Raw genomic sequence first — 1153433 nt, 5'->3', positions numbered from 1 at the left:
CTAATATACCCATTTCCTGTGTTGAAATCTCTATGAAACTTAAGATCGCGTTGTATATGACCAGTAACATTGTGCTGACATGATCTTTTCCCTCCTTGCTATTTTCCAACTTCTATAAAATGTTCCCTTTTAAGAAAATGAAGGTATTATACATATGTTTATTTCCTTTATAATTGAATCCATGCTTGTCCACTAATAAACCCTTATGGAAATTATATGACTCATACAATCTTACCTACATTTTAAACAAATTACATCAATGTTTGTGGAAAATAAAATGCACATCAACTTCCATTTCACTAAAAAGTATGGTTGAATAGATCATTAATTTTTTACTTCCTGGTTAAAAATATGATATAGAGGCAGTGAGAAATTATGTAGAGTGGAGTTTATGGAGCCATATTAATATGAGTTTGATTCTTGGATTTCCCACTTATTACCAGCTAAGTACAAGTTCCTCAACTTTATAGAGTGAGTTTTACCATCCACAATATGGGGATACTAATTTTCATACAGCTAAGATATTTCTAGAATAAAATTATGTAATGTTTAAAGCACAAATAAGTCTAATCCTTAGTAGGTGTTCAATAAATTATAAATTATGTGTGCTGTGTTCGTTTAGATTTTCTAGAAGCAGAGCTTAAGATGCAAAATTCGGTGCAAGTGAGAGAATTTACTAAATCACTTGCACTGAAAAAGGTAGGCAGGCATGTGGTTTCAGTGGAAATCTAGCCTTAGTCTGATCACACAGGGAGCTCTGGAGCATGAATTGTGTCGGTTTGCTGTGCCTTGAGGCATGGGGGAGGTGCTTACACACTCTTACACCTTTCCTGTCTCTATCAATTAATCATCAGCTGCCACAGGGGTTGGGGGTGGAGGGAGTAAAGTGGCTCCTGTCGGCTAAACACAGTCATTTTTGAGGAGGTGCAGGTGTTAACCATTAGCCTTTAACACCTGAAGCATCTGGAGCTGGATGCACCAGCCTGAGAAAGGGAATCCAGGAGGGACACCACTGCCAGGCACTGTGATGCAAAAGCTCAACATTAAGGCCATTAGTGATATATGAACGAAATGAATGCCACTTTTTCAGTGATGTAATCTTATATAAATAAAAATATTTTTAAGATATTTAATCATTTTATATAAAAGTTTAATTTTTTAATATCTCATTTTATCAATCATTTTTATGTAAAAGTGTATTTCTTCAGAGTCTCATTTCCATAGTCACTTGAAGTAAAATAAAATATATTTTACTGCAAAGGCAGCTTCATTTACAAATAATTAGAAATTCAATCATGGTTTTCTGGTCCAGAAATTCTGCATATATAATAAGCTTTCTCATTTAAATCTTATGTCTACTAGTATATGTCCCCACATAGAAAAGGTACTGTTTTGTTTGTATTGACAGAATCAAACCAGTGAATCAACAACTGCAAGTAAGCAACTAGCATTGTGTCTAAGTGCATTTATGAAAGATATATTTGTGATTATAATAAGTAATAATTGCCATCATAAAGAATGGAGATAAAGCTTATTAATTACTTTCTGAGCACTACGCATTTTCAGAACTAGTGCAGTATTTCTTTGGAGGCTTTTGGCTGCTTGTGCACTATAAAAAAGAGTAAAGTTGATATAAGGTCACCAAAATTTGAAAAATGAATCTCTTTGCCACATTATGTAGTTATATTCCCAGTGTTCTATGCAAACGAGTTATCATGGGTATTTGTCTAATGGTGAAATGTAGTCAGATTGTTTAGACATTAGTAGAGGTATAAATATTCTAAGAATGCATTACTTCTCTTCATAAATGAAAATAGAGCTATAAATTATAAAAGCCCACTGATTTATTCACAGCAAGTACACTGATAACAAAAGTTTGTATGAACTTTCAAGTTCACAATCCCTTAACTACTAATGTAAAATCCACAAAGTTCTGAAAACCAAAGGATGTTTTTTTTTTAAATTTGGAGTAAAGTTATTTGTCAATCAAACATGACCTGACATGAGGTTATTTATAGAATCTATTTCATTTAGCGTGACTTTCTCTTTAGTTTATTGAAGAAAAACTAATGTATTTGGTTATTGGATGCTCTCGTAGGCTTTCTTGGGATTGTCGATAAAAAATATGTTTGTCTACCATATTACTTTACCAAAATCCAAATATTCTGAATTCTAAAATAATTCCAGCTCCAAAGATTTTGGGTAATGTTATGAACCTGTATACATTTTGTAAATATATGAAGTACTGTGTTCATTATGGTAAAGTGAGCTATATAAGAAAGCAAAACAAATCTTAATGATTTAATAATAAAAATGTATTGCTCTTTTACTTCATGCTCAATTGCTTGTCCATGTTAAACTCACAGTAGGGCTTTTTCTGTTACATGTACTCATTCAGGGAACTGTATTGACAGATAAGCTCTATTTTTATTACACAGCTTCTGAAAATTCTCTGGATATTGAGGATCAGCTCAAAGAAGAGAGAGAAAGGAGAATTATGGAGAAGGTTTTCTATGGGTCAGGCCTGGAAGTGTGGTTTACAATACTATGTCCCAGTTCTCTTGTCTAGCACTCATTCATATGGCCACATCTACTGAGAAGACAGGGAAATTTAGTCTAGCTGAGTGCTAGGAGGAAAGGGAAATGTGATTGATGAACTACCAGTTGCTTCTGTTATCTGCCACATATGCATTTGTATGCATTACATTATTGCTGTATCATATTCCCAAAGCAAAATATTTACTCTCATTTCTTAATTAAAGCCATTAGTCATCTTTAGTAAGTGAATGACATTTAAATTTCTAAAATTAATGGGAAGACTGAAAAAGAAGAATGGAATGGGTAGCCAGTCCTACTAGATAATAACATATGTTAAAAAGTCACCATTACTAAGACAATATGGTACTGGAGTATGGATAGATAGGTGCTCAGCTGTGCTAGTAATCAGACAAATGAAAATTAAAATGAATTATATTTCACACAAACAAGATTGACAAAAATTTAAAAGATCGGCCTTTCCAAACACAGGAGAGGATGTGAAGAAGTAAGAAAGCATGTTCAGAGCTGGCAGGAGAGCAATTCAGAGAACGATTCGAAAATATCTGGTGAAAAGAAAGATGTGCACAGTCTTTAGTAGATACATACCTGAAGACACTCAATCATGTCTATCGGATAATTATAAGTATGTGCATTGTAGCATTGCTTAGAATAGCAAAATAACCTAAATGTTCGGAAACATGAAAACAAGTTGTGGATCATATACTGAATGGGATAGTGCATAGAAATCAATGTGAAAAAAAGATGTTTTCTATTTATCAACATGGAATCATCGTAAAAACGTCACATTAAGTTATACATTTTTATGGATACATTCATGTTCTAATTGTATAGAAACTACATAGGGACGATGTACATCAAATTTAGGAAAGTGGTTACATCGTACAAGGTAGGAGGAGATTGACGAGGAAATAGGGGAGAAGAATAGAACTGAAGAATAGGTTTTTTTGTAATGTTTTCTTTCTTTAAAATTCATACCACTATGGAGAATGTGAAGATTTGAGTAAGCCGCTTAGCTGAATGTTGGCTAAGGTATTAGTTATAGTAGTTATGTTAATAGTGTTAGTTACATTAATCTCTTTTGTAATTTTCTTTATGCTTGAAATAGTTCAGAGTCACAAATGGAAGCCAAAAACAAATTATAATATTTTGGAAAATTTTTTAAATGTGAATGGATTTATATCTAGAAAAATGTTTATAAAGAAATAATAACAAAACATGCAGCCAAGAGGTCAAACAAAAGGGGCAAACCTTGGGTCACAGCTCACAACAATTCATTTGCTCTGGGAAAGGAACCCAGATCCAGAGGTGGGCCTCCAGAGGCCACAGGGATCCGGCTTTCTCTATCTGTCTAAATGATTTATGTTGGGCCCATAGGATTCTCTCAGTCGGGAAGTAACTTAGAAATGTTGAGATACAGAGCCAGGGAGTCACTGAAGCTAACCTCTTTAAAGAGATGGTCGGTAAATTCCAGCTGCTGAGCTGCCTGCATATCTGCTCCTGTATCTTGAATATTCAGCCCAGGGACCTTTCAGTCTGGGAGATACTGCTGAACTATTCTGCTAAATCCTCCATTTTTGACTCCTTAAATTAGAGTCAAATTCTTGGTTTCCAACAAGGGAACCTTAACTATAATCTTAAAATTGGTAAAGTTAATCTCTGTTACAGAGGGGATAATCATCTAGCAGAATCCTTTTGTGGGAACAGATTATTTCCAGTTCCATTTAGAAGAACCCTCCAAAAGCATTGGTAGAGTTAGAATCTTTGGATTCATGTTCTGTGTGCAGCTAAGAAAACTGTTACTTGCTCTAAATTCAGTTCTATGTGCTTGCCAGACAGCAACTCAAAGGTTAATTAAGAACTATTGAAAAATTGCTACAGATTTTGGAGAGATACAAAGCAAAATTCAATGAGTCTAGTAAAATGTAAAATTATTGGACATGTCGATTGTGGTGATATATATAAGAGCTTTTATTTTGAAAAAAATTAGTATTAATGAAGCTGCTACATAACTGAGAAGAAATTTCCAGATTGTTTTGGGTTCTAACACATGCAATGAGGGCCAAGTATATTCATGAGGCTGGCTACTTGATCCTTGCTGCTATGTTATAGTAGTATTCCTTCTTTCAAATACATAAATTTTAAGAAAATAATTCTGGTGCTAATGTTAACAAACATGGTAGCTTTCATGTTGTGAATGATACAAAAATAAACAGGAAAATAAATAATCTTGATACATGAACTACTTTTTAGAAATGAATGAATTAAATAGCTCTTTGAACAAATAGTTTCACTTCCTAATGTTAGCAGAGGGTCTCATAAAGAAGTTACGAGTGAAACTTAGCTGTCAGGGAAGACGATTGACTATTTTATAATAAATAACACAGCTGAACTTCAGAACAATAATAGGGATATAACAACGATTACTCTTTAAAGTTTGTGAACATTATTGCTCAACCCAATTTATAAAATGTGATGGTGATTTTGTGAGAAATTTGTAACATCTAACGACTTAAATGTTTATGCTATTAGAAAATTATGTTGCATCATATTCAAAAGATTTTTCTTTTCATTTTCCAATTGAATATAATTTAGTACTTTAAAAGGTTGGTATGTATGCTCTCAGCGAGATTTGGATCACAAACAGAAATTTAGCAATTATGTTGATTTCTCCCTTCTTGCTTAACTTCAATATGTGGTGAATTAACTAAATGCTCCTGAGAGCCAATGTTTTGAAGTAGTAGTCTGTTTATTTAGATGCCCCAACTGAAAAAGAAACACATTAAAGCCTTCCTATTCTTTATCCTCTTCCCCTCACCCTTGCCCCCAAGTCCAAGGGGAAAGGTCTATCTTACCACTGGGTCATCACAGGGTTGTATTTTTTTATATGAGAAAAACAGTGCATATGTTTCCAGGTATGTTGCCAGGTGCTCTTCTTTTAACCAATTTTGAATGTTTGATCCTTGCTGTTTTTTATATTTATTCATCCTGGGTAAAGTAGTTTAAGGGGAGGGGCCAAATCTGAACCAAGAAGTTTTTATTACAGTCAAGACAGCAAGAATACCAGCTCTCTTTGGCATGGGGGCTGGATACATTTATATTCTACTTTAGTTGTTGAGAAATGGAGAAAAAGTCTTAGAAGGGTCAGTTTATCTATCATTCTTTTTTAGAAATCTCTGCTCCTCTTCGTATTTGACCAATATACAGTCTTTGCAATGTTAACAATTGCAATTAAGATAGTTGTCTTTTATTGAATGCCTACTTTGTGTTGACACTTATAATTTATCAAATTTGTTAGATAAAGTTATTCCTAATATTCCCTTACCATTTTAATGTCTGTAAGATCCATCTATAGTGATAACCACTCTCATTCCTGATATTGGTAATTTGTGTCTTTCCTGAGCTGTCTGGCCCGAGATTTATCCATTTTATTGATCTCATAGAACCAACTATTCATATCATGGATTTTCTCTATTATTTTTGTGTCATTTACATCACTGATGTCTATTTGTTATTTCTTTTCTTCTGCTTACACTGAGTTTAATTTAGTCTCTTTCTAGTTTCTTAAGATGAAAGTTTAGGTCACTGATTTGAGACTTTTCTTTTTTCTGATATAGGTGTTTTAGTGCTGTAAATTATCCTTTAAGCACTACTTTAAGTAATCTTTTGATTGATCATGTTTTCATTTTCATGCAATTCATTTTTTATGCAGTACAAATGACTTTCTGATTTCTCTGTTGATTTCTTTATGACTCATGGTTTATCTAAATGTTATTATTTAGTTCCAAATATTTGGGTATTTTCCAGCTTCTAAGATTAGTTTATTAATTTTGATTACCCATTCCTCTTCTTCTTTTACTGTCATGTTCTTATCATTTGAGATGAACATGCCAAACAGACATAAAACTGTTTAAACTAATGTTCTTTCATCTTAGTACTGTGTTCTTATGTAATCTCTGAGGAGACTACAGTTTCGATTTGTTTTGTTAATTTTCTCTGTTATCTAAGTTACTTCTGTGTCTTCCAGGGTAAATACTTGTGGTATATATATTTTTGTCTATCATGTTGCAGGATTGTTCTCAAATTGTTAATGACCCTTGGTTATTCAGTCATATTTAAGAAAAAAAGGCAGCATAAAAGCTGACTATAAGCTCTGATAGGTTTTGTGTTAATTTATGATTGGCCGGGGAGCTTACCATTAGGCAGAGGTCCTTTTAAATATGGAAGGCTTTGTTCTGTGGCACAAAGCGCCTGTTCTGATTCTCCCCCAGGGTCTTTGTTCAGTTTTTTTAGATATTAATCTTCAATCCTTCGTCTAGGTGTTTGAGGGACATGACTGTCTGGCTATTAATAATCCTGTTCATTCAGGTAGAATGTATTTTTGATTGACCTTCTTATATCCAGCCCCAGTTCTCACTCCTTGACTCCCATGTCAGTGGAGTTTCTGAGTTCTGAGCGTCTCCAGGGCTCGACTGATAACGTCAGCTTTCTTCTTGGATGCAGTCCTTTCCCTTCTCCCTTTCTCCTGCCGTCCTTCCGTTTTTTTTCCCCCTCTACAAATAAGCCTAACTATACCTGCTTCCCTTTTATTAATAATGATAGATATATTTTAATCTTCAACTATTACAGAGATTTATTTTTAAAGCAGAATTATGCCATTATATTCTTACTATCAAGAAACAAATGTTTGATGGTGCATACACTGCTCAAAATCTGCTCATATATATGTATAATTTACATATACATATATAAAATGCTCTGTTCATTTATTAATGTAATTTTTGGTAAAGCAAATTTTCCCATATTTTAAAGATGACTAGGAGTACAAGGAAAAATATATGTACTATATGATGTAGGTACTCTTTGGGTTTATGTTGGGGTGTGGAGAGTGGGTGGTGCTTGTCCAGCATTCTATGTGTATTTGTTGTTTTGCAATAGATGCTACTTGATAGGCCAGAACTAAGGTGACTTTTTAATCTAAATACTTTTTTCCTTATTGGATTGGGGTAAAGAATAATCAAATAGGGTTTCCTGTTATGATGGTGGAGTAGGTGAACACTGTACCCACTTCCTTTCGTGACCACATCAAAATTGCAACTAAATTATAGAATAGTCAACCTGGAGAACCATCTGAAGAATAACGGAATGGAATTCCTATAACTAAGAATATAAAGAAGCCATGTGGAGACTGATAGGAGGGGTGGGGCTGGTTCCACACCCATATGTGGTGGTTGAGTATTGGGAGGGATATCTCAGCTACAGAGGTCCCCCGGGCTCCTGAGCCCAGGGCTCTAGTGCCAGGAAGAAGAGTCCCCACAACAGCCAGCTGTGAAAATAAGTGGAGATTCCGTCAAATTCTGTTGAGGTGGAGGGCTGCTGGAAACCCAGGTGCCTTCTTAAAGGGCTTGTACACAGGCTCACTGGCTCGCAAACACTCACCCTAAGTTCCAGCGAAAGGATAACAGCTTAAAAGGCACAGAGGCATATGGGAGAAACTGAATTTTGTGGCTTAAGGATGAGGGCCGTCATTGTCCTTCTGTTGAAACTTCTCCTGACACAGCCTACTAGCATAGCCAGGCAAAGCCAAGCATAAAATCGGAATCTGCATTAACCTGGTGAACGCTGCTTACCCCATACCAGTAACTCCCTGAGACCCCACTCCACGTATCTCATGCACTACCCTTGTTTCTTTCAGTGGCTGAGCCTCAGTCCATGCTATAGAGTTTCTTAAATACTCTCTAAGATCTGCAGGCCCCAGGGAGGCAGCAGCTGGCCTCTGTGCGCCCTGTGCCCTTGGCTGAGTAGCCCAAAGCCTGGTGCAGGTGGCAGCCAACCTTGCATCGCAGCAGGCGGCCTCTCCCATGTGCCTCTGGGCCTAGCATAGGCTCTTATCAGTGAGGCTCCTACCAGGTAGCCCCCAGCTGGGCACAGGCAGTGGCTGATGTTGGCCTGCCCCAGAGCCCCTCAAAAGAGGCCCCAGAACCAATACACCTGATGGCCGGCTTCAGATCACAACAAAGTACCACATGATTGTCTTCACAAATGGCATACCTAAAGAGTGCTCTCAGCAGGCACCAGAGCCCCTCTGGGATGAATACTGTTCTGTGGGGTTAGCCCCCACTGTGATGGTGGCCAGTCCTCATAACCAGTCAGCCTGAGGGTCAATCCCACCCACTGACATGCCAACAGCAATCAAGGCTCAACTACACCAGGAGGGCACACACGACCCACACAAGGGACACTTACCCAGCTTAGATAACCAGGGAGAATGTGCTACTGGGCCCCACAGGACACCTCCTACATAAGGCCATCCTTCCAAGACTAGGAGACGTAGCAGGTCTACCTAATACATAGAAACAAATACAGAGAGGCAGCGAAAATGAGGAGATAAAAAACTGTCCCAAATGGAAGACCAGAACAAAGCTCTAGAAAAAGAACTAAATGAAATGGAGACGAGCAATCTACCAGATAGAGTTAGAAACATTGTTATAATAATGCTCAACGAACTTAGAGGAAGAATAGATCAACTCAGTGCGAACCTCAACTAAGAGATAGTAAACATAAAAAAAGGACCTAGAAACCATAAAAACAACCAGTCAGAAATGAAGACTATGCTAACTGGAAAGAGTCAACAAATGTTTACAAATAAAATGCTCCAATCAAAAGACACTAGGTCACTGAATGTATAAAAAAACAAGACCTTTACATATGCTGCCTGCAAGAGACCTATTTCAGATGGAAAGAAAGTAAAGGAGTGGAAAAATATGTTTCATGCAAATGGAAAGGAAACAAAGTTGGAATAGACAGAATTACAAATACTGTATGATTTCACTTATATGTTGAATCTAAAGAACATTATACACAGATAGAACAGAAATAGACTTAGATGGGAAGAATAAACTAATGATTGCCAGGTGGGAGGGTGAAAAATGTGAAAGGAATAAGAACTACAAATTGATAGTTATAAAATAGTCACAGGGATATAAAGAACAGCATAGGGAATATAGTCAATAATATTGTAATAACTATACATGGTCTTTTGTTGAGTACTGGGCTTATTGGGGGAATCACTTTGTAAATTATATAAATGTCTAACCACTATGTTGTATACCTGAAACTAATATAAAATAGTATTGAATGTCAACTGTAATTGAAAATTTAAAAAATAAGCAAATAAAATGGTATGTCGATTATTTGAGAACTGAAATGAAGATAAAATTCGACCAGTGCTGTTGTTTGGGGGCAGGGGCAGTTTTGTAGACCTAACAGAGAAGGTGCCATTGAAAGGATGCTCATACCGCCTTGGAATGTGTAATCAGGTATGAAATATTTATTAAGTTATCTAGCAAGGGCAATTATGCACATATTTTCTTGTGTGTTTTCTGAGGTAATGGAGTTCTCCAAGATTCTTGGGAAAATATTCGGGGAGGAGGAATGTCGAGTTCCAAGAACCTTTCTCCTTCAGGGGAAGTGGAGTTGGCAGGGCATGGAATGGGTCACCCTCAACAACAGGCCCCTGGAGAGGGCTCCCGTCACACTTGTAGGTCCTCGTGTGGCTGACCTAAATGAAATAAAAGTGAGACAATAAAAAATCATTTATTATTATTATCTCTTTGGAGTCGGGGAAGAGAGAAAGGGATTGCAGATGGAAAGACACAGGAAGGAAGGGAAGAAGGAGACAAGGACAGACATTTGATGTCAGTTTCATCACGAACCATAGTCTAGAAATGCCGAATGCAGGGTATATCTCATTCAGCTTTTTTTCCAATATGGGAATCCTTTTTTCAGCTTCAATGACAGATAAAATATTTTAAATACTTTCATTGATAGGTAGTTCTTTTCTTTGTAGGTTGCTAATTTACATTTCGGAGTTCTAACAACTTGACAATGCTGGGGAAAAAATCACCTTCTCTTAGTTATTTGCCTTCTGGAACTATATAAAATAATGCTGCTGCCACACTGTGAGTTTTAAAGATAGCTTTCATTTTTTAAATTTTTTTGAACATTTTATAGGGTTTTCATGTTATTCACGTCACTTGTCCAACTTATCAGGATATATTAGCTATCTCTAATATATCAATGCATTCAACATTTATAGATTCGATGAGCAAATGACTCATAGCAAATATTGGATACTATGAGATCACACATTGAAATCTTTGGTATACTAAAGACCTTCCTCCTCTATCTGACATTGCTGCTAATCTCAAACCTTGTTTGAGCAAAGCTGTTCAATTATCTCACCTACTGTCATCCAGGTCATATTTTCCTCAGCTCTTTTATGAAGGAAATCATGAAAGAAACTATCTTTCTTTGAATCTCCTCTTCAAAGAGTCCTGAGTGGGGCACCTAACAGTGAAATCTTGCCCACATTCTTATTAGAGTAGATTATTTCCAGTGTCAATCTATTATACCTCTGCAAAAATGAATATCCACAAGATGGTGTGATGCACACCCAAATGTCACAATTGGCTTATAGCCACCTCCAACTATGTGAAAGTAAAAAACTTTGTGCAGAATAGCTTTTATTCAGCCAAATTCTAGAAGAAAAAGTTCCTGAGTGTGCAGTGTGCATTCATTTCAGTTGCAACGTTTGTGAAGTGCCTATATTATGTAATGCATTGTTTTGGATGCTATGAAGGGCATAATATGAATTATAGATCCCTGCCATCACACCTTATATCTTATTTCTAGGTCTGCTCCTTACATTGTTGTTGAATCTACACAATATTTTTCTTTATTTTCTGAATAATTTGTTCACAAACCATTTTCTGTGATTTCACTGTTCCATAAGACACCTCCATAAGTTGTTATAAAAGTACTTTTAAGTTCTTACTAGCGGTGACAATATTTGGTTCTCTATAGTCATGTGCCTAACATTTATATGGACTGAACTATCTTTGATTCTCTACTGTCATGAATAGGGTAGGTAATGAGAGAGAAGAACATTGAGTCTTTTTGAGGTTAAGCCATGGCCTAGGGGGGTCTAGAAAATGAATTCCTTCATTTCTAATCTACAAAGTATGACTTCAAAATTGAAGAGGTATTGAATTTAAAGACCTCAATTAGCAGCAAGTAAAGATTCAAAACTGTTTTAAGTGTATCTCATGATGGCGTTGTTATGAATTTTATATAAAATGAAGTACTGCTGTCCCTGACCTTGCAGGCTACAGGAAATCTTTGTGGTCTGAAACTTGTGTTTAGGTTGTAAGGGATCATTTATCCCTGAAACATTTACAGTAGCCCTTTTGTAAGGCATGTGACCAAATCATAATATGTGCCTTTAGCAATGAAGGAATGAAGGTTGTTGATTATCAGTAGGAAACTTGGATGTTATACACTTGAAATTGGGGTACGAAACAAAACAAAAAGCTAAAGATTGCCAGATCTCAAAGGGAAAAAATAGTAATCCATGAATAATAAACAGAGAAAATATTTTTAAAAGGTAGGGTGTCAGAATACCTTTGAGGTCAGTTTAACATATATGATCTGCACTTATATATAGTGGATTACCTAAATTCAAACTGACCTTGGCCACTGTATGAGGATAATATTTTTGAAAGTATGAGCTGTATTTAAACAGTTTCTGCAATGTATTAGGCACAAATATGCTTTCCTTCCACGTTAGGCATGCAGAACTTTTTCCCACCTGTTTATTTTTCCTTAAACAAACATATTATCTGATATAACTAGTCCAAAGAAAATTTTTTCTTCCTCTACATGAATGAACTCCACTCTTACCCTTTTGCTAAATTCTGGAGTTCTGATGTAGTTCAGAATCTTATATTACATCCATGTCACTTTCTGGAACCACTTCAATGGTATAGTGCCTTGAATTATTTTCAAGCATTTAATCAGCTTCTGTTTAAGTCAGTTTTCTTCTTTGACAGTGTAAATTTATTTTCTAAATGCAAACGTATGATAATAGAGACTGGACACTCTGTGTCTGCTGTGCATTCAAAACAAAAATCAATCTTCGTCGTAAAGTCTTGTTTAATTGGAAAAAGTAGCAAAATTAAGAATGTTCTATGGAGTTGTACTGTAACTTTCATGACAGTTATTATACACGTGGTTATTTATTTATTTTTTTAATCATTGAAAAATTTAGGATTTTTTTTTTTTGTTGTATGAAAAAGGACAGCTCCTAAAAGAATTGTTCAAAATATAAGAAAGAAGGTTTCTAATAAATGGATTTAGATTATTGTGTAGTAAAAAATAGTAGCTGCTGTTGTCAAAGTTTTACATTCATAGCTGAGCTCTGATATTAACTAGTTGGAGCACTTTGGGAAAATGTTATGCCCTTTCCGTGCCTCGGTTTCCTCAGCTGTGAAATGAGGGTAACAGTGGCTCCTACTCACTGCATTATGGAATGCTTTAAATGAAATGGAACATGTGATATGCTTAGTATAGTGCCTGTAAATAGTGAGTGCTTAATAAATATTAGTTATTATTAAGACTGACTCATAAGACTATTATATAAAGGAATGACCTTCCCAAGTGACGGAACAGAGGAACCATAAGGAAAAATCTAAGAAGCTCTATTACTTTTCAGTTTATAGTTGATGAAATTGATACTCAAAGAGATGACAGCTTACTATAGCCATCTTAATTATCTAACAAGATGAATCAAAGAGGGTAAGCTTCTAATCTCCCTGTTTTATTTAAAGTGGAAAATTTGTGCTACTATAACTTATATTTGCCAAAATTTTGAGTTTATCTGATTTGGACACTTCTTAAAACTTTTCATTTGATGAATTTTCCTTGATGGAAAAGATATCATATTTTGTGCATTTTGAAATGTAAGTGGTATGAATAAATATACAGTAGATACTATTAGAGTTTGAGGACTTCATGTATGACTTCTTTATTCCTCCTAAATTTGGAATTGATTAAGAGAGGACCTTAAAGTCATATAGAATAAAAAAATGATATTGACTCTCAAACAGGTAAATCTATACTGAAAGGATGGCTTAGGATAAAAGCAAATGGGATGCCAAAGCTATCCGTTTTCCCAGGCTAGATTTTAGAACAATTAGCCTACAGGAAAGTTTGTTTTACAGAGTCTGCTTTACCTTGGATCACTAGACCACTTCACACTTACAGGTCTTGCTTCATCAGCTCCACTAGTTGAGAGAAGCAAGGATCACTAACACGTATTTTTGCAGGGGAGGAATAAGGGGTAGAACAAAGCATTTTTTAAAATCAAGAGGTTCCAAGTAAATGTAAATGGGAGGAAGATAGGGATGAAACCCTAGAGGCAGAGCTATTAAAGTTACACTTGGCAAGAATGTTGACAATCACTGCAATTGTGCAAGATTATCCTGGAGGACCTAACATAAGAAATAACATAAAATAAATAAAAATGTATAAACATGGAAAGGAAGATTTCAAAATATCGAAAGTCGACAATGATGTCATTCTGAAGTTTAAGAGAATTAAAAAATCACAAAAACTACTAAGTAAGGAAACTAAATATTAGAATTTGCCATATGCCAGAGGAGAATTCCAGGATCAAAACTTAAATATAGAAAATAATCAACTATTATATTTAAGTTGATGAGCGACAAATCCAGTGGCCCTGGTGGTGAATCTTTCTTCTTTTGGTTGCTTAGCAGAGAGTTGACTGAGTGGATATGAATTAGTTCAACAGAATAGTTGCTGGGATCCAGAGGCTCCCCTTTTCTAACAAGGCCATCTCCTTATGAGGATGTTTCTACTGTTACAGATTACATAGATTCCCCTGCCCCTTACCTTATAAATATGCAGAGTGTTGTATAACTGACTCAAGTTCTCACTCTACTGGAATATTGGCCATGTGCACATAGACCTGAGCAATGGGGCTGATGAGAGCTCATGGGGATGGTGTATGTTCTACCGCTTCTTTGCTTATCACTTTTCTCTTGATAACCCCATCTTCAACCTGCACTGTGAAGTGCTGATGGTGTGTGCTCATGACTGGCAACTGGAAAGCAAAGAAAGGATGCCCATGTTTCAAGGTGAATGCAGGGACAATAAAAAGAAACGAAGAATGAATTGTACAAAAGTACAAATTGCACATCATATTAGAAAGGCAGGGTGGGTAGATGTCAGTGAACTTGGCTTGGACACCTGTCCCCTGTGGCCAGAGTGATACCAGAAGGAAAAATTTAAACCTAGGAGAATTAAAAGGAGAATGAGGAGGAGAATTCTCAGCCAACCAAATATTTTTCTCAAAGAATGTGTGTTTAAACTAGAAAGAAAGTAATTGAGTTCATTTCACACTGGCAATATGATATGTTTTGCCACCAGTGAAAATGGGGACTCAAAAGGTAAGTTTAGTTATAAATAAAAATTTTTAAAACTACATTTTTTATGGCTGAATTATGTAAAATTCATACCTCAATTAAAAGAGAAATGGTTATTTATAATTCTACTTGAGGCTATGTTAACATAATTTATTCATATTTTAGAAAGTGGGAACTAGATAATTTTTATTAAAGAGATACTTCTGTGCAAATACATTTTCTTTTATACAACATTTAGTTTTTAACCAAAGACTTAATAATCATGTCTATGACTTTATTTTCCAAAGGTAAAAAATGGCCTAATGGGAGGTTGAGGGAAATACCAAAATGATTTTCCTAAACCATTTTTATAATAATAACTTTCCTTTAAACATAAAAGAAATTGCACTAATACATCTTTCTCTAAATACAGACTGGAAAACTGAAAAACTAGGTTCTATAGCCAAGTGGATAATGTTATGAAATACTTTTACTGACTACTAGATCACTTTTTAAATATAAGAAATAGAAAAAAATGTCAGGAATATGTTTTCAAGAATGAGCTTTTTGCTTGTGTTATTTCATTCTGCTCTAAACATAACCTGTAAATAAAAAGAAAAGGGGATTTTTGTTTTTATAGAAAACAAAAAAACAGTTATGTCACCTACTTGATAACATCTCTGATGCCAGCTCCTTTTCTCTCTTTTTTTTCAATCTTTTTCTTTAGAAATAATTTCGAACCATTGAAAAGGCAAAAGAATAACATAGAGAACACTTAGATTCCCATTGCCCAGATTCACCTATTATTACTTATCATTTTTAATGGCACTTTTTGAGATCTTAATATATTGAGTACTTAAATAAAAGCTAGTCATGCTGCATAGTTTTGTGTGTTCCATGGCAGCATCCTTGTTTCCCATGGTTTTGGGAGAAGGACAGCTTTGGCCAGTTCACACAAGTCCTCCTGGAGCAAGGGGGACAGATTGCCTTTCTTTCCTAATCCTAAGCAGGCCTACTCCACTTGTTGAAAGAAGAGTCGGTGAAGCTCCGGACTATTCTAGCTAATTAATAAATTAAAAACAAATAAATAAATGAATGTATAGACAAGTAAATAAATCTTAATAATAGGTATAAATTTTAAAAGTGGGAATCTCATTTTCCAACCACACTGTCTTTTCAAGTTAATATTATCCTATAAATCTTTCCAAAAATAATTCACATATGCACAAAGATATATAGCTATCACTATAGTGATAGATATATAGTTATAGACAGATATAGAACTAAATATACCTATAAATAGAATTATCAATAAATTTGGAAATCTCCTTCCATGTTTTATTCAGTGGGATTATATATAGTTTGCTCTTTCCATGTAACAATATACCTGAACTAGCTTGTGATATATTTTATTATATGGATGTGTCACAACTTTTTAATCTATACCCAAAATGATAAACATTTAATCTTTTTGCTTTTTTCTTTTTTGCTGTTACAAAACTAAGAAATTTGCTATATATATCCTTCTCTTATCTAAAATTTTCTGTAAAATAAATTTCTAGTAGGGCATTTAAACTGCGAAAGTAATCATTAAATGATTTTGATAATCGTTGATTGAAATTTCTTGTTGTTGGCGTATAGTATGTATTCAGAAAATATTTGTAGAAGGAAAAGAGCGAATGAGAAGGGAAGTCAGAAAGGCTAGTCAGTTTCCTTTACTTAAGTGCAAGAGAACAGGGACCCCTCAGTCAAGATTATCATTGCCTTTACTTAGCAACTTTGTCATGCTTTTATATCTTTTTATTTGTATACTTTTTTATATTGTGTACTTTTTATATCTTTCAGCGGCCAACTTGAATGTTACTTCCTCAGGAAGAATATAACAAATAGAATGTTAAATATTTTTACTATATGGTTCTGTCATACTCTAAATTTATCACACCCGCAGGACTTTGCAATGTCTGTCTCCTTAGATAGATAAGCGAGAAGCACCATAAGGATAGAGACCATGTCTGTCTTGTTAATATTTTCTTTAGTTCACAAGAATGTCTAGGTGGCCAGCATTTGTTAAAAGCAAAAAAGGGGGAGGAAACAATTAGAGAGAGAGAAAGAGACAGAGAGAGACAGAGACAGACACAGAGAGAGAATATGGAAGAGAAGAAGTAATGGAGAGAAGGAAGGAAGATGGGGGACAAGAAGGTTGAGGGTGTCAAGGGTTATAGCTGTAAATATAGGAGAAATGTGTAAACATGAATGGTAAGAAAAAATAGAGATATAAGAATGTCAATATTTTTTGACTTCAGAATCAGGGAAACATTGAGTCATTTTCTAGAAGACCAAAGGCATTGATGACCATAGCTTCATTTCTGACTGCAGGATGAATGCTATGAGTGTTGGGAGGACGTGGGTCCAGAATGAGAAGTATTAGTTTGAAGGCTTGATCAATTTAATTGTCACAAAGAGAAGGGGGAAAAGTTTCACTGTAAAGGTGAAGTACTTGTTTTCTATAATCTGATGCTCTGGGAATAGAAACATAATAGCTGTCATGAATCTATCATAATGGGGGCAGCTTAGAAATCACACTAGAGTAGGAGCCTGTATAATGTAACACTATGAATGTTACATGAGGTAGTTTTGCTTATTTTTATTTTAGATTAGAGTGTAATATAGTAGAGACATTTATAAAACACTTTCTAGCCAAAATTTCTTTTTTATTCTACTATATTATATTTGCCTCTATAGTCATATTTCTATATCTATATTTATGTATATATACTTTAATCATAGTGTATGAGACATTCATATTAAAGAAATAAACTATCTTAAATTTTATACTATTTATAAGTGTCGTTAAACCTAAATAATTAGAAAATAGATTACTTAATTTATAATTTTCTTGCATTTTCTGCCTTACTGTCTCCATTTTGGGCCACAAGTGTCTTTTCACCAACATTGGAAAACAGGCTCATGAAAAGGAATGATAGTAAATAAAATTTAAATAATTAATATCAGTTTGCACATGTTTTGGTTCATTTTGCTTATCAATATTCTCACACTTATCAATTTGCCTGACTGATGACTGATGCCAGTATTACCAGAGGATGGAATTCAAATTATACTTTAAGAGGAAAATTTAACTTGTGGAACATGCCTTGCTTGAATTTCCTCTCAATTTATTGGAGTTAAATCAACAGGAGGCTGATGCTGCTCAGACCTTGAAGAAGCAACTGGCAGAAAGTAGTGCTCATGGAAAAGTTTCCTTTACAAGTTAGAAAAACATTTTGGCTTCATCCTACATCTACTACACTCCAAGGTTTATTGCTACTGTTTTCCAAATTACTCACTGGCTGGATGAATGGCAGGTACAAGTAGTGCTTTTATTGCAATACACAGATGTTGATATTTTCCACAATTTTCTTGGAGTAAATGGAGGGTATTCACATTGAAAAAACTCATTTTGGATGCAATAAAAGATCTTAGATTTCCACTTTTTAAAAATCTATACAACTTCTACATTTTTATTCTTACTTCTTAGTTTATTTAAAGAACCTATATTTGTGGCATTGATATAAAGCAGATGTTACCTGCTTATGGGATGAAGCCAGGAGGTTTAATGAGTAATAGAGAGTTAGAAACAGAATAATCATGTTGAGGGTCAGAAATGGGTTACAATTCTTATGTAAAACTGTGTAAAACTAATGTCTACATGCTGAAAGTGTGTGTGTGTGTGTGTGTGTGTGTGTGTGTGAGAGAGAGAGAGAGAGAGAGAGAGAGAGAGAGAGAGAGAGAGAGAGAGGAGAGAGAAGAGAGAGAGAAAGAAATGAAAAGGAGATAAAAGAAATGCTGGGTGAAAAATGTTTCATGATAAAATTCAATGCTACAAATGATTTGGGACTACCTACATTTAAATTTATTTTAATTGTGTGCCTAAGTTTCGTATGATGTGTGAGACTTTTAAATTAGAGCTTATGACTTAATATAAAGGAATGTATGGATGAATTTTTTTGGGAAAAGTTTGCAAAGGCTTTTAGTATATGTATATTTGCTATTTGAGCACTTTACTACATACAGAAACTTAAGGTTATTTTGGGGGGAAAAGTTTACATTATGTTAAATAAGGTGGCTTTGTAAATAAAATTCTTGCCTTGTGTATAATTATCCATACTAGCAAAACTTTACAGTGCAATCTGAATAATATTCATAGTTATCGAAGTATTTTTTGTGATATTATTTGACTGTTAAGGAATCTTGATAACTTTGTAATGCTGTTCAGACAAATATTTCCAAGGTCAGGAATATATAGATCCTCACACTTTTCTTAATGTTGGATTATTTCAACAGAATATATCTTTACTATCAGTTGAATTTCAAATAATTTAGAGTAATAAGTGCTGATTTTATTCACTTTTGGCCAAAGTAATAATGAAATATGTAATAATGACTTAATTTTTTCAGACCAGTTTTAGGTTCACAGCACAATTAAAAGAAAGGTAGAGATTTCCCATTTACCTGCTGCCCCACACATACCAACATCTCTCACCAGAGCGGTACGTTTGTTACAATTAAGGAACCTCCATTGATACATCATGATCACCCAAAGTCCATACTTTACAGTTAACTCTTGGTGTTATATATTTTTTGGGTTTGGACAAATATCACACAGTATAGTATCATATATATAATGATAGTATTATCACTGTAGTATCATACAGAGTATTTTCACTGCCCTAAAAATCCTTTGTGCTCTGCCTATTCACTCCTTTCCTCCTGCCTCTCACTGCCTGGCGACCAGTGATCTTTTTTACTGTCTCCATAGTTTTGCCTTTTCCATGATGTCATATGTTGAAATCATGTAGTACGTAGCCTTTCCAGACTGACTTCATTCACCTAGTAATATATATTTGTTTCCTCCATGTCTTTTTGTGGCTTGATAGCTATTTCCTTTTAGCACTGACTAATATTCCATTGTCCAGATGTACCACAGTTTATTTAGTCATTCACCTACTGAAGGACATCTTGGTGGCTTCCACGTGTTGGCAATTATGAGAAAAGCTGCTATAAGCATCTGAGTGCAGGTTCTTCTGTGGACCTAAGTAGTCATCTCCTTTGGGTAGTGCTATAATGATTTTTTTCATGGAACATTTAATGCTTACAACTTTTCATATTTTTTGTTTATATGGCATCAGTGGAATTTCTTATACTTTATATTTTATGTGTAATTGTATGTTTTGGTAGTTTTCCAATGATACATAGCCTGTGTATATATTTGCATGTTTGTAAGCTACATTTGATAATTTCTTTGTGACCACATCCCTGTGCCCACTAATAGATTTTGTTTGGTAAAATAATTTTGTTTGAGTAGTCTGTAAATGACACTCAAACTAATAAAGTGAAAAGAAGCCAAAAATTATGAATTGTGTTTTAACAAACCAAATGCATTTTAGTAGTTCTATCCTTCTGTGAATTATATCTGGGTACCATTTTCTTAAAACTTTTAAAAGGAATGAATAATAATAATAATTAATAGCTATGGATTTATTATACTTATTTAATCTTCATACTTTATGAAGTAGTTCTAAATAATTTATTAATTGAAGAGACTTCAGTTCCTTTTTGTAGTGCTTCTTTTTTATCATGTTAATTATTTTTAATTTTATAGAAACTCTAATAAAAATAACACCAGTAAGGTACAGAGGGAAATGAGAGTCTGCTCTCTGTTCATGGAAGACATTATACAGATTTCACTGGAGTGACCGTCCCTGAACTCATCTAAATCTCTGGTCCTCTCTAACTGGACATAGTACTGAAATAGTAAAAAGATGCACATTTAATAAATAGAGAATATTTTCCCAGCTTTATTGAGATATGACTGACAAAAATTATATGTCTTTAAGGTGTACAATGTGATTGTTTGATATATGTTGTGAAATGATTACCACAATCAAGCTAACAGATTCATCGCCTCACATGCTTAAATTATTTTTGTGTGTGTGTGAGAACCCAGATCTACTCTCATAACAAATTTCAAGTCGTTTACAGCGTGTTAACTGCAGTTACCACAATATACATTAGATCCCCAGAACCTATTCATCTTATAACTGAGTTCGTACCGCACCCTTTGACTAATATCTCTCCATTTTCCCCACCCACAGCCCCTGGCAATGACCATTCTACTCTGTTTCTGTGAGTTTGACTATTCAAAGATTTCACATATAAGTGAGATCATACAATACTTTTCTTTCTGTGTCTGGCTTATTTCACTTAGCATAGTGTCCTTGAGTTTCGCCCATTTGTTACAAGTAGTGGGATATCCTTCTTTTTATGGCTGAATAATAATCCACAACAATATTTTTATGGCTGAATAATATACATGCACACACATACAAAACACAGTGGAATATTATATATAACACATTTTCTTTATCTATCCATCCATTAATGGAGACTGGTTTTTTTCCATATTCTGACTATTGTAAATAATACTGTAATAACAATGGGGGTGCAGATATCTCTTTGAGATTCAGATTTCATTTCCTTTGGGAATATACACAGAAGTGAGAATCCTCGATTGTATGAAAGTTGTATTTTTAGTTTTTTTGAGGGGCCTCCATACTGTTTTTCATAGCCACTGCACCAATTTACATTCCCACCAACGGTGCACAAAGGTTCCTTTTTCTCCACATCTTTACTAACTATTGTTATTTCTTGTCTTTTTGATAACAGCCATTCTGACAAGTGTGAGGTGATATCTCATTATGGTTTTGATTTACTTTTCCCTGATGAGTAGTGACATTGAGCACCTTTTCAAATACCTGTTGGCCATCTGTATTCTTTGTAAAAATGTCTAGTCAGGTCATTTGCTCATTTTAACCAGATAATTTTTTTTTTGGCTATTGAACTTCTTATCAGATATATAATTTACAAATATTTTCTCCCAAAACTGAGTAAATTCTAACAAAATGATATGTTAATTTAACACCTAAAAAGGAAAAAAAACTACTTTTTTTATTTTTATCTTCCATTCTATCTTGTCTTTCCTATGACACTCATCACATTCTGTCTTATACTGTAGTAATTCACACTTATATCTTTTCTCCTTTACATTTTCAATTTTCTTAAACAGTTTCTAAGCCTATCGCCTTAATAGTAAAGCATGTATATTGTTTAATTATTATAGAGACCTTTTATCTTAAGATTTTATCAGAATGGATAAAAAGTCTTTGCAGCTAAAAAGTCTTTTGGGACTTTATTTTTGACATTATAAAATCTACAAAGTGATATAAGCCCCCTTCTAAATGTGAACTTGTGGTTCATGTTTAATGATAATTATAAAGGCTTCTTATATTCATATTGCTATCTTAAATTTTGTTATTAGCTCAGAAACTTCTTGGCAAGGGGGTTTTATCAGTCATGGTTAAGTTGCCCTGGGTGGCCTATAACCATTATGTCATTATCAGTTGCAGGATGAGCTGGTCACACTGTTTGTAGTTTCACAAAGTTGTTCTATCAGCTCTCCAGAAATAAATGCAAACAAACGGGTTCCAAACCCCTTCAGAGCACACTGTAAATCTTTGTAACTTTATGGCCAAATGGTAAACCGCAGGACCACATGACTCAAGTCCCTTGAGACCTTCATGGTATTCCTGTCAGACTTTTCTTCCCTCATTCATCAGCTGGAGGCTTTCATCTCCTTTTAAAGTCATGGCCTTTCAAGTAGGGGTGAAATTACACCTGTGAGTAATAAATGTAGCCAGTACTCTTTATCATTTTCTCATTTCACAAAAGAAATTAAAGGGAACCATAGGCTATTCTGTATTCACTTTTTTTTTCTTTAAAGTACTTTTAAATATCTTCCAGTTATGTAATTGTTAAGAGAATTTAGAAAATATTCACCTAAATTGGGGAATGATATGGGAATCTTGGGGAAATTAACTTCCATGTGAGCTATATATTATATTTAGTAACTGCGTTAAACTTATTTGACAGAAAGATTTAACTATACACATAATCTACAACGGCAATCTAAATGTGCCCCTTAGCACACTTGTTCTGTTTATTTTTTCTGTGTTACACTTGGATAACTTTGTGGTTGCCTGTAATCCCATACACCAGGTGCACCTGGACAGCCACCATTTTATTTACATAGAGAACAAAGTTAATGTTTTATCAAATGCAGGCCACACCTGGGTTGGGACATAAGTAGGAAGCAGAGTTCAAATCAAAATCACGACTTGCTTTTAGCCCAATATTTGAACTCCATTGAGCAAACTCTCTTGAAAACTTTGAGGACTTGGTCTCTTAACTGCCCATTAACCAGAAGATGAAAGAGGAGCCAGAAGACTGAATACATTACCTGCAGTGCTACCATTTACTATGATAGGTCTTCATTTAAGCAATGAGAGTAACTGAACTGTGTCATTACTTCCCACACCATGCACTGTCCCAGGCAGAGAATTCTTCAGATACAAGTGTATTTGGCTCGATACACCTGAGTCTGAGAGAAAAAGTTTTGATCAATGTCCTAAAACTGAACTAGATGAATGAATGAATATTGTGTGAACTTCACAAATCACTGATGATGGTCATGCTCTGTACATTTTGTTGTTGTACCTCAAGGAGAAAGTATGTACCAATTGTTTTTAGATTATTGATACAGCTAGGAATACGTGAATACAATTCATCCACGATAGTAACATATTACAATTTTTTTTTCAGAACGCAAAAGAAATCTATAATTCCTCTATTTCTATACCTTATTTCTTACCCTGTCTTCCCTTTTCTTTTCCCAAAAGAGAAAAATAGCATAGTAAACTAAAAAAAACAGCACCTAAAACTTAGCGAGAAGGATGAATTAACTCAGCTTGCTGCTAAAATAAAAAGAATTTACCTAAAAAGTACAATGTGAATTTAATTTACCTGGAAATGATTCTATTAGAGTTTGATGAGAAAAAACCTAAAGTATCCATTTCAAGCCTAATGAACTAACATCTTTATTTATAGAAACAATCTCATCCATATATAAGGCTAAAAATGTATTGCCATTATTTAATATTATGCTTTGTGAAATCTCTATAGCTACATAAATAATTTGTGAAATTGGTTTATACCTATTTGTGTATGTTCATCTGAATGACATGCCACCTATGCCAGTTTAACTGTTTAGTATATTTGTTGGAGCAAGAAGTAGAGAATTCATTTCAGGAAGACCCGTAAAAATGGTTAAAATATACAGAGCTTTGAAGTTATTAGCAGCATGTATTTATAGGAAACTCTCATTTTCTAAAGATAGTTAACACATTATTTTAAATATTTTTTGTTGTCATTGCCTGAATCCTTTAACTCTTAAACTGATGTAGCACCTATGATATCTCTAAGAAATTTAAATAACTCAATTCATGCAACTCAGTTAATTATAAGCCCAAAATACATGGTTTCTTTCATTCTCTCTCCAAAGCTAGGTCACACACATAATGCCAGTCAGGGCAAATAGAAGCACTTGTTACCCCCTCCCCAAATTGCAGGTGGCTTTTTTCTGTTTTAGCAATATGCACTCATTCCACATAGCAATATTTTACAAAATGCAATCCACACATCACCTGCATGAGAATCATCTATGTTACTTCTGTAGAAAGCTGAATAAGGTCATCAAAGATTAGGGCTTAATGTACATAAAGTCTGAGGACAACTGCCTTTCAGTTCAACATCATTTCCCTTTGTTCTTCAAGGTAATGGTGCTTTGCAACTAACTGCATTTCACAATCCATTCGCACTTGCAGATTAATGCTTGACCAAAGCACTATTGACTGAGGCAAAAATGGGGAAAACAAAAGTCATTCTTCGATTTGTAGCTTTTATGTAACAGTGGTTGGCTACACTCTTCCCTATAAGTTGACCACAGAAAAGTAGGAATGTTTCATTCATTCTCTTCAGTTATTTTAAATATTAGAGTTATTTCCCAGTTTGTATGGAGCTGGGTTTTGTGAATCAATGCTATTGTTTGTAGGCTCCTGTCCTATCTGTTAATTACATTTGTAATTTGTATTCTGTTTTTCCTTTCTGTATATATAACATATCATCTATTTACATGTTACATTCACCCCAATGAAATGTTAATGTCAGTTATCACTGAAATTTTTGCTGTTTTTTTCTATCTTAATGGGAAGTGTTATGCTTAAAATTAACTGCTACCTTAGAGTATTTTAAGTCTTAAGGGGAGATTCAAAACAAATAGAAAGCATGTTCCTGACAGAAATTACCCTCAGAGGTGCTTTTGTTTGCTCAGAAAAGAACATGATGTTAGCATAATCGTGCAGGAGGCACCTTTGGTTGCATTTATACTAAATCTCTATAAATCAATATATTGAATTATAGCCCCATTGCCCATTTTATTGTTGATATATTTAAATGTCTATCAATTAATTATATTTTAAGCACATATTATAGTATTTATTTCCTCAATGGTAAAGAATATTAAAACTTCATTTGTATTTGAATAAAATAATTTATGTTAAAGTATCTTTTTAAAAATTAATTAATTAATTTTTAATTCGTTGATGTCACCACGTGTTCAAAAATCTTTTTATTGCATTGTCTTTCCTACCCTCTGGGTAGGCAATAAATGTTGGCTAATACTGAGAACCGAAAAGACTAATTTTTAGTAATAGAAGTAAATTAGTTTACTAGGATTTGCACATAGGGAACTGCAAACAGAGTGCAGAAATTAGAAATCACTGACTATTTCAGGTGAAGCACTGTTCACTGGCTAGGTAAACAGTGGTAGAGAAGCAAACTTGTACAAGTGCAAAGTAAATAAAAATGCATTTACTTTTTCTAAGATTTCCATCTATTTGTAGAAAAGTATTATGGGTTTTTGAAAGTCAAACTTCTTTACAAAGTTTTAGTAATTTCTCAGTACCTAACTTCAGTTGTATCGAATAGAAAATTGACACTGCTGATTCACCTTATACTGCTCATGCATCTTGATACTTCTAGAAGCAATAGCTTAGAAGTAATTTATGTCCTCCCTGTTTACTCACCAGCCTCTGCAAGAACTTTAGGACATTATCAAAAGAAATCACATTATTGCTTGAGGACATGGAATAGAGTAGGTTTACCTGGATGAGTATCTGGGCCTTCATTGCCTCTTTCAAAGTATAGCTCCCTTGGGGGTCACTCTCAACTCCATTCCATCAGCTTCTAGGGAGCAGGAAATTAGCTTTAATTATCTACTGCTTAGTTAATAACCCTCTTCAGGAAAAGGGAGCTATTTCCTCTGACTGTTCGATATAACCCCATATGCCTAAGAGTTAAGCTCATATAAAATTATAACAAATATCACATTATATTGTATCATATCATATCTTATTCCCATGTAAGTTTTGTTTGTGTGTCTTCCAAAGTGAACTGTAAACTTTCATCTGGATATTACAATGCTAGAACCATATTAGTGTGGTCTTTCTTTGTGAGCTGAGGTCTTCTGGCTGCCTCCAAACATATAAACTGACAATGAAGGACTAAGAGGACTCTCTGTTAACATGTGAAGCATCTCATGGTCATGATTAAAAGTCAAGTCTGGATGGACTAAGCGTTACTCTTTCAGGTCTTTGAAGAAAAAATAAGAAGTAGAACTAGGTATATTTCTTGGAATTAAGAGGTAAGAGGTATTGCATAAAGTCAAGCTTTTTTCAAAGAAAAAAATTATCTGTAAGATGTAAAAATTTTATCTCATGAGCATGTCAGTAAAGAGAATAAATAGCTTTTTTTTTTTTTTTTTTCTAACAGAAGCATAGGACTGAAGGACAATGAAGCAAGCAAGTGATTTGGTACTAATTCAGTATAATTCTCTCAAATTTTTGGTCTAGTGTTCTTAAACTCAAAAGCATACCATAGATACAAAAAAAGGTAAGGACCTCTACTATGTTAGAAAAAAATTAGGGATATATAAAAATAATTTAGTGGTGAGATGATATAAAGTAAATATCAATGAAGTCTTAGAAGATAAAATGGAAACAAATCAAAGTCATATAAAAATAGATGAGGAAGCAGGAAGAGCGTAATTTCTGAAGGCTTGCAGTCAAATCAGCCACATGAACTCATAAACTAAAAAATACATTAAATCATTTTTTTTCCAATCCAATTGAGGATGAGGTAACTAATAACAGGTAGATTTTTACTTAGTGTACTAATGGTAAGGTATACTATATTATCAATATAAATATAAAAAACAATTAGTTAAGAGCTTAAAATAAAAACATTCCAATAGTAGAAATTAAATAACAAAATTTTTACTTAAAGCACATGTGAAACCCATACTAAAATTATTCATTAAAAACCAGAGGAAATTTGACATCTATATTTATAATATTTATTACTCTTTTGGGTTCCTAATCCCAATTTTAGTGTGTGTGTGTGTATAGATATAGATATAGATATAGATATAGATCTATCTATCTATCTATCTATCTATCTATCTATCTATCTATCTATCTATATGTAGGCTTCCCCCAAATCAACAAGTAATTCTCAGACACCAGCAAGGTATCCAAGAATTCACCTAAATCCTGACACTATCTACCTGGAGATAGAATCAGATTCCACAGGTAAAGGGCTCAATCCCACATGACCACCATCCATTTCAGACACTAGTCGCAAGCCCATGTTGTTACCTATGCTTCTGACTGACCAGCTACGGTTCGGAGGCTTCAAAAACTCCCTCCAATTCAGGTTGCCAGTTGCAAGCTCGGTTGGTACCTGTGCTTCTAACCTACTAGCTATAAATCAGAGGTTCCCACAGTCTTTCCTGGGTATCGATTGATTTGCAAGGACAGCTCACAGCATGTAGATAAACCTTTTTACTAGATTACCAATTTATTTTAAAAAATTAAAGATATGAATTAACCCCAGAGGGAGGGATACAGAGGGAGAGGTCCTGAGAAAAGGAGCCTTTGTCCTTATGGAGCTTAGGGCTGGCAAGGTGGCAGATGGAACTGTTCTGGTTCTCCAGCCTGGAAGCTCTTCAGATCCCTCCCTTTGGGTTTCTATGGAGATTTCATTGCATAGACATGATTAATTAACTCATTGATCATTGGTGATTGGTTCATACTTTAGCCCCTTTCCCTCACCAGTAATCAGGGGTGGGACTAAAAGAGTCAACCCTCTATAGATGGTTGGTTTCCCTGGCAACCAGCCCTTATCCCTAGGTGCTTTCCGAAAGTCACGTTCATTAACATAAACCCAGTTGTGGTGGAAAGGGGCTTGTTATGAAAATAAGACACCCATTTCACCTTTATGGCTTTGAAGCATTTTCAGGAAAAGAAGACAAGAAAGCAAATATTAGAAGAAATAATGATCCTATTGCTCTTATAGCTCAGGAAATTTCACGGGTTTGGGGGGCTTTGAGCCAGGAACTATGGATAAAGACCAAATGGATATGAGAAATATGTTTTGGTCATATATTTCTAAACAAAACAAAACAAAACAATATTGCAATTACTAAAGTGATCTTTGGTTACCTATCACTTTTCAAGTCACTTAGAAATTAGGGACAGTTTTAAGTGGTTTATTTTATTTTATTAGAAGGTAATCGATTGACTTAACATGTGAAAATACACACTAAGATATGAGAAGAATTACTTCTACAGTATTCAAATCCAGCTAAAATCAGTTTACCCACAAAGTAAATACTTGGAAAAGACCCCCATTCCAGTTCACACTATTCTGTTATGTTGGCAATGGGTCACTTATCAAAACTCATTGAATCAAAATGCCACAAGGTGGCAGTGGCCTGCTCAGTCAAGGTGGAGTCCTTTCAGAGGGCACTGAAGGCCCTTCTCTTTAGAGTTGACATTTTATTTCCTTATATTTCTTGATGTTTGAACTTTTTACTTAGGATATGTAGAATTTTCTGAATACATTTAGTGTTGAAAAACATTTAATGACTCATTTCCTGGACCTTTATTATGCCTCTTCATTCTGAAAGAAGAAAGAAGAAACCAATAAGGAAAAAAAAAAAAACATATATTTATTTATTCTATATTATATACCAGCCACTTAACTAGATACCTTACATGTGAAGGCAAACTAGGTGTATCTATAATATAGTTAAATATTTAGTGGATATTTAGTAGTCTTGAAAGGTTGAATACAGTAGTATATTTTTCCTCATCTCAAAACAGTACAAACAGATATTTATTATGCACCTAGTAAAACTCTCATGCTTCACACTTCTATCACTGGCTGTAATAGCTGATTTCATTTGATTATATAAAATATCTGTCCACACTTACATTTTATGTTTAGACATATATTCCAGGGTGATTGTGTCCAATACAATAATTTCATAATATCTCTTTTCATATTGCAATGGGCTAAGCTGAGATTGAGAGAGTTTGTCATGACATGGTTAACTGCTCATTTTCCACTATAAAAATGACTAAGGTCTTTTAAAATTATTTTCCAATTTCCATAGAAATACATTGGTATATTAATGAAAAATACCATCAACGATCAGAAGCATTGAGAGGATAAGATAGAATTGTGAAAATAATTTTTAAATATGTGTAAGATAAAATGCAAGGCATTTTGTCAGTGTTATTATTCTTAGGTTGAATGCTTTATATTTTCATGAGATACATTTATGAAAAATGATACAAAAAACCCCAGTCATCTCATTGGTACACACTTATCACAACACTTACAGGCAGAACACAGCTGTGCAGTGAATTTACGAACAAGAATCTTTGGGGTCAAATGTTTGCCATCTTCCTTGCTTGTTGGTCAGAGCAATAGCATAATGTGTAACTTCATATATGGGTGGCTTATCAGGGGATGATTCCAGAGAAGGATGAAAAGAACCATCTGTTGAAAAGAGGGTAACTGTTTAGGTGCCAAGGATGTCATGGTGATGAAGGAGATGCTGTTCTACTCTCAGGAATAGCAGACAAAGTTTTCTGAAAAGGCTTTGTGATTGAGAGCCACTGGGACTCTCTGCAAAGATGTTCATATAACAGTTTTGAAATGATTAATGAAATTTTCATTTGTATTTTGTGTTTGATCTACAATTGAACGAACTTAAACTATGTTACTGCTGCTTTAGGGTGATGGCTTGATTCCTGATGCCATACTGATAAATTTGGTTTGCTCTCCTTATTCCTGTCATTATCATCACTTGCTTTAATTAGTTCTTTGAGGTCATGTTTAATCAACTTTACATTGATGGACTGACAATCTCTCCTGCCTCTTTTGTCTCCTTAAATCTGTTCCCTATAAGAAGTCAAAGTACTGGCTTTGGAATAAAGTAAATCTGGGTTTAAATTTTGGCCTAGTCACTTTCTATGAGATTTTGGCTTATTTATCTCCTGTAAACCTTATTATTATTATTATTATTTGGCCTATGAAGTGAGAGAAATAATTGCTGCCTTTGGGGGTTGGTTTGTGATGAAAACTAACACAAGTATGTAGAACACCTGGCCTACAGTGAGTATTTAAATAAATTGACACTACTCTTCTTTCTGTGACTGCTGCTCTGCACTTTCTCAATAGCTCAATCTACTTCATCATCAAATGAATGACCTTTAGCAAAATCATTGACACCTTTTTCTAGTGGTCCTCAGTGGATTAATTCCAGCGAACTGCTTCCCTCCTTCAGTTATTACCTTGAATATTTGGTATATCATGAAAATATTTTTCTCTAGGATACAGTTATAGGTGAAAAGTCATACTCAATTTTATCTAAATGCTTTGGAATGTGTGCTGATTGTTGCCATATAAAAATTATTTCTTTTCTTTTCTCAAGGAGTAGGCTTAGACTACTGAACACCCTTAAGAGAGTAGTTATATTATGAAAGCTCATGAAAGATTAAATATCGGATTCTTTGAAAATTTTTTTACCTAATACTTAAAGACAAACATTGCAGATCTTGTAGTGATTAAGACAAGCACTATCTCTAGAAGATCTTAGTTGTAATTATTTATTTATCAATAATTAATATAACATGATAAATGCTTCGAATGAGGGATATGCAAAAAAGGAAGATATTTGATCTGGTTTTAGGAAGTAAGAATTTTCTAGGCCATTGGAGGAGGTAGGGGTTGCTGAGGAGAATGTATTGGTGGGGAGGGAGAAAATATTTCAGGTAGAAGAGCTGGCAGGGAGAAAGACCTATAGTCTTAGAGTGAAACTTTATGAAACTTTATATTTTGGCTGACAGAGAAGGTACTTAAGGTTCAGTACTGCAAGCTGAGACCATAGAGCTAAGTTGGGGGCCTTGAATGTCATTCTTAAGAAATTGGACTCTATCATGTAAACTTAGGGAACAATTAGATTTTTTAACACAAAGATCTGCAGTGATCATTTCGATTAGAATAATAAGTCTTCTAGTTATGGAAAAGGAGAAACCGATAATGGGAGACTAATTGGGAGACTGTTGTAATAGTCTAGGTGAGAGATGATGTAAAATGAACCAAGAAGGCCAATAGCATTGAATAGGAATACAACAGTTCAGGCGTAGGCCAAAGCATACAGGGAGCTTGTGTTGTCCTCTTCAGATCAACACACAACGACTTTCCCTGCACTGTGGCTCTACTATCAGACCATCATCCCCAGAGACTGGAGAACATTGATCAGCATTCTGTTTCAAATCACAGTATGCCAACTTTTTCTTTCTTAAAGACATTTATATAGGCATCTTACTGAAAATCATCTTGTCTCATAATATATTAACTTTGTTGGCCTTTATAATTTTTTATTATCAATATGTTTCTAATAATAACTTGCATTCTGGTTTGGATAGCACAATGAGTTCATATTTAAAGCATCAGTTCTTCTACAAACAATAGCAGTGAAAGATGCAAATAAAGAAAATCTAAAGATATAGCTGGACTCAAAAGTAAGATCAGTATCTTTATAGACCAGAAATACAAAGTTGTAGGTGAGTCTATAGCTACAGTCTGCTGGGGTCTAACTGCTGAGTCACATGGTCTAAAAAATCTCTATGCAATACTTGCAACTAGAGAGAGAGTGCTTACTACTTCATGTCTGGGATGGGAATGATTCTTGCCTAATCCAGTTCATTCAGGAAAGAATAGAATTATGGTTGTGACTGTGATCCTGGAGCAATGGCATTGTAAGACACTGTAGACCAAAGTAGGTGAGAACACCAATATATCACTTTTTTAAAAAATTGCAAATGATTACCTAATGTGTTATTACTGATATCACCATAAAGAAGTAACTATTTTATGGTTTGGTTCTGGATTTAACTCATTAGGGACTCAGTGGAAAAAAAAACTAAAATGCAGAGGAATAAAAATATAATAGAGAAGAGAGAAAGAGAAAAAGGAGGGAGACAGAGAGGACTCCTTTCATTCAAATAAGCTTGCAAGCCAAGTTTCTGAAGTATATGAGCAAACCAATTAATATTTAGAAACACAGCCCACAGACTAGGCAAATGTTCACAAGAATGAAATTAAGAAATAGTACGATAATAATATTCGTAAATAAAGAACAAAAATTATCACACAAAACAAAGCAGAAATGAAACAAAAGTAATTTAGATATGAATAGAACCAAGTCAAAGTTTTAGAAATATAACAATTTTTATTGAAATTATTAAAACTTCTAAATGGAATAAATACTAGACTGAACATAGTCTAAGAGGAAATTAGTAAAGTGGATGGTAGAACTGAGGAACTAACCAAAAGTGCAGTACAGAGAGGCAGAGAGATGGGAAATATTGAAACAGCCATGATATAAGGAGAAAAGATTGAGAGACTCCATTATACTTTGAATAGGACTTTCAAAAGCAAATGAAAGTAATGGTACAAAAGTAGTATTTGTGTATGTGCCTGTTTATCTATCTATCTATCTATCTATCTATCTATCATCTATCTATCTATTTTTGTAGCAGATGCAAAGAAAACACTGATTAAAAGTAGAGTAAAATTATTTTAAATTCGACCTCATCACTTTACATTTGCATAAATTGCATATGCCAGATTTATTTTAGCATTAGGAAAGTCGTGTCTTTCAAAATGTTTTAAAAGAGAATTCACAATCCTCTCTTAATTTGTCTTCTACTTTATAAGTTGGTGAATAGCAAAATTTTATAAAGCATTAATTTAAGTAAATTCTGAATGATAAGTTTAAGAAATATAACATTTTAGGATGCTTTAGAAAAGATTTTAGTGGAAACCATATGTTCATATTACTTGTCTAATCATAATTTAAGGCAAATAAAAGACATAGTTTATTTTTAATAACAAATCTTTGATAATCCCTTTAATATTTACAGTTCAATGATAGTAGGTATTAGTAATCTAGGCTCTAAATATATTCCAAATTACACAATTTAAAAAACCTCACCAAATTAGGTGATGTGATATGTTGAAATTTTGTAAATATTTTAATAATGCAGTTGTAGAAGTACTAGATTTGCTAAGGTATATGATATAAAAACACACTACGTTGTAACTATAAGTCAATCTACCTAGGAATTCTTGTTCTAAGGGCTTGTTTATAGATGTACCTTTCACAGTTAGCTCAAACCTTACAATTTATGAAATAGTTTCCTTAGTATAGTATTTAAAAATATCAATTGTTTTCATATTTTGGAACAGAAATCATTCTACAGTTTCCTTCTCTTCCTTTAAAGTCTTTAATTTTTTTCTACTTGGATAAACTTGTCGAAAGTCTGAAATAGCCTAGAGACCTGGAAAATGAATTTCTTATAGTCCACGCAACTCATTCAAAGATGGGACAAAGACATAATGATGAAGTTTTCAGCTTATACATTTAATTATTTAGTACATGAGATGTAAATTATTTACTATTTATTATTGTTAAAGATGGAATTAATGATCCATCTATTATCAAATAATGACCATAGCCGCATGATATTTTTATAAGTACTTAAATGAAATTAGTTGATTAATGATAGATTTTCCATAAAATAAATGCTAAAAATAGGCAGACTTACAAATCATTTTTTTCTTACCTAAACAAACTAAAGAGTTATGTTAACATATTGCTTTGGCACAAAATGTTTTAGAGACTGATTGATTAGGTTTAAAATGAGAACAGACCTTTACCCTATCCCCAATCAATGACAGGACAATGTCATTTAGACGGATAAAATATTTAACTTAGAAAGCATAAAAGAAGTATGATTAGTTGTAGGGCTGTTCATAACATATAATTGCTTCCTGTTTTAGTGTTGTTTAAATTAATTATAAAATAACATTATTTTTATATCAATTGGCCTAGTCTTTGACCTGATAAACTATTATATTCACAACTATTTACTAGGATTATCTTTTTAACTTTAATTTCAGAGTACAATAAAAGTGTTAATTTTGAGCTTACTGAAAGTTGCCAGAATAGTAGATAAGAATAGTAAACCCCATTGTTATTTTATAATTTATTTTATATGAAGTATTTATTGATGCACTGTTATATAATATGTGCCTTATTAATTGTATTTACATATGTTATTGGCTAATCAATTATATAAATTTCATGAGATAAGGCAAATACTTCAAAGGATAATCACATAAATATAAAGCATAAATTGTAAATTAAAGAATACTGCTAGAAATTAGTAATTGATAAAATTAATATTTAAATATATAGTTATGGTAGGAGTCCTAGCTGTATGTACTTTTTTCCTTTTAATAATTCGCCATTAAGCAAGCGTCTTGTTCTTTATGCTTTTTGGTATAATATAATCCTAGTATCTCAGATATTCATATATATTTGTTTAATTTGAAAATGAAGAGGTACTTCACTTTGCCTCTTGAGATATTCAAGTACTGTCACAATTCTGTCTATACGAACATGTTGTTTTCAAGTTAGTCAATTTACATAAATTTTCTTTCAAATGTTTCTTCTTTTTAATCCATATCATCATGGATTATGGTTGCTTTAGTCATGTGAACAATGTTTAACAATGGTAAAATGTAGGAAAAAGACCATTTTCTCCATAGTTTTGTGTTATAGTTTATTTTATTGATTTATTTCATTATGGCATAAACATTTTGTGATAAAATCATTTTATTGTGTCCAAGTTATTTTGTAAAAAATGTTTTTTCACACAAGCCAAATATACCTGAAATTATTATTAAAATGTAATTATTCATTTCCCTCTTTCTCCCTGTTAGTTTATTCACTCATTTATTCAATGAATCTACATTTATTAGCATCTATATGTGCCTAGCAAGTGCTAGCTACTGGTGATGGAATTTTGGACAGTACTAACAACTCTCTTGACATTATGGAAATTAGTTCTTCATAGAAGAGATGAACCAGAAATAAGTGCACAAATGAATAAAATATAGTGATAACTATAATACTAGGAAGGAAACAAAGATCAATAATAACGGTATATGTGGCGCAGACTAATTTACATATACATACCTATGATAATACACACACTGTCGCTTACCATGCATATTAATGAGAAGTAAAATCATTTTGTGATGCGGAGGTACCTTTTTGAAAATTTCTATGCATATAGTCAACTCTTTAATAAAACTAAGAGAAAATAGACATTTAAATATTTCCTAAAATATCACTGATAGACTTTTAAAAAACCCATTCATCTGATTTGTAAACAAAAGAAAGAATAAAAAGCTTTAAAATGATCTATGTGAATAATGTAGTTTCAATAAGCACAATCCATACATATCGTGTTGAAAACACAATTTGATAAATGGACAATTTTCTTTGAGTTACTTGTATTTGATATCACAATGCATTATAAAAATTCACTTAAACATTTTTCTTCTCTTTAAAATGATACTTGTGAAAAACATTTAAATATCTTAATACTATCATTTATTATTAAAATTGAGAAATGTGAATCATATGCATTATGTTAGTTGAGTCTTCTTTCCTCCTTAAAAAGTGAACATGACCGGTCAGCCGGAGGAGACGAGAATGAGAGTGAAATTGAGCCAAAGCGAAGTATGAAACAGGCTTTATTAGGATCCGCGGGCGAGATTCACTGGTCCAGCAAAGGGGCCAGGGAAGTCGCACGTGTCTGGGGTATAGGCGCGGTTTTTAAAGGTTTTGACCCAAGATGTCGGTGGGGTTACAAGGCGGGGACTTTTCCGTTTGGCTGATCTCGCCACCCGGGAAGCCTCCGCTGTTACTTTGGTCGTGAGCCTTCGACCATCTTAGATATTGAGCCACCTTCCCGCTGGCGTAATGGCGCCCATGAGCAACTGAACAATGACTACTTAACTTATTAAACTACAATTTAAAAATTACCATGCTCATTTTAATAGACCTTATGACTCGGTTTAATTTTCCATTCTTAGGACACATTTTACTAGATCGTGCCATGGCTTTAGATTTCTACATATGGCAAGATACCACCAAGAATGTAGACACTTTCCTTCCTAACTTTTCATTGCATCTAATTAAGATTACAATTAAATTTACCATTAAAAAAATAAAGTTGTTCTCTTTTTTTTGCTTCTCAGTTTCATGGGAGAATAATTTATTTTTAACAGTATTTTGTTCAGAGACCAAATTTGTACAATACCAATTATGTTATTGTATAAAAAGCAATATTTCCTGAAAATAATTAGTCTTAATTATAGGTTTTTTTCTCCGTAGTTTAATATTTTCCCTCTTTAAAATATGTTTCATAATATAGAAAACAGAATGAAAAACCAAGGAACTATTAAAACAAAAACATGAGTATGAACTCTTGCTCACTGCCAAGAAAGCTCTTGAGAAAGCACACCACATAGTTAAGAGTAGAGGTGTAGGTGCTAGAGCCAGATCAAGTTCAGTTCAAATCAGCTCTGTTTCCAACCATGTGCATCAGGTTACTTAATTTTTTTGGTCTTTAATTCTCTCATATGTAAAATCAAGAAGATAATATCCACTTTAGTGCGTAATTTTCATTTTATGTATATGTAAAATGGTGCATTTAAAAGTGTGCCTGTTTTTCTTTAAATAAACACTATTAATGCAAGCTATTATTTTTAACATTTTCATGTCACCATTTATTCATGTATTTATGTATGTATGTATGTATGTATGTATGTATTTATTTATTTATTTATTTATTTTTAGACGAGGCAACCTCACAAATTGCAAGGACCTCGTCAGCTTACAATTCCTTATTTTCTACACCTACAGCACCTGGTCTTCCTAGGTGGTCTCTCATCCAAGTACTAACCAGGCCCAACCGTGCTTAACTTCCAAGATCAGATGAGACCGGGCTTGTTCAGGGTGGCATGGCCATTGACTCTACATCACCATTTAAAACATTGTACCTTGATTGCAATTATCATAATGAAGTGTATTCTTAGAGCATATAGGTTGAATATGTGTGACAAGACACTTTAAATTTGTTTTGGTTGGCCATTTTAATTGAATCATTAAATTGTCCTCACAAGTACAAGCACATCAGATCTCCTAATCTGGATTTTCCAAGCTTCTAAAAGGCATTTAGGGATACTTCGGTTCTTTGGAGACATTATTATGAACATCTACTATCATTTGATTATATTTTTATTAAGGTTACGGTTGACGAAGTTCCATTTAGTGAACTTGGAATGAACAAAATGTGAGTAGTGAAATTTAGTCAACCTTATGTTTTCTACCAAGGTCATTGTAATTAATTCCTTATTATGTTATCTTCCAAAGGAATTTAATATATGAAATTATTAATTATACAAAAGTGTCCTTCATATAGGCATATAAAATCCTTTATAAAATTCTGTAATTCTTAGAATTATAAAGTGGGAATTGGATTTTGTGCATGTTTACAGAAAAAAATTATTTCTGATATTCCAGCTCATGTTGAGTTTAAATAAGTAGAACTAAGATGTAAACAGCTGAAATAATGATTGTCATATGCAGCTTTCCCCTCAGAAAGTGTGTTCCATGAGAAAGAGCTACCCCCCAGGAAACTGAGTCCGGAATGAAATGTTCTTTCTATAAGTGAGAGATACAGAATCTGCTTTTCCTTTCTCCCTTTTTCTCCCTACTACAGCCATCCTGTAACTAATAGCACTTTCACTCTCCTACTTTACTTCATTTATTTTAAATTTTATTAAAATATAGCATTTTATTAAAAGTTAAATTCTCCAAAACAAAATTGATTACATGTTTAATATATGTTAGTGGTTGCTCTATCCTCTTTATCATCCTCTGTGACTTATTCTTAGAATCAAAATTAATAAGGAAGAAATGTAAAGATAAAATAAATAGGCTATTTTATTATTTTGCATGCTCATTTATGTTTCCACAGCTGCCCTCAGATTCCTCTCAGGTAATTTGGCTATGAGAGCAGCTGTGAAAACATAAACAAGCATGTCAAATAATGAAATTTGCTAGAAAACAGGTTTTTATGGCCCCTATTAATATCGAAAGTAACAGCAGACATTCATTTGTCAGCAAGTAGCATTCTAACAACCTTGGGCACTCATTTATTCAACATTTACTACCTTAGGTAACTATAGAGAATTTGGAGATCTTAGGTATTTTATTAAATATGGTCTGTAATTGGGTAGTTTCACATTCTGACAGAAATAGAAATGATATATTTCCTGGACGAAATTTCACATAAATACACAAAGGAAATGTACCATGAAAAGCAAATCTTATCAGCATTTTTTCTAGTTAATAGAAGTCCTAGCTGAGTACTTGGCTGCTAATATTCCTCAGAAGTTTCAGAACATAAAGGCCCATCTTTCCTTGAAAGAGGGAATCTGTTTGACTGAGCAGAACAGCAGCCTTAACCTTGGCCATTCAAGTGATATCCGATGCCACAGCCAGATCATCCACAGACCCTTCCTGTTCGATACTAAAAGAGCAGCTATGGGTGAACGGAGCGTTTCATTTATAACCATTCAGAAATTTTATTTAGTGTTTCTAAAAGTTTACTTTTCAAAGAAATGCAAGTAAACTATTTCCCATTTAGAAAAAAAAAGTACAGCTCGCTGCCAGCGTTAATTTAATTTTACGTAAACACGCTCTTTGAGGCCGAAGCAAATCTGACTGGTTTTGAATATGAAAATAAAATATAAAAACTGTTCTTGTAGTTATTTCTAAACAGAACTTGTTTCTAATCCTAATGTAACAGAAATGTATAGGTAAATCGGATTCATCAAAGGAATCTTAGGCTAATGACTTTAAGCATGATGTTAAAAGCATACATAGAAGTGCTAGGTTTTCTAGGATTTGACATTTTCAGCAATTGAGAACTACTGTATTCTGTAAATGGAAATACCACCACTAAAAACAGAATACTATAAATAGAATAATGTCATTTGTTTCCAAAGACTATTGATATACTAGAGCGATGTGAAAATAATAATAAGGTGAGATATTTCATGGCAAACTTTGGGGGTAAGGTCGGAACTGTAATACATGAGTTATTGAGATAAATGCTGCAGCCTCAAGTGAGTATTCTCAGGGCAAACAGGAAATGGGTTAAATAAAAAATAAAGTATTTTGCAAAAGAGAATTTTTAAGGTTATAAAAATGTAACAAGTTTTAGCATTTAGCTTCTTAGCATTTGTTCGTGAATACTCAAGTGAGTTGAAATATTAGGGTCTGATAACATTCGCCTAGACCAAACACCTTCAAATTAAATATCAGGAAATTCAGATAGGTCAAGAGACATGCCTAGTATGACATAGTTGATGGAAAAGGTTGTTCTGAATCAATATATCTTGGCATCCTAGATTTATGATTTATTCAACACTATTTATAGAAAAGTACAGATCAAGAATCTGCAAAGTATGGATTGTGGACCAAGCCTGCAGTTTGTTTTGTAATTAAAAATTTATTGGAGCATAGCCATGCTCGTTTATTTACATATTGTCTATGGCTGCTTTTGTGCTAGATGCCCAAGTTTACAAATTGTAACAGAGACTGCAAGGCCCACAAAATATATACTATTTGGTTCATTATAGAAAAAGTTTGCCAACCCCTGATATAGAGAATTAAGGTAGGAAGAAATGCTAGAAAGGAGAAAAAATGAAGTTTTAAAAAAAAGTGTTGTTTAACGTGCCTATAAAAAAATAGTTTAAAACTTTACTCTGAACCTCTAGTCAAAAATAAAGATTACGGCTGCCCATAGATGCTATTAAGACTGATTGTCGTAAGTTACTTTTGTTCATTTTTTGAAAATCAAGAATCTAAGATCCATTACATTGTGTTTACTAAAGATAAAATGTTAGTATGGAAAGGCTATTAAAAAAGTATGGATAATATTCTCTAAATTGTATTCCACCAAAATAGAGGGGAAATCAGAAAGAAAAAAATCATTGTCAGCAAGGTATAATAGATATAATATACAGTAAAAAGGAGAAGTGATAGACATGCATTTTCATTCTTGTGAAACTCCCTGACTTAGGAAAGAAATGGTTGTCAATGCCTGTGCATTTCCTTGACAGATTATACCATGCTGCACAATGGCAGCATTTGTCTTTGGTCTGTGGACCTAAGACATTCAGTATCGATGGAACCTTTCTCAGAACAGGTAATAATAAGGTGGTCAGTCATGCAACCAAAAGATCGAGTTTAAAGTTAAAATTAAAGAAGAATTCCCAGCACTATAGCATTTCATTTTATGTAAAGCGTTCCACCAGTCAGGCTCGTTTACTTGTCATAAATCCTCAAATGAGAATATAAGGTCAACATGAAAGATACAAACAAGCAAGTGAGGTAGTCTCATTCCATAGAAAAGGACCTAACAGAAACACTAGAACAAGCCTATTAGATGACTTAAAAGAATAGCTAAAAAGAGTAATTAACACAAGTTTGTAATCTCTGTCATGTCCTTTAAAAAAGAACATGTCCAAGCAGTAGTTCAACTAAAGGTCATGGTACCTTACTTACTGGAGAGGTCACAGTTACAAAGTCAGTACAGTGTGTGTGTGTGTGTGTGTGTGTGTGTGTGTGTGTGTGTGTGTGTGACACTTAGTTGACTATCTTAAAATATTTAGTTTATAATATCATGATTGATTTCTAACAATAAGGAAAATTCTTTTTCAGTTAACTTTCTACTTGCAGTTAGCACTTAGGTGGGAGGAAACTGAGGACTTCAGGGACTTTTGAAGTATTCAGAGTCCAGGGAGATTCACTTCACCAAATCCTTTTGTGTTGAGAGATGGAGAAGCTGAGGCCTGGAGAGCCCCATTTCCAGAGTTACACAGCAAGTCAGAGCGTAGCTGCCGGACCAGAAACAAATGACTCCAACTTGCTATAACAGCCTCTTTGCATAGTACCACTCTAATTCCCCTCTTGGAGAACTTTTACTCAATTTACTCGCTGGGTGATAGCAGGGAGTTATGTTATACCAAAGGACTCCGATTCGAAGACCTTTCCTTCAACATGTAAAGGTTATCATTCATTTTGCTGCTATGTGTGTTTATAGTACTATAAGCTTTGAAACTTGTTTAGTCATAGGATCTAGTCATAGGTCCCCAGATGAAAATTCAAGGTGGACATGAAAAACACAAACAAGCAGAGTAGCTTTATTTCAAAGAAAAGGAACTAGAGACTTCCAGAATCAGAAGCATTAGGACAACCCTTCTGGATGACTTAGCATACAGAGTGACTTGTGCCACACCTTCCTGAGAATACAGGCACTAGGTTACAGTTCAGTGACTGTATCATTCCCAGACTAGAGTTTCTAGATCACCAAAACTATCACATTCCTTGGTGGAAAATGTTTTTGTTTTTCCATCGGTGAATGTTAAAAGTCCAGAAACAGTGCAAAGGTGATGCACTATGGGTGTGTGCATCCATTCTTACATTTGATGAACATTTTAGAATGCTCATTATGTATCAGGTTGTCTTCGTCTTCTCAGGCTTCCTAACAAAATATCATAGACTAGGAAACTTAACAGAAATTAATTTTCTCACATTTTCTGAAGGCTGAAAGTCTGAGATCAGAGTGCTGGCATTTTGTGGTAAGGACTTTCTTCTCAACTTGGGGATGGCTGCCTTCAAGCTCTCTGGTGTCCCCTCTTATAACATACTTATTCCATTATGATGCTTTCCCCACCAATGACCTCATCTAAACATAATTAGCTCCCCAAAGTCCCTCTTCAAATATCATCACACTGTGCAGGCCATGGGTGGGGGGGACACAATTCAGTCCTTAGCACAGGAGCTACACCAGTCACAAAGGATACAAGGATAAATAAGACACAGGTATTTCCCCTAGCAGGAAAGACAGATTTAAAAAGAAAGAATCATAATGCAATGTGAAGAGTGTTATACTTGAGCAAAATACAAACCCTCTAAGGAGTGTGCTGGGCCATAACGTCTGTTCTTTATTTCATAGAGTAGATGAAATTTAAGAACTCAGAAGGACATCGATATGTTTTTGGTGTCAAGAAGACATAGGTAGGGGATTATAAATATTCACAGCAGGACCCGCTACATAATTTGTGAGGGGCCTAGTATGAAAGGAAGATGGAGGGGCTCTTGTTCTAAAATTAAGAATTTTAAGGAAGTGACAGTAGAGCATTAAACCAAGTATGGGCAAAATGACAAATATTGTATGATTCCACTTATATGAGGCACATAGAGCACTCAGATTTAGAGACAGAAAGTAGACTAGTGGTTACCAGAGGTTGGGGGAAGGGAGAATGGGAAGTTAATTTTTAAAGAGTAAAGAGTGTCAGTTGGGATGATAAAGAAACGTCTGGCAATGGACAGTGGTGATGGTTGCACAGCAATGTAAATATACAATGTAAGTGTAAATAAATTGTATACTTAAAAATAATTAAAATGGTAAGTTTTATATTATGTATATTTTACCGCAATAAAAATAAATTAACCATGTGCAGGACCCTTCTGAGTCCAGAGAGCTGTAGAGCTGCTGAGAGGTACATCTAGGAAGCCAGCTCTGATTTGCAGCATGCTAGGGGAATGGTAAGTCCTTAGATCTGGCTAGAATACTGGAGGCATGTGTGTGTGTGTGTGTGTGTGTGTGTGTGTGTGTGTGTGTCAGGGCTAGCAGGACATGACAGCCGGAACAGCAGGCTGAGACCAGGCTGTTTTAGCAGGTGGCATTGCTTGCTTACCCAACCAGTTTTTACTCTTCTTTCCTTTTAATAGGACACATGTTTTGTTCAGGTATACATCTCTTGGGCAAAATAATCCTATCTCAAGCTCAGAGTTTAATACTGATTGGCTTATAAAAATAAAGTAGTACCAAGGGTATATCATTGCCAGTGGGTAGTTAGGCAGTAGCCCCAAATACATCTTCATATATTTTTCTCCATAGAGTGCTAGGGAACTCATGAAATTATATTTCAGGATTAGTACTGGGAATTTCATAATTCCCCCAAAGTGAACTCCAGTAGTGACACTAGATATCACCTGTAATACTCATTGTGTTTGTTTAAATGTAGTCTGTTTTTCCTCTGTGTCTATTTTCTGGTGAATTATTTTTCTCCTGTGTGCACATTGTTTATATTCTGTGTCTCAGAGGGTTACTCAGGATTAACTAGTGGTCCCCTGTGTATAGAAAGTGACAACATCTGCAGTTTATCATTGGGGAATATCATCAATTACTTTGCTCTATAAATCCAGATGACAATATTTTGAATATCAGTGCAAGTATTAAAGCAATACATAAATAAATGTGCTACATCCAATGATTATATTTTTCTGGGTAATTTTGTCACTATAGATATAAAATTTTAACATATGCTAAATATGACATCAGATGAATTATATAAATTTGAATAATTTTATTATGCAGAATGGTATGTTTCAAGACATTTTTGTTGGATCATCAAAGCATATTTTTAGAACTAAGTCTTTATATCTATGTAGATAAAACATCACATCTATGACAAAAGTCATTTCTGTGAAATAGATATTCATTATAGCAAGTTTAGCTACATAAACAGTTTCTCTTTCAAATTTAATTTCAAAATGGTATATATTGGGAGCTTGTATGACATTTTGCCCTATTTATCAACTGATGTGAATAAGTTAAAATTAAGTATATACTACATACAAGGTATTGTGCTACGTACTATACAGAATTTAATCACAAATATGAAATCTATCCAAGTTTATATTTTATACAAGACTACAAATGATTGTAATATTAAAGACTAGAGAGGGCATTATATAGATGTCACCTAAAAGGGCATTATATGCTCTTCAGTGGGGGATATTCACTTATCATTGAGTTGAACAGGAAAAAAGTATCATATGATATAGGCAGAAGGCACAAGGAGAATCTGTTTAAGCTGAGGTCAGGCAAAGTACAATTCTACAGGTACTTAATGAAGGGATCATTCAGGGTAAAGAAGAACTGCTGGTTTAAAGCGTGTACCTACTTCAAGAAAAAGGGATGATTCAGTTTCATGGATATTTAGCGGTAACTATATGAATCTAATAGGGGGGATGGTTATACATTTAACAGGACTTTGAACGCCAAAGTATTTGTATTTAATCTGTTGCTTTTAGGGTATTGAAACATTTATAAATTGCGAATTATCATTTTTAAACTTCCGTTTAGGAGAGTTTAATCTGTCAACAGTGTGAAGAATAATTTGAGCTATGGAAGGATAGAGGCCAAGGGATCCAGTTGGAAGGTATATGGTAAACATAAAACCTTATAGGAATTGGCAAAGACTAAATTCGATTTTAAGTACTGTTCTGAATAATCGAGTTAGCCAGGGGAATGAATGGTGGCATTTTAAATTGAACTAGGAAAGTTGGGAGAACAGTTGGCTTACGACAGATACTATTTAGGCATTTCACAAATTAATAGGAACTCTTGAGATCCATAGTGCCAAAATTACCAGTGTTTATATTGATAATTCAGTGAAAAGTAAGCAGATAATTCCACCAGCACATCCTAGATCTGCTATATGGTCTGCAGCAGGCCAGAACCTACTTTAAGTGCCGGGATGTTTAGCCACTAACAAAACGGACAAAAACAAAATCCTTCCCCTCATGGAGATTAGTGGATTTTAGTGGTGGAAAAACAAAGGACACTGAGCGAAACAGGAGGAAAATCGAGGGATGTGCTAAACTGGGAAAGTAAAGGAATCGTTTAAAGAAGGGGAGCTTGATCTACTGGGCCAAATGCTGCTGGTGGATTAATAGGAAGACAAACAAATGGTCATTAGCTTTGTCAAGATGGAAGTTGTTGGTGATTTTGTTATGAGCATTTAGAGAGAGGGGTGAGGATAGAAGCTCGAGTGGAGTGGGACCAAGATAAAAAAGGAAGAAAAAGAAATGAGTATAGACAACTATACCACTCATTAGAGGAGTTTGTTATAATAGAGAGTAGAGAAATAGGTCAGTGGCTAGAGAGAAAAGAGGGGTGACAGGGATGTCTGCTTGTCTATTTTGAAGTGGATGAAATTGCAGGATAATTTTATATACTTGAAAAAATCCACTGGAGAAAGAAAAGCAATGGCAGAGTAAGTAAAGGGAAGAATTCTGGAGTAATATCTTAAGTAAGAGGGGCGATGGAATCAAGCATGTAAGTTGGAAAGATAGAGATAGATGCTTCACTTTGTATGATAAGGCGGAAGCTGGATTTTTGGGTCCAGGTGCAAGGACTGATGGTTTTGATTGGAGGAACAGGTGGAAGTTCTGTTCTTATTATATCAGTCCCTATTCACGCCAGAAAAATAAGAATCAATGAAATTACCCGGGTTTGAGGAGGTTTTTTCTGGTTGTTTTTTTTTTTTTTTTTTTTTTTTTTATGTAACTCTGATCAGTAGTCAGAAAAATACTATTTTATAATAGATTTTAAAGGAAAAAAGAATAATTTCATGTAACAATGTAATATGCCTTTTTGAAAGATACTTGTAACATTATACAGTATAGGATGCTTTAGTATCTATATTAGAGAGATTGATTTTTACATCAATGTGAATTCTAAGATAAAGTTTTAATACCTCTAATGTCCATCAATAGGGAAGTAGTTGAATGCATTATAATACATCCGCACTGGGGAATATTATGTAGCTATTAGAAAATAAATTTAAGTTAGATCTATAGCTGTTGGACTGAAGGGATTTACAGTATGTCTTTGTCAAATGAGAAAAGTCAATTAAAAGATAATGTGCTTATTGTGATCTCAGATTTCATAAAAAAATTATGTGTCTGTGCATATTTTTGTATATCATGTTATTACTATGAAAAAATAATGCAGAGGATACATAGTAGGTTATTAACATTGATTACCATTTTAGGGGTACGAATGAAAGGGCAATAGAAGGATTAACAGTTTTTTTATAGATCTTTTTACACTTTCCCTGATGATAATGAGTATACATTTTTTTTTAATTAAAAACTAATGGCCGACCACGTCTAGAGACTGAATCATTCAATACAGTCTTTCAGTAACATACCTGACACCAGAAACTAGAGTTAATAATTCCATTTTATGGTTCTTTTCATAAAGAAATAAAAATCCTTATTGACTTTTTGCATATTTTGGAATTTTCATAATACTATCCTATTTTTTACCTACATCCTCATGGAATTGCAGATCAATTTGTAATTGGGATAAAAGAAATAAGTATTTGTGTAAGTGTTCTATTAAGGGTAATCTCAGATTAGCAGAATGTTTAGGGAATACCAACCTCTGTTCCTTGAGTATATTTTTCACTAAATTTGGAAGAATTTTATGCCAAAGCAGCCACTGCTGCTATAATGGGCCTATGTGTGTCTCTGGGCCTGTTGCCTAACCTCAGCGGGCGATATTTCTCGTGATTCATTATGAAATGATATAATTTTTTAAATTCTTAACTCATAGCAAAAATGTGAGGGGAAAAAAGCTTATTAGATGCAGAAGCAATTATTACCTCTGTCCTCACTGATCTTTCATCAGTGTTTGTCGCTTTTAATCAAGCCCTCCTTCTTGGAAGGTTTTAACTTCTTTGGCCCTCTCCCACAGAAATTTTACCCACATTTATGTCTTCTAGCTCAGACTTCCTCCCTGAGTTCCAGAGTTCCACCTACTTTACTTGTAATTAGAAAAGAGAGGGGGAGAGTAGGAACCAGAGAGATAGCTACCATTCTTCCAGTTGTGGAGATAAACTTGGCTGGCAGAGAAGTGAGGCCCGTCATGAAGTACTTCATCCTGCAGCAGCCACAAGAGTAGACTCTGAAGTGGATTCTCTCTCTCTCGGCACAGACTATAGAAAGTCTGATAATTGTCATCTTTGATCCAGTTTCACTTGGCCTGTGTTTTTACAGATCGTATTAGTTTTCTGTTGCTGCTGTAACAAATTACTATGATCTTAGTGACTTAAAATAGTTCAAATTCATCATCCTAAAATTTTGACAGTCAGAACCCTGAAACCAGTATCATTGGGATAAATGAAGGTGTAGGCAGAGCTGCATTCCTCCTGGAGGATCAAGGAGAGAATCTGTTTTCTTGTCATCTTCAGCCTCTGGAGGGCACCTGTTTGTGCTAGCAGTGCACCGTTGGGCTGAGTCTCATGCTGCCATCTCTCAGGTTACCCCATCTGTGCTTCTCTCCGCTACTTATAAGGACCCCAATGATCACACTGGGCCCACCCAGATAATTGGGATAATCTTTCCATCTCAAAGCTAGCCGATTAGCAAACTTAATTTCATCTGTAACCTTAATTCCACCATATTCTCAGGTCCTAGAGATTAGAATATGAACATCTTTGGGAGGCACTATCCTACCTAACACATGGGTTCACCCTAGGAAATGTATGTACATTATACACAGACACACGAACAAATACACACACAAGGGAGAGTAGAGTTGGGGTGTGAAATATTTATAAAATAATCAGAGAGAGAGAGAGAGAGAATGTGAGAGGAACCATGATATGAGAAGCATGAAGGTTACAGTGTCTGGAATATTCCTTCCTCTGAACACCTCTTAGGAGTTCCAATAAAATAAAGCTTGTCCAATAAAAGTTTATAACAGTTTATGTGTTGGGAAACACAGTCGACTAACAGAATAAAATATGTTGGTAACTGGAGGTAATTAATTCTTATTTCTTCCCTTGGATCCAGGCTGTTTGTGATAGTGAACCTCCTGATGCCACACTAGTTCAGTGCAGCTAGAGCTAGGCCGGTGGAAAGCAGCCCGTAGCAGAGGGATGCTGGACACTGGCCTCATTCCCACCTTTAATAAGCTCCTTTTCTTGGGCAAATTACAACCTGTGTGTACCCATCTGAAAATGAAAATTTTCTTTCACTTCCAAACCCTATGATTTTTATAGTCAATACTAACCAAAAATCATAATGCCGGGGCAAATTCCTCTCTATAGTGTAGAGATAGTTTGTCTTTTATTTTGCCTCGGAAAAGTAGATGAAATATTATTATTCAAATATGTGAAGATATGAACATCAAGAACAGGAGGTTTGAATTTATATAGTACAAGTAACTGCCTAGATTTATAGCTGATTTAAAGTAAAACTATATTCAGAAGCTGAATTAATAACTTTTTGTAAAGGTTACCCTTACAGCAGTCAGTTGGGGAAATAGCTATAGAATTTAGGACTTAGGATGTTTGGGTTGCTTCCCATCTAACTTGTGGAATGTAAGATAACGAGGAAAAAAAGGAAGAGCTAAGCGCTCTAGGTAGTTGAGATGTCTTTGCATCACTTGGCTTATTTTGAGGCAGGGAGGAGACGTTGGCTCTTTCTCTAGCTCGGCATATTTTCCAAGGCCTTCATGACCTGGAAGTCAAGCGGTGGTTACTCCCTTTCTTATAAACAATAGCAAGTGAAAACGAAGAAAGTACTTAGTAGACATTATCTGCGAAGAGTTTTTGTTTAGAATCTGTGTTTTTTACTATAGCTGAATAGCTCTCAATTCGAAATATTTGAAATTTAACATGATCTGCAAACGTGTGGTATTTTCCGCTCTTTAACTTTTAGGACTTAACTTTTAACACACCAGTCACAAAAATGACAGGATCCTTTCCTAAATGTGGTAGTATATTCAAACCACAAATTAATGAAATTGGACAGTCACAACTGCCAAACCACAACAATGCCTCCAGTGTCTGTAATCTTGCTTTGAGCTGGCATAAATGCATGTGTTCTACATCTGTATTAGAGAGTTTAGCCTTGACATTCCTTCGTCCCATGCAATATTTGTTAAATAAAAGAAAAAGAAAGGGGCAGACATGCTTCACCCAGATGTGATATTTAGTCAGCCTGGAAATTCTTTCACTATGGCTTTACTGTCACAGAACAGTACTGAGCCAGTGCCGGCCTCCTGCATCCAATTTAAATTGATGATTGCCGGTGACTTATTATCCAAATTTCTAATCAGCTAATTACAGAACATGTGCTGTGCAGAACAAGAGTGCTGCAATTTCTTCCAATAGAAGCTTTATTCTCACTTCTTGTTTACAAATTCTACATTTAATTAATTATCTCCTGTGTGAGCCACATTAATTTTCGAGTCTTTAAAAGGTTAGAAAAAAAGGAATCCAAATCATTGTTAAAGTTTTATCAGAAAACAAGGTCATGTGTCACATCTTTATTATATTCATTTCTGGAAAATAAAACGTGATGATTTGACTGGTGGTGGTCACTGTTTTCTCTCAGCCTGAGAGAGCGGATACTGTGGAAAGTCTTGGTACTGCTTTTGCTCTTTCCACCTTCCTTGTTATTTCTTCTCTTGCTTCTTCCCTCTCCTCTTTTTCTTTCTCCTTCCAAAATTTAAGCCATATTTAGTTGGATTAATTAGGTAACATAAATTTAGAACAGATTAATTTAGTTGTATTAATTAGGTAACATTAATTTAGAACAGTTGCCATTTTATAATATATTCTCCAATCTTATACTATGGTTTTGAAGCATATAAAGTTAAAAAAAGATTTGTAACTGGATTTCAATTAGGTTTTTCCATTCTTTGCATATACAGATATTTCTAGAGTGCTGAAAAATAGAGTGTAAGAATATAGTTTGTTTTTCAAGTATACGAACAATTCTTTAAAAGAATTTGTCAGCTAATAAATATAGAGAGCTTCTGTGCCCACATTGCACTGGATGCTCACGTGCTGGTGAGTGCTAGGGTTTTGCAGAAGCTCTATGAACACTTTTTAAAATATAATGTAAAATAGTCTTATGTATGTTGTAAGACTTTTTGTGTCCACCAATTTGTTAATTTATGAAAACAAGTATATTTTTGGTGAAGATCATGAAATAAACTTTCTCCTTTAATCACTACGCATATGGCTCATCTTATAATTTTTTTTAATCAGATGGATGACTGTCTTTGCAGTGGTCATGTTAAAAAGAAAAACTCACTTCTGGGCATGTTCCTCTATGTAAATGGTGAAAATAATTTGACCACATTGAGACCCATGGAATTCAAAGTTTACTATGCATATTTTATTAAGCATAATATGTACAGATGTATATGCATATTATTTATAAATATGCATACATAAATATGCATAAATGTGTATACATAAATATATAGATAAGTGTATATTTGTAAATAGATATATTTAATCTTCAAATATGTTTACTGGTAGAGATGAGTGAACAAAATGTTTAGAGGCTGCAACTGAAGAATGTGAGTTCTATAAAGAAATAGATTTTTTAATCCATATGCTTCTAGAACCTAACACATTTTTTTACGTTTTGAGAGTCAATAATTATTAATCCAGTTAATTGATATTTTCAACTCACTTGCATAGAGCTCAGTCAAACATCAGTCAAGTCTCAGACACATATGTTTGATGTATGCTCTTGTTTTTGTAGTCAGTTGAGTAATATCAAGTAATGTTTTTTTTTTTTAAATTTAATTTTATTCGTTTCAAGTATACAGTACATTGATTAGATATTTATGCAGTTTATAAAACGATACCCCTAATTGCTCTTTCTCTCCTCCGGCTCTCCACTTAGCCATTATGTTAACGCTAACTGCATTCCCTCTGCCGCGTTCCCCATCCCCGTGCCCATCTATCAACTACTAATTTGTACTTCTTTTTTTTTTTTTAATTTTAATTAGTTTCAAGTATGCAGTACATTGGTTACACATCTATATAGTTCGTAAAATGATCCCCCCAACTTTTCCCTCCCTCCCCTGACCCTCCACCTAGCCAGCGTATTAATGCTGACTACATTCCCTCTGCTGTGCTCCCCATCCTCATGATCATCCATCAGCTACTAATTTGTACTTCTTTAACCCTTCACTCATTCTCCCAGCCCCCAAACTCCCCTTCCCTCTATTGGTCACCAAATTGTCCACTATATTTGTGAGTATGTTTTCGATGAGTTTGTTCTTTTTATTCTTTAGATTCTGCATATAGTTGAAATCATATAGTGTTTATCTTTCTCTGTCTGACCTAAATATCTTCTAGGTCCATCAAAGTAATATCTTTTCCCATCTCCCCCCCTTTTTTTTTAATATGTAGGGGTCTTGTTTTCTTATCCTTGCAGTCACTCTATCTTTTCATTGGAGCACTTAATTCTTTTTTATTTAAGGTACTTATTGATAGGAATGTAGTTGTTATCATTCTTTATTCCTACTTTTGATACATGTTTTTTTCTTCTTAAAGAAGTCCTTCCAACATTTTCCATAATACTGGTTTAGTGGTGATAAATTCCTTTAGCTTATTTTTGTCTGGGAAGCTCTTTATCTGTCCTTCAACTCTAAATGATAGCTTTGCTGGATAAATTATTCTTGGTTGTATATCCTTGGTCTTTACCCTGTCGAATATTTTTTGCCAAGCCCTTCTGTCCTGCATAGTTTCTTTTGTGAAATCAGCTGCCAGTCTTATGGGTGTTCCCTTATAAATAATTATTTGTTTTTTTCTTGCTGTTTTTAATATTTTTTCTTTGTATTTAACCTTTGGCATTTTAATTATGATGTGTCTTCATATGGGTCTCTTTGGATCCTTGATTTTTGGAATTCTCTGAGCTTTCTGGGTTTTATGTCCATTTCCTTCACCAAGTTAGGGAAGTTTTCCATCATTATTTCTTCAAACAGCTGTTAAACATCTTAATTTTCTTCATGCATGCTGATCAGATGGATGTCTGGACCCTTATTAGTGTCCCATATGCTCCTTAAATTATTTTTATAGTCTTGACATCTTTTTTCTTGCCATTCTGTTTGAGTGTCCTGATTGGCTTTCCTGTCCTCTAGATAGGGCATTTGATCCTCTTCTTCATTCACTTTGTGTATTCTTTTGTTTATTCCATTTAATGTACTTCTCATCCCAGATAATATGTTCTCCATTTCAGACTGGTTCTTCTTTATAATTTCCATTTCCATGTTTTTTATCTGGTTTTTTTTTTTTTTTTTTTTTTTTTTTTTTTTTTGGAGTTCTCTACACTTCTCAAAAGTTCACTGAGCATCTTTATAACCAGTGTTTTGAACTCTGCATCTGTTAGATTTCTTGACTCCATTATATCTCGATCTCTATTCTATTCTCTCATATAGTTTCTGCTTCTTTGTCTTCCCATTTTGTCTGCCTTTCTGTGTCTGTTTCTATGTACTAAGCAAAGCTCCTAAGTCTCCCAGTCTTATTAGTGTGGATTTATGAGGTAAGTGTCCAGTGGCACAGTCCTGAGAGGGGTTCAGGTGCAGGTCAAATTTAGCCCAAGCCCCTATCCCTCTAGGGCCACCTGTTAAGATTTAGCAAGTAATCCACAGATGCTGTGCTTAAAGTTGCCTTAAAAGGCCACACCAGGAACTGAGGCCAGATGCTTCCACCAGTGTGAGTCTCAGCAAGGAGCACCTGACTCGCTGAGGATATACCTGGAAGTGGCTTGAGTGGGGCCTCGAGTTAAGGTAGGCGGGGTTTCAAGGAATCCTCTGGGCAGAGTGACCTCTGTTATCTAGTTTGATGATGTCACGGCCATGGCAGTGCTGTGTCCGGCGCACTGGTAGAGGGAAGGGCTCAACAGAATAATGGATACTACCAGCACTTCTGTACCAATCGAGTCTCCCCTCAGCCCTCACTCCGACAATGTCTCCTTGTAAGTCCTTGGTGCCCCTGCATGCAGGCGAATCTGCACTGGTCCGGCACCCCAAAAATCTGCTTGCAGATGTGGCCCCTTTAAGAGGCTTCTGCCGCTGCTGTCTCAGCTGCTCAAGGCCAGCAGCCTCACATCCTCACCCCATCCTACCTTCTGCAGTTGCAGGGTGATTTCTTGGATTTCTCCCTATTTGTATGGCTTGTTCATCCCAGGCGATTTTTCCTTGCTGCTGCTGCTTGTTTCTGTCACCACTTTGATTTGGTCACCAGAGGGATGAACAGAGCCTCTATCATCTATGCCATTTTTTTCTCCTTTACGTAATGTTTTAAAGGTGAGTAGTGAGATGATATAGATTTAACCTACCTTTATTTTTTCTCTACATTTTATATTTTTAAGAGAGTCAAATATTGTTAGCTAATTGGAACAGGAGAAACCCTGTAAATGTACATTTCATGGTTCACCAGACTATGAAATGGGTCCATTTCCTCCAAAAGCCATGGTAGGATGGATGTTTGAAGTTAGCGAGATACTTGCTTGCATGCCTGTGCACTTCTCCCAGTAATTGTGCTCTATGCTCAGCAAGAGCCATTTATTTTTGTTTGCCAACCTTTTGTGCTAGTTTTTCTCTTATTTACTATTAGGTTATATTTAATTGTTCATGTAATTGAATCAAATGTTATGAAAGCAGATGAATATGAGAGCCAAAAGAAATGTTTCTAAGAAAAATAAATTAAACATTTGGAAAATTTTGTTTAAAATTGTAGTTAAATTAGATGTAGAAAAAATAATTATAAATTCTTGGGAAAAGAATCATAAAAATCTAGATGATTTTTATGATCTATTACCATCTGCGACTTAATTGTATATAAGTCATGATTTTCTTGTTGTACAACCTAAAGAAAATTTAAAAATAAGTGAAAAAGTTCAGCTGATCGACATGAAAATAAATGATACTTAGATCCCTTCCTTTCAAATGTCTCTCAAAACAGCCTCATTGTTTTCGTTGATTAACTATAAAGTAAAGATCATAAATACAAACCTAAGCAAAAAATTCTAAAGCACATTTTAATACGCTGGGTGATCTGTGTAAGTTTCCATCTGAGGAGTGTTTCTTTATCAAAAAATGTTTCAAATATTCTATTGCAAAAATGATTCGGACCCTGCCTGAACTTTTAAAAAACAAGAGTAAGCACACCATCACATTGGCACAAAGGAAGTCAGTAGATGGTGAGCTTGTTTCCCATGAAGGGGATAAGGGAGACCTCGCCTAGGAAGTGTGGTGTAAACTCGGCCTTAAAATAATAAGCCGTTTTCTGGCAGATAGCTAGAGGGAAAGGTAATTATAGAGAGAGGAAAGTGGACCAGCAAAGGGCATTACCAGAGAAACAGAAAGCATTTATAGAGAAGGGAAAAAGGTATTGATCCCGGTGACAGGTGAGACAGGGAGCTTGCCTAAGAGCCAAGGTGCTGGAACTTTTAAGTAAATTGAGCCATGATATGACTTGAGTCTGAAAATGACACCAGTCATTGATTTATGGGACATTGGTTAATGATGAGTATGAAGTATTATGGGAGGACCTGCGGGCCCTCATTCTGCCTGCAGGGAAGCGTCTTCATAGAGTCGACCCTCATTTTGGCTGGATGGATACATATTTTGGGACTAACTTACAGGGCATTTTTGAAGGGAGAAGAAACCAGAGACAGAGACACCGACACTGATATGGTCCAGTGCAGTAATTCATGAACTTAGTAAAACAGTTTCCCTTCATTTTAGGGCAATACTGTTGATTCTTAAAAATAAATTTCAAATTAGTGGAATTTAAATTAAGAAATTTTTATTTCCTTCTACTTTATTAGTCCTTTCCCTTATATTCAGAAATTTCACCCTTAAGTTAATGTCTTGAAATCATTTGACTAATTTAAAGTGAAGAATTAATTTAAAAAACCTTTAGATATCAACAGAATTATTATTATCCCTAAAAATGAAAGGTAAAATAAAATATAACTTTATTGTGTAGAAAAATAAAATGTTTGCTCAAATTGTATTATTATTAAAAGGCCATTAAAATTAGATTTTTAATGTTTTAAAAAGATTTCTAATGGTCACGGTTCAGTTTCATGTACATTTAAGAAAAATGTCTTTTTCAGGCATTAAGGAGTTTCCTTCCATAAATCACTGAACAATATGTTCCTTACAAAATTTACCTTCAGTTTTATATATGATTAATAGGGAAAAGAAGTACAATTGTATCTTCTTTTAGTGCTGTACTGACTTTCGGTTGAGAGGTTAGTTGTAAATAAGCAGAATAGCAACAAAATAGCTCCATGGCACAGAAGTGCCTTATATAATACATATGGTGTAAGAAAATGTGAATATATTTTGGAATATATGAATCTATATGAATCTATATGTGGAATCATTTAACAGTTTTAGGGAAGTTAAGATTTGCAGAATTCGTAACATTCATACATGGAGAGCTGTAATTTTTATGTATTATGGTACTTATTTTTAAAATAAAAAAATAATACTTAAAGGAAAAAAATTTGAAACATTAAGACAAAAAATTTAATTTTTATCCTACCATCCCAAAGAATACTTTGTAGAATATACATTCGCGTATACATAAAACTGTGTAAATGACTTTTTTTTTTACTGTTTTCTAATAGCAATTGCATTAATACATCATTTTTTTACTTCATTTTTTTACTCAGCATATCCATTTAACCTCTTTTAATATTCTAAATCGTTTCTCAAGAATGTGATCATAATGACTTACAGAACTGTTTTCTTATCGATGTACTGTTTATCATATTTTATTTAGCCAGTCATATATGGTGGGCATTTACACTGTTCATATCGTCTCTAATGTAACCATGGGGGTTAGCTGCCTGAGACCTAAATATTCCTACCTGTCTCTTAGGGGAGAGTACAGGATATAGGTAGTAAGTAAGTATGTTAAGGTTTTTGATTCATAAGGTGAAATAGCTATCCAACTTACATGCCTAGGTAGTATCTTTGTTTCATTATTTTATTTTTTTGTAGTTTTTCTGCTTAAAATTTTTTTCTTTGATATGAAATATGTTTTACATTTATTGGCTATTTGTGTTTTTGTGTGAATTGCTCCTTAATGTACTTTTCTGTGCATTTACATGGATACCTTTTGTCATTTAAGTTGCAGGTATTTTTCTCTTCTTGTCCTTCGCTTTTATATTTTGTTTATGGCATTTTGAAATGCAGATACGGATAATTTGAAGAGTCTAATATAAGGATCTCGCTTCCTTGTCTAGGCTGTTAGGTGTGTGTACATGTGTTTGTGGGTGGGGGTAGTTGTGTGTGTATGTGCTCACACAGAGATATATGTGTCTGTGGTATGGGGCTATGTTAAAGAGGCACATAAAAGAGAAAAGTATTCAGGTAAATTTTGAAGTATTCTTCCACTACATATTATTCAGTTTCATTCAGGGCAAAGTCAAAGAACCTATTTAAAAAGTTCATACATTTCTGAATTCGACTCTTCATTTAAGTTGCAATGTTGAGGCCTTAAAAATATTGTGGGGCTAATGAATTCTCTCTAAAAGGTAGATATTTCTTTTTCAATCAGAAACCAGGACATATACTACTCAAAATCACTGTATTTGGGTGGTTTTAAAAATGCAGAAGAGAGGATTCCTAGGAAAATGAAAAACTATGTTTATGCTAGAAGATAAAAATCAATGCTAGGTCTTTCAGAACACTCAAGACAAATTAAGCTATGACTGTCACAACAAAAATTTTATCTGATGAGAACTTAAAGCTGAATACATGGCTGCCAATAAATGTTTCCCACTAGAAGTGGCACTGTACATTTGAGATGAAGGAATACTCTTGTTAGTGGATCTGGAACTTTTCAATAGTGCAAAAAATATTTCATCGAGTGGACTCTGCATGCAGTAAAACTTTACCAAGCATAAAAATTTTATGAATGATATTTTATAAAATATGTATTTGTATATTTGGCAAAACTATAGAGAAAAACAAGAAATGAAAAACCTAAATTTTAGGTCAGTAATTACCTCTGGGAGAGGGGGGAGGAGGTGCGATTCCAGAGGGAAGGGGCAAGTGAGGGACGACGGTACTAACAATACTTAAATTGGTGGTTTTTACATGTTTGAAAAACTAATTATTTCTTATATATACACTATGCATAGGCTTTGTTTGAATAGACTATTAAAATATTTTAATAATTATTATTTTTTAATTACAAAAATATTTCAAATGAATGCAGTAATGGTCAATATTTACTGAATGTGTCCTGCGTGCCAGGCACGTGCCTCGTATTCTGGTTCCCCTGTGCCCATCCTGCTCCCTCACTGTTATTAACCTCCTACCACTGCTGGGTCTCTGTTCTGCCTCTGGCACTCCCTCACTTCTCTCTGGTGGCTGTCCCTCTTATTTGCGTCTTCAGTTTTCTCTGCAGACATACCCTGGGTAAGCTCTCCCCAAGCAGCATACAAATGAGCTTGATCTTCAGAACCTGACTCACTTCCAGTTTTCTTACCTTACCTTACTATTGCCACAGAGTCTCAGATCCATATCCTCATGTTTTCTAAATAGGGAATTGATGAGTCTAAAAAACTAACATATGAAGTTTGTTAATAGAGCTTCTTCCCTCCTTTGTGTCACATTATCAGTGACCTTTAGATAGTGCCCCACACCTTTGCTGGCTACTAAAAACTGTAAACTGATGCTTAATTTTCACCCCGAATCTCTTTTCTTAGCTCCACGCTTCTATATTCAGCTGCGATCTTTACTTGTGTATCAAGCATATATAAAATCAAATACATAACTCCTCACACTGCAAGACTCCTCTTCCTGTGCTATGTCTTGACAAATTGCAGGGCTGCTGCCAAATGGAGCAGACACATACGAGGCATCCCGAGGTCATCCCCTCCCTCACCTCTCCATTTCCAGTGACTCAACCTTTGCCATCTATTTCCTTTTCTTCTTTCCTCTTACTGATAGCTTAGGGCTTCATTTCTACTTGGCTAGATTATATGTGTAATAAAGAATAAAAAAACAAATGGACTCCTTATTGATCTGTCACATTGCCTGCTCAAATTTATTCTCTACACAGAATGAACATCTAGAACATTGATCTGTCAATATCATCTTCCTATTTAAAAGTCATTATGTCCCCTCAATGTCCATATCAGTGGCCTCCAAAGCACAAACCTCAAGGGTAGTCAAGGCAAGCTAGTGGAGTACATGAAAAAAATATTAGCACTTGTATTGGATTTTTAAATTTATTTTCATTGAGACATAATTAACATATTGTGTAAGTTTAAGGCATACAACTTCTTGATTTGATACATTTATGTATCGTGATATGACTGTAGCTAATACCACTATCATGTCATGTAATTATCATTTTTGTGATGAGAACATTGTGTTTTTTTAATGTAAAAAACTAGGAAATAATCTTTATTAGATGAATAGGCACTTTTTTCATTCAATCTATGTATCCTATGGCTGTTGGTTATGAATAGTAACAAGATATATATTGAGTTAAAATAGATGAATAGGCACTTTTTTCATTCAATCTATGTATCCTATGGCTGTTGGTTATGAATAGTAACAAGATATATATTGAGGAAGGAGTGGGAATTTAAAAACTTGAGGAGTTGGCAGTGGTACCTTTACTTGTTTTCTTTCTTCCAGCATAGATCGATACACTGCAGTCTATGTGAGCCAGGTTAAATGGATTGATTCACTAATTATAATATCTAGTTTTAACTAAACCCTCAGAAAATGGACAGGAAACTAAGAAATATTTCTGCAAAATGAAAGTGAAGGAGGGAGAGAAGGAGAAAGAGGGACGAGGGAGGGAGAGGGGAATAATAAGGGAAAGGAGGAAAGGAAAGAGGGTGAAAGGAGAGGAAGGAAGGAAGAAAGGAAGGAAGGAAGGAAGGAAGGAAGGAAGGAAGGAAGGAAGGAAGGAAGGAAGGAAAGGAAGGAAGGAAAGGAAGGAAGGAAAGGAAGGAAGGAAAGAGGGAAAGATGAGAAGAGAGAGGGAAAGAAAAAATGTCTGTCTATTAGGAATAATACTGTGATGAAAACACAAGTAATCATTTGAAAGTGGTAGAGTTGCCCCTTCTACATGTGGTACAGCCTCATATTATTCACATTGGAGATAAAATCATGATAAGCTAATTAGAATGACAAGAAGTTGGCCAAATTAAATTAGATTTTAACAAGAAGACAATGGAAATATGGATTTACAGCTATTACTTTAGCAGTGTATCTTATCAGAATTGTATACTGAGTCTTCAGATAATAGTAACGAAAGTATGAAGTTCCAGTAATTTGCAAATCAAGCACCTAGAGCATGAAGGCAAACATTCTTTTGAAGCAAACTCTTGCTTGCAATGAGAGACAGCATTTTGAAAATTTCCTAGTGTTATTCTATTGTTGAAAATAATTTAAGAAAAATTCTAAATAATCATCTATGCATTCAAAATTTTAGAAAATGAATCTTTAAATCTTTCAAATTATTTTTTTAAATGAGACTTTTGTGATTTATGAAAACTATTTGTTAAAAATAAAAACTATTCTTTGAATACTATTGTCCCACACGTTATTGAAAACATTTTTCTAAATGAAGAAAAGCTTTCTTTGGGGACACTAGATTAAACAAGATTTGATAAATAAAAAGATAAAGAAATAGTAAAACATCTAATAATACCTTTCAATTAATTTGCCAGAAGAAAATAACAAACAAATTGACCTATGTTAGAGATGATGGAAATTTGCTAACTATATTTTAACCGAAACTATTGTGTAGTTTGTGGATGGAATTGAAAAATAAATGTCATGATTTAGTGAGTGCAGCTCGGGGTGCACTTTTTCTACTTTCATCCAAGTAAGTTTGTGAGGTATCATTTATTCTGTTCGGACAGACATCAAGAGCAAGTGGGCAGCTAATCCTAATTTATAAACAGATTTTCAAATCACTGTTTCACCATTAGATTAAATTGGAGGGAGGGGAAATGAAGCACGATTATTTTTAAATATTCTATATTTTATTTCTAGCACATTTTTTAAATATCTTTTATATATTTCAACATACATTCATGATAAAGTAATAAATGTATATATTTATCTATTTAAAATAAACAAAAAATGACACAAGCTTAAAATACCTTTGTTTTTTATTTTATTTTTATTGATAATTCACATTCTAAAAATGATTGATAAAAATAGCATAAATTTTGGATATTAATGAAATAGAGGATATTTAGGAAAGGCAGGATAAGATTTAGTTTTTACAAGATAAAAAGGGCCACTCATAGTCCTGACCATCTAATTTAAATACATTGTATAATAAATTTCACTATCTAGTTTCCCTGTCCTCCTAGAAGAAGGTACTTGAAGGGTAGGCATAAGCATAAAAGTATGAAGAGACATCTGAAAGCAAAAGAAAAATTAGAAGCTATCTCAAAAGTGGTTACTCAACTATATAATACTTCATATAAGAATAGTTATTGATGATATCAAGAAAGTGCGTTCTTAAAATGGTTTTGATTATCACTAAAATATCTCAAATTTTATTACATGTAATATTACACTCCAATATTTAAATTTTTTCATAGTTTAAGATATTTTTTTCTTGGTAAATTAGACAACAGTGTAGTGTTCTTTCCTTGCTGGACATTTCATGTGAATGTTTTATAAAATTATTCACTGCCATCAAATCTATGTCTACTTTGCTCACATACCAGTATTATTTGTTACACATATATGTGGATATGCATGTCATGCTAATTAAGGAGAGTTCAATTTTTATATATGAATGTGGTAAGCAAGCATTAAGCTAATTTTATTTTGGATGCTGCTCATTGCAGTTACTACATTTCAGCTATAAGATTTGCTCCAAATTATGGCTAACTTGACTTTAAAGCTTTATGATGTTGAAGTACTGGGGAATGACGGGCAACTTCTGAAAGCTGATTGATATCAAAAATGTCGGTACATTAATATATCCATATTTTCTGAACCTTTAGGTATCTTTTAAATTGCTCCTGTTCAGAAAGATAAAGCACATTTAGTAACTCATTATGCACTCAAGATAAAAAGAGGCACAAAAAAAGAAAGACATAAAGTTAGGTGACAGGGTTTAGGTAGTATTTTATTAGTCAGTGTAAATGGCTCACGGAATTTTCATAAACTCTTCAGTACTCCAAAGCCCTAAATAGTTTTTATTAGCTCTTTCTAAACTCTACACTAAATAATGTGTTTATGGTTCTTGGTTTCTCTCCTTTTTCCAGCCTTTAGGTCACTCTGTTGTCAGTCCAGTTAATCTACTGTAAAATTTTCTGGTACAAATGAATAATTTGTCTGAGGCTAAAATTTTAGTAAAAATTTAAAGCTCACAACTATTAGACCATCCACAGATATACTGCCTATAGTGCACTAATTTATTAATTTGTCCAATTGCATGTTTATTATTCTGTTATTTTTAAAGAATAATAGATATTTTCATTTCTTTAAGTAAGAAATATTCCAAGACTTCTGTTTTCTAGTCACTTCCCAAAAGGGAATATTATTATAAAAGATATTAAGGGTGAATTCTAAGGTGATATCACATAATTATTAATATTAACTTATTACTTGTATTTTAAAATAATGTCCAGGAGTTTGTAGTCTATACAGAATCAATGAAAGATAGTCAAGGTTTTTAATAAAACTGACTTATTAGAAAATAATTTACCCATTAATTATTGATAACATATCAGTTGTGCATTTTAGTAACCTAACTTTTGCTAAGCAGTCTTTCTAGCATGTGGACAGAAAGAACGGCTTTAGTATGAAGGTGACACTGGAAAATACTAAGATAACCTATCTTCCATTGGTACCTGAAGCAATGTCACTGAAATACTGATTTTAAAAACAAATATTCTGGAATCATAGCAGGAAATACATTTCATGTGTCTTAGATTTGAATCTATAAATGCTAGAAAGGATACTGGGTGCACGGAATTGGCGTGGTAAGTAGGTCCTGCAGCTATGCTGGCTTCACAGATGCTGTGTGTGTGTGTTGTTCTTGAAAACTAAATAAAAAAGCAGTCCCCTCATCTTCCAAGGAATAGGATATTTTTTCCTTTCAATAATAGTTCTCAAGATGATCCTCATTGTCTTAAAACCTTTGAAACAGTGAGTAGGCACATCACCTTGAAGACATGGCCGGCCATTCAGTTGATGAGGCACACAGGAAGCCTGACAACATCCCAGAGTGAAATTGAGATGGAACTATGTGTACTTTAGCTGCTAGATGTATAAACATGGAGCCGCACAAGGAAATCTGGAAAGCTGCCAACTGCATCTCATGAAAACATTCACATATATCACAAAGAATATACATTTTGTCATCCTCTTCCCTTTATTAGCATGTAAATCATCTCCCTGCTCTATACTACCTTCTAGTTGAAGGTGGAAGTCAGGTGGTCAGAGTAGCTTTAGTGATTTCCTCTTATTTGCTCATGATGAAGAACTGCACTAAACAGTGCAGCATCATTTTGAATATGCATAGACCAATGCTTGGCTAATATGAAAAGTGTAATTTTATTTTCTTGGCTATTTCAGTGTTTGCATTAAACATTTTTTAAGGCATTTAAAAAAATTGGTGCAGAACAATTATTGTAGTTTGGTACTGTACAAAATGTACTATTATTGTTAGAGGACCCTTGTGATATATTTTAAGTTACTTTCTGTATACTTTAGACGTTCCTAGCGACCTCTGACAAAAGAGAAAAAATTTTCCTTTGTACAGTTTCTAAAAATTCTACTTAATCTTATTTATGATGTCCCCTCAAAATTATCAATCCTATTTTTGGCTGTCGATGATAGTCATTTCTCTTGTCAAAGCCATATGAAATATTTTTCCTTATTAGGATAATACTAGAACCTTGTGACTTCATTAGTTTTTATTTTTTTATTTAAATCTGGTATCTGTCCAGCTCTGCATTTGTTCTAACCTATTTATTTATTTAACAAAATATTTGAATACATTAATTTTTTATTAAATTATTGGGGTGACGTTGATTCATAAAATTGTATAGTTTTCAAGTGTATGATTCAATAATATGTCATGTGTATATTGTATGTTCATCACCCAAAGTTAAATTTCCTTCTGTAACCATTTATTTGATCCCATTTATCCTCATCTACCTCCATCTCTCCCTGCTGTCCTTCTGGTAACCACTAAACTCTTGTCTATGTCCATAAGTCACTGTTTTCATTTGTTGCTTTCAATTTCATATCCCACATATGTGCAAAATCATATGATTCTCAACCTTTTGTCTAACTTATTTTGGTTAGCATGATAATCTCAAGATTCATTCATGTTGTCACAAAAGGCAGTATTTCATCTTTTCTTATAGCTGAATAATATTCCACTGTATATATGTACCACATCTTCTTTATCCAATCATTTATTGAAAGACACTTTGGTTATTTCCATGTCTTGGCCACTGTGAATAATGCTGCAATGAACATCAGGGCACATATATCTTTACTCATAAATGTTTTCAAATTTTGGGGGTAGATACCCAGAAGAGGGATTGCTCAGTCATATGGTAATTCTTTTTGAGGAGCCTCCATACTGTTTCCTTCATTCTTTTACATGTGGATGTCCAGTTTTCTCAATACTATTTGTAGAAGAGACTATCCTTTCACCCATGGAACAGTCTTGGCACCCTTGCTAAAAATCATTTTACCATGTATGTGAGGATTTATTTCTGGACTCTATATTCCATTCCATTGGTCTATATCTCTGTATTTGTCCTAGTACCAGACTTTTTGATTACTTTGTAGTGAGTTTTGAAATTAGGAAATATGAGACCTCCAACTTTGTTCTTTTTTAAGATTATTTTGGCTATTCGGGATCTCTTGAGATTCCATGTGAATTTTAGTTATCCACCACATTTTTGTCCTCTCATTGCTCAGCCACACAAATGGCCGTAATAATAAAAGCAATTAGTATTTGATCACTTTTTTAATGCAGGAGACTATTGCATATTTTTTGATATTAATAGTACCTGAAGCATTAAAATACAAAGAAAAACAGTATGTGTAATGGAAACAACCCTGGAATAGCAGTGGAGAAGTTGAGAGACTCTGGCTCTAACCTTTAACTAGCTATGTGGTCATCAGCAGGCTATTTAATCCTTCTGGGTCCCAGTTTTCTCATGCTTATATTGAGGGTATTGAAATGGATTATCTCTTAAGATTGTTCTAACTCTAAAATTTTATGAAAAATATAACCTTTGGAAACTCTGCATGATAGAGTTTTAGTCCCTTTTCCTACCTACTCCTAACTAATATAATTATGAAAAATAGTCCTTCTCTCAATTGAACATATATGCATCCCTTCCTGTGGCAGAGGGAAATCTCTCTTGTGAATTCTGTACATGCATACGTTTGTTAATGTTCCATCAATCAGGAGATTGATGAGGTGGAAGTTTAATAAAGGATGAAAGACAAGTTGTATCCAGGTGTGCAGAGAGAAGGAGTGAGTCAGGTAAACAAGAGGAATCACAAGTAGTTAGCACCAGAGGCAAAATACTGTGAGAGGCCAGAGAAGGAACAGAGGTGGAAAGCATGTAGAACTTGAAAATTTGAGACTAGAATGCTGGAAAGCTGGGCAGCAGAAGACATTTATACTTAGGCATCGGAACTAGAATTAGGACTGTCCACTTCTTTAGTTAACTGGGGACCTAGAGATATAAAGATGGAGAAGAAGAAAGAAATGTTCCTAAAGTGTTGAAAAATTAGAAAGAGAATGTAATGTAGCATAAGATTAGCCAAAATTAGTAATTTAACAGATGGCAAAATATGTAAAATGTATAATGTGATCCTGACTAGTAAATACCAAATGTTCAGTAAAGTCCCCTAACCTCATGATTGCTTTGTGCGAAAAACGTTTTGGTGTGGAAACTGACAAGTGGCTAATTTTCATGCCCACATCTGTGCAGCCCTTGAGAATTCAAGAACCCAGAGAACATTAGCCCACCAGAACTTTCCAGAACTTTAGGAAAGGCCCTGGAAATTTTCGATCTCAGGAATTGGTAGAGAATAGGCATGCAAGGTGATGCTGGAATACATATAAGCTGAATTCAGTGGGATATACAAACAGGATTAATTTTATTTTTCTCCAACAACTGCTTTCATATTTATTCTGTGGAATCTTCATTTTCCCTGGACAGTATCACAGTCAGTTTTCTGTTTTTTTTTTTTTAACCCACTAAAAATTGTCTCATGGTAATTCAAATATACTTTCAGTTTTTAAAAGTTCAGTCCTATCTAAATCAAATATTTAGTCTAATGTGCCATTATGATTATCAGGTAATGTCTAATATTACATTTTGGGTAGAGAGATGTGATCTGTTTTGTTATTTATTTTATGTTATTTTGAACCAGATTTCCCCTGCGTCTGGTCCTTCATGTTGGAGAAAGAGATTAGACAAAGAAGGGAGAATGATCTTACGTGTTTGATACTGTTATATTCTTTATCAATTTACATCAAGTCTTTTAGTTATAAATGGTGTTCAAAGGATGTCTTCCTCATAAAATATGCCGATAGGCTCTTCATAGAACCTGTTCCCAATCACCCCAACAATAGGAATATCCAGTATAGTGTCCTAATACAGATGATGCAATTACTTGTTAATCTCTTTGCTACTCCAGTTTAGTATCTTTCTCTATACAATTTATATAATCTACCAGACATTAAGGGAAAAAAAAATGTATAGACCATTAACTAATTCAGTGACATTGGACAGTTGCTAAGTCTTTGAACTTCCCCTTTGTTTGTAAACTTAGAATTGTATCTTCCACTTAGATAAAATAATCTAAGATGTATAAAGTGCTTAAAACAGTGGCTGGCACATAACATGAAATATTGTCTTATTATTGGGTCTGATTTCCCCTTGTCCCAATTAAAAGTCCTCTCATAGAGGCAAGAGGAGAGGGCAATCCTCAAACCTTCCACCTGACTGCTTGACTCACCAGAACTGACACAACCTTATCCTGCCAAATAGAAAAGTAAGGTTCGCCACACTGCTGACTGTACTCTCCTGGATCTACCTTTTAATATCACTCCACTGTCTTCCCATCCCGAACGAGAAGAGGAAAACAAAGCTCTCTTTACTCCTACAAATTTTCCTCTTCATTACTCTCTAGCCTACTCTTCTCAGGGTGAAGGAGAGAAAGAGTTTGATAGAAGGAGGAATCTGTCCAGCTACTTAGTAGACCCTATTGTCTAGCATATTTCTTTAGAATGTGGGAACACTTGTCAACCACTATCATCAGTGTCAAGTCTTTAGCTAAATTCCAAGACAAAAGGTATAAAATTTTATTTAATGTCTTATTTGGGGCAAAGTTTTCAGAATGGAGATTATAGAACAAGAAGGAAGCCATGTTAATCCTTAGGTGGTAACAAATGTCCATCTAACTGGTCCTTCAGTTCTACTATCACAAGCAGCAGGTTGATTCTTGAAGGTTTATTTTTCATTCTAAAGTGACAAATCTCATGGTGCTTAGAAAATACTTATTTTTTATATTCAACTCCATGAATTTTATTTGGGGACATTGTTGGAAATTAGAGAGGAAAGGAAATGGAGCTTATTTCCTAGACATTTCCCCTACATTCTAACAGCCATTGGTGCAATTTTTAAAAGATACTCAAATCATTTAAAAGTGAGTTTTAAATATGCACATATGAAAATTTCAGAAATACGATTTCAATTTTAATTTAAAATATAGCACTTAAAAAGTGGAAGCAAGTTGTCAGTCTGAAGAAAGTAATATTTAAGTTGTTAATGTTCTCTGTTTACTCCAAATATATGAAAGACAGTTGGGATCAGTAAATAAACCTCATCTATTGAACCAGCTTATTCTACCTAAATTCTTGATCCCTTCTTGACTAATTGCAAAGGAAATTAGGAGAAATGAGCACTATCACTTTTAAAGTGCAATGATCTTTGAGATCCTTAAATTGCTCTCAATTTCCTTGTTACACTGTTACTTTATTTACTTTATTTTGAGTCACGGCTTAAGAAACAAGTATCTTGACTTATCCTTGAGAATGCATTGGTTTTGATTTCCTCTGACATCTTTTAGTCTCTTTGGTGAATAAAACTTGTAGACAAGAGTCATAAAACACCGGGATGATTTTTTGGAGCACACTGGACAGATAACGCAGGTTGATAGATCAGTCCCTTGTTTTATGACTTCAGTTCTTGATAAAAGTTAAGTATGCAAGAAATAATCAGAGAATCATAGCCTTATCAGATGTTAATTTAATAGATATAACTTTTATTTTTTAATAACTGCGAAGAAAGATAAGGGAGAACATTGTGAAGTAGAAAAGGTTAGCGGTAATAAAGTATGGGGAATGCTCAATTTTGTAGAACTGACCCTTCTTTCCAATTTTCTGGAGACCAGCCTGACATGAAGTTAGTACTTAATGAATATCTAATGAAGACTTCAAGTATAGGAATTTGCATAAAATAAATTCTTAATGGTGTTATTAAGGTCATCAAAATGTAAAACTAAGTCAATCTATTGCCAATAATGTATCCGGTATGAGCTGTAAGCATTGTAATGAATCATTCCACTTACCTATCTTATAGATAATGAAAACTGAACTTTGTTAAATTGCTTTGCAAAATACATATTTTCTTACTTATTTCTGGTTTCTTTGTTTTTAAAACCAAGACTTAACATGATGACATGCAAAGTATTGTCAAAGAGAACTTTTAGTTTTCTTGCAGTTCAATTGTTTAATTTAAATGATACATACATTGTTAATGATAACAATATCTATTGTGATTTCCTGTGAGCCAGACCTATGGTAAGAGCTTTGCCTGTTTATCTCTGCAGTCCTACCTCCCAGCAGCCCTATGATTTAGCTATTCTTAACATTCCCATTTTACAGAGGAGGAAATCGAGGCACAAGTACCTTCACTTAAATGTCCCAAATCACACTAGTAGCTAGTGACAGAGCTGATCAGTCTCATTTTAAAGTCCATCTAACTCTTTTACCTTAAAACATCTGAAATATTATCAACATTTTATATTTTTAAGAGTAATTCAGTTTTAATGATTAGAAGAGAAGAAGTGTGTGCAATTGAATAGCACATAGTAGTTGTCATTGTGTTTTATCCTGATAGTTCATCACGGAGTCCCAATGAGATATTTGGTAGATTTCAATTATCCTCTACAAGATGTTTAGTAATAAGGACAGTAGCTAAAATGTATTGAGCCCTGACTAAATGCTAAACCCTGTGCATTCTGTATAAGTAGCACATATATTCTTCATAACAACCTTATCGTTATTACCTCCATCATATAGATGAGAGAACTGACACTTAGGAGGCTAAGTCCCTTTCCTAAAGGTTACATTTTTCCTGCTTTTAGGCTAGATTTTTCCCCATTTTTTATTTTAAGACTCCGAGGAAGGATTTTATACATACCATTTTAATTTCATTTTTGAGATTTTATCCTACCAATTCTGGCCTCTTGGGATTCATCCAGTTTTGTTTCTGTCATCCCACATCTTTCGGCTAGCTCTTGAAGCTTGCCATTGGATAATACTTTACCGTCATCATCCCAAATGTTGATAAGAATGTTAATAGATTGGTACCAAGCACAGAGTCCTGAGGTCCTCCACCAAAGTCCCCTCTCTATGTTATATCAATTCATCCTTCAAAATTTTATGATGGCTGCTAATATACAGGCTGTGAATTACCTCTCATCCAGCCCATTTATCTTTATCTGGTCCGTAGATTTTTGCCATTTTTTTCTCTTTTGCTAGTATAAAACAGCACTAATGTATATATACTCACGTGTGCGTGTGTACACACACACACACATATACATATACAGCACTAATACACACACACATATCATAGAATAAATTTGCCATTCTATGGGCTGATGTAGTGATGGTGGTGAGAAGAATATAATGTAAACGTGAAGCCTGTATAAACTATTATTTATAGATTCACCAAAGTGAGAGATATTTCAAAGCGTTTCCCAGTACATTCTCCTCCATACTGACAAATTAATAATTATATTATTCAATTCTTAAATCTTTATAGGTCCTCATGCTTCTTAGTTACAAAATTCAGTGCCCATATCTAAATTTTTATAAAGTCAAAAGTCTATGTAAGTTCCCCTTGGTTATTCAATTTAATATTTTCTTATTCTGTCATTACCAAGAGATATTTAATATGGGAGACTGAAATTCATTTTATAACATAAAATTTACAGGTATAGCTGGAATGTCTCTACTTTCTTTCAACTAACCTAACAAGGATCTATCAACATTGAATTTAAGGAAATAGCTCTTGAACATATTTATATTTTAGCTTAACTTTTAAAGTTAATGAGTTCCATATGTTTACTACTTGGCTGCTTAAAATATGAATTTTAGGATATTTTTTATAATTTTGGTTTTGAGAAATAGGACTAGTACAAAATTTATGAGCTATTCATTGAGCACATGCTATTTACACAGTGCCTTATCCGCAGTAGATGCTCAATAAATATTTGTTTTAAAAGCTTTTGTGTTATCATGAAAATCTAGTTTATTTCCTTTAGTCTAAAATTTCCTTCTCTGAGTGTCAAGGACTGCACATTAGTTCTAATAGCTTAATATTTGGGAGGTAAGTCCATTTTATAACTTTTATGATTTCATGGATTTTAATCCTACATATTTTTAAATTTCACTTTCTATGCTGGAGTTCTAGTCATTGCAAATATAGTCTTACATGAAAGCTATGTACCATCCTTGCTAATTGCAGTTGTCCATTTATGAATCTTTGTCAGATTGCTTATATCTTTTCTGTTCTACAACTGATTAATCAGAATGTCAGCTTCCAGGTATATGTGACCATTGTTCATTGTTTGAAGGCATCTTAAGACTTTTTCATCTGCTTTATTTCTGTCATTTACTCTGAGATATATATTTTTAAAATCTTTCTAACTATTATATACTTATTTAACTCGTTAGAATAAGGAAGTCATTAATATTATCTAAACTAGACCCTTTCTGTTCCAAATGATTTTATTTTTCTTGTTCTTTACCCAATAGATAAGTTTTAGTCACTGTTTGCCAAAACTACTGGTCATTTATATCATTAAAAACTCTTAATACAATCACCTTCACACTTTTTTTTTCTAGGTTAAAAAGAATGCATCTTTCTGTAGATTCTATTATGTCTGTTTACAAAGTCTCAAAACTCTTCCATTGAAAAATGGATACTTAAGATATACACTTGGATTAGGTTTGTTCCAATTTAAAGTCTAGAAAAATTTTTTCAAATAAATAGAAATGGTAAAATACTGAAATTTACATAAACAGTACAATGATATTGATATGTTTTATTTGTGTAATTACATATAATTTAAAATATATTAGGAAATTATTTAAAATTTGAATCTGGAAGTTGCTTATCAAGGCAACAAAAAGGAACTTATTCTCAAAAGTGGAATGAAATATTCTATTTAAATAGAATATTTAAAATATTCTATTTTAAATATTCTATTTAAAGGCAATCCTATTGTCCTTTAAAATTTGTTAGATAAAAGAGATTTTGGAACTTATTCTCAAAAGTGGAATGAAATATTCTATTTAAATAGAATATTTAAAATATTCTATTTTAAATATTCTATTTAAAGGCAATCCTATTGTCCTTTAAAATTTGTTAGATAAAAGAGATTTTGGGTTGGCCCCATGTATTCACCTAACATTTCTCTGGAGTTTTCATCACTTATTCTAAGCTCTTGTTCGGCGAATGAATTTTCAAGCTATTATTAAATTTAGATTACTATTTTCTCAGATTTGCTTTGAATCTCTGAGGGAAAAAAATCCAGAGCTTCACCATTAGCTACCCAATGCATAATGTCTACTTTCAAAACAATGAACAGGGAAATGTGACCCCATGCTTGGGAATTGAAATCTTGCCAATTGCGCTGAAGTGTTACATTCATTATGTCATACCACACACATCTGATAAGGGAAGACATAATACTGTTGGATAGGTTCTTGTATACAAGAACTTTATAGGTCAAGTAAAGAGCTGTTTTTCATTTAATAACTGAACTATGCAGGTGCTAATTTGGACCATATGTAGGACAGTGCAGAAATATGTTGCTCCACGGTGGAATGGTAGCATGTGTGAGAGTTGATATTAAGGGGAATTTTTGATTAATTAAGATGCCTATGCTTTGGTTAATTTAAAGCATTATAATTCAATTGACATAACTTTACAAAAAATAAAGCTTGCAGAAAACTGTCATAATGCTAAAATTTTTCCTGTTTCTTCTCTTCACACACCCTGACTTTTTGAAGCTCCCGGTGGACCAGTTCATCTGAGAGAGACATATTGGACACTGGGAAAGGCCAAATTAGAACTGAGGCAGCAACTGACTCCCTCATTAAATATGCCTGCCATGGGATCTACATAGTATATCTGGCACAGTAATACTGAGTGATTCAGGTTATTATTTTTCATCTTCTTGTGGGAACTAAGTTAGAAAAAAGGACCCCAGAGGTAATATGCTAAGAACCATTTTCACAATTTAATTGCAAATTTGCACTAACCAACCAAGTATAGCCTACGGGTTGAGGATTAACTGAATCCATGAGAATTTTGATGAAAATTTTATTTGAATGGTATTAGAAACAACCCCTAAGAGAACTTTTTAAATTATTGCCCTATCTAGTGAAATCCACATTTTGTATCCTTCTGCCGTCTAGTTATATGGCTCTTTAGTTTTTTGTGCTTTCCTTTTTGCTCCTTTTTGAGGCTATGTTATAAAAATGCTTTTATTTGCATTGCAGATATTATTCCCTTTCTAAACATTAATTAGAGCTAAATAATTCTTTAGTTCATTATGACCATACAAGTGTGAAGAAGAATTTTGTCATCCTGTGGATGAAGAAATGCTGCCCCAGCTTTCACTATTTGGAGTGTTTTATTGCTAAGAGCAACCGCAGTGTTCATGGTGAACATTTCTACTTCTGAGGAGTAAGAAGATATTTAGAGAATATAGTTACTGATCAGATATTTTGTACTTAACCAGGACGTGGCCTTTCCTAAGTTTAGATTTCTACTGTGGTGTGAAGCATCTGCCCTTCAAAATGAAAATATTGATAGACTTTCTCCAAAGATAGATACAAAACTGATGTCCGCCCTACAGTGCAGTGATTCGGTGATCGTATGCATGGTATAACAGTTCTATTCCTTTCTTTAGACTTCCAACTGAAACCACCTGAGTGATGCTCCTTATATATCTGTCCTATATCCTCATGGCTTTCTAATTGGACTTATCCCCTCTAATACACCCTTACATCTCAGCTTCATTAATCTCTATGAAATGTACCTTGAAAAAGTTATCCTCTTCCCTTAAAAATACTTTTGCTTTTATAATAAGTTTGAATTCTCAGCTCAATACTCAAATCATCCCAACATCTGGCCCAAACTACCAGTCAACTTTCTCTCTTCCTACCCTACAACATGTGTCCACTTGAGCAAGTCTGTCCCATTACTAGATTTCTGATACTGTTATGTCGACTCTCTTCTAACCTGTGCTTGTCCAATTCCACTTGCCTGAAATGTGATTCTCTAGCCTATCTATCAATTAAAGCCCCATATTTCACATTCCCATTTCAGCTTTGGTTCTACTACCCATAATTTACTTAGCTTCAGAACTCTTGAAATTAGTTATTGTAGAATCTCAGAATTTTTATACTAAAAGGAGCTTTGTAAATTATCTTAATATCTTGTTTTATAAGTACGAAGACTGAGATACATGGAAGATAAATTACTACCTTACTGTTGCAGAAAGCATTAAAGAAATATGGGGTGGAAGGGTTACCCTGAGGTGCGGCATCATTACTGTAAATTCTTTGAGATGAGGGCTTGGGTTTTATATCTGTCAATCTAGAAAGTATGTAGTGTGTGCTTTGTAAATAATTTGATAAGATCCTCATCAGATTTACATGCTAGAATATGGTGACCATTTTTAGTCATCTAAAGGCTATCCAAAATATAGAGTATTAGTTTTTATCATTAAAAACTTTACAACAGGAATAATTTGTAAAATTCATTTATTTAACTCAGTAAATTACTTGCTGTGATAGCTGTCATTAATAGCCATATTTAGTCATAGAGGATATTATTCCTAGTATTTCTCTGACTATTGTTTATACACAAAAATTATAAAAACTTTTTGAAAACTAGTTATGAATAAAATTGTCACTGCCCTCATAACTGTGATGTTTCTGCCTCACCACTTAATATTGAAAATACAACAGTCGAGTTCTGAAAGTCACACGTGGAGTACATTCTTTGGAATCTTCTTTGTTTGATCACTGCAGAACAACATGCAAAACTTTGTATTTTTTCACCTGAATAAATAGTGCTCCGCATTTCACCCTTTGAGGTCAGTACATATGTTTCACAAGACAGGCATCCTTCCTGTCTTTTCTTGAAGATCCCAGTGAGAAGCAAAAAGCTCAGCACTCATGCCACCTGACTGAGAGTGAAGGAGCCTGTGTTTTTATTCTTATTTTGTAAGGCCAGCTGCTGATCACAGTAGCTTCGTATATATGGTGATGTTTTCTCATTAGGAAAGAACAGTATAAATCTATATGCTGCTTTAATTTTGATTACCAACATAGTTTCAAAGCAAATGATTTGCCAAATATGTTCAGTATTTAAATTTAATTGTAATATGCGAGGACAAGTGTGCAAAATAGTTGCCAGTATCTGAATAGTATTTGCGAATTAAATTATTGCTTGCCAAAATAAAATGGTATTTAATTGATAATCTTGAATTTTAACTTGACAATAGCTCTTTCAAAAATTTCAGCTTTCAGTAGATATCATTGTATTTATTATTTAAAAATGCAAATTGTGAGTGGAAAGTATGTTTATTTACTATTTTTAAGATATCTCAGATTATTTGCGACACACATTTAGATGAAATTGTTTTAGTTCTTGAGTTTGATACTTCTTAAGATAAACTGAAAAAACTGTGATCGAATTGTTCAAAACAAAAGCATGATAAATTTTACAGTCCAAAGCAGAAACAAATGCTTCATTTGCATCGCTTCAGTCACTATAACTTGACATTTTGTTAGATACAGTGGCCAAATTTGGGGGCTAAAATTGTTCCAGTGATGACTACATAATTAAGGTTTGCTAACAAAGCTAATATGCTCAATAGTATTTGGAATTTTCTCACAGTAGCATTATTAAAACAAACTTAGTAGATACTGAGAAGTGATGAAAGCCAAGTTAATACAGATGCGCAGCTATTTTCTCCCTATTTTGGCACAGGATGATATTTCTATAGCACATCCACACTTCATCATTCATTTATGGAAATAGTTGATGTGTTGTTAACTAATAGCCACTATGGACTCTTCTGGATAATCCTAAATATATTAGAAAATTGATTCCATTAACATATCTTCCAAGTAAAGTCCGGTGATACTCTACAGACTCTAGAGACTTCTTGTTTCATCTTGCTTGTTTACCCCCTAGCTTCTTCTAGCTTACTTTATTCCAGGGACAGCTCTCTCACATGCACTGAGATCCAGCTGCCATCCTCAGCAGATACTTTCACTACCCAGATGGGGCAAGCTGTATTCTATTCATCTACTTCTTCTCTCAGAGTAAGAATGTGGCTGAATGGATGCGAGCATCTGTATAAATATTATTTGTACTATTCCCCATCACCACATCCTCAGATGATCCTCTCATATAGCTAGTCGACTGCATCAAAAATCAACCAAGACAGACCACACATGGTCTACTGGAGTTGAGAACAACCGTGACTCTTACCTTTATCATCTTAAATGCTACAAAAACTTGGGCATAAACACACAAAAGCCTCATATATATAGAATTTTTAAAAGAGTAGAAGAAAAATTTGATTCGCTATGTCTTAAGTATACTAATCACATGAGTTGCTTGTTCAGCAGACATATAAGAAAGAGAAAGAGCTGTATTTATGAAGAATAGTGTGGTCTTACTGCACCATGTTAAAGGAAAACACATTGATGGTAGTTAAAAGTGACAAATGACAATCAAATACCAAGATAAGAGACAGAAAATATAAAGAAAGGAGCACAAGACCTGTAAAATACAGTGAATCTGCAAACATCATCACCAGGTCTCTAAAACGATTTTTTCTTCAATGATTATTGTTTTCTGTGTTCTAGATAGTAAGGATATAGAACAGTGAATGAAGCAGACACCGAACATGTAGAGCTGAGGAGTAAACAAAGTCCCTCTTTCCTGATAACTTATGGTCTATTTGGGGAGACAAACAATAAACGCATAAATAAAAAATAAACAGCAATTTCATGTGATAAATGCAAAAGGGCATAAAAACAGGGTATGTGATAAAAAGTGAGGGATGACTTCCAAAGGGTGGTTGTGGAAGGTTTCTCTGACCGTGATGTTTGAGGTGAGGTCTAAATGTCTAGAAGAACAATGGGAAGAACTGGTGAAAGTGTTTTAGGCACAATAAGTGTGAAGACCTTGAGGCATAAATGAACTTAATGGGTGTGAGGGATAGTAAGAAGTTCAGCATTGCTTGGACTGCAGTGAGCACTGGGAAAAATAATTTGAGCTGAGGGTGGGAGGTAGTCAGACACAAATCACAGTGACCATTCATATAGAGAAGCAATTTGGATTACATTCTACTGTGTCAATGGAAAAGATGAAGTGAAGTTCAGTACACTTGAAACATATAAAGGACTAATGTCTTTATTAAAATTTTAATCAAAGTAGTTAAATATTTAAAAATTAGTCATTCTATAAAGCAGTTGTTTCTAGTTATCAGAAAAATAATCTATGTGAAACGATTCAGAACTGGAGATCCTGGTTAAGATTTGGAGATAATTTTAGAAGCAAGTATGTTTGTACAATGAATTTTTTTGTTGCCTTTTTAATCCCCACCACTCTTATAATAGAACCCTATTGCCTCACTTTTCCCTGTCCATTCAAACAGGTGCCAGGGCCACAACTACCCCTGTCCCCAAACAAACAATCAAATAGCCAAAGCAAAGTAACAACAGAAAAAGACAGACTGAAATAAAAATTAAGTGGCTCCTAGCCTTTGGGCTTTGTCTTATGAACCTACACAGTTTAGGCTAACCCTCAGCAGTGACATTGGGTGACTACTAGTGACTATTCCCTGGGATGGGTCATGGATATCACTTAGTTTTCTTGAATAGCAGCTTTGGACCATAGCAAAAGATAAAAGTGATCGTAACAATGAGATTTGTCACAATGGTAGCAGACAAGAGCAAGTTGTAGCTACTACTACCTAGCTTCACTTTGGTCCTTCAGTTTCATGTGAGGTAACCTGATATAGGGCAGCATGTCCCAAAATATCGATACAAAGTGACACTTAGATAATGGGGTAATGTAAGGACAAACTTTTTATTTTGATAGAAATATATTTTAATGCATATTGTGAAAAAATAAGTTGCTAACAAATCAAACTGAGGATTTCATAGACATTATTGCTTTAGACAAGTCCAAGAATATCTATTTAAATGGAAATAGTACCTGATATGACAAAAATTGTCAATGTCATTGCTGAGTGATGGAAGATTAATAGATGCTAGCATTTACCTAACACAAACCCCGAAATTGAAATTCTGTCTCTGTAAATTCCTAGCTGTGTGACTTTGGCAAATCACCTTAGTCTTTGAGTGACCACTTCTTATAAAATGGGGAAAATAATACAAATTTTATCATTATTTTGTGAGATTTAAATGAGATACTTCATTTATAAACATAGTGTCTGTCCTATAGTAAGTACCCCAAATTAGAATTTGCCTTTGCTGTTTATATCATAATGGGCTCCTTAAGAACAAAAAGTGTGTCTTTTGTACCATTGTATCTCTAGATTCTAGCCCAGTGCCCAGCAATCAATCAATGTTTTCAGATTAATAAGAGAATAGATGAATAAAAGCATGAGTCTACTCTATTTGAATTTCTTAATAAGTTAAATTAATTGGACTTTTTTCTCAACTTTTATTCAATCCAGTGCAGTAATATTTTTAGGTGACTAGTATGTACTAAGCACTCTTTTAGGTAAGATTATCATTGCCTTCAAAGATTTCACAACATACTCTGCAAAATCACTTCAGCACAAATATGAGTTAGAATAGTAAGCAAGTCAAGTATATTTGGAAAATTTCAGATTTTTAATATTTTTGGTATAATTTGAATTTTCCCAGTCCCCATAAGCTTATAGGTATCAAAGAAGTTATTTAAGAGTGAAACTTAAATTTTTCTCCTTTTTCTTACTTTCTAATAGGTACCCTAGGCTCCCAGACTCCATTAATGGTATCACGGATCCCCATCCCCGACAACCTAGTTATGTCTGAGATTAGTCGATATTATCTCAATCATGTTTATAAAAACCATTCCAAATAGGTTCTGCATTTGCTCTGTCGGGTAGGGTAGGCTTTCTACTGGGTCGTGGGTGGCCTGTCAACATCTCACTCTATAACACTTCATTGCCACTCCATCATTGAAGACATGTTATCTATGGCTGCTTTTCCAGATTTCATAATTCCCCATTACCTGTTACATTTCTTCCAAATGCAGAAAACACAATTACTCTTCCACCAGGCAGTACTAGAGATACCCTGATTCTCATAGTGCCCATGATGGAATGTAATCCATGGCAAAGTGGATGAGAGGAAGGTGACTGTCTTCCGATTTACACTTTATTAGAGAGTCCCAAGAAGTGCTGTTTGCTAATATTTTACAGGTTCTTCAGCTATTATAGGTAGTCAAGTTCCAGAGAACAGTTGAAGAGATTGTCTATATTTGAAATAACTCCTTACCTCTGATAACTAGAGCTTTGTTACTAGTGCAAGTTTGTTTACTGTACATTGGCACATGGATTTGCCACTGGTTCCTCAAATTCAAAAGTTGAACGCATTATGTTATCTTTCAAATTTGTCTTGACTCCTAACCTCCTACCCCATTTTTTGTCAGTTCTTGATTTTGCTATTTTGTTCTTAAGTTTGAATTTTCTCAGAAAGTTCTTAAGTCTCCTACTCAATAGACTCTGCTAAGTTATCATACATGCCTGAAGTTCAGCCCCGAACACAAACTAGACTTACTCTGGGATTCTTATTCTCCTTGAACATTATATGTGGTGGTAAAAGTGTCAAGAGTTGGCACCGAAGAGGTAGGCAGTATCTGTACAGTGAGACAGTTTTTATCCTCAAAGTCATTGGAAACTGCTGACATAGGGAATTTAACTCATCAGAATTTATTAGATCTTTTGGGCAGAATTAAGGTAGATGTACTGGAAAGAACTAGAAGCAAAGAATTCAGTAATCACATAGATGGGATGAAATGAGAATCTTAGATCTGTTAGGCATATAGGAGCTAAAACGATCAGAATTTGGTACTAACCCAGTGAAGGAAGTAAAGGAAATTGAGAAGTTAAAAGGTGGCTTTCATCTTTCTGACTTCTAAGCTGAAGTCAGTAAACTGGTTAAATGTGTAGGCCACAAAGGCAGAATACCTGGTTTTACTACCTGCTAAATGTGTGACCTTGGGCAAGTAACTTAAGCTTTTACTTCATCAGATAATGATAGTAATTACTTCATAGTGAATACTAAGTGAGTTAATATTTGTAAATACTTAAAACAATGCTTAGCACACAGTAAACATTCAAATAGATAGCTTCAGTTATTGCTGCTGTAGTTGTAGTTAATATAATACTTATTGTTATTTTAATATTATCAAGTGGATGGTGGTAGTACCACACACTGGAATATGCAATAGAAGAGGCAAAGCAAATTTGAAAACTAATGTAGTGTTTTGATTTAGATTTTCTGAGTTTGGGGTGCCAGTCACATATAAGGGTAGCAACATACAGCCATAAGATGAGTCTGTAGTTTTAGCAAGTGCTCTGGCTAGAAATGTGTGAGTAGATAAGATTGCCTTCTAAAAAATACGCTAGGATTGGAGTACTAAACAGAAATTTAATGTGTTCAGGAATAAATGAAATGAGAATGTGGTGAGAGGATATTTAGCCTATTCTTTCAAGAAGTTGTACATCAGAAGGAAAATAAGTATTGCAGTAGCCAAAGAAAGGAAGAATTATTTTTAAAAAAGTAGTTTAAAATAAAATTTTTAAAATATTTTAAATAAAAGTTGAATAGATTTAATATATTTATAGACTGTTTATATAAAGCCAGAAGAGGGCAAGGAAAATACTTAATAAAAATCACAATTGAAACTAATATTAATTATTTACTAACAGACACATATATTTTGTGTCATCCACTGTTCTGAGCACTTACAGTCATTATTTCACTGGAGCCTCAGAACCAGGCAAGATAAGTCCTCAGTGAAGAAGCTTAGGGTTTGAGAAGCTAAGCTGGAGTATGTGGCCTCGAACCCAGGACTGCCTGGAACCCAAGTTCATGTCTTTAAGCGCTGTACTATTTTTCTTCCAATACTTGGAAAAAAAGGGATAATGGACAATGATCCTAAAAACAGTAGTAGGAATTAGAATTAAGATAGAACTGGAAAAATCCAGAGCATCAAATAGTTGAGGGCATGGTTTAAGAATCTTTGAGTTGGGTTAGAAAGGAAGATATTAAATGAGTAAGAGAATATAAAAAATAGATTTATCAAAGCTCTGCCCCTGTGAAAATAGAAGTGACATTATTTGTGTTAAAAAAAATCTGAATTCTAATATTCACTAGTCAAATGCCAGTCATCAAACAAGTTTAATTAACTTACTGCTTTTTCAAAATTCCGAAATGTCTTGGTTCTCTTGAGACAGTGCTAAGACTACTTTGGCAAGAAGGATTTGAAAGTGATACTTAAAAGTAACAATCCTAGATGTGAATCCACTTATCTATGCTTATTTAAAAAGGAAATGCAGTGAGATTTACTGGTGTGTCTATTTTTCCCCCACAAATGTTTGAATGTAGTTAATGGGGCAATTGTTAGCAGAAACTTTTTTCCCTGTCTCAGTGTTGGTATTGGTGGGCTTTAAAATCTCTTGCACTTAAATTATCAAAATTTTCCCCTTGTTTTTAGCTTTGCAGTATTTACTCTAGAGGGAAAAAAAATCTCTATTGATTCATACCAGGCTTATAAACCAGAATGTGTGCCTCTACTTTTTATAGGCAAATGAAGTAGAATGATTATAAACAATGAACTTGCCAACGTGATACTGCTAATCAGCTTGTTTAAACAAAACCCAAATCATGTGCCAAATATCTGCCATCTTGTTAAGGAACAGTTTGTGTTCTTCATATATGGCCAGATTGTATTCCCCACAGATTTGATGCTGAGGCTGGAATTCAATTTGTACGTAGTTAGGAATGATATTAGGTTCTAGACCCACTGCCAGGACATATCTTTCCAAACAGGTGGGAGAATGAGGTGGAGTGGAAAAATTCTACAGTGATGCTTGAAGAGATTCATAAATAGATTTATTTTTATAATGTCTCTTAAAAAAATCTTCGTGGAAATTTTCAATAACTCAAGTGAATCACAAGGGAAGGAGGTTCTCATTAAATTCTCTGTTTTTGTTTTTGTTTTGTTTCGTTTTGCTTCACACAATGTAAAGGACATATTTCAATGTTTGTAAATATTTTTTTCAGAAAATTTTACATATATTTCATGAATCCATATTTTATTTATTTTTCCGTTCTATTAAAAAGACATTTATCAATTAAAGGAACATAGCATAGAAAATTTTTCTTAAAAAAGCTGAAGAAATAAATTATTTCTCTGCTTTAATATAAAGTACTGAGCTGTTTCTCAAGCAGAATGGAGATAAATACCTTACCAAATGTCTGAAATGTTGGCCTTAGTGCAGACTAATCTGGATGTCTGTGGTGGACATTAGGTCATTCTAGAAAATTGTACTCAGATAAGACCAGACAACTTTTTTCTTTTTTCTTAATGTATTCCTTTTAAAGTTATTGCTATTTGAGTAAATCCTGGAATTTTATTAAATATTTTTTTTTCCTGGCCATCTTGCCTCATCACCTGCTAAGTAAGAAATAAATGCATCTCTGGAAATATTTTACATTTTATATCTTTTAAAGTAAGCACATGAGGTCTCAATTAAGTTTGCCTATATTAAACATTTTATCCTAGTTAATTGCTAATGAGATTTAAAATCTTGTATCATGTAAAAAATAAGTCTCATCAGAAAAACTCAAAAATATTCCATTTGAATCTGTATTCTGATTCATGGAGTATTTCTGTACTAGTCTTGGAAAAATTGACAGAGTGGAAGAAAAAATGCTTAACTTTCTGGAAAGATATCATGGAAAGAAACTGTGCTAATGCCATCTTTTATAGTTAGATCAACCTCCAGTTCAACATATACTCAGCTGTCTTTTTCCTACTTAAGTCTATGTCACCTTTCATGACCTGTCATGACTTAGTGAGCCTGGATGGGAATCTACACCTGCCCCTACTGTAAACATAGCATATGTCTACTTAATAAAGAAGTTAATAGGTTTTAATTGCTACAGGTTAACACCAGTTAACATCTTTAGTTTTCTTATTTATTAAATTGAAATTTTTCTGACCAAAGACTGTCTTTAATTAGACCTGGATCTGCTGACCTGCTATTGTCTGTAACTAGCTCTGTATTACCTCAGAGGAAATGTTAGTGTTTAAAAGACCTAAGAAAAAAATAATCAAGATTTCCCTATATATCTCCTTAAGGACAATGAAGTGCTAATATATAACCCTTAGATTTTTGAAATGATACTGATATTCAGCATGTCTTTAGACCTTCTGTGCAGAATAATAGCATCTTTCTTGTGACCAAGGATGAAAATTTTAAGAAACAAGACTACATTTAAATTAAACTATGGGAAAGTAAGACCTATAAACAAAATGGAAATATCTATAGAATTCTTTCTAGTCTTTTTTCCTCTCTTCTCTGTTCTGTCATTCCCCTCAGGTCTCTGACATCTGTGAGAAGACATTTATTCATAATAGCTGCTTATTTGTCCCTCTGTAATCACCAGTGCATAACACTCTTGGCCCTTCCCTTCCTTCTAGAAAAATAATCTAATTTCTATTTTGTTATTAGAGAGCAATGGCATCTGCTTTCTAATCTGAAAACCAAGAAACTGACCCATGCACATTTGTTTGGTATTGGGGGAAAATATAACATCTCTTTTCTCAGGTAACTTTTCCTTAAATTGTGCATTTTGTGCAAACACTTATTACCTCTGTTGCCTGCACTAACAATTTTTACTAGACTTAGGATAGTGACACATATATGTGGCAGCTTTCGATGCCCTAGGAAAGGCCCAAGTTGTGTGATTGTAAGAGCCTCAGCCAGGTACTTATCGATCTTTGCAAATCCTGCCTCTTCCACTTTAGCCAAGACTCTTGACTTCTCTGAGCCATCTTTCTTATTTTAAGAACTAAGTAAATTAATAAATATAAAGCATATAGTACAATGTCTGAAACATAGAAAGCAATCAGTAAGTGACAGTTTTTAATTCCTGTGGGTATTATGCACATATCAAGTCAGCCCATGGACTTTGCTTCAGTAGGCACCTAAAATACCATTAAACACCACAACTCTATGAGAAAGCTCAGAAGGAACAGTGACAACTGTATATATTTAATTACTAAAAGAGAAAATCTGTTCATAAGACTGAATTATTGGTCCTCTGTTATAGTCACAGCAACCTGTGAAAGAAACATACCTTGAAAAGCCCATAGGCGATCTTAGAAGTGATGGTAAAGTTATTACTCATTTTTTTAATCAGAATATCATTTATTAGTGGTTTATTTACACGCTTAGATTTTTCTTTACTGTCTTTCAGATATGTAAAATGTAATGTGAAAATGTCAGTTCTGATAAGGAAGATTTTCCTTATCTTTTTTTTTTTTTTTGTCTTTATGGATACGTAGAATTTTGCTTTAGACTGAGAAAAATAACATTGGCAAAAAAAAACACAACATTATAAATTGTCATAATGTGATATGGGCATTGATAATTAGATTTGGTCTAAAGGCAGAAGAATATAATAGCAAGAAATAAGTGGTAAGATGTAGCAGACAATAAGGTGGGACTGAGAATAGTACCTAAGGTCTTTTACTTACACATTTTCCTGAATTTAAAGTGTATTCTCTTATTTTGGTGATTTTAGAGGTTGTGAAGTATTTATTTGCTTAACAGTAACTACAGTGAACCCACTAAATAAGCCACATAGATCTTAATATTCAGAGTCCTCTACACTGTATTATGTTCTACTTTCCCATTCTTCCTCTGCAAGTGCACAATTCTACCACCAAGAAGATAAGTATAGTTCCCTCCAAACATGTCGTCCTTTTGTCTTGCATATTCTTTTCTTTCCTTTTCTTTTGTCTTCTTTTCTTTTGTCTTTTCTTTTCTTTTCTTTTCTTTTATTTCTTTGACTATCTTAGTCCATCTTCAGCTGACAATATCAATCCCACTGCCTCATAAATCTAGATTAAGACAAATTAAGAAATCTGTGACTGGGGAAGGAAAGGAAGCAGAAAATGTAGATTACTTTTTTAAAGTTTGTTAGTAAAAAGAAGGAGAAACATGAATAATATTGAGAGTCTTTAAGGAAGATTTTCCTTATCTTTTTTTTTGTCTTTATGGATATGTAGAATTTTGCTTTAGACTGAGAAAAATAAATTGATAAAGAGGAAGAGAAAATTGCATGTACTGGGGAAATGAAAAGCTTGGAAGCTAGAAAACCTGGAAGAGGTGAAAATAAATAATCAAGAATAAGGATGTGTGTGTTTCTAGAGTTTAGTAGGAATAAGGTAAGGCTTAGAAAAGATATTGGAAAATTATTCATCTGCTATGAGAAGTAAGGAGGAACATATAGATGAAGGTATAGATGTCAAAGGTAAAGAATTTGAGTGACCTCATTATGATGGCCTGCATCTTCTCAGTAACATAACTGCTGAAAATGAGAAATGCAGGGTTGGAGGTGGACACTTAAGAAGAGTAGAAAAATTCTGGAATAGCTATCATAGGAAATAAGATAGGTTGTCAGCTGAATTTAAGGAATGTAAAGTTAAATTGAAGACCTAGTTGAGATTAGATACATGTAGAGATGATACAAGTTGCACTTGAGGAATCTCATATTTTGTTCATTTCTCAGAATAAGACATGATGCTATACAATTACATTTTATGATTAGGTTAATGATAGATATAACAGGCAATAAGTATAATTGCATTTCAGTATTATTATTGGCAAAAGATCAAACATTCCTGAAATTGCAGAAGCAGCATGCCTTCCTTTAAGCCTTTAATTTTAATTAAATGGATAAATATTGGTTGCCAAAATAATCTAATGTAATACCAGGCCTGTCTGTCCTAGATAGAACTGTATCTGCAGATGTCCAGGCACTTTTGAAGGTTTCGGTCAATTCTGATTATTCTGTTTTACAAAATGTTGATTTACACAGTTTTATATCATCAAAGTTGTCAGTTAAGAAGAACTAAGACTATGAAATTAAATGGTTTGTTTGTTTGTTTGTCTGTTTTTCCATTTTAGATGCGATAGAAATTGGATAAGGTTCACCCAGTTTTTGCACAGATAGGAGAGCACGTAGTTAGGCTACTACAGGCTCAGATAGATGGTGATGACAGTGAAGTCAGAGAAGTACAGGCATTGGAGGGATAAGAGTGCTAGCACTTCTGTCTTAGAAAGAAGAGAGAAAAACGCAACCTCTGCTTTAGCTATATTTTCAATTACATAATAATAGGGTAATAGTAACTGCTCCAAAAAAATTGACCACACTATTTATAAATTACCTTAAAGAATTAGAAGTTTATTTCTTGCTTACAAAATAGCCCTAAGCTATTCTAGGTTAGAGGAAAGTGGGGAATACTCTATTCCACTTAATCACTCAGGGACCTGGTTAATGGAGTCTCTATCATCTTTAAGACATGGAAGCTAGCTTATGGGAAGTTTGGTGAGCCAACGTAGAAGTGGTGCACTTTATGCTAACATACCATTATCCAGAACTTATCATGTGGCCAAACCTAATTGTAAGAGAGGCTGAGAATATAATCAAGTTATTAGCCCAAAAAGATAGGAAAAAGGGTAAGGAACAACTTTGTTTCATGGTGAGTTTTATATTAACTGCTAAATAAGAGGTATGACAACGACACTGATCTCATAGGGAAAGCTAACTCCTGCCTAACCCCAATCTCTACTTAATGATTGTGAACACTTAGCTGGTTTCCTTCCAGCTTTTCTAGTTTGAGTACATTTTTAAAATTAAGAAATAGCACTTAGCTTCATTATACAACATTCAGAGATTATGGAACATAATTAGATTTCACCAATTAATACCATTGCTATAAATGACCCTTAATGATGATAATCGGGCAATATGAAAAATTCTTGTTTTTTCAAAGTCATAATGTTTTATATCTGTCCTCATTGTAAAACAGTAAAAATAATGAGTGTATTTTGACTACGGAGCAGGAGAATATCTGTTAAGGTACTGGGAATTTGCACGATTTTTAAAAAATTTCTGCTATTACTGCAATATTGTTTATGCAATAAATAAAAACATTTGTTGTTTTTAGTACAAGTTTCTCCAGTGTGTTTAAGTGCACATGATAGGGTATGTTAACGTATGTTATCTTTAAATGGCTGCTATGCAATTTTCACAATTTCGATTATAGCTACTTTATAATTCTAATTTCAAATGTAGGGTCTCATAAGCAATCATACCCAGATGCATTCTTCTAAATATTGGCCTTTGTTACTGTGTCATCTCTGCTATGTTTATTTTTTCTCATATTTGAGAATTGGGTTTGTGTGAGCATATCTTAAAACACTGAAAATTTTAATTAAGACAAATGAGAATATACCATAACTCTTATACTGTCTAAGGATTAAGTGAAAAATTATTTATATTAAATCTTTACCTCACCAGTGAGCACAAGCTTCAAAGTTTTGCCAAAAGAAAGGTATTCTAGAGAAAATAAGAGCTCAAGTCAGATTTAAAATTATTATTCTCTTCCCCAACATAAAATCATACGAATGCCTGATAATTGAAATAAATGAAATAATGAAATCTTCCCCATCCTGGCAAAGGAAATAGACATACAATCTTATGAAGCATAGAGAGTTCCAAACAAGATGAAGCCACTGAGGTCAACACCAAGACTCATTATAATTAAAATGCCAAAGGTTCAAGACAAACAGAGAATCTTAAAAGCAGCAAGAGAAAAGCAGTTAGTTACCTACAAGGGAGCTCCAATAACACTGTCAGTTTCTTGACATAAACTTTGCAGGCTAGGAGGGATTGGCATAAAACATTCAAAGTGATGAAAAGCAAGGACCTACAACCAAGATTACTCAGCAAAGCTATTGTTTACAATCAAAGGACAGATAAAGAGCTTCTCAGACAAGAAAAAGCTAAAAGTGCTAGTCAACACCAAACCAATATTATAAGAAATGTTAAAAAGACTTTAAGAAGAAACACAAGCTCAAAAATATGAATAATAAAATGGAAATAACTATATATCTATTAGTAATTACTTTAAATATAAGGGGATTTAATGCTCCAATCAAAAGATAGGATGGATAAATGGGTAAGAAAACAAGACCCTTATATATGCTGCCTACAAGAGAGTCACTTCAGATCAAAAGACACACAGATTAAAAGTAAAGGATAGAAAAATATATATTTTAAAAATGGAAACAAACAAATGAACAAAAAAGCTGGGGTAGCAATACTATTACCATACAAAATAGACTTTAAAACAAAGGCTCTAACAAGAGACAAAACAGAATCCAGTAATTTCACTTCTGAGTATTTATTCAAAGAAATCCAAAACACTACTTCAAAGGGACACATGAATCAATATTGCAACATTATTTACAATAGCCAAGATGTAGAGCCAGCCTGGGTGTCCGTGAATGGATGAATGGGTAAAGAAGAGATGGTATATATGTACAAAGGAATATCACTGGGTCATAAAAGAAGATGAAATCTTATCATCTGCAACAACGTAGATGGATCCTAGTGTGCTTCCAGATTCATATTTAATCTGAATTCTATAATGATACCTGGAGACTCTGATCAATAATCTATTCAGTTTTGCCTTTGAGCATGAAGCATCCAAGCTTTTGAACAGGGGCCAATAAGCTATGGCCTATGAGCCAAATCTGGCCTGCTGCCAGTTTTTGTTGGGTCTGTGAGCAAGAATAGTTTTTACATTTTAAAGTGGCTGAAAAAAATCAGAAAACTATTCAATAGCATGTGATATATTATATTATATTATATTATATTATATTATATTATATTATATTGCATTGTCCATAAATAAAGTTTTATTAGAACACAGATATGCTCATCTGTTTGTGTATTACCTATGGCTGCTTGTGCACTATTGTTACAAAGTCAAGTAGCCACCACAGAGGCTGTATGTTGTGCTCCCACCACTTTGTATTACTGCTCAGTGTACTACCAATCACAGTGATACTCTCATAATTCTATAGTCTTTGAAGTACCATGTATATGTTCATATCATAGCATTGACAAAGCAGTGTGTTTATTATGCAGTGGCACTGTAGTTGTGCTCAAATAATACAATACCTGTCAACATCACCAAACTAGCACTCATCAACAATATTCCCAACCTATAAGAAAATTATAGAAAAATTATAAAATTAAAATGTAATATCATATCACAGTAGAATTACTTCACCAAAGTAAAGAATGAAAATAAAGATGAAACTAAAGTAAGATTCTGAGTTACTCATTTGTTAGTCAAGCAAGGAAAGCCATTTGCTGATGTTAATTAAATTGTGCTTGAAGTAGTTGAAGAACTTTATCTAGAGAAAATAAACTTGTTTAAGACTATTACCCTTTTTGTAAGAACAGTTGTTCAAAGAGTTGAGAATTTGGGGAGCAACATTAGTAGTCAAATAAAAAATAAAGCAAATAATTTTGAGTAGTTTCCTTGGCTGTTGATCAGCCAACAGATATTGTTGATACTGCTTAGTATTGTTTATTTGAGAAGTCAATGCCGAGTGTGAAGTGACTGAAGAATTAGCCCTTATGAATAGTCTTCATAGAACAACTATAGGCAAGAAGTTTTTAAAGAAGTCAAGAAAACACTAATTTAGTACAACTTGAAGTGGAATTAGCTAAGCTGTTATAACTAATGGTGTAGGAAGTGTATATAGAAGAGAGAAAGGATTAGTTGTACAAATGTACAAAATTTGTGAAAATGAAAGGTATTTAAAGTACATTCATCACTAATAGTGTCATTAATGAACTTTATTCGCTCTTGTGTATCCAACCATTGTCAGTTTCATGAATTATTGTCAGAAATAGAAATTGAACATCCTGAGTTGCCCCACCATGCAGCAATTAAATAGCTTAACAATGGTCAAATTTTATTAATAGTTTTATTTTTGAACTCAGGGCTGAGATTGAAATTTTTCTGAACAGGAAGAACAACCTTGAACAACTATTTTCAAATATAAAATGATTTTGGTAATTGCTTTGCTTCAGACTTGGTAATGTTTCTTAATGGATTCAATCTAAATTTGCAAGCAAAATAGCACTTATATGTGAAAATTTTACTTCAATAAAGTGATTTCAACAATAACTTACATTGTTTGAATCAAATATATTATTTTTTCATTGCTGAGTAACTACAGGAATACTACATCAAATACTAAATAAATTACTGCAAACTAGGCTGCTTTGAGCAAAACCCAGTTAACTCCAAGTTCTGTATGCTGAAATCAAGGTGTTAACCAGACCGAGTTCTCTTATGGAAGCTCTAGGGGAAAACCTACTTCCAAGCTCATTTTTCTCATTAGTAGAATTCAATTCATTTCATTATAGGACAGAAAGTCAAGCTCCCTTGATGGCTTCAAGCAAGAAGCACTCTTGGCATTTAGAGACTACCCATATTTCTTGCTACATGGCCCTCTCCATCTTCAAGTCGGCAATAGTGTATCAAACCCTTCTCACCTTAAAATCTTGGACTTCCTCATCTCTGACCTCTAGTCTGGATTTAAAGGGCTCTGTGGTCAGACCTAATCATGGAAGTAAAATCCACTCTAATCACAGTCCCAGCAATTATACAGAGTGTGTACACTCTATGGGGATCTTGGGAGTCCTCTTAGAATTCTACTTACCACACACAGTGATGGCAAGGTGCTTTATGCACTCCTTGTGCTGTCAAAGGTGAAATGAGAAGTGATATCTCCATTTATATTTTTTGAACTCAAACCACACATCTAGTAAGGTTTCTTAGACCTCTGTGTAAGAACAAAGGAATTTTTTATAATCTTAAGAAATTCATTCATTCATTCATTCATTTAATTTATGGGGCATTGGTTAACGAAATCCAGTAAGTTTCAGCTGTGCACTTTAACAACAAGACATATATGTATTTACACTGTGTGTTCACCTCCCATAGTCAGATTTCTTTTTGTCATCACATATTTGACCTTCTTCATCCTGTCTACCTCCCCCCTTCCCCTTATAATTAAAAATACATTTAACTGTGTAATTGAGAAGCTTTTACATAATTTTCAACTGAAAGTGATTAATCTGCAATGTAATGACATGCTGAAAGGAAAATATAAAAGAAAAATGTAAAAGAGTTCTATAGATGCCTTCTAAGCAATGAATATGCTCAGTTAAAATCATATTTTTACGGATTGATATCAGTATTTGGCAATACATGTTGTGTGAAAAGACATTTTCAAATATGAAATATGTAAAATCTCATTATGGATTAGCACTTACAGATGCACATTTACAATTGATTTTGATGAACCTCAATTAAGCAAAATATTATTTAAAAAGCAAAGAATTTCATTCTTGTTAATAGACATGTCCTATAAAAAATTAAATTATCAGTATTATTAGTTTTAATTTTATCAATAAATTGTATTTATTGTTATATAATTACCTACATAATTTTATCAATTTTGTGTCTTGACCCACGAAACCTAAAATATTTACTATCTGTCCTCATAAAGGAAAAATTTGTTACTCCTTGCTTCAGAATTATGCAATTTGCTATGGGACCATTATGATAGTGATAGTGATAGTCCATATATTTAGGTACCTGTTTGTGAATGATATCTAATATAGGACTGTCTACACAGCACCCTTATCTTTTGACCATTGCTTGTCCCTACATCTTTAGATCTCAGGTTAATGAAGCTCTATCATAAATTTCATGCTCTGGAAATTTCAGCACGTGTAGCATTTTCGCATGACTAAATCTCATATTAATGTTCTTTGTATTATTGATAGTGGAATTAGAAGCTTTATATTGGTGTGTGTATACACAGGTATTGACCACAAGTGGGCTTGGAAGAGTGAAAAAGGGAGTTATTATTGAGAGTTTCCATCAAAAACACTTTTTGTTACTGTAAATATTTGGAATTGAAAACAAAACCTGTGGAGTGCATATGTAAGAGTTCTGTATTATTATTGAAGAAAAGAGACTAATTATTTCCCTTAAAGAGACTGAACCTCACAATATCAAGATAAAACTGGGTATCCTTTGATAAAATAAATCAATCTACATTTTGTGTATATCCTTTTGACTTCTATTTTGAAAAGGTTATATTTCATAATTTCCAAAGATAACCTTATTAATGCCTATACTATCAATTTCTGACACTGAAAACTCCATATTTATCCTGTAAGGAATTCCAAACTCGTTTCATATTCTAAACTCGCATCAAAGAGACATGTCAAACTTAACATGTCTAAACTGAATTCATTTTTCCAGAATGAAACAAAACCAACAATATGACACAACTCTTCTCCATGAATTTTCTATTTTGGTATAGCTTCTCATTCTTCATTCTCCCTACCCCCTCATTCCACCATTTTTTTTCCATTTATTAATTTAATAAGTATTTAATACCTATTAGGTGCCAGGTGCTGTGTTAGTCATTTGAGGAGATGATGGGTGAATAAGACAGACTTATTTCTTGCTCTCACGAGTTTTGATTCTAATTTGGGAAGCAGGATAAAAATATAATTAAATTAAGTAAAATAAAATAAAAACAAATATGTAAAATATTTATTTATTGGAGCTAATGCTGTTTATTTGTTCTTTCCAAATACTTGATTTCCATTCTCTGAGCCTGACAGTATTCTAGGCATTGTTGATACAGCTGTGAATAAAACAGTCAAAATCCTTTTCCTCGTGAAGTTCACATTCTAGTGGAAGAAGCCAGAAAGACTTGAAGCAGAGTAAGTGATCAGGGCCTCTATTGTATTAAATGCATAAGGAATCCTTTCCAATGGTGAACATAGGAGTTGAGGTTTAGACGATAAGAGGAGTTATTCATGTAAAAAATGGAAAGAAAAGTGTCCTAATGAAGGAAACAATTTGTGCAACAATCCTGAGGTAGGGCCTGTTTTGCTTTCTGCAGTATACATTGCGCCTTTGGTGCTCAATAAATATTTTTTTTAAAAAAAATTATTGCCACGTGTAGCATAGCATGTGAGGAGAGTGCAAGATGAGGAGGCAAAGACATATAGTATTCAAGGCATCACACACTTCCAAAGGAAGTTAGATTTATTTTCAGTGAGAGAATACACCATAAAGAGTTGTAAAGAATAATATCATAGATTTTTGTTTTCAGAAGGTCTATTACTGCATCGTTACCACCTACCACCCCATGTGATCCACTCCTTCACCCAGTGGTCTAACCAAACCACACTTCATGTCATTCCCTAAACATTCCAAGCCCTGTCAGCATTCCATGTCTGTAGTATTCTCTTCGCCTAAAAGATTCTTACATATTCCTTCTCTCTGCAATCTTCTGCCATATATTTAAGACACAGCTCAATTTTTAACTGTTATATGAAGTCTTACCTGACTCTCCTAATAGATTAAGTGGCCCCTACCCAGAAGGTTCCTTATAGCTTTGATGTTATTGTATTCCACTCTACTTAATATTACATGTTTATATTTGTCTCCAATGACTTGAACATGAATTTTCTGAGTCCAAGTAAGACTCCAAGTCCTACTCATGTTTATGTATTCTTCATCTTTCACTATGCTTGAAACACAGTACATATTCAGAAAATGTTTCTTGTTCTTCCCATCTTTTAGGTTCCCCTGACACACTATGGCAGTTTCCTCCTTGCGAGGCTGCTTTATGTGTCATTCAAAACTGCTTCCTTTTCAGTATCATCCTTTTTATAAAGTTACAAGCTCCTCCTATATTTTCAACTTTCCCACATTCTTAGTCATTAGTTATGGTCACCCTTGCTGTAGCAGCCTCCAGTTTCTTCCCCCATCAGATTGTGTCTTCAATCTTATAGTTATGTAATTTGTTTTCTTTTTTTAGTCACAATAATTACTCAGCCATTTTAGCAGGCCCTCAACTAACATACCTGTTGTCTTTCATCGTACCTTTATATCCTGGTAATCTTTATAATCACCAATAACCTACTTTCTTCATTTTGACATTTAGATTGCCTCTACTTTAGACCATGCCTTAATTATCATTTATTTTGACTGTTAAAATTGTGTAATTTCTACACAATCTAACCATTACTACAGCTGGAAAGCTTACCTTGCCTAGTATTTATGTATTTATTTCATAATATTTCTTAATTCCCACTCTTCTGGTCTTCTGGTCATAGTTATAGAAAATAAATGCTACAGTCTCAAACATTTAATTCAATTTAGCTCTCTCTTATCTGGACAGTAATCCCATTTTTTCCAACTTTGAATATTATAAAACTCCAATGAGTGAGTCACACATTTTGCTAAATTATAATTATCCATATAGCAAACACATAATTGGAGTAAATTAGTATTCTCCTCTAGTTCAGGAAAGTACCACTCTACATGTAACCATTTGCCACAACAGTTACAGCTGTCATGAATCAGATTTAAGTGGGCTTCAGAGGCAGACAATTTTTACGAATCTGATAAAAGACTTTTTAAGAGCCTCATAACACAAATCAGGAATTGAATAGTTGAAAAATTATCATCCATGAGTGACAGGTAGTTTAAGCTTAAGACTATAGGTTCCACATCAGGAAATCTGGACCTGTATCAATAGCAATCGGGAATGATAACTTTACCAATATATCCAGGTGGCAGCTAATCACCAGTAAACTCAATTCTTGGCAGGTTTTTCAGTTATGTTGCTTTATTTGATGTGATTTTCACGGTTTGACCATTTAATGCATACACAAGATTTTCCTGTTAGATTTCAACCAGTTCTTCTTTTGAGCTGGCTGGAAAGGAGGGACTGTTCGATCTGTGCTTTATGCTTTTACATTTTTGTTGTCTTTGCAGGCCACCTAGATCAGAGTCCAATCATAGTAGGAAGCAGATATGTTTTTTTGTCATTTTGTTCTTTATGTAGAGTGTATTTTAGATTCATTCTGCTTTACTGAATTTAAGTAAAACTGAGTTTAGTATTTGACACAATACATGGCATTTTCTTCGTTAGATTCAATGTACTATTTACAGTTCAAATTATACTCCATAGAGAAAGTCAATTGAGAAAGATTGTCAATTGGTATTTTTCTTCTAAGATTTGCTAGGAGTCTATTTTAAATTAGTACGAAATTGTTTTTTTTGTTTGTTTTTTTTGTTTTTTTTTTTTTAAAAAAAAAACAATGCCTTTGGTGTTAGTATTTTTAACCTACTATAAGGAGTACATATGGACCTGTCCAAATGGCTTTCACTGGAGAAAGCCACTTAGGCAATTTTTTCAAAGTTGTTATACTGTAAGCTCTCTCTGCTTATGATCACTCACAAAAGCAATAGAAATGATATTGTAGTTCAAAACAAATAACATTTAAGGCTGATACAGCATGAGAAAATACCCTTGAATTTAAACTTTTAGCAACCAATAACTAAAATCTCAGCATAATGTATTCAAATAGATAACTATAAGCATTGTTTTCAAATGTAAAGAAAAGTTAATACAATAAAAAAAGATTAACATAGAGAATCAGGGTGTGGTGAATTTGCCATCTGATCTATAGAATGTCAGCCTTAAAATTGTAAAAGTCACACAAAATAAATGTCAGCTCTGTTTTTACTATTATAAATACTATGACTACTAACGCTTTTACTTTTTTTCAATAGCTGGAAAAAATATGCCAAACCAAAATGAGCTCAATAAATGTTCTAACATAACCAAGGCAAATAAATTCCTATAGCCAAATCCTTTCACATTTAGATATCAGTCAATAGCTAAAAAATGCCATTTTTCTTTTTAGTGTTTAGCTGTTTTGTTCTTCCACATGGTTTTCATTTGTTAAAGGATGTGGCTTCTTTGAAAGACATTTTGACTTACAGCCTCTCTGTTGTATGGGTAAGTGAAAGCAAATGATGCTGTTGTAAAGTATAAAGACAAAATAAAATTTGCCATGGTAGCAAACAAGTATAAGCCTGTAATACACATAAATAATCTGGGTTAAATATCAGTGTTGTCAAAAGCACTGTTATATATTGCTGCTCTCATCATTCATATTTTGTTATAAATCACTACTTCTACAATTAAGAACCTTTACTGAGCAAGTTTTTTTTTTCCCAGATTCAAATTGCTTTTCTAATCTGAGTAGATCAGTGATTCACCTACCCACTAGTAGTTCAGATGCTGGATAATCTGTTTCAGCAAAGGCCCATGGTGTTCTGTCATCTACAAGCTAGATAAAATGTAACACAAACACAGACTGGGTGGGTCCTTCGGGTCACTGGGCAGAGGGTTGAACAGACTAGCTGAACAAGAAGTTTATTTTGTTAAGTCAACATTTTGTACTAGTGATCTAGATTTCACTCACATTGGTGGCAAGGTGCAAAAATCTTGGTATATTGCTTCAACGTTGTAGGAGCTCAAGTCACATCTGAGGAAGGAAGGGAAAAAAGATGGGGGGCAGTGTATAATGAGGGCTCTCATTTTCTTTGAAATTCTTTTAATTTTTGTTTAAATAATATGAGTATATTTTAAGAGACAGTATAGTATAACAGGTAAGAGCTTATGCTCTGGAGCAAGCTTCCAAGTCTTACAGCCGTGCCTCAACTTCTTCATCCGTAAAGTGGGAATAACACTAGTACCTACATTCTAATTTAGGGAATTAAATAAATTAATACATGTAAAGTTCCTATGACAGTTATTAAGCACATAATGAATGTTAGCAACTCTCACAGCAGTTATTCAGCCAGAATAAAACTGTCTACTTACAATTTACAGCTACATATATACAGTAAGTAGTGTGTAACTGATTGATTTCTTAAATTTCTGATAAGTGATAAAAATTGATTGCTATTAGGCAACCGTCAAATTTACATGAATGCCAGCTAGAGATATTGATCTCAGAACAATAAGAAAGATAAATCAAGATTGAATTACATAAGGCAGTGGTGATTAAGAGACTAGCTGAAAGAAAATTAGCATAACCAGCTATCTCCAGGGTTGAAAAAGCAGAAAAATGTGAGCTGGGAGAGCATTTTATCTGAGCCTCATTATTTGAAGCCCAATGTGAACTTAGGTAAAGTTGTTTTCTCTTTGGCCTGGATGGTCGAGGAAAATAGATTTAACATTGTCCAAGGAAAGCAACATGCAAAACCCAGAAAAGGAAATTAGATTTCTTAGGGATTCCAGGAAGAGACAAGTGGGATTGAAAAAAAGAAGCTCAAGTAAGCATACTGGAGAAGATTCTGATTCTAACTCTGCCACTCAGCTGCTGGATGATTAGGACAAGTAATGGTCTCTCTGATTATTGAATTTCTTATGTTTAAAATAGTTATGTTTGAATATTAGGCAATACAGATTGATGATCTGGGACCACATTTGAAGAGAGTTTTTTTTTTCCCCATGATGTTTAAAAAGTTTTTAATCTAAAAGCCTTAAAAAAGCTTTTATACATTCCCCACTTCCACCAGAGCTCCCCTATTCTATTCTGTGTTCCCCTTACTCTGTGCACTTGCTTTGTCCCTGACAGAATTTGAATTTGAAACCTCTCTACCTCTCTTTCTATTTTCTTTATTTTTTACTCAAAAATTCTATCAGTCTCTATACATAATGATATAATTAACAATAACACTGGCTAATTGTTGGGCTCTTTTTATGTGCCTGAGACTAACCCTCAAAACAGTCTTACAGTGTAAGTAACATTATGTTTATTTTACAGATGATGAAACTTAGGCTGAGGGATGCTAAGTGATTTGTCTAAAGACAGACACATAGCTTGAGAGTAGTAGGGTCAGGGTCCTAATTCTCACCTGACTTGAACCAAGGCTGAAGGTCTTTCCATTATACTACATTTCTTTAAATTATTGTTTGCTATTGTTATTTTCTTATTTATACACCTGAGTGGAAATATTTAGTCATCTGAGAGATATTCTCATCTAGAATGACTATTTTCTAATTATGCTGGAAATGAGGTGGTCTCTTTTATCAAGAGCAGACTATTTCAAGATTGGACCCTCCCAGTAGACTTAAGAGATACTTCTTCACCTAGACGTTGTAGAACTACATTTTCTACAAGTTGATTCTATTCTGTTACAGCAGATTAAAATGTGAAGTTGGAGTTATCCCAGTGTTTAAAATTACATTCTTTACTTCCATTTCAAAAATGGAACATCTTTTGTGTTTAAATTGTAATGTAAGTAATGAGGAGACAATAGTCACCTCGTTCAAAATTCTCAAAAACTCCTCAAAAGTTTAATTAAGCCAAATGTCTGGTGGGTTCACACAGGCTGAGGCTATGGTTACGAGGTAACCATACTTCTTGAAAGCTAAGGGTACAAGTCTGTGATGGATGCTCCATTTATGTATTTAAGTAATTTTGTTATTTCTCAGTAGCCATACTGTCCTCAGAACCATTATCTCCCAGTATCTGCTCCTTAAGTACTATCTGAATTATGACCATTTAGCACATTGAGGTAAACAACCCTACATTTATATCATGTTGATATTACAAAGCCAATACAGCTGGGGTAGACTAGATTAGCTTCATTAAATCTCATATATCAACAAAAATTTAAGATAACTACTAAGTCCAGAATCTAGGTTATGTGCGATAACAAAGTATGACGAAGACCAAGTCACAATGGCAATCTTGGTTTCTTAGCTACTAGCTTGAGCTTGTAGTACTGGATGTACTGAAAGTCTTGTTTTGACTTGAACGAATTAAACATGTAAGTCAATACTGGTGACTAACTGTATGATCTATAGGTCACAACTTTTAATTCTGTAATTTACTAAAATGAGTAAACTAAACTTTTTTTTTTGGATAAATACTCAGAATTGGAATTGCTGGGTCAAGTTTGTAATCATTTTAATGGGTACCCAAACTCCAGAGAAGGAGGCTGCTTATACCCAAATAGAAGTAAACCACAAAGCAGGCCCTATTTACCTTATGAAGTAATAGAATATATCTTCAGCATTTCTTGTTCATTGACTCTTATTCTTCACTGACTTATCCTCCTCCCTAGGTTATCTGAGATCTACTGCTAATGCTGTCTTGCCCACCTCTGAAAAACTGATTTGAACAGACATGTTTGTTAGTGACTCAGTGGGATAGTTCTCCCAGAGGATATTTTGTATAAAGAGTGGGCTTTGAGGAGACAAAAGGAAAGAGAGATTTTAGAAGTACTTGGAAAGGGTTGCTTCCTAAAAGGACTAACTCTAATTTTAAAAGAGTCATCTGGTGTGATAAATTCAAACATTCAAATTATAATGTAAAAAGTCCTTATTCAAATTCTGTCATTCAGAGAAAACTTCTGATTATAATTTGACTTTCATTGTGGTTGGACTGCTTAGAAAGAATGTTCTGGTTAAACCATGAAGTACCAGAATACATGGGCAGTTAAGTTCTCAGTTTTAATCCTTCAAATAGCATCTAGTTTTACCTGTTACATATCTATGAGCTTTAGTAAATGTGAGTTAGTTCCTGAGACACAAATCCATTCTCAGAATGTTCACAAATCACTTCTAAGTCTCAAACACTGAGGATGGGCCTGAAGGCATGATAAATCCATCAAGGAAAATGCTCTCTTTTAACGCCGTTTAGCAGTAATCAATTTGTTTTTCTAAGCTATAACCTTACCTTGCTATGAACCCATTCCCTCTGGAAAGTCTTTCATAACTTGTTTAGAAAGTGAGATTGTAAGAATCCCAGAACTTGAAAGGGAGATAGAGTTTGAGAAAGTAGTCTTTCCCATTACCTCTAGATCTTACTACCATGTAGGAAAATTGAGCCAGTTTGGGAAATCCGCTAATCATACTTCCAACATCAATGATTTCTTACATTAATCCAAGGAAAGATATTGATTCTGACAGTTGACAGTTTCTTATAATTGCATTTAATCAACGAGTTTATTTTAAAGCTGCCTGGAGTTCTTTCTGCATTCCACATAGCTGACTCTTAGCAAAGTCAGGAGTACTGATAGTCTTACTAAGACCTCATAATTTTCCAGGTAGTTTCCTGTCTTAGCCAATAAATCTCATTCTCTCTTCTCAAAAGACTTCCTGGGCAGTGTACCAAGTTGGGCTGATGTTTTGAAGATGGTCCGATCAATCCAAATAAGGAAATAGGTATTTGAAGTTTACTGTATAAACTTTATGGCATTAAAACATGGCTATGTGATTTGGGTGGAACACAGTAAAAGAAACACAAAGCATTTTGCTGCCTCTATACAACCCACCCTTCATGTGAGGAGAAAAAAAAAAGACAAGTTGGATTACCTTAGATATGTTTTGATCTTCCTGCAAATCCTGGCTGATAATAACAGATCAAGCAATATTTTCCACAAAAAGTTTTGTTTTGTGTTTTGTGATGGCACATTTTTTTTTTCTGATATGGAAGTAGCATTCTTTAATTTTAGGAGAGTTGTCATAAATATTGCACTTCTGAAAGACCAAAATGAGTGAGTCTATAGAGTGTTGTCAAAGAAATATATCCCATTGCTCATCAATTTAGTTAACATTATGGGTCAGCACTTTTCAGAAATAAAAAATTGGTTTTTTAAAAAATATAAAAATTAATTTCAAATATAGAAAATAAATATTTTCCTTTGAATCCATGCCTTTCTTAAATATGGACTATATAAATAAAGCATAAACTCTTGTTACAACATTACTATTTACAATTTGATGGAATTTAATGATTTTAAGAAAGTTTGAGTTTATTATCCCTATTTTATTAATGAGAGTTTCAAAGTAAAGGTCACAATTTTAATAATCCAGAGCTGTTTGAAAGTCAAGTCCAATGTCGTTTGTGTTCATTTTAATGGTAACCATAATATAGCAAATCTTTAGTGTAAGCAGTTGTTGTTTTCTTGGAAACTGATTTGTTTTCATTATGCCAGAATCTGAAAATAACTTTTCTATTTGTAAACTTTCTAGGATAATGTTTATTATATTGAAAGAATGCAGGAGTAGTTAACCTATAAGACTATAAAGCTCCAAACAAAAATAAGGAGAGCAAATTTTGCTCATAAAAATAGGAATGGAAGAAAATCGAGGTGATAGCTATGTTAACAATCCCTTTAAAACTTTGAAGCACTGTATTAATACAATGCGACTTCTATCTTATTTGTTCCTCCCAATGACCCTGTGAGAGAAACAAGGTACATAATATTTTTACTTTACAGATATGGAAAATGAAGCACAGAAAGCTTAAAGAGCTAATATCTGACAGCAAGTGAATGTTAGTAGGCATGACTGATTCCAAATATATGTATAAGTATGCTAATTTAGGCTTCAGTTGAGTTCACTGATGACATGTGCAGACATGCTTACCTCCATGCAAAAACAACTGGAACACAATCACATTACTCTGCTTTACCCTAAAACATTCACTCTCAACATGCAAGCTTACTTCATGTGTATGCATCTTGGTTCTTCTACTAACAAGCTAGATGACATTTTGCTCAAGTTATGATTTCTTATGTAGCCACTTTCCTTATTTATAATAGAAACAATCGACATTAAAGTTTGTGCCTTTGGGTGAGATTGCCTGAAAAGCACATAAATCTTAGCCTGGTACATAGCTAGTTCTCTACAAACTAGTTTAGTCAAATCTGAGTATGTATATATTCAGTGTACAGCTATGGATTAATGAGTCCTAGCTGGTTCTAGAGCAGTACAAATCCTGAAGGTCTATGTGGGTCTTCAATAATTATCAGTGATAGGTTGCCCTGAGGATACATATGACATTTTCTCATTCTATCAAAACCATTAGAAATGTGTGTTTACATGTTCTCATGTGTCTGCTTCAGATCCAGATAGTAGAGCTATCTCTGGCCCTCAATTTAAATTTGCATATTTGTTAAGGAATTTATTCATTTACCCATTCATTTATTTAATAAATATTTACTACTACCAACATTGTGCCAAACAGTCTGCTTTGTGCTGGGGCTATATCCATGAATAAGACAGACACATCTCCTCTTTTTGTGGACTTGCAGTATATTGGAAAGAAATACAATTAAAAATAACTATGAAAATTAAATTATATTAGGGGAAATTGGAGTTTGAGCATAGGACAACTTACAGGAGTCTAGTCTAAAGAGGATGGCCTCACTGAGGAAGTGAGCATGTTTAAGCAGAAAACTAAACGATGAGTTCGGTTAGCCATTTTTAAATAAAAGAAGAGAACCAGAACGTCTGGCAATGATTTTCTCCTGTGTAGTTACAGCTTTTCCCATGACATTTGAAATATACAAAGTCATATTTGAGTGCTTTGTTGTGACCACTGTATGTTACTGGAAATAAACTCAGGTCAGCAGAAATCATATATGACTACTACTCTTTCTTTCCAACTACTGGTAGACAAAACATCAGAATTCCCCCAAATGTATCCTGGAAATTCTTTTAAGTTATTTATGTCTTAGGATCATTGTTTAAAATTTTAAAAATGTTTATCTTTATATAAGAATGAATAATAATCGAAACAAGAACTACTGTACACTCAGTGCCTGCTACACGTCAATAAAGTTTTTGTATTCATTAATTTGGATCTTATTAACAACCCCATAAAGTTGGTATTTTTGTTATCATTTTCTACAAATAAAAATTGAGGTAGTTTAGTTTTCATTTGATTCTATTAATCATGAAGTTTTACTGTCATAAAATATTAGATGTACAGCTTTGTGCTAGTTGAAACATTTGACTATCCCCATTTTATAAATACCTTTTCATTATTAATTTTTGAGCATTTTTGCTTTTATAATTATAATCATATATTGGCTTCTCCTTTTTATTTTACACTTGATAATAGTAGTGCCCTACTAATTGTGGAAACCCAGTCTTTTTAACTCAAGGAAAGGTAAGAAAGAACACGAAGAGGTGAAGATGATACACAATCTTGTTATTAGTGGTTATTCATATGGTTTTTCAGGATAGCTCTACAATAATTTGAGTAACACTATAAGTCTTTGGAACATTATACTTGAAAATATGGAAAAAACTGAGGAATTCTAGTAAAACTCAAGGGGTTGAGGGGAACACAGCAGATTATCATGCATCCTCTGGGCAAGGGATTGAATCTTTAACCTGCTATCTATGGCACCTACATTATACTAAATAAATTCTTGGTGAAGTGAAGAACACACAAATGAAAAGGAAAGAATTCTGCAATAAGGAATGTGCTTAAAACAGTTATTGTCATCAATGCAAACGTACAGGAGCCATGTCTCTGTATAGTATTTTAGAAGCGTTGTCGAGAGTAAACAATTAATGGTAAGTTTCCTGAAGTAAAAATATTACCCTCCCCCACCAAAATACTTTTCAATTATAAGGCAATAAAATTACTAATTATTGCTGAAGTAAATGCCAAGAAAGTCCTTACATCTGTATATTAAATATAAAATATTCTATTACCTCTCAGATGAAAATGGAAAAATGAACCGAAATAACAGAATTTCTAAACAGTAATAACAATAAAAAATAGTACATATCAGAACCAATGGCATATATTTAAATAGTAGAGAGAGGAAAGTCAAAGCACTAAATGTTTTTAACATAAAAAAATGAAAAGATAAAAATTAATGAATTAACATTCTTACTGCTGCTTTCTTAGTGCCTAGGTGGAGAAGTGTGAGAAGAAGAAGGTGAAGGAAACACCAGCCCCAGATGGTTAGCAGGTAGTTAAGACTTCTGACTAAGGTGGAGTAACAGGGAACAGATTTTATGTCCCTCATATAACAATTAAAGAAATGGATAAAATATATAAAACAACAGTTGCCATGAAATTGGATGTCAGGAAACAAAGCACAGTGACCTCTGAGAGGTGGGAAATAAATAAGATGAGCCCTGCAGATTCCCCAAATTATTGCCTGGAGAAAATGTCTCACGTGCAGGGCAGGGTTGAGGGAAACCAGGCAGAGTCCAGAAGTCTTCATGAGCTAAAGTGATGAAACTTGTAGTCTGAGGAGGCCAAGGCAGCTATGGTTCACTGGGTAATAAACTGAAGAAGAGTAAGCTGCACAGAGAGATAACATCTAAGATATGGACAGAGTCTCTGTCAAGCACTGAGTATTGGTTATGCATGTGACAGCATATCTGGAGCAAGAGGAATGAATTACCTGAAAGAATGAGAAGGAACAATCTTTAAAGCCAAGATAGAGTTACTATCTTGAGTGGAAAATTTTACAATTCGTTGAGCCTCAGGTAGAATTCTGAGGGTTGTTGTTCCCTCCATAGTAGGGAAAATTAACACTAGAGTAAATTTTGCTCTGACCCCAACTAACCTTAAAAACAAGAACTGAGTAGATAAAACTGATTCTAAGTAATAAACACTTTCAAGAATAAAGCTCAAGAATATTTACAGGAAGACAAAAATATTCAATACCCCAAAATGTAAAATTTACAATGTCTGGCATCTAATCGAAATTAACAAAAATACAAAGAAACAGGAAAATACTACACATAATAGATTCCATTCAACGAGAAGAAAAATCAATCAACAAAACTGACTCAGAATTGATACAGATGATACAATTAAAGAGTTATTTTAACTGGATTCCATATATTCAAGAAATTAGAAGAAAGACTGGTTATATTAAGTCAAGAGTTGGAAGATATTTTTCAAATTACTCAAATTGAATCAGTGATAAAAATTACAGTGTTTGGGTTTTGGAGAAACATGGTAGAGTAAGAAACATCCCCAGATCTTTCCCCCTGAAACAACAATAAGCTGAACATCTAAAACTCAACAAAAAACACCAAAACCGCACACCAGCAGTCTGAGCGTGGGATCTGTGCGTAAGAGATACCACAGGTCAGAACCTCAGGTGTCGGTGGTGGCCTGGGAGAAATAAAGAAGCTGCCACTTGCAGCAGCTAGAGCTCCCTGTATGGGGAGGAGGGGAGGAGAATGTGCAGTGAGTTCCCTGAACAGCCCTGCCTGGGAGAGTTGTTAGTTCCATGCAGCCAGTGGCAGGACCAAATCATCGGGTCGGAAAGCAGAGAAGAGGACAGCAGAGAAACAACAGTTGACTTTTACTTGCCATGGTTGCAAAACCAAGGCTGAGCCACAGCCCCCAAACCCCAACTCAGACAGAGGGTCCCTCTCCTCATACCCTCCGAACATGATCAACGCGGAACCCCAGAGGATGCTGAGCAAATGCTACTGAAACTTTTGATAACACTGATAGGAACCGAAACTGAAGGTAGTGAGCGTGATTGAATAGCTACAAGAAAATAAAAAGGCATTATTAAGGCTTTTTTTTTTTTTAATAAAGTAAGGATCCAAGAGGCTTAGATGCCACCTATTGGAAAACAAAACAAAAAAAAAGCACCTTCTTTGCAGCAGGCTAAAGAAAGACCTTTATATAATACCCTTTCTTTCTGGAAAAAAAGCAGAATACATTTACATTAATGATCAAGTGGAAAAATAGTCCATTAAACACCATGAACAACCAAGGTGACAAGGCATTTCAGAAATAAAGAGAAAAATCTCCAGAAAATAAGCTTACGGGCATAGAAGTATGCAACTTAAATGACAGAACATTCAAGATGGTACTTCTAAAACAAATCAGTGAGAGTCTAAATGGATCATATCAACAATTTCAGGAACTGAAAAAACAACTAGATGAGCAGAATGAGTACTTTAGCAAGGAGGTGAAAACCCTCAAAAAGAACCGAATAAACCTTCTAGAGATAAAGAACACACCGCAAGAGTTAAAAAGTGAAATAACAAACTTGGGAAATAGAGTCAACCAAATGGAGAAAAGGATAAGTGATATCGAAGACAGAAATTTGCAATAAATTAGAAGGAAGTAGAGAGAAACCGAAGAATTAAAAATAATGAAAGAGAAATACAAGAAATAACTGATACCATCAGGAGAAGAAACATTAAAATAATGGGCATTATCAAAGGGAGGAAAAGGAGCAGGAACTAGAAAGCATTTTCAGTCAAATAGATGACAAGGATATCCTAAATCTAAGGAATTAACTGGAGCTTGGAATTCAAGGAGTCAAGAGAACACCCAATTATCTCAACCCAAAAAGGCCTCACCAAGACACATCATATTAAAAGTATTAAAAATCAATGACAAAGACAGAATTCTCAGGGCAGCCAGGGAAAAGAAGATGGTAACCTATAGAGGAAAACCCATTAGATTATCGTCAGACTTCTCAGCACAAATCTTACAAGCCAGAAATGAGTGGAATCAAATATTCAAACTATTAAATGAAAGGAACTACCAGCCTAGAATAATATATCCAGCTAAGCGCTCCTTTAGATCTGAAGGAGAAATACGGACCTTTCCAGAAATACAAAAATTGAGGGAATTTTCCACTATGAAGCCTGCACTACAGAAAATACTGAAAGAAGTCAGCTCGCCTAAAACAAAATGACAAAAAAAATGCATAATTAGGAATAAGATGAGTAGCAGGCTAATAAAAGCAGAAGAACGCAACCCTTACTACGAACAGGGCATTATAAGCTTAAATAATAAGAGAATTGCTATAGCAAGATAGTAATGAACATTCAGCATACACAGGGACAAAATGAGATAACAATGACTGAAAGGGGGAAGATTCAAAGATCCAAGTTTGCAAAGGGGAATGGAGATAAGGCACACAAAGAAGAAAAAAGATGACTGTATATTACAACTATCCGTTTCATATTTGTAATGGTAAGCACAGGCTAAAGATTTAGAACCAAAGCATATAGCATAAAACAAAAAGGACCAAAGGAAAAAACCACAAAAGCCAACCAAAATAAAGAAAACAGAAACACAAGGATAAGGAAGCAATGGAAACACCAAGCTACCAGAAAGCAAAAGATAAAATGACTATAAGAAGATCTCATAGTTCAATAATCGCCCTAAATGTAATGGACTGAACTCACCGATAAAAAGGCACAGAGTTGCAGATTGGATCAAAAAAAAAAAAAAAAACCCAACCAAAACCCAACCATACGTTGCCTCCAGGAAACACATCTCAGCTCCAAAGACAGATGTAGACTCAAAGTGAAAGGGTAGAAAAGGATATTTCAAGCAAATGGCATTCAGAGAAAAGCGGGAGTAGAGGTACTAATATCAGATGAAATAGACTTCGAAATCAAAAAAGTAAAGAAAGATACTGAAGGACACTTCATAATGATAAAGGGAATCATGCGCCAAGAAGACATGACACTTATTAATATGTATGCTTCCAATCAGGGAGCCCCAAAATATATAAAGCAATTACTAATAGAACTAAAGGGAGAAACAGACCAAAACACTATCGTAGTAGGGTACCTAAATACCCCACTGTTGGATCCAAACAGAAAATCAATAAGGAAAAAGCATTCTTAAATGACACATTTGACCAAATGGACATAATTGACATTTACAGACCCTTCCATCCCAAAACATCTGTTTATACATTCTTCTCTAGTGCAAATGGAATGTTCTCGAGAATCAACCACATACTGAGACTACAGCAAAAGAAACCATCAACAAGGTAAAAAGACAGTCATCTGAATGGAACAATATATTTGCAAGCAACATCTCCAATAAGGGCCTCATATCCAAAATATACAAAGAACTTATACAACTCAATAACAACAAAAAAATCAAATGATCCAATCAAAAAATAGGCAGAGTATCTGAACAGACACTTCTTAGAGGACATACAGATGGCCAACAAATATATGAAAAGGTGCTCATCATCGCTAGCTATTAGGAAAAGGCAAATCAAAACCACAATGAGATACCATCTCACATCTTTTAGAATGACTCTAATCAATTCCTTAAAACTAAGAATTGATCTACCATATGATCCAGCAATCCCTCTACTGGGTATTTACCCCAAAGACTTGAAAAACCATATCTGAAAAGATATTTGCACACCGATGTTCATAGCAGCATTATTCACAGTGGCCAGGACATAGAAGCAATTGAAGTGTCCTACGATAGATGATTGACTAAAGGAGCTGTGGTACAAATATACAATGGAATATTACTCAGCCATAAGAAGAGATGAAATACTGCCATTTGCAACAATATGGATGGACCTCGAGATAATCATGCTAAGCGAAATAAGCCAGACAGAAAAAGTTGAAAATTACATGATATCACTTATACATGGGATATAAACCTAAAAGCAACAAACGAACAGGACAAACAAACAGATTCGTGGACATGAACTACAGACTAGTGGTTACTAGAGGGTAGGTAGTGGGTGGTAGGTGGTAGACGGGGTAACGAGGGTCAAATATAGGGGACTAAGAGGAGGTTGAAGTGGGTCTCAGGGATCAAATATATGGTAGCTGAAGGAACTGGACTTTGGGTGGTAAACACACAATAGAATGTATAAATGTCAAATTATAATATACACCTGAACTAGCAGAGGGAGGAAAAGTCAAAGCATCTGAAAATTATATAATTATATTAACCAATGTTACCCCAATAAACCTAATTTTTAAAATGTTAAAAAAATTATAGTGTTTGAAAAGAAAAATACACTGTATAAGATTAATAGCAGATTAGGTGTTGAGAAAAATATTAGTAAACAATGAACTAACAATAGAATCTACCCAAAATTAAAGAGAGAAAAAAATGAAAAAAAAATGTATAGTAATTCTGTGACCTGAGGAATAACTTCAGACAGCCTAATATATGTGTAATTTGATTTTACAAAGGAGAGATAGGGACAGAAAAAAACATACAAGGAGAGATAATGGCTTAAAATTTTCAAATTTGATAGACCTTATAAACCCATAGATCCAAGAAGCTAAATGAACTCAAAGTGTAAATGTATAAAAAAAATTGCACCAAGGCACATTAAAATCAAATTCCTTAAAACCAGTGATAGAAAATCTTAAATGCAGCAGGGAGGGAGGAGGAGAGAGAAAATACATTATTTATCAATAAACAAAGATAAGGAAGACAACATATTTTTGGTAGGAAACAATACAAGACAGCGGTGAAACGTTTTTAAAGAACTGAGAGAAAAAACTGTCAACTTAGAAGTCTTTACCCATCGAAATTATTATTCAAGAAATGAAGGCAAAATAAAGACTTTGTTTAATATAGCCAAACTGAAATAATTCATCACCAGCAGACCTGCACTATCGGAAATATTAAAAGAAGTAATTCAGGCAGAAGGAAAATTATATCAGATAGAAACCTGGATCTACACAAAGGAATAAAGGCTAACAGAAATAATCAATATGTTGGTAAATAGAAAAATTAATTATTTAAATATCTTTAAAATACAATAAACTATTGAAAGCAAAACATACATAGAAGCATAATACATAAGAGGAAAATTAATAAATTATATTTCATAGAAATTAAGTATGTTTGTTCTTCAAATGATTTTCCTAGTAGAATGAAAAAGCAAGCAACAGAGTGGGAGAAAATACTTTCAAAGCATCTATCTGATAAGACGTATGCAGAATATATAAAGAACTCTCAAAACTTGATGATTAGAAAGTAAACAATCAAGTAACAAAAATAGACAAAATATTTGAACTGACATTTTATTAAAGAAAAATATATGAATGGTAAATATACATTTGAAAAAATGTTCAACATCAGAAGTCTCATTAGAGAAATGCCAATTAAAACCACAGTGGGATACCACTATGCACCTATTAACATGTCAAAAATAATCAAGACTGACCATGCCACCTGAGGAATTGGAACTCTCATACTCCTCTAGGGGGAATGTAATATGGTACAATCACTTTAGAGAACTTTTTTTGACAGTTTCTTAAAGGTTAAATATATACTCACCATATGATTTAGCCATTCTTCTAGTTAGTTATCAATGAGATATGCCCATACAAAGATTTTTACATGAATGAGCATTGGTGCATGATTCATAATAGCCCCATATTGGAAACAACCTAGATAGATACCCATTAACAGTCTAAAGAATAAAGTAGCAGTGGTACAGACAAAGAATACTACCTAGCAAAAAAGCAATGAATTGCTGATACCCATTACAACATAGATGAATTCTGAAAAGATTAGGCTGAGTGAAAGAAGTTTGATAAAAGAGTCCATAGATGATTCTATTTATACGAATTTCTAAAAATGAAAATTAATTGATAGTGAAAGAAACCAGATCTGTGATCATCTCACAATGAAGGGTTGGAGAGAAGTAGAAGGAAGGTTTCAGGAGATAACAAGAAGATTTCTCCGGGTAATGAGCATGTTCATTATCTTTTGTGTTGGGTTCGTTTATGGGTTTTACAAGGGTAAAACGTAAATAGTACACTTTAAATAAATGCATATTTTAACGTATGTCAGTAGTTCCAAATTAAAATGTAAAAATAAATGAAATAATGAATTAAATACTCACATCCTAAAAAAGCAAGATTAAAAAACAAAAATTAAACTGAAGTCAACTCAAGGAAGAATTATTAAATATAAAAGTAGAGATCAATGAGATAAACAATTAATATTTCAAAATGCTTTTATTATGAAAATAAAGTTAATAGACAAACCAACAGCTAATTTCATAAAGGAAAAGGGAAGGAGAAGCAAAATTATACAAAATAAGAAATATAAAGAGGTAAATAACCAATAAAACATTAAAATCTTATTTCACAACCAATTCTAGAAATTTTAATACTATCCATATCTTCGTTTCGTTGGGCCCATTTCTTCTTAGAATCAACAGCAGCTGCAACAACTGTTTAGAAATTAGATGCACATAAACGTGTGGATAAGAATATTTTGACGTGGACATGGCTCATGGTAATAAAAAGCAGATTATTTTAGTTGTTTTTTATTATTTTTAAATTTCCAACACACAGCATGCCCCTTTCATGCCTGTATCAGGTAAGATCACTCCCATTGCCCCACTTTCAATCCACCACTACATCCAATTACTTTCTGAATATTTCCTATTGAATAGTTTATTTTCATTATTTCCAAAAGCTTTGACTTAGTCTCTGAATATTTCTTTCTTTTTTTTTTTTTTTATGTCATGGATGAACTACTTTTTCTTAATTCTTTGAGGATACTAATTTTATATATTTTGAGGTTTTTATTTCGCTTTTTTCATTGACTTTATTTTATTGATTCTTTTCTGTTTTGCTTTAAAAATTTTTTCATTTTATGTTAGAAACTTTATTCTAGTGTGTGGAGGTCTTTGGTTTATTAAAACTTAAGGGAAAGCACTAAGAACACATTTGGAAGGTCTGTATCCCTGTGGCTGATTTTCCCAAAGGTACAGGGGGATGGAGATATTGAGTGGAGAAGCAACAAATTAATTAGAGGAGCCTTCCCCCAAGTCAGTTTCATAAGTGAGGGCTTTTCTAATCTTCTGCACATGATGGGGATTAAAAGGTGGAAAGTATAGACCTCACTGTCTTCTTGAGAGTTAAGTAGGAGAAAGGGCCAGGGTCTTCTTACTCAGACATTCTGATTTATTGACTTTCACTTTATGATCCTATTTTCAGTGGCTACTACTGATCCTCCTTCTTGACTGATTTCTTAGTTCCAGAGACCGTCTATCTTTCAACTTCTCTAAGCTTCTGTGATGATAAGGGAGGGGGTGAGACTTTCTTGCCTGCTATGCCAGGAGGGGATGGAGGGTAGTTCTAACTGGTCCTCATACAGGCTTTTACATAATTCTCAATTCTACTCCACACCAACACCTTCATGCACCTAGTGCCTGTAGTTTTCTTTCTCCTCTGCAAAGAACACTTGGGCATCAAACTCTTCTGCTGAAACTAGTGATTAACAATCTGCTTTACATCTTCTACAGTTTTATGGATTTCTCTCTACTTCATTTACTTCCTAGTTCTCATTGCCCTTATAAGTTTATACAATTTTTATTCCTTCACTGTTATTTCATTGGACTTTGCAGAGAGAAGAGAGGTAAATGTCTGTGTTCAATTTATCATATTTAACCAGAAGCTTAGGCTCTTCCTCTATGACACAATTAAAATAATAACACTAAAATTTATATATTAAAGCTGCCTGTAATTTTCAAGTATTTTAGTGAGATATTTTTGCCTTAATTACTAATACTTGGTAAATTTAACTTGTGTTAGACGAGAGAAGAAAACGTCTCTTAAAAAGCCTCCAGACACATGTATTTTATATTTATTTTATACTATATGTATGTTAAATATATTTAAATTAACAATGAAACAAATATATTTATACAACCTGTATTCAAAGTTGAATAAGTAACCCCCAAATAATGAGAATGAAAAGGAAAGGAAAAACATGTTGTATCAAGAAGAGATTAACTTTTTTTCCCCCACACTTCACTGGTGCACAAATGAGCAATCTTTCTTTGTAATGCTTTTGGCATTTCACATTCATAGCAGATCAACACTAGAATATTTTCTTTCCCTGATTTTCCATTTCTTTGCTAACTTTGCTAGCATTATGGAGACTGGCTGTATTACTCACCAGTGGTGGAATAAAGTAGTTGAATTGAAATTTATTTAAATTAAATCTAATATTCCAAAGATATGAACCATGGAACCATGTTTTTACAGTATTACCACAGCACCCACGAGGTATTATATAATCAGTTAGATGCAGGTATGTGTTTATCAATTGGTCTTTTCTCATCTAGGAATACTTTTCAGGATTGTATTGTTTCTCTTTCAGTTCAGTAATTTAGTTCAGAAAAAAATCTTAAATTTCCTCTTTCCAGCCCTACTCCCAGCCTTCTAGCAAAAATAAAGTAATAAACAAACAAACAAACAAACAAATAAATAAATAAAAGAAAATTGATTGTGCTCTAGGGCAATGTCCTATACAGTTCAAGATAATATTTAGATATTTTAAGAAAAATGTTTACTTTCAAGGTGAAAGAATGTCTATATACCCTTTCTAGAAAAAATATTTTTATTTCAGCTCAGTAGTAAAATATGACATAGCTCAGAATTCCTGATCATTTAATAAAGATATTTACATGCTCTTATTTTCCTTCTGGAACATTTTATTTACTGTTTTACTACTCTATTTTTAAGTAGCTAAAATATCTTCAGAAAATTATTAACTAGCCTATAACTTCATTTTACTCTTCCAAAAGGATAAAGACTGTAGAGTATGAATTGTTTTAACGTGCATATTACGATCACATGATATGATTTGTTGCAAAATAGTAATTTTTTTTCTGTCTCCTGTCCAAACCTGTAGAATATTCCTTTCTCTAATCTTAGATTTTTTTCTTTAATTCCAAATCCACAGAACCTTGGCTTAGTGCTTTTCACATATTCCAAAGAGAAGAGTAATCTAAAAAATATTACAGAAAAATAAAAGGCATTAGACTGAAGAATGTTACTATGGATTGTATTTTCTATTTCAAAGAAAAAACTGCTCTTTTTTCCAGTGTCATAATTTATTTAGTTCTTTCTTCATTTTCTTTTGATCTTAGATTTATGAAACTATCCAGAATCATATTCTCTACTTTTCCTATAATCATTTCTTTTAAACATATTTTCTTCTATAGTCCCCATTCATCTCATCAACTAAATTAGGAGATGAAACTAACCAAAATCCTTCCTCTTCCATATACTCTGCAGTCAATTAATTGCTAAGTTTAATGCATTTTGCTTTTTAAAAATATCTCAATTCTATTCACTCTTTGTCTTCTTTACCCCATCTTAGTTCCTACAATAGTCCCATGTTGCCAATGTGCTCTCTACAAAATGAAATACCCTTGAGAAGTCACATATTGTCCACAGCATAAATCTAAGCTCTTTAGTGTGAAAGACAAAGCCAATCTTTCTTTGTTCCTGCCTACCTGTTCATTGTTTTGTTTTTCCCTTTGCACCAAGGGTATACTCGGTTTTTAAAAGATACAATGCTTAAAAGCTCCTTGCAACCCTCATACAACCAAAACAAACTCTTTTTTTTCTGTAATAAAGAGTGAGTTTAATTAACCAAAACAAAGTTTTTTAGATATATGAAAGAGAAGATTCCAGGTTGCTGTTGTTGGCTCATATCTTTCAAGGGTGAGATTGACATTACAAAAAATAGAAGATAGATGCCTCTTTATCCTAAATAAATGTCTATAGTTCTAGGCACTGCCAGAAGGCTTTCATAGATTCCCTAGACATCTGCAGAATTGAATCCATTAGTTTGGTCTCATAGAGCAATAGAAAAGGTTCTATATGAAAGCAATAAAAAGTTACGCCAAATGCAAGGTCAACTCTGATTTCGTTGGTGATTTCTCAGCCTCAGCGAGGCCACCTTAAGCCATGTCTGGAAGTAAATTCACATGTGTTTGTGGTAGCAGCATCTTAGATGATTCCCAATGATCTTCACTCTGATATTCATGTACTTATACAAGCGTTTCCCCTTGAGTGTGCTGGATATAGTGACTCACTTTTAACTAATAGAATACAGCAGAAAGGGTAGTATGTCACTCTTGAGTCTAGGTTACAAAAGCTAGTGGCTTCCATTTTGGGTACTTCATCTTAGATCACTGACATGTTATGAGCAACTCTGGGGAAAGGCCCACTTGAGTGAGCTTGGAAGTAAATATTTTGGTCCCAATCAAGACTTGAGATGACTGAAGCCCTGGCCAAAAGCTTGACTACAGTCTCTTGAGAGACACTGAGTCAGAGGCATCTAATTAAGCTGGACCAAGATTTTTGATTTTGACTCACGGGAACTGTGAAATAATAAAAGTTTGTTGTTTTAAGGAGTAATTTGGGCAATTAATAACTAATACATTGTTCTTCACAACTGTCATGCCTCCATGTACTGCACTGGCTGCCATTAGCTTAATTACACTGATAAAATATTGAACTACTTTAGAAATACTCATACTCATTAGGTTGTTTCATTTCTTCTAGCTCCTGCACATGATTTTCTTCTCCCTAGACTGCCCTTCAACTCCACTTGTTCTCTAGATCTCCCAAGATGGTAACCTTACATAGTACTTTCTCCATATTATTTTCATGCATTATATCTACTGTTCAGAATCTACTGTAATGCTTTGAGAGATATGCTGACTCTAAATATATAGCTTAATTCTATGTACTTCTTTTCTCTGTTTAGAGATGACACCTACTTTTCCAGGTGCCTGTTTTATTTTTAACTTCTGAAAGCTTTAAAGTGAAAATTAAAGCACATATTGAAACAGGTACAAGGTAGTTCCACATTGCTAAAGTAAATTTTAACTCACAATATGTGGGTAAACAAAAACAGCCACAGTAAAATCACCAGATCTTCTGCATTTTAAAAATGCCCTGTAGCAATTTCCCTTGACAATAAAAAGGAAGGCATGCATGAGGAAATGCACAATAACGGCTTGTAAAATAACTTTCAAATTACAAGGAGTCAAGCATTCTGGTTTTTATCAAGGCCCAGTGACCATTACCAAGCTTTAATGGGTGCAGGTGCAGTTATTTTTTCACATGTTTTTATTTTCATTTAATCCTGTTATCACTAGCTGTTACCCAGTGCCCGCTCCATGTGTTTGCCCTCATCATCTCACTCATTTAGCACTGCTATGGCAAGCTCAAATTGAGAAAAAAATTCCTTGATTTCACCATGATCAAATAGTGAGTGACCTTGTATTCTTAAGTTCATTGGCCTGATTCTATGGAAGGCTTTTGTTGATTGATTTTTATCAGCTATTCATGCATTTTCTCGTGTTATGATTATTACCTGTTCACTGTCTAGGTTTAGAATTCTAAAAAAATCCCCAACTTCTTAAATTTTCATCAAGTCTTCATGTGGCCCTTAGCAGATTTATTTTTATAATTTATAATTTTTAATTTATCAATTTGTCATACTTTTACTATGATATAACCTCCAAATTACCTCATTACTAAAAGCTTCTATAACTTTTCTCTCTGTTATAGGCAATTTCTCCTTTAAAGTGCTGTGCAAAAATTTCCCTGCATTAAAAAAAACAATAGTGTAGATACTCTAAGCAGGAAAAGGCCAATCTGATTGGAAATGTTCCAGAAAGAGTGGAATATTTGAAAGAAATGATTCAGTTTCATGTCTTTCCTTCATAAATTTTGCTGTTTACTTGGAGAAAAGCCATAGATACCCTGTATCTAGGGAATTTGCTTTAGAATCACACACCTTGAACTGTGAGTTCTGCTCACTGTTTCCAGATGCATAGAATGACCTGCTGCTTATTCTTCTATTACACATTAACCTTAGTTCCTCAGCTTTTTGGTAATTAAGAAATTGCCTTCATCTTTGACTGGAAATACTGAAGACAGTGAGATCACATAGTGGGTCAATTAGAAAATGCATCTGAGTTTTCATCTACTTAGCCAATAAAAAGAACAAACAACAACCAGAGAGAAATTCTTTCAAAACACTATAATCTTTGATTCTTACTGTTTCAATCAACTTTTAGAAGCAGAGCATCAATTGCCAGTAATAATTTTCTTTCTCTTTTTTCCCCATGAATTCCTCTTCTAACTTTGAGATCAACCTGTCTCCTTGAAAAAAGTCTTCTCTGATACCCTTCTGGAGTCCCCACACTAAGTACTTATTACAGCACCTTGGTTTTGGTTTACTTTATGTGTCCCTCTAGACTTAGAGCTCATACCTCTCTGCACTTCTTTTGTTAGAAAGAGTCCTTATGTAGTAGATTCTCAAGGAAAGAAAGCAAAAGGGAAGAACTTCAATGTAAATTTTTCCTTATCTGCCAATAACCGTGACAATTATTTTAGCATTGTTTTCTAACTCTTGATGAGTTATAAGCCTTATTGAAGTGTTTGGTATAGGTTATCTTCAAAACTCCTGGGATTATACATTTATACTGCCAAATCAGTATTAATTGGGTCCCCATCAGTGATGTGACTACAGTCACTCATCAGTATGTGGCAATAGTTCTGAGACAGTAATGTAATAAATTCTGTATACAATAATTTTAAAGCCTACATAAATCTATCAGCTTGAATTATAAATAAAAATCTATGAATGGGTATCAAATATGAATTAAAACTTGTAAAAGCATGCAAAGAAGCTTTTACTGAACTACTAAGTTACTCTTTTAACTTATGCCAGTTTTAATGAACAGCTAATATTGTCTCAGCTTAGACATAGGACATTAAACAGGGAATAAAATAAGAAATATAGATAGTTCTTATAGAGAAAATAAGAGATTGTCTAATGAACGGGATTATATACATTGGTTTGTTTTCTTATTCATTCAAGAAATAATTATTGAATTTGTAACATTCAATAATTATGTCATAAGGTGACATTCTAGTACTAGGCTGTAGCAGGAGATAAAACAAATCCCCTGCCCTCATGGAGGTAAAATACCACTAATGGAGATAGACCATCAACAAATCTGTAGACTGATAATAAACAGATACACAGACAGATAGACAGACAGACAAAATAATGTTACCTTTGATTGGTGTTATGAAGAAAAATGAAGGGTCAGAGAAAAAGTGGGCTATTTGGGTAGGTGGTAAGGGGAGAACTCTTTCATAAAGAGTTCTGAAAATGTCTTCTACAAGTGAGATAATTTTAAAGACTATATGACTTTAGAGAAGAGTGAGAGTAGGAGACTAGATGTGGATGTCCAGGGAAGCCAAAATATATTGGTCTTAATTCAGTATGACATGTAGACAGCCCCATTGTTCTATGTTTAAAAGCTCAAATCAAGACAAATTCATCTCAGAAACAGAGGCAATGTTGTATCTTATGGGAACTGTAACTCTCTCTGGCAATTCAATTGTCTTGGCCTTTTATGTATGAAAAGGTGATTTGGATATATTTGAAGAGAGTACTGTTTATGAAAAAAATTTAGATATTATGTAAAAGATTTCACACTAGAAAGTGTGAATTCAGTTGACTTAGTTGCATCAAGTTGATTCAACTTGATTGTGTAACTTGTTACTAAATTTAATTTTTATCTTATGTCATTAAAAGTTATATAAATATGTATATGTGTGTTTATATACGCAATACATTTAAGTTAAATATTGTGTGTTTCATTCATAGAAAGTTTCAGCCTACTTTCCAAACATTATTTTGTTAATGATCATTGAAGTATCAGAGCTTTCTTGATGTAGATTTTCAAATAATTAGTTAATTATAAGCAGTGGGGTATTATTTTTATTTCTAAGAAGAAGTTGGATTTAAGTCATTAGGCGTCTTTTTCAAGTTTAGGTAATGTTTTCAGTCAAGAGAGAATTGTTCTCTTCACTAGCAACTTCTTCTCTAAGTTGTATTTGAGAGGACATGTTTTTACCCCTGAAACTAAATCAAACTGTTTCACTTCCATTTAGCGAAATTTCAATTAAAAAATAAAAGGAGATAGTAAATATTAGTTTTTGAAAGCATATATCTAGATAGATAAAACAATTCTCATTTTCTTTTCTCACGGAGATCTAAATTCTTGGCCCAAATCTCTTTAAAATAACTATTAAATATGCATTTAAATTTATAAATACACTCAACTTCAAAGAAGTAATACATTTTCATGCATGGTCATAAGTCAGGTTCCACACTACATTAGCAATGCTCACTGTTGGTACAAAAGTCCTTGAATTTCCTCCACTAATCCTGTAACTTAGCATGTAAATGCTAATGGAGCAATCTTAAGCCAGCACAGAAATACTCAGCAAAAAATATTTGTAGAACTGTGATTTATAGACATATAAATTATTGCTAGAAATAATAAAAAAATAAGAAGGAAAAATTTAAACATTGCAACCCAACTTAATTCTTTAGCTAAATTTATATGAATATATATTATTTCCATATACACACACACAGATAGGTTATCTGACCCTGTGGTCAACTTTCAACCTCTGATAAAATAGGAAATGCATTTGACCATAGCCATTAATATATGTGGATAAATAATTATAAACATAAGTTCAAATTGTATTTTGAGTCCACGGTAGATAATATAAAACCAGTTTTCACAAACTAGTTTCTAGTTTAACCTAAGGAGAGATTTTAAAAAGATACTATTCAACTGCTTAGTGGTATTTGAGAATGGGTAGAATTGAAATCTATAAAATATGACTTAATTTGCCATATGTCAGAAACCATAAAAGCAAATGTATCTAAAAGTCTCTTATACTTACATGTCCAACACAAGTGGTATTTTTCATCATTTATAGTAAACATGATTATTGCCAGATTGTAAGTATGAACTCAGGCTGTTCCTTGGGAAATTTAGTTCAATCTGTTTGCAACTCTTTACAGATGTGAGTTTTTCATAAAGATAATATCTTTGTGCTTTTTGACAAACTGTAGATTAGATTACTTCATTTATCTCTTAAAGGTATATAATAACATTACTCATATAATTCATGTTAGGACAGAATGTTCATGATTTCCTGTAAAAAAAAAAAAAGACAATAGAGAAAAGGGTAGGAAAATAAGATGGTAGTTTCTTTACAAAAAAATTATCTTCTTTTAAAGACAGCAATATCATGATTTTACCAGAGTGCTCTTGCTGCCTTTCCACTCTCTGGATGTCCTAAAATCCAAAGACAGTGTGCATCTTTCAGGTCATGGTTGTACTGCCTGCTGTGTTCTGTATCTCGATTTGTGGCTCTCCGCCAAACCTGACCAGAGGTGTTTGCTATGGTTCACAGGAACTGGGGTGGGGGGGTGGGGGGGGGTGGGGGGGTGGGGCGGGGTGTGGGGAGTGTACAATAGATGGCTAGGCACCCATCTCCACTTTCGAAAAGCTTGACATACATATTTTACTAATGCAGGTCAGCACTAACAATTTGCATGTATGATACCACTTTTGGCAGATAGTCCTGCTTCTGTGCATATGAGCACTGCTTCTCTCTGACCTTTTATAGTTTTCTTCTTTTTCTTTTTAAGGGCTGTTCACTTTATTAATTCCTATTAACTCAGATTTTCCCAGCATATAAATTATTCCTTAGGGATCATTTATATGGTTGATAGTAAATTGATTTGTTAAGAATTTGACCACCTTTTATAATAATGATGAACTTCAAAATTTTCCTGAATTTGAAAAAGTGAATGTCATGATTGAAAAGTACCTGAATTATCTCAGACCATTTAAAAATATATATTATACTATTCAGCTGGTTGGGGAGTTGGGTTGGTCACCTTATATATGGCAGTGAATACTCCTAAGAGATAATAAAACATTTCTGATAGATGTAGAAAGACCTTCTGAACTAAGGTTCACACAATCAAAGAGGGGTTTTCGCATTATGTATTTCAATCAAGACAAAGCCAAACAACTCACCTGGCTAAAATGATTGGAAAAAAAAACAGATAAAAACTGACTTCGAAATGAAGACTAAACATACCAAGTGTCTGAGCAAACTCCACAATGTAAGCAGACATTGAATCACAGAAAACAGCGTGAATTAGGAGTGAGAAAGAGAAATCTTCATAAATGGTAGCTGCACATCACTGTGTTGTAACACCTCAATACTTATGTTTGGTGATTCATCCAGATGCTATGGGTCTAGTTTATCTTGTAGTGAAATCTTAAAGGGGTATTTTTAATCTGCTTCACATGCCCTCTGAAAGTTTTCAGATGGTTATAGGCAGAGGAGTAAAATTCTATTTTATGTGTTCAAAAATGATGTTTGAACAAGATAGCAATATATTTTAAGAGCTTACATATATGAAAATCTTTCACTAGACTTGATATCATTATCTCATTTGATCCTAACCTAATCCTGTAAGTTATCTGTTGTTATTCCCATTTTACATATAAGGAAACAGACTGAGACTAGATAAGGAGTTCGTGAAAGGTCATGCCTTGATGATAAATATAAAACTAACGATATAGGTTATATGAAAATAATACTATTAAAATGACCAGCAGACTCAAACAGAATATGAACTAAACCTTAATTAAGTTGCAGGTTGGAATATTGCTATTATTGATATGATGCACAAAATGAAACTGCCTTTATGTATTTCTAGTAAGTATTCACTAAAAATATTGCATTCAGTTTGACCATTATGATTATAGGTTTGATTTAGTAAAAATGAATTCCAAAGAAGCATTTTTAACTTTTTAAATAAACTTTTATTTTAAAATAGATTTAGATTTATAGAAAATCTGTGAGATCATACAGAAGGTTATCATATTACCATATGCTCAGTTTATACTATTATTAATATTATTAATATCTTACATTTGTATGATACATTTTCTGGAATTAGTGAACCAACATTGACTTATTATTATTAACTAAGGTCCCTATTTTATTCAGATTTCTTTAGTTTTTACCCAAAGTCTTTCCTCTCTGTTCTGGGATCCCATCCGGGATACCACATTACATTTAGTTATCACGTTTCCTTAGGCTTCTCTTCATTTCCCTGCTTTTGAAGATTTGACAGTTTTGAAAAGTACAACCCTCAGCAGGGCTTTGTCTGATGTGTTTTCATTTGTCTGATGTATGTCTTGAGCTACGAAATCTCCCAACGAATTCAAATTCTGTCCCAGTTTTCTGTAGTCTTCTGGCTGTCAATCCCATCTGGGTAGAGGTAGTCATGGTATACAGACCCCAAGGTACAAGCTATTTAGGACCTGGAACTTTTCTTCCAGTAAAGAATTGGGAATATCACAGAAGGCAAAAAGGAAAAATGCTTGAGTCTTGGTTAAACCACTTATTAGATTTTTGTACTTGGGCAAATAAATTAATCTCCTAAAGCCAGTTTACTCATAGGTAAATGGCCACATTTCACTTTAGAGGATATTAGAAGGATTAAAAGAAATAAAAGGGGTGGCTCCATAGTGTAGTGGTTAGCACATCTGCATTACACTCAAAATGTCCTGGATTCGCACCCTGTGTGGAGCCACACACCATACCCCTGGTGCACCAGGTGCATGTGGAAGGAGATGCCCCACCTCCAGAGATCCAGTTCTTAAAAGGGAGACAGAAACATCCATAGGTTCAGGGGGTGGGGGATGGGGGAATGGGGGGGTGGAGAGGGGAGTGGAGAGGGGGTGGAGAGAGGATGGAGAGGGGGTGGGAGGGGGGTGGAGGTGGAATTAAAGAGGGAAGAAAAAAAGAAATGAAGCAAGCTAAGTTTCTGATGTAGTTCTTTGACATGGTGAGCTATTAATAAGTAGTAGTTTAAAAATATTATTTGATACGATGTATAGAGTTGGACATAGGCCTTTATAAAAATTTACTTAAATGAGTGATTTGAGAAATAAGCTTACTTAATTTGTGAAAACATTTGTTTGGAAATATATATTATCCTAAAGGATAATTTTTGTATATGGTTTCACTATATACACCACAGTTCTTTCATTGAGTAAAAAATCTATTGAGATTTTAGAGTGCTAAAATTTTGTTATGTATTAAATTTAGAGGTTGCTATCAATCAGGTTGACATGGCTTCCTTCAGCAGCAGAGCTGGATCAGCTGCTTAATGGTTGATCACCCTTGAGTAATTAATGATTACATTAAAATTACATTTATAGTCAAGCAATAGTTAATTCTATAGTGAAAATAATCTAGTATTGGAACAGACATGTTTTCACAGATTTCAAGTGGATAGTGAAAATAGCAAGAGATAGTATGTAGTCTTATTTCTAATGCGTTTTTCAGTTAGCCTGTGAAAAGTAACCTAATCAAGACCATTCAAAGATTGCGTGCACAAATAAGGCCATTAGAAAAACAAACTAGAAACTAAGAAATGATTTTCAGACTATGACAAGCTAGATAAGATTGAGTGATCATGATAACACGGACTGGCCTTTGTATATGTGGCTTTAAAGAAAGCGGAATGAACTTGATGGAAATTGGGCACTGAGCCCAAGAAGAATTAGGCAGGGGGCCTAAAGGAAATTTAATGTTCTCTGCTTCTTTCTGCTTTCTATTTAATTTGGTTTTGGAAGAAATCTCTATTTATAAGACAATTTTAAGTTTATCTAAAGCAGGTGGATGATGGTTTTAAGTCTATCAAGGTGGAAAAACAGAGCATGATATAGAAAAAATGAGAGGTCATCACTGGTGTGTGTCATAGAGACCATGGAAATCTTTGCAGAGAGAATTTGAACCTCTATAATGAAAGGGGGTGTCTAACTTTTGCCTCGGTGAGCTTGATATTTGATTGTTTGTCTTTGTTTTATAGTTTAGCTAATCTGTCCTCCATTATTATAATAGAATTGTAATAATCTCAAAAAAGAACTGAATAGTTTGATTTACTAGGCAACATTTCCATTGAAGGGGGTTCCATATATTCATAAAGTATATGTAAAGAGGACTTATTTTAGTTTGCTTTAAGCTCAATTTTATTTTCTAAGGCTGTGAACATAAAGAACAAGGTAATGATCCACAGACTCAAATGGGAATTAATATCGTGGGAAGAAAATGAATAAATAATACATCCAATAAGAATAAAAATGTATTTGCTCTAGCAGTATATAGAAGTTGTTTATACATGTATATTGTGGCTAAAATGATTTTACTAAGTAAAGTTTCATAAAATATCAAGTATGGAAAGAACTTCAAAATATAATGTATGCAAAATATCTAACTAAAAAATTTACAAATAAACTTCATTCACATCTCTTCAGTTTTTAACAAATATAAATATTAGCTTGATAGTGATTTATTTATACTAAACTTATTCAAATTTTATTTTAAGCAAAAGGGCATAACAGTTATCACATCAATTTTAGACACCAAAGCCTAAATGGACTCAGAAGTAAATTTATTAAAACAATTGGCAGAAATTGACAATGAATGACATTAGAGGATAAGTAGATAATGCACAAAATAATTTCTTTCCCACTCTAGGGACTGGGGTTGCCTTTTTTAAGTGGAAGAGATCCCACAAATAGAATAAGGGGAACCAAAGATAACGAAGAAGATATACAAATAATAAATGGAATAATCAAGTGATGCTAAAGTGATATTTATTATATCCGGAGTTGATTATATAATTTAAGTCTAAAGAATGCAGTTTGCCACATTAAAAACATTACTATTAAGTATAAAATAAAAATTAAAAATGGAGAAAAAGGTATTTTGACTAGAATCCTGAGTTCCAGCTAGGTTGTTTGAAATCTAATTTATTTTGAACAAATATTTTTATGCTAAAACTATGTATAAACTGGAATTGTTTCATTGATAAGTAACTGTAGGATAATTGAATCTAGTATAGGTTTCAAATGAAAGTACTTAGAAAACTGTAAAATGCCATGAAAGACAACTATTATTTGTCTATGTTAAAGGAATGTGCTCTTTCAAAGTTAGCAAATTTTACCTGAGACTTAAACTTGAATATATTTCTAGGTAAGAATTATAATTATAGAAAATACAGACTCATTTTGGTCTCACTGTGTACTGCTTCATAAGAACATAACAGCATTAAAATTAGTAAATTTGGAGGCTCCCAATGTAACGGGTATTTCTAAACACAAACAAAAGGGTGTGTGGCAGAGAGGTACAGAATGGCTACATGCACACACACACAAAAAAGAGATAGAGAAATATTCTTAAATCCAAGCTTCCTTTATTTTATTTTTGTTTTGTCTTAGGAGGAACATAGTGGAACTGGAAAGCCTCAATGAAATTAATTAGTGCACAAACAATGGCAGCCTTGTGTTTAGAGCCCAACTGGCTTGCAGATGAGTCCATTTTTCTGTTTTTACTCCAGATGCCATGACATCAGCATATCTATGGACAATATCCCAAGTATTGAGTCTGTTTCCCCAAAGTGGCCTTTGTTACACACATCTCCAAGGCAATAGTTCTAAATAGTTGGCACCTGTGATTTCGCTATTAATTAAAATACTTTTACAAAGAACAATCGCTTAAAAAGAAGAAGGAAGGTGAGATTGCACACAGTGGTATGCCTTCATTGCTATGCAGTTATTAGCTGAGGGCTTTCTAATCTATTGGGATTATCAGTGGTTTAAGTCAGCAGTCCTTTAGTACCCAGTCACTAAAAAGTCCACATTTATTACATTGATGGAATAATATTTATTACATTGCTGGCATTTAACTGACATTTATTTGGGTTTATATATATATATATATATATATATATGGACTCGTTGATCTCTTTGTTAGCCATTCTGGTGAGTTTGTAGAGATATTACCTGTGGAATTAATGTTCATTTTCCTAATTTCTAATGGGGTCGACAAATTTTTCACATGTCTATTGGCCACGTGGATATATCTTTTGTGAGGTTGTGGAAGTGATTGCCAATTTTTAATGGATTGTCTTTTCCTTGTTTATTTTTAAGTATTTTTTACATACTTTGTATTTGAGTTTTCTGTCAGTTATATGGATTGTGAACATATTTCTCACTTTATACTTGCCTTGACATTTCTTTAATAGTATTTCAATGAACAGAAGCTCCAAATATGAATATGGCCCATTTTATTAATCTTTTCTCGTATAGGACTATAGTTATATATAAGAGTGTTATATAGTACTGAAATACATTTTGACTTTGTCTTTCCTGAAGATCATGGATAATGATAAGAATAATCCCGGCTATGGTTTCCCTTATGTATTATTTACTTTCTCATCTTCTTTAATGTCTTGGTAGCACTTTGCATAGTTGACTACATACTAGTCAATTAATATTTCACCCGTCTTCCCTGACATGGCTAATACTTACCTGAAATTCTTGTTACTTCTCAGTCTCTTTTGCCAACTTCTATGATATTCGCCTTGAAATGGTTAAATTCATAGAACTCTCTCCTAGACTTTCTTTTTTATTTTCCCTATTTATTCCCTGTTAGGTGTTTTTATTCTTATTCGTATCCATATGCAGATGACTTACATGTTTATATCTTCAAATCAAAACATCTTTTCTCAATTCCTGATTTATAGACCCAACTAAGGAAGATCCATCTACCTAGCATCTTACTTAAAATCGAACATGTCCAAAAATGAACTCCTGAACTTCCTACAACTCTCCAATATTCTCTAGCTAGGTAAATCATACAGCCATACATCCTGTAGTCCAAGTTCTACACCTTTTCTTTATCAGCCCTCATTTATGTCACTTAATCCTGCTTTCTTTCACATTTAAGAGTTACCTATTTAGAATGCAAATATTAAGTGTCATTCCCTCCCCTAACTCCCTTCAATGATTTCTCATGCCTTTTGGGTAATAAAAATCCCTTTGTCCATCAAAATGGCAATATTTAGTCCTACTAACTTCTCCAGCTTCGTCTCATAACTTTCCTAGTTATATGTTGCCTTCCATACTAGATCATAGAATCCATGAAAATGTGCCATTTTTATTTTTTTGACACTTAATAGTAATTGAATATATTTTTATTGAATAGAGAGACTGCATCATGGTGTTCTTTTTCCATTCTTATTTATACTAGAGTATCAGTGTTTTGGTCATATATGTTTATCACCAATATGTTTATCACCAAAGGGTCTTTATTTATCATATTTCTAAGGAGATCTCTTCTCATCAACATGCTGCTCTGCAAAATTTCCACCACCATTTTATTATGGGCCTGGCACTGGTTTTGCCATCTTGAAAGGATTATACATTCTGATCATTTGTCCATGTGTTCAGCTTGTGCATTCTTTGCCATACTACAACGATGGACAGGATTATTTATTTTCTTTTAGCAAAAATTTTAGATACAATATTAAAACAAACTTCTGTTCATATACACAATCCATCAGTGTGAATATCATAGTCCTTCTTATTTAAATACTATTTCAGCTTTCTCTTTTTCAGTAGAATATGATTTTTTCTCTTTAAACATTTCACTTTCATTATTTAATAGGCAACATTTATGCAGGCATATATGCTTGAGATCTATTTATACATCATTAAATAGAAAGAAAACATTTATTCATTCATTTTAAAACATTTATTGAATAGTTCAAGAATCATAAATACTAATGCTGTTAAATGCCTGGGAGGTAGTACTGAGTGTTAGGTACAAGGTTTGGGAATCTATTACCTGGTTTGGAATCTTCACTGCACTACATAAAAGCTGTTTAACCTATTTGTTTTTTTTCCGTTGTGTATAACCTAGAAATGAAAACATTTCATGTTATAGAGTTGTTATGAGGATTAAAAAAGTACAATTAATAAATCTTAGTAATTACTACAGTAAAATAAGGAAGATTAATCTTTCATTTGAAATCATTGCTTGTAGTATAAAATATATTTTAAAATATGGTGCATGCCAATGCTTATTTTTCTAATGTAATTCTAATATTGTATAGTTTATATGAATACGTGATAAATCATTCAAACTCTATAAAATGACATTATAATGAAAAGTCTCTCTATCCTTGTAGAGTTACATATGAAAATAGTAATATTTTTAAAAAGGATAGTACTTTAAAGCATTTATAACATGCTTGGCATGCCTAGATCATAGATTGCTAAGTGCTTTGCATACTTAAATGGGAAGAGGATTCTCTTAATAGTCAAGTCATTGCTAGACTTTGTAATGTTCTGATATACTTTCTTATAATTGTTCAGTCTACATATGGAATAATAAATGCCATTATCAATCTCATTACATGCATGGAAACAATGAAATCTGTGAATAAGAATCATAAATCTTGTATAATAGTAATCCACCTGTGGCTTTATGGTCTTGGAACTCAGCCATAATTTATCAGCACCAGTGAAAGTGCACCTGTCTATCAGATAAGAAAACACAATGGTCATTGGTTATATTTTTTTCTTTCATAGGCTTGAAATCATGAGTGTTATTTATAGGACAAAATTTGTGTTTTATTTTTTGTGTTTGATTTAAATCATGCTAATGTTTCAACCCATGTATGAGTTACTTTGGCAAATCATGGTTTGATCATGTTGTGAAGACATCAGAAACAAAATGTGTTTTGGATTATGTGAAGATATGCTTAAACTGTTCTTTAAGAAAGATAAAATCATAAAAAGTGTTTGCTGTAGGTTAATAACCATGTTCAGAGTTTCAGGAGTTTCGTGTACTTTTTACTTGTGAACTTAAAATAGAGGTCTGAGAAAGGAGGAAGGAGGGAAAAAAAAGCAAGGATCCCAGGCAGCATGATAAATTTCCAAATGCAAAGTCTATCAAGAAGCATGCCTTCAGAATAGTGAAAGTGGAAGTAAGTAGGGAGCTTTGTTCAAAGAGAATTATCTTTCCAATTTTCCTTTCTTTTAAAATTTATTCATTTCAGGATAATAATTACTACTTTTATTTATTCTAAAGTGTTTCTGTTATTTACTCTGCCTTCTCTAAATATCAGAGTTGCTGTTCACAAATTTTTATTGATTAGAAATTTTATTGGCAAATAAACAAGAACTGTGAGAGACACCATGGAGAAGGAGTGAGAGAAGAGGAAGAAAAGGAGGGACTGATTTTACTTCATTCTACATTACTATTGTCTGCAACTATTTCTGTTCTGAAAAGCTGAAGCATTTAATTTGCAATGTAATTACTGTTATTTTTTCTGCATATTAATTTAACATGTTTACCATAGACATGTTGTGTTCCCCCCAAAATTCATATGATGAAACCTAATCCCCAATGTGATAATATTTGGGGGTGGGCTTTTGAGAGTTGATTAGGACCTAAGGGCAGAGAGCTCATTAACATTGGGATTAGTGCCCTTATAAAAGAGACCCGAGAGAGCTCCCTTGAACCTTCTGCATGTGAAGACACATCAAGAAGACAGCCATCTTTGAACCAGGAAGCAGTTTCTCACCAGACACCAAATCTACTAGTGCTTTGAACTTGGACTTCCCAGCCTCCGGAACCATGAGGAATATGTGATAATTACAAGCCACTCAGTCTGTGGTATTACAACGTCTCTGTAAAACTTGGATACAAAGAACAACTTCAGGAAATTCATCTGTCATTAGTGGAGAAAAAGCCATTTCAAATACTTTAAATAAAAAAATCTCAGTAGATAAAATCTAATATGTTTTTTAAATAATATAGACTGTGATTTAATCTAGATTCTTCAGTGAAGGATATGAAGCACTGACTATATTGATGACAATAACGTTGAAGATTAAGAGGGGTGATATTTATAGTGATGATGAACTTATAGTTTCCTTAACCAGAATTATTAAGAAGCTGCAAATTGTCTTTGATTTCTCCTTTATCACAGCTGGTCCAGAGGAACCAGGGAACCAGGCAACTCTAAACATTTTTTAAAGCTTGGATCTCCAAACTCTGTACCTTCTCCTAAATGTAAATGTATTATCTATCTCTCAATTCTGTTATGCTACCAAGAGAATAATTCTTAGCACAATTAAAATTGACACCAAGGAAAACTTTCTAAGCGTGTCATTAAGGTTAATTTTAGGCAAAATCTCAGACTAGCAAAGAAATCATCTAAATTACAATATTGCCTAAAATTAACATTTCATTTCAGTTGATATGTGAATCCAGCTTATTATTTTGATTTGAATAATTAGTTATTACTGACATATTATTCAATTACTTGGTCATATATTAAGTGATTTGTATGTACAAATTAAAGATTATTTACATGCATATAAATAATCTTTAATTTGAAATTTATATCTGCTGTAATATAAACTAAAAAATAGATGATTCATGGATAGGTTTGACCATGCTATAGCTATTATCAATTTTTCAAAACTTTGGAACCTAAAAATATGACTGAATTGCAGCAATCTCATGATAAAACTTTAACAGATGAGGATTGCTTCTTATGGATGAGTGAAGAAAGTAATTTCTTGAGATGGAATCTACTCCTGGTAAAGATGCTGTGAATATTGTTGAAATGACACCAAGAAATTTAGCATATTGGAAAAACTTAGCTAGCAGGGTTTAAGAGGACTAATTCCAATTTTGAAAGAAATTCTAATGGGGGCAAAATGCTATCAAACAGCATCACATGCTACAGAGAAATCATCCTGAAGAGTCAGTCAATGCAGCAAATTTAATTACTCTCTTATTTTAAGAAATGGCCACAGCACCCTGGCCTTTAGCAACCACCACCCTCTTCAGTCAGCAGTCATCAACACCGAGGCAAGACTTTCCACCAGCAAAAAGATTATTATGACTTGCCGAAGCCTCAAATGATAGTAGCATTTTATTTAGCAATGAAGTTTTTAAATTAAAGTATGTACATTGTTATTTTTCGATAAAGCTATTGTACATTTAATAGACTATAATATAATGTAAATATAACTTTTATGTGCACCGAGAAACCAAAAAATTTGTGTGACTCACTATATTGCAATATTTGCTTTATTGTAGTGGTCTGGAACTGATCCCACAATATTTCTGTGGTATGCCTGTACTTTTGCATCTGTCACTCATTGGTTAAGGGTTGTCTATAACATATACAAGTTTCCAGGCACTTTTTGCTCTCTGGGTATGTGATATACCAGGTTCCTGCAATTAGTCTGAAGATGGCAAATGTGTACAAGGAGGTATGAGTGGAGCACAAAAAGATCTATTATAAATAATATACCATCGTATAACTACATCATGGTTTAGTTATCCACTATACTGTTGACAGATATTTGATTTGGTTACCATCCTGGACTAATGGGTAATGTTGCTATGAACATTAATTGACTCATCTTTTGGTGGACTTCTGCATACATTACTCTAGGAAATATACCTAGAAGTAGTATTGCTTTGCCATAGGTTGCTGTTAATTTCCCAGTTAGTAGAAAATATTAACAGTTCTCCATAGTAGTTTTAACAATTTATACTGTCCAGCAGGAGTGTGTGAAACTTCCAGTTGCTCAGTAGTCTCAGCAAAATTTGAGATCCGTCAGTCTGTTTTTTAGCCATGCTTGTGAGTTTGCATTTCCCTGATTTCTAATGGAGTTGACCACTTCTTCATGTTTATTGGCCATTTAGATATCTTTTGTGAAGTTGTGTGTTAAATTTTTTGTTGATTTTCCATTCTCTTGATTTATAGCAAATCTTTATATAGTTTAGATTTGAATTACTCTATCAGCTCCTAATCCTTGAAACCTATAAATGGTATATGGTAAAGATTTTGCAGGTGTAATTAAATAAAGGGTCTTGAGATGGAAATATTTTCCTGGTTTATCTGGGTGGACTGTAAATGCAATCACGTGCATCATTTTAAGAAGGAGGCAGAGGAGATTTGGCACAGACACAAAAGGCAACAAGGAGTTAAGATAAGCAGACATTTGCTGCTGTTCGGAATGTCCAGGGAGATATTTGGCCAATGCCAAAAGGTCCTTGATCATTGGTTCTGTCCTAAAATGTCCATGGAGACATTTGATCCATGATACAATACAGAATACAAACATTGAAACTCATTCAAATTGTATGGATGATATTATTATTATTTATTATTATTACTATTGTAATTCATGAAGAATCTTGGATTTCACATTGATTCTTGTTCTTCATCATGAAGTTTGACAGGATTGCTCTGAATCTGATTATTGGCTTTTTGTTTCTTCTACCTGTGAGCAGTTTCAGTGATATGGATGATTCTGTTGATGGCCATAGTTGAGAGTAATCACCAGGAATCTGAGTGATAACTTGTTCATGGCCGTGCTGTGGCTCTTTTCACATTTCAGGAACCTTTTGACATGAACCAAAAGTCTCCATGGATGTTTTGAACAGGATCAAATGTCCTGCAAGGGAAGTTAGAGCCTTGATTGATGTAGCCATTAGAAGTTAGAAGAGGCAAGGTACAGATTCTCCTCTAGGGTCTGCTGACACATTGATTTTAGCCCAATGATACTGATCTCAGACTCCAGTCATTCAGAACTGTGAAAGAATACCTTTCTGTTGTATTATTTCATCAGGTTTGTAGTAATCAGTTAGGGAAACTTTAGAAAACTAATATACGTGGGTTGCAAATATCCTCTCTACTGGATAGTTTGTGTTTTTATTTTTTAATGGTGTGTTTGATGAATAGATGCTCTCAATATGAATGTAGTTTGATTTACTAATCTCTTTCTTATGTTTAATGCCTTTTTTCCTGCCATGTTAAAGTAACATTTCCCTATCATAATGACATGAAGATATTCTCCCACATTGTCTTGTTTTATCTTTCATGTTTATGTTTTTCAGCCACCTAGAATAGATTTCTGTAAATAATATGAGGTAGAGAAGTCAGGTTTTAATTTTTTTCCCCTGTAAGGATATCCCTTGAATTCAGAACCAGTTATTAAAACAACTGTTCCATCCCCTCTTTCTTCAGAGGCACCTTTCTTATAAATGAGATGAGCATATATTGTAGATATGTTTCTCTACTTCCTTTTCTATTTTATCAATTTGTTCTTGCACACACACACCTATCTGAATTAATTTAGGCTTGTAATGTCTTGACATTAGGCAGAGTAAATTAGCCCACCTTGTTCTTCTTCAAAGTCGTATTGGCTATTTGACTTCTGCCTATCAATAACTGTTTTACAATCATTATCAATTTTCTCCAAAAAATCTGATGGAATTTTGAATTTTATTGACTCTATAGAACAAGTTGGAGAAAATTGGGACCTATAAAAAAATGGCCCTCTCAATTCATGAACATGATATTTCTTTCCATTTATTTAGAATTTATTTCGAGTCTCAAATTTTTTATTAGATTTATTTCTAAGTGTTTGATGTCATTGTTATTATAAACGGTAATTTGAAATGTTACTTTTTAAACTATTTGTGGCTGATAAATAGAAATGTGAATTGATTTTTTAAAAATACTTATGTTCTATCAAACCAAATGGCTAAACTTGCTCATTTATTCAAAAAAAATTTCTTTCATATTTTTCTATATACACAATTATATTAGGTATAAATAAGCTATAATTTTTTTCTTCTAAAACTCATAGATATTGCTTTCTTTCTTTTATTCCTTTTTTCCCCCTTTGTTTTGCTAATGAGTCTCTCTACTAGTCTGAATAGACATGCTAGTGATAGACATCCATATCTTGCTCCTGATCTCAGAAGGAAAGATTGACCACTAAGTATGAAAATTGTTTAGATTTTTCTTTTATTGCTTTTCTTTATCATATTAAGGATATTGCCTTCTAATCTTAATTTTGGTGAGCCTTTTTTTTTATTACAGATTTATATATGTTTTGTTCTGGATGTTATATGAGACAATAATTTGATTTTCCACTCTTTATTCTGTTTAATGTGTTAAAGTACATCAATTGACTTTCTAATATTAATAAACCTAACCTGGTAATGATATATTATTCCTTTATATATGACTAGATTTAGTTTGTCAGTATTTTGGACATCAATATTTACTGTATATTCATCAATGTGATGACCTCTGATTTTCTTTTCCTGCAATATTTTTTTCAGATTTTGGCATCAAGATTATCTTAGCCCCATAAAACAAGTTGAGATGTATTTTCTCCTTTCTATACTCTTAAGAGTTTTTTTTCAAGATTGACATTTCTTCTTTAAATGATTAGTAAAGTTTATTGAAATTGTCTGAGCCAGTCTTTTGTTGTACAAAAGATTTTTATTTATGGATTCAAATAAAATTATTTATTCATTCAAGGAAATTATTTTGTTCTTATGTCAACTTAGTAGGATGTGCTTTTCTGGGAATTTTATATCTTCGTAGATTTTCCAATTTATTGGCATAAACTTGTTTATAAAATTATTTTATGAACTTTTTAATGTCTGTATGATCTAAAGTAATGTTACTATTTCATTTTTGGTATTGATTATTTATGCTTTCACTTTTTTTTTTGATCAGTATCACTAGGGGACATTATTATTATTATTATCAATGATCCAAATTTGTCTTCAAGGTTCTTTATCGTTTCTATCTTTTGTATTCTTCACATTATATTTTTCTTCATTTTGTTTTGTTTTGTTTTGTTTTTCTAGCTCTCTGGGACGATGCTTAAGGACTACTGAATTTTAATGTTTTTCTTATCAAATGTATGTATTTTAGGCTGTTCCTTCTTTGGCTTCATATCTTCCTTTTTCATGGTCTTTTAGAGTATCTTCCTCCAAGCTCTTGTCTCTCTCCCAAGAGTCAGAAGACTACGGTGACTCACATCTCAGTGACTCTATCACAACTCCAGATTTAGGGTCATATATATATGTATCTCTACTTCTCCCTACAGGGCCAGAGTGGGGTTACTTTGGGATTTGTTTGTTTGTTTGTTTGTTTGTTTGTTCTTCTTTAGTTCCCTTCTTATTGTAATGAGTTTTTATGTATTCCCTAAGGGTCATTGTATTTGTTGCCATTCCCTCACCATTTTAAGGTCCCCTCCCTAATAGGGAATGAGAAGGATGGCAGGTTGTTGTGCCTTTTCTAAAAGTGGTAGCTCTTTGACTCCAATAGGCCTGTACCTTATAAGAGGCTTTCTCATGACCCTCATTTGTCTTTTTTTATGTGTGAGAAAAGCTTGAGAGCTGGCATGAATTTCCTTTGTGTCTGTGGTTCCAAAGTGTTCTATATTCTCTTGCTATCTCACAATTGCCCTTCAATAACTTGTAAAAATTTTAGCTGAATTATTCTTTCCAATATTCTTTGGTATCTGCTTCAGGTAAGCAAATGCTTGTATTCTATCTTTTTTTTGGATTTCATGTTGGTTTATGATTTCACTTCTCTGAAGAGTTCAAGAAAAGTTGTGTGTTTGAAGATTGTTGAAGGTGCTGTTATTATAAGGATGACAGCAATCTCCTCCCTCCTTTCTACATTCTGTGTAGAACCAGATATTCATTTTTAAGTCATTAATTGTCTTGAAGCAACAGGAATCAGTCCTAGAGATCAGGGCAGTCTGAGGTTTTTCTAGTTCAATAATAATAAAATGAGATGAGTAGAGTCTATAATAGTCTGATGTGAGAAGAAGTAGATAAGTGGGTAGTGGTGTTATACCCACTAGTTTTGTCTGATTTTATTATAGAAAGAATCAAAATGTAACATTATTTGCTCTTTGAGAGAGAGATGAGTCAAACCAAAAGACATAAAGCTAAATGCAAAATTGGCATCTTTGGAGGCAGATCTAACAAAAGAAAAGAAACAACCAAACAAAAATGGATGGGAAATGTTAAGGTCTTCATAAGACATTAAAATTTAGTGCTTCCTTTTATTTCATTTGATTGACTTTGAAACCATTCTGTGTGTTTTCTCACTTATATATTATATTAAAGTATTCTGGAAATGAAATTAGAGGACTACAAATCATGTAGAACAAACACTTAGAGGTATTACCATTAAATTATTAAGTTTATACTTTTCAGGGTGATAAAATGCATAATGAAAAGTAGAAGTTGCACTGAATGGAAAGTGGAAATCCAACATAATCCAATTAATAGTAAATCCTAGCTGGGTCTTTGTCACTGTTTAAGAAACTCAAAGCCTCCCTTTCTAAGCTATAATTCTTGTGCAATGAGCAGTGTAATTTTCATTAGAACTCTGTGGCCAGCAGAAACATCCACTTACTTCATTTTACTAGCAAGTATTTTTGCACTTTAACATGAATAAATAAAAAAGACTGGCTCAAGCAGGCCTGTTTATTTCCTTTGCTGGTTTTGGTAATAAAGGGCTAGTCTCAGTTTTAGAGTGATTCTACCATCCTGCTCATAGTTTCTCTCATTAGAGATATCCGAGAGCTATATGTTGTTTGGAGTCTGCTCTCTGCACCTTTAAGAAGACATTACTTACTCAGGTTTGTGGGATGAAGGGATAAACACATGTCATTTGTTAGGCATTTTATTATCCATCAGAACTTTATCTTTCAAAGGGAATTAATATGCCTTTACTTTGCAGTTTGGGTAGTTTTAATAAAGAAAATAGTGTTCCTATATTGAATCAATTATAAAAGTACTTCAAAAGAAAATCAAATAGCATGATAGATTAATCTGTGTGCCTTTCTTAATTTTATTAATTTGGTTTTCTGTGCCCCTATCTTCCTGTTTTCCTTTTTTCTGTGAAGAAACTATGGTTTAGATATTCGGCTGGTTGTCTTTGCATGGTGCCACTGCATTTATTTATCTCTATAGAAATTTCTTATAGTTTATTCTCCAAGTATGAAAATGTATTTAAGCTGTTTTTTTTCTTTGTCTGACCACCACCAATGAGCTTGAGATTGTTATCTAGATTGTTATCCAGCAACTGAAAACAGTTGATGGGCTCCTCTATACACTATGTCAGGAGTTGGCAAACTATGGCCCACAGACCAAATCTGGCCTTGCACTTTTTTTGTACAGTTGGAAGCAAGGAATCATTTTTACATTTTTTTGAATGGTTTAAAAAAATCAGAAGAATAATATTTCATGACATATAAAAATTATATGACATTCAAATTTCAATGTCCATACATAGTTTCACTGAAACACAACCACACTTGTTTTCAAATTATTTACAGATGATTTCTGCTAAAATAGCAGAGTTAAGTAGCTGCCACAGACATGTATGGCCCACAAATCCTAGAATATTATCTCCAATTTACAGAAAACGTCAGCTGACCTCTACTGTATATAAAGTATCTAGATTAATCAAGATAAGAATATTTCAAAGAGAAAGAAGTGCACCAAACAGTAGACAATGCAATGCAAAGGGTGGATATTGTCATTATTATCATAGAATACATGACTTTCTAAAATATATTGGATATTTAGAAAATAATGTATTTGACAACTGTGGTTTTATGCAGCTAATACTGATACCCACCTCCCCAACCCCCTAAGAATGCACACACCATGGTTTGGGTTTTCATGTGAGGTATGATTTTAAAATAATGAAAATGATTACTCAAACCACACGTAGAAATAAATAACATCCTGTCCTCACAAACCATCCAAATTTGTTTTTTCTTGTGTTCTGGTTAGTTAGTATTTATATTCTCTCTTCATCGTTTCACATGAGAGACATTGGAAAGAATTGTTTAAAAGAAAAACAAAATTATAATTAGAAATAAATGTTGGATATTTCATAACTACTGAAAGTTCAATTTTTTAAATATCTTGATCAAAGGATTGTTTAATAGTCAAAATTCAGTAGTAAGTTCTTTTTTTTAATTGCTTTTCTCATGACTACAAGCAACTGGATTCGTCATCAATGAGAGATATTAAAGTTTCAGGGATATTTCAGTAGAAAATTTCTGTTATTTTAATTGACATTTACTTATTTGAAACATTTACTGATAACTAACTTATTTATACCAAGCTTGTATTCTTTTATAGTCTTTCTAATTTCAAGACAATGCTTTTATCCTGAAAGTTTTTATAGTTTCTTACCAGGGCTAAGATTCCATTACTCCGTTTGTTAGTCTAGTATTAGATATTAGCAAGTTATATGGATATTATTTCATTGTTAAACAGTAGTTCTATCTTTTTCACAAAGTCAGTTTTTTATTTTCCCAATGTCAGTTGAATTAAATTGATGTTTCCTCAAGGACATATGTTCAATAGCATATTCATAACATAAACAGTAAAGGATAATAAAGGATATCTAAATGATATTTTTATGGACCTAAATGATATTAGTACAAACATAACATTCCCTTCCCAAAGTGTTTATCAATTTGACGCAAAAAAAAAAAAAAAAAAAAAGAAATGCATATTGGTCAAGTAAAGATGATATATTTCCTAAAGCAAGCAAAACAGGGAGAACTGTATATTAAAGATGACCAAAAATCAGAGGTAAACTTTCTTAAATATGGGTAAAATCAGGGCAAATTGCATTGACCAAAAATTCCTACAATTTTCTAAATATTAAAACATCAGGAAGACATTATTGATGGTTTTTTTTACTGTCCTGGGTTCTTATTCTTAAAATTGACTCTGGAAGATAAATGGTGAAACTCATTCCTTATTTTAAAAAGTATATTTTTTATAAAAAATAAAAGTCACAACCACAAAAATGACATAAAACTTGATTTGTGTAATATTCATGCCTAAAACTTTCTGGGTTTTGTTTGTTTGTTTGTTTTTGTTGTTGTTGTTGTTTTTTCAGCATGGCTAAATCACTTTAATTCATAAATCTTTTCCAATGCTTGTTATGCCTGTGTTAGTCTCTGAAGAGTATACAAAGTTGATCAGTATGTAAACTTGGTTCTCAAGGTACTCACAGTCCAACAGTTGGTGCAGAATATAGACATCTATGTGGCCAAATAGGTAAGGTTATGAGGGAAAAGTTTGAAAGTGGTAGTTTGAGCTCTGATTAAAGGGTAAACCTTGAATGCCATAATCATAGTTTGAAGTTTATTCTGTATTTACTAAAAACTTTTGAGGAAAGGGCAATTATGATTATGGTTGTACTTAAAAACCATAAAAGGAAAATGTGAGTGAAGTTGTCTTTTATTTTATTTGTTTCATTTGGTTTTATTGTGTTATTTTTCTCCTTTTAGCCACCGTTCTCTTCTATGTTAAGTATCAAGGGAAAAAGAGATCAAACTAATATTAACTATTGTATATTCATGGCAATTTTGACACTACCATTATTTCATTCTTTCTGGAAATGTTTTATTGTTGTTTTTGTTGTTATAGACAGACTTTTTGTAAACATAGCAAACTGGAATTATTTGATGTCAGTATTACAAGAATTTAACAAAAATAGAAATATGATGATTTACATAACTTTTACACTGAATTTATTTAACAACCTGCATAATTCCATAACTTTATTCCATATTTTATTCCTGATTTTCCATAACTTTATTCACATCAATATGGACCTAGTAACCTTAAATTTTAAAAATATTTTTTAATTAAAAAGAAACCCTCTAGATCTCAAAACATAATTTTTTTATTTGGGATTATGTTATGAATAAGTTTGCCCATGGCTGTAGACAACCTCTTCAGAAGTCTAAGAAACATGTTCATAGCCAGAGAAAAATCATTATTTAGCTTACCTTGCTTTGGTCAATTTTATGGCTTTCATAAAATCTTCATAAGGATAGACTGTCTTTTTAAATTTCCAAATTGGTTTTTCTCTGCAATGAAAATCTCATAGAAAATCACTAACCTTATTTTTGATCTTTAGAATTTTTAACAATGTATGAAATAATCTGAAAGAGAGATATAGTGGTTAATACTCTTTGTATCAATCAGAGTTTTATCAGAAAAGCAGAACTACCACAAGAATTCTAGAATAATAGACTCATTATAGGAATAAGATCCTACATACTTGTGGAAGAAGCTGTATAATTAGGGGTCTGGTAGGAAGAAGAGCCGAACGTAGGTAAGTGGGGAGGGGATGGCAAGGACAAATTAGGACCCACTGCCCGCTCTGCATCTACTTCCACCATGTCTAACCACAATGACATTCAAAGCACAATGGCTACTGCTTACTGTCCAATTCCCAAACCTTGCATAAGTTTCTTTTTTGCTTAACTTTAACCAGGAACTATACGGAGAAGGGGATTCTGAGAAACACAGTTTCAGCTTAGTCACAGTGACATAGTACAGCACTACCACCTGCTACTTTTAAAAATCATTTACATATTCGTTCAGCTATTCAACAATTATTTAATAAGCCATACTACTTGTTAGTTGTTGGAAATACAGTTCTAAACAAGAATACTCACTCTCCTCAAAATTAAACTTTTTTTCAGGGACAAAAATATAAGAAGCAATTAAAATAAAAAAGTGTAAGGAGAAGTGCTGGTAAAAATGGGAGAGATTAGCTGAGCCCCTTCCAAAAGAGTTTACCAGGCAAACCTTCCTGGGAAATGAGACTTCTAAACTGATACCTGATGGATGCGCAGATGCGATCCATGGGGGAGAAAAGTAACATGTGGAATGCCCCAGGACCAAGAGATATCATGGTGTCTTGGGAGAACTGAAGAAAGTTCAGGATAACTAGAATAGTGATCAGGAGAAATGGGTAACCTGTGATGAACAAGTTACTGTTTTTTTTTTTTTTTTGGTAAATATTTACATATATATTTTTTTTCCTGCTCCAATACTCATTTTGGTAGTAATTCAGTTATCTGAGGACTGTCATTTTAAAAGTTCCTCTGATCCTAGATAAGAGTATATTTCAATTGGTATTATTATCTGGCAGCAGATGTTTTAGAAATAATTAAATCAGATAGAAACTACATTTTATTGTAAAATCTCAATTTAAATTTGTCTAAAAGTATAATATAAGCAAGAACACAAGTTTAAGCAAACTTTTATTTTCTCTATCTCCTCCTAGCAACAACTCCTTTACTTCTGAGTGGTCACTATTGTGGTCTTTGCTTTTATACAAAGGAAAATATAGCAAGACTCTCCTGTAAGTTAAACCACAGTGGAATTTTGCTTAGCATTAGACAACTAAAGTAACCATAATCCTGTATTACTTCCTGTGTTTATCATCAGCATAGTCATTCTCTAGTTACAGTGATATGCTACACTATTCAAAACTGAAAATTTGGTATTTCATGGGGGAGGATGAGAGAATGCTTCACCTTGGATTCAAATATTCTAGCTATGAAAACTAAAATGTATATTCAATAAAAAGATAATGGCACAATGTATACAGAAAACAAGCAAAAACTTTCCTCTATCTACGATACCCAACTACAAAGAAAAATTCAATAATAAATATAAAATAATTAGACAAGTAAATAGTAATAAAACAAATAACAAAAATATGCAGGTTCTAAATAATGTAGTAAGCATCAATCAACTTTCAGTGAGAGTTTGTACAATTTTAAAGGCAATTTTGATGCTTGTTTTAAGTAATAGCCAATGTTTGGAGAATATAAGAGGATCTTGTATAGTAAATTATAAATCTATAAATATCAAATCAATGCGACACTTGTACATTGAAATAAATAAGTATATTAATGAAGATGTATAGAAAACACAAGAACAGATATCCATATTTAAATATCTGTGTTCATGTTCATGTGTGTTTGGAATTTAAATATAATATATGTATTATTTTAAATCAATGAGCAAATGATTATTTCACAAATGCTATTTTAATTTGATATAAAATATAATGGGATGTGCATATGTTATATTTGATACACTTCTGATAAATTCAAGTTCACATTTAAAAATTAAAACATACATTTCCTTTCCTGCAAGTTGGTAGACTAAGATAACATGAAAAACTTCTTATGTATACATAGAAATATTGGGGTGGGAGGAGGTAATGTAAAAACAAACAAAAAAATTAACCTCATGGATAAAATTATAAGAAAGAAAGACACTTGAAATAAGTAATATACTTCCCGTTTTGCCTGGGACAGTCCTGTTGATCAAGTGTAACTAGATTGCCAAAAAATCTTGATTTAGATGACTTACTACTAATTATAAACAGGAACTAGAAGCTCATGAACAATTGATGCACCTGGTCCTGGTGTAGAGTGTGGAGTATAGGTGGAACGGAGTTTATCATTTTGATGTCAGTAAGTTAGAGCATAAGTTTAATGCTCATATGGGAATAGGAGATGAGGTCTAGAGCCCACCCAGAGAGAAGTTGGAGCCCCTGAATCTGTACTGTGGTGAATGATATGCTGCTAGACCCCTTCTCAGGAATAGAGAACATATTACTCTAGTTGTTAGGAGTAACATGGACAGTCATTTGCTGCAATCACCTTTGGGAAATTGTCTCACCTAAAAAGAGCTGTTTCAACATAGCTATGCCCCTTTCCCAGGGTGGCCACCATCCAAAGACTGATCGACAAGGATATAAAGGCTGGCTTTATTTTCTCACTGGAAATAATTATAAAGAGCCACACCAACTCCAAAGCCATACAGTGGATCAACAGAGGCATTTAACGTTACTGCTTCACAGCTCAACTTCATCTGCTGTACAGTCTTATTTCCTTACACAGGAGTTAATTCCAAGAGCACTTCCTAACAAATGGCTTGAACACTAAACTTTTTTTCAGTGTTTTTCAGAGGACCCAATCTGTGACATGTATGCTTGGGTAAAAGAGTGGGCTAAAGATAATCTGCTTATAGGCACATGAAAATTATTTGTCTTTTCTAAGATCCTGGGTAGGAGGGAGAAAAAGACAGAAATCTAACTGCTGGATGTTGACTTTGCCAATGTTGAGGTCCAAATATACTCTATCTACCTATGTAGTTCAAGAAGCTTCATGCTGAAAAATTGTCATGAAACTGGTCTTTAGCCAGAGATAATACCTTACTTCACTGACATAAAGAGGAATGCTAAACCTTTTTCAAGAGGTAGCACTACCCAGGCTGCAAATGATTGCCGCAGGAAAAAAAACACTGCTAAAGATGAGCTCACAATAAAAATTAACAAAACACATCAAAAAATTCACTATAGATTGATTGGTAGACATAAATATACTAAAAGCCTTAGAGTATCAAGAATTTAAGATAACTAGATTGAAAAAATTAGTATTTTTAAATGAATAGACTAAAAATACATAATTAGTCCTTAGAACAAGACATTATGAAAATGTTAAATTTTAAAACAACTAAAGTCAACTTCTAAAATGAAATTAAAACATTATAATTAAAGGAGAAAATTGCTCAATGGATAGATTAATATTAAAGAAACTGAAGAGAAAATTAAAACTTTGGAATATAGAATTGAAGACAGTACCCAGAGTGCAGTACTCAGATATAAAACTTAGAAATTATTAGAGGATATGACACACAGGTGATATAATTAGATGATACAACACACATCTATTATAAATTTCAGAAGGCTAGAACAGAGAGAATGATAGTAGGCAATACTCAAAAAAACAGTAGCTAAAATTATTTTTGAATAGAAGAAATTCATGAATCTTAAGATCCGAGAAGCAAAATGAGTTAACAGCAGGATAAATAAAAATAAACTATCACCTAGACACAACTTAGTGAAAATGTGTAACACCAAAGACAAAAAAAAAGTATTGAAAACAGCTATAGAAAAAAACTTACATCACCTACAAAGGAAAAAGAAACTGACAAGTTAAAATGTCTCTAATTGTCCAAAAGGTCAACAACGATAAAGAGTAAAAAACGATGAGAAAATAGCTTAACCTTTCATAGGGACAATAAATGTTACACTAGAATTCTAGACTCAGGTAAACTGTTGTTTAAGTATAAGATTCTACTTATACAGATATAGAATATTTGCAGGAAATAATTTGCTCTTTTTTAAGTGCTTAAGATATTTGACTTTTATCCTCTCTACAGTTATAATAAGAAATTGTTGACAATGGTCAAAGACTAATTTTATTATCATTTATGGGGTCTTTGCAGCTAATACAACACTTTAACAATATTTTCGTATACCTCTCTTTTACACACACACACAGACACACACACACACACACACACACACACACACACACTCTCTTAAAGTTAGACCAGACAGGAATATGATTTCTCTTTTACAGAGAGTAAGACTGAAGCTTTGAAAGAATTTATAACTTCTCCAGGCCTTTTTATTCCAGCTCCTTTGCTCTCTTTGCTGTACCACACAAGTTAAAACCAACGAAGCAACCATAAAACAAACTGTCATGAAGGCTGGGATTTTGTGAGTGCCAGATAACATGCTAAAGTAACTGAAATTTTGCCAGACGTCATCAAATTTTGTTTTGCAAATTGCTGTGAAACCATTGCCTCATTCCTATTTAACTCCTTCATCTGACTCATAAATGAAGAGTCAATTTGTTAAAATTGTATATGGTTATGTTTTAAAACAGTAAATTTTAGTTTTAAGCAGATATGAGTCATGTTGTATTTCCCTAAGCCCTGAACAATGTAATAAAGGCAACAACTAGTTTACTGTTATTTTATGTATTAAGTTGTATCCTTCTATGACTTTCATCACCTACCTATTGCTCTATTGTTAGATGACTTACATCCTTTTGAAGAACTTAAGTTGATGTTTCCACTTATTATTTATTAAATGCAACTTTCCTTTATCAAAATAGACTTTTTGTTTTACTGCTTAATTTTATCAATTCCTTTTAATTGCCCTATATGCATCTTTGTCAAATGAATGTTTAGCATTTCTATTTTAAATACCAGTCCTGTTATTTCTAGTAAAATGCAGTATTGAGGGTTATACACACTTTGTTTGCCTTGGATATAAAAATATATTTAGCGCTTTCAGTTTTGCAAGTGAGAGCATTTATGTAAGGGAGGTCCAGAAAGCTATCAACATTATTGGCACCCATATTACTCTCTTCGGGAAGGATGAATCATCAGTAAACACATATATTTAATAATGACACCTGAGATTCTAAAACAGCTTTTGAAAAGCACAGAGGGTTCCGCAGATGTTCTTAAGAAGTTGTGAGACACACCTGAGAAGTAAGAAGACATCAACTAATAGTAAATTATATCTGTTTACTATTTTAAGTATAAGTGGCTTACCTTAAAGTCAAGAAGATATTGTTCAACAATAACAAAGAAAAAAATCAGTGAAAATGAAAAAGCCAATTCATCTAGAAGATATTATATTCATATATACTGAACAAAAAGATTTGATTTTTAACTGAACTTTATAAATTATCTGGTTGCTCCATGCTGTATAAAAACTAACATGAAATTATTAGCATTAACTTTATTATTCACTAGGCTTATTTTATTTGTTTTGCCAAAGTAGGTCCAATATTTGACCATTACAAATAGAGAAAACATTTTGTGTGTGTGTGTGTCATGGAAAAGCGAAGTGTTGCATTAACTGCATACACTATGTAGAATGTCATTCTGGTGATACATTTCAATTCAATACATTTTTATTAAATTTCTACTGTGTACTAGGCACTTTGTTAGATTTTTGGGTCAAGGGTCCAAGACATAGATACCAAGAAAAATAACACTGACCTAAAACAGCCTATCTTTTAAGCAGAAAACAGGCATGCAAACAGCCGGATACAGAGGAGGATGAAATATGCCTTAAATAGAACCCAAATAGCAGGTATTGTGGTCCTTCAAGAGGATGGAATGATTAATGCTATCTGAAAGGATTCAAGTAAATCTTTAGGGAAAAAGAGATATTTAAAGTTCTATGATGTGTAGCATTGCTTTGCAAAGGTGGAAAATAAATAGGTGAGCAGAACAGATTAGATTACCTTAGGTTAAATTTTTGACAGACACCAATCTAGTCAGTTGAAACAAAAATTTAAGGTTTTAATATTTTTTTTGAAAATAATGATATATACATGTTTTTGTTTGCTTTTTAGATTTATTTCTGTCACCACATATTTGACCCCCCCTTACCCCTTCTACCTGTGTATGTGTGTGTGCATGTGTGTGTGTGCGTGTGTGTGAGAGAGCTATATGGAAATATTGTTAAAGTGTTGCATTAGCTGCAAAGACCCCATAAATGATAATAAAACTAGTCTTTAATTATTGCCAATGTTTTTAAATGCTTACTAGGTGCCTGACCACTTTACTTTGGCTTAATAAAAATTATTTCATTGATACAGAATGGCTCAATATACTAGATATTATGGTTAATACACATAAAACATAGATATTATGATCCTATTTTACTGGTGCAGAAACTGAGGCTTAGCGAGTCTGTTAACAGAACTTTTACTAAAGGTGAAATAGCTCATTACTGGCTCTATTAGACTTATATTGCCATGTAACAATTTATTATCTCACAGTCCTGTAGGACAGAAGTACAGGTACAGGTTATCTCTGTCCCTTGCCCTGGATCTCACCAAGCTGAAATCAAGGTTTTAATCCAAACCGCGATTCTTATCTGAAGCTTGGGGACCTCTTCCAAGCTCATTTGCCTTTAGCATGATTCATTTCTTCGTGGCTGTGACTAAGGTAATTGCTAGCTTTTGGCTGGGCACTACTCTTAGCACCTAGAGACTGTCTATGGTCCCTTGCTAACTGACTACCATAGGCAGTTCACACTGTGGGTGTTTGCTTTCTACCAAGCCAGCAGAAGCTGATCCCTCTAACTTTTAAATACCTCTACTAAATACAAGCTGCTATGATGCAGTCTTATATAAGTAAGGTAATCACTAAGTGACAATCCCATGACCATTTGGCATAAAACTTAACCGAAAAATGAGTGACTATCACATTGTATTCATAGGCACCCACATTTGAAGGGAAGGGACTATACAGTGTGAGTACACCAGAGGGCAGAAATCTTGGACGCTCTCAGAATTCTGCTTACCATGCAAAATTCACTCCTTTTTCGAGGTTCCCAAAAGACTCATCCCATTATAGTAACAGCTGTAGTCCAAAATGTCATCATCAAAATATAAATATTATAATTTCATCATATCAAGCTCAAAATGCATCTAAATCACCTTAAAATCAAAAATCTCATCATCTAAATCATCTTAATGAAGTACAGATGAGACTCCTACTATAATCCATAAATACAACTCCTGGGACAAAATTCCTCTCCATCTGTAGACCTGTAAAAGTAAAGAGACAAGATATCTGCCCTCAATACATGGTAAGACAGGCATAGGATTACAGCTATAAACATTCTGGTTCAAAAAGGGACATGGAAGGTAAAAAGAAATCACTGGTCCAAAGCAATTTCCTAATCTAGCTGGCAAATGGGACTTTCTTGATTAGTTTGTAGGGACCAAATAATTCTTCATGGCTCTTAGTTCTATCCTCCGGGTACTTGGTTTCACTCTTTAAGTCATCCTTCCTTTTTATGAAAAGTAGCACATGTTTGCAATTGAGTAGTTCATCACCCTGCTTCCTGCCATTAGAATTTTTTTGTGGGGAAAGGGTGGTGTCTGACAACCTCCTTTTATTTTTATTTCTTCTGTCTTTTTCAGGCCAACTGAGCAACTTTGTGGGCCTTTCATAAGTTTCCATGGCATTCACTCCATTAGACAAAAAAGCCATATCTACAAATTTTATTGAAATAACCCCTTCTTTCTCTTTGGTTCTTCTTCTTAGATGTCCTCTAGTTTGGTTGAGATCTGTGAAGCTACTCCTGATCTCTTGAAATAGCCTTCACGTGACCGAATCCTTTGACATTTTACTATAAGCAGCAAGAACCCAGGCAGAACCTCCAATGTTTTGCTTGGAACTCTCTCCAACTATATGTCCAAGTTTATCAATGAAAAGCTCAGCTTTCCACATAACCACAGAAGACAGTTTTGCTCAGCATTCTGCCATTACAAATATCTCTCTTTCTATTTTCAAGAATAGAACTAAGTAGATGTAAAAAGTAATTGGTATTTCTTCTCTTCCAAACATTCTCTCCAAATACACACATGTGTATTCTTAAGCACATTTTTATCTGTTAATATAAATATATAACAATATACGTATACATATTTAAAGTTTATTCTATCTTTTCTTTCAAAAACACATTTCTTTGAATCAGGGAGTCAGCCCGGTGCCTCTTCTTGTGGAGGCTCAACTAAAGAAGTATTTTCTTCCAAACTACCTCAGGTTGTCTGCAGACTTCATTTCTTTTGGTTGGGGAGTAGTATCCCTGTTGTCTTGCCATCTGTCAAGGTGGGGATGTCAAGGTAAGAAACATCCAAACTGTGGAGAACTTTTATAAGTTTATTTGAACCTAACTGAAGACAGTTGCTGGGAAGCAAAAGCTGAATGGATATAGAAAATGCTCTAGAGAATGGCAGTTTTGCTTCTTATTTTGTACATTAGAAGACAAAGAGGAGATTTTAGGAGTGTTACATGAAATTCATTGGTGGCATTTTAAGGAGGTGAGAGAAAGCATAGCAGGGAAATCTCTGGGATTAGATAAAAAGCAAATAAACAACACACATTTCTTTTACACTGGTGAGTATAGGATACTTAATAACTAACATTTATAGCACATAGAGATGGTATGTGGGGAACAAGAAAACAATGGGGTTCTGTGGTCTCTTGCTCTGGTGCAGTGTGTTGTACCCTGAGGGGTCTGCATTACTCTGACATTTCAAAGGCATGTTATTATAGATGCAAAAAGACAATAGACAGGCTCACTTTAAGAAAAGATTGACCTTTATTAAAGAAACTACAGGTCTTCAACGTGACCACGCACTATGACCTGCTTTTGGTTAGAAACTTCTGTTCAGACCATCCTATGTGGTTATTTTCAGTCCCTGAATTTGTAAGGTCCACCATGCTGGCCTCCCTTGAGCTTTTCAGGTTTAGTGTGTGGCCACTTTTTTTTATCCACTGTGAACGCTCAGCTCCTAGAGGCTGCTCTCAGGTCCTTGTCACATGTCGCACCTCCATAGGTCCTGTTACACTTCGAGTCTTTCTTGACCGGATGGCAGAAAAGCAGGGATGGCAAAGAAACAACAGTTGATTTTTACCAGCCGTGGTTGCAAAACTGAGGTTGAGCCACAGCCCCCAAACCCCATTCCAGAGGGCCCCTCCCCCGCACCCTCCGAGACGGAAAGTCACAAAGCCCCAGGGGAATCTGAGCAAATGGTACTGAAACTATCACTAACACTGACAGAAACTGAGATTGAGAGTAGCAAGCATGATTATACATTTATAAGGGAAAAAAAAGACATTATTACCACTTTATATAAAGCAGAGATCCAAGAGGCTTAGACGCCACCTACTGGAAACCAAAAGAAAAACACATTTGCAATAGGCTAGGGACCATTATATAATAAATCTTCTTTCTAGAAAAAGCAGAACACACTTCCATTAATGCCCAGGTGGAGAAATAGTTCATTAAACACCATGAACAACCAAGGTGACAAGGGATCTCAGAAAGAAAGAGAAAAATCTCCAGAAAATAAGCTTACAGACATAGAAATATGCAACTTAAATGACAGAACATTCAGGATGGTACTTCTAAAACAAATCAGTGAGATTCTAAATGGATCATATCAACAATTTCAGAAATTGAGAAAACAACTAGATGAGCAGAATGAGTACTTTAGCAAGGAGGTGAAAACCCTCAAAAAGAACTGAATAGACCTTCTAGAGATAAAGAACACACTGCGAGAGTTAAAAAAATGAAATAACAAACTTGGGAAATAGAGTCGACCAAATGGAGAAAAGGATAAGTGATATCGAAGACAGAAATCTAGAAATAAATCAGAAGGAAGTAGAGAGAAACCGAAGAATTAAAAATAATGAAAGGGAAATACAAGAAATAGCTGATACCATCAGGAGAGGAAACATTAAAATAATGGGCATTATCAAAGGGAGGAAAAGGAACAGGAACTAGAAAGCATTTTCAGTCAAATAGATGACAAGGATATCCTAAATCTAAGGAATTAACTGGAGCTTAGAATTCAAGAAGTCAAGAGAACACCCAATTATCTCAACCCAAAAAGGCCTCACCAAGACACATCATATTAAAAGTATCAAAAATCAATGACAAAGACAGAATTCTCAGGGCAGCCTGAGAAAAGAAGATGGTAACCTGTAGAGAAAAACCCATTAGATTATTGTCAGACTTCTCAGCACAAGTCTTACAAGCCAGAAATGAGTGGAATCAAATATTCAAACTATTAAATGAAAGGAACTACCAGCCTAGAATAATATATCCAGCTAAGCGCTCCTTTAGATCTGAAGGAGAAATACGGACCTTTCCAGAAATACAAAAATTGAGGGAATTTTCCACTATGAAGCCTGCACTACAGAAAATACTGAAAGAAGTCAGCTCGCCTAAAACAAAATGACAAAAAAAAAATTGCATAATTAGGAGTAAGATGACTAGCAGGCTAAGAAAAGCAGAGGAGCGCAACCCTTACTATGAACAGGGCATTATAAGCTTAAATAATAAGAGAATTGCTATAGCAAGATAGTAATGAACATTCAGCATACACAGGGACAAAATGAGATAATGATGACTGAAAAGGGGAGGATTCAAAGATCCAAGTTTGCAAAGGGGAATGGAGATAAGGCACACAAAGAAGAAAAAGGATGACTGTATATTACAACTATCTGTTTCATATTTGTAATGGTAAGCACAGGCTAAAGATTTAGAACCAAAGTATATAGCATAAAATAAAAAGGACCAAAGGAAAAAACCACAAAAGCCAACCAAAATAAAGAAAACAGAAACACAAGGACAAGGAAGCAATGGAAACACCAAGCTACCAGAAAGCAAAAGACAAAATGACTATAAGATCTCATAGTTCAATAATCACCCTAAATGTAAATGGACTGAACTCACCAATAAAAAGGCACAGAGTTGCAGATGGATCAAAACAAAAACAAAAACAAAAACAAAAACAAAAACAAGCCCAACCATATGCTGCCTCCAGGAGACACATCTCAGCTCAAAAGACAAATATAGACTCAAAGTGAAAATGATGTTTCAAGCAAATGGCATTTAGAGAAAAGTTAGAGTAGCAGTACTAACGTTGGAAAAAATAGACTCAAAGTTAAAAAGATAAAGAAGGATACTGAGGGACACTTCATAGTGATAAAGGGAATCATGCACCAAGAAGACATGACACTTATTAATATCTATGTTCTTAATCAGGGAGCCCCAAAATATGTAAATCAATTGCTAACAGAACTAAAGGGAGAAACAACCGAAACACTATCGTAGTAGGGGACCTAAATGCCCCACTGTCAGATATGCACAGGTCATCCAAACAGAAAATCAATAAAGAAATAACATCCTTAAATGACACATTAGACCAAATGGACATAATTGACATTCATAGAGCCTTCCATCCCAAAACATCTGTTTATACATTCTTCTCTAGTGCACATAGAACGTTCTCAAGGATTGACCACATACTGGGACACAGAGATAGCCTCAACAAATATAAGAGGGTTGGAATCATACCAGCCATATTCTCTGATTATAATGCTTTAAAACTAGAGATCAACTGGAAAGAACCGCAAATAAATGAATATTAAACAACACACTACTGAAGAATAACTGAGTCAGAGAAGAAATAAAAAGAGAGATCAAGAGATACATAGAAACAAATGATAATGATAGTACAACATATCAAAACTTTTGGAACATGGCAAAAGCGATCATAAGAGGAAAGTTCATATCATTATAGGCCTATCTCCAAAAACAACAATGAGCCCAAATAAAACAACCTAACACTTCATCTTAAAAACTAGAAAAGGAAGAACAAATGAAGCCTAAAGTCAGCAGAAGGAAAGAAATCATCAAAATTAGACCAGAAATAAATGAAATTGAAAACAAACAAAAATAATAGAAAAAATACATGCAACAAAGAGCTGTTTTTTTGAGAAGGTTAATAAAATCGACAAACTCCTGGCTACACTCACTAAAGAAAAATGAGAAAGGACAAAAATAAACAAAATCAGGGATTAAAACAGACACTGCAGAAATACAAAGGATCATACAAGAATACTATGAAAAAATATATAACGCCAAATTAATAACCTAGAAGAAATAGACCAGTACTTAGAAAAATACAACCTTCCTAGACTGAATCAAGAAGAACCGGAAAATCTAAATAGACCAATCAGCAGTATGGAAATTGAAACAATCATCAAAAACCTACCAAAAAGTAAAAGTCCAGGACCAGATGGCTTCACCAGTGAATTCTACCAAACATTCAAGGAAGATTTAATGCTTATTCTCCTCAAAGTCTTCCAAAAAATCGAGGAGGAGGCAATACTTCTTAACTCATTTCATGAGGCCAATATTACCTTGATACTAAAACCTAATAAATATAACACAAAAAAAGAAAACTACCGATCAATATCTCTCATGAACACACGTGCGGAAATCCTAAATAAGGTATTAGCAAACCAAATACAGCAACATATTAAAAACAAAATACAGCAACATATTTAAAAAATACAGCAACGATCAAGTGGGCTTCATCCCAGAGGTACAGGAATGGTTCAGTATATGAAAATTGATTAATGTGATACACCATATAAACAAATTAAAAAATAATAATCATATGATTATATCAATAGATGCAGAAAAAGCCTTGGACAAGATACAGCATTCGTTTATGATTGAAACACTTAACAAGATTGCTATAGAAGGAAAGTACCTTAACATAATAAAGGCCGTATATGACAAGCCCTCAGCCAACATTATTCTTAAGGGTGAAAAACTAAAAACCTTCTCTCTAAGATCAGGAACAAGAGAAGGATGTCCATGATCACCACTTTTATTTAAAATAACATTGGAGCTCCTAGTGAGTGCAATCAGGCAAGAGAAAGATATAAAAGACATCCAAATAGGAAATGAAGAAGTCAGACTATCACTATTTGTGGATGGCTTTATTCTCTATATAGAAAATCCTAAAGACGGCACAAAAATACTACTAGAAACAATAAGCAAATACAGTAAAGTTTCTGGATACAAAATCAGTGTTCAAAAATCCATAGCATCCCTATACTCTAATAATGAAGTGTCAGAAAAAGAAGTGGAAAAAGTAATTCCTTTTGCAATTGCAACAAAAAAATAAAATACCTAGAAATAAATGTAATGAAATATGTGAAGGACCTATATAATGAAAACTATAAGACTCTATTAAAAGAAGTCAAAGAAGGTACAAAGATATGGAAAGATATTTTTTGTTCTTGGATTGGAGAATCAACATAGTTAAAATGACCATATTACCTAAAGCATTATACAGATTTAATGCAATCCCTATCAAAAGCCCATTGGCATTTTTTAAAGAAATAGGACAATCATCAGATTTGTATGGAAGCACAAAAGACCCCGAATTGCCCGAGGAAAGAGAATGAGGCTGGAGGTATCACTCTGACTAAGTTCAAATTATACTACAAAGTGACAGTAATCAAAATGGCATGGTATTGGCAGAAAAAATAGACATATGAACAAGTGGAACAGAATCAAGAGTTCAGAAATAAACTCATATTTGTATGTGCAAATAATTTTCAACAAAAACGCCAAAAATATACAGTGCAGAAAGGAAAGCCTCTTCAATAAGTGGTGCTGGGAAAACTGGAAAGCCACCTGCAAAAGAATGATACTAGTCTATTGTCTATCACCACACACCAAAATTAACTCAAAATGGATTAATGACATTCATATAAGACCCGGAACAATAACATACATAGAAGAAAACATAGGAACAAAACTCAAGGACCTTGGACTTAAAAAGGATTTTATGAATTTGATCTCAAAGGCAAGGAAGTAAGAGCAAAAATAAATAAATGGGACTACATCAAACTAAAAAGCTTCTGCTCAGCAAAAGAAATCATCAACAAGGTAAAGAGGTAACCATCCGAATGGGAAAATATATTTGCAAGCAACACTTCCGATAAGGGCCTAATATCCAAAATATACAAAGAACTCATACGACTCAATAATAACAAAAAAAAAAAACACAAACAATCCAATCAAAAAATGGGCAGAGAACCTGAACAGACACTTCTCCCTAGAGGATATACAAATGGCCAACAAATATATGAAAAGATGCTCAACATCACTAGCTATTTGGGAAATGCAAATCAAAACCACAACGAGATACCATCTCACACCTGTTAGAATGACTCTCATCAACAGGACAAGTAATAACAAATGTTGGAGAGGATGCAGAAAAAAAGGAACCCCCATACACTGCTGGTGGGACTGCATATTGGTACAGCCACTATGGAAAGTGGTATGGAGGTTCCTCAAAAAACTAAGAATTGACCTACCATATGATCTAGCAATCTCTCTATTGGGTATTTACCCCAAACACTTGAAAACTGATATTCGAAAAGATATTTCCACACCGATGTTCATAGCAGCATTATTCACAGTGGCCAGGACATAGGAGGAAACAAAGTGTCCTATGATAGATGATTGGCTAAAGAAGCTGTGGTATAAATATACAATGGAATATTACTCAGCCATAATAAGAGATGAAATACTGCCATTTGTGACATCTTGGATGGACCTCGAGATAATTATGCTAAGCGAAATAAGCCAGACAGAAAATCACATGATATCATTTGTATGTGGGATATAAACCTAAAAACAACAAGTGAACAGGACAAACAAACAGATACTCATGGACAAGGACAATGCACTGGTGGTTACCACAAGGGAGCAGGAAGAGAGGAAGGGGAAAATAAAAAAGTAAAATGTTAAAAAATATATATGTATATATAGTATGAAAACAAATAAATAAATGGGCATAAAAAAAGAAAAAAGAAATATAGGCATTTGCTGAAGAAACATTTTACACATGTAAATATTAATTATAATATTTTTATTAAATTTGTTGGGGTGTCTGGTTAATAAAATCATGTGGGTTTTAAATGTACAATTCTATAATACATCATCTGCAGATTGCATTGTGTTCACCACCCAAAATCAAATCTTCCATTATCATATATTTGACCCCTTTTGCCCTTATCTACCTCTCTCCTGCACCCTTTCTCTCTGCTAACCACTAAACTATTATCTGTGTCTATGAGTTTTGGTTTGTCTCATTCATTTGTTGCTTTCAGTTTTATATCCCACATATGAGTGAAATCACAATTACAATAATTTTGAATTGGTACAGTTAATGTAACTAATTTTTTTCTCTTACACAATCAGTTCAATTGAATAAAATCCATTGTATGTTTCCACCAATGAAAACTAGATTGGCACATTACTGTGCATCCATCTTCTCAGCTTATATTGTTGTTAGAAGTCTATTGTACTTAAGTGGTTAAGTACAAGATATACTTTTTCAAAATCTCCCTTAAGTTCACAGGGTAGTTATAAGCATCTAGGTCTGATATGTCCCCATGGTGCTAGGGACCCAAGCTTCATCTATGTTATTGCTCAGCCATTCTAAATACATCTTCTGTCATGTACTCTATGGTGGCTCCTCGAGCCACTACCATAATTCAAGTTAACATGGACAAGGAGAAGAACAGAGAGGGCATGACATTTCTATTTAAGAGTAGCAAAAAGTTGCTTCCCCTCACATCTCATTTTTATAGAGCCTAGTCAAATGGTCATTCCTAGCTGCAATGGAGTTTAAGAAATAGTGTTTGCTGAACAATGATGAATCCAATCAAAATTTTTATTACTACAGAAAAAAAGATAAAAATGAAGATTGTAGGGCAATTAGCGTGACTGCCACCTATTTTAGAATTGCTGCCCTGACTTTGTTGGCCAGTACTTCATGTTGTTATGATCAGTTTTGACCTATCATTTCTGGCTGATCAAAAACAGGCAAATAATAGTGTAGAAGAATCACACGAGGCATGAAAATATGAAGTTTTAGTGGCTTGGGGCAGAAAAGTATCTTTAAGGTAAAAACCAAATAAACACATGGTAAAGATCAGTGGTCCATAAGAAATTATTGGAAATTCTTGTTTCATGGAGTACATTATAAACATCAATGTAGTCTGAAGAAAAGTGATAAAAATGTGTCAGGAGTTGCCAGAGAAAAGTATGGTGCAGTTATCTGATTGCTTCAGGGGATATGAAAAAATAAAAGATATGATATCATATAAGGACATAAAAACACAATTGCATGGGAAACAGTTACTATTATTTCATTTAGCTCATATTTAGATAATACTTCAGTATCAAGGAATTCATCCCCTGGGCTAAATAAGATGACTCTATGTAAATCATTAAACTTAAATCTCACATATAATTAGACTGAAATTTGTTTATAATCACTTGAGGAAGCACACTTTCCTAATTTGCACTAATTTTTTTTTTTTAATAATTATCATCAGTATGACTTTAATGAAGTAACCACAGAATCAACATCGTTCTGATAGCTATAAGGAATATAATCAGAAATCATTTAAATATCCTCAAGAATTATGTCCTGGCTATACTATAAGATATGAAACAAATTCAATAGTATGAAGCAGGGAATAGATTTCACTGAATCCTAGTAAGTGGTAAAGTGGGTATGAGACTTGATTCAAACCAAATGGAAGATAATCTCTGCTGAAGTTTCTTGAGTTGCTATTAGCCAACTCCATTTGGAAGGTATGGACTTGAGTCCATGATTATAGTGACTAGAAAAGTGGCCCAATTTGTTCCTCAGTGAGAAGGTAAAAAAAATCTATCTAGATGTCTGCAGCCTGTATTTTATCTTCTATTCTGTAGAAATGATGATCCCGATTTTCTTTTTCCATTGGTGGATTATTTTTTTTAAAACTCTGGAAGTATTAGAACAGCATAGAGGATAAAGTGTAAATTATTATCACAGCCTTACTATGTTTTTGTCAAATCTAGAAATGGGGGGGTTTTGTTGCCAATACTTTCATTAATCAGTTTTATTTGATATTTTAAATATTTTAATAAGGGAAGTGGGAATAATAGAGCATTTAGAGGTTAACCTTAAATTCCAATTAATGTGTTTATGAGTACTTTTTTAGGACTTGAAATTTGTAGGTCAAAAGTTATAAAATGATTTTTCATATTATTAATGAGTCGGTGTTGCTATATTTCAGAGTTTAATATATCAGGGTTACTAACATTATTTAAATAATCAAGTAAATTGCTAACTTAGACTAATTGAATTACTTCAAAAGAAAGTCAATGTAATAAAGTTATACATGAGTTGGAGTTGAAAGGGTTTCCAAGAATTTAATTAACTAAATTTGTAAATGGTAGAGATTAAGAGATTTCAGTTTGTTTACATTAGATTGATTATACATTAATCAAAAGTTCTCTTGAGAGATAGTTAAAATTTACTCAATTTATAAATAGAATAATGAAAAATATAAAACAACTTAAAATTTGAACTTAAAATCTTAAGTAAAATAGATCTATGAATTTGTAACTTTATTAAATTTAATATTAATTTAAAAAATTCACATAGCTATAATTAATTTCCAAGTACAGATATTATTCTTAGAGTCACCAAAATTCTATACATACAAATATCTTTTTAGAGGAAGTGTAGTAATACTTATATTTTTAAAACAAAAGTAATACCAATTTAAACAAAGTTACATATAAAAGTAAATAATCTTTGTGCATTTCCAAACACCCCCTTCCAATGGCATGTATCCTTTGACAGTGTTTTCTCTACTAACATAAATATATACATATATATGTATACTTAGTTAAAGTTTATTTCCTCTTTAACAAAAACATTTTTTCAGACAAGGATCTTAACCAATTCACAAAAGAATTACAAATGGCCAATAAATATGAGAAAGAATTTTCAAACTCACCTTCAATTAAATAAATACATACATTAAGATAACTACATAATTTTCACACTTCAATTTGGCAATTGTTTAATAAACAGTGTTGGCAAAATTAGTGATGTGAAATGGGCACTCACATACATGGATGATGAACCTGAAAACAGGCAGACTCTCTGACAGGTGATTTGGTGATATGTGTCAACTAGCTTATACTGTTCATATTCTTTGGTCTAGTGGTTTTGTTTCTAAATATTTATGGACAAAGATATTCATCACAGTCTTACTTATAAAAATCAGAATAGATTAAATGTCCAAAGAAAAGACTCATTAAAAAATAGTGTTTTCATTTGGTGAACTATGTTGTAGTTATTCAAAACTGTTCTTAGGGTATTGGCATGAGGATATTGTTCGGTGGAAAACAAATATAAATCTATCTATAAATATATAAATATCAATCAATAAATATATCTCCTATATATAAAACTATATAAACATGCATCTAATTAAAATGAAAATGTAATATGAAGATACATTTATAAGGCACAAAACAAGACAGGAAAATATTTTAACATAATTTTACTTTTCAGAGTGGTAGAATTACAGATTCTTAAATGTTTTTCATATGCATCTCTGTATATTCAGGTTTTTTTTAAATGAACATGAAGTAACTTAATAATAATAAATAATAAATAATATGAAATTTAATAATAAAAATAATGGATATTTAATTTTATATATTCATTAATTGTATTTGCAAATTAATGACTAGGTCTCTTCCATCTTTAATACACCATATTTATTTCCTTGCTTTTTGGCTCTGTGTAGTTGATGGATTTTTAGATTATCTAGTTAATCAGTTTGGTGAATTAAATCAGAACACAGTCTTCCAAAGTCCAATCAAGTATTCTTTGCCTAAGACTGCACTGCAAAACAAGAAGTAATTTTAAAATTAACTAAAAGAAGCACCAGAACACTAAAAGTGTGTGTGGGTGGGGGGTGGGGAATCAGTTCAAATATGTTTGTACAACAGTTTAAAATTTGGTACTTGTGAGAACTTTGGAGAATATTTTTGAAACACTGGACATCCAAATAAAACAAGTTTGTCTGGGATGCAAATTCATAAACAAAATGGTTGTATGAAGTGCGAAAGGCATGAGTCTTTGTTTGCTTCGATATTATTTTTAACACATTGAAATATTCCAGTAAGTGCTTTGAATTCCAGTTTAGGAACCAACTGAGTCAACAAAATAAATATGACAATTTGATGCCATTTGAGGATATTGGCATTTTATAAAAGAAATTGTCTTGTAGATGGTGGTTCTGGCTCCAGTTGCATCTCTTTTTCTTCTTTTTTCCTCCTGGATGGAGATGGTTGCCACCAGGTTCAAAAAACTCCCTTGCCAACTCTAACACCATGGAAATAATTTAAAAGGTGCAATGGATGAAGCGCTTCAAGGTAATAGAGGTTTTTACAACTGTTTAGGATACAAGGATATTCTTGTACAGGTGATCAAGAGAAGGAATGTACAGATATATCATGTTAATTTGGCAATTTTCAGAGTTATTTTAGGAACATTGCCAGAAGTTCATCAATCTATGCTTTCTTTTTGTCTACAATGTCAGGCCACACTGGTTGCTCAGCCTTATTTGAATATTTGTAGAAATGGAAAATTGTCAATCTCTCCTGGGTTCTTAACTCGGGGCTGTAGATGCTATCAGAGTGTCAAAATGAGTGTCAGGGATCAGAAAATGCCTTGAGATTATATGCAAATTTATGGACATGTGAATTAGTTTACCCATTCTAATTAAGTTTCCCCAAAGTGACAGCGTCCTCAAAAGAATTAAGAACCACTGCAGAGGTAGCTGATTCCATTTTCAAACAGATCAAGTAATTGAAGAGCCAGGTACAACATGTATTACAATTTCTACCTTTATTTCCCCCTAAAATCCCATCTGGGATGACACAGAATATGTGTAGTCACTTGGATTTTACGGTCGCCAGTGAGAAAGGGTCCTAGAGAATGCACCAGTGTTTCAGCCAAGACCTCTGAAAGACTATGCTCTGTGATAAGAGCAAGTCAAAATAGACCAGTCTCCACAAAGTCAAATGCCAACCTTGATCCATCTCATTTCTTGATTGGATCAAGGTCCTTGATTTATACCAATTCTTACTGACAACTTGAAGAAAAGTAAACCCTCTCTGGAAGAACATAACTTAATTCAGAACTTCTACAATTTTTCATACTCAATGCCTGACATTTAATCAATAACAGAGACAAATGACCAAAAAAAAGGAAGAGAGAAAAAGCAAATAATAGAGACCCTAAAGTCATCAAGATATTGAAGTTATCAGTTATAGAGTTTAAAAATAACTGATAAATATATTCAGGAAAATAGATAACAATATTGATAACTCACCAGAGAGTCATAATGTGTGGAGAAATTAAAAATTTTTTAATTGAAAAAATACAATTAATGAAATTAGGAACACAATATACATGTTTAACAGCAGGTGAAAACTAGAGTAAAGCCCCAAAAGAAAAGTAAGACGAAAAATGCATACAAGAATGTAAAAGATCTGGGCCCAGTGAAAAGGCCTAATATAACTGTCACAGAGGTTCTAGTACAGAAGGGAGGAATAGTAGGGTGTAAACGAAATTTGAAAAGATACTAGTTGAAAGTTTAGAAAAAAAATTTTTGAAGGATTTCTCAAATTAATGAAACCCTGTTAATCCCAAGAAGAATTAATGAAAAGAAGCCATACCTATGTATCCCATAATAAATCTTCTAAAAACCTGATGAAGAGAAAAATTATAAAAACAACCCGACAGAAAGAAAAAAAAAAAAGGTATGTTTCTCTCAGTGAGGCTGCAATAAGACACAGCTATTTACCAGAAACTGTGGAAACCAAAGTTCTAAATATAACTACAGAAAACACAAGAATAAAAAGCAACGTGTTCTCTGTATGTCATCAGGTATAAAATCAGCCGAATCCAGAATGTCACCCTTTTGAATGGTATATGACCTGGTTTCTTCATCAGATAGAAGAAAAAAGGAGGAGTAGGGGAAGAAGGGAAGAGAAGAAGGAATTATCCTCAAATGCATAATAACCAGATGCAGTATTAGAACCTTGCTTGTTTCTTGATTTTGATAAACTCAAAAAAAGACATTTATGAAACAACTGGAAAATTTTATATGTGATAATCCTAAAATTTTTTAAAGCTCTAACTCTTAGAGGCATATACTGAACTATACACAGATAGTAATATGTTTATGATTCCTTTTAGTACAATTCAGTGGAGGTATGGGCAAATGGATAAATGAGAAAAGATTTACCATGTTGACAATTTTTTGGAGCTGATTGATGGATAAAGGAAATTCATTATACTGTTACCTTTTTATTTGTGTTTTAGAACCTATCTATAATAAAAAAAGATAATATTTTAAGAAGAAAAATTTGCTTTTAGCTATTTGAGTTGAACAAAATGAGCTTAATACAAAAATAAAGGACATATCTGTGGAATTATTTCATTATACTTAAATCCCAGGTATTTATCAGAAACTTGAAAAGTCAAAACAACAATTCTAGATTCCAAAGTTTTAGTCCCTTTATATAGGTTCAGGATCGTTCTTTTTAAATTTCCTCTTTCTAATTTGTGCTGTCGTAACTGGTTCAAAATGTTCTATCTGAACTGCAACAGTTATTTAGAAACTAGTCGTACAGACCGTGCTTTGTACACCAGTTTGAAGGGGAGCAAGTCTTACTGTGTATCTGTACCAGCCCTTACAGCTCCCTGGTCTGAGTTGGAAAAAAGGGTCTTTTCTACCAGTGGAATCTACTTGTTTAGGATCTGGGTTCCAGCCTTTGCTGGTCCCTCAACAAGATGTTATTGCGCAGTGAACATATTAAGCAAGTTCTTGTGACAGCCTTGAGGATTTTGGAATCTTTTCTTTATTTTCCAGTCTCTGCTGCCTGTTAAGATTTTATATATATATATATATATATATATATATATATATATATATATATATATATATATATATATATATATATATATAAAATTACTACTGTGTTACCACCTCCTCCTCTCATTGGTTTTCTACTTGCTCCTTCCTTCACTCACTACTTGTGCAAACTGCTTTCAAGTCCTTAATACAAGATTCTTTTCTCCATATCACACAAAATCCTCCCCAGTGAACTGCCACACAGCTATTTGTTCCCCAGATGTATAAAAGGATAGAGAACAAACAACACCTTTTTAAAATTATACCTTTTTATTTTGAGATAATTGTAGCTTCACACACAGTTGTAAGAAATGATATTGTTTACAGTTTTCTCCAATACTAACATCTTATAAGCATAGTACAATTTCACAGCCAGTATACTAACATTGATCCAACCCATCAATGTTATTCAGATTTACCCACATTTATTTGTGCATGTGTATTTAATTCAATGCAATTTTGCCACAGGTGTAGGCTAACCCACACATTTTCACTTGTATAGTTTTGTACAGATACTATATCTTAACTGTATAATTATAAAAATAATAGCTAACATAATATTTAATATATACTCAGCAGTGTTCTAAGGATCTTACATATATTAACTCAATACTCAAAAAAAGCTTGGAAAGTAGTTACGATTTAGTATTTCCATTTTAAAGATGAAAAAATTGAGGCACATAGGGGTTAAGTATGTCACCCCTGTGTCACATAGCAAACCAGGGGCAAAGCTGAAACTTGAGCTAGGCATTCTGATTTCCGTATCTGTGCTCTTAATCTCTCCACAGTATACCCTGGCAAATTACTTCATTTTTCAGCACTTCCATATTTTCTCAATGAGCACTAAATGAGAATTTTTGAGTCAACATCTCTATTCAATATGTTATCTAGTTCTTCCACAGAGACGCTATTTTTTTGTGATTCTAAGTTCAGGTCACAACCTGGCCAGCACCAAGCTAGTTATGTACCCTGCTTTACTGGAGTAGGATTAAATGAAACCAGGCAAGGCACTGTCTAGCACAGTGTTGGAGGAGAAAGAATAATGAGAGTTATTTGCCTTCTCTTCTCTTTGAATCTATTATCCCTTCTCCATTTCACCAAAGGTAGGTCCAGATCTGTTATCACACTCCTGGATTCAGATATTCAGACACTGTTCACATGAATACTGGAACAGACTGTGGCCTTTTTATCCTCCTCTAGCCTCAACAGCCCTGTTTACACTCTCAAACCCCTAATGACATGTTTATTCTTCTTTTCATCCACCTGGCATACCATTTCCTAAATCTCCACCTTGTCACTCTCTTACTCAGCATTATAATGCCATCTCCTCAATCTTTGGCTTTTAGATTTAATTTATTAATTTATGTATGTATTCCATGTTTGTGTATAAAGCAGTAGTACTCTTATGTGAAGAAAACATATGCAAAGGTGTAGTATGTAAGAGGCATTAAAAAAAAAAAATGTCTCCGGAGTGCCATTGACTCAGAACTTCAGGCTCTGTGGAACCAAGCTTGAAAGCATCTTGTATTTACTCCACTTGCACCTTATTTCTTTAACTTGTTCCACCCCTCTCCACCTTCTCCTCCTTCTCACATCCCCACTTTTGTTGCCACGGTTATTCATTTTTTACTTTGACTCATACTTTTCATTTTTACCTGGAATGTTCTCCTACCTGTCCTCCACATTTGCAATTTCCATTCATTCTTTGAACAGACTCTAAAAGGTTTTCTAAGAAACTTCCTCCTCCTCTCTTTCCATCCCCACCCTTTGTTTTCTTTACCAGCATTGTTTGGCTACTGCTGCCTGCACCAGTACATCATTTTGGCATTTTAAATGTCACCTTTTGTTGGGATGTATTCTTGCTCTTGGTCTCTTGACGCCATTGTAAGCTCTTGAATGGCAGTGCCACTTACTCAGAAACCCATCTTTACGACTATATAATCTTAGGCAAAGTAATTCCTTCTATTCTAATAGCAATTAGTGCAGCATATTAGATATGTGGCCCACCCAGACATTTTTGTTGAATGAATAACTGAAACGTTTACAACATCATAGCATGGAGTATAGAAATTATATGATGCACTCAGTGTGTAGATTCTAGGTAACCTTAGAAACAAACAAATAATTCTTACTGGCCTCATAGTTCTTGTAAAATCAATAATCTCCTTCATGTCTATTGCTACAAAAATTTTCGTTAGAAAAATGTTTGTCTTTGATCAAATGCATATAATCATTGCTATTGACTTATGCTAATGGAAATTCAATAGTGGAGTCTACTATATGCCTATACAATTGAATCTGTAAAAGAGACATATACAAAAATAATATGTAAGCCTGTCAATGATAACACAATTGATGACTAAGTAGATGAAATCTATGTTTTTGGTAGAAATAGACATATAGTTGGTATAAGTAAAAATCTAAATAAAAAAGGGTTGATAATTTGATTTTTCGTTCAGTATGTTATGCCTATGAATTGAACCCCAAACTCATATATTTTCATGTTTATGCTGATTCTTTGTGATGATGGTTTCCTGCCATAAAAAATTATATAAAATGTGTATTACATAATTATCACATACATAATTACATACTTTTTATCTTTAGATAACATTATCATACCATGTGGCTCTCTTTAAGGTAAGTTTATATTTTATCAAGTTCAAGAAACCCTAGTATGAGATATTAGGGAAGGGAAGAGGAAAATTCAGAGTCCCCCAGATATCCGCTATTGTTGATGAATAATTTAAAGAATGCTGTTTTGAGGGGAAAATCATGCTATTTACTTTGTTTCAGGGAAGGTAACATAGAAGGAAATTATTTTATCATCATCAGAACTCATTTATTAATATTATTGATTCTGAAGAACTTAGAGTGCTTTTAATAATTACTAACAATTTTAAATTGATACTTCAAAAGAGTGTGGGATAAAAGTGAATTTTAAACAAAAGAGATAAATGCAATATTGATATATTAAATGAAGAAGGTAGGTAAGAACCTAAACCTTTGTATAATAGTCTAGAATTGTAGATTGTTTTTGAGATTTAATATTCAAAAATAGATTTCATAAATTGTACAAAGGATAGCCAAAAAAACTTGCCTGTCACAGATCTAATCTGTTGGGAACTAGAATAAAACGATGTGTAAAGGCTGAGGGGGGATTTATTAAGATTCATTGTTTATCCAGTAACTAAAGGGAATGTTTAGTTAGCAATATTATACATTGATTTTTCTATAACCCAGACCATTTTAGTTATTTTATCTGACACAAACATTTTGGTTTCACGGTTGAGTAAATAGACTAGAAATTGACTAGAAATTGAAGAAATTGACTAAAGTATATAGGACGAGGAGTATCTTAATAACCCAAATTGTAGTGTAGTGTCTTAATAACTCAAATTTCTGAGCCACAATAAAATAATAATTTATAGGATCACTTAGAAAGGTAATATAATAAGGTGGTGTAGCACATGGACTCTGGAATCTGACTGGCCCTTCCACGTATAGCGCTGTAATTCTAGGCAAGCCCACTCAAGCTCTGTGCTTTATTGTCCAATATTAATTTCTTCATATTGTGCAATATTAACTTCTTCATATAATTGTCATGAGGCAAGGAAGATATTATTTTTGTCCAGCATCCATTTTATCCTTCTAATCATAAGACCCTACTACCCTAATTTTCCTCTGGCAGTTACCCCGGCCTCCAATTTTAGTTTCTGTATTCACAGGAGGAAACTTGTGATGCAACCTGGCCAATTGAGAACTAAAATAACATGAAAAGAGAGCACAGCCCAAGGATAGAGAGAGAATAATGCAAATGCTAGTTAAGCCCCTGAATCTAGCAGCTTGTTTCCCTTGTACTTTTAGTTACTTGAACCAACAAATTTCTTATCTGGGGACAGGTGGGATGGGTTCAGCTCAAAACAGTTTGAGTTGGATCTTCTGACACATGAAACATAAAGAATGCTAACTATATGAGATATGATGTTTAAATAAGATTATCATTCTATCTATCTATATATCTGTCTGTCTGTCTATTTGTCTATCTGCCCACCTGCCTGTCTGCCTGTCTGCCTGTCTATCTATCATCTATTTATCTTCTATCTCAGTTTCTAAAACATATTGGTGCTCAGAAATATAACTAACTCTTCTTGCTTATTCCTTATAATCTGGATACTATTCTATTGGCTTCAGATAATTACCTCATTTAATTTTTACAATTTTACTAAGCAAAGTGTATTAGTTATTCATTTCTGCATAACAAATTACACTAAAGCCTATATTTATTATTTCATAGTTTCCGTAACTTACGAATTTGTGAACAGCTCGACTGAGCTGTACTGGCTCAGAATCTCTCATGAAGTTTCAGTTAAATGTCATTCGAGGTTGCAGGTATCTGAAAGTTTGACTGGAAGATCCACTTTCAAGATGGAAGAGTGAATGATCCAACAGAAGCTTCAGTATCTTTTATGATTGAGTAATGGAAGTGATACTATGTCACTTACATTAACATCATATCGGTTACGATGTTATGAGTTAGCCCCATTTAGTGTAGGAGGGGACTGCACAAGGATGTGACTACTAGGAAGCAGAGACCATCTAGAGATTGGCTAGCACACAAAGTACATTTTTATATCCATTTTATAGATAAAGAAATTAAGGCTTAGAATATTTAAGTACTTTGTCCAAGGTCACATGGTTATTAAATGCTAGAACAAGATTTTGGACCTAGCCAGTGTTATTCCAGAACCTGCTCTTTTAACCACAAGGCAATGCTTTTTAGTTAACTGTCTCAGTAAAAGTTACCCATTATTATTTAATTACAATGTATTCATCAGCTCATTTTTCTTCATAAATATATGTAAAACTAGAGAATGTAATGTTTGCCTCTTTCACTTTCATGCTGAAATATGTCTTGTTTTAAAACCATAACAAATATTAATGAGGCTTAAAGCAATATATTTTTACAAAAGACTTTCAAAGAAATTTCACATATACTATGGCATTTGGAACAACATCTCTGGTATCTTCATTGCCCAGATCCAATCAGAAGCCATTCAGTATGGAAGCCTTGGGTGTACTTCTCAGGGTCAGCCTTCAGGGGTTGGAGCCAGACAGAGAAGTTGCACAGAGGCTAACAGAAAATTATGAGTCCAATATCCCTAACACTTCTAATTACTAAATAACTTACTGAGAAAGAAGCAAATTGTAAGAAAATAAAAAATTTTCGAAGAGCATATTTTAAGGGCTCTTTCAAAAAAAATTTAGCTGACCAAAATCTCCTGAATAATTAATATTTCATACCTGTTCATTCTTTTTGCTTTCAATAACCTGTCTTTCCTCATCCTTTCATATTATTTTTTTTGTACCAACAGTATATTTAAAGGCTTTGCCCCATTCATAAAGTCAAGAGTTTAATAACTGTTTAAATGTCTTTATGCTCTGCTGTCTGCATGGCATGTTTCATATTGCTGAAAAGGTAAATGCTTTGCGATTGATAAAAAAGATAAGTGTATCAAATAATTATATTTTTTAAATATTTTAACAGAATCAGGTTGATATATTCTACAAAATTTCAGTATCATTTTTGGTGAGAAACTATGTGTAACTACACTAATGACCAAAAACGAAAACAAAAACAAAATCTCAAAAACTCTTTTAAATATTTACCTTGTTGTAGTGGCTTTAGCATTTTGTGTTTGCTTGTCATCTGTATTTTTTTTTTTTTTTGCTTTAACCTAAGATTCTTTTTTCACATGTGTTAAAAGTTCCCTGCTAAAAGCATAAGGTTATACTATATTGGATATTCCTATATGGTATCATACTTATCTACCCCTACCAATGGTACCCCGTTTATGCACATTGTCCCTGAGCTAAGATGTTCTCTTATCCATTAGTCTACAATTCTTCTTGCAGACCATCTCTAAGATCCACCATTTTCTCTCCATTTCCATGACCAAAATTTCAATCCATATTCTAATTACCTTGGCAACTTTGTTGGGCTCATGCGTTTAATACCCTAAACATTTATTTAGTAAATAGTAAAAATATGGAATTATGGGCTCTCATGTAGACAAACTTGTATTGGATAACAATGAAAAAGCAATGTCCTGTAGATAGTGAGGCTCATTAGGCTACATGGAGAACAACGGGTCAGGATAGAAGTTTGGACTTATGAGGCATATAGAACTACCTACTGAAGCCATATAAATTAATAATTTTCCCAGTGATTACTAGAGTCAATATTTTACACAGTGCAACTTTTTTTTTTTAATTGGAAGAATCTATCATTGGTTTCATCAATATAGGAAAGTGCCTTACTTCAAAACACAGTTAAAATAATTCAGAGCAATAAAATAATATTTTTTAAGGTACTCTTCTTGTGTCTGGCAATAAAACTCAATGTTCAGGGCCAAGCAGAACAGGATAAGGAAAAAAAAAACCCTCATAAGTTTCAAATTTTTTTCTTTTAATATCAAAATGATCTCCACATATTTTCTAGAAATCTTGCAATTTGGAATCGCTATTGTCTTTGGCTCTGATTTAACCAGTAAACTATTTACCCCGAATTCTAAGGCACTCTTGATAGACATATGGCTAGTAAAATAGGCCCTCTGTTTAGTGGCCTATGGTTTCTGCAGAAAGAACTGTAGTACTCCAGCCTATTTTAATATCATGGTTTTAAAAGCATAACATGAGTGCAATTAAGTCATAGTTTGGAGTGGAAAGGAGGTGGGGAAGGAGATATTAAAACCAATGAAAACACTGCTGACCAAATTACTTCGGTTATTTGATGGAGCAGATACAACAGATTAAAAAGTGGTGATTTGCAATACCATGTACATAATACAGTCCAAGAGGGTTTGACTTTCAGATTAATGAAGTTGTAAAGAAAAATTGCCACCTATGTGCTTGCTTACTTTTCAAATATGAAATACTTTAAAAACTGAAGTCTAATTATGGACTGTGCTCCTCCTGTGAGCATTAATAAAAGTTCGACCAAACCTAAATTATGCTTTCCACAACCTTTTTAAAGTCAAATGAAAAAAAACAAACCTCAACCAATTATAGTAACAGCACTGTGTAGGAGGTTTGCAAATATATGATACATTTTGACAGCTGTTTTTCACTGGAATTCTATCAAGACAATCACTAAAATATTTTGGAATGCTTAAAATGAGGGAATGCTGAAGTGTAGCTGTGCCTAAGCCACTGGAGGCCCCAGAGTTTGAAACTATTTTTTGGTTGTTAAAGTGCCACCAATTCTTAAAGTCAGCCACATTCTGTAACCCAGATTCCCCAGTGATTAAGAGAAAATATTTACTTTAAATGTAATCTTTCACTGTTCAAAATGTTTATACTGTTTGTGCGAGGAAGTTTTGTCCTTCTGACATACTTGCTAAAAAAAAATGGGCTTGTAAGATATTCAGATATTGTTTCTACAAAATGAGTCTGATGATTATAAAATTATACTCCAAAACTTATAAATAACAGATTTCTATGAAGATACAGGAAGGAATAAATGGAAGTGCAAAAGCTGACCCTTTACCCTGTCATTATCTTATATAATGATGAAGTACAGAAAACGTCCTATGTCCTGCTCTGTGGACTGAATATCTATAGTGACTATGTAATAGCCATTTACATCCATGTGGTTAATCTTAATTTCCTCTGTGTTGTTGTTGTGTGTGTGTGCTGTTTAGAATAAAGTTAACCTGAATTTTAGTAACACTTTTACCCATCCTGGCTTCCCTCTTCTTAACTTCTCTTTACTCCAACTCAGTCACCTTTAGTTAAATTTGTCACAGATCAGCTGGACCACAGAGTACCTGTCTCAAAGCATCTGAGTCTGGGGCTTCTTTTTTCTGATTCTTTCTCTCTCCCTCTGTATTTACTTATTGGACAGCAAACATTTCCCTTATACTACCTAAGAAAGATCCAGGGAGCCATGGTCGGTAACCATTAGGTTGCCCACAAGAGACAGAAATATCAATTCCAGGTCCTTTTCACATTGAAATTATTTAGTGGAGTGCTTTTCCTAAGTACTATATGAGACAAGACTTAAAATATTTAAGGCATACACATAGACTCTGGCCCCAGTTCAATCCCAGTTTGTCTATTACCATCCCCTGCCTCTGACTTTCAGTTTCTAGGAATGTCAAACCTATGACATTCTTCCCTCTCCATATTTGTTAATGTTGTCCTGTCTGCCTGGAAAAAAATTATCAGTCTTTCCAGCCACAGGTCAAGTGTCTCCAAATTCAGTATGTGTTTCTCTGCCATCCCTATCTATTTAGGTCATTGGTTCGCAAACTTCAGTGTGCACCAAAGCAGTAACCTGGAGGACTTGTTAAAATATGGATTCCCGAGTTTCTGATTCAGTGGATATAGGATGGGGCCTAAGACTTTGCACTTCTAACAAGTCCCTAGGGGAAGTTGATACTGATAGTCTAGGAATTACGCTTTGAGAATCGCTGTTCTAGGTTTTAATTAAACGTAAAAAAATAATAATAATAAGACAATATTGTTTCCTCGACTGCACTGTGAACTCTTAGAAGGCAAAAGACTTGGTCCTATCTGTCTTTATATGTACTCCCAGAACCTAAGCACAGCACCTGACAGGCAGAAATGCAACTGCAAATGTATTTTATCAGAAACTAGCTGAGCTAGCTGTTGTGTAACTTGAGTAACTAAGTTTAGTTGTCAAGCCTTTAGTTTCCTTATCTCCACTAAAGGATTAAAACTAGTACCCATCATACCTGGTTATTATGAGGTGATTGAATTAAATATATTGACAAGTATATTATACATATATGTTTGATATATTCCTCTCTATGGGTTTTGGTATGTGTGTAGTGATGAGCTCATTGGCTAGTATATTTTAAGTGCTTAGTAAGTGGTATTTTATTGAAATTATGAATAAATTTGTTTGAAAAAATCTCTGTCTTCTGCTTACTAACTGTATTAATTGCACAGTTTATACCAGCCAGTTTCAGTGGGGTTGGGACAGAGGAGGCAGGAGGAAGAGAAAAGCCACTAGAGAGAGGACAAGTGGACACAGAATAGGCCTCTGCAAAATGATTTTCTGTGGTAACTGGAAAGTCCTTGTTTATTAAAAGTGGTTTAGGGTTAAACAATATGTTCCTGAATTTTCAAAGCTTTGGTTTTCATTGGAATGGATAAGCCTTTAAATTAAATGTGGTTGATTCATATAGACATTTAATACTTTCTTCATCCCATGTATCTGCTCTCCTAGGCACATTGCCGAGTGACTTAAGGGTTGCTGAAATACAGCTCTTGAATAATGATTAAGATGTAGTATGAGGTTAGTTTTCCATCTGGAGATTTTATATTATGTGCAAACTAAAATACTGAGGGATTTTAATTATGAAAACATCTAAAATTCTAGGAAAAATAGGTGAGCAGCTATCATCTGATAAGTTTACACAGTCGCCTCTGTTTTGACCAGTGTTAGACAATGAAGAGGCTTCATTCTGTCAGGTCTTTAGGATATTGTTGAGGCTATTCTTACCACTGAAATCCTGATAACTGGGCATGACTTAAATGCTAAGAATAAATTGATTTCTTAGTATATTTAGATATGGGTTTGAGCGGAGAGCAGCATGAACTTTTAGAAAGGATGATTGATTTCCATTAGAACTTAACCTACTCTACTTTAGATAACCTCATTAATAGTAAAAGTCAATATTGATACAAAGTTACCTGATATAGAGTTATTAGAAGATGATTTGTTAATACTCTTGTGTATTATTCTTCCCTAAACATCCTTATAGATCAGTGCTCACTTACTTTCATCATTTGTGAATGAACAACCAAATTTGATTAGCCATGTACTGTGTTTCAGGCTCTTTGATACACATTCATGACACACATGGCTATTTTTCATCACTGCCTTAGAGGTCAGCAAACAGAAGCTGTGAAGAAGAGAGATTTGCCCAAGAAAATAACTCTTAGTAAGCAGACCTGGGACCAATTCCTGACTTTAACCCTAGAACTGAATTACATTTCAGCTAACTCCTTCTCATCAAGCATGAAAATCTATTAACCTGCCCACATATTTAAAAGCTGCATATCAACTCTGTATGTTAGCTATCCAATTATTTTGCTGACATAGACCACTAACCTAAGGGTTAATTTGCCTTTAAAATTTAAAATTGTGCCTTCCACCCCTCCATATTCAACTTGTAATGGGCAGATAAAAGTAAGGTACTAATATATCTACTACTATTTTAGGAATCCATAAGAGACACACTGAAGATTATCCAACAAATAAATGAGAGTCCACATCACTATATTTTCTTCCCCCCAATTTTTTTCTGCCTTTTTATGTAAATTCCTTTTTTTAGTTCTTTGGTGCAAAATGATCAAACGTGATCATTTTTATTAAAGCATTGTTATAATTTACTATTTAAGAGCTTGCAAACTATCAGATTCCATTTTAAATATATAGGTTTCCATGAAATATGAATTTACCAGTAACAAAACATGTACAACTCTTCCATTGTCTTCCAGCTCATTCTACTTCTGTGAAGTTTCAAAGTCACAGTTCAACACAGGCAGATTTCATAAACTCTAAAAGGTTTGAAAGTCTCTGTCTTAGTGGTCACAGCATGATTTTTTTTTCCATAGACACTGGAAAATCACAATCACAATACCACACCCGTGATACACTGCGGATTTTATATGCTAAAGGTACCCCGGTCATTACATGTGAGCAAAGAACATTTATGTAATGATGAGATTAGAAAATTTTCACCCAAAATCCTAAACAGAGAAATAATTTCCATGTTAAGATTCTAATGGGGATGCTTATTTTTGAATATCTCTTAAATTCTAGACCATATAACTGAGACTTTGCAATTTTCTAATTATATAATAGCAAACGTACATCCCTCTATGCTCAAGAAAACAGAAGCAACAACAAAAAAAGCTTTTTAGTTTTCAATGCCTAGATCTTAACTGGCTGAAAAGAAATATGCACAAAATTTTAAGTTGACTTTTATGACCAGTTGGAGGTTTTATAATTATTGTAGAGAAAGAAAATGTGTTACTTAGCTAGCCTTCTTATGTTTCATGAATATAAAAGAAAAATATTCCCTGTTATGAATGAGAGTTTTAGGGAAAAAAAATATTTAAGTCTGTGGATTTAGATTTACACAGACTGGCTTTGAATCCTAGCTCTGTTACTTCTTAGGTGGATGAACTTGGGCAAATGTTTACTCTCCTTGACTCTTGTCAAGGGAATGTCAGTGAGGATAATGGTGCCTATTTTCAAAAGTAATAGTGAGGATTAAGTGGGAGAATCCACATAAAGTATTTAGTACCATTCTTGTACACAGGAAGTCTTCAATATATATGAGCAATTACAGCAATTACTGAGATATAGTACATATTTTGACAAGGTAGAAGTAAACCATCCATGCACATTAGAAGCTAATATTGAAGTCTGGGAATGAGCATGTCACTGGTAAAGAGGAAGGAAAAGTGACACATGCTTTACTGCACCTTTGCAAACCCTTATATGTGCAAACTGACTTTAGAAAGAAAATGAGCCCAAGGATAAAGCCCAATGAGTAAAGATTTCAAGGAGTTAAGCTGTCATATTACCTTTAGAAATGATCAACATAAAAGGTAGAATCTCACTGATAAAGGAAGTTGAGAGCACATTTCTTCACAGAATGAAATATTGACAAATATATGTTTGAAATGTATAAAATCTTAGTTACCCACATGTTCTTAGAAACATGACATATGATGGGGTTATCAAAAATATAAGCGACTTTGGTAAAATGCTGCTAGACAAAAAACATGCCAAATCAATTGACATGAATAACTTGATGTCACGATAAATTTTATCTGAAAGTGTATGTAATGTCATCACATCTTTATATATATAATTTTGTTTTCATGGCTTGAAATTTTTAACAGATAATTTTGCCAATATGATATTAACTACATATAAATATTAAAGTCTAAATAAATTAAATTAAAAATCTTTCTCCTAGTGGTACTGTGTTTTCTGACTGAAGGTCAGTAGAATTTCTTATACTTTTGGATTAAATTTCTAGACAAGTAAGTACTAAAATATACCTCTCAGAAATAAGAACTTTTAGAGAACGTAAAAATGCATTGGAACTGAAAAAATCCTGGATGAAATCATAGTATTGATATTTGATATTGTCATTATAGTGATTTTTAAGCCAACTTCATTTAAATGTTATTTTTGCAATGGTTGTGGGTTTGAGACAGTATTTATAGGCAAATAGTCAAAGATTTTAAAGTAAATCATACCTAGAATTTCTTTTTTTTATATCCCTACATAAACGAAGCCTGTTAGGAAATGTTTGTTCAGATGAGTTTTCTTTGTTTATTCCTCAAACACCCAGTTGGTGTAGGCAAATTCGAAATTTGCAAGATCAATTTATATTCATGTACAACTCTTAGAGCTAACTAAAAACATGGTCATCTAATATTTTGTGTATGTTTAGTTGTGCATCAGAGGGAGATTCTGAGCTTGGCCCTTCGATAATGTTCATGTAAAAGTAGAGATCTAATGATACTTAATTTATTTATTTTATGACCATGTAATTAAGGGATACATATTTCTTGTTCAACAATAAAAACAATGAATTTTCAGCTTCAAAAATCATTTTCATTATGCTAAATGAGTAACTGATTTTTGAATCTATGGCTTTGAGAACTTTGTACTTGCAATGTACAAAGTTATCGTCCTGCCTGCCCCCCCCCCAAAAAAAAATTATGAAATGGATGATCTAACAAAGGTAAGTAATGTATTGATTTTAATCAATAAAATTGGTATCTTTATCACTTTACTCCAAAATTTTTAGTAAACTCTATGAAGTAAAATTCAAATAAGGGGAAAAATAGATTGTCAGTCATTACTAGAAAAACACTTGACAAGTTGTTGATAGGCTGTTCTTTAAATGCACATACATAAGAAAGAATAAAGACTATATTTTAGAATATTTGTTCCCAAGTCCGTTTTACAAATTATTAAACCAGAACCTTGCTTCTTTTGTCTCATGGTTAGCAGAAGAAATCTGTTAGGATGTCTGTTAGATTCCACTGATCACCAATCAGTGGATTGTTGTAGATTCTTCTCAAGTTCTGCACAGTTATGGCATCACCTGGGAAGAGGGACAAAGGAGAGCAAAACAAAATGTTGACCAAATTGGAAGAGGCAAACCTTTGTGCAAAAAGAGGTGCCTCTAACTTTAACAAGAATGGGTTAAAATCTGAAAACCATCCTGCCCAAAGCACTTTTTGCTTTCTCACAATTAAGCTCCTGTGAAGTTGAGTAGAAATATAATCCTTATGTTTCTGATTCATTTTCAGCTAATTCAGCACATGTTTTGCAAGCACTTTTTAATGTCAGAGAAACATGTTGCATTGCCTCTAGAAAGCCATTTTTTGTTGAAGCAGGAAGTCACAAATTAGCATAAAAAACAAAACACTATGTTTTTCCAAACTTGATTTAAACTTCCTAAGCGAATTAGCCTAAAACTTGTCAAAATATAATTGTTTTATTATCATTTTAATTAAAGATTCTGAAAACATTCTTATCTCAAACTGTTGGCATGTTTTACAACAAGAAGACTAGATGCAGGATTGTAGAAATGGAAAGAGGGAGTGTAAGTATATTTTGAATGCAATAGAACAGAGGCTTATTTGTTTTGAGGCCCAGCTTTACTCAAATATATGTTTTTAGAAGTGGGTGAATGCTTAGACTTGTGGTATATATGATTATGGTATTGTTTATTTTTCACTTTTTATTCTCATTCCGTTGCATTTCATTTTAAAAGAATAATAGAATTATGGGTTCTCTCATACATTCCTTTACATGGTTTCGTTATTAGCTGCAATGATAATTGTAGTTTGTTAGTGATCATCTATGAGCACTTTAGACATTCCTTCCACCACTTTAGAAGCTCCCAGATGCACTCCACTCTTTCTGCCATCCAAAACAGTCGTCGATATTTGACTTCTCCAATGTTTAGAAGAAATTGTGAGAAAAATGATCAATATCTGAAATGAGCTCCAGAATGCCTTCTTTTTCTTTCTTTCCATCTCCCTCACTAAGTGTAAATTGAAAAGATTATACTGTCTCTCACCTAGCCTCTTCTTAATATAAGCATTTTGTGTCCATTTAACTCTAATGAATTTTATAAGTTTAGAAAAATTCCATAATTTTAAAAAAAAATAGAGTATGTAAGAAGCTGCTATGCTAAATTATAGTACTTGCATTATTAATTTGTATAAATTTTAGTAATTCTTTTACACTGAAATCTCTCATTAACCTTACATCAAGACCTAGAAACATCCTTTATAGACAAAAAGTTAAATGGGAAGGAAGCTGATATAAAGGATGTATTTTTTAAAAGGGTGTCAAATGGTATGCAATAGAATAAATATAGATTTAACTCAGCCTCCTACATCATCTGCATTTAGAGTTTAAATAAATTTTTCAAATGTACATATCTAATCAGTGGTGGAGACATCATTTAAAACAAATCTGTTTGATTCCAAATTCCATTTATGTTCTTTTATTCTACAAACACTTACTAAGCGCACCTACAGTTAATGGGAGAACTCACTGTCCTAGGAGATGGAATTCCCATGATTACAATATAGTATGATAAGAGAAATCATTAACAAGCATATAGATTTGAGAACATCATCAATGAAGAAGTGATCAATGCCGCCTGGAGAGATCAGAGAAGTTCTCATAAAGAAAACCATTGAAATATTACTAGAATCTGACTAAGGAAATCAAAGATTGAAAGGCTTTCCAACAAAGAGATTAGGGCGTTTATAAGTCTCAGTTGGTGTAAGAGCATCACAGAGCCTGTGTCGCAGAATGTATACCAAACTGGGCCACAGGCTGATTCAATGATCAGCTGAGTTTGAAGAGGAAGGTGGAAAGTCCCTGGATATCAACCCTAGGTCATGACACAATGTACTGAAAAGATGCTCTTTTTTTGGCTCTAACTGATTTTAAAGAAGGGCTTTCACATTGAATAAACATGAAAAAGAACATTCATTTTAAAAAACATATTCTGATATAGTAATTTACAGTATTCCTCTGATTGATGACATTGTTCAAACATTTCAAAGCTTACATGCTAGGAAGCCTCAGTTCAGTAATGATATAACTTAGAGTTAAAATAAAAACACGACTCATTTTTCAGTCATAATTAAAAATTAAGAGGACGGGAACCTCATTGGTTATATCACCCTATTTCTAAAATTTATATCCAGATATCACAGACAGGAAAAACCAAGAAGAGAACCTGCCATGAACTGTGAGCAACTTAAGCACTGTTAGTGAGGAACATAGTAAAAAAAAAAAAAAGAGAGAGAGAGAAATAGCATTTTATTTTACATATGGCACTTTAAAAAAAAGTAATATATAAATTAAATAATTTTACATGTAACTATTTAAAGGTTCATAAAATTATATTTCAGTTTTGATCCTGAAACTGAAGTATTGAAAATTAACTTAGCTAGCTGTTAAATTTTTCTAAGATGTATATGTTTATCGTTATGACAAAACCATATTTGTTCAGAGTTCTTTGGTTACTAATAAAAATTCTATTTGAAGAAGGGATTTGGCATTCATAGATCATAGATGCAAATAGAAAGCATTTGCATGCAAAAGAGTGGAAGCATTAGTTTAACCTGAAATATCAAACTTAATGACGTGTTGTGGATCTGTATTTTGTTATTTTCTTACAGAATAGTACCATCATTTCATGAAAAAAATGTTGAACTTAATTTTGAGTTCAAATGTATTCTCCATAATGCTGTAAAATACATTCTTAATTCTGATGTTTAGGGAATTTATTGAATTTTGAGAAGTAAAGATCATTGATTTCAGTATATGTTACATGGTCTGTCATAATGCTTTTACATTCAGTATATTGTGACTCTTTCTGTCTTTCCATGAAATAAGCATTTCCAAAGTTGCTAACCTGCCATTCCATGAGATGCACGTGTTAGACATTAACTAATATGATTTTTCAAGCATCTCTTACATGTGACACATTTAGGACTAAATGCTTGTGAGAGTCTTGATTCTAAGAGCCACAATTATAGGTTAGAGCCCATTCTCCCTTTTTATTCGTGGTTAAGTTTTAATGTGGTCACAGTACATAGTCACATGATTTACAATCAGATGGATTACCCACTGACTTATGCCTCACATAAGCATTATAAATTCATATGCATACCTTCCAGATGCAAGGAAAATGCAGAGGCATTTTCATAATGGATTATTCAGACAATTTCGAGTAGGGAGAAACCAATCCAAAGCAAAAACAGCTTTTACATATGGCATCCATAGCTGTAACATTATTTTGCAGAAAATGCTTAGATGAAGCAAAAATGTCCTTGACAAAGACCCAAAAAAAATATGCACACACAAAAAAAAAACCCCAACAAACTATTTATAACTATAGTTCGAGCTGTCAAATTTAGCGTAAACCTTTTGCCTCTAACCACATTTGCTGCAGAATTCTTCTGGCTAATTGCAGACTACTCCTGCTTTGCATGGAGACATCTGCACTGTGACACACCCTGTAATTATACAGGAAAAGATCACTCATGATTTTGTTGATAGTGTATTATAGCTAAATATTTTGGGTTGGAACAGAAGGATTACATTTCTTCTATCGAGGTAACAAAAAGTAAAACTTTTAAGGAAATAAAATTGTCCACAAAATAAACCATACAAGTATTCTATAATGTTCCATACTTTTTCTTAATTGCATAGAGAGACCTTTAAATTCCATGAAAAAACAGAGAGACAAAGAGGTATCACTACACAGCCAGGATTATTTCCTCCAGCATATTTTCAAATGAGTCACAATTGCCACCACACCCTAGTTCAGGCCTTTATCACTTCTTGACTACTGCAAAAGCTTCTTAGTGCAAATGTCTCCTAACAGACCACATTAAGAGCCCCATTCTTCAGTCTCTCCTGAACAGTAATCATTGGCACAATTGTCATGCCTTAACTGTTTCTTTCATGTTACATGTCCTCTCAAAAATTTCAGTAACTCATATTTTTTACAGAATAGAGACAAATTTCCCTTAGTTGGGTTTCTTAAATCTCAAAAGCCGCCCCGAAGTGTACCTCTCTTCTAGCTATATTTCTTCTTATAGTGCTATGCCAGTATCAAGTTTGGAAATGCCTGTAGACTCCTGAATTCAGAACGTCCAAATTTAGGGTTCAGTCACATTACTTACTAGCTATATGACTGGGGGTCAGTGGTTTAACATCTCAAGGGCTCAATATCTTCATCTACAAAATGGGTCTAATAATTGCACCTACATGTTAGGGTCTTGGTGAATATTTAACATGTTAGTAATACATGAACAAACACTTTGACAGTGCCTAGCACATAATGAGGGCTCAAAAATTGATAGCTATTTTATTGTTGTTGTTTATTGGAGAACACACACTGGGTATCCTCTAGCTGAATCTTTCCTCCAGAAGTTTATTATCTGGAAAGCCATGTTTTAATTTTTTTTTTTTGAGTATTCCTATATTTTAGTCTGATCTTTCTGTCTAATAACTTACTCTTTACATTTGTAATGTTACCTACCCAGTCCTTGAAGGAATTTAATCAGAGTAATTTGCCTCTGTAAGCATTACCCTACCCATCCACAGTGGGCTGAACAGTGTCCTCCTCTGCCCCCACAAAGTTCATGCTCATCCTGAACCTCAGAATGTGACTTTATTTGGAAACAGTAGCTTTGTGAATGTAATCAGTTAAAAATCTTGAGATGAAATCATTTCAGATTTACTGTCAGCCCTCGATCCATTGACTGACATCCTTTATGAAAAAGAGAAGACACAGAGAGACAGAGAAAAAGGCCACATGAAGACTGAGGCAAAGATTAGAGGGATGTGTGTACAAGCCAAGGAACACTAAGGATTTCTGTAAAGCTAGAAGAGAAGCATGGGATATTTTCTCACTCAGAGCCTCCAGAAGGAGCTAGCTCTGCCCACACATTGTTTTTGAACTTCTGGCCTCCAGAAATGTGAAAGAATGAATTCCTATTGTTTTAAGCCACTTAGTTTGTGGTTATTTGTGTGGCAGCTTCAGGAAACTAATATGTGACCATTGCGCCATCCATCTTTCAAATCTCAGTTCAGTCCCCACCTGTGTGGAGAAACCTTTAATGATTAAATGACTCCAGCCTGCCACAAACACTCCCTTCTCTGAACCTTCACTGAAAGGAGTTATCTGCCACACTCATTTGGATCCTACCTTGCCTTACCTTATTGCTTTTGCACCTGCGTGAGTCGTGGTTCCATACCAGGACTATAAACTTTGTAAGGATGAAAACTGAGCTCCTCACATTTTTATTCCCCTTAGAGTAATTTTAGTACTGTAGGCTATGATAAATGTTTACTGATTGATCCAAATTGCCTCTAGAATTTATGAATAATGTAGTTTACTCCACATATAGAAAAATCTGCCATAAATACAGTTCACTTACATTGCTGTCATTTTTTATGAAGATACTGTTAGAATAAAATTTCTATATTTAAAATATGCAAAATGTATATTTAAATATCTTTTCAGTGCTGTTATATCACATTGATAACCAGAAGCATATGTATCCAACATTAATTGGAAATATATATATCCGCCAAATGAAGACACGTATATAATATGTGGCCATCACAATGTAGCTATTCTTTAAAACATGACTTAATTGTCTAAATTATGATTAGCCATGATAATAATTTGTTTCTCATGTAAATTTTTTATTCATTAGATGAAAATGTTTGCATGCTTGAAAACATGTAACCCAAATTTGCCATCATCTAGTTAATATGAAGAGTGTATTGGTGACTGTTTTGCTGAGTTGTTAATCATTAGTTAATCTTTAGCTTCAAGGATCATGGCTCAGGCCATCAGTTTGATCTTCTTATGGCCTGGTTAGTTTTGCAGCTACAGACTGTACCCTCTACCACAGCTGACTGACTCACAAATTCGTGGTCACTCAGAGAAGTGACCTATCCATACTGGTTCAGTTGTATCTGCTTTGTGTTGAAAGGGCAAAGAGTTGAGAAGCTTCATTGCCATAGAGCCAGTTGTAAAGAACCTCAAAGATTGAAGATACAGCATCTGGCACTTCAGACTTGAGAGGTTAAATGGTGTAAACTGAAGGCCCAGAGCCAGAAATGGATGGAAAGAAGAGTAGATGTAAAAGCACAACAAAACACAAAGTGAGAAATTTAGAAAGAATCAGAGGATTGAACAGGTTATGGTAGGTAATAAATGTGTAAAATTGCAATATATAAAGTAGCTGAAAAACAAAAGAGAGACAGAGTAATATATTCATACATTTCAAAATTCCAAAAATTTAGCTTTGAAAATGGTGATTAGTGTATGTCCATCATCTAGACCCAATATAAGTTGACCAATGAGTTACAGCTGGAATTAATTGTTTTCTGATTGCCATGATTTTTTCCCCTTCAACATGTATTGGTCATCTTTTACGTGCTAGAAATTTCTCTGCAGACATAGTCCCTACCTCCAATAAGACTGCAGAGGTGGGCGGATGCACTAACACTATTAAAGTAGAAGTGACAAGTATTTTAACAGAGGTTTGCAGGCAGAGAGTTTACACATTACATAAGAGACTCCCTCTCTTATCCTGGGCTTGAGTAGAGAAAGCTTCTCAAATGAGATAACACCTAAATTGAAGAAGGAACCTCTAGAAAATGGTGAAAACACTAAAATCTGTCATGAAAAGTAGCTTGCATTTATTCCATTCATTTACTTAGCATTTATTTGTTAAACCACCTACTTTCACCTAGGAAAAATAGAGGATTTGTATTAAAAATGGAATGGCTACAGAGAAAATAGTTGGTCATAATTTACATAAACAGTTTTAAGATCACTTTATTGTGAAGACTGGCTAAAATATGGCTGAGATTGTTGTATTACTTATTACAGTGCATGTTGGTTTCCTCCTCCACATTTGAATCTAATGACATCACTAATGTATTTTTAGACATACTCACTGAAGTCTATGGATATTGCTGTAAGAGATTATTGACATTTCACATGAAGTATTATTTTCTATCGCAGCATTCTATAAATTTTCAGAAAATGTTAACTAACAAGAGAAAAATGTGTTGCTTTAAAATTTTTAAATATTTTAACTTAACGCTTCATAATACAAGAATAATGTGATAGCAAAATTAGTTATTTTTACTTATTTTCAGCTATTAATTTAAAATAAAGGTTAAAAAAAATCTTGGTTTCTTTTCTTAGCAAAGTAAATAGTTTGCCTGAGAAGAACTCTCAAATGAATACTGATACTAGAAAAATAATCAGGGTGAAGCCTGAGGTAACCTCTTATCTCCGTAAGGGCAGTCAAAGGGAAAACGTAAGGAATAAGATTTTTTCCTAGGATAAAGTCTACATTGAAAATTCTGACCCAGATAGTAGGGCAGTGGCCCTAAGAGATGTGAAATTCAGATGACATACCACCCATACATCTCAAATGGATACATGTTCTTCACGAGTGTACACGTACACACACAGTTACAAGAAATTGGCCAAGGCAATCAGCCCCTACATTTGCCAAAGGCAAACTGGAGTTATCATGTACAAATATAAACAAGTCAAACTTGCCAAACATTTGATGACAAGTAGTCAAAGAGAATTGCCAAACTCAACAAACAGAAAGAAGAATTACCAACCAGGAAGAGTTAATAGTGAAAAAAGAGAAAAACTTTTAAATTGGCATTTAATGTACTTTGAGTTAAGAAGATAGTGCATCTATAAAATGATGTTAGACTACTATGAAAGAAAAATAAAAATTTGAAAATTAAAAATATGATGTGTCAAATGCTGCAGATTTCCTCTCTCAACTCAATTCCAACTCCTTTGTTGCATTCCCTATTGCATGCTCGAGACTGAGAAGTCTGTATTTCTCAAACTCTTCTAACATTTGGGTTCTGTGTGGTGCCTCGCTGGCTTCTTAAAAGGGGAATGCAATGTGTGAGGTTTGGAAAGCAGAAGTGAACATGCTGAACTGGAGGTCACACTTTACCTGCCTCTGTTGTATCTGCTGGCAAGTACAATCAGAGAGGCATTTGGCTTTTCTGTGGCTGCTTTGGCAGAGGTCCAAGTGTCTGTTCTCTGGCTTCGCAGGCATTCAGAAACAGCATGTGACATCTGTTTACAGGTACATGTCAGTGCTAAGGCCACATGATCTTTTAGCCAGTAGAAGTGTAATGTAATGGCACCTTATCCCGGGATTGTGGCTGAGGCATTTGGACTTGAAGCCAGCAATCATGGTGTCAGATTCTTCATAATAGCAGAAGCAGCAGCTCCTTACCTGGGCAGTTCTATCATGTATGGGAGTTGTTCCTGGACTTCCCAATTACAAACAGCTCTTCCTCACTTTAGATGATTTTGTAAAAATCTCATTTTATCTGTTAATTTTTGTCTGCTTAAACCAGCCAAGTGCGACTGAACCCTAATTGACATACATGGTCATCTAAATGGCACTGCTTCATATATATGGGTAAAAACACAAAGTATATATATTTAAAGATTGAATTAATGAGCTGGAATAGCAAACTAATATGTAAAATATAAGATCCGGAGATGGAAAATATAAAAGAAAGTCTGGCGCACAAAAGATAAATTTACAAGTTCTACCATTTGTCAAACAGAAATCCTAGAAGGCTAGGACTGAGAAAATGCAGGGGAAAAAATAGACAAAGACATAGAAGAAAATAAATTTCCAATATTGAAGATCATTTTCAGACTCAGGTCTTATAAAATCACGAACTCCAGATTCTTTCTATTCTAATTATGTGTAGTTACCTTAAAATGTGAAATAGTAAATATGAATAAACTCAAGAAAAGAGACATCAAATAATATAAACAGTATCATTTAGTGATGAGGCATTAGTTTAAAAATTAATAAAATGGCAGGAAAAATAAGTTAGCAAATATACTGCTAATAACAATAAATATGAATTGACTATGGAGCCCTGAAAAGTTCTCCAAGTCAATTATAAAAATAAATATAACAAGTAGCAGAACACTACATAAGTAATGATCACAATTAAGTTTGAACATTGTATATATGCACATCTGTATAAATGTGAGTAGTCAAATGTCTAGAAAGGTATACATCAAATTTTTAATAATGTTTCCTTCTGGAGTAGGAATTGAACTAAGGTTGGGGATCAAGATGGAAAACTGCAGCGAATAATTTCTTCCAAGACAGTTATTTTTACAGTACTTGTAATATTAGAAATAAGAAAGATTTTGCTACTTTCCAAAGATAATTCTATCAATAAAAAACCTTTTAACTCATAAAATAAATTACATATGTAATCATAAAATTTCTTTGACAAACCATTTTTACAAAGGAACTTGTAAAGTCAATGAATTACTAAAGTACATCAGAATTTGAGAATAAGGTTTTTTAAAAAGACACTGTCTTTAGAATAATACTTCATTAAAATACATGCAAAAATTTGCCTAGTGCCACTCACCCTGCATATGATTTGTAAATGATTGTAGATAAGTCTTCCAAATCTAGAACCAACATGTAAACTGTAAGAAAGGTAAAATAAAATGTAGCATCTATAATAAGTCTGGGAAAAATTTTAAGGAAAAAAAATTTATCAGTCTATCTTTAGCAGCAAAGGAAAATGAATTTTTCTAATATAGAAAATGGTATAATGGTATCTTTTTATACCATCACTTTTTTTCATGGCATAATATAAATCACAAAACCTTCTGGCATCAATTTGGTTCACAAAGATTTTTTGCCAACTTAGTAGAAAATCTACAAAATATTAGCCAAGACAATATTTTGGGTCTCATGTCAGCTATATATCTCAGTAGAAATTAATAGAGTTTTGGTATATGTATCATTCTCTTATGAATTGTTTAAATGTGAATCCATTCTTTTTGTTCTCATCAAGGGAAAAATCAGTAAATTGAGGAGAAGAACAAGACTCTAGACCCTTGATAACTCTGTGCAGATACCATGTAATTTTCAGCAGGAAATTATTAATGTAATGGATGGTCTGGTGCTCCATCCCTTTACCCATATGTAGTGAAAAACATGCATAATATATATAACTTTGAACTTTTAGTCGTTTGAAAAAAATCAGCTATTAAAATAATTCTTGCAGAAAATATCTTTATACATACATGTTAGTGCAGACCCATGATAATTTTCTTTGGATGTTTCTCAGCATAGAATTCCTGGAGCAAAAGACATACACAATTTTACAGTTCTTATTGTTTAATTTCCCTTGAAAAAGATTGCCCTGATTTGGCAATCAGACATGTTTGAAGATACTTGGAAAATATCTTCTCTTAAGCCACAAAAATATATCTTGTTTCAATTTGCTTTTTTTTTTCATAACAAGTGTGGTTGAATATTTTAATGCTTATTATTATCTGTAAATTTTTTTGATGAGCTACATATTTGCTGGACCACTTTTTTTTCTATCAGGTTAAATTTAGTTTTCTTATTAAAAGGAAGAGTTGTTTATATTTTAAGAATATAATACATAATACATTAATATAAAGGCTTAAAAATAAATAATATAATTGACATGGAAATGTTTATCGTATATATATTATATAGATATAAATATATGACTAAATTAAAATTAATTTATTTTATGATATTAAAATGAATATACTAAAATTACATTACAAAACCAACTACCTTAATGTGGTCTTCTAGATTCCCCAAATACAAATTAGATTCCCCTGGTATTATTTTTTATACTATCATGCAATTTTTTTTCACAGATCTTATCATAGATTCTAACTGTATATTCATCTATGTGGATATTTGTTTAATTCCACTAGACTGGAAACTATACAAGAGCAGGGACCATCAATTATTTGCATGTAGGACAAATCTATTATATAGTATGTAATTAGAATTACTTCTTATCCAAAAGCATTTTATGGGTAGATTTGTATTTTCCCCAACTTTTCTTTACCTCTTAATTTTATCTGTGCTTTAAAATCAAGGTTTAAAAAAACTTTTTATGATGGAATAGTTTTCCCAATTATGGCTTTGGTGGTATGCTCGGTATGTTTTACCACCAGCCCAACTCTCATCAGGTGCCATTATTTTCTTCTAGTGCTTCTACACTTTTTCTATTACATATTATTCAGCTTTAATCTATATGCAACATATTTCAATTTTAGAAGGTAACTACTTTTAAAATTTTTTCTTGTTTGGGTCCAAATAGTTTGCCAATTTTTTTCAAGAGCTTTTATTAAATAAACGGCTCTTTTACCACTGCTTTGAAACACTACTTTTTACATACTAAATTTGTTTGTATGTGCTCAGGTCTGCTATATTTGGTTCCATTGCTTAATGTGACAACATCTTGGTTATTTTAGAATAGTAAAGTTCAGCGATACATGTTTTCTTATTCTTTTCATTAACATTTCATTAGGTTATCCTACATTCTTTCAAGGGAACATAAGGAACTATTTTACCAAATTCTCTTCACTCAAAAGAAGGAAAGAAAGAAAGAAAGAAAGAAAGAAAGAAAGAAAGAAAGAAAGAAAGAAAGAAAGAAAGAAAGAAAGAAAGAAAGAAAGAAAGAAAGAGGGGGAGCGGGGAGAGAAAGAGAGAGAGAGAGAGAGGGAGGGAGGGAGGGAGGGAGGAAGGAAGGAAGGAAGGAAGGAAGGAAGGAAGGAAGGAAGGAAGGAAGGAAGGAAAAGAAATCTAGATGTTCAATAATTTATTGAATTTGGCAAAAAAGAGATCAAAGAGAACTATCACAATAGAGATTTAGAGTACCTTTATAACAGTTTGACACAAGAAACTAAAAATAGTGAGTCGTCACTTTAAAATGTCACCTAGACCATAGAAAAGTACCTCAAAATGATTTTGGAGTCCTCTAAACAGTAAGCATGAGTAGAATCAGAAAAAACAAAACAAAACAAAACAAAAAACAAAACTAAGTTATAAGCCAGTCAGAGAAAAACGAATACTATATGATCTAATTTATATGTGAAATCTTAAAAAAAAAAAAAGTCGAATTTGTATAAACTGGTGGGGGCGGAGGAGAGGGTTGGGAGATGTTGGTCAAAGGGTACGAAGTTAAAGTTATGTAGTATAAATAAGTCTAGAGATCTAATGTATAAGCACTATGACTATAGTTAATAATACTCTACTAAATACTGGATATTTTAAGAAAGTAGACTTCAGGTGCTCTCATCACAAAAAAAGATAAATATGTGAGGAGATGATATGTTAATTAGCTTAATTGTAGTAATCTTTTCATTGTGTGTGTACGTGTGTGTGTGTGTGTGTGTATCAAAACTTCATGTTGTACATCTGAAATACATATAACTTGTATTAAATTAAAAAATGACCTAGTAGACCTTGGTTTAGGATTGGAAAATATATTACTCATAAAAAGCCTGGTCCACCAAACCAAACAGGATTATATACTATCCTGGCAAATGATGGCTGGTGAACCATCCCCTCTCTTTGCCTCTTGCCCACCCCCAAGCTTCATATCACCTATTCTGAAATGTCATCCTATTACCCACCCTTTTAAATTTAGCTTATGAAGTCATCATAGTAAGTTTCAATTGAATTAGATAAAACACACTAACTTAAAGTCTTTAAAGAAAAGACCTACATTACTGAAGCATAATGATGCAAGTTCAGCTGAGAGGTTCTCTCTTAACAGGAAATGGTCTGTGAGAGAGGAAAATACTTTAATGGTGTTATAAGCTAGGTTTCGAAAGTGTGTACATGTAACTCAGAGTGAGACTAATGGCTGCTTAGAAGAATTGATGAACATTGCAATGAGTGAAGAACTGGAGGAATGTGATTTTCTTTGATTTAGGTATATTAGGAAGTCATTGTATATGAAATGGATTTAACATGTAACAAGAGAAAGCTGAAAGTGATAAATTTGAGCAATCAATCCTCAGCTAGGAGAGGATCGTGTGGAATTTATGAGGGCTTCAAGTGGGCAACAAAGGATTCAGAGTGTTAAAATGAACTATGGGCTTCAGAAAAGTCACTGGAAGTTTGTTGAATGGCCTCGGTATAAAAAGCTTGGCCTTGTCAGGGGAGTGTGGGCAACCTAGGCCTTCTGGTTAGGAGTGTTGTAAGTGTGTTTAGTTGAGGAGTTGGGGGGCTGGGTGATAAAGGTGAAGGTGAAGGCATGAGGAAGTACAAATCAGTAGTTACAAAACCGTCATGGGGATGTAGAGTACAGCATATGAAATAAAATCAGTAATATTGTAATAACTATGTATAGTGCCAGGTAGGTAGTAGACTAATCAGAGGGATCACTTCATAAATTATATAAATATCTAACTACTGTACTGTATACCTGAAACTAATATCAAATTTTTTAAAAAGTACATTGGTTGAAGGAAGAGATCAAAGCAACTTCAGTTTTGGCAGCTGTTGAGAGAAAGGAATCAGACAAAAGGTATACTAATGAGCTAAACATGTCCACAAGAAATAGGTAAGTTTTTAGGCCAGATAAGTGGTCAAGATTAACCTGATTTCTAGATAAATAAAAAAGAAAAAAATTGCTAACTGATGTGCAGGAAGAAATTGTATAATTTATCTCAATAAGTACAGAAGCAATAGAAGTATTCATTTTAAGGCTACAGAAACAATCTCTATGAACACTGACTTTAATCATTTCTTTTCTATCGCCTAAACTGAAACAGTACACTATGAAACATCTCAATTCATAAAATCCAAAAAAAGCTTTTAGCTTGAGTAAGTACTATGATTGTCTCTCTATAAAACTGACAAAAACAAATACAACAATGTTGTCAACATCATGCTTCTACTAATTATAGACCTTTAAAAAGGCTCCATTTTAAAGGATAGTCAAAGCCTCAGGAGAAATTTTCCTAATATTAACTCCAAAATTCTAGACAAAATTCTTGAGAAACAGATGAAAGCTCTTAGAAAACTATCTTTCCTTCTTATTTTTTCCCTGTTTTTTTTTTCTTTTTTGACCTACTGACAGTTTGAGAAGTGATAAGAGAATTACAGATGAAAGAGATCATATCACAGTAGCCAAAACAAACACTAAAAATATAAGAAAGCTTGACACAAATAATGCTTTCCTTGACTTCTAAACATATCTTTAATATCATGCAGATCTATATTTTAGTAAATTTACATTTTAAGAAATAATATGTTGTACCATAACACTATAATGATTATGATGATATAGCATGATTATTTAGACATGTTTCTCTAATTAAGCTAAAGACCAGGTATTTATGCTTTCATTCCATCACTTTACAAATATTTATTGAATTTTTACAATATGAAGGTCTGTTTCAGACACAAAAGATGCAAGAAAGAAAAATGAAACAACAAAAAGCTCTATCTTCGTGAGACTTAAACTAAATAAGAGATGAGACCAAAGCTAGAGATTAATGACGGAATCAGAACAGGAGATAAATACCATGGTGGTAATAGAGAATTATGCAACTACAATTCGTAAAACAGGAAGTCAGGGGCAGATGCTCTGTGTTTGAGGAACAGCGAGAAAGCCATTATTGCTGGAACAGAGCAAGGGCCAGTGGTGGGGAAAGACGAGGGTAGGGGGGGAATGAGGAGATATCCTTTTTAGGTGACTGTAGCACTTTTAAGCAGAGGGATGATGTGATCTGACAAATGTTTTAAAAGGATTCCTCAAGTAACTCTAGGTCAGCGTGGTTGTTGGGCAGAGTGCTGGAAGGGCATCATTTTTCTTTTTCTGTCACTGCCTTGCCTGACACATTGCCAAGTACATATTGTTGGTTCAGTCAACGCTCACTGAGTCAGTGAATAAATGAATAAATGAAGATGTCTATGACTGATTATAAATCTCATGAATATAATAAATAGCAACTTCTCAAATGATATAAGCTGTCATTTTGAATAGTATAGGTCATTGGGCAGACAGAAATTTTTTAATCATTGAGAACCAGTTAAAAGATTACCAGTGAGTTACTAGGGTAGTTACAGGAAAAGCTGGCAAAGATAATTATAGAACTGATTTATCATAAAACAATTATGCTAAGTAACTTCTATAAATTAGCAATTTCTTCAGCAGAAATTGTTTTTGAATATTGTAATTAAGATCTTAAACTCGATACACTTCACTATGAGTGAGCCGAGAAGGTAAACCAGTGGCCTTTCCTCCTAATAAATGGTATTTGGATATTCATTACAGAGCAATCTTGATAAGAAAGTTTCATTCTTATTTTTGGGTTGCTGAAAATGTAAGTTGAAGAGGAAAAAGTCTCAAATTTTAAAGGATCTTTGTTGCTGTTTTTTAATTTAACTGTGAATAATAGATTTGAAAAATAAAATAGTTCAAAATGGTGCGAATGATACTTACCTCTTTTAATAATAATCCCTCTCCCCCTATTTTTGGAAAACAAATTATGTAAACAAACTTCTGAAAAAGAGAAAACGTTCTCAGACCCAAGCAGAGGATGTGTTCTTCTGGTAAAAGCTGAAATGAAAAAGCAGCACACCTGCTTCCAGCTAGTCCCCCCCTCACATATCTTACACGGCCCAGCCATGTGAAGTCTGGTCCAAGTCAAACAAGTAGCAATTTTAAAGTAGCACCTAAAGAGGAACTCGGGCAGAGTTTGCTAGCAAAACCCCAGACCCTAAAAGTTCCTGCTGCACAGGTTTTATTTTCATTTCCTTGACCCATTTGCAGAGAGTTGTTACTGATGGCCAGCTCGGCCTCCCTGTACACAGTACACCAATAATAAACAGAGGCCAGCTGACACCCAGAGACACCTGCAGAATACTCACAGTGCAGGATTGTTCATCCAAGGGGAAACATTTTGACTGGGGGTGGATGGGTAGCCATCCACTGGTTCACTACACACACACACCCACCCACACACACACACACACACACACCCTGAAAGAAGTTTACCAAGGACCCTCCTGAGGGCCTGCTGGACTGCCAAGAGAGCTAATAGAAATGAACCACTGACTGTGGGGAGCAATGTGTGAAAAGGCCTCTGTATGTAGTCATCCCCTTGTATCCCAAGCACTTGGACTTGCTGAAATTAATTTTGCAAAAGTTTGGTAGAAACTGCATGAAAGCCTTTGCACAAAAACTGTAAAGCATGAGCTTATTATTACAGTTTCTCAGGAACTAAGTTCTTATCTAATCATAAATTACATATTTGCCAATGAAAATACTTTGTTGACACTCTGATCAAGCAGGTGCATTCAAGTAACCTGAAAAGCCTTCATTAACATTTAAAAACTTTTCAGAACTGGGTTCTTTTGGAATTGACAACAAAGGTCTTTTTTTCTTCCATGAATTCCAGCTTGAAATATTTTCCTAAATAATTCTGAAAATATGATTTGAGTTACTAATAGACCAATAGGAATATATATAATAATATTTATCATGTTATGAAAGTATTTCAAATGTATTTAAATACAAGAATTAATATTCTTAAGGTCCCTATTATTTAAATATTCAGTATACTTCATATTTTTTATTAATGGTTATTCATAACAGATTTTAACAATTGTGTAGCTTCGAAAACCTAAGATTCAATTCACTTATAATACTTTTGAAATGGGCCAGATCTATGAGAGCATAAGAATAGAAAAAAATTGAAACCAAAGATGTAACAACATAACCAAGGGCCACACAAGATGGGGACAGAGTTGCATGGAAACTAGTCTTCAGACCTCTAATATAATAAGCTCTTTCTAGAATATTGTGCAGCCTAACTTATGCATATCTTCCTTCTGAATTTGTCAACGATACAGTAATCTTCTGTAAGAAAACTGAGTAAAAAATTGGGTACTAACTCCAAAACTGTTTAGAGACTAGCATATTGAAACCTTTTGGTTTTGTCTCATTTTTTTCTCATTAGCAAAGTGCATCTTTCTGATTGTCTTTAAAATCACTTACATCAAGTCTTAGGAACAGTCCAAACTATTCTTGGACAAGAGAGAACCAGCTGTGGTTTAAGCAGCAATGCAGCTGTAGAAAGTATGTGAGCAAGACCCGAAGCTGGAGAAAAGCCAATTTGCCTTAGAAAATTCCACCTGGATATACTTAGCACCTCCTCCCTGCCCTAACCCTAAACATATGCCCTTGGACTCCTCAGGGAAAGAAGTGGAACCTGGAGCTAGCGAGAGGCTGAGTCTTAGTTTGTGTCGGCAAGATTGTTCCAAGGCCCTTCTATTTCCTGCTGCACCTTAGTGTGGCTCTTCCCCTGGCCCCTACCTCTTTTCTTTGCTCCAACAGACTATTGAAATTTAGTATACCCAGTAGTCACTACTATATATTAATAAATCAGAAACTATAGCATTTCCCCCATATTTTTTTTATCGTTTTAATGAGAGAAATACAAAGGATATACTGGAGATCTCTTTCATTGCATATAACCACAACAGTTAAAATAGTAAATATATAGGTACATTGATTCATCTATTTAAAAAAAAATTATGTTCATATTTTTCAGAATATCTATTCTTAAATAGAAACACCACTGTTCTACATCCAGCAGCTAATAAATAGCTATTAAAGTTCCTCTAGAAGATTCAGAAATTGTATTATGCATTTGTTTATTAATTCATTTATTCAACAAATATTAGTTACTATAGCTTACACTGACTGTATGTATCTATCTTGTGCCTGGTAATAGGTTAAGTATTCTGCATAGATTGTATCCTTGAAGATTTGAAGAAGTGTATAAAGTAGTATCATTACCCACTTTTCTAGATAAGGAAAGTGAGGTTCAAAGAGGTTAAGTAACTTCCTTAAGGTTACCCAGCTAAGAAATTATAGAATCAATATTTGAATACTTTCTTGCAAAAATACTAATTATAGGACCAAGGCACCAAGTGTACAAGTGTTCACTATATATATATATATATATAGTGAACCCACGCACATACATACAATGGAATGTTATTATCCTTAAAAAGGAAAGAAAATCTGGCATATGCAACAACATGGATGAACCTTGAAGGCACTATGCTAAGCCAGTCACAAAAAGACAAATGTGCTCTGATTCCTCTTACATGAGTTATCTAAAATAGTGAAAATCATAGAAACAGAAAGTAGTATGGTGGTTTGTATAGGCTGGAGTGAGGAGGGAATAAGGAGTTATTGTTTAATGGGTATAGAGTTTCAGTTTTGCAAGATGAAGAGTTCAGGAGATGAATGGTGGTGGTGGTTGCACACCAATATGAATATACATAATACCACTGAACTGTACACTTAAAAATGGTTAAGATGGCAAATTTTAGGTTCTATGTATTTTACGATAAAAAGATAAACAAAGATAAAAACACTAAAATAGTCATCTAGCTATCCCAGAATATACTTACTTTATTTTTATAGATTTTCATTAAATTTCTTAAAAGGTTATAGGATTTTCAGTTGTCAAATAATACATAGGACCATCCAGACCCCCATATCTCAGCATAAAAAAAATAAATGAATAGAGTAAAATATGATGTGTATTATGAAGGAGACATGTCCATAGGGAAGGATAAGCTTTTGGAGGAAGGTAAAGAAGGCATGGAGTGATGGATATGTGTTTTATGTACAGGGAACACATGTACATAGACCCAGAAGCAAAAGAATCTAGCACATTCCAGGAATAAAAATTGTTCGGTATGATTAGAAATTAAAGTGTGGAGCTAGAGCATAGCAAAAGACAAGACTGGAGGCTTGGGCAGGAACAAGAACGATGAAGGTCTTATAAGTATGTTAACAATTTCAGCCTTTATCTCAAGGTCGGAAGGAGTAGGGATTGGCATGTTAGATGTCTCTAGCTCAGCTAGAAGGGTCAAGCCTGAAAACGGGGAACTCAGCTAATTATAGCAATCTAAAAGAGAGATGATATTGTCTGGACTAGGGTAGTGGCAACAAGAAAGATACAAGTGGACAATACTTCAGCAAATTAAGAAGTGGAAGAGTCAGAAAATGGTGACTACCTGTGGGAAGAGCAAGGTGTTAAGAATGATAATAAATAGCTGACTTTTTAAAAAGGCTCATTATGTTACCATTGGGGGGTGATCCAAATCCATCATTCAACCACTTATACTGAGGGGTCTCGGTTCTTTCCTCATGTGCAGTAAAGAATTATAGATCAGTGAAATTTATGAAAAGTAAGATTTAATAAAGAACATTTCAAGAGAAAAATAGGCTATGCCAGAGAGGGCCATAGCCCTGCAGAATTAAGGAAAGGCACTTTATATTGGCCCTAGGTGGGTGGTTACAGGGGTGGTGCTAAATGATTGGCACATGAGGTCTTTCGATTAACATTTGGCTGTTATATAACACTGTGTCTACTGCGCATGAGGTTACCCAGAATTCAGTCTGTTATAATTAGATTAATAAACTTCTGGGCATATGTATGGTATAATGATGGTATAATAAGGCTAAGGTTAAGGAATGTCGGTATATGTACTAACTGCATGGGCGCTTGTGGCCAGACAAAACTAGCGGTTAGTTTTGTGGTTTTTACTTCCTTGTATATCAGGTTGTAATGTAATATTTAACCATAAAATTAGTGTTTTAGGGAGGTCCTAAGGGAGGTCTCTGGGTTGAGCCTTCATTCCTCCATCACTCATGTCTACTTATCTGCCTAACAATTCAGCTATAATGAACATAGGGGTGCATATATATTTTGAATTAGCATTTTGGATTTCTTCAGATAAATACCCATAAGTGGAATTGCTGAGTCATTAGGTAGTTCTATTTTTAATTTTTTGAGTAACCTCTATACTGTTTTCATAGTAGCTACGCCAATTTGCAATCCCACCAACAGAGCAAGAGAGTTCCCTTTTCTCCACATCCTCACCAACACTTGTTTGTTGATTTATTGATGATAGCCATTCTGACAGGTGTGAAGTGATATCCCATTGTGATTTTTATTTGGATTTGTCTGATGTTTAGTGGCGTTGAGCATCTTTTCATATGTCCGTTGGCCATCTGTATGTCCTCTTTGGAGAAATGTCTATTCAGGCCCTCAGCCCATTCTTATAAATTAAATTTATTGGAGTGATATTGGTTAATAAAATTATATAGGTTTCAAGTGTACAAATCAATAAGTCATATGTATATTGTATTGTGTGTTCACCACCCAAAGTTAAATTTCCTTAGTCACTATATATTTGACCCTATACATGTCAGTGAATCTCTGTCTTATTCATTTGTTCTTTTCAGTTTTATATCCCACATATAAGTGAAATCATATGGTTCTCACCTTCTTCTGTCTGACTTATTTCACTTAACATGATAATCTCAAGATTTATGTTGTTGCAAATGGCAGTATTCATCTTTTCTTATCTGCCTGTTTTTAATTGGATTGTTTGCTTTTCGTTGTTATTGTTGAGTTTTATTAGTTCTTTATAAATTTTGTACATTAACTCCTATTAAATGTGTCATTGGAGAATATCTTCTCTCATTCAGTAGGTTGTCTTTTAATTTTGTTGATGGTTTCCTTTGCTGTGCAAAATCTTTTCAGTTTACTGTAGTCCGTTTGTTTATTTTTTAATTTTGTTTCCCTTGCCTGAGGAGTTATATCAGAAAAAAACAATACTAAGTGCAACATCAGAGAGTTTATGCCTATGTTTTCTTCCAGAAGTCTTATGGTTTCAGGTCTTACATTTAAGTCTTTAACCTATTTTGAGGTTGTTCTTGTATGGAAGAAGGTGGTCTAGTTTCAAGTTTTTGCATGTATATTTCCAGTTTCCTCAACATCATTTATTGAATAGACTGTCTTTACTCCATTGTATATGTTCTTGCCTCCTCTGACATAGATTAAATGACCATCTAGGTATAGGTATTTTCCTTGTCTCTATTCTATTTCATTGATCTATGTTTCTCTTTTTATTCTAGTATCATGCTGTTTGATTACGATAGCCTTTTAGTATAGTTTGATATCAGCATGATACTGCCAACTTCGTTCTTCTCGAGATTGCTATGGCTATTCAAGGTGTTTTATGGTTCCACATAAATTTTAGGATTACTTATTTTAGTTCTGTGGAAAATGTCATTGGTATTTTGATAGGGATTAAAAATAGCCAAGATATGGAAGTAACCTAAATGTCCATCAATAGACAATTCAATAAAGAAGATGTGGTACATATATGCAGTGGAATATTACTTGGCCATAAAAAAGAATAATATCTTGCCATTTGTGTCAGGAATGGACCTGGGGGGTATTATGCTAAGTTAAATAAGTTAGACGAAGAAAGATAAATATCATGTGATCTTACTTATATGTAGAATGAAAAATGTAAAATAAATGAACAAACAAAACAAATAGACTCTTAGACATAGAGAACAAACTGATAGTTGCCAGATGAGAAGATCGAAGCCCTGCATGAAAAAGGGATTAAGAAGCACAAATTGGCAGTTACAAAATAATCACGAGGATGTAAAGCATGAAGAATGTAGTCAATAATATTTTAATAACTATGTATAGTGTCAGGTGGGTACTACACTAATCAGGGGATTACTTTGTAAATTGTATAAATGTCTAACCACTATGCTGTACACCTAACACTAATATAAATAATATTAAGTGTCAACTGTAATTAAAAAATAAAAGATTTGCTGAAAGAAATTTAAAAAGATAAATAAATGGAAAGATACTATGTGACAATTAATTAATTAATTAAAAAGTTTATCTTGGCCCAGAGATTGCATTAAGTACTTTATATAAAATATTTAATTTGCACAATAATCTACAAGGTATTTAGGACAATGCTGGGTAACATGTCCAGTGTTGCATGGGTAGGAAATGGCAGAAATGAGGCTGTAATGAAGGACTCATGCTCATCTCCACTCCCTAAAAGGTCTCTCTTCCTCAGGGTAGGTGGCCCGACCACTGACTGATGAAAAATGGGAGAGAATGTGTTGGGAAAGAGGGTCAAGAGAGTGAAAGTATTTTTAAAACACTTTAATGAGATAGATGTTATCTATAGTTTATTAGTTTTATGATCTAAATATTGAAAGAACTTTTACTATTTCTCTTAAATAGGTCACCTATTAAAAGCATTTAATAATAAACACTGAAAGGAAGTTAATTCTGTTTACCAGTGTTTCTCAGCCTGGCTGTAAATCAGAATCACCTGTAGAATTTAACAATTTTGGCCTGTCTGGATTTCACTCCATATAGCAAATATATGAAGAGGTATCTGTACTTTTCTCAAATTTCTCAGAAATACCAGTGCTGCAAGCCACTATTATATACAGTTCGTGAAAGTGCTTTTCAAAATGGGAGAGCAAGACTGCTGGCATTAGGAATTTGGAAGTCTGTACTTACTAAAATGCAAAGTCTGGGCCCCTTCTCATTCTTCTAAATCAGAATCTCTGGCAGTGTGGCTCAGGAACTGCATTTTAACTGGCTTCCCAGGCAACAGTTAAATGAAATACATTTTTATAATTAGTATATGGCATTTATCTGCACTCATATTATAAATACATTTTAATAATAAAAGCTACACCATTAGTCTTCCAAATGTGTGGCATTCATACTCTTCATTGATAGCATACCATTTTAGCATCTAATAATTTTCTGTCCCTTCTTGTTAACTTTTTAAAAATATACTTCATTTCTCGTCATTCCCCAAATGGTCATTATTGTGTGAGAACTCAAATCCTTGAATCAACAGGGACTGCTACTTGTTAATTGTGTTCCAAACAATTTTGCATGTCACAACTATACCATGTCCACTAATAATTAATCTAGCCTTTGGCAAGGTTACTGGAGCTGTTTCCAAATAAGGTTTTCACAGAAAACATGTGCTCTATGTCAAAACAGTGAGCACAATCTGAACGGATTTTCACTCCTTCGATACTCCAAAATATGTGTTGTTTAACGCTCGTGGACTTTACCTCTACCTTGGAGCTGGCATCCCATGTGTCTGTCAGTTAGGGCTGTCATGTACAGCGATGCAGCGTGTGCACTGCACAACTCCAGGAGGTACCATCCGTACGTGGTCTACGATGTGCAACGTGGTGCCAATTCTGAGAGTCAGTAATTATACCCCAAGGGAATTTTTAAGTTCTAAATTAAGGCTTGTTTTACTATTTCCTGTTACATCACATTGGAAAATATGTCCAATTACGTTAAATGGTACATTTACATTTGTTGACTAAAATAATGTAGAAGCACATTGGTAAATAAAAGAAAAGCAAGATATGTATTCACCAAAGATAATAACATTGATAAAGAGTATATCAGCTGGTCACAAAAAAATGTTTATACAATTTTCAAAATGATTACATTTTAAGTAAATATAAGTAAATATAAAGTTCCTATTTTTCTTTAATTTGGTTTAATTTAAATATTGACTTAAGGTTGTTAATTTTAACCTTGACCGTTGAAGTAAATAAGTAGATGATTTTTAATTCATTTCCAAAGCAATAGTATTTGTTATCATAAAAGCCGAGGTCCCACTTAGAGAGTGTGTTTTCTATTATAGAAATATCTGTTGTGACGATTAAGTAAATGTTTTCATCAAACAGAGATTCCAACATAAATATTGCCACTTTACATTTACATTGGAAGCAAGAAGATAGTATATTTCAAATGTTTTAAGAAATTTTACATAATTGTCACCATTTAGAAGCGTCAAATTTAAAAAATTATAATTCTTAAAAAATAAAATTGGGTGTTTATACTTTTACTTTTGATTTGTTTTGCTTTTTTAATCTTCTAATCTTCTAAGTATGATAAAAGGGTATAAAAGCAAAATATTTATAATTGGAAGAGGGTATTACATTTTAACTTTTGCGAGTTTATAATAATTATGTTTTCTTACCCATACACTTCAACAATATCTTACTTTACTCAATTAGCATATGATTATGCAAAATAGATTTTGCAGTATTTACTGAACATAGTAACCAAAAGTAGGTCAAAGATTTCATATAATAAATTTCACAATTTATATGCTCATTAAACTCTTTTATAAAGTACTATCATTTTAATTTCAGAGTGTTATAGTGAAGACAACTATATTAATGTTTTTGAACCTGAAATTATATTAAACACTGATAGTTAAAATCAACGCTTATTATTTGGGAACTAAGAACCCATGAGACCTCCTAATACTCATCTAGTCATCTCCAACTACTTGCTTTATTGTTACTTTATGACACTATCAACAGTTCTGTGAGGGGGGGCGGAAATACCATGTAGTAACTTTACTATGAGCCACACAATGTGTGAGGCACCTATTTTTATGAAATCAAAAGGAGAAGGAGAAGAGGCAGAACATAAATGAGACAATTTTGTTATCACTTGGCATCTCTAATAAGCTTAATAAGGAAATACATGACATTATTGATTAAAAGTATGCTTGGAGATCTTTCTCTATAGTTTATACATCCGTTCTGACTCTCCCCCAATAGGTATGACTCCTTAATTGTTGGAAATATTTTAACAAAATAGAATTTCAAATGCAAGAAACCAGTGAAATCTACCCTATATAGAAACCTGTGTACTAGAGTATACCTGTTCTAACAAAGTATACCACTTTTTTTATAGATATGAAATAAGATTTGGTCTCTTTAGCATTGACATTACTCCTACAATAATATGTAAGATAATTCCATTTTGACCTTCTCAGTGAAATTAGGGATTAATTTTTGGCCCAGGCAGGCAGGAAGCTGTCAGATAACTTCCCAAATCAAGGCATATCACTGATTAGATGGAAGTATAAGTTCACAAGTAGATCCACAGGTAGAGAGGAGGGAAAAAGATAAAGCCCCTTTAGTCGTTTCAGACAGGAAATAATTGCTGTTTGCTTACTGTATGTGCATCTATAGAAGTAGAATGCTCCATTTCTTGGTTTGTTTTTGTTTTTCTTTCGTCTTTACTTTTTTTCAAAGTGCATGGATAGTCCCAGTTCATTCGTATTACCTAGCATTCAATAAATATATACTGAATGGATGAAGTGATGAGTATTTCTCAGACTTACTTGTAATTAAAGGCACTAGATGATGCTGAGTGAGACAGAAACATCCTGAGGAAGTGACCATGCACCAGGTGTGCAAGGAAGGCCATAGTCTCCTCATCAGCAAGTGCCTCCCAACCTCTTCTCTTGGTCATTGTGAGGATTATTTGAGACAATAAAGCTCTCAAGGAGAGAGTGCCTGGCACCAAATAGCCCTTGATAATGGCTAGGATCGTTATGTTATTGTCAGTGCTGCAACTGACAATGTTCTCATAAGGCAAACTGTTTCGAAAGCTCTTAATTTTAAGACTAGAAGAATTTTCGCTAAGAGTGTTCGATCTGATTGTGCTACCTTTCTGCCAAACAGTTCAGTGGCTCCTTTATACTAGTTTGTGTATGGGCTTTCTACAAGAGAGGAAGGTACACAAATACTCAGAATATAAGTGTAATGATTTTATTGCCATTATATTAGACTAACAAATTATTACTAATTTTGGTAGTCGATTCATGGCGCAGACCTTATCAAATTTCACATATAGCAAGAGCTGAACTTTGTAGAACATTTTGAATGAACCCTGAGCTTGTCATTAGTACTCCAATGAAGGAGAGACATGAACCACTGGACAATGGATAGATACCTACAGAGAACAATTTCAGAGACCAGTGATAGACTCCAAATATCTCTCGTTTGGGGAATTTGTTTATTAGAACTAAAAATCTTTGTTCCTGTAGGTTCAAACTTTGTTTCTTTGAATTATAAAAATTTGATAGTTTTATATGCTGTCTTCCCACTTACTTTCTCACTCCTTACTTTCTTTCACTGACAGTTGCCCCATCTAATCACTCATAGAGTTTTGACAAGTTATGACTTTTAACTGTTTCCTAAGCAGTGCTTCCCAAATTTTAATGCGCACATAAAAACCCTGGGGAATCTTGTCAAAATGCAAATTCTGTTTCAGTAGATCTGGATATATTTTTTAATCTAAATACAACTGAGAATAGCACCCAGATTTAAACTGATAAGAACAGATACTACACTTGATCTTAGCCAAAAGACCAAGAGACGATCAGCACTGGGATTTTTTTTTTTTTAAGGATGAATACCAGCATCTGAGTAATCAACTATAGGGGGCTGAATGGTGATCCCTGAAACATCAGGTCCTAAATCATGGAATCTGTGTATATTATGTTATATTATAAAGTTCTTGTAAATATAATTCTATTAGGGTCTCGAAATGAAAATATTGTCCTGATTATCCAGGCAGCTCCTAAATGCTATCACAAGTGTTAGGGGGAGAATAGATACACACCCAAAAGAAAGCCATATGAAGATGGAGGCAGAGATTGGCGTGTAGCCACAAGCCAAGAAATGCAGCCGCAAGAAACTGGAAGAGACAAGAAACAGATTCTCCCTCTAGAGCCTCCAGAGGAAGTACAGACCTGCTAACACCTTATTTGGGACTTCCAGCCTCCAGAACTGATGAGAATAAACTTCTGCTAAATTAGCACTAAGTCTGTGCTAATTTTCACAGCAGTTTTATGAAACGAATATACAAGCTTTAATTCTTTTTTTGAATAAAATATCCTTCATCCTTTGGTGGCAATAAGACTCATATCCTTTTATGAGAACACTTTAGGAACTGAAAGAAATGGGTAAAAAGTATGTTGTTTAATATCTTCATATTACTGCATGATATAACTTGCTCATTTTTCTCATTTTACTTTTCAACTTCAGATACACTTACATATTTAGCATTGACATCAACATTTCTGTATCTTAACAACTGGGCCTATTTGCTTAATTCATTAACTATTGCAATTTTTTAATTGGATCAGCACTTTTGCACAATCCTATGTATAATTAATCATAGCATTTGATTCTTCCGAATAATCCCTGGTCGTAACTAATATTTGAATAACCCTTTCTAATATAAACTAAATTGCTTTTTGAATCGTTTTCTATGCTCCTTATAACAAATTATAACAAAGTTAGAAGCTTAAAACAATACAATTTATTATCTTACAGTTCTATAGGTCAGAAAGCTGCCATGGGTCTTATCAGGCTAAAAACAAAGTGTCAGCAGGGCTGAGTTCCTTTCTGCAGACTCCTGGAGGGAACCAATTTTCTTGCCTTTTCTAGCTTTCAGAGGTTGCCCACATTCCTTAGCTCATGGCCCCCATCTTCAATACTCAATGCAGGAATGTTGCATCTATCTGATTCTTCTTCAGTAGTTACATCTCCTCCCTGATCACAGCTGGGACATGTTTTTTCTCTTTTAAGAACCCTTGTGATTATACTGGGTCGATCCAGACAATCCAGAATAATTTCGCCATCTGTGAATCCTTAACATTAATCAAATATTCAGAGTCTTTTTGCCATGTAAGTTGACATATTTATAGGTGGATGATTTGGGGGGACTATTTATAGCTACCATATTTGCTGTGGCTTTTCTAGTTCTACAACCTAATTTTTATGATGTAGGAAGTTTTAATATTTCATATTACTTTTAGAAAACAAAACAGTCCTTTTGATTTCCTATCTTAACTATATTTTCTAAAGTCATTCAGTTTTTTATAAAGTTCTTATTTAAAGTATTACACATCCAACTATTTTATTTTTATAATGTTGCTAAATATAATTCTAGGCTTTCAACTGTTTTGAGAATCATTGTTAGGATAGTTTTTATATTGGAATTATTGTTTTTCTCAAATTAGGACTACATAATTTTTTAAACTATGGTCACCATTCTGTACATAGCATCCCCAAAATGTGTTTATCTTATATCTGGAAGTTTGTACCCTTTGACCACTTTCACCCATTTTGCCCACTGTGTAACCCCCTGCCTCTGGCAACCACCAATCTGTTCTCTGTTTCAGACTTTGTTTTTTTAGTTTCCACATATAAGTGAGATCAGACAGTATTGTCTTTCTCTGTCTGACTTATTTCACTTAGCATAATATCCTCAAGGTCCATCTGTGTTTGTCACAAATGGAAAGATTTCCTTTTTTGTGGCTGAATAATCATAATCATAATCATATATATATATAATATTTTCTTTATCCACTTATCTATCAATGGACACTTAGATTGTTTCCATATCTTGACTTTTGTAAATAATGCTGCAGTGAACATGAGAGTGCAAATTTCTTTTCAAGGTAGTGATTTCATTTTCTTCAGATTCATGCCCAAAAGTGGAATTGCTGGATCATATTATACTTCTATTTTTAATTTTTAAAATTAACTCCATACTGTTTTCTATAGTGGCTGAACCAATTTCCATTCCCACCAATACTTATCATCTCTTGTCCTTTTCATAATAACCATTCTGTCTCATTGATGTTTTGATTTGCATTCCTCTAATGATTAGTGATGTTGAGCAGCTATTGATCAATTGCATATTTTTGTGAAAATGTATATTTAGTTACTCGGCCTATTTTTTAAATGGATTTTTTTCTTTTGCATAGTATCAGTGCTTTATATATTTCGAGTGTTAGTCCTTTATCACGTATACGACTTGAAAATATTTTCCCCCATTCTTTAGGCTGCCTTTTCATTTTGTTGATAGTTTCCTTTGCTGTACAGAAGCTTTTTAGTTTGATGTAGTCCCACTTGTGTGTTTTTGCTTTTAGACTCAAATCCAAAAATATTATTGCCAAGACCAAAGTCAAGGAGTTTACCATCCATATGTTTTGTTCTATAAGATTATGGTTTCAGGTCTTACATTCAAGTCTTAAATCTATTTTGAGTTTATTTTTGTGTGTGATATAAGACAGGGTCCTAGTTTCATTCTTTTGCACGTGGCTGACCATTTATTGGAGACACACTGCATATTCTTGGCTCCTACGCTGTAAATTAATTAACCATATATGCATGGGTTTATTTCTGGAATTCCTATTCTGTTCTATTTGTCTATGTGTCTATTTTTACACCAATACCATACTGTTTTGATTACTATATTTTTGCGTTATAGTTTGAAATCAAGAAGTGTGATGCCTCCAGTTTTTTTTTCTTCTCAAGATCGCTTTGACTATTTGGGGTCTTTTGCGGCTTCATACAAATTATAGGATCATTTTTTTCCAATTTCTATGAAAAATGACTAGAATTTTAATAGAGATTGCATTGAATCTGTAGATTGAGTAGTAAGGAAAAATTAATAGTATTAATTTTTTTAATCTATGGGCACTAAATATTTTTCAGTCTCTCTGTGTCTTCAGTTTCTTTCATCAATATCTTGTAGTTTTTAGTGTGCAGGTATTTCCCCTCTTTTGTTAAATATATTACTAGGTATTTTATTCTCTTTCATGCAATTATAAGTTGGATTATTTCTTATAGTTCGTTGTATGGTACGTATAATATTTAATAGTACTATATTTTCTCCCTCTTTAATTCCCTCCTCCTCCACTTCCACCCCTGACCCATGGATGTTGCTGTTTCCCCTTAAGAACTGGATCTCTGAAGATGGGGCGTCCCCTCCCACACACGTGCTTGCAGCCTGCATCCGGGGGCCAGGCGCACCCGGGGCCTGGCACACCCGGTGCCTGGTGCACCCAGGGTCTGGCAACCCTGGCGCATGGTCTTTGGCTCCACCAGGAGCATGAACCCAGGGCCTTCTGCATGCAAAGCAGATGTGCTAACCACTACACTGTGGAGCCACCCCCTAATAGTACTATTTAAAAATATTGTTTACTAACTTGTTAGATGATCTCTTTTGAGATGAATGATAAGAATTAGCATATTTTTAAAAATTAGCAAGCTGAGATAGATTGGTTTCATCAGTGCCTATTTTGAGAGCGGAAAAAAACTAAAAGGTAGCAAATATTTTACCTGTAATTCTTTTTACACGTCTTTAAATTTTATTTTTACCAAGTTATTCTTTTTATTTTTAACATGTTGTATGTATGCCTAAACACTAGAGGAAATTAGCAGACTCTCATATGCTAATTTTTTAGCTATGTTGACACTTCTGCCTATCTCAAATCCACAAATATATCAAAACCCATTAAATTTCTGTCTCCCAATAAGTTTGTTCTGGTCCTCACAACCCACAGTGATATGGTTCCTCTTTCAATGATTTAAATGGCTTATTTGGTATATTGTTCATCTGGTACATATAAGCCGCCTTGAATTATTCACTGCTTTTTATAGAGATAAACATATCTTCCAAATGAATTGTGAACTACTTAGTGGCAAATGAAATACATTATTTCTTCCTACTTCTTTTGTACTTATACTATTCTACCCATTGTAGGTAATTAGAATACATATGTTGATTGGTCAACAGTATCACATCCTCATCCTCATTATATTATTAGCATCATCAGTAAGCATTTATTGAGAAAATGACAAGCCATAATTTAGAATAGCAAAGAATGTCCTCAAAAATGCTTAATACATATTTTTCTTGTATTATGTGTAGGAAAGAAAATATTGTCTCTTGTGCTGGTGAATTCATGGGCCAGTTATGAGCACAAAAAGGATGTGTGATATAATGGAAATTTAAGGGACTGAAAAAATCAGATCTGCCTTACAATCCTTCAGGCCTTCACTAGCATGCTAACTCTAGGCAGGCCAAATCATCTCAGCCATTGCTCTCTTTCCTCATCTGCAAAATTGCCACTATAGTAGTTTATTTCTTACATATACCTCTGGTCTATACTGTGAGTAAATAGGAAAATAAAAGATAATTCACTTTACAAAGGTAAATTCCTTATAAAAGCGAAATTGTTGTTCATGATCACCTAATATAGATGTTGTCCACATTCTGCAGATGACAAAACTGCTTTATAGGATTGTCGTGAGTTGCAAATGAGATAATTTTTGTGAAAATCCTTATGCAAAGGCTTATTGTTTTTAGGTGTTTAACTCAGGAAAATTGAAAATATTCATCTATTAATCTATTTGCTTTGTTGATGTTAATAAGTATATTTTCATGAAAAATTTGCAAATTGACATTTCAGATTTGACTGAGCCACATTCAAATTGATGTTTCTCTTAATTGAAATATTTAACTTGAACTCAAAAATGTATGTTTTGCTCTAATCCTCATTAATTAGTAAGGCATAGCATTAACTACTTCTATAGCCATGTCTATCAAAAGTGTTTACTATTTTGATGGGCTTTAAAATGCTTCAACAAATCATACAGGTAGAAAGGACTTGGATGACTTGGTATTTTAAATTGACGTGAGTGTAAGTAAACAAGTTGGTGTTTTGTCTTAAAGATAAATGCTCCTGGGTTATTTGGACATAATTATCATGGTTAGGAACAAAAGTATTTCAAATGGACAGATAACAAAGATAAACACACATTTATTATATTTTTAATCTTGAGATCACAATTTTATATTTGCACATTACCCTTAAATCACATCCTGCATGTTTTGGATTTCAGAGAGTTTAGGATTAAGGGAAGTTCTTTTTATCTAGTGTTTATTCTCAGAGTTTGTTTTGATAATTTTTTCCTAGCATGGTACATAAGAGTTTTGAGTTCTTTAAAGATCCTTTAGACTTATGACCAAAGGAAGATGAAGATTAAGATGATCTTATTTTTATTTAATATTTATTAAGCACACGAGTTATTCCAGAATTTTTGAAAAATGCCAAATGAAAACAGGCTCAAAAATGTGTTTTCCTCTTAGATTTTTAGATTTAGATGTCTAATCAGTTCTGCCACTTTCCTTTAACAGATGAACAAATTGAGTCACAAAGAGCTTAAGTTGCTTATCTGTGGTCATATAGCTAATTGCAGAAGTGAGCAGAAACCCCGATGTTTTTATTCCCACTAGTCTAGACTCTTTCCACTATACCAAACTATCACTCATGACAACTAAATATTTCCAAGAAGGATAAATATGTAGTTATACATAAGAATGTAGGAATATTGAGGGCTGGGATAATGTTTTATTCATCCACACAATAATAATAAACACCTTATAAATATATGCTGAATAATTGAGTTACTAACTGGTGCTAATTTCACTCTATAGCAGTCCAGCACCTCTGAGATAAGCATCTTAATTGAAGCCTTGCATTCAATTAGCCTCAATTTTGTGGTCTCACTGGCAATAAAGGTCATACACTCCTATCTAGGAGGAAATAACAAGCACTGGTTTTGAAAATCCTAATGCTCCGAGGGACCATGTGCAAATATTATTTTACAGCTCCCTAAGGTGATGTTCTAACACAGTCTCTGACTTTATCGTTAGGCTGCCTAGATGAGCAGACAACACATACAGGCTCAGAAATTTCTACCACAATAGTCCTTTAATAAGATTTTAGAAACCGAGTAAGTAATTGAAAATTTTCAAAATCACACAAGGTAATATAAGTTATATCTAAGGAAGTGTTATGATTATATTTTGATCTAAATCTAAAAAAATTATGTTTAATCCTCAGACAACTAAAACTTGTGCGGCGGCATCCTTCCTCAATAGGAAAGACCCTAAGATGATAATCCAGGCACATGGATACTCTCTTTTAAAATAAAATTTTTGTCCCAAATCCCAAAGTAGACCCATGATGAGCTAAGCTAAGCCACATGAAGAGTGCTTTCTTCTGTACCAGATTTTGTCCAAAGTGATCAAAGACACTTGAAATAGATTGAGAGGCCTCCTTGTGTCCTTTTCACCCAAGCCTTTTGAATCTTTCTTTACCAGTCTAAGAAAGTCTTGGCAAGAAAACAAGCCGGAATTTCTTTCTAAGGCCAAAAGAAAACTAGTCTAATTTATTTACCCCAGTTTTAGTGTCTAAACAAGGAAAAGAGACTGCATGCCCCCAGCACCTCTGCTAGGTACATATCCTGGAGCCTGTGCCATCACTTCTGGGGGTTGTATAAGGCAAATGACTACTGGGATGGGAGAGCTAGGAGACTTTGTCTGGATCTTCCTCTTGACGGAAAAAACATACAGATGAGACGAGGCTGCAGCATGTTGTTGGGCAATTCCTGTGTTTCTGAGTTCTAACCCTGGTTCCACCACCTATTGTGTGGGTGAACTTCACCAAGTTATATACCAGTTCTCCCCTAGACATGGGAAATGGATGACAACTCTTTTCTTCTATTATTGTCTGATCCCTCCAGCCATTGCTCACTATCAGATGGTAGAGTGGCAGCAGAGTGTAATCGTGAAGAAAGTGGGCTCAGACAAATTAGGCTTCTAATTCCAGTTCTGTCACATATAGCTGTAACTTTGGAAAATGACTTCTCTTAAGTCACAGTTTTCTAATCAATAAAATGGAGGCGATAACTGTGCTTGCTTAGTAAGTTCATTGTGAGTGTTAGATAAAGTAATACATGCATAGTGTTTATCATATTGCATGACCCAGTTTGATCATTCCATAAATATTAGATATTAATTACAATAGCCGAAGTGTGGGTGTGAACTTAAATGGAATATGAGAAGAGCAGGCCTTTCAGCCAGCTATACTCTTAGGCTTAAGGTTGCCTTGGGCATCTAAATATGGTTGTCCTTTCATATGATTCAGCCTAAGTCCTTAGGCTGTGATGCCAGGTATTACCAACAAAGCCTCCAAGTAGTCATGTGTGTTCACTAGTCTTAAGTTTTTATTTCCTTCAGACTCTTTACAGGAGTGGATAGTGGATAAGGTTTAAGAGTCTGGGGTAGTCTTGCTAAACCAAATCTTACTACCATTTCTTTCACCATAATGCCAACATACTGCCTAAAACATGAATAAATAGAATTTATGTCCGTTGTACTCACATTGATTGTAGCAGTTTTCTAATCCTGAAGGATTAGGGCAAAATATCTTCACCCTATTTGTACATCTCAGTCATCTCTTCTGGTCTAGCTTCCATTCTTATCACAGCACACTGTCTTTTGCAGAATACTTTTCAAATTCTCCAGTGATGTCTTCAAATTAAAAATCTGACCATTGTACTACTGCGTAAAACTACTTAGTGACTTCCTGGTGTATTTAACTCAAATTGAAAGCCATTCTTAAAGCCCATTTGACTCCTACCTAATCCCAAAATTTATCTCATGCCATCCCCTCCTGTCCCCTTCTCTGTTCTCACTATACTCAGCCATATAGACCTTCTTTCTATTTCTTGAAAAACCAAGCTATTTCCTATACGAGTGCTGTTGCACTTGCTGTTACATTTGCCTGTAATGTTCGTCCTTCCCACCTTACCATTGCCTTCTCATTATTCAAGCTGCAATTAAAACATTTCCTTTTCAGAGAGACCTGATTTAACTCTCCTATCTAGTAGCTAGACCCTCTCCAATTAACGTCAACTTTATTGTTCTCACAGCATAATATTTCTATCTGTGATTATTTGTTTCTCCACTGAAAAGCAATCTAATGAAGCAGGGACATTATTTTATTCATTTATCATGAGTGTCTAGACTGGTGACTTGCTCATGGACTCTCAATAAATATTCATTAAATGTAAGAATGAATGAATGGCCTGAAATCTTCCTTTAATAGAGAGCTGGTCTCCGCCTACCCCCTTTCCATATTTCTGAAATTTATTCAGCACTGAATAAAGTGTTTAGGGCTTTGCTACCTTTATAGTGGTGATTGAATCTTGGCTCTACCTTTTAACTCTCTTCATGGTCACCCTGAATTTTATTTTCCAGATAATAGTACACAGTCTTCTCTCGTTCACTTGCTCAGTGATTTTTGGGTGAGTGGGGCACCATCACCTCTTTTTTTAAATGGTGAGGGAGAAATGAGACACTTATTAAACCCTTGGACAGACCCTAGATTTTACCCCAGAAGGGACTCACTTCCAGGTGTTATTACTTGAGAATGTATGGTCCCAGAAAACACAAAATCATCTCTAAATTCTTTGAGTATTTTCATATGCCCTTTTCATATGCCAATTCCAAACTATAACTGTTTTTTTTTTATGTTGCTTTATCTGTACTTCTTTATTTGTGCACCGCTATGCCATTCCTCATAATGGTATTTATTCTTTCCCAGTCTTATTTGCTTTTCCTATGTTCCCCCAATACAGTCCCCACAATAACTTAAGCAAAAGTATATGGCAATCAACAAGAATTTCTATCATGTCTAATTTCCTTAATTCAATTAGCCATTCATTCAACAAATATTTAATGAGTTCCCAGTATGTTTCCTATACTGTTCAAGCCCTGGGAATATACTAGTAAACAGGATAAAGTCTCTGCCCTCAGGTAGGTGTTGACAGCAATAAATAAATTAAAATATATTTATTGTATGCATTATGTTATATGTATTATAAACATCCATATTGTGATATACAATATATCTATTTTGATTGTCCATTTTTATTTTTGAAACTTAAAATATTATTATATTGTAAAGTAGACATGATATGTGTAAATTTTGCATGATATTCTTAAATGATGATTTACTCAATATCTTGTGGTTTATTCAGTAATTATTGAAGTAAACATGCTTCTATGTGTCCACATAAACATTGGCAAGATGTAACAAAAAAGAGTTTAGCATGTCCCATCATTTTCGATTTGAGAGTTTTCTTATAAAATGTGGACTAACTTGAACAAGCAAGTAATATGCTGATACCTCTTGAGAACATCAAAGTTCTCCCATTGTGCCTCTCCTTGACCCAAAAAAACAGGTTATTTGTAAATTTGTGTGTTGATATTATTTTAACAGTCTTTTTTTTTCTAAACCTAAACATTTTAAAGATCTATAGAAGGCTACAAGAAAATAGTTAGTTACTTTGATCTTTACCCTACTTAGATTACAAGGTTTTAAATTTTACCCCAGCAACTACAATAAGGAGTTTGATATTTATCTATAGGTTAACAAAAAGAAAAGATGCCCTAAACTCAACTGTAAACCCTAAGCGATTAAGTAAGGAAGATGAAATAACAATTTGAGTTATTCTTTAGGACCATGAACAGTCTTGTAATGAAGGGGAAGTATGGCAGTGTTCATTTTCATAACCCCACTATGTTCCTATTTATAGGGGTAAGGACATCTTCCTAGAGAATGTGTTTATTATCATAACAGCAATTTGCCACTGATTTAAGACATTCTTCCATGTTTGCATGTGAGTGTATTGGAGGGAGCAAAGGCTTGAGTTAGTTAACCTTCTTCAAAGCACAAATTCAGCCACTAACTAGCTGTAGGTGTTTCGGTAAAATATTTAATGTTTTTACTATGTGATTCAAAAAATGAAAATAGAAATGCCTAACTTACTTAGCAGAAATACAAGTAAAGCCCCTGTCACATGGAAGATTATTGATAAATTGTGACTGTTATACTTCTCACCATCAAGCATGCAGACAACTCATGCCCATTTCAAGGTTACCATATGGGAAATGGGTAGAAGATTTTTATTCTATTTTATTTTGTTCATTTATGCATTTAATTAATAAACATTATTGCCTGTCTACTCTGAGCATGAAGCTTGATGTGGAGGAACTAAGATAAATTACAGCTTCTCTGATCACAGCTCAACCTGTGATAGAGGGACAAAGCAGTCAAGAGACCAAAAGATACAGTGTGCTAGAAGAGCTTAGGAATGGGTTCTGTTGGGACACTGCATGGACAAATGGAGATTGGCCCACAAAACCCTCCAAGAAAATGAATTTCAAAGGATAAGAGAAAATGTTCAGAAGGTAAAGGAGCAGAATTCATTCTAGATTTCCAGATTGAGAAGTTGTCTGTCTTCTTCACTAGACTGTGAACTCCATGAGGTCAGGATCTTAATTTGTTCAGTAAGAGACCTGTAGTACCTAGGACAGCACCAGGGCATACTGGTCTCTCATTAAGTATATTTGAATGAGCTCCTTTAAAGCATAGTATGATTTATTCCATTCAGAAACCTATATTAAAAGATATAGATGAGTTTCTTAAACTCAGAATTGTATGGAGACAATGAAAGGATTTTTTGATGTTGACAGAATCCAATCTGTAAGAGAATAAAATTCATATTCAAGGAATTATAAAGCCTATATAATGAGTTCAGATATCATTTTCTAGTTTCTTCTCACTAAGGAAGTAGTTTCAATGCATAATTAGTCTTGTTAATTGATGAGACTCTTTTCTGCTTTGGTAATATTCTTTATTATGTGTCCTAGGGTGCTATTATCCCACTGGGATGACTACATTCTTTCAGCCTCTCTTATTTCTGACTTCTTCAGTCTTTGCTTGTGCCTGAAGTCCTTTGATCCAAACTGATACACACAGTTCTGAGTGTCTGTTTACCTGCTAATGAGAATGCTTGTGCAGTGTCACAGTCATTTTCCTGTTAGGTTCCATGATCATCTCTTGTTCTCCTAATCAATTGTATTCTCCCTGCAAGATGGCTGTCTCATTAATGTTGATGATGAAAAGGAAATAAAAATCACTTTTTTCATAAGAATCACCTTGTTTTCGGGATATGAACTGAAAACAGAACCTCCCTTCCTTCCTGCCACCCAACATGCATAGCATAGTAGAAAGAACCATAGGCTTTGTAGCCAAATGCTTTGGTACAGATGCCAGCATTATCATTAACTGCTCCTGTGTCTTTGTTTTACTGTTTCAGATCCTTTTCCTTCCTTTTGCACTCTACTCTCTACCCAGGAAGGCTGCTTCTATGAGGGTATGTGCATAGTATCAGGTCTCTGACCCTAATTAGATTTATCTAATATGAGGCTCCAGCAGGAAGATATTTATTTCCTTGGCCCTCCTTCTGGGAGATACCTACAGCTATCTATGTACTTTGACATAAAGGTCTTTCCTCTTCTCCAGGATGATCTAAGTCAATATATTTCTATCTTCTTTTTTGGATTCTGATAAACTCTCCTACTTGGGAGATTAAAGGGAGGCCAGTGTCAGGAACGGTGTCAGTTTCAATACCAGTATCCTTGGCTTCATGCAATATTCCTTGTGGTGATCCCACATGCCATCCATTAACCCCTGTGTAAATAAACAAACGTTGCCAGTGTTTTCTGTTGGAACTGACTGACATACAGCATGAGCCCGAGCCCTAGCACCTCCCTCTTTAGCTTTCTTATCTATAAAATAGGATTAATAATGATACCTACATTATGGAACTTGTGTTAGGATTAAATGAGAGAAAATCTTGGCACATAGTAAATATTCATTAAAAGTTATGGACAGAAGAAAGGGGTTTGGGGAGCTGGGAGAATGGGGTGAAGGGTTAAAGAAGTACAAATTAATAGTCGATAGGTGGTCATGGGGATGGGGAGCATGGACTAGGGAATGCAGTCAGCATTAGTATATTGGCTGGGTGGAAAACCAGAGGAGAGAAGGAACAATTAGGGGGATCATTTTATGAACTATTAAATGTCTAACCAATGTACTGTATACTTGAAACTGATTAAAATAAACAACTTTTTTAAAAAGTTAGCATTTGGCACTATTATCTTGTTGCATGGTTATACTTTCTGTGAAGCATGATTAAATAAATAGCACCCTGGCAGATTATCTTCTTGGACTTTGTTTAATCACCTCAGTTCCAAAAGCATGTTGGTTACACATCTGCCTTGAACCAAGAGCAAGGAGAGAGAATAAAGATACAAAGTTAGATAAAGATACAGTATAACAGAAATATCTTAAAAACTGTTCAGCTAAGAAGCAGAGGAAATTCCCAAGGTGGTGATGTAGAGAATTCCCCAAAATGACAATTATGTTGAAAGCTTAGAAACAGTCAAGTACAGGTAAAAGATAGCGATCTACTATGGCTATGTCCCCAAGAAAAATAAAAACCGACAGATTATGAATGCACCGAGAAGTTAGGGATAGTTCTACTGTAATTTTTGGAATGGATTGGTGATAGGTACGTAGAAAACTGAGGAGACTGGAAAGCCAAGGCAATTAACCTCTTATAAAATAAAAAGTTGATAGACAAAGAAAATCATAGCTGAGGGAATAAATACTTTGACCTGTCTGACTATGGCTCAGCTGTGGATAATGTTTAAATGGCACTAAAATTGTAATCACTGTGTAATCACTTAACCTAAAATTATGATATTGCTCCATTGGGGGAATGGGAAGAAGAAAAGTTAAAACAAATTTTTTAAGTTAAAAGTTAAAAAGTTAAGAAATCTCTGTATTGATGTTATTTAGAAATAGTTAAGTCAAATGAAGTTCTTCTGAGGAACAGGTATCACAATTAGGGAGGAATAAAGGAGGTAAATCTATATTTCTTGATAAGTTTGAGGTAGTATTTGAGTCTTATAAAACATAGGAATGATTATTGAATACATATAAATAGTAAATATGAGCCTAAATATAAACATCTTGCACAAAAGGGGTTACCTAAAGGGAAGAGATGAGAGTGAATCCTGGAATGGTAGTTTAGCACAGATGATTGACAATCTAGAATACTAAAGAAGGTGTAATTGAGAACTCCAAGTAGCTAAGAAAATATATATTCAGATTCTATTTTAGAGAAGAAATCCGGGGATACTTTTGAAGATGGCTGGAGTGAATGAATGGTGTCTGGGAAAATAGTTATGATACTTCAGCAGAGAAATAATGAGTTTTGAAATGTTGGCAATGTTCATAGAAAGCAAAGGTGTGGTTTGTGATAGATCTTAGTCAACAGGATTTGGTGATTGATTAGATGTGAAAAATAAAAGAGAAATCAAAGTTAACACAGAGGCTTCTGCATTTCTATGGTGAAGTTATTTGCATTTGTAGGAAGCAGAATTAAAAGTGGATTTACAGAATGATGATATGATTTTGCAAACCAAGATGCTGAATTATATCCAGTAAGAATGATGTAGTAGACAGTATGACACACAATGTTGAAATTCAGGGAAACCTCAAGGCCAGAGCTAAATTTTTTGAGCAAAATTATCCATATAAATCTTAAGTTCATGAAAAAGTAAGAACTGATACTTAAAGCCATTTATTTAAATAACATCAACTAATGAGTAAATATAGGTGGAGAAGAGATGAGGATGGAGCCATGGGGAACTCCAAAACCTGAGACCAGAAAGAATGAAAAACCTAGTGAGACAAGATTGGTGAAGCAGAACAAAATCTTAGAAATATGTGAGGTCAATGAGGCCAGATGAAAAAAGACATTTCAAGAAAGAGTAACTATTTATTTGTTTGTTTGTTTGTTTGCTTGTTTATTTTCAATTAGGGTTAACGTTCAATATTATTTTATATTATTTTCAGGTATACAGCATAGTGGTTAGACATTTTACATAATTAATGAAGTGATCCCCTCAATTACTCTAGTACCCACCTGGCACTGTACATAGTTATTACATTATTAACTATATTCCCCATGCTTTACTTTGCATCCCCATAACTATTTTGTAATTTCCAATTTGTACTTCTTAATCCCTTCACCTTTTTCACCCTGGCCCCGAACCCTCCTCCCATCTGGCAACCATCAGTTTGTTCTCTATATCTAAGAATCTGTTTGTGTTTTTTATTTATTTTGCTCTTTAGATTCCCCATGTAAGTGAGATCACATGGTATTTATCTTTCTCTGTCTGACTCATTTCACTTAGCATAATACCCTCCAGGTCCATTCTTGTCACAAAAGGCAAGATTTCATTATTTTTTATGGCCAAGTAAAATTCCACTGTATATATGTACCACCTCTTCTTTAGCCAGTCGTCTATTGATGGGTACTTAGATTGCTTCCATATCTTGGTTATTGTGAGTAGTGCTGCTGGAAATACAAGGGTGCCTATATCTTTTCGAATTAGTGTTTTGGATAAATACCTAGAAGTGAAATTTCTGGGTCATAAGACAGTTTTATTTTTAATTTTTTAAGAATTCCAATACTGTTTTTCATAGTGGCCAGCCAATTTGCAATCCTACCAACAGTGCTCAAAGTTTCCCTTTTCTCCACATCCTCACCAACACTTGTTTGTCAATTTACTGATGATAATCATTTTAACAAGTGTGAGGCGATGTATCTCATTGTGGTTTTAATTTCCATTTCTCTGATGGTTAGTGACATTGAGCATTTTTTCATATGTCTATTGGCCATCCGTATTTCTTCTTTGGAGAAATATTTATTCATATTCTCTGCCCATTTTTTAATTAGATTGTTTGTGGAGCTTTTTTGGTATTGGGTTGTATGAGTTCTTTATGTAAAGTTCTTTATAAATAATTTCTTATCAGACAGATCCTGGCAAATATCTTTTCCCATTCAGTAGGTTGTCTTTTAATTTTGTTGAGTTTCCGTTGCTGTGCAAAACCTTTTAGTTTAATGTAATCTCATTTGTTTATTTTTTATTTCCCTTGCCTGAAGAGATATATCAGAAAAAAAATATTACTAAGAGCAACATCAGAGAGTTTATTGCCTTTTTCTTCCAGGATTTTTATGGTCTCTGATCTTACATTTAAGACTTTAATCCATTCTGAGTTTATTCTTGTAGATAAAAAGGCAGTCTAGTTGCATGTTTTTGCATGTATTTGTCCAGTTTTCTCAACATCATTTATTAAATAGACTGTATGTATCCCATTGTATATATTCTTGCCTCCTCTGTCATAGATTAAATGACCATATAAGTACGTTTTTTTTTTCTTGTCTCTATTCTGTTCCATTGATCTATGTGTTTGTTTTTATGCCACTGCCATACTATAGCCTTGATACTGCCAATTTATTCTTCTTTTTCAAGATTGCCATGGCTATTCAGGATCTTTTATGGTTCCACATAAATTTTTGGATTATTTGTTCTAGTTCTCTGAAAAACATCATTAGTATTTTGATGGGGATTGCACTGAATCTATAGATTGCATTGGGTAGTATGGACATTTTAACAATGTTAATTCTTCCCATCCGTGAGCATAGTATATGCTTCTATTTATTTGTAGCTTCAATTTCTTTCTTCAATGTCATATAATTTTTTGAGTACAAGTCTTTTACCTCCTTGGTTAAATTTATAACCAGGTTTTTTTTTTTTGATGCAATTTTAAATGGGATTGTTTTCTTAAATTTTCTTTTTGATGGTTTATTATCGGTGTATAAAAATGCAACAGATTTCTGAATATTAATTTTATATCCTGCTTCTTTGCTGAATTTATCAGTTTTGGCAGTTTTCTTGGTGGAATCTTTAGGGTTCTCTATAGATAGTATTGTCATCTGCAAATAATGAAAGTGTTAATTCTTCCTTTTCAATTTGAAAGCCTTTTATTTCTTTTTCTAGTCCGATTGCTGTGGCTATGACTTGTAATACTATGTTGAATAAGAGTGATGAAAGTGGACATCCTTGTCTTGTTCCTGATCATAAGGAAAACATTTTTAGCTTTTCCCCATTGAGTATGATGTTAGCTATGGGTTTGTTGTATATGGCCTTTATCATGTTGAGGTATGTTCCCTCTATTTTCACATTGGCGAGAGTTTTTATCATAAATGAATGCTGAATTTTTTTCAAATGCTATTTCTACATCTATTTATATGATTATGTGATTTTTATCTTTCAAATAGTTAATTTGGTGTACCACATTAATTGATTTGTGGATGTTGTACCAATATCTCATGCCAGAAATAAATTCCACATAATCATAGTGTATGATCTTTTTAATGCATTGCTGATTTTGTTTGCTAATATTTTGTTGAAAATTTTTGCATCAATGTTCATCTGAGATATTGGACTATTTCTTTTTTTGTAATGTCTTTTCCTGGTTTGAAAATCAGGGTAGTAGGGGCCTCATGGAATGAGATTGGGAGGCTTCTCTCCTCTTGAATTTTTTGGAATGTTTTGAGAATAAGAGTTGATTCTTCTTTGAATGCTTGGTAAAATTCATGTATGAAGTCATCTGGTCCAGGCCTTTGTTTGTTAGGAGTTTTTTGATTCAATTTTGTTAGTAATCGGTTGATTTAGAGTTCCTGTTTCTTCTTGACTCAGTCTTAGGAGATTGTATGTTTGTAGGAATGTATCCATTTCTTCCAAATTGTCCAATTTGTTGGCATATAATTGCTCACAATATTTTCTTATAATCCTTGTATTTCTGTGGAGTCAGTTGTCATTTCCCTTTCATTTCTGATTTTACTTATCTGGGTTCTCTCTCTTTTTTTCTTGATGAGTCTGGTTAAAAGTTATCAATTTTGTTTATCTTTTTAAAGAACCAGTTGAGTTCATCGATGTTTTGTACTTTTTTAGACTTTATTTCATTTATTTCTACTCTGATATTTATTATTTCCTTTCTTCTACTCACTTTGGGTTTCGTTTGCTGTTCTTTTTCTAGTTCCTTGAAATGTAGGTTTAAATTGTTTATTTGAGATTTTTGTTTTTGGAGGTAGATTGTATTGCTATGACTTTCCCTCTTAGGTATGCTGTTGCTGTGTCATTGTGTTTTCATTTTTATTTGTCTCATCAAGGTATCTTGTGATTTTTTTCCTTGATCTCATTTTTTAGCCCATTCATTGTTTAGCTGCATGTTGTTTATCCTCCATGTGTTTGTGTGTTTTTCAGTTTTTTTTTTTCCTGTGTTAAATTTATAGATCCATACCTTTGTGGTCAAAGAAGATGCTTGATATGACTTCAGTTTTCTTAAAATTATTGAGGCTTGTTTTGTGGCCTAACATGTTGGTCTATCTTGGAAAATGTTTTATATGCACTCAAATAGATGGTAAAGTCTTCTCCTTTGGGGTAATATGCTCTGAAAATATCAATTATATCTATTTAGTCTAGTGTGTCATTTGAGGTCGCTGTTTCCTTGTTGATTTCCTGTCTGGAAGATCTGCCCTTTGGCATCAGTGGGGTGTTAAAGTCCCCTACTATAACTGTATTACTATCGAGCTCTCCCTTTATGTCAGTCAATATTTGCTTTATATATTTAGGTGCTCCTATGTTGTATGCATAAATATTTATTTAGCTTATATCCGCTTGTTGAATTAATCCCTATGCATTTCTTTTGCCCTTATTATAGACTTTGTTTGAAAGCATATTTTGTTTGATAAAGGTATTGCTACTACAGTATTTCCATTTTCAATCTGTGTGTGTCTTTTAATCTGAAGTGAGTCTCTTATAGACAGCATATATATGTTTTCTTTTCCATTTAGCATTTTGATTGGAGCATTTAATCTCTTTGTATTTAAAGGGATTATTGATAGGTACATAGTTCTTATCATTTTATTATTTATAGTTATGTTCTCCCTTCCCCATGTTTTTCTTAAAGAAATTCCTTTAACATTTCTTGTGATGCTGGTTTATTGGTGGTGAATTCCTTCAGCTTTTTTCTATCTGGGAAGCTCTTTATCTCATCTTCAATTTTAATTGACAGCCTTGCTGGGTAGAGTAGTCTTGGTTGTAAGTCCTTGCTTTTCATCACTTCTGGCCTGCAAAGTTTCTCTTTAGAAGTCAGCTGACAGTCTTATGGTAGCTTCCTTGTAACCAACTACTTAGCTACCTTTCTCTTGCTGCTGTTAGGATTCACTCTTTGTCTTTAACCTTTAGCATTTAAATTATGATGTGTCTTGGTATGGGCCTGTTTCAGTTCCTCTTGTTTTGGACTCTCTGAGCTTCCTTGACTTACATGTCTATATCTCTCACAAGGTTAGAGAAGTTTTCAGATTTTATTTCTTCAAATAAGTCTGCAATCTCATGCTCCCTCTCTTCTCCTTCTGGAACTTCTATGATGTGAATATTGTTATGCTTGATGTTGTCCCAAAGGTCCCTTAAACTAACCTCATTTTTTATATTCTTTTCTTTTTTGCTTCCAATTGATGTTTTCTGCTACTTTGTCTTTTAAATTGATGATTCAGTCCTCTGCTTCATCTAATTTATTGTTGATTCCTTCTAGTACATTCTTTATTTCAATTATTGCATTTTTCATTTCTGATTTTTTTTTTATTGTTTCTATGTCCTTTTTTATGCTTACTATCTCTCTGTTAAAGTTCTCACTGACTGAGGTCATCTGTTCTTCCCCTAGTTCATTAAGCATTTTTATAACCAGTATTTTGAACTCTATATCTGGTAGGTTGCTTGCCTACATTTCATTTAGTTCTTCTTCTGGAGTATCATTCAGGACATATTTATTTTTGTTGTTGTTTCTCATTTTGGCTGCTTCTCTGTGTTCCTTTCTATGCATTAAGTATATTTGCTATGTCTCCTAGTCTTGACTGAGTTGCCTTATACAGTTGGTGCCCTGTGTGGCCCAGTAACAGCCTCCTTGATCACCTGCACCAGGTGCTCCAGGAGTGATATGCTGTTAGCATGTCAGTGGGCGGGGTTGACTCTCAGGCTGACTGGCTGTGAGGATCAACCATGCCCATGGCATATGAGCTGCTGTGTGGGGGCCAACTCCATGAAGTGGGATTCACCCCAGAGGGCTCATGTGCCAACTGAGACCGTCCTTTGGATGTGCCACTTATGGGGCTAAGCATGTGGCACTCTGTTATGGTCTGACACCAACCTCTAGGTGTGTTGTTTCTGGGGCCTCTTGGGACAGGCTTCTGTGTAAGTCAGTGCCAACTGTGTCCTATATCCAGCCTTAGGTTACCTGGTAGAAGCTATTGTGGTAGGTCACTTCTTGTCCTGGACTTGGAGTCACCTGGGAGAGGCCACGCTGTGAACCAAGGATAGCATTTGAGACAGGTCAGCAAAAAGCCTAGGGCATCCCAAGACCTGAGGCCACCTGCCGGCTACCCAAAGGATCAGCAGCTAAAAGGGCCTCAAGTGGTAAGTAAGTTAGGTGAGGTAGGATCCCAGGGAGCCACCAGGTGAGCAAGTGGTGTTCACCAGGTTAGTGCAGATTTAGATTTGGCAGCAGTGCTGAGCCTGTGGCCACTCACAGAAGTCTCAGATCTGCTGCCCATCTTGGGCGTGAAAACCCCCCAAATTTATTCAAGAAATACTGCAATTCAAGCCAAGGCTAGTTGACACCACCCCCAAAATTGTCTCCGGGGACAGAGGAACCAAGGCTTGTCAATTGCTGCTAACGGCGTCTTGTAGCACCCTGAGTGGGACTGGTTGCCCAACCATGAAAGTCCCTCAAGTAATGCACAAGTTGGGTGGGCAGGATCTAAGAGAGTCATCAGGAGGGAGTGGAGTTAACCAGGCCAAAATAAATTCCAATTTGGCTATGTGAGGGGAGGGCTCACTACAGGCAATATGGCACCTACCTGGAGGCTGCATAGGAAGGGAGCTCAACACAGTGACAATGATGGCTATCCTTTCAACTCTTCCCTTGAAGCCACACAACTCAGTCTTTCCCTGTATGTTTCTGGCACCTTCTGAGCTTCTGTGCATCTGCTGGAGCCCAGAGTGAGCACCTGCAAGTGAGTCTGTGCGTGAGCCCTTTAAGAGGATCCTTGGGTTTCCAACAGACATCCTTCTTACCTGGATGATTGGAATCTCTGCTGATTTTCACAGGCAGATTTTGTGGGGACTCCTCTTTCTGGCACTGGAAACCTAGGTTGGGGAGCTTTGCTGTGGGGCTGGGGCCCCTCCCTCCTCTGGGAGGGCCTCCGCAGCTAAGATATCCCTCCCAGTGCTCAACCACTACACATGGGTATGGGGCCAGCTTGTTTCACATCTCCTACCGCCTTGATATGGCCTCCTCTGTATCTGTAGTTTCAGGAGTTCTGTTCAGCTAGTCTTCAGATGGTTCTCCAGGTTGATTGTTTTCTAATTTAGTTGTAATTTTTATAAGATCCTAGGAGGAGGCAAGCACAGCATTTCCCTACTCTGCCATCTTGACTGGAACCAGAAGACAGACAATTATGTTGAATGCTGCAGGGATGTCAAGTAAAATTTTAAAAATGAGAATTTACCATGAAATTTGATAAACTAGAATAATAGACATGAGAGACAACTATTTACCAGAGTGTTCCAGGAGAGAGACTGATTGTAATGTCTAAAGAGATCATGAGGATTGTAAAGAAAGCAGAAACTTAGGACTGCAACTGGCTGTTCTTTTTCGAGCAGCAGATATTATAGCATGTTTATATATTAATAGTGATGACCTTGCAGAATGTAAAAAGAAAAATCAGTGATTCAAGAGTAACATCAGAGGAAATATACAGTGCACACAAGAAGAGACTGACTTTGAGAAGCCTGGATGTTCCAGCTCTTATAACAGGATAGAAAGAATATTGATTCACATGAAGACATTGGAAGATTTAATAACAAGAAGATGAGATGGTCTTAATATGATTGCTTCTGTTTTCAGGGAGAAAATATCATTGAATGTGAGAAAGGATATTTTTGAAAGTTTGAAGAAAGAAGATGAAAAAAATTGAGAATGTGAGAACGAGGAAGAACATATCATATATAATTATTATGGAAGAGCTATGGGTCCAATTGAGTATATGGTTATTAATATTTGTGACACCAGTATTCACAGTTTTCTTTTACTCTAGTCAAATTCAGTCATTGATGTGCAAAAAAAACCAACCAACCAACCAAACAAACAAAAACCCAGAATAAAAGGAAAGTTGAGTTGAAACAGTGTTGGAATTTTTCCAATGAGTATAACAGAAGGATGTATGCAAAGAATTTGAAGGGGTAGGCAAGTGAACAATTATGATGTTTCACTATAGAATGGAAGCTGGATAAAGAGGAAAGTGAGCATATAAAGCAGGTAATAAAGAGTGACATATGGTAGTTTAATGGACTAGCATCTCCGAAGTTCTGAAAAGGTTGTTGAGTTGAAGCTTCTAGAGTATGTGAGCTGGAAAAATGGAGATGGATGTCAGAGAGGAATATGTTTGAAGACAAGATTATAGAATCATGTCATTAAAGAAAGAGTAGATATTCATTGTAGAATATTGAGAAAAAACACTCTATGGAAAATATGTATATTATATGTGCATACATATTTGTGTGGATGAGCATGTTTCTGAAGTTATTACTTTCCGTTATCTATCACTGTACCAATGACATAAGATTTAATTATCTAACTTTCTATCTAATGGTGCAAGTTTTCCTGTTTAGTGGTTACCAGAGGGTAGGAGGTGGGGGAGGTGGGGAGAGGTAATCAGGGTAAAGGGGGTCAAATATAGAGGTTAGGGGGAGGGTGAAGTGGGTAAAGGGGATCAAATATATGGTAGCTGAAGGAAACTGGACTTTGGGTGGTAATCACACAACAGAATATACAGATGTCAAATTATAATATGCACTTGAAAATTATATAATTGTATTAACCAATGTTACCCCAATAAACAATAAAACAGGAAAAAAATAAAAAATAAAATAAGAAAATTCAATACATTAAACAATTCTCATATGGCATTAACCATTTATTCTTCAAGGGAGAATTTTAAGTAATCAAACATACCCCATTGGTATTTGTTTAAAATTCAATACATTTATTTTATAATAATTTTTCTTCAGCAATTTAGCCTCTTTGTTTAGTTTTTAAATATTATTTTAGAAAATTTTTTATAAAAAATGGAGGAATTTTATATTTTTTAAAAAAGCATAATGCAAATAAAGAATATATGCACACTAGCTAATAGACTATTACTATTGTAAATCCAAGACATTATTTTTTGCATAGATGTTTCATATTGGATCAACTTTTTGAGCTGCCCGAGACGTTTTTCAGTCAGCTGTTCTGGATTTTCTAAGTAAATTATCAGCTTATATACAAATATATAATTTTCTTTCTTCCTTTCTAGTATATGGAGTTTATATATCTTTATTATTTCACTCACTAAAATTTCTAAAACATTTGGATACTTACAGTGAGGCCTGATATTTCTAAATTATTTTTAATCTCACTGTAATACAAAAAAAAGCCATTTCAAATGTGGATGTCATATAAAAAGTAAGAGAGAAAAAATAATAAAGTCAATGATTTCCTTTAGAAATAAAATCTCCAATGGTTGCAAAATGAACAAGCCAGCTACAAACAAAACTTTTAGGTTCTTTATAGTAAATAACTACAGGTTGCAAAAATGGCCACAATTCCTCACTTTGTTCTTTTTTATGCCTCTTTGCAATGCTGCTTTGCTCCTCCCATCAAAAGTCATTTTCCCACCTTTTGAATCTGGGCCAACAGAATATGGATGTAAAAGTACTGGTCTGAGCCTCGGCCTCCAACAGGAATGACAAAGAACTGTCTTAAATGTAACCCTGAGAATTGTGTGAATAGTGGGAAAATATGTTTAAATGCAATTTAATAAGAAGATATAGAATTTAAAAATAATTAGCATAAAAATTTTGGAAAATAACTTGTTTCAGAGAAATTTATGACAGACCTTTTGAAATGTTAGAAAAGAGTTACTTGTCAGAACTTAGACTCTATTTGCAAAATTATTTCTCTTCTGAAATGAAGATTCCCTAAAATTAATGATTCATAAAAGCATTACAGAATTTTAAAATTCTAGGAAATAAAAAATTCTTGCTTCATTTGTTTCCATCAGGGAGCATGCTGACAGTCTCAGAGGGATAGCAGAGGAACTTAGCTTGTTTGACAGCTCTCACTCCTTGAAATGGATGTTCCAGTTTTAGTGCAGTGATATACTGCTTAGTATGCTTTTTTTTTAAGTGACTTTGGCTTCACTGTTGAAAAAGTCCCATTTTGATGTATCAGGTTTATGTCTCCTCATTAACGTTTGGCAAGTAAAATCAGGCAACACATGTACTCGACTCATAACAAGTTTATGATTTTTTATTTTAATCCACTTCTGGGAAAAGACAAGCAGCCAAAGATCCAAATGATATATTAATGGTCTAAATTGTACTTTAATTCATCTTTTACTAACACATGAGAAGTAATGAGGACCCAACTAATCATTCTATAAGTCTTTTCAGCTGAAATTAATCTTACACTTGAGGTAACAGACCATCTCAGTTAAAATTTCATATTTCACTTGTTCTTGGTGTCTCTCTGAGCCCCTCCTTCGATATCAGAATACTAATATATTAATATTTATCAATAATAGCTTGTTCTTGTGGGGTTTTTGGTTGTTGTTGTTGTTACTTAAACAAAACTTAATGTTTTCTGCTTAGTTTGCAAATAAATGTAGACCAGTATCCATTATTTGATTTGATGAAATACTTGTGTTTGTTATACCTTGACTTGTATAGAGAGGATAAAAGGGTCTTATCTAAGAACAATGACTATTTTGGCAGTTTTTCTTTTATGAATATAACATCATCATGTAAAAGAACACTAAAGTATATAAAGCATGGTTTTCATGTCTTTTGGGAAATTAACTGTGATAAAAAAATGTTATTAGAATGAAAAAGACCATATATCATATTATTCTATTCATATGAAAAATCCAGAAAAGGCAAATCTATAGAGACAAAAAGTAGATTAGTGGTTGGTTGGGCCTGGGAGGTGGGAACAAGGATGACTGAAATGAGGCACAAGGGCTCTCTTTGGAGTGATGAAAATATTTTAAAACCGGATCATATTGCACAGCTCTGCAAATTTACTAAAAATCACACTTAAAACTTTAGGGTGAATTTTATGTTATGTAAACTCTACCTCAATTGAAGCTCTTATATGTTTTAAAAAGAAAAAGAAAATTATTAGAAAAATTTTAAATGATTATTTATAACATTTTCCAATTCCTTTTGAAACAGTAGAGGATTCCTAATAAGAAAGCTTTCAATTACTAAACTATGTCACACTCAGGCTGAAATAAACATAATTCTTCAAAGGATTCACTTAACCTATTCTGCAGATTCAGGATGCCAGAATCATGACTTTATTGTCACATCTATTACAATTAGGTTCATCCTGTATAATACTTAGAAATATTGTTTAAATTTTAACTTCAAAATATATCCAACATTTTAACTGAGAATGACTAAACAAAGGAATTGAACCATGTACTGCAACCTAAACATAATTATACACACCTAGGCAATGGAATTCTGATATGATTATTCCTATTTCCTTATCTCTAAGGAACACATAAAACTCAACATCATATGAATACAATAGCAACAATAATAGCAAAACTTTTTAAAGCAATAGACAATATTTACTGAGTGTTTACCATGTGCCAGGCATTGTTACATGCTTAGCAAAAATAGCAGTGCTGTGTGAATTAAGAGAGGCAGTTGTTATGTTCATTTTATAGCAGTGCTGTGTGAATTAAGAGAGGCAGTTGTTATGTTCATTTTATAATAGAGGAAACTGAATCTTTAAAAGAATAACTAACTTACCAATGTCACAAAGTAAGCAGGTGGCAGAGCCAGCATTTAGATCATGTCTGTGTGTGCACTGTGAAGTACTTAGAAACCTGGGCTTCATGGGAAGCTGCATGTCCTTGGGGCAGTTACTCACACTCTCATAATTTGAGCTCCTATGTTTATAAAATGAGTATAATAATGAGAATTAAATAAGATAATGATTGTAAAGCTTCTAATGGTTTGGTCGAGACATAATGGCTTCTTAATAAATGATAGCTAGTAGAATTATTAGTAGGAGTTACTAATATTCACTTTTGAAGAAAATATGCATTTTATAAATAAATACATTAAATTAATCAATCAAAAGTGTTAGTTAACTTCATGGGATAATTCATTTAATAAAAAATAAAAAGGAGAGGAAGATTTCAACCAGCCCTTGAGTGCTTTACAACTATATCTCACCTCTTCTAAGTGTCATTATTTTTTCTTATATCCCTACACTGTGCTTTTATAATCATACATTTCTAAAGTTAAATGCTGAGTTTTAATATCCTAACAATTTATCACCAATTACTACACATCAATAGTTCTAATCAATTTTTAAAATAATTTCATGAAGCATATCATTCATTAGGAACAGTTTTCATTATGGAAAGTATTTTTTCTATTTCACTAAAAAGACTTTTAAAATATACTTTTACACATATATAGCCATACTTGGAAAAACATGAATGAAGTCATTTTCATTTGTTCTGTACAGATTTGTGTGAAAACGGTTTCTTGTAATTATATTTTCTAGTTTTAAAATTATAGAAATTTTAATTGGACATTTTGTTTCTATTGAAAATAAAAGAAATCATAGATACAATGATCACCAGCATTCCCACTCAGAAAGAAACAGTATTTGCACGTTGCTTACAAATTGAGTGAATGGGGCAGAAAGTAAGGCCCTGACAGCAGTTGAATGTGAATGGAACAGTTTCATTTAAGACAAAAGGAAGAGTTTATTCTGCTACTCTGTAGAATTGAAGGAGAAAAGAAAAGAAGGGAGAGTCTGCAAGAAGACCAACCAATCAAATGCTTAGGTCTAAGCAGGATTTTGGTCTTTGTCTTGTTATGTTTTTTGGTTTGGGGGGTGTTCCGTTTAGTTTGGTAGAAATTTGCTGTATATTGCAGGAACCTACATAGGACTTATTAATATAGAGAGGCATTAAGAGTTTGAGCAACCCACCCAAGGAACATGAAGGGAACCATACTTATACTCAGTTTGGCCTCACCCGAAGTTCTTTAGCTTCAGAAAACTTCAGGATTCACAAAAATCACAGAGCAGACATTTAACTCTCGAAAGGCTGCAGAAATGAAATTTGAAATAAAGTTAACCAGATTTCATAGAAAGGGAGCTTTAACTCACATGGGAAGGCCATATATAATTATGTAATATAATGAGATTATGGCCATATATATATATAGTACCTAGACCATCAGTCATTTTACCCACAAGAACATTGAAGAATAAAGATGTTTAGGTACTGCATACAAAACATTGATTCATATGGCTCATAGCCTTGTGTAAGCTGGGACAGCTAGCTATTGGTTTAGTAGTGTAAGAGTGTCAAGAAGTCTCTGAGTTACTATTCATTTAGAATTTGTGCTGTAAAAGCTAAAAAAACAAATGGCTAAAAGCATGGAGAAATTTGTATAAATTTAACTTGAAGTTAGGTGGGAGAAATGAGAACTAAGGAATGAATTTATATAAGATTAGGTGCAAGAATAACAATGAATGCTAGTTCCTCCAGCCATATTTTAGGGAAATATCACCAACACTTCCTCCTCTTGAACCCAAAACATGCCTCAGAATCTTTCTCAGCACATTATTCTCAGCACCCAATGCCAAACAACTGGAGGAGGCAGGAAGATGAAGCTTAGCAGCAGAATAACAACTAATTGTAATTTGTGTCTCCATTCTTCCATTTTTCAATTGGGATATTGTTGGTAATATGTTTTCTCAGGTCAGTGGGGAAAGGAATTCCTTAAGTTTTCTAACTTCACCCTTTCAGATGATCTGCTATGATAACTAGTATTAGTGTTTCCTATAATTGACTACACAAAGACCCAATAAAAAACATCCATTGATAGCTAAAGAGGAAAAAGACGACTTGTTTACAGGTTCTTTCAATAGAGAATTTTGCCAAGAAATTCTACTCGTTGATCTAGATTTGGAGATAAATAGATTAAGAGCTTTTCCAATTACGATATGTTTTTTTTTTTCTTTTTCTCTTTTTCTCCTAGAACTTGAAAGCAATGTCTATTAGCTTGATAGGGAAAATACTATAATTCATTCATTTGCATTACTTGTGTCCCCTTTAGGGCCTTTGTACCAGCTGTTCATTTTGCCTAGTTTAGGTCCTCACATGGCTTACTTCTTCTCATCCCTCAGGTCTTGGCTTAAGTGTGATCTCAAGGTCTTTTCTGATTACGCTACCAAAAGTAGCCTTCACCACCAACAATTCATTCTCTAGCAAACCAACTTCCTTATTTACTTCACGGCAGTTATCACTCACTAGAAGTAGTTTTTCCTTTTCATGTCTATTGTTTGCCTTTCATCCCCAGAACATAAGTTCCGAGAAGTCAAGACATTACTGTCTTGTTTATCATGGTATCCTTGGCACCTACTGTGCCTAGCATGTAGTAGGTGCTCAATGATATTTGTGAAGGAATTAATGTAAATAATAAACATATATTTGTTGCATAATTCTGACCTATGGAATTAATGTTGTAAAGCAATTTTCTTTGTGAAGAGTTTTTTTTTATTTTTTATTTTTTTAGTCATGGTAATGAGAAGAAGGGACCCAATTTATATCTCTATAACAGAAAATACATAGGAGCTTAGTAAAATAAATAAATAAACAAACAAACAAACAAACAAATAAATAAATAAAATGTAGGGATTAGAAGGACAAAATAAGCATGGGTTTTAGTCTGAGTTTTTGAGTTTTTCATTTATTAGCTTTGAGACATTGAGTGAGGATTCAATTTCTCTGTTCCTCAGTTTTCTTTTTATCTGAATTTGATGACAAAAAGAAGACAATAGGATGGGGGAGATAAATATGTATGACAAACACTCAAAATAATGTCTGACCTCTAAGACTTATTATTTACAATTATTTATATTGTTAGATAAAATTACTATAAATGTACATTTTTTTCATGCTCAGTTAAATTCCATAAATTTCTTTATCTGTCAGAAGAAAATAATATTACCTATCTCATAGGAGCATTGTAATTGTGAAACATGAACCACTTAAGACAGGATCTGGAACACATAACATTCAATGAGTATATCTTTTATTACCATATATAATTTACTTAAATGACTTTTATCCACTTACTCTTTCCATTTTCTATTTTTCTTTGCTACCAGTCCGTGATCTTTATTCGTGACAGAAATTCTCATGGGCAGGAGGTGTCAGGATACATTGACTATGCCCACAGGCTAAAGACTGAGGACTTTGAAGTTTACTTTAATGGAAAAAAAAGACTTCTTCCGAAACCTACAGATTTGAGGTAAGTCATACACATTTCGCATGTCTTTGATAAGAACACAAGCTCCTCAGAGGCACGGATAAAGGAATTTTATTTTACTACATTGTGCCTAGAATGCTAATATGTGTATATAGTACAAATGTGCTAAAAGTGGTTTTAAAAATAAATAAATAAATTTTAAAATAGAGAATGAATGTAGATGCATTTTTTTTTTTTTCATTAACAGCCTGAGAAGGAGAACTCTTCAGAGATGAGATAACTAAATTCTCAGGGACATTCCTTTTAAATGATAAGTAGAGCCTAAAAATTACTAACCTCATAAGGCTCTCAAACCACTTGGGATTCGGTCTGTCTAGAAGCCATAAGAGCAGTCCATCTAACATATTCTCCTTCCACTTTTCTTTGGCCACCAGCCAAAACACAGGCCTCTGACTAGTTCACCCTCATTTTCTCTCCTCACTGGCCTATTCTGGGATTCCTTCCACCCATCATTCTTTTTACTATTGACCCCTACCCTTTCCTCTGGAGCCTTGATCTCATCACATAGGAACTACTCTACACTGTGAATCAGTCTAATCACGGATCCCATCCTTCTGCCTCCTTCTGAATAGCTCTCAAGCTAAATTTCTTATTCTACTATTTCTCACTTACTATAGAAAGCAAAAGTAGTGGCACCATTCCGCTTTAACTCTCACTGCTGTATACAGCTGATTATTTGACACTTGCAGCAGCACTCTGTTCCTCTGACATCCCTACTGTCTTCTATCCCACCTTATTGCTATTATCTAAAGACTTCCTAACTCATTATCACTTTCATGGACTTACCTCTTTTCCTAGCTGGCCTAGATGCATGGCATATCACTTAACTTCTCTCTTGCATTGATCCACACTGCCCATTTCTTTTTGTGTTTTGATTACATATGTCGTGCTAAAAGTAGATTGATCTTGACATCTCTTGTTTGCACCTATAGCTGGACCTGTGAGTACTCCTGAAGGAAATTTAAGGAAATTTCACAAAGGTGTAGATGCTGCTACTAGTAATTCATGGTCTCCAAACTCAGTTGGAGTAGCTCTCAGCCACCCATTTATGTGCTTTTTTAATTCCTAATTTCATCATCTTCCCCCAAAATATCCTAAAGCTTCACCACTCTCTTAAAACCATTGTCCTCCACTGCTGACCCTGACTCCTGTCCATTTATGATATACCTCACATTTCACAGAGAACATTGGATCTAAACAGAAAGTACTACCTGATCTGTTTATCTTTCTGTCAACCAAAATTGATTTCCTTGTAAACCAGTGCTCCCCTCAGAGTATCCTTCTGATTATTTCAAGCCACAATTAGATTCTGGCAGCCATTGGCCCCTGAGCCTACTCAACTTGTTTTTGATGCTTTCCATTCCTCTTTCCACTGAAGCTCTACTTCGTCTATTGTTCCTTCTTTTTTATAGATTCTCAAACTGGCCCTTTTGACATTCTCTTGGATGATTTGATCATTTTTCTGGAGTGGAGTAGTTTTCAACAGCTACAACCCTAGCACAGACCTCTCTTTTTTACTTCAGACTCAGTTATCCTACTGCTTGCTTCAGAGAACCTCTCAGTAGTATCTCTTTTGCTTATTTTAAAAATTAAATTCATTTTAATCCCTTCAACTGCTCTGTCTTCTATATCCCCTTTCTTCGCAAATAGCACCGCTTGTGCAATCCAAGCCAAAATCCAGATATTAACATAGACCTCTTCCTCTTCATCATCACCCCTGTAACTAATAATTTTCTAAAAATACTAGATTCTATTACCTTAACAGCTTTGTTTATATTAATAAATATATAAACTGTCATTTCACCTGCTAACACTTCAGTATAAATCTTTGTCTAATAACATTTTAAAAGAAAACATCATGAAATTATCTTACCTGACAAAATAATTCCTTAACATCGTTGAATACTTGGTCCTTATTCATATTTCATTGATTGTCTTAAAGTTATCTTTTCACAATTGTTTTGACCAAATCAAAATCCAAACAATATTTTTTTCTAATTTTATCTTTCGTAACTCTTTTACTTTATAACAGTCCCTCTCCTTCTTTGAATATTTTATGCTATCGATTTGTTCGAGAAACTAGGTCATTTGTCCTAAGAAATGCTTCATATTCTAAATATGACATCACTCCCAGGCTGTTGTTTGTTGTACCCACCTTTATCTTCCTATATTCTGTCCGCCGCCTTGATGAAATTCAGTGCTACTTTTTATTTTTTTAGGTAAAAAATTTTTAATAGGTAAAGCTCTGTGAGCTTCATCAGTAGGTTCAGGTGATATCAGTCTGATGGCTCCACAGTAAAGTTCTCCATCAGCTTCCACTCAATGGTTTTAGCATACTAATCGAGGCTACCTAAATATTTTTCCTGATTTGCATATGGTGATTTTCTAATTCTATTACTCATTCTGCATTTTTTTTTTAGCTAGAATTCTTCCACGGAGAATAACTTTTTTCTCATCCCTTATTTGGTTACCCTGAAATAGAATTCAATTCATGCAGAAAGACAAAATAAATATTTGATTAATTTTCATTAATTTATGAAAAAAGTGCAAAGCCAAAAACACAAGACTATACAGATAATGCCAAATTGTTTTCAAAGTGGTTATATCAATTTATACCAGAAGTACTACATGAGTGCTCTAGATAAGCCTCACCCCCAGCAACATATATTAACAAACTGTTTTTTTTCCCACAGTAGTAAGTTATAAAAGATCTCTCATTGTGGTTTTAATTTTCATTTTCGTGATCACTAATCACATTGGGCATCTTTTATTGATTATTTATATTTCCTTTCTGTGAAGTGTCTATCAAGACTTTTCCTCATTTTGCTGTTGCTTTATTTATTCTTCCTTTTCCTGTAGATTGTAGGAATTTTTTTTTTATTTTTATATTTTGGATATTGATTAACCCTTTGCCTCTTAAATGTATTGAAAACTATCATCTTCTAATGTGTAATTCTTATTTTACTCTCTTTATATTGACTTTTGGTGGTCAGAAGTCAAAATTCTCAATAATTAGATTAATGCATTTCATTAAACTTTTCCTCTGGGGTTTGCATTTTTTTGTGTTTTAACAAATTCCTACCTTTCTGGAAGTCATAAAGGTATTGACCTATAGGATATCATAGTTTTTCTTTTAATTTTATATCTTTAAACTACCTGAATTTAATATTGCGATGGTGGTTAGGTAAGGGTCTACTTTTTCTTTTTATTTTTTTATATAACTAATAATTTGTCCTAGTAACACTTACTGATAGATCTACCATCTTCTTCTGCACATTTGCAACACCATTTGTGTCATGAGTTAAGTTTTATAAGTTTGGGGTTGTTTCTGGGATCACTCTTTTGTTTTATTAGTCCTTCCTTGAAGTATCAGCATTTTGCTCATTTGTTATATTTTTATAATAATTCTTGATATAAAGAAAGGCAATTTCTTCACCTTGTTTTTCTTCTTCAGGAGCATCTATGCTATGCTTGCTCTTTACTCTTTCATATAAATTTTAGAGTCAACTTATAAAGTTCATGCAAAAGAAAGTTATAGTTTTGATTGGTATTGCTTTCAAGTTATGACCAATGTACAACTGACATCTTTATAATATTGTCTTCTATTTATTTATATTTATTTATGCCTTATTTAACTTCTCTTAATAATATTTTATGATTTTCTCAAATAGGGTGTTATTATGTTGAGGATTTTTTTCTCCTCAATGCCAGATAATACCAACCTTCTAAACAAAATTAGATCTATTTCAGTGATCCCACTGGATAATTTTTAGCATGTGAGTTTAATTTAAGCCAACTATCAGAATCAAGCTTCAGATTTTTCACTCAAGCAATTTCAAGCCAATAAATGACTTAAACAGTTGTTACTAAAGGAAAAAATACTTTTGGTATACATTGTTCTACACTTAGTTCAATTCAGAACTACAACAAAGACTTTAAAATTTAAAATTTCATAAGATCTCTTTGTACTTACTTATCTTGTGACATGCTATTTTCTTCTGTGTAGGAAGAGACATTAGATCTGTTATTAGAATCCTGTCTTGCATTTTTACTGTAGAAAATGTAAGTATCATTAGACAGATGCAATTCTTTTGAAATGCAGCTGTAGAAAGGGCCCTGAATCCTTGATCATCTTGTCAATTCTTGACCCATGTATTCAAGATTCAATATCTTCCTTTCAGCATATTTGCGAATAATTTGGGATAGCATATTACAGTTTACCGAGTTTCTTTATACTTCTCTGTAACAACTTTGCAAAATAGGTTCAACAAGCATTATTCTTACTGTCTGAAAGAGGGGAAAAGAGAATAAACCGCTTGCTAAAATTCACAGGCGAAATGGTAATGAGTGCACGGAAGTCCTTAAGAATTCACTGTTCACTTCCAGACCACTATTCTGTGTTTAAAAGATTTTGTATCATGAGAACAATTGCACTATGTAGGATCTTTGAGTTATATTCTGTCCCACATTTAGCTGCTTAAATTTCTATGTTTATATATTATTGAACAAAGATCTAAAATCTGTCTGTAGAACTTTACCCATCCCTTAAATAGGATGGTCAGGAGAAAATAAAAAAAGTTTTCTTTGTATTTCTCTGTGGAGAGTCCATGAACTATTCATACCCTTGACTGAGGAATGCCTCTAAATACTAAAACTTTGAGAGGTATTATTGTCAAATTTCCCTCGCAATCCCATTGTCTGTTTTATTAAAATGTTTAGCATGCCAAACCTCTGAAGTTAGAATTATAAAGTTGCGCTTATCCTGTATCCTGCGCTTAAGTGCAATCTCATGAAAGTATCTGGTAACATATTGGCCGGATCCCAAGTTTTTTTTTTTTTAAAGGAGTAAATGAGTCACTGTTTCTGCAAGTAGTATATAAAATATTGCCTATTTTAAAGCTATTAATGTCATTCCACATCTAAGTGTGGTTGCTGACTAACCATTACAATATCAGTTTAGCCTCTTCAACAGATATTTGCTGAATTTGAAAGAGAAAGGAATGCTTTGGGTGAAAAAGAATACTGTTTGAGGGAGACTTGCCACAACTATCTATTTCCTTGGAATTAGAAGTATGGTCCATAAACCAGTAGCACTGACACTACCCGAGAGTCAGTAAGTGAAGCATCTCAAGCTCTGTCCCAACCAATGAATCAGAATTGGCACTGTAACATAATCCCCAAAGTTTCAATATACATATTAAAGTTTGAGAAGCTTACTCTAGACCTGTGCTATCAAGTGCAGTAGCCACTAGCCGCATATGACAATTGAACACTTTAAATGTGACTAACCCTGAATTCAGGTGTGTTATGTATAAAATACACACCTGATATTGAAGATTTCATAAAAATTTTTTAAATACCTTATTAATAAATTCACATTAATTACACATTAAAATATGTCAGATATGTTGGGTTAAGAGATATAAAATTGAAATTATTTTCACCTATTTCTTTTCGGTCTTTTTAAATTTATGTATATATATGTATATATTTATGTGTGTATATATCTATATACACACACACACACATAAGTGTATATATGTGCACATGTGTGCATGTGCACACACACACACACATACACACACACACATATCTTGGAGAGCACTATTTGTCCCCAACCCAGAGGTTCAATGGTTCAATCCCATTCCAATTTTTAGGACCAATATTGATCTTAGATAAGTGTGATGTAAGAAGCCATAGATCAGAGATCACCAATTACTAGTATATGACTGCAGACATGTTTTATTTGGCCTGCACAAAGTATTTTTTTTAATGTTTTAGAAACAGGAAATGTCATATAAATATCTCACATTTCAGATTTTCTTAAAAACTAATAAGGTCTTCTGACACTGGGCCTTTGTTCTCTCATACCAATCATGGCCTAGAATTAAGTAGCTGCTGGAGGTGGGGTATGTTCTCACAAGATTAACATAGACTTTATCACTAACACACATTGGCTGCTGCTCCCATCACCCTTGAGTCACTCATTTATAGTACTTCACAAATTCTTCTAGGCATTTGAGTTTGTGACTTCTGATCTATATGATTGTCTTAGATTTTAAAAGGTATATTGCCATGAGTCTAGTTATGATCTTTTCTCGACCACTCTGAGTGGGTTTAATTTCAGCACTTTGGCTCAGTCATGTTACCCTATACCACTGTGGTTAACAAAGCTGGACTGAATCAGAGTCTGAGATGATTATGATGCTGATAAAAATTAATCGAGCACTTCCTCTGCACAAGGCACTGTGCCAAATAATTCACGTACCTCATTTCACTTACTCTTTGCAACAACTTTACAGTTAGGGATCTTTTTCACGTTTTAACCAAGTGTATAATAAAGGTGTTAATTGGCTTAACCAAAGTTACACACAGACATATTTGCACCCACAACTAGAAATCTAGGACCAAATAATGATTCATAGAACCCCAAATGCCATGATTTTTTTAACAATCAATACATGATTCTACTCTAGGATTTTGTCATGAAAAGATATCATCTTCCCCTTGCGTCTCAAACCCATGTTCTAGTCATTGTCAGGTCATATATTCCTTTTGCAAATGTATCTGACTTTACAAGAACTAATTTGGGATTGTTTTTCAGAACTTGAAGCAATCCTACTATCCATAGTTACAACTGGAAAATTTCATCCATCCTGTACCCACCCTTGCCACTTCCTTGTTTCATTGAGGTTGGCAAAGGGCTGCCCTTTGTACTTAACCAGGCTTTTATTTTCAGTCACTATGAGTAAGAATTACAGTGTCCCACAGCTTTGTGTGTGGAATAGCCCTGGACGGAACTAAAAGTGCCCTTTAATTATGGCTTCAGCCTAAAAGTCTTTAGGGAAAAATTGGCCCTGACCCGTTGAACCTCAGCTATGTCCTAGGATACTTTTAGAATCTATTCATATCCTCTGAACTGTGGTTTACATAATTTTTGTAATATTTACTTGGAATTCTTTTATAAATAAATTTAACTTTCCAATACTTATTACATTTAGTTTCTCTTTATTCCAAGCTAAATATTAAGTACCTTCTTTCATGGACAACTCAAGGATTGAAAAGACAGGTATCAAAAGCTATATTCAGATGAACTTCCTCCTGCCACTCTATAAAACCTAAACATACTAGAACTAAACCTACTGAATTCCTACTGAAATATCTGTTTGCATTATTCTATGGTAGAATTTTATACAGGGCCTCTTTGGTTCATTGCTTTAAAAGTGTCAGAATCCCAGAACAATCATCTGGTAATCTCTTTAATTGTCTAGAATATGTTTTCCTGAAGATTATATCTTTGGGTAAACCTTAAGTGAATAATTAGAGATCTGAGACAACCTCTAATTTATTGGCAACACTTACTGTGGTTAACACAGTATTATTCTTTACACAAGATTTTTTTCCATCATTTAAAAAATTTTGGTAAAATAAACAGCATAAAATTTACCATTTTAACCTTTTTTAAGTGTGCTATCCAGTGGCATTGAAATTGTTATGCAACTTTCCCAACATTTTTATAAAATTTAAAAATGTTTGGAAAAGCTCAAAGACCAGGACAATAAATACCAATATGCTTACAATAGACTTAACAATTGTTAACGTTTTGCTAAATTTGCTCAAATCTCTAAAGTGTTGGTGTGTGTGTGTACCATTTTAAAGTAGCTTGAAGATTTCGCCCTGAAATATTTTATTGTGAATCTCCTAGGAATAAGAAATTCTCCAATATAATAACATCACTATTATTATACATAAGAATATCAATAATTGTTTCTTATTATCATTTAACGTCTAGTTTATATTTAGATTTTAATTATTCCCAAAATGTGTTTTGTAGATGGTTTTGTGAACCATTATCCAATTAGTGAACAAAAATTTTATTGCTTATGTCTCTTGACTGTCTTTTACTCCAAGACACCCTTTTCCCCCAAATTTCCAACAAAATATTTTTTTCTTGGTCATGACATTGCCTTTTTAAGAGATAAGGCCAGCTTCCTTTTACATCGACCTGCATTCTGGAATCAACTTACTTTTTTTTGTAATGTCATCTGACTTGCTTCTATGTATTTTCTTTAAACTGGGAAATAAGTATAAAGGCTAGATTGTATCCAGTATAAATATTTTTTCAGCAAGAATTCTCTATTGGTGAGTAGCTATGTATTACATCATATAAGGAGGCCTCTAATGTCAAACTATCTCATTATTAGTGATGCTCAGTTTGACCCTTTAGTTAAAGGAGAATTGCTTAATATTACTTCTAAAATGGTATATTTTCATTTTTTGGTAAATTTTTATAGTAGCTAAACTAACATAAGCTAATATTTATGTCTTCATATAAACATATTCATTTCCTGTTTAAAATCTACATTTAAAAAAATTTATTGCAGTTAGCATTGGTTAATAACATTATTTAAATTTCAGGTATAAAATATTATGATTCAATATCTGCATGCTCTATCGTACACTCACCGCCAAAAGTCTAGATTGTTTCTGTTATTATATATTTGACCTTCTTTACCCAATTAGTTCTTTCTCCAATCCTTTCCCCTCTGGTAACCTCTATTCTGTTGTCTGTATCTCAGTTTCTTTTTGTTTTCTTTTGTCAGTTCATTTGTTACTTTTCTGTTTTATATTTCTCATATGAGTGAAATCAGATGATTTTTGTCCTTTTCCATCTGACTTAATTTATTTAACACAATACCCTCCGAATTCATTCATATTGTTGCAAATGGCAATGAGTCATAGTTTTTATGGCTGAGTAGTATTCCACTGAATACATGTACCACATTTCCTTGACCCAGTTATCTGTAAATGGACACTTAAGTTGTTCTCATATCTTGGCTATTGTAAATAATGCTTCAATGAATATAAGGATACATATATCTCTCTAAATTAGTGCTTTCATATTCTTCAGACAAATACCCAGGAAAGGAAGTGCTGGATCATATAGTAGTTCTATTCTTAATTTTTTAAGGAACCTCCATACTGTTTTTTGTAGTGTCTGCATGAATTTGCAATCCCACCAGCAGTGTACAAGAATTCCCTTAAGAAATGATATGTAGCAAATTAACCTTGGTATCCAGAGTTTTGTCATTTAATTTCCTAAATTAGAAGAAAACGTATTCATTCTAACAAAATTTAAACAGATTTAAAGTTATAGGATAGAGCTATCAAAAATCACAGACAACTTTCAGTGTGCAAATAAACCTTGTGTCACAATCGCACTTGTTTACTGTTTAGAGCTCAAAACCATTTTGTTGTATGTATCAAGGAGAAACTTGAAGACATCAAATATATTTGCTTTCTTACAATGTCTCTGTCTCAGCTATGTAATGACCATCTCATGTCGGTTAATAAAATAAATAAGGGTGCATCATGATTATCTTTTTGTAGATACCATACCTGTGACCACCAAAGGATTGAAAACATAAGGTAACATGGTGCTTTAGGAAACACATCTTGCTCTCTGGAATAGCAGGCAATATCAGTTTCTATCTTTGGAATATATATTAGTCAATACATTCCATGTAGATTCTGTTCAAAAGGCCAACATTTATAACTTAAAGAACACTAGAAACCTAGTTATAATTGGCATTACAGAAATCTAAGGATGCTTGAATGTAAATCTCACAAATGAGAACAATGGTTTGCACTAAGAAGTGGGACTAAGTAGTAGATCTCTTAATCCTTAGCCTAGATTCTTTTAACATTCTGGCATACTGTGTATTTATCTATTTGTACATATGATGAGTCTCTTTATTGACTTTTTTTTTTAAAAGATACTAATAAAATATTGTTTTTAAAGCCATACTAGATTAACCCAGGGGATAAGCAAAAACTAGTTTGCTTTTTCTAATTAATTGCTGTAATGACATATCATTTAAGACATTTTCTCTTGACTGTGGCTGTATTAACATGCAAAGAAGAGTAGAGAGTAAAACAGCATGGACTAAATCCGTATCTGTCTATAAAACCTGTGGGGAAATTCTGGAGCCATTCTAGAATTGAACTTAGAGATATTAACTGCTCTCTTTTTAGTCTGAGGTCTATTTGTCCCAGAAATTCTACTTTCCTTGTTATTAAAATCATCTCAAAATTCAGGAGTGAAGATTAGCATTCAGTAACTTAGAATTCTATTTAAAAACCTAATGATAAATTTTTGTCATTCAAGACAATCAAAATCTTTCAGTATTAAAAGAAAAATTCTCATTGACTTTTCCAGCCTTGTTTTATGTGTCTACTCACATCTTCACATACCCAATGCTTGAATTACATACAAAGAACTACTCATCGTTTCCTAGATACATCATGCTCTTTTATGACTATTAGAAGTACCTGTACCCACCTTCCCCACTCAGTGACCCTTCCCTGACGACACAACTCGTGTGACCTCCTTTGTCAGAACTCTTCCATTCCCTGTACTGAGTTTACCAATGTTATGCCATATCATTTTGTCCACCTCTTTTCCTTTACATCAATTAAACATTATGTTATCATGTTAACTGTGAGTTCTTCAACACAGGAACAACCATGGTTTTGGAGGTTTGGGGTGCCAAATACCTGAACTTCCTTTCTTCTCAGAGCTATGACTGGCAAAGAACTAACACGAAAACCCACTAAAGATTCTTTCAACACATAGTTATTGAACACCTTCAATATTCAATGTTCAAGTTCCAGGCACTGAGGATACTACATTTATCAGAATAAAGGAAGCCTCTTCTTGTGGAGTTTATAGTCAAGTAGTAGGAGACAGAAAATAAATAAACAATGGCAAATCTATCTATCTGTTTACATATACATATATAAATGTTTTATCATATACAGTAATACTCATGTACTATATGATATATCTATTTATATTTATGTTAAGTAGTTCAGCATCTATATGTCTGTATTGAATATCAAAGGAAGATAAGTGCTATGAAGAATATTAAGTGGGGGAAGGGATTTCTGGTTACCATTTTAAGTTAATTTGGTCATGGAATACCTCTCTGCACTGTTCTGTCAAACTTGGCATTTGACAGAAATCTGAAGGAGGTGAGCCATGAAGAAACCAGGCAGAAGGACTTGTATTTGGAGGACATAAGGCCCTGAGGCAGTCTGTAGGAGGAGTGACAGGAAGGCCAGGGGGGCTGCAGCAGAGTGGCCAAGGGGAGCGGGTTAGGTGATGAGGTCAGAGAGGTTATAGGAGCCAGATGACCTTGACGATACAAGTCATTGTAAGGACTTTGTTTTTATTCTGAGTAAAATGGAAAGCCACTGGGGGTTCTTAGCAGTGGAGTGATGTGATATGAATTAAATTTTCACATGATCATGCTGTCTACAGAACTGAGAGAAAACTATGGAGATAGAAGCAGGGAAAGCCAGAGGATATCAGAACCAAAGTATCAGCTTTCTCAATAGCAGTCTAATAATTTCAAGCACTGGGTTTTCTATAAAATTGGCCTAATCTGTGGTTCTCGGATGTTAGCATGTTTCTGAATCACCTGGAGGGCTGGTTAAACCATGTTCAGGGCCTCATTCCCAGAGTTTTTAACTTAGAGTTGAGATGGAGCCTGAGAATCTGTATTCCTATCCAAGTCTCAAGTGGTGAGGTGCTGCTGGTACGGGGACAACACTTTATGAACTCCTGGCCTAGAAGGATGCCTCTGTTCCCTCCAACAACACCAGACGTCAGGGCTGCTTGAGGAAAAGCTGCCTCTGCCGAGCTGACTCGAAGGACTTAGCTTCTTCTGGCCTACACCCCTATTTCTTTAGCCAGCTACCTGCCGATTTTTCGATACATCGACTCTACTGCTGGGAATATTTGGCCCAAGGTAATCAGGTTACCTCTTCAAATCCTATGGGACTCCTCTTCTGTGGTTACATGAGAGAATATTTTTCCATTTATAACATATCTGTACCCCTACTGCCTACATAAGGCCTGGCACATGCCAGGGACTTATTAAAAATCTATTACACGAATAAGTTGAATGAAACAAGTAATTTTTTACCAAGGAAAACTTAAAACAATTTTGGAAGATTTTAAAAATGCAGTTTCTACTTAAAATATTTAACTTAAAAAACATTTTAGCATTGTGAAAAGCTATTCAAATAAAAAAAAGATTGTTTATTACTTTTACTTACAATTGATATTTATTTTTCAATAACACTGAGTATCTGGCACAATAATTTTGCATTTGCACTGGCTATTAATGCCATAGCAATTATGTCAAAAGGTTATATTTATATTGTTTCATTATATTGTATTCTAATTCTGGACATTTGCAATTGATTCGCAAAATTTGTTTTAGATTTAGGACAGAATTTTCACTAGATTTCAAACCATCAGATAACATTAGAACCTTTTTATGAGTTCTCCAGATAAAATTCCATCTTACTGTGAAGTAAAAGTTAGAGAATAATTAAAATTTTAGTATCGTATTGCTTTCATGGTTTTCATAAATATTCACAATTATAGTGTGTGATATGTACAGAGTCACTGGATTTCCTTCTGGTTTTAGTATAGAAATCATTTTCTTTATATTATTAAATTTGCATTGTTTCTAGTTTGTTACATAAAAGGATTGCATTGGGCAGTAAGTTGGGACACAACAGTTTATGCTTAGACTATTGAACTTCAACTGCCAAATGACGTATAAAATTAAATTCATTCCATTGTCTACTAATTTCTGTAATTGAATAAAACAATGCAAGACCAGTTTCTTCAAACAATATATGATTTTATATTAAAATATTACAGAATGGCTGTCACATAAAATAATTTAAAAACTAGAACAACAATTTGAAAAATCAAATTGATCTTAAAGATTTTACTGTAAAGAGAACAATTTGTATTTTATTTTGTATTTTCCCTACACCTACTTTTAGAACTAAAAATGATCATTTTAAAAGAGCTAAATATTTAAGTTCAATTTGATTATCTGTCAGTTTGTATACATGCACAAACTTGAGGAAGAATGAAACAGAAACCCTGATTTAACTATGTCTTACACTTGTCCATTTCTATAAGATCCAGGAATGTACAAAAATTTCACACCTAGATCTAAGCACACTCAACCTAAGTTGTCGAACCTAATTGCAGTTTTCCAGAGCATTTGGATTCGGGAATGATTAATATGATTTATTGGTAACTTACTTTCTCACATTAGGAGAATTAGATGTTATTTAGGTATGGAAACTATTGTATAGTGTATATGTTCAAACTTTTACACACACACAAATATAATAAAGGCTTGTTAACACATTAATATTCAGAGTCATTTATGTTTAATCACCCATTAACTTGTAAAGGCATAACAGAAAGGAAGTTAATTCGTCAGTGACAGGGATGTAAAAATCTCTTACTGATATTTTTATGCTTTTAACATGCAGCATGTTTAAAGTAGTGTAATTCTGATTCATAAACACCATTTACAATTGCATAGGCATGCATTTCTATGCCAAAATATAACAAAATGGAATAATGGCACTTTCTTAAGTAGTTTAGCTTCTTTGGTTATAACTCAGAATTCAATCTCTCATGTCTCTCTACCACTTTCAAATAAAGAAAGCAATAAACAAGTCCAAAATGAAAAGGCAAATCATTAGGAATGCCAGTATATCTCCTTATTAACCCCCATAATCTCTATCCATTATCATCTATATCTAAGTGGATGTCTGCAATATCAAACCTTTGGGATTTTATTGTTTAAACTGTAGAATATTCTGAGTACCTGAGTTCTTTTACTGTTCAGAAAGTGCAGAAAATTAACATCGAAAGGAAGGGAAAGGAAAGGAAAAAAGAAGAGAGGAAGGGAAAGGGGAGGAGATGGACAGGGAGGGAAGAGAAGAGGAGAGGAGCAGAAAAAGAGGAAGAAAGGGAAGGAAGGAGGGAGGGAGGGAAGAAGGGAGGGAGGAAGGAAGGAAGAAAGGAAGAAAGGAAGGACAGACTTGAAGTTTGTAAAAATATCTCTAAATTGGCAAATCTCCTTCAATCTTTTCATTTCATTTGTGAATTCATGAAATAAGTCCATTAAGCAAAAATTATTGATTTGGTTCTTCAACTCATGTTGAATGAAGCCATTTTAAAAGCAATGTGTGGAATTCTTGCTAGAAGTTGACTAGTCAATCTTTAGTAGATAAGAATGAAATTAGGAACTTTCTCAATTTGCTGAAAAAGTCTGTTTTCTTTATTTTCTGAATATGTACATCATGATCTTCATAAATCTAGCCCTTTTCCCCACTTGTTTTCAAAGAATACATATAATTTGCAGGATGCAGAACCAGATAATAATGTTTTGTGTTTTTCTATAGTCAAGTTCCCTTGAATAATCCCTTTAAAAAATACGTAGCAGTGAGAACTGTCACAAAGACAGAGATTTCAGTCACTGTTTCTATGAAAACCTTAGCGGATTAGCCCATAGTTTAAACTCGTGTAAAGATGAAAACGAGCTATTTAGCTCATCTGGGAGGCAGCTGTGCAAAACCGTGGACGGCAGTGGTAAGGAAAAACCACTATTAGGTAAACAAAGCAACAGAAAGATGTTGAAAAGGGTAAAAGAATAAGAAATTAGAATCCATTCAAACAAAACTTACTTGGATGAATGAGAAAGAAAGTCTTTTTCCTGCCAACTCAGTAAATGTTTAATCTGGAAAAACATGCTTCCACATCTGGCTTATGTTTAATATTATAAATATTACCTCTTTAATTTTTATTTTATTTTTGATGTAAATTTTGGTTTATTAACAAAAATAAAATAAAAAGCAGTGGAGATATATGGTATTAATATTATAAATACTCAATATTTCTAATAAAATATTCAAAATACAAAATATTGCCTGCTCTCTAACATGTGCTAATAAAAGTCTTTAAAGGAGAAAATTGAAAGTATTGGAAATAATAAACATTTGTATTGTTTGAATATGAGTCACCTAATATATTAAATACTATAAAAGAAAGTTCTCCAGATGACCAGACGAATAGTTATTTTGGGATACTTGCAATATGGCATGATTTTTAAAGTGTGTATAATTCATTTAAAAAGATAAAAAGAAGTAAAAATGATTTACTTGTATCTATTTGTTTGAGGCAGTATTGCAATGTTTGTACCCAGGAATGAACTAGTTTCTTAATTTTCTAAGGTACTACTCTAAGGGAACTTTCCAGTCTTCAGCTCAGCCACACAAATTAATATGTGACTTCCTAGAACTTCCTAGCCCTTCTTTTCAGGGCTTGAAAAAAGTCAGGTCATGTGCAAGGCAAGTAAGTCCACAGAAAGAAGATAAATAGAATAAATTGGAGGTCTCCCTATCTAGGACTAGAAATAAGTAAAATTGAGCAGTAACTTTTCTCTGTTTCTGCATGTAGTAGTAAAGAAAATAACTCACATTTGTGAGTTTATAGAACATTTTCACAAGCATTACATAATTTTAACGTTGTTCACCCACACATTTTATTTAACCTAGTAATTATAACACAATGACTCAGAATATAAAATCTAGTCTATTATTCTATTAATGTTATACTAAAATATCTACCAAGTCTTATAGGAACACAAATTAAGGTACAATTAATTAATCATTTGGGGGAGTATAGAAAAGCCTGCTGCAAGAAAATAATTGTTTGTCCTTGAATAATGACTAGGAGTCTGATCAGTAGACAAGTGCAGAACAGGATATTACAAATATGAGCAGAACCATGAGAAAACATGGCAAAATTGAGGAACAGTGAATAGTTTGATACCTATTCAGTAATCCCAATCCCTTAGATATATCATATTCTAGAACCAAGCTGAAATTAAATATGATACACATAGAGAGAGAGCAAAATGGCTGGCAGGGAGTTATTTAGAGGGTTTCCAAAGCAGTTTCTATCATTGCGGGAGAAAATAAACATTTCTAAAACTTTATGTCATGAAATTCAATAATTATATGTTAACACCTACTATGAACTAAGCTGTACCTGACATGGGATTCTGTAACTGATAGTAAAAGGTTAATTTCTCTTGAAGGGCTTTTGTTCTGGTAGCTAAAACAGCCACGAAAATTATTAGATGTACTGATCAGCATTCTTAGTTACACACAACAGAGTCTACTGAAGCTGGCTTAAGCACAAAGAGATTTAATAAGGATATAAACAATTCACAAAATTACTCGAGGATAGAAGAAACAGACTCTAGATTGTTTCCACACTTAAGCCACACTGCAGAATTGAGTTGACACAGAAGCTGCAGCCTCTACCACCAGCAGGAAATTACATTATCAGGGAGCTTCCATCATGGTTGACGCTCCAGAAACATGCAGCTTCGGCAATAACCAGGAGCTGCAATATCTGGAATACTCTGCCACACCTGACAAGCTCAAGAACTGTGCCTTTTCTGTTACAATCTTTTTGGGAAACATTGTTTCTCATGTCCTCTGTCTCTTTCCGCTGTAACTTTAGTTCTGAATTAATTTCTCCTGTGAGAACTTCTGATTGGTGAAAACTAAATCACATGGAAAAACCCAGCTGTGAGGTAAGCTTAAAACAGCAGATTTTAGGTCTTTCACCCCTGCAGGACAGCAAGGCACACCAGAAGGGATTAGAGTGGGTATGAGCAAATCAGTCCATAGTATCTGACAAAAAGCATGAGTAAATTGCCTGACTTCCAACCTTTAATAAATAATTTCAAGGAAATAGATAGGCTAAGACTGAGAATCAGGAGACAGGAGCTGTTCTAGACAAGATGATCAAAGACAGCCTCTCTGAATGGGTAAAATTTAGGCTCATTCCTAAAAAATAAAAAGTGCTTGCTAACTTCCTGCATGGAGAGAAAGGAAAAGATTATTTTAGGCAAAGAGATCATACAGAATCTAATAAAGGGCAAGATCTCTAGAACCTAACTGGTTTAAAAACTTCCTCTGCCTCTTACTTGGACAAAGTACTCGAAATCTCTAATTTATTATCTTTGTTCACAAACTAAGGATTTTATGGTTACTAAGAAGATTTTATGAGTTAGTGCATGTGAAACACAACAGTGACAGGCACCCAGTACATGCAATACAAAGTATTAACTCTTCCAACATGTTAAGTCCAAGTCATCTATGAGATATGCTTAGAGTTGAGAAGTCCGTAGATACAAATTTTAAATCTCTGGGAAGGAATGTGACCAACTAGGCAAGAAAATACAAGAGATTTCATATGAAAATGCCAAATTTTAGATGTTTGCAAGAGAAATAGAACCCAGTAAAGTAAACTGAGAAGGAAGGTACAGTGGCACAGGGAGAAAAGCAGAATATAATCATATCATGGAATTCAAGAAAAAAAAATATTTCAGGAAGGAAGAAGTGATGAAAAATAGTATGGCATTTCCTCAAAAAAAAAAATTAAGTATAGAACTACCATAAAATCCAGCAATCCCACTTCTGGGTATATATCTAAAGGAAATGAAAATGGGTTATCAAAGAGTAATCTGAACACCCATGTTCACTGCAGCATTCCTCACAATAGCTAAGATATGGAAACAACCTAAGTGCCCGTCAGTGGATGAATAAATACAGAAGATATGAAACTGGAAAATAGACAACTGTGAAACATGTAGCACAAATTACCACCATAGTAAACAACAAATCCAATAACACAGAAGCCTATTGAGGTAAGACTGTCCTTTGGGGTTTGACGAAAGGTGGAGAAGGGTAAATGAAACATACCCAGCATGGTATAAAACATAATTTCATGTATAGAATCTATTTTTGTAGCATCAGACTAGGATATTTACATTCACACACACACACACACACACACACACACACACACAAATACACACAGAGCACATTACATATTAAGCAATTTTTATTTTTGAAATCGATTGCTTTATCAAAAGGTTTATTTTCTTTTTCTTTTTCTTTTTTTTTTTAGCAACTCTCAGAATCTGCTAGAAACATTCTCTTCTCCTTTCAGCAAACCATCCAAGAAGCAGTATAATGATTTAATAGGCATTATGAGATACTCTCATTAAATAAAACATTCTGCATCTTTCTGAGGGTAAAAAAGAGCAGAAGTCATTAGCTCTCATGTCATCAAAGATAGTTAGCATTTCAAGAAAGATATTCGGCTTCACTTTGTCAGTTCTTGCCACAAGTATGTGATGGTCTATTTTATCTGCTTAGAACTTTAAAACCTACTCAAACTGGGTCACTATGTGAATTATCGCCTTATTCCACTGTCTAGAATAACAGGTTTCTGGACTACAGATTTAATAATTATTAAAGTTTTATCCTCTTGGCCTCATCATTGCCAGCTATTTGTCCAACTTTCTCATTTCTTTTGGATATGGATACCTAGGTTAGCTTGAATATGACTAGAGGCTTATTAAGCCGACGATTTCCAAAGAGAGCTCTAAATTAAATCTTCTTTTAAAGTTTTAGAATAGTTTTCATTTTTTCTTCTCAATGATTGCCAGTCGAATTCATCCCTTTCTTCCTGAGTTGGCCAGCTAGCTCCTGGCTTAGGCTAATGTTTGTTCTCCCTCTCATCTCTGATCTCCCCATGTCTAAAATTATACACTTTTGCATATGTGTGTGTATATATCTTTCTGTTTTTCAGGGAGATATATATATATATATATATATATATATCTCCCTGAAAAACAATTAAACGTCAGCAGTGGTGCTTTTAAATACTAAAATCATGATATTTTACATCTGAGTCAGTTGCCTCCCTCTTTCTCATTGTGAGATGCCTGCAGTTACATTTCTTCTATAAGAAAGTTTGAACATTTTTTTCTAAGGTAGGAGAAGCAGCAGGATGTGTACTCCAGAGCCCTTTCTTTCTTTGTGGCCAGGATGAAAAAGATTTCCCAACCATATGCATATCTACGATAAATTTGTGGCAGAAGATGGATGGCTCCTGTTTTTTAGTATCATTCTTTTTATATAGATATATGATTTAGGGACTCTCTAGTTTGGACTGCAATGTATCATGAGCCCTTGGTGAAAAGGTATGGTTGGTTTGCTAACCACAGAAGAAATTGTTTCAAAAAAATAAAACATCACTTTTTATAAATGCAGAATTTTAAAGTGATTTTTAAAGTTGATAAACTACTTTTTACCTTCAATTCAATTTTATAACTGTTCAAAATAGAGAATAAATTATCTTTACAAAGTAAAATGATGTATATGTAGGACATTATGGTTGTATGTTATTAAATTATAAATACATAAATATACCATGTATAATACAAACTATAAATATCCTTTAATGAATATTATTATGCTGCAAGGAAATTAAGATTTTTTCAATGTTTTAGTATAACATCTTATAAAGCATCACAGTATAAAATAGGTCATTATAATTTACAAGATTCTTAGAAATCCACAAAGTTGAGCCTTTTTGATCAACTTATTGGCAAAAAGTAGGATATTAGAAGGTTATTTTTTTGGATAGGGAAGACTTTGGAGTATTACAAAGCATCTCTCATTTTGAGGACTGCTGCCATACTGGGACACCCTCGCCTCAGAAGTCAAATCACATGTCCGTCTACAGATGAGTCAAGAATAAGAAATCCTCGGTATTGTCCATGCTCATATCATTAGTTTACATGGCCCAAGGAAAAAGCTAAAATTCCAGAAAAATTGGGGAATGGAAAAGAGAAAAGTTTATTTCTATTTATTGTCTAGAATGGCAAATTTTTAGTTCTATCTCAATTACACAGAGAACAATTGAAATCAAACATAAGGAACTTTTTCATAAGAAATTACTTTTATTATAATACTATTTTGGTTCTAATTAGAAAGATGATTTACCTTTTGAAAACAGTACAGAAAGTACACAAGGTCCTGGTCAGGCTGGGAGGTGGATGCCTTTTGCTTGGGTGCTGTGGAGAACTATTTTTAAGAGGCCGAAAGTGGATAATCTCGTCTTTTCCTTTCAGACCCTGACTAAGGGAATGTTCTTTTCCTCCTCATTGTCCTTGAAGGACTTTTCCTTAAGGTTTGACTTTTCTCACAATTAGTGTGGTAAGCTTGAGGAACTGATGTTAGAGATCAGATTCAGATAAACGGGAAGAGGAACCTGTTCGGTATGTTTGTTATAGACCTTAGGTCAGCCTGCTGTAAGAAAAGCCATCCTTGGTGGTTCCCCATGCTTTAGCCTAGCTCTTGAGAAAACACACTGGGATTGGGGACAAATGCCGAATAATAAAAAAGCATGCATGTGTCCATCTTAGTGAGAAGAACTGAAACTTTTGATGTAGAAGAAAATTGATGTTGATCTTCAGTGAACCATGTAATATGTGTCATAATAAGCAAATGTGAGCATCTTAAGTCTTTGTCACAGGCAATAAAAAACACATGTTAAATATGAGAAAAAATTACTTGGAGAGAGGAATAAAAAGTACTTTTGCAATATGATAAGCTTTTAAAAATCTCTAACTTTACGATATTTAAAAGTATGTGTGAGATATCAGAGAAACTTCACATAAAAATGTTTGTATTAAGAACACAATCCAAATTTTATTTTACAATAAACCAATTTTTAAAAGACACAATGCTCCTACTTTCTATTTTGTTTAATACTATTTAAAACTAAACTTTAGGTATTTTAAAATACTTTTTATATTAAAGGTCCTCATTTTTTGAGATTGTAAAAACCAGAAAAGCTTAATTGAACTAATAAAACACTCTTGAGTTGCAATGTAAACCTATGCATTACTTGACTGCCATCTTTAATCATTTCAAACTTTGATCATTTCAGTCCATCAAGTTAATGGTCAATACATTTGAATATAGTCCATTCAGTGAAAAAAAAAAAAACCAGCACATTCACTTTTAAACTTATTTTAGTCTATTAAAAATTATCTTTTAAACTAATTAATTAGCTATAAGACTAAACTTACTGATGAGTTGGCCCATAAATATGAACCGCCATCTAATTCTTGCTCCTAACCTGAGACTGCTGGAACAGTTCTGTTAGTTCCGGTTGGCTTCCGGTGCTGAATTTCCCTGTGGAAAGGGCTTGTCTCTACAATTTTTATACTTTTCATCTTGGGGATTAACAGGCAAATGCAAAGTGTTTTCAAGCTTTGCTCAGGGAGCCCAAAGTGTCTTGTTCATTAGTATTTGAATTTCTCTCATCTCATAAACCCTTATGTTGTTCTCTCAATGATCCAGATAGTTGCTAAGTTAGAGGAGGTGCAATGAACTGTGGTATTGCAGCTGAGACATTTTACAACTGCATATGATGACAACTTGACTGCAGGTTACGTTCATCAGAGCTGTGAAAATAGCTGCAAAACACAAGTCGATAACACTTAGTTTATTTTGCTGATAGGATGTCTCATAGAGAGTTTAAACTTTTAAAACATTTACTTTAGTTTCAGTTTTGTTCTCCTCCACTTCTTTGTTTACTATTCTGAGAATATGGATTTAGTATAACATTCCCACCTGCTTAAGAAACAAGGTTTGAAAAAAGTTAGTGCAGAGAAGCAATCCAGAACAGAGTTGCTCCCATGCCAGAATTTTACTCTTCCGTACTCTGCTTTGTGATACACCTGCTCCTACACATTAGAGTCACCAGAGAGAAAGCATTTCCTTAACCACTGCTTGTCATTACGTCTCCAGATCAAAAGATACTTTGGAAGTAGGTGCGCAAGCCAAATTGCCTTGTTGGTATTGGTCATTCAATTGTCAACTGATACATTTGCTAAAGAGGATTGCAAGTTTGTCGATGTCATCCTTAGGTACTAATTGTCACCTCTATCATCACTACGCTATTCTTGTACTTGATCTATGTCTGCATTGAATCCAGATATTTGACAATGCATTTTAAATATGCAAACATTCGCACGTATGTGTGCACACAAACACATATGTACACGCGTATTCTTTCTTAGTTCCACCTAATTGGAACTCTCAGGTAATGAGTCACGTACTAATGCTGACATTATGCCCTCAAAGCTCTGGAAAGTCTCATGACACAGTAAAGACTTTGTAATCTACAAAATATGTACACAAATTTGTAAATTCTCATGATTCTCCCCAATTTTATAAATGCAAAACCTGTAAGTACTTACTTAAAACCAATATCTAAAGTGGTGGTTGTGCATTTAAATTCGAATCTATCTTATCAATTGCCTTTTTTTCTCTACTACTTGAATACCAATGATTAACTATATCCGGTTCAATAGTCACTGAACTTCAGTTAGTGCCTGGTGTGGTTCATCACTGCAGTAAAAAAGAGTTCAATATTTTCTAGAAGTCTATCTAAATATTTCTTACAAGATTTAGTTTCTGGCTTTGGTACCAGATTAAAATTCATAATTTAATTATAATAATAATTTTAATAGTAAATTCATAATTAACTAATCTAAACTGATAGGACAATAAATTATCTAATGATCTAATGATTCCAAAGCAATTTATATTAATAATATATAATTTTGAAGTCCCAGAAAGTATTTAAACTATAAATTGTTATGCAATGTACACCTTACAGTTCTAAATTTTCTATTCTGAGAAAATTTTTTCATTACGCCTTGTCTTTCTTAAACTTCAAGTGGAAGAGAATATCCTATAATTTTAAAATTCTTATTTTCTTTTACAAATTGAAATATTTCAATATTCCAAAATGATAAATAAAATCTGTGATTTAAAAATGAACAAAAGTTCTACATTAAATTTAGAGAATAGTAGGCTTTAATCTCTTTACTTGACTTCAGTATTTTTCTGAAACAGGTTTACAACAATAACAGGTTTTTTAAGGTTTAATTTAGTCAAATAATTGAATTTTTAAAACCATAAATGGAATTTTAACAACTTATTTTTAACTATTTTTAATAACATAAAGAGTTCACAAATTAATATTTACACCTAAATTCAATATTCAAGGAAAGTTTCAAAATCACTAAATATATGTTTGATCACAAAAAGTTCTCTTAGCCTAGCAGATTGCACACCAAAGTTTATATCTGAACTTTATCTCCAAATAGATAGTTTGTTTTATATAAGTTATTAACTTCATTAGGTCATTGTCATCATTTATTACCTTAAAAGCAGAATAGTCTGGGATATTTGAACTCAATTCTTTGCAAGATTTGTGTTATACTCTCTAGTTCTCAGTATAGAGTATTGCGAGTGCTTCCAAATTTTTTTTAAAAGGCAATTTGGATAATTTAATAAATGTTTAATAATACTTTATCTTATTAAACTTTTCCTGACTTTTGGCTTTCAATTTCTTGACTTATTCCAAACTTAACATATTCTTAAAATAAGTATTTGTATTTAGTTTCTTTAAGCATTTATATTTGAACACTTACAAGTATTTAAATAAAATGAAACCAATCATTTGTCCCTTTCTATCCTCCTATATCTCTGGTATGCTCCATTACTTCAAAGTTTTTTCTCGTTTTCTATTTAGTTGTTGTTGTTTGTTTTTTAACCCATAATCTATATACATATATGTCTTTTTTTCCTAACGTGATCATTTTTATCTAACTTTTTCCACCATTTTTGCTCATATGCTCCTTCTATTCTACTGGCGAATTCGCATTTGCAGACATTATTCTGACATGAAAATCAATTTACAAGAATTTTTACATCAAATATACAAGTGAGTTATGTTGATTAAAAAAGAAAGAGAATCAAAACGTTTTTCAGTTTTGAAAAAAATCTATCAAATTCCTGTGTGAGTAGATTTGGAACCAGGTATCTATTTTGAATGGCAGGTATTTTTACTCTTATTTTTCTGTATGCTAAAAGGAAATTTAAATTCAGTGGATTCATCATGCAAATTGATGTCAGGCTTAGGTTGTTACGAAAAATCTGGCTGCAATAAGATTCTGGTCGATTCCATAAACCTCATGATGATTTTTATGTCATACTAAACTACCTCACTCCAACCTTGAAAACCATACTACATACCAGAGAAAGGAAATCAGAATTGCTCCTCTCAGGACCAACATAATGCCTTAAGAAATACTTCTTGAGAGAGAGGCACTTGTTTTACATTCAAGAAACCTATGTCCATTTACTTCGTCTTTTTTCATACCATGCAAAAGTGGTTTAGTCTTTGACATCATAACAGACTTAGAACTCAATTTCAAAAGCATAATTTGTCTGGAATTGCCCAAAGCAAAAATTTGTATTTTACTTTTATTTGAGGAATGTGGACTTCAAGGCAGCAAGCCAACATTATTTAATAGCTTCCTTTTTTTAGAGAGAAAATATTAAACATATGATCCCCTGAATAAAGTGTTTGATTTATTGGGAAGATTTGAACATTCTGTGGGCTTATCAACCAATCTGTCAAAAAAACAGACAAACAAACAAACAATAATCACATGTGAGTGCCTAACAGAGCCAGCAGTGAAAAATGCAAAAATTTTAAAATACAATGCCAGTTCTCCAAGATCTTATTCTATCTCTACCAGCAAAATTAACACTTAGGCTTCAGTTAGAGGCTCTTTAGGCATCAAATTATCACCACACTCCTGACTTCCACATATTATACCAGGAGGACAAGTGAGGGGCTCATGGTCAGAGTGAATGAGGGAAGTACGACCTTAGGCCATGTGACCTAAGATGGATCCAGGAGAACATGGTGCCACCATATCAGTCACAGTCAAGACAGAACATCATTTGGAAGAGTCAATTGGAGCAGCTGAGCAAGGCTGTCAAAAGCCCTTGGAGGAGAGAGGTAGGGCCAGCCCAAGAACACTGACTTCCTCATTGTATGGAGCTAGTAAAGGCATGGGGTGCTGTAGACCTGAGCAGAGCCACAATTCTCACACAGACGGTGAGAGATGACACATCCATTAGTTATAACTCAGTGTCCTGAACCTAATTCCTGTGTCTGACATAAGTGAGAATCACTCAAAATCAACCTTCAGCCCCATGCTGGCAGCACAATCTCTCATGATCCCATGAAAGAAATGCTCCGACAGCTTGTGGGAACAATCCACTGGCCCAGGTAGAGGATCCAGGAAGATCCCAGAGACGTGAGTCCTGGAGCTCCCTGTGTCTTCTGGTGAACCCCACAAGCAAGAGTCAGGGTTAGTGAGTCAGAGAGCATCCTGGAGCGGGGAAATGGAGGTCAGGGATAACATAGATCTTGGTGCAATCTGATTCTCCGCCCACATAGCATTGCCTACCACAGTCTGTTCTCACTACTAAATACCACTGTAAGGGTACTTAAACATTTTTTTTTTAGAAAGACACTCCAAAGCATGCAGGTTCCTGAGATGTAAGAAGCCCTGCTTCCCTCAGTCTAAGGGCAGTACTATCAGAAAGCAGGACTGGAGCTAGGTTTGGAAAGATAAGGATCCAGATAAAAAGAAAGAAGGACTAAACAGTAAGCAAGAGGCAGCAAGGCAGAGATCCAAAATGAGAAGGGAAAAAATATACTACATGTGAGAAGCGGGGAAGAAACTAGCTTGTCACTACTTGAAACTAAGGAACTGTTCTGGGTACTGTGAAATGGCTCATTCGTTTTTGGTTCCAACTTCCATTTAATATGCCCTAAATGTATGATGGAATATGGATAGCTAAAAAAAAAAAAAAAAGAAAAAGAAAAGACATTGCTCAGATTCCAGTATGGCTACGATTCTTGCTGAGAAATAGGTTTCTCTACTGTAATTTGGAAGTGTGTTAATGAACAGAGAAACAGGTGGTAAGCATACAGTTTGGTGGTGTGCACCATGGCTGAGGAGGTCGACATAGCTGGCTGTGTAGAGGCAGCTTCCTGCTTGGGCAGGAGGCGTCCCAGTTTTGACAGAGGCTGAGTGGTTCTGAAACCCATAGTTATAGAAGAGGGGTTTTCCTCATCTGGCGCACAGTTTCTTTCTTTTTTCTTTAATCGGTTTATTTCAAGACATAATCTACATACGATAAAACTTTCTGATTTTAAAATGTTCAATTCATGAGCTTTAGCAAATATATACAAATTATGCCAATACCACAAAATCAAGATATAGAACATTTTTGTCACTCCAAAAATATATTTTTTATCCCTTTGTAGTCAATCCCCAATGCCTACTCTGACCCCGTTAATACGCTTTTTGGTACTATAGTATGTCTTTTTCTCTAATTTCACATAAATGGAATTAAACAGCTTGTAATCTTCGAGGTGTGGCTTCTTTGCATTTAGATCAATGCTTTTGAGATTCATCCAAGCTTTTCCATGTATCAGTAATTTATTTCTCTTTATCATTAGTAGTGTTCCATTATATAGATATATTATAATCTGTTTATTCATTTACCACTTGGTGGACATTAAATTCTTCCCAGTGTCTTGTGTAAATACCTATCAGTAGGATAGGATAAGCTCATGTTCTCATGTTTAATATTATAAGAAACTACCAAACTGTTTTTTCAAAGATACTGTAGCACTTTTCACTTCCACTAGTATTTTTTATGTTTCTTTTGCTCAATATCCTTGCCAACATTGGCATTATAAGTCTTTAATTTTAGCTATTCGTGTGTGTGTGTGTGTGTGTGTGTGTGTGTGTGTGTGTGTGTGTGTTGGGGATGGGGGTCAGGTTTCTTAACCTCAGCACTATTAGCATTTGAGGCCAGATAATTTTTTGTTCTGTTTGTTGAAGGATATTTCAAAGCATGCTTGTCCTCTATTCACTAAATGCTAGTAGCAACCCTCAAGGTATACACGTAAAACTAACTCTAGGTATTGCCAAAAGTCTGGGGGCAAATACCCTCTCCCCTATTGAGAACCACTAATATAGTGGTATATTATTGTGGATTAAATTTGCATGTCTCTAATGATTGATAGTGAGAATCCTTGCATGAATTTATGTATAGGGCTCTCCGGGATATCTATTTTCTCAATTGAGTTTTAATAGTTTGTATCTTGCAAGGAAGCTATCAGACTCATCTAGTTGTCAAATTTATTAATATAAAGTTGTTCATAATATTCCCTCATTGCCCTTTTTACTTTCTGTAGGATGTGTCTTCTATTTGTCCTTGATCAAATCAACTGAGGCTTATCAATTTTGTTCATCTTTTCAAGCAATGAACTTTTCATTTCATATTTTTTCTCCGTTGTCTTTCTGTCCTCAATTTTATTGATTTATACTTTTATCTTTGTTCCCTTTTTCTTAGACCACTAATTTAAAAACTTTTTACTTTTCTAATGTAAGAATTTATCTCTAAGCATTGCTTTAGCTTTATCCTACAAATTTTTATATATTTGTTTTCATTTTCATTCATTTCAAATATTTTCTATATGCTCTTATGATTTTTGCTTTGATTCATGAACTATTTTATAATGTTTGGAAATTTCTCTCAATTATCTTTGTAAGTGTCTATTTCAGCTTCATCATTGAAAGATATTTTCACAGAGTATAGAGTTCTATGTTGACAGATTTTTTAAAGTACTTTAAAGATGTCACTCCATTTTCTCTAGTTTGCATAGTTTCTGATGAGATATTTTCTATCATCCCTACCCTTTTTTTAATCTGCACATAACTTTTTCTCTAATTTTAATTAAAATTCTTTTTGTCACTAACCGCACAGTTTGATATATTTTCCACAAATTTTGGTGTATTGCAGCCTTAGTGTATTTTTCTTTAATGTTTATTCTACTTGAGGTTTGTTGAACTTCTTATAGCTGTGGCTTTATACTTTCAATTAAATTTGAAAAATTCTAGGTCTTTATTTTTTCAAACATTTTTTTCTGGACCTCCTCTATACTATCCCCTGGATCCTCCCTCTCTCCTCTTACTTTCAAGGGCTTCAGTTACATGTGCGTTAGTTCGCTGAACTACTATTAATTTTCTTATAGCTCTCATTGCTAGGTCTTCAAGTTCACTGATTTTTTTCTCTTCTGCAAAGTCTAATCTGTTATTAATCCCATCAGATGTATTTTTATTTCAGATTTTATATTTCCTCTCTAAATTTTTATTTGAGTTATTTTCATATATTCTATGTTCTTTCCTTACCATGTACATTTTTTAACATATTCATAAGACATATACTCACTGTTTTATAATTGTCCACCAGTCTATCATATTTGTCATTTCTGAGTCTATTGCTGTTAATTGGTATTTTCTTCTGGCTATGGATCACATGTTCCTACTTCTATGTATATCTAGTATATTGATTAGATAATGGGCATTGTAGATTTTACATTGTTGGAAGCTGGATATTTTTGTATTCCTATAAAGAACATAGCACCTTTTTAAAAAATGTAATTGTTATGTGGAATTAGTAAGATCCTTCTGACACTTATTTTTAAGATATGTTTGGGCAGATCCAGAGCAGCCTTAAGTGTCAATCTAGTTTGTTCCAGGGACTCTGCCCAATAGCCCACGTATCATGAGATCTACTTTCTAGCTGGGGAGAAACATGAGCAACTTCAAAACCCTGTGTGAGTTCTGGGAACTCTTCCTTTGATATTTAAAATGAATCCTTTATTTCTTCAAATTAGCCAAAGCAGTTTGCAGAAAATTCTAACTGAAAGAGCAATAACGATTGCTGATAGCAGTAGGGAGGGAGAAAATGGTTAACATGACCAACCTTTGGGTGAAAGGAATTATTTGAAAGAAAAGGCAAACTAGATAGAAAGATATTAGGAATGAAAACAGAAGAGGTGAAGATGGCTCCAAGATTTCTAGCCAGGATGGAACTAAAAGAAATGGGCAAAGAAAAATAGCTTTCAAGGGGAGATGATGAGTATGTTTTGAACTTGTGTTTTATGGTGAAGGTGGCACATCCAAGTAGCAATGTCCTGGAGGCTGTCGAGATAACACGCTGATAACAGATTGGGTAGAGGACTGAAGTCTGGACAAACAAGACGTGGTCGTTTGGATGTTCAGTTGTTTCTCAAATGCATTACTGTTCAACATTCTATCTTTATGTCAATTTTACTTGAGTAAAAAAACTAATAATATTTTCTCTGTTTTAGATTTTATATGCCTTTTGGTTTCTAGATTTGAAAAAGAATTAGAAATATCATAATAATGCGAGGGAAGCTATTCTTCTTTGTAATTACTTACACAAGTATTGGAAGCCTCACGTTAAATGTTATGTTTGAGGAAACTCCAGCCCATATTCCTTACCAGAATTTTGGCTAACCTTCAGGTAAACAAGCCTCCAAATAGTTCAATAGTCGCCATTAGCAGTTTCCAGGCTAATGCTTTCATTTCCTTTTCATGGCACTTTTCCCAAAGAATCTGAGCCTTTTGTGTTTTGAGTAAAGATTTCATACAGCAGAAGTAGGTTTTAAAAACACAATACATTATTATTTTGCCTGCTTCATGATACAGAAAAAAATTTCAGGATACATGACACAATTTTTTGTTTTCTACAAAACATTCATCACTGCCACTCTAAATTAATCATTAAACGAAAGCATAAATTATAGCATTCTAGGAGACCCTAGAAATCATCCATTCCAGATGTTTGTGTGTGTGTGTGTGTAGATGTAGAAAATATTGGTAAGAAATAGTATGGTTCTCTGTTCAGGTTAATGGCACATTTAGAAATTGATATTCTTCTCAGGACAACATGTTGTATCATTAACTCCGCTCCTTAGCAAACATTGTTTAAAAGCCTCTTAAGATGCCAATCAAGCATGATATCTTTGATTTCTTTACCGTAAGTGTCAGTATCCTATGTCTGGTTTCCCATTACATTCATAAAGCAGCTGGGTAACACCGGTTAATCTCCAATTGGCCTACAATGATTCAGGTGATTTCATAACACATTCAAAACAAGCATTTTGCTTATATCTCTTTTGTTACTACATGCCTTGACTCTAATTATGAGATAAATTTTTAGTTTCCATGGCTATGAATAACAAAGTGAATTTTCTCCCTATTTTAAAATGGTAGGAAAAGCTAGCAAATAATAGATTCTGATTTATTACTAATCATACCTAGCTTAACTGTGTAGACCTCCATTTACAAGTGATTTATATTACCGAAGTTTGCACACTGGCTATTAGAAACATTTATTGTATTTTCCCAACAATACCATACATCTCAGTTAGGTGGGATTCAATAGTACTATTATTTCTATAGTATGTTTGCATGTGCATGTGTGTTAAATTTTAATGGCAAACTGATAATTATCCTTTATTTATAATACTAGTTTTATATATTAAAATGTTTTACAAGTTCTAGAATTTGTTGCCAATAATATATCTTTCCCCCATTCTACAACTGAAAGAGAGACTTTCCTAGCTTACCCAGGCATAGTCTGCATAATCCAAGCTCCAGTAGAGGGAGAGAAGAGGAGAGGGAGGGGATCTTACAGTGGTGTTTGTGTTGCTTCAATGGCAGCTGCTAAATCAGGGGAAGTTCTGGGTTCAGGGAAGTGATTTCTGGGGATATAAGTTCTATTTCCAGGGTTCATCTATAAGGAAGCTAAGTGAAAGTAAAAGATCTGGCGGTGGCTGAGTTATCTGTTTGCAGCAGGAACTCCTCCATCAGTCAGGAGCGGAAAGGAAGACCCCTACAGAACATCATGTGTAACTGTGGGTTATAAGGCAAAAGCCAGGGACTGTCTGTAGTTTCCACAATTTGGCACTGAACCCAAAACCCTGAGGATCTGAAGTTATTTTCTTTTTACTATTTCAGTAAATGCACATTTAGTTCTAAAAGTTAGTTCCTAAAGCATGCTGCAAGTTGAGCAAATTACAAAACAATATTCCTAGTTAGAATGATTTCCAGATTCTACAATTCAGGTTATAATCCAATGTATTATATCAATATTTTAGCCTCCATATGTTTTAATAACCATGTTGAATTACCATGCAACCCTCTAATTCAACTTATTAGACAAACGTGGTACACAAAGTTCAAGAATTTAGCCTCTAGTCACAATCATGTCTAAGGCAGAAATGCAGTGATCTGCAGTTCTCGGCACATTATAATTCAAGTGGGTAGAACATTCTATTATAGTTTCAGGCTATTAAAATGTTTTCTGTTTTCAACTATTAGTATGAGATCCTCAGGTAAAAGTTGAATTATCCATTACTTAATCTTAAGCAGCTCTTTTATTTTCCAAGCTACATAAGAAACTGTTTTTCTTCTAAGTCCATGACTCACAAATTCAATATGTCTGGATCATTTCATTACTTGGTGGACATTATTTTCTATTGTTTTAGTCCAAATTTATCGGGTTCACATAGAATCAGGACATCGAATTCATTCAAGGAAAACTTAAGTGTCTATTAATTCCAGACCAATGTCACATACTACTATTGCAAAGATTTGCCATCCAGATAGAATCAAAGGAAGCTGTAATTTTCTCACATGAAACAACTCCCTCAGGTGTCAAAAGTTGGATGCCTACCCCAGATCATTTCCTTAGGCATGTGCCCCAAGTGTATATGGACCAGCCAGGATACCCCATCCAGTTCCACAATGTAGGCCACAAACATAACTTCTCTCTTAGAGAATTACTTGACCTATTTTTTTTTTTTTGATTATTGGTAAAAATTTGGACTTGGGAAACCTCCTCTATGCAACATACTACTCTTGTATGATCTGCTTCCCTACCCCCGACACCACTCCAGGATCTTGCACTGTACTTACTTCTGTACTTATATGTTCCTTTTCACACTTATGGGATGAGACTAACAATCCTGGTCAAAGCTCTTGACAAATAGTTCATAATGAGGATTGGTCAATATCCGTCAGACTAACATAGAGCTGGACTACTAGCTCTTCAGTGTGAATGTAACTCACCTATCTTGCTTCCATTGAATACATGCTGGATCCTGTTGGAAACAAAAGCATTTCTTAACTAAACCAAATTGAATCAATACTAAACAAAGCAATGGGGGTGGGATTGTGTAGAGTAGGAGCCAGATTGTAGTGTGAGCACGCATCTTTAACCTGCTTCCTTGGACCAAGATTCATGACCTAAATCTTCACATAATGTTCTTAGGTCTTGAGAAAGTATGTCACCTGGATGCCCTCTTATCTTTTAATTCTGTGCCCTCTCCTACTTTCTCTTCCCATAATGCATTTTCCTTTTAGCTCCTTCCATGTGATGTCTATGAGCTAGCCTGCCCTAAGATTGTTAACTTTTTACTACAAAATAGCCATGGTTCAACTTCTAGGATTTGTAATTGACAAAGCCAAGGACCAAGCTTAATTTTCATGTCCTTAATCTTCAGGAGGTGTGAGGAAAATAGTACAGTGTATCCTCCCACACTTCATTTGTTGCTTTATTTTCTAAATTTATGTTTACAAACCTACTATGAGTCGAGTATAGTATTAAGTGATTTGATAAAAGATAAATAAGATGCAATTTCTTTCCTCAAGGAACACATTGTTTAGTAGTGGGTCAGACATAGAGAGACAATTATATAAAACAATTTTGAAATATGGTGGTATAGATAGGCCCAGAGCATATCTAAATATAGAGGAGAATATAGAAAGAATTGGTATGAAGAAAAGGCAAGGCTTTTTAATTTGGTTTGCATGGCCCTTCATGTCTTATTGCTCCCAGTCTGAGGTTTCCTAGAGGAGGGGCTGGTGGAGCTCATTCTTAAGACATGCATAGGCGTTTCCAGACATGAAAGATGGGGAAATGGCATTTAGACAAAAGGGACAGCATGAACAAGGGCATAAAAGTGAAAAACAACATGATATGTAAAAAAAATATTAGCAGTTCAGGGTTGCTATAGCATAACATCAAACTGGGAGAAATAAGACATGAAGGGCCATGCAAACCCAATTAAGAACCTTGGAATTTATGCTATAGTAATAGTGAGTCACTGAAAAGGATTTGCATCAGGGAGTAACATGGTTAAATCTATGTGTAAGGAACACCGCTGGAGGCTGTATGGAAGATGAGTGGACTAGATATAAAACAAGAGGCAAAGAGACAAACAAACTGCTGCTCAGGGCCTGTATTAGGCAGTGGTAGAGGGAGGCATGGTGATAAAGGATCTGATATGAGAAATATTTAGGGCAAACTGAATGGAAATGGGCTATGAGGAGAGGGAAGAACTGAAAAAAATTCCAAGTCTGAAACATAGGTGTATCAATAAACAGAAGTATCAAGAAATGTAAGATAGAAAAGTTAGGGTAACAGTAGTTCATGGGGAAGATCAAGGACTCAGTTCCAAACATGCTGCATTCAAAGTGCCAGTGGAATATCAAGAATACAGGAGAAAGAAATATAAATCTTAATCTCTGAGATATCTGGGCAAGGAATGGATGTGGATTTTTTTTTTTTAATAAAAGTAGTAACTAAAGCTATGAGGAAAAATGAAATATCCAAGGTAGTCTTTCTTTATATCCTTAGCAATAATAATGTTTTTTTTTTTTTACAGGAGTACCTATTTTGTTTACTGTTTTTGAAGGATGACTATTATTATTTTGTAGATACGTAAATAGCATATATGTTTTTGAGATACATAGTTGGCAAATATGCTTAAACTTTTCTTTTGCAAATTAAAATGTAAAAAAGAAAGGAAACAGGTACAGTTCTTTTTTATGACTTTATGATTAAAAATTTGAGGAGTAATTTTAAATATTGTTTTTAAAAATAAAACAAAACTTACTGTTTGTAGATGGATTTCATGTCAATTCTTACTGTTCTAGATAAAAACCTCAAGGATACTATGTCTCAAAATCAACCTCACTTGATATTTCAAGATTTTTCATAAACTTTACAAAGCATATCAAGTCCAGACAGATTCTTGGAGCCAAAAGAAAACCATACACATTATAATAAAGAGGGTATTTTTTTTCTATTTAAAAATAAACAGTTGCTTTTGGGGGAGTTTAAAAGTAATACATACTTATTGTACAATATATGTAAAGGATAGGAGAATATATGATACAAAAGGGAAAATTGAACTCTCTCCTAAATTCCCAACTGGAAATCTTAAAGTGTTATAAATATAAAATTTTACAAATGTAAAATTTTTTAAATATTTAAATATAAATATTTTAGTATATACATACATATATACATAAATATGTAATATATGTAATAGACATAGAAATAACTTACACATATACACCCATATGTATTAAAAGAGAAATAGAAGATTGGCTATTGGGCAAAATTGTGTTTATCGAGTCAGTGACTGTAAGTCAGATGCGTGCTGTGAAATCAGCTATATGCCTGCTACTTGCTAAATAGGCAAGAGTGGCAAAATACTCACATTTTTCTTAAGTAATCCTCTCCAAGGGAATAACTAGCTCAAGGATAATTTTCTTCATGATTTTTACAGGCTTTGCCTTCAAAGGACTTTCGCTGATAGAACAGTTTGCCCCAGCCAGTAAGGGAAGGGTTACTGACACTCCCAGGCATCACCTGTCTGTGGAGCTGAAGCTGAATCCATTGAGTCCCAAGCTGTTAACCTCCTACCACACCTACTACTGTCCCTTCCACTTTGACATTCGTTATAGTCTTTCAAAGTATGTATAAAACAGCACGTATACTATATATGCCGCTCTAAGTGCCAGTATGCATTCAAGAACATACTTGCCCATTTTCATGACATTACTGGAGGGAGGGAGAAGTGTCATTGAAAGTGGCAGTGACTGGCAAGTAGTCAACCATCTGTGTGTGTGTTCATGAATATATTTATTTGCTGTCTTACTGTGTGTGTGTGTGTGTGTATGTACACACAAATTTGATTATACTATAAGTATTTTATCTTCTCTTTGAAAACTCTTCATAGATTAAAGTTATAGCAGTTGCTAGTGTCTCATTTTCTGGTGCTGTTCTTTGGTTAACCAATTCTCAATTATTGAATATTATTTCAAAATCATGTTAGTGCTCTCTAAGATTCTTTACTCTCCATTGGTTGAAGTTTCAGAACTGCTAAAAAATATGGACCTTGTTTAGGCTGTGAGTTGAGCAAACCATACATTAAAAAAAAATTGAGGAAACACTTGGTAAGATTCGAATGCTAACTTGGGTATTTGGTGATATTGAAAAATTATTGTAATTTTAAGATATGCTAATAAAATTGGAGTTGTATTTTTTAAAAGATAAAAGTAAAACTGTTTTTTTACTCACAACACTTCTGACGCCAAATATGTGGGGGGTTTTCCTCATACCAATTTTCCAACTCTCAGGATGCCAATTGGGTATTCTCTAATTTAATGCAAGTGTGACACTAACTCCAGGTAGTGTCAGAATTACAGGTAGTTACTGGCAGATTTGCCTTAGATTCTGACATTAACTACCCAGAGTTACAATCAGACTCCACAGATTTAAGGTCTCAGTCTCACAAGACTTCTCTCTCTTGAGGTGCCAGTTGCAAGTAATGGATCCCCAGGGTGCTCACGCTTCTGTTGAATTTAGCTACGAAGTCAGGGATTCCCACAACCCCCAACCACCCCCCTCTCACACACACACACACACACACACACACACACACACACACACACACGTTTGATAATTTGCCGAAACAGCTCGCAAAGCTCAGGGAAATATGTACTTAAATTTACCAGTTTATTATAAGGAATATTATAAAAGATACAGATGAACAGTCAGAGGAAGAGGTTCATAGGGTGAGGTCTGGAAGGGGCCCAAGAGTTGGAGCTTCTGTACCTGTGGAATTTGGAGTGCGCCACCTTCCTGGCATAGGGACGTTGTCACCAGTCCAAAGCTCTCCAAACCCCGACTGGTTAGGCTTTGTATAAAGGTTCCATTGTTTAGACATAAATGATTAAATCATCAGCCATTGGTGATTAACTAAATCTCTATCTCCTCCAGCCCCTCTCCCTTCACTGGAGGTCTAAGGGAGGGACTGAAAATTCTAACCCTCTAATTCGAAAGTTAGTTTCTTTGGCAACCAGCACCCATCCTAAAGCTATCCAAGGCCCCCTCCAAGCCACCTCATTATAAACTCAGGTAAGCTTGAAAGGGCTTACTCTTCTCACTCCTCTCACTCTTCTCACTCTTGTTACTCATGAAATTACAAAGGTTTTAGAAGCTTTGTGCCAGGAATAAGATGAATACCAAATATATATTTCTTATTATATCACAGTATCACAGAAGTCCATACCGAAGTTTTTTCAGTTGAAATGATATAATGTATGGGATTTGCTAATCTAGGATGTGAGAGTGAGTTTGTGGTCTAAGAGAGATGAAATTCATGGACATTTTGTGAATAATTGATGAAGTTGGATAATGGGGTATATGGGGATTCGTTATTTAATCTCTCTACTTTTAGGTATGTTTGAAATGTTCCACAATACATTCTTAATAGGGGAAGAGAAGATAACCTGAGTCTCTAAACGTGTTGGATGACATTTTGTGAAACTTTTGTTTACCTTTACCTATTGAAGGACCCTCTATTATTTTCTATTCTAGTCTACACTGTTCCATATTTTCATTATAGCTGTGACCCACCAAATTGATTTTACAACTCCAAAAAAGACCACAATATCTGCTATTTGAAAACCACTGTTCTCTCCAGGCTCCACCTCCTAGTGAGCTTTTTTTTACCACTAACTCTTCATTGCTCTGCTTGTTATAGACACAGTTTAAGTCAGAATTTGACTTTCAGATTGCCTAGAGTGGGAGCTTGGACCCTTAAGCTAATTCTAAACCATTACTATTTTAAATAATCCTGTGAAGAGTCTCTATGTGCATATATCTTTGTCTATAATTTCTAGGAGTAAATTGTTGGGTCAGGTGATATGAATACTTATAAGGCTCGTTATGTACATTGACAACTTGCTTTCCAAAAATATGTAATAATTTGTACTCCCTTGAGCTATCAGTGAGCATACTTGTCTCACAGCACCCTGACTATAGGTTATTATACTCTTTTTAATTATTTCTCATTTTGAAAGACAAAACATTTTATTTTATTTATTTTTTTATTGTTAGCAAAGCTTATACTCATTTCAGTTATTTGTTGACTATTTTATTATCTGCGATCTATCTATTCTTGTCTTCTCTCAAGTTAGAGACACTAAAATTTTAAAAATTACTTTACAAGGGAGTTTTATAATTGAAGGATATTTATGTCCCATATTTTCCACTGTTTGCCTTTATTTTTATTTATGACTTCTCTTGACATAAAAATATCTTAAATGTTATGAAGTTAAATTGATCTATCTTTTCCTTTAAAATTTCTTCCATTACTTTTAAGCTTAGAAAGTTCCTCAGTATGTGCCAATCAATTAAACATTAACCTACACATCCTCCCTTTCATTTCCTCTAGAGGCTTTATAATATTCGTAATGATGTGATATTTGTAAAGATAATTGTGGTGAGAGGGGATGCAGACAAAAGGGACAGGGAGGACTGACTGTGAAGCTATCATATTAATTCAAGTAAGAATTGGTGTGTGATGCAGCATTTGTAGAGAAGTGTATAGACATGAGAGATTAAGGAGATAAAATCTGTAAGACTTGATGAGAAACAGGATGCAGGATGAGGAAGAGAGAAAGCCTGAAATGACCCATATTTCTACCTTGAGTGACTGGGTGGATAGTAGGATCACTTAATGATGACTCGTATTCATCAAATTATGACTCATAAATATGATAAAACATTACTAATTCTTTTTCACTATTAACAAATGGCAAAAGAAGGGGAAGAAAAATCAGTTGCAAAGGAAAAGACTGAGTAACATTGTACTCTAATAGAGTTCTGATATAAGAATTTATGAAATAAGTATAAGATAATGGTCTCATTTGTAAATATTAAACATTGAGCACTCTATTACTTGAATGAAGAAAGCCTTCACAAGAAGATATGTCAGATGAGGAAGCATAGCTGGACAAACGGTTTTAATTCTTTAAACCCATTTTTTTTTTCTTCCTTAATTCTTACTACCATCACCACGATGGGCTCCAACAAATAGCTACTTCCATTTTAATTCTGGCCCAGAAGAACTAGCACATCTTTTCTTAGCTTAGCTCTGTACTGTTGAAGTAGTTAGACATTTTTTAAAGATATCTTTCTATACTATGTACAGAAATACAAAATTGTCCAGTGAAAAGTCAAAGGCTATGAAATATTTCACTTCTCTTTCTGTCTAAGTTTGTTTTTCTACAATATGAATCCTCACTGCTTTTGTCTGTGTTGTTTCAGAGTTATTTTTGTTATTTCTCCTTGATCGCATTCCAATTATAACTTATGTTACTGCTTCCCCAATCTCAAGTACAAAATGAGGTCACATTCCTTTTAATATTCAAAATAAATTTTGAGCCTCCAGTCCATCTCAGCATCATAACTGTCATAAAATATTTATTTCCTCCTCAACACACTCCCTTGAGGTAACTCCAAAGCCCCTACAGTGCCTAATATATCAGCTTTCTATTGCTAAGTAACAAACTACCACAAATATACTGGCTTGAAATACTATTTATTATGTCGCAGTCTTTTGGATCAGAAGTCCAGCTTGGTATGGCTAGGTTCTCAGTTCAGGCTCTCATAAGGCTGAGATTAAGGCACTGGAAGATCTGTGTTCATCATGGATACTCTGGGGAAGAATGCACTCCCAAAACCATTTAGATTTTTGGCAGAAATCAGATCCTTTAGGTATAGAACTGAGGTCTTTGTGACCCCTCCATCATAAAGACAGCAACAGTGCATCAAATTCTTCTTATATTTTGAATTTCTCTGACTTCTTAAGCCTTCCTTTTCTGTTTTTAAGGGCTCTTGTGATTATATTGTGCCAATCTAGATAATCCAGGATTTTCTCTTTATTTTAAGTTCAAACAATTAGTAAATATAGTTACATCAGCAAATCATTTTTTACCAAGCAACATAACATGTTGTGGATACAACACTAAAGATGACAGGATATTTTGCATTCTGCCTACCTGTCCCCAAGAAGGTAAAACTCAGTTACTATCCTTTGAAAGGCACAAACTCACAAAACCATTTTCAGTAGCCAACCAGCCTCCTTTCAACAAGTTATCCTTTTCTAGAAGGTTGTAATTTACACACAGAAACTTCAACCTTCTCAAAATCATCTTTTTTGTACAGCCTAATGATCCCATTTCCTGGACAAGCACACCATCAAAACTTGATACCACATCCACCTAATAAAACTCCTATCCACTTAAGAAGGTACTTTAATGACCTGGGGTTCCACTGCTTACATGGTGCTGTCTCTCCAGACGCAGCAGCGGAGAAGGATGTCTACCTCCTGCAGTGTTATGCTTCTCCATCATAGCTCCAAGTTGCCTAAATCTCATTTCATAATACTCATTTATGTGGCTCTAAATGTCACATCTCTTCAGAGCCATCAAATTCAAGATGCAATAGCATCTTGAGGCCCAGCTACAGTGCCTGAGGCTAGAAGGATGGCCACTTCTCTCATAACATGTCTACAGCCCAATTTATTTTTCCTTACTTCTCTGCCTGATCCCTAGGACCCATGATATGCCATGATTTCCTCTCCCTAATATACTTACATTTCTTAAATCCTTATTTTATTACATAGTTATGACTAGAAAATTATAATTTTAGAAATTTATTCATGAATATGATAGGAAAGTATGATTATAATGCAGAATTTGCTGCTACTAATAAGCCTAAAGAACATCTCAGTATTCATAATGTAAAAGTGACCAATGAGCCTGCTGATGCAATAGATCAAAGTATTTTTATATTCACAAAATGTGAGTTGCCAAGACATTCCAGGATAGGAAAAATATGTTAAGTCAAAGAACATTTCTTTTTTTAAAGAACAAAATTTTAATCTTGCAATTCTAATACAAGCAGCAAGAATCACTTATCTGTACAATCTCCTAAGCTTAAAATAAATACACACTAGCCCCTAGGAGGACAGTTACTAATAACAGCCACCAAGTTTTGGGCTTCATATTCTCATTCCTTTCTTGCCTTTCACAAGGGGGAGGGAGCTCCCTGTTAACTTATTATAACCACTATTCCTTTTGATTCCCATGACACTCTCTCATCCGAACACTCTTCCCACATTTATATGCAATTCTCTGTCTCCTTCTCAGGCTCTTTTCTTATGTATATCCAATATAAATTGTGACTCAAAAACATAAAATGAGGGGAGAATGTGTAAATGTAGAGCTTTTGTATACATTCAAAGTTAAGCTATTATCAGCTCAAAATAGACCATTATACATATATTTTATATAAACTTCATGGTAACCACAAAACAAAAACCTACGATAAATACACAAACTAAAAGAGAAAGTAATTTAAGCATACAGAATATTATTAAATCACAAGGGAGGAGAGCAAGAGATGAACAGAACAAAGGACTTTTGAACAGCTAGAAAATAAAGTGGCAGTAATAAGTTCACAATTATCAATAATTACTTTAACGTAAATGGACAAAATTCTCCAATCAAAAGACAGAGTGGCTGAATGGATTTTTGTCTACAAGAGACTCACTTCAGCTTTAAGGATACACAAAAACTGAAAGTGAAGAGATGGAAAAAGATATTCATGAAAATGGAAATCGAAAGAAAGTGGAGGTAGCTATACTTAGATCAGACAAAGTAGAATTTAAGCCAAAGAGTGCAATAAGAAGCAAAGAAAGTCGTTGTATAATAAGAAAGGGTCAATCCAAAAAGAGGATATAACATTTGTAAATGTTTAGTATATAATTAAGATCATAGGATTTATTCATAGTCCACTATTCTCATTTCCACCAAATCAGTAGTGCAAAAATCCAAGTGGGTTTAAGGAAAATTTCTCTACATAGAAACTGGAGGCATATAAAAAAGGTGTTCCTTCAAATATTTCTAAGTGCTTGTACTACTATCCATCCACTCAATCTAGGAACCTAAAAGTCATCTGTAACACTTCTCACTAATGACTTCTAAAATTACTATCTGCTATATATCTCCTAATTGTATCTCCTTTTCTCCAACACCATAACATACAATTCTTTTTCAGTTCTAGCCTGGATTAATGAAACAGACTTTAAACTTGTCCCCTGGCTTCTAGCATTCTTCACTGCCAGCCCCTCAAATCAATTATCTGCTCACTGTCAGAATAACATATCCAAATTGCATATCTGGCCAAATCACTTTTCTATTTATAACCCTCAGTTGTTCTTATTGCCTAGAGGATAAAGATAATATTGTGTAGTGTGCTAAATAATGCCTTCTGTGACTTGTTCCCTGGGTATATCACCAGCCTCACTTCTCACCCACCGGCTTGTACTTTCTGTTCTACCGACATTGAATTGCTGGCTGCTCTACCTCCAGCAGTCTCCATTCCAATTCTCAACAACATGCATTCTCCATGCTGTCTTATCTAGTCGTGAGGCCATTTTTCTATTCTTGATTTCATCCCTCTGCCTGGCTAATTCCTGTTGTTCATGTAAGATTCTTGTCTAGCATTACTTTCTCTGGGAAGTTATCCTTAAATTTTCCTTCTCTTCCCTCAGTCTGGTGAAATTTCCCTCCTCTGTCTTCCCTTTGAATTCCAGGCATATTGTAGGGTTGGGATTATCTGTTTTCTCCTATTAGACAGTGAACTCATAAGGCAGGGACTGCATCTTATTCTTCATTCTATCCCAAACACATAAAATTATGCTTCATGTATAGTATATCCTCTTCATTAGTGTTGTTGTTATTTTTAATGAATGTATTAGTGAATGAATGAATTAATTAATATGACTTCACAGGCACTTCTCTCAGCCCCTTTCCTTGTTCTAAGCCACGTGGCCTCTAAACAACATATTTTCCTCTTGGCCTGCAGGAAAAAAAAAAAAAATGGACAAAAGAACTCCATTGAAGCCAGAAACCTTCCAAAAGCCTGATTTACTTAAATACATACCTTAATAGAACCTCTCGGTTGGCCAGTTGAGTGGGAGGAAGGACAGGAGATACTGCCTCATATGGGGAGCACCCCTTTAATCTAGCCATTTGACAAAATTGCCATGGATCTGGAGATGTCCTGGACCAGATCGTCAGTTCTGTTCATCTCAGAGCACCCTATGTCTCACTCAGGTGATAACCCTGGTACTCACATGAGCAATTGTTCCTATAAGATCTACTCATTACAATATTCATAATGTGCCAAGGAGAGGCTCTAAGACACAAAGAGACTGCACAGAAAGGCTTCATTTCTAATCATCACTCTGGTTTGGCTAGGAAATCTATGTTGATTTCCTATGTGCACCTGCCCTGATGAACTCAAGCAAAGCTCAGAGATTTCTAATCCTGCCTTAATGCACATGGTGAAGTAGGCCCGATTTTTTAGAGGTGTCACTCTATACACTTCCTGAGATAAAATGACATCTTTGTAGCTGCTTTTTAAATTTGGCTCAAAAAGTTTTCTATTTGGAGTTTATTCTTGTCTTCTTCTCCCTATGGTTTGCTCTCAGTGGAGAACCTTTATTGCTTTCATGGGATAAAGGGCTTTTGCCTAGCTCGAGAAATCCAACATATATTAATAGTTAGGAGAGACAAACAATGAAATAATCACCTTAAAAATCATAGATTAAGTGCTGATTTTGCTGCATAATATCTAGAACATTCTGTAGCTCTAATTTTCTCTTCTGTAAAATAATAATAATAATAATATAAAAATAATAATAATAATAATAATAATAAATACATCCCCCTCCTATCTCACATGATTATTTTGGCCATTAAACAAGAGTTTAAACGTAAAAGCTCTTTGGAAATAATAAAGCACTAATCAATGCAAAATAACATTAGCAGTGGTTATTTCAATAATATCAGAAAGAGAATAATATTAAGATCAGACTCTCTGTGACATCTATCCAGTCCCTGCACCATCTCCTCATGTTTCTACTTTGGAAAAGTGCTTCCTCTTTACCAAAATGGTCATATAGCTCAATCACTTTAGGACTAGCTATTGGGATTCCTGCTTGACCTTGAGGTTCTCACTCTAAAATTTGCAACTGAGAGGTACTCCAGGATGTTTCTGATATCTCCTGTGATTGAGAAATCAGAAAAAGTTTTGCATAGATCATAAATCTGTCTCCACAGCCCTATCATGAGGGAAACTGCTAATGGATATATCTGTATTTTTCACCCACTCCTTTCCCACTGCCCTACCAGAGCGTTAGCTAGGGTCTGTGGTTTAAGAGTGTGGAAGCAAGGATGGAATCCTTCCTCAGGCCCTCTGTCTATAAGAAAGTCCCTCTGAAGAAGGAGCTCCTTAGTGTGTAGACTTAAGAAGTCTACCCATTGAGTTATACTATTCTCTGCCCTTGAGGACCTATTACAATGAATTGAATATCCCAAGTATTAAATTTCACTTTACCTGTCCCTCAGTGCTTCCCAGTTCATTCATTTGACACCACACTTTTGTTCAGAACACATGACATGGTGGACATGCCAAAGAGGTGTCCATCTATCTTCTTACTCAAGTGAAAATCAGGAGTGACGGCCAGCTGGCAATGAACTCTTTATCCATGTGCTTTAAAGTACTAGAGAGCCAACCTTATTAGCTCTCCTTGCTCCTTCACTCTGAGCCCATTCTGGCCCCCAAGGGAAGGCATATCCAAAGTTTCTGCACTTTGCCAGGAGACAGTTAAGAATCACATTTTATATTTAATTCTTAACCCATAGCAGTTCACCTCTGCCTCCTCCCCTAGAGTACTCCTGAAAATCTTTCATAATGGTTAATGCTGATGCATGTACATTTTTCAGTTCTTATTTAATCTAGCTTCTACTATCCTCATTGTCTACAATCCTTGGTCATGCTGCTTTCCATCAGGAAAATCTCATTTAAATATATTTAACTAAAACATATATTCTTTTTTGACACCTACTATCTAAAATTACCTTACATAAATTTCTATTGTATCATTTTTCATGCTATTGTAATCGTTTGCTTTTTTAACGTCCCATAAACTATAAGTTTTTTGAAGGTAATGACTGTTTCTTTTCATTGTTAAATAGTCAGAACCATTCCTGGCACAGACTAGATGCCCAAAATTATGTTGAATTGAATCGGGTGACTCTTCAGACTGTCTTTCACAAGGGCTTTTAATGTTTCAATTATTTTAGTAGTTATAGTGAATTGTTCAACTGTTATCTATATTTTCCCAATTAGATATGCATAAATGAAATAACCAATTGAATTTAGAGATACAATATATAACCATGAATAGGAGCTAAGTTAACTAACTCATAGAAACACTAAACTTCAGGTTTCATATTCTTATTACTGAAAATAGCTGATCAAACATATATTTTCATATAGAATTTGATATTTTAGAAAATTAGTTATTATAAAATGTTTTACTGCTTTGATGTTATTTGAAAAAATAGAAAAAGAACAGAAATATTTATTATTCTAGATTAAATTTCATGTCTCTACACCACAATTGCAATTACATATAATACATTTTTTTCCACAGCAATACAATTAAAAAGAATCAACCATGAGAACACGTTTTAGCATTGTTTAAACATCTTTATATTTTTGGCAAATCTATGGTAAAACTTTGGAAACATTCTACCCAAATATTGGATAAATCAACTCTAACAGAGGAGTATTTAAATGGTTTATAGGTGTGGAGACCACACATCTCAGTTTGCCCAGTAGCAGCCATTTCTTTCTCAGAAGGATCCTAGTTTGGACAAGAAAAGTATCAGGTCATATTACTTACAGGCTGTCTACACAGAGATAAAAAAAAAAGGGGGAGCAATAATGTTTAACACTTAAATTTTCCCATGACTGATATAAAATTTCCTGAATTTTTCTTTTTCAACAAAGTCCTTTGATTTCACAAAAACTACCTTTCTGAGTTTTTCAGTTTATTTGTTTTTACAAATTTTCTTTAAATATTTTTCTATCCTAAAAATTATATTTTATAAATATTTCTTTTTCTCTCAAATGAAATGTGTTTTAACTTTATAACTATGTGCAAGTCTGAGGTACTATAAATGCCTAGTGGTCCAGCTGTATAAAACCCCAAAAGATTCTATTATTGATGGAGATTGAAACCAAAACACCTTCTTAACCACTATAAACTATTTTTTATATTCATGGGGAAAATCTGAGACAATACTAGCTTCAATTTTAGTGATGTATTCTCTGTGATATCAAATTTTATCTTCGTGCAGTAGTGATTTAATCTTTTTCTCTGTGTTTTACATACTAGATACTGGAGTTGTTACAATCATTATTATTGTTCTGTATTCACCTTTAAAACCTTAGTTTGCCTTTAAATATATTTTTATGTGCATTTAGAAAAATCTTTGATAACATTGTCCATTTTGTGCTTTCATAATTTCCACAAATGTGCCCTTTCCATTCCATTTTAAGAAAGATATTGGACAAAACTAAGGTAAACAAGGAATTCTGGAGTCAGTGGCTTTGAAATTTTCTCCCCCTTGTGGAGAAAAGCTCCGCTACCCTATGATGTCATCAAAGTATTTTCTCTGGTATCAGGAATTATCTTGTAAAACAGATGACAAACCAGTCATTATTTCCAAAAAAACATATATTGAGATTTCCTTATCAATTAATGAATAAATTTTACTCATATTCATTTCATTGTGTTATTTCAACTTATTTATGTAAGTTGTGTATAAGTATGCTCTTATGCCTGTTCACTAAAATACCTATTTCCAAGGACATTTATCATAGGGATCAAATAGAAAATTGTTCTTTTATTCCAAAAACCTTAAATTATTTCACATAAATTACCTCTTAAGTTCTTCTATGTATTGTAGATACAATATTTTTGAACTTTTCTATAAGTATTTTTAAGATGTGAATACTGAGATGTAAGTCAAAATAACATGCAAGAATTTACTGAGTCACAGCAACATTATTCAGAGTGGCCAGGACCTAGAAGCAACCGAAATGTCCTACAATAGATGATTGGATAAAGAAGCTATAGTATGTATATATGATGGAATATTACTCAGCCATAAGAAGAGATGAAATACTGCCATTTGTGACAACATGAATGGACCTTGAGATAATCATGCTAAATGAAATAAGCCAAACAGAAAAAGTTGAAAACACATGATATCACTTATATATGGGATATAAACCTAAAAGCAACAGATGAGCAGGACAAACAAACAGAGACTCATGGACATGGACTATAGACTAGTGGTTACCAGAGGACTATAGACTAGTGATTATGTGGGATATAAACCGAAAAGCAACAGATGAGCAGGACAAACAAACAGAGACTCATGGACATGGACTATAGACTAGTGGTTACCAGAGGACTATAGACTAGTGATTACCAGAGGACTATAAACTAGTGGTTATTAGTGGTTACTAGTGGTTATTATATAGGAGAGGGGAGGTAGACAGGGTAAAAGGGGTCAAATATAGAAAGGTAGGGGGAGGGTGAAGTGGTAAAAGGGATCAAATAGCTGAAAGAAACTGGACTTTGGGTGGTAAACACGCAATGGAATATACAGATGTTAAATGATAATGTACACCTGAAAATTATATAATTGTATTAACCAATCTTACCCCAATAAACTTAATTTTAAAAAAAAAGAGGAAAAAAAAAGAATTTACTGAATCAAACAAGGATTTAGGATCATAGAATATAAGCATTATAAAGAGCCTTTTCGATATAGAATTCAACTTCTCAACTTTAGATAAGAGAAGATGAAAATCATTGCATCAAGATTTGGATTTCATGGGGGTAGGTAGATGGGGAGAAAATTTAAATCATTTCTTCAATTAAAAAATCAATCAGTTAATTAATTTTTTTAAATAAAGGCTTCGATTTCCTAAGTTCCAGATCAATATTCCAGATCGATTCTCTTCAATTTCATTTAAAAATAATTTTTCTTGTTACTTATTTATTTTAATTTTGCAATAACTGAAAATAATGTTATCAATTGGATCATAAGTAATAATAGTAGAGATGAGCAATTTTCATTTATTTAGTCAATAAACATTTCTCGAGTGCTGCTTATTGATATAAAGAGGGTACAGAAAGGATAAATAAATTTGGAAGGTAGGAAATAAAGTTTTAGTTTTTGATATGTTGAGATTAAGGAGTCTATTGTTCATCCCAGTTATACAGTTGAGCAGGTGATGTGGATTAGAAGCTCAGGCAAGAGGACTGAAATGGAGAAGGGGTTGGAGTAGGATGGTGTAGAGAAGGAGAGTTTAATTACAATGTATTAGGAGAAAAATGTGACAGCTTACAGAGAACCTAAGTTTGAGGAAATTTTTAAATCTTTTTTCTCTTCTCTTTCCCCTTCTTATTCTTCTACTCCCTCCCCCCTTCTTTTATCTTTCTTTTCTTCTTTTCTCTTTTTTTTCTTTATTTCCCACTTTCTGGTCTTTGTTTAATTAAGATCATTTACATGTGTTTGTTATTTATGGGGAAAGGTTTTGGTGAGGTGAGTTTGATTATACTAGAGAAATTTGGGGTAATTATTTGGAGTAACTAAAGAGTCAGCAAGGGATGGAATTCAGACCATGCATGGAGATTTTTATCTTGAAAAGGAAGAGGGGCACCTAATCCTCTGAGTTGAATGGAAGGAAGTAGAGAACATTGTTAATATAAATAAATTTGCTAGTGATAGCACACAATGTTGATCACGTTCCCATTTAATGTCTTTAAAGTGAAAGAATAGGAGACTGGAACAATGTAATGAATGATAAAGATAACTAAAAGCGTAAAAAATTACTCTGTAGTCTCTGAAATCTAACTGGTGATAGAAATTTGGAATTTAGAATTACATCAATAGCACAGTATGTAATTTTCAACAAGAGTTGTCACAAGATCATATGTAGGAACAGAGAAGTCAAACATTTGGATCAGTCTAGAGCTGATATTTTTCAATACAAAGAAGGTCAACTGAGCAAGAAATTTGTAATTATTGTTAAGTATTTTGTGAACCTTAGATAAGTAAATAAGTTAAAACATTAATTATAGTGAATTAGGATAAAAAGAAGGAGCCAAATAACCCAAGGCCTCAATGAAATCGAAACAGCAGTGTAGATGAACTGACAAAGAATATTAATAGACAATAAAAATGCAAATAAAGTTATGAGTTATAACAACATCTAGAGTGAAGATTTCGATGTAGGTGGCTTAAAAGGAGTGGAATTAAGGTTACCATATACATTAATCTATTCTGCCTTGACAGTTACTTTGCAACTTAAAAGTAATCAAAGAATAGCAGGAGAAAAAAAAAGAGCATCTGGATTGGTGACATCAGAGAGATAGAAAAGTAGGAAGCTATGGACCCTTCGTTCTCCTACAAATACACAGATTCCACAATGATCCTTAGACAAATTTCCTTTGTGAGAAATCCAAAAACTAACTGAAAGACTCCTGAACCTTAGGCAAATGCAAAACCAGTCTCAACAAGCTAGTAAAGAGATTCGGGACACCCTCTTGCTGGAATCCCTATCCCAGGCACAACACCTTATGATCAAAAAGAAACCCTCTAGCTCTTATATTTCCTCAGGAGAGGAAGGGGTGATTTATGTATCCAGATGCCCAACTTTTCCAACGAAGCTCCCTAGAGGACTGGCTACCAGTCTTGGAGCTCTGATGCATACTTCACAGTCTATCTGCCTAGGGGAAAATGGAGACAGTGGCCTGGGCTGGTAAACACAATAGATTTTACCTCCTGCTCATCACAGAGTAAACAGATAAAACTCACAGCTGCCTGCTTCTACTTGAGGAGGGAAAAAGTCAAAAAAGAGCCCCCTAGAATCTTTAGCCAGGCTGATTGGTAGAGGTCTTCTTCTGTATGAAACTAGTCCATGAAGACTGGGAGAGGTGTCTACTTTGTCTAACATACAGGCATCAACACAGAGAGTCAAGGAAAATCAAGAGTCAGGCAAAGATGTTACAAAAAAAGTAATACAATAAATCTCCAGAGACCGACCCAAAAGATATGCAATAATATGATTTACCTGAAAGAGAATTCAAAATAACTTTCATAAAAATGCTCGCTGATGTCAAGAAAACAATGTATAAACAGTGAGAAATTCAGCAAAAAGAAAGAAAATATTAAAAAGTACTGGAGCTAAAGAATACAATAATTGAACTAAAAATATTCATTAGAGGGTTTCAATATCAAACTAGATCAAGCAGAAGAAATGATCAGTAAAGTCAAAAATGGGTCATTGAAAAGAGAATGAAAAAGAGTGAAGAAAGTTTAAGAGATTTATGGGACATCATCAAGGGGTCAATATACACATTAAAGGATTCCCAGAAGAAAAGAAAGAGAAAGTACCAGAGAATTTATTCAGAGAAATAATGGCTATAAATTTCCCAACTCTGAAAAAGGAAATGGACATTCAAATCCAAGAAGTTCAAGAGACACCAATAATGAAATAAATCTAAAAAATATATACATCAACACACATGATAATCAAATTGTCAAAAGACAAAAAGAAAATTTTGAAAGGAGAAAAGTGACTTGTCATATCCAAGGGACTCCCTCCCCATAAGACAATAAACAGATTTTAAGCAGAAACCTTGAAGGTCAGAAGGGAGTGAAATGATATATTTATTCACAGAGCTTAATGAAAAGAGCAACCAACCAAGAATACTATACCCAGCAAGCCTGTCCATCAAACATGAAGAAGAGATAAATAAGTACTTTCCCAGAATAGCAAGAAGCTGACAGAGTTCATCACTACTAGACCTGATAATAAGAAATGCTAAAAGGAATTCTTCAAGTTGAAATGAAAAGATGCTAAACAGAAACAGGGTAGCATAAGAAAGTACAAAACTCATTGATAAAAATAAATATATTTTTAGAAATTGCTTTATTACTGTAATGGCAGTGGTAAATCACTTCATTCTACTGTAAAAGTTAAAAGACAAATGTTTAAAAAATAACAATAACTAAAAACTACCAAAAGATACATAGTATGAATAGACGTAAATCATGATAGTAACATTAAGTACATGGTGGGGAGAAGATAAAGTGTAAAGTTTATGTGTATGATTGAACCTAAGTTATTGTCAGCTTAAAAATTACTGTTACAACTATAAGATATTTTAAAGGACAGTTTAAGGAACAGTTTGTCTCTTAAAAATTGTCCTAAGTTAACTACAAAAAAATACTTGTAGGAGATACACACACAAAAAAATAAAATAAATAATTCAAATCATATCAATAAAAAGACAACAACAAAACACAAAAGAAGAAAGCAAGAGAGGAAAACACAGACAAAAGAACTCCAAGACTAACAGAAAACAATTAATAATATGCCAAGAGTAAAATCTTTGTTATTAATAATTACTTTTAAGTGTAAAGGGATTAAACTCCTTAATCAAAGTACATAGAGTGGGTGTAGGAATTTGAAAAATATATATATATATGATAAATACTGTATGATTTCACTTATACGAGGTATATAAAATAGTCAAATTCATAAAGTCAAAGGGTAAAACAGTGGTTGTCTAGGGCTGAGGAAAGGGGAAATTGAGGAATTAAATAATGGACATAAAGTTTCCGTTCAGCAAAATGAATAAACTAGGGAGATCTGTTGTACAACACTGCACCTACAGTAAACATTAATGTATTATACACTTAAAATTTTGTTAAGAGGGTAAATCTGTTAACTGATCTTACCGCAATAAAATAAAGTTTTTAAAAGAGCACTTGTTTTAGATTTTATAGTCTGAGTTTGAGACTGTATTTTAGCATTTACTAAATACATAAACTTAAAAAAAACTTTAATTACCTTTTCTCAACTTTGGCTTCTTGTATAATAAGAATAGTAATAAATAACATGCAAGAGTCTTACCGAAATAAAATTAGTCTACATGGATAATGGAATAGGATAGTGGTATTGCATATTAGATACATCTCCTCATATATAACATTTTATGACAAAGCCCTTTTTCCAGCTCATGCCTTTTTAGGATCCTGCATTCTCTACTTTTCCTTCTTCACATCATGAAAATATACTGAAGTATATTCCATCTTTAAGAAAAACTCCCTTAATTTTTTATATCCCTCTCTAGTGCTGTCATAGTTTTCTTATTTTCTTCATAATTAAATTCTTAAAGGAATTATTTTTCTTCAGTAATTAATCTTTTCTTATTTTCTCTTAAATTCTCTATAATTTGAATTTTGCTCCCTCCACTTCACTGCAACTGATCGCCCTATAAAATCCTTCCAAGTGCAAATTTCGATGAACTCCCTTTATGAAGCATTTGGCTCTGTTGTCTTTCTTAAAATAGCTGTTTCTTGATATAATCTTTTAGCTTTTCCAATAAAATAATTCTCTTCTGGTTCCTTCTGATCACTGTTTTTCACTCTGTGTGGTTGATTCTTCTTATTTTCTTTTAAAGCTGGTGTTCCTAGATTTCATCCTTGCATTTATGTTCTCCTTTGGCCACCTCAGCCACCTCTTTGAATTTAAGCTGATACTTCCAGATCTATTACTTCATCTTTAAAAACTCTCTACAGTTCAGAAATTCATCCATTGCCAATTACTCAATTAATATGCATTCAGTATCTACTATATGTCAGGCATGGGCTGAAAGGTGGTATTGGAAATAGGTCAAAAAACAACACAAAGAAAGATACTTTGCTTTCATTTTCTTGACTGTTTCATGGGGATTTCAACTTCAATATGTCCAAAACTGAACTCCCTCCCCCTCACCTTCTGAAATCCATTCCTTCTCTTATATTTTATATCCTAATAAATAATTCCAACCACTTAAGAATTCAAATCAGAAATCAGAGTAATCCTATACTTCTTGTTGATATTTCTCTCTTCATCATTAAGTCCACTTTTTAATAGCTTCTCAAATCTATTCTCTTGTTTTCATCCACAAGTAAACTTCAGGATCACCTCGGCTTTGCATGTATAAAATAGGATACTATATACCTACTTCATGGTGTTGATGATAAGATTAAATAAGAAAATAGATTCATTAGACTCAGAATAGTGCCCAGTACATGATAATTATTAAGTAAATGTGAAATATCTTTATTAAAACTAATAGTTATTAGCTATTTGAATTGGATTTGAAACGAAATCAGTTTCCCATCCCTACCAAAAGAACAAAAGAATGAAAAAAAACAATTCTTTTGCTTCATTAAAAGTACCATGTGCTCAACAAATTAACTTTTTAATATAAAGAATAAATATATGTATAAAGAGTACACACACACACATACACACACACAATCTTCTTAAACTTTAACAAGGCTTTTCATTTGAGGTCTGAGCAACGAGCTAGGAATGTGTGATATAAACCATGCCACTTCTAAGCATTGCTATAACTCAAGCATTTTACTGGGAATACCTATATCTATACATCTCATAAATAATTATTTAGAGAGATTTACACATAAGGTTTAGAATCACGCCCATTTTCAGATTTAGCAGTCTCCTAACTATGGAGGTCAAATTGTCTTCTTTGTCATGGACTGAATAGGATTAAAGAACCCTGATTAGGAGCATAGTCAAACTGGTTCCTAATACCTTCACCAGTGAATTGAATTCCTCACCAGTATATAGACTGCGATCTACCATTGCCCTTTGGGGGCTAAGCCTGCCATGATAAACTTCATTTATGCTAGCTAAAGTGAGGACCCAGAAAGCCATGAATACTCAGCTCCTTTCTATAATTCACTAAATCAAATAGTCATTCCTGATCTTAAGGAGGACTAACTAAACAAACCAATATGTTGGAAAATCACTTTTCCTAACCCTGTGCCTCAGAAAGGGAAGGCACTCCTATGCCTTGGACATGAAAAGAGTAATGGGGGAAGAAAGAGAAATAGTCCTCACTAATGTGCCCTGCAATGATAGAAACATATGATCTGTGTAATCAGTCTTTCTGAGTATTGAAATTTTTGAGGGTAAATGTTGCATTTTCAGATTATAGCACACAAGTTGATGCTACAGAAAACAGTACAATTCAGAGTGAATTTAATAAATAAAATCTCTTTCAAAATGAAGAAGGGGAGTTATAGAGGGAAAAACAAACCAGAAATAGGGTAGTATTAGACATATTGGAAGTTTCTCAAGTTTGAACATATTAAAATAATGTTAGAATTGTATTAGCAGGAATGAGATATATAAAATAAGTATATTGAGAATTATTCCAACTCATATGAAGTATTATATTCATTTTGACAATTAAGTCTAAAAGAAAACATCAATAGGAAGTTTCCATTGACTAATGAAAAAAAAAAGGATAAACTGCAGGCAATGTTGAACAATTGAAAGAAAATGAATGTATGTATTTTGAAACATACAGATCTGAATTGAAATATTAGTTTTATGACATATTAGTTTCAGGGCTTTAACTATGCTAGCTGACCTCCCCTAGTTTACTTGCCTTGTCTATGAAATGAGAGTAGCTACACATGAGTTGTGATAGAATACATTATATCACACCTATCAGATGCAGATTGTTTCCTCACTTCCTGTGAAATATATTATTGGAAAATAGAGCCTGTAAGAAATGAATTAATTTGTTTTGAATGAAAAGAGATGACTTAGGCTGCCATTGCTTCTGGTAAACAATCTCTTGATAACTTGAATACTCTTAATACCTTGATGAGTCTGAGCTGAAAGAAATAGCTTTAAATTCTTCTTGACTTCCTGGGAATATAATACTGGAATAGGCCCTAGGTCCTAGAGTGCCCAAACCAGAAAATCACACAAAATATCCATAAATATGTATCTGATTTGAGAAATATGTAAATGTAACCCACCAAAAATAGCCCACTCTAATCTTTTCTGCAAGAATTTTAAGCACATATGTGTTCTACATGTTTATATAGGCATGACCTGATCCATTTATCTTGAAACTGAACTTCTCCAAGTATTTTTTGAAATATATTTGTCAATTTAATGTATTATACATATCAATTCTTAACAAGTGTTTATTTTTATAGCTATTATAACTGGGACAATCATATTGCTGTGTGGAATTCAACTGCCAATTATCAAGTGATCGCTGATAATCCAGAAGGCTTACTTTTCAAATACAAAAGAGACAGAAAAATTCTCAACGTGGACCCAAAGGTAAGTTTGCTTTTATATTTATCACCAAATGTTGCTGTATTTCTACTATTATTCAAAAATCTATTAAATATTGGACAGCCTTGTTTTTACATCTAGAATTGAAAAACTATGTTAAAACTTAAAGCATGTATTATTCTTTAAAAATTCCAAAACTTAATAAATTAATAGAAAACAATATGGAAGAGTTTTGGTGGTAAATAGAACTCACAAATAGAAACCATTCTCTGTGCCTACGAGCAGAATTAGATTAGGGAGGCAGTGGGTCATGCATTTGTGTGCTCTGATCCTGGGATCTCCAGTCTCTTTTTGCTCTAAATAGGGACATGAGTTGTTTAGCAAAGGGAAATTCTCACCTCACATATGTACCCAGAATTCTAATATCACTTTTTACATGGAAGTAACACTGAACAGTATGGCCTTTAGTGTATTAAGTGTTAACTTATAAAATACATTTTATTTGAATATTTTAAAGATATGTCCCATAATGCTTTGAATTAATTCAAAGACAAATGTTAATATCTTACATATTTCAAAGACTGCATTTTGCATCATGATTTTTAGTCATGACTTGTCATTTGTTTGGTGGTAGAAGTTAAAACTTTACTTAAAGTCATATGTTCTTGAGTTGCTTGAGCTTCTTTTTTGAACTTTTGAAAAATGTGTTAATCACATGACAGAATCAGTCAAAAATCCAAAGTCAAGAAAACATTTTTTCATAATGAAAGAAATAGGAACCATACGATATGCCTAGGATCGGGGTGAGGATGGACTAAAGGAAAAGGAGAGTCTGATTCTAAAATCTTTTCCAAAACTTTTTAGAAATTTAAAATCGAAAATAAAATTATTTTGTTTCATATCCACTCAGTACAGTTCTTAGTACAGTTAATAAAAAGTGCTCAATATCCGTGTGCTCAAAGAATGAATGAATAAAATTTTGAAGCAAGAAACAGATTGTTGTCTATAATTAGATATAGCTCCAAATATCAGAAACCCCAAATCAGTGACTTACACAGAGGAAGCTCTTTCTTTCCCATGTGAGTTTAGATGGTGTCAGTCATCTGGGCCAGGTTGGTCCTTATCCTCATGGGTCAAAATAGATCTCCAATCAAAATAACCATGTTCCAAACAGAATTCATGGAGAAAACTCAGAGGGTGCACGGGACATGCACCTACTAACTTGTAAGGGAGTTTCCCAAAAGCTGCCACACAAACATTCACATGTGCTCCATAACAAGAGGTCAGATGGCCATATCTAGCTACATGGAAGACTAGGAAATGTGTCTTTATTCAAATGGCCATATGAGCAGCTGAAAACTGGAGTTATAGTCTAAGACAGGAAGAAGAGAGGTTTGGGTAGTAATTTCTAACACAATGCTATCTCTTTCAAAAGAATACTACTCTTTCGTTTGTTTATTTGTTTCAGTTTTCTCATTAGCAAAATAAAGGACTAGACCTGAAAATCTTTAGGGTCATATTTATTATAAATTTATGAATACCAAGGAAGTTTATCAGCACACCTTCTCTCTAGTGTTGCCTCTTATCGTAAATGGGCATCAAAATGTTATCAGTTAGGGCAAAGCACAGAAATCTGAATAAACAGCATTTACAAAGTATTTTCCTTTAAGAAAGCTAAATTATATATGTAAGAAAAGATATAAAATTATTAATAGTTTCATTAAGATGTGTGAAACAAATTTTTGAATTTGTTTTGAATAACATTACACTTAAATTATTTTAGGGCTCTATTTTATCTAATGGCATATACATACTTCCAGAATGTATGCCATGAATTATAGCTTTTATGGTCTTTGTGGAATGATTATTGAATGCAAACTGTTATTTGAACATATAACTTTAACTAAATAACTTTAACTAAAACACTTACTTCCAAAATAATCAACCATAAAATTTCAAAGATTTAGTCAACAATACATGAAATGTAACATTTTCTTTTTTTTTCTGGAAGATTTTGATTATAATTTAAAAGATTCATGATGAGTCTGAAGGAAGAGTATTTTCAAATCTTCGAGAAAGAACAAGGCTTTAGTTAATTAGTGATAAGAGTAAAGAATTGTCAGGTAGGATACCTGACAATATTTGGATACTTACAGTTCTTTAAATGTTATTTAAATTTTGTCTATTGAAGATAAAAATTAATAGCCCACTTACTGGAAAATAATATTGGTCTCAGCATCAATAAATGAAATTCTATGTCTTACTTTACTATTAACTGGCAGTATGGCCTTGAGAAATTCATCTAACCTCACTTAGTTTTAATGTTCACAAGTGGCAGATGAAAGTGTTGTTATTTTCTGATCTCCAGAGTCCCTCTACAGCCCCAGGTCTAATTCACAGCAACTCTGGCACTACTGGGCCCAGAAGTACATATTTTCATAAGCAGCCAATGTGATTCTGAGACAGATTGTCCATAAAACACAATTTGAGAAAATTCGCTCCATAAAAAGACAATAATCTTAAGAGATCTGGCACTCTATTCTGAAACATAAGTGTTCTTGAATGTTCTCGAACAAAATACAACACATATATTTTAATTTTTATGGTTAGATATAAAATTATCATGTACATTCCTTACATAATTTCTTATTTACCTTCTTCAAAGAGCCATGATTCTTTTATATTTTATGCATCCACATAGCATCTTTTACAGACCTACAGGAGAATCAAGAAATAAACTAAAATGTCAAGTTTTTTAAATCACTAATGCATGATGATAAGAATTACATTTTTATACTCATTTTTTTTCTTGATAATTTTGCTTGAAATTCTTCCTGAGGTAATCACCTTCTTATAACTCCGGAGTTAAAAAGCTCTAAAATATTATAAGAACATTATAACTTAATTCTCCTTTTCCTTTCCATCAAATATTCTCTTTGAAATATTTTATGCTTAAAATTAAAGAGAGCAAGATAAATGAAAAATGGAAACAGTGATAAACAGGATGTGTTTCTTTCATACAGAACAGATGTAGACTCATTAATTCTGAAATAAGGTTCCCATGAAACATACTTGTTTGTGAATGGTTACAGTGGAAAAAAAGAAAACTGTGCAGGTCTTACAACAAGGAATATGTGCTCATTGGTTAAGAAATTCCAAATGCAATAAGAGTTTGGTTGCATTGAAAACAGGACCACTGACTTTAACTTCCCTGCAGCTGTATAACATCTGGAACAAATAAGGCACGTTTCTATTTTTGAGTGAAGAATGCTTGTTTGAGTGATTCACATCCACCAAGATGTTTCCAGTGTATTATCTTTAGAAGGATTGGTGGAAGCACTTTGCACTCACTCCCCTATGTTATCTGGACCAATTTAAAAATAGGCATTTCTCTTTCGCTTTTAGAAAGCATTAACCATGAGAGTTTGCTTTGAGCCTTTGAATAAGATAGGTGGTCTAAAACCTTTACAATCTACTAATGAGAGAGAGAGAAAATGTGTAGAATAGTTTACACTAGCTGTTTTCTCCCTCCCTCTTTCATTCACTTAATATGAGAGTCCATCATCTACAAAAAAATGCCTGGTTAATAGATATTCAGTCAATATTCATGGAATAAATGATTGCATGAACAATTTCCTCTAAACACATAAAAATAATGCTATACTAATTAAAAGTTGAGGAGTGGATTATGTCACTGATACCTAATGTAGCAATGATAGTCAGAAAGGGTATATTCACCCTACTCTACCTTGATCCAAGTAACTCAGAAAAAAAGTTGCAGGAATTCATCAGTGAAAACTAATACAGTCATAATTTTACGTTTTGTAGAGGTCATGTAGAAGTCTATATTTTGGCATGTGCTTTCAAGTTGTCTTTTGCAGTTCTCAAATTAAGACTGTTGAATAAGAACACATTTTTGACTTATGAACAAATTACTCAGACAGGTTAAATGACTTGCTCAAGGTCACATAGTTTATTACTAGTAGAATCTGGCAATGGAGCTTAAACTTAAATATTATAAGATACCATAGGGCATGTAAAGATGAGCGAGACCTCAAATCAACCCTTGCCCTTTCAATATTTATACTATTTTTAGGGAAACAAGCATGTAGAAAACATGGCTAAACTATAAAGCAGAAAGCTGTATGTCACAAAAGAGAAATGCTTTGGGAATTCAGTGGAAGAAGAAATGGCTTATGATCTGTGGCAGGAACTAGTGGAGAGGGGACGATAAGGGAATAATATTGGGAATTATGTTAGGTAATAATAGACAAGGTGATCTTTTAACTGACTTGAAGAATGATTAGAAATTGAACACATAGAGACAAAGAGGCAGGCTATAACAAGAAGAAACCCTACTAGCAAAGATAAGGTTGAAGACTATAAGCAGATAAAGGAGTACTTAAACAGTTCAGTTTGGCTGCTGCATTGATTTGGAGGTGTGGAGTGGGAATTAAGTGTGGAAAAATCATGAAAAGCTTTGAATGCAGGACTGATGAAGATCTTGGACTGAACTTGATAGGAAATGTAGAAACATGCCAAGGCTCTTGTGCAGGGAAATAACAGGACGGAAGTTATGTTTTAAGGACATGAGAAGGTGTAGATAAGGACAGACTAGAGAGGAAAAACTAGCAAAGATGAGAGCATAACAGTAATTCAAGTGAACAACAAAGAGGACTAGAACTAGAGGTCCTGCCGTAGTTAGCAAGCTTCTGCATTGATGTTTTTAATATTTCAACTACCTTATTATTCTGGTAAAGACCAAATTTATAGAATACATATCTATCTAGAAAACGTGTTTGAGAGACCTTATTTTACCATAACCCTCAGAAACAAGAGGTGATGGGGAGAATGGAGGAGTGTAGAGAAAAAGGTGAGCTGGATGGGTGTCTATACATCTGTTGCCTCTTCATTCTTTTTTTCAACCCTCCCTTCCTCATTTGATGTTAACTGAGCACCTATTGGACACTATGAGGTATAATGAGTGAATCAGAAAGATGGGTTTCTTGCCCTAAAAAGCTTACAGGTTAATTGGTGGGTGGGTGGGTAAGTAAATATAATATGCAGAAATAACAGTCTAGAAAGTGACCTGAGAAGATGGAAAACACTCTATAAGAATTCAGAGGAGGCAGAATTTACTTTTGACTTGAGGCATTAAAAAATGAGTTAATGGAGAAGTTAGCATCTGAACTGAATTTTGAAGAGTGGTTATGGTGAGAACAGAGAGACTGGAGCTGAAGGAATATTCTAGGAAGAACCATCACACATAAAGGAAACATAGAGCATGGGGCTGCATGGCAAGGGAGGGGACCTAGATGACCGCATAACAGTAATTCAAGAAACAAAGGACTAGAACTAGGGCCTGATATCAGAATCACCCAGGAATCTTTAGAATATATGAAGCCTAACCTCATCTCTAGAGATTCAGGTTGAATTGGTCTGGGTTGAAGGCCTGAGCATCTTACTTTTCAAAAGCTCCCCAGGTGATTTTAATGAGCAACCAGGGTTGAGACCAAGATGCCGGAAGGAGGGTAATAGCAGAGAAATTTTGAGGGGAAATTGAAGTACAACTATGGAAGCCAAACCAAATGAATTTTCGCCATTCCGCATCGTTCGATGAGAATCTGTACTATTTGTGTCATGACTTAGAATCAAAATTTCTAAGTATGAAAATGCATAAATCATTTTGAAAAGAGATGATGTTTTTTTTCTGCTGGCTAAAATTTATTGGTATAAAAAAGAAAATCAATTCTATGAAATTCGATAGGACAGAGTGTCCTTTTTGCTACTTTGTTTACTGTCTATTGGAGTACATCTTGAACATAATTGCTTGATAAATGGCTGATGACAAGACAAGCAAACAAACAAAAAAAACATGTTAGAAGATCTTAGAGATGATGTGGTTTCTATTAGATGTAGGAAATTGACGAAACAAACCAATGCTGTTATAGGATAAACCCTTCTGCATCCATCCTGAGTGTCGCTGAACTGATTTAGCAGAATGTGTTGCTTTTCTTTTTACGTATCAATACTCCTCACTGCACGACAGAAGCCCCCTGATCCAGACTCGTCTTTCTGAAAACCACAACTGTTCAAACATAAAAATGTGTTACTTTGAAATGCAAAATATTATCCCAAGAGTTCATTATCAACACCCGACCCTCCATGGCTTGAGCAGAAGCAGTTCTGTCAATTTAGTAAAGCAGTTCCCTCCTTCTCTCCTCACAGTAGCCAATCGTATGAGCCTGGGGCTCCACCCGTAGATACTCAGACTGAGTCTGGCTGTGGTGAGGCCCAGGAATCTGTGTTTTGATGCTTCCCCCAAGTGATCCTAAAGAGTAGCTGAATTTGATATACACTACTTTGACATGGGCATATTTTATTAGCTATTGCTTCACCTTACTGTATGTCCATAAAGTAATCACTCTTCGTTCCTCTAAAACAAATTTTAATTTGACTGTCTTAATTTTAAGTAGTTTAAATTACACATTTCTGCAAATGCACAAACAGACTAGAAAGTACAGACCATATACCAAAGACTTCTGACACCTCTACAGGAGTGCCGCAGACTGCACTGGATGCTTTCTGCTGATAAATTGCTGCGATTTTTTCTCACTTATTTGGATCATTTTAGATCCACAGTATCCATTCCTACTATTGCTGCCTTATCAAGAATCACTTTGTCAGGTAGATTCATCCAGAGGCACAAATGAAACAGAGATGTGACAGAGACTTGTAAAACAAACCGAAACGTGAGGCAGAAACCCTTTCTAGTCATTTTACCATTGCATGTCCAAAGCTAGCATATGGCAGGTGCTCAGTAAACATCTGTGGAATGAATAAATTGAATATTAAATATTTGCTAAAGAAATGAGTAGTAGGGCCAAAAATAATTCTGGAAACTCTTGAGGTTAACTTTAAAATGTTTTAGGATCTTAGGCACTAGAGACATATGTAGAACTAAAGCTATTTTTAGCTGAAAATTACCAGAGTAGGTGAATTAACACCAGGGGTTCTTTGCTGAACTTTGGAGTGCTAACCCTGGGTATCCAGAGCAGCGGCAATGTGTTAGGTCCTTAGCTGAATGACAAAAGCAATTATTTTATTATTTTTTAAATCTATTATACAGATACAGAAAAGAAATTCCAAACTCTACCTTCTTTTTCTATGAGCAAAAGAATATATAAGTGAACAAGGTTTAAAATGAAAAATAACTACTGCCAATAAAAACACGTATTTTTGTTTGGGGGGAGTTGTTCATTTGTTTTAATTTAGCGGAAGATTTCAGAAGTACTTTCCCACAGCTATTCTCTCTGTTCTGTGCCTCCCAAGCAACCTGAGCACTCGCTACTATTAGTAGGGAAGGTGTTAATTGCCTCCTTAATGCTGCCTCCCATTTCATGGACTGGCCTTAATTTCCCTTGCCACACAGGCATTAAAATCAGATGGAGCCAGTCTCAGTCTTGAAATTGCTCTTCTCAAAATGGAGGCCCATAACATCTTGCATCCTTTCCGCGGATGGTTCAAATTTAATCTCTTAAAGCTCCACCCTCCTAGTGAAGGTCCTTAATTTTACAATCTGTCTTTTTACAGGTCTCGGGTATATTTTCTATTAGCCATGAAAAACAAACAAACAAACAAACAAAAAACCTCACACTAAAAAGAATAAGTTTAAGCAAGGCTATGGTTTCTTCAAAGTCTCCAACAGTGTTCCCTCGAACTCTGCACAAACTTGAAGTAATACAGCAGGAGACACTTACTGAATCACCAACAGCACTTTTTTGGCTCCTGGATTTTCCTTGGAGGCCTCTTGTAAACGTAGCTTTTTAACTGTGGCACAGTCACAGTTATTAAGTGAAGCTGAGGTCTTGCCAACTTTCTGGTTTTGCTGCCCAAATTACTGACTTGTTTGGTTGATTATAGCCCTAAAACACCCACATGCTAAGAAGCTTTTAAACATTTTCTCCCCTGGGCAATCACCTGGTATACCTGAACTGAAAGTCCACCACATATAAATTAAGTATTTACTCAACTAACTGCTGCTAAAATCAATGGCCTTGAGGAATATATTAAAAATTACATAACAGAGCTTGGCTTTTATGAATTAAAACTCCTAAAACTTAAATGCTCTGCCCTCCTCTTGACCTGGAAAACTGATTTTAATTTTATATGAAGTAGTACGGAATGACCCCTATAGATAAGCACATTATCATTAAGCATCCAATGTGTGAACTCATATGTAAAGTGTAGCACAGGAAAGAAAAAAATGAAATGTATAATTTTGAATTATTATATGTATATAAATATTTAGTAATAAAGAGTATAAATGATAAGCTGGTACCATCCACATTGAATATCTGCATTAAAAGAAAAGTACGTATCCCAGTAATACATTTGTGACAAAGAAAAATTGCTGTTTTAAGCTTCTAATTAGAAGGGCAACCTACTCAAACCTTATGCCAAAGGTAAAAGGAACCAACAGAATGTAGGGAAATGAGGATGGAGGAACCTGAGAAAGAGAGCTCAGCCCCAATTCAAGTTCACTTTTTCACACATTTTTTTTTGTCATATTCAGGACAAGGAATGTGGGCAACAGTGGGAGGGTAGTTTTCTAGCCGGGCGAAATGGCTGACTGAGAACAATGGAGTACACAGATGTTGCATTATGAAGTTGTACACCTGAAACTTACAACGTTATTAACAAACGTTACTCTGATAAATTTAATTAAAATTTAAAAATTGAAAAAATTTTTAAAAAGAACAAAATAACTGTTTCCTTCATGATTTCCAAGACCCGATAATTAATGACAAAGAAGCAAGTACTAAAAAACACATGAGTCGGGCATGGGGTCACTGAAGGTACAAAATCATAGTTAAGGGACTATTTCTAATTCAAAGAGAGCTTGATTTCTCCAGGGTCTCAACAGTCAAACAAGTGGTCAACCCCCATGACTTCTATGTAACCATTCACCGCCCCAGCAGATGCTTACACTTTCCGAGCCACTGAAATCCCAGAGCAGGATGAGGGACATGGAAGTATATTGGAACATGAAACACAACAGTGTGAACAGTGATCAAGGCCATTGGCAAGAGAGGAGATCTCACATTGACAATGTCTAAGTGGTTATTGCTGGCTAGGATATCTTCAGCATAAACAATGGTAGCCTCAGCAGTATATATTGCCTCAAATATGTGCAGCAAGAGTTTTAAAAAAACAACAACAATAAAACAATAAAACAAACAAACTGCAACCTTGACTTAGTAGTCCAGAAAACTACTTCACAAGTACAGGAGGCTTCTCCAGGAGATAGGATCATAACCTTTGGAAAATACAACTTACTTTAAAAATCTGACAAGTTTCATGGATTTGTTCGCAACAGAAAAGGCACACGTGGCCATGTGCACGGAGTAGAAAAATAGTGTTTAGGATATTGAAAAACCTGCTTGAGTCTTTTAACGTAATTCCTCTTGACAACTGAAGACTTAAGGACTCCTCTAGAATACCTGGGAGTGTTTGAAAGGGGCGGGAAGGACAACAGGACAAGTAGCAAGGGGTTGGAAATAGCCACCAGGACTCAAGCAGGGAAAAGCTGTTTAAAAGGGGCAATAGGTACGATGGGTTGGAGTTCAGTAGATCTCACAGGCTTTGTGACTTGGTCATATTATTTAGGCTCTTCTGTACTTTGTTTTCTCATCTGTAAAATCTGTAAAAATAAACATTTTACAAAAGATTGTGAAAATTAAGTGTAAGAATGTGTTTAATGTTCCACTGAATAGGTGTTCATTGAATGAATATTGCTTCTAAAGTGCTAAAAAGATGTTTTCCACTGCAGTAGTTAAAAAATGGATATTAGCTGTATGTCCATGACTGGGAAATGGTTAAATAAACTATGGTATATCGACACAGTGAAATAGTATGCAGTAATTTTAAAAATGAGTTCAAGTTGCATTTGCTGAAGTTAAAAAACTAACTGTATAATGATGTAGGTAATATCCTATGAAGTAGAATTTATATAAGAATTTCCCATTGGTAAACATGTAGGTTGATTTTAAATAACAACTCTCTATAACCAAGTTTCTGGGGTTTTTTTTCTTCAAAGTGGATTCCTAAAATGGCAATTGCTCAATCAAAAGACATATACTTTGTAAAACTTTAGAAAGGTATTGTCAAATCATTTGGCAGTTACACCATGTCAATTTACAATTACATATACCTGCAGTAAGACTACTCATTCACCATGTTCTATTTATTTTGTATACTTTTTGAGTATTGTTCATTTTAAAGTTCAAATTTATTTGGTGTCATTTTAATATGCATTTTTACTCATTATTAGGAATGAACACTTTTTCATATACATGTTAATATACTGTATTTCTTCTGTAATTATTATTGCCCTCTACACGCTTCTCTATAGAGTTTTAATAGGTTTTTTTTTTTTTTTCATTAAGTTTTAAGTATTCTGTAGATAAAAGGTAAAAAACCTTTGGCTATCGTATTGATAGTTATACCACGCATTAAAGTTCTTTGGTGTCGTTGGTAAGTCCTGAGATTATATAGGAGTATATATTATCTCTAAAACTATACACATAAAATGCACACACACAGTCACATAGACAGCTTATAGCTTTGGATTTAAACTTTAGCCACGAGTCAAAAGTAAGCACAAAAACTTAAAACTCTATATATCAAAAAGTTGTTATCTTTTTTAGAGGACACCAGATTCTCAATTTGAGCTCACATAGAGAAGTAGATAAATAAAGAAAATAATAAGAAATCATATTCTCTGTTGTCTCTCACCCAAGATAAATCTCTGTAATCCATTCATTTACAGAGATCACAAAGTTTAGGCCAGAAAACCAAATCCCGAATCATTGTTGTCACCAACAGGGAATAATTTATTGATTGTAAAAGTTTCAAAGACAAAAACAAAACACAAAAATAGTAAAAAGAAAAATATGTAAAAAAAAAAAAAAAAAAAAAAAAACCCAGGATCCGCAAAGTGAACGTTCTGTTGCTTCTGAGAATTTACCTCTTGAACAGAAAAGAAATGTGTGGGTAGAAGTCGTCCATGAGGTGCAACACTCTAGCAACACAGGCTACTCAGCCATCAGGAAAATTCATTGGGCATTGCAGTGGAACTTCCAAAATGTTTACAAGATGATTTTTCTAGAAGATATAATAGTGACTCTCATGCAGACGTAAAACAAATGTGCCAGAGATTTTATTTAATTTATTAATTATAGAGGGAACACAGTTCAAAGAAGAATTCAAAGAGCATAGCATATATGGAGAATAAGAAAAACTAAAATTAATTTACAAATAGATGCAAAGTAGGTCTAATTAATTGCATTGCACTGGACACAATTAATTTGCATCTTTGTAGGCAAGAATATTTTGTCTTATTATCAGTTTTCTATAACTTACGGCATTATAAAATAGCACAAAAATACGAAAGGTGGGAAAAAAATGTGAATGGGTATGCCACTCAGGACACCTAGTCTTTTTGTTTTACCCATTTCAAAGTCCTTACAATTTTACTGACTCTGGTTAATAAAATATGGGTCCAAGTATTTTTATTCTTGGCTAGCACAACAAATTAACTACTATGGGGAAAAGGCAATACCAAAGCTTCTCTCTAGCCCCAGATCTAAATTTTTTATCTCTTTCTACAAGAGAAGAGAAAGCAAATAATATTATTCTATTGTACACCAAATATAGAAAAGACCCAATGACTAATATTTTCCAATTGTAGATATTGTCTAACTCTTTCAGTATTTCTCTCTTCTCTCTTTTAATGACACATCAGTGAATATTGTTTCCACAGGAGCTTCCTAAGAGCCTATAAGTATGATAGACTATCCTGAATAAAGATAAAAGGAACAAATATTTTTTTGCAAAGATTACAATTTGAAGGGATAAATAAAACATATCAATAGTTTTGAAAGTGATAAGAAGCTTTACACGAAACCCACCATGGACAGGTTACTTTCACTAGTCTGAATCAATTCCAAACTCAAGACATTTTTATTGAACAAACTTGAAATCAAGATAGGATTCTTTTTAATTTTTTAACCTGTGATCATGTGTTTGCAAAGCCCTTCACTGGGAATTCTGCAGAATTAGTGACCCATGGTGTTCAGCAGAGTCTAGACAAGTGTGGGCCTGGGACACTGCTTTGATCCTAGATATTTTCAGTGATATCACAACCCAGGGCCTCAAAGCTCCTGATTGGAATTATCACTGGTGGCTCCAGAGAAAAAGAATCCAGTAGAAAACATGAAAAGATCTCCAGGGCCATACCTTTTTAGGGCTGTTCACTAAAATATTGAAGCAAGAGAAAAATGTATTTAATGCCAATTACTTGCATGGACGGGACTGATTAACAATATCATTTATGTATTTTAGGCTCCACCAGGTGACAACTCTACGAGAATCCCTATTCAGACAAAACTCTACATACAAGTTGTCATTTTTGACCACATTTCCAGAAGAAAGACTTAATGACCAACATGTGAGATGGTTCCCTAAGTGTTTGCTAAATTTAATGAATCCTGTAACCGGAAACAAATTAGAATAATACATGCGTCTTACAGCTGGAAGGCATATTGGAATATTAAAAGTTAATAAAGAAATGAGAAAGAAAATCGTAACCTTGACTTTTTAAATTATTATTATTGCATATATAGCCTCTTAATCTGATTTGAGGTTTTTCTAATTTTTTTCCCCCTGACCAATGAGGTTGATTGCAACAGTTCATGTGAGAAAATCTTGTTGCTACTTCAAGGATACAATAATTAGTGACATATTTTGTAGCTCAGATTTTCCAAAACAAAAATGTTCCAGATCCTACTATTGCCAAATCTAATGGACCAAAAATTATGCTATTATGGCATAAAACCTTAAAAATTGATAAGGGTAGCAAATTGGAAGACAGGCATAACGAAACATAAATACAAGGTTTTCAATAACAATAAATGAGTAAATAAAATCTGAAATAACCAATGAGATGATATATAAATGAATGAAAGTATTAGATATGTGTACATGCCTGGATAATACAAATCCCAGGACAAATAAGCTAGAAAAATGAAATCTAAAGGAAACAAGAAAATTTTAGAGAGATGAGGACTTCATGAGAGAAAAAAAAAATCATATTTTCCTAATGTCTCCTGCAGATGGCTTTTGTGTAGAAAAGATATTATTTAGAGGCCACTCGTGATTCAAAATTAATATTTGGTTCTTCATATTCTCTTTTCCAGTCTCTTCTCTTCCCTTTCTAAACTACAAGGCAGTTACATGGGGCCAAGCAAGGTGGAAGTCTGCTCAGTGTATGGGGGAGGGAGAGCCCAGAGCAGAGCATTGGAGTTCCAATGGAGTGAGAAGGGTATATTTTATCGGGGAGGTGATGGTCTGCCCCAAGGTGTCAGATCCCAGTCAAGGTGAGTAGAGTGATATTCAGTTAGAATTAGATGTTTCCGTGTGGTCTCATCAATTTCAATATACTGATACAGAATATATGTCAATATGTGTATGTACGCATATTCCCTTGCTCTGTCCTGTTCACTGAGAGGGCCTAGGGGCAGCAACACCCAATCAATCAATAAGTACACCTAGCACCCAGATCTCAGTTTTTCAACACCATTTCTACCAAAAGGAAGCAGGGATCGTTGGGAAAATGACTAATTCCAGGGCTGAGGCAGGGAAAATGCAAAAGCCTGGAACATCTTTTTGTGCTAGAAAGCAAAGACGTTTTCAAAAATTGAAGGAAATTTATCAAAAAGACACAGAACCCAGCTTGAAAAAGTTCCCACTGGTCAAATCTGGGACAGTTTGGGCATCAGAATAAATAATGATAACAACAGGCATAAAATGAGAAGGAAATTTATCAAAAAGACACAGAACCCAGCTTAAAAAAGTTCCCACTGGTCAAATCTGGGACAGTTTGGGCATCAGAATAAATAATGATAACAACAGGCATAAAATGAGAAACTATGAGTCCATTCTGATCTATATAAACAAATAAATGGAAAATTTAAGGAGGAATGAAACATATACATAATATCTCCCCCCAAAACATGCCTATTAATTACAGAAGGAACCATGGAAAAGCTGGAAGACACCACTTTTAGTAAACGATCAAAGAAACTGTGATCATTAATGAAGTGAACTGAATTTGTTTCGCACAAAATAAGATGTGTCAAAGGAATTTAGCATTCTTTCTGTAACAATCCTGTACAAGGTTCATAACCTGGATTTAAACAAATCCAGAGACATTATACAAAATATCTGGCCTGAGATCTTCAAAATTGTCAAAGTCATGAAAGTCAAAGACCGAGAAACTTTCCCAGACTGAGGGACATTAGAAAGACATTATAATCAAATGCAGCACATGATTCTGAGTTGTATCTTTACTCTGTAAAGGGAATTTGGAGACAGTTGCTAAAAATGGAATGGTTTCTGAAGATTGGATTGTAGTAATGTAAAAATGTTTATGTCCTGATGATTATGTTATGGCTATGTTAGAAAATGTCCTTGATTGTAAGAAATTACACTAAAACATTTGGGAATCAAAGAGCATCATGTCGGCAAATTATTTATAAGTATTTCTTGGGAAAAAAGTCTTTGTGCTATACTCATAACTTTTCTGTAAGTCTGAGATTATTTTGAAATAATCTCATATTTTCTATAAATTCAAAACTCTAATTACTTATGCTTTAAATATATGTATAAATTTTATTGTTCACTCTATAGATTTGATGGAATTTTAACAATCACTTTTATGAGTTCTATAGTTTAATTAACTAAATTCCTTTAAGCATTTTAATTTTTTATGAATTTTATTACGTTCAATTTTCTAATGATTTTAAATTTTCAGTGAACAAATAAGCTTTTATGTATATTTAAATCACTTGTAAATTTAATAAATTGAACTTATAAGTATAATGACTCATGTTTTCTTAAGTTTCAATGTAATTTACAAATTTATAAAATTTCAATTTAGTCATGTCTGAATTAATTATTCAAATATCACATTTAAAAACAGAGTAGTGAGGTTTGCCAGTTAGATACTCTTACCTCCAATATGCCAGGTTTTTTAGTGTTTTAGCTATTTGAAATATTTTTAAGTATAAGTATTTAAAATATTTAAAATACTTAATATATTTACTGATTATGCCTATATTTAAAAAATCAATCATATCATCACAAGTAATTTTTATATTAGCTTCCTAACTGAATTTGCTGGTAGTAAAATATGGAATGGAGATTTGAGTTGGGTTATGGATTGTTTTCATTCGCTAGGGCCACCGTAACAAAATATCAGACTGGATGGTTTAAAACAAAGGAGCCTATTTTCTGATAGTTCTGGAGACTGAAAGAAAGTCCAAGATCAAGGTATCAGCGAGTTTGTTTTCTTCTGAGACCTCTCTTGGCTTGCAAGTGGCAGCCTTCTTGCTGTTTGTTTATTTGTTTACATGGTCTTTCCTCTGTGCAGGCATCCCTGATGTCTTTCCAAATGTCAAAATTTCTTTTTCTTAAGAGATCACCAATCAGATTGAATTAGAGTCTACCCTAATGACCTCATTTTATTTTAATTACCTCTTTAAAGGTCCTAACTTAAAGTACAGTCACATTTTGAGGTACTGGAGAGTATGTTTCAACTATGAATTTTGGGGGGACAAAGTTCAGCCCATAATATGGGATGCGGACCTCGAATATCCAGGGCATTTTTCTCATGATTAGACCCTCTCTGCCAATGCCAAAGCTAAGTCTAGGCCTCTGAAGATTCTAATATCATGCCTTTTAAATATGGGTGGCTTCGTTTTCTGAGAGCTTTGATGCAATGTCATATTATCTAATTTTGTAGTCTGATATGAGTTTGCAGCACCTACCTAGATTAATTGATATTGAATTAATCTATATAAGCTTTCCTTCTATTTCTGAATTGTCTTATATTCCTTCTATCAGCAGAGCCACAATTCCTATAAATATTTAAATGACATCTGATTGTATTGAGCATATCTCTTATATCTTGCCTTGCTCTGTGGTCACAGTTCTAAGGTCAAACTAATGCAATCATCGGAAATTGGAAATTCCCTTCATGTAAGCTCATTAAGGTGACTTTTACCCTATATAGAAGAGAGCAATTAGAGAACTGTTATGCCTGAGTCCATATTACTTACATATTACTTAAAATTACTTACATTAAGAAAGTAATTTTAACCTGAAGCTAATGGTCGAATGCAGGGCCAAGGAAAAGGAATATGTGAAATGTCTGTGAGAATCAGCAGAAGGACAGTGGGCCAAACACACAGGACCAAAGAATGAGCTAGCTGACCAAAAGGAAATTAAACAAGAAATTGAGCAATGCAATAAAGAGTAAAGAGCATTAAGAACCAGACTCTTTGGCAAGCTAATGTTGGTAATTGGCCAAATCACTTTATCTCTCAGACTTTGGCTTTTGGAGGTTCCTTCAAAATCCAAAACATCTATGATTTTTTCTTGCTGTTTTTCTAATCTATTTATAGGCTCCTTCAACTAAACGGAATAGCCTTGCAGGTTAAGTATAATTTTCTCCAAGTGATAGTTTACGTGTAGTATCCAAAATTCTGGTTGCAAGTGATGGAAATCTAATTTGAACCTTTATTATAAAACACAGAGGTGTCAGAACTAAAGAAAGGAATATGTCTGCATCCCAAAAATAATCATAATCAAAGCCTTGAACACTTTGAGAACTCCTACTTTATTCATTACTGTGTTCCTCTCCTCATCATTATTCTCTTCTGACAAAACAGCCTGTTTCTCCAGATACACACACATCTCTCTCCACACTCCCTCTGTTTCCCCTTCTCTCATTCTTTCTCTCCACCTCCCTCTTACCCTACTTCCCTCTATCTTTCCTTTTCTTCCTTTCCCATTCTCTTTTTCCCAAGTCCAGAATCTCAGAGAAGGGACACTTGACTCAGCTTTAATCAGGAGTCCAGCCCCCACTAAAATGTAAAATCTGAAATAGTCAGGATGTGCAGTCCTTCTCCCAATAATTATGGCAACTATGATAACCTTGGGAACAAATGAGAATCTTCAGAAAAGGTAATTGTGCAACAAAACAATGCATTTAGTTCAATTGGGGTAGGGAGATAGTGCAGGAGAGAGGGAAGGGAGAAGTCTGAGATGCTCGGGTGCTCAGTCATTGGAGTAGCAATTCATTCTTCCTCTTTTCACTGGGGGTGACAACAGAAGAAAAAGCAGTGGTGACAAAAGGAGCAGTGGCAATGTTGACTGGATGAATATAGTCTGTTTGTATGTTTTACAACACAATTTTCTTGGATAAGCAATTATATAGTCAAACTGCTTAATATATAACCAGCCTCTTCAATTTTATTATATCTCCTAGAATAATGTGATTTTAACAATAGACAGTAACCATAAACTAGCTTAATCTCAAGGGAATTAAAAGGAAATAACTACCCATTCATTTATGAAGGATCCGTTGTGGGTCCCAGGTCTGGCTGTGATCCAGGCTCATGGCTAGGGATAGGACTCCAGATTTAGAATGTTACATTAATGTAGTAGGGTGCCTAACTTATATAAGTATAACTTAGCTTATTGTATCATGGATGTGTGGCAGAACACCACTATTGTTCTCTGACATATATAAAGCCCATGTGTTCACCTAGTGCAGAAACACACGCTCCCTGCAGTAAAGTTGGTGCCTGCTATTTCATTCTCATGTTGGCTCCTTGTGCTTTCTTTCAACTGGACATCTCACCACCGAAAACTTCCCTTCTTGATCAGCTCAGTGGTGACTCCCATTGAAAGCCAGATACTCCTTCAAGACATAACAGTGAGTAAGCACTTTCTTCAATAAATTTACCAGCTTGGAATGACAAGGAATCTAAGGGATGTTTTTATAGTTGTTGCTGTTGCTTCTGCTATTGTGAATGAATTTCCCACTCATTGCAGCTACCAATAGCTTGTTGCAGATACTACATGAATTGGCCAAGACTTTCCAGAATCATATTAAGTCACGAGAGCTGGTTTATTGGGAATACCACTAGGGAAGTATTTTCCAAAGTGTGTTCTGTGACACACTAGTCTTTTTAATGAATCTGCCAAAAAAACTTTCTGTGATTGAATAACATTGTGAAATTGCATGCCATAGCATTCTCCTAGAGACTCAAAATGTGACATATTATATTGACTGTGAAGTGTACCAAAGTAAAAAGAGCTCTATGAAGTCACTTAACCTAAGCTCCCAAATTGTCCACTGATCCACACCCATTTTTCACCATGAAACATCTACTGTCTGCATTACTTGAGGTTTTTTGTTATTATGTGCAAGCCACAAAAAACAAATCTCACACATTTAAGTAGAACAAGGAACGTACTAGAATCCATGGAAGAGTTGATGTCCAAGGCTAAGTAAACAAAGAATAAGGAGAAATTCTGGAAGTACTTTGTTAAAAACTATTGTGTAATATTGTCTCTTGGTTTAATATTAATATTTTAATTTTTTATGAAGTATATTCACTCATTCTTAGTTGCGTTTTGAGATTTAATCAGGAATGGATTTCAATGTTTCCTTCCAAATGCAATTTTGTTATCAATTGAAATTATTATCATAAGTAAAATCAAGTTATATGATATGCTATGTGTATAAATTTTGAGATGCATTTCAGGTAAAAATGCTTCTTGAATGATTTCTTTAATAAACTGTCCAAATTGTTTTGCTCATGTATTATATGATATTTTTGCAACTCTATTTATGAGAGTGCCTTCTCTATATGTAGTTTTTTTCTCTTTGCCATTAAAACTTTATTTATGGACAGTGGATATTGAATATTACATAATATTGTAAATCAATAGACTTTATTTTCTTAGATAAGTTTTAGGTTTACAGAAAACTTAAGCAGAAAGTACTGTTCATTTCCATACATCTCCCCACATGTACCATTTCCCCTGTTATTAACATCTTGCATTAGTATGCTGTATTTGTTAGCTATTCTGTCCTAGTATGCTATATTTAACTACTTTGGGACCTTCTTCCATTGTGCAACTCTAGCATGTCATAATTCTCTGACCATTGTCAAACATAGTTAAGAATAGTGTGCAGTTCCCTCCTGCTTATGTGAGTTTAGTACCCCTTAGTGACCACTCCTTCAGTTATCTCCTGATGAGAGACAAATGCTTACTATTTTGGGTCCACCATTATAGTATCAAAGCAATCATTCAAACACCAAGCCCTACATACTCCCTGTGTCCCACATGCTCATCTCTCCCCCATGCCTTCTTTAACCTTTGGTAACAACTTATCTTATTCACTGTTTCTATAGTTTTGCCTTTTCCAGAATGTTACATAGTTAGAGTTATATAACATACAGCTTTTTCAGATTGGCTTCTTTCACTTAGCAATATACTTTTAAGTTTCCTCTATGTCTGTTCATGACTTGATAGCTTGTCTCTTTTTCTATCACTGAATAATATTCCATTGTATGGATCTACAATCGTTTGCTTATCAATTCGTCTATCAAAGGGCATCTTAACTGCTTCCAAGTTTGGACAATTATGAGTAAAACTGTTATAAACATCTGTGTGCAGGCTTTTGTGTGCACATAGGTTTTCAATTCATTTGAGTAAATATGTAGGAGAGTGATTGCTGGATCGTATGGTAAGACTACATTTAGCTTTGAAATAAACTGCCAAATTGTCTTCAAAAGGGGCTCTACCACCAGCAATGAATGACAGTTCCTATTGTTTTATATTCTTGTCCATATTTGGTGTTGTCAGTGTTTTAGATTTTAGCCATTCTAATAGGTGTCTTATTGTTGTTTTAATTTGTAATCTCCTGCCAACATATGTTGAGCATCTTTTTATATGCTTATTTTCCATCTGTATATCTTTTTTCGTAAAGGATCCGTTTAAATATTTTGCCCATTTTTTTAAATCGAATTGTTTTGTTGTTGTTGAATTTTAAGAGTTCTTTGTAAATTTTGGACCAAAGTCCTTTATTAGATATAAGTTTTTCAAATATTTTCCACAGTCTGTGACTTTTCATTCCCTTAAAGTATATAGTTGTTTAATACTATCTTTAACAAGTGTTTTTAATGATTAAAGTTAAGTTGCTTTTTATCATATTCCAGAAAAGTATTTATGTAGAATTTGGATAATCTTTTTTTTAAAGTTTGGCATATCTCAATTGTAAAACCACATGGCTCAAAGCTTTTCAGAAGGAAGAAAAATATTATCTTTATGAGAGAAATTCATGCTTTCTATTTCTTGAGCCAATTTTGAATGTTAAACATTTCTCTGAAAATAATTTATTTTATTAAAAATTTTGTATATGCTTTCATATAATAGTACATAGTTTCTTTTGCAATATATCCCCATGATACTTTTTGTGATATCAAATGTCTAATTTCCATTTTTAAAATTTGTGTTATACCTCTTCTCATAATTACATTCAAAAGACATCGGTTTCTAAAGAACCTACCATTTTAATTTTGAATTAATTATGATTCCACTTTTTAATTAATTTTCTGTTTTAATTCTTCGTATACATCTCCATACTTTTTTTAGGTGCGTTTTTTTATTTTCCCAAACTTAAGATGTGATTAGTCATTAATTTTAATTCTGCCTTGTAAAAATAATAAAACCACTTAGCAAAGTCTTTTCTTCTAAGAACTTTGGCCACAATCAACAGATTTGGAGAACTATTGTTTTCATTTTTCTTATTTTATCAAAACTCTATGCTTGTAGGCTTACATTTGCCTTTAGCGAAAATTTTTGTTAGTTTTTTTTTTAATTTCAGAGAACGCTAATTATTTTTATTTACGCTTGTGAACATGATTTCTAAATATATTGCTTTATTGCCAAATAATCTTGCCTTTACAGTTCCTACATTGGGGGTTTTATTGATGTTTTCTTTCTAACTTAGCTTACAATTTATTTTATTTTTTAATTTAACGTTCCACAGATGGTTGAAAAAAACTGCATATTGTTTGTTTTAATACATATTTAAAATTTATGAACACATTATCCAGCTATAGTTATAATGCAAAGTATGCCTCATTCTCCCACATTATACATGCCAACACATCCCAGAACCCTTCACCAGCCTTAGCCTTAAAAGATCCAACTTCATTTTCTGATGTTCTATCCCCTGCAATTTACTTGAGTAAATTCTTTAACCACTCTGGGCCCTTCTTCAGTTGTGCAACTCTACCATTTCATAATTCTCTGAGCATTGTCAAACGGTTTAGAATACTGTCCATGGACCTCCCACTCATGTGTGTTTAGGACTCATTTGTGATCACTCCTTCAGTTATCCCCTGATGAGAGTCAGCACGCAACTCAGAGTACCTGCATCTGAAACTGCCGCATACAGTGACATGCCTAGAAAACGAAAACAAATACTTATTAAGCATCTACTGTGTGCCAGTCACTCTTCTAAGCACTGGGACTGGAGCAGTAACCAACAGAGCCATAGCCCCTGATCTCAGGGATCTTACCTTCCACTGGGAACACAGATGATAGACAAAGAAACAACCAAGAATAGCATTATCCTAAATTTTAAACTGTGGTTCTAAGATTGAGAGACAACTGTAGTATACTATAAAGAGCATGATTCAGACTCAAGAGACCTGAATTTGTGTGGCAGTTTGTTCACATTTTAGCTAATTTTTTAAAAGTAAATCACGATTTAATTTTTCAAGCTTCAGTTTTTCCACATAAAAAGTAAGGATAATAATATCCATTTTTGTTAAAATTAATCGATATAAAACCTGAAACAATTCCTTGCAATAAAATATTGTGGCGGAATTCTTCCTATTGTCCAATATTAAATATTGCAGAATTCTTCCTATTACCCAATGTAAAACATATCCTGATGTTCTATTAACGTCCATGGAACATCAGTAGGAAATAGCAGAACAACACGGGCAAAGGGCCAGGAAAAAAAGGTGACTAAATTTCAAAATTAAATACAGATGATCCAATCTCAACTGTTAGCATTTTTTAAAGCAAACCTCTATATCCTGATATTACACTGAGGTAACAATCTTTGCTATTTTGAAATGTTTCTTTGAGACAATGTAACTACTTTTTGTAAATGTCAAAGAAATTTACTAAACATAATGAAATTTGGAGAGAAAATGCTAAATGCCAAGTTATATTTTTATATTTTAGTGTGAAATCTGACAAAATGTGAATATATTATAAATTAGAACTTATATGTACTACCAATTTTGCTCCATTAATTGTATTCATTTAACAAGATGCAATCTGTTTTTCACTTTTATAATGAATGTTATATAAGGACGTTTTATCACACAGTCAATAGGGGTACACATAAAGTCCCCTGACACAGGGGCCTATATCATTGCTATGATATTTCTGTGTCTCAGTCTTTCTCTCAAAATTAAGCTACATGTTTCCAACTGCCTGTTGAGTTTTTCTGCCTGAATAATTCACTGGCATATCAGGTTCAATAAATTCAAAATGAAATTCATGATTTTTTTTCTAAACTTTGTCCTTACTCTCTAGACATTTCTATACCTGCTGATATCATCCTTCAATACCCAGGAACCTCCGCTTTGTTCCAGAGACTGTCTATTAAATCTCCGATCCTACACCAACCCCTTCTTTACATTCTCAGGGTTATTGCCCTATCTCCATTCTGTACTGTCCGCCCCCTAGGCCAGATCAAAAGCCACTGAATTAGTTATTCAAGACCAGTCTCCTCCCAGTTTTAATCGATCTACATGGTGGAAGACAGAATCTGGGCTTCCAAAGATATCCATATCCTAATCCTCCGAACCTATTACACTGCAGAAGGGGACTTTGCAGATGTAAGTAAAGTTAAGGTCCTTGAGATGGGGAGAGCATTGTGGGCTATGTAGATGGACCCAACCTAATCACAAATTCTTAAAATCAGGGAAGCTTTTTTCATATGATCTGAGGACACTGTGGGAAAATAAAAAGGATCAGAATGATGTAACGTTGCTGGCTTTGAAGATGGAGGATGTCGGCCATGAGAGAAGGAATATAAATAGTTTCTAGAAGCTGAAAAAGTCAAGGAAAAGGTAGAGAAACATTCTCCTCCACTGCCTCGAGAAAGAATGTAGTCATACCCACACTTCGGTCCTGACCCACAGAACTGTAAGATGATGAATTTGTGTTGTTTTAAGCCACTAAGTATGTGGTAATTTGCTACAGCAGCAATAGAAAGTGAATACTCATGCACTGCTAGGTTAATCAATCTAAGAATATCACTACTCCCTTATTCTAACTCAAAACACTTTGCAACAACTCTTTGCCTGCCAGGGATAATTAAATGACTCAATTTTACCTACAAAAGTTCTTATAATTTCATTGTAAACATCTTCCACTATTTCTTTTCACCATTACTCACTTATGAAATGTCTATAAGCCAGTCCCCAAATCAGTGTTTCACTTTCTTACCACTGTACCTTTGCACATCTTTTGTCTGGAAAGTGCTTCCTTTCATCTCCACTTTCTGAAATCTTAGTTGTCTTTGAAATTTGAAATTCATTGCCATCTCCTCCATGTGGCTTCCTGTGATTTCCTTAGTTGAAAATGAATCATTTTTCTCTTCTGTGCTTTTTTTTTTCTTACAATTGTTTATGTCTCTCAACTTTGTTTTATTTCCTTCTACTCTCTTTATGAAGAAATGTTGCTTTGTTCTCATTAAATCTATGAGCTTTTCAAGAATAAAAATTTCGACTTTTATATTTTAACCCCTAATGTACTGAATTCGGGTTATTGGACTAAATAAATACTCAAGAAACTTTGTTGAATAAGAGAATGAATAAATAAATAAGTGTAGAAAACACATTCATTTATGTCATTTCCTCTTGACCAGTTTAAAGACCTGGTATAACAACATATCTGATCTGCTATAAAAGGAATGCTGTAGATTTTTTAAACTAATTTTGTTGAATTATGGTACTAAGGAGAAAATATGTTACCATCTTGAAAAGCAGTCATAATAAAAATCTGATGCAGTAATATCATCTGGGTCTCTCTATAACATATAATGCAATAAACACTATAGATCATCTTTAGACCATGAACATTCCTGTAGTCTGAACAACTTCCCTATTTTTGATACGATTCTTTAAGGCTATTCCAATGTTTGTGTCTCCATTCTATGATTTGCTTATTTTTTCATATTTTGAAAATGAAAATTTTATTATCTCTCAACAGTGTCATCCCAAAGCCCTCGGCGAAGGAGTGAGACACATGTGCCAAACATATGGATGACAGGGACATGATTTTCCCAGAAATGATAACCACATGAAAGTTCTCAGAATGTCCTCCTGGGCTTTGGGACTTTTCAGCCAAAGAAAATGCAAATTATATGGGCTGAAGTGGGAGTCATATAAAAAGAAAAGGGATAGGAAACTGGTTTAATATTTTTAGAAAAGAGAATCACCATCTTGACATACAAAACATCTTCATTATTCCTACAGAATATTGACTCTTCTTCTAAAATCGCACTGTTGGAAACAAAAAAAAAAGATAATCACTGTTGTTAAAATTAACAACATTAGGAGACATACAGGAAGTGATAATTAAATTATATTGGGAAGATCATTTATTGAATGCCTGCTCTCCTCAGCATAGGACTACGAATTCAAGACACTACAGTTATTAATATAAGGCTTTTACTCTCCAGAAGTTTAAATTCTAAGATAATTCACCAAAAGGCTAACTGGCTTTCAATGATTTGTTTTCAGTGATTTGACTTTTGGTAAATTCGCCTGCTTCTGAGCACTTCGAAGAATTTCTGTGAACTCAGAATACAGTAGTAATAATAGATAATTAAATGATTTTAATTAAAGAAAATAAAGAGTATGCTAGAAATTTTCACAAGGTTATTTGACAGTCTAAATAAGAAGCATATAGACAGCCTTCTGGATGAGGCAATACCTAAGATAAGTCCTAAAGAAGAAGGAACTATTCAGGCAAAGGCGAGACATCTACAACCAAAGAAGAGTCAGAGAGAGAAGAGGATGTGAGAAACTCTAAGTAGCTGGCGCAAAATGTTTAAAGTAGAATGTGAATGGTGAGACACAAAGGAGAAGTAAACAACCACCAGATCATGAAAGGTTTTGTGCGCTCAACCCATGCATTTGTATATTGTTTTGACAAACCTAGGAAAACTAGACAGAAAAGGCTGAGATACCAATAGGATCAAGGTAAGACAAAATTGAAGAAAGAGCATTAATTTTTTAGATTAGATCACTTGGGCTTGGAGAGAGAAAAAAGGAGGCTTGGTTAGTCCTTGACCTTGTGGGGATGTGATTAGATTGCTCAGTGGAATGAACATTAGCATAGAGAGAAGAGAGGCAAGGGGGTCATTTAGGCAATTGCATAATTCATACAAGAATCATAAGGCAGTGACAAAGGTCTAGAAAGAAGGAAACAAATGTGAGAAATATTTTGGAAGTGGTATTAACATGATTCAGGGGCCTATTGGCTATGAGGGAGGAAAAAATTACAGATGCGCTAAGTGACTTCTAGCCTGGGAAAGTGAGAAAGCAATGATGGCGTTAAACAATATTAAACATAGTGAAAGTGGCACACGGTTCATTTTGGAGGTGGGAGAAAAGCTTGGTTTATTATGTTGACTTGCGCATATTAGCCCAGCATCTTTAGGGAGTAGCTCAAGGTTATCCAAGAGCTAAAAATTTATAACTTGATATGATGTTTCATTTAAAATATTTTCTAAAATTTTGCCCAAACATGTTTCAATACATAAAACAGTATGTTTGAAAGTAGCTTTTATACCACCCTCCTAGAGTCATTTCTGTATATTTTACTTGGAAAAATTGAAAGAAAGTAATATTTGCTGAATACCTATTATATACAAGCACTGTTTTAGAGTATTTTCATATACTATGTTCTCTGACACTCACAAAATTTGAAGAAAATGATGTCCAAAAAAGTTCAGAAAACTTAGAGGGAGTCAGTCACCTCTGACTCTATCTATAGCTTAAACCTTAACTTTCTAAGTTACTGGTTGTCTGTGCCCAAGGCCTCAAACTAGCAATTTGCTCTTTACTTCTGAGCACAAAGGTAGGCCACAGATAGAATAATACTTTATATTTTGGGAGCACATAACTCTGTACATATTTGGTAACATGGTAATCCATTTGGTCTGGTGGTGTGTGATAGGATAATACTGCAATATATCATTTGGACACTGGATGGCAATATTCTAAATAGGCTAATGTCTACTGTGTATTAGAGACAGTCTTACACTGGGTTTGCATAACAAAGCTTCATTTCTGAAATCCTATTTAGTCTCTGGCTTTGTGAGCCTTGTATGATATTTTTTTGCCAATAGAAAATTAAAAAGGCAATTTGGCTAAACCTGTCACTCAATCCATCCAAACACTAGCAACAGGTCAATCATATTATCCTGGATGGATAATGATGAAAAAATACACGTAGTAAATTAACTCCAGGAGTCTAAGAGCTTAAGTTAAGTTTTTTTTTAAATAGTGAAATTAAGAATCTGAGCACATCCAAATAAGTTCTATCCCAGTGGAAAATGTGAGCATCAATAATTCTGCAGCATCCACATCTGATGAACATGTTCTGACCTGGATGTAGTCTGGGTGTGAATATGTTTCACCGCCTCCCAAACTGGGTCATCTATGTCATGCTTTATTATATAGGTCCGTTTAAGGCAGCATAACAGCAGATTATGAATTTAAGGGAAAAGAAATGAGGAGAACAGCGTTAGCTGGCTGGAATTTGGTAGTAAGACAGAAGGAAGGGTTGTGTGTTGAAATAAGGGAGAAGGGGGATTATTATCTGATATATCTCCGTATGATAAAAAAAAAAAAAAGACTTTTTCTTAACCAAAAGAGAGAATATAGAGCTATGTGTATTTTGATGTTTTTTTCTTTCCTTTTTTTTTTTTAAGGTTTTTTGTTGCTGTAGTAGTTGTTGTTTTGTTGTTGTTGTTGTTGTTGTTGTTGTTCATTTTTGAGAGATTCAATGAGGAAATGTGCAGCCAGTTTCGTACACTCCAGAAAGTCACATGGCAGGTCCCTGAAGGTTATGATGCTAAACTCTAGGAAAGCTCCTGACTTCCTCAAGCTTTTCAGAGAGAGACTTTTACAATAGATCTGAAATCAGAGCTAATGAATAAATATCTGAAGCCAGGCATGTGTCATAAAAGCACAGCTCTTGGCCATTTCCCTGGGCAGTGTCTCAAAATAGTAATAAGGAAAAGTAATTTTAGGAATTACATTCACCCAAAAGCATCTAGTGAAGCTGTCAGAGCTAAACTGGCTTCAGGTGCAGGTATACACTCAGGCCAGAGGGATTTCTTCTCATCTGTCACAGCTTGATTGCTAAACTCCACTGCCATTCCTTTTATAGTATAGGTGACATTTTGAAATACAGGGAAAAGATTACACCTTAAAACAAACAAAAAGAACCAACAGTGAAAACTCGTTTAACTGAGATTGCTAAAAATTATAGAAGATGCTGAAATATTAGATTAAAATCATTTTATAGCTTTAAAAGAAAATATCAGAAAACAAATACATTTTATTGGATTTTAATCCTTCTAATTTTTAAAAAAGGGTGGAATTAAAGACAATTATATCTCATCTGAATTTCTGATTGTCAGTTTCTGGGTATTCATCTATGTAACAACAATATGCTAAAGAAAAAGATTATATTTAGAGGTAATAGAGCACACATTTGAGCCATAAGGGAAATAAAAAATCATTTCTACAATTGCATGTATATTCCCACTTGCATTTTTATATATGCAGCTTCCAAGAAGCTGGGAAAATATACCACTTCTAGATTGCTTATAATATTTATAGAGAAGCAGTACAAGTCTATTTAAACAGGTAGTTGTAGAGAGATGTTCACAGCGGTTATCATCTAAAGATCTAGTGGATCCTAAACTTGGCATAATCAGGAAAGTCTTTTAAAAATACGTATTCTAAACTACATCTTAGCTCCAGTGAATCAGAATCTTTAGGCAGTGGCATGTTCATATACTTCTAGTGGGCAGCCCTCTGGGGTAGGCTTCTTTCAAGATGGATCAGACTTTGTCATTTTCCTAAATGCCCCTTGATCTTCTGGAAATGACATGCTTTATTTTCCTACCAATGGATGAAAGGGCAGTTTACCTAACTGTGGCCTTCTCTTCTTACTCTACTAGCTTCCTACTTTAAGAATTTTCCAGGTGGGACGCAATCATTAATCCCTATAACCACATATCCTCCCCAGGGAGCATGTACTGAGGTTTTACCTGATGCATTGGTCAAGGCCCATGGCTATACCTCAGTCCATAGTTATGCAGCCCAGTCAGTATCTAGTACATGCCTGCCCAATCTCTATAATTATTTCCTGACTTAAAGATTCGCATTTGGCTGGAAAAATAAGCACCCTCTTCTCTCTCGGAAGAGTCAAAATATTTTCTATTCCTACAAATTTCTTTAGAATATGTCTTTCTAAATTATAATTTTTCTCCTATTTTGTGGAGATGAGTCATACCAGTTGAGAGATTAGTTTATTCACCATGTCAAAGGAGGAGATAAATTTAGTAATTCTTTTTAGAACATGAGAATACTTATTGTTCTTAGCTTTTAGCGTTAGCTGACATTCAGGAAAAGTCACTTTTAACATCTTGTTCCACAGATATTTAAACTCAGTGAACTTAGTTCAACAATAAAAACATCACAATAGTTAATTTTATGTATCAACTTGACTGGGCCAAAGAACACCCAGATACTTGATATTTGGTGTCCCCTAGAATGTTTCTGAATGAGACTGGTGATTGAATCAGTAGATGAGTAAAGCAGATGGCCCTTCCTCAATGTAGGTGGGCCTCATTCAATCCATTGAAGGGATGAATAGAACAAAAAAGTTGAGTAAGAAAAGATTCTCTTTCTGTTCACCTGTCTTTGAGCAGGTGCATCGGTCTCCTCCTGTTTCTGGACTTGGACTTAGACTAAAACTTGTATCCTTGGGTATCCTGATTCTCAAGCCTTTAAACTCAGACAAAAAGTATATCATTGGCTCCTCTGGGCCTCTCGCTTGCCAAATGAAGATCTTGAGACTTCTTAGTTTCCATAATTACATGAGCCAATTTCTTATGATATGTAGAGATGTAGGTGATGATAGATGATAGATAGATAGATGACAGATAATAGATAAAAATAGATGATAGATGGAGATAGAGATGGATATATGTGTGTGTGTGTATACACACACACACACACACACACACACACACACACACACACACACACACATATATATATATATAGAGAGAGAGAGAGATGTATAGATATAGATAGATTCTCACCACCTCCTGATTCTGTAGGCTAGTTCTTTCATATGAGCCCCGACTTAGGACTCCATTAAGAGAAATTCACCCTGTTGCTTTTCTGTTCTCTACTTACTCAAAAATAATCTCAACTAGCTTGACTAACTCAGTTAAATTTTAAATTTATCTACTATAGAGATTTTTCACAAAGTTTTTAAAGCTTTGGTAGTTTGTTATTGGCCATAGTGTGAGTATTTATACCGCGAAATTAGCAAATGCTGAAGATCGGGGTTTTTAAAGAGAGATTCAGTTTGACCAACAGTCAAGAGTAATAATTTAAAATTTTAACTTAAACCTACTCCTCCCCTAAAATTTGTACACTATATTATAAAAATGGATGTTATATTTTTTAAAAGGTGTTAATAAAAAAGATTTTGTTTAGTAAAATAGTAAAAAAAAAAAAAAAAAAAGTTAAAGTAACTCCTCATTCCCCTAACCCCAAGACTATGGCTAGTTTCAGGCTTAGAAGCCTAGACTGGGGAAAAGGATCAGAGGAACATGACCAACTTCTTCATTCTCCTGTCTTGCTCTTGTAGTCCCCCTCTCCCACTAAGTACCTGCCGTTCCAGATCTTTCTAGGGTCAGACTTCAAAGGATAATAATCTGACATTGGTTCCCCTGAATTGTAGGGATGAAAAATCACTGTGGGTTTTTTTTGAGATCAGAGTTCTCAGGCTGGGGGCTTCCAACTGCTGGTCCCTGCCTACTTCTCTGGCTGACTGCTTAGCTCATTTCCTCAGCCTTTGGATTCAGCGGGTCCAGCCATCTGTTGAGGTTACATGGCCCCTCAAGGCAATTCTCTTGGATGAGATCTCTTTTAAGATGACTCCAGTAAGTTCCCGCTACCCACATTTGCCCTCTCCCCTCATCTTCTCCCTCAGAAAATAGGCACTTGCAGCCCTCTATTCACTCTGTTCCACTGGGGCCAATGTGAAAAGGAAGGATACCACCAGTTACCTCATGGAGAAAGCAATCCATAAAGCATAAAAATAAACCTCCAAAAATATTGTTCTTTCAAGTTTTTTTATAGCCTTGTGATGAATAATAGGCCAATAGTAGCCACACGGCTTTACAGCTTCTGAATACATCCCGTACAGACAATCTAGTATTTTGCTTTACAATGTGGGAGAAATTGGTACCTATTTTATTGCTTTAGGCTATTGGAACCTCGGCAGAAATTCTGATGACAAGAAAAGTTATATTTAACATCTTATCATATATGTATCTACAATTATATTTGAATTTATACATAAACTATCTTGAGCAACACATATGCATATTACAACTTAATCTCTGATGCCCATTCAGGTTTGAGAACCAGTGACCTCTCAGTACTCATTATTTTGCAATTTGTAATAATTCTGCTATTTTTGTGTATTTTTAGTGTCTCCCTCACTCTCTAAACTGTGGTATCCAAGGGATGTTTGTATTTGTTACTAGGGTATCCCTGGAAGTCAGTAGTTAGATGCTTCTCAGTACTTATTTGTTTGTATTATTTACATTTCTGAACAATGTAAATGTGTTTGTTCCCTTGAAACTCATTCTCCATATGGAAAAATGGTTGTTATTTATAGTTGTTATTGGCTCAGCTTTGTCAAGGGCCATTGCTCTCAGTCAGCATGGCCTTAGTGTGCATCTACAACTTTCCTTGCTTGCTCTTGGCATGGCTGGAGACAAGCTAACACATTTGATAGACTTTACTAAAGATAGTGAAGAAAAAGAAAGACAAAAGAGGAGGAGAATGAGGAAATAAATAACGCCAAATCAAATAAAGATTTTAAATGCTAGATAAAAGAAAGATAACCTAACAATTGTCCTGCCTCCATGTAGAGGGCTCCATGTTAGCACACACAATCATAAGGTGCCCATCGAAAGACATTTCTACAATTAAAAATGCATTGTTTCAAAATAGGACACACACATAAACACACACACATATACACAGCTGTCTTTTAATTCAAATTTAATATAATTTAAAGTTATTCATTAACTAATAACATTTCTGAAATATTTACCAAGTGGACTAGGATTAGTGTCCCAGAAACTAAGAATTTTAAAGGGGTTCTAAGCTTCAGAGAAACAAAACATCTACTTGTTTGAGTCTGATGTTAATAACACGATCCATGTTATACAATTTAGTCAAAGAAAGTAACACATACAGTAAGCGAAGAGTTGCATTTTATGATTTTCTGTGGTCTAAAAACATGTGCCTATTTTCCAGTTTAAGTAAGATTTAAATAGTAGGAAAAAAGAGAAGCCCTTAAAGAATTTTTCTGGGGTTCTATAAAGTTCAAATATTTCTTATAAGTTATAACATAAAATTCAATTAATGAAATTGTTTTTGTCCCCAGGGAGAAAATTTTTTTCCTTAACTGTTTTCTTATTTAATTACCTAATATTTTAATAGAGATAGTCTTAAAACTCAGGAAGTAAAACAAAATAGAAAAGATGCATAAATGCTCTTGAGGTATAAATGACCTCAGGCACAGATTAAAAACATGAGAACCATTATTATTATAGGGGAACAAAACAGGGACTTCCCCATCAAATTAATAAAGAACAAGAAATAAACTTTCCACTTCCAAACAGATTCAATATTACGAAACAAACTCATTTTCTAATGAGTATAACATGAATCATATCCAATTATGTAATTTGAAAACTCTACCATAAAGAAACAGTACAATCGGTAATCATTCAGAAAAATTTCAACATTTATAGAGAAGAATTTGTCTTCTCACTTCATTTAAAGCATTCAATATATATTACATTTTGTTTAATAATAGCAAATATTTAATCAGTCCAAATGGCAACTACCTAAGGATCCAGCCATTTCTGATGCACTTCAAGCAAACTTTCCAGCTTCAAGATTCCTTACTTTTAGAACAGATATGGGCAAAATATAATGCCATGCAAGCAGTCTAAGGTATTATACTATTCCCTACCTATTTATTAATGTATTCAAAATATATCCTGCAAATGCATATTACATACCAGTCTCCATGTTGTGAAAGATATTTCCTGCCTCTATGGAACTTACTAAATAACAAGGAAATAGTTAAACAAGTTACATAATGTGGTAAGAACTGTAATGACAGAGGTACAGTATTCTGTGGAAGCACATGGCAAAAGCAACCAAAGGTGCCATGGGATCTGGGTGTGGACGAGAGCAGACTCCAAGAAAGTGATCTGAAAGCTGATATGCAGCTCTTTCTTCCTCTACCTTCCTCCATTTTCTCCTCTATTTGTATTTTCTTTTTCTTATCTTATTCCAAATAGCTTTCTTCTCTCTCTCTTTTTTCTTGCCCCAACCTGCCTGGTATTAGTTCCTTTACTCTTTCTGTAGTTGAAATTGACATAGGACTTGAGCAACAGTCCTCTTTATAACTAAAACTCACTGAATTCATATCCAAAATCAGTTACCTGAAACCACATTGAAACCTAGAGCCTTGTGGAGTGAGTGAGTATTGAATTCGTAGTCAGAAGATCTGGGTTCTAACCCTGATTTTGCCATGTAATAATAGCTATGTGGCTGAGGGCAAATGGCATCTCGGAATCTCAGTCTTCATCTTCAAAATGAACCTACCTTGCAGGGATGTCGAAAAGAGAAAGTAGTGAAAATGGTATGTAAATGCAGAGTCAGTCAAACAAAAGGGAATGTTATCATCAAAGGAACAAATAAACCAAAATTTGACTCAATTGATGTTTTAGGAGACTGCTTTGAAATACACGAAAAGTTATACTGCAATTGTGCCATCTATAAAATGAATTGAATTAAAGTTGAGGTAGTTGGGGCTATATTGTGCAGAAGTTTATTTTGTTTTTAATGAATTTTGTTATGTAAGTATCTGAATATCACTGATAGATTTTGGAGCATATTTTTTAAAAAACTCTATATTCATTATATATCTCTTTCCATTTGGATAGCTTTTTTCCACAAAAGAATAAAAGCTTCTTACCATGTGAATTCTGGAAGCTATCTTAAGCATTGAATGGACTTATTTAATTATTCAACAGACTCACATATGGATTATTTTTAAACATTTAAAGAATACCGAACAGTCTACACTTTATTTTTCCATTATCATTTTTTTGAAGACACAGAGTCTTCAAAAACAACAACAACAACAACAACAACAACAACAACAACAACAACACTGGTATTTGAAAGGGAAAAGAATATAAAAATGAATTACCATGGCCCCTTGCATTTATAATAGACCGTCACCAGGACCTAGAGTGATAATCCACTCTTCTCTTGTAGTATTTCCAGATAGTGAGTCACTTTTTAGCAGAAACTTTTGGAAAAGTATATTTTAAACTACATATATTTGTATTTTATAAAAAGATTGTGTCTACTTTATGTTCTTGTAAGATAATTTTTTAATTTTCCTATTCTTGGGCAAGGTGATGTTCAATTTGAGGCATTTCAGGGAAACTTTCTACTGTTTTGGTTGTTTACTGGTTCAGTCACTTTGAATGAATATTTATTTAGGAACTAGTTTGGACCAAGTAACCATTCAAGGATTATTTCATATAACTTTCACAACAAAACTATGAAGTACATATTTCCTCCCATATTAAGGATAAAGATACTTTGATAGAGACAAACCAAGTAAAACTCTGTCAAAATCATACATATATAGGCTTTTTGTCATCCATGTCTTCATGAATTAATTTGTTCATCTAAGCACACTGGGTAGTAAGCATCAAAACCTGTTTGGACTGTTTTTTGGCGGTACCCCCTTCACTGTGGGGCAGTGCTTTGTGTCTTGGCTGAGGATGCTTATTTAAATTTCCAATAGTACAGCCAGCACTATGTTAGAACCCAGAAGACAGGACAGAATCGCCTACACTTATCTAGAGGATTTGCCACCTAGTGGTAAAGTTTAGCAAAATGTTTTGTTTTCTATTAAGACAACAATTTCTTTAAATTGCATTTTTCTTAGTTCTAGATAGAGTTCCCAGCTTTGTGCAACAACCTCCAATGATCAGGGCATAGTAACAAATTACTAAGCAGAATTTCTAGGGATGACAAGAAAACTCTTTGACTCTTCCTTCATTGAGGAAAGGGCAAAAGTGCACCCCTCAATCAAATGCTGCTGCTTTTCAGTGCTCTGTATGCATCAAAAAACACGCAGGCACAGCCTGCAAAGAGACTTCGCAAGGAATTCAGTAGATTAAATTAGAATTTGGATGCTTTCTGCCCTTTTGTTTCTCTGGGTTTCAAAAAGGGTATTGACAAATATTTTACTCCTTTGTTTCCTGCTTTTTTAACTTATAAAATACAAATTTTAGTATTTGCAAGTGACAAAGGTACAACATTTTAGAATTTTCAGAACAGTGTTTTTGCAGACACTGGAATTTGCCAAAAATTCTGAAGTTGAAGTCTGAAGAAGTATGAGACTTCAATTAAATGACCAGGCAAGAAGCATATCATTTCTAAGTGTTACGTAGATATATATATTTTTTATTTTATGTTGCAATCAAATTCTCCCACAGAAACTTGTATAATATTGAGATTTGAGGCCAGAGTGAAATTTTATTTTGGAGTGGGAAGGAATTAAGGCACTCATTCTCAGTTAAAATGCACACAGTCAAGAGCTCCATGACTATCTGTGAGACAGATGGGAACTTCTGATGCATACCAGGCAACTGCTCTTCAGCAAAGAAAACAAAAACCCAGGTGCAGAATGTATTGGAACAGTGCAGATGGGCCTTCAAGGGTGTTCACTGTTTACAAGAAAAGGAACAGAGCTCTGATCATTGAGTGACCACTCTTCCTAGGGATCTATTTCTCCCAACTGGTCTCAAGCAGAATATCCTTCCAAAGGCCCAGGCAGCAGCTGTCAATGACCTCTGCCCCTTCAAAGGGAGAGGCTGGGTGGCCGCTTTCACCCTGTCAAGATGTGCTAATTACTTGAATGCTGAGAATCAGAGCCTACATCGTAGAACAGTATTTCTATAGCCTGTCTGCCTCCCACACATCTTTCTCTTGTCGTTTTAAAGAAAATTATTACATCTGTTTCTATACAGATTACTGGCATCTTTTCCATCCAGTTTTAGGTTATCACTCCCAGTTACATCTGAAATATGCTATGATTTTGAGAATTGAAAGCCAACTATAAGAAGAGGGATTTGGAAAGAGAGTAGGGTCCTCTTGATATCTACTCTATGCCAGGTTCATGTCAATCATTTACAGGCATGGCTATATCTGATCATAATGTCCTCTAGAAGAGAACATTATTATTTACATTTGGCAGAAAAGGAGACTGAGGCTAGGGGATTGATATTCACTGCACTCCAATCTCTCCTTTCCCCATTTCATCTTTTATACTACCTAATTACCTTTCCTGATTATTTCATACTCCGGTGCTCTTCTCTTGTCTAGTCAATGAAGTCAAACTGCCTTTTAAGATGCAGTCTCAGCTCATACTCTCAACCACATCTCAGCTCCTTACTGAAACAAATCTCTCTAGCTGTACTCCAGGTTTCTGCCCTTACTGGCAGTTAAGACTTTTCTGATCTATCTATCTTATCCTTTATTCTTACCCTTCTCCCAGGGAAATACTATCAGATTTTTCAGATCAGTACAAAGGTTATCTCCCTCAGAAAACTTTTTTCTGCCTTTGGTATGTGTTAAACCCATTATAGGGGGTGGCTCCATAGTGTAGTGGTTAGCACGTCTGCTTTACATGCAGAATGCCCTGGATTCGCACCCGAAGTGGAGCTAGGGACCATACCCTAGGGGCCCCAGGCCCCCCTGGGTGTGCCAGGTATGCGAGGCGCCAGGGATGCCAGGCCCCTGGGGCGCCAGGCCCCGGGTGTGCACCTTGAGCATGTGCGAGGAGACGCCCTGCCTTCAGAGATCCAGCTCTTAAGGGGTGATGGCAGTATCTGTAGGTCAGGGGTAGAAGTGGGATGGGGGTTAGAATTAAAGAGAGGAAAAAAATTTTATCATCGCTCTTATCATGTTAAACTTGTAACTCTTGTCATTAGTCCATTAAAATGATGTCGAAATATTTATGTTCACACTTAAGATCATCACCAAAATTAAATATTATAGTGATATCCATGGGACACGATTACGAATCACATAAGAAGAATTAGAGAAAAGAGGTAAAATTCTAATCTCTGCTGAGCTGTGTTAAAAGAGAGAAAGAGAAACAGAGAGACAAGAAATGAGACGTATAAAATACTGTAAACTAAATACGGAGACAATATGAAATTGAGTTTCCAAGTAAAAATCTATTGTCATTCTGTTTTATCTAGATGTGTTGAGGTCAAGTTTTCAGACACATATATTCTATAGAAATGTCTCAGATAAAGGAAAATTGTTATTGCATTTGTACAATTGAGAGTCTATCATCTCACTTTACTCATAAGCAGAGTTGTACTAATAAATGTTTAATAATAGGCTCTCTGAAAAAAAAGAGGGGCCTTGTTTCTAGCCGTAAGTAATTTTTTTAGTGTAAATATTTCTGCTACTAATATTTCAATTTCAAGTTATGAATGTGACATCTCTGATCATTGAGTTAGAAGAGATGTGCACACCAGGTTCTTACAAGGTGATGCAAGCCCCTCCAGCACACCACTCTAAAAGCCAGTTATTATACCTATTAAACAGATGAGGAAACTGAGAGTCCGAGAGGTTTTACAACTCATGCAAGGTCACGTTGTAGATATATGGGAGAGATGTGCTTTTAGTCTGATATGTAAGATGACAAATTCCACTCTTTCTGGTAGAGCACACTATCTGGATAGTGCCAAGCGATCACGGAAATTGAACACAGACACTCCTCAGTCTCTTGCTGCTTCGACCAGGAGTAGGGAAGCAGAACACAAAGGAAGTCACACCACATGGTGGGTGGGTTTTCAATAAAATATTTTAAGAGGGGAGAAATGTCTGGTAACACCTCCTCATGATTCTCAGAAAGAGAGATGAGCAGGAATAGAGCTTTTGCCTTGGCAAAAATCTTCCCTCTATTTACCCAAGTCCCTTACCTTCATAAAACCCACCGCTTTTCTTTGGCCCTTAATGTAGCCACACAGTGAATTTCTACTTGTAGTTTATAGGTTTTTTTCCCTCCCTCCCTTCCTTCTTTTCTTCCTTCTTCTCTTCTTTCCTCCCTTCCTTCCTCATTTCTTTCTTCATTCTTTCTTCTTTCTTCTTTCTTTTGTTCTTTTTCTTTCTTTCTCCTAATACTATTTTATTGTTGATCTTTAATTATCAAAGATCTGAAATAATACATGGCACTGTTTCCCAATGTTGCATATCATATATAGTTTATCCTGCATCATCAGGAAAGTAGTTTTGTCACATAGACTATTAAAAAATAGTCACAGTTAAGGATCTGTTAAGGAAGTAAACAAAAGTGTATTGTAAAAGTCAAATAGATTTACCCAGAGGCATACAAAACACACCCATTAAGAGTTTGGAGTGAACAATTAATTTCTTGGATATGAAGTTAAATTTTGATTCTTTTCAGTGTGTACAAAACAAAACAAAGGTAAGGTCTAAATGTTTACACATATAACACTCAGATCCCAATATCTCACTGAGAAAAAGATCATAGTACCAATAGGAGTGAACAAAACATACTTCCTCTTATTTCTGTAATGAACTTGCCTGAACACCATTTTACACTAAAATGAATTTTCAACTTAGCCTGTAAAATAAAAAAGACCAATTTTCCAATAGTTGACATTGCTCAGCAAATGTCAATAAATAATTCATTTACTAACAATATCTGGGCACAAAGAATGGGGTTCCAAAATATTTTCAGGGATCCCACTGCCTAATACAGAGCTGGCTCAGACAGAACCAGCTGGGTCCTGGTGTCAGGTAGTTCTGGGCATAAACAACTCATGACAAAAAGAAGCAGTCCAGTGAAATCAAATAAGGCTTTTAAGTCACATACTCAGGAGTCACTTTGTAGCCCTTAGCTTTTTGTCTAAGGTACTCCCCAGAGGAAAATTAGCCTCCTCTCCACCCACCAGCACCCTCTTCGCGTCTCTCATTTGTCAAGCCATTTGTCAACACACAGCAATACCCAAAGTGCCTGGACTTTGTCAGATTCTCATCTGGGAAGCAAAGCAAAGCTGTCTAAAGTCACTTGCACAGCCACCTCCTTACAATGAACAGAACCCAACCTACATGTAACTTGCCATGCCTGAACCATGTTCATAATACAGAGAGCTCTGAGTAGCTGTGACACATCTATCTAGAGGACTATTAAGAAAATGGAATAACATCAAGGACAAGAAACGGGAATTGAGACCTGGCTCTGAGTGTCTCCAGCCCTCAGTTTCTTCATCTTTACATTAGACAGGATGTGGGCCAGATGCTTTTAAGGTAGATTCCAACTTAAAATCTCTATAACATAAATATAAGCTTCACCAGGCTGTGATTTACTTTTTTAATTGCACAGATAAGATTTAGAGATTCTATTAAGTTAAAAAAAAAAAGTATTTTAATTTTGGGGGCCATTTGCCCTAAAGAGCACAAGTGTGTGTGCTTTGGAACTTTGCTTGATCATCTTGGAAATTCTGAAACAAAGGATATATAAGTAAAACAAGTTTATCGAGTGATTGTTTTAGACTCTTAAATTTGAGATATTCTACACAATACTATGTGGTCTTTCTAAGCAAAATTCACAAGAACCTGATATGACCCAAAATGCAATTATAGACAGAATTATAAGAAGAAATAGATATGCCAAAAACTCAGGTTGGCTGACCAGTCTATTTCCTTCCCAGCACATCCACTCAGAAGGGACCTGGTGAGTGAGCATGGAGTAAGTGCAAAGGAGTTTGGATTAACTCGAGTGAAATCGTCATGTCTGTCTCCAAAATGGGCCTAAACCTAACAAGAGAACCAGTTTACGCACACCCTCTTTGTCAGCCAGGTCTAATTTGCGCTGACAAATTCTCGTTCTTTGTCTCCCTTGACTAATTCCAACCTCCCATCCATAAACTTTTCATGAGTCAGGTTGCAGTAACATTGACTAAGCTACAGATCTTGTTTTGAGCTTCTGAAGAAACAGCTTAGGTACCTCAATTAGAATGGAACACTTTCCTGATTGCTTACCTGCAAACTATTTCTTCATGAAGAAATAGTTTTGCAGATAAATTAAATAGCTAGCACTTACATATACTGTCTTAAGAATCTGACTTATCTTAATTAATCTTCACAGCAGCCTTATGAAGGAAATACTGTTAATTGTCCTCATTTTATAAATGAAGAAACTGAGGCACCAAGGGGTTAAGTAGGTTTCCGGGGGTCACACAGCTATAAGCAGCAGAGCTGGAATTTGAACACCTGCAGCTGAGCCCTAGCTCGCACTCTTATCTACCTTGCTGTTATTGTTTTTAAGAATATTTCATATGTTATTTTTGTGTTTTATTCTTTGATGGTGACAAACATTTCTACATTCAGATGAGATTTTAAAGAAAAATTGTCAATGCAGCAACTGACACAGCATTATATTCGTCAACACACACAGGAGAATGACCTGAAAAAGCAAAATTGTCTTTATAATATCTAGTTGTCCTATTTCCATAAGCATAGCACCCACCCCCATTCAGTGATTATTTTAAAATTACGTAATGTAAATTCTACACATAAGTGGGAATATAAAATTACCTATATAAAACAGTGTGATATAAATATGTCACTTCTCTCCTTTTATGTAATCCCTCCTATGTCTGGATATTTTTACTGACAAATTATTTCAGAATTACCAGAACTTAAGTTAATTTAGATTTCCTGTTTCATAATACTGTTCTTATTGTATATCTACTGATGGAGAAGATGCCTTCCAAGAAAGCTGAACTAATTTATACTTTTTACACTTATTTTTAAAAGATTCCTTTGAAGATAAATCACATCAGGAGGTGATGGTCTGCAAGAATGATAACAGGCCAGATGCAAGCTCTGTTTCTACTCTTTCTTCTACTTTATGTGAAGACTTGACTTACACAACATCATGAAATTCCCACTATGTATTTACCAATATTGCTGCTGGGTCTCTGTCAGATAGAAAAATTTATCTGAATTTTCCAAAGAAGTGAATTAAGAAGCTGTAATCTCCACTGGAGTTTGGAACTGGACAATGTTTCTTCTTGAAATGTTTGTTTTATTTTTATAAACAAAGGAGCAAGAATTTCTCTCTCCACCCCCTTCCTATTGCTTTGATTTTATGTTTGGTTGCTAAATAGCAACCAGTCTACAATATTTCATTTTAAGAAAAATCCCAGCAAACTTTTCCCAATTGAACAGGCGAAATATACTATAATGCTGCATCAAGCCTAGATTAAAGTTCATTATAAATAATACAAAGACTATTTTAGACTTCCTGTTCTACCAGGGAAGTCAAGCATTCAGTCAGTTCATGCATTACTAAAAGATTAAGTATTACAACCAGGTGAACAAAAGATTAAATGATTCATTCAACAGAAAGTGATATATATGTATATATATGTGTGTGTGTGTGTGTGTGTGTATATATAATGTGTATATATATTATATGTGTGTGTGTGTGTGTGTGTGTGTGTCCACCACCTAAATTTCCTTCCATCATCAAATATTTAACCCTTTTTACCCCTATCTACCTCCCCAATCTTCCTCTGGTAACCACTAATCCACGGTCCATGTCCATAAGTCTCTGTTTCTTTGTCACGTTTATTTGTTGCTTTCAACTTTGTATCTCACATAAGAGTGATATTATGTGGTTTTCAACTTTTTCTGTCTGTCATATTTCGCTTAGCATGGTTATCTCAAGACCCATCCATGTTGTCACAAATGGCAGTAGTTGATAAAGGGGAGGCTATGAGTACCTGGAGGTCTAGAAACGTGGGAAAACTGTACCTTCTGCTCAATTTTGCTGTGAATATAAAACTCACTTTAAAAATAAAGAATATATTTTTGAAAAGATTAAATGATTCAGTTCTGAGTGAAAAACTAGGTGGATACCAACAGCCCTTGAAAAAGAACATCATCAATCTTTTGTTATAGAGAAAGAATATCAAATATTCCTTTTTTGCACAAGGTCCGTGGTTAGCACCTCGAAGAGCATGCATTCAATATCAAACCCTCCCAAGATTTTCCAAGACGACTTTGATTTCAAACACTTTGCCCTATTGACCCCGGGGAATTATCGCTCAGATCCTATGTGCTGTACAGAATATATTACTATTTATCAAACTATGTGTCTTAATTTTTTGTTTGGAAAATATGGTCAGAATAGATTTTCACTTCCTCTACTTTCAATGGGGCTTATGAGGATGGCCTTTCAAAATGCATCTGATAGAACTTGGCCTTGAAGAAATTAATTTCAAGAGTCATGTTTCTAAAACCAGATTGGGTTCATAACACTGTTCCTACTGTGTGAACTAGGGAAGGTAATTCAGCCCCGCAGTACCTTAGTTTCCGCATCTGCAAAACAAATAATAATAATATATATTACATTGGATTGTTAAGATAACTTAGTAAGATAATAAATGTAAAGTTCTTAGAATAGTTTTTAGCACATGCTAACTTCTCAATAAAATTAACTCAGTATATTATCTAAGCTAACTATTACTCAAATTAATTAAGCATTAGATTGGGCCATTACAGAGATATTGCTATTCTACCTCAAAAATGGTTCTGCAACATAAGAATGGTATACGATTTTCACTAAAGATGAATTTGTTGATATAATTTAATTCATTCCTGGAAAATGGTCTTACCTTCTACCTGTCTTTTCAATTATAACTACTGTATTGTTGTGTAAGTACTTTTATAATGTGAGAAAATGTTCTTGTCAATTTCTTAGTGCCAACATTTTATTACTTTAATTGTTCACTAAAGGAAAATCCTTCAGGATGGCAATATCACATTATCCTCATTATCTGTCCCCATACTTTTCCAAATGGATGAAACTGCCTGTTATACCAGGACCAAATTATTTCAAGTATTGCATCAAAAATATATTTTTTATTTGCTTTTTTGGTTTGTCTATTATTAAGCATTTATACATATTTTTTAAATCCAGTCTTTTATTTTCAATGTCAAATAAAAGGTCAGCAAATGAAATGTCTAGATAACATTTTTTAACTGATGATAAGAAATGTTTAGAAATATTTATACATTACTCTTTTTTTTTTTATCCCAAAAGACAACCTAAGTAGAAGGAATAATCTGGAAAATATATATAAACAGGAGAATCATAATAACCCATTAACTCTTTTTTCTTTTTCATTAATTATTGAAAAGTAAATATTATAGTAAATAGTTACAAAGGTCTTACTGTTGGTTTCAGAAAAACCTGTTCTCATGGGTCCACTCTGAGAAAGATGGATTACATAACATGTGACAATCAATTGTATAGTTCTGAAGTAGAGTCAGAGCATTAAAAGGGTGGAGGGAGAGAAAGATTTCTTTAGACATCTGTAAAACTTTAAACCACACCCTCTAATGTAGTCACATCCCAGTTATTCAATCAACACTAAGCCTCACTCACAGTAAGAATTCAAGATATCTTAGCTGGATGAATGAATAAAAAATGAATTTGATCCTGGTCTATAAGAGGATATAAAATGCAGAATAACATGTGTGTGCATGTGTGTGCACACAAGCATGTATGTGTGTTTTATTTGTATGTTTGGTTTTTTCTGGCAGAATGGCAAAAAATCAATTAACTTACCTATCTAAACCTTGGTTTCTTCTTCAGGAAAATGGATATAATAATATTATAATTGAATAACCCTTCCTCCCCTAAAGGGCTATTGTGACTTTCAAATGAGAGTACTCTGGAATTTACAAATGCTATACACAATTAAGCAATTTTTATTTCATTTCCTTGAGAAAAGCGAAAAGCAGTTGGTATGTTTTCACAGATTTTGTTCCTCTCAATCTACCTTTACACATCAAGTGTGGGATGAGGTTAAGGGTAGAATGGACGAGTAGTGAGCATCTGTACAGAAGATAATTGGAGTCTTCAATCATCTTTCTCCTTGATGGTTTGGAGAGGCTGTCTGCACAAAGTATAAAGTGAGAGGAGAGAGATCTCATTGTTGCTCTCTGTAAGTCGAGCACTGGATGGTTTATACGGAACAAGGTGTGGTGAGTGAGTCCCTAAGGAAGAAGGTGAGAGATAGCAGTTACAACCATAAGTTGAACAGTCACCACAGGTTCAAAGTGTGAAAAACACAATTAGTTAAGCATGGCTATTTTGAGCTTCACTTGTACTCACAGCAAGAAATGTGTGAGAAATGCAGCCCCACTTCTGAAAGCAGAGGGGAGACAGATCAGAAAGAAGAACTAGAGTTTCCCCGTTAAAATATAAATTATTTGTGGGTGGCACTTTTTAAACATAGCCAGAAGTTAGTATTGAAATGCAAATGTGTTTATTGCCCCAAGAGAAATGTTGTAAAAAATAAAATAAAATAAAATAGACAATACCCAGAGCTGAAAATTGCCCCCTAGGCCAAGGGCAGATGTTAGGCAAGAGTGCAAACTTGCATAGTGAACAAGAAGAAGGGAGAATGGGCAAGGGGAAAGGGATGCAGAAAGAAGTAGAGAAGGCCAGTATGAACATCCCTCTGGAGCTGTTTTAAACAGTCACAGTGGAGCCCAGTCTTTGTCACAATGCAAGAAAGGACTGACAAGATTTAATGGGTGGAATGGTTAACTAGTGAGGATTAGAAGACTCTTCCCAGTAGAAGCAAATATGATAAAGTTGATCTATAGTGCCTTAATGATGTGAAATGATACTGCATCCGATGAGATAAGGACCAGATAGATGTTTCCTTTTCTTATAGTAAAAGTTGGCTTAGAAATAAAGCAGCTTAGAGAACCTAAGCCTTAGAGAACCTAAGAGCAGAATATTAGCATAACTAGAGATGAAATAGAAAAGAGGCAGAAAAAGATAAATGTATGTAATATTTATTGGAGACATTTCTCACTAACATTTTTTACCCATTATAGAGTTGAAGGAGAGAAAACTGAAGATTTATTAGATAAAAGTAGTTCTAGAAGAAACAGGAAAAAGACAAATAATAAACTCCCATTGTATCATCACTTGCCCACTTTAAGTCATACTGGAATTTTGTATGAATAAAAACAAAGCTAGATATGCTCATGGACTTAGACACACTTAATCATCCATAAACCATTGCTATTTCTGGATAATTTAATATATAAAGGCTAATGTTAAGGGAACTTGAATATGTATAGGTTGTCTGGGAAGCAGGGTAAAACTAAATTTATACCTTCATGTCTCCTATAGATTCAAAGTGCCTTTGTATGGGACTCCATGTGCACAGATATAAAGTATCGTAGACCTACATATTTCATTTAGTGATTAAATCCACATCAAATAGAATTTAAAAGTCAGTTTTCTTAATTGATTTGCTCAATTAAAAATTATGTGCGAGTGGTTCCTCTGTGCCATACATCCTACTGGGTCCTAGGATAGAGCAATGGGCAAACATGCGCATAGAGCATAAACTGTATGATCAGATTCTAGAACGTGAGAATGTTGATAAGAATTCTCTAAAGTTCATACCCTAAGTTACCCAGACCTTTTATCCTTAATCAGATGTATGATAAGGAACCATTAAATGTGTTTTTATAAGAGGAAAGGTAGAATCAATTTATACTGCAGAAAGATGAGGCATTCACTGTATACCAAATGGATGGATGGGAAGGGGAATTTAAAAAGGTTAAAAAACTGCTTCATGAGGTTACTGGATTAACATAGCTCTAAGGACATAAAAATGTGAATTAAAGAAGCATCAATGAATATTTTAAAGAGGATTAGATCTTTGCTAGGAGAACTGGCAAAACTTGGGAATAATTAGAGACAGGTTAGAAGAGGAAGTAAAGATTATGAAATGAGAAGTTTTTAGTTAAGAAAGTACACATAACAGAATAATTTCCAAATGTAAATGACTTAAGTCATTCTAAAAAAAAACACATAAAACCTAGAAATAAGCGTTTTCCTCAAACTTGTGGTAACTGATAAGACATGTCAGAATGCTCCCAGCTCTTTAGGCACTTGGGTCAAGAGTGATTCTTAGAGTTCAGTGTTACTTATCTCAAATTCATCAGTAAGATCCGTAATGTTAACATATGCTACATTAGAGCTAACAGTTTGTTTTACAGTTGGTGGAGATATCCTTCACTATGCCAAAAAAAGAAAAGAAAAAAAGGTAAGTGTTGGAGGAAGAAAAACACATTTCAGTATGATCTTTTATTTATTCTTAAGCAGATGGACTTACCTCTCTCTTCACAGACCAGAAGACACACTAGGTCTCAAGGATCTAAAATCAAGGTTAGGGGTAAAGATTAAGAATAAAGTGTAAAGAACATTAGATCAGAACGAACAATTTTTTTTCTTACCCTGCTCTGCCATTTACTGGTTATATAACTTGAATAAGAAAGGCAATACTCTATAGCTAAATACACACACACAGACATCCCCCCCCCACACACACACACAAAACTGGAAACTTTGGTCGCATTCATTTGTTCATTCAACAAGCTTTATTGACATCTTATTTGTGCTAGACACTGTTCACTACCCTATGAGGATGACAGAAGAGAAAACATAAGGTACTAATAAAGAAACATGAGATAACACAGTGTGATGAAAGTGCTACCAAAGAAGACAGGAAAGCTCTCCTTGGCTACAGAGACTTCAGAAAGGGAGTAAATTCGAACTCCCTCAAGGGCTGAGTAGGAATTTGCCGCATATACCCTCTGAGGCTGACTTTCCTGGGAGAGAGAACTGACTAGTCATTAACAAATTAAAACCCACTGGACTGACATTTAAATGTTATATTTTGAAACCAATCTTATAAATTTTAAACTCAAAAGTATTTCTTTCCAGAAAATAATACATATTCTTTTGAGAAGAGGTTAAAAGAGTAAGAGCATGTGAAGAAATTACCCTTTTGGGGAGAAATTATTAAGAAATATTATAAATTATTAAGAAAGCCTCAGGAAGAATTGAGAAGAGTTACATTTTCATATTACATGAGCAACACAGCTGATTTTTGAGTAGCACAGTATTTCATTTTTCTGACTGGTAGAATTGGGGGAATAGAGTTTGTCTTTTGAAATGGTTAATTACATGATTCTGTTCCACAATTTCATTTATCTACACATGAGGATTCACAGCAGATCTAATAAGCAACAGTTTTTGCTGCATAATCTCCAACTGTAACATTTCAAAAATGTTTTCTGTTGTTTCTCTGAGATATAGGTCCCTTTTAAAAATAATGTATTAGAACAACAAAGTAAAAATTACACTAAATAACCTCTAAATTAGAATACAGCATATTGAAAGAAAAAAAATTATACTACAATTTGCTGAGTTTTTACTCTGTGCCAAGCACAATACATTGTCTTATTTAATCCACATAATACCCTTAAGAGATAAAGTCAATTCTTGTTATTCACAGTTATGTTCTGTAAAGTCACCACGATCACTGTATTAGCAGATACTGAATCATTGCTTTTAGGGAAATACAGGGTTAGGTTCCTGGGAGCTTCCAATCACAACATGGCCAGGACTTGTTTCTGATCCCTTTAGCCCACTCTCTGACATGTAAAATATATAGTAAACCATAAATAGTCACTTTTAGAAAACAACAAATCAGAAGAATTCAGTTGAAACCTAAGTCTGGAATCTAAGGAGAAAGACAAACATAATCAGGTGGATTCAGTCAGGGTCATAGTGTTAAGTGTGCAGTGTATGCCTGATGATGACTCACATTGAATTAAAAGGCTGCCTGAAGGAATTGAGTTTTGAGCCAGACTTTGACCACTCAAGGAACATAGATTATGAGAGAGAATGAGGAAAAGTGTTTTAGGGTTTAAATCTTTTATTCATGCATTCAACAACTCTTTATTGCACAGCTACTATAAACCAAATGCTTTTCATAGTACTGAGGCTATAACTGTCCTCATAGTCCTAGAGTTTAAACAGAAGGTATGCCATTAGTGGTAAAGCGATTAGAGATATTGAGTTTATGGGAAAAATGGAAATGGAAATGAAGCTTTATGGACCACAGAAGCCATTGAATTCTGGACTGAGAAGTTCAAATGTTAAATATGTTAGGCCCTGGATAGTCACTATAGATTCCTGAAGACTGAAGTGACCAGGCCATCCTTGGCTATTCTTGCCCTGTTTCTGCTTGTGGAAAGAGGAGACATAAATAAACAGTTGTTCTAAACTTGCACGAATATGAATGGGGTCTGCCATTGAACAGTATAATACTAGTAATGATTGTAAAAATGAAAAAGAAGGCTTTTCCACTTTTTCACAAGATTAAAAAAAAAAATCCTACCCAGCCGACTTTGAGCAGGGCTTAACTACGCATTCGGATATTACTCTCGGATAAGAAATACCATAAAACACCTGTGTTAGGTAATAAAAGCCAACAACATCTCCTTTATATCAGGACTCAATCTATATTCATCAATATTTAGTAGTACTTCCACTAGGGCCTGGTAAATAGATACAAATAGGTCCACCTCTCTGCAGAAATGGAGATAAGTACGAATGCAGAATATTATTACTACTATGATGCTACTTAGACCACCTTTACAATCCTGTAATAAAACCAGTAATAACAGTTTGTACTTATGAACCGCCTCATACTGACAATCTCAAATGTTTTATAGACCATAAATTCTCCCAACACCCTTCACGAGATAAAGAATAATTATTCTCCCCAATTAACAGGTAAACTAGAAACTAGCTTAGCTGAGTGACTTGCCCAAGGCCACTGAGGTGAGACAGAAGTCCACTTGTTCTGAAGACTTAAGCAGAACTGATTCTGGACCAAAGAGTGCGGTAGGCACTACTTTATTTCAGGAACTGTTTCTACTCCCCTTTCTTTCTCTATCAACTTTTGACAACTCTCCTGCTTCCCTTAAGGTGTTAAATGATACTAGTTGATAATGCTCAAGGTGTTAGCCTTCTCAGGCATATCAACCTTTTATTAAGGGGCTCTTGAAGGCTGGCTGAATTTCAAGAACCAAAGAAAGGAGCTCTTTGAATCCCTGATGGAGAGTTTGCTCCCTTTTCATAGCTCACAAAGCGCACTCCCCAGAGGCCGTTCACCCCTGTTCTCTGCCCTTGAGGAGACCATTCTCAAGAAGAAACCTCCTCCTCCACTCCATAGATCAGTACCCTGAGTTTTGTTTTGTCTTAAGGACAAAGTGGAAACAAAAGAGCCATCTTTATGCCCAGAACTACCTGACACCAGGACCCAGCTGGTTCTGTCTGAGCCAGCTCTGTATTAGGCAGTGGGATCCCTGAAAACATTTTGTAACCCCATTCTTTGTGCCCAGATATTGTTAGTAAATGAATTATTTATTGACATTTGCTGAGCATACATTCCAAACACTGCCACCAGGTGGGATTCTCTCACTTAGCAGGACAGACATTTTTCACAGCATTTCCAAGATGAACAACGTTTAAGATCTCTTTCTACCTGATGAGGATGTGGGGGTAATAGAACAATTTGAAACTATCAGGAAAATACCTGGTTGAGCACCTCCTTTTGTTGAAACTCATATCTGATTTTATGAACTTCAAATAGCCAGTCTTTACATAGACTCAAAAGGAGAGTGGGAAGTAGGAACTCAGGGGCTGAGGTTTGCGGTATGGTCACTTGCATATTTTTTATGACATGCATCATTCAAAAGATTTGGAGAAGGCAGTCACACTTACATTATGTACAAGTGCTGAATGCACAGAGAGAAATATTGAAATGCCCAAGTTAAAAAAAAAGTATTTCTTTCCATCTTTCTGCCATCTTAGGTGACAGATTTAGAATATATCACTGATTCTGCCTCAGTTTTATTCTTTCAGCTTCTCTTCTAAAAGGTACTCATTGAATACCTCCTGTAGGCAAAATACTTTCCTATGTGCTCTGCATAATTCTTGTCCTTACAAAGCCGCATTGTAAATATAGATGCAAATGTACCCAAATGCCCATTTTTATATGGTCGGTTAACTTCTCATGTGTTTATTCATCAGATAAAACTGGCCTTGAGTCATCCAGGAATGCTTTATGAAAAAAAATGAAACCTGAAGTTTGCTGATCTGGAGAGTATTAACATTTCGGTTTGAGCTGTGTGTCATATTATGAGGGAACTTGCAGAGTGTTTTAATGCAAGAACAACTGCCACAGGAGAGCAACAGATTCCTTGAGGATATTCTTTGCCAGTTTCTTAGAATTCAAAAGTGTATACCGAACTAGCTAAGATAATCACAAATCTCTTTTTAATTATTTATACTTCCTCCCAAATATGTCCTTCAATAAAAATGTGTTGCATACTTAGTATAAACGTGGGGATTACAAAAATGGAAAAGCAGCAACCTTTGGTCTTGTAGAGATTAGGATCTGTCAGCTTCCATTCAACTTTAATTCCTGCCCAGCTAAATTCTACACAGCTTGCCCAGACACTTTTGGTCTGTTTACAGCTAGCGACAGTTAGCAGAATTGACAACATGGATACTTGAAGTATTTATATAGCATTTATGCAATCACTCTTCATTGCCCAGTTTAAAAAAAAAAAAAAACTGGTTTGCAGGGCCTGGCTCCTTGCCAGAGTTATCTAGATCTTAATTTTATAAGGCAAGAATTTACCCTAGAGTTCAAAAATTGAAAAAGAGGGTGGAGGAGTTGGTGGTGGTGATCATTTGTGGTCAAAGAAAGCTGTTTGCTTTTCTGTGGGCAGATATCCAGGGGCAGTTTAAAATGACTTCCCTCAAGGAAGAAATGACAGAAAAACACCTGGAAATTCTGAAGCAAAACTAAAGAATCAAATTAGTTCCCAGCGATGATATTTATCATTTCTACACCCCCATCTGTCCATATTTTTAAAGTATTCGTCACCATACCCAAGCAACTTTAACTGATCCTGTTAAGATTTTACATGGGTCATCTGAGCAGGTACACCTAGAAATTTGCAGGGTGAAAAGGCAGATGCTTGCAACCATGCCAATGACTGGATCCCTGGGTTGCTGAAGTGACAAATGAGATCATGTCAGCTCCAGAGACTGGAGGGTCAGTAATCTCTTCGGTCCACAGACCCATTGCCAATCATCTCCTAGACTGCATCTAGGGGTAAGGTTGGTGGGAAGGAAGAGAAACAAAAGGAGGTAGAACTTTAAACATGGGAAGAGAGTGGAGGGTTTGAGACTGAGAGCAGAAAGAAGAAAGGAAGTAGCATGTATTTTAGCATTGCCAGCTAATCCTTACCTATGGGGGCTTGGAGGCATGACAATACTATGGAAATATGAATAGAAATATTCATTGACTTGTGTATGGTACAATTGCTAGGGCATGAAATAATTTAAGTATTACGCTTTTAGAAACTCAGCTCAAGAAACATTACCAAAGGGGTGATGTGGAAAAGACAGGTGAATTCTAAGGAGAGATTTTGAAATGTAACAACTCCTCCCAGAAGACAAAAATCGGACCCAATAAACTGCCATGTAAAGAAATGGCTAGGTCCCAGAGAGAGAAATCCGCTTGTGAAAAGGTCTGTAGGAGGCCATCAGAATTTAAACACAAATCTCGGAGGAAGGATGCCACCTGAACTGCCTGCGGGAAGAAACTGATTAGGCTGGCGGGTAGAGTTCCACTCGCAGATCCTACAGACAACACGGGGAAAACAATAGAAACGACACCTGAGGAGACACTCCAATGATCAAATCACAAGGACTAAATTAACAGCCAGTGGAAGAAAAACCTTCAAGCTGGGCTTGCAAAATTTCTCATGCTGTGATTCAAGCATGACACAAAACATTCTAACAAGTAGAAAAACATTGGTTACTATAGGTGAAATCCTTTTCATTGAGGGCAGGGTTGAGAGCTGGGATGTCTAATTCTCAGCACCATTATCGGTAGAAATTTTCAGTAAAAGTGGAATTGAATAATACAAGGGAAAATATAACCAGGCATGCCAATTAGTTATAAAACATTAGTGTGCATGTTGTTCTGATATATTAATTATAAAGCAAAATATAAAATAGCATTACAAAGATTTAGTCCCCTCACAATATTGCTTCATTTTTTAATTAAACAGAAAAAAAATTCAAAATTCCGTGTGATTATATTTAATACACAAAAATAGTCTATGCCCTAGGCATAAAAAAAAAAAAAAAAAAAAGGAGACTGGGAAGATATATCTCAAGACGCTAATTTTGGTTTTGTTTGGGTCCTATGACTACGGGTGATGCAAATGTATAAAATACAGTTTCTGCCCTCAAGGAGCTGACTAATTCTTATTACTATTTTTTTTACTTATTATATTTGTTTAGTCATCTTTAATTTTCATATCCTTAAAATTTAAAGAAATGTCTTACTGGAAAGCCGTTGAAATGAATTCAGAAAAAAAAAAGGAAATATACAAAAGCTAAAATCAAATTATTTTGTTATAAGAAGACAAACATTTATATAGAAAAACAAATGTGTTTGGCAGGAGATATTTGATGTAACCCCCTCAGCTTATCATTATTCAGTTGGATTTAGCTCCGAAAATATTTGTTAAGACTGTATCGATGTGTAAGGAAATTAGGGGAAGGCAGTGTGGGTAAAAGATGAATATCTATTTCTGCCTTCTAGGTTCTTTCATTTACTAAAAAGTAAAATCAATGTAATGTCACTTCTACCTGTCCTCAACCCCAAGTGTATGCCTTGGATTCTTGTAAGACTTTCCTTTTTATGAGAGAACAGGACCAAGCCCTTGGGTAAAACCTCTGACTGATTATTCTCAATGCATATCATTAAGAAAGTGAGAGATCCTCAGTCACTGGACAGTGCTCACCAGGTTTTCCTTCCCATTTTTTTCCTGTTTCCTGGAATATTTTCCTTCTGGACCTTCTCTGGCTGTCTTTCCCATTATTCAGGTCTCAGTCCAAATGCTGAGTCTTCACTCAGAAATGCCGCTCTCAGCCACCTCACCATACTGGAACCCCACCACCTGGCCCCCACAACCTCCCTCCACACATGGCCACACTGTTCTTACTTTGTTTTATTATCTTCGTAATACTCCTGTGAAACTCTTATATCTTTTTGTTTCAGTTTATTGTTCATTTCTCTTTAACTATAAACTCCACGAGGGTGGGGATTTCAAAGGTCTTTTGTATGGCTATATTCCCAGCTTCTAGAATAATGAATGGCTCATAATTTATACTCAATGAATACTTATGAACAAATAAGTGAGGAAATACCTGCCTCTGTCTCTCTGGGTCTTACTGTCCTGATCCTAAAAATTTTTTTTTAAAAAAGTAAGTATTTATTTTGTTCTCAGCTATATATCTAGCACCTAGAAGAATTTCTGGTACATACATAATGGAAGTTTAGCTAAAAAAAAAAAAAAAAAATTAGCAAAGTGATGGTAGTATAGGAGTTAGGATGAAAAAGACCGCAAAAAAACAGAAATCAAGATCAAAAACATGTAAGCCAGCTTATGGAGTTGGATATTGACCTCTGTGTTTTTTTCCATGATCCTTGAGTCAATTATTGTTTGCAAATTTCAGACTTGAGACTAAAATTAAGAATGAGCTCTGTGTTCAAGCTTAGCCAAAAGAAGAAAGAAGGGTTAGCAGAGTCACTTAGTGTAGTGCAGTAGTAAAAATAGGAAATCAGCCAGAGAAAGATCAGGCAGATGGAAAATCTCTGGGGATGAAAAGTCAGACGAAAGTCCAGACACTTCTTCCCCAGGTGGATGTTCTCCCGTTACTGCCAAGCCCGAGGAGCTGAGTTTTATTAGAGAAGCAGTCATTTTTTTATAAAAGCAAACAAAAGCAGCATATGACAGAATCTCTTAAGTGCTATTAGAGGTACTAAATGCTACGAGGATTTAAAGGATTAAGAGCTCACAAGCCATTGAACTGATTAGAAATCGCTTCATAGAAAGGTAGCGTTTTCAGATGTGTCTTGAGGAACACTAACCACACAAGGAAAATAGCACATGAGGAAAGTGAGAAAAAACTATCTACTACAGCTGGGGCGCAGAGGATATGCGGAAAGGAATAGAGATAAGCAGAAAATTAGGTTGAGGACAAATCGTAGAAAGGTATGAATATAAAACTTAGGTTTCATTTTGTTTTGATAAATTTAATTGTTAGTGAGCAGCTATTTACTGCTTTTTGAGAAAGCTTATATTATTACTAAACTAAGTTTTGGGAAGATAAATCTAGTGGCAGTATTTAGATGATTACTATGGTAGGCAAGATTCTAAAATGATGCTGTTATTTGTATAATCTTCGGTGAAAGAAGCAGCTATGGATAACATGGGACATCACTGGTGATTAGCTTACGTATTATGACAAAACTGAATTTAAGAAAGTGAGATTATCAGTGGGCTTGGCTTCAAGCGAGTCTTTTAAAAGGATGGTGTCCCTTTTGGAGAAAGAGATTAGAAATGCTAAATTTAAACATTCAAGAAGTTCTCCATGGCTGGTTTGAAAATGGAGGGGACCACATGGCAGAAATGGGAGCTAAATGGGTGCTATTTTAAGCCGGTATGTGGTACTTTTTTATGCAAAAATAAAAATCAAATATAATTGGAGTGAGGGAAACTGTAGTCTCCATTTGGGAAACTACAAAACTAGACTAGATTAGACTAACTTAATAACTAAATGAAAGAGGTTGCAATAAAAATAAAGAGGAAAGATGGGAGAGATCCCAAAGAGACAGCCTCTATGTGACTTACTGTAAGATTAGACACAGTGGTCAGAGGGAGAGAGAAAATAAATATGAGTCTAAGACTTGGAACCTAGATAGCTGAGAGGATAATGGTGCCATTCATAAAAGAAAGGCAATCAAAAATAAGATAGGCAGGATGATCAGTTTTGATTCAGATACACAGAATTTATAACATCAAAAGGATATCTGTAAATTTATAAAAATTTATGAGAATCTGAAAATCTGTAGAGAAGCTTAGATTAGAAATGTCATTTTTGGAATTCTTGATAAAGAAAAGTATTTAACTGAAGTGTGTTAGCTGAGGAGATAATTGGAAAGAAAGATTGGTATGAAATTTGAAGGGGATCCCAGAAGAAAGTCCTCTCTCACTTCTGTGTTTTTGACACTTCCTCTGCCTGGAATATTCAATCTGAAATGGTCCTGAAAACCACGTACTTAACTCTCAAACTTCAGTTTAAGTGTCATCTCCTCCATGCAGCACTTCCTGCCTTACTCAGCCACTCAAAATTATCTTAAGGTTTCTTAAGTGGTAATATTCGTTTCTCCCGGGTAGGCTAAGTTTTCAGAGGACAGAGATGATTTCATTTTATCTTGTATTCTCAATACCAAATTAAGCATCAAGACCACAAAGACACTAAACATTGTTGAGTTAATGAAACTAAGATAGGAGTAGTCAAAAAGATAGGAAAGAACCAGAATAGTGTCATAGACACAAGATTAAAAAAAGGAAGAGAGTTTCCAGGAGATGACGATAAATAGTGTGAAACACTTAAAGATAAATGAGGATGAAGACTTGAGGGGGAAAGGGGCTGTAGTTTTGGTGATTAGAAGTTTAGTGCCTAATACAAGAACAGTTTCAGTAGAATTTTTCATATTATAGATAGTATGAAATAAAATGAAAGAATATAATTATAGGTAGTGAGAAAGTGATGTGGTAGGTATAGACTACTTTTTAAAGAAGTTTAGAAATCAAAGAAAATGTGATATGATAATAGTTTGTGAAATAAAAAATTTTGATGTTAGCTTTTGTTTTTAGAATGGAGAAAAGCTAAACAAGCTTATAGGCAGAATATACAATAACTAATAAAAACTAATAAATGGATTGAGGATTCATAGACTCTCAATGTTAGAAGGGTCCTTATATAAGACTGTTAGTCACTTCACATTTTCCATTGCCCCTTCTTCCTTGACAGTCAAACTCAGATCCTATTTGCAGTGGCAACGTGTCCAGGCCCAGACAAGATAATTGATTTCCCAGATCCCCTTGCAGGTAGAAGTGACCATGTAATAAAATTTTGACCAATGAGATATAAGAGATATTTGCAAGGGCTTTGAGAGCACTTTTGCTTTTCCTGATTAAAGGGAAAAGATATAGCTTGCATCTCCCCTTGCTTCTTTCTTTCTACCTTGAGCGAGGACTTAGTGGCTGGAGTTGCAGGAGCCATCTGGTGGCTCTGAGGCAGCAAGAAAGAAGGAAATGATAAGTGAGTCACATAAACACTAGTAATAACTTTGCCAAGCCACTGAACAAACATCAACAGCTCTTTAACTGCAGACTTCTTACAACAGGAGGAAAAATACCCCTATATAATTAAGGCACTGTGAATCAGATACATATAGTATATATGTTTTATTTATTTGCAGCTAGATAAGTTTGCAACTACTAAGGCTTTAAATATCTTCAATCAACCTTCTGATATTTGAATCAGCTCTAAAATTTCTCCAAGTTGTCATCTACCTTATGTTTATATACTTCCAGAGGCAGGAAGTTTATTAGTTACCAAAACTTTCCAGACCATTTTAGAGAGTTTTGACTATTAGAAAGCCTTCTCTACTCGAAAACTTTCCGTGGTTCTTTACTTTTCCCTTGATTTAGCATTCAAGTTCCGACATAAACTCATTCTACCCTATATTACATTTCTATTTTCCTGTGCTCTCCAGCATACGTACTCTATCCAAATCAGATCACCCTTCATCCTAACGGACACTGCTTTATGGAAAGCTCATTCTCATTTCTGCAACTTATTGCTTTATGTTTCTTTTTCCTAAATTGCAAGTTCTTCATGTCTGTCTTGTTTAAATTTTGAACAATTTTCAAGGCTACGTAAAGCCCCAGTTTCTTTAGGAAATCTTCCCTGGCTACTTTATCTCCCGCTGATCTCCATCTTTTGACTGACACAGCAAATTGTAACATAATCTACAAAACATGGTTGGACACTGAATTAATATTCTCCCATTATTTGTCCATTGTCCTTTATGAGTTACTTTGGTTCATCTACTAAAAGGTAAACTCCTCCATGCCTACGACATACTCTCCTTATATATTTTTCCCACAATTACTAATGCAGCCTTATGTATGTATTCGATAAAAATTATCGATGGAAGGTTTTTAAAAAACAAATGTATATAGTGTTTAAAAAGGATAATAAAGATATGTGTAATACACACATACACACACATGTGATTTTTGTGGTCAAAAGTAGAGCTCAACTCAACAGAATCCACTAAAATTCCAAATTGGTGTTCGATGTTATTTTTAATCATAGAAATGTCTTTGTTTAACTCTCTTTGTGTTTAAGACAAGAAACTGATCATTGTTCTGTAGTCAGTTGTTGGCTGTAACAGTAACACTTACTCTCTAGCATAAAATAAGAAATTCCTACTATTAAATATAAATTTTAATTAACTAGATGACTAAGAAATTACACACAAGGCACTTGTATCAGTATCATATTGAATTCTGAAGTTCCTCTTTCTGAATAGCTGCAAAACCTCTATATATCAAATAAGCCAGATGCTTAGCTAGAATTATGAATCCAATGATCTTCTCCTTATGGAGGAAGGCACCTGAAGATGCCAGCATTCTGAGACAATTTACTCCATCTAGACCTGAGATTCTGTGGCCTTTGATAAAAGAAACACGGTGCGATGGTCTTGAAGTATCACAAGGTGGCATCTCCAGGTGTTCTGATCAGGGAACAATTACCTCCAATTCAATTTGCTCTCAAATATGGGTGCCATTTATGTGCTACTACTGGACATGATGGTGCTGGTTTCATCTACTTCATCCTTTGCTCCATCTTCGTGGGTGTAAGTTGCAAATGAGCCGTGTTCGGTCCAGGACTTGGGTACCAGGGTTCTTCAGTTTGCTGGTTTCCATCCACATTTTCTTCTCCAGTTGTGCAATTACAGCTAGGGTTTATTCTACCTGCTTAACATCCCCTTGTTATTTTATTTATTTTGAATGCAGTGACTGGTCACTAAAATATAAAGGCAGGTATGGCCTGACCTCTGCCTCAGAGTGACTCTCTTAGCTCATAGGTGATTCTCTTAGCTCATAGGCAACTCTTCTTAAGTAGTTGCTATATGCTATGCACTGTACTAGTCACTTAACATGGAGTGTCCAATGGTTCTTTTCAATGCTGTGACACAGGAACTATTATTTTATACTTATGGCTCAAATAAGAAAATGAAAGCACAAGGAATGGAAGGTATATACACCTAGGAAGAAGTGAAAGTAGGCATTGAAGATATGTGTTTAACCCTAGGACCCACAGCACAGTTTCTACAAATGAAGAATTATGTCAAGTACAGGGTGGCAAAGGCTACAATATAGATATGCACTACAGCTAAAGGAAGAGAAGTCTCAGGGATGGTTTTAAAGGGGTGGAGGATTAAATTTTGGCAATATAGGCCGGGGCTGAGGGAGACCCAGAACTATATATTTAAATGTCAGAGGTGACCACCAAAGGAGCAGCAGATTTTTCTTCTTAATTTGGCATCCTCCCAGGGCAGAGTATAAAGATATGAGGAACATTGGAGGCAGGCCTAGAAAGAGGAGGTGGCTCACAGCACTGAGAGAGAGCAGAAAGGCGAGAAAAACAACCAAAGATTCACAGGGAAAAATCAAAGAGGGAGAGAGTTTCCAGAGCCCATTGAATTTTGTAATTGAGTTCATTATTAATCACAAAAGCTATTATGTTTTTTACACCAAGCAAAGATCACACACATGATCTCATTTGATCCCCACAACCACCCTTGAAGTACGTATTATTAGCTGCAGAATACTTCCGGGGGTGTCCAGGGCAAAACCTAAACTGTGATGGGTTGAGAAGTGACTGCGTGGGGAGAAGGTAGTCTGTATTTGGACAGACAGTAAAGATGGAGCCCCTACTAAAAGCTAGTCAGTCACTTTAGTACTGTTTTCTAATTTCATCCAAACAAAACTCTAAAAGGGATGTGTTGTTATTTACCTTTAAAGTAGAAATAGACTTGAAAGCCCAATGTGGTCCTGCTGCCTATCTGCTCCCAGAGAGGGAATAGATTAGCTGCAACCGACCTTTACTGAGGGCTTTACTGTTCCTGGCCAGGCATTGTGCTAAGAACATTTATATAGATTGTTACATTGAAACTTGTTTAAATGCCAGTTTCACTACTAATATTGTGATGATTAAGGGCTTGAGCCCAGGATTCAGACTCCCTGAGTTTAGAGCTCAGCTCTGCCACCTACCTGTGTCCTTTGCCTCGGTTTCCGCATCTGTAAAATGGGCTTCCTTGTGAAAGTCTTTAAAGACAATGCACGTGACATCTAAAGAACGACGAGAGTCTAGGAATGTGTGAGATACAATGTTAACTAGTAGTTGGATCGCCATTTTGCAGGTAGTATAGAGAGGGCGAGGAAGAATCTTAGCAACATATTTTTCTGCTGTGGGCTGGAGGAGGGGAGATGCAAAAAGGAGGGGAGATGGATGCAGAGAAGGAGCTATGATGGATAACTTCTCAGAAAGACAGGAAGGGAACGCAACCTGGCATAGGCACAGGTGCAGGGTCCTCAACCTCGATCAGGGGTGGCCCAGGAAAGGAAACGAGGATGGTGTTCTATCTTGATTTTGTTTGGAATCAGACGAGAAAGAAGCTAGGAAGAAGTTTGTTTTCCTCTGCCCTCTTGCTGGCCAAGTCATAGCCACTGTTCTTGAAGGGATTAAAAAAAAAAAAATACCCAGTCCCTCCTACCCTTTCTTTCTTTCTCGATCTTCTTTCCTGCTCCGCTGCCCAACCACCCCTGCTTCCTCATCTCTCCCTCTGCCTGCGGGTTTGCGGATTACTGCCCCCTTCCCTTCTTTCTCTGCTGTAGCAGAGTCCAAGCTGCCTGCAAAGAGAGAAGGCAAGACTGGCTGCGGACTGTACAGATCAGCCAGAGAACGAAGTCATTTAGTCATCTCTCTGTCTGTATCTCTCTCTCTCTCTCGCTCTCGCTCTCAATCTCTTTCTCTCTCCAAACACACACACACACACACACACACACACACACACACACACACACACACATACACACACACACACACACACACACACACACTCACACACTCTCACACACGCTCACACTCAAAACTTGGCCCGGCCGCAGCGCGGCTGCTCCAACCCTTGGAAAAGGCAAGCGAGCGCCCTCCGGCTCGCCGCGCTTACCCAGCTCCGGCACTGCGCCCGACGCAGCGCTAGTTCCCGTCCCCAGTGCCGTGCTTTGGCCGGGTGTGCCCGAAAGTAAAGAGGGGAGGGAGGCTAGAGACAGATCCTGAAAACACCCTGGCCACACACGCCGTGACTTAAGCTCTCTCTCAGCGCCCGAGCGGAGACAGCGCCTGCAGCGCTCTGCGCCTGTGAGGTCCGCGCTGCTGCCGGGGAAGAGCCCACCTGCCCGCCCGCGTTCCGCCGGCGCAGAAGTGGGACTCGCAGCTGTACTGCTCCGGCAGTGTCCGGGCTCCGAGCGCCCTTGCTGCAGCTACTTTGGAGTTCAGCCCTCCGCTCGGCCGTCAGCCCCTCGTGCCTTTGGAGTGTACCCGCGCGACGCAGAGAGCCGACGCGCCGCCAGGACCTCGCTATGGCCGGGGCGCGCAGGCTGCTCTGTCTGTGGCTGGGCTGCTTCTGCGTGAGCCTGGCTCAGGGAGAGAGACTGAAGCAGCATTTCGTAGAGCTCCGCAAGGCTATGCCAGGCGACTGCACGGCAGGTGGTGGCCCCAGCCCGGTGCTGCAGCCGCACGACAAGGTGTCGGAGCACATGCTGCGGCTCTATGACAGGTACAGCGGCGGCAGCGGGAGGGCCGAGGCGGTGCGGACACCAGGGTCCTCTGAGCGGGGCTCACAGCCTCTGCGCCCCTGGCCCCTGCGAGAAGGCAACACAGTTCGCAGCTTTCGAGCCGGAGCGGCAGGTGAGTGTCCGAGGAGCTCCCCTTCCCGTGGTTCTGCCCCAGACCCCCCACAGCTTCCTCGTCTACCTTATAATACCCTACAGTGCTTCCTAGAGGCTTTCGCCCTAGGAAGCTGCCTTCTGAGCCCCTCGGTCCCGTCACACCCGCACTTCGCCAGCTAAGCCAATTTTAGAGTTCAAATTGAGAGGGAGACGTGGAGAGAAGAGAACCCAGCAGCAGAGAAGTCGTCGCGGGGGAAGGGAAGGGACTACCCCGAAGCCCAGCGTCTCTCGCCTGCCCTGGGTGGCTGGAGCACCTCCAGGGTTTCCTAAGTCGGTCGATGTTGTTTAAGTCGGTCAGAGGAGTTTCCCTTGGACTGGGCTTTAGCCATGTTTACCTTGAGGCAGATGTCACTTTATGCCAACCCCCGAGCACCACAGAGAAGTCACACTAGAACTAAACGCCTTCCCCTCGCCCTTTAGACAGTTGCTTCTCCAGACCTTGCACCCCTCTTAATTCACATCATCTGTGTTTCTATAGTTGATACTTTCTATTTGATGATTCCTTGGTGGCAAACACACAAACTAAGCCAGGTGCTCGGGTGTTTCTACTTTTTAAAACCCACCTGGGAAAATAGTGGTTGTGCCATCCACCATGGGAGGAGTGGGGGTGGGAGGGGCAGCCGTGGATGTAAACACCTCTTGGAATCTGCCCATGAAAATCTGCTCATCCCATTTTCAACATACAGATCACACTGGACTAAAATTCGTGGCTTAACAAGGTTTCTCCTGGCCCCTGTGGTGAAGGGAATGACTTATGCTAACAACGTGCCTCCCTTGTGCTAACAGCTTTAAGGAAAGTTTCCTGGACGCTAACTCCGTTTACATGCTTTGAGGATGCACCAGGCTTTTTGTTGTTGTTCACTGTATGCATGATAAAGGGAAACATAACTGCAAAGCCTGTCTTCAGTGAACCATTGAAAAGTAGCCAGGAATCCTCAAATAAGGAGGCCATGCCTCATGCTCTATCAAGTCTGTCAGAATCACTAGAAAGAAATCTCCCAAAGCTTTGATATGTAGGACTCCTGGAAGAAAGGAAAACCAAAGCATCCATCAAGGGAAGCCCTAGGCTGACGCTGTAAATACACTCTAGAGCTCACAGGCATGATGACATTTACAATAAATATGAATTATGCCTTCTAATGTAGAAGTCTTTAGCTAGAATCTGAGCTGAACCAGATTTCACTTTCTTCTTCAAACCGTGAGCATAATCTGTAGGGGCTGGCCTTTGCTAAGGAAACACAAACCTTCTCTGGGTTAGCCACTTGAGGAGGCTGTCCTGACAGCTGACCATACCAGCGAATGCTCTGTTTACTTTAGTGCAACTTTGAGGGCAGAGCTCAATGAAACAGAGCTGTGGGAGCAACAAGAATTGGAAGGAAGCTGAGTGGGCAAGGCAGGTGGATACATGATGATACTCTAATCTCTCTTACCTTGATATTAATTTTCTTGGTGATATTCCTAGGGAGTGGCTGAGGCACCTAAGAGGCATTTTTCATATCAACAAGTTTCATTCTTAGTATGAATCACAAGGTTTAGAGGTGGAATGTGAGTTTGTTTCATTCACAAATATTGTATAGTTTTTTTGTATGTTTGTTTTAGGCTGAGTGAACTATGAATGGAAGATGGATAAGGATTTGGATAACTTAGGCTCCATATGCTTTTTGGCTCAATTCATTTTGTGCATTATAATTTTAGTGTGCTTTATCAGCCTTACCATAGTTTTATGCCATCAAATGGTAAACTGTGATACAGAGGCCAGAAGTTCCCTTGAAATGATGAATTGTGGCTTCAAGCATATACACAAGGCTGTGTGCCCTGATAAGAAAAGTAATCCCTTTAGCATCCTAGAGACTGTCTTGATGACTTATTCATCAAATGTAGACACTGGTTTTTGTGGAAGCTTAAGTGTCATGTTACCACATTGAAGACTCGTGGAGGGGTGGTTCATGGTTGGACCTCTTCCAAGAGTGTTTAGTTACTAACGCACTAAAAAGAGCTTATTAAAAGGCAGTTCTGGCTCTAATAAGGCAGGACTCCAGGAAGGTGCTAAAGCTTTCATGTGTGTCCTTCTCCTTTATCCATATCGGCATTTTCATAACACCCTTCATCTGGTGACATACATTTTGATGTAGGGGAAAGATGCTGTCTGCATTAATAAATTAGATATATTCTCTTGTCTACAGTATTTAGCTTTCACAACATATAGGCTTCTCTGTACCAGTGGTGTTACAGATTTTAGTGGAAGGTCAGGTGGTGTGCTGTGTCTATGGAGTGGCTGCTGATCCGGCAGACTTTCCTAGTGCTTATTCAGGCTGAGTTATAGCCTTAGAGCCCTATTTGCTCCTTGGAACATACTTGATTAAAATTATTTATTGTTCTAAACCTAGAATATCTTTGGTTGAAATTTAGCTGCTGTGGTCTCCCTCTGATTACTTTCTACTTAAACTATTACTTGATGGTGGGTGGCATTCATCCTAAATACACTTTCTGCCAACCCCTTTTCTCCTTCCTCAACGCTATGCAGTTGATGTGCCAAACCCTAAGTTTGAACCGCTCATAAATCTTTTCGTGATGTGTAAGGGTTTACAGAGAGATAGATTTTATCTTTCCTTTGTAAAACGTAATTTATAAAATTATTGATGACAGAGAAGTTCAGCTTAAGAAAAATACACCATCTCGAAGGAAGACGAGGATATGAAATCAGCTTTTATATTAATATTAAATTGTCCTTGGCTACTATGTAATAAAAGAAGAATTGTTTACATGAGGTTTGCTCCTGGCTTGATCTTCTAAGATGCTTTGTGTTCATGATCATTTCTCATCATTCCCATAGTCAGTTAATCTTATTTTTCTTAATCATAAATTTCACCTCTTTAGGAAAAGCCATTAAAGAACACATGTTCTTATTAGGAAATTGTCATTTTAATTTATGACATATACTACAAAAAAGATTGCATTTCGGTGTCACCTTGAAAAAAAAAACAGACAATTATCTATGGATAAAAGAAAACTGAGATAATCCCAACTCCAAAGTGAATATTTTTCTTCAGTGACAAAGGAGAGAGTCTTTCTTAATATGAGCAACAATCTAGAAAATAAAAATATTTGACATATTTCTGAAGTGCAAGGCTAAAATATAAGGCTTTAGGAAAGACATGATTAAAAAAGCTGAATGATCACTCCAACAGGAGCCATTGCTGTAAAACACACAGGCCAGTAGGAGAGCCCCATTTGTGATGGGTTTGATGGTAAGGGGCTCTAACAACTTTATTAAAACATGGTTACCTTCAAATTCTTGGCACTGAGAAACTAGGCTTGAAATTAAAGAGTACTTAGGTTATCTGACATTTTTATTCAAAAGACAATAGTACATCTGGAGAGGGGGAACCGAATGTGCAGCTGCTTTGAATTACACACTACTTTGAATACATGATAGCCCTTAATGAAGTTTTTACTGTAATAGGCAAGACAGCTTTACAATCTCTGACATTTAAAAATCCATAATGCCATGAATTCTTGATTATCCATGCTAATGGAAAGGAGAAAGAGAATGAGTTACATAAAAATAATTTAAATTTTGCTTTTTAATATAATTAGACACACTCAAAGAGACCAAGAGACCATGTGGGTCAATGAAAAAATCGCTTAAGCAGATAATTTACTCAGGGAATAGTTGTACATTAAATATATATATATATATATATATATATATATATATATATATATATAATTAAGAATATATTAAGAGGATTACATACATTTTGTAAGCACTTTATTGACCCGGTTCAGATTTTTCTAAAAATTAGGTAGGGACACGAGAGTCAAATATGCTTGTAAGTGTTTTGAAATTATTCAATTGTGTATTTGGAAGAGACATTAAAGAAAGCAAGTCCAACCCCTTTCTCATAGGGGAGAAGAAGTGGGTGTCACGATGTGTTTGCCAGACAATTTTCAAACATTCTGAGCTAATAATCTGATCTAAATTTCTAGGAAAAAATTTTGTAAAAATGGGGTCTTTGGAAGATGTTAATAGGTGTTAAAGAAAATTGGATTCCATAGTCAAACAAGTTTGGAAAAAATGATCAGATTTTTCCTATGTGATCTTTCAGGGCCTTTAAATGCTAGTGAGTCCCCTTAAGATTTGATTGCTTCTCAAGAGACCATGTTAGAGAATTGTGGTTCTAAGATACCTAGTTGGGGAAACACTGGTTCAGATCCTTCCTAATTTCTCAAGAAAAAAGATATGCAAAATTCAAGTGAAAACTGTCTTATTTTTTTATTTCTTATTTAGTACCTATCTAAGATGTTCACTTTTATTGTTATTTTGGGGACTCGGGTCCAGTTTTCATTGTACTATCTTCCTGCTTTCATGTTTTAAACTTTTGTGACTGTAATTTTAAGAGTCAGTCATTGAATTTCATTTTCACCGTTTCTTTATGAATTCTTGTTCACTGTTTTCTTCTATAGGATTAATATTTATTATTTTACAACTAGTATTATTCTTTTAAAAGAAAAGCTACTTTATTTGTGGAAGAATTCACTAGAGATCACATACATCACTTTGTTGATCTTTTGTCACCATCGGTACCTTGATTAAAGACACATTTACTCAGGATACCCATGAAATCCCATATATAATCCCCATTGTTGTATTTATTAGATAAAAAAACAATCATACCTAGAAAAAAACTTACTGAAAATTATTGAGCAACTTTATGTATAGTTTCTATTCACTCTTCAGGATTTTTGTGCTACAACATCAGAAACTTTCTCCCCAAATTTTGATGGTTTCCCCATCTATTCATTTTGTATATCCTAGTAATCAGTATCTCAATAACTTTTTTTTCAGTGGTAGTAGTGGAAAGAAGTTTGGCATCACAAATAGTCTCAGCTCGAGCTTTCCTATGCCAAGTTTCAATTCAGAGCAAATTTTTAACATTATGTTATGAACCCATGAAAAGAGATTTTTGTAATGGAAACAGTGACATAATATTAATCAAGTGATACAAGTATACCAGGATAATATCTACTTTGGACCGTAGTAAATGATGACAATGTATCTGAAGAGCACTCAAATGTGGAATATATTTAGAAATCTGTAAAATTGCTAGTCTATTCATATGTGAATAGTGGTTGTGTTTTAGCTATTGGTACACAAAACAGTACTCTTGGTAGCATACATTTTAAGGGATAATATTTTTAAAAGCATGATATCTCTGTCTAAAACATCCAAACTTAGGTCATAGAACCAATTGATCATGGTGTATTTATGGACTCCAGTGATCTACCTTCCTTTAGGATTCATCTTTTCTTGGCAACAGGACCACATTAAATGTAGTTTCTTGATTTTATTTGGGCACACTATGAAAAAAAAGTGTTTGGACCAATCTTACTGTATTCCAGCTTAAGTAAGTTCTTTGACTTTATTGCATGAGGTTCTGTTAAATATTTCTTTTATAAAATAATTGCATCCAATGGTTTTAGAAATGCAAAGTTCTTTGTCCAGTCCTCTGATTTTACAGTTAAAACAACTGAGGCTCAACATGACCTTACTTGTTTTTCCTTCAAAGAATACTTTAATTGCATGGAATTCATCTAAGACTGAATTGAGTTTAATAGCTGCACTTAGGCATCGGTTAAGGAAAATGGTTTTCAAGTAAAGAAGAGATTATTAAGAGTTTTTATTTTTCATTTATCTGAGGCTACAAGTTAAGAAATCTAAATGCTAATCTTGGCTGAACTGATAATTAATAAAGTCATCTAACATTGCTAGGCGTAGTTTCTCCATCTATAAAATGGGTTAAATCATACCTATTGTGCCCGTCTCACAGAAAAATGGTGACACTCAATTGAGAAAATGAATATGAAAATGCACTGAACATTTAGAAGCCCTATGTAAATGAGATAGTCTTAATATTCTTAATATTTTGAGAGATCGTCTCTCTTAAGCTTCCTACAAAGCCTTAAACATAACTACTATGTTGATAATATGCAGTTTTTTGGAGCACAAAAGATATATCTGGGTGGGAATGTAAATAGAAAGGTGGCAGTCCTCGTGTAATGTGATCTATATCATCCCAAACCTACATTCAAGAAGTTACTCTTTCTGTCCTGATCTTGGTGGCTGAATAGAAACAGGGTTACACCTTTTTCTAGTGATCCCTTAAAGTTAGTTCTCAAATTATGGTCTCTGAGTTAGCAGCCTCAGCATTGCCTGGGAACTTGGTGGAAATTCTCCAGCCCACTCAAGACCACCTGATGAAATTTGGAGGGTTGGACGCAGAGATCTCTGTTGTGACAAGCCATTGATGTGATTCTTATGCATGTTTGAGACACACTGGTCTAACCTCATGTCCCTAGAACTTTGAGTATCATATCATAACCAGCATCTGATATCTAAGTTGATTAACATGCAAACCTTAGCCCTTTTTGTGGGCCTGCCCAAGAACAAATGGCTTATGAATTTATATAATCGTAAGCTTCATTCACTTTGGAAGGTATCTTATTGTTTTTATGACAATTTTTGCTCTGTAGAGGACCTCAAAAGTAAGTTAATCAAGACCTCTTACCCTTCTTTCACAGCTGCAGGGAGTTTGTGGCCCAGTAGAACTGCTAGAGGGAAAGGCTGGGAGCAGAGGCCTATAAAGAAAGTCTCTGGAGGGCAAAGAGCATATCTCATTTCATTCTTGTACTCTGAGAACTCGCATAGTTTGCCACATAGCAGGCACTCAGTAAATATTTTAGTTGAGCTGAATTAGATGTTCAAGGGACTAGATAAGAAAAGATAGTAGAAAAGCTATCAGCCAGAGAAAAATGCTTTAAAAATAAATTTGTCATAAAAGAATTTCTCACGAGGCATTTTAACATGTATATGTTGCATGAAAATACAATTCTACTTTATATACACTGTTCTAATAATGTTGCTTTTCTGATGAACTGGAGAGAAACCCCACACAGTACTTACACCCAAGAAGGGCTTTTGCTGACTTTGGGAACTTGAAACTACTTGAAAGTTTTTTCACTTTGGTGTTCAATAGGAAACATTTTGAATCTGGTAAATGTACACGTTTGTTCATTCAAAAAGTTTAACAAAATTTTTCAGGATATAAATGCTCCATTCTGTGCAAAGTACTAAGAGTTCAAAGATTTATAAGACATAGGTCTGCCCTCTGAGAGCTCACAGTCTAGGAATGCCCTTGGGTGGAGGCTAAGAGTAGATAAACTGATTAATGAACATTTTGCTATTCTAGAAAAACATACATTATATCATCTTTGGCCATGTTTTACTTTGGACATAGAGAATGGTTGTTTTGAGAGCCCATAAAACTCAGTCATTTGACTGGGACTCTGTAAGAAAAACAAAATTCTGTGATTTGGTGTTCTATTTAAAAACGTCCCATCTTGCCTTTGCCTAGAAGCTCCGCGTGGCATAGAGAACTGCAGTCTTGACGCAGCAATATGCAGCAAGCGTTTCGCTGGGACTGTGGATATATATGGCCCTGTTCTAGGCACCGCTGGCGCTTCTAGCAGCTGTACTTTGTTTGGAGAAAGAAGTGGGAAAAACGTTGTTCTTAGTTACATATTTTCTGTATGACTAAAATGTTTTCCCTGCTTCCTGGGGATTGAAGTAATCATCAAGATTTCATTTTTGTCTATTTGTTTTAAAATCGGACTTTACATAGACAGCTTTCCATTGTATGTTCTAATTCCCTTTGAAAACGTTCTGTGTGGGCCAGCACGAAGGTGAACTTCCACTTACCACTCCCTGGGCACTGCCTCAGCTACTCCTTGAGAGGGGCTGAACTGTTGCAAGAGTACAGCTGCTCCTACGTCACAGTTTCCTTGCTCAGTCCTTGGTGTCATTCGGTGCAGGTGCTTTGTTTTCAGATGAAAACAGAAATAAATTTTCTGGCTTATTTAGCAATCAAGCTCCTCAAAAATGCCATTAGGTAATAGAAGATCTGGCTTCCTCTCCAAAATCCATTGCTAACGGGCTAACTTCTATGGTCCTTCATTTTTGTTTTTCTATAATGAATAGCTGGACTACATCTGTTTATTCATGAAAGAAGCATTTACTGAGCACAGCTTACGAGTTAAACCCTATGCGAGGGGCTGAAGAGTCTGGTGTTAATTACTACAAGGTCTTTCTTGTCTTTAAGGAGTTTATGGTGTTAGGAAGGAGCAACAGCATGATGAAAACGGTAACGGAGGCAGGGGCCGAACGAAAGGAGTCGGTGGTCATGACAAATTTGCTTCAAGAGGTGGGGCCTGTGCCTTACCTTGAAAACAAATGTGGAATCCAAAGAGAACAGGGGCGGATGAAGGCATTTCAGAGAGAAGCAGCAACAGGCGCAAAAGTCCTAACAGGCGTGCAAAGGGCAGTGCGGCTTGTTCAGAAACTCACTGGACTTCTAAACCCCTTTTCAATTCATAGTTATTATGATGCTAGGAAATTCAAAATAAGATTATAATGCCAATGACAAATCCTAACTAGACTGTGGTAGCTGTATCTCCAAGGAAAATCCAAGCTTGTGCCAGTGGCAGCAAACAGTGAGAAAACAGCACCACCTATTGGTAGTTATATTTTGGCATCAAAAATATTTTCTTGGAAAGAACTGGAAATAAAGCTGGTGGTAGTTCCTTGCAAGGGATCTGTGAGGTTATTAAGTTCACGTTTGGCCTCCTCTCCACCATAAAGAGAACCTCCTGTAATAGTCTTGAATCATGACCATCTATCTTTTGTTTGCCCAGTCCCAAAGAAGGGCCTCAGTGTCAGACAAGACACTTAAAAAGTCATGACATATTGGGTTGGAACCTAACTCCATTCAACTATCATCTTTATACCTCATTCTCTGACCTTAAATGAGGTATAAAAATGAGAATGAGGTATAAACACTGATCTCTCTTCAGCCCTTCAAGTATTTGCAAACAATTCTCACGTCATTGCCAATTTTTTTTCTTCCTCCAGGCTATGTATTTTCTATTTATTCAACTCAAACTCTTGAGCAAAGTTTCTAGACTCTTCGAGATCTTGGTTACTTTCCCAGTTGCTTCTATATTAATGCACTTTGTAAAATGAGAGCATCTGGAATTAAGCGTACAGCTCTGGATATATTTGGATTGGTGTGGCATGCAGTTGATATCATAGTACCCGAAGACTATTAGCAACCTAAAAAAATGCATAAACTATTGTTTTGTAACTCAATAAACCCACCATTTTAAAATATCATTATTATATCCATTTTATCTTATTAATCAGAAAGTATGCCTTGTATTTCTGGTTCAGTAATTTCAAATAAATATGTATTGGAATATTTTAAAAGAATAGAGGTGAACATTAAATCGTTTTTTACTCATTATATGAACATAGATATCTGTGTCCATACATAACTCTGCTATCAGTCATGGGGAAGAGAGGAGCCTGCTGCAAAACTCCTGTTATTAAGTATGGGAAGATACTCATTTGAAAAGTTAATATAAAAATTAAAAAATAAAAAATCATCAGAATAATTGAATAGATATTATCACATATTTCTGCTTGGAAAGAGGTATTGTCTCATTCTTATTCATTCATACTCATTTGCTCATCTCCAAGCAACTCTCTTATTACTATTTTTGTCCATTGTAAGTACCAAGTATTCGTTGAGTTGTTTGGGGAGAAAGAACATTAACTTGCACAAAAATTAAGTGCTTTAAGGTCAGAGAGGGAAAAAATAAAGTGTAGGTTAGAGAAATCAAGGAACATTTTGTGGGATGGTTGAGATTTCAAGCTAATTAATTGTTTTAAAGACTGGGGGAGGAGGGACTCTAGAATAGGCAGAGATCGTGTGTCCCCTAGCCTGTGTGCAAATGGCAAGAGCAAAGTCATCAAGAGCTGGGCATAATGCAACATCTTGGCTTAGGAGCTAAATGTGAATTGACCATTCCTTTTCTGAACTTAGGCAGCTTACATGTCTGATAGGACTTCAAATAACTAGATTAATTTGTAATTTTTATATGTTTCTATTTAAAACATTGGAAATATTGCTTATGCAAAAGTTTCCAGATATCTAGCATTGCATACTGCTAGAATGTGCTCCTTCCATCCCCTCCCCAACACTTTTTTTCCCTTCATTCTTAAAAGACTGGTTCGAAGGTGACCTCCTTCTTGGGTGTCCCTCTTCCCCTTACTGAGCAAAGTGAATTGCTTGCTCCTCAATGCTCTAAGAGCATGGGTAACATCTTTGACAGCGAGTAGCATCTTCATGGCATAGCTGTCTACATATTGCTTATTAATTTTTTGTCCCACCAGCAGTGATCATTTGTGCAGCCCTGAGACCCAGCCCGGGGTCCAGCACTTTATAGGTGTTCAATTCATATTCCTAAAGTAAAACATTTGTTTTGCTTAGGTTCCTGTTCCTTGTTGGTTGTAGTGGATGTGGATGTGTAATTCACAAATAACACAATTAAAGCTATGTATATAATCCCTATGACATAAAGTGCTGATGCTAAACTGCCCATTTAACTCCATTTTATAGCAGTTTCTTGATCTTAGACTTTCGATTGCAGATCGAACCAATCAAGTACAACTGGAGGAAAAATTAAAAAGTAACCACCAAAATTATCTAATAGGTTCTTGACAAAGGTTAGTATGTTGCATTCTAAAAGGGGAAATTTTTTTTTTGCCCTATTTACTTTTTGGTGTGCATATTCATGTTTAGTAAAATCTCAATTCTTCATTGCATTTGGAAAAAAAGATGCTTCTTTTCTTTCCTTTTGAGCTGTGTAACTACTAAAACTGGTGGTTAGTCCAACAGAAACTTAATTCAAACCATAAATGTAAGCCACATACGTAATTTTTAAGTTTTATTGTCCACATTTACAAATATGAAAAGCAACAGGTGAAATTAATTTTAATAATATATTATCTTTAAAATGTTCTTTATTCAATTCTGAAGGGAGAAGCGTTTCCCACACCAATAAGCATTCTCACTCAGTTCTGACACTGTATACCTGGAGGTAGCATCATATTACACAGGTGTGCTTCTCACCGACTGCCTACAGATTGGAGGCTCCTATGACCCCTCCTTCGATTCGATTAATTTGCTGCAGTGGCTCAGAGAACTTAGGAAACTCATAAAATTATCAGTTTATTACAAAAGGATACTTCTCATAAACAGACATTTGGGAAAAAATACATAGGGCAAGGTAAGTGGGAAGGGTGTGAAGATTCCATGCCCTCTCCAGGTTCTCCAGTATCCCCCCAAATATTCACATGTTCATCAACCTGAAAGCTCTCCAAATCCCGATTCTTTGGGTTTTTATGGAGGCTTCATGACATAGGCATGGTTAATTAAATCATCAGCCTTTGGTGTGAGCTTCAAACTCTGGCCCATTTCCCTTCCCCCAAAGAGGTCAGGGAGGTGGGACTGAAAGTTCCAATTGTCTAATCACTTGGTTGGTTCCCCTGGCAACCAGCCCCCATCCTCACTTGACCTCCAAAAGTCACCTTATCAACATAACAAAAGACATCTTTGAGGCTGTCTTAGAAAATTCCAAGGATTTTGGGAGCTCTGCGCCAGAAAAGGGAGGAGGTTCAAGGATATATTTATTATAAATCACAATATTACAATACTTAACCAAACATGTCCAAATATTATCATTTCAGGGTGTAATCAATAGAAAATATATTAATGTGATATTTTACACTCATTTTTGTACTAAGCCTTTGCAATCCAGTGTGTATTTTACACTTATGGAACATCTCAATTCAAACTTCAGTGGCTAATCACTATCATATAGAACAGTGCAGTTCTGCTTAGCTAACATTCATTGTTTTTACTATGTGCTGTTTGCTTCACCTGCGTTCTTTCGCTTACTTTTGACAACTCTGCAGTTGATATTATTGGGCTCATTTTGCAGGTTGGCAAACTGAGAATTAAAGAGTTTAGGTTATTTGCCTGAGGCCAGCTATTGGGCGCATTGGAGTTGGGACTGGGCCATAGAGCTTTCACTTCAAAATAATGCTCTGAATTAAAATAAAAGCCATCAGAAGAGGCCATATGGCAGGTTTCTGGAACATTTATGAGAAGACATTGATGATTAGACACAAAGGTGAGGGCCAATTAACAGCAGATTACAAGGTGGCTCGAAGCATGTTTGAAAGATGAAAACAGTTTGAAGCAAAATGTGGGAGAAAGGAGCTCAGTTGGTTTACGCATTAAGACACTACCACCCATGTCCCTCAGAGTTCATTTCTTCCCTGCCAGGATGTCTGCTTGGCAACCATTTGATTGCCACGTACTTAGAACAGAGTGACCTCTCTTCCTTCCATTTTAAACTTCCATATACTACACAAAGTTTGGGTATATATGATATGGTGACTGATATGAACTAAGACTAGGGTCTCTAAAGACCTGCAAAATATTATCCTGGTGTCATGGATTATACAGATGTGCACAAATGTCAGTTTCCTCCTTTTTCCTTCACACAATGTTAAAAACAAGTAAAATGTATTTCTCATTGCACTTCCCTGTGCTTAAGGACTCAATAAACTCATTTTAAGTTTTCACATCTTTATAAAAATATTTTGTTTTTTACTGAAATATGTTTTTGATCAAGAAAATAATTTTACAGTTGCATATATGTTTCTGAAATAAATATGTATATGGAGCAAATGCAGAGAGGAGGGCTCCGGCTCCGGTGGCCGATCCCAGGACTGAGGATTCTTGAGTTCAACTTCAACTTTGAGTAGTCTAACCTTATCCTTGAGTCTCGCCTGCTAACTCATTAGAAGATCTTAAGAGAAAAAAACAACTTCTGCTCTCACTAATCAATCTCCCATTCTGTTACATTCTCTCATTTCTGAATTTGAAGAATTGGAAGTATAATTGACCAGTTTACATTATTTAAATGAATTTCAACTATTAAATTCATGGAATATGATAAACTTCCAACAAGCTCCAAATAACATTAAGCCTTTATGACACTTTTGAATATTCAGTTCATTTTTTCAGATATATTATCTGAATATTGAGATATATGGTCTTGCTTACCCACTCTCATCTTGCACTGTAAATTATTGCAATAGAAGTAATAATTTATATTAATAAACACTTATTGGATCCTTTATAAACTGCTATACACACATCTCATTTAATTCTGATTATCTTCATTTTATAAATGAGAAAATCAGCTTGTCCAAAGCGACTAAACCAGAACCGAATCAAGGTGAGTCTAATTCCACCAATGCTTGTAACCAGTAGGCTGTCCACTGCCTCAGATAAGAAGCTATTACAATACTGTGCCAAATTTATAGGAATGGTTCTTGGTAGTCTCATGATTAATGGTAATATGTATATAGAGAGATATACATATACACACAATGGAATATTACTCAACAATAACATAGAATGAAATCTTGCCTTCTATGACAACATGGATAGACCTAGAAAATCCATAAGTAAAATTAGTCCAACCAAGAAAGACTAAACCATATGATTTCACTTACATGTGGAATATAAAAAAATAATACAACTGAATAAACAAAATGAAACAAAACAGAAACACACCCATAGATATGGAGAATAAGCTAATGATTGCCAAAGAGAAGGGGAGTGGGGAAATAGATGAAATTTTAAAAAATAAATAAAAATTTTTTAAGACAGGAAAATGATCACAGCCCACTGAGGGAGGGCAGGGGTGAAATAATAATAATAATAATAATAATAATAATAATAATAATAATACCTAACAAATCCAGTTGTCTAAGTATAAAACAAGGTAAAGCCTATAAAACACAACCCAGAAAAAAAATTTTTCTACTATTATTATTTTGTCTTTTTTAATTGAGATGAAATCGACATGACATAAAACCAACTATTTTTAAGTGAACAATTCAGTGACATTGAGCACCTTCAAAATGTTGTGCATGCATCAAATCTATCTAGTTCCAAAACATTTCTATCATTCCAAAGTAAAACTTCGTACTTACTAAGCAGTCTCTTCCATCCCTCCACATCTCCAGGCCTTGGCAAACACCAATCTGCATTCCAGCTCTATGGATTTACCTGTTTGGTACATTTCATGTAAATGGAATCATATAATATGTGACCTTTGATTTCTATCTTCTTTCATATACCATAATATTTAAAGGTTCATCTACACCGTAGTAGGTATCGGTCCTTCATTCCTTTTTATGGCTGAAAAATATTCCATTGTCTGGATATACCACAATTTGTTTATCCACTTATCAGCTGATAGACCTTTATGCTGTTTCTATCCTTGGCCATCATGAACAGTGTTACTATAAACACGTACTTGTTTGAGTGCCCGTTTTCAACTCTTTTGGCTATATATGTAAGGGTAGAATTTTTGAGTCACATGGTATTTCTATGTTTAACTTTTTGAGGACCTGCCAAACTACCTTCCACAGCAACTGAAGCATTTTGCATTCCCACAGCAATGTAAATGGGTTCCAGTTTCTCCACATCCTTGCTGATACTTGTTATTTTGTTTTTTCCTTATTAATTCGAGCCTCATATATGTCAAATAGTACCACATTGTTGTTTTGATTTATATTTTCCGAATAACTACTATTGATGTTGAGTATCTTTTCATGTGCTTGTCAACCCTCTATATCTTCTTTTAAGAAATGTCTATTTGATTCCTTTGCTCATTTTTTTATTAGTTTGTTTGACTTTTTATTGTTTAGTTGTAATTTATATACTCTGGATACTAGATTTTATCAGATATATGATTCGAAAATATTTTCTACATTTTGTGGGTTGCACAGCCTTTCCTGATAATGTCTTTTGATGCACAAAAGTTTTGAATTTTGATAAAGTCTAGTTTATCTATTTTATCAGTTTATGTTTTTTCTTTTGGTGCTTGCACTTTGGGAGTCATAGCTAAGAATACATTGCCAAATCCAAGGCCATGAAGATTTTACTCCTACGTCTTTCAAACAATTTCATGGTTTTAGCTCTTAGATTTAGGTAATTTTTTCATTTTGAGTTAATTTTTATATATGATCTGAGGACCTACTTACTCCTGTTTACTCTCTCTTTTTTTTTTTCCTTCCTAGGAACCCTTGAAAGCAAGGGACTGCATATTTTTAACTTGACTTCTCTAACCAAGTCTGAAAACATTTTATCTGCCACATTGTATTTCTATATTGGAGAGCTAATAAACATCAACCTGAGTTGTCCACTGTCTAGAGGATGCTCACATCACGCTCAGAGGAAACATATTCAGATTGATCTCTCTGCATGGATCCTAAAATCCAACAGAAATCAAAGTCAACTCCTGGGTCACCTTTCAGGAGATGTAGCCAAACCTCACCGAGACTTTGTGTCTTGGCTGTCTAAAGACATCACTCAGCTCTTGAGGAAGGCCAAGGAAAGTGAGGAGTTCCTCATAGGATTTAACATTACCTCCAAAGGACACCAGCTGCCGAAGAAGATGTTATCCTTTCCTGAACCTTACATCTTGATATATGCCAATGACGCTGCCATTTCTGAGCCAGAGAGTGTGGTATCGAGCTTACAAGGCCACCGAAATTTTCCCACTGGAGCTGTGCCCAAACTGGATAGCCATATTAGGGCTGCTCTTTCTATTGAACGGAGGAAGAAGCGTTCGACTGGGGTCCTGCTGCCTCTGCAGAACAATGAGCTTCCTGGGGCAGAATATCAATACAAAGAGAAGGGGGTATGGGAGGAGAGAAAACCATACAAGACCCTTCAGACTCAGCCCCCAGAGAAGAGTAAGAACAAGAAGAAACAGAGAAAAGGACCTCACCAGAAGAGCCAAACACTCCAGTTTGATGAACAGACCCTGAAGAAGGCAAGAAGAAAGCAATGGATTGAACCTCGGAATTGCGCCAGGCGATACCTTAAGGTGGACTTTGCAGATATTGGCTGGAGTGAATGGATTATCTCCCCCAAGTCCTTTGATGCCTACTATTGCTCTGGAGCATGCCAGTTCCCCATGCCAAAGGTAGCCATTGTTCTTTGTCCTGTACTTCTTACTTCCATAGATTGGTAAGACATACTGAGCAAGTTGAGTGTGTTTTCATTTACAAAATCCACCCAGACACTTATCTATTTCGTTCTAAAGTATTATAGGTAATATGATTGTGCTTGTTTTTTCTTTAATGATTGTTAAAATAATATGAAATCAGTATGGGTATGAAGAAGGATATGAGAAAAATGTATGTGCAAAGTTTGTTTATATGTTGCTTACAAACATGGTGCATATTCAGCCATATGGTCTGTTTAGCTATGTGTGAGTCTGCTACACGTCATAATAAGCAAGTCCTTGGAGGGGCATTCAGAGTGTGAGTGGATGTCATGGGAACAAAGGGGAGGGCAAATTGAATTGATGTCCTGATGCAGAATATTTTTTGATAAATAGTCCCTTCCGAGGTAGTCTCCACAGGGGTCAGGATAAAGGTTGGGCCAGGTAAACTCACCTCATGAAATCCACCAGATGTTTATTTCATTTGCTGTCCTGATAAACATCAAAAAGGACAGCAAAATAGGATACATAGACCCTGTAAACTGCTAAGACTCATTTTAAGTGATTAGCTCTTACCTGTATCTCTTTCCAAATAAATAGGGACTGTATTGTTTATCATATCAGTACTCAGTATTCTGACAAATATATTTTCAGAAGCCTCCCAAATACCACCCGCATCAAGTCCAGATGATCGTTCATTTCTAGTTTCGAGTTAGTAAAATACAGTGGTGCCCTCTGGCCTTCAGTTAAGCTTACTGCCGCACTTCCATTCCTAGCTTGTAATAGTTTGAATTTCTGTTATATAATAAAAAGTGGTTCTAGAAATAGAATTCAGAAGAACAGAGTTTTATTTTATTTTTTTGCAAAACTTGAAGTATATCAACTTTTGCTGTTACATGATAATGAAGAAAAAAATCCTTTGCCTCAAAGAGTAACCAACTTCTGCTTATAAATCTTTAAAATAGCATATTCATATTCCAGTCCTGTGATCACTAGGATGGTAACGTAACACGCATAAAGCAAACGACCAACTGAACAAGGCCATGTCAGCCACAGGGCCAGGAACTTGATTAAAATTCCATTTTCTTGTTAGAATGTCTAAAAGGCTTTCTACATTTTCTAAGACTTTTTCAAAAATTTTTGCTGATTTCATATTGTATAAACCCAAACACAAAGTGAAGATTATATACATTTACAATGATATAAAAGCCTTATTTTGCTTAATATTCATACAGGACATTTCACTCATCACTCAAAAGTCTTTCAAATGGGGATAGATTTTAAAAACATGCAACGAAGATGACAAACATAACAGACAGTGATGAATCTTTATTTTAAAGAGTGGCTTGCTTTGTGGCGTTGAGAGGAAGAAATAGATTCAAAGTCTGTCTCTAAATCCAGGATGACTGATTTTAAGTGGGCCTCTGAGTCTTCCAAATAACTGTTCTCACTCTCGTGAACTATAATTGCTCTGGATAGCCTGGGCAAGGAGATTTTCTCTCCCCTTCTAACTCCTAATTTCAGGGCCCAGGAAGCTATGATAAAGCCGAGATATTAAGTCAGTTAGCTTTTCAACCCCTACCACTAGAGACCTGGCCTCGTCTCCACACCCCAAAATTACCCCATCTCCTCTTGGCTCTGCCTGCTTTTACTGTTCAAAAACCTTGCTATTGCTTCAGCAGAAATTTACCATGGTTCTCAGTAACCTAAAGAATATAATTTAAAATCTTATGTGGGATAAGTTAAGAATGGCAGAGACAATTTTAAAGAGAGAAGTATGTCAGTGCAGCAGAACGATTAAACGTATGTACTTGGTCATAACTGAGGTTCTTAACCTTAACGTGCCTGCAGATCGCCTGGGGATCATGTTAATTCGTAGGTTCTGATCCAGTGGCTCCGTGGTAGAATCTGTGATTCTGCATGTCTAACAAGCTCTGATGTTGATATTGCTGATGCTGATGATCTAAAAGTCGCAATTTGAGTGGCAAAATCAAAGGTTGAATTCTTTTTTCTTGAATCTTGATTCCATATCTTATCAGGTATGGTTTTCGGAGAAGTTACTCAAACTCTCTGTATGTTAATTTTCTCATCTTTGAAATGGGTATAACAATAAGTAATAAAAGTAACAGTATCTACATAATAAAATCAGTGGGAGAATGAGATACTAGAGCACCTTGCACATAGTAGGCACTTAACAAATATGTGCAATTGACATTATTATTAATGGCCATTGTTGAGACTGAGAACAACAGAAAATTAAATGTATGGGGCTGAAGAAAGACCACATAGGAAAAGGGATCAAGAGACTGAAAGATGTAAGACAAGAAAAAGTTTGGTAAATGTTTCCAGTCTCTTTTTGAACATCACAAAGCTTAAAATAGGATTCTCCCTGTGGGTTCAACAGCCCGTAAGCTCCTCCAGTAACGGTTCTTTGGAGAATAATAGAATCAGGAGAGCATCGGCTTCAGCAACTGAACTCATCATAATATTTATCAAAACTTGGAATGGCATCAGAACTCCAGGGAGACATAACAGGGATAAGTATGGAGTTTTCTCTCTGAGCTTGAGGTTTCCTTTTGCCAAATTGAGAGTGGAAGTTTGGCTGTTACATGGAGTTCTCAGTCTCTCATCACCTAGTGTGGAATCTGCTTAACTTTTCAAGCATTCTAGTGGTTCCCTTTAAGCCTTCCAGGTTTTGGGGCTGTCAAGTGGCACGGTCACCAAAAGGATGGGAAACGAAGCAATATAAAGCTGCTACATTAGGGATAATTAATTGGCACGGTCATTATTCGCACAGTGTCCAACATGGTAACTGGCGTGAACTGTTTAAATAGAAATATAGTCAGAGCAGTGGAGGAAAATAAGTTCTCTCACCAGACCAGTAGAAACACATGTGGAATAACTGAGACGCCAAAGAACTTTCAGACTTTAGATATACATTTTGCCCCAGAGAAAAGTTCTCCGAGGCCAGACTCCTCTGCTGGCCCTCCTTCTTCTTGGCCTCCCGAGCAAAAGCCTACTCTCTATGGCGGGGCTCTGTGTCTGCAAAAGTCGACAACCTGTTCTGTAATTCAGAACAGCTGTGTTCTGCCTTTCCCAAATTCCAGGCTTTGCCCTTTCACTGATTCCAATTAGATAGTTTCTGGGCTATCACACCCATGTGGGCTGGACTGGAAGAGTGTGGAGCAAAACCCCATGGCCTGGGTCAGGAATGAAGGCCCTTAGCTGATGACATACTTTCCCCAGCTAATGCATTTGTAATCAAATTCAACTCGAGGACATCATACACAGCTTGGCAGGTGTGGCCTGACCACTGCAGATTTCATTCACAGACACTGCAGTTTGGATTTTTCTGATTTCTAGCCCCTACAGCCAATCTGTTCTCCTAGGGAGAGACCCCTGGAATTCTGCCACGAAATGAAAAATACCCATATAGCTAAAGCCAAGTCGTATGCCTTTGCCTCTCTGCTCACCACCTTAGCAAAGATGGAAAACAGAGATTTCAAGTGAAAATGATTAAACCATTGTTGCTGCCAAAGATCCGAGAGAACCAACAAGGATTGGAGGAATGAAGTAATTTTTCATGGACTAGAAAAGACAAAATGAGGCAGCTGAGAAGCTAAACACTCTGAACCAAGCATTCTCTATAAAAAAGAAATTCCCATTTAATGAGTTCAAAATGATACATCCTCGACTAATTTCCTGAATTTTCCAATTCGTATCTCTGATCATAAGTATGAACTCTAAAATTCCTAAGTTTTGATGTGCTGAATTACCGAAGGGGCAACAAACAAACAAAGAAACAAACAAAAAACAAAGAAAAATAACCCACTTAAACTAAGGAGAGTGAAGTCATATTTCACCCTCATTAAAAAGGGAGACTAGGGAGGGAAACAGCACAGCTTTGCATTTGTGATGGATAGATTTCTCAAGCTATATGAAGAGAGTCATGAGGAATATGATCAGAATTCAAAACAACCAAAAATGATATACTGGCAATATGCTTCAAATGAGCATTTTACTGCATGGATCTTTTGTGCATGACATAATTACTTATGCTAACGGCAGCTTGATGATAGGATTCCATAGTGGGGGGGGGGAAAAAAAAAAGGAAGAAACTCCCTGGAAAACTGAGAAGTTCCTGATAAGACACACCAACTCAGAATCATGGGCTTACGCTGAATTCCATGAGCCCACCAGAGACTGCTCAAAGTTTCTAAATTTAACATTTGTGAGTTAAAACTTTGAAAAAAAGGACAGGAATTTTCCTAGGAAACACCCATGAATATTTTCCATATCTACTCTGGGTCATTTGCACAGAATCTTTTATTTTTGTTGTTGGGGATTATTGCCATAGAAATAGGTAAAATGGAGGGTATGCTATTTCTCATAACTACTTATTCAGTGCCTAAAACATGCCCTGTTCTAGGCGCTGAGGAATAGCAATGCATAGCAATCTTTGTCTACTTAAATATATTCGCTTAATGTGAAATTTAAATATTATAGGAGTCACTAAAACATTAACAATAACAGAATAATGTCAGAAAAATCTATTAATTAAAAATCCTTTGGGACATTATCATAAGCTGTTTGGATGATTAAGTCTTAGGAGCAGAGAAAAGTAAATGTCTGCAAAAGTTTTCTTTGGAAATTACCAATACTGATGAAATAACAAACAGTAGCTATTGACCTCTATTATATAATACCGATTGCATTTTGTATCAGTTACACAGATTTTTATCAATGTACAGAGCACAGGATATGAAAAATAGAAAAATGTTGACTTCCTTTCTTTAAAGGGAGAATGCCTTCCTTTGGAAAATGAATTAATTGAAAGTTAACATTCTTTTTTAACATATATTTAAGGTCTCTAGGAAGAAAGAACAACAAAAAAAAGTTGTCAATCATTAATGCAAATTTTAAAAATAATTTATGCCTATTTGCAATAAAATTGAAGGCAAATGTATGGATAATTGTTTTCATTAAAATTGAAATAAGGGATGAGACAATTCATATTTGCCCTTTCTCTGACAAAAAGAATTCTATTTTTTTTTTTTTGTAGTATGCCAGATTTCCATATTATTTGCCTCTCCCTTGGCTTGTATATACCCTTAACCTTTTAATTTTTTCCTGTTTCCTATACTGGAATTTTTAGGAGTATGAAATTAAAATACCAATTCACTGGGGGCAGAGCTGCCTCTCAGCCATGAGAAACATAGCTCAAAATCCTGAAATTAAAAAGCCACAGTTTTGTCCTAAATCTCACTCCTGAATTCACATGTGATCTCTGGCAAATTACCAAATTTCTGTTTCAAAATATGCTTAAAACAATGCTGGTTTCACCTGCCTCAAAGAGATATTGGGAGAACTAATGTGGCGCCTCTTGCAGAAGTTCTTACCGCTCTGGCAGTACCAGACATTCCGGGCTTGGGAAGGTAGGTGACCGTCCTTCGGTGCTGAACAGAGCTGTCTGGCACTCGCTAAATAAAACCACATGTTTCTCAGGAACAGAGTTTACCCAGGCTTCTTTGGTCAAACTTCTGACATACATGGGATAACCTTAGCCGCCCTAGATTATTCTCAGATATGGCCCACTATTAGAGCACTTTTAACTCTACCGCATTGAAGCCTGAACCCATGGAGCAACAGTGACCCCCAGTGGCCAATGGTTTGGTCTTCTTAACCCTATTTTGTGTTCCTAAGGAAAGGCAAATACATGCTGGAGTAATCATCCAATTAATCCTGGTGGCAACTATGAAATAAATCAACTGCCCCTTGACACTCTTGGTTTTATTTTAACAACAAAAAAGTAAATATCACTATAGTAGCAGCAATAATATATCAGTGTTAAATAGGGTGCCGGTTAGGGTTATTATTGAAAACATCCTAGGATATATTAATTCTGTTTGGTGATGAAGTTGTTTTTAATTAAATGGTTCTTGCTTAGATAACTGAGTTCAAATCTTCACTCTACCACTTACTAGCTATTTGACTTTAGACATGTCGTTTAACTTTTTGAATCTATTCCTTTATGTAAAATGTAAGAAATGGTAGTTTTGTCATAAGACTAGAAATACTACGTGCCTTAATAACGTGCCTTAATAACATGCCTTAATGAATGATAACCATTTTGGCGGTGGTGATGTAGGAGATTGGGCTGGATGTGTAATGATTCCAGGACTTTATTAAATTGTTGAAAGGAATTCATTACACATGCATTAGTGATAAGGGGTGAAGAGTAGAAAGGCAGTTCCACTTAACTTACATGTTCTTTTCCCATTTCTTTTCTAGTCTTTGAAGCCATCTAACCATGCTACCATCCAGAGTATAGTGAGAGCTGTGGGAGTCGTTCCTGGAATTCCTGAGCCTTGCTGTGTTCCAGAAAAGATGTCCTCGCTCAGTATCTTATTCTTTGATGAAAATAAGAATGTGGTACTTAAAGTCTATCCTAACATGACAGTAGAGTCTTGTGCTTGCAGATAACATGGCAAAGAACTCATTTGAATGCTTAATTCAACAGTTTATTTTTACGGACTTTTTATTTGCACTGCCAACACATTTCATTACAAAAGGGTTTTTTTTTAATAGTCAAAAAAAAAAAAAGCAAATATACTGACAATTTCCACCAAAAAGAACTGGACTGTATTTGTTTCTGAATGTAACTAAAAATAAGATTTTAGTAAGTATGGACACACACTCCTTTTTTTAATCACACAAGAAAAATGATAAAGTGTTTTTAGAACTATTAGAGAACATAGTGATTTATTTTTGTAATGGGTTTTGAAAATAGGTTGAAAAAGCAATAGCTTAACACTTATCTCTACTCACGGAGAATGATTTGTATTTGAAGTAGGCTTGTTGCCTTAGATTCCTGAGCAATTCAGCAAGTGCTAAATAATCCAACCAACTTCAACGTTTATCTTAAAATTTTCTGAGACTCTTGTTTACCTGTGTTTTTCTCCACATGGCATTGTGTGAATAATGGAGTGGAGAGTGTGTGCTGAGTGTTAGCGTGTGTGTGTGTGTGCGCGCGCGCGCGTGTGTGTGTGCATGCCAGGTGCTTGTGCCCTCTGTAGGAAGGTTTGCTTAACACGGTTTTATAATTCAGTCTACACATGATTCTTTGTTTTTTTAATTTCATGTTCTGGCAAGCACCATTCAATTATGAGGACTTTACCAAAAAGGGTAGAGTGATCCAAGAGCATGTGCAGAGAGTTACCACTTGGCCCAGGCACTTAATTGGAAATACAGTTGTTTTCATTTCATTGCCTCCCAGAAAAGGAAACCAGCAACCCAATTTTCCAAAACCCAGATGTAATTCCTCTTCTATACCCCTTTTTCACAAGTACTTTCAGTTGTCCTTTTAAATTTAATTCAAAAATCCTTCCCGAAACCATTAAATTTTTAGTTCTCTTGCTATACTTTTACTTCCTATGAAGTAATTAATAGATACCGAGGCTCAAAAACTGATAGAATATTGAAGATGTCTTTAAACAACTGATTTAATCGCAATCACATGTTCAGTATTGTTCTTCAGTCACATCCAGGTCCAGGCACTTTTTCATGTGGCACAAGGCTTTTGGATCAGCCATGGAAGCTATTTAGCAAAATTTACTAACAATTATCCACCAAGAAAGGGACTCAGATAAAGACACTGTATTTTTTCCCATTTCCATTTGTTCTAAACACCTCCTCTTATACTTTTGCCCTTGAATGTCATCTCAGATATCTTTCACTCATGATATTTACATGTGTAACAGAAATGTTTTCAAACCGTGGATTATTGTTGATATCTGTAGTTAATCCTCATCTTAGTTCAGTCTCACCTGATTATAGACAACTAATCTATTTCAGAGGCTGTGAAGTATCGGAAGACATGGAATTTCATTTAGTCTCTTCCTATGGCTTTCTACGGTGGTTCACCATTCAGTAAATATTTATTGAGCATATATTTTGTAAAAGACACCACGTTAACCATGTGTCTTTAGTGTCCTCACTGATGAAATGATGATTCTGTCTGGCTGACCTGGGACACTCTTCTGACATTGAAAATTTGGCTTTATAATACCAGCTGTTTCATACACATTTCTTTGAATGGATGAAAATGAGATCTAAAAACCCTGCAGGCATTTCTTTTAATAACCAAAGGCAAGAACATTCTCCTCTTCAGTGTTGTGAGCATGGAATTCTCTAAGTGGTACTTCTATTTTATTGGAAACCCAGTAAAGAAGATCATGGTGAAAAGAAGCTCTTTGGCACTTTGAAGCACACAAAGGTTGGTGTGCATGTGTGTTAAATTAGTGATTGAGACACACCAGTTCTGATTAATGAATCAAGTTCTGTGGCCGAGTTACTGTGTTTCTACGTTCATTTTTTCTGCTGGTAGCATAAAGTTAAGATTCAAAATGAGATGTGATAAAATTAATTTTTAAAACATTTTATCAGTTTAAAAGCAAAATTATGTAATAGCAGTGAGCCAGCTTGTGGCCACCATATTCTGGTCATATTGTTTTTCAATAAATAAAACTTCTTTTTCATCAGTAGATTTGATAAAATTCTTAATTTAGTTTTTTTCTAGTGCTATTTCAGCCAAACCTCTAGCAATTCCCAGGATTATTTCTCAGCCTTCTTTTATCTAGATGTCTGTTCGCTATCCTTCTTTATTGAAATCAATGCTTACTTATTACAAATTAAATCCTTATTACCAAAAAATCCTCTAAATAATAAAAATTTCCAAGTACAAACTAATTAAGATTTTATTTTAAGTAACAATTTATATGGCAAAATTACAACACTGTGAAAGAGCTTGGGTACTCTCTTGGCAATCAAAATAGTTTTTGACCAGTAGTTATTTCTGAGTGGCCTTGTAACTATCATTTCACTATTGCATGGAGGACATATTATGATATAAATAGAAAAAGTATTATTCACAAAGAATAAAGGAAGATAACTTTTCAGTAGTGGAGTTGAAGTAAATGAGTTCATATTTTAATTAATAAAAATTTACTTGAAATAGTTGGAAAATTAAGTGACTATTTCACAATTTGTTAGGTACTAGTGTCTGTATAATTACTATGTAGACTTTTTTTTTTTAAATCTTCTGATATAAAAGTGGTAGTGATGAAAAGAGAAATTACATTTGTCCTAAGTCATGTATCTCCATCTCTCTCTCTCCCAACCCCCACCCCACTTCGACTCCTAGATGTGAGACATAGATGGACAAACACAGTCACTTAAAAAAGGAATCTTTTTTCAATAACTATTCTCTTTAAATTCAGGCGCTGCCAATGTCAATACAGTATTTTCAAAGTATTTTATTGTAACTTGTGTAAATAATACACAATTTACAAGATTTGGAGTTATAGAATTGAAACTGGAAGATTGGATTCCCCAGATCTTAGGACTACAATATCCCAGATACATTTTTACATTCACCTAGCTACCTATTAACTGACGATCATTTATTCATTAAGATTTTTACCTTAATATTTCTGGAAAAAACTCTTGTTGCCTATTTAATATTTTCATAGACAATCATATGTATGTAATACTATTTTAGCCTGACATAAAAAAGTTTATATAATTACATTATTCAGTTTAGACTTTCTGCTTTCACTTCTCTATGTGCTGACAAATAACTAATCTCTGGATGTTGATTTCTTGTTAAGGTTGGGTTAAAGAATAGCTATGCACACTTGATGTGTTAAGATTAACTATGAGATTAAAAAAGAAATCTTGGGTAAGTTTGACTTCTCAATATAGTTTTTTCCCCTTGAGAATTGTATTTTAATGTAGTTTATAGGTGATTGAATGAGCTCCCTTTTCTAAAAATGAATCTTCCCCCTTAGCTTTCTACCTAGTTTTTGTAAATCTTTTAATTGAGAACTCATTGCTTGTACAGTCAATGGCAGTTTAAAATATATATATTATATGTGTATATGGAAAAACTTTAAAGATGCTTTTAATTTATTTAATGACTGTTGCCTTCCTATAATGGTAATAATTTTCATCCTTAGATAGTGAGAAAAAAAACTCTTTTTACTATAGTTATTACATGTAAAATGAACTTTGGTTCTTTAGCCAAATCCACTAAAGGGGCGCATTGCAGTGAGACTGTGAGGGATGCTTCACTACTGATGTGTAAGCTTTGCTGAATTTGTATCTTTTTCCTCCAGTAATGGAGAGTTTTTCATTATACACTATGAAAATAAAAAAAAAGATTGCTTAATTGAACTTTTTCCCATTCTTTTCTACTTATCATTGGGAAAGATTGCATTTTCAAAACTTATCAACTGTGCTGCATTTGAAAAGAGGCAATAAAACTTAGGCACAGAGTTGGACATTTTCAGATTCAAATGGTATCACAAATAGAGCATCATAATCTACCATCACCATAACATGATTAACACTGTGAAATAATATTGAAATATACCCATAAAGGGAAAATTCTTAGTTTTGCAAACTTGAGAAACTCGACTTGGGGCATGGGGGTTCTTGTTTAACCATAAACTCCACATTTCTTACTTTGAGATTGTTTTATTCTGGATGCCTGACTCACTATTTTGACTATAACTTTATTTCATCAGTTATTGTTAACATTTTAGAATGAAAAGCATCTAAATTGAATGATCTCTGGTCTTTTTTTTTTTTTTAAGTCTATAGCTTTCAATTAAAAAAAAAAATGACCTGAGGTTAAGAAATAAAATATGCTTTTATACTATTTTCACTCATTTAATCTCTCTGTTAGATTTATTCAGACTTTGACATTTAATTAAAAACCTTAGATTTTGGGAACTACAAGGCACTTTAGAGATCATTTTGATCATGTTCCTTAACCTCTCCATGACCAACACATCTCACTTGTTAAATGGGGCAATAAACTTCCTGCCTCATGGGTTTGTTACAAGGTTTAAGGTGCTAATACCTGCGAATTACTTTGCTGAGTCCCTGAAACAGAATAATGACTTTATTACTATTATTATTATTGTATAATTCAGTCTTTCTGTTTTCCAAATGAGGTGATGTAGTCATGTTTTGCTTGTAACTACTCTAAGAAATGACTCCAACAGGGATGGGTTCCTTCACACATAACGGATGGGCATGTGACAGAAGCTGGACAATCTTGGTAAAGCTGGGGGGTTATTTAGCAGCAAAGCTGCCGAGGAAGGCTGTACATATTTTCCACCAGGCACATGAAAGAGTTTTAAAACCTAGTGTTCAGAGAGAGAAGACTGAATTGGACACCAACAGATCATCAAGCCATGCAGGGTAAGGAGAGTAGCTGCCTTGTTTCCTTATGATGCTACGGTTTCTGTTCCTGTATTTTATAACTGCAAGTCCTGTCCTTAGATTACATGAACTATCTGTGTTAAGCCAATGAAGTGCTCACTTTTACTTAAGCAGATTTGAATTACTGCCTGTAAAAATGAAAGCAAAAGAATCTTGACTACGATATACTGAATTGCTGAGTACAACAAACTACTGGAAAAACTTGTAGAAGACCCCTTTGTGGCCTTATGGAGGGAGCATGGTCTTCGAGGTCGAACAGTCTAGCATTTGAATCTTAACACTACCAGTTTCTATCGGGGCGACAAGTGCTTTTGAGGGATATTAACCAGGTCATCACACCATCAGGATGGTCAGTTCTGTGACCAACGAAGATTTTCCAAAAGAGTTGCTACGCCACTAGGTTGACTCAGTTCTCATGCCAAAGGACTGCCTTGAAATACCTCATAGAATTGGACTTTGTAGCTATTGGAAGATATATGGTGAAGGTTAGTGTTAGACTACAAACTCAGTACAAATCGACAATATCCTATAAGTTATTTAGTATTACTCAAAATGATACACATTGTACAAAACTCTGTATTGGTTGATGGAGATGTGCTTGATGATACAAGGTAATGAAGAGCCGTGAGCAGAGCAAGAAACAGGGTGCATATTCCACTCCTCTTTCCTTTTAGCAAGTGGGGTAGAGGTTAAGCCCACTAATGGAAAAGTGAGGAATGGAATGGAGTAAAAGTGACAACCTTAACATGAATTGTGATATGAACTCTCTCCAATCACTTTTTAAATTGTGATGAATCTAAAAAGAGCGAACACAATATACAGTAATCATTTCATGGTAGCTGTTGAGATTTGTTTCTGTAAGAATTCCCCTGCTCTATTTACTATGCATGATTTCTCCAGGACCATCAGAAGATGTAGAAAGAAATATACCTTTGGTTTGCTTCAAGTCCAAGACCATAGTTATTTGGATATTTGAGCTATAGCCCATAGGGGAGAGTTTATTCTGTGAGACAAATACAGAGTGCTGAGAATTAACAAGATTAGAGTATAAAGCATACTTCTACTCCACCTCCCCATCCTTAATTTTGTCAGTTTTAATTTGCAACAACTTGGTTTTCATTTTCTCCTTATTTCCTTTGGAGTATTGAAACACTGCTCCTAGAGCAATAAGAAATCCAGTTCTAGAAAAAGTTAAATCAGAGAGTAGCAGGTGTTTTTCTCCCCTACATTCCCTTTACCCCAGCCTCCACACCCAATCTCTCCCTCCCTCCCTCCCTCCCTCCCTCGCTCCTTCCCTTCTTCCCTCCATCTTTCTCTCTCTCTCTCTCTCTCTCTCTCTCTCTCTCTCTCTCTCTCTCTCTCTCTCTCTCTCTCTCTCTCTCTCTCTCTAACACACACACACACACACACACACACACACACACACACACACACACACACACACACAGAGAGAGAGATACTGGCTCCACTGCAATGTCACTGAAGCAGGGAGGTTATATTCCAACCCCTTGACTCAAAATATTAGCCAACTGCATTTTCAAACTCAAAATATGGGCAAACTGCCATCAGATTTCAGTCAAAACCAACCTCCACCTCATGGGGGCTTGGGCCAGATGTGAATGCAATAGTCCAGAAGTGAGGCAATTATGTGCAAAAATCATTTGACAGAGGTTTCCCAAAATGGACTTATTTAAGAGAAACATTTTGGTGTTTACAGGACTTCGGCTCCACTTTCTGGAGATTTTCCATCACTATAAACACTAATATGCATACACACAAACATACATGGACTTTTAAAATTGGATCCAGCATATGTAATTTCATTAAGTCATCTTATTTTTTAGAAATTGGAGATATCCATGACACAATATCAAAATTTTGGCAGTTGAAACAGTCACATAGACAAATGCTATATGGTCATTGGGGCCCACTCTCTGGTATCAATAACATGAATAGAGAAACTCAGAGCTTTGGGTAATGTTAGGATGATTTTATAACGCAGAGGTAGATGGCCTGCCTGGCTGGCCAGTGTGCATCAGGAGATAACTGAACACTCTAGAGCTATGCTTTCTAGTTCCTTTATCTGAAGCTCACTTTGTAACACTTCCGAGGGATAACAACATAGTACAAAGGGAAGTTTCAGGTTTGATGGGTTTGGCTGAGGGAGTTTTCATGTTACAGTTGCTTCCACTGTCATCAGTAGTTCCCATTTCCTCTAGCAGACTGTTATAGGCATTGTTTTTAAATTCTGTCCTGGTCCATTTAGTTACAGAATTAAGATCCAGAATTCACCATCAAGATGAGACATTTCTGTCTTGTAGCAGGCGAACTCTGCTACATTCTGCTTTGAACTACCTATTAGACACAAGAAAATGACCCCATTCTTTGAGAACAAGAGAGAAATCACTTAAACATGAGTACAGTAATCTAAATTAAAATGTCATGTTTAATTTATATTAAAAATCTTAAAGACTCTTGGACTTTGTTACTGCAGTTTCTTGGGTCTCTCGCAGCTTTCTGGAATAAAATCTGAATTTGTGAGAAGGCTCAGTAGTGTCAGGAGAGATTATTAGACACATATAGATGGTGGTCTACAAACCTGAATTAGGATACAAAGAGAAAATAAAGTGGAAAACGAAATGATTGAATATAGGCATTGAATATTTATTTATTGAAATGATTCTTTTAAGTTTACTGGATTTGTGAAAAAATAGCAGAGCCAAGTCCCAGACACTCACAACTGATGAAAAGTAATTAGCTTGATTATAAAGACTCACTGTAAAAAGGAAAAGAAAGAAAAATGTCTGTTTTGAACCACTGAGAATTTGAAGTGTTTCTATGGTCACTGCTAGAGACAAGAGGTCCTGAATAGTAATTTATTCATCAATCAACATAAACTGTAGTGGCTGAAAGTGTAAGGATCGTAAATAAGAGGTTTTTCTGTAGTTTGAATGGCAGGCAGCTTGAGTTTTAGTTTTGGCTTAGGTTTTAAAGGTCTAGCATCTGATAACACTAAAACATTCATAAAAATGCCTTCAGCTGACCAAAAAAAAAAAAAAAAAAATTAAGAGCGTTTGAATTGAAGATGCATGAATACTGTAGCCACTACCCATATGTGGCTATTTAACTATAATTAAAATTGAATAAAAGGAATAATTCAGTTCCTCAGTTCAAGAAATCCCATTTCAAATGCTTGATAGCCACAAGTCACTAGCGGCTACCTTGCTGAACAACACGAATGTAGAACATTTCCATTATCACAGAAAGTCCTCTTGGTCAGAGCTGGTCTAAGGGATAAACAGGAAATAGTTTCCTTTGACTCTGCAGAAATATGTCTGTTTAATGTCCCTCCTCTAAACAAATTGCATTATCGGATAGAGAAATCGTTGGCCTATATAAGCTCTGGAAAGCAATAAAAGATGCAGCACTCTCATGGCTAATTAAAATTGAAAAGCTATTACAGATGTAATTTATAATGCATACTTATTTAAGATTATATATTAATACTCTCTAACCTAAAAGCTGCCTCAGGTCATTTCTCTTGGGACTGGATCTAGTTTTCACTCACCTGCTATTTATAATACAGATGTTAATTACCAAGCCCAGCTGCGTTACTCTTCCCAGCATCATATCATATGCCACAAAAAGCTCCCAATACCCTTCCTTTGACTCTAAACAACTTCACATGATAACATTAAATTGTCCAGTTATTCCTAATTCATTCAGTCCACTTTTGCAGAAAACTTGTCTTTTGTCCTTTCTGAACATTTGGAATTTATATAGATGACAGATAGATAGGTGCATAGATAAATAGATAACAAGTTAACTATCAATAAACCATGTTACCCTATTTTTTCATCAATGGTTATTTCAGTTCCTTTTTGACAATAACTCCGTTCATTAGTTTTCCACAAGTGAATGATTTAACAAATGAGAGGCATTACTCACAACCTTGTAAAATGTTATTTAAAAATCATATTATTAAACTTATATATTTATATTTTAACACAAGGTAAAATGTTTCCCCAAATTTCTCATCAGTCTTCCCTCTTTTGAGATAGATTGCTATCAAAATAAGTAATAAACATTTAAAAATAATTATGTCAGAAAGGTAGCTATTTTCAAGGCTAAAATAGAAAGTTGCGGTTATAGAGTAGACAAAAGCGGTCAGTTTCAGGCTCTTCCAGTTGCTTCTCTGTGTGATATTGGGTGTTTGCCCAGAAAAACCACAGTTTCAGAGGGGGGAAATCTTCATTCTCAACTCAGAAAATGTACTTGCTTTCTGTTTTCTGAAGGACTTATGTTTCTCTAAAACCCTTAAATTTTTTTTAACTTTCCAGGGTATAAAAGTCTGTGTCAACTTTCTGGAAGTATTAAGATTTCTGGACTAAAAATGAGATCATGTGTGTGAAATATATCTTACTTATATTTTCAAAATGTGTATATAGCTCTAGGATTTTTTCCTCAGTATCCCATCTACAGAGATGAATGGATAAATGAAAATAGGTATTAAATTATTTATTCGTGCTTACAAGCCACTTTTGAGTAAAAATGTAATAACTGAAGTAAGATTTTTAAAATGGAAACTGAACAATAATAAGTTATCAAGATGAAAATATAATAATATGTAGGTAATAAAGTGTTACAGTCGAGAAGTGTTCATAAATTCTGATTCAGAAACCAGTAAATAAATGGACTTCTTAGTAAACTAAGTAGACTTAGAAAATGTGAGACTTGTTAAGACTGGGGAGTAAAGAGTTCTAAGTACTTGCTTTGAAATTCTTCTATGGCTCAGAATAAGTGGTTACAATTCTTTGTCACAATCTTTCTCTCTCGCTGAATGCAGGAGGAGCTCTCCTCTCCCCATCACTTCTTTCTCATGTGTGCTAGTAGACAGAGATACCTGCGTGTTAACACACACACACACACACACACACACACACACACACACACTTATAGAAAGTGTTTCTTCAAATATTCTCCCCCACCCAACAAATCTATGTTATACTCTTTCCACTCTCTCTGATGCACCTGCATTCTGATTTTCTGGCTGGAAAAGAGAGAGTGGAAACTTTTGGAAGCTATCAAACGCCTCTTAAATCAACCAGGTAAATGAGTTACACATGGCTTTTAGTGTTCATGGTAACTCCCAAATAATATGATGAAGAATAAATGCAATCCACAGTAATGCATGGAAACCTACCAACGGCCTGTACTTTATTCCAGCATTGTGAATCTTGTGGTTGTGGAAATACTTTATGCACCATAAAGTATTATACAACTTTTAGTTATTAATGGTTTCTATGCATTGTGTCTATTGATTCACTCTCAATTCCCAATAATCAAAACCTAGTAAATCTTCCCAGTTTTCCAATTGTGAATAAGAATATTAATAGTTCTCTTATTTTATAGGTATTACATACAAAATAGAAACAAAAATTACAAAATTCTAAGACCTCAAAGTAACTTTAGATGTGAATAATTATATTGAGAATAATACCTTTCATTTATTGAACAATAGAAAATACTAATTTCTTTTCACAACAGCTAGCTTAATCTTTATAGCAGCAGAACCCAAGACTTGGAAAAGCTAAGTAGATGTTCAACATCTAACAGTTAATAAAAGGTAGGTAGACTCCATTTGAACTCTGATTCATCTGAATCCAAAGCTAATAGCATAGCCACTATGACTGACAGACTTGCTCTATTAATAGCACTCACAACTTATTATGATGATTGGCATACATGATACCACACTGTGAGATATTATTATCCCCATTCTATAAATAGTAAAAACAAGGCCCAAAGATGAGAAATGAATTTTCTAAATTCATGTGGCAAATTACAATACTCTTCCCCATTTTTTATTTTTTATTTTTGATTCTTTTAAAATAAGTTTTCATTACTACCATTTTTACTTAAATATTCTACAAATATTTATTGAGCTCTGTGCTGGGCATTTTGTAAGAGCTGGGAATACAAGCATAAACAAGGTAACATTGGTGCTTGCTCTCAAAGTGCTCACAGTCAAGTGAACTCCATAGGTGAAGTGGAAGGCAAAGCAGAGTGACACAACAGGATGTCAAGAAGGCATCCTACCCACCTCAGAAATTCCCAGTACATCCTATGAAGAACAGCAGGTAGCAACCTCTAGACTTGACTCGACAGGCAGTAGAGATAATTGTTGCTGCCGTGGGCTGACCATTAGAGCACAATTATCTGACCTCTAGAAAGCTGGGCTCACTGCCAGAAACCACCCGGAAAGTGCAGGAGCCATTTCCTGGCATCTGAGACTAATAGCTCCAGGGCATCTGGTCATAAATTCAATAAACATTTATTGAGCATGTACAATATGCTAGACACCAGGGAAGTAAGGTCACGTAATGCGCCATGGGGGCACTGACATGCAGGCAAATAACAATAATGCAACATCAGTGCATCATAGATGTGTGCTTAGAGCATCGTCAGATTCTCCCAACCAGGGTCCCATTAGGAAGTCATCCAGATTCGGTGCTGGCAGTAAAGTGCCAACCATTGTGAACACTGTACAGTTCAAGAGGATCAAATTAAGAACCTAAACACCAAAATGACTGTCCCTCTCAATTTGCCCAGGTTGGTTCCCACATTATATCTTGCATCTACATAACTAAAGGACTTCTTCCTCCACTTCATTTTCAAAAGTAAATTATATGGTCACCCCATTTATGTCCAATGGAGGTTAATGCCTACTTTGCTTTAATATACAGGGAATGGCTTACTTTTCACTTTTTGAACACAGACTATGTGCCAAGCATAGTGCTAGGTGCTCTATTTGTGCCACCTCACCCTCCACAAGAACTGTATTATCCCTGCCCTACAGATGAGGAAATTGAAATTTTAGCGAGTTCAGTTACTCAAGGATCACGTAGATGTTAAATGGTAATGCTAGTGTTCAAAAACCTGCGCTGTCTCCTTGTAGCAGCAGATGGACTAAGTGTAACAACAGGGAAAGCTTCAGACAGCATACTACTTGCTCCATAGAAGACAGTCAGAACATGGACTATAGCTATAGACAGGAGGCCTATGGTTGTCAGTGAGCCCACAGAAGGCCTGCATCCTCAGCCATCCTCACTCACACCTTGTTTAGGCTCCACTCTCACCAGCCACTTATTCAGTCCTTGATTCTGACCACAGCACATGCACCAGCTCGTGGAGGGAGAACTGCAGGCAAAGGGGGATGGATCCTGACCACCTGAGCTCTCTTTGTTGGCCTTCCTCTTTCAGAGATTGCGTGTCTTTGCAAGCTTCCTTTTTACCTGCTTCCATATGGAGCCTTAATATAGTGCCTAAGGGCTGTGAGAAGAGAGAATTTTTCACCAGTGAAATGGAACTTTTATAGTCTGTAAAAATTTACATCTTTTTTGTTAGCCCCTTTATTTACCTCTGCAGTACTATAAACTGAAGCAGGAAATTATACCTTCAGATTAGGGAACATTGTGGAAGAAGTAGTTTGAGATCTTCACGGAAATTTACCCTAGTTGCTCAGGCTTTATTCCCATTTTTAATAAACATTTCTTAATTGTTTTATCTGATAATAAAAGTAATGTAGAATTGTGAGAAATACAGACAACAGGGAAAGGTATATCAAGAAAGTAAAAACTGTAACTACTACCGAGAGACAACTATTTGTAACGTTTTAATTTACATCTTTCTGGATATTTTTTCATGATTATTCCTGTACATACACAATTTACTATTTTAATAAAATCGTAGCACAGTGTATAAATTCTTTCGTAAGCTGTTTTCTCCTTAACATAAATATTTTTATGATATAAATGTGAATCCATATACATTTTCATTCGAGTATAATAGTCTATTATGTGGCTATACCCCAATTATTTCACCACCCCAAACAGCAAAATATTTAGGGTTGGTAGTTTGTCGTTTTTCATTTGCTGTTCCTTTTGCTATTATATAAAATGCTACAATGAAGATTATTACGAATAGTTTGCTTTGTAGTTGCCCATACAGTTATACTCTTAAAAATGGAATCTTTTCCATTTTGATTCATATTGTCAAGCTTTATTCAGGTAGATTGGCGACACACACTCCCATCATCAGTGTATAAAAGCCCATTTTCTCCATGGCCCATTCAATACAAATGATTATCAACCCTTTTTAAACTTTGCTGCCCTAACAAGACATTTTAAATGTATTTTTATTAATAGTTAACTTTAGTTAACTGAATAATAATTAAAAAGTAATTAAAACTAACTTAATTATTTAAAGTTGAAATAATTTATCTCCTTGCTGGTAAGCTGAAATATAGTTTTATTGAATTTTTGAATATCTATAGTTCTTTTTTGAGTGATCTGTTCAGAACCTTCGCTCATTTTGTTACTAAAATAGTTTAAAAAAATTATTTATGTCTAAGAATTCTTTATATATTAACGATGTGAAATTTTTATCTGTGGTTCATGTGCCAAATGTTTTCCCCAGGTCATCTGTCTTTTACTAATTGTGAAGTTTTTTTATTGACTATGCAAGTATATAAAATGTGTATGTATATATTTGTATATATGTATTTATATGTATTTTTACATATATATATACACATACAGAGAATAGTTATGAACATGGACATAGCTATGGATAGACACAGATACAGATACAGGTCAATATCCTATGTCACCTCCTCATTTTTAACACCAATGAGTAATTATCTAACCCTCAGACTTTCACCTGGAACTCTCTTGTGCCCTTCTGGTATGGAAGTTAAGCACCTTCCTATCATTTTTTTTTTTTACATTAACTTTCATCCTTTCTCTTTAACTTTAAACTCCTTTGGCCCCACAAAACACCTAACAGAGAACCTAGCAGGCATTAAACAGATGAGGGAAGGAAAGCTTTGTGTCTTACCCTCTCATCTTAGACCCAAGGAAACTGTCCCACACACATTTAGCCTCATGGACCTGCCTCAAATCACATAGCAGAGACAATTCTCCTGACACTCCACCCAGTACTCTTCCCATCATCCTATCTTGTTTTACAGAGTAATAAAATGCATCACATAAAACCATCAGAATGAACAAAAGCATTGCATGGCCTACATGGCCTCAATAGCCACAACAGGTTCCTACTTGCAAAAGGTGTCAGAACACCTGATTCGGAGGGCTTAGGGGATCTGTGTTTTGTTGTTGTTGTATTATTTCCTTACCTTAAGACTCTGACAATAGGAACAAATCTCAAGAACAGTACCCACCTATTTGCTTTGGTCTGAAGCCTTTATGTAAGCAGCTAGATCCCAGTTTGTTATTCCGACCACTAGATGGAGTCCAGTTATCACCCTGAAGAAACAAGAGTGCATGCTTAGGTGGCTTTCCTATACATCCAACTGACCCTCCAGTTAACCAGAATGTGACCAGACACCATGCAGAAACAGTTCCCAGGTGGCCCTTACTCCCAATGATGACAATTCTAGATAAAGCTGGGGATCCAAGGGTTCTGCCTTTCTATCTGTTGTGAGCTAACTATCTATTGTGAGGCTCTTCAGTAGAATTTTGAAGTTGTATCTAGATGTTCATCGGCTTCCTTGCCCTCTCTCCCTGTTTGTCCCTCTCTCCTTTATCTTAACTGTTTTTAAAGAGGAATAGTATTCTGTGCATCCCTGTCTTCAGTGGGATATTCTGCCCCAAAAGCATTCTGAACTATTAGGTTCTGGTGAGGGAATGTTGTTGCACCGAAATAGGAAAAATTCGAGAAATAGTTTCACCTCTTAATTAAATCTAAAGGTTTAAATGCCAAATGGCTCTAGAAGAATATTCCTCTTGATCCCATGTTCAATTACAACGTTTTTAGGATATAATATTCAGAGGTGCCTTTTGTCACATTATTTATGGTTTAGTCAGTTTCAAAGAAGACATGGCAAACTTTGCAAATTGCCATCCTTTTTTATGCTCTGAATACTTCTTAAATTTGTAATTGTTTCTAGCGGTTGCCAGCATTTCCCTGACCTACCAAATATAAGCATAAATGAAGAACACAAGTATAACAAAGAATGTCAATAATAACCTTGAGCACTCCCACTTTTTAAAATTCAAGATCATCCGCTTCACTTGTACAAAAATGAATCACCCCAGCTTCTCCAGGAGGCTCACCATCAGTCAAGTTAACTTAATCCTCATTTAGAAATAGAGAAAATATCAGCTTATAGATTTATACTAATATGTCTGAATATTGTCCTCCCCTAAACAGCTCAAGTTCATAACAAATGTGGCAGCATTCCGCAGCATCAAACTTCATGGAACTTACGTTGAGAATGATTGAGACATTTAAAAGATAGGCTTGGAGAAATAACCAATCATTTAACCAGTTGGAAATAGAGTACCAATAAATGTGACCTGCAAAACAGGGCAAGCTTTCAGGTTAAATCGAAAGTTCCCTAGTATATTTTTGATAATTTAAAAATATATAATACTGCCTATCCTTGCAGGTTTTATTATTGTGTATGCAATTCAGGTAGAAAAATAATCTACCACCTTTATTTTTTCCTCCCTAATTCCATGATAATCACTAAAATTATCAGGCAAAGATGAGTTCCTATGAATTTGTTGTAAAAATTGGCATTTCTAGATATGTATGCCTCATCACATTTATAAAAAGAGAATTTTACATATATCTGCACAACTTCATCTAATGTGTTTTTCCACTTAAATCACTAATTTGAACATTTTAGGATCTGTGTTAGGTTACAGTTCCAATTTTAAAGAAAGTCAAATTCTAAAAAGAAAGTATTTGAGAAATCAACAGATTCCAGCTATACTTTAAATTCTGTAGTCCTTGTTTAAGAAAACAAAACTGTTCATTTGGAAGTATTTAAAAGTAACAGACAACAAAAACTCCTTTACATTTAATTCAATATATGAATATCATAGTGGTAAAGGAACATACTGAAAAATATATAAATTAGGGAATCAGAAGATAGAAGCTTTAATGAAGTTTTGCTAGCATGGGTGAAGTTACTTAACTTTTCTGGGTTCAGTTACTTCATCTGTAATTCATGCATGCATTTATTAATTCATCCTAGAAATTTTTGTTGAATGCCTATATATGCCAAGCACTGTTCTAGACACTGGGAATTGAGCACCATTCTACTGGAGGGAGGTAGAAAATAAGAAAACTATATGAGTAAATATACAAAATGTATATTATATTAGAGAGTGGTAAATGCTATGGCAAATCTAAGTATGGTTATCAAAAAAAAAAAGAAAGAAAAGAAAAGAAGAAGAAAGAAAGAAAGAAAGAAAGAAAGAAAGAAAGAAAGAAAGAAAGAAAGAAAGAAAGAAAGAAAAAATGACACCACGAAGGTGAAGTTTGAGTCAAAATCCAAAGAAGGTGGGAGAAAAGTACTCCAGCAAAGGCCTGTGCAAGATTGGGAGTATAACTGTCTTGTTCGAGGAAGAGCAACACAGCCATTGCGGTTGGTGTGGATTGAGTGAAACAAACAGAGCAGAAAGTCAGGGAGGTGACAGATATAGAGACAGAGTGCTATAGGCCTTGAATGCTTTTGACTTTTTCCTCTGAATGAGATTAGAAGCCATCCTGGGTTTTTGTTGAGAGAGGTGATATCATCTGGCTTATAGTTAACCAGATCACTTGGTTGTTGTATTGACAATTGATGAAATGGAGACAGAAACAGAAATTTTCAGACTAGAAAGGTGACTATTTCCATAATCTAGATGAAAGATAATGTTGTAGCCGCCGGCCCCCGAAAGACACACGGACCACCAGAACTCAGTGAGTGAGGTATAGGAAACACTTTATTCAGCCAGCTGGGTCAGCCAGGGGTACGCAGACCCCAAATTAAGCGGCCCTGAAATGTAGAGGTACAGGGTTTTAAAGCCCAAAATCCCATTCTTCATTCTGCCTAAACACAAAGGTCTATCCTTCTTCTATTCATTACCTGTCAACTCACGGGTTGGGTGTGTAAGCAGGGGTACAGAAGCAGAAAGCTTATTGTTAGAATGTTGTGTTCCTATGGGTGACAGTGTATGTTCCCATGAACATAGCCAAGCAGTAATTTTCCAGCAAATAATAAATTTCTAGCAGTCATTTTTCAGCCATTACAGTCCCCACTGGCCTTAGCAGACAATCAAATCTTTGATTCTTTATACAGAATTTGCTTATAGCCTCTATTCTGTAATACTAAAAGTCTAATAGAATTAACTCTTTTCTTTATATATGCACACAAGAAATTAGGAAAACATGGGCCAAAAGTTAACAAGAGAAGGAGGAGGATTAAAGGTCCAGCTACAGCAGATAACTTGAAGTTCTAGCCTGCTGAGTTCAGTTAAAATTAGGGGAGTTCCTACCCTGACATAATAAGGGAGTTTTGGGTTTAGACATAACCAGTAATCTTGTCCTATGTCTGGGGTGGTCTTATTTAAGACCTTGTATATTGTTGTTAGCAAAGTTATTAATGCTCCTTGTAGATCTGGTTATGGCTGGTCGAATATCTGGGCTAAAGAGGAGAAAAGGAAGAAACAGAAGGTTAGACTTATGTACACTTGAGTCTTAGTCTTAAGGGCCCGTCTTCCTGAGCTGTCTGTCCACTCTTGTACTGCCTTCACGTGGGAGTGATAAATCCATGATGGGATGCCATCTACTTTAACTGCAGTGGGCGTTGTCAGGTAGACAGTGAAGGGTCCTTTCTATTTGGTTTCTAGTCCTTTGGAAGTGAACTTCCAGATCCACAGAGTCCTCAGGCTGAAACTGATGGGGAAGTCTATCCCCTGGGGCTGAGTGGACAGCACGAAACCGGGACCAAATCTCCTTCTGTACACTTTGAAGGGCCTGTAAAGACTCAAGTAAGACAAGGTTACGTAGTTCTGCCTTTTTTCTCCTCTTCTATTCTAGGTACTAAAGGTGGGAGTTTTTCAAAGAAAATTTCAAATGGGGTGAACCCATTAATATACAAAGTACACTTGGCTCAGAGAAGAATAAAGGTAGAAGTTCTACCCAGGTCCCACCAGTTTCTAATCCTAACTTGACTAATGTCTCTTTTAGGGTTTGATTTATTCGCTCTACTTGGCCTGAACTATGGGGCCGGTAGGTGCAGTGGAGTTTCTGTTTCAAATTTAGGTAGCTAGCCAATTGCTGTAATACCTTTTCTATGAAGGCTGGCCTGTCATCCAACCCTAAAGTTCTGGGGAGATCAAATCCAGGGAAGATTTCTTGTAGTAGTTTCTTTGTGACTACTAAGGCAGTCTCTTTCCTGGTAGGGAAGGCCTCTACCCATCTTGAAAACCCATCTATAAAAATAAGTAAATATTTGTAGCCCCCCCACAGTTGGGGTTACCTCAGTGAAATTGACTTCCCAGCGGTCCCCCAGATAAGTTCCTCTTTCTCTATGCCTAGGTTCTTCTATCTTCCCCTTCTTTGGAGTAACTTGGGCACAAGCTGGGCATCATGAGGCAATCTCCTCTGCAGTTCTCCCTTCTGGAGCATCTTAGTTCACCCTAAGTGTGTGGTCTGGCGTCATCGGTGGAGGAGAGTCTTTCCCAGGGTCCGTGAGAGCCCAATTTTTCCATCTGGGGTCATCCGCCAACCCTGTTGGTTCTTAGGGCTCCCTTATCTTGAAAATGTATGTCCTCTTCCGCCATATAGGTTGGAGACGGAGGCAGTTCTGGGTAAGGGACAACAGTCAGTAGAAGTGGTGGGGGCCCCACTGTCCTTGTGGCTGCTGCTCTTGCCTCTGCATCTGCTCGTTGGTTTCTTTCAGCCTCAGGGCTATTTCCTTATTGATGCCCTTTACAAAGAACAATAGCAAGAGCCTTAGGCATCTATATGGCTTCAAGGAAGGCTAAGATCTCCTCCTTGTTCTTAATGTCCTTCCCAGCTGAAGTCAGAAGCTCTCTTTCCTTGTAGATGGCTCCATGTACATGTGCAGTGGCAAAGGCATATCGGCTGTCAGTGTGTATTGTGACTGCCTTATCCTTTCCCCATCTTAGTGCCTCAGTGAAGGCGACAAGTTCTGCCTTTTGAGCAGAAGTCCTATGGGGAAGAGCTTGTGACCAGAAAGTGCCAGTTAGAGTTACAACCACTGTCCCAGCATACCTCCTTCTTTCATGCATGAAGTTGCTCCCATTGGTGAACAGAACTTCATCAGCCTCAGGCAGAGGGCAGTCTTTGAGATCTGGCCACGAGAAACAAACAGCATCTGTGAAATCTATGCAGTCATGAACAGGGGGCGCAGGGTCTGAGTCTGGCAACAGATTGGCTGAGCTGATGACAGTAGCTTTGGATTTTAGCCATATGTTTGGGGTCATCTAGTGCCTCGCTGTTGTTGAACACCTCCTGGGCTATCTCAACAAGTTGGGACAGGTTTATCCTTGCAAAACCTTCTAATTTTTTGGATATTAGGGGCTGCCTGAGTAGCAAAGGCTATATTAATTGCCTGCTGGTTCTCAGGGATCTCAGGATCAGTGGGGGTGTATACCTGGTATGCCTCGTTCAAGAGACTCTCCAGGGGATTCCTGAGGTCCCTCCCTGTATAACTTCAGTTATCTTAGAAAGGTTAGTTGGTTGGCCAGCAGCCATCCTAATTTCCCCAATTAGAATCTGGTGGTACTGATCTAATGCCATTCTCCCTGCCTGAGAATTGTGTTCCCAGTCTGGGCAGGTGGAGGGAAATTCTTTCTCAATCTGTTCCCCTGCTTCCTCAACTCTCCTTCTTCCCACAGAATGCATCCACATTCTTCTGAGGTCAAGGGGGTAATTAAAAGCTGTTAGCAATTTTCCCAGGTGGGGCAGTGAGTCTGAAAGACACTCTCTAAAAATCCGATTAATGCCTGGGGTTTCTCAGAGAAAGGTGGATTTTGTGCCTTCCAGTTGTATGGGTCACTAGTCGAGAAAGGCACATAAACCATAAAGGGAGGGACTGTCTGTGTGATGCCCCTGGGGTGGTGCTTCTTTCAAGGGGAGGATGGCTGGGGTGGTGGTATCGGCTGGTGCCCCACCTGGAGCAGGAGCTGGGGACCCATGGGGGTTACCTGCAGTCCATCCGAGGAGGTAAGGCAGTGCTATTTGGCCTCTGTTGGCCTGAATTATAGGGCGGGGGAAGGTCACTGTCCTCCGGTGGAGATTGGAGGACTGAGAGACTGGGCTGTCTTGGAGATTCAATTGCTGCCTGTCTTGGGGTGCCCATAACTAAAACCCATTCCCCTAGAGAGAGAGAGCACACTGGCAGAGCCAAGGAGGGGGGTTCTGAACAAGGTTTAACCATTGGTCAATGTAGGGAAACTGATCGGGATGTCCCAGGTCTTCCGTGACAACCTTTCAAACATTCCTCACCAAACCCTTGTTAAAAGAGCCCTCCGGAGGCCAGTTTACATCAAAAGATAGCCACTTAACTTTACACAATGTTCTTAGTCTGCCTGGAGAAAACTTTATACCATAGCTCCCTCTACAAACCCTTCTTTGAAATGTCGCAGGAGACACCCCAAGGGTATCTTCTGTGAACTCAGGCTTTCCCCCATCGCTTGCACAGAAAACACAAAACACAAACAGACAACACAAAACAGACACTCAGACAAGAATAATTACTGAGGTGCAGGTGGACCTAGAGAAATCTGCCACCTACAACCTAGACAGGACCAGAGACAATAAACAGAACCCACCGACAGGGCACAGGAGGTGGCGTCCCGCGGCCTGGCCATAGTCCAGGAGATATAACTGCGTCCAGTCTCTTCACGGACCTTCAATGACCGGTCAACAGAACCAGGAAGGTACCTTTTATCCGGACGCTGAGGCCTCGGAGATTCCAGATTCCCGTCGGGACCCGAATTAAAGAGTGTGTCCTAAAAGTTGCGTCCTTGACGACTGCATTAACCCTGTCACAGTATTCAAGGGCCCTGGAATGTCTCAGGTTGGCCACCCCTTTGAATCTGTAATAGGGACAGCAATCGCTTTGGAGGCCAGTCGGGTCTTAGATCTCAGGGGCCCTCCCTGAGTACTCGCTGGAGCCTCCAAATGTTGTAGCCACCAGCCCCCGAAAGACACGCGGACCACCAGAACTCAGTGAGTGAGTTATAGGAAACATTCTTTATTCAGCCAGCTGGGTCTGCCAGGGGTATGCAGACCCCAAATTAAGCAGCCCCGAAATGTAGAGGTACAGGGTTTTTAAGCCCCAAATCCCATTCTTCATTCCGTCTAAATACAAAGGTCTATTTGTCTTCTATTCACTACCTGTTGACCCACAGGTCGGGTGTGCAAGCGGGGATACAGAAGTAGAAAGCTTATTGTTAGAATGTTGTGTTCCTATGGGTGACAGTGTATATTCCCATGGACATAGCCAAGCAGTAATTTTCCAGTAAATAATAAATTTCTAGCAGTCATTTTTCAGCCATTACAATAACGGTGGCTCGAACTAGGGGATAGGAGTTCAGGTGCTATCTACATCTCAAAAATTTAATCATTAAGATGAGAGTGATTTGGAAGTTATAAATTTCTTCACAAATATAAGGTAGTAATACCGTTCTTATTTTAAAGTTTTTTTGACTATTCTTCTGCATATACTATTCTTGATCGACTTTCAAAACAATTTGTTGAGTTTACTTGAAAAATACCTAACTGTTTTAAAAAGCTATTTTTCCAAATTCGATCTTAAATTTTATCTTTTTAAATGATCCCTGATATGATTATGTATTTTTCCATTAATCTATTCCTTATAAATTACATTGAAACATTTCCAAATAGTTAAGAGTTAAACTCTACCGGGTTACAGTAAATAACTCTTGTAATATAATTTTGGATTCGATGTGCTGATATCTTTTTTAGGACTTTGCGTTTATTTTTTATAAATAAGATTGGTGTACATTTTTTTGTTACATTCTATAGTTATATATCATGATTATATTAGCTAAGAGAATTAATTGGGAAGTGCTTTTCTTTCTTTATAGTAAAAGAGTTTAAGTATTGTGGAAATTGAATCCTATTAAATTATCTGGGCTGATTGACTTGTGGGGGCAAGCAGTTACTATTTAATTTTGGTCAATTCAGATATTCTATCTCATCATGAGTTGATTTTTAGTGATCTACATGTTCTTAGAAATTATCCTTTGTACCTACATTTATAAATTGTTTTCTCATTTAAATTAACTTAAATCTGTAGTTATTCCTTTTCACAGTCCTAGCATCATTTATGTTTTCTCTCTTTCCTCCTGGGTTGATCTTCTGTATTTTTTCTGTTGTGATGATCTTTTCAAACAATCAGCTTTTGTCTGCAGTAAGGATCTAAAGCTTTTATTTTTCTTTCATTAAGTAATACTTTAATCAATAAAATGATTTCTTCTAATTTCCTTGGATTTATTATTTCTTTTTCTAGTCTCTCGAGGTGAATATGGAGTTCATTTATTTTCGATTCTTAGACTTTTTAAAATAAGTTCATGTAAGAATAACCATTTCCTCTGAGTACTATTTATATTCCCACAGGTTTGTGAAATGCATTGCTCACGTTATTAATTTCTATTATGAATTTTTTATTTTAAAGTCATCTTTAAAACTCAGAGTCACTTTGAAAAAAATTATCTAATTTCCTACTGAATAGTTGTTTGAGGGCTGTCCTGTTATTGGTTCTAGTTTTATTGTATTGTGTGCTTGGTGGTTTTTTTCCAATCTACTTTTGAACACAATAAGTAGCTCTTTGATGACTCTAAAGAACCTTTATCCAAAATTTAATGTAAAATTAAGCAATTTTAATTTGAATGAAGTGCTTTTAAGCAAAATGAATCTAGATAAACTGATTTCCTGTCATTAAATGTGTGTTTTGGAAAAAATGCTCTCAGAAATACAAATATTAACTTACAGAAATCTAGGCTGGAGGCAAAGAGAACAATCTTAGAGTTCAAATAATCCAATCAAAAGATGGTATTAACTTGAACAGAGATGAAAGACACAGAAGGAGGAGTTAAGTTTTAAACTGAATTTGTGGTAACCAGAAATTTTAGGTGGCTACTTTCAGAGGCCTACTGGCCTGGAGTGAGGTCCAGTCTGCAGGTGCGGATTTAGAGTTACAGTTAGTTATACAGGTGACATTAAAAATAAAGTAGGTGATGAAGTCATTTGTTAAGAATGATGGGCCAAAGGAATTGAGAAAAGTGGTAAAGGTTTGAATTGGTGTGGAGGAGTAGTGAAGAATGAAGAGAGAGAATATCAGAGTCCTGAATAGGGTATTAAATTGAAAGTGATGAATTTTTAGTTGTATCTTCATATAGGCTAGTAGGCCTGTACAGGCTATGGAGCCTGAGTTTAACAGCTCTTTGGCCTTCTCCACAGAGAAATAGGAAGAGGAGTGGGTTTGGGGGGATAGAAAATGAGTTATGTTTTAGACATGTTTAGCAACGAGAACAAAAATTTCTGATGCAGTAGAAATTGAAAATATGAATGTCCAGAGTTTGCTTTAAGAGTAGTAATAGCAGTGAGCTTTAATTCAGGTAGTAAAAACATTAAAAGCTTAATAAAATCTCAGTTTACAGGAAAGTACATTTCTTCTCTTGGTAGCAGCATATTATTTTGAGCCCAAACGAAGTTGCTTATCATTCTTCCTAGTCTATATTTTTTGACTTGGCTTGTATGGATTTCCAATTTGTCCATTATAATCTTAGTTATTCTTTCCATCTAAAGAGAAGTTGGAGTAAAGGATAAATTGTTTCATTCCATGATTCTGTAGGTGACTTCCCTGAGTAGCCAATCATCTTTTGAATATACACTTACTACTATTAAAAAGAATTTGTTTATTTATATTCATACTTGCACACCATAGAAGCAAAGAAATAAATAAGTTTATGTAAACAAACAAACAAACAAACAGAAGATAAATTTGGTGACCCAAACTTGCTGGGGATCATAAGAATTGAGCTTGAGTTTGAAAAAATGTACAGAGCAGCTAACTAAAGAGGGTTATGTACACTTCAGTGTCGTCTGGATCACGTCTATTCCATGAAAGGTAAGTATTGTAGGCTCCTGCAAAAAAAAGACATGCTGTAGCAAGCAACTCAAGAAAATTGTTAGAGCAGCTGCTTAAAAGAGCTGGTATCCCCAATTCCATTTTGTTTCCGTGAAAACTAAAAACGTAACAGAGGTTGAACTTAGCATGACAAGAGATTAAAAATCTAAGTTTAAAACACTCATATCCCAGTCACACTCCACCATCTAAAACCATTACAACATTACTTGTATGTAATATACAAATTTTGACTAATGCCCTGGTACAGTTTATGCTTGAGAATATTTTTGATTACAGCTACTATATCTGGTTTAACTTAGCGTATGAAAAGCATTTCATACGCTAAGTTAAACCAGATTTAAAATTATTTTTTTTCCAGTAAATAGTCATAGTAATGGTAATGCTGTTACCCATTTAAACCATCAACTATGAATATAATGTACTCAGTAGGTCCTTTAAAAATGTTAGTTGAATAAATTTTTGAAGTGTATTAGTTTCTATTCCCTCCAGGGTCAAGTTTCCTCATTTATTATATAGTAGATATAATAACTTCATGAAGTTGAGGTGTAAATTTCAAAGGAGATAATTTTATAGAGTATTTAGCATGCTGCCTGCCGCATAAGTGTTTAAAATATTAATCATTTTCCTTTTTTTCGCCTTATGCAGTGGTAATCACCAATATTTGGCAACTCTACTTGAAAAATAACTCAGACCGCAGTTTGCAAATTGTTCTTAGAAGAAGGGGTATTTTAAAATTAAATACATGTACATATATATACATATACTTAAGTATACACATATACACTCACACATATACTTGTGTGTGTGTGTGTGTGTGCGTGTGTGTGTGTGTATTTACTCACTTAGAACCTTGAAACCCCCAAGAATCATCCTTATTTACTTCCTCTTTCTCATTCCTCACATCCAATCCTATCACTTCTCTCCAAAACACAGCCCGAATCTATCCATCATTCCTTGGCCCATTTGACATCCAGTCTGAGTCAGCTCCCATTAGTCTTCCCCTGAATTAAATAATTCAATTGCCTGCTACATGGTCTACCTGCTTTCTTTATTCTCTGACCTGTGCTCCATTAAAGCACAGCAACTAGTGATCTTCTGAAAACATAAATTGGATCAAGTCATTCCCCTGCTCCAAAAGAAAAAAAATCCAAATGGCCTCATATTTCATTTGGGATAAAAACCAAACTCTTTATAGTGGCCTACAAGGTTCTCATCATCTGGCCTTGCTTACCTCTCTGAGCTCTCACTATTCTGGAAACTTAGAAGACTTGTTCTGTTTCTCAAACATGCCAAATTCATTAACACTCTGCAGCTTTTGCATTTGATTTCTCTGCCTGGAACACTTTTTTCATAGACTATCACAAGGCCATTTCCTTTTCGCCCTTCAGGTCTCAGCTCAAATATCATCTAATCAAGAAAGCATTTCCTTACTTCTTATTCAAAGCTGTTCTCACTTCTCTGCAACCCCACTCTTCCACAGTACCCTGTTTAATTGTTTGAATAGAGTTTATCACTGTGATGAAAGTTTCTTTAATTTTGCAAAGGGGAATTAATTCTCTTTTATATTATGAATGTGATTTTATTTTTTTTACTTTCCTAAGAATAAATCTTGGTTGTTTTCTGGGATCATATACCTAACATTTAGGATCAGTTCTAGTAGGGTTGTACTGAGAAAGTCTAACCCTAACATTAAGCTTTCGAAGTTCAAAAGCCAAGCTTTGATCCTGAGAAAGGATTATCTAAATTCCTCTATCTCCTCTTATAAAGAATTAGACTTATAAAGAGTCAGGCTTTGTGGAAGAGACCAGAGAATTTTATGTAGCAGATGGGAGACCAGGTGGAAGAGAGAGATGAGAAAGCCTGACATCTTCTACCTGCAGGGAACTGTGAAAGGGAAGAGGGAAGTGAGGGAGCCCCTCTTTTCCACGGTTGAGATTCATCACAGGTTGCCATAGAACAAAGGCAGCCTAGTAACCTTGCCGGCACAGCACAGCCCCCAGTATGAGGCCCTGAACTATAGCATTCCTGAGTCCCCTTCCATCTTCAGTGTAAAAACAGGACTTATAACTCTGAAGGTCTGGCTAGGGAGCTTATCAGAGGGGGCTGCCTTAGTATGGAGCAGATGGCTTTGTAGCAAGTTCTGCAAAGCAGGTCTTAGCTAAAGCCGGAAGGGACCACAGTCAAACCCTATAGGTGCATAATGCCAGCAGTAACCAAGGGGAAACCAAGTCATCCAGGGTGTCCTTGAGCCCTGTTTCAGCCTTGACAGGTGAATAAGGAGCTTTCTCTAGCCACAAACTTTTGCCACGAACATCAGTCAAATAAACTGCAACCAAGTAGATATCTGGCATTAAAGCTTGATTCATCCTCTGTCTTGGTCAAGGATGTAATTTGAAGAGAGGATAAATGAGAACCTGAGAATTTTTGTTTAAGAGAGACTGAACATTTTCTAGAGCAATAATTCTCATACTTGGGGTTTATCAGAACCACCTGGGGAGCTAATAAAACCCACAGAGGCTTAGGATCCTTAAAGTGGAGTTGGGGCTGGACTTCGATACTCGTAATGTTCCCCAACAAAATTTGATACCCACCAAAATTTGAGAACCATCGCCTTAGACTGAAGTGACTGTTTATTTGATTGGATTAACTTTGAAGTAGATGAGACTTTTAATTTCCTGCCCCCAACTATCCAGTAAGTGGAATGTCAAAGAAGATGAGATAAGCTACAGAGATACCTTTTTAATTTATATTTTTTCTAAGCACATCCAAATTTTATGTTGGGTTAGTTTTATAATGCTCTCCATTTGTTTTACTACTTACTGTCATTGTCTTACAATTACAGTTGACCTTTGAACAACTCCAGAGTTAGAGGCACCAACACCCGAAATCCCCAAATAACTTCGACTCCTCTAAAATGTAACAATATTTAGTATTGGTGGTGTTTGGTTCCAGGACTCCCATGAATACCCAACTCCAAGGATGCTCAAGTCTCCTATACAAAATGGCAGAGATCAATGCATATCGTTGGCTTTCTATACCCTCAAACTCCCAACTGCAGATAAAAAAAAAAATACAGGTATTTAATGAAAAAAATCCGAGTATAAGTGAACTCACACAGTTTAACCCCATGTTATCCAAGGGTTGACTGTTTCGTGATTGGGAACTCATCTACGTTGTTCATTGCTGAACATTAGCGCCTGGCGCAAGGAGTCACACAGATATTTGTTGAGACTCAATCGAACAGTTAATTAATTAATGCATACACATTTAGCAGAGAGAATTTGGTGTCAGGAGGTACTCTGCCTGGAGGTGAGGGAGAAGGTAGGGGAACAAGGCAGAAGGTGGAGATCTGGCAGACACAGAACTAAACATTTTTCAAAAACAGCTAAAAACATCTAAATAAGTAAATTACTTGCTGCTATCAAGTGGAAGGCTTCATTTGGTTGTGTGGAAATACATTAGAATTGAAAGGTGAGGAACACAGAGAGTATCTAAAAGTTTGACTCAAAGATTTAAGTACAGTGGCCCTTAATACTGGAAGGGCCTGAGAAGTTATATCAATCTATTGTGTATAAACCCACTTGACATAGTAAAATTTGTAGTTTATATTCAATAGTCCTTTTTTAAAGATGATCTTTCTGGTATCTAGCTTATCTCTCTGATCCAGATTTATTTCTTAAAGTAAATTTTGTTCTTTATTATAAAATATAAGTTCAATGTATATAATTTAGAAGATATGGATAAAAAGTATCCATGATCATACCACGTGGAGATCATCACTGGTATCCTAGTTCTCTAATAAGTATATTTATGACTGTGAATTCTGTCCCTTTGCTGGATCGTCAGCACCTAGAATGGTGCCAGGAACAGTGCTCGATAAATAATTGTTGAAAGAATCAATTAAGATATGTATTAAATATTTTCCTTCACATTCACTAGCTTTTAGAATGAGAGAATCGTCTTCCCTTTGATCTTTACGAGCCCTCAAAAAATATGTATTTTTAAAAATTTTATTAGACTTTACTTTCTTTGGCCTCAACTCATGGTTTGAATTTTTAAGTTTTTCTAGGCATACTTTAAACTTTTTGACTATCCTTTCTAAATGCAAAACTGAATACAGACTTTAAAAGGGGCTGAGCAAGCAGAATATAGGAGAGGGCAACTTTCCAGATCTTACATTTTATAATCCATTTAGCAATCAGAGCATCTTCCAAAATCTTAAATAGCAGGACTGTGTAGCTAACTTACAGTCAACTTGTGTTCTAGTGTGACACTTGGCTTTCTCCCATCTCCCTCGAGAGTGAGCCCGTTGCTCTACTTAGTTTCCAGGATTGATGCTTTGCTTGTGTTCCTTTTTTATCACTTCATATTTTCTTCTGCTTTTTTTTTTTCTCAGTGCATGTCTATTTGTTTTTCTCTCACTGAGGAAGATTATACTTATCAAAACAAATTTCATGTTACTTTTCATTATACCATTTCTAATTTAGTAACCAACAATTAAACAAAAATATCTTGGTTTTATAGCTTTCAAAGCTGAAAATGTTCCAGTTCTAATTCATTTCTGTAAATCACCTGGCACAAATTGTTAGGCTGCTTTCAACTGAATCATATGGCCTGTGCTCTGTGTATGGTTTGATAAATATTGGGTAGAAAGAGAGGAAGCAAATCTCATTACTTAAAAACTAAATAAATTGTATAAGAATAATTTCATATTATGTATTTTACTAGGTTTGAAACTGAATGACTTTGTACTGTAACAATTTAGTTAAGCCAAAAGTAAACCTGCCAGAATTCTCTCTATGGTTCTGAGTTGAGCTTTGCTACAAGAGAAATTTGCATGAGACCCGATGTACAGACGTGAATAACAGCCATGTTTATACACTAGAGATCAGTACAAGACCAAGCATTGCTGCAGTTCATGCATATTGTTGCTGATCTGCTGGCTCACCTTCTTGGTGAAGGGCAACAGCCATGTTTGTGGTTTCCCAAGCTCCAGCCAGATTGCTTCTTCTGCATCTGTAAATCCCAAGCTAGGAACAGTGAAAGGGGCCTGTTTATTCTGCAAGCCACCCATCTGACCAAGGTTGGCAACCACGAAAGGCAGACTCAGGTTCCAGTTTGTCCTCATGGGTTCTGGTTTGTCATTGAAAATTCCATTTTCTCTCAAGAATTCTGTCCAGTTTGCCCTCTTGTGTCCACTTAGCTCTTGCTTCCCCTACTTCATGTCCATCTTTTCTTCCTGACTTAGTAGTTTAATATAGTAAACATTTCTTATCTCACAGTTTCTGTGTTAGGAACTTGGGAGCTGTTTATCTGGCTCCTCTGGCTCATGGCCTCTCACTAGGCTGCAGTCAAGGTGTTGGCCAGGGATCCAGTCTCATCTGGAGGCCCAACTGGTGGAGGATCTCCTTCCAAGCTCTCTCCTGTGATTGTTGGCAGGATTCCGCTCATCATGGGTTATGGGACTGAGGGCCTCATTTCCTCACTGGCTATTGGCCAGAGACTCCCTTAGTTATTTGCAACACGGACCTCTCGAGGGAGAAGTCATATCATGGTGGCTGGCTTCCATCAGAGCAGGCAAATGAGACAGCAAGAGAGAGTGAGCGGGACAGATAACAGAGTCACTTTGTAACCTAATCTCAGAAATGGCATCCCCTTACTTTTATTATATCCTGTTTGTTAGAAGGAAGTCAAGAAGTTCAGTCAACAATAAAGAAGAGGGAGTTATAAAAGGGCATGAATACCATAAGCAGAAATCATTAGAAGCCATCTTTGAAGCTGCCTACTCTGCTGTTTTAAACAGACAAAAGGACTTCAAAGCATCTTAAATGTGTTGTGCATACCCCCTCTTTTAAAAAACAGAACTCTTAGGAATCATTTTTCTCACAGAATTTTTACAGAAAATATTTGTGAGTATAGCTTTCATCTGATGGAGCGAATCATAAATTCATACAGAAGAAACAAAGTTTGTTTTTTTTTTAAGTGTCAGCTTGGAATGGAGTCAGAAATAGACAATTTGAAAAGAGGCACCACCACTAAATGTTTACAGGCAGGAAACAGGCTAAGAAGTCTCAATTACAAATACCAGCCATATCTTATAGAAAAGGAATCATGGCTCAGAAAGCAGAACCAAGGACCTAAAAGGTGGAGTCAACAGTTATGAAGAATAACTCACAGGGAGTAGGACTGAGCTATAAACAAAAAATGTGGTAACATGTGCCAGATCAAATTTCAGAATTCTATGTACTAGTAAATGCTTTGTGTTTCTCATCTTCCTCCTCACTGAATGAAAGAAACTGTTGTGTTTATCTCCTGATCGTCTCCCTGTTGAATGTTGTGAGTGTGTGGATAGATGACTGGTTTATTAATTCACAGGCTTTTAGACCTTAAAAAAATTGTATCCAAGGAACTACACCTGAGGAGCCTCATCCACTCCTGAGTGGATTTAGATGGCAAGTTCCTGGACCTGGAGCTTAGGCCTGATGCTGTAATGAGATGATATTTTTTGACCACAGGGGTGAGGGAGGCTCTTGGAAATAAATTTATTTTGCCTATGGTGATAATATAAGTGATCTGTGGCCAAAAAATTGGTTGTGGCAATTTTAAATCTTGCTTACAAATTCTTTGAAACTCTCTTCATTAAGAAATCTAGTCTATGTTCCCTCCCTTAAATCTTTTTTCACCAATAGAGTATGACGGAAGTAATGTTTTGTGACTCCGAAGCTGGTTCATAAAGGATGGTACAGCTTTTCCCTTATTGGTTGGAATACTCATTCTTGAAGCCCTAAGCTACCAGAAAGGATGCACCTAAGGACACCATATGTGAGGGATCCAAGCTGTGCAGAAGACATTTGTAAGTGCCCTGGTCAGCCCTTCTGGACCATGCTCCAGGTATATGGGCGGACAAGGCTTCAAGTGATTCTAGCTCCCAGTCATTGAGTCACTCAATCTTTGAGTCTTTCCACCTGATACTGTGGCACAGAGATAAGCCATCCTTGCCACATGCTGACTGAATTCTTGACTCACAAAATCTAGAAGAAGAATAAAATGATTATTCTAAGCAACGAAGTTGTAGGGTATTTTGTTACCTAGTTGTAGCAACTAGGACTGAGCCATGTAAAATCATCACAGTTAAATTGTGAATGAAATTCATACTTAGCTTTGAGAGCAGTCAACAGGCAGTATTTCTATGATTATTTTAGAATCTTATGCAAATTACATAATAGATATAAATACTCCTAGTATAATGCTTAGCAATAAAGAGCAAGAATTTATTATTATGCCAAGAAAATGTGAATATTTATTTCCAAATGGTTATTTACAAGTAATAACATATTGGCCAGTGTTTCCATGTATATCTCCAAGTTACAGATGAATCTGTATGTGGTTTGTTGTTCAAGGTCACACAAATCTGAACAAAGCTAGAATTCAAACTCAGATCTTTTTTTTATTCCAAATCTCTTACTTTTCATCACTATATTCTCCTCCCTCAAAACATTTTAAATTTGGAGAAGAGATTAAGAAACTACAATTATAAAAAGCTGGCCCCACAGAGGAGAGGCTCAAGAATGAAAAGTTAACTTTGCACCTAGAAAAGAAAGATTATGAATGATTTAATGATTAGGAATATGATGAGTTTGTATATAAAGGGATAATTTTCTATATCTCCTAAGGAAAAAAAGAAATATATATCCATAATTAATTTAAAAAAATTAAAATTTAGTATTTAGGTTTAACTCTTTATATGCATGAGAGTTTGATCAACTATCTTTACTTCAAGATTTAAAATAAAAAGAAAAGATAGATACTGGATTTTTGGAGCATACAATTGTGCATACAGATAAAAATGATACATAAGGTTCAGAACTAAATAGTTATTAAGGCCCCTTTAATTCTAATAGAGATAAGTAACAGTAGCTTCCATCTATGTAGCACTGGTTATTTCACAGATATTAGCAAACAAGTTTCTAGATGTCTTATTTAATCCCCAAAACAGGTCTCTAAAAGTAGGTATTACTTTACTGTGCCTTTTTCTATAGGCGAGAAATCTAGTACACAAAGAAGTGAAGTCATTTTCCCAAGGTCATCCAGCTAGGAAATAGTGGAATTGGGATTATCGATGGTTCAATCTCTCATTTCTTCATTTTTCTAAAGTACTCTAAAGAAACACAATAAAAACACATGCAGATATTCCATATTGATATGCCCAATCACAGGCAAAATACCTGTAGTAATCTAAGTTGGTTTTTATTTGTATATATGTAGATATTTCTTAAACTACAACTCTTGATCTCCTTTGAGAATATCATTGTGATTATAACTGTACAATTCTAATATCCACCTAATACATAAATTTCGTACATTAAAATGAGTAATTTAAAAATATCTACATGGAAAAACATACAGTGCTTACAAACCAAATGCAAATAAAAATCTTTTAAAAATCTTAGAAATTCATTAAGCAGGTTATCTCAATCCTATTAAAAATGTTTTTTTTTTTCCTATGTACAATACATAATCTTTAAAAATACCACTCCAGGAAACAAAAATTCTTTGGTTCAGCAAAAGGATTCTAAATGTGGAAATCTAATTTGTTAAAGATATACCTTCTTGGGCTGGGCCTATCTTATCTGGTTAATGCTCCAAAAAGCATATAGCTAACTTTCTTTGAATTCAGAAAATATGAGTGGGGTGCGGATAGAGGCTGCTATTCCCATAGAACTTTAACATATAAAAATATAACCAGAATCTTGAATAATGTAGCAACCTAGACAGTATTTTTACTTTCCCAGATCAAAAAGATACAAAGAAAGTCTGTTTCCCATCCATTTTAGAAAGAGGGTTAGGAAGCGATCCTGGTCGATACATAAAACATTTACCAGTAAAGTTCTTAGGCTCTGGAATCCAATGCTATTGAAACTAGTCTTTTCATTATTTGGAAGACGGCAGGAGGGCAGATGCTGGATGACGCTTTTACTTCTAAAGTCCCAACACTTCTCCAGCAGCTTACCTGCCTTAACAATCTAAAATTATACACATATCTGTGATTCAGATGTCTTTTAGAGGAGCTATTAATGAAGCAGTAATGACAGTGCATCAGCATTCACGAACGGGACCTTCATTAAAAATTAACTATGGTTATTCTATACTCTTAGTTTATTAATAATAACAATCACAGATGTGGCCAAAATACCACAGAGTTTCAAAGAGTCAGCAACTTACCATCAGATTTTATTCTCCTCCACATTTAATGAAAAGGGGAAGACTTCACAATTTTGTTCCTGCATGTTTTTTACTTGGTTTGTGAAAATATTTAGTGTATAAGATAAAACCTTTCCGAAAGCCCATCACTTAACCGCACATTATAACCACCTTGATCAAGGCTTTGGAAAGTCTCTGAGGTATCACAGCTGGTCACAGGAGATTAAAAAAATATTTTTGCTTTGCTTATTTTTTTCTAATTTCCCCAATAGAATAAAATTACCTGGTTGGATTAATTAACTCATTTATTTTAGGGAGGAGTACCACTGAATAAATACTCAAACTTGTCTGTCCCCAAACTAATATCAGAAACACATTAATACATTTCTAGCTTGAGTGCAAGTAAAAGTGAAGAGCTTCTATCGACTATCAAGATTTCTTCAAACCACTATTTTAAGATGCTATAATGCTTACATGGAGTTGTAATAACCAGGGAAATCTTCCAAAATTCACCTTTGTTCTTCATACTATTTGCATGACTTAGTTGCTCAAGGGCAAGACACTTTTTAAACCTTATTAGGACACAAAGAAGATTAGTATAATTAGGATGGAGCAATAGATTTCAGAGAAAACTATGCTCCTGCAACAAAACTGGTCTGACTGTGGAGAGAATAGAATAGCCTTCAACATTTGAGAAAAGTAAAGAATAGAATACATGAGTAATTCACAGCATCTAAATAAGACATTATAATTCAGAACCACCTCCGCACCCACTACCATCCACCCCAGCTCATGGGCAGGGATTTGTTTTCCCTAATGGTCTTCCAAAAGGTATCATAATATTCCCAAAGAGAGAAATAATCAATGTTGAATTATTGGTGCTCATAGTCCTCTTCTGTAGTAGATGGGCAGTAATCTTTTTCTTTCTTTTTTCCCTGTCAGAAGTCTTTATCCCAGCCTGACAGCTCATCTGGAGGCACTCCCTTTTCGGGAGGATATTTGTCAAAGTAGCTGTGATCTGTGGGTCCATTGAGCTAATAGAGAACAGATTAAAGCAAAGGTGAGGATGATACTGACTAAGCATGCTGTTATGTATGGGTGATACTTTCTATAGCTGAATGTGGATTTTATACTACGACCACTGTTAAGTTACATATAAGGAAAAGATGACCAATTATCATTTTTAAGTCACACTCTCAGCCTCATGAAATCTCCCCTTCTGACCAAATGAATCTGATTACATTCAATAGAAGCTACATAGCCTGAAAGTTACTTCCAAAAGAAAAAGTGACAGAAATGATTATTTTAAATAACATTTAACTAAATAACATTTATCTACAGATATATTAATTTCCTTATAAAAGTATTGTTTAATAATTACTTAAAAATTCTGTAATATAGTTATGTTGTTTAATACTGGATGTGATAAAAAATATAATTACAATTACAATGAATCCAGAAGAATTATCTGTGTCATCACAAAAATTTCTGTTGCCACAGGGATTTTAAAATTTATAAAATTATAATTGAAAGTCACTTAAAGAATGATCAAGTAAAACTTGCCAAGCATAAAAATATTTTACATTAGGATGAAATTTTATAGGGAAAATGGAATGGAAACATGGAAATGTGAATTCAGAGAGAAAAAGAAATGATGTAATATTTCTGAATTTTTTAATGGTTGACTGGTATCAAATCTAAGTTATATTACATTGGATATATTTAAAAGAGTGAAGTAACAGTAATGTTTTACCATAAAATTTCAATATTTATAACATACTAGAGATTATATCCTCCATAATGATTTAAATGTATGATGAAAAAATGCAGATGTCAATCTAAAAATGTACAAAGGGAGACACAGATCTTCAGAATTCCTCTAGAGAGAACACAGCATAAAGTTTGTAGGGTGTTGACCTAGGTCATTCCTGAGTCATTCTTCCTCCAAGTTAACAGATGTTCTGCTTTCTCTAAAGTGATGCTATCCAACCAGCTATATGTAGTGACTGAGCGCTTGAAATGTAGCTGGTCCAAACTGACATGTGCTGAAAGTGTACAATCCACTTGGAATTGCAAACAGTATGAAAAAATAATTGTAAAATCTCATTAATATTTTATATTGATTACATATTGAAGTGATAATATTCTGGCATTAGAACTGATTTCACCTATTTCTTGTTATGTTTTTTACTGTGGCTCCTATAAATTTCAAATTACCTATATGATTCATACCATATTTCTAGAGCTATCTGTCAGCCTAACTAAAACTGACAACTTGAGGACTTAGATTTATATGTAATTGATTCCTGAGAGCTGAGCTAATGCTCATCAAATAGGTAACAATATTTAGTCCCTATAATCACAACTGTTATATTTTAACTTAATTTTTTTAAAAACTATTTTTAAAAATCTAAAATCTGTTACACACACACCTCTAAAATCTGTTTACAAAAACAATTACCTACAAAATAATTATGAAAGTAATAGTAGGGACCATACCTCTCTTCGTAAAGGTGATGGAAGGTTCCGTGCTTTCAGTCCCTCCCAATTAAAACCATTTAGCCACCTGAGAAATGAGAAAGGTACAGAGATATTACTTGCCTGAAAATGATTAGCATGTCAAGCTATCTGTCAATGCATTGCATTGCCTGCTCCCTGACTGCAATAGGCAGCTGCAGGTAGTTGGAGGAAAACCCTCAACCATGCTGGTTGTCTGATCTCACATTAAATCAATGTCCACTAACCTTAAGGGACACTTACTGCTGTCCAGTATTCAGTTTAGATTTTCCTGTTGTTCCACTCATCGTCATACCCCCTTAGGTTCATAATTCATAATTTGTCTTCTCTCTTTAAATGTCCAGACCCTCCTCCCCATTCCCACTTCTAAGTGATGACCTGGCTTCCCTTTTCACCAAGAAAACTGAAGCAAAAAAGAGAACTTCCACAATCTTCCACCAGCATACCTGCTTACCTACCCCAACGGTGTGTTCCTTTCTCTTTTATACCATGGTCACCTCTTCTACTGTGTATATAATCTCATAGACTCTTCTCTGAAGTCATGGTCCTGCAACTCTCCTCTCATCTGAATCTTTAACATCTTTTCTGCTCAATTATTCTCATCAGTATGGAAACATTTCATTTCTTCCAACCACAAAACACCCTCCTTTGACCTGAGCTCCCTTCCAACTCTCATTCCATTTCTCTCTTCCCATTGGATAACAACTCTTTGAAAGAGTTATCTAATCACTCTATTCACCCATTTTCTTCTGACCACACTACAATCACGTTTCACCCTCTCTACTTAATTGAATTATGTCAGTTCTCAGTTTTCATCTTATTTAACCTATTAGTAGCATTTTCCACATTTCACCACTCATACTTTCTGAAATCCTATTCACTTTGCTTCACTTGGCAATAGCCGTGGTTTTCTTCCTACCTTCTTGGGTGCTTTCCCTCATTTTCCACTGCTATTTCCATGGGAAGTTGTTATACTCCAGGGCTCATGCCTTAGACCTCTTTTTTTTTTTTTTATTACAATACTCTCACTTCCTAGGTAATCTCATTCAGTCTTGTGGTTTTTAATGGCATTTATATTCTGATTACTTCCACATTTCTATTCCAACCAAGACTTCCCCATTGCCTTACGGCTAACAGCTACAACTGGTATTCCTCATTTTCCGAATGGATGTCCACCAGGCACCTAGCATGTATCGAGTCCACGTTGGAGTGCCAAATCTTCCTTAACAAACTTGCCTCAGCTCTTCCAATTGCTCAAAACGAAAACCTTGAAGTTATCCTTTCTCTAGCCCTCTACCTCAATCCATAAGCAAATTTTATCCGTGTTACCTTCAAAATATGCCTACATTCAAAATACGACAAATTTTCAACACCTTCACTCTACCTGCATGGGCCAAACCACTAGTATTCCTTGCCTGTATTATTACAATAATCTCTTATTGGGCCCTCCTGCTTTTGTCCCTGGCAAACAACCCAGCATCAAGAATGATCATTTAAAACATAAATAAGGTCACACCATTCTTTTGTTCAAAATTCTCCAATGCTTCCCATTTTGCTCAGTATAAAAGGCAAAGTTTTTACCATGCTTTTACTATATACCATAAGATCTTGCAAAACACCCTTTCCATCACTACCCTTCTCCCACATTACTGCTGTTCTACATTTCTCTTCTCCCTCTCTTGCTCATTTATCTCCTCATCTTTGTTCCAACGAGCTAGAGGTGCCCCCACTTCAAGACCTTTGCAATCAGGCTGGATTGTTATTTCCCCAGATTTCTACCTGATGTGTTCCCTCAACACCTTTAGGCTGATCTGGCCTTCAAGATACAGATCAAGTCTTTAGATCTTTTCTCAAAGGTCATCTTAGTGAGGCCTTCCTCAGCGATTCAATCCAACACTGCAAGCCTTTCCCCACCCCACCCCCACATACTTCCTAAACTTCTTCCTGCTTTATTCTTTCTCCTTACACTTACTGCTATCTAATATATCTATTGTACACTTTACCTGATTATCTTGTTTATTTCTGTCTTCCTCACTAGAATGTAAGCTCTTTGAAGGCAATGGTTTTTGTCTGTTTCCTTTCCTCTATGTCCCTAACATGGCACAGAACAGGGACTCAATACATGTATTTTGAATAATTAGATGACTCTGCAAGAGAACACACTTACACAGGACCTCTTACTATAGTATCTTGGTGGTGATACTCCTGGTGATAGGGATCTAAAAGGCTCCAAAATAAAAAAGTATTTTACAGTAATCTTCAATAGGATCAATCTGATGGCCAGATAAAGTTCTTTCATTTATGGCTTCCACATCATTAATCTCAGAAGGCTGATCTGGTCTTCAAGATACAGATCAAGTTTGGTGGCTAGAAGCACAACACCAGAAGAGACAAGGCCTTGCTTCTCAGACACACACAATGTACATGGTCTCTCGGCATCTTAAAAGGAACGCGAAATAATACTATTTATACCCACCGATCTTTTCTATTGGGACCCTAAGGCCAGGTCAGCCAGACAACAAAAATTTATAGAAATTCAATTTGATTCTGGGCATTGAAAAAAAACAAAGACTCTGCTTTTGAAATGTTTTTATTTTGGTGGAAAGTGACAAACAAGAAAAAGCAAACAAAATAAGTAAATGATAGAAATACTTAAATTAATTTCAGATACTAATAAATACTAGGAAGAGTAAAGAGAATAAAGCGGCAGGTGATGAGATAATACTTGGGATGGGGATGCGTTGGGAGGGGCTACTTTTAGATAGAGTGGTATTTGAAGAAGTAAAATTTGAATTAAGGCCAGAATGAAAAGAAGGGAGAAGCCATAGGAAGATCTGTGGCAAGAGGCTTCCAAGTGGATGGAAATGAAAGGAATAAGCTGAAGTGTGATGAATGTGGAGAGACTTAAAAAAAAAATGATTGAGAAATGTCCAGAGATCAGATCATATAGGGCTTTGTAGGACACAGTAAGGAATCAGGATTTTATGCATAATGAGAAGCCATTAGAAAGTTCTATGTAGAGAATGGCCCTAGGGCCCCAGGATGGGGCAGGCATAGGTAGGGTGTGTGAGACTAAAGGCAGGGAGATTTTAGAAGGCCGTCACATTCCTCTTCCACCTTTCTCAATCTCTCTCACCCTGGAGTTGTTTTGGTTCAGTCCTTGACTGGATTTCTCATTCCAAGTTTAAGTTAGCAAGAGAAGGAGTATGAATAATAGAGAGGGCTGGTTCTAGTACATTCAAGTGCCATTCTTAACCCAAAGTGCCATTTTGGTATAAGCTGCTGAGACTCTAGTCCAAAAGTGGGAATCAGACAGCAATCCCAGCTGTAAGGCTTCCCCGCCATTGCTACAAAACTACTGATGCTCAAATTTTAGGTATTTCTAGGTACACACTTCTGTGGATCCTTTCGACACCAAACACTGCCACAATTCCTTTCAACATATCTTACAATGCTCTCTACCCAGAAGCTTCTCCATTAAAAAAAAAAAAAAAAATTACTGTCATTCTACTGAACCAAAGAGCCTATGCATTTCTTGCTTGTTACAATTTGACTTATGGAAATGTTTACTTCACATAAGTGGCTATTCACTTAACACTTGACCTTTTGACACTAACTACATTTTAAGTAATGCAAGTGCCAGTATGCACTCACATGTGAAAAATATTCACCAAAGAAATATTAGCAGCAACAGCACATAAATTGCTTCTTTGTATTTAGAAGGCTTGTAGAAGCTATTCTTAAAAGTAATTTTAGAGTCTAGAAATATTAAAGGTAATGCGAAGACACTCGAAATAAATTATTCTTCTACCTAGCAAGAAAGATTTAATTGTACCCTACAAGCATGTTATCTCTTTTTTCAGAGAGGTGTTGGGAGACATAATTGGTGCCTAGTTTATAAGCTAGCTCATAAATAGGGAAGAGAAGAACTCTATTATTAGAAAAGAAGATTTAACACAGAATGGGCAAACATATAACAATATGCCATGTTTAACTTTGTGTTGTTTTTAAAAATGAAGTTAAAGTGAATGGTTCTTTAAGTGGGGAAAAAATAAGTTTTACCTTAGAAAAGAGTGGAGAAAATCTGATGGTAAATTTTAGAAATATATATATATATTTAATTCCAAGAATATAGTGGATAGAGAAGCTACATCCTTGAGGGAATTGTGAAAGGTTTTAGAATACTCCTAGTTGAAGGCAGAGAGAGATCTATTTTTCAGGCCACCCTACCCCAGCTTTACATCTTTAAAAAAAACTCTGAAAATAGGATGAAATAATGTTTTGAGTCCTCTGGGCTCACCAGAAGGTGCTATGCAAATCAGGCACACTGTACTAGTGAACTCTACCCCACACCCTGTACTCAGGCTCTACACTGATGCTGCAACTAACACCCTACTTGTTAAGAAAAGTAGGCAAATTAATCTCTACAGGGAAGAAAACTCAAAATTCTTCATTACCATGATGTGGTGAGAAAATTCTCTGGCATCAATTTGCATGCGCATTCAATCACAATTTGACAGTTACATTGAAATGAGCCTCAGGTAAATAAGAAGTAAAAGATAAAACTGGAGCCCGTTAACAATTATATCACCTCTATTTTCAAACTACCCCAAAGTAAAATATGAAAATACTTCTGTAATGAGAGAAAGGAGGAAAATATATTGAAAGAATGATTTTATTTGACAGGACACTTGTTTGTTCAACATGAGTAGTATGTTTATGTGCCATGTTATAATGAGATAAGAAATTGTGATAATAGTTGATAAGAAGAAAGATAAATTGTAATCTAAGAGAGATAATGAACTCAACACTGAAGGCAATCCAAAGGATGATAAAAACAATAAAATCCTCAACATTTTGATGTCTATAAAATCCACAGTTTTGTCTCCTTCCCTCCCCCTCTCCCTCACTCTTTCCCTTTCTCTCTTTCCCTGAGACACCCTCAAGGCAGAGCCCTCAGAATTTACAATGTTGAATACATGGCTTTATTTCAAGAAAGTTCATGAATAGATAGAGCAGGGTTGGCAGCTGTACCACTACTGTTAAGAAAAATGAATCGTGTTTCTCTTCAGCAGCATCTCTTTCTTTATTTTCAAACTGTGTTGATGTGCCCTTAATTCTTCAGTTAAAATATTAAGAAGGGAATGTACTATTGAGAGCTGTTTTGATTTCAGAAAGTGAACATACCAGTGCTCAAAGGTTTTCAATAATAAAATTCTCAAATTTATTTTTTGTACTATCAATAGGTGACATTTTATATCCATAAATCATAAGCAAAATTAAAACATCTTGAGGATTACAGAATTAAGCTAGGCAATGATTTGAAAAAAATCTCAAAGGTTTGAACTTTTACATATGTAATCAATTTAGAGAGGCTATCTTATGGAAGTTATATATGATTCTGAAGGACAGATTTAGAAATCCACAAAATTGAAAATATTCACACTAGATGACTATATAAGAAAACATTGGGGTTTTCTGAAAATCAATGTACAAAGTAAAATATAATATGAACCTTCAGAATTTGGAAGCTAGTCAAAGGAAAATGTATAATATTAAAATTGAAATAGAATACTATTTAATAGCAATGTAGCTGACCCATTCTCTTGACTATAGACAATAATAACTATATTCTACTTTATTAAAAATCAAATCTCACAATTAGAACTTAATTCATTTATAGACTCCAACTTAATGTTTTAAAGTAATAATAAACAGTGGATAAAACCTGAGTTGCTATAACTTGAATATATGATTTTATAACTTGTAAATTCCATCCATTCGTGATAGGAATTTTCAGCATTAGAGAAATAATTTTTAGACCGATTACTGAAATTCGTAGTAAAACACAAATTAATTATAAAGTACAAAAAAACAAAACTGACAGTATGTAAAGGAACCCTGTGGCCTACTGAAAGATGCTTCGACATGCCAGTTTTCTATTAATTTCCATATTTTTCTGGGCAAAGAAGTAACTGTACCTGTGTTTCTTAATGTCATTGATTCCATTCTTCAGGTTTCCCAGCCTTTCTGTTGGATTTTGCCTAAAATAATAATTTTTTAAAAGATGGTTTATATTTATTATGTTTGAATTAATTTTAAGTTAAAATTTAACATTTCTTTATTGATTCACTTATTCAACAATATTCATAGACTAGGCGTCTGAGTAGAGGGAGATGAAAAACACATGCCTCTCTCTAGGAGAGCCACAGTCAAATTAGAATTAGAAATGTATCTATATAATGTAACTGTATCCATATTTATATTTATATCTGTATTTCTTAGTGCTTTGAATGAGTTAGAAACAAATGCTTAAAAGAACAGGAGGGTAATATCTTCCAAACTCTGCTGAGACAACCAGGAAAAGTTTTAGAAAGTCAGTTACATCTCAGCTGGAACCTTAGAAGCACGCAGGAATTTCTGTTGGAAACCCACAGCTAGGTTTCATGTTCTAAATTTACTAAAATTTAATGCTTAAAAAAAGAGTTCAAATGTGAAAAAAAAAAAAAAAAAAAAAAAAACAGCGACAAAGTGAAGTTCAAACAAAATTCTATAACTCTACTATTCTCCAATAAATTATTTTCAATGGTAAATAGAAATTTGGAATAATTTAAAATAAGGCCAGGGACATAGTCCAAGATGGTTTAGGAAGAACCTGAACTCATCTCTTCCCATAAACACACCGAATCTGCAACTACATATGAAACTATTCCCTCTGAAAGACCTGAAAACTGACTGAACAGCTCTCTCACAACAAATGGTAAAATGGCCACAGTGAAGTGGGTAGGAGAGGCAGAGATGAAGTCTCCCAAACATTCCCCACCCCGCCTCATGTGGCAACCCATAATCAGGAGGGACCTCACAAATCTGAATCTTCTCCATGAAAAGCAAGGGATTCATGCCCCACACCAGGGGTGCCAACCCTTGGACCTTGCAATGGAGAGATGAGGTCCCAAAAGGTCTGGCTTTGAAAAACAATATGATTCACATTTAGGAGATCCAAAGGCCTATAAGGAACTGAGATATTTCTGTTAAGGGCTGGCTCACAGACTTGCTCACCCTAAGGACCAGTACAAAAGTAGCAGTTTGAAAAGTGTCTTTACTATATATGAAGGAGATATATTTGCTAATCTGAAAGTGTCTGCCAGAGAGGCAGGGGCCTGTTGAGATTCTCTGTGGGGATGGAGTTGCTGGCAGGTACCATTTTGGCACTCTCCTTCTACCTCATTAGTGTTAGTGAGCATATCCTGTCTCAGTGTTCTCCTGTAGCCCCACAAAAGCCAGTGGGTGCATCCTGGCCCCACACTCTTCCACTGCCTTGCTTAAGCCAGCGAGCACATGCAGTCCACATAAGGGGCACATGAGACCAGACAGATTTAACAGATATTTCCAGAAAATCCATTGAAAAGCAACAGAATATATATTCCTGTCAAGTACACATGGAACATTCTCAAAGCTAGATCATATGCTAGGCCACAAAACTAGTGTCAGCAAATTTAGAGAAGACCGAAATCATATCAAGCATCTTTTCTGACTACGATGGTATGAAACTAGAAATCAAGTATGAGAAAAATGGAAAAAATCACAAATATATGGAGATTAACAATACACTGCTGAACAACCAATAGGTCAATGAAGAAATTAAAGTAGAAAAGTTACAATGGCAATACAACTTACCAAAAGCTACAGGATGCAGCAAAAGGAGTTCTAAGAGGGAAGTGCATAGTGATACAGATCTACCTCAAGAAACAAGAAAAATCCCAAATAAATAATTTAACTTTACACCTAATGGAACTATTGAAAGATGAGCAAAGCCCATAGTAGAAGGAAGAAAACAAGAAAGATCAGAGCAAAAATAAATGAAATAGAGACTAAAAAGACAATACAAAAGATCAATGAAGCTAAGCACTGGTGCTATACAAAGATAAACGAAATTGACAAATCTTTATGTAGACTCATCAAGAAAAAAAAAGAGAGGGTTCAAATAAATAAACTCAGAAATGAAAGAGAAGTTACAGCTGATACTGCAGAAATGCAAAAGATCTTAAGACCACTATTAACAATTATATGCCAACAAATTGGATAACCTAGAAGAAATAGATAAATTCTAAAATCATATAATCTAAGACTAAATTGTGAAAAAATAAAAAAACTGAATAAACTGATGATTAGTGAGAAGATTGAGTCAGTAATCAAAAACCTCCCAAAAAACACATCCAGGGAGATGGCTTCAAAGGTGAATTCTACTGAATGTTTAAAAATTTAATACCTAATCTCCTCATTTTATGAGGCCAGCATTACCCTGATACCAAAACCAGATAAGAACACACACATACAAATTACAGGCCAATATCCCTAATGAACATAGATGCAAAAATACTCAAAAGATATTAGCAAACCAAATTCTACAATATAGTAAAAGGATTATGCACCATGATTAGGTGGAGTTTATTCCAGTGATGCAAGGATGGTTCAATGTCTATAAATCAATCAATATGAAATGCCATAGTAACAAAATGAAGGATAAAAATTATATGATCATCTCAACAGATGCAGAAAAAGCATTTGACAAAATTCAACACCTATTTATGATAAAAACTCTCAAAATAAGTGGGTATAGAGGGAATGTACCTTAACATAATAAAGGCCATATGTGATGAGCCCATGGATAATAACATACTCCCTGTGAAAAGCTGAAAGTTTTTCCTCTAACATTAGGAACAAGACAAGGATGCCCACTCTTACCACTTTTATTCAGCATAGTATCAGAAGCACTAGCCAGAACTAAGCAAGAAAAATGAATTAATTTCAATTAGGCAGGAAAAAGAAATAAAAGCCCTCCAAACTGGAAAGGAAGAAATTAAACTGTCGCTATTTGGGGATGCCATGATTTTATATACAGAAAACCTTATAGACTCCATGAAAAAAGACTGTTAGAATTAATAAACAAATCTGGTAAAGTTTCAGCTCATAAAATCAACATAGAGATCAGAGTGATAGAGACTAAACAGAAAGAGAGACTTAAAAATCTCTTGATTTCTATACACTAATAACAAACAGAAAGAGAACTTAAGAAAATCCCATTTACGATTGCATCGAAAAGAATAAAACACTCTAGGATTAAATTTAACCAAGGTTATAAAAGATCCACACACTGAAAACTATAAGACATAGATGAAAAAAACTGAAGAAGACACAAATAAATGGATACATTTTTGTAATCATGAATTGGAAAAATTAATATTATGAAAATGTCCATATTATGCAAAGCAATCTATAGACTTAATGTAATCCTCAACAAAATCTCAATGGCATTTTTCACAGAAACAGAACAAACACTCCTAAAATTTCAACGAAACCACAAAAGACCCCAAATAGCCAATACAATCTTGAGAAAGAAGGACAAAGTTGGAGGTATCATGCTCTCTGATTTCAAACTCAATTACAACACTACAGTAATCAAAAAAGTATGATATTGGGTTAAGAACAGACACATAGATCAATGGTACAGAATAAAAAGCCCAGAAATCAACCCATGCATATATGGACAATTTATTTATGACAAAGGAGGGAAGAATATACAATGAAGAAAGGTTAGTCTCTTCAATGAATGATGCTAGGAAAATTGAACAGCCACATGCCAAAGAACAAAACTAGACTAATATCTTTCACTATATACAAAAACTAACTCAAAACAGATTAAAGACTTGAACATAGGACATGAAATCATAAAACTCTTAAAAGAAAACAGGCAGTAAACTCCTTGACATCTGTCTTGGTGATGATTTTTTGGATCTGACTCCAAAAGCAAAGGCAACAAAAGCAAAATTAAATGAATAGGACTACATCGAACTAAAAAAACTTCTACATAGCAAAAGAAACCATCAACAAAATGAAAAGGTAACCTATGAAATGAGAGAAAAATTTAAAAAACCACATATCTAATAAGTGGTTAATGTCATAATATCCAAAATATATAAAGAACTCATACAAATCAATAGCAAAACAAAACAAAACAACTTGATTAAAAAATGGACAGAAGATCTAAAGAGACATTTTTTCCAAAGAAGACATACAGAGGGCCAAGAGGGATAAGAAAGGTGTTCAACATAATTATTCATCAGGAAAATGCAAATCAAAACCATAATGTGATTTCACCTCACAATTGTTAGAATGACCATTATCAAAAAGTCAACAAATAATAAGTATTGAAAAGGATTTGGAGAAAAGGGAACCCTTGTGCCCTATGGTGGGAATGTAAATTGGTGTGACAACAATGGAAAACAGTATGCAGTTTCCTTAAAAAATTAAAAACAGTACTACCATATGATCTATCAATTCCACTTCTGGGTATTGATCTGAAGAAAATAAAAATAGTAATTTGAAAAAATATATGCAACCCTATGTTCATTGCAGCATTAGTTACAATAACCAAGCTATGGAAATACCTAAGTGTTCATCGATGGATGAGTGGAAGAAGAAGAGGTGATATGCCTACATACATACATACATATACATACATACATACATATATGTATATGTATATATATGTGTGTGTGTGTGTATATATATATGTATATATGTATATATATATCTCGAACACTATGGAGCCATAAAAAAAAAAAAATGAAACCTTGCTATTTGTGAAAACATGGATGGATGGACCTCAAGGGTATTATGTTAAGCAAGATAAGTCTGACAGAGAAAGACGAATATCATACAATGTCACTTACATGTGGAATCTAAATAGACAATAAATGAACAAACAAAACAAAATAAAATTCACAGATTCAGAGAACAGAATAGTGGTTGCCAGGAGGGAGAAAGACGGAGATGGACAAAATGGGTGAAGTGGGTCAAGAGGTCTAAACTTCCAGTGATAAAATAAATAAATCATGGTGACACAATGACAGGATGGCGAATATAGTAAGTAACTATACTCACCATGCCAAGAGAGTAAATCTTAAAAGTTCTTATCACAAGAAAAAAAGTTTTTTTGTAACTTTGTATGGTGTTGGGTAGTAATGAAACTTATTGTGGTAATCATTTTGTAGTGTACATAAATATTGAATTATTGCATTGTACATGTGGAACTAATATAATGTTATATGTCAATTATATATCAATAAAAATAATTAAATTAAATTAAATTAAAAAGGCCAGGAGTATTTTCATTAAAAAAAAAAGATTAAAAGAGGGCATATTGCAACACTTTATCATCACCAATGATTTTCTTTCAAAATAACAAAGTTGTAAATTAATTACTCTTTTATTAAGTTAGGATTTGTGGTTCCATTTTGCTCTATAACAGATAAAGGTGATTCCTGAAGATAACCTGAAAATTTAGATCTCTTTTGCACTATAAGTACTGTCATTCTGTAACATAAAGCAAACTCAAACTCTCAGCATAGACTGCAAAACAGAAAATAATTTTCTCTAAATATAACTTAGCTATATTGAAAAGTATAAAATGTAAACATATACCTAATTTAAAATGTGTGGAAACAGAAATAAGCAGCCTTCACAGTTTCCCTAAGAACAAGGAGTTTCTAATTGTCATTCTCACCTACAAAGCCTCCGAATCAAATCTTCAGGTCGTCTCGTTACCTTTCTGGGAAAATCCATTTTTTCAATTCCTTTGAGAATCAAATTGTAGGTCATCATTTGGTCAACGCCAGAAAAAGGTGGGCTAGGGAAAACACAAAATAGGACACTAGGACAGCATCTGAGACACATTCACAACTAAGCTCTTCCTTCCCTTGCTTCCTGCCTTCCTCTCCCCCTTCCTTTTCCGTTCCCCCTTCCCTCCTCCTCTCCCTCTCTCTCTCATTAGTTGTTTTATGACAAATGTGGATACATGAGAGAAAATCATTTCATTAATTTCACATCATTGAAGAAACTACACACACATACACATACTAGTAACTTGTCAGGTGGTGATGATCAGTAAAATGAAAAATAAAGTGGGGGACAGGAACTGACAGAGAGGTGTAATTTTCTTTTTTAGACAGAGTGGATACAGAAAGCCTCTTTCATAAGTTGACAGTCAAGCAGAGATATGAATGAAGAGAAGTGAATGAACCACATCTTTATCTGTGGTCAGAGGATTTCAAGCAAGTACAAAAGCCGTAAGTTAGGAACGAGCATGATTTATTCTTGGAGCAGTGAGGAGAGAGGGCAGTGTTGCTGGTGGAATGAGTAAACAAGAGACAGGGATGTAAGAGATGAGCGAAACGTCACATAGATCTAGTGGGCTATGGTAATGACCTGGGAATATGTTGTGAGTCAAATGATCTAATTTACAGCAGCCAGAGTAAGCTTTTTTTAATGTGTGGAGCATAAACTGTGATGGCGATAGTGGTGGAGGAAGAAAGGCCTGGACTAGGATGGTAGTGGTGAAAGTGTTGAGATGTGGCTGGACTCTGGAGCTATTTAGACAGTGAAGCCAACAGGATTTGCTAATGAGGTGAATGAGGTAAATGTGGTGTATGGTAGATTCAAGAATGATGATTAAGTGTTTTGACCCACGGAATGGAGCTAACATTTACTAAGAGAAGAAAGACTGGAGTAGGGGTGGGGATGCAGAGGTGCAGGGCAGGTTGTGGGGAAGAGAATCAAGAGTTATATTTTGAACATGAAACAGAGATGTTCAACAGGCAATTGAATTTATGAGTCTAACATTGGGGGAAGAGGTTGGAGGCATGATTCTGAGGAGCTGTCAGACACTATTTATGACTATGGAACTTGATTATATCACCCAGAGAGTGGGTAGATGGAAAAGAAATCAAAGACTGAGTGGCGCAATATTGAGAGTTCGCAATAATGAGTAGGACCTCGCAATGGAGTCTGAGATGGGGCCACCGATGCGGTAAAAGAAAACTCGAGAAAGAACAGTCCTGTGAAGAGAGTATTTGAAGGCAAGTGTTGCTAAGATGAGTAAGAAAGCACTGGGAATTGACCACTGAATTCAGATAACATTTTCATGCATATATTTTGCTTTTAAAAATATTTCAATATCTATTCTATCGTGTCATTTAATATTTGAAAATTAAAGATGACTTTCATGAACTATTACTCTGTTTCTTGGTCATAGTTGAGAACTTTTGATATTGAGAATTCCCCCTCTTGGTAATAAACTTGAAATAAGTTCAGTACACTGACTTTTCCATAATCTACATTTCATTTGTAAAGAAAATGAGGTAGGAAACAAAAACATTGCTATAATATTTTCAACTCATTTATATATTTATAACTATATTGTATTTTGTTTTGGTTTTGTGCTTTAGTTCTTTCCTCACTTTCATTTACTCCCTGACTCTAGAGTTCAGGGCATTTAAAATTAACTTCTCTTGTGCCCTACTCTGAAAACAATTTTCCAACTTTTTTATGACAGCTTAAATCACCTTAGCAACTCCAAGTTATTAGGATCCACCCTTCCTTATTTCCTCATTTTATTTCCCTATCTTTTATAACAATTTATCCCAGCTGGTGAAGACGGAAACGTATATTTTCCAGTTACCTACAGGAACCATAATGTGTCTCTTAGAAATGCAGCTAACAAATTTCCCAAGGATGAGGAAACAAATTCTTGAAACAGAATTCCATTTGTCTCAAGACTTTAAGCAACATTCTCTCTAAATAACTGAAAAATTTTCCTTTTTTTCCTTTAAAATCTTAAGCAATTACTACTTGAAACTGATTACAGATAGTATAATCTTTCATATCTGTTTGCTCAATAAATGTAGACAGGAAGTAGATGTAGCCATAGATAATTTAACATTAAAATTTGTAGTGTAAAAAGTTCAAGAAGATTCTATGAAATTTTCTTTATGAAATTAAGACTAAAAAATATCAGTCATAAAGATTTATAAGGTTAATCAAATCAGTTCATGAGAAATGGAGGTACAAATGGAAAAAAGAAAACTATTCTGAATCCCATATGTATGTGCATGCGTTATACTAAATGGCACATGTATGTAATGGAAAATATATCCTGTCATATTTGGAGTTAGAAGGTCTGGGATCAAATCCTTGATCTCGAGCAGTACCTCACTGCCCTGGTTTTCTAATCTATAAAATTTAAATTTAAATCATAAATTAATCATAATAAAAATTTTAAATATAAAAAATAAAAATTCCTGCTTTAACTTCCACGCAAGTTTGTGGTCACTAAACTAGATAATACACATGTAAGTGCTCTGTAAATTATAAAATGCTTTACAAATGTGAGTTAATACTACATATAGCCTATATATGTATGTGTGTGCATACGTATGCATATAAATGAGTGTGTGTGCACGTGCATATTGAATATTTGAGATTTCAGATTCATTACTATAGCCCTTTAATCTCATTGTGAATGACAATTCAATTTTAACTGCTAACACCCCTGCCGTGTCTTGTCTCTGTTCATTAGCACCTCCAGAAAACAGTTGACAAGGGGAATAAACTTTAAATCCAGCAATGTTGTTTTCTCTTAGCATTTCTAGTTAATTATTTATTGGGAAGATAGAAGAACATGGCTAAATTTAGTTTAATTGATCAATTAATTTAATTGAACTATGATTGCTATTGTCTCAATTACAAGAAAAAAATATGTAACAGGAAGCAATAACAGCCTATAACTTCAATTCCTTTTCTTATTCTTATGTTGGATTATCAAAACTTTCACACACTAATATGTCATCTACAATAACAGGGCTTTGCCATTTTAGGTGAACCACAGCATTCTATACTGCTCTCCTTCACCTTCCTGAATCTTTTCTTCACAGTATAAACCAGCAAGCATACTATAGGTGAGATAATGTAAACAGGAAAAGGCATCACACTTAAGCAGAAACATTTCCAAATGTTAAACTCCTAAATTTTATATATATATATATATGTATATGTGTGTACACACACACACACACACACACACACACACACACACACACACACATATATATATATATATATATATTTGTCATTAGTAAGTTATTTTTGTACTTCTCTGAAGAAGAGGGTGAACACAACTTGGAGGCACTTACTTGCCCGTTAGGAGCTCATACACTAGAATTCCCAGGGACCAAAAATCCACACTGAAGTCATGTCCTTTGTTGAGAATGACTTCAGGAGCTACATACTCTGGAGTTCCACAGAATGTCCATGTTTTCTGTCCAGATCCTATTTTTTTAGCAAATCCAAAGTCGACCTAAAAAAGAACGTCAAAGAAATTGCCAGAGACTGTAAAACTCATGTTCCTCTTTAAGTCTCCCTCTAACTTCTCCCATCTTTTTTCTACACCCCCACCTCTTTTTTTCACACTACACACACACACACACACACACACACACACACATGTACACACACACACACACACACACACACATCCTCTTGTTTATTCTATTATAGGGCCAGGTGTAAATCTAACTTCCTCACACGCACCTCTACAGCCACAGCCCTAGAGGACAAGAAGAACGGTTTAGCAAGGGGAGGCCATAAAAACACATGTGAGGCTCAGGACAAGCAGGACTAAAATAACTTTCAAATCAATGGCGATATTCATTGGGAAGAGGAGAGAAACGGGAAGTAATAGATGTAAAGCTCTCTCACAGGAGCAAAAATAATAGCAGAATTGAGAGTTCGGGAAAGAAGGGGGTTGTTGAGAAGAAGTGGGGTTTAAAACTCTGGAAATCTTTAAAAACCACTAAGCCCAATGTCTGCACCCTCCAGATTCTGACAGTCCAAAGAAAAAGCCAGGTCGTCCCATCTCAACCTTGGCTGGGCTCTATACATGTTCAGTTCCTTTCAGGGAGGTGAGTGGTCTATAGCACCTGCATTAACTTCTTTATTCTGAATAATAATATTTACTCAGCCAGTACCCACCATAGGCCAGACTCTGTGCTAGGGTTACAGATACAGAGTTGACTAAGGGAAGCTCAAGGTGTTGGGAATACCTACACATATGTGATTAATATTATATCATGCAATACAAAGCATATACTCAGAGGGCCAGAAAACATCTACTCTGGAACATGAGGAAGAAGGTGGTTGGGAAGATGTCATTAAGAGGATGCACCTGAGCTCAGCCATGACTGACAATTAGGAACTCTCTCTCCTCTCTTTTCAAAATAGGTCCCTCCACTTTTCTGAGAGTCTATTCAATGAACTCTGTGCACAGAATAGAGACAGGAAAGAAGGCTGGAGCAACACAAGACACACTCATTGAATTGAGGCAGTGTATATGACTGACGCCCTGCCCTGCAAAGCAAACAGTGGGTTTCCTTCCACAGGAGTTATTTAGTGCATGCTTTTCATCTCCAATACATACAGATATTATTTTAATAAAACTGTCCTCCCCCTCCCTCAAGCAAACAGACAAATTATACCTGGACTTCAACATGCACATTTTAATAGTTTCATTACACACACTATCTCAATAATATAGCAATAATCTTGGCTAAAAAACCTAAGTAAATAAGGTTAACGTATCAAAATAGATCCTTACCTAAAAAAGTAAAAGTTAGTAAATTATAAAATCTAGCCCTCATTTATTTATTCAAATACTGACATTTAAAATCCTTGTTTTACTTTAAATAAATCTCTTAGAAATTTACCTTTTTACTAATCCTTCTTAGTATTTATCAGTCAACAGCAAGAATTTACTTATTAGAAAAAGAGAATTTTAACAGCCTAATTTGAACTGGGCTTTTACTAATTTCTTTTATCGCTATAGAATGACTCACAATGATTCTATCCTAAGAGATGGCTGGGGATATTATGAAATTAAAATTTGTAACCAGCTGAGATTAAGCATATCTACTTGTTCCTCAGAGAAAGAACCAATATGAAAATCCTAGCTAATTTTATAAAGACTAAAATTTAAGACATAAGAAAGCAATGTTTATAATTACATTTTTAATGCACGTATATGTAGAAATATTATATTTTGTTGTTTTATAACAGTTTTTCAACTCTTTTTTTTTCATTGCATTTCTTTCCTTTTTAGGATGACTGGAAATTCATTAGATGTTTATGAGAGTTTTTCCAGCTCTGAAAGTGATAAATTTTAATTAGTTGGTTTTGCTTTTGTGATATTTGCATGTTGGCCCCAAGAGATGGCAATTATACTAAGATTTTGAGATTTATGAAAAGTTACCACTTTCTTCATCTCTTTTGATTTTATTAACTTTAATCTATTTGGTCGGAGAAAATTGGCACTTAGATCTATTCAGTCATGTGCCTAATAAAGAAGGCCTCAGATTGTCTGATATGAAGTTCTGTGTATTTTCTATAAAAATTCACACTACTATCTTAAACCACCATGGATATCACCACAAAGCCTAAGTCTTTTTTTTAGCCCTATCCTTTCTAGGCAACTGAAATGTAAGCTCCTTCCTTTATTCATTTAATAAATATTTATTGGACGCTACTATGTACCAAGCACCAGAATTCAGACAAAGCCCCAGTCCTCTTAGAGTTTATATTTGAGAGAAAGAGAACAAGCATAAAAATATAATACCATACATAATAATGTCAGAGAGTGAATATGCTATGAAGAAACATAAAGCAGAGTTAGGTACAAAAAGCAATCAGAATTGTACTTTAAATAGGGTGATCAGGAAAAATCTCTTCGAGGAGGTAGCATTTGAGCAAATTTGAACAGAAATCTGAGTAAACTAAGAAAGAGAGCTCAGTAAAAATCTAAGCAAAAATGATTATGACAGAGGAAGAGCTAGTGACTGCATAGCTCCTAGCCTTTGGGAACATGCTTGGTAAGTTGAAGGACAGACAAGAAGGCCAGTGTGGCTGGACCATATGTAGTGGTTTGGTAAGCCACATAAAAGAACTTTAGAACTTTTTTTCTAAGAGGCCATGAGAGGATTGAGAGGAGGGATAAGTATGGCTAGATTAATGTTTTAAATGAATCATTCCAGAAGACAAGAAAATAGACACACCCCTTTTAAAAATTCTACCGGCAAACTGAATTTTCAAGAAGAATTTCTGGAGAAGCTGCACACAGGTCTTTTTCTTGTCTCTATTAATTCCCCGTTATTAAAGATAGCTTACATTATGCTGAAAGCTTAAAATCATTAAGTCTCCAAAGATTTTAATAAACTAGAAGGTTTTAAGATTCTTCTAAAACTGTGGTGATGATTGCATCATTCAGGAATCGAAAAATTAGCATTGCGGCTTACTGGATCTGGTGTCCAGTAAGTATTAGCTTTTTCCCAGAAGTTTCTCTTTGGGTCAATAAATTTGTCAGATATTGGTTCTCTTAGTTACATAAAAAATGGAATCAAAATGACCAGTCTAATTAAGCCAGATGATTCATGGAGACATAACATTCCAAAAAAACATTTATGTGGCATTTTTAGGGCTCTATTTTGCCCAAGTCTAGACAAGGGTAAAATGGAATCTGTTTATTCTGTCCACCAATAGACAACAGTGGATGGCTTCCCTGGATATAAGGGAGTGAGAGAGGCTAAGGTATGGGATGGATGAGTCTTTTACAGCAACAATCCATTCTTTATGGGGCATGGTGACTCATCTGCAATACTTGGAGTGTTTAGTAGGAAATGGGCAAGATGAAAAGGAACTTTGCATACATGAGAACCTGAACAAATCATTGAAAGCTCATACTATATACCATTAGCTTTTTGAACAGGATTTACACAATCAATTCCTTTCTTCTATGATGTTCTTTAACACTGTTTATATTCCACAATTACATCCCTTATGGTATTATCGTCTAGTTGTGTGTCTAGCTCCTTGAGAAGAGGCATTATATCTTATTCATTTTTCACCTCCTAGAGCATTTATAACACAGCAGATGTTCTACATGTTTGGTGAAAAAAATCTGAATGAAAAGATAATCACTGACATCTGTTTAATTACACACACATACTCACACATATATGTATGTATGTATATGTATAATCTTTGCAACAACTTTGCAGCTTTGTGAGCTAGGGACTACTATCCTAATGTTAAAGACTATAACATTAAAATCTAGGAAGGTCATGGATACTTGAGGTGAGACTTGAACCAGTTCCAAAAGGAATCTTTCCATTATCAATAACTTGATGAGGAAGTAGAAGATATATATAAGGGAAAAGAAGCATGTATGTTAAGCAAATTGGTGGGAAAAACTTAATTGTCATTTTAATAAGAGCAGATAATAATGGTCTGGCAAAAAGAATGCAGATGGAGCCAATGATTACTTTTATTTTCAAGTTAGGAAACCCTTGATACATATAAAATAATGTGACATAGATGCAAGTTATAAAGCATGAGAATAAAAACACCCTGTAGCCTCCACCTGTTTAATAATTAGAACAGAACCAATGCGAAGCCTGTGTGCTCTTCCAGTTAGGGTCCTCCTATCCACTGTCTAGAGGTCACCACTACCACCCTGACTTTTATGTATATCATTTGCTTGCTGATCTTTTCATTTTCATTAAAATTACTTCTGATTTTACTATGTATCCAACATCCTTAAATAATAGAGTTCTCAGTTTTTTTTTTTTTAGATAAATCTCATATTTATTCTAGGCAAATTGCCTTTTTCACTTAAGATTCTATCTGTGAATTTAATCCACATTTTAGTACCTTTATTTTTACTCTGTATCATATGCCATTGAATTGACATGCCATGATTATTTTTGTCCATTATGCTGTTGATGTCTTATTGTGTGCTATTACAAAAATGTTTCTATTAACATCATTTTCCATGTTACCTAGTGGATATGTGTCAGAGGGTTGGATTGCTGGGTCAAAGATGTGGTATCTTTAACCTTACTAGATATTGTCAAATTATTTTCCTTAGGAACTATACTATATTATCACCCCTTCACTGGCAATAATGTTTAAGTGTTCCCATTGCTCTATATCCTCATTATCATTTAGTGATATAAACTTTTATATTTCGCCATCTGCAAGTATTAAATCACTGTGGTTTTAATTTACATCCCCTCCCTCCATTAGTAATTAGTTTGAGCTATGGCATCATAATGTTCTGATATATGAGAGAGTTTCCTCTCACCCTGTTCTTCTCGTTTATATTCAGAAATGTCTTGGATATTCTTGGCCCTTGGTTAGTCTACATAAACTTTAGACTCAGCTTGCCAAGCTTCATGAAAAGCTCTGCTGGAATTCCACTGGAAGTGTATCAAACCTGTGGATCAATTTATATCTTTTACTACTTATATTTTTGGGATGTTGAATCTTCCTGTTTTTAAACACAGTACATATTTCTGAGTTAGTTAGGATAATGCTTGTTACTGCAACAAACATATCCAAGAAAGTATAAAAGCTTAAACTCAACATTAATTTCCTTCTTCCTCACATAATGGATTTTCCTGAGCTGCAGGGAGCTCTTCCCCAAAAAGTGGTTCAGGGAATGCAGGCTCCTTTCACCTGACTGCATAGAGATCAGCTGAGTAGATCACTATCAGCCCCAGTCTGATGGTGCACAGAAAGTTGGCTTACTAGCCAGAACCAAGCAACATGGTTCCAACCAGCACAAAGAAGGCCAGGATATGTTGTCTAGCTCTGTGCCCTGAAGAAAGGAGAATGAGCTTATTGATTTAGATCTTTTTAAATGTCTTTCTATATACTTATATAAATTTCTCAAAGTTTTTACACATTTTTGTTAGATTTATTTCTAGATACATTATACATTTACTTATATAAATACATATTATATTTTTATGCTTTTTGTAAATTGCATTTGTATTATTATCAATTCTTTCTGGTATTTAAAAATACATTGAGTTCTTGTATTATTAACTTTACATTCGGCAACCATACTGAACTCTCTACTTAATTTTAATAATTTGTTGTTAAATTCTGGATTTATACAGAGTTAATTATATCACATGGGAAAACAGGTTTTGCTATTTACTTTCTAATCTCTTAATTTTACTCATATCTTATTGCATTGGCTAAGACGTCTAGTAAAATACTGAACAAAAGTGCTTATTCCACCGCCTTATTAGAATACAATTCTAATGTTTCATCGTTATGTACAGTATTTGCCCTAAATTTTTGTCAGGTATCTTTCATTGGATTAATGAAATTTATTTATGTTTCTAGTTTGCTTAGAGATTTTATCATAACAGAATGTAGAAATATATGAAAAAATCCCCTTCATTTATTGAGATATATAATCGTTTTTTTTTAATCTATTAAAGGGGTGACTTATTTTAATAGAACTTTTAATGTTAAATGATAATTGCATTTCTAAAGTATATCCAACCTTGTAATGATGTGTTGTCATAATTTGTAAATTGTTAATATTTTGCTTGATTTTTGGATTAAATTCATGAGTGAGACTGGACTTAAATTTATTTTTCTTAGGAGTTTCCTTTGGAGAATCAAGTTTACACTAGCCTCATAGAATAAGACAGTATAGAGTTGCCCATATACTTTTTATTCCATGTAAATCTCTGCTGTAACTGTAATTATGTTCACATATGAAAGTATATATCTGTACCGCTTTTTTACTTTTGATCAGTATTTCCACAGATTTGTTAATTTTATTACTAATCTTTCAGAACACTAACCTTGGTTCCATATCTGTTTTTTTAATATTTTATTAATTCATGTACTATTTTTTTCCCTTTCTTTTCTTTGGTTTTATTTTATTTCCCCCTTTTCCAACTTCTTAAATTTGATGCTTAGCTCTTAATTTTTAGCCTTTCTGAAACATTAAGGCTCTCACTTCAGCTACAACCCATTTGTGATGGTATGCATGCAATATTCTCTATTGTGCAACTCTATTTTTTAATATTCATTAAAGTTTCTTCTTCACTGATCCCTGAATTATTTTGAAATATTCATAAAATTTCAATGAGATGAGTTACAATTTTTGTTAGTGGTTGCTTCTCGTTTTTAAAATGTTATTGATTTCTACCTTAAATACATTGACATCAGTATCCAAAAATTTAATGTTCTTATTCTGAGAGTGAGAAGAAGCTGCCTCATTGACTTTTTATTCATTCTTATGTGCTAAGCCATGTGCTAAGTCCAGCAGTAAATATCTTAGCACAATTCCTGCCATCACTGGGCAATCAGTGTAAAGGGTCAGGTAGATCATAAAGAAGCAGCCAACAATATCAACATTTAATATATTTTACATTGTATTTTCTTATAGAAAACTTGATGTAAGTAGATTATGTTGCTCTGTTATCACATGAGGTATATTACTTACATGAGTTAATAGCACAATCATATAAATGTGTTTCCTCATATAGACAGCTTGGACCAGGTGGAATTCATTTGGGAAAAAATAAAGCTGGCAATCTCAATGATGAATTGGGGAAGAAAAGTAGAATGAGGTCTTCATTCTTTACCACAAACACATCTTCTCTAATTATCAGAGAAGGACACATTTCCACAGCCTCTAGAGAGACATTTTCAAAGTCTACACCTTTCTCTTACATCTCTTCTCCAAGATTTCATGGGTTTTTCTTTCCTGGGTAAAAACACCTTTCCTTACTTCTCATCCTTAGATATTTGACCCCTCAGAGGTAGTGCCAAGAAATAATGAAGGAAGATAAAAATGTCATTTATCAAAATTTGTAGAATGATGACAAGATAACCCTAATAAGGAGTTTAACACCCTCAAAGACAATTGTGTCCAAGGCTGGACTGTCCAGTGTCCATCATCCAGATGTGCATTCCTGCTGTGCTGTTACCTGGAACCACCACCATTTCAACGTCTACTGCAACCCCCTCAGGAATGCTCAGTGAAAGTAGCTCTGCTGGGCTACCAACCAACAGCCTAATTCTTATTTATAGTATTTGCTGAAACTTGCTTAATGGCTCAGATGATCAAATTTTGTTAATGTGTATTGTAGGAACAATATCCTACAAGCCCATTAGATCAGGTAAATTAATTGTGTTCTACACATCTTCTAAAGCTTTAGTGATGTTGGCCTGAATGTTATATCAGTTTCTGAGAGGTGAATTAAATTCTCTTACAGCTGTTCATTTCTCCCTATTAGTTCTATCTAATTCTGGTTCCTATTTTTGAAGTATTTAATTGGGAAATAAAAGATCAGGTTTATTGTATCATCTTGGTAAAATGAACCTTTCATCATTATATGGTAACCCTCTTTATCTCTAGTAATACATCTTCCCTGATACCAGCATAGTGAAAACTGCATTTAAATTTGTTGAATACTTCTCAGACATATCTTTTTCTATCCTTTTAATTACAACCATTCTTGATCCTCTTGTTTTAGATCTTTCTATTGTAAACATCAAATAGCTGATTTTTATTTTTTAAATCTATTTGACAATTTTTGGTTTTTATCTAGAGTGCTAAATCTATTTGCATGTGTTAGATTTCTTTCTGCTCCCAATTTGTGCTTTCTCTTTGTTTTCTAGGTTTCCTGTCTCTCCCTTGTTGTCTTCTTTTAAAATGATTGACATGCTCCCTACATCAATTCCGATTACACCTACTCTGTTTATACGCTCCTGTTATTCAGTTCTTTAGCATTTTCTCATTTCTAATACTATATAGTAGAATAATTACTATTTCATATTTTAAAAGATTTAACAACCTGTTTACCATTGTTCTTTAGTCACCATTCCATGTTGTATCTCAAATTCTTCACCATTTTTGAAGTATTTAATTGGGAAATAAAAGATCAGGTTTATTGTATCATCTTGGTAAAATGAACCTTTCATCATCATATGGTAACCCTCTTTATCTCTAGCAATACATCTTCCCTGATACCATTTTTTCTTTCCCTTAAGCACATTCTTTGTATGTAGGTACTAAACATCCTTCATCTTTGTTTGAAGATGTCTTTATTTTACCCTCCTAAAAAAGTTTTCTTGGATTTATAATTCATGTTTATCAATTATTTTTTTCTAAGAACTTTAAAAATATTATTCTACTGCATTCTGGCTTCTATTGTTACTGTTAGAACATCAACTGAATGACTGTTTTTTACTTCTTATGTAAACTGTTTACTTTTAGATAGCTTTTAAGACTTTCTTTTTTTGTTTTGTACTTTCACTACTATGATGTCCAACATCCAAGACAGCTCCGACAATCTACTTCTCCTGGTATTCAGAGGTGTCCCCTCACAATAAATTGTATCCTACATCAGGGCTGACTCTGTGTGGCTGACAGAATACAGCAGAAGTATTGGTTTGTGACTCTGAGAATAGGTCTTAAAAGGCATTGTAGCTTTTACTCAGTCTCTTGGATAATTCATTCTGAGGCAAGCCAGTCACCATGCCATGAGGACATTTAAACCATAAAAAATCCACGTGGAAAAGAACTAAGGCCCCCAATTAACAGGAAGCATCACTTTGCCAGCCATTAGAGCAAGTCACCTTGGATTTGAATGCCCTAATCAAATCTCCAGATGACTGCATCCCCAGCAAACATCTGACTGAAATGTTATAAAAACTTGGAGTCAAAACTACCCAGCTGAAAAACTCACTAAATTCCTGACCCACAGAGACTTTGAGAGATCATAAATAATTATTGTTGTTTTAATCTATTAAGCTTTGGAGTGCTTTGCTATGCAAAGAGAGGAGTTACAATAAATACAGCTTGTCCCAGTTAGGATTTGTTGGGGATTCTCTATCCGATGGTTGGTGTTTTTAAAAACTCTCAGCCATTATATATTTAAATACTGCTTTCCCTCATTTTTTATATGATTCTTATCTTGGACTCCAAATAAACATTTTAAGAACTCACCTTATTCTTCAAGTCACCTTATTATTCTTATTTTCTATTTTTATGTGTCTCTATGCTACCTTGTATATTACTTAAGTTTATCTTCGAGTTCACTGATTTTCTCTTTATTTGTGAATCATCTGCTATTTAACCTATTACATTTTCAAATTGATGCATAATTCACAAGCAATAAAATGCATGTAGTTTTTTGGTGTACAGTTGGTTGAATTTTAATGGGGATTATACTCATGTAACCACAACTACCATAGAGTCAAGATACAGACACTTTCATTATCTCAGAAAGTTCCCTCATGCCCCTTTCCAGTAAAATGCTCCTCCCAGAGGCAATCATTGCATTTATTTCTACCACCTATTCTAGAAAGTTAATAGATGCAATCATAAAAAATTTATTTTTCTATGTCTAGCTTCTTTCGCTCAACATGGTTTTTGAAATTATTCACATCATTGCTTGCTATAATCCATTCCTTTATGCTGCTGAGCAAGGATCCACTGAGAAGTGGAATTTCTTGTCATAGAACAGGCATAGATTTGACTCTATGAGAGACTAACAAAACTATTCTTCAAATGGTTTACAAATTTCTATCTAGAAATTTTGGAGAATGACTCAAGAACACTTGGTACTCTTAATCTTTTAAATTATAGTCATTCTAGTGAGTCTGAAACGATACCTCTTTGTGGTTTTAATTTGCATTTCCTTGATGACTACTGATAAGGCTTATCGATAATTCCTATGTCTACTTTTGTGAAATGATTTTTCAAGATTTTGACCATTTTTCTCAATTGGGTTGTTTGTCTTGTAATTATCAAGCTGTAGAAGTTCTTTATATATTTCTGTATATAATCAAGGCCTTTGTCATAAATATATATCGCAAATATTTTCTACCAGTCTATGGCATGACTATTCATTTTCTTAACAATGTGTTTGGATAATCAGAAGTTTTTAATTTTGATGAAGACTGCATGTTTGTGTCCCCCACCCCCAAATTCATATGCAAAACCCTAATCCCCAGAGTGATGGTATTTTGAGGTAGGGCCTTTGGGAGGTATTTAGGCCATGAGGGTAAAGCCCTTAGGATGGGATTGGTGCCTTATAAGAGACTGGACAGCACTATCTTTATGTCTGTCTCTATCTTCTTCCCTCCCTCTCTCCCTCATCTCCCCATTTGAAGAAGTGAGAAGGCAGCTGTCTATAGGCCAGGAAGCAGAACCTAACGAGACACCAGATGTACCAGAGCCTTGACCTCAGACTTCCTAGCCTCTAAAACGACAAGAAATAAATGTTTGCTGTTTAAGCCACCCAGTCTGTGGTATTTTTGTTATAGCAGCCTGAACTTTTTAAGATTGCTACTATCTGTGCAATCTACTATTTACAATCTCTTCCCCATGTTGTAAAGACATTACTCAATGATTACTTCTGGGTACTTTATAGATTTAGGATCCATCTTGAATTAATTTTTGTATATATTGTGAGGTAGGAGTCAGGTTCATTTTTTCCCCTACATATGTATATCAAGTTGTTTCAGCGATACCTGTTGAGAAGACTAGCCTTTCCCCTTTTACTATAAATCAATTGACTACATATGTCTACTTCTGGACTTTGTTCTGTTATATTAAGCTATTTGTCTGTCCTTACACCATTAACACACTGAATTTGAGTAGCTTTATAGCAAATCCAATATCATGTATTATAAATTTCTCAAATTTTTTCTTTCAAAGTGATTGTTAACTCTTCTGAACACTTCATTTCTTTGTAAATCTTAGAATAAACATCTCAGCTTCTAAAAAATGGTTGTTCCAATTTTTATGGTATGGCCTTGAATCTGTGGATATTTTGTTGAGAAAGGACATCTTATCAAATATTGAATTATCCAATATATGAACATAGTATACCTTACCATTCAGTTATTTTTTTCTCAGCAATATTTTGAGATTTTCAATGTAGAGGTCTTACACATTTTTACACATTAAATTTACTCAAAATTATTTTATAATTTTTGATATTATTATAATAGTATTTTTATTTAATTTAAAAATATTTATTACTAGCATATAAAATGGAATTTTTATTTGTATATGGACTTTGTAAGCTTATTTAATTTACTTAGTCATTCTATGGTACTTCTATGGTAGAGTCTTTAGGCTTTTCTACATAAACAATCGTGCTGACTACAAATAAAGACAAGTAACATCCTCTTTTCTAATCTTTGGCCTTTAATTTCTTTTTCTTGGTTTATTTCATTTGCTAAGACCACTGTTGCAATGTTGAAAAAAGTGGTGAGAAAAATAATATTCTTGTCTTGTCCACAATCTAATGGAAAATGTTGAATATTTCTCTGTTAACTAAAGGTGTTAACTAAAGGTTTATCCCTCATGCCTTACACGATGAGTGTCCTGAAGTGAACAGCTATAAAAATCTGTATCAATGTGGATTTAATTCCGTGTGGTTACCTTATTTCAAGATTTGAAAGTCTACTTTGTGTTGCTCTCCAATGTCTTCACACATTTTTTACATGTATTATAACTAATCTTAGCAAGATTAGTTCAATGCAAGCTACTCTGCCATTAACAAAAACTTCCACTGAATATTGCAGCAGCTCAATTATTATGTTCTTAATTTCTTAATAGATTTGTTAGTTTTTTGCTAAACTTGTTAGACCTTTTCTGAGAGACTCCATTCCTTACCCATGTTATTCTCTCTCTTCTTTTCAAAAGGCATTAGATGTACTTATTTTACATTCTTTATCTGCTTATTTCAACATATTAAATAGTTATATGTCTGCGTCAAATAATGTTCATGGTACCTTTTTCCCTCATATATTTTTAAATTTTATTTTTTAAATGTGAGCTCATATTCCCTGAAATTTTATCTCTTGAGAGTCCTGAGCTGAGAGTACTTTATTCCAGAGAGAATACATTTATTCTTGGAAGCTTGAGCATGCTACCAACATGACTCCATTTTCATTTGAATTCTTGCTTGGGTTTTTCTATCCTTGAAGACTGGGTACCCAACCTCCATGAAGACCATTCTGTGACCAAGAATTCTTAGAGGAGACTTCTAAGAATTTCTCTACCAAGAGCCCAATAACGAGAAATGCATGTCTTCTTGTATTTACTCTGTCTTTATAATTAAGTTTTTTTTTTCTTGTTTTCTATTTCCCTGAGAGTATAATCTATATGATTCTTGACTTTGTGCAATGTTCTCTGTTTCAACTTCCCACACTGCCCAGACCCAAAACTTGGTCTCCTATTTCCAGAGGGTAAAGGTAATAAAATCAAACCTCTAGGCCACCTAGAATTGCTGGGTGCCCACGAGACAGCAGTTTGAATGTTTAAGTTCCACCCTACACTGCACAAGCTTGATTCCCAGCCTCAAGAGGATCCTAATGCTCCTATAAACTCAGCCCTACATGTAACACTGCTTTTCATGTTTCATCCAGTATTTTTAGATATTTTGTAGTGAGAGGATTTTTAGGATATCTAGTTTGATATATAGCTACAAATTGAAATAGGCAACATTTCCTTTTTAATCTGTAAAGGCTTTATAGTTATGAATCTTTATTCAGTTGATTGGCAAATGAGTTAGCAGGATGGATGTCAATGGCTAACAGAAATTTACTGACCTCTATGACTACAAATATTGAATATGCTATCTACTTTTTAAAAACAGCTATGAAAAAAAAAGAAATGAATCTAATGGATATCTGCATCCCTTGTGATAGTTTTACTTCTAAAATATGCCAAAGGATTTACCCAAAGAGCTGTGAGAAGTATAGCTAATGAAGGAATTGTGAAGGAGTGATTGAGACCCTGTGTTAGTACTCCACCAATTCTCGAAGCTGTCTTTCATGGGTAAAATAGGCTTAAATAGATCAAAATGTTTCTTGGAAGTTAGTAAGATTTCATACAAAAGGACTTTAATTTTACTCCTTTACTATAGAGAGAAATTGCTTAGCAATTATACGTAATAAATTAAATTTCTAAGATTAAATTATGTACTATAACATCTGGAAGAGAAAACCTATCTCATTGATTGTTAAATACACTAATTGCAAAATGTTTAGCACAGTAGCATTACACATAGTTGACTACTCATTAAATGGTGGCTATTATTATTTCCGTATATAAAAGTTCTGATGTGAGAAACTGAATATCTTTGTAAATATTAAGTTCAGAGATGGTTTAATGTCCTTGAGGTACTTACAAAATGGACTCAGGAAAACTGATCCTGGATCCCCCATCCTGACAGGATCCTAATATAGTTTCTCACTGAAAGTAGTTTATGTGACTAGTAGCATTTTTTTCTTCAGTGTGACATGAAATAAGATTCATGTTGGGCTTGAGAGAATTAGAAAGATGGATAGCAAGGAAAACTCTCTGTCCCCAAGAAGCCTATACTCTAGTGTTGTGATTCTCAACCTTGATTGTACTTTAGAATCACCTAGGAAGATTGAAAAAATACTACTAACATTCATATGTGTATCTTTTCTCCCTATGACTATCTCACGGCAGGAGCCATACTACTTTCTTCCTTTATCCTTTACGGCCAGTCCCTATGTGTGGCAGGAATCTATTAAAACCTAGTTAAAATTATTAGACAAAGACCCTAACAAAATGCAATTTTAAAGGCATTCTATTATGTGAATCCCTAGTAAGAATCACAAATATGGTTGAAACAGTAAGTTTCTAGGCCAAAAAAAAAAAAAATGTGCTGGTAACACAGCTCCCCATGTTGTGTGTGTCAATCAATGTCAAAGCTCTATTACCCAAAGTGAAAATAACATGTATACCAAAATTAAAATAAATTGCAGCTACAACACAAGTTTGTGTTTGGAAGTATCTCACATGGTACTTTAAGTAAGAGAATTTGTCTTACCAATTTCAGATAACCCTCAGCATCTAGAATTAAGTTTTCTGGCTTCAGGTCTCTGTAGATAATACCTAGTCGATGCAGGTAATCAAATGCTTCTGTCACACAAGCAACACAGAACTTGGAGGTGGGTTCATCAAAGCTGCCTCTGCAATGAAATACTATAATTAATACTATAGATGTTTTCTCTCTTAATACTATAGATGTACATCTTTGTTGTCTGTTCTAGGTGCTGATGACTGTATCGGTAAGTTTATGCAATATAAATGTTTCATAGAACACCAACATTAAAAAGTACTTTACATTGCCAATGAATTAGACTGCTGATCGTAGAAAAATTTCGGGGAATACTTGATGCAAAAAAGAAGTACTTCACTAAAATTAAAATGTCTACATCCAAACAATTGTTTCTGGTAATTACATATGAACATAAAAGGATGAGAAAAGTTTTTTTAGACATTTATGGAGAAACACAACTCTGGAGAAAATGCAACTGTTTCAATGGCAAGCTTGAACCATACGTTTATAATTGATTGCTTGACTAAAAAATGATTCGAATGATCATCTGCATTTCTTGTCTGTAAAGTATGTAACAATAACTATAGAAATGGGGTCATAAATCTTTCCTATTTGGTGCACCTTGATGATATCACAGTTGCCCTGTGTCAGCACTGTGTGAAGGCTGACATACTGAATTGTTAAAATGCAGTGGTGATTTGCTGCATGGTATAATAGAAGGATGTGGCTTTGGAGTGAGAGACTGGATTTGACTCCTGCTTCTTCTACTCACTAAGTTCTTGGGCAAGTTCAAAGCCTCAGATCCCTATCTGTAAGTGGGTTTATTACTTACTTCACAGTCATTTTGAGGGTTAGACACAGTGCCTAAGAGGAAGTAGGAACTCCTATTTCTAAACAGATTTAGATTTTCTACATAGATTTGCCTATTGCAGCAAAGATGGATAATGCAAATGCTTTTGCAAGTATCTTGCAAGTCTCCTCACCCTTTCAGGTTCTCCCCATTCAGATCCTTTTAACCGTATGTTCCTAATACAACATATTCATCTTCTACTCAGATGCGCAATGTTATATGGCCTAGAGGCATGATTCTCAACCATGAATGCACATTAGAATTGCTTGAGAAGCATTTTTAAAAAACCATTTACTGGACCCCATCCCAGATGAACTGAACCATAATCTCTGGAATAGGGCGCAGCATTTTTACTTTGTAAAAGCTCCCTGTGTGAGTGTAACATATTGTCTGGGTTGAGAACAACTAGCTCAGATGATACTGTTTAAACATCTGGCATTAACCTCTGCAACCTAGTGCAAACCTACCTTCCCATCTCCTTTTCTGCTGCCCTAGTCTTCTACTCAAATTCCGCTATTTATTATCTACAAAGAGACCAATTTATCTCAACATTCTGTTTTCCTTCTTCTCTACCTTTCTCCATTTTTGGTCATCTTTAAAGTTTAGCTCAAGTCCTTCCTCTACCACCACATTTTTCTATCTCTCTTCTCCTCTGAGCTTAATGTGGCATTCAATTACAAATTTCCAACGTCTTTGTCATGCTTAGTTTTCACATTAAATAATAAAATGTTTTTAAACTCCATACATCATCACCCCAAATAAATCCAAACTCATTGGAGGAAAAGTTTATACTTTTTACTCTTTTAGTTAGAAAAAGTTACTTTGTCTAGAAACCCCCAAACTGTATACTACGGAGCACTGTACATAGGTGCTGCTCGGCAAAAATCGGTGGTTTTGACAACGACCCCTTTTGTAAAATTGAATCTTTGCAGACATCTTCCTCTGCTTTGCAGAAAGGGATTCACCACTTCCCACTTTTCTTTATCTACCTTCTAGAGATTCAAAATTAGAAACATCTGAGTTTATACCTACTCTGTTTCATACTATGTGACTATACATAGTTCACACTCTAAGCCTGGGATTCTTTAATCTGTAATATGAAACTGACAACTGCCTTACAAGGTGCCTATGACACGATTATAATGTTGGCTAAGAAAGTATCAGTATTACTACTTTATTTTATCAAGTGATAACATTTTCTTAAAATCAAATCTTAACTACTTCCTTCATATATTTTTAAATGATCATGAATATAGAATCCTTTAGACTAGTTGTGAATAGACAAAAGTTATTGTTTACAATCTTTTTTTCATTACCTGTCCCTTAATATACTCCATAGCTCCCCACCTAAGCAGGCTTCCAGAAGCATGTATACATACTTATTGTCCTTGAAAGTACGATATAATCTGTGAAGACAGATAAAAACATGGTTACTACTATCTAATTTTAAAACCTCTTTAAAGTTGCTTAAGAGTATTATCAATAATATTTTGAACATGCAAACATCCTACAGTTACACTAAGCTTCTTGCTGAGTACTCTGATTTTCTCTACTGCTTTGCTTTTGCTCATGTTGACCCCTTTACTTAGATTGCCCTCCACCCAGAGACATCTTCTTAATCTCAGTTTCTCTTACTAAAGTGTTATCCATTCCTCAAGGCCAAACTCAAAGGCTACCTTCCTGATAAAGTAGTTCATTATCCTACTTACCAAATACATCCTCTCCTTTCTCCAAACACCCAGAGACCTCTGCATATATCTCATTTGAGATCTGCCCTCAGTAACAGTTTTTCACACTTGTGTCTTCTGTCTTCTAATTGGTCTCAGAAAATAGACTCTAAGGCAGAGGTTTGTAGGCAGTAAGTTAAGTGGCGAGTACACCTGGGAACGACGCTCATGGAAGGGGATGGAAGCAGATTTGGGCAGAGGGAGAGCTGGGCTTCAGCAAAAGCCTCAGCTTCAAGGACCTCTGCCATCACTGGGTGCAGGATGTACCCAGAAAGAGAGGCTTATCTTGGTCAAAGGAGTTCTTTTCATCTAAGAGCAATGGCCAGAGAGGGACTGAGCCGGAGTCCTGAGTTGGCAGCATTCCCAGAATCATGGGAAATGACAGATTCAATTCCGATGTGGGACCTGGACAGGGTATCACGTTAACATGGGCCTGCCACATGGTAATTTCTCAATAAATGTCATTAATGTTTATTCTTAATATCATTACTACCTTACTATATGTCAAGGACTTTGTAAAGAGGTGGAAATGAGAAAATGAATAAAACCTAATCCATGACCTGAAGCTGCTCATCATAGCTTGTTAATTATTGACAAAAAAAAAAAAAAAAAAAGAGAGAGAGAGAGAGAGGGATGTATTTTAGGAACATAATTAATATAATTGGATAACTGTATTGCTAGCATTGTTAGGGTTCATACCTCTTTTAATCTCAAAAAAATAAAAAATAAAATCAGGAATATGGATACTCTCAGGGCATTTGATCGAAAAGTATAAATTCTATTCATTAAAAGGACATTTTATATCATCCAGAAATCACTAAAGCTACACTTAGGGGCACTCAGACATATATGAAAATATAAACTGGCTTACAGTACTAACCCATGAATTCACAAGTAAAGATAGCTGTGACCTAGAATAACATTATTCTCTTCCAAACTCTAGCGATAGCTATAGATAAAACAGTAACTCTTAGGAGGCAGATCTTTCAGCATTTAGGCACTGCTAGGTCCACAGTCTGTCGCTCATTGGCAGTGAACATGTGCCCAAATGCCTCTTCTTGCAGGAATTCAATAGCAGCATGCTCCCTGAAGGATTTTGAATGAATCCTTGCTTCCCAAATTCTGCATTAGGTCTGGATTAAATAATGAATTCAAATTATTTTGTAACAATTTCACACACACACACACACACACACACACACACATGTGCACACGTGCACACACTTTCTTGGCATTTATTAAGAATAAAAATATCTAGGTATTGGTCTCCAGATCTCAAACTTCCAACATTTTATGAACTGCTGCGCTGACTGGGATGGAGAATTCAGAGTGGGGCCTCCTCTTCCTCCTCTGTCCATCCTCTTGCAAGGAAACAAAATAAGAGCCTAAAATCCTAAGTTCTAGAAGCCAAATGCTCACTTACTTCACAATGAAGGGAGAACACAACTCTTCCAGGATCCTCTTTTCTGAGTAGACGTGCTCCTGTTGTTTAGTGTCCACGATGTGCTTCTTCCTTATACACTTCATAGCGAAAGCAACATTCTCATTTTTTACTTTAACCTGTGTAAGAGGAGAAAGAGCCCTCACGATTAACTTCCTAGGAAAGATTTACATCTATATAAAATATGTTAACTAATGAGAGTTCAAAGACATTCTTTCACATTTAAATTGTATGTAAGTTTTAACCACTTATCCCTCTGGGGACTGAGTTTTATTGAGGTGTACACACTTCTCCTTTATTGTAATTTCCAAGAGAGTTCACATATCTGGAACATAGTTCTAAAAATTTTTGTATAGAAACAATAAAAAAAACTCTAGTTAAAAGATTCGATGTTTAGAAATCTATTCAGTTTTGAATGTGGCACAAAAAATTTCAACCAGAATTGCCAAAAATTGTTCCTTCATAACATTTACTTGATTTTCAAAACAAAACATATTGAATCAAGATCTGTATCTGTGCTATCCAACGTGATAGCCACTAGTCACATGAGGTTATTTTATTTTCAATTAATTAAAAATAAAAATTTAGTTCCTCAGTTGCACCAACCATGTTTCAAAAGCTCAACATCCATATCTTGCTACCTATTGGACAGTGAAGTTATCGAACATTTCCTCAGTGCAGAAAGTTCTGCTAGAAAGCACTGCTCTAGATGGGCAAACAGGATTTCCTTTTAAAAGGATATTAAAATATTGTAATAGATATTTATTCAGATAGACTTAACACGTAAGCAGACTATATCTGACACATAATTAAATTGTGCAGAAATGACTGCACCTTATAGTTTTCTCACATTTGCCATTAGTGCTGCCTATAACTTTTAAATTAATGGTAGAGTTATTGTTTCAATGATTATTATCTAACTATAGGGAAAAAAAAAAAAACAGATCTCAGTATTGTTAAATCAATTCTTTGGCCAAGATCCGTGGTGAATAATATCACTGCAGATGGATATTGCCCTCATCTCTCCATATGGCATAAGAGACATTACAAATATCCTTAGGCCTATTAAAAAATTGCTTCTTCCCCCCTCATGCATCAGAGATGAATTATTGACTGGGTGTGAAGCGCACTATCCAGAGTTTCCTGGCAGCATTACAGATCTGCTCGTGCCCAGAGCTATCCAGCAGACGGAAGTGTCAGCATAGCTCCGGAGGTTAATGCACAGAGAATCATTAAAAATCTGCTGGGCAAAGAAGGGCTTGGTAATTGCCAAGGGTTCAGAGCCATCTGTATCTAATCAGATCACAGATCTCCATTCTACAGTATCTTCAGAGCACTTGATCTAACACTAGCACTCTGCTACTTTTTGGAAGCTGGTTAAAAGCTCAGTGAGGTGGTGATGCAGAAGATGCAGCTGAAATCAGGCCGTATGTTCCCAGCTGTCCTGATCAACACTACAGAAGGCTGCTCCTCAAACAACTCTTTGCATTCATTTTCTTTTTCTTTTTTCCTGATGGAAAACTTTGAGCAACCCAAAAATAGAATAATGAAAGCCAAAGACAAACATGGTAGTGAAGTTGTTTAAGAGATGAAACTATAATAACTATAATATTGAAGATTTTGTTTCTATGGCACTTCTTTAGTATACAGATGGTTAATGTGTCATGAGTGTATGTATACACACATTTTGCTGTTAGGAAATAACATTTTTAATGTTTTATAGTCTTTGGAAATGCTTACTTGGTACATTCTCCAATAACTACCATAAAAAAAAAAAAAAAAAAAAAAAAAGAACTCACCAGAGGATGTGATGTGAGAATCTTGAAATAACAGTTATAAGTTACTTACTAGCACAGACCTGCTACTATACCACAGACTGAAAAGTGTACTTTCTCAATTTCAGCTCAAAGCAACATTTTAGATAGCAATAACAATTCATAACAGTCCTCCAAGATACACTGGAATATGAAACAAAAAAAGTCAAAAGGCTTCTCGCAGATGCTTGAAACGTAAACCCCTTACAAGCTCAACTCTTCCGAACCCACCAACGCCCAGTGTTGCGATAATCTCAAGGTTCTGGAATGGGGATGATGAGGAAAATCTGGCCACCTTCTCCTTCAGCTGAATCATCTCCAGAGACAGTGCTTTGGACAGCTTCAAGTTAGACATGGATCTCCTGCACAAGAGAAGTAACACTTTACATACACTCCCTTAGTCAAACACGGGTCAATGCTACACATAAATTCTACTCTCACAGCCATCTTATTTCTGAGTAATTACTCCCCACAGTTGCCACAAAGCCTATTTCAAGTTTTATAGGGTCAGATTCAGTCACGTCTGGGGAGAAAAACAATCAAATATACGAACAAAAAACTGACACACTAGTAATAATAGACAAATATCAAATTGAATCAATGAGAGGTTAAATGGGTGAATGGTATGGTATTTAAAATATATCTCAATAAAGCTATCGCGCGTGCACGCGCGCGCGCGCGTGTGTGTGTGTGTGTGTGTGTGTTTAAAGAGTCAATGAGAGAAAGTAAAGCCATAGAGACATTTTCTTTCCTGCACATACAGGAGGATACCATGCTGAGAATTCTTGCTGTTTTGCTATTTTTGTCAGATTTTGAAACGTTCTATGACTGAACCAGAATAACTACTTTGTGAAACATAATAAATACATTTCTTATTTTATATCTAAGTATGATTATTTGGAAATACCCATTTTTCTATTTTATTTAAGGTTTACCTCTCTATATTACATATTTATAAATTGTTGTTACTACTACAAAAGGCCTTTGTCATGGAAATTGCAAATACATTCCTTGCAAAAAAAAAAAAAAGCTTTATGAGGTCCTGATTGAATGCTCTCATTTAACTCAAATGTCAGTTTCCTACAACTCTGGACTCTTCAGCTTTCTTTATACTATCTGGTGAACATATGCTTAAGTAGTCACACTATAAAATGTTTTAGCAAAGGATTTTCAAATAATTTTAATTTTACAAAGTAGATTTTTCTATTAAACAAAATATTTATCAGTATTACTATGTTTATAGCCCTACCCAACTCATTCATACACACACACATGCATGCACACACGCACATACACATACCCCTGGTCCACAGATAGCTTCCTTATATTTTTTAAATAATTCTGACTATACTACTAGTTCTTACCTGAAATCAGAGAGAATGAGCTATTCTAGTGCTGTGGCATTTCTGTTTGATTTCCACAGGCAAGAGAGGCATCATTTCTTAATTAATGTCCTTTTGAGCTAAGTCACCAGACAATGTGAAGTATTCTTTTTCCAAGATCCCCTATCAGGAAATTTCACCCTATTATTACTACTCATCACCCAAAATAAGGAAATGACTTTAGAAGATGATTTAAAAGAACTCCCCAAACTTTCTAGTGAAGACACACTAAAAGTTACCGCGTAATAAATCACATCCATTTGTCCTCTTATTCCTCAACTTCTGAAGTCGTATCCAGCTTAGGAAAATATTTCTCCACTTACTTTGCATGTCTTTTTTCATCATCACGGTTCAGGGTTGCCACATACCCTTCAAGGTATTTTTGGAGTTCTTCAAAAGTCCCAACTGTTTGGTTGAATGTTCTAAATAAATTAAATTGAATTAAATTAAATTGAATTAAATTAAATTAAATTAAAAGCTCTGTGCTGACAGCATTGCAACTTGACATTCTTCTTAAGCTCATAAAAGATTGTTAGTATGGTTATTCAAGGCTTTGTAAATTGTTTTTCAATAATTTATGTATGTCAGTGCTGCCATAATACATAGAATAGTTATGAAGATTATATAACTGATACTTTGAGTTTATGAAAGCAAAGAGGCTATCAGTACAAAAACATTTCTGTAGTTTTCTGCCTTGCAGTCCAGGTTTACCAACAACTTTTCTCTCTTTCCTTCCTTCCTTCCTTCCTTCCTTCCTTCCTTCCTTCCTTCCTTCCTTCCTTCCTCTCTCCCTCCCTCCTTCCCTCCCTCCCTCCCTTCCTTCTCTCTCTCCCTTTCTCTCTCTCTTTTTCTTTTAGAAGACAGTGGAAAGGAAATAGTCTACACGATCTGTTGACTGAATCAACAGGTTACATGGGTTACAGATTTTCTGTTTGCTTAATCAAATTAAGTTATTTTTTAAAACAAAGATAAAATTTCTTCTTTATCCCTAGATACTACTCCTCATTCTACATTTCTTCATAATTAAATCCAAATTTTTCAACTTTACTTAGTAGTTTTCTGAGGCTCAGCCAATATCTTCTCCTTACCTCCCTCACTGTTCAATGATCAGAGATTTGTTGGGTTTCCCCATCTAATCTTCCTGTCCCCAGTCCATTGTCTCTAGGAATTCTTACATACAGTACTTCTCACATAAAAAATAATCTCCCTCACCAGTAAAATATATTTTCTTGATTAACCTTCCAATACTTCCACACACCCATACTTTACAAACTACCTTGATTAGTGATTATTAGGGTACTAATACAAAATAATATCTCTATTTTTCCCTATCACAAAATAGTATCCTTCTAGAAGTCATGCTTCAATCATCTTGGTAACATCTTAAGCACCTGAACGTAGCAAAATGAAAGGAATGAAAATTTACCTCAAAATACCTAAAGCTAACCCCCTTATTAGTGTACCATCGAAACTTACTGCCTGCCTACCGCCAAAGACTTCTACCCACAATAACTTGACAACTAATCTATATTTCTACTATTAAGCATACCTTATATACTGTGCTGGTTGTCTTCCGTTTTCCCTTCTAGATCTACTCTCCACTCCTCCCTACCCTTTTCTGTAGACTGTCCTTCGTTGACTGTAGAGCGGTGAGATATAAAACAGTATTGCCATGGAATTTCTAATTTGACATTTTCATGTAAAAAGGAAATACTTCCTATACTTTGTTTTGTTTTTATTTGTGCTATATGTCACCATTATTTGCTTGCTATTAAACAATATTGTTGTAAACAAATCTTATTTTTTAAATGTAGGTGACACTAGTATCACAGGTCCCTTAAAAATTCTCTGCAAAATAAGCTTAAAGTCAAGTTTAAACAGATACAACATGCCACCTGTCACATTCAAGCAGCCTGTATTCATACTGATGTTATATCCTGAGGGGTAGGTAATTAATCAACTTCTTGGAGATTTGTCTCAACAACCAAACAGTAATGGCAATGTTACAAATAACAGTTCCCATTCATTTAAAGTCACTGTTGTTTCTAAAAATTATTTCACACATTTTATTACATTTTAAAAATAGGAAATATAGTTCAAACTTATATTCTCCTCCTTGTAATGTAGTCATTCTGTGCATTTTTTAAAATAATGAATTAGGAGAAAAAATAAAAAGCCATAGGCTTTCAGTCACATTGCAAAGATGGTGGCATTTATTTAGCCAACATCTGATGAGCGCTTCTCATATGCCAAGGACTATGTCAAACGCTGACACTGCCACAGCAGTGAACAAGTAAATATATCTGTACTCTTGAAGCTTACAGAAGAGTGGGAAGACAGATGGATATTAAAGAAAGCAATTTAATTAAGTGCAACTATGATAAGGGTAAATAAGATGTATGGGAGAATTATTATGGAGTTTTAATCCAGTCTATAAGTCATAGCTAGAATAATCATACAATTTATAATCCAAACTGAATACTTTTCAGAGTGAGAGGAGGTACCAATAATACATATGGTTGGAACTATCTCAGGAAATCTAGGATGTAGGTCACCCTAGTCATACCTGATATTCAGCTTCCCCAATCCACAGAACTTATTAAATAAATTCACATAACCTTTTATGTCTCATTGTGCCTAAAACAATACTTTGCATACTATAGAATCTCAAGTATTTACATGTAAATTAAATATTCTAAAATCATAAATTCCTAAATAATTTATAAACTCTACAAAATCACTGCATCCTTTTCATGGGTTATGCATACATGAGATAGTATATAAATATTTGGTTATGTGATTACAATGAAATATAAGAAAAAAAGTTTTTCCTTTCTATCATATTTTTAGTCCTAGCATTTTGGAGCAATTTATGTGATTTTACCACAGCTAATGTTATTCAGTATATGCATGTACTTTTAAGGAACTCATACACAAAATCATGCATTATCAGGACAATAGTGTACCAGAACATATTCTATTTGAGAGCTGGCATCCAGAGACTTCATCTTTATCTGAACATACTTTGCACTTTCTTAGCCCTATGCCTTTGCTTTTAAATTGCACTGCACCCAGAGTGGCTTCCACATTTCCTCTTTACCTAAAATACTTCTATTAATTTTTAAGCCTATTTCCACACTTTAAAAAATAAAATTAAACCTTTCCCTCTTTACTGCTTTGTGATTGCTTCTCTTTCTGAACATACACTATGGAAGCCAAAAGGCGTGGTGGAAAGGATGCTCTAAGGAATGGAGAGCCCTGGGCAGGAGCCTCTGCTACACCAAACATGGCACTACTGGGGCAATTCTTTAACTGGTCTGGGACTCACTTTTCTTATCTGTAACAGAGAGATTAAAACACCTAGAAGTGATATCAAGAATTATTGTTCTATGAGTGGTGATAAATGTTAACTGGACTTACTGTGGTGATCATTTCACAATATAGACATACATTGAATCATTACGTTTACACCTAAAATCAATATAATGGTTATGTCAATTATAGCTCAATAAAAACACAACAAAAAAGAATTACCGTTAACTTTTTAGGTATGTTAACGTTATTGTGGTCAGGCATCATAAATAACACTTAGCTCTTAGAGATGCTACTAAAATTTACAGATGAAATAATTATGTTTGTAATTTGTGGAGAGGGCAGGGAAGGGATGACAGTGGTATAAATAAGGTATCGATTATTGTTGAACCTGCATTATGAGGTCCAAAATAGCATCCTGTCTATTTTTTTATATATTTTAATTTTCATACAATGAAAGATTTTTAAATGTCCTAACATTCTTTCCTACTCTAAATCTCTATAATTCTATGTTAAATAAATGTTGTGTATTCAATTACCAATCACCTACATACCCCCTTGTGATACCTCTTGTCATTTACTATTTTTTGCTAATACCTCATATGAGTATGCCCTATTTCTTTGATTACACTATGACTTTTCTTAGACAATGGCCTAGCTTTGGTATATTTTAATTTATTTTATTATAACTAGATAATAAATATTCAACTGATTGCGAGATCAAAAAGGCCAGATTCAAATATAATTTGAAGTGAGGTAAGGACAAAAAGTAAGACTTACGCTGAAAAATAACCTAGACATTTTGAGATTAATATAGATACACATCACTTGCAAATTACTATAAATGTTAAAACTTCTCTGGAAATACATGTAGCTAATGAGTAATTTATATTTTGTCTGAGAGAGGCAGGTTTTGTTCAAAAAATTTTTTGACCGCTTAGTGCATTTTAAAAATAAATTATGAAGTTATTCACTACATTGTGTGGGAAAAATCCATGAGCACTAGTCAGTTTATTTCTCTAGAAGATACAGAATTTAAATCTATTGCTGATATTTATGTATAAACTTTGCACACAAAATATTTAGTCTGCCAGCATCTGCCACTACCACAGACAGATTCAGATCAGAAGGCCCATTTCCTTCCCATGAATTTTAATAGAATATATTCGCAGCTGAGGATTGGCCAGCATTTCCAAGTGGTGATGAATGAGAAGACAGATGGGCCCTTGGAATAACAGAAGGCCAAATCTTCAAAGGTGACAGTAGCCTGCCTTCTCCAACAACATCAGTATACTCACTCTCGATCTATAACCAGGCAGGCGACATCATTTTCTTCAGCAATGATGTTAGCTGATCTGACATCTTCACTGCAGACAAAAACAAGAAAGTCAATTTTCTAAAGTTAGACATTAAACATCCATTTTTTATTAGGGAATCTGCTATTTTGTATGGAACACCATCACTTAAATCTTCCAAAAACTATGATTTTTTTAACATCATAATTTATAGTCCACCCATTTAAAAAAAAAAAAAGGATTTGAAATGTATCCCAATAAAAGTTACATATAGAAGGAATTCAGAGGAGATGATAACTGCACTGGGTATAAAGAGGAATCACTGAATGCAACTGTGTATGGAAACTTTCTGTGCTTGTGTCTGCCAAAATAAAATAGCATTCCTCTGATCAAATGGGAATTGCTAATTAATACACAGGCAGAATTGAAATTAACCGATTGAAGAAATTTATTGAAAAAATATTCAAGTAATTAACAGTTAATAAACTCGGAGTGTTTTTAGTGCCCTAACACCCAGTGAATTAAATAACACTAAAATATTTCCATTTCATTGACTCTAATAGGTGTATTTTTCATTAAAATCTCTGAAATCAGAGTATGCCTTTATGACTGATGATGAATCACAGCATAATTAACAACATTGCCTTTCTTTCTCAGGGTTTCATAATATAATGATGCATCTTATAATTGATATCTTAAATGCAATAAGTTATGGCATATGATCTAATGATGATAAATTTAATAACCTAATAAGAACCAAGGGGTCAAGCATTGGCTATACTATTTCTGTAAAGACATTTATTTATATTAGTTTCCTCCCTCTATTAGTTATAAACTAAAGATACTGAAAGAAAGCTACACCTATATGGTACCCAATGCTCTGAGATTCATTTAAGGTAACCTGGACTAGCAAGCATATTGATACTGCTCCAAGCTACTTCATCAAAAGTGGCATCACACAAAGTATAATTCTTTCATCTTGCTTTAACGAGGGGACAGAGAAAACCTTGACAGCCTGTCTCTACATTCCAAAGAAGTCCCCTATCCATATAGCTGGCATCCAGAGATATTCTGACACGACCCACAGTCTCTTACAAGTTTACAGTGTCCTTACTAGAGGACATCAGTGAAAACACTCCAGCTTGATGAGTTTTTGGGTTGGGAGCTGAGTAGTTTATACTCAACTTGTATTTGTGTACATATCTATATCTCTATATATACATACACACACATGCGTGCACACACACACACGCACACATGATTGGACGTGGGCCAACAATTTGATTCGTGAGTTCAAAAAAAAGAGGTGTGGCATCTTTTTCACTTGTCAGTGTCATCATTTTGACTAGAATATTTTCTGTAAACACTTTTAAGTATTACATGTTCTTTTTATAGTAACTGTGTGTCATGGATTTATTTTTGCACATAAAAATTCTGAAAGAACTCAGGGCTATTTAATGCCAAGTCATGGAGATACACAGAATAGAAGAAATATTGAGTTACAATCAGTGGCCCTGAGAAGTGGTAGCAAAAAAATACACAAAAATGTAAAAATTATTTGTATCCAACTCTCCTTTTCATTGATTTTAGCTTTATGCTTTCGAATGCTGTGGGGAGTTGGATGTTTATGTTAAATATAAATTCCTATGTTTCTCATGAGAAAACACTGTAATTCGCTAGCTGCAACATACAGCATAAATTATTTCATATGCAGCACAACCAGACAGCATATTTCCTTTCAAGAGCTATTTTGACTCTATAGTGCATTTATAAAGTTCTCTGAACTTTCAAACTTTAGTTCTTTATTTCAGCTTGGAGGTATGAGAAGAATAATCTGTAAATCTTAAGAACAAATACACTGAAGTCTTGAATAATAACATTACGTGATTCTATTGCATGGATGTATTCTAGTCTGTCACAAACAAACAAAAAAGAAAAATTTTCCTTATTATTGAAACATGTTTATTACCAGCCAGAAAATGAGGAAAAAAAAATTCGATTTGTCTTTAAATTTCATTTTTAAATTATCTACATAAGTCACATAGTTAGATTTTATTTTAAAAAACAAAAGCTTCATAATTTTTAAATAACAAAATTTGTCTTCAGATATTAATTTCTAAACACTTTTTCTTTGCTCTGTCCTTACATAATCTTGACATACAAATCAGTAGAACTGGGGCTTTCTAGACAAAAGTTAGGAGGAAGGTAGATAAAGAGAAATACTACTCCTTTTTATAAGTATTTAATTTTACTTATTTAATGAAATGAAAGCATTTAGTAATAATATAAATTGTAAGGGTTTCTTAGCTAATTTCAAGTATTCATTTAAAAACACATATGATTCCAAAAGAAGGTATTGCTCAAAACTTTAACTTGATCTTTTATAAAGCTATTTACATTTACAAAAATGTATTTCTTCAGACTTGAGGTTGTTTTCTGAGTTTCAGGAAGTACAAAGTGACTCCTGAGCTATTTGATTAACTTTTGAAAATATTTATGAGCTATTTGATTAACTTCTGAAAATATTTCTTCTGTAAGTTAGATTAACACTAAATAAATTCATACCTCAAAAGACCTAAGTAAGGTTTGGGTAGAAATTTCAAATATGCTGTTTTAGGTTGTTTCTTAAACTTGTAAAATTAGTGAATAAAAATTCTTAAGAAAATATAGCTTTTGTCATGATGATTAAAAAGCACACAAAATATATAAAGTCATTATTTGATATTTTTAAAAGGGGGAAAACGGGGCAACATTTCAAACTCTGGAAATATAAAAACTCATTATTAAGAGAAAATTATAATTTCCACTTCTTTAATTTCTTTCTCTGACTCTTTTTTAAACTAAAAATTTTTAAAGAGCACCTTATTTTCACTAGCAAACTTAAGACTTTCCAATTTATGTCCTATGCAAAAAGTAGTACACTTATTTCCTGCTTAATAATGAAGTTTTTTAGAAGTTAGTTTATAATTCTTAATTCCTGAACTTTAGCTGCCATTAATTTGGTAGCTCAATTTGACAACACTAACTGAGTAGTTGCACATACAAAAACAATCAAAGAATTATTTTAGTATGATAATAAAGTCATGGATTCACCTGATAAGAGCTTTTTCTCCAAAGTATTCTCCTTTCTGCAGTGTTTTTATCAGCTGTGGTTGAGTGTGGCCCTCTGTACTCTGGGTGACTTTTACCTAAATTATATTGAACATTTAAAAAGAAAGAAAAGAAAAAAGGAAAATCTGAGCACATATCTCTTCAATCAGACCCTCCAGCTCTATACAAACTTGCCTAAGCAAATGAAAAAACAAGCCTGGATGGACTAAGCAGTCCTGTGACTTAACACAATCAAATGACTCCACTTCTTTGAGAGGAAGATGCTCTGTTCAAACCCCACCTCCCCAACTAAATAATTTTTATGTGAATTCAGTGACTTTTTCCTAGGGATATTTAAAGCAAATAATAATTTTCCCATAGGAAATCTGATTGTTTCAAAATGCCAAATAGTTGACAAATTAATCAGAACAGGGCTGAGTATCAGAAGTTCTGAATCTGGAGTTTACAATCTGTCTCACTGAATCCTATGTACCCTTCTAAAATGGAATGGAAAACTGGATATGAAGAAGGGTCCACAAACTTTCACGGGTCATGGTGATCCACAGCCCAGGAAAGTTTAAGAACCTCCACAACAGAGCCAAACAAAAACTTCAGTCTTCCTTGTTCATGGCTAGAATTATTCCAATTCAACATAGTAACAAGGGTTCTTTATGCTGATTAGATATTCTGATTCGCATTTATCGAAGACACAATGAATTAAAAAAAAAATTTAAATTCATTTTGTTTATTAGCCAGAATTCTTTTAAAGCATGGGATCCAGGTTGGGGAGAAACAATAAAATTGGTTCTGAGTGATGAAGAGTTTCTGAGGTTTGAAACAATTTTGTTACTTTATTTTTCCTTCACTGGGGGCCCAGCTCAAAGTTCAAAGTTCAACCACCTACCAGTTTGCAAAGAACTCTCTGAAAGAGAGAACATTTGTAAAAATCTGGCAGCTTACAGACACAGGTGCTCGAGATTTTACTTTTTCAAATCTGACAAATGATGGGGTTTTTTTGTTTGTTTGTCTCTGAGGACCATTGTTAAGAGTTAACATAGGAACAACTGGCAACATGCTATCCAGTCAATATCTAGGTAAAGAAAAAGATCTATTGTATATATTAGTATAACGTTTTCATCAGCATCTAAATCAATTTGAGCTATTGTGCATGAAGTCCTGAGCCAAACTGTTCTACAGTTTGATGCCTGACCATTGCTGTCTACAATTACTGAGTTCATTCCCACTACCTGCTGCTTGTCATACCTGTTGGATGGGAAAGTGTTCCAGCCCTAATCATGGATCCTCGGACTGATTGAAAACCACACACTTATAGCTAGAAATGACCTTAGGAACAATCCAGTCATTTTATACACAATGAAATGAGGTCCAAAAAGGTCTCGTGACCTGTTAAGGTCACTAGGAAGTTATTGTCTCAGCGGGAATTGATCACCCCAAACCCAGTGTTCAGACCAAACCCCATTGGACTCTTCTGAGAAGTTCTTTTACCCGTTCAATGCTGAGGACTTCTTATACTGCAATGCAGAACATAGTTGCATTTATGAAAAACTAATTTGGAAGGACTTTTTGATTTACTTTAAGTAATAATTACTATTTACCTTTCCTTTAGCTAAAACGAAAAAGGTACTTCCTTCCTCGCCCTCTCGTATAATATAATCTCCTTTATCATAGTATTCCTATTGGGATGAGAGAAAAAGAAAAGGTTAGGTCCAGTGAAGATGTACTGAAGGTGATCCACATGAAATAGAACTCCTAGTGTCTTTAAAATGATCATTTACACCTGTTTCTTTTATTTTTTTGCTACCGTAATTGTAATCTTATAAAATATTGCAGTCATAAACTATGGAAAAGCAAGAAGATCTTTTGCTTTATTACGTTCATTTATGTTTATCTTTCACAAAAAAACAAAATCACTTGGAATACTGAATTTCAGGCATGGAGACTGAAGATAGGAAGAGAAATGAGAGCAGAACAATAATCGCTGATATACAGGCAGCTTTCACCTAAATCATCTAAAGATAAACTGTTCGATGATCTGCCCCAGCCTGAAACTAGGTCTAGAGTTTAGAAAAAGAACAAATGATTATCTAATAAACTGAAAATATTATCCTCAATGGATATTGGGAATAGCAGCCTCAGTTTCTAATTTCTTGAAGAGCAAAGGTTGGGGAAATTCTACATACACAGTAACTAGCTTTTTCATATGAATTTTTTCCAAAGATTTATCATTATAAAAGATTAACAGAATTTTTTACATGTAAATTTTGTTCTTCAATGCAGGTTTATCCATGCAACATCCCAAACTGTCACTTATTTCTTTGTTTCCTTTATATATGTGTGTATAATGGAAGAATTCTTGGGTAGAAAAAATTCATCCAACCTGTCAGACCAAGAGAACAATTCAGTCTCTTGGAAAACAAAAAATGGATTAAACTGTCCACCCCTGCTTTGCTTTAATGTGATTTTGTCTCAGAGTCACAGAACTCAAATGGATCTCTTAATCATTTATACAAGCAAAAATGGACTTGTTCAATTTTTTTAAAAAGGCCTAATTAACAACATAAGAGCTGTCTTTCTCTTTTAGATTTGAAAGTAAAATTTAAATACAACTACCTTCATGTCTACTATATTTCAATATCTTTTTTGGTCATTTGCTCTTAAAACCTATTTAAATTCATGGAATCAATATTATTCCTAATACTAGTAGTTATACCTTTTATTTACATAGCACTATGTACATTTTACAATCATTTCAACCTCTTATGGAAAGAAACATAATATCTTAGGGGGAAAAATTACTTTGAAGTCAAACAGATACAGATTCGAATTCCAGTTCGGCTGCGAATTTCACTTCTATCAATTCATAAAGTTCAAATAAGAATATTTACCTTCAAAGATTTAGAGAAAAGAAGCACACTAGTCTTTTATTGCTGCCGAAAAAAATAATCACACTTACTGGCTTTGAACAACAGCCATTTATTGTCTCTGTAAGTCAGAGAGCCCAGGCAGTGTGGCTCAACTGGATTTCTCTGTATTGGGTCATTCAGGACTGAATTCAAAGTGTCATCACGGCTGTGTTCCTTCCTGGAAGCTCCAGGGAAAAATCCGCTTTCGAGTTTAATCAAGTTGCTGGCAAAATCCAGTTCGGTGTGGCTCTAAGGTAAGGCCTCTTTCTATGCTCGCTGGCTGTGGGGGGCTGCTCCTAGCTCCCAGAGGCCTCTCTCTGTCCAGTCCTTGCCCAAACGCCACCTACGTTTCAGAGCCAGCAACGACACATGGAATTCTCTTTGAAATCTCTCTGACTTCCACTTCTGCTGCGTCTTTCTGATGTGAGTCAGAGAAAATTCTCAGCTTTTTAAGGGTTCACAGAATTATATTTGGCCCACCTAGATAATCCAGATAATCTTCCTATTTTAAGGCCCAGAACCTTAATTATACCTGCAAATCCCTTCTGCCATGTAACATAACATTTCACACATTCCAGGGATCAGGGTCTAGACATTTTAGAGGAGTCCATTCTGTCTACCACAATAAGCCAATTAAAGACCGTGTGTGTGTGTGTGTGTGTGTGTGTGTGTGTGTGTGTGTGTGTGTCTGTGTGTCTGTGTGTTTGGAAGCATTAAAAGCATCTGAAGCATAGTAAATACTCAATGTTTGCCAAATTAAGGAGGATAATGGTTTGCTCAGCTGTTCTTTAAATCTTCTGGACCTCAGTTTTACCTTTCCTGTAAAATTAAAATTGTATTACCTACCACACCTAATGTTGCCTGAAGACAAGCTGAGACACTTTATCTCCAGCATCTGGTGGCACGTTTGGTATATACCAGGCACCCAGTGACTGTTATATATAAGAGGCTGTGAGCTAGTCATCAGAGTCTTCCGCAGTGGACTGCACTCCTCGGCCTTCCTACTGTTGCCACGTGCTTAACCTTTAGCTAAAAGCATCTGAGAAGCGATGTGTGCTTCCTCCGTGCCAGGCCCATGAACCATTTCGGGCATGTGTCTCCATACTTTTCCCCCAACAGTAATGGCATGACCCTATCTTGGAACAGGGGCTGTGATGAAAATGGCAGAGTCACCATCAGCTTGTGTTCTCTACAGACTCTTTCAAACAGGGACTGTCCTCCTTGGACTGTTACAAAAGCAAGTGACAAACTTCCGTTTTAGTTGGAAAATAATATTTCAACTCTTTTGCATCACTGTTTGCTTACTCCAACTCTTATTCTTTCTCATTTGAGATGGCTATAACCCTGGTTGGTTTAATGGGTACCCACGATGCCACCATCCAGGTATTTTCTGTATATAGCTAATGTTCAATTCTCTTTACCAAAACAGCCGGTGTCATGTTAGAGGTTTCTGTTTCAGGCTGTTCTTCAGTCTCCCCAATTCCTATCTTGGTCTCTGTCTCCATTCCCCACACAGAGCACAGAAACGTGAAGAATTTCTGAAGTGCTGTTTTTCAGTTATTATAAAGACATTTGGGTGTGTTTGGATGCACAGCTTTAATTCCTGTCAGTCAGATTATTTAAAAGGGATAAGCTTGAAAAGGAACACTGAGAAAGAGTTTTGTTGTTTCTTAAAGGGCAACCTTCCTACTGGTATTTTTTCCAGGAGTGATTCTTTGTCACACAAAACCATGGGAGAAAGATAAATAATACCTCCCAGTGTGTTGACAGTAACTTCATAAATCAGAAAAGGCTGTGGATGTAGGTCAGACCAAAAATATATAGTGGTAAGTATTGGCTATGATGCTAGACGGCAGTATTTGTCAACTGGGGAGTGTAGCCAGTCTAGCCACAGTAGTTACCAAGACCAAAAAGAGAAATGCAAACAGTGTGGTTATTGTGCTGTGGTTACATTGTAGAGGAGCTCCTTAGAGGACCAAGAAGCCATAGATCTTATCCTGTGGTGCAAAGATTTTCAAGCATTTTTCACTCTACAGTAAAAAATAAATTTTACATGTACACCCACATACACACACATGAGCATGCACAAATACAAACATTTGTATAAAATTGAAATATTTTTCCAAACAATACTTATACTTACTATTTTAAAAATAGTAAGTATATATTTTTTAAATGTTCCTCTAATTTGGTTTCATGATCTACTAATGACTTGTGACCCACAGTCTGAAAAAGATGTTTCAAAAGAAGATGTCCAGAAACTCGGAGAGTAGCTACAGAGTGTATGGCAAGAGGAAAAAATAAGGAAATAATTCCAGGACAGACCGAGAGGTAGAAGTCAGAAGAAAACTATACAAACAGCAACAGCGGAAGATGGAAAGACTTTTTCACTGTAAAGAAAATGCTCATTCTAACAAGATGCTAGAGCCTCAGTGTCTGTAAATAGAATACATAAAACTAAAAGGAAAACCTAATGGTTTTTTTTTTTTTTGAAGGACAAAGACAAAGTAGCAAGCCTATGAATTTCTTAGAGTAATTAAGGTGTGGCTGGAAATCTTAATTATAAAGAAGTACTGATAATACACAATCAGTGTAGGGTGCACATGCACACATACACATTCTGTGCATTATGTGACTTCGTACCCAAGTTGGTTGCTTTAAAAACTATGTACAGTTATTTGAGTTGTTACCAGCAGTGTTTTGTTGGCCCAAGTACAATAGTTAAAATACCTTAGAAATTTTAAAGCAAATACAACTTGATCTGTAGACTTTATCAACCATAATTTAGTACTTGATTACTAAATTACAAGGAACCAGAACCTACAAAATGAAAACTGACAGAAATTCTTCTGAATAGGGTAAGTCAACTGAATAGATTTCTGTAATTAAAACATAAAAGAGCCTATAGAGATGTGGCCCACCACCCCTCATTTTGTAGATGAGAAGACACTAATGCCCCCATAATTTAATGACGGCTGCTATTGACAGAGGCTTGACCACAAACCCTAATCTCTAGACTTCGGACTAGTGAACTTTCTATAATTAGCTGCCCAACCTTTAAATAACTGAACCATAAACTGTGGCAAAATCCACAATTATCTCAACTTTCTTATGGCTTTTCATGTAATCATTAAAATAAGAAAAATCCTCTGGCTTCTGCAAGTGCAATCAGGAACTAAAGAAATGCTAAACTTTTAAAAGATGATTAAAATAAAAAGAAAAATTCCTGAATGAAGGGGAAAACCATAGCAAATTCTAAATATGCATTTTCTGTTCATAACTTTGAACTAGTATGTCTCAAACTTTAATAAGAGCAAGAATTGCAATAGTTAAAATGTTTAAATGTGGATTTCCTACTTCACGAAAGTTTCTGTGGGGTAGTAGCTGGCCAGCTGCCTCTTAAGCAGCACTAACAGTGATCTGAGTAGGACAAGGACATTCCACACCGCTCCGCCCCTACCCTACTTCCACCACACCTCAGTTTTGTGTAAGACGGTGTGTCAGAGTTGCAGTGGGGAGGGTCACTAGGTCAAGTATCAAAGCTCAGTAACAAAGAGTTAGGGGACTTTTCCATCAACCACACAGTCAAATCCCATGTTTCCTGGATTGATCACTATGTGGGGAAGCAGAAACTCCTTCCGCTCTTGTCTTCCGCACAACAGAACTGCCAGGTGCGTATGTCACATTACCATTTTCATTGTCATTAGGAGCTATACTGCATTTGGAATTTGTATCATGCTTTATGACATTCGATGTTTGTTAGTTAACTCTTAAAGCACACCAGTGAACGCGTTGGTACTATCCCCACTCTCCTTTCCCCTTCGGATCCTGAGAAGAGGTTTAAAGACAATATCTGCCTCTAGGACTGAATGTTCCAGAGTTGAGCTAAAGCAAGAAAAGTTATTCTAACACTACATAATTGGGGCCATTTGGTCTAGGAGTTCAATAGTCAGTCTTAACAAACACATCAGATCAACTGCTTGGTGACAGGAAGTTATAATTCCCCTTTCCCATCCCCACACAAAAATTGTAAAAACTCCCAAATCAATTCCTAAATAGCATGCCAGATTGAGCCTTTTTTTTTTTTTTTTTTTTTTTCTCAAAGATTGTGGAGCCAGTTTGTGGGACAGCTGGTCCTGGAACTCGGCGGGTGTACTGTCATAACTCCAATGCAATAGCGATTGGCTGTTGTCAGGACCCTGTTGATGGGTCATTAGTCCAAGCTATGCTGGTAAATAATGTGCTTTTCTTAGCGCTAAATAGATCCCATTACTCCCTTGTTAATCACTTTCACATTTGAGAATTTTCACACGTTACAGAGTCACATTTGTTTGCCAGGTATGAATAAAGAGCCCTTTATAAACTGTGCTGCTGTCTGCAAATTCTGAGATATAATAAAGCCTTTCTAGGGTATTTTAAAAGATGAGACTTTCAGACTTGAATTGTGTGTTAATTAATACTGGATTTGAGCCCCCATCTATATATTCTGTAACTGTTGCCTAGAGCTGCTATAAATATGTCTAATTTACCATTTATTTTTAATGATACAAAATTTTAATATTTGCTGTCAGCATGGAATTCCCCTCTGGTGAATCTACTCTATTAATATTATATTAAAAACAGATTTCTTCAGTTAACAAAAAATATAGGGCCTCTCCAGTTTTTTTAAAAAAAACACTCAGAAATTAGGATGAATTATTAACTTGTAACATCTGTCATTGGGTTATATTACATTGGGAAAATCCCAAGAGCTGCAGGGCAAGCAGTCCTCTTGAAAATGACTTCATATCTGAACACTCTGGGGACACAAGACCAGGCACTGTATCATCATGGCCTGTCCTTGATAAAATGCTAGATGGGGTCCATGAATTGTAAATGAAAACATGACTGGTGTCACACTTAGGAATAAAATGGTTAGTACTCCCTTCTCAACGGATATTAGTTTACATTGTATATTTTGATTGACAGAAGAATGAATTTGTCAATATCAATCTTGCAGGGTTTATTTATTTATTTAGTCTCCTGCTGAGAACAGCTTTATAAAGCTTAGAGTCTACCTGTGACTCCTTTACTATGCCTTAAATTCCTTTAAGTTCCGGAAAAGTCACTTTGGTTTCAATTAGGGAGAAGTTACTTGCTTTGGATTTTAATCTGTGAAATCTGAAGAGGTTTTTATATAATGCATATCATTAGAATCCAAGGAACATGTCCTAAATGCCTTATTCACAAAAAGACGTGACTAGTCTTGGACTACAACTAACCATCGGGGTGATGCCTAATATGAGTTTTTGAATACATTCCAACATGCCATTTCCCCCTAGATATTAAAGTAGGTAAAGTGCTTCTTAAGTGCAGGTTCTTTTATTATTATTTATTTATTTTTATTTTTAAAAAATTTATTTATTTTACATATTTGACCCCTTTTATCCCATCTACCTCCCCCCTCCCTAAAAACAATTAGAATTGTTTTTTTTCTAATGTCGTTTCATGACATAGAGTTTTAAAGCATGGAGCATTTCATAGCCTAATTCAGAAGCCTGTCACCAAAAGCCCCAATATACCCTTTCTCTGCTCCATTTCCGAATTATGTATCACTGAATCCTTTATACTATGAAAACTGTAAGAGATTATGGTGTTAACTACAGAAAATCAAATGCTTCTTGAGTAAGGCAGATTAGTTTTATGAAATATACTAAAAAAATTAAAATATGTAAATCAAATGTCACTTTATATATGCAAATCCAATTTCCTTTTATACATTTCATAAGAGTTGCCTAAAGCTGCCCCAACCCCTTAATTCAGTGTGAATTGACCTAACATTTTTCACTATAGAAAAAACCTCCTTGTCTCAGTAGACTGGTGATGTACCATCTTTTCCTTTTTATTGATTTACAGTGCTAATAATGACTAGTTATACAATCTCTTAATGAAATATATTTTTGCTTTAAAATTTCTTACCACTTCCAAACAGTCAATGATCTTGGTTAATTTGTCTTCAGGTAAATTCTTCAGCAAGGATACACTTCAAAATTAAAAAGAAACATTTATTTCATTATCTTCCTGAATTAAACTATAAATACCTACACATGTATTTAAAAAATCTTTACATTCATTTAAAAAATGCACTTTAATTTTTCCAAAGTAAACCTCCAAATATATTACACATAAATAACTGAATTTCAAATACATTAAAATTATGTAAACACATATAATCTCAGACATTTATCATAGTCAAATAAAATTAAGATAGCATGAAGAGAAAAATCAAAGTTTGTCTATTTGGGAGGAAAAAACATTACATTTCCTGTTTGTTTTCAAAGTGAATCACTTCTAGAAATGTGTTTCTCTCTACATCTCAATATTTCTTTCATTAGCATAGCAGAAGAGCTCTGCTTCCAAAAGGGGGATAAGATTTTCTTCTAACTTCTTGTAATTAAGCAAAGACTGAATTCAGGGGGGAATATAGGAATTAGCCTGGAAATGATCTTTGATTATTAGTTATACTATGCTGTCTTTTAAAATTAATGACAGCCAGAGGCATGTAACAGAAACATTTTTACAAATAATAATACAGAGAAAATGAAATAGAATATTAAAAATTATTTTTTAAACAAATCAGAAATTCCACTCAGTATAATTTACCAATATGATTAAATTGTTCTATTAAAGAAATTTCTCCTCAACATTATCCACTTTTACTCAGGTCTGTTAATAAAATTTCTATAAGATAAATATGTCTTTCTTACCATCTAAAATTTGACACCTCTAAGGAAAAAATGATGCTATTCCAAATACTCATGAAATGAAAAGCCATAGGATAGCACATCAGAACTTCAACTACACTGCTAACTTTCTGCTTCTTGGACTGAACAATAACTTGATGTGCTCATTTTGTTATTATATTTTATAAATTATATTATGTACTATGTGTCATTTATAGACTTTATGTATGGTGCTCATTTTGTTATTTTGTTTTATAATTTTTATTATGTACTGTGTGTCATTTATAGACATCATATATGGTGCTCATCTTGTTATTATGTTTTATAAATTACACTATGTACTATGTGTCATTTATAGACATCATATACTTCATAGTAAAAAGATATAAATGGAAAAAGAAAGAGCTTACTGTGTATTATGAAACAAATAGAAATGTATTTCTCTGATAGGTCTCCCCATTAATGAAAAAGTAAAAGAATAACCAGAACTCGTCATTGATTAACACATGTTTGTCATGAAAGTTCTACTTCCGGTCCACACTGGGATCTAAGATGTCAGTGAAGATTCTCCCCTGTAAAATAATACCTTTGGGGATTGGTGGGGAAATTGATGTGAGGAAAAATCTTTTGTCTGTCTCCCCTCCATGAAGGCAGAGAGTAGGTTTACCATGTTCACCACTGAATCCACACTGTTTAGGGATTTGCAAGAAGTAATTGTTGACTGAATGTATGAATGAGACCACAAAAGGAAGAAGAAAGAAATATGTACTAGTTAATTCTCTGAGCTCTTGCCACTAAGAGAACATACTAGACTCCAATGGAATGAACTGCTATGCCTAGAGGTTCACGTTTTATCTGACATTCACATGCAACCCATGGGCACTGGTTTATTTCTTTATCCCTTTTTTGCCCTTGTATGAGTATGGTTCATTAGCTTTAAATGCTGACCTGTGTTGCTCAGTTGTTGGATTTTGAGATCACCTATATTCAGGCAAACCCTAAATTGCTAAAGCATTGGTTGGTATAAAGGTAAGGCACCTGCTTGTCATTACTGCAGCTACACCAGGAGTCATTGTTGACTCTGGGAGAGTAAATCAGAAAGATTCTCTATGAGAAACCTCAACACTTGCAATGTTCTGCTGATCAACAATGAGTTCATTCAACATTTATTGTGTCTTCACTATATTCAAGGCACTGTACGGCCCTAAAATCATTGGTTCTGCAGGTTAATTATGCAAGATAAAATTACTATACTTAAAAAGAACTTAGAATTTAATTTTGGAAACTGTGAGATTTTTTATTATTATCACTTGTCATAGGTAACAGCTCATTACAGTATGCTTTACAGCTTCAGAGACTGTCAAAACTCCCACAAAAGACACAGAGATAGTTTAAATATGAAACATACTTTCTAAGAAACATTTTTAATGTATAACTGACTTTTCCCACTTATATAGGTATTTGTTTCTCTATAATTTGATGTATCTAAATAGAGGTATAAGGCAGTTCACAACCAAGCATGTCCAAGTTTCCATGCCATCATGGCAAGCATAGTAACATTTTTGGCATGTTCATTTCCTATAAATATAGTGATCTGGAAGATGGTGTGGCTATTCTTTACCCAAGAAAAAGAATGTCTCAGGTAAAACAAGTAAGGATAATAAAATAAATGAATGTTAATATTATTCTAAGTAAAGCATTATTAGAAAGATTATCTTTTGCTACCTTCTTCCAAAATATAGGCTGTCTTTCAAAGTCAACTGAGCAACCCATGTGAATATTTTAGGATTTTTGGCACATTTTTCTATATTACATTCAAACACTCCATAAATATTATGCAAAATTAGCAAAATAAATCAGTGTACAAGGCTAATTGGAATTAAAAATAATTTTTTATATATATAGTGGCATTTATTGCAAAGAAATACAGGTTTAATTGTGCAGAAAATGTCTAAGAGAAGCTATAGTGAAATATTCTGATAAAACCAACATATCCACAATATGGCTACATCATCTTCTCTTTTATCCTATGTATTATTCTTACCTTCTGAGAAAGTTTCTGTACTGTTCATCTCTAGCTTGAGCTGTCCTTCTCATTATGTTCTGGAATACTTCTCGATCTAATGCCCAAGTTTTAACACTGGTAATAGCTTTAGGAAAAAATCAAGAAAATAATAAAATATTATTTAGCCCTACATTAAGAAAACATTGAAAAATGTTAATCAATAAATTTTATGTTCTCAAAAATAGCATTTCTTGGAAAAAAATGCATTATTAAAAATGCAAAGAAAAGGCAGCAGTGACACAAATAGTAGATAATTTTATAAAAATCATTTTTGGCTTTGATGTGAACCATGGTTTGGAAGTGAGTAGCAAAAGATTTCCTTTCTAATTATGTTTTGCTTAGGATGATATTAAAGTTAGTTTGCAATTCCCAATTATGCAGGATATGTTTCAGACTTAGAAAGCCAGTTAGCCTTTTGTTAATCCAGAGAGTGAAGAATTTATAGGCAGATAATTGAAAGCTAAAGATCTCTGAGTGTATGAGTGTGTTTTTGTGTCTTTTTATGTTCTAATGTTTTTATGTTTTTTAGACAGTGTTGGTAAAGAGAGCCAATACAGTTTAAGGATCTCTGAGTAAATCAGTCATCGTGATATCCCCTGGGTCCCATTGCCAGAGATTCTGATTCAGGTTTGGAGTGAGGCTCTAAACCTGCATTTTTATCAAATACTGCAGCAGTGCTGAGACCTGTCACCCAGTCCCAAATCCTGAGAAACACCACATCTAAGTAACTCAGAAGAAAACTCAAGATTAAATAAAGTCAAAACTTAAGAAGAAACTTTTAAATTAATCCCAAAAGTCATTCATGAAAACTCTCATTAATCAATTACCTCATATCCCTTTTCATATTTATACATTTTCATTGGTTTAATTAATTTTTGTGGTTTATAATATGGCCAGAATCTCATAGAGAATGGAAAGCAAACATTCTGGATGAGCCAGTGGTAGACATCTACACAGTAAAAAAGTGAAACAGCAATTAAAGCAAATATTGAAATCATTTAGTTTAAAGCCATGTTCATACTTTATATACAGGTATCCAATGAAAAAAATTCTTTAAAACTTGACTTACTTAGGCAAGTGTTTCAATATAAATCCTTTTATAAGCGTAGCATTTTTATTAATAAGAGTATATAGGTCACAATGGGAGACAAAAAAGACTGAATCAGGATGCAATAGTGACGCTACTAGATTATCTTTAACATTGTATAATAATTTAAAAATACAGCATTTCATCTCCTGTTACCTTTCACAGAGGCGGTCCTTGTACAGTTGTATAAAATGGCTAGTTCCCCAAACGTGGTCCACATAGGGATGGATGATAGCAATTTCTCCCCTTGGAACACCTCTAATCGGCCCTCTATAAAGTAGAATTAAAAAAAAAATGATAATCAAAATCGTCCTGGATTCCATAAATTAAAAAAAAAAAATCAGAAAGTACACAAAGCATACAGTTAAGGTATCTTATGATTCTCATTACAATAATGTGTTGAAGAATGCAGACTAAAACCAGTTCTGCCACTTACTTTTAACTGGTTTGTCCTGAGAGAGTTACCCTCTCTGCTTGAGGTCCCTTGTCAATAATGGGGATAATAATAATATTTACTTTATACATTTGTTGTGCAGTATAAAGAAGTTAATATAGGTAGGGAACTTAAAACAATGGCTAGCACATAGTAAATGCCATTAGGTCTTAACTATTGTTAATATTATCGCTGTTACAAAATTCTTCCTCTGAGCAGCAGACGGCAAGTGTTTTATTTAAAATTCATTCTACTTCATAAAAAATGTAGCACATAAAATGATTTCTCTTGTATAAGAAACACAATAATTACTGTATATCTTGAAAACACAACAAGATACACTGATGGAAGTATAAACCTGTCATAACTGAGAAGTGCCCTAGCCCTGCAGTCAGACTGCCTGGTTCTGACTAGTCAAGGCTGGTGCCTTGGGTAAGTTACTTTACTATACCATAGTAGTTGTCTAACCCCTTGTTCACTGAAATGAACTAGTAAGTGGAAATCACTGAGAAGAGTGCTTGAGAAAGACAATATCAAGGGAATCAGAAGATAAAGCACAAACTGGGAGAAAATATATTTGCAAAAGATACATCTGATACATGACTGTTGTATCAAATATATAAAGAACTCTTAAAACTCTTAAAATGAACAACCCAGCTGAAAAATGGGCCAAAAACCTTAACAGACACTCACCAAAGAAGATATACAGGTGGCAAATAAGCATATGAAAAGTCACTCCATCATATGTTATCAGGGAAATGTAAATTTTAAAAAGATACCACTACATATTGATTAGAATAACCAAAATCCAGAAAACTGACAACTCCAAATGCTGACAAGGATGTGGAGCAAAAGTAACACTCATATATTTTTGGCGAGAATGCAAACTGGTACAGCCCTTTTGGAAGAGAGTTTGGTGGTTTCTTATAAAACTAAACATACTCTTACCACACAATCCAGCAATCGCACTTTTTGATATCTACTCATAAGAACTTATGTGTGGACAAAAACCTACACACAGATTTTTTATGATATTTTAATCATAATTGCCAAAATTTGGAAGCAACCACAATGTCCTCTATTAGATGACTAGATAAATAAACAGTGGTACATCCAGACAATGGAATATTATTCAGTGTCAAAAAAGAAATGAGCTATCAAACCATAAAAAGACATGGAGGAATCTTGAATGCATGTTACTAAATGAAAGAAGCCAATCCGAAAAGGCTACATACTATATGATTCCAACTGTATGACATTGTGGGAAATGGAAAACTATGGTGAAAAAAAGATAAATGCTTGTCAGGGGTAGAGTAAGAGGAGATGAATAAGCAGAGTACAGAGGATTTTTAGGACAATGAAAATGCTCTGTATGATATTATAATGAACAATGCATGTCATTATATATTTGTCTAAACACACAGAATGAAGAATACCAAGAATGAACCCTAAGATAAACTGTGAACTATGGGAGGTTAGGATGCATCAATATATGTCCATCATCGATTTTGATTAATTAAAACAATTTTTAAAAATGTACCACTCTGGTGAGTAATGCTGATAATAGGAGAGACTATAGATGTGTGGGGGTAGGGGATATAAGGGGAATTTCTGTATTTCCTTTTTTTTTTTTTTTTTTTTTTGCTAAAACTAAAATTACTCTTTAAAAAAGTCTTAAAAAAAAAGAATGCTTGACAGTAATCTTTTTTAGGCAAAGGTGGGGGAAGAAGAGGCAGCATTTCAGACAACCTCCTCACGATTTTGTCCCCCTGGAAATTCTATTCTCCTTTCCCATTGAACAAATGCAAATAAAACTTTACCTAACCAAAATCATATGCAAAAAAGACCTATATTCTCAAAAGAAGAGAAATGGTGGAGTTATACTCTTTCTCTTGCAGAAATTTCTTCTCTAAGTATCTCTGGATTATCTTGATCCGTCTGTCCTATCAACAAATCTGAGGCGAGCACCTAGGTCTTACCAGGAATTGATCTTGATACCAGAGAGACAGAGTGGACAAAACAGAAAAGATATTGATTCTGATAGAACTTATATTCTAGTAATAAATAAAGTCTGTTTTAGCTCCAAATCCTACAAATTAGATTTGAAAAAAATTAATAACGTCTCATCACAACTAAATTCTCTTCCATCAAAACTACTTAATGGTACTGTCATGTTGGTTTAATGGGTCTTAAAGCATTTCAAGTTTTTTTCTTTTTCTAATTGGCTATGCCTCATAGGATGAGCGATACTGAAGAAATATATAGAATATCAAACATTTAAGCTAAATATAATTTACTATTTGCTATTCATTCTATATTTTATAAAGTGAGATTTTTAACTAATAAATTAATTTGCTCAATCAAGTATATCAGGCAACTCAGCTCTTAATTCAAACAAGAAATTGTCGCATTTTCATTTCCATGTGTGCTATAGCCATGATTTGAATGGTCGTGTTAATGCTGACTTCTGCTCAAACGCCTCTCTAAGTCTTTCATCAGTTACTGGCAAGGAACAAGATGGGCAGATATGAGTTTCTCATCCTTTTCTAGTAGGTTCCACAAATATTTGTTGACTTAATGGTCTATCTTCTCTTGCTAGAATGTTCTAGTGTTGCTAAAGCAGAAGTGAAATGGCCAAAAGAAAAACTGAAAGAGGCAAAAAATTTCCCTGCATCACCTATCCCCCAAAACTTGAAGGCTGGCTAAATTAAGCCTATAGTTCGCTTCTCGGGTAAAACAATTACTTGGAAATGACTATAATTTTAAGAGTGCCTACAAAGATGTAGATAGGAAATAACAAATCAATAATTATGAAACTGGGTTGTTTAAAAAAATCAAAGTATATAAAAACAATATTTTATTTACTACAATTAGAATAACATGTTTATTAATTCGTTTGGATAGGCAACTTCTTCCCCTCACTTAAGACTCCAAGTAAACAAGAATCATAAAAGCATTGCTTAACAAGTGGCAAGATCATTGAATTAGCATTTGTTCACTGGAATATGCCAAATTCAGACTCTAATTGTAAAACGTGACTTTGCGAAAACTAAACATCATCCATCATATCAATGTTAACTTAAATTGTATTAGTCTGTAATTTTAGTTAATATTCATCTTATACATTTATTCTGGTGTTCTTGTTGTTTAAGAGATATGTCTAAATGTGCTTGTATTATGTTTGTATAAGTTTAACTGAAGCTATAATAAAAGTAATTTTAAAATAAATTTTAAAAAATGCATTGCTTAGCATTATTCACAGTGGCCAGGACATGGAACCAAACGAAGTGTCCTACGATAGATGATTGTCTAAAGGAGCTGTGGTACATGTATACAATGGAATATTACTCATCCATAAGAAGAGATGAAATACTGCCATTTGTGACAACACAGATGGACCTTGAGATAATCATGCTATGCAAAATAAGCCAGACAGAAAAAGTTGAAAATCACATAATATCACTTTTATGTGGGATATAAACCTAAAAGCAACAAATGAACAGTACAAACAGAGACTCATGGGCATGGAATATAGACTAGTGGTTATCAGAAGGTAAGGGGTGGGGGAGCAGGGGGGAGGTAGATGGGGTAAAGGGGGTCAAATATAAGGGGGAGGGGGAGGGTGAAGTACATAAAGGGGATCAAATATATGGTAGCTGAAGGAAACTGGACTTTGAGTGGTAAACACACAATAGAATATACAGATGTCAAATTATAATGTACACCTGAAAACTATATAATTGTATTAACCAATGTTACCCCCAATAAAATAAATAGACAGATAGATGATAGATGATAGAGAGAGAGAGAGAGAGAGAGAGAGAGAGAGAGAGAGAGAGAGAGAGAGAGAGAGAGAGAAAAAGAAAAAAGCATTGCTTAGATTGCCAGGAACTATAATGCAGAATAGAAGGCCACGAGGCATCTCAAGTTACCACTCCATCTGGGTAAGCCAGTTTATCTTTCTTCCTTAAAACTCAAAAAGTTAGGGCAATTCAGAATTTGACAGAGCATTCAATAACCACAAGCCTTATTCAGATAATTTCTTACTTCTATATTTTTTTAAAAAAATATGTTTTCATGTATCACTGTTAGACTTATGCATTTGACATGCATTTGAGAAATAAATCCTTTGCCCATCCAATCATTATAATCTTTTCAGCATGTTCAAGTGCTCATATAGAACAGAAATCATTTGAGTGGTTCTAAAAACACCAATTTTAATTTTAAGGCATTCCATTTGATTTGTCTATTAGTTAAATGTACCTAAATTATCTTTTTATATCATCGGTATTTAACCAAAATATTTTACCAGACCAGAAATATAGTTGTTTTCATTTTTCTGGTACGACCACCTAAAAATGTCAACACAAGCAGCAGTTTTAATGTAAACATCTTTTGGTAGTTGTTGAGTGAGTATAATCTTAAGTCTGATTGCCTAAGTTTACATCCCACCTTTACCACTTAGGACCTGTGCAGCCTTGGCTGAGTTATCTAACCTCTCTGTGACATTGTCCATATTAGCAACATGTAAATAACAGCACTTGCCTAACAAAGTTGATGAGAAGATGAAATGAGATCTTTCTAGTAAGTGCTCACAAGATGCTTTACAAATATAAAGCATTCAGTAAATATCATCATTATGATTAGATCAATATTACTATTTCATGAGCTCAATCTGTTACATTTTTTACAAACAGAACAGAGTGTTTTGAATTTTTATATATGTTTGCAAAAATCATAAGACTATAGGCAAAATATTTATTATATGGTAACTGGAAAAATCTGTGAAACCCACCTGCCAGCACGAAGATGTGGTTTCCTGGTTCTCCTTGCTTAATAATGTAGCTCCCTTGCTGGTAGTTTCTTCCATACATGCATTCTACCATGTCTTTAATCTGCTGAGGATCCAGTCTCTTCAAAAACTGATTTTTATTAAGAGCATCTGTAATGAGCTTCTTCTCACTAGTATAATAGAAAAGAGATGTTAGTTACAATGAATAAAAATCATGTTTTGCTATTTAAATTCACGTCATTTGGAATCTTGATATAACTACCTACATACTTACAATTTTTCCAGCAGGATGATTTTTCTTCTAGCCCCACCAACACTTGACCCTTATAACTACTATATATTACCGGTAAGATCTTTGAAAATACATTTGAATATTTTTCTGATAATCATTATTACATCAAGTTTATTAGCATTCCTAATCGCCATCATCACAAATGTAGCATCTTTCAAGATCTCTAGATGCACTACCAATGGACACATAACTTTTAGACGGAAAGCAAATCTGGTTGGTAAGTAGAAGGTGAGTTTAAGGGACTACAACACAGTTCATTCACTGATGTATGTAGGTATGCATAGCGTTTATAGTGCTAATTATTTTATGTCTTATTTAATCCTTACCACTGATTTATGAGATAATTACTATTCCTAGCTTGAGGATAAGTAGACTAAAAGGTAAGAAAAAATTTATTCCCTCTAGGATTTAAATCTAAGTCTGTGAGTCTGAAGTCTGAGCTGCTTCCATTTCATCCATTGCCTGCTCTGAGCTGGAGAAGTCAGCTTCCTTGGGACTCATTTAATTTGATAAAGGGTTCTGGTGGTGGTCTGGATTTGTCTGAGTTTTGACTCTTAGCATGTCTAGACTAGACAACCTACACTTTCGAGTGCATAGCCTATTCATTTTCCAAATCCGAAGCCCACTTGTTATAATCCTAGAATATTCTACGTTCTTTTAGAAAAGAAGTAGCTCTAAATAATTACTCAATCTTCATTACCATAAATTTCAAATATTTAATTAACATACTTTATATGTAGATATCAGAGAATTAATAAACTGAGAAAATGTCTCCTTGTGGGCTAAGTCAGAATCTTTGTACACTATGTTTGCTCTCACTCAAACTCAGTGTGATTTTAGGTAGGTTTTTTTTTTTCTGTAGTTTTCATTCAAACTCTCCCATCACTAGCTTCACTGTTTGAAAACTTCTGATAATTTTCTACACAGAAAATTCTCAAACACAAGATGAAATTTCATTGAATTAGATATTTCCTTCATGATCACATCCATCAGATCATTGGGCTACCTGAAGAAAACAGAATGGAGTCTTGTACAAATTCCTTCTTCCCCAGTGACTCCATCACCCTCAGGGCCATCCATACTCTTTGAGTGCCTTAAGAGCTTCCTTCCTGCTTCCTCTCATTTATCACCAGATCTTATCAATTCTCTTTATAAAATATCACTGTTATCCTTTTTAGTTTCTATTTTCAAGGATATCACCACAGTCCAAGAAAAAAACTCTTAACCCTGGACACCCTTATCAGGTTCTTTTTGGTATTTTAGTTCCTAGCCTCATTCCGCTATAGTCCATCCTATATCATATTAATCTTGCTAGAAAACTGAGTTCACCCTGGATCTAATTCTTCCTTTTTCCACCAAAACTAACAATTCATTCAACTGATATATACTGAGAAAGTACTTTTGCTAGATGTTCTGAGTGCAAGTAGTAGAACTGTGAATACCAACAAAGCCCCAGCTTTCATGGGCCTTTTATGCCAGTGTACCATTCCAGCAAGTGTTTCCTCAATGCCCACATATCCCAACTTCCCAAAAAGTTCCAAGAAGCACTATTCCTATAAAGGCACAAGTGTGCTGAGTGTAAGCAATTTTGCAAATTCTCAATGTATACTTTAAAGGTTCAAAGAAATCTTGCAGTAAACAAATTTGTTTAAACCAGTGGTTCCCAAACCTCAATGTCTTTAATTTTTTTCTTTTTGGCTTAACTTCTGTTTTCATTCCATGGAAATACAGTTGGTCCTTGAATAACAGGGGTTTGAACTACGTTGGTCCCCTTATATGCAGATTTTTTTTTCAAGCAATACTGTAAGTGTATTTTCTCTTCCTTATGATATTCTCTATCACATTTTCTTTTCTCTAGCTTACTTTACAGTAAGAATACAGTATGTAATACATATATAATATGTGTATTGACTATTTCTGTTATCAGTAAGGCTTCTGGTCAACAGTAGACTATTAGTAATTTGGGGGTAGTCAAACATTATATGCTGATTTTTGACTGTATGGAGGGTCAGCACCCCTAACTCCGTGTTGTTCCAAGATCAACTGTACTGTGAAACCATTTTTCCCATAGGAAAAAAATCAATATCCCACAATCTGGTACTTCCCATTTCCAATCATATGGCTCCACTCTATCCATCTAGTACTTACTCCTTAAAATAAATCCTTTGTTATAGACAGACTGGTTTTCTCAATGTCTCCTATGCCTGCCAGTTTTTACCTTCAGGCTCGCTACATGCTTTCTCCTATAATCTGAGTTTCTTCTCCCTTCAATCAAACCAAAATTTACATGTCTACCAAGAAACCCCTTATGATCTAGTTAATTCTGCTTGGATACTGTAGCTCACACAATCTTTTTATTCTACTCTGAACTCCTAGAGTACTTGTATTCATGTCCATTCAATTTAACAAGTTTATCAAGCATTCACTTAGGACATAAAAATTAATTAAGCATGGCCCACGGCCTCGCAAAAGTTCCCATATCCTTTTAACTTAGTTTAGTGCTAACTATATTGTCATGTTCTACTATTAGAAAAGAGTTATCTTTACGAGTTTTTATCCAAACTAGATTATAAATTCTTGGAGGAGTGGTTTTTATCTTGAATTTCCTGTTAAGAGGCAACATATCGAAGTGATTAAGAGTATGAACAACTCTTCTTACAACTATGATAGACAAGCCATTATAAGTACTCTTCCTGCTTACATAAAACAATCACGAAAGCTAATTATATATATATGATGTATGTGTGTGTATTTGGAAGAATTGGAGACCAATCAGCACAGCAACAACTTGATGAGCCATGATCAACAAAAAAACATGAGCTTGTGATTCACCTCTACATTTCCCTTCAAGGCATTTACTGATTTCTAGGCAGCACTGAACGGACTTTTAGAAGTCTCGAAGGGTTGGGAAGATAAAAGTTAATGTTCAAGATACACTACAGAGGCATCCTGGTAAACACCCATGATTCAGGTATGACATCAAAAGGGCTGCAACCTAGAGTAGCAAAGACTAATCAAAAACAAGTTAACTTTCAAAAAGACTGAATGCAACTGTAAAACAATAAATTCCTATTTTGGTTAAAATAATTTGCCTCTAGCTTAACTGTCTGCCAGAAGCAAAAGTAAATTTTTCTGTAGGATGCCCATAAAATCTACAGTTTTTCTAAATGGAGTATTTTGCATGACATCAAAAATTACCAGAAGAAAAGATCAAATAGCTGAATACCAAGAGAAAAAAAGACAATAGAAACAGACCCTTGGTAGATGAAAATAATGTAGGCATCTGTCACAGACTTTTATGTAACTGCAATTACTATGTTTAAGAAAATCAAGGACAAAATGGAGAAGGTCAGTAGAGAATACAAATCTTTTTAAAAAAATCAAATAGAGATTCCAGAATTGAAACACCCAATATCCAAAGATTGGAGCTCAATAGATGGGCTTAAAAATTTGATAGGACAGCTGAAGAAGATTAGAAACTGAATCTAGACTATATCTAGGTAGAAGATTGGAGACAATCTGGATGAAAAATAAAGAAACAATGACAACAGCAAAACAAAACCTAGGAGCCATACACAATGGAGCAATTGTACATATGTGTAATCTGGCCAATGAAGAAAGGAAAAGCATTGGCCTGAAACAATATATTGAAGTGTCATGTTCAAGAATTTTCTTAAATTAATAAAAATACATCAACTCACAGACAAGTTGTAAGACGATCTCCAAACAGAAAATATACAAAGGAACCCATTCCTAGTCCCATTATAGTAAAATTACTAAAAACCAAACACGAAGAGAAAAATCTATTAAGTAGCTGGAGGAAAGAAACATAATTCCTTCAAATGACCAACAATAGAACTGGTTTACTCTTCAACAAAAATAATGGAGCCAGAGATAGTGGAAAATCTTCAAAGTGAATATATTACCCAGTGAATATATCCTTCAAAAAGAAAAGGCAAATGAATACATTTTTTAAATGTTATTCCACTGGCAACAAACTTACCAGAAAGAAAATTATTTCAGATGGATCTAGCAGATGTTAGAAAAAAGAGCAAGGAGTAAAGTAAACATGTGGGTGACTAAAGAATGCTTATCTTTATAAAAGAGTAACAATATCTTGTAGAGTTTAAATATAAGATTAAAATGTATAAAAAATAATAGCTAAAATTGCAGGAGGTGGGGTGATGGTTCTGAAATGAAGTTAACATAATAAGAGTTCATGTTATAATATAAAGTAACCCCTACAAGATTAGTCAAAGAATGTTTAACTACAAAGCTAACAGAAGAGAAAATGAAATAACAATAAATCAATAATTAATCTAAGAAAATGGCAAGAAAGTAGAGAAAAAGAAACCAAAAAAAGTGGAACAAATAAGAAACAAATAGTAAGATGTTAGAAACCCAAATACTTTCTATTTACATTAAAGATAAATGTACTAAATACCCCAAATAAAAAATCAGGTTGTCAGACAAATAAAAATAAATACATGAATAATTAATAAGGAAATGACAAATGTGTGTTGCTTATAAGAGGTATGCTTTAAAGATCATGATATAGAAAGGCTCACAGTAGAAAGGTAGGAAAAGATATACTTATAAACACTATAAAGAAAAATTCCCTTTTATTTAAATAGACTTAATGAAAAACACATTTGTAGAAATAAAGAGGAATATTTAATATTGATATCATCGGGAAGATAATATTCTAAATGTCTACGTACCTAATTAGGTAGTATCAAATGGACCAAAAAATGACAAAAATTAAAAGAGAAATAGATGAATTTGCAATCATTTTGGGAGATTTCAATACATCTAAGTAATTCATAGAATAAGCTAACAAAAATTAGTTAAAAAATAGACAATCTAAATTTTAAACTAATCTAAAATTTAACTAACCTAAAAATTAGTTAAAAATAGATCTAAATAGATCTTGATTATCAAACTTTTCTTAATCTCTTGACCTAATTGATATTTTAAAAGATTGTATTCAGAAAATTCAGAATAAACATTATTTTCAAGTGTACATGGAACCTTCATGAAAATTGACCATATGGTGGACCATAAAGCAATTGTCAACAGATTTCACAGTACTGAAAAATACAGAGTATATTCTCTGAATACATAGTATTAAACCAGAAATCAATAACAAAAATAACCAGAAAACCATTAAATGTTTGAGAATTGAGCCATACACTTCTAAATATCCCATTGATCAAAGATTAGTTCATTAAGGCAGTGAGATAATATTTTGAAATAAATGACAAAAATAGGACATATCAAAACTTCTTGGATGTAGTTAAATCAATGCTAAGAGGGAAACTTAGAGTATTAAATAGATACAAAGGAAGAAAGATCGAAAACAAATGACATAATATCAAGCTCAAAAAGCTAGACAAAGAAAAGCAATTGAGCTCAAATAAAGGGAAGTAACAAAATTTAAGTAGAAAATAATAACAGAAGAAAAAAGTATCATGAAGAGAATCAACAGAGCCCAAAATAGTTTATTTGAAAAGACTAATAGAACTGATAAATTCAGAGCATGAAAGGGAGGGAGGAAGAGAGGTCTAGAGAGAGAATAATTGCCAATTTGGGAAATAAAAAAAGAGACATCATTATAGACATTACAGATATAAAAAAATGAGTGGATAGTATAATAAATATTTTGAAAATTTAGATTAAATTAAAATTTCTAGAAAAACATAGCATACCACATCTGATATAAGAAGAAATAGAACATCTGCTTAGTAATAAAGAAATTAAATAAAAACTATCACATAAAGAAAATTCTAGATCCAGGTGACATTACTGTTAAGTTTTCCAGACACTAAAGAAAAATTGTTATTAATCTTATGTAATCTTTGTCAGAAAATAGGAAAGGAGAATTTCTTTTTCAATTTATTTTATAGTGTCAGAACAGCCTGATAATAAAAATCTATGTTACAACAACAAAAAAACAAAGGCTAATATTCCTAATGAAGATATGTGCAAGAGTCAATAACAGAACATACAAACAAGTATGTAAAACTATTCTAAATCAGACTGAAAAATAATTAATGTAATTAGCACATGAAAAGAATAAAAGAGAAAAAATAGCAAAATCTTATTAGATGAAGAAAAAATTAATAAAATTAAACAACTGTATGTAAGTTTTAAAGTAAAAAAAAAAAAAACCTTAGCAAATTAGGAATAGATGCAAATGTCCTCAATCTGTTAAAAGATACATATAAAACAAAACCAGAAAGTATGATACCACATGTGAAATACTGAAAGCTCTCCTCCAGATATCAGAAATGGGAGACTGCAATTCAACCCTGAATCAGCTGTCTGAGCAAATTGAGTTAGGTGAGGAAAAAAGAAATGAACAAACTAAAAAAACTAAAGATGTAAACATAGGAAAAGAAGAAATAAAACTGCTATTCTTTCTAAAAGACATGGTTGTATAAGTGACAAATTCAAGAGCATGTATAACTATCAAAATTAATCAATGATTTAAATAATCTCACTGGATATAAGGTCAGTAAGCAAGTTCAATTGTGTTTCTATATCTCAGCATCAAACAATTAAAAATAAAATGTTAGAGATAGCACCATTTTAAAAAGATCAAAAACATCAACTACGTAGGATTGTATCTAATAAAAATATATAAAATTTCTACACAGAAAAGTATAAACTATTAAGAGAAATGAAAAAAAAAATCTAAATAAATGAAAGCATGTACCACGGCCATGGATGAGAAGACTAAATTTTTTTAATCATGTCAGTTTACTCAAATTAATCAGTTTCAATGAAATCACAATAAACATTTTAAAAAATTAATAATAAAAATTGACACATTGATTCTAAAATTCTTACAGACATAAGAGTGCCCAAGAATAATCATCACAATGTTGAAGAATACTAACAACATTGGAAGACTTAAAGTAGCTGATATCAAGAATTATTATTAATCAAAATAAGATAATACACTCTTAGCACAAGGATGGACAAAAAGGCCTTGGGAACTGAATAGAAAGTTCAGAAACCCACCTAAACATGCATAAATATGAGGAAAAAGCAAACATCAGTAGAAAATACATACTTTAAAAAGTGCTCACCATTGTTAATTGGCAAGGAAAAGCAAACCAAAACCACAAAGAGATACCACAACATACCACCAGAATGGCAAAAGTGAGAAAGACTGACAACGCTGATTGTGAAGATGTAGAGTAACTTAATACTCACACATTGCTGGTGAAAGTATATATTTGTTCAACCATTTTGGAAAACTATTTGGCAATTTATATTAAAAGTGAATTTAGGTAAAATGTACTTATCTGGCAACTCTACTAGCTATATGCCCGTCATAAATCATAATAATATACCAAAAGACATGTGCAAAAATGTTCATGGAAGCTTTATTCATAATTCCTAAACACCAAAATCAACCAAATGTTCATAAATGGTAAAGTGATAAACTGTGGTACAGGCATACTACATAACAATGATAATTAATGAACCACTGCTATGTATAATAACATAAGTGAATCTCACTATATATTCAAAGAAAGCCAGACTCCATAGAATGCATACTCTATAATTCCATTAAAATAAAGTTCAAAAATAGGCAAAAAGTAATCTATGTTGACACTAGTGCAGACAGTGGCTACCTCTAAGGTTGGGGTTGGCAGGGGGCAGGAAAGGCTTCTGAGATGTTGGTAACCCTCTATTTCCTGATCTGTTTGGTGATTACATGGGTGTGCTTACTCTATGGTTTGTGTACTTCACAAAAAAATTCATTTAAAAAAATGAAATATATGTATGGCTTTGGAGTCAGAAAAACCTAAGTTAAAATCCCAGCTCTGCTATACTTCTAGCTGTATGACCTTGGTCAAGTCACTTAGCCTCTCTGAATCTCAGATTTCTCCTCTATGAATAGAGCACAGTAATCATACCTACCTCATAAGGATATCATGCACATTAACTAAGATAAGGTACCGGTAAATACTGAATAAATGGCAGTAACAATAAGAGTTGATGATGGTAGTACTGGTATTTTTTGTGAAGAGCGTGATGAGAAAAGTTCTGGAAACCATGAGGAAACAAAGAAGCACTATCAATTAAGGCCCTCTGCTCAGTTCAAAGTTCCTCCAATAGGGCTGAATCTCACATTTATGCCCATTAGTAGCATCATCAGTAATACTTTTGTAATCCTTTTAAACCCCTAATTTACATTATCAACATTCTTTGAAGCAATAAATTCTTTTCCTCTAAATTGCTTCAGGAAGTTGAATTTGTTAAAGTCCATTGTCAGTTCTTGCTTTGCTGGGCCCTCAATCTTCCCTCTCTGGTCCTGAGTATTTAAAGCCTTGTGCTCTCACTGTTAGTTTTTGTTGGGTCATAGCATGTGTCTTTCTACCTTCTTTGCATAAGGCTTAACGCAAAGCAGGAGCCAGCACCTCCTATCTATCAGGGATTTACTGTGAGCACAGAGGCCCAGGCAACTTTACTTGTGTGGCATTTCACAGCGTAATTATATATACCCATAGAAATCATATTGTAGAGCATTTTTGTAAAGGACACATATCTGGAGCTGAAACACCAGGGTTTGATTCCTAATTCTGCCACTTAGAAACTGTGGAACCCTGGGCAAGTCACTTAATCTTGAGTTTTCTCAGCTGTAAAATGACAAACACAGTCCATGGGTCACAGAATTTCTATAAGAATTAGATTAGTTAACAACATAAAGCATTAAGAATAGCGACTGGCACGTAAAATATGTTACATAAGGGGCAGCTATTCCTATTACAGATAAGCAAGTTCCAGCAGCTTAAAAACCTTCAAGTGAGAAGAGCCCTCAAAACTCCAAACTTGACACCTGCTTTTATTTAAGGAGGTTCCTTCACAATGCTCTTACAACTCCTGATGATCCAGCCCCACTGGCTGTCCAATGTTCTCATGCTCAGGGGACCACAGGCCCACTGAACCGCTTGCAGATCCCCAAATGTGCCAGGCCACTTTGTCTCCCTGCCCTCCATTCCTCCTTTGAAACCTAGCTCAAGGTCATCTCTTCTCTGGAGATTTCCCTGATCCCATTAAACAAAATACGCTCCCTCCTCCCTTTGTACACCTATCTCTTGGAATATTAGTCACACAAGACTGCAATAAATTTTTATTTACCCAAAGAGACTGTGATCTTCAAGGATATGACTATGCTTTCTTCATCCTATTATCTAAAATCTAGAATTGTACGTGGCACTCAATAGAAACTCAATAAAATTAATGCTAAGGGGCATGCAAATACTTCCTTCTAGTTTAAAAATCATGGATACAGATAAAAGAATAGAGGTTGAAACGACAGTCACCTAGGAAACAAGGCACAGATACTAAGCAGGATAAGCATCTATTTCCTTCTCCCCAAAATGTTTTAAGTGATAAACCAACAAGAAAAAAAAAAATCCTAATAAATGCACGTTTATAATTTGAGAAACTAGCATGAGAAAGAGAACGTCATTCCCTGGGTAAACAGAAAATAAGCATGACATTCTCTTGTCAACTCTGTTACCCTATTGCTCATGTAATTAAGTACGGTTGTAGTTTAATCATGTTTACTGTTACTTCATGCCTACAACAAACATTTCTCTCTCCCTTTCTTAAATGCGTGCAGATAATCCTACTCCCATGAGCATCAAAGAACAGAGTTTAATAATGAAATGTTGAAAACAACCAAAAATTAGAAGGAAGTCAATCTGACGAACTCGAGGATATGCACAATCATCATTCTGCTGCATGGTAATTAGGTAGAAATGGTAAATAGTTTCCTTAAATGTCTGTAAGGAGTACTGCTCTTAGATCATCAAACTGAATATTTTTGGATTCAACTGCAAGGAAGCCTGTTCCTATAAGAAAATGATTCTCAATCGTTGCTACACATTATAATCGTCAAGGGAGTTTTTATAAATCCTGATGCCCAGGGCCCTCACCTGAAACCAGTTTAATCAGACTCCCTGGGGGCTGGACCAGACCATCAGTATTTTTTAATACTCATCAGGTGACTACAGTGTGCACTTAAGGTTAAGAATTACATCTGTAAACAAGAAATGCAAAGGACTCTTAAATTGTCCTTTCCTTCTGTATCCCCCCATCACTGCGAGCATACCTCTATTGAAGATTCATCAAGCAATCAATTACTTAATCAAGTAATTAATAATAATTGATTAATTAAAAATCATTTGTTCATCACAAGACTTTGCTATGTCTTATTCTACTTTGCAAGATAACTAATAAACACAGAAAAAAGAAAGTTATCACTCTCCTCTCCCTCCTCCCAGCATCCTGGATGGAACCTGAAACATAGCCTGGACTTAGCAGCATGCTTTCCAGTCAGCCCCAGGACTCTGGACTTTTATATTATTTGTGGTAAAATATACATAACATAAACTATACCATTTTAATCATTTTTAAGTACACAGTTCAGTGGCATTCAGTATATTCCCATCATTTTGCAACTATTGCCACTATCCATCTCTGAACTTTTTTCATCTCCCCAAACTAAACTCTGTACTTTCAATCTACTTTATGTCTCTATAAATTTGACTGCTCTAGGTACCTCCTGTAAGTGGAAAAATACAATATTTGTCTTTTTGAGTCTGACTTATTTTACTGAGCATGTCTTCAATGTTCCTTCATGTTGTAACACAGAAAAGGAAGGAATTTCCCTCCTTTTAGAAGCTGCATAATATCTCATGGAATGTGTATATTGCACTGTGTTCATCCATTCATCCACAGATGGACTTTTGGGTTGTTTCCACCTCTTGGCTATTGCGAATAATGCTTCTATAAACATGCACGTTTAAGACTCTGGTCTTTTATGTATGGCTTTACATATACAGCATGGTCAAGATTCTTAGCCAAGAATCTCACACATGAGAAGCAAAAGGGCATCGCATACAGAATTCTAAGATGGTCCCATTATTATCTCTATCTTTCTGGTGTCATGCTTTTGTATCATCCCCTCCCCATGAGTGGGGATGGAATCTGTGACTTGCTCCTCACAAACAGATTATTGCAATGGTGATGGGAACATCTCCCAGTGTATGTTATGTATGACTTCATCTTAGCCAACTATAAAGAGATTCTCCAGCTGGCCTTGAAGAAGTAAGCTGCCATATTGTGAGAGGCCCTGTAAGAGGAACATACAGTAGAGAACTCTCAGCAGCCTTTAGGAACTGAAAGTAGTCTCAGCTGATAGTCAACAAGAATAATGGGAAACAATCCTACAACCACAAGCAACTGACTACTGCTAACAATCACGTTAATTTAGAGCATCTCTTCTACTAGAAAGCTCTAGAAAGGAACAAAACCAGTTAACAACTTGACTGCAGCCTTGTGAAACCTTGAGCAGGTGACCTAAATACCCATGCCTTTGCTCTGAACCCACAGAAATTCTGAGATAATAAAGATGTATTGTTTTAAGATGCTAATTTGTAGTAATTTATTATGCAGCAATAGAAAATTAATATACCTGGGTTTTTCTGGGTTTCTATTTCTAAGAAATTTCAAGTAGTATCCTGTTCTGCTTATTTTTTACCTCCAATTTTCTCATCTTACCTGAAGAGAAGGAAATGGAAGCTACAGATCTTTCTTTCCTTCACATTTGCCAGAGCTTGATTTATAAGCCCCTGAAAGACTATCAAAACTGACGCCTGAAATTTACCAATTAAAATTAATTTGACAGGACAAATACTCCTAGAAGGATTAAAAGGAAATTGGGAGTTCCTGATCACTCATACTTTAGTATGAATTATATATGAGATACTCTCTGGTCATTCCTAGCTGTAGATCTCCAAAAAACTGTCAAACAAGATTGCACTGAAAAGTCTACAACTAATACACTTCTAAGTGGTGTCGAAATAAAGGAGAGGAGACAAATTATTTTAAAATGAGGCTTTAAAGAAAGGAAATAGTTTTTGTCAAAGGCTAAATACAATAAATATATATTTTACATAGAAGATATTTCCAGAGTCTAAAAACTAAAAAGCCTTGTTTCTGGCTTCAGATCTTTTCCCCTTCTTGAAAATTTTATTGAGGGTTAAACCTTAGAAAAAGTCAGGCAACAGGAGCTGAGCTTCTCAGGCTTCCAGAAAGTAAAGGGAGGCTCCCCTAGAAACTGACTTCACCACTTATTAGGAGGCAAAGGTCAGTGGCAATGCTTCCCTCTGACTGGACAGGTAGGGAGGAAAAGGCCACTGTCTTCTCAACTACGCAAATTCTACTGCACTCTTTCCTGGGGGTCTAGCAAAAAAAAAAAAAAAAAAAAAAAAAAATGGCAGTGTCCAGAATGACATGAAATGTTTGTGAGCACTTGAACTTAAACTGTGGACTATTCAAAAACAGTAAGTCCTCGAGTCCTGACTATTCTCCAAGGTCTAATTAAACATTTTTCCTAACACCTAGCAACCGATAGACTAGAAGATTTGAGGCTAACATGAAAGGAGCAAAGGGCAGCGAAAAGCTAAGCAGAAGATAATTTGAGAGGTTGAAAGAGGGCCAACGTAGAAATACAGAGTGAGGAGATCCAAGAGGTCTTTGGTCCCTAGAAGAAAAGAAGAAAAGGAAGGGGCAGGAAGTGAGATGGGCCAGGAGCCAGGATGCAGAAAGTCTGCCAAAACTTATTTATGTTTGCCAAGATTAAGGCAGCTGCCACTTAATTCCAGGCAGGCTGTTCAACTTCTCCATGCTCTCTATTGTTCCTTTTTTTTTTTTTTTTTTTTTTGAAGTTCAACAGCACTGCCCACTCAATCCACCTCCCACCTCCCAACTCCAAGGGTAGCCATTCACATTGTAGGCTGTACCACCTGCAAATGTTGTGCATGCTGTAGCAGAGAGCACACTTTGACATTGGGCCCACTCATATTGGAAACCTGGTTTAAGAAACTACCAACAGCATGACCTTGAGCAAGCTGTTGGATGACTAAGCTTTCATTTCACCTTTGGCATGACAGAAAAGCAATACTCTCCTCATTAGACAAGTTTCCAGCCTCCATGAGGTAATATACAGAAAAAACAAACAAACAAACAAACATGTAGCTGTTAACGGATAACTTGGTTTTCTCACCCCATCCCTGAGTAGCTAGTTCTGATCTGGATGTCTCCATGCACATCGCTGCCATAAAATATAACTTTGTGTTTTCAAACATTCTGACAACTTTCACCAGACACATCACCCAGCTGCCTTCACCCACAGCTTCTATCAGATCACCACACAACTGAACTTTTCTTCCTTCGTTTATGTGTCTTATTTTTTGCTTTTCTGAAGAGCCAAGTTAAGGCACTAGCATTCATAAGCATATATACAAATTTTTTAACTGTCCAACTGATAATTAGGAGTATATATACACTCTTTAAAAGCTTTACTAATCTATGTAAAATTTAGACTTAGAACCTCTCAGACAACCATATCTAAGTCATCGTTTCATGGAAAGAAAAAAAATGTTTCTTTCTTTCTTGCCCCAAGCAAAATTTTTCTCCACTGCAAACTGACACCAGGGCAGTACTTTCCGAAAGCATAATTTTCAGGGAGAAATAACAATAGAAGGAGTTGTATGTAATCGTACCAAAAAAAAAAAAAACATTATAAAAGTATCTATTTCTAATTACATATTTAATTTTTTACAAGGGATCCCAAATAAGATGTGAAGAGTCCTCTAATTTTCATCTTGGAAAAGTCATATATAGGAGTTGTTAGAACAGATGTTAGATAACAGATTTTCTGGCTTTGAATCCTGATTCCAATAATAAAAATATCAAAATATAAAAGTGTAACCTTAGGGAAGTTATTTAATTCTGCCTGCTTCAGTTTTTCATATATAAATAAGGCCAATAATATCTATCTTGTACATTTATTGTGAGGGTAAAATGACCTAATATTTGTATTCAGAGTGATGCCTGGCACAGAATTAGTGACATATAAATGTTATTATTGCTATTATTATTATTATTATATTATTCCAGAAACACTTATGTTTAATAAAGGAGCCACATTTTCTATAATGCACATTCAAATGCTCAGCACTAATTTAGAAAGGAAGCACAAAATATACAAATATACTCTTCCTCACTCCTTTTTCATGTCTTATTTAAACAGATGACTCATTAGCATTTTCCACTTTTACCTATTCTGCTCTTGGGGTGGGAATGACAAATGAAACTAATTGCCTTTCCTAAAACTAGAGTCAACATTCTGAAGTCAGATGGCAAGTCTTTGTTTTATCTTTCTGTTCTCAGAAGAACAATAGTTTCAAATAATAGTTCAAGTATTCTTAGTGAAAGCAGAGACCAGCAACTTGCCAGATGTCTCTGATTAATTTGCCTATGTTCCACCAGACATTCAGCATAATCTCGTAATTTTGCTCTGCCAGTGCTGAAGTTTGATAAACAATGTCTACAGAAACAGAAAATTTAATTTCAGTAAAAGCTCTGACCTCTGGATATGTGGTTGTCTTGGTGTTCGAGGCAGAGCCGGACATGAACAGAAATGCTATCTGAGTTCTTTCTCCCCCTCCGTTGCTACTGATACTCAGTTCTCAGCCTTGAGAAGCACTGTGTCCATGTGGGAACTCACTTGTGGCCCTCCATATACATCACAGTCTGTGCCATCAGGTGGCTCAAACCTATTCTCTGTGTCCTTTTTACACATGCCTGAGCTGTGAGGATCCAGTGCTTGGTGAAACCTTGATGCCATGGTAAGATCTGCTCAACTCTGCGTGGAAGAAGCCAGGAAGCACCATCATTCTCTCTACTAGTCAAGATGCATGTCAAAATAAAGCAAACTGGTGCCCAAAGTGGTCTGATTGAGGCCTCTGATCTTTGTGGGAGGTTCTAGGAACACTGGGATGTTAGAAGGAAAAGAACTGCTTTTAAAGTCAAGAATCTTACATTCTAATCTTAGCTCTGCCACTTATTGTGGCATGTTCTGCTTCTCCCCCGGACCTGTTTCCTCACTTCTCCAGTAAGTGGGGCAGCGGGAAACAACTTCTAAGGTTCTTCTAGCTCTAAAGCCTTCTGATGTTCACCATAATAAATACAAATCCAAGATCAGAGTATTTGATATACTGCTGTGCTCTGACTCATCATGATTTTTGATACTTTGGTAAGGCCAAGTACCCATAATAGAAATGGGACGTGTGCCCACATAGTTGTGTGCTTCTGAAGATTGAACATAGTCAGTAGGCACCCAGCCAAGCCAAAAAGGCTATCGTATACAGTAAGTTTAATGCAGCTTAAGTGTGATTCCACATTGTGCCCATCTCAATCTGACATGCATATTCTCATTTTGTTTGGCTTTGTCCTAAACTAAAACCAAACATAAGTCTTATTTTATCTATGAAGTTTTTCCAGACTTCACTAGGTCATAATTCCTATCTCAGCAGATAGAAGTTTCAGTCAAAAACCTATAATGTAAAACTGTAATACCCAATATAGTAGCCATTAGACACATGTAGCTATTTAACTTTAAAATTAATTAAAATTAAAAATTCAGTGGCCCTTGCCATATTTTCAGGGCTCAATAGCCACATTTTGCTATGGATTCCATAGTGGACAATACAGATCATAGAACATTTCCATCATTACAAGAAAGTTCTATTGGATAGCACTGAGTTATTCTAGAAGCTGATTTTAAAAAGCCCCTTTGAATTTTGCAAGAGACAACTTTCAAGAGTTGCCCAAAGCCAGTAGAGCATATAAATTGCTCCACATAAAACAAGGAGATGTAGCTATGAGTACAGTTTGAGCTACCCCTTCGGGCCCTACGAGTACACTTGATGGGTCCAGAACAACAAAGCTGGCATGAGCAGGCTGCCTGGCAGTTGAGGAGGTTCTCCTGCCGTTTACAACACATTTGAGCACAGGGGCCTCAGCAAACTCGCACACTACTGTGGAATGGGTTTTAGAGTTTCTGGGGAATTACTGAATCTGAATCCTCACATTTCAAATCTATCATTACCCCTAATGTTATTCTCTGGTTTCTGTCAGTACTTTGCATCTCCTAATGTTTTTGATTGTCGGAAGGCTGAAAGTCTCCCCTCAACTCTTAAGTGTTTATTGGAGACATTCGTTTTGACGAAAAGACTGAAAAGTCTTTCTGGCTTTCTAATCCAGTGTGAAGGAGGGACTTTATTCAAAATGTAATTGACACAAATTAATAGAAACAAATTAATCATAAATTCAGCCAGGAAACTTTATAACAGTTCAACATATAAATCATGAGAACCTAAGAAATGGAAGGAACCTTTTTGATTAGTATCTTAAATATTCTGATAAGAACTGCTTGGAAAAGTAGCCTAACTAATGGATACTGACATCATCCTTTCATCAGTGAAAGATGTTTCCATCTTTTTTAATGCTCTAACTTCTAGAAGATTGTTTCTTACAAAATTTTTGATAGACTGTATCAAAGATATATAAAAATATCCAACATGTACTTATGGCTTTTCTCTAAAACTGGAACTATTTAAAAATGAAAAATGAATTATAATATTGAGCACTTTAAAAAACTGGAAAACTTAAAATTTCTGAATTGATGATGTTAGTTATCTGTTTCATCAGTTATTCCAGAGGTAAGAAGAAAGATATTTTGCAAGGGCAATTGCAATGAAAATTGAGGTGCAAACATCTACAAGGGAAAATGAGACACAAACAAGTCAACGAAAAAAGGATGGTTCCCACATTCTAATTAATTTTCAATCTAGAACCACAAGGCTCTATAAAAGATATAAGAAATATTTGAGATGAATTATCTAGTTTGGTTTCTTCGGTACTTAATCATTAAGGAATCAGCCTGTTTCTTCTTTATGACCTCAACACAGACTTATACCCATTTGGCTTGCCTTCGTGATGAGGGGAATCATTGCTAATCCTCACTCGAGAGCTATAATGTCTTTCCTCTCCTGTGTCCCACTCACTACAGAGAGGTGGTTTGGCCCAGAAATTGACTGTACACAAACCGATTTTCTTTGCCTGGTTATAATAGAACTAATAAAGAAATACAAAGAAATATGCTTATCTTGGATTGTTCGGTTACTCAACACCAAGAGAATGGTGTTTTATTTCAAGATGGACATAAGAATTTGGAACAAAATAATTGAACCTACTCTTTGTTCAAGAGGAGAAATCTTGTAGAATATGTAGGGAGAGGGTCAAAGAAGATGAATTGCTATTAAATCCTCTCATATTTCTCTTAGATATACAAGCTCATTGCTATCTGAAAGACTCTTTGTGGGTAAATAATACATTTTCCTTATTTATAGATATACAGTAATATAATGCATAACATATGATATTGCTATGTGGGCACATATCTCTGATATATCAGAAAAGAACACTGGATGATGTTACATTTTTGAAAAACAAGCATAATTTTATAACATAATTTTTGAATTTGCGTCATTAAAAAAATAATTATTACTTTTGCAAAGGGACTAAATAAGACCATTCTGAACCAACAAATAATAAAACTCTTGGTTTAAAAACACTCTTCTGAATTATAATATCAATCAGACTTCTTTCAGCCACAGAGTATTATGGTTAATAATCCAGCATGACTTGTTTCACTAACAAATCATTTACTACATGTCAAGTATTATCAATATATTGATGAATGAAACCTCTTTTTATATCTATTGTCAAAATTAGTTATTTATTTGTTTGGCCAGTGTTTCATCATGATTTATATTACTTGTGTCAGTGAGTAAATGAAAATTTGTTTTAATTTCAGAAATCTTATATTTTGCAAGAGAGATATAGGCTCAGCCTGGATGTTATCAAGGCAAAAGATTTAATTTCAACTAACAAATATTTACTCATTTAAAAATAATGCAGAAAGGTGAGACTCTAACTCATGATGTTTTGCTTCAATCTTTTCTGGTTTAGAAATTCAAACGTCAGCCAGAAAAGAAATATATAAACACACACACACACACACACACACACACACACACACACACACACGAGACTGCTGTGGTAAATACTTACTTGTCCTTTTAAAAATTCTTATTTTTAAAATTAATCCTGGATTTTAATTGTTACCATTGCTTAAAATGTTCTTTCCATCTAGCCTATGCTCCTTTTTCTACTTTGGATCTCAGTTAAAAGTCACCCCCTCAACCAGGCCACAATGACAATCCCAAATCTGTTGCCTCTTTGTTCTTCTCCCCCCCCACTCCAATCCCAGATACCACTATCCTGTTGGTTTTCATCATATCGTTTATCCCAATTAATAATTACACAATGTTTACTTGTTTCTGTGTATACTTTCTCTCCCTGACAAAGGCTCTGTGTCTATTTATTCACTGATAAACACTTAGCATCTAACAGTGGCTGGGAGAAGTGTTCAATTTAAACTGTGGGATGAATGACTTAATTTAATTTATCTTCTTTTAAGGCTCCAGGTTATTTCTCTTTCATTACATTCAGAAACTAAGTGCCAGGAAGTGTTTTTTATATATATATTCATAATTCATTGTGATTTGTGTGTAATTTTAAGTCCACTCCTATAGAAAGAGAGAAGGGTAGACTTCCTAAAACTACCTCTTCAGTCCCCTAGGGTTTTTGAGATAATGAAAATGACTTTCACAAACTCAGCTCCTCAGAGGTACACATCACAAATCAAAAACCAGGTAAAGTGTAATTCTTGCCTTAAAGAACAGTTCTCCTTAAAGAGGGACCCTTTTGCACAACAAATGCTTTCAGAAGCCCCTGTATCTCAAAACCTACAAGGGTTAATATGCTCTTTACCATTGAGAAGGGTTAATAAATATCACTGCATTGTTTCATAATAATAAAGCCATCTGAGTCAAAGGCATGTGGGAACTTCCTACCTGGAATCCTTCCTGATTCTTGCTTTCTCAAAGGAAAATTCAGGTGGTTTGTTGAGGTCATAGGTCCGGGTTGTCGGCTCGGCAGACACCCCAGCCTTTGCTCCCCTCCTGCTATGGAGAGAGAACAACCCTGAGGTCTTCCGGTGGACCTCGAGAGGCACTTTGTCTGGAGAGGCCTGGAGCAGGCTTCCTCCCTGCATGTGCACCACATCCTGAAGCTTGTTCAGCTGGATGCACTTGTTCTGGAGCTCCTCCGTGAGCTCAGCGATGGCCACAGTCTGCTTCGACAGCTGCTCCCGCAGCTCCTTCAAAAGGTACTCCCGCTCCTGAATCTCAGCATCCTTCCTCCTCAGCTCTCTCTCCAGCTCTGTCACCTTGCTCCTCAGGGCATCGGTGGTGAGGTTCCCAGAGTAGCCATCTGGATGCTTAGAATGTTTGGGTTTCACTGAACCATTTCCCATTTTGCTCAAGGACCTGAGAAAGAGAGAGCACAGAATTGGGAATTACCCAGTGGAGTTTCATGTCCCAACAGCCCCCAACACTCTTCTCATTCTAATCCATTTCATGAATAGAAACCTAGCGGTAATCATTGTTTGTTAAGCACTAAATTCCCCCATGCTTCCAGAAAGAAAGCTATTGATCCATTTCCTTTATCCCTTCATGAGGAGGAGTTGGCACTTGGTTTCATTGTTCCCTGTCCCTTTGCTGACACAAGTATCACACCTGAGCCTTCTGCAAAATGGCCTGTGTTGCCTGCTGTTCTCTTTGGTCATTCTCTCAGACAGCTGTAAAAAAAAAAGCATCATAACAGAACTGCAGTTTGGATGTCGGCACAGCAAAGATAAAACACAAATAAGCAGCTATAGCAGCGGAGGCTTGGAAATGTCACAACTCTCACAGCCTCCTGTGCTAGGAAACCAACCCCACATTTGGAAAATAACACATCTGCACTCCTTGGGAGTTGGTGTTGCTTTATTAGTACTTTTCTCCTGGCATATGTACCTGTTAAGTTTTGCATTTCTGATAATGCTCCCTGTTAAAAACTTCTGGATGTGGTTACTAGAAGATAAGACAGAGTAATGAGGATTCTTTGACATTCTTTATATCCTAAAGCAAGGATGTTTAAAAAATGATGACCTATGGCGCAAGGCTCCACTCTCTTCCTGTTAAGAATATCCTCAGTGTAGACCCCAAAGTGGTCATTAATCCAGTAAGTCTTGGGATATGATACACAGATCAATATTATTCGAGATGGCTTTAGTTGATTCAGAAACATTTTTTAGTGCAATCGCTACATATTTATTTTAACAATCATTAGAAATATAAATAATCGACATCACGAAGTTGTGATTTTGTTCTTATTGCTCAAGTTGAGGCTAAATTAGATGTTTAGGTTTACCGAGTCAATTCAATGAAAATAGAAAACAAAACATGTTCAGAGAATAAGCACATGTGAGCAAAATCAAAAAGAACTTGAAAGGGGAAAGTTGGGAAAATACCACCTTGACTATTAATTATGATAAGTTTAAGTCTTTTTAGGCTACTTATTTGAACTTCATACTTTTGCATGTATAGTTTTTGACAGCCGTAACCCAAGAAGCATTATAATACTTGTAAACTAAGTTTGAATTACTTCTCACTATCTAATATCAGAAGAGATAAATTAAACATTGAACTTATGTAACACACACATTCTTGCCCCCTCTCCTTCCAAATTTCAGATGCGGAGATAAATGAAACACTTAGACTGATTTCACTAGCTCTGCTGGAATAATCGTGACCTCGACAACAAAGGAAAAGATGCAAAACAGCCTCTAAGTTTCAAACATATGAAACCAAATAGCCAACGCAGGTTGCCTAAGATGGATGGTACAAATAGAAAATAAATGTACTTATAAAAGTAATCTTAAATACTCAGCTATTCTTCATAGAAGTCAGGTTCAAAGTAGACACTAAGAAACAATAGCCCCCAGAGAATTGCCTTAATATGTTGCAGAGATGTGGCAGGTTTGACCTTTGAGTATCTGTTGACTTGGCAGCATTTACTGTTCTCAAATATTAAATATCTAAAAAGGTTGAGGAGACTAGAATTCAAAGAGAAGACAAGAATTCAAAGAAGTAACCCTGGACATCCTTGCATTCTGAATAAACAATTCAAAAGACATTATACTGGGACTTAAAAATAACCTTGAATGAGATTCTGAATGATAGGCATGAGAAGGGCATCCCCAAAGATATCTGAAACCAATGTGTGCACGAAATTTTAAGGTGTAGCTGTGAGCCATCTTCTAGACACACATTTTTGGTTTATGGACAAGCATTTGCAAACCAAGGCAGAATGGAAGGAGGGAAGTGACTGGAGGAAAAGAAATTGCCTTATAAAGAAAAGTGAACATAAAACTTTAAAATCTAATATTAAATTAAAAACACATTTTTTTATTCTTTAAACAATTGTTTACTAACAGGTACTATTAATTATTACAGTATCTGTCATGTACTATATATTTCAGGGCCTAGCTCCATGAATTTGTTTTAAAATTTGACACAAAACAGTTCCAGCATTCTAAATATGAAAAGGCTTAGAATCAGTTTTGCTTTATGTATGGTATTCAATACATTCTGTACCAATCCAATAATTTTACAAACCTGACACACAGTTAGGTAGAGGTTAAACTCTCCTAAAACACCAACTATTCTCTGGTTTTAATGAAGTCAGTTTGGAAGCTGTATAAATCTTTCAAGCTATTTAGAATTCCAAAGAGGGGTGAAATGAGAGTAGCCAATTCATCCTTCAAATCATTAATTTAAGATATGTAAGTAAGTTACTGAATGGCTCAATACTAAGTCTGATTTCTTAGTGAGTTCACCCATTTAAATTTTGTTGTCCCTCAAGCCAAGACTTCAAGTGTCTGGCTTCATAAAACCTAATTGGATTCACTGTTTCCTATATCATTCACTAAGACAGAAAAGCTGTTTCTCAAATATGTATTGCTAGCCACAAGGAGAATTGAACCACAGGATGTTGCTCCATCAATCTAGTAACTATAAGTTATTAGAATCATTCTTATAACCAGAAGGCAACACATAAAGTAATAAGACATGAGTTTGGAGATTAAGATCAGGATTTAACAGGAGTAATGGAGGGTAGCTATCCAGGCTAGGAAAATAATCTTCCCTTCCCCAGCTGTGTAACTTTCTATGAATTACTTAGAATACTCAGTTTTCTAATCTATATAATGGATATAATTGTAACCAACTAATAGGGTTATTACGAAGATTATGTTAGCAAGGTATTCTGAGCAACATCAGGCATGTAGTAAGCACCAAGTCGGTATTACACTGTGTGACTAGACAAGGCACTTAGTGTCTTGATGTAAGGACATGCCCAGGGAGGATCACTGCTGGATAGAACAGAAGTCTAGTAAACTGGAGGTCTTCCAGACAAGAAGTCTTTAAAGATGCAAATTATTCCCCTGGGGGAGGGGAGATTTTATTCTGCCTGAATTACATCTTTCATTAAGAAAAGAAGTCATTCTGGAACAAACAGTCTGGGAAACCTTCCCAGTTAAAGGAAGCCTATCAAAAGATGAAGAAGAGAAAGCTTCATGAATGACTCAGCCCAGGTACCAGGGCACTAAGGGCTCTTCCTTTGTAACTCCCTGATGGAACTCTCTTTGCACATATTGCAGTGAACTCCTTAATCCAAAGGACCCACCTAATTATCTTTGAAGGCAACAAAAAACATGGTTAACTTCAAAAATGGTATTCTGCAGCCTGAAACAGGAGAGAGGAATATAATAAGAGGTGGCATTTAGCGAAAAGAGAGGGAAACTATATAAAATTATCAATTATTATTAGATTAATCATGATTTAGGAAATGTCACATACAAGAAGTACCTAAAAAAGACTCAGGAAAAGCAAAATTTACTCTGAAGGCTCTTGCAGGAGATTAATACCTGGCAGTCAATGTGGAAAGAATTTGGCTTTGTTGTCTGTTTTTTCCTCCAGCCCTAAAGTAGTTGAAAACCAAAATCTTGGCTCTGACGTTGATAATATCTATTTCTCTCTCTACCCATCTGGAGTCTGATATAAATACACACACACACACACACACACACACACACACACACACACACTCACGTCTGTAAATACAAAAGATGGAATAGTGATGGCTAAAGTTATAGAGCCATAGACCCAATCCAAGCACTTTCACTTAGTATTTATATGCCCTTGAGCATAATATTAAGGTTGTGTCAATAATAGAAGAGAGAGATAGACATATAGCTAGATCAACAGACAGATAGATAAAATATCATTGTATATTATTTAGAGCTGTTAGAGAGTTAAATAAGATGAACTATGATAAGGATTTAGCACAATGCCTGACAGATAGTGTGCATTTAATAAATACTAAATATCACTATTATTATTACTGTAACATTACTCAACAAAATAACCCATCTTAGTAGAAAAACATATTGATCAAACAAACAAACAAAAAAAACTAGACCAACATAATATTATAGGAGAACAAAGTCAAAGTGTTACCAGACTTCAAGATTTACTATAAAGCTGCAATAATTAAGACAGTATGATATTGGTAAAAGAATAGACGAATAGGTTAATGGTATGGAATAGAGAGCCCAGAATATACACTCACAGAAATGTAGTCCACCGACTTTGGAAAAAGAAGAAAGGCAATTCAATAGAGAAAAGATAGTCCCTTTAACAAATTGTACTGAAACAACTGGGCATCCCATATGTAAGAAAAAAAATGAATCTAGACACAGACCTTACATCTTTCATCAAAAATTAGCTCAAATGAATTAAATACCTAAGTGTAAAACACAAAACTATAAAATGGCTAGTAGACGATACAGGGGAAAATCTAAGTGATCTCAGGTTTGGTGATATTTTAGATAGAACACCAAAAGTACAATCCATAAAAAATTGATAGGTTGGACTTCATTGAAATTAAAAATGTCTACTCTACAAAAGACGTTTCATTAAGAGAATGAAACAATAGCCACAGACTGGGAGAATGTATTTGCAAAACACATATTTAATAAAGGAGTAGTATCCAAAATATACAAAAAGCTCAACAATAAGGAAACAAATAACCCAGCTGAAAAGAGGGCAAAAATGTAAACATACACCTCACCACAAAAGATACACATGGTAAATAAAAATATGAAAAAATGCTCAACATCCTATGTCAGTAGATAATCTCAAAACAATGAGATACCACTGCACACCTATTAGAATGATCAAAATTCAAAATACTGACAACACTAAATGCTGGAGAGGATGTAGAGTGGCAAGAATTCTCACCCACTGCTAATGGGAATGTGAAATGGTATAGCCAGTTTGGAAGACAGTTTGGTAGTTTCTTACAAGCTCAATAATCATACGATCCAGTCAGCGATCATATGCCTTGGTATTTACCCAACTGATATGAAAACATATGTCCACAACAAAATTTGCACATAGATGTTTATAGTTGCTGCCAAAACTTGGAAGCAACTAGGATGTCCTTCAAATGGATAGATGGATAAACAAACCGTGGTACATCCAGACAATGAAATATTATTCAGTGATGATAACTCACAACAATCAAGTCATGAAAAGGTATGGAGGAATTTCAAATGCCTTACATATTATTAAGTAAAAGAAGTCAATATGAAAAAGCTACATTCTGTATGATTCCAGCTATATGACATTCTAGAGATAACAAAATTCGTAGACGGTAAAAGGATCACTGGTTGTCAGGGACTTGGGGAGAGGAAGGAAGAAATGAATAGATGGGACACAGGGCAATTTTAGGGCAGTAAAACTATTCTGTATAACACTGTAATGATAGACACATGTCTTTATACATTTGTCCAAACCCATAGAATGTACAATGCAAAGAATAAACCCTAGTGTAAGCTATGTACTTTAGTTAATAATATTGGTATCAATATTGGTTCAGTTGTAACAAATGTACCACACTGATGCAAGATGTTTAGAATATGGAAAAGGTGGAGTATATGGAAACTCACTTTTCATACTTTTCATTTAATTTTTCTGTAAACCTAAAACTGCTCCTCCCCCAAAAAATAGTCTATTAATTTTAAAAAAAAAAAAAAGAAAGAAACATGGACTAAGGAATGAAAGTAAGGAAGCTGATAGCATATTAACAGAACAGGCTGAAATGCATGATGGGTGAAGGAGAGTGATGAGAGATAGGGCTGAAAAAGTAATATACTGAAGTAAGATACCAAAAAACTTCATATGCCATATTATAGTATTTTGATTTTAGTGTAGATCAAGTTTCTTTCAAGTTATATGGGCATATTCGTCCATTAGAAAAAAATAATTTTCTTGGTAATAAATATGGAATGGAGTGAAGAGTTTAGAGGGAGAAAGACTAAGTAAAAGGCTATTGCACCAAACCAAGTAAGAGGTGATGAGGACAAGATTAAGGCCAGACAGGGTCCCAACCCTATTCTAATATCCTGAACTTCTTGAACTCAAGAAAAAATGAATCATCTCCATTTTTTGGCCAGAAGAGAAAAACATTATCATGAGGGATTTGGCAAAAGCTAGAGGTAACTCTGCAATTTCTTTCCCTTTAATAAATCATGAAAAGTAGAATATATTATTTTTCATGATATGGGCAGTTGAGCCTGAAACCAGAGGAGTGAATTATACAGGATTTTATGAAACTGATGCATGTGGTGTTATACTTAACTTTGTTTTGCCAAAATTATTTTAAAAAATAATTAACCATCTTTGAATATATAAATCCCCGCTTCTCTTCCCTGAAGCAAACCACACAGAATTGTCCTTGCGAAAAACAGTGCAATTCCACATCTATGCCACAATTAAAAGCATTTGTCCATCTGATCTTGTGACTGTTGACCTGAGCTCAATTTTAAATCTACTGCTTGTTTTCTCTGTCTAAAGCACCTCAATTTGGAGAGTAATTTCCTCTTGCCAGGCAGTCACACAAGCTTCTTATTGTACTAGTTTTGGCTACTCCAGAGGTTGACTATATCTTTGAATTGCCCCTTCCCCTGCAGAATGTTCACAGTGAATTTTATTAATGCCACATATCCTATATTTTCACTGCTGAGTTTGGTGGCATTCCATTCAACTATTTGGGGGTGGTACAGTATCTTATAAACAGGCAAACACACAGAAATATGATTGTATAGATATAAGTCAGGAGGAGACTGTAGCATACAGAATTTCAGTAGTGATAAGAAAAAACAAAGATTTGGCAGTTTCCATTGTGGCAACGGGATAAGAAATGATGTCACTAGCCAAAATGAGGAGCAAATTTCTGGGATAAGAGAGTGGGCTTAATTTCAACACACTCAGGTTGAGGGACCTATGGAAACTTTAGGGTCAAGGAGTAGCGTAGACAGCAAGAAATGAGGGACTAAAAAAATCAGAAGAGGGGAACTGAAACATTTGGCAATCATTGATATAGAAGTAGAGGCTGAGAAGTAGATGATTGGCAATGATGAGAGGAAGAGTACCTAGTAGAGACCTATATGAAGCTTGAAAGAAAATCTAGAGATAGGGTAAGAAAAAGATATTTCACTTTTTGGTAAAAATGAAAGAGGATGTGGAGAGATTAGTAATAAAAGACAAGAATGGTGGGAGGAATACTGCAGGGGCAGAATCTCTAAACGTGGTAATACAATAGCTGTACAGAAAAGGAGAGTCAAAGATGATTCTGATGTTTTAATCTAGGAAGGCTTGGAAAAGGGTAGTATTATGAACTCATTCATTAATTCATTCAAAAACGAATAGAGTACCATGTATGGGTTAGACACTGTGACACTGACCAAAGTCAGGAGAAGGGCACGCCTTATGGAGATGGTAATGAGTCCGCATATGTTGAATTTGAGGTGCCTGTGGGTCATCAAGGTGGAAATGTCCAGCAGATAGTAGCAAAGAAGAAAGGTCAAGGCAAGAAACCTCTTCACAGAGGTAAGAATTGAAGTCCTGTTAGTAGATGAGATCACTAAGGGAAAAAAGAAAGGAATGCCTCTATTGTTACGTATGTACATTTAGATTATCTGTGGATATTATCTATAGGTAAATAGCAGGAGGAGAAGCAAATAACAAGGATGGAGAAAGAAGAGTTGTACAAATAAGAAATCCAGGAGAGGTATCAGAGAGGCCATGGAGATAAGATTTTCAGGAGGTGAACAGGCTGCAGTTCACATTCCACAGCAAATGAGATCAGAAGGAAAAGCACTGAATTTAGATTTCATGCAAAAATCAGGCTAGAAACCCAACTACAAAGGATCGTGGGAAGAACTAATGCTGAGAGTAGAAACCTCAAGATGGTATCGTGGTTCATAAAATGGATTTTTAGAATAGCGTAAACTTGAGAGTTATTTATAAACCCAGAATGATGAACTAGCAAAGACAAAGAAAATGAAAACATAGGAAAAGATAGAAAAATAGCCTAGAGGAAGCAAGACAACATGTGATCAAAAGACCTGGGCAAATTCCAGGCAACCTATGCCTTCAGTGTGAGGTGAATTAGCCTCACTTGTAAGAATTTCAGAGGACTAGAGTGAAGTGTTTCTCACGAAAGAAAACGATCTCTGTGCACCATCTTTCGTGTCCTCTGTTCTTAGGTGCACAGGGTTCTAATGGAGAAGATGCCTCCTGTTCTCCGAAGAGAATCCTCCACTATATTAGCTCCTCCCGTGTAAAACCAAACAAGAGTACTGGCAATAGTCATTGAATGCATGTGGGGTGATTGCCTTGTCTAGGTGTTAAACAGAAATTCGAAGAGAGAGAGAGAGAGAGAGAGAGAGAGAGAGAGAGAGAGAGAGAGAGAGAGAGAGAGAGAGAGAGAGAACTGGAGGCAGTGTGGGTGGGTGGCAGGTGTTCCTTGCTTTCTCTTTATAAAAATGTCCCTAGGAACTTTGGGAACAACATGGTATGACACAGGAGAGCAAGTCCAGGATATGTGCTCCTGTTTGTGCTCTGGGAAGGGAGGAGGTGAGAGAGAGCCTGCAGTGAAAATGCACCTCATGAAGATGAGGAAACCAAGACGTTTGACCTTTCTACCTGTTAATTCTGCCTGCATTGTTTCTTTCTAGTCTCATCTCTGGCCTCAACTGCTTTGGATGTGCACTCTAGTTCTCAAACTTGAACCCACTGCGTTTTCTCTCTCCCCAAAGTGGTTGAATTACTGTTTTTGTATGCTCTTGTTTCATCACTAGAAAATACAGTGCGAGAAATGCGAAAGCGCCTCATGGTGCTGAGAGTGCCACAGGACACCCACACAAGTTTACAAGGACTCCTAAAGTCCTTGCCCGAGTCATCTTCCCCTAGCAGCTACCCAGAGCTCGGGGAAGCGGAGCCGGGAGCGCACGCCCTGACAGCAGCGCCAAACCCCCGGCCAGGGCTGCTCCGGGCTAAAGGCGTGAGAACCCTGAGGAATCCTCACTGGAGCAGATCTGCCCTCCCACGCCCCTCAACTCTCCCGCCTCTAGCAGAGCTGCTTAAAATCAAGTAGCCTTCCCTGCCTCCAGGAGCTAGCGAAAGGCTGCCACACCAAGGGAACGCAACGCGTGCACACAACCACGGCAAACAGCACAGGCACAACACCGGCTGGGTGTGGAATAGAGGCGCACAACATGCCTCGAGCGCACAGCCTGCACACGCGCTCACCCGGACCCCGTCCCTCCCAACGCACCCCCTGCGCCCCAACCCCCCGCGCGCTAACCTCACCAGACAGCCGGGTAACTTTCCAGGTGCGCAGCTTCTCACCCCGGAGCGGCCACCCCTGCGTCTCGGCGTACTCTCCCACGCCGCCCTCCCCGGTCTCCTGCGGCGCCAGAGCCGAGCGCAGATCAGCTCAGCCAGCCCGGGCCGAGAGCAAGGCGCGCGGCGCCGACCAGGGGCTGCCGGCACCGCCGCTCCGGCTACGTGGGAGCGGGGGGCGCGGGCCAGTGCGCTGCGGGCCGGAGCTGCGGTGGCGTCGGTGCTGCCGCCTGGCTCCTCCGCCGGGGCCGGTGCGGAGGAGACGCGCAAGGAAGGAGGGAGGGAAAGAGGGAGGAGAGGAGGAAAAGGAGGGGGCGGGGGTCAGCCAGGGCTATGGCGTGGAAGAGCCAGGAGCCGCGATCCCTAAAAGTAGGGTCATCCGCGTGCGAACACACACCAGACCGAACCTTTACTTCCGAGACCAGCCGGTGGCGACAGCCGCAGTCTGTACTTTATACCCTATTCCTTCTAGAGTGAGGCAACTTAAGTAGGGAGATAACATCGTGGTTGTAAGCATTTTTTTTTCTCCACCATGTTGTTATTATTTCTATTTCAAGTGTGTGGGAAGAGGAAAAAGGAAAGTTCAGGGAGGTGCTTCTCTCTCCCTTCCCCTCCCTTTGCCCCCACCGCTCCGGTGTGTTTTCACTGCAGGCTCGCTCTCACCTCCTTCCTTCCCAGAGCACAATCAGGAGCACGTATCCTGGACTTGCTCTCCTGTGTCACACCAATGCCCTTCTGGAAGACACGTGACCCTGGAGCAGCCTGGCGACGCGCTCTTCCCGGACCGAAGTCATAACTTGCATCCAGTTCTCCAATTCACGTGATGCTGGGGGCAGTGTTTTGAACCCTGTTCCAAGGGCCAGAGATTATACCTTCCTGCGGAATCTCAAGGTCTTTGGGCAGGGAGCTCTCTTCATCACCCAAGCTCTCCCCGCCGCCTTTTGATTACATGTTTTTTTCCTGAGGCTTGCACTATGGTTTTCTAAATATATATATGTACCCCACCGCATTATTTGCTGTGCTCCGGAGTTGTGATCTTCGTGTGGCTTACCCCCTTCCCTCCTGCCTCCAGAGGAATTCCACTGGCATATCGCGAGGACAAGGGCAGTTTAGTGTTGAGGAATGGCAAGTACAGTGAAGGTCTATTCTTCACTGTGCTTCTAGAGAATGTTAGAACCCACCTCTCTTGGGTATTAAGCCACGTGGTGGCAGTGGGGCTCCTGTAACACCGGTCTGCGCTAGTACATACATAAACATATAGAAATGAGAAGAATATAGTCCTGTTTGTTTTTGTGCTAACTGGGAAAAAAAAATAAGAAAAAAGTACAAAGTACTTTTTCATGAACATATGTCATTTTATGCAGGCCTTCAAAATAGCCCAACTAGAGGAGATGGGGATGAGGAAGAATTCCATAAGAAAAGAGAAAATAATTAAGTCATTGTTAAGTCATTGTAATAATGGACTTTTTAAGTCAATGCACTACATTTTTATATAGAATTTAACAGCAAAGAAGAGAAAAATAAAGATTTCAAAGTCCATACTATCATTTAGTCCAGTTTTTGTCATTGTTTTTAGGGTTTTTTTGGGGGGGGGGTTTTGTTTTGTTTTGTTTTTTTGAACTGCGAGTTAGTAATGGGACCAAAAATTAATGTATTGGGTGAAAGTTTGTGTTTTTTTTAATGAAATAGAATAAAAATATTATACTACATCATGGTAGTAAAAGTATGCTCTGTAAATCTTTCATTTTAGTTAGATATGTGTGTACTGGGTAAACCATGTCATATGTATTTTCTTACTTGTTCCTTAAGGTAAAAGCTTGAAAGCCATTGATGTAATGAAGGCTGTTGCCAAGGGCCATGTAACTAGTCAGAATTTGAGTGGAAACATAGATTCCTTCCCAGTGATCCTCTGCTCTGTCAACAATACGACGCTGAATTGTAGAGAACGCGGAGGAAGTTGAGGAGGAGGAAAGGGAGAAAAGTGACCATTTTTGAGCCCTTTATTCATTCTTTCAACAAATGTGCTTGAGCAGCTCCTACGCCTCAGGTCTGATGCTAAAATATGGGAATTCGATGGTGAACAAAATCAACATGTGATCTTGGCAGTTTAGAATCTACAATTTAGTGGAGGAAAACAGACATCAAACAAATAAACACAAAAGTAACTATGTCTGTGATAAATGCTATGATGGAAAACATGAGTGGAAAAATATATGGGGTCATAATTTAGATGTGGGAGGCTGCAATTAATCATTAACCCAATTTAAAATGTCTTAAGCAATAAAGAAATTTATTGTTTCATATGACTAGAAGTTCTAAGGTCGAGCAGCTCTAGCTGATGAATTCAGCAACTCAGTGATGTCAGAGAAGGCCCGGGATGTCCTCATTATCTCCCCTGCCATCTCTAGCACACCAGATTTGTACCCAGGTCTACCCTACCATGGTCCTAGGATGGCTGGACCAGCCCCCATTATGACAGAAAATCCTAACAAGGTCCAGTCGTAGCAGAATGTGTCTCTTTTCAAGAGTAAGGAAATCTTTCTCAGGAGCTTCCAGTAGATGTCCTCACCTGTCATTTTTCCAAATTGCCTCACATGCCCACACCTAAATGCTAGGAATGGAGCAGAGATTACTGCAATTGGCTTAAATTCTTCAGCATTTGCCTCTGAACTCTTCAGTATTGTGTTCTTTGAGGAACTGATACCTGAACAAAAAAGGGAAGGTGGGAATGGATGTTGGGTAGGCAATCTAGAGTCTGCCATGGAGGCTCAGGTATGACTCCTCTGAATAAATAAATAAATAAATAAATAAATAAATAAATAAATAAATAAATAAATAAATAAAAACATTTAAATCTATGTTGAGTAAGAGTCAGCAAGGAGTGAAGAGGCAGCACCTTCAGACAAAAGAAATTGCGCGTGCGTGGGGTCTGACTCTGTCCTGTGCTGTAGGCATACATGCCATGTCTCATGTACTCTGAGGAGATAAACGAACCTCAGGAAGCAGACTCAAAGTGTTGAATAACCTGATCACGTTCACGGAGCTAATAAATTGTAGAGCCAACCTTTCTAACTCTAGAGCCTATTTTTTGACCTCTTCTGCCTCTATGGAGACAGTGTGAAGTCGAAATCCACTTTGTCTTTCCTAGCTACTGAGGAACACAGCCCATCTCCTGGGCCCTCTGCAAGGCTTCCCTGGGCCTGCCGGTAGGTAGTGCAGAACGTGTGTTCATGAACAAACTCCCACTGGGTATACCTCTGCTCCACCGGGGGCCATGGTCTCTGCCAAGAATTGTCACTAGAGCACTAGGGTTTTCAAGATGTCCAAGCTCGGGGACAGCCTGTGGAAAAGTGGAAAGTAAAATGTCCACCTTTGTGTTACACACAGAGAAGTCTCTAAGCAGCCTCAGTGTTGTGTAGATACTCTTCAGTTTTTTTTCTACTTTCTCTTTCTCGCACGGACCTGCATCCAAGGCACTGAACTGGGAATAGGTTACAGTAATGCCCCCATACTGAACTCAGACTCTCAAGCCTCTGGACCACTAAGTTCTTGTTCAAGCTCTCCAGCCTGAATTCTGCTTTCTTGGGATAAATTCCCTCACAAAAGTCTTGATAGTTGCTCTTAGACACACACTTCTGTCAGGCCACCTCATCAGATCAGCCTTTGTGCTCACATTCGAACCCCAGCTGGAGTACTCCAAGGCATGAACTGAACTCCTTACCATGTGTCACCAGAAAAAGATTTCCTGAGGGTATGAAAGGGACAAAACCATCTTCCTGGTAGCCTCCACTCCAATTTCTCACTATCTCTTTGGTTTTACTCCCTTCCCTGCTTTATTCTTTTATTTGTCTACTGACTCGCTTATCTCACCACACTGACCCCATGGGGCAGCCATTGCAATTGCTAAAGCTAGAAACAGGTCACTGAGCCCTTTTCTCACATACATTTGTTTTACTGTGACTCTAACCCAGACTGAATATCACCATTTGCCTTTGATATTCCTGCTTTCCAGGCACCAGCATCACTAATATGGTTATGAAACTGGGCCAATTGATTCTGCCACAGTTTTTCTATTATCTAATCTCCATGCAGCAAACAATACCTTTTTTTACCCCAAAGCCATTTATTTCTTTCACGAAGTCTCACTGATTCTGCAGGACAGTGGTTCTCCTCTGTGAGCATGCTGCTCCAAATCACAAATATTTGTTAACTTATCTATCTCCCTTATTCAGAGAAAGGACTCTGTTGCATTAATTCTTATATCTTCAGAACATCAATAGCTCAAGTCTTTTCAAAAAGCAATCAAAAAAATTTCACTCTTCAATCTACTGTCTCTATTTTCTTCAAAAAGCAAAACAGAACAAAAAACCTGTTTACCAAGATACTAGAGACTTGAGAGAGACCCCTATGCTCTCTCTGCTTCCTCTGTGGGAGCTTATTACTAACATCACGTAATTTTCCAGGCCTAGCTCTGGGAGCACGATTCTGCATTTCACTCCTGTCTCTCCAAGGAGACAGTGGTCTCTCATTACCAAATCTCTCCCTGCTGATCCCTGGTTGGGAGGAGAATGAGCCCCATGGGCAGTGGCTCACAGCACATTTGGTTGGTTTTTACAGCCCCTCCAAGTAGCATCCAGAGCCTACGAATGTCCCCAATTTTGAACTGACCAGTCTCTTGTCCATGCTCCCCTTTCATGTCTTCCTCCCTCTACTCCCACTCCTACTCATTCTAAATTCCCAGGATTCCCATCCTTTCCCCTCCTTCTCTCCCTCCCGCCTCCCATCCTTCCTTCTTTCCTCCCTCCCTTCTCTCTCTCCTCATAACTTCAATCTTCTAGTTGTATGCCTTTTATTCAGAACTCCCATAAAACTGCACTTTATTCCTGTCTTATAGTATTTATCACTTTCTACTTTGTATTATTGTTATATATCTACATTTCTTATCATCCCTGCTTGACTGTAAATACCTGAAGGGCATGGTTCACTGATTTATCTTTGCTGTTACCTCTCACAGCACCTACTGCAGGTCCAAATCCTAGGGATAGAGTGTGCCATGGCTTGTTACCCAAAAGAACTGTACTTATGTTTCTGAAATAAAATGTGTTTTTCATTTTCTTTCTGGAATGAAAACAGTTGTTTGGATTAATAAAATAATTCATAAATTAATAATCTGCTTAATTAATTAGATGATAGTAAATTGTACTAGAAAGGACCAATATACAAATACATTTAATTTTATATTTTTATCTGCATATACTGAATTTTAGTCCATAGTGCACCGACTTTCCTAAATGGTGATTTTTTTTTCTAGTTATAAGTGTTCATTAAATAATATAACCAGTGTACACTCATTGTGCACTAGACTCACAGAGTTTGACATTCCACCATCCTATGCTATTTCAAAGTGGTTGTGGACCATCCATCCAATACTTTGACCTCTGAACTCCTTAGACCTCATATCCAACATCCTTCATTTCCACTCAGCTTCAGACATCAACTCCCACAGTCACACCTGAAATCTCCTCTAAAATCACTAATTCAGATAGTGTATACCTCAGATCAGCTTGGCCCTGCCTGCTTCCCAGACACAACAGTCACAGCAGTGCCTCATGGTTATAAAGCCCATGCTAATCTTGTCATCAACCTCAGCCTCCTCTGGAGTGCGGATCAAACCAGTTTGGCCTCTGTATTACCCCTGTAGAGAAAGCCTCAATAGTTCCAGCTCAAAGGTCTGACTTGGCTGGACTCACAGAAGCTCTGGCTTCCTTAACTGCTGTTTGGAGGACCCAAAACATACCCTAGAAATACGGTAGAATTAATGTTCTGTAGAGCCGATTTTGACCACTGAAAAACAGGAGCCAGGAAGAAGCAAGCAGATAATTGTTCAGCTCCTGCCTGCCCAAGAGCTAGTCAAAAATGCAGTGAATCTGTGTTTCTGCTGTTCTTAGCATGACTCAGCAACCATCTTTGTTTTCTAGGGAAGCTGTGGACAGATTGGTAATGTACTATCTTGAATCTATTTTTACTTCTCTCCCTCACTTCTCTTTTCCCCCTTATTTCTGCTTCCTTAGGATAAAATCTCCTAAATAAGAATTGGCATGTGAACTTTACCTCTGGCTCTGTTTTCTAGAGAACCAAGGATAAGAAAAAACTGTATATTCTATGACGATAACCTTTCATCCTTCAAGCTTGTTTGCTCAATTATTTTCTCTTTATGTTTTCTTTTTTTACTTTAAAATCACCTCCAGTTCCTTAACACTCTATTTCTTTCCTCTCTGTCTTTACTCTGTTTCACTCAGTTTAGTATGCAGTGCTACTATATTGAATATGTACTGAATATGCTAGTATACTGAATATAATAATATATTAAATATTGCTATATTTCAAACTATATTACAAAGCCATAGTAATTAAAACAGTATGGTATTGGCATAAAAACAGACACATAAATCAATGAAACAGCATAGAGAGCCCAGAAGTAAACTCATGCATATATGGTCAATTAATTTATGACAAAGGAGCCAAGAATATATAATGGGAAAAGGACAGTATCTTCAATAAATGGTATTGGAAAAACTGGACAGGAACATGCAAAAGAATGAAACTTGATCATTATCTTACACTGTAAACAAAAATTAACTCAAAATGTTCAAGACTTGAACATAAAACTTGAAACCATAAAACTCCTAGAAAAATACATAAGCCGTAAGTTCCTTGACACAGGTCTTAGCAATGATTTTTTTAATCTTGGACAAAACCAAAAGAAACTAAAGAAAAATAAATAAATGAGACTATAGTATACTAAAAGCTTCTATACAGCTAAAGAAATTATCAACAAAATAAAATGGGAGAAAATATTTGCAAATAATATATCTGATAAGGGGGTAATATAAGATGTAGAAATGATCTAAGTGTACATTGATGGATAAATGGATAAAAAAAAATGTGATTGATATATATTATTCAGCCATAAAAAGGAATGAAATCTTGCCATTTGTGACAAAATGAGTTGACCTCAAGGGCATTATACTAAATGAAATAAGTCAGACAGAGAAAGATAAATAATACCATATGATTTCTCTTATATGTGGAATCTAGAAAAAAAAAAGCTCCTAGATACAGAGGACAGACTATTGGTGGTTGTCAGAGTCAGGGGTGCGAGATGGGAGAAATAAGTTTGTTTTTTTTTTAATTCAAGACAGGCATATTTTTTGATCCAGTATATATATTTACCTTACTCCAACATTATATCACGCAATAGCCAGATGAAACTTCCATCATGGAAGAAGTCAACTTCTCACTTTCTCTTTCTTGTACTTGGACATTAAGTGCTAATAGAGCAAACCAAATATAGGCCCTTTTCTCATAGAACTTAAATTCTGGGTTGATGTTAGGAAATTAGACTGGTAAAACCACCATAGAGAGCCATCTTGAAAGATTTACACTATTTGAGAATATGTACATCCCAATGGCAATTTCACTTCTGAGTGTACTATATATCCCAGATAACTTTTCACACAGGTCCATACCGGTATATGTTCAAGGTATATGTTCAAGGACAGTAAAGCTTTTTCTGTGTTGTCATGGTTAGGGGTGTCCACTTTGTGAGAATGGATATGTATATTATTGGTGGATATATGCCATAGAATATTATATAACACTTAGAAACAACAGATTTGATATTCATGAAAAAAAGTTATACCTTAAAAATATAGTATTTTGTAGAAAATTGAAGAAATATAATGAGATATGTATGTATAATACAATATCCTTTGCATAAATTAAAAATATGTATAAAATACAATAATACACATTTTGCAAAAGCACATACAAAATAAAAAGATACAAAATTAGCACATTGGAATGTTTGCCTCTGTGGGAGAAGGGGAATGGGAGTGGGGTTTTTGAATAAAGGAAATAGTAAGGGAAAAAGGAAAAACTCTGGGGAAGGAGAGATAGAAAAGAAATACTTAAGAGAGACAGTTTCCCAATATTGACAAGCATTATGGAAAACAGAATGATTTTGTGTTTGGCAGTTGTATGAGGAGGACTACTTCTAAGAGGTGGTCAGAGAAGATCTCTCTGAAGAGGGAGCATTTGAGTGAAGCCTAAATGGTGATGTAGGGGAAGAACATGCTGGGCAGAAGAAACTACAAATGGCCAGGAGACCGGAAGGAACTTAGTAGGTTTCAGGGGCAGAAAGAAGGCATCATGGCCAGAACATGTGAGCATGGAAGAACATGACACCAGTTCTGATTCAAGTCTGAGAGGGGGCTGAGGTGCTGCATTGTATTTTTCACAAGCTCCCTGGTGATACCACTACTAACAGTCCACAAATCACAGAGTATCAGCCCTGCCTCTTCCTATTGGCCACTCCAGTAATACTAAGAGCTTCACAGGGTCCAAATTGTCTTGAGGTTCAAGGGCTAGGAGGTGTTTGTAGACTGTTAGAAAATCTTTATAGGAGAAGAATATGATTTTGAGGATTAGAAGATAGGAGACCATGATGCTTTCCTAGTCCCAGTGTTGGAGCTGAGTGCCAGGAGTGGGAAAGCAGGAAAAGCAATCAAATATACTTCCCTTTATACGTGCTTGTACTCTAGACACCCACTCACACAGCCTGGGCTCTTTTCCTGCCTGTTTCCCTAATGTTAGAATCTGGCAGAGGCTTTGCCTGTATAACAGCTTTTATTAAGAACTTTTATAATCATATTCATGTGCCTGTTTTAGGATTAATCTCTAAACACCTATGTGGCCAAGATGAGCTCTTCTTCTTCATGGTAATCATTCAGTGGATATCAATTAATAAAAGAATGGCATTAAATACCTATTCAAGTATAACTTCCAGCCAGAAGGTAACATTGTTCTGGAATGCTGGGAAATAATTCCATCCCGCAGGACAAGCTTATATACAGTAACTAGAGAAGGGTTAGCTGTTTTGGCATTCAGATGTTGCGTGCCCAACCCATAGAAATAGCATGTAACAACAGCTCTATAAATGGCAGCCCTAGCTATAAATTTAAAAAGAATACCCATGTCTACTTAGAAATTGTTAACATAAGTCATTCACTAATCGAGGCTGTGTTTTGCTTGTTGTTTTGTTTTATTTGTTGTTTAGGCTATTGTTACATACTAATTTATATTATAAGTAGTGACAACTTTACCTCTAAAGTAATGAAAGTTAAATGAAAACAACTCAAATGTTATTTTTCTTCATTTGACTCTTTCAGGGTAGTACGCCATGTACACATGGGCTATTAAGTGCCCATCCTGACATTTAATCAGCAGAAACCTGGCTTGAACTATACTACATTTATCTTTTCACATAATCATTCAAGAGGAGCTAAATCTATTAGGACCTCACTGAGAGGTTGTCTTATTTTTCAAACCCAAACTGCCTTAACTGATTCTTCCTCCCAGAAAGTCCTCCAGACATGAAAGATTTCATTTAATCAGTCAGCAATAATATTTCCCTGAAATAAGGGTAATTGAGAATCCTGTTTAGTTTCAGTACTTGAATGGATCAAATTGCTTTTTCAGATTTTGCTCAGTCTATGTAAACAGTGTACCACTAAGTGCGCTCATTTGACACCATAATACAAGGCAGAACCATCTGCTCAAAGACAGCAAATAATAAATCATCTCCAGGCTTTTATCTAGCCAGCATGTTGCATGAAGAAGCCAGTAAAACACAACTACATAGTCTCTGTCTTAGCACATTATCAGATGTCACTGCTTATTTGCATTTCATGAGTTTACCAATGCCACAGATTAACCTAAATTACTGGACCCATCTCCTTTTCTCTGACCATTTTGTTCCTGACTTTGCAATTTGCACATCTAGTTTCCCTTTGGAGACCCTCCTTTGGAGTAAACTGCCAAGTTAATTGTCAGCGTGGTCCATTTAAAACAGGTTCTTATGTCGATGAAACACAATAAAAATTTTATGCATAATTTGTTATGGTCTCTAGTTATTTTATTTTATAAAGGCCAAGGTTTAGTGACTATTTATCAGGGCTGGCCACAGGATACACAACAGCTCCTAGGCTGGGTATTTACAAACATTCACAGAGTATACCTAACCCACAATGGATAGTCAATAAATATTTCTTATGCATAAATGTTGCTAGGCTAATTAGCTATAAGGGCAGAAGTGAACACCAATTTTTGGCGATTTAATAAAAGTGAAAATGCTTGAGGATCAATATTTTTGATTGTAGAATTTTATTAGAAATTCTGCAACTGTGATTAAGAGTTGTTTTATGTTTCCCCATTACTGAATGGCTCCTTTATTGAGAGAACATTTCAGGAACTACATAATGAGCAAGCTCTTCAGTAGCTGATTGTAATGACTTGCCCTTGAACAGATTTTATGTAGGAGTTGAGACTTCATGGTGCTAGGAAAAGAGGGCTGTGAGGTATTTGCAGTAGGGAGAATGAAGGCCAGAGACTGGCCTCAGGTCAGGGATTAAACATCCCATTCCAGTTGCAGATTCCCAGGCAATTAGAACTAGTGTCACCTTGTAGGGGGAGTAGGTTCAGAGGAATAAAGCTGGGAAGAGGGTGGATGTTCTAAACTACGAAGTGTGATTCACCTTCTGCCTCTACACCCAGCCTACACACAAGCTAGAAGGAAACACTCTCTAGGCAACACTTCCTAAGGGGCGTTGGGTTTGGGGACTTCCTGTGAGTTCACGCTTCTCTGAATCAGTGGTTCTCACATTTTTGGTCTCAGAAGACTTTAATAGTCTTAAAATTAATGAGGACCTCAACATACTTTTGCTAATTTGTGTTATAGCTATCAATATTTATCATAACAATTAAAACTGAAACATTTTATAAGTATTCATTTTAAAACAACTACTATAAAACCATTACAGATTAACTAAATGACATAATTTTGTTAAAAATAATTATTTCCAAAAACATAGTGAAGAGAAATATTGCTTTGTTTTTACAAGTCTGTTTACTGTTTGCCTTAACAGCTGGATTTGCATGACTCTGCATTCAATCCAGTATGACATCGCATATCACATAGTGCCTGAGAAACTTCACTGAATGACAATAGAGAAGGCAAATGAGGTCTCAGTATTGTTATACTTGTACAGATCTTGGCTCCCTGAAAATATCTTGGGGACTCCTGTGGGTCCCCAGACGATGCTTTGAGAACCACTGCTCTAATTTAAGAACCCCATAGTACTTCATATGGCATGGATGGTCCTAAAGGCATCTATCACAATGTCCGTCTTTGGGATTCAGTCCAATGACCCACTTGGCTTTCCCAAGCTCAGGCGTCCAACAATGGGAAAAAAAATAAAAATAAAAATAAGAAGACTGTGAATTACGCAGCTCTGGGACACTTTCTCAATTTCAATCATGAGAAAGTGAATGAAGGAATAAATGAATGAAAGAATAAAACTATTCCTCCATTTTAATATTTCCTTTTTTTTTTGGATCTTGAAATTAGGTTGTAGGCCCCTTATGAAGCCAGATTAGCTGCATTTAATCTAAGGTAAACAGAGATTTAAAAAACTTTTGGTTTTTTTGTATGATCTTCCATCACTTGCTCCCAAACCGTATGGAACATGGAGGAAAAGTCAGCTATAATCATTCATTCAAGTATTCATTCATTGACCAAATCATTCATTTAACCAGCAGACTTCTATTTAACTCGAGATTCAAAATTTAAAAAGGCATGGTCTCTCTTCTAGAAGTTCACAGTCAGGTAGAAAATGCTATAATTCTATAATTCGCATGTTTATTTAGCATGCACTAATTCATTCAACAAATACTTATTGAGCCTCTATCATGTGCCATTATTGAAGCAGGTGACGAGAAGAACCATTTTTTCATCTTATAGAATTCAACCAACTGGGGCTACAGACCTAAATAAGTAATTAAAATAAGCTAAGTCATGATAAAAGTAAGAGCTAAGCTTGGAGGGAACTTATAGGTGAAAGTGAACATTTGGCTGGGGAAGCTAAGGAAAATTTCTGGGAGGCAAGAGGTCAAGAAACAGCATTGATTTGTCATCTGAAAAAGCCAGGTTCTAATCCCACCTCCACCTTGTTCTAACCTGTCGAGGCCTCAATCACGGAATTGTGAGCACAAACACAGTCATTTCTGTATGTTTCCCAGGACAGTGTTGACTATCAGAATTAGAAAAGTGATGGCGTTCTGTAGGTAAAAATCAATCGAATACACATGCTAGATGAAAAACACACACACACACACACACACACATTGAGAAGTAAGAAGTAAAAGAGCATAGCATATCCTGGAAAAATAAAATAAAATAAAACAAAACTGATAAAGTTGGAAGAATAAAATATCACAGGTCTTTATTCAGGTAAGATCAGAACTTCATTGCTTTTGTTCCAATATTACTCTCTGAAATACCTATAGAGAAAAAAAAATAAGATATAAAGCCTTTGGTAAATTAAATCACAATGATTAATAAAAAAAAAAAAAAAGAAGAAGACAAAGAGGAGTAAGTTTCGGAGAATAAGCCTAGATAACATTTTACAGTTTTTAATCAAACAGTGAGTATGCATGGAAATGAGCTTTCCAGTGAGCTGGAGGCCAACATATGATTCAGAGATGCCTGATACTCACTGTTATTTCTCCCCCGGATGAAGTTGTAGTTTCGTCAACATTGAATTTAGATCAAGCATCGAAAGAATGCAACGTTTGTAAACATTCTCTTGAACAGAAAGCCATAGATTATAAATTCTTCAGAGAGAGTGCTATAAGTTTACACATAAAAGTGCAGTGGTGACACTTTTTTCAGATCTGACATACACCTCTGACATGCAGAGACAATGTTACCAGAGCAGCTGTCCCTTCCAGAAAGGCTGGAGGCTAAGAGGAGCTAGGCTCTGTGACCACTTTGCATCCTATGAAATATGGTATCTATTAGATTCCCAGGGCTGCCATAACAAACTACCACGAACTGGGTGCTTAAAACAACAGAAATATTGTCTCCCAGTTCTGGAGGTTAGACATCTGAAACCAAGATGTCGGCAGTTCCACACTCCCTCTGGAATCTGAAAGGGGGAATCCTTCCTTGCCTCCTCCCAGCCTCTGGTGGTAGCCATCAGTCTTTGTCATTCCTTGCCTTGCAGCTATAGCACTTCAATCTCTGCTTCCATCATCTCATAACATTCTCCCTGTGTGACTTATTCAAATTTCCCTTTTTCATAAGGACATGACTCATATTAAATTAGAGGCCACTCAAATGACCTTATTTTAACTTGGTCCCATCTGCAAAGACCAATTTCCAAATAAGGTCACATCTACAGGTACCAGGGGTTAGAACGTCAACTTATTTTTGGTGGAACACAATTCATCCCATAACGTTATCCTTGGCTAATTAATTCTGCAACTTAATCTAACAGTGCGTGTGTGCTGGTGGTGGTGGGAGTGAGACAGAGTCCCTCTTTCTACTTGTCCAAAACCTACCTGAAATATTGTGGAGTCATAAAACCAATATTTCAGAATGTCTTTGAATCACAATGTTTAAAGTCAATTTAGGTATCAGGAGTAATTTGGAGTGCCTAGAAAAGAATGTGGGGCCAAATTACAGGTATTTGTACATGACCACTTAGGCAATGAGGAACTATCGACGTTTCTAAGTATCAAAGCGATGTGATTCAGCTTGTGTTATAGAAAGTTGCTCTGGTAACTGTGTGAGGAATGAATGGTCCAAGGAAATTTAAAGGCAGAAATAACAATTAGGAAATGGCTGCAAGAGCCTGGAGAAAGAAATTGGCTGGAGAGAGCTGGGATATGTGTGCATATGGCAGTGGACAAGTACGCAGGACCAGTGGCCATAAAGAGAAGGGGAGCGATTAGGGACATGCTGAGTGGCCCATCGGATGAGACTAGTAAAAAATACAGAGGAATTGATTTTAGTTCTGTGGTAATGAACTTGGTTAAGTGGGTAGGACATGTCACCATTAATTGGAATAAAAAGCACAAGAGATTTTCTAAAGAATTTCGGAAGATTTTCTAAAGAATGAAGAGAACAACATTACAATACAGAAAATGCTATGTGGAGATAACAAAGACATGAGTGTTATTAAAAATGTTTATGAAAAACTGACTTGTCTGGGGAGTTATATAAGGACATTAAGGTGCAGTGTCCTTTACTCTAAAGGCCTGCAGTTAACCCACACACAAAATGTCCCAAAAAACTGATTTTTCATTTTTACTGTCAACTTCTTCCACATCCCTGCAAACAGTCTTGTATTCTGTACCTTGGCAGGTAGCACAATCATTTAAGCCATAAATCGTGAAACTTCCTAATGACTACCTCTCCCCAAATCCTCGTATCTAGCCATCAAGTCTTGTCCGTTCCATCTTGTAAACCTCTTGAATCTACTCTGCCTCTCCATTTCCATGGCCTCTGCTTTATTGAAGAGCCTAGTCTCTCATCTACCCTACTGCCATAGGACCTTACCAGGTCAATCCAACAGTATATTTGAACTTGCTTCAATGATACAGCCAAAGTACTCTCTGCAGAATGCAAGCCTGATCACAGTCCTATGAGCTTAGCTTATCCATGCTAAGACCTTTCCCTTCCCCCTGCCTCACTGCCTGACAAGTAAAGTCCGAACTCCCTAACATGACCTACAAAGCCTTGTATGTTCTTCCTCTTGCTTATCTCTAGACTTTGTGTCCTTCTATACTGCCTCCTTCTCAGTACATTTTAGCACATTTAAGGATTCTGGAACTTTATCATCTCTGAATACCCCTTGCTTCTCCTTTGCATGGTGTTTTCTCCACCTGGGTGTCCTTCCTCCCCTGCTTCCCTGGATTCACCTCCCCTTTCTTGCTTTCCCTGACACCTCCGTACACAAGTAATTCCCTTCTTTTTCTCTCCTACTTCAGTCTCATCACACAATTCCCCTGTTACATTTACAACACTATGTGTCATTTTCGATGCAGTTGACCACCCAGGTTACCTGCAACCTTCTTGAGGACAGGACTGTCCAAATTCCATTTCACAAGCAGACTGAGAGTCTATTTTGTTTCATGCTTTGCTCAAGATACAAAGATAAATGGGTTACTCTTCTCAAGTATATGAAACCTCTGGACCAAAGAATTGGATGATTCAAAATAATGAAAAGGAGCTTATAGTTTAATAGAAGAGTCAAAGAAAATGAAAATATAAAAAGAAAAAATAAATCAGTATAGTCAAAAATGAATTATTACAAGTCAGAATTTTAATGTGTTTCATTAAAAGCCACTGCAAGACATAAAGGCTGGAGTAGCTACAGTATTATCTTAAAAAGCAAACTGTACAGGTCAAAATAAAACAAAGTAAGAGGGAATTTCCAAATATAAAAAATGATGACTTTTTTTAGTCCTTTTGAAGAAGTCAGTTGACCAATACATTGCCTTGATATTTTATTTGCACCAACTAAAGTAACTCTCGGCTCTGCTTTTCTTCAGGCAAAACAGAGAAATGGTATAAAATAATGTTTTTTAAAATAGTAGATTAGGTAATCTATTCATTCTCTGATCAAAATTTACCTTCAGAAACATCGGACCTGGCTTCTGATAGAAATATTTCCTCCACTGCCATCAACACCTGTAATCCCACCACACTAATTTCTCACAGTGGTTAGTGCAGTTCTGTCCTACCTGAATTCCTGTGCCCCTCTCCTACTCTCTTGAATCTTCCTTCCTTGTTCTTCAGAACCAGCTCTCAGTTTAGCTTGCAGACTACCTCATGATCTGCCCCAGGCTACTGGCTCTAGAGCCATAGGATGAAGCCTACTCTCAGTTGAAAACACTCCAAACACCTTCCCTTCTCAGGGCCTTGTTAAACGCTAAATTAAACAAACAGACTCAGCATATCTACATCAAAAAACTATCTTGACATTATTTGATATCTGAAATTTCAAAAGTGAAAGCACAAATATAGTCATGGTGAAAAAATTTCAATCAGGTGGAACTTGCTTATACCTATTTTGTAGTTTAGTTCTGTTTTAATTTTGAATTACATAGATATTTTATGTGTTTTGACAGTAATAACCTTTCAGAAATTTAGTGATTTTTAGGTTTTAATTCAGCCCTGCCTTCACATTGTAAATGTAAGCTTTTCTCCAAACCTTTCACATATGCATCTCACCTTAAATTAACCTAGTTTAGAGAAGCCTTCCATGACCCTCCTACTCTATATCACACCTTCCTGTTAAAATCCCACACTATTCCTCTATTTCCCCATTCCATGCCGGGGTGTGGGCTACCATAATCTCTTACCTAGACTACTGAAACAACTTCATAAATGATCTCACTACTCCTACTTCTAAACCTCTCAATCCATTTTCCACACAGTACCAGACTGTTCTTAGAATAGGTCATATCACTCTCTGCTTAAAATCTTTCGATGGCTTCCCACTTCATTGGAATAAAATTCAAACTTCTTTTCCTGCCCTGTGAGGTCTGGCATGATCTAGCTCCTGCCCTGCTGGGCTCCCTACCCTCCAGCAGCACTAGTCATTGTACTCATTAAGATTCCAGCTCCATCATGTCAAGATCTTTCAATCCTCGGGACTTTGCACGTCCTGTTTCCTCACCTGAAAATTTTCTGTTTTGTAAAAATGACAACTTCTTTCATGTTTAGGTCTCAGTTTAAATGTCATTTTCTCTTCAGGCCTGATCAGATCATAGCTTCTAAAGATGGTCTCATTCTTGTCGTTTTCTTTGTTCATCTGTTTTCTCACAGCATTTATCACACGTTATCATAGGTCTTTGTTTACTTTTAATTAACTAACTAATTAGTATTTGGGGCTATTTCTCAACCTAGAAAGTGAGCTCCACAATGAAAGTGACATCTCTGACTCATTCACTTTGGTATTTTCAGTACCAAGCACATTAACTAGTGCATAATACGCCGCTCAATGTATCTTTATAGATGAGTGGTCCTTCACTGCTCACTGTATGTGATATTTGTAAAATTTTTTACAACTTTAATTATACTTTTGTGTACTTTTATTGACTTAATATCTTCTTTACTAAATTCTGAGACCAAAGATCAAGTCCATTTTGTTTATTGATGTATTACTATGACATTGCAAGTGATAAAGCTCTTACTATATATTTTTTCAATAAAAGAATACATTAAATAATTAATCAATGGAAGATGCTTTAAAAAGGTAATATTAAAGGGCCCAATCTATTGTATTAAAACAAAGCAAATGAACTCTTGCTTTTTATAATCTGAACCTGGGAAAGGCAAGTTTCTACAAGTAATGGCTTACTATGACCCCACTTATTACTTGATCTATTCATAAAAATTAAGATCTAATAACCAGCCTGTTGGATAGAGATTTCACTTTCTTTTTTTTAAATCAGTGATCCAGTCTTGTACGTTAGTATCTGCTTAAAACAGATTATTTGTTTTTTGGAAACAGAATGTACTTAAAAGCACGAATATTTAACAACCCAATCCTTATCCTTTGGATATAGGCCTCAGTATAATTTTGATAAAAAATTTCATTTAAGAGGTTTCAAGAATTGATGTTGGAGCATAACCTTGACCCACTTTTCTGATCTATGGATAAGTTTTAGTGCCATAGTGTCAAATGGCTATTGTGGTAGATGGCAAAAATGGCCACAATACCCTGTCTCTCCTTCTGCCAAAAGGTTGAGTCTATTTTCCTAACTGTTGAATCTGTGTTGGCCCTGGACTTGTTTAGATCAATAGAATGTGGCAAGAGTGGTATTTTACCAGTTCTAAGTCTCAGCCTTGAAGGGTTTACAGTTTCTGCACTTGCTTTCTTAGAAATCTGCAAATACCATCTGAACAAGCTTGGCTAACTTGCTGAAGGAAGAGAAAACACAGGGAAAGAGAGACTCCAATTTTTTCAGATATCCAAGCTGAAGCCATTATAATTTGCCAGCCTAGACAACCCACCAGCTACCTGTAGATGCAAGCGAGAGCCCAGCTGTTTTAGTTTGCTAGGGTTGCTATAATGAAGTACCAGACTGGGTGCATTAAACAACAGGAATTTATTTTCTCAAAGTTCTGGAGGCTAGAAGTCTGAGATCGAAGTGTTGGCGGGGTTGGTTTCTTTTGAGGTTGGTGAGGGAAGGATCAGTCCCAGGCCTCTCTCTTTGGCTTATAGACAAGCTGTCTTTATGTCTCACTGTATCTTCACAATGTCTTCCCTCTATACTAATCTGTGTCCAAATTTCCTTTTCCTATAAAGACACTGATCATATGAATTACAGCCTACCCTAATGACCTCGTTTTACCTTAATTACTTCTGTAAAGACCCTATCTCAAAATGTGGTAATATTCTGAAGTACTGGAGGTGAAGACTTCAACATATGAATTTGAGGGGGCATGGGGGAAGTGGGAACAACACAATTCAGCTCGTATCACCAGCCAAGATCAGCAAAGACAAGAACTGCCCAGCTCGGCCTAGCCCAAATTGCTGACCTACCAAATAGAAAGCTAAACAAATAGCTTTTGTTTTAAGTTACTAAGTGACTGATACATCCATCTTTAATTGAATTTCAGTGTTTGCTAATTGGTTTTAAGATTGTAGACTATTGTATTCCATTTGCGCTACTATAACAGAAGGCCATAAATTGATTGCTTAAACAAGAAACATTTATTTCTCAGATTTCTGGAGGCTGGGAAGTCCTAGATCAAAGTACTGACAGTTTCATTGTCTATTGGGAACCCACTTCCTGGTTTATAAGATGGCCTCTCCCTAGGTCCTCACATGACAAAGGATGAAGGAGCTCTTTAGGGTCTCTTTTATAAGGGAGTTAACCCTAGCAATGAGGGCTTCACTCTCTGTCTTAATGGCCTCCCAAGGTTCCACTTTCTAATACCATCACTTGGGGATTAGGGACACAAATATTCTGTCCATAGCAGTAGACTTTCCAGATATTAATAAGTGAGTACAAGAGCTATGTGATCACATGGAAAACTTACTGAGATAAAAAACATTCACAGAAAACATAGTCTCTCTAGCATTCTAAGAATATGCTAGATGTAATTTGCCACAGTTTTTAATTTTTCTATACATATTTTTCTTTCAAAACTCCAATAGCAGTGAGCACATTATCACTTCAAACTCAGATCTAAAACTTTCTAATAAATATCTCTGCTAAAAGTACGTTCTTCAAAGTATGTTCTTGTCCAAATTTAACAAGGCCTATTTTCTTAAAAGTCAAATCAAGTACACTTCATAACACTTTCACATAGGCAGAAACCATGGTTTATTTATTTTTATGTATAATGTTGCATCTCTAAATACTAATATTTTCCCCAGAATACTTAGTCATGTGAAGTTAAATTTCATGCATGTCAGAAATGCTTCCCCAAATGAGTAAACATTGAAATGAGCAATTCTACCTTTTAACAGAGTGTTAAATGTGTTTTCTCATCAAATGTGACTTAGCATTCCAAAAGGTATCTCCCAGCAAACTGTCGCTTTGAAGAGTAGTTTCTTCACCTAGCAGGAAGTTTTTCTCGTTAACTCACCTTTATTTAGAGTTCCATATTTTCCTCTTTCAATTTTTCCTACATATTTAAGCACAGATAAAATTGCAAGCAAGAAATGTTTCAAAAGCTCTACCTGGTTAAGGAGCCTTAGTATTTAAGGAGCCTTAGTAGTTGAGGAGCCTTGGTTTCATGTGGGGAAACTGATATGTGTGGTTCTAATTTTAACTGTAATATCTCATTCAAAATACTGCCATGCATATTACACATCTTGTTGCTCAACTTTATTAAGAACTTTATGTGAAAAATTGCTAAGAATTGAAATGTTTTTGCTTTTAAAGGAGCATTGTTCATATCCTAAAATGCAATTTATACCTAACTCAACATTGTATGCAATTTAATTTTTCCTTTGAAAACATTTTTCAAAAACTTAGTTTTTTTGGGATTCTCCACCAAAAATTATGAACAATCCTACTCTCAAAAGTATTACTGGTACCATCACCACAATTTCTCGCTGTATTAAGTTCTAGCTACTGTTTTGCTCAGAAGTGTCAACATTTTCCCCTTGTGGTTGTCTGAGGAGATGGCTAGGTTTTGCCACTCCTTGATCTTCACAGTGCTTTCATTTTTGCACTGGCTTTAACTGAGTGTCTGCCATTTCCTATGTTCCAGGAAGCCTGCTGTTTGTACTTGACTCTAATTCAGTTCATTAATATTCAAAGTTTATCTGGTTTATGGATGTAGATTAAGGCCTAGATAATTTCATCAATGTTTGCAAATTGACTTTACCAGATAAAGCATTAACATCAATATGAGGCTGCCCAGAAATTGTTTTGTGTTTTGACCTTTCATTTTAATAGTCTATAGTTGGAGAACGTTGGCTTGGCATATAAGAATCCCTTCTTTGGCTGGAGGCCTTTTTCTGGCTTTCATCTCTGGTAGTGTAATAACCTCTCTACCTTTTTTTTTTTTTTTAATTTTCTTTTTATCTTTGCATGTTGGAAGGCATTAAAATTCTCTAATTTTGCTTTGCTTTTCCCTTACTCTGGAAATGATCTAGCTCCCTTAGGGATCTCTTTCATAATCTAACTTCCTTGACTTTGCCAGAACTAACAAGGAAGTATTTTGTGTTATAGTCCCTCCCAAGCAGAAAGTCTGTGTGCCAGACCATATTAGACAATTTTTTTTGAAAATTTTCTAAGTTGAAGAGATAGTGGTATCTATATTCTTGCAAGAAAATGCCACTGGAATACTTCTTTCCAAGACTTCCTGCAGCTTCCCCTGTTCAGAAAATACTCTGCCCCTTTTAGAAGGTTTGTCAGAGATCTGGAGAGAAATGTTCTTCTGTCCGGGATTATCAGTTTGTCTAAAAACAGACAAACAAATAGAAGATGTATCCAGTAACAGCAGTGAGAATTGTTTCTTTACAATCCCCTGATTTTCTATTTGAAAAATTAGCCTTCTAAGTCTGTGATTACTATGACTCTAAGTGTCAGGACATAGAACATTAATCTAAACAAATGAGTTTGACAGTTTTAATGATAAATGTGACTCATGTCAGCTAAACTAATCTGTCATTGAGATGGTCAGAATAATCATAAGGTACATGTCATCATGAGATCACCCTGTGGGGCATTAGATACCATCTGTGGCTGTATCACTAGATATGTGAAGATCACTAAGTATTTAAATGTCCTAAAAACCTTTTAGGCATTAGATATTCCAAGAAACTCAGATAAATTGGTGGTTTGGGGGTTTTCAAAAAACAAAGTAAAAATGCTTAGATGACTAGAGTATATTCCAATAGAAGCAAAAATGGAAAGAATCAATATTTATTAAGCATTTATACTATGGGAGACATTTTAAAAAGTGATCTCTTTATTCCTCACAATAATTATTAATGTAAGTATTAAATCTCTATTTTATAAATGAGAAAATTAAGACTTAGAGATGTTAAGTTACCTGCCTAAGGTCACACTCTGTCCTGGCTAGTATGCTTGTCTGCTGGGGCCAAGATTGTAACCAGGTCTCCCTCCGAAGGCCATGCTTATTCTGCTCTACTCAGATGGCTTCCTAAGAGGCAGAAAAGACAAGGAAGAAGGATTGACTTATATTAGCCATATTTTCTAAATGATTTATTTTTTCATATATACTAGGGCCTTAGGGAAATGATGTGTATATTGTGTAAGACAGCATCTCATGAACATGGAAACACTTAATGCACATGTTTTCTGCAGATGTGTGACTGAAAATGACATTAAAACTGAAGCATATTACATAGGATCAAGTAATGCAAATCAATTAAGTACTCCATGGATATGCTTTCATCTCACAGACCATCAGAGAGACAGAGTGTAGTGGTTAAAAACATGGGCTTCTAGAGCCAGACTGTGCGTGATCAAGTCACTCTTCTTCTCACTAGTTGACAGCAAGTTACTTAGCCTCTTTGTGCTACAATTTCCTCATTCATAAAATGGATATGGTTTTAAAGAACAGCTTGTCTTGTTGGGCTAAAAGGATTAAATAAGCAATACATAAACGTTATTTAAAGTTGTCTATCTTACAGCAAGCACTTACAGCATGCTGCCTCTTATAATCTATGCACTGAATCTCAAAAATTCTATAAATCTCTGTCATAACATTAATCACCAGAACCATCAGTGGCATCATTAGACTGCCTCAGGAGTTCCCAAGATATTTCATAGAGTTCTTGGGAACAAAATCTGTATCGTAAATAGCCGGAAGGGAGCCTGTAAAGAATAGTAGTTAAGATAGCAGGCCATCAAGCCACTTGTCCTTCCAGACCAGGGTTTAAATCTTGAGTCTGCTGCCTAAGTAGAAATATAACCAGAGTAACACAGCTGAGCATTTTTCACATCTATGTAATGGGAGAATAATAACCACCCCCACAAGATTATAGAGAGAATTAATAAAATTATGCTTGGAATAATAGCTACGGGCTCTCAAAAAGTTATCCATATATGTATTCATCATATCAGTTCAATACTTTTAAGCTCAGAATAGGAATTTCTTCGCTTAATGTATTTTGAGTTTACTTACCTAGATCTGCTGGTGATGTCTCATATGTGTGTCATATGTTACAGTTTACTTAGTGCTTCACATTTATCATCTCATTTAGTCCACAAAATAACTTTGTGAGACAGGTATCTCTGCTCTGAGATTGCAGAAAAAGGCGACGAGATTTACCCAAGATCACAAAATTGCACAGTAATTGAGCTGGAATTTGAATCAAGATCTTCTGAGCAAAGCCTTCTGCAATAGTTTTTCATTTTTCCCTACTTTTTTCTGAATGTTCTCAGGAGAATTTTTAAAGGATATGTAGGCTAAAAATCATACATGCCTCCACTATATAAGTTACATTGGCCTAAGTAAACAAAGAAAGTCTTTCCTAAAAGCAAATAGATAGTTTCAGAGTAAAGGAGAAAGAAATGTAACAGTATGCTTCATCTTTTGCAAATACCTTTTCTTTCCAGTTCTCACGTCTTTAAGAATCATATGACAAATTAGTTCACAGAATTCCCACTGAGATTTGTGAACTCAAAAAGGTAGGCAGGAAAATAAACAGGGCAATCAAACTTTATATTTTATGTTTTCACTGACTTTTCAAAATATATTCTGTTCTCACTCAGAAACATGAACATTGAGAAATCCTTTTTAAAATCCAATAGAAATATTAGGGATATGAAGATAATTACTATGATTTTTTTTTTTTTTTTGCCCTAATCCACTGTCAATAACTTATTCCAGTGGGATAAGCTGACATTTACTTTCTTACCTTTTTTAAACTCCTGGGTTTCGGCTACAGTTCAGTTTCCAGGAAATCTCTCCCCATTTGGGGTCACTATGTACCACAGCCTCAAATTCCTCCCGAGGCCCTTGCCCATGTACACAATCATACAACTCATCGTCTGTTCAAAATGTTTTAGTGGACTGTGCCATGTGACAAAATTATATCCCTCTGGAAGGAACTGGAATGAAAGAGAACAGACATTACCCACTCAGGGATGGGGTTTAGTGTAGAAAGCCATGCATGCTGGATGGCCATGATCACAAACTTTGCCAGCAGGCTCTGACTTTTGGATTTTGGTCTTTCATATCTGCCATGCATCTTTTAAAGAATACTGAGATACAGAAACTATAAAAACAAGTCTTTTTATCCAGGAAGGCAGCCTTGCTGCTTTTCACATTGAGAAGTTTAAACAGAGAAGTAAAAGATCAGGATATTATAATAACCACTTATTTCTTGATGGAGAAAAAAAAAATTAGTGGGGTAAAGTTCTTATATAAATACTTTGACAATCCTCAAGTTACTAGAGAAATAAAACTGTGAATCAAGCTATACTGAGAATTACTTTTGGTTAATGAAACTAACAGGACTGACTAAGTCTCCCCCCACCCCAAATGGTGATGCATTCATACGCCTGGATATGTGCTATTTCATCCAATATCACACATTCCTTTGCCCCACACCAAAGAGATCACTGTAACTTAGAAAACCGAGATTTCTGTTGTTCATTGTGCTTTTTGTTAGCTTGTTTATCAGCTACACGGATGCACTGCGAGGCCTTTTGGGACTGAGTGAGTGTGTGGTGCAAAAAAGACCTCACCATGCAATTTAACAGATTCCAAAAAAAGGAACAAATATCCTGAGAGAAGTCATTCATAACAGTGAAAATTACGGTTGGTGAAATTTGGCTGGATTGGCTGAGGAATTCATCTTTCTAAAAAGATTTGCCTCATGGATTGGGGTTAAGATCAGCTTTGAAAGGACTTATTTGAAACCATGTTGTTCTTGCATCTAACTGAGGACATACCACCCCAAATTGCCACACATAGATGCCATTTTTAGTCTTTCAACATTTGATTAAAACAAAGGTTCACATCCGTTGAAGCACAATTCTTTTCAGTCTCAATACTGTCAATAAGCATTAAAATACTTACTATGTTCTGATTAAGTGAATATTCTGGTTAGATGAAACATTACCAATAATCAAAATTTTTATTTCAATGTTTATTTCTTGAGAATCATGCTAGTATGTGTTAGGTGAATTTTCTTTGCTATAGAAATCATACCATATTGAATGTAATTTAATTATTTCTTAACTAATGATAACCTAAAAGCAGAATAAGGTATTAAATATCTTTATAAAGTAGCCTTCTGAATCTGCAATCGCTATGACTGCAGGCCCCAGAAGTAGAAAATAAATAAGAAAATTTCTGTATTGGACTCCTGCCTCCAAAAAAAAAAAAAAAAAAAAAAAAGCTTGTGACAATTTTAAATATCTTGGTAGGCTTTCAGGTTGCCATTGCGATTATTAAATATATATCCTACTTGATGTTGAAGAAAATGATGACTTATACCAAGTTAAGGGCATATTCTAAAATATCTAATTCATAAAAATTACATGATTTATGTACATAGCAGCATTATTCGTAGTAGCTGGAAGGTGGAAGTAATCCCATTGTCTACTGACAGATGATTAAATAAACAAAATGTGATATATACATACAATAAAATATTACTCAGCTTATTCATACAATAGAATGTTATCCAGCCTTAAAAAACAAATGCTACAACATGAATGAAATGTGAGGACATTAAGCTAAGTGAAATAATCTCCAGTCACAAAAATTTAAATACTATATAATTCCACTTATGTATCTAGAGTAGTCAAATTCACAGAAAGAGAAAGTGGAATGATGATTGCCGCAAATAGAGGCAGGGAAAAATGCTGTTTACTGCATACAGAGTTTCGGTTTTGCAAGATAAAGAAAATGACAGAGATTAGTTCCATAACAACGTGAATGTATTAACCCTGCTGAACTGTATATACACTTAAAAATGGTCAAGATGGTAAATTTTGTTATAATTTTTTAAATTAATTTAAGAATAAAATATTCCACGATTTAAGCTTGTAGTTTTGTCGTTTTCTTCTCTTATAAATTCATATGTAGAAAAAAAAATGTTGGTTGATGAGAAGATAAAGATTTTACAAGAAGCAGGTGGAACAAGGACTTGACAATATAGTAGCCTTGATTTTCCTTTTATAGCAGATTTTATAGTATTGACAGGGAATACATTCTCTCCACCAGAAATAAGGGAAGAAATTATTTTTCCTAAAACTTTCTTGTTCCCTAAAATTTTCTTATTCCACTCATTATCTCCTTTCTGTTTTTTTCTTTCATTTTTTCCATCTCCACTGACTCTTTTCCCACAGTCTACCCAACATGATCAGGACTCCTAAATCCATGACCTGATTTGCCTCAGTCTACCTCCTATCTTTCTGAATTCTTTATATATCCAACTGGGGCTTTATATAAAAATTGAGGCTAACTGGAAAGTAGTTGATAAGAGAGGGTAGGAAATTCAAAATGCTAAGTCAAAACTGTTGAATCAGGATTAAAGATTCAAACCTGAAGCTGAGAGAGGAAGCATTGGAACTATTGTTAGAGAAATGGCTGGAGAAGGGTCAAAGAAAAAGAGAGACCAGAGACCAAATTAAAGAGAAGATCTTCAGATAAAGACACAAAAGAGACCTAGAGTAAGGCAATATAGATGTAACATATGAAGATGATCCAGGACGCAAACACGAATACTGTCAATTTTTTATGTTTTCAAGGTGGGTTCTTAAAATTGTAAGCTCCAATTGAACAGTAGTTATGTTTTAGATGCTACACTTAATGGATCGATACTTCCAAAACTTTTGACAATTGGGTCACAACCTGTATTCCACTAAACTATTTGCTCCTTCACCGTTTCATGATTTTAATAATACAATTCTCAGTCTAGATTCTAATCCAATAGAATTTTTTCTGTTGATAGAAATATTCTGTATTTGCATGGTCCAGTATAGTAGCCACTAGCCACATGTGGCTAGAGGCTAATAATTGGACAGCACAGGTCTAAATGTTCTTCTCTATTTCCAAATGTATTGAAACATTACTCCTTTCCTTTTGATATCTAACACTGTAGTAAATATTGTCAGTGCTCCACCCAGAGCCTCTCAGATTCCTTTAACTGCTTCTGTGTACCTCCCCCTGATCTCTCAGCTTTTGCTTCTAATGCCCTGTACGTATGACTCTCCTCAGAAGATCGTCCTGAATCAACTGGAGCCATTGCATGTGCATGCAGAGTTAGAAGGTAGAGAACCTGGAAGTTTATGTCCTATTTCACCTCCCCACCCAGACTCCCAGAGCAGCCAGAACCCCTAATTGAGGGGTACAGGGCAATGAAAACCTAGCTCTCTTCAACTCAGGCCAGCTCTGAGGTAGAACTCACTTCTACATTCCCTGCATTCTGTATCAGGCTGAAGCTACCTTCGGCCAGACTTCTCCTGAAATCTTACTCTTGCACTTGGCTTCTTTCCCTTCCTTGTCCCACTTTCCACACCATCTTACTAGTTTCTCCTTGGAACATTTCTTTAATAAATCACTTGCACATAAATCCTCATATTAAGGTATTAGGGTCAGTGTCTAGGGAATTTTTAAACAAACTATAATGCTGATTCCTCTGTGAAGCTTTTCCCAGTCCCCAATCAGAATTACTCTCTAATACCTATAAACCGCCATAACACTTCATTAATGTCTGTAGTACAGCACCAAGTAAATGTCAATTACATTTATAGAATTTGTAGAATGTGAGCTATTTGTGTGTAGTATTTGTCGTATTCATCCTTGTTTCCTCTTGCTCAATGTTTTGTGTGTTATAGGTTCTCTACAATGTTTGTTGTATTTATTTAAATATAAAGGAAAACATGGACATAATGATTTTTTCATCATTTTAAATGAAATATTTAATGATTTAAGGTTATTAAAATTATAGAAAAGAAGTTATTCCCATAAGGCATTTATTTATTGTACTGTGGATTCTTTCCATATTCAGTGATGATGGCTAGCAGTTTTTTAAATTGAAAGAGATTAACATAAAAAATGGTTCATTTACTATTTACAATGGCAATGACAATACTTCCTGATTTTTATGACTTCTTCAAACTTTAGAATCTTCAAAAATTCAACTGGGATGATTCAGATATCACTAAACTGAATCAGGGCAGTACACACAAAGGAAAGAAAAAAGCCACACTTTTCCATCCTTTGTTGAACACAAGTTAGTAAAACATGGACCATGATGAAGATCTTATAGCTATTTAAAAACATAATTGAAGACACTCGATATTTATCAAATAAATAATGTTTCATTTCAAAGGAAAAACAGGTCACAGAATAAATAGTATATTTTAAAAAGCAAAATATATATGTATATGGGAAATTTTTAAAAAGAAAACAATTACAATAGAATATTAGAAAAGGCTGGCTCCAAATAGTGCCATTTTGGGTGGTTTTTATTTCCTTCCTCATGATTTGTTGAATTTTTCACATTTTCTACAATGAATATGAACAAATTTTGAAATTAGAAAACAAACATATTTTCAGAAGTCTCTAGCTGTATCCACATTTTTCCAGACTCGTCTATTTCAGAAATCAATAATAATCAAATATTTCATCAATTTTACATTCAGGGGGATAAAAATGAGATCAAAGTTATTTTGCTCATTGAGAAATCATTTACAATTCAGTGAGCTGTAGAGTAATTGGCTTCTAAAGCCTGATGCTATGAGTCAGGCAAATCTAAGTGATGCCTTGTTTATGACAGAGATGTAACCCAATAGAAACCACAGATTGCTTGTTCAACTGTACAGTACGATTCTTTCCTTACATACTCTCATGTGTGTATTTTACATACAGAGCCCATGTCCTTATGACAAAATGCAATGATTCAACCATTTCGAACATTTAGTTAGCAATTAAAATTCATCATTGTTAGTTTAATTGCTTATGTTAGAAACTAACAAATTAACTTAGCTAAAAGAACTGCACTGGCCATTCTCTTCCTTATTCCATCATATAAATATTTTTTAAATGGACTAAAATCAATAAATTGGAAATAATTCACTCAGAGAATTCTTAATGACCAAACTGCTTAGATTCTTCAAGGAAATATCCTAACTTCTTTCACTTTGAAATTTACCTTTGGCAATAAAATTATTTTAAAAAGAAACCTGAACTCAACCTCACTGTATGGAAAGGAAAATGATCTATAAAGCGCAAAATTTTTAGTTAAGCTTAATATTAGATTCTCACCTAAAAGAAAACTGTTAAGTGCATAGTAGTATTTCTTTTTAAAATTTGTTCACCTTAATTTTCACATCTTATACATGTAATAGCCCTGACAAATAGAAAGGGCAGATATTATCCTTAATTTTATTATCTTTATTTTTCTGCTGTAGGATCTGAAGTCATAACTGAGTTCTCTTGAAGCCAGGCCAGGCTGCTTTTTGAGCACAGCACTCTTGACCTCCTGTTGCAAGTGTATTCCAACAGGTAAAAGGTTAACACCTCAAGGATGGTCTGCACTTTAAAAGCTGAGCAGAAATAATATTCATCTACCACTGCAGGAGACTGCTGAGTATCCCGCTCTCTTGAGAACTTCTCCAGAGCGCTTGGCAGGACTACTTCCCCGCCGGCCCGCCCCTGCCCCCTCCCGTGAGTGCAGGATGAGGGCAATGTGTGGTGCCACTCACACCTCGGCCCCATCCACCCATCTGGGTGGTCTTTAGGTGAAGCCTTCAGCAGAGTACTGAAGAGAACCAGAATTGCCATGCCACCCACATTGTTCCAAGGGTCAGAACCCAGGCAGCTACAGCATATTAACTATCCTAAAATAATAAAAACAAATTAATGAAATTGACTCAAGGGAAATCAGATTCCACTTATAGGCCTAGTGGCAGAAACAGCTGTTAAAATTCACTAAATTGGAGGTTCCTGTAGTAGCTTCTTGAGGATGTTTTTCAAAGTCTTTGGGCCACCGCTGTTTAAAAAAAAAAAAAAAAAAAAAAAAAAAACCTAGTTAAACATTATTCACCAGAAAGTATTTTTACAGAGAGGACGTGGGATATATTTTGAAATCTTCATAGGATATAAGATTGTGGCTGGACCATTTGCAAAGTTTTTATTTCAGTAGGCTTTGACAGATGAGCTCGTTGTAGTTTTAAAATTTAAGAAGGAGAGATCAATGGCTGCATTAAAAACCCCAAAGCCTTTCCACTGAGGATTAAAAACCCCAAAAGCTTTCCACTGAGCATGATTTTCCCTACCAAAAAAAAAAAAAAAACAACTTCTGTAAGATGTTTATAGGTTTTTTACAAGTCTGGCTACAAATTCTATAATAAAATTTTTAGCTAATGACAAGAGCAATCCAAAACCTGTGCTACTTGAAAAAAGATTTTTAAAGAGTTGTTTATCTTTTTCTTTCAAGTATATAGGACTTTGTTATATAAATGAAATATTTCAGGAAAAACTCCTATCATGCTAATAATAAAGAAATGTATCTGGTAAGAAAATTAGTTTAAATGCTCTCTCCACTTCAAATCCTCCAACTTAAAAAAGGGGGGGAGGGGAGTTTGATTTAGCTAATCTCTGAAGACTTCTTACACTTTTGAATTCTAGGAAACTAGAATACGAAGAGTGCTACTCACACCTGTGAGGAACAGCCAGCAATAAATTCAGAGTTAATGCGTGCAGTCATTCAGCAAAAATGTTAACACTGCAAAATGGCGTTCATAAGTATATTAGTTAAGGTGTTTGATTATAAATAACAGAACTCAACTCTGACTAAGTGCAGGTAAAAGGGAAATCATTGTAAGGTCATGGTGGACTCACAGACTCAAGGGGAAACCTGCAGATGCCAGAAAGGACAAGAACCAGGGCTATTTGAGAATCTTAGCAGTAGATCTTCAGGACACTGCATGGGACAGATTGGCCCCAACCATTTTTCTTCTGCCCTTTAGATACTATGCTCAAGAGTAAAAGTATGAGGAAGAAAGTCCATTGCTCATATGATAGTTCAATGTTCACTGTCCATTCTGTCTTATTTCAGGGTCCCTTCACTCATTGTAAAGCCTAGAAAGCTGAGAACTGTATTCCTTAGTCTCCCTTGTAGCCAGTTTTAGAATATATTTATTATTCAGCTAGTCACATGTATTTGTGTAATACTAGAAAGGCAGAAGTGAAGTGGATACCATACTTGTTCTGCTTCCATAATTTCTGTTCTAGAGCATAGATATCAAGGTGTTTGGTTTTTCTGCAGTAGTTCTAGCCAAGGTCGGAATACGTGTCCACTAGCTTAACAGTTACTGAGATGCATAGCATGGATCTTCCAATTTATTAATGTAGTCCCAGCAGACGTGCCACGGCTCTGGAGCTAACAATTCTGGCAATGGCTTCTAATTTCTAGCTCACAATTAAGATGGCATGTTCTTGGAGCCAACAGTTACAGTGGGCACCAGAAGTTGGCACAGTGGCTTCTCAATTTCTCAGCTTCTTGATGGTAGTCTTTTTGCACACCAGTCTTATACTGCCAGTAATTCTTGGAGGCTTAGTTCTCTGTAATAAATCCCCTTCTCTTTAAACATCCAGAGAGAGTTCCATTAGAATCCAATTCGCTATCATGGTTTGTATCTAACTAGGGGAAGAAAGGACATATCGATTGGCATCTCCATCAAGACTACATACACAACAAAAGAGGGATAATTCTCCTGAAATAAAATAACTTGCCCTTATCAAAAAAGAGGGGAGAGTGATGGATTGTGGGTAACAGAAAATAACAACCATGCTGCCAATGAATACAAAGATGTTAAATCAACATTAGTTTAAGAGTGTATTGCAGGCCATGATACAAAGTAAAGTTGTCTGAAGTCCCGAAATGTTACAGCACATTATGAAATCTTAACTATCCAAGGGAAGAAGCTAGGGAAGGCTATATAAAATGACATCTGATCTAGGTCTTAAGGCTCAAGTAGATGCGAAGGCTTTCTTGGTAACAAGAAAATAATAACTTAAATTTGTGTGTGTGTGTGTGTGGTATCTAAATCAAGATTGAGGGGTCTATTAATTAGTTAAAGGGAAAGTTTCATTTTAAGTTTTTCTCAAACAGGTATAAACTTCATAATTGAAAGGAAAACACAAAAAGGCCATGCAGAGTTGAGACATTATAGACCTAAGTCAGCTAGCAGAAGATTCCAAGAGCTCAACCTCTGTGCTTTAGGCCCTACCCAGAGGACACATATAAGCAGGCAGCTTCCGATCTCTGCCCTTTTAATTGCACTATGCCTCCTGACTGCCTTAGATAGAAATTAGATTTAATTTCTGAACACATACCAAATGCTAAGGTTCATTACTCATGGACTCCCACATTACCTGATTTTTTAAAATTCTTCTTTAGGCCCAGTGTGCCTCTCTCTCATAATCAAGGTCACTAGCTCAGGGACTGGCCCCTAGAAATATTTGCTTTTGGCCTTCAGATATTCCTGCTTCCCCCAAGGGAAACTAGACCCCTATTACCTCTTTCTCAACTCCAGCTAATGCTGCAGTTTTATTTCTCTCCTGATCTGTGACTGCTATTTTTCTCACTCAGTTATTTCACATATTGAGTTCAACTTTTACCTGCACTGGAAATGCTGCAGAGACAATATTGTCACAATGATGCTTTGGCCCAAACTCACCATTTGTTTTATGTGCCACCTGGTAGTATCATCAAGAACAGGAAGGGAAAGGGAAACTAATACTAATTGAATTTTCATTATGTGTCAGGGACACGTCTGAGACTTTTCCCATGTGTTATTCATTTAACATAATTTATACAGTGGTTTGCATCCGTGAGCTAATTGCCCTTCACTCTGTGTCAGCACTTCCTGGGGACTGGCTACAGTAGAATTCAGTTTAATTAAATACTTTCCTCCCAACAGTGCCCTTTCTTCCACTCATTCTGCCTTTTAATCCAAGAGATCCTCAAGTCTATCTTACTGGCCCTTGCTTTCACCACTGCCATCCTCAGCATCTGCTCCAGTCCTGTCTCCTTGCTTCACTATCCTGTCCTGACTCCAATCTTCCTGCAGTGAAGCTTTCATCCCACCCCCAAATTCAAATCAGTCCTATGCAAAATGCATCTATGGCCTGCAGCTGACATCGACTTCAGAGAGAGCAAAACTGTGATAAGAATCAAATTTCTAACATTCTTACCATTTTTCTAACACTATGTCCACCTGTTTTGAATCAGTGGCATATGTTAAGTAAAGGTGATTCTCCCAATAGGATAAAAATGTTACTTATCACACAATTTCTCAAAGCTTTTCTTCTCTTCTTGACCTTCCAGTTTTCTTTCCAAAGGGCAAGAGATCCACTAAAATATAAGGTTCTAAAATACGATAGAGTTTTCCTCAAAAGATTGGGGAGTAAAGATAAAATCATAGATCAAAAAAAAAAAAAAAAAAAAAAGAAAGAACAACAATATAAGCAGCCTGGAGGAGACTTCTGTGAGCTGCTAAAAAAGAGGAAAGTCCTGGTAATCTATGTATAAGCTTGCACACACACATACACACTACTCACCATTTACTCCTCTGTCACAGCATTAGAAAACCTAATGTGTTGCACTGCCTCCATTTTTTCTCACACACTTAATTCCCAAGCATATAAGCTATAAAAAATAATCCATTTCTGCAACAAGTTCCTAGTATTCAATGCTGGATGAGACTCTGCCTTTTTAAACAATTATGGCTCTGGCTGAGAAAAAAGGTGCTCAGTTCCTAAGAGAACTGTGAGAAGTGAATGGCTTGAGGTGTCAGTACAAAGCATTTTTACTCCCCACCCCCCCATTACCCTTCGACAATATAAGAGGAGACATGGGAGGCGGGAAGACCATTGTTAGGGAAGAATAGTGTGTTATAAAAATAAACCATGTCCTTCCTTCAGCACCCCCTACTGGGAAGAGAAGGCTTTTCCTCCTTGAATCCAAGGGAGGGCAGCCCCACAAGAATTCTAAGAATGTGTTAGGATAAAGATATTTTGGCTTTTTTGTATTTTAAATATTAGACTATAAAGTAATAAAACATATACGTACTTCGTAAACATTTCTCTAAAACTGTTTCAAGAAGAAATTTCAAAACTGATTTGAGTAATGACAACTAAGTAGAACAAATGGGTCATTTTTCGATGTAGAAATTTTGGAAGAACACACATTTAGATACGGTTACTTTATTGCACTTGTTCAGAAGAATTGTTCTCACTCATTTATGGTCTCAGTTTACATGGTGGGTCTTCATGATTCTCTTTTGCTCTCCTGCTTTCATTTGTTGCTTATAGGCAGTGACGTGTTGAGAAATGTTTAACAACTAGATCTCCTGAGGTGGTGGGGTGGGGTGGGGAGGTAGAGGTTGGGGGATGCATCTAATTTGTAAAGATAAAATCACATGTGGTCAGCCACCATGGCTAATTTCAAGCTACCAGTGTAACACCATTACGTATGGACTTGGGAAGAGATAAGCATAACCTGCTTTCGGGAGCCAGTGGAGCTGTCTCTAGCACATCACTGAACTTGTCAATATGACAGTAAGATCCACTCAATCTGCACCATTGGTTCACTTAAAATGTTGTTATCCTGTTAGTGTTTATGCTAAATGTCCTTCCTCAAAAAATTTCAAATATATATAAAGAACAAATATAGCACCCAAGTACAAGCAAGAACGGGTATGAAAAGAAAATAAAGATGCTCCTCGATTTACAATGGAGTTACCTCCCAATAAACCCCATCAGAGGTTGAAAATATCATCAGTTGAAAACGCATTTAATACACCTAACCTACTGAACATCATAGGTTAGCCTAGCCTAGCTTACCTTGAATATTGTGCTCAGAATACAATATTTAAAAACTGCTGGCAACACAGTAGAGTTTTGGTTGTTAGTTCTTGAGATTGCATCCTGATGAGGAGCTGCGGCTTACTGCCTATCATACTGCCTATCACTAGCCCCAGAAAGATCAAAATAAAAAATTCACAGTACGGTTTCTACTACTGTGTATTGCTTTCACCACACCATCATAAAATTGAAAATTCTTTAAATTGGGGGCCATTTGTATAGAAAATAAAAAATAGCTTCTTTCAGAGATGTCTTGATAAAGTAGCTAATTATGTATAGCAGGGTAGGTAATAATCCCTTTTTTTAATAAGACAAAATTATAATCTCACTGGCTTTAGATTCTTGCCATAATGGCCCCTACTGTAATATACCTTAAAGCATAGGCCTTTTGGGTGGATTTGTTACTGTGGTTTATAAAATACCTCGACACTGGGGTACCTGAAGAACTCGTTCTTTCTTTGTACTGGAAATTAGCTTATCAGCCACACCCAGAGACACAGTTCTTGACCCTCTGCAAATGAGAGAAAGCCAGAGTCAAAAAGCTGGTAGAGTTCATTTTCTAAAGAAGGCGTTGTGTCCCCCAGGTGGATGGAAGGGTATACTAGCAGGAAGCCACAGAAGCCTGGGATCCTTTAAAGCTAGTAGTTTCCAAAACAAGATTTCTACTGGGGCCTCTAAAGTTATACCCTGCAAGCATTCAGGTTCTCAGCTGTAGCCCAAGTGGAGATGACAATGACCATGGTCCAGTTTAGGTGCACTCTCAGAAAATGAAACAAAAAGATCATGAATAACATTGCTGTTTCTTAGAGAAAAACACCAAAAACTCATGCTGTTTTCAGTCAAAAACAAAACAAAAATGCATTAACAACATGATCTCAATTTCACATCTACATTAATGATTCGAGAAGAATTTTGCAGTCATCTACGAGTAGAAGAGTCTATCACTGGTTCAATTCAATTACATGTTGAACCGAGACCAAGTCAATTAAAAAAAAAAACAGCAAAGAGTTTTTGTATTTTCACACAGAACTTTGATAGAAGACTCACTTTGATTTTGATATGCTGCATTTACACATTCCAATTATACTGTTAAAAAGTTCAGTGAGTATCAAGAGGTCAACTCAATTAAGTGGCAGCTTGAAGACCTTCTTTCACCCCCTGGTCTGTCCCTGCCCAACTCCAATCATCTCATTTTATAATATCTAGAAGTTTAATATGGAGCTAAAGTTTAGAAGTCTTACTATTTTCCTGCTGTAAACAGAGGAAGAGGCCATTATAATAGTTTCATTTAAAACCCATTCTAGGTGAAGATAATGCAATATAATCCCTTATCACCAAAAGGATAGGTCAGAGTTACATTACCATATTTACTCCTATTTTTTCACTTGTCAAAATCCATTCTCCTCTTTTTCATAGAAAGATAGATAGGAAGAGAGGCAGGGAAGGAGAAAAAGAGGGGAGAGGAAGAGGGGAAGGGATGGAGGGAGGGTGGAAGGAGAGGGGAGGAAAGAGAGAGAGAGAGAGGAGATGAGATGAAGATATGATAAACTGACTGGGGAAAATCTAGTCACATTTATAGAGTTTCTTCAGTCATGCAGAGTGAAAGCAATACTCAAAATGTGTCAGCAAATTTTCAATTCAATATTGCACTGATTGATGATAAAGAAACCCGAACCAAGAAGGGTAATCTGTTTGAGATGCCAGGAGTCAGAATGTGACTTCAAAGCTTAAACCCCAATTCTGAACATGTTGAAAGTTGTACCTACCTTGGAAGTCACTTCTTGCTCATGTATACCCAACAGCATTCCCTATGAACCTATTGAACAGGAAATAGGCAGCCAGGGACTCCAACAGTAATGTGACATTCAGATTGGTATAGCTTTATGCAACTGACCCCATTTGGAAAACAAATGACAACCAGACACTCAAGGAACTTTCATAATTGTGAGCTAAAGTAGGACAGCCACAAGCAGGATGGGGCATGAGGACTATTTTAAGGATTCCCTGAAGCACAGCTTCAAATGAAGAGGCCCAGCTTTGTCATGTTGGTCTGATGAAGAAGTACTTTTAAAGAACTTAGGCTTTAGACGGAGTAAGTAAAAGGCTTAGATTTTGCAAACAGTAGCTGCAACCACACTTCCAAGAACAGAATGGGTTCTTTCAGCCATACTTATTCAAACATTCAGTCCCTGTCACTGTCATATTGGAATTGAAAAGTATATGCCTGCAGGTGATCTAGCCAGGATAGATAAATTAATTTGGAACAATACTCATATGCATTTATTTATGCATTAAATATTTATTGACTACATATCTCATGTCAAGCACTATTCCAGTTGCCAGAAATGTAGTAATGATCTAATCAAAGCATAAAGCTTACATTCTATAACAGAAAATCCCCAAATTATTAAAATAATTTCAGACAGTGCAAATCCTGTAAAAGTAAAATAGGACAACTGGATAAAGGGGTCTATTTTAGACAGGTTGGGGAAAGCTTCTCAGAGGAGATGACATTTGAGTCATGATGGTAGTGTGAGAGTAATTCTACCTCTAAAAACGTATGTTAAGGAAATAACATGAATGTCTAAAATATTTAATTTTGAAGATGTTAATTGCAGTCTATTTTATAATTGCAGAAAACTGAAAACAACATAAAAGGCATCATAGCTTTCTGCCTGTTTTTTGCCTTTCTCATGTCATTCCTTATGGAGGCAGCCAGCCACTGTGTGGTGTCAGTCTATGGAAAGGCCCATGTAGCAAGGAACTAAGGCCTTCAGCCGACAGTCATATGAATAAGCCCGGAAATGATTCTGTAGCCTCAGTCAAGCTTTCAGATGACTGCAGCCCTAAGCCAGAACCAAACAGCTAAGCTGTCCTGAGTTCCTGAACCACAGAAACTACAAGCTAATATATGTTTGCTTCAGGATGCCAATTTCTTTAGGACAATTTGTTACACAGCAATAGCCAATGAAAATGTCTGGCCTGAAGAATGTTCTTAGAAATGTTTTAGATTGGAAAAATATTTCCCAATTTGCCACAAACTTTATCACTATCTGTCTTGATCTTTCATCCAGTTCATAAAGACATTTGAGCTAAAAACTCCTATAAGATTTTCACCAAATATTCGATGAAATCTGTATATTTTAAAGAATTGCCCCAAGCCATATGTCTTCCTAACTCAAGCCAAAAAAAAAAAAAAAAAATAGTGTGTGTGTGTGTGTGGGGGGGGGGGGGTTGGGGGAACTACTACTATAAATATTTGGAAAATGCATGCAGTAGCTAACTCCCACTTGAAGATTCATATTGGACACTGACATCTTAAGGCTTCAGGCTATCTTTCAGGAAAGGAATTTGTTTAACTTTTGTTAGTCTGGTATTCTCTAAAATTTAGTTAGTTACCTTTTCTTCCATCTTTCCTTTCATCTTTTAATGCAGTGGAATGCTCATCATACAGTGGAACACATCAAGAAATGTTCTTCCAAGTCCTAGCCACAGCAATCAGACAAGAAAAAGAAATAAAAGTATTCAAATTGGAAAGGAAAAAGTAAAACTCATTATTTGCAGATGGCATAATGCTATATATAGAGAACTCTAAAGATTCCACCAAACACTGTTAGAACCAATAAGTGAATTCAGTAAAGTAGCAGAATACAAAATTAATATTCAGAATCATTATTTCCATACATCAATAATGAATTATTGAGATGAGAAATTAAGAAAATAATCCCATTTACAAGTGCTTCAAAACTAAATAAAATATCTAGGAATAAATTTAACCAAGGAGGTAAAAGACTAGTATTTGGAATATTATAAGACATTGAAGAAAGAAATTGAAAAAGATACAAATAAATGAAGCATATACCATGCTAATGAATAGGAAAATATACTGCATTCAGAATAGCAAGAGAAAGTATCTCCTTTTCCCATTCCTCCCCTAAATTCTCCCCATCACCTGTATTTAGGCCCAGCCTACTTCTGAGTTATTACTCACACATTTCTAAGTATTGTACATACATTTACTCAGTCTTCACAACAATCCAGGAGAGATGTACTATCAGCATCTCCACTTTATAGATGAAGAAATAAGAGCACAAAGAAGTTCAGTAATTTTCCCCAGATCACAGTTAGTAAGATATAGAGAAGAGATTTAAATTCATACAACCCAGGTATGGAATTTAAGGCTCCTAGAAGTTGTTTTCAATGTCCCTTTACCTTTTTCAAAATTCCCTTACCTAATGTCTAAAGTCTGCTGATCTCTTGTCAGCCCTGATCATTTTCTAATCAATCTTGTATAAATGTTTGCATGTCTTACTCCCTCAGTACACTCTTATTTGTCTTTGTAGCTCTCACAGAATCTAGCACACTGATTTTTACATAGATTATCTTATTTACATATTTATATGTGAGCTTATATTTATATTTATATTTTTGGTATATAAGTATATATATTATATATCTATATATATAATCTGCCATATCTTAATTCATTTGAAACACAATAATTTGACTGCCCACTCTGCATGAGAAAACCAAGCAATTTCTCATGCTCGAGTTTGACCATACAGCCACATAAATATGACAGCACTCTCAGCATATCATGCATTGGAATATATTCAGACTCTCTGAAGGTCTCATGTTATTTATCAAAGCCAATACAAATTTACGTCTTTCACGTACACGTTTTCTAATATATTTGCTCCATTTTCGAAAGTTCTCAACTGTTTCACATCACATGCCACTTAGAAATAGGAAATAATTGCAATGTTTTTAAAAATATAACATGCAGATATATTATTGATTTTCTACAGCCTTACAGAAAAAAAAATGATGACAATTCACCAATTTTTTGCTGAAGATATATGTATAGACACACATGATTTTCTCACCTACATTAGTCACCAAACTTAGTTAGTAAGAGTAGATTCTTTGGGGCTAGTGAGAGAAGAAAAGTTTCACCAATTCAAGAAAGGAATGTAAAGCAAAATAGTTGATAAGGAGGTATAGAGCTGGTAAATAAAACTTAAGACATTCAAGAAAATTCTTTAAACCTAAAATATTATAACTTTTTAAAATCTATAAGTTTATAAGAAAAAATATATAGCTATTTACAGACATCATGCCCACACAGATCTTAGGATGTCAAGGAAATGCTAGTTCTCATACTCTTCTAAGAATGCTTCATGGATTTCAAACCCTTTTCATCAGGAAATGTTTCAGGTATTGTTAGTTAAGGAATGTTTCATTGAATAGAGAAAGAACATGGAGGTATATTTTGGAAATAATTTAAACCCAGAATAAGGTGATATTTGAAAAAAGGTGCATACAACCTGAGAAAACTTGGCCCTTTATTCTAGTCCAGGTTATGCTGGGTGTAGGCTCTTTCTTACCTTCCTACCTTCCCTCTTCAGTAATTGCTTCAGTAAAAAGAGATTGAGCTGAAAAATCTCTAAAGCTCCTTCCTATTTCAGGATTCTCTCAAAAAGATCTAAATTTAGCAGCACATAGACCAAATATGCTTTAAAGTCACAATTTATGTGTTTGGATCAAGTAGAATAATAAACAGTATAGTCATTAAAACATGTATTTGGTCAAAAAAACTATTTTGATGATTTCTGATTTTCTCATGCTGTATTGGCCAGCTATTTCCCTCAACTGGTTAAAACCAATCTATTACTTAGGAAGTCATGTAGACATAGATAAGTGAGGTCACGTTCAAGGTGAGGATGGCTTTACTAAGTTAATCTCTAAACAAGGATCAACAATATTCTTTTTCCCCCTAACATTGCTGGCTTAATTAGATGATTTTATTTTGACTAAATTATAAAACAAAAGATACAGTAGTTTTAATTGTATGATTTTACAATCAGCTTAGAATATTGTTGTTGTTGTTGTTGTTGTTGTTGTTGTTATTTGATCTGTACTCAATAAAGGAGATTACTATACGTGAAAAAAATTGTATCCTAGAACTAATAGTAGAATAGAGGTGTCTCATTATTTTGTGGTGTTTCTAAATTGTTAATAAGACTTTCTGATGGTTCACTAATAACAGTAGCAGTCAGGTCCTTGAGGCTGGTTTTAAACATCTATTTTCACTGTTAACGTTATTGTTCATTTAATCTAAAATAGGAGAAGGAGGGAAATATGGCAGCATGAGAGACATTCCCAGATCTCTCTCGTTGAAATGACAATAAGCTGAACACCTGAAACTCAACCAAAAAAAAACCCAAAACTGCACACCAGCATGTCTGAGCATGGGATCTGTGCATAAGAGCTACCACAGGTCAGAACCCTGGACAGTGGACTGGGAGGAACAAAGAAGCTGCCTCTCGCAGAGGAGCTCCCTGTAGGAGGAGGGGCAGGGGAGAAGGAGTGGTGAGTTCCCTGAACAGCCCTGCCTGAGAGTGCTGTGAGCTCCATGCAGGCCGTGGCAATGCGCAGTCATGAGGGCAGAAGGCAGAGAGACAGGGATGGCTGAAAATCAGGACAGCAGAGAAACAACAGCTGATTTTTACCAGCAGCGGTTACAAAATTGAGGCTGAGCTGCAGCTTCCAACCCCTAACACAGAGGGTCCCTTCCTCCACACCACTCCCCTACCCCCAAGATGAAAGCCACAGAGCCCCAGGGGAATCTGAGCAAATGCTACCAAAACTGTCACTAACACTGACAGGAACTGAGACTGAGGGTCGCGAGCATGACTAAACATTTATAAGGGAAAAAAGAACATTATTAATACTTTATGTAAAGCAGCATCCAAGAGGCCTAGACACCACCTACTGGAAACAAAAGAAAAACACCTTATTTGTGACAGGCTAGGGACCATTATATAATAAACCCTCTTTCTGGGGGGGAAAAAAAAAAAAAAGCAGAACACACTTCCATTAATGCCTGGGAGGAGAAATAGTCCATTAAACACCATTAACAACCAAGGTGACAAGGCATCTCAGAAAGAAAGAAAAATCCCCAGAAAATAAGCTTACAGACACATGCAACTTAAATGACAGAGAATTCAGAATCATATTAACAATTTCAGGAATTGAAAAAACAACTAGATAAGCAGAATGAGTTCTTTAGCAAGGAGACTGAAACCCTCAAAAAGAACTGAATAGACCTTTTGGAGATAAAGAACACACTGCAAGATTTGAAAAATGAAATAATGAGCTTGGGAAATAGAGTTGACCAAATGGAGGAAAGAATCCGTGATATCAAAGACAGAAATCTAGAAATAAATCAGAAGGAAGAAGAAAGAAACCAAAGAATGAAAAATAATGAAAGAGACATACAAGAACTAGCTGATACCATCAGGAGAGGAAACATAAGAATAATGGGAATTCTCAAAGGAGAGGAAAAGGAGCAGGGATTAGAAAGCATTTTCAGTCAAATAGTTGATGAGAACTTCCCAAATCTAAGGAATGAGATGGAGCTTGGAATTCAAGAAGTCAATATAACACCCAATTATCTCAACCCAAAAAGACCTCACCAAGACACATCATATTAAAATTATCAAAAATTAATGACAAAGACAGAATTCTCAGAGCAGCCAGGGAAAAGAAGATGGTAACCTATAAGGAAAACCCATTAGATTATTGTCAGACTTCTCAGCACAAATCTTACAAGCCAGAAAGGAGTGGAATCAAATATTCAAACTATTAAATGAAAGGAACTACCAGCCAATAATAATGTATCTAGCTAAGCTCTCCTTTAGATACAAAGGAGAAATTAAGACCTTTCCAGACATACAAAAATTGAGGGAATTCTCCACTTTGAGGCCTGCACTACATGAAATACTAAAAGAGATCAGCTCACTTAAAACAAAATGATAAAAAAAAAAAAGATGCATAGTTAGGAGTAAGGTGACTAGCAGGCTGATAAAAGCAAAGGAGGGCATTATAAGCTTAAAATAAGAAGAGATTTACTATAGCAAGATGGTAATGAATGTTCAGCACACACAGGGACAAAATGAGACAACAATGACTGAAAAGGAGAGGATTTGAAGATCCAAATCCACAAAAGGAAATGGAGATAAGGCATACACAGAAGAAAAGGGACAACTTTATATATAACTATCCTTTTCCTATTTATAATGGTAACCACACATCAAAGATTCAGAACCAAAGTATATAACATAAAACAAGAAGGACAAGAGGGAATACCCACAAAAGCTAATCAAAATAGAGAAAACAGAAACACAAGGACAAGGAAGCAATAGAAATACCAAGCTACCAGAAAGCAAAAGATAAATGGCTATAAGAAGACCTCATATTTCAGTAATTACCCTGAATGTAAATGTACTGAACTTGCCAACAAAAAGGCAGAGTTTCAGATTGTATCAAAAAACAAAACCCAACCTATACTCCCTGCAGGAGACACATTTTAGTTCCAAAGACAAATATAGACTCAAAATGAAAGGGTGGAAAATGAAGTTTCAAGCAAATGGCATTCAGAGAAAAACAGGAGTAGCGGTACTAATATTGGATGAAATAGACTTCAAAATAAAAAAGGTAAAGAAAGATACTGAGGGACATTTTATAATAATAAAAGGAATCATGTACCAAGAAGACATAACACTTATTAATATCTATGCTCCCATTCAGGGAGCCCCGAAATATGTAAAGCATTTATTAACAGAACTAAAGGGAGAAACAGACCAAAATATTATCATAGTAAGGGACCTAAATATCCCACCGTCATATATGGATAGATCATCCAAACAGAAAATCAATAAAGAAATAACATCCTTAAATGACACATTCGAACAACTAGACATAATTGACATATATAGAGCCTACTATCCCAAAATAGCTGCTTATACATTCTTCTCTAGTGCACTTGGAACATTCTCAAGGACTGACCACATACTGGGACACAGAGGTAGCCTCAAAAAATATAAGAGAGTTGTAATAATACCAACCATATTCTCTAATCATAAGGCTTTGAACCTAGAGATCAACGGTAAAAAGAAAGTGGAAAGAACCATGAATAAATGGAGATTAAACAACATACTACTGAAGAATAACTAGGTCAGAGAAGAAATTAAAAGGTAGATCAAGAGATACATAGAAACAAATAATAATGATAGTACAACATATCAAAACTTTTGGGACATGGCAAAAAAGGTCATAAGAGGAAAGTTCATATTATTGTAGGCCTACCTCCAAAAACAAGAACAAGCCCAAATAAACAACCTAATGCTTCATCTTAAAAAACTAGAAAAGAAAGAATAAATGAAGCCTAAAGTCAGCAGAAGGAAAGAAGTCATCAAAATTAGAGCAGAAATAAATGAAATTGAAAACAAACAAAAAAATAGAAAAAATAAATACGCAAAAGAGCTGGTTCTTTGAGAAGGTGAATAAAATTGACAAACTCCTAGTTATACTCACCACAGAAAAAAGAAAAAGGATACAAATAAACAAACTCAGGGATGAAAGGGGAAATTATGACAGACATTGCAGAAATACAAAGGGTCATATAAGAATACTATAAAAAGTATACAACAAGAAATTTAATAACCTAGAAGAAATAGACCAGTACTTAGAAAAATACAACCTTCCTAGACTGAATCCAGAAGGACTGGAAAATCTAAATAGACTGATCAGCAATCATCAAAAACCTTCCAAAAAGTAAAAGTTCAGGACCAGATGGCTTCGCCAGTGAATTCTACCAAACATTCAAAGAAGATTTAATACCTATTATCTTCAAAGTCTTCCAAAAAATTGAAGAAGAGGCAATACTTCCCAACTCATTTTATGAGGCCAATATTACCTTGATACCAAAACCTGATAAAGATAACACGAATAAAGAAAACTACAGACCACTATCTCTCATGGACACAGATGCGAAAATCCTAAATAAGATACTAGCGAACCAAATACAGCAACATATTAAAAATATTGCATACCATGATCAAGTGGGCTTCATCCCAGGGGCAAAGGGGTGGTTCAACATACACAAATCAATTAATGTTATACACCACATAAACAAATTAAAAAATAAGAATTATATGATTATATCAATAGATGCAGAAGAAACCTTCGACAAGATACAGGACCCATTTATGATCAAAACACTTAATAAAATTGGTATAGAAGGAAAGTCCCTTAACATAATAAAGTTTATATGACAAGCCCTCAGCCAACATTATATTTAATGGTGAAAAACTAAAAACTTTCCCTCTAAGATCAGGAACAAGGCAAGGCTATCCACCATTGCAACTGTTATTCGATATAACGTTAGAAGTCCTAGCAAGTGCAATCAGGCAAGAGAAAGATATACAAGGCATCCAAATAGGAAACGAAGAAGTCAAACCGTCACTATTTGTGGATGACATGATTCTCTATATAGAAAACCCTAAAGACTCCACAAGAACACTACTAACACTACTAAGAAACAACGAGCAAATACAGTAAAGTCTATGGATACAAAATGAATGCTCAAAAATCCATAGTGTTCTTACACTCTAATAATAGTCAGAAAAAGAAGTGGAAAAAATAATTCCTTTTGCAATTGCAACAAAAAATAAATAAAATACCTAGGAATAAATCTAACAAAACATATGAAGGACCTATATAATGAAAACTGTAAGACTCTATTAAAGGAAATCGAAGAAGATACAAAGAAATGGAAAGGTATTCTGTGTTCTTGGATTGGAAGATTCAACATAGTTAAAATGACCATATTACCAAAAGCATTATACAGATTTAATGCAATCCCCATCAAAATCCCCTCAGCATTTTTTTAAAAAATAGAACAAAAACTCATCAGATTTGTATGGAAATACAAAAGACCCTGAATTGCCAAAGCCATCCTGAGAAAAAAAGAATGAGGCTGGAGGCATCACTCTGCCCAACTTCAAATTATACTACCAAGCAACAGTAATCAAAACGGCATGGTATTGGTAGAAAAATAGACACACTGACAGAATTGAGAGTCCAGAAATAAACCCATATTTAATTGGGCAAATAATTTTTTACAAAAGTATACAGTGGAGAAAGGAAAGCTTCTTCAATAAGTGATGCTGGGGAAACTGGAAAGCCACCTACAAAAGAATGAAACTAGACTGTTGTCTATTGCCACACACCAAAATTAACTCAAAATGGATTAAGGACTTGAATATAAGACCTGGAACAATAATATGCATAGAATAAAACATAGGAACTAAGTTCAAGGACCTTGGGCTTAAAGAGGATTTTACGAATTTGACCTCAAAGGCAAGGGAAGTAAGAGCAAAAATAAATAAATAGGACTACATCAAACTAAAAAGCTGCCCAGCAAAAGAAACCATCAACAAGATAAAGAGATAACCATCTGAATGGGAAATATATTTGGAAGCAACACCTCCAACAAGGGCCTAATATCCAAACTATACAAAGAACTCATACGACTCAATAACAACAAAAAAACAAACAATCCGATGAAAAAATGGGCAGAGGACCTGAACAGACACTTCTCCCTAGAAGACATAAAAATGGCCAACTAACATAAAAAGAAGCTCAACATCGTTAGCTATTAGGGAAATGCAAATCAAAACCACAATGAGATACCGTCTCACACCTGTTAGAATGACTATAATCAACAGGACAAGTAATAACAAATGTTGGAGAGGATGTGGAGAAATAGGAACCCTCATACACTGCTGGTGGGACTGCAAATTGGTGCGGCCACTATGGAAAACAGTATGGAGGTTCCTTAAAAAACTAAGAATTGACCTACCATATGATCCAGCAATCTCTCTCCTGGGTACTTACTCCAAACTCTTAAAAACACACATTCGAAAAGATATTTGCACACTGATGTTCATTATTATATTTGCAGCATTATTCATAGCGGCCAGGACATGGAAGCAACCAAAGTGTCCTATAATAGACGACTGGCTAAAGAAGCTGTGGTACATATATACAATGGAATATTACTCAGCCATAAGAAGAGATGAAATACTGCCATTTGTAACAACATGGATAGACCTTGAAATAATCATACTAAGCAAAATAAGCCAGACAGAACAGGTTGAAAATCTCATGATATCACATATGTGGGCTATAAACCTAAAAGCAACAAATGAACAGAACAAATAGAGACTCATGGACATGGACAATGGACTGGTGATTACCACAAGGGAGGGGGAGGGGAAAAATAAAATGTTAAAAAAAATTATGTATATATAATATGAAAAAAGAAACCAGAATTTTAAAAAAATCTAAAATAAGAATGATATTTTGTTATTACTTAGCTCTTCCAGAAATAGATCTACCATTCTTAATAATAACTAATTAGAGCATTATTCTCTATACATAAGGAAAATTTATATTCTACTATTCAGTAAATAGATTCTAGTCCTAGAGTGAATCACAAAGATAGAACCTACCATGGACTGAATTGTGTCCCTCCCAAAATTCAAATGTTGAAGCTCTAATGCCCCAGTATGACTATATTTGAAGATAGGGCCTTTACTGAAATAATTACAATTAAATGAGGTAATAAGGATAGGGCCTTGATCACATAGAATTTGTGTCTTTATAAGAAGGGGAAGAGAAACCAGATTTCTCTCTCTCTGCCATGTAAAGAAACAGCAAGAAGATAGCCTTCTGAAGCCAGAAACAGAGTCTTCAGCAGGAACTAAATCAGTCGGCACCTTGATCTTGGACTTCCAGCATCTAGAAATGTGAGAAATTAATTTATATTGTTTAAGCCACTCAGTTTATGGTATTTTATTATGGTAGCCTGTGCTGACTAATATAGATCTTATGATAGGAGAAGAAAATCAATATTCTTAAGGTAGGATAAGGAAAGAATATTTAATTAAATAATGGATGAATGAGATTTTTAATGACTTCTTGCAGTTATTGTTCACTTATTTCTTTTTTCAGAAATGGAGGTTCCCAACATAATACAAAATAGATTATTCAATAAAAGGCAAGAAACTATTATTAAAAGTCAGCTTAGAATATTTTACTATATGATCTGTACTCAATAAAGGAAATTACTATTGTATACCTTTACAGAACTTCCTATGTTTTTTCAACTTGAGGTTCTGACTCCTAGATTAGCAAACAGGCTTATGTCTCTTCTTTACATCAACCAGTGTTACCTGTCCATGATTCCTTGATTTGGCTAGAATTACTATCTGTCTCTTTCTGATTCCCCTACAGGACCTGATGAAGGAGTTAAAATAACTACAAATTTACAGATCTCATGAAACTGGTGAAAAATAAGAAAGTAAGTCCATGTGAACAATGCTATTGTTTGAGCTCTGATGTCAGATTCATTTTTATCTGCCCAAGTGGGAGTACAATAAAAAATTTCTAGGAAAAAAAAAAAAAGATAGTGTTTGTTTCTTCTCATAAGAGTCACAGCAGACAAAATAGCTGGGTGAGAGCTAAAAGAGTCATTGCAGAATCACAAAGAAACAGATCAAGTAACAAACATATGCTGTGAATAATATTTCTGGAGTATACACTATGCAATGTGTAGCCTGGGGAGCATAAAGAAGTAGAAACTGACCCTGCATGTGGTTTAATATGATGTCTTGGAACAAGACAACACAAAATCAATCAACTTGCATTTACTCAACCCTAACTATACTCAAGGCATCATAGTTGGTGCTATGGCATATACTCAATTTTTCTATATGCAAGGAACTAATAAGCCAATTGGAGAGAGTCTGCACATACATATATATTAGCAATAGACAATAACAGTAAATTGACCAGAAATTACATAGAGATCATAATTCTTACCTCACAGCCTTTGGGGCGGGGGCGGGGGGCGGTAGTTGGGAGTGAGGATTAATTAGGAAACAAAATAATTACAAACTCCAGGCAAACTTGGGTTTGATTCTCGGCTCTATTGCTTAGGAGCAGGTAATTTATCTTAGGCAGATAATTTACCTTTTATTAGGCCTCAATATCCTCATCTGTAAGAAGGGATAGTAATAGTAGCATCACATGATTCCTGATGATCTATATAAAGAGTTTAACAAAATGGCTGGCATTTAGTAAGCCCTTAATAAATGTTAATTAATTTGTTATATGCATTTAAAGTGCCCAGCACAAGGTCTGGTTCGTATATTTGTTTTAAAATGTTATTTTGTATTATTTTTTCCTTAAGTGTCAAAGAAATAAGATCATTAACAAGAAATAACATGCACAACAAATATGTAATTAGAAATAGTCTTATATAGTCTGAGCTACAGACAGACATACCCAAAGCCAAATTGCACTAGAGCAGTGAACCCCAAACGATGCCACTCAGGTGTCCTGCAGGGTCTGATGTCATCAAACTCACGAGGAAATCCTGTTGGTGGTAATTTCAGAATAGCACTCACCACCATCACTGCTACCATCATGCCCAGACCACATCAACTTGTACTAAATTATTAAAGCAGCCTCCTACCTGGTTTTCCTGTGCGTTGTACCCTTGCCCCCTTGCACTCTAGCCCCATGTAGCGAGTCATTCTTTTAAAATGTAAATCAGATCATGTCACTCCCCTGATTAAAATCCTAACGAATCACAGCTCCTGATTTCACTCACAGTAAGAGTTCGAATTTTTGTAATTTTATACAGGGTCCTCATAATCAACTCCCCCACCCTACACTCCTTGTTTTCTGGTTCCTGACCTCATCTCCCACTCTCCCCCACCTCCCTCTCTGCCAGCCACAGTAGCCTCCTTGCTGTTTGTTGAACACACCAAACAGCCCTTTGCCTTAAGGTCTTTGCACTAGCTGTTCCCTCTATCTGGATCTATTGTCCCCCAGATTACTCCCTCTTTTCTTTCAAGTCTTTGCTCAAAACTCAGCTTCTCAATGATACTCACCTTATTTAAAATTTCAGTCTCGCATAGCCCCATCACTACTAATTTCCCTTGTCCTGCTTGCTCTATTTTTTCATAGCATTTAACTATCTAATGTACTTATTACCATTATTGTTTATTTTCTTTTTTCCAGGTAGGATGTAACTTTCTACATTTATAAGGATTTGCATCTGTTTTGTTAATGGTTTTGTTCATAGATCTAAAAGTGTCTAGCAAAAACAAGTATTCAAAAATTATTCACTGAATGAATGACTAATCTATTACTAATAATATATATAAGATTAATATGCTTCTATAGTACTAATAATTTTAATGTGTGCTACTTTTAATTCTAATATACTACTATGGAGTTACTAATAATATTAATAATTACTGGAATTACTAAGAATTTTAATATAGTAATAATTTTAATATGTTACTAATATACAGATAGGTAAGGGTGTGAAGTGTCACAGGTTTCATGTGGAAGAGCTACAGCCCCTTGAGTTTGTTGGCCTGTGTATTATTGAGAGAATCAACCCTTGGTCAGCCTGGCTAGAACACTTAGCAGTATCAGTAGATATGGAAACAGTGAAAAGAAGAAGAATCATACTGGACTTTCTCTATGGAGACTACCAACGAAGCCATTTGGGGATGCAGTGGTTAAATCTTAATTGTCAAACTGAGGCTATAAATCGAAATTTTAGGTAGATGACTTAAATCAGGATCATCTAGCAAGTCTTCAAAAAATAAATCCATTGAGCTGATAGATTTTATGATAGAACAATAATCTCCAGATATTTAGGAGCAAAAGCACATAGAAATGCAACAGTTGCTGGGCTCACCAAGAAGCATGGTTCATAAAGTCAACGTATTCATCATCATTATTTGTGTCAATAAGCATCTCTAGAGAGAGCCACAAGGCATGCCTCTGGCCCCGAATGCCTGTCTTGCCCTAAGACTAGAAATATTTTCTTTCCTTTTGTATCTTTCCCCGTCCCTCTAATCTGGTATGGCATGGACATGAATTCCCTTCATACTGAAACAGCAAAATCTTTTTTTCTTCTTTCCCAGATACATTGTATACCATGTTCAGTTTCCATGAAAGTGTAGAATATATATTTTCCTTGTGCAAAATCAAGAACCTATTCCCAACATTTTTTTCAGTGGGCCACAAGGAAAAATAGGTGTTTTTTTCATATAACCAGATGTGAAATATGGATTTTTTTTCCAGCAATTTACCAAGTGACATTTTTTCCTCTCATTTTTTCATCTTTCAAATCTGTTATTGTGATCCAAAATATTGTGAGCAAAATGAAATGTCTAGAACTTGGCAATAGAATTTACTTGTTGTCAACCTCTTTTTAAACTCTAATAAATATGTTTTTATTTCAATAAAATAAGGCACTGAATTTGATTCCATTTTCCTCATTTGGAGGCAAATCTCTTTATTTAAACACAGGAAAGTAAACTTCTTTTTTTTTTTTTTTTTGCTATATACTATACTAGACATATGTAAATTGGGAAAGGCTTTTTTAATAGTAGAAATCATGTCTAAAAGAAGAAAAGCTTTTTTAAAAAAGTTCTGAATACAACACAACAACAACAAAGCATTTCATACTGTTAGGAGGAAAAGTGACTTCTTTGTTTTAAAGCTCTATGTTAAGGTAGGAGATAGCTTATTGAAAAGGACTTTTAATTAGTTTCAGTTGTTATCTAATGACTATGAGCATTGTGACCCTGTTTTTTTTTTTTATTATTATTCCAGAATGACATTGCAGCATGTCCCTTTGCATTAAAAAAAAGTCTGTGGCCTTTTTCCTGAGTCAAGGTCAAGGCACGTAATATTAGGTTGGAGAAAAGGGATCATTGCCTATTGCTTTCAGTAGAAATAATCTATCTAAGGACCTAGAGAGTCGCAAAAACATTTCAAAAAAATTTTGAAGTAGATGGGATGTAAATAATAAGTTATCAAAGAAAAATAGGCAAGATGGCTTAGACATTTAATGGAGCATCAGGTGATGGACTGGGATCTGGGGAGAAAAGAGTCAGGGAGGTTTAAATAAAAATTATTCCTCTTGAGTTCCAGTTAAGATGGTAAAGTAGGAAAACATGTGTGCTTACCTCCTCTCACAAATAAACTATTGAACAATTATCATTGAGAATAGCCTGAAGTATAGCTGAATAAAAGTCCTACTACTTAGGATATACAGAAGTCACGTTGAGACTGGTAGGAGGGTTAGAGACAAGGAATGGACTCATCAAACATCCACAAGTCATAGTCAAGATTAGAGAAGGATAGCTAGGCTGTGGAGGTCCCCACTGAAGAGAAAGGAGTCCCAGCCCCAACCAGGCTCCCCAGCCCAGGGCTTCAGTGCCAGGAAGATAAATCCCATAATTTCTGGCTGTGAAAACCAGTAGAGATTATGGCTGAATGAGACAAAGGGCTGCTGGAGTCCCAAATATTCCTCTTAAAGGGACTGAGCATGGACTTATTCTCTGATGAATTCGCTAGCTCTGAGCTCCAGGGCTGAGGCAGTAGCTCAAAAGGTACCAGAGACCTATGGAGAGGAGCTGAGTTAACTGTCTCCGAGATGAGGATTGGAGGGGCAGTTTTCTCCCAGACAGAAATGTTGGCAGAGGCATTCTTCTTTTGTTGAGCCCTCCCCACTACCCATCATGCAAAAGCAGGCAGGTGCTATATCTGAGTCTCCATCAACCTGGCTAACATGGTTCACCCCATCCCCAGTGATTCCCTAAGGTTCCACCACATTTAACTTGTGGGCCCACCCAAATTGTTTCCAATGGCTTTTCCATACAAATTTCTTATCTTGGCTCACACAGTGGTCTTTCCTAAAATCTCTCAAAGGTTCACAAACCCCCTCAAAAAAAAACATGATCTGGCCTCAGCATGCCACATACCTCTTGCTAAGCACCCTCAAGCCTGGCACTAGTGGCAGCTGGCCTCGGTTCACAGGTTACCCTCTCTCCAGTACCTCCAAGTACTACAAGTGGTAACCATCTTCAGATCACTTTGTAACTTATATGAAATGGCCCCAGGCAGGGCACAGGCTGAAGCTGAACTTGTCAAGTAACAGAGTCCCTCCCAAAAGGCTCCAGAACCAATGCACTGGTGATCAGCTTCAGAACACACAGAGCACCACCCAACCAACTCCACAAATGATGTACCCAAAGGGCAGAAAAGGCAGCAGAGCCCTAATAAAGTGAATCCTGCTCCATAGGTTTAGCCCCTGCACAATAGCTCCTCCATTGTAATCATGGCCAATCTTCATAACCAGAGTCAATCTCTCCTATTGACATTCAAACAGCAACCAAGGCTCAACTACACAAGGAACACACCTAGAGCACCTGACTCAGGTAACCAGAGCGACTGCGCCACTGAGCCCCACATGACACCTATTGCATAAGGCCACTCTACCAAGACAAAAAGACTTAGCAGCTCTACTTAATACATAGAAGCAAACACAGGAAGCCAGCCAAAATGGAAAGACAAATAAAATGTCACGAATGAAAGAACAGAACAAAGCTCAGAAAAAGAATTAAACAAAATGGAGACAAGCAATCCATCAGATGCAGAATACAAAAAACTGGTTATAAGGATGCTCAATGATCTCAACAAAGAGAACTTCAACAGAGATAGAAAACATAAAAGTGGAGATATAAAAGAACCAGCCAGAAATGAATACAGTAACTGAAATGAAAAATACATCAGAGGGAATCAATAGCAAATTAGATGAGGAAGAGGAATGAATCAATGATTTGAAAGATACAGTAGCAGAAAACACCCAGTCAGAACAGCAAAAAGAAAAAAGAATCCAAAAAAATGAGGATAGTTTAAGAGGCCTCTGAGACAACATCAAGCATATCAACATTTGCTTCATAGGTGTACCAAAAGAAGAAGAGAGCAAAAAATTAAAAACTCATTTAAAGAAATAATGATGGAAAATTTCCCAAACCTAGCAAAAGAAATAGACATATAAGCCCAGGAAACACACAGAGTCCCAAACAAGATGAACTCAAAGAGGCCCACACCAAAATCCATCATAATTAAAATTCCAAAAGTTAAAGACAAAGAGAGAATCTTAATAGCAGCAAGAGAAAAGCTGTTAATTACGTACATGAGAGCACCCGTAAGACTATCTGTTGTATTTTCAACAGAAACTTTGCAGGTCAGAAGGGATTGCCATGAAATATTCAAAGTAATGAATATTTCTCTACCTAGCAAAGTTATCATTTAGAATCAAAGGATGGATAAAGATTTTCCCAGACAAGAAAAAACTAAAGGAGATCATTAACACCAAACCAGTATTACAAGAAATGTTAAAGGGACTTCTTTAAGGAGAAATTATATATATATATATAATATATAAAATTATATATATATTATATAAAATATATATAATATATATAATATATGTATTATATATATATTATATAATATATATAATATATATTATATAATATATGTATTATATATAATATAATATATATATTATATATATAATATATATATAAATTAAAATAACTACACATTTATCGAATGTGCATTTTAACAGGATTTTTTTCTTAGATAATGATGATTCACTAGAAAGCCATTTCAGGAAACCTACATAGTTGCTAATAATATTTGATTGATTTAAAAAAGTCAACAATTACTTTAAATGTAAATAGATTAAATGCTGCAATCAAAAGACATCGGGTACGTGGATAGATAAGAAAGCAAAACCCTTACATACTCTGCTTATAGGAGACTCACCTCAGATTGAAAGACATACACATACTGAAAGGGATGGAAAAAGATATTTCATGTAAATGGAAACAAAACCAAAAAGTGAAAGAAAGAAAGAAAGAAAGAAAGAAAGAAAGAAAGAAAGAAAGAAAGAAAGAAAGAAAGAAAGAAAGAAAGAAAGAAAGAAAGGAAAGCTAGGGTAGTAATACTTATACCAGACAAACCAGACTTTAAAACAAAGGCTATAACCAGAGACAAAGAAGTGCCCAATAATCCCACTTTGGGTATTTATCTGAAGAAATGCAAAACACTACTTTGAAGGGACATGTGCATCTATATGTTCATTACAGCATTATTTACAACAGCCAAGATATGGAGGCAATCTGGGTGTCCATCAGTGGATGAATGGATAAAAAGAGGGGGTACATATATATATAATGGAATATTACTCAGCCATAGAAAAGAATGAAATCTTGCCATTTGAAAAAACATGAATGGACCTAGAGAGTATTGTGCTGAGTCCAGTATGTCAGATAAAGACAAACACCATACAATTTCACTTTTATGTGGAATCTAGAAAACAGGATAAAAGAACAAACAAAATAGAAACAAGTTAATAGATAGAGCATTTTGATGGTCGCCAGATTGGGGGGTCAGGAATGGGTGTATGAATAAGTAATTAAGAAATACAAATTGGTAGTTATAGAATAGTCATTGGGATGTAGAATATAGCATGGGAAATATAGTCAATAACATTGTAATAACTATGTATGGTGTGAGATGGGTACTGGATTTATTGAGGTGATCACTTTCTAGGTTATGTAAATTTCTAACTACTGTGTTGTACACGTGAAACCAATATAATATTGTATGTCAACTATAATTAAAAGGTAAAATTTGTTAGTGGTGCCTCTTTAGATCACTGAGTATGGGCTGTGTGATATGCTCACATCTTGTCTATGAAATGGCCAAGTCACACGAGAAAGACATAGTCTTACATGGTGTCGGGGAATCCCACACATAAGCACATGACTACAGCTGACGAAATGTTTTGGGTCCTATGGTTTCCTTATTGAGCCCTGAGATATACATAAGTATGACAACAGAAATGAACTTTTAACAGCTTTAAAAAAATAAAACTTACCTTGACGAAGGGCACAAGCAGCAGCATCTTCTAAGACCCACAGGTGTTCAAACCACAGAATCTTAACTTTATTCAGATCCTATGTGCTTTTAGATTTTATTTTTAATTCTAACAATGTCTTCAATGGATCTAATAACAGATCTTTTACTAACACTAGAGTTGAAGAAAATGAAGCATTTCTTCCAGATTTGGTCTGAGGAAACTTCTTTTTAATAAGAAATGAAGTGAGATTTCAGTTTTAACTGGAGGGTAATTTAGATTAATTTATTTATTTTTAAAGGATTATATCAGAGCACAACTTTATCTAGTTCACATCATATTGCCATGTATATTTTCACATAATTGCTTTTAGGCCACCCCCCAAAAAAGCCTTTTGGGATATTGATTATTTTAAGCTGGTCATTGTTAAGAAACAAAAACTCAGGAGGAATTTTGACCTTCATCCTCACTGCCTAAAAGAATTTAGATAGGGGACATTTTCCAGGAAGAGAGATATCATCACAGAAAACTATAACATAATATGAGTAGTATGTGATAGATAGGGAAAAACTTAGCAAGGTATATTTGATCAAAGTTCTCTCTACGTCCCATTGTTAAAGGTGGCTCAGCAAACATATATTTACCAAAAGTTTGCTTTTCCATCTCCATGTGAATTGCCTTTCTCTTCTTTGAAGTCCAAAACCACAAGCCCTTCTTCTTAGCTCAAGATGACATGTAATCATTTCCTGCCCTATTTGTCCTCAGGTCCCATCTCCTTATAGAACCCTCACATGTACATATGTAATAAATTTGGTTAAGTTCTCCTGTTACTTTGTCTCATGCCAATTTGATTATTAGACTAGCCAGAATAACTTAGAAGAGTAGAAACAAAATTCTTTTTTCTCTCCCACAGATGGAAGAAAATGAGAATCAGCCCTGCTATCTTACCCTTGTACCCCCTAGAATGTTGGAAGATAGTGACAGTTGGCCCAACATTAACAAATAATAGCTAAAATATGCTTCTGTTACCAAGAATAGTACCGCCAGATGGCTGGCACCAGGAGGAGCATGCCAAGATATCGGTTGTTTTTTTTTTTATTTTTTGTAGTTAAATGTTTTTTAAAAAAGAAAACTTAAAGGTAAAGGGGAGGCCTTAGTGAAAGTGGTTGAGATTGAATGAATTTATTCGCCTTGCTTGCTCTAAAAATACTCTTTAACTTAGGGCATCCTTAGCTGTAACCCACTATCTATCCCAAATACTATAATACTTTGTTATAATGAGTGCCAGGGTCAGAAATAAGTCTTCAGTATGTGCTTTGGTTCCCATAATAAACATTATCTCTGGAAAGAGAAAATATGGATTGTATTTCAGACTATAATAATCAATGGCAGAGTCTACATTACATCCATAATCCTTACTGGAATAGTAAATAAAGACTGACCTAACATAGCTTGTTTTCATGACTTGGACTCAGAGTTATTAATTCCAACCTATTAGTAATATGAGGCAGAAAAACAAGGTTGTTATACTAGTCAGTTCACCCCTGATACAAACTTGACTTAGGTATATGAAGGGACTGTGTCAGGTGCTTGGGAAACTCAAGAGTGTTAAGCATAGCTTAAGAAAAGCTTTCACCATGGCATTTTGGATCTACAAGCCCTAGAGCCATTGCTTTGCCAAATTTAAATCTATAAAACTCACATCCCTTTCCACCTGCTTCACTCTATCCTCCTTTACTTTTAAGTAATGTTCAAAAGCCTCAAGCAGAGGTATTTAAACTCTTCTCACACCATGAACCTGATCTGGCTGCTGGACTTCCATTCCTAGAACTCTTTCTGCCTACACGATTCATCTGGCACAGAATCCTGCAATGCCACCTGACTTTAGCGTTTAATTGTATCCTATTTACGCATTACCTTCTCCAGTGAGTCTGAGAGCCTGCAAAAGTCCAGCCAGACCTCGGCCAACGTTGGCACTTTCCACCTACAGTGCCTTATCCCATGTGCATTCTGAGTAAATTATTTTGAAATAAATCACTTTATTGAATAGGACTATACTCCTAGGGAAAAGTACCTTAAGACAAACTGTTTCTGCAACACTAGAAGTTTATATTCTAGTATCATGTGCAAAATTTTCAAAAGAGGGCCCAACCGTAACAAACATTTCTCCCCAGGAAGAGTTAAAAACCACTCTGAATGGACAATTCTGTCTTACTAAGGAGCTATAGAAAATAAAGTAGTGACGTATCTAAAATTATTTTATTTGGGAATAATATTACTGTTTTAGAATTTATACTACTTCATTTTCTACTTCTAATCATTTAGAGTTTATATCCCTTACAGTGAAAAGGGTTGATGAAATGTTTAATAAGTAAAGACTAATTTTAAATGAGCTTTGCTTGCTCAATTAATTCTATGTAAAAAGAGCACTTAAAATAAATTATATTTTATGAAAGATCCTCTGAGACTGTTCTTTGCATAAAAAAAAAAGGTGTAAATTTTGATCTCAGTTACAGACTTTCTGTCTTCTTAGTCCAATATGAGGTGCCAAGCTAGTGATTTGCAGCGTTGAAAAGCATGCATCATTGCTGAATAGCCACAGCGACATCTAGGTTCTGTTGGTCTAGAAGATGAGCATTTCATTTTCCTGCCTCACAAGCAAGCAAGAGCCCTTCCCCAGGAACAAGCATATTTTCTTAACTATGAGGAGTAACAAGAGAGCACACTCATCCTATGTTCTCTGGAAGTCCTGGATACAGTTGTTAAGGCTCACCTTTGTCGGCAAGGATGGAGATGAACTTCAGCAGCTCTCACCGACACTTTGGCATCCAAATACTAAAAGGATATAATGACAGTAAACCTGCTGCCCTGCAGGGCAGGGCCAAAAGGTGCTAACAGTCTCCCAGACTTGAGGAAGTAAGTTCGCACAGAGCCGTTATGCCCTCATGGTCGGCATTGTGATTTTGCTCTAGTCCTTCACCTACCTATAAAACTTTAAACCCAGAGTTCTGATGAACGTTCCACTCTTCCAAACACACACACTGGCTTCTTCCTCTATCTACTCACACAAGCTGACCAGCATTTTCTTTTATGTTGGGAATCAACAAAATTAAGCATACAGAGTTGTCTTTTGAGGAAGAACTTCACTTTATGAAAAATATTATTAAAATGCATGGATGCTATTTTATGACATGTTTCCCCAGAGGTCTTGGCATTTGGTTAATATGGTTATGTCTAACAAATGCAGCATAAGTGTAAAATTTCTACTAAGATAATAAATTCTGTCATTTCCCATACGAAAGTCTTCCTAAAGGCATAGAAATCTTCACCAACTTAATAATGTGCATTGATACTTGGACAAAACATCATGCCAAGTCAGAACACATTATATGAACTAGATCAAGTGAGCTTACTCTATATGCTAGGTTAATGGCAGCTGCTTTTGCATTTTATTTTATTTAATCCTCTCAACATTCCTGGGATTTACATATTTTTGCCTTTTTTTTTTTCCAATGAAAAATGTAGGCTCAGGAAAGCTACACAAGTAATTGGTAGTAACATGAATTTGAACTCAGGTCTTTTGAATCTAACTCCAGAATATTTTTAACTATAGCGGATGTCCCTCATTTATTTATTAAGCTCTCTAAGCTCTATAACAAAATACCAGCAATTTCAAAGTTAAGAACAGTTCAATAAAGGCCAGAGCTCTGTAGACAGAAATGAGAATATATTTACTTAATCAGTTTAAATCCCAATCTAACCTTTTGCTTAGAGCCAAAGTTAAATTGGAGGGTTTTCAAGTTGTATGTTTAAAATATAGAAATAATGTTGGTGTTCAGTAATTTTTAAGGGAGTTAAACTAGTAACCCACACTTACGAAAGCTAATGGAAAGTGTCCTACTCATTTCCTGCCCTCATTCCTATTCTATTTCCCAAGACTCAGATAGAGAGGTCAGGAGAAACAAGTTTTCTTATGTTCTGCAAACATCCAGCTCATGTGAAAACTCTAGGATCAACTAAGACAGAAACCTGAGGTTGCTAAATGAAGCTGAAAGGAAAGAATTGTGCTGCCACTGTGTTCCCTACAGCAAGCCTCAATACCCCTGCCTCTGAAGAGTAGGGGTTACTTATTAAATCATGTCCTTTATATCTCAGTTTTCAATAAGAGCTCTGGACAAAGTTCATCAAGATTTATTGTCATGTCCAAGTGTTAGTCAACAGGTCATATGATGTCAGAGCCATCCAGAGTAGTCTGCTTCCATAGATAAAGATAATAAAAATTTATGGCCATGAGCGACTTTAGCCAAAGGAAATTGAATTGCATCTTCAAGTCCAAACTTAAGTACTGCTATGTAATTGAATAAAGTAATGTGCAGTTGATTATTTTGTTATGATAACTCATTGTTGTCTAAGTATCATCTTCTCTGGTTTATTTTATTGAAACCAATCGATGAGTCTTACAGAGCGAGATTTCCAGTATTTTTGCCTTCACGTCTCCTCTGAAAGCCAACCTTCAGATATCAGCATGAGAGCCATGGAAAAGACCATGAGAATGTTAAGACATTTCGATATTTATTCAAAGGAAATGTAAACGGGGAACGATAACCTCAACAAACAACTATGAAACTTTTGGAGAAGAATATTTACCCTTGTTCCTTTTTTTACTTATAAGATACAATGCAACCCAAGGAAATTAATTTAGATCAGTGATTCTCAAACTTTGGAACATATCATGAGCCCTTGTGGAGCTAGTTCATAGTTCAGACACCTTCTCTGTACAAATGCCCCCTGGATATTCTGATTCAGCAGGTTTGGATAGAGCCTATCATCTCACTCCCTGTTCCCAGCACTCCTTATTGCCTTCCCTGATTTACTTTTCTTCACCGCACTTATCACCTATTCAAATACTAGATAAGTAAATTATCTAGTGTGTACATGGTCTCTCTGTCAGTCTCCTCCCATCTGTTTGTTCCCCCGAATGGTGTCTGGCACAGAATGGTGTGGAAGGGAAGGAAAGAAGATGGACAGCCTGATTAGCTATGTAATCTTCTCAAAAACTTTTCAGTCTAGTTAAGGCCAAATGTCAATCTCAAAACTAAAATGTCCATTTAAATTCCTGATAAATTGGGAAAGTCTATTTTCCCTTACTGACTTCTATTATAAATTGGAGAGTTATTTTCAGAGAAAAATAATAGTATACTAGTAAGTGAGACTAGCAGCTCCTTTAAAAGAATACATAACCCAAGAAGTACTCACAACTGCCTTTCTCCTATCCTGTGGAATATAATGCTATAGGCTAGGAGGTGGGTTTTCCTGATGTATTTGAACCAATTATTGCACAAATAAAAATTAATTTTGAGCAAGAAGTTATTTTTTAAAAAACTATTCTCTAGGCAGATTAATCTTACCACTTATTCATTCAGTAAATACTTTTTTTTTTTTACAATGCCTAATGACACCAAGCACTGGATGGAGTAAAATAAACTAGGTCCCTGACATTCTCTATAGAGCAAACACACAGTGGGATGTCAAATAAAGTATCTATTAAATCGTAATATAAATTCAGCATTATTCTAGGACTGTAGGATTGGTGGGAAAGTGTGAAGAACAAAATATGACTTGGTCCTTAGATTATGAAATTAATAGACTTCAAAACTGTGTTGTATTTTCCATGAGGACTGGTTTGAAGCTTGAAGAATTCTATCATGTGCCCAGAAAAATGAATGAAGAGCAAAGAGCATAACATAAAATAAAAGAGCAAGTTTAAGACTAAATATATATGTCATATCAAGGAACAAATGATATAGAAGTCACCTATTGTAACAAAAAGATTCTCAGCCTGGATATAGAATAAAATCCAATTAATGTTGCATATGATACATTTAAAACAAAGCGATTTTGAAACATTTCAGGAACTTAAAATTATGATAGTAAAATTTAAAAAATAATAATAATTAACGTTGTTGGAAGATAAAGTTGGAAGATTCTTATAACAAAGCTAAAGAAAAATGGTTCAATGACTTCCCAGCCTACTGAACTGAAAACATACAAAAAAAGTATTTTTTTTATATTTTAGAATATCAGAAATAAAGAAGAAATCCAAAAAGCTTCCAGAATGAAAAAGGTCAAATACTAAGGTACAAGAGGACAGACATCTTAATAGCAACACCAGCTACTAAAGACAAATGATAAGCACCTTCAAAATTTTAAGGGAAAATAATTTCGACTTCAAATTTTAGAATCAAATATGGATAGAGATGGTTTGTGGAATTTTAATTTCTCATTGTAGTAAACCTTCATTTTGTAGATTTGAAGGGACGAACTTTTACCAGCAAGTTCATGAAATTATAAATAGTTACAATCTTTAAGTAAAATGAAGTTAAAATAAATTATTTTCTATTTTAAAAAAATTTAAATGAAAATTGCTTAATCATTTGTTATTATCTAATATATAATATAAGATTGATATCTTGGTGTCTGAAAGCAATCATTTTACCATATGCTTTTTAAGAATATTGTTTTTTATACTGCTTGTTGGTTAAAGAGTATAAACTTGCAAGTAGAAGACAAATGAGTTTTGGAAATCTAGCGCACAGCCTGGTTATTACAATTAACAGGACTGTGTTGTATACTTCAAAGTTGCTAAGAGACTGGATCTTAAATGTCCTCACTAAAAAAAAAAATGATAATTATGTGACACAATAATGGACTGGTATCTAACACTACAGTGGTAATCATATTGCAATATATAAATGTATCAAATCAACACATTACACCTTAAAGTTATATACTATTGTATGTCAATTATATCTCAATTTTAAAAACATTGTACACATTAAAATATATATATTGTTTCTAAATATGAAAATAACTACAGGAAGGAACAGTTAAGAATTAAAAGTAGTTGCCACTTGGAGTAGGACTATGTATTAAACTCATTTGGGCGGGGTGTGTTCATAATAAAGCTTCCCAAGATGATTCACTTTCTTTTAACTATCAAATGTATTTAGTTTATTTCAAGTGTTGAATTATAGATAGATGATAGATAGATAGATAGATAGATATAGATGGATGGACGGACGGATGGACAGACAGACAGACAGACAGATAGATATAAAATAAGTAATGAACAAACCAATATCGTCAGAGCTCGCCATTACTTAAAACACTGTCCCCATCCATTTTCACTTCATGACATACATCAAGGTACATTTGCTAATTCCCAATGTGTGAATATTCCCACTATGGTTGATTTCAGGCTACCAACATGACGCCACTGAATGTGGTGCAAAGTAACACACCATTATGTAGTATTTCTACCAGACAAATTTGAATAATTATAAGAACACTGATAATAGTGAAGTATAATAAAATAATTAGGAAGTAATGAGCTTTGACTATTTATTAACTTTATTTTTAATTGATTTTAATTCATTTACTTTTTCTCCCCCTCTTTAATTTCCATCCCCCCACACTTCCACCCCTAACCTATAGATGTTGCTGTTTCCCCTTAAGAACTGGTCTCGGAAGGCGAGGCATCTCCTCCTACACACTTGCAGTGAGCACCTGGGAGGGACCTGGTGTATCTGGGGTATGGTCCATGGCTCTACCTGGAGCATGACCCCAGGACCTTGTGTGTGTAAAGCAGACATGCTAACCACTACATTATGGAGCCACCTTGATTCATTTATTTTAATTTATTTAATTATAGGTTTATATACTTTAATTTTTTTAGTGGCTGTATTTAAAGCATGCAAATTCCTGGAAATTTAACAATCATCACTTGAAAGCCTCTGTGAGCCAGTTTCAGCCCATAAACCTCAGTTTCTCCATTCTAACATGTAAGATATTGTTATGCTTTTATGTCATAGATAAATCTGATATGTGGTCATAATATATGATTGGCCTAAAGGGTAAGCTAGGTCTTTAAAACAGTGAAACATATTTTTAATTGTTAGTCACAAGGCTTGTCATAAAATTAAATTTTATAATACCCATTAGATTGTCATAGTTTCCCTTCTGTGGGCGATCCATTAACCTAAATCAAGACTAAGTATTAAAAGACTACTGAATCTTGATCTTTTCTGCCTTAGGTTTGCCTTGGAGATCCAGTATGCTAATAGAAGCCATATATTGGTCTTTATATTATCTCATTGGTTCTTCATGCCAACCATATGTTAATTTTCATTAGTCCTGACAGGAAAATTGATCCTTGAAATCAAAAGCTCAAGCATAGAATACAGGATTTTTAACTTATCAGTCCCCACCACACAAAGTACTTTCTACTACAGAATACTGCCTCTCTTAGATTTCATATATCACTTCACTTTTCTCACCAAGATTTCTATCTTGAGACATGCAGTCAAGGGAAATCAATTACACCTATTCACTCTTGATCCTCAATTCTTACAGTGAAGTTGTATACTGATGCAGTTTTTTAAAATGGCTGAAGATTCTTGACAACTTTTCAGTTAAGAAGTGGAGTCTTTGTCCCCTTTCTTGGAATCTGGGTGGGTTTATGACTTCTTTGACCAGTAAACTATGACAGAATTGACTAACACTAAGTTACTTCTGAGGCGAGGTCATAGAAAACCTTGAATCTTCCACCTTGTTCACTGGAGACTTGAACTGCCCAGGGTTGCCTTGTTTAGAGGAAGTTCAAGCCATATACAAAGGCCGGAAGAAGACTTTCTAGACAACTGTTCCAAGTGAAGTGAAACTTGAGTCTCCCCAGCCCAGGAGTCAGACGTGTGAGTGGAGAAGTATCCAGGTGACTCCAGCTCTCAGCCATTCAAGTTACCACTAACTTTCCATTCTTTCTAGCTAAGGCCTCAGATTTATGAAGCAAAGGAAAGGATCTCTGCTATGCTCTGTAAAAATTCCTTGCCCCCAAAATCCATGAGCATCATTAAATGGTGGTTGTTCTATACCACTAAATTAGAGGTTGTTTGTTATATAGCTATAATAACTGGAACATTTAATATGAACCATAAGGGAAACTGTAGAGGTGGAAATTCATAGCAAAAAAAAGAAACACACTATTTGAGGAATGTGCTGGAAGGACACTGTTGCCAGGAAACTAGATTCAAGTGCTTATTGAGTAGACATATAGCATCTCCTGTCTTTACCTTTTTAATACCAGCTAATGTTGTCATCTTCCTCCTTATTCCCTGCCTCTATCTTGCTGTCCGATAGCTATGTCTCTGAAGCTATGCCGGGCACCCTGAAGTAGACTCCAAGACAATTTCCCTGATTAACTACACGTAAGATGCTATACATGGGACGAAATTTTTTCAAATATGAGATAGGAGAAATCTCTCCTGCAGAGTAAAGAAGGAAAGGAGTGTAAGTTTGGTAAAGTTATTTTTCTAAGGGTCACTCTTTAACTCTATTATTTTGAAATAAATGATAAAGGTGTGAAAGAATAAGAAAACCATGAAGGTTTTTTTTTTTTTTTTAAGCCTGGTAGGAAATAAAGATGCTTTATAAATTCATCTTGCCAAATCATGCACAAGTCTTATGATATCTGCAAAATCCTGCTGTCATCTCTTTGACCTGACATGTCTTTATAAGTGATGTGACAAAATATTTAAAACTCTGCTACATGCTGCATTTTTTATTTATAACGTTCAAGCTATAAAATCAAAACACCATCAATTACAAAACTAAAAGACAGTATAATATTCATGGCTGCAAAAGAAGTGAATCTCATACAAATTAAAGTACAAAAATAATAATTAATACATTTTAATAAAAAGCAGTAAGTTAATTTGAAAAGGTCTCTATGACCCTATAGTTCTTTAGAGATATTCCTTGACATATATCTTGGTAATGAATAACAGCTACAATTCAATAATAATGATGATGATTACCCATTTAATGCTTACAATGACCACATGAATTGGGTACATTTCCCCTCGTTTTACAGGGGAAGAAATGAGTAGGCCTTAGGACACATCACCATTAAGGCAGAGCCGGAATGAAAAAGAGGGTGATCTATTCTCAAAGCCCATATGACAGATTGGCTGTCTGAATAGCACTTGATAATTTATAACAAACTTCCACGTGCATCATTTAACCTCACTAAACCTGGAAAGCAATGCTGTGAGTTAGCCCGTTCTTTCTATTTTACAGATAACAAATTTTCAGTTCAGGGAGGCTGAAAAAATTTCCTCAAGTCAAATCATAGTTATGAAACACCTTTGTACATCACAGCTTCTCAATGAGTAATTCTTGAAGTGTGTTCTTCTGTGAGAACAATAAGGAAATCTGTTAGAAATATGGTACCTTGTGAAAAGAGAGATTTTGGCTTTGTGGGGGACATTAAAAAAAAAAAAGAATACACAATTGCAAATACAAAATTAAGTCCCAAAGTGAATATTTGTTCAGAATAAGAAAACAAATCATCATAAATTATAAATTTTAAGAAGCTGAAAAATACCTCTGACATATGGAAATCCAGAAAATATCAAAAAGATTTTTATGAAGTAACTGTTAACGTAGCTCTGTGATAGCTTTTCCCAGTATGTTTGATTGCAATGCTCCTCTATAATCTTTTTATACGACAATGACTTTTAAAAAAATATTTTATAGAGAATAAAAAAATAATTCATTCTTTTTTCTAAAATAACCTATTGAAATCTGTTTTATTATTATTGATAATAAAGGATTAAAACATATGACCTCACACGCAGGCCTTTTCTCTGTTTGTAAACAACTACAGATTTACATCTCATAAAAACAGGAACTCTGATAAATTCTATTTCAGCAGTTTCTACCTATTCTATTTCAGCAGTATGATGGGTCAATAACTATGTATGCTGCATTACTGAGTATATTCTGAACACAAAAGAACTTCTATTTCAACTAGGAATCAACAAGAACTGAATCCTTTGCTTACAATTGTACACATCCAATGATTGATATAATCTTCCACAAATTAGCTTTTCGAATCTATATATTTTAAGTCTTGTTTCTCCTTTACAACCCTCCAGCTTCCAGTGCTGAGTACTAATCCATCACAGTACACTTCTGGTCTTCCACCTTGATGTCACACAGCAGTGTTTGAAAACCACATCACAGAGCAAAAGCCAGCTATAATTTAACCAATTTTAAACATTGTAGATACATACCAACCTAAAATCTACCTTCATCTCCAGATCCCCAAAATGTTAACTCCAATGTCTCATGACAAGAGAGTAAATATGACAGAGAAAAATTCATAGAGGAACAGGACAGAGGTCTGGGCAAATCGCAGCTAAATGATGCTTTTGCAAATTTTACAAAAACATATGTGCATATGATGACACTGCTTAGGCCCCTCCACGGCTTCTGGAAGGAGCCTGTGCCGATGAGGAGCCTTGAGGTTTAGGCTTCATTAGCATTATGGTGAACCACCTCTGTCTTCATGAAAAGGATGGGAAAGAAGAGTCCCACAGAAATATTGAATAATTATTAGGACCTCAAAAGCTTCCATTACTCCTTTGACTTGGGCGTTCTTTGGCCAGTCAAGAGAGAATCAAAATTCTAATTTTCCAAGGATCTGCTGACAATGCCTTTTCCTTGCCAATAAACTTTATCTATGCTGGGCTCTAAAGGGACAAACCAGGGCACTTAAGAGTATCCAAATAATTTGCACTGCAAAATCATTTCATCTACATAAATTAAAAAGTGTTCTTAGCTAACTTCATTTGCATATTTATAGTAATTCTCCACTTCATTTGAATTATAATTATAATTTAATTATAGCACAACCCTTCATTTATTAACCACAACAACACTAACAGCAAATAAATGTTATCTATTTGTTGAGTATGAAGTTATCATAATCTATAATGAGCAGGAATCTTCAAGCTGGAAAGGCTTGAATGAATATGATGGCAAGGGAATGGAAACCCAGGGTTAAGTGGGAAGCAGTTGAAAAACAAGTTCTTAGTAGCTTTAAATAAACACAAGTCTCCAGACAGAGATAAATCCCTTCCCAAAGTATTGAGAGAATTTGCAAACGTGAACATTGCTCACTTTTGTAACTTGCATAATTAAAGAAAACAGAGATGCTGAGAATCTGGAAGTAGAAAAGTTGCCTACTCCAAAAAAGAGGAGATTGGATGTTATTTGGAAAATGCAAAACGGATGATCTTGGTGTCCATTTCCAGCAAAATGCTAAAATAGATTTTTATTTTATTGAGTAGGAATACCACAATTACCAACTAAGTAATCAAATTTGATTTCTGGCTACTAGGCACAATTCTATCTAATAAGAAAACAATCTACTCATTTCTAAATTAAACTCGGTGCAAGTCAGCCATTTTCTCAATCGCTTAGGTTTCTAATTCTGAAAGAATTAGGACCTTCTCTCCCATTTTTTCTGCTTCCTCTCCTCCTTGAGGTTGATTATATACCCTACGAGGCACTTTAGAAACGTCCATGTTGTCTCCCTTCCTAGTCCTGAGGGTGGTGATTGTATTTGGAGTTCGCTCTATTTGCCTACTCCTTCCTGTGTGAGACTCCTGCTCCACATGTCCATCATCACAGAAGGTCCTCCGGGACAGGCCACAGACACTGCCCCCTCCACTAGTAACCCAGCTGGTCCACATGGAAGGGGACAGACTACCGCTGTACTCTAGGAAATCCCCATCAACTCCAGCCTGAGATTAGCACAAAGTCCAGGATGTCTTCTCAGAGAGACTGCAGGAATTGCTAATTTGATTATTTCAGGAAACCATGCTCCATTCTAATGTGTTTCTAAACAGCTTTCAGAGCAATTTTATGCTCTTTCTATAAATTCTAAATAATCCTCCATTTGTAGAGGTGAAAAACAATAGGTCAAAAGCTTAAATGTACCAAGATGAAGAATAATGCCATGAATTGCCAGAGAAATTGTATAATTCAATAAAGTTTTATTGGATTTTGTAAGATTACATTTTTCTCCTAGAGAGCAGAATGGGAGCTCAAGAATGAAGTGAAGCTTAATTTTAGAAATCTAACGTTCTGTTTTTGCACAGTTAAGATCTGTGGCCTATAAATTTATACCTGATAAATATACCATTGTTTTTTAAGCACTTAGAAAATGAAGCACTTATCACTAAGAGCCCACATGAGTTTACAAATAATAACTTCTATTAAACCACCATATTTTTCAGTTAAAAAAATATGAGATTTCAGGGGAAAACTATAAATATATATCTTAAATAAAGAAAATTAATACCTTTTTTTCAAAGCATCTTAGCACCAAAAATGGCATGAAAGAAGAACTACTTTAAATCCAAAATTTCAAATGAGGCTTAGAGAGTTTAAATGGCATCCTCAAGGTCAAACACTCAAACGGTAATAGAAGCTGAACTTGAAATCTGGGCTCCTGTCTCTCAGACTATTTACAAGCAAGCTGTGTGTAAGATGTTGTGCAAGAAGTTGAGGGCATAAAAATGAATACTCACTGTCCTAGCTTTAGGAAGCTCAAAGTTAAGTCAGAAACATTAAATGGACCCCAGATGGCTCTAATCTCTAGGCCCAGAGAAGGTACTGGAACTTTTCACCACAGGAATATGCAGAACCTGGCTCCCAACCTTCCCACAAAAGCCATGTGTGTGCATCTCTTTCCAATTTCATGTTCAGTGACATTATGTTGGTTATATTGAAATTGGTAGCATTCTGGTCAAGATGGTGGAGTAGGTAAACACTATGCTTGTCTCTTCCCCTAACCACATTAAAATTACAACTAAATTATAGAAGACTCAACCTGGAGAACCATGTGAAGTCTAGCTGAATATAACTCCCATAACTAAGGATATAAAGAGGAAGCTATATCAAGACTGGTAGGAGGGGTAGAGACATAAAACAAACTGGCCCCAAATCCGCATGTGGCAGTTGAGCATCAGAAGGGATATCTCAGCTGTCAAGTTCCCCCTAGAGGTGCAGGGGGCCTCAGCCACACACTGGGACTCCCAGCCCAGAGTTCTATTACCAGGAAGCAGAGTCCCCACAAAATATGGCTGGAAAAATCAATGGCAGTTTTGACCATTTGGTGAGATGGAAGGCTGCTAGAAACCCAGATATCCCCTTAAAGAGTCTGCTCACAGACACACTTGCTCACAGGCACTCACCCTGGGCTCCAGCTGAAGGGCAGCAGCTCACAATACTCCAGAGATACACAGGGAAAGAATGAGTTGTGTGACTTTAGGGGCTGAAGGGACAGACACCCTCATCTCTGTATTGAGCCTCCTTCTGTGCAGCCTACAGGTGGGTGCCATTGTGCTTGTGTTAAGAGTTCCAACCACATGGCCAAATCTTCATCAGCACTGGCCTGGTGATCTCTACTCTGCCCTGCTGAATTCCTGGGGCCTTGCCCCACCCATCTCACAGATTCCTGGAGGCATGCCTTGGCAACCAGCTCCACCCCTCCTTCTCAGTTGGAGGCTCTTATAACATCAATCAACAAGCCTCAGCTGGTGGATCTCCAGAGACACTTCAGGTGGCTGGAAACAAGCCCTAACCCAAGCTGCAGTATTTCTTGAACAAATTTTGGGGGTCTGCCATTTTTGGCAGATAATAGCTTACTTTAGTGTGATCTGAAACTTGCAAGTAGCCATAGGTTCAGCCATGGCACTGACTCTGAATCTGGACTAACTTGGTGAATGACACTCACCCCATCCTGCTGAATCCCTAAGACCCCACATCACCCAACTCGAATACTGCTCAAGGTCTTTCAGCTGCTGACCCTGACAGGGAGTTGGCAGGAAACTTCAGTCTACAAGGTGCCCTGGGCATTTTGCTGAGCTGTCCTAGGCCTGGTGCTGGTGGCAGTCAGCCTTGGTTCATTGCATGGCCTCCCTCATATACCTCAGGTTGAGCTTAGGTAGTGACCACAATGATATTAAACTCAATCAATTATAAGAAAAAAGAAGAAAAATACACAAACACATGCAGGCTAAATAACGCGTTACTAAACAATAAATGGGTTAACAATGAGATCAAGGAAGAAATCAAAAGATATCTTGAGACAAATGAAATTGAAAACACAATGACTCAAAATCTATGGAAAACGGTGAATGTGGTCCTAAGAGGAAAATTCATAGCCATATGGGCCTATCTCCAGAAACAAGAAAAATCTCAAATAAATAATCTAACTTTACACTTAAAGAAACTAGAATAAGAGCAGCAAATAACACCCAAATTGAGAAGAAGGAAGGAAATAATAAAAATCAGAGCAGAAATAAACAAAATTGACTAAAAAAAATAAAAAATAAAAATAAATTAAAAAGTTCAATGAAACCAAGTGCTGATTCTTTAAAAAGATTAGCAAAGTTGATAAATCTTTAACAGGATTCATCAAAAAAAAAAAAAAAGAGGACCCAAGTAAAAAAAAATTAGAAATGAAGGAGAAGTGACAACTGACCACAAAAATGCAAAGGGTTATAAGAAAATACTATGAGCAATTGTATGCCAACAAATTGGACAACCTGGAAGAAATAGATACATTTCTAGAAACATACAATCTTCCAAGACTGAGACAAGAAGAAATAGGAAATATGAATCGGTCGATTACTAAAAATGAAATAAAATTAGTAATCAAAAAATTCCCAACAAACAAAAGCCCTGGACTAGATGACTTCCCAGGTGAATTTTACTAAATGTACAAAGAAAAATTAACAACTATTCTTCTCAAATTATTCCAAAATATTCAAGAAGACAGAAGGCTCCCAAGCTCATTTATAAGGCCACCATTTCTCTGATTCCATAACCAGACAAAAACATTACAGAAAAGAAAATTATAGGCCAATATCCTTGATAAACATAGATGCAAAAAAATCAACAAAATATTAGCAAACTGAATTCAGCAAGACACTAAAAAGATCATATATCATGATCAGGTAGGATTTATCCATGGGATCCAAGACTGGTTCAACATCCACAAGTCAATTAATTTGATGTACCACATTAACAAACTGAAAGATAAAAATCAGATGATCATATCAATAGATGCAGAAAAAGCATTTGACAAAATCCAGCATCCATTTATGATAAAAAGTCTTAGCAAGGTGGGACTAGAGGGAGCATACACAATAAAGGCCATAGGTGACAAATCCACAACTAATATCATACTCAATGGGGAAAGCTAAAAGTGTTTTCATTAAAATCAGGTACAAGACAAGGATGTCCACTTTCACCACTTTTATTCAACATAGTATCACAAGTTCTAGCCACAGCAATCAGATAAGAAAAAAATAAATAAAAGGCATCCATAGATTATAAAAGACGATGTAAAACTGTCATTGTTTGCAGATGACACGATACTATATAGTGAGAATCCTAAAGAGTCACCAAAAAACTGTTAGAACTGTTAAATGAATTCACTGAAGTAGCAAGATACTAATTAATATTCAGAAATTGGTTGCATTTGTGTATGCCAAAAATGAATTATCAGAAAGAGAAATTAAAAAAACAATCCCATTTACAATTACATCAAAAATAAAATACCTAGGAATAAATTTAATCAAGGAAGTAAAAGACTTGTACTTAGAAAATTATAAGACACTGAGGAAAAAAAGTGAAGAAGACACAAATAGATGGAAGCATACGGAAGAATTAACAATGTTAGAACGTCCATACCACCCAAAGCAATCCTTAGTTTTAATGCAATCCCTATCAAAATACCATTGGTATTTTTCACAGAACTAAAGCAAATAATCCTAAAATTTATGTAGAACTGTAAAAGACCCCAAATAGCCAGAGCAATCTTAAGAAAGAAAGAAGAGCAAAGTTGGAGATAATGCTATCAGATATGAAAACTATACTACAAGTCTATAGTAATCAAAACAGTATGGTACTGGCATAAAAACAGCCACATTGATTAATAGAACAGAATAGAGAGCCCAGAAATAAATTCACGCCTATATGGTCATGTAATCTATGACAAAGGAGGCAAGAATATACAAGGAAAAAAAGTCTATTCAATAAATGGTGTTGGGAGAACCGGACAAACATGAAAAAAGTGAAAATGGACCACCCGCTTATACTATATACAATAAACACAAAACGGATTAGAGACTTAAAAGTTAAACCTGAAACCATAAATCTCCTAAAAGAAAATACAGATAGTAAACTCTCTGACATTGCCCTTACTAATATTTTTTCTGATATGTCTCCTTGGGCAAGGAAAACAAACAAACAAACAAACAAATGGGACTATATCAAACTAAAAAGATTTTACACCACAAAGAAAATTATCAAGAAAATGAAAAGACAACCTACCGAATGAGAGAAGATATTTGCCTGTGATATATCTGATAAGGGGTTAATATGCAAAATATATAAAGAACTCATACAACTCAACACCAAAAAATAATAATAATAATTAAACAATCCAATTAAAAAATGGGCAGAGTACCTGAATAACATTTCTCCAAAGACAACATACAGATTGCTGATAGACATATGAAAAGATGCTCTATGTCACTAATCATCAGAATAACGCAAATTAAAAGCCATAGTGAAATATCACCTCACTTTTCTCAGAATAACCATCATTAACAAATCAAGAAATACGTGTTGGCAAGGATATGGAGTAAAGGGGATCCTCACGCACTGTTGGTGGGATTGCAAATTGGTGCAGCCACTATGAAAAACAGTTTGAGGTTTCTCAAAAATATTTAAACATAGAACTACCTTATGACCCAGCAATTCCACATCTGGATATTTATTCAAAGAAAACCAAAACACTAATTCAAAAAGATCTATGCACCCCTATGTTCACTTCAGGGCTATTTACAATAGCCAAGATATGGAAGCAACCTAAGTTCCTACCAATAAACAATTGGATAAAGAAGAGGTGGTATATATATGCAATGGAATATGACTCAGCCATAAAAAAAAAATGAAAATTTACCATTTGCAATGACATGGATGGACATAGAGGACATTATGCTAAGTAAATCAGATAAAGACAAATACCATATAATTTCACTTATATACAAAATCTAAAGAACAAAATGAACAAACATACAAAATGAAAACAGATTCATACGTACAGAGAATAAACTGTTGACTGCCAGATGGGAGGGAGATGGGGGCCTGGGTGAAAGAGTGTTGCGATTAAGAAATACAAATTGGCAGTTACAAAACAGTCACAGAGAGGTAAAGTACAAGATAGAGAATATAGTCAATAATATTGTAATAAGTATGTGTAGTTCAAGGTATGTACTAGACTAATAGGGGGGATCACTTCATAAATTACATAAATGTCTAACCACTATGCTGTACACCTGAAACTAATATGAAATAATATCCAATGTCAATTCTAACTGAAAAATTAAAATTAAAAAAAAGAAGAAGAAGAAATTGGCAGTGGTGGGAATATTTACACCAGGGAAATAAGTAAATGCTAAAAATCAGGGCTATTCCACATCCCACGGCCAGTTTTGAAGCACCAGTACACCACTGCCTCAGGGATTCTCTCGCTTTTCACTCTTCTCATTGTTGCCACTATCTTCTCTAGCATACTCTCTTCTCCACAATATAACCTCTAGAGGACAAGGAAGGTTTCCTAGGTTTTATGTCCCCTGAGGGGAACAAGTATTATCTAAAGGAAATCAATACTCTTACAAAGGTAAAAACAAATCAGATAAGTACATGAGGCAGTCACAAAGATTCCTCTAGCTTGCATTGTTCTTACCATCCTGGCCTCCAGTCTCTTTCCTAGTTCTCCTCTGAGTTCATTAAAGAATACAATAATGTATACAAAGCTCATGGTACAGTGTTTGGTACATAGCCTTTACTGGCCTGAGGTTAGAATACAATCCCCTTGACCAGCCCTCCTTCAAGGTCCCCTTTGGGAGAAAGGGGGCCTGAAGATACAATTAATGTGGGTCAATACGCACCCTGTTTCTCTAATGGCTAATTGCTTATATTGTTTACATCAGGCTGGAAACTTCTCTTCCATTGAGACACAATCCTCATAAAGATGACCCCTACACAAACTGTTTTAGAGAATTTCTTCATCTAGAAAAAAAGTTGACAATAAAGTGGCAAGGGCTATAGTAAGGAGAAAAGCTCCGTATGACAGCAGTTCAACTTGGAGGGGAGGCTGGCGGGGAATGATAGAAGGCCTCATATATTCTTACTATACAAGGTATGCTTATGAAGTAGATGGAGAAAGAAGGATTTATACTATAGTCAATACAGAAGGAGATCCCTAGTGTTGGGCGTATGGTTTTCTACTTGGCCTTGGGCTGTTCAACCATCTGACATAAGGGAAGACGCAGATTTGCTTATCACATTTTGTATGGTACAAAGTTAGGAACAATAAATAATGTACCAAAAAAGAAACGACAGAAGACCTCATTAGGCTAATAAGATGAACCCCTTAAAACCAACATGATATTTAGCTATAGTATAAACAAACTCTGGTTCTTAGGTGTGCACTCAAATGATGACCTTAGGGAACATCCTGTCCTTCAATTATGATCTGGTTAAAACAGGCCCATGCAAGCCCTCCTATCCAAATTAATTAAACCATCAGGGTTGTTGGACAATTTAGTGGGGGCAAAGAAGGCCTTAACAGAGTGATTCTGGACTTCCTAAGAAAAATGGTCTTCTCAGATGACTGAAAAAATGCAAGAGATGCAACCACATTTATTACCCGGGCTTGTGAAACAAGTAGTGACTATTACAGGGGATTCTATGTCAGGCAGGGGCGGGGGGGAGGCTGCTTCTAAAGGACATTCAGTATGAATCTTTGTATCCTGTTTTAATGCCTAAAGCAGCTTCCCATAATTTAATGTTTGATGAAGTATCTTGGAAAAGCCATTTTTTAAATAATGTCTAGTGGCTTATGTCCATCCAAAGTACATAATCAGTGATTAAAAACATAAACATATTATGCGCTTGCCATTTCCCTCCTGCATATCTTGTAAAACTGCCACCAAATATAATGCCCACTGGAATATTCAATACTCCTGGGTGAAAATTGCTCTACCAGTTAGTTCTGAAAAGGGGAAAATGTGAAGGAATGAAAAAATGAAAGAACGAAAGGAAGGAAGGAAGGAAGGAAGGAAGGAAGGAAGGAAGGAAGGAAGGAGAAAGAAAGAAAGAAGAATGAAAGAAAGAAGAAAAAAGGAAAAAGGAAAAAGAGAAAAGAAACAATTTTCTTGATATTCTGGTTTGCATTCATTCTTTTCTCTGTTATTCATTTAAAGTGCCATGTGACAGTTATTTGCTATGCGCTGGGGATGTAAAGATCTTTGGAACACAGTTCCTAACCTCTGTAGATGCCTAAATTAGCTGAGTCTTGAGTGAAGGAGGGATAGGCATCAAAATGAATCCTGGGTTTCAGACTTGACAAGTTCATGAATCATGGTGCCATTAACCAAGACAGGGAATAAACAAAGGAGGACTCATTTATGAGAGAAGATCAAGGGTTAGGTTTTGAAGTTTCACCTTGATACTGCTGCCCTGGTTTCGATCAAAATGTGGCATAGGTGATGCGCACTGGCTTTTACTTCAGCTAAAGTTCATATCCTGGCTCTACCACATACTAATGATGCATCTGGGTGAATTTCTTAAACTCTCAGAGCTGTGACTTTCTCATTTGCAAAATGGAATTGATGATATATACTTCTTAAGTTGTAAGGATGAAAATGTAAAACAGTAACTAAATTTACAATCCTGTAATTAATCTCTCCACAGATCTCCTGGAGCCCAGTCTGAACCCAAACTGAATCCATTTTGCTTTGGTTTGGTCTTGGTCTCTGCTACTTTGTGGTGCACTTTTTTCTGTTGCCTATAATCCCCATCCTTTGTGCCATGCTAGCTGGTTCCCTAGTGCCCACATTTTATTTCCAAGCTGAATCCCTTATTCTCAGCATGCTTCAAAGCCATGGAGTGTTCTATCTCACTGTTGTCGTTAAGCTTTGGGGGAGAGAATGAATAAAAATAAGACTGCATGTTATCTCCCCTGTTCAAATATATGTCACCTGTTGAGACCACACCTCGCTGATGGATTAGGTGTTTACAACTCTGGACTTTGTCCTAATTTCCCTCCTTCTTCAATCTTCCATCACCCAAGGGGAATAACGTCCTCCCACAGCCTTGGAGTAAAGCCAAGGTACATGGTAATGTCGTTCTGCTGGACTGCTCACGTGCACTGGAGAGTGACAGCTGGATCCCAGACAGCTGTTGTATGACACGCTGAAGTGGGATAATCACAGGCTGGGAGGAAAAAGGAAATGCTTTACGGATTCACTGAAGCGCAACTTCAAGAAACAGAAAAACTGGAGACAATTAGGAAACTCTGGCTGACAAGCAGCTATCAGGAACACAGCTTTCCTTTTTAAACAAAGGCATCAGGCTAATCAGTCACAAACAGCAAAATATCTTTCAGATAGCTGTGGCCAGTGGTAATTAAAGCACATTTCCTGTGAGCTCAGTTTAGTAAGGACTGCCAGACCATTGAAAGTATTTTTGGCTACATGCTCATCCAGATTTCAATCCTGCCTCTCTGAGGCGGGATGACTACATGCCTCTCCCCGAAACCCCTGTCTATCTCGCAGGGCATAAGAAGCAGAACCCTCCAGCCACTCTTCATTCAGGTACAAAATGTTTAGCAGCCACCAGTCAAATGAACACAATACATGAGGTTAGTGAGCTGGACTGTTGGGTCAAACAATAGATGACATGATAGGTTGATGCCTAGGAACAAACTTATCTATGACAAAAAGAGTTGGAGTTGATTCAAATTACAACTGCAATAATGTGAGAATTTGCTTCCTAGTCTGTGAAATGGAGAGAAAGTACCTTTCATGCTTTTCTGAGAAGTAAATTAAATAATAGTGTGCTCATAATAGATGGTTTATTTACAGTTCGTTTTTGTTGCATCTAGATGTTTGACACAGTGTTCTCACAATATATCCACATTTTGTTTGTTTTCAGTCATTTTATAAAGGAAATAATGAGTTTTAACTCACAAGAGGCTGGCTAGCGTTAATGAGGGGAAAAGATTAATCAATTGGTGAGAACAGGTGTCTGAGCTTCCATGCCTCCTCGTTATCTGACTTGGACAACACACTACCTGCAACTCTCTGAAGTCTTTATGACTTTTAAAAAAATTTTTTCTTTGTTAACATCCCCTCCGCTTTGACAACTATCAGCTTGTTCTTTAGGTCTGTTTCTGCTTTGTTTTGTTTATTCATTTGTTTTATTTTTTTAAGTTCCAAACATAAGTGAGATGACACGATATGTGTCTTTCTCTGCCTGACTTATTTCACTTAGCATAATACCCTCTAGGTCCATCCAAAAGGGCAAGATTTTCTTTTTATTGCTGTTTAATATTCTATTATATATAATACATCTTTATCTACTTGTCTATCAATGGACACCTAGGTTGCTGCCTTTTGTCTATCACTAGTAATGCTGCAATGAAAATAGAGGTGCATATATCTTTTCAATTAGTGTTTTGGATATCTTCGAATAACTACCCAGAAGTGGAATTGCTAGATCATATGTCAGTTCTATTTTTAATGTTTTGAGGAGTCTCCACACTGTTTTTCATAATGGCTGCACGAATTTACCATCCCACCAACAGTATGCGAGGGTTTCCTTATCTCCACATCATTGCCAGAACTTATTTGTTGACTTATTCTGACAAGTGTGAGGTGATATCTTATTGTAGTTTTAATTTGCATTTCCCTGATGATTAGTGATGTTGAGCATCTTTTCATATGTCTGTTGGCCAACTGTCTTTCCTCTTTGGAGAAATATCTATTCAGGTCCTCTGCCCATTTTTTAATTAGATTGTTCGATTGTTTGGTTGATTTTTTTATGTTAAGGTGTATAAGTTATTTATATTTTGGGGATATTAACCCTTTACCGGATGTATCATTTGTGAGTATCTTCTCCCATTCATTAGGTTGTCTATTCTTTCTGTTGATGGTTTCATAATAGATGCTGTAAAAGCAATTAGTTCTTCACTCTCTTTGATGTACAGAGAGAAAACAATCAGGTACAGAAGTAGGATTTCAGCTGTGCCTTCAAGTGTGGCATTTATAACTCCCCAACGCTCAGGTTTTGCTTTCTTGTTAAAAAGATAAACATGATGTTCTCGCAACCTAATTTTGTCATTCTATGTTTGAATTCAGTGGTAAATAATACAATTTCTTTGCCATCTATCTCCCTCCCTCTGTGGGGATGTGCACTTGTGGAATAATTAGAATCATAGCATAGATTTTAAAAAAGTAAACTCCAAGCCACATTTCCTAACATGATGTCAGAAAGAGGGAAGGGTAGCAAGTAGGCAAAGTTCTGAAGCCTTCCGCCCAAAAAACAACTTTACTTTGAAATGCTTTCCCGTAAGGTCTTTCTATACACAAAGGATTCCATGATTGAAAAATTAAGGTTGAAAAACATTTTTCTATGAGACAGAAGTATTTTTACATCCTGGGCAAATTAGCATATCCACCCCACTCATTTAGTCTATGCAGGGCTGGAAATTGGTGTATAATATAGGAACTGCTCTTACCAGAAATGACCTGAAATGAACTAGCCCCTGAAATGATACAGAAAAAAAGAACCATTTCAACAATACTGAGGTGGGGTTCTCAAGACAATCCTCGGGTTTGATGATTCCCTAGGAAGACTCATAGGATCTGCACATAGGCATACTCACGGTTATAATTATTATAGCTAAAAGATACAAAGCAAAATCAACACAGAAAAGAGGAGTATGGAGCAGAGTCTGGAAAAGATTAGGAACAGGTCTGCAAGAGTCCTATCCCAATGGAGTCACACAGCAATAAGCTGTGATAACACATGTGAAATTAGACTCGGTGTCTATGACTTTTGTTGGGGGGTGGTCACATAGGTGTCCTTTGGCTAGCACCTAAGTGTTCAGTATAAACCGAACTGTTGCATAAACAATTTAAACACAGTGAGCTACTCTAACCAGTTAGAATGGCATAAACCTTCCCCAAATGCAGGTTCCCAGACACCAATCAAGCCATTCATTCTTTTTTGGACAGATATCCACAAAACAGCTTGAAAGTCAATGACCTAAGCATGATATAAACATCAGGATGCATAATTTTAAATCATCTGTTACTTTATAAATCCATCAGCAATAATGTAAAGTAATATGGACATTAATCCAAGAAGAAAGAGATATGAGAAGGACTAGAAGTGAGAAGATTCTATATTTACTTATAAACAATGCCATAAAATGTGAACATTGTGAATTCATGTATCAAGTCAGACATTTAAACAAGAAAAAAAGCACATAGTCAACATAATGAAGTGAATGTAATTAAAGAATTTTAGATCACAGTTTAAACTCTTATTTTACAATAAAGACATAGAAATCAGAGAGGTTATTTGACTCATCCAAGATCACTCAAGCACTGGGTCAAGCAGAATGTGGAACCAAGATGCCCGACTCATAGTTGCATACTTTTCCTGTCACTTCATTCCATTGTTCATATTTTGGGGTTCTTGGAGAAAACAGTCTCTACATTTAAACACATTTCGTTGAAGGTGTTACATCAGGGAAAATACAATAATGCTATAGGAATAACACTTCATGGTCACAAAATTATTTAATCAATAAATCAACAAATACTGTAAAACCTACTAATGATATTGAAAAATGAACTCCAAAAACTTTCTCAAACATAAAATATGAGGGTGATTATGACAAGGTTAATGAAATGAGAGCAGGAAAGGTCCAGGACACATGACAAATGTTAATTGGATGGTAGGTGAATCTGTATTACCCCATGGTATGTTCTCAGGGAATTTTCTCTATGTTCAAATAATTTTGCTCTTTATATGTTCAGTATTTATATACGTTGTACTTTCACATATTCTACATTGATTTTCACAAATCTCCTTTCCTTGCTGAATTTCACTCTTTCATAAGTAATTTTACTAACTCATCATCTCCAACTGCCAACTGCATGCACAATTAGACTCAGGCACTACATAGGCAGAAGTGGTATGTGGGAGAAAGGGCTGGTATTGGGATCTGACTTGAGGGGGATTATCCTTCAACTCTTTGCTTGTTCTCTCCCCATCCTCTTGTTTCTCAAAAGGCACCACCTTACAGGTATGAAAGGACATTGCCCAAACTCAGAATCACAGAAGCCCTCACTCCTCCTGGGGGTGAGGGATGGGGTGAAATGGCAGGCAGAGAGGGTAACACCTCAGAGAGCTTTACATAGGTTGTTAAGAGATGAAAATATTGAACTTTGGGGAATAAACAAAAGTAAGAAAAACACAAGCCTTGTGTTTGGGGATGAATGATATACAGTTGACCCTTGAACAAGGGAGAGTTAGGGATGACAACCCCTGAACGGTTATTTTTTGATACCAGCAGGGAATTGGTTCCAAGACTCTCACAGATACCAAAATCCAAGGATGTTCAAGTCCATTATACAAAATGGCATAGAATAATGCATATAGTCAGCCCTCTGCATCTGTGGATTCCCAGCATTCTTTTTCATCTGGAGTTAGTTGAATCTGTTGATGCAAAACCTGGAATTACATAGGGCTGACTGTATACTTATTGAAAAAAAATCTACATATAAGTGGACCCAAATAGTTTAAACCTGTATTGTTCAAGGGTCAACCGTAATGAATGAATGCTCATTCGACTTATGTTTCTCTATCAATGTAAGCAATAATTATTGGACTAAACTCTAAAATAAGAGGGGAAATTATAAATTTCTATGCAAGTTTCCTTGATGTCCATGCATTACAGCCTCCTGCTTGAAAAGAGCATGATGCACCTACAAGAAAGCTGGCAATGTTTTAGGAAGAAAGAGAAATGATATGAAAAGTCCGAAGGTCAGCAAATATCCTCATTTTTTAAAAAAAGAGAAGGTACTTATGGGAGATAAAAAAAAACATTTATTTTCAGGTTCATTCTGAACAAGATTCTAGAAATAATAATAATAGAAAATGTGGTATTATACTTCTTACATGCCAGGCATTGTTCTCAGTGCTTCAACATTTGTTAAATATACCTTAACATTTCATGCTCACAACAGCCCTCTGAGAAATAAGGTCCTGACTGGCAGATCCTTTGGGATCTCACCTTCTCCAAATAGGCTAATTAAAAATCTTCTCTGAAGATCAATTCCTCTGCTAGAAAGGAATTCTGATAAATACAATTTTTTTCTACCACATTCTATAGAAGATAAGGTATAGGTGAAAGAAAATAGGCTTCTTTTCTAACAGTTGAAAATTTCTATTAAAATCCTATTCTGTGTTCTGAAATTGCTGCCTTTCTCTTGCCTGGGCAATTTGAAGTCCGTAAGAGAATCACCAAAGAGTCAGATCAAGGGTACCAATGTATGGAACCATTACTAGTCAGCCAGTCCCCCTGTTGTCCTTGTTATCTATAGTACTAAAATGTAGGGCTGTTGACTCCTATTCCCAAAGTCTAAAGTCTTTCCTCCAACTCCAGTCCAGGGGTGGGGATAGTGTCCTTTAAACATCTGTGTTGAGATGTATATGGCACTTTTACCAGGATTAGGGATTGGTTGTATAAACCTTTGTTTATCCTGAATGTCAGCAAATTTTATACTATTCTTTCCAGTTCAGGTAATTCTTGGTTCAAGCATTTCTCCTTTCCCATCTTATTCCCATTCTTATGTAAACCAAGACTGATAGTGAGAGCTCTGTGCAGCTACATCTAGCCCTCAGATACTGTCCTTTTTTCTTCACAGGTATTTGCAGATCTGAGATCCTAATTCTATGCCCTTAGCTTGATGCTGTTTTGCTGAATTCCGAGGATACATTTGACCATAAAAAACTTTTTCTTCTTGTACAGTTTTATCTTCCTTTGATCAGATTTTGATCTAGAACAGTAATTCTCATTTCCTTCATTATTAAAACCCTAGCAAGAAACTAGGTTAAGACCTGCCTTTTTTTTTTTTTTTTTTTAAGCAGAACAGGACTTTCAAAAGCTATAAAATGGTTAGATTTTTAATTTTATAAAAGAGCAAGAGACTAGGGTAAGGGGTGAGAAAGATATTTCATTGCTTTCATTTGATTAAAAATGATACTATTTGAATGGTTAATATACACAACTGTTGTAGAGGAAACTACAGAAAGGTATACTAAAAAGTCTGAATAACTCAGTTTTTTAGCTTCATTAAGGACAAAATAAGTTAGTGGTTCAGAGCATGAGCTCTGGGGTTTAGACAGGATTGGCTTCAAATGCTGGTTCCTTTACTTACCCACAATATGACTTAATGACTTTAATTTTTCTAATACACAATTCTCTCATTTATATACTATGGTTATTAAAATACTTTATTGTGAGGTAGAAACTATGTAATACATAAAATACGCTTAGCACTTTGCTTGGCACATAGTAAACATAAAAATGGTAGTTATTATTTTAGTAGGGACTAGATAAGCTCCTGCATTGTTTTGGGGCCAGCTTCATGAGTAAAAAGAGTAGGCCCTATGGTTTAATATGTTATGCCTTCATAATCTGTTTGATCATTCTCCCACTGGCCGTAAGTCAGTAAGGCTTTTGTGTCCAGTTTATTAAATAAGCTGGATTCAATAACATAAAAACAAAAAGCAACCTTTTTCTTTTTTCCACTATCCTTCTGAATCCGTTCTCTCAGCTGGTTCTTTCTCTGCCCCTGGATGAATACTTGGCAGGTCTCACAGCTCTCCTGGTTACTGTTAAATAATGTCACTAATAAATGGGTAGAAATTTAATCTTATCCAATAGCCACTCCAAATCCATATTTAATTCCAATCTCCACCATACCAATTAGGTGCCCTTTAGGTTTGTAAGACTGGAGGTGGAAGACAGGCTACTTCTCTAGGTATCTCCTTGTTCCTCATTAAACACTGTCTGGAAGAAGGAAAGATTAAGTTCGTCCTATTTCCCAGCATCTCCATTCAAATTAGCTTATTAAATTAGCTCTCAAATCCTGACTTCCCCATGGCAGCCTCAGTTGGTGTCACTGATTCCCTCTAGCTGTGGGTACATTTTGGCAGAGAGAAAAAGTAGGAGTCTCGTCTCCATCTGTCTGGCCTCCCTTTGCACAGGGTCTTAGGCCATGCTGGTGTATCAAGGGAAACCATGCGAGTGCCAGGTTGGCTCATGGCCATATGTCATAGACAGGACAAGCTACATAATCTGTGGGGTCTTGTGCAAAATGAAATTGCAGGATCCTTGTTTGAAAGCTGTTAAAGAACTTCAAGACGGCAACAGCAGAGCATTAAACTGAAAGCAGGGCTCTTCTGAGCACATGACCATGTGAGAGTGAATGTGTTACATGCCCATGAAAGCAGCCTGATCGTGGAAAAAATCCAGGATAAGAATATGACAGGAAATCACATGAAAAACTGGTGCTTCTGTTTCCAGGCAGAGGTGGAGACTAAGAACAAAGTCCAGAGGAAGAAAGATTAAAGGAGGTGATTCAGGAAGAAGAGACTAAAAGATTCCCAGAAAGAGACTTGAAGGTCCCTGAGCTGGTTAATGGAACCACTAACTGGAAGCCAGGTGTCTGAGATGAGTTCTGGGAGCCCAAGGATAGAGAGAGAGATGGTCTTCTTGCTGACTTTGCCTGAGTATCCCTTTGGGCACAGGGTCCCTGATCAAAGCCCCAGTGATCTACATATGGAGAAAAACAATGTTAAAAAGGAAAATGGAATGCTAAACACTAATAAAGAAGGGCAGAAGAGAAAGTCTCTGATCTTCCTTTTAATAATAGGCAAGAAGGATCATAATGTGTAGAACTTCAGACTTTTCAAAGCTATTCTGTACTCATTATTTCACAGATATGGCATCTGTACCTACAGAATCACAAGGGTGAGTTCCAGTTAAAATACTCCCGGTAGATGGACACATTTCTGAGAGGCAAAATTGAGAAGTCTGGCCACCGGCTACCAAAACTACACTGAGCCACATGTCCACACCAGGACCCTCCCCTGCATTGTGGGGAACCCCACTTTCCCTCCTCATAAAAATATTCTGTGGCAAGATGGAGCAGAAAATGTGAGGAAAGGGATGGTCACTTACCTATAGGATTAGCAGTACCTTTCCCTCAATAGGAGATTTTATCCATTTTGTAGACGTGAAAAACACCTTCCAAAATCCTAAAATGCTGTGAGTTGCATCAATACACAATATCCTGTCATGTAATCATAGCTCAGATTCGTTCAAAAGGATCAACAGATGTGGAAAAATATCAAAGGCCTCTCTATATAGTAGTTCAAATACTTGGCACTTATTAACTGAGAATGTGTAAAACATGACAACCCAGTATTTTTAAATTTTCTCCTGGACTGACATCTTTATTAAATCTAATATTGTTTACTTAATTATCCTCATTATAGATATTTACCAAAAAGACACTTTAATACTGAATACTACATTGTCAATAATATGTTTTTAAAGCCTATTTTTTAAAGATGCTATATTTTATTTATGAGTACATATATAATAAATTATCATATATTAGTGTTATTAGTATTAATATAATCCAACAAAATAATATTGTGTGTGTGTAAAAAAATAGAGAGAAAGAATATTAAAAGAAAATTCACCATAAATGTATAGTAATTCTCTGAGTAGTGGAATTAGAAATAATTTTCATTTTCTTCTTTATATTCTTCGTGTTTTCCAAATATTCTATATTGATAACACATTTCATATTATTAAGAGAGAAAATTATTATTTTTAAATATCCTTTGGGAACCAATAAGATAACACATGTTTATTTAAACATTTCTAAGTTAACAAAATAGTCCTTTAATACAGCCATCACATTTTCTTGCAATATATGTGTTTTCATAGCTTCTTTTTCTACTAGACATTATTTTCTTAAAATCTGATTTATTTATTTTTATATTCCTAACTATTTAGCTATCTAGCACATATAGTAAACACTTAATAAATTTTTGTGGGATAAATGGATGAATTCATGAATGAATGCAATTTAGCCATTTTCTAGTTCAGACATATAACTATTTTTGTTGCCTTTTTCTCAAAATTTTATGATGCATTTCATATACTAATTCAACAGTGATTTTTTTAAGTGACTCGATTTTAGACTTCAAAGCATTTAATTTTATTTTCATGAAAATAAAAATTTTTTTTCTTTTTATACTCATTTCTTCTTTGATTTGCCTAGCATTCAATTAAATTATATAGTTCCAAGGACAAGTCAATTGGCATGAATAGGCTCAAGTTTAAAAATAACTGACCATTGGGAAAGCACAGAACTTGGTGGTGGAAACAGAAGAGAGGAAGTGAATTAGAAAGTGGCCCAAGGGCAAGTAAGCATTAAACAAGCAAGGGACATTAGTAGTGTGCTTTTTTCAGGAAAAACAGAGCAAGTGAACTTAAGTGGAAGTCAGTTAAGAGAGCTCTGACATGCATCAGGCCACCTTAGTTTGCCTACGGGATCTTCTAAAAGGCAAAATTACCCTATTTTCCAACATAACCTTTTCGTCTCCTGCTTCTGGTAATTAAAATAAAACAACTGAAAAGCAGTGAACATATGAACCTAAATCTTTCTGTTCAGTGTGTATGCGCATGCGTGCATATGTGTGTGTGTTTCTGGTGGCAGAAAAAGTTAAATTTAAAAATATAAATCAAATGTGAGAGAGAAAACAGTTCCTAAAGTCACTTTGTTACAAAAATATCCTAAAATGTGGGAAACTGGCCCAAATCCAAAAGGATTTGGATTTCATATTAGACAAGCAGGGTCAATCATAGAAGAACTTTCTAGTAAAAATGTGTGCACAAGAACATGATTGAAATTAGTTGAAAGAGAAAAATTGAAAATAAATGGGGAAGGTAAGAAATCATAAACTGCTCTTGGTTTATTTCAAAGTCACCTTCAAACTTCATTCTTAAATATAGTGTTTACTTAATATTGCTTAGGTTTAAATGACTTAATAGTGAAATTTTTTCAAAATAATCGTCTAGTCACACCTTTATTTAAGCACGTAAGCCTGTTGTTTGAATTCTACGACCCATAGTAATATATTCCTGGAGTTTATAGCTCACTGACACTTCAAAATTTAATTTTGATCAGTAAATAAACCAAAACCTAGGTACAAAGCAATCTTAAACTTCATAATGATATATAAAAACATATATATGTAAATATATATGCAAAAGCGTAGATAAAGTTTCTCCATTCACTTTTCCTTTCAACACTGAACTAAATGTACTTATTTTTTCTTTACTATACCCAGAATTTTCCTGGATGATCTATGATTATGTTATATTATTAGAGAGTGCTTAGAGTATCTGAAAAAAATGTTTTGAATGGTAAATTATTTTCTAATTAAGTCAGCACTATTTCTTGCAGCAGATTACTGGATATTCCAGATATTACTCATAAAATATCTACTAACAGACCAGGAAGGAAATCTAATTGTGTAATAAGTTGAAGATACATATATCTTGGTTTGTATAGAGAGACTGTATTATGTGAAATGAGAGTTTTAGAGGAAGCTTAAGAGTTTTGTGTAAACCAAGGCATTATTTTTGTGATAATAAATACACAAAAGTAAATTAGTTAAAAATAAATACTTAACTCCTATACAAATATATACAGACAACTCATTTGTCCTAGTTGTTTCCATCTTTAAAAGAATAAAAAAATCTAAATGTAAAATATATTATTTGATGGATAGACTTTGCTGATGTAATATGTTTGTACTACAAAGACATAAGGCAATAAACATTGCTAGTAACAAGTCATTGTTAAAATTTTAGTTTCAATATTTCCCTCACCAATACTTAATCTAGCCTTCTTTTTGTATTTTCTACCTCTTTTCTTTATTTAGGTTTTCTTTTCATCACAATGCAAATTCCATGAAAGCAAACATTTAACCCCTGAAACTGTCCTTTCTTTATACTTACTGCAGAGTAATAATATTGTTTGGATGCCTAATCAGTTTTTCCAATTATGCAAGAAGATTCATGTGTACACCAAAAGCACAAGCAACAAAAGAAAAAATAGATAAAGTGGACATGATCAAAATTAAAAACTTTTTTGGTTCAAAGGACATCATCAGGAGAGGGAAAAGACAACTCACAAAGTGGGAGAACATTTTTTTCAAATTATATATCTGATAAGGGACTTATATCTAGAATATATAAAGAACTATTACAATTCAATAATAAAAAACCAAATAACCCAATTTAAAAATGAACAAAAGATGTGAATAGACATTTCTCCAAAAGGTATACAAATGACCAATAAGCATATGAAAAGGTGTTCAACATCATTTGTCATTAGAGAACTATAAACCAAAACCACAGGGAGTCACCACTTCATATGCACTGAAATAGCTATCATCAAAATAGCAGATAATAACAAGTATTGGAGGCTGAGGAGAAATTGGAACCCTCACGCACTGCTAGTAAGAATATAAACTGGTGTAGCTGCTTTGGAAAGCAGTTTTTCAAATAGTCATATAGTTAGCGTATGATCTAGCATTTCCACTCCTATTTACATACCCAAGTGAATTGGAAACCTATATTCACACAAAAACTTGTACACAACTGTTCATAGAAGCACTATTCCCAATAGTCAAAAAGGAGAAACAACCTAAAATGTCCACTCAATTGTGATAAATGGATAACCAAAATGTGATGTATTCATGTAATAGAATATTATTTGGCAATAAAAAGAAATAAAGGAATGATACATGCTATGACATGAATGAACCTTAAAAACATTATGCTAAGTGAAAGAATCTAGACACAAAGGACTACATCCTGTATGAGTTTATTTATGTGAAATGTTAAGAATAGGAAAATCTATAGGACAGAAAGAAAGTTGGTGATTTCTTATGGGGAAACTAAAGAAAATAATCTTAAAAAAAAAAAAAAAAAGGAACAACAACAACAACAACAACAGCAAAAGATCATCCTCTATCCACTAGGCCCTGCTGTAGCAAAATACCAGTAAGGCTGCAAGTTTTTGGAAACTCTATCTCATCAGTCTCCATATTGTGTACTCAACCTCTCTGGTAGTGAAAGAATTCTGGATTTAGCATCAGAAGCCCTGGGTTTTGTGTCCTGTCTTCCTCTAGCTGTATGACCTTGAGCAATTCACTTAATCTTTTCAAATCTTAGTAAAAGAGAGATCATAACTACCTCACAGACACATTGTGGGAGTTAAATGAGATGACATAGGTCAAAAGGCTTATACACTGTAAATTCTTATACAAATGAAAGTAGTTGCTATTATCAGGTCTGGAGACCTAGAGCCTTGATTTTTAGTTACAAAAAGTCAGACCCGAAGAGGCCTGACTCACATCATCTAACTACCTCATATGCAGGAGCCAGGGTCTTAATTTACAGAGAGAAATCACACTGCCAAGTAGATTGGATAGTCATGTCAACCTGTCCACTCATTTCCTTCCCAGGAGAGAAATCTATTTGAGAAACTCAATTACCATCAGAACATTGCTTGGAGAATACAGAATCAGAGCTAGGGGAGTTGGATTATCCTGGCAACATTATCATGAGGATATGGCAAACTGATGAGTCCCCTTCTTTCTCTCTGAAATTAGATCTGTCAAGCAGACTAAATATCTTTTCTTCTTTAGTGCAGGAAACTGCTCATAAAAATACCTTTTCACTTCTGTTTTTCCAGGTAGTCCTTCTCCTCCTCAAGGTATTTATAATCACCTCAATTTCATGACCTTTCTTCATTTCACACATTGTTGTAACAAACCAATTCCCAATTTCAAACTTATTTTGTATTTATCATATTTTGTAAGTAGTTTGCTTCCCTGGCGACTATTCATGACCTACAATTCCCCACTCTCCCTATGGAAACACTGATCCAATCAAGGTTTCCCAGAGAAAACTAATCTAATTGACATGATATGGCTTCTTTTCTGATCCAGTTAGTCATCCTGTCTTCTTCCAATTTATCTCTGGCCTAAAAAGTTGAATTCTCTATAAATGTAAATTATCATGATCACTGTAATATGATAAATACCTGGGTGGTCAGTCATCCTGGCATGATTAGAACCTGCTGGGAAAACACAGTCCTCAGAATCTCTGGTCTTCCTTCTCTCCCTTCTCTTACCACCATTTTTTAAAAAATAAGCTTTGCTTTGAAAGAATTTCAATAATATAGAAATGAAATGACATTCAAGCCACTGGACCACTAATGTCCATTTTCACTCTCATTTGAGAATTTTCTACTGTTCTAGGATGAAAAATTAATTATTGATAGATTTGGTCTTTCCAGAAAAGCAGATATCATTATGGATGTCACATGGTATAATAGTGGAAAGAATGTGAATTGTAGAGTGAGAGAGTTGGAGAGTTCTGACCCATTCTTTTGTTAGTAATCAATGTATCTTGGTCGAGTCACTTAACTACTTCGAACCTCACTTTTTTCATCCATTACAATTATTTTCATTGCTGGTGCCTTGCAACAGTAAAAAAATAATGCACAATAGCAAGGAATATGACTGGCATGTTGTAGGGACAATGTAAAAGATAGCTATTATTATCAAGACCTTCGCGTTCTTTAAAAAGGCCTCTATCATTGTGAGTTTAAAATCAGGATTGGTCATGGCTTGCTAAACGGCCTTCCAAAACTCTGGGCCTTTCTGTTCATTATTTGAAAAGTAAAGAGAAAATGACACTTTCATGTGTAAAAGTAATAACAGTGTGGTTAAATAAGATTTTCTCAGCACACTGAATTTTTTCTTATACATTTCATAAAAGTAGCTCAGTGTATTATAGAACCTAAGTAAGGTTTATAGGGCAGACTCTTAAGAAATGGTCTTTTATGTAGAGAAACACAAACAGTATCTGTACGAATTTTCTCATCTGATCTCACCTACTATTTCAGGAGAGAAAGAAGAAGCCCACAGCATTACCGGCCTCTGACTTCAAAGCCTTAGTTTTTAAACTGCTGTTTGACTTGGAAAAACCATGGTCAGATGCTTAAGCTTTTAAAAAATCAAACACCATTTAAAAGTCCTAGTAACTGCATTCCCAAGCTTTTATAACCTGATTCTTTTCCAGAAAGGAAAGAATGATCTGTAAAAGGAATACTATGTAATGAAACGTTTTTAGTGAGTTGAATTTTTTACTTTCTAAAAATGTTCTAAGTGCTGATGACACTACTGCAGGTCTTTTACCAAATAAAACAGATGCAGGAAACAAAGAAAAATCTAAGACAAAAGGCTTGGTACAGAACACCAGATATAACACAGTCCTAAAGAAAGCAAAGGTAGATTTTCAGATTTTTTCTCCTTAAGATGATGTTCTCTGGGCTGTTCATTTTCTTGGGATGGCCTTTCAGATTTCTTGAGCTTGTCCTACCCTACCAAATCCTCTTTCAGTCACTCAAAGAAAGGTTGTCTCTCTGTTTTTCATTGACCCCTTGTATTAGTCTGCTCAGGCTGCCATAACAAAACACCATAGACTGGTGGCTTAAACATACAGAAATTTATTTTCTCACAGTCTGGAGTCTAGAACTTCATGATCAGGTTGCCAACATTGTCTGGTTCTATTGAGAATTCTCTTTTTGGCTTACAGATGGCTGTCATCTCGCTGTGTGCTCACATGACCTCGTTGTGAAAAGTGTAGGGGATAGGGAAAGAGAGTGAAGAAGCTTTCTGGTGTCTCTTCTTATGAGGGCACTAATCCCATCATGAGACCACCCCCTACCCTTGTGACTTCCTCTAAGCCTATTTACTTCTCTAAGGTCTCATCCCCAAGTACCATCACACTGGGGGTTAGGGCCTCAACATATGGATTATGGGGTGCGGGGACACAATTTGGTCCATTACATCCCACTGAACCTCTTAGCATATCACTTCATTGAAATTTAATGGCTTTATTCTGCTTTTTAATGTGACAATTACTTGCCAGATAAAGTGAAAGAACATACTTATAGAAGTTAAGTAAAGAAGTTGGTAGACAATGAGAAATAACACTTATAGAAGTTAAAATGTTGGTAGACACCAGAATACTCAAATTGGCACGGATTCCAAATTCTAAGGGGTTCTTTTTAGGAAGTCAAAATATAATCAGAAAGCTGATTGCTAACCAAGAATTCAGAAGACAAGAGATTATTTGCATAATTAAAATGTTTACTGTTGTGAGGCTAAAAAAAGCCTAATACATCTAGCCCCACCACTGTGGCAACAGCTCTAAACCAAAGGGACCATGAAAACCAGAATTTATGGAGAGGGCTTTCTCTCCCTGAAGAGTGCCCGAATTGGCCCTCCCAAGTTAGTCTGATTTTCCACACTTCTGTCACTAAATAACACCACATATGATGGAACCCTCCAGTCTTGCTTGGGTCTGGGAGCAACTGTACCTCTCTAGTAAAGAGATTATAATGTGGGAGTTCAGAACAGGAGCTCAGGAGCCAGATGAGCTCATTTTGAATCTCATTTCTGCCACTTCTTTGTCATATGACCATGAGGACTTCATTGAAAATGCCCTAAAGATCATTCCTCCATTGCAGTCATAAGAAATAGTCTTATTTAATTTGCAAGGTTGTTGTAAGTATTATGCTTGTAGTGCTTTTAGTACATTAATCTTAGTAAATACTAAATAAATATTACCTATTATTTAGTGGGAATCTGCTAATCTCTGCTTTAATTCATTATCTGATTTTATAGTTTAACTCCCAGGGTATAATCTTGAGTCTCTTATTTCTACTTTCTCTTATTTATACCTACCTCAAGTTTGTTCCTGGAACCTACCGCCTAACATATTGATGGTCAAGACAGGTGATATAACTATTTCTAGAGTGTACACTGACTCCTTTTCTACCTGACCAAATGACATAAAATTTAGCAGAGGACTTCTGGAGAGAATGTTATTCACCACATTTCTAGGACAAAAGTTCAAGCCATCACTGTGGAAAATTTGTGATGTTATTTAAAGGAGACAGAAGGAAAAGATGACTATAGAGGTCAAAGGCAAGCTGCTGGTGTCATGGATTTGCCAAAACCCATGGTTACCCCTTTCCTTTATTCTTTCTTTATTGCAAAATATAATGAATCTACCCCAAAATAAATACACTAGCTTTGTTAGTAATTATTTCCTTGCTTTTATTTATACTTTTACTACCTAAATATCAAACCCTAACTACTGGAGTTTAGTCTATTTCTGAACTTTATATAAATGTGGTCATATATTTTTTTTTGCATCTGACTTCTTTGTCTTAATTTCATGTCCTGAATGTTCACTCATGATGTTGGACATAGTTGAAGTTCATTCATTTCATTACTATATCAATATATTCCATGAATATAACAATTGATTTATCCATTCACTTTTGATAGAAATTATTTTGGTTCCTGTTTTGGCTACTACAAATAATGATTCTTTAAACATACTTGTACATGGCTTTGGGTGAATTGATTAAAAAAGAACCCAATGAACATTTTTATGTTGAAAAATATAATATATTGAAGTAAGAAATTAATAGACTGATTTAACAGCAGATGGGACACAATAAGAGACAATATTCACACAAAAAAGCTTTGATGTTGGATTGTGAGACCTCTCCTAGCACCAACCGTTCAGAGCACTCCTCTTCCCTTGGCCATATGATTGGCTCAAGAGCTGGCATGTGATTCAAATTGGTGCAATCAGAGCTAATCTTGGAGCGTGGGCTTGAGCCACCAGAACGAGATGCTCTCTTCTTCATTGGTTTTGAACCTGGGCCTCAGATATTGACCTGAAATTTCTGGGCTCATGTCTAGTCCAGGCCAAGAGTGGAGAGTCACTGAGTCCTGATGACATTATTTGAGACTCTGGAGAGACATATACCATTCCTATCCCTGAACTAGTCAATTCTATGAACAAATATTTCCCTTTTTGCTTTATACCAATTAGAGTTGGTTTTTGATTTGTCAACTTTAATGAGAGTCCTAACTATAAATATTCTTTCACTCTTACACATTTCCAAATGTCCTCATCCATGCCTTTCAAAAGGTAAGGTAGAACTCATGTTATGGAGACCTTTAGACAAATTCTCTGGTCTACCTCACAACTTGTGTATGATCTTCCCTCTGGGCCTTTCCCAGTAAAGCAACAGCATTGATTCAGGAGCCCAAATGCACACAGGACATCTGTATAGTACACTTCTTCCTCATTGGACCCCTATTGACTTATATTCATCCAGAAAACCTTTGCATTCCTCTGTCCTTTGTTTATTTCTTTAGGAGATAAACTCTTTGAGAGCTGTGATTATGTTTGAGTGAGAGGGCTCCTTATTACTCTTGGAATGGAATCATACTCAAAGTGAAAAGCCGATCGTAAAGTTCAAATGCTTCTGCTTTTGAGTTTGAGGATGAAGCTAATGCTTAAATCTCTGCAAGATGACTGTTCTGAGCTTCACAGTCCTCTCCTCTTGCATTCTCTTTTTATTCCTCTCTCCTCTTCAGACAGACTACTCTCAGCCTTGGGCTCTGGGCTCTCAACTCAGGGTGGAGAACTGTTCATTGTACAGCTGATTATTTTATACATAGAGAGAAACTGCCCTCACTTGAAACTAGACTGAACTCTCTTTTTCTTCAAGTTTTAGATTGTTTCTTATTTCTTTTTCTTTACTGAGATAATATTTTTTGAAAAATGCACAGATAGGTTTTTGGTTCCAATATTTCTTTTTATTCTTTGCTCTGCTTTGCCCTTCATGTTCCCCCCAAACCCCTGTACCCAGAAAATTAACTGAGTTAGAACATACAAACTGGCAGGCTGTAAGGCCAGCCCACAGATATGCTTTGTTTGACCTTTACAATATACTTTAAAATACTGTCTTTGTTACATGCAGTTAATATTAGGAGATTCTACATAACAATTCCTGCTTCAGGATTCTCTTGAAATATCAAGATGTCTGGCACCCCAGTCCATATTCCCTCCTGGCAACAATTAGCTAGAGCACAGTAACAGCTGCCTCTGTTGTCTTAAAATTGGTCTACTTCACTTATTTACTCTCCTCCTAGAAACCTTAAGCTTTGATCTATGTTGATGGACATGGGACCAAGGATGGATTGGTGGATGCCAAAGAGTGAATATATAATGCCCAAGATCAAAAGTCCTCAGTGCTTCAGAACTGCAAAGGAATGGAAGAAGGAAAGGAATAAGTCAAGTTGCATTATCAAAAAAGTTATTCCTCCTAGATATTTGAATACTCAGACTGAGATTCAAGCTCTCCACATTATCAAGGGAGGCCTCATATAAAAAGATTTTTCCTCCGTGTTTAACTACTGACCATCTTATTTTAATAGTTTTTACTCCATTAACTTCTGTAAAACCTTCTGACACACCTCATTATTGGAAAGAGTATTTTTCAAAGTTCATGAGCCCTATACTTAAGCGTTACCTGGAGAATTTGTTGTTCTGGTTAGTATTGTTATTCAACGAACTACCCCCATAATGTAGTGGCTTAAAATAGCAACAATCATTCATCAGTTTGGGCAAGACATGGTAGGTTTGGCTCATGTCTGCTCTAAGAGATGTCAGTAAGTGCTGGTTGAAGGTGACCTATACTCAGAGACTGAAATCTTTGAAAGACTGGTTCTCTTGTCTTAGGGCTTCAGCCAGAGCTGTAGGCTGAAACACCTATGAAGGGCCTCACCATATAGCTGCTTGGCTTCCTTACAGCACAGTGACTTGGTTCTAACAATAAGCAACTCAAGAGACAGGAAGTGAAATCTACTGGTTTCTTATTCCTGGGCCCAGAAACCTGCACAGCATCCCTTGTGCCGTATTCTATTGGTCAAGCAATTACTGTGCCCAGAGTCAGGAAGAGGGGACATAGAACTCAGCTCTCAATGCCAGGAGTATCAAAGAATTTGGGACTATGTTTTAAAACTACAAAACTTATTAAAGGTACAAATACTTGGATTTTACCCCAGACCCATTGAATCAATATTTTTGACACTTGAGACTGAGAATCTAGTTTTAATAAACACCCCAAATTTTTCTTCTTAAGCCCAAAATTTGATTTCTGTATCATCTCGTAATCTCCCGTTTTAACATAAAATTTCCACCTCCATATATTTCTTTGGCCAGGAGTATTTTGTGATATCCACAACCACCACACCTCATTTGGTGGGAAGGGGTTGTGTTAAGCGGCCTGTTCTAAACCTGAATTCCTCCCACAACAAAGAGCAGAGAACAAGAGAGGTTCAAGGGACTGAATAATGGGAGAATTGATCATCTTAAAGTCATCACGGATATGCATCCAGTATGTGGCCGACAGGAGACTTCAGCTAATTTTTATCTGTAGGACCCCTCACCTGTGAGATGTGCTTCTTTTCCATTTAAGTGTTAAGAAGAAAGAAATTATTTCAGTAGGGATGGGCATCAGTTGGGTTCTCCTGAGATGTGGACTGAAAGCACACAGTTTATTTGGGAGGTTCAGGGATAGATGAGACAGATGAAGTAAGGCAGGCGATAAGGGTACATAATTAAGTCAGTGTCCTCAGTGGGCGACCAGAGCTTAATCCAACTGGGAGGCTCTGGGGAAAGGCATAAACACATACATATAAGAATTATCTTGCCAAGGGACAAGGGAATTATCCTTGCCTCTCGGCAGGATAATTTGTAAGGATACCTCTATGGAGTCATGAATTTCCAGGTATTTCAATGGGCAAAGTGGGTTCTAGCAGCCCAAGAGCAGGTATTGACCATTGTAAATCAGGCTGGCATGCATGGAAATGGTAAGGGATCCATGAAGATATGAGTAGAACAGACCCACAACATGTCAGAAGATCTCACATCCATGTTCTGGCTTAATCAAAACAAATCAGACTGAGGACTTTGACATAACAAGAATTTCCAGCCGGTCTTTATGATTATTCTCTGTCGGTTTTGTTGTCTTAGATTTTATGTGGAAACTCTTTAGCTTTCTTAAAGCGAAGAATCTGCCTACTGAGAATCCCATGCTATTTCATCTTTTTCCAAGGAAAGCAACTTCTTATCAATGAAAAAACTAACCTTTGGAACATTTGCGACATGGTTTCCAGATGTGTGCTTCCCAGATGTGAACTGGCCCATGCCACGGCGCACAACTGCAGATGCACAAATGCTTTAGAGATGTCTTTGATTCCATTAAGACCCCGGCTTTGCAGACTGCTCTGATATCATCTCTCCTGGTTTATTGTGTGGGATTTTACTTGACAAGCAGGGGGAATATCTGGGCTATTTCAGCTGGCTTTGCTCTTTTAGGTAGTGTTTGGAATTTTTGTTTAGAGAGGGCTATGCTGGAAATTACCAGCGATAGCACATGTGCTGGCTTTGTACTTCCTAATGTTCTTCTGTGTCACTCTGCCTCATGTCTGAGCTAGTCCCACTGCTGCCCAGATGACCCTTCTGATGCTGGTCTCCATATCCAGTCTCTTTAGAAGGCAAGGAAATTTCAAGGCAACTAATGAGTTCTGACGATGCTCTGGACTAGAGTGAAAACAATTACCTAATCATTATTCACTTGTAAGGTGACCTGTGGGAGGCTCCAATTATTTGGGCTACATTTTTTTTGATGTATAAATCTATCCAGTTTACTGAATGTATATCATTTTCCTCCCCCACAGAAGCTAATCTTCTTTATAAGCCCTTTCTATTTCAGCAAGGTAAGGCCATAGTATTGAGATTTGTATGTGTGATGATCTCATGGACATAATGACATTGAAATAGATGGGATTTTATTTCTCCTTATGGCATTTTCACACTAGAGACACTTCCCATGTGTTCATTAATGAATATGTCTGTTTGTGTGTTCTTTCTTTGCTTTGCCACAATCTGCCCTGCCTTATTCATTGAAGCCCTTCAAGTTCATATAGGCGGTCAGTAAGTCAAAGATAAATTAGAGTGTGTTTTCATGGAAGTGGACTGCAATATTAAATTTATTTCTCTAAATCAGAGAATGAAAACTAGAAACTCAATGGTTAAATTTACTATAGAGATAGATAGAGAGAGAGAGAGAGAGAGAGAGAGAGAGAGAGAGAGAGAGAGAGAGGAAGAGGGAGCAAGTGGGAAGGAGAGGGAGGGAGGGAAAGAGAGAGACATATTGTTATATAGATATTGACAAATATATATATATAAAATGTATATACATATAGATATATTTTATTTGGTCTTGACAAAAATCTGAATTATCTATACAGATATAGATAGAAAAATATATATTATATAATTTTACTAATCGCTATTTTAATTTTTAATATAGGAACTAATTAAAATTATGTTCTATTTATTCTTCACAAAAAGTTAAATTACCACCTACATTTCACATATAGTATATTTTGTGTGACAGTATAGATTTCCTTCTTCTTTCACAGGTTAAAGATCTCAGCAACATCGAGCCCTCATTACACAGCAACCATACGGTAGGGTAAGTATTCTGTACTTTTTACCAGGTAAGTATTCTGTACTTTGCCACTCACTCTACTACTCTGTGTTGTTTACCCAACACTGGAGCCCAATGTCAGTTACCACTTTGCTTACAACAGCACTCAACCACTCTCATGCATTTGTGTGAGATGCCTAATCCCTGATGAGATTTGAAATTCCAGTTCTATAGATTGCAAGTTTCACAAAGACAGGAAATGTTTGTCTACCCTTGTTCATTCAGTACCTATCATATAGTAAGTGCTCAATGAATATGAGTTAAAAGAATAAAGGAAAGGATAAATGTAGTCTAGCAAAATAAGGTACTTGGCTATAAGAATTCTATCTCTTCGAGAATGATAGAATTTTATAGCCCAGTCACCAATAACTTTGCATAACCCAAACCCCCTACCTTGACTGTGGACTAAAGTTACCAGCATCATGCTGGGGGGAGCATAATAGGTGACCAAAGTGATCATAAGCTGAGTTTATTGACAGAGACTCTGGAAAGCCTCCTGTTTCCAGATCACTTAATATGTCATTAATGAGAAAAAAGTGACCAACTGTGCCTTACAGAAGAAAAATACACCCACTTGAGATTTGAGCAAATCATGTGATGTGGCTCCAGATGCTAGGAAACTGAGATGTCTCCTACCCCCTCTTCTTCTTCACACATCCCCTAAGTTAGCTATTGGTGCTGCTCAACTAATAAAGGACATTTCATTTACTTTATTTTTTAAAATGAGCCTTACTGGTAATGGAGAAACTATGTGGCTTTGCTTTATTTTTACAGAAAGTCCTTGCTTTCTTGTGTTTCTTCATGCTAAAAGAGAAATCCCAGGCGCTCACACAATCAGGGAAACTTGTTAACCAGGATTTTGGCCCTGAACCTGCAGATATTAGAGAGCTCCTGACCTAAATGGTCCAACTGCAGAGTGTGGACCCCACAGTAGAAACACAAACTGCAAAATAGATGGAATAAAATATAAGATATTATCTATGACACTGAAAGAGAAAACATCTTCTTATGGCATAAAAGCACTCTTGCTTTAGAAGCAAATTCAAATTCTGTTCTGGCCTCTAAAGCCTGACATGATGAGCCAACCTCTGATATCATCTCTTGCCACTCCCCCCTTTTCCCACATGAACCTTAGTTCTGCTGCCAAACATAGCAAGCTCACTCTGGGGCCTTTGCATTTGCCTGGAATGCTGCAACTCTGCTTGAATGGCTTATATTCATCATCATTCAGCTTTTGTCACCTCCTCAGAGAAGCCTTCTTTGACACTCAATCTTATACACCTCAGCTCTAACCTTTATCTGCAATGGATAAATAAATAAGAGATGTTTGTTAGTAGAATAAACAATTCGATAAGCTTAGAAACAGAACTTAAAGAAGAGAGAAAGAAGCTAGGAATTCCCAAGGGTAGTAAGAATAAAAACAGGAAGCAGGGATTTTCTCGAAGGCTGAGCAGGCCTGCTCATCTATCCTCTTTCACCTTTCTGACATTGCAGCTTCAAGCTCAGCGGTGCTTTTTTTTTTTTTTTTTAAAGGGGGGCTAAAGGAGAATATAGTTAATATTATTATGATAAGTTTGCACAGTGAGAAATGATTACTAGACTTAGTGAGGTGATCATATTGTAAGGTATATAAATGTTGAATCTCTATTTTGTACTCCTGGAACTAATATTGCATACCAACTATATTTAAAACAAATCATAATATAATTGACATATAACATCGTGTAAGTTTAAGGTGCATAACTTATTGATTTGACACATTTACACTGCAATATGATTGCCATTGTAACAATAGCTAACCCCTCATCATCACTACATATCATTCCTTCTAGCAGGGGAACAATTAAGATCTAGTCTACTAGCAAACAGTGTTTATAATACAATGTTGTGGGCTATCATCACTGTACTGGGTGTTAGGTCTCTAGAAATTATTTATCTACTAGTTACAAATATGGACCCTTAAATAATTTCTCCCATTCCTCCAGCCTTTGGAAACCACCATTCCACTCTCGGTTTTTTGTTATTGTTTTTCTTGATTCTAGGATTTTGTTTTTGTTTTTGTTCGTGGTTGGTTTTTTTTTTTTTTTTTTTTTTTTGGAGGGGGGAGGATTTACATATAAAGAATATCATACAGTATTTGTCTTTTTCTATATGACTTCTCCCACCACTACATCAAACTCAAAAGTTTCTACACTGCAAAAGAAAACAATAAACAAAATTAAAAGGCAACTTAGGAATGAGAGAGAATATTTGCACACTAACCTGTTCATTATCTACAAGGAGCCTAAAGGATAAAGCCAATCGCTGGCAGCCACATCATCCTTCCTGGAGCATGGCAGCCTGCTCCTGGAGCCCCTGGGAAAATGAGAATGTTGGCCATAGTGTTTGCATTTTCACCTCTCTCTCCTTCTCCTGCTGGACTCATTTATTCTTGGGCCCTATATCTCCCTTAGGACCCTGAGCTTGGCATTTAAAAGACTTGGGAATGGCAAAGATTATTTCCAACAATAATCTGTGGGATCGCTACACTCATAGTCAGAGCTTACACCTATGAGGGCTAAATAGCTGAGTTAATCTCTCCATATGCATTATTCCATTTAAGCTCACAACTCCTGTATGAGGTAGTTATTATTATTATCCCCATTTCTCAGATAAGCACACTAAAGTTTAGAGAATTATACAAATTGCCCAGCATCAGAAAGCTCCATAAATAATAGTGTTAGGTAGCTAGTCAGACATGAGGAACAGGGGAACAAAGGAATAGAGGCCCAGCCTAGAGATCACCCAAAGAACAACCCATTGGTAATTAGAGAATCCCTTCTGCATCACAGGAGACAAAGGACAGGAGAACCAGAATCTATAGCTGGTTTAATCCTGCCATAGATGCATGTGCATAAATTACTACCCTAATCTGCCCACAACATCAGCCTTGTTATGCCATTATTATAATACCATATTTATTCCTATAAATTCATGAATTCTGGGTAAGCATATACACATTAGGCAAAGAGTTATATAGCAGCCAGTGTCAACCAAAATGATTACAAGTGCCAATCACCTAGGAATGCCTTTGCAACCACTCATCAAGGCCCTACTATAAGGCAGACCTCCCCTCTCCTGGGTTACAGCTCTCTATCTCTGCACTATAACCCACTCCCCATGAAGTGTGGAACCTCTTTTCCATGTGGTTAGCCAGTTTAGGCATGACCCATTTTCTATCTCAAAACATGCCTTTAATAAATCATACCTCTCATGTCACTAATTGGAAATTCATTTCCTCATCAGTGATAAGGGCCGAGACGTGTTGTTACAGGAACTCTGATCACCAGACTTTTTTGGTGCGGTGACTCAGATTTCCCGGTAAGTACCACAGGCTCCAGCTCTCTCTACTATAAGCTCTATGATCTCTCCTCTCATGCCGCCTCTCATTTTCTCCTGTGGTTGGGGGATGCAGGCGTTTCCCTTCCCAGCGCTGGCAGTGCGAAAACAGCATGGTACCCTCTGCAATTTGCTGGTCGCTGGTCGCTAGGATCCAAGATCTGAACTTCATTCACCTCTTCTGCGGGGAGGCGAGCGGAGGTAGGGGGAAGCAGGTCTAAAAGTGCTCCGCATATACCTCTTTCCTTGGGCGAGGTGAACAAAATATCCACCAGTGCACAGTTTGTTTGTTTGTTTGTTTGTTTGTTTGTTTGTTTGTTTGTTTGTTTTTTAACTGACGAGTCCTCTTAGTCTTTCTCTCAGTTACTCTCAGTCTCTTCTATGGAAGTGGAATAAACATCCATAATTCTATCCTCGGTTCAGCGAACCAGGCACACCTCGGAGTCTCTCGAGCACATGCGCTTTTCTCACTGAGTCAGTCAATGGGCAAAGCACCCCAGGGGGTTAAAAATCATAACGATGCTGGGCTTCAAGTGCTGCAGGGCGCATGCGCGCACCCTTCAGTAGGCACGCTGACGCACTTCTAGGCCCAGACTCAGCTTTAATTATTTTTTCACCTGTTGTTTCAATTGATTTTCTTTGTTTCCAGGCACATGGCCACTGCCATTTTGTCTTTAGGTGCTCCCCCTTCCGCATTATTTTCCCCTGGTACGCAGAATCTGTCCCCAGAAAGTATCCAAGGAATTATATAATTACGGACAGTCTCAGAGGGAGGCCACTCAGAAACTTAAGGACTAACTCACCAGAGCCCGTGCTTTAGTCCTCTCCAATCCATCTAAGCCTTTCCAAATTTATAGCCATAGAAGGAATGGCATTGCTCTTAGTGTCGCTATCCAACGGTTAGGCTACTTGTTGAAGGGATTAGCTCCCACCCCTGGAGGAAGGCCTGCTGGCCTAGGAATTCCGGGAGCTCTTTCTCTTCTCCTTCAAGAGGCTCTTAAGTTCACTCTAGGAGCTCCTATCCAAGTTCATATAAACCATCGAGTCACAAGTCCACTACAGGACAAGAGTTACCTTCAGTTGTCTGATAGTAGACTCCTGAGCTATCAGGCTTTACTTTTATTCATTCATTCATTCATTTTTATTTTTTTACATCTACAGCACCTGGTCTTTCTAGGTGGTCTCCCATCCAAGTACTAACCAGGTCCAACTCTGCTTAGCTCTCGAGATCAGATGGTATCCTGCTTGTTCAGGGTAGCATGGCAGTAGATCGAGCTTTACTTTTAGAAAACTCTGATATAACTATAGTTACTTGTGGGACTTTAAATCGCACAATCTTATTGCCATCACCTGACGAGGATACTCCTTTTCCTGTCAAAAAGCTTTCTCCCTTTCCTACAGCCCCAGGGCCAACTTAACAGATAAACCTTTAGAGAACTCTGATGACATCTGGTTCACAGATGGGAGTAACTTCATGACATATGGTAACAGGTAGGCAGGATATTCGGTTGTCTCGCTCTATGACATTCTGGAGGCACAATCACTATCTGCTGATACCTCTGCTCAGCTGGCAGAATTAATCGCCCTTACCAGAGCTTTAGAACTAGTGAAAGGAAAAAGTGTAACCATTTACACAGACTCCAAATATGCTTTCTTAGTCCTGCATGCTCATGCTGTTATTTAGAGAGAATAGGTTATCTTACCTCTTGAGATAGCCTCACTGAGTACACTTCTCAAATCAGTAACCTCTTAGAGGCTCTCCACTTACCTCAACAGGTGGCAGTAGTCCACTGTGAAGGGCATCAAAAAAGAAGACTAAAGTTGCCAAAGGGAACCAAGATGCAGATGCAGCTGCAAAGAAGGCAGTCTTTCTACCCCCTCCCTTACAGGGAGCCCTTTTACTTACTTCCTGTCCTTTGCCATTCCTAAATACTCTAAAGAGGAGGAAACTTGGGCTGTCCAGAGACGATTTCAACCCATGCCCTCAGGATGGCTCCAGAAGAAAGAAATCCTCTTCCCTCCCCGAAGTCTCCAATGAAAAGTAACAAAATCCCTGCATGATACTGCTCACTTAAAAAGGGAAATCCTTTACCCCTTAATAACTAGGATATTTAAAGAGAAAGGACTCTCTAAAACTATTGAACACATTATGATGGCTTGGTCTACTTGTTACACTAAGACCCCTCAAATGGCCCAAGAGTTTTCTTTAGTCCAAACAGCCCAATGACATGGGGCTTATCCAGGTGAAGACTGGCAAATAGATTTCACCCAGATGTCCCCTATCAGGAATCTTAAATATCTCTTATTCTTCATTGACACTTTTACAGGCTGGATTGAAGGCTTTCCTACTTCCACTGAAAAGGCTCCTGAAGTAACCAAGAAACTCTTATGTGAGATCATTCCCAGATTTGGCCTTCCCTCATCACTCCAAAGTGACAATGGGCCAGGTTTTACACCCTCTACAAATTCTAACAATCTTGAAGGCTCTAGGAATTAAATACTATCTTCACTGTTCTTGGAGACCCCAATCCTCTGGTAAGGTCAAAAGAGCTAATAAATTCTCTAAGGCTGCCATCTGGAAAATCCCCAAAGGTCTCTATAAGCTTGTTAGAGGTTTTGTCCATTGCCCTTTTATGCACCAGGATGGCTCCCAAAGTGGCACTGGGCCTAAGCTCTTTTGAAGCCTTATATGGGAAGCCATTCCTTCACTCAGACCTATTTTAGACAGTGACTCTATAGCCTTAGGCTCTTATGCCAAGTCACTTAGTCAGTTTCAACAGGCCCTTAAGGACTATAGAATTGCAATCAAACTCCAGGAGACAAAGAAACCTCAACTATATTCTCCTGGCATCCAAGTAGTAATCAAGGTATACAAGGACAAATCTCCAGCCTCTTAGTTACAGCCAATTTGGAAAGGACCTTATCCTGTCCTTTTATCTTCCAAAACTGCAGTAAAGGTCCCTGGAATTTCCAGTTGGATCCATCACTCACAAGTCAAACCTTATCTTAAGACTCCAAAGATCCCTGCAGAGGCCTCCACTTACACCCACGAACCGATAAATGTGAGGTTCTTCTTCAAGAAGGAAAAACCAGGATGAGTTTTATATTTCTTTTGACTTTCTCATCTTTTTTTAATTCTTACTACGGCTTTTCCTAGTCTACCTACTCCTTATCAATTAGCCAACTGAACTGTGTCCTTAAGTTTTCTCAGCTCTGCTGGCTCTGCCTACCTATTCAGAGTTATTTGTCTCCTCTTCAACCTGGCTGGAGAAGTTAAAGCTAACCTAAATCTTCAAAGATATTTTACTTGCTACAAAGATATTTTACTTGCTACAAAGATAACCTTAAGCCTCTCTTCTCACTAATCCAGTTTACTCCCCCTCTGGAGCTATATCTTCTTTCCTCAGTAACAGAGATTAAGTCTCTTTTCCTCTTTGTAGTCTCAGTAATTCTTCGGGCCCTTTTCTTGGCAGCTTTCTCCTTCACAATGTGCACTGACATTCCTAATCCATGCCCAAAGATTTAGGGATCTGTCACCAGGGAATAATTCCTCCCCAAATAGCCAGGCCAGGCAATCACCTATAATATCTTTTTCTCAAAGGCAATTCCACCCATTCCTCTTTTTAAACTTATCTCCTAAGACTGACTTTCATAGAAGCAGTTTCACCATTCACACTTTTTCCAGCAAGCTACTTGAGATTGCTAACTCTGATTGTCTCTATTTTGGATGAGAAAAATCAATCTGATCTCCCTTGGAATCCCAAATGAAGAACTGTATTCTACAGGAACTTTTTCAGCCATGACCACCATCGCTCTCTCTTTTCCCCTTTGCCTGCAGCAAACCTTGCCACTCAGGGAAGTGTCCTAAAGGGACAAGAATTCACGGGGGGCAATACTCCTTGAACTCTTATCCAGACCTCCATTTCAGCCCAAACAGACCCCTCAAAGGGAATCTATTGGATCTGTGGGAAAAAAGCATATTACCTATTACCACCAGGATGGGCAGGTCTTTGTTCATTAGGATATGTTACCTTAGATATACCTGTCACATGGGACAGACTTTTCAATCCCACATCCTGACCATTACCCTTTCTGTTTACAAAAATGTATCTTTCATTTATTCATCCCATTCGGTATTGCCATTGTAATGGCTGAAAAAATGACTGCTAGAAATTTATTACTTGTAGGATAATTACTGCTTGGCTATGTCCATGGGAACATAGGCTGTCACCCATAGGAACATAACGTTCTAACAATAAGCTTTCTGCTTCTGTGCCCCCACTAGCACACCCAACTTGTGGGTCGACAGGTAGTGAATAGAAGAAAAATAGACCTTTGCGTTTAGACAGAATGAAGAATAGGATTTGGGGCTTAAAAATCCTGTACCTCTACATTTCAGAGCTGCTTAATTTGGGGCCTACGTACCCCTGGCAGACCCAGCTTGCGGAATAAAGAGTGTTTCCTATAACTCACTGAGTTCTGATGGTCCGTGTGTCTTACGGGGGCTGACGGCTACAACACCATTTCTGTCTCAGGCGTTGCAGGGCAACTACAGGAGACACTGCACTCCGCCTTCCAAGAGAACTGTGGGAGGAAACTGCGAAGGCCATCAAGGAGGCAGCCTTTGTCCTCACCCAAGTCCAGGAACACCTAGATTCCTTAGCAGGTGTGGTATTTCAGAATCGAAGAGCTTTGGACCTTCTGACAGCAAGACAAGAAAGAACCTGGGTTTACTTCAAAAATAGATGCTGTTTCTATGTCAACCAATCAAGACATCTACCCAAAATATCCTTAAATCCACAGACCAGATAAAACACCCTGGCATAGGCATCCTTACTGGAAATTGGCAATTGGGGTTACAATCCATTCCCCTGCCACTTGTTGTTCCCCTAATCTTACTTTTTATTCTCCTATTTCTAGAACCACCACTTCCAAACCACCTATTTAATTTGTTTCTTCCAGGGTCCAGGCCACTCAACTGCAGATGGTCCTTCAAGGAAACTATCACCCACTCCAGTCAACGGATCCCATACCACACTGCAGTCTCCTAGATGGGCATTGGCAGCAGTTGCCCCCTGTCAACAGAGAGCAAATGTAAGGGATTCAATCCTCCACCTTCGTCCCTTCTCAGCCTAAAGTAGTTAAAGCAGTCATTACCCCAAAACCCCAATGATTCTGGGTACCTAATATTTGAGGGGGAAACGGTTAGGTAGCTAGTCAGACATGAGTGACAGGGGAACAAAGGAATAGAGGCCTAGCTAGAGACTACCCAAAGAATACCCCATCGGAAGTTAGAGAATCCCTCCTGCATCCTGGGAGACAAAGGACAGGAGGGCCATAACCTATAACTGGTTTAATGTGGCCACAGACGCATGCACAGAAGGTGTTACCCTAACCTGCCCACAACCTCAGCTTCGTTATACCAACGTTATAATACCACCTTTATGCCTAGAAGTTCATGAATCTAATTATAACAGACTTAATTCTGGGTAAGCACATATACACTAGACAAAGAATTATATAGCAACCAAGTGTCAATCAAAATGACCTCAAGTGCAAATCACCTAGGAATGCCTTTGTAACCACCCATCAAGGCCCTACTATAAGGCAGACCTCCCCCTCCCCTGGGGTTACAGCTTTCTCTCTTCTGTGGCTGTAACTTGTACCCACCCCCTCATTCCCCACCCCTATGTACATATCCTCATTTGCACACGGTTAGCCCGTTTAGGCATGACCCATTTTATACCTCAAAACATACTTTTAATAACTTCTATCTCAAAATTGTCGCTGATTGGAAATTCATTTCTTCATCGGTGATAATGTCAGAGGTGTGCGTGTTACCGGAACTCTGATCGCCACAACGGTAATGATAGAACTGGCGTATACTACTAGGTCAATCTGCTTCTAAATTCTTTTAAGGGTCATTACCCCTAAATAAGTAAAATTATACTTTAAACTTCCTTTCTGATTTTGGTACCTTGATCTCAGTTTGAGTAGCTGATTCCTTCTTCCGTTACTGGTATGAGGGATAATTACCTAAATAGAATCGTCTATTTTTCTCTAGTTAGCCACCATGAATTCCAAAGAAATGTAGCAATCTTTGAATATCTGTTTAATTTTTTTCCACAGGAGTATTTGTAGAAGTTATTTTGGGGTTGTTTGTTTTTTGAGGACTCCCTCCTTGCCTGCCCTAGGCCTCCAGAAAGTTTCACTCCCTTTAAACCAGACAAGTCCTCCCTGAGCCACACTCTCTGTGCCTTTCTGCCCCCTAGTGGCTAAAGTAAATGCAGTTTTGGCTCAAGCAGCACTTAAATCTTAAGCTTCCTCTCCTTACAGAGTCCAGAGATATACACATGTAGGGACAAATCTACACTCAATAATTTGCAAGCATTTATTGAATGGCACAGGGGCAACCATACCCTATCTCTGCTGAGTCACCCAGGATTGGAATATGGGTTCAAAACGACTGAGAAACACTTTCAAATGAAACATGCTTCACTTCATCAGCTTCGGGTGCAGAAGCAGTTCTAGCTGGGTTAATCTCTTTCTCTGCATTACTGTGTCCCTCCCCATCGATCAGAAATAAGGTAGAAGCTGTGCAGTGCATAGAGAAGACGTGCTGGTGATGAACGTGTGCTCTACAAGCAAGGCTTCCTTTTACATGTCACAGAGGGAACGTAAATCAGACAGCGCTGTCGTTTTTACAATGAAATAAATGTAAGTGTGGAATGCAGCCCACACTTCTTGGGAATTCTGGCATTTTCTTTTGAACCTGAGGGAAGGAGGGGGTGCTTTGCAGGAAGAATGGAAAGGCCAGTAATAATTCTCTAAAAAGTCTCATGTTAGATGAAGTACAGATGAAAGTTGTAAGTATGTTCAAAAGACGTTGTTTGTTTGCTTGCTTGTTTTGGCTCCTTTTAAAATTTAAGTATCAGAAAAATAAAAACTCTGAAGTTGTATCTACATAAGTTTACAAGATTGACCAGGATGGCTGAATTAACCCATGGTTCAGTCGAATAAGTTTAACTGATTATTTTCTCCACTGAATCCATCAGTTGTTTTGATGATTCAGACACAGCAAAACCAACTCAATGAGTTAAGCCAGACCACAAAGTCTGGTCTAAGTTTGCAAGAATTCCGACTTGAACTCTGTTCAAGGTTGCTTTTACTCTGGTTTTATTACCGAAACAGCAAACAGTGCAGAGATTATAGATGACATCGAGGACACAACCGGGGGGGAGACCCTTTCTGATGCCTCACTTATTTATCCCCACGGCATGTCCAACATTGGGTGGTCGGTACAGCCCATGTGGGGCGATGAACCTCCTGGACCATGTAATCACACATAGATCTGACAGGGAGATCTACCGATCACCTGGACATCCTGGAAGAATGCAGTAGCAAGGGGAATTTGAGGGTGTTTCTCTTGGGGAGAATGTAAGTGCATTCCATATAAAGTGTATTTATGTGAGAAGGGCATGGATGGATGCAGGTTGTCCAAGGGGCATAGAGGATTCAGGGATCCTATAGCAGGTTTTCCCTACTAAAGGATCTATAGACAAACACAGCTTTCTTTACAGATCAAAGTGGTCATGTGACACAGTACTAGCCAATGAGAGGTAGAAATCCCTGGCAAGGGCAACCTTTCGTAAATGAAACAGCAAGGCCTCATTAGGAAGACAGGACAGACGTCACGCAGCTTTCACTCTTTTGCTTACACCCGGAACATAAAGAGAAGGCTGGGAGGTGCTGCCACTATCTTGTGACTATGAAATGAAGGCTTAAATGCGAAAGATGGTGCAGCGGCTCACTGATGGCACACTGCTGCGCCACTGCACCTGCAGGGACTGGGTACCCCTCTCTGCATTTTTTTTTTTGTGAGACAGACACACCCTAATATTTAAGCGACTTGTTATGCCAGCCCCTGCCTATTGATGGAAAAGCTCTTAGTTAGGAATGCCTGAAGCACTGGCCTATGCCATTTTACTCCTAGTGAGCCCTCACAGACATTGCCCCCATTAGAGACAAGGTTGTGGCTAGGCCAGCCCTCGTGGTTCTTAATATAATCACAGGACAAACTTCAGCAAAAAAAAACCATAAGAAACTTTGAGGAACAAGATTTATTACTCATAACTTCTGGAAGATACACATCACATCTAAGGGCCATACAGTGAGGCCTAGGAGTGAGGCTGGGAGGTTGGGGGAGGTTAAGAATAAGAATATGGGGCTCTGCCTTTATTAGAGTTGAGGATGGGGTGTCTGGGGTTTTTTGAGGTCACTCATTATTGGCTAATTTGAAGCATAAGAGGGAAAATTAGGGCATCAGAGAGCAGAAGCAGGGTCATTCAAGCACTCAGTTATCTAGATGGCCCAAGGTTTTCTGAAAAGGCACCTTATGGGTGTGGATGGCCAAGTTCCTTGTCTGGTTGTTTTTCTATTATCTGTGTCATCCAGCTAGCAATATGTTTATTTGAGATAGATGTCTTTGAAATGGTTGCCTCAGCAAAAGCTTAATGTCAGGCATTTATACTATACCACTCTCATAGAGTTTTCTGTTAATTATAACTTAATAATACATTCCCAACAGACTGTCTTAGTCTGCTCAGGCTGCCATAACAAAATGCCATAGACTGGGTGGCTTAAACAATAGACATTTATTTCTCACAGTTCCAGAGGTTGGGAACCCAAAATCAAGGTGCCAACAGATTCACTGTCTGGTGAGGCCTCTCCTCCTGGCTTGCAGAAGGCCACCTTCTTACCATGTCTTCACATGGCCTTTCCTCAGTGCATGGAGAGAATGTGCTTTCCTCAGTGGAGACAGAATGAGATTTTTCTCTCTTTTCTTAAAAAGGCACTAATCCCATCATAAGGGCTCCACCTTCATGATAAAATCTAAAGTTAATCACCTCCAAAAGGTCCCAGCTCCAAATATGATCACATTGAGGGCTAGGATTTCAACATATAAATTTGTGGGGAAACACAAACATTCAATCCATAACACAGATACATCTACAAATCAACATAAGTTATGGAAGTTTACCAATGTTACTTTAACTGCTCTGTCTTTTTACTTGGGATATATAGCTGTCATCTGAGTCATGGTGTATAGAGCAAGTACATAGGTAAGGCTATTCTTGTGGCCAAGAATCAAAGGTTAATATCTGATCCATTTGAAAATTTGGTAAAATCTGTCTTATGAGGCTATGCCCACTTAAAGAAATAGAGAACTGTTTGATAAAAAGTATTGATTTAATTATTTGATTAATAAAATTTAACTTTTCTCTTTTTTAGATTCAGGTTGTGAGTAACCAAAAAATAACTTTTATTGGCTACTAACTTTAAAGACATATATCAGTTTTAAAAAATACAATAGACATACAGAATTTTTATCTTTATTTAATATCCAGCCTATTTCTTGCTTCTCTGTTTCTTATTAACATCTGACGAATTGTGAAGGACTAACCCAAGCTGTGAATAGTCATAAAGTCATCAATCTACAGTATATCATTAGGAACTGACCTTCAATTGTGAATTAATAAAAAGTTGTAAAGGAATGGATTGGGGTAGTATACTTGAAAAAAAATACTTGGCAGTAAAACACAAGATGTCTTTGTGTTCAATCGGCAGAAAAGTATCTGGGTAGCATTGAAAGAGCTATTAGCATCATGCAAAACACATAAATTGCAATTTTGGGTCATAATTTTGTCTTGTGTTATTGTGTTTTTATGTTTTCTAGTGCACGAGTATTTTTATTAAAGGATCAAAGCAAAAAAAAGAAAAAAAGCAGTGAGAACATTTTAGAACAATGCATTGGACTCCTGAAGTTTTTTCATTCCTCACAGTTACAGAGAGCCCTAAATAGAGAATACATTTTTTAAATTTCCTTTCACATCCATAAATCATTGAGCATTATATAAGAATTTTCTAGGTTTGTACACTATGGCTTTATATCCCACAAGAGATTGGTTTTTTCTTTACTCAGTAAGCTAACACTTTCCTGAAGTTTGAGCTGGGATCCCAGCAGGGATCTGAACATAGTGTAAGGTAATGAAGTGGGGAATATGTCTAGTTTTGTGTTAGAAATTATACCCAGGCAAAGAGACAGCTTTTTTGAGATTGAACATATTTAAACATGTTACATTCTTTTTGAAAAAGTAAAAACGGAACAAAACAAAACAAAAGTAAAAACAAAACAAAAGCAGGTCAAAAGATGCCACATAGATGTGCCAAATGTGACCACCTACGGCCAATAAACAATGGTGAGCTTTGAACAATACCAGTGAGCCATTGGGGTTTACAATCAGAAGTCAGTGACCCTAGAAGGTATGTCCTGCCCTATAGGGATTGTGAGACCTGTCCTTTGCCTCAACTCCTTCTCTCAGACATTAGAGAAATTATCCAGATTTCCTATTGGTATCTGAAGGCTGTCCTTGGGATCTAAGTAAAAGTAGGTTTTCTATGACCACTCTACAAGTATTTAGAGCTACATTTATGTTGAAAGGAATTAAAACTTCAGGAACTCTTTAGATATATAAACAATGCCGCCATGAATCGAAATCATAGGTGACTGAAAATGCACGTCCCCATCCCTTTCCCCACGTTCCCTTTCTTTCTTCTACTCCTAGACTTATCTCCAATAACCAGAGATATTAATATAGACTCTCTCTCTCATAGGACTTAGGCACTTAAGGATGAAGTAGTGGTACATTTTGAGTATCCAGAATATAGTCTCTCTTTTATAAGTGTTTTAAGACTCTTCAAATAAAAACTAATAATCTGAAGTTGCAGAGAGAAAACAGGAAAAAGGGAGTAAAAGGAAGAAGGGAAGAGAGAGTTTGTACAGCAGGATATCCAACTACAAATGACTTATACCATTTCACAATAGAAGATTTGAATTTTGTCAGTTTATTTCTTGTTAGGAAGACATTCTTAATCCCATAATTCCCATAATTTATATCATGCCATGAATCTTTGCATCTCTAAGAAAGTTTTGGTATCAATCCCCCCTGAAATTCTTTCTTATAGTCATGGCTGTCATTCTAAGTGGTAACTTTGAGGCAAAAGGAGCTATTAGGACTATTTCATAATTCACAAACTTGAAGACTGTAGGTTCTTCCTGACTCTTGCTCTGAAAAGTTCATAACTTTAAGCCCTTGAAAGTATGTACTTCTTCATTTATATCTCACCCGATTGTTATCTGACACTTCATCTTTATCTGATAGTAAAATTTTATATAATGTCTCCCTTCTAGGAAACATCTGAAAATAGAGTAATTTAAAAATAATAACCTAATCTAGTGAAATTAACTTCAACAACTATGTATCACATGGTTACAATTGAAACTTCAAGTAACAAATATATATTAGAATACTATTCCGTTTATAAAAGAATTTCAGTTATACAACTTGAGAATAAAAACAAATATATGAAGTTCATTTTGCTGTATGTACATTTCAATAAAACATCTTTAAGAAATATAGGAGCTAAGACAAATTGTAACTATTTGAGTTCATTTCTGTTAAAAATATTATCCTTGTCTATTTAAATCTTTCCCAATTAAATCAAATTCTTTAGGGTTCACATACCTCTGGTGTATGGTTTAAACAGATTTTCTTCATCTGCAGCTATGATGACCACTTTTTGAAACTATTAGGTACACAATTTTTATTCTGTGCTTGTGGAATACATTGTACTGACAACAATAGAGAGTCCAGCCCATAATTTATTCTTATAACTGGTACCACCTGCAAAGTGGAAACACAACTGCCTCACTCATATCTCTTTCCTGGATTTCACTACAGACAAGGACCCTGAGAATTAAGGAATTCTAATTTGCAACATACAAACATGTGATTTAATCACAGTAAGAAAAGAAAGCCTTACTCATATGTAAAAGTCAAAAATGGTTATAGGGATTCCCAGTGACATTTGCCATGAAGTTATATACTCATGAGTCTCAAAGTATTGATTCAGGCATTTCTTATTTCTTCTCCTCTCTTACCTATGTGTGATGTGTGTATTTGTGCCTGTATATGTCTGTATATTTTTTTTATATACAGTCAAGAGGGAATTGCTGAAACTAGCATTACAAATGTATGTTTAAGCAATTATTAACCAGAAGATACAGAAGCATACAAGGTAATCTTCCCATGGACTAGCCAGTATTTCTCAAAGTATGTCCCATCTCCCTAGATCTAATAAATAAGAATATCTGCCATTGAAGCCTGGGCATCTGTATGAAAAACAAGTTGCCCAAGTGATTGTTATTCATACTAAAACTTAAAGAATAGCTAAGTTTGACTATTTATTCATTTATTTGTTTATTCAACATACATTTATTGAGCTCCTGTTAATTACTGGAGGATATAAAATAAACAACTCAATCACAGTTCCTGTCCTCATGTTATTTAGAATCCAGCATTTGCTGAACTATATTACAGACCCCCAGTGTCCTGCAAGAATTTAACAATTGTTACATCATGTTGAGCAGACGTTTTGCTGAACAGGACCCAAACTCAGGAACAATCTACATTCTAAAGAGTGAAGAAAATTGTAAGCTACTGGAGACCAGAATCGCACTATCTCCAGAGCTTAGTAAGTGGCAGGGGAACTATCTCTAACTCATGGCATCACCCAAGCCCAACCCCATTTTCTGTGCATGAAGAATAGGGAGGGAGAAGGAGGAAGAGGGGATGGCATGGATGTAAGGGCCTGAAGTACCAAAGCTCTTCCCGTAATACATCGCTCTTTCCTCTCCTCTATTTGAAGAGAAATGTTGTTTCCTCACCCCCAAAACCAAGTAAAGAAGGTGCTAGTTGAGACTCTCTTAGAAATTGGCAGTACCTGGAAGAAGGAAAGATAGACATCTAATTCCCTAGCTAAATGTCTATATATGCAGTAGACTTGCTGGTCTACCACCTGGGACTATCTGAGCCAGGTGGAAGAGAATTAGAAAGAGGAGGCAGGATAGAGAGGAGTGGCAGCAGAACCACCTAACCTGCACACCCATGGAAAATCGCTGAATGTGAGCCATAGTGCCGGTACCCCACCTAAGACAGTAACTAGTTAATAAGGAGTCCCAGAAGCAATAGTCTATAAGGTTCACCATGCAGGTGAGAATTGAAGAACATTGGGATATATCAGTACAGGGGCTCATCTGTGTGTGATGCAGTGAAGAGCCACGTAAACAAGGGCTCTGTGAGAGAATTAGAGTTTGGATTTCTGTCATGTCATGTCACAAATAGGGTTTCACAGTAAACCAGATTCCCAAAAAAGTGACACACAATATTGTATTAAATTACATTTCTATTTATACAGAAAACAAAAAAAAACGAACAAAAAACCTCCTAATCTTCGTGACCTTTAATTTTCTTCCCTATCCCAACACAGTTAAAATAGAACCCAGAAAAAGTTAGAGAAAATAGGTGAAAGGGCAGACCAAGTTCTTTCCCTACTTTTCCCATGCTGGGGAAAGAGAATAGTTTACAGTACTGCACTGCATAGGAGACTGAAGTCTTTAACTGGGCTAGATTGGACTAGAATGACCAAAAAGCTATGGGTTCTCACCATATCATTATGGCACAAAGTATGTAGTTTAAGGAGGTAACTGCAAATAATTATTTCATGTTTACACCACACTGCTATGGACTGAATGTACCCTCCCCCGAAAATTCATATGTTGAAACCTAATCTCGAATGCAATGTATTTGGAGGTGGGCCTCTGGAAGGTGATTAGGTCATGAGGGTATATTCCCTGATGAATGAGATTAGTGGCTTTATAAAAGAGACCCCAAAGAGCTCCTTGCCCCTTCCTCCATGTGAGGATGCAGCAAATGACTATCAGAGAAATGAGCCTTCGCCAGACACTTAATCTGCCAGTGCCTTCATCTTGAACTTCTCAGCTCCCAGAACTGTAAGAAATAAACTTCTATTGTTTAAGCCACCCAGTCTATGGTATTTTTGTTATAGCAAGCCAAATAGTCTAAGACGGACACTCAACAAAAAATGAGTTTTTTGTGCAAAGAAGAATGGGAAACAATGTAACAATAATCCCTACCACTACTACCATTATGCTGAAATTTACTCTGACAATCAGTATATGAAAAAAAAAAAAAACAGGAAATTTTGCAGGAAAGACTATTTAATTGTATTCAACCCAATATTTTTCTGTCTTGTTGACCGAGAGAGAGAGAGGATGCTAATGTTCTATAGAGTTCAGGAAATGAATGTGAATACTGGGATTAACACTAATTTGTGCTGTATAGTTTAGGATGCAGTGCTACGAGGTGATAGATCAAAGAAATTGCCTGTGATATTCACATTTTAATAGTTTATTATATGATTATCATGGTTTAAAAAGTAACTATGACTATATTATCACTTATAAAGATAATAATAACTAATCTTTATTGAGTGCTAGCTACCTTCTGGAAATTTTTCATGCATCATTATATTTAATCTTCTCAAGAGCCCTGTGAGGTAGATACTATATATATCCCAGGTTATAGTTGAGAAATTGGAGACCAGGCCACATAGCTAGCAGAAGGCCCTAACCCCATGTCTGTAGGATTCAAGCTCTGCTCTGGACCACTAAGATATATTGCTCTGTGTTCATATTTTTCTCAGCACTTTTATGAGAAATTATCCAGATTATGATTGTAGCATTACTCATGACCACATTGAATAATCAATCAGTCATAGCTGTGAACCTTGTGGCAATTAAATGATCCTCACTTTTCTAACCAACATTTTCAGGTTAAACAACACTGTAAGGATCTGCATAAGTGTGCTAATGATTTAAAATTGACATGAACTGTAAGAGAAAAGCCAAAGGGAGGCTGAGCAGCTGTATACTTCAGAAACATTAAGGTTCCTCTGGGTGGCAGATTATATGAGTCTCTGTGTGTGCTGAGGGGGTAGGTTGGGTATGGGGATAACATTTATCTTCAATACACTCTGAGTATGAGAAAATTGGTTGCAGATGGCTCACAGCTGTTAGGAATACCTTTGTTTCATTTGAAACGTGTTATAAATCTGTTCCTTAAACTACCTGTTCCAATGACTTTTAATTTAGAGGATGTTGGGTAAGTCCCTGTATATGACCCTCATATATCATCATAAAAGGCAAGGGGAGGTGGCCTGGAAACCCCTGAGAGAGTCCCTAGATTTATCGAAGGGTTTGGTTACCATGGGTACTCTGGGGAGTTTTAGTAAAGGCTTTTATTGATTATCGACACTGTAAAGAAGAAATCAATTTTTACAAATAGTGGGATTGAAGGGGAAAAATCCCCTTTGGTTATGATTTTTAAAAAGTTATTTTAGAATTATTCCTTTTTCTCTGAAAGCATTTACAAAAGTGAATAATAATATTCACTAAATATTATTCCATAAGTTAAAGAAATTTGGGCTGAAATAGAAAATATATAGGTAATTTTTGGGGGGTGGGGGTAAGCAGTTTAACTTGCTTTTCTCTATGAAGGCAACTAAGGTTGAATCAATGTCCTATGGTACATTTAGCAGAGGTAGGGAGGAGTGATTGAGGGGTAATAAGCAGATGATAATCAAATGAGTAATTTGGTTTCAGAAAGTCCAAGTTAATGAAACTTATATTTGGAAAACAAAACTTTTTTTAATTATATATTTTACATCATACAGAAATTTCCATTAAATCCTATAAAGTGGCTTTATACTTTATAAAGAAAAAAACTTTTCTTAAATGTTGGGAGTTGCTATAATTTCTGTATTACTAGTTTTTTAAAAATTATTATTGAAATTTTAAGAGTCCTTTACACTACCTCTCTGAAGAACAAAAGCTTTGAATTTAGCAATTTCTTCTGACTCCTTGAAAGTCTGGAAAAGTCTTTAGTCAATGGATTCATACATTCTGCCATAGTTTTCCTTTTTTTCCAACAGAGCCACCTGATCAGTCTTTCTCAGAGAATTGCCTTTAAGTCAGTGGCCATTGAACTTCCCCTAAAGGTGGATCTATAAAAACCTCAAAATCCATTTGTAACTATTCCTATCACACACAAGCCATGCAAAGGAAAACCAAAACTCACCTTAAAGACTGACCAATGAGTATAAGGTTACCAAGAATACCACTTATGCCCTATCATTTCTCATTCAAAGATTTCTTCAACTTTCATATACGTCAAACTGGCAACAACATTTTTAAGAGAAATTACCATCATTTCAAATAAAATTTAGAAGTCTGGAGCAATAAAGAATACCTCCATTTGCAATGCAAAGATTTCCCAGGGAGGGGAAAACCTATCATGTTCCTAACTTCACTGGATGTGTATTTTAAGAAACATTGCCAATGAAGTCTCTATAGAAATATTCTCAAAGACAGCAAAAGATGCTTGATTTTACCAAATAAATGTTTTTTTCCTAATAATCTAAATTCTTTAAATTTTTGTTTAATATCATGTTCCTTTATTTTATAATCAAATTAGCTACAAAATTTTTGTGGTAGAAATGAGTTTCTAAGGACAAAATTTTAAAATACATGACTGCACTATAAGTAATAAAGGTTTTATTATTATGGCCCAACTTATAATGATTATCCAGTGATTATTTATATTTCGGGGAAAGGTATTATCAACCAATTCATTTCGAGGTATTAATAATACATGTTTTTATTTCCTCTATTATGACCATTTGAAAAAATGGCTACCGCATCACAGGAAAAATGACCCAAATGTTTTAGGACAATACTTCTCAATTTTTAATGTGCCTTAAACTGCCTGGGGATCTTGCTAAAATACAAATCCTGATTCGTTAAACTTGGAAAAGGCCTGAGATTCTGCATTTCTAACAAACTAACTAACAAGATGATGCTGATTTTGCAATATTTTAGAATTCCTTGTATTTGGATAGGGGAAGAAGGAATTTCTTAAATAAAGAAAAAGACACAACATAAAACTCTTAGCACCTTGCTATCTTAGTGGTGGCCATCTAGAAATAAATGTCTTAGAAGAAAGTGAGTAACAAAGAGTTAGAGCCATAGTGATAGTAAGAGCCATAATGATAATAAGCAGCATGTAAAGAATTAAGCAGCATGTAATGACAGTAAGAAGCATGTAAAGAATTATAGCAAAAGAGCACCCAATTGGAAGTCAGGAGAGTCAGGTTCTAACTCTAGCTCTGCCATGAATTATGTGAACTTGGGGAACTCAACTGCATGGTCTGGATCTTGATTTCCTTATCTCTGTAATGATGTAGGCATGTGCTCAGCTAAGTATCATACCAGAAACAACAAATTTTACTGTTTTCATGAAGGTATTAAGTGCTTCCAGCAAGAAAGATAAATTGGCACCCATGTATGCTTTCTTAAGTGTATTTTCTGGAAAGCAGATTAATAATCCCTACCTTTCGACAAGAATTCTACCTCTGGAAATTAATCCTGAAATATAATCAGAGGTGCACATAACAAGAGCTAATCCCAGCTTGATATATCATAATAAAAATTCAGAAAATATCTAGATGTGCAAAAATATAATAAAACTGTTAATTATATTTAATATGATATAATTAATATGAAATTAATTCTATTCAGCCACATAATGGAGTGACATAGAACAATTAAAAACATTAAATATTTTGTGATAAGATGTGTATTAGTATATGAAAAAATTCTGGAAGAAAATGGACCAAATTTAAATAAGATTTTGTCTGTATTTATTAAACTTTCTTTAGTGAACATCTAAAGGTTTTATAATCATAAATAAGTTTTGTGTTTTTTTTAAGATTAATTCTCCCCTTGGGAATTGGGAAAGCATCATAGGTAATGTATCATTTGCTCACATTCTTAAAAAGTAGAATGAAAATATTTCTCAGGTTCTTTCCATCCCTAAAATGCAACTATTCTCTTAATGAGACACTTTTTACTAACAGAACAAAATGAAGAATTGACACAATAATCCAAATAATCATTTAAAAGCCAGAGTAAAGTTTTTCCTTATGATACAGTTTTTAGTGAGTAAACAATCTCCTTATGAAGCTTCTGTAATACCTGCTATTTTCACTCATTCAACCTTCTAGATATTAATCTTTTGAGAATTAAATGTTTATAATCTTGCATGTGCTCCAAAAGTCTGTTTTTTTCCTCAATCTTATAATTACATGAGTGTTATTTCATTAATACAAATATTGTAATTTGTATTAAATATTTAAATATTGGTAAGAACACAGAATGAATTTCAAGTGTTAAAATTCGAAGTAGAACTACTGGCACTGGGCTATAGGATGAATTAATATAGGCCAACAATGGTATGTGTAGTAAGTTTTTACTTTTGTAGTAATCTATGAAGGTATGTTTTCGTGAAATGTATGACTAAAACTGTGCAGTAATGAAATTTGTTATGAACAAGTGTATATTTTTTTCAAAAACCCATTGAACTGTAAATGCACTACAATCAAAACTAAATCCTGAGATGCCATCTGACTTAAAATATTTATGAATCAATGTTAACCTCTCCCTTTGACCTGAAATACAGTATAACGTCTACAATAATTGTTAGTTTGGGGCTGAACAATACTAGGCTTGTTCACTTTCCTAAAGTTAGGCATGCAATTAGTCTCTGCACTGACCACATTATTGGGGTTTCTCAAACCTCAGCATGTTTGCAAGATAGTAGGAGTGAACAGGTTGAGAAGTAGTGTAATTAAAATGTTCTAAATTTGTATGTCATTTAATGTTTGCCTATTGTTTTTAGTAGAAAGACATTGGGTGGGTAAATCCAAGATCCGTTTTAAAAAGCTTAGAAAATTAGCACGGTGATTGACATCTATTTGATTTCCTTATGTTAAAGAATTAGACTTCAGTTTTCACTTTTCAGATGGCACAATCATGTGACTTGGCCTCAGAGATGAAAATGTTTAAAAACTCTTGCAAAGAATTTATCCTAAAGACTTTGCCACTGTCACACAGAGACATTGTGAGTCATCAGAGGCAGCATTGCTTATCTGTGACCTGCATGCTATGTGGTACATATAACTCAGACCATCATTTTGCAACTTCCTTTCAAGTGACATTACATCTATGATTTTTTAGAGTGATGATTTTATTATTTTTTAAAAAAATAATACATTCACGATTAAAATATTTTAAGCAATAAAGTACAAAAAGAAAACCACAGGTGATCCTAAATCTTACCACCTGAAAAAAATTTTAATATTTGATGAACATTATTCTATATCTCTATATTTATATGAGAGAGAGTGTGAGAGACAGAGAGAGAGAGAGAGAGAGAGAAAGGGAATGAGAATGAGAGATCATACTATACAATGTTTATGAATTTAAATTTCGGACTTCCTTTAAGATAAATTTTGATTTTAATTTTTTTTAAAATCTAAGTCCTATTTCCAAGTTGTCCCAAATAGTTCCATAGCTTCTTTTCTCACTAGTCTTCCCCAGTCCCCTCCGTTTTAGACAAAGTGTTTAGAACATTCTACTGAAAAAGGTCTATGCTTTTTTGTCTTCTGATCTTTAATGCTGACCTCTCCCCTGTACCCACTCAGCACACTCGGAACAGAAATACCCTCCTCCTTCTCTGGTCCCTAAAACCATCTAATGATCACCATCTCTCTATTTGCACTTGCCGTCTACTGCCTTTAATTGTCTTAGTAGTGTCCATATTAGATTGTCATCTTCCTTGGAATAAGAGCTATGTTTTATTTATTTATTTATTTATTATTTTTTTATTTATTTATCTATCTATCTATCTATCTATTTATTTATCTATTTATTTATTTGCAAGAGGGCAGGGGTGGGTCACAATGGGCTGTCCACAGAGTGCTGAGGATGATATAGGTAAATGCTTTATCAATAGTTGTTGATTGATAATTCCCAGACCACACAGATGAAAAGTCTGCATTTTGCAATAGCTGGGTGATTGTGATGTGCTGCCTACATGCTTTGCAAGGCTGATGAGGGATTTGGAGATAACACAGAGTGGTGAGGTGTCACTAGAAGATTCAACAATGTGTATTTTTAAACATGTTTTAAAATGCCGCCTGAGGGAAGCTGGGAGCTTAGTCCGGGAATGACAGAAATGTGTCTAACAACATCATGGCCAAATTACAACCCTGAATTGCTTTATACAACTCCTAATTAAATGAGGTTTAATAACTAAGCGTAACATTTATAGAGAAGCTAATACATTATGACCCCTCGGGTTAAAAAAAAAAAAAGAATGAAGAATGAAGAAAAAAACATTGTAAAGATGAGAAATAAACATGAGAAAATTACCATTTGAGAGAGGGAAAAGTAATTAGAAGTTCTTCTAAGGAAAATATGAGAAAAGAGAAGAAACTGAGGGCAAAGCAATCATAGAGAAGAAGGTAGAATTTTTTGTCTAGCAGAATGTCACAACCCTGCTAAAGAATCCTGTTTACATGAAAGGGAGAAAAACCTTCAAGCGACGAAGATCCATAATTGAAACCATCTGCAACCCTATTTTTAGGCTTTTCAAGGACTGAAGAATGTATGTACCGTCGAGATCATCTTAAGAGCCCACTTGCATTGTTAAATAATACAAAGCAGTTCTACTTTGTCTATATCTGAAAACAGATTTTGCTCAACATGAACAAGAAAAAAATCAGGACAATTTCTGAGCCTTGACTACTTCCAGATAATATTTAATATTTTTAAATGTGTGTGTGTGTGTGTGTGTATTTAACATGCTCCTGAATATATTCATGACTCAGCCACTCTCAGAGCTACAGGAAGCTTCTGAAATCATAAGGTGCTATGAATACCTCAAAAGCATTACCCAAGTGCCTGCCACTCTGGGCCAAGGGCTCTGTTACCTTTTTTTGAAACAAGTCCCAGAAAACATAATCTTTAATTTCTTCTCATTCTACTTTGGGTTGAGATAGGAAACAAAAGTAGGGAATGACAACTCTGTCATGACAACCCTTATAACATCAAATGAGCAACCAGTTTACTTTGCCTAAGTATGTTACTGTCTCTCACTGGAAGCAAATCATTTTCTAACCAGGAACTGAGAGAAAATAGATGAGAACAGGTTTGCAGTCAGACTTAATCTGAGATCTTGACTTTGTGATTTAGAGGAAGTCATTTAGTCCTTCTCAGCCTCAGTTACCTCTTCAATAAAATGGAAATAATAATACCTGTCTCATAGAATTGCTGTTTTACTAAATGGCATGAGATAATTGTAATAGACAAGTTTTGTATTTCCTTATTCCATCCATACAGGAGCAAAGAGGCTTACAGTAGCCACGTTTGTACTATGTGACATTAACCCCATCTCCATTACTGAATAGACAGTAACATACCCAAACAAATATTTCCACAATTTTGTCCTAGAATTAAGAAACACCAGGAGAGATTTTTCTTTGTCCTCAAGATGGCAAAGTAGATAAATACTATGCTTGTCTCTTCTCATGACCATATCAAAATTACAGCTAAACTACAGAACAAACATCATTGAGAATATCCTGAAGTCTACCTAAACAGAAGTCCTATAACTAAAGAAACACAGAAAAAAAAAAAAAAACCCAGTTGAGACAGGTTGGAAGAGTAGAGACATAAAACAGGCTGGTCCCACATCTGTATGTGGGAATCAAAAATTGGGAGAAATATCTCAGCTGTAGAAGACCCTATTAAGAAGCAAAAGGTCCCTACCCCACACCAGGCTCCCCAGCCCAAGATTCCAGTGCTGGGAAGAGAAGTCCTTATAACTACAGGCTGTGAAAACCAGGAGGGATTGTGGGTGAGTGAGAGTGAGGGCTGCTGGAAACTCAGTCATTCCTCTTAAAGGGCCCACACACAGAATTATGCAGACAGACTTATTTTCTCGAGCTCCAGTGCTGAGACAGCAGCTTGAAAGGTGCCAGGGACATATAGGGAGGAACTGAACTGTCTGGTTTCAGGGCAAGGGCTGGGGGAGCAATTTCCCCCCAGACAGAAGTGCTGGCAAAAGCCATTGTTCCTTTGCTGAACCCTCCTCCAACCCAGCATCAGAAACAGGTGGGCACCATATCTGCATCTCCATCAACATGGCTAATACCATTTGCCCTGCCCTGGTGATTCCCTGAGACCTCACTCCACCCAACTTGTATGCCCACCCAAGCAGCTTCCAGTGTTTTTTTCCATAGAAACAGTCTTGGCTCATGGTGCTGACTTTCCTAGAACCAACCTCCCAAGGGTTCACAAACCCCAAACAAGCAGCATCCGATCTCAGCGAGCCCAGAACCTTTGCTAAACAGCCCCCAGCTAGGCAATAGTGGTACTGGCCTCAGTTCACATCTTGCCCTCCTCCAGGACCTCCAAGCCCAGCTCAAGTAGCAACCATCTTCTCATCACTTTGTAGCTCATACCAAGTGGCTCCAGCAAGACACAGACAGCGGCTGACCTTAGCCTGAACCAGATTCCCTACCAGAGGCCCCAGAACCAACACACCTGGTGGCCAGTTTCAGATCACGTCAGAGCATTACCTGACCACCTCCACAAATGGCACGCCCAAATAGCAAATACAGCAGGCACCAGAATCCCAGTAAAATGGACTGTGCTCTGTAAGGTCAGCCCCCAAACAACAGCCCTTCCACTGTAGTCACAGCCAGCCCTTACAACCAATCAGCCTAAGGGTTACTCCCTCTCATTGATGTGCCAACAGCAATCAAGGCTTAACTAAAATAAAAGGGCACATAGAATGCATACAAGGGACACATCTGGAGTACCCGGCTCAGGTGACCAGGAGGACTGCACCACTGGGCCCCATAGGACACCTACTACATAAGACCACTGTACTAAGACCAAGAGATGCAGCAACTCTACCTAATATGTAGAAACAAACAGTCAACATGAGGAGACAAAAAAAAAATATGTTGCAAATGAAAAAATGAAACAAAGCTCCAGAAAAAGAACCAAACAAAATGAAGACAAGCAATCTATCAGATATAAAGTTTAAAACATTAGTTATGAGGATGCTCAATGATCTGAGTGAGAACTTCAACAAAGAGATAGAACACATAAAAGTGGAGATAGAAAACATAAAAAAGAAGCAGTCAGAAATGAAAAATATAATAACTAAAATGAAGAATATATTAGAGGGAATTAACAGTAGATTAGATGAAGCAAAAGAGCAAATCAGTGACGTGGGAGATATGGTTGCAGAAAGCACCCAGTCAAAACAGCAAAAAGAAAAAAGAATCCAAAAAATGAGGATAATTTAACGGGCCTCTGAGACAACACCAAGCATATCAACGTTTGGATCACAAGGGTACCAAAAGAAGAGAGAGAACAAGAAATCGAAAACCCATTTGAAGAAATAATGACAGAAAACTTCCCTAACCTGGCAAAGGAAATAGACATGCAAGCCCAGAAAGCACGGAGAGTCCCAAATAAGATGAACTCGAAGAGGTCCACACCAATCTTTAAAATGCAAAAAGTTAAAGACAAAGTTAAAGACAAAGTAGCAAGAGAAAAGCAGTTAGTTACCCACAAGGGATCCCCCATAAGACCGTATTTAAAGTGATGAAAAGCAAAGACCTACAACCAAGATTACTCTACCCAGCAAAGGTATCATTTACAATTGAAGGACAGATAAAGAGCTCCCAGACAAGAAGAAGCTAGAGTTCATCAACACCAAACATATTACAAGAAATGTTACAGGGACTTCTTTAAAAAGAAGAGAAATATTTTTAAAAATATGAATAATAAAATGGCAATAACTACATAACTATTAACAATTACTTTAAATGTAAATGGATTACATGCTCCTATCAAAAGACATAGGGTAGCTGAATAGATAAGAAAACAAGACCCTTACTTACATATACTGCATATAAGAGACTCACCTCAAATGGAAAGGCACACAGAGACTGAAAGTAAGGAGATGGAAAAACACATTTCATCAAATCAAAATGGGAAAGAAAAAAAAAGCTGGAGTAGCAATACTTATATCAATAAAACAGACTTTAAAACAAAGGCTATAATATGAGACAAAGAAAGACCCAGAAATTCCACTTCTGGATGTTTATTCGAAGAAATACAAAATACAATTTTTGAAAAGACATATGCATTCTTATGTTCACTGCAGAATTATTTACAACAGTCAAACTACGAAAGCAACCTAAGTGTCCATCAATAGACAAACTGATAAAGAAGTAGTACATGTGTACATTAGAATATTACTCAGCCATAAAAAAGAATAAAGTCTTGCCTTTTGCAACAACATGAATAGACCTACAGGGTATTATGTTAAATGAAATAGAGAAAGACAAATACCATATTATGTCACTTATATGTGGAATCTAAAAATTAAATAAATGAATAAACAAAACAGAAACAAACGCATAGGTACAGAGAAATTTTGATGGTTGCCAGATGGGAGTAGGGTTGGGGGATGTGTGAAAAAGGTGAAAGGATTAATAAGTGCAAATTGGTAGTTATGAAATAGTCATGAGATGTAAAGTAAGCATAGGGAATATAGTCAATAATATTGTAATAACTATGTATAGTACCAGGTGAGTACTAGATTTATCAGAGTGATTACTTCATAAGCTTTATACATGTCTAATCACCATGTTGTACATCGGAATCTAATATATCGTATGTCAACTGGAATTGAAAAATAAGTTATTAAAAATGAAAAGAAAAACAAACCAGGATCTCTAGTTCAGTTACTTGACCTGAGGAGATAAAATGTGGGTGATGGTATTTCGCTTTCTGCTTACAAAAACAGTAAAAGCTGCCTGAAAGGGAAGAACAAGAAGGAAAAGAAAAGAACAAAAAAATTAGAGAACACTTCGCCTTAATTCCTGATAGCTGTCCAGTTCCTAGTCCCTGTTCTGTACAATATTTAACCAACTTCCTGATCTTGCAACCATGAGTTAATTCAATGTGCTCACACTGTATTTCTTTTACACATGAAATAGTCAGAAATGGATTTCTGTCACTTGACAAGCAAAAGGAATTTGGCTACAACCATATCTTAATGTCCCTAGGACAGCACCTAACATTGGTAATTAGCTCATTTGGTGACCACTTTATGTGCTTTGAGTGTGAAGTCTTTAGAAATCCTTAAGAAGCTTCTTAGGAAGTCCTAAGAATGAACTGAAACATCAATTTTACAGATACTAGGTGGGACTGCCAAAACAATTGATGGAGATACATCTTTCAGATGATAAAAATAAACAAAATAATAAAATCAAGTTTACAATAAGAAATATTAACTCATCGAATTTAGCATTTATCTTTTTCTTGTTTTACCAATTCATGTTTAGCCAAACCTGATCAGCCAAACAACATGGACAAAATATAACAAATGAATAATAAAATTATCCAAAAATATTTTTAGTCTCCAAAATTACATCGGATTCTCATGATGCAGATAATTATAATACTTCCCTTTCAAGAACACATTAACTTTCTATTATAGGGCACTACACAGTGTGCCCTACACATAAAGGGCATCACTTAGCCCTCTCAAAGCATTCCAAAAGGAATATGGCAAGAGAAGCAATAAACAAATAAAAAATGAAGAGCAGATCTGAAGAACAGGGACTTTTCTTAACTCATTTTACAAGGTATCTTAATCTTATACACCATACAAAGTATTGAGTGAGTATGTAAAAAGACAGTCAAGACTCTGCTCTTAAAGAGGTTATAGTTTAATAGCATACAAATATAATACTTGCATACAAATATACAAATTTTACATATACCTGTATACAAAAAAAATATACAAATATAATACTTCTAAGAAGCCTATGGGACTATACCCTTATAAGCAAAGTACTCTGGGGGTATAAAATATGCCCCTCAAAATATATTCTTTTGGTACACTGATTATTTTAAACTGAAGGTACTTGCAGGCAACAGATGCAGGGAGAGGCTTGCTCTGTACCCTATGCCCACTTGCCTAAAGACAAATCCTCCAAAAGGAATTCAATTATCATAAGTACCCTTCCGAGGAGTTCCATCAACTAGTGAAGATTGACTGTCATCACAAGAGAGGGGACTAGAAGTCAACACTATACCCAGTCAAACTTTGTCACAAACTATTATACCTCCCACCTATTCTTCTACAGATATTCTTCTGTTCTTCTACTCACCTATTCTTCTGTTCTTTCCTAATAACCATTTACTCTTCCCTAAAATATTGACATCCCTATTAAAGTCTACATCTCTCCTCTTTCCCTATTAAAATAGTATTTAATTCTGAATTCTAAGCCACCTTGGCAAGTTACTCATTTTTCCATGGGTGTTTCCCATGTATACACAAGGTATGCAGGTTAAAAACTTTGTCTTTGTTTTTCTCTTGTTAACATGTCTTTTACTACAGGGTTCTCAGCTAAGAACTCCAAAATAAGTTTTTTTTTTCCTCCTTTGCCAAGATCTACAACAGTTGAACACAGCAGAGAGCCACTACATCCAGTTGAGGGTATAAGAAAATTTAAAACCAAATACAGCATTTGAGCTGGGATTTTAATAGCAGGTGGGTACTGAGGCAGGAGTATGAGAGGAAAGACAATAAGATGCAGAATTGAGCTCAGAATACTCTGTTCCCTCTATCTGGGATGACCTTTCATCTCCCTTCTCATCCTAACCAGCTCCTACTTTAAGAAATGGCTCACATGTCTCCTCTGTCAGAAAGCATTTTATGATCAAGCTCCTCTTCCTAAGTCCAGCTGAGGTGCTCAGCTCCATGTTTCCTCCCATCTCAGCATTTATTCCTCACATTACATTGGCCATTTATTTACTTGAGTCTCCCAACAGACGAACACTTTTTAACATACTGACATGGATCAATTGCTTCTCAGATGTGTCACCAACCTGTTACTAAAAATCATTCAAATATCAAACTTTACCCTTTTTATTTTATTTTATTTTATTTTACTTTTAAAGCCTGTTCAAGGTATTCCCACAATATTCTCCCCTCATCACTTACATTATGCTGTATTTACTTGGTTGGAGGAAATAAGGTGCCTATATGAAAATTTAGGACATTGCTCTAACATTCCAATTCCCCATTTGTACAATGGTCCTGATGTTTCTAACCTTGATGTGCCACCCTAATTTGTTTGGCTTCAGCAATGCTATGACACATCATAGCAAGAAAGACATTTCTTAGTGGACTATAAAATAGATGCACTCATGCTGAAATCTAGATAGTAATATTCAAAATATTTAACAAACCCATAGGGTATGGAAAGTGACTATTCAGAACACACGCTGGTAGTGCTGGAGCATAATCTTAGAGCCACTTCCCCCCTAATCCTCAGCAAAATATTCTTTATTTATTAAAATGAGCAGAGTCTGGAAGATCTCAGGGAAGAAGCCAGGACAGCCAGGGCTGCGGAGGATATATAAGGGCTCAGAGAAGCTGCTATTTGCCAATTGGTAGAGAAGTATTTCAAGACATTTAACAACTGGGCACGCTATACTGTTGTGTACCCAGCAAATATTAGCACTGCCAGCTGGAAAAGAGAATTGGAACAATTAATATTGAAAAAAGAAAACACTCAGATTTCATGCGTACTGAGACCCTGGAGAGAATTTCTAGACTGTATTCCATGAGAAAACGTAGCTCATAAGCTATTTCTAGATGTTCCAAGAGAAAGAATTTCTATGGTCAAATAAGATTGAGAAATACTGTGCACATTATACCCCTCTTGTATTCCACAACATATTAATGAATTACAAGTCCTGGAGTAAAGAAAGATCTTGAACTTTGTCTAGCCCAAGTATTTAATACAATTGTTTCCCAGATAGAATTCCTTTGTCATGAAATGATTTAGCTTTTGTAGGAGACAAAAGTTCTATGCAAGAATGTTTGGGAAATATTATCCAAAATATCGTCTCCATGTTTAGATATACCCAGGGCGGTGAGTTCTCACAGACAGCTCACCACTGATATATACAAAAGCCCGATTTGTCCTGCTGCCTTCATTTGCAAGAGGCTTATCTTATACTTTGTTTCAGAGATTCAGGAGTCTTGGCCACCTGCTTCCTTGTTTCCAGTAGCCAAGGAGGTCCTCAGACACTAACCCCTAGTGGTCAGAGGTCAGCAAATGTTCTCTAAAAAGAGCCAGAAAATTAACCTCTTCAGTTTTGTGGATTGTCACAACCTCTTAACTCTGCTATTATAGTTTGAAAGCAGCCACGGACACTGTATAGATGAATGAGCACGGCTATATTCCAATAAAACTTTATTTAAAAAAAATAGGGAAACTGCCAGATTTATCCTGGGGTTTATAGTTTGCCAAGTCTCTATCAAGTCTGAAAAACAGAAGCCTCCTGAGCCTCCCTTCTTTTGTCTGCAGAATGGTCTTTTCTCCCTCTATTTGAGTCCTGTGAAGGAAACAATCTCAGAGATGACTCAAGATTTATAAATTAATAGAGATAAATTAACTGAACAAGTCCTTGTTACTACTCAAACCATAGGAGAAATGAAGGTGGATTATAGAGGGCAAGAAAATTCCCAAAGGCAATACAAATCATGCTCCAGGGAGTAAAAGTAGGAAAGCCCTCTCACTGAGCCCCCTGAGATATTTAAAATTAGCCTGACTTTAGCTACTTCCATGAAACATTTTGGGACTAAAAGCCTAATGACAATTCTTTGGCTGAGAATCAAGTAGCTGTCACTTCAATGATCCTGCTGCTTGCTACTATTTTTATTTGATAAGCAGAACCTTACACTTGGTCCTAGATTTGAGGCAAGATCATCAATAATTCATGATTTAGAGATGAGAGGGCCCCATCTCCAGGTTGGCCTGTATTCAGGTTTCCTTGGCAGAAGTATTGTAGATGTTTTCAATTAGGTGAAAAACAAAACCTCCTGAGAGTATGGCTTTAACCTAAATAAAACCTCTTCTTGAATATAATTTCTCTCTCTCTTTCTGTATGTGTGTGGGGGTGTGTATGTGTGTGTAAAATGGTTGAGACAGCTGCATTACACAGGTGGTATCCTAGGCAGTAAATAATATGGCTTTTATAGATGGCTTGAGACACACAGTCTCAGAACAATTAATTTTACCACTACACATTTGACCTAAGAGCACTTTTTATCACAGCAGGAATTCCTTATCAAATTCTCAGGTGCAGGTGCCCCATAAACACTTTGGAGGCATATGGACCCCATAGCCAAGATGGCTAGTAACTCGAGAACGAAGTAAGAGGTGGCCTGGGAAGAAATAGAGATATAAAACACTGACCCCAACTCGAAAAGGCAAACCCAAATATCAACCCTGCCCTTCTGTGAAGTCTGTATATCTCATACCCGGTCACAGTGCCAGAAAACCTTGAGAATTTAGAAGTCAGCCATAATACGAAAAGTTCTGTTTTGTTGCCATAAGGCATGCATACTCATATAGTTACAAATAGCTATATTGATTTACATTTTGAAAGAACTGACAAAAATTTCCAAGTAGAGGACAAGGAAGTCATCTTGCTTGCAAGTCGGGACTATGGAATACTCACCAAAATAGCTAGTCAGCAAGAATATTTCATAGGAAAAAAACTCATGCAATTGGAAATATATAAATATTTATGTAAATATATCTTTAAATATTAATATATTTATAAATGGGTGAAGGGGGATCAAAGTATACAAAATTCCAGTTATAAAATAAATAAATCCTGGGGATGTAGTGTTCAGCATGGTGATTATAGATAATAATATTGCATTGTATATTTAAAAGTTGCTTAGAGAGTTGATTAGACTTATTGTGGTAACCATTTCACAACACACATCCAATCATATTGTATACCTGAAACTAATCTAATGATATATATATCAATTATAGCTCAATACAAAAAAGGAGTAAAAATCACATATGCTGATTTGGAAGTTCAAGCTACTGAAAGTAAAGTTCAGCCCAATGTACCTGGTTGGTGGAGTTAAGGTTTAAAAAGACAGAGAAACCAAGGACTAGATGATTCCAAATTGTTCACTTTTGCAATTCTGTTCAGAATATCAGTAAATTCATACACAATTGTTACTCTTAATCATTGCGGTTGATTAGAAGGTGCAGAAAAAACAACTCATCTCAAAGACCAAATGGAGAAAATTTTATACTAGATGAATCCCAGCATGGTGGTCTATGGTAAGCCTGGGTGACTTCCCAATCCTCACAAACTGTACCCATTCAGGTATGGACTTACCAGCATATTCAGAGCAAGTCTCAGTGGTGCAAAAAATAAAATAAGAAAGAGGGAAAGGAGGGAGGGAGCTAAGGTGGGTGAAAAGAAGGAGGGAGAAACCCCCTCCATCTCTGATACCAGTGACAATTAGTTTTATATATTCACAAATTAATTTATTTTTTATCTGCAGAAAACTCCTAGTCCAATATTCTCTACTCGATTAGCTAAACAAAAAATTATACAATTCAGACACATGATCTGCAAATTTGAGATTCTACACGAACTTACATTTCAGGATTTTTTGTTGATTCTTTTTTTTCTTCTTCTTTTCTTTCTTTCTTCCCTTCCCCACAATAAACAGCTGCTGGGGCATGATGTTTAAAAAAAAAAAAAAAAAAAAAAAAAACAGGGGGAAAACTAGTATTACAATTATTTTTGAGACTCATCAAAATCTTGACACTTTTCCAAGTTCAACAAACATTTTTAATAGGCTAACAGCACTGAATGACAGTTAAATGAACAAGTCATTACTGTTAAGACAAAGGTACAGAAGAGCATTCATTTACTAACCATCCTTGAGCCTCTCCTGAGACAGAGATTCTTATCTTCTGGGAGACAGGAGAGAGTTGGAAGGACAGGAAAAAGCATTAAATGAGAAAAACCTGACAAAAATTATTCTTCTGAATCTGAGCCCATATGTAATTTTCATGCAGAATCATAAATTTATAGATTTAAAAATGCTTTTTCTGCTTAAAAATGGTAAAGAGATTATATTACACTTCTCTAACTCTCTTACTTAAAATCCTCTTTTTTATTACATCTTTTATATCCACTATGTCATTATGTCATTATAAATAAAATTGTTTCAGTTTCTTCCTGACCCAAGGATCCTGACTTTTGATGACTAAAGACCTGATCTCAGGGGAGGAATTGGGTGGTTGACATGGAACACACATAACATCAACCCATAACTAATTAGAAATAATTAGAAAACATCTCAAAAGCAGCCTTTAACCCAGGTCTTTTTCTAAGAAAAGTTTATTCTTCTTTTAAATGCTTATTTCAAGTACTGTATCATTACTTGTCTCAAAGTCTGAAGTGTTTTGTACCGCATAGGCCTCCCAGTGATTCCTTTCCTTTCAAAGGACAAAACAGAACAGACATTAGCTTTTAAGGAAAAACTGTAAATAAGATAAAAATGACAGAATTTTTAAAATTTAGTTGGTACTTGGGCATCTCCCTTTTCCCCACAAATAATGGGGAATGTATATTTGAGAGGACCACAAATACGATAAACTTTAAATTTATTTGATCCAAAGCCAGAAATAGTTGTATGTCTGCCATGTGAGTGAAGTAACTGAACACTCCAGATACTGAGACTTACAGCTCAATTCTACAGATGTTCGCTGGAGAAATAAACCACTCTCCATTGAACTATGAAGTCATGAGAACACCCCATAAATTTTTTTAACTTAAAAAAAAAATGTAATAGTGAGACTACAACTCGGTGTCCATTATACTTAAAAAACTAGGAAGAAAAATCTTTCCTGTGGCAGAACATAGCTGCCCTCCACAGACTTGAGGAAGCCACAGAGCCTTTTCTTTTCCTGCCTCCACTCTCATTTCTTTGTCTCTCGAAGAGTTTTCTGATTCCACTGTATTTCTTCTGTCTCCCAGGTAACCAGAGAAACTTCTCCTACATATTAGGTGTATGTGGGAACTGGCTCTACCCGCTCACCTGAGCTGATTATCTGACTCTCTTCCCAACTTCACATTCAGTGACATTATGATGTAACCAGAAATTGGTCATGGTGTGGGTATTTATACAATGAAAATGGGCAAATGTTATATCAAGGCTTTTTCTCCCTGGAGATCTGGCCAGTTGTTAAATATGTACCAGCATACGAGTTCCTTGGCCACATCGCCTCACCTTTTCTTCCTCCCCTTTTCCCATATCAAATCCTATCAGATAACCACACACTTGAAATACTCCAATAAACTAATTTACTAAGTTATTCAAGGGGAAAGAGGTAGTTACTCCACTATAGCTGTCAAGCATCAAGCATATATTTAACAGTATCCGATACCTTAACCCACAGTAAAGAATTTCTACCTATTAAAGTCTGGATATCAATGAAGGATAATGCTTTTGTCTCAAACTCTCCAGTATCCTTCAAGTTATACTATAAAGACAGCTAGTGACTCTACCTAAAATCAGTGTTGACAAAGGGATGGGTTGACAAAAACAACTACCCAAGTAGAGGGTCCAGTGTTGCTTAGAGCGCAGAGACAAACTTGTTGAGAAAAAAGGGAGAAGCTAATTTTCAAATACATAAGTATCTTGTTATCACAGAGGAAAAGGTAAGAAATAGGTGTCTTTCTTCAAAACTGTTTATCTCAGGATCTACAGAAAGAAGGCTAGACAAATCAGTTTAGCATTTAGAGCTCAGGTTCCTCATATGGAGGATAAGTCTGTCATTACAAGAACACACTAAGCCAGGGATCAACATCCTTTTCTGTAAAGGGCCAGATAATAAATATTTCAGGTTTATTGGGTCATACCATCTCTGTCACAACTACTTAACTCTGCCATTGCAGCACAAAAGCAGTCATAGATAATACTTAAAGGAATGAGTGTGGCCGTGTTCCAGTAACATCATATTTACAAAAGCTGGCCTCAGGCTGGATTTGGCTCATGTGCCTTAGTTTGTGACATCTGCATTAAATCACATGAAAGCACTATGGAGGTGGAGCAACCAGATATCACCAACCTCCCAATGTCATGCAACAGGAACCACGTAGCACCGCTTAAAAAGTAATTTTACACCACCACCACCACCAAAAAAAGTATGACTTGGTATGATTAAAACTAACTTCCAGTTTTCAAAAAACACAAGAATTAAAGAAGTAATTAGATGATATGATGAGAAAATACACAGACAAATCTAGAGTGTGGGACATTCAAGGTGTGCTAGGCACTGCTCCAGATTCAGAGGGATTAACATTCAATGCCATGGGTGGACTTTGTTTGAAACCTGAGTCCAACTAACTTTAAAAAAAACTTAAAAGTTTTCCAGACATCAAGAAATTTGAAAATATTCTTGTTATTAAATTGATATCAAGACATTAACTATGTTAGGCATAATAATGACATTGGGTTGATGTAGGAAAATATCTATATTTTTTATGATGTATCCATAAGTATGAATGAGTGAAAAGACATGAGCTCTAAATTTTCTTTAAAATAATTTCTTCAGAAAAGAATTAAGATAATGAAGCATATATGGTATAATATTTTGTACATCTTAGTAAACCTACCTCTGGAGTTTCGTTCACTGAATCAGCTTTTTCTCAAAGCAGAGCTAAAATTATTTGGACCATTGAGTTAAATTGCATACAGTTAAAATGCAGATAAACACAGTTGATTGGAGAAATTGGAGAGAAATTTTGGTACAATGATTTCTTTAAAACTGGCTATGACATGTTACCTAGTTTTATAGTTGTCTCTATTTCAGTTCCACATAGATATGCATTCTTAAAGATTATAATGAACACATTTGCCGGTATATGCACATACACAACGGCTCTGGAAGCATGAACAAAAAAATGGTGACGTATTGTCTTGGAGGAAGGTAATCGAGTGAATTAGGATCCAGAAAGTGAGGGAGATTTTTTGCTGTGCCATTCACATTTTTATTTTTAAAATTCATATTTGAATTTTTAATTCTGTGGATGTACTGCTTATAAAACAAATCAATACAAATTTAAAAATAAATAAGATTACCTTGTACATAAGTTGGTACTTCAGGTTTTGTTGCCACATTATGTGTCAAACATTCTGCTCTCAAGAAGAACACCCGTCAAAGGTTTCAGGATGGCCAAATGAGATATCGTAATACTGTGATTTATAATAAGAAAGGTATATTTGGTTTTTACCCTGTTTGTGGCACAGAGCTTCTAAAACACTCGGAATTTCCTAAGTGATGAGATCTAAAAGGGTGTATTTTGTTATATTAATGAGATGACTATGGAAAACACCTAAGAAAACTGGCTGGTTGCCAGGGAAACCAACTTTCAAACTCACCCCTCGACCTCCAGAGAAGGGCCGGGCTGGAAGTTGAATCAATCACCAACAGCCAAATATGTATAATCAATCATGCTTATGTAATAAAACCTTTATGAAATTCCAAAAGGCCAGGTTTCAGAGAGCTTCTGGGTTGGTGAACACACGGAGCAGCTGGGAGGGTGGTACACCTCGAGAGGGCATAGAAGCTCTGTGCCCTTTCCTGATGCCTTGCCCTGTGCATCTCTTCCACTGGATATTCATCTGTATTATTTAATATCCTTGGTAATAAAACAGTAATCTAGTGAGTAATTTCCTGAGTTCTGTGAACCACTCTGGCAAATTAATTGAAAGCAAGGAGGGAGTCATGGGAATCTCTAATTTATTTCTAATCAGTCAGAAGTATAGGTAACAACATGGGCTTCCAGTTAGTACCTAAAGTGGAGGGAGATCTTGTGGGACTAAGCCCTTAACCTGTGGAATCTGATGCTATCTCCTACTACATTCTGACAGAATTGAGTTGAATTCTAAGACATCCTGCTGCTGTTAGGAAATATGTTGTTTTTTGGAGGTGTGGGAAACTCCCACATACACACACATTGGGAGTTAGGTTACCAGAACCCAATTAGGTATCATAAAAAAATTGGGAGTAGTAATTCATTTCTTTGTTCATGGAGTCATTACATGTTTCTCCTGGGGACATTAGCCTTTCCCCAGTCACTCACCAAAATCATAGTCAGAGTCCTGTGAAACATAAAGGTATCAATTAGAGGACAGATATGTTGGCAGGGAAGAAAGGGGATTATCAACAGAAATATACTAGGATGAATGTGCTCATCTTCTCTAAACCCCCTTTTCCTTTTCTTCTGTACAGTGAGCTCTCTTCATGTCTTCACTCCCATATGAAAGACCTGGCAAGACCAAACCTAAGAACATCTTCTGATCAGGGTTCCTCAAACCGAGATAGCAAGAAGGAAACCAGCATGGACCCTAGGACAAAGCAGGGCATGAAGAAGAGAATTGATGCAAATCTCCCACATGCCCTTCAACTGTAGCATATTGAGAACAAAGACCATGATGTGGGCTATTCCCATACCTGAATCCTGCCCTCCAATAAAATTTATTTATTTAGTGTTCCCAGAATATACCTTTTATTTTTCCACTTATCTAACTTTACCTGAATTATTTCCTCTGGCTGGAATAACTTTTCCTACCTTCCTACTTTCCCAAAGTCCATCCATCTTTCAAAACTTATATCAAGTCTTCTCCTGTCCAAATGCCTGTATCAACCTTTCCCACTCATCCCAAGGGACATCCGGGACTGCAGGTTTTGGGCTAGGGGTCAGCAGTCCTCTCACTCACTGGCTCTTGTCTGGAAGTGCCCCCTTACCATCCTGGCTCTCATGGCTAAAGTGTGAGGATTCATGGGGTGCAGAGGAGTAGAGCAATAGGAAAACAGGACTGAAGTAGATCATTTTCTAAGTTTACTTTGGCTCAACCATCTCTCCCTTGTCTAATTTCATAGAATGAATTGTCTATTTATTCATTTTTCACTTTACCTAGCGTCCTGTGATTTGCATATTCATAGTTCCTAGCACATGGAATACAATTACTGTCATTGATTAGATGATTGACATGTCTCTTTCTCTTAAGAAAACACTTTTTAAATTATTTCTTTTATTTATTGTTTTACTGGAAGTTTATTTGTGTGGAGTTTATACTGTGGAGTTTATTTTAAAAGAAGTAATTTCACTACTTTTAAATAGGTTACTATTTTAAAGACATGGAAAAACTATTTCTGAAAAAGCAGAGGATTATGGAGGGGTGGGTAGGCACTGAACCCTGTGTGGCTCTAGCCTTGCTGCATGGTCTTTACTCTTCTGTCATTAAGCCTGGAGTCTACAGTTTGCTTTCTAGCAAAGGTGGGAGCCTGTACATCCTTGGCGGTGTAAATCCTAGCTGCCAATCCTGCCCATCATGCCCTTGAAATGCTCCTACTTTCAGCTCAGAATTTCACTTTTCCATCTAAATAGCAAACATATTAAACCCTCATGACTCATGGACCTTCAGTAAGTTTATTTAATGGAGCAAGTGACAGCTCCTCATTACTTTAGATTGATCTCAAGCATATCTAGAATCTTGTATTAATTTTCTTCACTAAACCTGCTGAACTTGTCCACTAAAAAATGGGGTTCAATTATATTTAACAAATAATTGTTGTATGTCTCCAATATTCCAGATACTCTAGTAGGTATAAGATAAGTAATATTTCATTTATGAGCTTTAATTATGAGCCAGTCTGTGCTAATCATTTTATCTATATTATCTCATCTAATTATTATGATGTTTATGCAGTGATTTATTATCCTCATTTTGCCATTGAGGAAACTGAGGTGGGGCTATTAAGGGCTGGAGAGATGGCTTTCTCTCAGACAGAAGTGCTAACAGTATCCATGGTTCCTTTGTTGAGCCCTCCCGCCTCCCACCACACAGACATAGGCAGCCACCATATCTCAGTCTCCATCAACATGGCTGACACTGGTTGCTCCACCCAAGTGATTTCCTGAGACCCCGCCCCTTTCCACTCACAGGCCCACCCAAGCCACCTACAATGGTTTTTCTGTACAAATGGCCTATCTTGGCTCATTCCGTGGACTGTCCTAAACAATCTCAAAGGCTCACAAAACCCAAAGAAGCAGCATCTGGCCTCAGCATCCCTGTACCTCCTACTGAGAAGTGGCAAGCTTGGCACTAGCAACAGCCAGCCTCGGTTTCTGTCTCAGACTCTCGAGGCACCTATAAGCCCAGCATGGGTGGCGGTCATCAGGATTGCTTGATGACTCTTACCAAGTGGCCCTGGAAGTACACAGGTTGCAGCTAAACTTGGCCTGCAGTTGGACCCCTCCCAGGAGGTCCTTAGCGCGGCACACCCAGAGCCAGAGCACCACCTAGGGCTGCATCTGAGAAGGACACACCTAAAGAGCAGACTGGGCAGGCACTAGAGCCCTGCTAAAGTGAGTCCTGCTCCAAAGGGTCAGCCCTTCATGGGCTAGTCCTCACAACCCAAACCCAAGGGGCAATCCCTCCTATCAATGTGCAAACAGCAACCAAGGCTCACCTACACCAGAAGGACACACACAATCCACAGAAGGGACACCTTGAGCACCTGGCTCTGGTGACCAGGGAAGATTGCGCCACTGAACCCTGCAGGACATCTACTACATAAGGCCACTCTACTAAGACTGGGAGATTTAGGAGCCCTACTCAATACATAGAAACAAACATAGGGAGGCAGCCAAAATAGGAGACAAAGAAACATGTCCCAAATGAAAGAACAGAACAAAGCTCCCGAGAAAGAACTAAACAAAATGGAAACAAGCAATCTACCAGCTGCAGAGCTCAACACACTGGTTATAACAATGATCAATGAACTTAGGGGAAGAGTAGATGAACTCAATAAGCACTTCAATAAACCAATAGAAAACATAAAAATTGAGATAGAAAACATAAAAGGGAATCAGTCAGAAATGAAGAATACAATATCTGAGATGAAGAGTACATTAGAGGGAATCAACAGATTAGATGAAGCAGAGGATCAAATCAGCAATTTATATGATGGGGTAAAGAAGACACCCAATCAGAGCAGCAACAAGAAAAAAGAATCCAAAAATAAATTATGACAGTTTAAGGGGTCTCTGGGACAACATCAAGCATAAGAACATTTGCATCAAAAGGGTACCAGTAGAAGAGAGCAAGAAATTGAAAATCCTTTGAAGAAATAATGATGGAAAACTTCCCTAACCTGGTGAAGGAAATGGACATAAACCCCCAGGAAGCTCAGAGGATTCCAAAAATCAAGGATCCAAAGAGGCCCACACCAAGACACATCATAATTAAAATGCCGAAGGTTAAATACAAAGAAAGAATATTAAAAGCAGCAAGAGAAAAACAAATAAATATATATAAGGTAACACCCATACAACTGGCAGCTGATTTCTCAAGAGAGACAGAAGGGCTTGGCAAAAAAAAAATTTCGAAAGAATAAAGACCCAGAATATACAACCAAGAATAATTTATCCAGCAAAGCTAGCATTTATAGTTGAAGGACAGACAAAGAGCTTCCCAGACAAAAATAAACTAAAGGAATTTATCACCACCAAGTCAGAATTACAGGAAATGTTAGAGGACTTCTTTAAGAAGAAAAAACGTGTCAAAATCAGGAATAAAGAATGGTAACAACTACATTGCTATCAATAAGTACCTTAAAGGGAAAAGAATTAAGTACTCCAACCAAGGGATGGAGTGGCTAAAAGGATAAGAAAACAAGACCCCTACATATGAAAAGGAAGGGGATGGAAAAAGATCGCTTTGATGGATCCCGAAGGTATTTAAGTAAGACAGAAAGATAAACACTATATGATTTCCTTATATGCAGAATTTAAGGAATAATAAAAAGAACGGACTAATCAAAAACAGACTAACAAATATAGTGGACAATTTGGTGATAGACAGAGGGGAGGAGGTTTTGGGGGCTGGGAGAATGGGGTGAAGGGTTAAAGAAGTACAAATTAGTAGCTGACGGATGATCATGGGGATAGGGAGCATGGCAGAGGGAACACAGTTAGCATTAATACATTAGCTAGGTGGAGGGTCAGAGGAGGGAAGGAGCAATTGGGGGGACCATTTTACTTACTATATAGATGTCTAACCAATGTACTGTATACTTGAAACTAATTAAAAATTTTTTAAGTTATATAGCAAATCTTCTAACATCAAATATTTTATTTTCAGAAAAATTTTTTATAATTGTAAAATGAATATAGGATTAATAAAATAGAAAATAGGGGGAAAAAAAGAATGAGTATAGGATGGTTATTTGGGAACTAACTTTCCACATTCCTGGCTTAAAAATTTACCCTGGTCCATATCTCTAGTCACCTCTGCCAGTTATTCAGCTCATTTTTATAATAACCACACTCCCTGATTCTTCTATCTGCCTATTTTCATGAGTTCATGTCATATCCTCAGGCAGGTGACAGAATTACCTACATTTCCTACGGAGGTGAAAAGGAGCACATAGCTGTTGCCAAGCAATGCTTGATTTCCAACAGCCTTTGTTATCATTAAGAATAATTAAAACTGTGCCTTTGCCCAAGGAATAAGGAAAAGATTCTTTCCTCATGTTCAACTTTTGTCAGTTTCGGGCCTGTCTTAGTCAATATTTACCTGTCAGCCCGAAACATGTTGATGTTGAGCTCAGAGGAATTAAATTGATCTATTTTTCATCTACCTTGTTGGACATTTTGTTAGCCATAGCTTTTTGTGAGCTGAATATTTGTGAGTGACAGACACAGTAGAAACCCTTTATACCACAGTCAAAGGGGCTGGATCCACACTTAACTTAGGGGCTTAACCATTGTGATGCATTTGGCTATTATCTACAGTTGCAGTGATTCCAAAAACATTATTAGAGCTACAGGGTGTTGAACCTATATGATCGATAACTGTTATGACAAGATTCTTCTGTACCTGAAAAAAAAATTGCTTAAAAACAAACACATTTAGGCAACCATAACTACTGCTATGTAACCAAATAATTTTATTGATTTTTTTTTCTCCTCCTCCTCTCCTTCCTCCTTCTCTTTCTACTTCTATTTCTTCTTCATTAAAATGGCATATATTTGACTGTAGTATGTTCCCTCAGTAATGCAGTACATCTTTTTGGCATGAATATGATGATTTTTTTAACGTATGTGGTGACTTCGGTTGGAACTTTAACTTTACTTGTTCTCTCTTCCCTTAGAGGTCTTCAGCATTTTTCTCAGCGTCAAGTTGTTTTTTACCTGCTCGCCCTCTGCCTCTCACCGTGCTCACACAGGAACTGTTTGGCGAGCAGAACACACAAAAACTCACAATCTCTTTCCCGAACCTCCCCTTCTCAATGTTTTGGAGGGCTCAACAGAGGTCCTTCCTATCAGGAAGCAAGAACAAAGTAGCATGTACAAGAAGAACAGATTTTCCCAGAAAACCTCAGCTAGGATATTCCAAGAAATCATGTGTTGAGATACGATCATCTCCACAATACATATGTAAAAAACTAAACCAACATAGACTTTTTTGGGGGGAAGAGACTGTATCAATTATATCAGTCTTAATAGCCCTTCCTAGTCTGCTTTAAAAAACAAAAGCAAACAAAATATATTGCACCTTCATCTTTTTACGATAATCATCACAAGTTTCACAGTGGGGTCCTCTAAATGATTTTTCTCTGGTGCATTTAAATGATTATTTTATAACAATTTAAGTTACAAAGAACTTGAGAAACACATACCATTTACCTAAGGTAAGGCTCACCTTATTGTAGTCCAAGATGAGAGACCAAGCCAAGCTGGAACAAAGGAAACTCCGCAATTTCTAAAGTCCTAGTGACAAGTCAGTCCAGTAGTTAACAGTCCAGGGTTGGGTGTTTGCTCTGTGCCAGACACCACTCTTTATCCATGTGTGAATACAGCAAGAAATAAAAGAGGCAATGTTACTAACCTCAGGTTCACTGGCTATATTTAATTTCTCACCCTTGGGTTGCTTCCTTGTATTTGGTTTTCCTTTGAGAAGAGCAATAGTGGATAATTCTGCATAACTAAGCTGGTCTACAAATAGTGTTTTGTTTCAGTTTTGCCCAGAACAAAAGGATAGTATGCCCCAAAGATAAATTCAGTGCACCACTTCTAATACGGCAGAAAATACTTTTAGAAAATTTTCTTGGATTCTCCTCAATCAGAGTTTAGAAAAAAAACAAAAAGTAAGGTCCGAGTCTCCTTCAGGGTATCCTATTACGTTACCTCTGAAGAAAGAAGAGATGGAGATATAGGAAATTAAAGTGAGACATGTTAGGTATCAAAAGGGCCCTTGTTAGAAATAGTTTTTGAAACGATGGCTTTAGTGTCAAAAAACTACTAAACAAACACTAGATGACACTTGCCACTCACTCTGAGAAGTCTTGCTCCAGGGGCTGGCTGAGAGCGGCGGAAAGCCTGAGCATGCGCACAACCGGGATCGCCTTTCCTGGAACCCGCTCCTACCATTCAGCTGGGGGTGCTTAGTTAGGTCTGCTCCAGGTCACCTGTCCCAGTTCCTGCTCCCAGGAATAAAGTCACAGAGAAATCCATGGAACAGGCCACATATCTGCCTATCCAGTGGGGCCTCACTTGAAGAGACAAGTTCGTAGTCTTAAATAAAGTCCCAGAACCACTCGTTCCGTATTATTGTGCCACATCCATAACTTCTTACCTGTTCGGCTGAATAAAGGAAGCAATTTAACGAAATATGTTAACTAAACTGTCATTGCCATTCAAAGCTTCACCTTTTTCCAGGTTCATATTAGATGATCCTCCTTCCCGTTAAAGAACCGTTGTCCCAAAACTCATGCATTAGCAAAGTTCTAGGTAGCTCTCAGGGAGAACATAGTGTGGAATTAGTCACCGTCAAGCCTGCTCTATGGCTACAGTCAACTACACACTCAGCTGGCCTTAAGCTGGGGGAAGGCTGTTTCCACTTTGGTTGCTGAGCAGATTAAGCCTTGAAGAATGTGAGGCAAGCTGGCCAGATCGCATTTCTGTGGTGTGGAGACATTTGGCGAGCCTTGCAGCTGAAACAAGTGCTTCTCAATCCCCAAAGCAGTGGCTACAGGTGTTCCAACCCAAGCAGCCTTCTGGGGACCCAGAACTTGGTGGGTCTGATCTCAAGAACACCACATCTAAAACTCAAACGAATCTGCGTTGAGTCTGGCAATAACGATGGTCACCCGGCTGCACATCTAGCAAGTAATGTCTCCTAATTGAGAGTTAAAAGTGGAATGTGTCTATAACACAGTTATAATTGGTTTGTTTTTATGGGGCCAGGCTTTTATTCCCTGAACACAGTAATAACTCTCTCATAGAGCTTCAGAGGATAGGAATCTGGAATCTGGCTTTGGGTTTAACCTTTACTGAGCCTGAGTATTTAGTTCCTTACAAAACGTTGCAGTAAGACTTGTGAAATCCTTCATTCCTACATTTGGGGGATGGTGTTAACTTGCCCTTAGGTAGCACAGGTAGAACATGCCTAGGTCAGCATTGACTCCTCAAGGAGTTGGCTATGTCACTGAACACCGGAAAGGGCTAATTCATGGGTAGGTAGGGTGGGGTAGCCTAGGGAAGTTGGACCCGCACCTGATCCTTACAGCTGTTGGAATGCTTGCAGCTCCCTGAATATCTTTGACCCCAGCATTTGCTGTGAAGTGTGGCGTGGATTTATCCATTAATGTCAGAGTGTCCTCATAGACATCGTGTAGCTTTTAATTCAGAATTATAAAAGAGGTTCGAGCTGTAACTATGGTAACAAACATTACCAATAACAAGACCCAAACATAACTTCAAATAATTTTTGCATTTACCATTCTCCCATAGCCCTATGTTTTTTCCTGTTGTTCAGAATATAAATACTATTCCTTGAATTGTAATTATTGTACATGTGCTATTACACTGAAAGTCCCTTGGGCTCAGCGGCCATACTCCAATCATCTGCCACAAACACACAACAATGAGAAGGCCATAGCCTTTGATACCAAATTGACTTGTGTTTGAATGCCAGATCTTCCCAGGTTGGTGGCCTTGTGCGATTTAATTAGCTTCTCCAAGCCTTGGTTTACTTATGTGTAAAATGGGGACGACATCTTCGCCATAAAGTTCTTAGTTCTTTACTTTGCATCTCCTTCCCTCTACCCCAGTGTCTACTATGTGTTTTACATGCGCATGGTGGATATTCAAAATATCTCAAATGAATTCCTTAAAATAAGCAGCTAACATTTCCAAAAAAGGAGGAAATGTTTTACTTAGAAGTCCTACATGTGAATGAGTGAGAGAGAAAACGAGAGAAACCCGATGAACTGTCGAAGACCGTAGAACACACATTGGTGGCAGGTCCTAGGACAAAATCAAGACTCTTAAATCTTAGATGAGCAGTTCAAGCCTTCCATAAATGCCTGCTTTCACAGTGAGCAATGATCCATCAGGAGACAGAACAGAGCAGGCAGAGGGCAGATGTCTGGAAATTTTATCAGAGCTAATGCAATTCCTGGATGCAGCACAGGCCAGCTTCGTGGCCTCAGTCAAGGCATTAAGAGCACAGAGACAGGCTCTACATTACTTGAAAGTACATTTTATTAGCTAGGACGGTACTATGCATATCGTGGTTTACAAGCCAAGGGAAGGGAGTTAAGAAGAAACCACAGGACAGATCATTCTCCAATCCCACCTGCTCCTCCATATGTTGTGCTTCCATTTTTACACCACACTGGAAAATAAAGAGAAGGAAAACGAGAAGCACTTTCAGACAAATACCGCAAAAGATATGTGGTAGATGTATTAAAGAGGCTGCTGCCAAAGGATTCCCCAGTAGGGTCTTCTCCTGGTTCAGGTGACAGGGTATGCAGAGGAAGACCTCCTGCCTGGGAGCAACCCCACTGTGACATTGCTGTGTTCTTACACAAGATTGGCCCATCCAAGAGCTCCCACTTGTGAAGATATATTATGGTATCTCAGTGATCCTCAACCTCTTTTAAATCTAAAACATTATCCTTTAAGTCAGTACAGGGAGTGCAAGTGCTCTGGCCTCATGCGTCAACTCAGCTGCTCTCGGTGGTCTCAGGTCTTAAAGGCTGAAGTCATTGGAAGAGCTGATTGCTTTAAATGTATGAAATATATCCATGATGGAAAGTATAATGAAAAAATTTGGTATGGATAAACTTAGAAGCAAGAGCTATTTTCTACTATAGATCATCCGATATTCTAATTAAACATTTCTGAAGTAAGATGCTCATTTCCAGTAGGAATACAGGTCTTCATTCATCAAACCCACTGGAATGACATACTATTTGGGATGATTCCATTGACAAAGAGCGGGGGACCAACAGCCACACTGTGTGTAAAGTTGACATGTGCAGGGATGACAGGGCTTTATGAGTTTCTTCCTGAATAATATGTGCCACCTTCTCCTCTTGAACTCCCCCTTTCAACATTGCTGAACCAAGTGAGAGGATTGATCCTAGAGAATGTGATAAGTGACTTTTGCCACCAAAGAAGGGAACCCTTAATACTACTCCATCTCTCTAGGGCCATCTTTGCCCCTTGTCCCCTGCCACCCCCCCCCCCCCCCGATTTGGAAGAGAGAAAAGGAGACATGTTGGAACTTTAACATAAATTACACTAAATAAAATATCTGTAAAATGAGCCCGCACAGTGGAACATCTAATCACATTAGCTTTGAAAAGCTTAACTCAGAGAGCGGAATGTTGAAAACCAAAAAATCGTAAGTCCAGTGTCACAGAAAAAGCCTGATGCAGCACAAGAACCACAATGTCTGTGTGTCGGGAAGGACGGCAGCGGCAGAGGAAATCAGTGTACTCACAGCTGTTCTCTCACTGCCTCCAAAGTGCCCATTTTGCAATGCTTTTCTGTTTGTTTGTTTGTTTGTTTGTTTGTTTGTTTGTTTGTTTTGAGAGGAGAGATAGTTGGGGTAAAGCCAGCATCTAAGACATGTGTGTTCAGTTGTCCCTCTTCTTTCGAAGGGAAACACTACACAGGAAATATTACCTGCCAGGGGGAAGCCCTCGGCCATCTTTGCCTGATACAGGACCTGAGCCCCATCAATCTCAGGCATACTACTAGAAAGACAGCATTATATCCATTTATCTCTCCTTGTCATTAGTCCTTTTTTAGAATATAGGGGGAAAGAGAATGGAAGAGAAGGGCAAGGAAACCAAGGAGGAATAACAGGTATAACAGGTGTTTAATGTGGAAAAAGGGAGCCCATAGATGGGTGAGTATGGAAAGCAGAGGGAGAAGAGGAAAGGAAGAGAAGGGAGAAGCCAGGAGCTGAACATGCAGATGCCAAAGGCCCCCTCGGTGAGTGATGCTGGGGCCAGAGAAGAGAGCTGCGGGAGTGGCGAGGGGTGGGAAGGGGAGGGCTTGCGCCCCATCTACTCAGCCCCAGTCTGCATTTATCAAGAGAGGAAGTGAATCTTCTGTTTTTTCCAAAGAAGTTTCAAATCCAAACATTTACGTGAATTAGTCCAGTTTCTAAATATTGGTAAAGCACTCTTCATCATAAAAATACTTGCAAGGTAGATTTGACCCAAGTGCTACCAGTATGTGACCTGTGTGCAAGCAAAGAACAGGTGAGGAACGGAGCAGACACCTGTCAGAAATAGATTGATTTTCTCAAAGCAGAAGGATGCTTAAAGAACAAGAATCAGGAGAAGGAGAATTGGCAAAGTCACCAAGCAAGACACAGGGTGATCAGTGCACTGGGGTCACTGCTGGGTCAGTGCTGGGGCGTGCATCCCGGAGCCTGGAATGTGCTTTTCAATGCCAGATTTTGCCGGGCAAGTTACCTGGCCTCTGCGGGCTTCCACTTTCCCGCCTGCGGGCAGGGGGGTGATGCTGACCTTCCTCGTTGTTGAGATCATGAGATGAGCTGCTCTGTACAGACATACCTGATAAATGCTGGTTAACTTTCCTTCAGCAGATGGAATAGTTGAGTCTCAAAAATATAAGTCACTGTTCTAAAAGGCCAAATTCTTATACTCTAGAAAGCCATTTAGTTGGCCACTGAGGAGTCAAGAATCCTTTTGAGAACTTTAGGAAATATGTGAACTTTCTACTCAGAAAAAAATAGCGTAACACATGCAAACACGCATACACATATGGTTTACATTCTGTTTCAGGAGGTCACAGATCCTCTGAAGCCTATCTGCAAACTCTAGGTCAGGATTACTCATTTATAATAATTCTGGCCCAAAGTATCAGAAAAGAGTAAGTGACATGATCATTGGTCCCTCATGACCATGACAACAGATTCAGACCCAGACCCCAAATCTGGAATGAGTGTGGGCACTTGCGTACAAGTTTATGTGTCTTGCTGACCTTCAGGCCCCACATCATAAGAAAAGAATGATCTATACGCCCTGCTTGGGTGACCCGCATCTGACTGAAACGTTTCTAGGGAGCTGGGAGACCCTTGGGCCACAGAGAGATGGAACCAAGTGGGAAGCAAACTTCATGTGTCACTAATTAAAAACAGATGCTCTAAGGAACGCTTCCCCATTCGATTTGTGAGTGACTGGGACTGAAGGCGAGCGGGCAGACCGAGATATTCCGAAACTTCTTTTGGAAAAGTGGGAACCCAAGGCAATAATGGAGACCAGGTCTCTTGTTCCTGAAAGTAACTCCCTCTACCTGTACTAATGAAACACTATCAGGTAACAGGTAGCATCACACTACCACAATATTCACCCATCTTAGTTATTGCTCTAAACTCTGTGAAATAATTTTCAGAGACTTTTTGGAAATCCCAAATCCCTTGACACATTCCTCACCTCTCAGTGAGTACAACACTTGACACAGAAATGGCTCTAATATGCAACTGCTCTTTCTTCTGCATTTACCTAAAACTCCAGGCTGAGGCCTTCTAGGTGTTTCCTAAGAAGTATATTTGCAAATACGGCTGGTCTCTCTCAAGCTGAAAAATCTACGATACAATAGTCTTCTATGTTGTAAACCGAAGATAAACAAAACTAAGTAAGAATCAAACGGAGAAAGTTCTGCGCTAACGAAAAGGGGGTGGATCTTAGATCCCAGCCTGAGGCTCAGCAGTCCTCTCGCGGAGCAAGCCGCCCCCTGCTGGCCACCTGTGAGGTGCGGCACACTTGCGCGGGAAATCCAGAACCCTCACCGTCCGCCAGATAGGTTTGGGAATCTGTTTCTCCTTAACTCCAATACTGCTAAAGACGGTAGGAGCACTTGGGACCTGCAGAAAATGAGCAAAATCGTTCGGGAAATTGAAGTCATATAGGACCTTCCCAGGTTTTCAATACAAGGGTTACCATCTTTCGAGTTGTTTACTTTGGAAAATGAAAATCAATGGCCCTGTTTCTTATTTATTGTTAAAAATGTGACTTCATAAAAAGTATTTTTCCAGTTTTATTATCTACTGCTCCCTTTGCCACTATAAAGAAACAGGAAGAAAGGTAATACATAAGCGGGTGTTCCACATCTTAAGTAGATAAGATTTAGACAATGTCCCTGGACTCGTTTCTGGGAAATACGTGTTTTGTGGGTCCTTTGGGCTCCCCTGCATTCGAGATCTGCCTTGAATGTAGGACGAGGACCGCAGTCAGTGATGACCTACACAACATGGCCTGTGGGAGGAAGCGGTGAGAAAGCCTTGGAACAGGAACCGAGATAAATAAATCTTAAATTTGACTGGAATTCTAGCAAAACGAACTGGAAAACCCAGGAATTGCCAAGGAGAGAAATGTCTAGGAAATTATGTTCAGTTATAAAAACAAAAACTCATTTTCATGTCCTTGCATTTTATGGACCGCCATAACTATAAAACAGTACACATGCTTTACTGTGAATTTATGTAAGCAGGGAACTTTCTTTCCATCTGAGGGGTCGAAAAGTACAAGAAGCTCATAAGAAAAGAGGCGAATAATAAATGAAAATAATGAATATTTATTGTGTTCTTTATGTGTCGTTAAGTCCATTTTACAAATAAGAAAACAGGCTAGCAAATTAATTTACCGATAGTCACACAGAAGTGACCACATCACAATTCGAAAATAGTGTTGCCCTTTCTTTACAAAAAGGAGGACGGAAATGTCAAAGATGAATTCTGCTGACTTCACAATTTTGCTTAGGGAGAAGCTCAAACTTTAAGGATGCAGATTTCTCTTCTCAAAGTTAAACCTTTTTGTTTGTCCGTCCTCAGTGCTTCTCTTCACATCTCCCACTAGGTGGCAGCATTTCCCCAATGATACAGTGGTCAGCAACTAACGCTAGAGGAATCGGGCTAAAAGTAGAAAGTAGGGAACTGATAGAGAACATAGAAAAGAAAAGGTTCAAAAATTGTGATCATGCCCTAACAGAATAAAGGCTTTCAAACCCAGTCATTACTTTGAAAGTTTGTAGCTTCCAGCCTCTCCGCTGCTTAGAAAAATGAACTCCTTTTGGATTATTTTAGAGCTATCCCAGTTTTCACCGCTTGATGGCAATAAAGACCCCTTAAATGTAACATACACCAATTTTTTTTTTTTTTTTGAAAGTTGGCAATTGTGTTCCAAAAGTTCGGCAGGCTATGCCTTCATCCATAGTTCACAGTTTCATCCCATTCAGATGCTAGGTAGGATGCCCTGACCGCACGTTAGGCCTTACCACGTCTGAGCTGTCACTGGGAACTAGTGTGGGGATCCACGGATTCATGCTTTCTCTTGGTTGGTCCAAGAAACTTAGCAATTTTTCACCTCTTCTTTCCATCCCACCACAATTAACTTAGCCTTCTTGAGTTTCTCCTTTAAATCGCTTCTGAACAACCAACTGTCTCCTGTTTGGCTCTGTCTCATCTGGTCACGCGACTCCAATGATCCTCCATTACCTGTCATTCCAAACAGCGCCTTAGACACTGACACTTTATACCATGCGGTTCCTAACTCATTGTACGCAGTGGCACCCTGACAGCTCCTTGAAGCTGAGACCACGTCTTAGTATTCTTTGTGATGCCAGCTTTAGGCTTTCGTTCAGCAAAGAGCCCAGCACAATGTCTGCACTCCGTGTTGGGTTATGGGATGAATGGGTAATTGTGAAGTTGTGAGCTGCTTTGCTTCAGTGATGCTGATGATAAATTTCCTAGGAAAGGACACTGTCAATACCTCTGGTTTGACGTGGGCCTGCTTCTGGCCCTGGTGATCCATGAACGTGTTGGTGGTAGGGGTGAGTTAATGTCACATGAGAGAAAGGGAGAATTAGTGAATTGGAGGAGAGTACTATGAGCACAGTGTGCTGACTCTTGAGTCCATGACACAGCCCCTGGTGGTTCTCACAGTAGTGGCGATGGTCCACACTGAAACTTCATCTCTCTAGGCTGGTGTCCCTCCAGGACCAGCGTCAGCTTGAACACAATGTCAGGCCTGCTTTGGAATTTTTTTGCCTAAGATGAGTTAAATTATGTATCAGGATGCTATTTCTTTTCCTTATTAGCAATAATTTCTTGGCTGAACATTGTTGGAAAGAAACAATGGAGAGCATTCTGTCACACAGGAAATGAAGGAAAGGCTAGAGTCCGGGACCCCTGCAGTGTGAAAGGGGAAAGCTGAACAGATGGCTTCCTTATACCTCCTCAGGTACTTATAGTTTGCTGGAAAAAGACATGAATGAATGAATGAATAGGAGTTGTCCTTAGAGAAAGGAAGTAGTCTTCATGAAATCATTTCAATCTCTACCCTTCTTTTTCTCTGTAACTGTAATTCAGGATTCACTATTTCTTTTGCCAATCGTGTTACTTCTCAGATCGTATCTTTGTGCCGAATGAAGCGATGACTTCTTGGCATTCACATCATACACGCTTGGTGTTTGTAGACAGTTACCATATCATTAGTCATCGCCTGGTTAGTTCTACTTTCGTGTTTCCACATAAATGAATCCCTCCCACTCCCTCAGTCATGTCTATCCTTATTCTCTGATCTTCTTCCAGTATTTTCATCTCTTTTCAGGCCCCAGAGCACCTCACTGACAATACCAGACAATACTTCTGGGTAAAATATCAGAGGTATCCGGAAGAAAATATGGTGTGCCAACTCAGGGGAAAATTAACCCTTTTCACACAGCCCCAAATTGGAACCAGAGACAGAGAAATTTTATTACTAGACATCTTGTTTGTATAAAATATCTCAACTGGATCGAAGGGCTTGACCCTGAGAGTTAGCTCCTCCTTAAATTTTGTGTCCCTGGTGCCTGGCTTGCCTTGCCCTGGGTCCTGACCGTGTATTGTTGGTTACACAGCCATGGATCACTGATACAAGGCTCTTCTTGATTTGGCTCCTGGAAATTTCATTCTGGAAAATCACAGCACCAGTACTGTGGCCAGCACTCCTTTAACCTCCCTGCTGTGTCCTATGACATGTATCCAGGCAGCTGTGTCCCATGACATATTGTCATATATTTTGGTGACAGCTGATGGGCATCAGGGTCAGGCACTCGCCCAAAGCTTTACAGCAAATTAGGAAGTGTGCTGATGCAAAACCTTGTGTTCAGACAAGGTCAGAGATGTTTAGCTAGACCAAGGGACACCTGACCTTAGATCTTGCATAAGGAGCAGTAGAAAAAAATCTGTCTGAGAACTAAAGTAATAATCCATTGATTTCTGTCTGTGAGCTCCCCAGAGCACCCTTGAATCCTGGACCACCTTCCAGAATCAGCCTCCATGAAGCATTGACATTCCACAGTTCTTTTCCTTAGATTTCCTTGAGATTCCTGCCTCTCTGGAACTAGCCTGCTAGAATTTTTCCCCTTGCTACCACTAAAGTATACCACCCGAGCTTTTTACCTTTTTCTTCCTTATGTTCTATTCACCCTTTCTGTTGAGTGATACTGCATCTTGTCCTCTAACCACACACCATTTTTCGCACCTTTGCTCAGCTAGTTCTTTAACTAGAAGACCCTCCCTCTCGTGCTTCTGAGAGAGGACGCTGTTAGCGCGGAACCAGATCCCTTTAACCATATCTTGCACTTTTCCTTCAACTTCTCCATGCTCTGCTGCTAATGGCTCACACGAGCACGTACAGCCCTCAGAAGATTGGACTATGGAGATGCCCTGCCTATATCTGCTCTCCCCACTTTTCCATCAAGGGGGTCCATAACCAGTGGCAGACTAATGCAGAAGTACAAAAGGGGACACACTCTGAGGTGAAATTCATGCTCCAGTGCACCCCATGGGATCAGGGCTCAGGCTGAACCAGGGACTTCACCTGAAATTACAGTCTCCGCATCCCTACATGCACTCCCCCAGCCTGTATTCCCTGTAAAACTCACACCTGTGCTTCTACGTGATGCTTAATTATTCTTCTGTCTACCTAGGGAGGGTAAATCGATCATGCCTTCCTCAGTGCCACTGCTGACTTCTTCAGCAAAGTCAATAGTGGCTTTTAAACAAGTCACATTTATAAGTCAGCAAACTGTCTGTCTCACTGGTCAGTGTGCACCTTGAAGGTAGGGGTATGGTTTCGTTACAAACGCACTGGGATATCTCCTGTAACCATAGGGACACCATACATATCTGTGGGTTAGAAAATTCTTTGCATTGGCTTAAAATCCATCTCCTTGTAATTTTCACTTTTTGGCCCTAATTCTTCTCTTTTATACAATAGAGTGAGCCCCCTGATGGTGGTTATTTCTCACCAAGTCTCCCCTTCAGGTTTAGTAAGTCTCACATGGCTTTGATTCCTAAAACTTCACTATCCTTAACACTGTCTGCCTGGTGCTCCTGAGTTTGTCAATATCCATCTTAAAATCTGGCAGTCAGAACTGAAAAACAATAGGATGACAAAGTGATGGAATGAAATAAAACAGACGCGGTTTAGCAGTTGACTATCAGCTTCTAGTTTTTTTCCATCTGAATACAGCATTTTCCTAAATGGGCCGAGACGGCTGCTAAAAACACGTGTATAATGTCACACGATTGGTCCAGCAGAGAAAGGGGTGAGTTAAAATCACTAGAGTCCTCCACATGAACTTTCGTAAGACTTATTTTCTTTCACCTGAATTTCCGAGAGTAAGTTTTGAACCTAACTTCAGTCCACCAAGTTTCGTCTGATTTGTTTTAATGGTAATTGCAGCTAAACAAAAGAATTTTGAACATTGATGCCACATCAGTTTTGTGACCTTTCCAATCTTCATGCTGGTCTATGATAAAATGAGAGCAAGACCAGGACAGAGTCGGAGGGCTGTCATTCCATTATAAACTTGTATCCAGGCAGACATGGACTTATTTACCCACATTCTATGGGAACCACTGCTCAGCCAGCTGGATTTTCCTGTGCTATGATCCAGTCTGAATTCGTTGGCCAACAGGATGACATAAATACTCGTTTATAAAATAGCCAAAATCAAGTTTTAACATGTCTTTAGAGTCTTCCTAATCTATGAAGCAAAATTACATAGGAATTAAAAGGAGGGTTTTCAGAGTCTGACACAGATAAATCTGAGTTGCACCACTTACGGGTTTGTGACTAAGCAAGTTTCTAACATTTCTATGCCACGGTTTCTCTACCCCTTAAATAACAATAATAATGGTTTCATTTCATAGGATAATTGTAAGTAAATGAGTTTATATCTATCAAGAGTTTAACAGAGAACCTAGCAGGTAGTAGTACATTCTTAGAAACTATTGGCATCATTGGGGAGGGGGTTGCTGCTTTGAGGGAGATCAATCGAAAGGCCTCGCCGGGAAGGCAACGTCTCAGCAGAGCTGATGAAGGCGAGGAAATGATCTGTGGTGCGGCCGGGGACTAATGCTCCAGACCAAGGGCTGGGCAAGGCTCAGTGTGTGCACAGGCCAGTGAGGAGAGCGAGACTGGATCTGAATGAATGCGGGGGAGGATGGTCGGAGACAAGGCCAGAAAGGCAGCAGGGCTAGGTCTTACAGGTCCTCAGATTTCACTCTGAGTGAAATGAGAAGCCATTATAGGAATGAGTAATGGGATGAGTCACATAAGCAGACTTGGATTCTAAACAGCCACCTAGCTGATATGTGGCAGATAAGCCTAGGAGGGCAAAGGTTTAGGAGACTGTCGCAATAATCCTGCAAAAGATGGATTTAATTTCTAGATATATTTGAGGGTGCAATCTTCAGGACTGTTGATGTGCAGTGAAAGAAGGAAGAATCTGCCAAGTGTTTTGGCCTGAGCAACCCAGAGGATTGAACCGGTGTTTATTGAGATAGAAAGATGGGAAGAGGCAGGAATTTGGGTACTGTATCAGTTCTGACAGGCTAGGTTATGCTTTAGTAACAAACCGACCCCAAGTTTCAGTGGCCTAACCCACAAAAATCTCCTTCTCACTCACAGTACACACCTGTTGCCGGTAGGCAGAGAACACCACTCAGAGTATTCACTCAGAGACCCAAGGGAACTGAAGCTTCATCTTGTCACCCTTCCGCCATCACCACAGCAGTTGGAAGGAAGGAAGTGAAGTCACTTCCACTCACAATTCCTCAGACGAAGTTCTGCCTAACTTCAAAGGGGATGGTGGGAACTGTAATCCTAGCACATGCCTAGAAATTAGAGAGCTGGAAATATTTGGTGAGTAGCACCAGTGACCACCCCTGGTGGGAAAAGCAGGAGCTCTTTTGCTTTCCTTTTTTGGACACAGTTGTCCAAGTGGAGGTGAAGTGTATAAGCCTGAAGTCCAGGAGATGACGACACTTAAGGGTGCATCCAGGCTTGTAGAACTCAAAACTTACATCATTTTAAGGGAAGATTCTTTAGGGCAAAGATTTTAAGACTCAGTATGAAGTTAGATACAGAGTCTTAGAACGGTGCGTGCAAATGAGAGGCCCTGAAGTTTAAGTTTTGCAAACTTTAAGGTGACTCTACCTCTGGGAAAGAAGTCCTAGAGCTATAAATGGAGAAGTCACCAGGTAGTGGAGGCTTTTAAAGCAACAGGACTGAAAGAAGTCACCTACAAAGTGAATATAAATAAAGGGGCCCTGAGCCCTGACATAATCCAGCGACACAAGAGAAGACTGAGAAGTGATCAGCGGAGACTAAGAAGTAGCCAGTGAAAGACAGTCAATAACAACATAATTTATTCTCTTTATATTTACTTGGTGCTTGCTCTTCTGTAAGATGCTATTTATTTTTATTATCTCTCTTTTCTTGAATGACTTCAGGATGGAGAGTCTCAGATTATTTGACTTTTAACATTTGCATTAAAAAACAGGGGGTAGCTAGCATTAGACCAATTCAGTTCAAAGAGAAACTCAGCATTGTGCCAGCAGTATAAGGAGAACGGATTGACTATAGGTCAAGAGATTAAATCTTAACTTCTGGCCCTGACACTGATTTGTGGAATCACTAGCCCAAGGTCACACAAATTCTCTGGATTTTAGTGTATGCATCTGTAAATGAGGACATTTTTCTTTTTCTCCAGAGTCCTCTCCAGTTCTACCATTCAGCCCACATATTACATTTCACCGTGGGCTGAGCCTCGGGCTAAGTCACATCAGTTTCCACTATATATATTTAATTGCATTCACTGATTTGTGTAAACATTTCGAGTTCCCTATTCATTTTACATTGATTAAAATACGACATAATCAAAAGTAATAAATGAAATACGGAACCTGAGAACAATGTTTGGAAGTAAAATGGAATGATTATGGTTGTGGAGTTCAAGGTAAACTATAGAAAGTATTACCTAATCCTTTTATAAACTTCTTTATTAGAGGGACTTAACGGCAGACTTCAACTATTAAAGAATTTAATCATAAAAGAGACAGACTGTTAGTTTTCTAGAAGAAACAAAGAAGCACAAACCGAGTAGCCTGACCAACAGAAATGGGTCATCTTCGAGGTCGGGAGCCTGGAAGTCTGACGTGGAGGGGTCCGCAGGGCTGTTCTTCCTCTGAAGACGCACAGAAAGGATCCGCGCCAGCCTCTCTCCTGACTTGCGGCAGTGCTGTGGCTTGTGGCAACATAACTCCATCTTCACTTGTGTCTTCCCTGTGTTCATTTCTGCCTCTGTGTCCACTCTGCCTCCTTTTCAAGTATCCCAGTCATGTTGTTTTACGACCCATACTAACAACCTGATTTTAATTAGATTATCTCTGTGAAGGCCATCTCTCAAAATAAGGTCACACTCTGAAGTACTGACGTTAGGACTCCCATATATCTTTTGTGGTGGGACACAATTCAGCTCATAACATAGACCTACTTATAGCTGCTGCTCCCCAACACATCCAGTCACCCCCGCCCCGGGGGGTATCTGTCTTCTTAATACTTTACAAATCTATGTCCTCCTCTCTGTCCTCCCTGTTTGGGCTCAGGTCCTCCTGATCTAGTGTCTGGTGTAAGACAACAATCTCCTACCCAGTTCCTCTAAGTTATCCTACTGATCATCACCTATCTGCCCCCCACCCCAACACCCACACCAATTCATCCTTTAATGAGTAGCCAGGGCTATCTTGCTACAATGCACCCCCGACCTTGGCACCTCACTGCTAAAAATCTTTCAGTGGTTCCACGTAGATCTTTAGTGTAAAGTGCAATTTCTCAGCACAGAGCCCGAATCTTTTCTCCATCTGGAACCTTATTACTTCTCAAGCCTCAGCTTAAACCCTAACTCAGCCATAACGATCATGAGGCAGTTCTTTGAAAGGGCATTTGTCTGTGCCATTTTGCAGGTCTGCTTGATATGATGTCAGCATATCAAGAGCCTCCGTGACAATTAGGAAAATATACCTTATCAGGGACGATGAATTACAACAAAGCACCCCTCCCTCCAGGGAGAGGCTACTTCAGTGCAAACTCCATACATAACTTGGTGAGTGAGAGCTGGTTGGATTTCAGTCCTAGGGCAAAATAAAATGATACATCCGTCTATGGCTGCCTGGGCCTGCACTCTCATGCAGTAGGCATTCCCCAGACAAACATTCGTAAAATCTAGGTTTGCATCTACCATGACAAATTCTCTGATCTCCTAAGCTGATTTGCTAAGAATAGAGGACCGAATGGGAGCACCAAGGACAGACAGACCTACTCCCAACACCTGTTGTGCTACATGAGTGATTTCTTTAGAAGGTGAGCTCCTTCAGTGTAGGAGCACCCCAGCATCTCTGGCACTTTGCACAGTGTGTAGCATAGATAGGTACTCAGTAAATATCAAATTAGATTTTTCCATTTTTTTCTCGACAATTAGAGAATCTGTGAATTCAAAAGTGCTGGGATAGCTGAAAATACCATGACTAACTGAGGGGTATGAACCCAGGCAGAGTCTCAGGTGGGGCGGCCTGTTTTAGAGGGTATCTGCTTAGAGAACAGTCCTAGATTGTGGTTCTAGTCCCAGGCCAGTCACCAACCAGTCTGATGACTAAATAAAGCAATCACTTGGTCATACGTTTAAAGCTCTTATATTTTATGGCTTTACATCTTCTTGTCCACATTTCTCCTCTCACTGCCTAAATTTTTTAAATTTCACTCTATTTTATACCTTAGTAAGCCAGCATGAAATGATTCCCAGTCAATCACATAATAGTATGAATTAACAAATTTAAAACTTGGAATTTCAAGCTCAGATCAGTAGGCTCTGAAGAAATGGACATCTTGATTTGGAGAGAGGAGTGAGGGGAAGTTCTAGGATGCAGAGCATGTCGAGGAGGTAGAATGGAAAGTGGCAACTTACCAACGTGCTGGAAATAGCATTGTTTATCACTGGCAGGGCTGAGTTTCTGCTCTTCATCCTCCAATTTTCTGCAGATGTGCAGCAGGTGACTGCAGACCTTCTGAGGCCCAAGCCCTTCCCAAGCAAGAATAACTGGTAGGACTCTTTGTTAAGGCAAAGAAAAGAGAGATTCTCCAGACACAACACACCTGAGAATCATACTGAAAAAGGTGGCCAATCTTAGCAGTAATAGAACTATCTTTTTCATTCTATTTCCACTGGAACCAGTAGTTCAATTGAGGAGAAAGTGCCAGTGAAGTAAAGGTCCAACGGCCCACACCTGGGCCTGGATGAGGCCCGAATAAAACTCCTTCAGGGTCATTTCACCTTGACAGAGCATAGACTGAAAAAAAAAAAAAAACTCAAGAGAAAAACCCAAATAACTGTTTGCACCATACTCTAAACTCCCTGAATACAGGAAATTCTATTAGTAAGACTATCCTGGTAATAGGCCTGCACTTACCTTCTTTTCCATTTGTTCCTGGCCATCACAGCAGAGCTGGATTTATCTGTAAGACGAGAGAATATCCTGAAGGCAAGAAAGCATTTTATAATTCTTGAGCCTTTTGGGGGGTACCTTTGGACCCCTTGGGTTATCCTTATTTTTTGTCTGAATCTCAACTGGCTGAGACAACAAGCACTCTAGCCAGCTCCTCTTTGTCCTGCACAAAGGCCTTGTTAATTTTTGACTAAGTGGAGAGGGGTCAGTGATGCCTATTTTCCAGAATTGTATAAAATTTATTTTATGGAATTAGTTTAGTAAGTGACTGTCATGGAAAATAATCTTCCTTGTTATCTAGTTCTATTCACTTACTTGATATCTATTTGTATAGCAAATAGTTTGTAATTTCCCAAGAGAACATATTTCCCAGCTTCATTGTTGCCTTATTAGATGTAAGTGAGTTTGAGGATTTCAGAAGCCCTGACACTGCTGAAGCCACAGCTCCTCTTAAACTCTCCCACTTGGCAAAAGCTTTGTTATTTACATATCCCTCTACATTTCTCTTTCTCTTCTGAGTCCTTGTTTGTCTTTTCTTTCCTTTTATCTTCCCTCCTTTGCAGAGGTCTTCCTAGATCAGAATTCACAGCGCGTTTGTTGCCCAAGGAAAGAAGGTATCCCGCCTCCAGGACTAGAGCATGTTCTTTGTAGAACTTCCTATAATAGGTGTGTGCCACCGTCTGGAAAACTAGCAGGGGAGGTCACCCTTAGCCCAAGGAACGAAACTTGACAAAATGCAGAAGTGGACTCTGATCATCACTTGTCTGAGTGTTGGTCCTTTAAGCCCAATAGTAACTCATTTATAAATGAATGACTAGGTCTGAACAGGTACTGTATATATGATTTTATCTATATAAACAAGAGCAATTACAACGGTTGTTATGGCAAAGATGTAGTCTATACAACAAAGTTATTTTTGTAGATTTTGGGAACTATGCTTTCTTAATCTAGTCTCTTCGAAATCATACAACAGGTCTTACACAAAATGTGTTTTATGGATTCTGATCTGGGTAGCAATCAGGCTTCACTATAAAGAACTCTACCCCATGGTGTGGCATGGGGTGCAACTGGAGAGGTGAATTGAACCTTTATCATTCCTTTGTCTCCTATCTAGTAGCAATTAGCCTCTCTTCCCTTCCCTCTTCAAACACAATGAAACTAAACACAAAAGAGAAAGGTGGGAAGAAAAGATTGGAGGCACAAATGCAGGATGCTTCATTCACTTGGGAATTCACCTTTCAGTCCAACAAGCTGAGAAAGTGCTTTCTCAAATCACAGACTCTTAGACCCAGGATGGCCATTCCACATCACTTAGTCCAGACCCATTACTTACAGATGAGGACACTGAGGTGAAAAAGTGGGCAGACTGTCCCAAATTCTCGGAAATCTGGGGAGAGTGAGTTTTAGTTGTTAGTTCTCACATTCTACATCAAATACTCTCATAAAGTGTATTTCAAAAGTCCTGGGACCCTAAACAACACTGGTTCCAGTTTTTTTAATGATGGATTTGTACATTATTTTAGAAGATAGACTTCTTGCCATGATTATTGGCACTAATAAACACATAATTAAAAAGCACTAGTAAACACTAATAATTGGGAGTGTTACCAATCTAATTAATAATAATAATAATAATAAAGGCAGAGCCATTGATTTTCTTTGCTGATCTCTGGGGTTAGTGCAATCCATGAGAAGGGATCAGAATCACTTAACTTTATACTCATTCCCAAACTCCAGATATTTTAGGGCCACATTTGAAATTTACTCAACCCAAATAAAGAAAAAACCTGTGAATCTCCAATAACTAGACTGATAATTGACCTGCTGGTGTATTCAACACACTCACTACCCACATAATTCACTTGCACTTAGGAGTCATAATCACACTGCAAAAAATTTAACAATGCCCACGGCCCTCCATCTGCCAGGTCTCAAACAAGCGGACAACACGTTTTGCTGAACTGACTTTCCCACAATGATTCACCGAGAAAAAGATGATTTCACACCAACTTTTATTTTTTCTGAGAAGTGTAGGTGGAAAGAGGGAAAGAAAGTAAACTTTGTTTCAATGTAGAAAACCCGCTGGTTTGGCACTCCTCAAGTAGTGTATTACTTTCTTGTTTATTCTAAGAAATGTCAGTTCCCTTCTTTAATTCCCTAAATTATCTACAAATCATCACTTAGAAGTCTTAAAATGTTGGATTATGTGGCCATTTAAATTTGAGTATGCTAATAGTTAATATTCTAAGACAGCTGCCTCATGGTGTCCAGAATGCGATTACACATTTGGATATTTCTTCTCTTGGGATATGGAATCTTAGAGACATGAAGCAGGGCTAAGGCAGGAGAGTGGGGTTTCAGCCTGCTGAAGGCTGCCAGCCCTCAACAGGGAACTGGCTATCTGGGAATACATCACTGAAGAAAGAAAGAAAAAAAAGAAAGGAAAGAAAGAAAGAACAAAAGAATGTAAGAATGAAAGAACGAAAGAAGGAAGGAAGGAAGGAAGGAAGGAAGGAAGGAAGGAAGGAAGGAAGGAAGGAAGGAAGGAAGGAAGGAAGGAAAAGAAAGCAAGCATCCATCAAGAGGTGTTGATTCTTAAATATGGAATTAAGGCAGTGGTCTGTTTGGCATGGAGCCAGACTTATTTGCTAGTTTTGAACGACGGGTCCCTAACCTATGAAGTTTGTATACATAAACCTCAAACCCCAGCATCTCTTTTGTTGGCAATGAGCAGAATCAAGTGATGTTATTATATGAAACAAAGAATTGAGGCAATAATCTGATCAAACACAAAAAAAATTTTGGCTTGAATTATCCAGAAAGTGCCCCCATTAGAAAACTGTCTATTCTCTATTATACCTCTAGAAGACCAAGTCTGACAGAAGTCTTTCATTTTAAGTAAATGTCTTAAGGGTAAAGCTAATAGAATTGCCATCAGAATATCTTTGAGTTGTATATATTTAGTTAGTAGTTTCCAGGTTACTAATATATAAATATAAATATATATATGTATTTATACATATATGTTTTTCTAAACATATACTTAAATATATATTTAGACATTTAGATAAAAATATTTATATTTCTAAATATATATATTTAGAAAACAAATCCAGGAATGTTTTTAAACCCTTACCTCCAAAAGAAAATTAGCCTACCCCTCTTTTCTATTCCCAATTGAACATTCTCCATCAGAATAGTAAGCCACGTTTGGAATAGAGGCAGGCAGTCTTTTGTTGAGACGGGCCATGGTAAATAAAATGCATCCAAGCAGAAGGTAGAGAATGTTAAATAATCTATAGTTTGACATTCCTACATAGCTTAGCAACTCAGCTGCTAAAGGAGGCTGTCATTTCTTGAGATTCTAAGCACAGGATGTGTACAGACAGCAGTTAGAAAAAGAAAATACAGAAAGTAAGTGTGCTAGAAATACATAAGGGCTGGGGAGATGGGCTGGGGCGCCACAGCCAGGCCAGGTCGAGAGGCAAAGCTGGAAAACCTCCGAAGACCAAGGCAAGACAACCCGTTTCCAACGACGTTCTTAGATGAAAGGCCGGCCACCTCTGGGGAACTTGGGCCTGTGCCCTCAAAAACAAGGGATACTTCAAACAGTGAAAGGTGCAGTCTTCTTTTCCTACCAAGCCCAGCGTGCTCTGAGGCGCCCTCCAGGCCTCCGCTCACAGCCTGCTGCTTTGGAATGCGAGGCGTGCCTGGGCAGTACACATCCTGAATGGAAATCTGACTGACATCGCCTGGTGCTGTTTATGCTTGTATTTACCCAGGCTCCCAGCCAGCCACATAAATTATAAATGCTTCTATAACCTGCCGGGGAGTCCAAATCCACATACGGCACTAAGAGGAGAAGAGCAAATGATTTCCACAGACAAGTTAATACATGGTTTAAACTTCTGGTTGATCTGAACATTAAAACTAGAGGCTATGTATGAGAATGGTAACGCTGTGAAAACTTTTTGATTAAATAACCTCAGAATCACATTTTTTTAGGCCTAATAATATTAGTGCAGGAATTTTTTTTTCAGTAGCCATAATAAAGACCTGATAGTATTTTTGCAAACTCTTTATAATGTTTAAAATAATCACTTAGATCAGGGGTCAGCAAAGTTTCTATAAAGGGACAAAAAGCAAATATTTGAGGCTTTGCAGGCCATTCAGTCTCTGTCACAACTATGAGACTCGGTAGCAAAAAGCCGCCTCAAGAAAATGCATAAACGAGTGTGAGTATGTTACAGTAAAACTTAATGGACATTGAAATTTAAATTTCATACAATTTTCATGTGTTATGAAATATTTTTTAGATTTTTTTTTCAACCATTACTACATTGTGGGCCATATGAAATGGGCAGATTTGGCCAGCAGCCCACAGTTTGCCCAACCCTGACGTAGACAGCTGAAAGAAAAACATTGCTGCTGTCACCAAAACAGCTACAGGGGCACAAAGTTCAGGGAAAGGCAGTGTAGGGGAGAGGAGGCAGGATTTGGGGGTGTCTTGCTATTCTAAGCATGTTCTAGAACCAGCATCAGCACCACAGCCCCACCCCAGACCTACAGAATACAAATTTGCACAAAAATAAGACCCGCGGGTTATTTGCAAGTTTGAAAGTTCTATCAACATTTGAGAAGGTTTGGCGGTGTGGTTTAAAGCTTGGGCTCTGTAATTAGAAGGCCTCCTTCAAATCACTGGGCCTCTCATTAGCTAGGTGTTGTTGGGTAAATCATTATTTTTATTAATATGCCTGTTTCTACACATAAGGAGCGTGGGGTGAGGGGGAAGGAGGAGGATGATCTATGCTAAATGCTTAGAAAATGCCTGGCAAGTAATGTTTACTAAATCTTTACTGATTCATTTGCAGAAAATCTGTGCCCACACACATACTCCTAAAGGCCACTTCCTTGAGGACACACATATTTTCAGTCAGTCACTTGAGCTGAACTTCTGCGACAACAGCCCGCCCCGGCCCAACAATTCCATCCATAAAAGAAAAGAAAGACGCCACAACTCCTAGCCGCAGAGTGTAAAATATATTGATGGTTGCAAAGGGAAAACCTGGAGACATTTCAGGTCTGCTGAGATGGCGTGCAGCACATACACATGCTCTGTTTTTTGAAACCACGTCATTAAGTTTTCAAATACATCTCTGTTTCGAACGGTGTTTTGTTTTTTTCATTATCACGGTTTACTACTCTACAGCTTCTCCTAGAGTAAATAAATATAATGGCTGTTTGCAGAGCAACTACAGACTTATTTAGATGTTTAACAAGGTGAACTATTTCACAATTAGATCCACCTTTAACAGCAAGATGTTTTCACTTGCTTTGTTCACTGCTGCGGTGGGGGTGGGGGTGGGCACTTTTCCAATTCATTCTTTGTTCACGTTTAGTCACAACAGCCTCCAAAAAGCAATGAAAAATAAGTCTGTTAAAAAAATTAAATTGTAATTAGGCCTTGGGTTTTTCCAAGACCCTTAAAGACAGATCATTTAAATTTACAAGAGAAAAAAAAATAGGTGTCATGGAAAACTAACAAAAAACTACTGAAAAATATATCTGTAGAACACAGTGGTCAGTTGTAAACAGCTCAGAGGGGCAAAGAAAACAAAAAGTCCTCCTAGAATGTTCAACAGTCCAATGACAAACTCTGCTTTTTTTCCTAGTGGCTATTTTCCTACCACAGTGTTGAGCTTCATTATTATATTAAATAACTTATAAGGGTAAAAAGGAGTTTGCTAACCAGCAGCCAACTCAAAACCTAGTTGGAAGAGGGAGGAGAGGAATTCACAACACAGCACATACTAAGGGAAACAAAGTCCACAGTCAGCTTTCAACCAGTCTTCCTCCTCCTGGCAATACCACTGAGCTGAAGTTTGGGATCTAACTGGAGGGTTTTTTTTCCTCTCCCTCCTCTCCCTTTTTCATTTAAGTTAACAAAGAAACCTGGGCTTCCTAAGAACCAGCACTCAGCTGGGCAAGTCCCAATAGCAGCAAATGTTCAACCAAATAAAAAAAACACACACAAAAGAAAGCTCCATCCAGGTGCAGAGCTGTGATTCACATGGAAATTCCAGGAGATGAATCATGTGCAGAGCTGGGATCTTTAGAGGATTCTTTCTCAAGTGTCTTCAGTGAACATTTCAGTCTCACAAAATCTGAGTCAATCTGTCAGCTGTGGGAAATAAGTTCCCCATCTGCTCTTCAGTGAGCTTGCTTGCCGGACTTCGTGACTTTTTGCAGTACTAGATGCCAGACGACAAAGGCCAGCCCCGCAATGATGCGTGACGCAGAAGCAGCAGCAGCAATCAGCATCCCATTTGTTAAACTCTGCCTAAGAGGCTTGACCTGAGTAATCAAAAAGACAGTATAAGAATGAATATCACAGATTATTCAACATTAAAATGCCTTGTTTTGTTTTTCCTGTCTTTTAAGTTCTTCTTTTTAAATAGTTAAAAAGAGAAAGAAAAAAATATTGTGTTAAAGTCTTGTTTTTTGGGGGAGAACTGCTAGTCACTACAATATTGATTAATAGCAAAAGTTTTGTTTATAGGTAAATCTGTATCTTGAGTGGCTTTATATTAAAACAAACAAAGGTCATTAATGATAAAAAGCTTTTAGATATGTGTGGGTCTTATCACAGATGGGTTTATTTAGAAAATATAAGCATCTCACATTCCATGCCCACTGAGAGCATTTAAATATCAGGTGACGAGAAAGGTTTTTACCCTCAAAAGTATATTTGTCATTACCACTGATGAACCTAAGAGTCTGAATGAATGGCTATAGAGCCAGCAGAAATGGTGTCTATGTAAAAAATATTGCCTTCAAAGCTAATGTATACACAAGTTTTCAGGTGGGTACTATCATTCTAGAATAATGTCTTAGAACCCACTAACATGTGGTTTTGCGAATGATCATAGCCTATTTTCTTTATCTTCTGTGTGGCTGTTATGTCTTAGCCAACACTTGCAGTCACCCAACGTCTTTCCTCAACTCTGCAGGAGTGTGTGCCCCGTGCTATGGCAGACACACCATATGGAATGTCCCTATGGAAGACCCTGTGCCTATTCTCTAGGGACTTACATACTAAGAGGAAAAAGCAGCATATACACTACAAAACAAAATAATAACAGGAGAGGAAGATGGCCTTAGAGTGCACGAGTTCAGGAGGGACTGTTTCTGGGGACAAATGGGTCAGGGAGCGGGAGGCATTAGAGCGGGGCCTTGAAACCGGACAGGATATGGAAAAGGCAGAGTGCCTGGCTTAAACCCAGACTCAAGGGAGAGTTTCTTCTTCAAGGTCCTTACATTTAATTTTAACATGGAAACCAGTCTTTTATACCAAAAACACATCTTCACTAGGTTTATATATATATTTCCTTATACACCATTCAATCTATTTGTGCCACTGCTAGTCCCTCAATGAATTCTTATCAGAAGCATTGTTACTGAGCACTTTTACATATGAATTCGTGGACTCATATCTGAATTACACGAGTACAGTACACCCTCTTTTTCACTTCACATTTCTAAATTCTCTATGAAATTCTTTGGTTACATTTCAACCAATCGAATGTTAAATGTTATTGTATACTGCATGTACAGTATATATAAATATGAGAAGAAATTCCATAATCAATCATTAGCTTTTACTATCAACCTATTGACTTAAGAACCTTTCTACTACTCAGTATGGATATGGCATAAAAGAATAACAATCAGAAAAGAATAACCAGAAAAGTATGTGGTAGGTTAGGATTATTTTAGTATGTCTGGATTTCACAGGTAATGCAGATACCAGGTATTATTTATGTGTAGTGAATTTATCATCTGCTTACCAATTTTTAAAAAATCTATAATGAAAGTGACAATAGCTAAGTTGTATGTGGGGGTTGTACTAACTTAATGTTTAAAAAAAATAGAAAGAGAGGATTAAAAATAGGAAATTTTTGGAAGGCAAATTTTGTCTAAAAAGGATAAAAGGAGTAATTCCAAAATCTTTTATCCGGCAAGATGTACACTCTGAGGCTCATGTTTTACACATGAACAATATTTAAGAGTGTAGTTTTTTAATTCCAACATAAAGTAATACAAGATTTTAACATAAATGTGCCACGAGCAGGTACAAAATTTGATATAATTTGATATAAAACACATATTATTTTGCTTATATTATTATTATATCTTGGGATGCTTTTGCCTATTAAAGTATCTCAAATGGTTAAAATACAAATTTATCTCACCTAGTGTTATTTGAACATACATTTATTTGAAAATATTAATAGATTAACAAAATTTTTAAATTTGAAAAGATTCTGAGTTATGTTTAAAGTTCCAACTAACTCTAACTCCCTCTCTCAAAACAAAGGGGGACCAGCATTCAGTCGAGAAGCGATACACTCAAATTTACTGACCCATTTGGCATTTAGTTCTCTTTTATCTCAGGTCACATAAAATTTTAGTGTTAGAACTATTCAGAAATATTGTCTGAACTTATCTTTTAGATGAAGGGAATGAGTCAGTGCTCTTTTTACCACAGCATGGGGTAATTTCAGTTCCTCATTACATTAAATTATAGGAGATAGAAAGAAAAAGAGTTACTGTATACATCTGCCAATATAAAGAAATGAAAGGAGATAAAACTGAATGATAGCAATGAGGATTCTCAGCCACGAAGATTCAGTTATCAGGAGCTAAGATGAAGAGGACTTGGAACATGCAGGCAGGGACTTTCTACAGAGAGCATGTGGCTTTCTTCAGGTAAGGCCAACATCTCCTTTAGATTTGCACAGCAATGAGAAGCAAAGAGACTCACCTTAAAGACTTCCATCTGTCTTTTTCTATATGATTTTCAGGTCCTTCACTCTCATAGGAAGCCAAGTACAGAGCTATAATCAACCAAAAGTGAGAATGCATTAACACTGAAGCCTTCTACCGATATATTATTCACCAGCATCCACCCTTGTTCAACCTGAGCCAAACCCTATAGCAAAACACATTCCTTAAAACCCAATTATGGCAGAGAAACTTCATAGTTTCATTAAGAACACAGAATATTACTTTTCCTCTGACTGACCATCTCAAAAAAAAAGGGGGGGGGGGCGGGCCTCTAGGCCAAAATGGCACTTAGTGAAGTAAGAGACAATTTACCAGGCAAAAAAACAGCTTACAGATACAAGTCACATGATGCCGTCACACACTCACAGTAATGTCCTTTACAAAGAAGGGGATGAAAGGGGGATCTTTTCCTGATAGCTTTGATATTTTAAAAAGTCCTTAGAAAAAAGCCAGATTTTCTAGGCCAACTTTCCATCCTTCTAATAAGTGTTATTTATTTTTAAAACAAAAATTATCTTCATCCAAAGATTTAAAACTTGTTATTAATCCTATGTAGAGGTTTAAAACAATCAAGTCCCCTCTAGAAGGATAATATTAACTGAAAATGTTCTTCAGTCATTATTATGGATACATCCATCTACTATAGGAAATTAGGTACTACTGATTTATATAATATTAGGATATAACAAATCAATAGGATAAATCTCCAAGTCTTTTAAAAACTCTATTCTGGTCAATTTTTTCCTGTATATCATTAATCACTTTATCTGCCTCAAATTCCCTAATGTTTTAACAGGTCAAGACTTTCCACTACTTTTTCAAACAGTAAGAAATAGCAATTAATTGTTTGTTTGTTTATTTAAATTACCTTGACTATCAACATATCACAAAACATCTTTTTTTTCCTCCATTGAAGCAGGCCCAAAGAAGGAAAAAACGATCCTTCAATAACTTTCCATTGATGCCTGAAGCTCTGCGGATCTAGTATCATAAAGATATGTTTAAACCCAGAAACATACAGTTTATGGGTGACTATTAAGTGCCTGATAAATATTTTAGGAATAAGTTACAAAGTTTTCTGTGCAATTGGAAACTCTTGAGATGGAATAGGTCAAAAGACAGGCTTCATAATATATGAAGAACTAGACACCAAGCATTTATACACTAATTTCCTAACTGTTCGGTTTGGGGACAGTGGTGGCAGCTCCAGCTGAATGGCCTACTCACCATCTTCACTGAAGACTGGTACTGTGAGCAAATACTGCAATATCTTCCGGTCCCTCTCAAATGGACACTCCACTTGTTTCCATGTCATGAATTCACTCACTTGTTTGGCCAGTTCCCAAAATTTCTAGAAAAAAATACAAGAAAAGGACTTAAAAGGAGTCCTCAAAAACTATAAGCTTGGAAGAGCCAATTTCATTTCATGTTTCCCTCTGGCTTCTAATCTTCTGAACTCCATAATTTTTTAATTTAATAAAAACTAGCTATAGGTATTTGCTAGGTATAGGTAAAAATATACTCAAGGACTTCTAAATAATTAATAATAATGGTGCAGCTACTTTATCCTACTCAGTATTGTTATTTTCTTATAAACAGTAGGGAAAGAGAAAACTTGGTTCTAGAACTTCAGAATCAGCTTTGGCCGCCTGGCCTGGGATGCAATGCTGGAGACGCTTGCCCTTCTCTGTGCTTAGATTTTTGCAGCCTGCCCTTACCTCAAAGTTGACGTGGCCGTTTGGAAGGCGGTTGGCACAGCCCTCATTGAGGAAATAAATATCTTTGATTAAAAGACTGAAGAATGGTATCACAATCTAAAGAAAAGAAAAGATTCTGGTTTGTTTTAGGCAAACAAACATTGAGCCTCTTATCAAACAATGCAAGAAATTAATGATCATTAACTCTGGATTACATAAAAAAACAGAGTGAATTAAAATAGGGTTTTGTTTAGCTCCTATGACAGCAGTTTCCTCCTTTACATAATTTTGCTTAAGACACAAATGCTGTTAATAACCAAAATGCAGCAAAGACCAGAGGCATGGGGAGATGGAGGGCTTCAAGTTGTTCCTACAGTTTCCCCTGTAGTTTTTCTCAATGTAAGACGAGAGCATATACAGGCATATCTCAGAGATATTGTGGGTCCAATTCCAGACCACCGCAATAAAGCAAGTATCACAATAAAGTGAGTTGTAATAATCTTTCTGCTGGTGGAAGGTCTTGCCTTCAATTTGTAAAAAATGCAAAATCTGTGCGGTGCAATAAAGTGAGGTGCAATAAAACGAGGTATGCTTGTAATGAAATCTGAATGTTCTAACTATAATCAAAGAGAAAAGATCTAAAAGAACTCTAGCTTTTTCATTTAGCAACCCCTTACCTAGAGCAAAATATTAATACAATACCTGTCATCACAGGTACTAAGATTTTAAGATGTGTGACCTACCTCCCTGCTAGGACATGTATTGTTATATCATTCGGACATCTACATTTTAGATGAACTTTTTTTTAGATGAACATTTTAATAAACCTCATTTCTTTGAATACATTGCTCAAGGTAATGTGAGAAAGAGCACAAGGTTTTAGGTAATAGTTGCTACAGACTTCGTATTGAGTAAACCTGGCCTTCTTATTATGTCAGAACAAGTTAGAACCTGTTCTCATGGGGAATCACCGAAGAAGTACTTCATAAGATATGAAGAGATATGCCCAAGGGAAAGAGAAATATAAATGTGCATTTTAAAATTATTATAAAAATAATAAGCTTTCTTTAGTAAGAATTTCTTGCCTTATATATTTGGTTTGATGGGGTAGTATTAATTAATTAACCTACAATAATAACCTCTCAGAAAGTTGTCAAAATCTATTTTAATAAGCCAAAAATGAACAAAGAACAAAGCTCAGACCAGTAACTTCCGCTTTGTCTCAAATGCCAACATAAAGATTCTACATTTGCTACAATGCAAGTGATGCTCCAAACACAAACTGCGGGCCTATGTTGTTTACCCAAGAGCAGGTTCCCTAAACTTATGACTCATGTGGTACATCTCTACTAAATGAATGGGATGTCTAGAAAACACACAGTTTGGCTCACACACCAAAATATTCTACTTCTAGAAAGAAATTGAGATTTTCCCCTAAAGTCATTTAAAAAAAAAAAGTTTTGATTTTTGTTTTTTGTTTCATTGATCTCTGAAAATAGTCAAAGTAATCTTCAATTTTGACAGCCCCTTTGAATATACTTTTAATCATTTGATATTGTCTGTGGAAGTCTCTTAAGCTGAATTGTTACAGATACTTTGCTCCACCAAATATTACTAGTGTTTCTCTGTTATTTTAGAATTAAACAGACACAGTGTCGACGATAAAAGCACACCTGAACCTCATTTCTTTTAAAGACCACTTGTAACTCTGTCAAACATCGGTTTAAAATCTGGCTCCACAATTTACTGGAGGCAAGAGCTAAGGGTCTGCCCTGGCCCACCACTTGTTTTGGGATAACCCAGGAGCCACACAGTTTACATTTTCAAATGGCTGGAAAAATATCAAATGAATAACACTTCATGAGCATGAAAATTATATGAAATTCAAATTATTATAATGGCCATCTAGCTTTACTGGAAAACAGCTATGCTCATTCAGCCACATATTGCCTGTGTCTGCTTAGTGCTACTCTATCAGGGTTGGGTAGCTGCAAAAGAGATGGTGCCGCCCACGAAGCCCAAAATATTTATGATGTGACCCTTAGGAGAAAAAGTTGGCCAACCCTTGGTATAAATCTAATATATGTAGAAATCCTACTGTCCTCACCTTAAAATGGCAATAGCAGTAACTACCTCATTGAGCTGCAGTGAGAATTAAATTAAATCATGCAGGCTTCACTTCAATTAAGCACTCCCCAAAAATCAATAAATTCCATACAAAGGGACAAATACATTATTGATGCACCTAAAAGATAGTGAGGCTCTATCATCATAAGACAGCCTCAGAGAAATGAGGCAATATTTGCATAGTGTAACAGCTTTTAAGCAAGAATGCTATTTCTGTGCTCTATTCTATAGTGCTGGGCTATAAGATCCATGTGGGGCCAATCGTTTACTACTCCATATTGATATTTAAACTTTTCATAAGTTAATGGCATGCGCCTTGAGCTGGGTAGCCACGGCTGTATCTTATATGATTTTTGCGTTCATGGTGCCTGCAAAATGCTCCACCACTGATTGAATCACTCTCCTAAGAAAACAGAAACATAAGTAATCTTCATTAAGATACTTCCTGGCTCTATTCCTTATGCCTATATGCAAGGAAAAAGGCTCACAGGCTTCTTCAACTTCTCATTTACACATGGATAGTTCCCTTCAGTTCTGTAGCCCCCATATAAATCTAACAGGAGATTCTAAGGACTTTGCATTTCTGTGAGCTAAAGTGAATGTATGGGTCACTAATAGGAGAGAGCAAAAGTCTAGCTTCCAGGTCTTGCCAATGATGTCTTCAGTGGGAGAACTTCTCAAATAATAATGCCTTCCCACTCCCTCTCAAAATACTCTTAATTCAGAGAGTTCCCCACTGCACCTCAAAGGCATGATCAGTTCCACACCTAGAAATGTCGAGGTGCAGGAACAAGCGCCCACGAACAAAAGTGAATGGTAAAAGGACTGAAAACCACAGAATCATATAAAGAGTGGTTAAAAACCTGAAGACATGTGTTCCTATAGGGAAAAAAAATAACGATTTAAAGATCATTTAAGACCCCTATGTGGAAGACAGATTCGATTTGTTCTGTAACATGGTATTAGATGTGCTACATTGGCCCCATAAACTGGAGATTTGAAAGAATACCAAAAATTCTATTACTCTACTCACGTTGCCAGGACTTTAAAATAGGAAGTTACGTAGGAATAAAGAGAGTTTACTCTCACTTCATAAAAGAAAAAGAAATTCCAATTCTCTTGAATAAAAGATGGATTTTATCTAGAAATGTTTCCATTCACAGCCTTTGAGACCAATAGTGAAAAAGAAGCAGCCTATTATTTCAAATAATGGTGATTTCATTCATTTTATGAACTAGAGAGTATAAGTCATATGCTTAAATAGAACCGGTTTAAAAATACAACAAAATTAAACAGACATAATTTATTCAATGATGTAAAAGGTAAATACTCTCCCCTCCCCTACCCCAACTCCACCTGAAAAAAGTTATGAGTCCCACAGGTATAATACTTAATGAGATCTTTTGGGGGGAGGTTACACTTCAGAATTCCTTTCACCAATGCTGCAGCTCCCTATTGAAAGACAGGATTCTACGGCCCCCTCACCAAGGCAGAGCCCACCAAACTCCCTGAGGGCCACGCAGATGTGCTGAGGGGGATGTGAATGAGAAGTCGCAGACAGCTCCCAAAGCGTCCTCACACTTCAGGGCCCTGCGATCCTTCCATGGATGTGCTTAAAAAATTTCTGATTCGATCTTTTCTCAATCTAGTCATAGAATTACTTGGACTGGGGCAAGTAAAACTGAAAAACTGGTAAACTCTGTTGGGCTAAGTTAGAGAGTTTTTTATGCTTCATCCCCTCTCTGACCTCATTTCTTTATTTAAAAAACAAAAAAAGATAATATATTTATAATATCTCTCAAACATTATCAGAATTGATACTTCAGATTTGTTTGAGAATCAACACAGCTTTTTTTTTAAAAAAAGGTGAGGTTTCTTTTTGTGTTTGTTTTTATTTTAATCACTGAGGCTGAAGCTTTTGGAGGGTAAGTGAATAAGATGTCCTAAATGTTTTTTATCTTCATTTTCTTTTATTTGTTGAAGATACAGTTTAAGTTAAAAGATGAACAGAATCTATGCAGAAAATAACTTCCATCAAGAACCTCCATCAGCCCTTTGCTATAACCAGGTATTTATTTCTCAGATAACACATCTCCAAATGTTGAAAAGACTTACCCTTCCTATATAAGGAAATATAAAACTGAAATATGCCAAGAAAAGACCCTCAGAGTCAAGACTATGGTAGATCCAGAATAGCATGAAATTGTTTAAGGGCAGGGTAGATAGAGTTAAGGATCATTAATTTTTCAGACATCATTCCTGTACTTTTTCTGCCACCCACGTATCCAATTAGTAACAGCAGGCCTAATGCTACAGCAACTAACCTACTTTCTGAAAATAAATGACTTAACCACGGGACATAAGCTAATTCTTTTAAGAGAAAAGGTTACATCAAGTCAGCTGCCTTGTGCAGACCTTAAATGTCTATTTTTCATTAAACCATATTACTCTCTAATGCTATTAGTCATCTTAACATGACAATTTATTGCTTGAAATGCGACTAAGACACAGAACAAAATAATCATTTAGATAATGCAATAATAACAGCGATATACATTTGCAAAGTTCTACATCAAATTACCTTTTCCACAGTCCAACTTTCCTTTAGCACTCCCCTTCCCTATGTGGCAAGTGATAGAATTTCTACAGTAGATCAGCTTTCTTTCTCAGAACTAAACAGGTAAAAGCAGCTCAGTGGAGCAGTTCACATTACATTTCAGCGGAACACATGGCAACTCTACCATGAACATAACTCTTTTAAGCACATACCTTCTCTCTGCTACTATGAGCAGTTAAAGATCTTTGTGCTGCCCCACGAAGAGCTGTTCGATAATTATAGAAATTGCTAGAAGGGTCCATCTGGTGCTGTAAACAAAAGAAAGGAGAGGATGAACTGTTTACTTCTCACCTAGAAAAAGTTTACAAGATCATACTTTTAACTCTACATAAAAATTCAAAATAAGTTAGGGAATTCACTAAGAATATGATTTATCCCTTTTCTACCCACACATAGGCATGAAACACATTAGAACACAAATATTTTCTTTCCTGAGGTTTGGTTTATTTACATAAGCTGATGTCAACTTTGATAATATTAAACCCAGACCAAATTCTTTCCAGATTAACTGCTGAGATTAGACTTAAAACTGATTACAAAGAGTCAAACACCAACATAAGAAACTATTTCCTGGTTTCATGTGAAAGTTAATGTATCAGTTGATGGTTAGCCACATGCAGTGATCCAACACTTTATAGTGAAGTTGTTCTTTGCTTTTGGTAACAAATCTTCATAAATAATTGAGGTATACCAATCTTACGAAAAGGAAATAAATTTACAAGATAATATGAATAAAGCAAAATATAACATACCTAATGATAATTCCCAATTTGGGGGAAGACTGAGGAAAAAATATTATCTCCAAAGAGTAGATTCAAAGAACCTACATATCAATGTAATAATAACACGAATACGATTCAAACACAAATGCCTTTTTGTACAAGTCTTAGTACCCTGAGAATTATATTGAAAGGGCTTTTTCACAGGTTAGCTCTATTTGTTGAAAGGATAGCAAATGACTATTTCTATATGGATGGGGAATCCCTCCTCTGGACACTGTAAATAAATCAGTTGGCACACACTGAAGTAGAACTCCAAACTACTCAGGACCCATATTCCATCCTGGCACACAATGCGATGTGACTGACAGGTCATCATGTCTCCAGTCAATTCACTACCAATGGACACCTCTCTCTATGAAAGGACTAGTCCATAACCTGATTTACCCACCTCCTCCAACTCTACTCCCTTTCCCTTCCCTGGATCTCTGGGTTTTCTTCTCTGTCGTATTACATGATCAAGAGACACATCATATAGAGGAATTCTATTTTCCAGGTATAAAATGTTACTCAACAGCAAAACATCGGCTTCACATACCTCAAGAATGTCAAACTTCGCAGTCTTCACTTTGGCCCAAGTTTTCTTTAGTCGAGAGACTGGGCTCATATTCATGCCAGCTTCCCGTGTGAAATGGACAGAGGGGGAAGAAAGTTGAAAGAGAGAAATAAGAAAAACTGTTCTAACTTATGGTAGTGAAAAAGTGTTCACTACTAAGAGAACTTTGTAAAAACCCGCCAGTTTTGCAAAGCGGTCATACCATTTTACATTCCCACCAATAATGTTTGAGAGTTTCAGTTGCACTTGCTCCACCATCCTCACCAACATTTGGTTCAACTAGTCTTCTCATGTTAGTCATTCCAGTGTGTGAAACAGTAATTCACTGTGACTTTAATTTGTATTTCTCTGATGACCTTTTCATATACTTATTTTCCATTAGTAGATCTTTTTTTGTGGTCTATTCAAGTATTTACCCTTTACTTCACTGGGTTCACTGGGTTATTTGTCTTATTATAATTTGCTGGATTCTTTATAGCACCAGGGACCAGTGCTCCTTTAGAATCTAATGCCTGAAGATCTGAGGTGGAGCTGAGGCACTGGGGAGCGGCTGCCAATACAGATGAAGCTTCGCTTCTTGCCTGCCACTCACCTCCTGCTGTGCAGCCCAGTTCCTAATAGGCCACAGACTGGTACCAGTCCACAGCCCAGGGATTTGGGACCTCTGTTTTATAAGGTCTAGAGACAAGCTCTTTCAACTATATATATTACAAATATCTTCTCCCATGATATGGCTTACCTCAACATTTTATTAATGGTATAAGAGGGAAATTAAATACTAAACGTATTCCATGAACTCTTTTATACTTAAAATTAAGTCATCTTCTATAACCTAGACTGTGGACCTTTTAGGTTCCTGATTTAGATATCATCCTGCTTTATTTTCACGGAGTAAGGCAAATAAAGAACTGAAACTTAGCCAGTATTTTTATGAGGGAGACAAGAGGAAATGACACACCCACACACACAAAAAAAGGTGGGGGGCGGGAAGAATTGGTTGAGAGGGGAGTTTAGGTTCAAAATTATTTAATTAAAATTGGTGGATTCTCTGGCTTCAAACTGACCTTGACTCTAAAGAGCCAGGTAAATATTCAAATATTTGCTGAGTCCTTATAATACATAGGATGGCCATATTATTTATCATATATATTAGGACACTTTTAAATAAAAGAGTCATTGTCAATAATTGTAGCAAGACAACAGGTTTAATCTGGGAAAACTAAGACATAGTGTTGTTATCCCACGCCCACTGTTTATGGAATTAATGGAAAGACACATGGTCACTGGCATTTAAATCCTCATGATAAAGATGAGGAGTGAAGTCTATATTTCAAGGTAATAAGGTCTGCAGGCGATAAGTACTAGGAGCATGGGCAGACAGAAAATGTTCCAGTATCACAAGTCACCCTCTTATCCATGCTGATGGAATCGTATAATTTAGTCTCAGATCAAATATTTCTATAATGCTTGCTAAACAAGCTGCTCGAATCCTTTTTAAACTTCGTTTATATAAATATACTTCGCTTATAAACTTTTATAGACATAGAGATGAGGATAAATTGACTAAATGCAGTCCATGAATTCTTGTATATTTTAAAAAGATTATACATACTTGTACCAAATTGGTTTTAAAGCATTCTAAACATTCTGAAACAATTCAGTATTATAAAGTACAGTTTTCAGTAATAAAACTGAACTATTTGCAAATTTTCAGTGGATACATTTCACAGAACCTATAAAAATAAAGGACATGTATCTTCCAGAAAACACTTACAGATTATTGCCATCAAGGAATTAAAGTTGCCAATGTTAAAACACTCCCGGGCAACGTCAATGAAATACTCAATCATTCTTGCCCGGTGTTTCTTCTTTACAGGCTGTATAAAGGGGGGGGGGGGCGGGGAGGAAGGAGAAAAGTTATCCAACATGTGGGCACAACGGATGTAAAATAAGTATAAAAAAAAATACAAAGCTAAGAGATAGAGAAAATTCATTTTCTCACCATGCAGATCTCTGTAGCAACCAAGTAGCTGAGGCGATTAAACCATTCCACATAAGCCTCTAAATTTCGTGTTTTCTTCCGTTCACTGTAGCAACTCTATAGGGGAAGCAAAGTGAGCAGATGAGTTGGAGAAAACAAAGCATGCATTAGACTCCCATTTTTATTAGATATAGGTCTTTATTCTCAGTTTATGGATCAGGAAAGCTTTCTAGGATAGAGGTGTTGGGGGAGGAAGGGGAAAGGGCAGGAAGAAAGAAGGGTGGAGGAGACAATGAACGTACCACTAACATTCTTGACTCTCCCAATAGAAACATCAAAATCCCATAATGTAGTCCACTGAACCCCTCCGGTCTAGAAATGTACTTTTATGCATTCATGACAGTGCCCTCCCCCCACTCCCACCCCTCCAAGAAAACTATTAACTCTGGGTGAAACTGTCCTCAGAAGCGTAATTCAAAGGAAGGGTTTGGGCTGCATTCTAAAACAATCAACTGATTAACAGCATGGAAACACCAACTGCTATCAGCACAGCAAGGAGAAGATGAGCGTGCAGGAGACTAGAAATTTTTTTCTTAAAATTTAGTCTAGGACACAAATTAAGTCTTGGAGCATTAGGTAGCAAGAAACGGAGCATCATGTAGCAAGAAACAGAATATCTTCCAGGGCAGTTAAATGGAAGTCTACACCATCATGGTGCTTAGCTGAGTAAATGACATATCGGTCAAAAGCCAAAGGAGTTAAATAAGCTCATCTCCGAGTTCAAGGCCAAGTGCAAACAGGTTAATTATACCCCTCTTTCCTTCCTTCCAAAAATAACAAATAAACAAAAAAGTGCACTAGCTTTCTATTGATTGCAAAACCTAATCTTCACTTCCTGTATGAGGGAAACTATTCTAAGGCCGGAAAACAGCTGCTGCTCCAACTCCTAAAGAGGAGTTCTCGTTAGTGGGCGGTAAGAGTCTTTGCCTGATAATTCGAAATGCTTCTGGAAATCACTGGGGTGGAAACTTCATATATACGTACACTGATTTTTACAGTCCATGCCCAGTGTTATTGTCTTTAAATGTAGGCTTCACTTGGGCAATAAACCTGTCATGAGGATTCACCTTGAAAAAGAGGCCAGGCAGTAAAGACCTTTACTCGCCACGCTAGATGTGCATCCTGTCTTTACTGCCCCTGCTATTGTTGAATCATGAGCAGAGTATTTTCTTTCTGACTTGATCTGCTAAAACCATTATGCTTTCATCTCGTACCCTCATCACCACAAAGGTCTGCATCTACTTTCTTATTAAATTTTCCAATAAAGAGGAAGAAGAGCCCTTAGAGACCTGACAAGAAAAACTGCAAATGCATTGGACGTAGATGATGAAAAAAAAGTTGTCATTTTAAAACCTAGAACAAAATAGTTCCAATTTCTGTCTCCTGTTCCTACTATATCATAGGCTAAGGAATTCCAGTTTTGATTTCGGGGGGCTGGGTAGACTGATTACCTTATCATTGTCCAAAGGGTCCTTCTGCACAAATGCCTGAACAAATTCTTCTGGCCCAATGTAATTGAGCCTTTCCTGAAACACAAACCCAGGAGGTCAACAGGATTAGAGAAAATGAGAGAAGAAATGGGCTGTCAACTCTGTTTATCGCTTTTAGCACTATCCCGCCCCCCTGTTTTATGCAGTTTGTAAAATGAGCCTTTAACCCTAAGCAGAGGCAATGTTCTGCTTAGGTCAACACTACATTAGACTGTGAAAGGCTAAATGAGTTACAGAAAAATTAATTACAAGGGGAATATGAGGAAGATCAATCAACTCTTTGCCCTTCAGTCTTGCTTAGTATTTATTTTAAAGTGAATTCCCAGAATATCGGAAACATTTATTTATATTCAAATGTCTAAACAAAACCAGTTCCAGCTATTTCATAGATTATTTCCCATTTGGATTATTCTAACCTCTCCCGTGACATTACTGCTGACAAACACACTGTCTAGTTGCCAAGGCAAACCAAGTCTGTGGTTGAAAAGAGCAAGGATGTCAGCAGTCTTACCAGCTCTATGTGAGTCAGCTGTTGGGCCATCGTGTAAGGGTCACTGCAGACGGTAATGATGTCCCTTTGTATGGACTGTGGCTTGGTCTTGAGAACTGTGAGCCGATCTGTAGACGTGGAGCTGATTTTTGCCAGGACTTCTTCATATTGGCTGAGTGCAGCAAGTTTGCGGATTAGACATTGGATCATCTGCTGGACGTTCTTCCTATACGTCTGCCGGGGAATAAGCAGAGGATCATATCCTGGCTCTGCACACCCATCTTCACCACTATGTGAACTCAGACTATGTACTTAAATAATTTTACCTTGATGGTGGAGAACCACCTTGGTCCAGGGAAGTTATAGGAGGATTCGGCCTAGTTCTAACAGTTTAAAAGATATGCATATACATAAGGCATCTTTTCATTCCTATAAGATTTAGTTATTTTCTCAGGCTGCTCTTAAGAGCGCAATTCAGGTTGGGCCGTGAGAACACTGCGATGACATCTGAGATGAGCTACTAAAGGAATCCGGTGTAATAAGAACCACATATAACTAAATGTTTTCTGGGCTGGCGTAGGAATGTACTGGTTTGATTTTGGATTAAATTTAAATTTAAATTTGGATTAAAATGCATTGATCTCAAGTCAGAGCATCCTTTTCCTAACACTTTTTCTTTAGGGTCACCTTCTGAATTTCCTCATCCCTATCATTCCCAATCTCATTAGTCTAAAGGCACAGACAGCTTCCTGACAAAAATACACCATTGCTTCCCATTTGTCCCTCAACCAACTTTCTGACTTTCACTCACAGCATGGGTGACCACAAGGACACAGTGGATATTAACTTTTGGTATCTGACCTCTACTTGCCTCATGTCCATTTCTTTTGCATTCAGGCATCAGTGCTAAAGTTCACAATCAAACTCTTCCACATGGCAATTCTCCCGGTGATGCTACTACTATCTGCTACCTTATTTGCTATTGCATCATGCTACAGCCACAATGCTTACGAGAAACTGATTTCAAAAGCAATGCATGTATTACAGATCAATGTCAGCTCCTTGAATTTTAAAAAACTTGTTAAGTCAAAAAAATAACTTCACAATCAATAAATCCCTGGAGTACAATTATCACGATATGAGTTATTAAGTCCTTTTACTCTTCCTTTTCTATTACAAACAAACAACAATTATCCTTTTTGGTAAATTATCAGGGAAAGGCACACGGGCTGATTGAGTGCCAGCACAGTCTTTAGATTCACAGCTTCAAAGGAGGGCAGTTGTGGGGAATTTAGAAAGGCCTGTTCATGCTTCACTACCTAAACAGCTCCTTTTGAAAGGTTACCACGATATCATTTTCTGAGATTAATTATCTGAAAATTAAATGGCACCTTACCTACAAGTATAAAAACCACATAATTTTACAGAGGCAATTTGGCTACCAGAGTATATCACAAAAACTCAAATGAATAGGTATTAGCATACTTAAACCAAAGAAAATCATGAACACATTTAGAAATGATCAATTCTCACAGTTAAGACGAAAAAGCATACACAGCCTTCTTTTTCTTTTCTTCTTCTCTACTTGTCTGGTGTACATTCCACTGAGTTCTTTTAACTGGCCCATTAGATTACCTTTATTTCTCACTATATTCACAGACCACCCTAAAATCACTAATGAAATAGCTAAATGTTTACAAAAATTGAACCGTCAAAAAACAAACAAACAAACAAACTCTTTCACATAGCATTAAGGTTATCAGTTTAGAAGATGGTATCTATTTGGTAATATGCTCATCAAAGAAAATGCCACTTTTTTTGGAATTCAAAGCAATTCGAGGTTGAATTGAGGGCTATTTTAAACCCCTTGTAGGGGAGTGGCGGCAAATGGGTGAAGAAAGGCAAAGAGTACAAACTTCCTGTTACGAAATAAGTCAGTCATGGGGATGAAATGTATCCCATGGCGACGATAGTTAATAATATTGTATTACATATTTGAAAGTTGCTAATAGAGTAGATCTTAAAAGTTCTCATCACGCACAAAAAATTTTATAACTGTCTAGTGACAGATGTTAATAGACTTATGATGATCATTTCATAACATACACAAATATCAAATCATTATGATATATACCTGAAACTAATATGATGTTTTATGTCAATGATACCTCGATAAAAATAAATAAATAATAAATCCCTCGTCCCCATATCCCTTGTCTCTTCTACCTTCATAATTTGAGTCACATTAAAAACCTATGAATGTAAAATGATTTCTTCAGTCTCCTGTTTCAAACATCAGCATAAATGCACCCCAGGTGATTCTGATTTGCAGCAAAGTGTGAAAACCAATGCTCTACTAGCATATCTGGTGAAAGATTCTTATTCTACACTGTAAAAATTGCTTGTTTAGGGAACAGGTAGTAGAGAAATATATAGTCAAGGATTCAGCTAGTGAGCAAAGCAGGGAAATATAAGGGGAAAGTGTATACTAGAGCATGGGAGGGAGCTATTCAAATAACAAAGACCTAGTCTGTGTGTGTGTGTGTGTGTGTGTGTGAGAGAGAGAGAGAGAGAGAGAGAGAGAGAGAGAGAGAGCATGCGTATATATGCGTATGACCTCTTTCAAAAGTTTCCTGCTGCCATCTGACTCCTTAAGAAACAAGGCTTTGTGTTGTTAAGCATGCTTCCTTACTGAGTCATGAATTGCTAAATATGTACTTATTCTTTTTTATAACTTCAAATGCTGGTGACAGTAATTACCTGGAAAATAAAGATAGAACAAAGACCAGACCCTTAAGAAAGAGAAAATTGCATTCTACCCACTATAGTCATTTGTCATGTACTTCAATCATTAATTTTATTTCATGTTTCTTGCAGGCAAGTCCTAATAAACCACTTCATTTTGGGCAAATTCCCAGGGGCTAAACATATTAAGCCACATTATGTGGAACTGTCCTAGCAGATTCATAAGAACCTGGCTAAATTATATATGGGGCACACCTGGATTCACTGACCGCCAAAAAAGAAAAAAAAAAAAATCTGTAAAGTCCCAGGCAAGAAGCAGCAAGTCCCAACCCAAGCCCATGCTCCTTCCTGTAGAGGGAAATAATTTTTCAGTGGAGGAAAATATTTTTTTCCTATTCCAGTAATTGAATAGGAAACAATTTGTCCATTCATTCATTCATTCATTCATTCAAATATTACTGAGAGCCTATTAAGTGCCAGGTACTGAGCTGGGAGTTAAGGCAGGCATGGTGGGCAAAGGGGGTACAGCATGGAGTCCAGTGGGGAAATATAAGCCATAAAAAAGCAAGTAATTAATAATCACAGAGTGCTACAAAGGAAAGGTGGTGAAAACCTATAATGGGAGGGGGTGTGTGATCATGGCTGGGGTTGTGAGGGAAGGTCTCTCTGAGGAGAGATACTTAAGCACATGACAAGTAAGTGACATGCCAAATAAAGAACTGAATAAAGAGCATCCACAGCAAAATTTTAGAGCTGAAAGGGACATTAACACAAGACAGTTATCTCTGTGACTTATAGAAATAAAGAAGGAGTGAGGCATTTAGGGATTTGCCAAAGCACACACAGATCAACCAGATGCCAAGTGTGGACCCGATTCTGAATAGTGGATAGAAGTAGAAGGAACAACATCTCATTGTGAAACCCAATCTGATCAAAGCAGGTGACACCTCACCACTCAACCCTTAGTTTAATCAATTCCTTGGTTAGATTTGCCTTATGTTCTCATTTCTTTCCACACCAAAAGCCATCTGAAAATCTCAAGGGTTATCAAGGATTTGTTATTAACACAGGAATGCTGATAAGACTCCAGGTCAGAAGGCTGTTTGGTCCTCAGCACAGTTCCACCCAACCCTTGAGTGGCTTGATCTTGTTAAAAGAAAAAAAAAAAAAAAAAAAAAAAGATCCAACTGGCCAATACAGACAGAAATGATCTCCTTCTCTCCCATGACAAGAAGTATAGGAAACCATCCATTTGGCATTTTCAGAACACTAACTTTTTATTAATGTGTATCAAAAAAAAATTTTTAAGGTGCTCCTTTTGGAAAAGACCAAGTCACCATTCCATCTTTTAAAAAAGCAACAGAAGGAAGATTAGCTGACCACCGTATCAAGAACCTATATACAGCTTAACTGAAATGAAGCACAGATGGACTCGGGGCTTAGCCTTCATATGAAAAACGGTTCTTGTGAAGTCACTAGTCTTTTGAGCAGCTTGTTATAAACTGAGGTCACTGAGCCAGCATTGACCCTGCCCAGCAACCCAACAGCCAGCCTTTCTTACAAGAGATTTACTACAAAACTGCACTGTAATACTTAACTTTGTCTTTGTGAATGAGGGACTGACCAACTCACACCTTGTTAGAAACTGTCACACAAACTGGCAAAATGATTATATAACAGAGATAACTTGAAAAATGACTACAGAAACCACTCTCAAGGCCTTATGAAAATATGCTGTCTTCAGCACCAGGGCTCAATATAATGTCATAAGGGGACAGTAAAAGGGTTAATTCCATTTTCATGAGAGCATAATACAGGCAAAGGAGTACGAATTTTTCAAGTGCTAATATCTTATAAAATTTTTGTTGGATTTTTTTTTTTTTTTTTAAGTCAGGGGAAATGGTATTAAAATGCATTCACCAGAAGTATACAGAGTAGATAGGGTGTCCTATTATGTGATCTCTACAGCATGCCTCTGAAAAAAACGAGGTCTCGAGGAAGGTTATTTGCAATTGGAAAATGCATTTTAAGATGAACTAAACAAGACCACTACAACTGCCGAATGCTTCGGCTATATTTTTCTATGTGAAAATTCTTTATCTGTGCCTAAGTGACTTGTTCCCAGGAGCTCACCAGTAACACAGACACTACAAACACATCCTTGCCCAACAAACCTCAGCACAGAATACCAGCCCTCGAGGCCTGCTTCGAAGAAGATAACCTTGAATTTGTCACAGCCAGTTAGCCCTTATCAAAGGCTCACTGAGGGAAGCGATATTTATGAAAGGTTATCTAAGAGACTTACTTTCCATCTCCACCTACTGTAGGTGCTAGCCTTGAATCAACTTCCAAGTACCAGATAACTTTGTCTTCTCCTCGCACAAAGAATCACTTTTGCTAATTTACACATTAAACCTGTGGCCTCTATTTTTTATCAAGGAACATTTGTTATAAACACTGTACAGAGTAGTTTCCATGATTTCATTCTATGCCCCCTACATGAAGACGCTCATAAAAGTTTTTAAAAACTGCATTTAATTTAATGCCCTGAAGAATTATTATGCTTTCTCTTTTTCTGACAGTGAAAATAATATAACCAATTGTAGCTACCTTATTTGGAGCTTACACTCAAATCACAGCATTCCCATCCTACTCAACCAACTCTCAATATCAGCATATTTATTTTTTCCTTTCCATAGTACGAACTGTCTATATCTATTTATAACATATTAACATACTACTTATTATCTGTTAATATATCAATGTTATTTATGTTATATCTATTAGTGTTTATATCTACCAATATGATATTTATTATCTAACTTGATATGTCAGTCCTTTTTGGAAGGAAGAAAGGTGTAAGTAAAGTAAAATTAAAACACATGTGCAAGGGGGTGGGGAGAAGGACAAAGAGGGTAAAAGAGGTGAAATATATGGTGACAGAAGGAGACTGGACTTTGGGTGGTGAAACTCATGTAACGTTACTAACCAATGTCGCTCCAATAAATTTAATTTAAAAAATAAAATTAAAACATAAAAGAGAGACCCAAAAAAGCACACTTGCAACATGAATCTTGTGCACGAATTGACATAAATATTCCCCCAAATTAATCACATAAAACTCCAGATCATTCTTCTTTGAAGTGGGATTATAAAATCATCTCCTTTAACAGACCAAACAAACTGATACGCTCTGTGGAGAACTTGCCCGAAGGTAAGACAGAAGGAAGCAGTGGAGATTCTGATTCCTAACTCAGCATCATTTCCCACCAAGACTCTGACTAGAAGTTCAAGAGACTGTGCTAAATTCAGATTACCTACCTCCTCGCCACTGGCTATTCGGTGAGCCAGATCTTTTAAGTTTCTCATCATTCTTTCATCCCGAAAATCATAAGGAAATGTTTCTGTCCATTCTGTCAGGAGTTGAAGGATTTTGGGTGCAATTTTTCTGATCTGGTTCTAGAGAGAAAAAGCAAATCTAATTAAGTAAATCTATCACCATGGATAGATTCAAATAAATAATTACCAAAAAAACAAAAACAACTAAAAATAAACATTTACAAACAATGTCGCTGATAAACTTTTGCTGCAAAGTCTTTGGGGCTGAAGAAGATTTAGTCCCCCCTCACCCAAGTCAATGCCAAGTGCCACCAACTTAAGGCAGAATCTAGGGCTCTTTCATGGTATTAGATTTGTATTGTGCTCTTTATGCCATTCCCAACTTCCTTTGCATATCCATGATACGATTTATGCACCTCAGCCTGGGGATAAGCCAGGGTTACTTAAGGAAACCAACTTCACAACATCTAAGCCGCAGAGTTACCAAACCTAGTAGAAAAAAATTTACAGTTCAAAACATAGCTTTACCTTATCGCTGCTAGGGTCACTTAGCCTCTGGTGCTCAACACATAAGTGGCAAACTTTGGCCATTAGCTCATACGGATGCATAAATAACCGAGAACTGAGTAGAAAGGTAAATATGTATGTTCTCTGTGGCAAGAGAAAAAAATCATCATGGTTAATTTTCTCTAAAGCGAATATCTTTCCAAATGTTATACATCTTATTTCATTAAGTTCTTTTGATCAAAGTTTATATGCTGCAGTTTGGAAAGTGATGCTTACAAGTAGTAAAACACTGTAAGATGGATTTCTCCTTTACTTTCTCATGTATCTTTTTCTTTAAACCATACTAAAAATAACAGAAGTGCAAGATAAGTTAAGCAACTAAAATTACTCACAGCACATTTTCACATCCATCCTCCGGAAGGCAGGACACCAGGACACAAAACTTACTCTTATAGAGAAGAATGAAATTCAGCCCCAAGAGGTAAATCTGACTTAAATGTACCACCCATAAAGAATCATGTTGTGTGCCCAAATATTACGGTAACTCAATAGAAACAAACAAAAAAAACCCAACCAACATCAGCTCAAGAAGTCACCAGTGTGTCCCGTGTCGCACACTGAAATGTTTCTGTGCTGTAAGAAAAAGTGAAAGGTGGGCTTGCAAGTAATCTATTTACTTGTCCAAAGGCTCGGCAATCAGATAAAATACAATATCACACTATATGCTTTTCTTTAAACACATTGTCTCCCAAGAAGCCAGTAATGAAGTAGTGCTTATTTGTTATAATAGTTTCAGACTCCCAATGAAAAGAAAAATTCCATGGGTTCTTTCTCCCCCTAAGGCGCCTTTAGTAACTCATAAACACTTACAGAGCTGAACAAGGGACTCCTTTTACTTTTGATTACAAGTTTTCCCTGTGTGGCAACATATTTGAAAATGCTATGTAACAAATCACACACAGAGAGAGATAACTCAGGAAGAAACATTATGTTGAATTACAGTGGCAAGCACAAACTATCCTTTGCACACCAAGGTCATTATTATATTTATAAAAACATGAATTTAGTGTCTAAATATTTTCATGAAATATTTATCAACAACCAGCTGTTGGTTGACAGGATCAGCTATAACATAAGGAAAGGGGAAAAAAACATCACTTTCCCCAGAATTAGAAAACCTGGGTTTGATTGCTGATACTAGGAGTGAGACCATGTGCAAATTACAAATTTCAGTTCTCTCTCTAGCCTCTTGGAATTGCTATGAAGACTGAACAAATGTAAACGCATTGCCTAGATTAGAAAGTATTATCTATACAAATGCCAGTTATCAAAGTAAAACATAAACAAGTATGTCAGATCTGAGGTCCATTCTATACAGAATTGTACCTTGAATGTAATTCTTGTTCTCTTCATTATACATTTTCCCTAACTTCACTTTTCTCGGCCTAGTGATGATCTTGGAAACAAAAAAGCATTAAATATTCTGGGAGCATCCAATATTCTCTGCCACGTCTATTTAAGGACCAAGGTATATGCCTGAATCAAGCCTACAGATATTCCTTCTAGATGGTACCTGATTCCTACAATGTGGTACCAACCCTGAAAAGAAATTGGTATGCAGACAACAACTAAAATCTGAATCATACCCAGGCTCGGTTTGATCTCAATGCAGTCAATAATCATACGCTATTTCTTATTAGAAAAATTCTTAGCAGCCCAGATATAATTCTGTAGTATCGAAAGCCCCTGACTACTATACCATGATTTCTGCCAAAAACCAAGAATGTGTTTGAGAGGAACACGGATACCTACATCCGGATAGTAATCCACATTAGGTACTAGGTGCTGGATGAGTGCTTCCAGAGATCCAGAGAGGAGGTTGTTGTCATGGTAATACAACCCTCCACAGCTGTCTTCTGCAGACTGATAGAGGTTTCGGTTGTAACCGCTGCTGTCAAACATTGCTGAAAAGGGAGGCGTCTGAGGCATGCTTTCCTAAAATAAATAACAAAGGAGAAAACACAGTGTCAGTAAAATGCAGTCCAAAAGAAAAGTAAGCTGTAATAGGCACTAAGCTTTATTTAATAGTAAGGAGGGAACAGGCAGTGTTAAAGTAAGCTAGGTTCTGATACAACATCAGGACCCATCAGGAAGTGCATCACTCTTCGAGTAACACAGGTTGTGTATACTTTTGAGTACCGAGCTCACTAAATTAAATACCATAAGATGCTTAGATCAAAGGATCCAATCTGGACTTAACTTCAAGTCTTTGGCTGCCATATTTAGACATCAGTCCTACACATTCGGTCATAAAGGTGGAGAGGAGAACGGCACTTCATTTCGCTGTACCCCACTGAGGCAAGTATTATGCTAAGGAGGAAATGTGTAAGCCTGCAAAGTTCTTTGGGCCGTGCGTTACATAATACTTAAGAAATACCGACCTAAGCCTGGGCATACTAGGAGATAACTAAAACAAAAGGTGAAAAATTGCAACTGTACAAAAGGCCTAGAATTAAAGCACACAGTGTGTGTGAGCATTTATAGATGTACGATGCCTCAGGAGATTTAACACTGACTCCCCAGTTTTCACTGGAAGATGGGATGCTATTGATTTTCACCCCCTTTTTGTCAAATTCTTTTGGGAGTGGAGGGCTCTTTAAAGCCTCAGTTCTCAGTAAACACACGGGCTGAGAAGGCATCTGATTTGGAGAACAAGGAGTGTTCCTCTTCATCTGTGTGCTTTGCAACTCACAAAGCCCTTGTCAGAGGGTGTGCTCAGCAGAGGCCAGAGGCTATTAAGTTATTACTCGGATTCCTAGGGACAGAGCTCCCAGCCCTGAGAACAGACTCCTGGGTTCTGGCAGCTCTTCTGGACAATGGAGGTATTCAGGAGCTGCCCAAACTGAGGGTTTCAGAAGTCAAACAGTGAGAGGAAGCCAAACTCCAGCCTTGGGTTGACAGGAACAGGGTGCATGAAGGCTGCTGGAGGATACAATCTCGGCTAATCCTTCTTTTCAAGACGTCAAAAGCCATTTGAATCCAAATGGGGGAGGGGTGTGGAGCCCAGTCAAAACTGGCACATTCCTCAGTCCTAGCTCAACTGTTCCAGCTCCACGAATGGGGGCCACAGCCTCACACTATGCACACATGCCCCCTGCATCAGCGGCAGGTGGCCAGGAGTGGGATGCTGGAAAAAAGCATCCAAGATAAAGCTGACCTGGCAGGTGAAAAGGGCATTTAGGGAAAGGAGCATCAAGAAAAAGAAATAGAGAAACAGCGTCAGCATTTTGTACTCTGTCCCATCCATCCACACACCAGCATTTGAGGAAGACTGTGAAAGGATCCCTAAAAAACATAGCCACGAATGGGAAGAAAGTGATCACTCTGGGGAGATTTGATAACATCGGGGTCATCACTGCTGTGCTTTTCCCCTGTACAGGACACAGTCACAGCTAAAGGACAGGAACTACGGGATGTAAACGTTAACACATGCGCTCCACACTTCACTGGTGAGACCTCCCACGTGGGACTGACGGTTAAATAACCAGGTGTTAACATTTTATAAGGCAATGGACAAGGTATGTTTCTGTCCTCTTCAAATTTCGAACTTCCTCTGCCAGTTTTCTTTGAGTACAATTCATGTGCAATATAATCTTTACAAATGGGTTTTCTTTGGTAGGAAGAAGAAAAAAGAGCCTGTCTACCTTTGCCCAGAGAAACTCAAAATGTCCTTAAACTGGGACGCTGGGACCTGAGATGAGAAGCAACTAAAAGTTAGTTCTGAGAGCCTGGAGGGAATATTGGTCTGGATTTGGTTACCTGCCTCTGGCTTTAAAAAGCTTTAGATGTTTAAAACCACACAGACCACATGGTGTTCTTCATGTACAGGATGACGAGTGAAACTCACTCCGTCATGCCCTGGGAGTTTTGTTTTGTTTTTTTTTCCTGCCGAGAACCATGGATTTTCCTTGATTTCTCCACTTAATTATTCATCACTTCTGAAACCATGGTAATAAATTAAGTACTTTTGGGAGTTGGCTGACCAGAATTTGGGAATTTCAGAAAATGTTAAAGTTCAAAAGGATCATAAAAATCATCTGGTCCAGGGCGGAAAATAAATCTTATTTCACTTTCTAACAGCAGTCAACTAAAAGTGCTTGCCTAGAGGTGTGAGGATGAATGAGAAGGCTTCAGAGGCTGTAAGTAGGTGGGAGAGTGTGAATTCTAAGTCAGCGGTCCCTCCTGAAACTTTCTGGCACCCAGGACCAGCACTCCTAATCTAAAGCCTGATGATCTTAGGTGGAGCTGAGGCAGTGATGCTAGCGTTGGGGTGTGGCTGCAAATACACATGAAACTTCCATGGCTCATCCACTGCTCACCTGCTGTGTGGCCCAGTTCCTAACAGGCCAGGGACTGGTACCAATGTGCAGCCCGGGGGTTGGGGACCCCTGTTCTAAGTGATTAGCAATGACTACAAGACAGTCATGGGAGAAGTCAAAGCCCAGTGCCATCACGATCTGGTCCATTTCCTCATTTTATAAACGTGCAGACTAAGACTATGGACAGCTGAGTGAAGACCAGGCTGAGATCACACAGTGATGTGACCAGAGCATCAAGTGAGTCCAAAGGAATGCCCTCAAATCTTGCACCTCTGCTGCCTTCAGGTTATTGACTCCACGCACTAACCTACAAAAAATCATGGCTCACTCACTCAGAGCTCCCTTTTAAGGAGTAGGCACCAGAAGACACCAAGTATTTGTAATTTTAATTATTTACTCCCATAAAGCAGATAAGGACTCAGATTTAGTGAAGTCCTTATCTGGCTCTTAACAGCCACAAAAACTTTGGAGTCATTTACCACCACCCACTCCCCACCACTGTGTTTTTCATCTGGAAATTTACTTCCAGTTTTGCTCATCCCTTTCAAAATTCTAAATTAGAACTATTCATTTTCTTTATAGCAAATTTATTCTTAGAGGAATGGTAAAAGGCTTTTGTATTGGTCCTTGGAAATGTGTCATGCACAGGATTTGTTTCAGGAGGTACAAAATCTCGACACTTAGAAAACCCCCTCTAACCAGGTACCAAAAGAAAATACTACAAATAGCAATGGAAACCAAACAGGTAAGTTAATTGGAGTTACAGCTTATTATAGTTCAAAATCAATTTTAAGAAGGTAGTATGTCAAAGGTCATTTTCTGTCTTCTAATTCGCCCAAAGTTCTGTTGCTCATCAGCTGATATGATTTGCACATATCAACTGCTGAGACTCAAGTCATTCTAAGAGATGCTTATTTATGCACACTGGTAATATTTGTCTACCTTGCCATGTACTTGAGACAGCATCTTTTCAATTCCTTAGGCCCTCTCCCTTCCTTAGCTGTACATTCTTCTACTATGGAATCCTGCGTGCTGGCAAAGGTCTCCACATTCCATAGTCCTTTAATTCTCTGACTCCCCCTCCAGGGCCCTCACCTGTGTAACATGCTGGAGAAGGCTCTGAGAATGTCAGCAGCCACCACCTGCGTAAGGTTTCCTGCCTACAAATGCCTTTTTGGATTCTATAGCCACCCTGTTTGGGAGACGTCCTCACTGTTTTGACTGCACAAGAAGCTGAGGTTCATAAAAACTGATAACTCGCTTAGGGTTACACATCAGATATGGGACAGATAGGGCAGGGTTTCAAACCTGGGTCTTCAGATGTCAGGTTCAAAATTTATCACTCTACATCATGTTATACTGAAAATGGTCTTCTCTGAACTTCTAATGTTTAACCATAAAATGAAAAGCCTGTCAGTTTGTCCCAAATTGTAGGCTATTAGAAAAATTTATATATTTTACATGTTCTACATAAATCCTTCCTCCAAAGATTTATAAAGGTCATTTTATTCTTATTACAAAGCAATATTATCAACAAAAGTATTCAAGCTACTGAACTTTGCAATCCAAACATAATCCTATCTAAACAGATTTCAAAGATGCTTTTTTTTTTTTAACAGTAGAAAAGTATAGCTTTTTACAGAAGACTGGCTCAAAAGCCCAGAGATTCTAATATACATTTCTTTATATTTTCATATCTTTGAAATTGAGTTATACATAGTCAAGTGACAAGAAAACATGTTTAATTAACAGTCTTTTTTGGCAAAATCTGAAATAAAAGAGCATCTTACAATGGATGGCATCTTAGGGTCAATGAAATACAGTAATATTTGCTTGCATGTACTTTATAGATATCCGGTAAAAAAATTTAACAAGACAAATGACCAAAAGAAAGATCATGGGTCACAGTATTCATCATTTCTGGATAATCTCTAACAAGTGGCCAGTCCAGCCATTTTCTGGAAAAATCAACTGCTTGGTATAATAGATGTATTTGATAAATAGGGGAAAGGTCAGCAGCATGGTATAGAAAGTGCTGTTTGTGAAGCATATTTTTAAATACCTAAGAAGATAAACATAGATTTTTTTTTCCTCCCAAGTATCACCCACACCAAGAACTACTGTTTGTTCAGTATTACTCAGATTGGACATCCAGCACTTTAGTTCAACCTGCTTCAGTTTTGGAAATGAAAAGTAAGGCTCAGAAGATTAAACATTGGCTTGGCTCTTGTTTAAGAAAACAAATATGGTATTTAAGCACTGGACATAAGAATCCAGAGCAGTGTTTCTCTTCTCCCTGGCCACTATTACCTCTAGGAATCCTTAGCTAATGACTTCCTAGAGGAAGAAGGGCTAAGTGTGAGCCTGCTCCCATTTATTTATTTTCAAATCTCAATATAGTTCTGATTTCTTCTTATCTGCAGCAAACCTTCTCTTTACAGGTCTCACAATTAATATTTTCTATCTCTAGGGTCCTATAAACTCTCAATTTACTCTTCTCTACCCTTTCCAACATAATCTCAAAATCAACTTCTCAAAGTTTGCCATGCTTACTTAATTAGCACAAATTTTGCCCAACCCAACATACCTATCTATAGAGACCCATTAACTCAAAATCTTGTTTAGGAAAAACAGACTCTTTTGCCAAAATTAGAATGCCTGACAGCATGAACTTAAATACTAGCATTAACTGTTAAGTCAAACTTCAAAGCAATTCATTCCTTTAGAAAGAAAGATTTGCAGTAGACACTTAAAAAGCTGCTGACTATTCAAATCACTACCAGTAAAATAAGGCAGAGGCAGGTTAATCTCACAAGCAATGCTCACCTTACAAAGTTTCATAACCAGTTCCTGGAAACTAAGAATATATTTTATTTGTCCGATGACTCAACTTTTTTAAGGAGATCACAATCCTCTCCCCACATTGCCCCCCAGAGAAATGCAACAAGTTTGTATATACTTTCAAGGAACTCAGACCACAGAATTAGACTCACATATGGTGGCCTGTACAGAACCTAGATATTATTTATCTACCCTGCCTCAAAGGAAGAGAATGTGGTGGTTCTGAAGGGAACGTGGTCTTAACACATTCAAGACTGGCTGCTTAGAAATCAAGAATACTTGTATTTTCAGGTAGTACCAATCCAATGGAGTCAAAGAGGATTTAAAAAAAAAAAAAAATGATACTTCTTTCGGTTTGAGAAGAGAGATTTAAATAGTCTTCTTTTTTCCCCTAAATTGAGGCAGCCCTTTGGGATACAGAAGATGCAATGAGACAGTGAGAACAAGACTGTGTTTTTTTTTTTTTTTAAACAATGAACCAGGTTAAGAGAAAGTTTAGCGGCCACTAAAATCACCATGCGAATTACAGGTTCTGCTGGAAACCATCTCAAAGGGAAGTAAAAGATATATCCAACCCAGGTATGCAAGAGGAATGCTCTTAAAGTTAATTTGGTAAGCTGAAAAGTTGGTTGACAGACAAGATATCTTACATGGGCAGCTAATTCAGTCACAAAGATATATTATGTTCTTCCAAGGGGCCTGAAAAAGTTCAGCCTGACATTGATCTAGCAGCAAGGAAACAAGCTCTGGGTGATTTAAGGGATGAATGGATTTGAAAGGCATGCCTAATGGTTTCAAACCAACTAAAGCACCAGATGAAAAGCTGCCTTTTTCTAAACAGCAGACTGTGTTTGAATTAGCGACTGCTTCTGCAAAAAGGTTATTTATGATGAGGCAGGTGCATCAGGATAAGGTGGTTTCAGGTGACAATTCAAATTGGAAAAGAGGTCGAGGAAAAGATGGGTGTAGGAACTAAATCAAAAGCTATCCTTCAACATCTGCTAAGGGTGCATGTAAATTTCTACCTGAATGTTAAGTTTGCATTTCCTTCTACATGCAAGAAAAGGTAGTAGTAAAAAAAAGTGTTTTTCAATCCTTACTTCATTAGTGCTTCAGTGAAATAATAAATCCAATGTCTTTATATTTATCACTATTTTTAGCTTCTGTTCAAATGCTGGGCATGTGTCCCAACAGGAAAAAACAAACAAACAAACAAACAAACCCACTAAGGTGGAGGAAGGCTTCCCTTACCAGAGCTAAATTTTGAAGGCATGTTTGTTTAGTAAAAAGAGGCTTAATTTAATATCCTGGAATTACTAGTTCCCCAATATCCATCTAGGTTCCAAAGGAACCCTGCACTTTGGTGAGATGCATCTTCTCCCTCTTTTCATTTGGGGTTCCAGAGTTCTGAATGAGAAAGACTTCATGAATTTCGGCTTTAAGCTAGTTGGTATCTCACTGGCACTACTGGATCTTGATATAAAATACAAGGATTGGCTGCATGCTCTTAGAGTATATCTAACTATGGATTTGAGTCAGGGTGAAAGGCAAAGTCAAGTTTCCGACACTATCTAAAAATATGGCTTATTTGGAGCTTGAAAATGTCTAAAAAGATTATCTTCTCACTTCTTTCCTCAGCCAGGCGAAGTCCTAAAAGCAGAGATTTCTAGCAGCAGCTCTGAAAACTGTAGAAATGTTACACTTCTGCTAACCTCCTTGGGAAAAAAAGAGGCATTGTGTTGAGAGTATAACATGCAGACCTGACAACTCAGAATCAACTCACTTCTTTGGCATAAGAACAAAAAGTAACTCCCAAACAAGTACATTCTTTGAAACTGAGCCCCAAATGTTTTGTAGATTTCACAATCAAGGGTGGGGAAATAATCAGTGTTTTTATAGAAAGAAGGTCCTAGTTCTCTCCAGAATAATGAAATGGTCGTATGATGTTCTGATATGTTATATAGGCTTCTGTACAAAAAATCAATTTGCATTTTGCTTGATTTGTTCTAGACCCTACTTCAAAAAAGTCCTTACTAATTCCTAATTGATAAAGGAAGGGGATTCTGACTCAAATAATTACTATCTTTGCTTTCCCTGGAAGAAAATCAAAGCTAACATCTGTCATCTTTTGTCTTGGGGATATCTTACTAGCAGTTTATTAAAACACAAAATGACATTTTAGTACATGGTAGCTGTAAATGGGCCTGGATAGTCATTTGAAACTTCTCTCGGAGATAAATCTTTACTGTGTGGGAACGGATCACAGAACGTGTTGACATTCTTTATGCATTAATTGTTTTTAATCAGCTACAACTTCCATGCAGTTCCTGAGTTTAACAGTAGATGGCTCTACATGCCTTGTCTTTGAAAGGGTTGCTGCTTTCCAGCAATAAGAGTCCATGCTGATTTAGAAAAGTAAAGTACAGCTGGAGTGCTGGGAAAAAAAAAAAAAAAAAAAATGAGAAATTCGTGTTTATGATCTTGGCATACTAGACTTAGGAAAGTGGCATTGTTCATTCTGTACAGTTGAAAACATATACTGACTGATAATGCCAATTAGTCTTATTTCCTTAGGTCTTAGGTGCCCGTCTATGATGATATTTAATTATTTCATTTTCCCAGAGGAATAAAAGTGATTCTCTATCTAGATAATCAAAATCATCATTATCTAATTAAGTGCTGTCAAAAAGAACTTTCTAGGATATTGAAATTTTTCCCCTTCAGCAATGTTCAATACAGTAGCCATCAGCCCCACGTGTTACTCACTGGGCACTTAAAATGTGGCTACTGCAACTGAGAAACTAAATTTTGTATTTTGTTTAATTAAACTTAAGGTTAAATATCTCCATGTGGCTCTTGGCTACCACACAGAACAGCAAAGAAATAAGCAGCTGAGTCATCATTTATATATGAGAGATCTCAAGGCAAATTATAGAATATTATATGGGGTGAATATCCTTTACTAAAAGGATGTATTTTTCTAAAAGCAATTCATCTCAGCAGGAAAATTACCTGATACTTAGGATATTTAGTAAAGAAATAGAATTTTCTTTTCTTTTTGCATTTTACTATAAAAACAGTTACTGGGATAATTTTATTTTTTGGCTTCAAGTTCTTGAAAAACTACACTCATGTCTCCCCCTTCTATTCTTTTAGATAAACAGAAAGATACTGGTGGTCCATATGGTAAAGTTTCTTTGTACTTTCCCAGTGTTAAGCTAATTTTCATACCAGGGTTTCCTGATAAAACGTGTATCAATTCAATGATTTCCCAGATACAGATATACCTTGAAAGTTAATAGGAAATATATAAACCTAAGAAAACATGACTAGTTAAAAGTTTAGTAAATAGTAACACTGACTGACTTGACCTTCCTAATAATTAGTATTTTAAAATACGCTTGCAGGAGAAAAACAAAAGCAAAACCCAGTTCAAGAAAATACTAACTCTATAGAATTTCCATCAATAAAAAGAAACTTCACTCTCTTCTCATTTCCATGCACTCGGAAAGTAGCTGAACCTAACTACAGATCACGTCATTCTTCATTCTTCTCCTACTAATACAGGGTGCATGTGCATGAAGTGATAGCACAGCAAAATAAATCAGTTATTATAGAGCTAAAACAGACTCGTAAATCATCTAGTTCAACACCCCATCTAATTTTACAGATATTGCACCTATAGGGAGAGACTGAGTGACTTATTAGGGCATCACGTCAGCTACGACCTTAGTCTCTATTCCAAAGGCAGAAAGCTGCCTGCCACAGCAAAAGGCTACGACATCTGTCATTTTAGGAGAATGGAGGGTTGCACAGATCTAATTTTTTGTCAATTTATCTGAAGAGCCAAAAAGGGACAACTGTGGTTTTTGAAAAGTGAAAGGGATAGGAAGGCAACACCTGAATTCAACCACTAGCAACAAAAATACCACAAATCTTAAGTAGTATTTTCAACAGTACAACTGGTCTCTAAAATCTCACAAAATGTTAGGATGGTCTTTCCATTTATTATTTGTGGCATCAGAATCAAGATTCTCAATCTCTGCTTCAGGGATTCCAGATTCTTCTCCCACATAAGAGAGAATACCTTCCTTTCCCCAACTCCTGTCCAAGGTGATCTTCTCTTTGGGGTCATTGCAATGCTTCACAAAAGTCCATTCTTCTAAGTCACCTTTAGAGACTGATACAGTTGATCTCATCACTTCCTGTGCCATATTAGGTACCTTGCATAGTGTAGACTGTCACCTAGCTTCTCCTCTTCAATATTCTGACCACTTCTCTTTTTTCCTAAATAGGTGTTACTCAATTGTTTTTTTTTTTTTGCCTATCGTAGTTTATTAGCTAGTAGTTAATTTTAGATTTTAAGAATGTGATGTTAGTATATACAATATACTAACATTATATATACTATATACCAAGAAATATGTATTGTTATGATAACTGATAAATACTTAAAAACATATACCTAGGAATAAATTAAATTAGATGCTAAGCAAGGGGTGGAAAAGATGATAAATGTAAATGCTTTCTGGAGATTTTCTATTCCAAAGACAGTATGATCCCCAGGTATCAGGTGTGGTAGTACCAAATTAACTGTCTAATGGAGCACATAAAATGGAGCAATACTGAAAATGCACATGGGACAAATAAATCCTAAGAATTTTACACTCTGTTAGACAATCAAAAAGTTCAAGGCCAGTATGCTTAGCAGCCAGAAACACTGTCACCTCAAGGAAAACAAAGGATTGACGGACGTGTAGTGGAAGAATGCCAAGGAGAAATTTGCTAATCAGCAGCTGATCTTCTCATCCTTGCTAGAAAATCTGCTCCAAAGGCATAATGTATCATTACTTATGAACTCTGATTTCTGTCAAAAGTGCCCTGGGTCCTCATTGGCTCAACCACTGTCTCCCCCTGCCCCCCCCCCTCCCAAAAATAACTATTAATGATAGGGTCTAACAAGCTGCCACCTTTTTTCTATGAATATCTCAACAGCCAAGAATTTTTATTTTTGTTATTTCTTTTTAGACATCAATTCTACATTTGCTCTAAACCTCATTCGACCTGTTATTTTCCTCCCAAATCTCCCATCACCGTATATAAATACCCTGGTTAATTGTAACCTCCCTATTTCTTAGCATAGTCTTCTCACCATGGTCCAACTATGTTTTAAATTAAGGCAGCCATCACATGCCAAGCTCTAGCTACTCTTTTCGAGAGGAAAGAGTAATTATTCACCCCATCTGAGTCTGACTGTACCAGACATTATTCAAGAGAGCAAAACCCTAATCCCTGGACTCTTCCCCTTTTAAAAAGCACCCAGTTTAGAGACCCTCCCTCGGCCACAAGAGATCATCCAGGGCTAAATATAGATCTCTGCACACCAGCAGTTCCTGATCCTCCTCACATGGTGCTGTTGACGAAAGACTCCTAGGAGACTCGTTCGGCCTAAACACATGTACACACTTTGAGTGTATATTCATCTGTACACACTGTACCCACCGAATTAATCAGTGATGACAGACACATCGACATTCACAAGAGAAGTCGCATCTTAGAGAGCTCGGCCTGCTGTTTACCACAATCGTGCGATCCTCGGCACTGTCAGAGGACTTAGCTCCGTTGCTTTCTCCTGAATTCGCCAGTTCGGTTGGGGTAAGATGCGAAGCAACATTCTAGTGGTAAACACACACACACACACGCACACGCGCGCGCGCGCACACACACACACACGCGAGCATATACACCACCACCAGCACTACCACCTCCGTTTCGCCTTCTTCTCTAGTGCAGCACTTAAGTTTTTCCCACCGTTGCCCTAGAAAGAGGAGCTTCCCCGCAAGCTAGCTGCCCGCGAGGTTCCCAGGTACCTCAGTTCACGTTATTATCTCTTGGCCAGGTCAGCCGCGGCGACTCACCTAAGCTCAGGCAAGAGCAAGGTAACTCGGTGTGTCCCACGTTCGCCAGCTCAACGAGAGATGAAAGAATATCACCTCGTCGGTGCCGAGCACATGACTTCTGTTCCCTCGTCCTTCCTAAGTCAGACCCTAGATTTTAAGGCTCCAACATTAAATATAAACAATCCCCCACCCACACGAAAACTAGCCAAGGAGTAGAAGGAAACAACCTAGCTGTGCATAGGAAGGGATAGATATGACTAGAACTCAAATCTTCAAAAACTGTACCAAACTACAAACAGAAAACCTGGCTGCGGGATCGGGGGAAGAGAAACAAGGCAAAATCCAAACCTTTCCCCACCTGAGCTCCAGAGGCTGGGTCCCGCACCTGTTGGCACCGGCTCGGCTCCCGGGACCGCCCCAAGCGCCCTCGGTGGCGGGTCAGGGGGCTCCCTGGTCTCTGGCTTTTGCCAGGCGCTGTGCTCCAGTAAGAGCTCACTCACTAGCCCTTGGCTCTCCAGTGTCCCCGCTCGCGCCAGTAGCCGGGGCGCAGTCTGCGAGCCGAGCTGTTTGGGGGCGCAGCTCCCGGGCCGCCCGGGAGAGACGCGCGCGCAGCACGATCGCGCGTTCCCGCTGCGGGTCTGTGTCCTGCCTAGGAAAACAGCCTCACCAGCGAGCAACCCACCTGCAAATGAACCCCAGGTCTTCGCCTTTCCGGCTGTTTGTCTCGCGCCCACAAATGCCACCAAAGGACAGGGAGCGAAAGCGCGCGGGAAGAAGACGGGAAAAAATCCCGCACAACCAGTCGAGCTCCTTGTTTACACTGGAACTACCGCCGGGCCGCCGCGCACACCCCCTTAGCTCCGAGCGCCCGCCTCCCGCCGCAACCCCGCCCAGCCCGGCAGGCGCGGGCCAATCGCGGCGCAGCTCACCGCCCACCCGGCCACCGCCTCCCGTGCGGGGGACCGGCCCACGCGTCCCATGGGGCACGGGACTCCCCAGGCGCGGTTGCCAAGCTTCCCTCCCACGCTGCGGAGGCCGGCGGAGCCCAACGCAGCGGTGTTTGCCGGCGCTGGTTCGGTTCTTTCTGACCGCGTGCGTTTCCGCCGCCGTACACCTGTGCGTGTGTGTGTGTGTGGGTGTGTGTGTGTGTGTGTGGTGTGTGTGTTCGTCCACCTGTGTAGTACCTGTAAATACCGGCCCGACTCGTTATACAATATCTATTAACATAATTATGAGCTAAGATTTACTGTCCATGTAACTTTCAGAAGAGAGCTGGGAGCAATCACAAAAACATTTGCTCAGCAATTATTTACAGAGAGGCTGGGTGCTAGGCATTGTGCAAAATGCGGGGGACACACTTCAGGCACACTTCAGGCAAAAATAGGCTGGTCCCAATGGTTACCCAAACAGAATGTAAAATTGCGGCTGTTAGAAGTTCCACAAAGGAAGGGAACCTGTGCTGTGAGACATGATTCTGGAGGCAAAGACGGGAGGTCAGTCCTCAGTAAAGGCTGTGTTGTTATGGTAACCACATACTCTATCACTGGATACTTGATATCTATTTTAGAAAAAAAGGTAAAAACCTCAATACTTCACCTTGTACAAATAAAAGGAAGCTGGAGGGAAGAAACAATGGAAACAAATAAGTGGAGAAAGAGACTCAAGGAAAGAAAAAAACTTAAAACATCAGGAGACTCTCTTGCCAGCTATGTGTCCTTGAGCTTAAGTAAAGCAGCTTTTCTGAGTTTCATATTTTCCCATACATAAAACAACACTATTCATACCTATCTTGTGGTACTGTAATTAGGATTACTGGGATACAGAAACCTTTTATCATTCCTGCTCTATCTCCTCTCCCTCCCTCCTCCTTCCTGGGGTTGAAACAGTCATCTTGAAGTTCACATTGCCTATTCTTAGCTGATTCCTACCCTCATTTTCTTTATCTGTGTCTCCTTTCACTTTTATTCCTCCAATTATACTCCCTCTTCTCTCCTGCAAAGTGGGTCTCCCTGACTCAGTAATTCACTTCCAGCTCTCTGACCCTCTCTGTAGTTTAAAGAAGGCAATACAGCCAAGGGCGCTTGGCTGGGCCAGCCATGTAGAGTAAAGCACAAAGGCTCGGCAACCCTGCTCAGCTGCTGTGGTTGTGCTGGTTGATTAGTCTTTCCCGCTGCTTTCCATTCTGATTCTGCAACAAACAAGCTTCAGGAAGTTGGGGAAGTCATGTACAATCTTGAGACTCCTAGTCCTGTAGATATAAATTGAAAGGGTTGGGCTAAATCAAAATTTCTTAATGGAAAACAGTTGACATGTCTTTTGTAACCACTGGGTAGACCCACCAGGCCTGGAGATTTTGCCCAGTTTTACTTACTGAAGTTTTTCCCCACCCAAACAAAAGATGTTTATTTTAGTCTCTCAAAATATAAAATGGATACTATGATAATATTGTGCAGTGCTATACCAAACCACATTCCTGCTCCCCATTCTGGTGGACTCCCCGAGGGCCCCTTCCAACTCCCTGTGTGAGAGGCGGTACACAAGGGGACAGCTCCAGACTAGGTGGCCCAAACCCTAATCCTGTCTCTGTGGCTTAGCCAGCTATCCAACCTTAGAAAAGGCACTGAAAGACTGGGCTCTAGTTTACTCATCTGGAAATACCAGTCATGGTTTATATAAGTAACTTCTTCAACAGGGTGTTGAGAAGATTAAAAGAGATAATACATAAAATGGGTTTGGAACAATGTCATTCAGAGAAGCTTTCCCTGACCTCCTTATTTAAAATTGCAGTCACCCCTACTCCGTATCTTCCTTTCCTCCTTTTCTGTGGTTTCCTCCAGAGAACTTACTAACATTTAATGTACTGTGTAGTTTACTTATTATTGGCACTCACCCCTCAGTAGAATATAAGCTCCATAAGAGCTAGGTCTGCTGTTGTCATTGTAGCTGTTGTTTTCCTGCTGTATTTCTAATGTCTACAACAGTGTCTCATGCATTATAAACACTCAATAAATATATGTTGGTCAAATTAATTATTGTCCAGCACATGGTAAACAATAAATAATAGCTGTTATGTATCAATTATTCTCTGTCATGAAAAGATATTATTTCTGTTCTCTACTTCTCATAGTTTCTAGTCTTTTGATTCTGTTGGCTCAACTCTTATCTCTGTGTAAAATGTTGGTAAGCTCAGAAATACTAGTCAAATTGGTACAAATAAAGCCCTGCTGAGGAGGACCTTACTCGAGTAACAAAAACAGCCACCTATATTGAGCTTCTGCTATATGGTGGGCTTTGTGCTAAACATTGTTTTTCTTTTTCTTTCCCCTTGGACCTCAGATGCACAAAATTCAAGCAAGCGTTATAACTAATCCGTGTCCAAAACTCTTTAATTTTAGTCTCTTTCATTTCCCATCTAAAATCTCAGTTTTCACCATCCCAATGGCACTTACTCTTTCATATAATACTTAGTGTGTTTTTCAATCCACCTTTCATAAACAATGATGGTATTTTTTTTGTGTGGGTACCACATGAGTGTATTTACCTAAAGGTTACTGTGCAAAACATTTCATTCTGTCTCTTACTGGTTTTGCTCTAGCTTTTGATCATCTATCCATGTTAACATATGTGATGTAATTCACTCGTTTTACTCCATGTTGAGTATTTCACCATATTCGTGTTATGTTTTATATTTACATCATCTTTTATCCTCAGCAAAACCCTAGGTACTATTCTTTTCATTTCCGAGATGAAGGGATGAAGCTGAGGAAGGTAAGCAACTTGCCAAGGCCATTTAGCTGGAGAAAGCATGAATTAAACCTTTATCTCTCTGATTCCAATGTTCCTGCCTTCTCACTCACTAAAATATATTTAATTACTTACTATCGAATTTACAAAATATTGCCTGAAAAAAATCTTCTATCATTAATTGGATTCACTTTTCATGTCTAAGATACTGCTATTAAAACTAGGAGATATTTAATTTAACTAAAGGCCAATTATTTTCATTGCAAAACGTTTATTATTTGTCTCAGACACAAGTTTAGAAAACACTTGAACTTTAAACACTTTAATCTTAGCCCCATTTTATAAGAAAATAAAGGCCTTGGTCATATTACTTACCAACAGTCAATCTAAACCACAGCCTAAACCTTCTCACTTTCAAAGCCAAGGACACCAAGCCCGTTTTTGATAAGTATGATGCATATCGCCACTCCTGTATGTCGACAAAAGATCATGAGTATTTGATAAAGCAAAAACATAGAGGATGAATTTTTGAGAAAATCATTTAACAGTTACTAAGCAAGATATGTTAATATGACTTTGCAGCTGGTTTACTGTCCGATAGCATCTCTGATCTAATCGCAGCTTCTCTAAAACACCTAACCACCTAACTCATTTTTAAAAAAAGTTAAGAAGTAAACAAAAACCTATAATACCTAGAGTATGGCACAGATACCAAGTATATACTATATATATATATATATATATATATATATATATATATATATATATAAATTGCTATTGCATAGAAATTAGAGTTAAAGGAAAGAGGAAAAAATATAGCCATTCTACTTCCAATCTACCCTGTTCACAGAGGACAGGCCTTAGAGAAAACCCCTTATCTTCCCTTTGCTTGTTTAGTGTGCTTTTCCTTGACTTCCCTTTTCTCATTATCTGAGAGCCTAGAGTGAAAGGGGGAAGGAGGCTGTTTGGTATGCTTTGGTTTCATGCGCTCTTCCTGCTACTGGCCTGAGTTACAAGAATTCTGCTCACAAGGGGAGACCGTATTGGGATTTCCTAGTAATAAAAAGCATGTATGTATTTGGCATTAACCTCTGTTCATACATTTCTTTGGGATCTGAGAAAAGGATGATGAAGGCAAGACATGAAGATTTAGATATTCAAGATCCTAAGTCCCTGCCAAGTCGCGTCGATTCCTTCATAACTATAAAATGAACCCTGCCACTTAGAAGAAATTTTTGTGATGAAACACACGACTGGGTCAGCCTTGGAATGATCATCTCAATAATAAGTTCCAAAATGTATTATAGTTTATTATGTTCTTTCACATACATTATCTCATGTAGGGAGAACATTGGATCTCTGCGAGTCAGTCATTTCTAACAGTGGTCATTACAGAGGCATACATTTTCCTTTCCTGGGATTACACAAAATATCATACATAACCATTTGTTTAAATTTGCTAAGAAAATACTCTTAAATAGAATAAAATTGGCTAGAAAAGATAACTTGAAGGAAGTCTCTTCTACATGTCCATGTGATCCTTTATCACTGTCACTTTTTATCTCCCAGACCTTAAAGTTGTATAAAAGAATGTAACAGCTGCATGGAAAATTCCACAACTGATAAAGTAGGTTTTCAAAGTCCTCTAAAAAGATGTAAAAAATTACTGTATCTTCATTTATAATAGACAAGAACTATTGAAAGGCAAATTTATTATTTTCCCTTTATAAGCCTTATTATTTTGTTCATTTGTCAATTCTTATTTAGTTTTACAAAATAATTATTTGCAGTATCCTCAGGAGGAATACTGATTGAGAAATTAAATATAAGTTGGTCTGATCACAGGGTCAGGAGACAATCTCATCATCTTCATTGATTATGTAATCCCAGTGACATTTTTCTGCACTGACAAAGATATATTTCATAACCTTAAACATACATCATTTTGTTGATATATCACTGTTTCGAGGAGAAATTCAACTGTTTAATATAAGTATATTTAGATAAATATTCTTTATAAGATTTTATGTAAATAGAAAATATAAATATATTTCTCTATTTCTAATGTCTCTTTTTAGTGTTTTTGTCTGGTTCCTTGTCAATGAGTTGATCTTATAATGAATTAAGAAAAAGCTTTTCTGTTCCAAGTTCTTATAGCCTTTAACATTAAGTCTGATTATTTTGATAGATGATCCCCTCAGTTTTGACTAATTACCAATCTATGTCTTAGAACATAGAATGGGAAGGGAGAAGGAATAAAATGAATAATAGAATAAAAAATTTTAGAGCTGGGGGAAATATTAATGATCATCTCTTTTAATCTTTTCCCACCCCCATGCTACCAACCAAGAAATATTTTAAAGGCATTTTGAGATGAGGAAATTGATTCCTAGTGATTCCTCCAAGGCCATCCAACAAGATAATAGCAAAGTTACAGGAGTCAAAGGATGATAAGCCTCGGACGATAAGCCTAAGATTTCAAACACTACATGATTTTACTTTTTAATTATTCCTTTAGCAGGGAAATCTATGGAGCTACTTTGACATTGTAGAAATACAATTTGTTTTCAAATATTGGCGACAATTATTCTTTATTAAATACTTCTTAATAAATAATTAAAAAATTCTCTAGATGTTGCCAATGCCCTTTATTAGAATCCTCTAAATATTGCTAATGCAATTTATCTTATCTAATATTCAAAACAGTAAAATGGTAAACTCTTGGTTGCTTTCTCATTAAAATGTCATGGTCTGGACTATTAACTAGACTTCATAAAGTATATTCAAGAAATTATGTTGATTAAAAAAGAAGTTTCTCTAGTAAGCATTTGCTCATCATCACAAAAAACATATCCCTAAGGTATTTTCTCTTTCATATAATAAAATAATTGATTTTCATAAGACTATATCTTTTTTTAATATTAGAGCATTATTATGATTTCTAGACTATTCTGGGAAATTTAATTTTGTAGTGTCCAAACATTCATTTTCATACACGGAAATCATTATTTCTATAGTAAAACCAGAATTTCTGTACAACATATTGAAATAGATATTTTTATGGAAAAACATAATGCTAAATACATTTTCTGCACAAAAACAAATGGAATAGATCATGTAGCTTAACTGTATTTCTCTAGCACATTAAAGAAAATGTCTGCCTCTGGGACGGGGTGGAGGTGAAACTGGGGATAGGAGATAACGGGAACTTCAACTTGATTTCTTCCATAAAGAAAGACATAACTCAGATGTGACAAAAATGATTATTATCATTTGTGCATGGTGGATACACAGGTGTTTTTACTTTTTATTTTGTAAATTTCTTCCAAAAAACAAAATAATTTTATAGTCGAAATTAATATTTTCAGATAGCTTTAATACATAGCCTTAAACTATATTTAAAGCTTACATTTTAAGGCAATATACGCTGGTAAAGTTATTGTTTTACCTTTTCACTCACTGATTAATCACAATTATAAAGTATAACTGTCAATCAAAAGTATAGAGAATTTTATTTGGTCCCACTGTACAAAATTATAATATGTGAAGTTTATTTAAAAAATGCTATTGCATCTCACATAGTTTATGAAAACTTGCTTTGTGGTGTGATTGTGTGTACTCCCTCTCAGACAATAATGTGTATTGTGAATTAACACACAAAAGAGCTTTGATTCTTGACTAGAACCTGCTTTAAAGTCAAATCTCCCACAGACTAACACCACTAGCATATGATTAATGTTTCTAGGGCCTGGAATTAACTGGTGATAATTTTAGAATCTACAATTATTCACATAATTGTCTATAATTAGCTGTCTCTCAAGAGTGGTCAAGAACTAAAGGAAAACGGAGGTTGGGTAGATGGATGAAATATTTCTCAATTAGTGAAATGGTCTATTTACTTCAGATGTGTTGAGAGAGTCAAGGTGTGTGTTTTGAGATGTGTTTGGACGAGAAGGTGGGGTAGAAGGACATGGTTGTTGCTTGTAGAGGTAGAGTCTGGACAGAGTTGGCAGAGAAGAAAAGAGGAATTTTTCTGGCCCATATTATTTCTCAATGATTTTAAAGAGATTTCCTCCTAAGAAAAAGTATATAAGAAATAGACCTAAGCAAGACCAAGGCCTTTTCTGCACAGGTATGAATTTAACACCTCTCATGCTGAGAAATTCATAACAAAGGGTAAGATAAAATGTCTCTCTCTGAATAAAGTTCCCTGGGTAAATAGAACACATGCCTTAAATTTTGCTTTGTTTTGTCCTTTTTCTTTAAGAACTCATACCAAACTCTTTTAAAATGCCCTGCCTTCCTAAGTTAAAGTCAAGCACCAGCTCTTACAAAAGGCAGTCATGAACCCAAATTTTTTAATTTCCAAAATCTAACAAGCTGTATATTTTTCCCAAAATATTTGAACTAGGACATACTGTTTTGAAAATACCTCTAAATAGATGCAATTTTTGTTAGCCTTACTGTTGTTCTTGCATTGAGGCTAATGGCAGTCTGTGTCTTTCCATTGGTGAGAAAAAAACCATATACATTGCCAGAACCAATCTTTTAAAGCATATCGCAATATCACATAGCACTCCAGGAACATCTCACCTGACAAGCAGGTTTTCCATTAGGCTTCATAAACTTGTACAGTTTGTAAGGTTCCTTTCCCTTCCCTCCCTGTTCCTTCTCTTTCCCTTTTTAAAAATCTACGAACTACATAGTGATGAAAATTTTCATCAACCCACACTTCAAGAAAAAAGGAATGTTTAAACCTATTAAAGAAGAGTTCTTTTAGGAAAAAAACAACCATATATTGAAATAAGTCATTTGCAAAAAGGCTAGCAAAACTTGTTTCAGGGCACACAAAATGAGGGAGAATATACAAAACAGGACAGCCTATAGAGAGCAAACAATGAAAGGGACTCTAGAACGAGAGAAGTTGGCCAATATTTCAAAGGGACTCTGGCCTGTGTAGGAACAAATACAGAAGATCTTATTAAACTTGCCCCTCCATTGGAGAAGTTAACATCTCAGATTCTTAGTTTCTTCAACTGTACAATTTGGGCTGGATTGGATTACATTATTTCAGAGGTGTCTTCTAGCTGTCAAATGTTAAAAGACCGTTTTAACTGTTAGTTTTTAGACCAGTCCTAGCGGGATACTTAGGCAGCCAGCCAAGAGTCTTGAAGAGGCCCAGAAGTGATAGACTTGACCCAACCCCACTGATTTTATGATTATTGGCATATTCTTTTCCCGGAGTTCAATGTCTGCATTACTGTAGTGACTGTGATGCTTGCAAGAGTCCCTAGGGATCTGCTTTCACTGTTCCCTAAGGCTTAGCCTATACTGGAGACAGAGGCTGTAAGTAAGCATATAATGACATAGTGATACCTCTGCTCTGGTTTTGGTTAATGAGAATTGAGATTTAACTGTGATGATGAAAGGCCTATTTCTGGGACTAATTTCTTATCCAATGAAATATATTTCATATGATGTTACCAACTATTCTCAATTTGCCTGGGATTGTCCTGGTTTTAGCATTGAAAGCCCTATGTCTTAGGCAAACCTTTAGTTCCAGGTAAACTGGGATTGTTGGTCACCTTTACCCCATAGATATTTACTGAGAATCTACTGTGGGCCAGGCCTCAAAAAAGGCACTGGGAACTCAATGAGAACAAAACAGAAAAGGTTCCTACTGTCATGGGACATCTGGGTGGGCAAGACAGACATTAAACAAGAAAACAACCAGTCGTTATAGAAAGTGATCATTACCAGGATGGGAGACAGCTGTGGGGCCCTGCTTAGAGGCAAGAAAGGCTTCTCTTAAAGTAAGACCTGAAGGACAAGGAGTACGAGTATTGCTGGGACAGGTTAAGTGCAGGTAATTTCTAAGAATAAAGAGGCACTTCAAGAATACCTAATCACTCTTCAAAATTATTTTATTTATCTATTTATGTATTTGCTATTAGAATTATATTTAGAATAAAGATTCTAATAAAATAATTAGAATAAAAAGTACGTATGAGCAAAGACTTTATATATAACCTCAGTGCCCACAACAGTACTTGGTATTTAGTAGGTACTTAATGTCCACTGAATAAATAGATGAGTGAAAATGTTGCTACTTTTTTATCTACTATGTAGCTCCCCAAACTCGCTTTCCCTGAATTATTCACGTTTTCTCAACCAGCCTGTCCATAAAACAGATGGAGTTGTAGATACTATGGTCCATGCAACACTTGTAAGCTTTAGGCTAGAGCTCTTCTGAGCCAGTCTGTGTCTATAGACTCCAAGATAAATTTTTGAAGCCCTTTCCTTTGCTCTGTGCCCATATATTGGGTCATAAGATGTTAGGTGCTCTACTACCTAAGTCGAGGAGAGATTTATCTCATAGTTTTAAGCCTTCAGCTTTATGGTGACCAGCTTCCAACAGTAAGTTCTAGTGTTCCCAATTAAAACAAGACAGAGTTCTAACAAACTCACCATTTCTATCAGGAAATTTATCACCTCCCCTAAAACAACTCCCCATATGACCTTCTCATTTCTGATCATGGGACCTTTATTCTTAGGCTTGTTGCCTATATTCAGTCAGCAGGTCTATCCTCTCATTTTCTACACACCAAATTCTCCTTCCATTCCCTTGCCATTTCTGGTCCCACTGCATTCAGAGGTTAGAGAAACAACCACCTACTTGATCGCCACCCCATCCCACCTCCAAGGCATATGCAGATACGCATATACTACATTGCTAGAATAGGCTATCCCTGATATGTGGTATCTCAGGAACTTGCATTGCTCAATTTCTCTAAAACTAACAGTGGTTTGCTCTGTTGAAGCAAAGGTTCAATATCAAGGTTCTCAACCCAGCTTCCTAATGTTATCTTTTATTTTTGCTTTTACGTATATACTAACCCAATCAAGTGAACCACCCGTCTCTAGGGGAAAAAAAAAAAATCTATGTCTTCCCATCTCTATGACCTTACTCATAGAGATGAGAAAGTTACCTAGAATGAACTTTCACAGTCCCAAAATATATTACAAATAACCGTTTTTGCCTGCAATTTAGAAATCCATTAAAAAATCTTAATTTCTAGAAGGAAATTTTAATATCTGGCACAGCCTTACTAACAAATCATAATGACTATTATACTGATGATTTAATACTATAAACACATTTTTGAACACTAGTCGAGTTCTCCTATTGTGGGTTTTAGGGATTCAAAGCTACAGTTCCTTACAGTTGATGGATATGACTAAGGGATCCAGAACTGACGATCGCTCTGAGTATCAGAGGGATTTTATAGAAGCAAGAATCATTTGTGGCCATCCAAATTAAATTTAAGGGAAGATGGTGGTGCGTGACTAACATATATTGAGCATTTACTACATGCCAGGGATTGTGCTAAGTGCTTTCTATATACATATATTTATTTAATCAGCAAAACAATCCTATAAAGCACTTAATATCATCTCCAACTTCATAGAAGAGGAAATGGAAGCTGAGGGAAGTTTTTTTTTAATTGTCTAAGAATGAACATCTAATAAAGGACAGAACCAAGATTTGGACCCAGGTGGGCCTGACTCCAAGGACCATGGTTTTTCCATGACAGGAAGAACACAGGCTAAATAGGAAACACATAAGCATTAGGTGGATTTGCATTGTGGTAATTGCTATAACTAAAATAAATCCAAAGCTTGTGTGCTTTCCGTTACCACGAAAGTGGTTACAGCACACTTTGGGGGCGGGACAATGGTACGTAATGATCAAGGTCACCCACAACGGAAACAGGAAGAACTTGGTTCAAATCCTGACTCAGTGTGAACTTGAAGAAGTTTAATCATTACGAGCTTCAATTTTCTCATTTGTGAAACTAAAATAGTAATGCTTGTTTTAAAAATGAAATAATATCATGTACATAAAGTCATAAAGGTATTAGTACAGTATTTAGAACATAGAATTCACTCAATAAATGGCAGTTAATTAAATATGATGATCATCACTATTTAGCAGACTTTTTCATCCTTAGTACCTCAGCCTCCCTCATCCTTAAAAAAGTATGACTGTAGTTTCTTTCTGTATGTGTGGTTTAATTTAGTGTTGTTGAAGAACCATTTGAAAGTTGCTGAAAGCCTCAAATACTTTAACATTGATCTAAAAATAAGGATATTCTCATACATAGATATTTACATACCTAGATGCCTAAGAAAGATGAACAATATTAACTAATATCATCTAATTTCTTGTACATATTTAACATTTAAACTTCCTAAATTGTCCCCAAAAATTATTCAGAAGGGTTTTTTTGAACCAGAATGGAATCAAGATTAATGTATTATATTTGGTTGCTGTTTCTTTGTTCTCTTTTAATCTACATGAGACACCATTCCCCTCTCGGCATTTTCTGCTTTGCTTGACATTGCCTTTAAAAAAGAAAAAAAACAGAAACACAAAAACAGGCCATTTGTCTTAGAGAATATATCACTTTCTGGACTTATCTGATATTTTTCCTTGAAGTGCCCTTTAACTTGTTCTTCTATCCTCTAAGTTATCTGTACATTGGAATGCAGCTCTTAAAGCCTTATTGCTTTTAATCTAAATGTTGTGACAAGGGAGCTTCAAAAATGATGCTATGTTTGTTGTTCATATTACATCACATAAAAATTTCCATGACTACTTCCTCTTCAAAATATTTTGTGGTTTTGTCGCTCTCTCTGGGATATGGCTAGACCAGTGGTTTTCCACTCTAGCCTCACTAAGAATCATCTGGGGAGTTTTAAAAATGTATTTGTTACTGAGTTACACCCCTACAGTTCCTGGCCTGGGGCCCAGGCATTGGTCTTTTTGTAAAGCCTCCCTAGGTGATTCTCATTGTAATCAGGGTAAAGAGTGACAGGTTTAGAACAAACTCTGAGAAGGCAAGAAGCACACCTTTCAGGTTTGCTACTACATATTTTCAGTGTTCAGTAGAATGCTTGGCTCATATATATTGCTCAATAATACATGCTGAGTTAATTTTCAGCATATAGGCGACTTGCCTTTCATACTCTAGCTTTTCCTTTTTTTCTAAACATGTACTATGAAGCCAATAGGTTAATTTTATAGTAGGCTTAATGAGAACTATTTTCCAAATTTCTAAAAACTACATACTGACTGAAAAAGAATCATTTTAAAACTTCTGAGGGAGGAAAAGTTGCAATCACTTTGCTATAGTGTTAGATTAATTCTGTTGTAGACAATCGCTTTTTCTTTTCTTTTCACATTACCATTTCTTCCACTTCTTATTGTAAGGACTACTAAAAATTATTCTAAAATTACTTAGAGAAGAAGAATGACTGGCAGTTTCTCTTAGTTGTAATTGCTTCTTTCAAATATACTGAGCAAATTCAACCATGTAGAGGAGCGCAATAGAAAAAGGACTCTGGGTATAGTTGTGCTTCTATTGGTCAAATGTGACTTTAGACAAATCTTAAAAACAAGATAAAAAGATGTATCTTCTGTTAGGGTTGGCAAAGCAAACTACCTGTAGTTTCAAATACTGAGATAAGAATGATCACCTGCTACTAAAAAAGAAGCCTATCCCATAGCAAACTTAGGAATAAAGAATAAGTGCTTTTATTGTACTTCTACTAAATGGAAATCTTCAACAATGTAAGAGAAAATCAGCCGAGGGTCTGAATACACAATTTGTATCTGAAACGGCCTTTACACAGATGAAAAATGCTCAATCTGACTTATATTAACAAAAGTGTAAATTAAAACTATATTGAGCTCTTTTTCTTTAACTCATCAGACTGGCAAAAATCCACCGTTGTGGATTATAAAGGTGTGTACCTTTTGATCCAGCAAGAAAATTATCCTACAGAGACACTCCACTCGCTATGTGAAATAACACTTGAACAAAGTTATTCATCTCTTCAGGTAAACAGTAAGAGGCAACTAATTACATATACATCATTAGAAAACCAGATAAATAAGTTTTGATACATTCACAGAATCAAACATTTTTTCAAGTATAATAGAAAATAATAAGGAAACTATGTACTGACATGAAATGTTCATATAGTGTTTAGTGAAAAAAAGGTACATAATAATGGAGTGTATGCTATAACGTATGTAAAAAAGAAGAAATACACATTTGGACTATATTATTTTTTACATAAAAACTTGGGGGGGCAGATCAGCAAAGAATGATAAGTGGTTTGCTATTTGGGGGAGGAGATGGGAACTAAGTGGGTAGAAGATTGAGAGGCAAAGACAGGAAGGAAACTTCGCAGGAAGGACATCTTTTTGTGTTTGAAGTATATGAATATATGACATAGTCGAAAAATTTAAATATTCCTTAAAAGCCCTATAAAAAGTCCTGGGGAAAAATGTATTTTTTTAAACATAGAAAATATCCCAGATATTCTTACAGTTCTTATTCTTGTTGTGGAGTTTCAGAATCAATTCTATTCTTAGTTTCATGAAAAATGAAACTGAAACTCTGCATACTTTTCATACACCCAGACCTGAAACACAGACTCAGGAAAAAAATTTAGGAGGAAACTTATCAAGATAATTTCCAATTTTGAGTTTTGTTGTTCTACAGAAATTCAAAGTTTTATAATATATTTAAACATGCACTATTTATAGTCCAAACAGACCACTGTTGAAAGATATCCATTCCAAAGCTAGTGCTTACATAAAACTGAAGTAATGATGTCAAAATATAATTAGTCTCTTTCTCCCATGGACTCTCTGTGGAATCCACAAGAGATGGGGCTATCTGACACCATGATAGGAGAATGCCATCTAAGAAAAAGAAGAGATTCTTTCTTCACAAATAAATCAAGAAGATAAAAAGAAATTGTGGCTTACTGATTTGGCTCTTAGCATCTATTACTTTCAGTTACCAGCTGTCTTTGTGTGTGCATTCTATTACAAAAAAGTATGGGACTCTTGCTGTATCGCTAACACTTTGCCTATTGCAATGCATACAGTAGGTATACCATAAAAGTATGACGGACCACAGTAAAATACATCTGTGTTCTAGGGTTTCTGTAAATTTATCAAGTCAAATACCTGTCTTAGCTCAATTTCTTTATCTGGAAATGAAGACATAGTGCCTAACTTGAATACCACAGAATTTTGATATGGTAACTAAATAATACAATAAATATAAGAGATTTTGGAAAATGTAAATTGAAAATAGGACTATTGTTATTGCCATTATTATACAGATATAAACAGAAAGGGCAGAGGAAGAAAAATGTGATTCTAGAATGTGTTGCATGGAGAATTAATCTCATTTTTACAGATTAGCAAAAGGAAACCTAGAGAGATTAAATAGCTTGCTCAAAATCAAGTAGCCAGTCAAAAGTAGATCTGGAGACAAATTCCCATCCAGGTGTTTTGGTTGACTGTCTCATTTTTCTACTACTCTATTTTTATCACTTTGAGAGCACATGAAAAATGTGAAGAAGGAAAAGGCCACATGATGACCCTGGTCTCGAGAATGCTGGAGAAATAGTGAAGAAATGATCAGAGAAGACACCAAGGGATAGCAGGGTATTGGTCAAGTCCTGGTTTGATAATTACACAAAGGAAGGGAGTGAGTAATAGAAGCATTATCTGAGCATTTCTGATTTACCAGGATCTTTAGATCTTTACCTCATTTAACAATCAAAACAATATAATTATCGTCATCTCCATTTTCTAGTTGGGGAAGCAAGACAAGAAGCAGTTAACAGACTTACATGAGACCAGAGAGCTAACAGATGTCAGGGCTGTGATGAAATCTGGGCCTCTGGGTCAGGCCCCCCCCCATCACTCTGATGCATGCCACAATTATCAGTAAAGATCGTAGAAGAGGTGGGCCCAATGGGACAGTATTAAATATTTTTAAAAGAATATTTAGCATATGTGTTCAAAATTTTAAAATAATTCATTTTCACTAAATATTTTCTTTCTGAACTTCTAGGGTAAAATATCAGTAAAAATCTCAAGACAGATTCATGTTGGGTGTTTTCTGTTTGAGAGTGAAAAATCTGGGGTCACTTCTTTCAGGTTAATACCTTTAGGACTGTCCTCTTAGAAGGATCAAAACAGAGACTTTCAGTCAATGAATAAACAATAACACATAGTAGTCTTTGGATAAAATTAGCCTGGGATGTTTTATTTTTCTGTATTTAGTGAGTTCCTGAATAATGATAATATCTAACACATATCACAAAAATTTCCGCCTCCCATGCACTGTTCTGAGAGGTTACACATTCACTGAATCTTTATAACTTTACGGAGTTCTATTATTACCCCCACTGCAAATGAGGAAACCTACACACAGGTCAAATACTTTGTTCTAAATTGAACGGTTAAAGAATGATAGAGCTAGGTAGGGTTCAAATCCAGGTAGTTCAGCTAACAATGCTCAACATTATATAGTACAATATTATATAGTACTTTGCATAGTCTGTCACCTAGGACTTCACCTAGAAAGCAATCTTGCTGCCGAAACTAACACTCTTAATTATAGAGTTGGATAGATAAGGATTCACTTATTCTTTAAGTCGGCAGCCTCCAAACTTTTTGGCACCAGGGACCGGTGCTCCTATGAGAATCTAATGCCTGATGATCTGAGGTGGAGCTGAAGCCTTGACTCAAATACACATGAAGCTTCCATCTCTCTCCCACAGCTCACCTGCTATGCAGCCTGATTCCTAACAGGCCAAGGACTGGTGCTGGTCTGTAGCCAGGGGGTTGGGGACCCCTGCTTTAAGTCACTCAATTATTCATTCATTCATTCGCTATGCATTATAATCCTACTAGTATGTATCAGCCTCAGTAATAGCAAAAATAGATATGATTTCTGTTATCCTAGAACTCAGAGTCTAGTGGGAAGAAATGCTTCAATCAAATAATTACAGAAATAAATGTCAAATTACAAACTCTCATACGAAGCATAAAGGAAAGGACTAGATGTTATAAGATTATAAAAACTTTAAAGAGGTATGTGTTCCAGTTGAGGGCAGCTTCTGAGAAAACGACCTTTGAGCTGGGATTACAAAACACGAGACCTTGCGTTGTTTAACATTTCTAAATCGCAGTCCTCACCTGCAAAATAGGGGTAGTGACTTGTCCTGAAGTCTTAGTGAGGTAATGCAGAAGTTATTCCAGTACTTAGCAACTACTTAATTAATTATAGTTATTGGCCTGGTTATTTTTATTCTTCTCATTACTCCTCGACCAGTATCCAGTTAGAGAACAGAAGTAAAGAAATAAAGATTTAGGAGACTAGTAATCATAAAAGTAAAAAGGATAGGAGAAAAAAAGGAAATATTTTGAAAATGCTATAGATTCTAATTTTTTTTTTTTTAAAAAAAGAGTGCTTCAGTAAAATGAACAGTATGTTGTAAGTAACCAAGTGGGAAGATAAATGCATACAGAAAACTTAATGCTTTGTTCACATTTTTCTGACCTCCTCCTGCCCCAGGATTTTGTCATGATATTGCTTACGTCTGCTAATAGCACGCTTTTCTGTGTTTTTAAGTATTTGTTTCATCTTTATTCCTGGATTGACTGATTAATTGAAATGCTCTTTTACCCAGAGCTTAATATGGCACCATATAGAAGAAAGGGTTAGATTGACTTTGCCTGGGTGTAAGAGCCCTGGGGGTGAGAGTAGAGAACCTGTAACTCCAATGAGGAAAGATGTTTCCAAGCTAATATGTGGATCACAGAGAACTCCCAGCCTGACTGCTCTCTGCTTTAGCTTGGCAAGGAAAAGAAGAAAAGCTGTGAGTTAAGCTGATAGAAACTTACTCTTTCCTGAAATATGAGGTGTCCTTGAAAGATTCTTTCAGGTGCGGGGGAGTGGGTTAAGTAATGCCACATTTTTCAGACGGAAATGTGTTTTTGCCCCCTTAGGGAGAACATTTCAAAAGTCCAGAGGACAATTCAAAAGGCCAGGAGCCTAGTCGGCAACTAGTGTTGAACTCAATGGAGGTCTGGGCCCTGGAAATCTGGGGGTACACACAGCCAGATCAGCAGGGAGGCCAAGTGCTCATGGGAGGCTGTGGTGATGTGGAAACATGTACATTCTTACCCAGAATCCAGGCTCCATCTGCTTAATCTGGGGGCAGGAGAGAAGCTGTCTAGGACAGGAAGGCGGCGGGGAGAGAGACCCACAGGAATTGTCTGGGGCCATCTCTTTGTCCAAGCTAAGTCTGGACTTTAGCTTTCACCCCCCTATTTAACCCAGCTAGTTCCCTCCCCGTGGAGTCCAGTCCTTGCAGGAGCATCATCTCTGAGAAGTTTTGTTGACCCAGGTAAGGTACTCTGGGGAAAAGTTCCCTGTCCTTGATTCCTGGGTACCTTTGGCCCTGGAGTTTCGATCAGTAAAAAATTTGCTTTTCCTTAAGTAGTCTGAAAGCAACTAACAAATGTGCCTAACTTCCTCTCTTCTATTTCTTATGGGAGATATTAAAAAATATTCAAGAGAGCTAGGTTATAATAGGAGATATAGAACATTAAGTGTAGAAAACTCTAAAGAGCCACCATTAACTATGAATGGAATTGCCGTGTTCTCTTTAAATGCAATGGTGTTTTTCTCATCGCCAGAAATAAACATTAGAAGCATCTTGTGTTTCCAAGGTGATTCCTGGGGCCTGACCTTTCATTGAAAAGGTAAGTTTTGTAACTACGCGTGCATTTTTCCTCTTGCAATTAGACCATTGTATCTGAATATGGACAGATGACAACAGAATTTTTGCCCCCTCCTTTCTAAGCACTCACACACATACACACACTGGAGGGATAGGGTAGGGGATATAAAGACGAGTAAAGAAGTGAGACAGGAATAGAGCTTTACAGGCATAAGGAGGCAATAAATAGAATCACCATGGCGAGTCCGGAACCGAGAGAAGCTTTTTAAGGCAAGATCACCCCCAAGCCTCTCTCTCCAGAAGCTCCATTCTTCAAGTCTCCTCACCACACAGGCAAAGAAGGCAGGCAGGTGCTGTTACAGTTACAAGGACGGTACTCTACTTATTTCAAATCCTTAATCTTAAAACCACAGCAGAGAAGATGAAGATGCTTTTTCTTCTCTAGAATTTAAAGAATGTGTTTTAAAATATATTTCCTGTGTTCCTGTAGTCATTGGGTTATTTACTATGTTTAGCACATAGTAGGTAGTGAGTAAATAGTTGTCGAATGACATATAATGTGAGGAAAACAATATGCATTTCCAGATGACCAGAGAACTGATTTCTGCTGCCTTATCAGAAAAAAGAATAGTTTGTCGTGTGTCAAAAACAAAAGGCCCCAATCACACAGCCCTTATGGTTAAGGTCTGTAGAAATAGAAAACCACTCTTGTTTGTTTATTGACCTGTGACTGCTGTATCTGGCACTTAGCTCTAGAAATAAAAAGAAAATAAAATATCTAAACAATTTATTTTAAAAAGGCCCCTCCCCCAATACTGTTTGCTGCCACCTTCTTTTTTTTTTCTGCTTCCTTCTTTTCAGCTTGACGTCCTCTCAAACGCTACCTGACAGACTGCCGCAATCACCCTGTGAATGTAAGTAATTTCCTTATTGACAGCCTCCCATTCTCTCTGACATCTGCCAGCACTCCCTGACACTTGAATAAGCATTAAGACATTAACAGTCTGGCACAGGTTTAAGGACTGGAATAGTAATGCTTGGCAGGCCCGCTGCACAAAGCCACATGCAAAGAGACCCCCACTCATTCAACTCTGCTGTCCTTCTGGTTAGAAAACGTGGCAGAGCCCAGGGTAAATGCCGATTATTCGCTCGACTGCTCTGGCATTTTGGTGTCCTCTGAGGCCATTTCATACATTAAAGAAAAAAAAAAAAAAGATGCCTACTTGTGAGACAGTATGAAAAGTGGCTTCATAAAAAGACAAGTCTTTGCTCACTGGGATGAGTTAATATTTTTAAGGGGTTGACTTTGTGTGCAGCACATCTACTAAAGGGACTGACTTAGAGTAAGAAGCAAAGTCAAGCTCCCCTGACTTACACATAGAACAATTTGCATCATGCTTTTTTTTCCTGATAATATCATATTCTTCCCAGATATTAGCTGGCAAATGCCATCTTTGTACCATGCGGTTTTTTGAAAGCCAATTTTCAGGTCCTCAAACAGAAAATTATTAGGAAAGAACACTACAGTAGGCTTCTGTTCGCTGCGAAATGGCAAAGCTGTTAACATGCTTGATGTTAAACTGTTAAGTGAGTCAGAGCTGCCTCCATGCTATTCTAAGTAGGGCTTGTTTTGGATCAGAAACCTGTGCTCTGCATAGGTAATGCTAAAATTAACATCAAAATAGAAGGGGCAGAACTGTGAATATGACACTTTTTCTTGAGTGAAAAATGACTCAATATGGTTGTACTTGGGATACAAAAGAAGAGTTAAAATAGGTTTTGCATAAGTTCAAGATAGTCTAGTTAAAAGGTCAGGCAAGATGTTTCCCTCGGGAGCATTCTGTGGCTCAAGATTTTGACATCTTCTGGGGACTAAGAGCCCAGATTCTTCCACTCCTCCTGTTGGCCTGCCATTAGGACAGGGATGTCACAGAGAAGAGCTGCTGTTTACATAGTGATTCCTTCTGCAGACCCTTCTTTTCTCTGTTGTTTAAACTGAGCCTGGGGTCATAATCTCTGATTCACAAATGAGAGCGAGAGACTCAAAAATGATAAAGGACTTTCCCCTAATAACAGAGGTAGTGAAAGGTGGGCTCCTGGTTAGGTGTGTGTCCTACCTCCCAGCCCAGGGAATTAGGTCCATATTACTAGGAAAAAGGATAATAAACCTGGAAGGAAGAGTGACAAGCTTTCCCGATCCAAAAGAGCAGCCTGTGATTGTAATTAGGATGACTAACTGGTATCTGATGGTACCACGAAATCTGCTCCAATTCGCAAAATGGTACTGCTCAGATGGGCTGGGTGGTTCCCTTGAGATTGAGGTCATTCCTTCCTTAGCACAGCAGGAAAATCGGAGCCAGCCACATGGTGGGGGGATGTATCTGAGTGTGGATAGGCAGGGGGAGTTACAGTTCTTAAACTGAATTACAGTCATTTGCTGTTTAACAATGGGGACACATTCTGAGAAATGCATAGTTAGGGGATTTCTTCTTTGTTCGAACACCACAGAGTGCACTTACACAAACCTAGGTGGTATAGCCTGCTACACATCTAGACTGTATGGTACAGCCTATTGCTCCTAGACTACAAGCCTGCATGGCGTGTGACAGTACAAAACACGAGATTAAATCAAGCACGAGAGAAAATGATGCAGTCAAGAGACACGAGACGTATGAGGCTGCTGCTGGCATCCACAGCATACTTTTTTACAGCAAACTTTTTTCATACGAGTAGAAAGAATACACTCTAAAATAATGATAAAAACTATAGTATAGTAAATACATATATCAGCAACAGTCATTTATCATTATCAAATATTATGTACTGTACATAATTGTATGTGCTATACTTTTGTATGACTGGCATCCCAGTAGGTTTATTTACACCAGCATCACCACAAACATGTGCAATGCGATTCATTGCCATGTTAGGATGGCTACAACATCACTAGGCACAAAGAATTTTTCAGCTCCATTATAATTTTATGAAACCATCATTGTATATTTGCAACCAACACGTTGTTGTGCAGACGGTGATTGTAAATGCTACCTCCAGGTTTGCTACTTCAAACCTTGAGTGTTTAAGAGTGTGGGCTTTGGAGACAAGGGAACCTGAATTCAAGTTCTGCCTCATTAGTTGTTTAGGCTGGCCTAAGTTTAGCTAACTAATTCTCAGTTTCTTCATTTACAAAATCATGATGACAACCTATGAGAACTAATTGAATTAAAGCTCTTTAATGCTGCTGTTTAGCACAGTAAATGCCCCAAAATAAATGTTAATACACCACTATTATTCGTTGATATAGAGGCCTATCTAAGGCTACCACCTTTGTATTGTCCACTCTCCACCTCTTTAGCTGTCCCACATTTATTTCGAATGCATACCCCAAGGCAGATCATCGTCCATGTAACCATACTAATCATAACAAAGACTATTGAGAGCTTAATCTGTGTCCTGTCCATTATATTTATCTTATTTAATCCTGCAAGTTAGGGGTTATACTTCACTTTTACGGATGGGGCAATTGAAACTCAGAAAGGTTACGCAACCCCTCCAAAGCTTCACAGCCAATAAGTGTCAGACCAGACTTCTAAACTGGGGCTATCTGCTGCCAAAGCCTGGTCTGTATACTTCCGGCCTAAACCACCTTGCCCCTGCCAGAAAGTGGGCTGCAAACCACAGGAATTTTGATTCTCTCTTTGCTCTCGGTCCGCCATCCTCACAATCAGGAATTCCTCTCCTGCTATTCCAGCTTGTGGGAACCTTTCACACTTGGTCCACCCTTTGCACACACTCTGACTACCCCGGTTCAGGACTGCTTTTCCATCTGCTGGACATCGGATACTTTCTGGATGTCCCTTTTCCCACTCACATCCCTTTGTTGTTCACCCCCACCACACACACGTACTCATTACTACCTGATTAGCCCCCCAAAACCTAGCTCTTCCTAGGTCTTCCCTGAAGAACACCTTCAATGACTGCCCACATTCTGCCCATATTCTACCACAAGAAAAATTATACCAGTCATCCTGACAATCAAGGTGCACTTCCTCCATAAATGTGCAAGTGAGCTTTTCAGTTCTCACTCCTTCTCTTTGTGTACTCAGCACAACACAGAATCCATGGGAGCAGAAATTTGTGCTTCTCGTTCATTCCTGCATCATCAACACCTAGAATACTGGCTTGTTTGTAGTAAGTGCTCATTAAATACTTGTTAGTTGAATGAATGAAAGCAATTTTCCCAGCCAAGATTATTATACTTTCTTTCTACCTAGTTTTACTGTAGGGCCTGTTGGTCATTGAAAGACATGAAATCTGCTTTAATTTTTTTGAACCTGCTGGTATACATGAAGAAACGCCAAAACAGGATTTTAAAACGTTTGATATATTTTAGAAGGTAATGTTTATCAAATTAATGGTTTTAACATTTATTAAACACTATTTGCAGTGTGGCTCAGTATTGGACCACCAGTTAAAACAGTGACCAAGGTCTTGCTTACTCTCGCCAGTGCATGCTTCGCTGAGGGCATACTCTTCTGAGGCCGCTTAGGAATGTGTGCCTTGAACTAATGGCTCTGCTGCCCCACCTCATCCCCTCAGGCCCTGTCTTCATGCATTCCATTCCTTCCTCTCCATCTGTACATCTTCGTTCCCAGTCTCTCCCATCCTTTTCTAGGCCTCCCTCCTCAGAAAAAAATCTCCTGTTACTTCCTCATAGCACTCTAACGATAGGTTCATAAGTGTTTATGGTTTATCAGTTTATTCCACGCATTTTAGTTATACGTATCCTTACTTGGTTACTGAAAGTAGGGCCCATCATCTATTTCTGGTTTATCTTTGTAACCACTCTCCACCTACTGCTTTGTATCCTGTCATGCTCGCAGATGCTCAATATATATATATTTTTAATTAATAAGTGAACATGGCAATGCAGGTAAAAATAACATGGCTGAGGTCTTGGCGTTAGGTGTTAGGCGGGCTTTACTAGTTGGTAGGGGGAGGTAAAAAGAGGGGAACTGTGTCAGAAGGTTATCAGATTATGGGGCAGTATATTATGAGCAGCAACTTATTGATTACAGACTATTGATTAACTATGGATTCTTGAGCCAGACTGCTTGGGTTCAAATACCAGCTCTGTCTCTTAATTGCTATATAAACTTCGGACATCAGATGATATTTTTACTGACCTCATAGGCTGTTTGTAGAGATTAAAGGAGCTAATAAATGTGAAGTGTTGATTCTCATTGTGGTAGACTGCAATATTGTTTCAAATATTTTTCCACCTTTCATGTTAAATGTATCCACGCACACACATATATACATCTCTGTCCATTGTTACATGACTTATTGTGTTCCTTTCATTGGCATCAGGTTTGGCCATACGATTTCTTGCTTTGACCTGTGGAATTTGAGTAGAAGTGAGATATGCCAGGACTCAGCCGAGGCATTCAGAGCCATCGTGCCTTTTTTATTCTACCACAAGACTGACATACCTCAAATAAGGTCTTCTCATTCACTCTGGATCCTGCATTGAAGAAGCCATGTGGAGTAAGCCTCAGACATCAGAACTAACATACAACACACAGGAAATAAGCCTCTTGTAAGCCACTGAGATTCTAGAGTTGTTGCTGGGACATACCCTGGTGAAGGTGACTCATAGCCCAGTAAAAGAAGTACTCCATCCATGTAAAGCGCTTAGAACAGAGTTTGCGACATAGGTAAGGAGCAATACTGATTATCATTGCCCACGTATTCTGACTTTTGACATGACTTCCTAATTTGCTCTTGCTTGTCTTAAATTAAAAGCCTCATCTTTGGACTTTTCCAAGTATTTTGTTGTAGATAATTATCTGGCTAAGAGTCAGAAGGTGTGGGTTCCAGTCCTAACTTGCTTTATCTGGGGCTGTGTTTCCTCATAGATAATCATCAAGGTTCACTCCAGCTCAAAGAAGTTTCAGAGTCTACAAACAAGCAGCTGTTGGAATCTTACACATGAGTAAAGAAGTGCTGGCTCTTCCAGTTACAAAGCTGAGTGACTTCGAGGGGGTCTCCTTTTTCCTTCACAGGGTTTATGTTAGGCTTTTGCCATTGTCAGTTTTGAAGGCAATGGCATTCGTGCAGGCTCCTGAAGCAAGTGTGTGGTGTGTGTGTGTGTGTGTGTGTGTGTGTGTGTGTGTGTGTGTTTCCTATATTAAGTTAGGTCACAAAACTCTTAGAGAAAAGAAAGATTTCCTGGAGAAGGGGTTATAAAAAAAATCTTTGGTAAAAATGAGTATGTGTTTAACTTATAGGACTTAAAATAAAAAGCGGGGTACAATCAGAAAAGAAAGTTAGGCTGTCATGGTGGTCAGAACTCTGGCCTAAAAACTAAAGCTTTGCGTTCTGCCCTTCTTTCTGCTATTAGTCAGCCAGGTGACCTTGGAGAACCACTCATTTCTCTGGGTTTCAATTTTGCTCTGTGTAACAATAAAGGATTTCCAAATTCCTGTCTAGCACTAATGTTTTATCACTATGATTCCATCAAAATTAATTGACAAGGTTGTTTTTTTTTTACAAGCTTTAAGTGGCAGTTTTCTTAATTTGTAGAGATGGGGAAATACTCTAAAGTAGGAAAATGTTTACAGTGGAAGCACAACCCACATAAATCTTGTGAATTGTTAATAAATTTTGGTCCTAAAGGAGAAATAAAAGAAAGAAGCTGATTTATAACCATTTAACAAAACAAGCACTATTTAGTTTGCCAGAAGAACAGGTGGCCTACTATCTCTTTCTGCCCACTTACAGATTTTCTGCTTCAGCTAAGGAAAGCTCATTTCTGCCATATTCCTCTCAGCATTATTAAAATATATCCAGATCCTCAAAGTCTCAGCCAAGCTATGTCAAGTAGAGTGTGAGCACTAAAGCTGGTCCATAGATTGATGTATTATTGATTTCAAAAACCAGGTCCTCTTTCCAATGCTTGGGATGGCAGGTGCCTACTGTTCTCATGCCACTGCTCTTGGCAGAGTTGACAGATAGTCCAGCTGCCATGTTCTGCCCCCTTCATCTCCCCCTAGAATCCCACCACTGTCCTTCCTCACTCCTGCTCTTGGCAGAGATGGCTCCAAGACTGGCTTTGGTCAATATACAATCTAAGTAAGAGCATGTGTTCTAAGGTAAGTCCCTAGGATCCTCCCTTAAAAAATATTCTCTCTCCCACATAGATTCTATGATTACTAAAACATGTGAAAGCCTACTTCCAGCCTCAGAAAGGCATTCCAAAAGAACAGGTCATGAGAGTACCCTGCTCAGAGAACCTGTTATGGAGCATAGTTGACTGACAGCCTCTGGCTACTCGGTTTTGGATCTACTGCAGCATTCACTCTGAGGCCACACTTCCCCAGGCCTGCTCCTGGCCAATGACTGAGCACATCAGGGACACTAGAGCTGGGCCATTCCTGTCTCAAGGGGGATTCCTTAAACAGGCACTTGTAGCTTAGGGACTCTCCATCAGGATGGTCAAAACTTTCTCAGAACTTTGCTGTGGTCTGAAATTCTTCCTACTCAATCCTTCCTTCCCTCTTTTCTTTTGTAGGTCTCAGGCTGGCATCATGGGCTGCAGCCTCCCCTTGCCTACTCCTGCTTCTTTCTACTTTATTCCTTATCCTTTACAGGCACTTCCCTCAGTAAATCTGTGACACACTTCATTCCACTTAGCATGTGCATCTAAGAGAAAGAGGAAAGAAGCAGGGCATAATACTTTTAAAAGTTTCTATGCCTGGCACACTGTATTAGGGTTCTGCAGAGAAACAGAACCCGGCAGTCTTAAGACCCAGGAAGAGCAGATGTTTCAGACCAAGTCCAAGGAATGGAAAAGATCAAAAAAGTCAAGCAGGAGTTCTCTTTCGCTCCTGGGTGGTGGGGAGGGTGCTGTGGGGGTGCTGTTATGGTGTCAGCCTTTTTATTCTATTTAAGCCTTCAACTGATTGGATGAGGCCCACCCAGGTTAAGGAGTACAATTTACTTTACTCAGTCTGTTGATTCAAATGTTAATCTCAACTGGAAATACCCTGACAGACAGGTCCAGAATAACATTGAACCAAATATCTCTGTACTCTGTGACCCAATCAAGTTAACACATAAAATTAACCATCACACTCAGGGAGTCCAACAGCTAATCAGTTAAATCACTTTTGCTAAGATCATGAATACAAGTCAAGTTCTCCTTGTATGAGCAGCATTTATATCTGTCTCTCTAAAAGTCTATGGATGCCTTGAAAGTGGAAACCATATCTTATTCACTGTTAGATCCTAAGTACACAGTGGAAATCTAATAACTTACATTTATTGAGTTCCTACTATGTGCCATGCACAAGGTGCTGGGGTATAGCAGTGAACAAAAGAGACCAGGTTCGTTCTTATATTTAGGTGAGGGAGACAAACAATGCATAAAACAATTGACTATATAATACAATGTCTCAGTGATAAGTGTGAAAAGGAAAGAAGAATAAAGCACGTGAGGGGATAGAGAGGGATGGAAAGGCATCATTTTACATAGGTTCTCAGATATGGCTTGAATGGATAACAGAATGGATGAAAGACTCTGTGAAGGTATCTGGAGGTTCTATGGGTATGCTGGAGCAAGCAGGAATTTGGAGCTACACAGAGCAGAAGGAAGGCTTCTTCCTCCATCCAGGAAATCGGTTCAACTAAATTGTTATTCTGCCCAGTTTTTGCCTGTGTTGCGTTCTTTGCCTCTTTTACTCCCATTTTTACAACTTTACTCAGAGTGGGCACAAAAGTGCCTTTTCTTAAGCGACTTCTTCACTGGAGTAGGTTTTAAGTCAACTTTACCACTTGTACTGACCATCCTCAACATGAGGGCTTAGGGCTAGTTTCCACTTCTGAAGAAATTCCTCTAGAAGTGATGCTCTAGTGATACTTCAGTAAATGAAGATAGACTTGGCAAAGAAATTCCAAGCCTGCCAGCAGATAATTAAGAGAGATTTTTCAAAGCCTAGGGGGAAATCGAAGACAATCATGTATGTATGGTTTGCTCTAAACCACTTTTATTGCAATTTGAGTCCCATATAGCTGTGCAGCAATTGAGAGGTGAGAATACATGGCCAATGAAGAAATAAAGCCAGGTGGATGCCAATCTTCTGGAAGTCTTAAATGAGCCACACATAAGTTGAGTTTTACAGTTTGTCTTGAGGAATTACAAAAACCAAAATAGGTAAGTTTATTATTGCAGTTCTAAGAAGGAAATGATGACGTAGCAATTGAGAAAAAATGTTTAAAGTTTCCCCTTTCCTCTTCCATGTTTCTGACACAACTCCTTACTCTCGACAGGGATGTGGTAAGAGGAGTAAGGCGTTCTATGGTGTCATCTGAAGTCTTTCGAAGGTTTGGTGGAAGAATCTGGCCTTTTAACCAGGCGGGCCTAGAAATACAATTTAGTTCTTTGAGTTAAGAGCTGTGCGATCTTAGGTAGGCTACTCAGTTGCTCTGAGCTCCAATTTCCTTGTCTGTAAAATACCTATTTGATGGAGTTGTGATGATCACGTGAGACAGGGTAAGAAAGGTGCCTGGCACATTACAGCTGCTTAATGAATGCTGGTTCATCTTCCTGGAAAGACAGTTATTTCAGAAATTCAAAAAAAAGCACTTATAGTTTCTCTCTTGTTATTGATAACAAAAGTTACGATATCAAAAAATTCTTTGTGAAGAGCAGTGATCACAAAGCACATGCCTTTAGTAAATCTACAGTAGGATTGGATTCGTGATCTATGGAGAACTATGGCAAACTAGAGGGCCCATGCCCATCTAAAGAGGGTGACTGAAGGGCCCAGGTCCCATCCAAAGGGGCAACTGAAGGATTTATGCCTACTATAAAGGGGTCCAAGCACAATTACTGGAGGGCCTGAGCCCCATCTAAAGGAGGCGATTGTTACTTAGCTCCTATATAGGTGTATTGGCAAATTTTTTTTTTAAATCCTGAAATGCAATTCTATGTAAAATTTCCAGTTCTCATAAAAGGGCTCCTAAGTCAATTAATAAAAAATACACAGACCACAAAAAGCATGTCTACAGGCTGGATGTGGCCCGTGGGCCGTCAGGTAGCAGCTTCTGGAAGAGGAACACTCTATGATTGCATTCCCACTCCTCATATAGTAAAATAGTTTAGTATTTAAATAATTCTTCAAATAATTCCACAGAGAGCAGAGTTCAACATACAAATAAATCTCTTCCTGTATATTTCTATATCTAGGACACCTAGGGCCAAAAATAACCTTAAAAACCTATGAAGGTTTTTGTTGTTATTTATTCCTCAGGACTCAGCTGAGCAGACTGTCCAATGTCTGTGCATAGGAAAAGATAAGCTGATGCCTTTTGATAAAGTTATTATCTAGAAATATGCTTATACAATGTAATGGTCCCCCACACTTCCATGGTATCATAGAGGGCTTAAAGCGTTTCTGAATGGTCCACAAATCATTGCCTACGGATCTTTAAAAAGAAGGCAGAAAGAGCTTAGAAGAAATTATTTTGTTTTTTAAAGGATCTTTCTATTGGGTCAAGATGAGCTTCACAATAACAAGGAATGTTTCAGAGAACTGCTGACTGGAAACTGTCAGGGGCTGAAAAGTATTAAGCCACAGTGTTTTGATTAACTTGTTCCTCTAGATTTGTGACTTACAGAAGAGGAAAGAAAAGAATCGTATTTCAATATCAAAAGTCACAATAAATGTTAAGTTCCATTTTTGACTGGTAGTCTCCCACACACTCATACACCCTATAACTAGCAACTATAAATTTAGAATATTTGTAAAATCCAGTAGGTTCCTAGAGTATGTGACAATCTGGTATGTGATATCTGTGCATTGCTTATCACAGAAGCCATCTCTTCTGTGGGAAATGTACTGTGACATCCATTTTGATAGGTAACAGGCACGTTAGGATGGAATTACCTCAGTTAGAATATGGCTGTGATAACAAGGAGAGAGAAATCTTGAACCAGGAGAACAAGGGGGCATCTTTAAGGAATAGGCTCCTGTGTTCTGCACATATATCCTCACCAATTAATTGCTCAATCTCTAACTATTCAGTAGGATTGGGCAAGTACTGAATCTTAGGTACAACTGATTCACTTTATAAACTGGCCATCTTAGTGGCAATACAAGTTAATTTGGTATTGTTTCTTTTTCCGTGTTTCAATACTGAACTGAAAACACATTTAATAAAGATAATGTGAAAGAGAATGTGTCCTGAAGATGTTCATCTTCTTATCCATTCTATGCAGTATAGAGTTTTTTCATCTTTTAAAATATTAGGTTAGGAAACAGCAAGAAGAATCCATGGAAAGAGACACAAAATTATTCTACCAAGTGATATTTCAAGGATCTCCTATTTAAAAAAAAAAAATGGAAAGATTCTCTCTTATTACTGGGAAAAGGCATATTTTTGAAGTTACAAAATTTAGAAACTAAGACATACATAATGAAAGGATTTTTTGGTAAAGTATATTGAGATCTTTAAGAGGCAGGCCCTTAAGTAAAATAGTACTATTGTAAAGTAGCTTATCGAGTAGCATTTCTATTTGAAAAACGAATCTTCAGTTCTCTTGTTTCCCACACACTCTTTTCTCATGACTTCCTATCTCTAATACTGTAATAACCCCAATAATAAAAATATTTTGGTTCAGAAATCTACTCATTTGAATGCTGAGTATACTTAAATTATGATAATAAATATGCCTTAGTTTGAGAAAGGCTTTTTGGAAAAAAACGAATCGAATTTAAGTAAGTGCAAACTATTTTTTTGTGTGTCACCACGTCCCCTAGGATTATGATGTTCCCAAGATATTTCATAATCTCAGTCAAGTCAACACTGCAGTTGACTTGAATAGCAGAACTCCAAGAGGAGTTGCCACGCTGGTTTGGCACTTAATGATGCTGGAGTTGTGCTTTCCCTTGAAAGAGTACCCCATTATGGAAATGGGATCCCCAGAGTGGGACTTAAGGAGGTGGTCAAGACATCACTTTACTAGGTCAGTGAAGATCTGATTGGCCGTTTGGGTGGAAGATAAGATGTAAACTCTAATTGAGATGGCGGTAACATTTCAATGCAGACTATTGCATTCTGCTCAAATTCCTGCTGTCATTTCAATGAGAATTCCTAGTCTTCTTTCTTACCAATTACCTCAGATGGGTAATGTTGCTGTGACCCACCAAGCATGTATTAGGTTTCCTTAATAAAGACAGATATATCACAGCAGTGGGTTAAGTGATACGCTGGCAGTTAATTCTTGCTTCATTAAGCCAAACCAAATAATTCTCATTTAAATGAAGAAATCTACCCTGCTTTCCAGTAAATATTTGGTATCAGAGCAGCAATGAAAGCTCATGCTATGTAAACCTTACTTCACTTTGGGGGATCCTAGGACATTTCCACAAGTACCACATTGAGAATGATAAACATCAAAAACAAAATGACACTTGTCCAAATAAATAGGGAAAATAAGCTTTGTGAAATCTTTACCTAGAGTTTGTGATTTTGAAAAAAAAAAAAATTGTATTCAGTTTCTTGCTGTCTTGTTCAATCATGAAAATGCTGTAACCCTCCATGGGCCTCTTAGCCAGTAGTGTGAATTAGACAGTCCTATTGAATAAGCTCTGCAAATCATCCTGTAGGAAGTACCTGGGTTTGCAGGCTAAGTGCATACTATACATATAAATCATTATCACTTTAGGGTTGATTAGAAAATGGCAGGTATTTTGCAGTCTTGGCAATGTGTGTATGCCTGGGGCAACTGATTACCTATTTCAAATTAATAGCTTAAAATTAAAACAAGCCCAGAGGTAGAATAAAGGGAAATGAGTTTTCTGTGTAAAGAAAGCATCAAACTCCTCAAAAAAGTCCCTTCCCTCCCCCTCATCCTTTCCCTTCCTCTTCTTATCCGGCTCAGAATGATATCTGCCTGCCAGAGGACTTCCAGGGGTATGATTATCATGTGAGTTGCCAGATCTTACCGGAAGGAATGACGGTGGAAACGAAGATGTCAATAAAGTGTATTTTTCTGTAGTTATCTCATAAAAGGGGCTTGAAAGTTTCCCAGGGTGAATTGCCCTGCGGCGAGACAGGCTGAATCTTTGCTTCTGTCTGCTATATACCATCCTGCCTAAGTCGGGTAGCTTCTGGGGATACGGTGTACCTTCACTCAGCATCCTGCTAACATACGGTGTGTCTTCACCCAGTACCCCGCTAACAGGACACTGGTGCCTCTCATTCAGTGAGAACTATAAGAGAAAGAAAAAAATCCAACAGAGAAAAACAGATAAAACACACACATACTCTGTTTCCAGGGTAGGTGTGGGTTGAGTGGGTGCAGAGGTGGAGTGGCCAGGAGCAGGGAGAGTGAGTCATGTGTTTGAGGTTTAGAGGTGGAAAGAGGATCTGGGTTTCAAGAAAAAAAATCTTTTTTTTTTTTTTTTTTTACCATTTTGCCTTCTTGGCATACTGGGCCTAGATTTTATTTTGGAAAGTATTTAGAAATGAACTTGTACTACTATCTTAGTCTGTTTTCTGAAGTTAAACAAGAGAGAGAAAGAAAATATCTGGGTCTTTGAAGGCTGTAGAAAAATACCTTGATGTTCTCGCTGACTCTCCAAGAAACTGGGGAGCCTGAAGTTCATCTAAATTCGGGTTTTTTTGGTTGTTGTTGTTAAGTAACTAAGATGGGAGAGGCTTTATTTCGCTGTTGACTTTATTTTCCTAGTGATTCTCTAATGTTTCCATATATGATTCAATAAAGAGAAGCTATCCTCTATGTAATTTTAAAAGAAAGATTAAAATGCTATTTTATAGGCAAAACTAATTTTTTTCATAAAATTACCTACTAAGAATGCATAATAACATTTTATATTCTTAAGTCTTACAGACTCTTACCACTATTAGCTACTAGTAAAATATTGAGTGGAAAGAGAGAGAGAGAAAAAAAAGCTTTGACATCAAGCAGATGCATTTTCAAATTCCAGTGCCACCACATACTAGTTGTGTGAGGTCAGGTAAGTCACTAAATATTTGTGAACATCTGTTGCTTCATCTCTAAAAGGTAAAGTTAATAATACACACTCGGTAGCATTATGTGAAGATTACATTAGATAACAAAGAATAAACACCTATCACGGCAGATGTTATCTATTCATTCTATTCCTTCTCTTTCTCCCAATTCGAAAATGCTTTCTGGAGATTCCATTTAATTGGTATTCTTAGAACACCTACTCAGTCCAGCTAACTAGCTAGCTCTATGGTAAGTGTTATGAGAAATGGTGAAGAAGTAGAAAACTCAAACCATGTCTCAGAAGAACATTCCTTCTAGTTGAGGAGACAAAACGTATAAATCAAATGCAACCAGGAAGAAATTAAGGCATATATAGACAAATATTAGATGTTATGTATAAACAGCAGGTGCCAAGAAAGATTATGGGAAAAAGATGAGTTTTATTTAAGCTTTTATAACACATAAATTTAATTGACATTAAAAAAAAAGCCACTTTAAAAAAACAGATCTAGGATGTTTTTTTGTTTTGTTTTGTTTTTGTTTTTGTTTTTATGGGAAGAATATGATTTAAGATTTGAGGTAGAAATGAACAGAGCATATGTTTTCAGGACGCTGATCTGGAACAGAGAGCTTTATTGGGGGAAATGGTTCAAAAAGATTAAATTGAGACCAAGTGATAAAGAGCTTTGAATATTATCCTCATAGAGTCTGATCCACGAGGTCTTCAGAAAGATTATGAAAGCAGAGTTCTGAGTGGTCATTACTACACGGTTCAGCCCCAGGACTCTACTAAAGTCGTATAAATGGAGGTGAAGAAGTTGTGCTTCTCAAGTGCTTTTTTCTAGAGTGTTTGTTCCAAGCCATACACTCAGTGGGTCTTGAAACTCGTTTTCACCATAGTAATTTGTTTTGATTCATAGTAACTAAACTCAGGAGAGCTGGTTCATAAAAAACCAGTTTAATAATTTAGAAAGCTACAGATGATTATTAAGAAGAATGGGGTGTTTGTATGTCAAATAATTTAGTCTATCTAGTTCCTCTCTATTAGAAACAGGATTCTGGAAAATTAAATCAATATCAAAAAGTGTGTTGGTCATTCATTCATTGATTTATCAAACATTTACTAAGCATCTACTAAGTGAGAGACACTTAGGTAAGAAACAGCATGGAAACACTGAGACCTGCAAGTGATTTAGCGATATTTGAGTGCATCAAGAGATACAAAGGGTAGAAGGCAGGGGTCAGGCCCCAGAGGGCCATATACTTTCTATTAAAAAGCTAGGACTTGATTCTCTGTATAATCACACGCCATTGACATGTGCTATTAAGTTTGAAAACAATTCTTTTAACTTCTAATTATGTATTATTTAATTTCATATAGCATTAGTAAATAGTATTTTACCTACTATCGAATACATGCGTTTGTACCAATAATGCTACTGGATTGAAACAACAGTAGATAGAAAAGTAAATGAAAACCAGATATAGCAATCTCTCAGAAGCTAAGTGTCAGTTATAAAGTGAACCACTGGCTGAAGAATCACTATTATTCATAGAAGTTATCCATATAAACAAAGAAATTGGGATACATATTATGTGTTAAAATCAAGGAATAAATTAATTCCACAGATTAAAAAGGAAAAAGAACAGAATAGAATAAAATCAATATATGCGGGAAAACTTCTATCATAAAATTGAGTAGGTTCGCCTACTGTGGCAGCTCTAAAATTTATAGGTCCCAAATTAAGCCTCATTACAGATTTTTAATTTAATTTTTGATAGCTAACATAGTTACATGCTTCAAAATCAAAACTATATGAAAATAATAAATAGAGAAGCAATGCCGCCACTCTTGTTTCTGTCTGCTCCATCATGCCCACTCTCCAGCCCTATTCATTTTTACCATTTTTATTAATTTCTACTGATTTTTTCCAATCTTTATGTATAACTTACATACACTTTGGTAAATATGAAATGTATTTAGGAGAAAAAAAAAACAGGAAGGATAGAAACTAACCTTTGTTGGGCAACCACTACTTGCCAGACACTGTTAGGTGTTTTTCCATAAGTTAGGTTACCGATTCCCTGTACCAACTCTGTAAAGTTGGTCTTTTAAGCCACCACAAGACCAGACCTCAGGTCAGGTGGGCAGAAAACCCAGCTTTACTTTATTCTTTCTCTTCCTTCTCCAACCTCTCGAGGTTATAGATTGAGTATATCTTTTGATTTTTATATTTCATCTCGTTGTCCCACCTTCATAACATGTTTAAAATAGCTGCCTTTCGAGGATTAAACTAACTTACTAATGAAGTATGTGGCATAGTAGTAATAGTTCTATAAATGGAAGCTGTTATTATAATGTCTCTGAGAGAACTTCCTGTGCCAGGCTACGCTCATTCAAAATGTACTGATTTCTGTTTAACTCATAGAGATGGCCCCTTTTCGGATTTAGTCTGTTCTCTTGCTGAACATATCCCTGAGTGAGTAATAACCTTTGTCTACTCCTTATATAAATAGAAATAAATATAGGTTTTAGGTAACTAGATCCTTTCTTGGGCAGCCAAGTTTAAAGCCTACAAACAAGAAATATCACATTCAAGGATCGGCAAACTTCTATAAAGGGCCAGGTAGTATATATTTTTGGCTTTTTGGGTTTTCGCTGTAACTATTCAACTCTGCATTGTATCACCAAAGCAGCCACATAGCGGCATGATTTTTCCAATAAATCTTTATTATGGACACTGATATCTGAATTTTGTGTAACTACATGTGTCATGAAATATTTTTCTTTTGATTTTCTTCAATCATTTAAAAATGTAAAAATTATCTTTAGCTCATGGGCCATACAAAAGCAGGTAGTGGATTGGATTTGGCTGGTGGTACATAGTTTGCCAACTCCTAGCATATGCGATAATGATTTTGTAAAACGTCTCTTGAATTCTCTCACTTGTTCTCACTCTCCCTCACCCCTGCTCTGTCCTACTATCATGAACAGACCAACAGGGAAAACAAAATGTCCTTTTGGATGAAATATTCCTACTCACCCAGGGAGCTACAATTTTATTTCTCTCATAAGAAGCTCAGGGTTTTGTAAATAATATGTAGCGATTCATATACAAATTTAGTTATATGATGTCAATAAAACATCATGACCTTGACGCTGGAAAACCAATAGTAGACAGTATATCCAGCTGCTAGGAAATTACGCAGCATTGGCATATGAAAATGTGTAATTTCTTTATTTGAAAATCAAATTTCAAAGAAGATTAAGGTATTCTTGCATCTTGCTACTTGCGTCCTTTGCAGGCGGAGAGTACTGCACTGGGGTGCCAATTTGTGCAGGGAATAAAGAAGCTCAGGAACTCCTGGGTTTTCGTCCTGGCTGACAGCCTAGGAGTGAGACTTCTTTGGGACACATATGGCTGCTTCTCCGGAAAGCTATGCAGCAGCCTCTGCCCCTTCTCCAGTCTTTGGCAGTTTCCATCCGTGGATTTTTCAGTTAGGGGCTCTTGGAAAAAAGACCTGAACTGCTGGGTGACCAGTGAATACTTTGAAAATTCTTTTTAGGTACTTTGTCGTTAGCACAGAATCTCGCTCTTCACGGTGGTCGAAAAAAGTCTAAATGTTGCAATTTTGAGAAATATTTAAATAGGGGCTTAAAGAATAACAATTGGCAAAATACTTATGGGGAGTCAGAAATAAACAAAAACATAGGAAAGTGAAGGCATGAGATATTTTAAGCTCCAAGAAAGCAAGGACCTTGTCTGCCTTATTCACTTTGATGCCCTTCATCACCAGCCCTTGGAATAGTACCTGGCTCAGTGAATATTTGATAAGTGAATTTATGTAGAGGAGGAGAGGAATAAGACTAGAAAGACAGTCTCAGTCGGGTCTCTGTAGGAAACAGAATTCCTCCAGATAATTCAACTGCTACTTTAATGAAGGGGTGACTTAAAGAGGAAAGGTTAAAAGAAGAAAAAGGGATGCCGAAGTACCCAGAGGCCAGCAACAATAGGCTGATAATACCACTAGGGCAGAGAGGGCCAGGAGCTTGGCAGAAAAGATGCAGTTATTACCTGAGACTAGCGCTGAGGTAGAGAGGGCAAGAGGAAGAGATAACCGACCTCTCTCTCCTTCAGCCTCCATTCTCCTGCCAGTGCCTCCCGCTGGCGGTACCCAAGCCAGAGAGCGTGAGAGTGGCTATGGAGACAGTTGGAAAGTAGATTTGGAACAAACAGAATCACCAGCGCATAATGTGAATTGATTCTGAAAACTGTTTTTTTTAAAAAAAATTTATGCCTTCACTTCCCCATGCCTTTGTTTATTCCCTGCTTTGCAGAGGTATATCCTGTCCAGTTCATCTTTTTGTCAATTAGATTGATAGGCTATAAGTTGCCACTGGAGATTCTGGATGAGGAAGTGGCAAAAAATAAGGCTTTGGAAGAACTTATCTATGTTCACATTCCAGCCTCACCACTCCTTAACTATAAACATAGGCTAGTTACTTAAAATCTCTGTGCTTTAATTTCCTTATCTGTAAAATGAAGGAAATTATGGTAGCCATTTCACAACATTGCTATGAAGATCAATGAGGTAATCTAAATAATGTGCTTGGGTCTAATACTATTGCTTTTTAAAAACCTATATTCAATCAGATTTAAGTGAATTTGTCTCTTATGGAAGAATTTACTATCTAATTGATGCTAGAGTGAGGTTTTAGTGAATTTAGAAATCACAAAGAAAAGACTAGAGTCTTTTTATGATTCATGATCAAGCAATTTCATTCTGGTTTTGTCGACCAAGACTAAGAAGTTCCCTCCCTTTGGCATTGATTTTTCTGCCCTTAAACAAGACCAAAACGTTACAGAGGCTTCAGGTAACACCAATGAAGGAAGCCCAGCTACGTGTGGTACATGTGATACACAGACTGCCATTTAGCTACCAATGCATTTCTGAAAACTGCTTCCTTGGCATTTCAACATTTTATTTGAAGAAGAGGACTGAAGCAGAAAGAAAATCAAACAACAACAGGAGGGCTTCATTTTAAAACTCATTCGTTGGCAAGCTAAAAATTTGTTTAGATCAGTTGAGGTTTCAAATGGAAGAATTAGCTTTTGATATGAGCATGAGTAGCTACAATTAAAAGTCCAAAGCACATTTTCTTCCTTTTCCCCCACCCAGTTGCTTATTTTTTTTAATAAGAGTGTCATGTGCCTTCTTAATAGGTGAGAGGTATAACCCATGGAGTGCAACACGCTCCTGTTTATACTGTCATTAAAGTTTAAACAGATATATACTTTATAGAAAGACTGGCTATAATTATGATTTTTCAATTCCCTCCTCATTGCTAATGGTTAGTATTGTTGTAAAAGAAACATTCTTACTGAGTTCTTGATGAATACTTGCAGAAATGTCTAAAACTTTAAATGCATTTACAATTCTGATGTTCCAATTTAACTTGCATAGGTTAAATAACAAGAGGATGTGAAAGTATTAAAATATGATTTTGATACTTGAGACTTCTGGTTATTTCAACATATAGGTGAGCTTTCATGATGATTCTTAACTATAAATTGCTTATTAGTAGAATATTCACCTCATACAAGTTAATGACTACTTCCCCAGCGAGTTAAGTTTTTTAAACATACCTAAAAAAAAATGTATCTCTTGGGCCATGAAAGCCCTTAAGCATTGATTTTCAAGGACTTCCTATGATTGCTTAATAATATTCAAGACCCACACTCTTCAGAATTACATGTTTAAAAAAATGTATATACAATATAATTACAACTATTTAAAAGAAAGCAAACATACAAAACCAGTTGCATAAAACGATAAAAGGAAATTCACCAGACTCCTAATAGTATTTTTTGGGGAGATAGGAATAAAACAAAGGTTTAAGAAGTGCTAATCCCTTCCCAGTGATTTTGGTCTGATCTAATCTTTTTATACCTTTCTTTAAGAATATGGTATCAGAGGAAGTGGTGAAGAACATGGGTTTTGGGTTGAAATCTGGCTTCATCACTTACTACAGTGTGATCCTGCACAAGTACACAAATCTCTATGCGTCATTTCCAATCACCTGTAGGAAAAGGACGGTAATACTTAAGCTATATAGTTGTGAGATTGAGTAAGTGCATGCAAATCACTTGGAACAGTAGCAGGAACTCACTTGGGATAAATAAATGAGACTTATTATTTTATTTATCTTCAATCTCTTCCAGTTCATGTGACCTACTAAGGGCAGTGATAGTCCTGATTCATTTGTTTTTTGTATCTTTGCATGCTAATACCATGCTTAGCAAATAAGAGATGCTCAATAAGATTTATGAATGTATGAATGAATGAATTACATATATAGTGTGATGTGACATAGAATGTCACTACTTTATCAGTAATGATCTAATTGGAATTGTTCAGTATTTCTCTTTGGTATCACTCTCCTGTTCAGCAGCTGCAGCCTGAAGCTGTTGGGCAAAGCTGCACTCGCCTCAAAAACTTTCTGGGAAGAGTCTGAATATACATAAATGGTGGGACTATACCTTCATAGAGTGAGTTTGCCTGAATTTTTAACACTAATAGTATTTAACAAAAGTATTTCATGCTTAATACCTATTTAGAATGTTTTTGTAGTGAAACAAAAATAATCATGTTAATTAACAGATATTATATTGCTAATATTTGTCTCTCCTCAAAGTTAGTCATTGGTAGGAAACACCCTCCTCATCTTTCTTCTGTCCATGTTCGTCTTTTTTTCTTGCCCTCTTTCTTATGCAGAGGCTGAACTTTAAGAATATTAAACACATATACCCATGACACACCTATATTTTCCCTTGTTTGAGTAAAAAAAGAAATGTATCATGACACCCCCCTCCCCTTTAAGATGAGGTACCTGAGGCACCCAGAAGTAGGAGTGAATGAATCACCTTAGGGAAGTACCTTACAGATCTTGAAAGGGCTGCATCCCAGCATCCCTAATTGCCCTTTATTAACCCATTATGGGTTATTAGTTTATCAAATGAAATTATTAACATACCCAAGGGATGAGGTGGGAGAAACGAATTAGTCAGAATTAGTAAATGTTGAGTAAATAAGGTGCAATGGAGAGAATTCAGTGCAGGAGCTAAGGGTGAATGGTTAGCTAACACTGACTGTATTTATATAATATCTAGTAATTTACAAAGTGTTTTTTACATATGAGAGGATAATAAAGGAGTGAAGAAGAGGGTAGTGAATTAGTATAGGTAGGGAGCTCCTCTAACACATACAGTCTTTAGACATTAATATGGCCTTATTGTGATTTTAAGTTACACAGATGTAGCAAAATATATCAAGACTACAAAGAAAACTGGATACCCCCCTAATTAACTTTAAATGTAAAATAAAATGGATCAAAATCTGCCTTAAAAGTTTGTGAACTTTGATACCATTACTCCTTTCTATTGCAAGGAAATTTGATTTTAATAACTCCAAATCTTGGTATTGAAAGTTGGTTTCCAAGGGCTTTCATTCATCTCTTTCACAAGGTTCCCCCAAATCATGGACATGGTAAATTCAGGTATAGCAACAGAACTGTAGCACAAGGACTAGAATGGCCAATGTCCCTCAGAAGCCTGAGACTGACCAGGAAGAAATTCGTATTTCTAATCACTTATTCTGAGGTAGGCTCTGACTCAATAAGCTGGGTCAAGAAGCTTGTCTTCTCAAATCACAGCTCGGAACAAGACTCAAATCCCACAGGGTGCAGTTACCACAGTTTCCCCCACTCTGAGGTATAATATTATTCTGTATGAAACTTTAGAAGAAGGAAAATATGAAAGTCTGAGAGCCAAGCCTACCCTCCACCCCAAAGGGCCATTATGTACCATTTTACTGAAATTTTTCTTTGCTTTGTTTTTTCCAATGATGCATTTAGCTACAGTAAGTAGAGAAAAACCCTATTCAGGAGAGTGGGGTCATTATCCACACACAAAAGGCTATTTAGTGAAAGAACAGCTCAGTCAGTTGAAGCTGTGGCTGCCAGAGACCAGACCCATTAGGAAAAAAGGTTAGCTGTTTAAGTGGGAATGTGAAACAAAATGTAATAATTAGGGCTAACTGGGCACCTTCCCCCCCTACCGAGAAAGCTGCCTGGGATCATAAACTAATTCCCCAAAAGCTCTAAGCTTAAGGGAAAGCAAATCATCAACTCCAAATGACAGTTCAGTTGTTAACCTTTACCCCAGAGGCTAGGTTTTCATTCTTTCTTTTTTTTCTTTTAGGTATGTTTTTTATAGATGTCACTTTTATAGGGTTGGGCTGTTCTTTTTCTAGCTCACCACTGCTGACATGTTTCAGATCACTGTGTGTGTGTGTGTGTGTGTGTGTGTGTGTGTGTGTGTGTAAACCATAAACAGAAATATATCCCCAAATTAACAGTAGTTACCCTTAGTGATGAAATATGTGAGAGAACTGGGAATTAGTTTTTCTTTGTTTTCCCCTCCCTACTTCCTAATTGCTCTTTTATTAACATGCAATATAAGAGTGAGGAAGAAAGACATAAAATATTTGAGATAACATTTTCTACCATGTTTCCCTAAAAGGAGAAAAACCAGTTAGAGTTTCAACATAATTAATCATGAGAAGAAAGGCGATATATACCTCAGAGAAGAGGCAGTGTCATGAAAAGATAGGAACTGATGTGAACGTCAGCCACCCTTCTCCTTTCTTCTTAGCCATTTAGTGGCATCTGGGGTAAAAGTAATTTCAGACAGATATTCGCAGTAGTTAGTAATATAGTAAATTCTTAGCATTTAGTATAGGCAGAGGCACAGTTTTCTGGTTAATAAAACAAAGCTAGGATGAGCAGATGTTAGTTGTTCAATAGCTATTTCCTGTCAGATTTGTTGGAATGTTCTGGTTACTACAGGGTCATTATGTAATGGGTATGGGTAACCAATATTTAATCAATAAAATGGGCCTAAAATGCTACTGAAGATTTAATGCTTAATGATTCAGAGGTACTTTGGGATCTTGCAGACCCTTGACTGATTATTTTGAATATTGGTTATAAACATAAGACAGAATGATAAAAGTACAAATTTGTAAAGGGGCTTCATTTGCTAGAGTATATGACAAGTTTGCTTTTTATGCATTTCTAAAGGATTGAAGGATAAAATGGAGATAGAAATTAATTGCTTAGCAAATAGAGATTAGTATTTTACTTTCACCTTTATGGACTTTCATTAACACTTGCTTTCATTTTTATTGCTTTCTTAACAAAATATTTACTGAGTGTAAGACATTTAATCCAAAAAGCATGATCCCTGTGTTCACATTGCTTAATTAATAATTTAAGAAGTATGTATGCTAAAGGCATTTCCTTTAAATCACATGAGACTTCTTTAAAAATTTTTGCATCATAAAATTTTGTCTAAGTAAAGTTATGTCTAGGTAGAGAAAGGGAGAGAAAGAATCTTTAAATCTAGAATTGCCTTTTGGTTTATGGGAAAAGAGTAGAAGTGAATGAAGAGGTACAGGACAAATGTTGAGAAAAGGATACCAGTTTAATTCGTTCAACAAATATTTTTGAAGGCCTACTATGTTCTAGGCACTTGTGATACATAGAATTTACTAAAGGAGACAGACAGTAAACAGTATGTATCATAAATGACGCTAGGCGATGATAAAAGTTATTGAAAAATAAAGCAGGGTACAAGAGATTCAAAGAGCATGTTTTAAACAGTGTGGTTAGGGTAGGGTCCACTGAGGAATCTTTTAAGCAAAGCCTTGAAGGAGGTGAAGGAGTTAGTCTCATGAATATGGGTAGGTGCGGGCGGGGGGGAGGACATTCCAGGCTACAAAAAAAGAGATAATAGAAAGGGAAAACTATTCATTAAGAAAAATAGAAAGAGCAGAATGTGCAAAAAAGAAGAAAAGGACAGTCATTTGAGGCAAGTAGGCAGCCAGGAAATTCCTAACATAATGTAACTTTGAAATGCTTGGCTTTGGAAATTGTGATTGGAAGCAATAATAAAAAAAAATAATAATCTCTTTGTCCAAAATATGATTAGCACATGGGACGTGGTTCTACAAAATAAACAGATAAATGTGGTCCACTTGTACACACCTAAAGACCGGCATATTTCTAGTTAGTGGCTAGGAAATTAAATACATTCATTCATTTATCATTCGTATTCTGAGAACTGCATATGACAGACACTGTGTGAGGAACTGGAGTACAGTGATGAGCAAAAGAGATGTGATTCCTACATTCTTGGTAGAAATGTACTTTAATTAAATGAGGTATTATCTTATTATAAGTGTTGTGGGAAATCACATAGAAGTAGAAAGCACTTTATAACGTTACTTGACCTACTTTGGGAGTCAGGAAAAGCTTCCATTGGGAAGTGATATTTGAGGGATGAGTTAGCGTGAAGTAGGGAAAGGGAGATTCATGTAGACAGAGGTGGAGGGAAGCACAAAATATCCGAGGACTGAAAGGTCGGTGGCTTAAAGAAGGAAGAGATTCAGTTAGAGTTTAGCAGAAAATGGCACATTCAGATGCTGCCATTGAGGACAGTTTAATAAAGGAACTCTTTTAATGGTGTCTGAATGGTTAAGGGAAATCAGCAAAACATGTACAGTACCCAAGAATGAAAACCTGCACCTATGCCTATATTTATCAGAGAAAACAGCTACGGGAAAGAGACGCCTCACAGTAGCCATGGCTGTAAGAAAGTGCAGCCAGTGTGAGGGTATGCAGCAGGGAGAGATCCAGGGGAATAAATACCGTACTTCAATCTCCAGCCATTTTCCCATCACCTGCCTTTCTTTAGTCAAATGAACTGTTAAGTCGGACCCTGAGGGAGCCCTTTGGTGCAGCCCATAAAAGTCAGTTCCCAGAGCACAGAGTAGGGTGCAGAAGAATAAAACGAGGGACAAATGGAAACTATCCTGCAGAGTATAGGCCAGATCATATCAAATGAAGGATTCAGGTATACGTTTTTCTAAAAGTGATAGCACGAGAAAGATGTGATTGGATTTGCATTCACAAAGGATAGTTGGTCATTCATATAATGGTAGCTGACTGGAGCTGCTCATGGAGGATGTAGGAAGCTGAGATGGTGGTGTTAGGAGAGATGTGGTTACATCTACTGACCTGGTGATCGTGGAAGGCAGGAAGGCATGAGAAGACTCAAGAGGAAACGAGGAGATGGTGTTGGTTTGGAAATGGGAGGTGTGGAAGAGGATATCAGAAGTGTAAGAGATAAACTCTAGGTTTTGTTTGCATAAGTGGGTGGATAGTTGTGCCATGCCCTGAAGGAGGACCAGGTTTGAGAGTTGGGGAAAATCGTGAGCTTGGTTTTGGACATAACTGTCTTTGAGAACACTAGCTGTAAATGTCAAATCAGCACCTCCACTTAAGTAGCTGTTTAACAATCTACTTTCATTGCACCCCATCAAGGCACTGCACTGGCATTTTATAAAAAACATTTTCTCCAATCTTCAAACTACTGAGGCAGACATTATTTTTCCCATTTTATTGATGAGAAAATTGAGGGTTAGGGCTTAAATATCCTGCTTTACATTCAGTACTCGAAACCCTGGCATTTTTAACTCCAATTGGAGCTCTTTCTCTTTTGTACTGTTATATATGCAAGTCAAAGAACAACAGAAAAGCCTGTAGAAGGGGTTGAGGAAAAGTCAAAAAAAAAATTTATTATGAGGTTTTGTTTCATTTGGGGAAAATATGGGCTTTGTCACATTGAATTATAGAGTAGGCTCATGTGCATTTCAATTAATCAATCAATCAGCACTCCCTGAGCAATTATTCTGTGCTTAGAATTTTACTGGCCATTATGAAAAAGATTATGAACAGTATAAAATATGATTATTGATTTTAAGGGCTTAAAATTTAGTTGAGGAGGCAAATACACTCAGGAAATAATTTTACATATCGTGACATTATATGCTGATAACAAAGTGCCAGATTGTGTGTGGTTGACAGACTAAGAAAGAATAATATATAGCATGATAAGGTCTTATTTAGAGGAGACTTGCATTGTGTGTACAAAAAGAAACTGAAGAAGAAAAGGATATTGTGTGTCGATGATCTGAGAATTTCTAGCAACTGAAGATTAAATGTCTCCTTCCCAGGAAATTTCTTATGATAAGCAATTAATTTCAGATAGCTAAATGAAGTACTCATCAAATGGTCTAAGAGTTGAAGTTCGTTAGAAACCTATTTTACTTAACATTTATTTTTGAAATACCTGCAACCAAGAGAGCTTTGTTTTTTTTTTTTTGATAGACAAGGGATATGTTCATATCTTTGTTGAAGGAAAAGCTGAAATTGCAAATGTGTTTAAATCTGATACAATCTAAATCCTTATCACAATAATGAAAATTGCCACCAACAAATCTTAGTCTAAGATCTTTGAGGCTCCGTAAAGATTATTCTTTCTGGGAAAATCATGTCGCATTTATTTCTAAAAGGAAAGATAAGACCTCTCTTAAATAATGGCACCTGGAAAATAGAAATTTTGTTAGTAGTTGGTATTATTATAATAATTAACATTTGTATAGTAGCTTATGATTTGTAAAGGTCTTTATATTCTTTATCTAATTTGATAACTAAGCAAAGATAAATTTTCCTCAGTAAGTTATATGGATATATAGTCCACTAGAGAGGGAAAATGTGTTGGTTTTAAATTTAGAAACAAAAAATCAGCCTTTGCTTTTTAGGCAGTAAGAGGGAGTTCATGGGTTTCCATACAATGGAATACAATGTAACTGTGTAATAATGTAGTAATAAGAATGACAGTTATAAGAATAATGTAGATTGAGGCTTTGATATATACATATATCTGGTACTAGTTTATGCACTTATATGTATTGACATGACTAATCCTACAAAAACCCCAGAAGATGTTATCATTATTTCCATCTTATAGATGGAGAACTGAGGCACAAGTGTTTAAGTAGCTTGCCAATGCCACAAGGCTTTGAACCTAAAAAGTCTGGCTCCAGAGCTCACTCTTAATCACTAAAGACTCTTTCCAGAATCGAGTTGTCTTTTACATAAGCATTATTTCTTAAATAAAAGCTGTCAAATGGCTAGTGATTTACAAACAAAAATAAAGGGAAAAAAGTAATAAACATCATTGTGAATGCCAATCAAAACTCCTTAATAAAATTCTATTGATAGGAAAAAAAAAAGAATGAAAAAAATCTGTTTAAAGAATTTTAAACTGAAATATTTCTAACTTTTTTACTAGTCTCTGAAGAAAGAGAAAGAAGAGTTAAGAAGGAAGAAATTAATTTATGATCCAAGAATAACCCAACGTTATCAAAATTATAAAAATATGGTTTTCATCCTTTCTAAAAATATTTCCTGCTTTACTTGGAAAGGACACTAGAAGTTCTTCTAATATAATATAATTCCATTCCCAGGCAAGAAAGACAGGATCTTGGAACAAACAGAATGTTCTAAAACCTTGTTACCTTTTTGAAGACCCCAAACTCTTTAACCTATTCCTTACATGGGATGTGAGAGGTGCAAAGGAATCCTTTTAACTCTGTCCTCTTTGAAGGTGAGGGTACCTGGCACACAGATCCACCCAGCTTTCCAGAATTCTTTTGTCACAGGAAGGAAACTTTGTCCCTTGAGTTTTGAAGATATCTGTAATTTGGGGCAAAAAATGATAACTCATCACTAGCTCTAATAAAGTCTTAAAAGGATGCTTTTAAGGCTGCTTTGCATCTGGAGATAGATGGAAGAAACTCTTCCCCAATTTTCTCATGAAAAGGCTAAAATATAAAATTTTTCCTCGTGTTTTATGCAGTCAAAGAGAGATGGGTATAGACCTCATGATATCAGAATCTCTTCCCTGCTGCTTAGAGTTAGAAATTCATAGGGGAGATGTTCGAGGTCTGTGGGTGCTTAGCTTTCTGACTCCTAATCTTGAAAACCACCTATTACCTCCTGTGACAAAGAAAAGGAAAAAATATTTTGCTTCTTCTGGTGACAAAATTAAATTTTCTAAAGTGATATGAAAAAATATTTTATTAAAAACTCTTATATTGTGCTGAACTTTAAAAAAAAATTACAGAAAAAGACTTCTAGAAGGGGTAAGTCTGTGGAACACTTTTTATCTCATTAAAGGAGTTTTATTGATATGAGGAACAAAATCTTATAATTATAGAGATCATAACAAGAAACACTGAGCATGAACATTATATGGATTTTGCCTCATTGTTTTTCTTGACCCAAATAAAATTCATAATATTAAAAATACGCATGCTATACATTTTGGCCTACTAATTCATTCTTCATTTTAAGACCTTGAGCAGTGTTTGGCAGATTGTGATCAGAACACAAAGGGTAATGAAATCAATTTAGTAAGCCTCGCCAAATGCCAGTTAAGCATTAAGAAGTAAAAATGAAATCAAATTGACAAGAAAAGACATGTTAGAGTATACAAACCATGGTAAAAATAGTATTATTTCATGAAACTTTGTTTTAATTATTTATGTGTATGTGCACTGAGATACAGTATAAAATATCTTTGTTATAAGTATAAAAAATTTTTTTGCAAGCCATTGACATGGAGACATTGTTGGACAAGTATATCAGCCCAGTTCTGGTTGTTAATTCTTTACTCACAACCCAAACATTACTGTCAAGAGCAACCAGCTAAATTTTGATATAGTTACATAATGAATATTATATAGCAGTGAATATGAGTAAACCACAGCTTTAAGCAATTATATAGATGAATCTTAGAAACATAATATTAGAATGAAAAACTAAGATGCAGAAAAATACATAAAATATGTATGAAGCTAGAAAAATAAGCAAAATTCAATATTATAGTATTTAGTGATACATGTTTATATGATAAAACTGTTAAAATAAAGCCACAGAGCAGACTTACGACAGTCTTATAAAGAAATAAATCAATTTTTTCTTAAATTTTGTCTTCGGTAGACTTCTGACAACTAACCATATTCCTAAAACACTCCACATTTCTCCATGATGGAGTGGCCAATATTATCCCAGACAACTAAGCTTATCTAAAAATAAGATTAGCTCTCAACCAGCTGCCTGGAAATGACAGAGTAAGTAAAGGTTATTTTCTCAAAATTACAGGCTCCCCTCTGTGATGCTAAATAATGTTCTTCTTTTTATTGCCTCAGTTTCTCCAGCTGTAAAGAAAAACTTATGTGTAACCCTGGATTCCCACTCCTTCCTTATCCTCCTCTATTCTTCAAAGAATAAGACCACGCATTTAAAGCAGTACTTCACAAACTTGCTATTTGATGGACACACCATCAAAAAAGACTTTTGAATGGCTGCTAAAATACCTAGCCCCAATGCAGACAGCACAGTTCATTTCATGGTTCAAGCCTTTTGCTATAAAGAAGCAAAGTGCTTCTTGAATGGGTGGAAAAGCAGCTGCCTGTAGTTTCCTATCTTTAGAGAATTAAATTATAGAAAAAATGTTAAGTGCTCACTTTGCGGTCAGACAGTAGTTTTTATCTGCAACCTCATTTCATTTTCTCAATATAAGTACACGCAGTTCCCAAATCAAACACAGTCTATGTCCCAAGTTCATTGGAAAACTGATTGCTTGGAATTTAAACTATCTTTTCCCAAGAAGACCATGTTAGAAATGATGGAACAGTTCTCTCTCCAGGTCTCTGAAGGAGAAAGTACGAAAAGTTCTCTTGGTCTTTCTTGCCTTTAACGTGAGGGTGTAGGGTGAAGTGTTTGGTGGGGAAAAATGGAAGGACAGGACTTTAGAGTCAGCAGAAACATTAACAGAGGGGAACTGTTAGATGCTAGGTTGAGTAGTGTCCTTCAGGGGCCACTTCTCAGTGGCACTCTGTCCTGGGTAGTTGACAATGACAATAGGGTGGGATAAGTAGAGAAGGACCTTTCAGTGAGGATGCCAGTATCGAGGTTGGTTTTTAAAGTGAAGCAGGCAAGATGGGACTTCCAGTAGGCATCTAGAGGACCCATTTGTAAGTTCTAAAGAAAAGATAATCTTTGGGAGTGTTGGAGATTAAAATGTATGCCCAAATGTTTGTCTACTAAACTGTTCAAGGCTCAGTGAGAAAGAAAACTACTATGATTGGCTGACACGCATTTTTCTTGTCCTTTTTCTTATGGATCCTCTTTAAAGAAGGGGCAAACATCCCATGTGTCTAAAGTCACTACTCCATTCCTGGTAGTCAGATAGCTGAAGGCCATAGGCAAATGAAAGCATGGCAGTCATAGAGACACCAGTGATCCTGGTAGGGGGACACCAAGGAGATGACCTGCAGGCCACAGGAGACTTCGGATGTGTGTTAGATGCTATTATTCATTGTCACCAAAATAAAATGATTTTTTTTCCAAACTAAAGAGTTTCTTTAGTTGACATGGCTGATGAATACGGTCACTGAGTAACAACACCTGGAGATTCTGGGCATTTGTGGAACCAGCTCTGTCCCTCAGAGGTTGCCTGTTCCACCTGGAGTCTGAAAACATACAGGCAGATTTATATCGACAACTGAATCAATGTTAATAAAGCCCTTTTCATACTTTCTTCTCACTATTCAAAGTAAAAATAGGTACCTCAGATAATTTTCAAAATTGGCATTCTAAAATTCAAAGATTGAATAATAAAGGGGGAAAAAACTTCAAGATATTATCTAGGTCTACCTCAACACAATCATACAAATTAACAAAGACATTAAGACTAGGACCTGAAGCAGTGGACTACATCTTAAAGAAATCTGTTTGTAGAAAAATAAGAGTTTTAACACAAAAATCCCTTTGTCTCCAGACTTGGGACAATTCTTTAGGCTACTATCTTGAGCTGAGTCATTTATTTTTTCTCTCTCCCTCTTTCATATAATAATGATTGGGAATTCACATAGTGTTTGGGACAATGTAAAGGAATAAATAGCAACAATAGCAAAAGCTAAAATCATTTTTTTGAATGAAAAAGAGTAGGTAAGATTTTGCCGATGGTAAAGAGACTTTGCATCTTTGAGGTGATCTGAAAACCTAAGAATACAGCAGAAACTGTCATTGGATAATAAGTTCCAAACTACAACTTCACGTATTCTTTACAAATTTGACATTGAATTGACTAGTAATTGAAAGAAAGTATTAGAGGGAAACAAATAATGTAAAAATTAATATATCTAAGAGAAAGAATATGCTATGTTAATAGCTTATTCTTCAGCAATCCAATACCTTAATTAAATCAAGACTATAACATAGCTTTCAAACATATAAAAACATCCTCAGGTAAAGGCATGACAAAGTACTTTACAAAAAATTCAGCAGTAATAACCCACTAATACAGTTAACTAAGAATTTTATAGGCACCAGGATATTTCTTAGCCTCAAACTCACTTTCTCATGAAACCAGCACACTGGAAGTCTTCATTTAATCAGAAGTGAGATGGATTGATTGATTCATTCATGAAATATTTACTGAGAAGCCCTGCTTGAGATTCTTTGAAGGATTCATAGATAAATCAGGAATAGACTTCATTTTTCTAGGGAGCTTTATAGGTACAAAGACAGGTGGTTAGATAGGTGAGATCAGAAATACCCATAAATAACTAGAATGTAAAGTCAAAAGTTGTGAATGACACAGTGGAATTGCAGATGATGAATCAGAGATCAGAGCTTGGAAAATGTCTTAGAGGAAAGAGATGTACTGGGCTGTGAACTGGACATCTAGGATAGACAGAAAGCACAGTCCATATGGAGGGAAAAGTATAAGCAAAGGCGTCATTTGGGCAACGTCAAGTAGTTTAATTTAGCTGGCTGGAGAGTAGCATGAAGGAGAATGCCAGGAAATGTGGTGAGAAAGGAATGAATGTATCCTTCACGGAATAAACAATTAGAAATACCAGGTTGAGAGATATGTTGGACTGCTCAAATCTCAGCTTATAGGTAGCTTCCTTTACTAGCACCCTCCCAGACATTATTCAATATCTACCATTGAAATACAGAAGTTGCTTGACCTACGATGGGGTTACATCCTGAAAAACTCACCATACATTGAAAATGTTATAAGCTGAAAATGCATTTAATATGTCTAACCTATCTAACACCATAGTTTAGCCTAGCTGACCTTAAATATGTTCAGAACACTTACATTAGTTTACAGCTGGGCAATTATCTGGAGTTCCATCGCAACAGTAATTGTCTCCGTCTCCTCCTTCTTGACAATATCCAAAAAATGCTGTTAACAGTTCACTGTAGAGTATCTGTTGTTTACTTTTGTGATCACATGGCTAACTGGGAGCTGTGGCTTCTGTCACTGACCGGCATCATGAGACAGCATCGCACCACACATTGCTAGTCCAGGAAAAGATCAAATTCAAAGTACTGCTTCTGCTGAATGCATATTGCTTTCACACCATTGTATAGTTGAAAAATCATATGTCAAGCCATTGTAATTCCGGGACCATCTGTAACTCTTTTTTATAGATTGAGAGTTTAGCACATAAGGAAGTATATTAGGAGACTGTAAAATATCTCATTTACTCTTTACCTACCTTAAACAAACTGATTAATTTTGCTTTTACTTTGTGTTTGCAAAGAAACATCACATAAATATTGCTGAACAAATTAATATGGAGGAAGGGGTGGGTGGATGGATAGGTGGATGGTTGTAGGTAGGTGGACATGTGTTAGGCATGTGATTGAATGAGTGAGTGGAGATTGGATGTGCGAATTGATGAGGGTTTAGTGAGACAGGTGTATGGACAGGTGAATGGTAGTGGGTGGATGAATAGTTGGAGTACTGAGTGGCTGGCTTGCTAGATACCTAAAGCAGTTAGTTGATTTACTGCATGATCCCATAATTAAGTGTTCGACGGCTGACAAAAATATGTTAATAATATAAATCCAAACAATTAATTGCTAGCAAATTTTAGTCTGGTTATAGGAGTCAAGAATACTTTTAGTGAGCTTAAAAAGTGAACATATCCTTCATTGCACATTGGAATAGAACTCAAGAGGCATGTCCTTTCAGTTCCTTCACCCCTTCTTGCAATGGAATAGGATTTTAAGTTTTCTCAAGCACAACCTGAGTGAAACAAGGCAAACCACTGAAAAGGTAAAAGTTAATTAGGTAAATTTAGGGTGAATTTTTAAAAATGACACCTCGCAACCTATAAAGTGAGAAGATTTAGCTATATTAAGTTTCAAAAATTGTAGATCACTGATGTTTATTTTCAAAACTAACAAACACCAACCTAAAAGCCAGCCAGCCAGCCAGCCAGTTAGCCGGCTAGCCAACCAACCAACCCAAAATCCCAAAATATCAACTGTGTGTAAGAGGTGGGGGCACAGTTCACTGGTAAAATAAGATTTGAAGAAAGACACCCTTTCTGTTCAAAGTGTTCTTCTTGGACTAGAAGCATCAGTATCAATATGAAATTTTACACTCATATTAAAGTTTGAGAAGCACTGCTATATGCTCTTCTTGGAAATCAAAATATATATAGTGTTATAACTTGTTAAGTTTTGTTTAATCCAATGGTTACCAAGGTTATTTGATCATGGATTCCTTTCTCTATGGGACACTCATTTCACATTAATTGCATGGAAATTGTGGAACACAGTTTGGGTGATGCTGAGCTAATGAACACTAAAGTCCTCCCAAATAAAGCATTCTTTATCTATGTTGACTTTATTAATATAGATATGTATATCTATCTATCATCTACCTATCTACCATCTATCTATCTAATCTATCTAATCTGTCATCTATCATCTATCTATCATCTATCTCTCCACCTATGTATGTAATGGAAACTAGCCATGATTTCATTTATATATTAATAAAAAATAAAAAAGGAAAATGGACTTAGAGTTCAAAGAAACGGCAGAATATAATTTTAAGTTCTTGGTGAATAGAAGGAATTTTGTGAAAGTGGACCCGTTCAACTAGGACGTCAGTGTCTACTGGGGAATGCTTATGTATGGCTGGGGTTTCCTTTTACTCTCCAACATCTTATCCAAAATATACATTCTTCATTAATGAGAACTAAGTTTTTATGTACTTTAGTCCACTTGTTCCTATTATTTTTGAAGGAATGTTGTTTTGAGGGCTGTTACAATTTCAATAGCCTTTTAGGAATGTTATTAAAGAATGATAGTTTTTCAGTGAAGTTTTCTTGGGTACATACAGATTGATATGAAAGATCTGGACTTAATTTGATGTTATAAAGTGATCGTAAAAAAATAATTCTTCCTAATGGTAATGATTTAGTCCTTTAAACAATATTTTAAACAGGAAATTTTACTGGATTTGACATCATGTTCTTTTGTGCCTATCCAAAAGCATACGGATTCTACCTGACCCTACCCCCAAAAGCAAAGCAAAACAAAACAAAACAAACACATGGATCCAGGATAGTAGCTGGTCTGTTGGTGGTGTTGTTGTGTTGCTGGCTTTTTTTTTTTTTTTAATCTCAGAGACTAAATATTTAGACTAAATATTTTTTTAATCTCAGAGACTAAATATTTAGAATAGGAAAGGCTTTGCCACTGGAATCTTACTTTATTCTGACTGATCTGGAGGATAAGGAGATATAAGAGACTCTACTTAGGACTGACTGTAAGGAAGTCAGAGTGTGCACGAGACAATTTTAGGTGATTATATACAGATATCTTTTATTTAATAGTCATGAAATTATCTTTATATTAGAAAAAATAGAATCAGTATAGAAAATGAGCCACTTCCAGGTATTATCATCTAGGATGAGGTTAAGTTTAAAAGGTGAGGCTTTTTAAAAGCAAATAAAAAAATAAAGTGTGTATAAAATAAGGTATGTATAAAATAAAAGTGTGACCTTGGCAATGTAAAGGATTGCAGTGTAGGAAATACCTCCCTAATCCAACTCTTTGGTGTTGCTGATGAATATAAAGCCCTCTAAATTTGGTAAATTCATGAGAATAAGGGCCTAGGATTTCTTACTTCTAAAAATCAAATCAATAGTAATGAGAAAAGTTGCAGATAAAAGTATCTTAAATGTATCTGCAATATCTTTGGGATGTAGAGTTATCAATCACAGTGAATGTCTTCCTCTTCAGGTACTGGACAACTGATTCTATGTACTCATCTCATAAAGTCCAGGATTCGCAAAAACATTCAGATGCATGATCACAGAAAAAATGAAGGAACCCCTCTCTCAGAACAGCATGGGTTTACCTTATTTTAGGTGTGAATCATAAACTGTCATCAAGGCTTGCCTCATACCTGGTACCTTTCTGAGGGTTGGTTTTGCCTATCTTTTTTCAGATAGACACTTGAGTGAGTAATTATTCTGCCTCCAATTTCTTTATCGTATAGAACATATAGAAAGACTCTTGACACCATTTAACTTTCTAGTGCCATGATTTCCCCATCTGCAAAATACCACTAATTGATCTCTAAGGTAACTTACAGCACCAAAGTTTTATGACTTTATAACTGTTAAAAAGATGAATGTTATATTAACTCCATAGAGTTAGCTGAGCTTCCAGAGAGAAATATATTACTAGAAATCAAAACCGGCACTTTTCAGAGCCTACCAAGTTACAAGTACTCAACAAACACTGTCTCATTTAATCTGCCTAGTACACGTGCTTGATTCCTATTTCACACACACAGAAACTGAAGTTCACTCAAGATTCACACAGCTGGTAAGCAGTAGAGCTAAGATCTGAGCCCAGATATTCTTTTTTCAAAAGTCCATGCCTTTCCTCCACCACACCAAATTTCCTTTCTATGATCAGAGAATTATTATTATTACCACTGAGATAAAGCTACTGGGGCAGGATTGCAGAAAAAAAAAATATCTCTTTGTCATTGTGTCAATGCAGCTGGAAAAGCATCCTAAGGATTGCCTCATTGGTGAGAATATTGAGAACACATGTCATTTTGTAACCAATCCCCTCTAAAACATGGTGTAGATTAATGATATGAAAGTTTATCAAACTCAATTTAGATGCAAATTCTCCATTTGAAAAATCCAAACTCTAATACTGATCCAGGCTATAGAGATTAACTGATATAAATGTTATTCTTGAGAGGAAAAAGAATAGAAACCATATGAATATTGTAACACAAATAAGAGTATTTCTATAGTTTCAGAATTATATTATCTTCCATTTCAATGAAAATAGGAAACAAATATTGTCACTACCTGAAAGAGAATAAGTAATTGTTTATGATAGAAAAAGGAAGTAAGTCATTAAATTTGGGAAATGTTTAAAATTAGTTAGAGCTGTAATATTTGTAGATGAAAAGATGCATTTTATAGCAAAATAAAATTTTGCGTATGCATATGTATGTACATATGTGTTTAGGTGCCTGAGTCAAAAATCGAATTTAAAAAATGCTTTAAGTAGTATCTACTTGTCGGAACAGCTTTGACAAGTAAACTGTATGCAGATTTGTCATTACCTTTAAAAATAATAACTTAGCTGAAAGAAATTCACTTTGAGACCAAATAGTTTTGATCTGCAAGATGGTTTTGAGGTGGCAAGAAAGAGAATTCTTTAGGATATAGAGAATCAGCTTTAGATAATGACATTGGCTTTGAAAAAAAAATTAAGGAATAAGTTTTTATTTCTAGTTTGTAGGCTTAATTTTCACCATATTCCAAAGTCAGAGAACACAGAAATGAACAAAAGAAAATTAAAAAAATTTAAATCAGCCCATTAGCATTTCAAAACAATAGTGGCTTTCTTATTTCAACTGATAATTCTTTAAAAAATAACATATGAAATGGATAGTATTTCAAGTGAATTAATCAGTTCATATCCTCACTATAATTGTCCATTTTGGATGAGGTACTCTGATGAATGAGTGCTCAAACGGAGAGAAAAATGGGGTAGCCATGATTTTCTCAGCAGCCATCAGTTTGTGACTATGAATGAGATCACTTAAATAATAACTTAATTTTTACTAGCTTCACCTACATGATGTAGGTTCTCAATCATCATACCAAGCTTCCCCACCCTCACACATTTCCGGAAGCCACCAGGTCAGTATCTCACACACTCATATGTACTTATGAATAGACTCCTGCTGGGTGCTGCAACCCCTCCATCGACACTCTGCTTCTCCTATTTCCCCAGGCCCAGCCACTCCTGGTGGGCTTCACCAATGGTCCATAAGGCCTGCCATGCTGGTTTTCCTAGGGTACATGTCACTCCTCTGCTACTACCCTTTGGGCACAGCCCACTGATTCCCTGGACCTTGGGTGTCAGAGTGGTATCTCAGGTCCATGAGAGAGGAGGTTATCATCCACCCCGACTCCATACCAGGTTCCAGTGGAGAAAGCACAGACTCTAGGAATTGTAGCTAATTGATGTTCACTTGTGGGTTTATTGATGAACCTGATTAATTATTGAACTGGGCAAGCACAGTATGCTCTGTAAACTCTGGTAACTTTGAATTGGAGACTGCATTCTGGATCTAAAACCAAAGTGCTTCATTTCGTCCCCACCTAAATGCAGACCTCAGGACCATCTGGAACCTAGGGTGGGTTGGTAGGGTAAGGGAGAAATGAGTCCTCAGGTACATGGAAGACCACAGGCCTGCCCCATTTACATTGTTGCTGGCTCACCAGAACATAAAGAGGGAAAAGTCAGAAGTTAATTCTCTTCCCTTGTGCTTTATCTTACAGAAATAAAGAGAGCTAGAGAACCTGAGTGCCCACTGCTCCCATCCCCGTCCTAGAGAACAAGGTACTTGTGCAGGAGCAGTCACTCTCACAAGGACGTCCTCTCAGAATGTGTTACCCTTTCTCCTTTGTGGAAAAGCAGGTATAGGGTTGAGAGAGAAGCTATAAGCCTTCTTTCAAAGCCACAGCCTCAATGGAAAGGAGAAAGGAAGTTCCTTCCTCTGTGAAAACATGAAGCTGGGAGATTAAATTTCTTCCCTTAAGACGACATAGCAGAACTTAATAAAGGGCTGATAAGGAAAAAGCAGAGGGAGAATGGCTCAGCCTCCTTTATGTTGCACTCTATTTGAGAGCTCTCAAAGCACTCTCAAATGTTAGAGTTTATTAAGAAAGTTCTCCCACCTTTGGCTTTTCACCCTTCTGCCTTCCCTAGGTCTAAGGGGTGGGCAGAGGAGACAATCCAAGTGAAAGATCTGCCTGAGCATAAAATCCCCTTTCCTTCCAACATAAGGAAAGATGTATCACTAGCTTGGCCTGTCGTGTTTGGCTATTTCCCCTTAAAATTAAAATTAATTCTCTTCCAGAAGATCTCATTCACTACCTCATCTCCTAACCTGAAAATCTTCTGTAGAGCAGACTTAAGAATTTGCTAAACATGCCAACATGTGCCTAATCTCAGTAGTAAACACAGAGTTTTTTTCTCTAAACACAAAAAGGCAACTGGTGGTCTGTCCTATGAGTTAACCATACACTGCCAACCCTGTCTATACTCCAACAATGAACCTGACCTAGGACAAAGCTGTCATTCCCCATTCTCTGCTTAAATTATAATCTAATTTTGTACCCAGATATATACTTGGGAGCTGGCTAACTTACATACAATTGAGCTTTAAGGCACTTAAGACATGAAATTTATAAAGATAATAATCAGGAGTTCAGGAATTTTCATTTGAATGGAAGAGTCCATTCATCTATTCATTCTTGATTTTACTCAGCAATTATTTAGTATTGTTGTAGTTGCCAAACATAGTGTCTGAAGATAAAAAGATAAATATTTGGTCCCTGTTATTAAGAGCTCACAGCCCATGTATAAATGTAGACATGCAAAGAGGAAAAGAACACCTGTCACAAATCCTTTTTTCTCATAAAAGTCCAACATATCTAATAAAAATGCAACATGATAAATGCTATAACAGACACATAAAGTTCTGTAAAGTACAGAGGAAGGAACAACTAATTGAATACAATCATTAGGCAATATCTAAGTTGAAAATATTTGTGAACACATAAAAGATAAGTACTTGTACTTAATTTTTTGACACATGGCTATTCCCAGACCTAAATTTTATGATAGTATTTTTTTAATGTGCTTGGTTTATTTATGGCCACTAATGACCTTTGGCTTATGAAAATAGATCTTTTACGAAGTAAACTCATTTGCTTGGAACATCTCGATCCTGTGGAAAAACACAGCTATGTGTTTACTGGTCAATTATTTCTTGCTTATGTAACTGACCTGCCACATTAAAGCATCATTTAACCAACATTTTAGAAGATCAAACAAATATCCTCTTCTGTAAAGAAAGGATTAATTTCAAGTTTTTTAAAAAAAAATTTTTTATTTTATTTTTGTTCCTTTATTTTGGAAAAAAATTAAAGAGTTAAAAAACATATCTTTTAGTTTGGAATGTTTTAATTACTTGGAAGTCATTCTAGCTCACTTGATCTATATTATCTCTCTGGGCTGATGGGATAAATCTCTAAAAGCATTCACAGAGGCAGCTCCAAAATATCAATGGATTGAAGGATTTGGAAGTATGCTCTACTGAGTCCACCATGTTTCTTTTTCTTTTTTACATTGTTGTCCTTTCCTTTCCTTTATTCCATTTTACTTTCCAATGTGGTTTCTTGTGTTCAACCTTGTCTGCTCATGCCTTGGGCTTCTGAGTGGTACATTTGAATATTGTTCAGCTCTTTATGGACCTTCATTTTAGGAAGTGATTCTATGTGTTCATCTTGAATAACTTAGGATAGACCTCTCCTTACAGATCATATTCAAGTATAATATTCAAGAATAGATATATTTGGTATAAGGTAGAAATTGACATAGCATATAGAGTCACTGAATCTAATGCTTATGGGAACTCATGCTGTTTAATATGATTGATGTTCATACAGTAGCTATTTGTTGCTTCTCCAGTTAGTAGCACCCTGACTTTTCCTTGGAGACTCACTTATCCCTAACTCAGTCCACATGACCAGGTAGCCAATGACAGTGGTTTATCATAAGGCCACAGTGCTTGCATTTGAAGTGGATAAATGACTCAAAGGGGGTTAATCAGAGCCAACCCAGGACTTTAGCAGGAACTAATGGGATGGATAAGTAGATAAATTATTAAATTTATCGAAGCGTGTTGTCCTTATGCCTAAAGTTCACATTTTCCACACTGAATTCTTATTGCCTCTTGTTTGTTTCCTCCACTAAATTGTAAATGCCTGGAGATATGAATTCTCTACTACCTGGCAAATAATAGAAGCTCAATACATTTTTCTTTAAATGAACAAGCTAGAATCTATCCTTTAAAAAAATCACTCAGTTATAGATGTCATATGACCAATTATCATGTTTCTAGGCAGGAAATGGGACAGTATTTGTTTTAAAAATATTTGGGAAACATTTTATATCAATAAAATTTCTCCTATGGAATTGTGAAAAAATTGATTTTAAAGAGAAATGGAACTTTTTTATAATTAAAGCTATTGGTATTATAAGCACAGACTGAATAGATAACCTACATGGAGTGCCACAATCTATTTCCTACTCTGCCTCCCTAATAAATTCATTGCAAAGTTATGTAATATATAATAATCCTGATATATAGCTTCACTTTACTCTCTTTAACTCTGTTAGGGTAGTGATACTATAATGGTGGAAATCATCCTTATTCAACTAAAAATATATTTAACAATTTGAAATTTCCCCCTTGTCACCCCTGAAAAGTCTACAAATGGAAGACTAGCAATACTACCACCTGTCTCTGCTTGAACTGTCTACTGAAGAGGTGTCTACTTATGAATGGATTTCTGGATAAATAAATATTAATAACTAAGAAAGATCAATGACTCATGGAACACAATTTGTCATTCAAAATAATGTGCTTGGAGTGGCAGGAAAAAGTAAAGGCTAATCACACAACATTATTATAATGAAGAGGTATATAATTAACCTACACTCTACTTACTCAATCATGAAAGACGCAGATCAAAAAGGAACAGCCATACAAAACAAACCAACATCATTCCATACTTTCCCAGTGTACCCAGTATCACTCCTCTCCCTCAGGTCCCTTTGCCCTCAGCCAACATAAGCTTTTAACTGAAGGAAAGTGAGGCTCATCCACTAGTAGGTGTAAAATTACTGAATATCTCTCTTAAAGCTTTTTGGCTTTCTTTCTCTAATGTGGAGTTCTACTTTAACTGAGATCTAACTAAAAGTTCACTGTCTAATGGCCTTTTGCCAATAAAGTTCACCTTGATTGCTTGTCTTCATTTTAGTAAGAAGATTCTTTTTATCTTGCTACCTCAAATCTAAACCAAAGTTGAAAGCACAAAGCCTTCTTTATTTAATGACTGCCTTTATCCTTCCTGGTTTAGAAAGAAGTTGAGTTCTGTAAGATTTTGTGGTCTGACACTTGGCTTCCTTTGTTTTGGTGGTAAGCAATTATATAGCAATTCTTTGTGTTGTTTGTTTTCTAAAGTCTAATCACTAAGGCAACACAAGCTTATTCTTTCTTTGAATGTCTGCTTCATATGGCCGATATTGATTTTTATGAATATAAACATTTTTTTGATAAAATTTCATTCGTTTAGTTCTTCTTAATCCTATGGGTTTAGAATAAGCTCCACAAGCTTATATCTAGTAGGATTAACCAATTCTTTACCAAGAGGATTCTTCATTATTCCCTTGCAACGACAAGCAGGCTCTTCTTTTTTATGACAGAATTATAATTTTGCTAAATAAGTAATAGTTTCCAAGAACTGCTTTTACTAAAATATTGTAGAATGCATGTTGGCCTCAATGATCCTGGCCTAAGCTTCTTTGAAAATATTTTGTGGGAGGTATTCTTATCCATAAAATAGGAAACAAATGTAGACATCTATCTTGTATCCGTGGATATTACTGAGTATTCCTTCAAGCATGGGGGCTTCTCAGCCTGTATACTTTAAGTGTAATCCACTTCTCCTTTCACTGTTACTATCAATACTTAAATGACTTGTTACCAGGTGATAATCCCTGAACTTTATGCAGATAAATTTTGAACTGCATTCATTTTCTTTTTTATTACATAAGATATGACCTGCAATCTCACCACTCCCTCTTTGCATTTACATGTTTAATATCTAGATATTTTGTATTTTGGAATTTGTCTTTTAACTTAAAACTAAATTGTGAACAATTTTCCAAAACACTACATTCTTTTAAATAGACTTGCTGCTTACAGAATGTGCCCCTTGAAGCAGAACCTTGAGGTACTATTTCATGGTCTAAGTAGGCATGGCTATATCTTTGGAATAAATTTGTCTTGTTTTCTGATGACTTACCAAGAGCCGTCTTCCTACATATCATGGACAAAATAATTTGAACGCTGCTCTTTGGATTTATGAGTCATTTTATGATGTTCTCTCTCCACCTCAGCCTTTTCCTGGATCAATAAAATTTTTCAAAGTAATTGATTCAGCCAAAAGAAACTATGAGAGAGCTTTAGCAAGAACTCTACATATGAGGAACTCTGTTGAATATTGATAATGGTATTCTGGGTCCACGAGTGATTCAACTTTGTGATAATACTTGTGCCTGACATAGGGTAAGTCAGAAGTAAATCCCAAATAGGAAACAAAATAGAGGAAGTTACATAAGAAATCCTCAATCTGCAATGTCAATGCAGAGCCAAAGCCCCATAGGCTATTGACTGCATTTTTCAATTTTAAATCTCTGATTAATGTATGCCACTAATGAAAAATTATTTAATCAGGTAAAAATTTAGCAAAATAGCCTGAATGTGATTATGCTAGTAATAACCAACATTTTTAAGATTTAATATGTACCCGACATTAAATATATATGAGCTTTTACATATACCATTTCACATATATGTTTCACAACATTATGAGGTGTGTGTTTTAAATTCCATTTTACAGATGAGGTGAGGGAGCACAAAGGTCAAGTAGGCTGCCCAACATCACTCAGGTGGCAAATAGCAGAGGAAGCTAAATGGAGCTCTGCGTGACTCAGATGCCCTTTGTATCATCCTTACAATGCATGTGGCATTCCACAGACATTTATATGACTCCAGAATCCATTGCATTTCCACTGGACTAAACTTCCTGGCATCCAGCAAAGCAAGAAAGTAAGAAACTCTAAGATGATTCATATCTGAATCCCACCAATGAGCTACCCAGAGATGTCCTTCTTGTACGGTTCGAGATAAAAGGAATACTTCTCAGATTATGAACTCCAGAATGCAAATTAACTGATATTCAGGTTTTCCACTGAGTGTCTGAAAATAAACTTCAATTTCCTTCTCCTTCCTTAAGAGGATCCCTTCCTCTGCTCTGAAAACATTGTAAATGAGGTGGTAGCGATAGAAGAGAATAAAGTGAACTAAAATGAACTAATAGAACTCTGTTAAACCTAATACAAATATAACTAGTATTTAAGGGTAAAGAAAACTATGCTTCAAGAGAAAACAAGCAAATTGATATAACATGAGTTATCCAACCTAGACAATATTATGGCAGCGATAAAACTGCTGTAGCATAAGGAGAGAAACAGCATTTCTAAGGTTGCCTGATGAGTCACTGAACACAAGTCCAGCTGGCTCTAACCTTTAAAAGCCAATATATTTTTAACATATTGCTAACAAGTTTGTATGACTGATTCCACCCCAAAGATGAATTCTAAAGAGCAATCTGACTCAAGAGTAACTTTTAATATGTAGGAGGAATAACTGTGGTTCTGTTTGCTCACTAACCCCGGAAAGTGTCATTCCCTCCAGTCTTTGACAGATAGCACGTCTCTCAAATTTATTTTCTTTTTGTTTTCCTGGGACAATATAAATTGACCACAGATTATAGTTGTCAGCACCATTCTAGATGCCAAAAGTTCCAAGAGGATCCTTGGCACCTTATCTCAAGTACCTCTCAGGCTAGTTGAGAATGGAACATGTGAGCAGTCAATTTTAATACAACAACAAGTGCTATGATGGCCATAGTTGCTTGAGGCTCCACAGCCTCACGGATGTACAGTGTAGGGGAGCATGGACAGAGAGTTGGGAAAAATTCTTGAGAGATTTCAGGAAAAACATATATGATCTGGTTAAAGAAAGCGAGGGGTGCTCTAGACTAAGGAGGTTACAAATACAGACACAGAAGTGTGACAAAACATCCTTGAGGAACTGAAAATAAGTATGAGTTAACTGTTAAGACATAGATAGTGAATGGTGGGAGAGTATGTCAGTTCCTAATTTAGTCAACTATTCTGTTCCTTCTCCTGTTCATTAGGTAATGAACTAACCCTTTATGAATAAACATTAAATACAGTTGCGTCATTTTGTTCATGTGTTCCTTCCTGTGTCTTGGTGTAGAGTGTGTGTTTGTACTTGAATATTCCTTCCTACTAAGTAGTTAGCTCCTTCAGGACAGATGCCATATGAACCAGGGAACACCTGAGACTGAGGATCAATCTCAAAGTTCTGGGCAGTGCAAAAGTGGAATTTTTAAAAAACAAAACATGCAAAAGTTTAGATAAGTTAGAAAGCCTCTTTCAAGTAAATTGCTAAGTAAAACTGAAAGGAATGTAGACTATTTTAAGCACACAGGGAGCACAAGACAATATTAATTAAAGAATGTTTTCTGGGGGCGGTGGTAAATGTTGAATTTAAAAGAAAAGATAGACAGGAATTGGGATGAGGAATATTTGTAAAGTATTGGAAGTGGGAAGCCTCACACCACACATGAATGATGGTAGGTGGGTGTCTTAAACAGTGGATTGGGACTTTGTCAAGAGTCAATGAGAATAAGGATAGTATGCCTGGATTAAGTCAACTAGGCAAAAAGGCTGATCCAGCTAGTACTTATGGGAAATAGGTGATTATAAATTATAAATAAACAAATTAAGTTGATAGTGGAAGATCCTTATGGTCTGATAGAAAATAATTAGATTGAAACCAAGGTAGCTCCTGAGTTTTTGAGAAGGGGAAAATATCATGACTAAAAAGATTTTGAGGAAGACAGTATCTGGCAATAATTTCTCTCTCTCCACAGGATGGAGATATTGAATCTATAAAATTGAAGAGACCCATGGTCCCTTTGTTTTGATATGATCAATTCTGTATCAAAACCCAAAGAGACAGAATAAATGGACCTGAGTTTCCAGCCTTGATTTTCTCTGTGCTATTATTTCTCCTTTTTAGCCTAACAACCTAGATCTTGTTTCCCCCTCTACTTTGGTATGTTATCTGGGGCAAGTTATGACATCTCCCTGGGTGTCAGATCCTTCAACTGTAATGTGAGGAAGTACAATCTAGATTGTCCCCAAGGAGTCCTTTCAAATTTAGAATTCTATGAAATTGAATAAAGTTAATAAAATAAAATCTTGCTAATTTTCCCCATCGATAAGAAAATTCCTGTTGGTCATATCAAAGGAAAAATCATGGAGCTAGAAGGCTTGAGGAGAATCCTCTTAGTGAATAATCAGTCCAATGTTGATTTTTGTTGATTTGGAATGCATACTTTTTTCAGATTTTAACATCTCTGAAATAGAGATATGTCACATAATTGATGTCATTTTACAGTCATAATTAATAGCATTTTTTCTCAGCAATTCATAAAATAATGGTGTGTTACGCAATTGGATTTTCTTTCAACTCTCAAATTCAGTTAATGTCAGCATACATAGAGAGGCATATCTTTCAACTATCTAAGGCAGCACTATTAGGATGAGTCAGAAATGTAGATGGATGGGGACAAAGAGTCTCTAAAGTGTTGTCAACTATTATCTCAGAAAATTCTCCTGGATTGTAAAAGAGTTCCTCCACATGTTTTCCTCCTCTAGGTCACTGATAAATAACTCTGATCCTTCTAAATGAGGCTTGCATTTCTGTTGGTCGATGCTTTTATTGTATTATTATTATGAAATATTATAATATTTATCATCATCATTATCATGATCACTAATCTAGGCCAAACTGTTGACTGTAACCTATTTGTGGATTGCATAGTCAATATAGTGGGTTGCCATAGCATTTTAACAAATAAAGCAGCATAGACTAAAATAGAAAGTCTCAGTGTACATCCCATATGGTGAGTGTATTATTTTCTGAGACTCTTTTTGGTTGTACTTACTTATAGACATATATGCATATATTCACATATGTGAGTTTATGGTTTAAAATGTATTTCTATTGTGGGTTGTGGTCAAAAAAGATCTTAAAATGCTATTCTAGATCCAGCCTTAAAGGTGGCCAGGACTACAGAAAATAGCTCGGAGCATGAGCAGCCAGGCAGAGAAATGCTGAATTTGGGGCAGTGTTTTCGGCCCTCAGGAACAGCATGTCCATATTCATAGCAATCACATGTTTCAGATGGGCTTGAATTAGCCACTCATAAATCTCTGATGAATCTATTCTCTTTGCAAATCATTTTCATTATCATCTTCATTCAAGAGCTTTTCTACTTGATGGCTTCCTGTTTTGTTTAACTGGTACATTTATAGGTACTTATAACAAAAAATTCCAATTGAACTTTGATGATGACAATATTTATTTCTATTTTAAGAAAATTTCTAGGGAGGCTCTACGTTGAAATTTTGACTCATATTCTAATATCCTGTAGGCAGACCATTCATTTAAGGAAGGTATTATTTGAGGAAGTAGATATTGTTAAATACCTTTCCTTCCAAATTACTCAGAACCATAAATAGCCAGGGCCCCTCTGCAGGTAAATAGGTTCACTTGGTTTTTCCTATATTCCCTGGAGTTTCTGCTTTCACTTCCATGTCAAGCATCCTTCCTGTACGTCACAGCAGGGGGTTCCTACAAAGAAATGAAACCAGCAACCATGATAATGAAAATGGGAAAGTATTGTTTCTTTTTTCCCTTCAACCTCTTATAGGTAGTTGAGCCAGTATCTTAACTGAAGGATATCCTTAGCTCAGTTTTTCAGATGGATCATATTCTAATGCTGACTATCTTTGAGATTCCACACAGATGTAGGATCCTGTGATTCTCTGAGCTCTTCTCAGGAAACCATTTCATTTTACAAGTAGGAAACTGAGGCCTACACAAGCTAGCGACTAGCCCAGTGTCAGAAGGCCTGTTACTGGCAAATCTGATATGGCTGAAATACCCCATAGCAGATGAGTTACGTTACTTTAACTTACTGTGTTTAGACTGTTTCTCAAGGATACTGCAAATCCCTTGAAGACATGTAATACCTGACTTAAGTGTTTTCAATCTTATTGAGTTTGCAAATGGAAGTTTCTCCTCTTGTAGAAATTTATGCTAGACAGTTCAAATTAATAAATTCTAACAAAGTTGAAAAGTCGTCTAATCAGATTTTAAATTCCTTACAATTTTTTTATGTACTTCAGAAGTACATATCTTTCTTAAGATATCTGTGAGGAAGCTCAATAGTGAGCAAATTTCCCTGCAGCATGTACATTCTATAAGAACAATTTTCCTGGTTCATTTGGAGGCTAGGAAATAACAACTCCTCTGTCATATTACTCTTATGGAAAAGAAAACCAAAAGTTATTTAAATAGTAGTTCCTGAAACATCTTAATATTAATAGTGGGTATCTTTGGTAATATTTTTGAGATATTTTGTTTCCTTTTTCTGTACTTTTGAAATTTTGTAAAATAATCATGAATTTGAGTTCTGAGAGTAATGAAGATGCTTTGATTACTTGGGTGGGGGAATCTGCCCTCCCTTTCCTTTAATATTATTTTCACTGTCAAGTTTGTGCTCAATAAAACTTTAACAGTTGGCTAGGACTTCTTTATGTTCAAAGTATTTCATTTTTTTCCCCAATTTCTCCTGGAAGTCTGTTAACAAGATCATATAGGTGAGAATATAAAATAAAACAAAAATAACTATGAGCATCCAAATGATGTCACAAAGGTCGCACACTAAAACCAACAGACCGACAAATTTGATACACCGAAGTTCAGGTGTTTTGCTTCTGGACTGACTCAGAGCCTATTTCCTGGTACTTTATCCATAATTTTTGTATACCTAGCTATTTGACTTCCAAGTCCTTAGTAGATTAGAGACAACAAGTTTGAAGAAGGCAGTGGAGCACCTGCTGACAGCCTGGCAACAAAGAAAAGGACAGAAAGCAATAAAGTGGAAATTTAAGAGAAAACCAGGAAACATCCAGTTGACCTAGAAATTGAGCATAGGGGCAAAAAGTTTACATCCTTTCATGGGATCCATATTATCACTGATAGAGGAAAGGGATCCATATTATCACTGATAGAGGAAAGTAACTTAATTTTAAAAATAATTAACACTGAGTAATAAAGGAAAGGCAAAAGTATGACCAGAATATACTCTTTAATGAAGAGAATAATGAATTATGTTTTAAAATGTGATTTCCACATAAAACACTACTATAAAAATATTCTTGTGCGTCAAGGGGTAAATTGTCAACTATATCGAAAGACTCGTCCCAGATGTCTCTGGATAATTTATTTTTAATGTAATCTTTTAACATTTTGCTCAGTTTTCTCATCAGTTGAGAACATTTGCTTCTTGGAGAGTGTTGGTCTAATATTAGGACTATTACATTAATAGTTCCTCTATACATGGCATAGGGAATGTAGTTAGCATTAATGTATTGGCTAGGTAGAGAGCCATTGGAAGGAAAGAGCAATTAGGGGGATCATTTTATAAACTATATAAATGTCTAAGCAGTGTACTGTATACTTGAAACTAATAATAAAATAAATAAAATAAAAAATAAAATTAAATAAAATAAAAAATAAAATTAAATAAAAAGACAAATGGTGAACTGGATTAAAAAAAAATTATTCCTCTACAGACTGACATCATGTCCACATGAGGTAACTGCCTGGAAAGACAAGAATGTGACTAAATTGTCCCATCCTTGCTTTCTCTGAATGTTCATCCAATATCTATTGTAGGCTAATAAAGTCTTTTAGACCATCACATCAATAAATTATTCCTGTGTGGCTAGTTTTTGGTGCCTTGTGTAACTTGCTGTGTAACTCCTTTCGACACAAGCAGCTGCTTGCAAAGTGCAGATCATGGTGAGAATAATCTAGTGGTCAAAGCTCGGCATTAAAAGATAAAATCCGGAGATCTAAGATCCAGGACATAATAACAACACTGACAAATTGCTGACCCAGAAATCCCAAATTCTCCATCATCACAGAATAAATAATACTCCTTAAAATGAATAAAAAGCACACCCTTAAGTCAAAATCCAGTTGAGAGTATTCTATACTTGTTTGTTTCGTGCTCCTCTTCCTATCTTTTTGTTCCTCAATTTAAGTCCCCAAGTTTTTCTATTGTGAAGTTTCACTTTTGTTAACGCCAATCCCCTCTACCTCCTCCTCTCTCAAAATTTCCATTCCTTAATATTTTATCTAGTCTAGAGGTTGTTCTGCTTACTCCCCGCCTCCCACAGCCTTTGGCCACAGCCTGAGGCTGGTGGGTGGAACACTGTTTGTCAGGGACTGTGTGGGTCAGAAGTGACTCGGGCTAATGCTCAGCTGGAGACACAAGCCCCAGTGGCATGCCCAGTGCATAAAGGACTCTCTCTGCGCCCCCTCACAGGACAAGAGTTCACAGAAGCTTCTTCCTCTGCTCCTGCCTTTTTACCCACCATCATAGCTCAACATCATCTTCTCTATGCTTTCAGTTTTCCAGAATGAACCCTGAAAGCTGAGGGGAACCATTGTTTATTTGTACCTGGAAACTATCTACCAAGAATTTATTTTTTTTAAAAAAGTCTCATCTAAATCAATCAAAATACTTTAGATCCCCTCTTGTCAAACATAATGTCCCATTCAATTTCTCAATTTCTACTGAACTTCTGTCTAGAGATTTTCCCTCCCATTTCTCTTAGAGCCAAAGTCAGTCCTCCCTTAGTTATTTCTTGAGGGGGTCATTTCTCTTCAGTAGAATGTTTTTATCTTCAACGTAGCTTCCCCTTGTTTCGATTTCTATTTTTCTCTCCCCTCTCTACTTATCCCTTAAGTGCTTGCTCTCTGACCTTGTACTAATTCTGCCTTCTCCTTTTCTGTTTGTTTTTTTTTTTTTCCCCATGATGTTCTTTCCTTTTTTCACCAGATCACTTTTTCTGGCCTCATTCCCCTCCCATTGTAACCCATTCTCCTTCTCGTCTTAATCTTTTTCCTTATTCTTTTTGGTAATTCCCACCCATGATTCTTATCTTTTCTTGTTCTTCATGTTCTATTTGTCTTTCTTTCCCTCCTCCAATAAACTGAATCTAGTGAGAAGAAAAGACGTTTGCTACTTCTGAAATTTTGACATTCCACTTTAACAAAAATAGCACTGCCAGTAAAATTGCTTAATATAATGAAAAATAAATATTTGCAGAAAGGTAGGAAGTGGTACAAAAAGTTTTTATTTGCAATGGTCAAAGTTAAAATTTGAAACTGTGAACTCAGAGACATTTCTTTTAATATATATTAAGCCAAAGTTGGCAAACTCAGTGTTAATATACCTAAGATCTATTACCAATTCTGTCCTATTGAGAATTTTTATTTACTATTGAGCAACTTATCACTTTTTTGTATGATTTGTTTTTTAAGTTATTAAATAGCTTTCTTAATAGCATAAGTTCCGTGTAAAAATTTTTTAAATACAAAAGGATATATCATGAAAAAGATATTTTCTCATCTACTCAAACTCCTGGGCACTTTCCCAAATATAACCACAGTTTAGGAAATATAAGAAATGTCCACTCATATATAATAATGTGTATATGTATACGTATAAAGCTATACTACTATACATTTCTATTCCCCCATTTTTATACAAATGGAAGCACACTATACATATTAAAATGCAACTCACTTCATTCACTTAGCAATATATAATAAAATGAATTCCAGCGAGCACTTATTAATTCCACCGTTGCAAAGAACTCCATTTTATGAATGCACCATAGCTCACCAGTTCTCAAACTTCTGGTCTCTGGAAACTTTACACTCTTAAAAATTACCAAAGAGGCCAAAGATTTCTTATTTTATCGATATTTATGTAATATTTATTATATATGTGTCTATATACTATAAATTAATTCTGATAAAAAAATTTAATATATATTAGTTAATTTAAAATGACAGTTATAATCCCACTGCATATTGAGATAAATGTATTTTGTGAAAATTAACTATATTTTCCAGATTCAGTGTGAAAAATAGTATTGCTTTACAATTTTGCAAATCTCATGTTTGGCCTAATCGACGACAAATGGATTCTTGCATTTCCTTTTGCAAATCAATCTGTTGGAAAATGTCATTCTGGTTGAAATATATAAAGAAAATCTGCCTCACTCCTAGATATGTAGTTACAAAAGGGAGGAGCATTTTAATAACCTTTTCAGATAATTTTGAACATTCTCTGACTACATTAAACTCAACAAAATGGTAGTTTCTTAAAAATTAGTTACAATATAGAATCTGAAACCACATTGATAAGCTTTTCTTACTCTATTACATTACAATCTGTTGGTTTTACACTTTTTAAATTGAGGTGTAATTGACATACAGCATTATATTAGTTTCAGGTGTACAATATAATGATTCAATATTCATATATATTATGAAATGATCACTACAGTAAGCCTAGTTAACATCTGTTAACTACATACATACTTACAGAACTTTTTTCTTGTGATAAAAACTCCTAAGATTACTCTTAGCAACTTTCAAATATGTAATATAGTATTAATTATTGGTCTATCTCACACTTTATATGGATCATTTATCTATGCAGGATTTTGTAGCACCAAACATTAATGATTTGAAAAATAGAATTCACTAAATTATGCAATCTTCCAAATATTGACATATTTTATTATGTCATATCACAAAATAATATTCATTACTATCTCCATCAGTCTCCCCTGAAAGAGTCTTTAAGTATTGAGAATTTGTCAAATTCCTGGGGCTTTCCAAAATTCTCATTTTCTCTTGAAAGCTCACATTTTACCATTGGCAAGAAATGTGGTCCATTGTTTTTTTTGAAGTGATAAGTTCACTTCATTTATTTTTGAGGAAGTATCTGCCAAATACCTGATTGCGAATAACTACATTTACCCATCCGTTTGTCAGGCAAAATGTTTCCTTATCGTCAGCTTACAACTAGAACAATTACATAACTGCTCTTACTTGGGATAACCCCATACTGCAGTATGAAGCAATGTTTTTGTTTGCTTCCCATTTTGCCACACAGAACATTAAAAGAAAGTACTCAAGGGTCATCAAGATTTAATGAAATTAGTAATTTGTACGGCTTAATCAAGGACATTATTAAATAAAACTGGCTTTTTCTTTTCTTTTTTTAGTGGACACGCATGGTTATGAAGAATATAGTGATAAGTATCATAGTTTGGTGCCAACTGCCTTGATTCATGCTAAGGCACCAGTATTTTTACCTGCCATTGCTTTTACACTATCAGTGCAAATATCAAAATGAAAAAGATGAGTAATGTCTTAATATTATTAAGAGAATAGCTTTGACCTCACGGTCAATCCCAGGGATCTGTGGTCACACTTTGAGAACTGTGGTCATTGCTTATTTAACCAATCCTACCTTGTTGGACATTTAGATTCTTTCTGGTCCTATGTTAATAACATTCCTTGATATTCCATTTGTAAAATGATTTAAGCTTCAAGGATATTAAAACAGCAAAAAGAAATCCCTTATATTTTGTTTCTCTTATCAAGGCTACCAAAGTGTCTATTGACAGCAAGTATGAGATCCTGTTAAAATGAATGGTCAACCAGCTTCCATTGTTAAAATGACACTCTTGGGTATATGAAGATGCCAGTTGACCTGCATTCTGAGATTCACAGGCTGAGAAAATTTTACACTATATATTCTATATAGAAAGAAAACAATAGGGGAATTTTAAGAGAACTGTGCTATCATCCAGATTATTTTGATTCTTTGGAAATTTCAGACACAGTGGAAAATAAGAAATGACTTAGAATGTTTTTTATTTGGAGATAACTGTGTTAACAGAGAAACTATATCATTTAATCATTCAAAATTATTTTCTGAGGAACCTGCTAGGTTCTGTACAGGTACTAATACTAGGCATTGCAGAGACAGTAAAAATGCATTATGGGCAGATTCTGACTGCAAGTAGATTACCAAAAATGATTGAAAAGCTTTTGCCAAGAAAATAACTACAATGACCAGATACAACTCTCTCAGTTTAAGAACGTGGAGTAGAGTGAGGTAAGGCAGTACAATTATGTGGTCTTTTATCTGATTATTAATTAGGGTAACTATACAGTCCTGGGTTTACCCTGCTGTCTCAGCATAATTATTAAAAAGCACCTCCTTTCACTCTTAAAAGTGTCCAGGTTTAGGCAATAGATTTCATAGTCATGTACAAATAGTAGACTTAGAGTTTTCCCCAAAGTCTCATCTTATCCTTTGAAATAACCCACCAAGGACCTTAGGTAGAAAACTAACATTTATTGAGCACCTGGTATATGTTCTATGTATTTTCCATACAAATTTCATTCTGTATTTACAACAATCCTATGAGAGTATTATTGTATACCCTTATTTTATAGACAAGGAAACTGAGACTCATAGTAGAATAACTTTCTTAAGACTACATACAAATAAATGGTTAAATGAGAATTTAAAACTTTCTATTGGATTTCATAATCCATGTTCCTTCCCCAGTTTTTTTCAAAGTGTGTTTCATTGAATAGGCATCAAAATCACTGAGTGCTTATTTCTTATTTTGAATGCAGATTACTGAGCCTTGCCCTGAAACTATTAAACCAGAATCTCTTGCAACATGGCCTGGATATCTGCCTTTTATTTATTTATTTGTTTACTTGTTTGTTTGTTTTATTCATTCAATCACTCACTCATTCATTCATTCATTTATGTTTTTTTATTTTTTAATTTAAAAAAATTTTTTTAGTGACATTGGTTAACGAAATCCAGTAAGTTTCAGATGTACAATTTAACAGTAAGGCATATATATATTGCATTGTGTGCTCCCCTCCCATAGTTAGATTTCTTTCTAAAACCACATATATGACCTCTTTTACTGCATCTACCTCTCTCTTTCCTCCCCACTACCTCACCTTCTGGTAACCATTAGCCTGTGTCCTTGTCCATGAGTCTCCGTTTGTTTGTCCTGTTTGTTTGTTCCTTTTAGGTTTATATTCTACATATAAGTGATATCATGTGGTTTTCAATTTTTTCTGCCTGGCTTATTTCACTTAGCATGATTATTTCAAGGTACATCATGTTGTCGCAAATGACAGTATTTCATCTCTTCTTATGGCTGAGTAATTTTCCATTGTATATATGTACCACAGCTTCTTTAGCCAATCATCTATCATAGGACATTTCAGTTGTTTCCATGTCCTGGCCACCATGATAATGCTTCTATGAACACTGGTGTACAACTATCTTTTCAGATATGAGTTTTCAAGTCTTTTGGGTAAATACCTAGTAGAGGAATTGCTGGATCATGTGGTAGATCAATTCTTAGTTTTTTGAGGAACCTCCATACTGTTTTCCATAGTGGCTGTACCAATCATGCATTGGAACACTTAAGGACCACTGTTTTAGATTATACTACCTCCAGAGCTCAGCCATCAATTATTTCGTCAAACAAAAGATGTTTTTGCAATATTAAAATGAAATGTGAATTGGTGGTGTCCAAAAGTACTAGCATATATCCTACTTGTAAGCTCCAATTTTCCTTGATAATAAGCAGGCAACTTTGGACAGCTGGTCTCTTCTGACAGTTACACTGACCATTCATTCTCTCTGTAAACTATTTCTGTTTTTGAGAGGTTTTCTTAGGCTGCTCACAAAGTTAAGTGGTACCTTTTTTTTGTGAAAAAGCCATTCTATATGTTTACCTAGCAGTTTCAGTAATGTCAACTGTGGTTATATAGTTAGCAAAGGGTCTTGGGGTAAATTATTTTTCTCATTATTAATAAATTATAACTAAAATGAAATTTATCTGGTAGTCATTGTGATAGAGCCATTTAATGGCTATTATTAATTTTTTTGAGCTGTATTACTCTATACAACTGAATAAATCCCATTCACATATTTTAATACAGAGAATAATAAAGATAAACTAATTCCACATGACTTGACTTGTACAATACATTCATAGTTTATAATTTAATGGATTTTAAAGGCATAGTTTCATAAGCTTGCCATGGCCTGTACATTCTGCAAACAGAATGTAAGTGGTTACCTTCTGCAGTCTGTCATCAGTAAGAATATCTGAAATGTCCTAGATCATTGATGCTCTTGGAAAGCTCTCTTTCTTTTGGGTTATACAATACACTTCTGGGTCTCATACGCTATTTAGTCAAGGCCATGCTGTGATAGAAGCTTTTGCCTGGAGAAAAGACCAGTATCAAGTCAGAGTCTCGGAAAAGCGGAGAAGGGTTGCTAAATCAAAATAAGCGGGGAGGGAAGGTGAGGAACCATAATCCAATCTGGGTCACACTCAGTGGCCAAATTGAAGACAGATCTGAAGGATGTCAGGGGGTCATCTTGTCTCGGTTTCGAGGTATTTGGCTCTAGTTGGCCATGATATGAATGTTCAGTTAATCCTGGAGGCCCAGGATGAGACCAGTAAGGGAAGCGACAAGCAAGGTCCAGTTCAATAGAAAATGGTCATACAGGAACTGGGTAAGAAAGTTATCTATGGCTAAAGAATTAAAGGAGGTAACTAGGTACCAGGCATCTAGGAGATGGGTCAGGCAAGCGTAGTTGCCATGCGCATAAAGTTTAAGGGAGTCTGTAGCTTGGCGCTTACAAGGGTATTAGTCTTCAGTTCAACCAGAGGTGTAGGGGAAACACTGCTTCAGACCCCACTCACTAATAGGCAGGGATGAAGAACATCTCTAGTACAACACCCTTCTGGCTTTCGTTGGCCTGGGGTCTTGGTTGAGTTTAGAGGTAACACTATCATTGAAACTATTAATTCAGAAGGGGGAAAAAAATGGTGTAGATGATAAAGGCTCTGTTCATCCCTTTGGTGACCAAATCAAAATTGTGATGGAAACAAGGAGCAGCAGCAAGGGAAAATCGCCTGGGATTTTGATGAACAAGCCATACAACTATGGAGAAATCTAAGAAATCATCCTGCAATGGCAGAAGGTAGGACAAGGCAAGGGCACAGGGTTGCCCGGTCTCCAGTGGCTGAGTGAGACAGAGGCTGAGGCTGCGGCTGCAGCAGTGGCAGATGTCTCTTAAAGGGGCCACAGCCGTGAGTGGATTTTTGCAGTGATGGACCTGCTTTTGCTCTGAGCACCAGTACCCATTTGGCTGCACACAGGGAACACCAGGAAGACGTTGGAGTGAGGGCCGAGGCGAGACTCGCTCTATACAAAAGTGCCAGCGGTATCCATTATTCCTGTTGAGACCGCCTCACTCCCAGTGTGCAGACACAGCACTGCCATAGCTGTGATGTCATCAAACTGGAAAACAGAGTTTCCTTCGCCTGGAGGATTCCCTGAAACCCCGCCTCCCCCAACTCATGGCCCCACCCAAGCCACATCCAGGAATATCCTCAGTGAGTCAGGTGCTCCTTGCTGAGACTCACACTGAAGGTAGCTGGCCTTGGTTTCTGGTTTGACCTTTTGAAGCAACTATAAACATAACCCCTGTGGATTGCTTGCTGAATCTTAACAGGTGGCCCCGGAGCGGCTGATACTTGGGCTAAGTTTGGTCTGCAGCTGAAATCCTCTCAGGACTGTGCCACTGGACACCTACTTCACAAATCCACACTAATAAGAACGGGAGACTTAGGAGCTTTGCTTAATACACAGAAACAGACACGGAAAGGCAATCAAAATGGGAAGACAAAGAAGCAGAAACCATATGAGAGAACAGAACAGAGATCCAGATATAATGGAGTCAAGTAATCTAACAGATGCAGAATTCAAAACACTGGTTATAAAGATGTTCAATGAACTTTCAGGAAATGTAAAATTCAGTGAGAACTACAACAAAGAGATAAAAAACATAAAAATGGAAATGGAAATTATAAAAGGGAACCAGTCTGAAATGAGAACACATTATATGAGATGAGAAGTATATTAAATGGAATAAACAAAGGAATAAACAAAGTGCATTAAGAAAAGGATCAAATGCCCTACCTAGAGGATGAGAAATCAAGAACGCACAAGCAGAATGACAAGAGATAAGATGCTAAGACTATAAAAATAATTTAAAGAGCATATGAGACTATTAAGGCTCCAAATATTCATCTGATCGGCATAACTGAAGAAAATCGAGGTGTTGAACAGCTGTTTGAAGAAATAATGATGGAAAACTTTCCTAACTTGGTAAAGGAAATGGACATAAAACCCCAGGAAGCTCAGAGAATTCCAAAAAGCAGGGATCCAAAGAGGGCCACACCAAGACACATCATAATTAAAATGCCAAAGTTTAAATACAAAGAAAGAATATTAAAAGCAGCAAGAGAAAAACAAATAATTACATACAAGGGAACACCCATAAGACTGGCAGCTGATATCTCAAAAGAAACTATGCAGGACAGAAGGGCTTGGCAAAAAGTTTTTGACAAGATGAAGAACCAGGATTTACAACCAAGAATAACTTATCCTGCAAAACTATCATTTAGAGTTGAAGGACAGATAAAGAGCTTCCCAGACAAAAGTAAGCTAAAGGAATTTATCACCACTAAGCCGGTATTATAGGAAATGCTGGAGGTACTTCTTGAAGAAGAAAAAACATGTATCAAAAACAGGGATAAAGAATGGTAACAACTACATTCCTATCAACAAGTACCTCAAATGGAAAAGAATTAAGTGTTCCAACCAAAAGATAGAGGAGCTGAAAGGGTAAGAAAACAAGATCCCTGCATATGATGCCTACAAAAGATTCACTTCAGATTAAAAGACACACACAGACTATATGGAAAGGGACAGAAAAAGATATTGCTTTGATGGACCTAGAAGGTATTTAAGTCAGACAGAGAAAGGTAAACAGTATATAATTTCACCTATATGTGGAATATAAGGAATAAAAAGAACACAGTAATCAAAAACAGACTCACAAATATAGTGGATCATTTAGTGATGGACAGAGGTGAGAGGGGTTTGGGGGACTGGGAGAATGGGGTGAAAAGTTAAAGAAGTACCTATTAGTAGCTAATGGATGGTCTCGGGGATGGGGAGCATGGCATAGGGAATGCAGTTAGCATTAATACATTGGCTAGATGGAGGGTCAGGGGAGGGAGGGAACAGTTGGGGGGATCGTTTTAGAAACTATATAGATGTCTAACCAATGAACTGTATATTTAAAACTAATTAAAATAAATAAATTTTAAAAAATATTAATTCATTTGTATATTTTAATACAGTTTCATAGCTGGTGTCTTTTTTTTTTTTTTTTTAGGCTATTATCAATGTCTTCCTTAGATTCATCGTCCAGGATGCTAAGTGGGAATCTTCTGTTAAATCTTTATTGAAGCTAGAAGAACTATTATACCTAATGTTGATATCCTGAACCATCTGTAAAGAGGAACCCTAATTTATTGTATGCCAGCTGCAATTGCTATTTCGATGTTTAAAAGTTTCTCTGATTCACTTTGTTATTAGAATAAGAATGTACATTTAACCTTAGGAGTTCAGATTGGTTCCTGTCAAACTGGGAGACAATAGCCGTCAGAGCTGTCAGAGCATGATTTCTTCCCTAGAATTCATCATTTTTGAGCAAGGCATTTATATTGATGGTTTGTGAACAGTTTAATTCTTGAACATTTATATTTTATCTTGGTCACACCATATGCAGAACATCTGAAAACTATTTAAAAAAAAGTTTTGGCCAGAATTAATGTCTAATAGTCTGGAATAAAATTTGAGAAAAATATAAAAGTCCAGGGCTATAGTAAAGCCATAGCAAGTGATTTAGAATCATTAGACAAGAACCTATACTACTTTTGCAGGACTGTAGAACTTTCTTAATTATGATGCAAAATAGTATCAGTGTTTTTCACTCCATCCTTTTCATTAACAGTCATGACTATCATACAGAAGTGGTACTTGGGAATTTCTGGCAATGAATCTTGTAGTTCACTCTGTTGGCTTTCAGAAATATGTGATATTGAAACTTACCTGGGTTAATATCATCATGCTGTATGATATGAGCATGAAAAGATCCTGAAGGATAATATGATCTAATAAGGATATCAGTCACGAACGCGATTTATTACACACTGAAAAAGACATGTCGGTCTTGGAGACTTATTTACATGGTCCCTCCCTTTCCTGCCTTAGATGAAAATTTGTAAAACAAAGGTAAAATGGATCCTTTTGAGTCTGCTCTTTCTGTCTACTCATTTATCCACCAGTTGTTAAATATTACAAGAAAGCTGGACAAGAAAAAGCTAAAGGAGTTCAGTTCCGCTAAACTCATATTATAAAAAAATGTTAAAGGGACTTTCTTACAGAGAAGAAAAAAAAAGATCGAAAATATAAATAATAAAATATTGATAACTATATAACCATCAATAATTACTTTAAATGTAAATGTGTTAAATGTTCCAATCAAAAGACATAGGGTGAGTGTATGGATAAGAAAACAAGACCCATATAGGCAACGCTTATTAGAGACTTATTTCAGATGGGAAGACACACAGACTTAAAGGGATGAAAAAAATATATTTTGTGCAAATGGAAACAAAAAAGAAAGCTGGTAGAGCAGAACTTATATCAGACAAAACAGACTTTAAAACAAAGGCTATAACAAAAGACAAAACAAAAACAAAAAGTCAGCAATTCCATTTCTGGGTATTTATCCAAAGAAACTCAAACATTAATTTGAAAAGACATATGCATCCCTATGTTCCTTGCAGCATTATTTACAATAGCCAAGATATGGAAGCAACCTAAATGTCCATCGATAAACTAACTGATAAAGAAGTAGTACATATATACAGTGGAATATCATTCAGCCATAAAAAAGAAGGAAGGCTTGCCGTTTGTGACAGGGATGGACCTAAAAGGTATTATGCTAAGTGAAATAAGTCAGGCAAAGACAAGTATCATAAAATTTCATTTATAAGTGGAATCTAAAAAGCAAATGAACAAACAAAACAGAAACAAACTCACGGATACAGAGAACAAATTGATGGTTGCCAGATGGGAGGGGGAATGGGGAGACAGGTGAAAAAGGTGAAGGGATTAAGAAGTATAAATTGCCAGTTATAAAATTAGTCACAGAGATATAAAGTACATCATAGGGAATAGAGTTAATAATCCTGTAATAACCACATATGGTGTTAGATGAGTACTAGTCTTACAGGCGTAATCATCTGAAACAAATATAATATTACATGTAAACTGCAATTGAAAAATAAAAAATTTTAAAAAATATTACAAGAAAACATGAGCAGATATTTACATGAGTTCTCACTACTGTGAGTAAAGTCACAGGCCTGCCTTCTACAAGGGCCAGGGCCTGGATGTGACAGCAAGGAAGACTATGAAGGTGCTCTTCCTAGGGTCACCAAACCACCGGGCATAGATATTTCAGCCACCTCTACCTAAGGATCACCAGGTCTCAGAGATATAAATCATTGATTCTTTTTAGATCCCAGCAACTGCTAAAGATACCTAATATCTCCATTCCCACTAATATATACAAACAACTTTGAAAAGGGGTCCTTCTTGCATTTCACAAGATTGCACTAACTAAACAGCAAGGGGGGAGTGTCATATAATCTGGTGATACTGTGGTTCACTATTATTATGCTTCATCTGGTTTCGTACAGTTGTACCTTTGATGACTGAGTGGGTTTCACAAGTGGCTCTGTTTCAGTGCTGACACATGTTAAAACAAAAATAGTCATAGGTTATCATTATTGTTTTAAAATAGTTGTTAGACATTCTGAAGCAAGGTAACCTAAACTCAACTGTGCACCTCATCTTTTTAAGGAAATGGGTATTCTGAGAAGTGGACATTAGTCTTTCTAAGAACATAACTTATACTTAAGTCCTCAGAATACCAAATCATTAGACATCCAAACCTAAGCAACAAGCAATGATGAAGATGTGGTCAGCTTGCTCAGTAGCCTGGCTGTTCTCCAATGAGGAATTAATTTATTGAAAAGGATCATATTTCAGTCCCAAAAGTACAGTACGGGGCTTGGTCAAGGATCTCTTCTTCCCACTCTCTTCACCTACGCACACACACAGATGGATTGTGGTGGTTTTAGCAAATTGAATGCAACTTTAGAGCTTGCCTTTTTTTTTTTTAACAACTTGATGTAATTGGATAAAAAAAAAAAAATACAAAGAAAGTAGCTAGTTGCAAAGCAGTCAAGAAGCAAATAACACCAAAACCTAATTTACCAGCTGCCTCAGGTCTAAGCAGAAGTCCAAAGAACCGTTGGATACCACTGAAGCCTTCTGCAAAATTAACCTCTCATTTAACTTTTTTTGATCTTAATGCTTAATGCAGGCCAACATCTGCTCACACATTAACTGTGAAATATCCCAGATCAAAGGGTCTCTAATTATCAGAGATTTCTTCAGAACTTACATTTCACTAGCTCAACCTGTAAGATAAAAAGCTACATTAGGTATAATTACTGAATAAACCTGCTAGACATTCAAAGTCAGCAGCATAAAGGAAGATGCTTAAAATAAATACACACATTTGTTTTCTACTTCACTTAAACAGAATGTAATAAAGTCATTTCCTTAGCTTGCATATATGGAAAGGTTTCAACTGAACATTACTACAATATTAGAGGTGGCTTGCTAATGTATACTTGAACAACTTTCATCTAAGGATGTCAAAGCATCTAACAAAATAGGGGAGCATCAAATCAAGGAGTTTAAAACAAAAGAAGTTCATTTTGGCATTAAGAAAATATCACCCTACACATTATATGGGTTATGAACCCAAATATAACTACATCCTGGGGAACCATATCTTTTTCATGTTTGTGTCCTGGGCCCTGGCACAGAGCCTGTCGAGCACACAGCAGATGCCCAGTAAATGCTTGTGGAGAGAACCAGTAAATGCTTGTGGAGAGAACCAGTAAATGCTTGTGGAGAGAACCTTAAGAATGATACTTAAGGAATGCATGGGGCAACCTTGACTGCTGCTGTTTGGCTATTATTTCAAGCCACTTTAATATCTCAATTTCCTCAATACTTTCAAATAACCAGGGCAGGATAGCACTAAGTTAATGCAGAGGATAGTGTAAAAAGAGAAAAAACAGTTTAAATAACTTAATTTTTATACAGTGTCATATAATTTAATATGAACTAAATTTTTAATACACAGATTCATTTACTCAGTCTTAGGAGAACCCCCGCCATCATTGGATACATTCTTTTACTTCTGCTTAAACTCTTCTAATAACAGAGAACACAGTACCTCACAAGGCATCTCACCCTGGTTTGGTGACAGCTCTAATCATTATAAAGATCCTCATTTTGAACTGAATTTTGTCTCCTGTAAATTCAACCCTTTGGCCTTTTCTCAAAGCCTCTAACTCCATGAAGATCCTTCGACCATTTGAAATCATTATTTTACATTCTACCTCCCTCCCTCAAACTGAATGTCTTTATCCAAGATAAATTCCTAATTTCTTAAGACATGGTTTGCAGACCTCGCTCCCTACTTTGGGCATGTTCCAGTCTGCTTATGCCATTTTTCTAACACAAAATACTAAAACTTAAAACAATTTTTGGGACATTTTTTTCTATATTGTCTTAGACATGCTTAATTCATATTAAACTTAAAATTGACACCTGTTTTATATTAACTACTATTAAACAACTTGGTTTATCTTTTATTTGTATGGTTAATTTTTGTTTTTGTCTGAGTTTAGAGCTTTATATTTATTTAAATTTTAAATTTTTTCATCTCATTTTTGGGGAATGATTTTTCAAGCTACCATTACAGACTATTGAGACTTTCTGAATCTTGAGTCTGTCATTCATGGGACATATGTCATATTAGCTCATCCTTTTCTAATCCAACAGTGAAATAAATACTAAACGGACCTGGGACTTCTATCTGAAACATATCATGAGCTTCTCTGAGGCTTGATGGAGGAGGACTTTACACACTGTAAGTGCTTTAGAGCTGGGATTATCTCTGAGCATTTTGATGCCCAGACCTGACTAAATCCCTCAGGGCTTTTGTTTCCTCCAGGTTAAGTAGGAGCCAGTTTCAAACTGTGTGGGAACCTTTTCCTACAAAGTATGGTATTTGATTTCAGTTTGAAGACCTGTTTTTGAATGAAACCGTAAGAGACTTCTTACTTTTCTTTCCTGTAATTTGATTTTATGCCACACTCCCCAGCCTCTACTTCACCCTAGCCTCCGAAGACTATTTTCTCCTTTAGAGATCATGTTAATCCATCAAGAGAAAACCCATTGGACGGGGAAGTAAGCCAAAGCCACCGGAGTGGAGAGACAGACAGAAGCGTACCGGAAGATTGTATTTTATGTCTGGAAATTTCCTAATTCCTCTTTTAGCCTCTACTGTTGGTATTATTTTAACATAAAGCAGAGATGACAATTTGGAGTAAGTAGAAGCCCTTAGCAAAATATAGCTCCTAGCAAAATGATGGTTTAATAAAACCTGGGAATTGAAGTTCAAGTCAATTGGGTATTATTTTAATAAACTTGCCCGAGTCTAAAAGATTTAGAGAATGATTTACAGTTAGATCTCACACTTAGATATCTGCTACCTGTATAGGCTCTGATTTATAATCTGAAGCATTTCTCTCATTTGGTTCAGACAAGGTAGTACCGTGTGTGGCTGAGCTCATTCAGGAGTAAGTCAGGAGACTCAGAGTTTAATCACCCCTTGTTCTGTGACTATGGCTAAATCTCTTTACTATGTGGCTTGTTTCAACTTTTGTAAATTGAAGTGATGTTTAATTATATCATACTGGAGTCTCTTTTCATTTTAATATCATAATTCTTCTAAATATAATTTTTATTATTTTGAAGTTTATGATGTTTATGATTATAAAATAATTAATGTGTTCAGTAAAGGGTAATTAGACAAAATGAAGAAAAAGAAATCTTTGTAATATCTCTGTCCAGAGACAACTGCTGCTACTATTTTAGTTTATTTCTCTAATTCTATTTTTTACTCATACAGATTTCCATATAGTATTTAAGTACTAGACACATTTATGATGCTTCTCACCTAGAACTCCTCCAGCCTAACAGTATGTACCTTGGGCCAAAGTGATCTGATCTTTCTGGGCACCAGACTGAAGTATGGCCCATTCTTAGATTGACTAAGTAAGTACCTATGAGTTGTGGTCTGACTCAAAAAGACAAGCTGAGCCAGTCAGTTTAGGGACTTGGATTTGGGAGACTGAGAGATGGAGTCAGTGAGTTGTGGAGGTCAGGAGTGAGTGTCCCCTGAACGTCCTCCCCAGCATGCAGATTATTTAGAGCTGCAAGCAATTAAAGCCCAACAAACTCAGGAAGAGTGTTTTACCTGCTTTTTTCCTGCCTAAAAAAATTCAGCTAGAAACATCTGCTTCAGGAAGGGAACCTTAGCACACTCACCTTAACACATATGAATTAAGCGTGGAGGCAGGGAAGATTCAGGAAAAATCTGTTCCACTAGACCCTCCTTTGTCCAATTGTTTCTAGGTGGCCCTGTAAGAATTTATCAAAAATGTTTGCTCTTTCTCATCTTCCTACGAGTTGCCTACCTCCCTTTTCTTAGTCCAAAATGATATATATACCTCATTTTGCTTCTGTCTTTGGAATTTTTATGCTTACATGAATTCCCCATGTACACATATTCAAATTTGATTTTCTTCTGTTAATGTGCTATATGTCACTTGAATTATTCAACCAGCCAGAAGAATTAAAGGAGTAAAGGGAAAGTTTCCCATCCCTGACAGAGTAAAGAAGCTGAAATGAATACTTGCAAGATATAATAGAAGCTAAGGAAAACATTTTGGACTATGTGCAAACTGAAGTTACGAAACAGTAAAACTGTGTTTAAGGAGAGGAAGTTGGCATTGTAGAGAAAGAAATATGGAGCAGGCTCAAAAGGGAGAAGACTCACCAGGGAAATCCAGTTGCCCAAGGAAGGAGCCTTATGCTCAATGATTTTCCATATCCAGTTTTCAAGAGATCTGTCTGTCCTTGATTGCTATGCTTTGATTCTCATGAGACTTCTGGAACTTTCACTTAAAGCCCCTTTGATCTGAACTGGGTCGATGTTAGGAAAATCGAAAGAAACTGTACTCAGTTTAAATTAGAATTGATACTTTTTATTAACTATTGTAAAATATTTCCAAGTCATTGCATATATTTTAAATACATTTTTAATGGCTAAGTAATATTTCATGGCATAGATATGCTGTATAAAATGCCTAAATGACAACAAAGTTGATTACTATTAATACCAAGATTATTCCTTGGGTATTAAGAAATCTAAGACTTAAATGATTCAGAAAATGCTCCAATATTCTTTGAGAATCCTTTTACCTACCAGCAGTATAAACAAATGCATGCACATGCGTACGCGCGCGCACACACACACACACACACACACACACAAACTTAGTTAGCAGAATTTAGTGTGGAGAAATTAATGGCTTCAAAAAATCCCATGACTACTTTTTTCCTAACTGAACCCATTACAAATGTTTTTATGAAAGCACAGTGAGTATTTTCCAGCTTCCCCCAACAGGGTAACTTAGACAGTGTAACTAAGACAAGATCTTAGTCACGAGACAAGAAAATTTGGGATAAATCCAGGTAAGCAGGTTAGGCCCATGGAAACCACACATGCATCTAACCCTAAGTCTACATTTTCTTTCTAATGGAATGATTGAAAGAATATAAAATATCACAATTGTCTTTTTTAAGAAAAGCAGAAATGGTATCAGTTCACAGATTAGCACCAATTCTTGGTAAAACCTAGGTCAAGCTGTGAAGAATCTGGGCTCTATTCTGTTTCCAACATAATATCAAATGTTCTTTGAGGGTTTGGAAATTGTTTGGGAAAAGTCTATTACCTTCTCTTATATAAATTTCATCCACATGGTGACTTGAAAATTTTCCTATAGTTCTCCTTTCTAACATAACAAGAAAATTAATCTTTCTATTGGGTTTCTCTTAAACCTCTAAACTCACACCAATCCTCTCACAAAATAACACCAATTCAATATTATCAAATACATATGAGAGAGAAACTCTACAGGTATAATTAAAGCAGCAGGGGCATCTCTAAACATGAAATAGCCTTTCTTTGAGTACTTTGCCTTATCTCTTTTCAGGGAATGGATGATACTATGATAAAGCGAAACCATCTTTGAGGCAAGAGACAGAGTTTTAGTGTTTATTTAGTATCATTTAGAAATGATCAGAGTCCCACTTAAATCAATGATTATTTCTGAGAAAACATGAGATAAATAGTGTAAAAGCATTTAATTAAATTTTAAGCAATTTACAAATAAAATGTTTTCCTTTTGCTAGAAGGTCAAGTAAGCAAAAAGGTCTAATCAACAGAGAAGACTGGACTATCACAGATTTCAAATCTCATCTACTTGATCCTGGGCAAGTTCCTCACCACTCTGCATTTTAGGTTTCCTTATCTCTAATATGGTTTACTGACGTATCATGTATTTTATCAAGGTTAAATATATTCTATATTAATAATGCCTTCTTTACTGAGTTCATGAGATTAAATGATGTTTGAAATGTAGTCTTAATGGATATCTTTGTCTTGTTTCTGAATTAAATTGGAATTGCTATGGTGTTCCATACTTAGCAATAATCTGGTTATTGTTTTTCAACATTACATAAAAATTTTTCTGGAAAACCTTCCAATCAAAACATAATAAATGGAATTGACTTTATCTCCTTTCTGATAATTTAGTTATAGATAGTATAAATCTCTGTTTAGAAAACCCCAGGAGAATCACTGAATAAAATTAAAATTAATTTTTAAAAAAGTTCAGTATGGTGACCAGATTCAAAATAAATAATCAAGATTCAAAAGTCATTTTCTGTATTAGCAATAATTAGTTAGAAAATATGATTAAGAATCTCATTTACAACAGAGACAAAATATATAAAATGTATAACAATAACTTTGATTAAAAGTTAAGTGGTACCTTACATAAAGAAAAGTTATAAATTATTTCTGATGGAATAGAGAATATTGGAACCAACGGGGAAATAGTCTTTATTCTGAATGTGATGAACAAATTTGGTAAAGATGTCAACTCTTTGCAAAGTAATATATGGGTGTAATGTACTTTCAATAACATTTCAAAAAATTTTAGAACATTTCCAAATAATTTTGAAAAAGTAATGAGGGACTATCAAAAGGTACTACTATAAACCTACAAAAATCAATATAACATGCTACTAGGAAAAAAAAGATGATGCCCAATGGCTCTAATACTTATAAGAATTTCATATGTAACAAAGTGAGTGATCATTTTTAAAATAATTTAAAAATATTTTTAAAATAATCAGCTTAGATCCTCATCTTGTCCTATACACCAAAAGTCATTCATCCCATAATTATTTAAGTGTTAAATGTAAGTACTAACACCACAGAAAAACTGGAAGAAAAGCAAGGTGATGATATTGGGACACACAGGCACACACATTTTTAAGGGTAACTATATAGATACAGAGATAGCTACTATAGGTACTTAAATGTCAAAATGTATCATAATAATAATTGGAGGCGAGCAGATTCCCTGATTGTGACACTGATCACCTGCGTTGGGCCAACTTATTTGCTTCGTTAGGAGGATGTCCTTTCAAAACTCACCACATTATATATGTATCTGATACTATAATCAAAGAAGATATAATAAAGAATATATCCTTTCCAGATAGGAAATGACTGTTTTTCAATCTAAGTTGTTGTTTTTGTTGTTGCCGTTGTTTTTAGATAGATTTGTGCCTTAATTGGCCAAGAAGGCTACTTGAGGGGGGATGAAGTGGGAGGAGTGGGTGGCCCGTATGCTGGCCTACGGTGCTTCACCAGCTGTGGGTGATGGAGAACTCGCACAGATAGTTGCCGATCATCTTAGGCTAGATTTCCACCAGGTTGAAGGGTTTGACGTTGTAGACGCCCACCACGCTGCCCACCATGACCGGCAGGAATCATGTCACGCAGGTGTGTCCTCATCGTTTTGGGCTTCTCTGTGGGCAGTGCCTCCTTCTTGGCCTTGCTCCGGCGCTGCACTAGCGAGTGCTGCTTCCTCCGCAGGCGTTCGCCGCCGCTGGGTGAGGTACGGCTGCCTCAGCTGCTCATGAGACCTGTCCAGCAGCTGGCCCAGGCCCACCATGCCCTACGTGAACTTGCAGAATGTTCGCCTCTTCTGCTCCACTTCCGCATCTTGCTGGTTCTTCAGAAAGCCAGGATAAATTTTCTGAGTTTCTGTCTCCACTTTCTAGAACGTCTGTGCAAATTCTCATAAACAAAATTAAACAGCCAATAGGGAAAAATATTCGTTTAAAACTGACAGGATTATGTGAGTTTTGCCTTAAAAATAAACTTGGGTTTTCTTATCCTCTCGTAAGGCCCATCCTAGCCCAGTGACATCCAAAAGAAACACAAATCCAACTCTATGACCTTGAAGAGTCATGTAGATACTTTACTGAAGACGGTTTCAGTTTGTTTTGAGGGGCAGAGGTAGCAAACACAGGGTTTCACTGCATAAAACACAGTAGAATTTACTAAAACTTCTCTTTGCCTATTCTTACCAGAGCCTCAATCAATCAGAGCATCTATCTATATCTCTTATCATCTTGTCCCAAAACTGTAGCCCATTCTGGCCTTTTTCCTTCTTCTTCCTCCTACCAAGTATTCCAACTTCTTACTATTTTCATAATCCCCCCATCAGTTTTCTCCATATTTCTACATCTTATTTTTATACATTTCCATGTCTTTTCTTATGTACATAACTTCAGCTTGTATTCTCCCAATTATACTTCACTCCAATTAGCAGAGCTTCCTTCTTATGAATAGAAAAATGAGAATGAAAAAGAGAGAGGGGGAAAGGTAAAGAAATTAAAATATTTATGGTTTAATATAGTTTCCTTTTATCTCAGTCACACATAAAAATTTTTCTATAAAATTACTTAAGTTCTTATAGAAAAATGAATCAAGGATATGCACATATATTATATAGAAGTAGAAATATAAAAATGACAAATGAACACATGAAAAAAAACCAACTTCACTAGTAAACAATAGCAAATCAAAACAGTGAGATACCATTTGACCTAGCAAAAAAAATTATAATATTCAATGCTGATGGATGTATAGTGAGATCGACATTCTTACTAGTAGAAATACAGGCTGAACAACCTTTTTGAAATGCAACTAGATAGTACATACTGTGAAAATTTAAAAGTTTCTAACTTTTGCCATTTCTAGGAATAATTATAAAGAAATAATCAGAGAAACACACACAGATCTATGTATAAGTATATTCATTATTAATTTTGGTATTATTTAAATGACAAAAGTTAGAAACAACCAAAATATCCAGAGTTGGTTTGTTGGTAAAAATAATTTAAGCTATAGTGATACACTCAAATATTATTTATTAAAATCAAGGTTTTGAAATCTATGTAATAAAATTGAAAAATATTCATGCAATAGTGTGAAGTTAAAACTATTGAATAAAAAACTGCATATGTGGAATAACCTGTTACATAACACAATGCATGCATAAATAGGAAGAAAATACACCAAGTGTTAAATGTGGTTATCTTTGGACTGTGGAAATTTTTCTTTCCTCTGGACCCTCCCTGAATTTTCCAAATTACCCAAAATAAGGAAGAATGAGAGAGGATTACTTCCATAATCAGAAAAAGAAGTTTTTTTTTAAAACCAAGAGAAGACACCTCAAATCTATTGTAAATAATCAAATGCCACTCCTACTTGCCATTAACATTTCAAACTCACAGATGAAACTTAAAAAAACTAAATCCTTTGTCCTTGGGAGAGACTTTTTCAAGGATAGGGTATAATACTGAGGTTCCAGGTAATTCAATAAAGTTGAAGGGAACCGGGGAGAGAAGTGGAGAGAGAGAATTATAGAGCATAATATAAGTTGCATGGTTTCTCAGAAAGCCTCAGTTCCTTATTCTAAATAATAAAGAAGGCAATGAAGTATTATAAGCCATTAAAGATGAATCATTGCATTTACATTTTCCCATTTGTTTGAGACAATATTTCTAAAAAGCATTTTTAAATGTCTTCACAGTTTGATCAACAAATGGTCACATCTTTCTTTGATATTTTTTGGTTGTTTTTATTATTTAGCTTTTTAAAAATTACATAACCATGGATAAATCATGGTTAAGCACCTGATGCTAAGAAAGGATTTGATATTGACCAGATAGGACTGCTTAACACACAAGCCTTCTGAACATATTAATTACATAATGCGTATAGCATCAGAGAGCTGAAAGTTAACACTGGAGAATAAACTTGGTTGATTTAATAAGATCATAGCTTAACTAAATCATCCACTCCTTTACCTCCACCTCTCATCTTGCAAACATGTGGGGTTAGTCACCTAGGAGAAGATAATAATTAGATAATAAGAAGATAATAATTAAGAATAAATCCATCTTCACTATTAAAAACCATCTTACAGTCTGTCCATTCTTAGAAAGTTCTGATGCCAGTATCTTTATGAATAATATACATGGAGCTGCTTCTAGTCATTAAAAACATCTCATATGAATGGGATTTAAAAAAAACAACAACAACTTCTCAGGACATTCTTGGGTTTTCCTGCAGCATTCTAATTTTAGGGTAGTTCCCAGAGCTGAACATTCCCTCAACAATGCCCCGGGGGAGCTCCTATAGCCAAATGTGAATTAAGAGTTCCCCTTGGGAAATAGCTTTTACTACTATAGAACTACCAGCCCACCATTCCAAGGCGATTACACTCTTCTTTGCTCACTCAGGGTGATTTCAGGCGAACCACCTTATAAAGCGACTCAAGGCATGTTGAAGTTTACTTAAAAAAAAAAAAATTGCCATAAAATACTCTTATTAAAAAGGGCATGACATACATATGTACTATTTAAGACAGTTATAAAAAAAAAAAAAAAACACCCATATGGCTATCTACCAAATTAAGAACATTGTCAACACCCTTAGAAGCACACTGTGAAGCCCTTCCTTGTCACAACCCTCTCGCTGAGTTTGTTTTTTTGACACACTCCCTCTTCAGCCCCAGCAAGGATTCTTGGCCAGGATTTTATGAGCACAGGAGAAGTGTTAGAAAGACTTTCCAAAAATAGTCCTTACTGTACAGCACATGACACTTTTTTGGCATTCAACAAAAAGGCTGCTACTATTTTAAAATATTTCTCTATTGATCATAGGAAATGACTGTTTCCAGGACATAAAAGGCATGTATGTTTTGGAGAATAGCTTGCTTTAGCAGTTCGAAAATTTCAACTTGCTTTTTTATGATTATTTCTAAAGAGATATTTTAAGCAATTTTACATTTTCCCTTTTGAATTCTATGTTTGTATCATTTAGCTATTGGGTTCTTAGCCTTTTTCCTATCAGCTTGTGTGTGCATGTGTGTGTATGCAAATGGATGTGAATTCTTTGTCTGCCGTATTTGTAACAAATATTTTTTCCAGCCTGTTGTTTAAGAGCTATAGCAATTCTTAATTTTATTTATGGAGTAGATTATATCAGCCTTTTCCTTCGTGATGTTTTCAAACAACTATTTGAACAGAGATTCCCAAACGTACACAAGTGTAAATGAGCCCGCATGTGCTTGTTACCCAGCACAATGATTATCAACGTTCTGCAGTTCTTGTTTCATCTGTTCTCTCCCATCCTGTGTCCTCTTACAGAAATAGCACTTCTATACTAGGATGGAAAACTAAGACTTTCGCGGTTACTCAAGAGTTTATTCGATTGCTAAGTTTCTGAATCTTGAAAATGTCAGCTTTTTATTTCCACAAAGCATCATTTTGCCATTGAGGGAAATAACCTTGAAAAATCTGTACACGTGACCTAATGACTCAAATTTAAGCAGAAGTAGTTCATTTCCTTTTCTTTTTCTTTAGGAAAGGAACATATTCACCTCTCTTCAGATTTTGGCACTTTCCGTCTACTCTTTAAATTGGCAGAAAGAAAACTTAATGGCAGAGTAATTATTTAGGTCTTCTTTTTAATACATTAGGAAAAATGGTATTAGGTACTTTGTTTTAATCAGGAATAGAAAAGCTGCAAGCCTCTTCTCAATGGTTTCACTGACTCCATAAATGTCCCACTCAAACTAATGGTAGGCTGGCTGTGCAAAATTTTAATTGCATTATCTTTTTGCTCAAGAACCGCCCATAGTTCACTACTGCTTACAAACCCAAATTTAAATTCAAATTCCTAATTGCAGGTTCTGAATTTCATTGTAGATCCCCCACTAGCTAGCCACCCTTTCTCTTACCACTCATTCTTCAGAATAAGTCTTCAATATTGTCACTCCTCAAGCCTATTCTCTGAGCCTACATGCTTTTTCTTTTGCATATGCTAATCCCTAATCCAAACACTTTCTCCTTTTTCTTTTCCATGTAGAGGCTAGACTTTTTTTACAAATCCAGATCAAGTTTAAACTCATATACAAGTATTTTTCTGATGGTAGCCCTTGTAGATCTCTTTATTCTTTAAATTATGCCTCTTTGGAAACAGAATGCCATACTTTGAGATGTAAGTTTTTTCTTTCATTGTTTATAATGTATTTGTTATGGTTATAGAACTTGATTGTAACACAAAGTACTATGCTGCATAGGACTTTATTTTTAGACCTTACTAAATTGAAATTCCATGAGTTTCTTAAAAGAGAGTTCTGTTGTACTTATCAAATCTACAAATGGCACAACCCTAAGAGTGTGGTAGATTTTAAAAATGGACACAATTGTCATGTTTTCTTATGTAAAGTGGCTTAGAAGCTCCTCTCTACAAGAGATGGAGTCTATTCCCCAGCCTTTGAAGGTTGCTGGCCTTGTTTTGGCCAATAGAATAGAGTGAAAATGACAATGCCACATCCTGAGGTTAGGAATCTTGGAGCCTTTCTTGGTTTCATTTGCTGCCTTCCAGACCCTCTTTCAACATGTGGCTAGACTGTTGAAGGATGAGGAAGCATGAAGAGCAGAGACTGGCCATCCCAGCTGAGGTTTGTCCAGACCCACCAGCCCCGAGCTTACCCAGCAGCTGACCACAGATGCATGAGTAAGCCCATCAAGTCCAAAAGAACAACTAAGCTGAGTTCACACAGATTTAGGAGCAAACATTAATGAATACATGAGGGGAAAAAATTAAATGGCAGCATCTTGATTCTAAAAGATTTTAGCATTCTAGGAAAATATAACTGAGGTAAGTACAGAGCTTTAAATTCAAATTCAAAAAACCAATTGTAAATATAGGATAGCAGAGATATAGCTTACAATGTATATGCAAAACACAAGCATATGACTCAACTTTGTGTTTCAATTCTTCCAACAAAACTAATATGACTTTATCGTGTGTTAGAAGTATAAGCCCCTAAAGTGGAGTTTGTCCAAAGGGCAGTGACCATGATGCTCAAGGGCGTGGAAACCATCCCACACAAACAATAATGCAAGGTAATGAATGCATTGTGTATCTAGTAGAAAGACTGAGGGTATAAAGCTAGCTATTTGAAGAGCTATCATGTGAAAAGAGACTAGACATGTTCAGTGTCATCTCATTAAAAATGAGGGATAGAAGCTATAAGAAGGTGGATTTCAGGTCAACAGAAGGAAGAAGTTGAGTTAGAGGCTGCATATGTATAAGAATACAAACTATATATTCAAAGCCAGGTCCTCTGCTTACCAGCTGTGTGATGTTGGGCAGGTGCCCAGCCTTGCTAGGCCTTTTTTCTCCTCATCAATAAAATGGAAGCAATAACAATATCATTTCATGAGGTTATGGTAAAGATGACATAGGAGTGTTTAAGATAAAATGCTTAGCCTGGTGTCTGGCACATAGTAAGCTCTGAATAAATTTTATTTATTATCAGTAATAATAAGAGCTTTATAAATATGAAATGAACTGCTGCAGGAGGTAGAAATTGCCTTCCAACTGGAAATATTCACAGGAGGTTTGGCAGGTGTTGGTAGGATAGATTTAAGCATCAGATGAGAAGTTGGACTAGATGACATTTAAATTACCTTCCAATGCTGAATAGGTCATCTACATCCCATAAGACAGAAAAAAATTCTTTAATGTTTCTCAGAATACTTAATGATCAAATGATGTTCATCTATTATATTTTATAAAAACTTTCAATTACATAATTATAAATGTATATTTTTCTTATATTAAGAAGTTATATGAGGATTCTTGATATTTTTTGTATCGCATCTCCTCTAAAAGAAGTATACCATTAAATTTTATTTTTATAATAACCAGTATTAACTAAAACTAAAATGTGCAAATTTTAGTCCTACAAACTCTTCTTAGTGGGACATTTAAATTTGTATGTACAAAGGTCTCATCTTTACATACTTAGCATTTCCCTATCAGAATGCCTAACTTTAAACCGGTCAGGTATTTTCAAGGTGCAAAAGACTGAACCTTAATTTCATGACTGACCCCCTATCAAAAGTCCAAGCTGGAGTCAGTATTATTTTTCCTTCTCTTTGTACAGACAGCATCTGGAAACAGTGACCACAATCACTCTTGCTTCTAAAGGCACAGTAGGCAGTTTTAACTCCCACTGCAATTCTATTTAATAAAATACATCTGGTAGAATTACCAAAATGGGGTAATACGCCTCTCTTCCTCAATTATCTCATTGTTATCAGTTAATAAGGAGGAATTCACATTGGCTAAGGCACTGTCTTCATGCTCTCTGATATAAAAATATTTTTTTTTCTTATGATGTGCTCTTATAATGGGCATTAATCATCTGTGAGGAGTACAGATCATTAATGCCCATTATAAGAGCACATCATAAGAAAAAAAAAACAATTTTTTTTTTGTAGGAACTATACTTTCATCACCAGCGAAAGTCAGGTACACAGGCCAAAAGAATTCTAAAATGTGTAAGTGGGGAAAAGAGTTCTAGAGCATGGGTATGTATGAACTCTGAATTCTGGGTATGGAGTGAAATGAACAGACAAGGTATTCATAAGCGCAACCACGATTCCCAGACCATTCAATGCCTAGTGTGTGCCACACATTGGAGGATACAAAGATGAGAAACGCGTTCCATTGCTAAGAGGAGACAGAAATACAGGCAAACAATTTCGACGAAGTGAGAGCAATGCCGTAATAGAAAACATATTAAGTATAGTTTTAACTTAGAATAAAGGATTTAGGAGGGGTGGAAGAGTGGAAGTGAATTGTAAGACAGACTTTGAAGAAGAGAAGGGAATTAGGCAGGAACAAAAGAAGGGGCAGCATGCACAATGGCACCAAGTTGCAAAGCGGAGGGCAGTGTGTGAGTCTCCAAACTTTCTGGCCCTAGACACCAGTGCTCCTATCAGCATCTAATGTCTGATGATCGAGGTGGAGCTGAGGCAGTGATGCTAGCACTGGGGAGAGGCTGCAAGCTTCACTAGTTCACCAAGTTCCTAACAGGCCATGGACAGGTACCAGTCCGTGACCCGGGGTTGGGGACCCCTGGTTCGCCAGTAACCAGATGAGAGATGACCAAGGCCTAATTACAGTGATCGCAATGGGAAAAGAGAGAGTGAATGTTAAGGATTTAGAATCATCTGAATTGGGTGGCTGATTAAATGGATGGGGGAGGGGGAAGAATTATGGATGACGCCCAAGTTTCTGGCTTGAATTGTTGAGTACAAGGTAGGAACATTCATTGAAAGAGGAACAAAACGTTTGGGGAGCAAGAGTATTGAAAGAAGGGAAGAAGAAGCCAACCAGTTTAGTTCTGAACATGCTGAACAAATGAAATGAGAATAAATAAAAGTGCTCAGGAAGACAGGGTTGATTTAAAAAGATAATAAAGTGCACCGAGAATGGAACACTGAAGAGCACGAAATTGTGGGTATTATTGAGGGAAGATGGAATAGCAAAAGAGACTGAGGTCAGATCAGAATTAGAAGGCATCGCTCATAAAAGGCAGGAGAGGAACAAGAGGTCAATTGCGTCAAGTTAAAGAATTGAAATATGCTCTGGGTTTAGTAGTTAGGATTTTCCTACCGATTTTGGCAAGATCACTTTCACTGGTGCAGTGAAGGAAGGAAACAACTTCCATGCTACAAAGCATGAGAATTTCCTCTCTCTTTCCCCTCTCCCCTTCTTCTCCCTACTCTCTTCCTCTCCCGTTACCCTTCTCCTCCCTCTCTAACCATCCTCCCCTTATCCCCTCCCTTTCCTCTCCCCCTCCCCCCTCCCCTTATTCCCTCTCCCTTTCTCTCTTGTTTTAATCTCAACTGGTCTCATTCCTGACTGCCTTTGAAAGTCCTTAGTGTAAAAATTGCAGTTTCTGTCTTTTGCAAATGAATAGAACCTTTACAGAATTATTCTGTAAGCAAATGTCTTTTAAGATAAACTTGAATTTATTCACTAAGCTATTCCTTAGAGAGGTTTCAGAAGGCATTTAAAGAAAAGCGGCCTGAACCCAGGTAACCAGAAAAAAGCAACCTCAGACACAACAGCATGGGAATTTCTTTCCCCTTCTTTTCTACCACTTCTTTCTTCTTAAGAAGCAGCTTCAATATGGAAAGAATTATGCTTGGTTCTCTAGGGACATAAATAATGAATAAGGCACAATCCTACTCCACCCAAGCCCCCAGCCAAGCTGATTACAGGACCCTGCAAAAGACAGACATGCACTCGGCCAACTCTAAAGTAGGGTCGGCTAAAATAAATGTTCATGAGAGTAAAGGCAAAGTTCTATGGAGGCTCAAATATAATTCCCCATCTCTCATAAAATGCAGGAAATGACCTTTAAAAACACAGACACAGTTGGGGAATTCATCGCACCACTAATTACCTCCCTACTCTTCAGACCATAAACTTTTATGCAATCTGCTCTCTTCACTTCATTTGTACTCATTTATTTTACCAGGCTTCCAGACTGCCTATATGAAAACTTAACAGGCGATAGTGGTGAATGGAGATTTTAGCTTGACCCTAGGCTTTATTCTGATTCTTTTGTTAAACCGAACTTTAATAATACCACTTTGACTCTTTACATTGAGAGTGTTAGAAAGTTCTTAAAATTAAATGCATAGCCTCATGGATTAAGTGAGCACTAAGCCTCCTTCTCCCAGAGGAGATAAACTGGGACACCAAATTATCTGGAATGGCTTCTGAGGAATACTGTTTAGATCTGAGTAACCTCGTGGTGATATCTTTATAGTTCATAGCCCTTTTAAAGTTCTTTGTAAAGCAACTGCCATTAAAGGGACAACCTAACGCTGCATGCTCACACATTATTTCCCACTTGTGCAGGGTTGCTATTTATAACTGGGGCCTTTTGGAAAATGAAAATGAAAAACTATAGCCAGAAAGGCCCATGATATAAGGCAGGTCATCCTTTTTTTTGGCTTCCTTCTGTGTCCTCTTAGGAAACTTTGATTATATTTCAACTAGGAATAGAAAAGAGATCGTCCAAGTAAAAATATTTCTCCAGCAGGTGATTAGGGCATAGGTTCTTGAGTCAGGCATGCCTGGTTTTGGATGCCAGCTCTACCATCTATTAGTTTGTGACCTTAAACAAGTTCTTAATCTTCTCTAGATTTCATCAGTAAAATGAGTAAATGAGATCGAATATGAAGAACTTATGTTAGTGTTTGGCACAGAGTTCTCAAACAATGGTAGTATTATAATAATAATTATTGCTGTTATCATTTGTACCAAATTGCCCTAGATTACTGTTTATAGCACACTGCTTCACACATGGAAGGCATTCTTTGTCTGTTTATTTCTTAGTGGATGCTTGGCTGGCATAGAAGGCTTAGAATGCAATATTTCCAAGGAGGGCTTCCTTTGGCTTTCTCAAGAGTGCCCAGAGTATTGGGAAGATAGCAAAGCGCATATGTTCTGTATTAATTATGTTAGTAATTTAGTGCTGTTTCTCAGAATTTAGTTATACTATTTTTTTCTGATCTATGTGAACGGAGAGCATGTATACTATGCTAGTCTTAGGCCATCCTTTACCTTCCTCCCTGCGAGGACAAAAGCGAAGTTTCTTTTTTGGTTAATGACAGACAAGGCCATAGTTTTACTTAGCATTTTTCCATCAGAAGTTCCACTTGATATTCTTCAGCTTGGTTCTGGGAGAGAAATTTGGGCAGTGTTAATGGGAAAGTGCCAGCACATTAAGGCAAGGAAAGAAGAAACAATAGTTCTGTGATAGAAATGTGACTCCATGACACCTTTAATAATGGTGCGATCCCCAGCAGTAAGGGTCTGGAGATTGTGTGTGTGTGTGTGTGTGTGTGTGTGTGTGTGCGCACTATTAGTAAAACATTTATCTCATATTTAAACATCAAGTACATTGTGATGTGTCTATACATTTCGGCCACACATGTCGTACCATCTACATCAGCCTTTGTATATAATTTGTAAAGCAGGATCAAAAGAGTAAAGATAGTTTTTAAAGTTTGTTGTTTCATATTTTTATAGTATATAGGCAACTCCCTATTTCTGAATTAATGAATTTTACAAACCTAATAAAATATATTCTATAAATATTGTTTAAATTTTATTTATTTTCTTTGGTTTTGAGAACTGGCATTGAATTTTTTACATGCTTACAGAAGGACATAAATTAAACTGCCATTGGTTTAAGTATACTTTTCAAATCATTACAACTCTTTGGAGCTTATAAAGCCTGTTGATAGAGCCTTCTAGCCTGTTAGAAATGTTGGGATGGGTAGACTTCTAGTCCTTGTGCATCAGACTGCATTTCTTACCCAGGTGAACTCCTATCTATAGACCTAATGTAGTAAACTTTAGCCTAGATTGTGCTTTAGTGGTAGTGAAAAATCAGGAATCTAAATTTAAGGGATATATATTACCGCCTCTGGTTAGTTAATATTTATAAGATATTGCTAATGGTATTGATTTAAAAAATTTTTTGTCTTTAGTAGATATCGTAAGACACTCACATAGAATACTACTTCAACTACCATTATACACAAAGAAGAAAATAGCTGACTGAATAACTAACTAAAATTCTGTATTCATTTAATCATCAATAGATAAGCACCACCTGCCTACTATGTGTATTTAATTGTGTCAAAAATTTTTGAGAAAAGAGATGAAGGGAAAAAATGACATAGACTCTAATGTATGGAAGCAGTAACAATTGAAGGTTAATTGATTAAGCCAAAATAATAAGTTTTATTCTATGTTAAATAAAAGCAGAGTGGAATAGGATTAGGTCTGAGGTAACAATTCACTCTTCCTATAAAGCCCAGTGTGGTAGAATTATAACAAAAGCTGAAGCCCAAGATGTTTGCCCCAGGAAATCCAAACCCACCTCAGACAATGAAAGAATAGAATATTATGCCAAATACACATGTGAACGTATTTATAAATATTTTCAAACTAATGACAGCTCCTACTTATAATAAGTACCAATAGAAATGTTATTCGACCAAATAAGCATTCTACTACAGTGCTTGAGTTTGAGTATTTTCAGGAAATTTTTTTTTGCCTCAGTTCTAAGGAGAACTCCAAAATTCAGTATGTGATAGATATCTGGGTTTAACGCATTCAGAATTCTGAAGGTGGGGTTCTCTGCTAAACAGAGTTCTGCTCATCACCTTGTTCTCAGAGTCAGAAGTTAGCCTCTAACTCTCCTTCCTCATTCAGACTTGATTTGGGAGATAGGTGTAAGTGGCTAAGCATTTCAATTCCTTTAACTGATATTTACTGTACCAGGCTCTACCTTCTCCCTTGACTGGATTCTAAGTAACTTCCCATAGAGCACATAGCCCACTTTCTCCCCTGCTTTAATTGCACACTAGGATACCACTGTAGCTACTGTACCAATGGCCAAAATAGTAGTGGTGTAGACAAGATGGAAGCTGTTCCTCTCTCATCCTCTCTTGGTCTAAGGTAGCTATTCTAGCTTCTGTTGCATCAGCATTCCAGCCAACAAGAGGGGCCTGCCTTTCCTATGAGCAGTATGACTTCAAATTGCATACATCACTTCCACGCACATCCCCTTGGCCATAAACTCTCCATATAGCCAGATTTGGCTGAAAACCGTTCTCTTTAGCTGGGCGGACATATGGCCCACTAAAACCTCCATTATCTTAGAAGAAAATTGACCTCTTAACTTGAAAACTTCTTTTTTATTGTCACAAAAAGCCTTAGAAGAAAAATACTTGGCTTAATGCATTTTGCCTCAGTGACCAGAAGCTAAATATATAAAGAGATCCAGTCCAATCAGGAACACCTATGTTCAAAAAATTAAAATTACATTTATCTACAATTATAGAAATTGTATTAGCTTGATTTGCTCAGAATTATTATTATTATTTTCTGATTATTCCATTACTAACTTTTGGTATTTTTTTGGAAATAACAGTAGGTCCCAGACTAGTTTGTTGGTTGGCTTCTTCATCTTCTTGGGTTACTGAGAGCCCTAAATATTGAGTGTTAAATCTCAAGGTACTTCTTGTAGCATTGATGTTGTTTCACTAGACCCAGCTGTGATATAATAACGTAACATTCAATCATTCTCAATGGGCCACCAATTAGAAGACTATTCTTAAAATGGCCCCTGTTTGCTAAGCTAGACTTTCCTTTGGTAAGAAAAATTCTCCAGTCTAAAAGGAAACAAAGATTAATCTGTACAAAAAGGGACATCTCCATTTCTTCCCACAGATGCCTCTCAACTTTGAAATAAAGCAGCTCTATATTTTGTTGATTTTGAGTTCCTTTCTTTTTATCTGTCGTTTGTCCAGTGACTTCCATCTAGCTCCTCCGGCTTCCCTTTCACTCACCCAGAAATACAGAAGGCCTAGGGAGCCTTGTTTACTTTCTTAGCCACCCTTCCATTTAATAGCACTGCTATCCTTCAATGTGGTTTATCTTTCCATTTCCTCCTGGTTAAATCGAATAACGTGTTAAAGTTAAATTTCTTTTGATTGAGGACAAGTTTACCTGTCACCTAAATTCTTTTGATAAAGGCAAGTCAGCATAACCACGGTCATGGGCAGCTCCTAATCCAAAACAACTCCATCCGCTTGTATATTCTGTGCAGTCTGCCAAGGTCATGGCATTTTACTGGAGTGTTCTGACTCGGCATGATCTGCACAATGCTCTGCTGAATTGAAAGGATGCTTCTTTTAGCCCAGTCTCTTGTCTTGCCAGTAGCACCAATGAGAATTTTGTGGGAAAGCCTGGTAGCTGAATTTAATATCATCCTCTAATGTTACCTGTCTTCCCAAATCCTTGCTTTCGTTTCCATCATTCATTGTCTAATTCCCTTTCAATAGTCCACTTTGGATCTGCCATTAATTCTTTGAAATTCTGAAATCCCTTTTGGATTTACTGTTGTGCTGTGTAATTCTTGGAGGTAAATAACATGTTTATTATCAAATACATTAAAATTGTCTGTCTTAGTTCATTCTCCAGAGTATCTCCTATACATTGCAAGCAAAGTCATCTAGTTATAACACTGTAAAATTTGGGGAAATAAATTCATCTCAAGTTTTCACAACACAATATTTAACAGCTGCAAAGGCAAGGAAGACAAAGCTGCCATGTCATCTCCAGGAAATCCCAAGACGCATATTTTTATCATTTGCATTGTTATTTACAGAAATGTGTACGTTCCGTTCAAAAGGTGCTGACTCCAATTATGTAAAATAAAACACACAACTCCTCTTGATTGGAAGGTAGATAACCATACATTCCAAGCTTGCTTGCCTGGCTGCTATCCAGTGCTTTTTCCAGCTCCTCTCTGTTTGCTCCAAGAAGTTTCCCTTCTTTATTCCTATGCACTAATCATCATCTTTAATGAAAAGAGTTACCATTTAGTTGTAAGATTGGAGTTGGCTCCAAAATATTATTTTGTCTAATATGAGCTCACATTGAAATCCTCTGTTTCCCAGCAGGGTTTTCACAACATCTTTCCTCCCTCTGTAGCAAGGAGAGATTGGTCCCTGGTTCAACTTGGGGCACCATAACTAGGACATTAGAAATCACACTGGATACAGGTTACAGGCTTTCACCCAACAGAAAGTTTCTTGGCAGTGAGGAGGAAGTTAGGATTCTGGGCAGATTAACCCCAGGTTTTAATTAAGCACCCCAAATACTGCCTTCCATTGACCCCTATAATTAAAGCTTGACTTTGCTTACATTTTCAGCATCATTTTTTTCCCTCCAGGTGGATGGGTAACAGCTGATTACAAAGTGAATTCATTAGAGTACATTATGGCAAGAGCATTAAGCCCAGAATCTAGAGCTATGGGGAGAAAAGAGAGCAAGATTATCCTGTGGGAGCAATCCCACTCAACCGGAGACATTCCTGCTGTCACTGTATGCCCTTTTGTTAACTCTGCCCGGCTAGGGAGGGAGATCTGAGAACCACATAGGGAAATATCACTGAACCAAGAATGGTCATACTGCACTTGATTTTCTTCTGCCTTCCGAAAAGCCTTCATTCCAAAAAGTCACTCCCTACCATTTTTATACGGCCATTATTGTTTCCAATCAGGTCTAGGAAAACGTCGAGTTAACTCAGGGCTGTCTATTGGATTGATATTAAATTTAGTCAAAAGAGACCCTCTGGGATTAACTGACTTCTGACCTCAGCTGTTGAAATGGCTTCTTTCTGTCCCCACAAAGTGGTGGTCTATTTAGAAACTATATAAACAAAATCAAAATAGGTGGGGCTGGGGCTGGAGGGGACAGGGGCGGGGTGTGGGGGGAGGGGTGGGGTGTGGGGGCGTAAAACAGTGAATGCTGAAGCAGTTGCCAACATACTTCCCGATGTTCAGGGAATGCTCTGTTTATTTGTTGTTTTAATCTTTGGGCCAAATGATACTCCTCTCACTTGAACTAAGTCAGCAGAGGGGAAGTGCAGATTTCACAGAAACTCAGTCCCAAGAAACCTGGGTGGCTCCCCTGCTACGCCTGCAAAACATCAGTCAGTCTGCTGACAGCAGGGCCAGAGGCTTCCTATTCAGCCAGGATTTCACACTCCGCAGGCAGCTGCCTTGGCAGGACTGGCCGCCAAGGCAAAATTACCAGGAACTGTCAGGAAAATAGATTCATTTTTTTAAAAACTGCAAAAATTCCGGTTCTGCCCACATAGATCTGTAAGTTGAAGAGAAAAGCCCTATTGAAAGAATTTTTGTTTAACTTGCCCCAAACATGGCTATGTTTCATCCTAGTCATTGGATTGCGTGTGGTCTGGAGGTACACTGCTGTATCAAAGGACAGGAAGGTGGCAGGTCTCCCAGGTAGATTGTGGTTCTTCTGTTAAGATGTGCCTGGAAAGTGTCCTTGATATACTCAGCAGAGTTCTACTTCTTTTCCTGACATGTAACACTGCCTTCTGCAGCTCCCATTTCTTGAGATAAGCAAATTAAGGATGTGTTTTGAAGTTTTCTATGTGTGTTGCTTTTCATTTATTCATTTATTAAATTCATTTGCATAATTTGTTGAGTGCTTGGATACATAGTGAACAGAATAGGTTTTTTAAAATCCTTGTTCTTATGAATTTATATTAAATTACTTAATCGTGGTGATAGTCCCATGAGGCAGGTACTATTTTGAAGCCCCCTCCCCCCCTTTTTTTTACAGGTGACTTGCTCAGAGCCACATAATCAGAGAATGGCAGAGCTGGGATTTCAACCCAGGCAGGCTGGCTCCAGAATACCAACACTCTTAACCATCTGGCTCTCCACAACCTGGTGGGACTGATGGGTGTGATTTCAGGTTCAAGAAAGGAGCAGTTCAGGCAAAAACTTACGATTTTTCTTCTAGAGGTGAAGTATTTCTTCTTTCCACAAGATAGTTCAAATAACTAAAACGCTTGAAAGAGGTAGTACTACGGCTGGATTTCATTCATATCAATACGTTGAAGGGGATCAGAATATGCCACTTTGGATGAGATGAAGATAAAACAGCACACAAATCACACTGACTAGCTTAGAAATGGTTCTGTTCCCTTAAAGCAGATTGGTAATTAATGCAATCTTTGACTTATTTTAGAGAGCTAGTACTGGGCATATGCCACCCTGGTCCTCGGGATGAACTCAGAACCAAGAATCTTCAATCTATGAATTCAAGTAACAGAACTGTGCCTACTAGAGACCTTTAGGAAGTGAGAAGTCCTTTAATAAGGATGATCTGGTGCCTAGACCAAAAATGAGCAAATATGAAACTGACCAATCAAATTCCACCAGCCTGGAATTCCTTTGTGCTTTCTCTTGCTCATCAACCCTATACCATAATTGGCTAAGATCCAAAACCCTCCAATCAAAACTTATCCTGCCAGCATTACCTCACGTTCTCCCTAACCCTTTAAACTTGTCCAGACCCCACATCAGGGAGACGGATTTGAGCAGTGACTCCTGTCTCCCGTGAGTCAACTCAGCAGCAAATAAATAGTTCTTTCTTTTCTCAAAGGTCGGTGTTATAGTTTGGGCTCCTATTGCACATGGGGCAGTGGACCCTTGCTCAGTAATGAAGGCAACTGATAAACAGCAGATTCAGGAAATGTTCTCTGCCCTCCCCTATTCTGTCTAAAAGCAGGATATAAATTTCCCTTTCTAAAAGTAACATAAATGTGTAAAGGTGTCTTCCTCTCCAGTACCAGGAGGAGGACTCTTAATCACCAGAGATGGCTCTTATCAATACAAAAGGCACCAACTTGATTATGCATCATCATCCTTGCTAAAAAAAACTCTTTTCTTCCATTAACTTCCCCCTTATATTCACCTTTTCACAATTTGATGCCACAAGAAGCCCAAACTCCTTTTTTCTTTCTCTTGTCACTTCTCTACAATTTGTCACTCTTTGTTAAAATAGTATATAAACCCCAGCCATAACTGCTTCTTTGGGTCTTCACTTCTTTTCTATTCAGGCCTCCTTTTTCACAGTAATAAACCTTTTTTCCTATTTATCTATCATTTTGTTTTTCAGCTTAATTTGCATTGCCCCAGGTACTGAACCCACTGAGAGCAGAAGAATGACCAAAAGCACTGTCTTTCTTCTAACAAGTTCTGATAGGCAGGGGAAGGTGAGTCAAAGAGCTGAGAAATCAGGATGTTAAGGGAGTTGGGGACAGCAGCATTGGGATGGAAGTACAGGCAGAAGCTGAAGCAAAGGAATCTCAGATCAACATCTCTCATTTCAACAGTTTGCCTAGGGCGAATGCCGTTAGGGATAACCAAATAGTTCAAAATTTGGATTTTACCAGCCACTTCCATGATATCTATTTGATTATTTTACTCAAAGAGCTCAAGACAAAAATAAATACAGCTAACAGACTCAAATCATACCGTTTAACAAGAAATGAATTTATTCTTACTTTGCCAATTGGCTTCTCAATCAGAGGGCTTGTAAAGCAGACTGGAGTTACGCTGCTGTACATTGAAGTTTTCCATTGCTGTTCCTATATGAAAGGAAACACACAGAGAGAGAATTCATGAACTTGGCTGGATTTCCTACTGAATGGAGACATTTCCTTGTTTCTCATGATGGTGCCTAAAGCACTTAACAGTTGTCACTTGAAATACCCGAGTCAGCATTTTCCCAATCTGTGCAAACTCATTTAACCTTGTGCAAGGACATTTTATAAAACCATTTATGACATGTTGAAGGAATTCATACACATATGCTGGCAAAAACGCAGAATATTTTCAGCCTAATCTGTTAAGGTATCTTCGTAGAACAGAGATCAGACTATGTGAATTTTTTAAAAAAATAACTTTACTAATACCTCACTGCATATAAAAACTGACCACAGTTAAACTGGTTTTCAAATCTTTGATTCTATATGGGATAATATCCAACATTCTCTACCTGCTTTTTAGAACCCTGAAAAATGTGGCTCTTTCCCACGTTTTTGGCTTCAGCTCCATTTCTGTCCCATGATTTAATCTAAACCTTAAGACATTTGGTCAATGCATTTTTTTTTAACAGAGTCTAGTCTATGTTTTTGTTTTTGTTGTTCCCATTTCCTAAAATATCTTTTCCTCAATATGTGCCTATGATTTCTTACCTGTGCTGTATAATAGCCAGCTCAGATTTCCTAAGAAATGTTTTGCTGTTTTCCTCTACTTCTGACTAGAGTCAGAATAACCTTCCTACCACAGGATCCATGTGCTATGCTTAGAGTACTAATACTCTCTGCTGGGAATGTGAGCAATGGAGGACAGGACTCGTGTCATAGATATCTTTGGATCCTTCACAGCCTGACATGCGTCTTACATATTGCTGTGGCCTGAAGGTTTATATCACTGTGAAGTCTTCACGTTGAAATCCTAATCACCAAGGTGATGGTGTTAGGAGATGGGGTCTTTGGGATGTGATTAGGTTGCGACAGCAGAGCCTTTAGGAATGGGATTAATGTCCTTAGGAAAGAGGTCTCAGAGAACTTGCTTGCCCCCTTCCCATGTGAGGATACGATGAGAAGTCTGTGACCTGGAAAAGGGTCCTCACTTGACCATGTTGCCCCCCTGGTCTTAGTCTTCCAACCTCTAGAACTGTGAGAAATACATTTGTATAGTTTATAAGCCACTCAGTTTGGGGTGTTTTGTTACAGCAGTCTGAACAAACTAAGACATACATACACATAGGTCTTTTCTATTTAATGACTCTTCCTTTTGTCGGAGAAATCTTTATGTAATCACTAATTTTTAAACACCTCACCAGATCTAGCTCTCTCCAACCCCCAGCTCTCATTCTCACTACACACTTTTCACCCTCTTTTAGGCTTGTTAGAGGAGACAGCAAAAGGCTTGTTATTGAAAAAATAAAAACTTAACTGTAGGTACCAATAACCCCATAAAATGAAAATGACCTTTAAAATTGAATCTGCTAGTATTGACCCATCCCCACCTCCTGCTGTCCATTAATTGGCCATGCTTCTTGAGTGAAAGAAAGATTTTTTTAGTGGTCTTAGCAAAGGAATAAGGTATGACCCTCTGGAATCTCTACCCCTGCTGTTACTAATTATCTTTCCCTGGTCAAATTACTTGTACTTTCCACTAGGGTGGCCCTGCCTGTAAATGTGGTTTGTGTTATTTACACACATCTTGCAAGGTATTTTGAAACTAATTGTGAAGATATCTGTGTCCTAGAAAGGCAAAGCGCAATTCCTGGGGAAGAGGCCCTGCAGCTTAGCCTCAGGAGAAGCTATTCAAACCTCTGGCTTCTTCTCGTCATCTGAAAATAGGAGTTATGGCTGGATTCTAGGTGATGTCAATTTCTATCCATTAGGAGTTAAAATGAGACCAGCAACTCATTTCACAGGTCATGTTCCAGCCATCAAAGTTTAATTACTATTAACCCCATTGGCTCAGGTCCCTAACATATTAGTGAATGCCTGAATAAAAGTTCCAAAGGATCCAGTTACCAAAGCCCACCTCTCCAAGATAAAGAGACATTGAATGGCACCAGGGTAAAGGCCAAAATATACCCTCTTGAGACTGCAACTTTTTTTTTTTAAATGAAAATAACAGGTTCTGTGTTGATGATCAGGACACGTGATTATGTTTCGAGGAAGTCAATCTGCAGATGTAGTGATGTAGTAGATGAATCTGAAGAACTCTGCCCTTTACTCTGAGGCTGGTCTGGTTGCTATGACAACATGTAACTAGTTTTCTTAGGTGGTTGTGCAGCCTGATTTTCTTTAGACTAAAGATTCCCTTGATACATTCGCACTAGGTGTTGTTAAACCTAAAAACAATGCAACAGTTGCAAAACACACATTTCTCACTTAGAAATTGTTTAGTGGGAAAATATGTGATGATTCTGGGCCATTCATAAAAGGGACTTTCTGAAAAACATGGGTTAGAATACAAAACAGAGTAGTGAGGGGCATGTTGTTATTACTAAGTAGGGTTTCCCGTTCCAATCTCCTCTCCTCATTTCAGGCTTTTCACACAGGGTTTTGTTGCTGTTGCCTGGGTGGCTGAGTTACTGGGTGGCTGGCGTTAACTACTGTTCCAGATCTAACTCACCATTTGCTAAATGTGGAGATGGGGGCACTGAGGATGAATTTGGACAAAGTGCAATAATAGGGAATTAGATAAAAGGCAAGTCAGCCATCCTCTCCAGCTCTCTGCAAAATGAGAACGATATTGCCCCCTTATCTTTTTCACATAACAACTTCAGAGTACTCCTGAGGAGCTACAGAACTGCTCAGAGATCTCCACATAAAAGGTACCTGGTGTTATTTTTCTAAGATTGGATTCCTAAAAGGAGACCAAAGAAGTGGTTAAGGCCTTGAACTGTAATTACAACCCTCAGTGTTTATCCTGGTGCCTGAAATATAAGAGCAAACTCCTGGTGCAAAAGGACAGAAATAATCTGGGATTCTGATGAGGAAGGACAGACGCAGGGATCATTAGGTAGACTCAGCTAGATAACTGAGCAGCGGGATCCATCCAGGTGGCATCTGCTTAAGGGCACGTCACTGGGCAGCTCAAACATTTCAATAACTCTGAAGGAAAGAATGCATACTCTGTCAGAAATCTCGATTTTATACTCCACAAAAAATATGGACATTGATGCCCATCAACTGCCAGCTCTTTCTCCCCACACCTAGGGACCAGGTTCAATGTGCGCTGTTTTGAAATAGAAGTAGATTCTACCTTAAAGATTGCCATCCCTTTGTCCAGCCTTAACCTGTCACCCATTATACTTCCAGAGTAAAAATAACTGCACCTTCATCTGTAGAGCACTTTTCAGAAACTGCTAACACAGCACTTTATATGCCTGTCACAAAAGCCACAAGCTGTTTCTAAGACCTAGGGGATTGAAGGAGCTGTGATAGTTCAAACATTCAGTGGGAAACAAGGAAAGAGAACATTCCTGAGAAAGGATGTGATACTGATCATTGCTACTGCTCTGGCCTCTGTTCTTTCTAGCCCCCCAACCTGTTGACTGAAGCCAACCAATAGGGTTTGGGGCCCGCCCCACCCATCCTAGCTGCTGTTCCTCCCCTGCAAGGGTCAAGCACACAGACAGGGAGGAGGACTGGGTGGAGGGCAATTAAATGCTGACTCACTCAGGCTTAACCAGACTTCCTCCTTTTTTCCACACTCCGGTACAATTTGGGTGAACTTAAGTAAACTATGCATACTGCTATGCTTTCCTGCTTCCTTTTGGGTTATTATCACAGTCCTACACCAGCTCCGGTATATGAAAATCCCCTCCCCTCAAAACTTGAGAACAGAAAACGGTCACAGGGGAGAGCACACTCAGAAGCATTCCAATTATTTAGTTTTCTGGGCAGAATCCTGCTAGACCCTGACCCACTTATACATTCTTCAGCACCCTCAATACCCATTTCCTTTAAATGGTCCGCTAAATATTTGCATTTAAATTTCCATTTCTTGGATATTTTACATTCTGATTTTTAAAATGTCCCTTGTGCTTTTTCCTTCCTTCTTAATGTTTTATGCATCTTCAGTACCACCTGCCCCTACCACAAGGCTACCATCACACACACACACACACACACACACACACACACACACACACACACACACACACACACACTAAAACAAGTGTTTTCCAAACACTCATGAACATTAATGGGACTTCTGAAAGAAGGAGGGCATTCTTGTCTCTGAGCTTTCTGCCAGTCTTCATCCAAATGTGTATATATTTAGCTACAACATCACTTTGCACCGCACTCACACATTTTCCACTTAATATCACATTACATTATTTTCTGTATTGTTACAGAGTCTTTGGGTTTATAATATTTAGTGATTGCATAATGTTCCATATATAGGATCGAGTATAATGTGCTTGGTATCTTGATAATTATTTTGATTATTTCCATTTTTCCCTTTTTTTTTGATACAGTTCACATACCATAAAATTCACCCACTTAAAGTGCACAATTCAATGTTTCTTAGTATACTCACAGGGTTTTGCGGCCATCTACCACAATGCAATTTTAGAATATTTTTGTCCTCTGCCAAAAGAAACCCTTTACTTATTAGCAGTTATTCACCATCTCTCCTGTCCCCTCCCCCGACTCTAGGCAACCACTAGTCTACTTTCTATTTTTGCCTATTCTGTACATTTTATAAAAAATGGAATCATACAAAATGTAGTCTTTTACAACTTTTGTTTGGCATAATATTTCTGAAGTTTACTCACGTTGTAGCATGTATCATTACTTCATCATTTTTCATTGCCAAAAACATTCCTTTGAATGAGTATACTACTTTAAAAAAAAAAATCTATTCATCCACTTGAGTTGTTTCATTTTGGGCCCATTATGAATAAGGTATCTATGAATATTCATGTACAAGTTTTTGTGGGGGATATATGTTTTTATTTTTCTTGGTTATACATATAGGTATGGAAGTGCTAGATCATAAGGTAACTCTATATTTCACATTTTGAGGAAATACCAAACTGTTTTCCTTGTAATACCTATGGAAATAAACTTTTCTTTTTGTCTTTTGAATCACTAATTTAGAATATATTTCCAGGAGTGGGGTTCCTGTGTCAAAGATATAGATATTTTTATGGCTTTTATTACTTAGTATCCAATTATTGCTTTTCAAAAGGATTAGGCTGGTTTATATAGCTACCACTTAAATATATCATGCATATATGCATGTATATACACACACATGACTCCTCTTTCTTTACAGCAAATTTATGAGGAAGATGCCATAATTAACCTCATATTTATAGATGAAAAACTTAGGTCCATAGAGGTTAAGTAACTCAGTGTCAGATGACCAGCTTAGCAATGAAACGCCCTTTTTATGGGCTTCATTGTCTTAAAGTGTCTGTACCCAATAGGTCCCTAGTTTCAATGAGTAATTGCTGACTATGTCTTTATCCTGTAATTTCTTCAGCTTGCGTCACAGTGAAACAATAAGTACAGAGTCACATGCATAGGATCAAATTTCCACTCCATAACTTAATAAATTTGAGATCTCAAGTAAGCTGCTGAATCTTGTTAAGCCTCAATTTCCCCACACATAAAACAAGATGATACCTACATCATATGCTTATCTGGAAGATTTAAATTAAAATTTGGGTCAGACAAAGAAACTTACATAATAAGCACTAATATTACATTTCATGTTAATGACATGTTTTATTGTGATTCTTTCTTGGTGCTCTCTTCAGAATGAAATATCAGGTATCAATGAATCTCTATTATAATTTTTATTTATTTATTTTTATTTTATTTATTTATTTTTTTAAATACACTTACAGGACCCTGCCTTCCTAGGTGGTCTTCCATCCAAGTACTAACCAGGCCTTATCCTGCTTAGCTTCCAAGATCAGACAGGATCGGGCATGTTCAGAGTGGCATGGCTGTAGATGGCTATTGTAATTTAATAAATAGATTTCCTTCTCTACTGTCCATTGAAAATTATCCTCTGAGTACTATCACTTAGCTCTGTGCAAGTTTATAAGGATTTTAATATAAAAACATTGGTAAGTAATATAAAGGTTTATTAAAATGTTTTAATAAAAATTGACAATTATAGATTTTGACAATTATAAAAGGTATAAATAGGTTACTTAGAAGTTTATTACATGAGTTTAAATTGGTATATTTATTATTTAATTTAAAATATTCTAAAACTTTCCATTATAAATCATAATTATAAATTTTAATTGTACTTAGAGTAAATCATACAAAGTCTATAAAACAAGAAAATATTTTAACTATTTTTAAAGAGTAATTAATTATAAGTTAATAAAATAAACATAGGCTCATAAAAGTAAATGCTTTTAGAATAAATATATGCCTGGTTCTAAGGACCTTATAAATAATATAGCGATATAGTGGAATATAAATGATATAGTGGAATAAGCCCTGGCCTCCTATTCTAAAGATGTGAATTTGAGAATGGCTTTAATGCTCACTTGATATATGACCTCTTTGAGGTTCCATTTCTTTAGGAATAAGAAGTACAATATATAATTTGTTCTTTTTTTTTTTTTTTAGAAGATCAAATAAGGCAATGTGTCTGAAAACACACAACAATACAAAAAATTATACATCTCTTTGGACAGTCAAAAGCAAGACATGATCATTATATCACACAATGGTCCATTTACTTATATGATAACGAACCGTAAATTTTTTAAGAGTTCGGAAAACATATCAAGGAAAATGAAAATGGAATGTCATCTATTCGAACATGAGAAAACACCATGCAGGAGAAGAAATAGTTCTTCACAGTTCTGATATGTCACAGGAGGTCAATTTCATGCCCAAATTGATCCTAGAAGTATGGGCTCTAGGAGGTCCAAATATAAAGTGATCACAATGGAACTTTCATCAGAGGGAAGGGAGGGTGCTAGGATGCTGTAACCTGCATCTCTACAGATGGGGCCTGCTTGGAGATTTGCAGCAAATTTGGGGAAAGCTATCAATGGATAAGAGGCACATTATGAAGTCCTAACTTCCAGTACCTCAGAATGCAGAAGTCTGATGGGTGGCATTTTATATATCAGTACTGAGCAGGTCTTGGTGGTACTCAGGTGAATAAGATGCCATCTTACCCTTAAGGAGCTCTCCCAAGTCTAGTGGGGGAGAGAGGTAAACAAATAATATTCAAAAGAAGCGGCGCATAGGAAAGAGATAGGTATGTATGCAGAAGATGCAGTGGGGACAGATGGAGGAGCATCCAGCTCAGCCAGGAGAGGAATTTGTGTGGCTAGGGGGCTTCCAGGAGGAGGTGGTACAGAAGCTGAGTATAGGACAAACAAAAGTTAGGTAGACAAAGAAGTAGTGTGGGGCAGGGAGTGGGGGCAGGGCCTAGGATATGAAAAGAGGTTTACGGTGTTTCAGTAAATGGAACTATCATGAACGCAAGAAGTATGAAATAAAAAGAAGTGTTGAATTAGTACATAAACCACAAATAATTTAGTGCTGTTAGATCTTACAAAGTGAGACATTGGTGGTGAGAGAAGGTGCAGGAAAGGTGGGCAGGAAGCATACAATTCTTTTATAACAATGTAGATGGAAGCATGCATTTGAGATGAGGAAAAATTGTAAGCTAGGCAACTATTTAGGCTGCTGCTATCACGAACCAGGAAAGGTTGGCTAATGCCTGAAAATCTGGACTAGCAAAGAAGAGCTAGAAGGACAGATTTAAGAAAGAGTTGTAATTAAAATCTTCAGAACTCACACATTGCTTGGAAATGGAGGTTGAACGATTACTTGCAGGTTTGTAGGAAGGAAGCGGAAATGAGAAGTACAGACTCTTGATAGGACTCCAAGGGAAGGAAGGACACAGTAAGGGTGCAGGTGAGGTGCAAGGAGGGAGAGCTTGCTTGCATCTGGGTGTACTAGGGCACCAGAAGGTACAAAGAGCACTCACCACTTTGCAACTCTGATGTCAAATGTGACGTTCTTTGATGTAAGTTTTGTACTTCATTTTAGCCTTAACCTGTCTTTGCATCTCAATTTGAACTTTTCGCTGCTGTCAAAATTTTCTGCTCTCTCCCATGTGTACACTTTGCTTATTTATTCCTCAGTTTTTTCTCACACCTTTGCTTCCCCTTCTCAAAGACCCTGGATCCACCATTTACTAGCTTTAGAAATATGGGCAAGTTGCTTCACCTTTCCAAACCATAAACTTCCTCATATCGAAAGTGAAGATAATGATAATGCCCATCAAATAAGGTTGTTGTGCAGATTAAATGAAAAACAAAATAAAACAAAACAAAACACCAGGATTCCACGGAAGCACAAGGGAAGAGGCTCTAATCTGGAAAGGGCCGAAGGTTAGGGAAATCAAGAAATATTCACAAAAACGGGAACCTCACTTCTATCTATTTTCACTCATGAACATCTTTTCCTTGGACTTCTAGAAGATTCGTCATTCTTGCTCTCCTCAGACCTGCTCTCCACACTACACCCGGGAGACTGAGAGATCTTTTAAAAAGTAAATTGAATTGTGATCCTCCTGCTCTACTTCTTTCCTACTGAAGCCAAATACTTCAGAGGTTTTCTTAGATGCAAACAAAAATTTCATATTGTCCTACAAGGCCCTTCTTGGTCAAGCCTCTTCCTGCCTCTCCTTACTCAATTGAACCAGTTTCCTCCTTTTGGTGTCTTGAATGTCAGGTTCTCTTCTGCCACAGAACCTTTGCTTCGGTTCTTCTCTCTTCCAGAAAGACTCTCTCACCTCTGGGCATCCCACCCAACCTCCTCACTTCCCTCTCTCCATGACTCCAGTGCTCCCTTCAGTATGCAGCTTGACTGTAATTTCCACTGGGTTATATTTGCCATCTTCTATGTTATCATCCTAGGAAGCATTTCTTTGTGACCCTTATCACGTTGTCATTTATTTAGGCACTTTTTACATATACTTGTGTGGTTTTTAATAAGAAAGTTCATATTATTTGTCTCCACTCCCCACGACTCTAAGCTCCCCAAGAGTCCAGGGCCTTCTCTATTCTCATCCATTACTGTGTCCTCAAACTCTATCACAGGACCTGGCACTTAACAAATATTTCTTGAGTAAATAAATAAATAAATAAATAAATAAATAAATAAATAAATAAATAGGTAAATGAACAAATAGATGAATTCCTAAGATAATTCTTAAAGACAAGAGAGGGACAGGCAAAGAAAATGGGGTAGAGTTTTCCAGGCAGTAGGTTAATACCCATATAGAGAGAGATAAGAGCAAATAGTGTTGAATAATTGCATATAGGCTGCCTAGGAGGCTAGAGAGATGAGCAGGGCCAAACCATGAAGGACCTGAATTATCATGAAGATATGAAAGAGCCAGCAAGATATTTTAGGGAAGGAACACCTGGACTGGCTATATACTCTGTAAAAACCACTTTGGTATAGTAAAGAATATAGTACAAGAGTATGAGGCTGGAGGTCCAGAGATCAGGCAGGATCTTGAGAGCTGAAATAAGGTGGTGACATTTAGGGATATAGAGAAGAAAGTAGATTTAAGAGAATCAATCTATTGTCCTCATCACAGATAATTGTTGAACGATATTAAAGCCTTTTTAAAATATATATATATTTTAATAATATATATATTTAATAATATATATATATATATATATATATATATTTTACTTGGCTCTTTGTGCTTAGTGAATGCCCTTACTCCATAGTGTGTGTGTGTGTATGTGTGTGCGTGCGCGCGCGCATGCATATATAGTCTTGATACTGAGTTAGTATTGTGTCTTTGTGTTCCCAAATAAAAGAAAAGAGCGGAGGTGCCTCTAAAGTTTGCGTGGGGGACAGAAAGGTGTCAATTAAAGGTATAAAAACTTACATGTTGATTGGGGATGCCAAGGTGTGATTTCATTCCATGATAAACATAGTAAAGTGAAGGATATCTTAATTTTCTCTCCTTGAAGCTAAAAGATTTCTCAGAGTTACTCTAATATTTTTAAGATGTACAGTCAAATTTCCAAACAATGTAGCCCTTAACTAGTCATCCTAAAAATTTCTTCTGTTACTAGAAATTGAGTGAAGTAGTTGGCATAATTCTCTCAGAGAGCAGAGAAGTGGTGTGGTTTCAAGTGCAAAGGTTTAGGATGTACCATCCCCTGATCACCTGCACCTGAAATTTCTTTTCTAGGGAAAAGACATTCATTCTACAACTAATAGACTTATCAGGGTGATCACTTCATAAGGTATATAAGACTCTAATCACTAAATTGTACGCCTGAAACTAATACAATATTGAATGTTAATTAAAACATTATTTTAAAAAATCTAAAAAAGGGATTTAAAAAATTAGGAAAAAGCTTAATGTGTAAAAATCTGTGGGAGAGATGGCATGTTGGTTTTAATTCAAAATAAGAAAAAAAATGACTGAGGGAAAATAATCTCTTAAGATCAGATTTGATAGGAAATAGAGCAAGGAGAAGTAACCAATGATTGTAACTGAAATGCGGGGGTGAAGTGGGGTACCTGATACGGTGTCTGCCCCAGCACTGGGTTTTGGGGTGCCCAGATCATATATTCTATGTTACAGTGATAAATGAGTCAAAAGCAGCCCTCCACATTTTATTCTCTACTTTAAAATAGAAAATAAATTCCTAAAAATATTGTCCACATTACAGATTCTATACCATGTTATGCACATAATTTTAGGTATTTAAATGTGATTATGGTTATAATTCATATAACAATGTTATATGATAGCAGTTACTGACTCACCGATAGATGAGCTCCTCCTGATGACAGGAGAGCCCTCTCTGGGCTGGACTTTAGAATAAGACCAGAGGTGACATCTACTCCAATGTGCCCAGGGAAGCATCTGGTGTGGGATTCAAGGCAGAGCATTGTGTGTTCATTTACATTTCAATTGTTAAGTCAGCTGATTTTCTTTATTAGATATGAATGATTATCCAAACTGCATTCCAATTGAAGAGGACAGAATTCAGTGTCAAAAGATTTGGATTTAAGACTTTTTTTTTTTGATTCCCCAAAAAGAAATTAAAGATACCATTACATTTTCTCTTCACTGCCCTATGCAACTCAGCTCTGTTATGAATGGCCACTCTGGTCAGATACAATGATAAAGGTATTTTTGACATTGTCTTTAATTCTCAAAGCAATACTCCACATGAGATAAAGTATATGAGCATGACTTACAACCCAGAACATACAGAACCATACGAATGTTAGGTTCTCTCAAACAAACAAACAAAAAGAAAAAGAAAGGTAAAAAAGAAAAAAGAAAAAGAATTTACAAGAATGTATGCCAAGGACATTTTTATCTGAAATCATAATATGAAAAGTAAAAATAAAAAAGCAGATACATTTTAGGACATGGAGTTACCTCTGCCACTTGTCTCTTAGTGGGTCTGACTTTCCTCTTATATCTCTAATCAAGGCATCAAGGCAGTCCAGGGCTTTCCCACACTTCTCAGGTCAAGGAAGAGACAAGTTTTCTCTACCTCCTTTGCGACAATGGTCTCCCGCTCAGCAACCTGGAGGCCGATCAAGGTTGTGTCCAAGTGGAAACTCTGCTCAGTCATAGTTCTGAAGGAGGCCACTATCCTAATTTCGAACGCCATCAGTCCCACCGACCCTGATCTTGAACTTTATATAAATGAAACTGTATAAAATGTATTCTTCTCGTTCTACATTCTTTTCCTTAACATTATGTTTTGAGATTTATCATGCCATTGTGTATGTCTATAATATAATATTGTTGTGCAGTATTCCATTTTGTGAATATGTAATAATTTATCCATTTCTCTGCTGCTTAACATTTGTATTGTTTCCAGTTTGGGGCTATTACACATAATACTGCTATGAATATCTTTACCCATGCCTTTTGGTGAACAAGTATATTTTTTATACATGGCATATAGCTGGGAGTAGAATTGCTAGATCACAGACTCTGCATATACAGTATTCAATTTTAGTAGACAATGCCAACCAATTTTCCATAGTGGTTGTTCTAATATGCACTTCACCAAATTTATACTTCCTCCAGCAATATCTTTTAATACATTTGTTTTTATGTTAATATTAGCCAGAACTGGTTTCTGTTGCTTGCAAATAAGAACTTCACAAGACATGTGAAAAACCTGGAAAGAAGTATTATAGGTTGAGTATAGCAAGGAGAAAGGCTCCGAAGCCATTATACAACTACCTTGTATTGACTATTTGCTAAGCAAATACAGTACCTAAATGTTAACACACAGATAGATGATAGATTAGATAGATAGATAGATAGATAGATAGATAGATAGATAGATAGATAGCCAGAAATATCTCAGTTACTCATTCTTACTTGACGGTTGTATGCCAGGTGATGTTATACAAAACCCTATAAAGTAAGTATGATTTATATTTATACAGATTGGGAACCTGACATTTAATAAATTGAGATAAATTAGTTAAGATGATCTATACATAATGATAGCAGGATTTAAACTCAAGGTTTTCTGGCTTCAAAAATTATGCTGTTCACCAGTACACCATACTGATACTGGCTTTTTTTTATGGCCAAGAAAGGAGTTAATTAATTTAGTAAGAGTATTTAGAGCAGATTTTGTTGATTCTAAATGACATCAAACTGTGCCAACCATTTTCCAGGGGTCTTTACTTTCTCAAGTATTTGTGTAGAGCACCCTAGGCAAAATGGTGAATGTGTCGTGAAAAGAATATTACAGGGAGTGGAGAGCATGACAAATTGTTTACTTATATTCTTCAGTTATGGCAGCTATTGATGCTGCATTCCAACTCTGCTAAAAGGAGAGTCTTATTTAATAAGTGTAACTCATATTTATAAAATGTTTTGTATCCCTCTATAATGCTGCTAGGTTGTAAAGAGCAACGTTTCTTCGCTATCTACATGCAAGTCTTTCTTTAAAATATGCTACTTTTTCACAGTGAGTACAGAGTAAAGAAGGAATACATATTTTTTCATTATGTTTCATTTTATTTCATTCTTATGGATAAATAATAAATTTGAACCAGCTTATCAAAATACTGAATTGATTTAATTGGTAAGAATTTTACACATTGTTAGATTGATGTGTTTTGGTTGGTTGGTTAGTTGGTTTGTTGGTTGGTTGGTTGGCATGTTGCTGTTATTATGTTGGCGATAGTTTTTGATGCTTGATTGGCATCACATGTTACTGGTCCATGGTCCCTGATAAATGCTTCAGAGACTTTATTCAAATAAAGAAGATTCCTTCCTTGGGTGGCATTTCCCTCAATTCTTTTTTTGTAGGTTTCTATTTTTTTTAAACATAGATACCATTAAAAGAAAAAATTGTAATTCAATAGCTTTGCCACACACTAAGGGCATTTCTGTATATCATGTAGCTGCAATTACAGTCATGTCACACCAAAAGGCAACACTGGAATTCTCTTCGAAATTGGTAGTAAGAATGAACCCCTAAGAAAAGACTTCCCTTGGCCAAATAGAGAAGGGTAGAGTGGGACAATAAGAAGAGCTGAAATATTTTCTCTTGGCTGCTTATTTAATTACATTGTTTCCTAAACCAATTCTATTTTGAACACTCTTTTCTAAAAATTACTATTGAGCAGAGAGTTACAGTATCATCTGCTGCCTGCTGCTTATAATTGACAAGTGATTATGAAAATTTGCTAGATGAAAATTGTCTAACTAATCAGCCTTGAAGAGAAGTGAAAACTGTGCCCTCTATCCAAATGCAGAGATCATTTTAGTGTTGGTACTTTCTATTTTTGTAACTTGGGCTGAGGGGACCACATGCACACCACTTCACCTTTCAGAATGTGGGAAGCTGACTCCAGTACATTACACCAGGTGAGCCTGAACACCTTTATGTACTTCATCTTCAGTCACATTCACAGGCAGGGAAACACCTTCCCATTGTCAGGGAATGGCAGCCTCTTCTGGAGAAGGGCAGACACACAGCAGATGCAAAGTCCACCTGTACAACACCAGTAAAATGTAAACCCTAGTAATAGTCTTCAAGTAACACTTTTTCCAATCCTCAATACTCTGAATGGACAGTTTATTTTTTCTGAGTATTTCCACCATTTAATTTATAATGATTAAAAAAAAGAGATGAAAAGATGAGTTCTGAAACAAAGGTGTGCTTGATAGTTAAAGATAAATTGAGGAAGAAATAAGATCTTGATGGAGAATAATACATTTAGGCTCTGAATTTTCTTTTAAAAAATCCACCTAAGAAACTCAGAGATTGAGCCAGCAGTGCTGGTTTGGAACCTGGTATTTAGGTTGGCTTCACCTGCCAATCTGGTGTTTAGTTTTTCTGAGTCACCCTCCATCTAATTCTTTATTCCCTAATGTATGATTTTAACAGATTTTCTTTAAGTCTTGAAGAATGTTAAAAATACAAAAAAGAAAAAAAAACCATGACAATGCAATCACTATCTTCTTCTTAGCATTCTTTTTAACTTCAAGGTTTACCCTTTAATATTAGTTTATGTATACAAATAGTAAAGAGAAAAGAAAAAGAAGTTGATTCACCTTAATTTATCATTACATGTGGTCTATAAATGGACTCTACTTTACCTGGCATGATAAGAACGAAGAATTTTTAGTACCTAAACACCAAATGAATGAGAGTGTAACAGAAAGCATTATGACAGAATTCATAGAGTAAGGAAGAATTGCTTTATCAATTTTTATCCTGGAAACTCCCACTGCTCTTTGGGTGAATTTGAACTCTGGTCTCTCTGAAATCTATTTGTTTTGGCTGAAATTGGGAACCTAGCTAAGGTCAATGTTAGTCTTATCATTAACTAAGCACTCAGCTTAATATTAAACCTTGTAATGGATTGAGAGGATTTACTTGTTTGGTTTCTTTTTAAAGGTGCCATTTACACACTTGAAATGTAGCTCTGAATTGTGTTAATTTAGTGAAAATCATGTGTCAGATGCACATGTTTACTTGTTTTTTGTTATCTATAATGTCAGTCCAATGCATGCGTCAGAGAATTCTCATATACTCTGAGCCTAATTTTATTTTAAAATAGGCTACATTCAGAGCAGCTGTAAACTATGCCCATGCCCATTTGTTCCAGTCTCCTGAAGTGTGTATGTGTGTGTATACAAATAAAAATGAAAATGAATAAAAGAAAGTTAAACGAATCAAGACAGTGTGATAATGGCAAAAGAAAGAAAGAAAGAAAGGAAGGAAGGAAGGAAGGAAGGAAGGAAGGAAGGAAGGAAGGAAATGAAGGACAGGCTTCTACTTCCTTACTTTCTCTTTCTCTCTCTTTTTTCTCTCGTTCTATCTCTCGTCCCTCTTCTCTCCCTCTATCCCCTCTCCCTCTCTCCTCTCTCCCTCTCTCCCTCTCTCCCCTCTCTCCCTCTCTCCCCTCTCTCCCCTCCATTCACCTCGCTCCCGCCACTCCCTCCCTCCCTCCCTCCTCCTCCATCATCCCTCCCCTCCCTTCCCTTCCGCTTCCCTTACCTTACCTTCCTTCCTCCCTTCCCTTCCCTTCCCTTCCCTTCCTTCCCTTCTTCCCTTCCCTCCTTCCCTTCCCTTCCCGTCCCCTTCCCTCCCTTCCCTTCCTTCCCCTTCCCTTCACTTAACCCTTTCCCTTCCCCTTCCCTTCCTTCCCTTCCCTATCCCTTCCCCTTCCCTTCCCTTCCCTTCCCATTCTCCTTCACTTCACTTCACTTCCCTTCCACTTCCCGTCCACGGAAAGCAAGAAAAGAAATAGTCTCGAACAGAATAGAGAGCCCGGAAATAGATCCACACAAATATATTCAACTATCTTTGACAAAGAAGCAAAGGCAATGCAATGAAGCAAAGATGATCTTTTGAACAAATGATGCTGGAACAACAGGACACTCACATGCAAAAAATATATAAATGAATCTATACAGCGGCCTTATGCCCTTCACAAAAATTAACTCACAGACCTAAATGTAAAACACAAAACTATAACATTCTAAGAAGATAACACAGGAGAAAACTTAGATGACCTTGGGTATGGCGATGACTTTTTAGATGCAACATCAAAAACATAATACATGAAAGAAATAATAAGCTAGACTTTATCAAAATTAAAAATTCTGTCCTGTGAAAGACAATGGCAAGAGAATGAGATGACAAGCCGCGGACTGAGAATATATTTGCAAGACTCATCTGATAAAGGACTATTATCCAAAAAATATAAAAAACCCTTAAAACCCAACAATAAGAAAATAAACAACCAGCTTTTAAAATAGGCCAAAGACCTTAACAGACATCTATCAAAGAAAATACACAGATGGCAAATAACACGAAACATGAAAAGATGCTCCACAGCGTACGTCATCAGGGAAATGTAATTAAGACAATAACATACCAGTACATACCCATTAGAATGGCCAAAATCTGGAGCACTGACAATACCAAATGCTGGTGAGGATGTGGGGAAACAGAAACTCTCATTCATTGATGGTGGAAATGGAAAATGGTACAGCCTCTTTGGAAGACAGTTTGGCAACTTCTTACAAAATAAAATATACTCTTATTGTATGAGTCAGCAATCTTGCTCCTTGGTATTTACTCAAGGGAGCTGAGAACTTATATCCACACAAAAACCTTCACAAACATGTTTAGAATAGCTTTACTCATAATTGCCCAAACTTAAAAGCAACAAAATGTCCTTCAGTAGGTGAATGGATAAACTGTGGTGCATCCAGACAATGAAATATCATTCAGCACTAAAAAGAAATGAGCTATCTATCAAGCCATGAAAAAGACATGGAGAAACTTTAAATGCATATTACAAAGTGAAAGAACCCAATCTGAAAAGTCTACGAATTGTATGATACCAACTATATGACATTCTGGAAAAGGCACAATTCTGGAGACAGTAAAAAAATCAATAGTTGCCAGGCATTCAAAGAGGGGATGAATAGCAGAGCACAGAGGATTTTTAGTGCAGTGAAACTACTCTGTATGATACTACATGATGATGGATACATGTTATCATGTTATCATTTGTCCAAACCTATAGAAGGCACAACACCAAGAGTGAGCTCTAAGCTAAACTGTATACTTTGGGTTATGATTCGTAAATATAGGTTCATCCCTGGTGGTGGACGTTGCTAATGGGGAGGCTATGCATGTGGGGGAAGAGGGTATATGAAAAATCTCTACAAGTTACTCTCGATTTTGTCATGTACCTAAAACTGCTCTTAAAAAATAAAACACAATAAATAAATAAAAATAACTGGAAGGCTTTTAGTTTAACACTGAAGTGTTTAGCAGTGATTATCTCTAAATAGTCCTTATGGGGTCAGGAATTCTGTTTCATTCACTGTTTTATCCTTAGTACCTACCATTCTGCCTTGTACAAAACAGGTGAAAACGAATATATTCTTAAGTCCTTGTTGCTACGTTGTATTGTGTGCATTTCTACATTTTCTAATACTTTTTTACAATGAACATACATTTGTAATAGTGAAAAAATGTTATTTTTAAAATGCTTAATATTCTACTTCTTTTACTTTTACCATTTGTCAACTAGTCTAACCAGAGATTTAAATTAAAAGAATTTTAAGAGAAATAGGACTTCTTCCTTGTTTGCTTATACAACCACTTTCTGCAAACATTTCCCATGAGGAGCAGGGTGAATTTATGAAAACAAGACTTGCTGACACTACACACAACTTCTCCTGCTAGGCTGAGTATTTGAGGTCAGTGACTGAACTGGTATGATGGAATTTCCGTCATAATAAGATTAAAAAAAAAAAAAAACAAAACCAGAATCTCTTGTCTTTAGAACATAGCAAGCACAAGTTACTTTTCCTGCTTAATGGGGCCCTGAAGGTCAGGTACAAATAGACATCTCTATTTAGAAAGATGGATTCTGCTGGAGCAATTTCATGCTAATAGGAGATAAAAATAAATTCCCTCTCAATGAGAGGAAAGGAAATGAGTACAGAGAGTGCTGGTTCAGATACAGATTGTCATGACAGGCCAGAGAATCTTGACTGAATCACTTGGGGTCAATGACCACTTCTCGATATCTATGTGTGATTTTTTTCTTTTAATTTACTAAAAAAAAGTTTGCGTATATATGCAATAATATTCATATAATTATCATTTAGTTCTAACCCTGTATTTTAAGACTTACTAAACCAAATAATCAAACCCCAAAAGTCAATTCTGTGTTCTCCAAGAGCTTCTCATGTTAAATATTAGTGCTGGTTCCACAGCGTTGGTCCCTGGCTATGGCAGATGAGTGTGCTTACTGCAACTGGTTCTCCTCTCCTCTCTAAATACACGGGAAGACTTCCCGGCTTCCCTTGAGGTGATAATGGAGAAGGATGTGGTTATACTGGAGAAAGCAGCAAGCTCTGAACAAACATACAGTTATAAATTATCTCTGTCCTCTCTTCTCTTGCAAACTCTGAAGTATCACATTGAGGTGATGGCGTTGAGGTGATGGCGCCTCCTGCTACCCAGCACTCCATATGTTGTGTTAAGCCACTGAGATTCAGGAGCTAATTTGTTACTGCACCATGAGGTAGCCTTTACTAATATTCTGGTAAACTTGTTTAAGACATATTTATGCACGATAAGAGAAGAAAATCCTCAAATGCAGAAATATATGCATGCCTCATCATTGTTTCCAGAGAACACCCAGATAGTTTTTGATTTATGAATATGACCTCTCTCCTCTCTTGTTCAAGTGATGCAGATAAATGATGGAATTCATTAATTTATTCAGTGTTATTTTTGAGCAAGTCACTTTTTGGACACTGCAAACATAACACTGAATAAAACAGAGAATATTCCTGCTCTCACAGAGCTTAGATTCCAAGAATGAAATTAAAAAAAAAAAATAGTAAGGGAAATAGGTAGTATGTCAGAAAGTTAGAAGTGTTATAAAAATATATAAATCAGGAAAGGGGGATAGGGAATGTCAAGGGTGGGAAAGGGTTATGATATCCCCGGTATTCATGACAATGCCTGGCACCAAGTAAGTCTTCAGGTAATGAGAGCCAGAGCACTAGAGCATACTAACCATAATTGCATGAACTTCAGCTTCCCTTCAGTTCTTGTCTTGGATTAGTCTAATACATGTGTGTGTGTATCGCCTTGAGAACTTGCCCTATTTCCTCCATTGCCTAATGAAGTAGAAATGGCAGGTGGTAAGCTCGGGGGAAAAAAAAAAAAGATTAGCCTCCATTAGAGATGCTCCTTAGACTCTTTCTCTGATTGTTCACTGCCTTCTCCTATTCCAAACTGGTCTTTGCTGGATTTTGCTGAATGTTGGTTTCATTTTTCCCTTACAAGACTACTCTTGGTTCTCGATACTCAGTAATGATATTTAAACTCTCTCCCCCCTCTCCCTCACCCCCAGTTAACTCTCAATTCTCCTTCAAGGACTTGACTCATTCCCAGAACTGGAGATGTCAGTTGATATCTGTTCACCTTTTTTCAGGAAATTTTTCCATCCTTAGCCCCTGATATGTAAGCAACTGCATTTTATACCACACAATGCTTTTTCTTTATTTCCCTCCTCCTGTCCCCAACCAGGCTTCAGGTAATTAAGCTAATGGTGACTACCTGAGCTAAGCTAATCCTTGGCTTGATGGTATTTAAAAAAAAAGATAAGCCGAGACCATGAAGTTCTCTGTGCCCTAAATTTAAATTAAGTCATGCAAACAAAGAATGGAAAAGAGTGGCATTAATAGTTACCCTAGGACAATAAGTATAAACCCTAAACCTTCCCAGAAAACTGGTGTATATGTTCACCTTCTTAAGGGCTTAAGAAAGGGAGTCAAGACTTTTTTCCTATTGAGATGACTTCGCAGAAAATCAAAGATATTTATGCAGCTCTTTCACATTCGGTTTTTGCAACAATGCTGAAATAATTTCCATTCATGTCATCTGCCCCATTCCACATATGGGTCACCTGTCTTAATGAGTTCGGCATATTTATGCCAGGATCGCTTCCACCAGCTCTGCCTCCTGGGGTGGCTCCCAGTTTCTCACCTGCACCCTAGGACATTTCTGCCCAGAGGAATTCGTTCCTCTGGGCCCTTTGTCTCTGCAGCCATGCTTCTGACACTACAGCTGCTGGCCTTTCCTCAGCCTCCTCAATGCCGTGGCAGAGGCAGGTCCCAATACCAGGTGCAGAAAAAAGTAAAGGGCCCGATGGAGCTATTGGCTGGTGGATAAAGAGCAGTGTCTCAGGCTTTGCTGCTGGTACACATTCCTCTGGGTTTCTGCTGAATATGATTTAGGGGCATAATCATAATGAGGGAGCCCTGTCGTGTTCACCACATGTAGGTTTCATCAGCGCAAAATTTCCCTCAGCAGATGAACACAGACAGATGCACATTTCCTTCTCCAATGAAATATTAAACACGACAGGTGTGTTACCCATCAGAAAAGCTGCATGCAGAACGCATGTGTAGCCCACAAGGTCTTCCCTACTCCTGTTCCTTCTGCTCAGCTGGGTTCTGGGAGGTGATATTCTTCCCACAACACTGCTTAGGTATTCAGTTCCAAAAGTTATGGCCAACCGTATCCTTGGGAAGACGATTTAAAGGCTTTTTGGCTTTAAATTAAGACTTCATTAAGATAATAAAATGTTTTCTTCGAATTTATTGTTATTCTGCCTAAGGGATCTGTGGGGAAACACAGCATAAAAACTATGGAGAGAAAGATTCCTGTCACTATGGAAACAGATTTCATTTATTTTTATGGGCTGATTTCTAATTCCTCTCCCTGGGCAAAGCTCCCACTAACTTCTGATGCTAAGAGATTATGCTCATTCAGAGAACATTGTGCTGCTTGGGGTAGTATTTCCTGTTTACTTGGGGAAGACAGAGGTAGAGCAGGGTGGCTCAAAAAAAGGGACAAAATGCATAAGAATATCTTTGAAAAAGATTGACTCCAATCAGAATAGTCAACTGATTGGAGTAAGGAGACTATATTCAGAATTCATTACCAATAGAGAAAAATGCAGCCCCCTAATAGTGAATAGTTTGATATCAATCGTTAAAGAAATGTAGAACACACAGACAGCAGGGTTCAAGAACCATAACTTCTGCACGAGAGTCTATCTGCTGGCTGTCCTAAGGTTATATATCCTACCTATGTATGGATATCACAAAGGGTGCCTGGCATTCTCTAGGAACCACAGTTTGTTTTATGTCATTATTTTTAATTACTTGGGTCTTACTATTTGAAGAGTTTATGTACTTCTATGGAATGCCAAATTCTATCTCTTATGAGCAGTACTTTTATGGATATGTCACACTGTCCCCACTTCCACTATTAGTAAAATGGCAATAGTGATCTATGGCAACTTTCAGGGACAAAGGAACACTGTGATTGATAGTTGCTATTATGCTGAACTCTCAGGCTGAAAAGTGTTGGGGATATAAATAGCATGTTGATGATATAACTCAATCTGATTTCAGAGATCCGTGTTATTTATTTGCATGAAAATGACACTATGCCTGGTCATTCAATGTGCTGTGCAGTCTCACAAACTGAGGGTGGCCAATCGCAGATCCTTGTGTCAGAATTTGGTCAAGGTTCTGGAATGCAGACCAGAATAGTGTATGCAGAACTGGTAGAAAGATTGGTGGAGCAATTTATTCCATCAAGTCTGACTACACACCACGCCCCTTTCAGGCCACTCAGAAACTCAGATATTAACCATTAGCCCTGGAAAGCCACAGAAACAAAGCTGGGGATATCATGAGTCAGTAAGCTGGGGTTCAAGTAAAGTTCAATGCAGTGTGTGTGTGTGTGTGTGTGTGTGTGTGTGTGTGTGTGTGTGTGTTTGGGTATGGGTGTGAGTGTATGAAGAAGGTTGTGAGTATGCTGAAAAGTTTGTTCCCTTGGGTGTGGCAAAATGTTCCTTACCTCACCTTCGCAATGGAGATTAGACTATTTTAAGAATTCATTTTAAAATGTCTGAATGTTGTGGTTTCATATTGCCAAACATTTGACATTGAGAGACACCTGGAGGTCTAGCCAACTTCATTATTATGTTTGACACAGATGCTGTTTTTTGCTCATTTCAGTGCATATATGCACACAACCCTTCAGGGGGCTGTTTACCTCCTATTTACCTGCCTCCTGTCCAAAGGACTCTAAATGATGCTGAAAGCAGGATGCAGAGTTTAGTAAAAATAGGCGTAAGAGAATAAATATGTGTAAGTAAATCTGGGGCAGAAGAGTACACGATATAACATCATATATTCTAGGGCAAATTTCCAAAGCAGGGCGACAGAAGGAAATGTGTATTTGAGGGTTTTGGTGAAAGGACTGACATCCCTCTGAATTAGAAATAAAAGTTTAGAGATATACATATAATAGAACTATGGAGCAAAGACACACTAAAATCTCCAAGTCAATAATCACATATTGCGAAATGTATGCAAGGCACTACATAGAAGGTTCTTGCCCTTGATGACTTTGTAGTCAGGTGGAGGATACAAACATAAAAATAATGAATCATTGGAAAGAGGAAAGGGGAGGAGGAAGTGCCTAAGATGATGCTAAGATTCTTACTTGAGCGACTAGCAAGAAATACAGGAGGATGAGCAATTAAATACCTTTTTTCACATATTACAAAAGCAACATATATTCACTCCTCCTGGCCACTGCCCCACCCAAGGAAATAATACTATCTGCCCAATATCCTTCCACTTTATTCCCTATGTCCATTCAAGCACACAAACACATATAGAGATATAGGATTTTTTGTTATTTTTATGTTTTTGTACAATACTATAAATATTATATATATATATTACTTTGCAAGTTGCTTCTTGACTTCAGAATATGGATATCTTCTCATCAAATAGCTGCAAAATGGTCTTAAGTCACTGTCATCTATTCTCCCCTAATGGGCATTCAGGTTATTCCCAAGTTTTCATCACTACAAACAATATATACTCATATATACTCATATGGAGAGGTACTTTCATTTCAACAAGATGGAACCCAAAAGTGGAATTGCTGGGTTAAAGGGTATGTATACTTTTCATTGTAATGGGGCCTTCCAACTTTCTTTTCATAAAATGTGAAGCGAATTTTGATCTATCAGCAATAAATGGAAATTCTTAGTGATGATGAGCACTTATGAGAACTGGGGGCCTAGGTGGTACAGGGGAAGGAAGGGAACAATAGTTTAGTTTGATTTTAAGCTAGTTAAGTCTAAGATGCCTTGTGGACATCTGGGTGCTGATAACCAGCAGGTGGTGAGATGCTTGCCTCTGGCACTCAGGGATCTAAGTATGAGTGAGGACGTAGGAGTGGATGGACTCGCTCTGGGGGAGAAATGCAGCAGACGAGGCGTGATGATAGATCCTAAGGTAGTTCCGCCATCATGGGGCTCAGGAATTGGCAAAGGAGGTTGAGGATGAGTCAAGAGGTAGGAGGAAGGCAAAAAGAGTGCAGACTAAGGAAAATGAGAAACAGCTTCAAGAAGCAGGGTGTGGACTATGGTGTGAATGCTGGACGAGATTTTAATCACAGTGACCTGGACGTCCCCTCCTATAGAGCTGGGGCACACAAATGGGAGTTTCAACTTCCTTGTTGTTTTTTTTTAATTTCATTTATGTCAACTCTAAGGAATAGGGTGATACAGATACATTAAATATGCTTTCCCTTTAAAATCATCCTATGGCAAAAGGGAATATCATCAATATTATTGTAATAACCACGTACGGTGTCAGATGGGTACTAGACTTATCTGGATGATCGTTTTGCAAGTTATATAAATGTATAATCACTATGTTCTACACCTGAAACTAATATACTATTGAAAGTCAACTATAATTTAAAAAATTTTTAATTTAAAAAATAAAAATAAAAACTATCCCAAGGCATCACAGCTATTGGTGTTATCTCTCCACTCCACGGTCCTTCAGCCAAGCTACCAAAGAGCTGGAAAATGGATGTGTTTGAGTTTCATCTCGTTTCCCTTCCTCCTGCCCTATTTAATGAAAGAAGTGCTGGCAATCACAGAATAAAAGGCCCTCAATCATTCACTGAGCAGAAAAACAGCCTCCAAATTATCAAAAGCTGATTACATCATTGCTGACAGACACAGGCAATGATGCTGAGATTTCACTCTCATCAGCTCCTCTCTGGACAATGGTAAAAGAGTCCTCACCTACCTATCATCAAAAGTCCTTTTGATGACAAGTCTCTGCAGCACGCCATCTAATTATCTACATCATATACCTCGTGACATTTTCTTAGATTCCTAGAGATGATCCAAGACAGGAAGTGACCCTGCCATAAACAGACACACACACACACACACACACACACTTAAAATGTTTAACCTTCAGGGAATACTTATAACTATCCCCCCCCCCACCGCCCCACCTCCTCCCACTCGTTTCCTTTACTTAGTAATGACCCACCCTGTTAATGGAGCTGAATGTGTGAGCACTTCAGAAAAGAGCAGCCATGTCATATGAGTAGTCCAGATCCCTGCTGGTCTGACAAGAATACACACAGAGGAAAAGCGAGCTTTCCACCTCTGACCTCATGGAGTCAGGTGAGGCAGTGGTATCAAATGCTGCTCCTCAGACAGGTTTTCCGGAAGCGGGTGTTTGCACAACAATGAGAAAGGCTACCCTGGGAATTGCAAATTCAATTTGATTTATAGCAGTCACGCTTGCCTTTGGAGACTAAGAGGATTTGAGCTGCAGGAAAAAAACACCCAACTCTACACTGTGTGGAAATGAGGATAGATTGACCAAATGAATCAGCACAGGAGACTGGCAGATAGATGATAATTGCAGCCGGTGACCAGGCTTGGTCTAGCCCAGAGGAGAAATTATCGTTTTGATTATGGTCTGGAGGATCTATTTATGAGTACAGGTTTCCTGGAGGAATCAGACTATTTTTCTGGGTTTAAAAATCAAAATTTAGATAAGAATAAAAAAAGTAAAAATTTTGGCCCAAAGCATTTTCAATCATTTCTGCTTGATGAAGAGCAGTCCTAAAGGAAAAGAAAGGCTCCCCATTTATGTCACGGATCATTTACACCTGAAAGTTGGCAGAAGTTTTATCTCATTTTTTGGAAAAGACCAAGTATCGTCCTCTTCATCCACCCACCCCAGTCATGCCTGAGTCTTCTTTTCCTCATGCTTTCCTGGGCCACTTGGCTCACCCCAGGTGACAGAGAACATTGTCTCTGTAAGAATGAGGAAGTGTAAGGATTGTGAGGAGGAAGAGTGGCGACGCTTTTGCATGAGACAACCAGCAACTCACTAGACTTTGGATTTGGACAGACTTGAGTTCAAATTCCATCTCAGCCACTTACGAGGTGCATGACCTTGGGCAAGTTACATTACCTATGTTTCCTATATGTAAATAGGGAAGACTTAGGATGGCAGTGAACAGTAGAGAGTAAAATAAACAAACAAATGAACCCACATACACGTGTGGAATGTCTCTGGCACTTGTGTTGAGGATCTATATAATCCTTTAAAAATGTTCCTGAGTCGCTGACTTCTACGTAATGAAATAGTTTTATTTAATGTTACATGCCAAAACCATTACTTAAGAAATGTTCCTTCCTTCTTTTTTTTTTTTTCTCATAGAACCCGCAACTTTTTTCCTCTCAAGTTTATTTAGAGGGTTCAGGGCGCGGGGACTCCGCTAGACCCAGGTTGGGGTATCATTTAATTGCACTACGGTTAGAGGAATTTAGTGGCTCAGGAAGCCATTTCTAATTTCTTATGTGACCCAAAGAGTTCACATTATGACAGTTTGTCCCACTTGTCCCATAGGTCCTGCTATGAGACCATAAGTAGCCAGCCAGCCCTCTCCTGAAAAGTGCTGTCTCCATGCCCACCAGTGATGCTCTTCTCACCCAAGTTCTTCTCAGCCCCCTGTTTATAGTTGACCAGGTAGAGGGTCCCAGTCAAGAAGCCTAGCTGTGACCAGAGGCCTGGGGCTGGGGGAAGTACCCACCTGAGCCACTCGTGGAATGGGAAGAGCCAGAGGCTGAGCCCAGGTGACCATTTCCACATTTCACAAACATCTGTGCAGCACCTGAACTGTGTCAAGTCCAGAGCTCAGCATCAGGGACAGAGTGTTGAACAAGTCACAAACTCTCAGTGTCTGGTAAGGGGTATAGCTATGGGAACTGCACTTCACTTGTAACATTGTCATTATTGCCCATGATTGGAGAAACAGAGGGTGAATGGAGATGAGGCCCCTATCCTAAACTGGGAAAAGTCGCCTAAAGCTTTCCAAGGAAATGAGATTGAAAACTAAGTAGGAGTTGGCCGGGCAAAGTAGGCTGGGTCAAGGACGAGAAAGGAAGAAGTTTCCTAGCAGAGGGAACAGAATATATGGTGAGTGAGCTGGCAGGGGAGCCAATGAAGAGTCCACCAGCCAAGAGACAAAGGCTGGGGGAGGCAATGCAGCACAGCTGACCCAAGGATACGGCTTTGCAGGTGGACAGACCTGGGATCAAATTCCTGCTCCATAACCTTCTCTGTTCCCTCTGTATGACTTTAAGCAAGTTATAGAACTCCTCAAATCTTCAGTTTCATTTTTGTGAAGGATATTACAATATCTCCTTTGGGGATTATTGTGTTGACAAAAGAAATGAAAAATTGATCCAGCATCTTCTCTGATACCCAGTAAACACAGTAAACATTAGTTGTTCTTATTAATAAGAACAACAAGGTGAACATTAGCTTCAGATGGCAGGAATGAGGTTGTGGGAGGAAGATGGTTTGGCTGAGTCTAGATCAAAGGGAAAACAGAAAGGTAAACGAGCACCACAGACCCAGGTAATGCTATCACTGTTGTTACACTAAAAATTTTTAACTTTCAGGACTGAAAATCTTTTTGTAAGTAAGGTTTTATTGAGCCAAAATGCTAGCCCAAAAACAGGTCTTGGGGCATGGAGCCTAAACTACCAGCAGCATGATTAGGTAGAAAAGAATCTGTCCGTCCTCCTGGAGTTTTGTTTTTATACATCGAGTAGCGGGGAGGGGAAGGGAAGAGGTGGTCTGAAAGAATTACATGAGCTATAGACAAGGGTTAGGGGAAGGTGAAGCAGGCTAGCTCTAGAATCAGCATAAAGAAATCCGCTCCTGTGGATTAGCTGCGGCAGCAGTCTCTAAAGCCTGTGTGTAAACAAGTGGAGGCTCCTGGAGTTAGATGGTGCCTGGCTAAAATAATCTACAGAAACAGCCACATGGAAATTAATCTGAAGTCCCAACAGGCAAAACAGGGACATGAGACATCTTTTGTTAACTGGTCAGCAGCCATTAACAGACTAACAGTTCTGTCTCTTTCTCTCACTCTCCAGCTGCTGTAAATTAATTTGGAACATCTCAGAATTTTTTTCTTATCAGTGCATCAAACCTTCCTGTGGCTGCTCCTTATAGTTATCAGCCCAGGATACAAAGACAAGTACACAGTCCATTAAAAGCACAGGGATGAGACTCAGGCTCAAGTGAGTGTGTCAGTTTCTCAATGTGGAGAAAGGGGACCTCTATTCACATTCTGGGTGAGTAAATGCTTCATCATGCAGGACTGTCCTTCACACTGCAAATGTTTAGCATCTCTTTCCCCATCCACTATATTCTAGTAGTCCCCTCAGTCTCTGTGACAACACTTCAAAACACTCTCCAGGTTAGACGCCCTCCATTGAGAACCAGCTCTTTATCCACTAGTATTTTATATTTGAAAGCATTTCTTAATCAAGGAAGATTGGAAACTCTTAGCCTAGACAAATTTAGAGAGGGATCTTGAACTTTAAAGTAATGAACACTATGGAAGGTAAGTCCTTCAGAACACATTCATATTATAAATTACACTGATAAATACACAGTTCTTCAATGGAAAGTCCAAAGTTAGTAAATGATATTCATATTACTTGTACCTTTCTATCCACTATATTCACCCATGAAGAAGAAATAATTTCCGTAACAGCAGTAATTCCTTGTTTCTGATGTAGAATAGACCAGTTGTATATCTCTGGTAAGCATCCACAGAGAATGAAGCAGAAGATGGTACAAATGATGTGAATGGCATAATTATGAATATCTTTCAGAACTGTCAGCAAATTAATTTCTCAGGCTATTTAAAGAGTTATCCCTGCACTAGCTTTAGAGAAAACAAAACCTAGCATTAATTCCTTACATCATCTTACAAAAATGATTCAAGGCTGAGCAGACTCTGTCTATCTTTTTAGTGCTATTACTGGATGCACTGAAACTCACTTCCCCATATGTCCACCTCGCTCCTCCCTACAGGGCTAAGATGAAATTCCAAACCATGTGTCATTAAGGAGATAATCACTGAAAACGCCAGGCCTAAGGAGGGATCAGTAGATTCTATGTAGAAAGAATCACTTTCTACTGCTCATTTTGGATCCAAACTACCCTCTGCCCTATTGATCTGGCAACCCAAGACCACTGCTGGGATGGCCTGAAAACTGGAAATCATCTGCGCCCTTGAGGATAGATTAACTCTGCCCTCAAGATTAACTGCTGCCACTGTCTGCATCACACACTCTGTAAGCAGAATGTCCCATGAAAGGCAGCCCCATATGCTGCCTTACCTTTCAATAGAGAGCAGCTCTGACTGGCCCACTGGCTTGCCCCTTTTCAGCTCTGCTCCTCCTTCAGCTGAACAAATGAAGATGAGACCCGAGACTGGAGGGAGGACAATCAAGCCTTCTGTTTCTAAACCACTAGCCACGTGAGCTTTACTGTTAAACAAGGTTGCTGTGTTTTACCTTCAGGGCAAAGAAACAATGTACATTTTTTTTTAAAAGGATTTAAAGGAAGATAAATAAGACTTCTAGAGCTGTATTGAAAATCCACAGTGATGAACATAAAGAAAGAATTAAGCACGGTTACCTAGTCACAAAACCTACTGGTGGTCCAGCTGGGTTATGCATTAAGGAAAGAATGCCAACAAAGAGATATGTTTGTGAAAATGTGTGACAGTGAACAGTGTGTGCACCACACCTGTGGCCTTAATCCAGGTATCCATGGTTTGTTTGCTTTTCTTACTTGGAAAAATGAAAGCAAAAAAAAAAGCTGATAATTTTCTTACCACAATGCTTTAAATGTGAAATACAGACTAAGGTCTCAAATGGTAGATAATTTTAAATGTTTCAATGACATCAAATAAATCTAAAAACAGAGAGTAGTAGCAGCATGTTCTATGAGATATCCCAAACTTGGATGTGTTTCCTCATTCGAAAGATAAGGCAGCATAAGGCTAGACATAAATTCTTGACAAGGGTGCCAAAGCAATTTAATGGAGAAAGAACAGTCTTTTCAACAAATTGTGTGTATTCATTTGCAAAAGAATGAAATTGGGTTTCTTCCTCACACCACAGATAAAAATTAACTCCAAATAAATCACAAACATCAATGTAAGAACTAAAACTATAAAATTCTTAGAAGAAAGCAAAGGAGTTAATCTTCATGACTTTTGGCTAAGCAAAGTCTTAGATATATCAAAAGCACTAAGAACAAAAGAAAAAATAGATTAAATGGATTTCATCATAAAGAAAAACTTTTGTGCAACAAAGGATACTATTAAGAAAGTGAAAAGATGAACCTCAGAATGAAAAAAAAGTTGTGAATTATATATCTGATCAGGAATCTGTGTCCAAAATATATAAAGAATTCATACAACTCAATAATAAAAGATAAAGAACTCAATTTAAAAACAGACATAGATTTAAATAGACAATTCTCCAAAGAAGAACCACAAATATCCATCAGCTGAGGAATGGATAAATAAAATGTAGCATATTCATTCCATGGAATATTACTCAGCCATAAAAAAAAAAAATAAAATAAAAGGAAGTGCTGATTTTACAGAGGGGAAAATTTAAGTTTAGAGAGATTGCATCCCTTATTCAAAATCACACAATATTCAGGGGCTGAGCTAGGTTTAGATCACTGATCTGTCTATAGGGTTTTTATTCCCTATAAGGAATGACACCACAGATCACTTTTAATGAATACTTGTTCTATGCCAGGTACTTTGTATACATTATCTCACTGTTCGCTACCCCACCTCTGCTAGGTCAGTATTATTATTTCTATCTCTGAAGCAGAGAGATGAGTCCAAAAAAAAAAAAAAAGGAGTTAAAGGCCTTGTCTCGTTCATAATGCTGGAAATTGAGCAGAGCTGCAATTTGAACCCAGGTCCATTTACACCGAGAATCATCATTCTTTCTGCTAAATCTCAATGTCCATGTCATCAGGTGCTCAGGATAATCCTTTAATGCATCTCTGGAGTCTGCCCTGTTCATGCTTTCCCACAGATACAATACTAGCTCACCACTCTGAGAACTCAACGCCAGCATTTCTCTGTGAATCTCTGGTTGGACTCATTTCCATGAGATTCATCTTCTCTCCAATCTACTTTCAATTACCATCTTCCTCTTTCTAACAGACCACTTCTATTTCTTCATCACTTAAGAATATGCAATGTTTATGGAAATAAATCCAAATTCCTCAGCTTGGCGTGTGTGGGGCTTCATACTAGATCTGGCTGTAGCCTAGAAGCACTGGGAGCTTTTAAAGGTCTTATTGCTCAGGATACACTCTACACCAATTAAGTCAGAATTCCTGGGTATGGGACCCAGACATCAATATTTTTTATCTTCCTAGGTGACTCAATGTGCAATCGAGACCAAGATACACTGAATTGATTCTATAGTTTAAACCTCCCCACCCCTCTCACTGCTAGGCTAATTTCTTTATTGTCCTTTATAACTACCACATCTGTTCCCACAGTCCTACTCATTAACTCAGGGAGAATGTCATCTTCTTTCGTTAATTCAAGTCTCCCTTACCTGCCAGACTTTGGCTCATCTCTACCCACTCTAGGAAGACTTCCTTGAATATGCTGACCTCTGAACAAACCCCATATCTAAATATGCACTGACAGACCAGATAATTTAGTTAAAAATATGGCAATGTAATATTCCTTCTTGCTCTTAACCCACTTTACAAGCATTGGTCTACAGTCCCTCCAATTGTGTAAAATATTAGTGTCAAGATCTTTTTCTGTATACTTTGTTATTCCATTGATGGTCTCTTTTCTAATTTCTCAATAACTTGTATCCTTTAATCCCTAACTTGTGCATCTATTCCCTCCTTTGAAAATTTTGTCCACATGCCCTTGTCTTGGTGCCCAACATCTGTGCCACTACTCCTCATTCCTTTAATGTACCTTGAAATTTTTTCACTCCCCATGTTCTTGCCTCTTGCTTCCACCCTTTATCCTCCCATCTGTGAAAATTCTACTCTATTCATTTTCCAGGCTTCCTTCTCTATCAACTTGTCTGTTATCCTTCCCTTTTCAGACAAAACTAATGGTGCCTCACTTCATGATCCTATTGTACTTTATTTATTCAGTGCAACACCAGCCATTTACAACTTATCACAATATATTAGCGTTAGAAGGCCTCTGCTGATTTTAAATAAGAAAGCAAGGCAAATGTGCATGTGACAAAATAGTGGATTATACAAACATAAAGTTAAACTCCTAATGCTATATTTTCCTTACCAGCCTGACCAAAAAGAAAAAAAGAAAGAAAGAAAAAAGTGCCGTTGACTTGAAAGACCATTTTCATGGCTCCTAATGTCACTAGCAGGGCTGGCCTTTGGATGGCTCCAGCTCAGGACACCTGTTATTTTGTTTGCATGTCATGTGTGTAGGTGTACACTGGCTTCCTTTCAATAAAAACTACAAAAAAAAGGAATTGGTGGAAAGGTGAAATGTGCAAAATGTGCCCCCCTCTTTGAAGTCCATCACTGATCAGAGATAAAAAGACTTCTGCATTGACAGAGAAGAGGCAACTTGAAGGCATGATGCTTTAAGCAGGCCCAGGTAGTGACAGTTCCTTTCTATAAATTCCAGGTTCAAAATAATCTTTCAATAATCCATTTTAAGGTCACATAGAGAAGCTGTAACAAATAAGAATTCCACACCCAGGAGTATCTTATCAATAAGGAACTCCAGATCCCTCCTCTGAGAAATATACCCTTTTTATGGAGGACTAAGAAGTTAATTGCACATTTCAAAATCAAACTGAGGTATAGTTGCTGCTATAAAAGTTGATGAGCTGAGATTTTTAATCTTGAAATTGCCATTCTCCTAGCTCCATACTAACATATTATACTAAGGATAATAGCTAGAGAAGAGAAAGCATATAGCATGAGATTATAATTCTATCAAGAATCTCCTGATCAGAAATTCAACGGTATGTAAAACAGTGCCCAACCAATTTCCCTTTGGTAAGGAAAATCTTATTCTCCAGTTTCTTATTCAAAAGTTTCCTTAAAAGATCCCAGACTGAACTCCAAGTTCCTCTCAAGTTCTCACTATAACATGTAATACTGATGAACTAACATATATTGTAGAAAAGATTTCAGATCACATTTCCATCTCAGCATGATGACTCCCCCACGTCAGCCAAAGTTCATTATACCCAGGGTTATGTCTAAACAAGCATTCACACTGAGTGATGTCATGACTTGTCTATAATATTCTTAAGCTCTAATCAAGTTATTGCCAGGCTGACACATCTTCAATGATAAAGATGAATGCATAAGAATGGAGGCAGGGTTTACTCGAAGTGGGCTCAGGGGATGAGAAAAGACAGAGGAATGGGAATCCTGGAAGAGGTGGGCTTTGGATTTTCTAAGGAAAATGAATGTTTTGGATATTTGGAAAGGAGAAAGTGATTCTGAATAATAGGGACAGAACAAGCAAAGATTCTGGAGTAGGTGGAAAGAAACCCATCACTGGAAATATGACAGATATTGTTGGATTTCTGGGTTAAATAGCCCCTCACCCATTCATATGGAAGTCCTAACCTCCAATACCTCAGATTGTGACTGTATTTGGAGATATGATGCTTAAAGAAGTGATTAAGGTAAATAAGGCCATTAGGGTAGGCTCTCATCTAATATGCCTGATGTCATTATAAGAAAAGGATATTTGGACACGCAGAGAGGCACCAGGGATGTGCACACACAGAGAAAAGACCATGTGAGCACACAGCAAGGCGGCGGCCATCTGCAAGCCAAAGAAAGAGGTCTCAGAAGAAACCAATCCTATCAGCACATTGATCATAAACTTTCAGCCTCTAGAAGTGGGAAAAAAATCAATTACTGTTGTTTAAGTCACCACTCACCCTACTCCCTTTCTTACCACCTGGCAGAGCCCACTCACCAGATAGTCACCCAGCTGCCTTTGCAGCTAGACCACAGTCAAAAAAAAAAAAAAAAAAAAAAAAAACAAACCCATCCTAGCCCTTGGGGACTCTGGGAAAGATTTTCTTCTATCATAAACAAGGAGAGAGAGGAGGGGATGAGGGCAGTAGGGGAGTGAGGGGTGTCCTACCTAGGACATTGTCTTGAAAAGACATAATATCTAGAGTTGTGGTACCCATCTTGTATTTTGAGGTGCACACAAGAAAATTACAAAGAAGCTGCCCCAGCACTCTTGGCAACATTGAGCCACTACATTAACCCTGTTAACTGCCTTCCTTAGATTTCTTGTCATGTGAGACAATAACTCCGGCCACCTAAGCCCATTTTAATTAGATTTATTACTTGCTAGGTCCAGTGAAGAGAATGACCTGTCTAATGGAAGAGAGTGCATTAGTGAGACCAAGTAGATCCAGGTTTTTGCTAAAAGGCCTTTGGAGGTTTTTTTTTTTTTTTTTTTTTTTTTTAGCAGTGGAACTTGTTAAGTTATATCTCAATCCTAAATAACTAATAATAAAAATGGTACTACTAATTATCCACAATTATTGCATACTTAGAATCTGCCAGGCTTGTCTACAGCCAAGCCACCCTGAACAAGCCCGATCCTATTTGATCTCAGAAGCTAAGCAGGGACGGGCCTGATTAGTAGTTGAATGAGAGACCACCTAGGAAGACCAGGTGCTGTAGGTCTAAAATATAAAAAATAAGGGATTGTAAACTGACAAGGTCCTTGCAATCTGTGAGATCAATCAAAGGTTGCCTCACCTAAAAAAAAAAAATAAATAAAATAATAATAGTAATAATAATAAAAAGAATCTGCCAGGCTTTACACTAATTTCCTATGAGGCAGGAAATTCCTATTGTCATTCCTGTTTCACAGATGAGAAAACTGAGGCACAGAGAAGTTACCTGGGCAAGAAACTTGGCCAAGGTCACATAGCTAGTAGAGGATAGGGAGTGTGTGTGTGTGTGTGTGTGTGTGTGTGTGTGCGTGTGTGTGTGTGTGTGTGTGTGAGTGATTGAGAGAGAGAGAGAGAGAGCATGTAAAATTGGTAATATAGCAGAACCCAGAAAAGTTGGCCTTCTCTTTAGTTCCTGAGGTAGCCCTATGGTACCCTTCAGGGACCTGGGGCATCACAGAATAAAAAAACACCAATCCATTTGATCTTCAAAGCATTAATTTATGAACAGGGTAAGCAGAAGGCAGGGCATCTGAATAACATTGGTGGGACAAGGGGAGATGTGATACAGCTTAAAAATAAAGCAGCATACTTTCCTATTGTTTTGTTTCTAATTACAATTTTGAATTTATTTTAAATTTCAATTAACAACAGTAATCATGTGAGGATCACACACTCATATATAAAGGAGCAAAGGCTGTAATAACTTTGAGAAACACTGATTAGATAGCCCTTTAGATTTGTGAATTTTAATTTCCCTAGTTCTGCTACCTGCTTAGTTTCTGCTCATTTTCACCACTCCTTGTTCAACTTCCTAACCCTGTGTCTGGTAAGGCAGCTCCGGCTCCCTTATTTAGATCAGCCAATAAAAGATGGGCACCCATGTGACAGGCCAACCACTTGCCCCCACTAGGATAATAATCATTATTAGAGCTAATATCTATTGTATCCTTATTATGTATCAGAAACTATAAGATTTGTATATATATGAACTGATATAATCCTCACAATCCCAAGCATTTACCACATGCTGAGTAGAATCTCTTCGGGAGAACTTTTCTGACCTCCTGGCCTGAGAGAAGTTCTCCAATGAGCTCTCATTACACTCAGCACAGATCTCTCACAAAACACAGAGCTAATAATATAAACTCATGTGACCCACATCTGCCTTCTTGAACAGAGTATAAACTCCTGGAGGGCAGGAACTTTGTCTTATACATCTCTGTGTCTCTAACACTTGGCACAGGGGTTGTTGGCGCATAGTAGGCACTTGATAAATGTCTGCTCAACATTGACAGACACTTTCACATAGCTATCCCAAATGCTTCCCTCACCCACTCCTCCATGGTTACCTCTACTCTAGAGACTGGAAAAGCTAGATAACTTTCCAGTTTTCTAGAAAGATTCTGGAAAAGACATTTCTCTTCTTGACATAATAAAGTTGTCTGACAAGAAAGCTCTGTGAAGGATACCTAGAGCTACAGGAGCCATCTGTAATAATGAGAGAAAGACCAAAAGAATCTCAGGAACCCAGAACCAGATCCTTGGTGTCTTTGAGCCATTAAAACTTCCTAGAATCTTGTCTCTCCAAGACCATCTGCTGCTTAAGACAAACTTCATTTGTTAAAAACATTAGGGTTTCTGCTACGTGAAGCTTAAAATATTCCTTTTTATACATGATCATTTTGAAATCAATAAAAACTGATCCCTAATCTTTAAAAAAAGACTCCTTTAAAAAAGAGTTACAAGAGTAAATACAGGATACCGGATTAAATATAGGAATTGCTAAAAACACTGAGTGACTTTTCAGTATAAGTATATCCATTCAATTTTGAGACATGCTTATATTAAAAAATATTTGTGGTTTAATAGAAAATCAAATCTAACTATGCGTTCTGTATTTTTATTTGTTAAATCTGGTAACTCTTCATGAATAGCGACAAGCAGCTTCTAAGAGAAGCAGAGCAGATGCTTAAATCAGAGCCTCTGATTTAGCAAACAGAACCACTCCCAGAATGAGATAACTGCAATTATAAGTTATATGATCCTTTACAGTTTTCAGAGAACTTTCACGGACATTACTCATTCAGTAAATAGTTGTTGTTTATATTATATTAAGAACACTTGACTCTAATGAGTTATTTGCCCAAGGTGGCACAGTTGGTAAATAAGGGAGTTGAGACCTAAACTCTCATCTCTGAATTTCTGGTTCAGTGCTGTTTCTTTATAATAGAGGTTCTAGAACTTTAATGTGCAGCAGAATCACCTGGAGGAATTGTTAAAATAGATTGTTGGGCCTTTACCCAGGAGTAGGTCTGGGTAGGGCCCAAGAAGCTGCATTTCTAACAAGATTCCAGTAATGCTGATGCTGCCAGTACTAAGACTACACTTTTTGGAAATGATTGCTCTCTACTTTGCCAAGGAAGCTCTTTCCTACAGGGCAGAAGCAACAGACATCTATCCCCTTTCCAAAAAGAGAAAAACCTAGATGATATATCAAAGCCAAATGATAACACATTAATAATAAAGAAAATAAACTCTTTTTCTTTGACTTGTCTAATATGGAGCTTGCACATTAAATGCATACATGGAGAAGCATGTTAAAATGAATGTGATGCCTTGTGCTCCACTCTCTTGAACACACTGGTTTCTACTCGTGGAAGTAGTCTGCCCAAATAAGCTGGAGGTTTTACTAAAGCATGGGAGATGGCAGTGGATTTTGAGTACTCGGGTGTGTGTCTCTGTGTCTGTGTGTGTGTGTTGCTTTTCTAAAGGACAGGCTGCACAAAACTTAAGGGTCATTACAGAACTGCTCAGCAGCCTGGAAGTTAAGTTCCCTGGTGCTGTCATTTCTAGAGTCATGTGTGGGTCAAGGCATGAAACTTGACTCTTTGGATGATAAATCAAGAGATGTTCTTTCTTTATCCAGAGTCAATTACATTCTCCCTCTTTGTTCTCTCCTTTCCTTGTCTCCATTATACTCCCACAGCAGCCACCCACTAGACGGGAAGATAAAATAGAAATGGAGAGAAGTGGCCAAGTGTAAGGCAGTCAAGTGTGGCTGCCAAACCACAAGCAGGTAGGGGGTAAGATGGGGGAGACGAGGAAGGGAAGAAAGAGAGCTATTTATTCTCAGAATCTCTGAGTGGTAATTGCACTGTCTACATAAACAGTAGCTAAGAGAATTAAAAACAAATACAGTTATACTGCTGACATGGTTCACATTCTTGGGGCCTCTCTCCATGGGGGAGCATGAAAGTCTGTGGGGGACCTCTAACACTCCCCAGCCAACCCCAGATCTTCTGGCTAGTAGGCATACCAGGACCCCTCAGTGCATCTCAAGTTAGTGACTTCCTCTTGTCTATCTAAATAGTTCCTTCAGCTATGAGATGATGAAGACTAATGAGTTTCACTTTTTAATTTTCAGAAACATTAGTATTGTAGAAAACTATAAAGAATAATATGACAACAAACACTTATAGTCCTACGATTCAGATTTAGCAACTATTAACATTTGGTTGTATTTCTTCCAGTTTTTAATATTTTATTTTTATGGCATTAAATGACAACTATAGTGAAAAATCTTTTTAGCCACCTATCCCTTGTCCATTGTTCTTCTCAGGCAACAAATATCATGACTTTGATTCCAATTTCATTTTTTAAAATTTTTTACATGTATAAACATGTGTTGTAAGACAAGATATAACATTTTTGTTCTTTTTTTTTTAAGTATAAATGATCCATACTGTTTTGTTCTTGGTTTCAAGCAACATAAAGTTCTTGAAATCTCACCAGTTGATGTAGATGATTAGTTTTAACTGTTCGTTGTATTTACTCTTTTCTCTGTAAATGGACATTTAGACTGTTTCCGATATTTTTTATTCTCACAAGCAATGCTGCAATACTCATTCCATTGGATGACTCTGGGCACATAAACCAGAGTTCTGTTAGATACATACACAGAAGTAGAATTGTTGAGACCTAGGTATTATATCTTGAATTTTACTAGATGCTGTCAATATATCTGGAAAGTGGGTATATAAAATTATATTCCCAAGACTAATGCAGGAAAGTACCATTTCACTCATATCATGACAACTCTTGATACTATTGTCAGACTTCTTAGTTTTTGCTAATGTCAGACTACAGTAAAATGTGCCCCATGTTTTTAATTCGTATTTACTTGCAACTGATTGAGTTTTTTCTGATTCAGTTGCCTTCTCTGTGAATTGCTTATTCACATTCCTTGCCAATTTTTCTGTGCTTTTGCTTTTTATCTACTGATTTGTAGGAATTTTTAAAATATATATATTCTGAACTACAGTACTTTATGTATTATAGATAAATTTTGCAAATATCTTCTCCATGTCCATGGTTTGTGTTTTAACATTGTTTATAAGTAGCTTACTGCTAACTAGGTAAAGCAGCCTAAAGACACAATCCCAGATTATGGACTTGGAAATGTCATACACAATCTTTCAGTGGGCTGGGGGATGAAGAAACTAAGACTCAAAAGCAAAGTGTAACTAGGGGAACCAACATTTAAAATCATGTCTGAAAGCCACAAATCCAGAGTTCACTCTACCACAAAGCAACCTGCTTGCTCATGTGTTCCCTCTTACAGAACACTTGTAAAGCCTTATTGCAATTAAAATGTGCAAAGAGAGAATTTATGGCATCAGAAAGATTTTGAGATGCTTGTTAAAAGATTAGAGGTTTTATTCCATAAGACTGGGGTAAATCCCAAAAACGTGCATTATAGATAGACAAGCTCCCCAGAAAACAACGACGTACCAGGTCAGTGCGCCAGACTTTACAGACACTCTTGAGTGAGAATTGAGAAACCGAACCACTTCCTGAAGCTGGTGGGAGCCATGGGAGGTCTGGGATTCCAGCTCCCTGTGGAAATATTTGGTGTTCCTCTCTCCTGTTAGTCTATCTGTGAGGGCAGGGACTTGCCTCTTCTGTTTTCTCCTAATTTCTAATGCCTGACTCAATAAATACTTGTGGAATGAAGAAATGTTCAACATATCACATTCTGTAGATAACTGCCCATGGCTAGGAAGAGTCTTAGGAAAGCCTGTACTCAGCCTCAAAGTCTGAACTTCCCTCTCTTGCTGAAAGGAAGATAGGCAAGAATTCATTCATTTCACATGCCAGTTGCTCTAGACCTCAGTTAATTTACAGTATTGACCCCCTGCCCTGATAGTTGTCATCTGAAAATACATTTTATGAAAACAAACATTCCTAATTATGGGTGTGTCTATAAAGTGACAGTCAGTTCAGTAAAAAAAAGAAACTGATATAAATTCTTTACTGTGTGAAAATTAAATACCCAGAAGTTCCTTTGGAAGCTGATGCTCAAAGGTCCTTATTAGGATCCCTTCCATACCTTCACTTTTCCTGCTGCCACAAGACAGAAAGAGTTCCTAAGGCCCAGCACCTCATGACATCTCTTTGAAGCAAATATGATTCATTGGCCTAAGCTTTTAGTCCTGAGAATTGCCAACATCCAGTTTGGACCATCTCTGTCTTTGATCAAAACTGTCAGCATTTTCTTTAGTCATACACAACTTAGATGATCAGTAGATCTTCTCTTCAAAGCAGGCCAGCCAATGACATCTTCCAGCTGGGCAAGAAGTTAGCATGGTAGATCTGGGCGTAATGCAATGTTTAGAGATGTTTGACAGGGAAGAAAAAAATGTAAGCATTTTTTAAAGCTTTGTCACCTCTATGACTGTTTTTGATTTCTCTAAGGGATAAATATCTCTGAATGTCCTCAAAAGGTATAATGAAAAGAGGCCCTGAGAAGTATATCAAAGCAAGAGATATGACAGAACCATGGGTGAATGTGATTCAGGAAGGTTCTTATTTCTCTTAGATATTTTTATTTTTTTTAAATAACATTAAAACCTTAAAAACGTATAAAGATATTAAAACTCCTTATATGTTAAATCCAGAAACACATGGAGATGTTGCTGGTTTGAAAACAGAAACCAGGAAATTATCTTCTCTATAGATAGAAAAGGCGATATGGGACTCTTATCTTCTAGCTCCCAGAGTGTGGTCAGATTCAGTGGAATGAGCTGGGCGTCAACTGGGATAGCACAGAGGTGGGTAGAATATCTTCTCTGGAGGAGGGTCTGGAATTCATTCTACCTTCAGGTAGAATACCTTCTGGAATTCATACTTCCTCCAGGCCAGTATCCAAGCTCAACACTTTTCTTATCTTCAGAGCAACTGCCCTCTCTTAACTCCTTCCCTGGAAGAACTAGACTGAAGATGGATATATGCAGAACTGTTGTTCGGGCCTTCATGCACCATGGGTGTGTGGCGAAGGGCACTTAGAAACATTATGCATACAGAGTATAAGAATTTGTTGGGTGGTTTTGTCAATTGATGATAGAGTTTTCATAGCTTAGATAAATCGAATCCAAGGGTTTTTTTGACCTCCTCTCCCCATGAACCTGTATAGATAGCCTGCCGAAGACATTTTAAGCTATATAATTCTGATGAATTTGCACTTGATCCATAAAAACATTTTTTTCTATGGGCCTAATATTGTGTGAATCATTTTCTGATCTTTTTAAAATTCTTGGCATTGGAAACAGAAAGTGGGAAAATAAACCAGAAAATCAAAGAGTTCATATTTAAGGCAAAATCTGAACCTCACTAGTTCTGGCAGAATGTACTTTCTGATCCTGACACCACAAATAATATCAGTTTCCCCAACAGAGGTGAAGAAAATAGAGACTAGATTTAAAACAAAATGTCTGTGGAAGAAAAAAATCATATCCCAATTGTTTCCTTAATTTTTTTTTTTTTTATAAATTAGTGTTTGAAAGGAAGCAGCAAAATGAAAAAGTAACCCAGTGTTTTACAACAGGTTGATTCATACTCCTCACATCTCAAAAGCTCCAAGCTTCTCAAATGTCTCTCCCAATCTTTCCTACCTACTATTTGTTTCTTTTCCTCTTTCCATGGGTGCAGGTATATGAGGGAGATTGATAGAGAGGAGAGAGAGAGAGAGAGAGAACGAGAGAGAGAGAGAGAGAGAGAGAGAGAGAGAGAGAGAGAGAGAGAGAGAGCGAGCTTTGTTCTTACATCTTGTTCCAATGCTCTGTAAGCCAAGACATGGTGGAAACCCTTCTCGGACTAGTAGCTTTCTCATTTTCCTGGCTACATGTCATACCCCTACCCTCTGCCTACCATCTGACAAGTATGTGATCATGATATATGCAATCATTATCAACTGTCATTTCTTGAGTGCTTTCTATGTCCCAGATATTGACACTTTACATTTATCTCATTCAATTGCCAAAATAGGCTTATGGTATATGTACTACATCTCTAATATACAGCTAAACAACCCAGAACTCAGAGTATAGAAGTCACATGGCTGGAGAATTGTGTTTTCAAGATTCAAACTTAAGTCTTGCAGCACAAGTTTTTACTTCTACGTTACACCTTCAGATATAGACAAAGACTTGAGCGTGAAATAAATTTAAGGCACATATTCTCTAACATTTTTCACCAAATTTTCCCTAATGGCAGAGAAGAGTGAATGTATGTGGGTGCGTGGGTGTGAGCACATGTTGGGGCAGCAGGGGATACAGTATGCTTTGGGGGATGTTAGTCTAAAACATTCAACCACATTCACACCACTTCTTTAAAATCTTCTGTTTATCTAAAAATTCATTCTAATTTTGCCTTCTATTTTGTAATATATTCATGCTTATTATAATGTTAAAGAAAAGGCTTTTAAAAATGCTTGCCATTGGCTTAATTGGTGTTCTAAGAGGATGCACCGTATTTATCCTACAGATGTACAGATCTAGGCACAAGGCCATTGCCCTTGGGATTATTATAACCCAGGGCAATAAATAAATAAATAAATAGATAAATAAATAAATAAATAAATAAATAAATAAATTTCCACTAATGAAAATACAGCTGAAAAGTCCATTCTTTACAGAGAGTATACCAACAAAATAGTATTTGCACCTGAAGACTGGCACATTACTACTAATGACCATAAGGTGAATTTTGAATGCTTAGAAGGGGACTATGAAGATGATGATAAATAAGAACAATGTAGTATAATGTTGGACAACAGAATTATTTTGTAGTCTAGATTTTTAAACCAGTTTTTAAAATCTAGCATAAAGAATCAATTAAATGCTAAAACCCCAGCAGAACACACATAATTATGAGATACAGAGGCAACATGGCACAGTGAGAAGAGCTTTGGGCTGAGGTGCAAGACCTGAGTTCTAGACTCAGCTCTGCTCTTAGCAAGTTTTGACATGAGGTGTGATAGGTACTAGACCCTTTGTCTGCATCTATTAAATGGGGTGCTAAGTAGCGGGCTAGATGACTTCTGATACACCATCCAGCTCGAACACTATGAACCTATGGTATCTAATGTACTGCTGTGAATAGAACATAGGCTTTGGGATCAGATAGACCAGAATCTGAATTCCAGTTGAGTAATTTAATAGTTCTGGGAGCTTCTGCTTCCCTATGCAGGAAATGAGACATAATTCATATGGTTATTGAGAAGGTTAAACAGGAAAGCATTTGTAAAAATCTACCATGGTGCCAAGACAGACAGTTGGCACTCAAGAATGTGCTATTAGTTTGATGATATTTATTACATGTATAACAAAGAAACTTTGAAGAAGCACTCAGGTTGTTCTGCTGAGTTATCAGTTACACTATTAATTTAAATGTTATATCTGGTTGTATTACATCCTCTGGTCATACTTTTTTGGGACCACATAATTTTTCTTCAGAGCCTTTACCACAAATTGTCACTATATACTTATTTCTGTAATTCCAGGATTATTTATTTAATATCTTCCTTTCACTCTGCTATAAGCCCTATCAGTGCAGGAACCACCTAAATTTTGCTCACATCTATATTCCCAGAATCTAGCAAAGTTTCTGAGACTAAGTACCCAATAATTATCTGTGAGATGGATGAATGGATGAATGAATGAATAGGCCCCAGAAATCTTTGTCCTTATCTCGCCTAACTATAGACATCATAAGGAAAAATGCGTTCATTATTTGGGGCCCAGGAAACTGACTTGTTCTGTCCCCCACTGAATTATTGAATCTGACTGTTCAACGTAAGCCATTTCATGCACAACATATAATGTTCAATTGTAGACCATCTGCTATTGACTCAAACTGAGGCTAGATATTTTTAGAACTGACACCAAACTTCTACCCACCACAGCTTAAGTTCTGCCAGGCACATCCCCCTACATGGTTGCCCAATAATAGATATTTGTCAGCTAACAGCAGTAATGAGAAATGTGCTGTTTTCATTGTGTTTTAAGGAGAAATGACAGAGTATTTCTTATATTTTAATTGTTTTTTTAATGTTCTAAATTGATGGCCATTAGTCTTTAAAGCATATCAATATAATTAGAGAACCTGCTGAATATGCAGATTCCTGGGTCCCACCCTCACATATTCCGATTTGGAGCATCTAGTGTGAGGCCTGGGGATCTGTACTTTAAACAAGCTCTCCAAGTGAGATGCAAGGAAACGGGCCCATACTTTGAGAAACAATGTTTTAAAGACTGCTCGAAAATATATTATCTTACATTTTCTTAATGATTTTCATGCAGATAAAATATTTTGAACCAATACTCCTGAGATGACAATATGTGCAAACTCTTCTGAACTTTTTGGTGGAGTCCTACAGAAATGACAGAGACAAAGTTCTACATTAAGCAACCTAGGAGGGAGAGTTACTATTTTGGATCCTTTTAAAAAGTTGAAAATAAATATCTTTTGGAATCTCAAGGTTTTAAATATTGGCAGTTACAGATGTTGCTATTTAATTCAATAAAGAGAGAAGAGACCATTAACAGATACTCGGAGTTCCAAAGCGGCCAAGGAGATAACTAATGCCACAGCGCTGAAGGCCAGTCCATGTCACTCCGGAAGCTTTTGAAGGAGTAATGAGAGCACCTGAGGCTTTCATACCTGATAGAGGTAATAAGCTCAAGCAGAAAAAGTGCAAGTAAGGACTGATGAATCTCATGTCACAAAGGAAGTAAACGTTCTCACTGTCAACAGATTGTCATAGTTGTGCCTAAATGGCTTTGAGAGCAGTGAATAAAATCCGTGTTTACTCTAGCAGACTGAAAGAAGTGAATCTCTGAAAAGTCAAAGTACAGGGCAAATCTACCTACTAAAAGTCATGAATATGAGAGCAATCTCAACTGAAATAGCCCTAGTCTGCTAAAGTCATTTCCAGGCATCGCCCACACAGCTGAGAATAAAATATCAAGGTATGTAATGTAATTCTACCTCTAATTTAGAACCTGAATTTCATGTCTTTGGAGGTGTGTAAAAGGCCTACGTCAACATTTAGCTTTCTGCAAAGATAATAATTTAGGTTATCACTAGGCACTTGTCTAACCTGTAATTTTTCCTTACTCCATTTTATTTTGTCTCCATGAATATGAATAGAGCAGTGTTTGCCAGAGTGCTGAAGAACATTTGATTATTCAGGTAGAGGGAAAGAGGGGAGAGAAGCAACACAGGTACTCAAAGGTAGAGAGTCCCTAGCATTGGAATCTACTGTCTTCCTTCATGTCACCCCAGGTATTACAGACCAGCTAGAGTACTTAGGTGCAGTAAGCAAGGAGGCCAGAAGCCAATCAGGAGAAAGAGGGACAAGGTTAGTAACATAGCTAATGGGAGATTAACAGTGACTGGCATGAAGAAGGGCAACAGGAGGCATGCTCATCGAAGGAAAATTCTTAGTTGAACTTGTTTTGCTCATTTATTCAGAGAAGGTGATAAAGGCAGTGTAATTATCTAGTAATATAGATATTACTATGTGTATTAAGCAATGGAAAGCTTCCCAGGTTCCTTTGGATCTGTCTCCTCTGTGGCCACTTGTTCATTTATTTTACTCATTCAGAAAAAAAAAAAAAAAACGTATTTATGGAGCACCTATTACATAATTAGGATTTACTCCAGGCACATAGTATACAATAGAATAAGATACTTCTCCATCCGTAAGCAGTTTTAAGTCTATGGGGAGAGACATACCAATAAGCAAGTAATTTTAACTCAGTATGTCTTCCAAAGAAGCCTTGAAGTTCAGGAAGTTTCCCTGGAACTGACACACTAGCTGCAATTCCAAAAACAGCAGAAGTTGGGAGGAGACAGTAAGCGAGACTAGACAAGAAACTGATAAAGGGACTTCCAGGTAAATGCCTGGCAACAGCAGATACAACAGAATCAACAGGATGTGGGGAGTGAGGGAGTATGTTGCTCGCAGGCGATTTCTGGAGAAGGAGAGGAAAGATCTGTAGGACAGAAGGGTATTTTTGCTTTCTTCTCCCACTATGACTAGACAAAAAAGAATTCATATTCCCTCCTGGCACCTGGAGCTATTCTAACCAAGCAGCCAAGCTTTGAAGACTGACTTGTGGTGGCCTCAGATCCATTTACTTGTAGCCAAAGTAACTACAAATTATATTTTCTTAATCTACCTACATACATTAAACTCTAAGGCTCTGTTTCCTTTTGGCCTTTCTTCTTTACTTCCTCTGTTTCATACACAATGAACAATGATATCCACAGTATTGCCTTCTCAGACTGATTTAATACTATCTCTATGTGTTTATATTATCTAGATTAAACTAACTTTGTAAAAATATATCCAAGTTCTTCTGGTTTCATGTTCAGTTGTGTTTATATTTCTTTCAAATTTTTAAAGAGTCTTTTTTATGTTTTTAGGAGTGGCCTATCTGGCAAGCCTTGTCTCCCCACTCTGCTGTTGATATGATCTATGCATTAAGTGCACAAATGGCAGGGCTTTGTACTGGCACCAAATAAAGCATGTTAAATGGACACATCTCTGCTCTTTAATTTGCTCTGCTTAGGATGGGAGTTTAGAATCCCTTACATTTCCCTGCCCAGTTTTTCAAGCATTCCCAGAGAATTAATAAACTTCAGTCTCTACATAGCTCATTTGTAATGGTGAATTGGAACCACTCCATACCAGCTCACAAGAACCGAGTATTAAATTTTCAGGAACTTTGTGAGCCAGTTGTTAAACATGGCTTTTATTAAAAATTAAATTATATGCACTAACAAATAAATTATGTTTAAAATAAGAGTAATATATACTCAAAACTCACCACTTCCTTATTATTTTACTACATTTTACTATTATCTATGCTCTTAAGTTCATTTACATCTATTACTTTTGGGTAGTGGTAATACTATATAATGGTATGCTACTGTGCATTCATTCTCAACTCTGTGTTCAGTGATGTCATGTTGGTAATAAAAATGGCCATAATGGGAACATTAACATCACAAAATTGGCAGATGTTGCAAATTAGGACTCTTTATTTTTCTTCAGCAATCCAATTGTTAAACCTCAACTCATATACCATTACTCATACGGAATAAAGAATGTGGAGATCCGTTAGGAAGGAGAAAAATAATGGATATTAGCAGAAAAAGAGTCAACCAATTCTAATAATATGAAGAAAGTCCACTAAAATTCTAGCTCAGGAAAGGATTAGTTGAAATAATATCATATTCTCTGAAGATATATGTATCTGTCCTTTCAAAACTAATAGATTTTTAAAAACAATAAAGCTGTGACACATTACTACTGTTCCTTTTTGCCTTCGCAGAACCAGTGACTGTAAAAGACGAGACTACAGCGGTCTGAAGGGCAGAAAACCTACTTAAAACATCTGTCAACACACCTGTATGCCCTGGTAGCAGATATTATTGCGTGAGTTCACCCAGACATTTGAGAAATTGCAAAGTAGATGGACTTGGTTTGTGGATAAGGTAAAAATTGTATTAGTATCTCATAGTCAAAATTATTTTTTCTAAGTCTCTGCTGCACTATAAATGGTATGAAAGTGGCATCTCTGTGCTTAAGAGAGTATGGGGAGCTATTTAACATGAAGGCACAGGATAAATAACAACCTAGCCAACAACAAAAATGGTAATGGTAATAGCGGCTTTCACCAGAGGGCCTCAAGACCTCCTGGACGTTCTTTGATTCCTTGAATATCCTTGAGGTACAGTCAAGGGGCAAAAACAAATATCCAATTGTATGGGCAAGAAAGCAGATGTAGTGTACTTCAACAATTTTCCTAAATTTAGGAATGGATCCAATAAAAGAAACAAGGACCAAAACACCCAAAGTCTGATTCATAGTCAAATACAAAGTACACTTGCCAGATGGTAATGAATGGTGATTCTAAAGCTTCGGCTTTGATTCAAGTGAATTATTCTAATGGATAAATAAATAGTGATCCAAATCTCCTTCAAATTTTGAGGATTTTAGAAACTAGGAAAATCTTATTAAACAAATAAAGAAAAGACAGTATTGCATATTTAAAGCTGTTCCAGAGCACTTATCATAAATTCCAAAGTATAGAAGTCAACATTACAATTAATTTCATAGCAAAATTTCTCCTTAAGATTGTGTAGGCTTGAAAAGTTTTTATAATTTCTGGCTGATTTAAAGACCTCTTGGAGTGGATCCCATCAAATAAAAATTATATAAAGTCTCCAGTTTAAACTAGCTCTAAGCACTTCATATTAACAGATTATCAACTGATTGGTAAGCAAAGTAAACCTTCCAAGGGCCGGCTTCTGACCGTGAGTGAGGAAGGAATTTCTGGGTGCTTCCATTCATTCCCCAGACAGGGTGCATCATCTGTCCATTTGCTCCAACTGGTTATTAAGAGTCAGAAGGAAAATATGAACAGCTAGGCCAAGGAGTTGGAAAAAATCCAGTCGCTAAAACCCTGTCTTGTTTGAGAGAATTTTCTACTTCTGGTTCTGAAAATTATAAAATAATCTTGCTGCTTCTGTTATACCTCTTTCAAATAGAGACAGAAGGCACTTTAAAGTGCATTTCTAGCTAGGGTCAATGCATATGAGGCATTCTTGCCACTACCTGTACAGGACAGACAGAGCTAATCAATCAGAATAAGCCTGAAGCTGAATCAATCAATGAGGATACTAATTCCCATTGTGCCTGGATACAGTCTTATAACTGTTCTCAACACTCTCCAAATACCACTACCAATAAATCTGAATTGGCACTTGAGACAAGCTCAGATCTGATCCAATTTTTATTTCATTGAAAATGAAGGCCTGAGAGGTTAAATAAATCCCTTAAAGTCACAAAACTAGTTAGTGGCAAAACAAGAATTTGAAACCAGGTTTCCAATGCTCTTTCCACTGTGACGTACTACCTTATTTAAACCACAGAGCTTATGGTCTATGGACTGATGCACCCTGAATGCCTACTCATAAGTCTAAGGATCCAGTTGTTCAGGCAGACTCTTTCTAAAAGGGACCTACAGACATCCAGTAAACAGAGCTGCTTATGAATTACTGCTCAGCAAAAAAAAAAAAAGTTAGTCCTTTTCTTTCCACACATGAATTATCAGTGTTTATGGTATTAAAGTCGGGTGAAGAAATCAAATAGGCCAAAGAGATCCAGGATTAAAGAACTTTGCAATTATTTATTAGTTTATTTACTTAAGTAAAGTTATGGACTGAATTATGAACAAGCAAATCATCTTATTCTTAAAGGGCCCATCTTTGCCTCACAAATTGTGGAGACGCAAGGTAGGTGTGTCGGGAATTCGGAAGAAGTATCATAAAGGATAAGATAGAAGTGCCGACTAATAAAGATGGAAATTAGGCTTAACTTTCCTTGGACGTACTCTGTTCATTTTGGAATGGGTCTCATCAGTCAAGCCTGAGTCTCTGCAATTCTGATACTCTTAATCTACAGTGCCAGTTCTGATGTTGCTGTATTAGCAAACACTTTCAGAATTGTTAACAGTTCTCAAACAATCATTAGAAACACTTGGCGAGAGCTTCCTATTTCTGCTCCACCTTAGCCATGCTTTACAGATGTTTTAGGTTTGAAGACATTCACATGTTGATGAATGTGTCCAGCAGACCAAGAGGAACAATTTGTAGCTATTATCATAAAGAGCTTGCAATTATTAGATGCATGCAACTATGAGGCTGGGACAGAGGAAAGTGGTCAGTATCACAGGCACAGCGCCTGCCCACACAACATGAATAATATCCTGTACATTGACATGTTTACTACCTCCACCCTGGGCAATAGGCCTCTTTTGGATGTGCCACTTTGGTTTGAAATTTGCATATGACTCAGGAATTTCATATTTCTAAAACCTAGTTAAAATGCAGATATTTTAAAGGAAGATTTCAAAAGTGTTGGGATCTCTACATGTTCCTCCATCTGAGTGTTTCGGCATATGGTGTGACCTCTCTTTTCCCAAAAGGTGACTTGCAAAATTTCATCAGAATAAAAAAAGGTCCAAGTAAAAACTATTAATGTAGACGATGGAAACCAGTGGTCCCAGAATTCAATCTCATTTATGAAAAGTATAACATTCAGTTGGTATTTTTATCAAAGGCATTCCTATGAGTTTAATAAACCAACTACAGTAATAATATTACTTAGCAATGCTATTTACAGATTTTATTCCTCTAAAAAAATCCATATCTCATTCCAGAATATCTTTTTTAAAAAGGTCATAGGTATTTTTTATTTGATGCCGAATTATTATATTTTCAGCTCGAAAAAAAAAAAAAGAGAACAAAGATCAGTGAAGAAAATCCTAAATCAGAAGGCAGATGATTGAGTTTTACACTAATAAATTCCCTGTATTTTTGAACTTCTATTTCTCCAGCCCTGTCCATGGTCTCTGAGGATGCAAGTGAAATGTGGTAAAATCAGATTTAAGAATTTTTGAAAAAAATCGGGGAGGAATTACTCTTGCAGCAATGAATACCATTTTGTCTCAGGGAAAAATGAGAGAACCAGTAGGGGTGGTCCACATTTAAGATAGAAAATGTTTATGAGAGATATAGCAGGCACATCATTTTTTTTTGAAGCTTCTCACAGATGCTCTTATTATATGATTTTGTTTTTAATTGGTAATGTACCCATTCTTAGGCACAGAAAGTCCTTCCAGATCAGGTTCTTCCCAGGGAACTTTCAGCTCTAATTTGCTGTTTTGTATTAATCGGTACTAATTTGCTGTTACTAACTCCCTAATAATAGAACTTGGGGAAAAGACCATAGTCAAAAAGGCCAAAAGGAAAACAATGCAAAGGGGTCCTACACATTGGCATCAAGTCTTCAGTCTGAGGCTGGCAACTCACAGATCACAATCGGTGGTGAAGTAGAGGTAGTAATTAAGAATGGAGGTCAAGAACCGAAAAAAAGAGGAGGGAGAGTCTTAAGGCTCAGGCACACAGGATTAGAATGGAGTAGGTTGAGAGCAAACAAGAGAGGGAAGGAAGCCTTAAACACCTGGGCACACACCTACAGGTGTTTCTACCAGCCTTGGCTTTGCAAATGAACTACATTCCCAGCCCCATGTTAGGAATGTGGTCTTGATTCCTGATTTCAACTTCAACAGTGAGACAACTCAGTTCAGCGTTTCCCAAAGTTTAGCATGCTTATTATCGCTAGTGTTACATGGGGTGATTTTACATGATATACAGATTTTAAAATATAATTTTAGTTGTCATGAATTTTTTTTATATGTGTTAGAAAACTAGAGCATAAAACCTATAATTTCTTAGATATTATTTCTCAGAACAAAGTTGTTTTTCAAACTGCATCAATTTAAAGTAAAAAATGCTATAAAATAAGAAGAGAAGTGATAGATAAGGAAAAAATTTATGAACAGCCTTTGAATAACTTCAGCTTGAGAAAAGCTGATCTAGTGTGGCTAATGTTAACAAAAGTTTGTTTTCTTGTTTCTTTTTGTGTCCCTAATAGGGATGATATTCTTCAAGATACGAATCCCGTTTTACACAAGACAGTGTCACACAGTAACAAAAAGATATGTTAAAAAACTTTTGAGGGAAAGGGCACCGAAGTGAGTCTAAATTAATTCCTCTGACAGTGCAGGGCAAGAGTGTAAATATTTAATGAGATTTTACAAAACCTCTTCCCCAAAAGTCACAAATAATACTGTTTTTGGAGCCAGTGTAGGTGCTTGAATTGTGGTAAAGGAGTGTTCTGTTCTGAGCAGTGGAAATCATAAATACCTGGGAAGCAACACATTGTAATAAATGTGCCCAAAGTGAACATTGGAGTCACAGCACTCTTTCCTGTCCTGTCCTGGAAAGGTGCCATCTGCACCTCCTCAGAAACCAACCACTGCAAAACACATCTTCTGCTTAATAACCCCATAATCTTTAACATACGTCTCCAAGTCATAAAAAATCAGCATTTTAACCCTCCTTTCTAAATTCACACTTTTTGAAGGAGTCTCTCTAAAATGCTGCATTAATTGAAGTAAAAAAAAAATATTAGAAAGAAAAAGAAAGAGAAACATGTTCTAGGTTACAAGAAGTTGAGAAAGGAAAGGACGAGGGACCAGGGTTTAGTGCAAGGGGCACTGCATCCTCACACATTAAAACGTTAAGGTCAAGGCACGGCTTTTAAATACATATATCTAAAAACCATTTTAGTGATTTATTCTGTAATCATTCATTCCTTCATTCTCATTCCAGCAGTGAAAATAAACATTATCTCACTCCAAAATGGCTCTTAAAAGAGTACTGCTGACATGCATGGACCTAGAGGGTATTATGCTATGTGAAATAAGTCAGACAGAGAAAGACAAATACCATATGATTCACTTCTGTGTGGACGCTAAAGAACAAAATAAATAAACAAACAAAATGAAAACGGACTCATAGATACAGAGAACTGCCTAGTGATTGCCAGATGGGAGAGGGGCTGGGGGTTGGGGGTTGGGTGAAAAGGTGAAGGGATTAAGAAATACAAAATCGACAGTTACAAAATAGTAATGGGGATGTGAAGTACAGCATAGGGAATATAATCAATAATATTGTATTATAATATTGTAATAATGTATGGTGCCAGGTGGGTACTAGACTAATCAGGGAGATCACTTTGCAAATTATATAAATATCTAACTATTATTCTGTATACCTGAAACTAATATAAAATAATATTGAATGTCAGCTCTAATTGAAAAAAAAAGGGTGTTGGCTTTTTTTTTTTTAAGGCAAAATACTTTTTTTTAAAATGAGCAATGGAATTTATTTAACTTGAGGGGCATGTCAGTATAAGCCAAAAATATTCCACGAGTTTTTCCCATGCACACCAGGCTTTGTGGTAAAGCCTAACAGGGCTTTGCCCCCAGGAACCGACAATGCAGAAATCACATAAAGGAAGAGGCTAAAGTCGGAGCTCTTGGGAAAGAGAGAGACATCCAACCACAAACTTCTGAAGATATGGCATTTCTGTCTTTAAAACAATGTGTTGGGCCCATAACTCTCCCACCTGTGATAAGATATCACAAAATGTCCCAATCCAGTGTTCTTCCTGATAAGTTGTCTTGTGATCAGAGAAGTCTCTCAGGAGGCAATCTTAGCCAAAGCAGAAGAACGGCCAAAGGTCTGGGCAACCTGAGTCCCAATCGATATGATTCCTGTTCTATGTTTAGAAGACACTGGTCTCAGCTCTTCCTGGCAGAGCAACTGGCAATGCAGATGAGAGGCAGTGAGACAAGAGGCAGGTATAAGGCTGCAATAAATACTAATTATAATTATGTGCAAAGTACAGAGGTAGGGCTGTGTGCAATACGAATTTGTAAAAAGGGACAGAGTCAATAAAACATTTATTGTACAACTATAATGAGTCAAGCACAGGTTTGAATACACATAATAACTTATTTAATACTGACAAGCATGTGAGAAAAATAAGATGTGGAGATGCTAAGTAACTTGCCTGAAGCCATATGATGAAATCAAGGAGAGGTTGGTGATGGAGGAAGGTCTGTTGGTTTTGCTATTATTTATTGATCACTTACCATGTATCAGGCATTATACTAAATGCAAACATGGATCATCTCTGTAAATCTTCAGAACAACCCTGTTAGTTAGACAACATTCATTCTGAAATCTGACAGATAATAACAACTGAAGCACAGAAAAGGGAAGCTACTGAGGTTATACCGCTATCCAGTGAACCTAGAACTTGGAACCCAGGCAGTTTGATTGCAGAGCAGAGACTGTACCGCAACAGTATGTGGCTTCCTTGCATTGTTGTGCCTGACTCCAAAATCTTTTGGAAAGACACAAGACATACTAAGATCATATTGAGTACTGGTGCTGAGAGAACACACACACACACAGTAAGTATGAATTGAATTATCCTAAATTTATGGTGAAAATTTCAAAGACAAAAGGAAGTGTTAAACATGTGATCCGTGAATTTACGACAGAGACTCAAATCATTTTCTGAAGCCACTGTGCAGTAAGGAGACCAAGATTCTTTGCTCAGTGATCACCAGTCAGTACCTCGCCACCAGCTGTTTTGCCTCTTGCTCAGTAGCTCAGCTGCCAACAGACACAAGCCGAGCCTATGGAAAGAGAGGTGGTGTGGGTGATGGAGTCGCTGGGATGCCTGGAAATGCTGCGAGCATGTGATGAGACCTAACTGAATCCTTTTACCTTGCCGAAATGTTCAGTTTTACAATATGGACTGCTTACAGGCTATTCATTTGGAATGGAAGGGACTTTGGAGTCCAGTCAAGCCCACTATTTTTAAAGAGGACAAACCTGAGATTCAAAGGGATTCAGTGACAGCCCCAAATCTTCCAGCCAATTAGAGGGAACAGGACTAGAATTCCATTCAAAGATTCTTTGCACGATCTCATGCCAGGAAGACTGATTCTTGTGAAGGGTAAACTCTGGGGAACTTTTAGATGCTACAAACAAAAGGAATATTATGAAAGGCAGGCTTCCCAGAGATTGGGGAGGAAACAATTGTTTAAATTACAGTACTAACATCACAGTCTACAACTTCGGAAAACTACTCTTGAGAAAGAGGGTCCCTTTCAAATCACTAATATCTGGGGTTAAGTATATAATATTAGGCTAGAATACATTTTTTGCATGTGGAGTTGTTAGAAACTGACTTTTAGGATGATATTTTAAACACGAGAATGCTAACTAATATAATTTAATTACTCTTTTAATTTAGATATTTAGGATTTTATTTAATTTAATCATTTAATAAGGTGATCATTAAAAACATCAGTTATAGATCCATTTAACCTGCAGAGGTTCTGGTTAACAAAGTTTGGCTAGAAAGTGAATGTGTGCTCACAACAATCCGATTTTGCTGTCTAGTCTTTAAGATGAAAGCATGTACTACGATGCCTGGCACATAGGATACATTGGGTTTCTCTCTTCCCTTTTCTTTCGGTGCCTATATGGCTGTTTTTGGTGTGGGTGGCAGCACTAATGAATACATGTGTGTATGTGTGTATGCCTGTGGACAGGGAATGGAGGAAGTAGCTGCCACAAGAGCCCAGACCCTAAAGGACCAGCGTGTGGCAACCTTATCAATGGTGGCAGTAAAAAGGTAGCCAGAATTCCCACTAGACACTTGTGCAAGGTTGTCCTAATCTGTTGCCTGCAGTAACAAGTCTCCGCACCCACAGAAAAGCCCTGGTTCTAACTACAGCTAACTACAGAAGGCAACCGGAAGCAATGTTCTCTGACCATCCCCTTTCCCTTTAGACAAGTCATTCTGCTCTGGAGGGGAAGACCTATTAGGCATTCCTAGGCCAGTGCATCTCAGACTGTCTATGCATATAAATGCCCTGAGGATCTTGTTAAAAGAAAGTTTCTGATTCTTTAGGTCTGAGATAGGGCCCAAGATTCTGCACTTGTAAGAGACTCCCAGGTAAAGCTAAATGCGGCTGGTTCACAGACCACACAATGAGTAGCAAGGATCTAAGGAGCCACTTTGAACTCTCAAAGCCACCTCCATTTACAGTGGTAGTAAGCTAGAGGAGAAAATTGTTTATAATCAGAAAGCATGAGAGTGAGAATAAGCACAAAAGCAAAACAGAAGAGAGAAACAAGAGAAAAGTAGGAGTATTTAGGTCTGCGACACTCTCTAGTTATTCAGACTTTGTATGAGAACATCGATTTTACACTTTTCTTCCAGAGTATTTTTCAAATCCTTATACTTTATTATTTGATTTTCACAACTAAATGCATTTCTGAAGTGCTGTATCTAAGCATTTGCTGTATAATGTACAATTATGTAGAATTCTCTCCCCACAACCCCAGCCAATAAAAAATAAATAACCACTAATTTATATTCTAGAACTGAGTATGAACATATCTGCATATAAAAAAGGGTGGGTGCAGTATCACTTACTTTCATTTGGCTCCTAACGGTAATGAGCAATTGGTATAACAAAGCTCACCTTTCATTCATTGTATATGAACTGTCTATGGATGTTTTTAATGTGGTAAACTATCTAGTAATGTGGAATGTGTGTGGATGTGAGCCTAACATTACTGGTTTCCTATCTTTACAACCTTTGCAGTTTGGGAAAGTTGCTGATGTTCTTTGAGCCTGTTTCTACATCTGTAAAATATGGATAATTATGTCTATCTTCTGGGTTCTAAAATGAACTAAATGAATTAACAAATAAAAATATCTGCTCTAGTGATTAGTACAAAATAGAGTCTCAGTAAATAGAAGCTAACATTGCTCTTTTCATTTTGAAAAAGAATGTTATCATTTTCTTTTCAAATTCTGATAAACGATAGTGACTAAAAAATTATATTAATGTTATGTTATTATTATTAATTAGTCATTTTTAGGTTACATTTTAAAGGAAACAAAATAAACCTTAAACACCATAATCCACAGCAAGACACATTTCAAATTCTTAGAATATACCTGTGGTAGGCTGACTACAAAACGTCTTTAAATCCATCATAACAGAATTTTAATTCTAAAAGATTTGGAGGAAATAGAAAGGAAGAAAAGCTAACATTAGCAAGTTTGTCTTTTACAAAGTGTCCTATAATTTAAAGAGAAAGATATATCTCCCTTTAAGAGTTAAAAACTTTAACAATTAAGCTCAACCTCAAATTGTAATTATTTAAATATCAATTACTACTGTTAATTGGGTACAGACAATCCTATGTCATTCCATTTAATTCCTATTCACACCATCTGAACATGATGGCTACTCACTTTTAACTTCACAGAAAATTTTTCTCCCGCAGAGAAGACTGACTTTTAAACCATCTGGATATCATCAGAAACGAAGATCGGAAAGAATAATTTACTGACTGAACAGACATTGAAACAGCCAGTGTGGTGGATGACAAGAAGCCCATGTTTTTGTTTTTTTAAAAAACATTTTTGTCATTTGGCTCACATGCATTTCACATTTTGAAATATTTTGGGACAAGCATTTAAACTGTGAGATTGAATTTCATCATTATGGAGAAAAAAGCGGTCCTAATGGAAGCCATCGCCAAGTCACCCAGACGGCTGACCCTTCTTCTAACCTTGTTGTTAGTCTCAGAAGGAAAACTTAGGTCAGAAGTTACAAAGAGAATGAGATGGCCCACATGTCAGACTGGGAAGTAATCTTGCCTAATAGGTTGAAGATGCTAAGAGTTGAGTTCTGTCTGGCTCTGCTTCCATCCCCATCTTGCTTTGGGCAGATTCTGTCACCTCCCAGATCGCTCTCCATCTTTTCTGCCACCAAATGTAAAGAGAAACTGTTTTAGCTCCCAGATTACTTACTAGGCAATGCTGGTTAGAAGTGGGAGGATGTAATTAATGAACACTTGTAAACTACACATACAACTTGAGACATAAATTATTCCCACCCAACCTGGTGATGGTGGTGAAGGAAGCAGCGTTGAGGCCAGGGCTGCCGTGGAGGTGTTTAGATGGCACACACTAGTTCCTCTCTTAACAATCAGCAACTAGAACCAAAGAATAGAGTCCCGGGCTGTAAGGAAGGAAAGGCTAATGTCTGATGGGGAACTGCTCCAGTACAGCCATGTTGCGTTACACACACTCTGCTATGGAAACCACTCCTTTTGGAGTGAGGTCAAAAGCAGATTGGGGCATGTCTGGGAAATATCAGGCTTTGAGTTTTCCAAGATTTTCCCTCCCTTCCTCCCCACATTTATGTTGTATTCTGTGGCTGCCTCAGAACCTCTGCTTCCTGAAAGAGGGGAAAGAAGGAAACCTACACCCAACCATTAGTAAGTAAAACAAACATTCAAGTGCATCTGCACCTAATTAGGTTTTTTTCATTGAGATCTTTCAAATAGGAATCCCACTCCCTGAGGCAATTCAGAGACACTGCAGGAAGACTTTGATGGGTGAAAATGGGGCCACTGTAGGTGATCAAGGTCATCACGTGCACAGCAGTATGTTTTCTTTTTAATAAGCAGACTATATTCAATGCACAGAGAATGACAGTTGTTTTCAACCCTGCCTGTCTTACACTTTTGTAGCTCAGAAACTCTGGGATGGGCCCTCAAATTAACGTGATTTTTGTTTGTTGCTTATTGATTTGTTTGCTTGAATCTTCACAGATAAGAATTAAAGAGTTTAGCAGTTGGCTCTGGAATCAAAGCAACTTCTGTTCAAATCCTGTCAATCACTAATTATGTGACAACCCCTGGCACTCCACTGCTCCCCACAATATGCACAAGTTACTCAATCTCACTAAAATCTGAATAATATTGTATCTGCCTCAAAGGGTAATGACAAAGACTAAGGGAATAAACTTAGAATTGACATATATTATACATTAAATAAACTATTAACTCATTGTTTATCATGATTTATTTTTCTTATGATTAAAGTAGATACAATTAAATCCTTCTAAAAGGCTGTCAGAAGACAGCATCACTGCTCTAGGATATGTGGATTGTTCCAAGGTTTTACTCTGGGTCTTTGTTTAAGAAAACAAGCTCCAACCCACTGTATAACTAAAACCCTACAAGAGTGAGCTCTTTTACAAATCTCTGAACATTGCATGTGGTGCTTGATTTCAGTACGATGACTGGAATTGTCAGGTCACAGGGTATGCATATCTTATATTTTGATACATTTTGCCAAACTACCTTCCAAAAGTTATATCAACAGCAAACGCATTTTTTAATAGAGCACTTACTATGTACCAGGCACTATGCTGTATCTCATTTAATTCTCAATACAATTATGCAAAGTAGATTTTATCTTCATATATCATGTGATGAAAATGAAGCTCAGGTGTGTCAAATTATGTGCCAAAGTTATCATATATGCCTGTTGTCAGTTTCTAAAATTATAATAAGTAGGCACTAGGCTGATAGTTTTCAAATATCCGGTTCTTGTTAAAGACATAGTTCCTTAGACCTCATCCACCAGAGATTTTAATTCTCAGGTTTCTGATGGGAGCAGGAAACTTCACTTGTAATTAAAACCCCAGGTGATTCTAAATTAAATGGTTCCTAGGTTCTAGTCTGAAGAACATGACTTGGGTTGATGTAGCACAGAAGAGAAAGTCATCTCTAGGCTTGCAGATAGCTTTGCTATAGATGCTCGATACAAAGAGAAAAGTAGTTAAGAAGTTAAAAAAAGGTAGCTTGGAAAAAGAGTTCCTTCAGGATATATTTTGTTGATGTATGTTATTATTGAGATATTGAAGACCATACATATTGTATTTTGTTGTTGTTTAACTTATACTGTGAAGTACTATTTGTTGATAACAAAGTAAATCAAGAAAAAATTGGCAAAATAAGTATCAGCATGAAACCTTTTAATCCCTTTTGAAGAGTTCGTTCTCTTTATTTAGCTTCACAAACGCTGACAATTTCTTTCACTGTGTTAAAGTATCATTTCAACATTTCTGAAGATATAAAAATTTGTCTAATAGTTCCTCTGGGGATATTAACAACCTAATTGTACCCTATAGAAATATATAGGGTATGTAATGTTTACTGATCACTTAGAAATAGACACTTATGAAAATAGACAAAATCTCTACTCTCTTAAAGCTTATAGACTAGTAGGGAAAACGAGCATTAAATGCAAAATCTAACTATGAACAGCATTATAAATACGAGTAGAAGGTACTATGAAAGTATACAGTGGAGGGACCTATAATTTAATTCATGGAATCATGGGATGCTTTCCGGAAGAAATATATTAAATCTGAGATCTGAAGAATTAGTAGGAGTTTGCCAGAAAAAGACAGAGTACAAAGAAAAGCATATGAAGGAAGGACTCATAACACTTAAGGACTAGAAAGAAGGCCTGTGTGGCTGTAACATAAAATCTCTGGGACAGGGCAGCAAAGCAGAAAAGGGCCCTTTTTTAAAAAGGTTAAATTGAGAATTATGAACTTTACCCTAAATTAAAGGATTCGAAGCAGAAGACAGAACTGATCTGGTTTGTTAAACTGGTCACTTCTAGCCGCAACATAGGGATAAAATTGCAAAAGGGCAAAAATGGATGCTGGGAGATCAAGTAGAAACCTCCCGAAGTGATCCAGGTGGGACATATTGGATGCAGACTGGACTACAGTAGTGGTAAAGAGAAAGAGAATAGTGAGTGGATTCACAAGGTATTTAGGAGGTAGATGGGCAGGGATGGTTGGATTGGTTGGGTCTGGGTAGAATGAAGAGTCAAGAACACTAAGGCTCTAGCGAGGGCAGCGGGGTACCACTTCCTCAAGGCAGACTAGGACAAGGTAGCGATTCAGACAGATGACTCCCCAGTGGAAACTCAAGAATTTGTGAACCGTATTTAATTGACAGTTAGCCACATAAGAATCATGCAAAAGATCCCATCCCTTCCATTCAGTTCACTCCAACCGTTAGTTCTAAAATGTCATTTAACATGAAGCTCCTTGATTTAGGAACCCACAAATTCAAAGTCCCATACAATTTTCTGCCCAAGCTTCTACTTCCATAGAATTCTGAGCTTAAAGCCAACAATTTTCCAATCTAAACCATACATTAAATCAAGTTGTTTACAGAGTGTGTCTGTAATGACATTTGATCTGCTTTTTAATTATACATATGATAAATTCAGGGAGGCTAAGATTGAGTCAATTGACCACTGTATATTGATCATTAATATATCTCAGGAAGACATAGAAATATTTCATATTGGAGATCCCTTTGAATATAGATATTTCTATACTCGCTCTACAGTGATTTATTGAACTTTTCAAGTAAGTATTCTTAACAATCCAAAACTATAATCTAGGTCAGTCAGACTACCATTTGGTAGGACTTAGAATCATATTGGGTCAGAAAATATCTAATAATATATGCCATTCACTGAATTCCTACTAAGTGCTATGTGTTCCTACTCCATATCTTTTAACAACTCAGAGAGACCACTTGATGGTTAAGAAAGGTGGAGTTGAGTGAGGCTGAGCTGGCCGAGGTCACACAATCAATGGTAGAGCTACAGTTCACATCCAGGCCTAGCTGGTGTCTGAGCTCTTTGCACTTTTCTCTAAGATGCCGCTTGTGAATTCAACCACCAAATACAGGCAGGTGATATTTTCTAGTTTAGAGAAAATTTTTAATTATCCCCACCCCCACAATTGGGAAATAGGTTCTTAAGACTCTCAGTCCTCTTTACATGAATAACATCTAGCAACTCCTTAATTACACATCATTCGCATATCTCAAAGCCTTCATGGTAAAGCATGCGAAGAAGATATCTTTGATTTGTTTCAACCTAATTGAAGAAGAATGTACAGCAACGTATCTTTAAAATAATGCTTCGATTCCTCCAAACTGGAACAATCTAATTGTCCATCAACAGAATAGATAAAGTGTGGTATTTTAAACAATTGAAGACACTACAGCAATGAGAATAGATTTACCCTAACTGCAAGTACCAACATGAATGAATTTCACAAACATAATGCTTAAAGAAAGAAGACAGAACATGAATTTGAATGAAAACGAATAACTACAGTTTGATTCCACGTTCAAAAGCAGACAGAACTAACCCCTGCTCTTAGAATGCAGACTGTTGGTTACTTTTGGAGCGGCAGCGACTGGAAGTGGGTGCACAGGGCGAGGGGGCTTTGGGTGCTGCTAATGCTTTGTGCTGCCACACAGGCACATTTCACTTAGTGAAAATTCATCAAGACTTGTATTTATGCTTTTTGCACTTTTCTGTATCTATGTAATACTTCAGTATAGTTCAATAAAAAGTTTACTGGAAGATAAAAATACTTAACATGACTTTTAAATTCAGGTGAGACCTAGATGTTTAGAGTACTCTAATCAATAAAAATATCAAAGAGTTTCCTATAATTTAAAGTAACTTAAAATTTAAAACATATGTAATGAAAAAAGATTCACAAAAGCACAAATAAAAATAATATAAAATGCTAATAACAATAAACAGTTGAAAATATTTTCACAAAAGATTATTCGTGCGTTTCAAAGAATGTCTAACTGAAAGATAAGACCACAGAGAGACTTCAACTATATGGAACCTTGGGCAACAATTCCCATTGTAATCATGGATAAAGTACCTCAACTCTTCAGTTTCCATGCTACTACATCTAAGAGCAGTGTAATTCCTGCCTTTCTCACAGGGATGTTGTGCTGCTTAATTAATGTTTGTAAAGCATTTTCCGTTCCCTGGGTGAAAGATACCACGAAAGAGCAAAGCATAATTATGTTTTAATTGCCTGGCTGATTTTGAAGCAAAAAAAAAAAAAAAAAGTGACTATGAGTTGTGATTTAATCAGATAGCTCCATTAGAATCATAGTCATACAGTCATGACATATGCCTTCTGGCTTCTGCTATATTTGAGAAAATTGCCTTTTTTATTTTTAAGTTTTCTGGCTCAGCTTCTCTGTCTGTAAAATGGGAATGATAACATGCTATCCATGGTCTGCAAGTATTTATTTTTTCTTTGCCAAGCCCTTCAGGGATCCTGAGATGAAAAGGCAGCACACATTACTAAGAGAAGAAGAAATGCAACCTCCTGCTGCTGGGATGAATGGAACTGTTTTTCTCCAGGGGAAACTAGAGTGCCAGATGTCACCTGGCCCTGCAGAAGGAGAGTCTGAGAACAGCCAGTCTGCAGGAAGCCAGGAGGCTATGCAAGGGCTTCTGAGGTTCGTTTGTATTCAGGGTGGTTACATTCCAGCCTCTCAAAGGGTCAGTTGATTCTGTCTTTTTTTTTTTTAAGGCCATCTTCATTCTTGCTCTTACTCCAAAGGGTTTATATTTACACAAAGCTGGTCATTAGAAATACACTGATACATACAGCTCAGACTATGATTTTTCATGTATTATGAGATGACCAAGCAAACTGAGCTGTGTGATCTTGCTTTCTGGGCCCTGAGACAGGGTCTTTCATGCTTCTTGACTTAGAGAGAACAAATGATTCTGTGATTGTGGATTACAATTTTAAGAGAGAGGATCTTTATAGGAAGAAATTCTAACTATATTTTTCATTTTTCCTTTTTATCATAAGCTCAGTAAAATTTAAAGAGGCCTACAAAAAAGTTTTTGATTTCTTGTTGAAAATAAACTAACTTCAATTCATACTTGAATATAGAGCTTTTCTGGCACTTATTTCCCCCAAACATGTGGAACTTTAGTTATCCGTATCTCCTATATCTTCTATTAATTAATATTTAGAAATATTCCTCATCACCCTTCCTTGATTAAAGAAAATAAATGTCCAGTCAGACCATACTATTCTCAGCTGCTGGTCAAATTTTGGGGTAATATACTTTTATTTTTGTGTGAACATTTTCAATAATTAACCTTTTTTCTCCACAAAGACAAACCATATGGAGGTACTTTAAAAATAAAAAGCAGTATAAATCTTGACGATAGTGGATGTGACTTTTCAGTAGCTAAAATTCCCCTAAAAGATTAAAATGTCTGTTTAAATACCTCTGCACCAGCAAAATCTTTCAGGGAATAACACTGATGCATTCCCTGAGGAAAATACAAACCAGCCAAGTGCACTGATTTAGTGATTAGATGTCCTGAGAGTTTTCTGAAATCATACTTGGTTATTTGATGATCTAATTTTAAATGCTCAGCAAGCTATTCACCGCCACTATGCAAATATACCTGGAGAATGTCTGTGTAGGTTTCATGGAATTTTAAAAGAGCCACACTAAATTTCCAATACATTCAATCATATCATGTCTAACAAGTAAATACAGCATGCTGAAAGTCACTTTGAGGGTGGGATGAGAAAGAGAACAATGAAGGGCCAAATAAAACTGGCTTTATTTATTTTTTTCTTTCTGGAAGAAAACAAAACGTCAGCTCTTCAGCTCTACACAGTGGGAATGGTTTTTGAGGGTCAGAAGGCCTTTAAAAGCTTACTAGACTCAGTCTGCTAAAGAGCAACTACTGAATTATAGGGCCGCCCATTCAAAGTTCATGTCTAAGAGCACAGTCTCTGATTCCTTGGCTGTTAACAGGACCAGTTATGTGAACACTTATACATCGTTCTTTTCTTAAGTTCAGTTTGTCATGGACTGCTTCAAATTCCTTCTGTAGTACCAATAAATTAAGAGAGATTCTGGAGGTTTATGTTATAGTCCTTAGTGCTATCCACCAAATGTTTCTGACGCTCTGACTTCCAGGTATGGTAGGAGTATATAGAGTATAATCTTTATAGTTAAGCATGACCATGTGATTTACTCAAGCCAACGTAATGTGAGCAGAAATAACGTGTGTTATATCCGAGAGGAAGTTTGAAGAGCCAGTGAACAATTTTCCATAGCTCGCTCTTTCTACCACAGCCATCGGCAATGTTCCAGTGGTGTCTGGATCGTTGGCTGAGGTGCTTGAGTGATTATGCCATGAAGCAGAGCTCCCAGTTCACATACAGTGGACATGTGCAGTACAGAATAAATAAAATCCGCTGCCTACAAACACTGAGATTTGGGGGCTGTTTGTTTCCATAGCCTGACCAAGCCCCTCTGGTTCAGCTTTTTACCAGGGTAAAAATCTCCTTAGAACTTCTGAGAGGATGACAGACAGATACGTGCAATATTCCTACAATTTTACCCTCCCCTTAGTCTCGCCCAGCCTGGTCCTGCGCTGTAACACATTTCCTTTGGGTTCTGTTATCCCTCAAGAGATTCTTAGCACTACTTCCCCAATGTCCAAAGGAGGGTCCCTACTTCAAATGACTACAGGACTAAGCAGGTGACCTTCACGATCACATCAAATGTCTATTAACTTCTCGCCATTCCCTCAAGAAAACTCTTTTCTTAAAACAAAGTATTCATGGGCTGGCTTTCCATTCAAAGAAGGAATATAAGTGCGATGATGAACTGCGACCATGACTCTAGGCTGATGTTGGGGGAAAAACAGGGCAGCGACAACCCCACTACCTTACACCAATAAGTGAAATGCATACCAAATATTTACAGATATTTTGAAAGGCCAGAATTCTAGATTTTTATTTTAAATGTCCTAAGTTTCTTAAAACGCTATCCAGGACAAAGAAAACACGGCAGGCTGCATTTACTATGCAGGTCCAATCTCTGCATCCCACAGGCATCTGCAGGTGAACGCTGTTCTACGCCTTTGTAAGGATTATGGCTGTTGTCCACTTTCAAGAAGCCCTAGGTTGTTGACCCCAAACCCAGACCAGAGACCAAGTTCAATTTGGGGAGAAAATGTTTAATTCTGCTCTTTCTTATTAGAAAACAATTTCCGTATCTTGCTAGCAGAAATTATGGTAACCGTAGTCAAGTCCAACTCAGTACTCAGATTTGACCTCTCTGTCAGCCTCACTGGCACACTACTAGCTCTTGAATTCACTCTCTCTTCCCTGCATGTCTAATAATGAATTACATAAGAACTTAAATTCCCTGAACAATTCTAAACGGTAATTTGAATAAAGATTCAACTTTAAATTAAACATGGTTATGGACAATAGACTAGTGCTTACCAGAGGGTAGAGGGGAGGTGAACGCACCATATAAACATATATATATATATATATATATATATATATATATATATATATATATATATATATATATATATGCCTTAGTGTTAAAGTGTACAGCTGAAACTTACTGGATTTCATTAACCGATATCACCATAAAAATTAATGAGTTAATTAAAAATAAAAATAATGGGGGGAAATGCCAGAGCATATCACTAGCACTCAATAAGTGCTAAACGTTTGTTGAATTAGTCAATAAATGAGTAAATGAATGAATGGCTGAATAAATGAATGATGTTTATATTTCTATAAAAGGTCAAATAGGAAATAGCTAAGACTTTGTGGACCATATGGCCATGTGTCTCTGTCACAACTACTCAGTCCTCCCACGTAGCCCAAAGGCAGCCATAGACAGTACAGAAACAAATGGGTATGGCTGTGTTCCAATAAAATAGGGCAGCTGGCTGGATTTGGCCTACTGGCAGAAGTTTGCCAACTTCTGATTTAAAATATTCACTCCCCTGATCCAAATCCTTTCCCAGCATCCTATCACCTGCCAATTTCAGAACAAGCCATTCATTTCAAGGATTCAATATCCTACACAGCATGAACACCCTACCTCCCCTGTCTTGTCTCCCATTACTCTAATATACATGATCTCCATTCTGAGTAAGCTGGACTACTCTTTCTATGTTCTAAGCTTTCCTACTTTCTCGCCTTTGTTCACACAGGTCTCCTATCTACTGAAATTGTATTTATCCTTCAATGCCATTCTGAAACTCTATACTGTCCAAGAAACTTTTAAATTAGTCTATTCAGATGTAAGTTTTTTCTCCTCTAAATCCCATAACTGGCATTTTCTCACTTCCTAATTGCACACACTAAACTCAACCTATCATTAGTTATGTAAGTGACTTCTCATAACCTCTTACAAACCTGCAAGCTTCTAATTGCAGAAAATGCATTCTCTTCAGTTTCGTGTGTCCTATAATACATTGGATATACTAAGGACTCAATGGATCTTTGAAGAATCCAATGAAATCATACTGTTTTGATTTTCTGCCTCAACAGGTAAAAAAAAGAGTTCTCAGTTTTCAGTGGCTTCCAAGACTTATTATCTATGGAATATACGTATAGGCTGCTTCTCCACAGGATCATTAATCTGGTAGGAATTAAAATAACCATATTTGCTACAGAGCTTTAATGCACTGGGGAACTGGAATTTTTTAAGGTAGCTGTCCTTTTAATAAACTTAGGCCTGGGAGCAAGGAGCTATCTCAACCGCTTCACTTCTCAAGAGGTAGATGGGAATTGAGATTTTACCTGTTGTATTCCTAAGGACTTACTTACAAATCATTTCCTTGTGACTGCAAGTGAGACGTTCTGTTCAACTGAGACATTTCCTAAGTGGCTGCCTGCAATGCAGAAAGCACTACGAGAAACAGAAAGATAAATAAGGCATGAGCAGGCCTGACACCCAGGAGTTAACAGTCCCATCGAGGGGACAGACACTGATCTAAGGCCTGAAATACAAAGTGAGCTGCGGTGAAGGTTATAATAGGACATGGTGAAATGATATTGCAAAGAGAAATTAATTTTGATGGAGGCAGGGGAGTCTGGACAAAGATGCTTCACGGAGTGAATGAAATTTGAGCCAGAACTTTGGAGGAAAATAGTGATAAAGACACGGGTATTGTGATATCTTGATGTGTTAGAGCTGGCAATGACCTCAGGCAACCCTTTCTTTTATCAGAAGAGGAAGGTGGGGCCCAGAGAGGAACCGTGACCTCAGGCAACCTACTCACCCCACTTTAGGACCATCTGTGTGAGACTTCAGATTCACTAAGGGGTAGAAAAAAAAATAATCTTACACTAGAATAGCTTTATTTCTAGGCATTTGTGACAAAGGTCAGAGGCAGCAATTAATAGTCAGACCACACAACAGCCCAAGGCCAGGGTGGTCTCTGCTGAAGCCATTACCTTTGGTAGTTATCAAGGGATCAGCTTTAGCTGCTGCAAAATCACACCTGGGTCCTATAACTGAGGGCTACAGAACCTTGGCAACAGAACAAAAGCTTCCAGTGAATTGGGGACAGATCAGAGCAAGCTTTAAACTCTGTGTAGGGAATCTTATGGAAGAGCCCAAGTTTGGCTCAAAAGAACAGGTCTCAAAAGCAACCAAAGGAATGATGATTTGCCCTAGAATTGCAGGGTACAAAAATCACAGGGGCAGGCAGGGTTTGCCTGATGGAGTCTGGGAGAATAAGCACAGCTGTCCCAGGTCTCCCTCCCTCCCTGTGCCTCACTCATTTCCACCCCTTAATTTCTACCACTGTCAAGGACAACATGACCATCAAGACTGGGTGATGCCAACCCAGAGAGCAAACTTCTCAGGGAGAGCCAGACTAGCTAAGGCCCAAAAAAAGACTCCCCATGACAGCTTCATTTAAATAGATGATTCAGTACCTTCACTCTCATCACTTAACAGGGAGTATGTAACTGAATAATTAAACAACAAATTTTATTCATTTATTTTAGATTCACAAGAGCAGCTGTGTCCTTTGTTCTTTTCTAAAAGAAAAACAGACTTTATCAGAATCCGTTTTGTTTCTACCTAGTTATTACTCCTCTATATTCTTCTAACCCTAGATCCCAAACTCCCTACCCATTCCTACCGTGGAAATATGTTCATATTTATCTACTGAAAAAAAATCATTTTCCATAAAAAAAAAAAATATGTATTGCTTCTGGATAGCAGATGCAGTAAAATGGTCTGATAAAACTGAGGCTTTATCTCTTTTGGAAAAGTTACACTTATTTTTCATATATGAAACACTGAAATTAAAAGAGGCTTGACAGTAACATTACACAAATAACCACTCAAGTCAATTTATTTTCCAATGATGGAAGAAAGTGTATTTTTGAATGGCTAGCAAAGCATCTTTTATTGTTATCAATTTAATACAGTGTACGTCAGTTTTCTAAGCATTCTGAGGGTATAGAAGGTACCACTTTTTCCTAACAACATTAAATAAAATGTGATAGTGGAATATTAGGGCCAGGGGAAAGAGCACAGATTACCAGCAGCCTCTAGTCCAACCAGTTGAGGAAATGAAGATACAGAGAAAACAAAGTATTTTCTCCAAGTCAGACAACCACGGTAAAGCTTCATAGCGGGCTGGGAAAATTTCGGTTTAGAGATCCTCAATTCAGGTCCCTTTCACTGCATCTTGTATCTATCTCAAGGAAGGCTTATTTGCTGAAAGAAATTTAGCATTAAGAAGGCTTAGTAACATATGATACTAATTCACTAAAGAACTCTTGTCCTAGCATTGTCTAAAACTCAAACCAAATGGCATCCTACTGAGAGCATTACTAAGCTTTCTAACAAGGTTCCCACAGAGACAGAGTCAGACTCAATCAACATGGAGGACATTTTTTGTACAAGAACTACCTTGGGGCATATAGTAGGTTTTCAGGAAATGTTTGCCAACTTGATGTTAAAAACCTGGAATACAGTTTTAGGACACAAGGTATGATAATTTCCAGAATAAAGAGTCTGTTTAGATAACCTAGCAAAGTTGGGAGAATGCAGGAAACAGTCACTGGATGGAGAAGGATATGTGGAGGACAAGGAGGAGAAAGGTAGAGCTCTCAGCTTCTCTTATGCATCAGACACTGGAAGGTCATTGGTCACACACCTTTTTTTTTTCCATTTCAGATGAAAGAGTCCACATCTGGAAGCCACTGATTACAGGAATTGGCTCAAGGTCTCATACTCAAAAAAAAAATTTGGAACAAAAGGACTTAAAAACTCATTAACATTTTGGTTTGTTGCCTCACTCACACAGAGATTCTAGTTAATTAAAATTCTTCTATGTGCTTAAAAGATGCCTAACCTAGCCTCCTCTCCATTATTCACCAAGAGCTGTGAAATCTGGTTATATAATATTCCTTTCATATAATATTCCTTATTATTGAAATAAGAAAAACTCTGGAACATGAGAATATAATTATTCCATGAGCTACCAATTATATTGAAATCTGCTCAGGCACCCTTGTATTCAAAGGCCTCTATTATCACTGACTTATTCAAATGCCCACATTACTAAAATAGCAGTGATGCATTTTAGAGCTACATTCAGAAACTGTGTTAGGCAGAGAAGACAGAGAAATACAAATTGTTATAATATTATCTATTCTTCTGAAAGGAGATTAAAAACTTTACAAATCTTCACAAATGGAAATCTTGTTATTAAAAAAAAACTCTAGTCTCTACCTGTCCCATGTTGCACCTTGAAGAAATGCCATCCCCGAATAAGGCAGAAAATTGGACAAAGAGGTTTAATGTTGCTGTTCTGTAGCAGAAAAACCCATTCATCAACACTGGAAACATTCTGATAAAAGCTACAGTCTCTATCTCTGACTAGAGAACTTCATTGAGTTAACTTGGTGATTATAAACAAACCAGAAAGCTCTTGGTGTGTAATTCCCCTCCAATACCGTGTTTTCCCAGCACTGGAAATGCTTTCAGAGAATTGCTTGGCTGCCTGAGAATTCAAGGAGCCAAGTCTGGGTCAATTGAACTGCAATGGCAACTGAACTGCTAGGGACCAGAAAAATGTTCTTGTCCCCAGCCTCAAAACTGAATTATCTTTTACTCTCCCTTATTTGTCATCAACCACATCCATTTTATTACTAAGACCTCCATGTTTTTCTTTTGATATGGTCTTCATCTGAGTCTTTTCCTCTCCATCCTACACCATCTTGTCATCCAAAATGAAGTCCAGTGTATCACACATCAACTATTACAACATTATTTAGCCAACCTCTATAAATCAACTTTTCTCCATTCCAAGTCAATCTGTATACCTATGCCAGGCATCACTTTTAATACATCATAGTCTTGCTCAGACCTTTTCCAGAAAAAAAAAAAAAAAATCAAAGACATCAAATTTAGCTCCAAGGGCTCCACCCTACCTCTGAAATCATATTCCCTGCAAATCACTTTGTATAATTCTCTAGTCCAGACAGGCAGATCTCCTCAATGAGTCATGAACTTGTGATGTTTAATTCTGATCTATGTCCTGACTCATGGGGTTCTGCTTAATGAGACAGCTATTTAATATCTGGGAGCCTCCGTTACTTTAGCTATAAAATGGGGACTTTGTAGGACTATTTTGGTGAAGCTCAAATAAGAATAATTTATTCACAAGTTCTTTCTACATTGTTAGGCTCTAGAAAAGTTCGGCTATATAATCTTGGTGTGCATGCACAGTTGTACTCAACATTTTTGGCACCTATCATTATTCACTAAGTTTGACTGTAATCTATTTGAAAGCAGACCTTCATTTAGTTACTAATCACCTCGAGTTTTTTTCCTAAACAGAAGGATCTAGATGGATGAGATCTGGCCGGACTTCTTGATCCCTTTGAAGTTCATGGCACAGCACAAAGTAGACAACAATATACATTTGTTGACTGCTTTAGTTGGGCATTAAAAATGAATAAGGGGGAGAGGCAGAATCTCATCTCACTAGACAAACTTTCCTACGAAGGAATAACAACAAAAATACATAGTGATTAGTGAGAAAATATCTGTGAAGTGCTAGAAATAGTTTGAGAAGCATTTGCCACAAATAGCAACTTTCTACTCTGGAGGACTTTGAAATTATAATTTCCAAGTGGTGATTTGAAATCCAAACCTTGCATTTTACATTTTATAAGCTTAGAAAAGGCATACAGCTGTAGAGAGTTAACCAAACATTGTAAAAGACAGGGACTCTCAATGAATCCCAACGAGTTTTCAGTGCCCTGATTTAAAGGTAGTCAAGACTCACAAGGTTTTTACTTTCTTCCTCTTCTTTCCCATCCCCTGCCTGTACCTAGAGAAATATGTGTGATTTTTTTTTTAATTGTAAAAGAAAGCAAGCCCCTAGTTACATTGTCTAACAGCCCTTAGGTCTTAGAACTATGATTTATGGTTAGCAATTTTTAGTGAGCTCTTCTTTCCCCAGATTTTCAAACTTACCCCTAATCAAACATCTTCTTCCCCTTCCTTTCTCCCAGGAGCCCTCAGCTGCCATCTCTCTCACAAGAAGTCATTCCTCCTACACAAAGATGATATGGCCCATATCATTTATAACTATTCATTTTTGAAGCGCAACTGTACACTTGTAAATGGGAAAAATGCTCGGGGCTTCCAAGAATTATGGGGCTACCAGAACATGTAAAGTGATCTATAACAGACTTTTTAACTCAGTTGAAACCTTTACAGACAGATGAACAGTCTTAATCATTTCCTGAAGAGGTGAGGACACAATCTGTAAAAATTCTGTAACCGCACACCACCTATCAAATTAAAAGGAATTTATTTTTTAATTGCCTATATTCGCTCTTGGAAATGATGTGACAAAAATGCCACTTTCATTCATTGCAGGAGAGAGTGTAAATTTGAAAAACTTCTTTGGAAAAAATTGAACAAACTGTATTAAGAACCTCAAACTGTTCTTATCCATTGATTCTATGGATAAGAATTGATACAGTAATTCTGTATCTAGTAATTCTGTATCTAGAACAGGATATAAAGCTGAATATAGAAAAATGTTTAATGCCTCAAATACTTATGAATTATAATTATTATGATAGAAAAACTTAAATGATCAACATGATGGGATTGAGTATGTAAATTATGATATCATATCAAAGAAATGGAAATCGCAACCACATCATTAATCATGGAAGAGCAAGGGAGAAAAGTCAGTCACAAAACAGATATACTATCATAGCTAATGAAGCACATGACAGAAATTCTAAAGGAAGTTCAACTACTTTGTTTGCTTATTTCTGAGTCTAATGATATAAAGATCTGGTAAGATGAGATCTGTCCCACCTCCCTTGTCTTTTCACAAGCCCTATTATAAAGCAGACAATTTTATTGCTTTAGTTGGTCTTTGATAATAAATAAGAGAGAAAAGCAGAATCTCACTACAGAAACTCTACTGATAAGGGAAAAAATTAGATGATCATGAGTGATAAGGTATACACTGAGTGGTAGGGATTCAGCATGAGCCCCTATAATCTATTCAATTTATCCCAAGCTTAATCCCTACAAGAACTTCATTCTAGACCCTACAGTACCACATTGGAAAATATTACATCTAACAAAACACTGTGAAGGATAACCTGCTAATAGACATACATATGTGTATATATATGTACATACATATGTATGTATGTGTATGTATATACATATATCTTATCTTCTATAATATTAAAGGTTTGCCCTTCTCTTCTCAGTGTTAATTTATAATACAGCAGGCTCCCTTCTTTTTCGTTTAGTCTAGGGGTCCCACATTCTGGAAATGGGACGTGGAAGTTGGGGTGGGGGGAACTCATCCCACTATAGAATGTTATATAATCATTAAACTAAGGTGGGGAAAGGCAAGATAAAATTATAAATAGGAACGTAGATGTCTGGCTATCAATTTTTACTACTACTTTTCAATTTTTTTTCCCAAATTTGATATAAGGAGTAAGTGCTGTTTAACAATTTAATTTTTTAATTTAAAGATAAAACATTTATTTTACTAATGGCTTAATTCTCAGCAGCAAAAGTTTAAACCAATGTTCCTTCCTTGTTTCAATAAACTATTACCTGCTACCTTTGCCAGGTAGTGTGCAGGATAAAAAAATAAGGAAGTCGAGGCCCATGTTCTTAGAGAGGTGACATAACTAAAGGAGGAGAGTGCTGTGGATTCAAGTGACTGTGATGTTGGGGTGGGTGTCGCAACCTAAGTATATAGAGAGTCAGCAGGAGCATGAGAGAGGAGTTCTGAGCTCTGCCTGGAGTAGAGCGTGAAAAACAGGGGACTTCACAGCAAATGGAATGCTCAAGCCGAGCTTAGGAGAAAGTTTCGCTTCCCTGTTATGAGGTAAATGATGGAAGAAAATTTTAAGCAGAGAGAGTAGACTGAAGGAACCTGATGTGGCTGGGAACTCATGAAGGTGCAGCACACAATAATCAAGAAAAAGATGGTCGAAAAGCAGCTGCAGAGCGAATGACAGGCAGGGAGGACTTGAACGACGGAACAGAGATAAAATGACAGGACTTAGTGATGGATAGGCTGTGGGAGGAAATGGACAAAGACTGAAAAGCAAAATGTAGTTTAGGCAAGTCTTACTAAACCTAATCCTAGATTTGGTTAGGGAGCTAGCGAGGCCATTAACTAAGTTAAGAAAAAAAAGAGAAAGGATAGTTTTGGGAGAGGGAAATAGAAGATAGAAACTTGTTTTGGACATCTGGAGTTTAGGCTGCCTCTGCAACTGGCATCTGTGTAATAATGTCTAATACAGAGAAACAAACATGATACTGGAATCCAGGACAAGGATCAAGAGTTAGAGGCTGACATTTGGGAGGAGAGGTTATTGCCAAAATGATGGGTAAGGTAGGAGAACAGAAACAGCTGCCTACCCTTCCTCCCTAGCTCCAGATCGGCCTTCCCCACTTCCACCCTAATCAGTTCTCCATATTATAGACCCAGTGATCATTCAAACTAGAAATCTTACTATTGCATGTCCCAGCTTAGAACCCTTCAATGTCCCCAACCTCCCTGGTAGTCAGAGAAAAGTCATTTAAAAAGACAATGAGATTCTATTTTTTTTTTGCCTGCTGGACTGGAGAAAATTAAAGATTGATAACATCCATTGCTGGTAAGCACCTGGGGAAATGAGCACTCATATATTTCTGGTAAGAGTGCAAATTGCTCTGATATTTTGGAACATCTATTACCATTTAAAAATCTCATGACTTTTAATTCAGCAATCCAAATTTTAAGAATCTTTTAGAAACAAAAGCAACAGTACAAAAGGGTATATGCACAATAGTCTTTCTTGCTACATTGTTTGCAAGAGGAAAAGCTTAGAAATAACCAAATTCCTAGTAAAATTGTTTAAACAGATAAATGGCTATCCATATTAAGTAGTAGTATGCAACTGCTAAAAATTAATAATAATATCTACATATGTTTAGACTTGGATCTAGAAAGATATTTGTGATAGATTAAGTGAAAAAGATGAGTTGTCAAGTTCTATACAATGATTCAATTTAAGAGGAAATGAAAGTGACACCTCAGAATAGCTATGCTAATAATAGCTAATATGAACACAGTGCTTACTCTTTAGCAGGTATCATTAGGTGCATGTGTGCTACTCGTTCAATGCTCAAGACAACCTCATAAGGCAAGTAAAACATGGTTTTCACTCTTATTTTACAGATAAGGGAACTGAGGCCAAAGTAGTTAACTTGTACAAGGTCACACAGCTACCAAGTGGCAGGAAAGATTTACACCAGGTAATCTGAGAGCCCACACTTTAGACTTCTGCACTATTATACTATACAAGTTATTAGAGAAGAATAGAGTTAGAGATTGCTAATTTTTAAAATAACATTGTGTTGTTGGACCTATGAAGAAATGTGTTATTTCTATAATTTAAAAAATGTTCAGTAGAAACATATGAGAAGACACTGAAGACTCCCAATTGTCCTGACAACGTACGTTAACACTTCTGCCTCGGCTCTTCTCACGAGCAGTGCCTAAGTCCCGGTTTTCTAAAGTACTTGATAACTACAGGCTAAGGTCTAGCCAGCTGGTGATTGAACTACCTGCATAGCTTGGGCATTCATTTTATCCAAGACAATGGCAATCCATGTTCACAAAAGTCTTTAAAAGCTTCCGAGTTCCCGGCCTTGTAGAGCAGGAAGTGGGGAGAGAGGGATGGGGCTTACCAATTCGTGTTTCAGAACCCGATCGCGCCACAGAAAGGACATCCATTATCAGAGAGCACAAAGGGTGCTGCCTTGTCAGGCTTGACAGGGAGCAGACTGACTGTAACAAAGCTCTGGTGCCTTATTTATGTGGCAGCCCACAGCTGCTGAGGACGGACCTCCTGTTCCCTGGGAGCCAGCAAGCCCCTCAGTCCCACTGGGCTGTGGTCATCTGCAACCAGGGAGGCAAGGAAGGGACTTAAAATACCCTGAATGCTGTTCCTCCAGGATTCACAAGACTAGCTGCTCCCTACAGTCAGGTCGAACCTCAATTCCACCTTCTCAATGGAAGATCCCCCTATCAAAAGGGCCGCCCCTCTCACTCCCAATCCCCTCACTCCACATCATTCTCCCTCATAGCACTTATCTCTACCTGTTTATTTCCCTCGCCAACTCTACCTGCTCCTAAGCTTAAAAATTAATAATATGTAAGTAGCCCATGTAACGTAACAGGCCAGCTGGGCTCCCTCAGGAGAACAGAAGCAGCTCGTTAATCGGAAACTTGCTTTGTTAAAAAGCACAAAGTAGATGTTCAATGAACAACTGTGGAATGGGAAAATGTGCTGACATCCATACTCACATCTCTGCTAGACTCTAGCAGAGATCTCTTCCAGTCTTTTCTCTCTCCAATCCAGGCTTTCTCAGTTTGCGATTCCGAGATATATATGGACATCTTGCATTACAACAGTTTTCCTTTTGACTAATAATAACAGTAATAATAATCCCATTCTCATGTACGTTCCAATATGCTTAACTTGAGTGGGCGAGGAATAGAATTTTATAATGCTCATAATAGAATAGGCAGCAGTACACACACAATTTAAGAACACACACATATATTGACAGTCTTTACTCAAATTTTTTCTATTGATAAGGGAAGACAGTTTTAAAAATTTAAAGAGAGAAGGGAGACTAATGCTAAGCCTCTTTCGAGGAAACATTGGTTCCTCTCAGAGGTGGCTCCCTTAGCAACAGCTATCCTGGCTACACAGAGAATAGAAGGAATGGTCCTTTGGGCAATTCTTATTAAAAAGAGAAAATTAGAGGCATGTCCCAGACACCTATCATTCTGCTTATTCAGAAATCTGCAGACCCAGCTTTTCTTCATAGTGACTTTACACTGCTTCATATATTGATTGCCATTTTTCTTTTTCTTTGTAATTTTCTAACAAGTAAGGCCCGTGTGGGCTCTGAGTTCTCATGTAGAACAGCACCATCCACCACCCCACCCCACAGTAAGACAAAGAGAAGGAACTTTGTAAGTTTATAGCAAATGCTATTCTGCAGCAGGAAGCCATTACTAACCTAATGCCGAAGATCTTTGGTTTTAAACCACTCATCACCTAAGATCTCCATGAAAACTGATTCCCTGACAGGCATTCGGCAAAGCATAGCAACGGGGGCCTGCTCTGATTTGGGGTTTGAGAGGGTATACTGGTTTCCCTGGAAGGGCATCTCCTGTGGGCAACAGCTGTATGTGGGCAGCCCCCTTCTGCTGAGCAGACAACAAAGAACAGCACAGGCATTAGGCTAATTTATCTTCTCCACAAGATAGAATGTCCTATCAGTTAGGCAAGAAGATTTATTGAATACATAATCCCTGAAACATTTTTACAGACTTATAAAAATGTCAGCAGCATCTCCCCTCTCTCAGTATTGCTATCTTAGGTGGGTATACGGTACCAATTCTGTGCATCTGATGTCCTTATGTGTCGATTAGTTCTGTGGACACAAACTGTACCAGTGATACCAGTCAATGGTGTCACAAACGCTGTGTGCGCATAATGGCAAATTATCACTGCTACTGTATAATCACTCAAGGACTGGCCTCTGAATGAGAAGAGCCATAGAAATCAATTTTACGTACGAAGGCTTATTTTATATATATCCTAGAGATTGGAATATCTAGTGACTCTGGTATCAGCTGCTCAAAACATCAGGTCAAATTTTCAAGTATTATTTAAAATGTTTGGTTTCCTACTAAGAGTGGTTTTTTGTTTGTTTCTTATTTTATTATTTTTATTTTTAATTTATTTATTTTAATTAGTTTCAAGTATATAGTACATTGGTTAGACATCTATATAGTTCATAAAAAGATCCCCCCAATCTTTGTTTTCATTTGTTTAGATATAGCTCAAATTCTTCCAGCCTCAGATCTCTCTGCTGAATTGGTAGAAACAGATGCCATTGCCTAAAGGAATGTCTATCTCCACCTGCAGATCCCAAAGACGCCTTAGTCTCAAACTGTCCCAAGCCACACTCTTCCCTGGCTTCCCAAATCTGCTCTTCCTCTGGTACTTCTCATCATAGCAAATACTATGGGGAATGGTTTCTAAACCAAAAGCCAGGGCGTCAACCTTGGGCCCTCCCTTTACTGCACTTCTTACATCCAATCTACCAAGTATAGCGCGTCACAGATGGGTGGTTAAGAATTCAAAACCTGCCTCTATTACTTAATAGCTGTGTGTCCTTGAACAAGTAACTTAACAACTCCATCCCTCGGTTTCTTCATTTGAGAAACATGATATGACTACTACTACTAAAAATATTAACCACATTTGTTGTAAAGATGCAATGAAACAATGAATGTAGAGTGCTGAGAATAGTGCCTGACAAATGGCGAACATTCAATAAACATTAGTTACTATCAATTATCTCTATAAGCAGTCTTCTATCTAACTTACTGCCACAGCCTCCAAATCAGCCTTGTTTTTTTCAACTTCAACTGCACTTTCCTAGCCATTCTCACATTGCTGCCACAATGATCTTTCTAGGTGCATCCTTGGATAGGAAAACTGAGTGTAGCCCAGGCCTGTGCTTGGGGAATGAAGGGTAGTGGGTAAGAGTGAGCTGGAGAAGCTTCATCTTTCTCTTTTTTTCTGCATATGATTAAAATTCAATTTTGACATCTCTCTCTTAAACTATATCCCAGGGATCTACAAAATATGCCAAGAGCACAGCCTTCTTTCAAGTCCAAATATCTTGGGCAGCCCCTGTACTAGCAGACTGCCTTCTTCTCACACCCCCAGTCTTCTAGGGGCTGCCATGTACTAACTGATGAACTAATTGAGAGTAGAGTCTATATCATTTATCTTTGTACCTCCGAGTATAGGCTAGTGCTTGGCCATAGTCCATTTCCAAAAAATGCTTGTTGGAGGACTCGTTGGATACCCACTATTCTGTAGGTGCAGGCCAACGCACTGTTAACTGACAATAGAAAAAGTCAGGGTTATTGGACAAAGGTGACATCAGAGGCATTCTGGTTTCTAAACTCTCAATACATTAGCCATTTTCCCACCTACCTGTAAAAGAAGGATACTAATGGTACCTACCATTTAACAAAATAGGTCATACCACCCCTTGCCGCCTGTGTTTCAATATCCCAACCAGGCAGATGGAGGAGGGTTTGGTAGGGTCTAGTAGGGAAACGACTCTGGAAGTTGAAGAGAGCAGCCAGAGCATCTATCCACCCAGCAAATATTTACTGAATATTTTCTATGTGCTTGGCCCTTTTAGGAGACCAGGACTTCTGTACTCACAAGTCAAGGGGGTGTGGTTCATGTCCCTGTGGAAAGTATAGGTTAAGTCCCAGTCTGGTTCACATACAGCCTGGCACAGTATTGGGACACTGATTCCTTTTGATAAAGAAATTAGTTTTCTTTGAATGAAATTTTTCATTGTTATTTCTTCTGACAGGTTGTTGATCATAATGTGTCCCTTTCCGTTCATACAATGTTTCATATTCGAGCAGTCTGACTTTTCTCTTTCAGTCCCACAAAGACACACTCATTCCTTCTTGAACACCACAACTAGGTAATTAAGAAAAATGGAGTGTCAGATGCCACAGAAAAAGTATTCATCTTTGAGTGGGGACCAGCTTGTTTTGTACCCTGGAAAATTGGATGTTCAAGTGAATAAAACTCCAGTTAATGTTCTAGGTCCTAAACTATCATTGACTCAGGTGACCTTTGGTGGATTGAGTGTCTCCTCTGGGCCTCGAGTTCCTTCTCCTTAATAGGTAATTGATATTCCCGCCCCAGCACTACGATAAAAAAGGGGCCACCTGCCCCTTGAAGATTGATTATTAGCAACAGAGAGAAGATTCAGACTCTGGTTTAGAAATGCCTAGGAGTTTGAAAGACCTAAAAATTATGGAAGAAAAATGGCTTTTCTTAAAGATCGCTGAGTTTTCTCTGGGAAAGAAAGAACTCTATTCTTCTCTTTTTACATATATCTTTCTTGGCCTGAAAAATTTATTTAACATACTCAGAGTACACCCCTCCCCAACACACAGTCAGTTACTGTTTATTAATTGTGTAGAGTATTTATAAGGGGATGGCAGTATCTACGAAACTCCTATATTCCCCAGAGGTTCACTGGCTATCTCATAGCAGTATTGAAGAGTTGTCAAACTTAAAGATGAGTTTCATATTCTTCTTCTAAAAAAAAATACAAATGTTCAAATTTTCTGATGTTTTCTGTAATATAAGAAATTGTTAACTCTAGTAGATAGCTAGAAGATATATTTTTAAAAACAATAAATCCACTAACTAACTTTTTAAAGACTTAATTCTTTTTTTTTTCTTTTAAATTTGCCCCTCGATGGTAAAGGAATGTTTTAACAATTAATTTTTAAAATTGCTTTTTTTAAAAAAGAGAACATTTGAAAACAGATGTCTGGAAATATTTCCATAATTATATGATCTTGTTGCCTGAAAGCACTTTGTCTCACTTAAAAGTCTTTTACCTGCTCTCTTTAAAGACTTGCACCTATCTTTAAGTCATCCAAATACAGGTATTCAGTGGAGTTTGAACCTATTTGTTAAAAATTTGGGGACTTGACATCATCTGATTAGTTTATAAGAACAACTGCTTGACAAGGTTAAGGTGAAAATGTATTAGGTGAATAAAATAAAAAAATATTATCTACATAATTAGTAAATGAGATTGGAAAGAGTGTCCTGATTTAGTAAGCACAGTCAAAAATGTACTTCTTCCTTTTGAATATGCATATTTTTATAAGGTATTTTTTCAGTTGCAATAACTGTTTAAATAAATATCTAAATAAACTGAACTTTGAGCCAGATCGTTAACAAAGTGCTAACAAAGATCTTTAGCAAAGTGTCTAACAAAGTTTTTCAAACTAATGAAGCATATTGTCACATTGTTTTTATTAAGATGTAATTATTCTAAATTGGAATAAAAGATCTTTATGCCATTGGTGATATACAACTACCTATAAGGTATTTATTTCCCTCCTTGGTGCAACATTTTTAATTCTCATGTTGTATGTCTTATAATGTATATGATATATATATAATATAATGCACATATTATGTGCAAATTTTTGTGAGTAAATATATTTTGGATGATAGGCTCAAGATATTTTACCGATAGGTACGAAAACAAAACATTCAGAAAATGCTGCTTGTATTGGTTTCCTGTGGCTGTTATAACAAATTACCACAACTTGGTGACATAAACAACAGAAATTTATTCTCTCATAGTCCTGGAGGCCAAAAGTCCAAAGTCAGCATCGCCAGGCCAAAAGTAAGGTATCATCTGGAATTTTATGGGACATCTGATGAAACTAAAGAATATAAATCCCAGAAATGTACAATTCTAGAAAAGTTTCTCAATGTATTCCATTTAAACTTGAACTAAAACTAAGGGTAGATTAAACGCAATTGAGAACAGTGAACAACAATAAAGTACCCAATGTTGTAAATATATATGCACAATCGTTAAGATCTGTCCATCTGAGTTTAGTAAAGGAGTGATTCTCAGACTTTAGCGTGTATCTGAACCCCGGAGGCCTTATTGCACGGCTCCACACCAAGCAGGTCTATGGTCTGCCCAGGAAGTTCCATTTCTAAAAGTTCCATGTAATGCTGATGTTCCTGCTTCTCAAGGGGCCACAATTTGAGAACCTCTGCAGAACATTTATTGAAGGCCTATCATGTATTAAATAACAAGCCAGGAGCCAGGGGCACAATATGAATAAAAACAAGTCCCAGGGTTCAGGAACTAATGGATGAGAAAGTCTAGTGGACTAAAAAGACATAATATATGTCACTTTACTATACAGTAGATGTCTTATGATCCAGTGACCCAGGTACCCCAGTAGTTCAGCTCCAGTCAAAGGTAGAGTAATACAGAACATTCTAATGTCCTGAGATCTTGGTAGTCATGAGCAGATTATTAGGATGAATTTTCTTAACTGGCCAAGTAAATCTATAATTAACTATAATTAATCTATAATTAATCTCTTAAGAAATAGAAAAGTAAGAAGAAAATCCTAAATTAACCTACGACCAACTACTGTTTATATAATAAAGTTTATTCAGTGTTATGAGCCAGTCAACAAAATAGCTGTGTGCTAAACTGATTTCCACCAGAAGCAGAAGTCAGAACACCATCAAGAAGGAATCAAACACTCACCTACATCTATACCAGCTACTGCTTCTGCTCTGGGTGTTCTTGAGTCAGCTCTGAATGAAGATGCTGCTGGAGATAAAGTCAGTGAGTGTGTTCACAAGCATTTGGTCATTCAGCAAATGTTTATGCTGTACAATCTGATCTTGTAATTACTGCTCCAATGGCATATGTAGCTATTAGTAAAGTTATAGAATGGACAGTAATTTGATGTCATCTTTTTAAAAAAAATGTATGTATTTTTTAAAAAATATATTTAACAATGAACATGTTTTTGTTCTTTTAAAGGTTTTGTTGTTTTTTTTTCTTTTTAGTTTTTTGATATGGCAAAGATTGCTAGTATTTACCGATATCTGTGTTCTCCTTTTTAACCTGGCTATCGAGCCTAGACTATATTTTTAACCTCCCTCGCACTAGGGTGTGGTTGTTTGACCTAATTCTAGTCAATAAAATTAAGCAGATATAATGCGGACTCCTCCAGGTCTGACTCACAAACATCTCACTTTTTTCCCATCACCAGCTGAATAGACAAGACACCAGGCTCTAGACAAAGATGGAGCCATAAGATGGAAAGAAACTGAGTCTCTAAAGGGCTGAATAGAACATCTCCCCACCCATCTCATCTGAATAAAAAATAAATTTTATTGTGTCAAGTCACTAAAATATGGAGGTTGTTGCATACAGCAGTTAGCCTGCCCTGACTAATGAGTATTGTCATTACTATTCATAAAGTAAATCTTTTAGAGAAAGCAGGGGATATGATGTCAGTTACATATATATGTTCAAGTTTCACTGGTAAACATAAGATATTTGGAAATATCAATAGAATAATGTCTATTGGTCTCGAAAATCTAGCAGGATCCTATCTGCTGTTTCAATAGGGATAAGCACAGATTACTAGGGAAAGGAGAGATACTTCCCAATCCGAGAACTCAGGGTAACATAAATTTGAAATATGATGTCATAAATATGTTTTAGAAGAATCATAATATATTGGAAAAGCATTCTAAACATTAACTCACTTAACCAAACCTAAAAAAAAAATCTAGCTATTCAGACAAATAAAATCATAATTCAGAAGTAATTATTCATTTCGTCATTGACCGTGGTTAAAGGAGCACTGCACATAGAAGGCGCTTCTAAACACAGCAGCTTCCAAACTCCTGGCCTGGAAGGTCCGAGCCCAGAAAGTCACGGCAAGTCTCTGTCATTCACAATGTCCCACCTTTGTTCGCATGAGAGAACGGAAAACTCAGTATCACAAGGTGACAAGTCACTGCAGTAAACACAGACCAAAACTGACTGCTCTGACACAGGTGGAGGGGGATCCTGTGGCCAACATTCCAGCAGCATCACAAAGGACGAGGACCCTGACATGACCCCGACACTGCATATAATTCCCTCGCAGCTCTTCAGGGTACTAGGAGGAGGGAGCAATCAATGGTCAGGTCTTTGAGGTCTCAAACAGGATCAAGACCTAGTTCCTTCCTTATGTAAAAGTCACTTGCTGATGATTCATCAAGAGCCAAATGCCCTAGTCAGTGTTTTTGGGAATGAAAATCAATACTCTTGTCAATGAATTTTATTCTCCTGCCAGGCCTGATGAACATGGGTATTCCCAATTCTTCTCAGAGTTACATTGCCCCTTGCCTTCCCAACCCCCACACAACTGTTTTTCTTTGTCTCTTGTCAAATACAAAGAGAAAGAAACTGCTTCTTAAATTTCGCCTTCTATTATGTGAACATCTGTGAGCAAATAAACTGTGAATGTGGTTTTCATCTCTTCCCCTGCTTGGGACCCACATTTCACTTCCAACCCATTGAGGCCCAATGCACCTGGCAGAGATGAGTCAGTGCTCAGTGGGGTGGCTTTAAGTTCATAAATGATTCAAAGGCAAGAAACAAAACAAGGACTCCAGCACTTTCACTGAGAGAAGAGACTGTATTTAGGAGATTATCACCTTAGGCCATAATTCAGGAAATTGTTTTTCAACCTCAAAAGAGCTGATAATAACAGGGATAAAATAATTGTTTCCTGAATATTATTAGAACAATCCCTGTCATTTTATAGTTTGAGTCCACATCAGTTATCATTAATAGTGCTACAGGAATTTAACCACACTGGAAATTTTAGTAAGCATTTGTAAATATAAACAAATAAAAACTTTAAAGCAAAGTAGCATCTTTGTCTAAAAAAATGTATTTCAAATGACCTATGTAAGTAACATGAATGTTTGAAGGAGTTATTTTCCACAATATTCCCCCAGGGCCTTATTTCATAAATTGAGGAGCAGGAGAGGTACTGGGGACACCCTGGTCTTTGGGATCTGTTTGTATCACTCCTTTGTCTTAAGGTAAATTTGGGAATTGTCAAGTTAAGCCAACATTTAAGTCACCCTAAATACTTGTAAAGTTGGTGAGACTCACCCTCTGGCTTCTCGTGATGCTAAAACAAAATCTAAAAAAGAGAACTGTATTGCTTTGGATATGGATAAATAGAAAAGGTACAAACCATTGGAAGAATCTTTATACATAAATCCTACTGGGTAATGATTGTAAGAAAATCTCTGTGATTGTTCATTCATGCATTCACTTTTTGAACACATACATATGGAGCACTGCTCCATGCCAAGCACTATTCTTAACACTGAGGATATATCTATTAACAGATGAGGATCTTCTCTTCAGGATGTCTGCATTCTAATAAAAGAAAGAGAGAACCCAAAACGAGTCAATAAACGAAGTAATGACCGATTGTGATACATGCCATAAAGAAATTAAACAGAGTGCACAGATAGAAAGCAACGAGAAAGATTCACTTCAGATGGAGTGTTCAGGAAAAGGTCTCTCTGACATTAAGGTGACATTTAAGCATTTAAGACTTGAGGCATGAGAAGGAGCCACCTCTGCAAAAGCTAGGGGGCGGGCATTCCAGGCAGAGAGAAGAGCAAGCTACCTAGCCCCAAGTTAGCAGAGCACTGAGCAAAGGCTAGCAGTCCTAGAGCAGGGCTGGAGAGGAGAAAAGAGCCAGACCCAGGAGAGGTGCTGAGCCCTAATGAGGCACGCACATTGTCTTTTACAGCAGTGGGAAGACTCTGAAGGGTTTTAAGCAAAATAATAAGAACAACAACAACAACACAATCTGATTTATGTTTTCACAAGCTTTCTTTGGCCTCTGTATGAAAAATGGATTGGACAAGGTAAGAGCAGAAGGACATTATGCTAAGATTCAAATTAAGTTAAACCATGGTTTGTGCAACCAAGGAGTTCATATCTGATGTGAGGCAAAGGCAAATGAATTAAAATGATGGCATGAGAAATTCAGTGGGGTGTGTGTGCTCAAGGCACCACAGCAGCACCAAGAAGGAAAAGCTGCCTTTGACCCTGTCACCTATCAAAGCGCGCCATGTTGCAATAAAGCCGGATGGATCCAGGCAACATTACCTTGTATAACATATTGATCTTCATGCAGAAAGTAGTACAACTTGAAAACCACTGAGCATTTTCTCAGAAACTGAAGACTCTAGAGGAGCAAAGGATTTTGCTAGCGATCCTCAACTTATAAAAAGAGCCTGTTTCAATCATTTGCTTGGAAATCTGGTTCAGAACAGGTTCTCTTCTGACAAACTCTCACATCAAGGTTTTTCTGGGTATATTGAACTTTCAACTGTAACCCTGTACTGGTGATGAATATTGAAAAACAACTTCCTAACTACATAGGAAGATCTACCCCCCAGATATGTTAGGCCAAGGAGTTCAATGAAGATTATCAAAGTCATTTTCTATCTTAAGAAGTCAGAGCGTTATAGCTGCTCTCTGGTCCTAGTGAGCAGTGAGGATCCGTCTAGGATGAGAGCAGAGTTAGGAGGTGAGAGGGGGCTTGTGGTTGGACTGCGAGAAAGGTGCAAAGTGGGAATTACAGAGCAAGGATCCCTACCTTCATCCCCTTTCACCCCTGCCTCTTCTACAGCAAGGAGACAGCTCTGGGTATGGCAAGACAGCCTGGCAGCGAAGCAAAGGAAAGAAGGGAACTGACAGTGAGGAGGTGGGACAAAGTTCTCTCTTCCCTTCTTCCATCATCTTTACCGCCTGGTGCTGGAGACGCGATGACAAGCAGGAGTGAATGCCATGTGGAAAACACTGCTCTGGATGTCACAGCCTGTGTCCAAATCCAGCTTGTCCACTTACGCATCGCATGGTCTTAGGTCAGCAACGGCTTCAGCCTTTAGTGTCCTCATGATAAAATGAAGACAGTATTCCTCCTTCTTAGGTTGGGTTTCAAAGATCAAACACAAGGTGAGCTGACTCTACATCTCCTCTCCCTTCTCTTTCTTACCCCACCTGAGAATCTGTACTAGTTAGAGGTTCAGGAAAGCAATCCTCCCAACGGAAAAAGACATGGCTGGAAGAGGAGAAGCCAGTTGTGCTTCCTGCAGGGTGGACAGCGGCTGCGCAGAAGAGAGAAACCAATTTAAGTTAGATGCTCGTAGGTCCAAGACTGCTTGTTCTGCTCAAAAATCACAAAGACATGACCCTAACTCTCTAACCATTGTTCTGACATTATCATCTGTCATTTAAGTTTCCCCAAAGCAAATTCTGTGACACAGTTATCTTACCTCTGGTAAAAGATGAACAGATGTTTGTACCCTTGCAAATTTCCTTTCACCTTACAATGACACTTTAAAATTCCTCATTATTAACAGTTTTTATAATGGGCATCCATATAAATCCCGCTTTAAGAATTCTCTTCCTGTAAGTTTATTTGGTTATCTACCAGGCCTTTCATATTCGCTATGTCAGTGTCTGCAGTAATTTACAAAGAGATGCAGCACACGGTTTAGAATCCTGTTAGCTGGAGGAAATTTTCCACCTATAGTACATTTATAGCACACAGCTCTCAGAGGTTCCCAGGGACCTCAAAGTATGTCCATGGCTCTTTATCCTCAGTTCTCCTGAGATGCATTATCCTCAAATAACTGTTCAGCTTCACTGAAGTCATGTTTAAGCCTGGGACTGGCCCAGGCAAAATGCTTATTCCTTTTTCTCTGTTAACGATGCAGCCTAGTGCAGTGGCTAAGAGGGTGGGGCCACGATTTGGACTGTAGGAGTTTGAACCTTCATGCCGCCGTTTACAAATGATTCTGGGCAGGTTACTAATGCTATGAAATGGAGACAATATTGGCACCTACTTCATATGGATCCTTATGAAGAATAAATTAATACATATAAAATATTTAAAACAATGCCCTGACACATAATAAGCTCCAATAAATGTGAGCTGTTTTGATTAGACAATGAAGCGAAGCTTCGTGTCTCCTCCCAAATCAAGACATCCTCATACAGTACAAGAAAACACTCACTGCCTATGGTCACCTACCTTTCCCTGACCAAAAATCTCAAACAATAAATAGTATGTATTTTTGAATGTCTGATTCGAAACAAACCTTAAAAGTACCTCTGTAAATATCCCAGACAAGTACCCAAGTAATGTGTGTTTTCCACAATCGGGATGGCCTTTCTGCTCTCACCTTCTGCTCTCAGTACAAGAGACGAGAATGGCAGGCCAAGGTGTGCTGAGAGCACTTCTTCCCTGAGTGACAGCTGGTGCTGTCAAAAGTCGTTACTGCTGGTGTGCACAGACCTTCTGGCAGAACAGAAGAGCCACAGTCTCCCTGCCCACCTGTCAGCTTTGTCCAGGAACAGCAGAGAAATTTGCTCTTTTCTTCCTTCAAAGGCTCCGGCAAGCCCCGGCGCCTTCATTAATGCTTGCCTCTTCAATCCTCGCCTGCCTCCTCACCCTCCCAGAATACATACTCTCCAACCCATTCTTCCAAGAAGGGGATTAGCCCAATTAATCTCTGGACAAATGTCAAGGAGGCTGGGGGAGGGGCACCTTTCAAGCACCGCGTCTCGAATAGCAAATAAGGCCAGACGTGCTGCTGCCGCACGGCACACGGGTGAGTGGGAGCAGCTGCCAACACAATGGTACTGAGGTCCTCTTGATCTGAAGCTTAGCCGCCCAGGGGCTCACTTTCTTGCCTTCCTGTCCTGACAGACCACAAGCATGAGGCGCTGGAGCTCTTCTCTCACCATCTGGGATGTGACTTGTGACAGGAAGGGAGCTGGGGGAGTAGAATCACATTTCGAAGCAAGCATTGCTCTCCTCTCATCTCCTGTGTCTTTGCACTGCAGGCTTCTGTTCTCCCTCAGCCCACTCGCCTTCCCCAGCCTCCAACAGATACTCACCTCCAAAGCATAGTTTGAAAATGAAAAGTCCTAGATTCAAAGTAAGGAAATCAAAAAGGCAAAAAAGCCATCGTGGAGGGAGCTGGGAGGAGGATAGGAATGGAAGGAAGTCTTGTTTAAACACAACACTAGGTGTGATCATTTTTTTCCCAAACCATAAGGTTTCATTGGCCTGACCCACAGAATTTGGGAGATAGTCCTATGAGAGTCTTTTCCTTGCTCTAATTCCCAGAAAGACCTCATCCAATCCATCCAAGGGAGTTACTGTACTTGTAATAATTCTCTGGAGTAGAGAGGTTTGCCAGTCCATAGTCATTCTCTTCCTCCCAGCCCTCCCCAACCTGTTCTCTCCAGCCAACAAAACCTGGCTTAACCAGCGGGCTATTAAACAGCACTTCCACATGTTACAGTCCAATGATTCAGTAATTAATTCTCATAATAATGATCTGGAAGGATTTCTAAGGACCCCTGGAAGATGCAAGAATGATCTCTACCCTACGGGTTTTGCATATGCCTTGAGTGAAAGAGAGAGTTCAGGTGCCCAGTCCGGGCGGTGCTACTTACTAGCCTAGCCATGTGACCCTGGGCAAGTTACTTAACTTTTCTTCCTGCCACTGTTTCCTCTGTAATGTGGGGATACAAAGTTTATTAAGAAAGGCAATAGACAACACTCTAGTTATGCAATGTATCCTATGAACCAGACATTCTGCCAAATGATTACCGAAATTATCTTATGTAACCCTCACGACTGCTGAGTCGATATTAAGTGTGTTTCATTATAGTCTAATTTGTTCAACATCAGCACTGCATGTACAGCACCTCTAGTGATAATTAACCAGAATATCTGGTTAATGTAAACACTTCATTTCCTGACTCTTTTAGATGGCAGAGGCAGTCTACTTCAGGGTTACTATTATCCAAAAATTTTCTGTTCAGATAGGCTCTTGAAATCAGAACTTTTATTGGGCTTCATGAAGAAAATATGGCTCATACAACAAATATACCAATTTCTGGCAGTGATTGAACACATTAAAATTTCTGTAGTAAAATATGTGGATATTCTCCCTAAAGAGAACAATAAAGAGCTTCACATCATCTCAAAATGAGTTTTGTTGCCAAAGCAGTTCAGGCCAGGTAACATTTTGGCTAAATGAGTTAGGAAAGGAAAGATAACTTATGTTGTTCCTGTTTGGATTTCGGAATTTCAGAGAGTATAAGTGAACTTGACTCCACAAAATCACTTAATAAAGAACCAAAATTCTCATCCTGGTTCTGACTGTAATGACTGTGTGATCTTGGGCAAATCACCAAACCTCTCTGGTTTCAGATTGGTCTTTTACAAAAGAGATGAGACTACTTACTACTACCAAGTTATGCAGAAGTAGGTGTGAAGATCAAGTGAGATAGGATTTGTCAAAGCATTTTGAATAAGTAAAGTGTTTTGCAAATTCAAGCAATTTATTATCTTCAATAATTATTTTAAAGATTGTTAGTTTAAATGATGCCCGACTGCTTCCTCTTTGAAAAGCACAGAGTTGCCTGCACACAAAGGGATCTCCAGTGGAATCTCTTTCTCACATGCATTACTGTTGTCACTTTGTATACATCAATCAAGACCAGCACGTGCATGATGGCTGCATGACTGCAGTATTTCTCCAGCTTAATCTATAAGAATCACCTCCAGGAAATAATGACAAGCTACTGTGTCAAATCACTGTAGTCACTGAACACCCAAAAGACCTTTTGTGCTTTGAAGAGGCTAAGTGTCCAAGAATCAGGTTTTCCCTAACTGGATTTTACAACTTCTGAAATATCTCTTAATGCCTCCCTATCTGCACTAGCCTGGGAGGCTGGCCTTCCAGTTGCTAGCCCCAGCCTGGCCCCTAATGTTCTTTCTGTGTGTCTAAGCCAAGTCACAGCACCTCCTAGATAAGCTCTCCAAGCCGAGCCTAAAGAGACTTTGGGCAGTAAGAGAAGGCTCACTGCTGCCGTCTGGTATCCTCCAACAGATTTCCTGCAGGATTCAAACCCGGGTTGTCCCCACCACACACCGCTGGGTGACTGGGGCTGTCTTAGCACTGATGTCGATCATGTGCTGCTGATGTCAGCCCAGCTGTGACAGCTGAGTCCAGTGCCACCCACAGCTAATCCAATGAGTCACATCTGCCTGCTTTCTCCTTGCCATGAGCCCAGGGCAGAGCTCATGGCCTGCCTCCCCCTCTGCATCTCTTTATGCTCTTTCAGCTGGAGGAGTCTCCAAGGCCGAGTGATTTGTCCCATTAGCCATGGTTCTACAAAATTAACCATGAATGTTCTCTAGTGTCCGTAGCAACCTTTCTGCCAGGGAGCAATTATAACTGTCCGCTACCCTTTTTTGACATTAGCTTCCAGAAAAAGAGCATCTCTGGCCACTGAAATAAAGTGGGAGACAGGCGGGGGTGGGGGGAACTCATAAAAAAAATACTCCCTTCTTTAGAGAAGAAGGACATATGGAGTAACCTTGACTACATAATAAAGCTAGTAATTACTCTCAGTAACTGAAGGGCATTCTGTATTTTAAAACCCCAAAGTCCATGACACTCATTAAAATAGTAGTGTACATGTAACAGAGAAAAATGCCCTGGACATGGAAACTGAACTTTATTCTCAAGGAGGCTGCAATCTAATAGAAAAGATACATGAAATGGATTATTATATTTACCACATAAAATAATATGGAGGGGCTATGATAAAGATAGCTCCAGGTTGTTATGGGAGAGATAACAGTGCTTACTCCATCCTGAAGGCACAGGGAACGCTTCCTGGAGGAGGTAATTTATTGTTGTTCAGTTATTTAAACTCCCTGAATCTCAGTTTACCTATTTTTTAGTGAAATTTAGAATACGTTTATGTACACTTATCTACATTTATGGTAAAATTTTTAACATGTAGATATAAGTTGACATAATATTCCTAGCTCAATACATAATTGCTAATGAAACATGACCAACTGGTCTTTCATACTGATACAGAACCTAATGTTCTTAAAGAAGTAAACTCTTTTTATCCAAATGCCCCACCAAAAATTTCTTGGCTTATGTCATTTCCTACTGTATTGCTGCTTTGTGACATACTGGCATCTGAAGATGGACTGATAATTGTTTGAGCAGCTTTGGTTTTCAGTAACTCCAGTTTACACGTTCTCCCAGGTCAAAGAACAAGCTGTGTTCCCAAACACATTTTTCTTTTTTCCTCCCTCCTTCCCTCTATACCACATGTCTGGAGCGCCCCATGTCTCAGTACTCTTTTGCCTGGAAAAAATATCTTAATGTTCAGAATTTGTACTGCATGTTCACATGTGTGGTGGCAGCCTCACAACTGAAAAAGAAAGCAATAAGGTTTAACTACGGAGATAAGGTGGCTAGGAGAAGACTAGGGCAATTTTTTTATATATTAATCAATTATCAACAAATATTCACTCTGCACCAGGTGTTGCGGAGGATGATCAAGAGTAAGAAATAGTTCTTCAGGAAGGTTGCAATCTACTTGGAAAGACAAGACTAACACAATTGGAGAAATCAAAGGGTAATAAAATGTATTGCAAAGACCAAAACAATGTGAAATATTTACACTGTAACAGCTCAAAGGAAAACAAATAATTTAGGAGGGAGTGGGGCAGCAGGAGGCACTCAGGTGCTGAAGGGTAGGGAGGATGTGGACCACGGCAATGAGCAGGTCCTTAAGGTAAGAGGACCAGCCGAAGCCAGGACGCGAAGATAAGAAAAGGCATCATCTACCCTCAAGGCAGCACAGTGACAGCCTGCGTGGAGAGGAGGGGTATGCTAGGTATGAGAACCTCCCTTCAAGATGACTTCTGACCCCCAAGTGAATCTGAAGCACATAATTACCTTGTGTGACGCTGTGTGAAATTTTTACTTGACGAGGATGTTCTAGGCATCTAAAAATACCATGAAGCCCTACGGGTTCTCAGTAACTCCCTGTGAGATGAGTAAATGAAGAAGCCCCATTTATTTTACATCCCACAGTCTCAGTCCATGGTCAGCGGCACCGAGGACTTCAGAATATCTTAGTTGCTCTCTTTCTGCTTCCTATCGAAATGCAGTGCTGTGCTAACCCACTTAGCACATTTCTCTGTCCTCATCAAAGAATGCTTATCAATCAATTTCCAGTTGTAATATGAAAGGGCCGCAATAGGATAAAAAGTTTTTCAGGTTGGATATTATATGAAAAAAAGAAAAGTAAAGTCACGAAGACTTCAAACAGAATCATCCTGAAGTTTTCTCTCCTCCCTCATCTCCCATTCCAATCAATAATCGAATCTTGCCAATTCTATCTCCACATCATCTCATGTATCCACTTGTGGCTTCTATTTCAGTCACTTAGTTCAAGACTTTATTACTTTTCTTTTTAATCATCATAATAGCATTATTATATATAGATTGCACGCCATATAAATAATCTATAATAACATTATAATAGTGCCCTCCATCCAGACCCTCTTCTCCATTTCTAAGTTCAACCAACACAATTTTACCTATTTTCCTAAACACATCGTCAAATCACTCACTGCTTTGATAGCTTGGCATTGCTCCCCTTCCCCTACACACACACACACACACACACACACACACACCCTAGACTTCAACACTCTCCAACACCTGGTCCCATCTATTTATTCTTACTATTTAACGGAGAATTCTGAGGCTGTTTTTCTACTGCTGGTTTAGCATTTTATCTGTCCTTTTTAGAATGCCAACTTCTTCATAAGAAGAGTCTCTACAAGTAAATTGACTTCAGTGTTTTCAGACCACAAGCATTTTAGCCTATGATTTATTCCTATGAAAAGAATCTAAAAATTAAATCTAAAATTATGGTAAAGTCCAAAGTCTTTGATCTTGTATGGGACTTAACGATAATTTAAGGGTATCCTTATCCTGATTCTGAGTAAATTCAAGGTGAGGAATAAAGATCTCAATTTTCTATTTGAACTGAAATAAAGGGAATTCCTCCTCTGGCCTGGAAGAGTGACCAAAACTTGTTGGCTTCAGGGATCTGTGGAGGACTTCACAAAGAACCAAGCTTTAGTGGACACACAAAAGGGCATCTTTCTAATCTGGGCCTAATAATTCTGTCTCTGGAGAGATGTAAGATTGATCCTCAAACTCATCTTAAGTAAGTCATCAACATAAATGAACTAAAACAGGACTGTGGTAAAACCCATCATGATACTAATGATCCAAGAGAGATCGCCCCTATAAATAAAGTTTCCCTTTCTAGACAGTTATGAAGGCACCATAGTATAATAACAGAAAAAGTTTGTGATTTTAGGAGCACAAGGAATTTTATTTAATTTGTAGATTTATGATATTGATACTGAGTAAGCTGGCAGCTTACTATTGTGATATATACCCTGTATGGTCCTCAGTTTCCTCATATATTAAAAAAAAAAAAGATATAATTGTACTAAACTCTATTAGGGCCTAAATAAGAAAACAGGCATTACTTCACATATTTTTAATAGGGGAAATTTAATTCAGGGAAATGGTTACACAGGTGATAGAGACTGTAACCCTAACAGCAGACAGTGGGGTAATTCCAGAGATGAATGAGAGCAGGAAGTGCAACCATCCATTAACTAGAGAGACCGAGGGAGGACACAATGTTATGGGAGCCCAGGATGTAGTCACCAAGTGGAAGTTGAACCATATCTTACCAGTCCCATGGGAGCTGGAGGCGGGTGCAGGGGAGGAAGAGAAGAAATATGTTGCTTCTCTCTCCACCCTATCGTACATTTCCACTATTACATCCCAATGCCCCAAAAGAACCAGGAACCAGTGGGCAGGAGAGGCTAGAAAAGGCAGCTGTAGGAGTCAGTGTCCTGTAATACAGAGCAGAGCAGAGGAAGGGCTAGACAGGATCCAAGGGCCAATGGGCGTAAGACCGCCCAAGTCTCCATGTAATTACTGTGAGGATTAAACAAGGCGTCATATGAAAGTATCCATCACAAGGCCCCATAGACAGTGAGCCTTTCATAAAGTTTGTTTAATAACCTAGTGTCATCCACATGGAGGGTCTGATAACTCACAGTGTTACCTAACCTATAGGGACAAGGTAAGGCTGCTTATTATTTTTATTTTTTGGAAATAGTTGTTTTTTTTTTTTTAAAGTTTAGCAAAAATGCATTACCGCCTTCCAAAAGAGAAGCTGCAGATGGCTGATGATTTTCACAGAAGCATCTCAGTTTAAATTACTTACTTGTTTATTGAAGTCTTAAGCTGGCAGCTCTGTTTTCTCATGTGATCACTTTGTGTAGAAACCAACAACCAATTAAATCAGAACAAATGACTAATCGATCTCTAAGGTCACTTCTGCCTCTGTCCTTCTAAGATTGCTCAGTCACATCAATGATAAAATGATAAGAGGATCTGAAGTAAGTCCTGCCCTTGGTCAGTTCTGAGTATCACCTGAAGCAGTACCCAAAATCTAAAGTACACATTGGGCAAAGCAGAAGGCATTTTAATTCCCTTACCTTTGAAAGAGCACTTTTCCAAGATGATTTACTTGAGAAATGAATTTTTCCACATATTAAATGGACACTGAAAGGACCTACACTTTGTTTTAGTATTTTTTTTTTCTGTTCATTATGTGTTCTGGATATAATTCAGTGTGGATTGCTTATTCATTAACAGATTAGGAACTATCTTGTGAAGAGTGATGTTCTCTACCATACAGAGTAATAATAACAGGTCTTATTGATGTGGCACTTATAAACATTGCCTGACATTATCTTAAACACTGCGTGTGTGTGTGTGTGATCTCATTGAATTTTCCTAACAAATTTATGAGGTAGGTACTATTATATTCACCACTTTACAGATAAGGAAACTGAGACACGGAGAAGTTAAGTAACTTGCTTATACGGTCACAAAGCTTGTGAGAGCAGGGCTCCAACTCCGGCAGTCTGGCTCCAGAATCCATGCTCTCAGCCACCGCACTATGCTGAGGAAGGGAAGAAGAGGATGTGCACATTCTGACAAGGGAAATGACCAGCCAGACTGCTCTGGCTTTTATGAGTACACTTTTCCTGACTGGCTCCCATCTGCCTCTCCAGCTCTAACTTGTCTACCAATCCCTCTCTCCCTACTCTAACTGCAAATGGTCTCCATTCTTCCTCATTCTCGCCAGACACCTTCCCACAGGGCCCTCACACATGCTCTTCCCTCTGCCTGGAATGCAATTTTGTCCCCTTTCACCTGGGGAAGCTCTTTGGTCCCTCAGATCTCCAAACAAGCTCTTCCTACTATCTTAGACTTGAATAACAGGCTTTCATGGTACAGAACACTTCTCTTTCCTAGCCTCGTTAGAGTTACAATTGACATTGTTAACAAGATTTGTGTCTGATTAGCTTCCAGGAGTATCCCCAGTGTCTGGAACACCTCACATGCTCAATAAATACTTATTGACTGTCTTATTAATTGAATAATATTTGTCTGCTCCCTGGACTGGGAGCCCCATGAAGAAGGAAATCATTTGTGCTTCTGCTTCTGTTGTATCCTCAGCACCCAATTAAATGCTTTACACATAGAGATACCTACTAAGCAAATACATAAACCAGAACACAGTTTTATTATCTCTATGGCAATTACTGGTTTCCTATGGTTTCCTTTTACCTTTAAAAAATAAAAACAAAACTCTGATTCTGCTAATTTCCAAACAAAAACTTCAGTATGACCAGAAGACGGGATTTCACCACTCTGCCCACATGGCCTTCTAATGAAGCATGCAAAAGCTAGATTTCAGAAGTGGTCTTGATGGCTCACCCCTGTCCTCCAATGCCAGCCCACCTCCCGGAACAAGAGCTTGAGGGCCACATCAACGCAGTGTATTCTGCACTCTCCACCTTGGAGCTCTCTGACTCCAGTCCCACCGCCATCCCTCACTCCTCCAATGTCCACCTTAGACTATCCACATAGGTCTAACAAGTGTAATTATGAGGAAAAAATTACCAAAAAGGGTAATAACTTCCCGAGACATCTTCTGACAGCTTAATTTTATGGAGGTAAAAAGAATGATAAAGCAGCTCCCTCCTTCTTTGATGATCCTGTGAGTGGTTTCCTATGTCATTGGGACCTGTCACCACTGTGTCACAGCCCCTTCTGAAAGCTATAACCAGCCACCTGCTGTCACTGGGCTAAACCTTTACAATTATAAGAAATCAAAGCTGTCTTTTGCGGAACACAGCAGTCTGCCTTTCCTGTATCAGCAGGAGGCAGAAATTGGTCACTCAGGGTTTGAAACCATGCCTGACCCCTGACCCAGGGGAAGCACTGGGCTTGGAACCCCAACATTCCAGTTTGGAAAGGTTGCTGACCTCTGGCCTGGAAAGCATGCGGCCACCTCGACCCGCTGCCAGAGTCAGTGATTAGGGCAGATTTTTGCCATCCCTCTCTTCTTTGAGCAAAGACTGTCTTAGAAATCACCAGACAGATATAAGAGTTGTAAGCAATAACTAGAATGCAATCTTTTAAAAAAAAAAAAAAAAAAAAGGGTGGGGGCTTTAAATAAACCAGATTCGAAAGGACAAATACTGTATGATTCTACTTATATGAGGTACCTAGAGCAGTGAAATTCATAGAGACAAAAAGCGGAATGGTGGTTATCATGGGTTACAGAAGGGGAAATGAGCAGTTATTATTTACTGGGTACAGAGTTTCACTCTGGGTTAATGAAAAAGTTCTGGAAGTGGATGGTGCTGATGGCTGCACAACCATGTGAATGTACTTAATGCCACCAAATGGTACAAATAAAAATGGTTAAAATGGCAAATTTTATGTTATATAAATTTTATTACAAGTGGAAAAAAAAAAAAAACAGAAGCTTTATAGGGCTTTGCCTGGGCAATTTAATATCTTTTTAATCCTTTCCTACATTTGTTGGCCAGCAGTTCCTAAGGTTAAAATAAACAAACTATTTTCAAGTCCTTTTTTCCTGAGCATTTTCCTTCATCATATTTCTATTACCCCTCAACATGGGAGCTTTAACATGATGCTTTTCTTATCAGTCAGACTATGTTGCTAATCCAAATAACTGCAAAATCCAGTAGCTTCAAATAGATTTCTTTGTCTGTTTACATGTTCATAGTGGATCCACAAAAAGATTCCATCGGGGACCAGGGGGGATGGAGCAGCCACCCGCCATGCTGACAGGAAAGGCGAGCATTGCGAGACACTTGCTGGCTCTAAAGCTTCTGCCCAGGGGTGACATGTTTCCCCTCCATGCACACTTGGCTGGCCAAAGCAGTCACAAGGCCACACCTAGTTCAAGGGGATGGTGGGGAAGTGCAGTCCTACGGCAGGCCTGGAAAGAGAGCTGTGGAGCATCCTTGTGAACCTCGCAAGGTCTTTCTCATCGTTCTAGCTTCTCTCTAGGTTTTGCCCATATCTTTGCATTATTTTAAAAATTCATTTTAGTTATATTACAGTATAAATATATATCTTGATATGCATATAATCATATAAATTGTAATATATATTATAATCAGAAGGAAACAAAACCTGGTCTCTCCATCAAAGGACATCTCCAGTGTTCTGCCATGTGCCTCTTTCCCATAGTTCAAGGAGAAGGATACACGGTCTATTCTGCCAGTGAAAGAGGAAAAGCATCACCTCTTCCCATCAGTATCTCAACTCCATTCTGTCCTTGAGCCCAGAAGATAGAGGAGCCTACAGCATAAAAGGACATGTTGCTAGGTGCTTTACTTGGAGAGTTAAAAAAATCCAGTCTTGGCCTCCGAGTAGCTTTAAAAGGAAATTAACCCATTCTTGAGATTTATTTATTCTAGGTTATCTGGCTTCAGAAGACTCTGAGAAGTTGCAATGGATTTTAGAGGTGCTAGAGATTCTATAAATCGACATGGATGGCCTTCACCCACTGACATTGAGTTCAAGTTCAGAGTTCCAGGCAAGACACCCTGACATTCTGTAGAACGGCTGGAACATCCTTGAGAGAACTGTCTCATTTATGCCCTCAGAGAAGGAGGACAAGCTCAGACAGTAGCTAAGCCTAAGCCATTTACTTGGCATGCACTACAATGACAGGGCTTCTCAGAGGCTGGCACCACCCTAAATGTGCAAGACAAAAGTTCATAGAAGACAAGTACATGGGGATCCCTGTACCTACACACATTCCAATGCAGATTACCCAAATCTTCATTTGCTGTCCTCTCTGTTTGTTTGCAGCAGTACAATCAGTGTTAGAAAAGCTTAGGTATCATCATACTTCTTCATCCATGTATCCATGTATAGGTAGCCACAGAAACCCTGGGTGGCCCTGTATCATTACTTGCTAATGATAGCTTTGGGAAGATTTTCAAGTATCTCTGGAAGATTGAGAAAAATATTATAATAACCATTAGCTAAAACAGAAAAGGAACAGTATTAAGTTTAAAATCCAATTTTCAGTGTTGACAAAATAGCAGTTTGATGGTATGAGTCAGTACAGGAGCATATTCAATTTTTATCATTGGTTGCTTCCTTCTCATAATTAATCAGATCGTATAAACATCTCGATCCCCAGTTACAAAGCCAGCTATTGTTTGAAGTTCACGGATACACAGGCAAACTCTGAGAGACTTATTTTTAAGTAAATCAATAACAAAAAAATTACACATCATTACAATTACTAGGTTTGGATTCTAGGAAGAGATAAACCAAGGGACTGAAAAACAAACAAAATTGAACTGTTTTACCTTGGAAGTCTATAAACCAAGGGCAGAAACTCAGTGACAAAAGCTTGGATTTTGAAGTCACAGATCTAGGTATAAATCCTTACTCTATCATTTACTAGCCACAGGATAATGACCATGTCATAAGGCTACATTAAGTCTCAATTTCTTCACCTGTACAATGAGGAAAATAGTATCGACTTCCTGTAAATAATGTGGTGGTAAAATGAGATAATCCATATAAAGCCCTTAGCAGAATGCCTGGTACATAGCAGGGCTCAGTGAAGATGGCATGTTATCATTGATCAGATTTGATAGAATTATAAGGAAAAGGATTCCTTGACTAAACTCATATCTTGAAAGTTGCCTGGGTGACCCAGGTGCAGAAGGAAAATGCAAATCTGACTGACATTCTCTTTTCCAAACCCCCAGCAGCATAATCTTCTGGTTTCATAATCTATTCAGAGGTCAGGGGTGACAGGTCTATATAACTTGATTTGGTGTCTATCTCGATATGCACTGAAAGCAGTGGGTTTGTTTGTAGAGGTTATTTTGGTACTTGAACTCCAGGGAGAACCAGTGGACACATTGCTAACGAAACTGTGCCTTTGGCCTCCAAGCTTCCTGAGCATCTCTTAGTACTTAAGAGAGGGGGACCATAACATACCTTGATGGTGAATGGATTAACAAGAAGAATAAAACTTGGAAGAGATAAGGTATTTTCTGTGGCCTCCCCTACTGACTCATATCTGTTGGTGCTGCTATTTTATAAACAGAAAGATCTGCATTTAGATGTTTATTTTCAGTGTCTTTTCCTCCTTTTGAGTAATGTTGTCACTATAACATGTCCTTTCATTTGGTCCAGTAGCCTGATGAATCCTTAGGCTTCTTATTAGGATATCACTCTACACCTTTGGTTCTTGGCCATGTCTGCAAATTAGAATCATCTGGGAAGATCTAAAAGTCCTGATGCAGAGGGTATACCCAGACCAATTGAATCTGATTTTCCCATAGGACATTTTTAAAGCTCCCCAGATAATGACAATACTGAGCCAACGGTGAGAACCACTAGTCGACTAAACAATGTAGATAGCCCTATGTCTAATATTACACTGGGAAAACAAATAAGCCTAAATAGAGGTCTGTAATCAGTTAATCCTGAAGATTTACCTGATAAACCGACAAGACAAATGTTGCCAGCAATCAGGTTGATGTGCGTGTGGGTTACACACATACACACACACACCACTAACCTTCGGCCTGACCCCAATCTGCTATAATTTCCAACTTGGAGAGGTATTCCTGACCCTCTCTGCTCTCAGGAAGTTGGCCGTCTGTGTTATCTCATGTCCCCAACATGATGGTTTAGGAGACTGACTCCTCACAGAAGAGATATTAACTTTATAGATATAGAAAAATAGGCAGAGAGTGAATTTTCTCCTGACTACAGTAGATGAGGGGCAGAGCGAGCAGGAACTGGGTACGCCAAAAGTAAATTAGAGGAAATTAGAAGGAAAGCTAACCCCTTCCACATTTGCTATGGGGAGACTCCGAATAAGTAACACCAACCACCTTATGAAATGAGAGAAGATTTTAATCTAGACTTGTATTTTGAGAACTCCACCTGGATAAAGTTTGTGGAATTAATTCATGTTTTACTTTTCAGCTTTCAGTCTGAACGAGGCTACCGAAAGCAACTGAGTCCCTACATTTCTATTTCTAAGCTACAAACACATTAATTTGTCCATCCCCTCTCTCTGCTCCAGTTCAGAAGCTAAGACTCTGGATTTGCCCTGCACCTCCCTTTGAACCAGTTTGTTTGCATATTTTGCCTGGTTGAGAACATCTTTGTATTATCCTTGGCCTCATTCTTAGAAAAGTGACTCCTGCTGTGACAAGTTGAAAATCATGAGGCCAATACAGCCCTGTACCTTTACTCTTTCAGCCTATAGGACTCAGGGTCTGGGCACTTGCTTCAGAGACAGCAACAGAAGCCAAGGTTGGGGACAGGCAAGTGTGCAGTGGAGTAAAGATACCAGCTAAGAATGGCCTTGGACCTCTAGTGGTTGTCTGGTAGATTCAGCTTACATATGCGTAAATGAAAAACAACTTCTCTTGGAAGGCACAGTCTCAAATTGAACATATGTGTAACAACAGACTGAAGTGCCCAGGAAGTAGAGGCCTGATTAATTTCTCTCTGAGGACCCCACAGACGACGTGGGACTTTTCGGGTTTGGGAGCCAAAGCCCTGAGGGTTGATGGACCACGACAGATGGCCATCATCGTACAGTCGACAGCACTGCTGTGTCCTCCTGCACCACCTCGTCTGAAGTCTCTTCCTTCCCCTTCTCTTTTGCTTCCTTTTACTCCCAGTGCTTTTTCAAGGTTTGTTGTCATTAGGCTGACTTGAGGATATAGACCAAACGTGTTGCATTTTCAAGATTTAGAGATTGTGCTCTAGCTCCAGTCTCTTTAACAAGTAAATATTAGACTAACTTTATAGACTTCAGGCTTATTTCTTACCTTTCTTCTTTTAAGACTAGTCTCTCCCGACTCCTGCCTTAAGAAGTTTGGTTTAATTTCTTGCCCATTTCTCCTATGTTCCGTTTCTACCTTTTATCTCCAGTTCTCAGCTGCTATATAACCAGCAGTTTATTTTACAACGGTGGAACTACATTTTTCTTTATTCTACTGGGTTTTTTCTTTTATCAATTCCTTCTCTGTGACTCAGTTTACCCATCTGTAAAATAGGAATGATAAAACTATCCTCTTAGAGGGCTATTTGTGAGGATGAACAAGTTAATTTATGTAAAATACTTGGAGCAATGCTTGCTTATATGTAGCAAGTGCCAAGTAATGTTAGTTGTTATTTACAGTATGTTGGTAGCTTAGAAACACAGGCGGGGTCAGAGGATAGTGGTGGGGTGGAGAGTAAGGAGACCACAGCAGTACTTTGCATTTCTCCCTTATAAATATGGTCCGTCAATTTACTGGATAAGAAGTTTAAAATCCAAGACATATATTTTGGATTACTTCCCCATGAGGCCATTAATTACATGGTATTTGTCCAAATTTTAGTAGTTTTTTTATCTCCTACTTTCAACCCGGAGAGACTTGCTTGCCTTGTAATTTAGACCCCTGAGCTTGGTGGTTCTTTTGCTGAAGGCGCTCCATGTCATCAGAGCGTGCACTGAAGGAAGTCTCTCCACCTCCTGTGCGCGTCTTCCGACACACCAACATCTGAAGGGACAACTGACTTCCAACTGACATCTGCATCTGCTGATTAAAGACCTTTTATTAAACACTAGCACCTTCTAAAATGTCTCCTTTAATCCTTGTTCATCTACATTATTTATGGTCTGTCCATTGCCTCCCCCACACTGGGTGTTTTCCTGTGCCCTCTCTTGGGCTAACTCTTCATCTTTTAGGTGTTTTTTTTCCATCTGTTCCGATGACCAGATGCCTTCTGCCAGCTGGCCCCAGAGGGTTGTTACCCAAACACCTGGCTATTTTCATCTTCTGCACACATTTTCCCAAGACTTGTAATAAGACATTTTAAAAAAATAGTGGTCAGATGTTCCTTTTCATTTTCTCTTCTCGATGGCTGAGCCAATTACCCCTTTTTGTGTCTTTTAGGAAAATCAGATCCACGAAGAACCACCCTCGCCCTCAAAGAAAAGTAGACTACTGACCAGACTTGGGGCACACACCATTCTACATATTTTTTCATCTTAATTTAAGTGAACTTATAATATTCTTTCCCTGCCTGTGATCTTCTATTCAATGAATAATGAATATTACATTTTCTCAGCAGCCAAATATGTCAGTGACCCTTCATGCAGTGTCTGTGTAGAGAACTCCCTTTATGTATCAAGCACAGTGCTTGGGAACTAGGATTAAGCTAGATGTGGCCTCTGCTGTCCTGTGGTTTACAACACTATCCTCGGCCTCCACATAACTTTGAGAAAAGAAAAACAGAGAAAGTGTTTTCTATTTTTAATGTACATTAGAAAATCCCTGTACAGAGCTCCTTTATCTGAGGCTAGCCTTAAGGTGCAAAGCATGATTAATACATTTAGATAAGGGTTGCCTTACTAACTGTATGTGTACTACAGGCATTTAATGATATTTGCATCCAGCCCTAAGGAAATCTGATAAAGTGGAGGGAGGGGGCAAAGTATTATATGCAGCAGACCCACAGTGTCAATTGATTTGACCTACAGCTTCTGACTCATTTTGAAAAACCAAGAATAATAATTAAGAGCTCTAGATTTGGAGGCAAAGGGTGTCTGTCTTTAAACCTCAGTTCTGCCACTTACTGTTTGACTTTGGTAACCTCCTTAAGCTTTCTGATCCTCTTTGTTTTTTCCATTTCTCTAAAAGGGGTAGTACTATCTACCTCACAGGGTTGTTATAAATATCTGATATTAATGTATTTCCTTGGCAATGGACAATCAATAAATGGTAGGTAATGACTGTGATTGATGTCACTGTTACGGTGTGTGGTGATGTATAATTTTCCAATACACCTTCAGTTCCACATGCTCGGAGAGTGGCGTGCATGACCAGTGAATAAACTCAGTTATCAGCCAAACAACTTTGCTGAGGTGCTACTTATTGTTAGTAACTCTTAAAGTGGCAGAATCTTTGTTTTTCTTTTAAGAAAAAAAAAATGTCTATCACAAGACAAAGATGAAAGCATATGTCTTTCAGTGAAAATATCTTTTGGGAGGAAACCAATGGGCTATATAAGTATCTCTGTTATTTGTAATTTCAAGAAGTATCTGAAGATCTTAAATATATTCCCTGTAGATACCAATGTTTTACAGCACTTTATAAATCATATGTTATTATTTTACAATCCTTGTAACAGAGGATGGCTTTTGCTAAGTGAAAGTGAAACATAATTTCCAACTGAATGAAGTGTTAAAACCAGGGATCAGTTGGCAAATGAAAAAAAGTGGCTGCCAATTCCTCTTCTTTCTCCGGATTTGATGGTTAAGGGAGGAACCAGGAGCTCCACAAACACACAGGAAACAATTCTTCCACATACAACTCCTAAAAACTAAGAAATATGAGCCACAACTCCACAAAAGAGAAATGGAGTTCTAATCTTCCAGCTGCTAAGAAAATTTCAGTGGCTTTGTGAATTGCCAATGTTGGTAGCACAATCATAGTTCCTAGCTGATCTGTAGGAATCGGCTAAAACATCCAGGGGTACTTGTTATGGCTGCCATGGAAGTGTACACTCGAATCCTCATCAAGGATTTAGTTGACTTGCGGCTTCTAGCTCTAAGGCCATGCTTCCCCCAGGCTGTTTATAGCCCCCCTGACTGAGCAGGTAAGGGAGGCAGGAATGAGACCCAGCCCATAAGACTTCCTCAGAACTGTACACAGTCAGAGGTCCTACCTACCCAATCCTTCCTTCCTTCTGTCCTGCCACAGGTGTCAAATGTGCATTGTAGTCTGAAAACACTCCCTGCCACAATAGCTCCCCTTCCTAATCCCCCTTTATCTTCATAAGCATTTCCCCCAGTGAAGCCTTTATAGGTCTTTTCTGGTGTTGGCTGCTTCTCAGAGGGCCTGAACTGATACTTCTGCCCACCAGATGTGATTCACAAAATAATTAAGTACAGCAGCCTCTGGACGACAAATCAGTTAGTAGTGGTTGCCTGGATAACTATCTCGTGAGGCCTTCTGAGACCATTTCCAGGCCTAAAGAAAAGTGTGCTATGATTGATTATCAATGTCTGCAATGCACACAGAGGGAGATGGGAAGGCACATACGTCATGTATCTGTTCATCTTGAGCACAGGGCTTGGTCTAGGCTAACTTGGACTTTTAAACTTCCCTACCTAGGTTATTTGGTGTTGTAAAATTAGAAAATTAGAAAAGTTGTAAGGTTGCAGTTTAAACACAGAACTCTAAACTGACTAAATATCAGGTCCTCTGAACTTTACACATTTTCCTTTGAATGGCAAGCTAAAAGAGAAGCAAATTATCTAATTTTAAGCCTTGGTTTCCTAATCTATAAAAAACGACTTAAATGTTTCCTGTCTCCTTGAATTATTATAACATTTAAATGAGATTATACTGCAAAAGCTTATAGCATAATATACAGTGTTACGAAAGAATTCAATAAATGTTAATGTTTAATATTACAGAGCCACTTGGGACACCAAACTATGTTTTTAAGGTGTATATCTTTATACTTTTATACTGATTAATAGCTTATTCAAGGTAGCACAGCCTGGCTTGCCCATGCATTCAAGTAAGGGTATGACAAACTCAACCAAAGTAATAATATGGTTGGATTCTTCCCTCTTCCTTTTGTAATGTGGGAGGCTCACATAGATCACATGCTCTTAAATGTCCAGGTCCCTCACATAGTATATAAATATCTAGGTGGGGAGTCAAATGAAATTCTTTGAATTATGGAAGGATTGCCCTTTAAGAAGAATATTTTCTTAGTAATAGTCTCTCAAGCATAATATCATAAATTAATGATGACCTTAAAACACTCCCTATATACTCAATAAAAAGCTCTCATCTAAATCAATAAACCCTCAGAATTCATAAGGGGCACTAACCTTAAAATAATAGGACTTTCTCTTTTAAGAAAAAAAAATAATGTATTCCTTGTCAGTTCACTCTGTCAGGTCTTACACTGACTACTCCGAAACTTCATTCCTTTCCATGAGCACATCCCCAGTCCTGTCCAATCCACCCCCTAAACACACACACACACACACACACACACACACACACACACACACACACACATTCATAAACAGGAACTTCTAGCTCTTCCCCTCTTTCAATGAGAACATTAAGCTGTCAGTCCTCAACTCTCAAAACTTTTTTCTCCATCCCTATAAACTTGGCTATGTCCACACCCATCTCATTTCCTCCCAGGCCCTCTTCCAGTTTAAGATTAATCCCTCTTCATGACACTTCATCCCTTCTCTGAGCTGGACTCTGGCTATCATTCTTTCTCCTTGTTCTTTATTGTAGATTTCTCATTACACCAGGCCCCTATAAATGCATGTATATATTCAATCATCTCTCATTTCAAAAAGCCTTCCTTTGACCCCACGTCTCCTTCTTCCGTCCTTTCTCTCATGCACCAGCTCCTCATAGTTTCAGGTTCTAGTCTTTTGCCTACCAGCTGTTTTTCAAACACTGCCATCTGATTTCTACTATGAGATCTCACTCCCTGAAGTCACACTGCCCTGATTATCATATCCTATGAACATTTTCATAGGATTTATCTTACACGATGGCTTGGAAGCTTTGACACTACTGATCACTCCTTTCTAAAAATTCCTTCATTGATTTGCATGCCATCATTTCCTCCTTGTACTCCTTCTACTTCTCATACGATGCTTTCTTAGTCCTCCTTTGACAACTCTTCTTCCTCTGACCATTCTTTCACAATTTATTCAACAGTTAACTCTTGAGCACCTGATATCCTGCCAGGGACTGGGGCAAAAGGTTGAACCAGACACAGACCTGACCATCAGGACCTAAGCACAAAGGGAACAGAGAAGCAGAAAGTCCACTTTATTAACCCTAAAAAGCATTTAGAAGAGACATTCTTCCGGGGAGAGGACTCTTTTGGAGATGGGTCTTGAGGGATAAATGGGAGTTTGCTAGATGCAGGGAGCTGACCAAGGGAATGAGGCAGGGAATGTCCTCACAGAGGGAATAGCATGTACCAAGGCCTTGAAGTTAAGATAGCATGTGTTTTCGAAGAACTTCAAGTGGTTTAGTTTGACTGGCGTGTAAATTGTTCTCATTACCAAAACAAAACAAAATAAAAAACTTATACTCTTCCTATATCCCCTATCTCAATGTATATTAGTCTATTTAACAAAGTGAGAAACTTAGCAGTTATCCCTGAATCGTTCCTTTTCCTAACAAGGAATCCAGTCAGTAACTATGGTTCCATAAAGTAAACTTTATTAACGTTTCTATTAAATGTCTCTTCCTCTTTTTCATCCACTTCTGATTTAATTCAGACCCTGCCATCATTGCTTGTCTAGACAATGGTTCTTCACTTGCTAATCTCTCTGGTTCTAACTGGAGGGGGTACAGCCCATCCTCTATAAAGCATATAGAGTGATCTACCTAAAACAGTCCTTCCCCAACTTTAATATTTTAAAAAATCTTCTAGAGAGCTTGACAAAACATTGCTGAATTGCTGAGACTCTGATTCAGTATCATTGGGTGGGGTCTGAAAATTTACATTTCTAATAAAACTCCTATCTGATGCTAATGAAGCGAGTATACAGACCACACTTGGAGCAGCATTGTTCTAAAACAAATAAGAGTTACTCCACTGCCCAAATACCTTAGTGCTGCTCCATGGCTTACAGTATAACTTGCAAACGCTTCACTTTGAGATTTAAGACCCTCATTTCCCAGCCACTGCTGACCGGGCCACCTTGTTTCCCCTTACGCCTCTGCCCTGCACATGCCATTCACAGCTATTCCGAGCTACCTGCAGCTTCCCAAATTCACTCTGTCTCCTTTTTCATTCTCATAAATCATTCTGGAATCCCTCTTGCCAGCACCCCTGGCCTCACTGTCCTACCCCTGGAAAACACCAAACCGCCTTTTATAATTCATCTCTAATGTAGCATCCACTATGGATCCTCATGTAAGCCGCCTTTCTGCCTTGTCCCGAAAGAACTGACAACCCTCTCTTCTATGGCTTCATGCATTCTATATTTATATTTATTATGAATCCATAATTATTTCACTGTACACATTTATGTAACTATTATTTGTCTATTTGATTGCATTTTTGCAAGGGGAGGGACTGTGACTCATTCCTATGTACACCTACATATATAATACAGTACCCATTACCTAGCAGTTGCTCAATCAATGTTTGCTGAATAAGCAAAAACTATAAGTTATAATTTATTAGGTACTTAGCACATGAAAATCACTGTGCTAAGCATTCTACGCACACACATAAATTAATTTAATCCTCATAACAAATCTATGAGGTAGGTATGTTATAACACCCATGCTACAGACAAGGTAACCAAGGCTTATAGAATTTAAGTAACTTCCCAAGGTCACAGATCTAGTAAGTTGCATATCTAGTAGTGATAGAGACATAAACTGAAACTATGTCTTTTTTATTTCAGACTCCAACCACTTCACTATTGTACCTTCCTGAAATGTAATTATGTCACCCAATCAGCAAATTCCCAAGGATTTCACCTCAATGCCACATTTTCTTATAGTTAAGGACCTGAAACATTAAATTAAGAAGAAATAACCTAAATATAAAAGACTCCACTAAACAAATCCACCAAAATACCATAAATGGCTTATAAAGGTTTTTATTACTTTTTTTAGTCCATTGCCACTTTAAATTTTAAAATAAAATATTAATATTACTAGCAATAAATATCTGAACCTTTGCTTTACACTTTTGAAGAAAAAACAGAATCTTTTTTAATTATAATAATTATTATAATGATGTTATTCTACCCTAGCATTTGGGATTCACTCTTGGACATGCTCTAAGGGAAAAAAAAATGGTCAAATAAATTTAGAAATTCTACACTACATGGTCTGCCTCCTGAAGATTCACAACGAATGTACTTTAAAAACTTCTAGAAATCCTGCGGTTTAAGTTTAAAAAAGTTAAATGTATTCCTTGAGTGTCCCAAATGTATTTGAATATAGAATGCTTTAAGAACTAATGTCCGTTAGCACACTCCAGGAAACACTGATCCTAGCTGTGTCTTTTTAACTTAAATGACATAAAGCTGCATGGCAGCCGTTCTTTGCAATGCACAGGTCCTTTGAACTGAGCCTGTTCCACTGATGGGCTCCCTCACTGTGGGCTCATTGCTTTCATTTTCCTTGAGCATCAGGAGCTCTATTTTTATCATTTTACTTGCAAACCCTCGAGACTGTGTGTCATAATTTCTTCAATTGAGAAAAAAAAATATTCTTAATACACCAATCACAATAGGGTATAAAATTCTTGAAGATAATGGTAACTGAGGTAAAATGGATGGGAATATAATAAAGCTAAGGGTAAAATTAGCATTATACTCCTTTGAATTATATCCCAAACTGAGCTCTAAATGGCTGAAGTGAAGAGGAAAAAAACATATTACATGATGAATCATGTCTTTAACAGGAAAACAGACCAACTACCTAGGAATAACACAATTTTCCCAAGTACTCAGACCTGAGGGCTATGTCTCTTTGGGATCTCTTATAGGGGACATTATGGGGTATGGTGGGCAGTACCCTAAAACACATCCCATAGTAAAATCAATAACAAAGAAGGCTTAGTTGTTGCTGACAAAACCTGCACTGTGAGCCAAGAGCAGTTCGAATTCTAAAGTGCTATTCAGCTAAAGCATTTTGACAAAGGACTAATAATAAGGATCAAAGTAAACAGTTCTCTGACAGTCTTCTTCAAGGGAAAAAGATACATATATATATATGGAGTGGGTAAACTGTAACATCTACAAATGCTTCTTCATAACTATGATTTCTTACAACCAAGCTTTTGATAGGACCAGAAAGAGATCAGGTAGTCAAGGATAGATAATCTGTGTTGTTGGTTAAAAGCTGATCTACATGTTTTGACACTGAACAGGGGCCTGGAGTTGGGGTGAAAAAAAGAGCCAGCTTCAGGAAATACTAATATGGCCATCAGGAATATAAATCCATTTGAAAAGATTCAAGATTCCCAGATACCTGAAGGGAAGTGGTAGAGGAAAGTTCCACTTAGCTTGCAGAAACTGTGCTGGGCTACCTGCCCCTTAGCAGCCAGTGAGTCAGCTGAACAATCTTGTTTGCTGCCCACCACTCATTTCTGGCTCTATCAAATTAAATTTCAGTGGCTTTCTAGTGTTTCCTCTACCCACACTGTTTGACTAAATTCTCTGATTCAGACCAGCATAATTAACTTTCTAAAAGCAGTATCACTGACAATGTATAATGTAAAACCAGGCAGAAGAAAGCAATAGAGAACTATTTTCTGGCCCTTTAAAGTTAAGCCTGAGAAATGCATGTTCACAGCACCCTGGCCAAATCAATGCCTCACCAGCAGATAGAAGCCATGGTTAGGTAAATTTGCTGTGGCTTTTCCTATGTAGCAGTTTTAAGACACAGCTATGAAGTATAAACCACACCATAAATAATTTGGAATGCTCCTAATGGACAATTTACAAGGCATAGCCTGAGACCTGATATGCATAACAAATCACTTAAAAGTGAGAAATCGAGTCTTATAAACCAAATAGATCAGTCTCACAGACTTTTCTTAACCTATATAAAATTTTTTCAACTTATATTGCCTCTTTTCCACATCTCTATCAACTTTGTTCTCAAAGCAAGCAAACAGGAAATAATATAAAACATAAAGGCTAAATCTGAGCTAATAATAGATAATAGCATTTCACTGAGAAAACTTCACAGGGATTTTAAACTTTCCATGACAACTCTCACTCAAGATTTCAATTTGTTCCAGTCATCGGCCTTGCTCTTAGTGTCTTTGGTGCTTTCAGAATTGGAAGGTAGAGACTCCTGCTCTCTTCCCTCAACTGCTGAACAGGAAAACTCCCCAATCATTTATATTTCTATAACTTTATGAGGGATTTGAATGTAAAGCTTTTACAAACAGAAAATAGATCCTACAGCATGTGTGAAAAGGTTAATGAAAGGCTCGGCGTATCAGCAAACAGAAGTTTACTACGTTGCCAGAAATAGCTTAATGTCACATTTTCATTAAAGAAATAATCATGAGCATATCACAACTCATTTGCAATTTTGTGGCATTGAGGGAGAATTCATTATTTAGAGCATCAGTCACATCTGTGTGGTTTTTACTCCAGCTCCTAGGGATTTATTTGACATTAGAAAAGGAAAAACTCAGACTGTACTCCCCCCATTAAAATAAGCATGCACAAAAATAAATAAGCAAGCAAACGCTCTTTCCTAAGGGGAAAATGTCTCATGATTAATCATCATTAAGCATATCTTCTTCCACCCCAGCCCTGGCTGCTCTCTTCACAGAGATTTCACCTTGTTTTATTTTTCATGATAAATTGTGATAAAAATAAACATCTGCCTTTTTTTCCTTACTTTCAATGATTTTTACCTACATTTTACTTGACTAATCCCTTCTACCAGCCATGATCTTTTCTTCACTTGGTACTGCTCCAACTCAAAAATCTTATACTCCAAAATTTTACTTTCTAACCATAAAATATTATCCCCCCGGCTCTCAAATCCCTAACTCTGAATACTTTTGCACTCAGATTTCATTCAGATTTCATGTGGCTTGACTTCTCTTTCACTCTTCTCTGCCTAGCTTTATTTTCTTCTTCCAAGATTGATGCAACAAGCCATTACTTCACCTTCTTACTGACTCGCATCTTGACCCACTTTACATTTTTCTTTGCACTTGCCCTTCAAATTCTTTAATTCATGGACCATCTGTCTTCTGTATTTCTCTACCCAGGCCATGGATCACTTTGGAAAAGATTATACCCTTATATCTACTGGTACCACTACAAGTTTATGGTTTCCAAGCTCTGCTAGACTGAGCTAGTGAACTTCCTCTTACATTTCACAAAGAGGCTATTTCAATATCATTCCTATCATAGAGCCCTTTATCATATCCCCTACTTACTGCTCTCAGAAGATAAGCTTGCCTCTCACTTCATAGAAAAATAGAGGTGAAGGCACGAATCCCCTTAACTTATTCTTCTTCCTCATCATCACCAAACTTATCCATAGTCATGCTTCTCCTGACCTCATTCCTTGTCATGGTTAAAGACTGGATATTACCTTTTTATGCATTAATTGTACCTTTTCCCATATTCTTTGGAGCTTCCACATGCCTTTTCCTCCTATATTTTAACCTTTGTTTTCAATAGCTCCTTTCTCTCAATCTACAAATTTTGTCATCACTTTCTAATTAACACAAACCTTCCTTAAAATCAGTGTCATCCTCTAGCCAAATTCCTCACTCTCCCCTTCTTCTCGTCAACCACTAGAAAGAATAATCTGTAAATCCCATCTCCCTTCTTTTTTTTTTTTTTTTACTGCAAATTCATTTCTCCATCCACCTAAAACTGTTCCAGTCTTTTAACCACTTTACTGAAACTATTCTTACTCAGGTCAACCAAGGGAATCTTTATTGAACATTCCAGTGACATTTCTCAGTTGTAATTTCACTTGTTTTGCTGTACCCAGTGTCTCAGCACTTGGCGGCCCCTTCCATCTTAAACCCTCCTTTGAATTCGGTAACAATACTCTCTCCTTGTTCTACTCTAATTCGATTCTCTTTTCAGGTTTCCTTTCTCTGCCTGACCTGTCGGTGTCCCCAGGGTCCTGTATTCAGTCTTCCCATTTTCTAATTGCCTGTTCTTTTAGTCTATGCAGCTTATTCCCATAGCTTCCACTAGCACCTATACACTGCTGATTTCCAGCTCCATCTCCAAAAACAGAGCTCCTGACAGAGACTGAGATTAATTATCTGACCGCCTAGTACATGTCTCAACTTGGATTTTTCCATAAATACCTCATATTCAACAGGTTCAAAACTTATGATGCCTTTTTACCTCCTTCCCACCTCCTAAATTTCTGGGTTTAGTGAATGTCATTACCATTTACCCAATTCCCAAAATTAGAAACCTGAGGAAGTTAACTGTGACCTTCTAATGGATTTCCCCACTCTAATTGGTCCCTATTGTTTTTTAATTCTACCTCACAAATATCTCTGAGATTACTTTCTATCTATTGTTACTTAGTTCATCCCTCATTTTCTCCCACCAGAAATTAAATAACTTTCTCATTCTGACTTGTTTCCATTCCTTGAATCCACTGTCCCACATTCCCACCCATATGTAACATGGTGACCTTTAGAGCTCAACTGTATACTGCTCCTCTGAGCTCCACATCCACATATCCAGATGCCTACTCCACATCACAAAGTGAATGTCTCAAATGCATCTCAAAGTCAAGGTGTCCAAGACAGAATTTCTAATTGGGGTCTCATCATCTTCTCTGCTCTATCAGTGAGTAACACCACATTTTGGTCATTATGCAAGTCAGAAATCTAGGAGCTATTCTTGACACTCTTTCTTCATCACTCCATATCCCACCCATAACCAGGTAATTTCCACCTTACCTCTTCATTCTTTTTGTTTGTTTTGTCAAAGAATTACTTTTATTGTGGTATAAATAAATAAATAACATATGACATAGCATAACATAAAATTTACTATCTTGACCATTTTGAAGTTCAATATTAAGTACATTCCTGTTATTATACAAACAATCTCCAGACCTCTCTTCATCTTATAAAATTGAAACTCTATACTCATTAAATAACAACTCCCCATCCCTCCCCTCCTCGAGCCCCTGTCAACCACCATTCTACATCCTGTCCCTATGAATGTGCCTCCCCTATGTATCTCATATAAGTAGAATTAAGTGGAATCACACAGTATCTGTCCTTATGTATCTGCCTTATTTCACTTAGCATAATGTCCTCAAGGTTTAGCCATGTAGCGTGAGGACTGAAGAATATTCCATTGTATGTATATACCATATTTTGTTTATGCATTCACCCGCTGATGGTTACTTAGGTTGTTTCTACCTTTTGGCCACTGATAAAAATACTGCTGTGAACATGAGTGCATGAATATCTCCTAGAGTTCTGTCTTTAACTCTTTTGGGTATATACCCAGAGCAGAATTGTTGGATCATATAGTAATTCTATTTTAATTTTTTGGAGGAACTCTATCCTGTTTTCCATAGCAGCTTCACCATTTTACATTCCCACTAACAGTGCACAGAGTTCCAATTTATTCACATCTTCATAGCACTTAAGATTTTCTGGTTCTTTGATAATAGCCTTCTTAATGGATACTAGGTGAAATCCTTAATTCTTAAATCCATTTTTTCCATCTCCACTGCCACAGCCTGAGTTCTAGCAATACCATGGAAACTGATATTCCTGGATTCACTCTAGGCATCTTTCAATCTATTGTCCACACTCTAGAGGAGCAATCTTTTCAAATACAAATCTATTTGTGTTACCTCCCAAACTAAAACCCTTTGATGATTTTCTGTTGCTGGTAGGATTAAGACAAAAATTCTTGTCACTGTCTACAATCATCTGTTTATTCCCTGCCTACGTCTCCAACCTCATTGCATGTCATTCTCCCTTGTTCTCAATACTTCGGCCACACAGGCCTCCTTCAGTTCTCCAATGAATGTGGAATTTTCCCTCCCACCTAGGCCTAAAGACCACGTATGGTTGTATGTGGGCAGAGAAATGAAGAGGAAGAAGAATAGAAAAGGAGAAAGGAGAAGGAGGGGGAAATGTTCAGAGGACTAGCTGACAGATCACAGTAGAGCTGCTCTTCTTTACTGAGAGAAAGACTCTCTTTTGGCTAGAATTTCTTGACCTGTTTCTTTGTTTTGCTGGCTAGAGCGGGTTATAAAAAAACACATTCTAATCATATATATGTTTTTTATATAAGATGAAGGAAGACTCTTTGGGCTAAGATTTGTAGCCCATTTCACATCATTCACAACGGAATTGGTAGGTCTATTCATTTGCTAGAGCTGCCTTAACCAAATATCAGACTAGATGGCTTAAACAACAGAAATTTACTTTTTCATAGTTCTGAAAGCTGGGAGTTCAGTTTCTCAATTTCAAGGTGTCAGCAGTGTTGGCTTCTTCTGAGGCCTCTCTCTTTGGTTTGTAGATGGCCATCTTTTCTCTGCCTTCACATGGTCTTTCTTCTGTCCTTATGTTCAATTTCCTCTTCTTATAAGGACACCATTCATGTAGGATTAGGGCTCACCTAATAACTTCATTTTAACTTAATTATTTCTTTAAATACTTATCTCCAAATATAGTCATTCCTAAGGTGTTTAGGAAGTAAATGTGTAGAACTGTTTACTAGGAATCCCATATTCTACCCTTTCTCTTTCTTAAAAAGCATCCTTATTTGCATTCCTCACAATAATGCCTGAAGAATGCATTTCAAGTGAGCTAGTTTCTAAACCTGCAGTCTTAATTTAATGCTACACTAAGTCCTAAAATAAAAAAAATAATAAAAAAATAAAACCCACCATGGAGTGATTTACACATTTACCAGAAAATAAAAGATAACTGTATGAATGACATTTTCCTAGCAACCTAATTAATACATTTATCTTATTTGTGAATGTATTAATGGTAGATCTGTTTTCACAAGAGACTTGAACATCTATGTCATCTATTCATTCCTGTGGATCAAGTTCCAGGGAAGAGCTGCCAGAAGGAGTCTGCTCGGAAATCATGGCCGGAGCCCCTTTGCTTTGTGCATCAAGCCTGCCCCCTTTGGAACCACCAGGCCCACTGCCAACAGGGTGATAGATTCACAGCTCTTCTCCTCGCATTGCCAAACAGCAGCATCTCTGACAAGAACCCACTTTGGTTTCCAAGCAGTTTACTTTAGGCAATCCCTTTCCAACTGGCATTGTAACAACGGTGTGAAAACCACACCTGAGAGCTGCAAAGACCAAAAGCCCTTACCCTGCTCCTGTGGTCCACTTGGCACTTGAGCCCAAGACCTGCCTCCCGTCCAGCAGCTTTCAGTGGTCTCTATGCGCGCGCGCGCACACACACACACACACACACACACAACCATGCATCCAGGTACACACATGTACCTGTGCATGTACACACACACACACACACACATACAGAACATATACACACAAATACATACACACATACACACCTCAGACAGGAAAGAATACTCAGCCAGTGTCTTACCCTCAAAGAACAGACACTCCAATTTCTATGGGACTTTAAACACATCTTCTTTAAACACATTTTTGGATGAAGTCAAATGAGGCAAATAATCAGTGTAATAAGGAACACATGCCTACTACATCTTCGCCAATGAACAGTTCAGGAGCCCTGGACCTACACATAGAAATGGAAGGGCAGATCATACTTTCCTCTTTTTATAGCTAAAAGAACTCAACAGAGAATTAGGAGTCAAAAGCAAGACTGACACCTAGAGACTCAAATAGAACTGGTACCCACTTCCTGCAGTGAATTCTTGCTGTTGACCTGGGATGACTCATCTCAGAGGCTGCCTTCCAGCCCCAAAAAAGGAAATTTATCAATGTAATGAGAACTTTCTCAAATGTTAGGGGAAGATATTAGCAATATTTCTACATTTTCTCTATAAGATTACCAAAATATTAAATATTGACTTTAGGGGCTAACAGGAGAAAGCAAAGTGGCAGAATCAAAAGAAATCCATTCTTCCTGCACCATAACTTACTTTATTTTTATGAAACTACTAGGCAAGATAGAAATGCACCAGCTACTGGAAATATGAAGTGACATTAAAGTGCAATGTCTGAAGGCTATCCCTCTGAATATCTGTGAACTTTGTCCTGGGTTGTAGATTTTTATTTCTCATTTCAATCTACTTGTCCTTTATGTGAATTTGAAGGAAAGTGATTTTATTCAGTGCTCTTCTAGACAATTATACTTGGAACCATAAGTATATATATATATATATATATATATATATATATATATATATATATATATATATATATAAATTCCCTCCCCTACGTCAAAGGCGTTTTACAGAAACACATTATTCTTGGGGCCTGGATGGTGGCGACCCCCCTTAGTCTGATACCAAGACTGCTAACACAGCATGTAATGATGAGTGCTCACAGAAAATATGAGACAGAGAAGGACAAGCTTTGCCATATATCATTTGCATGAGCAGCTCCTCAGGGGATGGCAGGCCCTTGAAAATGTGCAGAAAGAGAAAGCTGGGTTTTTGCCATAAGAAACAGAGGTGCAGCAGTCCAGACATGTGACGAGGCAACCAGTTGGAGGAGAGCCCTTTCTGTCCCAAATCCAGCAGCTTTTCCCAAAGCCATTGCCCTACCCCCATCCCACACACATGAACACCAAGGGCAACAGATTCCCCAGGCCAGTTCAGCATTATTAAGGGAAGTGGGGTTTGACTGAGCACCGACAGAGCTTACCCTAGTTAAGGAGATGGCAAAAGATGCAGTGAGAGGGTGTGTATGTGTAAGGGACTGTGTTCAAGGGCTTACGCTCTACAGGAAGACAAGCATTTGCAGAAAAGGAAAGAGTAACGCTTTCCAGAGTTCTTACTATTTTTAGTATCACAGGAAAATATTTACTGTGTTCAATCACCAAGTCTATTAAAGGCAATTTATGTGCATTAAGAAATAAGCTCATCATTTAAAATTGTAATGAGAGACATCGCAACTATGCACACAGATGTGATTGCACAGAAGCCTGCAAGATTTGGAAGGGTCTAAATACTCCGTGCCTTATCCTGGGGAGCTCCCTCCTATTTACAGCTGTGTGGAGCCTTTATTTGGCATCCTTCAGCTTGTCAGACACCACCTGCTGTTTGTTTCCAAATGGGAAACTCAGAGTGGACACAGCAGCATTGTTATATGGTTTAATGCTGTGCCATTTGAGAACAGGGTAGAGAGTGTGGAGATGCAAAGCAGGGCACGTTTCATTACACACCCGGCCATTCATTTGATCATTGGTTAATCTTTGATGAGCACGCTAGGTGTGCCAGATTAGGCCTAAAGAATGATGAAGTCTCTATCCAAAGAAACATTATAAGCAAGTGAAACTCAACTTCTTTACACTAAGATGTCTGTCTGAAAATTGTACACAAACACATTGCATGGAATATTTTTAAAAGTTTCACATAACCATGGAATCTAGGATTGGTTCTGTTCTTCTCTAGGTATCATCACCTGGATAATTATAAGCTCTATTCTAAAAGAAAACAGGAAGTAAATGAACAGGTTAGTGTGCAGAAAACTGTACCAAGTGTCTCCAGATGTTTCCAAATGTCCTTTGGGGAGCCAAATCACCCCTGGTTGAACCACTGGCTTAATTGGACTGATGGGGCCTTCAGGAAATTTTGTATTCCTTAACATAGGGGTCCTCTAGTTAGGTTTCACAATATAACTAAATGTCACACAAATATGCAAAACTATTAGTTTCCTTTATGTGATGTCAATCCTATGCCAACCTATCCCATTCCATCCAACCTTCCTCCTCACATTTACTCAACATTTTTATAGACTTAGCATTCTTTAAGCCCTAAAATACAAAAGTAAATGAAATACAGTCTTTTTCCTGGAGTTCTGAATTTTGAAGAGAAAATGAATTTTTAAATAAATAGATACGAGAAAGTCCAAACGCCCTGCAAAACTTGCCGTATGATCATTCTTCCATATTCCTTTTCCTTTTGGCCCCTTGCCTCGTCTACAGGACTTTTGACTTTGCCTCACTCTGAGCTTGATTAAGAGATTTTGAACATGCAGCATTTTAGCATTCTATCTATCCGTCACCCACCTATCCATGATTTTATTTCTCAGTATAAGGAAACATGGAATTGTCACTGAAATCCATGCAAATTTCACATACATAGTCACAGGTAATTCTGACACACCTGCCCTCTGCACAGGTGTGGTCTACTCAGGCAGTTATGAATTATGGTATACTTTGATATCAATGGTGCAACCTGATTTTTGGTCTATCTTTAAAGGTCTGAAAAAGAGACACTTTGACCTGTATAACAAGATCAGTTATGAACTACTATTCCTAATGACTATCAATTCATAATTAGTAAGTGGGAAAAATAATCAGAAACTCTTACCACTCCTTACCCTTCATTCAGAAACAATAACTTAGCAATATTGGGGTTTTAGAAATTTGAAATTAATACCTTGCTTCCAGCTCCTAACCCAAAAGAGAATGAATGTTTTATAGCAGGGGTCCCCAACACCTGGTCCATGAACCGGTACCGGTCTGTGGCCTGTTAGGAACCAGTCCACACAGCAGGAGGTAAGTGGGCAGTGAGCGGGCAAAGCTTGATCTGTATTTGCAGCCGCTCCCCAGCACTAGCATCACTGCATCAGCTCCACCTAGATCATCAGGCATTAGATTCTCATAGGAGCACCAGTCCCTCGTGCCAAGAAGGTTGGGAACCGTTGCTCTACAGGAAAATGGCCTTAACCTGACTCTAATAAAATGCAAAGATTACTTTTCTGCCTCATTTTATTTACCTTCAGCAGCATTTTACACAGTTTCCAACACTTTTCTCCTTTCAACCTTTATGACATGACACTGTCCTGGTTTTCTTATTCCCTCACTGACCACGGCTCTTCAGTCTGCCTTGCTATCTCCTCCTTCTTCTCAGGTCAGCCATTAAATAGTAGAATGCCACAGGGCACAGGCCTGGGCTCTTGTCCATCCTATATCTCTATTTTTGCCCTATGTTATTTCATGGATCTAAATAATGGACAATGAGGTTGACTTCCCAAATTGGTTGCACTCCAGGCACCTTGTCTCAGTCAACAGGAGAAATTTCTTGACCATTGTAGTGGCTGGTTCAGGGAAGGGAGGGCCCAAGCCAACCTGTACCAACAAAATGTGAGCAAAGACTTGCTGGGGGCTTCTTAATGAGGACTTTTTATTATTATTATTATTCTTGAGAGGTATACACAATTATTCAGTCAATGTATGTGTCTCCCTGTCTCTTTCTGGTCCCCCACCCTCGCCCCTTTCACATATGAATGAGGAAGCACATAGCTCTAATGTCAACTGTAAAAAAACCAACTTTGGGATATGGAAGACATTGGTGCAGTAAAATAAAGGAAATATTTGGGTCTTTGAAGACATGATTGAAGTGTTGAATAAACCAAACCAGAAGCCTGGTCTATGTCTGGGCTTCCTCTTATGAATTATCATTTAATCTAGTTTAATTGGGGTTTCCTGTTACATGTAGCAGGAAATATTCTAATTGATACAATCTGAAATTTTTATCTCAGCCATCACATCTGCCCTATAATCCAAATTCATATATATAACTGCCCACTTGACAGCTCTACTTAGACATGGAATAGTCAAACAAAACTTAACTTGTCCAAAAAAGAGCTCCTGATTACCCTTTTCTATCCCAAATCTTCTTTCTCATGGGCTTCCCCACCTTTGTAAATGTTACAATATGCTTGAGCCTAACCACAGGTGTTGTCTTGAATTACTCTCTCCCCTGGTCCCATAGCCAGTCTATCCACCAGTTATGTCAACTCTATCCACAAAAATAAAATCCCGTAATTTATATTTTTCTCCTCTCTACTTCAAACCCCAAACGACCACCTTCTCTCACTTGGCCTCATGCACAGGTCTCCTAATCACTCTTCTACCTCATCCTATAATCTCCTCAGAGCAGCCAGAGTTAATCAAACACTAAATTGGTTTCCCAGACTCAGTTCTCCCCACATCAATAAACAATTCTCAAAGGCCAACAGAGTGTCCTAGATTTCAACTCAATTCTGATACAATCTACCAAGAGATAGCTTCAGATTCCGCAAGTTAAGGATTCAATTCTACAAGAGTGACCCACCCCCAAATACACATACACACACTGCAGATGCCATCTGACCAACTGGCTACAAACTCAGAATGCCAACTCAGAAAGCCAACCGCAAGCCCAGGTTATTACCTGCATTTCTGACCCACTGGCTATAAATCAGAGGTTTCCACAGCCCCCTCCTCAGGTTCAATTACTTTGCTAGAATGGCTCGCAGAACTCAGAGAAGCATTTTACCTACTAGATCACTGGTTTATTATAAACAGATTTAACTCAGAAAAAGCCAAATGGAAGAGATGCATCAGGCAAGGTATGTGGGAGGGGCATGGGGCTTCCATGTTCTCTACAGGTGCTTGCCTCTCCCTACACCTTAGTGTGTTCACCAACCTGGGATCTCCCCCAACTCCATCCTCCTGGGTTGTTATAGAGGCTTCCTTACATAGGCATACTTGCTAGTGGCAACTGATTCAATTTTCATCCCTTCTCTAGTTCCCTGGAGGTCAGGGGGTTAAAAGCCATCTCATTAACATAACAAAAGACATTTTTTTTCACCCTCAATTTAGGAAATTCCAAGAGTTCCAGGGAGCTGTGAACCAGGAACTGTGGATGACCAAATACATATTTCATATAAATACAACACACAGTAAATCAGATCATTTCTTCACTTTCCTGCTTTGAACCCTCAATGACCTCTCACCAAACCTAGAATAAGACTTAAATTCTTCATCTTTGCCTAAAAAGCCCTATAGGATCTGTCTCTGACTAACTCTCCAGGCTTCCCTTGCACCATTTATTTATTTGTAAGGCCCTTTCTGCAACATTCTGTGTTGCCCTCCAGCCAAGCTCATTCCCACCTCAGGGGGAATTCCTTTTCTTCCAAATCTACAGGTAGCTGGTTTCTCTCATTACCTGTGTCTTGGCTACAACAGTACCTCCTCAGGGAGCCCTGCACTGGCCAGCCCAGTTACTATCACCTCATTGAGGCTCCTAGTCTTTACCTTCTGGCCCATCTTTGTTTCCTGGCTTACTTGTTTATCTTTCAGAGTCTGCTTTATGAGGACAGGGAGTTGTCAGTCTTGCTCACTGGTGCGTCACCACTTCCTAGAATAGTGTCTACCACATTAAATATTTGTTAATCAGTTAAATGGGTAGATGGGTGGATCTAAGCCTGGATGGATGAATTATGGAAAAACATTTTCTCGGTTTATTATCTAATTTTGCTCAAAAGACATTTACAAAAATCATCTTAGGAGAGTGCACACAGTAAAGCCAGACTCTAAAACTGAAAACCCACTGTGATCATATTAGCTGGAGAACTTGACCAAGGTAAAATAAGTCCCTTGTGTCTGTTTTCTTGTATGCAAAATGAGTTAATAACAGTATCTACCTCATATGAGGCCGAAATGGAATAATATTTGAAAAGGACTTAGAACAAAGTCTGACGCATAGTAAACACTGGGTAAGCCTGGCTGTTACTTGGTGTTGTCGTCATTATTCCCGAGTGCTTCTCTAGACCAAGACTTAGGCAAACTTCGGCCCAGGCGTCAAATCTTATATTTGTAAATAAAGTTTTTGTAAATAGAGTTTTATTAGAACAACAAACCACATTCATTTGTTTACATATCATCTATGGCTATTTTTGCTCTATAATGATAGAGTTAATTAGTTGCAACAGAAAGGCAATAATGCCCACTATGGTTAAAATATGTATACTATGTGACTCTTTAAAGAAAGTTTGCCAGCCCTTATTTTAGAGCACGTCCCAAAAGTTTAGATAAATGTGTATAAAGAGAATAATTATGACCCTTTAGTTGTTTTCCTGAATTAAAAACAAAACAAAACAAAACAAAAAACAGCCCTTAGCATCTGAACCATGGTTTGATCTCAAGTCTCAAATTGTCTGATGTTATGTAAAAGCAAATGGTAAAGCTGTAAGAGCCCAAGGGCAAGACCAGCTGCTACAACTACAAGAGATTGATTAAGAAGCCACATGACCACAGAGAAACACTGCTAATGGTTGTGCTAACTTTCCTAGTAATCTGCTTTTTAATTAATAGACAGAATCTGAGTAATTACTTACGGTCCACTGTGGAGCAACCCATAAAGAAGGGCTTACAAAGAATTTCTTAAGCTTAAAAACTAAATGGCTGTGCAGATATTGATTAATCAAAGCACTCAACATCAGCATCTGAGCTATGCCTCCTTTATTTCTTGTGGCAAACACTATAGGCCTTGGCTTATGCAAAACCCAACTCAATCTCCATCCTATTCTTCTTTGCCTGCTTCTTCTATAGAGGTTGAAAACAAAACAAAACAAAACAATTTCCCAGCATCTCTTTCAACAAGGGATATTTATATGAGACTGTTCTGGACAAAAAGATGTAAATGGAAATCTGTTGGCACCACATTACCAATTTTTGTCTTTTTCGTTGTTGTTGTCTTGAATAAAAACATAGCACATGAAACTGCCACAACTATCTTGTGATTAAGAGGGAACAGAGACATCAGTTAGAACAGTTTTGAGCCTTTAAACCAACATCAGCAGCGCCTACTCTGCCCTGAACTTGTGAGAAGAATAAGCCACTCTTGACATAAGCCACAGTTATTGTATTTTGTTATTTCTAACAAAAACTCTTCCTAAATGAAAACCAGAGTACTGATGAAAGGCAACATGTTAATAAGAAAAAAAGGTGCAAGACTCTACTCTTAGGGTTATTTAAGGCTAAAGTCAGAAAACTTGGGAACATGCTCACAGAAAAACTACAAAGCTTATGTGGCAATATAGTTAAAGACACGCTACCAAGGAAAAAGACTTCAAGTTTTAATCGTACAAATCTAATACTCAAATGCAGGGGAATATTACTTTATTTTATATTCTCTCCCTTTGTAGTTTACTTAGATGGTCAAAAGGAGTAGCTAGTCAAAGAAGCTAAATGCCCCCTGTTAGTTGAGAGAAAGGAAGTGAATGTTTAAATAGGGTTAATAATGCTTATTCAATGCTTTAAGTTTTGCCTGCATTGAATTAGATCGTAGTGCTGAATTTGCTTCACCATTTTAAGAGATAAAATGTTACTTTTTCAATGTGTGCAAATTAAAAGCACATTAGTAAATATAGCATTAATGTTGTCATAAGGGAGTATACAGAATTTTAACTCTCTCAGCAAATGTCTACTTAAATAAAAAAAAGAAACACACTATGCAAGATTTAAGGCTATATTTAAAGCAAACGTTATTTTCTAGCACTAACTTAAGCAGGAATATACATACACTTCTGATTACAAGATAAAATAATGCTATGGGTGAAAAATCTGTTCTTAATCCATCTTCTATATGTTCATTTGTAACATATTTTATACTAGCTTTCACATGTCAGAATTTTTATATTTGAATATCTAAACACCCACATAATAACAAAGAGGTTTAAGATATAAAACAAAAACATCTTTGTGTTCCTCTGTGTACACTTTTCTAGCCCAATCTCCTTCCCACCCTGCCAGAGATAAACTCCAAGTTCAATATTTATTAATCATTTACTTGCTTGAATACTTGTTAATCATCCTCTGACTTCTCTTTGGGGCTTTACCACAAATGTGTGTGCTATATGTGTGCATGCGCACGAGCATATTCCTAAAAGAAATAATTTAGTTTTGCTTGTTTATGAACTTTATTTATTCAGAAGCATACAATATATATGCTTAACATTATTTTTTGATAGTAATCCCTGTTGATATGATACACAGAGCTATATTTCAGCCACTTCTACTGTTATATAGTATTTCATTTATTAATACATAAAATATTTTAATTCTTCTGTTGATGGACATTGCATTGTTTCCAATTTTTTGCTGCTATGAATGTTGCCATGAATATTCTTATGTTCCTCTCCTAATATTCAGATATGAGTTTCTTTCAGAGCATATCTAGGAATGCAATTGCTAAGTCATAGAACATTGACACCTTCATCTTATTTAGAAATGCCTACATATTTTCCAAAGTGTTTATATCAATTTATATTCATCCTACTAGGAGATATAGGTATTCTCATTTCTCCACATCCTTGCCCCAAACCAGTATCCTCAGATCTGTTAGTTAATGCTAATATCATGGGTATAAAATGGTATTTTGTGGCTTTTTTCTGGAACACACCAGACACCTCTTGACATATGCACAGCCTGTTTCCTCACCTCTTTGAGGTCTCTGTCTGTGTCACGTTCTCAGTGAGACATTCCCTGACAGCCCAATTTAAAATTGCAGCCTGTAGATATTTCTACCTTCCTCATTTATTTTTCACTATTGCAGTTATCACTCTTCTCCATTGCTATGGGCTGAATCATGTACCCCCCCCCCCAAATTCATGTGTTGATATCCTTATCCTCCTGTACCTCAGAATGTGACTGTATTTGGAGACAGGATCTTCAAAGAGATGATTATGTTAAAATAAAATCATTAGGATGGACCCTCATTCAATATAAGTGGTGTCCTTATAAGAAAAAGAAATCTGGAGCCAGAGATGCACAGAGGGAAGACTATGTGAAGACACAAGGAGAAAATGGTTGTGCACAAGCCAAGGAGAGAGGCCTCAGAAGGAACTAACCCTGCTGATACATTGATCCCGGACTTCCAGTCTTTAGAATTGTGAAAAAATAAATTTCTGTTTTTTAAGCCACACATTCTGTGGTATTTTGTTATGACAGCTCTAGCAAACTAATAAAGACATATATTTTTGTATATTAGTCAGAAAAATATAAGCATAAACCATAGTTCATTTATTCATTCTGGCCCCAGAGGAGAGTATAAGGGAATGATAGCAAAGCTAATACCTTCAATTTTTTATTATTAGATATTATATTTGCTATCTGATCACTCTAATACTTATTAATTTTGCATCTGCTTCTGTAGTTCTTTGTTACTGCTATTTCTCTCTTATAGTGGCTTATTTCCTCAAGTCTATAGGGATTTTTTAAATTATAAATTCATTTACTCGGCACATCCTCTCTGGCATTTTTTGAGGCCCTGTTTAAAGTGTATACTTTTACAGAGGGTTTGTCTGGCTTCTGCTTGCCACCTGGAATTCACACCAACCAGGGCCATCTCACATTGAATACACAGCTTAGGGCATTTTGGCACCTATGAGACAGTGTGAATTCAAGCCACAATCCTGCATGAATGTGAGTTTGTGTTCAGGGATTATCAGAGGAGGAAATATTTTTTGTTGCTCTGTTCCATCCAGAGCCAAAGTTAAAACAGGTGCATATCCACGTTCTCTTAGGACAAATAATTTTCTGGCACACCCACCGAACATATTATCTTTGAGGGTCCTGGGTTTGCACACAAACTCTGACTTCCCAATCTGCTTGGGGCCCTAGGCTTTGTTTCCCACTTCAGTGCACATGTGCCTACTAAAACCCAGGCTATGGACCACTTGCATTTAACAGATACACCAGGCCAATGCCAGGTTTTGTACTTGGCTTAATTCTACAGAGTCAAACTTCCTTATCACACCTGAATCCAAAGAATTCCATTATTCTGCCTCCAACTCAACTACATATAAAGTGTGTGTGTGCGTGTGTGTGTGTGTGTGTGTGTGTGTGTAAAAATACCTTATTATGCATTTTCGGATATTTATTGGGAAAGGTTTCTCCAATCATCTAATTCCTTCTATCACCAGAAATAAAAAACCTCTGATGCACACGCATAGTTGGGCCTCACCGAGACATAAAAGTCATAATTTCAAGAATGTGGCCCCACCAGTTCCCCAGCTTATTCTAATGCAGCTGGTCCACCAACTGGTTTGGAATCATTGCCTAAGTGGGCAGCTTTTACTCTCGGTAAAGCTTCCAATTTAAAGAGAAAGTTTAGCCATGACTGTTTTATACAGAGAAATTGTAACTCAGCAGAGTCTAAACCTATTCTGAAGGCATTAAATACCTGTATATATCTGTTATCTCTGGCTCAACATTACTACTTTGAAACTAAAGTTATCATGCTCATCATTATTTGGTACCTTGAGATATCCACTTTCTATACTGTTACATGTTGGAAAAGTGGTTATATGAGCCATTTGCACAGGGTGACTTGGGGTTTTTTAAAGACTGCACATTGATGCTGCAGAAAGTATAATATAAGTTTCAGGTTTCTGCTGTCCCCTGACTTATTCAAGAGCCTTGAAAGTTTACTAAAAATTTGAAGGAGTAAAATCCTTATTCCTGAGCAATGGAATTAATGGTTAGTTTCTGCAATAGAAGACAATCAGATAGAAGACGGCATATAAAAATGTCATGTGTTTTTCCTAAGTATTACTAATTATAACTCTTTTAAATAATTATTCCTTGAGATTTTATACAGACTCTTTGTAAGTTAGCAAATATGACAGTGAGTTATTAATATTTCCCACTTGTCCCTTCCCTTCAAAGGGATCGTATTTTCTTAATAGGCAGTTATATATTTTTCAAGGCATTTACTGTGTACCTGTTACGCACTAGACATTGGACTGGGTGATGTCAGACCCATTATCCCTGCCATAGCTTTTCGTGGACATTACATGTTGATTGTTTAAAATACAGTTCCTTAAGTGAAAAAGAGAGGTGTGACCTACGACATATTTTCAATCTATAAGAAAACAATCCTCACACTCTGCTGAACCACTTGTGCACTGTGCCCTTTGAGAGCTCTGCCAGGGACCAAGGGCATTACAAACAGTGTTAACACAGGGAAAAAGACAATGTCCACTGGAGGGAAAAACAAAAGCTCTATCCGAAAGCCCTGTGATGAAACTATCTTTAGTGAGAAACAAATAAAACGTTCCTCCCAGAGTCTAGGAAAACTATTTCTATGTGTCAAGGAGAACAGAAGTATCATAGAAGTGGATTGAGGTCGTTTTTGAAAAGAGACAAAATTCATTCCATTTTCTCTGGCTTATGTGGCATTGTCAAATTATAGAACAGTCTTTTTCTCCAATAGTAAGGAGGGCTACTCAAAGATTCTTGGATATAGTGAAGAGGGAACAGAGTAATTTGAAATGATACTGCACACATTACTTACTGCAAAGCCCAACTAGTTATTCCACGAGTGACCTGCAAGTGCTTAGCTGAAATGCCCCTTGTCACATCTCTCTCCTGCTGCTTTAGAAGAGGAGTGACAGTCAACCCGCTTGCAAACATCTTGACATGGGCTAATATTATACATGTAATTATTAGATTATCTCACTTCATTTCTTTTATTTTCCTAATTTAAAAATATCCATCTCTAGCAACTGCCACCCACTCCAACATGACAGATTAGCAGAAAGTTCCCCCTTTCAGAGGTTTCTCCCAATTCTTTGAAGAGCCTTGGAAGGTTATTAAAAATCTTTATTCCAAACACCTCAAATTAAGAAAACTGGACACTCTGCTCAGCCCACTACTGATTTTCATTTTTCAGTTGATGTTGCCCTTATGGCTGCCACACAAAATCACACAGCCCAAAAGGCCTTTGCCCATTGTGTATGGCTCCAGTGCTGCCTCAGATCCTTGCACAGGCCAAGCAGGTTTACTAAGGGACAGAGATTCTGGTCTCTCAAGGTTAAACCCTTGACTTCCAAGGTCTTTGCTCTTTAGCTACAGTGACATAGCCAGACTGTATTCTTAAAGTAATGTCAAGGTAGGTATGTAGAGTGAACCCTTTAGTCAACCCTTCACCCAGACCTATAAGTCCTAATGTTGAAATCATATTACTAGTTGAGACCTCTTTTCTTCATGATGAGTTTCCCTTTGGCTAGGAAGGGAGAGTGACAGCCTAGAGCCAACATAGTACACTGTAATCCACTAGAGAGCTGCTAAAATAGTGAGCCTCAAAAAATATAGGATTACAGCTTAAAGTCTCCTTGCCCTTTGTCAAGACATACCAAAAAAGGTCATATTATTCCTGTCATCCAGAATAATTATCCACAAGACAAAGCTGTATCGAGATGGCTTTTCCCCATCTAGTCAGAGAAGTGACTTGAAGAGTTAAATGGCATTTCTTCCAGAAAAGAAATTTTAAATCCTCTTCTAACCAGGTATTTAATTTACTACATATTCATTTGAGCGCAAACTACAAAACCACATGTTTCTGCAAACAGCATCATCCTTTTTGTTCCTTCTACGTGGTAAAACAAGAAAGCGATGGAGGCCAAGAAATCGCTGTGCTCCATTAGAAAACTCCTTGATTTTTCTTTTCTACTCGCTTTGAACAAGAAGTGGCTTGGTGTTTTAAAAATATAGACAATGCTGAATGGTACAGTACAGTTCCTACCAGAATGAAAATAACTTATTCAGATTTAGCCTGAAAGACAATCTATATATTAACAGAAGTGTCTGCTAATTGAGGCAAAAGAAAAAAGATTAGCAGATATGATTTCTTTCTATAAAATTTGAATGCTAATTATTCTCTACCTTTGAAGAAGTGCAAAGGTTAAAAAGCTGATATGTAGCTTAATCAGAAAATTATGTAAATTAGCCCAAATCAAGCACATCATATAACCTCCATAATCAGTAAAATATATAGTTCACTAGCAAATCAAGTAAAACTTCTAGCTATTTGATCAGTAAAAAGAGAAAGAAAATCTCAGAACATTGGTAGATGTATCTCAGGCAAAGTTTATGTTAACATGCCAATAAGAAAATAAAATAAAGCATTTTGGGAAAAAAAGGCATAAAGTCAAGAAATACATGGAGACAATTTAGGAGAAATCACTAGAAGTGAGCACCATGGAAACAAAGTGCTTTTTGTTCACTGATGTATTTCTATCACCTAAAACAAAGCCTCATAGGTAAGAGGTCCTTAGTAAATATTTGTGAATGAATGCTAAATGAATTATCATATCAAAAATATCATGAGAAAAATATGACATTGCAAACTTCAAAGTGAGCAAACAAAACAATGTATTACAATTTCACATATTTTTTCCTAAACTTATTTCAAATCCAGTATGTTAGAAGTGTTCCACTTTTTACAAAAAAAAAAAAAAAGACATCCAAAAGAAATAGCACTGACATAAAAATAGCTTTACTAAAAATCAACAATAATAAATTATTTGTGCTTACAAAAATACCTGTATCAAAGGCAATTCTATTTTCTTTTAACTCTGGTAAGATTAATCCCTCTTCAAAATATTTGGAAACATATGGTACATTATTATCCACTTGTCAGAGATGAGAATGAGACACAGAGATGGAGGTATTTTTCAAAAGTCACAATGAAGTAAATAATCAAATACAATTGACTTTCAGGGTAAGAGTCAATCTACTTCAAAGTTATATTTTATTATTATCAAACATTTTCCTTAGGATTCTTTGCATCGATACCATTCTAAAATGACTCCTTTGCATCTCTACCTAGTAAAAAAAAATTCATTGTTCTTCACCCCTCAAATCATGCCACCCTTTAAAAATATTTCCATTACATGGTCCCAGTTTGAAACATAAGATATATAAGAAATAACTTTTGTTAAACATTTATTATTCACCATATTCCAGAAGTTAAGGCAGTTTACAATATTGTACATTACAATGATAGATTACCATTTTTTTAAAAAAAGTAAGTGAGTGAGAAAATGAAGACAGAGGGAAAATGAAGTGTGGAAGGTAAGATAAAGGCAAAGTCACCATATGTAATGCAAACTATGAGGTTTGTGCATTTAGTCCTTAGTTACTTGTTTCTAAGATTGTTAGCAACCAAGACAAACAGGGAAACACAACCATATGATTCTATATCGAAAAGTAAACCAGTTAAACTGGTCAGGAGAAGCATTCTTGGTGCTGAGAACAAAAAAGAACTATCTTTCATTGATCCTCATAATATGGATAGTGCATAGGTTATAAACCACATCCTCAACAACACTTTTCTGGCAAATACAATGATGAGTGCCATATGGACTCTTTAGACATCCTTCAATATGAGAGCTCACCACCAAAGACCAATTCAATAAAGCAATGGGGGACAAAGGGATGAGAGTAGCAAATGATGAGGTCCAGTCACTTAGATCAGTAGCTTAATCCAGAAATTGATTTTAGCATGTTTAGAAGAATGGAAAGACCACAAATCCTTTAGCCGGTCTCCACAATGCTGTTTTATAAGAACTAAAGAGCTTTTGATAAGAAGTTAAGGTTGTATTCAAAATTCTATTCTCTAATCAGGACCAAGAACATAACTATTTGGTGCTACCAGATCCAGATGAGTATAGCAGCAAGCATATGCAGGAACCCAGGCACGATAAAACTGTGGAGATCCTTGTTCAAAAGTATTAAGAATTTCAAGATTACGACGGCAGAATATGAAACCAAGCACGAGGCCCTTCCAAAGGCAGGGCCCTGTACCACTGCACAGGTCACACACCTGTGACACCAGAGCTGACCGTAGGCTTTAACAGTCAGTCAGGTTTTTCTAAGACATGCTCTTGGGTGGCCTGGAAATAATGCCCTCCTTCCCACAGAGTGTCCCTCCCACCATGGGGAAATCCAAGATTCTCCCAGTCGCACTCACAGATGAGTCAACCCTTGTGAAATCCAGGGCTCAGTGACACAAACATGGTAACATTTTAAGTCTAGACAATTACAAAAATAGATATTATGAAATACCTACCTCAGCCATTTGAATATATACGTATGTATGTATATATGTACGCATGAATGTATGTATGTATACTTAAAACACTTGTAAAATATTTACCCTTAGGAAATGAAACTTCCTTGTACACACTCCAAAATGAACTACTTACAAGGCATATCCTGGTAACTAGATAATATATTTCTTGACTAGAGTTAATTATAATCCATTTAATAGAAGATTTCTAACCTAACATGATGACTCTATTTTTGAGGTAAATAATAGATAGCAGGGCTCTTTGCTTATTGGGGCCCTTCTTAGATTGCGACCAGAGCCACTGCATTTGTAAGTCAAAGGATGTAGGATTTTTTATTCTCTTTAAATAGAGAGGGAGCATGTATCCAGAACACTCAAAACAGAAATCAAATCACTAGGCAGAGGTTCAAAAGAAGAGGACCCGCAGCATATCTCTGATTTCCCCATACTGAAGTGATAACCCTCAACTTTTTTCCTCTCATGCTTTCTCAAAAAATATATTCCATCCATAGGAACAGCCCTACTTGCTTGCTCCTGCCAAGAGATCCAGTTGGTGTTTGTTGGATATTATTATTAATTATTGTCCTAGAATACATTATACATCCTAAGATACAGAATACATGACACATTACTCAAATGGCTTAAACAAAGAAAGAATTTTTTAACTCTCCAATTACAAGAAGTCTGGAGGTAGGGCACACCCTGGGTTGATTCACTGACTCAAAGACGTCATCAAAGACTCAAAATTTTACTCTCTCTGTGCTCTGTCCTTGTGTAGTCCTCATCTTCAGGCCACTAGCAAGATAGCTGCCTCAGTTCCAGGCAACACAAGTACACAGCAGTATGTAGAGGACATTGTGCCTCATTCTGAGGATTTATGAGCCGGTCCCAGAAGCCCTCCAGAAGATTCCCCTTAGGTCTCATTGACCAGAATTAGGTAACATGTCCATTTCTAAGTGAACCGCAGGCAAGTGGACCAGAATTACCATGATCAGCTGCGGTGAGATGGATGCTGGGTAGTCAATTGCAATAATCTTTACCTGGGTCCTGGGTCATTGCTAAATAAACCTGGCTTGGACACAAGACCTAAGAAGAACCAATCCACAGGCATAACTGAGCCACTGAGATTCTTGTTCTCAAGAATTTGGACTAAGAGCCGTAGAACCTCAGGGAATTAACTGGAAGCTAGTACATATTAATGACAGAATACTAGATTAAAATCCTTCGAATTTGAGCTGCTGAGGTTCTCAGAACCACCTGAGTCTCATCTTTTTTGGAGCCTGGTTGTTCAGTTTTCCTTTGATTTCCGTAAGACTCCTTATAATAAACCCTCTTTACTTGAGCTAATTAATTCAGTGTAATTTCCTTGCAAATAAAATTCTTTACTGGATATGAAGATAGCCTTACTGGAAATAAAGAACCTAGAATCCAAACCAATTATGGTTATACTATGGTGCAGCTTCTGTCTAAGCTTTACATTTAGTGTGACCAATGGTCTTAGTTTGCTCAAGATTCACGGGTGTTCTAGGACCTGAGTATTTCAGTGCTAAAAACCAGGACCATATCCAGTGTTTGTTCTTAGAATCAAAGTCTGAGAGAAGACCAACAAAAATTATATACCTACCAACTACCTTATATTCTTACTTCCAGGCTTGGGTACAGAAGATCACAATTATGTTCAGTCTAGGTCCCAACATGGCATAAAATTCACAATGGTAGATCAATAGGCATTAAGAAAATAAGTCCAAAATGAGTATCATCATCCCTAACATAGGAGAGTAGCTTTCCTAAATGAAATGTACCATTATCTTAAAATCAAAAAATGTTCTCCGAGATGAAAAGAAACATCCCATGACCCAAATGTGTCCCTTTACACAAGAAGAGTTATCCTTGGTGTCATCCAGGCTCTGTTGGGGTAGTGTTGGCTTATGAACAAAATAATCACGATTAATAATACATTGGATTTCCTCATGAAATAGGATAAAAAGCCTCTTGTTGGAAAATTTTCCTCTTGGAGGAAAATATGACAACATTAAGCAAGCATAGTTCAGTTGTCCTGAGAAAAAGTGTAGTATAGTATAAAATGACAAGAAAATGGGATTCAACAACCAGGGGCTCTTAAGCCATATTTTCTCCCTGTCTTTAAGATCACAGTCAGGGATGTGACAAAACAAAATTCATTCTCTTTCTTCAGATATATGAAAGAACATCTTATTTGTAGTTATTGTAGAAAAGGTATCAAGAAAATGAACAGAAAAACCAATTTCCCCTGAGGCTGTAGGCAAACTAGTGGAATTCCATTCGATTGAATAATAATGTCAGAAATAAAGCCCAAGACTTGCTCCAACCTAGTGTTTTACATCAGAATTAGCATGATATTCAAATCTCAATTTTTTTTTTTTTTTTTTATGGAAAGCAACTCTGATCTGATTAGGTCTATTCTTCCTCTCAAGAGTCCATATACCCTAGTTGGACATATACTTTCTGATGACAATTTGATTCATTTTCATAGAGACGTCCCACCTAAAAATTCAACATGTTAGGCACCAAGAAATATTTGTTAAACAAATATGAGAAGGAAATGAGCAAAGGAGAAAGAAAGTACTAGTTGGATTAAAGAAATAGATAATATCAAAACTTAAACTTGGGTATCAAACTTTCAAATAAAAATTAATTAAAAATACTTCTACATGAAGACATATATATATGCATATATATACATATAAATACACACGTTTCTGCCTCACCTCTTTTCTGAAAGAATATAAGGCACCTGGTTAAAGAAAGACAAATTAATAAACTAAGATTTTTAATGGGAAACAGGAGGAGAAAAGTAAACATTCAAAATATAACAATGAATCAAGTGGTTGTGATTGAATGAAAAGACCAACTATAATTTTCCTGACAAACAAGACAAAGAGGAAAAGGTGATAAGTCACATAAGTCATTTTAATCTGAGAAGAGGAAACTGACTACTTTCCCAGGGGAGATAAAGCTTTTCCTAGAACCAAACTCTGATAGAAATTTCCCACGTAAGAAGGACGCAGGGATCCCTCAGTGAATATCTTTACAATTTCAGGGCAAACGCAGAAACAGCTGAAAAGATGTCACCTGATGAGGTTTAGGCAACAGTTAAAATAGCCACCTTACTTACTAAGAAAGCGATATCAAAAAATTTGATATTCTCTAATTTACAAAGAAAAATTTATATTCGCATAGCTTGGTCCATCAATAAGTACACAGAATCAGAAATAAATAAAGGGGACATTCAATCTTGCATAGATTTTGACATATTTTTCTCCTATAATATTAAAAATGTATATTAGTCAAAAGTAACATTAATAATTTAAACAAACACACACTCATGTTAATTTACTATACCCCTGATTCTGAGCTGCCTTTTGCCAATATTATATCCTTAGCATTTACAATACTATCTAAAAAAATTTCTGATGTTTAATAAGAAGAAAATCAAGACTCATAAAGGTAAAGAAATTTTGCCCAAGAAACTCATTATGCAGGAAAGTCAAAACTAAATCCCAGGATTACTTGACTACAACTATTATAATTGTAACCTCTGTACCTTCTTGCCTCCCTTAGTAAACATACCTATGCCTGAAACCCACTTGTTTATTCATGCAAAATACTGGACCAACAGACTCAAACACGTACTTTTTAAAAGACAGAGTATGTTTTGAAAGTATGTTTAGAAAAGTGATGGTTCCACAGCTTTGATATTCTATAATTTATTATTTAAACTACACTTTGAGACCATTTAAAGGACATAATACCTGAGATATCACTTGAAGGAACTGGCAAATCAGAGCTTTCTGGTTACAATGAGCCTTTAAACAATTTTGGAAACACGAAATATTCCCCTAGAACTCCAGGCAGTGTATTAGCTGAATTGCAATGCAAAGAGTTGATTACATAGTTCCATTCAGAAAAGGACCCAGTGTCTATAAAATCTTAAACATTTCTCTGATAAGAAACAGAGTTTTCAGTCCGCCACATCATTTCTAACCATTGCTATGCCATAAACTAATGGTGGTCCCCTGATTACATCACTATTGGTCCTAAAAGCCAAATCTCCCACTGGGATTTGCTATACTCAAGTGTGTGTGTGGGGGGGGGGGTAGTTCTTTCCCTCCCTAAATAATAAAAGTATGTATAAGATATAAAATCTATATTTAAAATTAACTTCTTTTTTCCAGCTTTATTGATATAATTGAAATGTAATATTGTGTTTTACAGTATATATCATGTTGATTTAAAACACTTATCTACTGTAAGATAGTTACCATATAACACCTCCATCATCTCATATGATTCCCATTTCTTTTTGTGGTGAGCACATTTAAAATCTCTCTTAGCAACTTTCAAGTATATAGCATAGTATTAACTGCAATCGCCATGCTGCACATTAGATCCCCCAAATTTATTTATCTTATAACTGGAAGGTTCTACTTTTTACCAATATCTCCCATTTCCCCCACCCTCCAACCCCTGCAACCACCATTCTATTCTGTTTCTGATTTTGGCTTTTTAAATTCTACATACAGGTGAGATCATACAGTATCTGTTTTCCCCTGTCTGACTTCACTTAGAATAATGCTGTCAAGGTACATCCATTTGGTTGCAAACCATGGGATTTCCTTCTTTCTTGTGGCTAAATAACATTCCATTCACTATATATACCACATCTTCTTTATCTAGGTATCCATCAGTGAACACTTAGGTTGTTTCCATAGCTTGCCTATCATGAATAATGCTGCAATGAACATGGGAGTGCAGATATCTTTCAAGATCCTGATTTTATTTCTTTTGAATATATACCCAGAAATGGGATTGCTAGATCATATGATAGTTCTATTTTCAATTTTTTGAGGAACCTCCTTACTGTTTACCTCAGCGGCTTTATGAATTTACACTTCTACCAGCAGTGCACAAGGGTTTCCCTTTTTCTACATCCGCACCAACACTTATCTCTTATCTTTTGATAACAGCCATTCTGACAGGTGCCTCATTGTGGTTTTGATTTGCATTTCCCTGATGATTAGTAATGTTTTCATATATCTGTCGTTTAACTGTGTGTCTATGCACGCTCACTAGCCACCTGCCAAAGCTTGCTCTCACCGCCATCGGAAGTGTGCACAGAGAGTGGGCTACAGGGTGAGGGGGTATGTGGGTGAGGCACACAGTGCACGGGGTGGGGGAGTGCCCGTGGGCCAGTTGGGGGAATCCATGGGTGAGGCGTGCCAAGCAGCTCATGGGTGGGCTTCTTGATGGAGTCTGAGACATAGTTAGTAAGATCCACATTCCTTGAATACCCCAAGAAAATCCTGCCTCTCCCCCAGCCTCTTCCCACTCCCCAGCTATTCAGCTCTTACTCAGTACTCTGGATGGGGCGAGCGAGAAAGCGAGAAATGGACCTCTTTGGCAGCATCCTGCATGGCTGGAAAAGCGAGGTATTCACTTACAGGCTCTAACTTTCTCCCCTGCAGAAGAAATGATGGCTAAGAAGCTCTCTCTTGAGACTCAAATGTGTTGCCTTAGGGGTGAGAAGAGGGTACATCTCTTACCCTTTCCAATGCATCCAAACTTTTCTTTTATTTATTTTATTTTATTTTATTTTATTTTTTATTTAGATTTTATTTTATTTTATTATTTTATTTTATTTTATTTTATTTTATTTTTTATTTAGATTTTATTTTATTTTATTATTTTATTTTATTTTATTTTATTTTTTGCTCCAGTGGCTGGGACTTCTCTGTGGGAAACCTAGGCTTCCACAAATGCTCTTTCACCTATGGGTGATTGTCTAAGACAGTGTTTGCCAGGAACTGCCACACCACAGCCAAGAGAGGCTAGAGGTGGTTCAATGGGCTGCTGCAGGGTCCACACCCCAGGCCAAGGTCTGTCAGCTTATACCCATGGATGAGACTCCTCTTGGGTCCCTTGATGTATGGTGCTGGATCCCACAGCTCCCACAAAGGCACTTTTGTCCATGGATAGATGCCAAATTGTTATCGTTTAGGAAAGAATTCAAATGAGGGACAGCTTATGCAGTCATGCCACTAATGTTACTCTAACTTTTTCTGACTTTCACTTGATATGTTACCTGGGTAATTTATTAAGCCCATTTTTGGTTTTGGTATGGTTTCTCAACAATCTTTATTAATTCAAGGGTTAGGAGGACAAAACTTTATTTAAATTAATTAATATAGAATAGTCATGGCTTTGAAATTTTCTAATACTTTATTTAAAAATATAAGAAAAACATTTCTGGTAAGGCCATTAGATTTAATAATGTCATTTATTAATGAAAGATACTTGAAAATGTAGTGCTGAAATGCCACCTTAATCCCTTGCCTCAGTCTGCTTGTGAGTATAAGCAGGGTTGAACAGTTACATTTAGGGTAAGCAGGGAAGAGAAATAATGGCTTTTGATACCACCTACAGTGAACTACAAAAGATATAATTTTTTCATTTCCAAATTGCTGTCCATCATGCTCATTCTGGTTTCCTTGGTAGGAAGTTACTGGGGCTTCTAATCATGATGCCCCTCAAATATCAGTCCCAGTTACAGAAGTAAGAAGTTGGACCAAGAGGGGCCAGCCACAGCACTACGTGCCTCTGGAACCAACGATTGGCGATGAAACTGGCACATGACCCTCAAGAGGCCAACAGGAGTCCTCCTCAGACTACTTTAATAATGGACGTTAGGAAAAAGACTGTTCTTATCCTACTAGACAGAGAAGTAAAACCCTATGAGCTGAGGGTTTCTAGGAATGATCTTTTAGGGGGAAAAAAATCATGTATACAGTATGAAAGAATTAACGTGCAAAGCAGAACAGAAATAAGATACAGATAACACTATTTGAGCCCCCTGATTTAGCCTTCTACCTATGTCTCCAGTCTGTCATGGGACTTTTCCGATAGAGGACTCAATAATTCCCTCCATTTATTTAATGTGCATAGATTTGGGGTAACTTTCTCTTACAATATTGATTCCATGGGTGAACCAAAAGAAGGCTAACTCGAAAGTAATCTGAATCACAAGCCCCTAAATTGGAAGTATTAGTGATATTCCCCAATTTGTCTCACAACATGACTTCATATAAGTGTTTATATACTGATGAAAGCTATACTCATATACTTACTTGAGACATACTATCTGTATAAAATTTAGAAATCAGATACTGCAGGTGATAATACAGACATATGGTCCCCACTTGATGTTACATTAATCTCATTATCCCTTCTCCGGTTTCTTCTATGTAAGAGGGGGTAACAACTTAGAAATCTGGGCTCTCTTGATTATGGACTTTGTAGTCACTAAAAGATTTAAACCCTGAACTATAAACTCTGATGTCTTCAATTAATAAACTACTGGCTATTAGGTCTGTCCAACTTTGTGCTTTGTTGGGATGTGAAATTATAACTGTAACTATGGTAGTCAAAAATACATGTGTCAGACATAAACACAGAGGGCAACCTCGGCCAACTTCCCCTCTGCAGGAGGCAGTGTGGGTAGCAGGAAAGGCTAGAGGGCTGGGGATGACACTAGGTTCCTCTTGACTTCATTATTAACTGTGAAACAAAAAGGACAAGAATTGAGGAGCATAGCATAGGGAATGCAGTCAGCAGTAATGTAATGGCTATGGATAGAGCTAGAGGGAAGATAGAGTAATCAGGGGGATCATTTCATAAATTATATAAATGTCTAACCAATGTACTGTATACTTGAAACTAATAATAAAATGCTGAAAATAATTGTTTAATTCTCTTAACAGTCTATATAGTTAAATAGGCTATCAATTGCCAATATAGCTAACAAATATTGTTATTTTTAATAACATATTTTCAAATGTTGTAAAGCATACAGAACAAAACTTCTACCCCCTAGATAATTCTTAACACTTTTAAATGATAAAATTATTATACACACATAGGAAAAGTTTCATACAGTTTAGAAAAACAAGATGTTAAATTCTCTCTTCTCCAAATCCCACTCCTTCTCTCCAACTCTATTAATAGTTTTTATGCATTATTCCAAAATAAAAGTTGTAATTGACTAGCATATTGTGTCTGTGTGTATATTATTTTATTTAAATAAGAGATTGTTCTCACTACTTAGAATTTTTTATTTTTACTTAATTTTATATCTTGAAGAACATTTGTATAGCACAGAGAGATTTTCTTCACTTTTAAAGGCCACATCATGATTTATTTAGCCCATTCCCAATTGATACACATTTAAGTTGTTTATTTCTAGAGTTTTCTGCAATAGCAAATAATAGTGCAGCATATATGTGTATGTAGGTATATATATCACAAATACACACACATATACATCACAGCACATATGCATATTACAAATACAATCTTATAGATATTATAATAATATTACTCCTCTGTGGTAAAACTGCTCTGCTACTTAATTCACAGAGCAAAGTGCAATTAACAAGGTCCTTGGAGTAAAGGTGACACATTCTGCAAATGCAAAGGATCCCCATTATTTTCTTGTATTTATAGTTTTAAGTTTCCTTTTACTTGAGAATTGTCACTAAGTTTTGTCCTAGAGAGTGAACTACAATGAGCCCTTTCTTTCCCTTACATCCTATTTCATGCTTTTGGTTATAATCTTGGATTTAATAATCCGTTTGTTAGAAAAATATTAACAGTAAAAATAGAAACAATACTCATTCTTTTTCTATACAAAAATAAAATAAAATAAAATAACAGTGTGTGTTGTGTTTGTACATATAAGTGCAAGAGGACAGGTCTTTCTTATAATTTTTCATCAGGGTATCTATTACTTCCAAGAAAGCAGCTCTCCAGCTCTACTCAGGGACATGTTATCTGTAAGTCATATTTGTGCATGCGTGCTTATCTCAATCAATATCTACACAGAATACACAGCCTCTATTTTTTCATGAGCCACATTCTTGGCTCTTTCTTAAAGGAAAAGTCACTCTGTAATAACCAAAATTACACCTTTAAGTCTAAAAATACACATGCTTTTGATAAGAGCTCATTTAGCTTTTGCATATGCACTTTAGAAGTCCCCAGACCTTCTTATACGGCCTTGAAACTGAACTTCAAAACTTGTTAACTAGATTCCATCCATGAGTAGTATATCTCATGGTGCATTCATAAGACATTCCACAGTGTATTTCTTGTCAATTATGAAAATAGGGAAAAGGGAAATCATTTCCACAAGGTTTCCTCACCAAGAAAATATTAAGCACATTTCCAAGTTAGTTTTCCCCTCTCACATAATGATGGTTGCCATGGGTTACCAACTTCTCTGATGCATTTATCCCTGGAGGAAGAATGTAAGATACCAATGAAGGGAACCACCACTGACTACAAAAGAATAATAAATGCAAATAGATTCTAGCATAAAGTCATTTTTAAACCATAGCAAGGGCTCTAAATTTGTATTCCATTTCTGTTCCTTTTTTCTTTGTGAGGGCAAAGTTTTGCTATTGCAACCTTAGTTGTTCTACTAGAAACACTTTTTTTTTTTTTTTAACTAAATCTTTAAAATAATGCATTCGGCCATTGTAATTCCTTTCTAAAAGGAACTAGAGAGAGAGATTGATCGATCGATTGATCATTGGTTAAACATAAGGACATTTCACGTGAAATTAATTTCTTCCAAAAAAAGAGAAGTTAAAAACACAGATACTTGTTTGTTACCAATACTAAATTGTGTGTGTGTGTGTGTGCGCGCGCATGTGTGTGTATGTGCGTGTTAAAAGAGAAGCTGAAACATTTGATCAGAAGGTACATAGAGGGAGTTAGGGCCTAGGATCTGTTCAAACTAAAGGAAACCTTTAAAAAACCTTCAAATTTGCAAAGTAAAATACAGGGTGCCTGTCCACCACCAAAAATCTTCACTTACAGCTCCTTCCTTAAACAATAACCACTACAATGCTATTGAACTAGGGGTATATTTTCTCTACAACATCTTGGTAGGTTTGGTATGTTTGTGTTTTTATCTGATTCTTATGAGGATTCTAAAATGACAGCATGGAATTTTAAAAGTTAGGAAAGCTTTTGTTTATAAAAGCATTTGAAGTAACATATCTCAGAAGTAAACACTGTTAATATTCATTATAGTTGTATTCAGTGACTAAAATTGGATAAGAATTTTTCAAACTCTTAATACATATTACCAAACTGCCCTTTTGAAAGGCTACATCAATTATATTTTACATTCTTACCACAGTGTATCACAATGTCCATTTTACTGAACCACTGAGGATATTAAAGCTTATGTTCATATTAAGAAGTTACTTTCTTTTATTTTGCCAAATCCTCTGATCAAATTCAGGAGTCAACAAGCATTTTATGTAAAGGGCCAAAGAGTGACTCTCCTAGGCTTCTCAGGCCATAAATTCAATTGCAAGTATCCAACTCTACTGTAGCTCAAAAGAAGTCATAGCCAATTTGTAAAGAAATGGGTGGGCTGTGTTATAGTGAAACATTATTTACAAAACCAAGTAGCTGACCAGATTTTTGTCCATGGGCCATAGGTTGCCAATACCTCTCAAAACTATGTAGTCATAATTTTTAAAACTAAACTCCTGACAATTCTTAGGAATCTACAAGGAATTGTGTGTATGTGTCTGTGTGTGTGTGTGTGTGTGTGTATTTATTCTAATACCTATAAACAAGTTCTTTCATCTTCAAAAAATAAAAAGAGGAAAGGGCAACTTAAAATTGACAGCATAGAAACTCTCTAACTTCCAAAAACTATATCCATCATCATCATCATCATAGCTAAAGCTCTTATGGAACTTTACAGCTTACAAACCATTTCTCATTCATTATCTCATTTGAACTTTAAACATTATGAAGTGGCTATGATTATCCCATTTTTTTCAGATGGGGAAACCAAGACTTAATTTACTAGCTGTGAGACTCAAGGCCAGAGGTGGCCTTGTTACTGCAGTTGCTGTTTAAGTCGTATCAACTAGAAAGTCAGCACAGAAAACTCTGACAGACCACACCCAGCCAGGTGAAACTGCACAGATATCTTGCCTCTGCTTTTCAGATAAATTGTTTGTTTTTTTCTTTCAGACCTGACTATTATGTCAGTAGGAATTGGTGGTAATTAGTAAGATAAGAGATTGATCTTGTATTCTAGTCTGTTAATGTCTGTTTTGTGCAGAAATTGTCCTGTGGCATTGAGCCAGAAAGAATGAAGCAACTATAAATGTCTCGGCAAAAGCCTGAAAAGCAAATTTATAAGAAAGAAAATCTATTATTGGGGATATTATGAACTAAATTTAAAGGTATATTCACAAACACTGTGACTTTTGCAGTAGTGAACACAGATTTAAATAAACCAATAGCAAAAGAGAACCACAATTTTTTTTTTTTTAATTCGAAGAATAAAAGATACCACCAAGGGCAGTAAAACAAATTGAAAGAAAGAGGTAGATCATTTTTTTCTTAACTAGAGAGTAACTGTTACTCTGTGACCACAGAGAACATTCTGTTGATTTTGACTATTTTTTCACACATTTTCGCTACATAAGCAACTCGTGGTCAGGTGGCAAACTAATCCACGAAATGGGTAGAACCAAATTGGAAGGAGAAAAGCAAGTTGCAGGAAAGCTGGAATGTCAATCTCTAGGTGGAAAAGCAACAGTGCCCGGAGCGATTTACAGTTCCAGCTCCGTCCATTAACCTGTGTAACCGCAGCAGGTGAGTTCAGCTGTCCGGGCTGCATCTTCTCCATTCTAAATATGGAGAAGACAATGAATTCTATGAGGTTTGTGTGAAGATGAAAGAAGAATGATCTTTGTAAACTCTCGAGTACATTCCAAATATAAATGCACTGTAGTGGATTTTGGCCTACTAGGGATCACTAGGATGTCATCAGTGATTCTTGTGTGGATTTATCAATACTGCCTAAGAGAGCAACTGGCACTTCCTCAGCATCAATATGAACACCTGGCACACAGCCAGCCCACTTCTTAGGTGAGAAGTTACATTAAAGAAGAAAATAGATTGTACCCATGACTTCGGAGGTGTTGCAGTGTGTTCAAAAAAGGAGCTGAAATTTCAAGATTTGATAAAATACTTAAAAGAATCAACCATCCCACCCAAGTTTGTATATTCTTCACATAAAATATTTGATTATCTCTATCTTACACTTACCCTGTGGGTGTTTAGAAAAAAAAAAAAAGATTCTAAATCGAGGAGATTATTTACATGGGAAAGAATCTAGAAATGCTCTTTTCTGGCCATTATCATATAAAAATGTACTTCTATTAGATTGAACCATATCTAATTGCTTTTTTTATAGGTCAGACATACTCAAATATCGGCAATTTCAATACAATAGATCAGAGATTGAACTCAATATGATGCAAATGACCTTGTCGTCTATGAGTTCCTATCTAATACTTGTTAAAATGTGTCCCACATAATCTACCTCTTATTGCAGCTTTTGTTCCAATTCATTAAGTGCTTGCTTAAATAAAGTACCTTTTAAATGATTTATATACTTACACATTCAAGAGGCAGTGTTTTAAGGGAAGTAATAGAGTCTATATCATTTAAATAAATTCTTAAAGGGGGCTACTCTTAAAAGGGGGCTGCCTTTTTTTCTCATTTTCTCTCCCCCCACCTTTTTTTTTTTTTTTTTTTTTTAATAATGAATCCCAACCCCTGTATTAGTCTGAGTTCTCCTGAGAAACAGAACCAATAGGATGGGTATGTCGGCAAGAGGTAAGAGATGAGAGCTGGCAGGGTGAGAGAGAGAGAGACTGATTATAAATCTGCGGGAGTACCGCAAGCTAGAGACCCAGATTAGAGCCAGTTCAAGTTGCAGTTCAAGTCCAAAAGCCATCTGCTGTCAGAAGTCCCTCTTGCTTGAGAAAGGTCAGTTTTTGGCCTATCCAAGCCTTCAGCTGATTGGATGAGGCCCACCCACACTATGGAGGTCAAGCTGCTTTGTTCAAAGCCCACCAATTTAAATATTATTTTCATCCAAAAACACCCTCTCAGAGACATCCAGAATCATGCATGACCATATATATTGGTACTGTGGCCCAACCAAGTGGACACATAAAATTAACCATCATAACCTCAGACGATACTTATATACTATAGTAGGTACAACTGTAGACAAGAGGGAAAAGACTGTATTTCCTATTACCATTAAATTTTTATTTTATATTTGCTTTATTATAATAAAATTCTGGCTGTTTTTCCAGTAAGTCCATACAACAGAAGTTGCTTCCTTCATACCCTTAGGAAGCAACCATAATCAGAGCCTTTTGCCTTTCCTGAACTAATTCTGAAGGAGACTCCATCCCATGTCCCTAGAAGCAAAATGTGGAACTAAAAGTATATAAAATGCTCCCCATCCCCCTCTCATTTTCAAAACTCAGATGGGGCTTTAAAAATTTAATAGCACTTTTGGAGATATCCTTTTTTTACAACACCAAGCTTCTGAAAATACCAATACACTGAAAAATTACCTAGCTTCTTCCTGACAAAAACTAATAGGAATTTTGCTCTGTTGAACTATTTATTAAAGAAGGAGAAAATGATCCAGGGCCAGGAGACACTAAATGATTTTTAAATCTATTAATCATCTTTCCCCACAAACCTCTAAATTTATTCACTTAAATTTCATCGGCTTAACTAATCTTTATGGGACCACTGAGAGATAAGTAATAAGAGTAACTAGGAAAAACTCACTTTAAAGTTCACCTCCCTTCACCCAGGAGCCCACAGGTGCTTCAGAGACTCCGGGGCGCAAGCTCTGAGAGCAAAGCCCACTGGGAGTAGGGAGTGAAACAATGATAAAGGCAAAATTAACCTTCTAGCAATTTCCAGCTTTGAGGACTTACGTCAGCATTTAATCTCATCGGGATATGGTTTTTCCTGTTGGCTTTTTAAAATTAAATTTGTCAAATACAATTTGCCTAATCTTATATGTAGTATTCTTATTAGGGTATTACCATGTAAAATATATTATCATTATAAGACTATTATTAAAAGGCTAAAGCTCAGAAAAATAGAGCAATCACCATCACAGATCTGTAGAGGCAGTACGGCATAATGGAGAGAGAAGTCTAACATATTTGATTTCCAAACCCACTTGTCAGGCTCCAAAACATTTAAGTATTCACCTTCTCCCCAGCCAGGCATTGCTCAGGGTTTCTCAGCAGTCTTTCTCCTCATCCTAAGGAAGGAGGAGGGGGACACAGAGGGAGCCTTTTCCTCTGTGCCTAGAAGACTGACCCGGCAGGTACGCATGAGGCCTGGGGTGAAGAGTGCTTCAAGTATTTTATTCCTCCAGTACACACACACACACACACACACACACACACACACACACACACACACGATCATGTTAGTATGTTGTTAGAATATTAATCTGATATAATATAGCCTTTTTCTCAATATTTCCTTTTATTCTTCCAAAGATAATAAGCTTTTTATTTTTCAACATCCATGTCTTATGCTTCTTCTGTAGCCTGATAATGAGCTCCACAATGCTAAGCTCATAGGAAGAGCTAAGTGAAGACCATAATGATCTACTGGATTTTGTTTTTTAACTCCTGGTATAGGTGGACTGAAGTGGAGAAAAGGTAGCTGTGTAATTGATTGTGTTATTATGGTTTAACTAAAATGAAAAACAAATAAGGCATATTGATTGTTGTTTCCTGAAGATTTCATTATAAATCTCAGGCATCATAATTTTCTAGGGATATGAAATAAGGCCCACTCATTACCCTGATTGCCCACAGGTCAGGATGAAAAGAATAAGTATGGGAATCAAGAACTTCACGTGTGGAACTAAAAGTATATAATATGCTCCCCATCCCCCTTCTCTTAGATTTGTCCTTGGAGAGAACTAACTAGCCCATGGCACATCTCTCCTGCTACAGACCGTAGTCCCTCTACTCCCAGTCCTGAGCTGCTCTTGACTGAATGGGGCAGACACCTGATCCAAACCAAGCCAATCAGATTTGGAATTAGTAAAGTCTCTCTGTGTATGGCTGTAGCCATAATTGTTAATTCTGGAGCAGATATTCCACAGTGTTGACTGGAAACCAAAGACAGCCAGTCCCACAAAGAATGAAGCTAACTAGTAGAGAGGAGAGAAGGAGGAACAGGGCAAAAAATCCCAGGCCCTGCCCCTTTCTGAGATCTGGCTACCTTGCCCCCACCCCCGCTCTTGGTTCTATGATCTATTCCTGCATTCTTACAAGTAATCATTTTTTGTTCAGCCTGTTTGAATTGATTTCTGTTACCTGCAAACAAGAGTCCAAGTTAATACAGTGGGGCTCTATTTTGGAAGGCAGGGGGAAAGGGGAGATTATAACCTGGTGCCTTTGGGGACAGAAATAGTCACTATAAAAATTATTTCTTTTCAATGTAGACTTCTGAAACAACTCAGGCATCTGATATTTCAATTAGCCAGACACTCAAAGATCATTCTTATCTTCTGGCTTCTTAAAGTTGAAATTCAGTAACCTTGAAGTGTGAAAAAATTCTATACAGCATGTTCTTTTCCATCTAGCCTAACAGATGCACAGCTGCCCTCTGAGATTGTGCTACTTTTCCACAGGCCATAAACGGATCTTCATTACTGCTGGTGGGATCACACATAGTCTTAGGGAGAGCCATACATCATGAATATGTAAGAGGAAAATTAGCATAAGAAATTTTACCCTCCCATGCTTGCTAACTTTTTTTTATTCCTCTATTTTTTCCCATTTTCTTTATTCATCCTCTTTTCACCTTCAATATAAGTTCATTTAGATTTGTCTACCGTGCTCATTACTCTTCCTTTCTGTTCCCATAGCACATACATACTTCTATCATATTGTATTCTAGAACGCACATTTTACTCCTGTATCTCTCTCACCAGGATGAGAGCTACTTATTGGAATAGGCTGTGCCTTATTGTTATAACTGCAGTATCCCATACATTAGCTAGAAATAAATGTTTGATAAATGAGCAAGTGAATGATTAAGTAAATGACTGCCTGAATTAATGACTTTGCTCTATCTAGCATTTCCCATATTCCAGTCATATATTTTAAATGCATTCTCCCTTTTTTATATTATCAGAATAAGTGACCAGCAGGTTTCTTGGCTGAGTTCCTATAATGACATCTCTTTTCATGTAACACCTCATTCTTACCAAATTTTTTAAAGAGAGTTTGATAGTCTCTTGGCCAGGATACAAACCCAGTCATTCAAAGATTAATCTAGCTATTATTGCGAAGGTGTTTTATAGGTGTGATTAAAGTCCACGTCAGTTGACTTTAAGGGAGGCCATCCTAGATAATCTGGGTAAACCTGAGTCAATCAGTTGCAGGCCCTTAAGAGTATAACTAAGGCTTCTCAGAAGAAGAAATTCCACCTGTGATCAGCAGCTTCAGCCCCTGTTGGAATTCTCTCTTGTTTGAGAAAGGTCAGTTTTCGTTCTATCCAGGCCTTCAGATAATTGGATGAGGCCCACACATGTTATGGAGGTCAATCAGTTTTACTCAAAACCCACCAATTTAAATGTTAATCTCATTCAAAAATGCCCTCTTTGAGACATCCAGAATCATGTTTGATCACATATCTGGTTACTTAGCCCAACCAAGTGGACACATCAAATTAACCATCATTGCTTCAGACAGAATATTCTATGTACTACAGTAGATATAGCTATAAACAAAAGAGAAAAGACTGTATTTCCTATTACCATTAAATTTATAATAAAATTCTGTATTACAATAAAATTATAATAAAATTCTAGCTGTTTTTCCCGTAAGTCCGTACAACAGAAGTTGTTTCCTTTCCACCATTAGGAACCAACCACAATCAGAGCCTTCTGCCTTTCCTGATAGCTTCCCTATGAACTTTGGACTTACTTAACCAGCCCTACAATTGTATGACAAAATTTCTTGAAATACATTTCATGATATATGTCTCCTACTTGTTCTAATTCCCTGGGTGAACCCCACTAATAGAGAGATTATCAACAGATGATGCATAAAATAGAACCGTGCACCGGCTACCATTTTTCATTGCCCTCATGTTTTCATTTCCTCCCTTTTCTAATCAGTGGTTTTAGAAATGGTCACATGTGCTGGCCACATAGGCCAGAGGTAACTTAAAAGTCTTTCAACACACCTTATTAGCATCATGAATTTTTGCATGGTCTTTAAAGGAAAACATAAACATATCAAACAAAAACATATCATTAATTCAAATATGTGTTCTATTTAACTTTTCCTTTGGAATGTTCTGAGATTTTACTTCAATTCATGTTTTTCCCACCACATACGCTATATTACAACACCCGGGCATGCCCTTTATTAATCTACCCAACTACCACAGGTAGTCCTACAGATAAAATTTACTGTAATACATTTTCAGTAATAGTTTCTAATATCTTTCTTAGTCTTTAGCATTCATTTCTTTATTTTTCATTCATCCTATTTGCCAAATGTTCTACTATACAGTCCTCCAAAAGCTTTGTAGAGCATAACAGTGAATCCATAAGCCCTAGAATGCTTATGTTCTTCAAACTTTGATTGTGCTATTTACTTCCTGAGCTACTATGTCTAATAGTTAAATATTATTTCTTCATGTCTGGTGTTTTATCTTTGTTTGCACCTTTCCTTGGCCATATGACAGTTTCACATTAAAATTTTCTAGCTTCATAGCTTTTCCTCAGTGTTACCTGGATTGTCCACTTTTATTTCATAAGCGGCTTACCTCTTATCTTCATTGTTATAAAAAGAATTCCGATGTCTTCGAATTTTTATCTGACAATTTGTGCTAGTTTTTTAGGAATTAAAAATCAGTGGTTTCCATAGCTAAAGTTTCAAAAAGTATTTTATTCACTTTACATTTTACATCCATTGTTATTTGTTGTAGCATATAACTCTCGTTGATTCCATTCATCGGCTTTCCCTTTTCATGTCCATATTATAAATTCCATTTGAATGTTATGCTTCAATCCCATATTCTGGTCAATATTAGGCATTGGTTGCTTTGGGTGACACCATTTTTTCCCAATGTAAATTAAATTCTTCCCCTACACTGTCATTCTTAAAGTATAGAAAGGTGTATGCCTTTAAGTAATTTTTCCATTTTACATATCTTTTGAGGAAGACATGCATTCAGAAATCTCATTTTTCATGAACTACATCTTCCAACTCAGATTCCACACGACAGAAATCCCACCTTGGCAAAGCTCTGCTGTCCTCCTTCATGAACAATGGTTTTCCCCTTTGTATTCAGCTTGATTGTTGAAACTAAATTTATATCAAGGGTCTCATGCCTCCAGTCACATAATCTGCATTGTCTGTCTCTTTCACTTTATTCTTTTTTGTATTATATGTGCCTACTTTAACTAGCATTTTCTTTTCTCAAGCAACTTTATATTTTATTCACTCCTGTCTACTTTTGTCTCAAGTAAAAGCCCACCTTCTTATTATCTCACTTCCTTTCTTGGTCCTCTTTTTCTGCCTCGTCTTTTCTAACAATTCCAGACATCTTATTTATGTCCATTGTACCAATCCAGCTTGCTTTCTTGGCTTAGTTATTTAAATGTTGATTGAGCAACCAGTGTACGGCAGGCAGAACATAGAGGTAAGAAAAGAGTGTCTTGTAAATTAAAGAGCTAAGAAAGAGTCAGGTAACAAGGAGAGGCTTGGGCTAATACAATAGCATCTGTTTCTAGTGTTAATGAACTCTAAATCATCTTCCATGCTGCACTGAGAAAGGGAAATCTTTTTACAAGGCACATCAGATCATTATCCTGCTTAAAATCTTCAGTGAATCCTCACAGTCTGAAGGATGAAATCTGAACTACTTAGGAGGCCATTCGTCAGCTGATTCCTGACTACTACTCCTGCTTTACTTTGCATCATACTTCTACTAGCCTGTGCATCTGTGTGTATGCATGTGAATATATGTGCACAGGAGAGCATACCTGTATGTGCATGTGCAGATGGACTAAATGTTTGTCCCCTCTCCCCCCGCCAAATTCATATTTTGAAATCCTAAAATACCAGTGATGGTATTTTAATTAGGTCATGAGGGAGAAGCCCTCATGAATGGGGTTATTGCCCTTATAAAAGGAACTCCAGGGAACTCTCCTGCCCGTGTTCCGTCATATGATGACACATCAAGACCACTGTCTATAAACCAGGAAGTGGGCCTTCACCAGACACAGAACTTGTCAGTGCCTTGATTTTGGATTTTCCAACCTCCAGAACTATGAGAAATAAATGTTGTTTAAGCCACTCAGATAATGGCATTTCCATTATTAGCCCAAACAGACTAAGACAAATGGGATGGGTGAGGTGAGCCAGATTTTGGAGACAGAGTGAAGGCAAGTATCAGACTCAAAGAGGATGGTGCCAGGGGGAGTCCCGAACACTCCAAGCTAACCTTTGCAGCTTTTGTTTATAGTTGGCTCCATTTTAAAAGACTAGATGCTCTTGGTTGGTACATGCCTTTCTCCAATGACTCTTCTCTGGGCTGTGGGTCTTGAGATGACCCTGGACTTCCTAGATGGCATTCATTGGCAGGACTTAGGAATTACTGAGATGAGTGGTGGGCTGTGGCCCATATAAATCTCTGGTATCCAGTGTTAGAAGGTTGTGTTGCTCCCTGTAGTGGCAAAGTCCTCCAGATTCTTTCTGGGACGGGTTCTGTATCTATACTGAGAATACAAGGTTTCTTCCATTTGGATTGTTTTCTTGGTGTTTGAGCCTATAATAATTATCACTGAATTCCTTCTTGACTTAGAAAAGAGTGTCTTACAAATCTTCTTAAGTAATGGGTAGTTTTTCCAGGTACCTTCCAGATGTTGGCATTGTAGTAGTATTAGAAGTACAGTAGAAAAATAAGGAGAGAAGCTGTAGGGTTTTCTGATTGGAGGAATGTGGTTAATCATTGCACATAGATTTAGCAGTGCTGAGATACATGGCGTGTCAGGTTCTATGTAGAAGGGGCCACAATACAGTTCTTTCAACCATGAGTGTAACAAAGGCAGATGGTTCTAGACAAGGAGGATTTTGAACTGTGTCTTCTAGATTCATGATATAAATTGATACCAGGAATCAGAGGTCAGATTTAACTGTGGAGGCAAGAAATTCCCCAGTGAACTTAGTATGGCTGACTGTTAGGTGCTCTGTGTTCTGCTATCTTGGTATGCGTAATAACCTTCATCATGGCCATGGAAGAGGGGAAGTTCCAAGATAAAAATCCTTAACGATAGTAGCTCACCAGCCCTTCTTGACTAGGAGCAGATCTATTTTCCCCTTTGGAACTTGGGCCTATCAGGTCCAAGCACATGTGTCTCAATAGTTAGTGTGCAGGAATGCGCTGTCATAGTTAGGGCTACCAGAAGTTCTGATAGCCATGCCTGAGGTCCTGAATGGCTTTAAAGGTCATCCAGTTTAGTAATACAGCAATATGGCAAACTTGTGAATTCGCATAACAAGTACTCTACCTAAGCAAGACATGAACCAAAAAATTTAACTATTCTCACCCTTTACCCCTAAACATTGCTCATAACTGCATATGCTTACTCAAATGATTCTATGAGTTATATCTATATCTTACTTATCTTTTGCTGTTCTTAAATTGGCTAAAATTCTTCTTTGTTCCTAAATGAAAAATACAAGCCTACTGATAACCTCATTCTCCCAGGCCATGTCCTAAACATATCTGTGAAGGAAGCTGTTTCAATATCACAATCTTCAATCTGCTCAATCTACTATTTTTCAGATCTCTCTAGGAGTTAGTGTTTTAGTAAGCTAAACAGAAGAATAGAAGATTCTAGAAGTTCTGATCCAACTTCCTTTGACTAACTCATTCATGTAACAAATGTAAACAAAGCACTGAATGTAAACAGTGTATGAAGGAGGCCCTGGTGGGTTTACAGCTCTTTAAAGTCTAAACTTTTGGCAAATGCCTCAAGATTCTTCAGTACTTTCTTAACACAGCTCTGAGCATATCTACAAATTCACCCAATTTTAGAGGGGCAACTGCTATTTTCCAATGCATATTTTGCAAATCACTGTGGTGACAGGGGTTTTACAAATCGCCCTAGTTTTTGGAAGACAAATCTTTAGAATGAAAGTATAAAAGAGATCCCTTTATTACTTGCAAGTCCCCAAACTGTGTTGACATGGTCAATTCCTCTGTCATATGAATAAATTCCTAATACCATCCCTAGAAGCAGTAGCAGGGGTTAAAAATGCTCTACCTGCTGTTTTACTGGGGTTTACACTTTAACTGTTTTGTACCTACCTATTTGTATACTTCACAGTCTTCAAATTAACCTAATTGTACAACTGTCAGGTATGACTTGTGCATTCACTTATTCATTCATGCCACATACATGTTTATCTGGGGATTGCTTTGTATCCTCATGTGGTTCAATTATACTCTGGATCCATTCATTCATTTATTCATCATTCGACAGTCATTTATTGAAAACTGCTCTGTTCCAGCACCTGGTCTGGATGTGCTAGGATGGCAGAAATGACAACACTGTGGTTTGTGTTATTGAGGAACCAACGGTACAACGGGTTCGTCACAGCTTGATTCATAAAGAGAGACACTGCCTCAGCTTCTCTATTAGTAAGTCATGAAACGTCATAACAAACTTTCTCCAAATTGGATCTTTCTGCTCTCTTCTTCCCTTCACAAAAACTGTACGATTTTTTAAATCTTCCCCTTCTGTCCTTTAAAGGACCATACAAAAAGCAAAAGCAGTCTTCCTTCTGCACCTCTCTTTTTTCTCCTCTGTTTCGCCCTCATGCAAGGGGTCCATGCTCTGTGATATTCCAGCAGGTACACAGTTAATCCTCAAAAGCACCTCGTATATTGGGCCTAAATGCTATTAGAACCATTTGTCAAATGAGGAAAGAGGTGCTGAAATTAAGATACTGCCCCCAAATCACACAAATCCATGACAAAACCAGATCTAAGATCTGTCTTTTTACTACGTAGTGCTAACTCCAACATAATCTCCCCTAAATCAATCAATATTATCTTCCAACAACACACATAGCTTATTTTCATAGAATCAATCGAATTTCAGTTTTCTTTTATTTCTGGAATTACTCCTATTCATTCATCTACATTTTTTTTTTTATCTCACAGTTAAAAATGGCAATAAAATGACATTAGGTTGAACCCAAACTGGTAGGTTTACCTGACCAAGTTATGACTTCACCTGGTATTCACTGATGCCATTAGAAAGAGTTTCTCAGACAAAAGACAACTTCTAAAATGCTGATGTAGTAAGCTCCATTCCAAGGCTGTTAAACAGGTTGTTCAATAAGTGATCTAGCTTCCTTAATTTATGAATGGAGGTCAAGATAAGAATCTACAGACACTCTGGCTCTCTCAATTCTTTAAATCCAGACGCTGTTGAAATGCACATTACAGAGATAAAGAGCTTTAGAAACATAAACATGGATTTCCTCTAGCAACTGATTGGTGTCTGGAGGAACAAAATGACTAACATTTTGCTTAATTAACCTCCATACTTTTCTAGAACTAGAAGTCTTATGAGCACAGACTTTGGATTACTCACTAGATTGAAGAAATAGATTATCAGAGCATCCTAGCTGTCTAGATTGGGATTCTAAGGTTCTCTGTATATAAACTGAGTTGGCAACCATCTGAGCACATATGTTTATGAACAAAGGCACCTAGGAGCTATTTCCGGAAAAAAAGAGAAGACAGAAATTTTGGTGCAAGTGTATTCAGGAGAAAAAGATATAGACGGAAGAGATAGATGAGCACAGTGGAGGTGAATACTGTGGCATATTTCTTTTCCCTTAGATTTAGGAACAAGTCTTGAACCTAGTGGGGAGGGTGGGAAAACCAGAAACTAAAGGCATTGGTTCAGGAAAGACTGTGAAATTTTGAGAACAAGCAGTTCTGCTTTGAGGCCTAAAGGCCCAAGTCTTTTGCAGAAGTGAGGGGAGGGATGTTCTTCCATTTCCTCACTGAAGCATAGCAATGCTCCGCAGAGTTATGGACCAGAGCTACACAGCAGTGCTGCCCACCTACCCTCCAGACTGACAGGTAAGCAATGTTTTCATGAAAAGCTGACAGCCCAGGAAGGCAGTTACAAGCTTCCCTCTGTTAAAAAACTTGAGAAGTCCATGTGAAAAACTCTTGGGAACTTCCAGAAATATATAGTGAGAGAAACTTGGCCAAGAATTGGGTTGTCTATGTCAGCAGGTGGATGATAGAAGCTGGCAAAATATAGTTTTCATTGTTGATATTTGTACCTCATAGCCTGGTGAGATGGGACACTCAGGTAAAAGACATTAGATCAAGCAAAGAATTCTGTAGTTGATGGTTTTAAAATTTTAATAGGGAGAATTCAACTGAAATAAAAGGAAAGTGAGTAAAAGGAATAAATGTAATCCAGCATGAAAATTCTGGGTTCGGACCTTCTTCTCAACCAGGCTGCCTTGGGAAAATTGAAGGTCACCCCCTAGAATTTCCTTGGACACATTTGTTCATTCCTTCTTTCTTTAAGTCGGATCAAACCAATCATATCACATAAAAGCGAAGCGACATTTTTTCAAAGCCCAGGTAGACTAATCTGCTCCTTTCCCTCATCCAGTTCCCTTTCCAGGACTCCCGTCCCCTCAGCAAAGGCCAAGGCCAGAATCCTAGCCAGGATTTCACAGACTCTTCAACCTTGGAGCTAATCTCAATCAATCCAATGCTTAATAAGAATAAACGGGAGGGTGGATTGGGTGCTCTGACAGTCACTCTGGTGGTCAGTATTTCCTTGGAAGAAGAAATGAAAGGATGAAGTGAGGTTCTAGTTGCTGCCTGGGCACAAAGTCAGTGCTCCTGGTTCCTCTATAGTCCAATAAGAAACAAGCTCCAAATATGAGAGTGTTGCAGGATACTCAGACAGGGAGACAGGGTACGTAGGCAATAAGCAGGAAGTAGCATTTATTGGTGCTGCACTGGCTCAGCGGATTTACAACCAAAAGCTGAACGCCAGTAACAGTGGGGCTTTCCCTTTTTATACACGTCTTATACTTCCTCATAGTTATAGACTTGCATGTTCTTTTTATATAAAGGCTGTATTTTGATTGGTTGGTGGGCTGTAAGGGGAAGTGAATAACTTTCAACCATACTAGGAAGTGGTTAGCTCAGGCCTCACTACCACAAGAGGATACTCTCCTTCCTCTCCCAATAGGTCTCTGAACAAAGGGACAGCTGATCTGTAGACAGCGTTTTTATGGAAGTTCTAGAATCACTTTTTAGTTAGAAGAGAGACTCCCAGGATCTCACTGATGATGTTTAGGATGTGCAAGGAGAGCTGGCAGTCCCTCAGGGTCAAGGGGAGACTCCAGTTCAAGGGTGAATGATGGCCCTTGAGAAGGTTCAGCTCAATCGAGGTTCTAAGAAAGAAGACCAGGGGCCAACACACTTCATGAAACCCTAAGCAGACTCTGCCTTCCTATTCCCTGAATGGAAGAGGCACATGACAATTCGAAGTAGCTCATGCCAACAAGGGCAAAAAAAATTCTTCAATCTACCTCCATGAATAACATTGGAGAAAGAGGCAACACTTATAAGTAGTATGGAGCTTGTAACCTTACAGAGTTTTAGAGTAGAACAATTTATTTCTTACAGACTATGAAAAGGAGTGATATACCACTTTGGAAAAGATTAGAAAATTTTTACTAAAGTTAAACATAAATATGTCTACCCTATGACCCAGAAATTCTACTCCTATGTGTATGCTCAGGTAAAAGAGTGCTTGTGGCCACCCCCCCCCCAAAAAAAGTACAGAAATAATCATAGTACTGTTATTCACAATAGCCTAAAAGTAGAGGCAACTAAAAAGTACACTAACAGCTAAATGGATCAATAAATTATGCTGTGTTCTTGCAATAAATAATAAACAGCATTGGAAAGGAAAAGACTGCCACTATATGCAATACATAGGTGACACAGTGTTGGACAAAAGAAGCTAGAAACGGTAGAGTAGATATTATATGATTCCATTTATATCCAGTTCAAAAACAAGCAAAACTTGTCTATGGTGATAGAGGTCTAAAAAGTGGTTACTGAGAGGCTCAAAAATGTCCTGTATGAATGGTGGGCACATGGCAACAAACAAAATGTATTAAGCTGGTATACTTGAAATATGTGAATTTTCTGTATGTAAGTTATACTTCAATAAAAAGAAAAAAAGCAGTCTATGGCCATGCCACCCTGAACAAGCCCGATCCCATCTGATCTTGGAAGCTAAGCAGAGTCGGGCCTAGTTAGTTTTAGATGGGAGACCACCTAGGAAGACTAGATGCTGTAAGCATAAAAAATAAAAAAATAATAAGGGATTGTAAGCTGACAAGGTCCTTGCAATCTGTGAGGTCAACCAAGGGTTACCTCACCTAAAAAAAATAAAAGGGTGGATGTAAATTTTTTTTTTTTAATAAAAGAATTACAGGTGTGCCTATTAGCACATGGAACTGAAAGAATCAACTAAGTAAAAGCCCACTACGTTTTGAGCAAGTGAATGAGCCTGGCACTAAAAGGAACTGTGGTTGTTCAATGGTAGTAAGCTAAGAAAGTAGCTCCTCATCCAAGGAGAGCATATTCCATAATACCCTCTTCACTTGTGGCCAAGGAGAATAATGGCTAAAGAAAACCCTCTCTGAGAAAGAGCCAGACGCCTGGGAGATTATCTCCTGGAAACAGCAGTGAGGTTTACCCAAGGGAAAGTGGCCTGCACAGATGTCAGGATTGCACAGCCAGTGGCTGCTGTGAGCCTGTTTCCCCCTTCTGATGGGAAGAACTAGTGGTTATCTCACTTCTGTTCCACCACTTTCTGTCACATGTGTGGGGGATAAGTTTTCATTAGGTGCGGGGAGGCAGTAAGGCCTATTCCTAGATCAAGAGAAACTACATCTGGAAAAGAGAGCAAGATTCTCATGAGATTCTGGACTGTGAGTTTAATGTCATAACTGTTATTATGTCAATTTTAAAAATGAAGAAACGTTGCTCTTCCCATAAGGAACCCAAGGTGACCTCCAAAAATGGTTTGCTGTTCACTTGACCCAGAAAACCCCACAAAATCATGCAAGTCAAGAGATTCAAATCTTCGTGTTCACTTTAACAACACTCACGAAACTTCCCAAGCCATCAAGCATATGCATACCCGAAAACCTACTAAGTATCTGAAGGATGTCAGTTTACAGAGGTGAAGTGTGCCACTGTGTTGTTACAGTGGTGGCATTGGTAGGTGTGCCCAGGCCAAACAGTGGGGCTGGACGCAGAGTCGGTGGCCCTAAAAGAGTGCTGAATTTTTGCTGCATGTCCTTAAAAATTCAGAGAGTGATGCTGAACGTAAGGGTTCAGATGTAGATTCTCTGGTCATTGAGCACAGGCAGGTGAGCAAAGCTCCCCAGATGCAGCAAAGAATCAACAGAGCTCCTGGGAGGATGAACCCTACCTGAGCTCTCCCTGCCACACTGAGACAATTCTCACTGAAAAAGAGCAGATTGTTCTTAAACTAGAAAAGGAGGTTGCACAGGAGAAAAGGTATCCCAGAAGAAACAGAAGAAACAAAAACTTATGGCCCAGGAGCAAATTTAGCATCAATAAATGTTAATAAAAGCAAAATATAAAGAAATAAAAAATAAAATAAATAAACATGAAGAAATGCCACACCAAAATCCATTCATACTGAAATGTTCTCTATGCAATTGAGATATTTCTCCTTCTACTGGAGGTTATTTTCTATATTTAGCCTCTGCCTCCCATGACCAAAATCCATTTCTCTCCATCTCTAAAACTTTCCTGCATCAACTGACTCCTTCTTTCTCAGCATTTTCAAACCCCCTGGCTTAATAGCTTTGTCTTCTTCTCTGCCTTTTTTGGCCCCTAAATAGTATTGTTCCCCAAATTTCTTCTTTTACCTTGTTTCTCTCCTTGCTCTTTCTAGTCTAAGCGTTTACATTTAAATATCATTAGTTGGCCACTCCCACATCTAAATCTAAAGCAATACTACTTTAATATAGTGTAATATTTAGTTATAATACTAAAGTAGCTAAAAATGTTTATTTTTAAGAAGAGATGGTAAGGAAAACATATACAAAACCTACATATTGCCAGATACTTTTTCCTCCCTCAGAGCAAAACAATTTGCTGAGATACTTAGTAACATAATATTTTAATTGTACATTTATAAGTTTGTATTTTCTATCTTGAAAACAAAGCACATGCTAACTCTAGATTTCAGTCTGACTTATCATAGTAGTATATTGCATAATATGCTTTTTGAGAGGTTCTTGAACACAGCGTAGAAGTTTGTTCTTGACCTTTGCCTCACTATGATAGAGACAGACCTTTCTAAATTAAAGTACAAATAATTGGTCCAAAAAAAAAGAAGAAATAGAGGCACAGAGAGGTTTAGTAACTTGATGAGCATCACGGGGCTAATGAGAGCTGGAAATAGCATTTTATTTTGGCAGTTTGGCTCCAGTCATTTAGTAGTTACATATAAACTGGAAATTATATTGCCTGATGCTATAAATATTCTACATATTACACAGCCTATGTTTACCAGTAAATAAATAATAACTCAATTTGATTAGTGAAAGTATATTATTGCATTCTTTAGAATCTTAAAGATTTTTAGAAATATTTTAGAGAGCTAGGAGGAGCGTAGAGGACATAGTCATAGAAAGTATTTTCCCCATCACAATAATGAGGGTCCAGGACTAAAACCGGAAGGAAGCCAGATGCCCTGGACAGGAAGTTGCACAGCCAGAGGTCTTCATTAATTATGCTCTGCAAAAGAAGATGAGCACAGCTCAGCAAATCTCTGTCCTTCTTTCTAAGCGATCCGAAACAAGTCTTCTAAAGGCTATCCCTTGTAGCAACATGAGCTGAAGGTATTGCACGAAGTACAACAAGGGCATACAAAACAATGCAAACCTGCAGAAAGCTTCCTCTGAGAAAACTGGCAACACTGCTTTTAATAACTGAATCCCAAATCCCCTTAAGAGATAATGGGATGGCCCTCAAAACACCACCAGAACATCTCTTCCTACTTGAATAACCTTGGGATTTCCAGAGCTAATACAAGATGACAAGCTCTGATTCAGCCAGAAGTGCAACCTTTTGTTAGACACCTTCTGCTTGCTCCAAGTGCCTATTTCGTGGCTCTCCAAACAGAAATGAAAAATAGCACTTTCCTTTTCGTCTTGGCCCCACCTTTAGAACTTCTTGAGAGGAAAGACTTTGCTGGGAGCCTGTCTCTGAGGATCATCGAGTATAAACAGACCCCTCATGAGGAGGACACAGCATCCCTGTCTGTCCCATGGAGACAAGGGGATGCTTGTGGCAGGCTTCTGGGGGAGCAGCAAGTCACTGGCAGAGGCCCTCTGCAGTTCTTTTCACAGGCAACCATACTCAGGTGCTTTTGTGGCAAGCTGCCAGCTCAAGACTCTAATTAATTAAAGGGCAATTTTTGCCAAGAATATTGGCCATTTTGACATCTCCATTGGAGACTGGAGCTCATGAAGGTTCAGCTTTGGAAGAGCAGCTCTGCTTTTATCACGTTTGATCTCCCCAGTGGGAAAAGCCAAGTGCCCGGAGTTGCAATAATCATGTTAAGTGCCAGTTTCCTTTGCCAAAGAAACAGTGCACTCTTTTCCTTATCTTTCCCTTGGGGAAAACTCCCACTAAGTCATTTACTGGGTTCTCTGCTTATCTTGCAATTCCTCAGCAGCAGCACCATTTTTATTTTCGACATATGTAGGCAGTTCCACAAGCCTACATGGTCTGTGGCTTTAAAGATAATTAAATTTAAGCTCGACCTCAGAGCAGGACAGAGCACATGATCTCCCATGACAATATTAGAAGTGCTAGCAGCACTGAAGAGTTATCACACTCATTTCCACAGGGCAGACAAGTCTTTGAGAAGACCATCCTCCATCTCCTGAGTAAGAAGATAAATAGTCCTTGCTGCCAAGCGAGAGAACCCAGAGGTACATTTAGACATGAGTGGCCCTAGTAGAAGGGTAGACTAAGTTGGTGGCTCTCCCAGGGAAGGTTATTTACAACCTTTTCTCTGCTATTAAAGCATTTTGTTTACACAGTTATTATAGAACTTACCCTGCTGTGATTTACCCAAGTATAATATTGCTTCCCCACCACCACCACCACTAAACTATGACAGGGATTCCTTTATCTTTTATCATCCAAATAATCACCATAGACTTCCAATATGTATTAAATAATTAATTAATTGGGTCTAAGTGAATCCAAACTACCTGCTCAGTCAGGGTGAAGAAGATTCGAATAAATTTGGTGTGTCTGTGGTGAACAGGGTGGGAAATGGAAACAACTTATAACTTATACCTTATTACCTGATATGTTAGGTCAAGGAAATAAGGAATGAAGGGAGGGAAAGAAGGAGAATAGGGCAGAGAAAGCTAAATGGAGAAATAAAGCAAAAGAGAAAAATGAAGAAAGAAAAAAAATTCATGGAAAGTTATTGAGATATACAAGTTAGGAATTGTGGCTGCAAAAATGCCCAGTGCTAGGTTATATCTAGTTGCTTTTTTTTTTTTTAAGACAATTATAGTCTCTTTGCCCAACATAATGGCTTTTTTGTGGTCAACACCTCAGTAATAATGAAATTCTAAAAAGCTAAAAATTTTTTTGTTAATCCTTAAAATGAATGTATTTAAGCAGCTACAATCTCTGTAAATATAAACAGGCTTCAGGTATCCTGCTAAATTTAACTAATCTAACACTTTTCTCTGCTTGAACTGAGCAGAAACATAAAACATAATCTATCAAAAACTGGTTGCAAGAGAATCTGGTGATAGGTTCAGAGATTGTCCAGATGGAAGGGCAGAATTAAAAAATTTCTGTAGGCTTCAAACTTCAAGAAATGTCACAAAGTCTACTTCTAATTCTCCAAGCTTTTATAATGAAATAGCTAAATTTACAATACTTTTGTGACATTAGGGCGTGGCTCTGCGAACCTAAATATGTGAATTTTCCTAAAGGCTCAGGAAAGACATGGACTCAATGAAATTAAACAGGGTAGGGGCGTAGGGCATGACTCTGTCCTCTCCCTCTTTCCCAAAGGATGAACTGTACTAGAGACAGTCATAATCTCCAGTCACATCCAACTTGAAAACTCATTACTTGCTATGACTGAAATATTGGTTGTGGTAATAGTACTAGTTATTCATTTAACATGTATTTTTTGAGGAGCTACTATATTCAAGTCTAAGTTCACACCAGTGAATAAAACAGATCAAGAAAAATTCCTGTCATCTTAGAATTTATTCTATTGGAGGGAAAAACAGACAATAATACATTAAATAAATTAATTATGAATGTGAAGTTAAAAATTAGGCCACTTAGAGGTTCTTGGGAAATGAACAGGTTGAAATTTTAAAGCGACTGGTCATTCAGAAGGTGTTGATAATGTGATACAATTGCATCACCGTTGAGGAGAGGGGAGGAGCTGCAGCCCTCCTCCCCACCACCCTATTCCTCCTCCTCTCACTCCCAGAGCAAAGAGAGGGCTCTTAGCTCTCATTTGTAATGACTGGGATAAGGATAGGTGGTTCTAAATTTCATATACTCTCCTTTCAGCTCTTACTGCCCAGTTTTGGTTGTTATCATTGCATTCTCCAATCCCACTCTCCTGAGAGGCAGTATGGTGCCAGGGTTAAGAGCACATGCTCTGGAGACGGATTTCTGGGACTGGAACCCCAGCTTCATCACCCATGAGCTCACCACAACTTTGCCCAAGTTACCTAGCCTCTGTGCCTCACTTGTCTCATGTATAAAATGGGACAAACAATGGTATCGACTGTTAAAAAAGAGACAACAGGCTCAAAATGGAGCCACTTGTGCTAAACTCCAAGTCAGCAAACCAAGACTTAATACCTAATTGTGGTTTCAGCCTCTCCCAGCAATGTAACCTGGAATCTGGAATTACATGGTCAGCACGAGTGAGGTAATCTGCCTGACAGACCCCTAGCATCCCCACAGGAAGATGACCTTGCCTGAAACGATCCACTCTTTGTTATCAACTTCCTTTTCCCACCCCTTCTTGCTATAAAAAGCTTCCATTTCAGAGAGGTCCCCGGAACTCCTTTCTATTTTCTAGATGGGTTGCTGCCCAATTCATGAATGGCTGAATAAAGCCAATAAAATCCTTAAATTTCACTCAGTTGAATCTGTTTTTTAACACAGACTACAGGATTGCTGTAAGGAGTGAATGGGTGGGTGCACATAAAATTCTTAGAGCAGTGTCTGAGAGCTGATTCTGGGCCTGCAATGCAGCCACCGCACTGGCTCCCTAACTAAGCGCCCTGCCTCCGCCATTACCACAGCTGTCTTATTTAGAGGTTGGCTAGAGCACTGACTTCAGGAGATTACAGCAATCATCAGAGTGTAGAATTAAAATAATAAAGAAAAGCAATCAATGTGGGAAGAAAAAGAGGGGATGTATTATTTGGCCTATACAGATCATTTATGAAAACAAAGGAAAAGCACAGAGCTAAGCAGCTAAATCAGAGGTTGCAATTAGCTCAATTGTAGAGTGACTTGGTCCCATTTTGAGCAACAATAGCAAGAGTGATCGCCCTTAATTGAGGTAAATTAAATATTCTGACTACTCTAATTTTATAAAGAGAGTTGTAAACTAGTACAGAGATCCAATTTACAGGAACTGTTCTCCATTCTTCTCATTGATTCGTCTTTTTTTTTCTGCTTCTTTTCACATCTAGCACACTTAACTGTAGACTAAAATAACAAAATAACTATCTCTATGAAAGCTCATCTTTCAGAACACATTGTGTAAAATTAAATGTGTAATGTGCGTATGCACAAGTATACAAGCCTACGTTTTTAACTATAGGTCAATTTTGATTATGTCAAATTTGGGAAAATCTGAAAGGAAATGGGTAAGAAAGGGAGAAAAAGTTGCCAGAGTGTCCTTGAGAATCAGTAATGCAGGAGCCGAGAAGGAAACACTCTAGAATCACAAGGGAAACACAATTTACAGCCAAAAGTCTATTATAATATCTTTAGTACTTGAAGAAAAACACTAGTAAAATCAAGGTAGTGATTATACAGCTAAATGAAATATGATTTGTGGTATTTACCCACACATACACACAGAAAAGCAAAAATAAAAAAAAAAAAAGCCGACATACTATGATACTTAAATGCCCTTTTGTATTTATCATTTGCAAGATTAGTCAGCATCCTTTTATTTCTGCTACTACATTAAATTATTTTGGCAGTCTGGAATTGCTGTGACAAAACCACATTTTATTTATAGCTCAAAAATAGCTTTTTTTTTTTTTCAGGTGTACATGTGTGCTGCTAATTATTACCGTTTCAAATATATGCTAAAACGTGTATGACACGGGCAGTTATGCAGGAACCGCAGACTGCAAAGGTCATATTCTTGAAACTTGATGTTCGTGCAATGCAGCTGGGATAATTACAATTCAAAGGGGATTAGAGCAACATATTTCATGACATTTACCCTTAACTACCCTCCTTCCTATTAGCAATGTTACTGATGCAGACAATGACTATATTAGATAATCTAAGGATCTAAGTGTGCTGTTTATTCTGAAGTGACAATGACAACTATAGCAGCTGCTGGGAGAGAATAATGAATGTTCTAGCACTGGCAGTGGGGTAGTTTAGCTGTAAGGCCCAATTCACAAAAATGCCCGCCAAAAGCATGAGGTAATGCTACTGATGAGATTCTGTCACTATATTTAAAAAATTTGTATCCTTAAACTATAAAATTAAGACCAATACATTCTATTTGCTATGAATTATGCCTCAACAAAAACAACACAAAATGGTTGTACTGTAATGTATTCCTTAATTCTTGCTTAGGGTAGGAGATACATAAAAATCGGTAATACATTCCTCCTAGTCTGACAACTCTTTCACAACCAATTTTAATCCTGTAAACTATGACTACCTGGTTTGACCTTGGGTGCATGTGTCTTTCCCTTTGAAAATTTCAAGATCACAAACCGAAGAATTTAAAAGTCCTAAGCTAGAGATTGTAACATAACATTATGGAGGAATTACCAATATTCACCCTATTTGATCATCTCCATGGCTACTACACTGAAAGCAAGGAAGTCCACACTTCCACAGCACTTTGTATTCACCAGTCCAAACCCTCAATATGTTGAGATGCCTCCTTTCAAGGAAGAGAAAAGCCACAAGCCTGCTCTACCCACGGTATTGATATTAACTTGTCCAAATCACAATGATAATGCTAATGGTCAAATGGGGCCTATATTAACATTTAGAAAAAGGCAATGAATAGATATTTATTTGATAGATATGGATATTTTATTTTGTACCTCTAAGCATGTAATAAGGTATTTTTACCTACCTATGAATGTTCCAGGTGCCGGCATAAAAAAAAACATACTGAGGATAGATAGACTCCTGCCCTTCCTTTCTTTTCCACCTCAATCCTTCTTCTGGAGGCTTTTAGAGGAATAACACTATGCCAAGCCTATGAATTAACAAGAATTATTAAATGTCTACTATGTGCTCAAAATTGTTTCAGGTGATAGAGATACAGAAAAGCATATTTATTGTACTATTAGGAAGGTGTTACGTTTTATTTATTAAGAAATACTTTGCTTCTGCAGAGCTGGAACCTCTAACAAATTGAACTTGAGTGCATTCTAATTATTAAGATTTAGAATTTCTAAGAATTAGAGACCCATCTGAGGGTATTTCTCCATGCAACTACAGTTCACTTTTTTCTAAATGATGATATTAACTCAAGTCTATTGATGTACTTTCCTTGATATTGTTGCTCTTTTAGAGCAAAAAGATAAAGTGGGACTCAAAGCACCAAGGCTCAAGTTATTTTCTACAAGGACAGGGGTGGAATAATAATAAACATCTCTTACCACAATGTTGTTCTAATAATTTTACATAGATCCACCTATTCAATTCTCACAATTCTATAAGCCGATGCCATTATTTGTCTCATTTTATACATGAGACAAGTGAAGCACAGAGAGGCTGAGTCACGTGCAAAATTATGGAGCCCGTGGGTACTAGTAGAGCTGAGACTCCAATCTCTGAAACTGGTGTCCAGAGCCTGTGCTCTTAACCACACCTCCTCACAGGGATTGGAAAATGCAACAGTGAAAACTGAAACTAGGCAATAAGAACTGAAAGGAGAGTGCATGGAATCCAGGATCATCTCTCTTTATCCCAAACATTGCAAATGAGTGCTCAGGGCTCTTTCTTTGCTGGGGGATGTGAGGAGTATGTGGGGTAGGGGGAGTAGGAGGGAGAGACGGTGGGCTGCAGTACTTCACCTCTGTTCAAAGTGATACAACTTTCCTTTCCATAAATTAGTAGCCTGTGTTGGCACATATGAAAAAAGGATAGAACTTTGCAAATGAGTATATATCATCCTTCATTCAGCAGAGAGCCCTACAGCAAGTCAGCAAAAACAGCACTCTGCCAAAATTGAAACTTCATAGCTTCCAAAATATCTGTTTAAAAAGTAAACACCATTTAAATTTACTTGAAATGATACCCTTTCCTGTGACTACTCCAGAACATGGGATTCTGTCTTTTGGGGGGAACTGAGGAATTGCCTCAATGCTGACTGGGTTAATTTGGACTTCGTGCCCTTTCTCAGGGCATGGGAAGAAGCCACTGTGACCTACCCGCCTGGAAATTCTGCCAAGAGGCTAAGAGTCATGAGAATCTGTCCAGCCAGCTTTGCAGAGGTCAGTGAACACGGTCTAGACATTAAGCCTTGGTCTTTAGAAGAGGAAGCCAAATACAATATAGTTTCAAAAGACTGAGGAACCAACTGTGAGTAAATATCTTAACCATTGATATACTATCTCAGGCTGTGTTTATCCAGGGACCTATTAATCAACATTGATGAAAAACTTGAATCTTCCAGTAGCCCATTGCATTCTACATTCTTAGCCATTCTTTCCTGAAGAAAAATTACATTGTGTGAGTAAAGTGTCACTTATATTTATTAAAAATAAAATGTCATCCAATGGGCTAAGAGATGACATAGACATCTGTACACTCATTCATCATTGGTAACAGTGGAGGGGCCCAAGTCAAAGCAAAGGGTTGGACGAAATAGATGGAAGTCAACACGGTCACCAATAATCCCACAAACTACAGGTAGATTTCTTTTAGGATCCCACATATTCTAAAACAAATACTTTTTACATAGTAGGGATACATTTCCTAAATGTATTTCCTATTTTTTAAAGGTTGTCATTTATATGAATTAAGATATCAGAAGTCTAGGGAACAGAAAAAGATATACAGAGAGAGAAACAGAGCTGACTCCCTGCCAAAAAATAAATAAATAAATAAAATAAACCATCAAAATGGTAGTTGAATTTTTAAAATAAACTCTCTAATCTGAGGAACCTATTTCTATGACACAGACAGGAATTCCAGATGGAGCTCTAGGTTACCATATGCAGATGGAAGTTACAGCAGGACGAAGCAGGGCATTTTGATAGCAAACTAGAAAAGCCGCACTGTTTTTCATTTCCTAGTAATTTGTGAAACAGAAATCTCTAAACTTTAACCCATCCCTGGATTCATCTTATCCCTGACCCTCGCCCCATCCATCATCCTCACCTGTCCATCACCCCTAGACTATCTCTGACCTGTGCCCTAGGGGCGGGAGTCAGGGTCAGAGTGAGGAACCTCAGGAAAGAGGTTAAGATATATCTATTTTGCATATCACCTTCAAATTAAAATGCTAGAAGTTTAATATACTGTGTCAGAATGTCCCTACACAAAAATTGCTAAGCTAACATATCTGGGTCCAAATATTTTGCACCGAGAGATGGGAAAGTATCAAGACACACAGATATAAATATCAATGAACATAAAACAGGTGGCAGGAGATGTCATGGAGCATGATTGAGGCTCATTCTCTGCTGTTTATCCACCCAGTAGACATCCCTGATGTGTCAACTCTAGTTAAATAGTGTGAGCTGGAGAGGTTATAAAAGACGAAGGTCATAAGATATGAAATTGGCCTATCCTCTATGAGTCTGCCCCAGAGTAAGTCGTTTCATGTCTTGGCATCTTCGTTTTTCCTCTATAATATGTTAATGATAACAACTGCCTTGTAATATGAGGCACTCAATAAATAATCATGAATGAATGAATAAATTCATGTATACCCCTTAGATAAGCGGTCCTCAACCTTCTTGGCACAGGGACCAGTCAGTCCTCCTATGAGAAACTAATGCCTGATGGTCTGAGGTGGAGCTGAGGTGGTGATGCTAGCACTGGGAAGCGGCTGCAAATGCAGATGAAGCTTCACTCGCAGGCAGCTCACCTCCTGCTTAACAGGCCATGGACTGGTGTCGATCTGTGGCCCAGGGAATGGGGACCTCTGCCCTAGATGTTTTTATGTTTTCCAGACTAAGGAGTGAACTAGTTTGGGGCTAAAAACAAGAAAAGTAGTTCTTACAACTGTATAAGGTGGTGTTTAGGAAGTAGGCCTTGGGATATTTGCTATCTTCGGCTAAACATTTCAATTGTTGACATTGCTGCCCCCACGTAGCTATCAACACCTTGATGTAGTAGAGAAATTACCTTTATAAATAAAATCTGAATATAAATATTCTTTTCTCAGCTCCCTAAAATGGAAAAAAGCTGCGTTTTAGAACAAAATGGTCCCAGAATAATACACTAATGAACAATCGTGTAAATAGCAAATCCATTTATTAAATAAACCTTTATTGAATTCTTACTACTCCGATCTCTGTACCCCACCCCTAATACTCATCTTTCTCCTTCCTTTTGAAACAAATTCCTTTAAAGAAGACTCTGTTCGACCTTTTCTATTTCCTTCCTCACTCAGCCCTAAAACCAGTGCAGTCCGGCTTCTATACCCATCACTTTGATCTCACTAAAACCGACAATGACTTACAATGTCGATAAACCCAATGGATGTGCTTCGACCCTTATTTTACCTCACCTCCCAGGAACGATTCTGATACAATTGCCCATTTCTTTTTGTTGACTTAACTTCTGTGACATCACAGTCTTCTGGTGTCTTCCAACCTCTATGGCTCTATCTTCTCACTTTCCTTCATAGGTCCATAGCCTTCTCCCAGCCCTTTTATATCAATGTTGCTCAAGATTCTTATAAATGTGTCTCCTTTTCACTCTAAACACCCTCCCCAGGTAATCTTATCCATTCCCACCCTTTCAATCATTCTCTACACGTATATTCCTCCCACATTCATATATCCAGCCCACAATGCTTTCCTAAATTACAATTCGACATGCCCAGATGCCTGCTGGTTATCTTTCCTAGGAGATTTTATAGACACCACAAATTTGACATGTACCAGTCTGAACTCATAAACTTCCTCCCTAACCCTGTTCTTATCTTAGAAAAGAGCACCACTATCTGTCAGGTGCCTGTCAGAAATCAGGGAATCATATTTAGCTACTTCCTCTCCCATATATACAAACTATTATCATATGCTGTTGATTTTATCACCTAAATATGGGATGCTCTCCACTGCCATTATTATGATCCTGGCCACCACCAAATCTTGCCTAGATTATAGCCTTATGCCTATATTCTAGATTTCATATCTAAAATTTGGCTTCTTCTCTCCTTTACTAGCAAGTAATATTAAAATAAAAATCATATCGTATCACACACACCTACCCTTTTAAGTTCAAAGTCCTTTAAAAATGTCTTGTTACCCTTACAATAAGTCTAAACTCTTAATATGGTTTTACAAGGCACTTCATTATCAGGCTTCTTTTTGTCTCACTATTCATCATTCTCTGTTTCAACTTGTAATTTCCAGATATTCTGAACATTTTATAGTGCTTCACCTCTCACCTCCAGATCTTCACACCCTGTCTTCACATGGCCAAATCCCATTCTTTCCTTCGGTATCTGCATAAAGGTCACTTCTTCAGGGAAGTTTTCCCCGAACCCTAGATTAGATGAGGTTCTGCTAGGATTTGATCTCATAAACTCCCAACTTAAATAAATCATGTCACTCATCGCAATTTCACTATCACAATATATCATCCACTAGAATTTTACTTGCTTATGGCTACAATTTCTTTGAGGGTGAAGATCATATGTGACTTGGTCACCATGATGTTCCAGTTTATGTCACATAGGAGGTGCTTAGGGTAGACGAATGGATGAATGAAAGTGAAGCAACAGAGGCTGACTATCCTACTCTAATTTGTACATGATAGATAACTGGGAGAGGGAGTAAATAAGTTGGATAACAGAACTGGGTTTATAAATTATATAGATTGATGCAAAACTTGTAAATGAATACAAACGAACATAATAGCCTACATTCATACCCAAAGACTTATTTACATAAATTTGAAAGAGGGTCATGTTTTAACAGCAGCTCAAGTGAAAATGTCTCAAGGGCATGTAAAAGGACTTTTTAAACTTCACATAGCCAACAGAAGGATCGGCTTATAAATAGAAACTGATGCCATACTACATTGTATTAGTAGAATATTAGTGCTACACTCAAGAAAGACTACAGTTAATCCTTTCATCATAGCTCGTGTTTTACACTGTGCCTGGCATACATCAAGTATGTAAACAAAGATCGTTGAATGAAAAGTGAAAAGTCTCATAGATAATATTCAGGTGGAGGCTAGAAGTCCATCTATAAATAATATCAATGGCAGTCTCATTCTGGAGAAAAGGTGAGATTAAAGAACCACTAAAGTCCCTTCATTCTCTAATATCTATTTTAAGAGTACTGCCTGGACCTCATTCTCAATCAAGATGGAGATTGAACAGGCAATAAACTATCGAAATAATGAAATGGATGGAATTCAGAACAGTGGGCCCTCACGCCATTTAAAAGATGACTATCCCTGCTACCTATTTTCATTTCAAGAAAATTTAAAAACAGAAACAGCATAGCAAACAATGTCATAGTATAAAATCCTAAGAAATGCCAAGTAACTAATACATGAAGCGCTGGCCAACTCATTATGCACCTGATTTTCCATATCAATAGATAGTGTCAAAGAATTTATTTGAGTTGTTTGGACTGTGAAATCACTTCTTTTCCCTCAATAAAGAGAAGATTCAGTTAAACTTGAGATTAAAGAGGCAGATAAAAGTGCTTCCTGGACAGGGAAGGCCAGGAATTAGACACGCTGCTACTTCTACAGCAGGCAGTCTTCAGACGTGATCCATCACTAGGACGTCTTCCATCAGATGCTAGTGGGGCTAATCCTTTTGCAAAGCATGACAGCTTCTCAAACTTGACTGTGGTAAATCCAAACCAGATTATTATGCTGTGTGATCAGCTTTCTTTCAAAATACAAAATCATGTTTATATTGTATTGGGTTTAAGTTTATTAGGTTTAAATTTGCAAATAAAGATATAAATGCAGCTTGCCCTGGACTCCCTTGAGGCTCATCTTGCAGAATAAAACATCAGATAATAGTGAGATAGAAATATACGGAACCCAAGCTTCTCTATTTAAAAAATGCTGTCAAATGATAGAGTCTTCTGATCCTTAAAAAGAACCATTCAAATTCCTATCTCTGAAGAAAGAGGGCTACAATATGTCACCAGAATATTTTCATTGATACCATAGCTTTCAACTGAATGTCATCTGAAGCCTTTATTACCCTGACAGCAGGCTGGAATTCTCAGAGGCTGACTTACTTTTTTACAGTCAGATAAGGACTTCTCACTGGCCAATGTGCTGAAAACGGTGGTCTGTAAAACAAGAAGGTGGGAGATACATTAGAATTGTCAAAGTGCAATGATATTGACCTGGCCCTGTGCATCTCCAATCCAAGGTGGGCACTACTTCCTATGACTCCACTATTTCTCCGAATTCTAGAAAGTGTTTGCCTTTCACTGCTCCCACTGCTATCCCACCTGAGTTGGAACATTTATTGTGGGCAAATGACAATCTAGTGAGGTAAAGACACTTATCTACCTTCATTTCACAAACAACATTAACTGTAGCACAAGTAGGTTAACCGTCAAAGATCACATACCCTAGTTTGATCATGAATCAAAGATAAATAATCTAACTTGAAAACTCACCTTCTCAACCATACATGGTACTCTCTTTATCTTGAAGAAATATGTTCAAATGTCAAATGTCAAAATTTTTCAAATGACATCTTTTCATGAGCCAGATAAAGTGGAGCTTCTCATTCAAGAGTTAAGTCTGAACAGCAGTACCCAGGCTGGGAATCTCATTGCTACTTTCTTTAGCACACTCATCCTCCCTGTGATTGACATATTTGTGTGTATATTTTCTTGGCTTCATGAACAACTAAAAGGGCACTTTGGTATTCAAGTCCAGTTGAAATTTACAAGCAATTTTGTTCTTTTTAGTTTATCCTATGAAGAGTTCAATGGAGCTATAATCAGTCACATAAATAGTATTGAAATTTTTTTCAGTAAACTTTTCTTTTTCTTTAATTACAAACTAATATATATTCTTAATGAGTTAATTGTCATTCTAATCTATCCCCCTGAGGGAACCAATAGTAATAATTTGTTTATCCTTCCACACTTTCTCTATTTTTATGCAAATATGTGATATGTAATTACATATATTACATATTAATTCTATGTATTATATTATACATGCACATATAGAAGTTTCTTTCTTTCTTGAGATAATATCATCCTACTAAAACTATGCTATGAACATCTTCCCAGGTCAGTTCATATAGATCGACTCATTCTTCTTAGTAGTTGTATAACATTCCATAATATGGATATTCCACGCTTTATGTATGCTTTCCTTTATTAATGGATATTTGGTGGTTTCCAGGATTTGATTCTTTTTATCAGTTTAGTTTTTTTCTTTTGTTTGTTGTTACAAATTATACTGTAATAAACATCTTTGTGTGTGTGTGTGTGTGTGTGTGTGTATAAAATACACATGTATTATGTATATGTATATATACTCATATATGGTTGTGTCTGTATATATATATATTTATACTGATAATTTTATTTTAGTTGAATAGAGTCAGAAGAACTAAAAAACGTATAACAAATAAAGACTTTGGTATGGCTTGAATATCTAATGTACATAAACTTTCTCCCACTCTGTTCTTATATATCATAAAATTATTCATCGCCTCACCTAGAGTTTTGTTTTGTTTGGGGACAATCACTAAAGAAAGTTAAGAATCTGAGCCGGCACATATTCTGGGCCAAAACAGTATGCAGTATTAAAGGATGGAAAACATAAGCATAGATACACATAACCTGAAAACGCATCTTTAATGAAGAAAAAATAAGTTTAAAGTTTAGGTTGGGTGTGATCTTGAATTTGATTGGCTAGAAGTTTTTATTTGTGTGTACGTGTTTTTTTTTAATGAGAGGATACATGTTATGAGAAAGTTTGAACTGAAATGAAAAAGGGAAAGGAAGGAAAATTTTGGGTGATGGAAGAGGAAAAGTAAAGTTCAAAAAAGAAGGAAAAGAGGAAAATTTAATTTAAAAAAAGACACAGCAGAATTATCAAGAAAAAGAAGAAAATGACTCTCATTAAGAAACAATTAAAAAACAGCCTTCTTTGCTCAAAGAGAATGAGGGCATGTGACTCATTCTTCTGATCATAATTGATCCCATTGACCTAATTTCAACCTTGACAAATGTAAGTCCTTGTTGACAGGACTGGGGATGGTCCTGGAAGTTCTATGCTGTCTTGTTCTTTGCTGCTACCAGGTATCTTAGTTTCTTTCATTTCTGTATTTCTTGGGGCTGTAAAGAAAGATATTCTTGCTTGCTGTTCAAAGATTCAGTTAGTAAGGAGAGAAAAAAAGCCAAGGAAGCAGACTGCTCTCACATGCTACAGGGAACCACCCACCTCCAATCTTCCCATCATATGTGTTCCTCATGACCCTTCATCACCTTCATGCATTTGTACACCTGAGCATAGTAGCATAAGAGAGCCCTCGATGTTCACTTTTAGAACTCTGCTCAAGGGAGGTAAACACCCAACAAGACTTGGTCATTGCTGTGACCCCAGTACATAGCCCAGTGCTTGAGTCAAAGAAGATATCCAATTAATAAGCCTTGAATGGATGCCAAAAAAAAAAAAAAAAATTGCATCAGGTAAAACTGGAGTCTTTATCCCAAAACACTGTTTTGGAAACATGATGTTGGAAAAGCAGCCTTACTTGTAATAGTATTAAAAAGTAAAGCCAAGAGAGAGAGAAGAAAATATCCAGAATAGTAGTAAAATACATTTTCTCTCTATTTAGTATATGTCTGTCATCTATTATCTACTTGGTTTGACTAAATTAGTTTTTCTTAGTGTCGGGCCTATGAACATTTCGAACTGGATAATTCTTTGTTGTGGGGTTGTGTTACTGTGCTTGCCTTGTAGATGTTGAGCCTCATCCCTGGACTTCACCCACCAGATGTCAGTAGATCAGACCCCTCCCCATGTCAGTTGTGACAACCAAAAATGTCTTAGACATGGCCAAATGTACCCAGATGGTGGAGGACAAAATTACCATCAGTTAAGAACAACTGGTCTAAACTGCAAAGAAGCTAGTTATGAAAATGATTCTAATTCCCTGGCTAGTGCAACAACTTTTTTTCCAGGAAACCAAAGACTAATGGAGGAGGATTTCTCTTCTTATCCATGAGTTCCAGTCTCATTCTCTTTCCTAAATAGAAGTCAAACTCTAGAGAGGGCCCAAATTCCAGCTACTGAAGACTGTGTGGGGTAACCTGAGAGATTCTAATTTCATTTTAAACTAAGCTTAAGATACACCACTGCAGAGAGTAAATTAGGGAACGCGTCTAAGAAGTTAGACATTATTGCTATAGCCCCAGGGGAAATGATCTTTGAAATTAAACAATACCATTCAACCTTTGAGAACAGGGTCAGGTAGCCTAAAAAACACATTGAAGGAGAAATGAGAGTCAGAAACGGGTGAAATTGGCCTCCCTAAAAAAATTAACACTATTAGCTCTAAATGTTACATTTGTAGAAAGGAACCACTTGAACCAAAGAACAAATGTACAATGAAATCTCGGTACCTGGAATGAGTGTGAAAGAGGTATGGCTTAGGTCAATGAGAGTCCATATACTTAATTTGGCCATTTTCTAAGGGGATTTTTTTATATATGCTTGGTCAGTCTCACTTTGTTCCTGTCTAAAGACTTTAACTGGCATTCCATTTCTCTAATTGCATTTATTATGAATGACTTTGAGTGGCCTTTCTAAATCTTCCATAACATGTTCAGTTTAATTACCAAAAATGAAAGACTCAGAGCATGGTGACTTACCCATGCTATGACCTTTTTGATTGTTGCATCAACATTCTTCTATTAAAGAGGAAACTCCCCATGAGTCTCCTCCACCAAAGTTGTAGGAAGCTGTGTTTGCCACAGGAGTGCAAGCTCAACGAAGCACAAGGACTTTTTTAGAGCACTGACATCTAACCTTGTTGGCAAGGTGACCAGCATGGGTGAACAGTATTACACATGGACAGTTGTAGTAATTTTCCAAAATGAATTTAGAAAGGCGAGGACCCACTGTCATCCATTTATATACTGATACCTGAAATTTCACTTATTCGAGCTCTGTTTTTAGCATAAGGCTTTGAATCGTAACAGACAAACCCTCAGGGGGCGCTAGGGTGCAGGAGTCATTGCAAAGAGGGAAATTGGAAATTTCATATATTATTATCTGTTGGTCTGTTACACCTTAGAGGGAATGAGTTTATCAGATCCTTTCCTACAAGCATGCTTTTTTTTTTCAATAATTTCAAAAGCAGATTTAATAGGAAATGAAGATTTACATTATAAAGACATTAGACACTCAATGGTGTTGGAAAATTATCTAAACACACAGATCATGGGTTAAGTTCCCTAAAAAAGCAGACTGTGAGATGAAGATGAGCATGTAGAAAGTTTAGAGACTGCTCTGGGGACCTCCAATGCAGAAGGAAAGGGTAGAGTGCAGTTCTGAGTATATGGAGAAGCTGAGCTATGGTACAAATTCAACAAAGGTCTCAGCCAGCCAAATAGGGAAATCTGAATCTGGGCTAGACCTGTCCCAAGCTGGGGTGAAAGGAAGAGCTGCCCTAGGAAGGGGGCATGACTCTGTGTGAGATGACTCTTTTCAGTCAAGGGCAATTTTCTGAGAGAGCCAACAGCTGAGGGCAGTCGGCTGGCAGCACACCTAGCAATAGGGAAATCTGTATGGACAACTGCTGTGTACACTACATTATACTTTACTTTGACACACTTTTGCCAAGGGCAGATACTGGTTGTGGCTGACTTACTCTAGTTGAATGTGACCCTTACTAGAGCTTAGAATTTTGCTGGTCTTTTATGATAGAGGTGTTAGACAGATAAACAATGGACCACTTGCTCACAAGTCTAGGCGTTCAATTTTTATCCCTTCTTAATAGATCTTGTGAGCTTAAGATGAATTGCCGGCCTTGAGGTCTTGAGTTCTTCACTATGAAGTGAGGAAACCCATATTCATTTCCTTTTAGCTCATGAGAGCTCTGGCTAATTTAGAGAAAATGGGCCTAATTTTATCAGGTACATGTTTGGAAATCAATGAGTATACTGCCTACTTCTTCCCTCCATCCTCTGAGGAAAGAACACTTGACTGAATAACATGGTCGACTCTTGATTATCTACAGGGGTAGAGAGAGTGTTATGGGTGACCTACAAAAGTATAACTTATAGGACATCTTTACATCTGACTTTGAGACACATTAAATAATGGTTAATTTAGAAAACTGAGATTCTTAAACATGTCTTCCTTAAATTAATATTAACAACCATTTGTAGAAATATTCCAAGTGGGCAGAAGGCCAAAGCAACCCAAAAGAAAGAGCGACTTGGTATAATAACTGACAGTGATAAGGCCTTAGTCAGAGAACCCAGATGGAGGATCAGTGATTGATGGTTCATCCAGTCCAGCCTACAGAAAGACATTTCTGGAAGGACAGCTGCTTCCAGGAGTCTCACTGGTGGGAGTGTTTTTGCAAAGTGATTGAGCACTGAAAAGGGACTCCATATGTTCTATACTCCTCTTTATGGAAGGGTTTACCTCTGAGAGTTATTACGATGTTGTTTTATTGCTACTAAATTAGGTTTAGAAAAAAAAGAAATAGATATACTCTATCTCTACTGAGCCAGTTCCTGCCACAATGTCTACAACTAAGATTTATATTTTAAAAACAGCAAACTTATGACACTTACTTGATTAAATTAGAACAAAGTCAGGTGCAAAAGAAGAAAATTGCTTACGTATTGGATTGTAAAAATTAAAGAATTCAGAAACTGCATCTCTGTGATAGATGGGAATGTTAGGAAATTTTACTTCAAGCACCAGTTGTTCTGGTGTGTGTGTTTCACTCTCAGTCAGATACCACCAAACAGAGGCCAGTTGATAAATGGTCGAATGCAGTTGAAAGCTAAAAACTATGTAAAAAAATGATATCTGCAAAAAGTATCTTCATTTGATACATGCAATTTGCACCCTATAGACACATTTGGTGATTTCTTACTCATTGATAGATGTCAGGACTAAACCTACTCATATTACTAATAATTTGGAAGGCTCTTACACTTGAATTGATGGGTCCCCAAAGTGCATACTACCTAGATGCTTTCTTAGACATTTTAGTCAGCCAATTTTAAGATGTCTGCTATGAATTTCCACTTAGTCTTCATATTTAGTACATTAGTATTGATACATGTACACTGAAAATAGTGGTATCCCTCCAGGCAAAGTGTAGCATTCATATTTATTTTTTTTAACTGCATAATTATAAAATACAGCCCACTAAAGAAAAAAATTATACCCCTGAATAAATGATAAAATTACAGTGTTTTCTTGTAGTCCATAAATACTGAAAATTTCAATTAACCAAGTGAAAAGCCATTGAAAGTGCCAGCAGGATTTATATCCCAGACTAATGACCATCATCTGCATCTTATTTAGCTAATGAAGGTTTAGAACACTTGTGGATAATTAAGGGAAAGCTGATGGGAGGAAATGTGAACCATGGAAAGATCGAATCTATTTATGTCTGCATTTAAAACTAAACATATCTAATAGTTCCCTCAATCGAAGTAAAATGTCTGTTCCTTTGGGATAAGATAGATTCTCATAAGTTAAGTAGGCAGGTTTGCTCCCCAAACACGAAATTCATTCCTCATTCATTCATTTATTAAATACTTTTTGAATTCCTACCATGTGATCCACTCTGCCCTGGTGGATCAACATGACAGCATCACGATCTCCCTCATGTTTTTCCCTGCCACTTTCCCTCTAACACATTAATTACGTTTATGGCTCTGGGTTTTACTTTACCAAGTAACTAGCATCCACCTGTCATGACAGCCATAGCATAGCTGCAATCCAGGGGTATGACAGGAAGGTACAGGGGGTGCAATAGGGCACCTGGCTTATTCGAGACCTGGCAGAACCCCTAAAGAGCGAGCCTCAGACTCGTTAATAGGTGGGCGTTCATGTGAGGAAGACTAATGACTATCAGAAGGAAGACGACACCTGAGGATCGGGCGTAGCCAGAACAGGAATCAAAGTCAGTGCAGCTCTACTGGATTTCACTGACTTGTTTACCAGTCATCTCATTCAACCATTATTATTCCATTTAAGAAGGAAGCACCTTAAAACCCGCTCTCTAAGTCCCCACCATAATCTCCAACAAGTTTGCGTTTAACCATAGTGATGCTTCAAAGACCTGCCATTCTCTGATCTATGTCAATGCGGAAAATGGCACACCTATCTGGCAGGCATGTTGTGGGAAGTCAGCTGATGATGGTGGTGGCAACTCCATGCACACATGCACACATTTGTGTCTTTCAGAATCACTTCCATGTCTGAAAGGGAGGCTAGGTTTTTAAAAAGTAGCAAAATCAGAGCCAACATATACCCAGTTGGACATGACTTTAAGCTAATGGGTCTCAACTGTTAGTGGCACAAGGCTAACCTGGGGGTCTTGTTCAAACCCCCAGAGGCTCTGATTCAGGAAGTATCAGATGGAGCCCAGGAATATGCATCTCTAACACATTTCCAGGTAAGGTTGATGCTCCTGGTCTAAGAACCATACCTTGAGAACCAGTGGTCTAAGATATACCCAAAGCAAGTTAAGAATAATGGCAATGTGGGGAAAACATACTATGTGGGGAAAGTGTTATAAGTTGAATTATATTCCCTAAAAAGAGGTGTTGCTGTCCTAACCCCTAGTACCTATCAATGTGACCATATTTAGAAATAAGGTTTTTGTAGATTATCTAGTTAAGATGAAATCATTAGGAAGGGTCCTAATCCAATATGACTGATATCCTTATTTAAGAAGAAATTTGGACACAGATACTCACAGAGGAAAGAAGAGGTGAAGACAGCATCTGATAATGTAAGCAAAGGTGGGACAGATGCAGCTGTAACAAAGAAACACCAAGGGTTGGCAGCCACCTGAAGAGAAGAAATGGCAGGGAAGGCTTCTACCCAGTGTCTCGGAGGAAGCACCGCTCTGCTGATACCTTGAACTTGGACTTCTAGCCTCCAGAACTCTGAGACAATAAATGTCTGTTGTTTTAAGGCACCCAGTTTGTGGTACTTTTTATGGTAGCCCTGTCAAACTGACACAGAGACACGTTCCAGGGATCTCTCTTTACTGATCATCTATTATAGTGCTTGACAATCTTTTCCTTTAAAAGAACATACAGTAAATATCTTAGGCTTTATGGGCCATAAGGTCTGTCACAATAACTAAACTCTGTCATTGTCGTAGACAATACATAAATGAATATGTGCCTCTGTGTTTTAAAATTTTATTTTATAAACACTGAAATTTGAATTGCATATAACCTTGATATATCATGAAATATTATTCTTCCTTCGCTTTTTCCCCCAACTTCTTAAAAATATGAAAACTACTTTTAGTTTGCAGAGTAGTAGCTTACCATACCAAAAATACAGTGGGCCAGATCTGCCCTGCAAGCTATAGTTTGTCTACCCTTGAGTACAGACCTAGGAATCAGAAACACCTAGTTCTAATCCTGGTTCCACTAATTATTACTCTTGTAACCTTGATTAAGTCACTGGCTTCCGTCTTCAAAAGAGCATAATAGATTTTTCCCTACCCACCTGAAAGGTTATTATGAGCATAAGATGAAAATAAAATACATTAAAATACTTTATATATGGTAATGTTATTGATACTTTGATGTATTTAGCTCTGCCTTACTGCCCCAAAATAAATATTAACACTAAGGCCAAGGTGCTGATCAATTGACTCTGAGTCATGGAGCCAGAGCAACGTGGAAACAAACACATGAGCCTCATTAATCACCCATATCTTCAGATGGATCAAGGAAGAGGACAAGAAGATGAATTGCACAGATAAAGCTGTGGGCGGACAGAGGACATACTGAGGTAAACAGCAACTCCAAGTAAAATGCTCATGGTCTTTGGCCACATTTGACCCTGAGATACTGCAGAATCAAGAATTTCTTCTTTTAGGAAATGTTCTGGACCAGGACAGGCCTGCCACTGGGAGGCCGTACTGTAACTCTGTTCCCTGGATCATCACTCTGTTCTCTGGATGAAGAAACAAACATTCATCATCCACTAAAGCTCTTTTGGCCATCTTGAGCCTTTTTCTATAGTGCCAACAGCTGACAAAGCCATAAATATTAACCTGCATGCAGAATCATCTTCACACTCACTGCCATAAGGAATTGGAACACTGCCATCGTGCATGCACTGTCAGGGCTGGACTTGAGCTGACAGCTCCAGATTTGTAGGTCTGGCACAAGGTAAAGCCAAAGAAAGCACCAAGAAAGAAAATAGTTCACAAGAGGAAATATCATTTCATTCACACTGCTTAGCACTCTAGACCTCCCTGGAAGTGACCTATGCCCTTGAGGAACGGAGAACAGATCCTTCCAAATTACTAGCATAACCCACCGTGGTCATTAGTCCTTAGAAAGTAGGAATTTTTACTCCAAATTAATTATTCTGATTCTCTTTCATCTTTAAGACTGTGCATTTCCTTGAGGTAGAGAGAAGTGATATCACTAAACTTATTCTCACTGCCTGACTCCTCATACTCATGTTTGCAGTGAACAGAAGAGAATCTGTATTCTGGCTGCTGCCAATATCTGGAGGCTTTACCCTCCCAGTTGCCCTCCCTCCGATTCCCACCTCCATCCTGGTATATCACCACCACCTGCCTTCAAAAGAACAGAGGAAAAAGCCATGGTTGTTGAGTATCTGTTACCAGTTTGACACCTTTCCTCTAACACTCGCTTTCAGAAAGGCCAAAGATGTCCCTCTTGGGAGCTGGTAATGAATGGAAAGGTCATGGGCTCAAATCCAAGTTCTGCCTCTTGGTATGTGGACCAGTGCTCATCACTTAATTTCTCTGAGCCTCAATTACCTGTCTGTAAAATGGGAACAAGTTCATTTATCTTTGAATATTTTGTAAGAACTTAAGAGGATGTGTGCTCAATAAATAGCAGTATTACTATTACTTCTGATAATTCTGAACTTCTTCTTCACCTTTGTCTCCAACTACACTTACTCTATAGACTTCACAAATGCCTATTAATAGGAATATATCTGTGTCACTAAAGCACAAAATAGTGGGTGAGGAAGCAAGGAAAGGGCTACAAGGTTCCTTGAAGTCTGGGCTCTAGAAGAGCTGGGAGCAGGAAAGAGAGATGAGTTCTTCCCTCCTTTGAATGATCTTTAGATTATTATATAATGGCAATTTGACATGCTCCTTGTTAAACTTGATGGACAATGACTCATATTCTCAATACTATGCAGTACCCGAGAGGGAATAAAAATGATACAAATGATCATTTTACACACACCCACACACATACGTACACACTCGTGCACACACACACACACAAGTTACACTTACAAGTCCGACTGAGAAAACATTCCAGGAGCTTCCATAGCTCACCCTCTAGAAAAGTGTGACCTTGCCTGCAGCAAGAGAGCAAACACGATTGGGAAGAAAAATTTCTTAACTTGAAAAGCTACATGTCAGCCAAATAAGACAATGAAAACATAATACTATATCTACAGTTATTTGGGAAAAATTAAAAAATATGTTAGTCTCAAGCCTAGCTGTAGGTGCTTGATGATAAGAGTTCCTCCTTCGAGCTTCTCAGGAAAGATCGGAACGAAACTGAAGACCAACTGAGGGCAATGAAGTTGCAGGTGCTCAGCCCCTGGAGGGATTCTTTCTCACTGTTGCAGTGGTGGAAATATCTTTTATCATAAGGCTTTCACCCAATGTCTTTCTCTTTTCCTTGTTCATAGTAATTCCATGTACTAATATATATGTAAATAGATCCATCTTTAAAAAACAAAACATCAATTATATTAATTTGTAATCCAAGCAGATGAAACACTAACATGTAAATTTTGTAGATGGGGAGGAGAGGAGGAAGAAGGTCAAGGAAGAAAGACATTTTCATAATCACTGGCTATTACAAATCTTTTAAATGAACACACAACAAGAAGGGAGGTTCCATAGCCTAATGTGATGGGTTCCTGTTCAAAACCCAGCACTGTCATTAGCAAGTGAATGGTGATGTGCCATTATCTGAGATACTCCAAGTGATAGTTTGAAAGAAAAAAAAAATGATGTCTACACAATTTTACTGCATACCAGAAATAAAAATAAAAGATCTATCTTGCCATAAACACATTTCATAATTAGAGCACTGATAGATGCAGGCCTTATCTTAGTTCTAAACTGCTGCATCTCCATTTCTTCAGAGAGTTTATTTTGAGTTCCACCTGCACAAACTTTCCAAGTGAAAGGCTAATAAGAGATGATTAAAGTATTCCCCAGGGCCTGGGGAAATCCCATGCTTCATTTTTTTTTGTTGTTTTTCATTTCTTTCCAACTGCCCAGAGCCCATTTATTCAACAAACATTACCAAGCACTTATGTTGCAGGCATTAGGCTTGGTTCTGCTGGCGGTGTAGAGATGAATGAGACATGACGTGTGCCTTGAAGAGATTACAACCAAATCTTTGAAGCTTTCTATATTCTTTGGAGAAGATCTACTGAATTCTTAGCCTGGTTTTCTTCTCTTCCATGTCTTCCATCCTTCCTGTGAGTGCTCTACTTCTTTGTACTACTCTGTACCTTGTACACATTTCTATAATAACCCTTATCATACTACCTATAATGCATTTATTTGATTACATCTTTTGCCACAGAGAATTCTTTGGCCAAACTCATATTCCTATTCTAAATGTCACAAAGGCTTGGTACAAGGTAGATATATTTTTTAAATTTGTCAAATATGAACATAATCCATCCATGTCTATGGCTTTAAGTACTAGCTATATTATAATTATTCTAAATATGTATATTCATTCCTGACCCCTTTCTAAGCCTCAAATTCATTATTTCTGATTGCCTATCACATATCTCCACCGGGATGTCCCACATGCATCTACAATTTAACTTGTCCCAAACTGAACATACTGCATCCCTGTATTGCAAAACTGTCTCCATTTGTTGGTATCTTGGTTAATGGTGAGGCCATCTAGTCCCTCTTTCAACTACAAATCTCAGTGTCTTTTTTGACTCTTCTCTCTTCCTCACCCACCACGTCCTAGTAATTCCTCTACAGAAAATTCAAGTCATAAAGTTTTCTCATTGCCCTCGCCACTGTCTTAGTTCAAATGTTTGTCACCTTTTAATTTTCTACCAGATTTCCAGGCCACTAATCCATCCTCTACACTGCCACCAGAATATCTACTTAAAACAAATTTGATTCTGCAAGTTGGCAGTTTAAAGATCTCTGCTGGCTCCCAAATTTTCTACAAGAAAATATCCTTGCTTCTGATCATGATGCCTGTTGACAATCTGACTACACTTTATGTCATCAGACTAGATTCTGATGCTTTCCATTGCACATCCTACATGCCAGCCAGCGAAATGCTTGATTGTTCCCTGGACAAGCCAGGGAGACCTCTAAATCCTTGCATATAGTATTATATTCCCTCTGCCTGAAATTCTTTCCTCTAATCATCTAGATAATTCTTCCTTTCCTTTACAAAGACTTCACTCTCTCTCTCTCTCACTCTCCCAAGAAGAGTTAGTGGTTTCCCACTCTGTGTTCCTCAAGCCTTTAATTCTCACACATTTTATAGTTTTGTTTCATTTTGTTTTTTTAATGTACTTCTTGCTAGTTAGACTGAAAACTCAATAAGTACTAAAAAAAAGTCAACTTCATTCACCTCTGGTACAGCCTGGTATACATACGGTAGATAGTCGAATGTTTGATAAAATAATAAAAGTCACTAATTTGATAGTCTAAGGTTAGTGGAGATATAGTTCGGTACCAACTGTGTATAAGGGTAGTTGAAGCCACGGTTATGATTGAGAGTACCTAAGAAAATGTACAGTTATAAGAAATAAGGAAGTGGGACAAACCTCCAGGGAGCATCAACGTTTGTTAAGATAAAGAAGAACCATGGAAGAAAATTAAGAAACAGCAATCAGAGGAGTAGAAGAGCCATAGTGCTGTCACAAAATAGCACTTCCTCAAAGAAACGCTCCCTGATCTCCCAAGTCAGGACTAGAATCCCTTTCCATGTGCTCTCTTACCCCTATCGGAATGCTTATTACAGTACACTTTAACTCTCTACTTGTCTGCAACCCACATAAAATATTAGTTCCCCAAAGGGAACTAATTGTCTTATTGACAGTACATGCCGCAGGGCATGACACATAGCTAGTGTTCAATAAATATTTGTGGAAGGGATAGATGATTAAATAAATGAGTGGAATGCAGCTAAGAAATCACATAAGATAAAAATTGAAAGATGCCCCTATTTTTAGTAATCGGGAAGATACTGGGTGACCTCGATTCCTATGTTTTACCACATACACTCATATAACTCTCGTTGGTTTTACATTGGAAGGTTCAAGAATTTGAGATAAAATGAAAAGCCTCATGGCTGTCACTTGGCCTTTGCTCCCAGAGCAATCACTATGAAGGTAGATGAATGGCTCCGAAAAGGTGCAAATAGGTTTTATCCAATAGTTTTCACTCAGATAACATATAACAGAGTCATTACCTCCCTTAAAAGATGAAAAGTTAAAGACATCATTTCAAAGTTGCTTCAGTAAATAGTATCTCTTAAAGCCAAGAAAACTTTAAACAAATGTAATCAACTCATCTCTTTGTGACCTTGAATTTGTTACTATTACATCCTGTACTACAAGTTTTAATGCCCTCTATTTGAGGAATCATTGCAAGACAACAGATGATTTATCATCATAAGACCCTAAGTTGTTGACATAAAAGAAGTAATTTGATAATAAATCGCTAGACAAATGAATGGAAAAGGGCCTCTGACAGATTGCTAATGTTTTGTTTTTAGATTTACAAATGAGGAGAATTGAAATAAAGAGGATTGGAAATGGAAAACGTAAGTACAGCCTGCAAACAACAAACACCCTTCAGGACATGAAGGGGGGAATTAGAAAAGAATGTACTTCAGCAATTTCTGAATTTTGCTGGGAATTGAAATTTGGCAAACAGAATAACGATGAGTAAACTGCCTTTCTCCCTCTCAGTCCTTCTCGACATTACCAGGGAGTGTCATTTGCATACAGGGGACTATAGCAAGGAAGATAAATAAAAGGAATTTGCTCTTTGTTTCTCAGCCTTGCCCCATGCAAGTTAAGGAAGGTCAACTAAAGCCTTCCTATCAAGACATCTGGCATTCAGCAGAGATCTTCAGGACACTTGCAAACTCTGATTAGAACCATGTTCTAAATTTGATAAACTAGCTCTCTCTAAGTTAGAGACTTGAAGAAAATACTTTTTAAAAGAAAATTTAAGGTATTTTGAAAACTATTTCATAGAGTCATCTTCCAGAAGACTAAGGATATCCAAAAGCCTGGGTGAGTCGTGCTGTGCCCCATACAGCCTCTTGAGGAGCACTGGTTACTCTCAGGAGCCCTGGCCCTGCAGAGAAGCAGTTGACATCTCAGGGACATCAAGTCTCACTCTACCCTTTTGATCACAAGATGATTTCTGGAGTTCAGAAAAACCATTTCTATATTGTTTAACTGGAGATTTCGACATTTTTAAAGGGCTGTCAGAAAACAACTATGCATTGTTCAAAGAAGGTTAAGTTCTATGGGCTAAATTAGAAAAACTTTCTAGCATTAAAGAGAAGTGATATACCCTAAAATATTAGAGTAAAATGGTAGAAAAAGTATATAAGACTTGTTAAAATACACAAATACACTGTTTCAATTGTGATCCATGCTAGCAAAGTGTCTTTGTACAAGTTATTGAACTTTCTGGGCTTCAGTTTCCTCAACTGTAACGTAGAAACAAAAAGCTCACATCACAGAGTGATGGGGATTAAATACGACTATCTACTATGCAGAGCATATAACTCAGACACCTGATGGACATTCAATAAGTATTTCTTTCTCTTCCACCTGACCTCCTTAAAAAATTAGACTAGAAAAGAAAGTTAATCTGTCAAACAACTTTAACACAGACTGAGCTCTAATAAATTAAGATGGATGGAGATACCATAATATTAGATATAGTATTTTATCATATAAAAGACATAATTGATTATAAGACATCATTAAAAAAGAACAAATGCTGCTAATTATAATTGAATGTTGCCATTGATTAAATGAAGCATCATAACTTCAGAAATGTTAAAATATGAAAAGATGTATACATTTTCATAAAATCAGTAAAATATGTAATAAGATAAGTTTGGAAATAAAACAAGCAAGAACCAGGAAACAAAGAGATCTATGTTTCCTTCAGTGGCTTAATCTCTTTATCTCGAGAAAATGAAAATATAGGCCAAAAAGTCAAGCAATTGCTTAATTGAGAGTTCCTTTAAATACCAGTTTACCCAGTTTGCACCAGTAACTAAATATGCAGAAACAGTATTTGAGGGAAAATGCAAATAGAAGTAAAGAGCACTTTAGGTTTTACCACCTTCTTTTTTAAAACATAGTTAATTTCCATCTTAGTGTTTTTTATGTTTGAGTTTACGTATTTAAAGTATGTAGTTCTAAATCTACAAGGAGACCAAATAGTAGTTCTGAGGCTTGTGGACGACACTTAGAGCTGTTCTGACCACTTAGTTATGTGACCTATAGCGACATTTAGTGGTAGCTCCCTCACATTACAACCAGGTGCCTCAAAGGGGTAGGACAATTGTTCTAATGGAATGACTAAGCAAAATTCTCCTTTATCACAATGTGAGTGGTTTCTCCATAATGTTGACAGAGGTTATGAAGAGGTCTTTCGCAGGTGGTGTAGAAGTGGTGGCAGCTAATATCATTGCAATCTTATATTTTATGTAGTTTGGTATTTTCTGTATACCTTTACTTCATAATAGAATTATAGAGCTGGAAGAGACCCTAGGGGTTATCTAATCCAATTCCCTCACTTGCAGATTATAAAACTGTAATTCAAATATGTTAGCTCAAGGCCATACAGCTAAGCAGGGGCAGTTCTAGACCTCCCAATTCGGAATGCAATGCTCTCTCTATTAAATTACTTTGTTTATAAAATGCAGATTAGAATATTGGCTATGCATATTTTATAACACTTATTCACTAATAACTTAGTGTGTGACAAGTGTATTGAAAGGATATTTACAGTTCTGTTAGAAAGTTTGAGACGAATTAGCGACTAGTACATAAAAAACAAAGTCAATGAAAACAATCATAATTAATGCTTATGTAGCTCTGACTACCCTATTATCTCCATTTTAGTTAAAGAAATTGAGGTATAGAGAGTTTCTGGTAATTACTAACAAAAATTTTTTTTTAAAAAAAACTAAAGTTTACAAAGAAAAGCAAATGGAATCATAACATACTGCATGATTCAGCTGTAAATGGTAGTAGCATAAGCTCAACAATATAACCACAACTTTAAGATGTAACCATATTTGGAAGACAAGAGGGGAAGCGTCTGTTGAAAAATAGGGCCAGGGAGGCAGAGATAGGGGATGTAAGAAAACCAATTCATCAGTTTCCATAGTAGACATCAATAGAAAACACTTACACTCAAAAATTAAGAAATAAATAACAATGAACATAAAGATACTTTTATGGAGGTAAATCCAGATGCAAAAGAGAAAAGAGAGTTGAAATGGTCACCCATGGAGAGCGAGCTCCAAGGTAAGGGAGGGTGGGATGGAGTACTGTTGTTTTCAATTATAAGGTTATAGAACTATTTGATACTTTAAAATATGTATATTTATACTATGATGAAATATAAGATCAAATTTAAAAACTAAGACACAAGGCAAATCACTAAAAATACTGCTTTCAAATTAAGTGTAAAAAAGACAACAATGTTTCACAAGTACCTCTAAACAAATTGAAACAGAACATGATCTTATTATAATATTTGTGAAAAATGTAAAATATCAACCAGAGAGTCAATGCTCAATTACAGACCTTGTTCCTGTAACTAAGAGATTGGCAAATAAACACACATTGATATATTTGAAGTTGAAATAAAGTATTTGTGAGTGTATCTATTGTTTTTTATAATCTTCCTCTTTAAGTTTTTAAATTAATCAACCAGTATCCCAATCATGTCAGTGCAACAATAATGGGTGCTGTGGTGTGCCACACAGATCCCCTCTTCAGAACTGAGGCGCTCACTCCCCCAGCTGCTATGAGCATTAGCAGCTGACTGCTCGCAGATGAATCACTCTCCAGTGATTGCCTTCTGATAAGAAGTGCTATGTAGCCCAAGGTCACCAATCTTTTTCCATTAATGGTCAGAGTGGTGGTATAAAAACTCGAGATGGAACAACTCTCAAGTGCCTTGCAGGACTTTTGGCCCTATCTAAAACATCCACAGAGACACCTGGCCCATGCCAACCCATTTACCTAAGCCCATGTGTCATTACCAGCTAGGGTACCAAGGCAAGAAGAGTTATTATTGACAATACAGCCGCAACACAACTGTTGGACCAATAAAACACAATATCATTTTTTTAAATGTATTAATCCTGTAAACCAAAAGTAAAAATAAATGTTATAGGCTATTTGAATCCAGAGACCCAGAGAATCCAGTTTCCAAGAATGGATTTATTTTTTTATTTCCCTACCCATGCTCCCTCACATGGACATTTTTGACAGGACCAAACATCAAGGACCATTTGGCATAAACTAAATGTTTCAGTGGACCTTTTGAATAGGACCAAATGTTTGCCAATCACGAAGCAATGTCCAGCTCCAGAGCTCTCTGGAGAATCACCTGAGGACTATGTTGGAAGTGCACAGTCCTGCTTCCCTCCCGCCTCCCTTTCACAGGTGCTCGTCCCATACCGATGGCACACCCCAAAACATTTCTCATACACAAGTTTCCCTGTCAGAGTGTGTTCCCAGGGAATCTGACATAAGACAGACAAATAAGAGCCCTCTTACTGTTCTGCTAGATACACTGCTATCATTATTTTGGTTTGAGAGCCTTTAAAGACAAGCCCCTTGATTCTTTTACCTTATTTTATTTAACTTCCATTTTCAGAGAGTTTTAAATGGTTAATGCCATGTACATTAATCTTATTTCAATAATGAAATTTATCTTTAAGATAATTTAATATTTTTTTGAATATCTACTATATGAAAAGCACAATGAAAATTGAGGAGGGGAAGGGCAGAAGAGAATATGCAATAATTAAGAAAATGAATAAGACATGTTTCTTCCTTGATAACTTTATAATTTGGTAGAAAGATCAAAATGTACAATAATTGCTGTACAAATTTAAATATAACAAAGAAGTAAAAAGTACTATGGAAGTTCAGAGAAAAGACGATTCTGTTGGTTTTGTTTTTGGTTGGTGTTAAAAAAGTAGAAAGAGAGAGGAGGAGGCAGGTGAAGGGTTGTTACAATTTCCTGCTTAACCTACTCAAGATCAGCAAGCTTTTTAACATTAGTCTGTAGTTTGGTAGGTTAAAAGGTAGAAAAATAACTTCAGACAGAGGTAAAAGACAAGAGTAAAGGTTCAGAGGTGTAAAGGGTGGTGGTGGTGTTTGGGGAACAGTACTAATCTAGTTAGATGGGAGCACTGGATGTACAAAAAGGACTAATAAAGTCAATGCTGGAGGGGAGAACCTTCCTGGAAACACAGCTTCTTGTTCTGTTACACCCCCCAAAATAAGACACACTAGAATAAAGACAGTGGCCTCAACCAAGCCAGAGATCGTCACACATCTTTAGATATGTCATATGGAATGCTAATGACTATTCTTTGAGCTCCAGGCCAGCTGGGCAGCCATGGGGCCTCTACACACTAGATGTGTTTGCTTTTCCATTGATCCCCTATAGACGACCCACATTCTCAGTCAAACCTCTTCCAAAGAGTAATTTTAATACACTATTGCATCATACTTAAAAAACTACTGCCTCTCCAGGACAAAAAAAAAATATTAAACTTTTTTATCAGCTAAATTTCTATAACATTATCTTTTAGTAGTTCTAGTTTTTTTTTTTTATTTGTTTTTGCTATCATAAGATGATTTCTTATAAAGAGTATTTTGATACTTGGTTATCCATATTTCTAAGTTTATTAAGTTTTACTTGAAGATCTCCATAATTTAACTGCATGAAAACAATTTAATTCTCTGCAGTTGCATATTCTTCTAATTCATAACCCTCCTTTTAATTTTACATTTTTATTTATTTTTTATTTATTTCAGCCTAAAGTTGTAGACTGTCAGAAAACCACATTTCACTTTTTGCTTATGAGATAATGAGTTGTACCCTCACCCATTCCTGAAAACTAGTGGTCTAATCCCAGCAATCAATTTTTAAAAGTCCTGACCATATATTTAACAGTCACAGCCATATCTATTTTTAGAAGATGTCATGTTTATAACTTTGTACTTTGATACGATACACACACATGAATACACCCCAAAACAAACCTTTTCTATCCTAAAGTAGACTCTTCAACATAAACTGCCTGGAGACCATTTCAAGCCATTGCATGGTGATGCTGCCAGCTGACCATCAGTTTAATTTCGGCAGTGACTCCATCTTTGCCTGTGTCATAGTATCTTTTATGTACACTTCTTTGAATATATCATTTACTTTTTTGCCCCTGCCTTTTTAACCAAAGTGGAACTAAAATCAATTCATTCACATAATTAATAAGAAATAAAGATCTCATCAAATCATAATACAAAAGAGAGACAAAGACAGGATACCCACTATAACTACTGTTTAATGGTACAAAGAGCCCGTGCAATGTGAAAGGAAAAGAAATGAGACTAATAAATGAAATGGAAACAGAGACAAAAGTGTTATTTTTGCATATCACATGATAGTCTGCTTAGAAAAATCAATGGCTCTAAGAATAAGAGAAGTTAGCAAAGTAGCTAACTAAAGATCAATGTATAAAACTCAATAGACTCCTTTATCCCAGAAATTACATGAAATAAATTCCTAAAACTAAACCTAATAAGAAATGTGTCTGACCTGCATGAATTAAACTATTGAACTTCAATGAAGGTCATAAAGGAAGAATCAAGAGCAATAAACTGCATGTTCTAGAAAAAAAAAAAAAAAGAAAACAAATTTTAGTTCTATCAAATGTGACAAACCCCAATTTTCAGTCAGGGCATGACAGGACTTAAGCTTGTCAATTGTGTGTTCAATGGGAAAGAAAAAAATTACAAAATGTGTATGAAATAAGACAAATATATTAATGAAAATAGTATCTAAAAAGCTAGGAGTAATTAGAATTTTAGAATATATTTTAGACCCTTAACACTAGCTGTCCATCCTACCCATGAAACCTTGAAATTTTAAAGTCCATTAATCATCTTCGATGCATTTATTTTTATGAGTATTTTCAAGAATGCACTATGTCTGAAAATAGGCAATGATACTAAGTCAGAACTTTTTATAATATTTTAACATAGAGGTATAGGCAGATATTCAAATGAGGATATAATTTATAAGAGTACATCTATGTCATAAAGATCATGGCTAGTTACTAAAATATAAAAGCTATCATTTGAAATTTGGAACAAAATTCATTGATGTCAGCTACAGAAAACAGAATTTTTAACTAGAGAAAATAAATCAAGATACATAGGAGTCAGGTTTCCATCTAATGCAATACTATGAAAACCTAAAATAAACTAGACAAAAATGAAGACCTCGAGAAAGAAAGCCAAATATGAATGTATGATTAAATATAAATGCACTCAAAAGGAACACTAATCTAGTCAAAATATGGAACACATAGCAAAAAGATTAGACCAAGTTGATCTGAGTGATGAAGCTGTTTAGCTTCCAGCATTCCACACTAATATTTCTCTCCTGTTGAAGACTCCCCATTTTCACTTAAAAAAAAAAAAAGGATCAAGGACTTTTAGTTAATTACTTAAGTAAAGGAAGTAACCTGTTGTTGCTCAAGCTTTCCATCTTTACAGAGAGGTTCATTACAAGGGGCAAGAAGCTTGTTATAAAGTGATAAATTTGGTTATTAATTTTACATTTTTATTTCCAGCTATTCTTTACTCCTAGTACATAGGAAGAGGTTTCTAAACCCCATCATCAGAAGTGTATAGAACCTACTAAATTAGCCAAAGATATAGAGGTTAACTTCTTAAATTTAACTAAAAAAAAAGGGAACACCATACCAATTCTCTCTTTAGAAATAACTAATGACTACACTTAGAAAGTATTACAGTAGAGCAGATTGCCTGAATTAAAATGTAATTATTAATAGAAAAATTCATAAAGAAAATAAATTATACTCAATTATAGTTATTTATAGAGAAGTTAATTATGAAAAGAAATAAAAACAAGTTGAGTAAAAATAGGACTTTATATGTTCTCCAAAAGATTCACCTTACCTTGGATTAACTGTCAACTCCCACTGTCAGACTCTAGGCCAGTTTGTTCATGGGGGCTGGCCAAGGAAGTCTTCCATGGTGCCAAGCTTCTCTGGCCAAATAGCAACATGGGGACATCCCCATGTTGGTAATCTCTAGCTAATTTACCAGCAGTCCAAAAACTACACATTCAGTCAAAAGGGCTCATGTCTGTTCCCAACCAACAAAAAGCCACAAATTTACCATTTCAATGATGTACTGGCAGGTCTTCAGTGTAAAATTCTATATGTTAGTGACCATGACCTACATCTTCAGAGGGTCCACATGTCCTCAGTTCAAGAAAATATTTAGGTTTATTCCACAGTTCAGCATCTCTGTCTGACTGCACAGTGGGACAGAAATCTTGCCAAATAACCTGGCACTCTTCATCCTGGCTTTCAGAAGACTAAAAACCAGAGAGTCATTTTAAGCAAACTGCCAAGACAATAAATTGGTACGTCTCCCAAATAATTTCTTAACTCAGAATGAAAATAAACTTGGATAATTTCCCAGTCTTCAATAATTTGATACAATTTATTAATAAATTATTTTAAAATATATATTAAAGGAAAGGAAGCTACCCACCCACATGCTATATAACACTTGTTCAAAAGGAAGATTAAATATATCAGAATGATTGAAAATATTAGTTATTCAGTTTAAACCCAAAGACAACAACAAAATTTCAGTTTTTCTTTCTGTCTCTCTCTTTCTCGCTTACCACATATTTGTGCACAGTGTCCAGAACAATGTCTGCATAAATAAGTACTCAACAAATCTTAATATGTGTTGAATGAATAAACAAATTTTATTACTAGGAGGAGCCCAAGGGTTTTTCCCCATTTTCTAACTCCCACTACCAAGACAGCATGAGATGGGGATGGTGGAGGCAAAGACAGGATTGGGTCACAGAGGGTGAAGTTTGGGGTATGACAAGGGTTAAAGGTCTGCCTTCTGGGTAACTTGGTAATTTAGAATCTTCACTTCTTTTAGGATTTCCTTCCCTTCCCTCATCTGGTTGAATTCCCAACTCCTGCCCCACAGCAGGTGTTGTCAGGCTCCTCCTCTTCCTTTTTGTCCTCTTCCTTCATCGCCTCCACAATCCCCTCTTAGGAAAGGCAAGCAGAAACTAAGGTCAGACCCAGAAAAAATGAGTTCTAAGAAGCTATCTTAGTCCTGTGGTAGGCTGGCCAGAGACATATCCTCCTTTTCCTTTAGTCCTCTTTCCTTGCTTCCTCTAACCATCAGGGTGGACACAATGGTACAGAGTGAAACTCAAGGAAAGAGGCTGAGGAAGCGGCACGGCATGTTTTCAGTCTGAGCCTCATACTTATTTGAGGAAAGGTGTCATACATACTCCTGTCCAGAAGAACTGGAGACTACAGGATGGTTTGTGACCTAAAACCTCCGACAGTAATAAAGACAATGCATTTCTCGGTCCTTGTCTTTATAAATTAAATCGATAAATAGATAGATGATAGATAGGTAGAAGATAGGTAGATAAGTAGGTAGGTAGATGATAGATAGATAGATAGATAGATAGATAGATAGATAGATAGATACTACATATCTAAACAATATAAATCTATATGTCTATGTATAAAGATATATCGATAAACATCTATATAGATATATTTTTATAGTTCCATAATTTTTGGTAAACGGTTGGCTGAGGATTTAAAGTCCTTGATTATGGTCAGAGTCATCTTGACATGATTAACACATAAACATATAAATCAGCAAGAATAACTTTAAATAAATAGGATTAATGTGTTACTACTCCAAATGACTTCTTAGTGAAGACAACATGACATCTATAGGGCATCACTGTAAAACTTTATGAAGTAAAAAGGGTAGAGGGTGCAAACTAGACCTGAGAAGAAGGTAACAATACATAGACTCCCTGAAAAAGTAGTAGCATGAAGCTCATTCACATCTTCAAGAGGATGATAACAGGTACCAAAGTCACCTGTGACCCATGTGAACTTCACCATGAGTAGGAACAGAACCTAGAAGCAGTCCTTATAAGATCTTAATCTCATCAAAACCTGCCTGGTTGATTACCTTCCCTACATTGGGACACATTAATATTCACTATTGACAGCTAATCTCTAATGCTTTCATTATATTACTGTTGGAAACTTATTTTGCACAGAGAGTTTTTCGGCACCAAATTATTTAACTCTACTTCCCCTTTTAGAGAAGTTAAAAAAAAAAAAAAAGAGCCAAAACTCATATGACCCTAAGAGTGACTACTTTCTACCAGGAACTAAGTTGTATGAGAAATTAGGTAGGGCAACTGAAAAAGAAAATATTCAGATTCCTAATCCAGTTCTTATGATGCTCTTCATTATTTTATTTGAAAAGAATTCTGCAAACAGCAAAACTAAAGTTTATGCTACTTTGCATTATCTTAATTTTACTTTTCTCATCCTAGAGTTTGTTATAACTCAGAATTGCTCCACTTCTAAAATGCTAAACTGTAATATAATGATCTATGACCACAATCATCTGCCCATTCATCTTTGAATTCATTTTTCCAAACAATTCCTGTTCTTTCAGTTGTTCAAAACTCACAAGTCTATATTTCCATTCATAGATTTACTACTATTCCAAACCTGTATATAATCCTCTTAGACTACTTTGCCTGGATGATTTACAGACATATAAACACAGCATATCTAAATTAAATTCATCATATTTCCCCGTGAACCCTGCCTTTCCCTTGAGCCCTGTGCTTCACACACCATCCTTTAATGGGCACTTCTAAATATCTCTTGACTCTATGTATTTGCTCATATTTTGTCCTAAACTAATTTTATATTCCCCTCATTTCTACCAAATCTCTTCATAATTCTCTCCCAGTAACATGGCTATTCAACACTTGCTCATCTCTTAAGATACTCTTGAACTATTACCTCTTATGTAATCTAGTCCCCACTCAGGTAGGTTCCCACTCCTCCTGTGAGTTCCTACTGACCTCCTAAATGTTCCAAACACGTTAGCAATTAAGCAGAGATTAGTATTACAACCATACGAGCAAAAAGACTGCAGGAAACCATAGCCATTTTCAACTCCGAAAGAAATCTGAGGATCCTGAGATCTACCATCGTGTTCATCTATTGAGTCATGCTCTCCATCTAGGGTAAATGAGGTGGAGTTCTCTAACTTGGTGATGTCTAAGAAATAAGAGTAGAGATAAATAGAAATGGGCTCAGACAAATCTGTTTAGAGAGGTGAGTATTGGATTGGAAATATATTTCTTCAGCTATACTTGTAAAACAAGGGCCTGAAAATTAATGTGATTGTAATCTTTTCCCTTCCTTCATTTTACCAGAGAAATGGGTCTTTGTGGCTAACACAGCTACCAGTCCTGGCCTTTCGTTACATTGATTCAAGGGATAGGATAAATTAGAGAACAGGAAGAGTCAAAACAGGTAAAGTGATTTGTATCAGGAGAGGAGAAGAGATCCAGAAATGCAAGGAAGACAATGAGAGAGAAAAAGCCAGTGCAGATTGTCTGTGGAGGAGTCCCTTGAGGAAAGAAGTTTTAAGAACAAGTGCGTTGCTATGTGAGATGCTGTATTTCATTTAATCTAAGATACTATTGCTCATAAAGAACTTCATTATTATATATATTGATGAAATCTAGAATTAAAAGAAAAAATTGATGAAAGGGTTTTTATTTCCTTCTTTGCACTGTATAAGCATTTTTGATATACTTTTTAAATAAAAATTATTACATTTTTAAATTTTTAAATTATTTTTTAGCACTTTTGAATGCAATACTGAACAGGTGTTTTGTTCGGCTTTTTGCTTTGTTTGATTTTTTTTTCCCTTGTTTTTAAGTTACAAAGTTCAGAGACTAACTTAAAGGCAGCTCAGCTTTACATAGTTATATTTAACAGAGTATGGCATTTTTTAACATTAAAAAATAGAGAGTTTTTAGATTTTTCTTCCTATATCCCTTCCTGGTATCAACTTAAAAAGGAATGAGTGACACCTCAAATAGTGACAATAGCTAATATTTTTAATTCTTTGATCTAAGCTTTTAAAATTAACTCATTTAGTTTTCCAAATGAACTGTAAAATAGATATAGTTTATTATCTCCATTGAAGCACAAGAGCTTAAATAATTTGTCAAACTTATATGACCAACAAGTGGCAGAACTGCGGTTCATGACCAGGCAGTTAAGATCTAGTGACCAGGTTGTTAACTGCCACATTCCACTGCCTCATGCTGTTAAGACATGGTACATGTTTTCCCTAAATGGAAGCCATTTATTACTCTTCCATATGAATGAAGCTAATTACACTATGTCTTTACATAGTATATTTCAGTTAGTAGATATACACCCGAAAGCCTAGGATAATGAGGAAACAAGTCACTCCTAAGCCAACTGAAAACAGAAACTTGCACAGATAAAAACTATACTATTAGACAAAGTGAAAACTGGATTTCCTACAACTACAGGTATTTTAATCCTAGAAACTAAAGAGCAAGTATATGTAATCGATAAACATGGTTTAAGTTATTTAGAGGACAAAGTAAAGACTAAAAGACACTGGTGAGAAAATTACAAAGATTGAAGAAGATTCTGCTCATTTTGACATTAAATTATGTAAATCATATGCAAACTATGCAAATCTATGTGAAGATAAGAAAGAGAAGCCGTGGTTGCCTTTCTTTCTTTGAACCTTATGTAAATGCCTTCTAAAATGAACAGTGAGGGTACTGAATGTGAATTTCACAATAGTATGATTTTCTAGGCAGATTAAGTCTAGCTCATAGAAAACTGAATTGACCACATCTTTAAAAATTTAAATGCTATAGAACAGTGGTCTCCAACCTTTTGGCACCAGGGACAGGTGGTGCTCTTACGACCTCAGTGTGCCCCATACCTCCTGCTGAGCATCTCTAAGCCTGGCACTAGCAGCAGCTGGCCTCAGTTTGTGGCTTGGCCTCTTGAGGCACATCCAAGACCTGCATGGGTGGTGGCCATTGTAGTCACAGCCAGTCCTCAAAACCAATCAGCCCAAGGATCAATCCCTCCCACTGAAGTACAAATAGCAACCAAGGCTCAACTACAACAGGAAGGCACACACAACCGATACAAGAGACACACCTGGAGCACCTGGCTCAGGTGACCAGCAAGACTGTGCCACTAGGCCTGCAGGACACCTACCTACATAAGGCCACTCTACCAAGACCGGGAGACATAGCAGCTCTACCTAGTACATAGAAACAAGCACAAGTAGGTAGTCAAAATGGGAAAACAAAGAAACATGTCCCAAATGAAAGAACAGAAAAAAATCTCCAGAAAAAGAACTAAACAAAATGCAGACAAGCAATCTACTAGATGCAGAGTTCAAAGCACTGGTTATAAGGATGCTCAATGAACTTAGGAGAAGAGCAGATAAACTCAGTGAGAACTCTAACAGAGAGATAGAAGACACAAAAATGGAGTTGGAAAACATAAAAAGGAACCAGCAGAAATGAATAATATAATTACTGAAATGCAGAATACATTAGGAGGAATCAACAGTAGATTAGATGAAGCGGAGGTTTTAATCAGTGACTTAGAAGGTAAGGTAGCAAAAAACACCCATCCAGAAAAAAGAATCCAAAAAAATTAGGATAGTTTAAGGGACCTGTGAGACAACAACAAGCATACCAACATTAGCAACAAGGGGGTACCAGAAAGAGAAGAGAGAGAGGAAGAAACTGAAAACCTATTTGAAAAAATGACAGAAAAATTCCCTAACCTGATGAAGGAAATAGATATGCAACTCCAGGAGGCACAGAAAGTCCTAAACAAGATAAACTCAAAGAGGCCTACACCAAGACACAGCATCATTAAAATGCCAAAGATTAAAGACAAAGAGAGAATCTTAAAAGCAGCGAGAAAAAAACAAAACAATTAGTTACCTACAAGGGAACTCTCCTAAGATTGTCAGCTGATTTCTCAACAGAAACTTTGCAAGCCAGAAGGTATTGATGGACAATATCCAAAGTGATAAAAGGCAAGAATCTACAACCAAGATTACTCTACCCAGCAAAGCTAACATTTAGAATTGGAGTACAGATAAAGAACTTCCCAGATAAGAAAATGCTAAAGGAGTTCATCACCTCCAAGCTACTATTACAGGAAATGTTGAAGGGACTTCTTTAAGAAAAAGAAGAAAAAGGCTAATCAAAAACATGAATAATAAAATGGTTATATATATATATATATATATATATATATATATATAAACATTTTATATATAAACATTTTACATTATATATATATATATATATAAATTACTTTAAACATAAATAAATTAAATGCTCCAATTAAAAGAAAGTGTGGCTTCAAGGACACCCAATTCGAATGGCAAGAAAAAAGAAGCCAAGAATATAATAACAATTTCAGGAGTCTTTGAGGCAAAATTCATTGTAAAAATATCTGTATAATAGGGATACCTGAAGGAGGAGAGGGAGAACAAGAAGTTGAGGCTATCTGAAGAAATAATGATGGAATACTTCCCTAACCTGGTAAAGGAATTAGACATACAACCCCAGGAAGTTCAGAGAATCTCAAGAAAGAGGAACCCAAAGAGGCCCACACCAAGACATATCATAATCAAAATGCCAACAGTTAAATACAAAGAGAATCTTAAAAGCAGCAAGAGAAAAACAATTAGTTACCTACAAGGGAGCTCCCATAGTTACCTACTGGCAGCTGATTTCTCAAAAGAAACTTTGCAGGACAAGAGAGCATGACATAAAATATTCAAAGTAATGAAAACCCAGGATCTACAACCAAGAATACTTTATCCAGCATAGCTATCAAAAGACAGATAAAGAGCTTCTCAGACAAAAATAAGCTAAATCACTACCAAGCCACTGTTACAGGAAATGTTGGAGGGATTTCTTTAAGAAGAAAAAGAATGTACCAAAATCATGAATTAAAAAAAATGGTAACAACTATATATCTATCAACAAGCACCTCAAATGGAAAAGAATTAAGTGCTCCAACCAAAGGATAAGGTGGCTAAGTGAAGGAGAAAACAAGACCCCTACATATGCTGTCTACAAGAGACTCACTTCAGATTAAAAGACATGCACAGACTAAAAGGAAAGGGGATGGAAAAAGATATTGCACTAAAAGAAGTAAGCCAGATAAAGAAAGACAAGTACCACATGATTTCACATACATGTGGAATCTGAAGAACAAAACAAACAATAGCAACAAAAACAGAAATAAACTCATAGATACAGAGAATATTTTGAGGGTTACTAGACAGGTGGGGGGTTTAAGGGAAGGTGAAAAGGGACAAAGGGGTTAAGAAATACAAACGGACAGTTACAAAATTGTCATGGAAATATAAAATGTAGCATAAGGAAAATAGTTAGCAATTTTGTAATAATTATGTAAAGGGGAGAGGGTACTAGATATAGTGAGGTTATCCCTTGATCTCTAATCACTATGCTGTACAACTGAAACTAATATATTATTGTATGCCAACTATAATTGTACAATGTAAACATGAGCAACTAATTGTCAATATAGCTGGGGAAGAAAAAGAAAGTGTGGCTGAATAGACAGAAAACAATACCCTCACATATGCTGCCTACAACAGACTCACTTTGGTTCAAAAGATATACACAGACTCAAAATAAAGGGATAGAAAAAGATGTTTCGTGAAAATGGAAACAAACAAAAAAGGGGATGTAGCAATAAATCTACTAGGCAAAAGGCTATAATGAGAAACTAAGAAGGATACAATTATTCCAGTTCTGGTATTTATGTGAAGAAACCCAAAACACTACTTCAAAGGGACATGTGAATATATATGATCATTGCAGCATTATTTACAATAGTAAAGATACGGTGGCATCCTGGGTGTCCATCAATGGATAAATAGATAAAGAAGATGTGGTACATATATACAGTGGAATATTATTCAGCCATAAAAAAATAATGAATGAAATTTTTCCATCTGCAACAGCATGCATGAACCTAGAGGGCGTTGTGCTGAGTGAAGTAAGCAAAACAGAGAAAGACAAATGACATATGATTTCACTTACCTGTGGAATCTAAAGAACAAAATAAACAAAACAGAAACAAACTCAGAGATACACAGAACATTTTGATGGTTGCCAGATGGGAAAGGGGTTGAGGGCTGGGCAAAAAGTATAAAGATTCCTTTCAAAGTTAAAATTTTATGACTTTAATATAATTTCAGACCTTAATTATATTCTATAGGAGAGAGAAACGTCAGAGATAATTTTAAACAAATATATCTTTGTATCCACTTGTCATTATGTGTTATGATTTCAAGCTAGGGTACATTGGTGCTAGACATGAATTTGTCTCCTTTGCCTTTTTCTTGTATTTTCTATTGATATAATCCAGTTTGATTTACTTTCTTTAATGGTATATAATTTTAAACAGACTCCACAAAAAAATAAATACCCTTATCTCAACTCTTGGATGTTTACCAGTTACTACTTTAGAAAGAAAATCCATTACAAGATAGCAGAGATACTAAGATAAATAAAACATGATATCTGCCTTTAATCTTCTCAAATTTTTAACTTTTAGCTAAAAACTAGGATATGAAATTTCAGATTTATCAAAGCTCAGTCATAAATGAGTGCCAGGAATTGTCTGTTAATCAAAGCAAACTATACTATTACTAGTGAATATAACATGCCCTATCTTTTATTGGGAGTACAGGGCAGAAAATCCAGTCTCTTTTGCCACTTAAGCTCTCTTAAAAGGTATAATGAGGAAGGAAATTAAATCCACTGGGTGACATCCATAAAGTATTAGCTTTGAAGGAGACTTCAGAGAATTTATTCAATTGCCTCATTGGTCAGATGAAGAAACAGAAGGAAAGAGAGGACAAGAGGAGTAAAATGATTTTCTCAAAGTCACACAGTAACTTAGTGTCACTGGAATGGGACCCAGACTGATTTCTATTTTTTGCTTATTAAACTAAATAATTTTTATCCAAAGATTTCAAGTATTTATGCTTTCCTAGACCCACATTATCATAGTTGGCTGCTAACTACATGTTCCATTAAAATTAGCGAGTAACATCTACTCATGGTTTGCTTTTAGAGGACCTTACCCAATTTAATGGATAATTATGTCATTCCCCTGCTTGAAAAGTCCTTTTATCCCCAAAGGATAAAATTCAACACAGGTAGAACATAAGTTCTTACACAATATACTCCTCCAACCTAGTCTTCCAGATCTCTCACCTCAGATCTTATATTCCAGAAACATCAAACTGCTTCTAGTTCTCAGAATGAGAGAGATTGTTTGACACTGCCTTGCTTTGCATAACTTCCTCCCTCCATCCATCATGCTCTTCTCCTATTTGTTTTCAGGGAGAACTCCTACTCACCCTTTAGAATACATCTCTTTCCTAAAGTCTACCCATTTTATCTTTCAAGATAAAATTAATCACAGCCTTCCGTTCCAACAATGCTCTTTTGTTGAGGTAATCACATTGCTTAGCAATTACTCTTCTCTCTTTACTGGACTCTGACACCTCAAGGGGACAGTCCATAGCTTTACATCTTTACTTCCCCAGTTGTGACCATATAAGAAGTATACTTTATTAATATTTGTTGGTAAATGAATGCGATGGGGCCTAAAATAGATGTCATTATTTCTGGCTTTCTCAGGTTATGTCAGAGAGATCTATTTTAGAATACAATTGACAACAATTGAGGAATGTGGTAAAGCTAAAGATTAACATTTGCAATTATTACCTGTTTTCAATTAGAGGAAAATATTTAAAACATGACTGTAGCAAAAAGAACAATCCATACACGATGTGAATTGATTTAAGCAAGTTTTTTTTTTTAAAGAAAAGCTTCCTTGGAACAGGCAATTTTTAGTACCACTTTGCTTTAATTGCAAATACTTTTAGTACCTGATGCCTATTAATTTGTCAGCCCTGCCAGGAGCAAAGCCAAGAAAGGACAACAAAAGAAAAATAAACCTTTAAATGCAGGCAATAAAGAACTTACTCTGAGTAACTATTACCTTGGGTAATGTAGAAATGCTAAGTAGCCAGTACAATTCACTAAATAAATTTCACTTTTAATTATGGAAAATAAGAGGGCAAAAAAAAAAAAATGTCATCATTCATTGTACATAATAGGAATCCAAAGGGAAGTAAAGATTACTTTGTTTTATTTTATGGAGTAGAACAGTTCAGCTTCACTGGGCAAGCTCATCCAGCAGGAAGGGCCTTGCCTGCATATTCATAGCAATCTGTGTGCAATCAAGGGGCAGAGGATTCAGATATAAACTGCCAACGACTGTCTCTCCAGCCATTCTAGAGGTCACTCCAATGACAGCAAGTCAATGGAATTGAAGAAATGCATTCAGCTAATGTCTAATTCTTCCTAAAAATTGACTGGACCCTAAACTTGGCATCAATAAAATATTTGGAGTAGCCATAATTCTTTAATATTGAGGTATATCAGAAGATAAATGTTCTAGGTATGCAGCTATTTTCCTAGAAGTCAAAGTTCTTGTGAGTTCTTGGTTTTGGTGATTTCAAATCCATTGACTGGCCATGGAATCCCTTACGCACTCCTGGAGCTTTGGGCAAGAGGAGTGGAGGGAGATAGTGCTCATCCCACCCAATTAAATAGTTCAAGCAGGAAATAGTTCCCTAAAGAAAAACTAGAGGGCTTTACCAGTAGAGAGAACGGGGTGACACATGGTGATGAAAACATTCTGTGTACATTTTGGAATCTGAGAAAGTTAGGGCCTGCTAAATGTAGGCCAAGGAAAAAAGATATAATAACAAGCACCTCAAGTACTTCCAATCTGCTGCAACAATATGTAGATTCATCCCAGAAGTGTCAGAACAGAACTAGGACCAAAAGGCAAAACTATAAAGAGATAGCTTCAACTTAAAATAAAGAAGAACATTGTCGTAAAAGATGTTTAAAAATAAGTAGGCTGCTCTGAGAAAGAGTGGGTTCCCGAGACTGAAAGAGACCAGCAGAGATTCTTCCTCCAACATTCCTGACTCGGGCCCATCGCTCTCATTTTAAGGGAGAAACTTCTGCTCTGCTTTCCCTACTCACCCTTTTATGTTCTTCCTCCCTATGGGCAGAGGAGAGACACCATGCTCATGTTTAGCCAAAGTTCTCTCTGGACTCTCTCCCTTTTACAGCTCCCTGGACATGGATCATATGCATTCTTCTCCCCACTTCTGCCTCCTCTTTCTGTGAAAGCTCCCGGGGCAGATCCTGGCCATATGGCCATGGGGAGAATCCTGGCCACACAGTCTGCATCTGGGCAGTGGGCACAATCCAGGAAATAAAAAAACTAGAAGTCCACTTTGACCATATGATTCTGAACCAACTGTGCCAGCATTAGAGTCAATGTTTGATTCTTATCTTAACCTATATGTATTTCTTAAGTGGTTCAGAGTTTAAAAGGAAGGCAAATGTGGTTAACTGACTGCCCTAAACTCTAACATTTTTCAGAAGAGATTCCCACAGGGTCTAAGAATGATGTTTAGAATGAGGATGTTGTTTGGAATAATTCATTAGACTTCCTTCTAATCTATAATACTAGTTATATAAGGCAAAAAATGGTCACTAAAAAGAGCTAATACTTATTGGTACATATTTATTCCTCAGAAATAAGTCTGAGACTTTTACCTCACAGTTACCACTAGAAAATTTAGCAACTTTCTTTTATTGAGAATTGACACTGTTCGCCTCAGGTAGCATGATTTAATAGAATTCACTGTCCTTAAAGGCAGAAAACTTGATTCCTACCTCACCAAATAGCCATAAGGCACTTATCAAATAACTCTTCCACTCCGGTACTCTCTAAATGAAATAATGACAATGCTTTACTGTAGTGTTGGAGAATTGCTGATTGGATGCATAGTATTTATAAAATATCCATACCATGCTAAATCCCTAAAAGGAAATTTTAACTTTTAAAAGTAAAGAGATTATTACAAAAAAATTAATAATTTGCTATGTTTTCAGACTAAAATTAATGGAAAATATGGTAAAATGCATGTATTGGATCTAGACTATCCAAAGAAATCTTGAAAAAGAAAAATAAAGTTGGCAGACTTATACTGCATAACTTCAAGCCTGACTATTGAGCTTTAGCAATCAAGATAATGTGTTACTGGCATAATGATCAACAAACAAATCATTATAAGAATAGAGACAAAAAATGGAAACGCTCCTTTAATCTGTGACAGAAACAATCTAATGGAGAAAGAAAAGTCACAGCAAATGTTGCTATAAACTGGATATCCATATGCAGAAAAATTAACTTTGACCTCTACTTCACACAAAATAGAATTTGAAATGAATTACAGACTTCTCATAAAGCTTGAATAACAAAGCTTTTACAAGAAAAGGAATATCTTCAACACTTGGAGGTAGATAAATGTTTTTTAGATGAATCTTCCCAATAAAAAAAAAAAATGAGTAAGATTTCAATAGATCCATCATATGAAAGGCCAATAAGCACATTTGCATTTTCATTAGAGAAATGCAAATTTAAAACCCCAATTAGATACCACTAATATCCACCAAGATGGCTGAAATTTTAAAAGACTGACAACATCAAAGGTTGACAAGGACGTGGAGCAAATGAAGTTCTCCTGTAGTGTTGGCAGGAATAAAATAGTACAACCAACAGTGTGCAGGAGCAAGCTTACACTGGTTCACAAGAGCCGGCTACGTACACCTCTTCCCACCTTTGCCCTTAATGACTTCACATTGGTAGCTTGAAACTGGCCATGGCGGGAGTACTTACACTACAGAATCAGAAATTTTGCACTTGTAATTACGAGCAGCCTTCTTCTCCTCCTTCTCCCCCTCTTTCCCCTCCTCTGTCTCCTTGCCCTCCTCCTCTTTCTTCTTCTTCCCTCCCTTCTTCTTATCATTTTTCTTCTTTTTGGAAATCCCGTTGAAAAAAAAATTTACCAGCACACACCCCTGGATATAGCCAGTTTGGAATAATATGACAAGTTTCTTATAAAATTAGATATATACCTACTCTCTGACCCAGCAATTCTGCACACACACAAAGAGGATGTCTATAGATGTGTTCATAGTAGCTTCATTCATAATAGTTAAAACCTGAAATAGCCAAGGTGTCCACTGACAGGAGAATGGATAAACAGACTGTGGTGTGGTCATACGTGGAGCAGCTCTCAGCAAGACAAGTCAACACTAACATGGATAAACCTCAAAAACACTATGCTGAGTGCAAGAAACCTCAGCAAAAGTATATACTGTCTGATAACCTTTATATAAAGTTCTATAACAGACAAAACTAATCTAACATTTAAAAAACACAGAACAGTGATTACCTCTGGGGACAGAGCGTGGGAGCAGGGATTGACTGGGAAGGCGCATGAGGAATAATGATAAAGTACTGTAACTTACCAGAGAGTTGGGTTAAACAACTACAAGCATTTGTCAAAACTCAGTAAATATACACTTAAGATTTGGGTGTTTCACTCTATGTATATGACCTCAAAAAATGTAAACAAATAATGAGCTCTAGGACAATTCATCTATCGAAATATTTAGGAGAAGTGTGCTCATGTCTGCAACTTCCTTTGAAATGCATTACAAAAATAAGATGGATTGGTGGATGGATAGGGATGGGTAGATGGAAAGAAATTTGATAAAGCAAATATAGCAAAATGTTAAAGATAGAATCTAAAACATGGATGTGTGTGTTCACTACAAAATTCTTTAATTATTCTATATGTTTGAAATTTTTCATAATAAAATGTTGGAGAAAAATCAGTAAAAGAAAAAATACACAGCTTATTGACAGAGTGCTTACCACTGCCAGGTACTATGTTAGTATGTTTTATAAGCATCATCTAATTTAATCCTCGTACCATCCTACGAGTTAGATGTTATCATTCCCATTTTACAAGTCATTAAACTAAGGCTTAAAGAAATATAGTTATTTGCCACATGGCAAGTAAATGAAGAATGACCTTGGCTCAGTCTGTCGCTGAACTGTATATAATAAAAATTTTCTCTGGACATGGAAGAAACAGAAGACAAACAGAACAAAGTCAAAAAGAAAAGCAGATTCAACTGTTAATGAACAAGAGATGGAAATATTTGGTTAGAGTCCTTGCTTTACCTTTTTTTTTTTTTTCCACTAGATCACTGGTTTATTATAAAAGAGTATAACCCAGGAATAGCCAGATGGAAGCGATGCACAAGGCAAGGTGTGCGGAAACGCTCGGAGCTTCCCTCCCTAGGCACGTCACTCTCCTTAAATTTCCAAGTGCTCATCAACCCAGAAGCTGAACCATGTCTCACAGAGTTTCTTTTCTTGTTACTGTTGTTCATTTTGTTGTTTTCTTTAAAAAAAAAAAAAAAAAAAACCAGCTTTTAGGACTGAACTACAAGCAGGACTGGCTACATGATTTATGGAGCTTAGTGCAAAATAAAGATGAAAGGTTCCTTGCTCAAAAAATTATTAAGGGTTTCAAGAAGGTGACAGCAGAGCATTAAACAAAGCACAGGGCTCTCACACTGTGGAACTGCATGGGCCTCAGACCTGAGTACAAAAAACAAAAAGTGCTTGTTGTGATTAGGATTGCTACAAATTTCTCAAAACATCAAGCAACTATTGTGTGATTACTTCCCCCCCCCCGCCCCCCCACCCCCCCCCCCCCGTCTCCTCCTCTTGGAGGGTATTATATCCAAGAAGCAGAAAAGGCAAGTTCTAACCCTGGTGATCGTGATGTCTGAATACTGAAGCTGTAGTAAGTCTCCATAAAAGACTTTTGTGTTCTTGCCAGAATCAAGGCACATTAGTCATAAAAGGTACTGATCTCCCTCTCAAATTGGTCATCACAGACACAGCTGAGAAATGCTGATGGATCATCCTACAAAAGTAAACAAGTTTCAAAGAGGCAGGCTTTGTCACTGGTGGAATGGTTTGGTTATCCGTCATTCCCTTCTCACTCTAAAACCGACTGGGCAGTCAGAGAATGTCTCCTCCATTTATGTAGCTGCCTTTTACCCTCAGGATTTCTAACCAAAGAGCTCATTTGTACTTTAGAAAATGGAGACCATGGCACCAATTGAAAGTGCTTTAAAAAAATAAAGCTCCCATCCATTTCCAGGCCACAACAATTCAGCAGCAGCTTAGTTGCTTTCTGCCCGGGCTGTCGCTGTAATCAGTAATTCTCAGACAGACATAAAACACAGTAGTTTTGCTATGGATAATAGGCTGTTCATCCACTGAAAAGACTTCTATATTTTCTCATGTACTATACAAAATGCTTCATTTCGACTAGAATCAAAATGACAAATCCTTTTACATCAGAGTTTTGCTGGCTGCCTCGGGAAGCTGAAAAATACTGTTACTAGAGAATAACTGGGAGGATTTTAAGAAACCCCAGCTAGGGAAAGGCACAGGACACATGACTGACCTCCCTTTCCATTCCGCACCAGATACTGCAAGGGCGTTCAAAGTAGAATGATCATTCTGTATGTAAGCTTTAATAACTCTACATTCAAAAATGATTCCCCAAATTACTAAACTTAAGATCTCTACACGAGAAAGCCCACAAGAAGATGCAGCATAAGATGGGTTGTTTGGAGGACTTCCAGACAGTCTTTTATTTTAAAGGGGAGAAACCACTTAAACTGGACATGGACACTATATGCTGATATCCTAGCAATTTCTGGGGTTGCTGCCTCATTAAAGGCTACAAAAGCCACTTTGAAAAATCCAGAAAGCCAGCAGGTTTCCACGGTGACTGAGAAGCTCGGCTGCCTTCCTTTCGAAATATATATAAAAAAAAAAAAATACTATGCATTTTCAATAAAACGAGATTCTCCTCTCTTTTGCAGACTTTGCCTTCAACAGGCCTGGAAACATGTCAAGAAATTCAGCCTTATCAGGATGGCTGGGCTGACCTGTTTGCATCAAATTCGCTTATGTCTTGGTAGAAGCTGAGAACAAAGATAGGTAAAATCAGCGTGGGTTTTAATTTAGAGAATTCTCCAGCATTAGGGCAACTGCATCCAGTGAAGCAAATCACTAGAATTAAGACGGTGTAGATTTCCTGCCAAGCATGTTTACAGCACAGATCAGTGCACACCAGCCATGAAGTGCAATGCTAAGGAGGTGGCTGGAGACATGTGTGTGTGTTTCTAGCTTCAACTATCTCCAAGCAAAGCCGAACTCTCCCTCAAACAAAATGAGCAAATGGATAATTTACCAGGACTGAAGGTGCAACAGATAACATGTCTGACTACAGGTGAATCAATTGTTTTCTACTCTTGTTTTCAGTTAGACATTCAGGGAGGTCTTTGGAAACCACTCGCCTTTTTCTTTTCTTTTTTGAATTTATTTAATTTACTGTTGTCAAGTAATCTGAGCTGAGAGGCAGTGAGAATAGCATAATTTTAACTAGGATGGGGAACTATTTTTAAATAAATATGTTGACCTGAAATTCATATTTCTAATATTTTTAACGTAACGGCATATGTACCTCCCAGCTTTTCTTCGAAGTGCCAAATTGGGGAAGAGGATGAGCTTTGAGATCAATTAAACATGGTTCAAATCCTCCCACCATCGGTTAGCAGTTAGTTATTAGATTCAGAGCAAGTACTTGGCTCCAAATCTTGGATTTCCTCTTTTGTAAAATGGCGGAGATGATTCCTTGGCATTGGTGTGTTGTGAAATTAATTAAGATAATGTATGTAAGACACCCAGCACAGACCTCACACGTAGAAGGTGTTGCACACACATCTGGATTCCTTCTCACTTTCTCCTCCTCCCCTTCCCCTCGCCAAGCCCTTGTGGGATTGCGGTGTGCTGCCTCCACTTGCATGCTAATGATTGCCTGAAGGTGGCTCGACAGCAATTTTAACAATCTTAAGTTATTCTACTTGTTAGTAGTTACAATGAATAATATATACAACTTGTTCATCATTCCAGACAGTTTGTGCATTGGAAAATCACATTAGCAGTTCTGCATAACAAAAGATTTCAATATGAGCTTCAAAAGAAAGAAAGCTTGATCACTTGGCTCAAAATTCAGTATTTCATACTTTTGACTTTCAAATGAGTCCCGTTGAAGTGCTTACAATTGGTTTTACCAACATTTACTCCACATTTTGCTCTAATAGGTATTAGTAAATTTATAAGATTCTCCCTCAAAAACAGTGAAGTGTGCTGGACGTAGGGCTAGATCATCTCGATTGGAATCCCAGCTATTTTACTTAGTGACTGCGTGAACTTGACAAAGTACTGACCCCTTTCAGCCTTTGGTTTCCACAACTTTAAATGGGGACAATAGCACAATTTCACCTTACCAAATTGTTGCTAGGATTATATAAGTTTATAATGTAAAGCACATAGATAGTGCCTAACACAGAGTAAGAGTTCAAACCACTAATGTTTCGATCTAAGAACATATTAATTGGATTCTTTCTGGGGATCAAGACATTGGACTGCTCTCTTCAAACAGAATGCTGTAACCATTTTCCTCAGTAAGTCAGTTTCTCCATCTGTGGCTCTACAGATCACCAGAAAGAAGGAGGAAACAGGAAAGGGAAAGTGGAAGTGAAGATATATACAGATCTGCTCTGACTTGGGCCTGAAAGGCACACCACACACACGCATGCGCGTGCACACACACACACACACACACACACACACACACAGTAGACAACTGGCCTCCTCATTGAGAAAAAGAACTTGAGGACAGAGACATAAGTGACCAACACAAATTTCATACTTGTTTTCAACTTAAAAAGAAAAAAAAAAAGAATATGAAGTACTTATAATGGCCCCTTTACTAATGATAATTTCCCAAACTAATTGACCAAGTTCTAGAAGAAGATCTCTTCTGATTTCTAAGTCAAAGTCAGGTGATTTTGAGATGTATTTCTTAAACTTTATCAACCTGTATGAAATGCAGGTTCTGATTATGCAGATTGAGTGGGCCTTGAGATCCTGCAAGCTTGAGGTGATATCTGATCAGAGATCACACTTTGAGGAGCAAGGATTCAGAGACTTGCTCCCATAAAGTCTATTAGTCATACTTGTAAATGTCTCTTTCCTAAGAGAAAACAACCCAATGCTCAAAGAAAATTGACCTGTACAAATTCTTGGCTAAAAGATTGTTTACTCTGGGCTTTCAATATTTCTATAGAAAGTGGCTCAATTGGTGAGAATATGCTATTAATGGGGATCTAAAACTCAAGCTTGACTTCGCCAGCCATTAATCATCATAGTTCATTTTTTTAATGTTGGTTGAATGACTCCTCTATGTGCAACACTGTTCTAGAAACAGGGTATAAGCAATGATCAAAACAAGGTCCTTGCTCTCACATAGTGAGGGAGGGAGGCAATAAACAAGTAACCAATAAACAAATAGCATGCCAGAGGGTGATGGTGCTGTAGAGAAAAACACTGAGCAAAAAAAAATTAGTGCTGTTGTATTTATTTAACAAAAGGTGGCGGTTGGGAAAGGCCTCAATAATAAGCTGACATTTGTATGGAAACCCTAAGGAAGTGAGGGACAGAACTATGTGAGTATGATGGGACAGAGTGTCCGAGGCAGGGCGAACAGCAAGTTCAAGGCTGGAAACAAGAAAGACAGGGTCCTGGAGTATCAGGAGCAAGGGGTGGAGCAGTAAGAGATGAGGTAACATTGTAAGTAGCAGCGCAGTATTACTTTCAGTAAAAATCATACCATAGTGAAAATAGGAACAAAACAATACTATAATAATTTTTCTAACATATGATAAAATGAACTTCTGACAAGGGGAACTCTTATTATCAGTGGCATTAATTAGAACTCACTGGTGGACTACCCTCTACCAGAAAAACAGATAAATCAGTATCCTCCTGATAAGTGTTAAAAGAGGAAAAGTAATATGGTTTTTAACATGAGAATGACAATTCCAAACAGTTAAGTAATTACTGAGGTGCACTGGAGCATGGGAAAGTGAATGCTTTTGTCATTTGGTCAATTGGGTATCACAAATTAGTTTGTCTATCAAAATTATCCCTCCTAATGGATGCACCTGCCTAAATGAATATCCATTCGAATGTGCTTCTGGAAGATTTTGCAAAGAAAGCTGCTGCAGAGCCGAGGCGCCTGTCGTCAGTTCCAATAAACAGACGTGTCCCTGGGTAAACATACAGATATTCACATTGGTGAGATCACATATTCAAAAAGTATATAGACCATCATTCCTGGATCCACGTTCTCCCAGAAGACTCAAATGAACACTGATGCATGTACACCACAAATCACAAACGTATGACAAGCCTGTAAGCACCACTTTGGCATTGTGCTACATTCTGCAGGGAATACCCTGCACCAGCAGGAAGGGTTCAGAGAGAGGAGAAGGAGCCCATGGGCACTGGCAGGGCAGGAGCAATGGCACAGAGTTATAGTCAAGTTCTGTGAACCACCTCAATCATGTAAAAGCCGAACTTGATTCTGGGAATGAACACACAGCACTGATCTGTCATTATCCATGGCCAATTCTATGCTTGTGCACATAGATAGATGGACACTCAAGGGTTTCCCATCTTAAAAACAAATAAAGCTTCTTTACATAGTTTCCCATCGCAATTAAAATAAAACCCAAATTCCTTTTCCTGGCCTATAAAGAATACTTAAGCTGAAGCCAAAACCTTTCCTACTGGCTCCCTTGAGTACTCCAATCCAGACGCACTGGCCTTCGGGCTCTTCCGGGAACACATCAGGAAGATTCTTTGCTTGAGGCCTTTGCTCGGGGCCTTTGCAGGAGCTCTTCAATAGTCAGGGAAGAATCCAACAAACATCCACAAACATATGGCTTGTCCCCTGGCTTCATTCATGTCTCTGCTCAAATGTCACCTCTTTAAGGTGGCTGTGTTTGCTCTGCCCACCTAGAACAGCACCCATGTGACTCATTCACCTTCCCCTCCATCATGGTTCTTCATAGCACTGTCACTCTCTGACAAGACATTATAAGATATTTGTTTAGCGCCTGTCTCCCCCCTTGGAATGTGGCTGAATATTGTTATCTTTGGCTCACCATTGCATCCTTAGAAACTAGAAACATCAGGCACACATTAGGTGCTCAAGAAATATCTGCCGAGTGAATGACTAAATGAATAAATGAATAAATTTAATCCTTTGATATATGTTAAAGTAGCTACATTAGCTTTCTGTGTACATTTTGTGAAAATAGTAACTGTAGGTCTATATTCAGTTTCCAGGCATACACTTCATTATTAAGTGATATATTTTTCAAGCTAAAGGAGTGAGAAAAAAGATGATACAGATATTAGTGCACAAAACAATGCACTGGAGGAAAGAGAAGGAAATAGAGCAGAACCAGTTCTCCTAGGAACGTGGCAAAGATAGATACTCCTAAATGATGGTATAAATGAGCATTCTAGGAGGATCCCAGAAAGGGAGCTGACAAATGGTTGCAAAAATGTTTTCTATGTTGCATAAATAATAACTTAGCAAGAGGAGGTGTTCAATGGGTGCTGGATAAAGAGGCTAATGATAATGTAGTATAGGAATTAATTGGTGAATCTTCAAAATCTGCATAGCTCAGAACAAAAATCTGAATAATAATTTTTCTCAAGGAATATTACATTACAAATACAATTTTTATGACCAATGGCTAAATATTCTTAACGTCGTGATTTTTTTCAGAGGACCCATATTCCAGCGCTAGGTGACAACTTATTTATTCAATCATAAGCTATGACATGGGTTATAAACATAAATGTCCACAGGCGTCAGGCAGGCAATGAGGGAAGTAATTCTGGGGCTCCTGGAGGGAGTCGTCATGCCCCTTCCACTGGGACAGCGGTTACTCAGCTTCAGCCAGGACGAGCACCCACGTTGTGAGAAAACCTGCGTGGTTCTGGTAAGATTTCTTGATTTTTAATGTTGGCAACAAATTCAAGCATTTTATAAAAACCATGCAAATAAAGCACATTTCAGCCACCATCAGCCTTCAGGTTGTGTTCTCTGATAAATTATTCAAATATAAAAACCCTGTGGAAGGAAAGAAGCAATAGGTCTACTTTCAATTCATCTGACTAAATTCCGTAAAAATATTTGCTATCTCCACAAGCCCAGGTCTTTGCTAGTTGTAAATGAGGGAAATTTTGAGGGAAATCTGAGATTCCCACAAAAGACAGCAGCTAAGCGTTTTATTAATAATAAGATGATTTCATTGTTATCCATAGACTCATAAGATCTCAATTACATTTGTATAGCTAATAATTCAGTTATCAGTATTCATTAAATACCACAGATTCTGATCAATATACAAAGCATTTAAAAAGCAAAGTAAAGATTTGGCTGGCATCCCCTAATGGGCCATGAAGTGTAAAGGTCCGTCAGTTCATTGAGGATGAACATGGTAAGTGAACCCAGTGACTGCCTAGCCTGTGTGTCTCACTGCAGTTTTATCATTCTCTATGCATCATCACACATAAAAAAATTTTTACTAAGTGTCTGAAAGAGAATCGTTTAATTTTTCAGTCATACTTTACTACACTCTGTGATCAAATTTAAATGTTACACTAGAAATAGCATATTGGGAGAGTCACAAAAGTATTGGTATGTTTTCCTCATAAATGCCAAGGTTTACCTCACTTTGCACCAAGTGAAAGCGGTCCTCATCTTCATGAAGACCCCCAACACACTGGGAGGCTTCGCTGCCCTTCCTGCTCAGCCTTCACCTGGCTTCACCATTTCAGGTGGATCTCAATGACCTGGCTCTTGCTTCCCAATGAATCTGTTCTCCTTCTCATTAACCCTAACAAAAACTGAGCCATCTCTTTCTTGTCTTCCTAGGTTGGCCAACAGGCCTGCTGGGATACTGCATCAGTTAGGTCCAGTTGTAAATAACAGGCTGGTTTAATATATATATACACACATATATATATATGTATATATATATATAGTATTGCCAGGTATTAGGTATTTAATCATTAGAGGAAACAGAGGAATAGACTAAGTCAAGCTTCTAAGCACAGAGACAATAATCATACAGCCTCTGTTGTGATCTAAAAAGCTCCTGTCATCAGGGCTGAAACACAGCCCATCAGGAAGCTACTGACCAAAGCAGGTCTCCTCCACCAGGATGGGGAAAGCCCTGCCTGCGGGAGACAATGAATCGGGAAGTTAGGGTCTCATGCCTTGCCTCTGGCTCCTGTTATACATCAACCCTTACTAGCAGTCCCACAGAAGGAATCCAGATTCTCCTCCACCCCAGGAAGAGAATCTCTGGTTTTAACCTTCCAGCCCCTCCTTTAGTGGAGAGTGTACTAGAGGGAGGTTGGAATGGAGACAGTCCAGCATAGCAGTCCACAGTGAACAGCACAGAATCCCCACCAGGGATTAAACCTGCTTGGTTCTCACTGTAATTATCAGCCTATTTTTGGTGGGACGCTTTAAATCCCTGATGACAAAATCAAGATAGTTACCAGTAGAAACAGAGGCAGTTAGTGCTAACATCTAGTACTAGAAATGTGATGAACGCGTCTAGGTCAAAGAGAAGGTATAGGGACCACCTGAAGACTGCTCTAGTAGCTCCCCTTGATAAGGTGGGAGGGTGGAATAGTCTACTCCCTGTGATGGGATATAGTAAACCCTTTATGTCTAAGGATCAAAAAAATTGGAGGTGCCAGACCTCCTAGGAAAGAATGAGGACTCTGGGTTTTTTTTAAATGGTGAATTCCTAACTCTAAAGCAGGAAATGACAACTTGAGCAAATGGCTACTTTGATGTCAGCACTCGTCATGCTGCCCACAGTGGGAGAGGCCATTCATTAATTCCCCTGATTTTCACATGAGATGGGGACAGGGACTGATGTCCCATGACCTGGAAGAAGGTGCATGTCCATAGCCTAAGGCATGGCACTCAGGTGCATACTAAGCTGAGGGAAGAGGAAGCAGTGAAATTCACAAGACCATGCTCACTGAGACCACATCTAGTTTCACCCCTGCCCTAAAATTTTCCTGGTGTATTTCCTATGAGATTATTCAAATAACATTTAGAATGTTTTCCATTCTCCTTAAAACTCTGTTCTCCTACTTAAAACTCTTTCCTCTCTTCTCCAACCTTCTCAAGGGAAGTTTCCTACACCTTTTTAAGGTAGTGCCAGTCTCTCCTTCCAGGTCTTCTGGAATATGAGTCAGGGCCTGTTTTCATAAGCAAAGTTATAATGGAACGCAGCCAAGCCCATTCTTTCATCCATCGTGTATGGCTGCTCTCACACCATGATGGCAGAGTTGAGTAACAGAGACCACCTGGCCCACAGAGTCTAAAATATTCAACCCTTTACAGAAAAGTTTGATGGCCTCTATTCTGGAAGATCTATCCCTTTCTACCCTCTGAAGTTTTCTCTTAACAAATCTCCTTCTCTCTGTTACCTTCAACTTCTCCATTGCTATGGTTTCCTTCCCTTCAACCTGTAATATGTCAACATTCAATCACTCTTCAACAAACTTCAACTGAACATCTACTAAGTGTCAGGTATGGAGGATACGACTATTAATAAAACACAATCCCTGTCTCCAGTAAGAGAAGGCAACATGTGAGCAGCCAATTTTTCTCTAGTATTTCAGAAACCAGGAAGAAAATCTAAGCAATGTTCATTTCTACTTGGGGAGCTAAGGGAGGGTAAGAGTGGTATCAAACATATCAAATAAGTCTAAAAGAACATACGAATAAGAAGTTGTTCATAAAAGTGGTGATGCTTACACAAATCTTCACCATCCTAACCAATACATCTTACTTTAAACCATCCTTCATCCTCTATCTGCCATTCCACATTCTCCCTTTCCTTTCATTGCTAATATTCTTGACCTTCAACCTACTCTGTAAATCCTTGAATCATGGCTCAAACTTCTTTAAATCCCAAGCACTTGGACTAAATCCACTTAAATATTAAATAAATGAGTAACATCAGAGCCAGGCTTGGCAGTTCCAACTAGGAGGGAAAAAAAAAACTAAATTTTGAAATATATTAAGACAATATATTTCTCAGGCACATTCCTTTAAAATTCAATAAACTTTCAGAATATGCAAATGACAATAAAACTTTCCTTTAGCACATTAGAGTGACAGTTACAAGAAAATGACATAAAACTGCTCCCTAAGGAACCATCTCAAGATAGCATCAGATAGATGCTCAGGCTGTTCACTAGAAAGGGTACCACCTCAGTCATTTTTTTTCAGCTTTAATAACAAAGATGGCACAGTTATCAGTATATTTTCATTATCATCTCGGTCTTTAGAACTATAGGCAGAAAAGTATTTGTTATAAATGTTAAGCATGTGACACTAGAGGACTAAAGCATTTAGGCAAATAAGCATGAGGGATGTGGATTTATGGTCCAGTGGGCTCCATCTTCTCCAGGATTGCAATGGAGATGCTCTATCCTTGAGTTTTCCCATGTGTTTCTCCAGGTTTTCCTACTTCTTGAACACAGAATGAGCTACTTGCTTCTATCCTAGTCAAAGTCTGTCCCAGATGTCGGGATGTCTCAGAGCTTTTTGGAGTTAAAAAAAAAAAAAAAAAAAAAAAAAGCCCCAGGGAGGGCAATGAAGGCAGGGCACCTCCACACATAATATTCATGTAGTGCCCACAGGCATATAGTGTTGGGAAGTTAGACAGTCATGTCACTCTGCACACTCAGGGATAACTCTGCATCAGATTAAGGCCCAAGCAAAGCTCACTACCAATTCTGTAGGGCAGAAAAGCATTCATCATCTCCTGTAAAACATTTTCCACTTTCTGGCTCCTGCTTGTAATCAGCTAGTCAAGTGTCAGCAAAGAGCCTGGAACTCATATGCTTTGTGGCTTTCATAGAGACAACCGCACTTCCAAGCCTATAGTTGCAGGCAAGACAACATCTGTAATTGTCTTGTTGGCTAAGGGTAAAACAAATACACATTTAGATCACGACAGATAAACACTTCCTCTGAATTAATCACACATGGAAGCCAGAAAACACAATCTATCAGGGAAATTGAATCTCACAGTAGCAAACCCACCCACAGAGAAAACAGAACCCCTTGAAACAGAGGGAAATTTTAGAATATTCACAGTATCCTTGAAGCAGAGTTCTTATTATGAAACAAGTCCATAAAAAGGCAACAAGTAGATAAAGCTGAGAATGTCTGAAGGTGAATGGCAATCAAGGGGTCAGGTTTCTAGGGAGTCCCTTTCACCGCAGCAAGTTAGAATATACTGATTACAGACTCAGTGCAATTCATTTGAAAATGTGCTTGTTGCAGCCCCACTGTGTGCTTGGCACAGAAGACCATGAAACCTGCTTCAGTATCCTACTGGCAGGAAAGAAAAGCAGCATAAGCTTTCTTGGTGAAAACCCTTCACCACAGAAGCCAAAAATAGACTTTCTCCTTTTTATTTTAACAGATGAATTTGGAAGGAATATTGTTGTTCAGAGTAGAACCGGACAAGTTAGACTACGTTTGGTGGGGAGTAGGGAGCAAGGGAGAAAACAGATTTTGTTTAAAAAAAAAAAAACATTCTGTACATAGAATATGACACCAGTACTAGCCATTGATAGTGAAAAGTGAGTGGAATGATCCATTATTAAACAAAGCCACTGTTAGCTGGGCAAACACATGGAGGGAGTTCAGAAGAATATACAAAGAGCCCTTTGCTACAGGCTGGAGTCAGACTGTCTAACTACACTGAGCTTTCCCAGAGGTAAACAGGAAGTAGTCCTTTCACACTGATGCCTTCTGGGACTGCTGCATAGGACAAGCCATAGGAAAAATTCCTTCTCCTGTGGGTCCTTTTCCCTTCTGTGTGCTTTCCTTCTTTTCCCTTTTCTTCTCTACTCTGGTAGGTCCAGTTCCCCATGAAACAGACTCTGAAATAGAAAGGCTTGTGAGGAACTTTACTGGGCAGAGCTCTGGGAACCACAGCTGTGAAGAGACATGGGAAACAGAACTGGGCAGAAGTTGAACTCAGTCACAACAGAGGCCTCAACCAACCCCACTGGGAACTGCAAAGCTGGATGGCCCTTCAGAGAGTCCATGATAGATCTTGGTAGTGTCACCTTGACTGGGGGTGGAGGATAACCTTGGGCTATGAAGCTCCCTCCAATCAAGGGCAACGTCTGGGCAAGGACTTGGCTATGAGCTTTCAGTAGAAAACACTGCCAGCAGCTCAGGAATGAGTAATTGAGTCCTAAAGAGGAGATCCAGGTAGCCCACCACAATTCCACTTCCCTTCCCTTCCTCTCTCTTACCCTTTCCTTCCTCCTCTTCTCTTCCCATAGCCCTGAATCCTTATACTCTGTTGTTCTCCTTTCCCCCAGGGTCCTGTGTCTTATTCTCTTTGGTCTATGGGACAAGTTTGTAATAATTCCATTCTATCTACCTCCACTAGGGGAGAGTATCTACAAGACAATCAGCCTTTCACACTGACAATATGTAACTTCTCTTAGCAGATCTGCAGTAAGTTTTTAAGAGAAAATTCTCCATATCTAAAGTCCACACTACCAAATGGGTACCATATGTTACCCTAGTCTTAATATCTGCCATGGTCCCCATAGGAATTATTCATCTAGAAATCCCTACCTCTTCTACTACCTTAAGATACTTAACTATATGTTCTTGGATTACCCTAGTTTTAAATGTGCCATGATCATTATTGAAGAAAACACACTCTATAAATGTTAACAAACTAAGTTTCGTAATTGAATTAAAATATGAAAAAGTAATAATATGGCTAAAGAAAGAAAAATGTTAACACAGTATCTGAATTGAAGTAAAATATGAGAAAGTAATAATAGATCTCATACATTAACCACATGCTTAGCACTAAAGTCAGCTACTTCAAATATATGCACCATTTAATATTTACAGCAACCTTACAAAATACCTTATCCCCATTTACAGGTAAGGAACTGAGACCTGGAGAGGCTATGAATTTGCCTAAGATCACAGTGCTAGGAAGTGCTAAAGGCCAGATGTGGTCGAGATGGCTAACTGTCCTCTACAATTCATACTTCTCATCCAAGATATTGAGTCTCTCTTTGAGAAAGCTGCCCAGCTAGGGACCACAGGTTTCTGCTCCTAAGTAGGGAAATGTAGTTCTAGTTAAAAGAATGTGAGCAAAAGTGATGTGTTGCTTGTGCCCTCTTTTTGGTCTCTTTTGTCTGCTCACCATCTTCAGAAGGCTCTAAAGTGCCAATGGAAACGAGAGCCATATGATGGAAGGAGTCTGAGTTCCTGATTCACCAGGTAGAAGAAAGCTACTCCTTGACTCTGGACACCACATTAGTGATAACTATAGTTCTGTTGTGCATATCCACTGAAGTTTAGGAGCTTCCTTATTGTAGTCGTTAGCACTGCCTTAATTAGTACACGTGATGAAATCTAGACTTCCAGTTTTATGTTCATTTATTCATTCCATTAAATGAGTGGTAGGGGTTGTTTTAGTAACCTTTACAAGGTAGGTATATATTAGACACTGGAGGTGTAAATATGCACACACATAGTCTCTTCCTTCCAGGCGTACATGGTATAGTGAATAGAAAAGATCATTCACGGCACAGTGGAAATACTGAAGGGGATCACCAACTCTGCCTGGCCTCATTTATGGAGTTTCTCCCCTGCATAGGCACTGACATTTACATGGCAATCTTATTTTTACTTATCTTTTCTAAATTTATTACATTAACACACATTCTTCCCATATGGAGATTGTGATAAACAGAGACCTGTTCTGAAAAAAAAAAAAAAAAATTCCTGAAATCAATTCTGGAGAGGGGTGCTGCTAGAATATAAAATAATTTTTTGAATACTGGCCACTTCTGTCCTCTGCCTTAAAAACTAGTTGGTAAAATGAATATTAAGAAATACGATAGGTACAGGTGCAAGAAAAAGTTGCTTTTTTTCTTTCTTGGTGTCACTTTATACATTCTTGTGAGAGGAAGAAAACCAAGCATAACAAAAGCAATCAAAGAAATACGTGTCTACATCGACAGCCCTCACTCTTTCCACTGTCGCACCATCACTCCACTCCGAAGCTGGCCCAGGAGAGTTCCTTTCCTACTCTAATTCTATGTTTCACTTGGTGCAAAACAAAAACAAAAACAAAAACAACAAAAAAAAACCTTTCTTGCCCTCTGATGTCTCATCCATCTTTCCTTCCCTACCCATCTTTTCCTATCCACTCATCCACCACCCTCTCCATTCCCCAAGTGTTCTAACCTACTGCATCTCTCTCCCTTTTTTGAGCAACTCTGCATTTACCTTTCGGTTGTAATTAAGAACGTAATTGTTTCCTAAGTATTTTGTTTACATTACTCATCTTCCAATGGGACTGAAAAACTCCTTAAAGACATTAAGCAGTATTCATGTGCGTAGAAATGTACTGGGCATTTATATAATCGAAACAAATGCCTAATGAGCAACTGACGAACCTGATCTTCCTGCATGATTTCCTGGGCCTTCATGATAAGAGGCCTTTTCAAGCCTCAGGGTGGCTTTAGTGAACTCTGAGCAACAGGCAGCACTGCCCAATGTGGTGCTGTGGAGAGAGCCCAGGATTAGGAGCGAGTCAAACTTAGCTCCACCTCTGTTTCAAACTGTGTGGGCTTGGACGCAGCCCTTACATAAACATGTCTGAGTCTCAGTTTGCTCACCTTTAGAAAGAGAATAACAATGCTTTCCTCGTGGAATCAAAACAGGTTTTAAGTAGAAGCCTTTCTAAACACTTTAAGCGAGTCCCATTAGTATTAATTAGTAGATATCAGAATTCAGTCACTCTCATCCAAAGTAATTCTAATAAGCACCTTAATATTAATATTGACTAAAGAGGGACTGCATCTCAGGACAAGAACAGCCCTCCTTTATAAATCCATTCTTCTCCCAAAAGCAATTGACTAAATAAGTGAAAGATGTGATGCAGTTAACTCTGTGCCCTTTGCTTTTGCATCCTAATTCTGCAAACTGCTGAAAAGGCACTTCTCCTCTAATGGAACCAGGAGGGCAATGGCGAATTATCTGGTCACAAGCCCAAGATATGAACAATATGGAGAGACATCTCCTGTCATCACACTGCTCATTAATTGTCCCGTATGAGGTGAGTCATGGGAGAGAGAGCACTCTTCCAAGATGCAGCAGGGAGGCTGAGGAGTCAGAGGGAGCCTGACAGCAGGAGCTTCTCGGTGCTCAGTCAATATGCTCCAGGCCTCACTGGGGGCCCATGGCTCCAGCTGAGAGCTTTATTTTTCTGTCAGCTGTGACTCCCCCTCCTCTCATTAACACATGCCCTGGGGTCTCCTTTTCAGAAGCTGAGGCAGCATTCTTCAAGAAGGCTCTCCTAATTGGTGGTAGTGCGCTGGAGGGTACACATTCAAGTAGAAGCAAATGTTTACACAGTTCCTTTCCTCACCCCCCTCTTCTCAGCAATACTCACAAGACCCCTGGGGCACAGTTTCCTTGAATGTTGTCAATACATGCAGCCTCCTTTGTCCCTGCAGGAAGCCTCCTTTATCTATACCTAACTGCCTTCCTTTTTCATAGGCATTATCTCCATGGTCTCTTCATCACTCAGGAGTAGGTTAGTAGCAAAGGCTCAAGGGTCAGACTGCCGGGGGTTGAATCCTGTTTCTGTGTAAATTTGGGCAAGTCACTTCATTCTCTGCTTCCTAACCTGTGAAATAGAGGATTATTATGAGGATTACATGACAAAACGTATGTAAAGCACAGTCCCTGCCACATAGTAAGTGCTCAATATCAATCATCACCAACTGCCCTCTTTGATCACCTATAAAGTTTACATCACTCCCACAAAACCACTCTCTTAGGAAACACTTTAACATCCTTCTCCCAAACTAATTCAGCCATCTGACTCTTTTCCTATTCTTTCTGTCAATTTAAACATGACACATCAGTTTCAATGATACCAGCATACTGAGCACTCTTCCCACGGGTTAGGATTGTACTTGGAACTTCTGTACAAAAATGCAGAGTACACAGACCACCCGGAAATTTCAGTTACCTTCTACTGTATTCTAACTTTGGCATGATTTGAAAGTTTGAATTTGTATTTTTAAAAAAAGGAAAGAAATTACAACCCTATCAATGATAGAAAAAATGCTGTAATGTGTTTTTCAGTCATCATCACTTTCACTGTTTCTCCCTCTACTCACAGATTTAGGAAAAATGTATGTTTTCATAAGATCTGTATTTCCATTTTTATCAGAAGAGGGGGGAAAAAAGTCTTTTCATATAGCAACTTATTTAACCACCCCAATTATTCTCCATTATAATTAAAGTGATGATTACTAGATTTTCAGTTTCGAGATGGTAGACATTTCCAACCTTCCTCACCTTAAAAATCACTGTAATACTCAAGGAAATAAGAATTAGAAATACAAATTCAATCTTTGAACAGTCTAAGAGATAATTTTAACTCTGAACTAAATGATAAAATGATAGGAAACAACAGAGAAGTAAATGACTTGCCAAAGAGAAGGAAGTGCTTGCAAAAGAAGATAACGATAAGATAAGAAGCAAATGAAAATGTCTCCAGAATACAGAAAGGCTAAGAGCTCAAGTAACTCAGAAGGCTGCGTAGAGCTGAATCTGACTACTCCTCCCCCATCCCTGAGGAGGATGCGTGGGTGCAGAGACAAGAGGTAAAAGAGAGAGTGGACGTGAGGCAGGCAAATGAAAACAGAGAAATTAAGTGAAAGTCTGTAGACTGAACAATGAGAACATCAAGACTGAAGGAAATTTCTTCAGAAAAACTGATCAACTCCCAAACCCATATACTACAGATTCTGACATTTGAAGGTTCCCAATGGAAAAGCCTTGCCATCCTAATGACCCTACCATGAAGTCCACTAGTTGAAAAGTACGATAAATATACACAGAACTTTCAATTAGCTTTCTAAAGATTCACTCATAAACATGAATGGATAGCCAAGAACTCCAAGCATGAGGAAAGTCTACAATATCAAAATGAGACAAACAAATAATGAGAAAATAAAAGGAACTCAGAAGAAACATATAAAAGGCAGGAGGAAAAAGAAAACTACGAAGACACTCTAATATTCTCAGGTGTTCTGAAACTTTTCTCTTAACATGCCTAAGGGATATGACATACTTGTAGGCCTAAGAGTTCCTTCCCCTTTAGAGAGTGGGGAGGGGGGATGGACATATTAACATCTCTACTGGTGGAGAAAAAGAAATCGTTTAAAAACGTTTTTTGAACTACACTCATGAAAAAAAAGTTATAAAAATAAACGTTAGAAAATTTTTTAGGTATAAAAATATTTCTACAATTTTAAAATAAAGAGGCAGCAAGATTAAGTCAAGGAATTCACTCAGAAAGCAGGACAAAAGGACAAAGAGATGGAAAATAGGCAAAAAATCTTAAGATTAGAGGTTCAATCCAACCAATAAAAATCTCAGAGAGAAATTAATTATCTCTTAATAAAGTTCTCAAAGACAATTCAAAGAAATTAACCAGAACTAAAAGACATGAACTTCTTGCTTAAAAGACATAGTAAAATAAATGGAAAAGGAATCTATATTGCAGATAGCATTGTCAAATTTAAGAATCTAAGAGATAAAGAGATCTTAAAGTTTTACAGGATGGAAAAACAGGTCATAGGCAAAGGATCAAAAATTTAAAAAGCATCCGTCTTCTCAAAAGGAACATTATAAGCTAGAAGGTAATGTAGTAATAGTTTCAAAATTCTGGGAAAAAATGTACAACCAAGGACTCAAAATTTAGCCAAAAATTTAATCAAGAGTAAAAGTAGAATAAATACTCTTTTCAAGTATGTAAGGTCTCAGAAAATTTATCCCTCACAGCTTTTTCAAGAAGCTAAGGAGAATGAAGAAATAAACTAAGAAAGAAAATGACATGAATCCTGGACACAAGAGAGAGAAGCCAGGTGGACGAGGCCAAGGGCAGCAGTTCTGCAGCAGGCCCAGGGAGCGACTAATCTGGGTTGAACACATAAGTGCTACAGAAGGAATATCTCAAAAAAAAGGGAGGGGGGGAAGGATATGATAAATTATTTAATAGATTTGACTATGAGAAAAATTTTAATAAAGACATTTTACAAAGCTGTTGCAAGGTATGGGAGGAGTCAGGCCAGAGATTTAAAGGCAGAAAAGAAAATAAAAACAATTAATCAGGCAATTATTAATTTCAGGAAAAATAAAAGTTTATAAAATAAAGCAAATACAATCATAGCCTACTAATTGGCTCAACAAAAAAAAATAATATTTACCTAGTAAAAATGATTTAAAAAACCATAAATATGGAATTAATAAAAAAATGTGATATAACAATATTGAAAGGATACAGGAGGTGAGAATATAGGAAATGAGACTAAAAATTCTGGCTTCACAAAACAGGAAGTCCTAGAACGAGCAAAGAGTTGTAAGCAGTTCATTGCCTCTGGAGAACAGCATTGAGTGAGGAAGGGAATGACAGCTATTTTTTTTAATATATGTCTTTTAGCATCATTCGACTTTTAAAACAATGTGTGATAAAGATATATGTAAAAATTGGATGAAATTAAAATACAGTTAGCCCTATGCCCTTTCTTTTTACAACTTAAATATTTCTAAAATACACCGAAGAAATAAAAAAACCTTTTTCATTAATAGAACTAAGCTACACATTTGCACTAAACTTATTTCATTTAGAAGATTTGGTTATAAAGCATTAATTCCACCCCCTCATCCATCCTTATGGCCTACTTATTACCAAAATACAAAGCTCTTTGCAGCCATCTTTCTTTTTCATATCATTATTACTCATAACTGGAGGTGTTTACTGACTCGGAACCTTGGGAATGTCTTTAAGACAAAAATTCACAATAAACACTTACGAAACCTCCCTTACTCCATTTCCCATCGCTAAAGCATGAAAGAAGTGTGGACATTTGTCCTAAACTATCAATCATCTGTGCCTAAGCCTTTCAGCAGTAATAGTTATCATTTTTATCATGTTATCATTTAGGATTAATTATAAACTCAAAGGGCTGTAATAAACAAATAAGGAGCCGGCAATTTTCTGATGTTAAGAGGAACATGAAATTAGAAAGGATTCTCTTGAGAATTTCAAAAGGATAAGGCAAAAAGTAGGTTAAATCAGGGGTTCTGAACCTCTTTTCTTCTCAACATGCCTAAGGATATACTCTGTTGTGACTCAGTCTCACCAGTCACCTCTTCTCTTCCACAAGGAGGCTAATTAGCTTTTCTACTACTAGTGGAGATCAAGACAAGGTAGTTAGAAAAAATCTCATAGGTAATTCTAGCAGGCCCCCATGTCCTGTCCCGGACTCATGGCTGTGTTTCCCACTCTCCTCCTTTCATCTGACAGAGATAACTAGTTTAGGAATCAAATTAAGAAGAAACTAGGTGTTATCATAGGGCAAAAGATAAGCGGTCAGAGCAATGCGGAGACAGAGGATTTTACAGTTTGCGTCCACCACCTACCGTTCAAAGTCTTTTGCTGATTTTCCAAGCTTATTGTCGAGATTGTGGAATAATTTCAGAAAGTGGGGATGTGGCATACCAAAGACAACTTCCAACAACTTCCCCATCACTAAGCCAGGCACGGGACTCTTTTCCCCATGCAGGCAGGGCCCGCAGCACATTCTTACTCCATGTCTTCCTTACCTTTTCCCTTACCTGCTTCCAATTTATATTTGTTTGAATGCTTTGGTTAACAATTGAAATGATAACAAGAAGACTAGCCAACATTGATTAGACTGTTATTACCACCCAACATTTTATGAAATAAAATTTCACATATATCATTTGAAATTCTGTTCATAATATTTTGAAGAATATAAACATAAGGAGAAAGGGTTTCAGACTCTTTCAAAGATTCACATTCTAGCCTAAGATAAGTCATACGTGATTTCGTGTGACTTTTCTGTTTTTCACCTGGTAAACACAGACGGCATAGGGATACTCAGCTAGGTCTCAGGGGCGCCCCCTTCAGACTCCCCTTGCCCCATGACCTTCACTGCTTCAGTCGAAACAGCTCTGACTTTATTAGACCACGCTGACTGACATTGCAGGATTTCATCTGAAACACATTCGAAAATGGCAGGGAAAGCTCCTTCCAGCTCCAGCCTCCTGGTAGTGCTGTGGCACAGGCTCTGAGAGCTTCACTTCAACACTGCCTTGCCCCTCCCCCTGCCATGCACATCCCAGTTTATTATTTTCACTATGCTGACTGTAGGGTCAGTACACATATGTCTACATTGGAGATGTCTGTCAGGACCAAATTTCTTAGAATATATAATACAGGGTCCTTCAGTTCAGCCCGATTCAATCATTTCTTCCTCGTCTCATTCTACCCCTTTCTAATTCTCCCTGCTCATTCCCAACACCATATACCCTTTGCTTTAATCCCTGAAACTCCTGTCATTCCCTAGTCACACCCTATTCTCTCCTGTCTCAATGTCTTCGCCGATGATGTTTGCTATACCCAGCATCCCTTCTATCTACCAATGTCTATTTTGAAAACTCATATTCATCATTTAATGATCAACCCAGATATCATTTCTATGAAGCTCTTCCAGATTTTTTCAGGCAGAATTTTTACTCTTTTTTTGTGTGTGTTCCCTATATTAAATGCATCAATTACAAAATATAGTTCACTTTTGATTTCCTGTGCTAGGTGGTGAGTTCCCAAAGGGAAGAAACTTACTCTTATCTGTATCTCTAACATGGAACATGGCACATAACAGTTACCCACTGTCCCCTGAATGATATGTAAACAGAATAGATCAAAAACCAGTGTCTGTGCACTTCCTGAGTATAGCCCCTAGCTCAGCATCATATGCAAAAAGGAATCTCATAAAAGATCTGTGAAAGTAACTATAGCAGACACACCCAATGCCCCAACTGACATTCCTTTGGGCTCACTTCTGATTTCTGCCGTGGCTGGGATGGACAACTGTGTGAGTTAGACTCATTTTATGGTAACTACCTCTCTTCTAGAGAAGATGCAACAATGGGCCCATGACCCCATGATCCACTGCTCCTATTGTATTTGGCATCATCCTCGGAATCTGCTGATAGAATATTAGAATAGCCTCATATTGGCTCAGATATGGCACCAACACATGTCTACAACATGTAGGTTGGGATACTATTCTCCAGGATATATTATATGCACTGAAACAATAGCTATCACATGGTGCCATGTGCCCCAAAGCTAGAAAAAATAAAGGTGTGGGCATCCAGGGATGCTAGGTCCTCTTCATCATCACTCTCAGTGACATAATTGCTTGGCTTAGATTTCTTGTTTCTATAACTTTAAACTTTGCTAGAATAGAGGTCCTGGTTCTTAAAGGGTGGCATCTCTCCACTGACACTACGCCTGAAGCTGTGACTCCTCTTTGTGCCAATGGGCTTCAGGCAAAGGACAAATTTTCTATGTTAGCACAGACACTGGCCATGATAATCGTGAGGAGACAGGGTTGCTGCTACAAATGGGGGGAAAGAAAGAGTAAGTCTGGACCTCAGTGGACTCACTAGAGCATCTCTTGGTGTTTCCATACCCACCAGTCACAGAAAACGGGCAACTGTAGGAGGTTGGCCGGCCCACTCTCAGACCCCTCCAGGTGAGGATCTGGGTCACCTACTGACCAAACAACCTCTGAAGTGCTGGCTGAGGTTGAGAGAAATGTAGAATGGATAGTGGAAGAGAGCAATGATGGATATCATTTTGTGGCCTCAGAATCTGCTGCAGTAAGGGGGACTGTAGGTTATTGCACTGTCAAATGTTTTTTGGAGGCAGGGGTCAGCCTGCCTCTAAAGAGGCAGTGACAGAATGGAATTAATGAAAATCATCAACGGACTGAGCAGTGCCAAGAGTATAGCATAACAAACCGCATACTTTTGACCCTGGGGTGTCATGCTAACAGCACCACCCAGGCCTTGCCTCACTCGCCTCAAGCACACATGATGGAGCCCTGTGCACGTCCCCACAGGGACCTACCTCAGGGGTGTACCTGCACACTGGCCTTTCCTCCGTCCCTCCCACTCTCTCTCTCCTGCCTGCTAGGGTCACTTCCAAAATAAACTACCTTCACCCAAGTCGTTGTCTCAAACTATGTTTTCAGAAGAATCCAAGGTAAGACTAAAATCATGCTGAAACTGAAGTTTTCAGACAAGCTTTACAACTTTGCATGGCCCTCTCTCCTGACAGACTAGCTACTTACTTCACAGCACTTTATTTCTTTCAAAGCACATTTACGAGTGATAGGGTGGTTGTTGTTATCAATTCCCTGTCTCTTTTTCATTATTTAAACAAATAAGACACCTGAGGCCTGGAGCAGTTATGCATCTTGTCCACTACCAAGGGTTTACAAGTGGTGTACCAATATCTATAGTAGATGCTGTAGATGCCCCCCACACATCTCCTTTATTAGGTCAGTTTATGCATCCCTCAGCTGTTGTAAGTGTTCCTGCTTAAAGCTCATAGCTACACCTTTCTTCAGGGAATTATCCTCCCATGGACATAAATGCCTGGGAAGGTATGTACTTCTACCCTGCCAGGGGCCACCCACAGTGAATGACTGACTGACACTGGGGTAGCAAAGCCCAGTCTCCCTATATCAAGGCAGGACTTCTCTGTGGTCTCATTCATGCTCTCAAGTTCCCCATGTGCTCAGGCTGAGGCTAGATTTCAGTGGAAATACATCTTTGCTTATCTTCTTCTCCTGCCCTGTCATGTTTCCACACTTCCTTATAGGGTTTTTTTGTTTTTTTTTGTTTTTGTTTTTTTTTTTTTATCCCAGCAAATAACTTGCACATTCCTGTCTCTAGTGAGCCCAAACTAAGATAAGATCTATGTTTTATGATTTCTAGTCCTGTGGTTTCCCCACCGCAGAATGCCATGCAGTTAACAAAATGCAGGAGATACTGCATACTAGTCTCTTACTTATTAATGCTGATAACTCACCTAGAATAGATATTTTTCCTCTGTCCAGGAAAATTATGTGAACTTGTTTCACTGTCTATCTTATAGTAATACTACATTATATCATTGGGCAATTACAAAATGCTAGAAATCCAAAACATGTCTCATTGTACAGCGATATATAAAAATAATTCATCAGTTCAGAAATGCCTGCCTATAAAATGAAGAAACAATTATGTTTTTCCACATTATTCTGTTTCTGGAGGCCTAAAATGAGATAAATTGTGTAAAATTTAATTTTCTGAAAATTCTCACAAAGACAACGGTTCGTTCTGTTAGCAATCATCTCTGAGAACTGATATCTGTATTGGTCAAGGTGTAACTGAGGAATCAGAAGCCACTTGACACACCTAAAACAGGGACTTTAGTAACAGGGAATTAGTGGCACAGGGGAGGGAAGAGCTGCTGCGAAGCCAAACAGGAAAGATCAGACATTAGCAACAGAGAAAGCCACAACCAGCCCTAGGGTCGAGGAATCAGTGGGGAGGCAGCAGCTAGGGTCCCCTGGAGGAGCTGGTGCTCTGACTTCTTCTGCCCTCCAACCCTTCAGTGCCCCACCCCATTGACTGACCCCTTGGCCAGAGACCAATAGGTCAACTGATAATGAGGAGTCAGATGGGAATCAATGCAGCCTGCCAGGTTCGATCCCCCATTACGGGGAGCAGAGCAGAGGAAAGGCAAGCAAGGCACAGCAGGCAAACAGGACCAGGACCAGCACATCCGCACACCACACGCTGCAACAAAGATCTTCCACAACAATCAAGGAACCCTCTGTGTGAGAAGCAGCAGGTCAAGGTCATTGCCTGGAATTCTAATACCAGAGAACAAAATAAGGAGGGATCTAGTCTTTGATTTTGCAGCTAATGAAATCAGAAATCAAAACCACAGGGACAGACTTCTGACTCAGGCTTGTGGCACCCCTTAGAAATAGCTTTGGGAACAGAAGAGGCAGCTTTGCAATAAAGTATATTTCCAATCACATCAAAGAAAAATATATACAGTTTGGTGTAGTGGCTGTTGTTTTGATCACCTAACTTCCAAGCCTTTCTATAAAATGTAAATGTTTGCTGCCCCTCCTCTATAGTAGGCTTAAATTTAAGGGATTACTGAATTTAAAAATGTGTTTCTACATTTTGGGATGAAAATCATAGTGTGAATACTAGGTATTATAATTAATGCTTGCACTAATATTCATCATTAAAATTAAAAAGTCGATTCAAGCATAAAATTTTTGAAGCAAAAAATAAATTTAGTAAAGAAAAGTCTAGTGTATAAATCGAGGAAGCACTTATTAATGTAATAAGTGCAATGATTTCTTTGAATCATTACTTTTCCTATTTTTTTAACTTCAAAGACAATATCATCAGAAACTGAAGTACAGTCGGAACTGTATTAAGAACAACTAAGATTTGTAGCAAGCAGAAAATCTGAAAAATACCAAAAGTGTCATAATCCCACTAGCATAAATACTGTTAGCATACTTGTGTTCCAATCATGAGTCATCTACTCTAAAGGCAGGTATTCTGATGAGCTTGGGGTACAGTCTGTAAAGTTTTTCTCTATGTACTACATATAAGCATAATAAATTATTACAAATGAGAAAAAAGTTATAAACATTTAATCTTTTCAAATGTCATCCACTGAAATTTAATCTTTCATGAACATACAGGATTCTAAGAACAAGAATCCTTTTTCTTTTGTCTTTAGAGTTTGAATATTTACTCTCTGAGTCCCAATTTCCCCATCTATAAAATAGAGATAAATAATAACTAACCTATAGGATTGGTATATGATGTAAGTGACCAAATATATCTGAAGTGCTTAACATAGTGTCTACACATAGAAAAACAAAATAGGTGATAGATAAAAAATAATAATAATAAGTAAGTTGGGGGACCAGTAAAAACCTAAAAGAAGGACCTACTCATGACAGTGGAGGTCAAAGAAGCTGCTTTGAAATGGTGGCGCATGAGTTTTGAAGAATCACCGGGCATCAGTCAAACCCAGAGATTGGTGGTTAACAGTCATTTTAGGCTGAGGAAAGAGCATGTAACTCCAAGAATTTTAACAACCAGCGGCCTTGGGGAGAAAACAGTCTGCAGAAAACACCTTGAAGGGCTACTCTATAAAGGGAAGGTTAAGCCATAAGGCAAGGAGACCTCAAAACAAGACAGAAGCTCGATTGTTCAGCATGACATATGAAACAAACAAACAAAAAAAAAAGAGGAGAGAAGAGAGAGGACAGAAGTGTGAGAAAAGAGAAGACCTGGTAACACAGTGAAAACGCTGTTTACAATTATTTGAGTCTAGAATTGGTCTCCCTTTTACATATAATCACAAAGTCTTCTCACATACTTTGACTATGCAACAAATTTTCCAAGGAAGGAAGCTATCATATCAGTTTCATAAAGGTTTAACTTTGATAGTTTGGAATGTTTCAAGAGTTGCTCCCTATATTAGTTTCCTTTTGCTGCTGTAACAAATTGCCACAAGCTTAGTGGCTTAAAACAACACATATTTATTATCTGACAATTTTAGACATCAGAAGTTTAAAATGAGCCATTGAGGCGGTGATCCTTCTGAAGATTTTGTGGAGAAATCCCTTTTCGTTCCTTTTCCATCTTCTAGAGGCTGCCCACATTCCTTGGCTCATGGCCCTGCCCACTCCAACCTCTTCTTCCCTTGTCATGCCTTCTCCGACTCTGACACTCCTATCTTTCTCTTATGAGAACCCTTGTGCTTACATTGGACCCACTAGGATAATCCAGTATTCTCTCTCCATCACAAAGATCCTTAACTTAATCACATCTGCAAATTACCTTAGGTAACATATTCACAGTTTCCAGAAATTGTGATATGAACATCCTTGCAGGGGCCAAGGATGTTCTGGGGAAAGTATCACTGACTATATAACATTTGTCATAGGTTTTGAGTGACTAAGATCAAACACCTATATGAGACTGCATTAGTCACAGTCCTGTTCTCAAAGATTTTAAAAAGAGGTGAAAATATCTGACAGCCTTATATGTCTCTTATATATTCTTGCCCAAGAGTTTATATTTATGTTATTTCTTTACACTTTCCTTTTACTTCTTTTGTACAGTTAGAGCAATATAACTAGGTTATATTATCCATGCAAATCGTAAAAGAGTTATTACAAAATATTTGTTAAATATTTGCTGTCGAAAGAGGTTGTTGGACCTGATAGGACTGAGAACCACTGAGTTAGATGGTTAATTATCATTTTGGTGAACTGAGTGGTACTGGAAAATCTACCATATGTATTTCAAATCTAGTTGTAACAGTAACAGCAAATCTAAAGTTGAAGGTAAATATTCTATAGGAAATGTGCCAACAAAGAGAGCAGATGTGCTTGCAGTATGCTAATTTAACTGAACTTCTTACTTCCCCCTGCATTCCTTCCAGATACTGCCCCCTTTTTCAGCCAGCCCTCTCAGTGCCAGACCCTCTGCTTCCAGCCCTGCAGGCATGAAGAAACTGACAGATAATGAAGCTCTTGGAGAGTCAGCAGAAGGATCACAGGCAACTGGCTCTTTACAGTTTCATGAAGCATCTCAAGAAGAAAATGTGGCTCCACTGATGGAGGCTCTTACATTAAAGTGTAATGGTGGCCAGAGGAGGCAGGATGGCTGGGGGAAAGGCAGAGGGCAGTGAACGGATAGGAGGGCCAGACAACTCAGACTGGGAAGAAAGGACTGTGAAATTGAGAATAAGGGCCCATTGGACTATTTCAGGTTGCAGTGAACACCTCAGGCTATTAAGGTACAGCTGTGTAGGGAAGGACAGGAAAAGAATCCACAGTAAAGAAGACAGAAAACAGGCTTCCACAGATTGGAGTCTCATTTCACTACAGCTCTAGTGCTAAGTTATACAGGTCCCCTTCAGCTGCAGGATTCCCTTGCTCCCTATTCTGGACTTAACTTTACGGTGCAACAGCCCTTGCCTCAAAGCTCTTGCCTCTACCAACAACAGGTATTTATTCATTGTCTTGGTCTCATTGTCTTTAGATTTGTCTCTTCTTCTTGTTTCCCTTTCTCCTTCTCCCCTTGCCTTGCGTCTTTCTCTTCCTTGCTCCTCCCTCTCTCCCAGCATTAGGTTAGACAGAAACTACCTAGTATAAAAAAAAAAACATTAAGCTATGTATTCTCATGACTTCGGCTCCTCTAGGTCAGTCTATACATGGCTGCTCTGAGTCCATATGTGCCTATCACTGATCCAATAGGATTGCCGGGATAGTGGAGTCACATCAGCATCCACAGAACTTGATCTAACTGTGGCCTGAGCTATCCCAGGAGTAGTAGATAGTATAGTACCACAGGTATGAGCAGATTCTGGAGTCAAGCTTTCTGAATCCTGACTCTGTTAGTTATTAGCTGTAAACTTGAGCAAGTTACTCAATGTTTTAAGTCTCAGTTTTCTTAGCTGTAAAATGGGGAGAAGGATAGGAAATAATAGAACTTATCTACTGCAGTTGTTCTGCATATTAAATTTAAAGAAAGAAAAAAAGCATGAAAAGTGCTTAGCTTCATACATGGCATAGGAAAAGTATGCTAAATGCTGGCCAAATTTTAGCCTGTTGGCCAAAAGACTGTTTTACCCATTATGGATTTTTTTTTTTTTTGGCATTAATTTTGCTTTATAAAATATTGCATTAAATTTTTAAAATATTGCATTATTTATCATAATAACTACATTTTTTGGCACCTTTTCCATTTTGTGACTGCCTCACTCATCTCATCCTAGATGTAGGCCAGTCCTGTGGTTCTGGAACCATCGGCTCAGGCATCTGGAACCCTATCATTTGCATTTTAATGTCCAGATTTTCCTTGCTGCTCCTTCCTTTTGTGGGTTATTTTATTTCTCCTTCCTATTTTTCCCCATGTTGATTTTTTTTAATGTTGGGTTATTGTTATTTGAATATTTTGTGTTTGAGAGATTCATATCTGAAATAGTGTCTGGAATGGATTTATGTCATTATGTAGGAAGCTAGCACATTCATGTATTAGACTTCTATACTTAGTTTCGTTTTAAAAGAAAATTATTCTTAGCTTAAATAAAATACAGAACTGTTGTTTTGTAAATCAAGGCCCTGATAGGAAATATAAGACTTATAAAACTGATCTGTTACAAAAAAGTCTTAAATATCATAGTATGTTAGAAGAAAATAAGTATAAACCAAAGACTGTTTTAAGTAATTCTTTACTGAAACCTAATATGTTACTTAGAAAACTTAAACCTTAATTAATGAATTCGCTAACTAGGATGTGTTGGCCAGAAGACAGCCTAGGGTTGATCTCAGCTAAAATATCTACATGGAGACTTATAACTCCTCAAGGCAAGAAATAGCACAATGTCTCATAGAATAGAACTCAAAACCTCACTCTCTCTCGGGGCCAGGAAGGCAGTGAAAGGCATGAGTTGGAGGGTTTCAGTAAGACAGTAGGGGGGCGGGAACTAAGGCGTGTGATGAACTAGTGGAGGCTTGCCGGGTTCAGAGCGGGCGGAGGCTACTCAGTTACGGTTGACTATTGTCATTTGGAAAGTCATACTAATATTCCAGATATTTCAACTTTTCAGAACAAGCTCAAGATCCAGATAATGTAAGTGGAAACACTCACATTTTAAAATGTTGGCTCAGTATTTTAAAAAATCACTCAAATGGGCAAAACAAAATATGACTGAGGTGTAAATTTCCCATCTTTGCATAGAGAATCATCTTTGTTATAAGAAAAGGGGAAAGAGATACATTTTTATTCTTTCATTCTGAAATACCTATAGCATTTCTGAAGCATGGAAGATTTTAATTTACTCAAATCAAAACACGTTTTTTGTTTTCCCCTCCAATAAAAGGCCACTTAGAGAAAGACGAAAGTTTTTCTTTCAGAACAGCCTGATGCAAGGGTGCATGGACCAACTCTTCTAAGTTGAAACACCATGACTTTTCCAGAGCTAGTATTGCATTGCATTTGAATTGATTTACAGATCCTTTGTGACATTTCCCAGCCAAACCTCACCTAGTCTCCACTTCTTAGCAGATTTAAGCTCTTTAGTTCTTCTTGTAGAGTGACTTGTCATTCCCACATGGTGATTTAACTCAGGTCACAAAAGCCCATTAGAGGTTCAGCTTGAAGAGACCTACTGAAACTCAGAGAACCACAAGGGAATTGGACCATGACCATATTTAATATTTAACAAGGAGAGATGTACTCAAACGCGTTATTATTTTTCCTTTGGTCCTTTGATCCATTATTATTTTTCCTTTGGTCCAGAAATTTCCTTTGGATGCTTTGAGCAATCCAGCTCAGACCTCACCTCCCACAGGATTCATACATTTGCTCTTTGAGGAAAGGGATTCTTAAAACCACTGGCCTATACCACTTGAAGCTGACTCTTTTCAGTTTGAGATGGGAGGCTGTAACTTGAGGGACTCTGAGCACACATTCTATCTCTGGAATGTCTCGGGGTTTTGGAAAAATAAGGGACAGAAGACAGATATCAAGGAGACTTTGACCTGAGCCACATGGGAATGAGATACTTTGGGAAGACTGAGGTTGTTCTGCATTGAGGTGAGGAAAAAAAAAAAAAAATAAGAAGTGAAAAGTAAAATGACTCCGACTCCAACACCTATTTAACAAAGGCTATCCCATTAAAAATCCATGATACTCTCTCAAAGCCTCAGCCCAAGGCTCATATTTTCCAAATACTATTCAATATAACACAAGTTCAAAAAGGAAAAAAGCACTGGACAGCTAGTCCCCTGGAGCTCGTGGCAATAGAATTTGACCTACATTGCTGAAATGCCCAGGTTGTCCTTCTGAGTCTTTTACCGATAAAATTCAGCAATGAGATGACTATAAAACTTATTGTCAGTGTTTCTGACACACAGCCTTTGATGCTTTGAATAATATTTGTCGAAAGTCTCCCTCTTTCTAGAAAAATTAAATAGTATTTTTTGAAAGTTAAAACATAAAAACGATCATTCAGGTTTGTTTGTTTGCTTGAATAAAAGAGTAGGTTCTCCTAGAATCTCTATTGTTGTGAGTCTGTAGAGGTGATCTCCATCTCTTTTAAATTAATCTTGCTGGTTCTGTCATTTTTTATTCGGGCTGCATCTTCCAGAAAGCCACTGGGCATCTTTCATAGGCCATGAAAAGATAACACGAACAAAAGATAATATGGATTCCACTTTCGAGAGTCTGATTTCCTTGCCATTTCCTGTCAGGACCTTCAAGGGGAATTGTCACTACCAGAAAAGCAGAGACTTTTAATTTCCCTTAAGTTAGATTCAGTGTTGAGATCCTTACAGTGATGTAAAGGGCTCAAAGGACTCTTTTTTTTTCATGCCAACAGGAACTGCATGAGTGGACAGAATTTAACTCTTGAGTGCTATAAATTCATCTTCTGCTTTCTACTTCCTAGCTTTCCCAAATCTAGCTGCTACAATAAAAATTTCTGTGTATTATTGCTATATAGTATTTCTGCTTTTCCTTACATTCCTCCAAGTGAGGCACAGATCATTCTTGGAGACTCTAGAGACTCAGCGAAGGAAGTACATGGCCAAAAACATAACACACATGTAGGAAAACGCATAAGTTGGAACAGATACTTGACGATAACCAAGCAAAGGCTGCGAGTTATTGTGGAAGAAAATGAAAAAGAAAAATCAATCCAGCAGTGACACTCTTTGGTATTTACCCAAATGAATGGAAAGCTTATATTCACACAAAAACTTGCACATGGATGTTTATAGCAGCTTTAATCATAATTGCCAATACTTGGAAGCAACTGAGATATCCTTCAGTAGGTGAATAGATAAATAAAGTGTGGTACATCCAAACAATGGAAAATTGTGGCTAAAAAGAAAGAAGCTATCAAGCCATGAAAAGATACGGAGAAACTTCCAATGCATATTATTATGTGAAGGAAACAAATCTGAAAAGGCTGCATTATCATTCCAATTATAAGACATTCCAGAAAATGCAAAACTATGGAGAAGATAAAATGATCAGTGGTTCCCAGGGAATTAAGAGAAGGAAAGCACGAATAGATGGAGCACAGAGAATTTTAAGTGCAGTACAACTGTTCTGCATGATACTGTAACGGTAGATACATGTCATTACACATTTGTCAAAACCCCTCGAATGTACAACATCAAGAGTGAGCCCTAATGTCCACTGTGGACTTTGGGTAATAATGAGGCATCAATGTAGGTTCATCAATCATAACATATGTATCACTCTGGTGAGGGATGCTGACAGTGGGGGAGGCTGCATGTGTTTAAAAAAAAATTGAATGGACAGATCAGAAGGGCAAAAGAGCACTGCTGATGGGGCATAAGGATAGGATTAGAAAATAAAAATAATACCGAAGGAAATGGTCAAGAGCCTTTTATAGTCTTCAGCAGGAAAAACTAAAAGCTACTTCTCCAGAGACCTGAGATTAACATTGGGCCCCATTATTATCCATGGCATGGTTTGCTCAGCTGTAAAGGGGAGCTTAGGGTGTTTTTCAATATACTTGTCAACATTTAAGAAGCTCTCAGATACTAGATGCCAGAGAAAAAAGGTTCAGATACTAATAAAAATTTCTGTTTGGAAGAGAGCTTACAATTCTGTGGAAAAGAGAGACATTACACTCATAAACAAGGAGGCTAAGGAGAAATGGGGCCAAGGAGGAAGATATGACAATGGGCTGAATAGAACAGTGCCAGCCTCAGTGCTCTCTACCAACTAACTATATATATCTGTGACCCTAGGTTATCTAACCAGTTAATGTTTTGTCTGAATTGATCTTAAAGGTAAACAATGTAATTTTAAGAGCACGGATAAGATCTTTCCACCAACCAAAAATTGTTTCCACTTGCTAATGCCAGAAATTCCACCCCTTCAACTCAATTTCATTAGCTTCTGTCACCTATTAAAATGCAAATACCCTTAGGAGAGATTAGATTTTAAGCCATATAATTCAAGTGTAACTTACTGTGAATTTATTTATCAGATCTGAGACAAGATGGCTTTAATAGAAGAAAGAATATAATAAACTCAGGATTATTGAAAACCAAGAAATGTTTAAGCAGGAGACTGAGAATATTTTAAAAACTCTGTTACCTGTAGGCTTTGGCAATTTAATTTTATTCTGATTAAAATAGTTCAACCCCTGAATGTTTGTAAAGCAACCAGAACACTGATTACATGCTATTTTTACTATTAATATTGCTATTAATCTTGAAAAGATACTTGGGGAGTAGAAAATGGGTTGTGGGAAGGAGGCAAAGAGTCTTCTACTTATTTCAGCCTCGCTCACTGAAGTTCTACATTGGGGTAACACAACAGTCATTCACTAGTCTTTGTTTTCCATGTATTTATTTTCCTCTGATTCCCTTTAGCTAGAGGGGATCTACAACGGGTTTTGGGTATTCCAATGTCCTACAAAATAGACCTCAATATAATCTAACCTCCTTAATTTTTACCAGAATTTCTAGAAAGATCAATAATACCTAGTATGATCTTGACCGCATTGCTACTACCTTGGGGTCCTCTCATGAGCATCCTGGATACCACCACTGCCATGCTAGCCTCCAAGCCAGCTTCCTCTTAAAGTTCTGGCCAAAGCACATACATATAGCCCTTCCTTTGGGATACCAGGATATTTGGTGCTTTTAAGCACAAGAAAAGTAAAGATAGAGAGGAAATAAAGCATAAAACAGCCCACTCTGTACAGAAGAGGTTCCTGATCCTTCCACAGTTAGCTACTTCCAGAGCTCTAAGGCCCTGTCCATTGTAGGCTGTCTCCCAATCTATTGACCATGCAAGAGCAAAAGAGCCCAACAGTATCCCAACTCCCAGCCTGGAGCCCTTAACTCTCACATCCCTGCATACAAACATCTATGACCTACAAGCAGAGACCCAAGAGTTTTCCAGGGATGCTGCCTCTCAAGCTTTCCCACTGTTTCCCTGTGTCTAGTCTGAGACTTGCCTCTTCCTCAGTTAATTAATGACTTTGTCCTTCAAGAAAAGCAGCTGTCATCCCCTTATACCTCTCTAGCCCCATGCAATCACCATTAGATATTAGATGACTACATATTATGCCAAATAAATATTTTACCCACAGGAGAGCATTATATCTATGTAACAAGAAACACACTTAATTGCCAAGGACAAGAGGGAGTAAGGGAGAATGAGCAGCTGGGTGGCTGTATCACACTCCCCCACAGACTGAAAGAAACAATCTCCAGGGCAGGGTCCATTTGTCTGTTTATATCACCCTAACACAGTGTCTGGTGTAATTAGGAATCCAATAAACAATTTTTTTGTTAAAAATGAATGAATGAGTACAATGATTTCCCCACCACATAAAATCCGAAGTGAAAGACTAACTCAGTGCTCTAACGCAGCCCCTGATAAATTCTCATTTTAAGGACATCATCAATAAAGACTCCATTGATCAAGCTCCAGAATTAAATTCTGCCCACTGTTCATTTTCTGACACAAACACTTAAATATGCTAAGCTTCGGAAAGACTAATCAACTAAATAAACAACCCACTGGAGATGGAATCACCCCAAGGCAAAGGCAATACTTTCAAAATACATAGAGTCACTGAGGCAAGTGAAGTTTCCATACTTAAAAGAAGAAAAATGCCATATTTAGTATGAGCTAGTATTTATTAGGAACTTATTATGTGCCAGGAAATTTGATAGGCGCATCATTTATATTGTTACTTAACCCTTAGAACAACCCAACAAGTCAGGAATTGTCATCTTTATTTTGCAGATTTTAAGCCATAAGAAGAAATGAAATACTGCCATTTGCGACAACATGGATGGAACTCGAGACAATTATGCTAAGCAAAATAATCCAGAAAGAAAAATTTGGAAATCACATGATATCACTTATATGTGGGATATAAACCTAAAAGCAACAAACGAACGGGACAAAAAAAAAACCAGAGACTCATGGACATGGACTATAGACTAGTGGTTACCGGAGTGTAGCTTGCGGGGGGAAGGGGGAGGCAGACGCGGTAAAGGGGATCAAATCTTTGGTGACAGAAAGAAATCTAACTATGGGAGGTGAACACACAGTGTAAATATACATATGCCTTACTGTTAAAGTGTACAGTTGAAACTTATTGGATTTCGTTAGCCAATGTCACCATGAAAAAAATAATATTTTTTTAAAAAGAAATATTATAAAATAAACCAATTAAAATAATTAAACTTAATAAAATAAAAATAAAATAAAATAAAATAAATAAAAAGTAAGGCTTAGAGAATTTTTTTTGCCCATAGTTACTTGTTCAAGAGGTTAAGAGTTTTGAACTTTGGGGCCAGGCTACCTAGGTTTAAATTCTGACCTTACCTCTTCCTAAATGGGTATCTTAGTCTGTTCAGGTTTCTATAGTCACCCCCTCCCTTATCCACAGGGGCTATGTCCCAAGACCTCCAGTGGATGCCTGAAACTGCAGATAGTACCAAACTCTATATGTACTATGTTTTTTTCTTATACAACATACGTATGATAAAATTTAACTTATAAATTAGGCGCAGTAAAAGATTAACAATAATTAATAAAATAGAACAACTATAACAATATACTGCATAAAAGCTATGTGAATATGTTTCCCTTTCTCTCATCTCAAAATATTTTATCGTATCGTACCTATCTTTTCACTTAAAAGAAGCACTTTACAGCTTCTCTGTGGCATATCCGAGTTGCCAGCATCACTACTCTTACACTTGGGGCCACTATTAAGTAAAATAAGGGTTAATTGAACACAAGCACTGCAATATAGTGGATCTGATAACTGAGATGGCTACTAAGTGACTAATAAGTAGGGGGAGTATATCGGTGGAAACACTGGACCGAGGAGTGATTCACGTGCCAGGTGGGACAGAGCCAGACAGCGAGATTTCACCATGCTGCTCCAATTAGCGTGCAATTTAAAACTTATGAATTATTTATTTCTGGAATTTTCTCTTTAATATTTTCAGACCACAGTTGACCAGAAGTAACTGAAACCATGCAAAGCGAAACTGCGGATAAGGGGGAACAACTATATAACAAAATAACACAGAGCTGGGTAGCTTCTAAACAATGGAAATTTATTTCTCACAGTTCTGGAGGGTGGAAGCTAGCATGGTCAGGAGAGGTTTGGAAATTTCTCACTGTGTCCTTTAATGGTGGAAGGTGTTAGGGAGCTCTGTGCGGTCTCTTTTATAAGAGTATTAATTCCATTCATAAGAGCCCACTTTCTAATCCCATTACCTCTAGGGGTTAAGATTTGAATTTGGGGAAAACACAAATATTCAGACCATAGCACTGGGCAAACACATCTGTACTTCAGTTTCCTCATCTATAAAATGGAGCTAATAACTGTACCAGTTAAATTATTGTCTCTCTCTTCCTGCATACTCATCTCTCTGTCACCAGATTTGTGATGCTAGGCCTGGGACTCTGCAAAACACATTCCTGCTTTAGTCAGCTGGCTTCTTGTTAGTTCTGCCAGTAGCGTGCGCTAGAGAGGCTGCAGAGCTGGAGGAACAAGCGGGAACTTGCTACTTCTTGGGCACTTCCTCGGAGCCTCACCTCAGTGGCACACCCTTCCTACCTTCCTGCAGAGCCACTGAACCCAGTTTGCAGTTTTCTCCCAGCACTTGCAGAATCAGCCTCCTAGTGTGCTGACCAACACCCTCTCCTCAGCAGTCTGAATGTCAGCTCTGTGGGGCAATTCCTCTAAGTACCTAAGAAGTTTTAATAATCCTGCTCGCTCTTCCCTCAGTCCTGGGAGTGGTAGCTGCTGCCTAGAATTGCTACTCATGTGATATCTTAAGAGTTTTCTTTTTTCTTTCCATTACCTAATTAACACCTATACAAACAGTTAACAATTCTTTATATCAAATTCTCTCTGTTGAAATTATTGATGTGATCTCATTCTCCTGATGGACCCTGAGGGGTATAAGAACACCTACCTCAGAGGGCTGTTGAGAGTATTAAATGAGTTGATCATTGTTAAGTGCTCATCACTGTACCTGGAGCACAATGTTTGCTGTATCAGTGTTAGCTCTCATTATCTGGTAAGTATTGAAGCTGGGCTGAAAATCAGGTCTGTCCATCAACATGATGTTTCAATTAACGTGATGTTTCTCTAATAAAAATAACTACTATCTACTTAGGCACTGGGCTTGGTACTTTCATAGGCATTGTCTATTTTAATCTTCTTAAGCACTTCTTAGATGATTTGCATTCTTGAAGTGTTTTAACAATTTACATCGAGAATAGTATTCCGAGTTAATATGTCCATAATCCTGAAAGGTTAGGCAAGTACTTTATACAAGTCAAACATCAACATGAGAAGAATAAATTTTTAACATGAACTCCAAATTCTAATAAATCTGTTTGTCATCACCCTATGTATCACCAGGAATTCACACAATTTAAATGTGTGTGTGTGTGTGTCCAAGGATTAAGATTTTGTCATTTCAAATTGCAATTGATGGAAGATGGTCAAAAGGACCAAACTTCCAAGCTATAACTAACACTGATGTGTGATTATTGGAAAGTTGTTAAGACAGTAAATCCTAAGAGTTCTCATCACAAGAAGAAATTTTTTTTACTTTTTTTTTTAAATTGTGTCTATATGAGAAGATGGCTGTTAGCTAAACCTACTATAATTGTTTCACAGTAAATGTAAATCAAACCATCAGGCCGTACACTTTAAATCTATATGATGATGTATGTCCATTATTTCTCAATAAAACTGGAAAAAATAATAGGTTAACATTCTAAGATGGAGTATGTGAAGAACACTAAAACTGTTTGACCCTGTCAAGGCATTTTGATAAATTAATACATATTATTATATTTTTAAATGTGTGATTACAATTCAGTACTTAACCTCTGTGAATACTGATCATTTCATAGCAGTATAAATTTTTAAATTTTATAGCTTAAAATTTGCTGAACATGAATTAAAGAGTGGCAGTGTATGAGACTAAGAAGGACTGTTATGTCTTTCTCCCTTCTTCTGGGATCATCTCCTTTCAGTTTACTAGCCCAAGTAAGGAAAATCGTTTTCAGAACTGCCTCTAAAGAAATTGAGCGTGACAGGTTCAGTATCACACACTTCAGCAGATGATGGATGGGTGGTTGAGGGCCCCTCTGTCCAATTACATCTGTCCCACTGGCCATTTGAGAGTTCCCAATGGACACTTCTTTGGAGATGAAAATGAAAATGTTACCTGGGTTTTTGAGAATAATATTGGCAAATAGATATAGATCCAAAGACAAGTAATCCATTTCATGATGGTCTATGAAATACATCACATGAGGAATAATTAAAGGAACTGTGATATTCGTAATGCACAAATTAGAAGAATTTGGGAGAGGGAAGCTCTTTCTCTCCCAATCTAGAAAAGACTGCCATGCGTAAGAGAGAATGTGTCACACTAACTCTGGGTAGTTATAAGAGCAGAAATGGGAACAATGGCTAGAAATCATAGGTTATTCAGAGTGATCAAATATATTTTTAAAATTTCACAATTTCAGTGATCCAAAGAGAAATGAATTGCCATAGGAGATAATGGTACCTCTGGCAAAATGGAGTACTTACACATTGGTACTCCCCTCATATGCTGAAGATAATGGAGAAAATTAAGTAAATAAATAAGTGTGTGTGTGTGCGTCTGAGTATTAAGAATTCGAAATTTCAAAATTTCTATTATTTTATATATCTAAGGAATCAATGAAATATTGTAGAATTAAAAAAATATTAAGTGCCTATTTTGTACTTGGCACTAAATACAAGTACTTTCACATTTATTATCTCATTCTATCCCTCAAATAAAATAAACTAAACTAATAGGAACTATTATCTTCGTCATACAAATAGGTCCAAGGTCACATATCAGTTAAAGAACAAGGAATTGAAACCAACTTTTTCTGACTCGCAAAGCTCATGTTTCAGCTAATTTACCACAGGTCATAGATTAGGGTCATTCTCCACAGCAGGTGCTGAGAGAATAAAGTTCAGTAAAAATATGAACTGAGCTAGGAACAGATACCTTCACTGTGAAGGGCTTAGAAATAAAAGAGCTGAATCTGGAAGTGTATCTTCTGACCTTGCTTTCAGAATTGCTTGTAAGCCATGAGAAATTCTTAGATTCTGTCACTGGGTTTCCGGAATATCTCATTCCATGTCATTTCAAAGACCTCTCTCCAATTGCTGTTTTGCTATTATGGAAGCAAAGTAAATGATAATCCCAAAATACTTTATTTCTGGATGCATCCTGGCCTTCTAAACATGTCATTCTTTTCTCTTCAGAAAAAAAAAGTTAAAGTTCCTACCAAAATTATTTTTTTAAGGAAAAATGCAAAGTAGGGGCAACATACCTTTTGCTTCGTGCTTGATTTCAGGCCAACTCGGGAGTGACTCTTGGACTAGAGGAAAAATGAGAAAAATCTATGAAGAACACAGGATAATAGTAGAATTTATTTTGAAGTCATTTCTTCTAGAAGGTGTAAGTTTTAAGTTAAAATCCTTTCCCCTAATCTTACTTCACAGCCTCTAGAAATCTAAGAATAGAAATACAGCATAAACTCCAGTGTTGAATTTTACATACTGAATGGAAGACTGTTTAAGTCCCGGCGCTGTGAATGCAAAGATGCACCTACACTTTGTCAATGCCTTGCTCGTATTTACTGATTCAGCATCTTTCTTAGAGGACACCGGCAGAAACCAAAAACTGCAAACATGAGGAAATATTTCCAGCTGTATACAATAAGGCAAAGGGAAAGAAGGGGTAATGAATAAAAGAAGAGGTAAGGAAGAAAGAATAAAAGAAACAAATGACCTATAAATTGGAAAACTAGAAAATAGGGGCAACATGATGAAAAGGGCACATTTATGACAAGATTTCCAAGTGTCTTTCCATAGGGTGGATTTTAATCTCTGCTAATTTAAATACATTTTCATTAGGTTGAAATAAATCTCTCAGAAACACTAGTTTTTACAGAGGGCTTTTTCTTTTCCAGTTTGTTCATGATTGCCTAAGCTTATTTGGAATTAGGAAAGGTAAAACAAGCATTGATCTATATGTGAGACTATTTCCACACAGTAAGCTTACTGTGTTTAGCATTCACATATATTTGACTTTAAGTGTGGCATGAATCAAAGTCCAATTACTACAATGTAGATAGAAAAATGTCTCCCTAAGTCAGTAGTCCTCAAATTGTTTGGTCCTAGGATTCCTTCACACTCTTAAAAATTACCAGGGTTCCCCAAAGAGCTTTTGTTTATGTTGGTTATATTCACTGATATCCACTATTAGAAATTAAAATTTAAAAAAAATTTTTAATATGTATTTAATTCATTTTAAAATAGCAAGGATAAACCCAATACATGTTAAATAACACATTTCTATGTATATTTGTACATTCCTAAAAAGAACAAAATTAGTAAGATGCCATTTTTTCTAACTTTTGTAAATCTCTAATGTTTCACTTAAATAGAAAACACTAGATCCTTCTTTCTGCTTCTGCATTTAATCTATTTTGATGCAATATGCTTTTGGTTGAAGTAAATGAAGAAAATTCAGCCTCAATCCAATATGCAATTTGAAAAGGAAAGAGTATTCAGAATAATCCTTTTAGATAATTGTGAATATTATTCTCTATTAACATACCAACACTTGACATTGATAGTTTCTTAAAGGTTAGTTGCAATGTAGAATCTGAAATCATATCAATGAACTTTTTATACTCTGTTAAATAAATATTTGTTAGTCTGTCTTGAACTTTGAATGGATCTTTTACTTATGCATGATTTTATAGCATCCTGCATTGGTCATTTGGAAAAAAGTGGTTCAATGAGCTATGAAGGTTTCACAAATATTGACATATTTCATTACATGATATTTTAAAAATTACATTTATTAATAACCAACCTCACCAGAAAAATCTTTAACAGCTGGTAAGCTATCAAGCTCATAGTAACAGATATGTTTTCCAAAATTCTAATTTTCACTTGAAAGCTTGAATTTTGTTATGAGTAACAAATACTGTCTGTTGCTTTCCTCGAAGCACTAGGCTCACTTCATTTTTGCAAACATGTCTGCCAGCTATGAGTCTGAATAACCATAGTTCCTCTATCACTTGTCCTTTAAAGTTAAAATGGTGTTTCATGAAAAAAGAGGCTAGTTTGACTCACAATTCAATTTCATAAGTGCTCTTCTTCAAAACAGCCACTGAGCATTTATGTGCAGAAGTACTTTATACATACTTCCCATTTTGTCAAACAGAATACTAAAAAGTTGTGTATTCAAGGCTTGAGCTTTCATAACCTTAATTTTTACTATTTCATCAAGGGCATTTTAAAGTGAAACTGGCATTTTTTTTTCTGCAATGCAAATACACAGTGGTAAAATTATAAAGACTGCTAGTACAGCTTGGTGCTACTGCCTTAATTCATTCTAAAGCACCAACAGTTTTAACCACCATTGCTCTTGCACAATCAGTGCAGATGTCATCCAGTAAAAAAAGCAAAAAAAAATCCTGATATTCATTATGAAAGAAGTTTTGGCTTCTCAGATTCCCTTCAAGAACCATCACTCATTATCACTTAAAGCAGCTGAGCCAATAGTAACTAGACTTATACTGTCCTACATTCAAAGAAATGAAGCTTACTAGGAGTGGAGCCAATGAAAAGCAAGTTGTCACTGTCCCTACCTCCTTCCTGCTGCCTTAGAAGAAAGAGACCCAGAGACCAATGAAGAGTAGGTTTCCCTACTATTGGACAGAAGCTGCGATGGGAAAAAACTTTATAAGAAATCTGCGGTGTTTGTCTTTCGTTTATTCATACAGTGTTTAGAAATCCAGACTGTAATGAGCTGAACTGTCCCCCTCCCCAAATTCCTATGTTGAAGTTTTAACTCCCAGTGTCTTACAACATTTGGAGATATGGCCTTTAAAGAGGTAAATAAGGTAAAATAAGGTTATATGGATGGCCCTAATCCAATATGACCAGTGTCTTTATGAGAAGAGGAGATTAAGACACAGACAACAACATTTGCAAGGAGGAAAAAACACATGAAGACAAGGAAGCAAGCCATTTTCAAGCCAAGGACAGAGATTTCACCGGAAACCAGCCCTGCAGACACCTTGATCTTGGACTTCTACCCTGCAGAACTATGAGAAAATAAATTCCTGTTGTTTAAGTCACCCAGTCTGTCGCAGTTTATTATGGCAGCCCTAACAAGTTAAAATCCACACCCAAAAAGGTCAAAAATCTAAAAAATGAAGGCCCAGCAAAACCAAGTCCTGAATCAAAAGGGGCCACTACCGTCACTTTTACTGTCAATCACAGACATCCCAGAGAAGAATGTCTAGATCAGTGATTTTCAAACTTTAGAGTTCATAGAGATCATTTAGGGGGCTGTTAACCATGCAATTCACCAAACTCAACTCCAAAAATGCCAAGTTAGGAGTTCTAGAGTGGCTCCCAGGAATGTCCATGTTAACGAGTCCCCCGGGGGAATTCAGATAGATAAGTATGGTTCACAAACCACAATTTGAGAACCACTTGCCTGCCAAGCACAATAGTAACTTGGAATGAGAAGTGAAAAACACAGAAATGCATACTAATTCTCTTTCTCTTTGAAGAATTCAAATAAATTAACCTCTCTTTCCTTTCCCTTTTAAATGTCTAGTGTGAAAACTCTTGATTTGATTGAATCAGTGGGTGAGCCAGGATAATTAAAACTGGATGAATGTTGGCAAATTACTCAAAGCAGTCCAAAAGCAGATCTACGACAGTTGTTTAATCTCTCCAATTTAAACACATAAGCACACAAATTCTGTATTTATTTATATTTTTAAAAATTTAGCTGGGTTTCAATATCATTTTAAGTGCCATAAACATCCGTGGATATAGCCTTTGTATTCAACTCAAAGTTATGATAGCAAACATGCCCTAAAGGACAAGACTTCCGCTTACAAAGGGGATTAAAAGCTGTGATGGTTAATTTTCTGTGTAAACTTGACTGGGCTAAGAATGCCCACATAACTAGTAAAACATTATTTCTAGATATGTCTGTGAGGGTGCTTCTGGAAGAGATTAGCATTTGAATCAGTAGACTGAGGACAGAGATCCACCCTTATTAATGTGAGTGGGCATCATCCACCATGTCCTTGGTGGCCCAAATGGAATAAAAAGGTAAAGAAAGGGCAAATTCTCTCTCTTCCTCAGTTGGGATGTCCATAATTTCCTGCCCTAGACATTGGAGGTCCTGGTTCTCAGACCTTTGGACTCCAGGACTTATGCCAGTGGTACTCTGGTTCTCAAGCCTTCAGATTCAGTCTGAATTATATTATCAGCATTCCTGGGTCTCCACCTTGCAGTCAGCAGATTGTAGGTCTTCTTGGCCTTCATAACTACATGGGCCAATCCTATAATTAATTAATTAATTAATTAGTCCCTTATCGAGTTTGTTTTTCTGGAGAACCCTAACTAATACAAAAGCAAATCCAATTCCTGAGAAATACAATTTGCATTTAACATTGAATGAGTTCTTGGATCTCTCCTGGTCAATGTCTTATTTAGATAGAATGGAGACTGAGCCTAGCAAAAGATCACTTGCATCTTACATATCATGCTATATGCATTCAGTCCCCCACTTACAAACATATGGTCTTCTAAAAATTTCTTTTATTAGTTGGGTATTAAGGACTTAGAGCTTATTTTCCTCATAGAAATAATGTTATCAGCTATAATACAAAGGCCTATTTAACCTCTGATATAACTGAAATGCTATGCAGTTTTGGTTAAAAAAAAAAATTGTATACTATCACAATACTAACAATTATACAAAGCAGAAAAATAATAAAATTAAATAAGAAACTATTTTGCTTTTTCCATACATCTTAAACATTAACGTGAATCAAAAATCACTTTTAATTTGATGAGGACTGAGTCTAAAGTAGAAATTCTAGAATTCTGAAAAGATCTCGTTAAAAATTTCAAGACATGGTACTCACTGCTAATATGTCCAATGTCTCTCATCATCCCCTCCCAAGCAGATGGTTTTGCTTTTCTTGATTCGAGGGCATTCCCTGTGTTACTCTGATCTGTAGCAGCTATACATAGGGTCACTTAGGGCTACTAACTGGTGAAGGATAGCAGGAGAACAAAGCAAGTTGTTAAGCAGCTCCCTATGGCAGGTCACACTATGCCCAGACTATCCCTCACTCTGGATGGACTATTATCTGTGTCCCCGCTTGAAAAACACGGAAATGGGGGGAGATAATCAAAAGGAAAAAAAAAAAGTGTTTTTCTCATACAACTGAATAAAAATTAGAAAAGAGAGAAGTGGTAGGGCAAGGGAGAAAAATAAAGAAACTAAAATAAAAATAATAACAAACAATATCAACAATTCCCTTTTTTTGAGCACTTACAATGGGTTCCCACAACACCATTCAACTTGCGATGATTTACATGATCCTTATAACTAGGCTAGGAGGTAAGTATAATTGTATTATTATCCTAATTTATAGACAGGAGCACTGAGGTATGGAAAGCAAAATAATTTGCCCGAAGTCATACTGCCGATAAATGGTACAACCAAGATTTGAACCAGCTCTTCTGATTCAAAGCCCAAGGTCTTAAACATTATGCTACTATATGAGAAAAATTGCTGAAGGAAGAATTAGCAGAGTCCATGGTAATGAAAGTTAGAGAATACATGGAAACTGTGTTGCACGAATAATTGTGTCAAGAGAAAGAAAGGAAGTCATGGAAAAGAGGTAGTAGATCGGAAATTCCTACGAGTCAGATTTAAGCTGGCATCAGTGGCCAAGGACTCCGAGGCTGCTCTCTGGAGACAGCAGATGGCAAGAGGGGAAGGAGAGTGGTTTTGCAGTGAGGCAGGTAGGGGAGGCACCACAAATACAAGAAACATTCACAAATCAGGTATGACTTATTTGGGAAACACATGCATGGTATTTTATTTTAGGCTCCAAGGCACTTAAATAAAAACAGCGCACCCAGGGAAGGGCAAGATGGCATAGAGCATTTGTCCATCTCCTCTTGCGACCACACTATAGTTGTGATGAAACCACAGAGCAAACAGCAAGCAGAGTCGCCTGGGGTCTGAATAAACAGAGGCAATACAACTAGAGAAAGAAATAAGAGCTCACCCTGAAATGGTAGGAGGGGCCAGAGATGCAAGGCTGCCTGGTCCCACGCGGCTGAGTGAGACAGACAGAGGCTGTGGCAGCTGCAGCTGGCAATTGCAGATGTTCCTCTTAAAGGGTATGTGACGGCGACTGAACTTCTGCAGTGACTGACTCACTCGCTCTCAGCTCCAGCGCCAGGCAGGCTGCTCAGGGGGTGTCAGGGACATACAGGGGGATGCTGAGTAGTCGGGCTTTGGGGTGAGGGCTAGAGGTGAGGCTGAAGTGCTGGTGGCATCCATTTTTCCTCTGTTGAGCCCTCCCCGCCCCAGAGTACAGATACAAGCGCTCCCATAGCTGAGATGCCATCAAACTGGATAACAGAGGTTGCTCTGCCCAAAGGACTCCCTGAAACTTTGCCCCTCCCAACCTGCAGCCCTACTCAAGCGACATCCAGTGGTGTCCTTGGCATGCCCTGTGCCTCTGGCTGAGCAGCACTAAGCCCCACACTGGTGGCACCCAGCCTCAGTTTCTTGAGGCAACTATAGGCACAGCACGGGTATCAGCTATCTGTGGACTGACTGCTGAATCTTACCAGGTGAACCTAGAGGGGCACAAGCTGGGGCGAACCTTGGCCTGAAGCTGGATCCCTCTTAGGGCGGTACCACTGGACGCCTGCGAGGCCACGCTAATAAGACTAGAAGACTAAGGAGCTTTGCCTAGTTCATAGAAACAGACACAGAAAGGCAGCCAAAATGGGGAGACAAAGAAACATGTTCTACATGAAAGAACAGAACAGAGATGCAGGAGAAATGAAATCAAGCAATGTACCAGACGCCAAGTTCAAAAGTATGGTTATAAGGGTGTTCAGTGAACTTAGGTAAAGAGTAGGTGAACTCAGTGAGAACATTAACAAAGGAAAAAAAAAACATGAAAATGGAAATTATAAAAGGGAACCAGTCAGAAATGAAGAATACAATATCTGAGATGAAGAGTATATCAGAGAGAATCAACAGAGTAGAGGAAGCAGAGGTCCAATCACTGGTATAGAGGATGGAGTAGCAGAGGACACCCAATCAGAATGGCAACGAGAAAAAAGAATCAAAAAATAAAAATTAAGATAATTTAAGGATCCTATTTAACAACATCAAACATGAAACTTTCACCTCATAGAGGTACCAGAAGGAGAAGAGAGAAAGCAAGAACCTGAAAACATATTTGAAGAAATTATGACAGAAAATTTCCCTAACCTGATGAAGGAAATAGACATACAAGCCTAGGAAGCTCATAGAGTCCCCAAAAAAGATGAACCCAACAAGGCCCACACCAAGACACATCATAATTAAAATGCCAAAGTTTAAATACAAAGAGAGAATCTTGAAAGAAGCAAGAGAAAAGCAATTACTTATCTACAAGGGAGCTCCCATAAGACTGGCAGCTAATTTCTCAAAAGAAACTTGGCAGGACAGAAGGAACTGGCACAAAATATTCAACATGGTGAAGACCCAGGATCGATAATGAAGATTACTTTATCCAGCAAAGCTATCATTTAGAGTTAAAAGACAGATAAAGAGCTTCACAGACCAGAAAAACTAAAAGAGTTCATTACCACCAAGCCACTATTACAGGAATGTCAGAGAGACTTTTTTAAGAAGACAAAAAATATATATAGGTAGCAAAAATATGAACAAATAATGGCAATAGCTACATAACTATCAACAAGAACTTCAAATGAAAAGGAATTAAGTATTCCAATCAACAGAGAGGGTGGCTGAATGGATGAGAAAGCAAGACTCCTGCTGCCTACAAGAGACTCAATTCAGATTAAAAGACACACACAGACTAAAAGTAAGGGGATGGAAAAAGATATTGCATGATGAACCTACGAGGTATTATGCTGAATGGAGTAAGTCAGATAAAGACAAATGCCATATTATTTCACATACATGTGGAATCTAAAGAACAAAATAAACAACAACAAAAAAAAATGGAAACAAACTCAAAGATACAGAGAATATTTTAAGAGTTACTAGATAGGAGGGAGGTTGAGGGGTTGGTGAAAAAGGGCAAAGGGATTAACTACAAATAGATAGTCAAAAAATAGTCATGGAGATATAAAGTATAGCATAAGGAATATAGTCAATAATATTGTAATAAACACGTAAGGGAGTAAAGGTATACTAGATTTATTGGGGTAATCATTCTTGTGAATTATACAGATTTCTAATCACTATGCTGTACAACCAAAACTAATATTGTATACCAAATATAATTGAAAAAACTCATTGAATTGTACACTGTAAATATGAGCAACTAATTGTCTATTATTATTTCAATAAAGCTGTAAAGAAATTTTTTAATTAAAAAAAAAAAATAGCCTACCTAACAAGGCTCCCTACCTCTCCACCCCACATACACATACATACACTAAAAAGAGGCAGCGGCAAAAGAAAACTTTCTTTTAAAAATTCATGATTCTCTTCTATAATAAAATTATACCAAACCGCCTTGGAATTCTGACCTTAACTCTTATGAGTCAGTGCTAATTAAAACAGTGTGTTCTGAAAAGTTACTCCAAAGCTGAAAACAGCAAGGGGTGAATGTGATTATGTTTTTCAGACCTATTTATGAAAATGAGCGTTCTGACATCTAAGTCTGCAGTTGTGAAGGAATACAATGCATGCAGGACTTTAATGGAAACCAAAAGGGAATTTAAGTGACCTCTGCCAGCAAATACCACCCATTTTCCCCACCAGTGCACCTGCCCACATCAGAAAGGGGGCCCCCGTCTATGATTCCTCTGCTACTTTTAGCAGAATTAGGAAATGTTCCAGTTTGCTCTACCAACATTAAAAATTCTATTTAAACCTCAGGACAAAAATGACAAGGAGAGCTCTTAAATATGGGCTCTGGTCTGAGTTCCCCTAATTGGAACTGCAGGATAATTTAATGGGATCACTCTGCAAATGGGGCGATTAGCAACCCAATAACTCATGAGAGTACTTCTCTGTGCTCTTAGCAGGCTGTTCTCAGAATTGTCACCCCATGTTCAGAAGCTGGAACAAAGGACACCTTGAGCTGATATGACATTAAGAAAGCTTCCCACTTCATGTCCTTGTATGTGCTTGCTTTCCAGAACAACACAGAAGAGATGGCTGAAATGTAGAGATTCCAGAAACAAGTCTGTCTGCCTATCAATAACTTGTCAAGTGATAACGGTTAAGTCAAGACTGCTTAGTACTGATGGAAAGACTCCCCTGACCCGTGGCTGTTTTTCAATCTGACCATCATTAGAAGAAATCAAGAAGGTGGTCTAATTGAAAAGGTCTATGATGTTCTGAACTGCAATTCTTTCATAATGTAGGGCCGCACCCTCTTGGCTGAAGGAGAGGGGAAATATTTGACTCTCCAGTGGAAATGCAAGGAGTCCTTCATTTTAGAGGAGTATCTGTCTTCATGATTGGGACAAATTTCTCTCTGGTCACTGAGCTGCTATCGGGCCATTCTAGATTCCCCTTGTCTGATATTATGTTCCACCCACCTTGCGCCACTGGACAGGTATCAGTAGGGGAGATGACTGGAGGTTCTAATCTGGGAGCAGTGGTGAGTCAGCATCTGCCCCTGCAGGACATTCGTTGTAAGGCCACACCTGCTCTTTACTGAGTTAAGGTCATGCCCCTCAGTCTGAGCCCGGTATCTGGAACTCTATCCCTTTAAAATGCTCACAGACATCCTAAAGCAAATCACCTGCTTATATACTAGAAATGTTTTATGTTCTCCTGATCTGGTAATGATGGTGAAAACTAACATTACTGTGCTCTTCTAAGTGCCATGGGCTTTACATATAGTATCTCATTTAATCCTCACCATGATCCAATAGTATAAATAAGTACCATTATTGTCACTCCCAGAACAGAAAACCAAAGCCCAGAGAAGACACTCGATTTGCCCAAAGGTACCCATCTACTCAGTGTCCGTGCCAGAATTGAACTCAGACAGCCTGTCTTCAAAGCTGCCTTTCTTTTTTTCTTTTAGGATACCTCTGTTTTGTTTTGTTTTGTTTTTTTAATTTAATTGTGGTAAAATACAAGTAACATAAATTTTACCATAGTACCCATTTTTGAGTGTACAATTTGGTAATGTTTAGTGTATTTCACTTAACTGTTCATCTGTTATTTCCAAAAGCCACGCTTCCTAACTACTACACTTAATCATCTCCCATATGCCTTGCTGTCAGCTGTCTACTCTCAGACCCTCTTCCTGGATTGCCCATGATCACTTAGGTGCTGTGGTCTGCCAGCTGCCTTGTTCTTTCTTCCCACTGCAGCTGGTGCCTCCACCTGGCCCACACTTAGCACCTATGTAGCCCTGGGGTGGAGGGAGGAGGGCTGTAGTTCTGGGCTTCAGGTTTTCTCTGTCTGTCCTGGTTGCTGTGGTTCACCTCTCCATGCCAGCCTTATTATGAACCACGCCAGCTACAAAGAACATGGTTTCTAAGGAGTGGTACTCCCTGGCATACAAATTACTTGGGAGATGAATCCTTCCTATCTCTTTTGAACATCCCTCTCAGGCATGCCGCTGACTGAAGCCACGAAGCTCCTATTACTATTAATAACTCTACAGTAAGAGTGGGGGAAAGGAGCTGTGCTGAAAATAAAACAATGATGAACTCAGCCCACGAACAAGGCCAAGACAAATGACTATAATGTATTCTGGATCCGTACATCTCCAAGGCTATTAATGTGCAGAAGTCTAATATTGAGCATTCTCCGAAAACACAATGCCATGAGGAAAACATTAATAAAGACCAGGTATTTTCACGTGATAAATTCCAAGGCAAGGGTTATGGCTGAGTTCTTCTCCATAGCTCTCTGAAGGCACACAGTAGGCACTTATTCATGAAACTAACAAAAATCCAGATAAAAGAACTCCTTTTTCAGCTTTCAATTCTCTATTAGCTACTTTTTAGCTAGAGAAAGGGACATGAATCAGGAGAAGCAACATTTTATCTGCTACCACAAAAAAAAAAGGGGGGGGGGTTAAAGTTACTTAAAGAACATTTAGAAATTCACTCCCCCCCACCACCACTCTATCCCCTGCACACACACTCCCCACCCTACATCCTTAAAAGAGAGTTATTTCTTCCCATAAAACATGAAGGACAGCACAACCCTGAGGTGTCAGAAGTGGTGCCTGATGGCCCCATAAGGTCTTTTCATCTCCTTCCTTCATGTTCAAAGATAGCCAAGACATGCACATGAACACAGAAGACTCTCTTCGCCTATCGGATTGAAGGGCTTACACATTCCTCCAGACATCTGTGCATCCTCACATTCCACAAGTAGTTACTGAAGCCACTGTGTGCCAGATGCACACAGTGCTGGACACTCAGTACAATTACTATAACTCTCTATGTGTTATGAGGTCATCATTAAGCCCTGTCTAAACCTCGAGCATGCAGAGTATACCTCCTCTAACGTTTAATAAATCTTCAGGTTATTTTCTTCATGCTGGATTGTCATTTAATTTTTATACTTCTCAGTTGGCATTTTCCTAGATGGCTTAGATTGATTTTCTCCCAAAATTGCTAACTAGTCATCTCAGTGATATTTATAGGGGAAAAAAAAAAAAATCTGACCTTTGCCACCATTTTATGTTATCTCTTGAATCTTATGAGTGATTTTTTATGTGAAAGGACAATGTTTTTCTGAAATACTTCCAAATGCCATTTCCTTGAGAGTTTCCAGTTTCTTTCCCAGCTGTCCCTGGGAAGGGGAAGGGGAAAGGCATATTTAAAGCCTTTTGTCACCACCAGCTCCAGTGAACACTGAGAGCAAGATAACACTGGTTATAGCATTTTTTTCTTTACATATGTAGTATAGTATATAACATGAAATATGTGCACATACAGAGAACAACAAAAGAATGAACATTTCAATCTGTGGAAGAGCACTAAAATATTTTAACTAGTACAGCTTTTTGTGCTTTGAGATCTGAGAGGGATAGTCTCTCAAAATACATATTCAGATACTCTCAAAACAAAACACACAGACACAAATACAGAATCATCTTTAAACCTAACTTTTTATATAATGTCTCAGTAACTTTACACGCAAGTTTTTGTGTTGAGTTGAATTGTGACTGCTTTTTGTATTTGGAGAGAATGTGACTATTAAACTTGAAACCTTTTATTCTAGGCATCTTGGTAGTTTCTGGTGGGATTAAGCTGGAGAGAAGGAAGAAGTGGGAAAGTGGACGGAGGGCCCTTCCCTCCAGAATGTGAACTTTCTGCCACTGCCTCCTCTCGAGAGGTCTCCCAGGTGCCCGACTTAAAGGTTTTTCCTACGGTGATTCTCCGATTATTTTTACTTCCCTTTGACCTATTTATTTAAACAAGAGTTTAACAAACTGCACTCAAGAAATGTGTTTGCCCTGTTTTGTTCTGTTTTCTTTTAATAAATGACATGGCACCTCTCAGTAGGAAGGGAGCAAGGTTGAAATCCTGAAGTGTTAGTGCAATTGGTCTTTAAGTAGGGTGGGAGCCTTTTCTTTTCTTTTTTTTTTTAATTTATTTATTTAAAATAGTTTCAAGTATACACTACATAAAATGATCCCCCCCCCCCCATTGCTTGAGGTGAGAGCCTTTTCAATGGGACATCATTTACTAGTTCATTAAATACTTATTGAGAGGGGGAAAATCTGATTTTAACTGCTATTGTATTAAGTCTATAAATCACTGCAATTCAGGGAAATCTTTGCATGATCCCATCTGGGAGACATTTACTTTTAATAAACGTGGACAATTACACTTCCCATTCTTTAATCCCTGACCACAGTCAGCCTGACCTATCACCATGAATAACATATTTGGCTGATTCCAGTAACAAAATCACAGAGACTCACCATGAAAAAGTCACCCAAGTCCTTCCAATTATTGGCCAATATATATTAAGGTGCTTCTTAAAGTTAGGAGCTGAAGATATAGTTCCTGCCCATAAAAGTCTTATAATTTAGTTGGATTGGTGTATAATATGCCCAGAATGAAAAATAATCTTAAAAAGCAGTATATACCAAATATTAAATATGCATTACCTATAGGAAGCACTAAAGTAATAAAGAAAGCTGAGACTGTTGGTTAGGAGAGGATACAAGTACCACTCAGGACTTGAGGGGGGCCTGGAATGGTGGAGCCCCATTTAGACAGGTAAAGATAAGAGCCCAGCGCAAGGTGAGATGTATAGGTAGTCAATAACTTCTAAATAAACAAGGAAGACGGGCTTGGCAGACAGGGTTAATGCCACGGACAAGGGCGCAGTGGGAGGAATAAACAAATATGGTGTCCCTGAGGAATGACATGTCAATCAATTTCCTTATAAGGTTATGGAGAACAAAAGGAAGAGGTAAACAAAGAGGGTAGTTTCAAACTGGTAAGGGCTCATCTATAATTTAACCTAAATATTCTCTTAGGGGGCTCGTAACTGTCTGGAGTTATTGTTGTTGGTGGTGGTGGTGGTTATTGCTGTTGTTGTTCGATTCAATTCCATGAGCATTTACTGAGAACCCATCTATTCCAGGCATTGTGCATTCAGGATCTAAACATGAGTAACAGTCTATCTGAACTCAAGGATCTCCCAGCCGAACAGTCAAACACAAAAATAAATGACTGTCAATCAATGTGGCAGATACTATAACAGAGAAGTGCAACCTCCTAGAATGAGAGCACACAGAGAGGAGCGGTGAAAAGGCTTCTGGGAGGCAGTTACGCTTAGGCTAAGTTTGAAGGGTGAACTGGCATTGCTTAGTGCTGGGAGGAGGAAGTGAGACCCCAGGAAGGGAGAGTGAAAAGGAGTGAGAACATGAGTCTGGGACTGCATTTGGGGGGAGTATGCCTGAAAGGCAGAGCTTGAGGGGTAGGGGGTGGATACACAGGACCACAGAAGTAGGCAGGGGTCTGGTTATTATTCAGAGGAGTCTGGGATTTACACCTTAGGCACTGGGCAGCCACTGAAGACTTTTACATGAAAGGAATGGCATAATCAGGTTCTTTTTTTTTTTTTTTTTTTTTTTAGAAGGTAAATCTCTAGTAGGATTCAAGAGGTGTAGAGCAGAGTTGGAAGATTTGGTAGGATTCTACTTGTGTTGCTTCTTTATTGCTAGCATTAGTAGTTATGTAGATTTTGCCCTATAGCAAGTACCCTAAAGTCAGTTCTTCTCCTAGTTCTGGCATCCAACAGGCATCTTGGACAAGTGATTTCAGTGGCTCTCAGTTTCTTCACTGCAAAACAAAGACTCTGTATGAGATGCTCTCTAAGCTCCAGATGGTGATAATTCTTCACATCCTCTCACTTATCCTCAAAGAAAAGCTAAGTATGTAGGAGTATTTGTGGGAAGTATGTTGGGGGGAGGATTTCAGTCTTTATCTTGATTTCCCTGGAAGGTAAACTAATTTAAATGAGCATGCCAGCAAATCTTCAAATATTTTCTTTTTAAGTTTTATCTAAGTTACAGGGAGGCTTAAAAAGTCCCAGAAAATGGTATATATTTACTGCATGTGTTTGCACAGACATTAAACTAAACTGCATTTATGAAAGCCCTATGCATTCTTTGGCTTAAATACTATATTTCAGTCCTAAGAAATATATGCCAGTGCACAGAGTGCACCCAGAGGAACATCCACTCTCCAATTGCTTATTCAACCTCCCAGTCCGAGCTCAGCCAAATTTTATTAAAATCTCTATTAGTGCAACTCAGTTATGATGAAATATTCTTCTTACTTTTTCAAGAAGAAAAGAATACAACTAACTCTTGATAGCCTATGTCAACTGGGAACATGGATCACAGGGATAAATTAAATCCATAAATAATCCAGGACTTTCATTTAAGCCAAGAGTTTCAGTCTCCTTTCTCAACAAATCTTTTCCAAGAGCTACTAATGAAGTATTCAAACTGATTAAAATGAAACTCTTTTGTTCAGATTCAGCTCTAGATGAAATTGGGAGGTGATTGTCTGCTACCTTCTACCCCTACACCTCCTTGCTCTATATCTCATTCATAATAATCTTTCTGAATGCCAAATTAGAGTCTGCATCTTATCTGACCATTCCACAGCTCTGGACGCTCCTGACCATTCCTATTTTCCCAAATCTCTTCCCTTGGTCTCTACCCCTATCCTCTCCTGTTTCTACTCCTAATTTGTCAATACTGCTATTTGGAGACATCTTTTATGTCAGTCCTTACCCTGTCTCCCAACCACCAGTTCAATTTTCCTCTGCAGGTCTTCCCAGGAAATATCATCCACACCCATGGATTTAACTATGATGCCACTATACAAACATAGCTCTCTTCTGAACTCTTTTTTGCAAAAGGTTAACTGTCCAGTAAATGCTTATGAAATTGAACAAAAAATGGTTGTGAATGTGAAGTTTAAGATTGTATATGGAATGTGTCACTGCCTAGTTCTTCTCTCTTGTGTCTCTCTACCTCACGCCTTTTCTCCATAACTACATGAATCCTTACCTACCTATTGCTGCCATGACCAGTAGTTAGGTCTGTCCTACCTTCCCATCCCATAGCTCAGCAGAACTCTACTCCCATGTGCTTCATACATAGGACAGAGCAGTTGTCTTATAGGCTGTGACTTACAGCTCTATGGCTTTACTAATGCCTTCACCCCCTTCTCAATTCCAATTCAGATTTCAAAACCCATTCATAATGTTATATCTTGTGTTGCTTCTCTATTGCTAGTATTAGTAGTTATGTAGATTACTACTAAAGTCTTCTTATCCAGATCTTTCTTTCTACTCAAAGCAGAATTATTAACCTTCAACACTGGACTCTGAGAATATACTTTAGTTATACCAATCTGTAACAGCATTGATACACTAAAAATTAGTTGATGGTATACAGGACCATCTCAACTAGTCTGTAATTCTCTAAAAGGGACCATATTCTATTCCATTTTATATCTCAAATGACTAGCACAGTGCCTGACACATAGGAATCATAACCACTCATTAGGTAAAGGGCTTTAACTGAACAAAAAGGTTGGACACTTATGGATTGTGTTGGGCAAACTTCAGGTTGGAGGCTTGGAATGGTTGGTTGGGCCAGAGTGAGAGAGCTGGCAGACTGAGCAGAAGGTTTCATGAACTGAGACATGGTACTAAGGTGTAGATCTTTGCTGCCTATGTATATTTCTGTCTAAGGCAATGCGACCCACTCACAATACCTGCTGCTTCCATGACCATGACCTCATCACACAACCTCACTACTCACCTCAGGCACAGAAGATTGGGCCAAGGGTAGACAAGTGATCCAATGAGAAACCAACAAATAGGCTAGAAAGTGGCCTATGACCTGGCTCAGAAAGATGAGGGGATCCAATAAGATCTCTCTGTCAAGAATTTGGAACTGGGAGAGAGAAAAAAAATGGCATAGATGATAGAGGCTCTGTTCATCCCTCTGATGACCAAATCAAAGTTGTAATGGAAATAAGGAGCAGTAGCAAGGAAAAATTGCCTGGGATCTAGAGTAATACGCCATACAACTAGGGAGAAGTCCAAGAAAACACCCTGCAACAGCAGAAGGTAGGACGGGGATAGGACGCTGGGCTGCCCAGTCCCGAGTAGCTGAGTGAGACAGTCTGTGGCAGCAGCAGACACCTCTTAAAGGGGCTGCGTCCTCTAGCAGATTTTCTCGGTGACAGACCTGCTTGCTCTGAGCACCAGTGCCCATTCGGCTGTGCACAGGGGAAACCAGGGACTTACAGGGAGACATTGTCAGAGTGAGGGCCTAGGTGAAACTCACACTATACAGAAGAGCCAGCAGTATCCATTATTCCTTGTTGAGCCCTCCCCACTCCCAGTGCGCAGACACAGTGGCTCCATAGTCCTGACATCATCAAACGGGATAATAGAGGTCATTCCACGCAGATGATTCCCTGAAACCCTGCCTTTCCCAACTCGCGGCCCTACCCAAGCCACATCCAGGTATATCCTCAGCGAGTCAGGTACCCCTTATTGAGCAGTGCCTAAACTCACACTTGGTTTCTGGTGTAGCCTTTTGAGGCAACTATAAGCACAGCATCTGTGGATTGCTTGCTGAATCTTAACAGATGGCCCCAGAGGGGCAGAGGCTTGGGCTAAATATGACTTGCAACTGAACCCCTCTCAGGACTGTGCCGCTGTATACCTACTTCACAAATCCACACTAACAAGACCAGGAGACTTAGGAGCTTTGTTTAATACATAGACACAGACCTGGAAAAGAAGCCAAAATGGAAGACAAAGAAGCAGAAACCATATGAGAGAACAGAACAGAGATCCATATATAATGGAGTCAAGTAATCTAACAGATGTAGAGTTCAAAACACTGGTTTTAAAGATGCTCAATGAACTTTTGGGAAGTGTAGATAAATTCAGTGAGAACTTCATAAAAAAAAAACATAAAAATGGAAATGGAAATTATAAAAGGGAACCAGTCTGAAATGAAGAACACATTACCTGAAATGAGAAGTATATTAAATGGAACACACAAAGGAATAAAGAAAAAGATCAAATGCCCTATCTAGAGGACAGGAAAGCCAAGGACACACAATCAGAATGGCAAGAGATGAGATGCCACAACAATAAAAATAATTTAAGGAACACATGGGACAATATTAAGGGTCCTAATATCTATCTGATCAGCGTAACTGAAGAAAATCAAGATGTTGAACAGCTGTTTGAAGAAGTAATGGTGGAAAACTTTCCTAACTTGGTGACAGAAATGGACATAAAACCCCAGGAAGCTCAGAGAATTCCAAAAATCAGGGCTCCAAAGAGGCCCACACCAAGACACATCATAATTAAAATGCCAAAGGTTAAATACAAAGAAAGAATATTAAAAGCAGCAAGAGAAAAACAGATAGTTACTTGTCAGGGGAGGACTGGCATAAGACTGGCAGCTCATTTCTCAAAAGATACTATGTGGCACAGAAGGGCTTGGCACAAGATGTTTGATAGGATGAAGACCCAGGATCTCCGACCAAGAATAATTTATTCAGCAAAGCTATCATTTCGAGTTGAAGGACAGATAAGAGCTGCCCAGACAAAAATAAGCTGAAGAAATTTATCGCCATCAAGCCAGTATTACAGGAAATGTTGGAGGGACTTATTTAAGAAGAAAAAACATGTATCAAAAACAGGACTAAAGAATGGTAACAACTACATTCCTATCAATAAATACCTTAAAACGAAAAGAGTTAAGTGCTTCAACCAAAAGATAGAGTGGCTGAAAGGATAAGAAAACAAGACTCCTACATATGAAAAGGAAGGGGATGGAAAAAGATATATGGACCTAGAAGGTATTTAAGTCACACAGAGAAAGAGAAACACTCTATGATTTCACTTACATGTAGAATCTAAGGAATATAAAGAACAAACTTATCAAAAACAGATTCATAAATATAGTGCACAATTTGGTGATGGACAGAGGGAAGGAGGGTGTGGGGGGCTGGGAGAATGGGGTGAAGGGTTAAAGAAATACAAATTAGTAGCTGATGGTTGGTCATGGGCATGAGGAGCATGACATAGGAAATGCAGTTAGTATTAATACATTGGCAAGGTGGAGGGTCAGGGGAGGGAGGGTGTAATTGTGGGGACCGTTTTATGAACTATATAGATGTCTAACTGATGTACTGTATACTTGAAACTAAATTAAAAATAAATTGAAAAAAAGAATTTGGAACTGGAAGGCAGTTTGAGATAGTTAATAAAGGGAACTAAAACGTAAAAGTTGTTATATAAAAGGATCCACATAGAGAGCGTTGGTCATGATGACTTTTTGAAAATTCAAGTTATAAGCAAGCAGAGCAAACCAGATAGCAGAGAATAAGACACACAGCAGAACAGCAGAAACCCAAGGAGAGAAGTGTGGTTCATAGTGAGAAAAGGGAAAGAGTGGAGGGACAAGGAGGGAGGGAGGGGAGAGAGAGAGAAGGAAAGGAGCAGGGGAAGAAGAAAAGAAGGAGAGGAAGAAAAAGAGAAAAAGAGGCTGAAAGGGAGAGAGATCTGCTATCTTTATTCTCAACAGCTTTCCAGTTCCTAATCTGTAAGATCTAGTTCTTGTCCTTGGTTACCCATTATATAATCTCCTTTTTCTTGGCCTTTCCTGAATGGATCTCTGTCCCTTACAACAGTCAAAATAAAATGTACAAAGCTGCAGGAAAAGAAGTATAAAGATGCTGAAGACAAACATTATTAGTTTTATAATTTGCCTACAGTTAAATCTGTATGTGAGAAAAGTAAGAGCAAATTATTCCTTCTCCTTTTCTTGAATCCCACTCCATAGCCCTCCTCTCAGAACTCAAAACTCAAGCTGCTAATCTTAGAGCTTTGGATAAATTATATCCTTAAGATAAATAGGCTTTTATGGGGTACCTGGGAAATCAACCATTATTTTTAATGTTTCTGTGGAACAATAAATTCTATGATGATTCACTGAACAAGTATTTACTGGTTACCTACTGTGTGTAAGACACTGAGCAAGGAACTTGTTCAAGAGTAATTGTCTCTGTTCTCATGGAGTTTACATACTAGTTGGGAAGAGAGAAACATATAAGCAAACAGACAAGTGAAATAATTACAAATTTGAGTGACGTGTTATAAATGAAACAAGCGAGAAATTGAGAAAGAGAATAAGAGAAACCTATGAGGCAAGGCCTCTCTGAAGAGGTAACATCTGAGCCAAGACCTGCAGGATGGAAAGCAGTGAGCCATGTGAACACTGGGCACGCAGAGATATAGCAGAGCCTCATGTGTCCAAGAAACCAAACAGTGTTGGCTGAAGAGCAGATCATGAGTGGTTGAGGAGAGAAGCAGGAGCCATATCACGCAAGACTTTGCAGCCATTATAAGGACTCTGGGTTTTACTCCAAGTGCAGTGGGAAGCTATTAATGAATTGTAACTAGGGGAATAAAATGGTCTGATAATTGTTTTAAAATCATTCCTATCTCTGTATGAATAATGAATGGGAGGATCCAAGAGTGAAAGAAGGGAGGCCAGTAGGAATTCATGCAATAGTACAGATGAATGATAAGCATGTCTTAAACTAAGAAAACAGCAATGTCTGTGGATAAAGTGGGTAGATTCAAGATGTTTCAGAATCAACAGGACTTGCTTATAGATAAACAATTCATATAGTTCTGGCACAAATAGTTGGGTAGATAGGGGTAAAATTTGTGAAAATGGGAAAAACTGGAGAGATAGGGAATAAGTTTGGAGAAGAAAATAATGAGTTCCATTTAGGACATGTTACTTTTGAGATTTTTGTGAGTCATCTCAGGGGGAAAGTCAATCAAGCAGATTACTTTTGAACATAATGTTTGGTAACTAGATGGCTGCCTGCCTCAATGTCCAGGTATTTTGTTTGTTTTTTTAAATGGTTAAGGCTATTTCAGCCTTTATCTTTGTTTTCATGTTTTCCCTTGTGACACTTAATAAATGAGGATGTTCAAAAATGTAGGGAATAAACCCATTTCTCATTCAAATGTATATTATAATGGTCTAAATAGGGATATCTGTAATTGCTTCTTGGCCTTTTGGTTAATATCAAGTGTAAATAGGGATAATTGTAATAAAAAGAAATAAGGTCATGGATAGCTTCTGTATTATTTATGTGACTAATTATCAGTCTCTGTATTATTTATAAATAACTAAAACATAAAAAATACACAGTTCCAAACACAATACTGAACTCATCTATAGAGAATCTTAAGTAGAAATTTCATAAATATAGATTATATGTAAGCAGGATACCATTATTTTTCTACTCTATAGGTTGTCAATACTGAATGCTGACCTGAAATTATAAAAACATATGATAAATCTATAACTATCTTAGGGGCAGCCTTCTTCCTCAAGGAGGGGATCCTTATAGTACTAACTCTTACGGAAGCTGACTTCCCATTCCTGACAACAATAGTTTGTGGAATCAACCACATAAAAACACAAAGGCAAAGAGAGGTGGTCAGTAGCAGCATTACACAAAACCAACACGAGAATGCTTGATATGCTATGTCTGTGAGTAGAATTTTTGGAAATCAAATCTGGTTTTCCTACTGACTCACATTTTGCCTTAAAAGACGTTTATCTTTGTTTCCAACTGATCTCCAATTAAGAGTGGCTCTTAACTCTTCACTTTTATGTTCCTTTTCTCCTTAGTGACTTCAAATTAATTAATACAATAGAAATGTGTATTTTAATGCCCAGGGAATAACTCTGTGTTTATAAAAAATCCTACAGTGAATCTTTTCTTTAAAGTACAGGATCCTCTGTAATATAGATATTGATCTTCTAATTTTCCTATTTAATTAGTTGGAGGACTTAACATGAGTACCAAATAATAAAAACCATGCTTTCTTAAAATGAGAGATAACATGAAATGTTATGGCCAGTATTTCCATGTCCTTTCTACTTTGGTTCCCCCTTCAAGCTCTCAAGATGACAGAAGAAAATACACAGGAAATCTAGACTCTGAAAGTATCTAGTAGGAGCCACCTCATAACAGAGTCTTTTCCTAAGTCTGTCAACCTCATAAATGTCACACAAGGGGCTCAGAGAACCCCAAAGTTGAATAAATTCCTGATGATCGGAATATATCCCCATCTCTGCTACCTATTTTGTTATAAAATGTCAAATTAGATTTCTCTGATGACAAGTCTCAATATCAGGAGAACTTAACTTGGCAATTTTTCAGTACTGATGTATGTCCATCACTGTCTACAAATTCTGCTTGTTGGTCTATTCCAATGGCCTAAAAAATGATTGTTATTTTCCTATATTCAAAATTCTTTAACTTGGCTTTGAGGTCACAAGGGTCCTTTATCCATCCCCATTTAGACATCAGCTCTTTAAGATACTACCAGAGGAATTTTACCCACTAAATGGAAAATTCTCAGTTATATATTTAAAGTCTTTTTCCCAGAAAGCCTACCTGATACTCCTATAACACCACTATAGATATGTTATGATTTAGAGATCCTGCTTACTGTGTCAAGTTATTGAGATTCGTGTCTCATCAGGCTGCTCCCACATACGATCATTGGATGCTCAAACCTGAATTTTATTAACATATTTTGCTGAGTCAGAGAAACCTGTTTTTGAACACAAGCTCTATCATATTTCTGCTTATATGTCCTTGACCATTTTTACTTAGCTTTCTAAGCCTTGATTACTTCATCTATAAAATAATGGTACGAATAATTGCCACTTCATAGAGTTGCTATAGGGATGAATCAGAAAATGCCATAAATCACTTAGCACATGTCCTGGCACAGAATAAAGAGACAAGAAATGATAGATGTTAAGGTGGTGGTGATAGTGGTGGTTGTGCTGATTATTAACTAAGGAATAAGCTTCATATGCCCTCATGATATTTCTTCCACCAACTCTTGAATACACAAGGTTCTCTAGCTATAACTCAGCCTAAGATACTTTCATGTAAGACCACATTAAATATAGCAAGATATTCTAATGTAGCTCAATAGGTTGCTTTATGTGGACTATGTCCTAAAAGATAGGAAGGCTGTCCCAACACCTCAGTTTCCTTTCTATGATTCAGTGCTACATTGTGAAAACATCTTACAATTTTCTGTTTTTCATCCAATATCTCTTTTCCCTCCCTGTCAACTTCATTTCTCAAATATGAAAATCCAAACAGCTTCATCAGTTACAGACCCTTACAAGTATTCTCCAGGATTCTGAAGTCTACTCGGGCAACCACAGGAACACTAATGGGGCTGGAAGGGGAGCATGTGTCAAGGTTGTAAAAGCAGCGGAAATAGCCATGAAGCATGAGGCATCTTGCATAAGGTGCAGGTTTCGCTAGATATATTACTTATTTCCAGTATGATAAAAAAGGAAAAAAGATCTTAGACAATTATTTTTGCAACATATGCAATACCTGACACATTTCAAAACACCTCACATTAATTGAAAGCATAAATGAATTCTCAGGGGAAAAATTATTTTATTTTATGAGAAAGTATTCACTACTTGGACAGGTAGTTATGGTTTATTAAGTTAGTATGTATTTGAAAGCTGTCTTCCTTTCACAGATTTTACAAATATGACACATTACTTTTTTTTTCTTTAGACTTACCTAATCATCTCAATAGTATAATTGTAATGCTAAACTCTACCTGATGAGCGGCACCAAAATGTTATAATACTATTTGACAACTGATAGGAGTATTTTGGCCAAAGTAAATCATTGTGTAGCCCCTAATGACTGGTGCTGTGTTTGTGGAGGAAAAGCCTACTGAATACTACCTATCACTGAACAGGCACTTCTCACTTTGTTAAACTAATGTCTGCTTTGGGATTGTCCCCAATATCACCTAGGGCCCATTCTGACCCATCAGTTCGTGTTCTAATAAAAGGAAGAGAAATTGGGCTCCAATATGAGAATAAAAATCTAAATTGCTCAGGGAAATTTTCAAGTACTTGCTTCTCTTAACAAACCTCTTCACATCACGCTTGACAAGAGGCCAAGAAAGTAAGAATGATCCCAGATGCCATGTTTCAGAGACTTACAGGTGAGTTAGACAATGGCACCAAGTATAAAACAAATTGGACAGACAGCGGTTCAGAATAGAGCTGTCTGAGATATAATATTGCTTCTCAATGGGGGTATGTGCTGCTGTTCTAGTGGCACTTGTACTTATATCCCTACATACTCACTTAGATCTTTGATAGCCTAAAAAGATCTAGGAAGCAAAAAATTAAATTTAAAAAAAAATGGGTAATGTGGTTACCCCATGTCTGGTTCTGTGGCCTCTTCACATTTGGTATGGGGGGTAATCTCTTGGTTTAATCTGGGTACTCTCAAGTTCTGGCTGAGGAGCTGACTACAAACTCTGCTAATAATCCTTCTCCTAGTATTTGTGTCACAGTGTTCACATGTATATGATCTCAGAGCCTTAAAGGCTCCTGAGCAGGCCCTGTCCCATCAAATTACTTAACAAGCAGTCATTGAGCAAAAAGAGCAGAAAAATTTGATACTTACAGAGGTAGAAGCAATTACCCCCAGGTACTTATACGTGATCTGGATTGATCACATATATAAATGATCTATCCTTCAGTTTAGGCTGAAGAATGACCACCAGGGGGACACCAGGAACTTCAACCATCTACCTCCACACTCAGCTTGTATACCAAGGGGACTACCTTGGAATTACCTACTTACACACACACACACACATGCACTGTCTTCATTAACATTATTTTATTACCCTTTACTACCCTGAGGCAGCAAGTAACTTAATTGTTAATCACAAAAATTTCCCAAAAGATCATCAACTCTTGGAACCCCCTCACCTCACTGCTTTTACCAGTCCTAAACTTATATTGCCATCCTTAATCTTAGTCAAATCTGCCACTGAAAGACCCACCTTAAACCAAACTTCCAATTCGCAACAAAATTCAACCTTACCTCTCCCTAAGACTCTGCCAAGGCTCTGTTGGGGTGGCGTTCTCCTTCAGCATGGTAAGCAATAAACTTAGCCTTGTCTTGTCAATTGGCTAGATCGCTGAGACTTTGTGAGTCAGTATCAGACAATTAAAAGAGATCCAAACTTGGGAGTCAGAAAACTTGTTTGGATTCTGGTTTTACCATCTACTAGCTGTGAAACTAAACACTGAATTTACCTCGTTTGTATTTTGATGACAATAAGAAATAACTTCTTCATAAGGGTGAAGACCAAATCAAATAATGCATGCATGTAAATATTTTGTATGTTTTGAAGCTGTATACAAATGTTAGTTATTATTACAATCAGAAAGATATTCAACAAACTGACTGCCCGCCGGGGCCACCAGTAGCCATGCTAACCTCTGTGACTACCACACTTTCCACAACCAGATGTAAACTCCTGGCTAACCCAGGGCTCCCCACTCCCTATAAAGAATGCTCTGGTCAAACATCATCATAATACCACTCCATTTTAACATATAAAATTTTCATTAGACTTTTTCAACAGTAAAAAAATAAAAATTGAGATCATTTTAACTGATAAGCCCTGATATAGTTCCAAATATTTCCAATCTTGTAGCAAGTGAATATAAAAATGGAAAGCTGAATCTATTAAATTAAGCTTTATTTAAGGCACTGAATATCAATGATTTCTGAAAGAAAAATTTTAAGTATTTGAATAAGAAATTAGAAGTTTATTATATCATTGCTATATATAATTCAAATAGACTTAGGGAAACACAACTGCATAATTAATCCTTATGAATCAGGTATCTACAGAAATAAGTACATTTCAATTTAAAAACAGATAATCATTTATTCATTTATCTGCCTGTTCACAAGGATTCTTTTCTTCCAGACAATTTGGCTTTTTAACACAAAATCTAAAAGGCAATTTTCTTGTCTTTTGGAAACAGATATTTTCCTGACACCACAAAATACTCCCAAATCTACCTGACTTAAAGAGCACTTCAAGATTAAGAATTTTCTTCTCAACTAAAAAAACTACCAGAGAGGCACTTCCAAAAATAAAAGAACACTCCACCCAGAGTAATGAAGTAACAAAACACATAGTCATCAAGAGCCAAAGATAAATCTGAACTTCATGAACTCAGGGAAATCAAAACAAGATGTTCTTCCAGAACTGTGTTATACTAGAAATGGATGTTTAGTGAAATTTTAAGTGAATAATAAAGAACAAATAAATGATGTTTGAGGCTGCTAAGACATTTCTATGGTTTTTTTTTTAATCCTGGATTCATTCTGAAGGTGGACCGAAGGCACGTGGCATGAGGCAGTGGTTAGGGACTCTGGTGCTTGGATTAGACCACACTTCATCCTACTCTGGGCCCCAGGAGGCTGAGCCATAGGGACTGTATCAATGACCTTTTTGCCCTCTGGCTTCCAGTGTGATCTGGCCATTCGCAGGCTCCGGCAGGATACCCGAGGGCAGGAGAGTGAAGTTGGGTATTTAGTCCCCCAGTTCCCTTCCTGCAAAGTCTCTGAGTCTGGAGACATCTCTATGCCAAAATATGCAGATCCTGTAAGGAAGTCTTCTCCATATAGCGTTGGATGCAGAAGCTGTTCCTTCCCCCATCTCTTCAATCCTAGAGGTAGAAATGGGTCTCGACGTTGCTAACTCTGTGTTGGTTTCCCGAACCCTGCCAATACTCTGGCAAGGAATCCCTTGAAGAAATTCTCCTCAAATTACCAAATTTAAATGTGTTTCTTGCCAGGACCTTGACTGACATCCTTCGGCAAGTTATCTAACGCTTCTGGGATTCATTGTCTGCATCTGTAAAACCAGTCTGGTAAGAGTATCTGCCTCATAGGATTGTTGCCAGAGTGTCTGGCTCACAGGAAACTCTCAATTCCTATTAACTGAAAGTATATCTCCTATCGTTATTTAAATAGTGCAGAATCTTTTCTCAAGACAAAAAAAAAAAAAAATCACTTCACTTTGCATGAAAATACTTTGCAGAATGGCCATGGTCCCTCTCTCACTTAAAATGAGATTTTATTTTGACCCCTATAGTCTTGCTATCTTGGTAGCTCCTTAATGTTCTTCTTCCAGCCCCCGCTTTAGCAGAACAAGCTAGCCTTCTTAGTTCATATACAAGATATTAACAGAAAGCAACATAAAATAAAACAAGGCTTAATGTTAATCAATCTCTTAAAGGGACTTTGGGGAGTGGGAGGTGAGAAAACAGATTTTAGCAATGCTTAAACGTGTTTCCTGAGGGACACTCGTCCACCCATTTGAAAGGTTTTATTAGCAGTGTGAAAGTTTCATCCATGAAAAATAATGATCATTAGCTTTTCCATGACAACTGTGGTTAGCCTACAATATCCATCATGCTCCTGCGGTTCATAGTTTTTTCACAATTCTGATCCCTCAGTGCAAGACATTAGTGGATATTGATGCTATTTTAATTGTTTTTCACATAAAGTCCATTGCTACTTGTCACAAAGTTCACATACACTACAGATCATTATTGAACTTTTGGGAGCTCTGGATGTATGAAGCAATTCTGAACTTGCCATGTAATTTTAACTAAGGTCATGCAAGTGAAAGCCTTGGCAAATTAGTTTGATTAACAGGGTCAATTTGAGTGAGACCTCAGATTAAATAAGATTTTTAAAAGCAGCAGATCTGTACGAAAATGTCTGGGAAAAAATCAAGATTGCATGAAAATATAGAACAGCATATATTTCATGTTGCATATATAAATAGTCAAACAGCTTTTATTTGAATTATAATTTTCTTTGTTAAGTTGAAATCTTCAGTTTCACAGGTCAAGATAACTATTCTTTTTGAAGCCTGAAATAGCTTAAGCCCTAGGAACATTACAGTGGACTATGTTTCAATCATTCCCAACAATTAAAATAAGCTAAAAATATTACTAGAGGTCTCATATTCTAGCTGTGGAGAACCAGAAGAGACAAATTTTTTTGCACTTTCTGTATAGAATATCTGCAGCCTTTCAAAGTCAACACTGAAAGCTAGAGACAAAGCTTTTAATATCGCCTATACATCTGAGTATGTATAAATAAATATATGTATTTCTATATACACATACACATGTATACATAAATATACAACATATTTCAGAAATTCTAAAATGCAAATTTTTTTACATGTTAACATCCCTGAAATTGGGATGCACCTATAATCTAATAATGTGACATTTTTGTAACAACACTATAATTAATATGGTGTGGCTTTTTTCTCTCAATTTTTGCAGTGCATCCCATAATGACACATCTCACAATCAGCAGCATCTTAGATTGTATGTGTGTGTTTGTGTGTGTTACTTCTATTGTCTTCTTTTGTTTTTGTTGTTTTAACACTTTTACCTTTTATGTGCTCCCTGAGATAATTTTCATCTTAAGAGTCACAGGTTTATAAATCTGATAAGTAAACCTCAGTCACTAGGAGAAAACAAGCAAAGTCAGTGATGAAACACGTTGTCAACACTCACCATATAGAAATTAAACTCTGAATTTGTTAAGCTGATTATAGTTTAGCCAAACTTTAGGAACAAAGTTCTAAGAGGAAACACCCAATGAACTACAACATCTCTATAGGAGAAAATAATGACCCATGAAACTAACTAAAGGTTGTCAGGCTCAAACTTCATGGATACATTATCATACTTATATATTATTAAAATGACTTATGATGCATAAATGCATGGAACTAAATTTTACACAACATCTTACATTACATAGACAGTGCATTGTTCTAAACTCACACCAAAACCATAAGGGTTAAAACTAATTTCATCTTCTCTCTGCTTACCCACTGATTGATTCAGTCAGTCTCAATCAGTCTCATTAATCTTACTTTCTATTTCCCATATGTTTAACTCTTACAATCTGTCATTTTTCTGATTTTCCCTTCTCTTTCCTTCTCTTTATTTAGGTCTAATTTGGACTATATTAAAGTCAAAATTACAGGTTTCAAAATCACTTCTTAATACTATTTCCTTGACTTTTCTCTTAGAGAATCTTAAATCTAGGAAGAAAATTTCATCCAAAACATTCAAAAGATATTCACTGGGTGCCCACTCTGTGTAAAAGGCCAAGAATAAGATGAATGAGAGAGTCTGGTCTTTGCTTCTTAAAATGTGGCCCACTGCCTAGGAGCATTGGCAGCACCTGGAAGCTTGTTAGAAATACAGAATCTCAGGTCCCACCCCAGACCTACTGTATGAGTCAGGATTCTCCAAAGAAGTAGAACCAAGAGGATATAAAGGTAGAGATGACAGAGACAGAGACAAAAACAGTGATAGAGATAGATAAAGAGAGAGAGAGATACACACACATAAATATTTATTATAAGGAATTGGCTCACATGATTATGGAGGCTGATAAGTACCAAAATCTACAGATTAGGTAACCAAGCTGGAGACCCAGGAATGCCAATGGTGTAATTCCAGTCCAAGGCTGGCAGGCTCAAAAGCCAGAAGAGCTGATTTTTCCATTCCAGTCCAAAGGCAGGAAGAAGCCAAATTGAAAGCAGTCAAGAAGGAAGAATTCTCCCTTAATTGAGGAAAGGTCAGCCTTTTTGTTCTTTGCAGGACTTCAACTGACTGGATGCGTACCACCCACATGAGGAAGGGCACTCTGCTTCACTCAGTACACAGGTATAAAAGCTGATCCCATCCAAAAACACCCTCACAGACACACCCAGAAATAATGTTTGACCACATATCTGGGTACTCAGTCAAGCTGACACATATAATTAACCATCACACCTACTGAATCAAAATCTGCATTTAATAAGATTTCGTAGGCGATTCACAAGTACACCGAAGTTTGAAAACTATTAGTCTAGTCTATGTATACAAGGATCTCACAGAAACATGAGCAAATAACTACATACCTCATAGTTCCAGTTGCAATCAAACCAATCCAATACAGAGGGGTGGCTGGAATAGAAAATAGTGAACAACCCTCCTGAACAGAGAAGGAAAGACTTCACAAAAGAGAGGACCCTTGGCTAGGTGTTGAAGATGAACAGGAGTGTCTTATGCATGCCCCCTGAAGCCAGACTGCCTGTATTTGAAGCAACAACCCTAACACTTACTAGTTCTGTTGCCTGGGGTACTTTAACCTCACTGTGCCTCAATTTCCTCATCTGTAAAAGAGGGGGAAATGATTGATAATACCTACTTCATAGGGTCTTTGTGATGATTAAATGAGCTAATATATGTAAAGTTAAAACAACGCCTGACACATAGAAAGCTCTACAAACTAGCAGCAGCCGCAGCAGCAGATTTAGATCTTCTAATCCACAAAGTAGGTAGTGTTTTTAGTTCATTTTATTTAATATTATATTTGCCTCTGTCCCATTAACAATGGCATCACAGAGAAAACATAAGTTGAAAGGCCTTTGACCTAGACGTCTATTTCAATGAAATAGAAATAGAAATGAAATAGAAAATAAAATATGAAATAAAAAATAAAAATGCAACTTCAGATACACAGTGATGACCATTATTATCCTATAACAATATAACCAGGTAGATCTGAGAATGCATAGCAAACACTTTTTTCACCTAGTAAATTGTTTCACAAAGTTAGATTTAAATGTCAAGTATGTCAAGCTTAGAGCCTTCTCCACCTTATTTATATTATTAAATGATAAAATTAAACATTTCAAGCTTCAGGTTGGTAGCAAGTATATTAACTTCAATCAAATCAAAATTCTACTGAATAAATGCATATATTTCAGAAAAGAAAATGTTCCAGAAGAGGAAGCCTAGAAATGTCCATCACTTTCCTTTTCAACTAAGTATTCAAACTATGAATCGAAAATGCTGTGCAAAGTGAAAAATCAAAAGCTGTGGTCTCAGCCAGGAGGGTCCACAATAATCGCAAAGCCTCTGGACCAGCCCAGGACTGTCTACAGTCACAGGGAAAAGAAGCATGCCTCTAACCAAGAACACAGCAAGGCTGAGCACATGCATTGCTGCCACAGAACCTGGACTGCTCTGCTTCCTGCCTTTTCCCAGCCTGGGTTTCACACCTCTTCGGGTCCTGTGAGCAGCCCAGCACCTTCCCAACAATCTTGTTCTGCTTAAGGCGGGGAGAGCTAGTTTCTGCTTCTTGTAGACAAAACTCATGGAAATGCCTGTTTTTACATCTGAAGATCAGATCTGAGGATCAGAACAGTTCTATGAATTGGCCAAAGTTACAGAATCGTTTGGTCACAGAGCAAAGAATGGAATCCTAGTCCAGTGCTCTTCCTGCTTTCCTGAGTCACCTGCAAAAACTCTCAGAGATTTATTTCTGAATTTCAAAAGTACTCAGACCGATTTGGTATATTTCCTCAGAGGCGACGTTGTCACTTCATCCCTTTGCCCCTCACCTCTCGCAGCTCTCAGGGGAGCCTAGACACTCTGTGCTATAGAAACATGTAGTGCTCCCAAGTTTGCGGGATTCCTTCATTATAGACATGATTCCTTAAAGCCCCTTTCTGTGCTACCCACAAGGTAGAAAGTTTGTCAGCCATTTTGATCTGGGCTGAATATTCACAAAATCTAGAGTAATCTGAAGGAGACAGTTGAACATTGTTAAAACATTATTCTATTCACAAGTGTTCAGCCATGACTGCGAGTTGAAATAAAGAATTGTGTTCCTGAACTTGCATATCAGAAGTGTCACAAATAAATTCTACCAAGTGGTTCTTCTTCAGCAAGAATTTTGCTAACCCCACTTTCCCCCTCACAACAGAGAAGGCCCAATACTGTGGAACGGAAGCTGTGCAGCAGGGGAACCGCCAGAAATGCAGTTGATTAAGAGCGCCCCACTCGACAGGGGGCCATTGTCTCACGGGAAGAAAGAGGCCGGTTCCTTTCAAACATCCCTGTCCTCCCTGCCCCAGTGGGCCCTGCACCAAATGGAAATGAATGCTGCTTAGCATCACCTTTTGTCGGTACAGGAAAGACTAAAGAGGTAGTCTAGAAAATAAAGTAACGGAGAAGAAAAACACCAGTGTGCCCCCTCATATTTCAGAAAGATCTTTTTTCTCCAAGCAACTGAAGATTTTAATTAAAATAAAGAAATGCTGCATCTGGGACGGAAGACCTACTTTAAATCTGTGATCAGTTTCCAGGGCTATGATCTTCCCTAAAGTAAAGCTTTTAATAAAGCTTCACTCAACTCCCTACAACGCTATTTCTCTGCAAAATGATTCACAGAAATTATCATGAGCCAATTCTCTGAAAATTTGCTGTGTTCACCTGCATAACTAATAGGTCACACTGTGAAGAAACACATCAGCCCTGAAACCCAAGAGGATATAAAGTATCCTCAAAAGGGTTGTTCTGCCCAAAATTATGCTCCTGAACTTGAGGACATTCTAAGAAAGTGGTGCCTAGATAGGTAAAATTATTATTTTTTAAATGACAAAAATGTATTATCTCACAGTTTCTGTACATTAGAAATCTAGGCACGACCTAACTGGGTCCTCTACTCACCAGGTCGCAAAGTCTCAGGTGGGGCTGTGGTCTTAATAGGAGCCTGGAGTCTTCTTCCAAAATCACTCAAGTGATAACAGGATTCGCTTCCTTTTGAGTGCAGGGTTGAGATCCCTGTTTTCTTGCTGGCTGCAGCCAGAGGTCACTCACTCTCAGCTCCAAGAGGAGCTGTCTCAGGTCCTAGCCATACTGTAGGTCTCTCACAGCACAGAAGCTGACTTCTTCAAAGACAGGAGGAGAATCGTTTTACTCTAAATCTCAGTCCCTTGTGACTAACCCTTGCCTGAGTCCCTTTCGACTCACTCAAAATCAACTGATTTGAGAGTACATCTGAAAAATCCCTTCATCTTTGTCACTTAATGTAACTTAATCATGGAAATAAAATCCATCACATTCACAGACCTGTCCATATTCAGGGGGAGGGAATTATAAAGATGTGAGTGCAAAAAGGGTGGTCGGGGGTCATCTTAGTATTCTGCCCACTACATATGCCATGTCCTTTCAAGATGAGTTTCCATTTTCAGCACTGGCTCACGATCGAAGTACTGAGTTGAAGGCGTATCCGTGAGTGCCATGACTAAAGACCTTATGGGTCCCATAGCTACAATAACCCTGTGGTTGGCATGCACCATCATTACCCAGAAGCTAGGTAGGTAAAATTCTTGTTAGTCCAAAAAGTAATCCTTCTCTTTCTACAGAACTTTCAAAACTTTTACCTCCTCGAAATTCGACGTAATTAACTTCTATTAAAAAAAAGTCTTCCCTGTTGAAGTCAACCCTGCCTTCTTACTCTCCTCCAGCTTATTTCATGCCATGTTCTACATCAGCTGGCTATGTATTGTTGGACGAGTCGCCTGGCCTCTCTGGGTCTTAGGTCCCTCCCTCATTTGTAAAATTATGAGGAGGCGACACTGAAGCTCTTTTCCAGGTCTACCATTCAGTAAATCTAGGCATATGGCCTGGGGAATCACATCCTGTGAAATGTGATGATCTTTTAAGGGGAGGCGTTGTAACTGATAGAATCCAAAAGAAAAAGAAGATTCTAGGAAGTGTGGTGGGCAAAATGATACATTTTTTAAATAATCACTCACACACACACACACACACACACACACACACACACCATCTAAACAGAAAACAGAACCATGGAGAAAGTTACTAAATTGAAGATGCTGCAAAACCATTGTCTTGAGACATCATCAAAGCTTAAAACTAAATAATCTAGAGGTATACCATATGACATGACACCGCAAGCATCCTCTTGGGTGGTGGCAGTCATTGAACTCTCCGTTTCAAACCTCTCCATTCATTACTCTCCGGTCGTTATTCTCGATTCAAATATCTTATCAGTGCTCCTTCTCATTTTAATCCTTATACCTATCACAGAGACAGCAGACACCATGTGGATTGTATTTTGGGTTTTTTCCAGTACTAAACTATCTTTTAGTCCTGGCTCCCTCATTTCCCTTAGTCCCTCTGAGCCTCAGTTCTTCCACCTGTAAAATGGAGATAACAATAGCTAACCTCCTCAGGGGTTAATGTGAAGAGCAAATCAGAGCATGTATTTAATAATACTTGAAACTGTGAAAAACATTAGGCAAGTTGAGACTATCAGTATTGTTACCAATAATAATAATTTGAAAACACACACACAGAGAGCTCTGTTGCTTCTCCTTCTAGATCACTCAAAGGTGACTTACCTGGAAAAATGCAACATAAAATTCACCGAGAGAGGCAAATGCCTATTTTTACATAACCAAGTTTCAAGAGACTTACAGATGTGCACCTCCATCCTTAAGACCCTAGACCAAAACATTTCCTTTCAAACTTCTTGGCATGTTGAGGGGCTGAACTGGACATAACTTAAAGCATTTCATTCATTTCCCATCTGCCTTCTGATATTTTTTGTTTCTCAGCATTAAATTCAGATCTCATCTCATTAACTTCTGGGAACACTCAAATACTAATCATACACGAATAATTTACTTCTCCTACTCTTCTCATAACTTTTAAATGAATATACTGAAATCACACCTTTCTGACTCTATCTGTTTCTGTTTCCCTTTACCAGCCCACAATATGCCCATTCTCCATATTCATCCTGGGCATATGTGACAACACAGGTAATATAGCTCATAATTCAACTTAACTCCAGATTATTCCCATTTATATTTTAGCTCTTCTTTTTGGACTTTATGTGTTTTTAATAAGAAACACATAGTACAAAATTTAAAAGAATAAAAATTAAGTAAATCTCCTTCATCCCATCCCCAAGACAGGAAGGTTCTCATCCCAGATGTAGCCAATATTAACAGTCTTGTTACAATGCTGTTACACTGATGGTTTAAGATTCAGTTATGCAACAAACATGGATGGAGTACCCATGATGGGCACTGCATTAGTGATTAACTAATAAGAATTGTTACAAATTATTTAGCACTTACCATGGGCCAAGTGCTAGGCACTAGGCTAAACGTTTTATATGCCAATCATTCTTAGTCCTCACAACAATCTTATGAATTGGTTCAATTAGTATACTAATTTAACAAACGAGGAAACTGAAAGTGATTAAATAATTTGCTCAAAGTGTCTAAAGATAGACATTAGAAAAATGAACAAAAGACTTGCACAGACACTTCATGAAGAGGATATACAAATGGCCAATATCTGGGTGAAAAGGTGCTCTTCCTTAGTCACCAGGAAAATGCTCATTGAAATCACAACAAGCTACCTCTACACAACCACCAGAATGACTAAAATGAGAAAGAAAGAAAAAAAAAACACCATGTATTGATGAGGATTTGGAGCAACTAAAACTGGTAAAAGTATAAACCAATATAGGATTGAAATATAGCTATCATTTTGGAAAACTGACTATATCTAATGAAGCTAAACATACTCAGACCTGTGACCTTGCAATTCCACTCCTAAGTATATACTCAACAGAATATTTCAATATGTTCACCAAAAGGAATGTACTAGAATACTTATAACAAGCATTATCCATAATAGCCCAAAATGAATGTCAAGTATAGGTAGAATGGATAAATTATAGTATATTCACACAACAAAATGCTCTACAGCAATGAGAATGAATGATCTACAACTACGTGAAACGATATAACTGAATCTCACAAGTATTAATGTGAGAGAAAGAAGCCAGACACAAAAGAGTATGTAGTGTATTAGTCTATTCATTAAAAGAACAAAAACAAAATGACTGTATGTTGTTAGAAATCAGGATAGTAATTATTTGGGGGGAGATGGGGTGTCCCAAAGGGGACCAGAGGGAGGTTTCTTGGATACTGATAATAATCCAGGTTTTGCTTACACCAGTATGTTCAGTTCATGAAAATTCATCAAGCCATACACTTGATGATTATTTGATATATAGTACTGCAATAACAAGTTTTTTAAAAACTCATGTCCCCTTAAAGTTTACATTCTAGCTTAGCCAATGATATAATACTTAACAGAATTAGATGGCAACCAGAGTCAAACATATGCATCATTTCTGAGCATGAATTTTCTAGGGCCCTGGGACACTGCACAGAGAGGATCCTGCTACTGTTAGGAATCTGGATTCTGCTTTACTGCTGCCCTGTCATACGCAGGCTTGCAACACCCCTTTGCCAGAACTTAACATCCCTGCACTTACATTTAAGGCAAGTGCTCTTCACTTGGGGTCTTGAGACCCCTAAAGGGTACTTGGATAAATTCAGAGGTATGCAAACACAGATGGGGAAAATTATATATTAATCTATATCACTAAACTCTACTCAAGTGAAACGGAATTTTCTTCAACTATGAATGTAGACAACAAAGCATAGTAGTATTAGAAGTATCTAAGAATTTTAACACCAATAAAAACATCAAAGAAATGGGAAAATATATTTGCAAGCAATGCCTCAAATAAGGGCCTAATATCCAAAATATACAAAGAACTCATACAACTCAATAACAACAACAACAAAAAACACACAAACAATCCAATTAAAAAACAGGCAGGGGATCTGAACAAACACTTCTCCACAGAGGACATACAAATGGCAAACAAACATATGAAAAGATGCTCAACATCACTAGCTATTAAGGAAATCCAAATCAAAACCACAATGAGGTACCATCTCACACCTGTTAGAATGGCGATAACCAACAAGACAAAGTAATAACAAATGCTGGAGAGAATGCAGAGAAAAAGGAACCCTCATACACTGCTGGTGGCACTGCAAATTGGTACAGGTGCTATGGAAAACGGTGTGGAGATTCCTCAAAAAACTAAGAATTGATCTACCATATGATCCAGAAATCCCTCTACTGGGTATTTACCCCCAAACACTTTTAAAAATCATATCTATACAGATATTTCCACACCAATGTTCATAGCAGCATTATTCACAGTGGCCAGGACATAGAAGCAACCAAAGTGTCCTACGATAGATGATTGGATAAAGAAGCTGTGGTACCTGTATACAACGGAACATTACTCAGCTAGAAGAAGAGATGAAATATAGCTATTTGCGACAATATGGATGGAACTCGACATAATCATGCTAAGCGAAATAATTCAGACAGAAAAAGTTGAAAATCACATGATATCACTTATATGTGGGATATATACCTAAAAACAACAAAAGAACAGGGCAAACAGAGACTCGGGACATGGACTATAGACTAGTGGTTACCAGTGGGTAGGAGGTGGGGGAAGATGGAGGAGGTAGACGGGGTAAAGGGCATCAAATATATGGTAGCTGAAGGAAACTGGACTTTGGGTGGTAAGCACACAATAGAATCTACAGATGTTAAATTATAATATACACCTGAAAATTATATGATTGTATTAACCAATGTTACCCCAATAAACTTAATTTTTAAAAAATCACAGTTTTATATTCACTTCAGGTGTTACAGGCATCTTGAAATATCATTTACACTTAACATTATTTAGAAAGTTTGGGCACTGTTATATCTGCCACTAGATTTTGTAGTCTCATGTGTTAATAAATAAGCACTAGATTATTGCATCACAATTTTGTATTTTTAGTATTTCGATAGCTATATTTCATGTAATTGGTTTCCTTTGTAATCCTATGTATTCTATTTTTGTTTTTGGAAACATTATTTTGAAAAAAAAAAATAATCTGTTAGCTTTCCAGATTGCCCAAGGAGGTCCTAGAACAAAAGGAATGCTCATATGCTGACCCTTTTCCATTCCCTGCCCCAGCCCTGCCTCCCTGCACCCCTGCCCCGCACGCTCTGCACTCTCACCTCTCTTCCTTGTTCTGTGCCCCAGAATTATGACCTCTATGGACTTGTCGTCCCGGCTTCCTTCTGCGCCTCCAGTTCAGAGGATGGATGAATTTCCCTGACTCCCAAATGCCTCACGGGGCTTCCAGTAGAGGCTGCATTGCTTTACAGCCACAGCTCCATCTCTCTCAGGGTCCCAGCAGCTTTATTCCTGAGCCATGTCCCTTTCTGCTGTCGCGAGTCCCTGAGTATTTTTTTAATTTTTATTTTTCAATTATACTTGACATTTATATTAGTTTCAGGTATACAACATAGTGGTTAGACATTTCTATAATTTACGAAGTGATCCTCCCGATTACTCTAGTGCCCACCTGGCACTACACATAGTTATTACAGTGTTATTAACTATATTCCCTATGCTGTGCTTCACATCCTCAATTTGTACTTCTTAATCCCTCACCTTTTTTACCCAGCCCCCCAACATCCTTCCCATCTAACAATCACCAGTTTGTTCTCTGTATCTATGAGTCTGTTTACATTTTGCATGTTAGTTTATTTTGTTCTTTAGACTCCACATATAAGTGAAATCATATGGTATGTGTCTTTCTGACTTACTTCACTTAGCATAATATCCTTAGGTTCATCCATGTCATTGCAAATGGTGAGATTTTATTTTTTTATGGCTGAGTAATATTCCATTGTATGAATGTCCCTGAGTATTTACCCATTGTTAGTTCCTTAACCACACTTCTGGAAATAGTCATTCAACTCTTCTCAGCCAAAGTCTTTTGAGAATAACTTCCATTTCTTGCCAGCCTGATTCCGTTTACAGACACTGGGCTCACCTAACTGGTGAACTAAGGTCATGACCACATTTTTCATGTTGGAGTGTGTATGTGTGTGTGTGCGTGTGTGTGTGCGCGTGTGTGTGCACGTGCATGTGTACTATGTACTTGTGTTGGAGTGGGTGAGGTAACAGAGGCAATGCCAAGAACCCTGAACAAACTCTTCCTCCTGGTCTCCGCTGCCCTGAAAAGCTCTCTGCACAGTCTAAAGTGGGAAACTGGACAGGCAGGGAATGTTGAGAAAAGGTCATGCCTGAGCTGAATGTGTAAAGAAGCAGCAGGAGATAGTCCAGGGAAGTCAGTGGTCAGGGGACACAAGATTCTTAACAGAGAGAGCAACATTTTCCAAGGCACAAATGGAGGAGAGCTTCTGCCACTCGTTCTCCTGCAACTGTCACATGTTAGCCTCACCAGGAACAAACCCAAGCAGCAGAAAGAAGCAAGAAGGAAGCTGTTCTTTGAGAAGACAGAAGATGAGAAAAGATTTGCTTAAAAGAGATCACTGCTGGAAAGAAGCACAGTCCTACATTCCTTGCACCTGCCAGATACTCTCCTAGGCATCTCTGATTTCTCAAGGTTTAACTGACAGGAAAAAAGAAACTAGATAAAGCCCTGCTTGCAAAGAAGATCATTTCTCCTAAGATATTTCTAGGCACTTGCCCTCCCCTCTAATTCCCCAGGACAACACTGGCTGACAGCCCTCTGATATGGAAGAGAAAACGAAGGAGACTGGCTTAGCAGGAAAGAAAGAAAGGAAGGAAGCCTGCCAGAAGCACACTTCCATATATCAGTGTACACTCAAGATAAATAATCCCAGCCTTCCCAGGCAGCTATCAAACCAAAGGGCATGTTGCAGGTAGCAAGATAAATCGCCATTGTCAAGGATGTCTTTGTTGCCGACAGCCTCTTACTCTATCTCCCTCTCCTGACAAAGCAGCCCCAGGAACAGGTTTCTAACAGGCATTGCCCTCCGGAAACGTTAGTGCTTTTAGGGAGAGAAAAATGAGCTTGAGCTCCTGGGTCCACAAGCCAATATACTATTGGCTGTGGGAACCACTCACTAAATACAGGTTAGAAGCAAAATCTATTGGAAACAATAGCTACAGATTGTTCTCACCAAAGTCATTTCTCTCAACCCAGCCTGGCAAATCTGAATAACCAGTCCTCCTTCAACTGGCACATATCATGAATCTTATCCACACTGGCCTTCCTCCCGACTCCATGATAGATATTATATTCACTGGCAAACGTGGAACACCAAAAGAGTTCCCATGTGGAAAAGTTTAAAACAGAAATTGGCCATCAGTTTTTTTTAACCCAAATATAGAAAATGTTTTAATATCTTTCTAGAGATGTCATATGCACTCTTTATCTAGGTAATAATTACAACTATACCTGTTAAAACTTTGTAAAAAATCAGTCAAGTTTTTCCCTGTCATTTGGAGAAGGAAACCCCAAATCATCTCTGCACCAGACTCTACTCCCGCCACTTTAAAATTATTTGGGTAGTGTTTGTCAGAGACTGGAGGAAGGAGAAATGAGGAGTTGCTGTTCAATGGGCATACTTTCTGTTATGTAAGGTGCAGAGGTGTGCTGTATAACATCACCTTTTGCTAATATACCATGCCGTACACCTAAAAATTATTTAAGAGGGTAGATCTCCTGTTAAGTGTTCTTACCACAATACGATAAAAAAACTATTTGGAGATTCTGACTGGGAAGCAATGTAGAGCAAAAGTAACAGTCCAGACTTAGTAATAAGCAGACTCGAGCACACAGGAGCAAGTGTTGACAGTGATCACCTACTGGGAATGAACAGAGTCGGTTGCATACCCAAAATGCTGAACTAGAATTCCCCCCATTTATGTACCCAGTCTGTCTCTGTCTCTGTCTCTGTCTCTCTACTTATTCTTTCTTTCACACACAATAATAAAGGTCATAAAAGGTTAAGAAGAAACTTTTCCTCTTTACAACAAAAACATAGGTTACTATATTATCACAAAACAAAATATCTATTTGTTTTAGTAGAGGAGACCTCCTTTCCCTTTATAAAGATATAGCTGTAGGGGTCGGAGGGTAGTTAGTTGTGCCTTCCCTGCCCTTAAAGATGAAGTCTCTGATCACCTTTTTTGCTCATCAACAAGAGTTAGCATGGTGATGGGTTATAAGAATGGGCCCTGCGGCTAAGATACCTGGACTTGGATCCTGCACTTGGATCCTGCCACTTGCCATATGACTACTGGGTAAGCTATTTAACTTCCCCTCAGTTTCCCATCTGTAAAATGGGAATAATAGTTTTGTTATGAAGATGAATTCATAAAGCATGTAGAAAAGTGCCCATTACATAGTAAATGCTAGTAAATATGTGTTGAGTAAACAAATGAAAAATAGATCAAGCTACCTCTTCCCCCATGCCCCATTATATTCTTGTGTTGCCAGTATCTCTTACTCTGGAGTGTCTCTCTCTATGCTTAGCAGTGTCTATTCTTGCTGCCTTCTCTCCTGTCTTATGATGAGACTCTGGATAACTTTGAACTGTCAGATTCAATCCTCAATCAAACATTTTACTTAATGACTAATCCATGCTCATCTTTCAAATCTCCTCTTACATACCTCTTCTTCCCTGGAGTCTTCTTGGAGGAATTAAGTCTCCCTCTTACATGCTCCCATGGCACAGTGTTTTTCTTCTAGTCATCATTCTCTGACTCATTCATTCATTCATCAACAGAAAATTATCATGTAAGGCACTGTGTTGTGCATTCTAGAAAGGAAGACATAAAAGGCCTGGATAATGTGATGATGAATGAATAAATATATGAATGACTCATTTATACATCTGATCTTTAGCATTTTCTCCCTACGGGAACAGACTAGAAACTGTCCAGATTACCAAACATGTCTCTGACTTCAGCCCATGGCAAAAGGATGTGAGAGGGTTAACCCATCCCCCTAGAACCCAATCACCATGAAGTCCTCTTTAAGCTTCTGCATTTCTGCAGCCATGCAGCACACAGCTGCAGCCTGGCACATGCAAGGCCTCAGCTGTTGCGAGACCTGTTCAGGCTCTGCAGCATTCATTCAAGAGGACTAAGATGATGGAAATTACAGTGGATGGAGCAGTGCTCCAAAGAAGGGCAAAGGCAAGAATGAAATTAAAACCAAGCTAAAATTCAAACAAAACTAAGTTTTGCAAAATTAAGCTTTTGTTTTCTAAAGAAACATTATCCCATTGGCTATTTTGCTACAGTTAACTGAATAACTTGGTAAATTTTCATTCACTAATTAAAACATGCACGTAGGTACTACAGTGCTCTGAGCCTTTCTCTTAATATAGTCCTTTCAAGTTACTCAGCATAAGCCCTGAAGATTACCCAATAGAGCCATCATCCAGTTCTCTAATGAGACATAGAAAGTAGGACATTGATTTTGTGGATTTGAAAAATGGCGAGACAGGAAATTTTAAAGGTAAAAGAAAAAGTTGTTTAAGCATTAAAATTTTTGTAAAGCAAGGAAAGCGAACACAGATCTTGAAGACTGCAAAGAAATCTGGTTTGTCATTATGTCAAGCCAGAATTTGAGGAAAGCAGGGCAATCAGCAGAAATAGACAAAAACAGGTCAGAGGAGAGTGTCATAGGGGTACTGTGGAGAAAGCACCTGATTTCAAATCAGAAAACCTGGGTTTTAGTCTTAATTTGCCTTGTATTAGCAGAATTATTTTCAGAATCACTTATTCTCTCTAAGCCACAGTTTCCACATACATCAAATGGGAACAAATTAGTTTCTAGCTATCACATGGTCTTGACTAGAATCAAGTTAAGTAACGGGTACGTAAACTTCCAGCAGAGGGTCCAATGCGCAGTGAAGCTCGATAAATGTTCTGTTTCTATTTTTAAATTGGAACAAAATAAATCTCTAAACAAGTGATCAGTTCATGTGTTTCTAACTTGGATAATGTTGAAATATACTAGTCATAAAGTTTTTCCATCACTTTTTAAAACAATAATAATGAGGACAGCTAACGTTTAGTGGGCCTTTATAATGGATATGCCAAGAACTATGCTAAGTGCTTTGCATACACTTATTTATTCTTACATTATTCCCGATATAGGGCTATCATTACAGAGGAGAAACACCTCAGGGAGATTAGGCCACATCCCTAATTACAGCCAGTAAGCGGTGGAACCACTTTTTAAAAATTTATTTAAAAAGCGAAGTTGAAAATTTAATCGAAAGGGGAAAGATATGAAAAAATATGTAAATTAATTTGAAGATATATATCCATTACACCTCTGATCACATGTCCTACCAAAGAGAGACAAATGTACCTCTCAGGGCATCTCGCTTCCATTCCTACTACTTAAGGCTCCTACTGTGGAGGGTCCTGACCTCCAGATGTCACCTCGCCAGTGCTAAGGGAGCCAGTAGGGTCTCTGAGGAAGATGCTGAATCTTCACTTTGCCTTTTAGATCACAAAAAGATTTCTCAAATACAGTATTTTTATATTAAGAGGGTGTTGTATCTATAACTCCAGTTAACAAATTTTTGCTTTTCAATTTTCAGAGAATGAGTTAGTGCTCTAAAAATATACAGTGATTAAAAGCATACACCATATATTCTAGAGCCAGGCTGCCTGCCTTCCAGTGCTGGCTCCTGCACTTCCGAGCTACATGAGGCTGGCGAGCGGGTCACTTCTCCTCTCAAGGCCTCACTATCATCATCCTCAATATGGTACTCACCTCACACAGTTGTTGAGAGATTTAAATGAATGAATGCTTAGGAGGTAGGAAAGCAGGACTCGGCAACTGTAAAATGCTCAATAAGTATTAGTCATTACTATTATTCACAGAAACACAAGGGATTTAATATAAACATGTGAGGTGATGCAGTTCTGTAGAAAGAGCACTGAACGCAGAGACAGAGATCTAGGACCTACACCTAATTCTGCCACCTACAAGCTTAATGCCTTTATAAATAATGTTATGAATAAGAGACAAGCCACTCTGAACCCACAGATATTCTGTAACAGGCCATGGGGTTTTTACATTTTTAGATATAAATCTCTCAGACCAGGCAGTCTTCCATTGTCTCCCACTCCCTATTGTCTCATGCCTGATGAGGTTCGAGTTTGCAACCCTGATCACTTTCCCTGAGTGTTAGCCCACCGCTAAAGCAGGCAGAAGGACAACTGCCCTTTTACTCAACTAAATTGTTTGTTGTGAAGAGGTCATGTAAAAATACTTCAAAAATCATAAAGCACTGTAAAAGGAGATATTATTTGAAACACAGATATTTAAGCCTTATTTTTTTATGTCCATATATATTCCATTACGGAAAATAGTTTTGTCTTTAGATGGATAAAATTTAGTGAGTACTGTGGTTTTTAAATACTTCTTAATGTCAATTTTAGTCAAACAGTATGTCCATCCCAATAGTTTTATTGGGGAGGAGGCCAAAGGAATATGTCTCAATCCTCTACACTTAGGGAATCAATTCATCTAAATGCTTCAGATGGAAGACTCCATTGCTTAGAAAAAATATCCTCTGGGAGCAGATAAATGATGCTCCCAATGAATTGAAAAGGCATCAGGTCACTTTCCTCACCTCCCAGTTCAGCGGGAGCTTTTGCACTCTCTTTCTTACTTTATCCCAGTGTTTTCTTCACCCGAGTACATGATGATGCTTCAGGACCTGAGAAGAACACCTGGATCCCAACAACTTTTTGCCTCTGACTACAGATTATTTCCCTCTGAAATGAGAACATGTCACAAGGTCAACAGTGCTAATTATTTGATGAGAATAAAAGGCCATTTGTCTGAAATTTAATGTGGATGGTGCACACGGACTCATAGACACTGGTGTTCCAGGTGAAAAACGACAGCCTCTGAATCTGGGTTCCAGCCCATCATTAACAACTGTGGGCAAGTTGCCTCAGTTTCTTCAACTGTAAATAGTAATACTCATGACACTAGTTGCCACTGAGCATTCCTATGATGTGTCACACAAAAATATGTACCTTATCTACATTTATTATCATTAAAACCTGACCAGAACTGTGCAAGGTAAGTATTATTCCCATTTTAGAGAATGAAGAAACAGGTTTTGTGAATTTAAGTGACTAGCTCAGGGAAACACAGGAGGCCTGCAATTTATGGATATAATATTGTCTAGGGAAGATGCTAACTGCTCTGCCTGCCTCCCAAGACCCTTGAGGCTAAAATGAGATTGCGTTTGTAAGAATGTTTCATTTAAATAGCAAAGCACCATATGTATTTTTTTTTTATATGTATATCCATTTCTTTTGGAAGTAAGCAGTAATGAGCACATTTCGATGCTACAATTAATTAGATCAATTACCCTAAATAAAATACTTGGACTTAGGTGAAATCAAAGCCCGAGATTAACCGATTACTACACTGGGTCTGTTTCCATGCCATTACTGAAGCACCTCTCCATCTACAGCACCATTTCCTCCTTTACTCAATGTCTATGAGGGTCATAACTGAACTCTCAGGAGGATAAGGAGGCTAGTTCTGGCTACCTAGAATCACAAGATCTAACCCTGCCACTAATACTCCCTTATACATTCATATTGAGAGAGAGAGAGAGAGTTTGCTTTTCTTTTTTCTTTTTTTACTTTCTCTTTCCCAACTAGAATATTAGCTCAATAAGGAAAGGGATTTCTTTGCCTATTTTTAGCACAGTGTTGAATGAAGGCATAAGCCATGAAATATAGCCTGGATAGAGCAAGCAGTGGAGACCAGCATGGCAGAAAGCCCAGAACATAGCTAACTCAATGAGATCAAAGAGCCAAGATGGAGAGATTTAGAGCAATGCAAAGAGAGTGAGAAACACATGGTGTCCAGACCTCAGGGATGGGCCAGTCGTCACTGAAACCTGTGCCCAGGCTGGAGCCACGGAAGTAGGCTGCACTTCTCACAATCCGGGAATATTTCACTGTTCTGCCAGAGAGCTGCATGAAACACATTTCTGAGAAGACAAGTGCACCATAAAACAGATATGGTGTGCTCAAAGACGATTACAACTGAGACATGGTCTGTAGAAGGCTTAGAAATCAATAAATATCAATTCTGACACACTGCAGAGATAGCCCCTTGAGGCTGGACTTTTTCAACTCATATTCTGTGAATAATCAGTGAACTGTGGCTGGTTGACATCAAAAATGAACCAATGTCAGAAATAATGCCACAAATCCCTTCTCCATGACCCAGAGCTATAATATTTTTCTGAAATCTGGGAGGATGGCAGGAGCCATCGGTGTAAGAGGTCCCCAGGAGTTCCCTCACTCAGCCTGCTCAGTCTGACCTTTCCACGTGCTGGACCAAGAATACCTCCTGTTCTCCTCTCCAAAAGCCAATCATGTCATTTTTCCTCCCAGCACCTCCGAGTAAGAAACACTCACAGAAATGAAGCAATAAATCAGAAAATGGATAGAGAACTTCATCAAGGTCAAGCACATGGAAGCTAACTCTAGCATATATACTTGCAATGCAATACAAAGTACTGCTCTGTGAGTTTTCTGGCTCTGTCTGGAAAGATAACTTTATTAAACATATCTTTGGTGCTATCCAGAGCACCCACCACAAAGATACTACAAAATATAGCTTATTCCTGGCTTCGTAAAAGCTCTTGGGTAGGAACAATTAAAGCTATCTATGCCCCAGGGGACATCCCATTTTATATCAACAAATGTTATGTCATCTGTAACCACGCCAATTTCCATTTAAGAACTTCCAATTATTCATATTGCTAAGGGGTGAATCCTGCTTTTCTTGCTGATGGTTCCATTACCTCTCCTCCATCCCCCTCCCCACAAAAAGACAGATTGTAGGCTTTCTTGGGGAAAAAAATCATAAACTGCAAAATCAGCTTTCCAGTACTGCAAAGCTGGGCATTACTTCCCATTGAAATAACCTCTTCAAAACCACAAGAAATAAACCTATTTCATCTTCACACATGCCACTATTTCCCTGCAGATTGTAGAAAAGCATTTTCCGTCAGTCACCAATTGTTCTATGTGACTGCAAAGTTTTTCTTTTTGTCCTAGTTCCAGGACATCTCAGACTTGTATAGGGAGAAGGAAGGGAGAAATAGTGTGTGGGGGCGGGGGGGGGGGTGCATGGAGGGAAAAGGAAATTAGGAGATAGGGCCTGTTCAGCTGATCTCATAGGTGGCCACTGGAGTAGAGGTGTTGGCAACTTACTGGAGCCCAAAGATTACAAAGTGGCACCTTGGTGGCTTGAGAATTGTACAGATTATAAAACTCACTTCCCAGGCTCCTTATAGCAATGCTCATAAATTAACATCTCATTCCCTGTGGTCACCACAGTGGCTAGAAGACATGATTGATCTAACATTTGGCCTCCCTAGGAGGGATGTGCTGATTCTTTGCTTCCGGCATTTTCCACCTACTTATGAGCTCAGCTTTTCATCACCAAATACCTAGGCTTGAGAGTTAAGACCATCAGGCATCAGGTGTAATTTCTCTACCTTCTGTCTGGATGTCACCACTTAACAGGCAAGGCTAGTGAAATTAGGTAGTCAGTGGACTCAACAGCATCAGGAACCATAGCCGATCCACTTTCAAATTACGAGCCTTCCCCACCCTTAAGGACCCTGTTAATATTTTCTATGTAAAACTGCACATGTCTGAGCAAAGTGGATCTGGTTTGCAGGCATGGCCAAATTTAAACAAATTCATTTGGCTCATGCCCCTTAAAGTAACGAATAGCATTCAGTTTGTTTCTTTCATAACATTATTCCTTAACCAACAAGAATTTCTAAGAGCTTTTCTATTATTAGCCATCTGACTTAGAGGCTTGTCTGAGAGTGTGAGCCCATAGAAGTGCCTGGTAGAGAAGGAAGTGGGGAAGCAGAGAGGGCAGGGAGGGCCTGTTGGTGGGCCCACCAGAGAGGGCTTCTTTCCCACTTTGCATAAGGGCTTCACTTACACCAGCAGTAGCCTGAGTACACCACCATGCCACTGCTGTGAAATCTATGCCATGTCCTCTTGGGGCTACAGGAGGGCTCTGTAGTTTGCACATAGTGCAGCTTCAATACATTTTAGCTACCAATTGAGAGAATTCTGAATATGTTAAATGTAAGCTGATTTCCTTTTTTTTTTTTTTTTTTTTTTTTTTTTTTTGAAGAGTAGGTGGAGGAACGGCTTGAGGTAATTCTTGCTGCATTTTGGCTTATCAAAAAAATATGGATCAGCTCCTGAGAAACTGAAAGATTTGGAAGCAAAGGTGATGTTGTCACCTTCTAATGAGCACTGAGACTTGAGAAGAGAATGATATGGGAATAGTGCTGAAAATTTGTTTTTCTAGAGTAAGGTTTACAATACTAGATAAATATGCTGCAGGACTGGCTAAACTATGCTTATCCATTTAGCGAATATATATTAAAGCTCTGTTATGTTCCAGGAACTGAAGGAATGTATTTCAGGAAGACTGTAAAGAATGAGTTTGCCTGAAGCTACCACTTACGACAGGACAGTCATGTGCAAATCAAGCAGAGGGAGTGATGGTATCTGGGAAAGAGTGAATTAGATTAGGAAACCGGGGTTTGGAGCACTTAGAAGGTTGAGGCAAGGGGCAATGACAACTGTGTTCAAATGAGTGAAGAGCTATTATAGCCCTTAAGTGTAAGATCCATGGGTAATGTTGAGGAGGCAGAATTTGGGTCTCAGTGGAAATAAAAACCTTCAAATCAGTACTACTGAAGACTTGTGTGCTAATAATTTTTTTCAACACAGAGATATTCAAGCAGGAGTTAAACAAATACTTGTCCTGCATGTTAAAATGGGGATTCAAGCAGCACAACAGAAGGTGAATGAATTTATAGCCCATTGTGATCCTCACATTCCATGAGGTTGTGAAAGAAGATATCTTCATGCTTTTCACATCAGGTTTAAGGCACCACCTCCTTCTCTATCTTCTATTAAACTTGTTTAATTTGAGTAACAAATGTGTTGTAATAAGATCATAACATTTGTTTTATTTTTGTTATTCTCTAACATTTATGAAGTATTTGATTCATGCCTTCTGTTTACTGCATTTTATAAATAAGAAAAGGAAGATCATTTGAATTAAATAAAACAACAATCAAGGAAGAGTTCGTTGTACTAATAATGTTCTGTTGCTTGAGTTGGGTGGTGTATATAGATGCATACTTTATCTGTCTGTCTGTCTGTCTACCTATCTGTTTGTCTAATTGGAATGCTGCAACTAAATTAGAAAGAAAAAAAATAGCTGACATTAGAATGCTTAGACTGACTTTCTACTTTAGAGCATATAACTTAAACTACCCATATGGAAGATAAATAAGGTATCATTTAAAGTTAAAGAATTGTTTAGTTGGTGTCTATACATTTGACCTCATTAAAATTTCATAATTACTACTCAAACTGTCATCAGATCCGCCCACGTTTTTCATTGCCTCTCTCTTGGCTTAGTGATTCTGCCTACTTCCTCCTTCAATTCCCCAAGCCACTCAGGGTATTACAAAATGAAAGCAAACAACTGTCAAATCTCAAATGTAATCAAACGTATCATCCTCCTCAAGTTGCCCTCTTTTTGTCTTTCTCTCCCCCTCACATGACCTATCCAACCCTCTTCAATGCACACGCACACTCCTCTGGAAAATTCACTGCCTGATTCTTGGTGGTTCTGAGTACCGGCAAATTGCACAGCATCAGAAAATCTATATATATTCCAGTAGGCTGTGAAAAAGAATTTCCCCTGGAATTTGATGAGATGACCACCTAGAATCATAATAACACTTATTCGAGACATTTAAAATAGACTAGACAAAGCACTAGAGACTATGATGTAAAGATCAATTCTCCCCTGGCAAAGAAATGGACTAGGTGATTTAATGTACCTTTCCCATTGTTAATTTCTATGATCTTGAGATTAATTTGAATGCAGATAGAATCCATTTGAATAATGGCTCAAGAAAAGAACTTGGTTGCTAATTTAATAGGTGCCAGGGTGTGAAAAATTATTGTCGTGATCACAGAAACTGAAACTGAGCTTGTAAAAATGTTTTTGCAGAATATTAAACAGTTCTACAGTGGCTAAGGCCACACACACATACATATAACATAGCAGGCACTCTTTTACCATGAATTAATGCTTTTAAGTTAAAAACATGTACCAAGTTGTTAATGGGTTGGAATTGCCTTAGTACATCATACTCTGATTTGTCATGGTTGCCTAAGAGATATGAGAGATAGTTCCTAAATAAAAATATTACTTAGGATTGAAAGATGACCAAAAGCTAGAACAAAGATGCAAAACTACAATGCTGAAGGAAGAACACAGGAATTGGGGTGTGGTAAGGAGATATCTTCAGGATTTGCATTTTGGAATTTATGGGTTTTTGTTCCTTTCAATAGCAAAATCTGTAAAGAGTCACCTTGCCCTTGTCTCTCTAGTGTAAATTGTAAATTCTCTAACAGCATGTACTTCAGTGTTTCCATTTGCATATATGTTATGGTATATGTTGTCTGAGTGATAAAATCATAAATGACAAATACTTCCATATCCAATGAATAAAAATACCCCAAAAAGTGATGCATAACAATGACTTTGCATTTTGTTGTTTTGTTAGTTTGCTTATTGGATAAAGAAAAAATCAGAAAACAATAAAAAAAAAAAAACAGATAAGGGTGGCTTCATCTCTTACTTTCCAAAAACCAATCAAAAGTTTTGTCATATCATACATACTGCATTGGGCATCTACTACTTGCTGCATGGTTTATGAGCATTCTCTTAAATCTTTATAAAAATTGCGTATACAGGCATCATTATCCTCATTTTAGAGATTAAGTGACTGAGAATCAGAGAGGTTTATTACCTTGCCCAAATAAGTAAGTAACAGAGTAAAAATACCACCTAACCCCAAAGCCCACATTATTTCTCTTGCATGTCGCAGCATACACCATGAACATCTAAAGGGAGGTGATCTGTATTGAGCAATGGTGATTTGGCCTGTCTTTCAGAGTTATTTTTAATTTGGACACAAGTTTCCTCTCAAACTATTTTGCCCTATCAAGCTTAACTTGATCGCTCTTAACTTTGCAAAACAGAGAACAGATAATGGTTTAATTTAAATCTTCCAGACGCTGGCTATATATTAGCATACACACTGATGGACTTGACTCAAAAATGCAGATAAGTACTATGAGAATTTCAGACAACACAAAAAGCACATTGAGGTGATCGGGGTGGCAAGTAGGGGATGGAGGACATATCCTGGAGCTTGCAAAGTTCATCTTAGAGAAGTTGTACTAATTCTATGCTATGTTTCCTTTCACGGCTTTCAGAGTTTGCAGCCTAGACTCTTCCTCACACAGAGGTTTGGTGTGGAGAGCATCCCACTGGGTGAATTCTGTCCAATCACTTATGACATAATTAGATCTAGACTTTTCTTTTTACTCTTGTTACCTGCTCATTCAATGACTACACAAGACCACAATGCAAAGACAATCAGGATTTGGTCTCACAAAGAGATCCCAGAAATATTTTCTTCTAAAGTAGATGCTACACGTACCACAATATAGCAATCAGTTAACGAATATTTACTGAGTACCTAAGGCAAGGAGGACCCTCAGAAGAAGACAAAGAAGCAGTAGGCCCTGTGTTTTGCCTGATGAGCTGAAAATCTCGGTGGGAATTTTATAAGACAAGTAATGAGAGTAGGTGGCAAGTGATGGTTCTGGCCTGGCAAGAGGCCTCTTCAGCTTGGCCTGGATCCAACCCAGCAATAAATCTACTCTTAGGCAGAAGGGATTATACAAGCTGCCTCTGAAATAAGATCAAGTCTATAAAGCACCAAACAGTCCCTGGCAGACTGCAGGGACCCAGGGGAGATTGTCTTTTTCTGTCTCCTCTTTTTGTCCCATTACTCCAGGGAACAGCATCACGTTCTCCTTGCAGTTAACCCAGCTTCAATTTTGTTCCCCACTCCTGATTACAAAACTTCTTTCTTTTTGAGGCCTAGTTCCCACTTGATAGTCCAGTTCTGGAACTCTGTCCTGTTCTACATCTTGGTAAGCTGCCTACATGCCGGTCTCTTTACACCGAAGTGCTTGTGCCTTGCTTTTGCTTGGCATTCTCCGACGGTCTAGAGTTTCGGGCCAGTTAACAGCTACGAGCCTGCTCCAACAATGTCTGTGACCTGTTTGGCTGCTGTTCCAGATATTGCCTGCTCTGTGATTTCTTATCCCCCTGATGGGTCACCCAATTAGACCACAAATTTTGTACTGGCTGTCTAGAATAGTTTGTTGAAAAGAAGTCCAAGGCTTTCTCTAGGTTCTAAGGGATAAGATGTCATGATCTATTAGTAATGGCTGCCTTGGTGTGGAAGGTGGTCACAAGAGAACAGGATCCTATCCCTGTTTCATTATCTATTACCCTCCTCACTAGGTACCACATTTAACTTCCCACACATACCTACTTGCCAGCACTTGCAGCTGGATCTGTCCTTCTGATCCCACCTCAAAGACCTAGAATGTATCCAGATCCAAACCCAAATCTCCTCCCTGGTTTCACTCTTCTGCTGCTAAAGAAATCCCAGACCTAGCACAATAAAAATGACAAGAGTTCAGACTGAAGGGGTCAGGGCGAGAGCAAGAATAAGACACTGTAAACTAAGGGAAGTGAATTCAAAGACGTGACAACCAGAAAGTATAGCATTATTCCCATCATAAACAGTCCATCATGAGAGTAACACATTCATTCAAATCTGTTTTTACAATGTTGCACATCAAAATTTGTACCTTGTTCTCTAAATAGAAGTATCAACAAAATCATTACCTCACATCTAAATCTTCCCAAGGAACTTGACATGAGATTTTTACCCATGAGATATCTGATATCCTAATTAGGGAGATTAATTTGCCATTTACTCTGAACAATGTAAAAATTCAGATCTGCTTGCAATCCCAATTTTCAATTGGCTTTTCATAAACTTGTTTTTCTCTGCCCTTTGGCTAATTAAGAAGCCTAGTTTCCATGAATATTTTATTTTATAGGTTGGATAGGAAGGTTAATTGTCTTTTCCCTTTATTTGTCTTTTTCTCCTTAATGGGAAAAGCCATCAATGTGTCTGAATTGACAACCAAAATTACTAGGGGAAAAAAAAAAAAACAGACTAAATGGTGAGCAGAGTTTCGAGTCATTGTACATTTTATTTGGTCTGCAAGTCATGAGCAATATTTACTACACTGAATTTCAAAGAAATGAAAAACAAGGACCTACATAGAGCTTTCTGGAGATTTATTTTATTTTATTTTATTTTGCATTTTTCTAACATTTCTTTTATTTTTTAGGGAAATAAAGTTTACATGCCAGAAAAGTAGATGTCTATCCCTTTAGAAAGTTCTATAGTTAAACCCAATACCATGACTGCAAGATATATTTCTATCAAATCACACTGCCTCCATTAATGTCTATTTACAACAGTGCGTTCTGCTCTTGTTTGTAATCCTGCACCACAGAGAAAAGAAAGCCGTTGTGTTGTCTCTGGACTCTTGGAGATACACTTTGGAAGGGTGGAGTAATGATGCCCTGTGATTAGAAAGAACATTCAAAATACTTACACATCTTGGGGAAAAGGATGTTCCCTTCACAACTCCTATTTGGTTGCAGCATGATGTTACAACGTTGTTAGTTTAAACTACAATTTAACTATAGTTTGCTCTGCTCTGAATGGAAGATGAATAGTCAGGGTAGTCAGCCACCAGAGGCAACTACTACAAGCCTTCAGATATCCTTATCTCTGATAACACCAGAGATTTTGACAATTAGCTTAATAAATGTTAAAAAGGATTTTCACTTATTAAATTAATGGCTTGTTAATTAGCAAAACAGATGCTAGAAATGGGTTACTATTGGTGAAATTAGAGAAATATATTCGAAATAGGTGGATTGAGACAGTCTCCTATATGTACATGAAAATAGCATAGTAATATAATGAGCACTGTAGTTGTAGCCTAATCGCTAAACATCATGTGCCCAGGCAGTGGGTCAGATGATTCTTGGTTACCCAATATTTCTCTGAGTCCTGACACTGAAATGGTGCCACATCAGGTGAATCTTTCTCGCAAGATGTTTTCAAGAAGCCAAAAAGGACAGAACTGGAACTTCATCTACCTGCAGAACAAGTTATATGGCTGTGCTTGCTAAGAAATATCTTCATGAGGGGACGAATTTAGACTAAGGCTTGCTTTCATTATAACCTGGCATCGAGTGTGTGTTTGTTGGGGGTCGGTGGGGGAAGGGGGGGGAGCTAATCATCATACACCTCTAACTAGTGGGTGCTACTGAGATCTACCCAAAAGCATATCCAAGTTGACTTAAGCCTACTCGCAAAAGGCACCCACCCTCCAAACACCCCCGGACACCCTACTCCTTGCCAGACTATTCCATAGTCTCCATTCTATAAAACCCACCTTTATGCTAAAGGGTTAATTTAAAGGATAAACCCAATATTGAGATTGAGCCCCCAGGGGGAAGAACAAACCATGCAGTTAATCACACTACACAATGATTTTACCTGCTGTGTCTTTACTTCTTGTTCTATACCAAATGCATTTGAGAAATTCTAGAATTTTATTGGTCCCATGTGAAAATGAAAAATCAAATCAAATGTTACCAGAAACAAAACTGAGCCAGTTCAACTCCAGGGGTGGAGGTGGTGAGCTGCTCGCATGAGTGCATATTTCATACCAGGGAAGCTGGCATGTCTCTCCCTCTATTAAAGATGACTGAAGAAGGAAGAGAGGCCCAAGTTTTTCTGAGTATATTAATGAGTCTTTAGTTTGCAGAGAGAGGCCTAGAACTGATTTTGGCGGTAGAAGGTAGAGAAAACCAGACTATGAAATAGGGGCACTCTTTTTAGAGTCATTGGGGCCAGTAAAGAACTGGGAAACAGAAAACCAAGGGAATCAAATGAAACTAGAGTTTGGGTTGTAGGAAATGGCCAATACGCTTTTTATTAATGGGAATATCAAAACTAAATTTCAAGTTATTAATGGTGTCACAGAAATGTAAACCCCCTTTGACTTTATTGAAAGTCTTTTCCATACACAAAGATCTTAGATAACTGGTTTTGGTAGGGGTTTTTTTGTTTTGTTTTTTGTTTGTTTGTTTTACATGGGGGAGAGGGATACGGGATGAGGAACTATCAAAAAGGTATTTTTTGTTGTCTGTGTTGATTCTGCAATACTGGATAGCACAAGTAAAATAGCTGATTTAGAAACAGAACTAGAAGTCAGAGGTGACTGGGAATCAACCTGCCTCAAGGGACTACTGGATTATACTAATGTGTGTGCATTAATTTTGAATGTTAAAAACAGTAATTAGTAATAATATTCTTTGTCGCAGACACTTTTGTTTAAATCAGAGAAAAGACCCCATGATATTGTGATATAATAAGAAATACATATGTGGAATACACCCCCTATTCCTGGCACAGAGCTCCTAAAACTCTTGTAATACTCCCAGTGATAGGAAAGAAAGGAATGTCTTTTGTTATTTAGAATAAGCCCCTTTCGGATCATACCTGAGTTTATGCTAATGAGTAACTCTTGGAGGATGGGGGCTGATTACCAGAGGAACCAACCTTGTGATTGGAGGTTTGGAACTTTTAAGCCCACCCACCTTCTGGGAAAGGAGACCGGCTAGAGGTTGAATTCGTCCTGCCAATGGTCAAAGACTTACTCGATTATGCCTATATAATTAAACCTCCATAGAAACCCTAACTGAAGGGGTTTAGAGTGCTTCCAGGCTGGTGAACAGATCCCCATGCTGGGAGGGTGGCACGTCCAGAGAGAGCACAGAAGCTCCACACGCCCCTGCCCCTTATATTGCCATATATACATTGAGATATATATACTTCATTTGGTTGTTCCTGCGTTGTATCCTTCAAAATAAATCAGTAATAATAAGTAAAGCATTTCCCTGAGTTCTAAGCCATTACAGCAAATTACTGAACTTGAGGAGGGAATTATGGGTACCCCTGATTTATAGACCATTGGTCGTAAATAAGTACAGGTGACAACCTGGGACTCATGACTCGCATCCAAAGTGCGGGTCAGTCTTGTGAGACTGAGCCCTTAACCTGTGGGGTCTGCTAATTCCAGGCAGTTAGTATAGAATTGAGTTGAATTTATAGGATCCCTGGTTAGTGTCCTCCAAGAAGTGGAAAATTGCATGATGTGAAAACATGGTGCCAGAAGTCTTCTGAATATAGAAAGTATTTTATTTTAGGGTTTTTAAATAAAAGGTAATTTATTCCTACATATATAACTACACACAGAAAAGAAAACTACATTATCAAGGAGCCAAAGAGGAAGCATATTAGCTTTTCTTGGAGTTCATAGCTCAAATAATGTAGATACTCCCATTTATGATGTTAAGTCCAAGTCACTCCTCGGAGCTCATTGGCAGATGAGGAGACAAGCAGATGCATCCTCTAATAAATCCAGGTAAACATTATCCATGAAGCTGTTCCAGTTTGTGGCATATGACTCACAGCCAGAAGCCTGGGCTATGAGTCCCTGCTGACAAAGCCCTACCCCATCATCACCATCTGTCCACAGGGTCTCACTGTCCACCATCTTTCTACACACACAATGCCTTGAGATGGTTATTACTTATTCTTAGAAATATTTCCCCGTGTGCGTACTACCTTAGCCCCCAACTGATGGCCCCTCACAGCCATATCTTAATTTACAGAGATGAACTTACATAGATATAAATCTATTGATTAACACAAATATTTTCTACTTTATAATTTTCAAACTCAACAACCTCATATTCCTAAACAATATTTCTACCAAATTCCTGGCCTGAAGGTGAAACCACTAGGCAGGCTGCAGGTAACACGGCATTGTGCTTTAGAGCACAGTCTCAGGAGCCAGATTACTGCATGCACATCCTGGCTGTTCTACTTGCCAGCTACGTAATGAGGGCAAGTTAATTCACCTACCAAACGAGGGTAAATGTTTCAGTGTTCTCATCTTTGCCACAAGGCTGTTACAGTACCTAAATCATACAGCTACTGTGAGAGTTTAGTACATATGAAACCTTTAGCCAGTGAGGTGCTAGAGCTGACTCCTATTAGCTCACGAGAGCCTATGGGTAACTTCTCTTCCCAACTCCCCCTTCAGTGACATCAATTCGTGGCTTGCAGTTGACCATGGTGGGAGCATTTAAACCACAGAAATTGGCAGATGCTACGAATTAGAGCTTGTGGGGTTTTTTCGTTTTGTTTCATTTGTTTTGCTTTGCTTCGTTTTGGAGAACTGATTGTTTACCATTTACCAGTGTATCACTGCACTTAGCACGTTAGCTCTTAAGAAATATAAGCTATTATTAATTTTAAAAGATGATGAAGGGAACTTCTGTCAAGTTAAAGGATTTCTCCCCAACTTTTCCTCACCACAAACAACTCTTTGCAATTACACAGAGAAAACTAAGAAAAACTACATTCTGGTGGTAGAAAAATTTCAAGCGAAACATACACCAAATTTCTCTATCCCTAGCTAACTTTAACAATTTAGATGTTCTTGTCCAGAATCACCTTGCCCATTTCAGTCTATGATATGAAACAAAGTGCCTTATAAAAAATACATTGTACATAACATATGAGCACTTTTTCAGTGGTCTTGCCAAGCTCAAGGTCACATGTTTATACATTTCTATTAAAGTCTGTACATGAATCCCTGCTTGGGTATCAGTTCAAAGACAACACTTAAGAATTCCATGAACAATACATATATCTCAAAGATGATGCAATTTTAAATAAATGACTAATGTACTTTCTCATCACCCCAACCAAGAAAAAAAAAAAATCAGTGGAATAGAATCGTGTCAGTTCCCAGTTTGTTTGTGAAGGAGATGGACGCAGAGCAAAAGAAATCAATCAAACACGGTTTTCTTTTCCTTTTTCACATTGATAGGATTTAAAATCAAGTCAACTTTCCTGGAGTACTTACTATGTAGTCTCCTTGAGTAATGTGGAAATGAAGAGAATGGATTTCTATTAGTTTATTTCATTTATTTTAATTTTTAGTACTAATAGGAGAAATGAGTAAATTTACAAGGCCAATTGGAATTACCAATGGACCAGAGATCTGGCCATGTGATATCCTTCTATAGGAAATCCTAAGTATTTCAGAAACATTAATAATAATGTTCTGAAATCTCTTTTTGCCATCCTTCTGCTACTAAGGATTTCACGATGTAACTCGGACCCATAACACACTGTAGGCCAATAAATCACTGCTGATTCCCACAAGTCTCAGTCAAATATTTAGTCATTCATACACAAGAGCTTTTGGAGTTTTGCCCATAATTATGGGTGAGATGTATATTATTCTTATTAGGTATCCAGATAAGTGGGAAAGAAGAAAACCGGTCATTATAAATGTATCAACACACTATCCCTGAGCTGTAACACTTGCAAGTTTCTCCTGGATCAAAAACACAAGTTGCTGTACACATGATATAGTCACCCTGATGACTATTTCTAGCATAGTGGTACATGTAGATGGGATCTGAATGACTGGTTGACTTCACAGATTAGTGGGTTGATGGGGTTGCATGCACAGCACTCCCAGAGAAGAAAGTAAGACAAGGTTCATAACATTGTCCACTGAGAAGAAAGTGAAGGAAAACATTCTGCTCCAGAGACGAAGATGGGCAGGAGGCCACAGAGTCTCAGAAACAGGCATGCATGGGTGCAGGTGCCCATTTCCCAAGAAAAAAAAAAAAAGTAGAATACACACTCTCTTTTCTTTCTCCTTACCAACAACAGAGAAGCCCTGTTGACCATGGGGCCATAAGAGTTCTTTGCTCTACAAGTTGTCATATAATTTATCCCCACATGCTTCCTAGACTGGGGAAAGGGAAAAGGAAAGGAAGTGTCCCAGAAAAGAAGAGGCTTTTATGGGCCGACAGTTGACAACAGGTGCCTGTCTGAGAAGAGCAAGGAAAGAAACTACTCAACTCAACTGTCTACACACCTGACTGTTTCTCTGCCCCAGGGCTCCCACCCAAAGGCAATCAAAACTTTCCCTAGCCCACATCCTCTGGTGTACAGGAAAGTACATAAATTAACCCTGCAGCCCACCCCATTTTAAAGCCTCTCCATGTAGAGAGGGGCTAGGAAAATAAATGCCTGTATTAAAAATGTAAGTCACTTTTCTCTTACTTTCCCCCGACCTTTTCAAAGAGTTCAATGTCCAGCTACGCTCTATCTCATACCAGCTCTATCAAAGACCTATGTGAACTTGCTTGTTTCACAGGTCAGGGTGAATGTATCTCACCCCTGACTCAAAACGATTCTTCACTACTGCCAAGACTGGAAAAATAAGTGCTTGGGGTTATCAGCTTCTCTCAGTCGTGACCTTGCACATGGGCTTTGAAGTGAAGGGGCATGAAGTTGAATTCTATTTTCGCTACTTATTCTCTCTTTAGCTTGGATAAATTACCCATTCTGAGAGATAGTTTCTACATCTAGAAATGAGAATAAACCCTATTCCCCAGGTTTGCTGTGGATTAAATGAAATAATGTATATAAAATAACCAATACACGATAAGCTATGAGCCTACTGACTAGGACTAAATGTGGCATTTAATATCATCAAATAACTTAAATAAATATAGCAGAGGACCTCAAGAAGTCTGAGCCCAGGGGCCAGATTTAGTCTATGAGAAGGAGGAACAGGGTAGAAGAGGAGATGGTAGAAAATAAAAGAAGTCTTATGATTGTTTTGAATCCAACATCTCATCTTTGTTTGACAGTATAGTTGAGTCAGTATTTAAATAGAGAATTAAACTATATAAAAGATCTAGAAAAATTGATAACATAGTTAAAGGAAACACTTCTCTATGCTGGACGAAGGAAGTTCATTTAGTGGAAGACCCATGACCTCTCTCTGGGAGTAACCTACCTGATAGATAAATCTGGAGGAATAAACTGGACATGTTCACCTCAGCTCTTCCTTTTTACCTTGGGTTCTTTTGTGTTCCTCTGGGGCAGCCCCAAGTCATCACCTGGAATCTTCTACCCCTAAGCTACCCCATCCAAGACTGTCAAACTTGGGTCAGCACAGCCAACAACTGGGTAGAGAGTATGATGAAGTATATCCTCCCACTGAGGCTTTTTCAGTAATAAAAGCAGTATTTTGAACCCTCATCTGTTTTACTCTGTTTCATACTTCTTGCCTTTCTTAGCCCTCAAGCAGGACAGAGAGTTTTATTTACTGGGCCCCCTTCAGGAATCCCAGTAAACTTTAATGCTACTTATGGATACTGGAAAACTACCAAAGCAAAGGGAAAACTCAAAACTTGTCTGGCTATGTCAAAGTAATGCAAACTAGAATAACTGGCAGAAAATATCATTATGACTAACTGTCATGTGTATAATAACTACTAAAAATACCATTAATGTAGGTCATCTTATTTTTCTTTGAAATTTTATTTGAGTATAATACCAAATGTGTTTCAATATGCTTAGGCTTCCTCTGTTCTTCCAGCACTCAAACATTACAAAATTGAAAGAGAATGGCAACTACATGGGTAGATACAGTTTAAGCAACTTGGTTTAACCCTAGACCTTGCCCCTAGCCTAGACCCTCACTCTGTGGGATTTCCTGCACTGACCTGTAGGAAGTTGATTCATTGCTTAAGTAAGTTTTGTATGCACCAAGGGATCTGCACCTTCCACCCTAGGGAGGTAGTTATTTAAAGAGAAAGCAGTTAAAATGTTAAGTTCATCATCAGTGAAGCTTTCAGGGTGACCCAGAGGGCCTACTTCTTGAAGAGAAAATAGGATTTTAATTGACAGATTCGATCCCTGATTCCTCTCTAGGGCATCCCCATACAGGTCACAGACTGTGATATAACTGCATGGTTTCAAACCACTTTCAATTCAGTTCACACCCAGCTCTCATGAAATGCATTTCAGGCTACCATCTTATTCTCCTTCCCAATCTAAAACACTCTGTCCTACCTCCCAGCCACCCTATATTTACAACTTTAATATGAGAAGTTTAACTTGTGTCAGTCTCTGTTACTGACTATGTACCTTTCATCCAGACTACTTGAATCCTATCTAAAATTGCTCCCTCGGTGATGAGTAGGTTTTTTATGCTCATATACAGATATGAAGAATTAGCTTTCTTGACCTGATGACAGTCAGACTGAGAATCTGATATGATTTAACCCTTGAAACTAAACAAGGATTCTGACAATGAAGGAGCTCTATTTGGTGGTTTGATACTTAAAGTATGGAGCTGTGTTTTGTTCACTTCTGAATCCCCAGTGCTTAGAAGAGTAGCTGGCATGAGTGTTTGATGAATCCTTGCAAATTAATAAATGAAGTAATTAACACTTTAAAAGCAAATCTCTGCATCAAAATCTTTAGGGAATGCTCCATAAATTAACAAGATGATGAGCAAGAAGGATGATTAAAGAGACCTACTCATAAAAGTATAAGTGACTAGGACCCCAACTCAGCCAGATTTCATTACTTAGAAAAAGAGTTTCTTTAACATCCTCAAATGTGTTGAGTTGTTGTCATTATTTGCTGGGTTTGACTGCTCAGAATTCACCTCTCCCCCATTCAGCTTTAGTACTTTATCTATACTATATTTTATCTGGTAACTCCACTTTGGAGAAAAGCTGAACACACGCACGTATGTGTACGCGCACGCACACAAATACACACACACACACACACACACACACACAGTGCCACATGAACTCTAATTGGCACATTGCTCTCCCTTGGCCACTTGATGGGTTCACTGACGATGCAAGAGGCTAAGACTGCATCTCAGCCAGTGAGATGTGGAGAACTGCTCCTTGGAAGCTCCTTTATTCTTCTGCTACTGAGGGTTGTGCTGTGTCTTTCTGCAGGACATAAGCAAGAAAGCATGAAGCCCCTAGAAACTGGTGACAGCTGTCTTCTGACCACAAAAGAGGCTGGCCTTAGGCAAAAGCAGTCTTAGGGAAAATGGAGAAAGATGAGACAAAACGATGGCATCGGTGAACAACTAACTGGCTCCAGCCTGACCTACCTCTGTGACTTCTTAGTTACATGAGCTGATAAATGTCTCATTGTTTTAGCCCATTTGTGACCAGTTTTCTGTTACTTGTACATAGCTAAAGCCAAACTCACTAAATTGATCAAGCCAGCTCTTAAAAAGTTGCTATATCCTCACTAACTTGAAAATATAAACACGTCAAGGTAAAGGGGCCCATTAGGGAACTTTCAATGCAGGAAAAAGAATGAGAGGATGCAAAAGCCTCACTACTTCTGCTCTCACCTCTAGCCATCTCAGCATCTTGGATTCCTTCAGGCATTTATCTGCACTCATTGCATGATGATTATGTTCAAGCCAGTGCCTGAAGAAGGGATAAAAACATTGTCTCTCCTCTCTAGAAGTGTATAAAGAACTGTATATTATGTGTAGGCAAAGACTTAGAAATATTAAAAAATTAAATGATTATGATAAGGTGTTAAGATGATAGATTTCCTCCTAAATTTCTATTAATTTTAAGTCACATATTTTTATAATTACTTTGTAAAACATTGATTGAAAATAACTTCACAATAAACTAAAAATGCACTAAAAGTAAGTGCCAGAGAGAGGTAACAAAAAAAGCTAACAAAATCATATCTGTAAAATTTTTTGTTCAGCATAAAACACCATATATGCATGCAACGTCTTATGAAAATACCCAACACTTATTGAACATCTACCATATGTCATGTGCTGGCACATTCTGAGCACTTTGTATACATCATCTCAATCTCCACCACAAATTACTATTTCTTTCTTATAAATGAGGATCCCAATGCACAGAGAATGTAATTGACTTGCCCCAGATGACACAGTGAGAAAGCAGTGGGTTAGGACTTGAACCAAGCAATGCGATTTCAAATCCTGGGTCTCTCACTACCGTATTATTCTGTTAAAGGATTTCATAGCATATGATAGGCAGAATAATGGTCCCCCAAAGGTCCATGTCCTATACCCCTGAACCTGAGACTATGACAGGTCGCACTGCAAAGGGGAACTAAGGTTGCTGATGGAATTGAAGCTCCTAATCAGTTAACCTCGAGGTGTGAAGATGACCCTGGATTATGCAGTTGGGACCAGTGTAATCACAGCAATGACAGAAGCACAAGTTGGAAAGATGCAGTGTGAGAAAAACTCAACTCTAAAGATGAAGCAAAGGGCCATGAGCCAAGAAATGAGGGCAGCTTCTAGAAGATGGAAAAGGCGAGAAAGCAGATTTTCTTCTACAGCCTCCAGAAAAAAATGCATGGCTGCCGGCACCTTGATTTGAGCCCAGTACAACCCATTTTTGGACTTCTGACCTCCAGAACTTAAAAATAATAAATTTGTTTTGTTTAAGCTACTAAGTTTGTGGCAATGTGTTACTACAGCAACAATGGGAAACACATACAGAGTATGTATATATTTTAAGGTCATTTAGGTAGAAAGATGAATAAAAGGAGATATCCCCAAGATAACCATTTTTAAAAGTGATAAAAAGTCAAACCCTATAGGAAAAGAAGCATTGTCCTTGGAGACACCAGAGTATGGTTCATACCAAAAAATAACTAATTACCTTGGGCAAATTACCTGAGCTCTCTGAGTTTCCTCTTCTGTACATCGGGGATTATTACTTTTCATAGTGCTATAATAAAGACTAAGAGAGTTTTTAAAAAGAAGCTAACACAGTGTTGAGCACTCACGGGAGATTTTCCTGCCCCTTTCTTCTCGTAGACCCCCAAGGGAACACAGAAAAAACAAGCTCATCTTAGGAAAAAGTTGTATTTTATGGCTATCAAGAATATCAAATATTTAAACACCAATGTAATTTGCTAAATAGAAATTATATGCCATTTTAAAAAAGGTATTTACATAACCAAAATTTTAAGGTAAGAAATTTCTTATACTAGGGGTCATTCTAGAATTTTCATCTCTCTGTCTGTCTGTCTCTGTCTCTCTCTCCCTGTCTCTCTCTCTATGCAGGTATCAAGCTAAAGTGAAATAGCAATGCAACAAATGCAAACAGATTAATCTCCATTCATTTTGCTGAGCAAATAACTAGCACTGCTTTCATTACATAGGCTACTTCTAGGAATACATATTTTAAAAACAGTCTTCTCTGGGGCTTCAATTCAGATCTGCATATCAAGGTTTTACCTTTCCCCCGGTGACCCATTTGTCTCAGGGAGGCATTCAATTAGACCGCCAGAGCAAACTGATTCAGTATTGACCAGGAAAGGCTTCTCACTTGAAAGACATATTACACAGAGGTGGAGGTGTCACTGCCACAAGTCAATACACCAAGTGCGAGCACGCGCCTGGATGATTCAGGAATATGAAATGAGGAAGGGCCCTCCCTGGGCACTTGGAGCAGAACAGCCTCCTTCTTCCTCTTACAGAATAGATAGCACAGAAGTGAGAAGCTCAATAAAATATGTTTTCCTCAAGGCAGGAAGCTGACTCCCATTCTCTGCTGGTAGAAAATGGGAATAAGGAAAATGGGAGTAAGGAAATAAGGCAAAGTTTTTTTTTTTTTTTTTTGCCTCAAGAACCAAAACTGTGAAGTTTCAGTAATCTTATCCTCAAGTTATTGCTCTTTAGACAATAACTCTGTTCTTTTCAAATACCCTTGCCCCACAGGCCCTTTACTGTGGCCTTGCCTCTACTTGCTTCACAGAGGACAGCCAGAAAGCCCAGATCTGACAAATTTATCAAAACTCTCTCTTCACACCCTTCACATGTGATGTTTATCTTTATAAACAAGATACTCAGCTATTTTAGACAAGAAATTGAGTCCCCTTATATCTAGAGTATCAAAAACACTATACATCCAATGAGACAGAAATAAATGCTAATCAATGATAAATACGCTTTATTTAATATAAAACTCGTGCTCAGATTAAAGGGTGAGAAGGATGCGAGATCGTGGTATCCAATGCTGGCTTTTAATCTTTTTTATTTCTCAAATGATGACTTTGATTTGTTGAAATGTTTTACAGCCTTGAATGTCTGACAGAATAAATTAAATCCTTCCGGAGTGCCTTCCCTTATCCCACTAGCGATAAGATTGTCCTCCACATCCAGCTTGAAAAATCATAAAATTGGCTCTGCTAAAATACTTAGGACCCCCTACGTTCATTTTAAGATTTGGCCTCTACATATTTACGGCTATCCTTCTTTATTTACATTTTCGCATTGCTAGGACAGAGGGACCACCGTATTGTGTGGCACACATATTATTTAAATCATGTAGTTTCCAAATGTCACTGGTGAAGGCTGAAATCCATTATCATTTAGTCGCAGAAATGAAGCCCATCATGCTGTGCACTTGCAGAAAAGAATAAAGAGGTTTAAGCTGGAATCTACATAATCCCAGGTAGAGGCGAAGCAGCAGTAAGGGAGAGGAAAAATGCATCATCTCTGATATGCAAACCATGGGAAAGAATGACATTTATTACAAATCAAGCCATCTGAATGCAGAGGACCCAAGAATATGCTTAAACAAGTACACACACTGTAATGAATCGCTTTGAGGCATTGACAATCATTTTCTAAGCCATTTCATAAAGTTCCTCAAATATATGCACAATTCTGTAGTTAAAATGCAGCTGCAATTCCTTCTATTTTAATTTAGAGGCCAATGTCAATAAAATGAGAAACCCCACCTTCAACCTTATCCAAAACCATCTTCCTCGAAGAATACTTTCACTTATTTCTTTCCAAATAAATTTATAATATTATTCACATACCTAGATGAAAAAAAAAAAAACATTTCAAGTATTAAGTAAAAGGGGAAACAAGGGAAATAAAGAAATAAATGAGCACATACTCCAGGGGGAAAAGGAGAATGGTCTGTCTACTCTGGAATCCCAATCAAACAAAAAGGGTAAGAGGGGAAAGTGTTCCCCCAAAAGAACTGGTTTTATCATTTTCATTTCAAATGATGGTGCATTAACTCAGTAAACTGTTAAATACTGAAATGATAAATGTGAAGATTATGAAAAAAACAGAAAAGCATCTATAAAATGTAAAAGCAAAAAAAATATGGAATGGTATCTATACTATTATTGCAGCCTTGAGAAATTATTTATACCTACAGAAAAAAAAATCATAAAAGACTATAATAACTACAGATATGGTGACAGTAGTTATTTTTATTCAGGGGAATCATGGCAGTATGGGAAGATTTTTTTTTCTTCTTCATCTACCATTTCTAATATTTCTACAAAGAGCACATCTTGATTTTTAATTTAAATTTTAAGAAGAAAAAAATATTTTTTAATTTTAAAAATCCAAGAGGCTGAAGCCTCTAAACCCTGTCTCCAACTTTTTTGTGAAGAAAATTATTTTCTCAAAGCACTGAGAAAAGGAGGAAAATAAGAGGCCAGAAGAAAATATCAAAAGGGGCTTCATGTATCTGTGACCAAGTACTTGCTCATCACACATTTCTTAAACTGTCATAGGCGATACCTGCTCAGGAGAACTTGGCAAGAAAATGAAAGAACAAGAGAACCCAAGAAGGATGGTACAATGGGGGCTACTGAGCTTTCTTGGGTGTTTACTCATTGATGGCATTCAGAACATGCTACCCCACAATATGGCACCTGGACATAATGAATGTTTGAAGCTGAAAGAACATGAGAAATGTCATGTGCAGGAAAGACTTTCAGACCTGCCCTCGAATCATATCATAAAAGCCTCATGTGAGAAACTGGGAAGAAAGGAACATCCTTATCTCCAAGATGAGGAGACGCTGAGAGAGGCCTGAACGAACAGGTGTTGCTAGTTCCCCAGTTTACTACACTTTGCTCACACTCTCTTTGTCCTATCATGTTTTCCCATGACTTTCTCCTCTGCATCAAACGTAGCATAAAAACGCTCAGGTTTAATTGTTTCTTTAGGTCTCCACTTCCTTATCAAGACTCCCGAGTCATGTAAAAGTTATATTAATTAAATACATTTGTAGGCCTTTCTCTTGTTAATCTGTCTTGTTATAGGGCCCCCAGCTAAGAATTTAAAAGGTAAAAGGAAAAGATATTTTTCCTCCCCTACAGCATCATGAAGAAAAACTATATTTGTGGACCATGTTAAGTCCAAATCATTTTGGAAAAATATTTAAGTCATGAGAGAAGGGACTAATTCCCTCACCAAGCATCCTTCAGCATTGGTCCACACCAGGTTAAGGTAGCTTCTCTTCTTCCAGTAAAAGGTTCAAATACAGGGAGATTACCCAGAGCCAAGGTGCAGAGGGTAATACTGGAGGCTTTAACACCTGAATAAATGTGAGTGAATGTGTGCCTCACGAAACTGAAAAATTAATAGCAATTGATTTAGACCAGACACTGCAAGATACCATTAAACTGCTCTCACGAAGTTCTCTTTATGTTTTTAGCTCTTGTCCTATTCCCTTGAAAACAAGAACAAGAATATCTCTTAAACAGATACTGTCGGTTGTGACAAAATCAGAAAAGATTTCTCACATGGCAAGTGTCTTTTAGGAAATTATCATAGTAAAAGATAATACCTTTGATGTTTAGGAAAACATGTAGAATTCTTATTTGAGTAGCTACACACGAATTAACCAAACAGACACAACAAACAATAAATACTCAAATAAACAATATCGATATGTAAACAAGATGCCAAAAAGCACAGAAATCTGATAATCAAACTCTCAACTCTATGTTTACAGCATAGATCAAATATTTAAAAACTTGAACTAAATGCCTGAACACATAATGGTAAAAATGATATATACTCTATGACTGAGCTAAGCAAAGCCTGTTGATATTTTTCATATTTTTCAATGGTATAAAAAAAAAAAAACTTTTGGAGGGAGATAAAACACATGTAGCTTGCTATTATTTACCAAAATGAAAATAAAGAACAATCAACATATTGAACTAAATACTCTTGATTTGGCAATACAATTTTGGTAGAGACAGCAGAGTTCACCAAACATTCCACCTGCTCCCCAACGTAAGGAAAACACAGCCCAATTACTGAGTTACCATTTGTGTGTCTCAATCTACAGTAGCCTTTGCATGAGCAACTGTTGTGTTAAACCATCGAGATTTAGGTTTGTGTGTTCCTATAGCATGACCTAGCCTAGCCTGACTAAAACAACAGTCAACTCTTTTCTCTTGCCTTGTAGAACATTGATAATTCAAAAAGAATGAATAATGCTAATTTTGCGCACTTATAAGGAGAAGGACTATTCTAAATATTTAGGATTCCAGTACACATTATATCAATTGATATACATTGTTGTCCCATGGGAAAAAATGGGTACCATAGTCAAGTAATTTTGTGAAGTAGAGGTATCGTTTCCTAGAAATTTAAAATGTAGTCATGTAGTAACGGCCCCAAAAAGTCCTACATCAAAGAAATAGGTATAACTTTGTTCAATCTGGTATTTTTCAAGCAAATGAACAATATTTCCACTAAAGAAAGCCTAGGAAATGCTACATTTTACTCCCCACACCCCAAAAAACTGGTTTGTGTACTAATAAAATCTGCATCCAGCTAATATTGAAATTTATTTTCATTCCCTAGCACATGGAGAAGGGTAATAGTTAAAATATTAACAACAGTAATGCCTAGACATTAGTCAATCAGAATAAACTCTGGGCCCTGGAGACGCTATGTTGCGCCAGGCTTTAATTCATTATTGTTGGATAGTAGGAAGGTCTAGGGTGCTGAGGGCAGTAGGAGGCTTAGGCACTCAGAATGGTGGCTATATACCAACTGGTATAGTTTATATTTTATATTCAGTACTAACAATGTTCACTGGGCCTATGGATAAGCGACAGGTAACTTATTTATTTTAATATTATAATCTGAACAATTTCTTCATTTGCCTAAAAGGCTTAAGTCTTGCTTAACAATTTATTTCTGAAGACCCTTTAATTTATATGGTCGACCATTTAACAGAAATTGAAATCCAGAAAATATTTAATAGGCATCTATCATATAACAGGCACTGTGGTAGGGAGGTGCTTTCATAAAATTAAACAAGAAAACATATTTTTTTATAGTCCAGAACATGGTAAGATATGTAATTCATACATCCTTATAGACTAAAATATTGACAGTACTATAGTCTAACTGGATATTTGGCAAAGGTAGTATAAAAAAAGTTTAACTCTCTTTCACTGTATTGAAACTGAAGCACAGAAAGAAGGCCGATCTAGCATATCTTTCCTTGTATGGAAAAAATTTTGGCTTTGTTACAAAGTATCTGAACATAAATCTTATTTTACAAGTAAAGGAGGTTTGTTGAAATAATATTTTTAAAAGTTATATTACTCATCAGAATAAAAATTGATTCTGCTTACCACCTGGCATCAAGTTATTGAGCTACGCTTTCAATAAAGATTTTTTTTAATTGGGAATGTTCTAGAACATTATAACGTGAGTTTGGAATGGAGTGAAATAGGAGTCAATTCAGCTAAATTTTACATCTCCTTGACAGCCAAAAAATCATAAACGTCTGATAACAAGATATTTTAAACCTTGTGTTGGATCCAAACATCCAAGAAAATATACTGTTCATGTGACATTTCAGAATCCTATTCTAAATAGACTCCTTTGGGTGGATGGTCTGATCATTAATGACCTAAAACATTTCTCAAACTCTCAGGCACCACCAAATTTAATTTATATAAATGAAAAACATGACCAAAGTTGTTCCAAGAAACTTTCTTGGCTTTGACAAAAAGTTGTCATCAGCATTTCTTCTATATCCTTTAAAATAGGGGTCCCCAACCCGAGGGCTGCAGATTGGTACCGGTCCATGATCTACTAGGAACTGGGCCACAGAGCAGAAGGTGAGTGGCAAGCGAGCGAGTGAAGTTTCATCTGTATTTGCAGCCGCTCCCCAGCACTAGCATCACTGCCTCAGCTCCACCTCAGATCATCAGGCATTAGATTCTCATAGGAGCACTGGTCCCTGGTGCCAAAAAAGGTTGTGGACTGCTCGTTTAAAAGAAAGATATCTGAAGTTTTATTCCAGTGAAAGATAAAACCTGGATTTTACCAAATAGAAACTCATTATATTCGCCCATGTTTACTCCTGATTCTTCTTTACTTTACTCCTTAAATTCTAATCAGGGTTTTATTTTTCACTCTAATGCTTTTGACAAACAAAGAAAAGATCCAATCTTAATGACTGATAGTTCTATCATTTATTAATTCTGAGTTTGTTGGGAGCTTTGCTCTACTTGGATTGGCCTTAAAAATCCCAATTTATCACTCCTTGGTCCAAAATACAAGGCCAGACCCTGACATGAGAAAAGATGAAGAAAAAGTTTTTATCAATTCATGTGGGATAAGCTACTCAAATTTGTTGTTTCGCCATGGTCTGTAATTATTTCTGTTGCAGTTACAACTCAGAGTTCAGGAGGTACTTCCAGATTAAGCAGAATTAGATTTAAAATTCTAACTTGGGAGCACATCCCTGACATAACTAGCAGTTAAAATCAATATGGGCCCCTATTGTTAGGTGATTACTGAGATAATCCTCAGCTCTAATGCAATATGGTGAGTGAGGTAGTTTCCACTTAAGTAATTTATTCTCTATTGTGAATTCTTTTGTTCAATTGGATTTACTATAGTGCTGCTTTATAGCCTTTAAAAAGTATCAGGGAAACATAGTGTATCTAATTACATAATAAATCAATAATTCCATCACCATTTATTAATTCTGAGTTTCTTGGGAGGGACGAGGATGTTAAGGTGAATTGAATTTCTTATTGACCGAGAGAAAAGTAGAAGATAATTAGCTAATATCTTGAAAACCTTTCTAAAATGTACACATGTACTTCCAGTTAAACATGATGCACTGAACACCTTTTGAGACTCCGCTTTCAGGAAAGACCAAAAAAAAAAAAAAAAAATAGGAGAAGATAGAAACAAAATATTGGAAAAATGAAAGGCAGGTAGATAAAGACCTGCTCGTTTAATCCTAATCCAGCAGGGAAAGAAACCAACCATTAATTCCTCAGAATGATGACAAGGCTCAGTAATTACAGTTACCATGTATCTCCAAGAGTGAGAAATTAAGCAGGGCTCAAAACAGGAAGATTGGCTAGGAGTTTGCAGAAGACTGAGTAAGGCATCTAGATATCCCCCTCAACTTGCAGGAGACTCTAGATTTACTCTCTGGTGATGGTGATAGAAAGGATTATGGGCTGGGGAACATTAGAGACACAGAAAGGAAGGGATATCACACTAAAAATAGGGGGATTACATTTTAAAAACCCACCTATTAAAAGGTAAGATTCCCACCTCACTCACCCTTGCTTCCAGAACTCACATAGATAGCCTTACACTTAATCTCTCTCAACTGTCAGTAGTTTAGGAAATTTCTGTCTGGAAAGTCACCAGCCCCAGGGAAAGGAGCCACAGGTAACAATGGGGGAAGGCAGGGAGAAGCAGAGGCAATGAAATGGCCTAGCCCAGTCATCCTGCATTACAGTCCTGAAATTGACAAGTCACGTGCAGAACTTCCATTCAGAATTTTAGTGCCCCATTCTTAAATACAAAAAACAAGAAAACAATTTTTTTTTGGGGGGGGGGGAACCTCTAAATGTGTAGGGGAAAAAAGCAGACAACAGAAAACTTTAGAAAAAATTAAGCCATCATTAATGTTCTCTGATAAGAGAAAATACTGAACTGAAAGAAATAAGGAAAACAATCTATACAAAAGAAGCTTTATCAAAGAGAAATTACACTGGACAAGTTAAACAGGAAAGGAAGACTTTATTCAAGACTACTGCAATAGGGTTTGAGGCTATTTATAGTAGGGGAGGACAATTAAATTCCTACTATAATAGGGACAGTTGGAGATTTACAGTCAGTGGGCTAGATGAGGGAGTCATCAGATGAGAAATCACTAAGGAAATCTGTTAGGTATCAAATGTAGGAGGATGAGAAAATTGATTGGATATCAAGAGTGGGGGGATTCTCACTAAACTGGCTTAGCAGGTTTCTTGCTAAAACTGAGCCTGCAGACCAAGGAGAGTCATAGTCAAGGAGAGGGATTGGCAGCAGCCTGACTAATGTTCAGTCACGGAGGGAGTCCTTGTCATTCAGAAATCAAAAATTAGTTCTTGAGAATTAAAAATATGATAGGAAATGCAAACGTTTTAATATAAGTAAAAAAAAAAAATACAATCGAAAATGAAAAGAAAAGAAAGATAACCAGACACAGGTGCTCCTGCTTCTTGCCCTGTCTCCTTTACCTGCACAGCAATAGGCTAACAGGTTCCCAGACACACAAAAGAATGAGTCTCTATGGAAATATTCTCTCTCAGGGGCTCGCCTGCCATTCGCTGAAGGTCGGCTGCATTCTAGGTAGTCAAGCCCTGACTTAGAATAAGGCTCCCAGTTCTCGCTTTGTGTATAAGTTGCTCCAGTGCCAACCTCATAATTAAAAAGTCAAAAAGTCATAATGTCACCCCCTAAAGCTCCAAAGGAATGAATTAAATTTTCCAACATTCAGACATGACAATTACAGCCACTGCACACTTCAAGGTTTGCAGGGTAAATGACCCTAGTTAAAGGATTGATTTACTATTTGAAATCTCCTTCCCTTTATTTCTTTTAACCCTTTGTGTCTGTCTCCTATTGCTTCTGTAACAAATTATCATCAATTTAGTGGCTTAAAACACTATAAATTTATTATCTTACATTTCTGTAGGTTAGAAGTCCAACATCAGTCTCACAGGGCTACAATCAAGGTGTCAGCAGCATTATGCTCCTTTTCAGAAGTTTTAGGGAAGAACCCATTTCCTGGTCTTTTCCAGCTTCTAGAGGTAGTCTTCATTCTTTGGCTCATGGTCCCTTTCTACTTTCAAAGCCAACCATGGTTCTAATATTTCCCAAATCATATCGCTCTAACTTCTGCTTCTCTCTTCCACTGTTAAGAATGCTTACAATTACACTGAGACCTACCAGATAGTCCAGTATAATCTCGAGCAAATCTGATTAGCAACTAATTTCATCTGCAACCTTTATTCCTCTTTGCCGAGTAACCTAACACATTCCCAGTTTCCAGGAACTAGGACGTGAACATTTTTGGTGGTCCATTAGTATGCCTGCCACATATCCTTATTTAAAGTAATTCCCAAAATCTCCCTTGTAAACAAAATGTTGTTCTAGAAAGTATGTAACAGTAATAGTTATTTCAAACACTGTTTATTAAATTGAAGTATTAACAAGTGGTAATAGATCTACATATTAGGCCAAGAAATAACTTAAACCAACACTGGTTTAAATGTCTATAATCTCATGAAAAAGTATAAAAAATAACCATGCATAGGAGCTATTTGTGGCAGTCAAAAATATTAATTAATACATTTAAAAGAATTAAGACAATTTTTAGAGAAAATATAAGACGAGAAACACTACAGAGATAATAGGAACACAGTACTTGTCTATTACTAAGTCTCAAAGTGCTTTGCCAATTTGAACTCAGTAGGTCTTCTAGGCTGGAAAGAAAATGGCTCAATCCCTAAAGGTTGGGCCTCACTCAAATTTGATTTCCACTTCCTAAAGCAATGTTAAACTTTTGTTAAATCTAAATCTTTCGTGAGCACTGAAATCATCTGAGATGTCTGTTAAAAATGCAGAATCCCAAAAGCCACCACAAGGGATTGTGATTCAGTAGGTCTAGTGGGGTCCAAAGAGTGTATATTTTTAATGCACGTAAACAGGATGTTAAAATGGAAGCACCTCTATGTCAGCTTCAACTGAGGTGTCACAGGATCATGGCAGGAAACACTGACACTGGGTAACACGAAGAAAGTTTGACAAAGGGAGTATTTACAGAAGGTGTGGGCAGAACAGTAGGAAAACCAGAAGGGATAATGCAGTGCCCCAGGCCTAGTAGCAGCAAGATGCCTGTTAATGTCCCTAGACCAGGAAGACCAGAGAACTGCTACCAGAATCAGAGGGAGGAGACAGGGGGAGTGGACTGCTTGACAAAAGCTATGGCCTTTGTTGAGGATGCAGGCAGCCCAAGGAAGCCCGGTAGAAAGGGAGAAAATTACTTAAGCCCAGAGAATTTTTGCCCAACCTTACTGCTCCCTTCTTCCTGGCTTCTTCCAGGACTCCCCATTGACCAAACTCAAGAGGAAGTCAGAAGGTAAGGAAGCCCATCAGAGAAGCCCATATTGGTCAACCCCTTAGGCCATACAAGTACATAGATAGGAATGAAGCGTGGGTCTGGAGAGGCAAAATGAAGATATCCTGCACAGGCACCAACACAGTAGATATTGAAGTGAGTGTGAATCACACCCACACACCCACATCTTCATGTGAAGAATTTACAGAAGAAATATTTCTAACCAGTTCCATGACATTGAATGTCTCATTGAACAAGGAAATAAAAAAGGGTCAGAGAGTGAAAAAGAGTGAGGCGGTTCTCATGAGATCACTCCCAGAGCTTTAAATGTGTTCCCAGTCATTGAAAGATAGCAGGCTAGACTTTCTTCTGAAAAAATAAAAGTTCCCTGAGCGGCAGAGTCTAATTGGCTGGTGGGCTAAGACCAGTCTGCGCTCCCAGAATTCATAGGGCAAGGGATGTATGTGTGTTTCCTTTAGTCCAGATGCGCCACACAAGTGAGAGAGCAGGCCTCATATTGTTTTAGGTTTGGCCCAAAAAGACCTCTTAAAGCAAGATCTGGTGTGGAGTGGACCTCTGAATAAATTCAGGGCAATGGTAGAAAAAACTAAAGCTATACTTAGATTATATCCCACATGTGATGCTTGGTCAGTGCATTGATTATATAATACAGTGATTCTTATGCAGGTTCTCTAGAAAAAAGTTTTTGTAAAACACCTCTGGACTATTTAAATCTGCCTGGTCAAATGGTAAATGGTATGGTAAAGTGGACAGGAAAAAAAAATAATTCACCATGGTGTTCTTATTCCTGGCATTAGGAGTTGAATGCCAAGAGTGATTAAACATAAGTTCTAGATGCAGACTGCCTAAATAAAACCACATCTCTCCCACTTATTACCTGGCTGATGTTGGGCAAGTTACCTACCTTCTCTCTCTCTCTTTTTTTTTCATACTCTTTCTAATAAATTTTACTTGACTTTTCTTTCCTACCTAGCTTATTTAAGCATTAAGGTCACCACTTGTAAAATAAACATAATAATAGACATATCTTCAAGTATTTTGAGAATTAGACAAAATGATCCAGGTTCCTTAGCAGAATGCCTGGTACATAGTAATAAAGTAGCTATTTTTATAATTCAAAAACATTTATAGTTATTACTACATGCTATATTTAGGTGTTAGTATGCAAATAATCAAATTCTACTATAAAACTCCATTTCTCTAAACTCATCCTTCTATTTTCATAGAACATTTGCTTTACTCTTACTCAAAACCAAATAAATACAGTTTTTCGATACATGAGGGTTATTTACTGGTTTTCCTACAAGGAAAGGTGAAAGTTAACACCCTCATCCCCCCTTATCCACAGAGGACAGATGTCTGAATCTGGGGATAGTACTGAACTTTATATATACCGTTTTCCTTACACATACATACCTATGATAAAATTTAATTTATAAGTTAGGCATGGTAAGAGATTAACAACTAATAATAAAATAGAACAATTATAACCATATATTGTAATAAAAATTATATGAATGTTCTCTCTCTAAATATCTTATTGTACTGTACTCATCTTTTCACTTAAAGGAAGCGCTTTACAGCTTCTCTTTGACAGATCCAATTGCCAGCATCACTACTCTTGAGCTTTGGGGCCATTATTAAGTCAAACAAGGTTTCCTTGAACACAAACACTGTGATATCACGACCGTCACACTGAAAACTGAGAGGGCTACTGACTGATGGGCAGGTAGTGTTCACAGCATGGAGAAACTGGACAAAGGGATGATTCATATCCCTGGGGCGGATGGAGCGGGATGTCATGAGATTTTATCGCACTACTCAGAATGGCGTGCAATTTAAAACTTATGAATTGTTTTTTTCTGGAATTTTCCATTTAATATTTTCAGACCACAGTTGATCATAGGTAACTGAAACCAAGAAAAAAGAAACCATGGATAAGGGATAACTACTGTAGTCAGTTATTAAGAGCTCAATTTGGACTGAACCCTACGTTAAGTGCAGTGAGAAACATTATTATTCAAATCAAATATATATGTGCTGAGGGAATATTGCCCGATGGCACCATCAGAGGGAGTAAACAGCATTTAATAGGAGAAGACTTCCTGAAGGAATTGTTTTGAGCTAGATAATAGAGATTAACTCTTAACTAACAGAGCTGATGCTGGGAGGCTTTTCAGACAGCAGACAATGGCCTGGCAAGGGTGGGGAACTAGGAATTAAACAGTCATGAACTGGGTACAGCACACTGAGAGACTTGAGAGAGGAGCAGATGGGCCGTACAAGGGACAAAGAGATGAGGTCAGATGAGAAGACCTCTCCTTGTTGTAAATCATCCAAGTACATCGAAGTCCACACGTACACAAAAATTTGTATATTCAGCAGTAACCTCTACAGTTTCCAAAATGAGAGCTTTCTGAATCTCTCTGAAAATTAAGTTGTATAAGGAAAAGTATAGGTCATGAACGATTATTGCTGTTAAAGGCTCAGCTATTTCTGTAGCAGAATACAGAACACAAGCAGGAAGTCTGGGAATTAATTCTATCTTCCCAGACTTTCAAGAATTTCTTGATTTCCTATCTTCCTCTCCTGTGAATCAGGTAAAATTGCTAATACACTCCCTTTTCATGGTGAAGCCTAACAATGCACTCATAATAATGATTCTGCAGAAAATGCCCTTGGACTGTGATAGATTTGGGGGGCTAATTAATTCTGCTTCCTTCCTTTCTCACTCACCCCAGACCATGACCAGCACTACTTCTAATCAATTTTAAACTTGAACAAAAATCCATAAGGTTTCAAATGACCAGATGACATGTTTATTTCTGCAGTGATTAATTTCCTCAAAAAAAAAAAAGAGTAAAGTTTCAGAAGAAATTGAATTGGTTTCAATGACACTCTCTGGGTTTGAAGCCAATGAAAACCCTAAAAAGCTTTTTACTTTCTACATTTTCAACCTGAGTGATTTTTAAAACCAAGAAAAACAGGAGGTCATGGAAAGGAAAGAAAGCAACCCCAGCTCTCCAATAAGACTGAAAAAAAAAAAGTGGCAAAAAGTAAAATCCCCTTAGAATTCTGGTGGTAGGAAACAGAACCGATACCTGAATTTTAAGCTAATTGTGCTATATTAATTTTTTTTTAGTAATTCTCATGCTTATAGGGAAGAATGGATATTGATTCATGTCTGAAATGCATAAAAAATGGCATATGGTGCTATGTCAATTTTTTTTTTAGTAATTCTCATGCTTATAGGGCAGGAGAACAGAAATTGACTCATGGCATGTCTGAAATACATAAAAATTATATATATGTGTACATATATATATATATATATACTATCATCATATTTGCAAATTAAATAATAAGGAAGTAATGGACCCTATGCCACAGATATATCCAGAAAAATGAAATGTCTGCATTAAAAGAATCCCACCAACAAGCCACCTCCAGCTAGGCTAGTTTCTTTTATCACAATCTAGTTTCCATTCCATTAACCTTTAGGTCACAGCTTCCAGAAAACTGTTGGCTATACCTCAAGTGGAGAGATAAATGTGAAACACAGAGTGATCAGAGAGGAATTCTGGGAATAAGATGGCAGCCACAATTTAGTATTTCGATCTCCCCAAATCCCCCCATAAAAATAGAACTAGGATACTAAAAAACTCATGAACAATATTTACATCAAAGGGTGACAATTAAATGATAAGATTTCCCCAGGAACCTGAAAATATGAGCAGGTGGAGATAAACCAGCAGCAGCTATAAGACCTATATGGTATTCCTTGCCATGAGGAGGAATGAGAAAGAAGCAACAAGTGTATAATGGGTTTGAGAATAGGAAAAGCCAAAAATTGCCAGCAAGGGCTCACTGGAAACCACAGTGGGCCAATGAGAGGACAGTGGCTGGAACTTCAGAACTCAGTACATTCCCATTTGTAACACAAAAATTTCTCAGCAAGGTCTGAAGAGGCTGGGGAAGCTTGATTTCCACAAATGCTCAAAACTAACCAGCCAAAGCTCCCTTCCATAATAAAACATACAAAGGATAAACTGCTGGAAGAACTTACCAACTTGAGCATGGCAGGAATAACAGAGAGAGGGAGAAAGAAAGAAAAAGAGGGTGGGAGGGCAGGAGGGCGGAAGGAAGGAAGGAAGGAAGGGAGGGAGGGAGGGAGGGAGGGAGAGAGGGAGGATCAATCCAGATAAAAAGATGGGAAGGGAAACACATAAATACAGTTAACTCAGTCAAGGTCATCTGGTCAATCCAGGGTGGCCATTGATGTGAACCCAGTTATCTAAATCCAATGCTTTTTCAATTTTTATCCAGATGTTTGTTATCATCTGAGACACTAAATAAAATGAAACTTAAGAAGTTAATAGTGGAATATTATACTTGAGTTTTTTTCCAATATAAGAGTCCATGAGAAAAATAAATGGATAGTTTATATCAGCAGGCTGAATACCACAAAATATTTTAATGCAACTGCCATTCCACCTTCATAACATAACATATAATGGCAACGAACATTTATTGAGGGTACAGTCTGTGCCAGGCTCTGTTCCAAGTACTTTATATGAATGACCTCACTTAATCCTGATAACTATCATTATCCTTTTTTTAAAATGAGGAAACTGGAACTAAGAGAAGTAACTGGTCTAAAGAAACAGCTAATAAATGACAGAACTGGGATTCAAGTCCAGATCTGCTTGATTCCAAAACCCATTTATTTAACATTTGTTCTTTACTTACAATAAAAACTCAGATAGTAAGATAACTTAATGTTGAAAATTAAAACTTGGAATTAATAAATATATTCCCAAATGTGCAAATTTATATTTCACTGTATCTCTTAATAGTTTCCATCTGAAAGATGCAGATAAGCAAAAAAAAAAAAATTCCTTGAGGTAAATATGTAGACTGATTTCTTAACACAGTCAACACAAAGGTTTTGCTCATTTTTGTCTCTATAGCTCTTTTGTAACTAAAGAAGGACTATTTCTGACAAAAGGGATGATACTACCACTGTAAATCCCACTTAACCTTCAAATATCAGTTCCCTTCTTCTATGTATCTTTTTCTGATTGCTCTGGAAATTACTTCTACTTAATTCCTACAACTATACTTGTATCTAGCACGTAGTTTAGCATATGATCATTCCCCAATTGTAATGAGTATTTAGGTACCAGATACCAGATTTACCCTCTTGCCTAAAAACATACACACACACACACACACACACACACACACACACACACACACACACACATACATACACATATCTATATAGATAAAGATATAGATATAGATATAGATATAGATGTATATATGTGAAATGACGGTTCTCAAGACACTGAATATCAGGCAGTGAAAAGCAATGATCCCTGAGAGACAAGAAACAAATAAGGTGAGGCCTACATTTGTGCCAGTATACTGCCCTGAGAGAGTCGCCAGGTTTCAGCTCAGGGAGAGGAATCCAGGCTGAGCTCCCTGGGTTGAAAAGATAGAGCTGAGAGCCTGGAGAGACCAAGGCAGCTAAATTTGCACAAGAGAGTACCAAAGAGAGGAGACTTTCACAGAGAGAGAACTCCAGAGATCTCCAGAGGATGTCTCTAAAATAAGTGAACAGGGCACTGATTTGTGCATAAATGTAAGGCAAAATCTGAGGATGAGGAAAGAATCACCTAAAAGGATACCTGAAGTTCACATAGGACTGAGAATAGTCCCTGTTTCCACATAGCAGACAGAGAAACACCATAATGCATGTATGGGTCATTGGGTAGGGTATTCAGAAGAGCGTTACCTCAAAGGTGAGAATAATTAGCCCTAGCAAACTATACTTCTAGATGAGTCTAACAAATCTTTAAAATAAGGCCTGGAAGGAATAAAGTATTTCTAAGTAACTTAATGGCATTCCAAAATAAAGCACAAAAATATTTATAGGACTACAAAAATGTCTAGCACTAAAAAAAGCAATATTTACAATGCCTGGTATCCAATCAAAAACTATCAAGCGTGCAAAGAAACAGGAAAATATGAATCTTAATGAGGAAAAAAATTAATCAATTAAAACTGACCCAGAATTGACACGAATGTTAGAATTAACAGACAAAAACATTACAATTATTATAACTACATTTCATATCCTCAAAAAACTTAACAGAGACACAGAAGACATGAAAAAGACCCAAATCAAACTTGTAGAGATGAAAACTACAATGTCTGAAAGGAAAGATACACTGGAAGGGACAAATGGCAGATTAGGTATTGTGGAAGAAAATATTATTTTTTTAAAGATTTTTATTATCATATAGGTAACATACAATATTGCATTAGCTTCAACATTTATATATCTTAAGAAGTGATCACCATGATAAGTCTGGCAATCATCTGACACTGTACAAAACTAACGTAATATTATTAACTATATTCCCCATGCAGTACACCACATCCCCATGACTTATTTGTTTTATACCTGGAAATTTGAACCTCTTATTCCCCTTCATCTTCCCCAACCTTTTTTGATTTTTTAATTACAGTTGACATTCAATATTATTTTACGTTAGCTTCAGGTGTAAAGCATAGTGGTTAGACATTTATACAATTTATGAAGTGAACCCCCTGACTAGTCTAGTACCTACCTGGCACTATACATAGTTATTACCATATTACTGACTAGAAGAAAATATTACTAAATTGAAAACATACTAATAGAAACTTTCCAAAATGAAACACAGAAAAAAAGAATTTTTTAAGTGAATGGAGAATTGGTGAGTGTGGGACATCTTCAAGAGGTCTAATATGTGTGTGTTGGGAGTCCTAAAGAAGAGGAGACAGGGAGGGAAAAATTTTGAATAAATAATTGATTCAAATATTACAAATTTAATTAAATTAACCCAAAGAACCAAGAAGCACACTAACTTCAAGCAAAAGTAACATGAGAAAATGACACTAAAGCACAACATAATAAAATTATTCAAATGAGTGATAAAAAGAAAATAAATTTAAGTAGCCCAAGAAAAAGACACATGCCATACAAAAGAATAAACATAAGGATGATTGCAGATTTCTCATGAAAAACAAGGCACAGGAGAAGATAATGGAGTAATATCTTTAATAAAAGAAAAATATGTCAATATGATTGCCTACGTAGAATATATAATGAAATCTAGAGAAAAGCAACTAGAACTAAGAGTATTGCAGGATCAAAGATCAATATACAAAATCAAGTGTACTTTTTATATGCTACCAATGAACAATCGGATATTAAAATTCAAAAAACTAAGCAATTTATGATAACATTAAAAATATAAACTACTTAGGGATAAATCTGACAAAAGATGTGCAAAAGCTATACACTGAAAACTGTAAAATATTTCTGAGAAAATTTTTTAAAGACCTAACTAAATGGAGAGATACATTGTGCTTATGGGTCAGAAGATAAAATATTGTTGTGAGGTCAAGTACCCCCAAAATGAGCTTTAAATCTCAAACGAAATCCCAGCATGCTTTTTTGTAGAAATTGATAAGTAAGTTGATTCTAAATGCATATGGAAATGGAAGGAACCTAGAATAGCCAAAACGACTCTGAAAAAAGAATAGCAAAGTGAGAAGATCTGATTTCAAGACTTACTATAAAGCTACTGTAGTCGAGATAGTGTGGCACTGGTGTAAAGACAGACAAATCAGTGGGACACAGTAAAGAGTCCAGAATTAGAATTACATTATATGAACTGATTTTTTTTTTTGCTATTGCCTCTTCTTTCTTTTTTTCTTAAATAGACTTTTTTTTTATAAAGCAGATTTAGGTTTACAGTAAAATTGAGTAGAAAGTACAGGAGGTTCCTATAGATGACTGATTTTTGACAAAGATAAAAAGGCAATTTGGTGGAGAAAGGCAATTATTCTCACCATCAATAAATGGTGGGAATAACTGTATATCTGTATGCAAAAAAAAAAAGCAACAGCAAAATAACATTGATCTATATCTCAAACTATGTGCAACAATTAATTAAAAATGAATCGATGCCTTGCATGTAAAATTGGGAAATTTCTAAAAGAAGATATAGGAGAAAATCTTTGTGATTCTGGATTAAATGAATATTTTAGATGTAATATCAAATGTATGATCAATAAAAGGAAAAATTGTAAATTGAAATTCATAAAAATTAAAAACTTCTTGTCCAAAGACACTGTTAGGAGGATGAAAAGGCAAGCCACAAACTCAGAGAAAATACTTGTAAATCATTTATATGATAAAGTACCTATTTCCAGAATAAATCAGGAACTCTCAAATCTCAATAATAAGAAAAAAAATCAAAATGAGCAAATGATTTGAACAGATACTTCTTAAAAGAACATATGTGAGTGGCAAATTTGCCCATGATAGGTTATTCGCCATCATTAGTCATGAGGGAAATGTAAATTAAAGCCACAATGCGATACCTCTACACACCTATTAGAATGGCTAAAATTAAAAAGGCTCACCATACCACGTGCTAGTGAGGATGTGGAGAAACTGGAACAGTCATACGCTACTAATGTAAAATGAGCGAATCACTTTGAAAAACAGTTGGCAATTTCTTAAACAATAAACATACACTTACCATATGATCCAACCACTCCACTTCTAGGTATCGCCCAAGAGAAATGCAAGTATATATATATGCTTGTACATGAATGATCATGGCAACTTTACTTGTAAGAGTCAAAAAACTGTAAACAACCTAAATGTCTATCAACAGATGAATGAATAAACCAATCATAGCATATCTGTATAATGAAATATTCAGAAAAATAAAAAATGAACTATTATATAATGAACTATTATATAATGAACACAATAAAACAGACTGACGATAAAATCATGAGAGAAAAAAAGCAAGATAAAAATGAGTATAAACTCAATACAGAGGGAGAAGACAGAAATTCCCATCTCCCAGTTTTGCTCTGCAAGAGGTATATTTGCATATTTTAAATGCTGCCGGCTTAGGATTCTATTCAGCCTGAATCTAGGTGCTGCCTGGAATCCTCCCCATTGAGACACTGACAAGTCTTGGCACACTTTCAACTACTGGGAGCCACTAAAAACAAAGTAGGCTGCTTGGACAATCACAAAGGTTTGAAAGACAGCCAAGAGCTAGGGCAGAGTTGAACGATAAGTTTCATCTCCTACATCAGACCACTTGGAGAGACAGCTTTTATCTGATGTAGAGAAATCAACATACAGTCAAAGGAAATGAAGAAACACAAAATAATAAGATAATACCTCAGAAAAATTAGTATAAATTGCATGGTTCCACTGATATAAAATTCTGGAAAACATAAACTAACCCCTCAAGATAGAATACAAATCTCAGGATACCTGTAGAAGTGAGGAACAAGTGGAGAGATTAAAAGAGGCACAAGATAGCTTTTGGGAGTACTAAATATGTTCACTATCTTGATTATGATAATTACACATGTGTATGTATGTGTCAAAACCTATCAGGTTTTGACACATCAGGTTGCACATTTTACAGCAATTGTATACTTTCATAGCAAATTGTTATATGTCAAGTACACTCCAATGAAGCTTTTTAAAAACGAGTGTTCATTTTTAAACAAACTAAATTACAAAATAAGGATAATCCAAGACATCATAAATTAATTTTTTTCTAGTACAGTTATGAGTAAATTGTATGCACTTACAAAGTACAATGAATACATAGGTTTAATTTAATGGGTGTTTTTGCTGTTTTCCCTATTGATATGTTCAAATTATTCTAAAATTTTCTCCATATTCTAAACAAAATACAACTTTTCTGATTAATTTTTCAGAGGAGGTACTAAAACATATTTCAAATATTTCCAAAAGACAGTCAAACCAAAATAAAAAATAATGGAAAAAATAGCAATAAAATGTGCAAGAATATATTAAGCAGCATCTCAAACAATCAGCAAGAGAAATAAAATCTGACCAGATAAAACTCTTCTAAGCATAATTTATTATGGTGGCTATTATTTTATGTCACTGAATTTAAATAGTTAGTTCTAAGATAATAAGGTAGTTCTTCAACTTTGGAAAGTACTTCAAAGTCAGTCTGAATTTTAAGAAGGCTTTCAAAAGACTCAAAGGTAAGAAATGATTCAGAATGTTTTTTGTTCTTTTTTTTTCCAAATAGAATGTATAGCCCTCAATAGTACAGTTGTTACAAACTAATGAAATCTTGTCTGTGTACCCAAAAAGGAAAAAAAACTCTATATACTTTCCTGTTTCCAAAGGGTTTATGAAATATCATAATACAATAACTGCTTTTTCAAATCGAACCCTTGAGTTCCATGCATTTACCTCTAGCAGGCGTCCTCTAGGTTTTAAGCCATGTTTGTCAGCGTGGAGTAACGGAAAAAATACATGGATTCTTGTCCTGATCAACCGTTACAAGCTATGTCAAATTAGGTAAGTGAGTTCAACTCTCCATAATTCTTCATTAAAGTGGAGGAATTAATCTAAATATTTCTTATGTTCCCATCATTTTGACAGTATGCTTTCAGAACCACGGACAGTTACAAGTATTTGTATTCCTCCACCTTGGGGAATGAGGAAGAGAACTAATTTGATGAGTTATAAAGGAGCATTGAGTACTAACCCTAGAGGACTATGGTGTAACTTTCTATTTGGAGGAAATGTCATTATAAAGATATAATTTTTACATCTGGGTAAGCATCTAGTTGACCATTATCTTTTCAACATATGTTTTACTTAAAACTCCACCATCCAAAAGATAATCAAGCCAATCTTGATATTTAAAAAAACAAGGACCCATGTATAACACTTTAAAGAGAATGGTATATACTTGCATACAGAGAGGAAAAACTGATAGTTCAAAATTCTAAAATATGCATATAATATAGTAATGTAATGAGCAGCATTATCCAGGAAAGCAGAATTAGAGCAAAGAGCATCTTAGTGCATTACAAAATTGCACAGAAAACTAACACATCTAGCTGGTGTGAGTCACTGTTTTCATGGATTAGTATCAAAGTACAAAAACTGAAGCCAATAAACAGCTTATATTTATTAATTGTTAAGGTTTTATGTATAAGAAAATTGATGTTTCATAGTAAAATTGATTGAAATCATCCTGTTATTGATTTATTTACCTAAACAGTTTCACTTTTTAATTTATTATAGAGAATATTGAGTTAATAATCCAATTTTTCTATATGCAAACTTAATAGGAAAAAAAATGTCACCACACTCACACAAAATGTATAGCAAAGTAATATTCTCGATCTATGAGCCATCTAGCCGAGTAACTGTGATTGGATAAAACAACAGATTATAGACTGACCTCTCTTTCTTATTCCCGAAATACTGTAAAAACACCTATTGCAATTTCCTTTATTTATTTGTCAAATATCACTAATTAAATATTATTTTCCCTACCCACCATATAAAGAAGTAGAAGAGACTATGAAAGAAATTTAAGTTTTCATCCTTGACTTCAGGGGCTTACCCTTTAATTAAAGGGATTATCTTGTAGGTCTTCCTAATAGTTGATTTAAGCAGAAAATTTTACCCTGTTTATTTTTCTATTTGGATATAATCTCTACCCCATATCCCTTGCATTAGGCTGCCATTATCTTAAGGGCAGAAACATTGACACCTTCCATGTAATAGCTAATCCTATTCTCAGGGTATACACCACATACACAATAGAAAATCAAATATGAGAACAGATCAGTTCCCCAAAAAACTCTTTTAATAATGAAATATATTCAGGGATTAGGATAGTTTTTTGAGTGATTTTATAATTTATCACTCAGCCCAAGTATAAATCATTTTTCCTAAAACTGAAAGTACTATACAGCAAAAACTCCTTTATGAATAAATAAATTCTAAAACTCTGTGAACATCTTAATAACATTGTTCTATTTGGCTAAGCTGGTATGACAGAGGGATTAGTGTAAACTGAAATTCCTCACTTGCACTTAATTTTCTGTTTAAAATAAATCAAAACCTACAGCACCACTCTCAAGCACATTTCTAGTCCATTGCAAGCTGACCAGTTAAAGTCAAATCCATGTATTTTGCTTTATGGAAACTAAATTTAACTGTCTTCCACAATTCAGAGCACTACAATAACCACTAGCTTTACAGTCACATTTGTGGTTCAAGACCCAGTTTTGCCACATACTAGTCGTCTGACTTTAGGCAACTTATCTAACTTCTTGGTGATTCAAATTCCTCACCTGCAAATTAAAAAGTTGAGATGCAATGCATTCGGCATCCCACTCCATCTCTAAGAACTACTCTTAGGATGCTGGCTGGCTGGCACTTACTGAAGCTCTAATAATATCCTCATTCAACCCAATGACATTCCATTTAATCATAGCCAACAAAACATCATTATATGTCATTCTTGTGAATCCATGTACTTTTACCTGAATATGTAATGCATTGGTAGAATTTTTATGCATTGGTAGAATTTTTTATAAACCATAATTCAGATGGTTACTTTCATCTTTCGAAAGGAAGTTGCTATTGTTCCTCTATCATTCAGGGTTCTGATAGGAAACAGATGACATTCACATTGAGTAATTTAAGGAAAGTTCAGTAAAATTTTGACTATTTACAAAGATGCAAGAAAGGTGTAAGAAAAACCACAAAGTATGGTACACAATATCTTGGGGTTAGAAATATGTCCAATTGCCCCAAAGCAGCAAGAGTAGGGAGAATGGAATGAAACTGGTGATGGGCTATGTGGAAAGGACCACCTTACAAGAACTGTGATCTTAGGCAGAGAGACACAGCCAACTCAAGCTGACCTTGCAAATAGGGAATTGGAGTGATAAATGTCTTACTCTCACAATCTCCACTCCCTCCAGTCTCTGACCAATGCTCACCATTGGCCAAGCCCAATTAGAAGCTAAGGCCGACAGAACCCTGTTAGGTAGATTTCATAGGGTATAGAAAGGTCAAAACCTGGAGGTATAAAGGGAAATATCTAACACAATCCTCTTCTCTCTAAGTAGCTTAGATTCTCAAAGAATTATACTTTGCCTGAAGCCCCTTTAATGGTGTCATTATGAACTACTTGTCTAGTGAGTTCATGTAATGTCCTGGATCCCTTCTAAATTATGACTATGTATTTAATGTTCAAATATCATTTATTATAACACCAAGAACCTATTAGAACCCTCTAATGTAGTCATCTGGGATAATTTTAGATCCCAACAGGTTTTCACAAAGAATGTAAGCAAATCAATTGCTTAAATTTGAAGAAATGTCAATGTTAGTAAAAATCGATTTTCTATACTTCCTTCCTCTAATTAGTTGCTTTGGACATCAATGAGTTGCACAAAAAGAGCCACAATGATTTGTCTGATTAAGTCGTTTCAGCAAACCAGAAAGGCTAGAACACAGCATTATTAACTCTTTGATGGGCTATGCATGTAAAGCCACGCTGAGCTGCAGAAACATTGAAATGCTCCAGGGAATAGCAGAATTAAAGTGGATAACAGGAGGAGGTGCTTCAAAGGAAGACTTAATTTAAACCTCTGGTCTAGAAAAGACAAGGAGCGTATTCATCAATGTAGAAAGAAAAATATTGTTAATTGGATACTTGCTACCATGTGCTAGGCACTATGCTAAGTGCTTTCACATCATATTTCATGCAATTTGCATGACAGCCCAGTAAGATATTTTTATTTACAGCATTTTACACATGAGGAAAGTAATTTGCCTAAGGCACTACAAAACAAAATCAGAAAATCCAATAAAGAGGCATAGTTTTCAAAAGGTTTTACATCTGATATGACCTCAAACATAATCCCACCGTTTCACCATTTTTAATTATTGTTTGTGTCTTGGAAAATGGTAAGATACAAATGATAACTTATTCTGCCTATTTATGGAATCAATCTGGAAAAACAGAATTTCTTCTGAAAATGACTCCTTCTTTTGGAAAACATTTTAAATGGTTGTCACAGTACTTGGAAGCATTCTGGAGAAAGACTTAGCCTGTGAAATCTTTTCCCTAGAATAGCTATAGTGGTTTCCTATCAGACCTCAACTCAGAATAGCCCTCTGTTTTTGTGCTTAGGAATCAAGCCTCCTCAAGTAAACCTGGGGCAGAGACTGTGTGTTGTTCTTTTTGTTGTAATCCTTATAGCACCAAACACATGAATAGGACACATAATTGGGATTGAATAAATACTTATTCAATGAGTAATCTGCATAGCACAGTACATAATGAGCTAGAGAATTCAGAAAAAAAGAGTAAACACTGGTTTATTTACCCATAAAAAAAAATAATCGAACCAATCTTTTATCACCCCTAGTGCTATGGTATCTAATTTGGTTTTCATGTGGGCTAGGGACAAAGTATATAGTTAGGTCTCTTTTCTTAGGCCTTTCCCACTTCTATCATGTGTTCACTCCATATTCACCTCACTCTTAAAAATTAATGCAGAAAGAACCAGGCAAAAATGTAAATCAAACTCAACCATGAAGTGAAAAATAAAATAAAAAAGAGAGAGAGAGAAAGGTAACATCTAATGTTAACTATATGCCAGGCAGTGCTTAACACTTTATATATATATTCTCATCTAATCTTCATAATAACCACTCTTCTCATTTTATAGATGAAGACACTGAAGCTTAAAGAAGTTAAGTAACCTGCCCATGGTCACAAAAATAACAAGTGACAAGTGACAGAGTAGAGATTTAACTTAAATTTTAGAAGATAATCATTAAAGGGCAGCCTTTAATATCAATAAAGGTATAAGAACCTGGGAAGACCTAGAGCTGAAGTACTAGCTCCATTGCTTTCTAGCTCTGGTTATCTTGAGACATTCGCTTTATCTCTCTGAACTTCAGCTTCCAAACCTGTCAAAAGCTGTTTAAGAGAATCCAGTCAAAGTGCTTCAAAATCTATAAAACACTGTGCCAGGAAATTGTCAATTATTCTCTTCTACTGATACTCAGCCACCAGAACAGAAGAACAGAAGACCCTGTAACATAAAATCCTGGGCAATCGCCCCAACATGCTCTACTTTAGAAATGGTCTGTTAGAGAGAAAAATGTATTTGCTTTCTGCATTTACAGCTTGGGAGCTCTTCATCCAGTGATATAAGGAACTTGAAGGAAGAGATGGGGATGGTTCGAGATGGCAGATGGGATTTAGGCTAATTTTGTGAGACAAAGAAGGGCTTGGAAATGCCTTTGAAAACAGATCATTGAAGCTTTTCCCATTGGTTACCATGTTCATCTGCAAGACCAGAAATGGGAAGGACCTTTACTAAAAATAGAATATTTCATTTAAATCATAATACTATTTTATGGTATTTAGGTAAACCCTGCATTGTTGTTCCAAACTGTATTTGAGGTCAGATATCTTTTTTTGTACCATTTAATGATTTTCAAAATTTTTCATTTTGATAATTTTAGTTGATAGTGTTTTTATAGTGCTATATTCTAAATTCTATTAAGGAGGGAGACAGATCTAGAAAAAGGTGATAAATTATTTTTATTATCTGCAAGGCTGTTGGACAATTGTAGACCCAAGCTGTTTCCCAAAAGTTAGCATTTTTAATTCCCTGTTCCTTAGTTTCATCTGTAAATAGAATAAAATAACCCCCTTCTGTTTCTCTATTTCTAATAAAAGTCTGAATGTAAGATGTTTTGGTAAATTCTAAAGAACTGTTATTGTCACCTATTGTCCATCAATTTGGTTAAGTGAGGGCATATGTCTTACTCACTCTAACCTACGGCAATTCCAAATCAAAGATTCAATGCAAGGCAAGCCAAGTCTATTTATCTAGGCACTATTCACACATAAGGGAAGTTCACACAACATGCAGAGAGAGGGGGCTGCATTAACTAGGAACCCCAAAGGGTCCACCAGCTGCTTGGACATCCAAACCTGGCACCAAGCAAATGGACTCCTAAAAATCACAGTCAGCATCAGGGAACTCACCCAGCTATCTGACTCACTCACAGCATCTGGGCCCAAGAAAATTTTATTTCCCAAATCTCGCTTTCCTTCCCCCATCTTCCCCAGCCGCACATACAATCTGGGCAGTCCATAAGGTAGAAGATAATTTTAGGGGCTTCCCCAGGGCCTGGCTGGATGCTTTCCAATCATTTATTTCTGGCCTGTGAAATCAGATGTGCTATTTCTTTATACATGAGAAAAAATGAAATCAGTTTCTATTTGCAGAGTAAGATGGAAAAAATGAAAATCGCACACAGCTATGTCACAGACTCTTAGGAAGGACTTCCCTAAAAGTTGGAGGAGAAAAAGATAAAAGAGAAACTCAAAAGAAAGGAAGTTCAATTTATTACCCCTAGGAAGTGCCCCATGCACTTGACTTCACATATATAAGCACGTTTAAGGTTTTGGAGCTAAGCTAATAAATAAAATCAGTGAGATTTCTAGATTCATTTTAACCTCTGATCATGATGTGGTGTGATCATCATGGCCATTCCAGGAGAAAATCACTGTATATCTGTGTGTCTTCCTGTCTCTCTGTGGCTCTGTATATATATCTGACCTCTCCCACACCACTCCACTTTCTCCTACACAACACATTTTAATGCACATAAAATTTGGTTAAAAAGAACATCAAAAATAAGCTCATTGGGAAAAAAATAAAATAAAAGCTTGGAGGGTTAGATTTCACACTGATTCAAGAATGAAAAAGGAAAAAAGAAAATTGACAAGTTTATATGAACAATTTTCATGTACCCAAATGTGGTTACAAATGAAGTCACCTTGTGGCTTACACCCAAATGTTCCTAGCCACAAAACCACACCCCCACCCTGAGAACATCAGATTCTCCTTCCTTTGGTATCAGTTAGTGTCCTCTGGGGAAAACTGCATCATATGAACCAGTCAGGGCAGCCACTGGACCAAGCTGGCTCCAGGTTACCCATGTGCTTGTACTGCTCCCGCAGCTAATGATACATTACTGCTCTGCCCAAGACATCAGTGCTCCCCATGCTTTAAAAATGTTCCCTCCTGTGAGTTCTGCTCTCTGAAATGGTCCCATGGCAGAATCACTTGAGTCATCATATGTCAAGCTCTTTTTTTCTGGCCCAGGGTAGCTAGGCTCAGAGGATAGAAAGAAAGGGAAGGGAGTTCAAACAATGGTCAATATATGTTTTTGCAGTCTACAATCCTAGCCTCTCAGACCCTCCTTGCAATTTGCCTTCTGTTACTGATATCTGCATACCCCCACCACCACCTTGCCACTTGATAGAATTTCATTTATATACCTAGTTCGAGTTTAATTTTTAAGTTCAGCTTTATCCCTATCTACATACAAATAGATTCCAGGGGTTATTACACAGCAGCTAAAGCTCTAGTTGTCAATTATGACTGCTTCATATTTCTTTCTCAATCTTTCAAATAGAAGCATTCTACTTTTTACCATTCATACCATCCCTAAAAGTCCATTCACCAGCAGGCTCCTGCACGCCCGGGATGCCAAGTATGCACCTTATGTTTCTGTCCCCTTTATTACAGTATCAGTAATGGCAACTCACGTTTGCATAATGCTTGACATTTTATAAAGGACTTTCATGTTTATTACCATACCAGAGCCCCACATCATTTCTGCGAGGAAAGCAAATCGAATATTGATACTTTCATTTCAGAGCTATGAAAATTGACATTCCGAGAGGTAAGGAGATTTTCCCCAATAGCATCCATCCAGCGAGGAGATGAGCCAGGCTCAGAATTCGGATCTTAAGACTCCTGATACGGGTTCTTAGCAATTCATAACACTGCTACTCTTTAGTTTTCAACCCATGTGCCTCTCTGTAGGTACCCTCACTTGACTTCTAGCCAAGTTCAAATAATCTCCATGAAAATAAATTCTCATGCTTTCAGGCCATCCAACAGAGTTCCCAGGGAAGCAAGGTATCATTATTCCCTCTTTCCCACTGGAAATACAATAAGGAAGCGAACTGGGTAAGTGTTCTTTGGAGTAAATTAATTCTGGAATAATCTAGCTGACTTCCACCCAGAACTCTGTACCAACAGCATGGAACATAAAGGTCTGATGAATAAAATCTTGACTTATGGCATGAATTTGCTTCACTTGACTTATTTTGAGGATGTATGGTTGTAGAACAATTGAAAAATAAAATAACCTGTGTTTAATTATATTGAAACCTATAGTTCAATTTTATTTAAATGGCATTTATAATTGGAACATTTTTAAGAACTACTTCTGCCAGAGTTGTATGAAAAGTATATTATCACCATTTGTAGACTGCAGCCTAAGTTAGCATCGGTACACATCCCACAGATTAGGGGCAAGTCATTAAAGGACAGTGGCTGTCATAGTTCCATGAAATACAATTAAATATATTCAGAAATAAATTGGTTCCTAGATTTTGCTAAAACAGCATATGGCGTGTGTTCAAAATTAATAAGTATTGATTCAGCACCTATGTTGTGCTCAGCACTGGAGAATTCAGAAAAGTGTAAGGTATTTTTAAGATAGTCAGAGAAGAGAGAAAACTCAGAGACTATGGGATCAAGGTGAAAGTATATAATAATAACAATAATAATTATTATTATTATTGTTATTGTTATATATTATTTATCGATTACTACATACCACTCTGCTAAGTATTTTATTTGAATTATCTTATTTCGTTAATAATGCAATGAGATAACTACTATTATTATTCCAATTTTACAGAAAATAAGAGTGAGACTCAAAGAAGTAATTTATTTAAGGTCACATAGCTAAGAAGTAGGGGAGCCAGGATTGGAAGCCAAGTATTCGATTCTCCAGTCTGTATACTCTTAGCCTCTTTGCTGTGGCTTTGGGGATGATTTCATAAAGGGCTGAGTCTTTACTGTGGTCCTGAAGGTTAGGTAGTGTTGAGTTAGGAAGAATGAAAAGAATGAGAATAGGTCATCATATTACGGGATAAGTAAGTAACATAAACAACAAAAGCACAGGGGCAAGAACTTGTATTTGACAAGTTAGGGTCAGTGGAAGAAAATCAGTGGCAGGAAGTAAAGTTGGTTAGGCAAAGTGAGAGAGCTAAGAGAATACCTTAGAAATAACTTAGAATTCAAAGGCTTGAGACTTTGGAAATAGAAAGTCAGATAGACTCTTAGGTAGGAAAGCAACAAAGAAAAGGCATTGTGGTATGCTAGCAGCAAATTCAGGCAAAGTGGAGAGGAAGGAGATTTAAGGGAAGCAAACCATTTAGTGACTTATCGTGAAATCCCTTACAGACCTTATTGCCCCATGGCCATGGTACATACTCAATAAAGGCTTGTCAGAACAGTGGATAAAGACTAAGAGGAATAAAAAGAAAGGTACAAATCCAAAACAGAATCTGCAGGAGTCACTGACAGGTGGTTCATGAAGGAAAAAGAAAAAAAAGAAAGCAAAGATGACTACTCTAGGTAAAAAGATGATGTATGGTGCTTTGACTGATGCTAGAGTTGGAAAGCAGAAGTGGGTTTCAGGTGGTTGCAGGGAGGGTGATGAGTCCTCCATTTGGGTTTGAAAATGTAGCAGTTTGAAAGGGACATAGAATACTGTTTGTATAGTATAGGTATTTGGAGAAATAGGACTACAGTAAAAGAACAGTTGTTACTCATTGCAAAATTCAGATAAATAACAGCTGTCATTTTTTCGTGTGTGGACCACTTCAGTAGGTAACTCTAAGTAGGTAGAACTTTCCTAATATAAACGTCACCACTTGACCCATTATATTTCATCAAAGATTTGCAAAGTAAAGAAATTCATAATACACAGGAAAACCATTATAAATTGAAAAGAACTAAGCAAAAGGAAATAAATCAAAGAGTTAAGCTCCTATCCCTGCTTCCTATGACATGCAGCAAGCACTGGCCATTTGACAGATATGAAACACTAGCCTTTCCTTATCAAAATACAAAAAGGAAAAAAATCATGTAACAGTTTCTCAGCAAGAAGCCATTAAACAGATGTAATCACAATGGGACCAAATATTCCTATAAGTGAAATGTGTGCATTTAGGACCACATGCAGAGTTTAAAAGCAGCTAACACAAAAGGTAAGTAGAGTTGACCTGTGTATACAATGGCTCATATGTGGCAGAGCAATTCAATTGGCCCTCAAGCCAACTGATTGTGAATTTACAAGATAAACTCAGAATCCATTAGCTTAAAATTCAAATAGCCCTCATTGAAAACCCAGCTGTGGCAACAGGAGCTATTATTCTCGAAGTCAACTTCTCTCTTATGATCATCCACCAACATCCGATCACTAAAGTTACAACCATACTTGTCTAAGTCATTTGCTTTCAAAACAGCCTGACCACCTGGTCATTCTTTAGAGGCTTGAGCCAATCGGAATGACCAAATGGATGAGAGTGTGTCAGATTCATTTAAATAGACAAAGGAGCTTGTTATAATGGACAAATTCAAGATCTTTACCGAAAATTAGAGGGGAAAAAAACTACTTGAAAGTATAACTTCCTTCACAAGAGAAGGGATGGGGCCGATCAAAATATAAAACTGGGACAGTCCATAAAATGTAGCCTGGGGAGTCAATCCAACAGCAGAGCACATTTGTTATTAGTGAATGCAAAGAGAGAAATAAATTCAAATTTAAGTACAAAATAAAAAGCATGTCATAAAATATGCTCAGGTAACATGCCAAACCTTTTAGGGGCAGGATACTTATCAAAAGTTATGTGTTAAGTTGGTTGTTTGAAACTCTGAAAATATTTTCTACCAAAAAAATAATGTTATGCATGGGGGTTGGCTTCCCATGATAGACTACAAAAATCTCCTAATGTATCCTGTAACAAAGGGTAAGTATAGTACTGGGATAATGAGGTAATACAAACTGGTCTATAAAAATAGAATCTTACTATACTATACAGCAAAGCTTTTCAAATTATGAGTCACAACTCATGAAATCAATTCAATGCGTCTTGCCCCATTTAATTCTTAATAGAATGGAAGAAATAGAATGGAAAGGAGAATTGGAAAAATCAGAGTACATTCCCCCGTCATAAGGAAAGTTATTATTCTTGAAACTTTGATTCAGTGTTATATAGGTATAAACAGCTATGTGGATTCAGAACTGCAATGTAAAATATGTTTGTTACTATGAGTCAAAGTCAAAATAGTTTGAATGTTTCTTAGCAAGGCTTCCATAGGGCACCTAGCACAATGCCAACGCGTAAATGAATGAATGATTCAATGAACTGGTGAAACACAACGTACAAATAAATAAGATGCCAGCAATATGAATCTCTCAGTTTCAGCCCTGACACTTGCCGTGGAAAGCTTGCTCACTCCAGCATTTCCACACTAGAGAAGCAGTGGGGACAGACAGTTGCCCAGCTGCAATTTCCTATTGGTGGCTCCCGTGGCCTGGAATAGGATCGCTGACATAGTAGGGGCTATAGAGAGGGAAGACAGGGGACAAGGCTTCCAAAGTTGGGTGGGACTGGACTCTAGAAGCTGGTTTCTGAGGGAAGAGAAAGAAGGTAAGATAGGATTGCCAAATTTAGTAAGTAAAAACTACAGGGTACTGGTTAAATTTGAATTTCAGATAAATAATTTAAGGGCAAAGAAAATTATGCACCTGCAGAGTTGAAAGATCAATTTGATCCATCAGACATTTATTTGATGCAAAACTAGGTGTAAAATACTATGCTAGGTGGTGTGGAAGGAAAGCATACTTATTTCCTAAGGCTGAAGAGGTCAGAGACACACAGCAGGGGACATCAGCAGTGACCGTACATTGACCACTATTCTAACTTCTTTACAGGGATTAACTCTCTGCATTTGGCACAGCTATTATTCCCCTGAAGATATAAAATTGAAGCATAGAGAAGTTATAAGAGAAAGTTGTCCGCAGTCTCATATAGAAACAAACACAAATAATATTCAGTGGGCCTGTGGTAGAGGGCTGGATGTTGTCCAAGGGGTTGGATCTAGAGGTGAGATTTGAGCTGAACATCAATAGGAAAATATTAGGCAGAAGAACAGCTTGGAGGTGAGAGCATATGATCAAGAAATGAGACTAATTGCTGGAATACTAGGAATAGGGTAGGAAGAAGGAAAGATTGGCTAAGAAAGTTAGGTAGTAACCACACTGTAGAGGGGAATCGCATACCCTGCTGAATCTCCGTGAAACAGAGAACCACCAAAGAATCTGGGGTATATAAATGAGTACTATGTTAAGTTGGGCTTTTAATGAAGAAGACTTTGGCAACAATCCAAAAGATAAAATGGATGAGACAGAAATCAGAGGCTAGGAAAAGATAAGGCAAGTCAACACAACTGGCTGGCAAAGCACTGTGGAATCAGAGTGCAGGGTTTATCTCCCAGATAAGATCCTTGGTAGGTGAGTGACCTTGAACAATTCGTGTAATGACTCTGGGCCTTCGCTTCCTCACTTCTAAAACACGGATATGACTGGGAAATAAAACAAGACAACGTACAGGAAATGCTCCGCAAATGGAAGTTCTCTGTAAAGGGTCATGGCAATCGAACTTGAATCTTTCCCTTAACAACTCCTCTGAGTTCAGTCTTTGATTGAATATTTCGAGGAGTAAGGTACTCAGACTATTCCAAAGGTAACATAGTGCCAAGTGAAAGAATGAAAGCAAGTGTGAATAAATGGGGTTTCCTTTCCCTCCTTCCAAAGGAAAAGAGTATATCTAGGAATGAAGCTGAGGTAGAAAACAAAAAAAAAATATTAAAAAAAGAAAAACTAAATACCAAGTAGCCACAGTTAAGAGAGGGAGGTAAACTTTGGGACCCTCCCTTAGCACACATTACTAGAGTGACCTAATGACTTAAACTCTCTAAACCTTAATTTTCTCAACTGTAAAACGTGGTTGTTAATACCTATATCTTGACGCTATTGGAAGGATAGCTGAGATCATGTATATTATGCCCTTAGAACATTGCCCATAGTAAGCGATAAATGACAGTTATTATGTATAATGTATACATTAAAGCTATATTCAGTTAGGCAGCGATGCTGGTAAAGAAAGAAAACAATGTGGAAATGAACAGAATATACATGAGGTTTGACACTTCTACAGACCACATTCATGAACAGTGATGAGGAACTGAACGTCCTTTTTCTGAGAGCCAAATGTGTTCTGCCCAGTGGATTTGGCTCCTGAAAGGTACCCCACCTGGTTAGACGATGAAGGATGGCAGTATTAAAAACTGCAAGTTTGTAGACTAAGGGAAGACGGACCTGCAAAGAGGAGCCAAAGCAATCACCACTGGCTACATAATCCTCCTGCCACTTCCTGTCCTGGAGCCAGACACCATCACTACGACTAAGGCATAGTGTGAAACAACACTGAGGCTAGAGGTAGGAGCAGGTTCATAATATATTTGAGCTTAAAGAGGAAGGAATGGATGGCAGGGCCAGCCATCCACTCATCCAAGCTTACAGGACTCACCTACGTGGGACCTGTTTAGTCTGAAACCACCAACCTGTGTGCTTAGAATGCCCTACCGCCCTAGACATCAGAATCCACAGCAAGCCCACCCTTTCCACAGGAGCTCTGCGTTGGTGCAACACCAACATTATTCCAAAAATCTAGCTCTATGCTCAGGGCACTGCCATGGCTACGGTAAATATTATCCTTTGGTCTCATTTCCTCAAAATTTTTAAATTGTTCCTCAAAAACTTGGTTTGTAGAGTTAAATACTAAGAAAAAGTAAAGGAAAGTTTAACAAAATGATCATGAATGACATTGTTTCAAAAGCACACCATCTGTCCTTAGCCTCTGAAGATGACATAACAAAGCACCGGTTGGAGTTGTTTTTCAACCACAGTGACTTCCTGCCCCGTGTTCCCCATAACCCGTCACCCATTCTCCCTAGTCAGACAACTGCAAACACATCCTGTCAGGATTCATTACTCTTTTGGACAGAAGCTCCTCTGTGCAAACCTAATTGGCCTGGGTAGGAAGAAACTACATTCTTGGCCACTCCTAACCAAAATGAAACCAAAGGCCATCCTTATGCAAACATCCATCTCTTCTCTTGACCTCCCTGAAACTGAAGGTAATCTCCAAGTTAAAATTAGAGCATTTGGTGGAAAGGAAAACTGCCTAGAATTTCTCACATCCTAGCCCTTTCATTCTTAGGAAATAAATATTTAGAAAGGGTTGTGAATATCTTTTCTACACATTTCTCTCCCTCCCAGGTATAGAGAGCTCAACAACTGCCTCTTCCTTTATGAGTAAAAGTGTTTTGAATGGGGTTATTGCCTGAGAAGAAAGTATCCTCAAAACACATTCCTGACTCAGTTATTCGTCTCTTTGGGCACAGGATTTCACCCTCCTTCAGTAGGAAAGGGAAGGAAGATCACTTAACTCCTCCAGCACATTGATTAAAAGTGATACCTTTAGTGGAGTGTTTTTGGATGATTGAGCCAACACTGAATTAATCATTTGTAGAAAGGAGAGAGCAGATGCTACAGTAGCTCCTGCCTCTCAGCCTCTAGACAGATAGAAACACACACACACACACACACACACACACACACACACACACACAGCAAGATATAAGGAGTTACCGAGGATGGAAGGAATGCCCTTTCCTGGAGCTCTTCAAAGGCAAAACAGCCGCGCACTTTCATAATTGTCTAATTACGTCTCTGACTAGTTTTTTTAAGGCCTCCTCCAACCAGCAATAATTGAGAGCCAATTCTAAGAAATAAAGATGGAGTATCTATTGCTGGAAGATAACACAGGCAGAACTATACAATACCGAAAGGCAGTGCATACAACCAAAATCATTTAGTGTGGGTTTTGGTAATTTAAGAATAAAAATCCAAATACAAGTGAAGAGCAAGCCAAAGAGAAAAGCAATTTCAAAGGAGAACCTCAGGTGCCGGAATGACTCTCAAATGCTGCCTAACATTTACATCACAGAGAAGCAACCGGGCAGAGATGTTAAACACCATAGGAGACAGCCGATTTTAGCTGCAGGCCTGGACATTTTTACTTCTGGGGGCTTTTTATTATTTTTTTAGATCCCAGTCAACCAAGTGCCCAGTCTGGCATTTCAGCTCCTTTTGTTTTCCCAGCTCCTCTTCATCGCCTACTATGGGGATCTCACTGCTTTTAAACAGATTTGCCACACTGCAGAGATTATGGGTTGGGCAATCTGAGCTCCAAAATAAAAGGAATGTGGCCATAGATGGTCAGAAGGTAAGAACACCTATAGTTGCTAAAGGTGAGAAGAGACTCACATGCAGCCAGGGAGTTTGCTAAGAGTTTGATTCCTCAAGAGCTGCTTTGCTGAAGGACAAGTGCCTGCACCCAGGAGAGAAAAGACCAAGTTCTGCTCTCTCTGGCCAGTCGGGAAACTGCAGACAGACAGGGCTGAGGCAGCTCCTGGAGTAGCCAAGAGGCTGGCAGGGAAAGATGTCAGGCCCTGGGACTGAGTGAAGAGTGCTATGCAAGCATACACAGCAATACTGGCCAGTCCGGCCAAGGCCATGGCCAAAACCTGCGGTCCAGGCCTAGTTGTCAGGCAGCCTGTTGGGGGAGGATGGGTGGAGAGAGACAAAGGATACTGTTCCCACTGTAGAGGCAAAGGAGGGACCACGCACAGTGTAAAGCTGTCTCTATTAAGCGGCTTATAACATAGATCTCCTATTTAAAAAGTTGATGCCCCCATTCTCCCCAAGAGGACGAGCAAGACAGCCTTCCCATAATCAAATCTTCGCCCAAGATGCTTAGAGCAGCATCACTGCCATCTCAGGCAGGTGTGAGCTGTTAAATATACCTGCCTTCCGAACTGCGATTTGTTCATCCGATTTGGCAAATCTTATTTTAACCTTTCTCATTCCCAATGTATCTCACTCACAGAAGAAGAAATTAACTTTTTGAATTTGCAGTGCGTTAGAGGTTGGGGGCGGGCATACTTGGAGGCAGGAAGGTAGAAACCTTCTGACCTAATGATTTACCCTTAATTATATCTTCAGATTAAAAGGAAAAAGGAAACAAAGTAGGCAGCAGAAATGGACTGCAAGATTCTTCTCATTTTCAGACATTCCTGGCATTTTAGGGAAGGACCAACTCTTAAAAACTCTTCCAGATTGACAAAAAATGTGTTCGCCTGTCAACTAGGGAAGAAAATAAATAAATAAATAAATAAATAAATAAATAAATAAATAAATAAATAAATAAATAACTGAGGTCCAGGGAGGCAAGAATTCCGGCTCCTGGTCTCCTCCTCGCCGTCCTCTCTCTGTCCCACCCCAGACATGCATGTGGAAACCAAGCTAGACCCCACACTTGTCAACTCCTGAGGACCCCAAGACCCCGGTCAAGGGTCGCGCGCCACCGCCGACAGCGGTCGCTGCGGGGACACACCCTCCACCTACCTCAAACATGGGAGAGGCGCCCTTGCTCGGCAGTGTGCAGCCCAGGAGCTCCGCGAGAAACTTTGCCATATACGAGCAGTGAGGCAGGGTCCCTCCCGAAGCGCTGGATGCGTCCTTCCCCGGCGGAGGAGCCCGAGCCGCGAGGTCTTGCCCGCAGCTCGCGGGCCAGCGCGAGCGAGCGCGCGTGAGCGGCGCCCCGCAGCGGCCAGGCGCCGGGGGCGGCGGGGAGAGCGGCCGCCGCAGCTTCGGAGCGCGAGGTGCGCACGGCGCCGTCCGCCCAGCGAGCCTCCCGCGCCTCGGGAGCCGGGGCGCCGCGGTCCGCACTAGCCTTTCCCGCTGAATGTCACTATTACCATAGTAAGGGAAGGGCCCCGCCGAGGGGGTGGCGGGAGGGCCAACGGCGCCGCAGGACCGGCGGCCGCACGCCGGCAAGGGCAGCCGGCGGGCAGAGCGCCGCGGCGCAGGCACCCGCCGGCCCGGCCCTGGGCACCGACGCTCCAGCGACACCGCTCGGCGGGAGCCGAGGCCTTGCGCTCCGCAGGAGAGCGGGAAGCGAAGGCTAAGGAGGGGCTGCTCCTGCGGGCCCTCGGGGCTGACCCACTTCCCCACTTCCCTCCGTGCTGACGGAGGTGAAAGGGCCCTGCCTCTGGCCGCTGCCTGACCCGGGCGAGTTACTGCTGCAGGGCGCCCGCTGCCCACAGGGGCACCACTACGGGCCTGCGCCAGCCCCACCCTCCCTTCTGGAAGGGAAAAGGCTCCTGGAGCCTGGGAAGAGAACTCTCACTCTTGTTCTATATTAACCACTGTTATTGAACGGAGCAGACACAGGTCAACCCCAGAAAGGGAAAGGTGGCTTTGTAGGCACAGGGGCTAGGCCAGATATACTCCATAATCACGGTCACGGCCCCCTCCTTGGCCTTGGCTGGGGTCAGGTATTGGGACGGAGGAGGATGGGCATGACCTGGAGACTGATACAGACCGGTGTGGCCCTGTTGTTCTTTCCAAATCTATACGCCTTGTCTTTTAATAAGGGGGATACTTTTAGGACGCCAGAGCTATGTCATATATTTGTTGCATCCCTCTAGCTGTGCGCCTCAAACTTCAGTGTGCATAAGAATAACCTCCAGAGGATGGGGCTAGGGACAAATAAATGAATAAATAACTCCAAGAACTTGTGTAAAACCAGATCTGCTTTTTTATTAGGCACCCCAGGAGATTCTAATGCAGGTAGTACCCAGGCCGGACTGTGAGAAACATTGTCCTGCCTTGTCAAGTCCAGAGGTCAGCACATACAAGAGTTGTAAAGGCATTGGACTGGTAACAGAGACCCTGAAGAAAGTTTTGTGAAATCACCTAATTTCATCTGCAAGGAAACAGAACTGGAAAAGTTTGTAATACTTCATCAAGTCACATTGTATTAGAGATACTCCAGGCATATAGGACCGTTCTATAAATGGATGGTTGGATGAATAGTGATGAAGAGCTGGGTCCAGATTTCCTGATTCTCATTCCAAAATTCTTGCTGGTACAGCAAACTCACTGAATTTAGGGAATAAAATGGGAAGGAAAGGTGTTAAATTAGTTTGACTCTGTCAGCTCAGTGCTTCTGAAATTTTTTCAGTCAAGTATTTTTTGCAGTAAAGAGATTAGCAAAAATATAAAATTGTTTTTGGAATCTCTGGTGTTATGTTTTGCATCCTAGGCTGTGAAATATTCAGGTTGGTTATAACATATAACGACCTACTCCCATGAGTCAAACTAATGCTCCAAGTATGCTATCTTTATCCAGAACCGCCTGCCACAGCACCAAATAAACCCCAGCAGCAAAATTGAGAAATGTGACAGCTAGATACCCTCTGGGCTAAGCTAAAAAAAAAGGGGGGGTAGGGAGGAAGGAAACTAATATGTAATGAGTACCTACAAATGTCTCAGGCACTGTATCCCTAGGTTAGAACTTGAGATCTGGTGAGAGAGTGCTTCGAATTAAATCCCACTTCTGATATTTAAAAGCAACTGACTTTACTTCTCCGCACTTTAGTTTCTTCATTTGCAAACCGGATATAATAATAAAGGTAGCTGCTACATGCGGTTTATATTAATTTTCCATTGCTGTCACAACTTAGCATTTTAAAGCAACACTCATTCATTATCTCACAGTTCTGTGGATTAGAAGTTAGGGTGGGCTTAACTGGGTTCTCTGCTTAGGGACTCCCAAGGCTAAAGCCAAGATGCCTGCCTACTGAGCTCTGATCTGGAGGCTCTGGGAAGAGACAGACCCCTTCCCAACTCATTCAGGTTGTTGGCAGAATCCAGTTTCTTGCAGCTGTAGGTCTGAGGTCCTGGTTCCTTTGTTGGTTGTTGGCTGGGGACTGGCCTTCTGCTCCTAGAGGTTGTCTGGGCTCTTCTCATGTGACCCCCTCCATCTTCATAGCAGCAACTACACTGAGTTTTTCTCATGCTTCAAACCTCTCTGACCTACTCTTTTGCCAACAGACAGAAAACTTTTTTATTTTTTATTTTTTTATTTTAATGATAAGTTATGATTCATATATATGATGGAATATCACTCAGCCATTAAAAAAATGAAAACTTCTTGTTTTTAAGGGGCTTATGTGATTAGATGATTATAATATCCAGGCCCACCTGGATAATCTGGCTAGCTTAAGGTCAACTGATATGTCATTCTAATTATATCTTCAAAGTCCCTTTGGCCACATAATATAACATAATCACAGAAGTAATACTGGGGTGAAAGCCGTGAGAGCTATATAGAATCAAGCTTCCCATGATTGCTTTGAGAGCTAAGTAAAAGTATGCATTTGAAACCTTTAGAGCAGTGTTTTATTTTGCGATTTTATATTAAGAATTCAATAAAGATTAACTGTTATTGTTTTCTACCTAATTTGTTGTCATTACAACTCTGTATTATTTTAAAGGTGGGAAACTGCAAATCAAAAAGATCATCCAATGTAACACAGCAAGTTACTGGCAGAGCCAGGAATCAAACCTAGGATAGCTGCCAACCAAGTCTGTGCTTTTGCTATTACATGATACTGCATCACAGAAAAGTGGCGAAGGACAGGCAATGTTCATTTGGGGAAGTGGGACTTAAGAAGGAATGTGACAATAAGGAGGAACAGAAGGAATATTTATAGATAGTCGCTTGCCATACATGAATAATTTATGGTTTAGGTGCAAAAGAAGCTGTCCTAAATACTAATTGAAATGAGAAAACCTAACTGAACTGGTGATTTTTAGTGAGCAGAGGCACTTTCTTATGATGATATTCATCTTAAGAGGCTATACGTTCACTTGCAATCTAGACTCATTCCTCTGATGAGCTCTTCCTCTCCATGCCTTCTCCCCTTGCTATCTTAAATCCTTCAGTGTCAAGAGGAAATAAACATTTCTGAAGGGCAGCCACCCACTGACCCAGGCTTGAGAGCAAGAACATGGCCCAGGGCCTACCACTGTCATGTCTCTTTCCTTCTCCATCTTGCTGGTTGAGCAAGGACAGAAACTCAGGAGGAGAAAAAAGCAAACAAATAAATAAGTAATCTTATCACTGTTGGCTCATTGGTCCTCACCTATTTAAGACCTTGACCACAGTATTATTCATACTTTTTGACTTGATATTCCCATTTCTAGAATTCATCCTTAAAAAATAATCAGAGAATCACCAGAAGATTATTACACTTAAAATCGTTTTGTACCCAATGGGGCAAATGAGTGTCTATTTTATTAAAACAGTAACCACCATGGTTAAAAGAGTAGGACTGGATTCAGGCTGCCTGGGTTTGAATTCTGGCTCCACTATGTACCAGCTAAGTGACCTTGGGCAGGTCACCTTAATTCTCTAAGCCTTTGTTTCCTTATCTGGAAAATGGGAATAAAAACATTTACCTCATAAGAATTTACTTAGCTAATATTATATTATACTAACTTATGAGAATGATTCTTATAATAATATATATTCATATAACTAATATACTAATACGACTAAAGTACCTGGTCCATAGTAACTAATAGTAACAAATACGAAGTATTAGGAGGGTTATGAATAATGATATATCTTCAAATCCTGGCTCAGAGCCTGGAACATAGTACTCAATAAAAATTGAATAAATGGCTAGACGGACAAACAAATGAGCAAAGAGACTTGATGCAGCATTATGTCAAAAGTTATAAATGATATAAAGTTCAAAAATAGATTATTTTAATATCTCATGGTTCATAAATATAGTCAGCTTCCAGTATGTTCTAAAAGAATATCTATTGCCCTAGAATATTTCCTTTATGTAATGTTGGCAGGGAACACCATACAGTACATGTCGTATGGGCTATCTTTGTAAAATGTTCACACGTATGGAAGGAAATATATGAAAAGACAATATAATTCTCTTTGGGTGATAAAATAATGGATTATTTTTATTTTCTTCTTTACACATTCCTGAACTTCCTATTCTTTGAAATGAACCTGAGCAAAACATCAGTTCTAACACTTTGCTTTTTAAGATCCCATCATTAAGAACTCAGATGTTAAAAAAAAAAAAAAAAGCTATCAAGCTAATCTTAACTGATTTAAGATCTTAACTCTTTAATAAAACATTTAGAATGGACCAATTAACACAACTAAATCTACTGCCCTGATACTCTCCTTAAAAAGTCTGTCATCTGAAATGCAATTTTAAAGACATTCATCTTTGCTAAAAGAGCTGAATGTCTAGGTATTGACAATAGCCATGACCTTGGAAATGGCAAAGGCATAAAAAGCAAATATAATCTATTTTTTAAACATACCTATTTCCTCTTCTCATTTAGTGTAGAAACGAAAGTAGAAGTTGAAGAATAAATCTCTGGGAATGATCATTTGCCCAGAATAACTTTTCTTTGCCACCCCATAAGGAATACTACTTTGATTTCCCTTGCTTCATTTGTGGCTCTCGGGGAGAGCTGCTGTTGCAGTTACTGTAAAGTACTATACTTCAATATGGTCAGAAAACAGAACAGTCTGATTAATCAACTATTCTAACTAATTATAGTCTCTACAACACATGAATTACCACTTTTCAAAAAATTAGGCTGTCATAAATTGCAATTAACACCAAAACTCTACTGAAGGTTCAATAATTCTTTGATGATTCAGAGGCACTTCAGTGTCTCTCAAGTTGTCAGATTCACCAGCATAAATATCATTTATCCCAACAGGAAGGACAAGAGGAGACACTGGTTAACAGGAATTTTTCAAATGAAAGAAATGTAAGCAAGCCAGGTTTTACTATGTTTACAAGGCTCACTGAGTGTCTTTTGAGCTCTTTAAGCACCTCCTGAGAAAGGCACTGTATTTGTATGAGATGTTATAATTATTATTCCACAGGAATACAATAGTAACATTCTATTTTACAACAAAGAAAACTAGATTACAAGTTATCCTACAACCGCCATCCTCCCAGCTAAGATCACACACCGTATAAAGTTACAATGGTGCCAATTACATCTTTTCATGCACTGTATGTTCCTTTGGCTTTGATGATCTGAATGGATTTCATACCAAATAGCAGCTACTGGCAGCAATCAAAACAATTGGGGGAAAATAGTTCCATCTTCTGTGTTCAAGCAGTGCTGTTGACTTAAATTTAATATTTGCCTCACTTCTTTCTTGGTACAATAAGCGAGTACATGACCTCAGTCTGGGCCCCCATTCTGCCTTACCAAGAATGTGGGTGGGAAAGCCTAATACATACCGGGCCTTTTCCATCACTACTTGCTAAAAGCCCATTTCCATCAAAAAGAGAGTGTTTTTAAGAATTTAGTCCAACCTACCACTCTCCTTCCCTGCACTCTGCTTTATAGAATCAGAGATACAGAGACATTAAGGTTTTTGCCTAAGTTTATAGGGCTATTACATTAGCAGAGTGGGGCAGGGAGTGGGGGATGGGGATGGTATAGATTCTAAGTCTCCTGATAGCCCATGGTCTTTTCATTGAATCATTTCCTCAATGCTCATTTGGGTGGGAACTAAATCTGTGCCAGGACTGAGATTTTGCCTGAAAAAGAACTTCTTCTTTGAGCTAGGTGCAAAATGAGAGACGAAAGGAGGGAGGAAGGGATGGAGGGAGGGAGAGATGGATAGCTATGGAGGGAGAACCCAGCATCATGTCCTTGAGGTACCATTCCCACATCACAGCCAAGCTTATTACCTCTATGCAGGAATGGGGCTTCAGTCCTGGCACAGTGAGCTGCCAAGGTTTACTTATTTGAAAAGCTGCAATGGGGCCCCCTGGAGGAATCTTTCAGGATATTTAAAGCTGATGGTCAGAGGTTCTTTAATGAATAAAAAGCTATACCTGACCCTCCTAGCCCAGCCTTGACTATCCAGGATGAGAAAGAGACATATTCTAATGCGGGAACGATTCAAGATTTGGGCCAACTGGCTGATGATCAGCACAAAATGAAGTTAGGTTGTTTAAGGAGTAAATCGTACAGTGTGTGATATCAATCTTCCAAGCCAGCCCTGGAGGGAACTTGTATTACGACTCACACATGAAGTGCATCCTAGAGACACTGAATCAATAAATTGAAAAGTTACAACATTATAAGTGTGATAAGAGATTAAGAGAATAATCTATAACCCCCCCCCCCAATTGGAACTTAATATAAGAATCATTATTCTTGTGGGAAAGGACCAGGTTCATCATGGTGATGGTGGGAGTACTTAAGTCAACACCGATGGCAGTGAGGGGATTGATTCATCATAACAACAACAAAACTCATAGTGGCATCAAGGCAATGCACATGCCTAGGAGGGATGGCTCAAGGATAGAGAGCCAAAGTCACTTGGGAAAGAAGTGGAGTATCAACATGGCGCCACTGGAGTAGAGGGCTAGAGTGCACCAATGAGCAACCACAAGTAGGACTGTAGCAAACACCAGGCAAAGGAATATCAGGGCCAGGACCACGGCACCACCCAGCAAGCAAGGGTGGCCACAGAGGCCACAGACAATGGAACTGAGAGAGGGAGCCAGCACTGAAAAGCAGAGTTGCTACAGGGAGAGAGCTGAACACATGACAGTCTGGATCCTCTATGGGAAACAGGAAACCAGAAAGCTAAAGATCCAAAAGATACTCTGGGAGGGGCTTGAGGCAAATGCCATTTGCATTTGTATTTCATGGCTTCACACCCATCCTTTGGCTGGTCTGCCACCCTAATTGATGTCCTGTACACCTGTGAAAGCCCACATGCAAGACAGCTGGGACAAGTGAATGAACGGGCTCTTGGCTCTGGTCAAAAGAACATCATTCCTCAAAGGCTGGTTCAGTTTTAACTATCTACAGAGGCCCAGATCTGCTCTGCATTAGATACTCACTGACATTAAAGAGTTATAGAGAAGGTCACCCTGAGGGCTCCATCAGACTCACGACAGTACAGTTCAAAGATGACTCAAAATCAGAACAAATCTAAATACCTTGGGTTTGGTGAAAGAGAGGTCAAAGCTATTCTGCAGCTGCCTGAAATGAAGGGATGGTTCCCATCCAACCACACACCTCCATGAGGTCTATAGCAGCCACATATTTAAACAAAGCTCTAAAAAAAGTACTATTCCTATTTTCTTTGTTCCTGACCCTATCAGCCCTGACCTCTCAATTCCCCATGGCCAGAGGTGTATTTCAGAAACATTTTCCACAGCCAAACAGCACAAGTCATGATGTGGAATCCACACTCCCATTTTTCTCCAGTCTTCATTTCTATGGTAATGACAGTAACAATAGCCAACATGGGAGTAAGTGGGAGGCACTATGCTAAGTACATATAACGCAAATGTTATTATGCATTATAATATTTGATCATTTCATCAGCTCTTTTGGGTAACACCATCATAACGCCTACTTTACAACTGAGGGATATGCAGCACAGAGGTGCTTATTTCCTTCCCAAAGTCATTTAGCTAGAAAGAGATGGAGCCTGGTCAGGCATCCAGGCAGTCCTCCAGCGCCCACATCCTTCCCTCACCTCCCTGCATCATTAGATAAGAAGAGCATCAAAGGATTGGGCTCTTTCAGCCTCCCCCGTAGGAAGAACTAAATGTGAAATGAGTTTAAAGAGGAAGCAGTTTTTAAATATATACCACCCAATGCAAGACAATGCAAAGTTTGCTGACTAAATAAAAATGAGCAGAACTGAAGAATTTTGACTCCTATGCCCTCAAGCCTACACAAAAGAGTATTCCAAGTTTATCTTCCATTAGCCACCTCCTGCCCAACACTTGATTGCTGAATAATGCTAGAAGAGTGCCAGTAACGTTCAGACCCAATTTTCATGTAAATTAAACAGCTTTCCAAATCTCCTGCCAAATTTCTCTAATGTGAGATTTTAAGTTAAGAACTCTGATTGGCATAATTTATTTTCATCTCTTTCAGAGCTTGAGATTCCCTTTTGTCAATTACCTTAAATGACAAAGGGTTCCAGGTCAAAGATACCCAATGCCCAAATAATTTTAGTTCTACAATGAGCTCTAGCTACTAAGACAGGTCCGATAGCCATAAGATTTCCCTTGAAGGAGGAAAAAACTTAGAATTACATCTCTCAAAAAAAGAAAGAAAGAAAGAAAAAAAAAAAAACAGAAAAACAACAGCATTCAAATTTAGCCTGGGAAGAATTGTCAGATGTCCAGGGTCTAATGTGCACCCACTAGGAATGCCTGCAGTTTAATCCCAACCACCTCATGAGTGCATCACAAGAGTTCATAGACATTTATTAATTTCAAGGATACAGTTCTATGGGGGGTACATGGCGATCAGGAAAGGGGAAACCATTTATTTAAATATGCCAGAGGCATCAGAAAACAAAATGAAAACAAATATAATTGTAGAGAGGATGACCCAACTAACCTACCCAAAAGACAAAGAAAACACAAATGATCCAAAATAAAAGACTTTGAAAAAAGAAAGAAGAAAGGGGGGAGGGGGGGACAGGCTCTTTGTGTTTGATTCCTGAAACATATATTATGCTCACACTGAGAGCTGGCAGGCAGATGGTTGAAGCTCATACACGGAATATTAAATCTATTTGGAACCCTCTTGTCCTCCTGATACAACATGGCTCATGCCTACAGGGCAAGACAATCAGCACAAAAATGCCTACAAATCACTCAGATTCTGTCACTAACTGGGAAATCCTCACCGCATCACAGAGCACAGAGAGCATGGTTTGCCCCGTCTCTCACAGGAGGTCAGACAGAGGGTCAGAAGAGAAGGCCGAGTCTCTCTCTCCCTCTCTCTCTCTCTCTCTCTCTCACACACACACACACACAAACACACTCATATACACAGTGTATCTCTTTGTATTCAGACTGCTTTCTGCCATTAGAGCCAGATATGAAATGAAATGGCACATGAAAAGCACCCAGCATAGAGACTGTTTATGTGGCTCAATGTGTTTTCGCCATTTTTTCAGAGGAAAAAAAAAAACAGATCATTAGATTTCAAAGGCCAGGAGAAATGAAGAGCCAACAAACTTTTACCTTGCCCAGTTTTCCTTCACGGTGAAGGTCACACACATTCCACTGATTCCACCTGGAAATGGCAAACCATGAGACAGAAGATAATTATTCCGAAAAAATGAAACTGCCATATCACTCTGTTTAACCTGAGCATCTAAATCTCAGTGGCTTAGGAATATTTGGACAGCAAGATGCTTGAGAGCCTGGCTACTCAAAGTATGGTCCACGAACCAATTCAACTGGCACCACCTGGGAGCTGGTTAGGAATGCAGAATCCCAGGCCCCATGCAGACCTACTGAATTAGAATCTGCCTGTTAACCAGCTCCCCAGGGGATTCATTAGCTCCAAAAAAAAACATTGTTCTAGAGCACTAACCTCCACTGAGAGGGGTGTGCATGTCAGAACACACACAAAAGAGCTTACTAGGGTGTGCAAAGAAATTTCACGAGTCCTATTTTTAAATTTTTGCTTATTTTACTTTTATTTTTGTTCATAATTATCTCAAAAAAAGAAATTCAGTTTCTCTACTATTTTACATTTAGCTTGACAGTGGTACATGTGCAAACTTAAATAAATATACCTATGTTGGAAGTGTGGACTCAACAGTGTTTTAACTTATGGGGCTTTCCATTGTGGGATGATACTTCTAGCTCTTATCTAATAAGGCTATCTGTCTAGGAAGCTTCTATTATCATGGGTTGACTAGATGTCCCCTGCCTCCTCCTAATCATCTTATAAATATATATAGTGGTACATAACAGGGTCCTTCTCTGGGAGCACTTCCACAACTGGTCCAGCTGTGCCTAGACTAGCATACATCTCAGCCAGTTGGTCAGAGGACAGGGGCACATGTACCACACTGATCCTTCTGCCTGTGATTCTCCCATAAACCTTACTTTATACCATACTGTGTGATACTAATGTATTCAAGTCCTTTGAAAGACCCATATATAAACTGCCAATCATCCTCCAATAAAATAACTTGTAATGACTTCATTTGTAGTAAGTGCTATTAAGAAAAAGTACAGGAGGGCCAGGGAAACCTCTGTGAGAAGTGACATTTGAGTGGGGACCTAAATACAAACATGATTTCGGTGCATTCAGTCAGGCAGAACAAGTGCAAATGACTTATGCGAGGAAGGAATTTGGAACAGATTCTGAATAATGGCAGGTATGGATGAATGTTAGTGATGCTATCGATCAGGGATAAAGCTAGAGGGGAAGATAGGGTCCAGATGTCTGGGGCCATATGAAAGCTTTTGGACTTTATCACATAAGATTCTTGAATCTAGGGTAATATCCCAATTTGGGCTCATCCCAAAGCAGACCCTGAAGGAAGGACTGCGTGCAAAAAGTTTATTTGGGAAGTAAATCAGGAATCTTGATGAGGGTTGAAGATAAGGTAACGAAGAAAGACAATAAAAAGGGTCACAAATGAGTGCTTTGGCCAAGAAGGACTCAATCCTGGAAGGGACCCTCTGAAAGACTGCATGAAACATGCCTCAGAACATTCCCACCAATGCAGGGAAGCTGGACACGTATCTGCCAACTCTCAACCCTCATTGTTTGAGAAATGACTCTGCAGTGTTAACTCCCAAAACGTATGAAAGATGAGAAGTGGCCTATGGCCAGAGACTGTCCTCATCGTAGTCAGATGGAAGCCCATGTAAAGGTAAACAACCCATCTTGGCTTTCCCAGGAATTTCCTGGTGTTAGCACTGAAAGCCTTGCATCCTAAGAACTCCCTAAATCCTGGGCTAGCTGAGATGCCTGGTCACTCTAGTATAGAAACTATCTGCAGATGTCCTCTGGGGTAGGTCAAAGGGATATGAGTAGGACACTGATAGTATCTGAAAAATAGCATCAAAAGATTCCATAACTATACCTTGTTTAGATCCTGGTATATAATGACATTGTGCTACCAGAAAGATAAAGTCAATGACATACCTTAGCAGTGCCTAAGATTATGAAACCGGACATTAAAAATTTCCAAAATGTAATACATGTTATTGCCTTTAATAACATACCTATATTAGTTTCCTATGGCTGCTATAACATAACAAATTTCATGGCTTAAAACAATAAGAATTGATTATTTGAAGCTTAAGAGGTGGAAGTCTAAAATGGCTGGCGGGGCTATGTTCCTTCTGGGGGATCAAAGGAGGAATAATCCATTTCTTGCCTTTCCCAGCTTCTAGAGGCCCACATTCCTTGGCTTGTGGTCCCACATCACTCCAACTACTGCTTCCATCATCAGATCTTCCTCTCTGACTCTGACCTTTGTACCTCCTTCTTATAAAGACCCTTATGATGACATTGAGCCAACCCGAATAATGCAGGGTAATCTCTCCATCTGAAAATCCTTTACTGAATCACATCTGCCAAGTCCCTTTTGCCAGGTAAGGTAACATAATCACAGGTTTCAGAGATTAGGACATGGACATTTGGAGGGGGCCATTCTGCATACCACAATGCCCTTGATTCTAAGGCACATTTAATAGTAAGATTACATCAATTTATTAGCGACTCCACTACCTAATTAAATATATATTCTTAACATGTATCTTGATTTCAGAAATGTGAAAATGTGAAAAAAAATAATTGCATGTCTCGAAATAGAGCATCTGTGATAATGCAACAAGCATAGCGGAGCTATATTTTTTAAAAGGCCTGGATTCTACATGCAGAGCCTAAAGTGAGAAATGAATGCATTAATTCAATAAATACTTGTTCGATCTCTACCAGATACTAGACCTATAGCAGGAGGAGACACAGTCCCTGCCCTCACACAGCGTTCTGGTGAGAGAGGCAGACATCAGGCAGCTCCCCAGGGAATGCTGAATGCCATGAGAAAGAGGAAAGCATAGTGCGGAGACTGAGGATATCGAGGGGCAGGGAGGGGACAATCTAGTTCAGTCGAACAGGTCAGGTAAAGAATGTAAGAAGATAATGTGTATGCAGAGATTTCAGTGGAGGCTTAAAGAACAAGATTTCAGTCAAAGGTTAGCCCAACCGCAAGGCCTGTGAAGCAGAAGGAAGCCGGATGCTAGAACATTCGTTAGTTACACAGGAAGATATTTCCCAGCTACCACTATCCCCACACTAAAACAAAATACTGCTCAGATAACATTAACTAGAAAACTTTACAGAAAATTCCATTTTTTTCTCTTTTTCTTAAGGTTGGGTGAGAGGTGTGGTGGGACAAGAAGGGGAACAAAGTTGGAGGTGAGAAAATTATTTCCTCTAAAACTTACTAGCAGAAACTACCATTTTGTTCCTAATTTAAACTTACATTAGGCATCTAGCCTGAGGTTAGCGTAGAGATAGTCCCAAAAGAAACAATGCTCTCATCTTCTTACTTTCTGTTTTTTTAACTGGTTCAGTTATTTTAAAAATTCAAATGGGCATTTATTTTTTTTCTTCGAACTTACACTTGCAACACTCCAATACTTCTACCACCTCTGACCTAATACACCCTACTCTTACCTTCCTGAAGACTTGTCCCTTTATCAGAAAGCCGAACCTCTGATAAGCACGTGTGCCTGTCCTAGGGAAAACAAGACACAGGCCTGACCTCAGACCAGAGATGAGCCAACCAAGTCCTGTCCCTACTGTGGGTCAAGGAACGTGACCAATGTCTGCTTGATCAAAACCCCATCAAAGAGAATACATATAAGTCTTAGCCTTCCTCAAGAGAAAGGGAAAAGCCATCTGGAAAATCCCCAGCATCATTATGACAGCTACAAATTGCCAATTATTAATGGCTCTCAATCTAACAGCCAGACTGCAATGGGGACTCAATTTGTTAGGAAATGCTGGCGAGGACCAGTTCCCCAAACAAAAAGGCAAACACACACACACACACACACACACACACACACACACACACACACACACAGCAGTTCAGAGGCTCAGAATCTTATAGCTTTAGAAGAAAATCTGGAGGAGACTCATTAATGGTAGAAGGGTGAGGCTTCAAGCTGTGGCTCATGACTAAATCATATAACAGAATGCCTTCTCACTAACCTTGAATTATATATCTCAACAATGTTTTCTGACAATAAATTTATAATCAAGGTAGACACAATTAATATCAACAACTATTCAGTTACATGGAAAATAGAAATATGATTTTTCTTGTACCATGGGTTTTTTATAAAAGTATTTTTTAAATTGGTCACCCATATGATTGTGAATCTGAAGGTTATTTTATAAATTATTACAATGACAAAAACATAGTCTGGTAACTCAATTGTCGTGGATGTTTAACTTAAACCTTTAACTTTCAGAAGTAAATCTACATGATTCCATTATTGTTAGAACAGTCATTTTAATGTCATATTATTCCACATATAAAGTATCTTGACCTGAGCCTGGAAATTTATAATTGTACTTGATCTGAATGTGAAGCTATAGCCAAGAAACCAGGAAATTTTCAATAACAGCCTAGACTAAGCTGAATACTTTCCAAACCATAAGTCATAGGTTGGTTGGACACCCTCACAGGTTAAATGATGCGAGCAACTTTAGTGCAGGCTGGTGTGATGCCCGCAGAAATGAAATGTGAACCGGTACCTACAGGGAGATGTTCAGCCTGATCCATGAAGATTTAACCATAAGTCACTCATTAGTGTTAATGGAGTGTGGCTTTCAAATTCCAGATGACACCTTGGAATTTTACTGCCCATAAAAAAGGCAAATCAAGGCAGCAGCACCAGCTGTGACCTGGAGAAACTGAAGGTAAATAAAGTGTTTTCCCCCATTAGGGTTGGAGGGCACTAGAGGCCCAATCTCCATTTACACTAAACTTTCAACAAAGAATATGGCAATTGTCATCAAAACTACCTTCTACTACGGCTATTCTGTCTCCTCTATACGTAACTAAGCTGCCTAAACACATATGGAGGGCAGTAATTCTGTCTTACACTTTTGGCTCTCTCAAAATTTAGCTTAGTGTTTTTGCTATAACAGATGCTCAGTAAATAATTCTCGATGAGAATGAAAAAGTAAAAGGAGGAAGAAAAGGATACAAACCAGCCTCGATTTAGTCTTCAATAGGGAGAATAACTATAGGTAATAAACAGGCCCCAAATGAAGGAAAAACTTTCAATAGTTTTCCTCTCGTGATTTCAGGTAAGTATGCGCAACACCCCTAGTTAGACTCAGGTCTAAGTTTAGAAGCTTCCATTTTGTCATTCAAAGTTGGCTCTTCCTTGGCTTTGGTGGAATGTTTCTCAGGTTTCTTGTTGCTCAATTCAACTGAGATTAGTGTAAAACACTTAATCTTAATGGTGTTTACCCTACAGTTGCTCAGCTAACAGCAAGACATGACGACTGGACTTTTAAGTGTTCTCTTGGATGGCATCCCAGTGAGATAAGATAGAGCAAAAGAAATGATATCTGCAGGCACACATCACTAATGAGGGGTAAAGTTAATCGGTGTGTGTGCAACAGTACTCATTCCTTGCTTACAAAACCAAGGGTCATTGACGAGATTCTAAACCCCAATAGTGCTTTGTAACACTTCCTATATTACAGAAGTTCTTAACTTCCTGTCAGAGTTGACATGATTCTTGAGAAAGGCTGATTTTCCTAAAATAAGTAGTCAAGGATATTAACTAACATGAGGACTTTTCCATCCATAGGCATTTTTTCTGTTTCAGTAGTAGCTACATGTGCCACGTACAATAGTAAACACTTTATGTATGTTACCTGCTCAAAGCAACCTTGAAAGGAAGAAATTACTTTCTTGTACAAATTAGGAAGCTCAGAGAAGTTAAATAATTTGTCAAAGGTCACTCAGCTATCAAGTGGCAGAGTTAGGAACTGAAACCAGCTCTTAGATTCTAAAGACTTTACCCTTATTGGGTACAAAACTCATGGCTGAAATGTCATCCCACACCATGAAGCAAGGCCTGAAGTCTCTCTCATTTCATTTGGAACCACTTACCAAGGCACTATTTATTATTATTACTATTATTATTAATAATAATAATACACCAAGTTATAGGGCAGTATTAAATTTTCAAAGTTGGACTAAATTAAAAAGGTGAAGCTGAGCTCTCCATTGGATGAGTTATTGTTCTAAAGAAATAAATGAAACACACCAATTTATAAAACAAATCAAGCCAAAGGATGCCTCCATCATAAAAGTGAATGTATTATTTGAAAGGAAGTTGAAACCTGCCTTTTAATGAAAAGTCCTATCAATGGCAGAAATCTCAAGCCGTGAGAGCACTTAGCACTCGTTATTAGTGTAGTTTCTAAGTATCTTTGTAGGCTAAATTTGAAATTTAGAAATTTAGAAAAAATGTAAACAAAACCTCTTGATCTTGGCACACAAAGACAACACCGATTAGCATTGTGTGTAATTTCCCTCTTCCTAGTTTCTCTGCAGTTTTTATTTAGCTGATTTAATACCACAATATAGCTTTTAAATTCTAAGGAGATTTGAGAAGCGTATGGGGGTTCAGTTTTAACCTTAGCATATTAAAACCATAAACATTGGTCAGAATTTTTTATGAAAGTTTGACTTCCAAATTACGTATTGCTTTAAATTCACTGACTTAAAAGAAATGACCCAAAGAAACCTAAACTTACTCATAGAGCGCTATTACAGAATTCCTTCAGGTTTCCTAAGCTGCACAACTTTATAAATTTCTCTAATGACAGGAAAACCCCAGTGAGGATTACAGAATTCTGTAAAGTCGGGAGTAAGCAAAAAAGGAAATTAAAAATTGGGAGGAAAAGGACATTAAACAGACTTTGTTCACTTGTTTTAATTAGTACAGCTGAATTTTAATTATCACAATTCTTCACCAAATACTAGTAAATGTGCTGAAACCATCTTATAATATTAACAAAGTTTTCACATTGCAAGGCCTTGTTTAATTTTACTCGATTCTGCATTTTCAAAATAAAAAGTGATTTAGGCAAGAAGGTAGGGAGGGCATTTGTAGCAGGCAGGTAGAAGTTTTGCATCACTTAAGTCATTTATTCAACTATAATCTCCATGAAGGCAATGATGGTTCTACCTCATTTATTGTTAGAGACACAGCACTTAGCATAGCTAATGAGGGAATGAATGTAAAAATGAACATATAATTATATCTCTCGTCTCCTCAAAAGGGGTATAAAATTCTCAAAACATCAGTAGAGGGTTAAGAAATTAGGAATTGGTCAATAGATACTCTTTAGCAAACACATCTCCTGGGGAGGAACAGTTTTAACCATCACCTAATATGGACAGAACAGTCCAGACTCTGAACACAGAACACAACCCAGCTAAATTAGTGTGATCCCAGGAGGCGCAGAACTCTGCTGCTTCTCCCCTCGCTCCCATAGGAAAAAGTATGGGAGAGGTTTGGGGGGGCTGGATGAAAAAAGTGAAGGGATTAACAAATTAGCAGTTACAAAATAGTCACTAGAATGTAAAGTACAGCACAGGAAATACAGTCACCAATATTGTAATAGCTATGTATGGTGCCAGGTAGGTACTAGACTTATCGGCGGGACATCACTTAGTAAATTATATAAATATCTAACAACTGTGCTGTACTCCTGAAACTAATACAATATTGAATAATATTGAATGTCAACTGTCATTAAAAAAATAAAAGTAAAATCTAAAGTTTTAAAGGCAGGATTGTCCATTGACTATCAGAGAAATGTCTTCTTGTTCTCCATGGCAGTGTACATGAGGTTAACACCAGGGACCATAAATGCAACTGGGGTCAAGGCCATCCAGGTATTTTCACTTGCCTCTCCTTATGTACATTTGAGTAGGTTTCTCTCTGTCATGGGGATTATTTTATTGAAAAATATGAACGTTCCAGGGGAATGAGGTAGAAAGTGACCTTACCTAGGAGGGTCTCCTGATTCTGCCATCTGTTTCCTGATATGTTTCAATTCAGCTCTCATTGATCACCCTCAGACTAGATCTTGGATTATGCAACTGGTCTGACACCTTGATTTTTACCATCACTTGATTCTTAATTTGCCCCATTATTTGGCTAAATTTGCTGCTGAGTTTGCTCTGACAGGCCTATCAGTTTGAAAGCCCATCCTCACTCTGACCCCTTACATCTCCCTAACCTGCCACTCACAGCTGTGCTTTATCACTTTCTGTCCATTTACCTACAACCATCTGCCTCCCATACCACCTCTCATTCAGAGACACAGCCACAAACATTAGGTTCTGCACAGGAGTAAATTTACATTCCTGAAAACAAAAGGCTTTCAATTGTTATGAAAGTGACATTCACACATTTTAACAAAATTTATATGTTATAGGAAACTACAACATAGGATATAAAGCTTCCTTACAATCAGACAGTCATAGAAATATCACTAGCATCATCTCATTGTACATTCTTATGAGTCCCTTCCTAATTCAACATCTTAGTTTTGGCAGAAGATTTTTGTTTCATCTGTGTTATCTATCAATTTGGATTGAGAATCACGAGAAGAGACCATAGTCTTACGAGCATGTGATATAGTCAATAATAGCTTTTGGCACTAATTATGGAGTAAATCAATTGCCAAGAACAAAAGCATGAGGGACCTGTCACAATTCCACACCTGTT

The 1153433-nt window shown here is 36.5% G+C and overlaps 4 protein-coding genes, 1 non-coding gene and 4 pseudogenes across 10 annotated transcripts in view; 4 read left to right on the top strand and 5 right to left on the bottom strand.

Moving 5' to 3' along the window:
- Positions 1 to 294385, top strand: part of CFAP299 (cilia and flagella associated protein 299) — a 500183-nt gene extending 205798 nt beyond the window's left edge. Inside the window, exons 4-6 of one of the 2 annotated variants that reach the window (XM_016156182.2) lie at positions 226520 to 226662; positions 280386 to 280515; positions 293730 to 294385. In XM_016156182.2, coding sequence (XP_016011668.1) covers positions 226520 to 226662; positions 280386 to 280515; positions 293730 to 293750 — 294 coding nt within the window. In that variant the 3' untranslated portion in view covers positions 293751 to 294385. Of the gene's footprint in view, positions 1 to 226519; positions 226663 to 280385; positions 280516 to 292875; positions 293115 to 293729 lie in introns of those variants that run through there. The other variant, XM_016156181.2, reaches the window with a different exon arrangement.
- Positions 36958 to 37076, bottom strand: LOC118608905 (annotated as a pseudogene).
- On the bottom strand, positions 197977 to 198172 carry LOC118608795. The gene has a single exon (XR_004953182.1). It is a non-coding gene; the product is annotated as a U2 spliceosomal RNA (small nuclear RNA).
- A 45533-nt stretch (positions 294386 to 339918) lies between the features above and the next one.
- On the top strand, positions 339919 to 367052 carry BMP3 (bone morphogenetic protein 3). The gene is made up of 3 exons (XM_016156262.2): positions 339919 to 340782; positions 355888 to 356798; positions 363111 to 367052. Exons 1-3 carry the CDS (start codon positions 340455 to 340457, stop codon positions 363300 to 363302), a joined length of 1431 nt encoding a protein of 476 aa, XP_016011748.2. The 5' UTR covers positions 339919 to 340454; the 3' UTR covers positions 363303 to 367052.
- Positions 367053 to 396010: 28958 nt separating this feature from the next.
- Positions 396011 to 490280, bottom strand: PRKG2 (protein kinase cGMP-dependent 2). Of its 3 annotated transcripts, none has more exons than XM_016156263.2 (19): positions 490243 to 490280; positions 480501 to 480974; positions 461358 to 461524; positions 456286 to 456399; positions 455022 to 455127; positions 452214 to 452277; positions 444948 to 445025; positions 443335 to 443429; positions 440245 to 440313; positions 435958 to 436056; positions 434461 to 434614; positions 432421 to 432557; positions 430587 to 430676; positions 428409 to 428550; positions 413859 to 414022; positions 410396 to 410518; positions 404811 to 404873; positions 398812 to 398878; positions 396011 to 397346 (listed from the first exon to the last, which is right to left on the bottom strand). In XM_016156263.2, exons 2-19 carry the CDS (start codon positions 480959 to 480961, stop codon positions 397251 to 397253), a joined length of 2289 nt encoding a protein of 762 aa, XP_016011749.2. In that variant the 5' UTR covers positions 480962 to 480974; positions 490243 to 490280; the 3' UTR covers positions 396011 to 397250. The 3 variants fall into 3 exon arrangements, with proteins under 3 accessions (XP_016011749.2, XP_016011750.2, XP_016011751.2); XM_016156264.2 differs by lacking the exon at positions 490243 to 490280 and adding an exon at positions 481224 to 481263; XM_016156265.2 differs by lacking the exons at positions 435958 to 436056; positions 440245 to 440313; positions 443335 to 443429; ... (5 more) ...; positions 480501 to 480974; positions 490243 to 490280 and having other exon boundaries at positions 434484 to 434570.
- A 101803-nt stretch (positions 490281 to 592083) lies between these two features.
- LOC118609270 lies at positions 592084 to 592202 on the bottom strand (annotated as a pseudogene).
- A 60731-nt stretch (positions 592203 to 652933) lies between these two features.
- On the bottom strand, positions 652934 to 1135475 carry RASGEF1B (RasGEF domain family member 1B). Of its 3 annotated transcripts, XM_016156169.2 has the most exons (17): positions 1135348 to 1135475; positions 1035850 to 1035897; positions 962136 to 962189; positions 792166 to 792249; positions 676963 to 677145; positions 675172 to 675294; positions 674626 to 674763; positions 668581 to 668793; positions 668031 to 668105; positions 666541 to 666636; positions 666313 to 666415; positions 664521 to 664600; positions 663356 to 663451; positions 658481 to 658576; positions 657990 to 658113; positions 656740 to 656812; positions 652934 to 654269 (listed from the first exon to the last, which is right to left on the bottom strand). In XM_016156169.2, the coding sequence occupies exons 1-17, from the start codon at positions 1135414 to 1135416 to the stop codon at positions 654245 to 654247; spliced, it is 1680 nt and encodes a 559-aa protein (XP_016011655.1). In that variant the 5' UTR covers positions 1135417 to 1135475; the 3' UTR covers positions 652934 to 654244. The 3 variants fall into 3 exon arrangements, with proteins under 3 accessions (XP_016011655.1, XP_016011656.1, XP_016011657.1); XM_016156170.2 differs by lacking the exons at positions 792166 to 792249; positions 962136 to 962189; positions 1035850 to 1035897; positions 1135348 to 1135475 and adding an exon at positions 688953 to 689113; XM_016156171.2 differs by lacking the exons at positions 792166 to 792249; positions 962136 to 962189; positions 1035850 to 1035897; positions 1135348 to 1135475 and adding an exon at positions 688629 to 688908.
- On the top strand, positions 826095 to 826213 carry LOC118609021 (annotated as a pseudogene).
- LOC118609151 lies at positions 947596 to 947713 on the top strand (annotated as a pseudogene).
- Positions 1135476 to 1153433: the final 17958 nt, after the last annotated feature.

This window comes from Rousettus aegyptiacus, unplaced genomic scaffold (genome assembly GCF_014176215.1).
Source record: "Rousettus aegyptiacus isolate mRouAeg1 unplaced genomic scaffold, mRouAeg1.p scaffold_m13_p_10, whole genome shotgun sequence".
NCBI lineage: Eukaryota > Metazoa > Chordata > Mammalia > Chiroptera > Pteropodidae > Rousettus > Rousettus aegyptiacus.
Note: the sequence above shows the minus strand (reverse complement) of the source record. Positions and strands in the feature narration are given on the sequence as shown.

Bases quoted from the DNA above. Each gene is read 5' to 3' on its own strand.
- BMP3 (XM_016156262.2), top strand. From the start codon at position 340,455: ATGGCCGGGGCGCGCAGGCTGCTCTGTCTGTGGCTGGGCTGCTTCTGC. The intron at 340,783-355,887 runs GTGAGTGTCCGA...TTTCCTTCCTAG, and splicing joins CTTTCGAGCCGGAGCGGCAG to GAACCCTTGAAAGCAAGGGA. The intron at 356,799-363,110 runs GTAGCCATTGTT...TTTCTTTTCTAG, and splicing joins GCCAGTTCCCCATGCCAAAG to TCTTTGAAGCCATCTAACCA.
- PRKG2 (XM_016156263.2), bottom strand. From the start codon at position 480,961: ATGGGAAATGGTTCAGTGAAACCCAAACATTCTAAGCATCCAGATGGC. The intron at 461,525-480,500 runs GTAGGAAGTTCC...CTATTATACTAG, and splicing joins AGAATCAGGAAGGATTCCAG to TGAGAAGAAGCTCATTACAG. The intron at 430,677-432,420 runs GTAAGTGAGCAT...CTGTCTTCACAG, and splicing joins TGTTCTCCCTTCATTGTGAA to ATTATATCGTACTTTCAAGG.
- RASGEF1B (XM_016156169.2), bottom strand. From the start codon at position 1,135,416: ATGGCAAAGTTTCTCGCGGAGCTCCTGGGCTGCACACTGCCGAGCAAG. The intron at 674,764-675,171 runs GTAAAGCTATGT...TTTTCTCTCTAG, and splicing joins GTGACCCTAGCAGCGATAAG to AACCAGATCAGAAAAATTGC. The intron at 666,416-666,540 runs GTGAGAAAATGA...CCCTTTATACAG, and splicing joins TTGCTACAGAGATCTGCATG to CCTGTAAAGAAGAAACACCG.